The sequence below is a fragment of the Bos indicus genome, chromosome X (genome assembly GCF_029378745.1).
Source record: "Bos indicus isolate NIAB-ARS_2022 breed Sahiwal x Tharparkar chromosome X, NIAB-ARS_B.indTharparkar_mat_pri_1.0, whole genome shotgun sequence".
Classification (NCBI taxonomy): domain Eukaryota; kingdom Metazoa; phylum Chordata; class Mammalia; order Artiodactyla; family Bovidae; genus Bos; species Bos indicus.
This window is the reverse complement of record NC_091789.1, coordinates 87,605,418-88,758,850: the sequence shown is the minus strand read 5'-3', so window position 1 is coordinate 88,758,850 and position 1,153,433 is coordinate 87,605,418. Positions and strand designations below refer to the sequence as shown.

Below are 1,153,433 nucleotides of genomic sequence, written 5' to 3'. Positions count from 1 at the left end.
TGACAGAGTTCAGGTCATTGAGATGCAAGTAGAAGACTTTACATTGGGCTTCTAGAAATGCTCTTTAAGTCAGAATGATTCATATTGTATATTTCTTTCACTCTCTGTCCTTTCTTTTTTTCCTTATGTTTAAATGTATATGATACAGGAAATAGAGTAGCCATCTTACTGTCTTGAGAAGATATAGCTAGCCACAGGCAAATCATATGGTACCTTTGGTAGAAAGTGAAGGTATTACCTCCACACACAGGGTCAATTAATTTCAGCTTTCACTTACCCCTTCACTGGGCATCACTGGACAGTGAAGATTGTCACAACCAAATGTGACAGTCCAGGCTAAGTGGAAGACCAGAAACAGATTCAATTTCTCAGAACATGAAAGTGTCACCTACAATGTACTTATCATTATGTGAGAAAAATAAGGCCCATAATAAACAGAAAACCACCATTTTTTATTATTCATGGGTAAATACACTGTTTAACTTATATATCTATGGACAGCGCTCTTCGGTGAGGACCATCACTGACAGGGCAAGAAGAAATCTATATTTTTTTTCTGGGCACTTGGGAAAAATGGATTTTCCTTTGTTATGTGAAGTGCTTATTTGAAAATTGGGAAGAAAGTGTTGGGTTTGGTTGCAAAAAAACTAAAATAAATTATTTCTTAGAAGTTTACTTCCCTCTAAGATGCCAAGAAAGAAAAAAAGTGTTGCTGAAATGATGAGCTCTTATAATGGCCTAACAGATATTTGAGTGTGGGCATATAAACCAAGAGTTTGCATAAGCTGACATTTTTGTGTTCCTTTATCCTATCAGTCATGTTCTGACCCTGGACTGGGCACACACAAGCCAGAAAATACATAGTGGTAGAATTTTCCTACTGTCTGCATAGTGCACTTCCTCCCTGCTCTCCCAACATCTGTCTCCTAGACAGAAGACCACAGCGTAGTATTGACTTCATCATGGAATCCTGAGAGCATATCCAGTATTCAAGAATACTTTCTTACAGGCTGTCCCAAAGTTAGTGGGATGAGTAAGGGTTACACTAAGGCTTGGGACTGATATAAAAGTCAGTATCTCAAACAAGTAAAAATCAAAGCCAAATGTATTCTCAAAACATTTATCCAAAGTGGCTCATCCCAGTTAACAAATATACAAACCATATACTGCCACGAATAATCCACCATCAATCCACTCTCTTATAATTTTCTGTACTAATCAGAGTACTCCCTCCCACCAAGTCCAGATAGAGTCAGATAATACTTTCCAATATGGTGTTCCAAGCAGTCACAACTAATTGATTTTCCAGTACATTAAATACTATCTATATGTCACTCTGGGACTGGATATAAAGGGAGAATCTGAACACCATTAAGTAATGAGATGGTAAATGAAGATCAAGACAAAAGCAGAAAGATTAAAAACTTGAGTGCAGAAATGTAGCCTTGAGAAGTTTTGTGGAAGGTAACTGAGGATTAGGCAAGGAAAGGAGAAAACTGCTAGGGTTGCTGATTCAGTCTAGACAGGGGCATTTAAACAATGCTGTCTTATAGGAGCCTTCAGGAGACAAAGTCTGTGGGGAATGCAAGACTGAAGGTCAAGTCAGAGAATTTTGATGTTGGGACTATGGAGAAGAGAAAGGAAGCAAGAAAAGAGGACATTAGGTTTATAGCCTATGTCTGGTCAAGTTTTCTAGGAGTTCAAGCATCCTATCCCTGCCTCTGGCTTGCATTTGCTGGACTATGGCCTATGATGTAAATATTCTTATTTCCTCAAAACCTCTCTAAACTGGATCCTGTACTCTTGGCGACTTGCTATAAGGATGTTTTATAAACTTTGTTCTTTCAGATTCTTTGAGGCCTATTTATGTTGATATCTTATTTTGTCAAGCTCTGAGCTGATTCTGAAAAACAGAATCTGCTCAACTGCTCCTCAGAAAGATGTTTCCCTGAATGGACTTCAGTTCACAAGGCTAAACTTGCAAAAGTCCCTCTTTATGAGGCCACAGTTATTTGGAAGCCCCCAAAAAGCATTCAAGGTTTTTCTTCAGAAACTTATCAAAAGAAATTCCTTAGAGACCGAACATCATCCTTTGTTATGTCCCAAACATCTTTCAAAACTGAGTAACCTATGGTTCTAAGATTAGGTACTTGTTTGTTTGATTTTTTTCTACTCCCTTAGGATGAGTATCCTGCTCTCCAGGAGCAATTGCTGCCTCCATGCCTCAATTGGCTCATTTGTTGTCCTCTCTTTTTGTCCTAGAGTCTAATGTTTATTATCAGTTACAAAATTGTCCTCACTATATTTCCCAGGAGAGCTCAGACCTTGGTTTAACTGATTCCCCTGGTTTTAGTATCTACTAGCTCAAAATTCCAGAGTTGGGTATGTAGATTAAGCACTCTGCAATAATAATAATAACACATGTGTAAATAGAGCAGTAAAGCTTTTAAGGCACGCATGCTCATGATTTATTTTAATCCTTCCCTGTGAAATAAATGGATCAGAGGTTATTATCCCCATTTTCAAAATGAAAAAACTATGTTCCAGAGAAAGGTTATGACTTGTGCAAGGCCACATTGTACAACTATGTAATTCCCACTCTAATGTTCTTTCTGCTCTGCCATGGACCTCTGAATCAGGATAGTTTACACCCACAGTGGAATCAGCTTTCCACTGACAAGCCCCTATTTCCAGGGCCAAGGAGCTGGCAGCCGTAGAGCGCATCTGGTCTCCAGTGGATGAAGCTTTCAGTGATTGGTGACAGGCCCCACCCTCCAGTCCACTCCATTAGGAGCATTCTGTCTGAACTGCTGGAGGCACGCAAAGCTCTGCAGTATGTGAGTATGCAGCAGAAATCTGCTTTGCATTTGCAGTTTGAAAACTGCAAACCCCAAAGCACTGGATTGGGGCTAAAGAGGCATGAGAATGTTTGAGTGTGCCCACAGTCTAAGAAAAGGGAAACATTTCCAGTGCCAAATTCTTGGAAGAAGACAGGGAAGGCATATTTAAAACAGAAACTAAAAAAGATAGAAGTAAGTGCTAAAGTGGATCATTGAAATCCAACATGCACCATTTTTCAAGATGAGGGAACACTGAGACATAAAAGATGGAAGGACCTGGTTGAGGTTCTACTATCAATACCTGACAGTGGTGGGATTTGAATTCAATTTGTGTGTCCACAAACTGGTACTCTCTCCACTGTACTGCACTGCCATGCTAGGTGCCCTCACAGGAAATTTTCCTATTCCTGTTCGTTTACTTCCTTCCCTTAAGCCAAGGCCTAAGATGCTCAACCTTCAAGTCCCTAAGAGACACTGGTGAGGAGGAAGCATACAGCAGTGATAAAATGACTTTGGCTTGCTCTGCATGTATGATGAGAGAAGATGAAGGTTCCTGTTTCCAGTGTGTTCAGAAGAGTAGCAGTTCCTGCTGGCTTTCAGGCCGGCTTATTTAAGTTGTTTTTATATTATTTAGTAATTCATAGCAAATGACTGATAATGTGCCTCACTCAGATACTCAAACAAAGAGATTTCTGATACCATGACTCTGTAAGTGAAATAAAAACCTAGTCTTGGCAAAATCATTACCTGAAGTATAAGCTAGAAAGCCTCACGATTGATCACAGCTAAATATCTGGAGAAGGAGGCAGTGGCTAGGTTCAAATCCTGAATGTGCCTCACACTTGCCTTGTGAATTTTGGGTAGTCGTTTAAGTCTTTGTTACTTCTGAGGAGGAAGAGATGCTGTTTATTTTTCCAGTACAGGACTATGAAGGATTGGAATTGGTTCAAATGTCTCTTTTCCTCTTTGAGCCTCAGTTTCTACATTAAACCATAAAGAGGTGGATTAACTATTACCTAAGGTTTTTCCAGTAGTCATGTATGGATGTGAGAGTTGGACTGTGAAGAAAGCTGAGTGCCGAAGAATTGATGCTTTTGAACTATGGTATTGGAGAAGACTCTCGAGAGTCCCTTGGACTGCAAGGAGATCCAACCAGTCCATTCTAAAGGAGATCAGTCCTGAGTGTTCTTTGGAAGAAATGGTGCTAAAGCTGAAAGTCCAGTACTTTGGCCACCTCATGCGAAGAGTTGACTCATTGGAAAAGACTCTGGTGCTGGGAGGGATTGGGGGCAGGAGGAAAAGGGGATGACAGAGGATGAGATGGCTGGATGGCATCACTGACTCGATGGACATGAGTTTGAGTGAACTCTGGGAATTGGTGATGAACAGGGAGGCCTGGCGTGCTGCGATTCATGGGGTCGCAAAAAGTTGGACATGACTGAGTAACTGAACTGAATTGAACTGAAGGGCCTTTCTATTTCTGAAAGATTCCTTTGAGCCTTCACTGTACCCTCATACACACTTTGAAATGCTTTAGTTTTTAAAAATCATATAATACAATATTATAAATTTACTGTACAACAATAAAAGAACGTAAACAACAATAAAAGAATGTAAAAATAAAAGAGAAAATAAATTAGAATTTCATAACTTAGAGATAACCATTGTTAAAATTGAGAGCTATCTACCCTTCTAAACACTTTTCTGTGAAAATTTGCCTGTTTATTCTGTTTGAATTTTGTTAAAAATATAATCATGACACACAGACTATTTTGTAATCTGCTTTTTTCACTAAAGAATGCATTATGAATGTTGCATGGAACATGTATGCCAATCTTTTCATGCTGTGGATTTAAAATGAGGAGACCTCTGTTCTCTTTCCCCACAGAGTTTCATGCTAGTGAGGGACTTATTTCTTCAAAACCTCACTAATCCCGTTTGTTCATACACACACACACACACAAACACACACACACACATTTAAATATATATTACAGTACTTAAAAACAGTATCCTTCTTTTCATTTTCTGTGCCTAGACACTTCTGACCTTCTTCCACATCCTATCTGTAAGATAAAGCACTAGATAAGAGCCCAGAACCTGCCATTTAGCTATCTTTCATCCTAACTCTCTTCTGCCTGCAATTGAAGCATGTAGCAAACTCATCCTCATTCATAGAACTGGCTGAGTAAATGTACAAGCCCACTTTTGCAGACTCATGAGAGGGAAAATGCCACAATTAAGCTTCAAACTTTCACTACTTTCTCTAAATCAAAGCTCTACTTGACAGTTATCTTGAGTAAAATTAGCATTTATTTCACACTTGGCTAGTGACCTTTGTGTATGCATCCCATTTTCAGAAATCTGAAGAAACAAACAAAAAAAGATGAATGGCATCCTGATATTTAACAATTATATATATATATATATATGTATATATATATATATCAACTACATTTCCACATTGTCAGTTGAACTGGATACAGGTTACCTCATTGTAACTATGTCTCATATTTATTTTTTAAATTCCCTATTGTTGACTATTTAAACTGCTTCCTTTTTGGTCCAGGTTATAAGATCCATATAGAGAAAATTACAAAGTGCTGATAAAAGACATCGAAGAAAAACTAGACAGCAAAAGAGACACAGATGTAAAGAACAGACTTTTGGACTATGTGGGAAAAGGTGAGGGTGGAATGATTTCAGAGAATAGCATTGAAATATATATATATATATATATATATATATATATATATTACCATATGTAAAATAGATGACCAATGCAAGTTTGATGCATGAAGCAGGGCACACGAAGCCGGTGTTGAGACAACCCAGAGGGCTGGGTGGGGAGGGAGGTGGGAGGGGGTTCAGAATGGGAGGACACATGTACACCCATGGCTGATTCATGCCGATGTATGGAAAAAACCACCAAAATATTGTAAAGTAATTAGCCTCCAATTAAAATAAATAAGCTAGTTTAAAACAAAGAAAACCTAAAGAAATGGAAATACTGTGTTCATGGGTTGGAAGAATCAGCATGGTAAAGATGTCAGTTCCTAAAAAAATCCCAGCAAGATTTTTGCATATGCATAAAATATTATGCTCCTGATAAAATGTAAATATAAAGGCAAAGAACCTAGACTCACTAAAACAATTTTGGAAAAATGCTATAAAATGAGAGTAATAATTTTATGAGATATGAAGTCTTCCTATATAGCTACAATAATCAAGACTGCAGTACTGTCTGTGAGAAAGACATAAATATCATAGTATTAATTAATTAGCTAATTAATTAATTAGTATTTAGTATTAGTATTTTTAGTATTTAGCACTGATCAAGTCCCCAGAGAAACTCATGACTATTACTTAAAAACAATAATTTAAAGACACAATAAGAAATGAATCGCCAGTCCAGGTTCGATGGAGGGTACAGGATGCTTGGGGCTGGTGTGCTCTGGGATGACACAGAGGGATGGTACGGGGAGGGAGGTGGGAGGGGGGCTCAGGATGGGGAACACATGTACATCTGTGGCAGATTCATGTTGATGTATGTCAAAACCAATACAATATTGTAAAGTAATTAAACTCCAATTAAAATAAATAAATTTATATTAAAAATTAAATTAAAAAAAAAGACACTGGAAATGGTCTCAAAGGCAAACAGCAAATGAAGCAATATCTATTCAAGAAGAGATATGAAAATTAGATACAAAAGTCAAGAGTCTGTTTGAATCATTATCACACTCTCCTATTCTGCTACCAGATTAATAAGATGAAGATGCCAATCTAAAGAACTGCAGCTAAGAACACAGGGTTCCCTCTTTCCCCAACTACCACTAAGACAGCATTCTTCCCTGGAGGAACAAGACTTCAGGAAACAGCATTTCTCATGTTGCCACCACATGCTTGTTGCTGAGGCTAAATACTAGTTGTGTTCAGTCTAGAGGTGGGGGCTCCCTTATGCATAACCTCTACATATGGAATGGAGTCTAAACCTTGAGCATGGCATGTTGATAATACTGAGGTACCAATAGCTTTCACTCTAGCATGTGAGATGGGTTCAACACCGAGAGGAACAAGATGAGAGGATTTCAGGCTACTGACCAGCTTCCTCACCACCACTGACCACTCAGCTCCTATAATAGGATTGCCACTCAGAGATATGCTTGCCATTGTGGCAGCTCCAGAGCCTAGCTCAGAGATTTTGCCTGGGTAGAAAAGGAGGATTTAAAACTGACACCTTTTAATCCCTTCTTAAGGGAAGCAACAGTGGGTAAAAAATCTGCCAGCAATGTAGACGATGCAGGGAGACGCTAGTTTGATTCACAAGTAGGGAAGATCTCCTGGAGGAGGGCACAGCAACCCACTCCAGTATTCTTGCCTGGAGAATCCCATGGACAGAGAATCTGGTGGGCTGCAGTCCTTGAGGTTGCACAGAGTTGGACACGACTTAGGCAACTTAGCATGCAATGGAAGCAACTTCATTCATGAGAATATGGAAAAGTATAAAACTAAGAGTACTGTCAAACCCATTGAGGTTGTGGTGAAGGGAATTGAGAGTAAATTCATATATCTAATGAACAAACAATATAAAATGTAGACTGGCTAATTTGGAGGAGAAAACTAGGGGAAAAGAGAGCCAGGAGGAGCTCTGTTGAGGTCAGAACAAATATCAAATACTAATCGCTGAAACAGTTCCATAAAAGGAGCACAATTTTATTATATTAGTTTGTAGGTGAATTTTACACTCCATCACATTATGTAAGCACTAGATCAATAAAGGACCAATTAGTGGGGCTTAGCAGCTGAATATTGTCAGAGAAAGAGAGGAAGAAAGTCCTACCATTACCACTATCATTCCCTGGTAACGGTAGACATACCCAAAGTTTCATCTCACTGAGGAATATCAGAGATTTAAAACTGAAAAGTTGGAATGTAGTAGACTTCAGTAAAATAATTAAGACATTCATTAAACAAGTTAATAATAATAACAATTTCCAGGATAGGCGGTCCAGTACACATAATTGCTAAAATATAATATATAAAACTTCCAGTTTCCAACAAAAAATATTACAAAGACTACAAAGAAATAGGAAAACATGACCATAAAGAGGAAAGCAAGAGAAACTACATGTTGGAGTCACTAGATGTTAGATTTAAGAAGAAAATATTTTAAAGTAGCCATTATAAATGTGTTCACAGAAACAAAGAAAAGTTTGAATAAAGAATTAAAAGAAATGAAGAAAGAATTGATCAAAATGATTATAAATATACAAGAAAAAGAAGAACAAGCAAAACCTAAATTCAGCAGAAGGAAGGAAATAATAAAGATCATGGAGGAAACAAAATAGACATTAAAAAAACAGAAGAAATCAATAAAATAAAGAGCTGGTTCTTTGAAAGGGTAAACAAAAGTGACCAACCTCTGTCCAGGCCCACCAAGAACGAAAGAAAAAGAACCCAAATAAACAAAATTTTAAAAATGAAAGAGAAAAACCTTCACTCATATCACAAAAATGCAAAAAACCCAACAGAAAACTATAAAAAACTATGCAACAATTTTTGCAACCTAGAAGAAATGGACAACTTTCTAGAAATATACAGCTCACCAAAATTCAATCAACAAGAAATAGATAATTTTAACAGATCAATTAGAAGAAGTGAAGTAGAATATGTGATTTTAAAAAACTCCCTACAGAAAAAAGTCAAGGACCAGAAAGCTTTACACATGAAATCTATCAAATATACAAAAACTTATACTGATTATCCTCAAAGTCTTCCAAAAATTGAAGGGAAGGAATACTCACAAGGACATCCTATGAAGTCACCATCACCATGATACCAATACCAGACAAAGATGCCACCAAAAAAAGAAAATTATAGGCCAAAATCTTTGGTGAAAATACATACAAAATCTCAACAAAAAATCCAGCATAAAAAAGATCATACGCTATGACCAAGTGGGATTCACTCCAGTGTCACAAGGATGGTTCAACATATGCAAATCAATTGATATAATACACAACCTTAACAAATGTCAAAAATCACATGATCATCTCAATAGATGCAGAAAAAGCATTTGACACAATTCGACATTCATTCAAGATAAAACAAACTCTTTCCAAAGTGAGTACACCAGGAACATTTCTCAACATAATGAAAACTATATATGACAAACACAGCCAATATAATAATTGTGAAAAGCTGAAAAATGTCAAGTGAAAGTCATTCAGTCATGTCTGACTCTTTGCAACCCCTTGGGCTGTATAGTCCATGGATTTCTCCAGGCCAGCATATTGGAAATGTTAGCCTTTCCCCTCTCCAGGGGATTTCCCCAACCCAGGGATCAAAGCCAGGTCTCCCACATTGCAGGCAGAGTCTTTACCAGTTGAACCACCAGGGAAGCCCCAAAAGCTGAAAGACTTCTGCTAAAATCTGGAATAAAACATAGATGCCCACTCTCACCACTTTTTTTGACATTTCATTTTCTATGTTGTTTTATTTTATTTTTTGATTAAAGGGTAATTGCTTTACAGAATTTTGTGGTTTTCTGTCATACATCAACAAGAATCAGCCACAGGTAGACTCATGTCCCCTCCCTCCCAAACCTCCCTCCCATTTCCCTCCCCATCCCACCGTTCAGCCTTGTCACAGAGCCCCTGTTTGACTTCCCTGAGTCACACAGCAAATATATGGAATATAAAAAGATGGTACTGATGAATTTATTTTCAGGGCAGCAATGGAGAAACAGATATAGAGAACAGACCTATGGACATGGTGGGAGGGGAGGAGGGAGAAGGTGAAATGTATGGAGAGAGTAACATGGAAATTTACAATACCATATGGAAAATAGATAGCCAATGGGAATTTGCTGTGTGACTCACAATTTTTATTCAACATAGTATTGGAAGTCCTAGCCATAACAGTTAGACCAAAAAAAATAATAATAATAAATAATAAATACCCAAATTGGAAGGGAAGAGGTAAAATTGTCACTATATGTAGATGGTATAATACTCCATATAGGAAAGACTGCACACAAAAACTACTAAATCTAATAAATGAATTTGGCAAAGTAGCAGGACACAAGTTTAACATTTAGAAATTGATGATATTTCTTTACACTAACAATGAAGTATCAGAAAGGGAATGTAAAAAATATGCCTTTTAAAATTGTACCAAAAATACCTTAGGAATAAACCTGAACAAGGAGGTGAAAGACTTATATGCTGTGAACTATAAAACATTAATAAAGGAAATTAAAGATAATTCAAAGAAATGGAAAGCTATCCCATGCTCTTGGATTGCAAGAACTGGCATTATTATAATGTTAACTCCATCCAACTGAAAGGTCCATTTTCATTCCAATCCCAAAGAAGGGCAATGAAAAAGAATGTTCAAACTACTGCACAATTACACTCATCTTACACACTAGCAAACTAATGCTCAAAATTCTTGATGCCAGACTTCAACAGTATGTGAACTGAGAATATCCAGATGTTCAACCTGGATTTAGAAAAGGCAGAGGAACCAGAGATCAAATTGCCAACATTCGATGGATCATAGAAAAAGCAAGAGAATTCCAGGAAAAAAAAAAAAAAACCTACTTCTTCTTTATTGATTGTTCCAAAGCCTTTGTGTAGATCACAACAAACTGTGGAAAATTCTTCAACAAATGGCAGTACCAGACCACCATAACTGCCTCCTGATAAATCTGTATGGCGATCCAGAAGCAACAGAATGGGACATGGAACAACAGACTGGTTCCAAATTGGGAAAGGAGTATGTCATATTGTCACCCTGCTTATTTAACTTATATGCAGAGTACATCATGTGAAATGCTGGGCTGGATAAAGCACAAGCTTGGATAAAGATTGCTGGGAGAAATATCAATAACTTGAGATATGCAGATAATACCTCTTTTATGGCAGAAAGAGAAGAACTAAAGAGCCTCTTGATCAAAGTGAAAGAAGAGGGTGAAAAAGCTGGCTTAAAACTCAACATTCAAAAAAACTAAGATCATGACACCTGGTTTCATCACTTCATGGGAAATAGATGGGGAAACAATGGAAACAGTGACAGACTTTATTTTCTTGGGCTACAAAATCACAGCAGATGGTGACTGCAGCCACAAAATTAAAAGACGCTTGCTCCTTGGAAGAAAAGCTATGACCAAACTAGACAGCATATTAAAAAGCAGAGACATTAGTTTGCCACCAAAGGTCTGTCTAGTCAAAGTTATGGTTTTTCCAATAATCATGTATGGATGTCAGAGTTGGACTATAAGAAAACTGAGCACTGAAAAATTGATGCTTTTGAACTGTGGTGTTGGAGAAGAATCTTGAGAGTCCCTTGGACTGCAAGATCAAACCAGTCAATTCTAAAAAAAATCGGTCCTGAATATTCATTGGAAGGACTGATGCTGAAGCTGAAACTCCAATACTTTGACCACATGATGTGAAGAGCTGACTCATTTGCAAAGACCCTGATGATGGGCAAGGAAGACAGGAAGAGAAGGGGATGACAGAGGATGAGTTGGTTGGATGGCATCACCAACTTGATGGACATGAGTTTGAGTAAGCTCCTGGAGTTGGTGATGGACAGGGAAGCCTGGTATGCTGCAGTCCATAGGGTTGCAAAGAGTTGGACATGACTGAGTGACTGAACTGAACCCAAAAGCAATCTTCAAATTTAATGCAATCCTTATCAAATTATCCATATTATCTATGGTTTTCCATAGAACCAGAGCAAATAATCCAAATATTTGTATGGAACAATAAAAGACCCAGAATTGCCAAAGTAATTCTGAGGAACAAATGTAAAACAAGAAGTATAACTCATCCAGCTTCAGACAATACTGCAAAGTTACAGTACTCAAAACAGTGTAGTATTGATACAAAAATATCAGATCAATAGAACATTATAGTGAAACCAGAAATGAATCCACACATCTATGGTCAATCAATCTTCAACAAAAGAGATAAGAATATAAAATGGGAAAAATACATTCTTCTCAGCAAGTGGTGCTAGGAAAATTGGAAAGCTGCATGTAAATCAATGAAGTTAGAACACATCCTCATACCATGCACAAAAATAAACTTAAAATGGATTAAGGACTTAAACATAAGACATAACACCAAAAAAACTCTTAGAGCAGAGACAAAACATTCTCTGACATAAATCATGTCAATGTTTCCTTAGGTCCACCTAGCAAGACAATCGAAATAAAAGCAAAAATAAACAAATGAGACCTAAACAAACTTACAAGATTTAGCACAGAAAATGAAACAATAAGCAAAACAAAAAGACAACTAGGGAATGGGATAAAATATATGCAAATAATGTGGCCAACAAAGGCTTTAATCTCCAAAATGTATAAACAGCTCATTCAACTCAACAAGAAAAATACCAAATAAATCCCCCCCCAAAAAAATAAATGAGCAGATCTTAATAGACATTTCTCCAAGTTGCTCAGTCGTGTCTGACTCTTTGCGACTCCATGGCCTGTAGCATGCCAGGCTTCCCCGTCCTTCACTATCTCCTGGAGTTTTCTCAAACTCATGGCAGTTGGATCAATAATGCCATCAAACCATCTCACCCTCTGTTGCCTCCTTCTCCTCCTGCCCTCAATCTTTCCCAGAATCAGGATCTTTTCCTGTGAATTGGCTCATCACATCCAAGGATGGCCAGTAGGCACATAGAAAGATGCTCAACATTGTTCATCATTAGAGAAATGCAAAACAAAACTACATTGAGAACAACCTCACATTGGTCAGAATGGCCATCATTAAAGGCTACAAATAAATGCTGGATATGGTGTACAGAAAAGTGAACCTTATTATAATGTTGGTGGGAATATAAGTTTGTGCACTCCTATGAAAAAGAGTATACAAGTTCCTCAGCAAACTAAACATAGAATTGCCATATGGTCCAACAAACCTATTTTTGGGTATATACTCAAACAAAACTGTAATTCAGAAAGATACACACACCCCTGTGTTCATAGCAGCACTATTCACAGTAGCCAAAACATGGAAACAACCTTAATGTCCATCAAGAGATGAATGGATAAAGACGTGGTACATATATACAATGGAGTACTACTCAGCCACGAAAAAGAACAAAATAATGCCATTTTCAGAAACATGGATGCTGCTGGAGATTTACATAATAAGTGAAGTAAGTCAAAAAGAGAATGAAAAATGCCATACGATATCACTTATATGTGGAAACTTAAATATGATACAAATGAACTTATCTGCAAAACAGACTCAAAGACATAGATATCAGACTTGTGTTGGCCAAGGGGGGTTGGGAGAGGGAGACTGATGGACTGGGAATTTGGGTTTGGTCAGTGCAAAGTATTACATTTAGAATGGATAAACAACAAGGTCCTACTGTATAGCACAAGGTCCTACTGTATATCCAATCTCCTATGATAAACCACAATGGAAAAGAACATTTTTTAAAGAATGTATATATGTTTAAAACTGAGTCCTCTTGCTATACATCAAAAATTGGCACAACATTGTAAATCTACTATACCTCAATAAAAAAGATAATGCATAAATAGATAGGAATTAAAAAAAAAAAACTTAAAGAATCAATTTTTTTAAAAGAACCAAATGTAAATTCTGAACTTTAAAACTGCAATAGCTGAAATAAAATTCTTATCACAGGGGTTAAACAACAGATTTGACAGGCAATAAAATAATTAGCAAATTGAACAGAAATGGATAGATTAACAGAGCTAAAGAACAGAGAAAAAGGAATGAAGAAACATTAACAGAGCTTTGGAGAAATGTAAGACAACACTGAGAAAATTAACATGTGTCTATTGGGGATGACAGAAGGAGATGGGAGAAATAAGGTGAAGAAAATTATTCAAAGAAATACTAGCTGAAAGCTTCTCAAATTTGTTTTTAAAATTATAATATACATATCTAGGAAGCTCAACGAAGACCAAGTGGGATAAACTCAAACAGACTAATAAACAGACACATGATGGTAAAAGGCTGAAAATCAGCAACAATAAGAAAATTTTAAACACTGAAAAAGAAAAAAATATTTCTATTATAAAAGAACCCCAATATGGTTAAAAAGTGATGTCTCAGAAAAAACAATGGAAGCCAAAAGGCAGTAGGATAATGTATTCAAAGTGTTCAAGGAAAAACACTTTCAACCAAGGATTCTACATACAGCAAAATTAATATTAAAAATTAAGGTGAAAGAAAGGCCTTAATAAAGACCAAATAAACAAGAATTGAGGAAACTCATTGATAGAAGACTTGCTTTATGAGAAACACCTAAAAATGTTTTTCAGGCTGGAAAGAATTGACCTCAGATGATAATTTGGTAATTTAAATTTGCATGAAGCAGAAGAAGATATTTGTAGGTATTCTTATGTAATTGTAGTAGACACCATTAATACATAATTTACTCATTTTTCTCTTAATTCATTTAAATAGCAATAGTTTAAAATTATATATATATATATATATCATATATACTTGATGTTACATATGCAACTATCTAAAATTATATATTTATTGTTGTTCAGTCGCTAAGTCATATCTGACTCTTTGAGACCCCATGGACTGCAGCTTGCCAGGCTTCCTTGTCCTTCAACATCTCCTGGAGTTTGCCCAGCTCATGTCATCCAGCCATCTCATTCTCTGTCATTCCCTTTTCCTCCTGCCTTCAATCTTTCTCAGCATCATGGTCTTTTCTCATGAGTTGGCTCTTCATATCAGATTGGCAAAGTATTGGAGCTTCAGCTTCAGCATCAGTCCTTCCAAAGAACATGCGGGGTTGATTTCCTTTAGGATTGACTGGTATGATCTCCTTGAAGTCCAAGGGTCTCTCAAGAGTCTTCTCCACCACAGTGCAAAAGCATCAATTCTCAGGGGTTCAGCCTTCTTTGTGGTCAAGCTCTCACATCCATACATGACTACTGGAAAAACCATACCTATAACTATATGGACCTTTGTCCACAAAGTGATGTGTCTCCTTTTTAATACATTGTCAAGATTTGGCATAGCTTTTTTTCCAAGGAGCAAGTGTCTTTTAATTTCATGGCTGCAGTGATTTTGGAACCCAAGAAAATAAAATCTGTCACTGTTTCCATTTTTTCCATTTATTGCCATGAAGTGATGCGACCAGCACGCTAAGCACAGGCAGCTGCGACCGGCACGCTAAGCACGGCTGAGAGGAGCCACCCCACCTCTGAGATCAGGGGGGGCAGCTGAGAGGAGTTACCCCATGTCCGAGATCAAGGGCTGCGGCCAGGAGGGGCTACCCAACACCCCTAAGCCCAGGGCCAGGGGCAGTGGCCGGGAGGAGCTACCCCACGCCCCCATGCCCGAGGCCAGGGGCGGCGGCTGGGAGGAGCAACCCATGCCCAAGGCCAGGGGTGGTGGCCAGGAGGACCAACCCCACATCCAAGGAGCCGTGGCTGCGTGGGTGCAGGAGGGCCTAGAGGAGCTATCCCACGTTGAAAGTCAGGATGGGTGGTGGTGAGGAGATACCCCTCGTCCAAGGTAAGGAGCAATGGCTGTGCTTTGCTGGAGCAGCCGTGAAGAGATACCCCATGCCCAAGGTAAGAGAAACCCAAGTAAGACAGTAGGTGTTGCAAGAGGGCATCAGAGGGCAAACACACTGAAATCATACTCACAGAAAACTAGTCAATCTAATCACACTAGGACCACAGCCTTGTCTAACTCAGTGAAACTAAACCATGCCCGTGGGGCCACCCAAGATGGGCGGGTCATGGTGGAGAGATCTGACAGAATGTGGTCCACTGGAGAAGGGAATGGCAAACCAGTTCAGTATTCTTGCCTTGAGAACCCCATGAACAGTATGAAAAGGCAAAATGATAGGATACTGAAAGAGGAACTCCCCAGGTCAGTAGGTGCCCAATATGCTACTGGAGATCAGTGGAGAAATAACTCCAGAAAGAATGAAGGGATGGAGCCAAAGCAAAAACAATACCCAGCTATGGATGCGACTGGTGATAGAAGCAAGGTCCGATGCTGTAAAGAGCAATATTGCATAGTAACCTGGAATGTCAGGTCCATGAATCAAGGCAAACAGGAAGTGGTCAAACAAGAAATGGCAAGAGTGAATGTCAACATTCTAAAAATCAGCGAACTAAAATGGACTGGAATGGGTGAATTTAACTCAGATGACCATTATATCTACTACTGCAGGCAGGAATCCCTCAGAAGAAATAGAGTAGTCATCATGGTAAACAAAAGAGTCCGAAATGCAGTACTTGGATACAATCTCAAAAATGACAGAATGATCTCTGTTTGTTTCCAAGGCAAACCATTCAATATCACAGTAATCCAAATCTATGCCCCAACCAGTAATGCTGAAGAAGATGAAGTTTAAAGGTTCTATGAAGACCTACAAGACCTTTTAGAACTAACACCCAAAAAAGATGTCCTTTTCATTATAGGGGACTGGAATGCAAAAGTAGGAAGTCAAGAAACACCTGGCTGCTGCTGCTGCTAAGTTGCTTCAGTCATGTCCGACTCTGTGCGACCCCATAGACAGCAGCCCACCAGGCCCCACCATCCCTGGGATTCTCTAGGCAAGAACACTGGAGTGGGTTGCCATTTCCTCTTTCAGTGCATGAAAGTGAAAAGTGAAAGTGAAGTTACCCAGTCGTGTCTGACTCTTAGCGACCCCATGGACTTCAGCCTACCAGGCTCCTCCATCCATGGGATTTTCCAGGCAAGAATACTGGAGAAATACCTGGAGTAACAGGCAAATTTGACCTTGGAATACTGAATGAAACAGGGCAAAGACTAATGGAGTTTTGCCAAGAAAATGCACTGGTCATAGCAAACACCTTCTTTCAACAACACAAGAGAAGATTCTATACATGGACATCACCAGATGGTCAACACCGAAATCAGATTCATTATATTCTTTGCAGCCAAAGATGGAGGAGCTCTATACAGTCAGCAAAAAAAAGACCAGGAGCTGACTGTGACTCAGACCATGAACTCCTTATTGCCAAATTCAGACTGAAATTGAAGAAAGTAGGGAAAACCACTAGACCATTCAGGTATGACCTAAATCAAACCCCTTATGATTATACAGTGGAAGTGAGAAATAGATTTAAGGGCCTAGATCTGATAGACAGAGTGCCTGATGAGCTATGGAATGAGGTTCGTGACATTGTACAGGAGACAGGGATCAAGACCATCCCCATGGAAAAGAAATGCAAAAAAGCAAAATGGCTGCCTGGGGAGGCCTTACAAATAGCTGTGAAAAGAAGACAAGCGAAAAGCAAAGGAGAAAAGGAAAGATATAAACATCTGAATGCAGAGTTCCAAAGAATAGCAAGAAGAGATAAGGAAGCCTTCCTCAGAGATCAATGCCAAGAAATAGAAAAAAAAAAAAAAAAAAAACAGAATGGGGAAGACTAGAGATCTCTTCAAGAAAACCAGAGATACCAAAGGAACATTTCATGCAAAGATGGGCTCGATAAAGGACAGAAATGGTATGGACCTAACAGAAGCAGAAGATATTAAGAAGAGATGGCAAGAATACACAGAAGAACTGTACAAAAAAAGATCTTCACGACCCAGATAATCACGATGGTGTGATCACTCACCTAGAACCAGACATCCTGGAATGTGAAGTCAAGTGGGCCTTAGAAAGCATCACTATGAACAAAGCTAGTGGAGGTGATAGAATCCCAGTTGAGCTATTCCAAATCCTGAAAGATGATGCTGTGAAAGTGCTGCACTCAATATGCCAGCAAATTTGGAAAACTCAGCAGTGGCCACAGGACTGGAAAAGGTCAGTTTTCATTCCAATCCCAAAGAAAGGCAATGCCAAAGAATGCTAAAACTACCACACAATTGCACTCATCTCACATGCTAGTAAAATCATGCTCAAAATTCTCCAAGCCAGGCTTCAGCAATATGTGAACCGTGAACTTCCTGATGTTCAAGCTGGTTTTAGAACAGGCAGAGGAACCAGAGATCAAATTGCCAACATCTGTTGGATCATGGAAAAGCAAGAGGGCTCCAGAAAAACATCTATTTCTGCTTTATTGACTATGCCAAAGCCTTTGACTATGTGGATCACAATAAACTATGGAATACCAGACCACCTGATCTGCCTCTTGAGAAATTTGTATGCAGGTCCGGAAGCAACAGTTAGAACTGGACATGGAACAACAGACTGGTTCCAAATAGGAAAAGGAGTACGTCAAGGCTGCATATTGTCACACTGTTTATTTAACTTACATGCAGTGTACATCAAGAGAAACCCTGGACTGGAAGAAACACAAGCTGGAATCAAGATTGCCAGGAGAAATATCAATAACATCAGATATGCAGATGACACCACCCTTATGGCAGAAAGGGAAGAGGAACTAAAAAGCCTCTTGATTAAAGTGAAAGTGGAGAGTGAAAAAGTTGGCTCAACATTCAGAAAACGAAGATCATGGCATCCGGTCCCATCACTTCATGGGAAATAGATGGGGAAACAGTGGAAACAGTGTCAGACTTTATTTTTCTGGGCTCCAAAATCACTGCAGATGGTGACTGCAGTCATGAAATTACAAGACACGTACTCCTTGGAAGGAAAGTTCTGACCAACCTAGACAGCATATTCAAAAACAAAGACATTACTTTGCCAACAAAGTTTCATCTAGTCAAGGCTATGGTTTTTCCTGTGGTCATGTATGGATGTGAAATTAGACTATGAAGAAGGCTGAGCACCGAAGAATTGATGCTTTTGAACTCTGGCATTGGAGAAGAGTCGAGAGTCCCTTGGACTGCAAGGAGATCCAACCAGTCCATTCTAAAGGAGATCAGCCCTGGGATTTCTTTGGAAGGAATGATGCTAAAGCTGAAACTCCAGTACTTTGGCCACCTCATGCAAAGAGTTGACTCATTGGAAAAGACTGATGCTGGGAGGGATTGGGGGCAAGAGGAGAAGGGGACGACAGAGGATGAGATGGCTGGATGGCATCACTGACTCCTTGGACGTGATTCTCAGTGAACTCTGGGAGTTGGTGATAGACAGGGAGGCCTGGCGTGCTGCAATTCATGGGGTCGCAAAGAGTCGGACACGACTGAGCAACTGATTTGATCTGATCTGATGGGACCAGATGCCAGCTTTTGCATTCTCCTCTTTCACCTTCATCAAGAAGCTCTTTATTTCCTCTTCACTTTCTGCCATTTGCATGGTGTCATCTACATATAGTGTATATTATACATTGTATTATATATTATAAAATTGTTATATAAATTGTATGCAGTCTTATTGAAGTGTACTTGATTTACACTAGCCAGACTTGGGGAAAGTGTTTTAATTTTCTTTAAATATGTACCTATGAGTAGAATTGCTGTGATATGGTAGTTTGATATTTACTTTTTTGATGAACCACCATACTGCTTCCACAGTGTCTCAATTAGTTTACATTCCAACTAACAGTGTACTAGGGGTTTCCATTTTTGCAGTCCTTACCAGCATTTGATATTTGTAATTTTTTGTTGATAGCCATTCTGACTGGCGTGAGGTTATATCTCATTGTGGTTTTGATTTGCATTTCCTGAGGATTAGCAATGTTGTGTGTTTTTTCATAAGCCTCTTGGTCATCAGTATGTCTTCTTAGGAAAGATGTCTATTCAGATCTTTTGTCCATTTATTGACTGAGTGGTTTGTTTTTTGATGTTGAGTCTTATGAACTGTATATATTCCAACCTCTACTGGTTATATAACATGCAGATACATTCTCCCATTCGGTAGATTATCTCTTTTTGCCAAAGGTTTCTTTTGCTGTGCAAAAACTTTTAAATTGGGTCCCATTTATTTTTGCTTTTGTTCCATTTGCCATAGTAGACAGACTTATTATAAAAAATTATTGCTATAATTTATGTCAAAGAGTGTTCTATGTTTTCCTCTAGTAGTCTTAAGACTTGCAGTGTTAAAATTAGGGTTTTAATTCATTTTTATTTTCTTTTGCATATGTTGTGAGAAAATATTCTAATTTCATTATTTTAACTGTAGCTGCCCAGTTTTCTCAAGACCGCTTATTAAAGAGACTTTCTTTTCCCCACTGTATATTCCTGCCTCCTTTGTCATACACTAATTGACCATAAGTGGGTTGGTTTATTTCTGGATTTAGTATTCTGTTCCAAGGATCTATATGTCTGTTCTTATATGAATATCATACTGGTTTGATTAATATAGCTTTCCAGTGTAGTCTGAGGTCTTGGCACATGATACTCCAGCTTTGTTCTCTTTCTCAAGATTGCTTTGGAAATTCAGGATCTTTTGTTGTTCCATATAAATTTTAGGGTTCTTTATTCTAGTTCAGTGAAATATGCTGTGGGTATGTTGATGGGATTGCATTACATATGTAGATTGCTTTGTTTAGTGTGGAAATTAAAGTAATATTCATTCTTGCAATCCATGAATCTGGAACGTTATTTCTCTGTATCATTTTCACTTTCATCAATATCTTATCATTTTCAAAATATGATGCTTTGTTCCTTTGTGTTTTGTTCTTTTGGGTAGGATTTTAGATGGGTTTGTTTTTCATATTTTGTCTTGGATAGTTCATTATTAATGTATGGGAAAGCAACAAATTTCTGTATATTAATCTTGTCTTGAATTTTACTGAATTCACTGATTAGTCATAATAGGTTTTGGTAGAGACTTTGAGATTTTCTATAAATAGTGTCAGAGAAGGCAATGGCACCCCACTCCAGTACTCTTGCCTGGAAAAATCACATGGACAGAGAAGCCTGGTAGGCTGCAGTCCATGGGATCTCAAAGAGTCAGAAACGACAGCGACTTCACTTTCACTTTTCACTTTCATGCGTTGGAGAAGGCAATGGCACCCCACTTCAGTGTTCTTGCCTGGAGAATCCCAGGGATGGGGGAGCCTGGTGGGCTGCCGTCTATGGGGTCGCACAGAGTCGGACACGACTGAAGTGACTTACCTTATAAATAGCATCATGTCATCTGCCAATAGTGACACGGTTTTACTTCTTCCTTTCCAAGTTGGATGCCTTACATTTCTTTCTTTAAAAAAAAAATCAATTTATTTATTTTAATTGGAGGCTAATTACTTTACAATGTTGTAGTGGTTTTTGACATACATTGACGTGAATCAGTCATGGGTGTACATGTGTCCCCCATCTTGAACCCCCCTCCCACCTCCCTCCTCATCCCATCTCTCAGGGTCATCCCAGTGCACCAGCCCTGAGCTCCCTGCCTTACATCTCTTTTTCTTGTCTTATTGTGTGATTTTTAAAAGCTTCAAGTACCATGTTAAACATAAATGATGAGAGTGGACATCTTCCTCTTGTTCATGATTTGAGAGAAAAAGCTTTCAGCTTCTCCCCACTGAATATTGTGTTAGCTATGGGTTTGTCAAGTATGACCTGTATTATAATGAGGCATATTCCCTCTATATCAACTTTACTGAGTGTTATTCCATGAATGGATTTCTAATTTTTTCAAATGCCCTTTTCTACCTCTGTTGAGATGATAATGTGATGTTTATTATTCTTTTGTTGATGTGATGTAGCACATGGGTTGATTTGTGGATATTGAACCATCCTTGATTCTTGGAATACATTCCACTTGACCATGATATTTTAAATATATTGGGAGGTAGTTTGCTAATATTTTGTTGAGGAATTTTCACCTATGTTCATTAGGAATACTGGTCTGTAAATTCTTTGGGGTAGTGTCTTTGTCTGGTTTTGGTATCAGGGTAATGGTGGCATCATAGCATAAATTTGGGAGTGTTCTCCCTGGAGAAGGGAAAGGCTACCCTTTCCAGTATTCTAGCCTAGAGAATCCCATGGACTATATAGTCCATGGGATCACAAAGAGTCAGACATGACTAAGCGACTTTCATTTTCACTGCTTTAATTTTTTTTTTGAATAGCTTGATAAGGATAAGTATTAGTCTTTATACCTTTGGAAGAATTCCTCTCCGAAAAGACACAGTTCTGGATGTCACTTTGCCTAGAGTTGTTGTTGTTGTTTTTTCCCCCTAATTCAATTTCAGTAACACTGACAGGTCTGTTCATATTGCCTATTTTTTCCTGATTCAGTCTGTGAAGATTACATGTTTCTAGAAATGTATCTATTTCTTCTCAGTTGTCTAATTGTTGACGTATAACTGTTTTTAGTATTTGCTCATGAATTTTTATACCTCTGTGATATTGGTTGTAATTGCTCTCAATTACATGTACTTCATTGACTACACTAAAGACTTTGTGTGGATCACAACAAACTGTGGAAAATTCCTAAAGAGATGTGAATACAAGACCACCTTACCTGCTTCCTAAGAAACCTGTATGCAGGTCAAGAAGCAACAGTTAGAACTGGATATGGAGCAATGGACTGGTTGGTTCAAAATTGACAAAGCAGTTCATCAACACTGTATATTATCAACCTGCTTATTTAACTTCTATGCAGAGTACATCATGTGAAAATGCTAGGCTGGATGAATCACAAGCTGGAATCAACATTGTGAGGAGAAATATGAATAACCTATGATATTCAGATGACACCACCCTAATGGCAGAAAGTAAAGAGGAAATAAAGAGCCTCTTGATGAGGGTGAAAGAGGAGAATGAAAAAGCTGGCTTAAAACTCAACATTCAAAAAACAAAGATCCCAGTGATGGGCATCCAGTCCCATCACTTCAAGGCACATATTTGGGGAAAAAATGGAAACAGTGACAAACTTTATTTTCTTGGGCTCCAAAATCACTGAAGACAGTGACTGCAGGCATGAAATTAAAAGATGTTTGCTCCTTGGAACAAGAGCTATGACAAACAGACAGTGTATTAAAAAGCAGAGACATCACTTTGTGAACAAAGGCTCACATAGTCAAAGCTATGGTTTTTCCAGTAGTCATGTACAGATGTGAGAGTTGGACCATAAATAACACTGAGCAATGAAGAATTGATGCATTCAAATTTTGGTGCTGGAGAAGACTCTTGAGAGTCCCTTGGACAGCAGGGATATCAAACCAGTCAATCCTAAAGGAAATAACCCCTGAATACCCATTAGAAGGGCTGATGCTGAAACTGAAGCTCCAAACTTTGGCCAGCTGATGTGAAGACTGACTCATTGGAAAAGACCCTGATGTAAGGGAAATGAGAGCAGGAGGAGTAGAGAGCAACAGAGAATGAGGTGGTTAGATGGCATCATCGACTTAATGGACATGAGATTGAGCAAACTTCAGGAGATGGTGAAGGACAGGAAGCCTGGTGTGATGGGGCCCATGGGTTAGGAAAGAGTCAAACATGACTGATTGACTGAACAACAAATTTTAGTCTTTATTTTTTCACATGAGCATGGCCAAAGGCTTATCACTTTGGTTTATCTTATAAGAAAACAGTTCTTTCTTTCACTAACAGTTTCTTTTATTTTGACCTCTGTTTTATTTATTTCCTCACTGATCTTTATTGTTTCCTTCCTTCTGCTGACTTTGGGCCATATTTATTCTTATTTTTCTAATTTCTTCACAGATAAGTTTCATTAGTTGATATTTTTCTTATTTCTTGAGTAGACCTGGGTTAATGTCAACTTCCCTCTTTACACTGCTTTTGCTGCATGTGATACATTTTGGAAAGTTGTGTTTTGATTTCAATTTGTCTCAAGGGATTTGTTGATTTCCTCTTTCATTTGTTCATTAACTGATTGGTCTTTTAGTAACCAACTGATTTGGTCTTTTAGGTTTCAGTTCAATTCAGTTCAGTTCAGTTGTGTCCGACTCTTTGCAACCCCATGAATCGCAGCACGCCAGGCCTCCCTGTCCATCACAATCTCCCGGAGTTCACTCAAACTCACATTCATCAAGTCGGTTATGCCATCCAGCCATCTCATCCTCTGTCGTCCCCTCTTCCTCCTGCCCCCAATCTCTCCGAGGGTCAGAGTCTTTTCCAATGAGTCAACTCTTTGCAATGAGGTGGCCAAAGTACTGGAGTTTCAGTTTTAGCATCCTTCCTTGCAAAGAACACCCAGGGCTGATCTCCTTTGGAATGGACTGGTTGGATCTCCTTGCAGTCCAAGGGACTCTCAAGAGTCTTCTCCAACACCACAGTTCAAAAGTATCAATTCTTCGGCACTCAGCTTTCTCCACAGTCCAACTCTCACATCCATACATGACCACTGGAAAAACCATAGCCTTGACTAGACGGACCTTTGTTGGCAAAGAAATGTTTCTGCTTTTCAATGTGCTATCTAGTTTGGTCATAACTTTCCTTCCAAGGAGTAAGAGTCTTTTAATTTCATGGCTGCAGTCACCATCTGCAGTGATTTTGGAGCCCCCAAAAATAAAGTCTGAGACTGTTTCCACTGTTTCCCCATCTATTTCCCATGAAGTGATGGGACCAGATGCCATGATCTTCGTTTTCTGGATATTGAACTTTAAGACAACTTTTTCACTCTCTTCTTTCACTTTCATTAAGAAGCTTTTTAGTTCTTCTTCACTTTCTGCCATAAGGGTGGTGTCATCTGCATATCTGAGGTTATTGATATTTCTCCCAGCAATCTTGATTCTAGCTTGTGCTTCTTCCAGCCCAGCGTTTCTCATGAGGTACTCTGCATATAAGTTAAATAAGCAGGGTGACAATATACAGCCTTGACTTACTCCTTTTCCTATTTGGAACCAATTTGTTGTTCCATGTCCAGTTCTAACTGTTGCTTCCTGACCTGCATATAGGTTTCTCAAGAGGCAGGTCAGGTGGTCTGGTATTCCCATCTTTCCAAGTATTTGTGTTTTTCCCATTTCTCATTCTGTAATTGAATTCTTGTTTCACACCATTCTGGTTTGAAAAGCTACTTGATAAAATTTCTAACCTCTGAAACATTTTAAGACTTGTTTTGTGGCCTAACATTCGATCTATAGTGGAGAAATCCCTTGTGCACTTGAAAAGAACCTACACTCTCCTGTTTTTGCATGGAATGTCATGTAGATATTTATTAAGCCCAATGATGTATTATTTCATGTGGAACCTTTGCTACCTTATTGATTTTCTCTCTGCATTTATCGGTCAACTGATGTCTGTGAGGTGTTTAAATTCCATACTATTGCTGTATTATTTTCAATTTCTCCTTTTATTTCTGTTATTATTGCTTTATACACTAAAGTGCTCCTATAATTAGGAGCATATATCAATGAGTATAATATTATCTTCTTGTATTGATCTTGTATTCATCATTTTATAATGCTTGCTTTATATTTTGTTATGGACGTTATTTTAAAAACTACTTAGTCTGAGTATTGCTATCCTTGATTACTTGTTATTTCCATTTGCATGAAATATCTTTTTTCCAACCCTTCACTGTCAGTCCTTATGTATCTTTCCATCTGAAGTGAATCTCTTGTCAGCAGCATATAGATGGTTCTGATTTTCATATGCAACTATCCATCTTATTCATTTTGATAGGAGAGTTTATTCATTGATATTTAAAGATGATTTTTAGCCAATTCTACATTATTAAGATTTATACAATTTTCACACAATGGTAGGACACAAATTCTATTCACTTTCCCATAGGCTATACATTAGGAGACACTGGAAAATATCCAGGGACAAAGAATAAGGTGCAAAAAAAATTCACAGTCTAGAGATGTTGAAATCATAGAGTCTGTTCTCTTATCACTGTGGAATTATGTTAGAAATCAATATCAAAAGATATTTTTTAAAAAACCCACTAATTTTTCAAGGGACTTCCCAGGTGACACTAGTGGTAAAGTACCCCAATGCCAAAGCAGGATACATGAGATGTAGGTTCAGTCACTGGATTGAGAAAATCCTCTAGAGGAGGGCATGGCAACCCACTCCAGTATTCTTTCCAGGATAATTCCATACAGAAGAGCCTGAAGGGCTAGAATTCATAGGGTCACAAAAAGTCGAACAAGAATGAAGTGGCTTAGCATGCATGCACGCACATATTTTCAAGTGCAATGTGACATTTACTAAGAGAGATGTTTGACTTAGCTACTGAAAGCCTCAATAAAGTTAGAAGACTGAAAAAACACAGAGTAATTGAAGAGAATGGATTTAAATGAGAAATTGATATCAAAATTAGAAATTAATGTCAAAGTTAATTTTAAAACCCATGTATTTGGAAATTAGATGCCCATTTTAAATGATAGGTGTATCTAAGAAGTCATAAAAGGAAAATTAGAAAGTGTTTGCAATAGAATAGAAGTGTAAAGAGAATTTATCAAAATTTGTTCTATGCAATTCAAGTTGCACAATCCAATTAAATGCAACATGGAGCCTTGAATAAGGTATGAAAACAAATAATCAGAACAGATCAGTCTCTCAGTCGTGTCCGACTTTTTGCGACCCCATGAATCGCAGCACGCCACGCCTCCCTGTCTGTCACCAACTCCCAGAGTTCACTCAGACTCATATCCATCGAGTCAGTGATGCCATCCAGCCATCTCATCCTCTGTCTTCCCCTTCTCTTCTTGCCTCCAATCCCTCCCAGCATCAGAGTCTTTTCCAATGAGTCAACTCTTCACATGAGGTGGCCAAAGTACTGGAGTTTCAGATTTAGCACCATTCCTTCCAAAGAAATCCCAGGGCTGATCTCCTTTAGAATGGACTGGTTGGATCTCCTTGCAGTCCAAGGGACTCTCAAGAGTCTTCTCCAACACCACAGTTCAAAAGATTCAATTCTTCGGTGCTCAGCCTTCTTCACAGTCCAACTCTCACATCCATACATGCCCACAGGAAAAACCATAGCCTTGACTAGATGAAACTTTGTTGGCAAAGTAATGTCTTTGCTTTTGAATATGCTATCTAGGTTGGTCATAACTTTCCTTCCAAGGAGTAAGCGTCTTTTAATTTCATGGCTGCAATCATCATCTGCAGTGATCTTGGAGCCCAGAAAAATAAAGTCTGGCACTGTTACCCCACCTATTTCCCATGAAGTGATGGAACCGGATGCCATGAACTTCGTTTTCTGAATGTTGAGCTTTAAGCCAACTTTTTCACTCTCCACTTTCACCTTCATCAAGAGGCTTTTTAGTTCCTCTTCACTTTCTGCCATAAGGGTGGTGTCATCTCCATATCTGAGGTTATTGATATTTCTCCTGGCAATCTTCATTCCAGCTTGTGTTTCTTCCAGTCCAGTGTTTCTCATGATGTACTTTGCATATAAGTTAAATAAACAGGGTGACAATATATAGCCTTGACGTACTCCTTTTCCTATTTGGAACCAGTCTGTTGTTCCCTGTCCAGTTCTAACTTTTGCTCCCTGACCTGCATACAAAGTTCTCAAGAGGCAGATCAGGTGGTCTGGTACTCCCATCACTTTCAGAATTTCCCACAGTTTATTGTGATCCACACAGTCAAAGGCTTTGGCATAGTCAATAAAGCAGAAATAGATGTTTTTCTGGAGCCCTCTTGCTTTTCCATGATCCAGCAGATGTTGGCAATTTGATCTCTGATTCCTCTGCCTTTTCTAAAACCAGCTTGAACATCAGGAAGTTCACGGTTCACATATTGCTGAAGCCTGGCTTGGAGAATTTTGAGCATTACTTTACTAGCATGTGAGATGAGTGCAGTTGTGTGGTAGTTTGAGCATTCTTTGGCATTGTCTTTCTTTGGGATTGGAATGAAAACTGACCTTTTCCAGTCCTGTGGCCACTGCTGAGTTTTCCAAATTTGTTGGCATATTGAGTGCAGCACTTTCACAGCATCATCTTTCAGGATTTGGAATAGCTCAACTGGGATTCTATCACCTCCACTAGCTTTGTTCATAGTAATGCTTTCTAAGGCCCACTTGACTTCACATTCCAGGATGTCTGGTTCTAGGTGAGTGATCACACCATCGTGATTATCTGGGTCGTGAAGATCTTTTTTGTACAGTTCTTCTGTGTATTCTTGCCATCTCTTCTTAATATCTTCTGCTTCTGTTAGGTCCATACTATTTCTGTCCTTTATCGAGCCCATCTTTGCATGAAATGTTCCTTTGGTATCTCTGATTTTCTTGAAGAGATGTCTAGCCTTTCCCATTCTGTTGTTTTCCTCTATTTCTTTGCATTGATCGCTGAAGAAGGCTTTCTTATCTCTTCTTGCTATTCTTTGGAACTCTGCATTCAGATGTTTATATCTTTCCTTTTCTCCTTTGCTTTTCGCTTGTCTTCTTTTCACAGCTATTTGTAAGGCCTCCCCAGGCAGCCATTTTACTTTTTTGCATTTCTTTTCCATGGGGATGGTCTTGATCCCTGTCTCCTGTACAATGTCACGAACCTCATTCCATAGCTCATCAGGCACTCTATCTATCAGATCTAGGCCCTTAAATCTATTTCTCACTTCCACTGTATAATCATAAGGGATTTGATTTCGGTCATGCCTGAATGGTCTAGTGGTTTTCCCTACTTTCTTCAATTTCAGTCTGAATTTGGCAATAAGGAGCTCATGGTCTGAGCCACAGTCAGCTCCTGGTCTTGTTTTTGCTGACTAATGGACATGCATAAAATTTTGTGACACTTGAACTAAATCTGTACTTTAGTTAAATTACTGTGTGACATGTTGATTTCTTTTTTAAAAAATATAGTATTTCTTTATATTCTCAGAATTGGAATAGAAGTTTCAAGTCTAATTCAAAATTTTTAAATAATTAGATAATAAACTTTCTAGACTGTCAGCAGAAATACTAGATGCCAAAATACCTGGAATTGTATCAAATTTTTGAGTGAATATAAATTTGAAATGTAGCATTCTGTTCATACTAAGTCAATAAAGTGGACTCAAAATATTTTTGTTTAGGTAAAAATTCATAAGTTTCATGAAATACATATATCATATTATGCATGCTATAAACATATGGGCTTCCTGGTAGCTCCGTTTCTGCCAGCATTGCAGGAGACCCCGGTTCCATCGGGGATAGGGAGTTCCCCTGGAGAATGGATAGGCTACCCACCCCAGTATTCTTGGGCTTCCCTGGTGACTCAGATAGTAAAGAATCCACCTGCAATGTGGGATACCTCGTTTTTGATCCCTAAGTTGGGAAGGTCCCCTAGTGGAGGGTATGGTCACCCACTCGAGTATTCTTGCCTGGAGAATCCCCATGGACAAAGGAGTCTGGCGGGCTGCAGTCCATGGGGTTGCAAAGAGTCAGACAGGACTGAGCAACTAAGAACAGCACACACACACACACACACACACACACACACACACACACACACAAGCTTTTCTACTTTGTTTGATAAAGTCTTGAGAAAGAACAACAAAAAAGGAGATGGAGAAATTGTAAAACATAAACTAAATCTTAAATGAAATGATAGCACTGAATATGAAATAGAAAAAGTGAAACAAATTAGATAAAAGTAAATGATCATCATATAGTCCAGTTGTTTTAAAACATGGCTGCTCTTAGATACACATCTGGGACTTTGGAGAAAAAAGCAATACCTGGACGTTTATATTTTTCAAAAACTTCCAAGATAATTCTGATATGCATCTGAATCTTAAAATGTGATTACAGATTTTTCTAGTAATGGTATTTTTACTGATATTGGCCCTCCCTGGTGGCTCAGATGGTAAAGAATGTGCCTGCAATGCTGGCAACCTGAGTTTGTTCCCTGGGTTGGGAAGATCCCTTGGAGAAAGAAATGGCATTCCACTCCAGTATTCTTGCCTGGAGAATCCCATGGACAGAGGAGCCTGGCAGGCTACAGTTCATGGGGTCACAAAGAGTAGGACACAACCGAGTGACTAACACTTTCACTTTCACTTCGCTTTACTAATATAGAATTCTATTATTTTCTGTCAACCAATCATGATACAATGGTATCAAGCAAATAATAACTACATAACCACAGTATTAAAAGATGTTTATCAATTTTCCCAATTAATAGCCAGAACCAAAATAAAAGTTAAAATCACAAGCCATAATTGAAATGTGATTAATCTAACAATATAAAATAATTACACACAATGTGGGGAGTTGAGCAGAGACATGCGGTAAGTGGAAGTGCATACACGAACAGGTTTTCATGTACACAAGCAGTCTATGGTTTTGTTTGGTGCATTTAATCCATTTACACTTAAGGTAATTATCAATACGTATGATCTTCTTACCTTTTTCTTAATTATTTTGTGTTTATTTTGTGCACATCTTTTCCTTCTTTTGTGTTTTTTGCCTAGAGAAGTTTCTTTAGCATTTTTTGTAAAGTTTGTTGGTGCTGCTGAATTTTCTTAACTTTTTCTTGTCTGAAAACTTTTGATTTCTCCATCAAATCTGAAAGAGATTCTTGCTTTTTCAAGTTTTCTTGGTTGTAGGTTCTTCCCTTTCATCACTTTAAATGTATGATGACATTCTCTTCTGGCTTGTAGAGTGTCTGTTGAAAAATCAGCTGATAACCTAATGGGAGTTCCCTTTTATGTTATTTGTCATTTTTTTCCTTGTTGATTTCAATACTTTATCTTTGTTTTTAATTTTGTTGCTTTGATTACCATGTGTCTCTATGTGTTCTTCCTTGGGTTTACCTTGTCTGGGACTCTCTGCACTTCCTGTACTTGGTTGACTATTTCCTTTCCCATGTTAGGGAATGTTTCAGCTGTTATTTCTTCAAATATTTCCAGGTCTTTTCTCTCTCTCTTGTCTTTCTGGGACCCCTACAATGCAAATGTTGGTGCATTTAATGTTGTCCAGAGATCTCTTAGTTCAGTTCAGTACAGTCGCTCAGTCGTGTCCGACTCTTTGCAACCCCATGAACCACAGCACGCCAGTCCTCCCTGTCCATCACCAACTCCCAGAGTTTACCCAAACTCATGTCCATTGAGTCGGTGATGCTATCCAACTCATCCTCTGTCGTCCCCTTCTCCTCCTGCCCTCAATGTTTCCCAGCATCAGGGTCTTTTCAAATGAGTCAGCTTTTCACATCATGTGGCCAAAGTATTGGAGTTTCAGCTTCAACATCAGTCCTTTTAGTGAACACCCAGGACTGATTTCCTTTAGGATGGACTGGTTGGATCTCCTTACAGTCCAAGGGACTCTCAAGAGTCTTCTCCAACACCACAATTCAAAAGCATCACTTCTTCAGTGCTCAGCTTTCTTTACAGTCCAACTCTCACATCCATACATGACTACTGGAAAAACCATAGCCTTGACTAGACAGACCTTTGTTGGCAAAGTAATGTCTCTGCTTTTCAATATGCTGTCTAGGTTGGTCATAACTCTCCTTCCAAGGAGCAAGCATCTTTTTATTTTATGTCTGCAGTCATTATCTGCAGTGATTTTGAAGCCCCCAAAAATAAAGTCTGAGACTATTTCCACTGTTTCCCCATCTATTTCCCATGAAGTGATGGGACCAGATACCATGATCTTCGTTTTCTGAATGTTGAGCTTTAAGCCAACTTTTTCACTGTCCTCTTTCACTTTCATCAGGAGGCTCTTTAGTTCTTCACTTTCTGCCATAAGGGTGGTGTCATCTCCATATCTGAGGTTATTGATATTTCTCCTGGCAATCTTGATTCCAGCTTGTGCTTCCTCCAGCCCAGCGTTTCTATAATGTACTCTGCATATAAGTTAAATAAGCAGGGTGACAATATACAGCCTTGACTTACTCCTTTTCTTATTTGGAACCAGTCTGTTGTTCCATGTCCAGTTTTAACTTTTGCTCCCTGAACTGCATACAAATTTCTCAAGAGGCAGATCAGGTGATCTGGTATTCCCATCTCTTTCAGAATTTTCCACAGTTTACTGTGATCCACACAGTCAAAAGCTTTGGCATAGTCAATAAAGCAGAAATAGATGTTTTTCTGGAACTCTCTTGCTTTTTTGATGATCCAGAAAATGTTGGCAATTTGATCTCTGATTCCGCTGCCTTTTCTAAAACCAGCTTGAACATCTGGAAGTTCATGGTTCACGTATTGCTGAAGTCTGGCTTGGAGAATTTTGAGCATTACTTTACTAGCGTGTGAGATGAGTGCAATTGTGTGGTAGTTTGAGCATTCTTTGGCATTGCCTTTCTTTTGATTGGGATAAAAGCTGACCTTTTCCATTCCTTTGGCCACTGGCTGTCTTCATTTCTTTCTTTTTTTTTTTTTTTTAATTCTGTTATATTGCAGTGATTTCCACCATTCTGTCCTCAAGATCAGTTATCCATTCTTCTACCTCAGTTATTCTGCACTGATTCCTAGTTTATTCATCTTTGCTTGTTATTTAATTCTACTTGGTTTTGGTAAACATTTCATGTATCTATCTTCTCCATTCTGTTTCTGAGATCCTGGATCATCTTCACTGTCATTATTCTGAATTCTTTTTCTGGAAGGTTGCCTATCTCCATTTTATTTAGCAGCTTTCCTGGAGGTTTATCTTGTCCCATCATTTGGGATATAGTCCTCTGCTTTTTCATTCTGATTTACTTCCTGTAAAGTGGTTTCCATTGTAGGTGCTTCAGGATTGTGGTTCTTATTTCTTCTGTCTTCCCTCTGGTGGATGAGGCTAAATGACTTGTGTAAACCTCCTCTTGGGAGGTACTGGTGGTGGCAAAATCTGAATCCTGCTCTGCTTTACAGGGCTGTACTTAGTAAAACTTCAATGTTATTATCTACTGATGGATGAGTTTGTGCTCTCTCCCTGTTAGTTGTTTAGCCTGAGGCAACCCAGCTCTGGGGTCTAGGGGCTTTATGGTAGGGTTAATGTCCACCTCTAAGAGGACTTATGCCAAGGGCCTCCTTCCAGTACTTTTGCTCCCAGTGCCCCTATTCCTGCAGCAAACCACTTCTGACCCACACACTCCTCCAACATAGACCCTCAAAATTGGCAAGTAGGTTTGGTCAGTCTCCTGTGGAGTCACTGCTCCCTTCCCCCGGGTCTTGGTGTGCACAAGACTTAATTTTTGTCTTCCAAAAGTGGAGTCTTTGTTTCCCCCAGGGTCTCATGGAACTCCTGTAATCAAATCTTGCTGTCAGAGTCAGATTCCCTAGGGATTCCAAGTCCCTTTGCCAGATCCCGAGGCTGGGAAGCCTGATGTGTAGCTCAGAACCTTCACAACAGTAGGAGAACTTCTTAGGTATTATTATTCTCCAGTTTGTGAATCGCCCCCCCTAGTGGGTATAGGATTTGATTTTATCATGATTGTGCCCCTCTTACCATCTTATTGTAGTTTCTCCTTTGTTTTTGGATGTGGGGTACCTTTTCAGTTGACTCCTGCATCTTCCTGTTGATTATCATTCAACACTTATTTGTGATTTCAGTTTTCTCACAAGAGAAGGTGATCACACGTCCTAAAGGTGATTTTTGATAGGTATGTATTTATTGACATTTTATTGCTAATTTTATGGATTCTTTTGCAGTTTTATTCTTCTTTTGGCTTTATCCATTGTTTTATACATTGTCTTATGAATAAAACTACTTGTTTTAAACTGACAGTTAAACTAAAAAACATTATAAGAGCTCTACATTTTTACTTGCCTCCATGTCTTTTGTTTTTGTTGATATAATATTTTACATCTTTTGTTTTTTGCTACCTCTTTATTGTAGATGGTCAGTTTTATAATTTTTGTCTTTTAATCTTCATACTACCTTTTATAAATTGATTGTTCCATAGTCTTTATTATATATTTGCCTTTACTAGTGGGATGTCTTATGAATTCTTACTTCTTATTGTAAATATTTCTTTTCCACTTAGAAAAGACACTTTTACACCTTTAATTGGGTCAGTTTAATAGTTACAAATTCTTAGCTTTTTCTTGTCTAAGTTCCTTATATCTCCTTTAATTCTGAATGTTAGACTTGCTCCACAGAGTATCTTAGTTTGTAGGTTTTTCCCTTTTAGCACTTTAAATATATCATGCCATTCCTTTATGGCCTGCAAAGTTTCTGCAGAAAAATCATCTGATAACCTTATGGGGATTCCCTTGGGTGTGACTCTTTTTTTTTTTTTTTTTCCTCTTTCTGCATTTAAAAATCTCTCTTTCCGTTGAAAAATTGTCATTTTAGTTATAACATGTCTTGATGTGAGTCTCTTTGGGTCTATCTTTTTGTGATCTCTGTAATTCTTGTACCAGAATATCTATTTCCTTTGGGTTTTGGAAGTTTTCAGCCATCATTTCATCAAATACATTTTCAGCCATTGTCTCTGGCACCCAATAATGCTTGTTATTGTCCCCAACGTCATATGAACTATCATTTCATTTATTTATTTACTGGTTGTTCTTATTGGGTGATTTCCATTATTCTGTTTTCCAGATTACTTATGTTTCTCTTGTTTCATATAGTCTGCATTTTATTTATTTTGTGTGCTTTTTATTTTGGTTATTGTATTCTTCAGATTGACAGTTTCTCATTTTAATATTTTTTAATTCCTTGTTAAAATTCTCCCCATGTTCATCTATTCTCCTCCCTATTTCAGTTAGCATACTTATTGCTAATTTTTTGAATCATTTATTTGGTAAATTACCTCTGTTTCATTAGTTTTTAAGGATTTTTCCTTTGTTTTTTGATTTGGGACAAATTTCTGTCCTCTCTTTTTGCTTAACTTTCTGTGTCTCTGTTAAGTTAGTTGAAATAGTTACCTATCTTGTTCTTAATATGGTGTCCTTGTGTGGAAGTATCTTTATGCAGTCTACCAGTGTTCCGTGGTTTTGCTGCGAGTGTTGGATCTGAAGTTAGAATGGGTCACTTCTTGCCCCAGTGTTGACTGACAGCTATCACCTTGGTGGATGATAGGGCTGGAGATAGAATGGATATATCCTGATCCAGGTGTAAACCAGAGTTTCTTTTCTAAACTATCATGGACAGAACTAGGTCTTAAAGTGCTGAAGCTGAAGTCCTGAGAATCAATCTGATCTGGTTTATTCCCTCAATATGTGTGCTCTCTCTCCACCCAGACATAGCACTTTCTCACCAGAGGGGAGCAGCACTGGTCCAAACAGGGGCCAGAGTGCATGCTCAGCATGGGATGTGGCCTGGTCTACGGCAGTCTCAGAACACCAGTGAACTCCAGATTGCTCCCTATCAGATGCCGCCAAGAATGCCAGCAATGGTCATTCTTGCTCAGTTTGGCTGTTGTGCCAAGTCCAAACTGCTTCATCTCTAACAATTGCATACTCTCTTCAGTAGTGGCAGGCTTCTCCCTTTTATGAAGCTGCTCCAGAGCCAGTAGAGCCAGAGTGGGTCTTCAGCATTGGCCTACACACATGCTTGGGGGTCCTGGCCCATTAGGCAGAGTTCCAAACCTCTCCTAACCTGCTGCCAAGTGAATGCCAGTAATGGACACCCTTGCCTTATTTGGATGCTGTGCCAAGTTTCAGTTGGCTCTGTCCTCCCAAACTGCACTCTCTTTAGCAATGTTAGCCTTTGCCCTAGTGTGGAGCTGCTCTGGGCTAAATGTTCCAGAGCAGGCACTCAGTGCCAGAAGAGGAACTCATATACTGAAGTGGTCATGGGAAAATGACTAGAGTTGCAAGCACTTTCAATCTTCTCCCTCCTCCTTGTACCTGGGAGTAAGTAAGCATATGTGTGCTCTTTACAAGTGCAATCTCAGTTTCTTTCATCCCTCTAGTAAGTCCTACTGGTCTTCAAACCAGCTAAGGTGACTCAGTCCTGGTGCCATACCCCAGGGTTGTGGTGCCCAATACATAGTTCAAACTGCTCACTTCCTGGGGTAGAATCTCTGAACCCAAGATATCCCTCTCCTCTTCTATGTCCTCACCTAGGAGCATAGGTCCCAAACTGTTTCTCTTCTATTCTTATCCAACTCCATGTGGACCTTTCCTTATAGCCATGGTTATGTAAAAGTCTTTCTGACAGTCTCTAGTTTATATTCCAGTGAGAACTGTTCCACGTGTAGATGTATTTTTGATGTGTTCATGGGGTAAGGTGAGCTCAGCATCCTCCTACTGTGCTATTGTGATCTCCTCCTATATATATTGTTTTAGAATACTGATTTTTAAATGAGTTAAGAGAAAAAAGTAGTAAAATATGGGACTAAATATAAATAATTCATTTTATATATAAACATATTATATATAATGTATTACTTGGTCTGTGACACACAGAAATTAATGTATGGGTAATTGCCAATAACAGCACAGAGTAATTGGATATAAACAAAGTTGCAGTGGGCTTGCTGCTGCTGCTGCTAAGTCACTTCAGTCATGTCTGACTCTGTGTGGCCCCATAGACAGCAGCCCACCAGGCTCCCCTGTCCCTGGGATTCTCTAGGCAAGAACATTGGAGTGGGTTGCCATTTCCTTCTCCAATGCATGAAAGTGAAAGTGAAGTCACTCAGTAGTGTCGGACTCTTTGGGACCCCATAGACTGCAGCCTACCAGGCTCCTCCATCCATGGGATTTTCTAGGCAAGGGTACTGGAGTGGGGTGCCCTTAGAAAATAACATAATAGACAATTTAATGACATAAATAGGTAACAATAATTATAACCATATATTATTGCATTCATAGTGTCAATAGTGTACACCAAAATATAACAAAGAAGAAAAGTGAATATAGGTATACAAGCATAACATTTCAGTATATAATCTTGGAATTTACTAAAGATCTGAAACTGGTTCTAATAAGGGATATGGTGAACACAAAAGGAACCACTAAAAAATAATTCAAAAATATTAAGAAAAAATCATTAATGAAAGTAAATGCTACATTAGAAAATATTCACTCAACACAAATAAGTTGGTGAAGGAAGAGGAGATTAATAATAAAGATATGAAAGATATGGAAAACAAAAAGATGGCAGAGGTAAATCCAACTATACTTGTAATAATTTTAAATGTGAATGGTACAAATAATCTAACCAAAAGATAGATTAAAAACATGATCCAACTATACGTTGTGTATAGAAAACAAATTTTTGATTTAAAAAGCACAAATTGAAACTAAAATTGCTAAACTACATATTATGCAAACAACAGGAAAACTGGAGTGGTTATACTATTATCAGACAAAGCAACATTAAAACAAAGCTTTGCTAGAGATTTTCCTTAAAGGAAAAAAATCAGTCACAAAAGACCACATACTATATGATTTCATTCATAGGAATTTCACAATAGTAAAATCTATAGAAATAGAGGGCTTCCCAGGTGGGTCAGTGATAAAACATCTGTCTACCAGTGCAAGAGACATAGGTTCAATCTCTGGGTCAGGAAGATCCCCTGGAGAAGGAAATGGCAATCTACCCCAATAATCTTGCCTGGGAAATCTCATGGACAGAGGATCCTGATGGATTACAGTCCATGGCATCACAAAGAGTCAATAATGACTTAGCATCTGAGCGTATAAGCATGCATAGAGACAGAAAGTAGACTACAGTTGGACTTCCCTGGCAGTCCAGTGGTTACGACTCTGCACTTCCAATGCAATGGGCCCAGGATAAATCCCTGATTAGAAACTACAATTCTGCATGCCACCATGTCATGCAGCATGGCCAAAAAAATTTTTTAAAGCTAGATTGAAGTAAGAACCCTAGGTGTATCAGAAAGTAGTTTAGTGTCTGCTTGGATATAAGTTGGGTAAGGCAAATAGGAAGATGAATAGGAGGAAATAGTTTTAAAAATATTTGATTCTTTTCTTTATTGATGAAAATATTCTAAAGTTGAATGATAATGATTATACATGTCTATGAATATAAGAAAACTCATTGAACTGCATACTTTATGAGTGAATTGGATGATATATGAATTCTGTCAAAGAAACTCTTTTAAAAACAACTGAACAGCAAAGAAAAATATACAATTATAAAATAGGGAAAATATATGTAAAAACAAATTTTACTAATGATACACAAATGGCAGATGAACAGATGAAAAGATGTTCAATATAATTTTCAATCAGGGAAATGCATACTAAACCACAATGACATATCATGATATATGTACCAGAATGACTAAAATAAAAAATATTTACAATACCAAATGATGACACACATGTGCCAGTCACTCACACAATTTGGATTGGACTGCAAGATATTACAGCCACTATGGAAAATAGTTTGACAGTTTCTTAAAAACTAAAGTGTGACCATCACTTGACCTAGCAATTGGACACCTAGGCATTTATTTTTAAAAAAAAGAAAAGAAAACTAATGTTCCCAAAGAATCCTATAAACTAATGACCATAGCATATTTATTTATAATATCTTAAAACTGGAATCAGCCTGGATGTGTCTCAATTGGTGAATGATAAAAGAATAAAGACTAAAGTAGTACTACTCAGCAATAAAATAGAACAAATTATTGAAACATGAAACCACTTGAATGAATATCCAATTAATTATGCTGAATGGAAAAAAATAAAAGGCCAATAAGAAAATGTTACACAGTGTATTACTCCACTTAAATGGTATTTTTGAAATAAAATTTTAGGTTAGGTTTGAAATAGAGGAAAGAGGCAGGGGGGTAGTAGGTTTGGTTATAAAAGAGTAACGTGATAAATCCTTGGAATGGATCACTAACTTGTCTCCGGCATGAAACAGGGATGTTGAGACTATCCGTAATTTGACTGTGATGTGTCTATAGGAATCTATACCATTGAAACAATATTATAGAACTAAATATACACACCTAGGGGCTTCCTTGGTGGCTCAGTGGTAAAGAATCTGCTGGCATTGCAGGAGACTTGGGTTCCATCCCTGTGTTGGAAAGATCCACTGGAGGAGGGCATGGAAACCCAGTCCAGTACTCTCTCTTGGAGAAGTCCATGGACAGAGGACCTGGAGGACTACAGTCCAAAGGATCACACAGAGCCAGAGACGACTGAAGCAACAAAGTAGCAGCAGCAGTATGCATGCCTAGTTGTTGTCTTTCAGTCAATCAGTCATGTCCGACTCTTTGCAACTCCATGGACAGCAGCACGCCAGGCTTCTCTGTCTTTCACCATCTCTTAGAGCTTGCTCAAACTCATGTCCATCTAATCAGCGATGCCTTTCAACCATCTTGTCCTCTGTCTTCCCCTTCTCCTCCTGCCTTCAATCTTTCCCATCATCAGGATCTTTTCTAATGAGTCAGCTCTTTTCATCAGGTAGCCAAAGTATTGTAGCTTCGGCATCAGTCACAAATGAATATTCAGGACTGATTTCCTTTTGTATTGACTGGTTGGATCTCCTTGCACTCCAAGGGATTTGTAAAAGTCTTCTCCAACACCACAGTTCATATGCATCAATTCTTTGGCACTCAACTTTCTTTGTAGTCAACACTCACATCCATTCATGACTACTGCAAAAACCATAGCTTTGACTAGACAGACCTTTGTTGGCAAAGTAATGTCTCTGCTTTTTAATATGCTGTATAGCTTGGTCATAGCTTTCCTTCCAAGGAGTAAGTGTCTTTTAATTTCATGGCTGCAAGTCACCATCTGCAGTGATTTTGGAGCCCAAGAAAATATAGTCTGTCACTGTTTACATTATAAATATAGTCTGTCCACTGCTTTCCCTGTCTAGTTGCCATGAAATGATGGGACTGGATGCCATAATTTCCATTTTTTGAATGCTGAGTTATAAGCCAGCTTTTCACTCTCCCCTTTCACCTTCATCACCTAGACACACACACAAATGATTAAAAATCTGAAGAAATCTGAATAAGATCTACTGTTGCTGCTGTTCAGTCACTATGTCAAGTCTGATTATTTGCAACCCCATGGAATGCACATGCCAGGCTTCCCTGTCCTTCACTATCTCCTGGAATTTGCTCAAACTCATGTTCATTGAGTCAGTAATGCCATCCAACCATCTCATCTTCTCTCACCACCTTCTCCTCCTGCCCTCAATCTTTCACAGCATCAGGGACTTTTCCCATGAGTCGGCTCTTCACATCAGGTAGCCAAAGTATTGTAGCTTCAGCTTCAGCATCAGTCCTTCCAATGAATATTCACAGTTGATTTTCTTTAGAATTAACTGATTTGATCTCCTTGCAGTCCACGGGACTCTTAAGAGTCTTCTCCAGCACACAGTTCAAAAGCATCAATTCTTAGATTGTATCAATGTCAGTATCTCCAATATTATGCTATAGTTTTGCAAAATGTCACCATAATGATAACCTAGACAAAGTGCACAAGGAATCTTTCTGTGTTACTTCTTACAATTGCATGTAAATCTACAATTATCTAAATTAAAATTTCAATTAAAAATAATCCTACAAAATTTTCTGGTGGGCCACTACAGTCTATCTCACCTATGATTTCAACTAAAATATCTGGACAAAAATGCAAAAAGCAACTACCTGAAAACTTTAAATAGTTAATAACAGTGAGTAGATTAATGAAGGAATTAAAACCCGAATGATCCCTATGGGAGTGAGTTTACTGGGTTTTATCCACATTTTCCTTTCTTGGCTTTGTCCTTAAGTCAGGCCTAGTGCAGAACTACACAGCAGGCAGGGACAGCAAAAACTCTGAAAGAAACATGTCTTGCTGGCAGTAAGATTGGAAAAGAAGGTCATCTTGAGCCAGAGAGTGTTGAAATAAGCCTTGTTTTTATTTTTTCCCCCTCTGGTTCTCTCCAGGCCTTGCATCAAGAGTAGCCTCAATCATAGAGTTGTACTGTAGCAGCTGTGGTACAGTGGTACCTAAAGCTACAAGAGAAAATTCATCTTTTTTGTTGAAGAAAAGGGAAAAGGAGATTCTGTGGTTCAGAGACTGTCTTTACAATTTTATCTTTTTCTCCCAATTTTCCCCTCTGAGAATGGCCTCAGATATATGTAACTGCATGGTACCATGAGTGAATAAAACCCTGAAAGAAAGACAATCTTTACAACTAGAGTATAACTAGATTGTAAATCCAAGGAATCTGTATATCAGCCTCATTCTCACTTAAGGTAATCCGGGTGAGGGAGATAAAAGAACCTAGATAGTGCAAAACTGAGCAGCTATCCATAGGCAGGAGAGAATTTGTGAAAGTTCAGCCTGCCTGAAGGGGGATTCCCACACACCCATCAGAATGGGTTAGAGACAACTTTGGATACAGAAGAGAGGGAAGAACACACCAAGGCAGCCCCCTTCACCAGGATGATACTTCAAGAGTCTGGGCATTTGACCACAGCAGCATCAACTTTTTTGGCAGAGAAGGTATACAGTGGTGAATGTTTCCATGAAAGAGGTAAAAAGTGAAATTGGTAAGCGACTGTCCAGATACCCAGATGTGCAGGTTGTAACTGAAACAACCCCTTTCTCTCCAAAAGCATTTGAGTTGCTGAGGAGGGCCTTCATGTCTGGAGTAAGTGAGGCAGCAGATAAGATTATCAAAGAGCATTAAAAGAATGTGTTCCCTGATGTTTACTTCAGGACTTCAGAAGGAACTGTGCTCAGAAAACTCTAGAAAATACCTCTACTCAAGGATGCCTCCGCCAGGCCTATGGGTACCATGAACACCTGATGAGCTAAATCCACAATTCACCCCACTCTGCTGCCAGGCCCTTGTGATGCTTCTGAGTGCACTTATGAATGTAAGCTCTGGTAGACACAGAATGAACTCAGAAACAATCAAAGTCCATGGGCAAGGAAGAAACCACAAACATGAGCTATAATGCCACCTTCTGGAAGACAAAAGAAGTATTGCTAATAGCCAGCCTGCTAAATTGCACAAAACAAAGAAGGTATCAAAAACTTAATTAAGGGGCTATCTGTTACTTCAAATGCTAAATCCAAAGCACATACCTACAAACACTAAAACCATAAAGGAAAAATTATATCAAAGGAAATCATAATTATCCAGCAACTGAACTTAAAGGCACAGAATATTGTGATCTAACTGATAAAGAATTCCAAAATAGCTATTATGAAGAAATTCAATGAAGTACAAGAAACCTCATAACACAATTCAATGAACTCAGGAATAAAATTGATAAACCTAAGGAATTCTTTATGAAAGAGGTTGCAATTATAAAAAAGAACCAAACAGAAATCTGGAACTGACTGAAGAATTTGATGAAGCGAAGAATGTAAGAAAGCAAATCAGTAGTAGGACAAACAAGATGCAAGAAAGAATAAGTGACTTGGAGGATAGAAATACAGCAATAACTCAGTGAGATGAAGAGAAAGAAGTAGGACATTTTAAAAGTGAAGAAAATATGAGAGTTATCAGAGTCTATAAGAGAGGCAAAAATTAGAATAATCAGTGTCCTAAAAGGAGAAGAGAAGGGGAAGGAGGTATAGAGTTTAAAGACATATATACACTATCATGTGTAAAATAGATGACTAGTGAGAAGCTGCTATACATTAGGTTGGTGTGAAGGTAATTTTAGTTTTTGCATTGTTGGAATTTACCACTTGATATTGGAATATATTCTTAAATGTGATTATGTTATATACCATTTTAAAGCACATGTCTTGCTTTATTCTTTTTCTAATGATTTATTACTTGCTGTGTATTTTATATTTGTTTTATTATTATTTAAATAATGTTAGACAAAAAACAAATTTGAGTGGTTTTCTTATTTGAATCAAAAACAGGTTGTAAAGCAGTGAAGAGAACTCACAACATGAACAATGCATTTGACCCCAGAACTGCTAACAAAAGTACAGTGCAGTGGTGTTTCAAGAAGTTTACAAAGTTTTGAAAATAAGAAGTGTAGTGGCTGACTATCAGAAGTTGACAACAACCAATGAGAGCCACCATCAAAGCCAATCTTCTTACAACAACAGGAGAAGTTGCTGGAGAACTCGGCATCAGCTATTCTATGTTATTTGGCACTTGAAGCAAATTGAAAAGGTGAAAAAGGTCAATAAGTGGATGCCACATGAACTGGGTGGAAATAAAAAAAACCGTGTTTTGAAGTTTTGTCTTCTTTTATTCTATACAACAACGAACCATTTCTTGATTGTATTGAGATGTGTGACAAAAAGTGGATTTTATATGACAACTGGTGATGAAGACCAGCTCAATGATTGGACCAAGAAGATGGTCCAAAGCACTTCCCAAAGCCAAATGTGCACCCAGAAAAAGGTCATGGTCACTGTTTGGTGGTCTGCTGCTGGTCTGATCCACTACAGCTTTCTAAATCATGGCAAATCTGAGAAGTACGCTCAGCAAATTGATGAGATGAACCAAAAACTGCAACACCTGTAGCCAGTATTGGTCAATAGAAAGAGCCCAATTCTTCTCAATGACAATGCCTGCCCAACTACACGTTGCACAACCAATGCTTCAAAAGTTGAACAAACTGGGCTATGAAGTTTTGCCTCATCCACTATATTCACCTGACATCACTTCTTCAAGCACCTCTACAACTTTTTGCAGGGGAAAAGCACTTCCACAACTAGCAGGATACATAAAATGCTTTCCAAGAGTCCGTTGAATCCTGAAGCATGGATTGTTTATGCTACATACAAACTTATTTCTCATTGGCAAAAATGTTTTGATTGTAATGGTTCCTATTTTGATTAATAAAGATGTGTTTGAGCCTAGTTATAATGATTTGAAATTCAACATCTGAAACCGCAATTACTTTTGCACTACCTAATGACAGAGGGATCCCATGCTCTGTGATGACCTAGAGGGATGGGTTTGGGGGGGCAAAGAGAGGATCGGGAGGGAGGGGAGATATATACAAACACACACACACATTATGACTGATTTGCATTTTTGTACTGTAGAAACAAACACGACACTGTAAGGCAAGTATCCTCTAAAAAATAAAAGAATAAAATAAAGAAAAAAAGAAAAGAAAAGAAATAATAACTGAGAACTTCACAGACCTGGGAAAGAACTTTTACATACAATCCATGAAGCTACTACAACACTCTATTATCTCAATGCCAGAAGACCTTCTCTAAGTCACATTATGCTTGTTTTTAATCTATTTTATTGAAGTATATTTGATTTATAATTTTGTGTTAGTTTCTGACATACAGCAAAGTGATTCAGTTATACATATATATAATGATTTGCATTTGCTAATCTCAAACTTTCAATTCATCCAACTCATTCTCCCCTTCCCCTTGGCAACCACAAAGTCTGTACTTTATATCTGTGAGTCTGTTTCTGTTTAAGTTCATTTGTGCCATGTTTTAGACTCCACATAGAAGTGATATCATATGATATGTCTTTCTCTTTCTGAATTTATTCACTTAGTATGAAACTCTCTAGGTCCATCCGTGTTGCTGCAAATGGCAGTATTTCATTATTTTTTAATACCAAGTAGTATTCCATTTCATATATATGTACCACATCTTCTGTAGCCATTTATCTGTTGATGGATATTTATGTTGCTTCCATGTCTTGGGTACTGTGAAGAGTGCTGCTATGAAGATAGAGTTGAATTTATCCTTTTGAACTATAGTTTTGTCCAGATATATACTCAAAAGTCAGATTACTGGATCATATGGCAATTCTATTTTTAGCTCTTTGAGGAACATCCGTAATCTTTTCCATAGCGGTTGCACCAATTTACATCACCACCAACAGTGAAGGTTTTCCTTTTCTCGACACCCTCTCCAGTATTTGTTAATTGTAGACATTTTTAAAAATAATGAACAGGTTGACCAGTTTCAGGTGGTACTTCAAGCTTGCAAAACTTTCAGTTTTGGTTTGCATTTCTTGCAAGGTGTTAAAAACAAGTCATTGATGAATGATAACCAGTTTTAGTACAGTTCATGCAATTATCTATCTGCATTGGAAAGCTACTATACAAATCACAAAATGTATGCTCTGCCACAAGATTACATATTAAAATCTCTTCTTAAATTACTTTGTATTTGGTGCTGACAGAGTTCTTGAGAAAGTTCTATGCAATCTGAAGGTTATAGAAATTTTAAAATTATAATCAGAAAAAAACATACAAAAATGTGTAAACAAAAAGAAGCTTTAGAGTTGCAGGACATTATAAAATCCGTAATGTGGTTTAAGACAAAAAAAAAAAAAAATCACCTCTTGTCTGTTTTTAAAAATTGCTAGTATAATCCTAAAAGTTCAGAATTGTGTTGTCAACAGCAAAAGGCCCTGGGTGTGGGGTGTGGGGTGGCCACGCTGCTCAGGGCAGGGGTCTTGCAGCCACCAGCTCGAACTTGCCACCCACGTGCAGGGACATGGAAAAGATCCCATGACCAGTCCCACCTGGAAGGGGCTCTAGCACTAATGCATTTACAATCCTCTTTCATCTACCCTGTTGGAGAGGAAAGAGATTATTAACAGTATAAATTCTGGTAAAGCACTGAGAGTTAGGTATGAGATTTTTGGCACAAAGCACTTTTTAAATTCAACCTCATTTTGCAAAATATCTACCTGGAATTTTTCATTTGAAAATAAAAACTTAGAACATACACCTAAGTGTGTAAATGGTTTCATGAATGAACGAGTTAGATTCCATGTTTCCTTAAACACTGTACATACTTTCCTTTACTCCAGAACCAGGGATCTGCGTGAATGCTCAAACTACCACACAACTGCACTCATCTCACACCCTAGTAAAGTAATGCTCAAAATTCTCCAAGCCAGGATTCAGCAGTACGTGAACTGTGAACTTCCAGATGTTCAAGCTGGTTTAAGAAAAGGCAGACAAACCAGAGAATCAAACTGCCAACATCTGCTGGATCATTGAAAAAGCAAGAGAGTTCCAGAAAAACATCTATTTCTGCTTTATTGACTATGCCAAAGCCTTTGACTGTGTGGATCACAATAAACTGTGGAAAATTCTGAAAGAGATGGGAATACCAGACCACCTGACCTGTCTCTTGAGAAACCTATATGCAGGTCAGGAAGCAACAGGTAGAACTGGACATGGAACAACAGACTGGTTCCAAATAGAAAAAGGAGTACGTCAAGGCTGTATATTGTCACCCTGCTTATTGAACTTATATGCAGAGTACATCATGAGAAACGCTGGGCTGGAAGAAACACAAGCTGGAATCAAGATTGCCGGGAGAAATATCAATAACCTCAGATATGCAGATGACACCACCCTTATGTCAGAAAGTGAAGAGGAACTAAAGAGCCTCTTGATGAAAGTGAAGAGGAGAGTGAAAAAGTTGGCTTAAAGCTCAACATTCAGAAAACGAAGATCATGGCATCTGGTCCCATCACTTCATGGCAAATAGATGGGGAAACAGTGGAAACAGTGTCCAACTTTATTTTGGGGGGCTCCAAAATCACTGCAGATGGTGACTGCAGCCATGAAATTAAAAAACACTTACTCCTTGGAAGGAAAATTATGACCAACCTAGACAGCATATTCAAAAGCAGAGACATTACTTTGCCAACAAAGGTCCGTCTAGTTAAGGCTATGGTTTTTCCAGTAGTCATGTATGGATGTGAGAGTTGGACTACGAAGAAAGCTGAACGCTGAAGAATTGATGCTTTTGAAGGTGGTGTTGAAGAAGACTCTTGAGAGTCCCTTGGACTGCAAGGAGATCCAACCAGTCCATTCTGAAGGAGATCAGCCCTGGGATTTCTTTGGAAGGAATGATGCTAATGCTGAAACTCCAGTACTTTGGCCACCTCATGCGAAGAATTGACTCATTGGAAGAGACTCTGATGCTGGGAGGGATTGGGGGCAGAAGGAGAAGGGGATGACAGAGGATGAGATAGCTGGATGGCATCACTGACTCGATGGACATGAGTCTGAGTGAACTCCGGGAGTTGGTGATGGACAGGGAGGCCTAGCGTGCTGCAATTAATGGGGTCACAAAGAGTCGGACGTGAGTGAGCGCCTGAACTGAACTGAACTGAATAATTAGCAACATTGAGCATTTATTTATGTGTCTGTTGGCCATTTGTTGTCTTCTTTAGTGATATATCTATTGAGGACTTCTGCCCATTTTTTATTGGGTTGTATTTGTTGTTCTATTATTGAGTTATATGAGCTCTTTGGATATTTTGGAAATAAAACCCTTATTAGTTGTATAATTTGCAAGTATTTTCTCCCAGTTCATATGTCTTCCAATGAACATTATAATGAAAATGTCAAAAATCTATAAAAAGAGATATTAAAAGCAGCCAGGGGTAAAAAAGAAAGTAACCTACAAAAGAATCCTTATTAGGCTATCAGCAGATTTCTAAGGACAAATTTCAAGTCAGGAGAAAATTGTAGCTGTTCAGCTGCTCAGTTGTGTCCGACTCTTTCCGACCCCATGGACTGTAGCATGCCAGGCTTCCCTGTCCTTCACTATCTCCAGGAGCTTGCTCAAACTCATGTCCATTGAGTCAGTGATGCCACCCAACCATCTCATACTCTGTCCTTTCCTACTCCTCCTGCCCTCAATCTTTCCCTGCATCAGGGTATTTTCTAAGGAATTTATAAATGTAGGTATTTGGCTTTTCATATCACGTGGCCAAAGTATTGGAGCTTCAGCTGCAATATCAGTCCTCCCAATGAATATTCAGTATTGATTGTCTTTAGGATTGACTGGTTTGATCTCCTTTCAGGCCTAGGGACTCTCAAGAGTCTTCTCTAACACGACAGTTCAAAAGCTTCAGAGCTCAGCCTTCTTTATGATCCAACTCTCACATCCATACATGACTAAAGGAAAAACCATAGCTTTGACTAGATGGACCTTTGTTAGCAAAGTAATGTCTCTGTTTTTTAATATGCTGTCTAGGTTGATTATCGGAGAAGGAGATGGCACCCCACTCCAGTACTCTTGCCTGGAAAATCCCATGGATGGAGGAGCCTGGTAGGCTGCACTCCATGGGGTTGAGAAGAGTCGGACACGACTGAGTGACTTCACTTTCACTTTTCACTTTCATGCATTGGAGAAGGAAATGGCAACCCACTCCAATGTTCTAGCCTGGAGAATCCCAGGGACAGGGGAGCCTGATGGGCTGCCATCTATGGGGTTGCATAAAGTCAGACAGGACTTAAGCAACTTAGCAGCAGCTAGGTTGATCATAGCTTTTCTTCCAAAGAGCAAGCGTCTTTTAATTTCGTGGCTGCAGTCACCATCTGCAGTGAATTTGGAGCCCAAGGAAATAAAGTTATGCTACTGTTTCTATTGTTTCCCCATCTATGTGCCATATGTGATGGGACAAGTTGCCATGAACTTCATTTTCTGAATGTTGAGTTTAAGCCAGCTTTTTCACTCTCCTCTTTCACCTTCATCAACCTAAGTTCCACTTTGCTTTCTGCCATAAGGGTGGTGTCATCTGCATATGTGAGGTTATTGATATTTCTCCCAGTATCTTGATCCCAGTTTGTACTTCATCCAGCTTAGCATTTCCCATGATGTACTCTGCATATAAGTTAAATAAGCAGGGTGACAATATATGGCCTTGGCATACTCCTTTCCCAATTTTGAGCTAGTCCATGGCTCCATGTCTGTTGTAACTGTTGTTTCTTCACCTGGATACAGGTTTCTCAGAAGGCAGGTAAGGTGGTATTCTGGTATTCTCACCCCTTTAAGAATTTTCCAAGGCCATTGTGATCCACACAGCCTTTAGTGTGGCTTTAATACAGTATATGAAGCAGAAGTTTTTCTGGAGTTCGCTTGCCTTTCTGTGATCCAAAGGAGGCTGACAATTTGATCTCTGATTCCTCTGTATTTTCTAAATCCAGCTTGAGCATCAGAAGTTCTTGGTTCATGTACTGTTCAAGCCTAGCCTAGAGAATTTTGAGCATTAGGTTGCTAGCATGTGAAATGAGCACAATTGTGTGGTAGTTTGAACATATTTTGGCATTGCTTTTCTTTGGGAATAGAATGAAAACTGACCATTTTCAGCCCTGTGTCCACTGCTGAGTTTTGTAAATTTGCTGGCATATTGAGGGCAGCAATTTAACAGCATCATCTTTTGGGATTTCAAATAGCTCAGCAGAAATTCCATCACCTCCACTAGCTTTGTTCATAGTGATGTTTCCAAAGGCCCATTTAACTTCACATTCCAGGATATCTGGCTCTAGGTGAGTGATCTCGTCATTATGGTTATCTGGGTCATTAAGATCTCTTTTTCATATGGTTCTTCTGTTTATTCTTGCCATCTTTTCTTAATACCTTCTTCTTCTGTTAGGTACATACCATTTTCGTCCTTTATTGGACCTACCTTTCATGAAATCTTTCCCTGGTATCTCTAATTTTCCTGAAGAGACTTCTAGTCTTTCCCATTCTATTGCTTTCCTCTATTTCTTTGCAGTTATCACTTAGGAAAGCTTTCTTATCTCTCTTTGTTATTCTTTGGAACTGTTCATTTAGATGAGTATATCTTTACTTTTCTCCTTTGTCTCTCACTTCTCTTATTTTCACAGCTATTTGTAAGGCCTCCTCAGGTAATTCTTTTGCCTTGTTGCATTTCTTATTCTTGGGGATGGTCTAGATCACTGCCTCCAGTACAATGTTATGAGCCTCCATCCATAGTTCTTCAGGCATTCTGTCTATCAGATCCAATCACTTGAATATATTTGACATGCTGTAAAATCATAAGGGCTTTGATTTACATCATACCTGGTTGGCCTAGTTGTTTTCCCTACTTTCTTAAATTTAAGTCTGTATTTTGCAATAAGGAGTTCATGATCTGAGCCACAGTCAGTTCCCAGTCTTGTTTTGCTGACTGTATAGAGATTCTCCATTTTTTAGCTGCAAAGAATATAATCAATTTGATTTTGGTATTAACCTTCTGGTGATGTCCATCTGTAGAGCCACCTCTTGTGTTGTTGGAGAAGGGTGCTGCTATGGCCAGTGCATTCTCTTCTCAAAACTCTGTTAACCTTTTCCCTGTTTCATTTTGTACTCCAAATCCAAACTTCCCTGTTACTCCAGGTATCTCTTGACTTCCTACTTTTGCATTCCAGTCCCCTATGATGAAAAAGACATCTTTTATCAGTATTAGTTCTAGAAGGTCTTGTAGGTCTTCATAGAACCATTCAATTTCATCTTTTCCAGAATTACTGATTGAGGCATAGACTTGGATTACTGTGATATTGTATGATTTGCCTTGGAAACAAATTGAGATCTTTCTGTCGTTTGTCAGATTGCACCAGCGTACTGCATTTAAGGCACTTTTCTTGACCATAGGGCTACTCCATTTTTTCTTAGAGTCTTGCCCACAGTAGTAGATATAATAGTCATCTGAATTAAATTAGCCCATTTCTGTCCATTTTAGTTCACTGGTTCCTAAAACGTTGATTTTCACTCTTGCTGTCTCCTGTTTGACCACTTCCAATTTACCGTGATTCATGGACTTAACATTCCAGATTCCTACGCAATATTCTTCTTTACAGCATCGGACTTTACTTTCACTACAAGACAACATCTACAATGAGGTGTTGTTTCCACTTTGGCTCAGGATCTTCATTCCTTCTTGAGCTATTTCTCTGCTCTTCTGTAGCATATTAGGATCTGTGGGGTTAATCTTTCAGTGTCATATGGTTTTGCTTTTTCATACTGTTCATGGGGTTCTCAAGGCAAGAATACTGACGTGGCTTGCAATTCCCTTCTCCAGTGGATCACATTTTGTCAGAACTCTGCACCATGACCCATCCTTCTTGGGTGACCCTACACAGCCTGGCTCATAGTTTCATTGAGTTAGACAAGTTTGTGATCCATGTGATCAGTTTGTTTCATTTTCTGTGATTGTGGTCTTCATTCTGCCTGCCTTCTGATGGATGAGTATAAGAAGCTCACAGAGGCTTCCTGATGAGAGGGACTGGCTCTCAGGAAAACCCATTCTTGTTCTAGTGGGCAGGGCCATGCTCACTAAATCATCAATCCAATTTTATGCTGATGGGTGGGGCTTTGAGAGTGGAATGATATAACTTAAGTGTTGACAGGCCTAAAAATTACCAACTAAGACTATTTTATCCAAAAAAGTTATCCTTCATATATGAAAGAGAAACAAAAGTTTTCCCAGACAAACAAAAGCTGAAAGCTCACCACCAAAATACTTACCTTGCAAACAATATTGAAAGTTCTTCAAGCTGAAATGAAAACATGTTAATCAATTAAATAAAAATAATAAGTTTAAAAATAAACAATCAGAATTAGAAAACTGTCACTGTATTAAGATGATGTGGATTATGGATTATGATGATGTTAATCACTTAACTATTTTATGAAACTGGAAAGAAAAGAGTAGTGAGAATAATCATAGCTACTAAAATTTTTATTAAATATATAGGATAAAAAGTGGTAAATTATGATATCAAAAATATAAGTGGGAAAAACATAAAAGGGGAGAAGTAAAGAAGGTAGATCATATATGGGCAATAAATGTATGTTGCTATCAACATGAAATGTGCTCTTTTATCTACGAGGATTTTTATTTAAGCCATATGAAAATCACAAAGTAAAAATCTAGAGTTGAGTCACAAAACATATAAAATGGGAAGGCAGAATGCACTGCAATGGAAAACCACCTATTTACACAAGTAAGCAGAAACAGGGAAAAAGAAATGATGGAGATCTAAAATCAAAAGAAGGCAAAAAATGAGATGGCAATAGTAAGACTTTAGATATCAATAATTATTCTAAATGTAAACGAATTTAATTCACCAGTCAAAAGTCATACAGCAGCAGAACAGATACCAAAAAAAGAGAAAAATAAGATCCAACCATATGCTGCCAAAAAGAATCTCATTTCAGCTCTAAAGATACTCATAGGCTTTACATAAAAGGAAAGAAGAAGATATTCTAAACAAGTGGAAACCAAAAGGAAGGGGGGGGGGGAGTTATCCATAGTTATATCAGACAGACTTTTAAGCAAATACAGCACTGAGACATAAAGGTCATTATATAATGATAACAGGGTCAATACATCAAGAAGATATAACAAACATAAATACATAAGCACCCAACAAGGGTTTCCCTCGTGGCTGAGATGGTAAAGAATCAGCCTGCAATGAAGGAGAACTGGGTTCAATCTCTGGGTTGGAAAGATCTCCTGAAGAAAGGAATGGGTAACCACTCCAGTATTTTTGCTTAGAAAATACCATGGACACAAAGGAGCCTGGTGAGCTATGGTCCATGGGATTGCAAAGATCCAGACATGACTTAGCAATGAAGCATGCACATAACATCAAAGCATATAAATAAATTAAGCAAATACTAACACAATTGCACTCATCTCACATGCTAGTAAAGTAATGCTCAAAATTCTCCAAGCCAGGCTTCAGCAATACGTGAACCATGAAGTTCCTGATGTTTAAGCTGGTTTTAGAAAAGGCAGAGGAACCAGAGATCAAATTGCCAACATCCGCTGGATCATGGAAAAAGCAAGAGAGTTCCAGAAAAACATCTATTTCTGCTTTATTGACTATGCCAAAGCCTTTGACTGTGTGGATCATGATAAACTGTAGAAAATTCTGAAAGAGATGGGAATACCAGACCACCTGACCTGCCTCTTGAGAAATCTGTATGCAGGTCAGGAAGCAACAGGTAGAACTGGACATGGAACAACAGACTGGTTCCAAATAGAAAAAGGAGTACGTCAAGGATGTATACTGTCACCCTGCTTTTTTAACTGATATGCAGAGTACATCATGAGAAATACTGGACTGGAAGAAACACAAACTGGAATCAAGATTGCTGGGAGAAATATCAATAACCTCAGATATGCAGATGACACCACCCTTATGGCAGAAAGGGAAGAGGAACCCAGAAGCCTCTTGATGAAAGTGAAAGTGGAGAGTGAAAGAGTTGGCTTAAAGCTCAACATTCAGAAAACAAAGATCATGGCATCTGGTCCCAACACTTCATGGGAAATAGATGGGGAAACAGTGGAAACAGTGTCAGACTTTATTTTTTGGGCTCCAAAATCACTGCAGATGGTGACTGCAGCCATGAAATTAAAAGATGCTTACTCCTTGGAAGGAAAGTTATGACCAACCTAGATAGCATATTCAAAAGCAGAGACATTACTTTGCCAACAAAGGTCTGTCTAGTCAAGGCTATGGTTTTTCCTGTGGTCATGTATGGATGTGAGAGTTGGACTGTGAAGAAGGCTGAGTGTCGAAGAATTGATGCTTTTGAACTGTGGTGTTGGAGAAGACTCTTGAGAGTCGCTTGGACTGCAAGGAGATCCAACCAGTCCATTCTGAAGGAGATCAGCCCTGGGATTTCTTTGGAGGGAATGATGCTAAAGCTGAAACTCCAGTACTTTGGCCACCTCATGCGAAGAGTTGATTCATTGGAAAAGACTCTGATCCTGGGAGGGATTGGAGGCAGGAGGAGAAGGGGATGACAGGATGAGATGGCTGAATGGCATCACTGACTCGATGGGCGTGGGTCTGGGTGAACTCAGGGAGTTGGTGATGGACAAGGAAGCCTGGCGTGCTGTGATTCATAGGGTTGCAAAGAGTCAGACACGACTGAGCAACTGAACTGAACTGAACAGATATTAAGGGAGAAATATAAAGTAATACAATAAGAGGGGACCTAAATATCCTAGTTTCTTCTACAGATCATTCAGACAGGAAATCAATAGTGAAATGTTAGAACTGAACGATACTTTAGAACAACTGAACTTATCACAAATATATAGAACATTCCATTCAACAGTGGCAGAATACACATTCTTCTCAAGTGCACATAGAACATTTTCCAGGACAGGACAGATGATATAAAACAGAAAAACATCGTTTCAAGAAAAGTGGTATAATACCAACCTTCTTTTCTGAATATAATAGTACAAAACTGGAAATCAACAGAAGGAAAACTGGAAAATCTACAAATATATGCAAAGTAACCACACTTCAGAGAAGGCAATGGCACCCCACTCCAGTATTCTTGCCTGGAAAATCCCGTGGATGGAGGAGCCTGGTGGGCTGAAGTCCATGGGGTCACTAAGAGTCAGACACGACTGAGCGACTTCACTTTCACTTTTCACTTTCATGCAACGGAGAAGGAAACGGCAACCCACTCCAATGTTCTTGCCTGGAGAATCCCAGGGACGGGGAAGCCTGGTGGGCTGCTGTCTCTGGGGTCGCACAGAGTCGAGCACAACTGAAGCAACTTAGCAGCAGCAGCAGCAGCAACCACACTTCTGAGCCACTGATGGGTCAAAGGGCGAAAAAAAAGAAAGAAAGAAAAACTTATGTAAAAACAAATGAAAGTAAGATCTGCCCTTCTAACAAGTTCCCAAGTAATGCAAATGCTATTGGTCTTGGGACTGCATTTTGAGAAACAGTGATTCAGTGCATGAAAATGTGAAAGCTCAGCAAGATGGCGTCACTAGCCTGAGTCTCACAGCCAGTGAGTGATGAGACAGAAAAGGTAGAGAAGGTTGTTACAGAGACCTCCAGAATTATTAATCAAGGATACACTCAATGTTGAGAGATCAAGCCCTGAGTCTTCGGAGTAGGAACACTGACTCTAAGACCCTAGACTACCAGAGAACTAACCCTAGGGAGTATAAAATAGTGAGAACTCACACAAAGGAAACCACTTGAATACAAGACCCAGCATCACCCAATCGCCAGTAGCACCCTGTGCAGGATGCCTCATCCAAACAACAAACAAAACAAAAATACAAACCCCATCATCAACAGACAGGATTACCACCTAACTCAGCCTTGCCCATCCGAGGAAAAACAAAACAAAAAGCTCAGCATAAATCTCACCCTATATGAAGCTTAAATAAATCACTGCACCAAACTTAGAGGGACAGAAACCAAAAGGAATAAAGAATTTAACCTTGAAGCCTGTGAAAAAGAGACCTCAAACACAGTAAGTTAAAAAAAAAAAAAAAAAAAGGAAAAGGCAGAGAAATACTGCACAAATGAAGGAATAAATGAGAAACACAGAAGTCCAAATAAATAAAGAGAAAACAGGAAAACTTCCTGAAAAAGAATTCAGAATAATGATAGTAAAGATGATCAAAACCCTTGAAAACAGAATGGAGAAAATGCAAGAATCAAATAACAAAGACCTAGACGAACTGAAGAATAAACATACAGAGACAAACAGTACAATCACTGAAATTAAAAATACTCTAGAGGGAATCAATAGCAGAATATCTGAAGCAGAAGAATGAATTGGGGAGTTGAAAGATAAAATGGTGGAAATAACTTCTGAAGAGCAGAATAAAGAAAAAAGAATGAAAATAACTGAGAATAGTCTCAAAGACCTCTGTGACAATATCAAACACACCAATATTTGAATTATCAGGGTCCCAGAAGAAGATAAAAAGAAAGGGTGTGAGAAATTTTTGAAGAGATTATAGTTTAAAATTTCCCCAACATGGAAAAGGAAATAGTCAATCAAGTCTAAAAAGCACAAACAGTCCCATATGGGATAAATCTAAGGAGAAACACACCAAGACATATACTAATCAAATTAACAAAGATTAAACACAAGGAAAGAATATTAAAAGCCGCACAGGAAAAGCAACAAGTAACATACAAGGGAAACCCCATACATTTAACAGTTGATCTTTTTTTTTTTTTTTTAACTGCTGCCATCTTTCAGCAGAAACTCTGCAGGCCAGAAGGGAAAGGCAGGATATATTTAAAGTACTGAAAGGGGAAAATCTACAACCAAGATTACTCTACCTGGCAAAGATCTCTTTCAAATTTGATGGAGAGATCAAAAGATTTTCAGACAAGCAAAAGTTAAAAGAATTCAGTACCACCAAAAAAACTTTACAACAAATGGTAAAGGGACTTATATAGTAAAGAAACACAAGAGAAGAAAATGATCTACAAAATCAAACCCCAAACAATTAAGAAAATGGCAATTGGAACATATATATCAACAATTACTTTAAATGAAAATGGATTAAATGCTCCAACCAAAATACAGAGATTGGCTGAATGGATAAAAAAACAAGACCCATATATATGCTGCCTATAGGAAACCCACTTCAAATCTCAAGACACACAGACTGAAAGTGAGAGGATGGAAAAATATATTCCATGCAAATGGGACGCAAAATAAAGCTGGAGTCGTAATCTTCATATCAGACAAAATAGACCTTAAAATAAAGAAGATTACAAGAGATAAGGAAGGGCACTACATAATGATCAAGGGATCAATCCAAGAGGAAGACATAACAATTGTAAATATCTATGCACCCAACATAGGAGCACCTCAATACATAAGGCAAACAATAACAGACATGAAAGAAGAAATTGACAGTAATGCAATAATAGTAGGAGGCTTTAACACTCTATTCCCACCAATGGACAGATCATCAAAACAGAAAATTAAAAGGAAACACAAGTCTTAAATGATATATTAGATGAGATGGATCTCATTGATATTTTCAGGACATTCCATCCAAATGCTGAAGAATACACCTTCTTCTCAATTTCACATGGAACATTCTCCAGGATAGACCACATCTTGAGTCAAAAATCAAATCTCAGTAAATTTAAGACAATTTAAATTGTATCAAGCATCTTTTCTGACCACTATGCTATGAGACTAGATATTAATTACAAGAAAAAAACAGTAAGAAACACATGGAGATTAAACAATAGGTTTCTAAATAACCAACAGGTTACTGAAGAAATAAAAATGGAAGTCAAAAAAATTCTAGAAACAAATGACAATGAAAACACGACAACTCAAAACCTGTGGGATGCAGCAAAAGCAGTTCTAAGAGGGAAGTTTATAGGAATACAATCCTACCTCAAGAAACAGGAAAAACATTGAATAGACAACCTAATTTTACACCTAAAATACCTGGGGAAAAAAGAACCAAAAAATCCTAAAATTAGCAGAAAGAAAGAAATCATCATAGCAGAAATAAATAAAAAAGGTTTGAAAGGAACAATAGTAAAGATTAATAAAATTAGAAGCTAGTTGTTTGAGGACATAAACAAAAATTGACAAACCTTTAGCCAGACTCATCAAGAAAAAAGAGAGAAGAATCAAATCAACAAAATTAGAAATGAAAAAGGAGAGGTTACAACAGGCAGTGGAGAAATACAAAGGATTAGGAGACTATTATGAACAACTATATGGCAATAAAATGGATAACCTGGAAGAAATGGACAGATTCTTAGAAAAGTTCAATCTTCCAAGACTGAACCAGGAAGAAATACAAATTATGAACAACACAATTACTAGGACTGAAATTGAGTCTGTGATCAAAAATCAAAAAAAAAAAAAAAGCCCAGGATCAGATGGCTTTACAGGAGAATTCTATTAAACATTTAGTGAAGAGCTAATGCCTATCCTTCTAAAGCTCTTTTAAAAAATTGTGGAGAAAGGAGCACTTTCAAACTCATTCTATGAGGCCACCATCACCCTGATACCAAAACCAAAGACAACATACAAAAAGCAAGCTACAGGCCAATATCACTGATGAACATAGATGCAAAAATCCTCAACAAAATTTTAGCAAACAGAATTCAACAACACATTAAAAAGCTCATACACCATGATGAAGTTGGGTTTATTCCAGGAATGCAAGGATTCTTCAATATATGCAAATCAATCAATGAGATACACCATATTAACAAACTGAAAGATAAAAACCATATGATAATCTCAGTAGATGCAAAAAAAGCCTTTGACAAAATTCAGCACCCATTTATGATTAAAACTCTTCAAAAAATGGGCATGAAAGGAACCTACCACAACATAGTAAAGGCCATATATGATCAGCCTACAGCAAACATTATTCTCAATGGTGAGAACCCGAAAGCATTCCCCCTAAGATCAGGAACAAGACAAGGGTGTCCACTTTCACCACTATTATTCAATCTACTTTCTGAAAGTTCTAGCTACACAATCCAAGAAGAAAAAAAAAAATAAAAGGACTCCAGATCAGAAAAAAAGTAGTAAAGCTCTCACTGTTTGCAAATGACATGATATTTTACATAGAAAACCTTAAAGATAGTATCAGAAAATTACTAGAGCTAATCAGTGAATTTATAAAAGTTACAGAATACAAAATCAATACACAGAAATCAATTGCATTTCTATATACTAACAATGAAATATAAGAAAGAAAAGTTAAGGAATCAATGCCATTCACCATTGCAACAAAAAGAATAAAATATCTAGGATTAAACTTACCTTAAAAACAAAAGAACTGTACACAGAAAATTATAAGACACTGATGAAAGAAATCAAAGACAACATAAACAGATGGAGAAATATTCCATGTTCCTGTGAAAATCATTGTGAAAATGATTATACTATCAAATGCAATCTACAGATTCAATGCCATCCCTATCAAATTATCAATGGTAATTTTCACAGAAATAGAACAAAAAAATTCACAATTTGTCAGGAAGCATTTAACAGGAGGCTTCCTGTGTGGTGTATATTCCTGAATATTCAGGAATTAAGTGGAGTAGCAAACTACTCCCTGGGGCTGAAGAATGCATGCATTTCCTTCGTTAGTTTTCCCATACAGTGATAAGTAACTATTTACGACCCTCTTCCTTTTTATGAACCATATGGTAAAAGTGATTATTTACAACCCTTTCTCTTTGATATGGATCGCCTTATGTTTTCTTTGATAATAAAGTCTGGACTTTTGATTTTTATCTTTGCTGAAAATAGCTACCTTGTAAGACAGTATAAACACCCACACAATGTTGAATAAAACACCTTTGCTCCATCAGAGCTTTGGTGCCTGTGTCTTTCTTTCTTTCCTTCTCTCTCTCTCTCTCTCTCTCTCTCTCTCTCTCTCTCTCTCTCTCTCTCTCTCTCTCTTTCAGGCTAACTCTCTGGAGCCCAGAAACCTGTCATGCTAACTCTCCTGCCCAGGTTCTAAGACCCTCTTGAGAAGGTGCACTGTGCCTTCGTGAGCGACGCAAGCCCTGTATCAAGGACTTTTGCGGGGAGCGAGCTCCGCCTCTGGCAAAGGTCATGAGGAAGGAGGCTTGGCATACGCAAAGGCGGGATCAAGCCTCAGGAGTCTCCCTGGAAATTCTCGAGCAATCTACCCCCAAAACCAGAGTCTGCCTACTTTCTGCTTTGTGCTTTCACCTACACCTCTGACTTTACAGGGGGCTGTCCCCCACTACCTCTCTGAAAAAAGAGTTAGCTTACAGCTCCAGTTAATAATTCCTGGGTGTGACAGTGTTTAACCTACAAACTCCTTTGGAAATCCTCTAGCCTGCCTGAATAGGTTTTTCTGGCCACATGTGATTGCTCAGAGCCTCCCAACTGTGAGAGGCAGGAGATGTTCTAAACTGTCTAAACACAGATTCTTTTGAGTAGTTAAAAGATTGATTAGAAATTGTATTGGTGAAGGGATTTTCACTTGTTGGGCCAATGTTTGCTGCTAAGTCTCCATATCCCTTACCTGCTGTGTCCCTGGCAGTGTATTGATTAATATAATTGGTGTAAGTAGTAGCTTTAATGTTTGTAACCTGGGACCCTTGAGTTAATTCTTTTTCTTGTTATAGCCCACCACACCTTTGCGCTGTAGGAATGCAACTTTATCTAATGCTTTTGGAGGGTGGCTCCTGACCAATCACCTTTAGAGAAAAATAAGTTTTCTGAAGAAAAGGTCTTAAAATGTTAACAGGCCTCTGGGCCAGAAGATGATGCAAATCACCTAACTTTTGCATATGCTAAGTTTGCAGGAAGAAAGCCTGGCTTGCTGCCTGACTACCCCTTCCCCCATTATCCTCTATGCATAACTTAAGGTATAAAAACTACTTTGGAAAATAAAGTACGGGCCTTGTTCACCGAAACTTGGTCTCACCATGTCATTCTTTCTCTTACCTTCTGGCTGAATTATTCAGCCTCTTTTCTGCACTGAATTTCCTCACTGAGCTATCCTTATCTCAGCCTCTTTTCTCCACTGAATTTTCCTACTGAGCTATCCTCATTCTATTACTCTTTATATCCTTAATTAACATTTAATTAAGCAATTGTCGCCTGATCTTCGCCTACACCGTCTCTCCTTCGAATACCCTGGATCAGCCGGGGCTGGTCCCCGGCAGACTTTATTGGTTTTCTGTGTAAACCAAGGAATATCAACCTCTTTCTCTCTCTCTTTTACTTTCTTATTGTCGACTCTGGACCACTAGGTTCCAGTCCATTAAAGGACCTCAACAACAATCCATATGGAAACACAAAAGACCCAAATAGGCAAAGCAGAGTTGAGGAAGAATAACAGAGCTGGAGGAAACCAATGTTCCTGACTTTCAATTACACTACAAAGTTATAGTTATCAAGACAGTACGGTAATGGCACAAAAACAGAAATATAGAGCAATGAAACAAGATAGAAAGCTGAGAAATAGACCCATGCTCCTATGGATACCTTATATTTGACAAAGGAGACAAGAATATACAATGGCGCAAAGACAGCCTCTTGAATAAACGGTCCTGGGAAAACTGGACAGCTACGTGTAAAAGAATGAAATTAGAACACTTCATAACACAATACACAAAGATCAACTCAAAATGGTTAAAATACCTAAATGTAAAACCAGAAACTATAAAACTCTTAGAGGAAAACATAGGGTAGAACACTCGATAACATAAATCAGAGCAAGATCCTCTATGATTCACCTCCTAAGTTCAGTTCAGTCACTCACTCGTGTCCAACTCTTTGCGATCCCATGAATTGCAGCATGCCAGGCCTCCCTGTCCATCACCAACTCCCGGAGTTCACTCAGACTCACGTCCATCGAGTCAGTGATGCCATCCTGCCATCTCATCCTCTGTTGTCCCCTTCTCCTCTTGCTCCCAATCCCTCCCAGCATCAGAGTCTTTTCTAATGAGTCAACACTTCGCATGAGGTGGCCAAAGTACTGGAGTTTCAGCTTTAGCATCATTCCCTCCAAAGAAATCCCAGGGCTGATCTCCTTCAGAATGGACTGGTTGGATCTCCTTACAGTCCAAGGGATTCTGAAGAGTCTTCTCCAACACCACAGTTCAATAGCATCAATTCTTCAGCACTCAGCCTTCTTCACAGTCCAACTCTCACATCCATACATGACTACAGGAAAAACCATAGCCTTGACTAGACGGACCTTTGTCGACAAAGTAATGTCTCTGTTTTTGAATATGCAATCTAGGTTGGTCATAACTTTCCTTCCAAGGAGTAAGCGTCTTTTAACTTCATGGCTGCAGTCACCATCTGTAGTGATTTTGGAGCCCCAAAAAGTAAAGTCTGACACTGTTTCCACTGTTTCTCCATCTATTTGCCATGAAGTGATGGGACCGGATACCATGATCTTTGTTTTCTGAACGTTGAGCTTTAAGCCAACTTTTTCACTCTCCTCTTTCATTTTCATCAAGAGGCTTTTGAGTTCCTCTTCACTTTCTGCCATAAGGGTGATGTCATCTGCATATCTGAGGTTATTGATATTTCTCCTGGAAATCTTGATTTCAGCTTGTATTTCTTCCAGCCCAGCGTTTCTCATGATATACTCTGCATATAAGTAAAATAAGCAGGGTGACAATATACAGGCTTGACGTACTCCTTTTCCTAATTGGAACCAGTCTGTTGTTTCGTGTCCAGTTCTAACTGTTGCTTCCTGACCTGCATGCAGATTTCTCAAGAGGCAGGTCAGGTGTTCTGGTATTCCCATCTCTTTCAGAATTTTCCACAGTTTATTGTGATCCACACAGTCAAAGGCTTTGGTATAGTCAATAAAGCAGAAGTAGATGATTTTCTGGAACTCTCTGGCTTTTTCATGATCCAGCGGATGTTAGCAATTTGATCTCTGGTTCCTCTTCCTTTTCTTTTTTTTTTTTTTTGTTTGTTTGTTTGTTTCTCATTTTTTTAATTAATTTTATTTTTAAACTTTACATAATTGTATTAGTTTTGCCAAATATCAAAATGAATCCACCAAGGTATACATGTGTTCCCCATCCTGAACCCTCCTCCCTCCTCCCTCCCCATACCATCCCTCTGGGTCGTCCCAGTGCACCAGCCCCATGCATCCAGTATCGTGCATTGAACCTGGACTGGCATCTCGTTTCATACATGATATTTTACATGTTTCAATGCCATTCTCCCTAATCTTCCCACCCTCTCCCTCTCCCACAGAGTCCATAAGACTGTTCTATACATCAGTGTCTCTTTTGCTGTCTCGTATACAGGGTTATCGTTACCATCTTTCTAAATTCCATATATATGCGTTAGTATACTGTATTGGTGTTTTTCCTTCTGGCTTACTTCACTCTGTATAATAGGCTCCAGTTTCATCCACCTCATTAGAACTGATTCAAATGTATTCTTTTTAATGGCTGAGTAATACTCCATTGTGTATATGTACCATAGCTTAACAAAATTCTAGCAATCAGAATCCTCTTCCTTTTCTAAAATCAGCTTGAACATCAGGAACTTCACAGTTCATAAACTGCTGAAGCCTGGCTTGGAGAATTTTGAGCATTACTTTACTAGCATGTGAGATGAGTGCAATTGTATGGTAGTTTGAGCATTCTTTGGCATTGCCTTTCTTTGGGATTGGAATGAAAACTGACCTTTTCCAGTCCTGTGGCCACTGCTGAGTTTTCCAAATTTGTTGGCATATTGAGTGCAGCACTTTCACAGCATCATCTTTCAGGATTTGGAATAGCTCAACTGGGATTCTGTCACCTCCACTAGCTTTGTTCGTAGTGATGCTTTCTAAGGCCCACTTGACTTCACATTCCAGGATGTCTGGCTCTATGTCAGTGATCACACCATCGTGATTATCTGGGTCATGAAGATCTTTTTTGTACAGTTTTTCTGTGTATTCTTGCCACCTCTTCTTAATATTTTCTGGTTCTGCTAGGTCCATACCATACCTGTCCTTTACTGAGCCCATCTTTGCATGAAATATTCCCTTGGTATCTCTGATTTTCTTGAAGAGATCTCTAATCTTTCCCATTCTGTTGTTTTCCTCTATTTCTTTGCATTGATCGCTGAGGAAGGCTTTCTTATCTCTTCTTGCTATTCTTTGGAACTCTGCATTCACATACTTATATCTTTCCTTTTCTCCATTGCTTTTCTCTTCTCTTCTTTTCACAGCTATTTGTAAGACCTCTCTAGACAGCCATTTTGCTTTTTTTGCATTTCTTTTCCATTGGGATGGTCTTGATCCCTGTCTCCTGTACAATGTCAAGAGCCTCCGTCCATAGTTCATCAGGCACTCTATCTATCAGATCTAGTCACTTAAATCTATTTCTCACTTCCACTGTATAATCATAAGGGATTTGATTTAGGTCATACCAGAATGGTCTAGTGGTTTTCCCTACTTTCTTCAATTTAAGTCTGAATTTGACAATAAGGAGTTCATGGTCTGAGCCACAGTCAGCTCCTGGTCTTGTTTTTGTTGACTGTATAGAGCTTCTCCATCTTTGGCTGCAAAGAATATAATCAATCTGATTTCGGTGTTGACCATCTGGTGGTGTCCATGTGTAGAGTCTTCTCTTGTGTTGTTGGAAGAGGGTGCTTGCTATGACCAGTGCATTCTCTTGGCAAAACGCTATTAGTCTTTGCCCTGCTTCATTCTGTATTCCAAGGCCAAATTTGCCTGTTACTCCAGGTGTTTCTTGACTTTCTACTTTTGCATTCCGGTCCCCTATAATGAAAAGGACATCATTTTTGGGTGTTAGTTCTAAAAGGTCTTGGAGGTCTTCATAGAACCATTCAACTTCAGCTTCTTCAGTGTTACTGGTTGGGGCATAGACTTGGATTACTGTGATATTGAAGGGTTTGCCCTGGAAACAAACAGAGATCATTCTGTCATTTTTGAGATTACATCCAAGTACTGCATTCCAGACTCTTTTTTTGACCATGATGGCTACTCCATTTCTTCTGAGGGATTCCTGCCTGCAGTAGTAGATATAATGATCATCTGAGTTAAATTCACCCATTCCAGTCCTTTTCAGTTCACTGATTCCTAGAATGTCGACATTCATTCTTGCCATCTCTTGTTTGACGACTTCCAGTTTGCCTTGATTCATGGACCTTACATTCCAGGTTCCTATGCAATATTGCTCTTTACAGCATCGGACCTTGCTTCTATCACCAGTCACATCCACAGTTGGGTATTCTTTTTTCTTTGGCTCCATCCCTTCATTCTTTCTGGAGTTATTTCTCCACTGATCTCCAGTAGCATATTGGGCACCTACTGACCTGGGGTGTTCCTCTTTCAGTGTCCTATCATTTTGCATTTTCATACAGTTCATGGGGTTCTCAAGGCAAGAATACTGAAGTGGTTTACCATTCCCTTCTCCAGTGGGCCACATTCTGTCAGATCTCTCCACCATCACCCGCCCATCTTGGGTTGCCCCACAGGCATGGCTTCGTTTCACTGAGTTAGACAAGGCTGTGGTCCTAGTGTGATTAGATTGACTAGTTTTCTGTGAGTATGGATTCACCTCCTAGAGTAACAAAAATAAAAACAAAAATAGTAAGTGGGACCTGACTAAACTTAAAAACTTTTGCACAGCAAAAGAAACTATATGCAAGGTGAAAAGACAACCCTCAGAGTGGAAGAAAATAATGGCAACTGAAACAACTGAAAAAGGATTAATTTCTAAGATATACAAGCTGCTCATACAACTCAATAAAAGAAAAACAAAAAAAAAAAAACACAATCACAAAGTAGGAGAAAGACCTAAACAGACATTTCTCCAAAGAAAACATACATGGCTGATAAACACATGAAAAGATGCTCATTATTAAAGAAAACATCACTCATTATTAGAGAAATGCATATCAAAACTACAATGAGATATCACCTCCGTTCAGTTCAGTTCAGTCACTCAGTCATGTCCGAGTCTTTGAGACCCCACGGACTGCAGCAATCCAGGCCTCCCTGTCCATCGCCAACTCCCGGAGTTTACTCAAACTCATGTCCATTGAGTCAGTGATGCCATCCAAGCATCTCATCCTCTGTCATCCCCTTCTCCTCCTGCCCTCAATCTTTCCCATCATCAAGGTCTTTTCAAATAAGTCAGCTCTTCACATCAGGTGGCCAAAATATTGGAGTTTCAGCATCAGTCCTTCCAATGAACAATCAGAACTGATTTCTTTAGGATGGACTGGTTGGATCTCCTTGCAGTCCAAGGGACTCTCAAGAGTCTTCTTCAACACCACAGTTCAAAAGCATCAATTCTTTGGCACTCAGCTTTCTTTATAGTCAAACTCTCACATCCATACATGACTACTGGAAAAATCATAGCCTTGACTAGATGGACCTTTGTTGTCAAAGTAATGTCTCTGCTTTTTAATAAGATGTCTAAGTTGGTCATAACTTTTCTTCCAAAGAGCAAGCATCTTTTTATTTCATGTCTGCAGTCACCATCTGCAGTGATTTTGGAGCCCCCCAAAATAAAGTCTGTCACAGTTTCCACTGTTTCCCCATCTATTTGCCATGAAATGATGGGACTTGATGCCATGATCTATGATTTCTGAATATTGAACTTTAAGCCAACTTTTCACTCTCCTCTTTCATTTTCATTAAGAGGCTCTTTAGTTCTTCTTCACTTTCTGCCATAAGGGTGGTGTCATCTGCATATCTGTGGTTATTGATATTTCTCCTGGATATCTTGATTTCAGCTTGTGCTTCATCCAGTCCAGCATTTCTCATGATGTACTCTGCATATAAGTTAAATAAGCGGGGTGACAATATACAGCCTTGGCGTACTCCTTTCCCTATTTGGAACCAGTCTGTTGTTCCGTGTTCAGTTCTAACTGTTGCTTCCTGACCTGCATACAGATTTCTCAAGAGGCAGGTCAGGTGGTCTGGTATTCCCATCTCTTTCAGAATTTTCCACAGTTTATTGTGATCCACACAGTCAAAGTCTTTGGCATAGTCAATAAAGCAGAAATAGATGTTTTTATGGAACTCTCTTGCTTTTTTGATGATCCAGTGTATATCACCTCACAGCAGTCAAAATGGCCATCATCAAAATCCACAAGCAATAAATGCTGGAGAGGATGCGGAGAAAAGTGAATGCTCTTGCTCCATTGGTGGGAATGTAAATTTATACAGCCATCATGGAAGATGGTAAGGAGATTCCTTAAAAATCTAGAAATAAAAGCACCATATGACCCAGCAGTTATAATCCTAGGCATATACACTGAGCAAACCAAAACTGTATGTATCCCATGTATCCCATTATTCATTGCAGCACTGTTTACAATAGCTGGAACCTGGAACTTGGAAGCCAGAGAAGGCAATGGCACCCTATTCCAGTACTCTTGCCTGGAAAATCCCATGGATGGAGGAGCCTCGTAGGCTGCAGTCCATTGGGTCGCTAAGAGTAAGACACGACTGAGCGACTTCACTTTCACTTTTCACTTTCTTGCATTGGAGAAGGCAATGGCAACCCAATCCAGTGTTCTTGCCTGGAGAATCCCAGGGATGGAGGAGCCTGGTGGGCTGCCGTCTATGGGGTTGCACAGAGTCAGACATGACTGAAGCGACTTAGCAGCAGCAGCAGAACGCAGAACATGGAAGCAACCTAGAAGTCCATCGACAGATGAATGGATAAATAAGTTGTGGTACGTATACACAATGGAATATTACTCACCCATAAAAAGGAATGCATTTGAGCCCTTTCTAATGAGATAGATAAACCTAGAGCCTATCATACAGAGTGAAATAAGTCAGAAAGAGAAAGAGAAATATCATATACTAATGCGTATATACCAAATCTACAAAAATGATACTGAAGACTTTATTTGCAGGGCAGCAATTGAGAAACATAGAGAACAGACTTATCAACATGGGGAGAGGAGAGGAGAGGGTGAGATGTATGGAAAGAGTAACATGGGAACTTACATCACCGTATGTAAAATAGATAGCCAGTGGGAATTTGATGTATGTCTCAGGAAACCCAAACAAGTGCTCTGTATCAATCTAGAGAGGTGGGATGAGGAGGGAGATGGGAGGGAGGTTCAAAAGGGAGGGGATATATATATATATATGTATATACCCACACCTATGGTTGATTCATGTTGAGATTTGACAGAAAACAACAGAATTCTGTAAAGCAATTATCCTTCAATTAAAATATAAATAATTTACTATATTTATATTTACTATATATATATTATTTACTATAAAGAATTTACTATAAAATTAATGAAAGTGGAAACACAGCATATTCAATTCTATGGTATGATGGAAAAGCAGTTTCTAAGAGGAAATGTTATAGAAATAAATGCATATATTATGAAACTTTAAAGATCCATAATAACTTTAAATGTAAATAGATTCAGGCACTATGGAAAACACCACAGAGGTTCAAAAAAAACTAAAAATAGTGCTTCCATATGACCAATAATTCCCACTTATTGACATATATCCAAAAAATAAAAATAAAAAAGACTAATTTAAAAAAAACCTAAACACACCACAATATTCATAGCAACTCTATTTACAATAGTCAAGACATGAAAACAACCCAAGTGCCCATCAACAGATGCTTTATTTAAGATGTAGTGTCACAATGTAATACTATTCGGCCATAAAAAGCACTGGAATATTGCCATTTGTAGCAACCTGAATGGACCTAAAAAATATCATACTAAGTGAAAGTCAGAAAGAGAAATAAAAATATTATATGATATCACTTATATGTAGAACCTAAAAAAAATTAAATGAATCTATTAACAAAACAAAAACTCACTCATAGATGTAGAAAAAAAAATTATGGTTACCAAAAGGGAAAGGAAGAAGAGAAATAAATAGGAGTATGAGATTAACAGATACAAGCTACTATACATAAAATAGATAAGCAAAAAGGATTCACTGTATAACACAGGGAACTATATATAATATCTTATAATAGTCTATATAAAAATAATCTGAAATATATATATATATATATACACATATATATATACCCCCAGTAAGTCTCCTACATATGAATGAGTTCCATTCTGAGAGCAGGTTCATAAGTCCAATTGTACATAAGTTCAACAAAGTTAGCCCAGGTACCCAACTAACACACTTGTATATATAGTACTGTACTATAATAGGTTTAAAATACTTTCTACAAGGATAATTGATAAAAAAAAAAAACACACATACACACACACGCACAAACATTTTTAATCTTATAGTACAATTTCTTGAAAAGTATATTAATACAGTACAAAAGCTGGCATACAGGTCCTGACATCAAATGAACAGGTAAGAAGAGTTACAAATGGGAGGAGGAAAATGAGGTGGGACATGTTAGAGTTGAAAGATTATCAGCAGTAAGAAACAGAGGGCAATCTGAAATTTCACCCATGCTTGATGTTGATGGAAAACACATTCACATCTTTGAAAGTCTGCAACTTTAAGGTTCATATGTAGGGGACTTGCTGTACATATATAGCTGAATCACTTTGTTGTACAACTGAAAAAAAAAAAAACACAATAATATAAACCAATCATGCATCAGTAATAAATAAATAAGTAAATAAATAAATTCTATAACCTAACTTTAAAGGTCAAGGAAATAAAATAAAGGGCAAGGAAATTTTAAAAAGTAATTCCATATTTAGCTGAGGAAAGGAAACTAAAAGAAAAGAGCTGAAAGAAATTTAATTGAGAACAAAAGGAAAAAAAAAACAGAATGGATCAACAAAACTAAGGGCTGGATTTTGAAAAAGTTAATCAAAACTTTAGGTATACAGAAGCAAAAGAGATTAAGAAGAGGTGGCAAGAATACACAGAACTATCCAAAAAATATCTTAGTGACCCAGGTAACCATGATGGTGTTGTTATTAACCTAGCGTCAGACATCCTGGAGTGTGAGGTCAAGTGGGCCCTAAGAAGTATTGCTACAAAGAAAGCTAGTGGAGGTGATGGAATTCCAGCTGAGCTATTTCAAATCCTAAAAGATGATGCTGTGAAAGTGCTGCACTCAATATGCCAGCAAATTTGGAAAACTCAGCAGTGGCCACAGAACTAGAAAAGATCAATTTTCATACCAATCCCAAAGAAGGGCAATGTCAAAGAATGTTCAAACTACCATACAGCTGTGCTTGTTTCCCATGCTGCCAAGGTAATGCTAAAAATCCTTCAAGCTAGACTTGAACAGTATGTGAACCAAGAACTTTCAGATGTACAAGCTGGATTTTGAAAAGGCAGAGAAACCAGATATCAAATTGCCAACACCTGTTGGATCATGGAAAAAGCAAGAGAATTTCAGAAAAAAAACATCTACTACTATTTCATTGACTATGCTAAAGCATTTGAGTGTGTCGATCATAACTGAAAATTCTTAAAGAGATAAGAACACCAGACCACCTTATCTCAGGTTTCCTGAGAAACCTGTATACATGTCAAGAAGCAACTGTCAGAACCGGACATGGAACAATGGACTGGTTCAAAATTGGGAAAGGAGTATGTCAAAGTTGTTTATTGTCACCCTGCTTATTTAAATTATATGCAGAGCACATCAGGTGAAATGAAAGGCTGGATGAATCATTACCTGGAATCAAGACTGTTAGTAGAAATATCAACAACCTCAGATATACAGATGATACCACTCTAATGGCAGAAAGTGAAGAAGAGCTAAAAAGCCTCTTGATGAGGTTGAGAGAGGAGAGTGAAAAAGCTGGCTTGAAACTCAACATTCATAAAACTGTGATCATGACATTGGGACCCATCACTTCATGGCAAATGAAGAAAAAAAGGAAGCAGTTACAGATTTTATTTTTTAGGGCTAAAACATCACTGCAGACAGTAAATACAGTCATGAAATTAAAAGATGTTTGCTTCTTGGAAGGAAAGCTGTGACAAATCTAGACAGCAAATTAAAAAGCAGAGATATCACTTTGCCAACAAAGGTCTGTCTTTTCAAAGCTGTAGTCTTACCAGTACTCATTTACAGATGTGAGAGTTGGACAGTAAAGAAGGCTGAACACTGAAGAATTGATGCTTTAGAACTGTGGTGCTAGAGAAGACTCTTGAGAGTGTCTTGGACAGCAAGCAGATCAACCCAGTCACTCCTAAAGGAAAGCAACCCTGAATGTTCATTAGAGGGACTGATACTGAAGTTGATGCTCCAATACTTTGGCCACCTAATGTGAAGAGCCACATTGGAAAGGACCCTGGTGCTAGGAAAGTTTGAAGGCAGGAGGAGAAAGGGACAACAGAGGATGAGATGGTTGAATGGCAGCATCAACTCAATGGACATGAGTTTGAGAAAACTCTGGGAGATAGTGAAGGACAGGGAAGCCTGGTATGCTGTAGCCCATAGGTTTGCAAATAGCCAGTCACATCTTAGACACTGAACAGCAATAACTAAGAAAAAAAAAGAGAAGATTCAAATAAGTAATATTAGATGAAAGAGAACACATTAACATGATCCTACAGAAATACATAGGATCATAAGAATTTACTATGAACAACTATATGTCAACAAAACTAGTAACCTAGGAGAAATGGATGAAATCCTAGAAATACAAGACTAAATCTGAAATAGAAAATCTAAAGAGACAAATATAGTATGTGGAGATTGAATCAGCAATCAAAATCTTCCCAATGCAAAAAAAAACAAACAACAACAACAAAAAAACAGTACCAGATTGCTTCACTGATATGCTACTATCAAAAATTTAAAGGAAAAATAATAAACAACACTTAACAAACTTTTTCACAACTTTCAATAGGAGAGGTCACCCCAAACTCATTCCACAAGGTTAGCATTACCTGATACCAAAGCCAGATAATGACACATGAGAAAACTACTGGCCAATACCTTGATGAATATAAATGAAAATATTATCAATAACATATAGCAAATTGAATTCAATAACTCGTTTGAAAACTTCCACCATGACCAAGAGGGACTTATTCGTTAGATGCAGTGTTTAACGTATGAAAATCAATAAATGTAATTAATGTATCACATTAATAGAATAAAAGAAAAATTACACGATGATTGCAATAGATACAGGAAAAAAACATTTGACAAAATATAGCATCCTCTCATGATAAGAAATAGTAAAGGACATACAGAACAAAAATCACAGGTAACATCATACTCCATGGTGAAAGTTTAAAAGTTTTTCCTCTAAGAACAAGAAGAAAAAAAAAAAAAAGATGCTAATTCTCACCCCTCATTCTATATAGTATTATAAGTCTTAGCTAGAGCAATTAGGCAATAAAAAATAAAAGCATCCAAATCAAGAAAGAGGTAGTAAAATTGTTACTATTTGAAGAAGATATGATTTTGGAAATTCATAAAGACTCAACTGAAAAAAGGTTGGAACTAATCAACAAATTCCAGTAAATCTGCAGTATATAAATCAAGGTACAAACTATGGTTGCATGAATTTCTATGCCCTAACAACAAAATATCTGAAAAGGTAATTTTAAAATTCTATCCTATATAACAATATTGCAATTTATAGCTTTAAAAATGATAAAATAGCTAAGAAAAAAGTTATCCATGAAGATAAAATATCTATAAAATGCAAACTACAGACTTTATTGAAAGCAATTGAAGACACAAACAAATAAAAAGACATCCATGTTCCTGGATTGAAAGAATTAATATTGGTAAAGTGGGCATACTACAGAACCCATCTATCAATTCAATTCCCATCAAAATGCCCATGGAATTATTCAAAGAAATAGGACAAAAAAAAATCCTAAAATTTGTATGGAACCCAAAATGACCATAGAATTAAAGCAATTCTAAGGAAAAAGAAGCAAATTAGATATGTCACAGTTCCTGGTTTTAAACTGTACTATGAAGTTATAATAATAAAGATTGTATGGAGTTTGCATAAATATAGACTAATGGAGGGCTTCCCAGGTGGCTCAGGGTTAAAAAAAAAAAAAAAAAAAAAACCCTCACTACTTACTAAAGCAGGAGATGTAAAAGACCCCAGTTTGATCACTGGATAAGGAAGATCCCCTAGAGGAGGGCATGACAACCCACTCCAGGATTCTTGCCTGGAGAATCCAATGGACAGAGGAGCCTAGCAGGCTACAGTACATAGGGTCGAAAAGAGATGGACACTACTGAAGCAACTTAGCATGCACACATGCAGACTAATGGAACAAGTTAGAGACTCTAGAATTAAAGCCCTACATATATGTCAGCTAATATTCAAAATCAGGTTGGTTATATTCTTTGCACCTGAAGAAAGGTGGAGAAGCTCTATACAGTCAGTTAAAAAAAAAAAAAAAAAGATTGAGAGCAGACAGTGGTTCAGATCATCAGCTCCTTATTGAAAGATTCAGCCTTAAATTGAAACAGAGAAAACCATTAGGCCACTCAGGTATGACCTAAATCAAATTTCTTATGATTATACAGTGTGAAATGAAGTGAAAGTCACTCAGTCATGTCCAACTTTTTGCGACCCCATGGACTATACGGTCCATGGAATTCTCTAGGCCAGCATACTGAAGTGGGTAGCCTTTCTCTTCTCCAGGGGATCTTCCCAACCCAGGGAAAGAACCCAGGTCTCCTGCATTGCAGGGGGATTCTTTACCAGCTGAGCCACAAGGGAAGCCCAAGAATACTGGAGTGGGTAGCCTATCCCTTCTCCAGCAGATCTTCCCAACCCAAGAACTGAGCCGGGGTTTCCTGCATTGCAGGTGGATTCTTTACCAACTGAGCTATCAGGGAAGCCCTGATTGTACAGTGGAAGTCACAAATAGATTCAAGGGATTAGATCTGATAGCATGCCTGAAGAACTATGGTCAGAGGTTTATAACAGTGTACAGGAGGAAGTAACCAAAATCAACTCAAGAAAAATAAATGCAAAAAGGCAAGATCGTTCTCTGACGAGGCCTTACAAATAGCTGAGAAAAGAAAAGAAGCAAAAGGCAAAGGAGAAAGGCAAAGATATAACCAACTGAATGCAGAGTTCCAAATAAGAGCAAGGAGAGGTAAGAAAGCTTTCTGAAGTGGACAATGCAAAGAAATAGAGGAAAACAATAAAATTAGAAAGACTAGTGATCTCTTTAATAGGAAATACCTAGGGAACATTTCCTGAGAAGGTGATGGCACCCCACTCCAGTACTCTTGCCTGGAAAATCCCATGGCTGGAGGAGCCTGGTAGGCTGCAGTCCATGGGGTCGCTAAGAGTCAGACACGACTGAGTGACTTCGCTTTCACTTTTCACTTTCATGCATTGGAGAAGGAAATGGCAACCCACTCCAGTGTTCTTGCCTGGAGAATCCCAGGGACGGGGGAGCCTGGTGGGCTGCCATCTATGGAGTCGCACAGAGTTGGACATGACTGAAGCGACTTAGCAGCAGCAGCAGGGAACATTTAATACAAAGAAGGGCACAATAAAGGGGAAAAAATATAAAGATCTAACAGAACCAGAAGATATTAAGAAGAAGTGGTAAGAATACACAGAACTGTACAAAAAAGGTCTTATTGACCTGGATAACAACAATGGTGTAGTCACTCATCTAGAGCGAGACATCCTGGAGTGTGAAGTCAAGTGGGCCTTAGGCAGCATTAAAATGAATAAAACTAATGCAGATGATGAAATTCCAGCTAGCTATTTCAAATCCAAAAAGATGATGCTATTAAAGTGTTGCACTCAATATGCCAGCAAACTTGGAAAACTCATCAATGGTCACAGGTTTGGAAAAGATCAATTTTCATTCCAATCTCAAAGAAAGGCAATGTGAAAGAATGTTCAGGCTACCACACAACTGCACTCATTTCACATGCTACCTAGGAAATGCTCAAAATCTTTCAAGTTAGGGTTCAACAATATGTAAACCAAGAACTTCCAGTTGTACAAGCTGCATTTAGAAAAGGCAAAGTAAGAGGGGTCCCAAGATGGCAGAGAAATAGGACTGGGAGACCATTTCTCCCCCACAAATTTATTAAAATATCATTTGAATGTTGAGCAACTTCCACAACACAACATCTGAACGCTGGAGGACACCAGGCACCCAGAAAGACAATCCATTTTCTTCGAAAGGAGGTAGGACAAAATATAAAACACGAAAACAGAGATAAAGGATTTAGGGATGGATACTTCTTCTGGGGAGGGATTCATGAAGGAGGAGAAGTTTCCACACAATAGGAAACCCTCTCACAGGCATTTTAGTAGGGAGCTTTGGAATCTTAGAGGGAAACATAGACAGAAGGGGAAAAAAAAAAAACCAGAATATGCACCTAACCATAACGACTTGCAGAAAAGTGGCTCAGACCCTTGTATCCATCAGCAACGAGGGGGCTGGGCAGAGAGGTATGGGCTGCATCATTAGTCCTTAGGATAAGGACCAGGTTTGAATGCCATGAGAACTATCTGAGGGGTCTAATTTGACATAAGAACCCAAACCATGGGATCACCAAAGAGACGATTAAAAAAAAAAAAAAAACAGACCTTTCCCATGAAAGGCTCTAACACTCCATGATGTCCCTTGGCATGCTCACAGAATAAAGGATTGTGCCCTAGCAAATACCAAAGGAGAGAAAACCAGCTGCCATTTATCACTCTCTCTCACCACAGGCAGAGAGGCACGTGTGTGACAGCCAGAAATGGAAGGCAAGGAACTGCTCCAATCTCAGCCCCAGAGACAACATTTTCCACTAAACTGTGAGCAGGCTGCCAGTTGCTAACCATGTCTTCCTGGGATCCTGGACTGTTCACATCTGCCAGGAGTGTCACAGCCTGAGATAAGCTCCCCAGAGGGGCACACAGCACACCTGGTACTGTGCCCTCAGGGCACACCCAGGAAACTGAGCATCTGGGATCAGGGAGGTGCATAAGACAAATGACCCACCTGAGACAGTGTGCTCGCCAAGCACCCGGTCACTTGAGCATCTTGGACCTGGGAAGATCACAAAACGCACAGCCCATCTGGGTCTGTGCCCTTGCAGAGCACTCGAGAACCTGAGTGACTTAGACCTGGGACGTGCACAAAACGCAGGCCTCACTTGGGACAGTGCTCTTGCAGAGCACTCTGGAGACTGAACTGTGTGGACATGAGAAGTACATGCCACCTTGGGCTGTGGCAAACCCAGTGTGGTCCATCCACTGTGAGCACTCCCCACATATGCCAGCAACATTTATTTTCAGTGTTCCTCCCCCTCCACAACAAAACTGAACAAGTGAGCCTAAATAAGTGGCCACCTTTGCTCTATTGTGTCAGGGCAAAAATTAGACACTGAAGAAACTTGCAAACAGAGGAAGCCAAGATAAGCAAAGAAGGGGAAACCATCCCAGAAGTGAAAGGTGAAATAGATTAAAACCTTGCAGTTAATGCTGAAACTGTGCATTTGAGGGGCACCTATAGACCTTGAGAACAAGTACGAGTCAGAACAAGGGACTATTTGTCAATGAACTGACCATACACTGCCCACAACAGCTCCAGAGAAGTTCCTAAATATATTTTTACTATTATCACTTTTTAATTTTTTAAAAATTTTAGTTCTTTATTACTCCTTTAACTTTCATTTTTATTGCCTACTATTACCTTTCTTTTTAAAAAGCTATTTTAAAAACAAATTCTATAGATTTAAAAAAAATTGTGAGCAGTTTTGTTTTGTATTTTTTATATTGTATTTTAGAGAGTCGAACTTCTAGGTTTTTAATCTTTGCTTTTTGATATTTGTTATCAATTTTGTACCTTAAACAATCTAATCTTCAGTATCCATTTTCACTTAGGAATTTGATAACTGGCTTGATTTCTCTCTCCCCTTTTGACTCTACCTTTTCTCCTTCTGGTCACCTCTACCACACTCCTTCCTCTTCTCTTCTCTGTATAACTTATTAAATCTCTCTAGTTATTCCTGGCTGTGGAGAGTTGTTTCACCATTAACCTAGGGATTTTATCTTCTGTGCTGTATGGATGGATAAGTCTTGAGGCTACTCAAGTAAGAGAAGGACAGAAAGCCAGGAGGCTCATCTCCAGAACTTTAGAACATCAGAGAATTCCTGACTCCAGGGAACATTAATAGACAAGAGCCCATCCAAAAGTCTCCATAGCTACACTGAAACCAAGCTCCACCCAAGAGCCAACAAGTTCCAGTGCAAGACACACCATGCTAATTCTCTAGCAAAACAGAAATGCAACCCTGAACATTAAAAGGTGGGCTGCCCAAAGCCATACTAAACTCACTACTGGACACTTCATTGCATTCCAGAGAGAAAAGATCCAGCTCCACCCACCAGAACAGACATAAGTTCCTCCAGACAGGAAACCTTGACAAGCCACTGGTCCAACCCCACCCATAGATAGCAGATTCCACAATTAGGAGGAACCATGCACAGTTAAGAGGAACCATGAACTTCAAGCCTGTGGAAAGGGCACCCCAAACACAGCAATATAAACAAGATGAAAAGACAGAGAAATATCCAGCAGGTGAATGAACATGATAAAAATCCACTAAATCAAATAAAAGAGGAGGAGATAGGGAGCCTACCTGAAAAAGCATCCAAAATAATGATAGTAAAGATGATCCAAAGTACAGATAAATAGACTAGAGACAAGGATTGAGAAGAGGCAAGAAATATTGACGAAAACCTAGAAGAAATAAAGTCAATCAATAAAGAGCAATGAAATAACTGAGATTAGTAACACTCTGGAGGGAACCAACAGTAGAATAACTGAGACAGAAGAGAGGATAAGTGAGGTGGAAGATAGAATGGTGGAAATAAATGAAGCATAGGGGAAAAAAGAATAAAAAGAAATGAGGACAAACTCAGAGACCTCTGAGACAATGTTAAATGCTGCAGCATTTGAACCACAGGTGCCCCAGAAGAATAAGACCAAAAGAAAGGGCATGAAAAAATACTTGAGGAGATAATAGTTGAAAACTTCCCTAATATGGGGAAAGAAATAGGCACCCAAGTCCAAGAAATCCAGAGAGTCCCAAACAGGATGAACCTAAGGCCAAACATGCCAAGACACATATTAATCAAACTAACAAAAATTAAACACAAAATACAAATATTAAGATCAGCAAGGGAAAAGAAACAAATAACACACAAGGGGATCCCCATAAGAATAACAGCTGATCTTTCAATAAAAACTCTTCAAGCCAGAAGGAAATGGCAGGACATACTTAAAGTGATGAAAGAGAAAAACCTATAACCCAGATTACTGTACCCAATAAGGATGTCATTCAAATATGAAGGAGAAATCAAAAGCTTTACAGACAAGCAAAAGTTGAGAGAATTCAGCACCATTAAACCAGCTCTTCAACAAATGGTAAAGGATCTTCTTTAGACAGGAAACCGAGAAAAGGTTTATAAAAAAGAACTCAAAACAACAAAGTAAATTGCAATGGGATCATACTTATCAGTAATTACTTTAACTATAAATGAGTTAATGTTCCAATCAAAAGACAAAGACTGGCCAAATGGATACAAAAACAAGAACCCTATATATGCCATATACAAGAGACTCACCTCAAATCTAGGGACATATACAGACTGAAAGTGACAGGCTGGAAAAAGTTATTTCATGCAAATGGAGACTAAAAGAAAGCAGGAGTTGCAATATTTTTATCAGAGAATATAGACTTTGAAATAAAGACCATGATAAGAGACAAAGCAGGACACTACATAATGATCAAGGGATGACTCCAAGAGGAAGATATAACAATTATTAATATATATTCACCCAACATAAAAGCACCCCAGTGCATAAGGCAAATGCTAACAAGTATGAAAGGGGAAATTAAAAGTAACACAATAATAGTGGGGGACTTTAATATCACAGTCACCTATGGATAGATCAACCAAACAGAAAATTAGCAAGGAAACACAAGCTCTAAATGATACAATGGACCAGTTAGACCTAACTGACATCTACAGGGCATTTCATCTAAAAACAATGGATTTCACTTTTTTCTCAACTGCACACACAACATTCTCCAGGATACATCACATGCTTTCCCATGTAGCCTTGGTAAATTTAGCCTTGCTGCTAAGTCGCCTCAGTCGTGTCCTACTCTGTGCAACCCCATAGACGGCAGCCCACCAGGGTCCCCCATCCTTGGGATTCTCCAGGCAAGAATACTGGAGTGGGTTGCCATTTCCTTCTCCAATGTATGAAAGTGAAAAGTGAAAGTGAAGTCACTCAGTCGTGTCTGACTCTTAGCGACCCCATGGACTGCAGTCCACCAGGCTCCTCCATCCATGGGATTTTCCAGGCAAGAGTACTGGAGTGGGGTGCCAAAAAATTGGTATCATTTCAAGCGTTTTTTATGTTCACAATGAAGTAAGATTAGATATCAACTAAAGGAAAAAAACTATAAAAATCACAAAAATATGTAGACTAAACAACACACTTCTAAATAACCAACAGATCATGGTAGAAATCAAAAAGTAAATCAAATATGCATAGAAACAAATGAAAATTAAAACACAAAACCCCAAAATTTATGGGATTCACTAAAAGCAGTGCTAAGAGGGAGATTCATAGCAACACAAGCCTATCTCAAGAAAAAAGAGAAACATAAAATAAACAACCTAACTTTGCACCTAAATTAACTAGCAAAAAAGAACAGAAGGACCCCAAAGTTAGTAGAAGGAAAGAAATTATGAAAATCTGAGCAGAAATAAATGAAAAAGAAATGAAGGAGTCTGTGACAAACATCAACAAAACTAAAGTTTTTAATCTTTTTTTAAATCTTTTTATCTCATAGACAAACCGTTAGCCAGACTCAAAAGAAAAAAAAGGGAGAAGAATCAAATTAATAAAATTATAAATGAAAATGGAGAAATCACAACAAAAAACACAGAAATACAAAATATCGTAAGAAACCTCTATGAACAATTGTGTGCCAATAAAATGGTCAACTTGGAAGAAATGGGCAAATTCTTATAGAAGTGTAACATGAAGTTTATTCCCAAGAAGTGAGGATTCTTCAGTATTTATAAATCAAGCAATTAGATACACCATATTAACAAATTGAAAGATAAAAACCATGATTATCTCAATAGATGCAGAAAAAGCCTTTGACAAATTTCAACACCCATGTATGATAAAAACTCTCCAGAAAGCAGACATAGAAGGAATATACCTCAACATAATAAAAGTCATATATGACAAATCCACAGCAAACATTAACCTCAATGGTGAAAAAATTGAAAGCATTTCCTCTAAAATCAAGAACAACGCAAATTTGCCCATTCTCACCAGTACTATTCAACATAGTTCTGGAAGTCCTAGACACAGCCATTAGAGAAGAAAAAGAAATACAAGGAATCCAGATTGGGAAAGAAGTAAAACTCTGTTTGCAGATTACATGATTCACTACTTTGAAAACCCTAAAGATACCACCCCAAAATTTCTAGAGCTAATCAATGAATATAGTAAAGTTTCAGGATATAAAATTAATACATAGAAATCCCTTGCATTCCTGTACACTAATAATGAAAAAAAAGGGAGAAATTAAGGAAACAGTCTCATTCTCCATTGCAATGAAAAGAATGAAATACTTAGGAATAAATTAACCTATAGAAACAAAAGATCTATATATAGAAAGCTATAAAAGACTGATTAAATAAATCAAAGATAACACAAATAGATGAAGAAATATATCATGTTCTTGGATTGGAAGAATCAATATAGTGAAAATGAGTATACTACCCAAAACAATCTATACATTCAAAGAAATCCTTATCAAGCTACCAGTAATTTTTTTCACAAAACTGGAACAAACAATTTCACAATTTGTATGCAAGCACAAATAACCTCGAATAGTGAAAGCAATCTTGAGAAAGAAGATGGGAACAGGAGGAATCAACTTCAGACTATACTACAAAGCTACAGTCATCAAGACAGTATGGTACTGGCACAAAGAAATATAGATCAATGGAACAAAATAGAAAGCCCAGAGATAAAACCAAGCACCTATGGACACCTCACTTTGACAAAGGAGGCAAAAGTATGCAATGGAGAAAAGACAATCTCTTTAACAAGTGGTGCTGGGAAAACTGGTCAACCACCTGTAAAAGAATGAAACTAGAACACTTTCCGACACTGTACACAAAAATAAACTCAAAATGGATTAAAGATCTAAACATAATACCAGAAACTATAAAACTCTTAGAGAAAAACATAGGCAGAACACTGTCTGACATAAATCACAGCAAGATCCTCTATGACCCACCTCCCAGAGTAATGGAAATAAAAACAAAAATAAACAAATGGGACCAATTAAGTTTAAAATATTTTGCACAACAAAGGAAACTATAAGCAAGGTGAAAAGGCAGCCTTCAGAATGGGAGAAAATAATAGCAAATGAAGCAACTGACAAAGAATTAATCTCCAAAATATAAAAGCAACTCATTGCAGCTCAATACCAGGAAACCAAACAACCAAATCAAAAAGTGGGCCAAAGAACTGAATAGACATTTCTCCAAAGAAGGCATACAAATGGCTAATAAACACATGAAAAGAATGCTCAACATCACTCATTATTAGAGAAATGGAAATCAAAACCACAATCTCATGCCAGTCGGAATAGCTGCCATCAAAATCTACTAACAGAAAATGCTGGAGAGGGTGTGGAGAAGAGCGAACCCTCTTACACTGTTGAGGGAATGCAAACTGGTACAGCCACTATGGAGAGCAGTGTGGAGATTCCTTAAAAACTGGAAATAGAACTGCTATACAATCCAACAATCCCACTGCTGGGCATACACACTAAGGAAACCAGAACTGAAAGGGGCACAAGTACCCCAGTGTTCATTGCAGCACTGTTTACAACAGCTAGCACATGGAAGCAACCTAGATGTCCATCAACAGATGAATGAATAAGGAAGTCATGGTACATATACACAATGGAATATTACACATCTATAAAAAATAATGCATTTGAGTCAGTTCTAATGAGGTGGATGAAACTGGAGCCTATTTTACAGAGTGAAGTAAGTCAGAAAGTGAAACACCAATAGAGTATATTAAGACATATAAATGGAATTTAGAAAGACAGTAACTATGATCTTATATGTAAGGCAAAAAGAGATACAGCTGTAAAGAACAGACTTTGGGACTCTGTGAGAGATGATAAGGGTGGGATGATTTTAGATAATAGCACTGAAGCATATATATTACCATACGTAAAATAGGTGACCAGTGCAAGTTCTATGCATGAAGCAGGGCACTCAAACATGGGGTTCTGGGATAATCCAGAGGGATAGGTTAGAGAGAGAGGTGTGAGGGCATTTCAGGATGGAGGGGCACATGTGCATTCATGGTGGATTCATGTCAATGTATGGCAAAATCCACCAAAACATTGCAAATAATTATCTTCCAATTAAAATAAGTAAATTAATTTTAAAAAAGAAAAGCAGAGGAAACATATCAAATTGTCTACATCCATTGGATTATAGAAAAAGCAAGAGAGCTCCAGAAAAACATCTGCTTCCACTTCATTGACTACACAAAAGTCTCTGACTATGTGGATCACAACAAACTGTGGAAAATCTGAAAAGAGATAGGAATACCAGACCACCTTACCTGCCTCCTAAGAAATCTGCATACATGTCAATAAGCAGCAGTTAGAACTGGATATGGAACAGTGGACTGGTTAAAAACGGGGAAAGGAGTACATCAAGACTTTATGTTGTTACCCACTTATTTAATGTATATGCAAAGTACATCATGTAAAATGCTGGGCTGGATGAATCAAAAGCTGTAATCAAAACTGTCTGGATGAGTAACCTCGGATATGCAGATGACAACAACCTAATGGCAGAAAGTGAAGAGGAACTAAAGAACCTCTTGATAAAGGTGAAAGAGGAGAGTGAAAAGCTGGCTTAACATTCAACATTCAAAAAACTGAGATTATGGCATCTGGTCCCATCACTTCATGGCAAATAGATGGGGGGAAAATGGAAACTGCTACAGACTATTTTCTTGAACTCCAAAATCACTGCAGATGGTGACTGAAGCCATGAATTAAAAGATGCTTGCTTCTTGGAGTAAAGAGGCTGTATATTGGAAAAGGCAATGGCAAGCCACTCCAGTAATCTTGCCTGGAAAATCACATGAACACAGGAGCCTGGTAGGCTGCAGTCCATGGGGTTGCAAAGAGTCGGACATGATTGAGCGACTTCACTTTCACTTTTCACTTTCATGCATTGGAGAAGGAAATGGGAACCCACTCCAGTGTTCTTGCCTGGAGAATCTCAGGGACGGGGGAGCCTGGTGGGCTGCCATCCATGGGGTTGCAGAGTAGGACATGACTGAAGCAACTTAGCAGCAGTAGCAACATATTGTCGTGCTGCTTATTTAGCATTACATGCAAACTATATCATGCAAAATGCCAGGTTGGATGAAGCACAAGCTGCAATTAAGATTGCTGGGAGAAATATAAGTAACCTCAGATATTCAGATGACACCACCTTTATGTCAGAAAGCAAAGAGGAACTAAAGAGCCACTTGATGAAAGTGAAAGAGGAGAGTGAAAAAGCTAGGTTAAAACTCAATTTTCAAAAAATGAAGATCATGACATCCAGTACTATCACTTCATGGCAAATAGATGGGGAAACAGTGGAAACAGTGACAGAGTTATTTTCTTGGGCTCCAAAATCAATGCAGATGGTGACTGCAGTCATGAAGTTAAAAGACACTTGCTCCTTGGAATAAAAGCTATGACCAACCTAGACAGCATATTAAAAAGTAGAGACATTACTTTGCTAACAAAGGTCCATCTAGTCAAAGCTATGATTTTTCAGTAGTCATGTATGGATGTGAGAGTTGGACCATAAAGAAAGCTGAGCACCAAAGAATTGATGATTTTGAACTGTGGTGTTGAAGAAGACTCTTGAGAGTCCCTTGGACTGCAAGGAGATCAAACCAATCAATCCTAAAGGAAATCAGTCCTGAATATTCATTGAAAGGACTGATGCTGAAGCTCTAATACTTTGGCCACCTAATGTGAGGAACTGACTCACTGAAAAGACCCTGATGCTGTGAAAGATTGAAGGCAGGAGGAGGAGGGAATGACAGAGGACGAGTTGATTGGATGGCATGACTGACTCAGTGGACATGAGTTTGAGCAAGCTCTGGGAGTTGGTGATGGACAGGGAAGCCTGGTGTGCTGCAGTCCATGGAGTCACAACGAGTCAGATACAACTGAGCAACTGAACTGAGGTGAACTGCTTCTTGGAAGGAAAGCTATGACAAACCTACACAGTGTATTAAAAAACAGAGACATCACTTTGTCGACAAAGGTTCACATAGTCAAAACTATGATTTTTCCAGTAGTCATGTACAGATGTGAGATTTGGACCATAAAGTAAGCTGAGTGCTGAAGAACTGATGCTTTTCTTCTGTGGTGGTGAAGATGTTTGCAAGTCCCTTGCACAGTAAGAAGATCAAACCAGTCAATCTTAAAGGAAATCAACCTTGAATATTCATTGAGGGGACTGATGTTGAAGTTGACGCTCCAATAATTTGGCCACTTGATGTGAAGTGTCAAATCATTGGAAAAGACTTTGACGTTTTTTTTTTTTTAATTTAATTTTATTTTTAAACTTTAGAATATTGTATTAGTTTTGCCAAATATCGAAATGAATCCGCCACAGGTATACCTGTGTTCCCCATCCTGAACCCTCCTCCCTCCTCCCTCCCCATATCCTCCCTCTGGGTCGTCCCAGTGCATCCAGTATCGTGCACCAAACCTGGACTGGTGACTCGTTTCATACATGATATTATACATGTTTCAATGCCATTCTCCCAAATCTCCCCACCCTCTCCCTCTCCCACAGAGTCCATAAGACTGATCTATACATCAGTGTCTCTTTTGCTATCTCATACACAGGGTTATAGTTACCATCTTCTAAATTCCATATATATGCGTTAGTATACTGTATTGGTGTTTTTCTTTCTGGCTTACTTCACTCTGTATAATAGGTTCCAGTTTCATCCATCTCATTAGAACTGATTCAAATGTATTCTTTTTAATGGCTGAGTAATACTCCATTGTGTATATGTACCACAGCTTTCTTATCCATTCATCTGCTGATGGGCATCTAGGTTGCTTCCATGTCCTGGCTATTATAAACAGTGCTGCGATGAACATTGGGGTACACGTGTCTCTTTCAATTCTGGTTTCCTCAGTGTGTATGCCCAGCAGTGGGATTGCTGGATCATAAGGCAGTTCTATTTCCACTTTTTTAAGGAATCTCCACACTGTTCTCCACAGTGGCTGTACTAGTTTGCGTTCCCACCAACAGTGTAAGAGAGTTCCCTTTTCTCCACACCCTCTCCAGTATTTATTGCTTGTAGACTTTTGGATCGCAGCCATTCTGACTGGCGTGAAATGGTACCTCATAGTGGTTTTGATTTGCATTTCTCTGATAATGAGTGATGTTGACCATCTTTTCTTGTGTTTGTTAGCCATCTGTATGTCTTCTTTGGAGAAATGTCTATTTAGTTCTTTGGCCCATTTTTTGATTGGGTCGTTTATTTTTCTGGAGTTGAGCTGTAGGAGTTGCTTGTATATTTTTGAGATTAGCTGTTTGTCAGTTGCTTCATTTGCTATTATTTTCTCCCATTCTGAAGGATGCCTGTTCACCTTGCTAATAGTTTCCTTTGTTGTGCAGAAGCTTTTAAGTTTAATTAGGTCCCATTTGTTTATTTTTGCTTTTATTTCCAATATTCTGGGAGGTGGATCATAGAGGATCCTGCTGTGATGTATGTCAGAGAGTGTTTTGCCTATGTTCTCCTCTAGGAGTTTTATAGTTTCTGTCTTACGTTTAGATCTTTAATCCATTTTGAGTTTATTTTTGTGTATGGTGTGAGAAAGTGTTCTAGTTTCATTCTTTTACAAGTGGTTGACCAGGTTTCCCAGCACCACTTGTTAAAGAGATTGTCTTTAATCCATTGTATATTCTTGCCTCCTTTGTCAAAGATAAGGTGTCCATATGTGCGTGGATTTATCTCTGGGCTTTCTATTTTGTTCCATTGATCAATATTTCTGTCTTTGTGCCAGTACCATACTGTCTTGATAACTGTGGCTTTGTAGTAGAGCCTGAGGTGAGGTAGGTTGATTCCTCCAGTTCCATTCTTCTTTCTCAAGATAGCTAGGTTTTTTGTATTTCCATACAAATTGTGAAATTATTTGTTCTAGCTCTGTGAAGAATATCGTTGGTAGCTTGATAGGGATTGCATTGAATCTATAGATTGCTTTGGGTAGTATACTCATTTTCACTATATTGATTCTTCCAATCCATGAACATGGTATATTTCTCCATCTATTAGTGTCCTCTTTGATTTCTTTCACCAGTGTTGTATAGTTTTCTATATATAGGTCTTTAGTTTCTTTAGGTAGATATATTTCTAAATATTTTATTCTTTCCGTTGCAATGGTGAATGGAATTGTTTCCTTAATTTCTGTTTCTGTTTTCTCATTATTAGTGTATAGGAATGCAAGGGATTTCTGTGTGTTGATTTTATGTCTTGCAACTTTACTATAATCATTGATTAGTTCTAGTAATTTTCTGGTGGAGTCTTTAGGGTTTTCTATGTAGAGGATCATGTCATCTGCAAACAGTGTGAGTTTTACTTCTTCTTTTCCAATTTGGATTCCTTTTATTTATTTTTCTGCTCTGATTGCTGTGGCCAAAACTTCCAAAACTATGTTGAATAGTAATGGTGAAAGTGGGCACCCTTGTCTTGTTCCTGACTTTAGGGGAAATGCTTTCAATTTTTCACCATTGAGGATAATGTTTGCTGTGGGTTTGTCATATATAGCTTTTATTATGTTGAGGTATGTTCCTTCTATTCCTGCTTTCTGGAGAGTTCTTATCATAAATGGATGTTGAATTTTGTCAAAGGCTTTCTCTGCATCTATTGAGATAATCATATGGTTTTTATTTTTCAATTTGTTAATGTGGTGCATTACATTGATTGATTTGCGGGTATTGAAGAGTCCTTGCATCCCTGGGATAAAGCCCACTTGGTCATGGTGTACGATCTTTTTAATGTGTTGTTGGATTCTGATTGCTAGTATTTTGTTAAGGATTTTTGCATCTATGTTCATCAGTGATATTGGCCTGTAGTTTTCTTTTTTTGTGGGATCTTTGTCAGGTTTTGGTATTAGGGTGATGATGGTGTCATAGAATGAGTTTGGAAGTTTACCTTCCTCTGAGGACAATCTCAGAGACCTCCAGGACAATATTAAACGCTACAACAGTCGAATCATAGGGGTCCCAGAAGAAGAAGACAAAAATAAAGACCATGAGAAAATAATTGAAGAGATAATAGTTGAAAACTTCCCTAAAATGGGGAAGGAAATAATCACCCAAGTCCAAGAAACCCAGAGAGTCCCAAACAGGATAAACCCAAGGTGAAACACCCCAAGACACATATTAATCAAATTAACAAAGATCAAACACAAAGAACAAATATTAAAAGCAGCAAGGGAAAAACAACAAATAACACACAAGGGGATTCCCATAAGGATAACAGCTGATCTTTCAATAGAAACTCTTCAAGCCAGGAGGGAATGGCAAAACATACTTAAAGTGATGAAAGAAAATAACCTACAGCCCAGATTATTGTACCCAGCAAGGATCTCATTCAAATATGAAGGAGAAATCAAAAGCTTCTCAGACAAGCAAAAGCTGAGAGAATTCAGCACCACCAAACCAGCTCTCCAACAAATACTAAAGGATATTCTCTAGACAGGAAACACAAAAACGGTGTATAAACTCGAACCCAAAACAATAAAGTAAATGGCAATGGGATCATACTTATCAGTAATTACCTTAAATGTAAATGGGTTGAATGCCCCAACCAAAAGACAAAGACTGGCTGAATGGATACAAAAACAAGACCCCTACATATGTTGTCTACAAGAGACCCACCTCAAAACAGGGGACACATACAGACTGAAAGTGAAGGACTGGAAAAAGATTTTCCATGCAAATAGGGACCAAAAGAAAGCAGGAGTAGCAATACTCATATCAGACAAAATAGACTTTAAAACAAAGGCTGTGAAAAGAGACAAAGATGGTCACTACATAATTATCAAAGGATCAATCCAAGAAGAAGATATAACAATTATAAATATATATGCACCCAACACGGGAGCGCCGCAATATGTAAGACAAATGCTAACAAGTATGAAAGGAGAAATTAACAATAACACAATAATAGTGGGAGACTTTAATACCCCACTTACACCTATGGATAGATCAACTAAACAGAACATTAACAAGGAAATGCAAACGTTAAATGATACAATAGACCAGTTAGACCTAATTGATATCTATAGGACATTTCATCCCAAAACTATGAATTTCACCTTTTTCTCAAGCACACATGGAACCTTCTCCAGGATAGATCCCATCCTGGGCCATAAATCTAGCCTTGGTAAATTCAAAAAAATAGAAATCATTCCAAGCATCTTTTCTGATCTCAATTACAGGAGAAAAACTATTAAAAATTCCAACATATGGAGGCTGAACAACACGCTGCTGAATAACCAACAAATCACAGAAGAAATCAAAAAAGAAATCAAAAATTGCATAGAAACTAATGAAAATGCAAACACAACAACCCAAAACCTGTGGGACACTTTAAAAGCAGTCCTAAGTGGAAAGTTCATAGCAATACAGGCATACCTCAAGAAACAAGAAAAAAGTCAAATAAATAACCTAACCCTACACCTAAAGCAACTAGAAAAGGAAGAAATGAAGAACCCCAGGGTTAGTAGAAGGAAAGAAATCTTAAAAATTAGGGCAGAAATAAATGCAAAAGAAACAAAAGAGACCATAGCAAAAATCAACAAAGCCAAAAGCTGGTTCTTTGAAAGGATAAATAAAATTGACAAACCATTAGTCAGACTCATCAAGAAACAAAGGGAGAAAAATCAAATCAATAAAAATAGAAATGAAAATGGAGAGATCACAACAGACAACACAGAAATACAAAGGACCATAAGAGACTACTATCAACAATTATATGCCAATAAAATGGACAACGTGGAAGAAATGGACAAATTCTTAGAAAAGTACAACTTTCCAAAACTGGACCAGGAAGAAATAGAAAATCTTAACAGACCCATCACAAGCACGGAAATTGAAACTGTAATCAAAAATCTTCCAGCAAACAAAAGCCCAGGTCCAGACGGCTTCACAGCTGAACTCTACCAAAAATTTAAAGAAGAGCTAACACGTATCCTGCTCAAACTCTTACAGAAAATTGCAGAGGAAGGTAGACTTTGATGTTTGAAAAGATTGAAGGCATGAGGAAAAGTGGGTGACAGAGAATGTGATATTTGGATGGCATCACCGACTCAGTGGACATGAGTTTGGTAAAATCTCGGGAGATAGTGTTGGAGAGGGAAGTCTGGCATGCTGCAGTCTATGGGGTCACAAAGAGTTGGACATGACTGAACAACAACAATATTATACAAGGTAGTCAAGAACACTCAATTGAGATAACACATACAGAACAATGAAATTAGACCCCTAACTTACACCAATCACAAAAGTTAACTTTAATGGATTAAGACTTAATCTAATATATAATACCAAAAACTTCCATAGGAAATCACTGGGAAAAATCTCCTTAACATAAATGTTGGTAATGATTTTTTGGATGAACATCAAAACCACAGACAACAAAAGCAAAAATCAACAAATAGGGTATATAAAACTTAAAAGTTTCTGCACAGAAAAATAAATTATTAACCAAAGAAAGTGTAACTGGTAAAATGGGAGAACGTTTTGCAAACTATATATTGGATAAGGGGTTAATATCCAAAAAATATAAACAACTATTACAACTCAATAACAAAAAACAATATAATTATAAAATGAGCATAGTGACTAAATAGACATTTTTCCAAAGACATCCAAAAGGCCAACAAATGCATGTAAAAGTATTCAGCATCACTATAATCTCCTGGAGAAGGGAATGGCTACCCACTCCAGTATTCTTGCCTGGAGAATCCCATGGAGAGAGGAGCCTGGCAGGCTATAGTCCTTGTGGTTGCAAAGAGTTGGACACGACTGAACTAACACTTTCACTATCAATTACTAGAGAAATGCTAGTCAAAATCACATTGAGCTGTCACCTCACACCTGTTAGAATAGCTATTATCAGGAAGACAAGATCTAACAAGTGTTGGTAATTATGTGGATAAAAGGAATCTTTGTGAAAAGCTGGTGGGAATTTAAGTTGGTTCAGCTCCTATGGAAAATAATATGGAGGTTCCTCAAAAACTTAAAGATATATCTGTCATATGATCCTGCAATTCCACTTCTGGGTATATACATGAGGGGAATGAAAATAGGATATTAAAGAGATATATTCTTTCCCAGGTTTACTGTTCCATTTTTCACCATAGCCAATATCTGGAAATAACCTAGGTTCCCATTAGTGGGTGAACAGATAAAGATATAAGATTATACAGGTAGATAGGTAAAGATATAATATATAAGAATATTCTATATAAAATATATTTAGATGTGTATACATGCACACATATATATGTGTGTGTAGAGAGACACAGAGAGAATAGAATAGAATGATATTCAGCTATGAGAAAGAAGGACATTCTGCCATTTGCAACAATGTGGATGGACCTTGAGGGCGTTAAACTAAATCAGATAATTCAGACAGTGAAAGCCAACACTGTATCATATTATTTACATGTGGAATCTAAAAAAAAAAAGTCAAACTCACAAAAAACAGAAGAAATGGGGGTATAGGACAGATGTTTTTTAAGGGTACAAGCTTGAAGGAAGCAGCTAACAAGTCTTGCTGCTGCTGCTGCTAAGTCGCTTCAGTCGTGTCCGACTCTGTACAATCCCATAGACGGCAACCCACCAGGCTCCCCCGTCCCTGGGATTCTCCAGGCAAGAACACTGGAGTGGGTTGCCATTTCCTTCTCCAATTCAGGAAAGTGAAAAGTGAAAGTGAAGTCACTCAGTCGTGCCCAACTCTTAGCGACCCCATGGACTGCAGCCTACCAGGCTCCTCCATCCATGGGATTTTCCAGGCAAGAGTACTGGAGTGGGGTGCCATTACCTTCTCCATAACAAGTCTTAGAGTAATTCACAGTATACAGAATATAGACAACAGTACTGTATTAATATAATAATCATCAAAACTTTCTAAGAGACTAGAACTTAATTATTCTAATCATTAAAGAGAAATGATAATTATGTACTATGATAGAGATTCTAATTATCAGTATAATTACAATTATATAAATGTATTAAAATTTTAAAAGTGAATCATTGAATGTGATCAATATCATTATACAGATGATAGAGGATTGGGTCAATAAAAATTATCCAGTCTGCAGAAAAGAGAAAAAAATGTAAAGCAAACTGGGGTTCAGAAGCCTATGCAATAAAATCAGAAGGTATAACATTTAGGTTGCTGGAGTCCCAGAAGGGGAGAAAAAAGATATTGGTAAGAAAAAAATTGAAGAAGTTATCTTCAAAGTTTGACTAAATTTGGTAAAAGATAAAAATCTATAAATTCACAGGTGCACATGTATTAAATTGTATACTTTAAATATGCACAGTATTTTGTGTTTGAATTATACCTCAATGAAACTTTTCAAAAGACCTGTCAATGTTAAAGCTTACAGTCTTACACATGAATTACTTTACTGTTAAAAACAAGATATTGGTATTATTATTCATTACAGAAATGCAATTAAAATCATAGTGAGGCAGCAATATACAGCTACTAGAATAGTGAAAGTTTTTTTTTTTTTTTTATAGCAGCAATACTATATGCTAAGGAGAAGTAGGACCAACTGGAATTAACATACATAGCTGATTGGAATGCAAATTGCTAAAGCCACTTGGAGAAACAGTTGTTTCTTATAAAATTAAATGTACTCTCACCATATGACTCAGTAATTCTATTCTTATGCATTTACCTAGGAGAAATGAAAACTTATATCCACAAAATAACTGTACAGTGGATTATTATGGTAATTTTATTTGTAATCACCAAAGCTTGAAAAATCCAAATGCAATTTAATTGGTGATGATGGATAAAAAAACTGGTACATTCATAAAATGTGGCACTACACAGCAATAAAACATATGAAATGTAGATTAATCTCAAATATATTATGATAAACAAAAGCATATTGTATAGTATGACTACATATTTCATAATTTATATAACATTCTGGAAAATGTTTTAAAATTTCATTTATGTTATAAATTTCACTTATATAACTACAGAAATTGTTTCCATGGGTTGGAAGTGAACTGAAGGCTCGAATACAAGGTGGCAACACAAAATAATTTTTTCAAAGAATTTTTGCATCTTGATTGTGCAGGTGATTGAAAGATTTGTAGAACCACACACCAAAAAAAGTAAATTTTAATGTATCAATTTTTAAATAATAATTTAAAATATAAAATTAAGAAGGGCCACCACAGCCAAGTCTTATCACCATTCTTAATACTTACCCAAAAATATTCCTAGAAATATATTTACTTAAAAAATATGCACACATTTTAAGATCTTCAAAAATATACTGTATTCTCCCAATGAACCGACTAGATTATCTTTCACCAGAGACCTGTCATGGGGGTAAAAAGGTGACAAGTATTTCACCTTAGGTTCTTGAGCAGACCTTGTTTAAATTTAATGAGCTGATGTTTTGATTAATAATGTTTTCAATACCTATAATGATCATGGATTGTAGACATCTACACCTTAACAGGTAAGAGGCCTAGATCTGAACTCAGAAACTGCATACATTCAAATCTGAGCTCAACTAATGCCTTAGCTATATGACTCTGAGTAAGTTATTTAACTTCTTCAAGCTTTAGTTTCCTTACACATACCATGAAAATCAGTTAATGCCTGTCTCAGAGGGTGTCACTGTTTTTGTTCCATGGTAAATAATAAATAGTAATAAAAATGTTAGTTGTTGATGATGATGATGAAGATTTATAATTTGAGAATTCAACAGTATCTGTTTAGCAGATGTATACCATAGGAAGTTCTACATGCTTGCTTCTTACACTGACCCCTTCTCGAGAAGCAGCCTTAGGCAGTTATTTCTGTATAAGATTGTCATGCCATGTGATATGGGACCCTGATATTCTGGCCACAAGTAACTGAAACAAGGATCTATGCAAAATCCAAAAAGAATCCAAAACAAGGTTTCTTAACCTATTGGGGATAATGAAATGTTTTTCCTGCTAAAAAAAGCTACACATTAGTTCAGTTCAGTTGAGTTCAGTTCAGTCGCTCAGTCGTGTCCAACTCTTTGAGACCCCATGGACTGCAGCAATCCAGGCCTCCCTGTCCATCACCAACTCCCGGAGTTTACCCAAACTCATGTCCATCGAGTCAATGATGCCATCCAATCATCTCATCCTCTGTCATTGCCTTCTCCTCCTGCCCCCAATCCCTCCAAGCATCAGGGTCTTTTCCAATGAGTCAACTCTTTGCATGAGGTGGCCAAAGTATTGGAGTTTCAGCATCAGCATCAGTCATTCCAATGAACACATTAATAATACTTTGCCAAATACTTTAGGGAGTCTGTGGCCCTCTTAAAGATCCATCTAATCCAAATGCTGTATGACACATACTGACACAAAAACAAAAATATAGATCAATGGAAATAGATAGAAAGTTCAGAGGCAAAACCATGCACCTATGGTCACCGAATCTATGACAAAGGAGGCAAGACTATACAAAGGAGAAAAGACAGTCTCTTCAATAAGTGGTACTGGAGAAACTGCACAACTACATGTTAAAGAATGAAATTAGAATACTCCCTAACACTGTACACAAAAATAAACTCAAAATGGATTAAAGACCTAAATGCAAGAATGGATACTATAAAACTTTTAGAGGAAAACATAGGCAGAAAACACTCTGACATAAATTGCAGCAAGATTTTGTTTTCATACACCTAAAATAATGAAAATAAAAAATGGGACCTAATTAAACTTAAAAGCTTTTGCACAGCAAAGGAAACCATATGCAAAATGAAAAGACAGTCCTCTAGGTTATTATTGAGCCCCGATTTGAGTTCCCTGAGTCATACAGCAAATTTCCATTGGATATCTATTTTATACATGAAAATGTATGTTTTCATGGAGGGGTGGAATGGAGAGGGAGGTGGGAATGATGTTCAAGTAAGAGAGGACATGGGTAAACCTATGGCTGATTCATGTTGATGCTTGGTAGAAACCAATGCAATACTGTAAAGCAATTATCCTTCAATTAAAATTTTTTAAAAAGATATAGAAAAGAAAAGACAAGCCTCAAAATGGGAGAAAATATTTGCAAACAGAACCACCAACAAGGGATTAATCTCCAAAATATACAAACAGCTCATGCAGCTCAATATTAAAACAAAATAAAAAATGAAGATCTAAACAGACATTTCTCCAAAGAAGACATATCGATGATTAAAATTCACGTGAAAATATGCTGAACATCATTAACAATTAGAGAAATGCAAATCAAAACTACAGTGAAGTATCACTTTACACAGGTCAGAGTATCAGTCATCAAAAAGTCTACAAACAACAAATGCTGGAGAGGATGTGAAGAAAAGGGAAATCCCCTACACTGTTTTTGGAAATGTAAACTGCTACAGCCACTATAGATAACAACATGGGGGGTCCTTTAAAAAAAAAACTAAAAAGAGAGCTACCATATGATTCACTACCAGTCCCATTCCTGGGCATATATCTGAAGAAAACCATCATTTGAAAAAGCCTCATCAACACCTCATCTCTTGAATTATTGAACTGCCTTGTGGCCAGCAGAGTGAGCTTGGAGTCAGTAACATATTGTTGGTTATAAATTCTGTGTTGTTCATTAGATCTTCAGAACTTATTTATCTTCTAATTGTAAGTTTGTACCCTTTGACCAACATCTCCCAATTCACTCACTCTCCAACCCTTGGTAATTACTATTGTACTTTCTGTTTTTATAAGTTTTTTCTTTTAGAGTTTACATGTAAGTAGTATTATACAGTATTTGTGTTTTTCTGACTTATCTCACTTATCATACCCCCTTCCAGTTCCATGAATATCATCACTATAGTAGGAACCCCTTCTTTCTCATAGATGAATAATGTTTCATTGTGTTGGATGGCAAGGAGATAAAACCAGTCAATCTTAAGGGAAATCAACCCTGAATAATCGTTGGAAGAACTGATGCTGAAGCTGAAACTCCAGTATTTTGGTCATCTGATGCGAACAGCTTACTCATTGGAAAAGTCCTTGATGCTGGATGGCATCACCGATGTAATGGACCTGAACTTGAGCAAGCTTTGGGAGATGGTGAGGGACACGGAGGTCTGGCATGCTGCAGTCCATAGGGTCACAAAGAGTCAAACATGACTGTGCGACTGAAAAAAACAACATAAATAAGTACCACATCCTTTGTGTCCATTCATCCATTAATGGAAATAGGTCGTTTCCATATCTTGGTTATTGTGAGTAACAATGCAATAAACATTTGAATGTGGTTGTCTTTTTGGTATCCTGTTTCTCTTCCTTTAGTTATGTACTAAGAAGTAGGATTGCTGTGTGATATAGTAGCTGCATTTTTCTTTGAAGAACCTTCATATTGTTTTCTGTAGTGGTTGAACCAATTTATATTCCCAATGGTTCTCTTCTCTGTACATCTTTGTCAATACATGTTATCTCTTTTTTCTTAATTATAACCATTCTAACAGGTGTAAAGTAATATCTCATCTTTGGTTTTGATATGCATTTCCTTGACTATTAGTAATGTTAAGCATCTTTTGATGCATCTGTTGACCATTTGAAGATGTTCTTTGGAATATTGTCTGGTCAGTTTGTGTATTTTTAAGTTGATTTGGTTTTTTGTTGTTGTTATGGAGTTGTATGAGTATTCTGCATGCATTTTTATATTGACCCTCATCTAATATATGGTTTGCAAATATTTTCTCCCATTCTGCAGGCTGCCTTTTTATCTTGGTGATTATTTACTTTATTTGCAGAAGCTTTTTGATTTGATGTAGTCCCACTTGTTGATTTTTGTTTTTGTTAATAATGCTTTTGATGTTATATCCAAAATATCATTGCCAAGACAAATGTCAAGGAGCTTATTCCCAAAGTTTTCCTATGTAAGTTTTTGATAACACATCTTATAATTAAGCCCATGATCCATTTCAAGTTAATTTCTTGAGTGTTATAAGATAAGGGATCAATTTCACTTCATGTGATTATCTAGATTTTCCAGACACCATATATTGAGGAAACTATTCTTTCTCATTGAGTAAACTTGGCTCCATTCTCAAATATTAGTTGATCTCATATGTGTGTGCACGGATAATTTCTGGGCTCTATAGTTCTATCCACACGACAACGTGTCTATTTTTATGCCAAAACCATACTGTTTTATTACTATGGATTTGCAATGTAGTTTGAAATCAGGAATTGATATTAATATTAATTACTTTGATCCATGAACAAGCATATCTTTCAACATGATTGTATTTTTCCATTTCTTTCACCAAATTATTATAGGTTTTATTGTACAGATCTTTCAATTCCTTGACTAAGTTTATTCCTACGTATATTGCTGTTTATGGTGCTATTGTGAATGGTATAGCACTCTTTGTTTCTTTCCAGATATTTCTTTGTTAGTGCATAGAAATGCCACTAATTTCTTTGTGTTAATTTTATATCCTGCAATTTTACTGAATATGTTAATTAGTTCCAACTGCTTTTTTTGTTGTTGATTCTTCAGGTTTTTCTGTTTATAAAATTTTGCTGCTGTTGCTGTTTAGTCACTAAGTTATGTCCAACTCTTCTGTGACCCCATAGATTGTAGCCTGTCAGGCTCCTCTGTCTATGGGATTTCCCAGGCAAGAATACTGGAGTGGGTTGTCATTTCCTTTTCCAGGGTACTCTCCCTACCCAAATATCAGACCTACATCTCCTGTATTGGCAGGCATATTCTTTACTGCTGAGCCACCAAGGAAGCCCCAAAAGATAATTTTCAAATAACAATAGTTTTAGACTTCTCCTGAAGTCTAGTTATTAAGACTCCATACTTCCAATGCAGGAGGCACAGATTCAATCCTCGGTCAGGGAACAAAGATCCCATATGCCACACAGCATGACCCAAAAATCCAATTTTATGTCTTCTTTATCATTTAGATGTATTTTGTTTCTTTATCTTGCCTAATTGCTCTAACTAGGACTTCCAGTACTATGTTGAATAACGATTGTAGTAGTGGGCTTCCTTGTCTTGTTCCTAATATTAGAGGAACAGGTTTCAGTTTATCATCATGGATATGTCAGCTGTGTATTTGCCACCCCTGCCTTTATTATGTGAAGATGTGTTCCTAGAAGTAACAAACTGCTGAAGGTTTTTAATCACAAAAAATGGCTGAATTTTGTCAAATGATTTTTCTTTATCTATTTAAGTGATCATATAACTTTTTTTACTTATTCCATTAATAACTTTTATTACTTATTCTATTAATGTGACATATCACATTTATTTTATTTTGGACCACAATCAGAACCCAGGGTTAAATCCCACTTGATCATACTTGATTCTTTCAATGCAAATTTTGAAATTAAAATTTAGTTAATTTACAAAATTATATTAGTTTCAGGTGTACAGCTTAATAATCCAGTACTTTTACAGATTATATTCCATTATAGGTTATTACAAAGTAATGACTAAAATTACCTTTTTCTTTTTAAGTTGTGCCAAAAAAAAAGTTTATTGTCATTTTGTTACAGAAACAACTTGTATTTTCTATTAATTCCTTGTTAAGTTAAACACAGCTTGACTGCTTATCTCCACAAACTATTTTCACTTCTTGACACAATGAGAAAAATAGAGGAGGTTGTCAGACAGTTGATGTTTTTCTTTGGGAAAGTAGACTGAAAAGATTGAACTATCCTTTCCTTTTTCTTTTTCATTCTTCGTTTTTGAGCTCACAATCCTTGTTATTTTACACTAAGAAAGTTTTCTTATGATGTCTTTCTGGTACAATGAGTATTATTCTAGCATCACATGTGTTAACTCATTAGAGATGGCAATACCTCGATTATGATAAGTGCCATTAACTCGTTGTAGTTTCATATTTAGATTTTTATGGTAGCCATTAACCACAGTGGCTATTAAATTTTTAATTAATTAAAGTGAATTACAGAACAACAAAATTAATTAAATTAAAATTCCACATGGCTATTAGCTACTATATTGGACAGTTCAGAATAGAACATATTCATTATCACAGAAAATTTTATTGTACAACATTTATGTTAGATTTAAATGAAAGTTTTTGTCAATTCATATTTTAATTGACATGTAATATTTCTTTACAGTAGAATGTAATGCTATATTTTTAAAGCACTTACTGTGTGCATACATAATAAGCTAAATACTGGGGACACAGATGTCGGTCAGTGAGGGCCTTATTTATCTCTGTATTTCATGTCTCACACAGGACTTGATATAAGAGTAGACACTGGGTACATGTTTTTTGAATAAATGAATAGGTGAGAAGATAAAGAATTAATCCATATTATTGCTTCTGTGTTTTGAGATAAAGTGACAAAATTCAAGATTGACCAGTCCAGAGGAAAGCTGGAAAATCACTGTAATTTTTAAAAATATGACAATGTTGTCATACTAGGATACAGTTTCTTAAATTGTTCTATAAATGTAGTCCCTTCAGATTTATATCTGCAGTGGCAGAAGGAGGCTAGTAAGATTGTCTTCTGATTCACTGAGAAAAATGGTAAGCTCTTAGCCTAAAAGCCTATTCACATTCACCAAACTTGTTTATTCCTCTGTTCTCTTTACACTTGTCACAAAGAAAGGTATGACAGTCCTCTTTTCCAGACCAACCAGTCCATTTGTGTTCTTTCATCCTGCTCTCCGCATCAATTATCTGTAGTCTGTTTACTCTTACTTTTTCTTTAAGCTGTGAACACATTCATGCCTCCCTCTACTAATTTAGTTTGCCCTGTACCTGTGTCAAAATGTTTTCAGTTTTCTAAAAAATAGGTCTTTCCTATATAACTATGCTGTCCAGTACTCTTTGAAATGTGGCTAGTTCAGACTGAAATATGCTTAAGTATAAAATACACATAGGATTTTAAAAACAGTGTAAAAAAAAGCATGTAAAATATCTCAACTTTTTATATTGGTTACATGTTGAATAATATTTTAGATTTATTTGGTAAAGTAAAATACTGCAGTTCATATTGCCTGTTCCTTTTTACTTTTTAAAAAATGGTTACTGGAAATTTAAAAATTACATAAATGTAATGCCGTATAACATTAAAAGTGAGCTCATTTTTCCTTATAGCACATTATGTAAGTCTAGATAAAAGCAGTAGACTAGTCTGTAAATATCTTGGGATGGGCTATATTTTATCTTTAGAGCCCTTGCACTCAAGACAGCAGCTGGCCCATTGGAAGTACCCACCCACCAAATGTTGGTTGACTGAATATCAGGTTTCTTTCCACATCAGTTTGGAAGTACCTGTGTTCTTTGCCTTTCTCTCAAGGAATGAAAGAGGAGTAGGCCAAGGAAGCAAGGCCTATGGTGGTATTATTTTGGTGTGGCTAAGTAAATTTTAACCTCAAAAGTTAATGTTTTAGGGCTTCCCTGGTGGTCCAGTGGTTAAGACTGCATCCTTCCACTGCAGGGGCTGCAGTTCAGTCCCTGGTCCAGGAAGTTCTGCATGCTGCAAAGTGCAGCCAAAAAAATATTAATGTTTAAGATCCTAAATCTTAGAATATTTGCTTGTTTTATCTCTGTGTTCAGACATATATCCTCAGATACTCAATTTTTCATTTGGTTAAAGAGGTCAAGCAATAGTGAAGTAAAGTGAAAGTCTCTCAGGCGTGTCTGACTCTTTGCAACCCTATGGGTCCATGAAATATACAGTCCATGGAGTTCTCCAGGCCAGGATACTAGAGTGGATAGTCTTTCCCTTCTCCAGGGTATCTTCCCAACCCAGGGATCAAACCGGGGTCTCCCACATTGCAGTCCAATTCTTTACCAGCTGAACTACCAGGGAAGCCTGGTCAAGTATTAGTGGAATCCCAATTATCCTAGCTGTACTGAAGTAGGGACCTTGCCCAAATGCTCCAAAGAACCTTGTGATTGCCACTATCATTATTAACTATCCTCTTTATCCCTACAGTCTGTTTTCAACATAGCAGCCAGAGTGATCTTATTATAACACAGGTTAGGTCATGTAATTCCTGTCCTTCTAAGAACTTGCCTTCTTGCTCAGAGTAACAGCCAAAGTTTCTGCTAGATCTGTATCCAAGTCCCTGCCCAGACCACTTCTCATCTCCCATCATTCTTCACCCACTTTGCTTTATCCACATAAACTTTGCTGTTCATCAGAAGTGCAGGACGGATTTCATTCAGTCTTAAGATTGTTGCTCTGACTGTCACTTCTGGCTAGAATGTACTTCACCCCAGTTAATTTGTTGGCACCTTCATTCCCTTCAAGTCTTTGTTTAGATGTTATCATTGAGGCCTTTTCAGTATTAAATTGTAAATTGCCACCTCCATACTTACCTGGCCCCCTTCCCTGCCCTTTTTTTTGTTTGTTTCCCTTAGCACTTATGATTATTTAACATATTTTGTACTTTACTTGTCTCATTTATATCATGAAGGGAAGGATTGCGCCCTATCGCGTCTGATCTCGGAAGCTAAGCAGGGTTGGGCCTGGTTAGTACTTGGATGGGAGACTAAAATTACCTTGTTGCTTCTCTATTTTATACATAATGGTTATACCTGTTAATCCTATACCCTTGATTTGCTTCTCTCTCCTTTCCTCTTCCCTTTGTAACCACAAATTTATTTTCTATATCTGTGAGTCTGTTTCTATGTTGTAATGTGTTATTGAGTTCAATTTAACATTATCTTGTTGAGAATTTTTGCATCTATATTTACCAGGGATAGTGTTCTCAAGTTTTCTTATTGTGTCTTTATGTGGCTTTGATATCAGGGTAATGCTGGCCTCATAAAATAAATTTGGAAGTATTCCTTCCTCTTCAATTTTTGGAAGTGTTTGAGAAGTATTGGAATTAATACATTTAAAGAGGAATTAATCCATTCCTCTTTAAATGTTTGCTAAAATTCACCAGTAAAACCATCTGCTCCTGGACTTTTTCTTTGTTGGAAGGTGTCTGATTACCATATCTTTTGTTGTTGTTGTTTTTTATTCATCTTACTCTTTATCGGTATACTTGGATTTTCTATTTCTGATTTCATTTTGGTAGGTTGTATGTTTCTGCTGCTGCTGCTGCTAAGTCACTTCAGTCGTGTCCAACTCTGTGTGACCCCAGAGACGGAATCCCTGTCCCTGGGATTCTCCAGGCAAGAACACTGGAGTGGGTTGCCATTTCCTTCTCCAATGCATGAAAGTGAAAGGGAAAAAGGGAAATGCATGAAAGTGAAAAGTGAAAGGGAAAGTCGTGTCCGACTCTTCGCGACCCCATGGACTGCAGCCTACCAGGCTCCTCCATCCATGGGCTTTGCCAGGCAAGAGTACTGGAGTGGGGTGCCATCGCCTTCTCCTTGTATGTTTCTAGCAATTGATTAATTTCTTCTAGGTTATCAAATTTGTTGGCATATAATTGCTAATATTAGTCTCTTATGATTACATTTTTGTGATATCACTTGCAATGTCTCCTCTGTCATTTCTGGTTTTATTTTTGTGCTTTTTGTTTGTTTGTTCTATATAAGACTAGCTGAATTTTTTTTTAAGCTTTTTATCTTTCCAAAAAAGGAAATTATATTTCTTGGTCTTTTCTACTGTTTTTTTTGTTTGTTTGTTTGTTTCCATTTCATTTTTTTCCATTCCAAACTTTGTTATTTACTTTCTTCTGCTAATTCTGGGCTTTTTTCTTTTTTCTTTTTTTTTACTTTTTTAGTTCCTTGAGATATAATGTTAGGTTGTTTATTTGAGATCTTTCTTTTTAATGCACACCTTTATTGGTATAAATGGCACCCTGAGAACGCCTTTTACAGCATTTCATAAGTTTTTGTGTGTTCCATTTTAACTTTTTTCAAGATATTTTTAATATTCATTTTTATTTCTTCAACCCATTGGTTATTCAATAATGCTTTTTGGTTTCCACATGTTTGTAAATTTACCAGTTTTCCTCTTATTTTGTTTTAAATTATTTTATGCATTTATTTATTTTGGGTGTGCTAGATGTTTATTGCTGCATAGGCTTTTCTCTAGTTGTGGGGACCAGAGGTTACTCTCTGGTTGTGGTATTTGGGCTCCTTATTGTGGTAGCTTCTCTTGTTGTGGAGCATGGGCTCTAGGATGCATGGGTTTCAGTGGATGTGGTACATGAACTCAGTAGTTGTGGTTTTTGGGCTCTAGAGCCCAGGCTAAATAGTTGAGGTGCATGGGCATGGGATCCTCCTAGATCAGGGATTGAACCTGTCTCTCCTGCATTCTCAGGTGGGCTCTTTATCACTGAGCTACCAGGGAAGCTTTCTTCTTGTTTTTGATTTCTAATTTCATATCACTGTAGTCAGACAAGTTCCTTGGAATGATTTCAGTCTTCCCTAAATTTGCTAAGACTTGTTTTATGGCTTATCATATAATCTATCCTATTGTATTTTATGTGCACTTGAGAAACATGTAAATGAAATGCTGTATATGTTTGTTAGATCCATTTATTCCAATGTTTAGCCCAGATCCAATGTTTCATTGTGATATTTTGTCTGGATGATCTGTTCATTGCTGAAAGTATTGTGGTACTCTAGTATTATTGTGTTGTTATTTATTTCTTCCTTCAGATCTGTTAGTATTTACCTAATATATTTAGGTGTTCTGATGTTGAGTGCACATATATGATTGGTTTATCTTGTTCATGAAGTGACCACTTTATCATTATATAATGATCTTTCTGTCTTTTTTTCCTGTTTGAGTTTTAAAATTTATTTTGTCTAATAAGAGTATTAATTCTCATACTTTTCTTTTGGTTTCACTTGCATGGAATATCCTTTTCCCTCCTTCCACTTTGTTGAACCTATGTGTGTCCACAAAGGTGAAGTAGATAGCCTATAATTGGATTTTGTACTTAATCCATCCAGCAACTCTGTGCCTTTTAATCCATCCATTTAAAGTAATTATTGATGTATAAGCTATTACTGTCATCTTATTAATTGTTTTCTGCCTGTTTTGTAGTTCCATTGTTTCTTTTTTTAATTTTTAAGCACTTAAGCATACATTTTTTAAAAGAAATTTATTTATTTTAATTGGAGGCTAATTACTTTACAATACTGTAGTGGTTTTTGCCAAACATTGACATGAATTAGCCATGGGGTACACATATTCCCCATCCTGAACTCCCCTCCCACCTCCCTCCCTATCCCATCCCTCAGGGTCATCCCAGTACACCAGCCCTGAGCACCCTGTCTCATGCATCGAACCTGAACTGGTGATCTCCTCTCTCTCTTCCTAAACTTGTGAATTAGTTAATGACCATGGTTGTATGCACTGATCTGATTCCTCTTTTTACCTTTTGCAAATCTACTGTAGGTTTTGTTTTGTGTTTACCATGAGGTTTACATAAAATATCTCACTTAGGAAGTTCACTTTTAGCAAATAGCAAGTTAACTTCAATTGGATGAAAAACTATACTTTTCCTCCTTTTATGCTTCTAGTGTTAAATGTATCTCTTTTTATGCTGTGTACTCATTAACAAATTATAGTAGCTACAGTTATGTTTATTACACTTTTTAAAAATCTTTATATACAAGTGCTTAAAACAGCACAATATGTATGATTATAGTTTTATAAATATGACTGGATATTTACCTTTACCACTATGTTGTATATTGTACTATGTTTTCATGTTACAAAGCCATGTTTTTTATTCACCTTGAAGAACTCCTTAAAAGATAGCTGTAGTGGTGGTGAACTCTCTCAACTTTTCTTTTTCCTGAGAAAGTATTTCTCTTTCATTTCTGAATATAACTTTGTCAGATAAAGTATTCTTGGATGGCAATTTTTTCCCAAAATTTTGAATATATCATTCCACTCTCTCCTATGTTGTCAGGTTTCTGCTGAGAAATATAGCCTAATGAGGGTCCTTATGTAAGTTACAATATTTTTTTATTGCTGCTTTTAGGATACTCTATTCATCTTTTCATTTTGATGGTTTCATTATAATGTGTCTTGGAGAGGTTATTTTGGGATTTGGGGGTTGTTTTTATGGTAAATTATTGGAGTATAGTTGATTTACAAGGTTGTGTTAATTTCAGGTGTATAGCAAAGTGAATCAGTTATCTGTATACATATAACCACTCCTTTTTTTATTGTTTTCCCATATAGGCCATTACAGAGTATTGAGTAGAGTTCCCTGTACTATACAGTAGGTTCTTATTAGTTATCTATTTTATATACAATAGTGTGTATATGTCAATTCCAATATCCCAAATTATCCCTCCCCTCTTATTCCCTGGTAATTATAAGTTTGTTGTCTACCTCTGAGACTCTACTTGGATAATTTATTTTGAATTATGATAATGGGGTGATCTATTTGCTTCACAAACTGAGATGTCCAAGCCTCTCTCAAGGTTTGGGAGGTTCTCATTACTATTTTTTCAATAAAAATTTTGCCTCCTTTCCCTCTGTTTTCTTCCTGGTGCTATAATGATTGTGATATTTTTTCATTTGATGATGTCCATTAATAATATATAGTTTTTTTCTCTATTTTCATTCTTTTATTTTCTTTGTTCTCTCCTGACTGGGTTATTTTAAAGTTCCTATGCTCTAGATCATAAGTTCTATCTTCTGCCAGGTCTATCCATTGCAGGGTTTTTCCCATTCATTGAATTCTTCAGCTCTCAAATTTCTGTTTAACTTTTTTATGACTTCTATCTCTTGGTTAAATATCTCAGTTAATTCGTGATATTTTTCTTGAGTTTATTGAATTGTCTTTATGTATTTTTTTATATCTTACCGAGTTTCCTCAAAACAGCTATTTTGACTTCTTTATTGGGTAAAGTATAGGATTCTGTGTCTTTGAGTTCAGTTACTGGAAATGATGGGTATTTTTATGTTTCCTTGATTCTACCTATTTCTTGGTGTTTTGCATTTCTGTTTTTGTAATTGACATTATGCCCACCACTTTCACTCTTTTCTAGTTGCCTTCAGGATGGAGACAATTTTCATTGGTCCTGCTTATTTCTGAGACTTTCTCTGACTCTGTGGATACATCTGTTTCACATTTCTTATTCCATCTTGTAGCAGAATTTTTTTAATTGCATGACTTTGATCTTACACTTCACCAGGCTGGCTGTTTGAAACCTTTCTTTTGTTTTCAGAAGGTAACCCTGCAGCTCAAGTTTGTGGTTTCACTCTAACCCACAGACCATGGCCTATTTTCTGCATGCACTCTTTGTCTACCAGAGGCTCCACTTGGACAAAAAGCTCATTTCAGAGTGGGAGGATGTGTTGATTTAACTCTCTGAGCATTAGGGTGACTCATGGCCAGGTGGGGAATCTTCAGTTGAGGTTGAACCAATGGCTAATCGGTAGGCTACCTCCTCAAGTCCTAAACTCAGTCAGTAGGAATAGACATTCATTAATGCCCTCATACTTTTATCTTCCTTTTTCTGGATCTCCCTCACCATATCAGTAATGGAGGTCTCACCTCAATACTCTGGGTGCTGTGGCAGAGAAATGGGTTTCTCTCACAATGTCCCACACAGCTGGGGTATCTGGGCACTTACACTCCATTCTTTTTTCCCCCAAAAATTATTGTAGTTATTGACTTGTTCAGACTCACACTGTGCCACCTTGAGGCAAAGTTCCTCTTACCCTCCCCAATGCATCAAAATTCATATTTTTGTTCCATTGAAGTGTTTGACTTTCTCAGGATACCTGGACTTCTACAAAAGCTCTCCTGTAAGTAGGCATTATCCCAAGTCATCACTCTATAGGTTTCCCCACACTGTGGTGAGAAGGGTGGAACTGGTTCACAATTACCTGCTTATCCCACAACCCATACTGAAATCTGTCTGCATATTATCTGATTAAAATGTGGGAGTCATCCCATAACTTGTACAGAGTTTCAAGTGTTCATAGAGGATGGCATATTTTATTGTTAAAAGGGAAGGAGACCAAATGAAGAAGCCTTCTTTTAAATTAGAGGATAAATTACCTTAAAATATTGTGATGTTTTTGCCATGCATCAACATGAATCAGCCATAGGTATACATATGTCCCCTACCTCTTGAACTCCCCTCTCACCTCCCTTCCCATCCCACCCTTCTGGTGCCATAGAGCACCAGCTTTGGGTTCCCTGCATCATACATCAAATTAACACTGGATATCTATTTTACATGTGGTAATATATATGTTTCAATATTTTTCTCTCAAATTATCCAACTGTCTCCTTCTCCCACTGTGTCCAAATGTCTGTTCTTTATGTTTGTGTCTCCTTTGCTTCCCTGCAGGTAAGATAATCAATACTACCTTTCTAGATTCCATAATATGCATTAACATACAGTATTTGTCATTCTGTTTCTGACTTACTTCACTCTGCATAATAGGCTCTAGGTTCATCCACCTCATTAGAACTGACTCAAATGCCTTCTTTTTTATTCAGCTCAGCTCAGTTCAGTCATTCAGTTGGGTCCAATTCTTTGCGACCCCATAGACTGCAGATGCCAGGCCTCCCAGTCCATCACCAACTCTTGGAGTTTACTCAAACTCATGTCCATTGAGTTGGTGATGCCATCCAACCATCTCATCCTCTGTCATCCCCCTCTCCTCCTGCCTTAAATCTTTCCCAGCACCAGGGTCTTTTCAAATGAGTCAGCTCTTTGCATCAGGTGGCCAAAGTATTGGAGTTTCAACTTCAACAACAGTCCTTCCAGTGAACACCCAGGACTGATCTTCTTTAGGATGGACTGGTTGGATCTCCTTTCAGTCCACAGGACTCCCAAGAGTCTTCTCCAACACCACAGTTCAAAAGCATAAATTCTTTGGCGCTCAGCTTTCTTTACAGTCCAACTGTCATATCCATACATGAGTACTGGAAAAAAAAAAACCATAGCCTTGACTAGACGGACCTTTGTTGACAAAGTAATGTCTCTGCTATTTAATATGCTGACTAGGTTGGTCATAACTTTCCTTCCAAGAAGTGTCTTAATCTCATGGCTGCAGTCACCATCTGCAGTGACTTTGGAACCCAAAAAAATAAAGTCTGCCACTGTTTCCACTGTTTCTCCATCTATTTGCCATGAAGTGATGGGTCTGGATGCGGTGATCTTAGTTTTCTGAATGTTGAGCTATGAGCCAACTTTTTCATTCTCCTCTTTCACTTTCATTAAGAGGCTCTTTAGTTCTTCTTCACTTTCTGCCATAAGGGTGGAGTCATCTACATATCTGAGGTTATTGCTATTTCTCCAAGCAATCTTGATTCCATCTTGTGCTTCATCCAGCCCAGCATTTCTCATGACATACTCTGAATATAAGTTAAATAAGCATGGAGACAATATACAGCCTTGATGTACTCCTTTTCCTATTTGGAACCAAATAAAGAACCAATATTTTTTTTTTTTTATAATTGAGTAATATTCCATTTTGTTTATGTACCACAACTTCCTTATCCATTCTTCTGTTGATGCACATCTAGGTTGCTTTCATGCCCTAAATATTGTAAATAGTGTTGCAATGAATGTTAGGATAAATGTGTCTTTTTCAGTTATGGTTTCCTCAAAGTATATGACCAGTAGTAGAATTTCTGGGTAGTATGGTAGTTTTATTCCTAGTTTTTTTGTTTGTTTGTTTTTTAAGGAATCTCTGTACTGTTCTCCATAGTGGCTGTATGGTGGGAAAGAGAGATGTCTTATGCTGCCATGATAGACATGTCACATTTATTTTACTGATTTTTGTTATCATTTTATTAGTTCTTTTTTTCTGCTAGTTTTGTTTTTATTTTTGTCTCTTTTTTCAAGTTCCTTTAGGTAGAGACCTAAGCTATGGATTTGAAACTTTTCTTCTTTTCCATTGTAAACAGTTGGCATCACACATTTCCCTCTCAGCACGAATTAACTGACTGCCACATTTTTTGATATGTTGCATTTTCATTTTCACTCAGTTCTAAGTATTCATTTAAATTTCCTTTAAGAAGTCCATTTGACTCGTGGATTATTTATAAGTATGTGGTTAATTTACAAGTTTTTCATAAATTTTCTATCATCTTTCTATCATGATATCTAGTTGATTTCATTATGGTTAAAGAACTCTGTATTTTCAATTTGAACTTCTTTAATGAAGGAAATTCCTTAATGACTGAGGAAATTGAACAGTTTTAGTATGTTTACTGGCTACTGAGCTAATATTTTTTCTAAAGTTATTCAAACCTTTAGCCCATTTTTATTGGGTTGTTAATTTTTTCCTTATTGATCTATAAATTTTCATATATTCTAAATATATAATTATCAATATTTGTTGTTAACATTTTTCCCACTATGTATCTTTCTTTTTCTACCCTCTTCTTGAGATACAAATTGCATTAATAATTGCAATGTAGTGCAATATACCAATTCTTATGCTTAGCATTTGTGTCTTCTAAAGAAATCATGATGATATTTTCTCATATTTTCATCTACAAACATTATTGCTTTACCTTTCATGTTTTTCCATGACCACCTCACTGTGCTCCTCAGTTTGAGCTTGGTAATGTATCTAGAGAGGCCAGAACCTTGGGAAAAATGCCATCTAGAGATGCAGAGGTGACCTAGGGGCCCTGAGGCTTAGCCCAGGTGAGACAGTTGTGGCCATTCTTGGTACTTATTCAAGCTGTTCCCCAAAAGCAGTTCAGAATTTTGAACAGCAGCACTGCAGTTGAATTTCCTGTGATCACCTTGCTCTATGCCCCAGCCTAAATAGAGCAAACAATTCAATCCCATTCACTCTATGCCACAGCCTAACACTAGATCTGGAATACCCACAAAAGTGAGAAAAATGCAACCATGAATTTCCTCTGAGCAGAGCCACAAGTACTTATACAGAGAGAGCACTGGACTTTAGTAAGTGCATGAACCCCACTTGCTTCAACACTCCCCTCCTTTAAGGCAAAAAAGCCCCAGTGTGGGAAGAAGGAAACACTTGGATAAAAGCTGAACCCTGCCACTGACATGGTGTTCACAGACACTGAGCAGAGAGGAAGCCTGCCTCACACCTTGTGCAGGCTCCAGCTCTCCCATCATTAGACACCTTGGTGAAAGCAGCCAACACACCTTGAGGAAAGATGTGACTGGTGACTACATCAAATTTAGCTTTCTCACCAAAAGTAATGTGTGCATGCAGTCTTATATGTAGGGAAGTTTCCACATAAAAACACACATTCAAGACCACAATAGGTAATAGTGGTTAACAGTTTCAGTTAAATTCAGGGATGGAGAAGGTTAAGAAAAATCAAAAGTCTTTCAAATGAGAGAACATGAGAAAAACCCTAGAAAATAATGAAACAGAATCAGACAATTTACCATATAAAACAATTTTTAAAATGCTAACAAAAATGTTAACTGAGCTAGGGAAGAGAATTGATCTAAACACTGATCTTTTTAACAAAGAATTACCAAATATAAAGAAGATTTTATTAAAAACAAATTCAATATTTGAGATCAAAAGCACTCTAGAAGCAATGAATAAGAGACTATATGACAGAAGAACACATCACAATAGCAGACATAAAGACAAATTTTAAAAATAGAAACTATAAGCAAGGTGAAAAGACAGCCTTCAGAATGGGAAAAAATAATGGCAAACGAAGCAACTGACAAAGAATTAATCTCAAAAATATACAAGCAACTCATGCAGCTCAACTCCAGAAAAATAAATGACCCAATCAAAAAATGGGACAAAGAACTAAACAGACATTTCTCCAAAGAAAACATACAGATGGTTAACTAACACATGAAAAGATGGTCAACATCACTCATTATCAGAGAAATGTGAATCAAAACCACAATGAGGTACCATTTCACACCAGTCAGAATGGCTGCTATCCAAAAGTCTACAAGCAATAAATGCTGGAGAGGGTGTGGAGAAAATGGAACTCTCTTACACTGTTGGTGGGAATGCAAACTAGTACAGCCACTGTGGAGAACAGTGTGGAGATTCCTTAAAAAACTGGAAATAGAACTGCCATATGACCCAACAATCCCACTGCTGGGCATACACACTGAGGAAACCAGAATTGAAAGAGACATGTTGTACCCCAATGTTCATCGCAGCACTGTTTATAATAGCCAGGACATGGAAGCAACCTAGATGTCCATCAGCAGATGAATGGATAAGAAAGCTGTGGTACATATACACAATGGAGTATTACTCAGCCATTAAAAAGAATACATTTGAATCAGTTCTAATGAGGTGGATGAAACTGGAGCCTATTATACAGAGTGAAGTAAGCCAGAAAGAAAAACACCAATACAGTATACTAACACATATATATGGAATTTAGAAAGATGGTAATGATAACTCTGTATGCGAGACAGCAAAAGAGACACAGATGTACAGAAAAGTCTTTTGGACTCTGTGGGAGAAGGCAAGGGTGGGATGATTTGGGAGAATGGCATTAAAATATGCGTATTATCATATGTGAAACAAATCGCCAGTCCAGGTTCGATGCATGATACAAGGTGCTCGGAGCTGGTGCACTGGGATGACCCAAAGGGGTGGGATGGGGAGGGAGGTGGGATGGGGGTCAGGATGGGGAACACATGTACACCCATGGCAGATTCATGCCAATGTATGCCAAAACCAATACAATAATGTAAAGTAATTAGCCTCCAATTAAAATAGATGTTTACATTAAATAAATAAATAAATAAAAAGTAAAAATGAGTGCAGCATAAGTGATCTCTCACATAACAACAAGCTTGGAAACATTCACATTATAAGAGTTCCATGAGGAGAGAAAGAGAGAAAACAGTATTGTAAATGCATTGGAAGTAATTATGGCTGAAAACTTCCCAAGCTTAAACAAGGAAAAAGATGTCTAAGATATGTCATAATTTAACCTGCAAAAGTTTTATAGAGATAATTCTAAAGACAGCAAGAGGAAAGCAGTCATATACAAGGGAATCCCCATGAAACTATGAGCTGATTTCTCTGCAGAAATTTTGCAGGTCATAAGAGAGTAGTGTGATATAGACAACGTACTGAAAAGGAAAACCCTGCAGCCCTGGATACTCCACCCAGCAAGATTATCATTCAGAATAGAAGAGAAATAAAGAACTTCTCAGACTAGCAAAAACTAAAAGAATTAATCAATACTACGTCTACCCTAAAATAAATATTAAAGTATCTTCTCTATATGGAAAAGAAGTAAGATATATAGGAAAGGGAAAATTCCAATAGGAAAAGCAAATATATAGTAAGGATTGAAGGTCACTCAAACCTGTACATAGGTTAAAAGACAAAAAATTATAAAAGCTACTATAACTACAGTAAGCATGAAATAAGCATGAAAATATGATATCAAAACAACAAAATATAGGGGAGCATAGTAAACAATGTAGATCTTTTAAAAATGTGCCTGAGTTTAAATGACTACCAGTTTAAATCAAGTAGATGTAATTATGGTTCAACATATTTGAACCTCATGGTCAGATCAGATCAGTTGCTCAGTCGTGTCCGACTCTTTGCGAACCCATGAATCACAGCACGCCAGGCCTCCCTGTCCATCACCAACTCCCGGAGTTCACTGAGACTCACGTCCATCGAGTCAGTGATGCCATCCAGCCATCTCATCCTCTGTCGTCCCCTTCTCCTCTTGCCTCCAATCCCTCCCAGCATCAGAGTCTTTTCTAATGAGTCAACTCTTCACATGAGGTGGCCAAAGTACTGGAGTTTCAGCTTTAGCATCATTCCTTCCAAAGAAATCCCAGGGCTGATCTCCTTCAGAATGGACCGGTTGGATATCCTTGCAGTCCAAGGAACTCTCAAGAGTCTTCTCCAACACCACAGAACCCCATGGTAATGACAAATAAAAAAGCCTGAAATAGAAGTACAAAACCTAAAATAAAAGGAACACAATCATACTATTAGGGAAGCCAATCAAACCACAATGGGAAAAAAGAAATGAACAGAGAAGAACAACAAAAACAACTGCAGAACAAATAATAAAATGACAATAATACATACTTTAAATGTCAATGGAATAAATGATTTGATCAAAAGACATAGGGTGGGAATTCCCTGGTGGTCCAGTGGTTAATAACACAGGTTTGATCCCTGGTTCGGAAAGATTTCACGTGCTGCACGGCAACTGAACAATGTGTCACAACTACTAAAGACTACATGCCCTAGAACCCATTCTCTGCAACAGGAGAAGCCACCACAAAGAGAAGCCCATGCATTGCAACTACAGAGTAGCCCTCGGTTGCCACACTAGAAAAAGTCTATTCACAGCAAAAAAGACCCAGTGCAGCCAGAAATAAATCAATGAGTAAATGATGAAATTGGAAGGAAATTAAAAAAAAAAAAAAAAACCTTGAGAAAAATGGAAACACAATTTTTCTAAAACGTATGAGACGCAGCATAAACTGTTCTAAGAATGAATTTTATAGTGACACAGCCCTCCTCAAGAAATAACAAAACTCTCAAACTAGCAAGCCTGCTATAAAAGAACAAAATCAGTAGAAGGAAGAAAATAATAAAGATCAGAGAGGCTTTAAGAAATCAATAGTAAAGATCAATGAAACCAAGAGCTGATTTTTTGAAAAGAAAAACAGTATTGATAAACCTTTAGCCAGGCTTACCAAGAAGAAAAGTGAGTGGACCTAAATAAACAAAATAAGAAATTAGAGAAGATTAAATAACAATTGGTACAACAGAAATGCAAAAAAAAAAAAAAAGCATAAGAGAATATTATTAGCAGTTGCATGCTAATGAATTAGACAACCTAGAGGAAAAAGATATAGTTCTAGAAACATGCAGACTACCAAGTCTGAATTAAGAAAGAATAGACACATTTAAAAAAAATGTTGGAATAAGACAGGAAGATCACTTTTCTCCCCACAAACACATCAAAGATTCATCTGCATATAGAACAATGCCTGCAGAATAGCTTCTGAATGGTGGAAGAAGATCCTAGACTTCTAAAAAGGTAAGCTGATCTTCTTAGAATGATGTAGGGCAAAAGATAAAGATTTAAAAATAAAGGATTTCAGGACAGGGACCTGCACTGAGAAGGAGTTGTGGGAGAGGAAATTTCTCTGCACACTATAATACGCCCTCACAGGTGGGGTCAGGAGGAGCTTCAGAACCTTGGAGGTTTTTGCCCTCTGACTACAACATCGTGCACTCAGAAGGCAAAAGAGACAGAATTCACCACAGACATCAGTGCCAAACAGCACTTCCAAGCCCAAAAGCAGCTCACATGCCTCCATCTGCAGCAGAGTGTGGGGGCAGAGTGCCAAGTAAAAGTGAAAGTGAAAGTCGCTCAGTGGTGTCCAACTTTTTGCAACCCTGTGGACTATACAGTCCATGTAATTCTCCAGGCCAAAATACCAGAGTGGGTACCCTTTCCCTTCTCCAGGGGAGCTTCCCAGATCTCCTGAATTGCAGATTGATTCTTTACCAGCTGAGCCACAAAGGAAGCCCAAAAATATTGGAGTGGGTAGCCTATCCCTTCTTCAGTGGATCTTGCTGACCCAGGAGTCAAACCAGGGTCCCCTACATTGCAGGCAGATTATTTACCAACTGAGCTATCAGAGAAGCCCAGGCTTGGATGTCTGACACCAGAGGACCAAGGTTGGCTATCATGAGGATATTCTGAAGGGGTTAGAAGGACATGGCAGATGGAGTTCAGGAGAAAGACTGGGCATCCAAGAGTGGCAAGAGGTTGTTATCACCAGGATACTCTCAATCCATACTCCGAGACAGCAGCTGAGTGCCTCCTGGTGGCCACCAAAATAGGCAAAACCAGTCAGAGTGCCAGCAGTGGAATTAGATGTAAGTGCAATTTAAGATCCCAGAAGGAGAAATGTAAGCTACTATCCACCACCAAAGCCAGTGATAAGTGCCTGAGGAAGCAGACAAAATGCTGCTGCCCTGGTCCTAAACCCAAAGGTGATAGCTGCCACATGGCTGTGGGCAGGCACAGGTTACTGCCAATGCCTTTGTGGGAGCCTAAACAACTTTGCTCTTCTTAAGGAACCACAACCTGGAGCCAATAGGAGAGTGCACAACCCAGATAGTAAAACTATCTGGCAGGTTTCAACCACCGCAGGCAATTCCCAGTATATCCCAGTCTTGACTGCCTAACCCCTTACTCTCCCCAGCCCAAGTGAGCAAGTGAGCCCTAATAAGCCTCATCCTTCACCCTCTCGTGTCTGGGTGGGGAAGAGTCACTGGAGGGTGGTCTACAAGCAGACGTGGGCCCCAAACCAAACCAAACACCAGGGACTGTGTGATGGAAGAAAGTGAAGGTGAAAATATTAGTTGCTCAGATGTGTTTGGCTCTTTGCAACATCATGGACTGTGGCCTACCACACTCCTCTGTCCATGGGATTCTCCAGGCAAGAACACTGGAGTGGGTTGGCATTTCCTTTTCCAGGGGATTTTTCTGACCCAGGGGTCAAACGTTGTTCTCCTGAATTACAGGCAGATTGTTTATTGTCTGAGCCACCAGGAAAGGGAATTAGCTCCAGCACCAAAGGTGCAGTGGATTAACTCCCCACAATTACCCTGAGACTATGGACTCTAGGGAAAACTGTGGACTTCGGGAGCAAGTGCAAGCTGGAGTAAGCCAGATCTGAGACTTAGTGGACCCCACACTGCCACAACAGATCCAGAGACCTTCCTAGAAATATCGGAGGACTTTGGTGTGAGTTTCTCTGAGTGTTCTGGGCTGTTGAGTGTTACTTTCACCAATAGTCTTGAGGTTTTGTCTTCTGTGCTGTGTGGCTTGTGAGGTCTTGGTGCTATGTAAAGAGTAGGGCCTAAATGCCTGAGATGGGAGACCCAAGTCCAGAACTTTGGACCACCAGAGAACTCCTGCCTCCGTGGAATATTAATCAATGAGAGCTCTCCCAAATGACTCCATTTCAACACTAAGATCAAGCCATACCTAAAGGCTAGCAAGCTCCAGTGCTGGATGTCTCACATCAATCCTTCAGCAAAACAGGAGCACAGACCTGCACATTAGCAGAGAGGCTGCCCAAAGCCCTACCAAACCCATAGACATACCAAAATACACTACTGGACATGTCACTGCACCTCAGAAAGACAAGATCCAGCTCCATCCACAATAAAACAGGCACAAATTCCCCCTAATCAGGAAATCTTTCCAAGATACTGATTCAACCACATCCACAGGGGCCACACTCCACAATTAAGAGAAACTATGACCTCTAGCCTGCAGAAATGAGACCCCAAATACAGTAAATTAAACAAAATGAAAAGACAGAGAAACATGCAGCAGATGAAGGAACATGGTAAAAACCCATGAGACAAAACAAATGAAGAGGAAACAATTGAGAGTAATGATACTAAAGATGGCATAAAATCTTAAAAATAAAATGGAAGCACAGATAAATAGATTGGAGGCTATTGAGAAGATTGAGAAAATACAAAAAATGCTTTAAAAGGATCTAGAAGAATTAAAGAACAAACAATCAGTGATGAACAATGCAAACACTGAGATTAAAAATACACTGGAGAGAACCAACAGTTGACCAACTGAGGCAGAAGAATGGATAAGTGAGTTGGAAGATAGAATGGTAGAAATAACTGAAGCAGAATGAAATAAAGAAAAATAATATAAAGAAATGAGGATGGTATCAGAGACCTCTGGGAAAACATTAAGTATAATAATATTCAAATCATAGGAGTCCCAGAAGAAGACTACAAAAGGAAAATATGTGAGAAAATATCTGAAGGGATTATAGTAAAAAAATTTCCCTAAAATGGGAAAGGAAATAGCCATCCATGTCCAGGAAGCCCAGAGTCCCATACAAGATAAACCCAAGGAGAAATATACCAAGAAACATATTAATCAAGCTAACAAAAATTAAACACAAAGACAAAAGTAGCAAGGGAAAAGCAATAAATAATATATAAGGGGATTACCACAAGGCTAACAGGTGATCTTTCAACAGAAACTCTGCAGAACAGAAGGGAGGGGGCTGGATATACTTCAAGTGATGAAAGGAAGAAAAACTACAACCAAAATTACTCAATCCTGCAAGGATTTCATTCAGATTCAAAGGAGAAATCAAAAGCTTTACAGCCAAGCAAAGTTAATTCAGCACCACCAAACTAGATTTACAACAAATACTAAAGGAACATCTCTAGACAGAAAAAAACAAGAGAAAGAAAAGGCCTACAAAAATGAAAACAAACATAAAACAATAAATGGTAATAGGATCATACAATAATTAATGTAATCAATAATTACGTTAAGTGTAAATGGGCTACATGTTTCACTGAAGACACAGAATGCCTGAACGGATACAAAAACAAGATGTCTATATAGGTTGTCTACAAGAGATTCACCTCAGACCAAGAGATACATACAGACTGAAAGTGAGGGCCTAGAAAAATATATTCCATGCAAATGGAAATCAAAAGAAAGCAGGAGTAGCAATACTCATATCAGAAAAAATAGACTTGAAAATGAAGACCATTACAAGAGACAAAGAGGGACACTAAACAATAATCAAGGAATCAATCCAAGAAGAAGATATGCATCCAACATAGGAGCACCTCAACACATAAACCACATGCCAACAACTATTAAAGAGGAAATTGATAGTAACACAATAATAGTGAGGGACTATAATACACCACACATACCATTGGACAGATCATTCAGACAGAAAATTAATGAGAAAACACAAGCTTAAAATGACATATTGCACCAGTTGGATCCAATTGATATCTACAGGGCATTTCTTTGATCGTCTTTCCAGCCAAAGATGAAAAAGATACAGTCACCAAAACTGACCAAGAGCTGACTGTGGCTCAAATCATGAACTCCTTATTGCAAAATTCAGACTTAAATTGAAGAAAGCAGGGAAAACCACTAGGCCATTCAAAAAAGTGAAAGTTGATCAGTCATGTCCAACTCTTTGTGACCCCCATGGACTATAGTTAACCAGGCTCCTCTGTCCATGGAATTCCCCAGGACAAATACTGGACTGGGTAGCCATTCCCTTCTCCAGAGGATCTTCCCAACTCAGGAGTGAACCCAGGTCTCTCACATTGCAGGCAGATTCTATACCACCTAAACCATCAAGGAAAGCTCAAATCTAATCCTTTATGATTATACAGTGGAGGTGACAAATACCTTCAAGGAATTAAATCTCATAGGCAGAGTGCATGAAGAACAAGGGACATAGATTTGTAAAACTGTCCAGGAGGTGACAACCAAAACCATCCCCAAGAAAAAGAAATGAAAGAATACAAAAAGGTTGTTGGAGGAGAAAGCCTTACAAATAGCTGAGAAAAGAAGAGAAGAAAAAGGCAAAGGAGAAAAGAAAAGATATACCTATCTGAATGCAGAGTTCCAAAGAATAGCCAGGAGAGATAAGAAAGCATTCTTAAGTGAACACTGCAGAGAAACAGGACAACAATAGAATTGAAAAGACTAGAGATCTCTTCAAAAAAATTAGAGATACCAAGGGAACATTTCATGAAAAGATATGCATAATAAAGGTCATACAGTAAGGACCTAACAGAAACAGAAGGTATTAAGAGGTGGCAAAAATACACAGAAGAACTGTACAAAAAAAGATCTTAATGACAAGGATAACCATGATGGTGTGACCATTCACCTAGAGCCAGACATCCTGGAGTGTGAAATCAAGTGGACCTCATGAAGAATTACTACGAACAAAGCTAGTGGAGCTGATGGAATTATAGCTGAGCTACTTCAAATCCTTAAAAATGATGCTGTGAAAGTGCTGCATTCAGTAGGCTAGAAAATTTGGAAAACTCAGCAGTGTATACAGGACTGGAAAAGGTCAGTTTTCACTCCAACCCCAAAGAAGGGCAATGCCAAAGAATGTTCAAGCTACTGCTCAATTGCACTCCTTTCACATGCTAGCAAGGTAATGCATAAAATCCTTCAAGTTAGGCTTTCAACGATATGTCAGCTGAGAATGTCCAGATGTGAAAGCTGGATTTAGAAAAGGTAGAGGAACCAGAGATCAAGTTGACAACATCTATTGGATTATTTTAAAAAGCAAGAGAATTATAGAAAAACGTGTTTCATTGACTATGCTAAAGCCTTGACTCTGTGGATCACAACAAAATGGAACATTTTTAAGAGATGGGAATACCAGACCATGTTACCTGCCTCCTGAGAAACTTGTATGCAGGTCAAGAAGCAAAAATTAGATCTGGGCATGGACCAATGGACTGGTTAAACATTGGGAAAGGAGTACATCTAGGCAGTATATTGTTACCCTGCTTATTTAACTTCTATGCAGAGTACACCATGCCAAATGCCAGGCTGGGTGAAGCTCAAGCTGGAATCAAGATTGCTAGAAGAAATATCTATAATCTCAGATATGCAAATGACACCACTCTAATGACAGAAATTGAAGACAAACTAAAAAACCTCTGGATGAAGGTGAAAGAGGAGAATGAAAAAGCTGGCTTACAACTCAACATTCAAAAAACTAAGACATCACTTCATGGCAATGGAAGGGGGAAAATTGGAACCTGTGCCAGACTTTATTTTCTTGGGCTCCAAAATCACTGTATAGAAACTGCAGCCATGAATAAAAGACACTTGTTTCTTGGAAGAAAAGCTGTGACAAATTAGATGGCACGCTAAAAAGCAGAGACATCACCTTGCTGAAAAAGGCTCAAATAGTCAAAACTATAGTTTTTCCAGTAGTTTCATATGGATGTGAGAGTTGGACCATAAGGAAAGCTGAACATGAAAGAACTGATGCTTTTGAACTGTGGTCCCAGAGATGACTCTTGAGAGCCTCTTAGACAGCAAGGGTATCAAACCAGTTAATCTTAAAGGAAATCAACTCTGAATATTCATTGGAAGGACTGATGTTGAAGCTCTAATACTTTGGCCACCTGATGTGAAGAGCTAATGCATTGGAAACGACTTAGATCTTGGGAAGCATTGAGGGCAGAGCAAGTGAACAACAACAACAAAAGGGCACTTCATCCAAGATATAGTAGATTTCACTTTTTTCTCGACTGCACATGGCACATTCTCCAAGAATTGGACCCCACATCTTGGGTCACAAGTCAAGCCTTGGTAAATTTTTTAAAAAGATTAAAATCATGTCAACTCTCTTTTCTGAACATAATGCTATAAGATTAGATATCAGCTATAGGGCAAAAACTATAAAAAAAATACAAATACATGGAGGCTAAACAATACACTTCTGAATAATCAACAGATTACTGGAGGTATCAAAAAGGGAATCAAAACACACCTAAAAAAAATGACAATGAAAACACAGCAACTCAAAACCTATGGGATGCACTAAAAGGAGTGCTAAGAGGGTAGTTAATGGCAATACAATCCTACCTCAAGAAATGAGAAACATCAAATAAACAACCTAAACTTATACCTAAAGCAACTAGAAAAGGAAGAACAGCAACAAAAACTCCAAAGTTATTAGAAGGAAAGAAACCATAAAGATCAGAACAAAGATAAAAGATAAAGAAATGAAGGAGAAAACAGCATAGATCAATAAAACTAAAATCTGATTCTCTGGGAAGAAAACAACATTGAAAAATCACTAGCCATACTAATAAAAAAAAAAAATGGAGAAGATTCAGTCAACAAACTTTGAAATAAAAAGTTACCACAGACAATGCAGAAATACAAAGGATCATAAGAGGCTACCATGAGCAACTGTACTTCAATAAAATGGACAACCTGGAAGAAATGGACAGTTTCTTAGAAAAGTATAACCTTTCAAACCTGAACCAAGAAGAAATGGAAAATATGAACAGACCAATCACCAGTTGTAATTGAGACTGTAATAAAAATTCTTCACACAAACAAAAGCCCATGTCCAGATGACTTTGCAAGTGAATTCTACCAAGAGAGTAGGGAAGAGATAATATCTATGCTGCTCAAAATGTCCAGAAAATTTCACAGGAAGGAAAACTATCAAGCTCATTCTACAAGGCTACCATCAGCCTGATACCAAAACCAGACAAAGATGTCACAAAAAATAAAACTTTAGGCCAATATCACTGATGAGCATGGATGCAAAAATCCTCAACAAAATCCCAGCAAACAGAAACCAAGAACACATAAAAAGGATCATGCATCATGATCAAGTAGACTTTATCCCAGGGATGCAAGGATTCTTCAATATATGCAAAGAAATCAATGAGGTAGGGAGTATTAACAAATTGAAATCTCAATAGATGAAAAGAAATCTTTTGACAAATGCAATACCCATTTATGATTTTAAAAAATAGTCTCCAAAAAAGTGACATAGAAGGAACATGATGCAACATAATAAATACATGACAAAACATATATAAAAAATCCACAGCAAGCATTATTCTCAATGGAGAAAAACTGATGACATTTCTACTAAGGTCAGGAATAAGACAATAATCACCACTATTATTCAACATAGTTTTGGAATATCTACCCACATCTCTCAGAGAAGAAAAAAGAAATAAAAGGAATCCAAATTGGAAAAGAAGTAAAACTCTCACTGTTTGCAGTTGACATGATACTTTGCACAGAAAAACAAAGATGTCATCAAAAAATTCCTAGAACTAATCAAGAATATAGGGCAGTCTCAGGAAATAAAGTTAATAAGCAGAAATCCCTTTCATTCCTATACACTAAGAATAAGAAATCAGAACAAGCAATTAAGGACAGAATTCCATTCACCATTGCCAAAAAGAAATAAAATACCTATGAATCAACCTACCTAAATGGAAAAAAAGGTATATGCAGAAAACTGTAAGACACTGATGAAAGGAATCGAAGATGAAATAAACAGATGACACAAATATCATGTTCCTAAATGGAAGAATCAATATTGTGAAAATGACAATACTACGTAAAACAATCTACAGATTCAATGCAACCCTTATCAAACTACCTATGATGTTTTTCACTGATGTATAGCAAAAAAAAAAAAAAAAACAACTTCATAAATTGTATGGAAACACAAAGGACACCAAATAGCCAAAGCGATTTTGACAAAGACAAACGGAGCTGGAGGAATCAGTCTTCCTGACTTGAGACTGTACTACAAAGTTGCAGCCATCAAGACAGTATAGTATTGGCACAAAAACAGAAACATAGACCAATGGAACAAGATAGAAACCCAACGCATCTATGAGCACCTTATCTTTGACAAAGGAGGCAAGAATACACAATGCAGAAAAGACAGGCTCTTCAATATGTGGTGCTGAGTAAACTGGATAGCTATATGTAAAAGAATGAAACTACAATACTTCCTAACACCATGCATGTGTGTTCAGTCATGTCTGACTCTTTGCGACCCCCTGGACTGTAGCACCCTTATGGCAGAAAGTGAAAAGGAACTAGAAAGCCTCTTGATTAAAGTGAAAGAGGAAAGTTAAAACGTTGGCTTAAAGCTCAACATTCAGAAAACGAAGATCATGGCATCTGGTCCCATCACTTCATGGCAAATAGATGGGGAAACAGTGGAAACAGTGTCAGACTTTATTTTGGGGGGGCTCCAAAATCACTGCAGATGGTGATTACAGCCATGTAATTAAAAGATGCTTACTCCTTGGAAGGAAAGTTATGACCAACCTAGATAGCATATTGAAAAGCAGAGACATTACTTTGCCAACAAAGGTCTGTCTAGTCAAGGCTATGGTTTTTCCAGTGGTCATGTATGGATGTGAGAGATGGACTGTGAAGAAACTGAGTGCTGAAGAATTGATGCTTTTGAACTACAGTGTTGGAGAAGACTCTCGAGAGTCCCTTGGACTGCAAGGAGATCCAACCAGTCCATCCTAAAGGAGATCAGTCCTGGGTGTTCATTGGAAGGACTGATGCTAAAGCTGAAACTCCAATACTTTGGCCACCTGATGCGAAGAGTTGACTCATTGGAAAAGACTCTGATGCTGGGAGGGATTGGGGGCAGGAGGAGAAGGGGACGACAGAGGATGAGATGGCTGGATGGCATCATCGGCTCAATGGACATGAGTTTGGGTGAACTCTGGGAGTTGGTGATGGACAGGGAGGCCTGGCATGCTGCAATTCATGGGGTCGCAAAGAGTCGGACACGACTGAGTGACTGAACTGACTGGACTGTAGCCCATCAGACTCCTCTGTCCATGTGATTTTCCAGGCAAGAATACTGCAGCAGATTGCATTAGCTCTTCCAGCAGATACTCTTGACCCAGCGATCAAATCCACATCGCCTCTGTCTCCTGAATTGGCAGGCAGAGTCTTTAACATTGCAACATCTGGGAAAACCTAACACAATACACAATAATAAACTCAAAATGGACTAATGACTTAAATGTAAGGCCAGAAACTATAAAGCCCCTGGAGGATAACATCCACTTCATGGATCACAGCCTTATTGTGGTGAAGTGGCTTGCATAATTCAATAATGTTATGACAATGCTGTGCAGGGCCACCCAATGTGAACAAGGCATAGTGGAGAGTTCTAACAAAACCTGGTCCACTGGAGGAGGGAATAGCAAATCACTCCAGTATTCTTGCCTTGAGAACCCCATTAAGAGTATGAAAAGGCAAAAAGATTTGACACTTAAAGATGAGCTCTGCCCACCCCCCACCCCAGGTAAGTAGATGTTGAATGTGCTATTGGAGAAGAGTGGAGAAATAGTTACAGAAGGAAGAGGCTGAGCCAGAGCAGAAACCATGCCAAGTTGTGGATGTGTCCAGTGGTGAAAATAAAGCCTGATACTGTAAAGAACAATATGGCATAGGAATCTAGAATGTTAGGTGCATGAATCAAGGTAAATTGGAAGTGGTCAAACAAGAGATGGCAAGACTGAACATGAACAGTTTTGGAACCAATGAACAAAAAATGGGTGGGAATAGGCAAATTTAATTCAGATGAACAGTATGTCTACTCCTGTGGGCAAGAATGCCTTAGAAGAAATGGAGTAGCCCTCATAGTCAACAAAAGAGTCCAAAAATGCAGTGCATGTTAATTCACTTCAGTCGTGTCCAACTCTTTGCAACCCCATGGACTGTAGCCCATCAGGCACAGTGGCATCATAGCCCATCAGGCACCAGTCCATGGGATTCTCCAGGAAAGAATACAAGAGTGGGTTGCCATTTCCTTCTCCCCAAAATGCAGTACTTCTGTACAATCTCAAAAATGACAGAATGACATCAGTTCATTTCCAAGGCAAACCATTCAACATCACAATAATCCAAGTCTATGCCCCAATCACTGATGGCAAAGAAGCTGTTGACCAGTTCTTTTTTTTTAATACATTTCTTTATTATTGTTATTATTATTATTATTTTACTTTACAGTATTGTATTGGTTTTGCCATACATCAACATGCATCCACCATGGGTATACATGTGTTCCCCATCATGAACCCCCCTCCTACCTCCCTCCCCATACCATCCCTCTGGGTCATCCCAGTGCACCAGCCCCAAGCTTCCTGTATCCTGCATCGAACCTGGACTGGTGATTCATTTCTTATATGATATTATACATGTTTCAATGCCATTCTCCCAAATCATCCCACCCTTGCCTTCTCCCACAGAGTCCAAAAGACTTTTCTGTACATCTGTGTCTCTTTTGCTGTCTCGCATACAGAGTTATCATTACCATCTTTCTAAATTCCATATATATGTGTTAGTATACTGTATTGGTGTTTTTCTTTCTGGCTTACTTCACTCTGTATAATAGGCTCCAGTTTCATCCACCTCATTAGAACTGATTCAAATGTATTCTTTTTAATGGCTGGGTAATACTCCATTGTGTATATGTACCACAGCTTTCTTATCCATTCATCTGCTGATGGACATCTAGGTTGCTTCCATGTCCTGGCTATTATAAACAGTGCTGCGATGAACATTGGGGTACACGTGTCTCTTTCAATTCTGGTTTCCTCTGTGTGTATGCCCAGCAGTGGGATTGCTGGGTGTTGACCAGTTCTGTAAACATTTGCATAGAACTTCTAGAACTAGCATGAAGAAAAGATGTCCTTTTCATCATAGTGAACAGGAATGCAAAATAAAAGTTAAGAGATACCTGGAGTTACAGGCCCAGTTTGGCTTTGGAGTGCAGAATGAAGCAGGGCAAAGGCTAACAGAGTTTTGTCAAGAGAACACACTAGTTATAGCAAACACCCTCTTCCAACAGCACAAGAGACAACCCTACAAATGGAGATTACCAAATGGTCCCTACTGAAATAAGATTCATTATATCCTTTGCAGCCAAAGATGGAGAAGCTCTATACTGTCAGCAAAACAAGACCTGCAGGTGACTGTGGCTCAGATCATTGGCTCCCTATTGCAAAATTCAACCTTAAATTGAAGAAAGTAAGGGATATCAATAGGCATTGAAGTATGACTAAATAAAATCTTTTATGATTATACAGTGGAGTTGATGAATAGATTCAAAGAATTATTTCTGGTAGATAGACTGTCTGACGAATTATGAACAGAGACTTGTACCATTGTACAGAACACAGTGAGCAAAATCATCCCAAAGAAAAGGAAATGCAAGGAGGCAAAGTGGTTGTCCGAGGAGGCTTTACAAATAGCTAAGAAAAGAAGAGAAGCAAAAAGCAAGGGAAAAAGGGAAAGATATATGCAACTGACTGCAAAGCTACAAAGAATAGCAAGGAGAGATAAGAAGGCCTTCTTAAGTGAACAATGCAAAGAAGTAGAGGAAAACAATAGAATGCAGATGGCTAGAGATCTCTTCAAGAAAATCAGAGATACCAAGGGAATATGCCATGCAAAGTGAAAGTGAAGTCACTCAGTCGTGTCCCACTCTTTGAGACCCCATGGACTGTAGCCTACCAGGTTCCTCCATCTATGAAATTTTCCAGGAAGAGTATTGGAGTGGGTTGCTATTTCCTTCTCCAGGAGATCTTCCCAACCCAGGGATTGAACGTGGCTCTCCCACATTGTAGGCAGATGCTTTACCGTCTGAACCACCAGGGAAGTCTGAGCCACCAGGAATTTCATGCAAGGATGAGCGTAATAAAAGACAGAAACAGTAAAGACCTAACAGAAGCAGAAGAGATTAAGAAGAAGTGGCAAGAATACACAGAAGAACTATACAAAAAAGTCTTAATAACCCAGAAAACCACGATGGTGTGATCGCTCACCTAGAGCCAGACATCCTGTAGTGTGAAGTCGAGTCAGCTAGTGGAGGTGTAATTCCAGCTAAAATATTCAAAATCCTAAAAGATGATGCTGTGAAAGTGTTGCACTCAATATGCCAGCAAATTTGGAAAACTCAACAGTGGCCACAGGACTTTAAAAGATCAGTTTTCATTCCAATCCAAAGGAAGGGCAATGCCAAAGAATGTTCAACCTACTGGACAATTACACTAGCTAGCAAGCAAGGTAATGCTCAAAATCCTTCAAGCTAGACTTCAGCATTACTTGAACCATGAACTTCCAGATGTACAAGCTGAATTTAGAAAAGGCAGAGGAATTAGAATAAATTGCCAACATTTCTTGGGAAGAATATTCCAGAAAAACATCAACTTCTGCTTCATTGACTATGCTAAAGATTTTAACTATGTGAATCACAACAAACTGTGAAAAATTCTTCAAGAGATGGGGATACTAGACCACCTTATCTGCCTTCTGAGAAACCTGTATGCAGGTCAAAAAAACAACAGTTTGAGCCTTACACGAAACATCTGACTGGTTTAAAATCGGCAAAGGAGTATGACAAGAATGTACATTTTCACCTTGTTTATTTGACTTATATGCAGAGAACATCATGCAAAATGCTAGGCTGGATGAATCACAAGCTGCAATAAAGATTGCCTGAGAAATCTCAAAAACCTCAGATATAAAGATAATACTACCTAATGGCAGAAAGTGAAGAGGAACTAAAGAGCCTCTTGATGAGTGAAAAAGGAGAGTGGAAAATCTGGCTTAAAACTCAACATTCAAAAACCTGAGATCATGGCATCTAGTCCCATCAGTTCATGGGGGGGGAAAGGGGGTAAAAAGTCAAAGCAGGTACAGATTTTGTTTTCTTGGGCTCCAAATTCACTGTAGACATTGACTACACCCATGAAATTAAAACACTTGCTCCTTGGAAGGAAAGCTATGACAAAATTAGAGAACATATTAAAAACAAAGACATCAGTTTTCAAACAAAGGTCCATATGCTCAAAGTTATGATTTTTCCAGTAGTCAGGTATGGATGTGAGAGTTGGACCATAAACAAGGCTGAGCACTGAAGAATTGATACTTTCAAACTGTGGTGTTGGAGAAGACTCTTGAGAGTCCCTTGAACTGCAAGGAGATCAAACCAGTCAATCCTAAAGGCAATCAGTTCTGAATATTCACTGGAAGGATTGATGCTGAAGCTGAAGCTCCAATACTTTGGCCACTTGATGCAAAGAACTGACTCATTGGAAAGTACCCTGATGCTGGGAAAGCTTGAGAGTAGGAGGAGAAGGAGACAACGGAGGATAAGATAGTTGGATGGCATCACCGACTTAATGAACATGAATTTGAGCAAGCTCTGGGATTTGGTGATGGACAGGGGATCCTGGCATGCTGCAGTCCATGGGGTCACAAAGAGTCAGACATAACTGAGAGACTGAACTGAACTAAACTAAGATTTGTACCTTAAGAATGGGAAAAACAAACAAGGTCTTACTGTATAGCACAGGGAACTATATTCAATCTCCTAAGATAAATCATAATGGAAAATAATATAAAAATAGCAGGTATATACTGCTACATTTAAAATGGATAACCAACAAGGAACAGTTGTATAGTACAAGGAACGCTGCTTAATGTTTTGTGGCAGCCTAGACAGGAGGGGAGTTTGGAAGAGAATGGATGCATTTTTATATATGGCTGAGTTCCTTTGCTCTTCACTTGAAGCTATCACAACACAGTTAATTGGCCATACCCCAATACAAAGTTTAATTTTAAAAAATGATGTGAAAAATGCAGATGGAAACATTTTAATGAGCAAAATAAAAACTATGGTGCTGAAAAGTACAATAAATGTAAAAATTACTGGAAGGACTTAGCAGATTTTAATTGGCAGCAAAAGAATCAGTGAATTTAAAGGTATTTGACTTGATTGGAATTTATTCAGTCTAAGAAGCAAAAACAAAAGGGAATGTTGAAAAGTGAACAGAGCTTAAGGGACTTATTGAACATTATCAAATATACCAACATACATGTAAAGGGAATCCCAAAGGACAGAAGAGATAAAGGACACAGAAAGAGCATTTGAAAGAATACTGGCCAAAATTGCCCAAATTTGACTAAAAACATTAATCTACACACCTAGGAAACTCATTGAACTTTTATCAGTTCAGCTGAGTTGCTCAGTAGTGTCCGACTCTTTGTGACCCTATGGGCTGCAGCATGCTAAGGCTTCCCTGTCCATCACCAACTCCCAGAGCTTATGCAAACTCATGTTCATCGACTTGATGATGCCATCCAACGATCTCATCCTCTGCCGTCCCCTTCTCCTTCTGCCTTCAATCTTTCCCAGCAACAGGGTACTTTCCAATGAGTCAGTTCTTCACATCAGGTGACCAAAGTATGAGAGTTCAGCTTCGGCATCAGTCCTTCCAATGAATATCCAGGACTGATTTCCTTCAGGATTGACTACTTTGATCTCCTTGCAGTCCAAGGGACTCTCAAATCTTCTCCACACCACAGTCCAAAAGCATCAATTTTTCAGTGCTCAGCCTTCTTTATAGTCCAACTCTTACCTCCATACATAACTACTGGAAAAACAATAGCTTTGACCAGATGGAGCTTCTTCAGCAAAATAATGTCTCTACTTTTTAATATGCTGTCTAGGTTGGTCATAGCTTTACTTTCAAGGAGCAAGCATCTTTTAATTTTATGGCTACAGTCATCATCTGCAGTGATTTTGGAGCTCAAGAAAATGAAGTCTGTCACTGTTTCCATTGTTTCCGCATCTATTTGCCATGAAATGATGGGACCATGATGGCATAATCTTAGTTTTTTGAATGTTGAGTTTTAAGCCAACTTTTCCACTCTCCTCTTTCACTTTCATCAAGAGGCCCTTTAGTTGTTCTTCGCTTTCTATCATAAGGGTGGTGTTATCTGTGTATCACAGAAATATCTGTGATATTTCTCCCAGCAATCTTGATTCCAGCTTGTGCTTCATCCAGCCTGGCATTTCTCATAATGTACTCTGCATAAAAGTTAAATAAGCAGGGTGACAATATATAGACTTGACATACTCCTTTCCCAATTTGGAACCAATCTGTTGTTCCATGTCTGATTTTAACTGTTGTTTCTTGACCTGCATAAAAATTTCTCAGAAGGTAGATAAGTTGGTCTGGTATTCCTATCTCTAAGAATTTTCCACAGTTTGTTGTGATACACACAGTCCAAGGCTTTGGCATAGTCAATAAAGCAAAAGTAGATGTTTTTCTGGAACTCTATTGCTTTTTCAGTGATCCAACAGATGTTGGAAATTTTATCTCTGAACTTTTATCAGGCAAACTAAAAGATTTCCAACCATAGATAAATAAAAAAATCTCTTAAAAGTCAAAGGCAAAAAATAAATTTTGATAACAGGAAAGAAGCAACTCATCACATAAAAGGAAACCTCAATAAGTCAACAATTCTTTCCCCCCCCCCCCATGGAAACTATGGAGGCCAGAAGGATGTGGAATGACTTGTTCAAAGAAAAAATGTTTCAATTCTATATTGAGTCTATATCCAGCATAGCTTTACTTCAAAAATCAAGGAGAAATAAGGACATTCCAAGATAAACAATGGTGAAAATTTATTGCTAGTAAACCTGACCTATAAGAAAAATTACAAGAAGTCTTTCAGGCTGAAATCAAAAGACATTAAGAGTTATTCAAATCCATATGAAGAAATAAGTAGGAATAAGAAAAACACATTGGCAAATATCAGCTTACTGTAAGTATTTTTAGTGGCTCTTTTTTTTTCACCGTGTCTCATTGAAAAAACAAGTGCATAAATTATTATAAATCTGTGTTTACGGGCATGTAATGTATAAAGGTATAACTCTGTGACCATACCAGCACTAAGAGGAGGGAGGTAATAGTTATATAAATTTTTGAATGAATTATATTGAAAAAGGATTCACATCTTGGCTTGCAAAAATCCATTATCATTTAACATCTGAATCAACTTTGGGCTCCATATCTGAGTCAAGGGGAATGAATACAAATGCTGAATTATTCTCCAATGACCACTTCAGAACTGGCATGGGTAATAATGAACATTGAAGAACCAGGGGCTGTAGAGAAGGCTAGACCAAAGTGTCATTCTCAAGAAATAGCCAGGAACCTCCAGGGTTAAGCTACAAACTTACTTACACTTCTTTGGCAGGGAAGTTTTACAGTTCCTGTCCATTGAGACTTGATAATTATTTTGTACCAGTGACTACTGTGTGTTTCTAATTATTCCCTTTTCTATATGAAAGTATTGTTACATTTGTCTGTTCCTACTCCACCAATATATTTTGGATTTGGGGGATGAAGAGGTAGATAATATATCCCACAGTTTCTAGATCACTAGACTATATGAAGATACACTCAAATCTGATAGAACTGTATCATCCAGATATTCTGGCTTTAGGGCCAAATTTAGCAGCTGGAAGAAAATTTGACTTAACTTTCCTGGGAGTGGGTGATTGTGCCCCATGTCGAGAGAAGAACTTAGGTGTTCAAGTCAAAGGAAAGTATCAGTAAAGAATTTTAGTTTATTCCCAATTATCCATCTCACCTTCATGATCTCCCATTTCCCCTGGTTGGAATGTAGATATGATGATAGGGACTGGAGCAGTCATCTAGGACCATAAGATGGAAGTCATGTTTTATTTTAAATGACAAATAACAAGGCACCTCTCACTGTCAAATCCCTATACCTATGATGTCCTGGGATAAATATAAGCAGTCTATCATATGAAAGAGAAATAAATATCTATCTCACTTAAGCCATTGTATTTTGAATTTCTTTATATTAGTCAATCATGCATCCTAAATAGTACAAGATATGTGTGTTGAGAAGTGCAGTTTGAAATCAAGTGGTGAGAGAAATTATACAATGAGAACAAAACACAAAGTAATACCTCAGTCAGTCATTCTACCACAATTCTCCACAGAGGAAGAGGTGTGCTGAGTTCTAACAAGTCTCTAAGGAGGCTTCCTCTAATGGCTCTTTTCTTTTTCTGGAATGAAAATGGCTTACTTAACAGTTGTTTATCCAGAGTAGGAATAGAACTATGATTTTATTTTGTGCTGTGAGTTTGGGAAATTGGTCTTGGAAATTTTAAAGAGGAACCCCACTGTCATCTCCTTTCCTCTGCTCCTCATTTTGAGTGGGTCCTACAGGGCTCAAAGAGGTTAAGTTATTAACTAAAATTACACATCTAGGAAGACACAGAGGCAGAACTGGAACTCATGTCTGCCTGATTCCAAATTATTTTCTCTTAGCCTCTATGCTTTCCTAACTTGTGACTGTAATCTGCTTCCTACTGACAGCCTTCCTGGTTAGTGGAGCAGTGAGGTTCCTCTTTAAAATTTCCAAGACCAATTGTCCAAATTTAAAGCACAAAATAAAACCATAATTCTATTTCTACTCGGGATAAGAAACTTTAAGTAAGCGATGTTGATTCCAGAAAAAGAAAAGAGCCATAGGGGCGGCTCTTTAGAAGTAGCAGACACTGCCCTGATAGGCTGTCTGCCTGATTGAATCTCAACTGAACCATGACTATGTCTCATACCTATACCACTGTGCTTGGCTGCCTGACTGCACATCTGGAATTGGCCTCTATTTTTCTTACCAGATGGGAATCATGCTGAGTACCTATGCCCTCTTCTGCATTGTTGCAAGAAAACATCATGCCTTGTATTCTGATGCCAAGCAACCCTCACATTCTTCTATGCCTCATCTGTTTGGGCATAGAAGAACAAGCATTACTTATCTTACAGAAACATATGTAGACTGATAGAAAGGGTATGAGGAAGGTCTTCTGCTTTGAGATACCAACTACCCCTTGTGCCTCAGACTAAAGTATGGAAGTTCAGTTCAGTAGCTCAGTCGTGTCTGACTCTTTGTGACCCCATGGACTACAGCACGCCAGGCTTCCCTGTCCATCACTAACTCCCAGAGCTTGCTCAAACTCATGTCCATCGAGTTGGTGATGCCATCCAAACATCTCATCCTCTGTCATCCCCTTTTCTTCCTGCCTTCAATCTTTCCCAGCATCAGGGTCTTTTCCAATGAGTCAGTTCTTCGCATCATGTGGCCAAAGTATTGGAGTTTCAGCTTCAGCATCACTCCTTCCAATGAGTATTCAGGATTGATTTCCTTCAGGATTGACTGGTTTGATCTCCTGGCAGCCCAAGGAACTCTCAAGAGTCTCCTCCAACACCACAGTTCAAAAGCATCAATTCTTTGGCACTCAGCTTTCTTTATAGTCCTTATAGTATAGAGGTATTTCTTATAGTATAAAAGTATGGAAATCTTATATACTTTTATGGAAAGTATATAAGAATTTTGTATAGTATAGAAGTATGGAAATTTCAACTGAATCATGACTGTGTCTCATACCTCTACCACTGTGCTTGGCCTGCCTGACTGCACATCAGGAATTGGCCACTATTTTTCTTACCAGATGGGAATCATGCTGAGTACCTATGCCCTCTTCTGCATTGTTGCCAGAACTCATCATTTCTTTGATTTAAAAATATTATTTTCTTATGTTGGATTTTAAGTAAATAATTTTTAACTTTCTTTTTTATTTTTCAAATTACGAAAATATGATAACACATTTACAGGAGATTTGGAATATACAGAACAAAGCTATATATAGTTCCACTATATATTACAATTGTTTGTTTTAGGTAGATAAATTAAGATTTTTAGTAAGAGTTTAAGTATCAAATTCTCATAAATTAATAGAATTAATGTACAGAGAAGTAGAAGAATATAGTAGACCTGAAAAGCATTATGAACCAATTTGACATAATTAAGATTTTGCAGTTTTCACACAACAGTAGGATAAAACTTCTATTCAAGTTCACATAGACTATAAAATAGGAGACACTGGAAAATACCAGAGACATAAGTTCAGATACAGAAATTTCAAGGTCTAAAGATATTGAAATCATGCAGTGTCTATTCTCTTATTACTGTGGAATTACGTTAGAGATCAATATCAAAAGATATTTGAAAATAACCCACGTTTTCGAGTGTGACATTCACAAAGAGAGATCTTTGACGTAGCCATTGAAATCCTCAATAAAGTTAGAAGACAGAAAAAAAAACACTGAGGGTGACAGCAGAGAGAAAAGCATTTAAATGAGAAATTAATATCAAAGATATTTTTTTAAATCCCATGTATTTGGAAATGAAATGTGTGCTTCTAACTGATAAATAAGATGCTTCTAAGAAGCCATAACAGCACTTTTAGAAAATACTTGTAATAGAATAAAACTGAAAAGAGAATTTACCAGAATTTGCTTCATGTAACAGAAGCTGCTCAATGCAATTAAATATAATATGAAGCCTTGAATAAGATATGGAAACAAATAATGGACACTAGCATAAAATTTTGTGAGATTTGAACAAAATTTATACTTTAGTTAATAATACTATAACATGTTAATTTCCTGTTTTCTTACAACATAATATTTCTTTATATACTCAGAATTGGATTAGAAGCTTCATTCATTTCATTTCAGTCGCTCAGTCATATCCGACTATTTGCGACCCCATGAATAGCAGCATGCCAGGACTCCCTGTCCATCACCAACTCCCAGAGTTCACTCAGACTAACATCCATCGAGTCAGTGATGCCATCCAGTCATCTCATCCTCTGTCGTCCCCTTCTCCTCCTGCCCTCAATCCCTCCCAGGATCAGAGTCTTTTCCAATGAGTCAACTCTTCACATGAGGTGGCCAAAGTACTGGAGTTGCAGATTTAGCACCATTCCCTCCAAAGAACACCCAGGACTGATCTCCTTTAGGATGGACTGGTTGGATCTCCTTGCAGTCCAAGGGACCCTCAAGAGTCTTCTCCAACACCACAGTTCAAAAGCATCAATTCTTCAGCGCTCAGCTTTCTTCACAGTCCAACTCTCACATCCATACATGACCACTGGAAAAACCATAGCCTTGACTAGACGGACCTTTGTTGGTAAAGTAATGTCTCTGCTTTTCAATATGCTATCTAGGTTGGTCATAACTTTTCTTCCAAGGAGTGTCTTTTAATTTCATGGCTGCAGTCACCATCTGCAGTGATTTTGGAGCCCAAAAAATAAAGTCTGACACTGTTTCCACTGTTTCCCCATCTATTTGCCATGAAGTGATGGGACCAGATGCCATGATCTTCGTTTTCTGAATGTTGAGCTTTAAGCCAACTTTTTCACTCTCCACTTTAACTTTCATCAAGAGGCTTTTGAGTTCCTCTTCACTTTCTGCCATAAGGGTGGTGTCATCTGCATATCTGGGGTTATTGATATTTCTCCCAGCAATCTTGATTCCAGCTTGTGCTTCTTCAAGCCCAGCATTTCTCATGATGTACTCTGCATATAAGTTCAATAAGCAGGGGGCCAATATACAGCCTTGACATACTCTTTTTCCTATTTGGAACCAGTCTGTTGTTCCATGTCCGGTTCTAACTGTCGCTTCCTGACCTGCATATAGGTTTCTCAAGAGACAGGTCAGGTGGTCTGGTAATCCCATCTCTTTCAGAATTTTCCACAGTTTATTGTGATCCACACAGTCAAAGGCTTTGGCATAGTCAATAAAGCAGAAATAGATGTTTTTCTGGAACTCTCTTGCTTTTTCCAGGATCCAGTGGATGTTGGCAATTTGGTCTCTGGTTCCTCTGCCTTTTCTAAAACCAGCTTAAAGATCTGGAAGTTCACGGTTCACATATTGCTGAAGCCTGGCTTGGAGAATTCTGAGCATTACTTTACTAGTGTGTGAGATGAGTGCAGTTGTGTGGTAGTTTGAGCATTCTTTGGCATTGCCTTTCGTTGGGATTGGAATGAAAACTTACCTTTTCCAGTCCTGTGGCCACTGCTGAGTTTTCCAAATTTGCTGGCATATTGAGTGCAGCACTTTCACAGCATCATCTTTCAGGATTTGAAATAGCTCAACTGGGATTCTATCACCTCCACTAGCTTTGTTCATAGTGATGCTTTCTAATGCCCACTTGACTTCACATTCCAGGATGTCTGGCTCTAGGTGAGTGATCACACCATCGTGATTATCTTGGTAATGAAGATCTTTTTTGTATAGTTCTTCTGGGTATTCCTGCCACCTCTTCTTAATATTGTCTGCTTCTGTTAGGTCCCTACAATTTCTGTCCTTTATTGAGCCCATCTTCGCTTGAAATATTCCCTTGGTATCTCTAATTTTCTTGAAGAGCTCTCTAGTCTTTCCCATTCTGTTGTTTTCCTCTATTTCTTGCATTGATCGCTGAGGAAGGCTTTCTTATCTCTTCTTGCTATTCTTTGGAACTCTGCATTCAGATGCTTATATCTTTCCTTTTCTCCTTTGCCTTTCACTTCTCTTCTTTTCACAGCTATTTGTAAGGCCACCCCAGATAGCCATTTTGCTTTTTTGCATTTCTTTTCCATGGGGATGGTCTTGATCCCTGTCTCCTGTACAATGTCATGAACTCCCAACCATAGTTCATCAGGCACTGTATCGGATCTAGTCGCTTAAGTCTATTTCTCACTTCCACTGTATAATCATAAGGGATTTGTTTTAGGTCATACCTGAATGGTCTAGTGGTTTTCCCTACTTTCTTCAATTTAAATCTGAATTTGGCAATAAGGAGTTCATGATCTGAGCCACAGTCAGCTCCCAGTCTTGTTTTTGCTGACTGTATAGAGCTTCTCCATCTTTGGCTGCAAAGAATACAATCAATCTGATTTCGGTGTTGACCATCTGGTGATGTCCATGTGTAGAATCTTCTCTTGTGTTGTTGGAAGAGGGTGTTTGCTATGACCAGTGCATTTTCTTGCCAAAACTCTTAGTCTTTGCCCTGCTTCATTCCATATCCAAAGGCCAAATTTTCCTGTTACTGCAGGTGTTTCTTGACTTCCTACTTTTGCATTCCAGTCCCCTATAGTGAAACGGATATCTTTTTTGGGTGTTAGTTCTAAAAGGTCTTGGAGGTCTTCATAGAACTGTTCAACTTCAGCTTCTTCAGCATTACTGGTTGGGGAATAGACTTGGATTACTGTGATATTGAATGGTTTGCCTTGGAAATGAATAGAGATCATTCTGTCGTTTTTGAGATTGCATCCAAGTACTGCATTTTGGACTCTTTTGTTGACCATGATGGCTACTCCATTTCTTCTGAGGGATTCCTGCCCGCAGTAGTAGACATAATGGTCATCTGAGTTAAATTCACCCATTCCAGTCCATTTTAGTTCGCTGATTCCTAGAAAGTTGACATTCACTCTTGCCATCTCCTGTTTGACCACCTCTAATTTGCCTTGATTCATGGACCTGACATTCCAGGTTCCTCTGCAATATTGCTCTTTACAGCATCGGACCTTGCTTCTATCACCAGTCATATCCACAACTGGGTATTATTTTTGCTTTAGCTCCATCCCTTCATTCTTTCTAGAGTTATTTCTCCACTGATCTCTAGTAGCATATTGGGCACCTATTGACCTGGGGAGTTCCTCTTTCAGTATCCTATCATTTTGCTTTTTCATACTGTTCATGGGGCTCGCAAGGCAAGAATACTGAAGTGGTTTACCATTCCCTTCTCCAGTGGACCACATTCTATCAGACCTCTCCACCATGACCCGCCCGTCTTGGGTGGCCCCACAGTCATGGCTTAGTTTCATTGAGTTAGACAAGGCTGTGGTCCTAGTGTGATTAGATTGACTAGTTTTCTGTGATTATGGTTTCAGTGTGTCTGCCCTCTGATGCCCTCTTCCAACACCTATCATCTTACTTGGGTTTCTCTTACCTTGGACGTGGGGTATCTCTTCACGGCTGCTCCAGCAAAGCACAGCCGCTGCTCATTACCTTGGACTAGGGGTATCTCCTCACCGCTGCCCCTCCTGACCTTGACATGGAAAAGCTCCTCTAGGCCCTCCTTTGTCCGCACAGCCACTGCTCCTTGGACGTGGGGTTGTTCCTCCCGGCCGCCGCCCCTGACCTCGGATGTGGGATAACTCCTCTCAGCTGTTCTTGTGCCGTCGCAGCCTGGCACTCTCGGCCACTGGTCCTGACCTCAGACGTGGGGTAACTCCTCTTGGCCGCTGCCCCTCGGGCATGAGGCCCTCCCGGCTTCTGCCCCTGACCTCCGACTTGGGGTAGCTCCTCTTCAAGCCTCATTCAAATTTTGTTTTTAATCACTAAGATAATAAACTTTCTAGACTTTTAGCAGTAATGGACTGTGCTGTGCTTAGTCATTCAGTCATATCAAACTCTTTGCAACCCCATGGACTGTAGCCTGCCAGGCTCCTCTGTCAATGGGAATTTGCCAGGCAAGAATACTCGAGTGGGCAGCATATCCCTTCTCCAGGGGATCTGCCTGACCCAGGTATTGAAATGGGGTCTCCTGCATTGCAGGTGGAATCTTTACCAGCTGAGTTACCAGGGAAGCCCTTAGCAGTAATACCAGATGCCAAAATACATGGAACTATATCAAAATTTTAAGTGACTGTAAATTAGAATTCTAGCATTCTATTCATACAAAGTCAAACAAGTGGAATCAAGATGTCATAATATTTTTAGCTAGGCAAAAATTTGTAAGTTTTCTAAAATATATATATTATACATCCATTTTTTTTAAGTCAAGAACTTCTTTTATTTTAAAATAAACATTGAAGATTCCCCCCTTCCCCACCACCCTACAAACTTTTGAATGTGGAATGTTCAACAGCCTATCCATTTTAGAAGGTTACAAAACCATCAAAAACTCCAATTGTCTAATGATGAATGTTTGCGAATAGTTTTATGGGTTTAAGTAGCTGAGCACCTACTGGAAAAGTCCTTAGCTAAAGGCTGAAAACTAAATTCAATTTCTGCACAGAAAATAACATTAACTTAGTAACCTTTGCTTAATATAGTGAAGTGAAGGTGAAGTCACTCAGTCGTGTCTGACTCTTTGCAACCCCCATGGACTGTAGCCTACCAGGCTCCTCCATCCATGGGATTTTCCAGGCAAGAGTACTGGAGTGAGTTGGCATTTCCTTCTCCAGAGGATCTTCCTGACCTAGAGATTGAACCCAGGTCTCCCGCATTGCGGGTAGACACTTTACTGTATGAGCCACTGGGGAAGTTTCCCTTGCTTAATATTAAGTGGGGTTAATTCCGCATGAAGTCCAAGTCAGATACAACAAGCAGCATTAAGTTCATAGGCACACAGAACTAGTGTTCCAACTGCTGGCACAAATTTCAACACCGTACATAAATTACTAAACTGTCCATTGTCATCAGACTTGGGACTCTCCCTATACATCTATGGGAAGGAATCACCATTTTGAATATAAATACCTCCATGTGAAACAGATAATTCAGTTAGGGTTAGACAAAAGATAAGGGCAAGTACTGTAGAAATAGCTGCTGGAGATAACCATAAAATTGGTAACACTAAACTGCATGGGGTGAACCACATAAGCTTCTAACTGTTGAACCCAGTGTTTCAAGATACAACTTTTATAAACATGTTTTATTTGTTTGCTTATACTATCAGAAGTGAAAACTATTGACTGTCATCTCCCTAAAATAGGGAATTCAGTCTAAAACACATACTGGTGCTTTCCAAAAGATAGCAATTTAAAAGAGTGGCAGCAGCAGGCATTTTATATCTTTTTTCTTTTAAAAACTTTCAGGCTGCAGGAAAAACATGTGACCAAGAGTGTTATGATTATCCATTAGATTTAGATCAGTACCTGTAGAAATTTAGGTGACAATACAGCAAAATACAAGGATTATATACTATCAATCCTTATAAAAGCCATTGTCAAAGAAACTGTTAAGTGTTTGAAAGGTATCTAAATATTTCACATTAAGTACAGAAGTGGCCATCCAGATTATATCCCTTAATTGTTGCATATTTTTCAAAAAGTGCCAATCAAAGCCTAATTTTGCATTCTGGCTTTGTCTTATACAGTATCACCTGTTAAAAAATATGTGTCTTACACGTGTACCCCAAATATTCATTACAGCACTGTTTATAATAGCCAGGACATGGAAGCAACCTGATGCCCATCAGCAGATGAATGGATAAGAAAGCTGTGGTACATATACACAATGGAGTATCACTCAGCCATTAAAAAAAATACATCTGCATCAGCTCTAAAGAGGTGGATAAAACTGGAGCCTATTATACAGAGTGAAGTAAGCCAGAAAAAAAAAAAAAAAACACCAATACAGTATACTAACGCATATATATGGAATTAAAAAGATGGTAACAATAACCCTGTATGCGAGACAGCAAAAGAGACACAGATGTGTAGAACAGTCTTTTGGACTCTGTGGGAGAGGGCAAGGATGGAATGATTTGGGAGAATTGCATTGAAATATGTATATTATCATATGCGAAATGGATAGTCAGTCCAGGTTTGATGCACGAGACAGGGTGCTTGGGGCTGGTGCACTGGGATGACTCAGGAGGTAGGAGGGGGGTTCAGGATGGGGAACACATGTACACCCGTGGCTGATTCATGTCAATGTATGGCAAAACCACTACAATATTGTAAAGTAATCAGCCTCCAATTAAAATGAATAAATTTATTTAAAAAATAAATAAAAGACAAAGCCAAAACCTAAAAAAAAGTATGTGTCTTAAACCACATGTGTCTTAAACCACAGCCGTCTGGCTAAAGGATGAATAGTGCCATGTCAAAGCCTAAGGTTGATGCCCAGACATGTATATACATACATTTTTAATATATATGTATACAAAAGCTTTTCTACTATGCTTGATAAAGGCCTGAGAAAGAACATTTTTTAAAAAGATGAGTAAATTGGAAAATGTAAACATGAATGAACTGAAATAAGAGCACTGAATGTGAAATAGAAAAAGTGAAACCAACTAGATAAAAGTAAAATAGCATCATAATCCAGTTGTTTTTAAACATGGCCGCTCATTAGAGACAAATCTGTAGCTTTGGAGGAAAAAAAAAAAAAAAAAACAGGAACACCTGGGTGTTTGTATTTTTCAAAAAATTCCAAGATAATTCTGATATGCATCTGGATTTTGAAAAGGGATTACTGGTTTTTCTATCAAATGGTAATTATAGTGATATAGAATTCTATAATTTTCTATTTAATTCTATAAAATTCTATAATTTTCTATTTCTATAATTTTCTATTGCATTAAGCAATAATTGTATTATTGTATTGTATTAATACAATAACTGTGTCATGATACAATTATTGTATTAAGCAAAAATCACAATAGTAAAAAATGTTTATCAGTTTTCACAATCAATAGACAGACAAAAAATAAAAGATCACAATTGCAAGCCATGATGGAAATATGATTAACCTAACAATATAAAATAATTACATACAATTTGAGAGATTAGGCAGAGTGATGTGGTAAGTAGAAGTGGATACATGCACAGATTCTCATCTGCCCAGGCAGTCTATGTCTTTTGGTTCATGCATTTGATTCATTTACATTTAAGGTGATTATTGATATGCATGATCCTATTACCATTTTCTTAATTGTTTTGGGTTTATTTTCTGTATGTCTTTTCTTTCTCTTATGTTTCCTGCCTAAAAAAGTTCCTTTAGCATTTGTTGTAAAGCTGACTTGGTGGTGCTAAATTTTCTTAACTTTTGCTTGTCTGGAAAGCTTTTGATTTCTCCATCAAATCTAAATGAGAGTCTTGCTGGTAGAGTATTCTTGGTTGCAGGTTTTTCTTTTTCGTCACTTTAAATATATCATGACATTCCCTTCTAGCTTGCAGAGTTTCCGTTGAGAAATCAGCTGATAATCTTATGGGAGTTCCCTTGAATATTATTTGTTGTTTTTCCGTTGTTACTTTTAATATTTATCTTTGTCTTTAATTTTTGTCAGTTTGATTGCTATGTGTCTCAGTGTGTTCCTCCTTGGGTATATCTTGCCTGGGATTTTGTTGCCTGTTTCTTTTTCCATGTTAGGGAAGTTTTCAGCTATTATCTCTTCAAATATTTTCTCAGGTCCTCTCTCTCTCTCTTCTCCTTCTGGGACCCATATAATGTGAATGTTGGTGCATTTAATGTTGTGCCAGAGGTCTCTTAGGTTGTTCTCATTCTTTTTCTATATTCTGTCCTGCAGCAGTGATTTCCACTAATTTGTCCTCCAAGTCATTTATCTGGTCTTCTGCCTCAGTTATTCTGCTATTGATTCCTTCCAGTGTATTGTTCATGTCTTTTTTTTAGCTCTTCTAGGTCTTTGGTAAACATTTTTTGCATATTCTCCCTTGTTTTCCTGAGATCCTGGATCATCTTCACTATCACTATTCTGAATTCTTTTTCTGGACTTTAGCTTATCTCCACTTCATTTAGCTGTTTTTCTGGGGTTTTATGTTGTCCCTTCTTCTGGGACATTACTTCCTGCTTTTTTATCCTGATTAAATTTCTTTAATGTGTTTTTTGTTCTAGCTGCTGTGGGATTGTGGTTCTTCTTAGTTCTGCCTCCATCTGGTGGAGAAGGCTAAGAGGTTTGTGTAAGCTTCCTAATGGGGATAACTGGTGGTGGCAAAAACTGGATCTTGCCCTAGTGGTCAGGGCTGGGCTCAGTAAAGTTTTAATTCAATTGTCTGCTGATGGGTGGGGTTGGCTCCCTTGCTGTTAGTTGTTTAGCCTGAGCCCTGGGATCTATGGGTTCTATGGTAGGATTAGTGGTAACCTCCAAGAGGACTTATGCCAAGGGATCCCTTCCAGGACTACTCCTGCCAGTGCCCCCGCCCTCATGCTAAGCCACTGCTGACCAATGCCACCCTAGGAGACCTTCCAACACTAGCAAGTAGGCCTGGTTCAGTCTCCTGTGGATCACTGCTCCTTTCCCCTGGGTCTTGGTGCACACAAGAGTTTCTTTGTGTCCTCCAAGGTGGAGTCTGTTTTCCCCAGTCCTGTGGAAGTCCTGTAATCAAATCATGATGGCCTTCAAAGTCAGATTCCCTGGGAAATCCCAGTCCTTTTCAAGCCTGGATCCCCAGGCTTGAAACCCTGACATGGTCGTCAGAATCTTCACAAGAGTGGGAGGATTTCTTTAGTATATTGCTGTCCAGTTAGTAGGTCACCCACCCAACAGGTACAGTATTTGATTTTATCATGATTGAGTACCTACTACCTTCTCATTGTAGCTTCCAGTCTTTGGACGTGTGGTATCATTTTCTGGTGGGCTTTTCAAAAGCTAGTTGCAGTTTTGGTGTTCTTACAGGAGGAGATGAGCACACATCTTTCTACTCTGCCATCTTGAACCCAAAATCTTAAGTAAATATTTTAAGAAATTAGCATTGAATATTTTTTATGCACCTAGATTTGTGCTTGGGACATAACGTGTGTTATCCAAATAGCTATCTATCCTCTTGTAGCTAGGACTGATGATTACTTCTATACTAGAAATATCCTTCTCTTATTTGCTGTTCTATCTCTAATGGGCTGAGTGTTAAGTACTGATTTGTCTAAGTTTAAAATGGTGTCTCGTTGTCCTTGTCAGTGAGTGTTTTAAAGATGGGCTTGTAACCCAATTTTGAAACATGAACAGTCTTCTCAGAAGCATAAGAGAAAGTATAACTCCTTTTCTTTTGCTGAATCAGGTTTATCAACAGCTGGACTACCCAGTGATATATGAGACTAGATAATTCTTTGTTGTGTGGAGCTTTCCTTTGTGTTAGAGACTAGTTAGCAACATTCATTGTTTCTAACTTCAAGATGACTATAGCAACCTTTCTGATTTGTGACAATTCACTAATGTCTCCAAACATTTTAAAATGTCCCTTGGGAGGAAAAGTTACCACTAGGTGAGAACCAATCGGCTACGTGTCATTAGCTCTAAATGTGATGCCTGAAAGTGTGGCATCAACTTGATTACTGAAGGGGGCTGACCTCGAGAAGAGCTGACATACCGAGAATATGATAACAGAAAGGTGGAAAGAACCTGGGATCTTGTATTTGTATAACCACTGAATTACCAACCCTTGAGTTGCCTTACTTAGGACTTCTTCCTAAGAAAAATTGTAGAGTTAGTACTATTTGCACTTGAGTTGAGATTTTATGGTTCCTTGCAGATATTCCTTTCATCTTCCTCTTTAAGCTCCCTCTTTCCAACAGAAATTTATTGAACAAAGGAATTGTTAAATAATACATATTTTGACTAAAAAAATTAGAGATGAAGGGATGAATCTATATCACACACTCCTCAGCAAAGGAATTCAAAAGTTACCAACAATGACCATATTTAATATCTCAAATTCATCCTTTGTCTACTTAGTCATACACTGTTTCCATATCTCCCTCATTTTTTCCTTTATGAACATTGTGCTCAGTGTTCAAATGCTCCTTCCTTATGAAATATGCAAAGAAATTCTGCTCTACCTTAAACTTGGAAACTATCTTCATCTCATTATTGAGAAAAAATACTCTTGAGATTAAATAGATCCATCATCCTCAGATGGATAGATCATTTCTTTTCATATCAGCATACAATCAGGGGCCTCAGATAATGAGTAGAACAGTTTGTAAGGAGAGTGTTGAAAGGAAAAGCAAATTTTCATCAGTACGGGAGCTGATACCCTGATACAGGCTTCCATTTTGTCTCAAAACTCTCATCTTCTGTTTCTTTATCCACATGGTTTAGTGGAATATAGGAAAATAGATTGAGACTCAGGAAATGTTACAGTTCCAGGTCCATCACCAATTATGTGCTTGCCTTTAGAAAAGTTACATAACTGCTCTAGAGTCCCAGTTTAACAACTTGTAGGATTATCTGATGGAGAAGGCAATGGCACCCCACTCCAGTACTCTTGCCTGTAAAATCCCATGGATGGAGGAGCCTGGTAGGCTGCGGTCCATGGGATCACTAAGAGTCGGACACGACTGAGCGATTTCACTTTCACTTTTCACTTTCATGCATTGGAGAAGGAAATGGCAACCCACTCCAGTGTTCTTGCCTGGAGAATCCCAGTGACAGGGGAGCCTGGTGGGCTGCCGTCTACGGGGTCACACAGTCAGACACGACTGAAGCGACTTAGCAGCAATAGCAGCAGCAGCAGGATTATCTGAGTAATTGATAAGGACAATGGCACTGACATTCTTTAATCTTATAATGCAAGATATCTAGTTCCTAGTTGAGCTATGAGTTCAGTTCAGTCACTCAGTCATGTTCAACTCTTTGTGAACCCATGGACTGCAGCAGGCCAGGATTCTCTGTCCAAAACCAACTCCTGGAGCTTGCGCAAACTCATGGCAATCGAGTCGGTGATGTCATCCAACAATTTTGTCCTGTAATCACCTTTTCCTCCTGCCTTCAATCTTTCCCAGAATTGGAATATTTCCCAGTGATTCAGTTCTTCAAACCAGGTGGTCAAAGTATTGGAGCTTCAGCTTCAGCATCAGTCCTTCCAATGAATAATCAGGACTGATTTCCTTTTGGACTGGCAGGTTTGATCTCCTTGCAGTTCAAGGGACTCTCAAAAGTCTTCTCCAACACCACAGTCCAAAAGCAGCAATTCTTCAGTGCTCATCTTTCTTTATAGTCGACCTCTCACATCCATACATGACTACTGGAAAAACCAGAGCTATAACTCTACAGACCTTTGCTTTTTAATATGTTGTCTATGTTGGTCATAGCATTTCTTACAAGGAGCAAGTGTGTTTTAGTTTTGTGGCTGCTTTCACCATCTGCAGTGATTTTGGAGCCCAAGAAAATAAAGTCTGTCACTGTTTCCACTGTTTCTCCATCTATTTTCGATGAAGTGATGGGACCAGATGCCATGATCTTCATTTTCTGAATGTTGAGTTTTTTTTTTTTTTTAACTTTACAATATTGTATTAGTTTTGCCAAATATCGAAATGAATCTGCCACAGGTATACCCGTGTTCCCCATCCTGAACCCTCCTCCCTCCTCCCTCCCCTACCCTCCCTCTGGGTCATCCCAGTGCACCAGCCCCAAGCATCCAGTACCGTGCATCAAACCTGGACTGGTAACTTGTTTCATACATGATATTATACATGTTTCAATGCTATTCTCCCAAATCTCCCCACCCTCTCCCTCTCCCACAGAGTCCATAAGACTGATCTATACATCGGTGTCTCTTTTGCTGTCTCGTACACAGGGTTATTGTTACCATCTTTCTAAATTCCATATATATGTGTTAGTATACTGTATTGGTGTTTTTCTTTCTGGCTTACTTCACTCTGTACAATAGGTTCCAGTTTCATCCATCTCATTAGAACTGATTCAAATGTATTCTTTTTAATGGCTGAGTAATACTCCATTGTGTATATGTACCACAGCTTTCTTATCCATTCATCTGCTGATGGACATCTAGGTTGTTTCCATGTCCTGGCTATTATAAACAGTGCTGCGATGAACATTGGGGTACACGTGCCTCTTTCCCTTCTGGTTTCCTCAGTGTGTATGCCCAGCAGTGGGATTGCTGGATCATAAGGCAGTTCTATTTCCAGTTTTTTAAGGAATCTCCACACTGTTCTCCCAGGTCCAGACGGCTTCACAGCTGAATGTTGAGTTTTAAGCCAACTTTTTCACTCTCCTCTTTCACTTTCATCAAAAGGCTCTTTAGTTCCTCTTTGCTTTCTGCCATAAGGGTGGAGTCATCTACATATCTGAGGTTATTGATATTTCTCCAGGCAATCTTGATTCCAACTTGTGCTTCATCCAACCTGGCATTTTGCATGATGTACTCCGCATAAAATAAGCAGGGTGACAATATACTGCCTTGATGTACTCCTTTTCCAATTTGGAACCAGTCTGTTGTTCCATGCCCAATTCTAACTGTGGTTTCTTGACCTGCATACAGATTTCTCAGGAAGCAGGTAAGGTGGTCTGGTATTCCCTTTTCTTTAAGAATTTTCCAGTTTGTTATGATTCACACAATCAAAGACTTTGGCATAGTCAATGAAGCAGAAGTAGATGTTCTTCTGCAATTCTATTCCTTTTTTCTATGATCCAATGGTTGTTTTCAATTTAATCTGTGGTCCCTCTGCCTTTTCTAAATCCAGCTTGAACATATGGATGTTCTCAGTTCATGTACTGTTGAAGCCTGGCTTGGAGAATTTTGAACAGTACTTTGCTAGCTTGTGAAGTGAGTGCAATTGTGTGGTAGTTTGAAGATTCTTTGGGATTGCCTTTCTTTGGGATTGAAATGAAAACTGACCTTTTTCAGTTCTGTGGCTCCTGCTGAGACTTCCAAATTTGCTGCCATATTGAGTGCAGCACTTTCACAGCATCATCTTTTAGGATTTGAAATAGCTCAGCTGAAATTCCATCAACTCCATTAACTTTATTCATAGTGATGCTTCCTAAGGCCCATCTGACCTCACACTCCAGGATGTCTGCCTCTACATAAGTGATCACACCATCATGGTTATCTAGATCATTAAGATCTTTTTTAATATACTTCTTCTGTGTATTATTACCACCTCTTCTTTATAACTTCTGCGTCTGTTAGGTCCATACTGTTTCTGTCTTGTATTGTGCCCATCTTTGCATGAAATGTTCCCTTGATATCTCTAATTTTTTGAAGAGATCTCTAGTGTTTGCCATTCGGTTGTTTTCCTCTATTTCTTTGCATTGATCACTTAGGAAGGCTTTCTAATCTCTCCTTGCTATTCTTTAGAACTCTGCATTCAGGTGGATATAGCTTTCCTTTTCTCCTTTGTCTTTTTCTTCTCTTCTTTTCTCAGCTATTTGTAAGGCCTCCTCAGACAACCATTTTGCCTTTTTGCATTTATTTCTCTTGGTGATGGTTTTGATCACTGCCTCCTGTACACTATTTTGAACCTCTGTCCATAGTTCTTCAGGCACTCTGTCTATCATATCTAATCTCTTGAATCTATTTGTCACTTTCACTTTATAATCACAAGGAATTTGATTTAGGTTACACCTGAATGGTCTAGTGGTTTTCCCTATTTTCTTTAATTTAAGGTTGAATTTTGCAATAGTGAGCTGATGATCTGAGCCACAGACAACTCCCAGTCTTGTTTTTACTGACTGTATAGAGCTTCTCCATCTTTGGCTGCAAAGAATATAATCAATCTGATTTCAGTATTGACCATCTGGTGATATCCATGTGTAGAGTTGTCTCTTGTGTTGTTGGAAGAGGGTGTTTACTCTGAGTGTGTTCTCTTGACAAAATGCTGTTAGCCTTTGCCCTGCTTCATTTCGTACTCCAAGGCCAAACTGGCCTGTTACTCAGGTATCTCTTGACTTTCTACTTTTGCATTCCAGTCCCCTATGTTGAAAAGGACATATTTTTTTGGTGTTTGCTCTACAAGATGTTGTAGGTGTTCATAGAACCATTCAACTTCAGCTTCTTTGGCATTAGTGGTTGGGGCATAAACTTTGATTACTGTGATATTGAATGATTTGCCTTGGAAATGACCACAACTGGGTATTGTTTTTACTTTGCCTCGGCCTGTACATTCTTTCCTGAGCTATTTCTCTGCTCTTCTCCAATAGCATATCAGGCACCTATAGACCTGGGGAGTTCATCTTTCCATGTCCTATATTGTTGCCTTTTCATAATGTTCATGGTATTCTCAAGGCAACAATACTGATGTAGTTTGCCATTCCCTTCTCCAGTGGACCTCATTTTTTTTTTTTTCAGAATGCTCCACCATGACCTGTCTGTCTTCGGTGGCCCTAAATGGCATGGCTTATAGTTTCACTGAGTTAGACAAGGCTGTAATCCATGTGATCAGTTTGGTTAGTTTTTTGTGATTATGGTTTTCATTCTGATGGGTAGGGGTAAGAGGCTTGTGGAAGCTGCCTGATGGGAAGGACTGGCTGTTGGGGAATCTGGGTCTTGCTGTGATGGGTGGGGCCATGCTCAGTAAATCTTTAATCCAATTTTCTTTTGATAGGTTGAGCTATAAGCCAAGATATTGTTCTATAATGTGAAAGATGATGGGAGAGAGCAAGAATTAGAAAGAAGGAGTGAGGAAGGAGATCCAACTTAGCAGTAGGCTGAGCAGTTGAGGAGTCATACCAAGCAGCAAATAACATCTTTTTGCAGAAAACTAAGTCAATATCGCCTTGGAATTCCAAAAAGGCCTACTACTAGAACTCCAACTCAAGGCTTTTGTCAAGACTAACAATACAGCTGAAATACTTATGAATTATTTGATCTCCACTCCCATCAATATGGATTTTTACATTGCTGAACCAATCTCTGCGATTGAGGCAACATAATGTATAACAGTCATTTTAATGGTAATGCTTGAATACAGAACTCTCTGGCTAGTATGCTGGGGAGAGTTCTAGTGCCAAAGTTGTTTGTATAATTACCATAGAACCCTTGGAAGACCTCAAGGGTGCCCCATGGCTCTATCCTTTTTCTCTGGCATATTCAATCCATTTGATTACTTCTCAGCATCAGCTAATCTTTAATAAGCTGCATTTTGTCACTTTGCCATTATGCAATTCAATGACTGTTGTGGAAATAAGAACACTTACATTCTAGCTCTGAAGATTCTTGGGAATGAACAGGGAATGATTTCTAGCTTAGGGATAGAGGCAGAGAAAGAAAGGTGTTAGAAAGAATTGGGACTTAGGCTTGACTCTGCCACTGAATCTCTGAAGAGCTTTGGCTGGTCAAGATCTTCCCTTCCTTGAGTTCCAATTACCTTAACAATAAAATGTGAGTAATGGCCTGGATTAGTAGACTTGATAATGTACTTTTAAAATCCTATAACTACGTGGAGTGCTTCAAGGAACACATGGAAAAAATAATGTCCATGTGTGTCTGTGTGTTTATGTTCTTTGTGAGACTTCCTTTTTACACACACACGCACACACATATAGATATACTTTTCTTTTTCTTATTTAAAAGTTACCAAAAAAAAAAAAAAAAGTCAGCCAGATAGTCTTTAAGAATTTTGGCTGCTTTGACATTCTAGAATTATCATTTTCTAGCACTGAGCCTCATCTCTCTCTCCCAACTAGCCTCAGAAAACTATCATTAATGGAGGGAGTGGTAGTGGTGAAAGAAAGAGAGTTTATACAATACCTTGGATTATGTTGTAATTAGGGGCAAATCATTTTTAAATCCAAAATAGAAGAAAATCAAAAGAGAGAAAAAGAGGTGGAGACAAGCATATATTTCCTTAACTGTGCATAATACGTTGTGAGATTACCTATTAGGCTATCATAATGAACCAAGAAACCTCTTTCTTTGTACCACCAGTGTCCTCCATACTTCTTTATAATAGAGCTTGACTACTCAAGAAAAGTTCTTTTAGAGGTACTCTATAAGGCTATCCCATTGTTTACATTTTCTTTTTGTTTAAACTGGAAAGAAATGTTTTTTTTTATTATTAAAAAGTAATACAAAGAAGTGATGTCAGCAAAAATGACAAGGCCTGGGAAATTCAGAGCTTGTCCTTCCACAGGAACATGGGGGAAATTGTCATAATAAACTTTTTGGCTGAAACCTAGTAGGAATTCTTTGCTATATCTTACCTTACACTTTCCATATCTCCCCTGTCTGACTTATCGGCAGTCTTAAAGATGGCATCCTGCCTTTCTGGTGTTGCTTCCTGGTGCTAGAGGGAACAAATTCAAACTTATTCTCAAATAACCATTTTGATGTGTTTGGTAGCTCCCTGGAAGACTAATGTAAAGGGCTTACCTTTAGTTCACCTGACTTGAATGCTCTTGGTGTGACAAACACAAAAAGTGTTTGTCAAAAATATTTAGACAAATAAATCAGCCATTGCTGCTCAGGACTAAGGATATCAATTAGGGCAAAGAGTAGACACACCCAAAGCCAGAAAGGAAGTATGTGGAGAAGTAAAATGCTATGGGGAATAAGAGCTTTGGAAGCTTCAACATATCTTTGAGAATCTATAAGTCCACATGCATGCCCAGGGCAGGGCATACACTGAAAAAAGACCTAGGGAAGTCCTAAGGTTTTGTTTTTTTTTTTTCCCCCCAGACAAGAATGCTGGAGTGGGTTGTTATTTCCTTCTGCATGGGGATCTTCCCTAACCAGAGACTGAACCTACATCTCCTGCTGAGCAGGTGGATTCTTCTACCACTGAGCCATCTGGGAAGCCCTATACAAATAAAACTGTATTGCTATAAATTTAAGCTGTTATATCTAATCCCTGGGGTAACCAAAAATTAGTAAATATATAGAAAAATATTTCAGAAAAGAATTGAAATAATACACTATAAAAACCTACTACAAAAGAAAGCATTGAGAGAAATTGGAAAAGCAAAAATTATGAGACATACAGAAAATAAACAGCAATATGGCAGGAATCTGTCCCTTCTTCTTAGTAACTAAACTGTAAATAGATTAAACTCTTAAAAAGAAAACACTGGAGAAATGGGGTTCACTTGCTCTGGTGGTAATCCCTCCCAGTGCCTGCAGAACCAGGAGTTGGCATATGGGTGTTTTGGCAGCCTTGCCCCACCCTGTGGAGTTGGGGCATGTCAGAGTCTGAGGTAGCTTGACAAGGTCCACAGTAGATCCAGAAACATATTCAGAAGCACTGGATGGCCTCCTGGGGAGGTGGGGTTTTTGTGGTTCACTGTGGGTGTAATGACACATGGTGGAGAATGCCTAGAAACATATTCCTATTACTATAATTCTTTATTTGTTTCACTTTGTTCTGATGTTGATGTTCTTGATTTTATTTTAATATATTCTTTTCTTATTTTTATATATTTTTACTTTTTATTTTTTGTTGTTTTGTCTGGTTTTTGTTCTTTAGTTTTTTTTAAAAAGTATTTTAAAATATTTTTTATTATTTTCATTTCTGATCAGTTTTATGTGTTTGTGTATACTTCCTTTTTCCCCCCAACTTTACTTTCTGTTGTTCTTTATTTTTCATTTTTTTCTTTTTGTTAATTTAATCCTTATTAACTGCTCTCATTGTTGAGTTCTTCTGTTTGTGCTCCTGATTTTTTGTTTTGTTTTTCTTTTTTTCTTCTTCTTTATCTGCTTTTTGTTTGTTTCAATGAGCTTGATTTTGTTTTCATTTGCCTTGGATTTGGTGTATCTGTTTTCTTTCTTCTTTGTGTGTGTGTGTGTTATGTTATTGTTGTTGCTGTTCTCATTTTGTTATTTGTCTTGAATATTTTTTTGGCTGTTTGCTTTCTTTTCTATTTTGTCTTTATTTTCCTTCTTTTTTCTCTGGCCACAGTTTATGGCTTGTGGGCCCTTGTGTCCTGTGAGCGGTCAGCCCTGGGCCTCCAGGGTGAGAACACCAAGTCCAGGAAACTAAACAGCCAAAGCATTCACAGACACAGAATATTAATCAGCATGCACTCTGTTGAAGACATCCATCTCAAAACCAAAACCTGGCATCACCCAAATGCCTTCAGGCTCCAGTTCTGGACTTCTCACACAAAACAACCAGCAAGACAGGATCACAGACACACCATCTGATGTGGCTTTGTCCCTCAGGGGGAAGTGACTTAGCTATACCCACCAGAGCAAAGGCATCAGTCCCTTGCACCAATAAGTCCACACAAGCCCCTGGACAAACAGCATCCATCAAAAGTCAGACAAAAGAGCCAAGAGAAAATATGCCCTGCGGGAAGGAGAATATAATCAAAGCAAGCCAGAGGGAAAAATCACATGACAAAGAAATACATTGTGGAGGAGCAAGGATAAACCAAGGAGACCAAATGAATGAACAGGAAATAAGCAATATACCTAATAAAAGAATTCAGATTAATGATAGTAAAGATGATCCAAGATGATGGAAATAAAATGGAAGCATGGATTGAGAAAATATAAGAAAAGCTTAGCAAGCACCTAGAATAACTAAATGAAAAAACAAATATTAACAATACAATAACTGAAATGAAAAATACACTACAAGGAATCAGTAGCAGATTAACTGAGGCAGAAGGACAGAGAAGTGAGCTAGAAGTTAGGTGGGGAAATAACTGTCAAGGAACAAATTTTTTTAAAAAAGCATGAAAAGAAACAAGGACACTCAGAGAAATGTGGGACAACATTAAATGCCCCAACATTAGAATTAAAATGGAGTAGGGAGAAGAGAGAGGGACAGAGAAAAAACTTGAAGAGATAGTAGTTGAAAACTTTCCTGACATAGGAAAGGAAATAATCAAGTCTATGAAGCACAAAGATTCCCATATAGGATAAACACAAGGAGAAACACTGAAACACATATTAACCAAACTAACAGAAACTATAAAATAATGATAATAATAATAATAAACGCAGGAGGGAAAAGCAACAAATTTGGGTTGGTCAAAAAGTTCATTAGGGATTTTCTTTTTTTTTTTTTTTTTCCTAATTTTATTTTATTTTTAAACTTTACATAATTGTATTAGTTTTGCCAAATATCAAAATGAATCCGCCACAGGTATACATGTGTTCCCCATCCTGAACCCTCCTCCCTCCTCCCTCCCCATACCATCCCTCTGGGTCGTCCCAGTGCACTAGCCCCAAGCATCCAGTATCGTGCATCGAACCTGGACTGGCAACTCATTTGTTACATGATATTTTACATGTCTCAATGCCATTCTCCCAAATCTTCCCACCCTCTCCCTCTCCCACAGAGTCCATAAGACTGTTCTATACATCGGTGTCTCTTTTGCTGTCTCGTACACCGGGTTATTGTTACCATCTTTCTAAATTCCATATATATGCATTAGTATACTGTATTTATGTTTTTCCTTCTGGCTTACTTCACTCTGTATAACAAAGGAATCCAAAAAAAATAAATAAAAAGGATTTTCTTTAACATCCTATAGAATTATCTAAATGAACTTTTCAGCAAAACCAACTACATACAAGGGAAGCCCCGTAAGTCTATCAGCTAATTTTTCAGCAGAAACACTACTGGCTAGAAGAGAATGACAGGATATATTTTATTCTATCCAGCAAGGATCTGCTTCAGATTCAAAGGGGAAATCAAAAGCTTCACAGACAAGCAGAAGCTAAGAGCATTAAGCACAATCAAGTCAGCTTTACGACAAATAATTTAAAAAACTTTTCAAGGTGGAAAAAAACAACAGAATAAAAAGACTTACACATAGAAACACCAAACAGGGACTACTTTAGTAGTCCAATGGTTAGAATCTGCACTGACAATGGAAGGGGTACAGATCCAGAGTAATTCAGAAAATGCTAATAAGAATATCAGTTCAGTTCAGTTCAGTTGCTCAGTCATGTCTGACTCCTTGCGACCCCATGAACTGCAGCACGCCAGGCCTCCCTGTCCATCACCAACTCCCAGAGTTCACTGAGACTCACGTCCATCGAGTCAGTGATGCCATCCAGCCATCTCATCCTCTGTCGTCCCCTTCTCCTCCTGCCCCCAATCCCTCCCAGCATCAGAGTCTTTTGCAATGAGTCAACACTTCCCATGAGGTGGCCAAAGTACTGGAGTTTCAGCTTTAGCATCATTCCTTCCAAAGAAATCCCAGGGTGGATCTCCTTCAGAATGGACTGGTTGGATCTCCTTGCAGTCCAAGGGACTCTCAAGAGTCTTCTCCAACACCACAGTTCAAAAGCATCAATTCTTCGGTGTTCAGCTTTCTTCACAGTCCAACTCTCACATCCATACATGACCACGGGAAAAACCAGAGCCTTTACTAGACGGACCTTTGTTGGCAAAGTAATGTCTCTGCTTTTCAATATGCTATCTAGGTTGGTCATAACTTTTCTTCCAAGGAGTAAGCATCTTTTAATTTCATGGCTGCAGTCACCATCTGCAGTGATTTTGGAGCCCCAAAAAATAAAGTCTGACACTGTTTCCGCTGTTTCCCCATCTATTTCCCATGAAGTGATGGGACCAGATGCATGATCTTCATTTTCTGAATGTTGAGCTTTAAGCCAACTTTTTCACTCTCCACTTTCACTTTCATCAAGAGGCTTTTTAGTTCCTCTTCACTTTCTGCCAAAAGGGTGGTGTCATCTGCATATACGAGGTTACTGATATTTCTCCCGGCAATCTTGATTCCAGATTGTGCTTGATTCCAGCCCAGCGTTTCTCATGATGTACTCTGCATATAAGTTCAATAAGCAGGATGACAATATACTGCCTTGACATACTCATTTTCCTATTTGGAACCAGTCTGTTGTTCCATGTCCAGTTCTAACTGTTGCTTCCTGACCTGCATACAAATTTCTCAAAAGGCAGATCAGGTGGTCTGGTCTTCTCATCTCTTTCAGAATTTTCCACAGTTTATTGTGATCCACACAGTCAAAGACTTTGGCATAGTCAATAAAGCAGAAATAGATGCTTTTCTGGAACTCTCTTGCTTTTTTGATGATCCAGCAGATGTTGGCAATTTGGTCTCTGGTTCCTCTGCCTTTTCTAAAACCAGCTTGAACATCTGGAAGTTCATGGTATACGTATTGCTGAAGCCTGGCTTGGAGAATTTTGAGCATTACTTTACTAGCGTGTGAGATGAGTGCAGTTGTGTGGTAGTTTGAGCATTCTTTGGCATTGTCTTTCTTTGGGAATGGAATGAAAACTGACTTTTTCCAGTCCTGTGGCCACTGCTGAGTTTTCCAAATTTGCTGGCATATTGAGTGCAGCACTTTCACAGCATCATCTTTCAGGATTTGAAATAGCTCAACTGGAATTCCATCACCTCCACTAGCTTTGTTTGTAGTGATGCTTTCTAAGGCCCACTTGACTTCACATTCCAGGATATCTGGCACTAAGTGAGTGATCACATCATCGTGATTATCTGGGTCGTGAGGATCTTTTTTGTACAGTTCTTCTGTGTATTCTTGCTACCTTTTCTTAATATCTTCTGCTTCTATTAGGTCCATACCATTTCTGTCCTATATCGAGCCCATCTTTGCATGAAGTGTTCCTTTGGTATCTTTAATTTTCTTGAAGAGATCTCTAGTCTTTTCCGTTCTGTTGTTTTCCTCTATTTCTTGCATTGATTGCTGAGGAAGGCTTTCTTATCTCTTCTTGCTATTCTTTGGAACTCTGCATTCAGAAGCTTATATCTTTCCTTTTCTCCTTTGCTTTTCGCTTCTCTTGTTTTCACAGCTATTTGTAAGGCCTCCTCAGACAGCCATTTTGCTTCTTTGCATTTCTTTTCCATGGGGATGGTCTTGATCCCTGTCTCCTGTACAATGTCATGAACTTCCAACCATAGTTCATCAGGCACTCTATCTATCAGATCTAAGCCCTTAAATCTATTTCTCACTTCCACTGTATAACCATAAGGTATTTGTTTTAGGTCATACCTGAATGGTCTAGTGGTTTTCCCTGCTGCTACTGCTGCTGCTGCTAAGTTGCTTCAGTCATGTCCAACTCTGTGCGACCCCATAGACGGCAGCCCGTCAGGCTCCACTGTCCCTGGTATTCTCCAGGCAAGAACACTGGAGTGGGTTGCCATTTTCTTCTCCAGTGCATGAAATTGAAAAGTGAAAGTGAAGTTGCTCGGTCGTGTCTGACTGTTAGCTACCCCATGGACTGCAGCCTACCAGGCTCCTCCGTCCATGGGATTTTCCAGGCAAGAGTACTGGAGTGGGTGCCATTGCCTTCTCTGGTGGTTTTCCCTACTTTCTTCAATTTAAGTCTGAATTTGGCAATAAGGAGTTCATGATCTGAGCCACAGTCAGCTCCTAGTCTTGTTTCTGTTGACTGTATAAAGCTTCTCCATCTTTGGCTGCAAAGAATATAATCAATCTGATTTCGGTGTTGACCATCTGGTGATGTCCATGTATAGATTCTTCTCTTGTGTTGTTGCAAGAGGCTGTTCGCTATGACCAGTGTGTTTGTTTCTTTAGGTAGAGTTATTCCTAAGTATTTTATTCTTTTTGTTGCAGTGGTGATTGGTATTGTATCCTTAATTTCTCTATTTTCTCATTGTTAGTGTATAGGAATGAAAGGGATTTCTGTGTGTTAATTTTATATCCTACAACTTTACTATATTCATTGATTAGCTCTAGTAATAATCTGGTGGAGTCTGGCTAACAAACACATGAAAAGATGCTCAACATCACTCATTATCAGAGAAATGCAAATCAAAACCACAATGAGGTACCATTTCACGCCAGTCAGAATGGCTGCTATCCAAAAGTCTACAAGCAATAAATGCTAGAGAGGTTGGAGAAAAGGGAACCCTCTTACACTGTTGGTGGGAATGCAAACTAGTACAGCCATTATGGAGAACAGTGCGGAGATTCCTTAAAAAACTGGAAATGGAACTGCCATATGACCCAGCAATCCCACTGCTGGGCATACAAACCGAGGAAACCAGAATTGAAAGAGACAGGTGTACACCAATGTTCAATGCAACACTATTTATAATAGCCAGGACATGCAAGCAACCTAGATGTTCATCAGAGACGAATGGATAAGAAAGCTGTGGTACATATACACAGTGGAGTATTGCTCAGCCATTTAAATGAGTACATTTGAATCAATTCTAATGAGGTGGATGAAACTGGAGCCTATTATACAGAGTGAAGTAAATCAGAAAGAAAAACACCAATACAGTATATTAACACATATATATGGAATTTAGAAAGATGGTAACGAAGACCCTATATGCGAGACAGCAAAAGAGACACAGATGTATAGAACAGTCTTTTGAACTCTGTGGGAGAAGGTGAGGGTGGGATGATTTGAGAGAATAGCATTGAAATATGTATATTATCATATGTGAAACAGATCGTCAGTCCAGGTTTGATGAATGAGACAGGGTGCTCAGGGCTGATGCATTGGGATGACCCTGAGAGATGGGGTAGGGAGGGAGGTGGGAGGGGTGTTCGGCATGGGGAACACAGGTACAGCCACGGCTGATTCATGTCAATGTATGGCAAAAAAAAAAAAAAAAAACACTACAATATTGTAAAGTAATTCACATCCAGTTAAAATAAATAAATAAAAAATAAACACGGTTCCACTTTTTACTAAAAAAAAAATAATCAAATAAAAGTGATGAGATGGTTAGCATCACTGACTCAATGGATATGAATTTGAGCAAACTCTGGGAGATAGTAAAGGACATGGAATCCTGGTGTGCTGCAGTCAATGGGGTTGTGAAGAGTGGGACATGGCTTATCAACTGAATAACAATTTAATTGTCAAATACATGAGATTTTGTTTAAAGTATCTTTAATATTATTTTTGATATTAATTCTCATTTTGATATTAATTTCTCATTTAAATTTTCTCTTCTCTGCAATTACCCACTATGTTATTTTCAGTCTTCTAACTTTATTGAAGGTTTCCATGGCTAAGTCAAAGATTTCTCTTGGTAAGTGTTATATATCACTTGAAAATATGTGGTTTATTTTCAAATATCTTTTGATAATGGTTTCTAACATATTTCCACAGTGTTAAGCGAACAGAATCTGTGTGATTTCAATACCTTTAGACCATGAAATTTTTGCACCTTGTTTATGTCCCTGGATATTTTCCAGTGTCTCCTAGTTTATAGTCTATGGAAACTTGAATAGAACTTGTATCCTACTGTTGTATCTTAAATGTGTTAAATTGGCTCATGGTACTTTCCAGGTTGACTGTATCTTTCCAATTTTCTATGTATATATTATATTAATTTTTAGGAGTTTGATATTGAAATTTCAACTTGCTTTTGTTTAGTCACTCAGTCATCTCCAACTCTGCAACACCATAGGCTACAGCTTTGCTTGGACCCAAGGACATCATATACTGCAGCCATGGACTCCAGGCTTCCTTGTCCTTGACTAACTTCTGGCGTTTGCTCAAACTCATGTCCCTTGAGTTGATGATGCCATCCAACCATCTCATTGCCTGTTGGCCCCTTCTCTTCTTGCCTTCAATCTTTGCCAGCATCAGGGTCTTATCCAGTGAGTCAGCTCTTCAGGTGGCCAAACTTTGGAGCTTCAGCTTCAGCATCAGTCCTTCCAATGAATATTCAGGGTTTATTTCCTTTAGAACTGACTGGTTTGATCTCCTTTCAGTCCAAGGGACTCTCAAGAGTCTTCTTCAACACCACAATACAAAAACATCAATTCTTCAGTGCTTAGCCTTCTTACTTGTCCAACTGTCACTCCATACATGACTACTGGAAAAATCATTGCTTTGACTAGATGGACTTTTGCCATCCAGTTGATGACTCTGCTTTTTAATATGCTGTCTAGGTTTGTCATGGAAAACGAAATGCCAACCCATTCCAGTATTCTTGTCTAGGAAATCCATCCCATGGACAGAGTTGTTTGGTGGGCTACAGTCCATGGGGTCTCAAGAGTCAGACACAACTTAGTGAGTAAACAAAGAAACAAACAAAGGTCTCTCAAAGCTTTTCTTTCAAGAAGAGAGTGTCTTTTAATTTCATGGCTACAGTCACTGTCCAGTGATTTTGGAGACCAAGAAAATTAAGTCTGCCACTGTTTCCATTTTTTCCCCATCTATTTGCCATGAAGTAACGGGGCTGAATGGCATGACCTTAGTTTTTTTGAATGTTTAATTTTCAACCAGCTTTTCCACTCTCCTCTTTCACCTTCTCAAGGGTCTCTGTTTTTCCTCTTTTCTTTCTGCTGTTAGGGTGATGTCATCTTCATATCTGAAGTTATTGATATTTTTCCTGGCAACCTTGATTCCAGCTTGTGCTTCATCCAGCCTGGAATTTCACATGATGTACTCTATCTATAAGCTATAAGGTGACAATATACAACCTTGACATACTCCTTTTCCTATTTTGAATTAGTCCATTGTTCCATGTCTGGTTCTAACTGTTGCTTTTTGACCTGCATACAGGTTTCTCAAGAGGCATGTAATATGGTCTGGTATTCCCATCTCTTTAAGAATTTCCCATTGTTGTGATCCACATAGTCAAATGCTTTCATGTAGTCAATGAAGCAGAAGTAGATATTTTTCTGGAGTTCCCTTGTTTTTTCTATGATCAAACAGATGTTGGCAATTTGATCTCTGATTCCTCTGCCTTTTCTAAATCCAGCTTGTACATGTGGAAGTTATCAGTTCATGTACTGTTGAAGCCTCACTTGAAGGATTTTGAGCACCTTGCTGCTGCTGCTGTGCTGCTGCTGCTGCTGCTAAGTCGCTTCAGTCATGTCATAGATGGCAGCCCACGAGGCTCCCCCGTCCTTGGGATTCTCCAGGCAAGAACACTGGAGTGGGTTGCTATTTCCTTCTCCAATACATGAAAGTGAAAAGTGAAAGTGAAGTCGCTCGGTCATGTCTGACTCTTAGCAACCCCATGGACTGCAGCCCATCAGGCTCCTCCATCCATGGGATTTTCCAGGCAAGAGTACTGGAGTAGGGTGCCGTTGCCTTCTCCCTTTGAGCACCTTACTAGCATGTAAAATGAATGCAGTTGTGCAGTAGTTTCAACATTATTTGGCATTGCCCTTCTTTGGGATTGGAATGAAAACTGACCTTTTCCAGTCCTTTGACCACTGCTGAGTTTTTCAAATTAGCTGACATATTGAGTACAGTGCTTTAGCACTATCATCTTTTAGGATTTGAAATAGCTCCACTGGAATTCCATTACATCTACTAGTTTTGTTTGCTGTAATGCTTCCTAAGGCCCACTTGACTTCCCATTCCAGGATGTCTGACTCTTGGTGAGAGCCAGAAACTCCAAATAAAAACCTAAATTCATCTACTTAAGAAAATAATTTCAACATATAGTGGAAATGTATCCAACTTTGATCTTTATTTTTGAAGTCTCCTTTAAATGTGTTATCATACTTTCATAATCTAAAAAATAAAAAAGAAAGAGAATATATACATATATGTAAAAGAAAATAAATCAGTTGCATTTTTTACACTAACAATGAAATATCAGAAAGGGAATGTTAAAAAAAAATCCCTGATGAGTGATGTTGAGCATCTTTTCATGTGTTTGTTAGCCATCTTGTATGTCTTCTTTGGAGAAATGTCTATTTAGTTCTTTGGCCCATTTTTTGATTGGGTCAGTTATTTTTCTGGAATTGAGCTGTAGGAGTTGCTTGTATATTTTTGAGATTAGTTGTTTGTCAGTTGCTTCATTTGCTATTATTTTTTCCCATTCTGAAGGCTGTCTTTTCACCTTGCTTATAGTTTCCTTTGTTGTGCAGAAGCTTTTAAGTTTAATTAGGTCCCATTTATTTTTGCTTTTATTTCCAATAGTCCAGGTTCGATACACGATACTGGATGCTTGGGCCTGGTGCACTGGGACAACCCAGAGGGATGGTACAGGGAGGGAGGTGGGAGGAGGGTTCAGGATGGGGAACATATGTATACCTGTGGCAGATTCATGTTGATATATGGCAAGACTAATACAATATTGTAAAGTTTAAAAACAAAATAAAAAATAATTTTAAAAATTCCTTTTAAAATTGAATCAAAAAATACCTAGAAATATACCTGAATAAAGAAATGAAAGACTTATATACTTAAACTATGAAAATAAGAAAATTTAAAAAGATTTGGTCTTCCCAGGTGGCACTAGTGGTAAAGAACCCACCTGCCAGTGCAAGAGAGATGTAAGACATGTGAGTTTGATCCCTCAGTTAGGAAGATCCCCTGGAGGAGGGCATGGCAGTCCACTCCAGTATCCTTGCCTGGAGAATCCCATGGACAGAGAAGCCTGGAGGCCACAGTCTATAGGGTTGCAAAGAGTCAGACATGACTGAAGTGACTTAGTATGCAAAAGGATTTGAAGAAATTGAAAGATATCCCATTTTTTGGTTTGGAAGAATTAATTTTGTTAAAATGGAAATACTACCAAAGTATTCTATTAAATTAAAATTTTCCATCATTTCAAAAATTCTCTCTTTGGTGAGACATCACTCTTCAGACATATTTTTCTTGGTTTAATATATTTAAAATAGATGATTGACAGTCTTCATCTAGTAAGTTCAATATCTGGGCCTTCACAGGGAAAGTTTGTACTGATTTCTCCATATATAGGTCATATTATCTTATTTGTCTTGTAATTTTTATTGTTGAAAGCTGACATTTTGAATATATATTGACAACTCTGGAAATCAGATTTTCCATCTCATAACAATTTGTTCTTGTTTATGTCTATTGTGATGGATTTTTCTGCTTATTGACTTTTTGAATTAATTCTGCATTCTTTGTTCTTATGGTCATTGACATCTCTGCTTGGCTAGATTAGTAGTCAGGTAATGATTGAACAGAAATTCTCTTAAATGTCTGGAATTAGCAAGCCTTCAAGTCTTTGGCAAGGGGGTCTGTGTATGTATTGGGATATGACTTAAACACTCAGCCATGTAGCTGACAGCTATGCCTTAGCCTTCACTTATTTGTGCAGAGCTTCAAGGTTAGCCAGAGGTGAGAAATTGGGGCCTTGCCATGTTTTTCCTAAGCATGTACACTGCTCCTTGTACATGCACACAGCCTTAGAGATGTATCTGGTTTTATAAATTCTTAGAACTATGTCACAGCTTTTCAAAGCCCTTATGGATATCTCATTGATCATCTTTTCCTTGAAGAATTTTGTTTAACCTATTGTTTGCCCCAGTTGTTATCCATCTCCTCAGGCAACAGCGAAGTTAGATTACCTCTAAATATTTTCAGCTGATGCCCCCAGTGAAAAACCTTTTCACACAGGGCATTCTTGAGTCAATTCAAAGAAAGATGTCCTTGCAGGTGGCAACTTCAACCCATATACAGGTTAATAATGACAGTTCTCTGGGAATGAGGCTTTGAAGGAGCACATACCCCATTCTGCTGCCTCCAGTGGTTGCCAGCCTTAATTGGTTTTCACTGTGATTGTAGACTCAAGTTTTCAAGGCTACCACAGAGCTGAAAATAGAGGAATGGGAATAGGTCAACTTGAACTGCTGCAAATATCACTGTTTACTGTTACTAAGATTCATCCATTTTTCTTAAATAAATACTCCCCAGACTGCTGTCTCTGTGTGTGTTCAGTGCTCATTCATGTCAGACTCTTTGTGATTCATGAAATTGTATCCCACCAGGCTCTTCTGTCCATGGTATTTTTCAGGCAAGAATCCTGGAGTGGTTTGCCATGCCCTCCTCCAGGGCATCTTCCTGACCCAGGGATCGAACCCACGTCTCTTATGTCTGCTGCATTGGCAGGTGGGTTCTTTACCACTGAACCACCTTCAAAGTCCATCCCCAGACTATACAAACATTTAATTTCTGGAATTCTGGAAAACATGAAGTTGAACATTTTGACAGTTTTCTTATTGATTTTTTTTTTTTTTTTTTGAGCAGAGAGTTTTTGGCGATACCCAATCTTTAACTTTTCTCAACATCCAAGAAATAGTTTTTACACTTTAAAACTTTAATTATTTATGTATTTGCATATGTATTGTTTATGCCCCCTCTCTCTTATCTTAATGGCAGTTACCTTGAAGCTATCTGAAACAACCTGATCTTTGGTGCTAGGCTGGCTATCACTGTCTGACTGAAATTTTTCAAGAGGGCTGGCTTGAGAAAGTTTGAGGGCCACTTGGTTATCTCCTGCTGAAGCTGCTTCTTCAAAGTTACCACTTAAATCAGCTTAAGTGTGTCTCCTGCACAAGACTGCTAAAAGTGGCAAGAAGCAGCTAACACATTATAACATGATATTTTGCAACCAGTACCACTAGGCAGCTAGAGACTGTTAAAATGTAATTTGTTTTACAAGAATCAGTTGTAATATAATTCATAAGTGTTTTGCCATGATATGACTAGGGTTATCAGCTTTATAATTTGAACTGTTTGTGTTTTCTATGCATGCTACTCATGCTTAATACTGACAGTATCTCAATTCTGGTAACAAATTCTGTTAGTGAGTATACATGGTTAGTGAGATTTAACAGAAAGTCACCCTAAAATATAATGCCTTAAAATAGAATCTTAATTCTTATAAATTCAGGCCAGGAGTTCAGGGTTAGTATGGATACTTAATAGTGTTGAACACTTGAATCATGGACATTTGAAGACTGGGGCCCTTTCTATATAATTATTATGCTATTCTTAAAAACGCCCAGATATTCAATAATTGTTCCAGCTTCCATCATCACTCCTGCATTTCAACCATCAGGAAGGGGAAAGAGAAAGAAGGAGGAGAATATTCTTTACCTTTAAAAGAGGAACTGGTGGTTGCTCGTATTGATTTGGATCACAGTCTGTTGGCCAAAGATCTACACACAGCTGAAAAGAAGCCTGGAAAATATATTATTTATATTGGGTGGCCGTTTGCCCAGCTGAAATTTGGGGATTCTATTAATAAAAGGAAAATGGAAGAATTGATATTGAAGATTAGCTACAGTCTGAATACCCTCCAAGAAGTATCATGATCATGTGTTCGCTTGTGTCAAAGAAGTTTGTGTTCCTGAATAAAAAGAAATTGTCTGCAGAGAACTCACTTTTCTGGTTTTCATCACCCTAAATGTTTTGAGGTGGGGAAGGATTTGGGTAGAGGAAGTGAGGAGTGAGATAAGTGACTTCTGTGTGAGCGTGAAAGCACTAAGAAAGAGAAATTTTCATAGGTTAGGAAAGGGATTAAATCTGTTTTCCCATAGGTAGAGAGCATCCATACCTTGATCACTGGATGAGCCTTACAATTATTGCAGAATGTGAGGGGTGATATGGAGCACTCTGGAAATATGGACTTTATACATAAGGATACTCAGCCTCAGTAAGGTTTGACACACTCTACCTGGCATAGGAACTTTGTGAGCTTAGAGCAAGAAGATTTGCCAGCAATGATAGATTGAAGGCTGAAATGTTTTCTCCCGTTTTATAGATACCACCAAAACTTCCTGGATTTTTGTGAGACCTTCAGGAGGAGAAGGGATCTTTCTAGGATTGAAGGTGAATTTCCCATCACCCCAGAGGGGTTTCATTTCAAGTATATATAATAGTTCTCATACAGTCAAGTATGTGGTATAAGATTCATATACTTCTGAATGAGGAGAAACTTTGGAGTATATGGGCCCAGCAGACATTTCCAAGGTAAGGGATCATTTCTCTTTGGAAACTCAAAACACAACAGAACGGTTGATAGATCCAGTTAAAAGGCCCATATTAGGTCATAAAAAACAGAGTGGGAGTAGTGAAATTCTCAATTATTACCTCAACTAGAAGGGTCCTCCTGCATCCCACAGTACTTGAAGGAGCTGGAGGCTGGCTATACAGCTGAAGAGGACTAGTTGCTCTCCATTTCTAAAGGGCAAGACACAGAGAGAATAGACTGGAGCAATTGAGAAATGAAGGCCAGACACAGGGAAATATTGCTTTTTCATAAGCACCCAAATGGGTAAATGAGAAAGTCCAGGAGGACTGCAAAAATCTTTCCAGTGGATTTCCATTTTATTCAGAGGAAAAACCAAATGACTTACTATGGTTGTTAAGGTTCTACATAATCTTGTTCCTCTCCTATTCTCTCTCCCTGGCTCACTTTGCTTCAGTCACACTGATCTCCTTGCCATCTTTCAGACACATCAGGCATATTGTAGCTTTTAGATCTCAGCCTGGACTATTCCCTGTGTCTGGAAGTTTCTTCCTTTAGAAAACAGCATGTCTGCCTTCCATACTTCCTTCTCATTCCTCAAATTTCATTTACTTAGTGAGGTCTATATCAAACACCTTATTTAAACTACAATCCTCCTTCTCTCAGAACTCCTGATATCCCTTACCCTGTTCTATGTTTTTCATTGCATATAAGCATATGTGATTGTTTGACTGATTGATTCAGTTTATTGTTTTCATTTCTTTTCACACAATAGAATGCAAGCTCTATAAAGGCAGAGATTATTTTGTTTTATACACTGATGAATTTGAGCTCTTGGACTAGTGAGTAGCACATACCATACAATAAATATTTGTTGAATGAATTATTATTTTATTTTTATTTTTTAAATAATTGGAGGCTAATCACAATATTGTAGTGGATTTTGCCATACATTGACATTAATCAGCCATGGGTGTACGTGTGTTCCCCATCCTGAACCCCTTTCCCACCTCCCTCCCCATCCCATTCCTCAGGGTCATCCCAGTGCATCAGCCCTGAGCACCCTGTCTCATGCATCGAATCTGGACTGCCGATCTGTTTCACATATGATGATACACATGTTTCAATACCATTCTCTCAAATAATCCCACCCTCACCTCCCACAGGGTCCAAAAGTCTGTTCTATACATCTGTGTCTCTTTTGCTGTCTCACACATAGGGTCATTGTTACCATCTTTCTAAATTCCATATATATGTGTTAGTATACTGTATTGGTGTTTTTCTTTCTGGCTTACTTCACTCTGTGTAATAGGCTCCAGTTTCATCCACCTCATTAAACCAATTCAAATACATTCTTTTTAATACCTGAGTAATATTCCATTGTGTATATGTACCACAGCTTTCTTATCCATTCGTCTCTGACGAACATCTAGGATACTTCCATGTCCTGGCTATTGTAAGCAGTGCTGTAATGAACATTGGGGTACACGTGTCTCTTTCAATTTTGGTTTCCTCAATGTGTATGCCCAGCAGTGGGATTGCTGGGTCATAAGGCAGTTCCATTTCCGGTTTTTTAGGGAATCTCCATGCTGTTCTCCATAGTGGCTGTACTAGTGTGCATTCCCACCAACAGTGTAAGAGGATTCCCTTTTCTGCACATCCTCTCCAGCATTTATTGCTTGTAGACTTTTGGATAGCAGCCATTCTGACTGGCATGAAATGGTACCTCAGTGTGGTTTTGATTTGCATTTCTCTGATAATGAGTGGTGTTGAGTATCTTTTCATGTGTTTGTGAGCCATCTGTATGTCTTCTTTGGAGAAATGTCTGTTTAGTTCTTTGGCCCATTTTTTTTTTTTTTTTGATTGGGTCATTTATTTTTCTGGAATTGAGCTTCAGGAGCTGCTTGTATATTTTTGAGACTAATTCTTTGTCAATTGCTTCATTTGCTATTATTTTCTCCCATTCTGAAGGCCGTGTTTTCACCTTGCCTGTAGTTTCCTTCCTTGTGCAAAAGCTTTTAAGTTTAATTAAATCCCATTTGGTTATTTTTGCTTTTATTTCCATTAGTCTGGGAGGTGGGTGATAGAGGATTCTGCTATGATTTACGTCAGAGAGTGTTTTGCCTATGTTTTCCTCTAGGAGTTTTATAGTATCTGGTCTTACGTTTAGATCTTTAATCCGTTTTGAGTTTATTTTTCTGTATGGTGTTAGAAAGTGTTCTAGTTTCATTCTTTTACAAGTGGATGACCAGTTTTCCAAGAACCACTTGTTAAGTAGATTTTCTTTTCCCCATTATATAATTATTAACTCCTTTGTCAAAGATAAGGTGTCCATAGATGCATGGATTTATCTCTGGGCTTTCTATTTTGTTCCATTGATCTATATTTCTGTCTTTGTGCCAGTACCATACTGTCTTGATGAATGTAGCTTTGTAGTAGAGACTGAAGTCAGGCAGGTAGATTCCTCCAGTTCCATTCTTCTTTCTCAAGATTGCTTTGGCTATTCGAGGTTTTTTGAAAAACCCATACAAATTGTGAAATTGTTTGTTCTAGATTTCTGAAAAATACCATTGGTAGCTTGATAGGGATTGCATTGAATCTATACATTGCTTTGGGTAGTATACACATAGATCTTTTGTTTCTTTAGGTAGATTTATTCCTAAGTATTTTATTCTTTTTGTTGCAATGGTGATGGAATTGTTTCCTTAATTTCTCTTTCTGTTTTCTCATTGTTAGTGTATAGGAATGCAAGGGATTTCTGTGTGTTAATGTTATATCCTGAAACTTTACTATATTCACTGATTAACTCTAGTAATTTTCTGGTAGTGTCTTTAGGATTTTATATGTAGATGATTATGTCATCTGCAAACAGTGAGAGTTTTACTTCTTCTTTTCTAATCTGGATTCCTTTTATTTCTTCTTCTTCTCTGATTGCTGTAGATAAAATTTCCAAAACTATGTTGAATAGTAGTAGTGAGAGTGGGTACCCTTGTCTTGTTCCTGACTTTAGGGGAAATGCTTTCAATTTTTCACCATTGAAGATAATGTTTGCTGTGGGTTTATCATATATGGCTTTTATTATGTTGAAGTATTTTCCTTCTATGTCTGCTTTCTGCAGGGTTTTTGTCATAAATGAATGTTGAATTCTGTCAAAGGCTTTCTCTGCATCTATTGAGATAATCATATGGTTTTCATCTTTCAATTTGTTAATGTGGTGTATCCCATTGATTGATTTGTGAATATTGAAGAATCCTTGCATCCTCGGGATAAAGCCCAGTTGGTCATGATGTATGATCTTTTTAATATGTTGTTGGATTCTGTTTGCTAGAATTTTGTTAAGGATTTTTGCATCTATGTTCATCAGTGATATTGGCCTGTAGTTTTCTTTTTTTGTGTCATCTTTATCTGGTTTTGGTATGAAGGTGATAGTGGCCTCATCGAATGAGTTTGGAAGTTTACCTTCCTCTGCAATTTTCTGGAAGAGTTTGAGTAGGATAGGTGTTCAGTTCAGTTCAGTCACTCAGTCGTGTCCGACTCTTTGTGACCCCATGAATCGCAGCACGCCAGGCCTCCCTGTCCATCACCAACTCCCAGAGTCCACCCAAACCCATGTCCATTGAGTCAGTGATGCCATCCAACCATCTCATCCTCTGTCGACCCCTTGTCCTCTTGCCCTCAATCTTTCCCAGCATCAGGGTCTTTTTCAATGAGTCAGTTCTTTGCATCAGGCGGCCAAAGTATTCAGTATCAATCCTTCCAATGAATATTCAGAGACGGTTTCCTTTAGAACTGCCTGGTTTGACCTCCTTGCAGTCCAAGGGACTCTCAAGAGTCTTCTTCAACACCACAGTTGAAAAGCATCAGTTTTTCAGCACTTAGCCTTCTAAATGATTCAACTCTCATATCCATACATGGCTACTGGAAAAACCACAATTTTAACTCTAGGGACCTTTGTTGGCAAAGTAATGTCTACCCCTTTTAATATGCTTTCTAGGGTTTCTTATAGCTTTTCTTTCATGGAGCAAGCAACAGATGCTTCTGGAGGAACTGAACTAAAAGATCAGTTCAAATATCACTATGGTTCACCTACCCAGATAAGAGATAGAATTTTCTAATTTTTTAGTATAAATGTCTTTCCTACTCTGACATGTTGTAACTCTGTAATTTCATTATTCCATTAAATTAAAATTTTCAGGCTCCTTGGTGTGAATCTCTGTAGTTATATTCATTCCAAAAAGAACTTATTCAAAAGCTGTGGTTTCATAAATATGTCTACTAGATAACACAGCAAGAGACTCTCTGCTCTTAGGTCTTAGCATCCAAGATGGAATAACTTATGTTACTCTCCTTTATCACATAAAAAATGAGAAGAAAAGAAAAAAAATCATTATGTAGTATTTTTCAGCCATGTGCTCACTATTCTCACATCCAAAATCTTGTTCACTCTCCTCAAGTTTTTGATTGTCTGAAAAGGGAGGATTTATCTCTGCCTTCCTCAAATCAGCATATATATATATATATATATATATATATATATACACACACACACACACACACACATACAACTTCTTTATACATTCATCCATCCATTCACACTTAATTAGTTTCCATGTCTCAGCTATTACAAATAATGCTTATATGATTCTATCAATATGCTTCAATTCATAAAATAGCTCTTCAATATTGTTTTTGTATCCATTAGATATATTCCCAGAAGTGGAACTGGTGAATCATATGGTAGTTCTATTTTTAATTTTTTGAAGAACCACTATACAGATTTCTACAGTTGACGTACCAATTTACAATCTTGCTAATAATTCAGAGGATTCCCTTTCCTTTACAACCTTGCCGACATTATCTTTGGTCTTTTTGATTATAGCCATTCCAACAGACATGAGGTGATATCTCATTGTGTATTTGATTTGCATTTCCTTAATGATACGAGGAGAGTGAAAAAGTTGGCTTAAAGCTCAACATTCAGAAAACTAAGATCATGGCATCTGGTCCCATCACTTCATGGCAAATAGATGGGGAAACAGTGGAAACAGTTTCAGACGTTATTTTTTGGGTCTCCAAAATCACTGCAGATGGTGACTGCAGCCATGAAATTAAAAGACTCTTACTCCTTGGAAAGAAAGTTATGACCAACCTAGACAGCATATTAAAAAGCAGAGACATTACTCTGCCAACAAAGGTCCGTCTAGTCAAGGCTATGGTTTTTCCAGTGGTCATGTATGGATGTGAGAGTTGGACTGTGAAGAAAGCTGAGAGCTGAAGAATTGATGCTTTTGAACTGTGGTGTTGGAGAAGACTCTTGAGAGTCCCTTGGACTGCAAGGAGATCCAACCAGTCCATTCTGAAGGAGATCAGCCCTGGGATTTCTTTGGAAGGACTGATGCTGAAGCTGAAACTCCAATACTTTGGCCACCTCATGCAAAGAGTTGACTCATTAGAAAAGACCCTGATGCTGGGAGGGATTGGGGGCAGGAGGAGAAGGGGACAACAGAGGATGAGATGGCTGGATGGCATCACCGACTAAATGTACATGAGTTTGGGTGAACTCCGAGAGTTGGTGATGGACAGGGAGGCCTGGCGTGCTGCAATTCATGGGGTTGCAAAGAGTTGGACACGACTGAGCGACTGAACTGAATGATTAGTTGAATATCTTGACTGCTTGTATATCTTCTTCAGAAAATGACTGGGTCCTTTGCACATTTTTAACTGTATTGTGTGGCTTTCTTTGCTATTGAGTTGTATGAGTTCTTTATATATTTTGGATGTTAACTCCAATTAGATAAATGGTTTGCAAATGATTCTTTTCCATGCCATAATGTTTCTCTTTTCATTTTTTCCTGCATTTCTTTTACTGTGCAGAAGCCTTTTAGTTTGTTGAAATCCGTCTTGTTTGTCTTCTATTTTGTTTGCTGTACTTTGAGTATCACTTCCAAAAAAGTAATTGCCAAGAACCATGTCAAGGAGATTTTTCCTGTCTTTTCTTTAGGAGTCCTGTGATTTAATATATTACATTTATGTCTTTAAATGATTTTGAGTTAATTTATGTGAGTGGCATAAGATGGGGTCTAGTTTCATTCCTTTTCATGTGACTATCCAATTTTCCCAGCACTATTTATTGAAGAGACTGTCTTTTCTCCATTGAGTATTATGGGCTCCCCCATCAATTATTGATTGACCAGATGTGAATAGGTTTATTTCTGAGCTCTCTGTTCGGTTCCATGAGTCTATGTGTTTGCTTTTATGCCAGTACCATACTGTTTCAACTGCTATAGTTTTTTAACAAAGCTTGAAATCAGAAAGTATATGTAATCCCACTTTGCTCTTCTTTTTCAAGATTGTTTTGAATATATGGATTCTTTTGTGGTTCAATCTAAATTTTATTTTATTTTTTTTAACTTTATTTTATTTTTAAACTTTACAATATTGTATTAGTTTTGCCAAATATCGAAATGAATCCGCCACAGGTATACCTGTGTTCCCCGTCCTGAACCCTCCTCCCTCCTCCCTCCCCATACCCTCCCTCTGGGTCGTCCCATTGCACCAGCCCCAAGCATCCAGTATCGTGCATCGAACCTGGACTGGCGACTCGTTTCATATATGATATTATACATGTTTCAATGCCATTCTCCCAAATCTCCCCACCCTCTCCCTCTCCCACAGAGTCCATAAGACTGATCTATACATTGGTGTCTCTTTTGCTGTCTCGTACACAGGGTTATTGTTATCATCTTTCTAAATTCCATATGTATGCGTTAGTATACTGTATTGGTGTTTTTCTTTCTGGCTTACTTCACTCTGTATAATAGGTTCCAGTTTCATCCATCTCATTAGAACTGATTCAAATGTATTCTTTTTAATGGCTGAGTAATACTCCATTGTGTATATGTACTACAGCTTTCTTATCCATTAATCAGCTGATGGACATCTAGGTTGCTTCCATGTCCTGGTTATTATAAACAGTGCTGCGATGAACATTGGGGTACATGTGTCTCTTTCCCTTCTGGTTTCCTCAGTGTGTATGCCCAGCAGTGGGATTGCTGGATCATAAGGCAGTTCTATTTCCAGTTTTTTAAGGAATCTCCACACTGTTCTCCATAGTGGCTGTACTAGTTTGCATTCCCACCAACAGTGTAAGAGAGTTCCCTTTTCTCCACACCCTCTCCAGCATTTATTGCTTGTAGACTTATGGATTGCAGCCATTCTGACTGGCATGAAATGGTACCTCATAGTGGATTTGATTTGCATTTCTCTGATAATGAGTGATGTTGAGCATCTTTTCATGTGTTTGTTAGCCATCTATATGTCTTCTTTGGAGAAATGTCTATTTAGTTCTTTGGCCCATTTTTTGATTGGGTCATTTATTTTTCTGGAGTTGAGCTGTAGGAGTTGCTTGTATATTTTTGAGATTAGTTGTTTGTCCGTTGCTTCATTTGCTACTATTTTCCCCCATTCTGAAGGATGCCTTTTCACCTTGCTAATAGTTTCCTTTGTTGTGCAGAAGTTTTTAAGTTTAATTAGGTCCCATTTGTTTATTTTTGCTTTTATTTCCAATATTCTGGGAGGTGGGTCATAGAGGATCCTGCTGTGATGTATGTCAGAGAGTGTTTTGCCTATGTTCTTCTCTAGGAGTTTTATAGTTTCTGGTCTTACGTTTAGCTCTTTAATCCGTTTTGAGTTTATTTTTGTGTATGGTGTTAGAAAGTGTTAGAATTTTTTCTATTTCTGTAAAAAATACTGTTGGTATCTTTATTGCATTGGATTGAATCTGTATGTTGCTTTTGTCAATACTGACTTTTTAAAAATATTAATTTTTCGACCCATGAACATAAGATACCTTTCATTTGTTTGTGTCTTCTTGGATTTATTTCATCAGTATCTTGTAGTTCTCTTTTGGTTAAATTTATCCCTAAATATTTTATTGTTTTTGGTGATACTGCAAATGGATTGTTTCCTTTATCTTTCAAATAATTTATTATACACTACTGATTTTTGTGTGTTCATTTTGTTTGCTGTGAATTCACTAAATTTGCTGATCAGATCTAACAGTTTTTTTGTGTGTGTGTGTGGAGTCTTCAAGATTTTATATATGTAAAATTATATCATCCACAAATAGCCAATTTTACTTCCTCCTTTCTAATTGTGATGTCTTTTATTTCATTTTCTTGCCTGATTGCTGTGACTAGGTCTTCCAGAACTATGTTGAGTAGGAGAAATGGAAGTGGGCACTCTTGTCTTTTTCTTGATCTCAAAGGAAAAGCTTTCAACCTTTCACCATGGAATATGATATTAACTGTGGGCTTGTGATATATGGCCTTTATTACACTGAGTTATGTTCCCTGTCTAATTTTGTTTTATCATGAACTGATTGAATTTCACCACATTGTTTTTTTCGATCTTTTGAAATGATCATGTGATTTTTCTTTCATTCTATGCATACAATGTATCACATTTATTGATTTGCACATGCTGAACCATTCTTAGTGAAGTGAAAGTGAAGTCGCTCAGTCATGTCTGACTCTTAGCGACCCCATGGACTGCAGCCTACCAGGCCCCTCCGTCCATGGGATTTTCCAGGCAAGAGTACTCGAGTGGGGTGCCATTGCCTTCTCCAGAACCATTCTTACATCCCAGTAATAAATCCTACTTGATGGTAGTAAATTATCCTTTTAATGTTCAGCTAAATTCATCTGCTAGTATTTTATACATAATTTTTACATCTATATTAATCATGAATATTGTCCTGTAGTGGAGAAGGCAATGGCACCCCACTCCAGTACTCTTGCCTGGAAAATCCCATGGATGGAGGAGCCTGGTAGGCTGCAGTCCATGGGGTCACTAAGAGTCGGGCATGACTAAACGACTTCACTTTCACTTTTCACTTTCATGCTTTGGAGAAGGAAATGGCAACCAACTCCAGTGTTCTTGCCTGGAGAATCCCAGGGACGGGGGAGCCTGGTGGGCTGCCGTCTATGGGGTCGCACAGAGTCAGACACTACTGAAGCGACTTAGCAGCAGCAGTAGCATTGTCCTGTAGATCTCTGTTCTTGTGCCCTTTTCTGGCTTTGGCATCAGGATAATGTTAGCCTTGTAAATGAGTTGGGAAGTGTTACCCGTGTTCAACTTTTATGAAGAGCGTGAGAAGGATTGATATTGATTCTTTAAAAATTTGGTTAAAATTCACTGGTGAAGCCATCTGGTCCAGGGTTTTTCTTCACTGGGAAATTTTTGATTACTGATTTACTCTCCTTGCTATTCAGACTTTTCTATTTCTTTCTAATTCAGTCTTGGTAGATTTTATGTTTCTAAGAGTGATTCCATTTCTTCTAGGCTGTCTAGGTTGTTACTGTATATATATTGATAGTATCCTCATAGGCTCCCTTTTATTTCTGTGGTATCATGTATAATGTCTCCTTTTTCATTTATAATTTTTTTTGAGTTGAGTCCTCTTTCTTTTTTCCTTGGTAAGTCTAGCTAAGGGTTTTCAAATTTGTTCATGTTTTTAATCTTAGTTTTGTTCATCTTTTCTATTGTTTATTGTTTTCTTGTTGAGTAATTCTTCTCTTATTGTTGTTCAGTCACTCAGTCATGTCTGAGTGACTTCTATATTCTGCATAGAAGTTAAATAAACAGGGTGACAATATACAGCCTTGACGTACTCCTTTCTCAATTTGGAACCATGTTCCCAATTTGGAACCATGTTCCATGGACATTCTTCCATGTCTGGTTCTAACTGTTGCTTCTTGACCTGCATACAGATTTCTCAGGAGAAATCTTTCAAACATTCCAACTCACTTGTAGCTAAGATAAAGGGAAAAGAATTTGGTCACACTTCAACTGACCTAAAGAGATGTGTGAGATCAAATGTGGACAAAGTTTTCTAAGTTTAGCATCTTAAAAAATTTGGTGAACTTGGGCAGAGAAGGAGGTGAAAATCCAGAAGAGGTAAAGTTTGGCACAGCTATTAAAATATGTTCCATTCTATCCGGTGTTTGCTTTCCAATTAGTTGTTGGGAGTTAGCTGTATAGCTCTCTCTTTGAATCCTATGATCCTTGGACACCTTGTGTGTCCTTTTGTTATGTGTGTGTGTGTGTATGTGTGTGTGTGTGTGTGTGTGTGTGTGTGTGTGTGTGTGTGTGTGGAGGGGGGGCTGTTGAACTGACAGAACCACCTCAGTGTCAAGTCTTTGTCCCTCAAAGAATTGTGGGATCTCAACTATCAAACTTGGGAGGATCTATCTGTAGAAGTTAGCTAGTTGAATGGCTCTCAATCATGGCTATTAACATCAGAATTTTCAATGAGAGAGGTGAACCTTTACAAAAATATCAGTCCTTTCAGCTTTATCCCTAGAAATTCATATTTAATTAGTCATGACTGGGACTTCAGGCATCAGTATTTTTAAAAATTCATAAATAATTCTAATGTGCAGTCAAGGTTGAGAAGCACTGATACAGTCCAATCTTTTCATTGCATGTCAGCAAACTGAGGCTCACAAAAGTGAAAAGAAATGTCAGATATGTCATAACAAGTGAGTGAAATAAACTCGGGTATAAGTCTTCTTATTCCTAATCCTGTACTCTTTCTAGTGTTCCACACTGCTTCCCCATGTAGAAAGCAAGTACAGTTCTGAGTTCCCTCAAAGCATTACACTTATCTGGTTCTATATGACATGATGCCTACTGCTACCACTTCACTTAAACTTCTTAACATACACCTCACGTAACCTTACACTCAAAGAATGAAAGGTAAAGTGTGGAAGAATGGCTTCTTATGTGAAGTGAAATACCCTTGTGTCTGACCACTCCCAACCCCAAGGAGCCCTTAACACTAGCAAATGGGAAAGTTGTTTGTTTTTTTTTTTTTTTTTAATGAGATAATTCTGGACATTTTTATTTTTTTTTAATATTATTTACTTTTTAATTGAAGATAATTGCCTTACAGAATTTTGTTGTTTTCTGTCAAACCTAGACATGAATCAACCATAGGTATACATATACCCCCTCCCTTTTGAACCTCTCTTCCACCTCCGTCCCAACCCCACCCCTCTAAGTTGATACAGAGCCCATGTTTGGGTTTCCTGAGACATACAGCAAATTCCCATTGGCTATCTATTTTACATATGGCAATGTAAGTTTCCATGTGATTCTCTCCATACATTTCACCCTCTCGTCTCCTCTCCCCATGTCCATAAGTCTATTCTCTACACCTGTTTCTCCATTGCTACCCTGCAGATAAATTCTTTAGTACCATTTTATTTGCCTTTTATGAAGATTTCCCTCAGTAATTAAATATGGTTGCAAAGTCTATTTGAAGATCTGATTTAATTAACTAATCCCACATTATTGTTACACTTAGGTGCCTTCTAATTGCTTTGCTTCAATAAAGATGGCTTCAATGAATTTCAAACTATAAAAGTATGAGTAATAATATTTTTAATCTTCAAGCTGATCTTATGAAAGATTCTCTCTCTCTCTTCATCACTTTGTTGTGTCCAACTTTCTGTGACCCTTTGGACTGTAGCATGCCAGGTTCCTGTGGCCATGGGATTTCCCAGGCCCACTGGAGTGGGAAGCCATTTCCTTCTCCAGGGGGTCTTCCTGGACCAGGGATTGAACCTGTGTCTCCTGCATTGCAGGTGGATTCTTCACCTGCTGAGCTATCAAGGATGTAAGCTGTCATGTCAGTAGGTAAAAATGGCAAATTCTTCACATCCTGCTCAATACTGAGCTATCGGTCTTTTTAACTCTTTACCAATCTGACAAAGGGGAAAGTGGCAACATTTTAATTGAACTTATTTTATTACTATTATTTTCCAGGTTTTTAATGGTAATTTCTATTTCTTGTGGTTTCCCTATTCATGTCTATTGCCCTTTATGATAGGAAAATTTCTAAAGTTAAAACTTTCAAGATTCTCAGTACTTGGTGAGCATGTCCTTCACTAGAGTGTAGGTGGGACTTATGAATACAATGGGATAGTTGATATTAGGTTACATTATATTACAAATGTGATGAGATAGTCAATGTCACAATTATGTACAAGCCCTTGAAATTGCATACTGAGAAAGGATTCTTTGCAGAAGTAAACTGTCATGTTATCAGAGGGCCACATGGCTTAGGCCTGAAGGTGGAATCTAGGAGTACAGAAAAATCCTTCCCTCTCCAGTTGGCAGCAAGAATATGGATACTCAGTTCTACAACCACAAGGAATAAATTCTGCCAATATCCTCCATGAGCTTGGAAGAAGTTCTTGAGCTCCAGTTGAAGTGGTATTCTGAGACCTCAAAAGCTAAATTATAAGAAGCCTTTCAACTTCATCTGGTTCTTTTGCAATGTTCTCTAAGATCCAGGCTCTAAGCTGTGAGAAAGCCAAACCACATAATTAGACAAAATATAGGCATCCCCACAGACAACCTCATCTGTAGCATCAACTGCCAGTCATACAAGTGAGCCATCTTGGACATTCCAGCCCCGTTAAGCTCCCAGCTGATTGACACCTTAGTAATCCCAGATAATTACAAGACGTAATAAGAATAATCATTGTCTTAAGCCACTATATTTGTTTATTTGTTACATAACAGAAGAACAGGAACAGAAATTGTCATTTGAAATAGATTTTAACCAATGCAGACAAATACTCATTGCATCTTTTATACAGTAAAAGATACCTAGAATGTATATGAATACATTTAATCATTTTAATAACCATAGAGAATAATACAATTATTATCCCTATTTTACAAATGGTGAAAGGAAATAAGTAATTTGTCTAAGATCACAGGGCTAATAAATGATTAAGCCATAATTCAAATTCAGATATTTTCACTACAGAGTCCATATTTCTAACCAATATGCAATAATGCTGCTGATTAACACAAGTAAAAAAATCTAAATAAAATATTGACAAATTAAGTCCAGTAGCATATTAGGAGAATAATAAAGCATAGCTAAGTGAAGTTTGTCTCAGAAATTCAAAGACAGAAAATCAGGAAGTCTATCTTTAACAGATTAAAGGACAAAATATCACATGGTCATCTCAACAGATGTGGAAAATTTGGTAAAAATCTCACATCTATTATTTCACAGAAAAAAACCTTGGCAAGCTAACATATAACAGAACTCCTGTAAATTGAAAATATGTCCTTCAAGAAACTTGCATGAAGTTTATGAAGCATAAAGTTGAAATAAAATCATTTTCATCAAAACCAGAAAAATATCCAGATAAACCTACAACAAAGAATAAAGATGTTTTCAAAGAGGAACAATTATTATATTAAGAAAATTGTTGTTCAGTTGCTAAGTTATGTTTGGTTTATTGCAACCCCATTGACTGCAGCACACCAGGCTTCCCTGTCCTTCACTATCTCTCGGAGTTTGCTCACACTCATGTGCAGTCAGTGATGACATCCAACCATCTCATCCCTGTCACCCCCTCCTCCTACTGCCCTCAATTTTTCCCAGCATCGGAGTGATTTCCAATGAGTCAGCACTTTGCATCAGTTGGCCAAAGTATTGGAGTTTCAGCTTCAGCATCATTCCTTCCAATGAATATTCAGAGTCATTTCCTTTAGGATTGACTAGTTTGATCTCCTTGCAGTCCAAGGGGCTCTTACGAGTCTTCTCCAGCACCACAATTTGGAAGCATCAATTTTTCAGCACTCAGGCTTCTTTATGGTCCAACTCTCACATCCATACATGACTACTGGAAAAACCATACCTTTGACTATAGGGACATTTGTTGGCAAAGTGACATCTCTGCTCTTTAATACGCTGTCTAGTTTTGTCATAGCATTTCTTCAAAGGAGCGAGGATCTTTTAATTTTATATTACATATATTAAGAAACATTGTAGCCACAAAATATAAAAAATAATAGCTTTCCTACAAATCATTTATTGTCAATTAAAAATGTAAGAGTTATATAACTTATAATCACAACAACAACATAAAAATAAAGAACTTAGAAATAAGCATAAGAAGAAATACTCATGGCCATTGTAGAGAAAAATATGAAATTTCACTGATCATCTAAAGATGACCTAAATAAACAGAGAGCTAAACCATGTTCATGAATGGTAAACTACTATATGGGTAAAGACTCTTTAAAAAGTACAATATGTACACGTATAAGTGATTCACTTTGCTGTAAAGAAGGAATATAGCACTGTAAACCAATTATACACAAACATTTTTTAAAGAAAATGAATGGTAAACTAGGTATTGTAAAGTTATTCTATATTTAAATTATATAATATTTGTTAGTTGTTTCAAACCATTTCACACATAGACTACTTGCTCTGAAAATTTTGAAACTTGATAAAATTTTGTAAATGTTTAATGAACACTGGAAAGTAAGATTTAATCTCTGTTTTATAGGGTAAAAAGTTCAATATAGTTATAAATAATTACATGTTTCAAAAGCCTTGTAGCCTTAATAATATTTGGCTACTTGACCCTTCAAAAACTGTATTATATTAAAATTTCACACTATAGGTGTATTTCTGTAAGTTTGTACCTCTACAGAAATTTCATTTTATGTATTCAAGTACCTTATTAGCACATAAATATGCCTTATAGTTATCTACTAATTTGAAAATTAATTTAAAATGCCTTCACACTATACAGCAAAATACAATGCAATAGCTAACAAAAGAACAAAGCCATTTTAATCTGCCTCCTAGAGTAATGAAAATAAAAATAAACAAATGAGACCTAATTAAATTTAAATAAAAAGCAAAAGAAACATTTACACAGCAAAGGAAACCATAGACAAAAAGCAAAGACAACCCACACAATGGGAGAAAATATTTGCAAACAAAGCTACTGACAAGGGATTAGCCTCCAATTTATACAAAGAGCTCATGCAGCTCAATATTAAAAATAAAATCCAATCAAAAAATGGGCAGATCTAGATATTTCTGCAATGAAGACGTATAGATGGTCAGTAGGCATATGAAAAGATGCTCAGTATCTCTAATTGTCAAAGAAATGCAAATCAAAACTACAATGAGGTATCATCTCACACTGGTCAGAATGGCCACCATAAAAAAATCTACAAACCATACATACTGGAGAAGATGTGGAGAAAAGGGAACTGTCCTACACTGTTGATGGGAGTGAAAACTTGTAGAGCCATTATGGAAAACAAACAGTATGAAGGTTCCTTAAAAACTAAAATGGAGCTAATATATGATCCAGCAATCCCACCCTTAGGCATATATCAGGATAAAAACCATAATTCAAAAAGATGCATGTATCCAAATGTTCATTGCAGCACTATTCACAATAGCCAGGACATGGAAGCAACCTAGCTGCCCATTGACAGAGAAATGGATAAAGAAGATGTGGCACATATATACTACTACATATATATTTGGTACATATATACTACTCAGCCATAAGAAAGAAGGAAATAATACCATTTTCAGCAACATGGGTAAATCTAGGAGATTGTTATACTGAGTGGAATGTCAGAGAAAGAAAAATATCAAATGATATTGCTTATATGTGGAATTTAAACAATGGTACAAATGAATCTATTTACAAAACAGAAACAGAAGCACAGATGTAAAAAACAAACTTATGGTTACCAAAGGGGAGAAAGGGGGATGGGATAAATTGGGGGGATTGGGAAGGATATATACTACTATGTATACTACTATATATGAAATAGATAACTAATAGGAAACTATTGTATAGCATAGGGAACTCTATTCAATACTCTGTGATGATTTATTTTGGAACAGAATCTTAAAAAGGGTGAATATATGTATATGTATAACTGATTCACTTTGCTGTACAGCAGAAACTAACACAACATTGTAAATCAACTATAATAATAATATGCATCCTCATTTGTGTCTGACTCTCTATGACCCCATGAACTGTAACCTGCCAGGCTCCTCTGTCCATGGGAATTTTCAGCAAGAATACTGGAGTGGGTTGTCATTTCCTTTTCCAGGGGATCTTCTCAACCCAAGGATTGAACCCGTGTCTCTTGTGTCTCCTGCATGGCAGACAGATTCTTTACCAAGTGCACCACCTGGGAAAACAACTACACTCCAATAAAAATTAATTTAAAAATATAAAATTAATCTAAAAACATAAAATTAAATTTATAAAAAATAAGTCAGCACTACATGGAAAGGGTTTCAACACATTAAGTTAAAGTTACAATGTGTAGAAAAGTGCAAAATTAATATTTGTGAAGAAAAAATATTGTGTGTATGAATACATAGATCTCTGAAAAGATAAACAAAATTGGAAAACAGTTGCATTAAGGAAGGGGAACTGGGTGACTGGGATCAGAGGAAGAAAGTCAGAATTACTAATTGTATATCATTTTATGTCATGTGATTTTCCTTTACTCTGTTCATCTACTTTTCAAAGAGTGAAGTAAATTAAAATTTTTAAATTATATCCAATAGTAAAACAAAATATTTTAAGTAGGAAAGAAGTCACCAAAGGAAATGAATCACCAATTTACAGAACAGAAATCTGTATGTCTAATGAACATATGAGAAAATACTCAACCTCATTAGTAGTCAGGAATATGCAAATTAAACAATTAAAACAATAAGTTTTACTTCTCACCCATTAGATTGACCAATATTATGAAAGGTATCATTTTACGTCTTGGCAAGAAGGTGAGTAAATAGAAACCTTCTTACACTGCTGGTGGAGATGAGAATTCCTCTAATCACTTAAGAAATCTATTTGACTGTAAATGGAAAAATTGAAAGCTCACATACCCTAGGATCCAGCAAATGTATTTCTTTAATCTCTAGTTAAATTCTTGTACATATAGGGACACATGTAGAAAGATGTTTATTGCAGTAACATTTGTATTAGAAAACAGTTGGGGAAAACCTAAACATTCAATCTATAGCTGTGGTATATGTACTATATATATATATATATATATACACACACACATATATATCGTGTACATATATATATATATATATATATATGATGTAAAGGTGCATGATATATATGTACTCTTGAGAAACCTGTATGCAGGTCAAAAAGCAACAGTTAGAACCAGACATGGAACAATGTGGACTGGTTTCAAATTGGGAAAAAAATATGTCAAGGCTGTATATTGTCACCCTGTTTGTTTAACTTCTATGCAGAGTATATCATGTGACATGCCAGGCTGGATGAAGCAAAAGCTGGAATCAAGATTACTGGGAGAGATATCAATAACCTCAGATATGCAGATGGCACCACCCTTACGGCAAAAAGCAAAGAACTAAAGAGCCTCTTGATGAAAGTGAAAGAGGAGAGTGAAAAAGCTGGCTTAAAACTCAACATTCAAAAAACGAAGCTCATGGCATCCGGTCCCATCACTTCATGGCAAATAGATGGGGAAACAATGGAAACAGTTAGAAACTCTATTTTGTTTTTCTCCATAATCACTGGAGATGGTGACTGAAGCCACAAAATTAAAAAACACTTGCTCCTTGGAAGAAAAGCTATGACCAACCTTGACAGCATATTAAAAAACAGAGACATTACTTTGCTGACAAAGGGCCATATAGTCAAAGCTATGGTTTTTCCAGTAGTCATGTATGGATGTGAGATTTGGACCACAAACAAGGCTGAGCTTTCTTTCATCAATTGAAGAACTGATGCTTTTGAAATGTGGTGTTGGAGAAGACTCTTGAGAGTCCATTGGACTGCAATTAGATCAAACCAGTCAAGCCTAAAGGAAATATATCCTGAATATTCATTGGAAGGACTGATACTAAAGCTTTGGCCATTTGATGCAAAGAGCTACCTTATTAGAAAAGACCCTGATGCTGGGAAAGATTGAAGGCAGGAGGAGAAGGGGATGACAGAGAACAAGATGGTTGGATAGCATCACCGACTCGAAGGACATGAGTTTGAGCAAGTTCTGGGAGATGGTGAACGACAGGGAAGCCTGGAGTGCTGCAGTCCATGGGGTCACAAAGAGTCAGACACTACTGAATGACTGAACAGCAACATATGTACATGAGAGACTATATAGAAAAAGTAATGCATTATATGTTTGTAAAAACATATAACCAGTCAACATAGAAACTTATAAATATCAATTGATCCCTATAATATAATATCAAATAATACTACTGATGTACATTTTTAAAGCACACACAAAACATTACTATATATTGTTCATGGATATAGGAATATGTAAAAAAGAGGAAAGCATGCATTAAATTAATGATCACAACTGCTTAGAGGGAAAAAAAGAGCGAAATGGGAATGAGGATAGGAAAAAAGAGAGATTTAGCTTTACCTATAATAATGTACTTAGATTAAAAATAGTTGAAACAAATATGATAAAATGGAAAATAGCAGCATTAATTATTTCAATATTAATTGCCAATTCTGCATGATTAATAGAGATGTTTGTTCTATTTTTCCTGAAATTTATGTTCTTAAAAAATTTCCCATATAGTAAATATATCCAAAAGTCATAATATATGTATTTTTGAACTAACAGAACAAATAATTAAACTGAGGTCTATCTAAGTCTCAGTCTATACTTTTTTTTTTCTTTCTCCCTCTCTGTTTCAAGTACTAACAGAATCTAATTCTTTAGAGTACACGATATCCAGAAAATACAGAGAACAGCAACAGGTGATGATCCAAATGATCAATAGATTCCAAAAGATCCCACAGTTACCAATGGAGGGGTTACTGGACATATGGAATACAGTGATGGAGAGGCCTGGAATAGAATTTACTGAGAGATCCAGGCAACATCTTGAATGTCTGTCCATGGGCAGTGGAGAAACACAGGTTAGAGCAAGTGTGAGGTTGGGAAACATATGAACTGGACTAGGATCTGAAGAACTGAGTTCTCAATATTTGTTATACTTTCCAAGCTATAGTGAACACATTTCACATTTCAGAGCTTCAAGTTAAACACTAAAATAAAATGAATGTCTGCTCACATCTGCCAACAATTAGAAGAGATACTGGCTCTGACTCTAGTTGTGTCTCTTATGGAAAGAGACATTAGCTAGGACCCTAAAACTCTGATTCTTTACCAGCTGCAGACCGTCATACTAAATCCTCAAAGAACATAACGCTTAGATGACAAGCTGATGCTCTAGGCCAACATAGAGACATAGAGTTTTTAATTCCATGTCAGGGGTCTAGATCCAAACCCCAAGGTTGTTTCCCATCACTAAAATCAGGGTTTATCAGGTTGGGCTGACAGGGACCAGATACAGGACTAAGTAGCTTGTCCTATGCCCTCCTTCCTCAAAAAGCCCTCAGAATTTTATAGAGATCATGGTTTTCTGGATTTAATCGCCATAATTGCCAGTGGCGCCCCTGAACAGTGAGCCCAAAGAAAAAGCCTCTGTTTAATTCTTGATTTCATGAATACAGTGACCTCATTTTTATATTTTAAATGAGTCTGTTTTGCTGTTGTCTCTTTGGTTAAAAAAAGAGAGAGACAGAGAGAGGAGAATAGGAGAAACTTTGGACTCCCCCAAGGGGTTAGAGAATGCCACTATTGCTGTTCACGTAATGTAGAGGTCTTATAAGACAGGAATGTTGGGAATCTGCTTCATTTGGATATTTGAGTGTCCTTTAGGATTATATTTTACTTTATTTTTTAGCATAAATAGAACAAACATTTCCAGAGCATCTATTTTGTGTCAAGAACTTTATACATACAGCATGATGGAATGAGCTGAGAGTATTTCAGGTAAGGATGAGACAGAGAACATAATACCATAGCAGCAGTAGCCATATCTACTTCCCAGAAAAAGAACAGTATTGAACAATCCAAGACAGTAAACTTCCATTAAATACAATAGGCATTGGGATCTAAAAGGATCAAGTGAGGGCAAAAAGCTAAATGAATGAGGGTATAAAGAGGATATTATTGGCCATTGATCATTCTCAGAATAAACTAAAATTTAGTTTAATTTACACAAGAAAGAGAACTGGATTCAGCCAACTAAAGAAGAGGGCTAAAAGGAGCTCAGTCAGGATTTTGGCCTGCCAGTTGACTAATAGAACATCACTCACCCAAGTATGTGAGGTGTATGTGAGGACTTAAAAATTAAGTAACATAGATCTGATCAGCCACTGTGTAGTAACAGAGCTCAGACACAAAATAAACATACATTGGTAGTTATTAATTAGGAAATGTTACAGACAAAAATATAATGATTATAATGCCAACCAGAACTACAAAATATCTAGGAATAAAGTGAGTGAGTGAGTGAAGTTGCTCAGTCATGTCCGACTCTTTGCGACCCCATGGACTGTAGCATACCAGGCTCCTCTGTCCATGGGATTTTCCAGGCAAGGGTACTGGAGTGGGTTGCCATTTCCTTCTCCAATCTAGGAATAAAAATAACAAGAAATGTGTAAGACATATATGAAATAAAAACCAATAAAACATTACTTAACAATATAAAAACCACAAATAAGTAGAGAGACATGTCCATTTCAAAGACAGAAAGAAAATATTAAAGAGATGATGATTCTCTCAAAATTGCTCTGTAAATTTAAAGAGATCTCAATAAAATTTAATGTGTCTTATTTAAGTGGAAATTAATAAACTCCTTTTAAAATTTGTTCTGAAGAAGAAATGTACCTATATATATATATATATATATATATATATATATAATATTTTTGAAAATAAAAGTAACATAAAAAATTTCCCCATCAGATATCAAAACATGAAGCTTTAATTATTGAAAAAGTATAATCAGCACAAGAATAGACAAATCAATAGAACAAAATGGAGTCTAGGAACAGACTATAGGTTTATAGCCATAAACATAGATAAAGATGTGAATTGATATGTAACAAATATGGTATTTTACATTAGTGTTGAAAGAATGGTTGAATGTACTAAATAGATTGGGAACAATTGGTCATATTATTTTTTTTAAAAAGAAAGAAATCCCCATCTGATACTAGTTACAAAAGTAAATAATTTCACATTAATTAAACAGTTAAATGTGGAAAACAGTTATTAATTTTGGTAAATGTTTGTAAATTTGGAGTATGAAATTCTTATATAAGATTAAAAATCCAAATTTTAAAGGAAGAGATTTATAAATTTGACATCAAAATGCAAAAACTTTCTAAAACAAAAAGCAAACATAAAATAAAACTAATATATTTAGAAAATTATTTTCATGAAATTAATATCTGGGATATAAAAAGAACACTTACAGACCAAGACAGAAAAGAGAAACAATTCAATTGGAAATGGAGAAATAAGAAAAACAATTCACTTAATAGGGAATCCAAAAGGCTAAAAAACAAATTAAATGATGCTCAAAGATCACTTATAATATTGGTGATTCTAATCTAATTAAAATGCGACCTGTTCACCCATCAAACTGACAAGAATTTTAAATGATGATAATATAAAATACTGATGAAGGTGAAGGGAAAAACATTCTCATACATTGTTGATGAAAATATAAATTCATACAGAACTTTGTGGAAGGCAGGTAGTGTTTTAAAATAAAAAAATTATGTTTACCATTCAATGAAGTAATGGCATTTGTGAAAGACTAAAAGATAAATATTTGTACATAAAAAAGCATGTGTAAGAAGCGTTTTCAAAAATTTTTGATGTAAGGTTGCAGTTCAAGCAGAGTAGAAGAATGTGTGTTCATCTCCTCCTGCAAGAATACCAAAATTGCAACTAGCTATTGAACAACCATCAACAGGAGGACATTGGAACCCACTGAAAACAGATACCCCATGTCCAAAGACAAAGAAACTGCAGCAAGATGGTAGGAGGGATGCAATCATGATAAAATCAAATCCTATAACCTTCTGGTGGGTGAGTCACAAACTGGAGAATAATAATACTAAAGAGGCTCCCCCACTGTTGTGAAGGCTCTGAACCCCATGCCAGTCTTCTGAGTCTGGGGATCTGACAAAGGGACTGGGAATAGCCATGGAATCTGACCCAAAGGAATTTGATTACAGGACTTCCAAAGGACTGTAGGAAACAGAGAATCCAGTATTGGAGGGATTGGAGGGAAAAACAAAATATTTCACACACTAAAACCCAGAGGAAAGGAGTAGTGACCCCAAAGGAGACTGAAACAAAACTACCTGCTAGTGTCAGAGTGTCTCCTGTGGAGGTGCAGGTCACCAGGGTCTCACTGAGGTAGAAATTACTAGGCAGTCAGTGTAGAATTCTGAAACCTGGGTCTTGTTTGCAGTAAATATCCTGCTCCATTGTCCTGAATTCCTGGAATGTGTCTTTAGTCTGATAAATTATCAGCACTCAGATCCAGGGAAGAGCAGTAATTAAATTATGTTCCATATGCTTGAGGGAAAAACAATTGGAGATCATTAATCTTAAGCCCATACATCTGATCCAAGGTAAAATGGCCCGAGGGCATGAAAAAGGGTGGTACCTTAATTCAAGGATCAAGAGATCAGTCGCTCAGTCATGTCCAACTCATTGCGACCCCATGAATCGCAGCACGCCAGGCCTCCCTGTCCATCACCAGCTCCCGGGGTTCACCCAGACTCATGTCCATCAAGTCATGATGCCATCCAGCCATCTCACCCTCTGTCATCCCCTTCTCCTCTTGCCCCCAATCCCTCCCAGCATCAGAGTCTTTTGCAATGAGTCAATTCTTCGCATGAGGTGGCCAAAGTAATGGAGTTTCAGCTTTAGCATCATTCCTTCCAAAGAAATCCCAGGGTGGATCTCCTTCAGAATGGACTGGTTGGATCACCTTGCAGTCCAACGGACTCTCAAGAGTCTTCTCCAACACCACAGTTCAAAAGCATCAATTTTTCGGCACTCAGCCTTCTTCACAGTCCAACTCTCGCATCCATACATGACCACAGGAAAAACCATAGCCTTGACTAGACAAACCTTTGTTGGCAAAGTAATGTCTCTGCTTTTGAACATGCTATCTAGGTTGGTCATAATTTCCTTCCAAGGAGTAAGCGTCTTTCAATTTCATGGCTGCAGTCACCATCTGCAGTGATTTTGGAGCCCCCAAAAATAAAGTCTGACACTATTTCCACTATTTCCCCATCTATTTGCCATGAAGTGATGGGACCGGATGCCATGATCTTAATTTTCTGAATGTTGAGCTTTAAGCCAACTTTTTCACTCTCCTCTGTCACCTTCATCAAGAGGCTTTTTAGTTCCTCTTCACTTTCTGCCATAAAGGTGGTGTCATCTACATATCTGAGGTTGTTGATATTTCTCCCGGCAACCTTGATTCCAGCTTGTGTTTCTTCCAGTCCAGCGTTTCTCATGATGTACGCTGCATAGAAGTTAAATAAACAGGGTGACAATATACAGCCTTGACATACCCCTTTTACTATTTGGAACCAGTCTGTTGTTCCATGTCCAGTTCTAACTGTTGCTTCCTGACCTGCATACAGATTTCTCAAGAAGCAGATCAGGTGGTTTGGTATTCCCGTCTCTTTCAGAATTTTCCACAGTTTATTGTGATCCACACAGTCAAAGACTTTGGCATAGTCAATAAAGGAGAAATAGATGTTTTTCTGGAACGCTCTTGCTTTTTCCATGATCCAGCGGATGGTGGCAATTTGAACTCTGGTTCCTCTGCCTTTTCTAAAACCAGCTTGAACATCAGGAAGTTCACGGTTCACATATTGCTGAAGCCTGGCTTGGAGAATTTTGAGCATTACTTTATTAGCGTGTGAGATGAGTGCAATTGTGTGGTAGTTTGAGCATTCTTTGGCATTGCCTTTCTTTGGGATTGGAATGAAAACGGACCTTTTCCAGTCCTGTGGCCACTGCTGAGTTTTCCAAATGTGCTGGCATATTGAGTGCAGCACTTTCACAGCATCATCTTTCAGGATTTGAAATAGCTCCACTGGAATTCCATCACCTCCACTAGCTTTGTTCATAGTGATGCTTTCTAAGGCCCACTTGACTTCACATTCCAGCATGTCTGGCTCTAGGTCAGTGATTACACCATCGTGATTATCTGGGTCGTGAAGATCTTTTTTGTACAGTTTTTCTGTGTATTCTTGCCATCTCTTCTTAATATCTTCTGCTTCTGTTAGGTCCATACCATTTCTGTCCTTTATTGAGCCCATCTTTGCATGAAATGTTCCTTTGGTATCTCTGATTTTCTTGAAGAGATATCTAGTCTTTCCCATTCTGTTGTTTTCCTCTATTTCTTTGCATTGCTCACTGAAGAAGGCTTTCTTATCTCTTCTTGCTATTCTTTGGAACTCTGCATTCAGATGTTTATATCTTTCCTTTCCTCCTTTGCTTTTCACTTGTCTTCTTTTCACAGCTATTTGTAAGGCCTCCCCAGACAGCCATTTTGCTTTTTTGCATTTCTTTTCCATGTGGATGATCTTGATCCCTGTCTCCTGTACAATGTCACGAACCTCATTCCATAGCTCATCAGGCACTCTATCTATCAGATCTAGGCCCTTAAATCTATTTCTCACTTCCACTGTATAATCATAAGGGATTTGATTTAGGTCATACCTGAATGGCCTAGTGGTTTTCCCTACTTTCCTCAATTTCAGTCTGAATTTGGCAATAAGGAGTTCATGGTCTGAGTCACAGTCAGCTCCTGGTCTTGTTTTTGCTGACTGTGTAGAACTTCTCCATCTTTGGCTGCAAAGAATATAATCAGTCTGATTTCAGTGTTCACCATCTGGTGATGTCCATGTATAGAGTCTTCTCTTGGGTTGTTGGAAGAGGGTGCTTGTTATGACCAGTGCATTTTCTTGGCAAAACTCTATTAGTCTTTGCCCTGCTTCATTCTGTATTCCAAGGCCAAATTTTCCTGTTACTCCAGGTGTTTCTTGACTTCCTACTTTTGCATTCCAGTCCCCTATAATGAAAAGGACATCTTTTTTGGGTGTTAGTTCTAAAAGGTCTTGGAGGTGTTCATAGAACCATTCAACTTCAGCTTCTTCAGCGTTACTGGTTGGGGAATAGACTTGGATTACTGTGATATTGAATGGTTTGCCTTGGAAACGAATAGAGATCGTTCTGTCGTTTTTGAGATTGCATCCAAGTACTGCATTTCAAAATCTTTTGTTGACCATGATGGCTACTCCATTTCTTCTGAGGGATTCCTGCCCGCAGTAGTAGATATAATGGTCATCTGAGTTAAATTCACCCATTCCAGTCCATTTCAGTTCACTGATTCCTAGAATGTCAACATTCACTCTTGCCATCTCTTGTTTGACCACTTCCAATTTGCCTTGATTCATGGACCTGACATTCCAGGTTCCTCTGCAATATTGCTCTTTACAGCATTGGACCTTGCTTCTATCACCCGTCACATCCACAGCTGGGTATTCTTTTTGCTTTGGCTCCATCCCTTCATTTTTTCTGGAGTTATTTTTCCACTGATCTCCAGTAGCATATTGGGCACCTACTGACCTGGGGAGTTTCTCTTTCAGTATCCTATCATTTTGCCTTTTCATACTGTTCATGGGGTTCTCAAGGCAAGAATACTGAAGTGGATTGACATTCCCTTCTCCAGTGGACCACAGTCTGTCAGATCTCTCCACCACTACCCGCCCATCTTGGGTCGCCCCACAGGCATGGCTTAGTTTCGTTGAGTTAGACAAGGCTGTGGTCCTAGTGTGATTAGATTGACTAGTTTTCTGTGAGTATGGTTTCAGTGTGTCTGCCCTCTGAGGCCCTCAAGAAGCCATAAAGATGTTAAGGTCTTGACCTTAAATTTATTGGTTAGAAATAATGCGATTTAAGGAAGGATATAAAAACTGCTTTAAGTGCCACCTTGAGGGCACTGTTTACCCCTTCCCAGTGTCTATGCTAAGAGCTTTGTACTTGCCTCATCTTTAATAAATCCTGTTTGCTTGCTACCATGAGTGTTTGCATGTTCGTGGATTCCATTCTTCAGCTCCATGGACAAGAACTCGGGATTCCTGTCTCATCTTTTGGGGCTCATCCAGGATTCCTCAATGCCTATTCAAGGTAAGCACAGACACTCACTCTCAACACTGTCATTCACTTCTTGTTACCTAATCTAAGTGCAGGTCTCTTGAGCCACTCTGTTTCACAAGCCTGCTTGAGTTCCGAAGGCAGACAGAGTTAGTAGACAGTGGCCTCAGGTCTTGGTATTGGCCAGCCAACTGACCTGGAGGTGCTGAGCAAAACCTCTGCTAGGCTGCTGCCTCAGTGAGAACTGCAGGACATCTACCATTTCTCTTTCCTAACATTTAAAGGTCATGAGATTTTTCACTTAAGGTAGGATCATTTTGTAGTGTGTGTAGATGCTACAAACCTTGTGCACTGCATAGCTTGCTTAAGGGGAACTCCACTTCAGGCATACCCAATGTTCAAGAGCATAGGAAGTCCACCTATGCTATAAAACATAACATGTGGAAGTCTCACTCTACCTTTCTCTAGGTGAAAGGGAAGATAGAGACAGGAAGAGGACAAAGGCCCAGGGCACCTGGATAAGGGTAGTCAAGCCCGGGTGCACACCAAAGTTGAAGGAAGCATACGTTACTGGTGATTCTTTGCTCCCACTCCTCAAGTAGGAGACACCCTCTATCAGAGGAACCAGAGAAAAGACAAAGAGTGCTGTATGCTGGTCTTCTCTCATTCATAGTGGGTGCCTTTAGCATGTATACTGAAGAACTGGAAGAAGTTTGACCCTCAGACCCTGTTAAAGATGTGTATGATCTTTTTCTGCACTGAGGCATGGCTTCAATATGATCTACCTGATGGTGAAAAATGGCCCCCTGAAGGCTCACTTAATTATAGTACCATCCTCCACCACCCTAATACCAAAACCTGACAAAGATCCCACAAAAAAAGAAAACTACAGGCCAACATCACTGATGAACATAGATGCAAAAATCCTTAACAAAATTCTAGCAATCAGAATCCAATAACACATTAAAAAGATCATACACCATGACCAAGTGGGCTTTATCCCAGGGATGCAAGGATTCTTCAATATCCGCAAATCAATCAGTGTAATACACCACATTAACAAATTGAAAAAAAAAAACCATATGATTATCTCAATAGATGCAGAGAAAGCCTTTGACAAAATTCAACATCCATTTATGATAAAAACTCTCCAGAAAGCAGGAATGGAAGGAACATACCTCAACATAATAAAAGCTATATATGACAAACCCACAGCAAACATTATCCTCAATGGTGAAAAATTGAAAGCATTTCCCCTAAAGTCAGGAACAACACAAGGGTGCCCACTTTCACCACTACTATTCAACATAGTTTTGGAAGTTTTGGCCACAGCAATCAGAGCAGAAAAATAAATAAAAGGAATCCAAATTGGAAAAGAAGAAGTAAAACTCTCACTATTTGCAGATGACATGATCCTCTACATAGAAAACCCTAAAGACTCCACCAGAAAATTACTAGAACTAATCAATGATTATAGTAAAGTTGCAGGATATAAAATCAACACACAGAAATCCCTTGCATTCCTATACACTAATAATGAAAAAACAGAAAGAGAAACTAAGGAAACAATTCCATTCACCATTGCAACGAAAAGAATAAAATACTTAGGAATATATCTACCTAAAGAAACTAAAGACCTATATATAGAAAACTATAAAACACTGGTGAAAGAAATCAAAGAGGACACAAATAGATGGAGAAATATACCATGTTCATGGATTGGAAAATCAATATAGTGAAAATGAGTATACTACCCAAAGCAATCTATAGATTCAATGCAATCCCTATCAAGCTACCAACGGTTTTCTTCACAGAGCTAGAACAAATAATTTCACAATTTGTATGGAAATACAAAAAACCTCGAATAGCCAAAGCTATCGTGAGAAAGAAGAATGGAACTGGAGGAATCAACCTGCCTGACTTCAGGCTCTACTACAAAGCCACAGTCATCAAGACAGTATGATACTGGCACAAAGACAGAAATATAGATCAATGGAACAAAATAGAAAGCCCAGAGATAAATCCACGCACATATGGACACCTTATCTTTGACAAAGGAGGCAAGAATATACAATGGATTAAAGACAATCTCTTTAACAAGTGGTGCTGGGAAAACTGGTCAACCACTTGTAAAAGAATGAAACTAGAACACTTTCTAACACCATACACAAAAATAAACTCAAAATGGATTAAAGATCTAAACGTAAGACCAGAAACTATAAAACTCCTAGAGGAGAACATAGGCAAAACACTCTCCGACATACATCACAGCAGGATCCTCTATGACCCACCTCCCAGAATATTGGAAATAAAAGCAAAAATAAACAAATGGGACCTAATTAAAATTAAAAGCTTCTGCACAACAAAGGAAACTATAAGAAAGGTGAAACGACAGCCTTCAGAATGGGAGAAAATAATAGCAAATGAAGCAACTGACAAACAACTAATCTCTAAAATATACAAGCAACTCCTGCAGCTCAATTCCAGAAAAATAAATGACCCAATCAAAAAATGGGCCAAAGAACTAAATAGACATTTCTCCAAAGAAGACATACAGATGGCTAACAAACACATGAAAAGATGCTCAACATCACTCATTATCAGAGAAATGCAAATCAAAACCACTATGAGGTACCATTTCACGCCAGTCAGAATGGCTGTGATCCAAAAGTCTACAAGCAATAAATGCTGGAGAGGGTGTGGAGAAAAGGGAACCCTCTTACACTGTTGGTGGGAATGCAAACTAGTACAGCCACTATGAAGAACAGTGTGGAGATTCCTTAAAAATCTGGAAATAGAACTGCCTTATGATCCAGCAATCCCACTGCTGGGCATAAACACTGAGGAAACCAGAATTGAAAGAGACACATGTACCCCAATGTTCATCGCAGCACTGTTTATAATAGCCAGGACATGGAAGCAACCTAGATGCCCATCAGCAGATGAATGGATAAGAAAGCTGTGGTACATATACACAATGGAGTATTACTCAGCCACTAAAAAGAATACATTTGAATCAGTTCTAATGAGGTGGATGAAACTGGAGCCTATTATACAGAGTGAAGTAAGCCAGAAAGAAAAACACCAATACAGTATACTAATGCATATATATGGAATTTAGAAAGATGGTAACAATAACCCTGTATAAGAGACAGCAAAAGAGACACTGATGTATAGAACAGTCTTTTAGACTCTGTGGGAGAGGGAGAGGGTGAGATGATTTGGGAGAATGGCATTGAAACATGTATAATATCATATATGAAATGAGTCACCAGTCCAGGTTCGATGCACGACACTGGATGCTTGGGGCTGGTGCACTGGGATAACCCAGAGGGATGGTATGGGGAGGGAGGAGGGAGGAGGGTTCAGGATGGGGAACACATGTATGCCTGTGGCGGATTCATTTTGATATATGGCATAACCAATACAATATTGTAAAGTTTAAAAATAAAATAAAATTTAAAAAAAATTATAGTACCATCCTCCAAATAGACCTCCTTTGTAGAGGAGAAGGAAACTGTTCAGAATTCCCATATATATAGGTTTTCTTTGTCTTGAGAGAAAACACCCTCTTATGCAGGAGTTGTGGGCTTGTTCCCTCTATGTTACCTGTAACTTAACCCCAAACCCTTGGGTTCAAACTCTCCCCCTTATCCATGGCTGCCCAATCCTAGCCACGAGGAGCCACCACAATCTCTGGCAAGGCCTCTGGAACCAGCAGCAGCTCCTACCCCAGGGGCTTCTAACCAACACTGGTGATCTCTAGACTATATCCTTCCCTCCTTCCATTACAGGAAGTTCCTAATGAGGACTTGGGACCCATGCAAATCCATGTCCTTTTCCCTCTCCAAGATTTAAGACAAATTAAATTAGACCTGGGAAGCTTTACTGAATATCCTGATAAGTATATGTGTTTTCCAGAGTCTAAGCTAATCTTTTGAAATGGCATGGAAAGATATTATGCTAATCCTGACTAGTACCCTTACTGACAACGAAAGAAGTAGAGTAATTAAAAATGCCCGGGAATGGGGAAACGAATGGTATTCTACTAACATGCAGGGGAGAGCTGACAGTGAATCAGCCTGGTTACCTACAGGACTTCAAGCAGTGCTCATTGCTGATCCTAATTGGGCACACGACAAAGACAGTAATGACTGGAGGAGAGTTCACTTCATCACGTGCATTAAGGCTTTTGAAAATTGTGAGCTAAGTCCTTAAACTACTCCAAACTATCTGGATTGACTCAGGAAAAGGAGGAAAATTGCACAGCTTTTCTGGAAAGTCTCAGGGAGACATTAAGAAACTACACTTATTTGGACCCAGATTCCCCAGTTCAGTTCACTTCAGTTCAGTTGCTCAGTCATGTCTGACTCTTTGTGACCACATGTACTGCAGCACACCAGGCTTCCCTGTCCATCAACAATTCCTGGAGCTTGCTCAAACTCATGTCCATCGAGTTGGTGATGCCATCCAACCATCTCATCCTCAGTCATCCCCTTCTCCTCCTACCCTCAATCTTTCCCAGCATCAGGGTGTTTTCCAGTGAGTCAGTTCTTCACAACAGATAGCCAAGGCATTGGAGCTTCAGCATCAGTCTTTCCAATGAATACTCAGGACTGATTTCCTTTAGAATTGACTGGTTTGCTCTCCTTGCAGTCCAAGGGACTCCCAAGAGTCTTCTCCAACACCACACTTCAAAAGCATCAACATCAATACATTACTACTGGGAAAAACCATAGCTTTGACTATATGGACTTTTGTGAGCAAAGTAATGTCTCTGCTTTTTAATATGCTGTCAAGGTTGGCCATAGCTTTTCTTCCAAAGAATAAGTGTCTTTTGATTTCATGGTTGCAGTCACCATCTGCAGTGATTCTGGAGCCCAATAAAATGAAGCCTGTCACTGTTCCAATTATTTCCCCATCTATTTACCATGAAGTGATGGGACTGGATGCCATGATCTTCATTTTTTGAATATTGAGTTTTAAGCCAACTTTTCACTCTCCTCTTTCATCAAGAGGCTCTTTAGTTCTTCTTCACTTTGTGCTGTAAGGGTGGTATCATCTGCCTATCTGGGGTTATTGATATTTCTCCTGGCAGTCTTGATTCCAGCTTGTACTTCCTCCAGCCCAGTGTTTCACCTGATGTATTCTGCATACAATATACAGCATTGACGTATTCCTCTCCCAATTTGGAACCAGTCCATTGTTCCATCTCTGGTTCTAACTCTTGCTTCCTGACCTGCATGCAGATTTCTCAGGAGGCAGATAAAGCAGTCTGGTATCCCCATCTTTTTAAGAATTTTCCACTGTTTGTTGTGATCCATACAGACAAGGCTTTGACATAGTCAATAAAGCAGAAGTAGATGTTTTTCTGGAACTCTCTTGCATTTTCTATGATCCAATTGATGTTGGCAATTTGATCTCTGGTTCCTCTGCCTTTTCTAAATCCAGCTTGAACATCTGGAAGTTCTTGGTTCACATACTGTTGAAACCTGGCTTGGAGAATTTTGAGCATTACTTTGCTAGTGTGTGAGATTCCTCAGGGGGCCAACTTATTCTTAAAGACTAATTTATTACTCAACTGGCTCCAATTATTTGGAGAAAACTCCAAAAATTGGCCTTCGGCCCCAATATGGATTTAGAGTGCCTCCTAAGAGCTGCCACATCAGTACTCTTTAACAGAGATCAAGAGGAGCATAGGGAAAAAGAGAGGAGAGAAAACAGGAAGGCCGAAGCTCTCTTTGTGGCCCTACAGGGAGTTAACTTTAAGGCTCCAAAGGTGGGAGGACAAAAGCCAAACGCTAGAGTCTGTTTCCGTTGTGGCAAGGATGGACACTTTAAGGCACAATGCCCACAAGGCAAGCAGAGGCCACCACCGTGGCCTTGCCCCACTTGCAAAGGAGATCACTGGAAGAATAACTGTCCCTAAGGATGTAGGTTTCAGGGCTCAGAAACTCAGACCCAGGATCAAGACTGATGGAGCCCAGGGCTTCCCATTTTGGCTCCTGTCCTCATCACCGCACAGGCGCCTCGGGTGACTCTAACTGTAAGAGGCCATCCTGTTAACTTCCTACTCAATACAGGAGCCACTTTTTCAGCCCTCCTCTTTAATCTGGGTCTTCCTTCTATTAAGTCAGCTGCTATAGGTGACATTTCTGGAAAGCCTGTTACAAAATTCTTTACACAGCAGTTGAGTTGTAACTAATTTCATTCTTTTTTCTTATGCCTTTCTGATAATACCAGATAGCCCAATCCCCATCCTAGGAAGAGGTATTCTATGTAAAATTCACGCTTCCATTCATATGGAAGTGGAATCTACAGAAAACTTATGTTTATCCCTGACAGAAGTAGAAATTAACCCTGAAGTCTGGGCAACCGGAGGAAAGATAGGAAGAGTCATCTCAGCTCAACCAGTACAGATAACTCTTAAAAATCCTAATAACTTTCCTCATCAGAAACAATACCCTCTAAAGCCAGAAGGAAAACAGGGACTCATTCCCTTGATTAAAAATCTCAAAGGGCAGGGGCTCTTAATCAAATGTAACAGCCCTTTAATACACTTATTCTGGGAGTCCAAAAGCCTAATGGGGAATGGTGTCTAATTCAGGACTTCTGCCCCAGTAATGAAGCAGTAATTCCATTACATCCTGTCATGCCTAACCCCTATACTCTACTCTCTCAAATCTCAGAAACAGCCACTTATTTTACTATTTTAGATTAGAAGGATGTCTTTTTTTTTTTTTTTTTTGCATACCCTTAGCTCAAAGTTCACAATTTTTGCTTCCTTTTGAGGATCCAACTGATTCCTCTACTCAATTAACTTGGACAGTATTGTCTCAAGGATTTAGAGATAGCCCTCATTTATTCAGGCAAGCTTCAGCCAAAGACCTAGCTGCCTTTTGGGCAACTGAATCTATCAAACTCATTCAATATGTAGATGATATTCTCCTTTGTGCTGACACAGAGAAAAAATGTAACCAAGCCACCTGTGATCTTCTTAACTATCTAGCTCGATATGGCTACAAGATATCAAAACCCAAATCTCAAATGTGCCAAGAAGTCAGATATTTAGTATTCAAACTCTCCCATGGAGCAAAAAAATAATGGAATCCATTTTACAACATACTCTCCCTAATACTCTTAGACAACTCCATGGTTTCCTTGACATAACTGGCTACTGTTGGATTTGGATTCCTGGATATGAAGAGCTGGCTCAACCTTTATATAAGTTACTAAAAGAGACTCAACAATCAGGGCAAAAGATATTACAATGGGAAACTGGAGAAATACATGCATTTAAGACTTTAAAATAGGCTTTTCTTCAGGCTCCTGCTCTAAGCCTGCCTGGAGGAGACCAATTTAATATTTTTGTAACAGAGAGATCAGGAATAGCACTGGGAGGTCTAACTCAGCCCAAAGGAAGCCCACTATAATGTATTTCTTATTTAAGAAAAAAGCTCGATTCTGTAGCCCAAGCATGGCCACGTTGTCTATGAATAGTGGCCTCAGTAGCTCTATTAATTTCTGAAGCTCCTAAGTTAATTATAGGCCAAGATCTGACAGTCTATACTTCACATGATATCTCTGGAATTTAAAATTCTAAGGGAGGGCTATGGTTATCTGACAATCGGCTTCTCAGATACCAATCTCTGCTCTTAGAAGGACCCATAATTCAGCTAAAAACTTGTTCAGCCTTAAACCCAGCAACATTCCTTCCTGAGTCATTAGATAAGAAGCCAGAACACGATTGCCATCAAGTCCTAGCTTTAAATTATTCAGCCAGGGAGGGCTTAAAAAATAAGCCTTTAGAAAATCCTGATGAAACTATGTTTACAGATGGCAGCTCCTTCGTGGAAAAAGGAGAACATAAGGCAGGATTTGCAGTGGTCACATTACCTAAAATTTGAGAAAGTAATCCCTGACCCCCTGGAACTAGTGCTCAATTAGCTGAATTGATTGCTTTAAGGAGAGCCTTACAGCTGGCAACTAACAAGAGAGTGAACACCTATACTGACTCTAAATATGCTTACTTAATCCATCATGCTCACTCTGCGGAATTCGAAGCGGGGACGGCGTCGGCGAAGATCAGGAAACAACTGCTTAATTAAACGTTAATTAAGGATATAAAGAGTAATGGAATAAGGATAGCTCAGTGAGGAAATTCAGTGGAGAAAAGAGGCTGAAATAAGGATAGCTCAGTGAGGAAATTCAGTGGAGAAAAGAGGCCGAATAATTCAGCCAGAAGGTAAGAGAAAGAACGACATGAGGAGACCAAGTTTCGGTGAACAAGGCCCGCACTTTATTTTCCAAAGTAGTTTTTATACCTTAAGTTATGCATAGAGGATAATGGGGGAAGGGGTAGAGTCTTGCAGCAAGCCAGGCTTTCTTCCTGCAAACTTATCATATGCAAAAGCTTAGGTGATTTGCATCATCTTCTGGCCAGGAGGCCTGTTAACATTTTAAGACCTTTTCTTCAGAAAACTTATTTTTCTCTAAAGGTGGTTGGTCAGGAGCCACCCTCCAAAAGCATTAGATAAAGTTGCATTCCTACAGAGCAAAGGTGTGGTGGGCTATAACAAGAAAAAGAATTAACTCAAGGGTCCCAGGTTACAAACATTAAAGCTACTATTTACACCAATTATATTAATCAATACACTGCCAGGGACACAGCAGGTAGGGGATATGGAGACTTAGCAGCAAACATTGGCCCAACAAGTGAAAATCCCTTCACCAACACAATTTCTAATCAATCTTTTAACTGCTCAAAGGAATCTGTATTTAGACAGTTTAGAACATCTCATGCCTCTCAGTTTGGAGGCTCTGAGCAATCACATGTGGCTGGAAAAACCTATTCAGGCAGGCTAGAGGACTTCCAAGGGAGTTTGTAGGTTGAAACACTGTCACACCCAGGAATTATTAACTGGAGCTGTAAGCTAACTCTTTTTTCAGAGAGAGGTAGTGGGGGACAGCCCCCCGTAAAGTCAGAGGTGTAGGTGAAAGCACAAAGCAGAAAGTAGGCAGACTCTGGTTTGGGGGGTAGATTGCTCGAGAATTTCCAGGGAGACTCCTGAGGCTTGATCCCGCCTTTGCGTATGCCAAGCCTCCTTCCTCATGACCTTTGCCATGGGCGGAGCTCGCTCCCCACAATCTGGAAGTAAAGAAACTTTAAAACCTCAAATGTCATCCCCACTAAATACTACCAAGAAATTATGCACCTCTTAGATGCACTTAAGCTACCCAAAGAAGAGGCAGTAATACACTGCTGGGGCCATCAAAGGGATGATTCTGACATAATGGAGGGAAATAGGAGAGCCAACTGACAAGCTAAAAAGGCAGCCTCCCACCCTTTAATACTCAGGCTTCCCTCCTCTGTGATAAGATCCCCACTGACATAAAACCCAAGTATTCTCCCTAGGAACTTCAATACTCTTTTTCTCATAAAGATTCTCTACTCCCCTCTGAATGACTTCAAACAGAAGATGAAAAACTTGTGTTGCCCTCTAGCACCCAACGGAAAATTCTTAAAACTCTACACCAAACTTTCCATTTGGGAATTGAAAATACTTACCAACTTCCTAAGAGTCTTTTCAAGGGAAAAGGATTAGTAAGTTTTTATTAATCTGGTTTTTATAAGCCAGATTGTTAAAGGCTGTCAAAAGAATAATCCCCATAACAACCACTCAGTTCTCCCAGGCTTACAGTGTACAGGAAGATATTCTGGAGACGACTGGCAGATAGACTTCACTCATATGCCAAAAGCCAAGGTACATCAAAAACTACTGGTTTGGGTTGACACCTTTACCAGGTGGATAGAGCCATGAAATTAAAAGATGCTTGCTCCTTGGAAGAAAAGCTATGACCAACCTAGACAGCATATTAAAATGCCCACAAAGGTCCATATAGCAAAAACTATGGTTTTTCCAGTAGTCATGTATGGGTGTGTGAGTTGGACCATAAAGAAAGCTGATGCTGAAGAATTGATGCTTTTGAACTGTGGTGCTGGAGAAGACTCTTGAGAGTCCCTTGGACTGCAAGGAGATCAAATGATTCAACCCTAAAGGAAATCAGTCCTGAATATTCATTGGAAGGACTGATGCCAAAGCTGAATCTCCAATACTTTGGTTATCTGACACAAAGAGACAACTCATTGGAGAAGACCCTGATGCTGGGATTGAAAGCAAAAGGAGAGGAGAGCAGCATAAGATGAGATGGTTAGATAGGATCACTGACTCAATGAACTTGAATCTGAGCAAACTTCAGGAGATAGTGAAGGACAGAGGAGCCCAGCATGCTGGAGTCCATGGGGGTCACAAAAAGTCAGACATGACTTAGCTACTGAACAATAACAAGAAAACTTACTTAAGGAGATAAAAGACCCGTACTCAGAAAACTGTAAGACACTGATGAAAGAAATCAAAGATGACACAAAGAGATGGAGAGATATACCATATTCTTGGATAGGAAGAATCAATATGGTAAAAATTACAATACTCCCCGAAGCAGTCTACAAATTCAATGCAATCACTGTCAAATTACCAATGGTATTTTTCACAGACTTAGGACAAAAATTTTTACAATTTGTTCATGTGTGCTAAATCACTTCATTTGTATCCGACTCTTTGTGACCCTATGGACTTTAGCCTGCCAGGCTCTTCTGTCCATGGGATTCTCCAGGCAAGAATACTGGAGTGGATTGCCATGCCCTCCTCCAGGGAATCTTCCAGGGATTGAATCTCTGTCTCTTATGTTTCCTGAAATAGCAGAAGTGTTTTTTGCTTGCTTGTTTGTTTTTACCACTATCGCCACCTGGGAAGCCACCAAGAAGCAATCTACAAATTCAATACAATTTCTATCAAATTACCGATAGAATAATTGTATCGGTACAATTACAATTTGTATGGAAAAATTACAATTACAGTTTGTATGGAAACACAAAAGACCTTGAATGACCAAAGAAATCTTAAGAGACATGGAAGTGATGGAATTAGACTCCCTACTTCAGAGTAAGCTACAAAGGTAGTCATCAAGACAGTATTGTCCTGGCACATAAACAGAAACATAGATCAATGGAACAGGATAGAAAGCCCAGGGATAAACCCATAAACCTATGGTCACCTAATTTATGTCAAAGCCAGCACTAATATACAGTGCAGAAAAGACAGTCTCTTCAATAAGTGGTACTGGGAAAACTGGACATCTACATGTAAAAGAATGGAATTAGAATACTCTATAACACCATACCAGAGAAGGCAATGGCACCCCACTCCAGTACTCTTGTCTGGAAAATCCCATGGACAGAGGAGCCTGGTAGGCTGCAGTCTGTGGGGTCGCGAAGAGTTGGACACGACTGAGCGACTTCACTTTCACTTTTCACTTTCATGCATTGGAGAAGGAAATGGCAACCCACTCCAGTGTTCTTGTCTGGAGAATCCCAGGGATGGGGGAGCCTGGTGGGCTTCCATCTATGGGTTCCCACAGAGTCGGACACAACTGCAGCAACTTAGCAGCACCAGCAGCATAACACCATACACAAAAATAAATTCAAAATGGATTAAAGACCTAAATTTAAGGTCAGACATTATAAACTCAGAGGAAAACACAGGCAGAGTACTCTTTGACATAAATCACAAGAATTTTTTTTGACCCACCTCCCAGATTAATGAATAGATATTCATATGTAATGAATATAAAAGCAAATATAAATAAGCAGGACCTAATTAAATTTAAAATCTTTTGCACAGGAAAGAAAACCATAAACATAACAAATAGACAACCCTCAGAATAGGATAAAATATTTGCAAATAAGGCATCTGATGAGGGACTAATCTCCAAAATATACAACAGCTCATGTAGCTCGAATCAAAAAAATAAGCAACCCAATCAAAAATTGGGTGGAAGACCTAAATAGACATATCTCCTAAGAAGATATATAAATGGCCAACAAATACATGAAAAGATGCTCAGCATCACTCATTATTAAAGAAATTCAAATAAAAGCTACCGTGAGATATCACCTCACAACAATCAGAGTGGCCATCATCAAATAATCTACAAACAATAAATGCTGGAGAGAGTATGGAGAAAAGGGAACCCTCTTGTAATGTTGGTGGGAGTATAAATTGAAATAACCAGTATGGAGAGCAGTATAGAGTAAAAAAAAAAAAAAAAAAAAAAACTAAAAATAGAACTACCATATAACCCAGCAATCCCACTACTGAGAAAACCATAATTTTAAATGATACATACACCCCAAGGTTCATAACAACACTATTTATAATAGCCAGGACAAGGAAGCAACCCTAAATGTCCATCAACAGAGGAATAGATACAGATATGGTACATATATAATGGAATATTGCTCGGACATAAAAAGGGACAAAATTGGGTCATATGTAGAGACGTGGATGGACCTAAAGTCTGTTGTACATTGTGAAGTAAATCAAAAAAAGAAAAACAAATATCATATATTAACACATATATATGGAATCTAGAAAAATGGTACAGATGAACTTATATGCAGGGCAGGAATAGAGACACTGGCATAAATGGACATGTGGACATGGTGGAGGAAGAGGGTGGGATGAATTGGGAGATTGGGGCTGCCATATGTGTACTGCCATGTGTAAAAGAGACAGCTATTGCAAATGCTGTATAGTACAGAAAGCACATCTCAGTGCTATGTATTGACCTAGGTGGGTGGAACTGGGGTGGGGTGTGAGGGAAGTTCAAGAGGGAGAGGATATATGCATACATATAGCTGATTAATTGTTTTGTTGTACAGCAAAAAGTAACACAACTTGTAAAGCAATTATATCCCATATTTTAAAAAATTATTCTGTTATTTGCATTGTCACAGAAATTTTAGAATCTTCTTGACAATTATTTCAAAAATGTGATAAAATTTCTATTTAAATTATGTTGAATCTATAAAACAGTTTAGCAAGACTTGACATTAATAATATTGAGGCCGTCAATTCATAAACATAATGTATCTCCACATTTATTTAGTCCTTCATTTATTAATCTCAGCAACATTGTACAGTTTTAGTAAGTGTTTAATCCTAAGTGTACTGTGGTTTTAATGCTATTTTAATTTTTTTAATAATTCATTTCCAAATTGTTTAACACACTTATATAAAAATGTGAGATTTACTTCTTCCTTTCTAAAGTTTATGCCTTTTTGTCCACTTCACTATTATGATGAATAGGATCGCCAGTACAATCTTGAATAGAAGTGGTGAGGGTGGGAATTGTTTTATTTTTCTGATATTGAGGGAAGTCCTCAATATTTCATCATTATAAATAATTTAAGCTGTAGTTTTACTCACAGTTTCCTCATTTTGGCAAAGTTGTACCTATTCCTATTTTCCTGAGGCACTTTTATCATGAATTGTTTTTCATTTGCTAAGTCATGTCTGACTCTTTGTGACCCCATGGACTGCAGCACGCCAGGCTTCCTTGTCCTTCACTATCTTCTGGTGTTTGCTGAAACTCGTGTCCATTGAGTTGATGCCATCCAATCATCTCATCCTCTGTTGCCCCTTTCTCTTTCTGCCCTCAATTTTTCCCCACATCAGGGTCTTTACCAATGAGTCGGCTCCTTGCATCAGGTGGCCAAAGTATTAGAGCTTCAGCTTCAGATGGATTTTAATCATGAATGAGCCCTGAATGTCATCAAATAGTATTTCTGCACTTATTAAAATGATATTTGTTTGTTTCTCATTATTCTGCCAATATGGTGAATTACACTGAATTTTCAAATGCAAAATGAACCTTGCATTTCTGGGATAAGCCCCACTTGGTCACTGTGTATTGCCTTTATGTGTATTGTTTGACTTGACTTGCTAATATTTTGTTAAGGATGTTGGATCTATATTCATGAATTTGACTGATATGTAATCTTATTTCCCCCACCCCTTTTTTTCTACCCCTCCTCCTTCTCCTCCTCTTTTTTCTTTTATATTTATTTTAAATTAAACAAAGATAAATATCTTTAATGACAAAATGTACAATTCACAAAGAATATACACATCATAAAACATTAGACGCTCAACAACAAAGAAAAAAGATATATAAAGCAAAAATATGAAGATATATAAGGAAAAATAAAAAATATATAATCGTAGTGAGACATTAATATTTTTCTGAATATTTTTTCAAGTGCAGAAAAAATAAGAGTATATTAAATGTCATATTAATAATTTTAAAATAATAGATTTATATTTAACTTTATTAATCATATAACCTACACAACTATATTTAAAATTTTGTATCTCATACATTGGTATTAGGTGTCCATAGGACATTTAGAAAAACTGGCAAAAAGATAAACTTAATAAAATTTCAAAAAGTAGAATTGTTTTTTCTGTGTGATTCAGTTATAAATAGACACATATATTATATTTGAAATTATTTTGCATTATAGGTTATTACAAGATATTGAGTATAATTTCTGTGCTATACAATAAACTTTTGTTGGTTGTTGCACATCTATCTTTTTAAATTAGAAATCTAGCATTCTATTTACATTAACTCAAACAAATAGAATCAAAATTTCATAAATTTCAGTTAGGCAAAAATTCATAAGTTTTGGAGAAAACAAGATGGCAGAGGAGTAGGTAGATGTGGAGTACATCTCTCTCCATGGATACATCAGGAATACAGCTTCAGACACAGAAGTGCATGCAGAACACCAGCTGAGAGCGAACAGGAGTACCTGACCAGTGGAAAAGAATATATAGAACCACGCAAAACTCCGTAGGACAAAGGAACTAAGGGAAAAAAACAGGAGGGTTAGTAGGACTGGACCTGCCCTCAGTCGGTGGGGGAACTGAAGCAGGGGTCCAATCCCCACATTGGGGCAATTGTCTGAGTCAGAGGAGAAACATTTAAAGCTAAGAGTGAAACAGCTGATTTGGGGCAGCCTAAATGGAATGAGAATCAGACAGTCCTTGAGCAGTCATACATACCCTGGATAGGGATGCAGGTCCCCTGGAAGGTACAGCAGCTGGGATCTGGAGTTTAGGAATTATGGAGCAATCCCAGGGTGAGGGCTGCTGTTGACTGTGGAGAGACGGATCGAGGGGATGTGAGGGAGGAGTTTATGGTGGGAAGTGCCTGTGGAGGAAAGCCGGGTGATACTGCTAAGTCATGCACAGGGGTGGAGCCATCACCATAGCCTCTCTCTCCCCACAGGCCAGCATCAGCAGCTGAACAATAGAGAGGCTGGCCCATCAAACGCCTGATACACTGAACTACAGAGTAGGACCCCACCCAAGGTGCCCCTTTAAGTGTCTGATGAGTCAATCTACAGAGTAGGACCCCAGCCAGGGGGGCCCCTCTATGTGCCTGATGCACCAAATTACAGAGAAGGACCCCAGGCAAGGGAGCCCTCTAAGTACCTGAATGGAGGGAGCTACAGAGACAGACTGACCAAAGAGGCCTTCACCAGCTACAAGAGGCTTGAAAAAAGACCCTGATAAGGCCCTAACTCCTGCCACGGAGGCAATTCATGTCCTTGAACACTTGACACCACCAGAGTCCCGGCAAGCCAAGCAGCTGCACCACCTTCATGCTCAACTCTTACTGGGCCTGGGCTGCCACAGGCAAAAAAAAAAAAAAAAAAAAAGTCTTGTGTCTATGCGTGCAGGATTGCTTTAGTAGTGTGACTTTGTGCGACCCTGTAGACTGTGGCCTGCCAGCCTTCTCTGTCAGTGAGGTGGGTTCTCAAGGCAAGAATACTGGAGCATATTGGCCAATACTGGTTGCCCTACCCTTTTTCAGTTCAGTTCAGTTCAGTCACTCAGTCGTGTCCAACTCTTTGCAACCCCATGAATCGCAGCATGCCAGGCTTCCCTGTCCATCACCAACTCCTGGAGTTTACCCAAACTCATGTGCATTGAGTTGGTGATGCCAGCCAGCCATCTCATCCTCTGTCGTCCCCTTCTCCTCCTGCCCCCAATCCCTCCCATCATCAGAGTCTTTTCCAATGAGTCAACTCTTCGTATGAGCTGGCCAAAGTACTGGAGTTTCAGCTTTAGCATCAAATGAACACCCAGGACTGATCTCCCTTAGGATGGACTGGTTGGATCTCCTAGCAGTCTGTAGTCCAAGGGACTCTCAAGAGTCTTCTCCAATACCACAGTTCAAAAGCATCAATTCTTCGGCACTCAGCTTTCTTCACAGTCCAACTCTCACATCCATACATGACCACTGGAAAAGCCATAGCCAGAGCACTATATTTCCTGCTTCCCTGGCCACCAACCCCCCTGAGTACCTGATGTTACCAGAACCCCTGCACCCCAAGCAGCTGCACCACCTCCACACCTGGCCCTCATAGGGGCAAACCCAAGTCCTCCAGGGCAACCTCAGGAGCAAATCCCAGTGGATGAAGCACATGCAGAGGTCGAAATAAAACCATAATTGGAAACCCAGGGGCAGCGTGGCTAAGGAAGAAGACCCAAAATATTCTTGCCAGCTGTACAAGGTGAAGATTAAATCCACATGATCAACTAGGCAAACTCTGCATCTATGGAATATATAAAAGGTCATTGAGAGCTCCCACAAAAGAAAACACAGTTCTGATAGTTCTGATAGCTGTGGATATTGGAGGCAAGAACACACAAGAATAGGGCCAGATTAAATCTGAGCTCACACACAGCAGAGGTCAGCACAGTGTTGGAGGGCATTCTAGGGAGGTGAGGTTGACTGTGACTCCCAGCGAGGGAAAGGGCTCTCACAGCAGCGACTCAAGAAAAACATTTATTATTCTTATGTTTAACTTGTTTTGTAGATTCTTTTGAATATTTTTGTTTTTCTTTCCTTTTCCCTCACTCTGTTGTAGTTGTTGATTTTATTGGCACTATGAAATCCAATTAAGTTTTTTAGCTTTTTTTTTTTCTCAGTCACATTTTTTGCTGTTATAAACCTCTGCCTCTACATTGGGCTTTTGCAGTTCTGTGGAGTTTTCCTTTTGGTTCTTTTTTTCTCTTTTTTAATTATTTTAAACCTATTATTATTTTTCTACATTTATTCATTTGTTTGATTTTCCTTCTGTTATTTCCCCCTTGCAGTTAATCTTTAATGTATATAAATCTTTATCTACCTCTATTTAACTTTGTATATCTATTACTTCTTTCTTTTATTTCTTTCCTTTCCTCTTAACATATTTGTTAGTTATATTTTCATTGCTTTATTCCCCAATTGGCACCTTGCTTTAGTTCTATTTTCCAATTTGTGCTTTAGTGAGTTTTCTTCTGGTAGATATAATTTTTTGTTTCCTTTGATAACCAGTTAAATCTATTGTACTTTATTTTTGTTGGACTGTTTTGATTTTGCTTATGGGTGTATATGTATATGTGTATATTCAGTCACACTTTTTTATTGTCATTATAAACTTCTGCCTCTATTTTGGGGTTTTGCAGTTCTGTGGAGTTTTCTTCCCCCCTCCCCACCTTTTTTTTCCTTCCTCCATTTTTTTCTTCTTTTCTCTTTTTTATAATTTTAATTTTTAATTTTTTAAACCTTTTATACTTTTTCTACATTTATTCCTTTGTATAGCTTTCCTACTGTTTTTTTCACCTTACAGTTAATCTTAATGTATATAAGTCTTCTTCATCTACCTCTATTTAACTTTGCATATCTATTCTTTCTTTCTTTCCTTTCCTATCAACATATTTGTTAGTTATGTTTTCATTGCTTTATTCCCTACTTGGCACCTTACTTTAATTTTGTTTTCCAGTTTGTGCTTTAGTTAGTTTTGTTCTTAACTCATAAGTATAATTTTTTATTTCCTTCATTCTCCAGGCCAATCTTTATTTTTGTTGGACTGTTTTGACTTTACTCATGGGTGTATATGTACACATGTATATTCCATTATTTTAATTATTATTTGCCTGATTTTGTAACCACTATTTGTCTTGGGTTAATCTTTGGTTTCTTGTTTTCTGGATATTTGTTTTAATCTCACTTAATGCCATAACAAACCACTTGGGGAATCTTTATTCCTGACTAGAGATCAAGCTCTGAGCCTTTGAAATGGGAGCACTGACTCCAAGCCCCTAGACTACTGGAGAACTAACCCTAAGGAGTATCAAATAGTGAGAACTCACACAAAGGAAAACTTGAACTCAAGACCCAGCACTGGTGCTACCCAACCACCAGTAGCACCCTGTGCAGGATGCCTCATCTAAACAACAAGCAAAACAAAAATACAAACCAGATCATCAGCAGACAGGAGTATCACCTCACTCAGCCTTGCCCATCAGAGGAAAAATAAACAAAGAAACAAAAACTCAGCATAAATCTCACCTTATATGAAGCTCACACAAACCACTGGACCAACCTTAGGAGGGAAGAAACCAAAAGGAAGAGAGAATTCAACGTTCTTCAAGGAAAGAATTCAACTTTCCTTGAAGCCTGGGAAAAACAGACCTCAAACTCAATAAATTAAAAAAATAATGAAAAGGCAGAGAAATACTACACAAATGAAGGAAGAAACTAGAAACACAGAAGTCCAAATAAATGAAGAAGAAATAGGAAAAAGAATTCAGAATAATGATAGTAAAGATGATCAAAAACCTTGAAAACAAAATGGATAAGATGCAAGAATCAATTAACAGAGACCTAGAAGAATTAAAGAATAAACATACAGAGATAAACAGCACAATTACTGAAATTAAAAATACTCTAGAAGGAATCAATAGCAGAATATCTGAAGCAGAAGAACGAATTGGTGAGTTGAAAGATAAAATGGTGGAAATAATGTCTGAAGAGCAGAATAAAGTAAAAAGAATGAAAAGAACTGAGGATAGTCTCAGAGACTTCTGGAACAATATCAAATGCACCAATATTCGAATTATAGGGGTCTCAGAAGAAGAAGAGAAAAAGAAAGAGTATGAGAAAATTTTTGAAGAGATAGTAGTTGAAAATTTCCCAAACATGGAAAGGAAATCAGTCAATGAAGTCCAAAAGGCACAAAGAGTCCCATAGAGGATAAACCGAAGGAGAAAAATGCGAAGACACATACTAATCAAACTAACAAAGACTAAAGACAAGGAATATTAAAAGCAGCAAGGGAGAAGCAACAAGTAACATACAATGGAAACTCCATAGGCTTCACAGCCTATCTTTCAGCAGAAACTCTGCAGGCCAGAAGGGAATGGCATGATATATTTGAAGTACTGAAAGGGAAAAATCTACAATGAAGATTACTGTACCCACCAAGGATCTCATTAAAAATTGATGGAGAAATAAAAAGCTTTTCAGATAAGCAAAAGTTGAGAATTCAGTACCACCAAACCAGTTTTACATCAAATGTTAAAGGGACTTGTATAGTCATGAAATACAAAAGAAGAAAAAAGATCTACAAAATCAACTGCAAACAATTAAGAAAATGGCAATAGGAACATATATATCGATAATTACTTTAAATGTAAGTGGATTAAATGTCCAACCAAAAGAAAAAACAGGCTGAATGGATACAAAAACAAGAGCCACATATATGCTGTCTACAAAAATCCCATTTCAGACATAAAGACACATATAGACCGAAAGTGAGAGGATGGAAAAATATTTTCCATGCAAATGGGAAGCAAAAGAAAGCTGGAGTCACAATCCTTATATCAGACAAAATAGACCTTAAAATAAAGAAGATTGCAAGAGATAAGGAAGGACACTACATAATGATCAAGGGATCAACCCAAGAAGAAGACATAAAAATTGTCAATATCTATGCACCCAAAATAGGAGCACCTCACTACATAAGACAACACAGACTTAAAAGGAGAAAATGATAGTAACACAATAATAGTAGGAGATTTTAACACTTCACTTACACCAATGGACAGATCATTAAAAACAGAAAATTAATAGTGAAACACAAGTCTTAAATGATACATTAGATGAAAGGAATCTCATTGATATCTTCAGAATATTCCATCCAAATGCAGAAGTATACACCTTCTTTTCAAGTGCACATGGAACATTCTCCAGGATAGACCACATCTTGGGTCATAAAACAAACCTCAGTAAATTTAAGAAAATTGAAATTATATCAAGCATCTTCTCTGACCACAATGCTTTGAGACTAGATATCAATTACAAGGGAAAAAAAACTGTAAGAAACACAAACGCATGGAGATTAAACAATATGTTTCTAAATAGCCAACAGGTTACTCAAGAAGTCAAAAGAGAAATCAGAAAATTTCTAGGAACAAATGACTATGAAAACATGAAAACTCAAAACCTATGGGATGTGGCAAAAGCAGTTCCGAGAGGGAAGTTTATAGCAATATAATCCTACCTCAAGAAACAAAAAAAGCATCAAATAGACAACCTAACTTTACACCTAACACAACTGGAAAAAGAAAAACAAAAAAATACCAAAATTAGTAGAAGGAAAAAAATCATAAGGATCCAAGCAGAAATGAATGAAAAAGAAATGAAAGAAACAATAGTAAAGATTAATAGAACTAAAAGCTGGTTCTTTGAGAAGATAAAATTGACAAATATTTGGCCAGACTCATCAAGAAAAAAAGAGAGAAGAATCAAATTAAAAAATTAGAAATGTAAAAGGAAAGGTTACAATAGGCAATGCACAAATAAAAAGGATTATAAGAGACTATTATGAACAACTACATGGCAAAAAAACAAATAACCTGGAAGAAATGGACAGATTCTTAGAAAAGTTCAATCTTCCAAGACTGAACCAGGAAGAAATAGAAATTATAAACAACCCAATTACAAGCACTGAAATTGAAGCTGTGATCAAAAATCTCCACAAAATCAAAAGCCCAGGACCAGATGGCTTCACAGGAGAATTCTATCAAACATTTAGAGAAGAGCTAATGGCTGTCCTTCTAAAACTGTTTCAAAAAATTGCAGAGGAAGAAACACTTTCAAACTCATTCTACGAGGCTACCATCACCCTGATACCAAAACCAGACAAAGACAACACAAAAAAGAAAACTACAGGCCAATATCACTGATGAACATAGATGCAAAAATCCTCAACAAAATTTTAGCAAACAGAATTCAGCAACACATCTCAAAAAGCTCATGCACCATGATCAAGTTGGTTTTATTCCAGGAATGCAGGGATTCTTCAATACATACAAAGCAATCAGTGGGATACACCTTATTAACAAATTAAAGATAAAAATCATATGATAATCTCAATAGATGCAGAAAAAAGTCTTTGAGAAATTTCAGCACCCATTTATGATTATAACTCTTCAAAAATAGGCATAGAAGGAACCTACCTCAAAATAGTAAAGGCCATATATGACCAGCCTAGAGCAAACTTTATTCTCAATGGTGAAAAACTGAAAGCATTCCCCTTAAGATCAGGAACAAGACAATGGTGTTTACTTTCACCACTATTGTTCAACATAGTTCTGGAAGTCCTAGCTATAGCAATCAGAGAAGAAAAGGAAATAAAAGTTATTCAGATCAGAAAAAAAGAAGTAAAGCTCTCACTGTTTGAAGATGACATGATACTGTACGTAGAAAACTCTAAAGATAGTATCAGAAAATTACTAGAGCTAATCAGTGAATTTAGCAAAGTTGTAGGATACAAAATCAATACACAGAAATCACTTGCATTTCTGTATACTAACAATGAAAAATCAGGAAGAGCAATTAAGGAATCAATCCCATTCACCATTGCAACAAAAAGAATTAAATATCTAAGAATAAGCTTACATAAGGGGACAAAAGAATTGTACAAGGAAAATTACAAGACACTAATGAAAGAAATCAAAGATGACATAAACAGATGGAGAGATACTCCATGTTCCTGGTTAGGAAGAATCAATATTGTGAAAATTACAATACAACTAAATACAATCTACAGATTCAATGTGATCCCTATCAAAATACCAAAGGCATTTTTCACAGAACTAGAACAAAAAAACTTCACAATTCATATGGAAACACAAAAGACCCAGAATAGCCAAAGCAGCCTTGAGAAAGAAGAATGGAGCTGGAGGAATCAACCTTGCTGATTTCAGATTATACTACAAAGCTACGGTCATCAAGACAGGATGGTACTGGCACAAAAACAGAAATATAGATCAGCTAAACAAGATAGAAACCCCAGAAATTAACCCATGCACCTATGGGTACCTTATTTTTGACAAAGGAGGCAAGAATATGCAATAGGGCAAAAACAGCCTCTTCAATAAATGGTTCTGTGAAAACTGAACAGCTACATATAAAAGAATGAAATTAGAATACTTTCTAACACCATACACAAAGATAAACTCAAAATGGATTAAAGACCTACATGTAAGTCTAGCAACTATAGAACTCTTAGAGGAAAACATAGGCAGAACACTTGATGATATAAATCAAAGCAAGATCCTCTATGACCCACCTCCTAGAGTAATGGAAATAAAAACAAAAGTAAACAAGTGGGACCTGACTAACTTACAAGATTTTGCACAGCAAAGGAAACTATAAGCAAGATGAAAAGACAACCCTCAGAATGGGAGAAAATAATAGCAAATCAAACAACTGAGGAAGGATTAATTTCCTAGATATACAAGCAGCTCATACAACTCAATACCAGAAAAACAAACAACCCAATCAAAAAGTAGGAAAAAGACCTAAACAGACATTTCCCCATAGAAGACATACAAATGGCAAACAAACACATGAAAAGATGCTCAACACTGCTCATTATTAAAGAAATGCAAATCAAAACTACAATGAGATATCACCTCACACAGGTCAGAATGGCCATCATCAAAAAGTCTACAAATGATAAATGCTGGAGAGGATGTGGAGAAAAGGGAATGCTTTTGCACTGCTGGTGGGAATGTAAATTGATATAGCCACTAGGGAAGATGGTATGGAGATTCATTTAAAAACTACGAATAAAAGCACCATATGACCCAGCTATCCCACTGCTAGGCATATACCCTGAGGAAACCAAAATTTAAAAAGACACATGTATCCCATTGTCCATTGCAGCACCATTTACAATAGCTAGAACATGGAAGCAACCTAGACGTCCATCAACAGATGAATGGATAAAGAAGTTGTGATACATATACATAATGGAATATTACTTGGCCATAAAAAGGAACACATTTGAGTCAGTTCTGATGAGGTGCATGAAACTAGAACCTATGATAGAGAGTAAAGTGTGTCAGAAAGAGAAAGATAAATATCATATTCTAACACATATATTCGGAATCTAGAAGAATGGTACTGAAGAAGTTATTTAAAGGGCAGCAGTGGAGAAATAGACATAGATAATAGACTTATGGACATGGGGAAGGGGGAGGAGAGGGTGAGATGGATGGAAAGAGTAACACAGAAACTTACATTACCATATGTAAAACAGATAGCCAGCTGGAATTTGTTGTATGGCTCAGGAAACTGAAACAGGGCTCTGTATCAACCTAGAGGGGTGGGATGGGGAGGGAGATAGGAGGGAGGTTCAAAAGGGAGGGATATGTGTATACCATGCAATGATGGGCTTGATAAAGGACAGAAATGGTATGGACCTAACAGAAGCAGAAGATATTAAGAAGAGATGGCAAGAATACACAGAAGAACAGTACAAAAAAGATCTTCACGACCCAGATAATCATGATGGTGTGATCACTGACCTAGAGCCAGACATGCTGGAATGTGAAATCAAGTGGGCCTTAGAAAGCATCACTATGAACAAAGCTACTGGAGGTGATGGAATTCCAGTTGAGCTATTTCAAATCCTGAAAGATGATGCTGTGAAAGTGCTGCACTCAATATGCCAGCAAATTTGGAAAACTCAGCAGTGGCCACAGGACTGGAAAAGGTCAGTTTTCATTCTAATCCCAAAGAAAGGCAATGCCAAAGAATGCTCAAACTATCACACAACTGCACTCATCTCACACACTAATAAAGTAATGCTCAAAATTCTCCAAGCCAGGCTTCAGCAATATGTGAACCGTGAACTTCCTGATGTTCAACCTGGTTTTAGAAAAGGCAGAGGAACCAGAGATCAAATTGCCAATATCCGCTGGATCATGGAAAATGCAAGAGCATTCCAGAAAAACATCTATTTCTGCTTTATTGACTATGCCAAAGCCTTTGACTGTGTGGATCACAACAAACTGTGGAAAATTCTGAAAGAAATGGGAATACCAGACCACCTGATCTGCCTCTTGAGAAATTTGTATGCAGGTCAGGAAGCAACAGTTCGAACTGGACATGGAACAACAGACTGGTTCCAAATAGGAAAAGGAGTACATCAAGGCTGTATATTGTCACCCTGTTTATTTAACTTATATGCAGAGTACATCATGAGAAACACTGGACTGGAAGAAACACAAGCTGGAATCAAGATTGCCAGGAGAAATATCAATAACCTCAGATATGCAGATGACACCACCCTTATGGCAGAAAGTGAAGAGGAACTCAAAAGCCTCTTGATGAAAGTGAAAGTGGAGAGTGAAAAAGTTGGCTTAAAACTCAACATTCAGAAAACGAAGATCATGGCATCCGGTCCCATCACTTCATGGCAAATAGATGGGGAAACAGTGGAAACGGTGTCAGATTTTATTTTTCTGGGCTCCAAAATCACTGCAGATGGTGACTGCAGCCATGAAATTAAAAGATGCTTACTCCTTGGAAGGAAAGTTATGACCAACCTAGATGGCATATTCAAAAGCAGAGACATTACTTTGCCAACAAATGTCCGTCTAGTCAAGGCTATGGTTTTTCCTGTGGTCATGTATGGATGTGAGAGTTGGACTGTGAAGAAGGCTGAGCACCGAAGAATTGATGCTTTTGAACTGTGGTGTTGGAGAAGACTCTTGAGAGTCCCTTGGACTGCAAGGAGATCCAACCAGTCCATTCTGAAGGAGATCAGCCCTGGGATTTCTTCAAAAGGAATAATGCTAAAGCTGAAACTCCAGTACTTTGGCCACCTCATGCGAAGAGTTGACTCATTAGAAAAGACTCTGATGCTGGGAGGGATTGGGGGCAGGAGGAGAAGGGGACGACAGAGGATGAGATGGCTGGATGGCATCACTGACTCGATGGACGTGAGTCTCAGTGAACTCTGGGAGTTGGTGATGGACAGGGAGGCCTGGCATGCTGCGATTCATGGGGTCGCAAATAGTCGGACACAACTGAGCGACTGATCTGATCTGATCTGATCTGATGGCTGTTTCATGTTGAGGTTTGACAGAAAACTGCAAAATTCTGTAAAGCAATTGTCCTTCAATTAAAAAAAAAATCAAAAAGAAAAAATAAATCCTGTTGGCCTCAAGGTCAGATTCCCTGGGGATTTCCTGTCCCTTTGTTGAGTCCTCAGGCTGAGAAGCCTGATGCGTGGTTCAGAACCTTCACAACAGTGGGACAACTTCATGGTATTATTGTTCTCCAGTTTGTGGGTCACCCACCTGGCAGGTATGGGATTTGTTTTATTGTGATTGTGCCCCTCCTACTGTCTCACTGTGACTTGTCTTTTGACGTGAGGTATCTTTATTTTGTTTTTGTAGGTTCCAGTGTCCTTTTGCCAATAGTTATTCAACAGCTGGTGCTCTGGCAGGAGGAGATGAGTGCACATCCTTCTTCCTCACCATCTTGAACTGGATGTCTTTTTTGTTTGTTTGTTTTTCTTTTTTAATGCTTTTATCAGCTTTTGGTATTATGGTTATACTGGTCTATTAAAATGAATTGGGAAATCTTCCTTCATCTTCTATTCTCTGAAAATTGTTTGTGTTATAAATTCATATTATTCATTCTTTTAATGTTTGATAGAATTCAACAGTAAAAATATATGAATGGCCTTGCAATTTTTCTTTATGAAAGAGCTATTAATGATAACTGCAATTTCTTTAATAGACATAAAACTATTCAGATTTTCTGTTTAATGTTGAGTCAATTTTGGTAAATTTTTTAAGAAATAAATTTCTTCATTTCATTTAAATTGCTGAAATTTTGGAATAGAGTTGTCTGTATTATTGTATACTAGTGTTTGTAAGAAATGTAGTGGTAATGCTGCTTTCATTGCTGATTTGTTTTCCTCGTTCAGTCTTGCTAGAGTATTATCAGTTTGTTGAATTTTTTTATTTGTTGAACTTTTAAAAAATATTTATTTATTTATTTGGCTGTGCTGGGTCTTAGTCATGGCCTGCAGGATCTTCAACCTTCATTGCTGTATGTGGGATCTTTACTTGCAGCATGTGGAATCATTAGTTGTGCGATGTGAACACTGAGTTGTGAGATGTGGGAACTAGTTTTCTGACCAGGGTTCAGACCTGGCCTCCCTGCATTGGAAGCTTGGAGTCTTAGCCACTGGAGCACCAAGAAAGTCCCTATTATTGAACTTTTTAAAGGAACTAAATTGTGGCCTTCTTAATTTGTTCTATCATTTGCCTTTTTTTTATATATTTCATTTATGTCTGCCTCTATGTTTATTTTTGTATGTCTTTTTCTTAGTTTAGTCATACTTTGTTTCTTTTTCCTAGATTCTCAAAATTAAGCTTTAGTTCATTAATTTAAAACATTTCTTATTTTCCAATTTAAACATATAAAGTTATAAATTGCTATACAAGCACTGCTTTTAGCTGGATCCCACACATTTTAATATGTTGTATTTTCATTGTTCCATTCAAACTATGTTCTAATTTTTTTGTGATTTCTTCTTTATTTAGAAGTTTATTGATTAATTTCTAACTACTTATTGTTTTTCTAGCTATCTTGCAACATTTGTAGTTTAACACTATTATGGTCATAGAACATTCTCAATATGATTTCATTCTCTATATGATTTAAATTTCTCAATTTATTGCAACTTGTTTTATGAACCGGTCTCTTGGGCAACTTGTTTTATGGTCTCTTGGTGAATGTAAAATGAACACTTAAACAGAGTATGCAGTCAGAAGATTTTGCATAGTCTTTTCTATAAATTTAAATGTCAATGTGTTTGTATTGTTTAGATCCTCTATATCTTTACTGACATTTTGTTTTCTTTTTCTATAAATTTCTGAGAGAAAGATGTTACAGCCTCTTACTACAGTGGTTTAATTGCCTATTTGTCCCATTAGCTCTGCTAGTTTCTTCTGCTTTATTTACTTTGAGGCTTTTTTATTAATCATATTCATGTTTATGATTTTTATCCCTGATGAATATGTCATTTTGCATTTATGAAATAGCAATCTTTGAGGGTAATATTTCTTATTATGGAGTCTATTTTATCAGATATTAGTATAGCCATTTCAGACTTATTGAAATATCTTAATCAAATATGATTATTTGCCAGGCATAGCCATTTGAATCCATTTTCTTTCAACCTCTGAGTCTTTACATTTACAGTGGGCTTCTTGTAGATAACATATAGTTTGGTTTGCTTTTTTAATGCATTTTGACAATCCCTACCTTTCAGTTAGAGCACTTAGTCTATTAACATTTAATGCAATTAATTGAAATGGTTGGATTTAAGAATATTATTTTATTCTTCTTTTTCCTATTTGTCTCTTCTAGCTTTTGTCCTACTATTTCTTTTTCCTGTCTTTTTTTGGATTTGCTAATTTTTTTCACTGTAAACATCTTTTAGATATTCATTTTATCTATTAATGGCAACCCACTCCAGTACTCTTGCCTGGAAAATCCCAAGGATGGAGGAGCCTGGTAGGCTGCAGTCTGTGGGGTCACGAAGAGTCGGACACGACAGAACACCTTCACTTTCACTTTTCACTTTCATGCATTGGAGAAGGAAATGGCAACCCACTGCAGTGTTCTTGCCTGGATAATCCCAGGGATGACAGAGCCTGGTGGGCTGCCATCTATGGGGTTGCACAGAGTCGGACACGACTGAAGCAACTTAGCAGCAGCAGCAGCATTTGCATTTTTTTAAGTTGTTATCCTACAGATTGTAGTATACATACCTAACTTTTCACCATGTGTTTGGAGTTAATAGTTTTCCACTTCATAGAAAATATAGAACTGGCAACATATACATTTATTATTACAGCAATCCTCAATCTTTTATACAATATTTAATACATATAACTATGTATACTAATCTACATACATGATAAACTTAAGTCAATCTTACTCACACACATATACAGTAAGTTGTGTTTTAAAGAAAGAGAAAAAATACTTTTTTATATTCACCCAGATATTTATATTTTTGATGCTTTTCATTTAGCCCCAAAGATCTGGGTTTCCCTCTGGCATGATTTTTCTACAACCTGAATAATCCTATTCAGTTTTTGTATAGTCTAGATCTAGTGGCAATGAGTTATTTCAGAATTCCTTTATCTGAGAATATCTTAATTTTACCTCCATTTTTGAAGGTTATTTTTACTAGAGGTAGAACTTTAAACTGACAGTTTTTCTTTCAGCACTTTAATGATACTCCTCCACTCTCCTCTGGACTTCATGAATCCTGAATATTATGATTTGAATTGTTTCATATATTTAAATTGTTCCATATATAATTGTCCCATATATAAGCTGTCATTTTGCACTGGCTATTTTCTAGATTTCTTTTTATCTTTCATTTCTAGATTGCCTCTTATGTATTCAAGTGTAGTTTCTTCATATTTATCTTCTTTGGGTTCTGATGTGGTGAATGAATCTGTAACTTGATTTCCTTTGCCAAATTGTGTGAGTTGTCAGCCATTTGTTCTTCACATAGGGGCTTCCCGAGTAGCTCAGCCGATAAAGAATCTGCCTGCAATGTGGGAGACCTGGGTTCAGTTCCTGGCTTGGAAAGATCGCCTGGAGGAGAGCATGGCAACCCACTCCAGTGTTCTGGCTTGGGGAATCCCCATGGACAGAGGAGCCTGGCAGACTACATTCCATGGGGTTGCAAAGAGTCAGACACGACTGAGCAACTAAGCACACAAGGGGTTGGTAATGCGGAAAAGTTTGACAGTGGCTACTAGGCTTCAAATAACTTTTCTGTTCCATAATTCTCTTCCTTCTCTTTGTAGGCCTCCCATTATCCGTATGTTAAGAATTTTGTATTGTTCCCCCAGTCAAGCCATGGCTGAACTGACCCTAAGCTACTTTACATTTGAATAGCTCATTCCATTTTGAGAGATCCGATTTAAAACTTACAGATTAATAAGCACCATTACAACAGTTTTCCTGAGGATGAATTGGGCCCCAAGAAACTGATTTATGCTCACTGAGCCACCAAAGACTAACTTATAAATCAGATTCTATTTATTAATTTTCAGTGAGTAATATCACTCCTGAGCAAGCTGAGTATTCATGTCAGCGTATTCTCTTCTCAGTGGGAAAACAATCAAGATCAAAGTCCCAGAGTAAATGCAGTCAGAGTATACAGCATGAATGCTTTGAGGGAGAACATCAAATCTTGGTAGCTGTGAGCTTCTGCCCTTCCCCAGCCACTTCTAGCTGAAGCCATGAATTCTTTCTGCCTACTCACCTAATTCTGGAACAGGGGTGGAAAATTCGATAAACAGTTTGGAGTGTGGGATTACTCTTCCTTCCTGCTTTGGTTTTGACAGTTTTTAATCCAGTTACTTGAATCTGAGACTCTGCTCTGATCCACGTGAAAGTGATTTTCTCTCCAAATGTGATAGGTATTTCAACTGACTAGTTCTATCATCCAAGGCCTTGGTTTCATTGCTAATCTAGAGAAATTTCTATTTCCCCCACAGAATCAAAAATGTGAGAGACTTAAAGTACATGTCATCATTTTAAGGAGAAACTGCAGATCAGCTGTTGAGAAATATTGCTTGAAATGCCCATCAAGCTTGACTCTTTCAGCTTTGCAGCTTCCTGTTTCAAAAAACATGTAGCAGTTTACTTTGAGGATCAGTTGCTCTTCCTATCTTTTATAAACCCAGATGGGAACTAGCAAAGAGGCCTTAGATTTGCCTACTAGGGGAAAAAAATAGAGCCCTCCTGGCTCTCTGAGGTCTATCCTATGTCAACAGGACTAGAGCTCCACAGTAAGATTTGGTCATCAAGTCTTCCTTTTTTCACACTGCTCCCTCTGCAATTTACTTCTGGACCTCATAGACTGATTGAGGACAGGATTTTAGAGTCTTGTGTCTGGACTCTCTTATCCTTTTATCCTCTCTGTTTTCCTCTCCTCTCTTGTCTCTCACTCACGTTCTCTCTCTCTCACAACAGAAACATGTTAAGGAAAAAAAAAAAAAAAACACTCCTGTCTTGAATAGAAATTTCTGCCTTTCTGGGACCATCCCAAGAATTAGAACAAATGCTAAGATTCTCTCTCTCCCTTCCTATTTAGTGCCTTAGCCTGCATATCTAACCTTACCCCTAAAAGTCAATCCTCTAGTGGCAGATATCTGCTTTCTGGAGCTCAGAGAGGAAGCTGGCTAAACTAAGGGCCAAGCTAAGCTTTATGTTAATGAGAAATAGTAAGCTAGTAGAGGAGTAAATGAATAGATTTGACTATATCGCTTTCTAGATCTATGATCTTAGCTAATTAAGTCACTTAACGTCTCTGGAACTTACCTTCCTTAAATGATAAATAGAGAAGAGGGATTTATTAATAGCAACAAGGTCTGATTAAATGGTTTTCTAATGTGGTCTATAGTTGTTTGGGCCCATCACACTTCACTTCAACCAGAGCAATTCTGCTGTTGTCTGTAGTATAAGGAGGCTCCAAACTAAAGCTTCATTGGAAAAAAAAGGGATTAACTAGTAAAAAATGTTTTTAACAACTTACTTAAAGATTTTTGAGGGTCAATCTAATCCTAACATGTTTTTATTAGGTAGCAGAGGCTCTCTATAACCACCTCTCTATGAGCACACCTGTGGTTGGCTTATCCAAAGGATAAATATACTAGGTAAGGATTTCAGTCTGCAAGTCCCAATCAAGCAATATCATGAAAGGTTGGTAAGGGACACATATGAGGGACAGCTCATAGTCATTAAATAATCGTCCCAAATGCATGACCTGCCCTTCGCCTTGTGTTATGTATCCCATAGACACTGAGCTCCTCATAAGTTGTCTGCATAAGCCTGCCTCACAATGGATAGACATTTATGAGTGCCTGCTATGTATGAGGCTCATAGGTGGGGGACAAAGAGGGCATTACAAAAGATTTTTCAACTATATGTTGCCTACAAGAGGCTCACTTTATTTTTTTTCAGTTCATTCAGTTCAGTTCAGTCGCTCAGTCATGTCCGACTCTTTTCAACCCCATGAATCGCAGCATGCCAGAACTCCTTGTCCATCACCAACTCCCGGATGGTAGATAAATTTAATTCTCATAACAACAGATTGATGTAGCATACCCTTACTTTACAGGTGGAAAACTAAGGCAAGAGAGGTAAAGTTTTCCTGAAATCATAATTATTCCTTCATCATTTATTCAACACATAGATTCACACAACTGGTAATTGGGGGATCTGGAACTCAAACCGTTTTCTGCCTTACTCAGCAACCCCTTATCATTTCGTGCTAAGTTGCTTCAGTTGTGTCTGACTCTTTGAGACCCTATGGGCTGTAGCCCACCAGGCTCTTCTGTCCATTGGATTCTCCAGGCAAGAATACTGGAGTGGATTGTCATACCCTCTTCCAGGGGATCTTCCTGACACAGATATCAAACCCACATCTCTTACCTCTTGCATTGGCAGGCAGATTCTTTACCACTAATGCCACCTGAGAAGCCCCCTATCATTAGTCTTCTGGATTCCCCTTGGCTAGGAGATATCCAATGAATCCCTTTCTCTAATTCCATAGCCACTGTCTTTTTTTTTAATTTTTAATTTATTTTTTTTTACTTTACAATATTGTATTGGTTCTGCCTCACATCAACATGAATCCGCCACAGACGTACATGTGTTCCCCATCCTGAACCCCCCTCCCACCTTCCTCCCTGCACCATCCCTCCGAGTCATCCCAGTGCATCAATTCAGATTCATAATTTATCTTTTGGACTACTGCAATTGCATATTGCATATGCCAGACAAGAGTTCTTGGCTTCTAGTCTCTTGCCTCTTCAATCCATTCTTCACTTAGTTGCAATAGCTGTTCTATAACACAAATCTAACTGTATTGTTTCCTTTCTTTAATATCAAAACTCCTACTGTCGTTAGAATGAAGTCCAAATTCAACATGAAACATAGGGTACTTCATTATACCACACAGTTGCTTAGGCCAAAGCCTTATAGTCATCCTTGCTTTCTCTCTTTCCTTTATTCTTTGTCCATTAGCAACTTCTGTCTACATGGACCTCTAAAACACATCTTGAATCTGTATACTTTACATTTTCACTACATTTATAGCTATCACACTTGGCTGATCCACCATAACCTCTGTCATTTAGAGAATCTCTGTTACAATAACCTTCTAACTACTTCACTCTTGCTCCCCTACAGCCTACTCTCCACATGACAGCCATGTGTGCATACATACTCAGTCCCTTCAGTCATGTTCAACTCTTTCTGATCTTATTGACTGTAGCCCATCAAGCTCCTCTGTCCATGGGAGTCTCTAGGCAAGAGTACTGGAATAAGTTTCCATGCCCTCCTCCAGGGAATCTTCCTGACCCAAGGATTGAACCTATATCTCCTGCACTGCTAGGCAGAATCTTTACCCACTAAGTGACCTGGGAAACCCACATGACAGCAATAGTAGTCCTTTAAAAATCCAAATTAAACCATGGTGTTCATCTGCCCAGTATCTCCAATGAGATAATATCTCATTCAAAGAAAATGACATATAAGACTCTAAATAATATGCTCCTACCCCCTGCTAAACCTTCACCTCTGTTTTCTGTTCTTCAAACATTTCAAGTTCATTCCCATCTTAGGGAATTCCTGAAGCAGTTTCCTCTGCCCAAAATGCTCTTCTTTCCTAATGTCTCATGCCTAGTTTCTTCTCATCATTTAGATCTCAGCTTAAATGCCATCTCCTTAGAGGGGTCTTCCTGGACCACTCAAGTTAAGATCCACCCAGTGAGTCTATCATACCACCTTATTTTATTTTTTGCACAGCACTTATAACTATCTGGTATTTTCTTGTTTGTTGATTGTTTGTCTTCTTATACTAGACAGTAAGCACCATAACATTAGGGACTTTGCCTAATGGACTATTTGCCTATGGACTTTGCCTATGGACTCACTAATGCCTAGTGAGTAGTCTTGCTCACTATTCCTAGTGCTCATAATAGTGTGTGGAACACAATAAATATTCTATAAATATTTGTAGGGTGGATAAATTATCCTTTTCTACATCTCCAATTTATTCTCTTATCACTCCCTTCCCATCCTGCTCTAAATTTTGTTAAAATCCCAGAAATGTCGATGTTCTTTTTTGTCTTTGCCTCCTCTTTCTAGGATTCTCTTAGACAAAATTACCTTCCTGATAAGTTCCTTGTTATCATTCAAGACTCACTTCAAATATTACTTCCTCTGAGAAGTCTTTTTCTGATCCCTCCAGTAAGAATACAGACTTTGCCTCTGTGTTGCTAGGGTGCCTGGTCCATATAGTCATTATACTCTTCCCTGAAGCCATTTTTCAGTTTGTCTGTCCCCTGAAGCCATTCCCAGCACTTTTCATAATGATTTACATTTAATGAATATTTACTAAATGAATAGAGGATATCAAAGCTAAAGCCCTCCAAACTACCAGACCACCTCCGTAGCCCTCTTGAGCTACTGGAGAGACAGCATGGATATAGCACTGTGAAACTGAAAGATTTGGCTGTTGGAGTTTGTAGTCTTTTCTATGTTTCTTGCTAATTTCATGGCATTGAATTAGTTATTCACCTTTATGAGACTCATGGTCTTCATTTGTAAAGTGAGCTAACAAAATGACAGTCTAGGTTTGCCTGAGGCTGAGAGGTTTCTTGGACATAGGAATTTTAGCACTAAAAGCAGATAAATCCTAGGCACATCAGAAGAGTTAGTTATCCTAGCGAACAACTACCTTGTTGTGTTGCAATAAAACTTAAAAATAACATATGTAACCCCCTTAGTAACTTTCAGACTATTTTCTTGTCTGATAATCTCTTCCCCTCCCCTTACTGATCTAACTGCAAATCTTGGCTGTCCACTGGATTTCTCAGCACTTGCCTTTTTTATCTGACACCCTCAGACCCATTAAAAGAAATATAGCATTGTATTAAAGACTGGTGTAGAATAACACAGACCTATGTTTGACAACTATCTATGCCTAATAACTGTTCTTTGAAACTTATATAATTTCTCTGAACACTGGTATGCTTAAGCATTAAGTAGTGACAAGAGTGCATATGTAGAGAAAAAGTTTCTTCCACCCTTGTCTTACCCCTCTGCTCCCTCTCTTCCTCTACGAGGAGGTGATACTAATATCAATGAAAGAAGCCTATGACATTGATTGTCATATTCACTAGTGGGAGTTGTTGCTATACATATAAAGGTCATATGCATCTCTATGTAGTCTCCTCAAAACTAGCCTCAAGTGTGCATGTATCTTTGTTGTCATCATTGTGATTATCTCTCTGTTATTGTGGTCCCTGTTCTACTCAAGTCCTCCTCTCGAAATACATGCAAAACACACACTTTCATCTCCCTTGCAACTGAATGAGCCAGAGCACTCAGGACAAGCCCTTGGCGGATGCATTTACTTTCTCTTAACTTTCTGATTTCATGCAAATTGTCAGAGGAACAAAGTCCCAAAATTCTTATTTTGAGCCCCAAATGCTCTCAAATAGGCTCCTAATTGTCCCAGGATTCCAAAAGATATATACAAAAGGTCCTGGGTTTAAGACCCCAGCCTCCTGGAGTGTCTGCTTTCCAGAATAATAAGCTCAGGATACTCCTCACTCATTTGAGAAACTCACTCATAGTTTGTGTTGGATGGGTTCCCAGGTAGTGCAGTGGTAAAGAATCCATCTGCCAATGCAGGAGACAAAAGAGATATGGGTTCAATCCCTGGGTTTAGAAGATCCCCTGGAGTAAGAAATGGCAACTTGTTCCAGTATTCTTGCCTGGAAAATTGCATGGACAGAGGAGCCTAGCAGGCTACAGTCCATGGAGGTCACAAAGAATTGGACATAACTGAGCAACTAAGCACACACACAGTCTGTATTGGGTTTACAAATATCCAACTTTTGAAGGTATAGAAAGGAGCACTGGGTTAACTTCACAACTGACTTTACTATCCCTGAATAAATGCAGACTTTTCCAGATTCCTAACATCTGGGCCCACTGATCTTTCCTACCCAGTTTCCCAAGCTCCCCCTTGAGACTGGGATCTTTTCGCACAATGGTGGGCACCAGGCTCCTACATAGTCCTCAAATACCAACCTCCAGCTAGACCTGGAGCTCCTGGGATATCTCCCAAAGCCAGTCATGGGTGCCTACATTAGGCTCTTCCTTTTTTATCTTTGGGCTCTGTCTGTGCTTCCCCGGTGGCTCAGCAGCAAAGAATCTGCCTGCAGTGCAGGAGCCGCAGGAGCCGTGGGTTTGATCCCTGGGTAGGGAAGATCCTCTGGAGGAGGGCATGACAACCCACTCCAGTATTCTTACCTGGAGAACCCCATGGACAAAGGAGCCTGGTGGGCTACAGTCCATAGGCTCACAGAGTCAGACATGACTGAAGAGACTTGGCATGCACATGGCCTCTGTCTTCTGCTTTTACACTTATGATGCATTTCTGCCTGTTCAACTTAATTTTTTCAATGTCCCCTAAATTAGTCCAACTTAGTGACTATTATAGTTTAGAAATTAATTAGGTCAAATAACCCAGTTGCTATGTCTCAGTCAATAAATAAAATACATTAATGGACATTGTTCCTGCGTCCTTTGTGCATAATTACATCACACTAGCCCTGATTTCCCAGTTGCAAACTTTGTCTCTCATGTATACTTTCAGTTTGAGAACATTCCTGGCTTTCTGGACTTTGGTTTTCCCACACAAATTTTTATTCTGCCTTTGCCTTTGTTTTGATATTCCTGTTACCACAAAAGAAAACACAAATTAATTGGGAAATTCGGACAGCCCAGAATTTAATATATATTCTACTTTGGTCTTTGCAGGACACAGGGCACAGAAACAAAACCATCTTCTCCTTGGCTGTAGATTTTATTTTCCTATTAAAACAGCTTAGGTTGGCATTAGCCCTTTTGGCAAACTTTCCCACAGAACACTCAATGAGCTTATAAGTTAAAGAAACTATAACTATAGTCAAAGAAAGCTCGAAGTCTCTCACATCTGCTACTACTGAACCAGGTCTCTTACACATCCTGGTCCTTGAGCAATTGATTATTTGAATTTAAATGTTGTTATTTACATTCTTATAAAATGTAATTTAGTTGAATCTCATTGCTCTGCTTTATTAACAAAGTTGGGAGATTAAAATTTCTAGTCCACTCCTTCAAAGCCCTAACTATAGTTCAAATGTGACTATTGGAGTCTCATTCACTCACCACTGGCAACATCTGACATACTCAAAGGTTTATTACTCTGGCCCCTGAAACTCAAGCTTTTGAAAGCCTTGAGACAAACTTAAATATGAATTTACTACCTGTCTAAAGTCATGATGGACTTCCCAGGTGGTGCTAGTGGTAAAGAACCTGCCTGTGAATGCAGAAAACATAAGAGACACAGGTTTGACCCCTGGGTTGGGAAGATCCCCTGGAGAAGGAAATGGCAACTCATCCCAGTATTCTTGCATGGAGAATTCCATGGACAGAGGAGTCTGGCAGGCTACAGTCCATGGGGTCACAAAGAGTCAGACATGACTGAAGCAACTTAGCACACACGAAGGTCATGATACCATCCTGATGGTGGTGGACATCTTATCCTAATTATTCTTTTTAGCTCCTGCAGTAGACTCCCATTTGCTTGTGCCTAATTTTCCTACATATCCTAGTGTTTGAGATTTCTCTTCACTTACACTCATCCTCACCACTTCTTGTTCCATGTGTCCAGAGCTCACCATGTGGAAATTGACAGCTAGCCGCATATAAATGAATATCTGCTACACCTCCTACAGACATAATCTTGAACTCATCTGCTTTTCCACTGAAGAATTTACCTAGGGTAGTTGGCTATTCTCCTTTAATTAAAATTACTTCTCAAGGCAACCATGGAGACTCACTATTTAGGGTTGTGATGCGAAGAGCTGACTTGTTGGAAAAGACCCTAATGCTGGGAAAGGTTGAAAGCAAGAGGACAAAGGAGGGCAGAGGATAAGATGGTTAGATAGCATCACTGACATCATCATGGACATGAATTTGAGCAAACTTCAGGAGACAGTGGAGAACAGAAGAGCTTGGTGTGCTACAGTCCATGAGGTCACAAATAGTCAAGCATGACTAGTGACTGAACAATAGCAACAAAGTTTTCAGAAGTCCTCAAACATGTAGTTCTCAGATCCAGATATCCAACAAATTTATCCCATCTTCCATCACTTTCTCCTTTGCCTAACCCAACAAGGGCTTGGTTTTTACTCCATATTGCCACACACAACCCCATAAACTTAATAGCAGACGCTGGACCATGTTGTGGAAGGACTTAACTTCTGTGAGCATCATGGTCTGCACCAAATCTCCAGTTTCATGTATATGAGTAGGAGAGTCAAGTTGCCAATTCCCAACTCAGTAACTCCCAGAAAAATGTTAAAACTTCCTACTAAGCAAAGTTAGTGATACCCCAAATATGATCTCCAGAAGAATGGAGTGAAAGTGAAGGGTAGGATGGGAATACATCTTTTCTTCTCTGAGCCCTTTAATCTGAGCCAACCTATCTACACATCATATATCCCTACAAGGTCATAAAGCAAGGAATCACCCCAATTTGTTCTAAGGAATCACTCAATTCCTAGTAGTGCCTCCTCTCCATTGCTTTTTACTTTGTTCCATATTTTGATGACCCCAGCACTTGCTCTGGCCCTTTTCACCATTGGCAATCAATTTCTGCAAGGTAAGAAACCATACTTCTTGTCAGACTAGTTTCCTTTTACTTTTCAGATGAATTGTGTTATAAGGGTTTAACTTTAGATAAGTATGCCTGGGGCCTGGCCCACTTATAAAGTGACCAGTGATCTGTAAAACTGACTAGACTTCTGAATCTCTCCTACTTCACATTCCCTGGTACAGTTTAGCAGTGTCTGTATACCCTTAGAGTCAGAAAGAGCTGAGTTTAAAATCTGGCTATGCCATTAACAAGTTGTATGCCTATGAGCAAGTGATTTAACTACTCTGAGCCTCAGTTTACTCATATATAAAATATAAATATAATGGAAAAGCAAAGTTGAACAAGTATCATTGATATGTATTTCAGTTTTCCTTCCTGTAAACACTTGACAGCACCTCTATGCCTAATAGCTACAACTGGGTCCAGTAACTCTTGTTCTATCCCCAGGAGGCTGGTTTTTAACAGATTCTAACTCAATGCACCACACCCACCTACTCTCCACCAATTAGGTTTGTGAATGCTGAGTTCTAAAGACAATAGCTCTGAAGGGGAAAAACTGAAAGCAGCGACAGATTTTATTTTCTTGAGCTCCAAATTCTCTGTGGATGGTGACTGCAGCCATGAAAAGATGCTTGCTCCCAAAAGGAAAGCTATGACAAACCTAGACAGTGTATTAAAAAGCAGAGATATCATTTTGCTGACAAAAGTCCATATTGTCAAAGCTATGATTTGGCAAAAGGCAAGGGAGAAAAAGAAAGATACACTCATCTGAACACAGAGTTCCAAAGAATAGCAAGGAGAGATAAGAAAGCCTTCCTAAGTGAACAATGCAATGAAATAGGGGGAAAAAATAGAATGGGAGATCTAGAGATCTCTTCAAGAAAATTAGATCTATTCAAGACTAGAGATCTCTTCAAGAAAATTAGAGATTCTCAGGGAACATTTCATGTAAAGATAGGCACAATAAAGGACAGATCCATATGGACCTAACAGAAGCAGAAGATATTAAGAAGAGGTGGCAAAAATACATAGAAGTTTAGAGGGATGGTATGGGGAGGGACAAGGGAGGAGGGTTCAGGATGGGGAACATATGTATACCTGTGGCAGATTCATTTTGATATATGGCAAAACCAATACAATATTGTAAAGTTAAAAAATAAAATTAAATTTAAAAAAAGAACATATAAAAAAAAAGAATACATAGAAGTTTTAAAAAAAAAGATCCTAATGACCCAGATAAACACGATGGTGTGATCATTCACCAGACATTTCAGAATGTGAAGTCAAGTGGACCTTAGGAAGCATCACTAATAATGAAGCTAACAGAGGTGATGGAATTCCGGTTGAGCTATTTCAAATCTTAAATGATGATGCTGTTAAAGTGCGGCACTCAATATGCCAGGAAATTTGGAAAACTCAGCAGTGGCCACAGGACTGGAAAAGGTCAATTATCATTTCAATTCCAAAGAAAAGCAATCACAAAGAATGTTCAAACTGTCGCACAATTGCACTCATCTCATACCCTAGCAAAGAATGATCAAAATTCTCCAAGAAAGGCTCCAAAAGTATGTGAATTGAGATTGTACAGGTGTTCAAGCTGGATTTAGTAAAGGCAGCGGAACCAGAGATCAAATGCCAACATCTGTTGGATCATAGAAAAAACAAGAGAATTCCAGAAAAACATCTACTTCTGCTTCATTGACTATGCCAAAGCCTTTGACTGTGTGGATCACAACAAACTGGAAAATTCTAAAGAGATGGAAATGCCAGACACCTTACCTGCCTCCTGTGAAACTTGTACGCAGGTCAAGAAGCAACAGTTAGAACTGGACATGGAACAACAGACTGGTTCCAATTTTGAGTATGTCAAAGCTGTATATTGCCACCATGCTTATTTAAAGTATATGCAGAGTACATCATGCTAAATGCCAGGATGGATGAGACATAGGTTGGAATCAAGATTGCTTACAGAAATATCAATAAACTCAGATATGCAGATGATACCATCTTAATGGCAGAAAGCGAAGGGGAGCTAAAGAGCCACTTGATGAAGGTGAAAGAGGAGAGTGAAAAAGCTGGCTTAAAACTCAACATTCAGAAATTGAAGATCATGGCATCCGGTCTCATCACTTCACAGCAAATAGATGGGGAAGCAATGGGAACAATGACAGACTTTATTTTCTTGGGCTCCAAAATCACTGCAGATTACAACTGCAGCCATGACATTAAAAGACTCTTGTTCCTTGGAAGAAAAGCTATGAGAAACCTAGAACACCTCATTAAAAAGCAGAGACATTACTTTGCCAACAAAGGTCCATAAAGTCAAAGCTATGGTTTTTCCAGTAGTCATGTATGGATATGAGAGTTGGACCATAAAGAAGGCTGAGCACCAAAGTATTGATGCTTTTGAACTGTGGTGTTGGAGAAGACTCCTTGGACTGCAAGGTGATCGAACCAGTCAATCCTAAAAGAAATCAGTCCTGAATATTCACTGGGAAGACTGATGCTGAAGCTGAAACTCCAATACTTTGGCCACCTGATGTAAAGAGCCATCTCATTAAAAATGACCCTGATACTGGGAAAGATTGAGGGCAGGAAGAGAGGAGGATGACAGAGAATGAGATGGTTGGATGGCATCATCATTTCAATGAACATGAGTTTGAGTAAGCTCTGGGAGATGGTGAAGGACAGGGGCTCCTGGCATGCTGCAGTCCATGGGGTCACAAAGAGTCAGACATGACTAAGCAACTGAACAGCAACATGATTTTTGCAGTAGTCATGTATGCATGTGAGAGTTGGACCATAAAGAGGCTGAGTGCCAAGGAATTGATGCTTTCAAATTGTGGTGATGGAGAAGACTCCTGAGAGTCCCTCAGACAGCAAGGAGATCAAACCAGTCAATCCTAAAGAAAATCAATCCTGAATATTCATTTGAAATACTCATGCTGAAGCTCCAGTACTTTGTCTACCTGACGCAAAGACCTGACTCATTCAAAACAATCCTAATGCTGGGAATGATTGAAAGCAAAAGTAGAAGTATCAGAGGATGAGATGATTAGATAGCATCCTTGATGCAATAGACATGAATTTGAGCAAACTCCAGGAGATAGTGGAGGATAGAGGAACCTGGCGTGTTGCAGCCCATGGGGTCACAAAGATTCAGGCACGACTTAGTGACTGAACAGCAGCCAAAACAATACATATAGGGACCAGAAGTTTGTCTCCTCACTCTCCAAATAAGACCAGTGAGATCACTCATATCTCACACAAGGTGTGAGAAATTGTTGTATGGTGGCTATTTCTATCATCTAGTTGACAATCTTCCTTCTAGTCTGTATGTATTTGGAGGTCTAAATGCTGAGACTTGCGGCACTCTAGGAAGACAGTCAAGACTTTAGAGTAAGAAAGTCCTAAATCAAAATCCTGACTATATCACTTACTAGCTATAGGATATTCAGTTCAGTTCAGTTCAGTTCAGTCGCTCAGTTGTGTCCGACTATTTGCGACCCCATGAATCGCAGCATGCCAGGCCTCCCTGTCCATCACCAACTCCTGGAGTTCACTCAGACTCACGTCCATCGAGTCAGTGATGCCATCCAGCCATCTCATCCTCTGTTGTCCCCTTCTCCTCCTGCCCCCAATCCCTCCCAGCATCAGAGTCTTTTCCAATGAGTCAACTCTTCGCATGATGTGGCCAAAGTACTGGAGTTTCAGCTTTAGCATCATTCCTTCCAAAGAAATCCCAGGGCTGATCTCCTTCAGAATGGACTGGTTGGATCTCCTTGCAGTCCAAGGGACTCTCAAGAATCTTCTCCAACACCACAGTTCAAAAGCATCAATTCTTCGGTGCTCAGCTTTCTTCACAGTCCAACTCTCACATTCATACATGACCACAGGAAAAACCATAGCCTTGACTAGATGGACCTTTGTTGGCAAAGTAATGTCTCTGCTTTTCAATATGCTATCTAGGTTGGTTATAACTTTCCTTCCAAGGAGTAATTAGGAAAGTTTAATTCTTTGAGCTTTAATTTCCTCTAATAGAATCAAACGACTGTGCACATGACATAATCTCAATAAATACTGGTTCTCTTTCATCCATACTCTTTTTTGTCATGGAGAAGGAGATTGACATTAACCTACATTTTGGAAGATAGAAGTGATGGGGTGGTGAACTAGCCCTCAGAGATACTTTTTTAAAGGTGCTCGAATGCAAAGAGGCACCCATGCAAAGGAGTCAAGGAGAGTAAAGCAGAGCTCCCAGTTAAGGTAATTAGATTCTTGAAGCTGTGGCCCTCTTTACATTTCCCTTCTAGTTTCCTTGCAGTATTCTTTCTTTCCTCACCTCATGGTGTTCTCCCATTTTGAGCCTCTATTTCCAAACCACACACACACACACACACACACACACACACACACACTTGAGATGAACAGCTGTAAAATTCTGCAACCACAAAGGGTTTCTCTAAGGGAGAGCAGCAAAGGAGAGGAAAGCTCACTTCAATCCCAACTCTGTGGAGAGTGGGGTCTTGAGGAACAGAATAGTAGGGGCAGTTTAGAGGGGAGAAAAGCAAGCCAAGTCCTTAGGGCCTGTGGGAAGGAAGTGAAAGGGAACTTGTGGCTGAGAGCAGTCAATGTGATTCAGAATATTTTGTGCCCTCCCTACATACATCCTGTGGCCATAGAGAAACAGACCAAAAGATCCTCCTTTTGTTGGCCTAAAAATATAGCTTAAGCACATCTGTGTATATTCATGATGCAAAAACCACTCCACAACACATCCCATACTTTTTGTTTTCAAAACAATTAGCACCCATCCTTTTCCAACCTGTCCTCTTGATAAACTCAACCAATTCCAATACATGCTTCAATTCAATTTAGAAAGTTTTAATTCCCAGTGTCTCTCAGGTAAAATGACAGCTATAGAAGGTAGCACTGTTTAGTGAAAAGAGGAAGATTGGCTTTTTTTTTTAAATTTTTTACTTGATACTTTTACATAGTTTTTTTATAAATTCTTATTAAATAATAACCAACTACATGAAAACAAATTATTGGTTGGTGTTTAGGAAGTAGAAACCTTGGATCATAGCATAACTAAATTATACACAGTATGTTTAAATAGAACAATCAACTATCACTTAGTAAATATTTCTGCATTATTTATTAAATTTTTCTCACAAAAGTGGATCAATTTTATTAGTTTAATTCAATGGAATAAGTACTTACTGAGAGTCAACTCTGAATATATTTCCATTATTTCTCTAATATGGAAGATAAATCTACTTATAAAGAAGACAGTGTGATATTAACCTGTAGAATTTTATTGACCTTTTAAGACTTTTTACAATGATATGACTACTATATCATTTTAGGAACAGAGTTTGCCCTTATTGTTAGCATACTTTGAGGTCATACCTATTATGGGTTAATACAAGGCAGATGGAAACAAAATTACAACTCAGTCATCAAACAGGTTTTCTAAAGCAACAGGATTAATTCAAGAAATTATCAAGAGATTACATTGTTTCCAGAGTTTAGGTGCATCTTTGGATATCAGTTTTGAGTCTAAATGAATAGTAATTCTCATTCTCAAATGTTTTACTTGACATCATAAATGGTACCTGCTTAGTATTATGCTGTGTTTGATTATATGAGTATTTATGACTCATTATTTAATTGATGTAATTCCTGGCTTTTGAATAATAGGACTTCAGCTCAAATCTAAATTCTGTCCCTTACTAGCTTGTGTGATCTTGGGCCAGACATTAAGCCTTCATCTCTAGGTTTATACAGTTAGAATTACAGTACATTCCTCAGAGTTGTTGTGGGAGCCAAATGAAATGGGGCTTATAAACATTTGGCAAATAATGACTGAAAAAATAAATACATATTATTTACCTCTCCATCATAGACAAGAGTTGGGGAACTTCTAGATACAAGATTTTCTAGTTTATGATTCAGCCAGTTGAGCCTTGTGCTTAAGGAAGAGCATCTGTAACCACCACATCTGAGTGTCAATTCTAATCCTGCTGTTTACTGTTTTTTTTTTTTTTTCTCAACTCTAAAACTGGGATAATAATTACGATGATAACACTAGTAGCTATCCAATGATAGACTTAAATGAATTAATATGTGTACATACTTATGATAACAAATACATAGTAAGTGCTCAATAATTGTTACTGTTCTCATTCTCCATATGTACTTTTGAAGTTTATAATGGAATATAAACTCTATAAGTATAGAAAAATTTGGTCTGCTTTATTCACTGTTGTTTCCCAGCACGTGAACAGTTCTTGGAACACAGTAGGTGCTTAGTAGGTGTTTGTTGAATGAATAAAATAATCATGTTTATCTTCTTTCCTCGCCCACACAAGTCTGGTGACTGAGCATTAGTATTTGACATGACCAGTAATCTGACAGTCAAGAGCAACAGAAGACAGCTTAGTCTCTAGCCTTTCTCCCACATCTAGCACAGCCTACACAGAGTTGTTAGCATCCCTGCAACTAGATCCTCTTGCTGACATGGCAGCTGCCCTGTAGTCTTGGTATCAGTATACTTCAAAAGGAAAACTATGGTGCTTCCTTTTCTCTGGATATTGGTATCTAGAATGAATTGGCAAGCTACAGCTCTGTCCTAGACATATCAACTGTGATATCTGTCACATATGTACAGTGTTTTCTAAGGGAAGATGCCCTTCCAAAGCCCTATTAGGGCCATCCTTAGGTAGCCATGCTTTGGGTTACATGATGTGCCCCCTCCCCAACTTAGCCATCACTAACTGAACCAAGGTGACCACCTAACTAAGGGAAAAAAACCTATACATAGGCTATCCAATTACAGGTGTAATCTGACATCAAACGTTGACCTAAGCCAATTAAGCTCTCTCACAGAAATTTGAATTAGGATGTTCTAAGAAAAGAAATCAGTTAACAGCAGGCACTAAAGCTGAAAGATTATGATGAAGGAAGACTGGAAGAATAATGAAGGGTTATTACAGGCTAGCTGTGCTAGTCACTTAGTCATGTCCAACTCTTTGCAACCCCATGGGCTATAGCCCACCAGGCTCCTCTGTCCATGGAATTTTCTTGGCAAGAATACTGGAGTGGGTTGCCATTCCCTTCACCAAGGAATCATTCTGACCCAAGGATTGAATTTGGGTCTCCTGTATTGAAGTCAGCTTCTTTATTGTCTGAGCCACCAGGGAAGCCCATTATAAAGTAACTACAAGCCAAAGTTAGGAGAGAGTAGAGTATATTAGGGAGCAAAAGTTAGCAGTGAAGAAAAGATACAGAGAAAAGAATGGAGCAGATACTGGGTCATGTTCATAACTGCATACAACAGATGATGGAATCTAGTACTTCTATCTAGAATGACCAGAAAAGCTGGATAAAACAAAATATTATATTTGAATGTAATAGAGAACTATTGAGACAACAGGAACTAGAGAAGATAACAATACAGAGATAATATTACCTTAAAGAGGTGAGCAAAGTTTTGTAGCCACTTCTACCTCGGTAAAATTTGCCTGTTCTAGGTATGGGTAGGGACCTGATAATCCAGTATTGTCAGTAATGTGGGCTGCTGCTGCGGGTCATAGCACTAGCAGAGCTTTTGGTGGAGGTGGAGACACTTCAAATGTATGGCTTGTATCCCCTCATATAATTGGTAGATACTAGGAATACTTGAAGTAGGAGACAAATCCTATGAGATCCTGAAAATTAGAGCACTTAAGTTTTGACACTAACATTAATCAATAATTAAAGATCCACTAGAAGACTGGCTATACAAATTACACTAGGACTAAGTTGAAAGCCTTGAAAGTCCTACAGCTAAACAGATAAATATTGAGCCTTACCAGGAGAAGTGCAACCCAGAGATAACTTAGCACAGTTCTTGATTGGAATAAGGTCATCACCCACAATGCTATCTACCTAATGTCTACCTAATAGAGTGAAGACTGAAGCTTTTCTGAAGGAAGATAATCCTAATTTGACTTAGCAGAATTGTTACACCATATCTGACATTCACTGAAAAATAATTGTATTGAGCTAAAACAAAGACCACTTGATGAAAAGTGGAGAGAATAGGCATTAAAGATATGCCCAAAGATGGTCTAAATATTAGGGTTGATTGACAAGAAGCCTAAAATGATTACAATCATTAAGTTCAAAACAAGTGATAGGTAAATAAAATAGATAAAAGAGAGAGAATTTCTTCAGATATTTGAAATTCACAAAAGAGTCATAAGAAAATTTTAAAACTGAAAAATATAATACCTAAATTTAAGAATGAATTTGATGAGCTTAACTGAGGGTCCTTTGAACATGATGTCAAAGATAGATATCCATATGTAAAAGAAGACTTCATTATAAAATACAGTTTTCTCTTGCTGCTCTTAAGATTATCTTCTTGGTTCTTACTTTCAGCATTTTTACTATGGTGTGTCTAGTTGTGGGTATCTTTATGTTTATCCTACTTGGAGTTGTTGAGCTTCCCAAATGTGTAGGGAATCTCAGTAAGGTTAGCAGCTGATTTCCCAGCAGAAACAACAGAAGCCAAATGCAGTGGCATAACACATTCAAAGCAGAAAAGGGAAAATAAAAAACTGGTCAAGCAAGAAATCTACCCAGGCAAAACTACCCTCTGAAACTAAAGGCAAAATAAAGGCACTCCCAGATAAACAAAAAGCTGATAATTTTTTGCTAATAATCTGCTTTTCAAAAATTACTGAATCAAATTCTTTAGGCTAAAAATGAGTGATCCCAGATAGTAATTGAAATTCACAAACAAAAAATGAAAAGCACTGGTAAAGGAACCTTTGTAATTATAAAAGATAATATAAAATAACATAATTTCCCCTCTTTTCTTTACTGATTTAAGAAACAGCTCCCAGAGGTATATCCATGCACCTGTGGACACCTTATCTTAACAAAGGAGTCAAGAATATACAATGGAGAAAAGACAATCTCTTTAACAAGTGGTGCTGGGAAAACTGGTCAACCACTTGTAAAAGAATGAAACTAGATCATTTTCTAACACCATACACAAAAATAAACTCAAAATGGATTAAAGATCTAAATGTAAGACCAGAAACTGAAAAACTCCTAGAGGAAAACATAGGCAAAACACTCTCCGACATAAACCACAGCAGGATCCTCTATGACCCACCTTCCAGAATATTGGAAATAAAAGCAAAAATAAACAAATTGGACCTAAAAATTAAAAGCTTCTGCACAACAAAGAAAACTATAAGCAAGGTGAAAAGACAGCCTTCAGAATGGGAGAAAACAATAGCAACCAAAGCAACAGACAAAAAATTAATCTCAAAAATATACAAGAAACTCCTGCAGCTCAATTCCAGAAAAATAAATGACCCAATCAAAAAGTGGACCAAAGAACTAAACAGATATTTCTCCAAAGAAGTCATACAGATGGCTAACAAACATATGAAAAGATGTTCAACATCACTCATTATCAGAGAAATGCAAATCAAAACCACAATGAGGTACCATTTCAAGCCAGTCAGAATGGCTGCTATTCAAAAGTCTACAAGCAATAAATGCTGGAGAGGGTGTGGAGAAAAGGGAACTCTCTTACACTGTTGGTGGGAATGCAAACTAGTACAGCCATTATGAAGGACAGCATGGAGATTCCTTAAAAAACTGGAAATAGAACTGCCATATGACCCAGCAATCCCAGTGCTGGGCATACACACCAAGGAGACCAGAATTGAAAGAGACATGTGTACCACAATGTTCACTGCAGTACTGTTTATAATAGCCAGGACATGGAAGCAACCTAGATGTCCATCAGCAGATGAATGGATAAGAAAGCTGTGGTACATATACACAATGGAGTATTACTCAGCCATTAAAAAGAATGCATTTGAATCAGTTCTAATGAGGTGGATGAAACTGGAGCCTATTATACAGAGTGAAGTAAGCCAGAAAGAAAAACACCAATACAATATATTAACACATATATATATGGAATTTAGAAAGATGGTAACGATAACCCTGTATGGGAGACAGCAAAAGAGACACATGTATAGAACAGTCTTTTGGACTCTGGGAGAGGGCGAGGACGGGATGATATGGGAGAATGGCATTGAAACATGTAAATTATCACATGTGAAATGAACTGCCAGTCCAGGTTCGAACCATGATACAGGGTGCTTGGGGCTGGTACACTGGGATGACCCAGAGGGATGGGATGGGGAGGGAGGTAGGAGGTTGGTTCAGGATGGGGAACACAGGTAAACCCATGGCTGATTCATGCCAATGTATGGCAAAACCAATGCATATTGTAAAGTAAAAAAATAAATAAATAAATAAAACTGAGACCAAAAAAAAGAAATAGCTGTGTAAAATAGTATGTATATATTGTATTTGGGGGGCCTATAATATAACAAAATGTAGCATATTTGCCAACTGCAGCACAAAGAAGTTTGGGTGTGAAGAAAAAGGTACATTCTGCTAATTAAATGAGCCTATATGACAACTCAAACACAAGAATAAGTGAAACAAAAATACTAGATAAGAGTATTAATTAAGCAGATAAAAATATATTCTTGTTCTCTGTTCTTTCAATTTCTTAAAAGACATAAAATTATATAAAGTAATAACTGTTGTACTGTATTATTGAATTTGAAACATTTATACATGTAATATGTATAATAATAATAATACCATAAAAGAAGGAGAATGGGGAATATGTGTGTGTGTATGTATTTCTATATCACACTGGAATGGAGATATTAGTAACTTAAAATCTGAAGCTGATTCTGATCAGTATGTACATGATAAACTCTAATGCAACCACTAGGGAAATAATTCAAAAATATAAATATCATTAAAGAAATTCAAATGATATATTAGGAAATATTCACTTAATTCAAAAGAAAGCAGTAAGGAGGAAAAGAGGAAGAAAAAAGATATATGACATAGAAACAAGTAAAATGACAGATGTAAATCCATGTATATTAATAATATCATTAAATGGGAATGGATTAAATAATCCATTCAAAACACTAAAATTATTAGAATTGATTAAGAAAAGATCCAATTTATGCTGTTTACCAAAAAAACACTAGAGGTTTAAAAATGAAATATAGTGAAAGTCAAAGACTAGAGAAAGAAATATCACACAAATGGCCATCACAAGAAAACTGACGTGACTACAGTAATATCAGACAAAATAGACTTTAAAACACAAAAAATTAAAAATATAAAGGGTGAAATTTTCTAATGATAAAATGTTAAACCACTAAGAATATATAATAATTATAAGTATGTATGTATCTAACAGTAGAACACAAAAATGCATGTAGTAAAACTAATAGAAATGAAGTGAAAATACACAATTCAACAGTAATAGTTGGAGATTTCAATACTTCACTTTCAATAACGGATGGAACAACTAGGCAGAAGATCAACAAGGAAATAGAAGACTTGATTAATACTATAATCCAGCTACATCAGATACCGATAGAACACTCCATTCAACAACAGACTATATTCTTGGCAAGTTGACATGGATCATTCTCCATGATAGACCATATGCTAGGCCATAAAATATACCTTAATAAATTTAAAAGAATAGAAATAATACAAAGTACATTATCTAATCACAATGGTGTGAAATTAGAAATCAATAACAAAAAGAAATATAGGAAAGTCAGAAATATGTGAAAATTAAACATCTTCCTAAATATCCAATGAGTCAAAGAAGAAACCAAAAGGGAAATTAGAAAATATTTTCCGATAAATAAAAGTGAAGATACAACATACTCAAACTTATAGGATACAACTAAAGCAGAGCTTTGAGGGAAATTTATAGTTATAGATGCCTATTTTAAGAAATAAAGTTTATTTCAAATCAAGAACCTCATTTTCCACCATAAAACACTGGAAAAAATAATGGTAAAAATTAAGCCTAGGGCAAGGAGATGGACAAAATAATACAGATTAGAAATTAATGAAATAGAACATGCAAAAATATAGAGAAAATTAATGAAATAAAACTGTTTCTTTGAAAAAAATTTTAAAAATTGACAAACCTTTAGTTAAATTGATAAAGAAAATAGTGAGAAGACTCAATTTACTGGAACCAGAAATTAAAGAGATTTAATTTAAGGCCGTTAAAAATTAAAGGTAGGAATGCTATGAAAAAATGTGTGCCAATAAATTAGAAAATAAATGAAACAGATAAATTACTAAAAAGACACAAACTAGCAACATTCATTCAAGAAGAAATGAAAATTATGAATAGATCTATAACAAGTAAACAGACTGATTTGGTAATCAAAAATTACCTACAAAATAAAGCCTGGGCCTAGAAAGCGTCACCATTCAGTTCTATCAAAAGTTTTAAAATAATATATATAAATTTCCAGAAAATAGACATGGCAGGAAAACTTTCCAATTTCTATGAGCCTAGTATTACCTGATATCAAAGCAAAGACATCATAAGATAAGAAAACTAAGATCAATATGTCCTTCAAATATAAATGCAAAAATACTAATAATCCCAATCGAGAAACATTAAAAAAAAAAAAAAACTATACAAAATGACCAAATGGGATTTATCTCAGGGATGCAAGGTTGTTTCAACATCTCCCCCAAATCAATTAATGTAATATATATACCATATCAATAGAATAATAAACAAAAACTACATTATCACCTCCATACATGCAGATAAAACATTTGACGAAATCTGTCAGGTTATTATGGTAGAAACATTCAATACACTAGGAATATAAAGAAACATCCTCACCTGGAAAAAAAGTATCTATGAAAATTCTACAACCTCTCACCTTTTCTCTCCCATTCTCTCCATCTCTTCTTTATCCCCAACCTTTCTCTCCATTTATTCCTTTCCCTCACCCTATAAAAAAAATCAAGTGCCTTCCATTCTTTTACACACAAAAGTCATGCCACTCCTCTGCTCAGAAGCATGAATGGCTTCCAAACTCAATGAGAAAAGTCAAAGTCATTTAAATGTACATAAGAACTCTTTGACCTCATCTCTTACTACTTTCCCCCTCACTGTGCTCCAATCACATTGGCATGCTTTCTCTTCCTCACCAAGCATGTGTCCTTAGAACATTTGCCTTGATCATTCCCTTTTCCTTCTGCCTGGAATCATCTTTAATATATATGTCTCATTCTTTCAATTACTTGTCAAATAGTCCATTCTTGACTACCTTGTTTAACATAGCACACCAACCTTATCATTCTCTCTTCCCTTTACCCAGCATTATTTTTCTCCCTATCCCCACAACTAGAATTAGGGCTCCAAGAAAATAGAACTTTGGGGTTTGTTTGTTTGTTTGTTTTTAACCTCTGTACACCAGCACATTGAATAATACTTGGCACTGATCAAGACAAAAACCGCCCCTGATGTCCACAACTGATCTTGTATTTATGATTCAAACTCGGTGTTATTACACGCTGGTCAGACATTCACAGCCAGGCTATTTTCTTCTCCTGTTGGACAGAAAATATCTCATAGAATACCACCCCAGGCAATATTACTCTGAAACCAAGTCAAAGTGAAGCAAAACAAGGTTTCTTCATAATTTGGTCTAAGCAGACACAAAAGACAGTTCATTGGAAAAGACTCTGATACTGGGAAAGATTGAGGTCAGGAGAAGTGGGTGATGGAGGATGAGATGGTTAGATAGCATTACCAACTAAATGGACATGAGTTTGAGCAAACTCCAGGAGATAGTGGAGGACAGGAAAGCCTGGTGTGCTGCAGTCCATGGGGTTGCAAAGAGTTGGAGATGACCTGTAGACTAAACAGCAACAACAGAGACAAAATCAAGGTGACTGTGTCACCTATAGCATATCCAATCTTAAAATCCACCCCCATATTTTCAACAGCTCCTAAAGCAAACCTCCACTCTCTTAGACTCTCTCTAAAATCACACAAAAGCCCAAATCTTACAACAGTTTCTTTCTAACTTTTTTTTTTTTTTTTTTTTACTGCGATACCCCACGGTTCTACAAGATGTGTGTTCTCTCTTGCTGCAATTAGTAACAAACTCAACTTGTTTAATTACAAGATGTCCCTGGTGGTCTTTGGTTGACTTGTATTGACAGAATTTGAGGTAACAATAAAGATTTCCCAGAGAAACTCATTCCCTTGGACTGAGAACTTTAGTATATAACACTGTGCACATTTGAGATCCCTTGTGTCTCTATCTGAACAAAGTTTCCCATGTTATTGACTGAGCAATAAATCCATGCTGAATTGGCTCCACCATTTTACAGAAGCCTTTTAGCATTGAGTTAAATTTTTGCTTTCCTAAGAATAAATCCCTCTTTAAGATTTTGGTTATTGATCAGATTTGCATTGTTGTTTGATGAAATATTTTCTAGCATCTAACACCCACTCTCTAATGCCTTTTGTGTCTATATTCTTGTATAACATCTTGATTGTTACTTGTTTATCAGAGGAAAAGTCTATAGAGAGAGGAGGAGCACTTGTCCAATAAGTCTGTCCTCATACTAACCTTAGGAGATGCGAAATTATTTTTTTTTTCCTTAGGACAAACTTTGTCCTAGGTCACCATAACAAAACCTAATAAGGACTTTTTCAGTCTTGTTTTTGTGTTCTTGAGAATTTCTGATATTTAGTTCAGTCTGCCCAGAATTGGGAAGTTTTGTCCACCTCTTGATCAATGACTACTGGTCATTGACCAAGCTCTGGATACATAGGTCATAGAAATACCTTTTTATGGACATGGTGTAGTTTTGTGGAGTCTTTTCCATCTAAAACTGCTTCCTTCAGGTCAAACACCTGCTTCTTTTGCTTTCTAACTAGAATGTTAATATGCATAACTTTCAAACTGTCACAATCTCACCACGGAAAATTTGAAATTATATAGTAACTTTGGGGGAACTCTGATATGGACAGATCATTTTTTTAAATGTCTTAAAACAAAAGGAGATAAACCTCATCAAATAATTTACTTTCTTTAATTGGTATGAAGATGCTTCTAAATACAATTCAGACTTAAAAATTGCTTTACCAAAAATAAAATGTTACTATAATATTTTGGTTTGTTCAGAACCAATGGTAAATTTCTCATGATTTAAACTTCCAAATAGCCTGAAACTACTTGTATGAGTTAAATAATATTTCACTGTTCCCATAAGTTTTCTAACTTAAAAATTATATTTAATTAAAAATAATTACAGTGAATGTCTTTTTAAGGGTTTAGTTTTTAAATGCTACAATACAGAAAGATTTAATGTGATAACTAAATTGTAATTTCTAAATGTAGATTAATTAACCTTACTAAGTTAATAAATTGTAAGGATTTGATTTAGGGCATACCTGAAAGATCTAGTGGATTTCCCCATGTTCTTCGATTTAAGTCTGAATTTTGCAATGAGTTCATGATCTGAGCCACAGTCGGCTCCTGGTCTTGTTTCTGCTGAATGTATAGAGCATCTCCATCTTTGGCTGAAAAGAATATAATCATTCTGATTATGGTATTAGTCACCTGGTGATGTCCATGTGTATAGTCGTCTCTTGTGTTGTTGAAAGCAGGTGTTTACTATGACCAGTGCATTCTCGTGGCAAAACTCTGTTAGCTTTTTACCTGCTTCATTCAAATAAATTCAAAGGATTATATCTGATAGAGAGAGTGCCTGAAGAACTATGGATGGAGGTTTGTGGCATTGTTCAGGAGGCAGTGATCAAAACCATCCCCAAGAAAAAGAAATGCAAAAAGACAAAATGGTTGTCAGAGGAGTTCTTATAAATAGCTGAGAAAAGAAGAAAAGTGAAAGGCAACGGAGAAAAGGAAAAATATATCCATGTGAATGCAACATCAAAAGAATAGCAAGGAGAGCTAAGAAAGACTTCCTACATGAACAATGCAAAGAAATAGAGGAAAATAATAGAATGGGAAAGACTAGCGCTCTCTTCAATAAAATTAGAGATTCCAAAGAAACATTTCATGCAAAAATGGGCACAATAAAGGACAGAAATGGTGTGGACCTAACAGAAGCAGAAGAAATTAAGAAGAGTTGGCAAGAATGCACAGAAGAACTGTACAAAAAGATCTTCATGACCCAGATAATCACGATAGAGCCAGACATTCTGGAATGCGAAGTCAAGTGGGCCTTTGGAAACACTACTATGAACAAAGCTAGTGGAGATGATGGAATTTCATCTGAGCTATTTCAAATCCTAAATGATGATGCTGTTAAGGTGCTGCATTCAACATTCCAGCAAATTTGGAAAACTCAGCAGTAACCACAGGACCGGAAAAAGTCAGTTTTCAGCTCAATCCCAAAGAAAGGCAATGCCAAAGAATGTTCACACTACTGCACAATTGTGCTCATCTCACATGTTAACAAAGTAATGCTCGAAATTCTCCAAGCTAAGCTTCAAAAGTACATGAACCCAGAACTTGCAGATGTTCAAACTGGATTTAGAAAAGGCAGAGGAACCAGAGATCACATTGCCAACATCCATGGGATCAAAGAAAAAGCAAAACAATTTCATAAAAAAAATATACTTCTGCTTTATTGACTATGCCAAAGCCTTTGACTGTGTGGATCACAGCAAACTGTGGAAAATTATTAAAGATATGAAAATACCTGACCACCTTATCTGCCTCCTGAGAAACCAGTATGCAAGTCCAGAAGCAACAGTTAAAACCAGACATGGAACAACAGATTTCCAAATTGGGAAAGGAGTATGTCAAGTCTGTATATTGTCACCCTGCTTATTTAACTTATATGCATCACGCAAAATTCCAGGCTGGATGAAACACAAGCTAGAATCTGTTTTGCCAGGATGGGGACAGTACCAAGATGACAGAGGAATAGGACAGGGAGATCACTTTATCCCCCACAGTTTCACAGAAAGATCCTTTGAATGTTGAGCAACTTCAACAAAATAACTTCTGAACCCTGGTGGAGGACACCAGTCACCCAGAAAAGGCATCCCAATCTCTTCAAAAGGATGTAGGACAAAATATAAAAGACAAAAGCAGGGACAAAAGATTTAGGGATGGAGACCCATCCTGGGGATGGAGTTGTGAAGGAGGAGAAGTTTCTACACAGTAGGAAACCCTCTCACGGGCATATCTGTGGGGAGGTTTGGAATCTTAGAGGGCAACATAGCTGGGAGAAAAGAAAATAAACACAGAATAAGCCCCTAACCACAACCGCCAGTGAACAAGTGTCCCAGATGCTCCCATCTGCCACTAGTGAGTGCGGGCTTGGCAGGGAGACGTGGGCTGCATCATCAGTCCTTAAGATAAGGACTGGACCTGAGTGCCCTGAGGACAATCTGAGGGAGCTAATGTGAGATAACTAATGTGAGATCGCCAGACAGACAAAAAAAAAAAAAAGAGAGAGAGAGACTTTTCCTGCTAAAGGCTCTAATGCCTCGCTGTGACCCCTGGCATGCTCACAGAACAATGGACTGAGCAAATAGCAAAGGAGAGCAAGCTTGCTGCCATATAGGGCCCTCTCTCACTGGAAGCAGAGATGCAGGTGTATTACAGCCAGAGCCTGAAGGCAAGGGGCTGCTGCAGTCTCGAGCCCAGAGGCTGCATCTTCCACCAAACTGTGAGCATGTTCTCCATTGCTACCCCAATCTTCCTGGCATCCTGGATAGTTGACATCTTCCAGGTATGTCACAGCCTGAGATCAGCTCCCCAGAGGAGACACATGGCACACCTGGGACTGTATGCTCATGACACACCTGGGAAATCCAGCTGCTGGGACTGGGGAGGTAAATAAAACACATGGCCCACCTGGGAGAGTGTACTTGTCAGGCTCCTGATCACCTGAGTGGCTTGGACCTGGGAAGAGCACAAAATGCACAGTCCATATGAGTCTGTGTGCACAGCCCATATGAGTCTGTGCCTCTGCAGAGCACCTGAGAACCTGAGTGCCCTAGTCCTGGGAACTCCATGAAACACAGGGCCCACTTGGAACAGTGCCCCTGCAGAACACCCTGAAGCCTGAGCAGTGTAGACCTAGGAAGTACATGCCACTTTGTGTTGTTGCAAACCCAGTGTGGTCCATTGACTGTGAGCACTCCGCACACACGCCAGTGGTATTTGTTTGCAGTGTTCCTCCCTCCCAACAACACAACTGAACAAGTGAGCCTAAATCAGTGGCCACCTTCACCCCCTTGTGTCAGGGCAGAAAGTAGACATTGAAGAGATCTGCAAACAGAGGAAGACAGAATAAACAAAGAAGGGGGAAACAGCACCTGTTGACAAGTGCAACAGATTAAAGCCCTGCATTTAATACTGGAGACTGTGCGTTTGAGGGGCACCTATAAACCTTGAGAGCAAGTACAAGCCAGAACAAGGGACTATCTGACACTGAACTGACCCCACATTGCCCACAACAGCTCCAGAGAAATTCCTAGATACATTTTTACTACTATGACTTTTTAATTTTTTAAAAAATATTTAGTTCTTTATTACTCCTTAAACTAATGGTTTATCTATTTTATTTATCTTCTCAAAGAATCAGCTTTTAGTTTTGTTTATTTTTGCTGTAGTCTCCCTTGTTTCTTTTTATTAACTTCTGCTCTTATTTTTATGATTTCTTTCCTTCTACTAACTTTGGGGTTCTTCTTTTCTTCTTTAGTTTCTTTAGGTGTAAAGTTAGGTTGTTTATTTTATGTTTATCTACTTTCTTGAGGTAGGTTTGTATTGCTATGAACCCTCCCTCTTAGCACAGGTTTTACTGGTTTTGGGTTGCTGTGTTTTCATTTTCATTTGTTTATATGCATTTTTTATTTCTTCTGTGATCTGTTGATTATTCAGAAGTGTGTTATTTAGCCTCTGTATGTTTGTCTTTTAATATATTTTCCCCTGTAGTTGACATCTAATCTTACCACATCATTATTGGGAAGGATGCTGGAAATGATTTAAATTTTTTTAAATTTACCAAGGCTAAAATTATGGCCCATGATGTGATCTATCCTGGAGAATGTTCCATATGCACTTGAGAAAAAGGTGAATTACTAGGGCTAATCAGTGAATATAGCAAAGTTGCAGGACATAAAATTAATACACAGAAATCCCTTGCATTCCTATACAATAACAATAAAAAACAGAAAGAGAAATTAAGGAAACAATTCCATTCACCATTGCATCAAAAAGAATAAAATACTTAGGAATATATTTACCTAAAGAAACAAAATACCTATATATAGAAAACTATAAAACACTGATGAAAGAAATAAAAGATGACACAAAGAGATGGACAAATATACCATGTTCATGATTGGAAGAATCAATACAGTGAAAATGAGTATACTACCCAAAGCAATCTATACATTCATAGAAATCCCTATCAAGCTACCAATGGTATTTTTCACAAAACTGGAACAAATACTTTCACAATTTGTATGGAAGCACAAAAAAACCTCGAATAGCCAAAGCAATATTGAGAAAGAAGCATGGAAGTGGAGGAATCAACCTGCCTGACTTCAGATTATACTCCAAACAGTCATCAAGACAGTATGGTACTAGCACATGACAGAAATATAGATCAATGGAACAAAGTAGAAAGCCCAGAGATAAATCCATGCTCCTGTGGACACCTTATCTTTGACAAAGAAGACAAAAATACACAATGGAAAAAAGACAATCTCTTTAACAAGTGGTGCTGGGAAAACTTGTCAACCACCTGTAAAAGAGGCTGCAATCCAAAAGTCTACAAGCAATAAATGCTGGAGAGGGTGTGGAGAAAAGGGAACCCTCTTACACTGTTGGTGGGAATGCAAACTAGTACAGCCACTATGAAGAACAGTGTGGAGATTCCTTAAAAAACTGGAAATAGAACTGCCTTATGATCCAGCAATCCCACTGCTGGGCATACACACTGAGGAAACCAGAAGGGAAAGAGACACGTGTACCCCAATGTTCATCGCAGCACTGTTTATAATAGCCAGGACATGGAAGCAACCTAGATGTCCATCAGCAGATGAATGGATAAGAAAGCTGTATGTATACACAATGGAGTATTACTCAGCCATTAAAAAGAATACATTTGAATCAGTTCTAATGAGGTGGATGAAACTGGAACCTATTATACAGAGTGAAGTAAGCCAGAAAGAAAAACACCAATACAGTATACTAATGCATATATATGGAATTTAGAAAGATGGTAACAATAACCCTGTGTACAAGACAGCAAAAGAGACACTGATGTATAGATCAGTCTCATGGACTCTGTGGGAGAGGGAGAGGGTGGGGAGATATGGGAGAATGGCATTGAAACATGTATAATATCATGTATGAAATGAGTCGCCAGTCCAGGTTTGATGCACAATACTGGATGCTTGGGGCTGGTGCACTGGGACGACCCAGAGGGAGAGTATGGGGAGGGAGGAGGGAGGAGGGTTTAGGATGGGGAACACAGGTATACCTGTGGCGGATTCATTTCGATATTTGGCAAAACTAATACAATATTGTAAAGTTTAAAAATAAAATAAAAATTAAAAAATAAACTGTAAAACTATACAGCTCTCATAACATAACATCTGGAAAAATGTCAAAGGCCTAGTTCTTGGTAAAGATTTCTTAGACATGACATTAAAAGCACAATCTGTTAAAAAGAAGAGCTAATCCTTGACATTCTCTAGTTTCAGATTCTGGAGTTAGGATTTGGGCACATCTTTTTGGAAGCCACTATTTGACCCCTTGCAGATGGAAAAAAACAGATGAGTGGTTGTGGGGTTTAAGTATGGTGGCGCGAGGGCAGTGGGTCATGACAACGAGAAAGAAGCTCTAGTGGATCTTTGTGTTGATGGGCAAGTTTTGTGCCCTGATTGTGGTTACATGAATCTCTACACATGACAAAATGACCCATGTGATACCAATGTCAATTTTCCTGACTTTGATGTTTATTGGTTTTGATATTTTCTGGTTTTGAGGTTTTTTGATGTTAACATAAGATCTTATTATTGGGAGGAACCAGGTGATGAGTCCAAGGGGAATTTGTATTATGATTGCAACTTCCTGTGATTATATAATTGTTTCAAAATAAAATTTTAAAAACACTATACACATAAAAAAAAGAATGAAACTAGAACACTTTCTAACACCATACACAAAAATAAACTCAAAATGGATTAACAATCTAAAATGTAAGACCAGAAACTTTAGAACACTTAGAGGAAATCATAGGCAGAACACCCTCAGACATAATTCACAGCAAGATCCTCTATGACCCACCTCCCAGAGTAATGGAAACAAAATTAGGAAAAAAATAACCAAATGAGACCTAATTAAACTTAAAAGTTTTTGCACAACAAAGGAAACTATAAGCAAGGTGAAAGACAGCCTTCAGAAAGAGAGAAAATAATAGCAAATGAAACAACTGATAAAGAATCAATCTCCAAAATATACAAGTAGCTCATGCAGCCCAATACCAGAAAAATAAATGACCCAATCAAAAAATGGGCCAAAGAATTTACAGACATTTCCAAAAAAAGACCTATAGATGGCTAACAAACAAATGAAAAAATGCTCAACATCACTCATTATCAGAGAAATGCAAATCAAAACCACAATGAGGTATCATCTCACACTAGTCAGAATGGCTGCCATCAAAATGTCTACAAACAGTAAATGCTGGAGAGGGTGTGGAGAAAAGGGAACCCTCGTACACTGTTGGTGGGAATGCAAACTAGTACAGCCACTATGGAGAACAGTGTGGAGATTCCTATAAAAACTGGAAATAGAATTGCCATACGATCCAGCAGTCCCACTGCTGGGCATACACACCGAAGAAACCACAATTGAAAGAGACACATGTACCCAAAAGTTCATTGCAGCACTGTTTATGATAGCTAGGTCATGGAAGCCACCTAGATGTTCATCGGCAGACAAATGGGTAATTAATTGTGGTACATATACACAATGGAATATTGCTCAGCTATAAAAAAGAATACATTTCAGTCAGTTCTAATGAGGTGGATGAGACTGGAGTCTATTTTACATAGTGAATTGAGTCAGAAAGGAAACACCAATACAGTATATTAACACATATATTTGGAATTTAGAAAGACAGTAACGATGATCCTATATGTAAGACAGAAAAAGAGATAAAGATGTAAACAATAGAGTTTTGGACTATGTGGGAGAAGATGAGGGTGGGACAATTTGAGAGAATATCATTGAGACATGTATATTAATATATGTAATATATATGACCAGTGCAAGTTTGATGGATGAATCAGGGCACTCAAAGCTGGTGCTCTTGGACAACCCAGAGGGATGAGGTGTGGAGGGAGGTGAGAGGGGTGTTCAAGAAGGGGGGGACACATGTGCACCCATGGTTGATTAATGTCAACATATGGCAAATGCTACCACAATATTGTAAAGTAATTAGCCTCCAATTAAAAAAAATAAAATAAATCAATTAATTTAAAAAAAAAGATTGCCAGGAGAAGTATCAATAACCTCAGATTTGCAGATGACACCACCCTTATGGCAGAAAGTGAAGAGGAACTAAAAAGCCTCTTGATGAAATTGAAAGAGGAGAGTTAAAAACATGGCTTAAAACTCAACATTCAAAAAGTGAAGATCATGGCATCAGGTCCCATCATTTCATGGCAAATCAATGGAGAAACAATAGAAACAGTAAGACTTTATTTTCCTGGGCTCCAAAATCACTGCAAATGGTGAGTGCAACCATGAAATTAAAAGACACTTGTTCCTTAGAAGAAAAGCTATGACCAACATAGACAGCATATTAAAAAGCAGAGACATTACTTTGCTAACAAAAGTTCCATCTAGTCAAAGCTATGGTTTTTCCAGTAGGCATGTATGGATGTGAGTGTTGGACCATAAAGAAGGCTGAGCACCGAAGAACTGATGCTTTTGAACTGTGGTGTTGGGGAAGACACTGGATAGTCCTTTGGACTGTAAGGAGTTCAGACCAGTAATTCTAAAGAAAATCAGTCCTGAATATTCTTCGGAAGGACTGATGCTGAAACTGAAGCTCCAATACTTTGGCCACTTGATGCAAAGTACTGACCCATTGGAACAGACCCCGAGGCTTGGACAAATTGAAGGCAGGAGAAGAAAGGGTTGACAGAGAATGACATTGTTGGATGGCATCACCAACTTGATGTACATGAGTCTGAGCAAGCTCCAGGTGTTGGTGATGGACAGGGATGCCTGGCATGCTGCAGTCCATGCAGTTGCAAAGAGTCAGATATGACTGAGTGACTGAAATGAACTGATCTGAACTGAAGTTCATAAATAAATAGTCTCTGAGTGTTTGAACAATTTCTAAAAAGAAAATAATTACAAAATACTGGTTGCTGCTGCTGCTGCTGCTAAGTCGCTTCAGTCGTGTCCGACTCTGTATGGCCCCATAGAGGGCAGCCCACCAGACTCCCCCATCCCTGGGATTCTCCAGGCAAGCACACTGGAGTGCGTTGCCATTTCCTTCTCCAATGCATGAAAGTGAAAAGTGAAAGTGAAGTCACTCATTTGTGTCCTACTCTTTGCGATCCCATGGACTGCAGCCTACGAGGCTCCTCCCTCCATGGGATTTTCCAGGCAAGAGTACTGGAGTGGGGTGCCATTGCCTTCTCTGAAAATACTGGTTACTAAGCTTAAATTTTATTTTTTCTCATTTTTTATTATGTCAGGAGATTAACAAAATATGCAAATAGTTTTGATTAATGTGTCTATGTCTGTTTTTGACCTTCAAATTGTTTAAATAATATAAATGAAGCTGAAAAAAAAATAACTGAATGGCTATTAACTTTCTCTCCTTAGGAAGTTTTGTGTCTTGAGAAAAAAAGAGCAAATTGTTTACCTTAATTAAAGATATTAATGAATGTAGACAATTCTACTAGGTACAGTAATTGCAAAGTCAGACGTATGTGAACAGAACAATAAATTTGATTTTATGTTTGTTTATTTTAAAAGTTACTAAAGTTCATGCCAATATGGCAAACCCTATGGGGAGGGAGGAGGGAGGAGGGTTCAGGATGGGGAACACATGTATACCTGTGGTGGATTCATTTTGATATTTGGCAAAACTAATACAATTATGTAAAGTTTAAAAATAAAATAAAATTTAAAAAAATAATAAAATGTTTTTAAAAATAAAATAAATAAATAAATAAAAGTTACTAAATTTCATTGAGGAGCAACCAAGATAGTGTAGGAGTATGTGGACATGGAGTACATCTCTGTCCATGGATGCATAAATAGTTCATCTACAGATGCTTCAGCTCTTACAGAACACAACACACATAACTAGGTAAAGCAAAAGAAAGAGGGGGAAAGTGGGGAGGAAAACTAACAGAACTGGACCTGCCCCTAGGTGGTGGGGAGAGCCAAAAAAGATGAGAGATCCCACAACTAGGGAAATCGGTTGGGACATGGGGGGAGAATTTGAGTCTGTCAGATGGTATGACAATCTGAAAAGAGTGAGAACCACACTGACAATCAATGCCACAGCCCTACATACCTCAGACAGGGACCCATCTCCACTGGTGTGGATGGAGCTAGGAGCTAGAATATGGAGATTAGAGAGCAAACCCTGGGTGATGACTATTGTTGACTGTCAGGAGATGGCCTGAGGGAATGGGAGGGAGAAAATGTGCAGCAGGGAATGTTTTTGAAGGAAAACTGGACTGGCAATGAAGCAGGACACTACTGATGATTCATACACAGTGGGTACCACTTTAGCTTCTCTCTTCCTATACACCTGCTGCTGACAGCTAAACAGTAGTAAGGACCTCAGCAAGGATGTCCCTTTGACTGCTAGGTGTGCCTAGCAATAGAGAAGCACCAGGCAGGGCGGCCCTTTGATTGCCAGCTGCCAGAGGCTAGAAAAGGCTCCTAATAGAGCCATATCTCCTGCATCCAAGGCCACTGGCTTCCTTGAATATCTGGTATTGCCAGGGTCCCTGAAATCCAAGTAGCCACGCCACCTCCATGCCCTTTCCTCACTGGAACAGACCCAAGTCCTAAAGGGCAGCCTTGAGGTCAGGCTCCTGTGGATGGTCCATATGCAGAGGTGGGGATAAAATCACAATTGAGCTCCAGGGGCAGAGCAAGTAAGGAAGAGGAACAAAAACCTTTCCATTAGCTGCAAATGTTGCAGATTAAATCTACAAAATCAAATAGGTAGAATCTGTATCTATGGAATGGGCTTTCCCAGTGGCTTAGTGGTAAAGTATCCACCTGCAATGCTGGAAATGCAGTAGACTCAGTTTCGATCCCTGGGTCGGGAAGATCCCTTGAAGAAGGGAATGGTAACCCACTCCAGTGGAGAATCCCATGGACAGAGGAGCCTGGTTGGCTACAGTCCATGGGGTCAAAAAGAGTCAGACATGAATGAAGCGACTTAGCACACAAGCATGTATCTATGGAATATATTAAAGGACAATGAGTGTTCCCACAAAAGAAAATGTTCTACCTCTGACAGCTGTGGACATTGGAAGCAAGCACACACAAGAATATGATCAAACTAGAGTTTGAGCTCTCTCCTGACAACAGGTTCAGAGACAAGCTCTCCCCTACATTGGAAAGCCTACTTGGGAGGCAGAGGTTGTGCTGTGTGGCTCAGCAGGGGCAAAGATGCTGACAGCTGAGATCCTAAAAAAAAAAAACGTATTATGATTTTATATTTTGATTGGTTTTGTTGTTGGTTCCGTTTTTGTTTGTTTGTTTGCTTGTTTTGGTTTTGTTTTTCTCTACTGTTGTGATTGCTGTTATTATTATTATTATTACTTCTATTTAAACTTTTGGGATTTTTAAAAATTGTGCATTTTAATTCTTTTTAATATTTATAATTCTACTTTGGCTTTCTGTTGTTGTATTTTTGTTTTTTATAAATCTCCTTAGTTTTTGGTTGTTTTACTTTGTTTTTTTTTTTTTAATACATAGATAACTTTTATATACTTCTATTTATACTTGATATTCTATTTTTCTACCATTTTGTTTCTTTTGTTTTTCTGTGCTTTATTTCTCAGTTGGGACTCTGCTTTGGTTTTGTTTTCTGTTTTAGTTGATTTTGTTTTTAATTAGTTGATTTCATTTTTGGTTTCTTTTGTGCACCAGGTCACTCTGTTGTACTTTGCTTTCTTTACTCTGTTTTGGTTTCTCGTGTGTGTGCATGTGTGTGTATTTGTGTGTTACTTTGTTTTTGTTTCTGTTTGGCTGATTTTGCTTTATCATTTGTCTGTTTTTCATTTTTTTGCTTTTTAGTGGTTTTGTTTTGTTTTGTTTTTTTTAAATCCATTTTATTGCCATGATACATGGCTTGTGAGGTCTTGGTTCCCTGAAGAGGAGATGGATCTGAGCCTCTGGGGTGGGAGCATAGAGTCCAGGGCACTAGTCTGTGATAGAACCCCTGACCCAAGGGGGTATTAATCAGTAAATACACCCATGAAGGCCTCGACCTGAACCCAAGACCTGGCACCACCTAACAACATACAGGACCACAGCACTGGACACTTCAACCAAACAACAAACAAGACAGGAACACAAGCACAGCCATCAGCAGACAGACAGCCCACAGATACCCCAGAATACATTACCTCGCACAGCTCTGTCCATCAGAAGGAAAAAAAAACTCACCTTCTCCCACCAGAACACAGGCAAAAGTCCCTTCCACCATGAAGCCTACACAAGCCATTGAACCAACCTCACTCACTGAGGACAGAGACCAGACTAGGGTCAAGTAGAACTGTGATGCTATAGGCTGGGAAAAGGAGAACTCAAACACAGTTAGTTATATAAAATGAAAAGATAGAGAAACATCATGCAGATAAATGAATAATATTAAAACCCATAAGACCAAATAAACAAAGAGGAAATAGGAAATTACCTGAAAAAGAACTTGGAGTAATGATAGTAAAGATCATCCAAAATCTCAAAAATAGAATGGAGATAATGCAACAATCATTTAATACATTTAGCTAGGACCTAGAATAAATGAATAAACAGTGACAAACTATACAATTACTGAAATTAAAAATACTCTAGAATTTGGGAGAATGGCATTGAAACTTGTATATTATCATATGTGAAATGAATCGCCAGTCCAGGTTTGATGCATGATACAGGATGCTCGGGACTGGTGCACAGGGATGACCCAGAGGGGTGGTATGGGGAAGGAAGTGGGAGGGGGGTTCAGGATAAGGAACACATGTATACCCATGGTGGATTCATGTCAATGTATGGCAAAACCAATACGATATTGTAAATTAATTAGCCTCCAGTTAAAATAAATAAATTTATATTTAAAAAATCTTTAAACTATGGTTTACAACTTTCTCTGCTCTTTTATTTTTTAATTTATCTTCTAATTGGCAGAAAATTGCTTTACAATGTTGTGTTGGTTTCTACCGTGCAACAATGCAAGTTAACCATAATTATACATATATCACCTCCCTCTCCTCCCCCTGTCTCACTCTTCTAGGTCATCACAGAGCATCATTGCAAAAACCAAACTGGTAACCATTGGAATACACTGAAAAGATGTTGAGAAACCAAATAAAACCATTTCTAACAGAAAAAAAAGACATTTTATATGGAATAAAATTATTCCAACAAATGAATAAGTGAACATCAGTATGGTGATGGCAGCAATGTTTCATTAAGAAAGGGAGATATACTGCAGAAAACTTGAGAGAGCTCTGGTATTCATTCTTTTTATTCAACATAACAATTTAGCATCAACCATGGGGCAATAGTGTATATAATGGTGAGAAATAGAAACCCACTCATACTTTCCTAGAGCTTACAATCTAGTTAAAGAAACAGTTTAAATGATTAAGATGGTCATGAAAGGTCACTTTGGTAGTAACTAGAAATTATTCTGCTCCATTTCTTATAAGAAACAACTCTTAAACTACAAATAAAGTATGCACACAGACAAAAAATAATAATCAGTTAGTATACATCCAAAAATTCTCTACATTTTTGCTGCCAATGGAATAAAAATATTACTGCCTCCAATCCCACTTTTATATGTCCTTTAATACCTTAGTTTCTGGATGGCAAAACAGTTAGCTAAATGCATTCTGGTCCAGGTGTTCAAGATATTGGTCAAAAATATCACAAATCTACAGTCCATGCATAAAGTCCTTAACTACTCAATCCCTAGATATTTGTACTATTGAACTGAATATTTTTAAAAATATGAATGTATACCTGTGGTGGATTCATTTTGATATTTGGCAAAACTAATACAATTGTGTAAAGTTTAAAAATAAAATAAAATTTAAAAAAATAAAAAAAAATAAAAATATGAAATATATCCCAAGGGGATATTGCAAAATGCTCAAGACACAGATGTTGCTATAGAAATTAAGCTAATCCCTATTGGAGAAAAAAGAGTTGAAGCTTCCATTCTTACAGACTATAAGACAACTCATGGACAGTAAATTTATCTACATGAATCTAATCTGTGTGCTTTAATGTAAGTAATATATATGGGGGAGTGAGAATTAACACAATTTTAATAAGTATTAGACATTTTAATGCTAAAAAAAGAGTTAAGAGAATTTAGCACCCCCAAAGTGGCTTTACAACAAATGCTACAAGGACTGCTCTAGGTGGAAAATACATGAGAATAAAAAGAACCACAAAAATAAACCCAAAACTATTGAGGGAATGCCAGCAGGAACACACACAAATACACACATGCACGCACATGTGCGTGCGCACACACACACACACACACACATATAATTACTTTAAGCATAAATGGATTAAATACTCCAAACTAAAAGACATAGACTGGCTGAATGGATACAAAAATAAGACTCCTATATATGCTATCTACAAGAGACCCACTGCAGACCTAGGGACATATACAGACTGAAACAATGAGAATGGAAATCCAAAGAAAGCCAGAGTAGCAATTCTCATGTCAGACAAAACAGACTTTCAAATAAAGAATATTACAAGACACAAGGAAGGACAACACACAATACATAATGATCAAGGAGAGATATGACAAATAAATATATATGCACCCAACATAGGAACACCTCAATACGTAAGGCAAATATTAACAACCATAAAGGGAGAAATCAACAGTAATGCAATAACAGTGGAGGAATTTAATACTCCACTTTCATCAATGGACAGATCATCTGGACAGAAAATTAATAAGGAAACACAGGCCTTAAATGACATTTTAAACCTGTTGGACTTAATTGATACTTATAGAACATTCCACCCCAAAGCAGCAGATTACACATTCTTTTCAAGTGCACACAGAACCTTGTCCAGGATTGACCACATGCTGGTCCACAAGGCGAGCCTTGGTAAACTATATCAAACATGTTTTCTGATCACAACGCTATGCAATTAGAAATAAACTAGAAGGAAAAAAACCTTTAAAAACCACAAATACATGGCAGTAAAACAAAATGCTACTCAACAACCACTGAATCACTGAAGAAATCAAAGGGGAAATTAAAAAATATCTAGAGACAAATGAAAGTGAAAGCACAATGGTCCAGAACATATGGGATGCAACAAAAGCATTTCTAAGAGAGAATACAATCATACTTCAAGAAACATGAAAAATGGCTTCCCTGGTGGCTCAGTCAGTAAAGAATCTGCCTGCAATAAAGGGAACCACCTTCAATGCAGGAGACACAGGTTTGATCCCTGGATTGGGAAGATCCACTGGGGAAAAAAACAACCTAACCTTGCACCTAAAGCAACTAGAGAAAGAAAAACAAACAAAACCTAAAGTTAGTAGAAAGAAGGAAATCATAAAATAAAGACAAAGAAGACAATTGCAAAGATCAAGGAAACTAAAAGCTAATTCTTTAAAAGATTGAAAAATGATAAACCTTTAGCCAGACTCATCAAGAAAGAAAACTCAAATCAAGAAAATTAAAAAAGGAAAAGAAGCTACAACTGACTCCACAGAAATACCAAGGATCATAAGAAACTACTATGAACAACTGTATGCCAATAAAATGAACAACCTGGAAGATATGGACAAATTCTTAAAAAGGTAGTCTCCCTAGACAGAACCAAGAAGAAATAGAGTACTGAAATTGAATCTGTGATTAAAACCTCCAACAAACAAAAGTCCAGGACCTGACAGCTTCAAAGGTGAATTTTAGCAAATGTTTAGAGAATAGTTAACACCTATCCTTCTGAAACTGTTCCAAAAAATTGGAGAGGAAGGAAATCTTCCAAACTTGTTTTATAAGGTCACCATCACTCTGATAACAAAAAGATACCACACAAAAAAAAAAATTACTGGCTAATATCACTGATGAACATAGATGCAAAAATTCTCAACAAAATGATAGTAATCTCTATCAAACAGCACATTAAAAAGATCATATACCATGATCAAGTGGGATTCATCCCAGGAATGCAAGTATTTTCAACATCCACAAATCAATTAATGCTATAAACCACATCAACAAATTGAAGAATAAAAACCATATGATCTCAATAGATGCAGAAAAAGTTTTTGACAAAATTCAGTACCCATTTATGATTAAAAACCCTCTATAAAGTGGGAATAAAGGATACATACCTCAACATAACAAGGGCCATATATAACAAACCTATAGCTAGCATCATACTCAACGGTGAAAAGCTGAAAGCATTCCCTCTATGAGCGGGAACAACACAAGTATGTCCACTCTCACCACTTTTACTCAACATAGTTTTAGAAGTCCTAAATACAGCAATCAGAGAAGAAAAATAAGTAAAGAGAATACAAATTGGAAAAAAAAAAAAAACTAAACTGTCACTGTTTGCAGATGACATGATACTATACATAGAGAATCCTAAAGATGCCACAAGAAAACTACTAGAGTGAATCAATGAATTTGGTAAAGTTGAACATTACAAAATTAATATACAGAAACCTGTTTCATTTCTATACAATAATAACAAAAGATCAGAAAAATAAATTCAAGAAATTCACTATGGAGAACAGTATGAAGGTGCCTTTAAAAATTAAAAATAGAGTTACTATAAAAGTGAAAGTGGCTCAGTCACGTCTGACTATTTGCAACCCCATGGACCTATACAGTCCATGGAATTCTCCAGGCCAGAATACTAAAGTGGGTAGCTGTTCCCTTCTCCAGGGGATCTGCCTGATCTAGGAATTGAACTGGGTCTCCTGCATTGCAGGCAGATTCTTTACCAACTGAGTTATCAGGGAAGCCCAGAGCTACCATATGGCCCTGCAATCCCACACCTGGGCATATATCCAGAGAAAAACATGATCCAAAAGTATTACATGCACCCCAATATTCATTTCAGCACTGTTCACAATAGGCAATACATGGAAGAAACCTAAATGTCCATCAACAGAGGAATGGATAAAGAAGATGTGTTACACATATACAATGGAATATTACTCAACCATTAAAAAGAATGAAATAATGCCAATCTGCAGCAACATGCATGTGTCCAACCCTTGTGATGCCATGGACTGTAGCCCTCCAGGCTCCTCTGTCCATGGGATTTTCCAGGCAATAATACTGGAATGGATTGCAGTTTCCTTCTCCAGGGGATCTTCCCGACCCAGGAATTGAACCTGGATCTCCTGCATTGCAGGCAGATTCTTTACTGACTGAGTTATGAGGGGAAACCAAAAGGGTGTTATGCCTCCCCGTTGGGGAATCAAACCCTGGTTTACCATGTGACAGGCGGGGATACTCACCACTATACTAACAAGGACAGCATACTCTGAGAAAAGCACAATTCAAAAAGATACATGTACCACAGTGTTTAATGCAGCAGTATTTACAATAGCCCAGACATGAAAGCAACCTAGATGTCCATCAACAGATGAATAGATAAAGAAACTATGGTACATATATACAGGGGCATATCACTCAGCCATACAAAAGAATAAATGTGAGTCAGTTCAACTGATGTGGATGAACCTGGAGCTTGTTTTACAGGATGAAGTATATCAGAATGAGAAAAACAAATACCGTGGGTAAACACATATATATGTTATCTAGTAAAATGGTACTGACTAACTATTTACAGGGCAGAAATAGAGACACAGAATGATCTCTGTTCGTTTCCAAGGCAAACCTTTCAATACCACAGTAATACAAGTCTACTAATGTTGAAGAATCCAAAGTTGAACAATTCTATGAAGACCTACAAGACTGTCTAAAGCTACAACCAAAAGAAAGAGTCCTTTTCATGATAGGGGACTGGAATGCAAAAGTAGGAAGTCAAGAGATACCTGGAGTACTAGACACGTGGGACCTTGGAGTACAAAATGAAGCAGGGCAAAGGCTAACAGAGTCTTGCCAAGAGAATACATTGGCCATAGCAAACACCCTCTTTCAACAACACAAGAGATGACTCTACACATGGACCTCACCAGATGGTCAACACCAAAATCAGATTGATTATATTATTTGCATTCGAAGATAGTGAAGCTCTATATAGTCAGCCAAAAAAAAAAAAAAAAAAAAAAGACTGGGAGCAGACTGTGGCTCAGATCACGAACTCCTTATTGCAAAATTCAGACTTAAATTGAAGAACGTAGAGAAAACCACTAGACAATTCAGGTATGACCTAGATAAAATCCCTTATGATTATACAATGGAAGTGACAACTAGATTCAAGGGATTAGATCTGATTGATAGAGTGCCTGAAGAACTATGGACAGAGGTTCGTGACATTGTTCAGGAGGCACTGATCAAAACCATCCCCAAGAAAAAGAAATGCAAAAAGGCAAAATGGTTGTCTGAGAAGGCCTTACAAATAGCTGAGAAAAGAAGAGGAGAAAAAAAACAAGGGGGAAAAGGAAAGATATATCCATCTGAATGCAGAGCTCAAAAGGATAGCAAGGAGACAAAGAGAAACAAGCCTTCCTAAGTGATCAATGCAAAGAAATAGAGGAAAACAATAGAATGCAAAAGACTAGAGATCTCTTCAAGAAAATTAGAGATACCAAGGGAACATTTCATGCAGAGATGGGCACAATAAAGGATAGAAATTATATGGACCTAACAGAAGCAGAAGATTTTAAGAAGAGGTATCAAGAATACACAGAGTACATCATATGAAATGCTGGGCTGGATGAAGAACAAGCTGGAATCAAGATTTCAGGGAGAAATATAAATAACCTCAGATATGCAGATGACACCACCTTTAAGGCAGAAAGCTAAGAGGAACTAAAGGGTCTCTTGATGAAAGTGAAAGAGGAAAGTGAAAAAACTGGCTGAAAACTCAACATTCAAAAAATGAAGATCATGGCATCTGGTCCCATCAGTTCATTGCAAATAGATGGGGAAACAATGGAAAAGAGTGACAGACTTTATTTTGGGGGGCTTCAAAATCACTGCAGAGGGTGACTGCAGCCATGCAATTAAAAGATGATTTACTCCTTGGAAGAAAATCTAAGACAAATCTAGACAGCATATTGAAAAGGAGGGACATTACTTTACCGACAAAGGTCTGTATAGTCAAAGCTATGATTTTTCGAGTAGTCATGTATGGATGTCAAAATTGGACCATAAAGAAAGCTGAGTGCTGAGGAATTGATGCTTTTGAACTGTGGTTTTGCAGAAGACACTGAACTCCAAGGAGATCAAACCAGTCAATCCTAAGGAAAATCAGTCCTGATTATCCATTGGAAGGATGGATGCTGAAGCTGAAGCTCCAAAACTTTGGCCATCTGATGCTAAAAACTGAGTCTTTGGAAAAGACCCTCATGCTTGGAAAGATTGAAGACAGGAGGAGAATGGGATGACAGAGGATGAGATATTTGGATGGCATCACCAACTCGATGGACCTGAGTTTGAGCAAGCTCCAGGAGTTGATGATGGACAGGGATACCTGGCTTGCTGCAGTCCATGGAGTCACAAAGAGTTGGATGCGGCTGATCAACTGAACTGAACTGAACTGAATAATTGTCACTCTCAGGATTGCCAACTGATAGCATCAAACAATTTAAAATGGAATTTAATAAAAATGTTTCATGTCATTATTAACAATTGCAGACATAAACTGGCAACAATATTAAACCATCATTGGTGGGGTAATTTTAGAGGTATTGCCAAGGATGACCCAAAATATGTCCTACTTGCCAACAAATCAATCCTGGAAAAACTGGGAAGATAGGATGTGGGCAGAAACCAAAGCCTTAAAAGCCCTTTAAGCACCTCCAAATGGATGTCATACAAATGCTTTATGCTACAGGCTATGATATTTTCCAGTTGTTTTTTGTTTATTCTTAGAATGGGTTAAAGGTTTCCTTACTGGAGAGCTACGACACTGTAAACAGCCTCCCAACCCCAATGATTCCTTTATCCAACCCAGGGAATTCCTACTTATCTATCAACATAGATTCTCATTTTACCAGTATATTATCAGGGAAATATGTAAAATTTTAACTTTTACCCAAAATAGTCAAGGGCATTTTTTTTCCACAGTCATTAGGGAGAAAATAAAACTAACAGAATTCTAAAACTAAAATTAAAGACATTCTCAGAAATTCTTGAACTTTCATATCCTAAAGTATTGCTATTACCTTTAATGTATAGAAGATCAACTCTCTCTAGGATCTGAAGGTTATCTCCTTATAAAATAGCAATAAGCCACCCCAAGAATTTTATATTGCAAGCAAATATGATTAATTGCCTCAAGAGACTCATGTGACTCATGTGACACTCAAGACAATCCATTTCTAAAACATGCACAAACATAAATCTTTATGTGATCTTCAAACCTGAGATTTAATCTTTTGGAAAAAACACTGCCCTTTAGGTTTAATGAAAAGGACCTTATCAGATACTGCTAACTGACACAGAAATAAAACTTGAAGTTATAGACCCTTACATGCATATTTCCCAGCTCAAAATAGCTACATTCCTCCTTCCTGACTACTGAATATCTATTCTAACTAAAATCTAAACAGGATTCTTACAAATCCCCTGGAACCTATCAAATCCAATAGGGACAGCTTCCCTCTGTTCCCTGGTTCAAGACAGTGGAACAGTTTAGTTTTCTGGTTCTTCAACACTGTTTCCTGTCCCTTTACTGTCCCTTTACTCTACTACTAATCTGCCTATTAATCCACTTTGAGGGATTGATTAACTAAACCCTAACTAAACCTTAGATCATTAACTAAGATGATCTCCTGATCTCCCTTATCATTATCCTATTATTTCTGATCCTTATGGTCTCCTATCATTGAAGAGGACTCAAAATTCTCTTATATATTTTCCCGAGATGATAGCTACTAAACACCTCTCACCTGAATTCTATAACAAACATTTAATAGCTGTTCCTTTAAATCTTTCAAAAGACAGCTTCCTTCTAAAAGTCCCTTTAGTACTTAACTTTCTCTAACAACACTAGTACAAACCTTCAGTCTTATAAAAATTAAACTTTGACTTCATGTCAGCAAAATGTGGAGGTCATTATAATCCTATTAGCAAGGCCTAGTCAATCAGAAATAGGCTTATATATTAGAGCAGTATCTTGGTTATGATAGTCATTTTGTTCTCTTCAGAGGCACTTCAGTTTGCTTTAAATAAATGATTTGATTCCACTCAAAGTATCTGTGCATTTTAAGGAACAAAAATTCATCACACTTATGATAATAAATTATATTTATGCTCTCAATACGAACTGTGCTCTACTAGGATACTATTTCTTATATGGATAGCAGGCTCATACCTGTCCACAGCACTCTAACATAACTCTTGTTAGAGATTTCCAGATATTTCAGAATGCCAGCCCTCCTATTCATACTGTTCCTACTGGGGTTATCGAGCCAAGAATACTGCAGTGGTTTGTCATTCCATTCTCCAGGGGACAATGTTTTGTCAGAACTCTCCACCATGACCTGTCTGTCTTGTGTGGCCCTGCATGACATAGCTTATAGCTTCATTGAATTACACAAGATTGTGATCCATGTGTTAATTTTCTTTAGCTTTCTGTGATAGTGTTTTTCATTCTGCAGGCTGTGGGAAAAAGCAAGGGAATTCCAGAAAAACATGTACTTCTACTTTATTGACTGTGCTAAAGCCTTTCACTGTGTGGATTGCAATAAGCCGTGGAAGATTCTTAAAGAGATGGGAACACAAGACCACCTTACCTGTCTACTGAGAAACCTGTATGTGGGTCAATAAGCAATGGTTAAAACTGGACATAGAACAATGGACTGGTTCAAAATTGGGAAAGAAGTACGTTAAGGCTATACGTCATCTAACCTATATGAAGAGTACATCATGTGAAATGCCAGGCTGGATGAATTGCAAACTGGAATCAAGATTGCCAGGAGAAATATCAACAAACCCTGATATGTAGATGATACCACTCTAATGGCAGAACGCAAAAAAAAAAAAAAAAAACAAACTAAAAAGCCTCTTGATGAGGGTGAAAGAGGAGAATGAAGAAGCTGGCTTAAAACTCAACATTCAAAAAACTAAGATAATGGAATCTGGTCCCATCACTTCATGACAAATAGATGGGGAAAAGGTGGAAATAGTGGCAGATTTTATTTTCTTGGGCTCCAAAATTACTGCAGACAGTGACTGCAGCCATGAAATTAAAAGATGCTTGCTCCTTAGAAGAAAAGCTATGACAAACCTAGACAGAAAATTTAAAAATAGAGACATCACTTTACTTTGACTAAAGTTCCATATAGTCAAAGCTATGGTTTTTCCAGTAGTCATATATGGATGTGAAAGTTGGACCATAAAAAAGGCTGAGTACCAAAGTGTTGATGCTTTTTAAATGTGGTGCTGGAGAAGACTCTTGAGAGTCCCTTGGAATGCAAGGAGATCAAACCAGTCAATCCTTAAGGAATCAACCCTGAATATTCATTGAAAGGATTGATGCTGAAGTTGAAGCTCGAATACTTTGGCCACCTCATGTGTAGAGCCAACTCATTGGAAAAGACTCTGATGCTGGGAAAGACTGAGGGCAAGAGGAAAAGGGGGTGACAGAGGATGAGATGGTTGGATGGCATCATCAACTCAATGTACATGAGTTTGAGCAAATTCTGGGATATAGTGAAGGACAGAGGAGCCTGGTGTGCTTCAGTCTAAGGGGCTCCAATGAGTCAGACATGACTTAGCAACTGAACAACAACAACGACTGATGTACCTGGGTGATGAGTGAGAGAAAGGAGCCACTAAAATTATGCCCAGTTATCTTTGACATGAGCAACTGTATTAACAGATGGAGCTTACTATTTATTAATAGAAGGAAGAACATATTTAGACTGAGATAGGAAACAAATCAAGTGCTTGGTTTTAAACATGTTTATTTTGAGATGCCAGAGTCTTTCAGATGGAGGTGTTAAATGGATAGTTGGATTAGTAAATCTGAAGCTCAGAATAAATGTATGGGCTGAAGAGAGAGATTTCAAATTTTTTGACAAAAAGATGCTGTTTAAAGCCATGAGCATGTATGAATCTCCAGGGAAGAACATGTATAGAGGAGACGGAAAGAGCTTAAGACTGATCTCTAAGGGAAGTCAAGTAATAACCAAAAGAGGAGATGAAGAACAAATAGCCAAGAGGCAGAAGGAGAACTAAAATATTGTCCTGGGAATAATTTCAATGAGTAAAGACTGGACACTGGCGTCAAATGTAACAGAAGGGAAAAATAGAATCAGCACTGAAAAGTGTTATTGGTTTTAATATCACTGAGGTACTTAGTGACCTTGGCAAGAGCAATTTTTGTTAAGTGATAGGAAGGGAAGCCAGATTATAGTGGATTGAGGTGTGAGAGAAGTTAAGAAATTTGAGACTTTGAGAATAATCAAGTCTCTCAAAAGCCTTCCCGTGTGGCTCAGACAGTAAAAGCGTCTGCCTACAATGCAAGAGACCTGGGTTCAATCTCTGGGTTGGGAAGATCTCCTGGAAAAGGAAATGGCAACCCACTCCAGTATTCTTGCCTGGAAAATCCTGTGGATGGAGGAGCCTGGTAGGCTACAGTCCATGGGGTCGCAAAGAGGCGGACAAGACTGAGCAACTTCACTTTCTTTCAAAAGCCTTGGTTGGCTATGTACAGAAGAACAATAGAGCAGCAACTAGAAGTGGCTAGAGAGAGAAGAGGATGAGAAGGAAATATTGGTTGAGGGAAAAATTTTTTTAAGATAGAAGATATTTGAAGGGAAGAGGGTTCAGAAAGGGGAACACGTGTATACCTGTGGCAGATTCATGTTGATATATAGCAAAACCAACATAATATTGTAAAGTTAAAAAATAAAATAAATAATAATAATAAAAAGAAGATATTTGAGTATGTTTATAGGACTTCAGATGGGGGAGCCTCGTGGGCTGCCGTCTATGGGGTCGCGCAGAGTCGGACACGACTGAAGCGACTTAGCAGCAGCAGCATAGGACTTCAGAGAAGTGGTCAGTTTAGAGATAGCTACTGAAAGTAGGAACACAGTCACACTGATTGCTGCTGCTGCTGCAATTTCTCACTTGTATTATCTGCAACCATCTCCTAACTGGTCTTCTTGTTTCCAATAATCCATTCTTTCAAAACACCTCCTTATACATAAGGAGTTCTCAGAGAAGAGAACTGTGGTCTCATGGAGGTCCCTGAGATAATTTTAGGGTGTCCATTCTTCTCTGGTGGCTCAGTTGATGAAGGATCTGCCTGAAATGTAGGAGACGCAGGTTCAGTCTCTAGGTTGAGAAGATTCCCTGGAGAAGGGAATGGCAACCCACTCCAGTATTCTTGCCTAGATAATTCCATGGACAGAGGAGCCTGGCAGGCTACTGTCCATGGGGTCAAAAAGAGTAGGACATGACTGAGCGACTAACACTTTCACTTTCACTTTGAGGTCAAAACTATTTTCATAATGATACTAAGTTTTTAGTATTTTGTATTAAAGTCATTTATCTTTTTCATTGTGTGTATATTTGCATGGCTGGCACCATAAAAATTTTGGCATGCATAAAAGTTATGGTATGCATAAAAATTTCATAAAACTAAATGGTCACTAGATTCTTCACTACCACTAACTTCCAGAAAAAATAAGACATTTTCACTTTTAAAATTTCCTGATTAAGCAGCAAAAATATTAATTTTATTAAATCTCAATCCTAAAGTATGTAACTTTCTAATGTTCTATGTGACAAAATGGAAATTAATCATAAAACATCTCTGCTGTACAACAAAGTATGATGGTTGTCTCAGGGAAAGCACTTATGAGTAGTGGGCTGAACTACCTGCTTTTTTCTCAGAACATCATTTTTAATTGACAGAGCAACTGAGAGAGAAACTATGCTTATTCAGATTTGGGTATTTGGCAGATATTTTCTTTAAAATGAATGATGTGAACTTGTCACTTTATGGAAAATAAGTGACAATATTTGTTGTCAATGATGACATTTGAGTTTTCAAGTAAAAATTGGAATTTTTGAAAAATTTTATCTTCCACCATGAGCTTGAGAGTTTCCCACAATATTTTGATAAGATCAATGGTATTATTAACACAGTCTTTTAAAATCAGTGTATAATGAAATGTACATGCAGGATTTGTGTTACTAAGTGTACTAAAAGTTTTCCAAATGACCAAGGCATGGTGTTACAAAATCATTCCTGGGTAAATGATTCATTCAAAGTGCAATATAGATCAATGGATTGTAATGTCATAGAATATACAAAGTTCATTAAGATAGTTTTTGGATCCACAATGTAACTAAAGTTTAAAAAACTATACTTGTGCAGTTTTGGTGTAGTATTTTGACAGTCTATAGTCCATAGGGTCGCAAAGAGTTGGACATGACTGAGCATGCATGCACAAAGATTATCCACATAACTGAGTGAGGCCAGATTTTCTTTATTTCCTTCAAATAAAATGACATCATAATAGATTGAATGCAGACATAGCCACTCGAATCTGGCTGTCTTCTACTAAACCATAGAGAAAGAGTTTTCGGGAAAATCTGAAATGATACCATTCTTCTCAGTATGTTTTATTTTTGGAAAATATATGAAGCTTTTGCACAGCAAAGGAAACCATAAACAAAACAAAAAGACAACCCTAAGAATGGGAGAAAATATTTGCAAATGAAGCAACTGACAAGGGATTAATCTCTAAAATATAAAAATAGCTCATGAAGCTCAATATGAAAAAAAAAAAATAACTGAATCAAAAATGGGCAGAAGATTTAAATAGACATTTCTCCAAAGAAGACATACAGATGACCAAAAAGCACATGAAAAGATGCTCAACATCATTAATTATTAGAGAAATGCAAGTCAAAACTATAATGAGGTATCATCTCACTCCTGGAAGAGTGGCTATCATCAAAAAATCTACCAATTATAAATGTTTATGAAGGGGTGGAGAAAAGGAAATCTTCCTATTAATATATTGTTGGTAGGAATGCAGAGAATATTATGGAGGTTCCTTAAAAAGCTAACAATACAGCGACCATATGAGCCAGCAATCCCACTCCTGGGCATAAACCGGAGAAAACCATAATTCAAAAAGATACATACTCTAAAATTTATCAGAAATGTATACTTGTCTAATAGTCCTTTCTATGAATCTTCTTTTTTATCATTAAGGCTTACAACAATTTAGTAAATTATATTTTAAGTAGATTTTTTAAAAAAGATACATACACACCAGTGTTCATTGAATCACTATTTACAATAGCCAAGTCATGGAAGCAACCTAAATGTGCATTAAACAGAGGAATGGATAAAGAAGATGTGGTACATATATACAATGGAATAGTACTCAGCCATTTAAAATAATGAAATAATACCATTTACAGCAACATGGGTGGACTTAGAGATTGTCATACTGAGTGAAGTAAAACAAAAACAGACATCATAGGGTGTCACTTACATGCAGAATCTAAAAGAATGGTACAAATCAACTTATTTATAAAACAGAAGTAGAGTTACAGATGTAGAAAACAAACTTATAGTTACCAGGAGGTAAGAGAAGGAGGGATAAATTGGGATGTTGGGATTGACATATACACACTACTATGCATAAAATACTAATAAGAACCTGCTGTATTGCACACAGAACTCTCTACTCAAAACTCAGTAATGGCCTATATGGGAAAAGAATCTGTAAAAGAGTGGATATATGTATCTGCATAACAGAGTCACTTTGCTGTACACCTGAAACTAATACAACATTGTCAATCAAATATATTCCAATAAAATTTTTTTTAATGAAACAAGAAAATATATTTTTAAATAAAAATATGTTAATATACATTGGTTTAATATTGTTTTTATTAGAGTATAATTGTATTATTATTTTTTCAATGAAGCAATAAACATTTTTTAATTTCCCAGTTTTAATTTGCAATATGGCAAACATCAATAGATATCAACCATAACATCAAAGCCTCTTTGAAGTCCTCAGTAATTTTTAAGAGTATAAGTCTGATACTGAGATCAAAACATTTGAGAACAATTCCTATATTCTACCCATGTCATCTACCTGGTTCTTAAGTTTTAATGGCCTTCAAGAATTTAAGGCCCTTTATAGACAGGCTTAAAGCTCCCTTTTATGTCTCATTTCATGTCACTCCCCTCCATGCACTGCTTTCCTCACATCAGCTGCATCTGTATCAGGTAACTTGCTAGTCCTTCCATTTGCCATTCTCATTCTTACCTCCATGCCTAGGACATCTAGCCAATTTGAACATCATATTTCTCTGGGTCCCCCTTCCCTATTTGGCAGATTTATTGATCTCTTCTTACTTTCTCCAATGTACTTTATGAGTATAATGTACTTACTTATTCCAATGTACTTACTTTCTCCAATGTACCTAACTGTATTTTTCCTCATTTTTGCAAATAACAAAACTGAAATCCATAGAAAAGAAGGAGACATCTAAGTTCCACAGAAAGTGAGTGGCAGAGTTAGAGCCTAAATTCCCACCATTCTTTTCATACTTCTCTACATGGAAGCTGCTACAGAGAGCAGAAAGTATTGAAGGCTCTGGAGAGAAGGAGAATTAAGTAAAGTTGAGCTTTAAAAAATTCTGGGTTGGAACATTCTTAAAGGAAGTAACCCTTGACTTTGGCCTGATCTAAGAGCAATAAATCTTTAATCATGTTGATACAGATGAAAAGCAACTCATGGGACATATTCTTATCCTTTTTATCTTCTTCAGTTCCATCCATACCGTCTAGTCAGTATCCTTAAATGAAATGTCTGAGGGGCCTGCAGGCACTCAGGAGCCTTCTGAAAAGTATTGCTCCCATCTGAAGAAGACTAATTGAACTGATGTTCTGTTACCACTGCCTGTTACACACACTGCCCTTATTGGGCTCCCTAGGCCTGGATAAAAAACACTAGGAGAGGCCTGAGTGTGTGCATGCTCAGTAGCTTCAGTCATGTCCGACTCTTTGAGACCCTATGGACTGTAGCCTGCTAGACTCCTCTGTCTGTAGGATTCTCCAGGCAAGAATACTGGAGTGGGTTGCCATACCCTTTTCCAGGAGGTGAAGCCTAAAGCAATATTTGGAATTTGGTGAAAAATGTAATTGCCTGTTTCAGAGAACTTTGCTTTTCCCATAATTTTTCAAATGGCATATACTGGGAATATTCTCTTTGGATAAAATTTGTTTTAAAAGCTTTTGTTAACTGTCGAGAGAGAGTTTCTGTGCGTCCTCCAAACGAAGCTAACTCTAAAGAATGCTGCTTGTTCTATAGCACCTGGCTAGTTAGGAAATCCTACCCCAGGGACAGGGGTCTAAATGATGTTAATGAAAATTAATTTGGTGTTTGGATGTCTTGAAGACACTGTCCTATGGTAAAGCTTCTAGGGTGGAGTTGATTCGGTCAGTTTAACCCATTTAATTGGGGTACATTTGAGCCATACCTTGTGCAAAGAGCTTGAAATAGAGTTGAATAAAACTAAGCTCATACTCCTGAAAAGTTTATATTCTCTTCAGGAAATCAGGCAAAAATATATAGCATAAATAGTATAATACATAGTATTATCAGCACTAAAATCAGTATGATTGGAAGAGTGACTATGATGAAATGGAAAAGGCTTTTTTTCAATACTGAAATGAAAGTGAAAGTGGCTCAGTCATGTCCAACTCTTTGTGACCCCACAGACTATACAGTCCATGGAATTCTCCAGGCCAGAATACTGGAGTGGGTAATCTTTCCCTTCTCCAGGGGATCTTCCTGACCCAGGAATCAAACCAGGGTCTCCTGCATTGCAGGCAGTTTCTTTACCAACTGAGCTATCAGGGAAAGACTAATGAAATAAAGCCCATTATATTTTTATAATGAAATGGAGAAGGAGTGACTATAATGAAATGAAGAAGGTGAGCAGGGCCTTAAGATGAATAGGTATTCATTGGTTCACAAAATATCTTTACAGTTTTAGGGAACCAAATATGAAAGGCATGGAGATAGGAAAGCTGAGCTTACTTAATAGTTATTCTTTGGCCATCATCTGCCACTTCCAGATCCATTCTCTGCCATTATCTTCACTCTTCTGTGTTCCAAGAGGCTAATCTTGTGATTGTATTAACTTGTCTGATGGCTTCTGTCTGGGTTTGGCTAAACGAGAGACACTGACAAGAGCGGGAGAAGAGGTCTTGCTATTTCTTCCTCACTACTTTACTGCTCTCGTTCTCATTTCTGACACTGTCTGGAATTTTCCCTGATTATATTTCCTACTAGGAATTTCTTCACAGGTCCAGCTCTCTCTAGGTGCTGGTAACATTTTCCTGTTTATTTACTCCTCCAGTTCAAAGGTGTAATGGCTTCCTGTCATTCCTAGACCTTGAGTGCTTCACCATGTCTTGTTGATACCACTAACCCTGCCCACAGTTTTGAAAGTTATCAATTTAATTCCTGCAGGACCATTGCAAATGTAACTGAGAACATTCACAGGTCCAGTTTTCACAGAATTTAAAGTGTGTGACTGGGGAGAACAGAAGATGAGGCAGAGTCTACATGGCATTGTATGACTCTTTTCATGAAAGACTTTGTGAGTAGGTCATGAAGAGCCTTTATGAACCAACTTTGTTCTCAATTGGGAACTCCTGAAGTTTGTTGATTTGTTACACAGATGAGGCCAGAATTAAGATCTACAATTTACTGAATATTTTTTGTGTGCCAGACATTTTATCTCCATTATCTCATCGAATCTTCACAACTCTTAAAGGTGAGCACTTATTGATCTCAATTTTACAAGTGAAAAAACTAAGTCTCAGAAAAAAGAAATAACCTGCCTGCTAGATTTCTAATCAGTAGAAAATGAGGATTTGAACCTGTTCCTGCTTAAGTCTAGCATTTGGATGCTTCACTAGACCAAGTTGGATGATAAGTTAGTCTATATGACCTTTAAAGTGTCTTTCAGCCCTACAACTTCATACTCTATTGGGTAAGAAAGGTATCTCCACCTAAGTTCATTGGCCCATCCATGAACTAAAGGTGCTGGTGGTACCTTGTGGGGTACATGCAGGAGTGTGAATGAGACTTCTTGGTTGGGCACAATGCCTTCATTTCCTACAAATGTCCCTCTGCTGGCCATGTCTTCCCCATGTCTGTGCAGAAACAGAACCATATAGCTAAATAATTCTGATAGAATTCTGTCTTTAGAAATGCCAGTTATATCAGCTCTTCTGGTAGAAATAAAGCACTCCAGCACAAGTGAATGCCACCTATAGTGCCAACCAGTGTTTGCTTAGTTTAACTCTGGCACAGTCTAAGTTGATGTGGCTGTTGAGTTTGGATATTAAATCAGTTTGGTATCAAGTCTTAGGAAAATGAAAAGAAGAATAAATTTAGAATACCTACTCTGGGCTGAACACTTTCCATTTATTCCTTACTACAACCCTGAGAGGCATGTGCCATCATCCTCATGTTACAGGTGAGGAAACTAAGGCTTAGTGGAAATGATTTACTAGGGTGTAAAGATTCTCCAAGCCAGGCTTCACCAATATGTGAACCGTGAACTTCCTAATGTTCAAGCTGGTTTTAGAAAAGGCAGAGGAACCAGAGTTCAAATTGCCACCATCCGCTGGATCATGGAAAAAGCAAGAGCGTTCCAGAAAAACATCTATTTCTGCTTTATTGACTATGCCAAAGCCTTTGACTGTGTGGATCACAATAAACTGTGGAAAATTCTGAAAGAGATGGGAATACCAGACCACCTGACCTGCCTCTTGAGAAATTTGTATGCAGGTCAGGAAGCAACAGTTAGAACTGGACATGGAACAACAGACTGGCTCCAAATAGGAAAAGGAGTACGTCAAGGCTCTATATTGTCACCCTGCTTATTTAACTTCTATGCAGAGTACATCATGAGAAACGCTGGGCTGGAAGAAACACAAGCTGGAATCAAGATTTCCAGGAGAAATATCAACCTCAGATATGCAGATGACACCACCCTTATGGCAGAAAGTGAAGAGGAACTAAAAAGCCTCTTGATGAAAGTGAAAGTGGAGAGTGAAAAAGTTGGCTTAAAGCTCAACATTCAGAAAACGATTATCATGGCATCTGGTCCCATCACTTCATGGCAAATAGATGGGGAAACAGTGGAAACAGTGTCAGACTTTATTTTTGGGGGCTCCAAAATCACTGCAGATGGTGACTGCAGCCATGAAATTAAAAGACGCTTACTCCTTGGAAGGAAAGTTATGACCAACCTAGACATCATATTCAAAAGCAGAGACATTACTTTGCCAACAAAGGTTTGTCTAGTCAAGGCTATGGTTTTTCCTGTGGTCATGTATGAATGTGAGAGTTGGACTGTGAAGAAGGCTGAGCGCCGAAGAATTGATGCTTTTGAACTGTGGTGTTGGAGAAGACTCTTGAGAGTCCCTTGGACTGCAAGGAGATCCAACCAGTCCATTCTGCAGGAGATCAGCCCTGGGATTTCTTTGGAAGGAATGATGCTAAAGCTGAAACTCCAGTACTTTGGCCACCTCATGCGAAGAGTTGACTCATTGGAAAAGACTCTGATGCTGGGAGGGATTGGGGGCAGGAGGAGAAGGGGATGACAGAGGATGACATGGCTGGATGGCATCACTGACTTAATGGATGTGAGTCTGAGTGAACTCCGGGAGCTGGTGATGGACAGGGAGGCCTGGTGTGCTGTGATTCATGGGGTCGCAAAGAGTCGGACACGACTGAGCGACTGAACTGAAAGTAGCTAACAAGTGTCAGAATAAGCATTGGAATTCAGATGTTAGTGGACTTTTAAAGCCAATATTTTTCCTATGGTATCACATGAGCAGTACAATATACTGGTTAAATCCTCAGAATTAAAAACTTGGTTTTGAATCCTGGTTCCTCCAATTCTTAGCTATATGACCATGAGCAAGTCATGTATAACTTTTCTGTGTCTCAGTAATATCTACCTCATAGTATTGTTGTAGGGTTAAATGCATTAATATTTGTAAAGCACCAAGAAGAGTGTCTGACACAGAGTCAATGTCGTACATTTTTAAAATATAGAGCCATTTCTATTCCTTTAAAATCTGTTGATTCTTCCATTCTTGGGCCTGGAGAAGGAAAGAAAGGAACTAGATCAAGAGGCAGAGTCTCCTTGAAGAAAATCAGCTTTTCTCCTAAACCTGGAGCAAGACTAAGGCTAATGGCTGAACTAGAGAGACCCAATCTGAAAAGCTTGAGAGAAAGTATGTGGTTTCTCCATCTTGTGAATTTTTGTGCCCACCCTCCCTTGTTCCCTCACTGCAGCTTGATGTTGCTTAGCTAGCTCTCTCTGACCTCCATTTTACCTTCATATCTGGAAATGGCTGCTGAGATGATAGCAAGAATGGAGATAATCATCTGGAGGATTGGAACTTTGACTATAGATTATGAAAGCAGGGCTTGAGGATCATAACACTAACTGGCTCAAAAAACCCCCGGAAACTTACACATATTTCAGATTCCTTCACTCTAGAGTCAAATTAGCAAGGGAAAAAAGAAATTTCCATGGCCATACCTTCTTGACCCAGAACTGATAAATATGTATATCATTCATAGATGTGTATAAGTCTATGGATACCTTAGGGTTTCCTGGAAATGTGGGGTGGGAAGGGAGAAAAGTATGATCTCCACTTACCACTGAAAACCCTTCTGTGAGTGGGGTAAAGCTGATGATCACTAGGGAGACTCTCACTGCCCTGTACAGGTATGATTTCAATCATTATGGTCTGGGTATTGGTTATTACCCTTTGCTCAGTCAAGGATCATGCACTCCTGAATATGATTTGTGGAGCTTCTTTATTCTCTAAGGCTGCCAGCAACCTAATGCTTCTGACTGACTGAATGCACACCTAAATGCCCAATAGTTACATTGCAAAGGGAGAAAAGTACTATTTCATGTGTTAGACACACCTGGGGGCAAATCCTAGGACCACCAATTAATATCTGTGTGATCTAAGGTAAGTTATTTAAACTTAGAGCTTCAGTTTTCTCATATCTAAAATTAATACTCTTTCCCATGACTGTTGTGAGTATATAAAAAAGTGTAAAAGTTTTAGCAGAGGACCTTTCCCTCCCCCATTGCCCAGTTCTTTCTCTCATCTTCCAATCAGCATCCTAAAACTTTCAGGGCTTTGAAAATGTAATTTAATTCTACAAATTCAAAGCCCATCCTTCCCACTAACCTTTAAGCTCCATAATCCCTTCTCATTTAGAATTGCTTAGGCTATAATCTGTAGAATGACTGTCTAGGCCTTACATGGATCTGAGGAACACTCATTAATGCTTCAATTAGCCCCATGATTATTTCACTTCCTTGGGGCTATTGAATGCAGTTGATATGGCCACATCTAGCAGTGCCTCTCACATCTTAATAAGAGATTTATGTATTTGTTACAATTTTATGGCAGATGGTTATAAAGTATCTTGAGCAAGGGGTGCTTTGTCTAATTCACACAAAGTCTCCATATAAGCTGTAAGTGGTCCTTCACCTTTCCTATCACAACTTGCTTCAGGTACTGGCCACAACCTTATTTACTCTTCCTTGCTCCACCTCCAGCATCACAGCAAAAGCCATGAAAAGTTCTTTCTCGAAAACTGGTTCAACCCTAGGTACTGGAGTCTTCTGTGTTAAGAGAATGTTTTAGTAATGAAAATATGCTTTGTATAGGCTTAGGAGTCCATTCCTATCTAGGCTTTTACCTTTTTCTCTCTATGAAACTTAGAGCAAGTAACATATTTCAAGTCTTTATAGGTAAAATGGAACTAAAATGAGGTGGTTAAAAGGCTCAAATGAGACAATGTATAGAAAATGTATGCAATGTGCCTGTCCAATTGTAGTACATTTTTTAACCCAATTACCACCCTAACTCTTTTGCCAGATCTACTGGGAAGGCTCAAGGATTCAGGCCTCTCACAGCTATGCTTGACACACAATAAATGTTGAACAAGTTTATTTCCTTTCCTTGGTCCCAGGGGACACCCAGTTCCATTATGGGGCTTGTTTCAACTCCCCAGGCTCTGAATTCCAGAAGGACAAATTATGCAAAGGTTCTGGATCAGATTCTTATAAACTGTTTACTTGTGGTCAGGATTAAGTCTGTTTTTCTCTTTGTCACAGTGGAACCAGTTTGGCTACTTAGCTTCCTGTGTTTCTTTCCCAGAGCTCTTCAAATTCATTGAAAGAATCTTTACACCCATATCCAAAGGTATTTTGTGATGTCTTATTCACTTCAGGGAAAATAATGTGATTTCTTGCTGGATACGAATATACCCTGGACAGCCAAGAGGCAAGATTAATTCTAATTAAGTGTGAAACCAGCTGGCAGCAGGATAGTGCTTTTCTTCTATATCTCCTTCAAGACCTACCCACTTGCTCACTGAAGACATTTGAGGAAACACAATAAGCACTATTGTAATGACAATAGGAGTGAAAAATGTAGAGAAACAGAGAGTAAGCAGTGTGGGAAAAACAGCTGCTCCCCAGAAGAGGGGTCTTCATGAGGCTGAAGGTACCTAAGCCACATAGCCACGAGTTTAACGGCCATAGGAGGAAGGAGTCTCTATTCCTCAAGCATGGGAATGCTTCAGGAATGTTTCATAGACTTGACTGTTGGAAACTGCATAGGGCAGAATAGTGGGCCTGGATTATTGACATGAAACTCCTGCATAAGAGAATAAGTATTTTGGGGATACTGAACCATGCATGAGGACAGGTTCCACAGGGTGATGGGGATCAGGGTGGCTAGATATAGGGCCAATGAACATGACTGTTTCCAGACAATCATTTCACTATAGTGAAGAATTCAAGAATCAAGTGATAGATAGTTAAAATTAGGGAAGATTTTGAATGGCAGAGCATGTCCCACTAGCCCTGAAGAGGTATAGAGAAGAATCCATTCTTATAGAGCAACTAAGGCAGCCACTGCTATTGTTGCTGCTACTGCTGCTACTACTACCACCACTGGCTAATATTAATTGAACATTATTTAAGGGCCAACCATGGTTATTTTGATAAAATAACTTGCCAATGGTGATTGAGGCATGAATACGGATAATGGTGTTTGAGTTCCTTTCAGGGGGTTTAGAGGCCAGGGCTAGCAAAGGAGATATGGAGAATAGAAGATCTCAACTTCTGTTAAGAGAGGACTCATATTTGAGTCCCTCTAGATCTCAAGCTCAGAAAGGAGACAGAATTCTGAGTATTAATGGATGGTAGCAGGGGTGGAGAAGAGGTGAGTGACAGGACTGAGGTTGTCCATATCTTACCTACCTCTGATCATGATAGCTCTGGAAATTACAGTAGAGTGGTACCTGCCAGCATCATGGTACCTAGATGGAAATAACTGAGGAAGTAGAAATAAGAGGAATAAATCAGGGCTGACAATATGAGTGGAAACTTAGTACCCACAGTCTTGTCAAATGCTGGGAAATGTAAGGTATAGTGAAAGTCATTGTGTAGCCCTGTTCTCCAGAATCAGGAAAACTCTTCATTGCAGCCTTAATTTCAGGCACTTTTGGGGGGCATGCTCAGGGCCTGGGTCTTCAAGAAATGGGCTTCATAGAGTTTCAGAGGAAATGCTACAACTTGAATGTACACCACAACAGGGAGGCCCACCTGTCTCATGGGGAATCAGTGGAAATATTACTCTGCAGAGGGTATTCCTGGGGCCACCCCATCTTTTAAAAAAATTAATTTATTTTAATTGGAGAATAATTACTTTACAATATTGTGATGGTTTTTGCCATACATCAACATGAATCAGCCATGGGTGCACATGTGTACCCGTATCCTGAAGCCTGCTCCCACCTCCCTCCCCACCCCATCCCTCTAGATTGTCCCAGAGCACTGGTTTTGAGTGCCCTGCTTCATGCATGGAACTTGCAACTGGTCATCTATTTTACCTATGGTAATATAAAAGTTTCAATGCTATTCTCTCAAATCCTACCATTGCTTTCTCCCACAGAGTCCCAAAAGTCTATTCTTTATATCTTTGTCTCTTTTGCTGCCTTGCATGTAGTAACAGTCCATCTGTTTTTTTAAAAAGATGAGTTTATTTTTGCTGTACTGGGTATTGATTGCTGGGAAGGTTTTTCCCTAGTTGCAGTGAACAGGGACAACTCTCTAGTTGCGGTACACAGGCCTCTCATTGTGGCGGCCTCTCTTGTTGTGAAGCCCAGGCTGTAGTGAGTGCAGCCTTTAGTAGCTGTGGTGCATGGGCTCAGTAGTTGTGGTGCACAGGCTTAGTTGATCTGTGGCATGTAGGATCTTCCAAGATCAGGGATTGAACCCATGTCTTCTTCATTTGCAGGTGGTTTCTTTGCCACTGAGCTACCAGGGAAGTCCCTGGACCAACCCATATAGACCCCACCTACCTGGACTGACACGCTCCTTTTCTTCCAGTCTCTGAGAAAATGTTGGGCACCTTCGCTTTGCACTCCATTGGCCCCATGTGTGCATGCATGCTCATTTGGTTCAGTTGTGTCCAACTCTTTGTGACCCTATGGACTATAGCCTGCCAGGCTCCTCTGTCCACGGGATTCTCCAGGCTAGAATACTGGAGTGGGTTGCCATGCCCTCCTCCAGAGATTTTCCTGGCCAGGGATTGAACCTGCATCTACTGCATTGCAGGAAGATTCTTTACTGCTGAGCCAATGGGAAAGCCCCCCACTGACCCCATAAAACACAGCAAGTCTCTGACTCCTTCAGGATACTCAGCTGTGCTGACTTGGATTATCAGAATGCCAGGGCTCTGAGGGCAAGCTTAGAGCATCAAAGGTGCAAGGGACATTAATTTGACTTTTATGTCTCCTCTAGGAGAATTTTCTCAGTCTTGTAGAAGACACAAGGACTTAGTCAAGGGAATGGTCTCAGTTTGTGGGCTTCCCATGTGGCGCTAATGGTAAAGAAACCACCTGCCACTGCGGGAGACGTAAGTGATGTGGGTTTGATCCCTGGGTTGGGAAGATTCCCTGGAGGAGGGCATGGTAACCCGCTCCAATATTCTTGCCTGGAGAATCTCATGGACGGAGGAGCCTGACAGGCTACAGTCCATAAGGTTGCATAGAGTCAGACATGAGTGAAGCAACTCAGCATGCATGTACGAAGTCTGAATTTGAATCCTGAATTCACCCTTTTCTGGCTGAGGGAATGTGGGCAAATTATGTAGCTATTCTGTGCCTCAGTTTTCTCACCTGTAAAATGAGGCAAATGCCAGTACTTACCTCATAGGAATATTATCTGGACAAATTCAGTAAACTCATGCAAAGTACTAAGGCTCATATTTGGCATATAGCAGATGGTGGCTCACACAGTAATGAATCTGCCTGCAATGCAGGAGACCTGCATTTGCGTTAGGAAGATCCCTTGGAGAAGCGAATGACTCCCCACTCCAGTATTCTTGCTTGAAGAATTCCATGGACAAAGGAGCGTGATGGGCTACTAAGTTTGTCATCATTTGTTACAGCAGGAATAGAAAATTAATACAGTGGTTTTGTGCCTTACTTTGTACATGTCAAATGAGGGCTTAATACCTTGTCTTACCTACTTTATGGGTCTGAGAACAAAATGATGAACATAAGTGTGCTCTGCAGAGTTACAAGTTATAAACCTGTTAGTATATTCTCCAGTAGGGAAAAAATTGATCTGTTTTGAAGCAACTGGATTAAAGCAATTAAAAGCGTAGAGCTCCTGACATTTCCCAGGAGAAGTGCTGAGGGTTTGGAGGGCTGCTTCTCTCCTAGAGAAGTAGTGAAGCATAGGTGAAATCAGAAAACCTAGGTACAAGTCTATTTCCTATCTGTGTGACCTTGGGCAAGTTATGTTATCTCTCTGAGCCTAATAAAGAAATGAGTGTGAACATGTGATGGAAGCAAAGTACTCAGATGGAAGGCATATTCATCCTTCCCAGTGTGTGCCTTACTGCTGGAAGCAGAGATCTTGATTCTGGTAAACTAGTCACCCAAAGGAAGTAGAGTTGAAAGGCCCTTGGGGTGGTACACTGAGCACCTGTTTTCTGCCACTGGTTTTGGCACGTGACCTTAGATCAGTTCCTTCTCCTCTCTGAGTCTGTTTCTCCATTTTAAGAGGTTAGATTATAACTAGTTGTTTTCAGCTAATGAGGATCAGAATCACCTGGAGAGATGCCAGCTGGAGGATGAGCAAGTGTCTTTTTTACAGGTCTCTCCTACCCCAAATCCCAAATTAGAGGAGTTTTATTAAATTTTGTTAAGTACCCCTATTCAGGATATAAGAGTTGATTTCCAAGTATGTGGTTTGAAGCAGCTGGTTCTCAAAGGAATATGGATATCTTGGTTATACATTAATTAAAATACTTGCCAATTTCAAATCGGTTAACTAGAGTCATGCTCCTCCCAGTTTCTTGCAATTTCCATTAATGTAGCTTTGTCATGACTGTGGTATTTCCTCTCAGAATACTCCTTCTCATGTGAACTAAGATACTAATCTCTGGGCAGACAAAACCTGGTAGAATTGCCCATGCTTTCATTATAAGGTTGACTGTAGTTAAAATCCACAGCTGAGAATAACTGAATGTCAAAACTGAAAATACCTTTTGAGACTACCTGGTTTAAAGGTAGACAATTTAGGGGAGACTTGCTCAGCATTACAAACAGGCAGTGAGGAGTGAGTCTGGACCCCCAACACTCCTGAATGAACTCTTTACAATGTTCCATGTTGCCTTTCTACTGCTTTTAATGCTCAGAGATTTGAAACTCAGGTAACTTTCAGTCTTAAGGTGGTTTCACTATTCTTTGAAGTAGAAAATCTTCATTTATATTTCATCAAAGTATAAGACCATGTACAAAGCAATGTAAGAAGCAGGCAGCTATGGACACAATCTTTGTAAACATTTCCAACATACCAGATTGGTCTTATCTACCATTTTTGGTCTTTACCTCACCAAGATATCTCCTTCCTCAACCTACTTTGGCTTACAATCCGTGCTTCTCAAATTTTAATGTGCATAGTTATCTCCTGGATATCTTATTAAAATACAACTTCTGATTTCAGATGTCTGGGAGGGGGCCCAGGAGTCTGTATTTCTCATAAGCTCCCAGGTAATACTGATGCTGAGGCTGATTATGGACCATATTTTGAGTAGCAAAACTTGCAGATGTTAGTCTCATTTCTAAACATCATCTCCACTTATTGTCAGAATTCCTTTACCACTTGGAGTAGTGTGCTATATTAGAAACAGGATTGCTCCTGTAGCTTCTAGTGCTGGGTTTTTAATCAATCCCTAACTGTATGACATTGGGCAAATTATTTCTCATCTTCCTGAGTCTCAAGTTTTCTTATCTGTAGAATGGGGCTGTCACTTTCACACAGTGATGTTGTGAGGCCTTAAGGAATAACTGGACTTGGTGCAAAATAGACTGCAGATGGAGATCCCTATGTACAAACAGATTCTGAGCCCTATATTTCCTTAGAATTACAGAAGACAACAGGAACAATGATTGGATTATGCATAATATGCTCAAAGATTGTTTCCCTGACAAACTGAAGATAGAGGCCAATAATACTAGACAGTCTGTATACTTTATTAAAAGTCATGTGAATGTACTCCAGGATCTAATTCTTTTTCTTCTGATGTTACATATGTATTTCATAAAGGCATCTTTCTAGGATCTATTAATGTCCTTGGTATCAAATGATTCTTTTCCTTATGAAAATGGAGGCTTTTCTTCATCAGAAACATCTCTTCAAGGTATCTTGCTTTTCTCTGCAATTTTTAAATGCTTCTGAAGCTTTTTCTGGGCTTGTAATGTGTCGAGGCCATTAGAGGCAGCTATATTAAACATAGTATCATTGATCTACATTCTTTCAAAAGCAATTTTTCTAGTCACAGAAGTACTTTTTCATTACTTTATTTATTTTAGTTATTACAGAATTAAAGAACTTCTTGAAAAGGGAAGGATTCTTTCACATAATAGCAACTTATTTTAGATATAGTCTACATGACACCACTTATTACTCAACTTGGATGCTGAGTTTTGCCCCTCAGTGGCTGTACAATATCCCTCATATTTTTTAAACAAAAAATTCACTAATATTTTTTATTCTAAATCATCTCTTAACTTTTGCTGTCACCACAGAAAACCCTTAATAGGGATTTGATCCCAAGGCATCAAGTATTGCAGAAGCACCAAGATCATTTCATTTTGTCAAACTACATGTGTGGATGTCACCAGTCTCAGGGTGACACTGCACATGCTAGAACTTTGGGGAAGTAACAGACATATAGAAGGGCCTTTTTTTCTTTGAAAAGCCCCTAAGCCAAGGATTTGACAACTACCAACAAAAATAAATCTTTCGTGTCACAAGGTAAAAGTAAATGATCTTTTTAAAAACCATAACAAATGGTCATACTGAATGGGAGGAGGAAACATAACAGAAATCACTTTCAGCCCAGTTTTTTCTTCCCCAGTAAATTGGACCTGCATTCCCTCCTTCCCCTCAAATGCTTGCCTTTTAATATTTTGTTAATCAGGCAAGGGTCAGAGAGTCATGTCAGCTCCAGTAATATGGCCATTATATTACAAAAGGAAAACAATATGGAGTGCAGAATCAGAGAGACCTGGATTAGAAAAACAGTTGTTTACTTGTGTGACCTTGTGCCAGTTATTTTAGCCTGCTGGGCCATAAATCCTTTATCTGTAAGATGAGGATAGTACCCACTTGTATGATTGTTGTAGGGACTAAAGGATATAGTGTATATGAAGCACCTAGCACTTAGTAGGTGCTTAATAAATGCTATCACTGTCAGCTCAAGATTTACAGTTCATCCATTAGCCAGTTTCTCTCCCACTCCAGTACTTTTGCCTGGAAAATCCAATGCGGGAGACCTGGGTTTGATCCTTGGGTTGGGATGAAGAACTGGAGAAGGGAAAGGCTACCCATTCTAGTATTCTGGCCTGGAAAATTCCATGGACTGTACAGTCCATGGGGTCGCAAAGATTTGGACACAACTGAGTGACTTTCATTTTCTCTGGTTCTCAATAATCTCTCAATATTTGTGGTGGAATACAAACTGATTGTGGAATTTCCCCCCAAGGAAACCACAGTGAACCCATATCTCTAATATCTTCAAAAGTACTGAGGCTCGAATGGACACTGCTTCTGTGGCTAAAATCTGCATACCGGCTTGGTTTAGTTAGTCATCTAATGGGACAGAACAGAGAGTCCACAGCTCTGAGATTAGGGCTCAATAAGTACTTCCTGACTGAGTCCACCAGGCCTCACAGAGATTCTGTTTGGGGGTGAGCAGCAGGTAGAATGGTAGCCACTTGGCTTACTTGCTCCTGGTTTCTTAGCAACTTGACCTTTGAGACTGGGTAGAGCTGAGAGTTCAATATGGCCACTTGGATACACCTTCATTAAGAATGTTGTCAAATTTCTACTAAATTATTTCCACAAAGTCTCTCAGTGTGTTTATGTCAGATAACATGTCACGAACTCATCAATAAGCCATACTTAAGAGTTAAATCTCAGAGAAGGCAATGGCAACCCACTCCAGTACTCTTGCCTGGAAAATCCCATGGGTGGAGGAGCCTGGTAGGCTGCAGTCCATGGGGTCGCGAAGAGTCGGACATGACTGAGCGACTTCACTTTCACTTTTCACTTTCATGCATTGGAGAAGGAAATGGCAGCCCATTCTAGTGTTCTTGCCTGGAGAATCCCAGGGACGGGGGAGCCTGGTGGGCTGCTGTCTATGGGGTCGCACAGAGTCAGACACCACTGAAGTGACTTAGCAGCAGCAGCAGCAGAGTTAAATCTTGAAAGTAGCTATTGCCTTTCAGTAACACTGTTCCAAAGGCATCTCAGAGTTGGTTAGTGCATGTATGCATTCTCTTCTCATCACCCCATCTCTCACCTCCTCTTTTCCCCATGTCTATGCTTCTTCTTGATACTATAGTAAGTGCACTAGTGGGGCCTTGCTAGAAGAGTCCAATAGGAAAGTCCTTTCTCTCACACTGGACCACATTATATTGGGCTGGTCAAAAAGTTCATTTGGGTTTTTCTGTATCATCATATGGAAAAACCTGAATGAATTTTTGGCCAACCCAAAATTACACAGATTTAACAGAGGATGAGATGGCTGGATGGCATCACCAACTCGATGGACATGAGTTTGAGTGAACTCTGGGAGTTGGTTATGGACAGGGAGGCCTGGCGTGCTGCGATTCATGGGGTCGCAAAGAGTCGAACACAACTGAGTGAATGAACTGAACTGAAAGACAGGCTATCTTAAAACCTATCCTTAAATCAAGGCACCTGTATGGGAACAAGTGGTGACACTTTTTCCAGCAGCTTCTCTTCAACAAATAGGAATCAGAAATGTCTACTTGTCAGATTTCTGACTCACTTCACTAATTAATTGTGTTTTAGTTCCTTTTCAATGATTGAAACATCAAATGAGGAAGACCAGGAGCTTAGTTCTGGAAGTCCCATTTGGTGGCAAGTATATGTGGCTCAAGAAAGAGGGTAAAAGCCAAACTCTCAAAATGGTGGCCCCTAAAGCTACCAATCATGAGGCCCTTTGCTTAATAAGCATGGTATAATTGAAAGAACCTTGAGTAGGGATATTGGATCCTGTTTAGGCACAGCTGCTAACTTGCTCTGCCTCAGTTTCCACAATAGTAAACTAAGCAGTTTGACTAAATAATACTGAAAGGCCTTTCTAATCAATTATTTTAGGAATTGTAAAAAGAGTCTTTTGTCTCAAGGGCTGTGGTTCTTAATCTTTATTATGTCACAGGTCCAATTTGAAATTCACTAGAATGTTATGGACCATTTCCTCAGAAAAGGCACATTGTTGTGGAAGTCTACATACCATTTCAGAGGCTTTATGAAGTTCCTGAGTCCATAGATACTGGGTTAAGAACTGTTTTTCTCAGGCGATAAAATAGCTTATCTTCAAACAGCAAACATGAAACAACAATGACAACTACCTGGCCTTTATCCATCTTAACAATTTTCCCCAGCATTTGATCCCAAAATGGAACTCCTACAGAACAAATGCAGTCCGCCTTAAAAAAAAAAAAAAAAAAAAGAACTGTTTTAAGCTTTTGTTTCTTTCTGATTGCTTGGAAAGGAAGCTGTTAGGACAAAGCAGGAAGAAGAATAACTCAAATAGACATAGGCTTTGACATGCAAAACATGCTTTGCAGATTTGTCCTAAGTATGTAAAAGCAGGAAGGCCACCTTCCTGAGTCCACATTGGAGGGAGTATAGAGGCATCACTCTTTCTGTCTGGGCCATAGGAGCAGATGCATTCTTGGCAATGTGGTACCATGCCAGAGCTCCAAACTGGCACTAGGTTCCATATCTTCAGTAAGAAAGACATGGTAAGAGCCTCTGAAATTCAGCAAACATTCCTACTCCCTTACTTCCAAGGTAATCAATGGCCCCAACTCAAGTAACTTTTAGTTCAGGGTAAGACTTCTGAGATCAATCTTTAGCCCCAAATCTTTCAGAGATAGATGGCCTTTTGAGGAGGCAGGAAGTTCAGAGAACAGTTGAAAACTGAGCTCCTCTCTTCGACTCAGGTCAGTGGACAGCTTGGTTTCTGCAGTCTGGCTTGAGGAAGTTCAACCATTCACAGTCTTATAGGAGCTCAAGATAGACCTTCTAGGGGAATGAAGACAGAATACAAAGGAGAAATAAACTTGTGTATAGGACATGTGCCCCTTATTTTATAGCCTCCCAGAGCCTGAAGGTGCAGGGACAGGAAGAATCTGCTCTTCAGCACACAAGGGTTTGAAGAAGACCCTTCTAGAATCTGGAAAGGGTCCCCTGAGGCCAAGGATTTTACAACCTGAAAGGGAAAGAAGAGAGTAAGGAATTAGCTATGATTGGTTAAGCACTTAATAGCCACTGGGCAGTAGGGCCTCTTGTGGTAGGTAGCAAATCTGCTGAGCAACAGCAGCTGGCTAGGAAAAAGCCCTTATAACTCATTCCATAGACCAGTCCCAATATGGTGCTATAATCAGGGCTGGAAACCCTGTGCTTTTAGCCTGAACTCTAATCCTCAAAAAGTCTACAGGGGATATAGAAGCCTGATATCTCTGAGATTACCCGCCCCCCCACCCCTTGCGGAATGGTCACTGCCTTTATGGCCCTACAATAACTCCAGATTTCCTTTTACTGGGACTTTACCTTTATGAGAGCTGATAAGAAAAAGCTTATCTACCCACAGACCTTCTGAGGACTGGCAGTGATAGGAAGAAAAGGAAGGCTGAGGAGTACGTGGAAAGCTCTGCTCCAGATACCTGGATCTTGTTTATGCATGTATTGGTTTATATCATGCCAACAATCTGACTGTCAATCAGAACTAGGCAGAGAAAGAAATTTCCATGATCTCCATGGCTCTGGTGATCTTAGTAAGTTACGTATCCCCTCTGAACCTCAGTTTCTTTATATGTTTAGTGAAACATATTATCTTCCTTATTTTTGACATTTGATATGGACTAAATGAGTTAATGGATGTGAAAGCACTTTGCATTTGACATATACAAAGAACTAAGGATGAAGATTCAAGGAGTATGAAATAGTGATTTGGGCTGAAGGAATGAAATCCTTCTACAAATACTAAGGTAGACTCTTTGGACCTACCAAAATATCAAATGAGAGTTTACTGATATTCTTACAGACCCAAAGGATGTCAGAATTAAAAGGTTCCAAACATTTCATTTTACATATTAGGAAATTGAGGCCCAGGAAAGGAAATGTAATTGCCCCAAATGTCACAATCTAGGATTTCTAATGACCTTGATTCAAAGGCAATTCATATAATTATACTGTAGTTTGGCTGAGAGAGAAAGAAAGAGAAAGTAAACTTAAAAACATAGAGAACCTCAGTATAAAAAGACAGTAAGTATAAGGATCATGTAATTACAAAGTAGTAAACTGAGTCACGGAGGTTAATTCCCACCCTCTGGACCTATATGGCATTCCAGTTCTCAAAAACTCAGATCTCATAAAGAAGGCATATGTGTAACAAGGTTTTGTAATCAGAAGAGGATACTACATACCTGAGGCCTCAACTCTCATCTCCAGGAAGTCTGCCTTGAGAACTGCGGGTAAAGGATGAAAGACATTTCACTAAGACTCTAGAAATCAGAACTGGAAAGGCAAAACAAGTGGGTGGGTAACCCTTCTAAGGCCGTGCCAATCCGGCCATTTGAAAAATTAGGAAGTGATTCCATCCAGATATTTCAAAACATCTCACTCCATGGTTATAGGTTAGGCTACCTCTCTAGCAGATTTAGAGAGCCCAGTGTCCCAGACACAAAAACACCTTTCAGGTGCTACCACAATCCTTTGAGTGTCATACAATGGGAGGCTAGGGGAGACCAGAGAAATTGGCCTAAGACCAAAGACTACATTCTATGATTATCTCCAATGAGAGAAGGGCAAAGAGGAAAGGCAAATGCCTTGTATGGAACATGAATCTTCCTTTGCCTCAGAGACCAGACAAGCTTTGCCTGGATCTTGATGTCTTTAGATCAGCCCTAGGGTCACCTTGTCTAGAGATGGTTGGAGGAAAGAGAAAACCCTGGATAATTAAAGTCCATATAATGTGGGCAGAAAATCCCAGACAACAGCTGGTCCCAGGGCTATGTTCTCAACATTGTTTTTCTCCTCTCTCTTAAGTCTATTTATACCTACTCCCTGAGTGATCTTATTCCCATTCATGATTTCAATCCCCATCAAGCACTGAGACCCCACCTTCACCCCCAAAGGCTACTATTCATATTGTAATATATGTGAATAAATTTGTACAGTGTCGGTACTCAATAATTCTACCCCTAAATGTATGTAGGTCCAGTACCAATTACTAGTCTAAGTTGTAGTTACCCATTGGTCATTACTATCTGGATGTCACACAGAATCTTAATACACACTGTGTCCAAAATTGATCAGAGAAAGTTTTCCACAAAACCTGTTCCACCATGATTTACTATTGCTACCATCTACCCAGCTGTCCAAGTTAGACTTTTTCTCTCTTCATCCTTCTCCAATGTTCCATATTTGAAAAGTCATTAAGGTCTTACTGCTGCTGCTGCTAAGCCGCTTCAGTCGTGTCTGACTCTGTGCAACCCCATAGACGGCAGCCCACCAGGCTTCCCCATCCCTAGGATTCTCCAGGCAACACTGGAGTGGGTTGCCATTTCCTTCTCCAGTGCATGAAACTGAAAAGTGAAAGTGAAGTTGCTTAGTCTTGTCTGACTCTTAGCGACCCCATGAACTGCGGCCCACCAGGCTCCTCCGTCCATGGGATTTTCCAGGCAAGAGTGCTGGAGTGGGGTGCCATTGCCTTCTCCAAGGTCTTACTGAGTCTACCTCGAATCTATCCTTTCATTCTATTCCTGCTAACAATGCCATATATCAGGACCTCATCAACTCTTGCTAGGATGATTAGCCTCCTAATTGGTCTCACTGCCTTCAGGTTTTACTCTCCTATCTTCCTCTTTACCAACAGAAAGTGTGTGTATTTCAAAATAATTCATGCAGATTAGAATATGCATTGTCATTTTTTAAGCTTTTAAGCTCTTCATAATGACTAGAGAATAAAGACTGAACTCCTTGGTATGGTATATAAGGCCTTTACAATCTGGCCCCAATCCATCTTCCTGGTCTCACTTCCAGCTGAGCTTCCTTCCCCTCACCCCAACATTCCAGCCAAAGTGGAACACTAAGCACTTTGTGACCTTGCGTTGCATAAGTGGTTCTGTCTTACTGAAATATTTTCCCCTCCTTTCTCTTTTGAGTTTTTAATTTTTAAATTGTTGTATAAGAGAGATAAATGAAAAGTGAGGTCATTCAAATATCAGGTTACATATAGTCAGGTGTACAAATTGGAGGCAAAAAGGGGCACAGCAAAGGTTAAATAGATTATCATTTTCATTAGTGATGAGATGAGACTGACTGTGGCTAGTCTAAGAATTTTGACCAGCAGCCAGCATGTAGATGCACTGATGAAAATGGTGGTTACAAAACTGGGGTCAGAAAGAAAAACACCAATACAGTATATTAACACACACATATATATATATATGGAATTTAGAAAGATGGTAATGATGGCCCTATATGCGAGACAGCAAGAGAGGCACAGATATAAAGAACAGACTTTTGGACTCTGTGGGAGAAGGCAAGGGTGAGATGATCTGAGAGAATAGTGTTGAAACATGTATATTACCATATGTGCAATAGATGACCAGTCCAAGTTCAATGCATGAAACAGGGCGCTCAAAGCTGGTGGTGCAGTGCACCAGGGTGGGATGGGGAGAGAGAAGGGAGGGAGTTCAGCATGGGGGGGACATATGTACACCCGTGACTGATTCATGTCAGTTTATGGCAAAACCCACCACAATATTATAAAGTAATTAGCCTACAATTAAAATAAATAAATTAATTTTAAAAAGTGGGTCTAGACGGAAGGGGTGCTTTTGTCATGTGGATGCTGAGTGGGAGGACTCTGTAGGTACCTAGGCAGGTGACTCATGACATATTGGAGGACTGGTGTACCCAGCTTGGTCTTACACACACTCCTGCCAAGATAGAATCTGGGGATAAGGAAGAGGATTAAATTTAGGTTCCAGAGGCCTGACTATAGGACTGGTAGGGTCATCCTCCATCTTGAAGTGCCTGCTTTGGCCATAGTACCCTATGTTGCAGTTGGTCCAAGATTTCTCTGAGCACTATGACAAAGCCTAGGCAATGGTTACCAATCTTTCCACATTTTCAACACCAGTTTGGCTACAGTTTCCCTATTAGAAATCAAACTGCCTTAAAGATTCTACTGGACTTTGTTCATGCCTAGTACATGTACAGCTCAATGCCTTGGTTCCCTGTTCAAGGCTACAGAGCAATCGTTCTCATTTTCAGTGTATTCTACCCACCTTTCAAGTTCCATCTCAGATACCACCACCTCTAAAAAGCTTTCCTTTAGATATGCGCACTTCATTCTGTTAACTCAAGATTGTTTTATTCTATTTTCCTGGTATTTATTTATCGTATGGCTTATCCTAGGGAGGGAGGAAGGACTACCCAGAAGTAGTAAATAGTCCTGCTTATAGGCAGATGCTTTAAGAATATTAAGGTGTCTCTTTCTGTTTTTCTTTTTTTCCCCTCAAGGCTATCTGATTAAGCCTGCTTCAAAAAATATTCTAGGTAAAAACTTTATTTTCATTATATTAGTAAAAGAAATCTAAGGCTTTGACCTTGCTTTCATCTGTTATGGTAGAATAAATGGTAAATTATTGTCTAAGGAGAATATGGTCTAGACTAGAGTTCCATGTGGCTGACTGCCAAGCAGAATTTGAGTGGCCTGCTATTCAGAATCATGTCCTGGTGAGTCAGGGCCCACAATTTTAACTAAATGATGTCTAACCTATCCCAGCTCCAGTGCTGGTAAAAGCATATTACTCTGCTTTTAATTGAACACCCAGAAGAGTTACACTCCTATTACCAACCAGGAAACACAATTTTGATCTCTCTGATAAGCAACACTAAGTGAACTCACAGAAGAGTCCCTGAAGGATAAGCAATCATTTCTCCAGGTGTTCCAATCTAACGGGTCCCAAATGATAGGCCTTGAAAAGTTTATACCAGCACTTGAAGAATTTTAAAAACAAATTAATTGGAAGGAAGAAAGGAAAGAAATGTAAAAACCTAGATTCCCAGGTCCTACTCCTGGAGATTCTGTTTAAATGAGTCTAGAGTGCAAGGTAGGAATCTGTGTTCATTTTCTTTTCCCTCAAAATTTTCCAGGTGATTTATATGTGCAGCCAGTTTGAAAACAACCACCTAAGTCTAATGCTTACCTCTGGAATCAGGACTATGCTCATTCTAAGGCTGTTTTTGTTAGAATGTTGCACTCTATATATTTCTATCTGTTGTCCTTTTAGAATAAAATAGGATCTAAATAAGCAAACTAACAAAAAAAAAGACCTACAATGAGCATAATATTTTTGCAATACCACTTGGCATGTGAGTACTCTGTGTGTGTGTGTGTGTGTGTGTGTGAGAGAGAGAGAGAGAGAGAGAGAGAGAGATTGAAAAACAGAGTCAGAGAGGCAGAGACAACAAATATAGAGACAGACAAAGAAAGAGAGACATGGAGAGAGAGAGAAAAAAAGAGTCAAAGAGATAGGGAAACTGAGAGACAAAGAAACAGAGACATAAGTAGAAAAAACACAAAGAGAGATAAAGAGACTGAGAATTACAGAGACGGAGAAAGAAATAGTGTAAAAGAAACAAATAGGTAAGAGTGACAAAGGCAGAGAGACACACAGGTATAGGGAAAAGGCAGAAACACAAGTTAAGACTGGGGAGACAGAAAGACAGTGTTGGGGGAGAGAAAGGAACAAACACAGTCAGACAGAGACAGAGCTACAGGAAACAGAAAAGGGGAATGTTAAGAGAGTAAATGACACACTCATGATGCATTTGTTAAAAAGTGATTTGGTTTCAGTTCTGTCACCTGCATCTCTTACCTTCCTGTTTTCCGGGAAGCTGTTTCAAAGAATCTGGTCCTGGAAGCCACTCTGCAAACAGAAGTCAACCAAGTCCCATCAACTGCTCTGAAATATGTGTGAGAACCAATGGCCAATGGAAAGGAGAATAAAATATGAACCAGACAGGCCACCAATGCCACGTTCTGCCTTAGCTTACAAAGGATCTGGGTCTGAGGGAAAATCTACATATCAGAATGTGAAATGGCTCAGACACCATAGGCACTCCCAAGGCTATGGCTGATACCCTCTGCTTCCCCTTGGTTCAGAATGTTCTAAGTATGATATGCATTCAGGCTAGTCTTGGGAGAAATAAGTGAAACAAGTTCTTGGTTTCAGAGTATAGTTTTTGGCATTATGTAAATACACTTAGCTAATCAGTCCAAGCGGTAGAGGCTTTTATTTTCTTACTTCCTCAATTTTACAATTATGAGACAATAAACACAAGAAAAAGGAAAACCAGGAAGCAGGATACTGAGAGTGGTCCCAGGCACTGGCTACAGAGAGGCCAGCCAGGCTAGTTTTGTGGCCAAGCAAGGCAGGTCCCTAAGGGGTGCTGTGGCCCCATCTTAGCTGCTCTATCCCTGGTATCTTGGCTTGCAAGCCAGCCTCAGGAAGGCCTGCTGGATATTCGTTCTGTTCTTACCCTGTAAGATGCTCTATGGAGAATGAGAGTCATTTAGGAAAATTTTTAAAATCATACTTTCTCTTTTTTTAAAAAAGCCTTAAAGTACAAGTAAAATGAACAAATCTGTTCATTAAATTACTTTAAAACAAGTAGTAATAATAAGATAAAAAATTTCCAGGCCAAGGAAGCATGAAAGCAGCAGGTAATCTTATTACCCTACAGAGATCAGGGCAACTAAGAAAAATGGGTCTCCTATCAGGCATTAAGTTTTAAACACTTCAGCTTAGGAAAGCTCTTAGGAAAACTCTCCCAGCCTTAAGCTTTGAGTAGAAAACTCTGAACAGGGCTGGTCCATGACAGTTCCCTTCACTATGAAGTGAATGATGCCCCAGGGTTGTGCATTGTACACCCTTTACAACCATAATGGTAATCTTAAAAGCATTCTTAGTGATCTAAGGTGGGCTTTAGGTCAAGGTTGAAAAACAGCCCTACTTACACAGATGATGGGATTTCCCCTGCATTGCCAGCCATAACATCTGGCTTTGGTTCTGGTTTCTGGGTAGTAGTTGCCCGGCAGGGAGGGTCTGGAGGCCTCACTGGGGGTCTGATGATGGTTGGCTTTTCTCCTGGAGGCCGCACTTTGCTGAAACTGTCAGAGTCTCCTGGAAGAGAGAACAACAAAAATTTGGACAGTTAGCCAAATGGAACACTACTCCTCCGGAGGTACCCAATATTGCAGTGATATTGGCCACCTTTCTTGGTCCCCATTTCTTTTTGGTTACTAACAATTCTGGATTAAAAAATTATTCTAGCAGCTATCCCTTCAGATAGTCTAGTCTATGTTTGAACTCCAGCTCTGAAACTTCATATTTGTGTCACCTAGGGCATCAATTTGCTCAGTCTCAGTTTCTTCAACTATATAAAGACCAATAAAACACATAGCATGTGCTTAGTCAATATCTGATCACTGAATGGATGGACATGAGTTTGAGTAAGCTCCAGGAGTCGGTGATAGACAGGGAAGCCCGGCATGCTGCAGTACATGGGGTCACAAAGAGTTGGACATGACTGAGCAACTGAACTGAACTGAACTGAGGATATCAATTTGCTCAGTCTCAGTTTCTTCAACTATATAATTAAGACCAATAATACATTATCTTACAGAGGCATTAGGAGAATTTACTTAGGTACTGGCTCAGATGGTAAAGTGTCTGCCTGCAATGCGGGAGACGCGGGTTCGATCCCTGGGTCAGGAAGATCCCCTGGAGAAGGAAATGGTAATCCACTCCAGCACTCTTGCCTGGAAAATCCCATGGTCGGAGGAGCCTGATAGGCTACAGTCCATGGGGTCGCAAAGAGTCGGACATGACTGAACGACTTCACTTTCACTTTTCACTAACATGTTTAGTATTATGACTGACACATAGCAGGTGCTTGGTCAATATCCGATGATGAATTTGTTATAGTCATCATCACCAAAAAATCAGGTTCTTTTCACTTAAACCTTGACTATTGTAGCAGTCTCCTAACTGAACTTTCTACCTCTATGTCTCTAGTCTCCATGTGACTCAGCACAAAATAAATACACATAATTTTTTTAATAAAACAGTTCTGGCAGGAGTATATTGGAACAGATGCATGCACACATTGCTCGTAGCACTATACAGTGGGCTTACTCTATCTAGATAGCCTGACATCAAGAATTGTGGAACAATGTGGATGAAATGCAAAATAATATATATGAGACAGTTCATGCTCATTGATCCAGTTGATCCACTTTGAAGAACAGACCAAAGAAATTAACCCAAGAGGAAAAAATAAGCAATCAGCACAAAAACATGTTTCTTAGTAGCACAAAGTCAGACTCAAGCACAAAGGAAATAATTAAATTCTTACAGGCATTTAACCAATACATATTATGCATGAAATAACAAGGATTTAGGCTAGGTGAAAAACGTATTCATATAAAATAATATTAACTGAAGAAAAGGCCACAGAAATATTCATGGCCTGATGAACCCCATCCGGAAATAGACACATGTGTAACTATGCAAGAGTGTTATCAGATTTTGATATTCACTCAGTTTTTGTCAGTAAACCTTGATAATCATTTTTTCTTCTACAAAACTTTTTAAGGTAAATGTAAAAAAATCAACTTTAATCCATAATCCTTAAGTATTTGAAAATTGCTTTTCTAGATTTTCTCAGTGGCTATAAAACGTACAGGATAAAGTTCAAACTCCCTAGCAAAAATTCAAGGCCCTCTATGAGTTGGTCCCAAATTATTATCCCAGGCACTAACACTGGACTTTAACTCCAGCTCTACTTTTGTTAAACCAGTCTCCTCACTGGCCCTATCAAAGCAATCCCTTGGTTCTTACTTTTAGATGAGACAGTATGGTACAGTGTAGAAAGTACAGAGTCTTGAGTTGGGCAGATCTGGCTTTCAGGCCTTGTTCTGCTACTTTTAAGCTGTGAGACCCTGGACAGTTATTTCAACTCTTTGACTATCAAGGTATTCAGCTGAGAAATGGGTATAATAACCCCTCCTCACGAGGTAGTTTTAAGAACTAAATTAGATGGCTGATAGAGAGTACCTAGGTGACAGCTGGGATAAGTAAGTGTTAGACTCTGCCCTGCTTCTTGTCTGATATATACCCCTGTTTTCATGTTTGATCTGTATTGAAAGAAAAAGAAAAGAAAGAAAGTGAAGTTGCTTAGTCATGTCTGACTCTTTGCGACCCCGTGGACTGTAGCCTACTAGGCTCCTCCGTCCATGGGATTCTCCAGGCAAGAATACTGGAGTGGGTTGCCATTTCCTTCTCCAGGGGATCTTCCTGATCCAGGTATCAAACCTGGGTGTCCCGCATTGCAGGCAGATGCTTTACCCCCTGAGCCACCTGGGAAGCCCAATCTGTACTGAAACCACCCCTAAACACTCAGCTCAAATCTCAATCCTCTGAACACTCCACCTGGCATAGGTAATTTCCATCCATGTAAATGCTCATAAAATACATATATTGCTCTGTAGGGTTTTTTCATTCCTCTAGCTAGTCATTCTTGTGAGGGAGACAGATATGAAAAAAAATGATAATGATAATACGGTATGATTTGTGCTCTAATGGTGATATGAGCCAAGTACTATTCAGTCACACACAGAGAAATTCTGTCTCCCCATCTAGGCTGTATCTTACATTTCTGGACACATCATTCCCCTTAGCACCAGGTCATGTACACAGAATTGTAGCTAAATAATGACCAAAATAATAATAATAATCTAAGTTTTCTAAAATGTTATACCATTCAAAGTACTCTTCCAGATAACTATTGATGTTCACAATAAGCTTGTGAGGAAAGAATAGCAGATGGGTCTTATCTTTTCCATTTTACAGAGAAGTAAACTAAGGTTTGGAAAGGTGAACTCACTCATCCACGATCACATAATTAAGTAAGTGGTAGAGAGAGGACTAAGACTTATAACTCCTATTTCTGCATCCACTGTTCTTCCCAGTGTTTGCTGTGTTGTTGTTAGTAGTAGTAAAAATGAAGTGAGTCAGAAAGAGAAAGATAAATATCATATTTTAATGCACATATATGGAATCTAGAAAAATGGTACTGAAGAATTTATTTGCAGGGCAGCAGTGGAGAAACAGACATAGAGAATAGACTATGGACATGGGGAGAGGGGAGGAGAGGGTGAGATGTATGGAAAGAGTAACATGGAAACTTACATTACCATATGTAAAATAGATATCCAACGGGAATTTGCTGTATGGCTCAGGAGACTCAAACAGGGGCTCTGTATCAATCTACAGGGGTGGGATGGGGAGGGAGATAGGAGGAAGGTTCAAATGGGAGGGGTATATGTATACCCATGGCTGATTCATGCTGAGGTTTGATAGAAAACAACAAAATTCTGTAAAGCAATTATCCTTCAATAAAAAATAAATTAAAAAGGAAAAAGTTATAAATGATAACAATAATGATAATGATAATAAAATAAGTGATAAAAATTTAGCTACCATTTTAATTGAACACCTGCTCTGTTCTAGATACTATGATACTATAGTCAGTGCTTTATGCACATATTCTCATTTAACACTAGCCATAACCCTGAAAGATAAAAAGTATTATACCTGTTCTACAGCTGAGGAAACAGAGAGATGAGAAGCAACCTCATAGTTAATTGGCAATAGATCCTGATCTATCTACTTTCCAAAGCCCAAGTAGTCACAAGTACCAGTGATTTTCAACCCTGGCTAAACATAGAGAACACTGAAATTATATAGTACTGGGGACCGAATAGCCAGAGATCCCAGTTTAATTGATTAGGGTAGGACCTGGGTATGGATATTTTCTAAAAGTTCCCCAAGTGACGCTATGTATAGCCATAGTTGAGAACCTCTAGCCACATGATGGTGCTTGCTCACCTGCAGATCAGATTAAAACAATTGACAACACTGTTCCATTTCTACTGGTTGCTGGAGTGAGTACTGGATAGGAAGCATACACTTCAGTCAGAGCCAGAAAACATTTCTACCTGAAGCTGTGTCCACCCTAAGGCTATCATTTCCTTTGATGAGAGAACTGGATGACACTCCCTGAAACATGAAACCTATTCATTTACCAGTTGCAGGCACATCCAAATAGACATCAACCTAAGGCCTTGTAAAACAAATGTCATTAGACTTGCATCTTCCTAGGCTCTTTATGAAAGTGAAAGTCACTAAGTCATGTCCGACTCTTTGTGACCCCATGTACTGTAGCCTGCCAGGCTCCTCTGTCCATGGAATTCTCCAGGCCAGAATAAGGGAGTGAGTAGCCACTCCCTTCTCCAGGGGATCTTCCCAATTCTGGGATCAAAGCCAGGTGTCCCACATTGCAGGTGGATTCTTTACCATCTGAGCCACCAGGGAAGCCTGAGAATACTGGAGTGAGTAGCCTATCCCTTCTCCAGGGGATATCCCCCACCCAGGAATTGAACCATGGTGTCCTGCATTGCAGGCGGATTCACCAGTTCAGCTGTAAGGTTCTTTATTGGGAGCTACAAATGGATGTTTCATTATAAGTCGAACTTCAAAGTAGTAGCAAAGGGCTTTCTTGGTTGAAAGACCCCAATGTTGTTCTCTCTTACCTCTAATGTCACAGCAAAGCCACAAGTCAAACTGAGTTAGATAGGGAAGAGTAACAATACCCAGGAGTCAAGAGACCTAGATTTCAGTATTAATACTAAAACTAACTTGCTGTGTGACCTTGAATGGATCATTTCCCTACCTTTACAATGTGGACTTGGACTGCTTTCCAGATCAATGGGTCCATGATATAAGTCTATAGGCCTATATCTTTCCCTGCTGACCTTCATATGCTACTCTAAAAGACTGTTCTGATCATGTACCTAACTAGTTTGAAAAAAAATCTCCAGATAGCTAGATAGATAATAGTTAGATTTAGATTTCACAGCTCCCTGTTATCTGCAGTATAAGCACAAACATTTTTAAACCTGGAATTTATTACCTTCTTCGGTCTCAATTCAACTGATCATTCTGGTCTACCTTTCCACCATTCCTCTTCACATATCCTATAGTCTACACAAATCGTATTACTTCTTGTTCCACGTACACATCCTACAATTAATAATCTCTTTCTCAGATGCCCTCTATTCCTTATTATATACCGCAATTTGCATCATCCATCAAGATTCAACTTAAGTTTCATATCTTTTGGAAGCCTAATATGCTGCAAATTCCTTTCTCTCACTCTTACAGCACCAATCACCTTGTACTTTGATTCAGGGCTCTTTGTTTTGTTGGTTTTACCTCCCTGATTAAGATGGAGCAACCTGAGAGCTAGATCTAGGTGAGATCCTTCTCTGTAGTCAGCAAGGGCCCAAGTACATTGCTTTGCATTTAGATGTTATTTAATATTCATTGAGAAAAGAAAAATGTAGCTCACTCCATTAGAAGGACAACAGGAAAAGCTTTCCATTTTCAAGTCCCCATTTGTGCCATCTGTGATACACACAAACATGATATACCGAAATATGAGGGTTATTCTAAAATATAAACTGAAAGGTATTCAATTTATTGAGTGTTTCTTGAGGGTTTTTTTTTTTTTTTTTTTTTTTGCCCAGCCTTATGCTGTCACAAGAGATGCAAACAAATGATTTGACATAGACTTTGCCATCCAGAGGCTTAAAACTGAGTTGAAGAATGAGTCATACTCATGGAAAATAAGCATGGATATTGTAACTCAGCATCCACACTAAAGGGTCAAACTTGGGTGCCAAAAGAAATGGGTTAAGGGAGAGTTCCCTGGGGTAGGATTGTCAAAAGGCTGGACTTTGAGGAAGATGGCTAAGAAGCCTTCCTTGCCCCTTCCCCTTATCAATGGTCCTCCTATTTCTGAGTGTTTGGCATGGTCAGAGAGAGGCTGAGGGTGGAAAAAATAGCTCTGAGCTCTTTTATAACCTCAACATTTAGAGCTTGAGGCTTCTCATCAGCTGTAGAATATAGAAGAATAAACATCTACAATCTTCCATGCCTGCCATTTCCTAAAAGGCTGTTACCCAATCAGTAGCACCCGGAGAAGGCAATAGCACCCCACTCCAGTAGTCTTGCCTGGAAAATCCCATGGATGGAGGAGCCTGGTAGGCTGCAGTCCATGGGGTCGCTAAGAGTCGGCCACGACTGAGTGACTTCACTTTCACTTTTCACTTTCATGAATTGAAGAAGGAAATGGCAACTCACTCCAGTGTTCTTGCCTGGAGAATCCCTGGGACGGGGGAGCCTGGTGGGCTGCCGTCTCTGGGGTTGCACAGAGTTGGACACGACTGAAGCGACTTAGCAGCAGTAGCAGCAGCACTATCATTTTCAAACTTCTATTATATTACCAGAAGTTCTGTATACCTAATCTTACTCAAACACCAAAAAAAAATCTTGCTTGCAATATAGGCATTGTCTTCACTTACAGTTGAGAAAACTGGCTCAGAGAAGTGAAGTTTACCTCATTAAGATCATGTAGTTAGTAACTGGATGCCTGTAAAATCAAAATAAATGCTACCTTAAACTGAATACTCCTTATGTGCTAACTATATAGGTATCTCATTTCATCATTATTGCAATCCTATACACATAAATATCTTCATTTTACAAGTTAGGAAACTGGGCTCAGAGAGGCTGTGACTTCTCCAAGGTCCCACAACTAGGATGAAGCAGGACCAAGATTCACATTCACGTCTCAGAGACTCTGGAGCCTAAGTCACACCTGAGGCTTCACTAAGCCTTTTCAGCTTAGTGGTATTTATACCAAATTGTATTTCCTTGTAATTTATGTTTAACCTTGGACTTTAACATGACTTTTACTATAAATTGGATCTGCCTCTCCAGCTCAACTTGTTCCCTCCCTCCCCATTCTCTATCAAATGACCATAACTAAAGAATCATAACATTTATAGATTTCTTAGGACTTGAGTAGCCCTCATTGTCAACAAAAGAATCTGAAATGCAGTTCATGGGTGCAATGTCAAAAATGACAGAATGATCTTGGTTCATTGCCAAGGTAAACCATTCAACATCACAGTTGCTGTTGTTGTTCAGTTGCTCAGGTGTGTTTGAACTTTGTAACCCCATGGACTGCAGCACTCCAGGCTTCCCTGCCCTTCACCATCTCCCAGAGCTTGCTCAAACTCATGTCCATTGAGTCAGTGATGCCATCCAACCATCTCATCCTTTGTGGTCAACATCACAATAATCCAAATCTACGCCCCAACCACTAATGATGAAGAAGCTGAAGTTGAACAGTTCTATTAAGACCTTCAATACCTTCTGGAACTAATACCAGAAAGAGATGTCCTTTTCATCAGAGGGAACTGGAATGCAAAAGTAGGACGTCAAGAGATACCTAGAGTGACAAGCAAGTTTGGCTTTAGAGTACAAAATGAAGCAGGGCAAAGGCTAACAGAGTTTTGCCAAGAGAACGCACTAGTCACAGCAAACACCCTCTTCCAATAGCACAAGAGAAGACACTACACATGGACATCATCAGATGGTCAATATATAAATCAGATTGATTATATCTTTGCAGCTGAAGATGGAGAGGCTCTATACACTCAGCAAAAACAAGACCTGGAGCTGACTGTGGCTCAGATCATGAGCTCCTTATTGTAAAATTCAGGCTTAAATTGAAAGAGGTAACTGGTTGAATGGTATCACTGACTCAATGGACATGAGTTTGAGCAAACTCCAGGAAATAGTGAAGGACAGAGAAGGCTGGCGTGCTGCAGTCCATATTGTCACAAAAGGTTGGACATGACTTAGTGACTGAACAACAACAAAAAAGTGAGAAATTGATAGCGACACAGTAATTGTAGGGGACTTTAACTCCTCACTTACATCAATTAATAGATCATCCATACAGAAAGTTAACAAGGAAACAGAAGTCTTAAATGAAACAGTAGAGCAGATAGACTTAATAGGTTCATACACAACATTCCATCTAAATGTAGCAGAATATATGTTCCTCTCAAGTGCACATGGAACATTCTCAAGGAAAGACTATATGTTGGGACCAAAAATAAGTCTCAATAAATTTAAGAAAATTGAAATCATATCAGGCACCTTTTCTAATCATGGAATGAAACTAGTAATCAACTATAAGAATATTTAAGAATTATAAATATGTGGAGAATGAACAACATACTACTGAACAACTATTGAGATAACAAATAAATTAAAGTAGACATTGAAAATTACCTAAAGACAAGTAAAAGTGAAAACATGGCATACTTAAATATATTAGATGCAGCAAAAGTGGTACTAGACAGAAGTTTATAGCAATAGAGGCTACCCCAATATATAAAATTTAGGGTTTCCCTTGTGGTTTAGTGGTAAAGAATCTGCCTCCATGCAGGGACACAGGTTTGATCTCTGGTCTAGGAAGATCCCACATGCCACAGAGCAACTAAGCCCATTCATCACAACTATTGCACCTGTTCTCTAAAGCCCAGGAACCGCAACTACTGAGCTCAAGTGCTGCAACTACTGAAGCTTGAATGCCCTAGAGCCCATGTCAGCAACAAGAGAAGCCATTGAAATGAGAAGCCTGTACACTGCAACTAGAGAGTAGCCCCCTCTTGCTTCAACTAAAGTCCACACAGCAATGAAGACTGAGCACAACCAAACATAAATAATAAATAAAGAACCTTTTAAAAACAAAAATAATAAACCTCAAAGAAACTATCTAACCTTACACATAAATGAACTAGAAAAAAAAAGGGGGGGGGGAATGAAGCCCAAAGTCAGTACAAGAAAAGAAATAATAAAGATCAGAGTGAAAGTAAATTGAAACAGAGACCAAAAAGGTAATAGAAAAGGTCAAAGAAACTAAGAGCTGATTCTTTGAAATGATGAAAAGAAATATTAATAAACCTTTAGCTAGACACTAAGAAAAAAGGAGAAAAGTAAAAGTCTCTGATAAATAAAATTAGAAATGAAAGAACAGAAATAACAGATACCACAGAAATACAAATAATTGTAAGACAATGATATGAGCAGCTAAAAGTATATGTCAACAAATTGCCCAACCTAGAAGAAATGGACAAATTCTTTGAATCCCAATCTTCCAAAACTAAGTCATGAAGAAATAGAAAAATCTGAATAGACTGATTACTAATACAGAGATTAAAGCAGTAAACAAAACCTCTAATAATCAAAAGTCCATGACCAGACAGCTTCCCAGGTGGTTTATACCAAACATTCAAAGGCGATGTAATATGTATTTTCCTCAAGTTTTTCTAAAAAATTAAAGAGGAGAGAACACTTCCTAACTTATTTCACAAGGCAAACATTATCCTGATACCAAAACCAAACAAGGACAACACACGCACACACACACACAATTATAGGCCATTATCCCTGGTAAACATGGATGTAAAAAATCTCAAAATATTAGCAAATCAAATACAATACATTAAAAATATCAAACATCATGATCAAGTGAGATTTACTCCAGGGATGCAAGGATAGTTCATTATGTGCAAATCAATCAATGTTTACAGCACATTAACATGACTTGATGGACATGAGTTTGAGTAATTCATGGGGTCGCCAAGAGTCGGACACGGCTGAGCAACTGAACTGAACTGAACAAAATGAAAAATAAAAAAATATCTCAATAGAGGCAGAAAAAGTATTTGACAAGATTCAATACTCACAAATTATAAAAATTCTCAACAAAATGGGTATAGAAGGAAGTACTTCAACATAAGTGAAGGTTACAGACTGCATATTATATATGTGTAGCTAACATCATACTCAATGGTGAAAAACCAAAAGCTATCCCTTCAAGAAAAGGAGTAAGACAAGGATGCCCACTCTCATCACTCTTATTAAACATAAAACTGGAAGTCTTAGCCAGAGCAATTAGGCAAGAAAAATAAATAAGATGCATCTAAATTGGAAAGGGAAAAGTAAAACTACCACATTGTTTTGTTTTATCTAAAGAAAATTCTAAAGATTCCATCAAAGAACTATTTTCATTGATAAACAAAATGCAATAAAATGAAAATAAACAAAGATGAGCCTTGGAAAATTAAAAAAAAATTGAAATGATTTCAAGAATCTTTATAGATCACAACGTTAGATTAGAAATAAACTGCAAGGAAAAATCATAAAAACACAAACACATGGCAGTTAAACAATATGTTACTAAACAACAAATGGGTCACTGAAGGAATCAAAGAGGAAATTAAAAATACCTAGAGACAAATGAAAATGAAAGTGCAACAGTCCAAAACCTACGGGGTGCAGCAAAAGCAGTTCTAAGAAGGAAATTTATAAAATCTTACCTCAAGAAATAAGAAAAATCTCAAACAACCTAACTTTACACCTAAAACAACCAGAGAAAAACGAACAAAAAAACCCTAAAGTTAATAGAAGGAAAGAAATCATAAAGATCAGAGCAGAAATAAATGAAGTAGAGACAAAGAAAACAACTGGAAAGATCAATGAAACTAAAATCTTGTTCCTTGAAAAGATAAACAAAATTGATAAACTTTTGGCCAGACTCAAGAAAAAAGGGAGAGGACTCAAATCAACAAAATATGAAATGAAAATGGAGAAGTTATAATTGATCCACAGAAATACCAAGGATCATAAGAGACTACTATGAGAAACTGTATGCCTATAAAATGGACAACCTTGAATAAATGGACAAATTTTTATAAAGGTACAGTCTCCCAAGATTGAACCAAGAGGAAATAAAAAATATGGACAGATGAATCAAAAGTACTGAAATTGAAACTATGATTGAAAAACTCTCAAAAAACAAAAGTCCAGGACCTAAGGGCTTCACATCAGGTGAATTATATCAAACATGTAGAGAAGGGTTAAAACCTATCCTTCTCAAACTTTTTCCAAAAAAAAAAAAAAAAATGCAGAAGATAGGAAACTTCCAAATTCAGTCTATGAGGCCATCGTAACCCTGATATCAAAATCAGGAAAACATATACCAAAAAAAATAAAATTACAGGCCAATATCACTGATAGCACTAGTGGAAAAGAACCCACCTGCCAATGCAGTAGACCTAAGAGACGTGGGTTTGATCCCTGGGTCAGGAAGATCCCTGGAAGGAGGGCATGGCAATCTTCCAGCATTCTTGCCTGGGGAATCCCATGGACAGAGGAGACTGGTGGGCTATGGTCCATAGGATCAAAAACAGTTGGACACAACTGAAGCAACTTAGCATGCACACATGCATCACTGATAAACATAGATGCAAAAATCCTAAACTAGCAATACTAGCAATCTGAATTCAACAATACATTAAAAAGAACATACAAAATGATCAAGTGGGATTCATCCCAGGGATGCAGAGTTTTCAATATCTGCAAATCAATCAATGTGATAAACCACATCAACAAACTGAAGAATAAAAAACATATGATCATCTCAATAAATGCAGGAAAAGCTTTTGACAAATTACAGCACCCATTTATGATAAAAATCTTGGCAGAAAGTTGGCACAGAAAGAACATACCACAACATAATAAAGGCTATATATGACAAACCTACAGCTAACATCAATCTTTATCAGATTCTTTTGCCATATATATTATTACAGAATATTGAGTAGAGTTCCCTGTACTATACAGGAGGTCCTTGTTGATTATTATTTTATATATAGTAGGGTGTATTGGAAAAGGCAATGGCACCCTACTCCAGTACTCTTGCCTGGAAAATTCCATGGACAGAGGAGCCTGGTAGGCTGCAGTCCATGGGGTCGCACAGAGTCAGACATGACTGAAGCGACTTAGCAGCAGTAGCATCTTACTTATTGGTGAAAAGCTGCAGGCATTTCCTCTAAATCAGGGCCAAGATAAGGAAGTCCACTCTCACCACTTTCATTCAACAGTTTTGGAAGTCAGAGAAATCAGATGAAGAAAGAAAGTAAAGGGAATTCAATTGGAAAAGAAGTTAAATCACCACTCTTTGCAGATGACATGATACTATAAATAGAATACCCTAAAGATGACACCAGAAAACTACTGGAGCTAATCAATGAATTTGATAAAGATGCAGGTTACAAAATTAACAACAGAAATCTTTTGCATTTCTATACACTAACAAGGAAAGATCAGAAAGAGAAATTCAAGAAACAATTCCATTTACCATCACACCAAAAAGATCAAAATAACTAGGAATAAATCTACCTAAGGAGTAAAAAGACCTGTACTCCCAAAACTATAAGATGCTGATGAAAGAAAATGAAGAAGACACACACAGACGGAAAGATATTCCATGCTCATGGATTGGACTCAACACAATTCTTATCAAATTAACAATGACATTTTTTCAGAGAGCTAGAACAGAAAATCTCAAGATATTTATGTAGATACAAAAGACCCTGAATAGCCAAAGCAATCTTGAGAAAGAGCTGGAGGAATAGGTCCCTGACTTAAGACTATACTATAAAGTTACTGTTATCAAAACAGTATGGTACTGGCACAAAATAGAAATATAGTCCAAGGAACAGGATAGAAAGCCCAGAAATAAACCCTTGCACCTATGGTTAATTAATTTATGACAAAGGAAGCACGACTACACAATGATTGAAAGAAACTCTCTTCAACAAATCGTGCTGGGAAAACTGGAAAGTTACATGCAAAAATGAAATTAGATCATTCTTTAACACCATAAACAAAGAAGGCTCAAAATGTATTAAAGATCTAAATGTGAAACCAAACACTATAAAACTCCCAAGGGAAAACATAGGCAGAACACTCTCTGATGTAAATTGCAGCAATATCTTTTTTTAATCCAACTCCCAGAATAATGGAAATTAAAACAAAAATAAATAAATGGGATCTACTTAAACTCAAAAGATTTTGCATAGCGATGGAAACAATAAAAAATGAAAAGACAATCCACAGGTTGGGAGAAAATATTTGTAAATTATGTGACTGACAAGGGATTAGACTCCAACATTTATAAACAGCTCATGACACTTATCAGCATCAAAACAAACAACCCAATCAACAAATGGGTAGAAGACCTAAGTAGACATTTCTCCACAGAAGACATACAAATAGTCAAGAGGCACACCAAAAGATGTTCAACATTGCTATTTATTAGAGTAACGCAAATCAAAACTATAGTGAATTATCACCTCACACCAGCCAGAATGGCTGTCATCAAAAAATCCACAAACAATAAATGCTAGAGAGGGTGTGGAGAGATGGGAACCCTCGGGCACTGTTGGCGTGAATGTAAGTTGGAAAAGCCACTATGGAGAATGGTATGGAGGTTCTTTAAAAACCTAAAAATTTGAGCTACCATATAACCCTGCAATCCAACTCCTGGGCATATATCCAGAGAAAAACATGATCCAAAAGGATACATGCACCCTAACATTGTAGCACTGTTTACAATAGCCAAAACATGAAAGCAACCTACATGTTCACCCATAGGGAAAGGGATAAAGATGTGGTACATATATTCAATGGAATATTACTCAGCCATTAAGAAGAATGAAATAGTGCCATTTGCAGCAACATGAATGGATCTAGAGATAGTCATACTGAGTGAAGTAAGTCAGATAGAGAAGGAGAAACACGATATGACATCCATTATATGTGGATTCTAAAAAGAAATGATACAGATGAATTTACTTACAACATAGAAAGAGACTCATAGACTGAGAGAATGAATTTATGGTTGCTTGTGAGGGGTGGGAAGAACTTTGTGATGGACATGTACACTCTGCTATATTTAAAGTGGATAACCAACAAGAACCAACTGTATAGCACATGGAACTCTTATCAATGCTATGTGGCAGCCTGGATGGGAGAGGAATTTGGGGGAGAATGGATACATGTATATGTATGGCTGAGTCCCTTTGTTGTTCACTTGAAATGATCATAACGTTGCTAACCATCTATACTTCAATTCAAAATAAAAGTTTAAAAAAATAAATCAAAAAATACGAGTTCACCCGTGGCAGATTCATGTCGATGTATGGCAAAACCAATACAATATTGTAAAGTAATTAGCCTCCAATTAAAATATATAAGTTTATATTAAAAAATAGAAAAAAATTAAAAAAAAATAAAATAAATGAATCAAAAAATAATAAAATGCTCATACTACCAAAAGCAATCTACTGGTTTAGGGCAATGCTTATCAAAATCCCAATGACAGCTTTAATAGAAATAGAACAAACAATTCTAAAATATATGGAACCATAAAAGAAGCCAAAAAGTCAAAGCAATTTTGAGAAAAAAAAGAACAAAGCCGTAGGTATTATAATCCCTGATTTTAATCTATATTATAAAATTCTTGTAATCAAACAGCATGGTGTTGATAGAAAAACAGACACATATATCAATAAAACACAATTCAGGACGGTGAAATAAACCCACAAATATATGGAAAATTAATTTATGACAAAGGATTAAAGATCTTAGAATGGACAAAGATATTTTCTTCAATAAATGGTACTAGGAAAACTGCACAGCCACAAAAAAAAAGAAAGAAACAAACTAGACCACTATCTCACAACATACAAAAAAATCATCTCAAAATAAAGACTTGAATGTAATGCCTGAAACCATTGCCCTCCTAGAAGAAAACATATGCACTACACCCTTTGACATTGATCTTAGCAATATCTTTTTAAATATTTTCCTCAGGCAAGGGAAGCAAAATAAAAATAAGCAAACAGGATTATATCAAACTAAATAGGACTATATCAAACTTCTGCAGAGCAAAGGAAACCTTCCACAAAAAAGAAAACACAATCTACTGAGTGAGAGAAAATACTTTTGAATCATATAGCTTATAAGGGGTTAATGTCCAAAACATTTAAAGAACTCATGTATCTCAACAACAAAAAACCCTGAACAACCTACTTTAAAAATGGAGAGAAGTCAGGCAGGTTGATTCCTCCAGTTCCATTCTTCTTTCTCAAGACTGCTTTGGCTATTCGAGGTTTTTTGTATTTCCATACAAATTGTGAAATTAATTGTTCTAGCTCTGTGAAAAATACCGTTGGTAGCTTGATAGGGATTGCATTGAATCTATTGATTGCTTTGGGTAGTATACTCATTTTCACTATATTGATTCTTCCAATCCACGAACATGGTATATTTCTCCATCTATTAGTGTCCTCTTTGATTTCTTTCACCAGTGTTTTATAGTTTTCTATGCATAGGTCTTTAGTTTCTTTAGGTAAATATATTCCTAAGTATTTTATTCTTTCCGTTGCAATGGTGAATGGAATTGTTTCCTTAATTTCTCTTTCGGTTTTCTCATTATTAGTGTATAGGAATGCAAGGGATTTCTGTGTGTTGATTTTACATCCTGCAACTTTACTATATTCATTGATTAGCTATAGTAATTTTCTGGTGGAGTCTTTAGGGTTTTCTATGTAGAGGATCATGTCATCTGCAAACAGTGAGAGTTTTACTTCTTTTCCAATTTGGATTCCTTTTATTTCTTTTTCTGCTCTGATTGCTGTGGCCAAAACTTCCAAAACTATGTTGAATAGCAGTGGTGAAAGTGGGCACCCTTGTCTTGTTCCTGACTTTAGGGGAAATGCTTTCAATTTTTCACCATTGAGGGCAATGTTTGCTGTGGGTTTTTCATATATAGCTTTTATTATGTTGAGGTATGTTCCTTCTATTCCTGCTTTCTGGAGAGTTTTTATCATAAATGGATGTTGAATTTTGTCAAAGGCTTTCTCTGCATCTATTGAGACAATCATATGGCTTTTATTTTTCAACTTGTTAATGTTACATTGATTGATTTGTGGATATTGAAGAATCCTTGCATTCCTGGGATAAAGCCCACTTGGCCACGGTGTATGATCTTTTTCATGTGTTGTTGGATTCTGATTGCTAGAATTTTGTTAAGGATTTTTGCATCTATGTTTATCAGTGATATTGGCCTGTAGATTTCTTTTTTAGTGGCATCTGTGTCAGGTTTTGGTATTAGAGTGATGGTGGCCTCATGGAATGAGATTGGAAGTTTACCTTCCTCTGCAATTTTCTGGAAGAGTTTGAGTAGGATAGGTGTTAGCTCTTCTCTAAATTTTTGGTAGAATTCAGCTGTGAATCTATCTGGATGTGGGCTTTTGTTTGCTGGAAGTTTTCTGATTACAGTTTCAATTTCCGTGCTTGTGATGCATCTGTTAAGATTTTCTATTTCTTTCTGGTTCAGTTTTGGAAAGTTGTACTTTTCTAAGAATTTGTCCATTTCTTCCACGTTGTCCATTTTATTGGCATATAATTGCTGAAAGTACTACAAAGCCACAGTCATCAAGACAGTATGGTACTGGCACAAATAGAGATCAATGGAACAAAATAGAAAGCCCAGAGATAAATCCATGCACATATGGACACCTTATCTTTGACAAAGGAGGCAAGAATATATAATGGAGAAAAGACAATCTCTTTAACAAGTGGTGCTGGGAAAACTGGTCAACCACTTGTAAAAGAATGACTTGAGCACTTTCTAACACCATATACAAAAATAAACTCAAAATGGATTAAAGATCTAAACATAAGACCAGAAACTATAAAACTCCTAGAGGCGAACATACGCAAAGCACTCTCCAACATAAATCACAGCAGGATCCTCTATGAGCCACCTCCCAGAATACTGGAAATAAAAGCAAAAATAAGCAAATGGGACCTAATTAAAATTAAAAGCTTTTGCACAACAAAGGAAACTATAAGCAAGGTGAAAAGACAGCCTTCAGAATGGGAAAAAATAATAGCAAATGAAGCAACTGACAAACAACTAATCTCAAAAATATAATGAGGTGGATGAAACTGGAGCCTATTATACAGAGTGAAGTAAGCCAGAAGGAAAAACATAAATACAGTATACTAACGCATATATATGGAATTTAGAAAGATGGTAACAATAACCTGGTGTACAAGACAGCAAAAGAGACACTGATGTATATAACAGTCTTATGGACTCTGTGGGAGAGGGAGAGGGTGGGAAGATTTGGGAGAATGGCAATGAAACATGTAAAATATCATGTAGGAAACGAGTTGCCAGTCCAGGTTCGATGCATGATGCTGGATGCTTGGGGCTGGTGCACTGGGACGGCCCAGAGGGATGGTATGGGGAGGGAGGAGGGAGGAGGGTTCGGGATGGGGAACACATGTATACCTGTGGCGGATTCATTTTGATATTTGGCAAAACTAATACAATTATGTAAAGTTTAAAAATAAAATAAAATTAGAAAAAAAATAATAAAAGAAAAGAAAAAAAAAAAAAAACAAGCAACACCCACAGCTCAATTCCAGAAAAATAAATGACTCAATCAAAAAATGGGCCAAAGAACTAAATAGACATTTCTGCAAAGAAGACATATAGATGGCTAACAAACACATGAAAAGATGCTCAACATCACTCATTATCAGAGAAATGCAAATCAAAACCACTATGAGGTACCATTTCACACCAGTCAGAATGGCTGTGATCCAGAAGTCTACAAGCAATAAATGCTGGAGAGGCTGTGGAGAAAAGGGAACCCTCTTACACTGTTGGTGGGAATGCAAACTGGTACAGCCACTATGGAGAACAGTGTGGAGATTCCTTAAAAAACTGGAAATAGAACTGCCTTATGACCCAGCAATCCCACTGCTGGGCATACACACTGAGGAAACCAAATTTGAAATAGACACGTGTACCCCAATGTTCATCACAGCACTGTTTATAATAGCCAGGACATGGAAGCAACCTAGATGTCCATCAGCAGATGAATGGATAAGAAAGCTGTGGTACATATACACAATGGAATATTACTCAACCATTAAAAAGAATACATTTGAATCAGTTCTAGTGAGGTGGATGAAACTGGAGCCTATTATACAGAGTGAAGTAAGCCGGAAAGAAAAACACCAATACAGTATACTAACACACATATATGGAATTTAGAAAGATGGTAACGATAACCCTGTATGCGAGACAGCAAAAGAGACACAGATGTATAGAACAGTCTTTTGGACTCTGTGGGAGAGAGAGAGGGTGGGATGATTTGGGAGAATGGCATTGAAACATGTATAATATCACATAAGAAACGAATCGCCAGTCCAGGTTCGATGCAGGATGCAGGATGCTTGGGTCTGGTGCACTGGGATGACCCAGAGGGATGATATGGGGAGGGAGGTGGGAGGGGGGTCAGGATAGGGAACACGTGTACACCCATGGTGTATTGATGTTGATGTATGGCAAAACCAACACAATATTGTAAAGTAATTAGCCTCCAATTAAAATAAATAAATTTAAATTAAAAAAATAAATAAAAATGGAGAGAAGAGCTATATGGACATTTTCCCAAAAAAGACATAATGATAGCCAACAGGAATATTAAAATGTGTCCAAGATCATTAATTATTCAGTTCAGTTCAGTCACTCAGTCGTGTCCGACTCTTTGCGACCCCATAAATTGCAGCACGCCAGGCCTCCCTGTCCATCACCAACTCCCGAAGTTCACTCAAACTCACATCCATCGAGTCAGTGATGCCATCCAGCCATCTCATCCTCTGTCATCCCCTTTTCCTCCTGCCCCCAAGCCCTCCCCCCATCAGTTTTTTCCAATGAATCAACTCTTCGCATGAGGTGGCCAAAGTACTGGAGCTTCAGCTTTAGCATCATTCCCTCCAAAGAACAACCAGGGCTGATCTCCTGCAGAATGGACTGGTTGGATCTCCTTGCAGTCCAAGGGACTATCAAGAGTGCTTTCCAAGACCACAGTTCAAAAGCATCAATTCTTCAGTGCTCAGCTTTCTTCACAGTCCAACTCTCAAATCTATACATGACCACTGGAAAAACCATAGCCTTGACTAGACGGACCTTTGTTGGAAAAGTAATGTCTCTGCTTTTCAATATGCTATCTAGGTTGGTCATAACTTTTCTTCCAAGGAGTAAGTGTCTTTTAATTTCATAGCTGCAGCACCATCTGCAGTGATTTTGGAGCCCCAAAAAATAAAGTCTGACACTGTTTCTGCTGTTTCCCCATCTATTTCCCATGAAGTGATGGGAACAGATGCCATGATCTTCGTTTTCTGAATGTTGAGCTTTAAGCCAACTTTTTCACTCCTCTTTCACTTTCATCAAGAGGCTTTTTAGTTCCTCTTCACTTAGGACAATGCAAATCAAAACCCCAGTGAGATATCACATCACGCCCATCAGAATGGCTATGTCCTAAAAGCCAATAACAAATTTTGGAAAGGAGTGTGGAGAAAAGTGAACCCTCTTATACTGTTGGTGGCAATGTAACTTGGTATAGCCACTATAGAACACAGTATGGAGATTCCTCAAAACTTAAGAATAGAACTACCATATGATACAGCTATTCCACTTCTGGATATTATACAAATAACATGAAAATACTAATTCAAAAAATATATGCAACTCTATGTTCATCACACCATTATTTATAATAGCTAAGATATGGGGGAAAACCTAAGTCCCCAACAATGGATGAATAAGTAAAGATATGATATATCCAAAGGAATACTACTGTGTCAAAAAAAGATGAAATACTGTCATTCACAACAACATGGGTGAACCTTAAGCATATTATGCTAAGTGAAAGAAGAGAAAAACAAATACTGTATGATTTTGTTTATGTGGAAAAAAGACAAAAATTAATCAATGAAAAAAAAAAAAAACAAAATAAATGAACAAACCAAACTAAAACAAAACAAACATGCAAATAGAAAGAACAGAGCAATGGTTACCAGAGGGGAAGGAGGGGGTGAAATGAGTAAAGGGAATAAACTGTATGGTGATGGACAGAAACTAAATTCTTGGTGGTGAGATGAAAGCAAAAATTATATTAATAAATAATATCAATTCAAAAAGATACATGCACACCACTGTTCACAGCAGCATTATTTATATTGCCAAGACATATGGAAGCAACCTAAATGTCCATCGAGAGATGAATGGATAAAGAATATGTGTGTGTGTGTGTGTGTGTGTTTCTGTGTGTGCATGCTCAGTTACTCAGTTGTGTCTCTTTGCGACCCCATGGACTATAGCTTGCAAGGCTCTTCTGTTCGTGGAATTTTTCAGATAAGAATATTGAAGTGGGTTGCTATTACCTGTTCCCGGGGATCTTCCCAACCCAGGGATCAAACTTGAGTCTCGTGTGTCTCCTGCATTGGCAGGCAGATTCTTTACTACTAGGGCCACCTGGGAATCCTCTCTCACTCTGTGTGTATGTGTATATATATATGTATGCATACATTGTATGGAATACTAGTCAAACATAAAAATAGAATGAACTAAATGTCATTTGAAGAAACATGGATAGAACTAGAGATTATCATACTAAGTAAAGTAAATCAGAAAGAGAAAGACAAATATGGTATCAGTAGTATTCATGGAATCTAAAATATGACACAAATGAACTTATTTCATGAAACCGTAAAAGAGTCATAGACATAGACAACAGCCTTGTGGCTGCCAAGGGGGGAGTCATATGGAGGATGGATGGATTGGGAATCTGGGATTAGCAGATACAAACTATTATATATAGAATGGATGAACAAGGTCAAACTATATAGCACAAGGAACTATATTCAATATCCTGTAATAACCTATAATGGAAAAAATAATATCATTATTATTAATTTATTCTACAAACAATGAGTACCTACTATGTGACAGTCAGGCATTGTGCTAAGTACTTGGGACATAGAAGTAAATAAAACAGCCAAAAATCCCTCCCTCATAAAGCGTACATTCTAGTGATTATTGTGAATGGTTTCTATATTCTTGGGCTTCCCTGGTAGCTCAGCTGGTAACGAATCCACCTGCAGTGCAGGAGACCCTGGTTCGATTCCTGGGTCAGGAAGATCCCCTAGAGAAGGAATAGGCTACCTACTCCAGTATTCTTAGGCTTCCCAAATGATTTAGCTGGTAAAGAATCCGCCTGCAATGTGGGAGACCTGGATTCAATCGCTGAGTTGGGAAGATTCCCTGGAGGAGGGCATGGCAACCCACCCCAGTATTCTTGCTTGGAGAATCCCCATGGATAGAGAAGCCTGGCAGGCTATAGTCCATAGGGTCGCAAAGAGGATTTCAACATTAGTAGTAATAAACCCGAACAGATTTCTACTTAAATACCTACAACCTCATAGGTGTTTCAAGGTGCAAAGTAGTTGAGGTCATTTCTCTTCCTCATGGAATTCCCAAGCACTTACCCTCCTTGTGGTGAGCCAGGGGCCGAGGTGCTGATCTCTTTATGTGGAAAGAGGGGGCCTTAGTGGTCCCAGGGCCTGGCACAGGTCCATTGCTGGCCTTTGGTATGGCCTTGGTCCCTCCATCCTGCAGCCTAGACACCAACTTCCCCACGTCCACCTCGAGGCAGGTCTCCAACTTGACATCTGAAACAAGCCTGCTTGGGGACTTCCTCCCAGGATCTGCTTCCACACTTTTTTGCATAGGCATTTTGGGGTATTGTGGTGGCTTGGGGGGTTCTATGCTGCTGCTGATAGTACCATTGGGTGTTCTATGTTGAATTTCATCTAGGAAAAGTTGGTGTAGAGGAAAGATTAATGACAACCTTTATCACCTTTTCATTTTTAGACATGTAGACATAAGATTGCAAAATTATATACATATTCAAAGGAGCTTTTGTTATGGAACAAATCAATGATATCCCACAAAAATCAGTCTCTAGCTACCTCACTTCATGTGGAGACACAGGTCTCATAACACAAGGAATTCAATTCAAGATCTGATTATTTTCATGACCACAATTCAGCAAAACCACAATATGCCAAGATTATATTACTTTCAAATACAGACATCAGTTAATAATCAACTATTTCTATTTATCTCAAAAGTTATTTATAGGGAACACATGTATACCTGTGGCGGATTCATTTTGATATTTGGCAAAACTAATACAATTTGTAAAGTTTAAAAATAAAATAAAGGAAAAAAAAGTTATTTATAAATATCTCTAATACTTCAGTGTAATGTGCTAAACTGAATTTAACTTCTTTTTCCATCCTCAATAGCTACTTTATGGCCTTCCCCTAGCTATTGTGGTTTACAATTTCCTATGACAATAGCATATGCTTTTCAGTTGTCTTATGTCTTAATTAAAGCTTTGAGACTCTAATGAGAGCCAAGGATATTCTCCCTAAAAAATTAACCTACACAAATACATGTAAAATTTTGAAAACCAATTTTAAGAGATTCATAGAGCCCCCTGAATCTGTTAATGAACCCCTAATTGAGAACTCCTGCCATATGGAAATTGTCACCTTCCTTGTTAATAGAAAACCTGGATCAGAGTGTACTGGTTAAGAACAGAGGTTCTGGTTAGCTAAATGAGACCTGAGAGATATGTCAAGCAATTAAAACAAATGGGTCCTATTTGGATCCTGATTAATTTTTTTTAAATGTAAGAAGGAAAATTAGGACACTGACCAGATAGTTACTGCTTTTAAGGAATTACTATTTTGTTTAGTTTCTTTTCTTTTATGTATGATAATGGTATTTCTGCTGCTGCTGCTGCTGCTGCTGCTGCTAAGTTGCTTCAGTCGTGTCCAACTCTGTGAGACCCCATGGACGGCAGCCCACCAGGCTCCCCCATTCCTGGGATTCTCCAGGCAAGAACACTGGAGTGAGTTGCCATTTCCTTCTCCAGTGCATGAAAGTGAAAAGTGAAAGTGAAGTCGCTCAGTCGTGTCCAACTCTTAGAGACCCCACAGACTGCAGCCTACCAGGCTCCTCTGTCCGTAGGATTTCCCAGGCAAGAGTCCTGGAGTGGGTTGCCATTTCAATGGTATTGAGATTTTGGTTAAAAAAGAGTCTTCATCTTTTACAGGTACATACTGAAGCATTTATGGATGAAATGACATGATGTCTGTTTTAGGGAAATGGGTAAGCGTATAGATGAAACAAGATTGGGCATGTAGTTGTAAATGTTGAAGCTGGGCAATATGGACATGTGGAATATGTTATGCTGTATGTTATACTGTATATTTTTATCAAATATACAATTTCCTTTTACATTTGAAACTCTCCACAATAAAATTTTAAAAGAACTGCAGGTTCTGGAGCCAGTTGTGCTACATACCAACTGTGAGATCTTGGGCAAGTTCATAATCTCTCTATATCTTAAATTTTTTCCTCAGTAAAAGAAATAATAATAGTACCTACCTCATGAGGTTGTGGTGATGATTACATGAGGTATTATACTTATTTCAGTGCCTGGTACATAATAAACACTCAATAATTGCTAGTTATTATTTATACTATTATGTTCTCAGTAGGCAGTGGGGCAAGAGTTTCCATGGGGAAAGAAAGAGTAAGTCTTGTTTCAAAGAATTTTTCCCCAGGAGTTTTCTTTTTCTTGGGAGCTTTTTATTGATGACTGCACTGCTGCTACCATAAAGGTTAGAGCCAAGGAGTTCCTCTATAGCTCCCCTACTTTGGTCCCAGGGTAGATACATAGCCCTGCTTTTATTAACTCTAGTACAACTGCTATCAGACTAGTCAAACAAAAAAATCAAAGACTCATTAATAATAATACTACTGACATAGCTCAAAAGTGCAATGTAATTAGATCACATGCTTCCAGAAGATGCCTTGTGGCAGAGGCCATCTAACCTCCAGCACTTAGGATTAACCTCAAACACACATACCTTCTAGAAAGTATGAAGTAAATTCTTGTGTCACACATGAAGTGATATAAATTCATTCTCCCACATGCTTTGAGTGTAACATCTCAGTTACATGTTTCTGTCTGAATGCTTTCTTTTGGTGAAGAAACTCTAGGAAATTCCCGTCCCTGTTCTCATTTAGGGAAAACAACAGCGATTGGTCATGCTCTATGGTATCATCACCATCTCAATACAGTAAAAGAAGGTCCAGTCTCATAAAGATGATCCACAAACACAGTCTCAGGCCACTACCTTCCACATTGGAAAGGATCTTTTCCTGGCTTGGAAATAAGACATATAATGATAGCAGCAATAGGGATTTGGAACTAGGCTATTCTGCCAGGAAAACCATTTCAAGGCTCTGGGATATGCTGAATAATAATGATAAAATGGTAATAATTATAATAATGACAATGATAATAATAATGAAAACAGATACCATTATTTAAACACTTTCTTTGTGTCAGGGCCTGTTCTAAGTGCTTTACATGGATTATCTCTCATAATCTTCAAAACTACTCTGTAAACTGTTATTAGTCCCATTTTATAGATAAGAAATCGAAGGCCCTAAAAGTCTCAGTGTCACAAAACTAATATGGTAGAGCCAGTTTCCATAGCTTGAAGTCTGTTTTCAGAGTACATACTCTTTCTGAAGACAGCGTTCATTGCTCCTGTTCAGCATCATCCCCTTTCTCTAACGAGCCATCTATTTCCATGGGAAAACACAAAAGCCAGCTTCAGAAACTGCAGAGAACTAGGAGTGAATAGGTATCAGAAAAGGAGGCCTCATAAATACGCAAGTGGCCAACTAGAGGCCTCTCTTCTAAGTGTAGGCAAGTGATGGGGAATAGCTTTAAGAGGTTGCACACTATTCCAGCAGGAGAAATAGATCAATGATTATAATACAGGTAGAATCATGCAAATAAGCACTATGAGAATGACAGTGCTAATTCTTTCTGGTGGTGTTGAAGAAAATTTTGTGAAAGAGGTAATATTGTGAAAGAGGCAATATTGAAGGATTGCAATAGATGGAAAAAGAGGGAAAGGGAATTTCAAAGAGAGAGCAACTTGAAAGAATGAAAGTTCAAGGTTTGTTTAAGAAAATGTAAAAGAAAATATTTAGTGTGGTTTGAGCATAGGAACCAATTTTAGATAAAAAGTGTGAGTAGTTGGAGAAGAGTTATTAAGGTAGGGTGGGGCTATATCATGAATGCCATTTTCAGGAATATGAGTTTTATCATTGGGCTGCAGAGGACCATGACTTTTTTCCCCAGAAAAGTGGCACTATCACATGTGTTTTTTGAATATGCCCTTAGGTTCATGACGAAGAGTAGACTGAACCAGAGAGACTGGAGGAGACTGGAGGTAGGGAGACCAAATGGGGGCTGCTGGATCTAAACTGGAGCAGCAGCAGCAGCAAAGAGAGACAGATTCAAGGGCTATTAAGGGAGTGGAACGCACAGGGCTTAGATATGGAGGTGGGAGGGAGTCCATGATGATAGTGAAAGGACTCATTATAATACTATATATGAGGGGAATAACAAGTTTAGAGGTAAGATAATGAAATGCTACTGGGAAACAGTGGTGAGTAGAGGGATTTGTTCTTTCTCAGAACAATGTTCAAAGAGGTTATAGGGAGTACAATATTACAGTAGATAAATGAGCTCTGGAATAAGATGAATGCAAGTTGTTTTTCTGTAATTCATTAGCTGTGTGAATTAGGCAAACTACACACCCTCTCTAAGCCTCTAACGCTTGTTCTATGAGAAGTGATGAGGATTAAATGAATATGAATTCACACCCATTTAGGATGGCTAGAATTAAAAGATAACAAGATATGGAAACAACCTAAGTATCCATCAGTGGATGAACTTTGTTTGGTTGTTTCAGACTTAAAAAAGAAAGATCTAAAAAAAAAAGAAAAAGAAAAATCTCCTGCCATTCATTTGCTATAATATGAATGAATCTAGAAGATATTATGCTAAGTGAAATAAGCCAGACAAATAAAGAAAAAAATTACATAACTTCATTTATATGTGGAATGCTTAAAAGTCAAATACTTAGAAGCAGAGAGCACAGTGGTTACCAGGAGCAAGAGGATAGAGAAAATAGGGAGATGTTGGCCAAAGGATACAGAGCTGTAGTTATATAGGATGAATAAGTATAGAAATTTAATGTATACCATAATGAGTATAGCTAACAATACTGCATTGAATAATGGAAATTTGCGAAGAGAGTGGATTTAAGGTACTGTCATTAAAATAAATAAATAAATAAATACATGTCTATTAGCTTGACTGTAATAATCAATTCACTAGGTATATGTGTATTAAATCATCACTTTGTGTAACTTGAACATATACAATTTTACTAAATCAAGACACAAAAGACAGTGCTGACGAAAATGCAGAGAAAATGGAATTGTCATACATTATTGGTGGGAAAGTAAAATGGTGCACCTGATTTTAAAAATAGCCTCAAAATGATTCCTCGAAGATAAAATATACAGTGATTGTATGACCCAGAAATCCCACTCCTATATATACACCAAGAATCACTGAAAACATACATCCACATAAAAAATCTGTGCATAAAGGTTCATAGCAGTATTATAGCAAAAAGTGGAAACAATCCAAGTATCTAGCAAATGATGAATGATAAACAAAATGTGTTATATCCATATAATACAATATTACTCATTCATAAAAGGGAATGAAGTATTGATACATACTTCATAATGGATGAACCTTGAAATCATTATCCTAAGAAGCCAGCCACAAAAAAGACCACAGATTGTATGATTCCATTTATATGAAATTTTCTCAGAATAGGCAATCCATAGAGACAGAAAGTAAATTAGTGATTATAAGGAATGAAGGAGGAGGGGAGTATTGGGAGGTACAAGGCGCTTTTTGGATGATGAAGATGTTCTGGAATTAGACTGTTGCACAAGCTTATGAATATACTAAATGCACTGACCTACCCTTGAAAAGGGTGAATTTTATGTCATATGAATTATATCTCAGTTAAAAAAAAAAAGGTATGGCTAGGGTAGGTGATCCCATTGGTGAACTTCTGGCATGAAGGCCTCATCACACAGAGGGGCAAATTAAGACCCAGAATAAGGAAATGATTAGCCCAAGTTATTCAGCAAGCTAGGAGCCAAGATGACATTTATCTCAGGTCTACCAACACCTAGTTCATTCATTTATTACACATATTTATTGAGGACATATGATATGCTGGATACTATGGGATACAGAGTGAAAATTTTCTGCTGGCATAGAAATTATATTTTCTGATGTGTATTTGGGGAGATTGTGAATAGACAAATAAGTGAGTTTATCCAATTAAAATGAGATTATGGAACAACAGGGTAAGCATTGAATGTTCCCTTCCACTTTTCCCTAAATGCTATATCATCTCCTAAGGAGGTGATCCCTTAAGCTGGGTGATCTTTTTCTCTTCATTATTCCCTCTACACCCACTCATTTATTCTACAAGTATTTACTGAACACATGCAATATATAGGAATTGTTCTAGAGGCTGGTGAAGAAAGTAGATCTGATATTCTATTGAGAAAGACAGACAATAAACATGCTGTTAAATATTAATGGCAGCAAGTGATATGAATAAAATAAAGCAGTTTAAAGGACAGACAGTAATGGAGGAGGAAAAAGATCTATTTAAATAAAGTACTCAGAGAAGGTCTCTATGAAGAGATGTCATTTAGCAGAGATCTGAATGAAGGAGTGAAACTGCAAAGTTTGGAGGAAGAATGTTTAGGACCAAGAAAACAGCAGATGAAAAGGCCCTTGGGTAAGTTTGACATCTATAAGAAACAGCAAAACCAGTGAGATCAGAGCAGAGAACAAAGGGTGCATAGAGATAGTGATGTTCATAAATGAGATAAAAAACGTATGTGCGGACCATATAATGCAAAATAAAATGTAAATTTTCTTCTAAAAATTAAGAGAAGTCATTGGAAATTTAGATCATAGGGAATGATATGATCTGATTTCCAGTTTTAAAAGATTGTATATCTTTCTGGCTGCTGCAGAGAACAAACTGTTGTCAGGCAAGAAGAAAAGTAAAGATAATAGTTTGGAAGCTCCTGTAGCCACTCAAGTAAAAGATGATGCTGGCTCAACTAGTAAGGTAGCAGTAGGAATTAGCAGGTTCAGCATATAATGTGCACATACAGCTAACAGGAATTGCTAATGAATTAGATATGAGGGAAAAAGCAAATAGTCAAGGATGATCCGAAAGTTTTTGACCTTACTAACTAGGTGACTGGTACTGTCAATTCATCTGGGCTGAATGAAACACAATCTGGAATCAAGGTTTCTGGGAGAAACATCAACAACCTCATATATGCAATGATATCACTCTAATGGCAGAAAGTGAAGAGGAAATAAAGAACCTCTCAATGAGGGTGAAAGAGGAGAGTGAAAAAGCTGGCTTAAAACTCAACATTCAAAAAACTAAGATCATGGCATCTTGTCCCATCACTTTATGGCAAATAGATGGAGAAAAATGGAAACAGTGGCAGATTTTATTTGGGGGGGCTCCAAAATCACTGCAGATGGTGGTGACTGCAGCCATGAAATTAAAAGACGCTTGCTCCTTGGAAGGAAAGCTATGACCAACCTAGACAGCATATTAAAAAGCAGAGACATCACTTTGCTGACGAAGTCCATATAGGCAAAGCTATGGCTTTTCCTGTAATCATGTATGGATGTGAGACTTGGACTGTAAAGAAGGTTGAGCACCAAAGACCTGGTACTTTCAAGTTGTGGTGCTGGAGAAGAAGTCTTGAGAGTACCTTGGACTACAAAGAGATTGGATATCAACCCTGAATATCCATTGAAAGGACTATTGTTGAAGCTGAAGCTCCAATATTTTGGCCACCTGATGGGAAGAGCTGACTCACTGGAAAAGAACCTGATGCTGGGAAAGACTGAAGAAAAAAGGAGAAGGGGGTGGCAGAGGATGAGATATTTAAGATAGTGTCACCAACTCAATGGACATGAATTTGAGCATACTCCAGAGACAGTGGAGGACAGAGGAACCTGGCATGCAACAGTCCGTGGGGTCATGAAGAGTTGGGCATGACTTAGTGACTGAACAACAACAAAAACATTGCCAATTACTTAGATGAGGGAGACCAGAGGAAAACCAGATTGAGGAGGAATAGGCAATCTAGGGTATTTGTACATTTTAAATTGTAGATTTCCTTGAGTCATCTAAGGAGAACTGTTGCGCAGTGAGTTTAAGATGGGAAAAAGGAAGATAATACTCCCAGATATACAAATTTGGATATCATCTTCATATTTAAAAGATATTTAAAGCTGTGAGACAATGCAATCATGCAGGAAACAAATATAGACAGAAAAAGCTGAATGAGAAAATCAAAACAAAACTCTGGGACCTTCCAACATGCAGAAATTGAGAAGAGAAGGAAAACCAAGAGGAGACTGAGATGGAATGACTAGTGAGGTAGAAGGAGAGTTTGGTGTCCTAAAAGCAAAATGAATAAAATGTTTCAAGAAGGAAGAATTAGTAAACTGAAATGCTGCTCACAAGCTGAGTATGGTAAGAATAGTGGAATAGCACATGGAGATTGCTGGTTATCTTGACAAAAAATGGTTTCCACAGAGTACTGAGGAGAAAGGCCCATTTAGAACTGGTGCAGGTTCCATACTAACAATTACTCTACTCAATGGCATTTATTTGTTTATCTATCTATCATCTATTTCCATTTAGCCTATAAACTCCTTGAGGCCAGGGATGGTGTCTTAATTCCACCTAACACAGTACTTATTCAATCCATGTGAGCTGGTTTTCTCTCCAACTTTATTGGGATAAAATTGACAAACATTGTATATGTTTAAGGTATACGTATACATATGATATTTTGATATATGAATATATTGTTAAATGAGTACCACACTCAATCTAATTAACATATCAATCACCTCACATAGTTTCCATTTTTTATGTGTGATAAGAACAGTTAAGATCTACTCTTTTCATAAACTTCAAGTATACAATATAGTATTATTAACGACAATCACAGTGTTGTATCATATTTCCAGAATGTATTGATCCTGCACAACTGAACCTTTGTACTCTTTGATCAACACCTCCCCATTTCACTCTCTCCCAGGTTTCTGGCAACCACCATTCTATTCTCTGCTTCTATGAGTTTGACATTTTTAGATTTCACATATAAGTGAGAGCATGCAGCATTTGTCTTTTTGTCCTTGGTTCATTTCATTTAGCATAAAGTCCTTCAGGTTCATCCATGTCACAAATTACACACTTTCCTTCTTTTTATCTAAGCTAAATAATATTCCATTGTGTGTGTGTGTGTGTGTGTGTCTGTGTGTTTCTGGGTAAGTATCTGTGTACCTCTCACATTTTCTTTATCCATTCACCTGTTGATATTTCACTTTGATATTTCCATATCTTGGCTATTGTAAATAATGCTGCAATGAACATGACAGGGCAGATATCTTTTCGATATACTAATTTCATTTCCTTTGGATATATATTCAGAAATAGAATTACTGGTAGTGTTGTTTTTTAATTGACACACTTGGTAACTATTATTCTATGGGCAACCAAAAAGAAGTAGCATGATCACAAAATATGAAGAATTATTAGCAAGTGGCACGAGTGAAACAAACTGAGGGGAGAGGCAAACAACCAAGGAGAGCCACTTTGGGTGTGGTTAAGGAGGGTCTTTTGGGGAGATGGCATTTATCTGGACCAGATCTCAGGACCTGGAGCATGAGAATGACCCAGTCATGTGAAGGTGCAGGGGAATGTGTCCAGCAAAGGGAATAGCAAGTGCAGAGGCCTGGATTATGAGGCATGCTAGAGGTCTTGAAAGAACCTGATATACCTGGAGGATAGGGATGATTTATGTATCAGTAGTTCATTCCTGTGTGTTATTGCTGAGTAGTACTCCATTGTATGTATATGTCACAATTGGTTTGTCATTTGTCAGTTAACAAACATTTAGGTTGTTTACAGCTTTTGGCTGGTATGTACAAAGCTGCTATAAATATTCAAATATTAGTCTTTATGAAGCCATGTTCGGACTTTTTTGTTTTTCTTTTTGGGTATGGGTCATGCTTTCTTGTTTTTTTTACATAGCTCATATTTTTTGTTGAAAACTGGACAGTTTAAGTAATATAGCATCTCTGGAAATCAGATTCTCTCTCCTACCCAATTTGTTGTTGTTGCTATTTGTTTTAGTTATTGTTGTTAGTTTGTTTACTGACTTTTCCCACCCATTTCTGTTAAATCTTTATCATTTGTCGAGTGTGGACACCAAACACACTGCTTAGTTAGCTTTTTGGTTAGCTAACGATTAGGCAGAGATTACTTTAAAACACCAAGCACCAATATTACTCCAAGTCTTTGAAAAGGGGCTTTGTATGAATGTTTGAGCATACCTTGGACACTCAACCAGGCAGTTGACAAATTTATATGGTAGTTTATTTTTAATTTTTTGAGAAACCTACATACTGTTTTCCATAATAGCTGCACTAATTTGCATTACTACGAACAATATAAAGGGGTTCCCTTTTCTCCAAATTCTTCTCAACACTTACTATTTTTTGTCATTTTTTGGTAATAATCATCCTAATAGGTGTGAGGTGATATTTCATTGTTGTTTTGATTTGCATTTCCTTGGTGATAGTGATGTTGAGCAACTTTACATATATCTTTTAACCATTTATATGTCATGTTCTAAGAAATGTCTATTTAGGTACTTTGACCTTTAAAAATTGGGTTAATTCTTAAGTAGTATGAGTTCCTTATTTATTTTGGACATTAATTCCTTATTAGATATATGGTTTACAAATATCTTCATATAATTCTGTAGGTTGTCTCTTCACTTTCTTGATTGTTTCCTTTGCTGTGAAGAAGCTGTTTAGCATTCTGCAATCACATTTGTCTATTCTGCTTTCGTTGCTTGTACTTTTTGAGTTATATCCAAACAAATGACTGCCCAGATGAGACAATTCCAAGTAGCTTTCCCCCTACATTTTCTTCTGGTAGTTTTACAGCTATAGGTCTTACATTTATGTCTCTAATCCATTTTGAGTTGGTTTTTGTACACTGTGTGAGATAAGAACCCAGTTTCTCTGCATGTGGATATCGATTTCCCCCAATATCATGTATTGAAAAGACTATACTTTCCCATTGTGTAATCTTGACCCCATTGTCAAAGGTTAACTGACCATAAATGTGTGTACTTTTTCAAGGCTCATTATTCTATTTCATTGGTCTATATGTCTGCTTTTATGCCAGAACTATACTGTAGGTTACTATAGTTTCATATTATAATATATTTCACATTATATTTCATATTATATTATTTAAGAAAGTGTGGTATCTTCCAATTTGCTCTTCTTTTTCAACATTACTTTGCATATTTGGGGTCTTTTTCTTGAAGTTTATATAAAACATAACAGTCTGTTTGAAGCTAGCAAAGTAACATTGACTATATACAATAACTACATTTTAATTTTCCTTACCCCTCCATTTTATGTTATTGATGTCATAATTTATAGATTTTTAGATTATGTATCCATTAATAAATTATTGTACATAAAGTAATTTTAAATACTTTTGTATTTTCACTTTCATACTACAGTTAAAAGTGATTTACACATCACTATTACAGTAGAATATTGTGAATTGGGTTATATTCTTATCTTTAAAATTTGGGTTTATACTTTCAGGTTTTCATATTGTTTACATCCATTAATTTCAACTTGAATACCTGTCATGGTCAACAAAAGAATCTGAGATGCAGTACTTGGATGCAATCTCAAAAACGACAGAATGATCTCTGTTTGTTTCTAAGGAAACCATTTAATATCACAGAATCCAAGTCTGCCCTGACCAGTAATGCTGAAGAAGCTGAAGTCGAATGGTTCTATGAAGACCTACAAGACCTTCTAGAACTAACACCCCAAAAAGAAGTCCTTTTCATTATAGTGGACTGGAATGCAAAAGTAGGAAGTCAAGAAATACCTGGAGTAGCAGGTAAATTTGGCTTTGGAGTAGAGAATGAAGCAGGGCAAAGGCTAATAGGTTTTGCCAAGAGAATGCACTGCTCATAGCAAACACCCTCTTCCAACAACAGAAAAGAAGACTCTACACGTGGACATAACCAGATGGCCAATACCAGAATCAGATTGATCATATTCTTTACAGGCAAAAATGGAGAAGTTCTATATAGTCAGCAAAACCAAGACTGGGAGCTGACTGTGGCTCAGATCATGAACTCCTTATTGCCAAATTCAGACTTCAATTGAAGAAAGTAGGGAAAACCACTAGATCATTCAGGTATGACCTAAATCAAATCGCTTAGAATTATACAATGGAAGTGAGAAATAGATTCAAAGGATTAGATCTGATAGACAGAGTGCCTGAAGAACTATGGACGGAGGTTTGTGACATTGTACAGGAGGCAGGGATCAAGACCATTTCCAAGTAAAAGAAATGCAAAAAGGCAAAATGGTTGTCTGAGGAGACCTTACAAATAGCTGTGAAAAGAAGAGAAATGAAAGGCAAAGGAGGAAAGGAAAGCTAAACCCATTTGAATGCAGAGTTCCAAAGAATACCAAGGTGACATAAGAAAGCCTTCCTCAGCAATCAATGCAAAGAAATAGAGGAAAACAACAGAATGTGAAATACTAGTGATCTCTTCAAGAAAATTAGAGATACCAAGGGAACATTTCATGCAAACATGGGCACAATAAAGGATAGAAATGATATGGACATAACAGAAGCAGAAGATATTAAGAAGAGGTGGCAAGAATACACAGAACTATACAAAAAAGGTCTTCATGACCCAGATAATCATGATGGTGTGATCACTCACCTAGAGCCAGATATTCTGGAATGCAAAGTCAAGTGGGCCTTAGGAAGCATCACTACGAACAAACTTAGTGGAGGTGATGGAATTCCAGTTGAGCTATTTCAAATCCTAAAAGATGACACTGTGAAAGTGCTACACTCAATATGCCAGTAAATTTGGAAAACTCAGCAGTGGCCACAGGACTAGAAAAGGTCAGTTCTCATTCCAGTCTCAAAGAACGTGTGTGGTGTCTCAGTCGTGTCTGACTCTTTGTGACCCCATGGACTGTAGCCTACGAGGCTCCTCCATCCACGGAATTTTTCGGGCAAGAGTACTGGAGTGGGTTGCCCTTCCCATCTCCAGGGAATCTTCCTGACCCAGGGATCAAACCCAGGTCTCCTGCATTGCAGGCAGACGCTTTTACCCTCTAAGCCACCAGGGAAGCCCCAGTCCCAAAGAAAAGCAATGCCAAAGAATGCTCAAAGTAGTGCACAATTGCACTCATCTCATACTCTAGCAAAGTAATGCTCAAACTTCTACAAGCCAGCCTTCACAAATATGTGAGCCATGAACTTCCAGATGTTCAACCTGGATTTAGAAAAGGCAGAGGAACCAGAGAACAAATTGCCAACATCCGTTGGATCACTGAGAAAGTGAGAGAGTTCCAGAAAAACATCTATTTCTGCTTTGTTGGCTATGCCAAAGCCTTTGACTGTGTGGATCACAGCCAATTGTGGAACATTCTGAAAAACATGGGAATACCAGGCCACTTGACCTGCATCCTGAGAAATCTGTATGCAGGTCAGGAAGCAACAGTTAGAACTGGACTTGGAAAAACAGACTCGTTCCAAATCAGGAAAGGAGTACATGAAGGCTGTATATTGTCACCCTGCTTATTTAATTTATATGCAGAGTACATCATGAGAAACACTGGGCTGGAAGAAGCACAAGCTGGAATCAAGATTGCCTGAAGAAATATCAATAACCTGAGATATGCAGATCAAACCACCCTTACGGCAAAAAGTGAAGAAGAACTAAAGAACCTCGTAATGAAAGTGAGGAGAGTGAAAAAGTTGGCTTAAAACTCAAAATTCAGAAGACTAAGATCATGGCATCTGGTCCCATCACTTCACAGCAAATAGATGGGGAAGCAATGGAAACAGTGACAGACTTTATTTGGGGGGGCTCCAAAATCACTGCAGATGGTGACTGCAGCCATGAAATTAAAAGACGCTTGCTCCTTGGAAGAAAACTTATGACCAACTTAGACAGCATGTTAAAAAGTAGAGGCATTACTTTCCCAACAAAGGTCTGTCTAGTCAAAGCTAAGGCTTTTCCAGTAGTCATGTATGGATATGAGAGTTGGAATATAAAGAAAGCTGAGCACCGAAGAATTGATGCTTTTGAACTGTGGTGTTGGAGAAGACTCTTGAGAGTCCCTGGGACTGCAAGGAGATCCAACCAGTCCATCCAAAAGGAAATCAGTCCTGAATATTTACTGGAGGCAAGGGCACCCCACTCCAGTACTCCTGCCTGGAAAACCCCATGGGTGGAGGAGCCTGGAAGGCTGCAGTCCATGGGGTCGCTGAGGGTCAGACATGACTGAGCGATTTCACTTTCACTTTTCACTTTCATGCACTGGAGAAGGAAATGGCAATCCACTCCAGGGTTCTTGCCTGGAGAATCCCAGGGACGGGGGAGTCTGGTGGGCTGCCATCTATGGGGTCACACAGAGTCGGACACGACTGAAGTGACTTAGCAGTAGCAGCTGATGCTGAAGCTGAAACTCCAATACTTTGGCCACCTGATGCAGAGAACTGACTCATCTGAAAAGACCCTCATGCTGGGAGAGATTCAAGGCAGAAGGAGAAGGGGACGACAGAGGATGAGATAGTAGATGGCATCATCCACTCAATGGACATGAGTTTGAGTAAGCTCCAGGAGTTGGTGATGGATAGGGAGGCCTTGCGTGCTGTAGTCCACGGGATTGCAAAGAGTCAGACACAACTGAATGACTTAACTGAACTGGACTGACCCTCTTTTAGCATGTCTTACTGATTTATTTACTTATTTTATTGAAGTACAGTTGATTTACAATGTCATGTTAGTTTCAGATGTCCAGCACTGTGATTCAGTTACATATATTCTTTTTTATTGGAATATAGTTCCTTTACACTTCTACATCAGTTTCTGCTGTACAGCAAAGTGAATCTGCCAAATGTTTACACATATCCCCTCTTTGTTAAAATTTCCTTCCTAGTTAGGTTACCACTAACCTAGTTAGGTTAGAGCAATGAGTGGAGTTCACTGTGCCATACAGCAGATTTTCATTAGTTACCTGTTTTACACATAGCAGTGTATGTATGTCAATCCCAGTCTCCCAATTCATCCTACTTCCCTTTTCCTCCTCCCATACATTTGTTCTATATGTCAGTGTCTTTATTTCTGTTCTGCAAAAAGATCAACTATACCATATTTCTAGATTCCGTGTATATGCATTAATATATGATATTTGTTTTTCCTTTTTGTCTTATTCTCTTCACCTTCAGCTTCCTGCCAGAGTTACTGGTCCCTTTTTTGATTCCTCTTTTCTTTTTTCACTTCTTTCAATCTATCCAGTTTCAAGGACAGTTTTCTTTTCTTTTAGTTGTCCACAGTCTTCCACTAGTGTTTAGCAGGTGCTCTGTGAGAATCATTATATTTGTATATGTATTCCTGATGTACTTGTGAAGAGACATGAATTCTGCATCCTTTTATTCCACCATCTTGACTCTTCTCTCCCTCTCTCTCTCTCTCTATATATATATATATATACATATATATACACTTTTTAAAGATTCTTTTCCCTTATAGCTTATATAAAAGACGGAGTGCACTTTCTTGTGTTATACAGTAGGTCCTTACTGGCTATCTATTTTTTATATATTTTAATTAAAGGATAATTACAACATTTTGATTTTTTGGCCATACATCAACATATTATCTATTTTATATACAGTAATGTGTATGTGTTAATCCCAACATCCTAATTTATCCCTCCTCCACTTTCCCCTTTGGTTATCATAGGTTTGTTTTCTATGTCTGTGGGTCTATTTCTGTTTTGTAATTATGTTCATTTGCATCTGTTTCTTTTTTGAGATTTTACATATAAGCAAATTTCATATGACATTTGTCTTTCCCTGTCTGGCTTACTTCACTTAGTATGCTATCTTTTAATATTTCTTTTGAACCAAGTCTATTGGTGATCAATTCCTTCAGGTTTGTTTGTCTGGAAAAGTTTTATCTCTCCTCATTTCTGAAGGATTACTTTGTCTAATATGGTATTCCTGATTGGAAGTTATTTCCTTTCAGTACCATGAAGATATCATCCCAATTTCTCCTGGCCTTCAAGGTTTTAGATGAGGAATCTGCTCATAGTATTATCGGAGTTTCCTTTTATTTGATGATTTGCTTTTCTCATGGTATATTCAAAATTCTCTTCATCTTGGAATTTTGAGAATTTTATACAAATCTTTCTGGCTAAAATCTCTTTATGTTTACTTTATTTGCATTTCTTTGGGCTTCAAGGATCCAGGTTTTCATTTCCTCCTCCAGATTTAGGAATTTTTCCATCATTATTTCTTTAAATAAGCTTTGTGCCCCTTTTACTTTCTGTGCTCCTTCTGAGACTTCCTCCCATATGTGTATATTGGTTTGTATATGGTGTCCCATAAGTCTCTTTTATAATCTTTTTTCCTTTTTTTCCTCTGGGTAATTTTAAGTGACCTGTCTTTGAATGCAGTGATTCTTTCTTCTCCTCAGTTCCAGAATTTTTTTTTTGGTTCTTTTTTATGATTTCCATGACTTTCTTGAACTTCTCGTGCATCATTTTCCTGATTTTGTTTAGTTGTCTGAGTTCTCTTGTAGCTCACTAAGCTTCTTTAAGATGGTTATTTGGAATTCCTTTTTGGACAGTTCATAGATATCCATTTCATTAGGACCAGTTCATGGTGCCTTATTTTGTTCCTTTGGTGGTGTCATGTTTCCCTGATTAATCCTCACCCTAGTGGCCTTTTGGAGAAGGCAATGGCACCCCACTCCAGTACTCTTGCCTGGAAAATCCCATGGGTGGAGGAGCCTGGTGGGATCCAGTCCATGGGGTTGCAAAGAGTCAGACACGACTGAGCGACTTCACTTTGACTTTTCACTTTCATGCTTTGGAGAAGGAAATGGCAACCCACTCCAGTATTCTTGCCTGGAGAATCCCAGGGATGGGGGAGCCTGGTGGGCTGCCATCTATGGGGTCGCACAGAGTCAGACACGACTGAAGCGACTTAGCAGCAGCAGCAGCAGTGGCCTTTAGTTGGTGTTTCCCTATTTGAAGAACTAGGCACATCTTCCAGAGAAGGCAATGGCACCCCACTCCAGTACTCTTGCCTGGAAAATCCCATGGACGGAGGAGCCTGGAAGGCTGCAGTCCATGGGGTCGCTGAGGGTTGGACACGACTGAGCGACTTCACTTTCACTTTTCACTTTCATGCACTGGAGAAGGAAATGGCAACCCACTCCAGTATTCTTGCCTGGAGAATCCCAGGGACGGGGAAGCCTGGTGGGCTGCCACGTATGGGGTCGCACAGAATCGGACACGACTGAAGCGACTTAGCAGTAGCAGCAGCAGGCACATCTTCCAGTCTTTATAGATTGGCTTTGGTGAGGAAAGCCTTTTATCCATCAGCACAACCAGAACACCTGGCAGGCTCCACAGGTGAGCTTGCTGCTAGAGTTCTTGAGTAGGCTGAGCTGGTGCCTGGGTCAGTGAATGGGCAAGCTTTCAGCCTGGATCTGCAGGAGATCAGCCTGGATCTTGAAGCCTAGGCCCAGGGGGCTAGCCTGGCACTGAGACAGACCTGGAGGCTTTGTCCACAGAAGACTGGACTAGAAGCTGAGCTGTGGTTACATCCTGGTGATTAGAGCTACAGGGCCAGCTTGGCATGTGTTGGCCCTGGATTCTGGGTCTTTAGGGGCAGGCTTAGAGCCTGAGACTGCATGGAATGGCCTAGTACTGGGGCAGGTCTAGGGCCTAGCTTGGTAGAGGCTGGCCTGGAGTCTGGAAAACTGGGGGATGAGTTGGTGCTTGGGTTTACTGGGATGGGCCTGGTGCTGCAGTCCAAGGTAATGTTGATTGCTCCCTTCACTCTCCTTTCTCCATGTGGAGGGGATCCTTCCCTGGACTACATAATGTGAGCTTTGGGGAAGGGTGACATGAGTAATATGAAAGTGTCATTTCTAGCATCTGCAATGCACTTTTTCTTATTTCTGTACTCCACCCAGGTATTCTTATCTGTCATATGGATTCTATAGCTCTCATTGAAGGAATTTTCTTGCATAGATAGTTGTTGGAATTCATTCATGTTACTGTGAAGGGACAAGCACTAGAAACTCCTATTAAGCCATCAGTCCCCTGGGTTAGCAGAATTTTATTTAAAATCTCAGAATATTCAGAAAACACATTGCTCACCTATTTCAATGTATTGAGGTACAGATTTAAGAACACCTTGTATCTTCCACTGCTCTGCTAAGGGAAAATGATGTTACAGATTCATCTGTAAATTGATTAGGACGGGTTCATCTCTGTTCTATCCACTACCAAACGACTAATTCACTCTTTGGGCACAAATTTTACAAACCTTGACTTGCCTGGCTCAGGATGCAGAAAAAGTCTACCTTTACATGGAAAAAAAAGATTATGCCTCCACTTCTGCTTTTCAATATACTTTTTATCTCCAGTCACTATTAAGAAGATAAGGGTAAACTTTAATACTGACCTTCACTTTCATCCAGGGAAGAAGTATAGAAAACTGTCCTTTCCCGCAGCAAGCGCTTTGAAATTGTAATTGGTTTGTGTCTTCTTGCTGTTACTCGAGGTGGAGGCACTGGGGGTGCAGTACTTTCCTCAGGTGGACCTGAATAGATCTGTAGATGGGGAGTATTTCCAGAAAACAATTAGAAAGATCAACTTTTTGTATTCCTAATGCTAACTGCCAGTTGATGTCCATCAGCATTACACCTAGTGTCTGCCATAGAAATTCTAATATTACTAAAGGAATTGGGGATATTTTCTTAAACACTCTAACCACCAGCAAGTAGAGATTTCCCACCATGTTTGAGGTGCAGGACCTGGGATTTCTCAGTGTAGAGGAAAGAATGCAGACAAAAATGGCAACATCAGGAGTGTACTCTTCTATATATTAGATGGGATTGCTGCATGACACATATTCACTGAACAAAACCAATTAAATTATTATTTTAAAAACTGTGCAACATCAGTCCTGAATTTTCCACTTACTGCCTGGGAAACTGTAAAAAAGCTTTTCCCAACAAAAACTGTAAAAAAGGTTTCCAAGCAAAACTCATTAAAAATTCACCTCCCATCTCTGAGCCTTAGCTTCTTCATCTGTAAATTGCAGGGAGCACCACCTATCACAGGATGTGTTGAGAACCAAGTGGAAAGGTAGTCAAAGTACATTGTATGGGTAGAGGTAGGGTGTGAAGAATGATTAAAAACACCCACATGCATTCAATATTTCTGAAAAGATACCAAGAAACTGATTACATTGTTTGCACAAGACAGGAATAATGAGTGGCTCAGGGAAGGATGGAGGAAACTTATTTTTCACTCCTATATCATTTTGATCTTTAAAATTTTTCAAACCATGTATGCATTACTTATTCAAAAGAGAAAGGACAAAAACGAAGTTCCTTGAAGTTATGATAATTGCTGGATAAGTGAGGGAGGAGCTGTGATTAGAATTTGTATATAGTGTCTCATATGTACTTAAGGATCTTCCTATCCCTGAGGAGAATGACCTTTTGGCCAGAGTGAACACAATTTAGAAAGACACACATATGTGATGATGGAGGAAGGGAACTGGTTCCATTGCAATAATAAAATCAATCCCAATGATTTGTGCAAAATAATGTCATAGCCCAACATTCTATCAGGCAAAAATCAACATAATTTGCATAGACACAGAACTTACATGATTGGGAACACAAGGCAAGCCTGTGTGAAAGCTGCACAATGATAGAGAACAAAGTAATAAGAATCATAAGGCAGTACATGTTTCAGTAGCTCATGGAATAGGGAAAAAAGAATATGACATAGTAGCAAGCAGATGAGCTTTGAGGCCATATACTTTTAGGTCATATTTCTGGTGTCATCATTAGTAATAATATTCTAAATAGCTACCATTTTGTGAGCATCTTAAGCAGATGTAGTAGTTGTTACAAATATCCCTTGTTATTTATCAAGTGCACCAGGGACTTTGCACTGAATGTTTCATCCACCTGGAGTGCGCTTCTTCCAGGTAACCATATCCATAGCTTGTGATCTTGATTTCAGTAGTATTAGTGATCAAATACACTCCTCTCAGTGAGTCCTTGTAGATAAATGTATCAAAATTTTGACATGCTTCCCTCTGCTGTGCTTTCTATCCCCCATCTCTATTTAACTTATTTTCTTATCACTTTCTAACACTGCTGTTGTTGTTCAGTTGCTAAGTCATGTCCAACTCTTTGCAGCCCCATAGACTGCAGCACGCCAGGCTTCCCTGTCCTCCACTATCTCCTGAAGTTTGCTCGAGTTCATGTACATTGAGTCGGTGATGCTATCTAACCATCTCATCATCTGCCTCCCACTTCTCCTTTTGCCTTCAATCTTTTCCAGCATCAGGGTCTTTTAACACCATATATTGTACTTATTTAGCTTTTGGTTATCTGCCTCTCCACTTGATTGTATACTATACTAATATATATCATCATGTTCACTGTTGTATCTCCAGCAGTTAGAAGAGTGACTAGAATTGCTGGGCCAAAAAACACATTTAAAATTCTGATATAAAAGACCAAATTGTCCTCTGAAAATAACATGACAGCCACTTTCCCTTCCAGCCAAAATAGGGTAAAAGGGCCTAGATTTATATCATCAGCATGGAACAATTAAAAAGCTTGAAAAAATGTAATAATGATTCTGATCATTATTAGGGCATTTGAAATCTGGCAATGAAGGACAGTGATCCATGAGAGAGGAAAAATAAATGAAGTGAACTCCATGATTGTCCCAGCATAAAGCCTGGAAAGATTCTTAAGGCCATACTACAAGACAAGGAACCCAGAAGAGCCCAGCAGTCTCCATAAGCTGAAGACACTGAGTTGTAAGTATGAGAAGAGCAAGGAAGTGAGAGTTTTCAGGGCAGAGTACCTGTGCAGACAGAAGATCTGCACAGAGAACTCTGGAGATCTTCAGGCGTCCTCTGTAAGAATTTAGCTGCATACTGATTAATACATATGTGTAAGGCAAGAACCACAGGACAAAATTAAAGGGAAACACAGTGGCTGGAAGAGTTCCTGTTCTCACCAGCCACAGTGAACTATTAAATAATTCACAGAGCACTGAGTAGAGTACACAGACAAGTTTTGCCTCATTCACGAAGAAAAATTAACATGACTAAATACTATTCTTTTTCTGCTTAAGGTTAAAGGAAATACTTGTAAATATCAAGCTGTATTTGGGTAACAACTGCACCCCAGAAAGAGCTCAAGAATATTACCTATAGTGATTAAAAAATAGCCAGAATTCAAGAAGGTAAAATTAATGTCTTGTGTCTGACAAAAAATTATCAGAAATAAATTATTCATAGCTATTTCTTTTTAAACTTTTTATATTTGTATTTAAGTATAGCTGATTAACAATGCTGTGATAGTTTCAGCTGGATATCAAAGGAACTCAACCAGACATATACATGTATCCATTCTCCCTCAAACTCCCCAATGCTGCTAAGTCACTTCAGTCGTGTCTGACTCTGTGCGACCACATAGACAGCCTCCTACCAGGCTCCCCTATCCCTGGGATTCTTCAGGCAAGAACACTGGAGTGGGTTGCCATTTCCTTCTCCAATGCATGAAAGTGAAAAGTGAAAGTGAAGTCACTCAGTCGTGTCGGACTCTTAGCGACCCCATGGACTGCAGCCTACCAGGCTCCTCCATCCATGGGAGTTTCCAGGCAAGAGTACTCGAGTGGGGTGACATTTGTATTTTATTTCTTTTTCTTGCTCAATTGCTCTGGCTAGGACTGAAATACTGTACTGAATAGGAGTGGTTACAATAAATATTCTTATCTTGTTCCTGATCTTAGCAACAGTTGTCTACCTTGCCAGTCAATCCTAAAGAAAGTCAGTCCTGAGTATTCATTGGAAGGACTGATGCTGAAACTCCAATACTTTGGCCACCTGATGCAAAGAGCTGACTCATTTGCAAAGACCCTGATGATGGGAAAGACTGAAGTCAGGAGGAGAAGGGGACGACAGAGGATGAGATGGTAGGATGGCATCACCGATTCAATGGACATGAGTGTGAGCAATCTCCAGGAGTTGATGATGAACAGGGAAGCCTGGCATGCTGCAGTTCATGGGGTCACAAAGAGTTGGACATGACTGAGAGACTGAACTGAACTGATGATGTTAGCTGTGGGCTTTTCCTATATGGTCTTAGTAATGTTGAGGTCTGTTCTTTCCATACCAAATTTATTGAGCGTATTTATCACACAAGGATATTGAATTTTGGCAAATGTATGTTATACATCTACTGAGAATTTTATTTTTCATTCTATTAATGTGGTATATCACATTTATTGATTTTCTTATGTTGAAGCATCCTTGCATCCCAGGGATGAATTCCACTTGATAATAGTCTATGATTCTTTTAAAGTGCTATTCAATTAAGTATGCTAGTGTTTTGCAGAGAATTTATGCTTTCTGTATTGTTGGCCTGTGGTATGTTGGTCTGTGGCCTATAGCTTTCTTTTCCTCCTTCTTTTCCCATCCTCCTCTTCCTTCTTTTTTTTAGAGAGTCCTAAACTGGCTTTGGCATCATGGCAATGTTGGCCTCAAAAATGAGTTTGGGAGTGTTCTCTCTCTTTCAACGTTTTTAATTGAGAATAATTGAGAATAATTGACATTAATTCTTCTTTTAATGTTTGGTAGAATTCATCAATGAAAAAATCTGGACCTGAGCTTTTCTTCTTTGGAACATTTCTGAATACTGATTCAAGCTCTTCACTCACTATTTGTTCAGATTTTCTATTTCTTCATGATTCAGTCTCACTAGGTTATGTATTTCTAGGAACTTATCAATCTTTCTAGGTTATCCAATTTGTTGGCATAGGTTTATTTATAGTAGTCTCTTACTATCCTTTTTATTTCTGTAGTGTAATCTTTGTTTATTTCTGATTTTACGTATTCAGGTCTTCTCTCTTTCTTAGTCTAGTTAAAGGTTTTCAGTTTTATTTATCTTTTTAAATACTCAATGTAATTTCATTTATCTTTTCTATTGGTTTCCTGTTCTCTATTTCATTGATTTCTCTCTTTTTTGCTCTGATCTTTGTTATTTCCTTCCTTGTGCAAACCTTGGGCTGAGTTTGTTCTTTTACCAATTGTTTGAGATGTTAAGTTAGGTTATTTGTGATCTTTCTTTTGTCTTAATGTAAATGTAGTATAATGTAATATAATGTAAATGTAGTGTAAATGTAGTGTTTTGTAAAAGTCCCCTCTTAGAATTGCCTTTTCTGCATTTCATAAGTTTTGATTGGTTGTTTTTCTATTGTCATGTATTTTTTGAATTTTTTGATTTCTTGCTTGACCCTTTGGTTGTTCAAAAGTGCGTTTTCTACAACATATTTGAAAATTTTTTGTTTTCTTCCAGTTATTGATTTCTAGTTTCATACCACTGTGACCAGAAAATACTTGATAAGATTTCAATCTTCATATATTTGCTTATTTTATGACCTAACATTATCTATCCTAGAGAAAGTTCCATGTCCACTTGAGAAGAATGAGTATTCTGTTGTTGGTGGGTAAAATGTTCTGTATATGTCATTCAAGTTCATTTGGTCTAAGAATTGATGCTTTTGAACTGTGGTGTTGGAGAAGACTCTTGAGAGTCCCTTGGACTGCAAGGAGATCCAACCAGTCCATCCTAAAGGAGATCAGTCCTGGGTGTTCTTTGGAAGGACTGATGCTGAAGCTGAAACTCCAATACTTTGGCCACCTCATGCAAAGAGTTGACTCATTGGAAAAGACTCTGATGCTGGGAGGGATTTGGGGCAAGAGGAGAAGGGGATGACAGAGGATGAGATGGCTGGATGGCATCACTGACTCGATGGACGTGAGTCTGGGTGAACTCCGGGAGTTGGTGATGGACAGGGAGGCCTGGTGTGCTGTGATTCATGGGTCGCAAAGAGTTGGACAAGACTGAGCAACTGAACTGAACTGAACTTGATGAATAGACCATATTATCATTAAATTATGACCTTCTTCATCCCCTTAAATCAGTTTTTGATTTAAAGTTTATTTTGTCTGATATAAGTATCCCTGCTTTCATTTGGGTTCCATTTGCAGGAAATAACTTTTCCAACCCTTAACTTTGAGCCAATGTGTGTCCTTAAATTTGAAGTGTTTCTTTTAGGCAGCATACTGTAGGGTCCTATTTTTAATCCATTCAGCCCCTCTGCCTTTTGATTAGATAATTTAATTCATTTACATTCAAATTAATTATTGATAGGCAAGGAGTTATTAATTCCATCTTAATTATTTTCTGGCTATTTTGAAATTCCCTTCTTTCCTCATCACTTGTCTTTATTTTTGTGAATTTATCATTTTCTGTAATGTCATGCTTTGATTTCCTTCTCTCTATGTTTTGTTTTGGAGAAGGAAATGGCAGCCCACTCTTCTTGCCTGGAAAATCCCATGGATGGAGGAGCCTGGTAGGCTGCAGTCCATGGGGTTGCTAAGAGTTGGATACGACTGAGCAACTTCACTTTCACTTTCATGCATTGGAGAAGGAAATGGCAACCCACTCCAGTGTTCTTGCCTGGAGAATCCAAGGGACGGGGGAGCCTGGTGGGCTGCCCTCTGTGGGGTCACACAGAGTTGGACACGACTGAAGTGACTTAGCAGTAGCAGTATCTTTTGTTTATCTACTTAGGTTTTTGCATTTATGGTTACTATGAGGTTTATATAAACAAAACTATAGATATAAAATTCTATTTAAAGCTAATAACAGCTTATCATTGTCATATACCAAGACCCTACCATTTTACATCTCCCTCTATATTTTATGTTTTTGACATCACAACTTACCCAATTTTATACTGTATATCCATTAACAAATTACTGTAGCTAAGTTATCATTAATATATTTGTCCTTTAACCTTTATATTAGAGTTATATAATTAACACACTGCCATATTGCAGTATGAGAGTATTCTGAATTTGACAACATATTTATCTTATCAGTAGGTTTTATTGCTAATTGCTAAGTCACTTCAGTCGTGTCCGACTCTGTGTGACCCCATAGATGGCAGCCCACCAGGCTTCCCCGTTCCTGAGATTCTCCAGGCAAGAACACTGGAGTGGGTTGCCATTTCCTTCTCCAATGCATGAAAGTGAAAAGTGAAAGTGAAGTCACTCAGTCATGTCTGACCCTCAGCGACCCCATGGACTGCAGCCTTCCAGTCTTCATCCATGGGATTTTCCAGGCAAGAGTACTGGAGTGGGGTGCCATTGCCTTCTCCGCAGTAGGTTTTATACTTTCATATATTTTGCATTACTAACTAGTATCCTTTCATTTTAGCTTGAAGAACTCCTTTCAGTATTCTCAATAGGCAGGGCTAGTGTGGACAAACTCCCTCAGCTTTAATTTTTTGGTAAAGTCTTTATCTTTCCTTCATTTCTGAAAGATGACTTTGCTGGGTAAAATATTCATGGTTGGAAGTTTTTGGGTTTTTTTTTTTTTCAGCATTTTGCATATACCATCCAACTCTCTTCTGGTCTGCAAGGGGTCTGCTGAGAAATCTTTTGATAGCTGTATATGTAAGGGTATTTTTTTTTCTCTCTTGCTGCTTTTAACATTCTGTCTTTGATTTTAAACTGTTTCATTATAATGTGTCTTGGAAAAGATTGTTTGGGGTTGACATTTTGAGATAAGTGTTGGCTTCATAAATTTACCCCTAGGTTTAAATTCTCAGGCATTACTTCTTTAAAAAGTTTTCTCTCATTCTTCTCCTTCTGGGACTTCTGAGACTCCAACTATTCATAAATTGTTTCTTTTAATGGACCCCATAATTCACATTTGGAGAAGGCTATGGCACCCCACTCCAGTACTCTTGCCTGGAAAGTCCCATGGATGGAGGAGCATGGTAGGCTGCAGTCCATGGGGTTGCTAAGGGTCAGACATGACTGAGTGACTTCACTTTCACTTTTCACTTTCATGCATTGGAGAAGGAAATGGCAACCCACTGCAATATTCTTGCCTGGAGAATCCCAGGGACAGGGGAGCCTGGTGAGCTGCCGTCTGTGGGGTTGCACAGAGTTGGACACGACCGAAGTGACTTAGCAGCAGCAGCATAATTCACATAGACTATACTCATTCTTTTTCATTCTTTTTTCTTTTTGCTACCGTGAATATTGTTATTGTTGTTCAGTCCCTCAGTCATGTCCAACTCTTTGCAACCCCATGGACTGCAGCATGCCAGGCTTCCCTGTCCTTCACTATCTCCCTGAGTTTGCCCAAACTCATGTCCATTGAGTTGATGATGCCATCCAACTATCTCATCCTCTCTCGTCCCCTTCTCCTCCTGCCCACAATCTTTCCCAACATCAGGGTTTTTTCCAGTGAGTTGGCTCTTTGCATCATGTGGCCAAAATATTGGAGCTTCAACTTCAGCCTCAGTCCTTCCAGGGAATATTCAGGTTTTATTTCCTTTAGGATTTACTGGTTTTATCTTCTTGCTGTTCAAAGGATTCTCAAGAGTCTTCTTCAGCACAGCTCAAAAGCATCAATTCTTCAGCACTCAGCCCTCTTTATGGTCCAACTCTCACACCCGCACATAAATATTGGAAAAGCCATAGCTTTGACTATACAGACCTATGTTGGTAAAGTGATATATCTGCTTTTTAATATGCTATCCAGGTTTGTCATAGCTTTTCTTCCAAGGAGCAAGCATCTTTTAATTTAATTCCATGGCTGCAGTGATTTTTGGATCCAAAGAAAATAAAGTCTGTCACCATTTCCACTTTTTCCCCATCTAGGCTCCCATGAATAGATGATCTCAAATAACCTGTCTTCTAATTCACTAACTCTTTCTTCTTTTGGATAGAGTATAATACTGAAGCTCTCTATTGTATTCTTCAGTCCAGTCATTGTTCTTTGAACCCTAGGATTTCTGTTTTGTTTTTGTTTTTTAATAATTTCTGTTTGTTGAACTTGTTTTGTTCATGCCTTGTGTCCCTAATTTCATTTAGTTGTTTATCTTTGTTTTCTTATAGTTCACTCAATATCTTTTTTTAATTAAAGTATAGTTGATTTACAATATTATACTAGTTTCAAGTATACAACATAGTGATTCAATATTTTTATAGATTATACTCTAAAGTAATTATGATATTGACTATATTCTCTGTGCTATATAATATATCCTTGTAGCTTATTTATTTCATATAAAGTATACATACATATATCTTAATCTCCTGCCCCATACTGCTCTCCTCTCTTTCCCTCATCACAATGATAACCATTTTTGTTCTCTATATCTGAGTCTTTTTCTGTTCTATTTTATTCAATTATTTTAGCTTTTATATTCCACATATAAGTGGTAACATATACTATTTGTTTTTGTCTGACATTTCACTTAGGATAATACTTTCTAAATTATTCATGTTGTTGCAAATGGCAAAATTTTCCTTATTTTTTATGGCTGATAGTCCACACACAGCTGCTTTATTCATCAGCGATGGATACTTAGGTTGCTTTCATATCTTGGCTATTGTAAATAATGCTATGATGAATATTGGGATATATATATCTTTTCAAATTAATGTTTTCATTTCTTTCAGATATATACCCAGGAGTGGATTTGCTGAATCATATGGTAATCTTATTTTTAGTTTTTAGGGAACATCCACACTGACTTCCATGTTGGCTGCACCACCTTGCATTCCCACTAGCAATGTACTAGGGTTCTTCCCTTTTCTTCACATTCTTATCCTGAGATTCTAGGTGGGCCATCTGGTGGTGTCTGGGGGAGACTTGCTGCTTGAGTTCTTTGGAAGTTAAATTTGGTGCCTTGGTCATCAGGTAGGCAAGCTTGGTGTTTGGATCCACTAGGGCAAGCCTGGTGCCTGGGTCCAAGTGTATGGACTGGGGCTTGGATTCACTGGAATAGGCCTAACACTTGAGTTTTGCAGTGATAGGCTTATGATTTGGGTTCATGTGAATGAATCTGGATCTGGGTCCATGAGGGCTGACCAAGATAAGGAATCACTAGGGTGGGCCTACAATCTGGGTCCACAGGGACTATTCTGGTGCTGGATGGGCCAGGAGCTTGATTTCATAGGAAATGGGCTAGAACCTAGGGCAATGGGATTAGTCTGCCCTTGGGGCACACTGGGAGCCTAGGGCCATGGAAGACAGCCTGTCATCTGGGGCCTCAAGGGCCAGCCTAGAGATTAAGTCTAAGGGGTTCAGCTTGTTTCTGGTGCAGGCCAGGAGTCTGGTTCTCTGGAAGCCAGCCTATAAGCTGAGGCCATAAGTGCTTGTCTGGCACTGAGGTTGGCCAGAAGCTTGGGTCCACAGGAGCCTGTCTGGACCCTGAGCCATAGGAGCAATCCTGGCATTGTGGGTGCCTCAGTCTATGTGAGCTGGTCTAGAGGTTAGGTCTGTGGGAGCTGATCCATTCTGGAATGGTCCAGGAATCTGCATTCACAGGAATCCACTAGAAGCCTGGTGACAGAGCTGGCTGACAGTGGGGTCAGCCAGGAACCTGGGTTTGTGTGAGCTCACATATGTCTTGGGAGCTGTCTGGGGATATAGGTGCTGGGCAATGTTGAGTGTTTTGAGAGCTTGAATTTGCAGGAACCTTCTGGTAGCATGGTGCTGCAGGAGCTATCTTGGACTTTGGGAAATGCCTGGGGCCACAGAAGCTGGTGGATAACAGCATGGGGCAAGGGCCTGGGTTTGCCTAATACCACTGGGAGCCTGGGGCCATGAGAGACATCTGACTGCATGAGTTGGTCTGATGCTGAGGTGGGCTGGTACTGGGGTTTAACAGTGAAATCAAGTGCTCACTTCATTCTCCTCTCCCAAGAAGACTGTCATTCTCCACACTGGGCTGCATCATGGGAGAGGAATGAAAGACAGTAACTCTATCTTTCTTCCTCATTGTGTCTTCTTATTTCTTTGCTTCACCAGGTGTTATAATCCCTCACCTGGATTCCTTATATATATATAAAATTGCTCACTCAATACTGACATCTGGATATCCCAGAGGCATCTCAACTTCAACATTTCTACAATTAAACTATTTATTTTCTTTTATTGTTTATTTCTTAAAACAATGCTAATGTCCAAGCCAGAAATCTGGGTATTGTTATCCTACCATCTTCCCTCTCTCTCACATCCCATATCCATTTAGTCACCAAGTTCCATCAGTTATACTTCCTTAATATCTCTCTAATCTATTCTCTCTGTTCAATACCACTGCCTCAGTTCAGAGTTTCATCATGTCTCTCTAATATTACTACAGTGGTCTTCTAACTATTCTCTGTGCCTCATGTCACTCTTTTATTCAATCTGCCTATGAAAGTATGCATAGAGGGACCTTCCTAAACTCAAAACATAATTGTTTTACCCCTCTGATTATATTTTAGTGACTCCTCACTATCTTTGAGACAAAGTTCAAACTCTGTAGTTAGTACACCAGGTGCTCTATAATCTGGCCCCTGATTACAGTCTCCAATCTCATCTTCCTCTATTCTTCCCTTCACTTTATACTATGATATCCATCCACCCTTCTTCCTTTTACTAATATTAATAGAAGTCATTGAATTTTAGCTGAGTACCCATGCTTACATCTCCCAGCTTCCCTTAAAGCTAGGTAAGGCCATGCACTTAAGTTTTAAACAATAAAATACAAGTGGAAGTGATTTATACAAACTTCTGGATCACGTTTTTATAAAGAATTTGTCTGCATTCCATTCTCTTTTCCCTTTCTCTTTCACGAAGACTGATGGAACAGGTAAGTCGGACCCAAAGATTAAGGCCAAGCAGTAAGGACAGCAGAGCTGCTGCTGCTGCTGCTGCTGCTAAGTCACTTCAGTAGTGTCCGACTCTGTGCGACCCCATAGACGGCAGCCTGCCAGGCTCCCCCGTCCCTGGGGTTCTCCAGGCAAGAACACTGGAGTGGGTCAAGCTACTCCACCAATTTTGGGCTGTTTACCTCTGGACTTTTCCATGAAAGCAAAATGAACTTGTCTCTTATTTAAGTCACCGAATTTGCTCTTCTTTGTATTACAGGAAGTTAGGCTGTACCTTAACTCATTCATCCCCTTTTAACTTTTGTGTCTTAACTCATGTACTAACATGAGTTAGTACTGAGGCTTCCCATAAGGCTTTGGGAAGCCTTAGCTGATTCCCAGGCCAGAGTTATGTTCTACTTCCACTTGTTCCCATAGCATCTGATGTACATCTTCATATTACTTATTACACTGTATCCTGAGTGCTGATTACCCCCCAATTCCCTCTCAATATCATAAGCTTCCTGACAGTAGAGACTTTTGTCTCATTCATCTTTACAAGCTAGAGCCTTATTAGGACATCAGACAAAAGAAAGCAGTTCAGTGACAGTTTTTATAACGAATGGAGGGGTTTTGGCTGCCAGGCCCCTCGAGGCCTATTAAATACTAGAGACTTTTCTCACTTGTTTCTTCTCCAACTGGAAATGGGGAAAGAGAGTATAAGACAGAGATTAAAGAACTAGCTTTGAGCAAGAATCAGAATGTAGACGCTTTGCCACTTGCTAACTATGCAACCTCAGGAAAGGTACTTAAACTATATGTGCCTCAAACGTGAAGCTCAGTTTGCCTTTTGCAAACCTCAATTTCCTAAATAGTGATAATAATCACTATAACTACCTACCTCATATGGCTGTTGTGATGACTGAATGAGAAAATATATGTAAAGAGCCTAGTCTGGAACATGTTAAGCACTCTATAGATGGTAACTGCTACTGCTAAGTCACTTCAGTCGTGTCCAACTCTGTGCGACCCCATACACAGTAGCCCACTAGGCTCCTCCGTCCCTGGGATTCTCCAGGCAAGAACACTGGAGTGGGTTGCCATTTCCTTCTCCAATGGAAGAAAGTGAAAAGTAAAAGTGAAGTCGCTCAGTCGTGTCCGACTCTTAGCGATCCCATGGACTGCAGCCTACCAGGCTCCTCTGCCCATGGGATTTTCCAGGCAAGAGTACTGGAGTGGGATGCCATTGCCTTCTTCGATAGATGGTAACTACCACAACCCTAAGAATGACTTAAACTCATGTTTCCTTGGAGAGAAGCAGGGAGAGAGGGATGGAGAGGTAAGATGGAGGGGAGAAGGAATAGGGGACAGAGGGAGGTTGAGACTAAAGCAATAAGGGGTGAAGTGGATGTGCTATGCAAATCAGAAGTTGTGGACTTGATGGCTCTTTGAGGTCTCTGCCAGATTAAGTTATTTTATTTATTTCCTCTAGTTATAGCAGTTATTTTTTTCTCATTGGCAAAACTCCTTCCTCACAGCCTGCTCATCTTCAAAGAGCTACCCAGACCCCAAGAAGGATATGGGATCATTATTTTTTATAGTTTGCAATGAAAGCCAGCAAATCCACCTGGACAGGCTGCTATCTATAGGCTCTGTCTCCTCCAGGTAGACTGAGACATTGGTTGGGAAAGTTTTGAGACAAATTCTGCCAATGTGCGCATGGGCCGGGTTCAGAGAAACTGCTCAGTAGGCTTAAAACCAGTCTTTCTAAATGAGAATAGTCTAGAAAAGCAGAGGGGATACTTCCTGTTGTGTGACCTATCTAAAATTAAAACATGGCCGGGATAAACCTAGAGTCAACATGGGTTGCAACATTCTCCCCAAAGCTGCTCTACAGATGTAAACCTTGAAGCTAAGCTTTAATGTGGAAATACTGGCAATTACTGTGGTAGGAAGAATCCATTTACCTCTCTCTCTGTTCTATGGGCCCTCAAAAAGCCTGACATCAGATCTATTTTTAAATGATGAGTTTTAACCTATGTGTTACTGCTATTCCCTTTGGTAAAAGAAATGGAGTAAATTTGCCCTCCTTGCTCATTCAACCTTAGCCAGTTTAGCCTCATTGCTGTTCAACATGCCAAGGACAATTCTGCCTCATGAACTTTGCATTCACTGTTTACTATTCTTGAAATTGCTCTTCCTCAGGTTATCCACCATGGCTAATACTCTTTATTCAGTTTTCTGCCTAAGAATCATATTAATGCCACCTTCTACAAGATAACCACAGATAACCATCCTTTACTTTGTTATTCACAGCACTTATCACCACCTGACAATGTACTGAATTGTTTATCATCTGTCCCTTCCCAGTAGAATGCAAGACCCATGAAATAAAGGCCTTTGTTTTGTTCACAAGTATATGTATCTTCAGTGCTGAAAACTTTGCCTGGTATGTGATAAGAATTTAGTATTTATGAAATTTAATTTGTATCATTAGTTCTTTGAAGGAGGACTACAAACTACAGATATAACTAGTGTCTTGGGAATGAAAACCTGGCAAATATCCATAGTTTATCTTAAGAGAGAAAGAAGAAGAGATGATGGGCCCAAGATCTCTGAACTTAATTTTGACAACTCATTTTTAATGTTAAGAAAGGCCCAAGAAAAGAAACTTTGTTTTACTCAATTCCCTATTGACTTCTTGAGCATCCATGAAAAGTATGTTCTAAGAGAGGAATCACAATGTACCCTCTGAAGATAGAAAAAATAAATTCTAAAAGAATGGGAAAATCATAATGTGTGGGGTTTTATTATAGGGGTGGATGGAGTGAAATACCAGGTGGCACAGGATGCAAAACTAGCTCCTCTGTATCTCATGCAATCTTTGAAAAAGGGAAGTGATACCAGTAGCAAGAGAAGACCTAAGTAGCAGGGCTATGACATGAACTTAGATTTGTCTGACATTAAGGTTAATATTATTTTCACTATATAACATAGAAGAAAACATTTTAAGTTTAAAAATAATTCCTTGGGTGGGAACAGTATCAGGCCAAACTTATTTTCCCACCTTGCAAAAGTCCTGAAAGAGGGTGAACTGATTTGGCTTTCTGCAAACTGGTTAAGAACACCTAGAATATTGTGGTCTTTAATAGTGACTTTGGAAAAAGTCCCAGAAAATAACCAGTACAGAGTCTGGGAGCAAACCAATGATATTTGTTTTCTGGGCACATGGCTGGCCCTGAGTGTTAGCTGAGTTGAATTCTAAAGACTCAGTCTAAGAGAAATCAATACACAAGGGATATTATTTCAGTCTGTTGGGCCTTGGCTATTGCCTGGGATCCTCATGAGTCCAACTCCTGGAAATCCTTTTTCTGAAGGCTCCTGAGGACTAAAGCTGGATGATAACATTTGTTGGGCTTTGAGGCACAGACAGGAGCGGTATCACCTTCACTGTGGAGGGAGTTAATGAAACTCTTGCCTGAATTTGATAACATATTAATCCCCTCCAAGTTTCTTCTCTGTCATGTCTTTAGGCATGAAAGATAGAAGAAATTTAACATAAGATAACCATTTTTCAATTGCCAAAAGCAATATTATCCACAGTCATCTGAACTCTTGGAAATTTTGACAGAACGCAGTAACTATCCAGATTCGCCCCAGATGCTGCTTCAGGGTTGCAAATATCAGATTGTACAAAAAGCATCTTGTCTTTCTATAAATCAAAGATATAAGACTTGGCCCTAATGAAGCTCAGCTTTCTACTGAGCCTCCATTTACACTCTGGCTGAGGCTGTGTTGCACTTTATGAGGTCCCCTTATATTAGCAAAAACTGCACTCTGAACTTCATTAGAAACAAAGGTAGTGATTGGCTAAAAAATAATGAGCTCTTAGCATTTGGCAGAGACCACTTTAAACATCAAGTGTGTCAACAAGTTCTCTCAGAGTTTGCACAGAACTTTGAAAATATGATGTCTGTTGCTACTAAGAGCCAAAAATTTTTAAAGAGGGCTATCACCAGGCTTGTCTTTGGTCTCTGCAACATATAGACTTTAAGGTTCTTCTCCATGACACATGACCCATACAACATACTTAAGGTAAAACTGATGTCCAAAGAGAGGAAGCAGTTTGCTTATGTCTCCAAAGCTAGTAGGTGGTAAAACTTTGATTAGAACCCCAAAAATCTAATCCTCAATCTAGTGCCCTATCCCCTTAAAACACAGTACCTCCTTTGTGAAACTGGTTTATACTTCTGTTGATTGTGTCTAACATGTCTATAATCCATGCTCTGTCAGTCCATTCCCCTCCCAGTTGCCTTGGGAAGAGGATACTTAGGAAAGAATGAAGTCAGAATCTGCTAACGACACCTCCATCCACTTGGCAAGGATTTATGTATTCTACTAAGAATGCAATGGCAGATTTCAAGTGGAGTTTTCTCTTAAGATTTACTTATAATACCTTCAGATTAGGGAAGTAAAGAGTTCTGCATCATTTAACAACTATGAATTAACAATGATCTCAGTTCAGTTCAGTCACCCAGTCGTGTCCAACTCTTTGGGACCCCATGGAATGCAGCACACCAGGCCACCCTGTCCATCACCAACTCCTGGAGTTTACTCAAACTCATGTCCATTGAGTTGGTGATGCCATCCAACCATCTCATCCTCTGTCATCCCCTTATCCTCCTGCCTTCAATCTTTCCCATCATCAGGGTCTTTTCAAATGAGTCAGTTCTTCGCATCAGGTGGCCAAAGTTTTGGAGTTTCAGCTTCAGCATCAGTCCTTCCAATGAATATTCAGGACTGATTTCCTTTAGGAAGGACTGGTTGGATCTCCTTGCAATCCAAGGGACTTTCAAGAGTCTTCTCCAACATGACAGTTCAAAAGCATCAATTCTTCAATGCCCAGCTTTCCTTATAGTCCAACTCTCACATCCATACATGACTACTGGAAAAACCATAGCTTTGAATAGATGGACCTTTGTTGGCAAAGTAATGTCGCTGCTTTTTAATATGCTGTCTAGGCTTCAACAGTACATGAACCGTGAACTTCCAGATGTTCAAGCTGGATTTAGAAAAGGCAGAGGAACCAGAGATCAAATTGCCAAAATTCGCTGGATCATGGAAAAAGCAAGAGAGTTCCAAAAAACATCTATTTCTGCTTTATTGACTATGCCAAAGCCTTTGACTGTGTGGATCACAACAAACTGTGGAACATTCTGAAAGAGATGGGAATACCAGGCCACCTGACCTGCCTCTTGAGAAATCTGTATGCAGGTCAGGAAGCAACAGTTAGAACTGGACACGGAACAACAGACTGGTTCCAAATAGGAAAAGGAGTACGTCAAGGTTGTATATTGTCACCCTGCTGATTGAACTTATATGCAGAGTGCATCACGAGAAATGCTGGGCTGGATGAAGCACAAGCTGTAATCAAGATTGCTGGGAGAAATATCAATAACCTCAGATATGCAGATGACACCACCCTTATGGCAGAAAGTGAAGAACTAAAGAGCCTCTTGGTGAAAGTGAAAGAGGTAAGTGAAAAAGTTGGCTTAAAACTCAATATTAGGAAAACTAAGATCATGGCATTTGGTCCCATCATTTCATGGCAAGTAGATGGAGAAACAGTGGAAACAGTGACAGACTTTATTTTGGGGAGCTCCAAAATCACTGCAGATGGTGACTGCAGCCATGAAATTAAAAGATGCTTACTGCTTGGAAGAAAAGTTATGACCAACCTAGATAACCTAGACAATGATCTAAGGACTTCTAAAAAGTACCATTTTGACTACAAAGACTTAGTGTATACCATAGATTATGGAAGAGTGTCATCACTGAGATAAAGTTAATTTCCTATCAATATAGCAAGGGATGGGAAGGTATTATTGGGTTGGCTATAAAGTTCATTTGAGCTTTTCTGTTAGATATTAGGGAAAAACCCAAAGAAACTTTTTGGCTAACCCAGTAGCATTTGGTGGGCAATACAATGTACAAAGTACTTGATATATTTATCTCATTGAACCTTCCCAATAACTGAGTGAGGTAAGTTTAATTATTAGTCCCAATTTTAAAATGAAGGAAACAAGTTTCAGGGAGGTAGACTGGCTTGTTGAAGACTACCTGGTTAGCAAATAATGGAGCTGGGATTCAGCCTCAGGGTTATCTGCTTCCAAAGTTATTTTCCATTATTTCCATAATACTCTCATCTCTATGGTTATTTGGAAAACCTATAGATGTTTTTGAATTGAAAATAGGCATTTTCAATTTTCAGTCTTAATCCCAAAATAGCAGTGACAGCCATTAGTCCCAAAATCTCAGAGCAAGGAAAAAGTTCACCCAATCCCAGTGCTCCTCCACTGATACCTGATTTCTGAAATTCCTACAGGTTAGTGTCACCAGACTGAGGAACCTCGGTCTGCTTCATGTCTAGCTGCCAAAGTATACCTATCTGACCCTCTAGCACAGTGGCCCCAGTCTTATTCAGACTCTGATATTCAAACCTGAGATTCAGACCACCCAAAGGAGAATAGAAAAGACAAAAGTATATGATATGGGAAAATCATTGGCCACTGAGGGGAATGGGCTATATGATTTTGGGAGATCTTATTAAATTCTCAAAAATCTCTGATTATATATTAATTATCTCATTCTCTCTCTCTCTCTCTCTCTCTCTCTCACACACACACACACACAAGCAAATCAGAAGCCACCAAAAATACAATAAAAACAGATAACTGACTTTGAAATCCATAACAAATTTAATCCCTCCAGGTCTCAATTACCTGTAAGTAAAATAAGGAAATACCTCATAAAAGTTATGAGAATTCAATGAGACACTGAAGATGTTGAATACCAAAATTTCAGCACATCCAGTGGCACAAGTAGCAGTGGCACTAGTAGCAAAATCTAGATAAATGCCAACTATTATTTGTACTATTGTGACTTTTGTTTCAGTGCCAGCTGGAGACAGGAAAAGGAAGGGAAAGGGTATTCCCGCCTTTTACTGAATCTTGACAATAATTCTTAGGATGACAAGAATCAAAAGGATGACTCATGAGGAAGGTTTCAGCTCTCTGAACACTGAGGGGTAAACCCCAGCTTACAGCTGTATCCTACACTTATCACACTATCTCACCAGGCTTAGACATGCTTATTTACTTCAAACAGGTCCTGACCTCACTTAAAAGCTAAGAGAATTAGGCTTTTGGTAAGTGTGTGAAGATCTTTTTGATTTAGTAAGAATTGAAAACTTAAAGCTGTGTTTTCAAAGATTCACTATGACTGATAAACATATTTGAAATTTCTCAATCTAATCATTCTTTGCTCAAAGATATTTTTCTTTAGGTTATACTTTACTTTTAATATTCACTACTTAAAGTATTTTTTTTTCTGAAGATTCATTTGAAAATGTTTGCCAAATCCCTAGTTAAGTACACTTTATACTCTCATATACTGTCTCTTTTTATACTGTCCTCATATGTACAGACTAATACAAATGTTATTTTTAATAGCTTTTAGCTTAACTCTATCATTTCAGGATTTAAAGGCAATGATGTATAAACCTGGCTTAATTAGATTCTCTCTCTCCATGTGTGTGTTTTGTATCTATATGTATATGTGTAGATAGATACATAAAACATATTTTAAGATATATAAAATACAAATCCATAAAGTATAAATCTATATTTATATTTATACATATTTTAAAATAACTATCTCTTTACCAACCTACTTACCTATCAAAATAACTATCTCTCTACCAACCTACTTACCTATCATTCCAGAAAGCAGAGGTAGAGGGAAATATTCATCTATTCCTTTGCTGCCCTCTGGTGGCAGAACAAAATTGACAGAAGCCATATTTCAGAGAGACAGGAGGCATAGGGTAGGACTAGAAGAAATCTTGTTTCCTCTAGGTTGCTAGACTGGGTGTCTGAAGAATAACATAAATCAGAGCTGGCCCTTAAAAGGGACTCTCGTTTGCCTCCCTAAATCCATTACATTGCTACAATGTTGGGTTTTTTTCTGGACAAGATCCCATTTGGCCATTTGGGAACATAGGCAGCAATTGAGTTCCCACAAACTCTGCATTGAGAACAGTGGTCAATTTATAGGAAAAATTTTTTCTTAACCATCTATATCTTCAGCAAAGACTGTACCATTCAGTTCCCTCAACCATGGTTTCTAACCATATATTTTTAGACATAAAAATAAAATCCATTTTCACATACATTGATAACAGATTTTCTAATTACTTTGAAAATAATTATTCACACAGAAAACTGTACATAAGGCAATAAAGAAGGAACTTGTTGGATTAAAAAGCAGCTTGAAAAGTGAAAGTAAAAGTGTTAGTCACTCAGTCTTGTGTGACTCTTTGCGACCCCATGGACTGTATAGCCTGCCAGGCTTCTCTGTCCATGGAATTCTCCAGGCAAGAATACTGGAATGGGTAGGCATTCCCTTCTCCAGGGGATCTTCCTGACCCAGGAATTGAACCCAGGTCTCCTGCATTGCAGGCAGATTCTTGACCATCTGAGCCACTAGAAAAGCCCACAAAAGCAGCTTACCACCCAGTAAAAGAGAAAAATTAGCAATTAGAAAGGAACTCAAGAGAAGAGTTAAGGTTAGAAGAGCTAAGTCAACGTCAGTGATTAAAAGAGAAGTACAAGTCGCTGTTGTCTTTAACATCTCATGTAAAACAAGTCCCCATTCCCTGAGGTTCAGCCTTAACCAAACAGACCTAGAGTTAAGTCTCAACTTGGCCACTTACAACACTCTGTGCCTCTGTTTTCTAATTTAAAAAAAGGAAATAATAATATCCATCATTCACAGAATTAGGATAATGACTGAATGAGATAAAAGTACATTGCCCCATATATGGCACCTAGCCTGATTTCATGTTCCCTGAATACAAGTCTAAATTTAAGAGGTCCCTAGCCCCAATACAATGATCCCAGCAATAATAAAGGAAGGAAATGTCCAGTGCCAGATTGTATAACTAAGAAGATGAGTTTGCAAAGCACAAGTGAGACAAGAAGAACTGTGGGGCTAGGTTAGTGGGTGTGAACTAAAGTTCCAAAGAGTAGATGAGTAGGAATGGAGTTAGAGAAAGAAAAATTTGCTACCACTACTGCAGCATGCACAAAAGGACTTTTGTAAAATGAAGAGCCTGTACCAGAAGGTTTTGAAGGTCCCTTAATAGTTCTAATATTCAAATGGTTCTATTCAACATTTTGTCCCCTTAAGTTTAAAATAAATACTTGTCCTCAAAAAAATTGCTAAGAACTGCCTTCAGGACTGACCTCTCTATTCCCCTGTATTTCACCACATTTCTCCAAAACAAAATTTTCAAAAATAGAAGTCAACATTCCTCTGTCCATCTAAATGGCTTCTATGTCTCAAAGTATCAGCATTAGGTTTGGGCACTTTGATAGATACTGTTCGGTGAGATTGGAAGTGAGAGAACTTAAGAATCATTGACACCATTGAGGGATCAATGTAGAGGTAGATTTTCTTGCCCTGTAACTTACTTGCCTACCAACTCAGAAAATAAGTAATTTAAAGATGATGATTCAAATTGTTTTCAAATACTTTTTTTAAAAGACTTAAGAATGGACTCCTTTAAGTATCAATACTTTTGATTCACTTAAATTTTATTTCCAGAACATAGATATTCTTAAAAGAGAGGCAGAAGGAAGAGAATGACAAAGAAACTTAAAACCAATGTGTTTAAGCCTTTTTCTATTAAAGAGCAAGTGTAAATGGAAAAAAAAAAAAATTACTGAAATTATAGTATATGTCAACTGAAAAGTCATATCCCATTAACAGAACAATGTGGCAGGAACATATAATCCCTGATATTTGTAAAGAAGCATAACTCTTCTCTTTTAATCTCCACAACCATCCTATGAGGTTACACATACATAAGGTCCAGAATTTCTGAAACAATCTCACCCACATTTCATTTTGCTCTTTTTTGAAAAATGCAATTTGATAAATGTTTATTAAGTTGGTACTTTTTATATCTCCATATATCTTCATATGAATAAATTCATAAATCAGAAAAATCTTTGATTATCATGTCTTTGGAAAATATGATCAGAGTTCATCTCTAGTATCATACGAAGGTCAGAACTTCAATCATTCAATATATATTTATAGGTTACAAGGGTGTAACAACTTCACTTAAAAGCTGACCACTGGTTAACAGAAATAATCTCCTATTAGGTCAGAGCAATAACAGGTAACTAGCCCTTCAATTGCTCTGCAAATCACCCAACAGAATACAATTTTGATATCTTGGTCAAAATCATAGCAAAATCACACTTTCAGAAACTCAGTAGGGATCGAGCTCATTCATTGAAAAATGGATTTTCTGGAAAAAACTGAAGCTGGCAATTCACCTAAAAAATTGTAAAGAATAACAACAAAGGGGTTTTAGGGTGCATAAGCCAACCATCTCTTTGCATGGCTCTGCAATAAGCCTTTCTCTGCTCCAAACTCTGACATTTAGGTATTTTTTGGCTGGGGCTGTGGTCACAGAGGGTGGACTCACCCCCATGCCTGGAATGCCCCTCCAGGATGCCCCTTGAGGCAAGGCACTGCACCGTGCTCTTGGGAGCTTCTTCCCAGGTGCCCCCACGTCCCTTCCTGAATGACTAAGGGCCAGGTGGCCCCACCCCTGCTGCCAGGCTTGGAGCCCTGGTCCCTGCAGGGCAGAAAATCCTGGCTCAGTGTCTTTTCCCTCTGCTGTCACTAAGCTGCCCCAGAACCTCAGAGGAGAGCAGTGCAACCCCCAATGCTGCCCACAGCCACAAGGCCACCATTCTTGGGAGGGACCTCCCCAGCTAAAGCCCTATTTGCAGCCAGGAATGTTTGTCAGTTTGAAGATGGAGCAGTCAAGACGGTCAGTTTGAAGACGGAGCAGTCAAGATGGTGGAATAGGAAAACCTGGGGTTAAGTTCTTCCCACAAGTACATCAAAGATACATCTACAAGTGGAACAATTCAGTCAGAGGAACTACTGAACACTAGCAGAGGACCACAGACACCTAAAAAGACAAAAGGATCCTGCTATAATTAGTTTTCATTGTTTTGGTTTTAGGGTACTTTTGTTTGTTTGGTTTTTTTTTTTTTTTGTTCTATGGATTTTTTTGTTTTTGTTTTTGTATATTTGTTTTTTTTTATTGTTTGTCTTGCTTTTTACTTGCTTTCTTTTCCTTTTTTAGTTTTTATTTTGTCATTTTGTGTTTATTTTTATGTTATTTGCTTTGTTTGTTTTCTTTGCTTTTTTGTTCTAGTTTGGGTTTTTGTTTTTATTCTTTTGGTTTTGAAGTGTTTTGATTTTTTTCTGTTTTCTTTGTGGTTTTTTTTTTTGTTTGTTTGTTTCTTTATGTCCTTGTTTGACTATATTTATGCTTTTTTTTTTTTTTTTTTGGCCTCTTTTCCTTATTTGGGTTTTTGTTTTGCAGTAATTTTGTGAATTAATTTTTATTTTCTATGCTTTTTTGTTTTAGTTTTACTTTTCTTTTTTATTGTGTTAATTTTATTTATATTGTTTGTGTTGGTTTGGGGGTTAATTGTTTGGATGTTTTCTTTTTTTGTTTGTTTTCTCTGTTGTTTTCCTCTTCATTTGTTTTGTTTAGTTATGTTTGTGTTGTTTGTCTTTATTTTTGCTCGTCTATCCCTATTCTTTTCCATTTTTGTTAGTTACACCATATGGCTTATGGAGTCTCAGTTCCCCAGCCAGGGGTCAAAACTGAGCCCCTGTGGTAACAGCACCAAGTCCTTGATGCTGAATGGCCAGAGAATTCTTGGCTGAGGGAATATTAACTTTCATGAGCTCTCCCCCAGGTCCCCATTTCAGCACCAAAATAGGGCTCCACCCAACTGTGTACAAACTCCATTGGTGGATGCCTCAGGCCAAACAATCATCAAGATGAGAATACAGCTACATGCATCAGCAGATAGGCCACATACTAAGTTCACAAAAAGATTTTATAATCCAAGGTGGCAGAGTAGAAAAACATACACTCTTTTTCTCTTGTGAGAACACCAAAATTTCAACTGGCTTTTCAACAACTATTGACAGGAAGATGCAGGACCCACCAAAAAAGATACCCCACATATAAGGACAAAGGTGGCAGGAGGGGAGTAATCGTGATAAAATCAAATTTCATACCCACTGGGTGGGTGATACACAAATTGGAGAACAAATGATACCAAAGAAGTTCTTGCAGTGTTGTGAAGCTTCAAGGCCCTTTATCAGACTTCCCAACCTTGAGATTCAGCAAAAGGATTGGGAATCCCTAGGGCATCTGACTTTTAAGGACAGCAAAATTTGATTACAGAAATTTAACAGGAATGGGAGAAAGAGAGACTATTGGAGGGCACAAGCAAAACCTGGTCACACCAGGACCCAGGGGAAAGGAGCAGTGACCCCATAAGAGATGGAGCCAGGCTTGTCTGTGAGTGTTTCAAGGTCTCCTGCAGAGACGTGGGACACCAGAGGCCTGCCATGGGGACAGGTGACTAGAAGCAGCAGTCCTGGGAGTTTCATGTTGGCATAAGTCCTTTAAGACGTAGCCAATAGATCTAACATAAAGCCTGCAGACTCCAGAACTGGGTTGTCTCAGGTCAAATGATGAACAGGGAGGGAGCACAGCCTCAACCATCAACAGGCAATTGGATGAAAAATTTATTGTGTATGGTCCTGCCCACCAGAACAAGACACAGTTTTCTCCAAAGCCAGTCCCTCCCATCAGGAAGCTTGCACAAGCCGCATCCTCATCCATCAGAGGGCAGAAAAAATTAAAACCACAATCAATGAAAACTAACCAAAATTATCACATAGATCACAGCCTTGTGTAACTCAATGAAGTTATGAGCAATGCTGTGCAGGGCCACCCAAGACAGATGGGTAATGGTGGAGAGTTCTGACAAAATATGATTCACTAGAGAAGGGAATGGCAAACCACTTCAGTATTCTTGCCTCAATTACAACATGATAAGTATGAAATGGTAAAAAGATATGACACTGGAAGGTGAGCCCCCCAGGTCAGTTGGTGTCCAATATGATACTGTGGAAGAGCAGAGAAATAGCTCCAGAAATAATGAAGAGGCTGTTCCAAAGTGGAAATGATGCTCAGTTGTGGATGTGTGTGGTGGTGAGAGTAAAGTTCAGTGCTGTAAAGAACAATATTGGATAGGAACCTGAAATGTTAGGTCCATGAGTCAAGGTAAATTGGATGTGGTAAAGCAGGAGATGGCAAGAATGAACAATGATATTTTAGGAATCAGTTACCTTAAATTGACAGGAATGGGCAAATTTAATTCATATGACCATTGTATCTATTATTTTGGAGCAGGAATTGCTTAGAAGAAATGGAGTAACCCTAATAGAAAACAAAAGAGTCCAAAATGCAGTATTGGGTGCAATCTAAAAAAATGACAGAATGATCTTGGTTCATTTTCAAGGCAAACCATGCAAAATCAAAGCAAGTCCATGCAAAATTAAAGCAAGTCTATGCAAGAATCACTAAGGCCAAAGGAGATGAAGTTGAATGGTTCTATGAAGACCTACAAGATCTTCTAAAATTAACACCAAAAAGATGTAATTTTGATCATAGGGGATTGGAATGCAAAAGTCTGAAGTCAAGAGATACCTGAGGGATGGGATGGGGAGGGATGTGGGAGGGGGGTTCAGGATGGGGAACACATGTACACCCATGGCTGATTCATGTCAGTGTATGGCAAAAAACACTACAATATTGTAAAGTAATTAGCCTCCAATTAAAATAAATAAATTAATTTAAAAAATGAAAAATAATGTCCCTTAAATAAAAAAGAGAGATAACTGGCATAACAGGCAAGTTTGGCCTTGGAGTACAAAATGAAGCAGAGCAAAGGCTAACAGAGTTCTGTCAAAAGAACACATTGGTGATAGCAAACATCCTTTTCCAACAACACAAAAGATGACTCTACATATGGATATTACCAGACAGTCAACATTGATTGATATATATATACATACATATATGTATGTATGTATGTGTATATATATGTATATATATATATATATATATATATATAATGAGATTGATTATATTCTTTGCAGACAAAGTTGGAGAAGCTCTACACAGTCAACAAAAATAAGACCTGGACCTGACTGTGGCTCAGATCATGAGCTCCCTATTTCAAAATTCAGGCTCAAATTGAAGAGAGTAGGAAAACCACTAGGTCATTTAGGTGTGACCTAAATAAAATCCCTTATTATATTACAATGGAGATGACAAGTAGATTCAAGGGATTAGATTTGATAGAGTACCTGAAGAACTATGGACAGAAGTTCATAACACTCTAAAGGAGGCAGAGATCAAAATAATCCCCAAGGAAAACAAATAAAAGAAGGCAAAGCAGTTGTCAGAGGAGGCCTTACAAATAGTTGAGAAAAGAAGTGAAAAGAAAAGAAAGGGAAATACATCTGCAACTGAATGAAGAGTTCCAGATAACAGCAAGGAGAAATAAGAAAGTCTTCCAAAGGGAACCATGTAAAGAAATAGAAGAAAACAATAGGATGGAAAAGGCTACAAATCTCTTCAAGGAAATTGGAGATATCAAGGGCACATTTCATGCAAAGATGGGCACAATATAGGAACAGCAATGGCAAGGACATAACAGAAGGAGAAAAGATTAAGAAGAGGTGGCAATAATACACAAAAGAACTATACAAAAACGATCTTAATGATCTGGATTACCATGATGCTGTGGTTATTCACCTAGAGCCAGACATCCTGTGAAGTCAAGTGGGTCTTAGGAAGCATTACTATGAACAAAACAAGTGGAGGTGATGGAATTCCAGTTGAACTATTTCAAATCCTAAAACGTGATGCTGTTAAAGTGCTGCACTTGATGTACCAGCAAATTTGGAAAACTCAGCAGATATTAAGAAGAGGCAAGAATATGCAGAGGAACTGTACAAAAAAGATCTTCACAACCCAGATAATCATGATGCTATGATCACTCACCTAGAGCCAGACATCCTGGAAAGTGAAGTCAAGTGGGGCCTAGGAAGCATCACTACAAACAAAGCTAGTGGAGGTGATGGAATTCCAGTTGAGCTATTTCAAATCTTAAAAGATGATGCTGTTAAAGTGCTGCACTCAATATGCCAGCACATTTGGAAAACTCAGCAGTGGCCACGGGACTGGAAAAGGTCAGTTTTCATTTCAGTCCCAAAGAAAGGCAATGTCAAAAAATGCTCAAACTACCACACAATTGCACTCATCTCACACACTAGTAAAGTAATGCTCAAAATTCTCTAAGAGAGGCTTCAAAAATACGTGAACCATGAACTTCCAGATGTTCAAGCTGGTTTTAGAAAAGGCAGAGGAACCAGAGATCAAATTGCCAACATTCGCTGGATCATCAAAAAAGCAAGAGGGTTCCAGAAAAACATCTATTTCTGCTTTACTGGCTATGCCAAAGCCTTTGACTGTGTGGATTACAATAAACTGTGGAAAATTCTGAAACAGATGGGAATACCAGACCACCTGACCTGCCTCCTGAGAAATCTGTTTGCAGATCAGGAAGCAACATTTAGAACTGGACATGGAGTAACAGACTGGTTCCAAATAGGAAAAGGAGTACGTCAAGGCTGTATATTGTCACCCTGCTTATTTAACTTATATGCAGAGTACATCATGAGAAATGCTGGGCTGGATGAAGCACAAGCTGGAATCAAGATGCTGAGGGAAATATCAATAACCTCAGATATGCAGATGACACCACCCTTATGGCAGAAAGTGAAGAAGAACTAAAGTGCCTCTTGGTGAAAGTAAAAGAGTAGAGTGAAATTGTTGACTCAACATTCAGAAAACAAAGATCATGGCATCCAATCCCATCACTTCATGGCAAATAGATGGAGAAACAGTGGAAACTGTGACAGACTTTATTTTAGGGGGCTCCAAAGTCACTGAAGATGGTGACTGAAGCCATGAAATTAAAAGATGCTTGCTCCTTGGAAGAAAAGTTATGACCAACCTAGACAGCATATTAAAAACAGAGACATTACTTTGACAACAAATGTCCATCTCGTCGAGGCTATTGTTTTTCCAGTAGTCATGTATAGATGTGACGAGCTGGACTGTAATGAAAGTTGAGTGCTGAAGAATTGATGCTTTTGAACTGTGGTGTTGAAGAAGACTCTTGAGAGTCCGTTGGATGGCAAGGAGATCCAACCAGTCCATCCTAAAGGAAATCAGTCCTGAATATTCACTGGAAGGATGGATGGTGAAGCTGAAACTCCAATACTCTGGCCACCTGATGCGAAGAACTGACTCACTGGAAAAGACCCTGATGCTGGGAAGATTGAAGGCAGGAGGAGAAGGGGCAACAGAGGATGAGATGGTTGGATGGCATCACCGACTCAATGGGCATGAGTTTGAGTAAACTCTGGGGGTTGGTGATGGACAGGAAGGCCTGGTGTGCTGCAGTCAATGGGACCACATAGAGTCGGACACAACTGAGTGACTGAAATGAACTGAAATGAACAGAACAGCAGTAGCCACAGGACTGGAAAAGGTCAGTTTTCATTCCAATCCCTAAGAAAGGCAATGCCAAAGAATGTTCAAACTACTGTACTATTGCACTCATTTCACATGCTAGCAAAGTAATGCTCAAAATCTTTCAGGCTAGGCTTCAACAGTATGTGAACTGAGAACTTCCAGATATACAGGCTGGATTTTAAAATGCAGAAGAATCAGAGATCAAATTGAAAAATTCCACTGGATAATGGAAAAAGAAAGGGAATTCCAGAAAAATATTTACTTCTGCTTCATTGACTATGTGAAAGTCTTTGACTGTGTGGATCACAACCAACTGTTTAAAATTATTAAAGAGATAGGAATACTAGGCCACTTTACTGGTCTCTTGAGTAACCTACATGCAGGTCAAGAAGCAACAATTAGAACCATACATGCAACAATGGACTTGTTCAAAATTGGGAAAGGAGTGTGTCAAGGCTATACGTTTTCACCCTACTTATTTAACTTATGCAGAGTACATCATGCAAAATGCTGGGCTGTATGTATCACAAGCTGGAATCAATTTTATTATGAGAAATATCAACAAACTGATATCACTCTAATGGCAGAAAGTGAAGAGGTACTAAAGAGCCTCTTGAGGAAGATGAAAGAGGAGAATGAAAAGAACTGGCTTAAAACTCAACATTCAAGAAACTAAGATCATGGCATCTGGGCCCATCACTTCTTGGCTAATAGATGGGGGAAAATATGGAAACAGTGACAGACTTTATTTTCTTGGGCTCCAAAATCACTGTGGATAGTAACTGCTGCTACAAAATTAAAAGATGCTTGCTCCTTGGAAGAAAAACTGACAAACCTAGACAGTGTATTAATATGGAGAGACATCAATTGCTGACAAAGGTCTGTATAGTCAAAGCTATGGTATGATCATCTTAAAAGATGTCAAGAAATTGTGAAAAAATTCAACACCCATTTATGATAGAAAGTTTTCCAGGAAGTGAACAGCAAGGGAACATACTCAACATAATAAAGGCCATATATGACAAACCTACAGCTAACATCATACTCAATGGTAAAAAGCTAGAAACATTTCCTCTAAGATCAGGAACAAGCCAAGGATGTCCACTCTCATCATTTATTCAACATGATTATGAAAGTCCTAATCATAGCAATCAGAGAAGGAGAAGAAATAAAAGGAACCCAAATTGGAAAAGAAGTAAAACTGTCACTGTTTGCAGATGACATGATAATATACAAGTGAAGTGAGGTGAAGTCGTTCAGTCGTGTCTGACTCTTTGCGACCCCATGGACTGTAGCCTATCAGGCTCCTCCGTCCATGGGATATTCCAGGCAAGAGTGCTGGCGTGGATTGCCATTTCCTTCTCCAGGGATAACATACAAAGAGAATCCTAAATACCAGGAAACTGCTATAGCTCATCAATGAATTTAGTAATGTTGCAGGATAAACAAATGATATACAGAAATCTCTTACATTCCTATACACCAACAAGGAAAGTTCAGAAAGAGAAATTAAGAAAATAATCCCATTTACCATTGCAACAATAGGAATAAAATATCTAGGAATAAATCTATGTACAGAAGCAAAAGACCTGTACACAGAAAAATATAAGATACTGATGAAAGAAATAAAAAATGACACAAACAGATGGAGAAATATCCCAGGTTCTTGGATTGGAAGAATCAATATTGTCAAAATGATGACACTACTGAAAGCATCCTAGATTCAATGCAATCCCTGTCAAACTACCAATGGCATTTTTCACTGAATTAGAACAACAAAAAAATTTGCAATTTGTATGGAAACACAAAAGTCCCTGAAAAGCCAAACAATCTTGAGAAAGAAAAACAGAAGTGGGGGATTTATGCTCCCTGACTTTGGACTATAATACAAAGCTACAGTAATCAAGACAATATGATACTGGCACAAAAATATAAATACAGATGAATGGAAAAGGGTAGAAAGCCTAGAGATAAACCCATGTACCTGTGGTCACCTAATATATGAAAAAGGAGTCAAGAATATATAATGTAGAAAAGACATTCTCTTCCATAAATGGTTCTGGGAAAACTGGTCAGCTCCATATAAAAGAATGAAACTAGAACATTCTCTAATACCACACATAAAAATAAACTCAAAATGGATTAAAGACCTAAATGTAAGACCTGGTAGTATAAAACTTTTAGAGGAAAACATAGGAAGAACAGTCTCTGACATGAATTGTAGGAAGATCTCTTCTGACCTATCTCCTAGAGTAATGAAAATAAAAACAAAAATAAACACATGGGACCTAATTAAACTTAAAAGCTTCTACACACCAAAGCAAACCATAAAACAAACAAACAAAAAACAACACACAGAACGGGAGAAAACATTTACACACTGGTTTTGAGCAGTGTTTTAGGAGAGGTAAGAGGCCGATGGGATGATACCACTCTAGATTTATGGTGTGCATTTTCCTTTAATAAAAGCCCTTTAACATGTCCTTGGTTACCTCTCTTTCCATTGTCGTCACAACATTTTCTAAATCTTTTTACTCTCCTCAAGCATCCAGCCCTACATCCACTTTCTTTTACTCTTAGCAAGTATGAAAAACTTACATTTTACTTGAGAAAATAAAGTGCAGTAAACATTATGTTCCTCAATTTTTCAGACATTGCTTCCTCATGCCTATAGCTTACAAACTTATCTCCATCCAATTTTATTTTCCTCTCTCTCCCTGAAAGATAATAAAATAATCTAAAGGTCATATGCTCAAAACTTATCAGGGGCCTCCCTCCATTAATTATTTTCTCTCTCACTTGGATCTTCAATCTCTTCCTCCATATGAGCTTCACTGTCCCTGGGAATATGTACATGTTTCCCAGCCTTAAAACGATTCTCTCTTGAATCAAGGCCTCTATAGCCATTGCCTCCAATTGTTCTTTCCCTTTACAAGCAAACTGCTTGATATTAATTTCCTCAGGTCGGTTCAGTTCAGTCGCTCAGTCACGTTCAACTCTTTGTGACCCCATGGACTGCAGAACCGCAGGCTTCCCTAACCATCACCAACTCCTGGAGCTTGCTCAAACTCATGTCCGTAGCATCAGTGATGCCATCAACAACATCATCCCCTTCTCTTCCCGCCCTCAATCTCTACCAGCATGTGGGTCTTTTCCAATAAATCAGTTCTTTGCATCAATTGGCCAAAATATTGGAGTTTCAGCTTCAGCATCAGTCCTTCCAATGAATATTCAGGACTGATTTCCTTTAGGATGGACTGGTTGGATCTCCTTGCAGTCCCAGGGACTCTCAAGAGTCTTCTCCAAGACAACAGTTCAAAAGCATCAATTCTTTGGCACTCAGTTTTCTTTATAGTCCAACTCTCACATCCATACATGACCACTGGAAAAACCATAGCTTTGACTAGACGGACCTTCGTCGACAAAATATGTTGTCTAGGTTGGTCATAACTTTTCTTCCAAGGAGCAAGTGTCTTTTAATTTCATGGCTGCATTCATCACCAGCAGTGATTTTGGCACCTCCCAAAATAAAGTCTGTCACTGTTTCTCCATCTATTTGCCATGAAGTGATGGGACTGGATGCCATGATCTTTGTTTTCTGAATGTTGAGTTTTAAGCCAACTTTTTCACTCTCCTTTTTCACTTTCATCAAGAAGCTCTTTAGTTCTTCTTCACTGTCTGCCATAAGGGTGGTGTCATCTGCATATCTGAGGTTATTGATATTTCTCCCAGCAATCTTGATTCCAGCTTGTGCTTCATCCAGCCCAGCATTTCCCATGATGTACTCTGCATGTAAGTTAAATAAGCAGGGTGACAATATAAAGCCATAAAGCCTTGACATACTCCTTTCTTGTTTTGGAACCAGTCTGCTGTTCCATGTCCAGTTCTAACGGTTGCTTCTTGACCTACATACAGATTTCTCAATTTCAGGTGGCCTGGTATTCCCATCTCTTGAAGAATTTTCCACAGTTTGTTGTGATCCATATAGTCAAAGGCTTTGGCATAGTCAATAAAGCAGAAGTAGATGTTTTTCTGGAATTCTCTTGCTTTTTGGATGATCCAGTATAATTTGATCTCTGGTTCCTTTGCCTTTTCTAACTCCAACTTGAACATATAGAAGTTCATGGTTCACATACTGCTGAAGCCTGGCTTGGAGAATTTTGAGCATTACTTTACTAGCATGTGAGATGAGTGCAATTGTGGGGTAGTTTAAGCATTCTTTGGCATTGCTTTTCTTTGGGACTGAAATGAAAACTGACCTTTTCCAGTCCTGTGGCCATTGCTGAGTTTTCCAAATTTGCTGGTATACTGAGTGTAGCACTTTCACAGCATCATCTTTTAGGATTTGGAATAGCTCAACTGGAATTCCATCACCTCCACTAACTTTGTTTGTAGTGATGCTTCCTAGGCCCCACTTGACTTCACATTCCAGGATGTCTGGCTATAGATGACTGACTACACCATCTTTGTTATCTGGGTCACGAAGATATTTTTTGTATAGTTTTTCTGTGTATTCATGCCACCTCTTCTGAATATCTTCTGTTTCTGTTAGATCCATACCATTTCTGTCCTTTATTGTGTGCATCTTTGCATGATATGTTCCCTTGGTATCTCTAATTTTCTTGAAGAGATCTCTAGTCTTTCACATTCTAGTGTTTTCCTGTATTTCTTTGCATTGATCAATGAGGAAGGCTTTCTTATCTCTTCTTGCTATTCTTTGGAACTCTGCATTCAATTTGGTATATCTTACCTTTTCTCCTTTGCTTTTAGTGTATTTTCTTTTCTCAGCTACTTGTAAGGCTTTCTCAGACAACCATGTTGCCTTTTTGCATTTCTTTTTCTTGGGAATGGTCTTGATCCCTGCCTCCTGTACAATGTCACGAACCTCTGTCCATAGTTCTTCAGGCACTCTGTCTATGAGATCTAATCCCTTGAATCTATTTCTCACTTCCACTGTATAATCCTAAGTGATTTGATTTAGGTCATATCTAAATGGTCTAGTGGTTTCCCCTACTTTCTTCAATTTAAGTCTGAATTTGGCAATAAGGTGCTCCCGGTCTTGGTTTTGCTGACTATTAAGAGCTTCTCCAACTTTGGCTGCAAAGAATATAATAAATATGATTTCGGTATTGACCATCTGGTGATGTTCATGTGTAGAGTCTTCTCTTGTGTTGTTGGAAGAATGTATCCTATGACCAGTGCATTCTCTTGGCAAAACTATTAGCCTTTGCCCTGCTTCATTCCGTATTCCAAGGCCAAATTTGCCTGTTACTCCAGGTATCTCTTGACTTCTTACTTTTGCATTTCAGTCCCCTATAATGAAAAGGACATCTTTTTTGGGTGTAGGTCTAGAAGGCCTTGTAGGTCTTCATAGAACTGTTCAACTTCAGCTTCTTCAGGATTGCTGGTTGGCATATAGACTTGTATTACTCTGATGTTGAATGGTTTGCCTTGGAAATGAACAGAGATCATTCTGTCATTTTTGAGACTGCATCCAAGTACTGCATTTCAGACTCTTTTGTTTACTATGGTGGCTACTCCACTTCTTCTAAAGGATTCTTGCCCACAGTAGTAGATATAATGGTCATCTGAGTTAAATTCACCCATTCCAGTCCATCATAAAATTTTAATGTTCACTCTTGCCATCTCCTGTTTGACCACTTCCAATTTGCCTTGATTCATGGACCTAACATTCCAGGTTCCTATGCAATATTGCTCTTTAAAGCATTGGACTTTACTTCCATCACCAGTGACATCCACAACTGGGTGTTGTTTTTGCTTTGGCTCTGTCTCTTCATTCTTTCTGGAGTTATTTCTCCACTAATCTCTAATAGCGTATTGGGCACCTACCAACCTGGAGAGTTCATCTTTCAGTGTCCTATCTTTTTGCCTTTTCCTACTGTCCATGGGGTTCTCAAGGCAAGAATACTGAAGTGGTTTTCCTTTCCCTTCATTTCCTCATCTCTCATTAAGTATTTTAAATGATTATGAAATATTCTATATAGATAATATTAAAATATTCTGTAAAACTACCACTCACTTTAACAGCAATAACATTTCCCAGTTATACTCCCTTTCCTCTCACATAGGTAACCACTATTGTTGAGTTTTCAGTGATTGAAGGTTAAATGAGTGCATGAGAAAGAAAGGCACACATTAAAATGTCAATCTAATAAAAACAATGTGCCACCCCATCTCTCAACTGAAATGGACAGTTGTTAAGGACTGAAATGTATCCCCTCAAAATTCATATCTTAAAGACTTTACCCTTAATGTGACTGTATTTGGAGATAGGGGCTCCAAATTACCTTGAGGTCATATAGGTTGAGCCCAAGCCAATATAACTGGCGTCCTTTTAAGATAAGCAGCGACACTAGACAGACACATACACGTGGGTGAGTCTGCATGAGGACACAGTGAGAAAGCAACCAATGAGAGAAGCCCGAAGAGAAACCAACCATCCCAGTATCTTGACTTACAAATTATGCCATTTAAGCTATGTTATATGTGGCATTTTGTTACTACAGCCCTAGCAAATTAATAAAACAACCAATAAATGTATGAAAAGATATTAAATTTCATCCATAATTTTAAAAAGTTATTTAAAAAAAGAAATATAATTATTCACTTATGAGCTGAATGACATTAACATATTTGGGAATATCCAAGTTTATCAACTATGTGAGGAAACAGGATGGTGCCAGGATACATCAATAAAACCTTTTTTAAATGTTTTAATTTGAAATGATTTTAGACTTACAGAAAAATTGTAGTTTATTACAGAGTTTCTCCATAAGCTTTATCCAAATTCCCTTAAAGTTAACATCTTACATAACCATTGTGCAATTATCAAAACCAGGACATTAATATTAGTACAATAATATTATCTAATCCACAGAATTTATTTGAATTTTGTTAGTTTCCACATTAATATCATTCTTTTATGATTTAGGATATAATCCAGGCCCCCATGAAGCATCAAATTGTCATGTTACCTTTGTCTTCTCCAGTCGGTGGTAGTTCCTCAATCTCTCTGTCTTTAATGACTAAGACTTTCTAAGAGTACTGGTGTGGTACACAGAATAGTGATACTCAAGATGTCCATGTGTTAATCCCCAGAACCTGTTAGTATGTTACCTTACATAGAAAAAGAGACTTTGTAGATATGATTAAGATAAGGATTTTGAGGTGAGAATATTATCTTGGATTATCTGGATAGGCCCGGTGTAATAACAGGGTAGTTATAAGAGAAGTGCAAGAGATTCAGAGAGAAAACATCATCAGATATCATCAGATATGATGACAGAGGCAAACGTAAGTGAGGGAGACAGTAAGAGTAATAATGGGAATGAAAATGAGGGAGAGAGAAATTATATGCTTTGAAGATAGAGGAAAGGTCCACAAACCAAAGAATGCAGGAGGTTTCCAGAAGGTGAAAAGGATAGGAAACAGAGACGCAGCATCGTGAACAAATTTTATCCTTCTGACACTCAGAAATATTAAGATAATGCATTTGTTTTGTTTTAAGTTACAACAAATTATTTTGGGGGACTGCAAAATCACTGCAGATGGTGACTGCAGCCATGAAATTAAAAGACGCTTGTTCCTTGGAAGAAAAGTTATGACCAACCTAGACAGCATATTAAAAAGCATAGACATTACTTTGCCGACAAAGGCCGGTCTAGTCAAAGCTATAGTTTTTCCAGTAGTCATGAATGTAGGTGAGAGCTGGACTATAAAGAAAGCTGAGTGCCAAAGAACTGAAGTTTTGAACTGTGGTGTTGGAGAAGACTCTTGAGAGTCCCTTGGACTGCAAGGAGATCCAATCAGTCCATCCTAAAGGAAATCAGTCCTGAATATTCATTGGAAGGACTGATGCTGAAGCTGAAACTCCAATACTTAGGCCACCTGATGCAAAGAACTGACTCACTGGAAAAGACTCTGATGCTGGGAAAGATTGAGGGCAGAAGGAGAAGGGGACAACAAAGGATGGCATCACTGACTCTAAGGAAATGAGTTTGAGCAAACTCCAGGAGTTGGTGATGGACAGGGAGGCCTGGTGTGCCGCAGTCCATGGGGTCACAAAGAGTCAGACACAACTGAGTGACTGAGCTGAACTGAAGTCACAAATTTTGTACTAATTTGTTACAACAACAATAGGAAATTAATATAAATTTTGATGCCTGGAAGTAGTATGCCTCTGTAAAAAGAATACTTAAAAACTATGGCAGTCAAAACTTTACAAAAGGAATCTCCATACTGGCTATATCAATTTACATTCCCACCAACAGTACAAGAGAATTCTATTTTCTCCACACTCTCTCCAACATGTATTGTTTGTAGACACTTTGATGATGACCATTCTGACCCATGTGAAGTGATACCTCATTGTAGTTTGGATTTGCATTTCCCTAATAATGAGTGATGTTGAGCATCTTTAGGGGCTTCGCTATTGGCTTTAGGAAAGCATAATTTAAAAAGACATATGTGCCCCAATATTCATCACAGGACTATTTACAATAGCTAGGTCATGGAAGCAACCTAGATGTCCATCGACAGATGAATCGATAAAGAAGTGGTGGTACATATACAATGGAATATTACTCAGCTATAAAAAGGAATGTGTTTGAGTCAGTTCTAATGAGGTGGATGAACCTAGAACTTATTATACAGAATGAGGTAAGAAAGAAAAAAAAATCATATATATATATATATATATATATATATATATATATATATATATATATGGAGAAGGCAATGGCACCCCACTCCAGTACTCTTGCCTGGAAAATCCCATGGATGGAGGAGCCTGGAAGGCTGCAGTCCATGGGGTCACTGAGGGTCAGACAGGACAGAGCGACTTCACTTTCACTTTTCACTTTCATGCACTGGAGAAGGAAATGGCAACCCACTCCAGTGTTCTTGCCTGGAGAATCCCAGGGACGGGGGAGCCTGGTGGGCTGCCATCTATGGGGTCACACAGAGTCGGACACGACTGAAGCAACTTAGCAGCATATATATATATATATATATATATATATATATATATATGGACTCTAGAAAGACGATACTGATGAACCTATTTGCAGCAACAAATAGCTCAGCTTCAAACACACAGCTACTTATCACAAAATAGAAAGGATGACTAAGAGGGTGGAGCTGCAAGTTGAAAGGATTGAGCCAAATTCACAGAGGGTTATTCCAGGCCTTGACATATAAAGAAATTTGCCCACTAGACTTCAAGATTACTTGATATTGGTGACTCATCTTTTTCTGTTCCATTTTCTCCCTTTTGGAAAGTGAATATCTTTAATCGTTACCCTATACCCATCCTACTACTGTATTTTGGGAGCAAATCCATTGTTTTTCAGATTCACAGGTGGAGAGTAAGGAATTTTACCCTACAGTGAACCATCAGTTCAGTTCAGTTGCTCAGTCATGTCCGACTCTTTGCGACCCTATGAATCGCAGCATGCCAGGCCTCCCTGTTCATCACTAACTCCTGGAGTTCACTCAGATAACATCCATCGAGTCAGTGATGCCATCCAGCCATCTCACCCTCTGTCGTCCCCTAATCCTCCTGCCCCTAATCCATCCTAGCATCAGTGTCTTTTCCAATGAGTCAACTCTTCATGTGAGGTGGCCAAAGTACTGGAGTTTCAGCTTTAGCATCATTCCTTCCAAAGAACACCCAGGGCTGATCTCCTTTAGAATGGACTGGTTGGATCTCCTTGCAGTCCAAGGGACTCTCAAGAGTCTTCTCCAACACCACAGTTCAAAAGCATCAATTCTTCAGTGCTCAGCTTTCTTCACAGTCCAACTCTCACATCCATACATGACTACTGGAAAAACCATAGCTTTGACTGTATGGACCTTTGTCAGCAAAGTAATGTCTCTGCTTTTGAATATGTTATCTAGGTTGGTCATAACTTTCCTTCCAAGGAGTAAGCATCTTTTAATTTCATGGCTGCAGTCACCATCTGCAGTGATTTTGGAGCCCCCCAAAATAAAGTCTGACACTGTTTCCCCATCTATTTCCCATGAAGTGATGGGAACAGATGCCATGATCTTCATTTTCTGAATGTTGAGCTTTAAGCCAACTTTTTCACTCTCCTCTTTCACTTTCATCAAGAGGCTTTTTAGTTCCTCTTCACTTTCTGCCATAAAGGTGGTGTCATCTGCGTATCTAAGGTTATTGATATTTCTCCCGGCAATCTTGATTCTAGCTTGTGCTTCTTCCAGCCCAGCGTTTCTCATGATGTACTCTGCATATAAGTTCAATAAGCAGGGTGACAATATACAGCCTTGACGTACTCCTTTTCCTATTTGGAACCAGTCTGTTGTTCCATGTCCAGTTCTAACTGTTGCTTCCTGACCCACATATAGGTTTCTCAAGAGGCAGGTCAGGTGGTCTGGTATTCCCATCTCTTTCAGAATATTCCACAGTTTATTGTGATCCACACAGTCAAAGGCTTTGGCATAGTCAATTGATAGAAATAGATGTTTTTCTGGAACTCTCTTGCTTTTTCGGTGATCCAGCAGATGTTGGCAATTTGATCTCTGGTTCCTCTGCCTTTTCTATAACCAGCTTGCACATTTGGAAGTTCACTGTTCATGTATTGCTGAAGCCTGGCTTGGAGAATTTTGAGTACAGTGAACCATAGCAAGAGACTTATCTTAGCCAGCTTGGATGATTCAGATGATGAGATTTGGGACTTTTGAGCAGATGGTAATTACATGAGATTTTGGGCTTGAATTGATGCTATAGTCAGTTAAGACTTTGCGGGAGGTTGAAATAAGATTGATGTAAATCTTTTGAGGCCAGAGAGTGAACTGTGGCAGACAGAATAATGACCCTAAAGATGTCCACGTCTTAGTATCCCCAAACCAATAAACATGTTAAATTACATGGCAAGATACATACAACTTTTCAGTTCTTTTATAGGATTCACTCAACTTGGGTTTTTCTGATGTCTTCTCACAGATATATTTAAGTTAAACATTTTGGGGAAGAAGTGATGCTGAACCCCTCTCAGTGAATCGTACTAATATTATAAGATGTTGCTATATCTTATTACTGGTGATGCCAGTAAAGATATTATCTAAAGACATTATTTTTCCCCTTATCATTAATAGATATCTTGAAGTGAGATATTTGAGGCTATGCATACATCCTGATTCTTGCCATATTTTCACCCGCTAGTTTTAGTCTTTGTTGATGATTCACACCCACAAATGACTGTTGCATATATTGTAGTAATTTTCCATTTTGCTCATATCTTGTTTTAAATGATAGTTTATTGTAAGAGCAAGCTATTCTTTCTCCATTGTGTGTGTGCATTTGTTAGTTTATATCAGTATAGGAACATAGATACTTATTTTATTCTATGGGCTATAATCCAGGAATACACTTATTTGTCTTGTTGCTCAAATATTCCCGCTTTGACCACTGGGATCAGTTCCGTGTTGGCTCCCATGTTCTTTTATCATATTTATGTAATTTTTCTTAGCACTTCCTTACTTTTTGGCACCATAAGATATTCCAGTCTCATATATTTCCATTTACCATCCCTGGAATCAGCTATTTTTCCAAGAAGCCCAGGATATTTTATAGGAGAATATTATTTAAAAACCAAGGCCTGTGTTCTAAGTGAGTTCATTGTTACGAGAGTGGCATTGCTTCTAGGTATTCTATGAATACACAAATACTTACCTATATTTACTTTTGTATCTATCTGTATATTTGTAAAACATGAGTTTTAAAAACATTGACTGCTTCCACTCCAATTCAATACAACAGTGATAAATTTAGCATTTCTTCTTATCTCATTTGAAATGTTCTTCTTCAATAGCAAGAAATCTAGTTTTCATTATTCATAATATATTTACTTACTTATTTAAACCCACAATGTAAGTATATTAGTTTCAGAGTTGCTAACCCATATTCCTGTGAGCAATATATTTACTAACCAGGGCAGTGTTTGTATAAAGTTCTTTTTCATCCTTAGTCCTAAAATATACAGTAGAAATACTGCTTTCCAAAATTAATTTGGCTAGTTCATCCCATCCTTTTCTGTATAGCTATGTTCCTCATTTGTAATATAATTAGGTTGATTTGTTACACTTTGTGCTTCCTTTTGGGTTCTTCCAACTATCAGGTTGATTTTTTTATTTAGTTTGAGTACATGAAAAAATACTGAGTCTATAAGTTAGACACATGCAAAAAAAAAAAAAAAATTGCCAACATCCATTGGATCATCAAAAAAGCAACAGAGTTCCAGAAAACCATCTACTTCTGCTTATTAACTATACCAAAGCCTTTGACTGGGTGGATCACAACAAACTGTGGAACATTCTTAAAGAGATGGGAATACCAGACTACCTGACCTGCCTCTTGAGAAACCTGTGTGCAGGTCAGGAAGCACCAGTTAGAACTGGACATGGAACAACAGACTGGTTCCAAATAGCAAAAGGAGTACGTCAAGATTGTATATTGTCACTATGCTTATTTAACTTATATGCAGAGTACATCATGAGAAACACTGGGCTGGAGGAAGCACAAACTGGAATCAAGACTGCTGGGAGAAATATCAATAACTTCAGCTTTGCAGATGATACCACCCTTATGGCAGAAAGTGAAGAAGAACTAAAGAGCCTCTTGATGAAAGTGAAAGAGGAAAGTGAAAAAGTTGGCTTAAAACTCAACATTCACAAAACTAAGATCATCGCATCTAGTCCCATAATGTCATTGCAAATAGATGGGGGAACAATGGAAACAGTGACCGAGTTTATTTCGGGGGGCTCCAAAATCACTGCAGATGGTGACTGCAGCCATCAAATTAAAAGACACTTGCTCCTTAGAAGAAAAGTTATGACCAACCTAGACAGCATATTAAAAAGCAGAGACATCACTTTGCCTACAAAGGTCTATCTAGACAAAGCTATGGTTTTTCCAGTAGTCATGTATGGATGTGAGAGTTGGACTATAAAGAAAGCTGAGCGCTGAAGAACTGGTGTTTTTGAAATGTGGTGTTGGAAAAGACTTGAGAGTCCCTGGGACTGCAAGGAGGTCCAACTGGTCCATCCTAAAGGAAATCAGTCCTGAATATTCACTGGAAGGTCTGATGCTGAAGCTGAAACTCCAATACTTTGGCCACCTGATGTGAAGAACTGACTCATTGGAAAAGACCCTGATGCTGGGAAAGATTGAAGGTGGGAGGAGAAGGGGACAACAGAGGATGTGATTGTTGGATGGTATCACTGACTCTATGGACATGAGTTTGAGTAAGCTCCAGGAGTTGGTGATGTATGGGGAAGCCTGGCGTGCTGTAGTCCATGGGGTTGCAGAGTCGGACACAACTGAGCGACTGAACTGACTGATGAGGAAAAAGTACATTCAAAGAGTTGCTCCTCTCTCATTCATGCTGTACTACTGTCATTATCTCATCGTTACCACCCCATACCTGCTGAACCCCTGTGTGTGTGTGTGTGTGTGTGTGTGAGTTGCTTAGTTGTGTCCGACTCTTTGCAACCCCATAGACTGCAGCCCACCAGGCCCTGCTGTCCATGGGATTCTCCAGGCAAGAACACTGGAGTGGGTTGCCATTTCCATCTCCGGCTGAACACCTATAGGTAACCAATTCATTAGGTTCTGGTTTACCTGTCCTGTAAATAAATCTCTTTCACAATAAACTAATCCATTTATATTTTCTTATATCCCTATCTTCATTACATAAGGGTATCATAATATAGATACATTTCTGCACTCTGCTGTTTTGAGTATATAATAGAAAGCATTCCATATGAGGTTTTCATTTAAATTTTTTATAATATACTTTATTAAACTCAATAAATATAAATTTGAGTTGGTTTACATTTTCTAAATTTTTATTTTGAAATAAAATAGATTTACAGTAAGTTGCAAAGATAGTACAGAGAGGTTGCACATTCCACTCACCCAGTTTCCCCCAAAAGGGGACATCCTATATAACTATAGTACAATGTCTAAACTAGGAAAATAACATTAGCACAATGTGTATAAATAGTGCTCTACCATTTTATCACACGTGTAGGTTCATGTAACCACCACCACAGTCAACACACCATTCCATTATCTCAAATATCTCTTTCATACTACCACTTTATAGTCATACTCGCCACCCTCCAACTCTACCTTCACCTAAACACTGGCAACCACCAACCTGTTTTTCATCTCTAGAAGTTTTTCATTTTGAGAATGCTGAGTGGAATTATGCAGTATGTGTCTCTTTGAGATAGGCTTTTTCACTCAGTATAATTCCGTTGAGTTGCATCAAAGTTGTTGTGTGCATCAAAAAGGCAAAACCAATACAATATTGTAAAGTAATTAGCCTCTAATTAAAATAAATAAATTTAAATTAAAAAAATAAAACTCAGCAACAAGAAAAAAAATTCACTATTTTTTTTTTACTACTGAATAGTATTCTAGAATATGAATTACTGTAATTTGTTAATCATATATCCATTGAAGGACAATCTGGGTTATATTCAGTTTTTGGTTATTACAAGTAAAAATGCTATGTACACATCTGTAGAAGTTTTGTGTGAACATGTTCTCATTTCATTGAATTAAATGCCCTGGAGTATAAAATGATGGGTTGTAGAGTAAGTACATATTTTCTTTTCAAAGAAACTTATGAACTTTTCCAGAAACAATTTGTTCTCACCAGAAGTATAGGAGAGCTCCAGTTTCTGTATATCCTGGTCAGCATTTGGTATTATCACTATTTTTTAACTGTTTAAGGGACATACCTTAATTTGCATTTCCCTAATGGCTAGTGATCTTGAACATCTTTTCATGTGTTTATTTGTCATACATTTATCTTTTTCACATCTTTTTCTCATTTTATAATTGGATTGTCTGATTTTTTTCTACCATTGAATTTTGAGAGTTTTTTGTATATTCTAGTTGTGCTTAGTCGCTCATTCATGTCTGACTCTTTGTGACCCCATGGACTGTAGCCCACCAGGCTCCTCTGTCCATGGATAGTCTCCAGGCAAGAATACTCAAGTGGGTTGCCATGCTCTCCTCCAGGAGATTTTCCTGACCCAGGAATACAACCAGAGTCTCCTGTATTGCAGACAGATTCTTTATCAGCTGAGCTAATATTCTAGTTATGAGTCCTTTATAAGACACATGGTTTGTAAATATTTTCTCCAAGTTGGTAGATTGGTTTTTTTTTTTAATCTTTATAATAGGGTAATTTACAGAGCAAATGTTTTTATTTTGATGAAGTTCAATTTATTAATGTATTTCTTTAATACTTTGTGCTTTTGTGTAAACACAAAAATCTGCTCAATAAAACTCTTCAATAGGTCCACATATTTCCTCTTATATTATCTTAAAAAGTTGAATAGTTTTGCATTTATATGTATGCTGATTTTAAGTTAATTTTTCCATAAGATGTGAGTTTTAGGTCAATGTTCACTTTTGTTGCCCCACCATCCTTTATTGAAGATTATACTGCCTCCTTCTAAATGCTTTTGTACCTTTTTCAAAAACAATTTGGCCATACTTTATTAGGCTATTTGTTTTTTTTGCATTTCTTTTTCTTGAGGATGGTCTTGATCCTTGTCTCCTGTACAATGTCACGAACCTCCTTCCATAGTTCATCAGGCAAACTGTCTATCAGATTTAGTCTAGTAGACCATTACATCTACTACTGTGGGAAGGAATCCCTTAGAAGAAATGGAGTAGCCATCATAGTCAACAAGAGAGTCTGAAATGCAGTACTTGGATGCAATCTCAAAAATGACAGAATGATCTCTGTTCGTTTCCAAGGCAAACCATTCAATATCACAGTAATCCAAGTCTATGCCCTGACCAGTAACACTGAAGAAGCTGAAGTTGAACGGTTCTATGAAAACCTACAAGACCTTTTAGAACTAACACCCAAAAAAGATGTCCTTTTCATTATAGGGGACTGGAATGCAAAAGTAGGAAGTCAAGAGATACCTGGAGTAACAGGCAAATTTGGCCGTGGAGAACAGAAGGAAGCAGGGCAAAGGCTAATAGAGTTCTGACAGGAGGATGCACTGGTCATAGCAAACACCCTCTTCCAACAACACAAGAGAAGACTCTACACATGGACATCACCAGATGGTCAACACAAAAATCAAACTGATTATATTCTTTGCAGCCAAAGATGGAGAAGCTCTATATAGTCAGCAAAAACAAGACCAGGAGCTGACTGCAGCTCAGATCATGAACTGCTTATTGCCAAATTCAGACTTGAAGAAAATGGGGAAAACTACTAGACCAGCTTTTTTTATAGTCCAACTCTCACATCAATACATGACTACTGGAAAAACAATAGCTTTGACCAGATGGACCTTTGTTGACAAAGTAATGTCTCTGCTTTTTAATATGCTATCTAGATTGGTCATAACTTTCCTTCCAAGGAGTAAGCGACTTTTAATTTCATTGCTGCAATTACCATCTGCAGTGATTTAAAGTCAGCCACTGTTTCCACTGTTTCCCCAACTATTTGCCATGAAATGATGGGACCAGATGCCATGATCTTAGTTTTCTGAATGTTGAGCTTTAAGCCAGCTTTTTGACTCTCCTCTTTCACTTTCATCAAGAGGCTCTTTACTTCTTCTTCACTTTCTGCCATAAGAGTGGTGTCATCTGCATATCTGAGGTTACTGATATTTCTCCTGGCAATCTTGATTCCAGCTTGTGCTTCCTCCAACCCAGTGTTTCTCATGATATACTCTGTGTATGAGTTAAATAAGCAGGGTGACAATATACAGGCTTGACATACTCCTTTTCCTATTTGGAACCAGTCTCTTGTTCCATATCCAGTTCTAAGTGTTGCTTCCTGACTTGCATACAGGTTTCTCAAGAGGCAGGTCAGGTGCTCCGGTATTCCCATCTCTTGACTTTTCCACAGTTTATTGTGATCCACACAGTCAAAGGCTTTAGCATAGCCAATAAAGCAGAAATAGATGTTTTTCTGGAACTCAAATCCCTTATGATGATACAGTGGAAGTGAGAAATAGATTTAAGGGATTAGATCAGATAGACAGAGTGCCTGATGAACTATGGACAGAGGTTCATGACATTTTACAGAAGACAGAGATCAAGACCATCCCCAAGAAAAAGAAATGCAAAGGACCAAAATGGCTGTCTGAGGGGGCTTCACAAATAGCTGTGAAAAGAAGAGAAGCGAAAAGCAAAGGAGAAAAGGAAAGATATACCCATTTGAACACAGAGTTCCAAAGAATAGGAAGGAGAGATAAGAAAGCCTTCCTCAATGATCAATGCAAAGAAATAGAGGAAAACAACAGAATAGGAAAGACGAGATCTCTTCAAGAAAATTAGAGATACCAAGGGAACATTTCATGCGAAGATGGGCTTGATAAAGGACAGAAATGCTATGGACCTAACAGAAGCAGAAGATATTAAGAAGAGGTGGCAAGAATACACAGAAGAACTATACAACAAAGATCTTCATGACCCAGATAATCACGTTGGTGTAACTACTCACCTAGAGCCAGACATCCTGGAATGTGAACTCAAGTGGGCCTTAGGAAGCATCACTACATACAAAGCTAGTGAAGGTGATGGCATTCCAGTTGAGCTGTTTCAAATCCTGAAAGATGATGCTGTGAAAGTGCTGCACTCAATATGCCAGCAAATTTGGAAAACTCAGCAGTGGCCACAGGACTGGAAAAGTCAGTTTTTATTCCAATCCCAAAGAAAGCAATGCCAATGAATGCCCAAACTACTGCACAATTGCACTCATCTCACACACTAGTAAAGTAATGCTCAAAATTCTCCAAGCCTAGCTTCAGCAATAGGTGAACCGTGAACTTCCAGATGTTCAAGCTGGTTTTAGAAAAGGCAGAGGAACCAGAGATCAAATTGCCAACATCTGCTGGATCATCGAAAAAGCAAGAGAGTTCCAGAAAAACATCTATTTCTGCTTTATTGGCTATGCTAAAGCCTTTGACTGTGTGGATCACAATAAACTGTGGAAAAGTCAAGAGATGGGAATACCGGAGCACCTGACCTGCCTCTTGAGAAACCTGTATGCAAGTCAGGAAGCAACACTTAGAACTGGATATGGAACAAGAGACTGGTTCCAAATAGGAAAAGGAGTATGTCAAGCCTGTATATTGTCACCCTGCTTATTTAACTCATACACAGAGTATATCATGAGAAACACTGGGTTGGAGGAAGCACAAGCTGGAATCAAGATTGCCAGGAGAAATATCAGTAACCTCAGATATGCAGATGACACCACTCTTATGGCAGAAAGTGAAGAAGAAGTAAAGAGCCTCTTGATGAAAGTGAAAGAGGAGAGTCAAAAAGCTGGCTTAAAGCTCAACATTCAGAAAACTAAGATCATGGCATCTGGTCCCATCATTTCATGGCAAATAGTTGGGGAAACAGTGGAAACAGTGGCTGACTTTAAATCACTGCAGATGGTAATTGCAGCAATGAAATTAAAAGTCGCTTACTCCTTGGAAGGAAAGTTATGACCAATCTAGATAGCATATTAAAAAGCAGAGACATTACTTTGTCAACAAAGGTCCATCTGGTCAAAGCTATTGTTTTTCCAGTAGTCATGTATTGATGTGAGAGTTGGACTATAAAAAAAGCTGAGCACAGAAGAATTGATGCTTTTGAACTGTCGTGATGGAGAAGACTCTTGAGAGTCCCTTGGACTGCAAGGAGATCCAACCAGTCCATTCTAAAGGAAATCAGTCCTGGGTCTTCATTGGAAGGACTGATGTTGAAACTGAAACTCCAATATTTTGGCCACCTGATTCAAAGAGCCTGACTCATTTGAAAAGACCATGATGCTGGGAAAGATTGAAGGCAGGAGAAGTGGGTACAACAGAGGATGAGATGATTAGATGGCATCACCGACTCATTGGACATGAGTTTGGGTAAACTCCGGGAGTTGGTGATGGACAGGGAGGCCTGGCATGCTGCGGTTCATGGGGTCATAAAGAGTCGGACACGACTGATTGACTGAACTGAACTATGAGGCTATTTATAGACTGTTCTCTTACATTGATGTATGTGTCTATCCATCTGCCAATTTCAGACTGTTTGATTTCTGAAGCAATATAATAAACATTAATAATATCTCCCCATTTTTTTATTTTAAAAATTGTTAGCTCTTCTAGTTCCTCTGTGTACATGGATGTATGTGTGTGTATACATATATATGCATACTCTATATTGTGTGTGTGTATATACATATATATATGCATGTATGTATATATACATATGTCAGTATAACCTTATCTCTATCTGCAAAAAATCTTGCTGGGGTTTTCATATTAATACCTTAAATATATTTGGAAAGAAATGACAGTCTTCACTACATTGAGTTTTCTACTCCTTACGTCTTTTAGTTTACGTTTTCTTAAACTTCTTTTATTAACATTCTATAATTTTCAGCATATAAATCCTGTAAATGTTTTATTAGACATATACTTAAGCATTTCAATTGTTTTGAGAGATTATGAATGGCACTGCTTTTTAATTTCATTTTTCACATGTTCATTGCTAGTATAAAAATTCAATTGAGTTTTGCATGTTGGCCTTGTATCCTGTAACCTTGATAAACTACCTTATTATTTCTGGAAGTTTTTTTTTTTTTTTTTAATATCCTCCTTAGAATTTTCTATGCAGACAATCACGTCATTGGCAGGTAGAGAGTTATATTTCCTCCTATCCAAACTATGTTTTATTTCCTTTTCTTTTTTTCTTTTTTACTTTCTAAAGTTACTTCATTTTTTAAATCGAATTATAGTTGATTTACATTGTGCTAATTTCAGGTATACCACAAAGTGATTCAATTTCATATATATGTGTGTGTGTGTGTGTATGTGTATATATATATATATACATACATATATATATATATATATATATATACTCAAAATATTGAGTATAGTTCTCTGTCCTATAATGTGCATATGTTAATCTCAAATTCCTAATTTATCCCTCTCCCACCCTTTCCCTTAAATTCCTTTACTATAATGAATAGCAGTGACAAGAGCAAGCATTCTCATGTTATTCTCAATCTTAAATAAAAAGTATTCAACAGATCACCATTAAGTATGATGTTAGCTACAGGGTTTTCTTTAAGATGTTCTTTACCAAGCTGAGGTGATTATTCCCTATTCCTAGGTTGTTGAGGTTTTTTTTGTGTGTGTGTGTGTGTTTACAAATGTGTGGTAATTTTTTCAAGTACATATTTTGCATAAATTTATGTAACTAACATGTTTTTGTGATTTTGCTTCTTTAGCCTGTTAATATGTAAAATGATTTATTTTAAAATCAACTGAACCACCTTGCATTCCTGGAATAAACTCCATTTTATCATGGTGTACAGTTATGGTTTTTTAGTTTTTATGAATTCTATCTTCAAACTGTTTGTTAACGTAATTTGCACTTATATTGATGAGGGATATTATTAGTCTATAATTTTCTATAACTTTCTTTTCTCTGTATCATTTTTATTTCTGGTTTTGGTGTCAGACAAATACTGCCTTTATACAATGAGTTGGGAAGTGTTTTCTCCTATTCTGTTTTCCAGGAGATATTTTGTATAAAGGCAATGGCACCCCACTCCAGTACTCTCACCTGGAAAATCCCATGGGCGGAGGAGCCTGGTAGGCTGCAGTCCATGGGGTCGCTAAGAGTCTGACACGACTGAGCAACTTCACTTCCACTTTTCACTTTCATGCATTGGAGAAGGAAATGGCAACCCACTCCAGTATTCCTGCCTGGAGAATCCCAGGGATGGGGGAGCCTGGTGGGCTGCCGTCTGTGGGGTCGCACAGAGTCGGGCACGACTGAAGAGACTTAGTAGTAGTAGTATGCTAATTTTTCTTTAAATTCTTGGTATAATTCACCAGTAAAACAATCCAGGCCTAATGATTTCTTTTTCAGAGATTATTTAAATATGAGCTCAATATGCTTAGTAGTTTTAGGGCTATTCAAATGATTTATTTCATATTGAGTGAGTTGTAGTACTTCTTACTTTTTAAGGAACTCATCCATATCATCTAAGTTACCAAAGTTATGTGTATAGAACTGTTCATATTATTCCTTTATTATCCTTTCCAGATTCACACGATTGGTATGATACCTTCCACTTTGTTCCTGACATTGGTGGTTTGTGTTCACTCACTTCCTTTGCTTCTTCCATTCTGCTTCTTTAGCCTTCTAAAAAATTATTAATTTTATTGATTTTTAGATATTGTTTCTCTTATGAGTGTTACTCTTATGAGTGAGTTACTCATTGATTTTTCTGTATTGTTTCTCTGTTTTCAATTCCAGGGATTTTTAAAACTTGTATCTTCTTTAGTTATATTTATTTCCTTCTTTCTACTATGTTGCTCTTATTTTTCTAAGTTTCTGAAGTGACATTTTGGTTTATTGATTTAGACTTTTCCTCTTTTCTAAGGTAAGCATTCAATCCTATGAGTATGCCTCTCAACAAATGATTTAGTTGTTTTCCATACATTGAGATATATTTATACTGTCATTCAGTTCAGTGTTATTCTTATTTCTCTTGAAACTTCCTTATTTACTCATGCATTATTGAAGAGTGTGTTTAATATTTAAGTGTTTGGAGAATCTTCACATTTTGCTTCTTTTTTTCTAGCTTTATGAATTATAATTGACATATAACATTGTGGAAGCTTAAGGTGTACAGTCTGCTGATCTGATACACTGTATGCTACAAATGATTACCCCCATAGCATTACCATTTCTTTTTGTGGTTAGAACATATAAGATCTACTGTCTTGGCAACTTTCCAGTATATAATAAAGTATTACTGACCACAATCACCATGCTATACATTAGATGCCCAGAACTTATTACTCTTGTAACTGGAAGCCTGTACTCCTTGACAGTATTTCCCCATTTCCCTTACCTTCCAGTTCCTGGTAATCACCACTCTATTTCTCTGAGTTTGGTTTTTTTAGATTCCACAAATAATTGATATCAAATGGCATTTGTTGTTCTCTGTCTTATTAATTTCACTTAGCATAATGTCCTGAAGGGTCACCCAGTTATTGCAAAGCAGCAGAATTTCTTTCTTTTTCATGTCTATATATGTTATATTTAATCTCACAACACCTTTTTTCACTCATACTATTTATAATCTCATAATCTCACAACTTCTTCATTCATCTGTGATGGACACTTTGATTGTTTTTGTATCTTGCTATTGTGAATTATGCTGTGAACATGTGGGTGTGGATATCCCTTAAAAATCAGTTTCTATTTCCTTTGGATATAAACCCAGGAGTGAGATTGGTGGATCATATGGTAGTTTTATTTTTAATTTTTGAGGAATCACCATACTATTTTCCATAGTGGCTGTACCAATTTTACACTCCCACTAACAGTGCACAAGTGTTCCCCTTTTCTCTACATCCTTGGTAACACTTGTTCAGTCAGTCAGTTCAGTTGCTCAGTTGTGTCCAACTCTGCAACCCCATGGTCTGCAGCACCCCAGGCTTCCCTGTCCATCACCAGCTCCTGGAGCTTGCTCAAACTCATGTCCATTGAGTCAGTGATGCCATCCAACCATGTCATCTTCTCTCATCCCTTCTCTTCCTGCCTTCAATCTTTCCCAGCATCAGGGCTAACACCTGTTATCTCTTGCCTTTTTGATAACAGTCATTCTAACTGGTGTGAAGTGATATCACACTGTGGTTTTGATTTGCATTTCACCGATTACTGATGCTGAATATCTTTTCATATACCTGTTGTTCACTTGTATGTATTCTTTGGAAAACTGTCTATTCAGTTCCTTTGCCCACTTTTCAATAGGGCTTTTTGTTTTAAATAATGAGTTATATGAGTTCTTTATATATTTTAGTTATTAACCCCTTACCCAATATATGGTTTGCAAACAATCTTTCCCATTCTTTATGTTGCCTTTTCATTTCATTGTCTGTTTCTTTTTATTTTTTCTTTTGCTGTGCAGAAGTTTTTAGTTTGATGTAGTTCCATTTATTTGTTTCTTCTTTTGTTACTTATGCTTTACAGGAAATAAATACAATATCAATGTCAAAGAACATTTTCCTTATGTTTTCTTCTCATATATCTACAGTTTCAGATCTTATGTTTAAGTATTTAATCCATTTTGAGTAAAGTTTAAGATGGGGTTCAAATTTCACTCTTATGCATGTGGTAATCTAGCTTTCCCAACACTATTTATGGAAAAAACTATCCTATCCCCAATGAGTATTCTTTCAGATACTAGTTAACTGTATGTACAGAAGGGTATCTCTGGGCTTTTGATTCAGTTCCATTTGTCTATGTGTCTAGTTCTACGCCAATGCCATAGTGTATTGTTTACTATAGTTTGTTTAAATAGTATAGTTTGAAATCAATTAGCATGGTGCCTCCAGCTTTGCTCTTCTTTCTCAGGATTGATAATGGATCCAGCAATTCCACTCCTGGATATATATCCAACAAAAACAAAGAACACTAATTTGAAAAGATATACATACCCCAACATTCATAGCAGTATTATTGACAATAGCCAAGATATAGAAACAACATAAGTGTCCATCAAGAGATGAATGGATAAATGTGATATATATATATATATATATATATATATATATATATGTGTGTGTGTATACATATACATATATACATATATATATATATATACACATACACAATGGAATATTAATCAGCAATAAAAAGAATAAAATTTTGCCATTTGCAGCAACACAAATGGACTTGGAGGGTATTATGTTTGGAGCGAAATAAGTCAGACAAAGAAAGACAAATATTGTATGATGTCACTTTATGTGAAATCTAAAAAATAAACAAACTAGTGAATATAACAAAAAGAGAAGCAAACTCACAGATACAGAGAACAAATTAGTGATAACCAGTGGGAGAAAGAAGCAAGGAGGATAAGGGGATTAAGAGGTACAAACTATTATGTATAAAATAAATTACAAGCATATATTGTTCTGTACAGGGAATTAGCCAATATTTTATCATAACAATAAATGGAGCATAACTATTAAAAATTGTGAACCACTATATAATACATCTGTAAGTTATATAGTATTATACATCAACTATACTTCAATGAAAATTAAACATAAAAAATAAGTAAAAAAAAAAAAAAAAGGAAGTTGAAACAGCCTTACTGCTGATATGGAGAAAGTTTTAGTGGCTTAGATAGAAGATCAAACCAGCCACAACATTCCCTTCAGCCAAAGCCTAATCCAAAGCAAGATACTAACTCTTCAATTCTGTGAATGTAAGAGAGGTGGGAAAATTATAGAAGTCTGAAGCTACCAGAGGTTGGTTTGTGAGGTTTCAGGGAAGAAACTGTCTCCATAACATAAAAGGGTACAGTGAAAAAGAAAGTGCTGATGTAGAAGCTGCAGCAACTTATTCAAAAGATCTAGCTGAGATAATGAAGGTGGTTACGCTAAACAACAGATTTTCAATATAACCAAGACAGTTTTTTATTGGAAGAAAATGCCATCTAGAATTTTCACAGCTAGAGAGGAAAAGTCAGTGCCTGGCTTTGAAGCTTCAAAATACAAGCTGATTCTCTTGTTATGGGTGAATGCAGATGGTGACTTTAAGTTGAAGTCAGTGTTCATTTACCATTCTCAAAATCCAGGCTCTTAAGAATTATGCTAAATCTACTCTGCTTGGGCTCTTCAAATGGAACATATCCTGGATGACAGCACATCTGTTTACAACATAGTTTACTGAATATTTTAAGCCTACTGTTAAAACCTACTGCTCAGACAAAAAGGTTTCTCTCAAAATGTTACTGCTCATCAACAGTGTGCCTAGTCACCCTAGAGCTCTGATGGAGAATGTACAATGACATTAATGTTTTCATGCCTGCTAACACAACATTCATTGTGCTGCCCATGGATTAAAGAGTAATTTCAACTTTTAAGTCTCATGATTTAAGAAAAACACTTTATGAGGTTATAACTGACATAGACAGTGATTGCTCTGATGGATCCATGCAAAGTAAATGAAAACATTCTGAAAAGAATTCACCACTCTAGATGCCAATAAGAACATTTGTGATTCATGAGAAGAGGTCAAAATATCAATATTAACAGGAGTTTGAAAGAAGTTGATTCCAACCCTCATGGATAACTCTGAGGGGTTCAACACTTCAGTGGAGGAGGAACTGCAGATGTGATAGAAATAGCAAGGTAACTAAAATTAGAAGTGGAGCCAGAAGATGTGACTGGATTGCTACAATATCATGATAAAACTGTAATGAATGGTGAATTACTTCTTATGGATGAGCAAAGAAAGTAATTTCTGAAGAGGGAATCTACTCTTGGTGAAGATTCTATGAAGATTGTTGAAATGACAAAAAGGATTTAGAACATTACAAATAAGCTTAGTTGATGAAGCAGTGGCTGGTCTTGAGAAGATTGATTCCAGCTTTGAAAGACATTCTACTGTGGGTAAAGTGCTATCAAACAGCATTTCATGCTGCAGAGAAATCATTCATTAAAGGAACAGTCAATTGATGTGACAAACTCCATTGTTGTCTTATGTTAAGAAATTGCCACAGCCACTCCAACCTTCAGCGACCCACCGATGGAAGATTTGCCATCACCGCTGAGGCAAGATCCTCCACCAGCAAAAAGATTACAACTTCCTGAAGGCTCAGATGATGGTTAGCATTTTTAAGCAATAAATAATTTGTAAATTAAAGTGTGCATGTTGTTTTTTAGACATAATGTTATCATACACATAATGGACTGCACTATACTATAAACATAACATATGCATTGGGAAAGAAAAAGTTTGTGTGACTCACTCTATTACAATATTCACTTCATTACAGTGGTTTGGAACTGAACCCACAATACATGCAAGCTATGCATATGTATGTCTGTTAGTTCCATTTGGCCTAAAGTATGGTTCAAGTTCAACATTTCCTTGTTTATTTTCTGCATGGATGATATATCCATTGTTGAAAGGGAGGTATTAAGGTCCTTTACTGTTGTATTTTTGTCTATGCCTCACTTCAGATTTCTTAGTGTTTGCTTAAAATATTTAGGTGCTCAAATTTTTAAAAAAGATATTTAGGCACTCCAATCTAGGGTACAAATTTATTCATAATTGTTATATATTCTTGATAAATTGATCTTATTATTATATAACGACCATCTTTGTCTTTTGTTACCATTTTTGGTTAAAGTCTGTTTTGTCTGATATTAATATAAGTCATCCATGCTTTCTTTTGGTTCCTATTGGCATGGAATGTCTTTTATCCTCTTTTCACTTTGAGCCTATGTGTGTCCTTAAAGCTGAAGTAAATCTTTTCGAGTCAGCATATGGTTGGTTGTTGTTGTTGTTTTTTTTTAATCCATTCAGCCACTCTATGTCTTTTGATTGAAGAATTCTATCTACTACTCATTCAGAGTAATTATTAATAGGTAAGCACTTAACTTTGTGTGTGCTCAGTCGCTTCAGTCATGTGCTACTCTTTGCAACCCCATGGACTGCAGCCCACCAGGTTCCTCTGTCCATGGGATTCTCCAGGCAAGAATACTGGAGTGGGTTGCCAAGCCTTCCTCCAGGGAATCTTTCTGACCCAGGGATCAAACCCATGTTTTCTGTGTCTCCAGCACTGAAGGCAGATTCTTTATTGCTGAGCCACCTGGGAAGCCCTAAGGACTTAACTAATGCCATCTTATAGTTTTCTGGCTGTTTTCTACTTCTATTTTTCTTTCTTCCTTTCTTTGCTGCCTTCCTTTGTAAACTGATGATTTTCCATTGTGGTGTGTGTTGATTCCCTTCTCTTTATCTTTTGTGAATCTACTGAAAGTCTTTGTTTTGTGGTTACTATGAATTTTACATAAAACATCTTATATACAAAAGTCTATTTTACACTAGCAATTTAAGTTCACTCCCATGCAAAATGGGTTTCCCTGGTGGCTTAGATGGTAAGGAATCTGACTGCAATGTGGGAGAACCAGGTGAACCAATAAAACCAATGAGAACCAGGAGAACCAATGGTGAACCACTGATGTAACAAGGAAATATTGTAGTCCTCCTTTTGTAAACACTTCAGATAGAAAATGCTCCTGGATATTATGAAAGAAAAATCAAAATTAAGTTAGCATTACTCAGAGAGCTCTCTAAAATGGAGCTGGGAGGCCATAAAGTAAGTGTGGCTTATGTATTAATACATCTCAGCCTGGATAGAATCTGACTTTTTGACCACTTGTTTTCTTAATGAAGTCATTCAGAACATCTGCCAGAAACTCAAGATACTTCTTAGACCTTTACTCTAAAATAACTTAGGACAGCCTATCTACTTCTCAGACGCCTACCCTAAAATAACCTGTGATGCCTTAACAGCAAATATTTCCTGATTTGTATTAGAGTCAGTCACACTTCTCACTAGAAAACAGTGAACATCTTTGTAGCTAATTTTGTCTTTATAAGTTCCTAACTTTCTCTTCCCCAGAATACTCTTTAATTTTTACCCAAAGCTGTGTCTCCTAAGACCCCAAATAAACTATTTTTTCCAGTCAAAAAAAAAAATCTTTATCTTCAGTTTTAGACAGTTTTATTATTATGTATCTTGGAGGATATTGCTGTGGATTGAAATTTTGAGGTGATCTATTAGCTTCATGATCGTGGATATAGAAATCTTGCCCCAGGTGTAGGAAGTTCTTAGCCATTATTAATTTTAATAAACTTTAAATCCATTTCTCTTTCCGAGACTCCAATCATTAGTACATTATTTTTGTTGATATTCATTCATAAGTCCTGTAGGCTTTCTTCATTATTTTTTACATTTTTTTTTTCTTTTTGTTCTCTGATTATATAATTTCAATTAGTCTGTCTTCTAGTTCGTTAATTCTCTCTTCTACATATTCAAGTCTGCTGTTGATTGAATTCTGATTGAATTCTATCAGGTCCTGATTGAATTTGTTAGTCATTATATTCTTTAGCCTCAAAATCTGTTTCTTTTTTGTTTTACATCTCTTTATTGAACTTCTCATTTTGTTTTCCTGATTTGATAAAACATTTGTCTGTTTTCTCTTATAACTCTCTGGTCACTGTAGAACAATTATTTGGAATTCTTTGTCAGGCAATTCCTGGTCTCCATTTCTTTGGGGCCAACTGTTAGAGGTTTACCATATTCTTTTGGTGGAGACATGTTTCTCAAATTCTTCATAATCCCATGTAGCCTTTCTTAGGTGTCTGCTCATCTGAAGAAGCAGTCATATCTTCCAGACTTTATGGATTGACTTTGGTAAAGGAAGCCTTTCACCTGTGAGTGGAGGCATGCAGGGTTGTGTTATGACCCCCAGTCTTGTAGTATAGTGTGCTAAGTTTAGGAGCGCATCAGGCACTGTGGGGGCATGATGTCTCTTTGACTCAAGCTACTGGGGTCCACAGTATCATCAACTCCATGGTGCTTGGTGGGTACTGTGGGGGGTCAACAGTAGCTGCAAGGATTATTGGCATCCTAAGTGGAACCTCCAGGCCCAATAGCTAGGGACCAGAGCAGTCAGCAGTGATGGGTGGAGTTGCTGGTGTACACACACTCAGCTAAAGGGACCAGTTGCAGGTGCTTGTTTATAAGCAAGGGCTAATTGCAGACAGACACGTATAGCGGTGAGAACAAGGGCAAATTGCAAAGGTCAGGGCCAACTATGAGCTCACTGATAGCTGTAGAGGCCCTAGACGTCAGAATGATCTCCTATGGCTGCACACTCTCCCCCCAAGTATGCACACTTCAGTGGAGGCTTGTGACAGAGTTCAGGTTAGAGATATGCAGGCTCACAGATGGAAGGGTGGGTGCTATTGTGTTGGCCAGTGACAGAAGGCATACATAGCCTGATCTGAGCCCATAAGTAGTGGTAGAGTTCCTGGATATTGGTGTACATTCCTGCAGCTGTATACACCCCGCTTCCCCCAACCCCTCGCCCCAGGCATGCATGCTGCAGTAGCAGCTGGTGATTTGAGCTGGGCTTCTGGTATGCAGGTATATAGCCAGAAAGGCAAGTTACAGCTGGGCACAGTGATGCTGGCCAGTGACAGAGGCAGAGTTTGATTCAGGACCACAAGCAGTTGTCATCCATGGCTGCATGCCTTTCCCCCAGGATGTGTGCATTATGGTGGAGGCCAAAGACGAGGATCAGGCCAGTGGAATGCAGGGGCACAAATGGGTAGGCTAGCTCCAAATGTGGGCACAGTGGCAGTGGGGACCCTAGGGTCTGTAGGCTGGTGTACTAAACCAGCCCTATTCAGACAGCTGCAGGCCCATACTGGCTGTAGGCATGGCTCCTGGGCTCCAGTGGGGTGAGGAGGGTCTCAGGTAGCTTGTGTTTCACACTTGTGCAGCTGCAGACACTTTGGATGGCTGCCAGTGTGGTTCCTGGACTCATCAGGGGTGAGTGGGTAGAGAGAGTGGAGACTGACTCAGTTGGCTGGCATTAGGGAACATGAATACCTGTGAGGAGAAAGCTGGTGAGATCTGTAAGGGGTCCACAGCAGCTGTGCTGACCACTGGCTTCATCGATGATGAAATCTTCTGAGTTTTGTCTGAAGAGCAGGTCTCTGTGGAGTTTGATCAGTCCCACTGCATGTCTGCTAATAACAGCCTCTGCTTTTCTTCTTTGTTCCCAGTCAGCTGTATACATTTCTGCTTTGCTGGTCTGAATAGTATGAAACCAAAGTAGGACCTTTACATAGTGCCATGAAAAGCTGGAGAAGCTGGTCACTCACCTCCCTCTTTCCTTCCTGGCAAAAGGAACTCCTAGCTGGGAAGTTCTTTCTTGGCACAAACAATGCTGACTTGAAGGATGGGGATGATGCAATCAAAATGCAATTTCTTCCTTCTCTTTTTTGTGAAATTATTCTCTTTTTTGTTGTTTTTGTTCTTCTAACATGTTTCTAAAACTTCTTAAGTAGACTATAGAAGCCTCCTAGAGATCTTTGTTCATGGATAGCTATCCAATCATTGATCAATATGAGGGGACAAGGAAGTTAGATTTTCTACCATCACCATTTTTTCTGCCAAGCTTCATGTTGCCTTTCTGTTATTGATTTCTAGTTTGATTCCATTGCAGCCAGAGAAATCATGCATGATTTCAATTTTAAAAAATTGAAGCTTGTTTTATAGACTAGGATATTGTCTATCTTGTTATATGTTCCATGGTCACTTGAAAATAATGTATATTCTGCTATTGTTGGGTATAGTGTCCATAAATATTGATCAGATCCTGTTGTTTGATGGTGCTCTTGACTTCTAAATCATTTCTGATTTTCTGTATAATTGCATTTTCAGTTGTTAGGAGAGGAGGTTGTTAAAGTTTAATTATGGATTTTTTTCTTTCTTCTTTCAGTTCTAAAAGTTTTTGCTTCATGTAATTTGAAGCTGCTTTGATTATTTCGTGCACAACTATTTAGGATTGCTATGTTTTCTTGAACATTTCTTAGAATTCCAATTTCATATATCTATAGGGTTTCTGAGTGCATCTTTTTATATAGGCTGTTAGTGGTTACTTTAGGTATTATACTTACATAGATAACTTACAGGCTACTAAGTGTCAACATTTCATGTGTTTGGTGAAATGTACAAATCTCTTTTCACTTGATGTTCTTTATGTTCCATCTATTATAATACAACTGTCAAGTATTTTCTTCACATACACTGAGACTCATATCAGATCACATTATAATTTTGCTTTATCTCAATGAAGTTGGAAAAATTTATTTTATGCTTTAAGCATCAATCATAATTGAGAAAACTCAAGGGGAGAAGAAAAATCTATTAAATGTATCCACAATTTTGCTCTTTCTGTTGTTTTTTATTCTGTCCTGCTATCCCCAAATCCCTTCTTTTATTGTGCCCTTTCTGTTTAGAGAACTTTCTTTAGTCATTCTTTCAGGATGCATGTGTGTGTCCTCAGTAACTTGAGTCATGTCTGATTCTTTGTGACCCTATGGACTGTAGCCCACCAGGCTCCTCTGTCCATGGGATTCTCTAGGTAAGAATACTGTACTGGGTTGCCATGTCCTCCTCTGACCCAGGGATCACACCTATGTCTCATGTTTCCTGCACTGGCAGGTGGGTGATTTTTTTTTTTTTTCCTTACCACTGAACCACCTTGGAAGTCCATCCCCAGACTGCTACAAACCTTTATTTTCCAGAGTCCTAGAAAACATGAAGTTGACAATTTTGACAGTTTTCTCATTGATTTTTTTTTTTTTTTTTTGGGAGCAGAGAGTTTTTGGATATACCTAATCTTTAACTTTTCTCAATATCAGAGAAATAGTTTTTACACTTTAAAACTTTAATTATTCACTTATTTGCATCTGTATTGTTTATGCCCCCTCTCTCTTATCTTAATGGCAGTTACCCTGAAGCTATCTGAAACAACCTGATCTTTGGTGCTGGTCTGGCTACCACTGTCTAACTGAAAATTTTCAAAAGGGCTGGCTTGAGAAAGTTTGAGGGGCACTTGGTTATCTCCTGTTGAAGCTGCTTCCACAAAGTTACCACTTAAATCAGCTTAAGTGTGTCTCTTTCACAAGACTTTGCTAAAAGTGGCAAGGAGCAGCTAACACATATCAACATGATATTTTTCAACCAGTACCACTACAGCTAGCGGCTCTGTTAGAAAGTGATCTGATTTATAAGGAATCAGTTGTAATATAATTAACAAGTGTTTTGCCATGATATGACTAGGGTTATCAGCTTCTTTGCCACTAGTACCACCTGGGAACCTCGCTTTTAGAACACATCTGCTGTAACAAATTTTCATAATTGTCTGTTGTTTGGATAGCATAATTTCTGTTATTCAAAAAGTTCCCTGTTTCTGTTTCCTGTCTTTTCTATTGTATTGTTTAGTCCATTCACTGAATCTGAAAATTTCATTCAATGCATATTCCCATTCTATATTTTCAATTGATTCTGATTTATATCTTCTGTTCCTTTGCTGAGTCTTTGTATTTCTCTTCAAAATTTTCCACTGTTATTCAGTCACTAAGTTGTGTCCAACTCTTTGTGACCCATGGAATGCAGCATGCCAGGGTTCCTTGTCCTTCACTATCTCCCTAAGTTTGCTCCAAATCATGTCCATTGAATTGGTGGTTTCCCAGCATCAGGGTATTTTCCAATGAGTCTGCTTTTTGCTTCAGATGGTCAAAGTATTGGAGCTTCAGCATCAGTCCTTCCAGTGAATGAATATTCAGAGTTGATTTCTTTAGGACTGATGGGTTTGGTCTCCTTGCAGTCCAAGCAACCCTCAAGAGTCTTCTCCAGCACCACAATTAGAAAGTATCAATTCTTTGGTGTCCAGTCTTCTTAAGGTCCAACTCTAACATCTGTACACGACTACCGGAAAAACCACAGCTTTGATTATACAGAGCTTTGTCAGCAAAGTGATGTCTCTGCATTTTAATACGCTGTCTAGGTCATACTGAGAGAGCTAATTCTTAGGTGGGTTGATCAAAGAGTTCTCAAGGAGGGAGGGGTCCAGGGATCTCAAGGAGGAGAAAGGACACTTAGTCCATAAGAATTTTTTCTTAAATTCTGAGCTGTTATGACAACAGTCTTTTAAGACTAACTTTCTTTAAGCCTAGAGCCAATGATTACACAACAGAACAACTGATCTTGCTCAAGGGTACGTTTTTCCTCAAGCTCTGTGCTAATGATTATATAACAATGTATCTTGCTCGAGGACATGTTTCTCCTAACAAGAACCTTCTGACTAATCTTGTTATTTTATATCTCCAGAAAGAATGAAGGGATGGAGCCAAAGCAAAAACAATACCCAGCTGTGGATGTGACTGGTGATAGAAGCAAGGTCCGATGCTGTAGAGCAATATTGCATAGGAACCTGGAATGTCAGGTCCATGAATCAAGGCAAATTGGAAGTGGTCAAACAAGAGATGGCAAGAGTGAATGTCGACATTCTAGGAATCAGCAAACTCAAACGGACTGGAATGGGTGAATTTAACTCAGATGACCATTATATCTACTACTGCAGGCAGGAATACCTCAGAAGAAATGCAGTAGCCATCATGGTCAACAAAAGAGTCCGAAATGCAGTACTTGGATGCAATCTCAAAAACAACAGAATGATCTCTGTTTCTTTCCAAGGCAAACCATTCAATATCACAGTAATCCAAGTCTATACCCCAACCAGTAATGCTGAAGAAGCTGAAGTTGAACGGTTCTATGAAGACCTACAAGACCTTATAGAACTAACACCCAAAAAAGATGTCCTTTTCATTATAGGGGACTGGAATGCAAAAGTAGGAAGTTAAGAAACACCTGGAGTAACAGGCAAATTTGGCCTTGGAATACAGAATGAAGCAGGGCAAAGACTAATAGAGTTTTGCCAAGAAAATGCACTGGTCATAGCTAACACCCTCTTCCAGCAACACAAGGGAAGACTCTATACATGGACATCATCAGATGCTCAACACCGAAATCAGATTGATTATATTCTTTGCAGCCAAAGATGGAGAAACTCTATACAGTCAGCAAAAACAAGACCAGGAGCTGACTGTGGCTCAGACCATGAACTCCTTATTGCCAAATTCAGACTTAAATTGAAGAAAGTAGGGAAAACCACTAGACCATTCAGGTATGACCTAAATCAAATCCCTTATGATTATACAGCGGAAGTGAGAAATAGATTTAAGGGACGAGATCTGATAGACAGAGTGTCTGATGAACTATGGAATGAGGTTCGTGACATTGTACAGAAGACAGGGATCAAGACCATCCCCATGGAATAGAAATGCAAAAAAGCAAAATGGCTGTCTGGGGAGGCCTTACAAATAGCTGTGAAAAGAAGAGAAGTGAAAAGCAAAGGAGAAAAGGAAAGATATAAACATCCGAATGCAGAGTTCCAAAGAATAGCAAGAAGAGATAAGAAAGCCTTCCTCAGGGATCAATGCAAAGAAATAGAGGAAAACAACAGTGCTGGGAGCAGGAGCTCCACCCGTGGCAAAGGTCATGAGGAAGGAGGCTCGGCATATGCAAAGGCAGGATTGAACCTCAGCAGTCCCCCTGGAAATCCTCGAGCATCTACCCCCAAAACCAGAGTCTGCCTACTTTCTGCTTTGTGCTCTCACCTACACCTCTGACTTTATGGGGGGCTGTCCCCCACTACCTCTCTCTAAAAAAAAAAAAAAAAAGAGTTAACTTTCAGCTCCAGTTAATAAAGTTCCTGGGTGTGATAGTGTTTCAACCTACAAACTCCTTTGGAAGTCCTCTAGCCTGCGTGAATAGGTTTTTCCGGCCACACGTGATTGCTTAGAGCCTCCCAACTGTGAGAGGCATGAGATGCTCTAAACTGTCTAAATACAGATTCCTTTGAGCAGTTGAAAGATTGATTAGAAATTGTATTGGTGAAGGGTTTTTCACTTGTTGGGCCAATGTTTGCTGCTAAGTTTCCATATCCCTTACCTGCTGTGTCCCTGGCAGTGTATTGATTAATATAATTGGTGTAAGTAGTAGCTTTAATGTTTGTAACCTTGGACCCTTGAGTCAATTCTTTTTCTTGTTATAGCCCACCACACCTTTGCCCTGTAGGAATGCAAATTTATCTAATGCTTTTGGAGGGTGGTACCTGACTAATCACCTTTAGAGAAAAATAAGTTTTCGGAAGAAAGGGTCTTAAAATGTTAACAGGCCTCCCGGCCAGAAGATGATGCAAATCACCTAAATATTTCATATGATAAGTTTGCAGGAAGAAAGCCTGGCTTACTGCATGACTCTAACCCTTCCCCCATTATCCTCTATGCATAACTTAAGGTATAAAAACTACTTTGGAAAATAAAGTGCGGGCCTTGTTCACTGAAACTTGGTCTCCTCATGTCGTTCTTTCTCTCACCTTCTGGCTGAATTATTCAGCCTCTTTTCTCCACTGAATTTCCTCACTGAGCTATCCTTATTTCAGCCTCTTTTCTCCACTAAATTTTCTCACTGAGCTATCCTTATTTAACCACTCTTTATATACTTAATTAACGTTTAATTAAGCAATTGTTTCCTGATCTTCGCCGACGCCGTCCCCGCTTCAAATTCCCTGGATCCACCAGGGCTGGACCCCAGAACAACAGAATGGGAAAGATTAGAGATCTCTTCAAGAAAATCAGAGAATCCAAAGGAACATTTCATGCAAAGATGGGCTCGATAAAGGACAGAAATGGCATGGACCTAATAGAAGCAGAAGATATTAAGAAGAGATGGCAAGAATACACAGAAGAACTGTACAAAAAAGATCTTCAAGACCCAGATAATCACGATGGTGTGATCACTGACCTAGAGATAGACATCCTGGAATGTGAAGTCAAGCGGGCCTTAGAAAGCATCACTACGAACAAAGCTAGTGGAGGTGATAGAATCCCAGTTGAGCTATTTCAAATCCTGAAAGATGATGCTGTGAAAGTGCTGCACTCAATATGCCAGCAAATTTGGAAAACTCAGCAGTGGCCACAGGACTGGAAAAGTCAGTTTTCATTCCAATCCCAAAGAAAGGCAAGGCAAAGAATGCTCAAACTACCACACAACTGCACTCATCTCACACGCTAGTAAAGTAATGCTCAAAATTCTCCAAGCCAGGCTTCAGCAATATGTGAACCATGAACTTCCTGATGTTCAAGCTGGTTTTAGAAAAGGAAGAGGAACCAGAGATCAAATTGCCAACATCTGCTGGATTATGGAAAAAGCAAGAGAGTTCCAGAAAAACATCTATTTCTGCTTTATTGACTATGTTAAAGCCTTTGACTGTGTGGATCACAATAAACTGTGGAAAATTCTGAAAGAGATGGGAATACCAGACCACCTGATCTGCCTCTTGAGAAATCTGTATGCAGGTCAGGAAGCAACAGTTAGAACTGGACATGGAACAACAGACTGGTTCCAAACAGGAAAAGGAGTACATCAAGGCTATATATTGTTACCCTGCTTATTTAACTCATATGCAGAGTACATCATGAGAAACGCTGGGCTGGAAGAAGCACAAGCTGGAATCAAGATTGCCAGGAGAAATATCAATAACCTCAGATATGCAGATGACACCACCCTTATGGCAGAAAGTGAAGAGGAACTAAAAAGCCTCTTGATGAAAGTGAAAGAGGAGAGTGAAAAAGTTGGCTTAAAGCTCAACATTCAGAAAACGAAGATCATGGCATCCGGTCCCATCACTTCATGGGAAATAGATTGGGAAACAGTGGAAACAGTGTCAGACTTTATTTTTCTGGGCTCCAAAATCACTGCAGATGGTGACTGCAGCCATGAAATTAAAAGAGGCTTACTCCTTGGAAGGAAAGTTATGACCAACCTAGACATCATATTAAAAAGCAGAGACATTGCCAACAAAGGTTCATCTAGTCAAGGCTATGGTTTTTCCTGTGGTCATGTATGGATGTGAGAGTTGGACTGTGAAGAAGGCTGAGCGCCAAAGAATTGATGCTTTTGAACTGTGGTGTTGGAGAAGACTCTTGAGAGTCCCTTGGACTGCAAGGAGATCCAACCAGTCCATTCTGAAGGAGATCAGCCCTGGGATTTCTTTGGAAGGAATGATGCTAAAGCTGAAACTCCAGTACTTTGGCCCCCTGATGTGAAGAGTTGACTCATTGGAAGAAACTCTGATGCTGGGAGGGATTGGGGGCAAGAGGAGAAGGGGACGATAGAGGATGAGATGGCTGGATGGCATCACTGACTCAATGGATGTGAGTCTGAGTGAACTCCGGGAGTTGGTGATGGACAGGGAGGCCTGGCATGCTGCATTTCATGGGGTCGCAAAAGAGTCGGACACGACTGAGTGACTGATCTGATCTGATGTTGTGGGAGTGAATCTGGTAAAACTATATAAGACCTTGATAAGACTAGCAAGTGGGGCACTCTCTGTCCCCTTTCTAATGTCTATGTCAGAAGCTTTCTCTGTCCTTTTTCACTGTAATAAAACTTCTGCCACACAAAAGCTCTGAATGATTAAGCCTGGTCCCTGGTCCCGAAGCTAAATCTTTAGAGATCAGGCACCTAACACCGTTCACCTATCAACACCTTTCCTTCCAAGGAACAAGCCTTCCATTTGTTTCAAATGTATTCCTAATTGCTTATTAAAGCATTTTTATGCTGGGTGCTTTAAAACTCTTATCAGATAATTAACAACTATATCATCTGTCATCTGTGTTGCTATTGGAGATCTTTTCTCATTCATATTGAGATCTTCCTGGTTCTTGGTATGGAAAATAATTTTCAACTGAAGTCTGTACATTTTGAGAATTATGAGAATCTTGTTTTTACTTATACTTTCTGTTAGAGCAGGCCTCCTCTGACAGCGTCTCTGACAGGAGAAGCACTATCTTATTATTACCAGGATGACTGGAAATCCAGATTTTCAACTTTCCCTCTACATCCCCATGGGAAGGAAAGAATTCTTGTTACTGATAGGCAAAAGTAGGAGTTGAGGCTCCTCACTACACACTGTTCTAGAATGTGAAAACAAGTGGGCCTTAGGAAGAATTACTAAGAACAGAGCTAGTGGAGGTGATAGAATTCCACTTGAGTTATTTCAAATTCTAAAAGATGATGCTGTTAAAGTGCTTTACTCAATATGCCAGAAAATTTGGAAAACTCAACAATGGCCACAGGACTGAAAAAGGTCAGTGTTCATTTCAATCCCAAAGAAAGGCAATGCCAAAGAATGTTCAAACAATCATACAATTACGCTCATTTCATATGCTAGCAAGGTAATGCTCAAAATCCTTCAAGCTAGGCCTCAACAGTATGTGAACCAAGAAATTCCAGATGTACAAGATGGATTTAGAAAAGGCAGAGGAATCAGAGACCAATTTGCCAACATCCGTTGGATAACAGAAAAAGCAAGAGCATTCCAGAAAAACATCTACTTGTGCTTCATTGACTATTACATGAAAGCCTTTGACTGTGGATCACAACTGTGGAAAATTCTTAAAGAAATGGGAATGCCAGACCACCTTACCTGCCTCTTGAGAAACCAGTATGCAGGTAAGGAAGCAAGTTAGAACTGGACATGGAACAATGGACTGGTTCAAATTGGGAAAGGACTATGTCAAGGATGTATATTGTCCCCTGGCTTATTTAAATTATATGCACAGTACATCATGCAAAATGCTGGGCTGGATGAATCATAATCTGGAATTAAGATTGCCAAGAGAAACATCAACAACCTCTGATATGCAGATGATACCACCCTAATGGCAGAAAGTGAAGAGGAACTAAAGAGCCTCTTGAGGAAGGTGAAAGAGGAGAGTGAAAAGGCTGGCTATTATACAGAGTGAAGTAAGTCAGAAAGAAAAACACCAATACAGTATATTAACACACATATATATGGAATTTAGAAAGATGGCAACTATGATCCTATATGCGAGAGAGCAAAAGAGACACAGATGTAAAGAATAGACTTTTGGACTCTGTGTGAGGAGAGGGTGGGATGATTTGAGACAAGAGCATTGAAACATGTATATTATCATATATGAACTAGATCACGAGTCCAGGTTTGATGCACGAGACAGGGTGCTCAGGGCTGGTGCACTGGGATGACCCTGAAGGATGGGATGGGGAGGGAGGTGGGAGGGGGTTTCAGGATGGGGAACACATGTACACCCATGGCTGATAAATGCGAATGTATGGCAAAAACCACTACAATATTGTAAAGTAATCAGCCTCCAATTAAATTAAATAAATTTAAAAAAAAACCAAAAAACTCCACATTCAAAAAACTAAGATCACGGCATCTGGTCCCATCAATTCATGGCAAATAGATGGGGAAAAAATATAAACAGTGGTGGATTTTATTTTCTTGGGCTCCAAAATCATTGTGGATGGTGAATGCAGCCATGAAATTAAAGGATGCTTGCTCCTTGAAAGAAAAGCTATGACTAACTTAGCATATTAAAAAGCAAAGACATCCCTTTGCCAACAAAGGTCAGTACAGTCAAAGCTATGGTTTTTCCAGCAGTCATGCATGGATGTGAGAGTTGGACCATAAAGAAGGCTGAGTGCCAAATAATTGATGTTTTTGAACTGTGGTGCTAGAGAAGACTCTTGAGAGTCTCTTGGACAACAAGGAGATCAAACCAGGCAATCCTAAAGGAAACCAGTCCTGAATATTCATTGGAAGAACTGATGCTAAAGCTCTAATACTTTGGTCACCTGATTCGAAGAGCCGTATCATTGGAAAAGACCCTGATGCTGGGAGAGATTAAGGGCAGAAAGAGAAAGGAATGACAGAGAATGAAATGGTTGGATTGTGTCACTGACTCAACAGACCTGAGTTTTGAGTATACTCTCTTAGATGGTGAAGGACAGGGAAGTCTGGCATGCTGCAGTACACGGAGTTGCATTGAGTCAGACACGACTTAAGTGACTGAACAACAACAACAACTAGGCCCTGTTGATACCACTGTGGCTGGAAAAGAAGGGTGTCCATTACTTTTCCCCACATGGTCTTCTCTCCTTTGACACCAGTGTGGTAGACTTATTACCACTGAGTGATAATGTCCTGTATTTCTAGCAGGCCTCCTCTGACACTATAGACAGTGGGGGAGGGTAAGGATGAAGTCTGGTTCCCAACTGGGCCTCCTTGAGATAATCACATGGAGCAGGAAGAGGCTGGTTGAGGTGCCTTGTTACAGACTGGCTTTCTACTCAGCCTTTGCTGAGACTGGGGGTGAGGCCTCAAGTTTTTGGTGGCATTTTGATGTGAAGGGGTTATTATAAAAAATTTTTTTCTTTGTTGTTAGGCTGTTTTTCTCCAGTTCCTTGGATAGTGAGAACAGGCTTTTGCTGTGACCGTTTCAACTGTACCCATTGATGTTCTTAGGTTGTCAGCTTCTATACTACTCAATCTGGGAAACAGGAGGCAAAAACAAATCTCTGATGACTTGTGGCCCCATTGTTCCTCAGGTCCCAAGATCCATAGCTGGTCTGGTGTGCCTTATTCCCTTCAAATTTCAGATTCTTCATTTTTAAATTTTTTTTTAATTTTATATTGGAGCACACTTGATTAACAATGTGTTAGTTTCAGGTGGTTCAGTTATACATATTCATGTATCTATTATTTTTAAAATACTTTTCCCATTTAGATTACAGAATATTGAGCAATGTTCCCTGTGCTATACAGTAGGTCCTTGTTGTTATCTGTTTTAAATATAGCAGTGTGTACTTGTCAGTCTTAATCCCAGTTTATCCCTGCCCTTTACTCTACTCCCCTATTAACAACAAATTTGTTCTCTAAGTCTATGAGTCTGTTTCTGTTTTGTGATGGTTTCATATATGGTGTCTAGTGTTTTTAACCTTTTCAAGTAGAGGCGTAAAATATGCATATTAATGCATTTGTGTGTATGTACTGTTTTTCTTTGACAGAATGACAAAGAAGAAATTATTGAAATGACAATTGGAACTAGGAGTTGAGAATAGGTAAAGGGTGGAATTGTCTTTTATTCTACACTTTCTTCATGGTTGGAAATTTTTACCATGTATTGCTCATATTTAAAATTTTAAAAAACACTTAAAACAGTAGATACTTTTCAGTACCTGTCTTATATGACATGTCTTGGGAACTGGAAACCACTGTCCACTCTTCCTTCCAAAAACGATCTCCTTTCCAGGAGTCTATGACTCCCTAGCTCCTCATTCTCCTGTAACTGAACATTCTTTTCGTTTTTTTTTTTTTTTTTTTTAATTTATTTTGTGGTCTCTTCTAATGGCCCTTAAAACACTGGCATTCCCTAGGTTTCAATCTTTGGTCTAACATTTATTCTCCTGCTTCAAGTATTCCCTAGGCAAGACTATTTGCTTGCATGGTTTTAACCACTGCCTCTATGCTATAAAAGGAGAACTGTATGTCCCTAATCCTGTTCTCCTATCTTACCTCAGAGGTCTCTCAGGCCTATCTATCATAACTTGTCCCAAACTGAACTCGTGCTCTTTTTTTTTCCAATTCTTCTCTTTCCTCAGCCTATCCATCATAGTAAAATGGCAACTTCATCCCTCCAGTTGCTAAGATATAAAACCTTGAAGTTATCAATGACTCCTCTCTGTCTCCCACATTCGACCTATGATTTGTCAGCAAGTCCTGACAGCTCTGCCTTCAAAATTATTTAGAATCTAACCACTTCTCACCATCTCCACTGTTTGTACCACCATCATGTGAGGTACAAACCACTTCTTGATTCCATTGTTGAAACAGGTTCCTAATCAGTCTCCTTGCTTCTACCCTTGTTCCCCTACAGCTATTATCCACAAAGCCTCCAAAATATTCCTATTAAGTCAAATCATGTCATTTCTCTAGTCAAAAACCTCATTTTATCCTACTCAGATAGCAAAGTCAAATTCCTTCCAAAGGCTTCTAAGGCCCTATAGGATCTATTCAGCTCTCCCTCCCTACTTCCTCTCTGAACCTATATTCTTCTGTTTCTTCTTTTGATTCATCTATTCTAGCCAATCTGGCCTCGTTTTTGTACCATGAACATGATAAGCACATTTCTGCCTCAGAGATTTCCTACTTATTTCTTCAACCTAGATTGTTTTCTCCACTAATACCTGAATGAACTATTCCTTTATTTCTTGTGGGTCTCTTCTCAGAAGTCATTTTCTCAATGAGGTCTTCCTGGGCACTGTATTTAAAATTTGAAAATCACTTCTCTCAACCATTCCTATGCCCCTTCTCTGCTTTACTGTTCATCTTAATGTTCATCACCATTTAATATACTATATATTTTACTTACATGGACACTGCTTTTCTAATTTACATAAAGGTTATATCTCCAGCACCTAAAACAATACCTGGCAAATGTGGGTTCAATTCAGTTCTGTTCAGTCGCTTAGTCATGTCTGACTCTTTGCGACCCCATGAACCGCAGCACGCCAGGCCTCCCTGTCCATTACCTACTCCTGGAGTTCACCCAAACCCATGTCCATTGTGTCAGTGATGCCATCCAACCATCTCATCCTCTGTCGTCCCCTTCTCCTCCTGCCCTCAATCTTTCCCAGCATCAGGGTCTTTTCAAATGAGTCAGCTCTCCACATCGCAAATGTGGGTACTCAATACATATTTTCTGAATGAATGAACCAAACCAGTTAATAAATAAATGATATTTGCTCTTTAGACCATGAGTCAGAACATTACAGCTCACAGGTCTGCTGCCAGTTTTGCCAATGGAATTTTATTTGTTTGACAGAAAACAACAAAATTCTATAAAGTAATTATCCTACAATAAAAATATAAATTAATTTAAAAAAAGTTTGTCAATTCCTGCTTTGGATTCATAGTCAACTACTTCTAAGATATTGATCTCTGGATATATTTCAAAAATCTCAAAAACAATATGGCCCAAATTGAGCTTTTTCTCCATCCCTCCAAAATTTTCTCATTCTGTATTTCTTACATGTATGAAGTACAGCCCCATCCACACAGTATCCCAGATGTAAGTCTATTCATCATATTACTTAAGTTTGAAGCAAGGCTTTCCCAAGCTTGTAAGAGAGTCAATTTCTAGGCCAGTTGATAAGAAGTCCGGGGTCCCCGAGGAGCAGAAAGGGGTCTTGGGCTCTCAAGGAGGAGATAGGGGTGTGGAATTCTCAAAGAGGAGGAAAGGACAAACATTTTTTTCTACATTACTTAGTCACATAAAATGATTTTTTCTTTAAGCCCAGAGCTGATAATTACATAACAAAACAACTCAGCTTAAACTCTATATATAACAATAAGGATTATATAACAATAATGTATCCTGCTTACTTAGTCACATAAAATGTTTACTTAATCCAGCTTACTTAATCCTACATTACTTAGTCACATAAAATGATTTTTTCTTTAAGCCCAGAGCTGATAATTACATAACAAAACAACTCAGCTTAAACTCTATATATAACAATAAAGGATTATATAACAATAATGTATCCTGCTTAAGTTTCCCCTTCTTGGAAACCTTCTGACTAAACCTGTTATCTTAAAATGTATATTATGGGAGTGGGTCTGGTTAGATCTTTCTATTGTTAGTTCTAATCCTGTCATCTTAAAATGTAAGTTGTGGGAGTGGGTCTAGTAAGATCTTTACAACCTTGAGACATTCTTTTGATTTATTGTAATAACCAATTAAAAAGTAGCTCCCTTGCTAAGACTAACAAGGGGGGCACTCTTTGTCCTCCTTCTGATGTCTATGTCAGAAGTTTTCTCTGTCCCTTTTTCACTTTAATAAAAATCTGCTATACAAAAGCTTTTGAGTGATCAAGCCTGGTCCCTGGTCCCAAAGCTAAGTTTTCTTTGGAGATCAGACTCCAACATCTTTCATCATAAGCTATCACTTGCAAGAACTATTTCAAACATTCCAAACTCCTTAATGAGTCAAAGTCTTGTCCTTTTAGGATATGGCCACTGTTTGCCTCCAATCACATCTCCTGCCACTCCTATTTCCATTTCATGATACAATAACATAAAATGGTTAGGGATTTTAGGCCCTTGGGGCCTTAGTTCATGCTGGACCACCTCCTGAAAATTTCATTTCCCTATTTTCCTTTCTTTCCCACTTTAAATACTGATATAGGTTGTACTTCTCTGCAAGTACCCATCTTTGATAAACCCAAAGTGCCCTGTAAATACCCAGTAATACAACTGTACCAAAATGATTGCTGAGACAGCACAGCATAGTGATTAAATACTTCAACTCTGAGCCAGGTACTTGGATTTAAATTCCAGGTTTGTCACTAGCTAAGTTTGGGGCATGTAACTATCACATGTGGGCGTGTGCTCAGTTGCTTCAGTCATGTCTGATTCTTGCTACCCCATGAACAGTAGCCCGCCAGTCTCCTCGTTCATGATATTTCCCAGGCAAGGATACTGGAGTGGGTTGCCATTTCCTCCTCCAGGGGATCTTCCTGACTAAGGGATTGAACCAGAGCCTCCTGCAGCTTCACATTGGCACGTAGATTCTTTACTGTTGAGCCACCTGGGAAGCACAACTATCACACAGCATGTGTTTATATCACCTTCACATTTCAGCTGAAAAAAAAAAAAATGACTACCAGAGAAGTTACATTGTTTAATGTAACAAAGATAATATGGCAGAGAATACCAATTGTTCTCCAAAATCCATTCTCTATTTCTTTTAGTAAAAAAAAACTAAAGTCTTAGCTGGACACATGGCTGCCCCAAATAAAAACTAAATTTCCCTGCTTCTCTTATAGCTAGTGGAGAAGACAATGGCAACCCACTCCAGTACTTTTGCCTGGAAAATCCCATGGACAGAGGAGCCTGGTAAGCTGCAGTCCATGGGGTCGTGAAGAGTTGGACATGACTGAGCGACTTCACTATCACTTTTCACTTTCATGCACTGGAGAAGGAAATGGCAACCCACTCCAGTGTTCTTGCCTGGAGAATCCCAGGGACGGTGGAGTCTGGTGGGCTGCTGTCCATGGGGTTGCACAGAGTAGGACACGACTGAAGTGACTTAGCAGCAGCAGCTTATAGCTAGATGTGACCATGAGATTGAGTTCTGATAAATGGTATGTAAACAAAAGTGATATGAGAGACTTCCACGTCATTGCCTTAAAGGAAACAGCTATATCCTCCACTTTCTTTCATCCCTCCCAGTTGATATAATGTAGAAGATATTTGGTCATGTAGGTGAAGCAGCACCTTAGGGATGACAGAACAACAAAGAAGTAACCCGGGTTATAGTTCTTGTCAAATCACCATATCAGGCCTGGACCAACTTGTTGAACCATTACAGAACCAAGAAATAAATGTCTTGAAGCTGTTGTGGTGTCTTAGCAGCTTAATCTATGTATTTTACCTAATGTATCCTATCCTAAGAGCTTGGATTTGAACTGTACATACCACCTGGACTGTATCACCAGTCCCCTCCCCATGAAGAAACTTTTTTATTGAATTGTGCTCTGCTAAGAGGGTACTGGCTGCTAGAAAGCTAAGAGTCAAATGTAGGGTCATTCATAGCAAGTGTATAGGACTTGTCAGTAAGTATTTCTTGTCTAGCTTCATCCTTGGGTTTATTTTCTGTCTATCATTATTTTTCATTTTTGATTTGACCTAATTATAATGTATACTACCTCATATTTAACATACCATAAAAATATAACACCTTACATTATTTCAGAATGTGATGGGATTTAAATAAACATAAATATTGCTTTCTTTATGGTTTAATTGTACATGTACCATTTTTACACCTATTATTTTCCTTTGTTTACATAATTGTTTCCATATTATACTATTAATTCCTTAAAGGTATGAACAATGATATTTTTCTTCTTCTATACATTCTTGCATGGAGCTTGACAACAAAATAGTTGAATACTCTAGCAATGTTTGTTAAATAAATGAATTTCACAAGGTCAGCAATGCTATTAAATGTCACTGTATCATATGGAATTTCCTTCCATTGTAACTTGAGCCAGAGAGAAGATACAGCTTTAAAAATTGGTTAGGGGAAAGTGTCACATGTTTGGAGGAATGATGGTGAGGACAGAAAATACATACCTTGACAAAGTGCTCAATTAGGATTTCCACCACAATATTCTGGAATTTGATGTTCATCATGGCAGCCACAGTGTCCTCCTGAGCTCTCATGAGAGTGGGCCCAAAGATCACCCCCATGTTAGAGGGGGTCATAAGATTCTCTTTGCTGTGCTCACACACACTGCCAGAAGAGAAAGAAAACAATTAACAAGATTTTTTCCAAGACCCTCTTGTAACTAAAACTGTGTTAGATGCTTTAGGGGGTAAGAGAAACTACAAAGCAGAAGAAAAGGAGAGTTCCAAAATATAAATGGTAAGAAAAGATTACAAAGGAAGCAACTAGCAAAGAATACAAGATAGTGTTTAATTAGGGGCCAAAGTGAAACATAGCTAACTTAGTTCATAGCACTGTACAAGTCACAAGAAGGGAAGTAGATGGCTTTAGTGTTTGGAAAGACAGGTGAGAAGCAAGATGGCATTCCAGGGCAAGAGTTACAGTATGTATAAAGCATATATAAAGAAAAAGCACATAGAGAAAGTGCCTACCACTCTTACCAGTCAGGAATCTAGTCTCTTCCTCAGCTCTAGCTAGAGAGGCAAAGAGCTCAAAGAATCAAAAGAGATCCTTAAGAACAGCACTTTTGAATTATCCTTACTTTATAGATGAGAAAATAGAGGTCCAACGAATGAGATTTGGCTGAAGCCATAATCAGTTAGCTTGATTACTGAAGGGCCTGTAATCCAAAATTTTCTGATCCTTAATTATGTTCTTTACTTAAATTACCTTTAGTGGCTTCCTATTACTTATAGGACACTGCCAATTGTCCTTAAAGTAGCAATTAAACTCTTCAGTAACTTGACACCTACTTCCAGTCTCAATGCACAGCCTGGGCTCTGAAGCTGACCTGGGTTTGAATCCCAACACTGTCACCCATTAGATGTGTAACAGTGCGTGTTGGTGATCTAACCTCTCTGGGCTTAAGCTTTCCCACTTGTGAAAATAGTATCCATTTCAGAGGGTTGTGAAATAAATAGAGCTAAATTGCGTTAGAAAGGTATCCTGGAAATGTTTAATTAGAAGGATCTACTATTATAATGACCTCTCCAGGAGGCTCCATCTAAAAATTGCAGACATATAACACCCATATGTTGTTCAGTCTCTAAGTGGTATCTGACTCTTTGCGACCCCATGGACTGTGGTAACTGGGCTTCCCTGGTGTCTTTGAGGGTAACACATCCGCCTGCAATGTGGGAGACCTGGGTTCGATCCCTGGGTTGGGAAGATCCCCTGGGAAAGGAAATGGCCACCCACTCCAGTACTCTTGCCTGGAAAATCCCATGGATGGAGAAGCCTGTAGGCTACAGTCTATGGTAGGCTACAGTGGACTGCAGTAAGTCTGGCTTCCCTGTCCTTCACTATCTCCTGGAATTTGCTTAGATTCATGTTCATTGAATCAGTGATGCCAACCAATCATCTCATCCTCTGTCACCTGCTTTTCCTCCTGCCCTCAATTTTTCCCAGCATCAAGGTCTTTATCAATGAGTAAGCTCTTCTCTTCAAGTGGCCAAAGTATTGGAGCTTCATCTTCAGCATCAGTCATTTCAATGAATATTCAGGGTTGATTTCCTTTAGGATTGACTGGCTTGATATCCATGCCATCCAAAAGACTCTCAAGAGTCTTCCCCAGCACCACAGTTTGAAAGCATCAGTTCTTTAGTACTCAGCCTTCTTTATGGTCCAATTGTCACATCTGTACATGACTAATGGAAAAACCATAGTGTGAACTATATGGGCATTTGTTGGCAAAGTGATTTCTCTGCTTTTTAAGATGCTGTCTAGGTTTGTCACAGCTTTTGTTCCAGGGAGCAAGTGTCTTAATTTCAAGGCTGCAGTCACCATCCACAGTGATCTTGGAGACCAAGAAAATAAAACCCACTGCTGTTTCCATTTTTCCTCGTTTATTTGCCATGAAGTGATGGAAGCAAGTGTCATGATATTAGTTTTTGAATGTTGAGTTTTAAGCCAGCCTTTTCACTCTCCTCTTTCAACCTCATCTAGAGGCTCTTTAGTTCCTCTTCACTTTCTGCCATAAGGGTGGTATCATCTGCATATGTGAGATTGCTGATATTAATCCTAGCAATCTTGATTCCAGTTTGTGATTCATTCAGCACCGCATTTCATATGATATATTCTGCATATAAGTTAAATAAGCAGGATGACAGTATACATCCTGATGTACTCCTTTTCTAGTTATGACCCAATCCATTGTTCCATGTCCAGTTTTAACTTTTGCTTCTTGACCTGGATACAAATTTCTCAAGAGGCAGGTAAGGTGGGTATACCAGAGTATACCCATCTCTTTAACAATTTTAAACAATTTGATGTGATCCATACAGTCAAATGCTTTCAAGTAGTTAATGAAGCAGAAGATGTTTTTCTGGAATTCCCTTGCTTTTGCTATGATCCAACAGTTTTTGGCAATATGATCTCTGTTACTCTGCATTTTCTAAATCTAGCTTGTACATCTGGAAGTTCTTGGTTCGTGTACTGCTGAAGCCTAGCTTGAAGGATTTTGAGCATTACCTTCGTAGCATGTGAAATGAGTGTAACTGTGAGGTTGTTTGAACATTATTTGGCATTGCCTTTCTTTGGGATTGGAAAGAAAACTTACTTTTTCCAGGCCTGTGGCCACTATTGAGTTTTCCAAATTTGCTGGCATATTGAGTGCAGCACTTTAACAGCATCACTTTCAGGATTTGAAATAGCTCAGCTAGAATTCCATCACCTCCACTAGCTTTGTTCATAGTAATGCCTCCTAAGGTCCACTTGACTTCACACTCTAGGATGTCTGGCTCTAGGTGAGTGACCACACCATTGTGGTAATCCAAATCATTAAGACCTCTTTTTGTATAGCTATTCTGTGTATTCTTGTTATGTCCTCTTAATCACTTCTGCTTCTGTTAGTTCCTTGCAGTTTCTGTCCTTTATTGTGCTCATCTCTGCATGAAATGTTCCCTTGATATCTCTAATTTTCTTGAAGACATCACTGCTGCTGCTGCTGCTGCTAAGTCAAGTCACTTCAGCTGTGTCCAACTCTGTGCAACCCCATAGACTGCAGCCCATCAGGCTCCCCCGTCCCTGGGATTCTCCAGGCAAGAACACTGGAGTGGCTTGCCATTTCCTTCTCCAATGCATGAAAGTGAAAAGTGAAAGTGAAGTCGCTCAGTCGTGTCTGACTCTTTGCGACCCCATGGACTGCAGCCTACCTGGCTCCTCCACCCATGGGATTTTCCAGGCAAGAGTACTGGAGTGGGTTGCCATTGCCTTCTCCGAGATAGACTAGTTTTATATATATATATATATATATTTTTTTTTTTTCAAATTACAAGCACTATATAAATATGAAAAAAAGATTAACAATTATGGAAATAATTTCTAGCCTACATATAAAATTACAATAATTTAGAGTTGGAAGGAGCCATAAGGGACACAGTGTCTGACCTTCCTAGTGAATTACCTGCACTGAGACACAGAATGATGAAACAGCTTGCCCCAGGTCACTGAGTTAAAACACAACAATGCTGAACAAGAAAGCAGAGCAAAAAAATCCAGTTCATGGCACTTTCTACTGTGCATTCAGTTCAAATAACATATGAGTGTCTACCATTTGCAAAGTACTGTAGAAAAAATTAATATACCCTTGTCTCTGCTATCAAGAAGATCACAGTTTACATGGGGAGACAGACTAATAGAAGTCACAAAATAAAGCATAAGTAGAATAATAAAAAATATAGCTAACTATCTTTTGAGTCAAATATAATTTGCTTTTGCCTCCTATTGGGCCTTTTCCACCAATTTAATCAAAATCTACCTATCCTGTCTAATAACAAAAAAAGTACCTATTGAGAATCATACAAATAAAATGTGAGGAGTAGAGTAACAGTGGTTTTGTGCTTGCTACACCTCTGTTATGCTTTATTTCTTATTACTACTGCACATTATTTTTGTAACCTTTCAAAATGCTTAAGGTCAACACGTTCCTTCATAAAATTCTGAGTTATAAATTTTATATTACTTTATAAAATTATATTATAAAGACTGTAGCAAAAAAGAAATATGCCACACATCACTGAAAAGGAATGAAATGATGCTGTATGCAACGGCAACCCACTCTAGTACTCTTGCCTGGAAAATCCCATGGAAAGAGGAGCCTGGTAGGCTGCAGTCCATGGGGTCGCTAAGAGTCCGGCACGACTGAGCGACTTCACTTTGACTTTTCACTTTCATGCATTGGAGAAGGAAATGACAACCCACTCCAGTATTCTTGCCTGGAGAATCCCAGGGACAGAGGAGCCCTGTGGGCTACCGTCTATGGGGTCACACAGAGTCGGACACGACTGAAGCAACTTAGCAGCAGCAGTAGCGTTAGCTTTGCTAGTTGCTTTGCTAGTTGAAGAGATCGCTAGTCTTTCCTATTTTATTGCTTTCCTCTAGTTCCTTCCATTGATCATATAAGAAGGCTTTCTTTTCTCTCCTTGCTATTTTCTGCACCTCTGCATTTGGATGGGTGTATCTTTCCCTTTATTCTTTGCCTTTCACTTCTATTCTTTCCTCAGCTATTTGTAAGGCCTCCTCAGACAACCATTTTGCCTTGTTGCATTTATTTTTCTTTGAGATGGTTTTGGTCACCACCTTTTGTTCATTGTTACAAACTTCCATCCATATTTCTTCAGGCACTCTGTCTACCAGATCTAATCCCTTGAATCTATTTGTCACTTCCACTGTATAATCATAAGGGATTTTGTTTAGGTCATACCTAAATGGCCTAGTGGTCTTCCCTACTTTCTTCAATTTTAGTCTGAATTTTTCAATAAGAAGTTCAAGATCTGAGCCACAGTCAGCCCCAGGTCTTGTTTTTGTTGACTGTATAGAGCTTCTCCAACTTTGGCTGCAAGGAACATAATCAATCTGATTTTAGTATTGATTATCTGGTGATGTCCATGTGTAAAGTTGTCTCTTGTGTTGTTGGAAGAGGGTATTTGCTATGATCAGTGCGTTCTCTTGGCAAAACTCTGTTAGCCTCTGCCCTACTTCATTTTGTACTCCAAGCCAAACTTGTCTGTTGCTTCAGGTATCTCTTGACTCCAAACTTTTGCATTCCAGTCCCCTATGCTGAAAAGAAAATCCTTTTTTGGTGTTAGTTCTGGAAGGTCTTGTAGGTCTTCATAGAACCATTCAACCTCTATTTCTTCGGCATTAGTGGTTGGGGCATACACTTGGATTACTGTGATGTTGAATGGTTTGCCTTGGAAATGTACCAAGATCATTCTGTCATTTTAGAGAATGCACTCAAGTACTGCATTTCGGACTCTTTTGTTGACTATGAGGGCTACTCCATTTCTTCTAAGGGATTCTTGCCCCCAAATAGTAGACATAATGGTCATCTGAATTAAATTTATCCCTCCCTGTCCATTTTAATTTACTGAATCCTAAAATGTTGACACATATACTACACTGCCTAGATAAGGTTTTCTGGCTATATTATGCTGTTTCAGATCTCCATATCTTTGCTTCATGCTATTTCCTCTGTTTCTAATGTCTCCATCCTCCTGTATCCAAAGAATCTCTATTTATCCTTTGAGATTCACTTTAGGTGACATTTTCTTCAGGGCTCTCTTAGCCCACTGTCCTCATCTTGATTGACACCATTGGTAAGTCAAGCATGTTGCAATTTTCTGTTTCCTATCTGCCTTTCCTACTAGTTGGTAAACAACTTCCAAGTGTGTGTGTGCCTCACACAGAGCAAATACTAATAATTATTTTAATAGAACTGAGAGACTCTAGTGCTCTTTCATGTATTCAGGCAGCCAAGTAAAAGCTGTTTGGCCCTTGGTTACTTTGGTTTTGAGTTGAGGGGATGAGGGAGTGGAACAGCTCACTGAAAACCAAATTGAAAATCCTGTCCAGATAAAGGCCCTTGAAAGACTCACTGGCATCAAGAGGCAGGCTCTAGTCACTAAGAAGGTAATTGACAGGGACTGAATCCTTAAACAAATCCTAATGAAATCTGTTAATCACATGACAAAGGCCAGGTACCATTCAGATGATAATGAACAGTAACTATTCACTGGCCTTTGATATTGCTGGACTGGTGATGGATCCCTTTTAACCTTAAACACGTACACAATTAATTAACCCTTATTCTTTAGTGACAGAACAGTTTAGATGTTAAAACAGAAAAGCAACTCCATGCTGCCACCAAAGGATCCAGAATGGCTAAACCACTAGTAACAAATCAAGGACACTAGTGAGACAACAGCCTTCAACATGTATGAATGCTTATCTCCTTAGAGTTTTGAAAGAAAGTTACTTTGGTTGAATATGCAGTTCACCTAATCCCATAACTCCAAAAGGCATAGTATTTTATCTCTGAAGCCTAGTTTCACAGAGGGAAAAGCACTTAGTCGAGGTCAATTTGTGAGTATATGGAAATACAGGGATTCAAACCCATATCTGTTGGGCTCCAAGCCTTACAGTCATCTCATTGCATCCCACTGCCTCCTTATCTAGTATCTAGTTCCTGTCAAGAAATCAACCCTGATGGGATCCTCTTTAAGCTAAGACAGGTGAGACAGTGCACTAAGTTGTGTCTGACTCTTGCAACCCCATGGACTGTAGCCTGCCAAGCTCCACTGTCTATGGGATTCTCGAGGCAAGAATACTGGAGTGGGTTGCAGCTACCTTATATTTCTCTGATGTATGTTCTTGGTATTTCATTTAGGACATTCTTTTCCTTCTTGGTCTTCTTATGGGATTTGAAAGTTATTCTATTCTCTGGGGAGATTTCTTTCCATTTGATATCTCTCCTTTTATTATACATTTTGAAAACCATTAAGAGGCATAATTTTTGATTAATAAGATGAATGAAACCAAAAATAAGGGCATCATGAGTAGTGAATTAGGTAGGAGTTGGTAGCGTGAATTGAGAGCAAAGAAATCTTAAATTCTCTAGTTCACTTAAACTAGAGAAAATGGGTACAACTTTTTGAACATCAAATTTAAAACAAAGAAACAGGTATTATAGGGAGGTTATAAGAAGGGCTATCCTGGTGGCTCAGACAGTAAAGAATCTGCCTGTAAGGCAAGAGACCTGGGTTTGATTCCAGTTTGGGAAGATTCCCTGGAGGAAGGCATGGCAACCCATTTCAGTATTCCTGCCTGGAGAATCCCCATGGACAGAAATGCCTGGTGGGCTACAGTCCATGGGGTTGCAAAGACTTGGACATGACTGAGTGACTAATCACGGCACTTAAAAAGCCTCCAGTTTAGGAAAAAATAATTTTGATTGGATGGTTTAGATAGGAGGTTATAAGTTTTGTTTTTATAGACATTTTAATTTATAACCTCTCATCTAAACCATCTAATCAAAATTACTACATTATTATCCAGTAATCCCAGTTCTAGGTACATATCCAAAGGAAATGAAATCAAAATCTCAAAGAGAATATCTGTATTCCTATGTTCATTGCATTAGTCACAATAGCCTGTGTCTTTAGATGGACAAACAGATAAGGATATACATAAAATGGATTATTAATGCACCTTTAAAAAGAAGGAAATCCTGACATTTGCAACAACATGGATCAACATGGAGGAAATTATGTTAAGTGAAATAAGCTGGACACAGAGAGTGGAATGGTAGTTGCCAGGGACTGAGAAGTGTGGTGGAAAAATGGGGCGATATTGGTCAAGAGATACAAAGTTTCAGGTACATAAGATGAGTAAGTTTGGAGATCTAATATATATCAATATGAATGTAGTTAACAATATTGTATTTTGCTCTTGAAATTTACTAACAGGGTATATCATAAGTGTTCTTATTAAAAAGAAAGAAAAAGAAGAAGGGAGGAAGGGAGAATGGAAGGATGGGAGGAAGAAAGAAAATGGTAACTATATGAGGTGATGTTGTTATTTAGTCACTGAGTTGTGTCCAACTCTTTTGCGACCCCATGGATTATAGTCTGCCAGGCTGTTCTGTCCATGGAATTTCCCAGGCAAGAATACTGGAGAGGGTGGCCATTTTTTTCTCCAGGGGATCCTCACCAGCCAGGGATCAAACCGGCATCTAATTAGCTTTATTATGGTAATTATTTCACAGAATATACATATACCAAATGTCACTATGGTATATAAGTTATACAACATAAATTGTACAACTTTTTTTTGTCAATTATACCTCAACAAATATGAAAAAATAAAAGCAAAACCTAAATAAGTTCATTAAACTGGTTCCATCAATAATGTGTTATATGACTTTGGGCATATCTTTTTGCATCCCTAGGTATCTGTTCCTTCACCTCTAAAATAAGAAGATTATTGTGTAATCTAAAAAGCTTTTTGGCTCTGCCATTCAGTGACTCTATGAGCATCCTCTCTGGAAGATAATTAGAAAAAAAGACAGTCACACATTATGTGTCTACTGTTGGAAGAACACACAAATCATTTATTAAGTATATTTGCCCTCCCTACTCGAAACACCCTCTCAAAGAAAATCCAAAATAACAACAACAACAAAAAACAAACAAAAACTCAAATTGCTCAAAAAACAAATAAAAAGAACTTGAATCAGAGCAAGCCTTTTGATTCAACTATCAGATCAGATCAGATCAGATCAGTCGCTCAGTCGTGTCCGACTCTTTGCGACCCCATGAATCACAGCACACCAGGCCTCCCTGTCCATCACCAACTCCTGGAGTTCATTCAGACTCAGGTCCATCGAGTCAGTGATGCCATCCAGCCATCTCATCCTCTGTCGTCCCCTTCTCCTCTTGCCCCCAATCCTTCCCAGCATCAGAGTCTTTTCCAATGAGTCAACTCTTCGCATGAGGTGGCCAAAGTACTGGAGTTTCAGCTTTAAAAGTTTGCCATAGATTCAACTATGGTAAACTTTAAAAAACAAATTACATGCTTTCTTTAACAAATAAATTATAAGGAAAAAGAAAAAGATGAAGAAGGAACTAATAGTACTTCCGATGGGCTCAATAAAGGACAGAAATGATAGGGAGCTAACAGAAGCAGAAGATATTAAGAAGAGGTGGCAAGAATACACAGAACGACTGTACATAAAAGATCTTCAGGACCCAGAAATCACGATGATGTGGTCACTCACCTAGAGCCAAACATCTTGGAATGTGAAGTCAAGTGGGCCTTAGGAAGCATCACTATGAACAAAGCTAGTGGAGGTGATGGAATTCTAGTTGAGCTATTTCAAATCCTGAAAGATGATGCTGTGAAAGTGCTGTACTCAATATGCCAGCAAATTTGGAAAACTCAGCAGTGGCTACAGGACTGGAAAAGGTCAGTTTTCATTCCAATCCCAAAGAAAGGCAATGCCAAAAAATGCTCAAACTACTGCACAATTACACTCATCTCACACACTAGTAAAGTGATGCTTAAAACTCTCCAAGCCAGGCTTCAACAATACGAGAACCATGAACTTCCAGCTGTTCAAGCTAGTTTTAGAAAAGCCAGTGGAACCAAGGATCAAATTGCCAACATCCACTGGATCATCAAAAAAGCAAGAGAGTTCCAGAAAAACATCTATTTCTGCTTTATTGGCTATGCCAAAGCCTTTGACTGTGTGGATCACAATAAACTATGGAAAATTCTGAAAGAGATGGGAATACCAGACCACCTGACCTGTCTCCTGAGAAATATGTTTGCAGGTCAGGAAGCAACATTTAGAACTGAACAGGGAGTAACACACTGGTTCCAAATAGGAAAAGGAGTACGTCAAGGCTGTATATTGTCACCCTGCTTATTAAACTTATATGCAGAGTACATCATGAGAAACGTTGGGCTGGAGGAAGCACAAGCTGGAATCAAGATTGCCGGGAAAAATATCAATAACCTCAGATATGCAGATGATACCACTCTTATGGAAGAAAGTGAAGAACTAAAGAGCCTCTTGATGAAAGTGAAAGAGGAGAGTGAAAAAGTTGGCTTACAGCTCAACATTCAGAAAACTAAGATCATGGTATCTGGTCCCATTACTTCATGGCAAACAGATGGGGAAACAGTGGAAACAGTGGCTGACTTTATTTTTCTGGGCTCCAAAATCACGGCAGATGGCGATTGCAGCCATGAAATTAAAAGACACTTACTCCTTAGAAGGAAAGTTACGACCAACCTGGACAGCATATTAAAAAGTAGAGGCATTACTTTGTCAACAAAGGTCCGTCTAGTCAAGGCTATGGTTTTTCCAGTGGTCATGTATGGATGTGAGAGTTGGATTATAAAGAAAGCTGAGAGCCGAAGAATTGATGCTTTTGAACTGTAGTGTTGGAGTGTTGGAGAAGTCCCTTGGACTGCAAGGAGATCCAACCAGTCCATTCTAAAAGATATCAGTCCTGGGTGTTCTTTGGAAGGACTGATGCTAAAGCTGAAATTCCAGTACTTTGGCTACCTCATGCGAAGAGTTGACTCGTTGGAAAAGACTCTGAGGCTGGGAGGGATTGGGGGCAGGAAGAGAAGGGGACGACAGAGGATGAGATGGTTGGATGGCATCACTGATCCGGTGGACATAAGTTTGTGTGAACTCCGGGAGTTGGTGATGGACAGGGAGGTCTGGCGTGCTGCAATTCATGGGGTCGCAAAAAGTCAGACACGACTGAGCCACTGAACTGAACTGAACTGAACTGATGTTGGGAAAGATTGAGGCCAGGAGGAGAAGGGGACGACAGAGGATAAGATGGCTGGATGGCATTACCAACTCAATAGACATGGGTTTGTGTGGACTCTGGGAGTTGGTGATAGACAGGGAGGCATGCCATGCTGAAGTTCATAGGGTCACAAAGAGTCGGACACAACTGAGTGACTGTACTGAACTGAACTGAGGGTTTCCTTGGTGGCTTGCTGCTGCTGCTAAGTCACGTCAGTAGTGTCCAACTCTGTGCGACCCCATTGATGGCAGCCCACCAGGCTCCTCCGTCCCTGGGATTTTCCAGGCAAGAACACTGGAGTGGGTTGCCATTGCCTTCTCCAATGCATGAAAGTGAAAAGTGAAAGTGAAGTCGCTCAGTTGTGTCCAACTCTTAGCGACCCAATGGACTGCAGCCCACCAGGCTCCTCCGTCCATGGGATTTTCCAGGCAAGAGTACTGGAGTGGCTTGCCATTGCCTTCTTGTAAACAATTCTCCTGGCAATGGAGGAAACTCCGGTTTGATCCCTGAGTGAGGAAGATCCCCTGGAGAAAGAAATGGGAACCCACCCCAGTATTTTTGCCTGGAGAATTCCATGGACAGAGAAACCTGGATAGCTATAATCCATGGGTTCACAAAAAAGTCGGACACCACTTAGTGACTCAACAACAAAAGTGGTCCAGTGGAGACAGGAATGGGGCTGGAAGGAATGACATGGCCCAAAGACACTGCAGAGTTGCTGGAACCAAGTATGTCCAAGATGGTTGGAAGTCAACCTCCACTAAAACTTGAGCCTTAGTATCATTTCAGTTCAATTCAGTTGCTCAGTCGTGTCAGACTCTTTGTGACGCCATGAATTGCAGCATGCCAGGCCTCCCTGTCTATCACCAACTCCCGGAGCTTACCCAAACTCATGAGCTTTAGTATATGCTCATTGTAATACATGTGTGCTCAGTCAGAGTCGTGTCTGACTCTTTGTGAGCCTGTGGACTATAGTCCACCAGGCTTCTCTGTCCATGGGATTTTTCAGGCAAGAAAACTGATATGGGTTACCATTTCCTCCTCCAGGGATCGAACCTGACCCTGGGATTGAACCCACATCTACTTCATTGGCAGGCATATTTGTTACCACTGAACAACCTGGGAAGGCCCATTGTAATACACTAGCAAGCTAAATGACACACCATAGGCGCCATGACAGTCCTGAGGCTGACCATGAAAGTTCAAAAAATGGGCAGAGCCCAACTCCCAGATATCCCCACCTCTTCCCCAAAATAGCTGGAATAATCCTCCCACTCATTAGCCTATAAATTACCCAGTCCTATAAGAACTGTCAACCCTGTGCTTTCTCTCTCTTGCCTCTTGCCTTCTAAGATGACCCACACTCTGTCTATGGATCTATGGAGTGTGTATCTCCCTGAACAAACTTTCTTTTTCTTTATTATGGCTCGCTCTTGAATTCTTTCCTGTGCAACGCCAAGAATCCGCACTTGGTGGCCATCTCAGGGACTTGCCTGAGGCATGGGACATGACCATCCACTCACAACTCACTCTCTTGAAACACAGCAGTAAAGAATCTGCCAACACAGAGGACATATGTGCAGGGTTCATTTCTTAGTCCAGGAAGATTTCACATGCTGCACAACTACAGAAATCCATTCACTCTGGGGCTTGTGTTCTGTGATGAGAAGCCACCACAATGAGAAGAAGTTCATGTACTGTGACTAGAGAGATGCCCCCCATTTGCTGCAACTAGCGAAAGACTGTGTGTAGCAAAAAAGACCCAGCACAGCCAAAAATAAATAAATAATTTCATTCAAAAGAAGGAACTTATAGATTAGGAACATGACAAAAAATCATGGAGACTCTATCCTATTAAACCTTGGCCTCTGTGTTCTTTATTAGCCCTCTAAGTGATTCTGATGGGTTTCCTTGGTGGCTCAGATGGTAAAGAATCTGCCTGCAGTTCAAGAGACCAGGGTTTAAGCCCTGGCTTGGGAAGATACTCTAGAGAAGGCAACGGCTGGACGGAGAAGGCAATGGCTGGACAGAGAAGCCTGGTAGGCTAGAGTCCATGGGGTTGGAAACAGTCAGACTAAGTGACTAATACACACACAAGTGATTCTGATACACAAAAAAGTGTGAGAACTACTGCTATAGATAAGGAATCACCAAACTGTGGCCCCTCAGCCAAATACAATCTGTTTTTGTAGATAAAGTTTTACTGGAGAATTGTTATGCATATTCATCCACATATTTTAATGGCTGTTTTGTATTACAATGGTAGAACTAAGTAGCTTGGATGAAGTCCATATACCTCACAAAACCTTCAATATGCATTATATAATCCTTTCCAGAAAACATTTTGCTGATTTCTGCTAGAGATTAAGAGAATTAAAAAAAATTAGAAAAGATTTCTATGTGTGGATGCTATTTGGATTCTGATTCAAAGAAAAAACATATGACAAATTTGAGACTACTGGAAAATTGATCACAGAATATTTACTAATATTAAGTAATTGTTAACAATTTATTTTCAGATATGATAAATTATATTGCATTTATAAGTACAAAGAATTTTAATTTTAAATATACATACTGAAATATTTATGGATAAAATAATATAATGTCTTAGACTTCCTTCAAAATAAAATAGAGGAGGGGAAAATAAAAAATAATAGGGATATAAATGAAACAAGACTTGTTACATGTTGATAATTGTTGAATCTGGGTAGTAGGCATATGAGAGAGTTCCTTTTACTATTCCTCCTGTTTCTTATGTTTGAATATTAAATACTCAACAATATCATATCAGTATTAAATATTGCATATACCTGAAGCCTTGAATAATATAGTTTTTAAATGAGTGAGATTGAGTCAGTGTATGTTACTAAGTGAGAAGTCCCTGAAATCAAGCAGGACCCTGTGGGGCTTCCAGACATGGAGGCCTTTTTTGTCATCCATTCAGTTCAGTTCAGTGACCCAGTCATGTCTGACTCTTTGTGACCCCATGAATCGCAGGATGCCAGGCCTCCCTGTCCATCAACAACGCCCAGAGTTCACTCATACTTAACTCACATTCATCGAGTCAGTGATGCCATCTGGCCATCTCATCCTCTGTCGTCCCCTTCTCCTCCTTCCCCCAACCCCTCCCAGCATCAGAGTCTTTTCCAATAAGTCAACTCTTCTCATGAGGTGGCCAAAGTACTGGACTTTCAGCGTTAGCATCATTCCTTCCAAAGAAATCCCAGGGCTGATATCCTGGACAATGGACTGGTTGGATCTCCTTGCAGGCCAAGGGACTCTCAAGAGTCTTCTCCAACACCACAGTTCAAAAGCATCAATTCTTCAGCACTCAGCTTTCTTCACAGTCCAATTCTCACATCCATACATGTCCACTGGAAAAACCAGAGCCTTGACTAGACAGACCTTTGTTGGCAAAGTAATGTCTCTGCTTTTGAATATGCTATCTAGGTTGGTCATAACTTTTCTTCCAAGGAGTAAGCGTCTTTTAATTTCATGGCTGCAGTCACCATCTGCAGTGATTTTGGAGCCCCCCAAAATAAAGTCTGACACGGTTTCCACTGTTTCCCCATCTATTTCCCATGAAATGATGGGACCAGATGCCATGATCTTCGTTTTCTGAATGTTGAGTTTTAAGCCAACTTTTTCACTCTCCTCTTTCACTTTCATCAAGAGGCTTTTTGTTCCTCTTCATTTTCTGCCACAAGGGTGGTGTCATCTGCATATCTGAGGTTATTGATATTTCTCCCAGCAATCTTGATTCCAGCTTGTGCTTCTTCCAGCCCAGCATTTCTCATGATGTACTCTGCATATAAGTTTAAGAAGCAGGGTGACAATATACAGGCTTGACGTACTCCTTTTCCTATTTGGAACCAGTATGTTGTTACATGTCCAGTTCTGTTACTTCCTGACCTCCATACAAATTTCTCAAGAAGCAGGTCAGGTGGTTTGGTATTCCCATCTCTTTCAGAATTTTCCACAGTTTATTGTGATCCACACAGTCAAAGGCTTTGGCAAAGTCAATAAAGTAGAAATAGATGTTTTTCTGGAACTCTCTTGCTTTTACCATGATCCAGTGGATATTGGCAATTTGGTCTCTGGTTCCTCTTCCTTTTCTAAAACCAGCTTGAACAACTGGAATTTCACGGTTCATGTATTGCTGAAGCCTGGCTTGGAGAATTTTGAGCATCACTTTACTAGCGTGTGAGATGAGTGCAATTGTGCAGTAGTTTGAGCATTCTTTGGGATTGCCTTTCTCTGGGATTGGAATAAAAACTGACCTTTGCCAGTCCTGTGGCCACTGCTGTGTTTTCCAAATTTGCTGGCATATTGAGTGCAGCACTTTCACAGCATCATCTTTCAGGATTTCAAATAGCTCAACTGGAATTCTATCACCTCCACTAGTTTTGTTCGTAGTGATGCTTTCTAAGGCCCACTTGACTTCACATTCCAGGATGTCTGGCTCTAGGTCAGTGATCACACCATCATGATTATCTTGGTCGTGAAGATCTTTTTTGTACAGTTCTTTTGTGTATTCCTGCCACCTCTTCTTAATATCTTCTGCTTCTGTTAGGTCCAAAAAATTTCTGTCCTTTATCGAGCCCATTTTTGCATGAAATGTTCCCTTGGTATTTCTAATTTTCTTGAAGAGATCTCTAGTCTTTCCCAGTCTGTTATTTTCCTTTATTTCTTTGTATTGATCGCTGAGGAAGGCTTTCTTATCTCTTCTTGCTATTCTTTGGAACTCTGCATTCAGATGGTTATATCTTTCCTTTTCTCCTTTGCTTTTTGCTTCTCTTCTTTTCACAGCTATTTGTTAGGCCTCCTCAGACAGCCATTTTGCTTTTTTGCATTTCTTTTCCATGGGAATGGTCTTGATCCCTGTCTCCTGTACAATGTCACGAACCTCAGTCCATAGATCATCAGACACTCTATCTATCAGATCTAGTCCCTTAAATCTGTTTCTCACTTCCACTGTATAATCATAAGGGATTTGATTTAGGTCATACCTGAATGGTCTAGTCGTTTTCCCTACTTTCTTCAATTTAAGTCTGAATTTGACAATAAGAGTTCATGATCTGAGCCACAGTCAGCTCCTGGTCTTCTTTTTATTGACTGTATAGAGCTTCTCCATCTTTGGCTGCAAAGAATATAATCAATCTGATTTCGGTGTTGACCATCTGGTGATGTCCATGTGTAGAGTCTTCTCTTGTGTTGTTGGAAGAGGGTGTTTGTTATGACCAGTGCATTTTCTTGGCAAAACTCTTTTAGTCTTTACCCTGCTTCATTTCTTATTCCAAGGCCAAATTTGCCTGTTACTCCAGGTGTTTCTTAACTTCCTACTTTTGCATTCCAGTCCCATATAATGAAAAGTACATCTTTTTGGTGTGTTAGTTTTAAAGGTCTTGTAGGTCTTCATAGAACCGTTCAACTTCAGCTCTTCAGCCTTACTGGTTGGGGCATAGACTTGGATTACTGTGATATTGAATGGTTTGCCTTGGAAACGAACAGAGATCATTCTGTTGTTTTTGAGATTGCATCCAAGTACTGCATTTCGGACTCTTTTGTTGACCATGATGGCTACTGCATTTCTTCTGAGGTATTCCTGCCTGCAGTAGTAGATATAATGGTCATCTGAGTTAAATTCACCCTTTCCTGTACATTTTAGTTCGCTGATTCCTAAAATGTCGATGTTCACTCTTGCCATCTCTTGTTTAACCACTTCCAATTTGCCTTCATTCATGGACCTGACATTCCAGGTTCCTATGCAATATTGCTCTTTACAGCATCGGACCTTGCTTCTATCACCTGTCACTTCCACAGCTGGGTATTGTTTTTGCTTTGGCTCCATTCCTTCATTCTTTCTGGAGTTATTTCTCCACTGATCTCCAGTAGCATGTTGGGCACCTACTGACCTGGGGAGTTCCTCTTTCAGTATCCTCTCCTTTTGCCTTTTCATACTGCTCATGGGGTTCTCAAGGAAAGAATACTGAAGTGGTTTGCCATTCCCTTCTCCAGTGGACCACAGTCACCCATTACTTATAGACAAACTCCAGCCTTCATGACTTTCCTTGCATCCAAAGGGAAGATTTGAACAATTGCTAATCAAGTGAGGATCAGCCAAGTAACTACCTGAGGCAAGATTAAAGAGACCAGAGAAGCTCATCAAGATTAGGCCTTTATAGTCCTAGTTTATAATCTATGGGAACTTGCTGTTGCTGCTAAGTCGCTTCAGTTGTGTCTGATTCTGTGTAACCCCATATACGGCAGACCACCAGGCTCCACCATCCCTGGGATTCTCCAGGCAAGAACACTGGAGTCAGTTGCCATTTTGGAATAGAATTTTATTCTACCATTGTGTGAAAACTGTATAAATCTTAATTATGTTGAATTGGCTCATGGTGCTTTTCAGGTCTTCTATATCCTTCTACTCCTCTGTATATTTATTCTATTAATGTTAAGAGTTTGATATTGAAACTCCAACTAAAAATCTTAATTTATCTACTGAAAAAATAATTGTAATATATAGTGGAACTATATGTAACTTTGTTCTGTATTTTCTAAGTTTTCTGTAAAGGTGTTATCATAATTTCATAATTCAAAAAAGAAAGAGATAACAAAACAAAAAGATTAGAAGACCAACCACCTGAGATGAGATTAAAGGAGCACAAGCTCTGGTCCCATCCTAATCTTGTCAGAGACCTTATCCTTGAACCATTGTTATAAAGTGAAAGTGAAGTCACTCAGTCACTCAGTCAACTCTTTGCTACCCCATGGACTGTAGCCTACCTGGCTCCTCCCTCCATGGGATTCTCCAGGCAAGAGTACTGGAGTGGGTTGCCATTTCCTTCTCTAGGGGATCTTCCCGACCCAGGGATTGAACCTGGGTCTCCTGCATTTCAGGCAGATGCTTTAACCTCTGAGCCACCAGGGAAGCCCATGTTATAACACCCTTGTTATAAAACCCTTTATCAAATCCTTTGGGGTTGTGACAGGCAGTTTTTTTGAGGCAGGAACCTGCTGTGTCCCCCTTTGCCTGGCAAAATAATAAAGCCATTCTTTTCTACTTCACCCAAAAACTCTGTCTCCAATATTAGATTCAAAACAGTATACAGAGAAGCTGAGCTTTTGCTAACATTACCATTCCTGTGTAGACAGCTTTGGTTTCTCCCACTGGTGTTTTACTGGTGTTATGTTATCCATAATTTACTTTAAATACTTACACATAGCCAGTGAAATGTCCTGAATTTCACCAATGTCATCAATTGCAATGACATCATTATTGTATTGTGTACTACTAAGAAAGAAAAAAGTTTCATTGTCAACTCATTATGTTTTTGAAGACATTTTAAATAGAAAATAAATTCAACAATGAATGCAATTTAACTAAAATGACTACAACATGAGCAGCAATGACCATGTTCATGCATATAGAAGTTATGACAATTACATAAAAATTGCTACCTGACAACAGTGATTTTAAGAAGCCATTGTTTCTAAGAGGCACCCAGAATTCATGTTACAATCTGAAAAAGATAAGGGCTCCTAAGAATGGAAGGAATTTGATATATGTATTTGTTAGTTTTTCTGCACACTCTAGGACAGGTGCATAACAGAAGCAGAAGAGATGAAGAGGTGGCAAACATACACAGAACTATACAAAAAAGGTCTTAATGACCCAGATAACCACGATGGTGTGATCGCTCACCTAGAGCCAGACATCCTTGGGTATGAAGTCAAGTGGGCCTTAGGAAGCATTGCTATGAACAAAGCTAGTGGAGGTGATGGAATTCCAGTAGAGCTATTTCAAATCCTGAAAGATGAAGCTGTTGAAGTGCTGCTCTCAATATGCCAGCAAATTTGGAAAACTCAGCAGTAGCCACAGGACTGGAAAAGGTAAGTTTGCATTGCAATCCAAAGAAGGGAAATGCCACAAGATGTTCAAACTACCATACAGTTGTGCTCATTTCACATGCTAGCAAGGTAATTCATTTCAATAGTATGTGAATCAAGAAATTTTAGACATGTGAGCTGGATTTAGAAAAGGCAGAGGAACCAGAGATCATATTGCCAACATCCACTAGATCATAGAAAAAGCAAAAGAATTCCAGAAAAATGTCTACCTCTGCTTCATTGACTATTCTAAATCCTTTGATTGTGTGGATCTCAACAAACTGTGGAAAACTCTTAAAGAGATGGGAATACAAGACTACCTTACCTGCCCCCTGAGAAATCTATATGTGGGTCAAGAAGCAACTGTTAGAACCAGACAGGGAACAAAGGACTGGTTCAAATTTGGGAAAGGAGTATGTCAAGGCTGTATATTGTCACCTTGCTTATTTAACTTCTATGCAGAATACGTCATGCAAAATACTGGGCTGGATGAAACACAAGCTGGAATTAAGATTGCCAGGAGAAATATCAACGTCAGATATGCAGATGATACCACTCTGTGGCAGAAAATGAAGAGGAACTAAATAGCTTCTTGATTAGGATGAAAGAGGAGACTGAAAAAGCTGGCTTAAAACTCAACATTCAAAAACTAAGATCATGGCATCTGGTCCCATCACTTCATGGCAAATAGAAGGGGAAAAAATGGAAATAGTGACAGACTTTATTGTTGTGGGCTCCAAAATCAACTGTGGATGGTGACTATAGCCAAGAAATTAAAAGACACTTGCTCCTTGTAAGTAAAGCTATGACAAACCTAGATAGCATTTTAAAAAGTAGAGATATCACTTTGCCCACAAAGGTCCATATAGTCAAACTATGGTTTTTCCAGGAGTCATGTATGGAGGTGACAGCTGGATCATAAAGAAGGCTGAGTGCTGAAGAACTGATGTTTTCAAACTGTGGTCCTGGAGAGAAGACTCTTGCGAGTCCCTTGGACTGCAAGGTGATCAAACCAGTCAACCGCAAAGGAAATCAACCCTGAATAGTTCATTGGAAGAACTGATGCTGAAGCTAAACATCCACTACTTTGGCCATTTGATGCAAAGAACCAACTCATTTTAAAAGATCCTGATGCTAAGAAAGATTGAGGGCAGGAGGAGAAAGGGGCAACAGAGGATGAGATGATTGAATGGCATCATTGACTCAATGGATACAAGTTTGAGCAAACTCCGGGAGACAGAGGACAGGGAAGCCTGCTGAAGACTCTTTGGGTCACAAAGAGTCAAACACAACTTAGCCACTGGACAACTAAGACAAGCAAGTTATGACTGCAGTATTCTAATTTTAAATGCATACTTACGTACTCTAGGACTGAATAATCAGCATTTAAAAGACTCTGATTAGAAGCCAGAGGGGCTGGCTACTATAAGCTTCAGCTAACTTCATCTCCAATCAATACCAGTGGCTTTGTTAATTAGCATGATTGGTGGCAAACTAACCTTTCATTGCTTAGATGTGTCAAGATATATGGATTATTGATTGGCTAGAAGTATTGTATAGACATTCCCAAGCTTGTATTGATAGGTTAGAAGAATAGAGATCAATCTAAACATCAGTAAGGTGGATCAACTAATACATATCTTCAGATGTGATGCAGCATAAGGTACACAAAAATCACCTATGATGTGTTCTGTCCTCAAATAACTAACTTGAATCTATCTAGCCTTAAAATACAACCTCTACTTTATGAGAAATAAAGAAAATGGGGGAATAAGCTGAAAAATATAACGAAGAAAGTAAACAAAACTAGTAAGTAAGACTATACTGAACAAATAAGCTTTGGGTCAGCTAAGGAAATGCTAATATGGTCTGGAAAGGTAGAAACTGTTGAACTGAAAAAAGGTGGAAATGCTGAAAAGTTTGGTGCTATTGAACAGCATAAACTCAATTTAGTAAAAAACTCAAATGTATTTCTGTGAAGTGTGTGCATATACATAAACACACACACTCACAGAAAGATCCAGAAGAAAATGCACTAACAGATTAATAATAGTGATTTTTGAATGCTGTTAACAGAAGGTTTTTATTTTTATTGATTTTTTTGTTCTTTATATTTTCTAATCTCTACAATGCAATGGTATTGCTTCAGAAATAACAGAAGTGTTATTACAAAAAATAAGAAGATTTTAATAAGCCTGACAACTCACACCCTTTAGAATGGTAGCCCAAGCCTAGGACTGCAAAGGGGTCTTCCATTTGGGCATTAGATTATGGGATTTAATTGCCTGACCCCAATTGCAGTGCTGTAATATTATCTGCTTCAAGTTAAAGTTTAATGCATGATGCTGTCACAGTATCTGAAAAGAAAGATAGCTGAGACTTCACTGAGTTTACAGAACAGATTTTATAACTGTTTTGCATTTGCTTCCAGATAAATATCTGCATGAGTGGCAGAATTAGGCCTGAGGCTTGCTTCCATTGTATTATAATATGCCACTGGTAGTGAGATTGTGGGGGAGGTAACCTGTAGAGTTCTACATCTGATTAATGGAAGTGATAGATAACAACCAGAAAGAATGGAATAATTAGAAATCTCAAATTGGTTGAGGTCAGTTTGTGTTTGCCTGTTATTAGCCTGGAAAACAGGACTGCGGTGGGAATAAACAACAAAGGCATGTTATAATTATCATATAGATTATGAAAGCCATGGCAGAATAATACTGTAAATTTTGAAAGCACATGGATTTTCTTCTTCTGTGTAAATGTTGCTGTTGGAACTAAGCCTATTTTTATTTGAATTTTCCCTGTAAATTTTGGTTATAAAGACAAAACCTTGAAAGAATGCTATTATGAACACTCATACTGTCTATACCTAAATTCAGGAATTGATTTTTTTCATACATTTGCATTCTTTGTTCTGTATATTTTTCCCTGAGTCCTTTAAAAGTAAATGGCTTCAGCCTTGACTATCTTACCACTCATCTCCAAATAATAAGCATGTGGTCCTACAAATACCTTTAATATGTTTACATCAAGGAAAATTTATGATAATTTCATATCACCCAATATCTGATACCTATTCAAGTTTTCTCAAATGTCATGAAACAATTATTTTTAGTTGAAAGTTTCAAATCTAGATCAAAAGTTCATATGCTGCATTTGTTTATGCTTCTTTAGCCTCTTAATATAGAACAGTTCTAGGCTCAGTCGCTTAAGTCATTTTCGACTCTTTGCAACCCAATGGACTGCAGCCCACCAGGCTCCTCAGTCCATGGAATTCTCCAGGAAAGAATACTAGAGTGGGTTGTCAATCCCTCCTCCAGGGGATCTTCCTGACCTAAAGATCGAACCCAAGTCTCCCGCACTGGAGGCAGATTCTTTACTGCTGAGCTACCAGGGAAGCCCATATAGAATACTACCACTACCTTTTCCCCTCAGAACATTGACTAAAAAATAAATTCCAAGACAGTTGTCTTAAAGAGTGTCAAACATTCTGCATTTTTCTATACCCTGTATTTCCTGTAGTTTAGAGGCTAAATTTGAGTGGGGTTAAACATTCTTGGCAAAAATATTTGTTTATGTTGTATACTTCTTACCATATCCCATCAGAAGGTCAGTTTGTATTATTATCAGTGATGCTAAATTTGATCAATTAATTAAGGCAGTGTTTACCAGATAACTTCATTGTAAAGATACAGTTTTCCATTTGTAATTAGTAAGTAATCTATGGATAATACTTTGAAACTTTATGCATATATTGTTCCTGAAAAATCTTTTACCTTGATCCATGCCTGAAATAGGGCACTGAGGTTGCAAACTAGTAGTTTTTCTTTTAAAGTGAAGTGAAGTGAAGTCTCTCAGTCGTGTCCAACTCTTTGCGACCCCGTGGACTGTAGCCCACGAGGCTGCTCCGTCCATGGGATTCTCCAGGCAAGAATACTGGAGTGGGTTGCCATTTCCTTCTCCAGGGGATCTTCCCAACCCAAGGATAGAACCCAGGTCTCCCACATTGCAGGCAAATAAAGTATAGTTGATTTACAATATTAGTTTCAGGAGTACAAGACAGTGATTCAATATCTTTATAGATTATACTCCATTCAAAGTTATAAAATATTGGCTATATTTCCTGTGCTATAGAATATATCCTTGTAGCTTATTTATTTTATACACACTACTTTGTATAGTGTTTCCCAGGTGGTGCTACTGGTAAAGAACCTGCCTGCCAATGCAGGAGACATGAGAGGCAGGTTCGATCCCTGGGTCAGGAAGATCCCCTGGAGGAGGGCATGGCAACCCATTCCAGTATTCTTGTCTGGAAAATTCCCATGGACAGAGGACTCTGGGGGACTACAGTCCATAGGGTCACACAGAGTTGCACAGGACTGAAGTGACTTAGCAAGCACACACTTTGTACTTTAGTCCCCTACCACTATCTTACCCTTCCCCCTTTCCATCTACCCACTGGTAACCACTAGTTTGTTTCCTATATCTGTGACTCTGTTGTGGCTTTGTTATGTACATCCATTTAATTTTTTTAGATTCCACATATAAATGATAACAAGCAGTATTTGTCATTCTCTATCTGACTTATTTCACTTAGCATAATACCCTCCAAGTCTATACATGTTGTTGCAGATGACAAAATTTAATTCCTCTTGTGGCTTAGTTGTATTCCATTGTACATATATATACCTTGGCTGCTTTATCAATTCATCTATTGATGGATACTTAGGTTGCTTCCACATCTTGGCATTTGTAATTGACATGGTTATGAACACTGGAGAAGACTTTTAAGAGTTTCTTGGACAGCAAGGTGATCAAAGCAGTGAATCCTAATGAAATCAACCCTGAATATTCATTGGAAGGACTGATGCTGAAGCTGAAGCTCCAATACTTTGGCGACCAGATGGGAAGAGGTGGTGCATTGGAAAAGACCCTATGTTCAGAAAGATTGAGGGCAAGAGGAGAAGGGGGTGACAGAGGATGAGATGGTTGGATGGCAACACTGATTCAATGGACATGAGTTTGAGCAAACTCCAGGAGATGGTGAAGGACAGGGAAGCCTGGCATGCTGCAGTTTATGAGGTCACAAAGACTCAGACATGACTTAGCAACAGAACAACAACAAGCCCATGTTCACTGCAGCACTATTTACAATAACTAGGACATGGAAGCAACCTAGATGTTCATCGATTGATGAATGGATAAAGAAGGTGTGGTACATATATACAACGTCATGTTACTCAGCTATAAAAAGGAATGGATGTGAGTCGGTGCTAATGAGGTGGATGAACCTAAAACCTATAATACAGAGTGAAGTAAGTCAGAAAGAGAAAAACAAATATTGTATATTAACACATATATATGGAATATAGAAAGATTGTAATGATGAACCTATTTGCAGCACAGCAATGGAGATGCAGACATAGAGAACAGACTTATGGACACGGTGGGGTGGTAGAAAGGAGAGGGTGGGATGAATGGAGAAAGTACATGGAAATATACACTGCCATATGTAAAAGAGATAGCCACTGGGAATTTGCTGTATGACTCAGGGAACTCAAACCAGGGCTCTGTAACCACATAGAGAGATGGGATGGGGCAGGAGGAAGTCTCAAGAGGGAGGGGACATATGTATACCTATAGTTAATCCATGTTGATGTATGGCAGAAAGCAACACAATATTGTAGTTATCCTTCAATCCAAAAAATAAAGAAAGAAAGAAAAAAAAGCATCCCTTAGATCCAGGATGTTACCACTTATCCTTATGATACACTGTGGAACTTAGGGGAGAAAGTTACAAATCATGTAGGAACTGGAGCATCCATATGGAATTCCTTTTTATTAATTCTCCTCAAAAATAATTAGTGACATCAAGCAACATTCATATCCAAAGTCTTATTTATTTTTTCAATAAAAGCTGTATTTTTATTTTTAAATTCTGCCAAATGCTACCTTCTCTGTATGAAAAGTGTAGTAGGTTAAAATGTGTCACATTTTACTTATTCAAAACATATTATAAAATTAATACTTTTCTGAGCTATCAATTAAAATTTATTTTCCTCTTACTCACCCTTACACCCTTGCTTTTCCAGTGAGTATCTGTTACTTAAATACTGCATGACACTTTGTGCTTACCTTTCTCAACATAAAAAAAAGTTGCTGTTGCCTATGTTTTTTTCCACCAAACTTTAAACTTTTTGTTTTGTATTGGGTATATTTCCATATAAATTGTGAAATTATTTGTTCTAGTTCTCGGAAAAATACAATTAGTGCTTGATAGGGATTGCATTGAATCTATACATTGCTTAGCGTAGTATACCCATTTTCACTATATTGATTCTTCGAATCCATGAACATGGTATATTTCTCCATCCATTTGTGTCCTCTTTGAATTCTTTCATCAGTGTTTTATAGTTTTCTATATATAGGTCTTTTGTTTCTTTAGCTCGATTTATTCCTAAGTATTTTATTCTTTTCGTTGCAATGGTGAATGGAATTGTTTCCTTAATTTCTCTTTCTGTTTTCTCATTATTAGTGTATAGGAATACAAGGGATTTCTGTGTGTTAATTTTATATCCTGCAACTTTACTATATTCATTGATTAGCTCTAGTAATTTTCTGGTGGAGTCTTAAGGGTTTTCTATGTAGAGGATTATGTCATCTGCAAACAGTGAGAGTTTTACTTCTTCTTTTCCAATCTGGATTCCTTTTATTTCTTTTTCTGCTCTGATTGCTGTGGCCAAAACTTCAAAAACTATGTTGAATTGTAGTGGTGAGAGTGGGCATCCTTGTCTTGTTCCTGACTTTAGGGGAAATGCTTTCAATTTTTCACCATTGAGGATAATGTTTGCTGTGGCTTTATCATATATGGCTTTTATTATGTTGAAGTATGTTCCTTCCATGCTTGCTTTCTGGAGGGTTTTTGTCATTAATGGATGTTGAATTTTATCAAAAGCTTTTTCTGCATCTATTGAGATAATCATATAGTTTTTATCTTTCAATTTGTTAATGTGGTGTATCACATTGATTGATTTGAAGATATTAAAGAATCCTTGCATCCCTGGAATAAAGCTCAGTTGGTCATGATGTATGATCTTTTTCATATGTTGTTGGCTCCTGTTAGCTAGAATTTTGTTAAGGAGTTTTGCATCTATGTTCACCAGTGATATTGGCCTGTAGTTTTCTTTTTTTGTGGCATCTTTGTCTGGTTTTGGTATTAGGGTGATGGTGGCCTCATAGAATGAGTTTGGAAGTTTACCTTCCTCTGCAATTTTCTGGAAGAGTTTGAGTAGGAGAGGTATTAGCTCTTCACTAAATTTTTGGTAGAATTCAGCTGTGAAGCCATCTGGTCCTGGGCTTTTGTTTGCTGGAAGATTTCTGATTACAGTTTCGATTTCTGTGCTTATGATGGGTCTGTTAAGATCTTCTATTTTCTCCTGGTTCAGTTTTGGAAAATTATACTTTTCTAAGAATTTGTCCATTTCTTCAAAATTGTCCATTTTATTGGCATATGGTTCCTGATAGTAGGCTCTTATGATTTTGTATTTCTGTGTTGTCTGTTGTGATTTCTCCATTTTCATTTCTAATTTTGTTGATTTTATTTTTCTCCCTTTGTTTCTTAATGAGTCTGGCTAATGGTTTATCAATTTTATTTAACTTCTCAAATAACCAGCTTTTGGCTTTGTTGATTTTTGCTATGGTCTCTTTTTTTCTTTTGCATTTATTTCTGCCCTAATTTTTAATATTTCTTTCCTTCTACTAACCCTTTATAGCTGATTAACAATGTTGTGGCAGTTTCAGGTGAACAGCAAATGGACTCAGCCATACATATACTTGTATTCATTCTCTCCCACACCCCACTCCCCTGCCATCCAGGCTGGCACATAACATTGAGCAGAGTTCCATGTGCTATCAATAGGTCTTTGTTGGTTATCCAGTTTAAATATAGCAATGTGTATATGATGTTCCCAAAGTCCCTAATTCTCCCTTCCCCCCAGGCAACCATAAATTCATTTTCTAAGTCTGTAAGTCTCTTTCTGTTTTGTAAGTTAAGTTCATTTGTATCATTTCTTTTTAGATTCCACATATAATAGATGCCATATGATATTTCTCCTTCTCTGTTTAACTTACTCTGCATGACACTCTCTAGGTTCATCCATGTTACTGCAAATGGCATTCCTTCATTCTTTTGATGGCTGAGTAATATTCCATTGTATATATGTACCACTTCTTTATCCATTCGTTTGTTGATGGACATTTACCTTGCTTCCATGTCTTGGCTATTGTAAGCAGTGCTAAGATGAACATTGGGTTGAATGTATACTTTCAGATCATGTTTTATTTTTCCCAGATATATGCCCAGGAGTGGGACTGCAGGGTCATATGATAGCTCTATTTTTTAGTTCTTTAAGGAACCTCCATACTATTCTCCATAGAGACTGTACCAATTTACATTCCTACTAAGAGTGTAGGAGGGTTCCCTTCTCTCAACACTCTCTTCAACGTTTGTTTTTTGTGGACTTTTTGATGATAGTTATTTTGATTGCAGTAAGGTGATATCTCTTTATAATATTGATTTGTATTTCTCTGATATTGAATATCTTTTCATATGCCTATTGGTCATCTGTACACCCTCTTTGGAGAAATGTCTATTCAGGTCTTCTGCTCATTTTTTGAGTGGGTTGTTTGTTCTGATGCAATTAAGCCTCATAAGCTGTTTGCAAGTTTTGGAGACTAATTTCTTATCGGTCACATCATTTGCAAGTATTTTCTCCCAATACGTGGGTTGTCTTTTCGTTTTGTTTACTGTTTCCTTTGCTGTGCAAAAGCTTTTAAGTAGGCCTCATATATTTTTGATTTTATTTCCATTATTCTAGGAGAGGGAATAAAAAAGATGTTGCTGTGATTTATGTCAGACAGTGTTCTGCCAATGCTTTCCATTAGGAGTTTTATAGTGTCTAGTCACACATTTAGGTCTTTAAATCCATTTTAAGTTTATTTATGTGTATGAAGTAAAGGAATGATCTAAAATATTCTTTCACACGTGGCTATCCAGTTTTCCGAGCACCACTTGTTGAAAAGCTTCTTTCCAACGTTGGGTAGTCTTGTCTCCTTTGTAACAGATTAATTTACCATCAGTGCATGGGCGAGTCTGTTTTTGTTTTTTTTTTAATTAATTTTTCTTGGAGTATAGTTGCTTTACAATGTTGTGTTAGTTTCTGCTATGATGCAAAGTGTACCAGACGTACATATAAATATCTCTACGTTTTTGGAGATATTCTTCACATTTAGATCACCATGGATCATTGGGTAGACTACCCTTTGCAATATAGTAGGTTGCAATATATATATATATATATATATATATATATATATATATATATATATATATCAGTCAGTCAATTCAGTCGCTCAGTAGGGTCCGACTCTTTGAGACGCAGAGAGTCTGACTCTTTGAATCGCAGCACGCCAAGCCTCCATGTCCATCATCATCTCCTGGAGTTCACTCAAACTCACGTCCATGGAGTCAGTGATGCCATCCAGCCATCTCATCCTCTGTCATCCCCTTTTTCTCCTGCCCTCAAGCCCTCCGAGTATTAGAGTCTTTTCCATTGACTCAAATCTTCGCATTAAGTGGCCAGACTAGTGGAGTTTCAGCTTTAGCACCATTCCTTCCAAAGAATACCCAGGGCTGATCTCCTGCAGAATGGACTGGTTGGATCTCCTTGCAGGCCAAGGGACTCTCAAGAGTCTTCTCCAACACCACAGTTCAAAAGCATCAATTCTTCAGCACTCAGCTTTCTTCACAGTCCAACTCTCACATCCATACATGACCACTGGAAAAACCAGACCTTTGACTAGACGGACATTTGTTGGCAAAGTAATGTCTCTGCTTTTGAATATGCCATCTAGGTTGGTCATAACTTTCCTTCCAAGGAGTAAGCGTCTTTTAATTTCAAGGCTGCAGTCACCATCTGCAGTGATTTTGGAGCCCCCAAAAATAAAGTCTGACACGGTTTCCACTGTTTCCCCATCTATTTCCCATGAAATGATGGGGCCAGATGCCATGATCTTAGTTTTCTGAATGTTGAGCTTGAACCCAACTTTTTCACTCTCCTCTTTCACTCTCATCAAGAGGCTTTTTAGTTCCTCTTCACTTTCTGCCATAAGGATGGTGTCATCTGCATATCTGATGTTATTGATATTTCTCCCGGCAATCTTGATTCCAGCTTGTGCTTTTTCCAGCCCAGAGTTTCTCATGATGTACTCTGCATAGAAGTTAAATAAGCAGGGTGACAATACACAGCCTTGACATACTCCTTTTCTTATTTGGAACCAGTCTGTTGTTCCATGTCCAGTTCTAACTGTTGCGTCCTGACCTGCATACAGATTTCTCAAGAGGCAGGTCAGCTGGTCTGGTATTCCCATCTCTTTCAGAATTTTCCATGGTTTATTGTGATCCACAAAATCAAAGGCTTTGGCATAGACAATAAAGCAGAAATAGATGTTTTTCTGGAACTCTCTTGCTCTTTCGATGATCCAGCAGATGTTGGCAATTTGGTCTCTGGTTCCTCTGCCTTTTCTAAAACCAGCTTGAACATCTGGAAGTTCATGGTTCACATATTGCTGAAGCCTGGCTTGGAGAATTTTGAGCATTACTAGTGTGTGAGATGAGTGCAATTGTGTGGTAGTTTGAGCATTTTTTGGCAATGCCTTTCTTTGGGATTGGAATGAAGACTGACCTTTTTCAGTCCTGTGGCCACTGCTGAGTTTTCCAAATTTGCTGGCATATTGAGTGCACCACTTTCACAGCATCATCTTTCAGGATTTGAAATAGCTCAACTGGAATTCCATCACCTCCACTAGCTTTGTTCATACTGATGCTTTCTAAGACCCACTTGACTTCACATTCCAGGATGTCTGGCTCTAGGTCAGTGATCACACCATCGTGGCTATCTGGGTTGTAAAGATCTTTTTTGTACAGTTCTTCTGTGTATTCTTGCCACCTCTTCTTAATATCTTCTGCTTCTGTTAGGTCCATACCATTTCCGTCGTTTATCGAGCCCATCTTTGCATGAAATGTTCCCTTGGTATCTCTAATTTTCTTGAAGAGATCTCTAGTCTTTCTGTTGTTTTCCTCTATTTCTTTGTATTGATTGCTGAGGAAGGCTTTCTTATCTCTTCTTGCTATTCTTTGGAACTCTGCATTCAGATGGTGATAGCTTTTCTTTTTGCCTTTGCTTTTCTCTTCTCTTCTTTTCACAGCTATTTGTAAGGCCTCCCCAGATAGCCATTTTGCTTTTTTGCATTTCTTTTCCATGGGGATGGTCTTGATCCCTGTTTCCTGTATAATGTCACAAACCACCATCCAGTTCATCAGGCACTCTGTCTATCAGATCTAGGCCCTTAAATCTATTTCTCACTTCCACTGTATAATCATAAGGGATTTGATTTAGGTCATACCTGAATGGTCTAGTGGTTTTCCCTACTTACTTCAATTTAAGTCTGAATTTGGCAATAAGGAGCTCATGATCTGAGCCACAGTCAGCTCCTGGTCTTGTTTTTGTTGACTGTATAGAGCTTCTCCATCTTTGGCTGCAAAGAATATAATCAATCTGATTTCGGTGTTGACCATCTGGTGATGTCCATGTATAGAATCTTCTCTTGTGTTGTTGGAAGATGGTGTTTGCTATGACCAGTGCGTTTCTTGGCAAAATTCTATTAGCCTTTGCCCTGTTGCATTCCGTATTCCAAGGCCCAATTTGCCTGTTACTCCAGGTGTTTCTTGACTTCCTACTTTTGCATTCCAGTCCTCTATAATGAAAAGGACATCTTTTTTCGCATTAGTTCTGGGCTCTTGTAGGTCTTCATATAAATCCCAACCTCCCAATCCCCACTAATGATAGTCATTCTGACATGTTTATGAGGTGATATCTGAATGCAATTTTATTTGCTTTCTTTGATTATTATTAGTGTTGAGCATCTTTTCATGAGCCTGGTGATCATCGTATATCATCTTTTGAAAAATGTTATTCCTTTTTCTGTTTTTTAATCAGGTTGTTCACTTTTTTGATATTTAGTTGCATGAGTTGATTATATATTTTAGATATTAACCTCTTATTAGTCTTATCATATACTAATATTTTCTACAATTCAATAGAATTTCTTTTCATTTCATTGATGGTTTCCTTTGCTGTTCGAAAGCTTTTACATTTAATTAGGTCCCAGTTTTCTTTTGCTTTTGTTTACTTTGCCTTAGGAAACAGATCTAAAAAAAATTGCTAAAATTTATGTCAAAGAATGGCTTATCTATGTTTCCCTCTAAGACTTATAGTATCAGGCCTTATATTTAGATCTTTAATCCATTTTGAGCTTATTTTTGTGTAGAGTGTTGTTGCTGCTCAGTCCCTCAGTCATGACCAACTTTGTGTGAACTCCTGGACTGTAGCATGCCAGGCCTCCTTGTCCATCATCAACTCCCAGAGTTTGTTCAAACTCATGTCCATTGAGTTGGTGATGCCATCCAACCATCTCATCCTCTGTCACCCCCTTCTCTTCCTGCTTTCAACCTTTCCCAGCATCAGTGCATTTTCCAATGAGTCAGCTCTTCCCATCAGGTAGTCAAACTTTTGGAGCTTCAGTTTCAGCATCAGTCCTTCCAATGAATATTCAGGGTTGATTTCTTTAGGACTGACTGCTTTGATCACCTTGCAGTCCAAGGGACTCTCAAGAGTCTTCTCCAACACAGTACAAAAGCTTCACAGTACAAAAGCATCAATTATTTGGTGTTTGGCCGTCTTTGTGGTCCAATTCACACATCTGTACATGGCTACTGGAAAAACCATAGCTTTGACTAGATGGACCTTTGTCGGCAAAGTAATGTCTCTGCTTTTCAATATACTCTCTAGGTTTGTCATAGCTTTTCTTCCAAGGAGAAAGTGTCTTTTCATTTCCTGGCTGCAATCACCATCTGCAGTGACTTTGGAGCCCAAGAAAATGAAGTCTGTCACTGTTTCCATTTTTTCCCCATTTATTTGTCTTGAAGTGATGGGACTGGATGCCATGATCTTGGTTTTTTGAGTGTTGAGTTTTAAGCCAGCTTTTCACTCTCCTCTTTCACCTTCATCCAGATGCTCTTTAGTTCCTCTTCACTTTCTGCAATTAAAGTGGTATCATCTGCATATCTGAGGTTATTGATATTTCTCCTGGCAATCTTGATTCCAGCTTGTGATTCATCCAGCCCTGCATTTCACATGATGCAATTTGGAAAATGAAGGAGACCCAGGTTTGATGCCTGGGTGGGGAAGATCCCCTGGATGAGGGCCCAACAACTTACTCCAGTATTCTTGCCTAGAGAATCTCATGGAGAGAGGAGCCTGACAGGCAATAGTCCATAGGGTCACAAAGATTTGGACAAGACTAAAGCTACTGACCACACACTCATGCACTCTGCATATAAGTTGAAATAAGCAGGGTGGCAATATACAGCATTGTCATTCTCTTTTCCCAATTTTGAACCAGTTCATTGTTCCATGTCTGGTTCTAACTATTGCTTCTTGATAAAATACAAGTTTATCAAGAGGCAGGTAAGGTGGTATAGTATTCCCAACTCTTTCAGAATTTTCCACAGTTTGTTGTGATCCACACAGTCAAATGCTTTCATGTAATCAATGAAGCAGAAGTAGATGTTTTTCTGGAATTCCCTTGCTTTCTTTATGATCTGACAGATGTTGGCAATTTGATCTCTGGTTCTTCTGCCTTTTCTAAATCCAGCATGTACACAGGGAAGTTCTTGGTTCGTGTACTGTTGAGGCCTAGCTTGAAGGATTTTGAGCATTACCTTCCTAGCATGTGAAATTAGTACAACTGTGCAGTAGCTTGAACATTCTTTGGGATTGCCCTTCTTTGGGATTGGAATGAAAACTTACCTTTTCCAGTCTTTTGGCCACTGCTAAGTATTCCAAATTTGCTGGCATATTGAGAACTGCACTTTAACAGCATCAACTTTTAGGACTTGAAGTAGCTCAGATTGAATTTCATCACCTCCACTAGCTTTGCTTGTAGTAATGCTTCCTAAGGCCCACTTGAATGTACACTCCAGGACATCTCGCTCTAGGTGAGTGATCACACCCATCATGATTATCTGGGTCATTAAGGCCTCTTTTGTATAGTTCTGTGTATTCTTGCCACCTCTTCTTAATGTCTTCTGCTTCTGTTAAGTCCATAATGCTTCTGTCGTTTACTGTGCCCATCTCTGCAAGAAATGTTCCCTTGGCATCTAATTTTCTTGAAGAGATCTCTAGTCATTCCCATTCTACTGATTTCCTCCATTTCTTTGCATTTTTCACTTAAGGCTTTCTTATCTTTCCTTGCTGTTTTTTGGAACTCTGCATTCAGATAGGTATATCTTTTCTTTTCTCCTTTGCCTTTAGTTTCTCTTCTTTTCTCAGCTATTTGTGAGGCCTCCTCAGACAACCGTTTTGCTTTGTTGCATTTCTTTTTCTTGGGGATCATTTTCGTCACCATCTCCTGTACAATGTTACAAACCAGCATCCATAGTTCTTCAGGCACTCTATCAGATCTAATCCCTTGAGTCTATTTTTCACTTCCACTGTATAATCATAAGGGACTTTATTTAGCTCATACCTGAATGGCTTAGTGGTTTTCCCTACTTTCTTCAATATTAGTCTGAATTTTTCAATAAGGAGTTAATGATGTGAGCCACAGTTAGCTCCAGGTCTTGTTTTTGCTGACTGTATAGAGCTTCTCCATTTTCAGCTGCAAAGATTATAATCAACCTGATTTCAGTAATGACCATCTGATGATGTCCATGTGTAGTTGTCTCTTATGTTGTTGGAAGAGAGTATTTGCTATAACCAGTGCATTCTCTTGGCAAAACTTGTACTAATAATAGTACTAATAATCCTACTGGGTGATGCTTATAACTTTTTCACAACTTTTCTTGTTTTCAGAATATATTTTATTAGCATGAATTAGCAGCTGTGTTGACAAGTTTGATGAAATAACTGTTTTCTCTGTACTAGTATGCTATGAATTTGATATTTAGAATCATTTTCTTTTTTGCATTTCATTTTAGAGTTTGTGTTATTTTCCTTTTGATTTAACTTTACTATTTGGATACGTAAAATATTAATATGGCACAAAAGTCAAAAGGAGGCAGACTCAGAGGAGTCTAGCATCCATGCCTATCCCTCCCACCCTATTCACCACCTATCCCCTAGGTGTTTGAGATATTCTCCAACAATAAGTGACTACTTGTGTAAATAATGGTGTATTCAAACAATATAGCATTATACAGGAATGAAAAAGAATGAGGAAATATGAATGTTGTTTTTGAAGTGATTTCCAGATGCATTTTTATCAGTGTACTGATAGCTTAATTTTGTTGCATAGACTTAGAATACATCACATTTTTTCTAAGCTTGTTGTCTCATTTATTTACTTTTTAACACAGTAGGAGTGGCCTTAAGAGTGACCTGTCAATGGTCATCAAGAAAGCAAGTAGCAGAACTGATGCTGGAACCCAGGTTTGCTCACTCCTGGCTATAGTACTTTTTTCTGTTCCACATTGTTTCCTTACAGCAGCCTTTTATGAGTCAAGTAAATTTATCTGTATTCACAACACTGAACCCTCTGGTCAGAAAGCACCACAGTGGGGCACACATGCCCCTTATACCCACCCATCTTAGAGCCTATCACCAGATCTATTCTGAAATGCTGCTATCTCTTCCTACCTGCCATACGCAAGCAAAGAAGGCGACTATAATCATGACTCCCATGTCTTGAGAACTTCCTATGTCCCAGGCACTTTACCTGTATTCATTCAAATCCACATAACAGTCTTAAGGGGCAGGCAATACTACTCTTATTTTAAAGATGACCAAACAGAGGTTAAGAGAGCTTTTCCTAAGATTATAAAGCTAAAGGGTAGAGCTGGTATTTGAAACCAGATTTATCTGACAGCAAAGCTTGTGTTTAATCCATTCTATCTGGTATTAATCCCTAAACTGAGAAAACCCCTTAGATAAGATGCACAATGAGCTGGATAAGATACATACAAGGATAAAGGCAAAATCATGTTTCTCACCGAGCACTCAGATCGCCTAGGATGAAGCAATTGGGGGTTGGGACTTAATGAGCTTAAAGAAAGTTTATCTGTAGCGCTATCATGTGTGTCATTCTTCTAACAGGAACTCTTCCTGAAAACCTAGAAGTTACTTACTTGACCAAGTGTCTTATAAGAAGTTCCAACATCTCTCGGTTCTTTTCTGGTAGCTTATATACCAGGGAGTGAATAGCTCCCAATCGATAATCCAGGTTGTCAGACTCTGAGAGAGAACAGAGAGATAGTTTTGCCTTCTGGGCAATTGGATTAAGCAAATTTTCATGCACAGACACACATACACACACCCATGCATGTGCACATGCAGAGATAATCAGAGACACATAGTCTGAGAGATGAAAAGAGAGAGATATATAGACACAGGGACAAAATGACAGAAAGAGACCAAGAAACAAAGACACTGAAGGGGGAAGACAGAGACTGACTATAAGATAAAAACATAGATTAAAAACAAATAAATTAGTCTAGAAAGGAGAATAATATAGAAGAGAGAAGAGAAGATAAAACAGAAGAGAGAAGAGAAGACTGTATCAGAACAAGTCAGAATTCTAGAAACAGCAGGTTGCTCTTAAAGCTCTGCATGTAAACTTCCAGCTGGAAACGCTTGCCCAGCAAATTTCCTTGTGGAACTGGGAGGTGTGCTGCTGCCTCTGGATTCCTAGGAAAATTACTGAGAGAGCTCAGAGTAAAAATCAAGGCTCTCTTGCCTCAACAAAGATTCATTATGAGGACAAATCCCCTGCATCTTTTTCCTCAATACTATACAAGGCACAATGTAGAAGAGTCACATGGAGGTAGGGAGGGATACTCATACAGTGGCCTCAGCCAAAACTTTTAATGCTTCTTCAGCTGCCAACTTTTTGAGTGATTCTATATACCTTATTTCCTATGTACTCCTCCAGTCTCACCACTGGTCTCATAATCTAAACATTGTGATGCTAGCACTAAAAAAATAAAGAGTAATAATTCACAAGACAATTGAAAACCATTTGAAAGGGCAAAGTGTTGAAAAAAACCTGAAACAATAACTGTAATGGAACCATTTTGTTGTTTCCTGGCAATGTGAGCCAATATGCTTGTTCTGATATAAGGCACAATCAATCAGTCCAGTCCTCAGAACTTTTGCATCCCTCAAGTTAGACAGTTTTCTCCAATTTACTCAACTAACACTAATTTATGAAAACTAATACAGCACGTGAGTTAGCAAGTAAGAATATCCTCATTTGACAGTGGACAAAACCTGTAAGTATGTTTGTTTTTTCCCTTACTTTCACTCAAGCAGTCTTCTAGGCTTATTGTTGTAAATATTAGTTAGAAGCCAGGAAAACACAATTAACTAAGTAACATAAATACTTACTGGCAGCAGAGACCAGCTCTTTGTGAAGTCTATAGGTCATGACAGGTTCAGAAAGATTCCTGAAATTAATGAAGACTGTAAGTTCCTTTGGGGAGGGAGTAGTGAGGCCTTAGAATCTCAGTTCTGTGAGAAGCAAAGCTGAAGTTTCTGAGCTCACAGATTGATATGACTATATGCATTTTTTGTTCATCTGAAAATTTGTCAGAGGAATTCTCATTGCTCGTAATTCAACAGAAGAAAGTATGAGCTGAGACCTCGAGCAGGGTCTCCAACTAGTTCCCCAAAGTGAAAAGAGGCAAAAACCAGCCCTGCAAAAAGTGGACCCACTACGATTGATACTATGAAGTCCTTACAGTTCATTAGTTCCTCAGTTTCCAAGTTCTTTTACATCTGTCCTGCCATTTGATCCCTCCAAAAATCCTGTGAAGAAGTAATTCAAATCCCTGTTTAATGGAAAAGGAAATTGAGGCTCAGACAGGTTTCTTTATTTAGTCAAAAAATACTGGTTGAGTGACTTCCCTAGTGATCCAGTGGTTAAAACTCTGTAATTCCACTTCAAGGGGCACGAGTTTGACCCCTGGTCAAGGAACCAAGATCCAACATGCTGCGTGGTGTGGTCTATATACATAGGCTGAACACCTACTTGTGACTGGCATTGTGCCAGGTATTGGGGATCCAGATGAATTAGACGTAGTCTAAACCTTCAAGGAGCTAACAGTCTAGTTGGGGAAAGTATCATATACAAAATTTGCAATGTAAGGTAACAAGTACAATGATAAAAGTGGGTAGTACATGGCCGAGAAGAAGGAAGCAATCCACTAATAATAGTAATAATAGCAAACTCGTCACTGTTCTAAGTGTTTAACATATATTTACTCATTTAATTCTCATGACAACCCTGTAAGGTAGATACTAATATTATCTTCATTTTTTAGATAAGGAAACTGAGCTTCAGAAAAGTTATATAGTTCATCCTAAGCCACATAGTTAGTAAGTGGCGGAAGTAAGCAGTCTGTCTCAAGGCCATGTTCTTTATCATTATGTTATACTGCTTGCCACTGCTCTTATTGTAGTAATATAGGCAAGAGATAATAAAAGCCTAAATGAAAATAGTGCCATTAGGGGTAGAAAGAAAGGGTGAGGAGAGTTATTTGAAAGACATTAAAGACAGCTCCTTCAACAGTTATAAGGGAAAGATTAATGTTGATGAGGGACAGAGTAATCTGGTTTGGGTACACAAAACCAGAGTAATCTGGTTTGGGACTGAACATATTAGAAATTGATTCAGAGGGAAGTAGAGATGCTATGTCTGAGGGGTTTCTGGGATAACCAAAGACAGATGTTTATTAGGAAGATGGATGAAGTGCTTTTCCAGATCTGAGAAGCAGGGCTTATTAGAACCATAAGAACGAATACCATGGCTCAAGGACAGATGGTGAACTGGCAGCTAACAGTTACATGAGGTCTTTCAACATTTCTTTCCAGTCCAGAAGAGTGTGTAAAAAAGAAATGGAATTGAATCAGTCATCATAATATGAAAAAAATTGAGTATTTCACATACAAGATCAATATTGTCTGTCTCTATTGAAAAATGGAAAGATCTGTCTATATTGGGCTCCTATGGTTGTTTGCGGGAGTAAAGAATATTGCTGTTTATATATAAACAAAGGGATTGCCATGCAAGTAAGGGTTTTATAGGCAACAAGTTTAATATGAAAGTAGTTTAATATGAAAGTAGTCCTTCAGTCATTTTCATATCCTTGTTCCTGTAAATATTTGTATTTTCCATTCCTCCAGTGTAGCAAAATGAGAAGAAAGCCCTGGGAAATACCAGGTAGAAAGTCCATAAAAGAGACTTCTTAAAGTGATCAAAGAGGTGAGAGAAAATCCAAAAGTAATGGATTAACAGAATCCAAAAGAAGAAAGAGTTTCAAGGAGGGCTTGTTAACAGCTTCAAATGCTACAAAGAGATCAAATAAGGTAAAGATTGACAATCATCCATTGTGTTTAGCATTGAGAATCACTGGTGACCTTGGCAAGAGCAGCTTCATAGAGGAGAGGGCGCAAGTCAGATTTGCAGTGGGTTAGAAAGTAAACTCGGAGATTAAAAGTAAAGGTGGGAGTGTGTATTACTTCATACACTGAAGCTAGATTGAGAAGGGCTGAAATATCTCACTAGGCAATTTCATCTAAGCTCCTGCCTCCTGTTGTCATCTGCACTGTTGATGATCCCCAATTTTTTAACTCAAGCCCAGAATTCTCTGAGTTACATTCCTATACATTTCCTATATATCAGATTGCCTATTTAAAATTCTTGCCCTAGTTTCTATAAAGACACCTAGATTTGACATATCTAAAACCTAATTTGTCATCTCCCTCAAATGAGGTTTTTTTTTTTAATGTTTCCCAAATCAGTAAATGTATGACCATCATTTGGTTGCATGGGCTGGAAATGTGGAAGTCATTCTTTTATCTCCCTCTCCTCCATCTTCATATCCAAGTTTATTCCCTAAATCTCTTGACTATGCTTATTTCTGTCTATTCCCAATGCTACTCCCTAGTCCCACAGAAGCATAATCTCTTTCCAGGACCACAGCAACAGCCTGCTAACTGGTTTCCACCTCTACTTATTTTGTCTCTCTCTAATCTCATCTCTATATTTTTTCAAAATGCAAATCTCATCATATAACCTCCTGCTTAAAATCTTTCAGTATATTCCCATTCCTTTAAATATATATTCATACTCCAATTCTAAAAATATCCTAAAAGGCCTTGAATGATCTGGCCCTACATATCTCTCCCTCCCTCTACACTCAATACTCCACATATACTGGTACATGTAGTTCCTTAAAAGAGTCCTCCTTGTGCTTCAAGGTCTTTGCATATGAAGGTATTTCTGTCTGGAACTGCCTCCCCCTGCCAGTTGACTCCAAGTTATAATTCAAACCTCAGTTCAAAACGAAAACCAGAATAAATCAGGCTTTCTTATTATATGACTGCATCCCACTTTGCAGTTTTCCTTCAGAGCACTTATTACAGTTCATTATATTGGTATAATTGTTTTTTGTCTGTCCATTTCACTGGACTATAACTTTAAAAAAAATGTTTTATTTGTTTTTGGCTGTGCTGAGTCTTCATTGTTGTGTATGGGCTTTGCTGTAGTTGCAGTGTAGGGGCTACTCTTTACTGTCATATCCCTCAAATGTAGTTACAGCACACAGGGTTAGTTGTGCTGTGGCATATGGTATCTCCCCTGACTAGGGATTCAGTCAGTGACCCTTGCATTGGCAGGCAGACCCTTAACCACTGGACCACCAGGGAAGTCCCAACTATGAGCTTTTTAAGGTCATATCTACTCACAACTGTGTACCAACTGCCAGATACTATGCTAGGCACTGAGTAGGTACTCAAGAAATGTTTACTGAATGGTTTAGTGAATGGTGGAAAAAATGAATGAATGAAACAAAACACAAGGTTCGAGAGATGTGCAATGTTGGATCATATTTGTTCATGGGGTTCTCAAGGCAAGAGTGCTGAAGTGGTTTGCCATTCCCCTCTCCAGTGGACCACATTTTACCAGAACTCTCTACTATGACCCATCTGTCTTGGCTGGCCTTAAATGGCATGGCTTATAATTTCACTGAGTTACACAAAGCTGTGATCCATGTGATCATTTTGGTTAGTTTTCTGTGGTTGGGGTCTTCCTATTTGTATGCTCAGAGGAAAGAACCCATTAAATGAGAAAGGTTAAAGATACAGAAAAGAAAAGGGATGGTTTTTAGAGTAATTTTCTAGAATATTAGAGACAAGGGGTGAATTAGGTATCTAAAACACAGATGAAGCAAGTTCATTTTGAAGATACCAATACAATTTAAAAAAAAAAGAAATTGAAAAGGTATTAACTGGCTAGTACATATTAAAGGCTCATAAGACTCTTAACAATAAATATCTCTTATTGGAGGTGCTGGCCATTCAAAAGTCTCACGTTCATATTTCAAATGGGCTTCACTGCTTATTATGCAATGATCTGGCAAAGGTAAAATGTGGGAGGGACTTACCCTACGTAAATCTCTTAAAAAAGTAACTCCTTTTAAAGAGGCTAGAGACATAGAATCATTTACTTGCACTATTATCATCATCATGAGTCTCCTGAAGTGTGCATAGCAGATTGCTATGTCTTTACTAAATTACCCAAGCAATTCTAAGAAGGTCACAGCCTATGGGATGTGGAGAATAGGGAAATAAGATGCTCTAATACCAATGGCTTTACAAGTTAGAGATACTTGGGTTCAAATAATATGAATTGTGATCATGAATATTACTTAATGAGGGAGAAAGTATGTTGTAATTCTTCATCTGTAAAATAAGTATGGTAACACCTACCTCATAAGATTACTGTGAGAAAAACAATGATATTGTCAACATAAGCAACTAGAATATTGCCCAGCACAGAATAAACCCTCTTAGAACAGTGATTTTCTTCTTTGGCAAATGCAAGAGAAATACTCCTGAATAGAGCATTCATATTTACTTAAAGTTCTAAGATGATGCAATAGCAGAAGGTCATTTAATAACAATATCTGGGACCCAATCTATTTGGAGTAATGACATTTCTCATATCATAAATAGCTATCTTATTGACTAAAGAGTACAATAACTGAAAAGACATTTTAGCACATAAAGTATGGTGTATACTATGGGACATAGAAAATGGTAAGAAATGAATGAGTTTAAAAAGTATATATGTCACAAATAATTTTATGCAGTATAAAGTTATACCAATAAACTGTCATTGTGCATCCCCAAATTTTGCTCATGAGTTAATTTTTTCCTACTGCCATCACTTCATTTAGTTCTAACATTTTTTTTTCTTTTTAAGTTCTAACTTTTTTATATTTGTATTTTTTTGGGTTTTATTCACATTATTAAAAAAGACATACAAATACACAAATTATGCATGTGTAAATGCAATTTAATGTTTCAAAATTATTATTATCCAACAATACAGGTTAAAAATCTTGAATTTTCCCAACTCCTGAGTTTGCTGGTGAGCCCACTGTGATATCACCCTATCTGTGCATAAAGGCAAACCTTCAAATTGTTTTTAAAGCAAATTTTCTTCAGAAACCCACATTTCAATAATAATTCTATTATTTTGATGTTTCCCTTGCTTAAATTCCCAATTTAAAAAAAGGCTCCTAATGTACATTTTTATTTAACAAAAATTCTTTTCATTCTTTTTTCTTTAGCAATTCTATCTAAACTCCCAAAATTGGGATACATTAACTCCATCTCCATCCATCCAAATTCGATCATTTCTGAAAAGCAATGTTCCAAATCATATTAGACATACCTGAGGTAGAATTTCAAGGAGCTGGTGATTGTCTTAATGTCCCAGTCACTATTATGAAAATCAATATCTCCTGGGCATTTAGGATCTATTCAAGAAGAAAAAAAAATGAAAAAAGTTAATTTTTCACAAGATACTAGATTTTACCCCTTTAAAAGAAAAATAAAGTACATTAATTAAAAGATAGTTACTCTAACGAGCTTTCACAAAATGAAAACTTTACAACAAACATGTCTTTGAGGTATCAAAAAATTTCCTTGCACTCCAGTTAAGCATGCAAGGAGCTTGGAAGTCAACTCTTGCATTCACACAAGAAGAAAAAAAAATGGAACAACCTGAAAATCAACTCCTCTTAGCTCCATCAGAGAACTGAGGTCATAGGGCAAGCTGAAGAAACAGACAAGCAGACACAGAAAATCAAAACATATAGGGCATAAGCCCAAGAGCAGAAAAGTCCTTGGGAACCAGTTCAGGACTATGAAAACCTAATCAATAACTGGCAAATTGCTAGAGGCTCACTGTGAACCTCTTAAGTGGTAAAGTCCATAAGTGTTCAGCTTTCATAGGCTTAATTCAAATGCCAACTCATTCCCAAAGTGTCTCTAATTACCCTCACCTCAATGTTAACATCAGGAACTTTTTTTTTTTTTTTTGTACAAATACTTATTAAGCAGCTACCATGCACCAGATACTAGGTGTATTTGTTCATTCCTCCATGTTTCCATTGTGTGATGTTCATCTCTGTTGTGTTTCACTCTGATTATTTTCTATAAATATCTGTGTTATGAACTGACAGACTCTTTATCTGGCTAGCTTTTAGCACAATCTAGGCATAGAAAAATTTCACTTTTCACTTTCTTGCATTGAAGAAGGAAATGGCAACCCACTCCAGTGTTCTTGCCTGGAGAATCCCGGGGATGGGAGAGCCTGGTGGGCTGCCGTCTATGGGGTCACACAGAGTCAGACACGACTGAAGTGACTTAGTAGCAGCAGCAGTGTGAACAGGCTTGAGAGTTAAAAATTTTAAGCAGGCCCAGTCCTAGGGGACTCCCAAGCTTTTGGGAGTTTTACCTACAGGAGCCTTATCAGATTCTCACAGTGAAGATCTGAGAAAAATTCCATCATGTTACTGTAATTCTGAAAAGCGGATAAGAAAATTAGCCATTTAAAAATATGCATTGACCATTTTGTTTTTCTTATTAAGGCCTACGCTCAAAGAAACTATTTTACCAGAACTTGACTGACCTGGGAAAGGGGAAATTCACAACTCCAGAACTGGAATGCCCCCCTGTCTCTTCTAAGGGGGAAAACTGAAACAAAACTGAACAATATTTGTGAAGATCATAAGCCAGAAGCAAAGGTTCACTAAAATACTAAGCATTCACCCCCCAAGGAAACCAGAATTGAAAGAGACACATACACCTTGATGTTCACTGAAGCACCGTTTACAATATCTAGGACATGGAAGCAACCTAGATGTCCATCCGCAGGTGAATGGATAAGTAAGTTGTGGTACAAATACACAAAGGACTATTACTAGACTATAAAAAGGAATGCATTTGAGTAAATTCTAATGAGGTGTATGAACCTGGAGCCTATCATACAGAGTGAAGTCAGAAAGACAAACACTGATACAGTATATTAATGTGTATATATGGAATTTAGAAAGATGGTAATGACAACCTTATATGCAAGACAACAAAAGACACAGATGTAAAGAAGAGACTTCTGGACTCTGAGGGAAAAGGTGAGGGTGGGGTGATTTGAGAGAATAGCATTGAAACATGTTTATTACCATATGTAAAATACATGACCAGTACTAGTTTGATGCATGAAGCAGGCACCCAAAGACAGTGCTCTGAGACAGCAGAGGGATAGGGTAGGAATGGAGGTGGGAGGGGAGTTCAGGATGGGGAGACACATGTATACCTGAGGCTGATTCATACTGATGTATGGCAAAAACCATCACAACACTGTAAAGTAATTATCCTCCAATTAAAATAAATACGGAATGAAGCAGGGCAAAGACTAATAGAGTTTTGCCAATAAAATGCACTAGTCATAGCAAACACCCTCTTCCAACAACACAAGAGAAGACTCTACACATGGACATCACCAGATGGTCAACACCGAAATCAGATTGATTATATTCTTTGCAGCCAAAGATGGAGAAGCTCTATACAGTCAGCAAAAACAAGACCGGGAGCTGACTGTGGCTCAGATCATGAACTCCTTATTGCCAAATTCAGACTTAAATTGAAGAAAGTAGGGAAAACCACTAGACCACTCAGGTATGACCTAAATCAAATCCCTCATGATTATACAGTGGAAGTGAGAAATAGATTTAAGGGACTAGATCGGATAGATAGAGTGCCTGATGAACTATGGACAGAGGTTCGTGACATTGTACAGGAGACAGGGATCAAGATCATCCCCATGGAAAAGAAATGCAAAAAAGCAAAATAGCTGTCTGAGGAGGCCTTACAAATAGCTGTGAAAAGAAGAGAAGGGAAAAGCAAAGGCGAAAAGGAAAGATATAAGCATCTGAATGCAGAGTTCCAAAGAATAGCAAGAAGAGATAAGAAAGCCTTCCTCAGTGATCAATGCAAAGAAATAGAGGAAAACAACAGAATGGGAAAGACTAGAGATCTCTTCAAGAAAATCAGAGATACCAAAGGAACATTTCATGCAAAGATGGGCTCGATAAAGGACAGAAATGGTATGGACCTAACAGAAGCAGAAGATATTAAGAAGAGGTGGCAGGAATACACAGAAGAACTGTACAAAAAAGATCTTCATGACCAAAATAATCACGATGGTGTGATCACTCACCTAGAGCCAGACATCCTGGAATGTGAAGTCAAGTGGGCCTTAGGAAGTATCACTACGAACAAAGCTAGTGGAGGTGATGGAATTCCAGTTGAGCTATTTCAAATCCTGAAAGATGATGCTGTGAAAGTGGTGCACTCAATATGCCAATAAATTTGGAAAACTCAGCAGTGGCCACAGGACTGGAAAAGGTCAGTTTTCATTCTAATCCCAAAGAAAGGCAATGCCAAAGAATGCTCAAACTACCACACAATTGCATTCATCTCACATGCTAGTAAAGTAATGCTTAAAATTCTCCAAGCCAAGCTTCAGCAATTCGTGAACCATGAACTTCCAGATGTTCAAGCTGGTTTTAGAAAAGGCAGAGGAACCAGAGATCAAATTGTCAACATCCACTGGATCATCGAAAAAGCAAGAGAGTTCCGGAAAAACATCTTTTTCTGCTTTACTGACTATACAAAAGCCTTTGATTGTGTGGATCACAATAAACTGTGGAAAATTCTGAAGGAGATGGGAATACCAGACCACCTTACCTGCCTCTTGAGAAACCTATATGCAGGTCAGGAAGCGACAGTTAGAACTGGACATGGAACAATAGACTCGTTCCAAATAAGAAAAGGAGTACGTCAAGGCTGTATATTGTCACCCTGCTTATTGAACTTATATGCAGAGTACATTATGAGAAATGCTGAGCTGGAAGAAGAACAAGCTGGAATCAAGATTGCTGGGAGAAATATCAATAACCTCCGATATGCAGATGATACCACCCTTATGGCAGAAAGTGAAGAAAACTAAAAAGCCTCTTGATGAGAGTGAAAAAGTAGAGTTGAAAAGTTTGCATAAAGCTCAACATTCAGAAAACGAAGATCATGGCATCTGGCCCCATCACTTCATGGGAAATAAGTGGGGAAACAGTGTCAGACTTTATTTTTGGGGGCTCCAAAATCACTGCAGATGGTGACTGCAGCCATGAAATTAAAAGATACTGACTCCTTAGAAGGAAAGTTATGACCAACCTAGATAGCATATTCAAAAGCAGAGACATTACTTTGCCAACAAAGTTCTGTCTAGTCAAGGCTACGGTTTTTACAGTAGTCATGTATGGATGTGAAAGTTGGACTGTAAAAAAACCTGAGCACCAAAGAACTGATGCTTTTGAACTGTGGTGTTGGAGAAGACTCTTGAGAGTCCCTTGGACTGCAAGGAGATCCAACCAGTCCATCCTAAAGGAGATCAGTCCTGGGTGTTCACTGGAAGAACTGATGTTGAAGCTGAAACTCCAATAGGTTGGCCACCTAATGCGAAGCACTGACTCATTTGAAAAGACCCTGATGCTGGGAAAGATTGAGGGCGGGAGGAGAAGGGGATGACAGAGGATGAGATGGTTGGATGGCATCACCGTCTTGGTGGACATGGGTTTGGGTGGACTCCAGGAGTTGGTGATTGACAGGGAGGCCTGGCATGCTGCAGTTCATGGGGTCACAAAGAGTCAGACATGACTGAGCAAATGAACTGACTTCTGGTGACCTCTGTCTCCTTCCTCCCTCTTCTCTATGTAACTCTGTGAACCTCGCTGGGTGTTCCAGGCTGTGGAGAGCACATAGGGGTTTGATTACTGTCTAGACTGCTTTCTTGCCTTTTATTCCCCCTCTTCTCCTTCTGATCACCTATTTCTCCCTCCTCCCTCTTCTCTTCTCCATGTAACTCAGCGAACCTTTCTGGGTGTCCCTCATTGTGGAGAATCTTTTCTCCATTAACCTATATGTTTTTTCATCAGTGCTGCATGGATGGAGAAGTCTTGAGGCTATGGTAAGAATAAGACTGAAAACCAGAGGCAGGAGGCTTAAGTCCAAAACCTGAGAACATCAGAGAACTCCTGACTCCAGGGAACATTAATTAATAAGAGCACATCCAAAAGCCTCCATACCTACACTGAAACCAAGCTCCACCCAAGGTCCAACAAGTTCCAGAGCAAGACATACCATGCAAATTCTCCAGCATCTCAGGAACATAGCCCTGAGCTTATATATACAGGCTGCCCAAAGTCACAACAAACCCATAGACATCTCAAAACTCACTACTGGACACTTCATTGCACTCCAGAGAGAAGAAATCCAGCTCCACCCACTAGAACACGGACGCAAGCTTCCCTAACCAGGAAAGCTTGACAAGCTACTCGTCCAACCACACCCATAGAAAGGAACCTTCACAATAAAGAGGAATCACAAACTGCCAGAATACAGAAAGGCCACCCCAGAAACAGCAATCTAAACAAAATGAAAAGGCAAAGAAATACTCAGCAGGTAAAGGAACAGGATAAATGCCTACCAAACCAAACAAAAGAGGAGGAGATAGAGAGTCTACCTGAAAAGAATTCAGAATACTAATAGTAAAAATGATCCAAAATTTTTAAAACAAAATGGAGTTACAGATAAATGGCCTGGAGGCAAGGACTGAGAAGATGCAAGAAATGTTTAACAAGGACCTAGAAGAAATAAAAGAAGCAATCAATAATGAATAATGAAATAAATGAGATAAAAAATACTCTAGAGGGAACCAACAGGAGAATAACTGAGGCAGAAGATAGGATAAGTGAGGTAGAAGATAGAAAAGTGGAAATAAATGAAGCAGAGAGGAAAAAAGAAAAAACAATTAAAAGAAATGAAGACAACCTCAGAGACCTCTGGGACAATGTCAAATGCCCCAACATTCCAATCATAGGAGTCCCAGAAGAAGAAGACAAAGAGAAAGGCCATGAGAAAATACTTGAAGTGATAATAGTTGAAAACTTCCCTAAAATGAGGAAGGAAATAGTCACCCAAGTCCAAGAAACCCAGAGAGTCCCAAACAGGATAAACCAAAGGCAAAACACCCCAAGACACATATTAATCAAATTAACAAAGGTCAAACACAAAGAACAAATATTAAAAGCAGCAAGGGAAAAACAACAAATAACACACAAGGGGATTCCCATAAGGATAACAGCTGATATTTCAATAGAAACTCTCAGGGCAGAAGGGAATGGCAGGACATATTTAAAGTGATGAAAGAGAAAAACCTAAAACCCAGATTACTGTACCCAGAAAGGATCTTATTCAAATATGAAGGAGAAATCAAATGCTTTACAGTGAAGCAAAAGCTGAGAGAATTCAGCACCACCAAACCAGCTCCTCAACAAATGCTAAACCATCTCTAGAAAGGAAACAGAAAAGGTGTATAAACTTGACCCCAAAACATGAAAGTAAATAGCGACAGGATCATACTTATCAATAATTACCTTATTTGTAAATGGGTTGACTGCCCCAACCAAAAGACAAAGACTGGATGAATGGATGAAAAAAAAAAAAAAAGAGCCCTATATATGCTGTCTACAAGAGACCCACCTGAAAACAATGGACACATACAGACTGAAAGTGAAAGGCTGGAAAAAGATATTGCACACAAATGGAGACCAAAAGAAAGCAGGAGTAGCAATACTCATATCAGATAAAATAGACTTTGAAATAAAAGCTGTGAAAAGAGACAAAGAAAGACACTACATAATGGTCAAAGGATCACTCCAAGAAGAAGATACAAGAATTATAAATATATATGCACCAAACACAGGAGCACTGCAATATGTAAGGCAAATGCTAACAAGTATGAAAGGGGAAATTAAGAATAACACAGTAATAGTGGTAGACTTTAATACCCGTATGGATAGATATCCACACCTATGGATAGATCAATAAAACAGAAAATTAGCAAGGAAACATAAACTTTAAATGATACAATGGACCAGTTAAAACTAATTGATATCTATAGGACATTTCACCCTAAAACAATGAATTTCACCTTTTTCTCAAGTGCACACGGAACCTTCTCCAGGATAGATCACATCCTGGGCCATAAATCTAGCCGTGATAAATTCAAAACAATTGAAATCATCCCAAGCACCTTTTTGCTGATCACAATGCAGTAAGATTAGATGTCAATTACAGGAGAAAAACTATTAAAAATTCCAACATATGGAGGCTGAACAATACGCTTCTGAATAACCAACAAATCACAGAAGAAATAAAAAAAGAAATCAAAATATGCATAGAAATGAAAGAAAATGAAAACACAACAACCCAAAACCTATGGGACACTGTAAAAGCAGTGCTAAGGGAAAGGTTCATAGCAATACAGGCTTACCTAAACAAACAAGAAAAAAGTAAAATAAATAACCTAACTCTACACTTAAAGCAACTAGAAAAGGAAGAAATGAAGAACCCCAGGGTTAGTAGAAGGAAATAAATCTTTAAAATTAGGGCAGAAATAAATGCAAAAGAAACAAAAGAGACCATAGCAATAATCAACAAAGCCAAAAGCTGGTTCTTTGAGAAGATAAATAAAATTGACAAACCATGAAGCAGACTCATAAAGAAACAAAGGGAGAAGAATCAAATCAGGAAAATTAGAAATGAAAATGGAGAAATTACAACAGACAACACAGAAATACAAAGCATCATAAGAGACTACTATCAGCAACTATAGGCCAACAAAATGGACAACTTGGAAGAAATGTACAAGTTATTAGAAAAGTATAACTTTCCAAAACTGAGCCAGGAAGAAATAGAAAATCTTAACAGACCCATCACAAGCACAGAAATTGAAACTGTAATGAGAAATCTTCCAGCAAGCAAAAGCCCAGGACCAGATGGCTTCACGGCTGAATTCTACCAAAAATTTAGAGAAGAGCTAACACATATCCTACACAAACTCTTTCAGAAAATTGCAGAGGAAGATAAACTTCCAAACTCATTCTATGAGGCCACCATCACCCTAATACCAAAACTAGACAAACATGCCACACACACACACACACACACACACACACACACACAAACTACAGGCCAATAACACTGGTGAACATAGATGCAAAAATCCTTAACAAAATTGTAGCAAACAGGATCCAACAACATATTAAAAAGATCATACATCACGACCAAGTGGGCTTTATCCCAGGGATGCAAGGATTCTTCAATATCCGCAAATAAATCAATGTAATACACCACATTAACAAATTGAAAGATAAAAGCGATATGATTATCTCAATAGATGCAGAGAAAGCCTTTGACAAAATTGAACATCCATTTATGATAAAAACCCTCCAGAAAGCAGGAATAGAAGGAACATACCTCAACATAATAAAGGCTATATATGACAAACCCACAGCAAACATCCTCAATGGTGAAAAATTAAAAGCATTTCCCCTAAAGTCAGGAACAAGACAAGGGTGCCAACTCTCACCACTTCTATTCAACATAGTTTTGGAAGTTTTAGCCACAGCAATCAGAGAAGAAAAAGAAACAAAAGTAATCCAGATTGGAAAAGAAGAAGTAAAACTCTCACTGTTTGCAGACGACATGATCCTCTACATAGAAAACCCTTAAGACTCCACCAGAAAATTACTAGAGCTAATCAATGAATATAGAAAAGTTGCAGGATATAAAATTGACACACAGAAATCTCTTGCATTCCTATACATTAACAATGAGAAAACAGAAAGAGAAATTAAGAAAACAATTCCATTCACCATTGCAATGAAAAGAATAAAATATTTAGGAATAAATTGACCTAAAGAAACAAAAGACCTATATGTAGAAAACTATAAAACACTGATTAAAGAAATCAAAGAGGACACAAATAGATGGAGAAATATACCATGTTCATGGACTGGAAGAATTTATATAGTGAAAATGAATATACTACCTAAAGAAATCTATAGATTCAATGCAATCCCTATCAAGCTACCAACGGTATTTTTCACAGAGCTAGAACAAATAATTTCACAATTTGTATGGAAATAAAAAAAACCTCGAATAGCCAAAGCAATCTTGAGAAAGAAGAATGGACCTGGAGGAATCAACCTGCCTGACTTTAGGCTATACTACAAAGCTTCAGTTATCAAGACAATATGGTACTGTCACAAAGACAGAAATGTAGATCAATGGAACAAAATAGAAAGCCCAGAGATAAATACACGCACCTATGGAGAAGGCAATGGCACCCCACTCCAGTACTCTTGCCTGGAAAATCCCATGGATGGAGGAGCCTGGTAGGCTGCAGTCCATGGGGTTGCTAAGAGTTGGACACGACTGAGCGACTTCACTTTCACTTTTCACTTTCATGCATTGGAGAAGGAAATGGCAACCCACTCCGTGTGTTCTTGCTTGGAGAATCCCAGGGACGGGGAACCTGGTGGACTGCCGTCTATGGGGTCGCACAGAGTCGGACACGACTGAAGTGACTTAGCAGCAGCAGCAGCATGGACACCTTATATTTGACAAAGGAGGCAAGAATATACAATGGAAAAAAGACAATCTCTTTAACAAGTGGTGCTGGGAAAACTGGTCAACCACTTGTAAAAGAATGAAACTAGAACACTTTCTAACACCACACACAAAAATAAACTCAAAATGGATTAAAGATCTAAACGTAAGCCCAGAAACTATCAAACTCCTAGAGGAAAAGTTAGGCAAACACTCTCTGACATAAATCACAGCAGGATCCTCTATGACCCACCTCCCAGAATAATGGAAATAAAAGCAAAAATAAACAAATGGGACCTAATTAAACTTAAAAGTTTTTGCACAGTGGAGGAAACTATAAGCAAGGTGATAAGACAGCCTTCAGAATGGGAGAAAATAATAGCAAATGAAGCAATTGACAAGGAATTAGTCTCAAAAATATACAAGTAGCTCCTGCAGCTCAATTCCAGAAAAATAAATGACCCAATCAAAAAAAAAAAAAAAAAAAGGGCCAAAGAACTAAACAGACATTTCTTCAAAGAAGACATAAAGATAGCTAGCAAACACACTGACAAGATGCTCAACATCACTCATTATCAGAGAAATGCAAATCAAAACCACAATGAGGTACCATCTCACGCCAGTCAGAATGGCTGCTATCCAAAAGTCTATAAACAATAAATGCTGGAGAGGGTGCGGTGAAAAAGGTGAAACCCTCTTACACTGTTGGTGGGAATGCAAACTAGTACAGCCACTATGGAGAACGGTGTGGAGATTCCTTAAAAAGCTGGAAATAGAACTGCCATATGACCCAGCAATCCCACTGCTGGGCCTACACAGAATTGAAAGAGACACGTGTACCCCAATGTTCATCACAGCACTGTTTAAAATAGCCAGAACATGGAAGTAACCTAGATGTCCATCGGCAGACGAATGGATAAGAAAGTTGTGGTACATATACACCATGGAATATTACTCAGCTATTAAAGAGAATGCATTTGAATCAGTTCTAATGAGGTGGATGAAACTGGAGCCTGTTATACAGGGTGAGGTAATTCAGATCAAAAAACACCAGTACAGTATATTAACACATATATATGGAATTTAGAAAGATGATAACCATGACCCTATATGCGAGACAGCAAAAGAGGCACAGATGTAAAGAACAGACTGTTGGCCTCTGTGGGAGAAGGCGAGGGTGGGATGATTTGAGGGAAAAGTATTGAAACATGTATACTATAATATGTGAAATAGATCAGCAGTCCAGGTTTGATGCATGAGTCAGGGTGCTCAGCGCTGGTGCACTGGGATGACCATGAGAGATGGGATGTGGAGGGAGGTGGGAGGGAGGTTCAGCCTGGGGAAAACATGTATACCCATGGCTGATTCATGTGAATGTATGGCAAAACCACAATAGTGTAAAGTAATTAGCCTCCAATATAAATAAAAATTTTTAAAAATGAATACTGAGGGTTGATTGCCTTTAAACTTGACTTGTTTCATCTCCTTCCTGTCCAAGGGACTCTTAATAGTCTTGTCCAGCATCACAGTTCAAAAGCATCAATTCTTCAGCACTCAGCCTTCTTTATGGTCCAACTCTCATATGGGTACCTGACTACTGCAAAAACCATAGCTTTGACTATACGGACCTTTGTTGACAAAGTGATATCTGTGCGTTTAAATACACTGTCTAGGTTTGTCTTAGCTTTCCTTCCAAGGAGCACTTGTCTTTTAATCTCATGGCTGCAGTCATCGTCCATAGTGATTTTGGAGCCCAATAAAAGAAAACCTTTCACTGCTTCCAGGATCAGGATGGGGAACACATGTACACCCATGGCTGATTCATGTCAATGTATGGCAAAAGCCACTACAATATTTTAAAGTAATTTGCCTTCAATTAAAACAATAAATTAAAAAAAAATAAAAGCCAAAAATAAAAGGCCACTAAAAGACACACACACACACACACACACACACAAAACCTTAAGAAACACAGAAAACATCAGAATCAGATATGGTAGACACTTTAGAATTATCAAACTGGGAATTTAAATAACTATGATTAGTACACTAAGGATCATAATGAATAAGGTGGATAACATAAAACAATGAATTGGATTAATGTAAGTGGAGAGATAGAAACTTTAAGAAAGAATCAAAAGGAAATTTTAGAAATCAAAAACACCATAACAGAAATGAAGAATTTCACTGATGGACACGGTTGAGAAAATAATCAGTGAACCTGAAGAAATGTCAGTAGGAACTTCTGAAACGAAAAGGGATAGAGAAAGATATACCATACAAACATTAATGAATAAAAAACTGAGGTAGCTCCATTCATTTCAAATAAAGCAGATTAAGGAAAATTATCAGGGATAAAGAGAGTCATTAAACAGAAGGATTAATTCTCGAAGAAAACATGTGTGTGTATACATAAAGTCACCCAGTTGTGTCGAATTCTTTGTAACCCCATGGACAGTAGCCTGCCAACCTCCTCTATCCATGGGATTTTCCAGGTAAGAATACTGGATTGGGGAGCCATTTCCTTTTCCAGGGGATCTTTTTGACCCAGGAATTGAACCTGCATCTCTTACATCTCCTGTATAGGCAGATGGGTTCTTTACCACTGCACCTCCTGGGAAGGAGACCCAGGTTTGATCCCTGGATCAGGAAGATCCACTGGAGAAGGAAATGGCAATACACTTCAGTATTCTTGCCTGGGAAACCACTTGGATAGAGAAGCCTGGCAGACTATAGTCCATGAGGGTACAAAAGAGTCAGACATGACTTAGTGACTAAACAAAAACAAAACTATATATATATACACAACTATAAATATATATGTATTTTATATATATGTATATGTATTTATATATATATATGTATAATATGTATATGTATATATATTATCCTTGTTGGATATATCCTTGTTGTGTATGTGAATATATATATATATATATATTTATGTATATTCACATACACAACAAGGATATATCCAACAAGGATAATATATATTATATAATATTTTTATATTCAAAATATAAAATAAATCATACATTTGACTTTAAAAAGAGCAACAACTCAATTTAAAAAATGACAGAGGACATGAATAAAGATTTTTCCAAAGATGATATACAGATAGCCACAGGCACATGAAAAGATGTTCAACATCACTGATCATTATGGAAATGCAACTCAAACGAGCTACAATGAGCTAACACCACACATCTGTCAGAATGGCTATTACCAAAAAGACAAGAAATAACAAGTGTTGGTGAAGATAGGAGTAAACAACCCTCATTCACTGTTGATAGAAATGTATACTAGTGTAGGCCCTAGAAAACAGTATGGAGATCCCCTAAAAAATTGAAAAACTACCACACAATCCAGAAATTCCACTCTGAATATTTATGTGGAGAAAATGAAAATACTAATTCAAAAAGATATATGGATCATATGTGCAGCTTTATTTACAATACCCAAGATATGGAGGTTCAACCTAAGTGTCTATAGATAGTTGAATGGATAAAGAATAAGTGGTATATATACACAGTTAAATACTACTCAGCCATGAAAAGAATGAAATCTTGCTATTTGTCACAACTTGGATGGACCTAGAGTGTATTATGTTAAGTGATATAAGTCAGACAAAGAAAGACAAATACTATACGATTTCACTTATATGTGGAATAAAAATAAAAACAAATGGAACAATATAACCAAACAAAGAGGTTATTTATCAGTGGAGTAGTAGTTGAGGGGAGGAGAGAAATAGTTGAGGGAGATTAAACTGCCAGATACATTATGAAATGTATAGTATGGGGAATATAGTCAATAATTATATAATATCTTTGTAAGCTGACAGATGAAAACTATAATTATCTGGTTATCACTTTGAAATGTAAACAAATATCGAATTACTATTTTGTGTACCAGGAACTAATACAGTGTTGTAGGTCAACTGTACTTCAAAAACACACATTCAGAGAAAAGGAGATCAGCCTTGTGGTCACCAGAGACAGGGGATGGGGGAAACGGGGAACTAGATGAAGGTGGTCAAAGCTATAAACATCTAGTTAGAAGATCAATAAGTACTCAATATGTAATTTACAACATGACAAAGGTAATTAACTCTGCTGTATACTATATATGAAAGTTGTGAAGAGAGTAAATTTTATTTTCTACTTCTTTTACACCTTATTTATATGAGACTATGCATTTTTACTAAGCTTATTGTGGTAATCATTTCATGATACGCTGCTGCTGCTGCTAAGTTGCTTCAGTCCTGTCTGACTCTGTGCAACCCCATAGATGGCAGCCCATCAGGCTCCGCTGTCCCTGGGATTCACCAGGCAAGAACACTGGAGTGGGTTGCCATTTCCTTCTCCAAAGCATGAAAGTGAAATCGCTCAGTCGTGTCCGACTCTTTGCGATCCCATGGACTGCAGCCCACCAGGCTCCTCTGTACATGGGATTTTCCAGGCAAGAGTACTGGAGTGGGGTGCCATTGCCTTCTCCGATTTCATGATATAAGTAAGTCAAATCAGACTTCCCAGGTGGTGCAAGTGGTAAAGAACCTGTCTGCCAATGCAGGAGACATAAGAGATGCAAGTTCATTCCCTGGGTCAAGAAGATCCCCTGGAGGAAGCCATGGCAACCCATGCCAGTATGCTTGCAAGGAGAATCCCATGGATACAGGAGCTTGGCAGGCTACACTCCATGGGGTCGCAAAAGAGGGGGACATAACTGAAGTGACTGAGCATGTAAGTTAAATCATTATTCGGTATACCTTAAACTTCATTTCAGTCATTCAGTCATGTCAGACTCTTTGTACCCCATGGACTGCAGCAAGCCAGGCTTTCCTGTCCATCATCAACTCCCAGAGCTTGATCAAACTCATGTCCATCGAGTCAGTGATGCCATTCAACCATCTCATCCTCTGTCGTCCTCTTCTCCTGCCTTCAGTCTTACCCAACATCAGGATCTTTTCCAATGAGTCAGTTCTTCACATTAGGTGGCCAAAGTATAGGAGTTACAGCTTCAGCATCAGTCCTCCCAATGAATATTCAGGACTGATTTCTTTTAGGATTGACTGATTTGATCTCCTTGCTTTCCAAGTGACTCTCAAGAACCTTCTCCAATACCACAGTTCAAAAACATCAATTCATCGGCGCTCAGGTTTCTTTATGGTCCAACTCTCACATACATACATGACTACTGGAAAAACCATAGCTTTGACTAGACGGACCTTTGTCAGTAATGTCTCTGCCTTTTAATATGCTATCTAGGTTTGTCATAGCTTTTCTTCCAAGGAGCAGCATCTCTTAATTTCATGGCTACAGTCACCATCTGCAGTGATTTTGGAGCCCAAGAAAATAAAGTCTCTCACTGTTTCCGTTGCTCCCCCATCTATTTACTATGAAGTGATGGATGCCATGATCTCTGTTCTTTGAATGCTGAGTTTTAAGCCAAGTTTTTCACTCTCTTCTTTCACTTTCACCAACAGGTTCTTTAGTGCCTCTTCACTTTCTGTCATAAGGGTGGTGTCATCTGCATATCTGAGCTTATTGATATTTCTCCCGGCAATCTTTATTCAAGCTTGTGCTTCATACAGTCTGGCATATCACATGATATACTCTGCATATAAGTTAAATAAGCAAGATAACAACATACAGCCTTGATGTACTTCTTTCCCAATTTTGAACTAGTCTGTTGTTCCATGTCCAGTTCTAACTGTTGCTTCTTGACATGCATACAGATTTATCAGGAAGTAGGTAAGGTGGTCTGGTATTCCCATCTGTTTAGAATTTTCCACAGTTTGTTATGATACACAAAGTCAAAGGATTTAGCGTTGTCAATAAAGCAGAAGTATATGTTTTTCTGGAATTCTCTTGCTTTTTCTATGATCCAACAGATGTTGGCAATTTGATCTCTTCTTCTTCTGCCTTTTCTAAATCCAGCCTGAACTGATTAAGTTATCAGTAATGTATTGTTGAAGCCTAACCTGGAGATTTTTGAGCATTACTTTACTAGCGTGTGAGATGAGTGCAATTCTGCAGTAGCTTGAACATTTTTTGGCATTGCCTTTCTTTAGAATTGGAATGAAAATTGACCTTTTCCAATCCTATGGTTGCTGCTGCATTTTCTAAATTGGCTGGCATATTGAATGCAACGCTTTCACAGCATCATCTTTTAGGATTTGAAATAGCTCAGCTGGAATTTCATCACCTCCACTAGCTTTGTTCATAGTAATGCTTCCTAATGTAAATTGACTTCACACTCCAGTATATCAGACTCTGGGTGAGTGATCACACCTTCATGGTTATCTGGGTCATTAAGATCTTTTTTGTATAGTTCGTGTATTCTTGCCACCTTTTCTAAATATCTTCTGCTTCTGTTAGGTCCATACCATTTATGTCTTTTATTGTGCCCATCTTTGCATGAAATATTCCCTTTATATCTCTAATTTTCTTAAAGAAATCTCTTGCCTTTCCCATTCTATTGTTTTCCTCTATTTCTTTGCATTGATCCCTGAGGAAGGCTTTCTTATCTCTCCTTACTCTTTCTTGGAACTCTGTATTCAGTTAGGTGTATCTTTCCTTTTCTCCTCTGTCTTTTGCTTCTCTTCTTTTCTCATATAATTGTAAGGCCTCCTCAGACAACCGTCTGCCTTGTTGCATTTCTTCTTCTTGGGGATGGTTTTGATCACCACCTCCTGTACAATGATACGAACCTCTGTCCATAGTTCTTCAGGCACTCTGTCTATCAGATCTAGTCCCTTGAATCTATTTCTCACTTCCACTGTATAATCATAAGAGATTTGATTTAGGTCACACCTGAATGGCCTAGTGGTTTTCCCTACTTTCTTCAATTTATGCCTGAATTTTCAAAAAGGAGTTCATGATCTGAGCCACAGGCAGCTCCTGGTCTTGATTTTGCTGACTCTACAGAGCTTTTCCATCTTCAGCTGCAAAGAATATGATCAGTCTGATTTCTGTATTGATCATGTGGTTTTGTCCACATGTAGAGTTGTCTCTGTGTTGTTGGAAGAGGGTGTTTGCTACGACCAGTGCGTTCTCTTGGCGAGACTCTGTTAGCCTTTGCCCTGCTTCATTTTTTACTCCAAGGCCAAAGTTGCCTGTTACTCCAGGTATCTCTTGACTTCCTACTTTTTCATTCCAGTCCCCTATGATGAAAAAGACACCTTTTTTGGTGTTAGTTCTAGAAGTTCTTGTAGATCTTCATAGAACCATTCAACTTCAGTTTCTTCAGCATTAGTGGTTGGTGGATAGACTTGGATTATGTGATATTGAATGTCTTGTCTTGGAAACGAACAGAGATCATTCTGTCATTTTTGAGATTGCATCCAAGTACTGCATTTTAGACTCTTTTGTTGACTATGAGGGCTACTCCACTTCTTCTAAGGGATTCTTGCCAACAGTAGTAGATATAATGGTTATCTGAATTAAATTAACCCATTCTGGTTCATTTTAGTTCATGGATTCCTAAAATGTGGATATTCACTCTTGTCATCTCTATTTGACCACTTCCAATTTACCTTGATTCATGGACCTAACATTCCAGGTTCCTATACAATACTGTTCTTTTCAGCATTGGACTTTACTTCCAGCACCAGTCACATCCACAAACTGGACATTGTTTTCACTTTGTCTCAGCCTCTTCATTCTTTCTGGAGCTATTTCTCCTCTGTTCTCCAGTAGCATATTAGGCACCTATGAACCTGGGGAGTTCATCTTTCAGTGTCCTATCTTTTTGCCTTTTTATACTGTTCATGGGGTTCTCAAAGCAAGAACACAGAAGTAGTTTGTCATTCCTTTCTCCAGTGGACCATGTTTTATCTGAACTCTCCACCATGACCCCTCCATCTTGGGTGACCCTACATGGCATGGCTCATAGTTTAAGTGAGTTAGACAAGGCTGTGATCCAAGTGATCAGTTGGGTTAGTTTTCTGTAATTGTGGTTTCCATTTTGTTTGCCCTCTGATGGATAATAAGAGGCTTGTGGAAGCTTCCTTATGGGAAAGGCTGGCTGTGGGGGAATCTTGGTCTTGCTTTGATCCAATTTTCTGTTGATGTGTGGGGCTGTGTTCCCTCCCTATAGTTTGGCCTCAGGCCAAGTTACTGTAGGGGTAGTGGTGTTACTCTTGACCTCCTTCAAAAGGACTTATGCCAGGGTGTTGTATTCAGTGTCTCTGACTCCATGGCAGGCCATGTTGATCCATGTCTCCATTGGAGATTCCTGGACACTCACAGGCAAGTCTGGCTCAGTCTCTTGTGGAGTCACTGCTACTTTCTCCTGGGTCCTGGTGCATACAAGGTTTTGTTTGAGACCTCCAAGAGTCTGTTCTTCCAGTCCTGTGAAAGTTCTGTAATCAAACTGCACTGGCCTTTAAAGTCAAATTCCCTGGGAGTTCTCAGCCCCTTTGCTGGATCCCCAGGTTGGGAAATCTATTGTGGGCCCTAGAACTTTTGCAACAGTGCATGAACTTCTTTGGCATAATTGTTCCCCAGTTTGTGGGTTATCTGCTCGGTGGCGCTATGGTGGGGCTTACAGACTGTGCCTCCCAGGTCTGCTGCAGCCAGAGCCCCTGTTCCTGCAGAAGGCCCCTGCTCACCCATATCTCTTCAGGAGACACCCAAACACTCAATTATATCTCAATAAAAATGGAAGGAAAAAGTTATTTTGAATTGAGATATCATTTACATATCAAATAGACACCATATTTTGAACAATTAGTACAAACTATAATGTAAAATACCTCATTAATAATTTATTATATTACACATTAAATTGATAATATTCTTAATATCTCAGGTTAAATAAAAATTTATGATTTTAAAAATGTCTAAGTTGAATGTCTCAGCTACATATCATCTAAATCAGATATGGGTAAGATAATTCATCCTGAGGCAATGTGCTCCCCAGCTGGCAACCTGTGAAAACAAGTTAGATGCTTCCAAAATAGATATGGGACAGGCATAGAACAAACACTCTCACTCTAAAAGATAGAAATAGAAAAATTGAACGGGGTACTAGTATTGATCAAGTCCCAAATCTTAAGGCCAGTTTGAGTGGGGATTCTGCCTTCTAGACATATTTGGTAGTGGTCAGGTCTCCAAGGCTTTGGACAGCCCTGCTCCCATGGTTTGTGTGGCACAGCCTATTCAGCAGCTCTCTTGGGTTAGAGTTCAGGGCAGGTGACTCTCCAAGGCTGGAACTGCATACATGTGATATTATAAGACTGGGGTAATGGAGGCAGCCCCATCCCCACAGCACCATGGGGCATTGCACCAGTGGGGGCAATCTGTGGTGGCCATACATTCACAATAGTCCTTTGACTCCATCCACCAACATGCATGTGGAAGTAGTCATATCTCCATAGCTCTTGCACTCTGCATGCTGGCACTTGCATTGGTGCCCACAAAGTTTAGTGCCTGTGCCCTCCAGAGGGGCAACCACTTCAAGCCTGTGCCTATGCTTCTCCTGATATAACCTTTTTCTCTCAGAAGCGTGTCTGGCATATAGTAGGTAAGCTTCATCCTTTTTCACTAAATAAAGGCAAAAGATTCCTGGCTATAGAATAAACACTTCAGTTGTTTGAATGAAAATATCTTCCTATATAAATTGGTAACCAGTATATTCTGAAGCTTACTGCAGCTTTATTCATGTAAAATCTTGGCCCTGTCCAAGACCTGTCCATTCTCAGTGTAAGTAAAGTGACCACCAATTTAGCCATGTGCCTATTCAGGCTCCTTAATTTTCATAAGAATCTATCAATCCCAATTTCATCTCACTAGATTGTAAAGCATGTGCATCTGCATGAAACTGACATGGTTATGATTTCTGCATTCCAATTACTTCTCAGAGAATGACAATTTCATTCTATCAGCTAATTTTTATACATAACTTTGTGACAAGGTAGTATTTACAGAGAATTACTAGAGAAACATGCAGTCAAGATACTCAAGTGACTGAAATTTTCCTTTCTACCCAAACTACCCTCTGAATCTGTGGATAACCACAGCAGTCATTGTTGGAGTAATTCTTCTGTTTTCTACTCATTGGACCTGAAAGTTTTGAGCAAGAATTTAAACCAATATCTTACAAACCCAAATTTGACTCCTCCATGTCTATAATGCAATCAAAGCAACAAACTTAAAAGTTATTAGATCTAGGAAAAGCCAACGTAGTTCAAAAGAAGGGAGGCACTCTGAAGAAACAGAATACAGGGATTCCTCTGAAAAAAAAGTTTATTGTAAGATATAGAAAGTTTTAAAATTTTGGTGATAAGTTGTCAATATGATGAAAGGTGACTTCAATAAAACTCAAATAGTAATGAAGATAAAAATTATTCTTAGCCTAGGAATAGAAGATAAATAAAGATTTACAATAATGTGCTGGTAAATGTTTAATGACCAAGTTGGCTGGGGAAGGAGGCGAGCCTTGATTTGCAATGTATACCAGCTTCTGTGGTTTGGGGCCAATTCCAAGTTACCACATGATTTCAATAAACTTGGGAAATAATGTGCACAATCAGGTCTCATGAGCCAGTATGTCCTCATCCAGTACACCACTGAATCTGTCTCAAATGATCAGTTGATATCGCAGTTAAAGCTTAAGGTCAGAAGCCAGGAAGGAATCCTTCTTTGTTGTTGTTCAGTCACTAAATCACAGCTAACTCTCTGCAACCCCATGGATTGTAGCATGTCAGGTCTCCCTCTCCCTTTCCCAGAGTTCACCCAAGTTCATGTCCATTGAATCGGTGATGCCATCCAACCATCTCAACCTTCTTTTATCATTACTACTTATCATTGGATCAGAGTGTTTTGAACAATGATTCTCAAAACTAGCTTCTAGAAATTTCTTGAGAAGCTTTTTAAGAAAGAATGTCCAGGTTCCATTCTATGTAAATTATTCAGAATCTCGGGAGGAGAGTCTTGGTTGTTTCCTAAAGTCTCCAGATGATTTTAATGAATGGCAAAGACAGTGAATACCTAGGATGTGTAATGTAATTAAACAAGAAAGGGAACTTAAAGCTGTTGGAAAGGAGACAGAGTAACACTTATTTATCTAAGATATAAGTTTCTTCCTGAAAAACCCAAGATAAACAATAAAAAAAAGTCGTTAAAATTAACAGGAAACCTTGTTAAAATCCCTGGTCATAAAGTAAAGATATGAGAATTATAAGCATCTTAAATACTAGCAATAATCAATTAAAAAGTTTATTAGGAAAAATGCCACACTGCACATGTATGTGTATTATTTATATAATCAAGCCTAGGAATAAATATGCATGAACATTTAGAACTTATCTAAATAAAAGTCCAAAATATAAAAAGAAAACCACATAAATGAAAACAAATACTGTGATTTTGGACATACAGGCTAAATACTGAAAACTTATCAACTTGACTCCAACTAAGTTTTAGATTTAACATGATCCAAATAAAAATGTCAAAAAGCTTGTTTTCTGGAACATGATAAAAAGTTTATGGGGACAATCAGTGGGCAAAAATGGCTGAAACATTTCTTCAAAGAAGAATATGTAAGGAGAATTTGTGCTACTTGATAAGAAAATAATTAATGATGCTACAACAGTAACAAGGTCATACTGCTACAAGAACAAGTGGAAAAAGTGAAAAGCTCATGAAAAGATCATCATGTAAATATAAGAACTTAATACACAATAAATTCAGTCATTCAGTCGTGTCCGACTCTGCAACCCCATGGACTTCAGCATGTCAGGCTTCCCTGTCCATCACCAACTCCCAGAGCCTACTCAAACCCATGTCCATCGCGTCAGTAACACCATCCAACCATCTCATCCTCTATCCTCCCCTTCTCCCACCTTCAATAATATACAATAAACATTAAAAATTAGTGAAAAAAGAAGACGTTCAATAAATGGAGCATAGAAAATAATTAACAATGTGGAAAAGATAAAGTTAGATTCCTATTTTACAATCAAACAATATAGGCAATTTCCAATTAACAGAAGACTTAAAATGTAAAAAAAATAATAATAATAATAACCATTCAATTCACACACACACAAAAAAAACACAAATGAATTTTTACAGGCTCTTGATTTTGGAATGATATTCTGAGTATGTTAGAAAATTAAGTTTTGTATGCACCCTGGAGCATGTCATGAACATACTGCTAAGTTGGCAAGGTCTAGAAATTGACACAGAAATGACCACTTGAGAGATATAATGGGGTCATGATTTGATGAAGAACTTTAACTGAAACTATGCATCCCCAAAATGAGCCTATAGTCAGATGATAAACTGCATCAGAGTCATTTGTGAAGCTTTCTGAAATACAGATTCCTGTATCTCAATACAAGAGATTGTTTCATCAGGTCAAGGATTAAGCCTGGGAGGTTTTGTTTTTATTTTCTTTTAATATAAATTTATTTATTTTAATTGGAGGTTACTTAACAACTTCTCACATGTGATTCTAGGATGAGCCTGTTTTTCTGTTGTGTAATACGATAGACAGGGGTTCCCTGGTGGCTCAGTGGTAAATAATCTTCCTCTCAATATAGGAGACGTGGGTTCAATCCCTTGATTGGGAAGACCCCCTGGAGAAGGAAACAGCCACCCACTCCAGTATTCTTGCCTGGGAAATCCTATGGACAGAGGAGCCTGGTGGGTCACAGTCCATGGGGTTGAAGAGTCAGATACAACAATGACTAAACAACAGCAAAAGCAACAACTGTATGAAAGATGATAAAATTGGGAGTAAAAATAATCATATCTTGGTCAATGTTCTAAAAACCACTCAAATTAGGGCATAATGATTTTTTCCCTCACATTTAGAGGTAAAAAAAAAACCCAAACAAAAACACAAGAACAAAAACACCCCGCCCCCCATCAAATAGCCAGAAGGTTAGAGTGGTTCCTCTAAAACACCAGAGTCATGTCAGAATATAACACTGAATTAAGAAAACATTAGTAACATGATATTACTATGAAAATTCTAATTGCATTAATAGTTAAGATAAGTTTCGATTACTTGCAGTTGATGAAACTGACAGAGTGAGAGGAAGAAAAGAGAAGTGACTAACAGAAAGTGAACAGAAAAAGAACCTATGGGGCTCTGACACAAGTGGTAAATGCAGTAATGACTAAGGTGAAGACTGATCAATTTCACCAAGTTAGAATCATGCCAGCTCAGGCTCTTGCTTATCCCTATTCTTTAGTTATAAAACCCAGGGATGACAGACTAAAGGATAGCTGAAATAAAGGTCACTTTTTCTTTTGTTGTTGCTATATGTGTATGTCTCAAGTACACTGATAAAAGACAATACATCCATAGGAAAACAAATGCTATAAACAATGGCTGCAGCAGACCTTCAAATATTTAATAACTACTAATGGCACATGGTTCCATCAATAAGCAGAGGTGCTGGCTGTAAACATCAGAAATAGTCAGACTGATACATCTCAGCTATTTCAACTAGTTCCTGCCATATATATAGAAGAGAGGGATGTTATCTGAAGAAAAGGTAGAAGCTAACTTAGCAGATTAAAATAACTCCGTATGTGACCTATTGGTTCTCCCTGGATTCAATTATATAAAGATTGTTAATAATATTTATAACCTTGAGGCACTAATTCTACTTGTCAAATCTATGCACTTCAGTTCAGTTCAGTCGCTCAGTCGTGTCTGACTCTTTGCGACCCCATGAATCGCAGCACGCCAGGCCTCCCTGTCCATCACCAACTCCCGGAGTTCACGCAAACTCAAATCCGTCGAGTCAGTGATGCCATCCAGCCATCTGATCCTCTGGCGTCCCCTTCTCCTCCTGCCGCCAATCCCTCCCAGCATCAGTGTCTTTTCCAATGAGTCAACTCTTCGCATGAGGTGGCCAAAGTACTGGAGTTTCAACTTCAGCATCATTCCTTCCAAAGAAATCCCAGGACTGATCTCCTTCAGAATGGACTGGTTGGATTTCCTTGCAGTCCAAGGGACTCTCAAGAGTCTTCTCCAACACCACAGTTCAAAAGCCTCAATTCTTCAGCGCTCAGCCTTCTTCACAGTCCAACTCTCACATCCATACATGACCACAGGAAAAACCATAGCCTTGACTAGACGAAACTTTGTTGGCAAAGTAATGTCTCTGCTTTTGAATATGCCATCTAGGTTGGTCATAACTTTCCTTCCAAGGACTAAGCGTCTTTTAATATCATGGCTGAAATCACCATCTGCAGTGATTTGGAGCCCCAAAAAATAAAGTCTGACACTGTTTCCACTGTTTCCCGATTTATTTCCCATGAAGTGATGGGACTGGATGCCATGATCTTCATTTTCGGAATGCTGAGCTTTAAGCCAACTTTTTCACTCTCCATTTTCACTTTCATCAAGAGGCTTTTTAGTTCCTCTTCACTTTCTGCCAAAAGGGTGGTGTCATCTGCATATCTGAGGTTATTGATATTTCTCCCGGCAATCTTGATTCGAGCTTGTGTTTCTTCCAGTCCAGCGTGTCTCATGATGTACTCTGCATAGAAGTTAAGTAAGCAGGGTGACAATATACAGCCTTGACGTACTCCTTTTCCTATTTGGAACCAGTCTGATGTTCCATGTCCAGTTCTAACTCTTGCTTTTTGAACTGCATACAGATTTCTCAAGAGGCAGGTCAGGTGGTCTGGTATTCCCATCTCTTCCAGAATTTTCCACAGTTTATTGTGATCCACATAGTCAAAGGCTTTGGCATAGTTAATAAAGCAGAAATAGATGTTTTTCTGGAACTCTCTTGCTTTTTCCATGATCCAGCAGATGTTGGCAATTTGATCTTTGGTTCCTCTGCCTTTTCTAAAATCAGCTTGAACATCTGAAAGTTCATGGTTCATGTATGGCTGAAGCCTGGCTTGGAGAATTTTGAGCATTACTTTACTAGTGTGTGAGATGAGTGCAATTGTGCAGTAGTTTGAGCATTCTTTGTTATTGCCTTTCTTTGGGATTGGAATGAAAATTGACCTTTTCCAGTCCTGTGGCCACTGCTGAGTTTTCCAAATTTGCTGGCATATTGAGTGCAGCACTTTCATAGCATCATCTTTCAGGATTTGGAATAGCTCAACTGGAATTCTATCACCTCCACTAGCTTTGTTCATAGTGATGCTTTCTAAGGCCCACTTGACTTCACATTCCAGGATGTCTGGCTCTAGGTGAGTGATCACACCATTGTGATTATCTAGGTCGTGAAGATCTTTTTTGTACAGTTCTTCTGTGTATTCTTGCCATCTCTTCTTAATATCTTCTGCTTCTGTTAGGTCCATAAAATTTCTGTCCTTTATCGAGCCCATCTTTGCATGAAATGTTCCTTTGGTATCTCTCATTTTCTTGAAAAGATCTCTAGTCTTTCCCATTCTGTTGTTTTCCTCTATTTCTTTGCATTAGTCACTGAAGAAGGCTTTCTTATCTCTTCTTGCTATTCTTTGGAACTCTGCATTCAGATGCTTATATTTTTCCTTTTCTCCTTTGCTTTTCTCTTCTCTTCTTTTCACAGCTATTTGTAAGGCCTGCCAGACAGCCATTTTGCTTGTTTGCATTTCTTTTCCATGGGGATGGTCTTGACCCCTGTCTGTTGTATAATGTCATGAACCTCATTCCATAGCTCATCAGGGACTCTATCTATCAGACCTAGAACCTTAAATCTATTTCTCACTTCCACTGTATAATCATAAGGGATTTTATTTAGGTCATACCTGAATGGTCTAGTGATTTTCCCTACTGTCTTCAATTTAAGTCTGAATTTGGCAATAAGGAGTTCATGATCTGAGCCACAGTCAGCTCCTGGTCTTGTTTTTGTTGACTGTATACAGCTTCTCAAACTTTGGCTGCAAAGAATATAATCAATCTGATTTCGGTGTTGACCATCTGGTGATGTCCATGTGTAGAGTCTTCTCTTGTGTTGTGAAAGAGGGTGTTTGCTATGACCAGTGCATTGTCTTGGCCAAACTCTATTTGTCTTTGTCCTGCTTCATTCCGTATTCCAAGGCCAAATTTGCCTGTTACTCCAGGTGTTTCTTGACTTCCTACTTTTGCATTTCAGTCCCCTATAATGAAAAGGACATCTTTTTTGTGTGTTAGTTCTAAAAGGTCTTAGAGGTCTTCATAGAACTGTTCAACTTCAGCTTCTTCAGCATTACTGGTTGGGGCATAGTCTTGGATTACTGTGATATTGAATGGTTTGCCTTGGTAACGAACAGAGATCATTCTGTCGTTTTTGAGATTGCATCCAAGTACTGCATTTTGGAATCTTTTGTTGACCATGATGGCTACTCCATTTTTTCTGAGGGATTCCTGCCCGCAGTAGTAGATATAATGGTCATCTGAGTTAAATTCACCCATTCCAGTCCATTTCAGTTCGCTGATTCCTAGAATGTCGACATTCACTCTTGCCATCTCTTGTTTAACCACTTCCAATTTGCCTTGATTTATGGACCTGACATTCCTGGTTCCTATGCAATATTGCTCTTTACAGCATCGGGCCTTGCTTCTATCACCAGTCACATCCACAGCTGGGTATTCTTTTTGCTTTGGCTCCATCCCTTCATTCTTTCTGGAGTTATTTCTCCACTGATCTCCAGTAGCATACTGGGCACCTACTGACCTGGGGAGTTCCTCTTTCAGTATCCTATCATTTTGCCTTTTCATACTGTTCATGGGGTTCTCAAGGAAAGAATACTGAAGTGGTTTGCCATTCCCTTCTCCAGTGGACCACATTCTGTCAGATCCAATCTATGCAGAGTATACATTAAAACTAACTCATCAACAAATTATGTAATCACTAAAAAGGAGACAAATGAAATGCTCAATAAGAAGGACATTATCTGATAAATTTTGGTTCTTTTAACTATCATATTATGCCACCATTAAAATACGTATAAAGAATTTTTAATCATATTGGAAATGCTTATGTCAAGGTAATGGTGGTCATGAAAAATCTGAATCCCCCTACTACACATCTTCCATAAAACAACATAGAAGCACTGCTGCTCCTGCTGCTAAGTTGTTTCAGTTGTGTCCGACTCTGTGTGACCTCATAGATGGCAGTCCACGAGACTCCCCCGTCCCTGGGATTCTCCAGGCAAGAACACTGGAGTGGGTTGCCATTTCCTTCTCCAATGTATGAAAGTGAAAAGTGAAAGTGAAGTCGCTCATTCTTGCCTGACTCTTAGTGACGCCATGGACTGCAGCCTCCCAGGCTCCTCCTTCCATGGGATTTTCCAGGCAAGAGTACTGGAGTGGGTTGCCATTGCCTTCTCTGCATAGAAGCACTAGAAATACCTAAAAGTACATAAAGCCATGCCCTCCACATAAAAACACAGAGAACATCCAAATTCCAAGTTAACTGTAACTAGGAAAATGAACATTAAATCCTAGTGAGGTATCATTCAGTTTCTGCCCATATATCTTTGCAGGAAGCAACAGCAATCCTGGTAGAAGTGCATTCATGAGAAAGATAGAGGACTAGAGGCCTAAGATTAATTTAAAGCCAGAACCTGCACTCAGTATGCCAGCAAATTTGGAAAACTCAGCAGTGGCCACACGACTGGAATGATCAGTTTTCATTCCAATCCGAAAGAAAGGCAATAACAAAGAATGCTCAAACTAACACACAATTGCACTCATCTCACACGCTAGTAAAGTAATGCTTAAAATTCTCCAAGCCAGGCTTCAGCCATACATGAACCGTGAACTTCCAGATGTTCAAGCTGGTTTTTAGTAAAGGCAGAGGAACCATAGATCAAATTACCAACATCTGCTGGATCTTCAAGAAAGCAAAAGAGTTCCAGAAAAACATCTAATTCTGCTTTGTTGACTATGCCAAAGCCTCTGACTGTGTGGATCACAATAAACTGTGGAAAATTCTGAAAGAGATGGGCATACCAGACCACCTGACCTGCCTCTTGAGAAATCTGTATGCAGGTCAGGAAGCAAGAGTTAGAACTGGACATGGAACAACAGACTGGTTCCAAATAGGAAAAGGAGTATGTAAAGGCTGTATATTGTCACATGTCATCATGAGAAATGCTGGGCTGGCGGAAGCACAAGCTGGAATCAAGATTGTCAGGAGAAATATCATAACCTCAGACATGCAGATGACACCACCATTATGGTAGAAAGTGAAGAAGAACTAAAGAGCCTCTTGATGACAGTAAAAGAGGAGAGTGAAAAAGTTGGATTAAAGCTCAACATTCAGAAAACTAAGATCACAGCATCCGGTCCCAGCACTTCATGGCAAATAGATGGGGAAACAGTGGAAACAGTGGAAACAGTGGCTGACTTTGTTTTTCTGGGCTTCAGAATCACTGCAGATGGTGACTGCAGCAATGAAATTAAAAGACTCTTACTCCTTGGAAAGTTATGACCAACCTAGACAGCATATTCAAAAGCAGAGACATTACTTTGCTGACAAAGTTCTGTCTAGTCAAGGCTATGGTTTTTCCAGTGGTCATGTATGGATGTGAGAGTTGGACTATAAAGAAAGCTGAGCGCTGCAAAATTGATCCTTTTGAACTGTGGTGTTGGAGAAGACTCTTGAGAGTCCCTTGGCCTGCAAGGAGATCCAAACAGTCCATTCTAAAGGAAATCAGTCCTGTGTGTTCACTGGAAGGACTGATGTTGAAGCTGAAACTCCAATACTTTGGTTACCTGATGCGAAGAGCTGACTCATTGGAAAAGACCCTGATGCTGGGAAAGATTGAGGGCAGGAGGAAAAGGGGATGACAGAGGATGAGATGGTTCAATGGCATCACCGACTCGATGGAAATGGGTTTGGGTGGACTGTGGGATTTGGTGATGGACAGCGAGGCCTGGTGTGCTGCAGTTCATGGGGTCACAGAGTCGGATATGACTGAGTGACTGAACTGAACTGAACTGAACCACAAAGACGGTCTGTACAAAGTATGAAAATACTGAAAAACAGTCAGGGTAGATCAGAGCACTTAGGGAAAGGTGTTCTTAGAAGTATTCAAAAGGCAGTCTTTGAAAGGTATTGTTTCTAAGAAAGAGGGTGGCAAAAAGTAGCGAAAAACACCCTTAGAAGGTTGAATGGACAAAAGAAAGTGAAACAAAGGAGGAAATTTTATAATGTGCAAAGATCTACCAGACAAACAGAATCAATATCAGACAAAGTAAATTTCAAGCCAAAAAGCATTAAACGGGACAAAAGATATTTTTGAGTGCTAACAGCCATACTCAAAATGGAAAAAGAAAAAAAGAATAGCTATAAATATTGGTGCATCAAAGAATACAGCAACCAACTTTATAAAGCAAAAATACAACAGATACAAGGAGATGTCATTAGAAACACTAAAAGAGTTTAAACATACCAATTCTATCACACAATAGATCAAGTGGACAAACAACAAGTTAAAATACAGAGGCTAAATAATATAATCAATATGGTTGTTATTATAGATGTATATTAAATTATATACCCTGATAATAGAGAATACACCTCTTCTCAAGTGCACATAAAACAGAAAAACGAACCACATACTAGGCCACAAAAATAACATCAATAAGTTCCACAAAACTGAAATGTGAACATTTTCTAATCACAATCCAGTAAAACTAGAAATGATAAGTCCAATCTACCTGGAAACTTTTACTTTCTATTAAATAGTTCTTGAGTAAAGGAAGAAATGCAAGCTAAAATCACAAAAATTCTGGAAAAAAAAACTGATAATAAAAACACTACATGTGAAAATCTATGAGATATATTTAATGAAATGATAAGGAGGAAGGGTCACTAACTTAAATGCATTTATCAATAAAGTGAAAGAGTAAAAATAAATTGTCAGCTCAAAATGATAAAGAAAGAATGGCAAAGCAAATCAAAAGTAAGGAAAGAAACAACAAAAAAGTCAAAATTAATGAGGTGGGGAATAAAAAAACAGTTGACCTAATTAATAAATTTAAATCCTTTTTTTGAAAAACCATTACAAAATAGACAAGCCATAGCATAATTTTATGAAAAAAGAAGAATATCCAAAAAGCACACATATACAAAAAGGGAAAAAAAAATCACTGAAATGGAAGAAATTTTAAAAGTAATAAGAGACTCAGAACTCATTGCTAATAAATATTAAAGCTAGATGAAATTTTACCAAGGTTGATCCCATTAGAAGTAGATAGCTTTAAAAGATAATTTTTCTCAGTGGCAATAGAGAAAGTTATCACTGAACTAATGTGGGAACACACACATACACATTTACAGAGGAAATTCTACTAAACATAGAACAGAGAGTTTCAATGGTTCATAAATCATTCTGGGACATTGAAAACAAAGAAAAAGTCTGCACACTTTTGTATAAATAAGTATAATATTCATAATAAAATCTAATAAAGATAGTACCAGAAACTTACAAAACAATATCACCTATAAATAATTATGCTAAATCTAAAATAAATTATTAGTGAACATTATCCAATACCATATTAAGGAAATAATATACCATAGCTAAACTGGATTTATTGCAAAAATGCAGAATTGCATCTAGAAATATACGGTGGTTCAATATTGGGAAATTGACTCATATGCCATTTTAATAGGTTTAAAGAAAAATCATGATTATCCCCAAAGATATTGAAAACACCTTCAGCAAAATTCAAAACAAAATATCCTGACTTTAAAAAAGATTACAATTAGAAATTGATAGATTAGAATTCTTAACATGATAAAATACACACACACACACATACACACACACACTAAGAGAGAGAAGTGCCTAAGAACTGGAAAACACAAGGCACATTATTTTTATTTGCAGATAATATGTGAGTATACTTAAAAAACCTATAGAACAAATCAGAAAGTTAAAACAATTGAAGCATTCAGTAAGGAATGTCTTCGGAAAAACGTGTTATCATTGGATTCCTTTGTCTTTTTTTGGTATATCCATTAGAGATTTTTGGTTTGTGGTTACCATGAGGGGTGTGTGTGTATAAATTCGAATACGTTTGAACATCACTGAATTTTTACTGCACCCCTCCACATTTACTGTTTTTTTTTTAAGGTTTTATTTATTTATTTATTTTTACTTTACAATATTGCATTGGTTTTGCCATACATCAACATGCATCTGCCATTGGTGTACACATTTACTATTTTTGACAACATATTTTACATCATTTTTTCTTTGTGCCTCTCTTAATTACTTTTCTCTTTTAAGCTTCCTAATAGCTTTATACGTGGTTGATTTACTACTTTTACTATGCATTTTACTTTACCAATGAGGTGTTTCCTTTCATAATTTTCCTATTTCTAGTTGTGGCTTCATTTTCATTGAGAAAAGTCCTTTAAACATTTCTTTTAAAGCTGGTTTGGTGGTGCAAAACTCTTTTAGCTTTTTCATATTTGTAAAACTTCTGATTTCTCCATCAAATTTGAATGGAATCCTTACCTGATAGAGCGTTTTTTATTGTAGATTTTTCTCTTTTATCACTTTAAATATCTGATGTTACTTTTCTATGGCATGCAGAGCTTCTGCTAAGAAGTCAGAAGTCTGCTAAGAAGTTCCCCTGTGTGTAACCTGTTGCTTTTCCCTTGCTTGCTTTTAATATTATCTCTTTAACTTTTTTGCCATTTTACTTACAGCATGCCTGGATGTGGTCCTCTTTGGTTTGATCCTATCTGGGACTCTCTCTACTTCCCAGGTTAAGGAGGTGTTCAGCCATTATGTCTTAAATTATGCTCTCTGCCCCTTTTATGGTGGTCTCAGACACTATAATGAAAATTTTAGTATGCTTGATATTGTTGAAGAGGTCTCAAACTGTCCTCATTTCCTTTTAATCTTTTCTCTGTTTTCTGTTCAGCATTAGTATTTCCAGCACTTTGTCTTCCAGCTTGTTGATCTGTTCCTCTGTATCATCTAACCTATAGTCAATTCAGTCTAGTGTATTTTTCATTTCAGTTATTGCATTCTTCAACTTTCTTCTTTACAATTTCTCCTTGCTAGAAAGTTCTCTAACTTCTAAGTCTGTTCATCCAATCTTCTGAATTCTCTGAACATCTTTATGATCATTACCTTGAACGCCTTGTCTGGTAGATTGCCTATCTTCACTTCACATATTTTTTTCTGGGTTTTTATTCTGATCTTTGGTTTGGAACGTCTTCCTTTGTAGTCTCACTTTGCCTAAATTGCTGTTTTCACTGTTATGTATTTGGTAGGTTGGCTTACAATTCCCAATTTTAGTGAAATGGCCTTTTGTGGATGTCTTATGGATTCCACCAGTACATATCCATTTGGTCAACAGAGCCATGTGCTCTTGCATACCCTCTACATGGGTGGCATTTGTCCTCCTGTAGCTGGCTGACTACTATGGGCAGGCTCATAGGTGTGGCTGTTCCCCACTCCAGTTGACACAAGGCCATCTTGTGTGGAGCCTGCTGGCCACTGGAGGGTGGGGCTGGGTAACAAGCAAGCTGGCTTCAGGGCCCTGTGGGGTCATGGGGGGTGGTGCTGGCCCACTGTGTGCAGAGCTAGGATATTGGGTGGGTGGTTGTGGGGCTGGGGGTACTGGGTCTAATGTCAGTCTGCTAGTGGATAGGGCTGGTTTTTGACATGGTTGGCTGCCAGGTCCACGGTGTCTCAAAACTGGTGTTGGATGTCTGATGAATGGGGCTGAATCATAGGGGAACTTGTTGAGGGGTCCAAGGTATTTCAGAGCAGGTGCTGGTTTGCTGGTGGGCGGGTGGGGCTGGGGGCTCCTAGAGCTGGTATCAGCCTTCTGGTGATGGGGCAAGGGCCCTGCGTGTGGGTGGCAGGGCTCCTTCCTACCCACTGGTGGGCAGAGCTGGATCATGGGGTCACTGGCTGTCAGGCCCTGGGAATCCAGGGACTAGTGCCAGTGCACTGGTATGAAAGGCTTGTTCATACCTGGACAAGTCCAGGTCCCAGGGTGGCTGTGGACTCAGGGTATCTTAAGACAGCCAGCCTGTTGGTGGATGGGTCTGAGTCTCCAGCTGGCTAGATGCTTGTCCTGACACATCCCAGTACTGGTAAGACAGGATGGTGGGTGAGGTTTGGTTCCAGAAATAATAAGCTAGAGGGAGGATTCCAAAATGGAACTTGCTAGCACAGTGTTTTTGTGATAGAACAGGCTCCCACAAAGGTCTGCTATGCATGACTATGTCCCCAAGGTGAGCTCCACTAGCCTTCTGCTTCTCCAGGAGGCTAAGATCATCAGGTCGGTCTGACCCAGGCTTTTCAAATTATTGCTTCTGCCATGGGTCATGTAGTATATATGAGATTTTGTGTGTGCCCTTTGAGAACGGAGTCTCAAATTCCCACAGTCCACTGGCTCTCCCAAAAGTAACCCCCGTCTCCAGGCTTTCAAAACCAAACATTCTAAGGGCTCATCTTCCTGGCACAGGATACCTGACTGAGGAGCTCAATGGGTGGCTCAGACTCCTTTGTCCTTGGGAAGAACCTCTGCAATTTTACTTATCTTCCCATTTGTGAGTTGCCCACTTGGGGGTATGAACACTGAATATACTGCATCTTTACTCCTGCTAAAATCTCACTGTGGTTCCCTCTTTATATAAATATCTTTTGCTGTAGAAGAACATTTATGCTAGTTCTTCTCTTCTTTCTCAGTGATGACTGTTCTGTAAATAGTTGCACTTTGGTGTTTCTACGATAGGAGGTGAGCTCAGAGTCCTCCCATTTTGGCCACTCCTCCAATAAACTCTTAAATGCATTTGAGATGTAAATGTAAAACATGAAACCACAGAAGTGCTAGGAGAAAACTCAGATCTTGCATGTAGGGAAAGTCTTTCTAACTATGATTATAAATGTAGGTGCAATAACATAAAATACTGATACAATTCACTACTCAAAAAGCTTTTAAATATGGGCCAAAATTATTATAAATTAAAATGGCAACCTACTCCAGTGTTCTTGCCTAGAGAATCCCAGGGACAGCAGAGCCTGGTGGGCTGCCATCTATGGAGTCCCACAGAGTCGGACACGACTGACGCGACTTAGCAGCAGCACAGCAGCATACTAACAGAAAACTGACACTGGGAGGAAATATTTAACACATATATGGCAAATACATTAAATAAGCAGGGTGACAATATAGAGCCTTGACATATTCCTTCCCCACATTTGAACCAGTAAATTGATCCATGTCCAGTTCTAACTGTTGCTTCTTGACCTGCATACAGATTTCTCAGGAGACATGTAAGGTGGTCTGGTATTCCCATCTCTTTAAGAATTTTGCACAGTTTGCTGTGATCCACAATGTCTGACAAAATGTGGTGCACTGCAGAAAGGAATTAAGTATTCTTCCCTTGAGAACTCCATTAACAGTATGAAAAGGCAAAAAGAAATGCCACTGAAAGATGAACTGCCCAGGTTGGTAGGCACCCAATATACTATGGAAAAGAGTAGAGAAATAACTAGAGAAAGAATGAAGAGATAGAGCCAAAGCAAAAACAACACCCAGTTGTGGATGTGACTGGTGATGGAAGTAAAGTCCAATGCTGAAAAGAACAATATTGCATAGGAACCTGGAATATTAGGTGCATGAATCAAGGTAAATTGGAAGTGGTCAAACAGGAGATGCCAAGACTGAACATAGACATTTTAGGAAACAGTGAACTAAAATGGACTGGAATGGGTGAATTTAATTCAGATGACTATTATATCTACCACTGAGAGCAAAAATCCCTTAGAACAAATGGAGCAGCCCTCATAGTCAACAGAAGAGTCAGAAATGCAGTATTTGGGTGCAATCTCAAAAATGACAGAATGATCTCTGTTCGTTTCCAAGGCAAACCATTCAATATTACAGTAATTCAAGTCTATACACCAACCATTAATGCCGAAGAAACTGAAGTTGAATGGTTCTATGATGACCTACAAGAATTTCTAGAACTAACACCAAAAATAGATGTCCTTTGCATCATAGCAGAAGTAAAAGTAGGAAGTATGAAGTCAAGAGACACCTGGAATAACAGGCAAGTTTGGCCTTGGAGTAAAAAATGAAGCAGGGCAAAGGCTAACAGAGTTGCCAAGAGAACACACTGATCATACCAAACACCCTCTTCAAACAATACAAGAGACAATTCTGCACGTGGACATCACCAGATGGTCAATACCAAAATCAGATTGATTATATTCTTTACAGCCAAAAAGGAAGAAGCTCTACACAATCAGCAAAGACAATACTGGGAGCTGACTGTGGCTCAGATCAAGTAGTTATTGCAAAATTCAGATATAAATTGAAGAAAGTATGGAAAGCAACCAGACTGTTCAGATATGACCTAAATAAAATCTCTTACGATTACACAATGGAAGTGAGAAATAGATTCAAGGGATTAGATCTGATAGACAGAGTGCCTGAAGAACTATGGATGGAGGGTCGTGACATTGTAGAAGGGGCAGTGATCCCCAAGAAAAAGAAATACAAACAGGCAAAATGGTTCTCTGAGGAGGCCTTACAAATAGCTGAGAAAATAAGAGAAGCTAAGGGCAAAAGAGAAAGGGAAAGATATACCCATCTGAATGCAGAGCTCCAAATAATAGCAAGGAGAGGATAAGAAAGCCTTCCTCAGTGATCAGTGCAAAGAAATAGAGGAAAAATACAGAATGGGAAAGACTAAAGATTTCTTCAAGAAAATTAGAGATACCAAGGGAATATTTCACGCAAAGATGAGCACAATAAAGGGCAGAAATGGTATGGACCTAACAGAAGCAGAAGATATTAAGCAAAGGTGGCAAGAATACACAGAAGAATTATACAAGAAAGACCTTCATGACCCAGATAACCACAATGGTGTGATCACTCACCTAGAGCCAGGCATCCTGGAATGTGAAATCAAGTGGGCCTTAGGAAGCATCACTACGAACAAAGGTAGTGGAGGTAATGGAATTCCAGCTGAACTATTTCAAGTCTTAAAAGATGATGCTGTGAAAGTGCTACACTCAATATGCCAGCAAATGGAAAACTCAGCAAGGGCCACAAACTGGGAAAGGTCAGTTTTCATTCCAATCCCAAAGAAAGCAATGCCAAAGAATGTTCAAACTACCGCACAACTGCACTGATCTCACATGCTACCAGAGTAATGCTCAAAATTCTCCAAACAAGACTTCAAAAGTATGTTAACTGAAAACATCCATATTTTCAAGCTGGATTTAGAAAAAGCAGAGGAACTAGAGATCCAATTGTCAACATTTGTTGGATCATAGAAAAAGCAAGAGGGTTCCAGAAAAACATCTACTTCTCCCTTATTGACTCTGCCAAAGCCATTGACTGTGTGGATCACAAAAAACTGTGGAAAATTCTTCAAGAGATGGGAATACCAGACCACCTTACCTGCCTCTGGACAAATCTGTATGCACATCACAATGCAACAGTAAGAACCAAACATGGAACAACAGACGGGTTCCAAATTGGGAAAGGAGTACATCAAGGCTATATATTTTCACCTTGTTTATTTAACTTATATACAGAGTACATCATGCAAAATGCCAGAATGTATGAAGCACAAGCTGGAATCAAGACTGTTGGGAGAAATATCAATATTCTCAGATATGCAGAAGACACCACCCTTATTGCAGAAAACAAAGAGGAACTGAAGAGTCTTTGTTGAATGTGAAAGAGGAGAGTGAAAAACCTGGCTTAAAAGTAAACATTCAGAAAACTAAGATCATGGCATCCAATCCCATCACTTCATGGCAAATAGATGGGGAAACAATGGAAACAGTGACAGATTTTATTTTGGGGGTCTCCAAAATCGCTGCAGATGGTGAGTGCAGCCATGAAATTAAAAGACACTTGCTCCTTGGAAGGAAAGCTATGACCAACCTAGACAGCATACTATAAAGCAGGGGCATTACTTGGCCAACAAAAGTCCATCTAGTCAAGGCTATGGTTTTTCCAGTAGTCATGTATAGACGTGAGAGTTGAACCATAAAGAAAGCTGAGTGTTGAAGAATTGATGCTTTTGAACTGTGGTGTTGGAGAAGACTCTGGAGAGTCCCTTGGACTGAAAGGAGATCCAACCAGTCAATCCTAAAGGCAATCAGTCCTGAATATGCATTGGAAGGACTGATGGTGAAGCTGAAGCTCCAATTCTTTGGCCAACTGATGCAAAGAACTTACTCACTGGAAAAGATCCTGATGTTGGGAAAGACTGAAGCAAGAGAAGGGGACAACAGAGGATGAGATAGTTGGATGGAATCACCTACTGGATGGACATGTGTTTCAACAAGCTCTGGCAGTCTGGAAGCCTAGCGTGCTGCAGTCCATGGAGTCGTGAAGAGTTGGACACGACTAATTGAATTGAACTGAACACAGTCAAAGTCTTTTGCATAGTCAATGAAGCAGAAGTATATTTTTTTTTCTGGAATTCTCTTCCTTTCTCTATGATCCAATGAATGTTGGCAATTTTATCTTTGGTTCCTGTGCATCTTTGAAACCCAGCCTGTGCCTCTGGAATTTTCAGTTCACATATTGGTGAAGCCTAGCTTGAAGGATTTAGAGCATAAACTTGCTAGCATTTGAAATGAAAGCAACCGTGTCATACTTTGTATACTCCTTGACGTTGCCCTCGTTGGGTACAAGAATGAAAAATGACCTTTTCCAGTTTTGTCACCACTGCTGAGTTTGCCAAATTTGCTGACATATTGAGTGTAGCACTCTAACAGCATCATCTTTTAGTGTTTTAAATAGCACAGCTGGAATTCCATCATGTCTACTAGTTTTATTCATAGAAATGCTTCATAAAGCCCACTTGACTTCATACACCAGGATGTCTGGCTCTAGGTGAGTGACCACACCATCATGGTTATCCAGGTCATTCAGGTCAGTTCAGTCACTCAGTCTTGAATATAGTTATCCTGTGTGTTCTTGCCACAGTTTCTTAATATCTTCTGCTTCTGTTATGTTGCCACCATTTCCGTCCTTTATCATACTCACCCCTGCATGATATATTCCCTTGATATCTCCAATTTTCTTGAAGAGATTGCTAGTCTTTTCCATTCTACTGTTTTCCTCTATTTCTTTATACTGTTCATTTAAGAAAGTCTTCTTATCTCTCCTTACTATTCACTGAAATTCTGCACTCAGTTGTATGTATCTTTCCAATTTTCTCTCGCCTTTCACCTTTCTTCTTTCCTCAGTTATTTGTAAAGCCTCCTCAGACAACCACTTTGCCTGTCTGTATTACTTTTTCTTTGGGATTGTTTTGGTCACTGCCTCCAGTATAATGTTATAAACCTTCCTCCATAGTTCTTCAGGCATTCTGTCTATTCAGTCTAATCCCTTGAATCTATTTGTCATCTTCACGGTATAATCATAACGGATTTGATTTAAGTCATACCTGAATGGCCTACTGGTTTTCCCTACTTTCCTCAATTTAAGCCTGAATTTTCCAATAAGGAGCTCATGATCTGAGCCACAATCAGGTTCTGATCTTGTTTTTGCTGACTGTATGGAGCTTCTCCATCTTTGGCTGCAAAGAATATAAACAGTGTGAAATACTGAGCTGGATGAATCACAGGCTGGAATCAAGATTGCTGGCAGAAGTATCAACAACCTAGTTATGCAAATAATACCACTCTAATGCCAGAAAGTGAAGAGGAACTAAAGAGCCTGATGATGAGAGTGAAAGAGGAGAGTGGAAAAGCTGGCTTAAAACTGAACATTCAAAAAACGAAGATCATGGCAGCTGGTCCCATCACTTCATGGCAAAGAGAAGGGGAAAAATTGGAAATGTTGACAGATTTTATTTTCCTGGGCTCCAAAATTATTGTCAATGGTGACTGCAGCCATGAAATTAAAAGACACTTGCTGCTTAGCAGGAAAGCTATGACCAACATAGACAGCATATTAAAAAGCAGAGACATCACTTTGCTGACAAAAGTCCATATAGTCAAAGCTATGTTTTTTCCAGCGAAAGTGAAGTCACTCAGTCATGTCCAACTCTTTGCGACCCCATGGATTGTAGCCTACCAGGCTCCTCTGTCCATGGGATTTCCCAGGCAAGAACACTGGAGTGGGTTGCCACTTCCTTCTCCAGGAGATCCTCCTGACCCAGAGATCAAACCTGGGTCTCCCGCATTACAGGCAGATGCTTTACCGTCTGAGGCACCAGGGAAGTAGTTATGTATAGATGTGAAAGATCCACCATAAAGAAGGTTGAGTGCTGAAGAATTGATGCTTTCAAATTTGTGGTGCTAGACAGAAGACTATTGAGAGTCCCTTGGACTGCAAGGAAGTCAAACCAGTCAATCCTAAAAGAAATCAACCATGAGTACTCATTGGAAGCACTGATGCTGAAGTTTTGATACTTTGGCCACCTGTTGCAAAGAGCAGACTCATTGGCAAAGTGATTCTGGGAAAGATTGAAGGCAAAAGGAAAAGTAGGCAACAGAGGATGGGATGGTTAGATAGCATCAAGAACCCAATGAACATGACTTTGAGCAAACTCTGGGAGACAGTGGACAGAGGAGCCTGGCGTGCTAGTCATGGAAACATAAAGATTTTAACACGACTTAGTGACTGAACAACAAACCTATTGTTTAGCCTCCCTGTTTTTTGTGTTTTTACAGTATTTCCCTGCAAGTGATTTCTGGACTCAGTGTTGTCATCAGAAAAGATACTTGATATGATTTCAATTTTCTTAAATTTACCAAGGCTTAATTTGTGGTCCAAGATGTGATCTACTCTGAAGAATGTTCCATTTGCAGTTGAGAATAAAGTTTATTCTACTGCTTTCTCATGAAATCTCCTATTCAGTTCAGTTCAGTAGCTCAGTCGTGTCCGACTCTTTGCGACCCCATGAAATGCAGCATGCCAGGCCTCCCTGTCCATCACCAACTCCCGGAGTTCACTCAGACTCACATCCATTGAGTCAGTGATGCCATCCAGCCATCTCATCCTCTATCATCCCCTTCTCCTCTTGCCCCCAATCCCTCCCAGCATCAGAGTCTTTTCCAGTGATTCAGCTCTTCGCATGAGGTGGCCAAAGTACTGGAGTTTCAGCTTTAGCATCATTCCCTCCAGAGAAATCCCAGGGCTGATCTCCTTCAGAATGGACTGGTTGGATCTCCTTGCAGTCCAAGGGACTCTCAAGAGTCTTCTCCAACACCACAGTTCGAAGGCATCAATTCTTCAGCGCTTAGCCTTCTTCACAGTCCAACTCTCACATCCATACATGACCACTGGAAAAACCATAGCCTTGACTAGATGAACCTTTGTTGGCAAAGTAATGTCTCTGCTTTTGAATATGCTATCTAGGTTGGTCATAACTTTCCTTCCAAGGAGTAAGCCTCTTTTAATTTCATGGCTGCAGTCACCATCTGCAGTGATTTTGGAGCCCAGAAAAATAAAGTCTGACACTGTTTCCACTGTTTCCCCATCTATTTCCCATGAAGTGATGGGAGCAGATGCCATGATCTTTGTTTTCTGAATGTTGAGCTTTAAGCCAACTTTTCACTCTCCACTTTCACTTTCATCAAGAGGCTTTTTAGTTCCTCTTCACTTTCTGCCATAAGGGTGGTGTCATCTGCATATCTGAGGTTATTGATATTTCTCCTGGCAATCTTGATTCCAGCTTGTGTTTCTTCCAGTCCAGCGTTTCTCATGATGTACTCTGCATATAATTTAAATAAGCAGGGTGACAATATACAGCCTTGACGTACTCCTTTTCCTATAAATCTCCTATAAATATTAAATAAGTCTATCTGCTCAAATGTGTCATTTAAGGCTTTTGTTTCCTTATTGATTTTCTGTCTCTATGTTCTGTCCATTGGAGTAAGTGGGGTGTTAAATACCAACCCCACCATTATGTGTTACTGTCTATTTCATTTTTTATGGTTGTTAGCATTTGGCTTATATACTTATATATGCTTGTACGTTGGACACATATATATTTAAAATTGTTATATCTTCTTCTTGAGTTGACCCTTTGATCATTATATTGTGTCCTTCTTTGTCTCTTGTAACAGTCTTTAATTTGAAGTCTATTTTCTCTGATACGATTATTGCTGATAAGTCAATTCAGTCGTGTCCGACTCTATGTGACACCATAGACGGCAGCCCACCAGGCTCCCCCGTCCCTGGGATTCTCCAGGCAAGAACACTGGAGTGGGTTGCCATTTCCTTCTCCAATGCATGAAAGTGAAAAGTGAAAGTGAAGTCACTCATTCGTGTCCAACTCTTAGCGACCCCATGGACTGCAGCCTACCAGGCTCCTCCATCCATGGGATTTTCCAGGCAAGAGTCCTGGAGTGGGGTGCCATTGCTTTCTCCAATGAGTATTGCTAGTCCATCATTTTTGGTTTTTGGTCTCCATTTACATGGAAGCTTTTTATTCCATCTCCTCACTTTCACTTTCTGTATCATTAGATACAAAGTGAATCTCTTGTAGACAGCATTTACATGGGTCTTGTTTTTGTATCCATTCAGTGAGTCTATGTCTTTTGTTTGGGGCATTTAATCCATTTACATTTATGGTAGTTATTGATATGTATGTTTCTATTGCCATTTTCTTGTTTGTTTGGTGTTTGTTTTTGTAGTTCTTTTTCTTCCCTTCCTCTTTTGCTTGGTGTCGTGTTTTGGTTGCATTTTCTTTTTTGTATGTGTATCTGTTTCAGTTTCTTTCATTTGCTTTTCCCATGAAATTTTGATAAAGAAGTTTGTGTCTGTACAAGGTTGTTTTGAGTTGCTGGTCTCTTTCTCACCTAGAGAAATTCCTTTAACATTTGATTTAAAGCTAGTTTGGTGGTGCTGAATTCTCTTAGCTTTTCCTTGTTCATAAAGTTTTTGATTTCTCCATCGTTTCTGAATAAGAGCCTTGCTGGATAGAGTATTCTGGGTAGTATGTTATTTTTATTTCCTCACTTGAAATATATTATGCCACTCCCTTCTGGCCTGCAAATTTTCTGCTTAAAAATCAGCTGATAACCTTATGGGGATTTCCTTGTATGTTATTTGTTGCTTTTCACTTGTTTTTTTTTTTTTTTAACTGAACTGACTGATTTATTAATTTGGATTAAACAGTCACTGGCCTTCTCATCCCATGATGAATCACTCCTCATCTCAGGCAATTTTGTACCTGAAATAAGAATAAATGAAACTGATACCACCTCTTAGATATTCTAAAAATTTTGGAACTTTACAATAATATTAAAAATTTTTGTCCTATTCTTCTGAAAAAATAATAAAATTTGCATCATCTTAGGCTAATATGAAATTAAATTAGATTTGAAAATAGCACACAGAAAATTCAATATATGTGTTGCTTTTACGGTCAATCATACTAATATTTTTACAGCTAAATTCTTTTTTTTTTTTCTTTTTTTTTAATTTAATTTTATTTTTAAACTTTACATAATTGTATTAGTTTTGCCAAATATCAAAATGAATCCGCCACAGGTATACATGTGTTCCCCATCCTGAACCCTCCTCCCTCCTCCCTCCCCATACCCCATACCATCCCTCTGGGTCGTATTTAAAAATTTTTTTTTTTCCTTGTCTTTTAATTTTTGTTGGTTTGATTAATATATGCCTCAGCATGTTCCTCCTTGGATTTATCCTGTATGGGGTTCTCTGTGCTTCCTGGATTGGAGTATTTCATTTCTCAGGGAAATTTTTGGCTATAATATCTTCAAGCATTTTCTCAGGCCTTTTGTCTTTCTCTGATGGGACCCCTATAATGTGAATGTTGGTGCATTTAATGTTGTTCCAGAGGTCTTTCAGAGTGTCCTTATTTCTTCTCACTCTCTTTTCTTTTTTCCATGGCAGTGATTTCCAGCACTCTGTCTCCTAGCTTACTTATCCAGTCCGCTGCCTCAGTTATTCTATTATTGATTCCTTCTAGGGCAATTTTTCATTTCAGTTACTGTTTGTTTCATTTCTGTTTTTTTTTTTTTTTATTTAATCTTTTAGCTCTTGGTTAATAAATTTCTTAAACCTTCTTGGTCCATGCATCTATTCTTTTCTGCAGATTTTGGATCAGTTTTACTATCACTACTCTGAATTCTTTTTCAGGCAGATTGCCTATCTCCTCTTCATTTAGTTGTTCTTGTGGGTTTTTGTATTGTTCCTTCATTTGCAACATATTTCTCTGTCATCTCATTTTGTCTAATTTCCTGTGTTTGTGGTCTCCTTTCTGGAGGATGCAGGATCGTAGCTCCTATAGCTTCTTTTGTTTGTCCCCTGTTGGATGAGGTTGGTCAAGGGGCCCATGATGTCTTCCTGATGGGATGAATTGGTTCCTGCCCTCTGCCGAGTGGATCTGGGTCATGTTCCTCTGATGGAAAGGCTGTGTCAAGTCCTGTGTTTGAGGTAACCGTGAGCCCAGTATGACTTTAGGTAGCCTGTCTGCTGTTGGATGGGGCTGTGTTCCTGTCTTGCTGGTTGTTTGGCATGAGGTGTTCGAGCTCTGGAGCCTGTAGGTTATTGGGTGTGACTGGGTCTTGGTACAAAAATAGGGAACTTTGTGAGAGTTCACACCAATTAATGTTATCTGGGACCTCCACCACCAATGTCCTTGCACCCAGACAGAACTCCAGTCTATCCCTACCTCCCCAGGAGGCCCTCCAAGACCCATAGTCAGGTGTATCCCTGGTTTGTATGAAGGTAATGTTTTATGCTAGCTCCTAATGCATGTATGGTCTTATGTGCACTTTCCAAGAGTGGAGTCTTTTTTTCTCCCAGCCCTATGGCTCTCTTGCACTCAGGCCCCAGTAGCCTTCAAAGCAAATGCTCTGGGAGTTCTTCTTCCCAATGCCTGACCCTCAGACTGTCCCAGAGGGATATTTTTATGTGGGAACGTCCCTGTGTATTCCCTATGTGTTCCATATTTTTGGGTATGAGTGCTGCTTTTAGTATGGATGTCTGCCACCTCTTTCCTCAGTTTATGCTGGCCATTATCCCCTTGACTGAAAGTGAGGGAACTGATGATGTGGTGACCTAAGCCTCCCCTGCATATTAAGTAGGCCCTCCCCTTTTCTCTGTGGTTATTACTCTCCTGCCAGGGGCAGGGTCTACTCCTTAGCTGTTGGGACAGAGGCTCCCATATCTGTTTCAGAACTGTGTTTCTGATCTTCCATGTGAGGTAGGTGGGATTTGAGCACTCCCACTTGGAGAGAAGCCTCTGAGTATTCCTCCTCTGGAGCTGTGAGTGTGCTCTCGTGTCACTTTTCACCCATCATGCTGGCTCATAAATATCATCGTTGAAACTAATCTCAGCTCCACCTTAACCATGGATATGCTGGCAATAAGACTTGATCCTCATGTCTTTCAGGTGCCGTTTTCACCAGGCCACCAGTGCACATCTACCAAAGTCAAGTCTCAGAACTGCATTAACTGTTTACCTGAAACTACTGTGTGAGCTTTTGAGGCAGCTCAATTCTGATCCGACTCAATCCTCACCCACATGTGCCCACAGAGTCCACCACTGGTAAAGCTAGACCTATCTGAGCTGCAGGAGCACTCATCCATTCAGATATTCTGCAGGCATTGGGTTTACAAAGCCAGCAGCTGGGGTATGAATCCATGGTTCCCTCAGCCATGAGGAGAGATTTCAGTTCTTCTTCCTTAGTTGCATTGTCCAAGGGGCTTAGCTGTGGTTTGAGCCCCACCTCTGTGTGTGTTCCTCTCACTAGTGTCTGCTCTCAAGATTGCCCCAGAGCACAGGCACCCAACCAGGAAGAAGGAGGTAAAGGCAGAGGAGGCTTTGGCAGGGAGTAGTGCACAGGCAGCTCTGCAAGCCTGGGTAGAGAAGGCTTTGGTTTGAGGGGAAAGGAAGCCTGCTCAAGACAGGTGCCCCTCCTAGTGCCCATGGAGGTAGGGGCTGGCATATGGGGAAAAGGGCTGCAATGGGGGCCCCTCCCCTTTTGCACCACTGAACAGTGGTGCCTGCTCCTCTGGTGGCTTCTTCCACAATCTTTCCCACTTGTGGAGCTCCTTAGTCCTATCCCTTCAGTCTGTCTCTTCACAAACCGCTGTCCCCTCCCTTGTCCATTCCCCAGACCACAAATTCCAGCACCTAGAACTCTTGTGCACTAGGAGACACCTATCTCAGGCTGGGGCACACAGGGCTGTGGCACAGATCATCTGTGTAGGTCTTACTATGTCCTGCCTGGCACAGATCCCTGCTGTGCTCTCCTCTGATCCCCTGAAGTTCCTTCTCTGTCCTAGCTGAGCTTGCCATTGGTGGAAGGGCTTCCCTGAGTATGGGAACCTGTCTTCTCCTTTAGCTCACCAACCCAGGGGTGCAGGCTTTGTCTCATTTACTCTTTTCTTTTTTTTTATCCTATCCTGTTACATGAGAGGTTTTCTTGTCCTTTGAGGTGTCTGAGATCCTCTGCTAGTGATCAGCAGGTGCTCTGTGAGAATTGTTCCACTTGTAGATGTATTTTTGATGTACTTGTGGGGAAAGGAAAACTCCATATCTTCCTATTTCACTATCTTTACCTTACAATCTACCTTGCCTTAGCATATTTTTTCATATTGTTTGATTCTATTTAGATAATTAGACCTAGGGTGCCTCTTTCACTAATTTCTCGGCAAAATTATTGTCCCTTGGCACTCTTCATTCTGGTATCTGCATGCAGGACACACATGAATTTAATAAGTCCTTAGGCACTTATATTGAGAAGAATTTAGTTCCATTTGTTAGTGTTAACTGCAGATGACTTATATCACAAGATATCAGAAGTCTATAAGAGGAATCTCAAGAAAGATGTCAGCATGTCTCCATCACCATTTATTTTCCTACTGCTTATGATGCCAGATGGAGTTGAATTGGGAGAGAATTGAAAAAGTTATTGTAATAAAGACAGATGTATAGCTCTATAATCCTTTCTGAAAGACATGGAAGAAGTCAGTAAATTTTTCTAAGATACTAAAAAGCAGACTGGTCTTGTCTACATTGCCAGCACCCCAGGGAGGTCACTGGACTAAGTAGTGGAATTAGAATCTTCACATTGTAAAATTTGTACTATATCCTGGATTATTACAATGAATCAGAGGTAAAAGAAGTTAAAAATATCTAAGAGACATCTCTATGACCTAAAACAGAAAGAAAAGGTAGATGAATTTCTAAGAAAAAGAAAGAAGAAGTATTCTGGTTTGGGGAAAGTAAAGATTATAAACAAGCCAGATAAGATCAGGAGGGAATTACAATGTTCATTATAATCCAAATCATAATGCTAACAACCATTTATTTTTAATAATTAACAGATATGGAGTGTTTAGCTATATGATAAAAAATTTGCTGAGTATTTTACATAGATTATCTTATTAAATCCTTGAAACTGTATGAAACAGGTAATCTTAAATCTCTCATTTTATACATAAAGAAACAGGCATTGAGAAATTCTGTTACCTGCTAAGGACACAATTAGTAAGCAGAGGAGCTATGATTTGAATATCCCTTCACTCTCAAGCATAATGGTACACTGCTGATTCAAGGGGTGGCTCAGATGGTAAAGACTCTGCTTGTGATGTGGGAGACCCGAGTTCAATCCCTGGGTCGGAACAATACCCTGGAGAAATGAACGGCAACCCACTCTAGTGTTCTTTCTTGGAGAATTCCATGGACAAAGGAACCTCGTGGGCTACACTCCAGGGGATTGTAAAGAGTCAGAGACGACTGAGTGACTACACTTTCACTTTCTTTTAAGAAAAACACATATATCCATGTAACCAACAGCTCACAAGTCAAGTTTACTGATTCCTTACAAATAAGTTAATTTTTAAATATCAGCAAGAGTAATTTAGATAAAATGACTTAATATTATTTGAAACCTATCAAAAATATGTTTAAGTATATGGGTTAAGAATACATAAGGGCCACCCCCAATATAATAATTGATTCAGGCAGGCCAGAATCATTAATAGATTGTAGGGCCATTGCAAATAAGGTTGTTGGGAAGCAGACTATTCAAATGATGCCAGAGTATCACTTGATAAATTAATTACTAAATACAAAAGAGAAATACACTTTTATTTTGGGGGTATCTGGCAATCACCAGCTCATGCGGGAGATCAAAGTATATCACTAACAATGGTAAAAGAAGGTTTCTCTTGATATGATACAATGAAAAGTATGCAATCTCATCTATTAAGCATTCTTGCAAAAATGTTTATGCTGATATAGTCAGTCTTTCAGACCCAACCTTCAATTTGTAGGAAACATGGATGATAGAAGAACAAATTAAATGAAATGATGAACTGATCAAAACATGAGACAAATCTAGAACATGGAATTTTCTCCGAGAATACTGGCTAGGACTCTGCCAAAAGTCAACATCATAGAAAAAAAGGTTGAAGGACTATTCTAGATTAAAAGAGATTAAAGATGTAACAAAAATTATTTTAAAACAGGATAAATCTGATTATGAATAAATATCAGATCATCTTATGGAAATAACTGTTTAGGCTAATAACACTATGGTAACATATGAGAATTATTCTTAGGAGTTCCATGTTGACGAATTTGGGAGTGGTGTGTGTGCATTTGTGTATATTCTCTCTCCCTGTCTCTAATATAAAATAAGATAAAGATATATAAACAATACAGATAGAGACAGATATCATGACAGAGACAGAGAACACTTGCAAATGTGGCAAAATGTCAATCAATATAATCAAAAATTATGGGAAAAATGAGGGTACCCACTAACAGAGCAGAGACATCACTTTGCTGACAAAGGTCTGTCTAGTTAAAGCTATGGTTTTTCCAGTAGTCATGCACGGATGTGAGAGTTGGACCATAAAGAATGCTGAGCACTGAAGAATGATGCTTTTGAACTGTGGTGCTGGAGTAGACTCTTGAGAGTCCGTTGGACAGCAAGGAGATCAAACCAGTCAATCATAAAGGAAATAAACCCTGAAGATTTACTGGGAAGATTGATGGTGAAGGTGAAACTCCAATACTTTGGTCACCTGATGTGAAGAGCTGATTCACTGGAAAAGACACTGATGCTCAGCAACACTGAGGGCAGGAGAAGAAGAGGGCAACAGAGGATGAGATGGTTGGATGGCATCACCAACTCAATGGACATGAGTTTGAGCAAACTGCATGAGACAGTGAAGAACAGGGAAGCCTGGCATGCTGCAGTCCATGGGGTCACAAAGAGTCAGACACAACTGAGCAACTGAACGACAACAAACAGAATAGAATATTATATAAATTTTTCAAATTTTTAGTGGAAAAAAAATGGAACACAGAAGATTTAGTGAAACCAACAAAAGGTGAGACGGAAGAAAAAATAATATAAGAAGGCAATTTATTGAAAAAAAAGGTAGAAATTACTTAAGCAATTAAGGTATTAAATAAAGGATTCCTTTAAAACACATAAAAGAATCATGTATCAATTTTCAGGAAAAATATAGTTTTGGAAATCTAGACTCTTTCAAGACTTTAAAATGTAAACATAATTGTAAAGTTAAAAGTGACTATTAAACTGAAATAAAGTTAAGAGAGCAATTTCATTTACAATAGCATCAAAAATAAAATATTTAGGAATAAATTTAATATAAAAAGTACTAAACTTATTTCCAAAAACTGCAAAACATTGTCAGAAGACTCAAACAAATGGACAGACAGGCCATGTTCATCAATTGGAAAACAATATTGTTAACATGACACCATTTCACAAATTGATCTACAGATTCAATGTGATCTTTTTCATAATCATGGTTGGCTTCATAGCAGCACTATTCATAACAGGTAAAATGTGGAAACAAACCAAATGTTCCTCAACTGATCTGCAGATAAGCAAAATGTGGGTATATGGTTGAATATTATTCAGCCATACAAAATGGAGATAGTTAGAAATGGTAAGGTTATATAGAAACATTTTGAAGAAAGAGCTGTAGAATTTGCCCACGCATAGTGGTGAGAAGAAGAAAAAGTGAAGTTAAAGATAACTCTACAGTTTTTAGCTATACAGTTTTTAACTCAACATTCAGAAAACTAAGATCATGGCAACCAGTCCCATCACTTCATGGCAAATAGATGGGGAAACAATGGAAACAGTGACAGACTTTATTTTGGGGGGCTCCAAAATCACTGCAAAATGACTGCAGCCATGAGATTAAAAGACACGTGTTCCTTGGAAGAAAAGCTATGACCAAGCTAGACAGTATATTAAAAAGCAAAGACCTTACTTGGCCAACAAAGGTCCATCTAGTCAAAGATATGGTTTCTCCAGTAGTCATGTATGGATGTGAGAGTTGGACTGTGAGGAAGGCTGAGCGCCGAAGAATTGATGCTTTTGAACTGTGGTGTTGGAGAAGACTCTGGAGAGTCCCTGGGACTGCAAGGAGATAGAACCAGTCCATCCTAAAGGAAATCAGTCCTGAATATTCATTGGAAGGACTGATGCTGAAGCTGAAACTCCAATACTTTGGCCATCTGATGCAAAAAACTGACTCATTGGAAAAGACCCTGATGATGGGAAAGATTGAAGGCAGGAGAAGGGGACGACAGAAGATGAGATGGTTGGACAGCATTACCGACTCGATGGACATGAGTTAGAGTAAGCTCCAGGAGTTGGTGATGGACAGGGAGGCCTGGTATGCTGCAGTCCATGGGGTTGCAAAGAGCTGGACATGACTGAGTGACTGAACTGAACTGAACTTTTACCTTGAGTGAGTTAAAAAAAAAAAAAAAAACTGAAATTGACAAATCTGTGGAAACAATAGATTTGGAGGGGTAAATTAGTAGTTCACTTTATACATAATAAGTTTGGAGGTGCTCCAAATAAGAAGTTTAGGGGAGAGATCTGAGCTGGAGAAATAAATCTGAGGGTCATTCCTTCATCCAACAAATGCTTACTTCATGTCACCCCTATGCCAGGTATTGTGCTAAAACCTGTGATATTCATTACAGTCACCACTAGCCACATATGGCATGTTAAATGTTCAGTTCCTTATTCTCACTAGTCATATTTCAAATGCTTAATAACATCTTATGCCTGCTGGCTTCCATATTAGACAGCACAGATAAAAACCACTTCCATCAGCAGGAAAGTTCTTTTGGACCATGCTGTACTAGATCCTATCAGCCAAGTTGTAACAGAAAGAAATAAAGGCAAGCCTAACAAGTCACAATTTTAGAAGCAAAAGTGGCAGTGTATTACATAAGGTAGTTTTAAAATCATGGACACTAGACACAAAAAGGCTGGGTTCAAATCCTGGTTCTAACTTTTGGAATCTACTTAAATTTTGTGCCTTAAGTTACTTCATCTGCAAAATGAGATAATAATAAAAAATCGGATTTGTTGACATGATGTGAGGTTTAAATGAATTTATATTTACAAAATGCTTAGCACATATCATTGCATATAGTAATTGCCAAATCAATGATATTTCTTTGTGTTTTAAAATCACAGTGACAAATTGATTATATTTGGAATATATCACTAGATGCCAACACAACAATTGAACTTGAGTCAGGGCAAAGAGTATGAATATGTTTTACATATTAAATGTTTTACAAAAAAGGTTTTGAGAAACATGTGTTTGGAAGATTTCAAGCCAGTGTCTTTTTTTTTTTTTTCTGGCCATACTATGTGGCATGTAGGATCTTAGTTCCCTGACCAGGGTCTGAACCAGTGCCCCCTGCATTGGGAGCTCAGGGTCTTAACTACTGGACCACCAGGAAAGTCCTTCAAGCCAATGTCTTGAAAAAGGCTCAGAATTTTTCAATATATTGTCTATGTGTGTACCAGTGTCACTGCTATGATGAATAAGTAAATATGTGTAAAATTTGCACTGTATAAAAATTATTGAATAATAATATATCTATGAATATGAGCAGGTGTGTTATTGAGGGGGGGTGATATAATATGAGGCAGGATGAATCAATACATTACAGTGATTTCTATATTTGCCAGGGCTAACTCTGTCAATTTCCATTGTATTGTCAAAGCACGACAGCATATCTTTGGTAGATTGAATGGTTATAGGTAATACTAACTAAGCCTATATCACTAAAAAATGAATTAAATCATGAGAAAGGAAGACAAGAGAGACTGATTTATAAAGAACAGTTTAGAATTTGAATTTGCATTTGTTTACATGGATAAGCTTGGGTAAAGACTTGACTGGCTCATGACCCATAAGCAGACCTTAGTCAACAGAGTGGTGACCTTAGATAATACAGATTATCAAATTGACCCCTACTTCAATATCAAGCATATTCTGGTTCAATCTGAAACTAATTGATGGTTACTGGTAATTATCCAGAATATAATAATTAAATCACCAGAGAGTTTTCTTGGGCTCTTCCTAAATGCTCTGTATAATAGGACCTTGCTGGGCACATTCCATCTAAACCACCCAATAAGCTAAATTTGCTATTGCTTCGACTAAGCCCACGGCTGACTTTTAATGAACAGATTATTGTAACTATATATTATTTAGGTAGTTGGGCATGTATGTATGTATGTGTGTGTGTACATGAGTGAATTAGCTGTGAGTTAGAAAACTTCAAAAATGAGGATTCTGTATTCCTTAATTCTTTGGTGCCACATCTGTGGAAATTATATTGTCTTTTTATTAAATTAGAAAGGATACAAGTAACATTTTATTAGTGACTGATTCCTTCTCCCCTCTCACTTGCCCTCTTGAGTGCAATCTAGAAAGATGTACTTTTCCATTAATGGTTCCCATGCTAGAACTAAGGAAAAGCAGAGAAGTAAATTGCTCCCAGAGGAACTATTAAGCTTGGCAACAATTAAGAAGTCCAGGTTTCTACAGGCAACTCCACAGGGTCTTCATTCTGAAGGCATCTATCTTGCATTGCTTGGCCATATTTTAGGGACAGATACAGAAAAAAATTGTGAGATTGCTGAACATGCCCACATGGGTAACTAGGAATAGAGATGTCTAATTTGCTTGTATGTGACTGAAAACCTCAACTCTCCATGGATGTATACTATGGAATGCTAAGTGGAATGCACCAAAGACACTTGATCTTAACATCACAAGGTTACGAGAGAGGTTGTATGAGCAGTATTGTTTAGCTCTGATTTTAAAGGGACATGTACATATGGGTGCACATACATGCACATTTCAAGGAAGAAGAGGATAGAAATAAAGAAGCAGTTGATATACATGTTTGCTAACAAGAAATCCACATGGAGACTAAATCCTGTTTACAAAACACTGCTGAAAAACATAAAAGCTGAACAATGTTAGGCTACTTCTGAGTTGCCACATATGGCCACACAGACTGTACATGTATACTCTACCAGATGAACATCATTCACAATGCCCAGACATAAATGGTGATCCCTGGAGTTTGGTAATATGGAAATTCTGGCTATATCATATCAGATGATACAGAAATAAAAATACAACAGCCTAATAGTAAGCATTAACACCTATCATGTGCCAAGGCACTATTCTAAATGCAGTACACGTATTTAACTTTGTGATTCCTCACAAAAACATTATGAATTAGGTGCTATTACTATCCCCAATCTATAGATGAGAAAAAGTGCAATGAGAGGTGGAATTACTTGTCCAAGATTACACAGGAACTAAGCCATGACACTTGGATACAAACTCAGGCAATTTGGTTACAGAGTCCATGCAGTTAATCAAAATGCTGTAAAAACAAAACAAAATAAAACAAAAACAGGCAATTTGCCTGATTTATCTATAATATTAAAACTGAATATAGACACATAACACTGCCTATAAAGTATGTGTCATAAATAGAACCTACCACACTGATCAAATCTCTAAATCAAAATAGCAGCTTATAGAACACAGGTTGTATTTGGTGACAGACACACTGTATCTGGTGATGAAATTAGAGAAATGTGGAATATGCTACAGGATAAGCAATCCAGTTTATTTACACAAATAAACTGAAAGAAAGAAAAAACAGCCAGGTGTGACAGCCTACTCTAGTGTTTTTGCCTGGGGAATACTGTGGATGACAGGGCAGAGGTGGGGGGTGGGGCTGGGGGCTGCAGTCCACGGGGTCATGGGGTGTTGGGCACGTCTGAGGTGACTTAGCACTCATGAACAGGGAACTATATCCAGTATCTTGTAATAACATGTAATGGAAACTAATCTGAAATATATATATATATATATATATATATATATGAAAATGAAAGTCAAGTCACTCAGTCATGTCCGACTCTTTGCAACCCCGTGGACTGCAGCCTGCCAAGCTCCTCTGTTCATGGGACTTTTCAGGCAAGAATACTGGAGTGAGTTGCCATTTCCTTCTCCAGGGGATCTTCCTGACCCAGGGATCTAATCTGGGTCTCCCGTATTGCAGGCAGACTCTTTACCCTTTGAGCTACCAGGGAATCCCAGCTCAGCTGGTAAAGAATTCACCTGCAATTCAGGTGACCTGGGTTTGATCCCTGGGGTGGGAAGATCCCCTGGAGCATGGCATAGCAACCTACTTGAGTATTTTTGCCTGGAGAATCTCCATGGATAGAGGAGACTGCCGGGCTACAGTCCACGGGCTCACAAAGAGTCAGACACAATTGAGCGACTAAGTACAGCAACTGAATCACTTTGCTGTACATCTAAAACTAAAATAACATTGTAAATCAACTATACTTCAATAATTTTTTTAAAGGAAAAATAAATAATTCAGCAGGTGGAGGAGAAAGTGGGTGATGGTATAACTGAAACAAGGCTAAGTACTTGTTGACACATGCTGAATCAAGGTGCTGGGTAGAGAGGTTCAATATATGTTCAAAATATGCCATTATATCTCAACAAAAGAGTTTAAAAAGAAAAAAACCTCATCAGGGGCAGGCACATATCAAGAGAGTGCATATTGGATACTTGCTGTATCAAGGGAAAGTGGTTATACATAAAGCATAGAAGACTAAGAAAACAGGTAGGGCACCAAGGTATATCTATACAGACACCGACCTCTTGAGAATAACGTAAATAACAGCTCCCCTGTAGGGCAGAGCAAGTGCTAGCTGACACATTCTCTGGGCAATGCTCCTTGGAACTATTTAAAATTATTATTATGAGTAATGAGAAAAATCAAACCCTGAGGAAATTCTATTTGGACTTGTTATAGTTCCTTTGAAACAGACTGGATCTGCACATTAGGAAGAAAACCTTAGGGAGATAACTGATGATTCCATGAAAGAGATAAATCAACTTGAAGTGATCAAGTCAAACTGTTGCCATATCTTTACAGATTCATTGAACACAAGTCCAAAATGATCACCCAGAATAGTTTCTTCCTTGTGAAAGATGGAAAGATTGAGGAATATATGTACTGCTGGAACTGGTAAATGATCTGGCCTGTTATCAGACCAATTTATAATTCTAATCAATAACTCTATCTTAATAAGATTCTATAATCAAAACAGCAAAAACTATTTCTGATTTTGCTCATCTTCCTGTCCTTACCACCATGCTTGGCTCATAGCAAATATTCAGCAAACATTAAACTGACAGACTCAAGATAGACGTATATAACAGGGAAGACTCAGACCAGAGTGAAGGCTGTTTGTCATTCTGATTTAACAGGCCAGTATGAAGCAATGTGGTGTGGTCAGGCAAGAAAAGAGAAATTACATGCAAGCAAAATTTGTGTGTGCAGGTTACCAGTGTAACTTTGTGTATTTTTTTAAAAATCACTGCTACTTCAAATCTAACATGGCTTTAATTGTAATTTCCACCTTCATTTTTATCCTAATAAGAAAGAAAAAAACTCTGCCAATTATACTGTGACATATGAAAAATTATAAGACTGAATTCAAATTTAACAGAAGTTAAAATGTCACTCTGAAGTTACCCAAGGGCATTCATATGTGTGTACACATGCACACACACAAGCAATCAAAGTTGTTTTTTAAATTATTATAATACATTTAAATGAAAACTGACAAGAGGCATAGATGATACCAAATAGTGCTAAGAAATCATAATACATTGCATTTATAAAGTGTGATACTATTCAGTGCCTTTTCATATAATTTGAGCTCACCTTGTACAAGCCTTTTGTATGGACGTGAGAGTTGGACTGTGAAGAAAGCTGAACAGTGAAGAATTGATGCCTTTGAACTGAGGTGTTAGAGAAGACTCTTGAGAGTCCCTTGGACTGCAAGGAGATCCAACCAGTCCATTCTGAAGGAGATCAGCCCTGGGATTTCTTTGGAGGGAATGATGCTAAAGCTGAAGCTCCAGTACTTTGGCCACCTCATGTGAAGAGTTGACTCATTGTAAAAGACTGTAATGCTTGGAGGGATGAGGGGCAGGAGAAGGGGACGACAGAGGATGAGATGGCTGGATGGCATCACTGACTCAATGGACATGGGTCTGAGTGAACTCTGGGAGTTGGTGATGGACAGGGAGGCCTGGCGTGCTGTGATTCATGGGGTCGCAAAGAGTCGGACACGACTGAGTAACTGAACTGAACTGAACTGAAAATGTGAAAACAGTGTAATTCCTAGAATCAATGAAATATGAGGTTTATAGTTGTTTGGACTAGTTCATTCCCATCGGGAATATAGTATTTCACAAAAAGGGTCAGAAGTCTGAGATTTCAGGACAAGAAAGTCCCTAGAAGAAACCAGAAGAACATTCTGGCCAGGAAAAGAAAAGCCAAAAACGGGAAAGAAAATGAAGTTGGTGACAATTTAATAGCAGAAAATGTGATGCCGCTCAGAAAAAAGGAATTAGAGAGGCAAGCACAGAAGAGTTAAAAATGAGACAGTTGCCTGGACAGTTGCCAGACAGAGTCTGGACAGTCCTGGGGATGATGCCCATGATTAAGCCCCTGGCAAACAGGCCCTGGGGTTCCGATATTGTCCCCTTCCCCTAATTCTCCTCCATGGTCTTTCAAACGTTGGTTAAGCATCTATTTAGCTGACTGAAGTCTAAGAGTGCCCAGTCCATGTTTTGATGGTGCTGACACAGGACTTATGACACAAACAGCAATCTTCCAGGCCATGAATACTCTTGGAAATTCCTGCAAAATCATGCTGAGTTTAATAAAGATGTTTAGGTGTTGTACAAATGAAAATGAGAAAGGATTATTCAAAGTCTTAAAGAACATATAGTGTAGTGTAAGAGTCATACATGAAAATAAAGCATTATAATAAAATGAGATAGGGACAAGTATGCAATTAATAGTTAAAAGGAATGAAACATTTTCCCGATTGGCTTTAATTTGGGGGAGGATGAATATTTATTGGTAAATGGCATCATTATTTTAGAGATTTATGAAATAAAATCTTGAGATAAATTATCCATACTCTACTTGCTAATCTGTGTTGAAGAATATAAAAAAGGAGAACAATTAGGAAGTAGTGAAATTAGGTAAAAGTCTGAGTTTAAGTCACTCAGTTGTGTCTGACTCTTTGTGATCCCATGGACTCTAGCCTGCCAGGCTCCTCTATCCATAGAATTCTCCAGGACAGAATACTGGAGTCAGTAGCCTTTCCCTTCTTCAGGGTATCTTTCAATCCAGGGACAGAACCCAGGTCTCCTGCCTTGCAAGCGGATTCTTTACTGTCTGAGCCGCCAAGAAATAGGACTCATCAAAGTTTTACTTTATACATTGCTCTGGTCTCTTTTACGTTTGACTTTACCTCTGGAAAGTTAAGAAAAGTGACTAGGAATTATTCATAACAATATTGGGAATATTCGAGATGTAATATATGTCTGAAAGTTTTACTAGGATGGAGTATGGCCAGCACTTGAATTGTGGCTATGCTTCCTTTTCTTTAATGAAAATCTACTATCAGATTCACTCTATAAAAATTAAAATGTCAAGTGGAAATCATACATTCAAATTCAAAAACTTAGATGAAAAGTTAGCCACTGTTCTTTGTACATATTGTCCTGCAAGGATCATTCTGTCTTGTCTGATTTCAATTGCTTAGTTTCCCCATATTAGTCAACTGATATGGTTTGTGGCCTGTTATCTTCTATACTAAGTGTCATATAGAACAAGCCTTCTCCATAAGTTTCTTTATCTTGGATTCAAACGTGAAAATCTCCTCTTTTCCTAAGGAATACTGGGCTATCAGTGAAGATTCTAGAAGCCCCCAAAGTACCTACACAAATCAAGATATGCTAATACTTTTTGGAATCACACCCTATGTGTGGCACATAATAAGACTGCTCAGTGCTGGGTTTCAGTGGAAACTTTCTAATAAACATGCTATATGTATAACAGTGTACTAAATATAAAATAAACAAGCTGCATTCTGAGATAAAATGTAGGAAAATGAATCTTCACATTAGTTAAAGAGAGAAGCTCATTAGAGGAAGTTTGAAGTTATGCTTAGTGGTAAAGGCACAGATTTGAAACTATCAAGGGGGAGAAAAAGGAAAAGACCTTAAGTGACAACAAAATGAAATTTGATTTCATCTTTGGGAAACGGGAGCTTGGTAATGACCAGGGCCTATCTGCAGTTGAGATAGTGAGGCTAAGTGAGGAGATAGTGAATACTCAAAAGGTCAGCAGACATACAATTTCTGGGATCATACTGACAGCATCCAAATGGGATAATCGGTGTAGTCCAAATGAAGGTATACCTATATCTTCTGTTACTAGAGGCTGACAGATAATCACCACTTCTGAAATTTTAAAACATGGGGAAAAGGACCTGGATAGATTCATAATCTAATAAACCAATCAATGATATTTAATATTCACTTACCTTACAAACATTTTTATGTGTTATGAGCTTCTATCTTCTCCCTTTCACTGATAGGCAGTATGCCAAAATAGGTTTGGCATATGCACAAAATAGGTTTCCTATATAAGCTAATCACTTAGGGAAATTCATATAGAATTATATTCATATTGTGTCCAGAAAGAAGTTAACATAACAGGCCTGAGACTGCTATCCTTAGAAAGGCCTCCTCTCAAGGTATGTCCTTGGCTGGTGTCTGGGAACTTCGAATTTTGAAAGTGTTTCCATCATTTCCAGAACTGTTAAAAGTGGCTCATTGTACCTAAACCGGCTGTACAAACACCATGGTTTATGCTGAACACCTGCTTTCCATTGGCAGTCTAGAATTCTGGTACATGCTGGGATGAAGCTCTCTTCATGACCAGCTACCAATAAAAACCTAATGAGCTCCTGTGGTAGACAATACTTCACATGTATTGTCATAATTCAATGCTGGAGGAATCAAGTGCACACTCTGTTGCTCCACTGGAAGAGAACTCTTGGAAACTTGTGCCAAGTTTCCTATAGATATTACCCCATGTGCCTTTACCCTTTGCTAATTTTCCTTTATATCATTTGACTATAAAAAAATCATAGCTATGAGTATGACTATATGCTAAATTCTGACTCCTTTTAGCAAATAACCAAACGGCGGGTAGTTTTTGAGATCCCCAATACATATAGGTAGTACATTTTCAGGACTAGTTTAAGAAGAGATAAAAATTTCTTTTTCAGTCTTTAACAACTCAACTGACACTGACTAGTTGCACTGTACCATAAAGGGTGCCAAGTATAGAGAGTAATATACTAAAATGCCATGGGAATGATAACATCACAGATATAAGTATTAAGTATAAAGAAAATTGGCATAGTTACAAAAACAAATTTCAGTTAAGAAACCACAAGTTGGCATTTGCATGTTTAGGTTTATAAAACATATTCAACACATGAAATTGAATGAATCAACACATAGCATATTATAATCTGATATATACACACATATGTATAAGAAGATAGCAGGAAATAAAGCAAAATCTCTGCCCTAACAGAGCTCAATATATGGATCACTTCATGACTCTTAACTGGTTCAAGGCCAACAAAATTGAGCTGCTGGAGTTACCCAGCCTTGATATTGGACCAAGAAAAACAAAGGTTATGGAACATCATATTGTTAAAAAGGCACAATGCTCTCTGAATTTTTTAGGATAGTTCTGGGATGTCTAGAGGCAAGTCTGAGAAAAGGCTTCCATGATGAGGAGAGGTGGTTAATTGGATTTTGAAATAATTAGTTCTAACTGGAACAAAATGAGTCTAAGAATCCACAAAATGACAGAGGAAATGGAAAGCTAGAGAATAAAATCATAAAAAGGTAACTATGATATATATATATGTTGTCAAGAACTTATGTAACAGTTTTGCAAAGAAAGAGAAAGGTTATATTGATGAAAATTAGCTTACATCCTGGTTAATATCCAGAGGACCTGTCAGTGACTGTTAACACATTAAAACCTCCAGATACATATGGAATAGATTCCAACCTGTTAACATAAAGACTCATTATTTTCCATGATGTTGGTATTCTTTAGAATGCTTGGATGCATAAACAGCAGAGGTGGCAAAGTGATGGCATCTGAGTCAAATTCAGCCTGAAAATATGTTTTGATTGGCTTTGCCAGTGTAGTTTTTATTGTAAAATATTTCAAACATGAAGATACAAAGAAAAAATAAAGCAAACACTCATATACTAATCATATTTTAAGATGATGCCATATTTCCATCAGACAGCTTTTATAAAGAAATTAAATTTACTCACTCTACTAATAATAGCTATCATGAATACAGTGTTCATCATCCCCATGCATATGTGCTCACACACAAGTGTAGGTGTGCACAAACTCACATACACATATACATACACATATACTTTGCAGGTATTTAAACTTTTCCAAATGGCAATACAATGTATGAATCTTTCTAGTAAATTATATGTCTGATATTTATACATGCTGATATATTCTGCTTTAGTTTTAGGGTCAGCAAATTATTATCATTGGGCCAAAAACAGTCTACCACCCATTTTTGTAAATGAAGCTTTATTGGAACATAGCCACTCTCATTAGCTGGCATATTGTTTACAGCTGCTTTCTAACTACAGCAGCATAGTAAAGTAGTTGAGACAAAGACCATACAGCCATAAATAATTAAACTATTTACTGTTTGGCTCTTTATAGAGTTTGCCAACTCTTGTAACAGTTTGTTCACTGTAATCACTGTGTAGTATTTCATTGTGTGAATTTATAACATGCTGATTTTTATTTCTTTCATTTTTTCACAATTTTAAAAAACTTCACTTGTGTGAATTTTTCTGTTCAGCCTGTGTTGTCGTGTCTTCCCAGTGCTGCCACTGGACATCAAACAGACACTCAACTTGATCCTTTGAAATATATTTAAATAAAAATAATATGCTAAACCAAAGGCTTGATCTGAGAAGACCTTCCCAACATCTGAGAGCTCAAATGGTAATATTGCAAAAAATGGCAGGATATTAAATAGAAAATGAAAATGAAATGGAAAAAACTGAGACTCTAAAATAGTTTTTAATCCATAATGAAACTGATGAAAAAATATTTCATCATAGTTTCACTATAGTTTTAAGGGGGCTTCCCTGGTAGCTCAAATGGTAAAGCATCTGTCTGCAATGCAGGAGACCTGGATTTGATCCCTGAGTCAGGAAGATCCCCTGGAGAAGGGAATGGTAACCCACTCCAGTATTCTCGACTTGAGAATTCCATAGACAGAGGACCTTGGCAGGCTAAGTCCATAGGGTCACAAAGAGTCAGACATGACTGAGTGACTAACACACACACACACATTCAGTTGTAAAGAAAATTATTAATATTACAAGGAAGTAATCACAGTAATGGTTAAGGATTCATAAGCCAATGACAATAAAAATCACAAAGGCCAATAATATATCATGAGGAATGTGTCCATATATCCAAGGTTGACATCCACTACACACAGTAATAAGTTTTATGTCTAGGGCCCATGATATTTTTAGAGGCCCATGAAATGTTTTAATTTCCTTTAAAATGAAAATAAAATATCAATATAATCCAGTCTGCAAAATATTTGTCTTGATATTAAAACAGTCATAGAATAGAACTTTAATGGAAGAAGAGGCTTATTAAAGAGAAAGAGTGTATAACCTTTGGAAAACATAATTTGGTCCTGCAGATACTTTGTGAAAAGTCCCAAATTTAGGAATATTATTATGAAGACTAACAAAGCCACATTTGACGTTTTGATGAATCAGACCCTGCCAGTCTTAATCACTCCACTAAGTAATTCCTTGGTCTTGCAGCTGCAGCCTTGAAATCCATACAACTGAAATAACTGATTAAGCCACAAGAAAAAATCACCACATACACATACCTTTCCAAATCCCTTGCAAACTGTCAAAATATTATTACATCATTGAGTGGCAGGATATAGAAGAAACCAATTTATGAGAATGAATGAATGAATGAATATAGAGGAAACCAATTTATGAGAAGCTATACCAAGTTGTAGCCAACACACATTAAATTAACCTCCAGGCATATTGTTCATGGCAGGTATAAAGCCATTGAACTGAAGGCTCAGAATTTTCCACCAGCATAATTTTTCTGAGATTCTCTCTACGTGAATGCAGCTTGTTCCTTTCAGTTGTGATGGAGGTCAGATTTATCTTTATGATTCAAGGATAGTTCAAAATATGCAAATTAATATATATGATACACCATGTTAAAAAAAACCCAAAAGATAAATATATGATCATTTCAACACCTGCATAAAAAAACACTGAACAAAATTCAAGACAATTCCATGATTAAAGCTCTCAACAAACTAGGTATAGAAAGAAATTAAGTCAACATAATAAAGGCCATATAGGAAAGTCCCACAGGAAACATCCTCAATGCAGAAAACCTGAAAGCATTTTATCTAAGATCTGGAAAAAGATAAAGATTCCAACTCTTACCATTTCTATTCAAAATAGTACCGAAAGTCTTAAGTGAGCAATTAGGCAAGAAAAAAATCCATAGCATCCAAAACAGAAAGGACGTAGGAGAATTGTCTCTGCAGATGACAATATCTTATGTGCTGATAATCAAGTTCTAGAACTAAAAACTAATTCAGTGAAGTTGCAGGATAGAAAATCAACATATCAACTGAATTTCTGTAGACTAACAAGGAACTACCTGTAAAGGAATTTAAGAAAACAATCTCCTTTAACTGTCACAGTTAACAAGTGACAGGATACTGTACAGAGAAAATCCTAAAGATGCTACCAGAAAACTACTAGGACACATCAATGCATTCAGTAATGTTATAGGATATAAAATTAATATATAGAAATCTGTTGCATTCCTATACATTAACAATGAAAGATCAGAAAAAGAAACTAAGGAAACCATCTTATTTACCATCACATCAAAGAGAATAAAATACTTAGAAATAAACATACCTAAGGAGGTAAGAGACCTATATTTGGAAAACTATATGACACTGATGAAAGGAATTGAATGCAACACAAACAGAAAGATATACCATGTTCTTGGATTGGAAGAATCAATATTGTTAAAATGACTATACTGCACAAGGAAATCTACAGATTCAATGCAATTCCTATCAGAACAAATGGCACTTTTACATAGATAGAAAAAATAATTTAAATTTGTATGGAAACACAAAAGACCTTGAGTAGCCAAACAATTCTTAAGAAAGAACAGAGCTGGAGGAATCATGATTCCTGACTTCAGACTACACTGCTGCTGCTGCTGCTGCTGCTGCTGCTGCTGCTGCTGCTGCTAAGTCGCTTCAGTCATGTCCGACTCTGTGCGACCCAAAGATGGCAGCCCACCAGGCTCCCCTGTCCCTGGGATTCTCCAGGCAAGAACACTGGAGTGGGTTGCCATTTCCTTCTCCAATGCATGACTATACTACAAAGCTATAATAATCAAAACAGTATGGTACTGAAGATGAAGGAGGCAAGACGTAAAATGGAGAAAAGACAGACTCTTCAATAAGTGGCACTGGGAAAATTGGACAGTTACATGTAAAAGAATGAAATTAGAACATTCCCTAACACTATACACAAAAAATAAACTCAAAATGTATTAAAGACCTAAATGTAAGGCTGGACATTATAAAACTCTTAGAAGGAAACATAAGCAGAACACTCCTTGACATAAATTACAGCAAGATCTTTATTGACCCACCTCCTAGAGTAATGAAAATAAAAACAAAAATAAACAATTAGGACCTAATTAAACTGAAAAGCTTTTGCACATGAAAGGAAATCATAAACAAAATACAAGCCTCAGAATGGGAGAAAATATTTGAAAATGATATTACTGATGAAGGATTAATATTCAACCTATATAAACATCTCATAGAATTCAACATCAGAAAAATCCCACACAATTGAAATTAAAAATAGACAGAAGAATTAAACAGATATTTTTCCAAATGGGAAATGCAGATGACCAACATACACTTCAAAAGATGTTGAACATCACTGATTGTCAGGGAAATGCAAATCAAAACAACAATGAGATATCATCTCACACCTGTCAGAATGGCTATCATCAGAAAGAGCACAAATAACAAATATTGGTAAGCATGTGGTGAACAGGGAATCACTCCTTATACATTGTTGGCAGAAACGTAAATTGGTATGCAGCCTCTGTGGAAAACAGTATGGGGGTTTCTCAAAAACATAAAAATAGAACTACCATATGACCCAGCAATTCAACTTCTGGGTATAAATTTTAAAAAATAAAAAATAGCAATTTGAAATGATACATGAACCCTAATGTTCATAGCAGCATTATCTGCAATTTCCAGAATGTGGAAGCAACCTAAGTGTCTACAAATAGATGCCTGGATAAAGAAGATGTGGCATGTAGATATTGATGGTGATATAAAATGGAATGCTATTCAACCATAAAGAACAAAATTTTGCCATTTGCAGTAACATGGATGGAATTGGAGGATGTTGTGCTAAGTGAGGGCTTCCCAGGTGATACAGTGGTAAAGAATCCTCCTGTCAATGAAGGAGAGACGCAGGAGACACCAGGTTTGATCCCTTTATGGGGAAGATTCCCTGGAGGAGGATATAGCAACCCAGGCCAGTATTTTTGCTGGGAGAATTCAATGGACAGATTAGCCCAGCAGCCTATAGTCCATGGGGTCACAAAGAGTCAGACATGACAGAGCAACTGAGCATGCATGCTAAGTGAAGTAAGTTAGACAAAGAAGACAAATACTGTATGATACTATGTATATGTGGAATCAATAAAAAAAAAAACTACTGAATATAACAACAACAACAACAAAAAGCAGACACAGATACAGAGAACAAACTAGTGGTTATCAATGGGGAGAGGGAAGTGGGAAGGACAATAAAATGGTTGGGGAGTAAAAGGTACAAACTAATATGTATAAAATAAGCTACAAGGATATATCACACAACATGGGGAATATAGCCAATATGCTATAACTATAAATGTAGTATAACCTTTAAAAATTGTGAGTCACTGTATTGTGCACCTGTAACTTGTATAATATTGTATAGCTGCTACTGCTGCTGCTGCTAAGTTGCTTCAGTCATGTCTGACTCTGTGCGACCCCATAGACGGCAGCCCACCAGGCTCCCCAATCCCTGGAATTCTCCAAGCAAGAACACTGGAGTGGATTGCCATTTCCTTCTCCAATGCATGAAAGTGAAAAGTGAAGGTGAAGTTGCTCAATCATGTCCGACTCTTCGCGACCCCATGGATTGCAGCCTACCAGGCTCCTCCGTCCATGGGACTTTCCAGTCAAGAGTACTGGAGTGGGTTGCCATTGCCTTCTCCGATTGTATAGCTACTATACTTCAAAAACTAAAGAAAACAATCTTCTTTACTATATCATAAAAAAATAAAATATTTAAAGTACCTAGGAATAAACTTAACAAAAGAAGTAAAAGACTTATACACATAAAATTACAAAATATTAATGAAAAATTAAAGCGACAAATACGTGGAAAGGCATTTTGTTTTCATTTATTTGAAGACTTAATATTTTTAAAACATTCATATTACCCACTGTGATCTACAGATTCAGTGTCATCCTCATCAAACTCTCAGTGGCAGTATCTAAACAAATATTTTAAAAAACCATAAAATTCATATGAGACTATAAAATACATCAAATAGCCAAAATAATCTTGAGAAAAACAAAGCTGGAGGCATCAAACTTCCTGATTTCAAAATACATTACAAATCTACAGTAATTAAAACAGTATGGTATTGCCATAAAGTTATACATATAGATTAACAGAAAAGGACAGAGAGCTCAGAAATAAACCCACATATATAGGGTCAACTGATCTGCAACAAAAGAGTCAAGAATACCCAATAGGCAAAGAGTAGTCTCTTAAACTGGAGAAGGAAATGGCAATCCACTATTGTGTTCTTGCCTGGAGAATCCCAAAGACAGGGGTGCCTGGTGGGCTGCCGTCTCTGGGGTTGCACAGAGTCGGACACGACTGAAGCGACTTAGCAGCAGTAGCAGCAGCAGTCTCTTAAACAAATGGGGCTGGCAATACTGGATAAATAAGTACTAGGGATATAATGTACAACATGATAAAGGTAATTAACACTGCTGTATATTACAGATAAAAGTTTTCAAGAGTGAATCTTTAAAATTCACATCACAAGTAAAATATTTTTTCTATTTCTTAAATTTTGTATCTGTATGAGATGACAGAGGTTCAACAAACACTGTGATAATCACTTCATGATGTATCTAAGTCAAATGATTACACTATCCACCTTAAACTTATAAGATGCTGTATGTTGATTAATCTCAAAAGAACTGGAAGAAAAAAAAAATAATACAGTACAGGATTTTCTTTAAGGCAAACAGGTGCCTGATGTCCACACTGCCATTTACTACCTATTAGTCTTTGTCAAATTTTGTAATCATTCTGAAACTCAGTGTCCTTGTCTATAAAATTGATAGGATTAGTGAATTTCTGATGATTAAATGAGACACTATATGTAGATCCCTTCACTCACAGAATCACTTCATTAATGATGATGATTATTTTAATAGCAATATTAATCTGATGCATTTACAGAGTTCAAAATATGTATTTAAAATTCCTACTTTAAAAATATCAGCTAACATGTACTGATTACTTATTATATTCTGGGAATTGTGCTACATGCTTTGCATGGGTGTATTCCTCAATATAAATATATGACGTGAGTATTATTATTTTTCTCCTTTTACCTGTGGAGGAATAGATGCTCAGAATTATTAGTTAACTCAACTAACAGCATGACTAGCAATAGGTAGGGTCAGAATTTAAAGCTACACGGTCTGATTCCAGAGCCTGTACTATTTTGTTTCACCTATTAAAAAAATAACCAAAGATGAGTAAAAATTTAGCAGCAATAATACTGTACACACACACACAAAATAGACTTTTTGTCCACAGAGCAAGATTAATTACATAGTGACAAAGTTAATTAGTCCAGAAATCAGAGCAGGGAAATGGGCAGGACTAAAAGCATAACTAGACATAAAAATGGCAAAAGTACAGTTTTTATTAAAACAGCAAGATGAAGTAAAAACAAATAAACAAATAAAACTCAGGAGCTTCAAGCATGGAAGCAAAAGTCTACCCTTCCTAGAAAAAGCAAATTTAATAAATAATACAAGAAAAATTGGAAGAAATTTAAAACTCTTCTCAAGTCGTATATTAGAAAACTCAAAGACAAAGATCATTACATAAGTCAGTGGTTCTTAAACTTTAGTATGTATAATATTTATGCAGATTTCTAGGCTCCACCTTTGGAGACTTTGAATCTTTATTTCTGGGAAGTTTAACAAACATTCTAGATGATTCAGAAACAGGTAGCCTACCACCACATGTAGATATACACTGGCCTATGTAGGCTATCTTGCAAATATCTCAGTAGATACCCCAACCCACCATCTGAGATGCATATAACGAAATAGGAAGATTGGGCTTCCCTGGTAGCTCAGCTGGTAAAGAATCCACCTACAATGAAGGAGACCACAGTTTAAGACTGTATACCTGGAGGTGAGAAAGGCTACCCACGTCAGTGTTCTTCCCTAGAGAATTCCATGGCCTGGCGGGCTACAGTCTATGGGCTTGCGAAGAGTCAGACATGACTGAGCAACTAAGCACACAGGATAATGTAGAGAAAGTGCTTTTACGATTACATAGAAACCTATTGCAGAGGATATACTATAAAAAATATCAATTTTAGATTTGAAAAGAAAATCAAAGAAAAAATTCAACTGAGAAGATAAAGCCATTTAAGTACCCCAAAACAACTGTCATGGTCTGCCTAAAGTAGCAGTGACCTGTCATTTAGAGAAAATGTGTCAACATCACCCAGATCTGAATTAGTTCAAAATATAGCAAAGGAGGCCAAGGTATTAGTATATACCAAGGATAAAGATATGCACCACCTTACTTCATCCCAAATTTCTTTTAAAAAAAAAAGTAAAATGAGAAATGAACATTCTTGCCTAAGACAGTATTTCCCAAATAAGTTTTGGTCATCTGGGTTAAAACTGAATTGTTTAAAATGCAGACTCCCATCTTAGGTCTACTGAATCAGAATTATCTATGGAAGAAGGCCAAAGAAAAAGTATATAGAAGTACATTAATGCACACACATAAATAAATATTTAGCTATGCAATTCAGTGACCTTTAGATAAAATTCACAAAGTTGTAAAAACCTCACCACAATAATTTATTAAAGAGTTATACCATTTGTAGAAGAAAGCCCATAATTTTAGCAGTCAGGTATGACCTAAATCAAATCCCTTATCATTATACAGTGGAAGTGAGACATAGATTTAAGGACCTAGACCTGATAGATAGAGTAACTGATGAACTATGGACAGAGGTTCATGACATTGTACAGGAGACAGGGATCAAGACCATCCCCATGGAAAAGAAGTGCAAAAAAGCAAAACGGCGGTCTGAGGAGGCCTTATAAATAGCTGTGAAAAGAAGAGAAGTGAAAAGCAAAGGAGAAAAGGAAAGATATAAGCATCTGAATGCAGAGTTCCAAAGAATAGCAAGAGATAAAAAAGCCTTCCTCAGCAATCAATGCAAAGAAATAGAGGAAAACAACAGAAGGGGAAAGACTAGCGATCTCTTCAAGAAAATTAGAGATACCAAGAGAACATTTCATGCAAAGATGGATTCAATAAAGGCAGAAATGGTATGGACCTAACAGAAGCAGAAAATATTTCGAGGTGGCAAGAATACACAGAACTGTACAAAAGAGATCTTCACGACCAAGATAATCACAATAGTGTGATCACTCACCTAGAGCCAGAATTCCTGGAATGTGAAGTCAAGTGGGCCTTAGGAAGCATCACTATGAACAAAGCTAGTGGAGGTGATGGAATTCCAGTTGAGCTATTGCTAATCCTAAAAGATGATGCGGTGAAAGTGCTGCACTCAATATGCCAGCAAATTTGGAAAACTCAGCAGTGGCCACAGGACTGGAAAAGGTGAGTCTTCATTCCAATCCCAAAGAAAGGCAATGCCAAAGAATGCTAAAACTACCGCACAATTGCACTCATCTCACAAGCTAATAAAGTAATGCTCAAAATTCTCCAAGCCTGGCTTCAGCAGTAGATGAACCGTGAACTTCCAGATGTTCAAGCTGGTTTTAGAAAAGGCAGAAGAACCAGAGATCAAATTGCCAACATCCGCTGGATCATTGAAAAAGCAAGAGAGTTCCAGAAAAACATCTATTTCTGCTTTATTGACTATGCCAAAGCCTTTGACTGTGTGGATCACAATATACTGTGGAAAATTCTTCAACAGATGGGAATACCAGACCACCTGTCCTGCCTCTTGACAAACCTATACGCAGGTCAGGAGGCAACAATTAGAACTGTACATGGAAAAACAGACTAGTTCCAAATAGGAAAAGGAGTACGTCAAGGCTGTATATTGTCACCCTGCTTATTTAACTTATATGCAGAGTACATCATGAGAAATGCTGGGCTGGAAGAAGCACAGGCTGGAATCAAGATTGCTGGGAGAAATATCAATAACCTCAGATATGCAGATTACACCACCCTTATGTCAGAAAGTGAAGAGGAACTAAAGAGCCTCTTGATGAAAGTGAAAGAGGAGAGTGAAAAAGTTGGCTTAAAACTCAACATTCAGAAAATGAAGATCATGGCATCCAGTCCCATCACTTCATGGGAAATAGATGGGGTAACAGTGGAAACCGTGTCAGACTTTATTTTTTTGGTCTCCAAAATCACTGCAGATGGTGATTGCAGCCATGAAATTAAGACACTTACTCCTTGGAAGAAAAGTTATGACCAACCTAGATAGCATATTGAAAAGTAGAGACATTACTTTGCCAACAGAGGTCCGTCTAGTCAAGGCTATGGTTTTTCCAGTGGTCATGTATGGATGTGAGAGTTGGACTGTGAAGAAAGCTGAGTGCCGAAGAACTGATGCCTTTGAACTGTAGTGTTGGAGAAGACTCTTGAGAGTCCCTTCGACTTCAAGGAAATCCAACCAGTCCATTCTACAGGAGATCACCTCTGGCTGTTCTTTGGAAGGAATGACACTAAAGCTGAAACTCCAGTACTTTAGTCACCTTATGCGAAGAACTGACTCATTGCAAAAGACTCTAATGCTGGGAAGGATTGTGGGCAGGAGGAAAAGGGGACGACAGAGAAAGAGATGGCTGGATGTCATCACCGACTTGATGAACATGAGTCTGAGTGAACTCCGGGAGATGATGATGCACAGGGAGGCCTGGCGTGCTGCAATTCATGGGGTCGCAAGGAGTCGGACACGACTGAGCGACTGAACTGAACTGAATTGATCCATTTTTCTTCTTTTCTCTTCCCCCACCACCCTATGCAAAAACTAATCTACTTTCATTCTGTATAAATTAGTCTATTACAGAAATTTTATATAAAAGTAATCTTTATCATTGCCTTTTTTCAATCAGTATGTTTTCAAGGTCTATCCATGCTGTAACGTTTATCAGTAATTTATCCTATTTATTTGCAGAAAATATTGCATTAAATGTACACGCAAAAATGTGTATCTTAAATACGAATTATTTCATATTAAATGAATGATGGGGATAAAATTAGATATTGCTTTTCAAACTCAAGCAAAACTGAGGATTTGATTTCAATTTGTAGACAATATTTCAGAATTCCCAAATTTGTTTATTAATAGCTATTATAACCAAAGGGAGTTTCTGTAAAGACCTAAGAAGCTTACACCATACACAGTATATAGGATAAATGATAGCAGTGTCAGAATTGGTAGAATTAACACTATGAATGAAAACTAAGAAATCAAAAATAAGCCATGAAAATATTCCATGGCAAGGAATATGACTTTCTGAACCTGGGTTGTCAAGCAACCGTACCCACTTTTGGTTATTTTAATCTAAATTAAGTTGATTAAAATTTAAAATATACTTCTACAGTTGCACTAGCCACACTTCAAGTCTTCAATGGCCAAACGTAGCTAGCAGCTATTGTACTGGACAATGCAGACAGAGAACATGTCCATCATAGCAGAAATTTCTACTAGACAATGCTGCTCTAAAGATACATAAAAGTGTCATAGTATGATTCAGTCATTCCTTCAAATAATAATAATGAAAAGTCGACTATGTAAAAGACACTGCTCTAGGTACTGTTGTTGTGTTTAGTCACTAAGCTGTGTCTGTTTTGTGCCCCATGTACTGTAGCCCACAAGGCTTCTATGTCTATGGGATTTCCCAGACAAGAATACTGGAGTGGGTTGCCATTTCCTTCTCCAAGGGATTTCTCAGACCCAGGGATCAAACCTGCACCCCCTGTATTGGCAGGCGAATTTTTTTAACCACTGATCCACCAGGGAAGACCACTCTAGGTACTAGAGATACTTTAATGCACAAAACAGGCAAAATTTCTACCACTGTGGAGTTTAAGTGCTAATGATGGGTAAGAGAAGATAAACAAATAAACAAAATATATTACATTAAGTGGTCATAAAATGGAAAAAGTGTGAGGGAACAAGAAAGAGGAGATGAGATGCTATTTTAGATAGAATGGTCTGGGGAAATCTCAATGAGGTTTGTGTAGAGAACTGAAGAAAATGCAGAGTAAGCCTTATAAATATATGAAATAAAAGCACTGCAGAAAGGCAAAATAGCTAGAGCAAAGGCCTGAAGCAACTATAGGCTGCGCATGCTTCTAAATATAGCATGGCAGCTATTTTGGCTAGCGGACAGTGGCGTATAAAAGATTGAGAAAAAATAGTGTAGGAAATACAGATTTGGGGGCAGAAACCTTTAATGGTGCTCAGAAAACTTGGTTATGTTGTTAACAATAAAGTACATTTTTCATATGTCAAATGATTCTCCAAGTTAGGAGATGTGAAATGTCAGCAAGAGGTGCTCCATGGATCCTCTTCCCAGTGAAACAACCATTTTTGTGCTTAGAGTAAATCATTTAAACAAAAATATATCCATTTATAATCTCTAGTGAAGTTAAAGTCGCTCAGTCGTGTCCGAATCTTTGCAACCCCATGGACTATATAGTCCATGGAATTCTCTAGGCCAGAATACTGGAGTGGGTAGCCTTTCCTTTCTCCAGAGGATCTTTCCAACCCAGGGATCGGACCCAGGTCTCCCACATTGCAGGCAGATTCTTTACCAGCTGAGTCACAAGGGAAGCCCATAATCTCTAGAAACTTCCCCAATGTCATATATGGATAAATACATTTAGCAATATCTAATCTAAATATCTGTGAGAACAGTGAGAGTCTATGGTATTTGAGCCCCAAAATGTGCCACTTTCAATCTTCTCCTGCCAGTTCAGCAAGACAAAAGCCCTGCTCCTGCCAGATGCATTCAAAACACAGGTCTCTCTCTCCCTGAGAAAGTCTTTAACATTTCTATTATTACTCTTAGCACGAGGTTGCAGAAGTTCTATCCAGGAAAGCATGTTGAAGAGATCTGGAGCTCTCTCCGTCAACATAATCTCCACTCATATGGCATAATTTTGATTATAGAAATAGCAGGACTAGAATAATGGGTCTAAATTACCTCTGTGCCTGCTCACTCACAGGGAAATGGTTCCATGCAGGGAAAGAGAAACTGAGAAGACCAAGAGATTCCACTTCTGAAGCAGAATCATAGAGCATGAGTGCAGTTCTCAGAGAAGCATGTCACTGTCCCCATTCCCACCTCCCAATTCATTTGTGCAAAGGTTCTACCCAGGGGGAGGAGCAGGCAATAAAAACAGTTTCAAATCTGTCCCCAAAGAGACTGACTTTATTTAAAAGAGCATATTAGGAAGTTCAAGCCTAAGGGTACTCTCAAATATAACGGAACTTTTTTTTTTAATTTTATTTTATTTTTAAACTTTACAAATTGTATTAGTTTTGCCAAATATCAAAATGAATCCGCCACAGGTATACATGTGCTCCCCATCCTGAACCCTCCTCCCTCCTCCCTCCCCATACCATCCCTCTGGGTCGTCCCAGTGCACTAGCCCCAAGCATCCAGTATCGTGCATCGAACCTGGACTGGCATCTCATTTCATACATGATATTATACATGTTTCAATGCCATTCTCCCAAATATTCCCACCCTCTCCCTCTGCAACAGAGTCCATAAGACTGTTCTGTACATCAGTGTCTCTTTTGCTGTCTCGTACACAGGATTATTGATAGCATATTTCTAAATTCCATATATATGCGTTAGTATACTGTATTGGTGTTTTTCTTTCTGGCTTACTTCACTCTGTATAATAGGCTCCAGTTTCATCCACCTCATTAGAACTGATTCAAATGTATTCTTTTTAATGGCTGAGTAATATTCCATTGTGTATATGTAACACAGCTTTCTTATCTATTCATCGGCTGATGGGCATCTACGTTGCTTCCATGTCCTGGCTATTATAAACAGTGTTGCGATGAACATTGGGGTATACGTGTCTCTTTCCCTTCTGGTTTCCTCAGTGTGTATGCCCAGCAGTGGGATTGCTGGATCATAAGGCAGTTCTATTTCCAGTTTTTTAAGGAATCTCCACACTGTTCTCCATAGTGGCTGTACTAGTTTGCATTCCCACCAACAGTGTAAGAGGGTTCCCTTTTCTCCACACCCTCTCCAGCATTTATTGCTTGTAGACTTTTGGATCGCAGCCAGTCTGACTGGTGTGAAATGGTACCTCATAGTGGTCTTGATTTGCATTTCTCTGATAATGAGTGATGTTGAGCATCTTTTCATGTGTTTGTTAGCCATCTGTATGTCTTCTTGGGAGAAATGTCTATTTAGTTCTTTGGCCCATTTTTTGATTGGGTCATTTATTTTCTGGAGTTGAGCTGTAGGAGTTGCTTGTATATTTTTGAGATTAGTTGTTTGTCAGTTGCTTCATTTGCTATCATTTTCTCCCATTCTGAAGGCCTTTTCACCTTGCTAATAGTTTCCTTTGATGTGCAGAAGCTTTTCAATTTAATTAGGTCCCATTTGTTTATTTTTGCTTTTATTTCCAATATTCTGTGAGGTGGGTCATAGGGAATCCTGCTGTGATGTATGTCAGAGAGTGTTTTGCCTATGTTCTCCTCTAGTTTTATAGTTTCTGGTCTTCCGTTTAGATCTTTAATCCATTTTGAGTTTATTTTTGTGTATGGTGTTAGAAAGTGTTCTAGTTTCATTCTTTTACAAGTGGTTGACCAGATTTCCCAGCACCACTTGTTAAAGAGATTGTCTTTAATCCATTGTATATTCTTGCCTCCTTTGTCAAAGACAAGGTGTCCATATGTGCGTGGATTTATCTCTGGGCTTTCTATTTTGTTCCATTGATCTATATTTCTGTCTTTGTGCCAGTACCATACTGTCTTGATGACTGTGGCTTTGTAGTAGAGCCTGAAGTCAGGTAGGTTGATTCCTCCAGTTCCATTCTTCTTTCTCAAGATAGCTTTGGCTATTCGAGGTTTTTTGTATTTCCATACAAATTGTGAAATTATTTGTTCTAGCTCTGTGAAGAATACCATTGGTAGCTTGATAGGGATTGCATTGAATCTATAAATTGCTTTGGGTAGTATACTCATTTTCACCATATTGATTCTTCCAATCCATGAACATGGTATATTTCTCCATCTATTAGTGTCCTCTTTGATTTCTTTCACCAGTGTTTTAGAGTTTTCTATGTATAGGTCTTTAGTTTCTTTAAGTAGATATATTCCTAAGTATTTTATTCTTTCCGTTGCAATGGTGAGTGGAATTGTTTCCTTAATTTCTCTTTCTGTTTTCTCATTATTAGTGTATAGGATTGCAAGGGATTTCTCTGTGTTGATTTTATATCCTGCAACTTTACTATAGTCACTGATTAGTTCTAGTAATTTTCTGGTGGAGTCTTTAGGGTTTTCTATGTAGAGGATCATGTCATCTGCATATAGTGAGAGTTTTACTTCTTCTTTTCCAATTTGGATTCCTTTTATTTCTTTTTCTGCTCTGATTGCTGTGGCCAAAACTTCCAAAACTATGTTGAATAGTAATGGTGAAAGTGGGCACCCTTGTCTTGTTCCTGACTTTAGAGGAAATGCTTTCAATTTTTCACCATTGAGGATAATGTTTGCTGTGGGTTTGTCATATATAGCTTTTATTATGTTGAGGTATGTTCCTTCTATTCCTGCTTTCTGGAGAGTTTTTATCATAAATGGATATTGAATTTTGTCAAAGGCTTTCTCTGCATCTATTGAGATAATCATATGGTTTTTATTTTTCATTTTGTTAATGTGGTGTATTACATTGATTGATTTGCAGATATTGAAGAATCCTTGCATCCCTGGGATAAAGCCCACTTGGTCATGGTGTATGATCTTTATAATGTGTTGTTGGATTCTGATTGCTAGAATTTTGTTAAGGATTTTTGCATCTATGTTCATCAGTGATATTGGCCTGTAGTTTTTTTTTGTGGGATATTTGTCAGGTTTTAGTATTAGGGTGATGGTGGCCTCATAGAATGAGTTTGGAAGTTTACCTTCCTCTGCAGTTTTCTGGAAGAGTTTGAGCAGGATAGGTGTTAGCTCTTCTCTAAATTTTTGGTAGAATTCAGCTGTGAAGCCGTCTGGACCTGGGCTTTTGTTTGCTGGAAGATTTTTGATTACAGTTTCAATTTCCGTGCTTGTGATGGGTCTGTTAAGATTTTCTATTTCTTCCTGGTCGAGTTTTGGAAAGTTGTACTTTTCTAAGAATTTGTCCATTTCTTCCTCGTTGTCCATTTTATTGACGTATAATTGTTGATAGTAGTCTCTTATGATCCTTTGTATTTCTGTGTTGTCTGTTGTGATCTCTCCATTTTCATTTCTAATTTTATTGATTTGATTTTTCTCCCTTTGTTTCTTGATGAGTCTGGCTACTGGTTTCTCAATTGTATTTATCCTTTCAAAGAACCAGCTTTTGCTATGGTCTGTTTTGTTTCTTTTGCATTTATTTCTGCCCTAATTTTTAAGATTTCTTTCCTTCTACTAACCCTGGGGTTCTTCATTTCTTCCTTTTCTAGTTGCTTTAGGTGTAGAGTTAGGTTATTTATTTGACTTTTTTCTTGTTTCTTGAGGTATGCCTGTATTGCTATGAACTTTCCCCTTAGGACTGCTTTTAAAGTGTCCCACAGGTTTTGGGTTGTTGTGTTTTCATTTTCATTCATTTCTATGCAAATTTTGATTTCTTTTTTGATTTCTTCTGTGATTTGTTGGTTATTCAGCAGCGTGTTGTTCAGCCTCCATATGTTGAAATTTTTAATAGTTTTTCTCCTGTAATTGAGATCTAATCTTACCGCATTGTGGTCAGAAAAGATGCTTGGAATGATTTCTATTATAACAGAACTTTTGACGGTAACCAATTAAGAGGAAGGTGGTATCTTCATGGGACTTCCTAGGAGGCCCTAGTGATAAAGAACCTGGCTGCCAATGCAGGAGAATTAAGAGACACAGTTTCGAACCCTAGGTCAGGAAGATCCCTAGGAGGAGGGCATGGCAACTCACTCTAGTATTCTTGCCTGGAGAATCCCATGGACAGAAGAGCCTGGCAGGCTACAGTCAATAGGGTCACTAAGAGTCGGACACAACTGAAGTGACTTAACACGCATGCATGGTACCTTCATGAGATCTCTAAACCACAAGACAGCCAGTTTAACACAAAGAAACAAGGAAATAGATAGCTAAGAATAGCCCAAGAAAAGATAGACCAAGCCTGAAACAGTGGCCTCAAAGACTCCCTCTGGAAATGAAGTGAACGTTGCTCAGTCGTGTCTGACTCTTTGCAACCCCATGAAATATACAGTCCATGGAATTCTCCAGGCCAGAATACTAGCATGGATAGTCTTTCCCTTCTCCAGGGCATCTTCCCAATCCAGGAATTGAACTGGGGTCTCCTGCATTGCAGGTGGATTTCTTACCAACTGAGCTATCTGGGAAGGGACTCAAATTTAATTGAATCACTGTGGAACAACTTATGTCCCTGGGTATTTTTAAAGTCAATGTAGAAATTAGCTGATAATTATTCAGGGCTAACAGCTCAGTTTGATATCAAAAAAAGGCAAATGATTTAATGCAGAGATCAAAGAGATTGTTAAAGACAGCCTTGGTAAAACTATTGCCATGTCAGAGTGAATAAGCACATGCCCAAGGCAGTGCTATTTGAGGAGCAACATCAGAGGCTGTACACTACAGGGAAAATGATCTTTGCTTAAAGAGTCCAGACAAGTCACTAAACAAACCAATAAACAGCAAAATAAAGTGACTAAGCTCTCAGTTTACAGAGGGGATGGTACATCAGAAATCAGAGTTGCTATAATATATGTGTGTGTGGGGTCACACAGAGTTGGACACGACTGAAGTGACTTAGCATAGCATAGCATAGCATCTATCTATCTATCTATCTATCTATCTATATGAATATAATCTAAAATGTCCAGTTACAGATCAAAAAACTGTAAGATATGCAAAGAAAAAGAAAAGTATGGCTGAATCACATGGAAAATAGCCTTTGACAAGGCCTGGGTATTAAACTTGCAGAAAATTATTTTTAATATTTTCAAAGAACTAAAGAAAAACCTGCTTTAAAAAAGTAAAGGAAGGTATGAGAACAATGCCTCTGCAAATAGTGAATGTCAATAAAGCAAAACAAGTTATTTTAAAGATAATTAATTTCAAATTTTGTAGGTGAATGGTACCAAAAATGAAATAAAAAAACTCTCTTGTTGATCTTGTTTAGTCGCTAGTTCATGTCTGACTCTTACAATCCCATGGACTGTAGCCCACCAGGCTCCTCTGTCCATGAGATTTCCCAGGTGAGAATACTGGAGTGGGTTGCCATTTCCTTCTTCAAGGGATCTTCCCAACCCAGGGATCAAATCTGCATCTCCTGCATTGGCAGGTGGATTCTTTACCACTGAGCCATCAAGGAAAAGGGGCTCAATAGTAGCCTTCAATTGGCAGAAGGAAAAATTAGGAAACTGAAGATAGACAGGTAGAAATTATGCAATCTGAAGAAGAGCGAAAATATAATGAAGATAAAATATAAAGACAAATAAACAGATTCAAAGAAATGTAAGACACCGTTGCTGCTGCTGCTGCTACTAAGTCGCATCAGTCGTGTCCAACTCTGTGTGATTCCATAGACGGCAACCCACCAGGCTCCGCCATCCCTGGGATTCTCCAGGCAAGAACGCTGGAGTGGGTTGCCATTTTCTTCTTCAATGCATGAAAGTGAAAAGTGAAAGTGAAGCCGCTCAGTCATGTCTGACTCTTCGTGACCCCATGGACTGTAGCCCAGCGGGCTCATCCGTCCATGGGATTTTCCAGGCAAGAGTACTGGAGTGGGGTGCCATTGTCTTCTACGTAAGACACTATTAAGCACACCAATATATATGAAATGGCATTACCAGAAAAACAAGAGAATAGTATATAAAATATATTTTAAAATAATTGTTGAAAATATCCAATATTTGATTAAAATTATTAATCTACATATCCAAGAAGCCTAGTGAGATTGAAGTAGGATAATTTGAAAAACATGTACACCTAGACCCAGGCTTCCCTGGTGGCTCAGATGGTAAAGAATTAGCCTGTAGTGCAGGAGACCAGAGTTCGATCACTGGGTCAGGAAGATCCCCTGGAGAAGGGAATGGTTATCCACTCCAGTATTCTTGCCTGGAGAATGTCATGGACAAAGGAGCCTTTCAGGTTAAATCCATTGGGTTGCAAAGAGACATAGACAACTGAGTAACTAACACTTGTACCTAGACATATTATAGCAAAAGTGCCACAAGTAAAAGGAAAAAATATTGTGAAAACAGCAAGGGAAAAGTGGCTTGTCATGTAACAAGGGATCCTAAAAAGATCAACACAGCCCATATCACCTTAGGAACAATGGAGGACAGAAAGCAATGAGATGGTGTAGCCTAAGTTAAAAAGGAAATTTTAAAAAATCAATCACAAATTTTATCTTGCGTAAAACTGTTTTCTGAGAGAAAATATGGAATAATGACATTTCAGGATCTTTAAAAAAATGAAAGAATTCTTTTACCAGCAGATTCAATTTTCAAGAAATGGTAAAGAAAGCTCTTGAGACTAACAAAAGTGCAAAACAATAATTTGAGTACTCACACAGACACAGGCACACACAAAAGTACCAGTAAAGGTAATTAGGCCATTATAAAGGGATTAACAAGTGGGTCAGCTGGTAAAGAATCCACCTGCAGTGTAGGAGACCTGGCTTCGATCTGAGGGTGGGAAGATCCCCTGGAGAGGGAATGGCTACCCTCTCCAGTATTCTGGTTTGGAGAATTCCATGGACTATATACTTCATGGGGCAGCAAAGAGTTGGACACGACTGAGCAACTATCACTTTCAGGCAATTATAAAAAGCGGTGTGAGACGGTGGAGGAATAGGATGGGGAGACCACTTTCTCCCCTATAAATTCATCAAAAGATCATTTGAACTCTGAGTAAATACCACAAAACAACTTCTGAACGCTGGCAGAAGACACCAGGCACCCAGAAAGGCAGCCCATTGTCTTCAAAAGGAGGTAGGACAAAATATAAAAGATATAAAGAGAGACAAAAGAGTTAGGGATGGAGACCGGTCCTGGGGAGGGAGTGGTAAAAGAGGAGAAGTTTCCAAACACTAGGAAACACTCTCACCATCAGGTCTGTGGGGAGTTTTAGAATCTCAGAGGGCAACATGACCGGGAGGAAAAAAATAAATGAAACCCACAGATTGCGTGCATAACTGCAAATTCCAGTGGAGAAGTACCCCTGAAGCTTTATGTCCGCCACCAGCAAGCAGGGGCTGAACTGGGAGGCGCAGGCTGCATTGCTTAGGGTAAGGACTGGGCCTGAATGCCTTGAGGACAGTCTGAGGGAACTAACATGAGATAGCAACCCAAACCATGGGATAGCCAGAGAGAGGATAAAAAAAAGGAAAGAGACAGAACTTTCCTGTGAAAAGCTCTAACCTAAGGCACTGCCAGGCCCGCTCACAGAACAAGGGACTGAGCGAATATCAGAGGAGAGCTAGCCAGCAGTGGACCAGCCCATCCCCCTCCAGAGGCAGGGAGGCAGGCAGGTGACAGCCAGAGCCGGAAGGCAAGGGGCAAACTCGGCCCCAGAGACGGCATCCTCTATCAAACTCCAAGCAGGCTTCCAGTTGCTAACCAAGTCTTCCTGGGATCCTGAATGGTTGACATCCACCAGGAGGGTCACAGCCAGAGATCAGCTCCCCAGAAGAGACAGAGGTCACACCTGAGATGCCGCTTCTGCTGTGCACCCAGGAAACTGAATGGCTGGGACAGAGGAGGTGATAAGATGCACCATCCCACCTGCAGAGTGTGCACTCACCAAACACCTGGTCACCTGAGCTGCTTGGACCTGGGAAGGGCAGAAAACACAGGCCCGCCTGAGTCTGTGCCTTTGTGGAGTACCTGAGAACCTGAACCTGAGTGGCTTAGACCTGGGAAGTGTACGCAAACCATGGCCCGCCTTTGAGAGTTCCCCTGCAGAGAAACCTGGAGCCTGAGCAGTGTTGACCACAAAAGCACACGGGCCGTGCGGGGGCAAACCCAGTGTGTCCCAGAGACTGCCAGCACTTCCCACACACGCCAGTGATATTTGTTTGCAGGGTTCCTCGCTCCCGGCAGGACAATTGAACAAGTGAGCTTAAATAAATGACCACCTTCGCTCCCTTGTGTCAGGGTGGAAGTTAGATACTGAAGAGACTTGCTAACAGAGGAAGCCAAAACAAACAGAGGAGGGAACCGCTTTGGAAGTGACAGGTGCAACAGATTAAAACCCTGTAGTTAGCATTGGCTACATTGGAAGGGACTCATAGACGTTGAAAAGTATAAGCTGAAAAAAGGAACTATCTGAAACTGAAGTGATCCCACACTGCCCTCAACAGTTCCAGAAAAATTCCTAGATATATTTTACTATTATAATTTTTTTTTAATTTTTTAATTTTAAGTTATTTATTACTCCTTTATTTTTCATTTTTAAAACCTATTATTACCTTGGAAAAAATAACACCCTATTTTTAAAGCAAATTTCATATATTTTTTAATAACTTTTGTGATTTTGTTTTGTTTTTTTAATATTGTATTTTTGAGAGTCTAAATTCTACTCTAGATTTTTAATCTTTGCATTTTGGTATTTGTTATCAACTCTGTACCTTTAAGAATCCAATCTTAGGTACCCATTTTTACTTAACAGGGTGATTACTGGCTTGATTGCTTTCTCCCCTTTTGAATTTCCTCCCCACCCCCCAGGTCACATCTATCTCCTCCTTCCCCCTTTTCCTCTCTACTTAACTCTGTGAATCTCTCTGGGTGTTCCAGGCTGTGGAGAACACTTAGGGAACTAATCTCAGGAGAAATTGGTCTCTCTCCTTTTGATTCCCCCTCCTCTCCTCCAGGTCACCCCTATCTCCTTCCTCCTTCTTCTCTTCTCTATGGAAATCCATGAACCTCTCTGAGTGTTCCAGACTGTGGAGAGCAAATAGGGAATTGATTACTGGCTAGATTGCTCTCTCCCCTTTTGATTTCCCCTCTTATCTTCCTGGTCACATCTATATCCCTATTCTCTCTTCTCTTCTCCGTGTAACTCCGTGAACCTTTCTGGGTGTCCCTCACTGTGGAGAATCTCTTCACCATTAACCCAGATGTTTTATCATCAGTGCTGTATGGATGGAAAGTCTTCAGGCTACTGTAAGAATAAGACTGAGAGCAAGAGGCAGGAGGATTAAATCCAAAACTTGAAAACACCAGAAAACTCCTGACTCCAAGGAACATTAATTGACAAGAGCTCATCCAACAGCCTTCATACCCAGACTGAAACCAAGCTCCACCCAAGAGCCAAAAAGGTTCAGAGCAAGACATACCAAGCTAATTCTCCAACAATGCAGGAACATAACACTAAGAACAAAAGTACAGGCAGCCAAAAGTCACACCAAACCCATAGACACCTCAAAACTCACTACAAGACACTTCATTGCACTCCAGAGAGAAGAAATCCAGCTCCACCCACTAGAACACTGACACAAGCTTCCCTAACCAGGAAACCTTGACAAGCCACTTGTCCAACCCCACCCATAGGGAGGAACCTCCACAATAAAGAGGAACCACAAACTACCAGAATACAGAAAGGCCACCCCAAACACAGCAATCTAAACAAGATTAAAAGGCAGAGAAGTATTCAGCAGGTAAAGAAACATGATAAAAGCCCACCCACCCAAACAAAAGACAAAGGGATAAGGAGTCTACCTGAAAAGTAATTCAGAATAATGATAGTAAAAATGATCCAAAATCTCAAAAACAAAATGAAGTTACATACAAATAGTCTGGAGACAAGGATTCAGAAGATGCAAGAAAAGTTTAACAAGGACCTAGAAGAAATAAAAAAGAATCAATCCAGAATTAATAATGCAACAAACGATGTCAAAAGCACTCTGGAGGGAATGAAAAGGAGAAAAACTGAGGCAAAATATAAGATAAGTGAGGTGGAAGATAGAATGGTGGAAATAAATGAAGCAGAGAGGAAAAAAGAAAAAAGAATTAACAGCAATTAGGACAACCACGGAGACCTCTGGGACAATGTTAAATGATCCTATATTCAAATCACTGGAGTTTCAGAAGGAGAAGACAAAAAGAAAGGCCATGAGAAAATACTTGAGGAGATAATAGTTGAAAACTTCCCTAAATTGGGGAAGGAAATAGCCACCCAAGGCCAAGAAACCTGGAGAGTTCCAAACAGTATAAACCCAAGGTGAAACACCCCAAGACACATATTAATCAAATTAACAAAGATCAAAGAACAAATATTAAAAGCAGTAAAGGAAAAACAAGAAATAACTCACAAGGGGATCCCCATAAGGATAACAGCTGATCTTTCAATAGAAACTCTTCAAGCCAGAAGGGAATGGCAGAACATACTTAAAGTGATGAAAAAGAAAATTCTACAACCCAGATTACTGAACCCAACAAGGATCTCATTTAAATATGAAGGAGAAATCAAAAGCTTTACAGACAAGCAAAAAGCTGAGAGAACTTGGCACCACCAAACAAGCTCTTCAACAAATACTAAAGGATCTTCTCTAGACAGGAAACACAGAACAGGTATATAAACTCCAAACCAGAACCAAAAGTAAATGGTAATGGGATCATACTTATCAATAATTACCTTAAATGTGAATGGGTTGAATGCCCCAACCAAAAGACAAAGACTGGCTGAATGGATACAAAAACAAGACCCCTATATATGCTGTCTACAAGAGACCCACTTCAACATTAGGGACAAATAGAGACTGAAAGTGAAGGGCTGAAAAAGATATTTCACAAAAATGGAGACCAAAAGAAAGCAGGAGTAGCAATACTCATATCAAATAAAATAGACTTTCAAATAAAGGTCATGAAAACAGACAAAGAAGGACACTACATAATGATCAAAGGATCAATCCAAGAAGAAGATATAACAATAATAAATATATATGCATCCAACGTATAAGCAATGCAATATGTAAGGCAAATGATAACAAGTAAGAAAGGGGAAATAAACAGGAACACAATAATAGTGGGAGACTTTAATACACCACTCACACCTATGGACAGATGAACTAAACAGAAAATTTAGCAAGGAAACACAAACTTTAAATGATACAATGGATCAGTTAGACCTAACTGATAACTATAGTACATTTCACCCTAAAAAATGAATTTCACCTTTTTCTCAAGTGCTCAAGGAACCTTCTCCAGGATAGATCACATCCAGGGCCATAAATCTAGCCTTGGCAAATTCAAGAATATTGAAATCATCTCAACCATCTTTTTGGATCACAATGCAGTAAGATTAGATGTCAACTACAAGGAAAACAATATTAAAAATATAAACATATGGAGGCTAAACAACACATTTTTAAATAACAAACAGAGAAGCAATCACAGAAGAAATCAAAAAAAGAAATCAAAATATGCACAGAAACAAATGAAAATAAAACAACCCAAAACCTATGGGATTCAGTAAAAGCAGTATAAAGGGGATGGTTCATAAAAATACAAGCCTACCTCAAGAAACAGGAGAGAAATCAAATAAATAACCTAACTCTACACCTAAAGCAACTAGAAAAGGAAGAAATGAAGCACCCCAGGTTTAGTAGAAGGAAAGGAATCATAAAAAAATTAGGGCAGAAATGAATGCAAAAGAAATAAAGGAAACCATAGCCAAAATCAACAAATCTAAAAGCTGATTCGTTGAGAAGATAAATAAATTAGACAAACCATTAACCAGACACATCAAGATAAAAAGAGAGAAGAATCGAATCAACAAAATTAGAACAAAAATGAAGAAATCACAGCAGACAACACAGAAATACAAAGGATCATAAGAGACTACTATCAGCAACTATATACGAATAAAATGGACAACTTGGAAGAAATGGACAAATTCTTAGAAAAGTATAACTTTCCAAAACTGAAACAGGAAGAAATAGAAAGTCTTAATGGACCCATCACACGCACAGAAACCAAAACGGTAATCTGAAATCTTCCAACAAACAAAAGCCCAGGACCAGATGGCTTCACAGCTGAATTCTACTAAAAATGTAGACAAGAGCTAACACCTATCTTACTAAAACTCTTCCAGAAAATTGCAGAGGAAAGTAAACTGCCAAACACCTTCTATGAGGCCACTATCACCCTAATACCAAAACCAAACCAAGACACCACAAAAAAAGAAAACTACAGGCCAATATCACTAATGAACATAGATGGAAAAATTCTTAACAAAATTCTAGCAAACAGAATCCAACAAGATATTAAAAAGATCATATATCATGACCAAATGGGCTTTATCCCAGGGACGTAAGAATGCTTCAATATTCATAAATCAATCAATGTGATACACGACATTAACAAATTGAAAGATAAAAACCATAGGATTATCTCAATAGATGCAGAGAAAGCATTTGACAAAATTCAGCATGCATTTATGATAAAAACCCTCCAGAAAGCAGGAATGGAAGGAACATACCTCAACATAATAAAAGCCATATATGATAAAACCACAACAAACATTAAAGTAAAACTCTCACTGTTTGCAGATGACATGATCCTCTACATAGAAACACCAAAGACTCCACTAGAAAACTAATAGAGCAGTTGGAGAAGACTCTTGAAGAGTCCCTTGGACTGCCAGGAGATCCAACCAGTCCATTCTGAAGGAGATCAGCCCTGGGATTTCTTTGGAAGGAATGATGCTGGAGCTGAAACTCCAGTACTTTGGCCACCTCATGCGAAGAGTTGACTCATTGGAAAAGACTCTGATGCTAGGAGGGATTGGGGGCAGGAGGAGAAGGGGATGACAGAGGATGAGATGGCTGGATGGCATCACTGACTCGATGGACGTGAGTCTGAGTGAACTCCAGGAGTTGGTGATGGACAGGGAGGCCTGGTGTGCTGTGATTCATGGGTTCACAAAGAGTTGGACATGACTGAGTGACTGAACTGAACTGAACTGATGGTTCACTGTAGGGTAAAATCCCTTACTCTCTATTCACCTGTACAACACTGTAAGTCAACTGTATTTCAATAAAAATATTTTCAAAGTAAGAAAATAGTAAGTATGAAATTTCAGATGCTAGATATCTACTGCTGCTGCTGATAAGTCGCTTCAGTCGTGTCCAACTCTGTGTGACCCCAGAGATGGCAGCTCACCAGGCTCCCCTGTCCCTGGGATTCTCCAGGCAAGAGCACTTGAGTGGGTTGCCATTTTCTTCTCCAATGCATGAAAGTGAAAAGTGAAAGTGAAGTCGCTCAGTCGTGTCCGACTCTTTGCGACCCCATGGACTGCAGCCCACCAGGCTCCTCCGTCCATGGGATTTTCCAGGCAAGACTACTGGAGTGGGGTGCCATTGCCTTCTCCAGATATCTACTAATACATAAGAAAATAAAGTGATCTGTGAAGGATATGTGGGGAGCTTTCACTCTATAGTAATGTTCTCTTTTTTTATTCTGAGTTCTTGCATGCTCACAATATTATTTATTATACTTTGTATGATTCTAAAGTTCTTTATATAATCCAAATTTCATAAAAATTATTAATGATAAAATAACAAAATAAAATTTTCTTCAAGAATATGATTGTGCATTTAATATGTGTGAACTTCCAGATGTTCAAGCTGGTTTTAGAAAAGGCAGAGGAACCAGAGATCAAATTGCCAACATCCGCTAGATCATCGAAAAAGCAAGAGAGTTCCAGAAAAACATCTATTTCTATTAATTGACTATGCCAAAGCCTTTGACTGTATGGATCCCAATAAACTGTGGAAAATTCTGAAATAGGAATACCAGACCACCTCACCTGCCTCTTGAGAAATTTATATGAAGATCAAGAAGCAACAGTTAGAACTGGACATAGAACAAAAGACTGGTTCCAAATAGGAAAAGGAGTACGTCAAGGCTGTATATTGTCACCCTGCTTATTGAACTTATATGCAGAGTACATCATGAGAAACGCTGGGCTGGAAGAAGCACAAACTGGAATCAAGATTGCCAGGAGAAATATCAATAACCTCAGATATGCAGATGACACCACCCTTAGGGCAGAAAGTGAAGAGGAACTAAAAAGCCTCTTGATGAAAGGGAAAGAGGAGAGTGAAAAAGTTGGCTTAAAGCTCAACATTTAGAAAACTAAGATCACGGCATCTGGTCCCATCACTTCATGGGAAATAGATGGGGAAGCAGTGGAAACAGTGTCGGACTTTATCTTTTGGGGGGCTCCAAAATCACTGCAGATGGTGATTGCAGCAATGAAATTAAAATATGCTTATTCCTTGGAAGGAAAGTTATGGCCAACCTAGATAGCATATTCAAAAGCAAAGACATTACTTTGCCAACAAAGGTCTGTCTAGTCAAGGCTATGGTTTTTCCAGTGGTCATGTATGGATGTGAGAGTTGGACTTTGAAGAAAGGTGAGCACTGAAGAATTGATGCTTTTGAACTGTGGTGTTGGATAAGACTCTTGAGAGTCCCTTGGACTGCCAGGAGATCCAAGCAGTCCATTCTATGGAGATCAGCCCTGGGTGTTCTTTGGAAGGACTGATGCTAAGCTGAAACTCCAGTACTTTGACCACCTCACATGAAGAGTTGACTCATTGGAAAAGACTCTGATGCTGGGAGGGACTGGGGGCAGGAGGAGAAGGGGACGACAGAGGATGAGATGGCTGGATGGCATCACTGACTTGATGGATGTGAGTCTGAGTGAACTCTGGGTGTTGGTGATGGACAGCGAGGCCTGGCATGCTGCAATTAACGGGGTCGCAAAGAGTCAGACACAACTGAGTGACTGAACTGAACTGAAAGACCAGTCAAAGCCTCTGGATGGTATTGAGAAATGGAGTATTTCTTGCCATATCAGTAAAGAAGGATGTCACAGTCTTCAGTGATTGCAGCCCTCCAATGTGACCTGGTGAGCCCTAAGGGTACTCAGAAATAGAAAAATACATGTGAATTAGCAGCTATCAGACTGCAGTCATTCCCTAAGGTGAGCCCCAAGGGAGCTCAAGATGTGAAAAACACAGGATACTGGCCTGGATAGCTGAAAGGAATGGTTTCAGTGAGCCCAGACTCTTGTATCTTCCCATACATATAAAAGTATAGAGCATAATTCTCAACTTTTAGGTTGTGAATTTTTTTAAGTTGACAGTATAAAAAGTATTATCAGGACTGCTAAAATAGAAAAAGAAATGATTTTAGAATATAAGCTGAGGAGAATGGAAGAATTATTTCCCAAAATTATTCCTCTTTAATTGCCAAGAATCTTTAAAATATAGCTAAATAATTTAAAATTATGCCTTCCAAAGTGTAAATTCAACTGTTATATGGGAAATAGTAACTTTTCATTTTTTCACAGGAAAAATGATTTTAGAAATGTGTTTTATACTGTGAACCTGATAATTATGTTCCTTAATCAAATGGGAACTGTATCATAAACTATTACTAGAATACAAAGGAGTTAATCACATAATTGATTGTATTTACCAGTCATTTCCCTTGAAAAAAAGAACTCATGTGGTCATTAAATAATGAAATTTACTTTTTAGGCTAGAGGATATTGTATTTTATTTTTACTACATAACATATAACTAGACTCCCCTTCAAGGTAGGCTCATGTGCCCTGGTCAAGCACCACCGCTACCCCAGTCCCACCAGAGTAGGCTCCTGCATTCTAGGGCAGCCTTAGGACCAGATGTTGGTGGGTGGCTCACATGCAAAGGTAGGGCTGAAACAATAGCAGAGTCCCAGGGGCTGTGAAACTAAGGAAGAAGAGCTAAAATTTCTCCTCTGCTGCTGCTGCTGCTGCTGCTAAGTAGCTTCAGTCATGTCTAACTCTGTGTGACCCCATAGACGGCAACCCACCAGGCTCCGTCCCTGGGATTCTCCAGGCAAGAATACTGGAGTAGGTTGCCATTTCCTTCTCCAAAATCTCTCCCCACACCCGTGAAAAACACAGACATACACACCTGCTCTTGGCTTTGGAAAATCAGTGTCTGTGGAACATCTGAACAAACCATGAGTGCCTCTGCATCTGAGACAGGTCTAGCTTTAACAGCTGTAGGCTTTGTGGGTACATACATATAGGGGTGGAACAGGCCAGAGTCTGAGCTGTCCCCACAGTGCCCACAGCATGTACTGGTCCATGATTACTGCAGTACAGGGACGTGACATCAGTGGATCTATGCTGGTGGCCTAGTGAAAACACCACCTGAGAGGCACCAGTACAAATTGACAGCATACTGACAGTTAAGATGGGGCTGAGAACAGTTACAAAAACAGTGCAATTTGCACAACTTGTGAAAGATGACAGAACAGAGTACACTCACAGGTAAGCAGAACCAGAGGAAGAATACTCAGTGGCTACTCTCCCAGTGGGAATGTTCCAATCCTGTGTACCTTGCACTACAGATCAGAAACACAACACAGAAACAGATCCCAGGGACTATGCTCCAACAATTAGGGAGTAGACTCCATCCCTAACAGTGCAATGACAACCAGAGAGCAAAGGGCATGCCCAGCTCAATATCCAGGGCAGGCTCCAGTCACTACAATATCAGCTACACCTATCAAGGGGATAATGGCCAGCATACACTGAGGAAGGAAGTGGTAGACATCCATACTAAAAATAGCACTCTCACTAAAAAATATTAAAGCACACAGGCTACACAAGGATGTTCCCACATAAAAATAGCCCTCTAAGGCAGTCTGAGGGTCCGGCATTAGGAGGAACTCCCATGGCATCTGGTCTTGAAGATGAGAAATGGAATATTTCCTCCCATATCAGTAAGCAAGGATGTCACACTCATCAGTGACTCAGGCCCTCCAAATGTGAATTTCTGAGCCCTGAGGGCACAGAGAAAGAAGACCAATACCTGTGATCTGGCAGCCATCAGGCTACAGCCACACCCTATGGTGAGCACCAAGGAACTCAGGATGTGAAAAACCGAGGATACTGGCCCCAGATAGCTGAGATACATATGAAAGAAATTATTTCAGTGAGCCCAGATTCTTGCATTTTCCCATGCATAGAAAAGTGCTAAATTCCTTAGCTTGGGATGTCTGGTTTTCTTTAATTAACAAAAATACTTTTGATATTCAGACTACTTGCCCTTTTTTGTAAACTTGTATATAACCTGACTCCTTCCCCTGCCTCCTTGGAGTAATTCTCTCAGAGTCACTTGAGATGCTGTCTCCCAGGCTTAAAGTCCTAAAAATTTCCACTGAATGAAAAACTCTTAACTTTTATGTTTTTTTATGTTGACAAAGGCAAGCAGAGTTTGAATGCAGGAACTCCACAGGGCTGGGGAATATAGAGACTCAACTCTTGGTGGGTGCACACAAGATCTCAAGAGCACTGGGGCCCAGCACAAAGAAGTACCTCTATAGGAACCTAGGCTAAATCTACATAGGATGTTTGGAGGGTCTCTGGAGAAAACAGGGATCAGCTAAAGCTCACTTTGGGAACAAGGACATTGGTAGCAGGGGAACCAGGAAATATTTATTGACATGAGCTGTTCAGGAAGTCCCCATTTTGGAAACAAGACCCAGCTCCATACAATGGCTTACATGCTATAGTGCTGGAATGCCTTAGGACAAACAATCAGCAAGATAGGAAAACAACCCACAACCCCACCCATAAAGAGACAGGTTGCCTAAAGTCATACTGGGCAGCACATCCATTTCAAAACACACTCCTTGACACAGCCCTGCCCATGAGAAGGATAAAATCCAGCTACACTCACCAAAGGGAAGGCATGAGTCTCTCTAGCCAGGAATCCAGCACACGCTCCTGGACATATCTCATCCACCAGGAGACAAACACCAGAAGCAAGAAAAAATATCCTGCAGCTTGTAGAAAGGAAACCACAAATGCAGAAAGTTAGACAAAATAAGACAACAAAGAAACAAGTAGCAGATGAAGGAACAAGATAAAAATCCACAAGAACAACCAAACAAAGAGAAGCTAGGCAATATACCTTAAAAAAAAATTCAGAGATGATAGTAAAGATGATTCAAAATTTTGGAAGAAGAACGGATGCACAGACACAGATACAAGAAATGTTTGACAAAGAGATAGAAGAATTAAAGAACAAACAAACAGATAAACAACACAATAACTGAAATGAAAAATACAGAAGAAGGAATCAATAGCAAAATAACTGAGGTTGTAGAACAAAGAAGTGAGCAGAAAAACAGTGATTGATAAAAATCACTGCCACAGAACAAAATAAAGAAAAATGAATGAAAAGAAATGAGTACAGTGTCAGAAACTTCTGGGACAACATTAAGCACATCGGTATTCACATTATAGAGGTCCCAGAAGAAGAAGAGAAAGACAAAGAGCCTGGAAAATATTTGAAGAGATTATAGCCAAAAACTTCACTGACATGAGAAAAGAAACAGTCACCCAAGTCCAAAAAGGACAGAGAGTCCCATACAGGATAAAGACAAGGAGGAACATGCCAAGACACATATTAATCAAACTGACATAAATTAAAAGCAAGGAACAAATATTAAAAGCAACAAAGGAAAAGCAAGAACCTGAGACTAACACAACACTGTAAATCAATGATATCTCCCCCAAAATTAAAAAGCAAAATGAACAAACAGTCCTCAGAATGGGAAAATTTATTTACTACCAGAACAACCAACATGGAATTAATGTTCAAAATATACAAACACCTCATGCAGTTCAACATAAAAAACCGAACAAACAACCCAACCAAAAAATAGGCAGATATACATACATCCACTTGTTTTTAGATTCTTCTCCCATATAGGTCACTACAAAGTAATGAGCAGAGTTCCCCGAGGTATACAGTTGATCCTTCTCAGTTATCTACTTTACATATAGTAGTATGTATATGTCAGTTTCAATCTTCTAAATTATACACCCCAACTTATCCTCTGAGAACCATAAGCTTGTTTTCTACATCTGTAATTCTATTTCTGTTTTGTAGATAAGTTCATTTGTATCCTTCTTTTAGATTCCACATATAAATGATTTCATGATATTTGTATTACTATATGACTTACTTCACTCTGTACAATTGAAATTAACATAACATTGTAAATCAACTACACTCCAATAAAATTTATTTTAATTTAAACAAAAGATAGATTAAAAATGTGAAAAAAATGGGCAGAAGATCTAAAAGAAGACATACAGGTGCCCAAAATGCACATGAAAAGATGTCTCTGCTTTTGAATATGCAAAGTGAAGAGGAACTAAAAAGCCTCTTGATGAAAGTGAAAGTGGAGAGTGAAAAAGTTGGCTTAAAGCTCAACATTCAGAAAACGAAGATCATGGCATCTGGTCCCATCACTTCATGGGAAATAGATGGGGAAACAGTGGAAACAGTGCCAGACTTTATTTTTGGGGGCTCCAAAATCACTGCAGATGGTGACTGCAGCCATGAAATTAAAAGACGCTTACTCCTTGGAAGGAAAGTTATGACCAACCTAGATAGCATATTCAAAAGCAGAGACATTACTTTGCCAACAAAGGTTTGTCTAGTCAAGGCTATGGTTTTTCCTGTGGTCATGTATGAAAGTGAAAGTTGGACTGTGAAGAAGGCTGAGCACTGAAGAATTGATGCTTTTGAACTGTGGTGTTGCAAAAGACTCTTGAGAGTCCCTTGGACTGCAAGGAGATCTAACCAGTCCATTCTGAAGGAGATCAGCCCTGGGATTTCTTTGGAAGGAATGATGCTGGAGCTGAAACTCCAGTACTTTGGCCACCTCATGTGAAGAGTTGACTCATTGGAAAAGACTCTGATGCTGGGAGGGATTGGGGGCAGGAGGAGAAGGGGACGACAGAGGATGAGATGGCTGGATGGCATCACTGACTCGATGGACGTGAGTCTGGGTGAACTCCAGGAGTTGGTGATGGACAGGGAGGCCTGTGTGCTGCGATTCATGGGGTCACAAAGAGTTGGACATGACTGAGCGACTGAACTGAACTGAACTGATCATGCAACAATCTAGGGTAGGGGAGAAATGTGACTAGTAAACCAACAAACTGATTGAAAAATAATTATTAATTGTGGATATATCCCTTTTGATTGTTATATTTTATTTGCCAAAAAGACATATTTTTTATGTACAGGAAGTATGAAAGGCTCTAGTAAACAACAGAAGAAAGCCTACAGTTAAGTATTATAGGAGATGTCATAGAAGGTAGTCTACAGTATACAGATTTAGGGGTTAAAAATAGCTGGAAAAGAGCATGAGACTTAAGGAAAGAATTAAGGACAAGATATACTGGTAAAAGAAAATGAATGCTTTTCTTCCTGGATAAATTATGGTGAGCCTACATGAAGCCAAGGCAGCCAATTCATAGTGGTGTGGGAAAAGATCAGGGTAGGTCAAAAGAAGCGGCGAAATTGAGTATCCTGGTGAAAATCTCCAGAAGACATAATACGAGAGAAGCTTTGAAGGGAGGTCTCCCTACATAAGTATAGATTATATGCTAGCTGAGTCTTCTCCATAGAATATAAGTCGCACAAAGACAGGAAATACAAGCAATATGTTCAGTGTTTAATCTATAGCCCTGAGTGTAATGCTTGGCCCTTTGTAGGTACTCAAATATTTGCTAAAATTAATAAATAAATGAATTAGGATCATCACCAGATCTAGAATTACTTAGATAATGGGCCAGGGATCAAGGTTTACCAGTTGTATGCATACATAAGTAAATTAACACTATTTCACATTATATTTATAAATATTTATATTCAGAACTTCTTTGTCTATTTTTTAGATATTCCTATTTGAAGGTTGATGTGCACAGATGCACTATACCAACTGAATTGTACCGTCATGTGTAATTTGAATGAACCATTTCAGTCCTATTGAACCCTATAACAGAATCAGTAGGATGAGTAGTATGACATTTTGTTTTAGCTTATTATATATCAGGTAGAAGAATGTAGTGATACTGGAAATATAATTCTAAATAATTTATGAGACTAAATAATTTTTCAGAGACTAAGTATCTTCAGCCATGCTGTCAATTGTTTTATATATGAAATGTCCTTTAGCTTATAAAATACAATGTCAATTGGCCAGGAAAACAGAACTTACATTTTTAAAAGTCAACAGTGTAAAGTGATAAACAAAGACATATTGAGGCATCAGTGATGTAATTTGCAATGCAAAATCTACATTACTGTTATTACTGGATGCTATAGCACCCTCAAGTACTAACAGGTTGAGATGTCAAGTCTGTAAGGTTGTGGAAGTTAAGTTATGCACCACAGAAAAGACCAAAAATATATGCTTTATCCAAACTTCAACTTTCCACACTCAACTTGTTCTATGAAACTTTATGAGAACTGAGATTACCAAACAGCTCATCACCATTCAAAATCAGGAAGAAGAGCAGGTTTTCATGAAGACATAAAAAATGAGTTTAATTTTGGGCATGTAAATCAGATGTACTTGTGGAATATCTATGTACAGAGATCTTGTGCAAAAATTCCAGTACTGATTTCCTCAGCCTTTGGGGATTACTGCCTCAGCCATGATCAGTTTTATCCATTTACCAGAGTGTGTTGCACAGATATGATAATTCTAGTATGTTGCTGTTGTTGTTTAGTTACTAAGTCATGTCTGACTCTTTTGCAACCCTGTGGACTGTAGCCTGCCAGGTTCCTCTAGCCACAGGATTTCCTACACAAGAATATTGAAGTGGGTTGTTATTTCCTTCTCTAGGAGATCTTTCTGATCCAGGGATCGAACCCTCATCTCCTGCTTTGGCAGGCAGATTCTTTACCACTGAGCCACCAGGGAAGCCCAATGTGCACCATGACCTAAATATGTTTGAAAAGCACAGGTCCAGTGGGAAACTGGATCCATTAGTTTAGAACTCATGATATGATGTCTGGATTAGTGATTTTGGTGTGTTGACAGCACAGAGGTGCTAGTAAAAAGCAAAGAGAGTTGAAGTAACCAGAACCAGACTTTCTCTCCTGTGATAACAATTAGAATTTGGGACAAAATATAAGAAATAGCTGTTTGTAGTACTTGAACAATACAGAGTATAGAACCCTAAAACAGGGGGAAAAGCAAGATAAGCCTTATCATTACCAGTTTGCTACCTGAAAACATTTTCTGGATGGTAGCATTGGGAGTGAGAGCTCAAGCTGAGCATGGACGTTTTGCTCAGTTGAAGAGACAAAGATCAGAGGTCAGAAAGGCTGAGTTAACTAGAAGTTCAGAGTAAACTTTGCAGGTCAGAATACCAGAGAAGAGGGATCTATGTAGAAAAAGAACTGAAAAACCCTTAGCTGTGAGTCCACTTGAGTCTGTCACTGAATACAAAACCATGAGTGCCTAAGATGAAAATCCATGAGGCCAGACAAAGAAATACCAAGAAGCTTTATTCTGAAGAATACCCAGAACTCACACAGAGCTGGCAACTGTTTAAGTTCCAAACACTAAAAATGAAGAGACAAAAGAAATTAGACCTTAAATGTAAGGCTAAACTAGCCAGGAAAGAATACTTTATATCTGTCCTAATAAGATTAAAAATAATCCTCAAATGAAGCAATCTGATACACAAATAACTCACTGCAAAATAAAATTCAACACACTAAAAAATAAATCACCAAAACTGCAACACTCAAGTCACGATGTACAGCATGTAACAAAACTTACCAGACTTATGTAAAAAAAAGAAAAATATGATCCATAGCTAAGATAAAAATCTAATCATTAGGAAAACATGTTGAAGTAGTGAATGGGGGGCAAAGATAGAAGGCTGGAAAATACCCAGACAAGATTTAAAAAATAAGAAGAAAAAGGACCTGACAAAAGTCACTTGAAAGGAATAATACATGATGTTAGAAGAATTAAGAGACTGTTGAATCATAAATGTCATGTAGAGAGAAAGATTCAAAAGGAGGGAGTGGTCAATAAGGATACCAAGTAAGGTAGAAACTGAAAAGAGTTCATGAACTTCACAAGAATATACCTTCTATGCCTGGCCAGAGTAGTTCCAATGGAGAGGTTGGGGTAGAATCCAGATTTGAGAAGGAGAGAAGCTAATCATTGTTTCAAGGAAAGGTGTCTCTGACTCAGCATAGGCAAGTAAGTGTACATTTTATATTTAAAAATATATTCTACAACCTTTATCAATGTCTCCTTTCTCTTATAGCCATATTTCTTTCTAATATACAAACAACTCTCCAAAACAATTATGAAATTAAAATTGTTACCAAAAAAGGCATTCAGCAGCTTCTGAACCTGAATATTGCTGCCCACGGTACGGTACAATCCCTCTGTCTTGATTCCTAGAGAAAGAAAACCAGGTCAGTTTTATTAATATAGCTAGAACTTTCATCTCCCTCAAGGTAGAAAAAGTGGGTATTTACACAATGGATTCAGTTCAAACAAGAAAGGGTCTCCCTACTGTCTCCAATCTCTCCAGCCCTCCTCTACAATAAGGAAACAGTCCTGAAACATCTCTGCAAATTATTCTTTCCATACTTTCATTTGGATTGTACCAAACCCTCAATAACATGACTAGAAAAGAACACATTCTATAGTAAATAGAAAAAAAAATGCTTATGTGATTAGCAGCGGATAACAGAGAACAGCATCATCATTTTGGAAAGAAGCTTGGGTTTAGTTGAAAAAGGAGGAGATATCAACCTTGAAGTTGTCCTTGGGCAGGGATATAAAGTAAGAGAGAGCTAGAGTATGGCAGGTGTGAAGCAAGTGAATATTTTGTGTACTGAGAAAGATTGAAGCAACATTTAGGGGGAAAAAAGAGCCCTGGCTTATATGCTACCCTTGCCTACATTCAAAACATTTTCAGAAATAAGAAAGTATTATCAACCTAGAAAAATATTAATGCCACATTTGCTGGATTTTAACTTTGTCCCCAACAATTTTTAAATCAATATGTATTGTGGCAGAAACTGAACTCTTATTTATTTAGAGTGGAACTATCATAACACTGCTTGAAAAGCGCCAGATAGTATTTAAAAATATTTTATATGCCATTTGAAGTTCTTTATCACTAAAAGCAGGAAACCACAAATTATTCATATTTGGTTCTAAGTCTTGCTTCTTGACCATAATACAGTTTTCTCAGGAGAAAGGTAAGGTGGTCTGGTATTCCCATCTTTTTAAGAATTTTCCACAGATTGTTGGGATCCACACAGTCAAAGGCTTTAGCATAGTCAATGAAACAGAAGTATATGTCTTTTTGGAACTCCTTTGCTTTTTCCATAATCCTAAGAATGTTGGCAATTTGAGTTCTGGTTCCTCTGCCTCTTTGAAACCCATCTTGTACATCTGGAAGCTCAGTTCACATACTGCTAAAGCCTAGCTTGAAGGATTCTGAATATAACCTTACTTGTATGTGAAATGAACATGATTGTACAGTAGTTTGAACGTTCTTTGGCATTGCCCTTCTTTGAGATTGGAATAAAAACTGACCTTTTTCAGTCCTGTGGCCACAGCTGAATTTTCCAAATTTGCTGACTTATTGAGTGCAGCACTTTAACAGCATCATCTTTTAGTATTTTAAATATCTCAGCTGGCATTCTGTCTCCTCCACTAGCTTTGTTTGTAATAATGCTTCCTAAGTCACACTTGACTTCAAACTCCAGGATGTTTAGTTCTAGATGAGTGACCACACACCATCGTGGTTATCTGGGTCATTAAGACCTTTCTTGTATAGTTCTTCTGTGTATTCCTGCCACCTCTTCTTAATACCTTCTACTTCTGTTACATCCTTAATGTTTCTATCCTTTATTGTGCCCATCCTTGAATGAAATGTTCCCATAAGATCTTCAATTTTCTTGAAGAGATCTCCAGCCTTTCCCATTGTACTGTTCTCCTCTATGTCTTTGCATTGTTAGTTTAAGTAGGACTTCTTTTCTCTCCTTGCCATTCTCTGGAACTCCACATTCTGTTTGGTATGTCTTTCCCTTTCTCCCCTGTCTTTGCTTTACTTCATTCCTCAGCTATTTGCAATGCTTCCTCAGACAACCACGTGGCCTCCTTGTATTTCTTTTTCTTTGGAATGGCTTTGGTCACTGCCTGCTATACAATGTTACAAATCTCCATACATAGTTCCTTAGACATTCTGTCTCCAAAATCTAATCCCTTGAATCCACTCATCACAGCTGTATAAAGGGAATTGATTTAGGTCATACTTAATGGCCGAGTAATGCTCAAAATTCTCCAAGCCAGGCTTCAGCAATACATGAACCGTGAACTTCCAGATGTTCAAGCTGGTTTTAGAAAAGGCAGAGGAACCAGAGATCAAATTGCCAACATCAGCTGGATCATGGAAAAAGCAAGAGAGTTTCAGAAAAATATCTATTTCTGCTTTATTAACTATGCCAAAGCCTTTGACTGTGTGGATCACAACAAACTGTGGAAAATTCAGAAAGAGATGGGAATACCAGACCACCTAACCTGCCTCTTGACAAACCTATATGCAGTTCAGGAAGCAACAGTTAGAACTGCATATGGAACAACAGACTGGTTCCAAATAGGAAAAGGAATACATCAAGGCTGTATATTATCACCCTGCTTATTTAACTTATATGCAGAGTACATCATGAGAAACGCTGGGCTGGAAGAAGCACAAGCTGGAGTCAAGATTGCTGGGAGAAATATGAATAACCTCAGATATGCAGATGATACCACCCTTATGACACAAAGTGAAGAGGAACTAAAAAGCCTCTTGATGAAAGTGAAAGTGGAGAGTGAAAAAGTTGGCTTAAAGCTCAACATTCAGAAAACGAAGATCACGGCATCTGGTCCCATCACTTCATGGGAAATAGATGGGGAAACAGTGGAAACAGTGTCAGACTTTATTTTTTGGGGCTCCAAAATCACTGCAGATGGTGACTGCAGCCATGAAATTAAAAGATGCTTACTCCTTGGAAGAAAAGTTATGACCAACCTAGATAGTATATTCAAAAGCAAAGACATCACTTTGCCAACAAAGGTCCGTCTAGTCAAGGCTATGGTTTTTCCAGTAGTCATGTATGGATGTGAGAGTTGGACTGTGAAGAAAGCTGAGCCCCGAAGAATTGATGCTTTTGAACTGTGGTGTTGGAGAAGACTCTTGAGAGTCCCTTGGACTGCCAGGAGATCCAACCAGTTCATTCTAAAGCAGATCAGTCCTGGGTGTTCTTTGGAAGGAATGATGCTAAAGCTGAAACTCCAGTACTTTGGCCACCTCATGCGAAGAGTTGACTCATTGGAAAAGACTCTGATGCTGGGAGGGATTGGGGGCGGGAGAAGAAGGGGACGATAGAGGATGAGATGGTTGGATGGCATCACTGACTCAATGGACGTAAGTTTGAATGAACTCTGGGAGTTGGTGATGGACAGGGAAGCCTGGCGTGCTGCGATTCATGGGGTCGCAAAGAGTCAGACACGACTGGGCGACTGAACTGAACTTAACTGAATGGCCTTGTGGTTTTCCCTACTTTCTTCAAGTTAAGCCTGAATTTTGTAATAAGGAGCTCATGATCTGAGCCACAGTCAGCTCCAGGTTTTGTTTTTGCTGACTTTGCAGAGCTTCTCCATCTTTGGCTGCAAAGAACACAATCGATCTGAGTTTGGTATTGACCATCTGGTGATGTCCATGTGTAGAATTGTCTCTTGGGTTGTTGAAAAGGGTGTTTGCCATGATCAGCAAGTTCTCTTGTCAAAACTCTTTTAGCCTTTGCCCTGCTTCGTTTTTTACTCCAAGGCCAAACTTGCCAGTTAGTCCATGTATCTCTTGATTTCCTACTTTTGCATTCCAATCCCCTATGATGGAAAGGACATTTTTTTTGGTGTTAGTTTTAGAAGGTCTTGTAGGTTTTCATAGAACTGTTCAACTTCAGCTTCTCTAGCACGAGTATTTGGGGTATAGACAGATTACTGTGGAGATGAATGGTTTGCCTTGAAAATGAACTGTCTGTGCGCTTTTTGCGGTTGCACCCAAATACTGTATTTTGGACTCCTTTGTTGACTATGAGTTCTACTGCATTTCTTCTAAGGGATTCTTGCCCACAGTAGTAGAGTAGATACTATACACACACACACACACACACACACACACACACACACACACACACACATAAAATGGTTATCTGAATTAAATTCACCCATTCTTGTCCATTTTAGTTCAATGATTCCTAAGATTTTGATGTTCACGCGCTCCATCTCCTGCTTGACCATGTCCAATTTGCCTTGATTCATGGACCTAACATTCTAGGTTCCTATACACTATTGTTCTTTACAACATTGGACTTTACTTTCACCTCCATCTATAACTGAGCATCATTTCCACTTTGGCTCATCTGCTTCATTCTTTCTGTAGATATTAGTAATGGCCCTCATAATTGCCCTCAGATCTTCTGCAGTAGCATATTGGACACCTTTTAACCTGGGGGATTCATCTTCCAGTTCCATATCTTTTTGTCTTTTCATACTGTCCATGGGGTTCTCCAGGCAAGAATAGTGATGTGGTTTGCCATTTCCTCCTCCACTGGATCACTGGAGGTTTTTGTTTTGTCAGAACTCTTCACTGTGACCCATCTGTCTTGGATGGCCCTGCATGGTATGACTCATGGCTTTATTGAGTTATGCTAGCCTCTTTGCCATGACAAGGCTGTGATCCTAATATTGCACATCAACTATATGTCAATAAAAATTAAATACATTTTTAAAATCATTTAAAAAAGAATAAACAGATTCAATTGATGCCAAGGCTATGGCTCATATCTTACCTTTGGTCTCAATTATATTGATGCACTTCCTAACAAACTTGAATCCCACTTCATTCAGTTCCACTGTTTCAAGCAAAAGAAAGCAGAGTTAGATCCTGCTGCAATAAGCCTCACCTAAAAAACCTTCAGGGATCTGGTTAACAGACTACAGTGAGAGAATTAGGGCTTTAGTCTCTCTCCTTCAATCACCATTAAATGGAAAGATTCTTCATTTGGGTGAGAGAAGTGGTTAGAGTTGTGTTACTCTTATAACACAAAATGTTTTTACTTGACCTTTTTTGTATATCTGCTTGAGGCATGAGCTACATCAAGTGTGAAAAATTAGGCTGGAAATGCACACAATTTCTATTGTGTGTCTAGAAAAATAAGAATATAATTAGTGTTTCTCTATATTACTACAACTACCCCACCAAATATCTAAGATAGATAAAGTGACTTCCTTAGTTCAATCGAAAGACATCTTCTAAAAAAGCAGGTCTGAATTTCATTTCACACAAAGGTATCCATAAATATATTTGCATCAATATTACAAATTATTCATGATAGGATTTACTGTGATTAGGATAGCTAACAGTTTATAATGCCAGTAGATCAGAAATCTAACTTACTTTCTTCCTGTTTTGTAATAGGGCTGTGGTAGATCTACAAAAAAAAAAAGAGACAGAAAGAGCCATGGATATTGCAAATAACTATAGGTAAGTATAGAAAAATTAAATATCTTTCCTCAAATAAGCCATCAAAAGCATTAGTGACTTTAAGAGTTTAACAAGTAATAAACAGGCTAAACAGAATCATTTTTGCCTAGGTCACTAGAAACAGTAGAATTAACAATCCCTGAAGATTACATTGGATTTCACACAGCTCACTGCAGTGGTAGCCTACCCATCTTAGACATTTACTTATGTAAAACTGTTCCTGATGGAGCAAGAGAGTATGACAGAAAGGAAGTGGTTTTCTCCAGGTTATTGGCAGAAGAAAGCAGAGTTAGATCTTGCTGTAATAAGCCTCACCAAACAAACCTTCAATGATCTGGATAGGAGACTGCAGTGTTGAATAGCTGATGGTAAAATTTAAATATTACTAATATCAATCTCCTTACCCAAAGGTGTTAGTGGGTATTTTCTACCCAGATGGGTAGAAAAGCAAGTGCCCATCTGAAAGAGATCCATGTATTCACCAAACTTTCTCTGAGTCATCTTAAAGTATGAATTGTGATAGCTATGTGAGAAACAAGAGGAGATCCTTGACTCCTGAAGCCTAGTCTTGGCTTTATGGCTACATCATTATGAAACTTAGGCATGTCCCATTCATTCTCTAGACTTCAAAATTCATATCTCTAAAATTATCAGCGTTGCAGTAGATGTTCCTTCAAGAACTGATCTTACTATGTGTAATATTAGTGAATTGGGGAGGGGGGTTGTTAGTAGAGCAGAAGCAACATTAGTAATGCAGGAAATAAGTCCTCTATGTGCCATCTGTATAATCTGTTTTAAAAATCTCTCATTTTAAAATAAAATTTTCTGCCTATATGTGTATGCCCATGGATAGGTCAGTGAGACAGGTCAAGTTGATAAGGATCCACATTCAGAGGGCCCATGTTCTAACATCATTCTTCACAAAAAGCCATCTGTATCCTTTGATTTTTAAAACTTTAAAGGGGGAGCAAGTTTAGGAGAGGGAATTAAGAGTAAAATGACTTACAACATTGTAAATTAAGTATATTTTGATTAAAAAATAAGAAATAAATATGAACAACAACAAAAAAGAATAAAATGTCTTGCTGGGCTTGCTAGTATCCTGCTAGAAAAATATCATAGGCATGTAACGGTTAAGTTCCAAGTTTCTGTGAGAGAAGGGAGCAGAGAAAGGCCCTGGCCTATTTTCTGGATGACAGTCCTTACAACACCAGTTCTCTCCTGGTATCTTCTTAGTTGCTATACATGCAATCTTATAGCTGGGCCTTCCTCACTAGTCTTCAAGGCACTAGAAACCACAGAAAGAAGTCCCTGTAATGTATTCTCCATTTTAGCAAGCTTTTGCCTTGCATAAGGCAAGAAGATTAGATTGTACCCAAATACTACTGAATTTCAGTAGCTTTGCACCAAGACTTCAGACCAGTGAGAAGAACTTCAAACTGATACAGCATATTATGGTTGACAAACTGGCTTTCAATTGATTTCTTTCAAAGAAACTATGTGAGATAGCTAGAACAGAAATTATTAAAGCCATTTCATCAAAGAGAAGAATCTCAGAGAAATTAAATAAGTAGTTCAAGGTCACACAATCATTGAATGGCAGAACCAGACCCAAATATAACCTTTTGGGATTCCACAATTAAGAAGCTGACATTACATCATATGCCACAAGAAGAAACCTACACAGAAGATACTGAAGAAAAAAAATGCTTTTTGGTGACCTGACTGTTCATATTGGTCTTTCTATGATAATTGTTAGCCCTGTAAAAGTATTCCTTGTAATCCTATGTAACAGTGTTCTAAGTGGAATGGTGCATTGTGGGATATAGGATGGCAATGCCATCTCCTGCCCTTAAAGAGAATAAGCTGACTTAGGAATGTAAGGGAGAGGCAGTAAAACCATTCTGAATAAAATCTTAATAAATGCTTGTTCACAGTCATGAAAATTATTTTCCATCCTTATATATGAACACATATTAATGCTATAAACTACAAACAGGCTTAATTTCTTTCTTAAGAAAACCTTGTGGGCATAGCTGTATAAGAAGAAAGAAGCTGAGAGACCTAGTTTCTGGTCCCTTGTGATGCCTTTCTGAGGCTAATTCTAGAGAAGTCCTTTACCATCTCTGGAACTCAAGTTGCCTAACTTGTTAAACAAGAAATGTTATTCAGCATTTCCTTCTAACTCTAAACTTTTGAGTATGAATTATCTACCACCATTTAATTGTCCTGGACTCACTGCTACCACTAGAGCACAATCATATACTGGCCTATGTAACTGAGGTTTCCCCAGGGTAACTTACAGGTTCTTTCCCATCCATAGCCTCCATCCATAGTCTTCTGTTAGCTTCTGAAAGAGCTTGCAGAGTGATGGTTCCTGGTCTAAGGAATAAATGACAAGTTGAGAGCAGAAAAGTTAACTGAGAGAATTGAGTCTTATAATCTAGGGTTCCGCTCAGCCCTGAGAGTTACGACACTGAGCAGACACAGGGATATAGATTGCCAATTTTTCAAAATCTTTGTTTACTCAGAAAAACAATGGAACTTAGAGAACAGTAATTTTGGAAACATTGATGGAGGTAGTATCTTGGTGGCTTCATGCCAGGGTCAGGCAAGGAAATATGAAGGCAGATGCTGACACCTCACCATAATACAGACTTAAATTGATACCACTGTGTGCTTAAAACAAACTGAAGCTCTCCCTGCCTCTTGCTCTTAGAAGCCAGTCATTTGGTCTGAGTTCAAATGGTTCTGAGCATGTTCACTGTAAGTACATGTATCAGGAAAATGGCTTTGATACTTCTACCACCTAGGATGTCCAAGGAGCACTTTGGTTGGAAAGAAGTCAACAACATGCACAGGGAGGCCTTCTGGCTGATTTAAGCAATCTTATTTTTTTTTTTAAGCAATCTTACAAATAATAACAACAACTACTAGTTACTGAATGCTCAGCCAGTGCCATAGTACTATAAGTACTTTATAGGTATAAATTCACTTAATCTACACAAGAAGCCTATAAAGCAGGGACTATAGAAATCCCTATTTTACAGAAGGGAAAACTGAGGCACAGAGAAGTTACCTGAGTCCGTGGTAAGTGTAGAGCCAGGGTTTTGATTTAGGAATTTTATTCCAGCAGCCATGTTCTTTCTTAGCTAATACATTATAAGGCCTCTTCTGCATGACATACAACTTGAAATCCAATTTTATTTTATTTATTTCCAGTAACTGCAACTATATACCCAGATATACCCCAATTTGGTATACACTGTTCTTCTCGGACCTTCAAAACCAAACTGGAATTTGGGGATTAATCATATTACTTGCAGGCATAAGGTCACTTCCATTCTCTGCCTAGTTGTGCCACCAGGAGATATTTGTTCCTCTCGCTCCTTCCATGTTAAGATGAGACCTCTCTGAGTCATGACACAGTAACAGAGTAATGACAAGAGAGTTCAGTGGAAAAGTCACTGTGCTTCAATTTCTTTAGCCATAAAAGATTTGGATCTGATGAACTGGTAGGTCCTTTTTAGTCTGATACCATGGGATTCCTATCCTACCTGTCCTTCTGTCTCTTACTACATTAAAGTACTCCTTAATAAGTAAAGCCCCCAAATGATCTTTAAGCCAGAATCAATTGAAAACTAGGACTTCGCTTTCAGTACTGGACTCTTTTCAAGTTTACCTTTCTCTAAGAAATATCCAACCTTTTAGACATATCTTATGGGGCTAGAAAGTCTACAAATCTCTGTAAAAATAATTACCCAGATGGATCCTGAAGCTAGAAAGAAGGAAAGCAAGAAAATGGGCAAAAAACATAAAGCAGATGCTGCAGACTAGATACGAAGTTAAAGCTATTACAGACACATTTTTCCTATTTAGGAAATCAGAAAGCTGGTATGTATCCTTCCTTGATCATACAGAGAAGCTGAAAGAATAAATAAGTGACTATTCAGGAAGCATTTGGAGATTCTCTGGTGCTACTAAAAGTCAAATTCAAAGAACAATGTTGTTAAGAACAAAATGACAAAGTAGAAAGAGTACTGACTTCTAGGCCAGGCTTTTCCATCATGATTTTAGACAAATCCTGTGCCCACCCTGAGGTCTCAGTCACTCCTCTAAAACAAAAAGGCATATATAACATATTTGCAGTAGAGTTCAGTGGTTAAGAATGTGGGCTTGGCAATTAGTATACCTGGATTTGGATCCTAGCTCTAACATTTACTAGTTGTATAATCTAAGTGCTTAACTTCTCTCTGTCTCCTGGTCTTTGTGAGATTGGGATAGAAACACTGCCCACTTCATGTGACTGTGATGAAGACTAAAGGAAATTATGCATTTAAAACGAGGTGGATGAAAATGGATCCTATTATACAGAGTGAAGTAAGTCAGAAAGAGAAACACCAATGCAGTATATTAATGCATATATATGGAATTTAGAAAGATGGTAATGACAACCCTATATGGAAGATAGCAAAAGAGACACAAATGTAAAGAACAGACTTTTGGACTCTGTGAGAGAAGGCGAGGGTGGGATGATTTGAGAGAATAACATTGAAACATGTATATTACCATATGTAAAATAGATGACCAGTACAGGTTTGATGCATGAAGCAGGGCACTCAAAGCCAGTGCTCTGGGACAACCCAGAGGGGATGGGTTGGGGAGGGAGGTTGGAGGGCGCTTCAGGATGGGGGGAACACATGTACACCCTGGCTGATTCATGTCAATGTATGGCAAAAACCACCACAATATTGTAAAGCAATTAGACTCCAATTAAAATAAATAATTAAAAAAGCAAAGAAAAACAATAAAATAAAGGTTGAGAATGGTGCCTAGCACATAGAGGTACTCAGTGAATGTTAGCAGTTGTTGCTGTCATTGTCATCATCAATGTTATTATTATTACTATAATGTCCTTCAAGTTCTGATGAGCTATGAGACTGTGGCTTCAAATATTGGTAGGAACAATAAAAAAAAGTTATCCTCTATCCCAGAAATAGAAAAGGGGATTCAAAGAGCCATCTGTTCAATTCAGCAGGGAACATGAGTACAGGTGCCTGATGTCTACTGCGAGGCCTGCCTCTGCCCCTTATATCAGATTGACCAGCCAGGAAAGCAGATGCGGACATCATATTACTCAGAAAACTCCACACACACAGAGGCACCTCAGCATCTGTGCATTATTATATTTGACCCTCTATCTCACAACATATTTATTCTGCTTATAATAGACAATGGAATAAAATTGAAAAGAACATGGGGTTTAGAGACCTACAGACCAGAGTTTGAGCTCAATCTTGCCACTATGTGACTTTGATTAGGCAAGGCAATTAAACATATACAAGTCCCCGTCTCCTCACCTGTAAAATAAGGGCGGAGTTCAGTGGAGGAATATTTTTTAAATGCCCAATATGTGGTAAGTAAAATCATAGCTATATCAAAACTTTAATCCTGAGTTCTAGCTTCAGAATTCCCCAGTATTCTTGGGTAGGGGAAAATTTTAAAAATGAATACCAGATTCAGTATCTACTATGAGCCATACATAGCACTAGATGCAATATATCTATAGATAGATAGATAGATCCTTATAAATATATATTGATCCTTGCCCTCAACCTCAGGGCCAAACTGTTTGCAAATGCTTTGAGTCTATGAGAATAATACTTGTAGGTGGCTTGCAAATTTAAGCTGAAAACTGAATCAGAATGGAATTAGACACAGAAAAACTTTAACTTTATTTAAGTGCATTAATTCAGCAGACCCAAAGACACTAAAGGTTCATAAAAAGGAAGCCACAGCCAACAGTTGCTTTCCCCTTCCTACTGAGCTCAAAGTTGTGGGGTGGAAATGAGTGACAGCCTCATGATTTTCACTAACACTGTTTACTATTACAGCCATCTTTGACTGGGACCATCCATTCTTAACAAAGAGAGCATATAGATTCACATACATAAATTTAAAATGGGAAAGGGAACTAATAGCTACTTATACCAAGACCAAAAAAAATGCCTTATTTTCTTAATCTGATCTATATGATTCTAGTCACTGATAGTTTTGCTCATATGATATTGTAATTCAACCAAGTTCCTTTCTAGCAATCTGATCTTTTGTTAAATTCTATTATAATACTTAATGCCAAATACATAGGAATAATAGATGGAAATAAAATATAGAAACACATATACTCACTAAATTGTGGATCAACTTCCCAACTACATAAAATGTCTCTTTCCAAAGTTACTCCAAATGCTCTCATTTTAAAATTCAAAAGTAAAAGTTAAAGTTCCCTACCAATAAATTGTCCAGGTTGAAAAGAAAAAAAGAGAGAATTGGATAGGAACAAATGCAACCAAGTCCAAAGATTGCAAGCTTTGCTGAAATCAGAAAGTTGATAATTAAACTATTTACACTTTACATAAATATCTGCAAGGTAGGAAAAATCCACATCATTTGTACCAAATGGGGGAAAAAAAGCATCCCCAGTAGAACTACCACCCTCCATCCAATCTACGTTCCCTTAAATATGTGTTTCAATTAATTTGTTCTTGTATATTGGGATAAAAAAGAATGAGTTTTGTTATCCTGTTCTTTTGCAGCATCACCAAATACTGACCTTTTGCATATATCATAGCAAATTAAATCCTAGGAGTAACTTCTGCCTACAGCAAGTAAGGCAAAGCTGACTGAACCTTGAATAGAGAGAACCAGCTCTGGTCCAGCTCTAACAGGGATCTCTGGGAGGGGCAGCCAAAAGAGCCAATAAAATGGTGTCATGAATAGTTTTGCTCATTTTTATCAAAAAGAGATGACAGATGAAAATAAAATACCTACCCAGGCTCAGAAACTGGCACATGGGATGCTGCCAGTTCACATCCTTACCTTTCATTTGTTTCTATATCGAAACAGAATCTCTTATCGATAGACTCCGTCTTCCTTCTCACACAGTACTTCAGAGTTAAGTCCAAGGGCCCCTGAAATAACAGAAGGATGAATAGCCAGTTTGTAAAAAATACACAGAAGCTTCTTTTGCTTACTGCAGTGTCCTTAATGTCACTTGGAAGGCATCTGTTACGGCAGCAGGAACAATGTTTAGCCTCATTGAGGACCTTGTCCCCTCAAAGCGTAGTTGTAGCAAGGTGGCAGATGGTTTTTCTCTGTTCCAAAAATCAATGACTGAGTTCAGAAGAAACTGCTCAGAATAAACCAGTATTCTTTTCCAAGTATGGTATATTAAATAGGAAACTCATAAGGGGGATGTAGGAGAAATGGGGTGCACAAATGGTATTAAGTATACAAAATAAAATTTCATGAGACTTCTAGGTAGGGAGATTACACTGGGTAAGTGGTTTCTGAAATGTCCCTTCCATTACAGTGGCAGATAGAAGATAGGAGGAAAAACATTTTTGGTTTCCCATTTCCAGAACCTTTAAGATGATGGGAATTACAAAAGCAGTCTCTCCAAAGATAGGGCAGGAGTAGGGAAAATAAGGATATTTTTGTCATAGTCAAGGTGGAATTTGGTATTTCATGTGTGCAGGACAACGTATCCCACATTAGTCTTGTGGGCACTTAACAAAACCATAGAAATTCATTGGGTTCACAGGTTGAGTGTGTGTTAAGTTGCTTCAGTCATGTTCAGCTCTTTGCCACCCCATGGACTATAGCCTGCCATGCTCCTCTGTCCATGGGATTCTCCAGGCAAGAATACTGGAGTGGGTTGCCATGTCCTCCAGGGGACCTTCCTGACCCAGGGATCGAACCTGTGTTCCCTGTGGCTTCTACACTGCTGGAAGATTATTTACCACTGAGTCACAAGGGAAGCCCATGTTCACAGATTAAAATTCCTCAAATCCCACCTAGTTCAGTTTACAACAGAGGCAATGTGGTATAGAAAAGAGAAGTAACATTTATTGATTACTAATACATGCCACATATTATGCTAGGTATCTTTAAACCACTTTTCTTCATAACAGCCCTAAGAGGGAAGTGAAGCTCAGAGGGGCAAAATGGCTCACCCAAAGTCACCCAAGTCAGAATAGTAGAAATATCAATAAACTAAGAAGTTTAAAAGCTGGGGTCTTGTCTCAGTTATGACTTTTACTAGGTATGTGGCCCAAGGTAAATAATTTTTCCTCTCTGAATATAAACTTCATAATCTATTAAATGGGAATAATACTACCAACCTTGCTGTCTCAAATTCAGAAACACTGAATTTGTGTTTCTGCCCAAAGTGCCAAGTTTGTACCTAAGCACTATACTGTCCTAACTGGCCCATACAGTTGATCATCAAATAAATTCCCTCTCATTGTCACACTCAAGCCCTTTGCAGGTCTATCGTTTTTCTTGCTCCTGCACTAGAGAAACACAATTCTATATTCATCTTTCAATCTGCCTTCTAAAACTCCAACACTTAGGATATCAAGCATTGTCAGCCTTGCAAGATAAGAGTAATTAACTACATCATGTGCTCACATTCCCTTTTTAAACTCTCAACTCCATTAGATTTGGTGAGATGACATCACAGCTCAAGGGACAACATCCTTCCCACCACTCCAGGTTCACCTTCAGCCACCCTCATCTAATTTATGATGTCCCATCAGTGTGAAAGAACTCCTATTTCACACATGTATCATGCTCTTTCATGACTCCAACTTTGCATATATTGTTTCCTCCACCCAAAATGACTTTATCTATATTCTTTGACAAACTCACTTGTGCTACAACCTGCAGTTCAGCTTTCATTTCCTCAAAAATCTTTCCCCAATATATATACTGTCTACTTTGTGTTTTCTGCATTGTATTAAAGCCTCTCTTTTTCACGTCTGATTCCCCTACTTGACTAAGAACTCAAGGATGTGGGCAGCATCTTATTTATCTTTATATCTCTAGCACCTAGTAAAAAGTTAGTGTTCAATAAATATTTATAAACTAGACTATCATCCTTGACATTTTTTCTGATGAGAAAAATGATAGTGAGCAACCATAACTGATTTACTCAAGATCACAATTTATTAGGCCTTGGAACTAGGATTTAAGACTAGTTCTTGAAACAAGAGTGCCCAAGATGGTGGAGTAGGAGAAACCTGAGCTTACCTCCTCCCATAGGCCCACCAAAATTACTGAGACAGACAGACCTCAGACCCTTTGTTGCCGTGTTGCAATGCTTGCACATGGCCACACCACTGTTCCAGCAACAAAATGCAAGCAAATTGTATGGGACCAAAAATAACTGCATGCATGCCCAGTTGGGACAAATTGTGGACAAAAGATACAAAGAGACAAAAAAAACTGCCACTTTTGAAGAGCCTGGAGCAAAAGCAGGGGGATGGGAGCAAAAGCAGAGTATTGTGCATGCCCCCTACACACACCACCACCTATGGTGTGGACAAAAAGCCTAAGCTACCCCTCTGTTCCAACCCGTGGACACACTTCTACCCTCACCCCTATAAGGACCAACCTTGCCCTGCTTTGGGAGGCAATCAAGTAAGGGAACTTGTTGTCTGTTCTTGCTGCCCCTGATGCATCAGGGGCCACAATAAAGCCTTGCCTGAACTTCTTGTCTGGTCTGTAGTCAATTTCTATTGACTGGGGAAGGCCAAGAACCCTGTTCAGTAACATTACAACTATTTACAGAGCAACAGTCAATGGTGAGAATGACCTGAAGACTAGCAGGAAAGATCTTCTACAATTACAGATATAAGGAAAGAATCACAACTAGATAGGTGGGAGGGGCGCATGCATGGTAGAGTCAAGGCCCACACCTCTAAACAGGTGATCCACAAATAAGAGGATAATCACAATCGTAGAATTTATCCTCAAGGAGCAAGGGGTTTGATCTTCATATTAGATTCCTAGTCAAGGGGTCCTGAACCGAGAAGACAAGGCCTCAGAATATATGACTTTGAAAGCCAGCAGGGCTTGCTTTAAGGAGAGCCAGAGGTGTACAGGAAATAGGTATTCTATTCTTAAAGGTTGCACACAAAATCTCACATGCTCTGAGAAGCAAGGAGGAAGGTTCCTGGGTCATATTCACCTGCTGATAGTAGAGAGCCATACAGAGAGACATGAGCCAAGTGGAACTCACCCTGGGGACATAGAAGCTGGAGGCTACCATTTTGAGGTGCTAATTCTACCATGAGGAAAAAAATGCTAGAAAGCACCATTTTGGAATCCTCCCTGTAGCTTATTAATGTTGGACATGGCCCTATCCACCAGCCAGTTAGCACAAGCCCTAGGAGCCATACAGGGATACAGCTGCATCCACCAGCAGGCTAGAAGCAGCAATAGGTCCCCCAGGACTACCCAGACACTCCAGGATCCAGGCCCACCCACCAATAAGCTGGCATGAGCCCCAAGGAACTCGTTTACTCTGCAGCAGACAGGTAACAGCCCTAGAACATATTGGGCCCCAACACTGCCAAGCAATGTGCTGAAATCAGCTTTGAGATACATCATGTCCCACAACCAGCTTACCCAAGATCCAGACCCACCAAGCAACAGGCTGATACCAAGCCCCAGGTCCCAGCTTGATCCAGCAGCAGCTTGACAACCGTTCTGGGACACTTTAGGCCTCACAAGAAGCCAACCAGTGCCCAGCCAAGCCCACCAATGGGCCAGGACCAGGACACAGCCTAAACTACCAAGGGGCATTAACCAGTAACAGGGCTCCTTGGACCCCACCACCAACTGCAATAGAACTCAGACTGGCCCATCAGCAGGCAGAAGCTTCAGCAGTAGGTAAACAATCAGGTGGTGGGGATCAGCCCATGCTCACCAGTGTGCCCACAACAGTAGGCCCCACCAAAAGAGGGGCATATTTTTATATATAAAACATTCTATTCAAAAGCTTGCTGTAGAATATACATTCTTTTCAAATATATATGAGCCATTTTCAAAGACAGATCACAAGCTAAGGCACAAAACAAGTGTCAGTAAATTGAAGGAGATAGAAATCACACTAAGTATCTTTTATAATCACAACATTATGACTAAAAATCAACTATAAGAAAAAAAACTGCAAAAAACATAAACATATAGAGGATAAACAGTTGAACAACCAAAAGGATCACTGAAGAAATCAAAGAGGAAATAAAAAATACCTAGAGACAAAATGAAAATGAAAACACAACAATCCAAGTTTTATGGAATGCAGCAAAAGCAATTCAAAAATGGAATGTTACAGCAATATAAGTCTAACTCATAAAATGAGGAAAATCTCAAACAACCTAACTTTACACATAAAGTAACAAGAGAAAGAATAAACAAAAGCCAGTCACTACAAGAAAAGAAATCATAAACTAGAGCAGAAATAAATGAAATATACACAACAATTAACAAAAAACAGAAAAGATTAATGAAACTAAGAGCTAGTTGAAAACATAAACAAAATTGATAAATATTTTCTCAGAGTCATCAAGGAAAAAGGAGGGCCCAAATCAATAAAATCAGAAATAAAAAAGGAGAAATTACAACAAACAACACAGAAGTCTATCAGGTCATAAGAGATTATTATGACCACTCACATACCAAAAAAAAATGGACAACCTAGGAGAAATGCCTATGAATAAATGTACAATCTTCCAAAACGGAATCAAAAAGAAATAGATATGCAAACAGGCCAATTACCAGTAATTAAACTGAATCCGTAATTAAAAAAAAAAAAAAAATCCAAACATACAAAAGTTCATAACCAGATGGCTTCACAGGTGAATTTCATCAATCATTTAAAGACTAACATCTATTCTTTTCAAACCATTTTCAAAAATTCAGTGGTAATACATTTCCAAACTCATTCTAAAAGGCCAAAAGCAGACAAAGATACTACAAAAACAGAAAATTACACACTAATATCACTGATGCACATAAATGAAAATATCCTCGACAAAACTTTGGCAAATCCAATTTAACATTAAAAAGTTTGTACACCATGATCAACGGGGATTTATCCCAGGAATGCAAATATGGGTGAATATCTGCAAATCAATCAATGTGATACAGCACAGTAATAAACTGAAGACTAAAAATCATGCGATCACCTCAATAGATGCAAAAAGAACTTTTGTCAAAATGTGACATCCATTATGATAAAATAAATTCTTAATAAAGTTGATATGCAGGGAACATACCTCAACATATTTATTTTTAACATACCTATACATATTTACTATTAAAACCCAAATATGATGAGGCCAAAACTAACATCAAACAGTCAATGGTGAAAAGCTAAAAGCATCTCCTTTAAGAGCAGGAAAAAGACAAGGATACCAACTCTTGCTACTATTAGTGAACATATTGGAATTCTAGTCGACAGCAATCAGAGAAGAAAAATAAATAAATAAAACAAATCCCAAGTGAAAAAGAATAAATAAAGTGCGAGTATTTGTGGATGACATGATATCACAAATACAAAATCCTAAAGAAATCACCAAAAACCTATTAGAACTCATCGATGAATTTAGTAAAGTTGCATGATACAAAATTAAAATACTGGAAAGGGTGTGAAGAAAAGGGAAACTTCTTGCACTGTTGGTGGGAATGTAAATTGATACAGCCACTATGGTAAACAGAATGGAGTTTCCTTAAAAAGGGTGGAATAAACCTACCATATAATCTAACAATTCCACTACTGGACTTACACCCAGAGAAATTTATGAAGGAAAAAGACACAGGTACCCAGTGTTCATTGCAACACTATTTATAATACCTACGACATGGAAAATCCCATGGACGGAGGAGCCTGGTAGGCTGCAATCCATGGGGTCGCTGAGGGTTGGACACAACTGAGCAACTTCACTTGCACTTTTCACTTTCATGCATTGGAGAAGGAAATGGCAACCCACTCCAGTGTTCTTGCCTGGAGAATCCCAGGGATGGGGGAGCCTGGTGGGCTGCCGTCTAGGGGGTCACACAGAGTCAGACACGACTGAAGTGACTTAGCAGCAGCAGCAGCAGGACATGGAAGGAACTTAGATGCACATCGACAAGAGAGTGGATAAAGAAGCAGTGGTATGTATACACAATGGAATATTACTCAGGCATTGAAAGGAACACATTTGACTCAGTTCTAATGAGGTGGATGAATCTAGAGCCTATTAGAGTGAAGTAAGTCAGAAAGAGAAAAAAAAAACTACTGTATATTAATGAATATTTGTGGAATCTAGAAAGATAGTACTGATGAAACTATTTGCAGAGTACCAGTGGAGACACAGACAAAGGAACAGACTTGAGGACACAGGAGAGGAAGGAGAGAATCAGACAAATGGAGAGAGAAGCATGGAAACAGATACACTACCATATGTTAAATAGACCAGTTCAGTTCAGTCGCTCAGTCCTATCTGACTCTGCAACCCCATGGACTCCAGCACACTAGGCTTCCCTGTCCATCACCAACTCTTGGAGTTTATTCAAACTCATCTCCATAGAGTCACTAATGCCATCCAACCATACCATTCTCTGTTGTCCTCTTCTCCTCCTGCCTTCAATCTTTCCCAGCATCAGGGTCTTTTCCAATGAGACATTTCCTCGCATTAGGTGCCCAAAGGATTGTAGATTCAGCTTCAGCATCATTTCTTCCAATGACTATTCAAGACTGATTTCTATTAGGATGGACTGGTTGGATCTCCTTGCTGACCAAGGGACTCTCAAGAGTCCTCTCCAATACCACAATTCCAAAGCATCTATTCTTCAGCACTGAGTTTTCTTTATACTCCAACTCTCACATACATACATGACTACTGGAAAAACCATAGATTTGGCTAGATGTACCATTGTTGGCAAAGTAACATCTCTGTATTTTAATAAGATGTCTAAGTTAGTCATAGCTTTTCTTTCAAGGAGCAAGCTGTATTCTAATTTCATGGCTGCAGTCACCATCTGCAGTGATTTTGGAGCCTGAAAGAATAAAGTCTGTCACTGTTTCCACTGTTTTCCCATCTATTTTCTATGAAGTGATGGGACTGGATTCCGTGATCTTAGTTTTCTGAATGTTGAGCTTTAAGTCAACATTTTCACTCTCCTATTTCACTTTCATCAAGAGACTCTTTACTTCTTCACTTTCTGCCATAAGGGTGGTGTCATCTGCATATCTGAGGTTATTGATATTTCTCCTGGCAATCTTGATTCCAGCTTGTGCTTCATCCAGCACAGCACTTTGCATGATGTACTCTGCATAAAAGTTAAATAAGCAAGGTGACAATATACAGCCTTGACGTACTCCTTTCCTGATTTGGAACCAGTCTCTGGTGCCAGGTCCAGTTCTAACTGTTGCTTCCTGACCTGCATACAGATTTCTCAGGAGGAAGGTCATGTGGTGTGGTATTTCCATCTGTTTAACAATTTTCCATACTTTATTGTGATCCACAGAGTCAAAGGCTTTGGCATAGTCAATAAAGCAGAAGTAGATGTTTTTTTGGAACTCTTGTGCTTTTTCAATTATCCAACAGATGTTGGGAATTTGATTTCTGGTTCCTCTGAGTTTTTAAAATCCACCTTGAATATCTGGAAGTTCATGGTTCATGTATTGTTGAAGCCTGGCTTGGAAAATTTTCACTATTTCTTTGCTAGCATGTGAGAAGAGTGAAATTGTGTGATAGTTTGAGCATTCTTTGGCATTGCCTTTCTTTGGGATTGGAATGAAAACTGACCTTTTCCAGTCCTGTGGCCACTGCTGAGTTTTCCAAATTTGCTGGCATATTAAATGCAGCACTTTCACACCATCATCTTTTAAGATTTGTAATAGCTCAACTGGAATTCCATCACCTCCACTAGCTTTGTTCACAGTGATGCTTCCTAAGGCCCACTTCACTTCACATTCCAGGATGTCTGGCTCTAGGTGACTGATCACACCACTGTGGTTATCTGGGTCATGATGATATTTTTTGTATAGTTCTTCTGTGTATTCTTGCCACCTCTTCTTAATATCTCTGCTTCTGTTAGCTCCATACAATTTCTGTCCTATATTGTGCACATCTTTGCATGAAATACTTCCTAGGTATCTCTAATTTTCTTGAAGAGATTTCTAGTCTTTCCCATTCTGTTGTTTTTCTCTATTTCTTTTCATGATCACTGAGGAAGGCTTTCTTTGGGACTCTGCATTCAAATGGGTATATCTTTCCTTTTCTCCTTTGCCCTTCACTTCTCTTCTTTTCTCAGCTATGTGTAAGGCCTCCTCAGATAACAATTTTGATTTTTTGCATTTCTTTTTCTTGGGGATGGTCTTGATAAATGCCGCCTGTACAATGTCACAAACCTCTGTCCATATTTCTTCAGGCACTTTGTCTATCAGATCTAATCCCTAGAATCTATTTGTCACTTCCACTGTATAATCATAAGGGATTTGATTTAGGTCATTCCTGAATGGTCTAGTGGTTTTCTCTACTTTCTTCAATTTAAGTCTGAATTTAGCAATAAGGAATCCATGGTCTGAGCCACAGTCAGCTCCCAGTCTTGTTTTTGCTGACTGTATAGAGCTTCTCCATTTTTGGCTACTAAGAATATAACCAATCTGTCTTTGGTATTGACCATATGGTGATGTCCAGGTGTAGAGTCTTCTCTTGTGTTGTTGGAAGAGGGTGATTTTTTATGACCAGTGTGTTCTTTTTGCAAAACTCTGTTAGCCTTTTCCCTGCTTCATTTTGTATTCCAAGACCAAATATTTCTGTTATTCCAGGTATCTCTTGACTTCCTACTTTTGCACTGCAGTCCCCTATAATGAAAAGGACATCTTTTTTGGGTGTTAGTTCTATAAGGTCTTATAAAATAGATTGCCAGTGGGAATTTGCTGTATGATTCAGTGACCTGAAATGGGTGCTCTGTGATAAGCTAGAGGGTTGGGATGGGGTGGGAGCTGGGAGGGAGGTTCAAAAGGGAAGGGACGTAGGTATACCTATGGGTGATTCATGTTGATGTATGGCAGAAACCAACATAAAATTGTAAAGCAATTATCCTTCAATTAAAAATAAATAATTTAAAATGAAATCTGTGGCAATTATGCACACTGGAAACAAACTGTCAGAAAGAGAAACTAATAAAACAATTTACAATCACATAAAAAAGAATAAAAAACCTAGAGATAATCTAAGGAGGTAAAATACCTGTACTCAAGAGAAGTATAAGGCACTAAGGAAAGGAACTGAAGATGATACAAACAAATGGAAAGATACTCCATACTCGTGGATTAGAAGAATTAATATTATTAAAATGACCATACGATCCAAGGTAATTTACAGATTGTATGTAATTAATATCAAAATAGCAATGCCATTTTTCACATAACTACAACAAGTAATTCTAAAATTTGTATGTACATGCAAAGACCTTGAATAACTAAAACAATTTTGAGAAGGAAGAACAAAGCTGAAGTTAACATACTCCCTGATTTCAAACTATACTATAAAGATAAATGGCAACCCACTGCAGTATTCCTGTCTGGAAAATCCCACAGTAGAGGAGCCTGGTGGGCTACAGTACATGGGGATGCAAAGGGCTGAACACAAATGACCAACTACAAATGCATGCAGAATAATCAAAACGATATTTTTCTGGCATAAAAACAGACACAAAAATCAGTGCAACAGAACACAGAGAACAGAAAGTATCCACACTTATACATTCCAATTATTCTGTGACAAAGAATGCAAGAATATACAATGGGAGATAAATATTCTCTTTAGTAAATGGTGTTGGGAACCTGGACAGCTACATGCGAAATAATTAAACTGGACTATTTTTCACACTGTAAACAAAATTAAATGCAAAATGAATGAAAGACTCAGGTGGAGAATTTGAAAGCATAAAAATCCTAGAAGAAAACATAGGCAGTTCTCTCTGACATTGGGCTTTAGCAATATTTTTTGTTTTGTTAATTTATTTATTTTAATTGCAGGCTAATTATTTACAATATTGTAGTGGTTTTTGCCATACATTTACATGAATCAGCCATGAGTGTACATGTGTTCCCCATCCTGACACTCCCTCCCACCTGCCTCCCCAACCCATCCCTTAGGGTCATCCCAGTTTGTTTGTTTGTTTGTTTTTTAATCTTCTCAGGAAAAATTAACAACAGCAAAAATAAACAAATGGGACTTCCTCAACCTAAAAAGCTTTTGCAAGGCAAAGGAAACTATCAACAAAATGAAAAAGCCACCTTCTGAATGGGAGGAAATATGTGTAAATGATATACCTGATAAAGGGTAAATAGGCAAAATATACAGGAAACTCATAAAATTCAAAATCAAAGAAAATATTAAAGAGTGCACAAGGGAACTAATTTTTTTGAAAACAAACAAACAAACAAACAAATGGCCAACAGGAACATTAAAAGATGTTCAGTATCACTAATCATCAGGTGAATGAGCTTTCACCAGAGTGAGTTTCACCTCACATCTGTCTGAATGACTATCATCAAAAGGAATGCAAATAATTCAATTAAAAGGGCAGAGGGAAAAAACAAGTAAAAGAAGGGCTTGCTCTAATCTGCTAAGAAGCTATGTTGTTGTTGTTCAGTCACTCACGTATCCAATTCTTTGCAACCCCATGGACTGCAGCACACTAGGCTTCCCTGTCCTTCATTATCTCCTGGATTTAACTCAAACTCACGTCCACTGAGTCGATGATGCCATCGAAATATCTCACCCACTGTCACCCCATTCTCCTTCTACCCTCAATATTTCCCAGCATCAGGGTCTTTTCAATTGAGTTGACTCTTCCCATCAGGTGGCCAAAGTACTGGAGCTTCAGCTTCAGCATCAGTCCTTCAAATGAGTATTCAGAGTTGATTCTTTAAGGGTTGACTGTTTTGATCTCTGAATTGCAAGAGACTCTCAGGAGTCTTCACCGGCAACACAGTTTGAAATCATAAAATTCAGTTTTCAGCCTTCTTTATGGTTCAACTCTCACATCTATACATGACCATTGGAAAAACCATAGCTTTGACTATAGGGACCTTTGTCAGCAAATAAATGTCTCAGCTTTTTAATATGCTGTCTCAGTTCAATTGAGTTCAGTAGCTCAGTCGTGTCTGACTCTTTTCAACCCCATGGACTGCAGCATGCAGGCTTCCCTGTCCACCACCAATTCCCGGAGCTTACTCAAATTCATGTCCATTGGACTCGGTGGTGCTATCCAACTATCTCATCCCCTGTCTATCTCTTCTCTTTCCTCCTTCAATATTTCCCAAAATTAGGGTTTTTTACAATGAGTCAGTTCTTCACATCAGAAGGCCAAAATATTGGAGTTTCAGCTTCAGCATTAGTCCTTTCAATGAATAAACAGGACTGATTTCCTTTAGGATGGACTTGTTGGATCTCCTTGCAATCCAAGAGACTCTCAAGAGTCTTCTCCAGCACCACAGTTCAAAAGCATCGATTCTTCAGCACTCAGCTTTCTTTATAGTCCAACTCTTACATCTATACATGACTACTGCTGCTAAGTCACTTCAGTTGTGTCCGACTCTGTGTGACCCCATAGAAGGCAGCCCACTAGGCTCTCCCGTCCCTGGGATTCTCCAGGCAAGAACACTGGAGTGGGTTGCCATTTCCTTCTCCAATGCATGAAAGTGAAAAGTGAAAGTGAAGTCGCTCAGTCATATCCGACTCTTAGCGACCCCATGGACTGCAGGCCACCAGGCTCCTCCATCCATGGGATTTTCCAGGCAAGAGTACTGGAGTTGGGTGCCATCGCCTTTTCCATACATGACTACTGGAAAAACCATAACTTTGACTAGATGGACTTTTGTTGGCAAAGTAATGTCTCTGTTTTTTAGTATGCTGTCTAGGTTGATCATAGCTTTTCTATCAAGAAGCAAGGGTCTTTTAATTTCATGGTTGCAGTCATCATCTGCAGTGATTTTGGAGCCCCATGGGGTCACACAGGGTCAGACATGACTGAAGCGACTTAGCAGCAGCAGCAGCAAAAATAAAGTTTGCCACTGTTTCTGGTGTTTCCCCATCTATTTGCCATGAAGTGATGGGACCAGATGACGTGATCTTAGTTTTCGTAACGTTGAGTTTCAAGCAAACTTTTCCACTCTCCTCTTTGATTTTCATCAAGACACTCTTTAGTTCTCTGCTTTCAGCCATAAGGGTGGTATCATCTGAATATCTGAAGTTCTTCATATTTCTCCTGGCAAACTTGATTCCACCTTGTGCTTCATCCAGCCCAGCAATTCGCATGGTGTAGTCTGCACATAAATTAAATAAGCCAGGTGATATTATACGGCCTTGACATACTCCTTTCCCGATTTGGAACCAGTCTGTTCTTCCATGTCCCGTTCTAACTGTTACTTCTTGACCTACATACAGATTTCTAAGAAGGCAGGTCAGTTGGTCTGGTATTCCCATCTCTTGAAGAATTCTCCACTGTTTGTTGTGATCCACACAGTCTAAGAGTTAGGCAGAGTCAATAAAGCAGAAGTAGATGGTTTTCTGAAACTCTCTTGCTTTTTTGATGGTCCAATGGATATTGGCAATTTAATCTCTGGTTCCTCTACATTTTCTAATTCAGGTTGAACATAAGGAAGTTCACGGATCATGTATTGTTGAAGCCTGGCTTGGAAAATTTTAAGCATTACTTTGCTAGCATGTGAGATGAGTGCAGTCATGTAGTAGACTGAACATTCTTTGGAATTGCCTTTCTTTGGGATTGGAATGAAAACTGACCTTTTCCAGTCCTGTGGCCATTGCTGAGTTTTCCACATTTGCTGGCATATTGAGTGCAGCACTTTCACAGCACCATCTTTTAGTATTTGAAATAAATATAGAACACTAAAAGATGAACTCCCTAGGTCAGTACATGTCCAATATGCTACTACAGATCTGTAGAGAAATAACTTCAGAAAGAATGAAGAGACAGAGCCAAAGCAAAAACAACACCCAGATGTGGATGTTACTGATGATGGAAGTAAAGTCCGAGGCTGTAAAGAGCAATACTGAATAGGAATCTGGAATGCTAGATCCATGAATTAAAGCAAATTGGAAGAGGTCAAACAGGAGATGGCAAGAGTGAACACTGACATTTTAGGAATCAGTGAACTAAAATGGACTGGAATGGGTAAATTTAACTCAGATGATCATTATATCTACTACTATGGGCAAGAATCCCTTAGAAGAAATGGAGTAGCCATCATAGTCAACAAAGGAGTCCAAAATGCAGTACTTGGATGCAATCTCAAAAATGACAGAATTATCTCTGTTCATTTCCAAGGCAAACCATTCAATATCACAGTAATCCAAGTCTATACCCCGACGAGTAATGCTGAAGAAGCTGAACAGTTCCATGAAGACCTACAAGACCTTCTAGAACTTACAACCAAAAAAGATGTTCTTTTCATTATAGAGGACTGGAATGCAAAAGTAGAAAGTCAAAAGATACTTGGAGAACAGGCAAATTTGGCCTTGGAGTACAAAATGAAGCAGGGAAAAGGCTAATAGAGTTTTGCCAAGAGAACACACTGGTCATAGCAAATACCCTCTTCCAACAACAGGAGAGAAGACTCTACACATGGACCTCACCAGATGGTCAATTCCAAAATCAGATCGATTATGTTCTTTATAGCCAGAGATGGAGAAGCTCTATACAATCAGCAAAAACAAGACCGGGAGCTAACTGTGGCTCAGATCATGGATTCCTTATTGCCAAATTCAGACTTAAATTGAAGAAAGTTTGGAAAACTACTAGACCATTCAGGAATGACCTAAATCAAATCCCTTACAATTATACAGTGGAAGTGACAGATAGATTCAAGGGATTAGATCTGATAGACAGAGTACCTGAAGAACTAAGGACAGAGGTTTGTGCCATTGTACAGGAGGCAGTGATCAAGACCATCCCCAAGAAAAAGAAATGCAAAAAGGCAAAATGGTTGTCTGAGGAGGCCTTACAAATAGCTGAGAAAAGTAGTGAAAGGCGAAAGAGAAAAGGAAAGATATACCCATTTGAATGCAGAGTTCCAAAGAATAGCATGAAGGATAAGAAAGCCTTCCTCAGTGATCAATGCAAAGAAATAGAGGAAAACAATAGAATGGGAAAGACTAGAGATCTCTCTAGAAGAAAATTAGAACATTTCATGCAAAGATGTGCACAATAAAGGACAGAAATTGTATGGACCTAACAGAAGCATAAGATATTAAGAAGAGGTGGCAAGAATACACAGAAGAACTATACAAAAAGCTATCTGGGACTTCATGACCCAGATAACCACAGTGGTGTGATCACTCACATACAGCCATACATCCTGGAATGCAAAGTCAAGTGGGCCTTAGGAAGCATCACTATGAACAAAGCTAGTAGAGGTGATGAAATTCCAGTTGAACTATTTCAAATCCTAAAACATGATGCTGTGAAAGTGCTGCCCTCAATATGTCAGCAAATATGTTGTCTAGCTTTTCTTCCAAGGAGCAAGTGTGTGTTAATTTCTTGGCTGCAGTCACCATCCACGGTGATTTTTGAGCCCAAGGTAATAAAGTCTGTCACTGTTTCTATTGTTTGCCCATCTATTTGCCATGAAATGACAGGACCAGATTCCATGATCTTTGCTCTTTGAATGTTGAGTTTTAACCTAGCTTTTTCACTCTACTCTTTCTCCTTCATCAAGAGGCTCTTTAGTTCCTCTTCACTTTCTGCCATTAGGGTGGTGCCATCTTCCTATCTGAGGTCATTGATATTTCTCCAGTATATGTTGATTCCAGCTTGTGCTTCATCCAGCCCAGCATTTCACATGATGTACTTCTGCACAGAAGTTAAATAAACATGGTGGCAATATAACCTTGACATATTCCTTTCCCAATTTTAAGCCAGTCTGTTGTTCCGTGTCCAGTTCTAACTGTTGCTGCTTTACCTGCATACAGTTTTCTCAGGAGGCAGGTAAGGTGGTCTGGTATTCCCATCTCTGTAAGAATTTTCCAGTTTGCTGTGATTCACACAAAGGCTTTAGTGTATTCAATGAAGCAGAAGTAGTTGTTTTTCTGGAATCTCTTTGCTTTTTTTATGCTTTTCTGGAATCCCTTTGCTTTTCCTATGATCCAATGGTTGCTGGCAATTTAATCTTTCATTCCTCTTTCATTCCTCTGCCCTTTCTACACCCAGCTTGTACAACTGGAAGTTCTCAATTCATGTACTGTTGGAGCCTGGCTTGAAGGATTTTGAGCATTACCTTGCTAGCATGTGAAATGAGTACAGCTGTGAGGTAATTTAAACATTCTTTGGTATTGCCCTTTTTTGGGACTGGAATGAAAACTGACCTTTCCAGTCCTGTGGCCACTGTTGAGTTTTCCAAATTTGCTGGCATATTGAGTGCAGCACTCTAACAGCATCATCTTTTATGACTTGAAATAGCTCAGGTGGATTTCCCTCACCTCCACTAGCTTTGTTGGTAGTAATGCTTCTGAAGGTGTACTTGACTTCACACTCCAGGTAGGCTGGCTCTAGGTGAATGACCACACAATTGCGGTTGTCTGGGTCATTAAGACCTTTTTTTGTATAGTTCTTCTGTGCAGTCTTGCCACCTCTTGTTAATATCTTTTGCTTCTGTTAGGTCCATACCATTTCTCTCCTTTATTATGCCCATCTTTCATGAAATGTTCCCTTAGCATCTCTAATTATGGACAGAGTTTCATAGCATTGCATAGGAGGGAGTCAACAAAATCATCCTCGAGAAAAAGAAATGCAGAAAGGCAAAATGCTTGTCTTCAGAGACCTTATAAATAGCTGAGAATAGAAGAGAAGTGGAAGGCAAAGGAGAAAAGGAAAAATATACCCATCTCAATGGAGAGTTCCAAGGAATAGCACAAAGAGATAAGAAAGCCTTCTTAAGTGAACAGTGCAAAGAAATAGAGGAAACAATAGAATGGGAAAGACTAAAGATCTCTTCAAGAAAATTAGATATACCAAGGGAATATTTCATGCAAAAATGGGCACAATAAAGTACAGAAAATGTATGCACCTAACAGAAGCAGAAGATATTAAGAAACTATGAAAGTAGTATTAATATCTGCTGCCTGTGGCTTGATCTTTGTTGTAGGACCTAAGAAAGCAATTTTGAAGTCCAAGGTTTGGAAAGTAATGTGTGTAGAAAAAGAGAAGGAAGAGATTACAGGTTGCTTAAAAGCATTTGTTAGTCAGATATTAATACTTAAGCTAACTTCTCACAGAAATGGAACAAATTCTGTGTGACAACACACTTTAATGGAACCACATTTAAAAGTTCTTCAGCAATTGGCAGACCAGAAACTAAAGAGTACTGAAGTCATGAATGAGCAACTTGACCTACATATAAACATGGGTGAAGACTGTGAAAACCCCATTTGGTATGCTCTGTGAGAGGTGCATCCCATGTCTAACCCACATTCAAAGCAGAATCCCAAAATTTCTTGTTAATGACAAAAAAAGAAAAGCAGCTTTTCCTCAAAGAGTTTTATAGTTTCTCACCTTACATTTAGGTCTTAAAATCCATTTTGAGTTTATTTTTGTGTTTGGTGTTAGAAATTTTTCTAGTTTCATTCTTTTGCATATAATTGGCCAGTTTTCTCAGTACCACTTGCTGAAGAGACTGTTTCTTGTACATTGTGTATTTTTGTCTCCTTTGTCATAGATAAAGTGTCTCTAGGTGCGTGGATTTATCTCTGGACTTTCTATTTTGTTTCATTGATCCATAATTCTGTCTTTGTGCCAGTACCATACTGTCTTGTTCACTGTAGCTTTGTAGTATGGTCCTATGAACAAGATACACAAGAGCAATCTTCCCTGGAAATCACCAGCAATGGCCCCAAAAGTCTCCAAATTTCTGCCTATGGAAATTGGGTCTTCATGCATCACAACTTTCAATGCTAACAAGTAAACCTTGTTCCATTTTGTAAACAATTTTTAAATAACAGAAACTTTTATTAATTATGCCCTAAGGCCCTGTCTGAAAGACAGTTAAAGTGATATTACTTTTAGAATATGAATAGTCAGTCTATTAGCTTTTATCTTAGGAAACCTTCAGGGTCCTATGTATGTATGTTCCCAAAGCCCATACAAAGATGGGAAAAAGTGAGATGACAGACTAATTTTTTAGCTGGGTTGTCATACATAAAATAGTATAGAATTTATAATATAATAGTATCAAGTTCCTCCTCATGATAGTAAGTGAACTATCATGTCAGTGTGTCAAACTCATGTTGCCATTTTGGGGAGTAGAGGAAAGTCTGGAGGCCTTTCCAGAAGAATTAAGTGCTTAAAGACATTTGAGCATTGCATAAAATGTAGTATATAGGTTATTTCAAATTTAGATGACAGAATATTCCTTTAAAGAAAATGCTTCTTTTTAAACACTATTTTAAAGAATCCATAGTAGAGCCTTCTTAAAAGCAAGTAATACTCTCCTCCTTCAATTTGTCCATATTTTGTTTGTAAATTTTCTTTGTACAATGTGATAGACACTTGTAACAATGATCTAAAAGAGTAAAGGCACTTTACGAAGGCCTGAAATCATTAACAGAGATTCTTCACTCAACTGGGTAGTATCTGGGCCAATGCAAACTTAGGCCAAGGAAAACATATGAAGACATCGGTTCATGTGACAGTGGTAGACTCAATTCTTTGACATGAAGTCAACATATATTCTTTTCTGAGATGCAGTCACAGATGTATTTCAAAAAAATGTGGCCCATAAAAGAACTGACCTGCTGCTTAGCACCTGGCTTCTGATCCATAGGCGTCATAGTGAACGTTTTGGTCTCTTTCTCATATTGGCAGTAGTATTTCACCCAGGATATTCCCAAAGCCCCTACAAAGACAGGCAACAGTGAGCTGATAGAATAAGTATTTTGGCTGCATGGTCAGTTTACCTGTAAGACAGAACCTGTGCACAGGTTACTTTTCATGGTCATGATCCATATCTAGTCCTACCTTTCCCCTGAGCTCCAGCTATGCAGTACCACCAGCCCACTACACATATGGTTGTTGTAATCCTCATCAACTACTTTCCACATCTGCTCTGGCTTGCTCCAAACCACTCTCCTTACTGTGTTCGCTGTGAGTACTCCCATTATACATTTTATTGTATGAGCTATGGACATCTGTAATCTTCTGCTTTTCCTTCCCTATAACCTGCCCTATTTGATTGGTGGTAGGGTTCTGCTCATTCTATCCCCTACATGTCTCATTTTTCACTCCTTTTATAGTTGAATTCATTCAAGACTCTATTTCTGATGTTTGGCAAAAAACTGTTTTATAAGATATTCCAAGAAAAACAAAAATTTACTATTTCTCCAATTAATGATTTCAGTGGCCTTCTCTGATCGCTCCTTTCTAGCCTATTCTCTACTCTTTTGTTAGAGAATATTTTTTAATTATATCTCTATTTATATCATTCCTCTTATTATAAACCACCTATGGATTTCCCATTCTTTCCAAATTCCTTAGGTTGGCTCACAAAGCCTTTTATAATGTGATTGTATTTAGCTTTTCAACTTGGCTTTTTTCCCCCCTCACTTCTATGCCCCTGACTCATTGAATTACATTCAGTTATCAAATAAATAGTTGGCGATATAACTGATAGACCAAGTTCAGGACATATTTAATAGTGAACAGGGCACTATTAATAATTGTATATGGACAACAAATATAAACCAGGACTCTTCCTGGATAACGAAGACCCTACAAATAAAATACACTCTCACACACCTCTGTGCCTTGACTCATGCAATGGTATACACCTGGAATTTTCTTTGCCTTTTTTTTACCTGTCAAACTCCCACTCTTAATTCACATTTCAGTTCGTATATCACTTCCTCAGTGAAGCCCATAGATATATTCTCCAAATGTAATGCTCAACACACTTCATTATAATTCTAAATATACATGTATCTTCATTAGACTGTAAACTTCTTGAGGTCAAAAACTAAGTTTGATCCATTTTTTGTACTCCCATTGCATTACACATTGTCTGGGAAAAAGGATTTTTAGTAAACATACATTCAACTGAGTAGGAATGTCATATTCATTTGAAAAATTAAAAAACTGGGGAATAGAAGGATCACATAGTTAGTTGATATTAAAGTCAAGACAACATACTCATTACTCTGCCCCTCGTATAACACAGCAGTGGTTCTCAACTAGGAGCAGTTGTGCCTCCCAGAGAACATTTGGCAATGCCAAGAGACATCTTAGGTTATCATAGTTGGGAAGTACTATCAGAATAAAGTGGGGAGAGGCTATAGATACTTCAAAACAGCATATAATGCATAGGATGACCTCTCAAAACAGAAAATTACCCAACCTGAAATGTCAATAGCACTGAGATTGAGAGATCTTGTAACGGACAGGTGAAGAACTGAACCTGACAAATAGAACACACCTTTGAAAATCATCAAAGTGGACTGCTCTAAGGGAGGAAAAGTATGATAATACCAATGCTGAAATACCATGGTTTGTGGATTTCAGTGGGTTTTGCCACTGGTAACCTCTGAATAGTCTCTTCTACCTACTCACTAGGTCAGAGACTCAAGTTACAGGCTTTGGAGATATTGTATCACAATTCAAAAGAAAATCAAATAGCACATACAGGTTTGCATAACATTAGGAGGCAGAGAAGCTTAAACCTCTGAAATATTCATTAACTGAATAAGATAACCCATTTCCCTTAGTTAGTAATGAACAACTGTGTTGTTCACTGAAATCACAATGGTTGGGTAGTGCTTTAAAGGCAACCTTGTGATCCTAAGACAATGGGAGGTATAGGGTACAGTTGTAGGAGCATAGGTTTTGGCATTTCACAAACCTGACTTTACATTTAGCCTTTTTACTTGATAGTTAGGTGACTTCCAGTTAGTGATCTCTCTAAGCCTCCATGGCTTCATGTGAATATTGGTATGGTAAAGTGCTTTCAAAGGTTACATGAAGTAGTATATTTAAAGCACTTAACACCATGCCTGGCACATAATAGGTATAATAAATATTATTTTATATCTCCTCTATCCTACCTTCCTTTTAGTCTAAGTCAGAGTCATTGAAAGCATTAAGCAATTAACAATCCTCATTTTGAATTTCAGAGAAAAACTTAAGTCTTATCATCCCACAGCCTTTGTAATACAAATCCTTAACCTCCCCCTTTAATTTTGCCTTCCTTTTTATTTTCTCTGTTCTTATGCTGGTTTCCAAAGAGGTATAGCTGGAAGGGGTCTATGAACTATATGGGTGCCTGGGGTTTGGAGAGGCCAAGTAGCAGTGGGTATCAGCCTACTTAAACCCAGTGGCTATCCCTGTATTCCCACACACATTTCTCTTGCGTATAGAGATAGCCTTCAATGGTTGGCTGTCCTGGAAGTTTGCATGTCTGCGGAGCTTCTTTCATCCTTTTCTTAAGTTCTTCCATCTCTTCTCGGGTACTGGAGAAATGATTTCTTGTCTGTCAAGATATTATCATCATAATTATTATCATCAGCACCATCATCATGAATAAGCATTCAATGATCAGAGACTTAGTACAGAGTTTCCTCAGCTTTTATAATGTGCTACAGCATAGCAAAAAACAAGTGTCGAGTGGCATAGTAACTAGAAAACAATTTAGCGTAGTTTAACAGTACTAAAGGCTAAAAGGGAGAGAGAAATGTAAATAACAATGTACCTGGGAGACATTTTCTAATGGAAATCACTAAAGGGTCCAAGAAATAAAAGCTCTAAGAATTCTGAGCATCACACTAACTCTGCCTTACAAAAAGGAAGGCTATAAAGAAGGGTCCCTAGGACAATATTATCATAGCAACTTCTACATTCTGCCTCAAGTAAAGTTACTGGTTACTTTGACACTGAAACAAACCCTGGCCATTAGAATAAAGGCTATGAGAGTGTGTTCTCTTTGAACATAGGTCAACAGAAAACCTATGTTTTCATGCTCATGAATAAGAAAAGCTAATATTAAGAAGTAGTATGTTTAAAGTACATTACTAAAAAACAATGGCAAAACACAGTTTGAAATGCGTGTATCAGAATCACTAGAGATAAATCTTTAGTGTTTAGTCTCAAGATTGTCACATGATGTTATCGAAAAAGCTGAACTGGGCTGTCCTACCTAGTTGAATTCACTCTGCAGATTATCTTCTGAGTTTGATATATATATATATATATATATATATATATGTAAAAGTGAAAGTGAAGTCACTCAGTCGTGTCCGACTCTTTGCGACCCCGTGGACTGTGGCCTACCAGGCTCCTCCATCCATGGGATTCTCCAGGCAAGAATACTGGAGTGGGTTGTCATTTCCTTCTCCAGGGGATCTTCCCAACCCAGGGATCAAACCCGGGTCTCCCGCATTGGAAGCAGAGGCTTTAACCTCTGAGTCACCAGGGAAGCCATATATATATGCAAATATTTGTTGCTAAACTCAGACTTTTCAAGTTATATTTGCAGGAAGATTAAGTAATTGAGCTAGTTATAGAAATATATTGTAAATCAGCAGAAGACAGGAACTCTCACATTCTGGTGAAAGAGAGTACCCAGAAAGAAACAAGTGTAAGTCAGAATCTCCTAAACAATTAATTGTTTTCATCCAAAAATTCATCTATAAATTTTATGCAATGTAACAGGTCCAAAATCACTACCTCAGTGGTGCTTTCTTTTCCTGTATCAAACAATTATTCTATACTCTGTGCTTTTTTAACTTTTTTCGTCTTAACTCTATTTTAGCACTTTTCATAAGTAATCATGCTGTATCTCTGTTTATCTCTCTCAGCTCTAAGGCACTGAATAATCCCTGAAGACAAAAACTAACGTGCCTCATTATGGTATGTTCAGTGCATTTTACAATGCCTGGCACAAGGTATATGTTCATTATATACCTAAGTAATTGTTAAACGTGGGTTAAATAACTAAATGAGAAAAATGATATGAGACAAGTAAGGGAAGGCTGTGCCTATGCCCATTGATAAGAAACAGCATGGGAAAGATTGAGACAATCTTTCAAGATAATTCATTTAACTATACTAATGTAATGAGAAAAGGAAGGGATGAATGGGCATTCATATTAATAAAACCTACAAAGAGAGTATCTTGACTAACTACCATAAGACCTGACCTGTACTTAAATAAGCCCATCGATGGGTTCTAATCTGGGAGAGATATAGCAAATTAGCAACATTTAATAAATACTGGATAGATGTGTTAGTGGGTGGAAGGGTGGGTTTGAACAACAGTCAGCCTCAAAGACAGGGAATAGTTGAAACTGGAAGAGTAAAAACAATCTATTACACTGAAATATTTGTGATCCACACCAGTTGGTTCACAAATTAGCTGGGATATAATAACCTAAAATTCTAAAGTCAAGATATTGAGAATGAAATCCAAATGCAATGCAAAGACTGGTGAAGAAACCCACAGGAAAACTCACATTCTGTAAACTGAGCTGAAGCTGTTGTTTATACGGGAGGAAATCCTGTGTTAGTTCCACAGTCAAGCTGTTGGAAATGAAGAGGCTATGAAGAAAGGCCAAGACCTAGAGAAAATGTATAAAAACAACTTTATCACCACCGTCTTCACATTAATCAAATACAGGGAAACAAGACACACAAAAAAGAAACCTCACACAGTGTTTAACGAATATAGTCTTCAAAGCAGTAATGCAAACACAAATAGGTCTACACATACCTATTTTTCATTACGTTAAACATTCACACTGGACTCAAATCCAGAGAATAAGAACTACTAACAAATTTATTCAACAATACCCTTTTCAGATAGTATATGAAACCAATCAAAATGTGGATAGGATGAACATAATGTGGGAATCAGTTCAGTTCAGTTCAGTGGCTCATTCGTGTCTGACTCTTTGCGACCCCATGAATCGCAGCACTCCAGGCCTCCCTGTCCATCACCAACTCCCGGAGTTCACTCAACCTCACGTCCACCGAGTCAGTGATGCCATCCAGCCATCTGATCCTCTGTCATCCCCTTTTCCTCCTGCCCCCAATTCCTCCCAGCATCAGAGTCTTTTCCAATGAGTCAACTCTTCGCATGAGGTAGCCAAAGTACTGGAGTTTCAGCTTTAGCATCAGTCCTTCCAAAGAACACCCAGGAGTGATTTCCTTTAGAACGGAGTGGCTGGATCTCCTTGAACTCGAAGGGACTCTCAAGAGTCTTCTCCAACACCACACTTCAAAAGCATCAATTCTTCAGCAGTCAGCTTTCCTCACAGTCCAAATTTCACATCCATACATGACCACTGGAAAAACCATAGCCTTGACTAGATGGACATTTGTTGGCAAAGTAATCTCTGCTTTTGAATATGCAGTCTAGGTTGGTCATAACTTTTCTTCCAAGGAGTAAGCGTCTTTTAATTTCATGGCTGCAGCGACCATCTGCAGTGATTTTGGAGGCCCCCAAAATAAAGTATGACACTATTTCCACTGTTTCCCCATCTATTTCCCATGAAGCGAAGGGACCAGATGCCATGATCTTCGTTTTCTGAATGTTGAGCTTTAAGCCAACATTTTTACTCTCCTCTTTCACTTTCATCAAGAGGCTTTTTAGTTCCTCTTCACTTGATGCCATAAGGGTGGTGTCATCTGCATATCTGAGGTTATTGATATTTCTCCCAGCAATCTTGATTCCAGCTTGTGCTTCTTCCAGCCCAGAGTTTCTCATTATGTATTCTGCATATAAGTTCAATAAGCAGGGTGACAATATACAGCCTTGACATACTCCTTTTCCTATTTGGAACCAGTCTGTTGTTCCATGTCCAGTTCTAACTGTTGCTTCCTGACCTGCATATAGGTTTCTCAAGAGCCAGGTCAGGTGGTCTGATATTCCCATCTCTTTCAGAATTTTCCACCGTTTATTGTGATCCACACAGTTAAAGGCTTTGGCATAGTCAATAAAGCTGAAGTAGATGTTTCTCTGGAACTCTCTTGTTTTTTCGATGATCCAGCAGATGTTCACAATTTGATCTCTGGTTCCTCTGCCTTTTCTAAAACCAACTTGAACATCTGGAAGTTCAAGATTCATGTATTGCTGAAGCCTGGCTTGGAGAATTTTGAGCATTACTTTACTAGTGTGTGAGATGAGTGCAATTGTGCAGTAGTTTGAGCATTCTTTGGCATTGCCTTTCTTTGGGATTGGAATGAAAACTGACCTTTGCCAGTCCTGTGGCCACTGCTCAGTTTTCCAAATTTGCTGGCATATTGAGTGCAGCACTTTCTCGGCATCATCTTTCAGGATTTGAAATAGCTCAACTGGAATTCCATCACCTCCACTAGCTTTGTTCGTAGTGATGCTCCGTAAGTCCCACTTGACTTCACATTGAGGATGTCTGGCTCTAGGTAAGTGATCATACCATCGTGATTATCTTGGTCGTGAAGATCTTTTTTGTACAGTTCTTCTGTGTATTCCTGCCACCTCTTCTTAATATCTTCTGCTTCTGTTAGGTCCATACCATTTCTGTCCTTTATCGAGCTCATCTTTGCATGAAATGTTCCTTTGGTATCTCTGATTTTCTTGAAGAGATGCCTAGTCTGTCCCATTCTGTTGTTTTCCTCTATTTCTTCGCATTAATCACTCGAGGAAGGCTTTCTTATCTCTTCTTGCTATTCTTTGAAACTCTGCATTCAGATGCTTATATCTCGCCTTTTCTCCTTTGCTTTTCGCTTCTCTTCTTTTCACAGCTATTTGTAAGGCCTCCCCAGACAGCCATTTTGCATTTTTTTCCATGGGGATGGTTTTGATCCCTGTCTCCTGTACAATGTGAGAATAGCTGTCTTTATATCTTCAGGACTGGCACAGAGTATGTACTCATAAATACATGCATGTTCAGTCACTTCAGAAGTGTTGGATTCTTTGTGATCCTGTGGACTGTATTCTGTCAGGCTCCTCTGTCCATGGGATTGTCCAGGCAAGAATACTGGAGTGGGTTGCCATTCCCTCCTCCAGGGGATCTTCTAGACCCGAGGATTGAACCACTGTCTCCTGCATCTCCAGCATTGCCGGCAGATTCTTTAATGCTGAGCCACTGAGGAAGGAGACTCAAATATTTGTTGATAAAAACAATAAATAAAAATGGATAAATGATCATAATGAACAATATCATAATGCTAAAATATCCAAGGATCTTATTTTGAAAAACAATCTTTAAATTAGAAATGTATTGGGGAGGGGGTGGGACATTGCAGAAGACATAGAAATGATCAATAAAATATATTTTTAATGTTTCAAATGTTCACTCCAATAAAAATCAAATATACACAACGACAAAATAAAAATTTTGTCTGTGAAATACAAACATATTAAAAATCAATGCTCAATACTAGCAATAGTAAAGTGTAATGTGTGTGTGTGTGTGTGTGTGTGTGTTGATTGTTCAGTTGTGTCAGACTCTTTGAGACCACATAGACTGGAGACTGCTAGACTCCTCTGTCCATGGGATTTCCCAGGCAAGAATATGGGAGTGAGTTGCCCTTCCATTCTCCAGGGTATCTTCCTGATCCAGGGATAAAACTCAGGTCTCCTGCATTGCAGGAGGACTCTTTACCATCTCAGCCACCAGGGAGTAAAGTGTAACAGGAAGTAGTAAAAACTGCTCTATTCTTTTTGAAGAAAGCTGAGCACCAAAGAATTGATGCTTGTGAACTGTGGTGTTGGAGAAGACTCTTGAGAGTCCCTTGGACTGCAAAGAGATCCAACCACTCCATCCTAAAGGAGATCAGTCCTGGGTGCTCATTGGAAGGACTGATGTTGAAGCTGAAACTCCAATACTTTGGCCACCTAATGCAAAGAGTTGACTCAGTAGAAAAGACCCTGCTGCTGGGAGGGATTGGGGGCAGGAGGAGAAGGGTATGACAGAGGATGAGATGGCTGGATGGCATCACTGACTCGATGGACATGAGTTTGGGTGAATTCTGGGAGTTGTTGATGGAAAGGGAGGTCTGGCATGCTGCAATTCATGGGTTCACAAAGAGTCAGACACAACTGAGCGACTGAACTGAACTGAACTGAATTCATTTTAGAAAGTAAACAACAAAGCACATATAAATATGCACTTACATACTATATGCATACAAACACATCTATATGTGTGTATTAATACATATGTTCAGTTCAGTGCCTCAGTCATGTCCGACTCTTTGCGACCCCATGGACTGCAGCACAACAGGCCTCCCTGTCCATCACCAACTCCCAGAGCTTACTCAAACTCATATCTATAGAGTTGGTGATGCCATCCAGCCATCTCATCCTCTGTTGTCCCCTTCTCTTCCTGCCCCCAATCCCTCCCAGCATCAGAGTCTCTTCCAATGAGTCAACTCTTCACATCAGGTGGCCAAAGTATTGGAGTTTCAGCTTCAACATCAGTCCTTCCAATGAGCACCCAGGACTGATCTCCTTTAGGATGGACTGGTTTTCTGGTTTCTTTCACTCACATCTTAGTCTAACCAATCATTAAGCCCTGCCAGTTTTACTTCCAAAATATATCTCTAATCCAATCATTCTTTTCTATTTCTACTACCACCACCCTAACCCAAAGCAAGATTTTCACTTGCCTAGACCACTGGGATAGGCTAACTCATTTCCTCATTTCCAACATTGTCTTCTTCCAACCTTCTCCACACAACAAAATCAGCCCATGTCATATCCTATTTAATATACATCAGTGATTTGTTTACTACAGTTCAGGTGAAAATCTAACCCCTTCACCATGCCTACAGGTCCTATGCCTTCTTATCAGATATTATTTCCTGCCACCCTCCTTTTCTTTCATCAGTGATACTTGCCTTTCTTTACTAAATTAAGGACTTACTAACACCATTAAGAACTTACTGACACCATTCTCACCATTCTTTACTAACTTAAGGACTATGTACATGTGTTTTTTTCTGTGCCTGCAAAGTTCTCTTCCCATTATTCGCGTTTCCTTATCTTTTCCTTCTTTAGATCTCATCTTATATGACACTTTCAGAGATCCCCCTTGACCATTTGACCTAAAGTAGCTGTCTGCTCCTGTTCTTTGTTTTAGCCATTACCATAACACAAACTGGAGAAGGAAATGGCAACCAACTCCAGTGTTCTTGCCTGGAGAATCCCAGGGATGGGGGGCCCTGGTGGGCTGCCGTCTAAGGGGTCACACAGAGTCAGACACGACTGAAGTGACTTAGCAGCAACAACAGCAGCATAACACAAATTATTTTATTTATGTGTATCCTTCTTTCCACCCCATGAAAGTGTAGTCTTCACAAAGACAGAAACTGAGGCTTTTTCACTGTACGATACCCAATGTTTAGCACAGTGCCTGCATATAACAGAGGTCAATAAATGCTTATTGGATAAATGAATAAATATTTGTTTGCAAATGTACCTATACATTTTTACATATAAATTTGTACATATACAGATACATACAGCTGTGATCACAGATAACATGTACACAGATATACATGCTTATGTGTAATATGTGTACACACACATGCACATGTGTACACACACCCACAACAACAAGTACATAGACACAATAGATAGACAAAATAATATAACAGACACACAGAATTTAGGGGGTAAACACCACAATATTAACAGTGATCATCTCTAAATGGGGGATATGTTGTATTTCTTTTATATATATTAAAATTTTTTTCTAGCTTTTTCTGCAACTTTTTTTACATTGTTTTAATAATAAAAAAGAAAGTTGCTAAAAATCAAAATACTTATCAAACCACAGTACATCATCTTCTATAATATATTAAGGATAATTAATTAGAAAAATATTCAAAGGATATAAGTAAAAATAGAATGGGAAGTCATTGAATGCAAGAAACATGCATTCTCAGAAGAGTGTCTGGGATATGATAGGTATTTTCAGAAACCTTATGAAAGTGTAAGAGGAAGGAACGTAGGAGAACAAGGTAAAATGAAGGGTGACAGAAAAAGCAAGGAACAGGAGAAAGGAGAGGAGGAAAAGAAATATAAAGAAAAATCATAGCTATAGAGAGAAATTGCAGGAGGAAGTAAGGTGGGGAAGAGTGAAAGAACATTGGTTAGAGAGCAAGAATAACACAACCCAGTGTGTCTATTTCTTTGACATTCATTATTAAGAACTGACTATATTCATATTCTTCGAGACTCCAATTTTATAATCAAAGTTCTCTACATTTACTTGACATTTGGTAAATATTTTTAGACCATTCATCATTAGAACTTACTGGCTCCACAATATTGAACTTCTTAGACTCTTGAACTTCCTGTATTTGATAAACATAATCGAGGGACGACTCAAAGAAATTGTGCCTTTCCTTGTCCACCTGGAGGTCTGCCTAAAGAAGAAGGGTAATAAATGTCACATATTGGCATAGTCATTCGTGCAAGTCAGTGTTTATGGATTCAACAGAATGCTAGGGCTGGAAGAGAATTATACTACCAAGCAGTGATCTTATCCCTTTATTTTACAAATAGGGAACATGAAGCCAAGATAGAAAAAGTGACTGATGCACGATATCCGGTTTCTGGCCTAACAAATAAGAAGCTTGGAAGTTATTGTGCTCATCCTCATACAAGGAAAAGCTAAACTGTGAATCAACTACTCTTCTTAGAACCAACAGACCACTGAAGTCAAAGGAAAAACAACTGTCTCAAAAATTGGATAGATAGTTGAATATAGACAATCCGAGATTATCAGAGCAGAAGCCCAGAAACAGAAGCCTGTTGCTGCAACAAGTGTCAGACTTTAAGATCTCTTAAAAAACCAATACAATATTGTAAAGTAAAATAAATAAATTAATTAATTTTTAAAAAATCCAAAGACAATAGGGAAGACAAAACACGAAGATACCAGAGGAGATTTTCACTTCTAGCAAGAGTAGTTATAGAAAATTAAGCACAGTCTAAATCCTAGTCAGATAAGTATCAGATCAGATCTGATCAGATCAGTCACTCAGTCCTGTCCGACTCTTTGCGATCCCATGAATCTCAGCACGCCAGGCCTCCCTGTCCAACACCAACTCCCAGAGTTCACTGAGACTCACGTCTATTGAGTCAGTGATGCCATCCAGCCATCTCATCCTCTGTCATCCCCTTCTCCTCCTGCCCCCAATCCCTCCCAGCATCAGAGTCTTTTCCAATGAGTCAACTCTGCGCATGAGGTTGCTAAAGTACTTTAGTTTCAGCTTTAGCATCATTCCTTCCAAAGAAATCCCAGGGCTGATCTCCTTCAGAATGGACTGGTTGGATCTCCTTGCAGTCCAAGGGACTCTCAAGAGTCTTCTCCAACACCACAGTTCAAAAGCATCAATTCCTTGGTGCTCAGCCTTCTTCACAATCCAACTCTTACATCCATACATGACCACAGGAAAAACCATAGCCTTGAATAGACGGACCTTTGTTGGCAAAGTAATGTCTCTGCTTTTGAATATGCTATCTAGGTTGGTCATAACTTTCCTTCCAAGGAGTAAGCGTCTTTTAATTTCACGGCTGCAGTCACCATCTGCAGTGATTTTGGAGCCCAGAAAAATAAAGTCTGACACTGTTTCCACTGTTTCCCCATCTATTTCCCATGAAGTGATGGGACCGGATGCCATGATCTTCGTTTTCTGAATGTTGAGCTTTAAGCCAACTTTTTCACTCTCCACTTTCACTCTCATCAAGAGGCTTTTTAGTTCCTCTTCACTTTCTGCTATAAAGCATAAAACCACATAATAACATCCTTTTATCTCTGTTCCTTTTACCCAGGGCATCATGTTCATCATTCAACAAAATGTTACAAAGTGTACAAAAAAGTGAAATACACCAACAAACACAGTCTAAAGAACCAGCATCAGTTCAGTTCAGCTCAGTTGCTCAGTCATGTCCAACTTTTTGTGACCACATGGACTGCAGCACACCAGGCCTCCTTGTCCATCACCAACTCCCAGAATTTACCCCAACTCATATCCATTGAGTCGGTGATGCCATCCAACCACCTCATCCTCTGTAGTCCCCTTCTCCTCTCACCTTCAATCTTTCCCAGTATCAGGGTCTTTTCAAATTAGTCAGCCCTTCACATCAGGTGGCCAAAGTATTAGAGTTTCAGCTTCAACATCAGTCCTACCAATGAACACTCAGGACTGATCTCCTTTAGGATGGACTGGTTGCATCTCTTGGCAATCCAAGGGACTCTCAAGAGTATTCTCCAACACCACAGTTCAAAACCATCAATTCTTCAACACTCAGCTTTCTCTACAGTCCAACTCTCACATCCATACATGACTACTGGAAATACCATAGCCTTGACTAGGCAGACCTTTGCTGGCAAAGTAATGTGAGACTCTGATAGTTCTGTGGAGCTCACACAATCTGACTTTACTCACATGGAACACTTCTAAGAAAAAAGAACACTTCTAAGATGTTGGCAAAGTAATGCTATTCTTTGGAACTCTGTATTCAGATGGGTATATCTTTCCTTTTCTCCTTTGCTTTTTGAATCTCTTCTTTTCTCAACTATTTGTAAGGCCTCCTCAGACAACCATTTTGCTCTTTTGCATTTCTTTTTCTTGGGGATGGTTTTGATCACCACCTCCTATACAATGTTATGAACCTCCATTCATAGTTCTTAGGGTACTCTCTCTATCAGATCTAATCCCTTTAATCTATTTGTAACTTCCACTGTATAATCGTAAGGGATTTGATCTAGGTCATACCTGAAATGGTCTGGTGGTTTTCCCTACTTTCTTCAATTTAAGTCTGAATTTTACAATACGGAGTTCATGATCTAAGTCACAGTCAGCTCCAGGTCTTGTTTTTTCTGACTGACTAGAATTTCTCCATCTTCAGCTGCAAAGAATATAATGAATCTGATTTTGGTATTGACCATCTGGTGATGTCCATGTTTAGAGTCATCTGTTGTTTCGTTGGAAGAGGGTGTTTGCTATGAGCAATGTGTTCTCTTGGCAAAACTCTGTTAGCTTTGCCCTGCTTCATTTTGTACTCCAAGGTCAAAGTTTCCTGTTCCTGCAGGTATCTCTTGTCTTCCTACATTTGCATTCCAGTCCCCTATGATGAGAAGGACATCTTTTTTTGTTGTTGTTAGTTCTAGAATGTGTGGCAGTTCTTCATAGAACTGCTCTACTTCAGTTTCTTTGGCATTAGTGGTTAGGGCATACATTTGATTACTGTGATGTATGGTTTGCCTTGAAAGCAAACTGAGATCTTTCTATCGTTTTTGAGATTGCACCCAAGTACTGCATTTTGGACTCTTGTTGACTGTGAGGGCCACTCCATTTCTTCTAAGGGATTTTTGCCCACAATATAATAAAATGGTCATCTAAATTAAATGGACCATTCCCATCCATTTTAGTTCACTGATTCCTAAAATATCAATGTTCACTCTTGCCTTCTCCTGTTTGAACACTTCCAATTTACGTTGATTCACTGACCTAGCATTCAAGGCTCTTATGCAATGTTGTTCTTTACAACATAGGACTTTACTTTCACCACCAGACACATGCACAACTGGGCACTGTTTCCGCTTCGGCTCAGCCTCTTCATTCCTTCTGGAGCTATTTCTCTGCTCTTCTCCAGTAGCATATTGGGCACCTACCAACTTGGGGAGTTCATCCTTCATTGTCACATCTTTTTGCCTTTTCATACTATTCATGGGGTCCTCACAGCAAGAATGCTGTAGTGATTTGCCATTCCCTTCTCCAGTCCAACATGTTTTATCAGAACTCTCCACCATATCCCATCTGTCTTGGGTTGCCCTACACAGCACTGCTCATAGTTTCATTGAGTTAGACAAGGTTGTGATCCATATGATCAATTTGGTTAGTTTTCTGTGATTGTACACCTAGTGCAGAACCTAAAATAAAAAACTTACTGTTGGAAAACCTCATAGAAAAAAGCATATCTATTCCTGACCTATCAAATGCAATGCTAGTTATCTTTTTAAATTTTTCAAATTGAGGAATAATTACTTTACAATATTGATTTGCTTTCTGCCAAACATCAACATGAATCAGTCATACGTATACATATGTCCCTGTACTCTTGAACTTCCTTCCCACCTCCCACCCTTTCCACCCCTCTAGGTTGTTACAGACCCCTAGTTTGAGTTCCCTGAGTTATACAGGAAATTTCCAATGGCTATCCATTTTACAAGTCATAGCATAGATGCTTTCATGCTACTGTCTCCATTTGTCTTACCCTCTCTTTCCTCCCCTCCACCATGTCCATACATCCAGCAGTATATCTGTCTTCATTTCTGCCCTGCAAATAGGTTCATCAGTACCATCTCTCTAGATTCCATATATATATATATACACACATATATATATGTGTGTGTGTGTGTGATATATATTTGTTTTTGTCTTTCTGACTTAATCCACTCTGTATAATAGGCTCTAGGTTCATCCACCTCATTAGAACTGGCTCAAATGCATTCTTGTTTATGGCTGAGTAATATTCCATTTTATATATGCACCACAGCTTCTTTATCCACTCATCTGTCAATGGACATTTAGGTTGCTTCCATGTCTCAGCTAGTGTAAATAGTGCTGCAGTGAACACTGGGGTACATGTGTCTTTTTCAATTTTGGTTTCCTCATGGTATATGTCTAGAAGTGGTATTGCTGGGTCATATGGTAGTTTTATTAATAGTTTTATAAGGAATCTCCATACTGTCCTCCATAGTGTCTGTATCAATTTACATTCCCACCAACAGTGCAAGACCATTCCCTTTTCTCCACATCCTCCCCAGCACTGGTTTGTGGATTTTTTTGATGGTAGGCATTCTGTGTATTGCTCTTGTATCCAGTGATACTGAATTTGCTGATTAGCTCTAATAATTTTGTTATATAATCTTTAGGATTTTCTACATACAATATCATGTCATCTGCAAATAGAGTTTCACTTCTCCCTTTCCAATCTCAGTCACCTTTCCAATCTGGATTCCCTTTATTTCTCATTCTTCTCTGATTGCCATAGTTGAGAATTCCAAAACTATGTTAAATAATAGTGGCAAGAGTAGGCAGGCTTGTCTTGCTCCTGATCTTAGAGGGAATGCTTTCAGTTTTTCACCATTGAGAATACTGTTTGCTGTGGGTTGGCTGTATTTGACCTTTATTATGTTAAGTTCCTTTTATGTCCAATTTTTGAAGTTTTATCATAAATGGGTATTGAATTCTGTCAAAGTTTTTTCTGCATCTATTGAGATTTTGATATGGATTTTATCTTTCTATTTATTAACATGATGTCTCCCATTGACTGACTTGTGTGTATTGAAGAATCCTTGCATAACTGGGATAAACCTGACTTGATCATGGTGTATGATATTTTAATCTTTTTTTGAATTCTGTTTGCTAGAATTTTGTTGAGGGTGTTTGCATCTATGTTCATCAGTGATATTGGCCTGTAATTTTCTTTTTTTGTGTGATGTCTTTGTCTGGTTTTGGTATTAGGGTGATGGTGACCTCACAGAATGTATTCGCAAATATTCCTTTCTCTGCAATTTTTGGAAGAGTTTCAAAAGAATAGGCATTAGCTCTTCTCTAAATGTTTGACAGAATTCTGTGAAGCCATTTGGACCTGGGTTTCTGTTTTTGGGGGAGACATTTTATCACAGTTTCAATTTCAGTGTTTGTGATTGGCTTATTCATAATTTCTATTTCTTCCTGGTTCAATCTTGGAAGGCTGAACTTTTCAAAGAATCTATCCATTTCCTCCAGCTTGTCCATATTTGGCATATAGTTGCTCTTAATTATCTCTTATGATCCTTTGTATTTCTGCATTTTCCTGTTCTAACCTCTCCATTTTCATTCCTAATTTTGTTCATTTGATTTTTCTCCCTTTTTTTCTTGATGAGTTTGGACAATGGTTTTTTTCAATATTGTTTCTGTTCTCAGAGAACCAGCTTTTAGTTTTATTAATCTTTACTATTGTTTCCTTCATTTCTTTTCATCTATTTCTGCTCTGATATTATGATTTCTTTCCTTCTACTAACTTTGGTATTTTGTGTTATTCTTTTTCCAGCTGTTATTTGACATGTAAAGTTAATTTGTCTATTCAATGTTTTTCTTATTTTTTAAGGTAAGATTGATTGTATTGCTTTAAACTTCCTTCTTAGAACTGCTTTTGCTGCATCTCACAGGCTTTGGGTTGTCATATTTTTGCTGTCATTTTTTACCTAGGAATATTTTAACTTTCCTTCTTCCTTCAGTAACCTATTCATTACTTAGAAATGTATTATTTAATCGCTATGTGTGTGCTTTCACAGTCTTTTTTCTTCTGTAACTGATATCTAGTCTCACAGTGTTATGGTCAGGAAAGATGCTTGATATGATTCCAATTTTCTTCAGTTCACTTAGGCTTGATTTGTGATCCAAGATGTGGTCTATCCTGGAGAATGTTCCATGTTCACTTGAGAAGAAAGTGTATTCTTCTGCATTTGGATGGAATGTCCTGAATATATCAATTAGGTCCATTTTGTCTAAAATTTCAATTAAGGTTTGTGTTTCCTTATCAATTTTCTTATTTGATGATATGTCCTATGGTGTAAGTGGGATGTTACAGTTGCCTACTATTATTGTGTTACTGGCAATTTCCTCTTGTATGTCTGTTAGAGTTTGTCTTACGTGTTGAGGTGTTCCAATGTTGGGTGCATAATTATTTAAAATTTTTATGTCTTCTTGGATTAATCCCTTGATCATTATATATTGTCCTTTTTTATCTCTTGTAATATTTTTTATTTTAAAGTCTGTTTTGTCTGATATGAGGATGGACACTCTGGCTTTCTTTTGATTTCCATTTGCATAGAATATCTTTTTTCCATCCTCTTACTTTCAGTCTTTATCTGTCACTAGATCTTAAAGTGGATTTCTTGTAGACATCATATATATGGGTCTTGTTTTTGTATCCATTCAGCCAGTCAGAGTTTATTAGTTGTGGTGTTTAATTCATTTACATTTAAAGTAATTATTTTTATATATGTTCCTACTGGCATTTTCATAATTGTTTTGGTTTGTTTTTGTAGGTCTCTTCTTTCTCTTGTGTTTCTTGCCTATCAGTTCAGTTCAGTCGCTCAGTCGTGTCTGACTCTTTGCGACCCCATAAATCACACATAAATCACAGCACGCCAGGCCTCATCACCTGGAGTTCACTCAGACTCACGTCCATCAAGTCAGTGATACCATCCAGCCATCTCATCCTCTGTCATCCCCTTCTCCTCCTGCCCCCAATCCCTCCCAGCATCAGAGTCTTTTCCAATGAGTTAACTCTTCGCATGAGGTGGCCAAAGTACTGGAGTTTCAGCTTTAGCATCATTCCTTCCAAAGAACACCCAGGGCTGATCTTCAGAATGGACTGGTTGGATCTCCTTGCAGTCCAAGGGACTCTCAAGAGATTGTCAACTAAGAGTTGACTTAAGTGGGATCTAAGCGAAAAAAAAAAAAAAAAAGAGTCTTCTCCAACACCACAGTTCAAAGGCATCAATTCTTCGGCGCTTAGCCTTCTTCACAGTCCAACTCTCACATCCATACATGACCACTGGAAAAACCATAGCCTATAGCAATGCCTTTAACATTTGTTGTAAAGCTGGTTTGGTGGTGCTAAACTCACTTAAATTTTGCTTGTCTGTAACACTTTTGTTTTCTCTATCAGTTTTGAATAAGATCCTTGCCAGGTAGTGCAATCTTGGTTATGGATTTTTTTTTCTTTCAGTACTTCAAATATATCCTGCCATTTCCTTCTGGACTGCAGAGTTTCTGCTGGAAGATCAGCTGTTAATCATATGGGTTTCCCTTTGTACATTACTTGTTCCTTTTCCCTTGCTGCTTTTAATTTTTTTTCTTTGTATTTACTATTTGTTAGTTTGATTAGTATGTGTCTTGACATGTTTCTCCTTGCGTTTATCCTATATAGAACTCTCTGTGCTTCTTGGACTTGATTGACTATTTTCTTTCCCATATTGGGTAAGTTTTTTTTTTAACCATAACCTTTTCAAAAATTTTCTCAGACCCCTTGTTTTTCTCTTCTTCATCTGAGACCACTATAATTAGAATGTTGGTACATTTAACATTGTCCCAGATGTCTCTGAGGTTATCCTTAATTATTTTGATTCCATTCCTTTATTCTGCTCTTTAGCAGTTATTTCCACCATTCTATCTTCCAGCTCACTTATCTGTTCTGCCTCAGTTATTCTACTATTGATTACTTCCAGAGTACTTTTAATTTCAGTAATTGTGCTATTCATCTGTTTATTTCCTCTAGGTCCTTGTTAAGTGTGTTAATTTATTCTTGCATTTTCTCCATTCTATTTTTGAGGCCTTAGTACATCTTTAGTATCATTACTTTGAATTCTTTTTCAGGTAGTTTGCCTATTTCCTCTTCATTTGTTTGGTCTTGTGAAATTCTACCTTGTTCCTTCATTTGTGCTGTATTTCTCTGTCTTTTCATTTTTTTCTAACTTAATGTGTTTGAGGTCTTCTTTTCCAAGGCTTTATGGTTGTATTTCTTCTTCCTTTTGGGTTCTACCCTCAATAGTTAATGTTGGTCTAGTGGTTTGTGTTGCCTTCGTGTTGGGGGTGACTTGTGCCTGCATTTTCTCCCCTCTGATAGGCAGGGTTGTGTGAAGTGGTATATTTTGGAGTGTCTGAGGGAATCCTATCTGGTGATGACTGTTTTTGTGTTTTTGTCTTGTTTGTTGCTTGGGTGAGGCATCCTGCACTGGGTGCCGTCAGCAGCTGTGTGATACTAGGTTTTGTATACAGGTGTAGGCCTTCATGGAATTTCTCACTAATTAATACTCCCTGGGATTAGGAGTTCTCTGGCACTCTGAGGTCCTGGATTCAGTACTCCCACTCCAAAGACTCAGGCCCAATCCCTGGTCAGGGGACTGAGATTCCTCAAGTTGTTTGTTATGGCATTAAATGGGATTAAAACAAACACACAGAGATGAATAACAAAACATTGAAAGAAACAAAAGACAAACCCAGACAAACGGTAAATACAAATCAAACAGAAAATTACAAAAACAGTGGAACATATACACATACACATACTTAACACATACACAAACATAACAAAAATATTCCAAAGAAATGAAAGTACAAGAGACGGACTGGGCAAGCAAAGGAAACCAAAAATGATATCAACCAATTGAAAACAGAGCCAATTAAAACTTAAACTGGAAAACAGAACCAAAGCAGAGTGCCAATTGGGGAATAAAGCAAAGAAGACAAAACAAATTAACAAACACGGTGAAAAAAGAATAAAATAAGGGGAAAAAAAAAGAAAAAGAAAAGGAAGAAAAAAGAAAAGTGAGGTTAAATAGAAGTATGTAAAAATTATTTAAATATATTAAACAACTGCAGCAGGAAAATAATTTTTTAAAAACAGTCAAACAGAAGAAAAACAAAAAATTCAAAAAGGAAAAAAAAATCCACAGCACCACAGAAGGCCAGTGCAGAGGTAGAAGTATATAATGGAAATGAAGATTGTGATTTTTAAAAAAAGAAAAAAGGTCATTATTCTTAGTTGTGGAGTCAGTGGCCCATGAATGAGGTTGGACCAGCGCCATGTAAAGGTTTCCTGGTTGGGGGGACTTGTGCCTGTGTTCTGGTTGATGGAACTGGGTCTCATCTCTCTAATGGGTAGCACTATGACCAGTAGGTTTTGGTGTGTCTGTGGGTTCAGTGTTGCTTTGGGCAGCCTGTCTGCTAGTGTGTAATGTTTTGTTTCTGTTTTCTTGAAGGATTAGCATGGGGTGGGTATTGGTGTTTGCTGTCCTTTGGGTGGGCTTGGCTTTGGTGTTGAGATGGAGTCCTTTCAGGGTCTCTTATCTATTAATGTTCCCTAGGGTCGGTATACTCTAGTGGTTCAAAGCCTTGGGCTTGCGTCTCTACCTCAGGGGTTCAGGCTCGTTGCCTATTGAAGCTCCAAGACCTCACAAGCCACACAACGCAAAAGACAAGTTCCCTATATTAGTGGTAAAGGCAACACTCAGCAGCCCAGAATACTCAATGAAACCTACACCAAAGTCTTCTAATACTTCTAGGAAGGTCTCTGAAACTTGTGGGCAGCATGGAGTCAGTCTCACATCTGGCCTCAATTCAGTTCCTAGTAGCTCCTAAAGTTCACAGTTTCTCCTAGAGTCCACAGTCTGTTCCCCACCTGGACATAAGAGAGTGAAGGCTGAGGCTCATTAATGCTCACTTGCTCTCTTGGGCTGGGGAGAGAGGAGGATATGGCAGCCACATATGAGTTGTACAAGGGAATGCCTATGAAAGTAGTAAGCTGTTGGATGCTGTTACAGTCTAAGGCAGCTTGTGAATTTTCCCAGAGAAAACTGGGGTCTAGGGACCCCAGTTCATGGGTCTCTAGAAAGAGCCAAGCTGTTAAAGTTCCCTGCAAGGTGTGGGCAGTAACCTGTGCCTGCTCATGGCCTGGTGCTAGCTGCAACCTCTGGGATTGGCAATGTATCAGCAGTGTTTTTTCTGTTGCTTCCAGCACCTTTCCTGGCTTTGGCAGTGGCAGGCATGTCTAATTCCACAGCCTTGTCAAAGTAGCACTCTCAGCACACATTGTCAAGGCCACCAGCCCCCTACCTCTCCCTGGGATCTTCATCGGAGCCTGGCTCCCTGCATGGCCACTCCCCCATTCCAGGTTGGGGCTTGTAAGCTGCTTATGGGCTGAGAAGTGCTGTTAGGCAGCTTTCTCAGTATTTTGCCTTCTGAGTCGCTGCTGTTGCACAGCACTCTGAGGTTTCACAGCTCCCCACTTGGTCCCGCCTGTGAGGGGCTTTATAAGTGCTCAGAAACTTTTCCTCCTTCATGACTCCCTACCTCTCTTGGGGCACAAACTCCCGCCCTGAAGTCCTTTGTCTTTGTGTGTGTGTGTGTTTATCCTTTGTCCTACCTCATTCTAAGGAGATTTGCTTGCTTTTTTGGAGGTTTGGAGTGTTCTGCTGTCATTTAGAAGCTGTTCTGTAGGACTTGTTCCATATTCTGATGAATTTTTTATGTATTTGTGGGAGGCAGGTGATCTCCCCATCTTACTCCTTCATCATCTTCTTCTGTCCTACAATGCTAGTTTAACTTTATAACCTCATCTGGAATCAAAAACTTAGAACTGGAAGGGATCTGTGAGTGGTACCACACTTCCTTTGACAGAGAAACTGAGGCCAGGAAAGAAATATCTTATCCAAAGTCACACTGTGAGTTTGTGGAGGAGCTGACTTAAGAACTCAGGAGTCCTGAGACCCTGGCCATAGTTTAATCTGCAAGCACAACCATTATACATGGTTCTCTGCTGAGGCAGAGTAAGAGAAAACCCTTGCAATAGGAAGCTCCCATGTACCAAGGCATACCTGGTAACAGAAGGCAGGGACAGCTTTTTGAACATACCTCTTGTAACTGAGATTCTTTCTTTTTGGAAGACAGATGTAAGTGCCGATCCAGTAAGGAATAAAACCTCTCTCCATCCTTTTCAAATTTCTTTTTCCGCTCCTAGAGGTGAGAGAGAAGGTAAAGAGTAAGATGTCTGTGATTTTAATTTAATCTGCTCAGAAATGAGAATGAACAACACAGTGTCAGAAAAGCAAGTCAGGATTTTGTCTCAGCAGTTTCAGCTTCTTCAAATATAACCTTGAACAACTTCACCTATGCAAAGGGTAGTTCCTATTGGTATAGCTAAAGGCTCTGGGAGCTAATGCTCAGACAATGGCACTTAAAATTCACCTGTATACCAGTTAATTTTTTTTTTCTCCTCAATATTTTCACATGTATAAACTACATTAATTTTTGAAAAGAAGAAGGAACACAATAGTCAACAGTGAATATGCCTTTCAAATGTTAATTTATAATGCATATAGACAGTCCAATAATAAGTAAAACATTCCCCAAAAAATTGGAATCTAAGACTGAATCTGTAAATTATAAGTTCTTTGATACTGTTTAAGCATTTCAGTACAACATGTTAAAAGATGATGTTAAAGATATGAAAAAATCCTGCAAGGCTTAACTGAAAATCAGGAGTTGAAAAGCCTTATGAGGGATGGAAGACTCACTCGTTATTTGTGTTAAGCTCTCTGCCTCTCAGCACAACAATTAATAGAAATCACACAGTCTCCAAAGGAGCACTAAGAATGCTAGCTTGTCACAGACTAATGCTGACATCCTGGAATCCTCTCAGCACCACATTGGGAAATTCATGTAAAAAGCTTGCGTTGTCACATAGGAAATCTAAACTCACTGAGTACCTATAGCATGCCAAGTATTAGATGAGGCAAAGCAAGTTACACACAGGAAAAGAATATACCTCACCCGTGGTTTATTTCTAGAGGCAATCTATTGCTGGGCAGAAAGCCAGGACAAAACTGAATGACCTCTTATCTGTCAAGAATGTGCTTTTTACATAAACTCAAAATGAATTAAAGACCTAAATGTACGACCAGAAACTATAAAACTCTTAGAGGAAAATATAGGCAGAACACTCGATAACATAAATCAAAGTAAGATCCTCTATGATCTGCCTCCTAGAGTAATGGAAATAAAAACAAAAGTAAACAACTGGGACCTGATTAAACTTAAAAGCTTTTGCCCGGCAAAGGAAACTAAAAGCAAGGCAAATAGACAACCCTTAGAATGGGAGAAAATCAATAAAACAACTGACAAAGGATTAATTTTCAAAATATACAAGCAACTCATACAACTCAATACAAGAAAAACAAACAACCCAATCAAAAAGTGGGAAAAAGACCTAAACGGACTTTTCTCCAAAGAAGACAGACAGAAGGCTAGAAAACACATGAAAAGATGTTTAACATCACTCATTATTAGAGAAATGCAAATCAAAACTATAATTAGATATCATCTCACACCAGCCAGAATGGCCATCATCAAAAAGTCTACAAACAATAAATGCTGGAGAGGGTGTGGAGAAAAAGGAATGCTCTTGCACTGTTGGTGGGAATGTAAATTGATACAGCCACTATGGAAGATGGTACGGAGATTCCTTAAAAAACTAGGAATAAAACCACTATATGAAACTGGAGCCTATTCTACAGAGTGAAGTAAGCCAGAAGGAAAAACACCAATACAGTATACTAACGCATATATATGGAATTTAGAAAGATGGTAACAATAACCCTGTGTACGAGAAAGCAAAAGAGACACTGATGTATAGAACAGTCTTATGGACTCTGTGGGAGAGGGAGAGGGTGGGAAGATTTGGGAGAATGGCATTGAAACATGTAAAATATCATGTATGAAACGAGATGCCAGTCCAGGTTCGATGCACGATACTGGATGCTTGGGGCCAGAGCACTGGGACGACCCAGAGGGATGGTATGGGGAGGGAGGAGGGAGGAGGGTTCAGGATGGGGAACACATGTATACCTGTGGTGGATTCATTTTGATATTTGGCAAAACTAATACAATTATGTAAAGTTTAAAAATAAAATAAAAACAAAACAAAACAAAAAACCACCATATGACCCAGCAAACCCACTCCTAGGCATATTCCCTGAGGAACTCAAAACTGAAAGAGACACACGTATTCCATTGTTCATTGCAGTACTATTTACAATAGCTAGAACATGGAAGCAACCTAGGTGTCCATTGACAGACAAATGGATAAAGAAGTCGTGGTATATATATATATACAATGGAATATTACTCATCCATAAAAAGGAACACATTTGAGCCAGTTTTGATGAGGTAGATGTACCTAGAACCTAGAACACAGTGAAGTGAGTCAGAAAGAAAAAGATAAACACTGTGTTCTTACACATATATACAGAATCTAGAAAAAATGGTACTGAAGAACTTACTTACAGGGCAGCAATGGAGAAACAGACATAGAGAATAGAATTATGAACATTGGGAGAGGGGAGAGAGGGTGAGATGTATGGAAAGAGTAACATGGAAACTTACATTACCATATGTAAAATAGATAGCCAATGGGAATTTGCTGTATGGCTCAGGAAACTCAAACAGGGGCTCTGTATCAACCTAGAGGGGTGGGATGGGGAGGGAGATGGGAAGGAGGTTCAAAAGGAAGGGGATATATGTATACCTATGGCTCATTCATGTTGAGGTTTGACAGAAAACAGCAAAATTCCGTAAAGAAATTATTCTTCAATAAAAAATGAATTAATTAAAAAAAATACTAGGAATGAAACCACCATATGACCCAGCAATTCCACTCCTAGGCATATACCCTGAGAAAACCCAAATTAAAAAGACATATGTATCCCATTGTTTACTGCAGCACTATTTACAATAGCTAGAACATGGAAGCAACCTAGATTTCCATTGACAGATAAATGGATAAAGAAGTTGTGGTTCATATACACAATGGAATATGACTTAGCCATAAAAAGGAACATATTTCAGTCAGTTCTAGTGAGGTGGATAAACTTAGAGCCTATTGTACAGAGAGAAGTAAGTCAGAAAGAGAAAGATAAATATCATATTCCAACGCATATATACAGAATCTAGAAAAATGGTAGTGAAGAATTTTTTTACAGGACAGCAATGGAGAAACAGACATAGAGAATAGACTTACAGACATGGGGAGAGGGGAGGAGAGGGTGAAATATAAGGAAAGAGAAGCAAAGACACTTACATTCAGTTCAGTTCAGTCGCTGAGTCATGTCGGACTCTTTGCGACCCCACGAATTGCAGCATGCCAGGCCTCCCTGTCCATTACCAACTCCCGGAGTTCACTCAAACTCACGTCCATCAAGTTGGTGATATGATCCAGCCATCTCATCTGCTGTCGTCCCCTTCTCCTCCTGCCCCCAATTCCACCCAGCATCAGAGTCTTTTCCAATAAGTCAACTCTTCACATGAGGTGGCCAAAGTACTGGAGTTTCAGTTTTAGCATCAGTCCTTCCAAAGAACACTCAGGACCAATCTCCTTCAGAATGGACTGGTTGGATCTCCTTGCAGTCCAAGGGACTCTCAAGAGTCTTCTCCAACATCACACTTCAAAAGCATCAATTCTTCAGTGCTTACCTTTCTTCACAGTCCAACTCTCACATCCATACATGACCACTGGAAAAACCATAGCCTTGACTAGACAGACCTTTGTTGACAAAGTAATATCTCTGCTTTTGAATATGCTATCTAGGTTGGTCATAATTTCCTTCCAAGGAGTAAGCGTCTTTTAATTTCATGGCTGCAATCACCACCTGCAAACTTACATTACCATATGTAAAATAGATGACCAATGGGAATTTGTTGTATGGCTGAGGAAACACAAAGAGGGATTCTGTACCAACCAAGAGGGGTGGGATAGGGAAGGAGATTGAAGGGAGGTTCAAAGGGGAGGAGATATATGTATACTTATGGCTGATTCATGTTGAGGATTGAAAGGAAAAAACAAAATTCTGTAAAGCAATTATCATTCAATTAAAAATCAATTAATTAATTAAAAAAAGAAAAAATAGACATAATTCATTTGATAAAAAAAAAAGAGAGAGAGAGAGAAGAAGAATGCGTATTTTAACCAGAGGGAAAAAAGTAGGAGAGGAAGCTAACATTAACTGAGGCCTAAATCAGGCCAGGCAGTTTGCTAGGTATTTAAAAGCCATATCTCATTAAGTCTTCACAATCCTGAAAAGTACACATTGTAAAGGAAATTAAGGTTCAAAAAAGGTGAAGTCACTTGTTGAAGGTTGCATAATATCCTGGTCTGCTTTATTTGACCTAAATCAAATCACTTATGATTATACAGCGGAAGTGACAAATAGATTTAAGGGACTAGATCTGATAGATAAGAGTGCCTGATGAACTATGGATGGACGTTCATGACACTGTACAGGAGATAGGGATCAAGACCATTCCCATGGAAAAGAAAAGCAGAAAAGTAAAATGGCTATTGGGGGAGGCCTTACAAATAGCTGTAAAAAGAAGAGAAGAGAAAAGCAAAGGAGAAAACAAAAGATATTAGCATCTGAATTCAGAGCTCCAAAGAAGAGCACAGAGAGATAAGACCGATCAATGCAAAGAAATAGAGGAAAATAAAAAATGGGAAAGACTAGAGATCTCTTCAAGAAAATTAGAGATACCAAGGGAACATTTCATGCAAAGACGGGCTCGATAAAGGACAGAAATGGTGTAGACCTAAAAGAAGCAGAAGATATTAAGAAGAGGTGGCAAGAAAACACAGAAGAACTGTACAAAAAAGATCTTCACGACCAAGATAATCACGATGGTGTGATCACTGACCTAGAGCCAGACATCCTGGAATGTGAAGTCAAGTGGGCCTTAGAAAGCATCACTATGAACAAAGCCAGTGGAAGTGATGGAATTCCAGTTGAGCTATTTCAAATCCTGAAAGATGATGCTGTGAAAGCGCTGCACTCAATATGCCAGCAAATTTGGAAAACTCAGCAGTGGCCACAAGACTGGAGAAGATCAGTTTTCATTCCAATCCCAAAGAAAGGCAATGCCAAAGAATGCTCAAACTACCACACAATTGCACTCATCTCACACACTAGTAAAGTGATGCTCAAAATTCTCCAAGCCAGGCTTCAGCAATACGTGAACTGTGAACTTCTAGATGTTGAAGCTGGTTTTAGAAAAGGCAGAGGAACCAGAGATCAAATTGCCAACGTCTGCTGGATCATTGAAAAAACAAGAGAGTTCCAGAGAAACATCTATTTCTGCTTTACTGACTATGCCAAAGCCTTTGACTGTGTGGATCACAATAAATGGTGGAAAATTCTGGGAGAGATGGGAATACCAGACCACCTGACCAGCCTATTGAGAAATCTATATGCAGATCAGGAAGCACCAGTTAGAACTGGACATGGAACAACAGACTGGTTCCAAATAGGAAAAGGAGTACGTCAAGCCTGTATATTGTCACCCTGCTTATTTAAATTATATGCAGAATACATCAAGAGACACGCTGGGCTGCATGAAGCACAAGCTGGAATCAAGATTGCTGGGATAAATATGAATAACCTCAGATATGCAGATGATACCATCCTTACGGCAGAAAGTGAAGAGGAACTCAAAAGCCTCTTGATGAAAGAAAGAGGAGAGTGAAAAAGTTGGCTTATAACTCAACATTCAGAAAACTAAGATCATGGCATCTGGTCCCATCACTTCATGGGAAATAGATGGGGAAACAGTGGAAACAGTGTCAGACTGTATTTTCTGGGGCTCCAAAATCACTGCAGATGGTGATTGCAGCCATGAAATTAAAAGACACTTACTCCTTGGAAGGAAAGTTATGACCAACCTAGATAGCATATTCAAAAGCAGAGACTTTGCCAACAAAAGGTCCATCTAGTCAAGGCTCTGGTTTTTTCAGTGGTCATGTATGGATGTGAGAGTTGCACTGTGAAGAAAGCTGAGCGCCAAAGAATTGATGCTTTTGAACTGTGGTGTTGGAGAAGACTCTTGAGAGTCTCTTGGACTGCAAGGAGATCCAACCAGTCCATTCTAAAGGAGATCAGTCCTGGGTGTTCTTTGGAAGGACTGATGCTAAAGCTGAAACTCCAATACTTTGGCCACCTCATGCGAAGAGTTGACTCTTTGGAAAAGACTCTGATGCTGGGTGGGATTGAGGGCAGGAGGAGAAGGGGATGACAGAGGATGAGATGGCTGGATGGCATCACTGACTCGATGGACGTGAGTTTGGGTGAATTCCAGGAGTTGGTGATGGACAGGGAAGCCTTGTGTGCTGCAATTCATGGGGTCGCAAAGAGTCAGACACGACTGAGCGACTGAACTGAACTGAACTTTATTTTACATTGTCAAATAAAATTAAGATAATCATTAAAATAGTTTTTTAGGAGACTTATTAATAATCAGGGAGCCTCGACTATAGGCTTTGCCCCAACTCAGATACCAAACACAGGAGATAGAGATTTTCATACAAAAGATAGGTAGGAAAAACTGTTCCTCCAGGTGTTGAATCTATTTCAAGTAGCAATTGTTTGAAGAAAGCATGGAAGTCCGAAAATGTCAGTGACTTCTCTAAAAATAGATCAAGTTCTGTCGGTCACTTTTTCCTCCACTTCTATTTTTAAAATTAAAAACTATGAGATAGAATTCATGTATCATAAAATTCACCCCTTTTAAGTAAATAATTCAGTTTTTAGTATATCAACAAAGTTGTGCAACATCACTGTTATCTAATTCCAGTATACTTCCATCACCTCAAAAATAAATCCCATACCTATTAATAATCATTCCCTGTTTTCCTCTATTTCTCCTCTAAAACCACAACTTACTTTGTGTCTCTATGAATTTGTCTATTCTAGACATTCATATATCTGGAATCATACAATATGTTGCCTTTTGTTACTGTTTTATTACACTTAAAATAATGGTTTTAATGTTCATCCCTATTGTAGCACATATCAGTACTTCATTCCTTTCTATGGCAAAATAATATTTGACTATATGACTAAATGGATATACTATATGTTCTTTATGAATTCTTCAGTTGATGGACATTTGAGTTATTTCCATTTGGGAGTGGTCATAAATAATGCTGCCATGAATATTCACATACGAGACTTTATGTGGTCATGTTTTCAATTGTTTTGAGCATACACATATGCTCAGTAGAATTAGAGTCATATGGGTGACTTTATTTTTAAGTTTTTTTTTCTTTTTTTTAAATTTTATTTTATTTTTAAACTTTACATAATTGTATTAGTTTTGCCAAATATCAAAATGAATCTGCCACAGGTATACATGTGTTCCCCATCCTGAACCCACCTCCCTCCTCCCTCCCCATACCATCCCTCTGGGTCGTCCCAGTGCTCTAGCCCCAAGCATCCAGTATCGTGCATCGAACCTGGACTGGCATCTCGTTTCATACATGATATTTTACATGTTTCAATGCCATTCTCCCAAATCTTCCCACCCTCTCCCTCTCCCACAGAGTCCATAAGACTGTTCTATACATCAGTGTCTCTTTTGCTGTCTCGTACACAAGGTTATTGTTACCATCTTTCTAAATTCCATATATATGCGTTAGTATACTGTATTGGTGTTTTTCCTTCCCATCAAACTGTTTTCCAAAGTTGGTGTGTCATTTTACATTCCCCACAACAATGAATGAGAGTTCAATTTCTCCACATACTCATCAATACTTACTTTTTGACTATACTGAAACCAGTGGGTGAGTTGTGAAGATGCATTCACTGTGGCTGCATTCACATTGCCTTTCCCTAATGACTAACAGCCTGAAATGTCTTTTCCTAAGATTACTGACCCTTTGTATATGAAGTTAGCCCATGAACAACATGGGGGTTAGGCATGCCAAACCTCCCTGTAATCAAAAATCTGTGTATAACTTATAGTCCACCCTCCAAACACATGGATCCTCCACATTTACAGTTCCACATCTACCGATTCAACCAACAGATTTTGTAGCACTGTAATATTAAATATCAAAAATATCGACATATAAGCAGACCTATGAAGTTCAAACCAATGTTATTGAAGGGTCAACTATATATTCTTTGGAGAAATGTTTATTGAATTATTTTTCCCATTTTTAAATTTGCTTCTACCTTTATATTTCTCCAAAGACATACAGATTGCCAAAAAGTACATGAAAAGATGTTCAACATCACTAATAATAAGAATGTAAATCAAAGCTACAATGAGGTATTACTTCACATGGGCCAGAACAGCCATCATCAAAAAAGTCTACAAACAATACATGCTGGAGAGGTTGTGGAGAAAAAGGAACTCTCCTATACTGCTGCAAATTGGTACAACCACTATGGAGAATACTATGAAGGTTCCTTTCATGCGTGTGTGCTCAGTCACTTCAGTCATGTTTGACTCTTTAGGAATCTATGGACCCTAGCCCACCAGGCTCCTCTGTCCATGGGATTCTCCAAGCAAGAATACTGGAGTGGGTTGCCATGCCTTCCTCCAAGGGATCTTCCTGATCAAGAAATTGAAGCCACGTCTCCTGCGTCTCCTGCATTGGAGGCGGATTCTCTACCCACTGAGCCATCTGGGAAGCCCATGAAGGGTCCTTAAAAAACTAAAGATAGAGCTACCATGTGCTTGTGTGTGCCCAGTTGTGTCCGACTCTTTGTGACCCCGTGGACTGTAGCCTGCAATGCTCCTTTGTCCATGGGATTTTTCAGGCAAGAATACTGAAGTGGGTTGCCATTTCATCTTCCAAAGGATCTTCCCAAGCTAGGAACTGAACCCACATCAACCTGTGTATCCTGCATTTCAGGCGGATTCTTTACCCACTGAGCCATCAGAAAGAGCAACCATATGATCCAGTAATCCCACTACTGGGCATATATCTAGAAAAAAAAAACACAATTTGAAAAGATATATGCACCCTGATAATCATTGTAGCACTAATTACAACAGCCAGGACATGGAAGAAACCTAAATGTCCATCAACAGAGGAATGGATAAAGATGATGTGGTACATATATACAATGGAATATTCCTGAGCCATACAACAATGAAATATTGCCTGTTGCCACAACATATTAATAGATGTACCTAGGGATTATAATACTAAGTGAAATAAGACAGACAGAAAAAAAAGCAAATATTATATGATATCACTCAAGTGGAATCTAATTTTTTTTTAAATGATAAAAATGAACTTATTTACAAATAAGTCCGCAGACTTAGCAGATATCAAAAACAAACTTATGGTTATCAAAGGGAAAATATAATGGGGGCCAGGATAAATCAGAAGCTTGGAGTGAACACACACACTACTATATATAAGATAGATAAGAAACAAGGATATACTATATAGTACAGAGAACTCTATTCAATATTCCATGATAACCTATATGAGGAAACAATCTAAAAAAATAATGAATATATATATGTATATATTAGGGAAGGAAATGGCAACCCACTCCAGTATTCTTGCCTGGAGAATCCCAGGGACAGAGGAGCCAGGTCGGCTGCCATCTATCGGGCTGCAAAGAGTCAGACATGACTGAAGTGACACATACCTGAATCACTTTGCTGTACACCTGAAACTAACACAACATTGTAAATCAACTATACTCCAATAAAATTAAAATATATAAAGGGACAATGTATTATATACTCTGAATACTAGATGTGCAAGAATTTTATCACATTCTTTGGGCTGTCTTGGCACTTTATTGGTAGCGTCCTTTGAAGCATAAACATTTTTAAATTTGTGAAGTCTAACTGGCCTATTTTTGCCTTTGGTTGCCTGTGTTTTGGTGTAATATGTCAGAAACTTGTCTGATATAAGGTCATGAAGATTTGCACCTATGTTCTTTTCACCTAGGTGAGAGTTTTATAATTTTCAGTTCTAATTTTTTAACATAGTATGATGTAGGGCTCCAACTTCATACTTTTGCAGGTGAAAATCTAGTAGTCTTACCATCATATGTTCAAAAGATCATTCATTCCCACTGAATTGTTTTGGCATTCTCTAAAATATCAATTAACCATAAGTGTGTATATTTATTTCTGGACTCAGTTCTATTCTATTGATCTATAAGTCTATCTTTATGTCACCACAACATTATGTTGATTACAACTGGTGTGTGGTAAGTTTTAAGATTAACAATTGTGAATCTTTTTCAAGATTTCTTTTTCCATTTGGTTCTATGTAGATTTTAGAGTCACCATATCTATTTGTGCAAAATGGCCAGTTGCTATTTTGCTAGAGATTTACAGTAAATCTATGGATATTTTTTATTACCATCTTAACAATATTGCCTTTCAATTCATGAACATGGAATGTCTTTCTATTTATTGAGGTGCCCCTTAATTTCTTTCAATGTTGTTTTGCACTTTTTAGTATACAAGTCTTGCACTTATTCTGTTAAATTTTTGTGTCAGTACTTGAATCTTTTTGATACTACTGTAAACATGATTGTTTTCTTAATTTAATTTTTAGGTTGTTCATTGATAGTGCATAGGAAAACAATGTATTTTTGTATATTGATCTTGTTCCCTGTAACCTTGTTAAACTCCTTTATTAGTTCTAATTGTGTGTGTATTCCTTAGGATTTTCTATATATAAGATAAAGTCATTCACCAATATCGAGTGTTACTTCTTTAAATACAGAATAATAAATACTGTATGATACAACTTATATGTGGAATGCAAAAATTAAAACAAAGTAGTGAATACAGGCTCAAAGATACATATAACTGACTAGTGATTACCAGTGGGAAGAAAGAGGAGGGAATTGAGAAATACATCATATGTTTTTATGATGTATAAAATATGTGTGTGTGTTATTATGTATAAAATAAGCTATTTTATATTATGTATAAAATGAGCTACTAATGTATATGTACAACACTGGAAATACAGTCAATTTTCATAATAAATATAAATGAGGTATAACCTTTAAAAATTGTGAATCACTATATTGTACACCTGTAACATATAATATTGTGGGGGCTTCCCAGGTGACTCAGTGGTAAAGAATTCGCCTGCCAATTCAGGAGCCAAAGGAGATGTGGGTTAATCCCAGGGTTGGGAAAATCCCCTAAAGGAGGAAATGGCAACCAACTCCAGTATTCTTGCCGGGATAATCTGATGGACAGAGGAGTCTGAGGGGTCTCAAACAATCAGACAAAACTGAAGTAACTGAGTATGCATGCAACATATAATATTGTACATCAAATATGCACGCTTGCTAAGTTACATCAGTCATGTCCGACTCTGTGCAACCCTATGAATTGTAGCTTGCAAGACTCCTGTGTCCATGGGATTCTTCAGACAAGAATACTGGAATGGGTTGCCATACCCTCCTCCAGGGGATCTTCCTATCCCAGGGATCAAAACCCTGTCTCTTAGTTCTCCTCCATTGTAAGCCGAGTTCTGTACCACTACGGCCACCTGGGAAGCCAGTACATCAAACATACTTCAGTTAAAAACAGAACTTTCATTTCAGGGTCAGTTTGAATGTAAGTGCCAAATGTAACAGAGGATCTAATCAAGAGTCACTTTTTATACTCAGGTCAAAGCGCTACATTAAGACACTACTGGACTGATGGATAAAGGAAGAAATCCTATGTTGAGAAGACACATTTGCCAAGCACAATGTGAGACATTTTAATAATGTTATTTGATTAAAATATTCATATCAACTCTGAATGTTACGTTTATTTTCAAATTTTATTATTGAATAGAAATTTTTACAGAATCACAGACTGAAGAGAGGAAATAGAGCCTAGGAACATGACTGCATCATCACACTCATACTGCTCACATGACCACTTCAGTATTCACGGTTAGGACTATTTATTAAAGTTTTTCATTATTCAAATAATCATCTAGTTCCATGTAGGAGATTAAGACAAGAAGCAATTCTTAGCCCTCTTTCTTATGTTACCTCAGTTCATTTCAGTCGCTCAGTCATGTCTCACTACTTGTGACCCCATGGACTGCAGCATGCCAGGCTTCCCTGTCCATTATGAACTCCTAGAGTTTACTCAAATGCATGTCCATTGACTGGTGATGCCTACCAACAGTCTCACCCTCTGTCTTCCCCTTCTCCCACATTCAGTCTTTCCTAGCACCAGGGTCTTTCTGAATTAGTCAGTTCTTCACATCAGGTGGCCAAAGTATTGGAGATTCAGCTTCAGCATCAGTCCTTCCAATGAATATTCAGGACTGATTTCCTTTAGGATGGACTGGTTGGATCTCCTTGCAGTCCAAGGGACTCTCAAGAGTCTTCCTCAACACCACAGTTCAAAAGCATCAATTATTGGATGCTCAGCTTTCTTTGTAGTACAACTCTCACATCCATACATGACTACTGGAAAAGCCATACTTTTGACTAGATGGAACCTTTGTTGGGAAAGTAATGTTTTTGCATTTTAATATGATGTCTAGGTTGGTCATACCTTTTCTTCAGGAGCAAGTACCTTTTAATTTCATGGCTGCAGTCACCATCTGCAGTGATTCTGGAGCCTAAAAGAATAAAGTCTGTCACTGTTTCCACACCTGATTGCCATCAAGTGATGGGACTAGATGCCATGATCTTAGTTTTCTGAATGTTGACTTTTAAGCCAACTTTTTCACTGTCCTCTTTCACTTTCATCAAAAGACTCTTTAGCTCTTCTTCGCTTTCTACAATAAGGATGGTGTCATCCGCATATCTGAGGTTATCGATATTTCTCCTGGAAATCTTGATTACAGCTTGTGCTTCATCCAGCCCGGCATTTCACATGATATAATCTGTGTATAAGTTAAGTAAGCAGGGTAACAATACACAGCCTTCATATATTCCTTTTCCAATTTGGAACCAGTCTGTTGTTCCATGTCCAGTTCTAACTGTTGATTCCTAACCTCCATACAGATGTCTCCAGAGGCAGGTCAGGTGTTCTGGGATTCCCATCTCTTTCAGAATTTTCCACAGTTTATTGTGACCCACACAGTCAAATGCTTTGGCATAGTCAATAAAGCAGAAATAGATGTTTTTTCTGGAACTCTCTTGCTTTTCAATGATCCAGCAAATGTTGGCAATTTGATCTGTGGTTCCTCTGCCTTTTCTAAAACCAGCTTGAACATCTGGAAGTTCACGGTTCACGTATTGCTGAAGCCTGGCTTGGAGAATTTTGAAAATTACTTTACTAGTGTGTGTGAGATGAGTGCAATTGTGCTGTTTGAACATTCTTTAACATTGCCTTTCTTTTGGATTGGAATGAAAACTGATCTTTTCCAGTCCTGTGGCCACTGCTGAGTTTTCCAAATTTGCAGGCAACAGATGTGAGAGTTGGACCTAAAGAAGACTGAGCACTGAAGAATTGATGCTTTTGAACTGTGGTGCTGGAGAAGACTCTTGAGAGTCCTTTGGACTGCAAAGAGATAAAACCTATCAATCCTAAAGGAAATCATTTCTGAATATTCATTGGAAGGACTGATGCTGAAGTGGAAGCTACAATACTTTGACTACCTGATACAAAGAGCTGACTCATTGGAAAACACCGTGATACTGGGACAGATTGAAAGTAAAAGGAGAAGGGGGCAGCAGAGGATAAGATGGTCGGATGGCATCATTGATTCAATGGACATGAGTTTGAGCAAACTCTGGGAGACAGTGAAGAACGTTGAAGTCTGGCATGCTACAGTCCATGGGGTTGCAAAGAGTTGGACTTGACTTAGCGAATGAACAACACCTGCATGTATGATAATTGTTTATTTGGGGCTTCATTTCACTGATTCATTTTCCAGAAAAACTGACATAAATCTTTTTTTTTTTCCTTAGTCCTATGGCTACTACCATTTGCAGAGGTTTCTGTTGCTGTCAGTTCTTGAATCTTGAGGATTCTGTAATCTTGGGCTTCCTAGGTGGCTCAGTGGTAAATAATCATCTTAACAATGGCACCCCACTCCAGTACTCTTGCCTGGAAAATCCCATGGATGGAGGAGCCTGGTGGGCTGCAGTCCACAGGGTCGCTAAGAGTCAGACACGACTGAGCAACTTCACTTTCACTTTTTACTTTCCTACACTGGAGAAGGACATGGCAATCCACTCCAGTGTTCTTGCCTGGAGAATTCCAGGGACGAGGGAGCCTGGTGGGCTGCTGTCTATGGGGTCGCACAGAGTCGGACACAACTGAAGCAACTTAGCAGCAGCAGCAGCAACAATGCAGAAGATGCAGGAGAGATGGGTTCAATCGCTAGGTCAGGAAGATCCCCTGGAGGAGGAAATGGCAGCCCACTACAGTATTCTTGCCTAGAAAATCCCATGGAAAGAGGAGGCTGGCAGAATGCAGTCCATGGGTCACAAAGAGTCAGACATGACTGAGTGAATGAGCACGCGGATTTTCCACTACCCGTATCCCTTGTTTTACTTTGCTTTCTTGTGTTTAACAGATATATTTTTTTAACAATTTGAAGTTTTATGACAACGCTGTGTTAAGAAAATGCATCAGAACCAACTATCCAACAGCATTTGCCCACTTCTTGTTTGTGTGTCACATTTTGGTAATTTTTACAATATTTCAAAATTTTAAATAATTATTGTATTCATTATGGTGATTTGTGTTCAGTGATCCTTCATGTTGCTACTACAGCTCACATAAGGATCAGATGAGGATTAGCATTTTTTAAGTACTAAACTAGTTTTTAGTTAGGATATTTACATTTTTTAGACATAATGCTATTGTTCACTTAAGAGTACAGTGTTAAATTTACTTTTTATATGGACCAAGAAATCAAAAATTTTATAACTCATTTTATTGTGATATTCACTTTATTGTATTGGTCTGGAACTGAATGTGCAACATTTCTATCTAAAGTGTGCCTATATTTAGGATATTTTCAGTTAGGATTCCTGATAGAGTATAAATTGATCCCCATGCTTGATATATAATTTTAATTGCAAATTGATTATGATCTTTTCTTAACTTACTTTTTAATCTTAAAAATTATGAAAGCAATACATTTTTGAAATAAAATAAGTTCAAACAATTCAGAAGTGTACAAAGTGTAAAAAGACAGCTGGATAAAGGTAACTATTATGGTTAAACATGTTAAACATTTTGGAGGGTTTATTTTTTGAGTGTAAGATAAGATTTTGTTATCTTCACTTTGTAAATGAGACAACTAAGGCTCAGGCAAGTTAAAAATTTTCCTGTAAATAACATAATATGTGACCCTTTACTTTCAAATGATTTTAGAGGAAGATTTGGGGCAAGGTAATCAGGCGTTAGAAAGGGAAACTCAGGGTTAAAATCAAAATTTAAACTCACGATGAGATTATTTTTAACTATTCTTGAGTGTCATGATATCTCAAGTCAGTCTTTAAATTTTAAAAAATATAATTTGTGGTTTTCTCACAACTTCTTCAACAAAGGACAATTAATGGATATCTTATATGTCAGCATGAAAGGTACTTTATCTCAGTTAGGGGAAGCAGTGTTCATTTTTCTAACTTGGTTTCTTTACCGTGAGCATATTCTTTATTATTCTCCAAACAGTCTTGTTTTTCACAGCCCTATGTTGTGCTATTGAGGCCACAGCGTTGGACACGACTCAGCAACTGGACTGACTTTATTTGGCAATAAGTATTTTATGTGATCCAGAGAAAAATGAGAATTCTGATACATAAAATATTTATTTTTCCTCAAAAATATGCCTGTAAGGGGTCGCCATCTAAAATTTACTTTTCACTGCAAAAATACATGTCCTGGAAATATAGTTATTAGTCTTATGACTCAATGAAACTAAGCCATACCGTGTGGGGCCACCCAAGATGGACGGATCATGCTGGGGAGGTCTGACAGAATGTGGTCCACTGGAGAAGGGAATGGCAAACCACTTCAGTATTCTTGCCTTGAGAACCCCATGAACAATATGAAAAGGCAAAAAGTTAGGACACTGAAAGATGAATGCCCCAGGTCAGTAGGTGCCCAGAATGCTACTGGAGATCACTGGAGAAATAAGTCCAGAAAGAATGAAGGGATGGAGCAAAAGCAAAAACAATACCCAGTTGAGGATGTGACTGGTCATAGAAGCAAGGTCTGATGCTGTAAAGAGCAATATTGCATAGGAACCTGGAATATTAGGTCCATGAATCAAGGCAAATTGGAGTGGTCAAACAGGAGATGACAAGACTGAACATCGACATTCCAGGAATCAGCAAACTAAGATGGACTGGAGTGGGTGAATTTAACTCAGATGACCATTATATCTACTACTGTGGGCACGAATCCCTTAGAAGAAATGGAGTAGCTATCATAGTTAACAAAAGAGTCCAAAATACAGTACTTGGATGCAATCTCAAAAACAACAGAATGATCTCTGTTTGTTTCCAAGGCAAACCATTCAATATCACGGTAATCCAAGTCTATGTCTTGACCAGTAATGCTGAAGAAACTGAAGTTGAACAGTTCTAACAAAACCTACAAGACCTTCTAGAACTAACATGCCAAAAAAATGTCATTTACAATATAGGGGACTGGAATGTAAAAGTAGAAAGTCAAGAAACACCAGGAGTAACAGGCAAATTTGACCGTGGAGTACAGAATGAAGCAGGGCAAAGGCTAACAGAGTTCTGACAAGAGAACACACTGTTCATAGCAAACACTCTCTTCCAACAATACAAGAGAAGACTCTACACATGGACATCAATCACGAGATGGGTGACACTCAAATCAGATTGATTATATTCTTTGTAGCCAAAGATTGAGAAGCTCTATACAGTCAGCAAAAACAAGACTGGGAGCTGACTGTGGCTCAGATCATGAACTCCTTATTGACAAATGCAGAATGAAAGTGGAGAAAACCACTAGACCATTCAAGAATGACCTAAATCAAATCCCTTATGACTATACAGTGGAAGTGAGAAATACATTTAAGGGACTAGATCTGATAGACAGAGTGCCTGATGAACTATGGATGGAGGTCCATGACACTGTACAGGAGACAGGAATCAAGACCATCCTTAAGAAAAAGAAATGCAAAAAAGCAAAATGGCTGCCTGAGGAGGCCTTACAAATACCTATGAAAACAAGGGAAGTGAAAAGCAAGGGGAAAAGGAAAGATAAACCCATATCAATGCAGAGTTCCAAAGAATAGCAAGGAGAGATAAGAAAGCCTTCCTCAGTGATCAATACAAAGAAATAGAGGAAAACATAGAATGGGCAAGACTAGAGATCTCTTCAAGAAAATTAGAGATACCAAGGAGACATTTCATGCAAAGACAGGCCCAATAAAGGACAGAAATGGTATGGACCTAACAGAAGCAGAAGATATTAAGAAGAAGTGGCAAGAATACACAGAAGAACTGTACAAAAAAGATCTTCACGACCCAGATAATCATGATGGTGTAATCACTCACCTAGAGCTAGACATCCTGGAATGTCAAGTGAGACTTATGAAGCATCACTACGAACAAAGCTAGTGGAGGTGATGGAATTCCAGTTGAGCTATTTAAAATCCTAAAAGATGATGCTGTGAAACTGCTGCACTCAATATGCCAGCAAACTTGTAAAACTCAGCAGTGGACACAGGACTGGAAAAGATCAGTTTTCATTCCAATCCCAAAGAAAGGCAATGCCAAAGAATGCTAAAACTACCACACAATTGCACTCATCTCACATGCTAGTAAAGTAAAGCTCAAAATTCTCCAAGCCAGGGTTCACCAATACGTGAACTGTGAATTCCAGATGTTCAAGCTGGTTTTAGAAAAGGCAGAGGAACCAGAGATCAAACTGCCAACATCTGCTGGATCATCAAAAAAGCAAGAGAGTTCCAGGAAAACATCTATTTCTGCTTTATTGACTATGCCAAAGCCTTTAATTGTATGGATCACAATAAACTGTGGAAAATTCTGAAAGAGATGGTAATAGCAGACCACCTGACCTGCCTCCTGAGAAATCTGTATGCAGGTCAGGAAGCAACACTAAGAACGGGACATGGAACAACAGATTGGTTCCAAATAGGAAAAGGAGCAGGTCAAGGCTGTATATTGGCACCCTACTTATTTATCTTATATGCAGAGTACATCATGAGAAACGCTGGGCTGGAAGAAGCACACGCTGGAATCAAGATTTCCGGGAGAAATATCAGTAACCTCAGATATGCAGATGACACCATCCTTATGGCAGAAAGTGAAGAGAAACTAAAGAGCCTCTTGATGAAAGTGAAAGAGGAGAGTGAAAATTCTGGCTTATAACTCAACATTCAGAAAACAAAGATCATGGCATCCAGTCCCATCACTTCATGGCAAATAGATGGGGAAACAGTGGAAACAGGTGTTGACTTTATTTTTCTGAGTTCCAAAATCACTGCAGATGGTGATTGCAGCCATGAAATTAAAAGACGCTTACTCCTGGGAAGGAAAATTATGACCAACCTAGACAGCATATTAAAAAGCAGAGTCATTACCTTGTCAACAAAGGTCCGTCTAGTCAAGGCTATGGTTTTTCCAGTGGTCATGTACGTATATGAGAGTTGGACTATAAAGAAAGCTGAGCGCCGAAGAATTGATGCTTTTGAACTGTGGTGTTGGAGAAGACTCTTGAGAGTCCCTTGGACTGCAAGGAGATCCAACCAGTCCATCCTAAAGGAGATCAGTCCTGGGTATTTTTTGGAAGGACTGATGTTGAAGCTGAAACTCTAATACTTTGGCCACTGATGCGAAGAGCTGACTCACTGGAAAAGACCCTGATGCTGGGAAAGATTGAGGGCAGGAGGAGAAGAGGACGACACAGGATGAGATGGTTGGATGGCATCACTGACTCAATGGACATGGGTTTGGGTGGACTCCGGGAGTTGATGATGGTCAGGGAGGTCTGGCGTGCTGTGGTTCATGGGGTCTCAAAGAGTCAGATGCGACTGAGTGACTGAACTGAAGTGAATCTTATGACAGATCAGAGATCCATTTGGTAGACTAGACAAATGCTATCCTTTGGCCAAAAGCTTCAGTATGAAATGAGTAGATTCTTTTGTGTCTGCCAAATGCAAATTACTATTCAAAATTTCTATGGCAATAGCACCCAATCTGATACTCTATTTAAAGTTTTTCTAAGACATTTGTAATTTAAATATTATGCAAATCCACCCAATATGTCTTCTAGATGATGAACACTACATATCTCCCACAACAAAATGGTAACAATGAACGAGTGACTCCTATCAGCAATTCTTAAATTCCACAAGGTAAAAATGCTCCAAAAAACAGCCTTATATACTCAGCATTCTTTTCTCCAATAAGAAACCACTTTCCCACTAGATTGAAAACTTAAAAATAAGGAAACAAAATAAAAAGGACAACTACTGAATGGAATAAAGTATTCAGAATAAGGTAAGGTATCATAGATAGGGGTTCATATCCAAAATATATAAAGAGGTCATAAAATTCAACATCAAAAATCAAACAACCCAATTAAAAAATGGGCAGAAGATTTGAGTAGATATTTTTCCAAAGGAGATACACAGATGGCCAACAGGCACATGAAAAGATACGCACAATCAACTAATTATGAGGAAATGTAAATCAAACCCACGATGAAATATCACTTCACATATAGCAGAATGGCTATTGTTGAAAACACAACAAATAAGGAGCAACAGCAAGGATGTAGATAAAAGCAAACCCTCATACACTGTTGGTGGGAATGCAAGTTGGTACAGCCACTACGAAAACCAGCATGAATACTCCTCATAAAACTAAAAATATAGTACCATATGACCCAGCAATTTCGTTCCTAGGTATAATCTGAAGAAAATGAAAACACTAATTCAAAAAGATACATGCACCCCAATGTTCACAGCAGCATTTACAATATTCACAACATTATATACAAGACTCAAAATATGGAAGCAAATTGAGTGGCCAATAACAGATGAACTGAAAACGAAGATATGCTATGTATATATGTGTGTATATATGTATACGTGATGTACATATTTATATATATATATTCATATCTATATATAAAATGGAATGTTACACAGCCATAGCAACAAATGAAATCCAGCCACCTGTAACAACATGGATGGATGTGGAGGGTATAATGCTTAGTGATAAAAATCATACAAAGAAAGACAAATATTGAATGTTTTCACTTCTATGTGGAATAAAAAAAAATGGATATAACAAAGCAGACTCACAAATACAAAAAAGATTAGTGGATACTAGTGGGGAGATGTGGGGCAAGATAGGACATGAGGAATAAGAGGTACGAACTGCTAGGTATAAAATAAATAAGATAAAATGATGCAATGTAAAGCACAGGAAATATTCAGTATTTAAAAACTTTAAATGGAATACAGTCTTAAAAATATAGAATCACTAGATTTTGAGCATTACTTTGCTAATGTGTGAGGCGAGTGCAATTGTAAGGTAGTTTGAACATTCTTTGGCCTTTCTTTGGGATTGGAATGAAAACTGACTTTTTCCAGTCCTGTGGCCACTGCTGAGTTTCCAAATTTGTTAGCATATTGAATGCAGCACTTTCACAGCATCATCTTTCAGGATTTGAAATAGCTCAACTGGAATTCCATCACCTCCACTAGCTTTGTTCGTAGTGATGCTTCCTAAGGCCCACTTGACTTCACATTCTAGGATGTCTGGCTCTAGGTGAGTGATCACACCATCGTGGTTATCTGGGTCATGAAGATCTTTATTGTACAGTGCTTCTGAGTATTCTTGCCACCTCTTCTTAATATATTCTGCTTCTGTTAGGTCCATACCATTTCTGTCCTATATTATGCCCATCTTTGCATGAAATGTTCCCTTGGTATCTCTAATTTTCTTGAAAAGATCTCTAGTCTTTCCCATTCTATTGTTTTCCTCTATTTCTTTGTATTGATCACTGAGGAAGGCTTTCTTATCTCTCCGTGCTATTCTTTGGAACTCTGCATTCAAATGGATATATCTTTCCTTTTCTCCTTTGCCTTTTACTTCTCTTGTCTCAGCTATTTGAAAGGCCTCCTCAGACAACCATTTTGCCTTTTTGCATTTCTTTTCCTTGTGGATGGTCTTGATCACTGCCTCGTGTACAATGTCACGAACCTCCATCCATAGTTCTTCAGACACTTTATCTATCAGGTCTAATCCCTTGAATCTATCTGTCATTTCCACTGTATAAAGGTAAGGGATTTGATTTAGGTCATACCTGAATGGTCTGGTGGTTTTTCCTAATTCCTTCCATTTAAGTCTGAATTTGGTCATGAGCAGTTCATAATCTGAGGCACAATCAGCTCCAAGTCTTGTTTTTCCTGACTGTATAGAGCTTCTTCATCTTTGGCTACAAAGAATATAATCAATCTGTTTTGGGTATTGACCATCTGGTGATGTCCACGTGTAGAGTCTTCTATTCTGTTGTTGTAAGAGGGTGTTTGCTATGACCAGTGTGATCTCTTGGCAAAATTCTGTTACCCTTTACCCTGCTTCGTTATGTACTCCAAGGCCAAACTTGCCTGTTTCTCAAGGTAACTCTTGATTTCCTACTTTTGCATTCCAGTCCCCTATAATGAAAAGGGCATCTTTTTTGTGTGTTAGTTCTAAAAGGTCTTGTACGTCTTCATAGAACTGTTCAACTTCACCTTCTTCAGCATTAGTGTTTGGTGCATAGACTTGGATTACTGTGATATTGAATGTTTTGCCTTGGGAAAGAGCAGAGATCATTCTCATTTTTGAGACTGCATCCAAGTACTGCATTTCAGACTCTTTTGTTGACTATGATGGCTACTCCATTTCTGCTAAGGAATTCTTACCCACAGTAGTAGATAAAATGATCATCTGAGTTAAATTCACCCATTCCAGTCCAATTTAGTTCACTGATTCCTAAAATGTTGATGTTTACTCTTGCCATCTCCTGATGGTACTTGACCAATTCCAATTTACCTTGATTCATAGACCTAACATTGCAGGTTCCTATGCAATATTGCCCTCCACAGCATCGGACCTTGCTTCCATCAGCAGTCACATGCACAACAGGGTGCTTTTTCATTGGGTCCATCTCTTAATTCTTTCTGGAGTTATTCCTCCAGCCATTTCCAGTAGCATATTGGGCACCGAAAGACCTGGGGAGTTCATCTTTCTGTGTCCTATCTTTTTGCCTTTTCATACTGTTCATGGGGTTCTCAAGGCAAGAATACTGACGTGGTTTGCCATTCTCTTGTCTAAGGAACCACGTTTTGTCAGAACTCTCCAACATGACCCATCCATCTTGGGTGGCCCTACATGGCAAGGCTCATAGTTTAATTGAGTTAGACAAGGCTGTGGTCCATGTGATCAGTTTGGTTAGTTTTCTGTGATTGTGGTTTTCATTCTATCTACGCTCTGATGGATAAGGATAAGCTTATGGAAGCTTTCTGATGGGACAGACTGACTGAGGGGGAAACTGGGTCTTGTTCTGATGGGCGGGGCCATTCTCAGTAAATCTCTAATCCAATTTTCTGTTTGATGGAAGGGACTGTGTTCATTCCCTGTTGTTTGACCTGAGGCCAAACTATGGTGGAGGTCATGAAGATAATGGTGACCTCCTTCAAAAGGTCCCATGCATGCATTGCCCGACTCAGTGCCTCTGACCCTGCAGCAGGCCACTGCTGACCCATGCCTCTGCTGGAGACTCCTGGACACTCACAGTCAAGTTTGGGTCAGTCTCTTGTGGGGTCACTGCTCCTTTCTCCTGGTATGCACAAGGTTTTGTTTGTGTCCTCCAACAGTCTGTTTCCCCAGTGCTGTGTAGGTTCTGGCAGCTCTATGGTGGGGTTAATGGCGACCTCCTCCAAGAAGAGGCCTATTATTTGTCTCAGCCTATTATTTGTCACTAAATATAGAACCCTCTATTCTGTTCCACCATTCTCCCGTTTGGGAGTCAACACCACATGGTTTTACTCCACTGACTTTGTAGTATGTTTTAGTATTTGGCAAAGCAAATCTCATTCCTTTGTCTATGTTTTTTAAGGTTGATTTAGCTATTTGTGAATTTTAATACTCCAAATGAATTAGGATAAAAACTAAATAATATTAAATTTTAGTTTACAGTTCAACTTGAAGAGAATTAATATTCTATAATATTAAAGAATGCAAAGTCAAGTGGGACTTAGGAAGCATCACTGCAAACAAAGCTAGTGGAGGTGATGGAATTCCAGCTGAGCTATTTCAAATCCTAAAATATGATGCTGTGAAAGTGCTGCACTCAATATGTCAGCGACTTTGGAAAACTCAGCAGTGGCCACAGGACTGGAAAAGGTCAGTTTTCATTCCAATCCCAAAGAAAGGCAATACCAAAGAAGGCTCAAACTACCACACAATTGTACTCATTTCACATGCTGGTAAAGTAATGCTCAAAATTCTCCAAGCCAGGCTTCAGCAGTACGTGAACTGTGAACTTCTCACTGTTCAAGCTGGAAAATTATTCAAGAGATGGGCATACCAGGCAAACTGACCTGTCTCCTGAGAAATCTGTATGCAGGTCAAGAAGCATTAGTTAGGACGGGACATGGACCCACACACTGGTTCCAAATCAGGAAACAAGTATAGCAAGGCAGTATATTGTCACCCTATGTAGAGTACATCATGAGAAATGCTGGACTGGATGAAGCAAAAGCTGAAGAAATAAAGAGCCTCTTAATGAAAGTGAAAAAGGAGAGTGAAAAAGCTGGCTTAAAACTCAACATTCAGAAAACTAAGATCATGGCATCTGGTCCCATCACTTCATGGCAAACAGATGGGGAAACAGTGGAAACAGTGACAGACTTTATTATTTTGGGCTCCAAAATCACTGCAGATGGTGATTGCAGCCATGATATTAAAAGACGCTTACTCCTTGGAGGAAAAGTTATGACCAACCTAGACACCATACTTAAATTAAAGACATTACTTTGCCAACAAAGGTTCTGTCTAGTCAAAACTATGGCTTTTCCAGTAGTCATATATGGGTGTGAGAGTTGGACTACAAAGAAAGCTGAACATCAAAGAATTAATGCTTTTGAACTGTGGTGTTGGAGAAGACTCTTGAGAGTCCCTTGGACTGCAAGGAGAGCCAACCAGTCCATCCTAAAGGAGCTCAGTCTTGGGTGTTCATTGGAAGGACCGACGCTGAAGCTGAAGCTCCAACACTTTGGCCACTTGACGCGAAGAACCGACTTACTGGAAAAGACCCTGATGCTGGGAAAGAATGAAGGCAGGAGGAGAAGGGGCCAACAGAGGATGAGATAGTTAGATGGCAACAATCACTCAATGAAGATGAATTTGAGTAAACTCCAGGAGTTGGTGATGGACAGGGAGTGCTGGCGTACTGCAGTCTATGGGCTAACAAAGAGTTCGACATGACTGAGTGATTGAACTGGAGTGAACTGAAGTGAATATTAAAGAAACACAGTCAGTGAGTAAGTGAAAGTCACTCAGTCATGTCTGACTCTTTGCGACCCCATGGACCACATCAAATTTTTCAGGCCAGAATACTGGAGTGGGTAGCCTTTCCCTTCCCCAGGGGATATTCCCAACCCTGGGATTGAACCCAGGTCTCCTGCACTGCAGACAGATTCTTTACCAGCTAAGCCACCAGGGAAGCCCAAGAATACTGGAGTGGGTGCCCTATCACTTTTACAGAGGATCTTCCCAACCCAGGAATTGAACTGGGGTCTCCTGTGTTTCAGGTGGATACTTGACCAAGTGAACTATCAGGGAAGACCCAAAGAAACACAGTAGAGAGAATGAAACGCCTCAAATTTATTTAGATTCTGTTTTCTTCCATGGCCTTCACTAGCATTTAATTTCTTTCTTAATATAATGTTTTCTGTACTCCTGTTTAAAATAACTTGTTCTTATTTCATAGTTTTCATTGCTAATATTAATGTTATTTTAACTTACATTTACTGGATGGTTATTGCATGTTGAATATAATATTGATTTTTGTATATTACTCTGGTAATTACCAGCTTCCCTGGGGGCTCAGTGGTAAAGAATCCACCTGCCAATGCAGGAGAATCAAGTTAGATCCCTGGCTCAGGAAGACCCCCTGGAGAAAGAAAAGGAAACCCAATCCAATATTTTTGCCTGGGAAATCCCACGGACAGTGGACCTTGGGAGATCAGAGTCCATGGAGTCACAAAGGGTCAGACACAAACTTAGAAACTAAACAATAACTACTGGTAATTACCATTTTGGTTGAATTTCTTATTAGGCCTAATAAGTTTTTTATTGATTTTTGTACTTAAGATCATTGTATCATCTTCAAATAAAGTCAATTTTACATTTTTCCTTCATGTCTTTATACATTTACTTAATTTTCATTCTTGTAAAACTGGTCAAGCCCTCCTGTATTAGGCTAAAAGCAGTATGTGATTAACATCCTTGCCTTGTTCTTCATCTTGAGAGGAATATAAAGTTTCTCTGTTAAGTATAAAGTTTGCTATAAGTTTTCATTAGACATATCTTCCTCAACATACAATGTGGTTATGTCCCAATGAACTCATCATAAGTTGAAAATATCAAAAGTCATAAACGCATTTAATACATCTAAACTACCAACATCCTAGCTTAGGTTAGCCTACCTTAAATGTGCCCAGGACAATTACATTAGCTTACAGTTAGGCAAAATCATCTAACACGAAACCTGTTTTCTAATAAAGTGTTGAATATCTCATGCAATTCATCAAGTACTATACTAAAAGGGAAAAACAGAATGGTTGTGTGGGTACAGAATGGATGTAAGTGTATCAGTTGTCTACTGTCATGAATGTATATATAGCTGACTGGGAGCTGAAGCTTGCCAGTAGTAAAAGAGAGTACTGTTTGACATATGGCTAGCCAGGGAAAACATCAAAACTCAAAATTTTGGAGGAGGAGCTAAGATGGTGGAGGAGTAGGATGGGGAGAACACTTTCTCCACCACAAATTCATCAAAAGAACATTTAAACGCCGAGTAAATTCCACAAAACAACTTCTGAATGCCAGAAGAGGACATCAGGCACCCAGAAAAGCAACCCAAGTCTTCAAAAGGAGGTAGAAAAAAACATAAAAGACAAAAAAAGAGACAAAAGACAGAGGGACGGAGTTCTGTCCCGGGAAGGGAGTCTTAAAAAGAGAAGTTTCCAAACACCAGGAAAACTTCTCACTGCCAAATCTGTGCCAAGCCTTGGAAGCACGGAGGGCAACATAACAGGGAGGAAAAATAAATAAACAATTAAAACCTGCACATTGCAAGTCCTACAGTAACTCCCCGAGTGGAGAAGCAGTGCAGACGCCTGCACACGCCACTAGCAAGCGGGGGCTGGGCAGGGAGGCGGGGCACGGGCTGCATCACTTAGAGTAAGGATCTGGCCTGAATACCCCGAGAGCTATCTGAGCGAAATAATTTGGGCTAGCAAACCAGACTGTGGGATATCTACCACGGCAAAAGCCAGCCCTAACCTAAGACACCGCCAGGCCCACGCACGGAACAAAGGACTGAACAGAAATAGCCGGCAGCAGACCATCCCCCTCCGTGGAAAGGCAGCCAGAGCCGGAAGGGGGCAATTGCAGCCCCAGAGAGACATTATCTATAAAACTGTAAGCAGGCTTTTTTGCTAACTAAAACTTCTGAGGGGTCTGGATGGTCAATATCCACCTGAGAAGGTGCGCCGGTTGTACACCTAGATAACTGAGCAGCAGGGAGGCGATAAGTCGCAGCAATCGCGCTCGCCAAACACCTCATCACCTGAGCTGCTCAGACCTGGGAAGGGCCCAAAACACAGGCCCAACCGAGTCTGCGCCTCTAAGGACTACCCGAGTGCCTGAACCTGAGCGGCTTGGACCCGGGAGGTGCAAGCAGCCCAGGGCCGGCCACAGATGGTTTCCAGCAGAGCAACCTAGAGCCTGAGCAGTGTGGGAAGAGAGGCTACACGTGCCGTGAGTGGGGGAAGACCCAGTGTGGCTGAGGCACTGCGAGCACACGCCAGTGTTATTTGTTTGCAGCGTCCCTCCCTCCCCACAGTGCGACTGAACAAGTGAGCCTAAAAAAAAAAAAAAAGTGTCCACCACCGTCCCCTTTGTGTTAGGGCGGCAACCAGACACTGAAGAGACCAGCAAACAGAAGAAGCTATAACAGAGGGAACCACCTTGGAAGCTACAGGCAATAGATTAAACCCTGTGGTTAATACCAACTACATAGGAAGGGGCCTATAGATCTTGAGAAATGTAAGTCGGACAAAGGAACTAGCCGAAAATGAACTGACCTCACAATACTTACAACAAAACCAGAGAAAGTCTGAGATATATTTTTACTATTTTTACGATGACTGTTTTTTTTTTAATTTAAAAAAAATTTTAAGTCCTCTATTGTTGCTTTAATTTTCACTTTTATAACCTACTATTACTTTGCAAAAAAAAAAAAAAGACCCTATTTTCTTAAAGCAAATTTCATATATATATTTTTTATAATTTTTGTGACCTTGTTTTTTTTTTTTTTTCTTCTTCTTTTCTTGAACATTGTATTTTTGAAATTCCAATCTCTACTCTAGATTTTTAATTTTAGCTATTTGGTATTTGTTATCAATTTTGTACCTATGTTTTTTTTTTAATAATTTTTGTGACTTTTTTTTTCTCTCTTTCTTTCTCTTCTTCTTTCATATAATATTGTATATCTGAAATTCCAAACTCTACTCTAGAACTTTAATTTCTACTTTATGATATTTGTTATCAATTTTGTACCTATATTTTCTTTATAATTTTTGTGACTTTGTTTGGTTTTGTTTGTTTGTTTTCTCTCTTTCTTTTTCTTCTCTTTTTTTTAACATTGTATTTTTGAAATTCAAAACTCTACTCTAGACGTTTAACTTTTGCTTTTTGGTATTTGTTATCAATTTTGTACCTATATTTTCTTTATAAGTTTTGCAACTTTGTTTGTTTTTGTTTGTTTGTTTTTCTCTCTTTCTTTTCCTTCTTCTTTTCTTTAACATTGTATTTTTGAAATTCCAAATTTTTAATTTTTGCTTTTATGTATTTGTTACCAATTTTGTACCTTTAAGAACCCAATCTTCAGTATCCATTTTTCACTAGGGGGCGAGATTACTGGCTTGACTGCTCTCTCTCCCTTTGGACACTCCTTTTTCTCCATCGGGTCGCATGTGTCTCCTCCCTAAACCCTCTCTACTCTACCCAACTCTGTGAATTTCTGTGTGTTCCAGACAGTGGAGAACACTTAGGGAACTGATTACTGGCTGGAACTGTCTCCCACCTTTTCATTTCCCCCTTTTATCCTCCTGGCCACCTCTGTCTCCTTCCTCCTTCTTCTCTTCTCTGTATAACTTCATGAACATCTCTGAGCGGTCCAGTTGTGGAGTGCACATAAGGAAGTGATTACTGGCTAGCCCACTCTCTCCTCTACTGATTCCACCTCATCTCATTCCGGTCACCTCAAACTCCCTCCTCCCTCTTCTCTTCTCCATGTAACGCTGTGAACCTCTCTGGGTGACCCTCACAGTGGAGAAACTTTTCATCTTTAACGCAGATGTTTTATCAATGGTGCTGTATAGAAGGAGAAGCTTTGAAACTATTGTAAAAATAAGACCGATAACTGGAAGCAGGAGACTTAAGTCCAAACCCTGACTCCAGGGAACTCTTGACTCCAGGGATCATTAATTGACAGGAGCTCATCAAACGCCTGCATACATACACTAAAACCAAGCACGACACAAGAGCCAACAAGTTCTAGAGCAAGACATACCAAAAAATTCTCCAGCAACACAGGAACACAGGCCTGAGCTCCAAGATACAGGCTGCACAAAGTCACCGCAAAACCATAGACATCTCATAACTCATTACTGGACACTTCATTGCACTCCAGAGAGAAGAAATACAGCTCCACCCACCAGAACACCGACACAAGCTTCCCTAAACAAGAAACCTTGACAAGCCACCTGTACAAACCCACACACAGCAAGGAAATGCCACAATAAAGAGAACTCCACAAACTGACAGAATACAGAAAGGATACCCCAAACTCAGCAATTTAAACAAGATGAAGAGACAGAGGAATAGCAGCAGATAAAGGAACAGGATAAATGCCCACCAAAACAAACAAAAGAGGAAGAGATAGGGAATCTACCTGATAAAGAATTCCGAATAATGATAGTGAAATTGATCCAAAATCTTGAAATCAAAATGGAATCACAGATAAATAGCCTGGAGACAAGGATTGAGAAGATGCAAGAAAGGTTTAACAAGGACCTAGAAGAAATAAAAAAGAGTCAATATATGATGAATAATGCAATAAATGAAATCAAAAACACTCTGGAGGCAACAAATAGTAGAATAACAGAGGCAGAAGACAGGATTCGTGAATTAGAAGAAAGAATGGTAGAAATAAATGAATCAGACAGGAAAAAAGAAAAACGAATTAAAAGAAATGAGGAAAATCTCAGAGACCTCCAGGATAATATTAAACGCTACAACATTCGAATCATAGGGGTCCCAGAAGAAGAAGACAAAAAGAAAGACCATGAGAAAATACTTGAGGAGATAATAGTTGAAAACGTCCCTAAAATGGGAAAGGAAATGATCACTCAAGTCCAAGAAACCCAGAGAGTCCCAAACAGGATAAACCCAAGGCGAAACACCCCAAGACACATATTAATCAAATTAACAAAGATCAAACACAAAGAACAAATATTAAAAGCAGCAAGGGAAAAACAACAACAAAAAAAAAAAAACACAAGGGAATTCCCATAAGGATAACAGCTGATCTTTCAATAGAAACTCTTCAAGCCAGGAGGGAATGGCAAGACATACTTAAAGTGATGAAAGAAAATAACCTACAGCCCAGATTATTGTACCCAGCAAGGATCTCATTCAAATATGAAGGAGAACTCAAAAGCTTTACGGACAAGCAAAAGCTGAGAGAACTCAGCACCACCAAATCAGCTCTGCAACAAATACTAAAGGATATTCCCTAGACAGGAAACACAAAAATGGTGTATAAATTCGAACCCAAAGCAATAAAGTAAATGGCAATGGGATCATACTTATCAGTAATTACCTTAAACGTAAATGGGTTGAATGCCCCAACCAAAAGACAAAGACTGGATGAATGGATACAAAAACAAGACCACTATATATGTTGTCTACAAGAGACCCACCTCAAAACAGGGGACACATACAGACTGAAAGTGAAGGACTGGAAAAAGATTTTACATGCAAATAGGGACAAAAAGAAAGCAGGAGTAGCAATACTCATATCAGATAAAATAGACTTTAAAACAAACGCTGTGAAAAGAGACAAAGACGGTCACTACATAATGATCAACGGATCAATCTAAGAAGAAGATATAACAATTATAAATACATATGCACCCAACGCGGGAGCACCACAATATGAAACACAAATGCTAACAAGTATGAAAGGAGAAATTAACAATAACACAATAATAGTGGGAGACTTTAATACCCCACTCACACCTATGGATAGATCAACTAAACAGAAAATTAACAAGGAAACACAAACTTTAAACGATACAATAGACCAGTTAGACCTAATTGATATCTATAGGACATTTCATCCCAAAACAATGAATTTCACCTTTTTCTCAAGCGGACATGGAACCTTCTCCAGGACAGACCACATCCTGGGCCATAAATCCAGCCTTGGCAAATTCAAAAAAACTGAAATCATTCCAAGCATCTTTTCTGACCACAAGGCAGTAAGACTAGATCTCAATTACAGGAGAAAAACTATTTAAAAATTCCAACATATGGAGGCTGAACAACACGCTGCTGAATAACCAACAAATCACAGAAGAAATCAAAAAAGGAATCAAAATTTGCATAGAAATGAATGAAAATGAAAACACAACAACCCAAAACCTGTGGGACACTGTAAAAGCAGTCGCAATGGGAAAGTTCATAGCAATAGAGGCATACCTCAAGAAACAAGAAAAAAGTCAAATAAATAACCTAACTCTACACCTAAAGCAACTAGAAAAGGAAGAAATGAAGAACCCCAGGGTTAGTAGAAGGAAAGAAATCTTAAAAATTAGGGCAGAAATAAATGCAAAAGAAACAAAAGAAACCATAGCAAAAATCAACAAAAGCAAAAGCTGGTTCTTTGAAAGGATAAATACAACTGACAAACCAGTAGCCAGATTCATCAAGAAACAAAGGGAGAAATATCAAATCAATAAAATTAAAAATGAAAATGGAGAGATCACAACAGACAACACAGAAACACAAAGGATCATAAGAGACTACTATCAACAATTATATGGCAATAAAATGGACAATGTGGAAGAAATGGACAAATTCTTAGAAAAGTACAACTTTCCAAAACTGAACCAGGAAGAAATAGAAAATCTTAACAGACCCATCACAAGCACGGAAATTGAAACTGTAATCAAAAAACTTCCAGCAAACAAAAGCCCAGGTCCAGAGAGCTTCACAGCTGAATTCTACCAAAAATTTAGAGAAGAGCTAACACCTATCCTACTCAAACTCTTCCAGAAAATTGCAGAGGAACTAAACTTCCAAACTCATTCTATGAGGCCACCATCATCCTAATACCAAAACCTGACAAATATCCCACAATAAAAGAAAACTACAGGCCAATATCACTGATGAATATAGATGCAAAAATTCTTAACAAAATTTTAGTAATCAGAATGCAACAACACATTAAACAGATCATACACCATGACCAAGTGGGCTTTATCCCAGGGATGCAAGGATTCTTCAATTTCCGCAAATCAATCAATGTAATATACCACATTAACAAATTGAAAAATAAAAATCATATGATTATCTCAATAGATGCAGAGAAAGCCTTTGACAAAATTCAACATCCATTTATGATAATAACTCTCCAGAAAGCATGAATATAAGGAACATAACTTAACATCATAAAAGCTATATATGAGAAACCCACAGCAAACATTATCCTCAATGGTGAAAAATTGAAAGCATTTCCTCTAAAGTCAGGAACAAGACAAGGGTGCCCACTTTCACCATTACTATTCAACAGAGATTTGGAAGTTTTGGCCACAGCAATCAGAGCAGAAAAAGAAATAAAAGGAATCCAAATTGGAAAACAAGAAGTAAAACTCTCACTATTTGCAGATGGCATGATCCTATACATAGAAAACCCTAAAGACTCCACCAGAAAATTACTAGAACTAATCAATGATTATAGTAAAGTTGCAGGATATAAAATCAACACACAGAAATCCCTTGCATTCCTATACACTAATAATGAGAAAACAGAAAGAGAAATTAAGGAAACAATTCCATTCACCATTGCAACGGAAAGAATAAAATACTTAGGAATGTATCAACCTAAAGAAAGAAAAGACCTATATATAGAAAACTATAAAAAACTGGTGAAAGAAATCAAACAGGACACTAATAGATGGAGAAATATACCATGTTCATGGATTGGAAGAATCAATATAGTGAAAATGAGTATATGACCCAAAGCAATTTATAGATTCAATGCAATCCCTATCAAGCTACCAATTGTATTCTTCACAGAGCTAGAACAAATAATTTCACAATTTGTATGGAAATACAAAAAACCTCGAATAGCCAAAGCTATCTTGAGAAAGAAGAATGGAACTGGAGGAATCAACCTACCTGACTTCAGGCTCTACTACAAAGCCACAGTTATCAAGACAGTATGGTACTGGCACAAAGACAGAAATATTGATCAATGGAACAAAATAGAAAGCCCAGAGATAAATCCACACACATATGGACACCTTATCTTTGACAAAGGAGGCAAGAATATACAATGGATTAAAGACAATCTCTTTAACAACTGGTGCTGGGAAATCTGGTCAACCACTTGTAAAAGAATGAAACTAGAACACTTTCTAACACCATACACAAAAATAAACACAAAATGGATTAAAGATCTAAACATAAGACCAGAAACTATAAAACTCCTAGAGGAGAACATAGGCAAAACACTCTCTGACATACATCACAGCAGGATCCTCTATGACCCACCTCCCAGAATATCAGAAATAAAAGCAAAAATAAACAAACGGGACCTAATTAACCTTAAAAGCTTCTGCACATCAAAGGAAACTATCAGCAAGGTGAAAAGACAGCCTTCAGAATGGGAGAAAATCATAGCAAATGAAGCAACTGACAAAGAACTAATCGCAAAAATATACAAGCAACTCCTACAGCTCAATTCCAGAAACATAAATGACCCAATCAAAAAATGGGCCAAAGAACTAAATAGACATTTCTCCAAAGAAGACATACAGATGGCTAACAAACACATGAAAAGATGCTCAACATCACTCATTATCAGAGAAATGCAAATCAAGACCACTATGAGGTACCATTTCACACCAGTCAGAATGGCTGTGATCCAAAAGTCTACAAGCAATACATTCTGGAGAGGGTGTGGAGAAAAGGGAACCCTCTTACACTGTTGGTGGGAATGCAAACTAGTACAGCCACTATGGAGAACAGTGTGGAGATTCCTTAAAAAACTGGAAATAGAACTGCCTTATGATCCAGCAATCCCACTGCTGGGCATACACACTTGAGGAAACCAGAAGGGAAAGAGACACATGTACCCCAATGTTCATCGCAGCACTGTTTATAATAGCCAGGACATGGAAGCAACCTAGATGTCCATCAGCAGAGGAATGGATAAGAAAGCTGTGGTACATATACACAATGGAGTATTACTCAGCCATTAAAAAGAATTCATTTGAATCAGTTCTAATGAGGTGGATGAAACTGGAGCCTATTCTACAGAGTGAAGTAAGCCAGAAGGAAAAACACCAATACAGTATACTAACGCATATATATGGAATTTAGAAAGATGATAACAATAACCCTGTGTTCGAGACAGCAAAAGAGACACTGATGTATGGAACAGTCTTATGGACTCTGTGGGAGAGGGAGAGGGTGGGAAGATTTGGGACAATGGTATTGAAACATGTAAAATATCATGTATGAAACGAGATGCCAGTCCAGGTTCAATGCACGATACTGGATGCTTGGGACTAGTGCACTGGGACGACCCAGAGGGATGGTATGGGGAGGGAGAAGGGTGGAGGGTTCAGGATGAGGAGCACATGTATACCTGTGATGGATTCATTTTGATATTTGCCAACACTAATACAATTATGTAAAGTTTAAAAATAAAATAAAATTTTAAAAAAATGAAGACAATATCTTTAACAAGTGGTGCTGGGAAAACTGGTCAACCACTTGTAAAAGAATGAAACTAGAGCACTTTCTAACACCATACACAAAAATAAACTCAAAATGGATTAAAGATCTAAACGGAAGACCAGAAACTATAAAACTCCTAGAGGAGAACATAGGCAAAACACTCTCCGACATACATCACAGCAGAATCCTCTACAACCCACCTCCGAGAATATTGGAAATAAAAGCAAAAATAAACAAATGGGACCTAATTAAACTTAAAAGCTTCTGTGCAACAAAAGAAACTATAAGAAAGGTGAAAAGACAGCCTTCAGAATGGGAGAAAATAACAGCAAATGAAGCAACTGACAAAGAACTAATCGCAAAAATATACAAGCAACTCCTACAGCTCAATTCCAGAAAAATAAATGACCCAATCAAAAAATGGGCCAAAGAACTAAATAGACATTTCTCCAAAGAAGACATACAGATGGCTAACAAACACATGAAAAGATGCTCAACATCACTCATTATCAGAGAAATGCAAATCAAAACCACAGTGAGGTACCATTTCACACCAGTCAGAATGGCTGCGATCCAAAAGTCTACAAGCAATACATTCTGGAGAGGGTGTGGAGAAAAGGGAACCCTCTTACACTGTTGGTGGGAATGCAAACTAGTACAGCCACTATGGAGAACAGTGTGGAGATTCCTTAAAAAACTGGAAATAGAACTGCCTTATGATCCAGCAATCCCACTGCTGGGCATACACACTGAGGAAACCAGAAGGGAAAGAGACATGTGTACCCCAATGTTCATCACAGCACTGTTTATAATAGCCAGGACATGGAAGCAACCTAGATGTCCATCAGCAGATGAATGGATAAGAAAGCTGTGGTACATATACACAATGGAGTATTACTCAGCCATTAAAAAGAATACATTTGAATCAGTTCTAGTGAGGTGGATGAAACTGGAGCCTATTTTACAGAGTGAAGTAAGCCAGAAAGAAAAACACTAATACAGTATACTAACGCATATATATGGAATTTAGAAAGATGCTAACAATAACCATGTATACGAGACAGCAAAAGAGACACTGATGTATGGAACAGTCTTATGGACTCTGTGGGAGAGGGAGAGGGTGGGAAGATTTGGGAGAATCGCATTGAAATACGTATAATATCATATATGGAACAAGTCGCCAGTCCAGGTTCGATGCACTATACTGGATTCTTGGGGCTTGTGCACTGGGATGACCCAGAGGGATGGTACGGGGAGGGAGGAGGGAGGAGGGTTCAGAATGGGGAACACAGGTATACCTGTGGTGGATTCAGTTCGATATTTGGCAAAACCAATACAATATTGTAAAGTTTTAAAAATAAAATAAAATTTTAAAAAAAACTCAAAATTTGAAGTATGGCTTCTACTGGATGAGTATTGAACCACTGTAAAGCTGAAAGTCGTTACTAAATTGGGGAATGGCTGTATAACCATTATCAAGTTAAGAATTTTCCCTTCAATTCTAGATGAAGATAAGCATAAAATTTTTCTCCTTTACACTAAAAATTAAGTGAATTACAATGACTGATTTCTAAAGATGATTTCCTTGAATTCCTGATACATATATATATATATATATATATATATATATATATAATGTGTATATGTATACACACACACATATATATATATGCATACCTTGTTTTATTGCATTATGCTTTATTTCACTTCACAGATTGTGTTTTTTGCAGATTAAAGGTTTGTGACAACCCCATGTTAAGTAAGTTTACTACAATCATTTCTCTAACAGCATTATTTTTAAATTAAGCTATATACATTATTTTTTTACTCATAAACCTATTGAATACTTAGTAGACTACAGTATACTGTAGGTGTAACTTATATGCAGTTGAAAACAAAAAAACAATCATGTGACTCATTTTATTGCAATAATCACTTTAAGGATCTGGAACCACAGTATCTTCAATGTGTGAGTATGTGGCTCTATGTGTGTGTGTGTTTTTGTTGTTGGATTCAGTTAGCTAATACTTCAGCATTCTATTTTCATTAAGTAAAAGAAGTCTTTGTTTTTTTCCAAAGACTTTATTTATTCAAAGCAGTTTTAGGTTCACAGCAAAACTAAGAAGAAACTACAGAAGTTCCCACCTACTCCCTGCCAATATACAAGTATAGCCTTCCCCAATAACAACATCTCCCACAAAAGTGGTACATTTGTTACCACTGATGAACCTACATTGACACATAATCACCCAAATTCCATAGCTAACATTTGTGTTCACACTTGGTGTGGTATATTCCATGGGTTTGGACATGTGCATAATGACATATATCCATCATTATAGTGGTAAAATAAAGAATATTTTCACTGCCCTAAAAATTCTCTGTACTGCACTTATTCATGACTTCCCCCATCATCTCCTGGTCTTTTTAGTATCTTCATAGTTTTGCAATGACACAGAATTGAAACCATAGAGTATGAAGCCTTTGAAGATTGGTTTCTTTCACCTAGCAATATGCACTTAGTTTCCTTCATTTCTTTTCATGGCTTGATAGCTTATTTCTTTTTAGTGGTATATACTATTGCATTGCCTCTATGTACCACAGTTTATGTACTCATTCACCTACTGAAGAGCATCCTATTTGTTTCCAGATTTGGGCTATTATGAATAAAGCTGCTATAAACATCTATGTGGAGGTTTTTAAGTGAATATAAGTTTTGAACACCTTCAAGGAGTGCAAGGAGTGCTGGTTCATAAAAGTACGTTTAGTTTGCTAAGAAACTGCCAAACTGTCTTCAAAAGTAGCTGTCCCTGCTAAGTTGCTGACTCAACCATTATGTCTGACTCAACCATTATGGACTGTAGCCCACCAGGCTCCTCTGTCCATGGGATTCTCCAGGCAAGAATACTGGAGTGGGTTGCCGTGCCCTTCTCCAGGGGATCTTCCTGACCCAGGGATCAAACCTGAGTCTCTGATGTCTCCTGCATTGGCAGGTGGGTTCTTTACCACTAGCCTCACTTGGGAAGCCAAAGTAGCTGTAGCATTTTACATTCCGATCACTGGTAAATAAAAGTTCCTGTTGCTCCACACCCTCATCAGTGTTCTGGATTTTGGCCATTTTACCAGGTGTAAAGGAGTATCTCATTCTTCTTTTAATAATACCTTTGATGATGCAGAAAATATTTTCATATGGTAATTTTCAATAGGTACATCTTCTTTGGCAAGGTGTCTGTTAAGTTCTTTAGCACATATTTAATCCAGTTGTTTGCTTTCTTCCTGTTCATCTTTAAGAGTTGTCCATATATATCTTTATCAGATGTCTGTTGCAAATATTTTCTCACAGTCTTTGGCTTGTCTTCTCACTCACTTGACATTGTTTTCAATGGTGTAGAAGTTTTTAATTTTAATGAAGTCTATGTTAACAATTATTTCTTTCATGATTTATACCTTTGATACTGTATCTGAAAAGTCATCATCATCTCCCAAATCATCTAGTTTTTTTGCCTATTTTATTTTCTAGGAGGTTCATAATTCTACACTTTATACTTAGGCCTATGACCTATTTTGAGTCATTTGTTGTGAAGTAGTAAGGTTTCTTTTGCATGTGGATTCTTTTATGTGTGTGTGTGTGAATGTCATGCAGCTCCAGCATCATTTGTGGAAAAGATTACCTTTGCTTCATTGTATTTTCTTTGCTCCATTCTCAAAGGTCAGTTCAGTTCACTTCAGTCGCTCAGTCGTGTCTGACTCTGCAATCCCATGGACTGAAGCATGCCAGGCTTCCCTGTCCATCACCAACTCCCAGAGTCTACACAAACTCATGTCCACTGTGTCAGTGATGCCATCCAACCATCTCATCCTTTGTTGTCCCCTTCTTCTCTGCCTTCAATCTTTCCCAGCATCTGGGTCTTTTCCAATGAGTTGGTTCTTTGTATCAGGTGGCCAAAGTATTGGAGTTTCAGCTTCAGCATCACTCCTTCCAATGAATATTCAGGACTGAGCTCATTTAGGATGGACTGGTTGGATCTCCTTGCTGTTCAAGGGACTCTCAAGAGTCTTCTCCAACACCACAGTTCAAAAGCATCAATTCTTTGGCACTCAGCTTTCTTTATAGTCCAACTCTCACATCTATACATGACTACTGGGAAAACCGTAGTTTACCTAGACAGATCTTTGTTGGTAAAGTAATGTCTTTGCTTTTTAATATGCTGTCTAGGTTGGTCATGGCTTTTCTTTCAAGGAGAATGTACCTTTTAATTTCATGACTGCAGTCACCATCTATATTTGGAGCCCAAAAAAATAAAGTCTCTCACTGTTTCCATCGTTTTCCCATCTATTTGCCATGAAATTATGGGACCAGATGCCATGATGTCACAGATCAGTTGACCATATTTACATGTTTTATTTCTGGGCTTTCTAGATTGTTCCATTGAACTGTCTGTTCTTCCACCAATAGTGCTAGTCTTCCAATTTTGTTCCTCTAAACCACAAATAAAGTTCCAATACCCTGGACACCTGATATGAAGAGCTGACTTATTGGAAAAGACTCTGATGCTGGGAAAGATTGAAGGCAGGAGGAGAAGTGGATGTCAGAAAACAAAATGGTTGGATGGCATCACCAACTCAATGAACATGAGTTTGAGCAAGCGCCAGGAGATGATGAAGGACAGGAAAGTCTGGCGTGCTGCAGTCCATGGGGTCGCAAAGAGTTGGACATGACTGAGCAACTGAACAACAAAACCACAAATGTTGTGTTGGCTACTAGGTATATTTGCCTTTCCATATAAACTTTAGATTAATTTTGCTATTAACCACAAAATAACTTGCTAGGAATTTGAGGTGGATTGTACTGAATCTCTATATCAAAGTAGGAAAGAACTTACATCTTGACATTGTTTTCCTATCCATAAACATGAAATATGTCTCTGTTTTGCTTTTTTTAGTTCATTCTTCAGAGTTCACCTATGTTCATAAGCAAAAGGGAACAATTTTTATTCTCTATTTTTTATCTCATTTTTGAAATCAAAATTATGATACTATTATAAATTATTCTGAGAGCTTTTACTCTTATGTTATTCCTTGGAATAATTTATATACCAATAACAATTAACTGTTATCTTAATTGTTACAACTCACCAACAAAGCCAATTAGGACCACTTTTGTTGCTGATTAAAGAGAAGAGGACATTTTTGTCTTCTATTTCAATTTCTTTAAAATGTATTAGTCTAGGTGGTCCCAAGATGGCAGAGGAATAGGATAAAGAGACCACTTTCTCCCCCACAAATTCATCAAAAGAACATTTGAACACTGCACAAATTCCACAAAACAACTTCTGAATGCTGGCAGAGGACATCAGGAACCCAGAAAGGCAGCACACTGTCTTTGAAAGGAGGTAAGACAAAACATAAAAGATAAAAAGAGAAACTAAAGATGTAGGGATGGAGATCCTTCCCGGGGAAGGGAGTCGTAAAAAAGAGAGAAGTTTCCAAACACCAGGAAACACTCTCACCGGTGGGTGTGTGGCAAGTCTTGGAATCTCATAGAGCAACATAACCAGGAGGAAAAATAAATAAATAAATAATTAAAACCCACAGATTACCTGCCTAACAGCAACTCCCAGCGCAGAAGCAGGCCAGACGCTCGCATCCACCACAAGCAAGTGGGGGCTGGACGGGGAGGCTCGGGCTGCATTGCTTAGGCTAAGGACCAGGCCTGAATGCCCCGAGGGCAATCTGAGGGAACTAACATGAGATAGCAACCCAGACTGTGGGATAGCCAGAGAGAGAGAGAGAGGAAAAAAAAAGAAGAGCGAGAGAGAGAGAGAGAACTGTACCATGAAAAGCAATGACCTAAGACACTGCCAGGCACGCTAACAGAACAAAGGACTGAGCAGAGCTAGCAGGCTGCAGATTGGCCCATTCCCTGCATGAGACAGGCAGGTGGAGGCAGCCAGAACCAGAAGGGCACAATCTTGGCCCCAGAGAGGCATCCTCTACCAAACTGCAAGCAGGCTTCTTTGCTAACCAAGACTTCTTGGGATTCTGGACAGCTGACATCCACCGGGAGAGTCGCAGCCAGAGATCAGATGCCCAAAAGAGACACACAGCACACCTGAGAAGCCACGCCCATTGTACACCCAGAAAATCAAGCAGCTGGGACAGGGGAGGCGATAAGACGAACCTCCCACCTCGGGGTGACTGTGTGCACCAAGCACCTGCTCACCTGAGCTACTTGGACCTGGGAAGCGCACAAAACACAGGCCCAACCAAGTCTAGGCCTTTGTGGAGTACCCGAGAACCTGAACCTGAGTGGCTCAGACCTGGGAAGTGCAAACAAACCAGGGCCTGTCTCAGACAGTTCCCAGCAGAGCAACCTAGAGCCTGAGAAGTGTAGACGATGAAAGCACACACGCGGTGAGTGGGGTCAACTCCAGTGCCGCTGAAACCCTGTGAGCATTCCCAATGCACGCCAGTGATATTTCTTCCCAGTGTTCCTCCCTCCCCACAGCACAAGTCAACAAGTTAGCCTAAAAAAGTGATCATCATCGCCCCCTTCTGTCAGGGTGGAAATTAGACACTGAATAGACCAGCAAACAGAAGAAGCTAAAATAAACAGAGGGAACTACTTTGGAAGTGACAGATACAACAGACTAAAATGCTGTAGTTAGCACCAACCACATACGAAGGGGCCTATAGATCTTGAGAAGTATAAGCTGGATCAAGGAACGACCTGAAAATGGACTGACCCCACACTATCCACAACAGCTCCAGAGAAATTCCTAGATATATTTTTACTATTATCATTTTTCTAAACTGAATTTTCTTTTTATTTTTAAGCCCTCTATTACTCCTTTAATTTTCATTTTTCTAACTTACTATTACCTTGCAAAAAAAAAACGATGTTTTTAAAGCAAACTTCATATATATATTTTTTGTGAATTTTGTTTTTTTAATATTGTATTTTTGAGAAACTAATCTCTACTTTAGATTTTTAATCTTTGATTTTTGTTATTTCTTATCAATTTTGTACCCTTAAGAACCCAATCTTCAGTACCCATTTTTACGTGGTAGTGAGATTACTGGCTTGATTGCTCTGTCCCCCTTTTGACTTTCCTTTTTCTACACCAGGTTGCCTCTATCTCCTTCCTTCCCCTTCTCTTCTCTACCCAACTCTGTCAATCTCTTTGTGTATTCTGGGCTGTGGAGAACACTTAGGGAACTGACTACTGGCTGGATCTGTCTCTTTCCTTTTGATTCCCTCTTTTCTCCTCCTGGCGACCTCTGTCTCCTTCCTCCCTCTTCTCTCCTCTGTGTAACTCCGTGAACATCTCTGAGGGGTCCAGACTATGGAGAGCACATAGGGAAGTGATTACTGGCTAGCTTGCTCTCTCCCCTTTTGATACCCTTCTTCTCCTCCTGGTCACCTCTATCTCCTTCCTCCCACTTCTCTTCTCCATGTAACTCTGTGTACCTCTCCAGGTGTCCCTCACTGTGGAGAAACATCAAGAAACAAAGGGAGAAGAATCAAATCAACGAAATTAGAAACAAAAATGGAGAAATAAGAACAGACAACACAAATATAAAGGATCACAAGAGACTACTATCAGCAACTATATGCCAATAAATGGAAAACTTGGAAAAAATGGACAAATTCTCAGAGAAGTAGAACTTTCCAAAAATGAACCAGGAAGAAATAGAAAATCTTAACAGACCCATCACAAGCACAGAAATTGAAACTGTAATCAGAAATCTTCCAGCAAACAAAAGCCTAGGACGAGACAGCTTCACAGCTGAACTCTACCAAAAATTTAGAGAAGAGCCAACACCTATCCTACTCAAACTCTTATAGAAAATTGCAGAGGACGGTAAACTTCCAAACTCATTCTATGAGGCCACCATCACCCTAATACCAAAACCTGACAAAGATCCCACAAAAAAAAAAAAAAAAAAGAAAAAAAACTACAGGCCAATATCACTGATGAACATAGATGTAAAAATCCTTAACAAAATTCTAGCAAACAGAATCCAACATATTAAAAAGATCATACATCATGACCAAGTGGGCTTTATCCCAGGGATGCAAGGATTCTTCAATATCCACAAAACAATCAACGTAATACAACACATTAACAAATTGAAAGATAAAAACCATATGATTAACTCAATAGATGCAGAGAAAGCCTTTGACAAAATTCAACATTCATTTATGATAAAAACCCTCCAGAAAGCAGGAATAGAAGGAACATACCTCAACATAATAAAAGCTATATATGACAAACCCACAGCAAACATTATCCTCAATGGTGAAAAAAGCATTTCCCCTAAAGTCAGGAACAAGACAAGGGTGCCTACGCTCACACTACTATTCAACATAGTTTTGGAAGTTTTGGCCAGAGCAATCAGAGCAAAAAAAGAAATAAAAGGAATCCAAATTGGAAAAGAAGAAGTAAAACTCTCACTGTTTGCAGATGACATGATCCTCTACATAGAAAACCCTAAAGACTCCACCAGAAGATTACTAGAGCTAATCAATGAATATAGTAAAGTCGCAGGATATAAAATTAACACACAGAAATCCCTTGCATTCCTATATGCTAACAATGAGAAAACAGAAAGAGAAATTAAGGAAACAATTCCATTTACCATTGCAACGAAAATAATTAAATGCTTAGGAATATATCAACCTAAAAAAAGCAAAAGACCTATATAGAGAAAACTATAAAACACTGATGAAAGAAATCAAAGAGGACACTAATAGATGGAGAAATATACCATGTTCATGGATTGGAAGAATCAATACAGTGAAAATGAGTATACCACCCAAAGCAATCTATAGCTTCAATACAATCCCTATCAAGCTACCAATGGTATTTTTCACAGAACTAGAACAAATAATTTCACAATTTGTATGGAAATACAAAAAACCTCGAATAGCAAAAACAATCTGGAGAAAGAAGAATGGAACTGGAGGAATCAACCTGCCTAACTTCAGGCTATACTACAAAGCTACAGTCATCAAGACAGTATGGTATTGGCACAAAGACAGAAATACAGATCAATGGAACAAAATAGAAAGCCCAGAGATAAATCCACACTCCTATGGACACCTTATCTTCAACAAAGGAAGCAAGAATACACAATGGAGAAAACACATTCTCTTTAACAAGTGGTGCTGGGAAAACTGGTCAACCACTTGTGAAAGAATGAAACTAGAACACTTTCTAACACCATACACAAAAATAAACTCAAAATAGATTAAAACCAGAAACTATAAAATTCCTAGAGGAAAATATAGGCAAAACACTCTCTGACATAAATCACAGCAGGATCCTCTATGGCCCACCTCCAAGAGTATTGGATATAAAAGAAAAAATAAACAAATGGGACCTAATTAAACTTAAAAGCTTTTGCACAACAAAGGCAATTATAAGCAAGGTGAAAAGACAGCCTTCAGAATGGGAGAAAATAAGAGCAAACAAAGCAACTGACAAAGAATTAATCTCAAAAATATACAAGCAACACCTGCAGCTCAATTCTAGAAAAATAATCGACCCAATCAAAAAATGGGCCAAAGAACTAAACAGACATTTCTCCAAAGAAGACATACAGATGGCTAACAAACACATGAAAAGATGCTCAACATCACTCATTATCAGAGAAATGTAAATCAAAACCAAAATGAGGTACTATCTCATGCCAGTCAAAATGGCAGCTATACAAAAGTCTACAAGCAATAAATCCTGGAGAGGGTGTGGAGAAAAGGGAACCCTCTTACACTGTTGGTGGGAATGCAAACTAGTACAGCCACTATGGAGAACAGTGTGGAGATCTGTAAAAAACTGGAAATAGAACTGCCATATGATCCAGCAATCCCACAGCTGGGTATATACACTGAGGAAACCAGAAATGAAAGAGACATGTGTACCCCAATGTTCATCACAGCACTGTTTATAATAGCCAGGACATGGAAGCAACCTAGATGTCCATCAGCAGACGAATGAATAAGAAAGCTGTGGTACATATACACAATGGAATATTATTCAGCCATTAAAAAGAATACATTTGAATCAGTTCTAATGAGGTGGATGAAACTGGAGCCTATTATACAGAGTGAAGTAAGCCAGAAAGTTAAACACCAATACAGTATACTAATGCATATATATGGAATTTAGAAAGATGGTAATGATAACCCTATATGTGAGATAGCAAAAGAGACACAGATGTATAGAACAGTCTTTTGGACTCTGGGGGAGAGGGCAAGGGTGGGATGATTTGGGAGAATGGCACTGAAACATGTATATTATCATATGTGAAACGGATCGCCAGTCCAGGTTCGATCCGTGAGACAGGGTGCTCAGGGCTGGTGCACTGGGATGACCCAGAGGGATGGCATGGGGAGGGAGGTGGGAGGGGTGTTAAGGATGGGGAACACATGTACACCCATAACGGATTCATGTCAATGTATGGCAAAACCACTACACTATTGTAAAGTAATTAGCCCCCAATTAAAATAAGTAAATTTATATTAAAAAATAAAATAAGCAAGTAGTTAAAAAAATAAAATGTGTTAGTCTACTGACTTTATTTTTTTCTCATGCCATTTTTGTATTTTTATATTTTCTAGGAATTTAATCCTTCAAACGTGTTATCATATAGCTATTGATATTTCTTTTGTCTTTTAAAAAATCCGTTGTATCTATAACATTCCATTTATTTTATTCTATATTTGTGTATTTTTTCTTTACATCTTCTTTTCCTTCGTCAGTCCTACAGGTGGTTTATCTTGCTAAACTTTTCAGGCTTTCAATTTTGACTTGTTAATAATCTTTGCTATTTTTTATTGTTATTCTAATAATCTTTTAACTTATTTAATTTCTACCCTTAACTCTTATATGTTAAGAGTCTGTCTTGTTACATTGGGTATTCTCTGCTATTTCCAATGTATTGAGTTAAATGCTCATCAAATTTGTTTTTAACCTTTGCTTGATGACCATTATATTTCAAGTATTAAATAGTGTTCCACAAATGCTTATGTATAGTAACTTCACTATTCCATTCTAAAATGTATTTCCTTTTTTAACTCTAAGAATATTAAACATTATGATAGTTTCCAAATTGGAATATTTTAATATTTATAATTAATTTTCAGTTTTATTATCATGGTTGGAGAACACAGTCTATAAGATATTGATTCCTTGGAATATGAGAGGCTTCCTAATACATACTTTATTTTTGTATTATTCCCGTATTTTCAAAAAGAATATATATCTTCTGTTTATCCTCTGTGTATTTTGAATATCTCAAGATTAGGGATGGGGGAGCCTGGCGGGCTGCCGTCTCTGGAGTTGCATAGAGTTGGGACACGACTGAAGCGACTTAGCAGCAGCAGCAGCAGCAAGACTAGTATTACTGCTTATTTTGCTCTATTGCAATTGATTTCTGAGAGGCACATAAAATCTTCCAACACAATTACTGTTTTAACTACTTCATTAATTTCATTTATCATGAGGATGTCTTACTAAATTACTAGTAAGAGAAAAATAAAACAAAACCTAAAAACAGCACATTTCCTAAATTATAACTTACTTATATAAGAGAACATCATGAGTCATTGTCATTTATATTTATTGACATAGAGTGATGGCCATGAGATTGGTAAGTAGAATACAAAAGTTACAAAGCACCATGGCATATGATTCCAATAATGTAAAATTATCCAAAAATGTAAAATAATTATGCATATATACATACACACATACAGATGGGTGCACTGAAATAAGATTGATTACATTATTTGCAGCTGAAGATGGAAAAGCTCTATACAGTCAGCAAAAACAAGGCCTGGAGCTGACTGTGCTCCAGATCATCAGCTCCTTATACCAAAATTCAGGCTTAAAACTAAAGAAAGTGGGGAAAACCACTAGGCCATTCAGGTATGACCTAAATCAAATCCTTTATGATTATACAGGGGAGGTGACAAATAGATTTAAGGGATTAGATTTGGTAGAGTGCCTGAAGAACTATAGACAGAGGTTCCTAACACTGTACAAAAGGCAATGAATAAAACCACCCCAAAGGGAAGTAAATGCAAGAAAGCAAAGTGCTTGTCTGAGCAGGCTTTACAAATAGCTGAGAAAAGAAGTGAAAAGCAAGTAAGAAAGGGAAAGATATACCCAACTGAACTCAGAGTTCCAGAGAATAGCAAGTTTAGATAAGAAGGCCTTCTTCAATGAACAATGAAAAGAAATACAGGAAAAAAATAGAATGGGAGACTAGAGATCTCTTCAAGAAAACTGAAGATATCAAAGGAATATTTGATGCAAGGATACACATGATAAAGGACAGAAACAATAAGACTTAACAGAGGCAGATGAGATTAAAAAGAAGTAGAAAGAACACACAGAAGAACTGTACAAAAGAGGTCTTTACGACCCAGATACCCATGATAGTGTGGTTACTCACCTCAAGCCAAACATCCTAGAGTGTGAAGTTAAGTGAGTCTTAAGAATCATTACTACCAATGAAGCTAGTGAAGTGATGGAATTTCAGCTCATATATTTTAGTATTTAAAATAAAAGATGATGCTGTTTAAGTGCTGCACTCAATATGTCAGCAAATTTGGAAAACCCAGTAGTGGCCACAGGATTGGAAAAGGTCAGTTTTTACCCAATTCCAAAGAAGGGCAATGAAAAAGAATGTGCAAACTACCAGATAATTGCTAGTAAGGTTATGCTCAAAATCCTTAAAGCTAGGCTTCAGGTACTTGAATCAAGAACTTCCAGATGCACAAAATGGGTTTAGAAAAGGCAGAGGAATGAGAGATCAAATTGCCAACATTCATTGGATTATAGAAAAAACAAGAGAATTCCAGAAAAAAAAAATCTACGTCTGTTTCACTGACTATGTGAAAGTCTTTTGACAGTGTGGATCACAACAAAATGTGGAAAATTCTTATAGAGATAGGAAAATCAGACCATCTAACCTATCTCCTGAGAAACCTGTATGTGGGTCAAGAAGCAAGTTAGATCCATACATAGAACAACTGACTGGTTAAAAATTGGGAAAAGAGTATGACAAGGCTGTATATTGTCACCCTGTTTATTTAAGTTATATGCAGGGTATATCATGTGAAATGCAGGTTGGATGAGTTACAATCTGGAATGAAGATTGCTGGGAGAAATATCAATAATCTCAGATATGCAGATAACCTCTAATGGAAGAAGGTGAAGAGGAACTATAGAACCTATTGATGAAGGTGAAGGAGGAGAGTGAAAAAGCTGACTTATAACTCAACATTCAAAAAACTAAGATAATGGTATCCAGTCCCATCCCTTCATGGCAAATAGGAAAGGGAAAGTGGAAGAAGCAGATTTTCTCTTCCTGGGCTCCAAAATCACTGTGGATGGTGACTGCAGCCATGAAATTAGAAGACACTTGCTTCTTAGGAGGGCTATGACAAACCTAGACAGGATACTAAAAAGCAAAGACATCATTTTGCCAACAAAGGTCCATATAGTCAAAACTATGGTCTTTACAGTAGTCATGTACAGATGTGAGAGTTGGAAGAAGGCCGAGTGCTGAAGAATTGATGCTTTTGAATTGTGGTGGTGGAGAAGACTCTTGAGAGTCCTTTGGACAGCAAGGAGATCAAAACAGTTAATCCTAAAGGAAATCAACCTTGAACAATCATTGGAAGGACTGATGCTGAAGCTGAAGCTCCAATACTTTGGCCACCTGATGTGAACAGCCAACACATTGGAAAAGATACAGATGATGGGAAATATTGAAGGCAAGAGGAAAAGAGGGTGGCAGAGGATGAGATCCATGGATAGTATCACTGATTCAATGGACATGAAGTTGGGTGAACTCTGGGAGATGGTGAGGGACAGGGAAGCCCGGTGTGCTGCAGTCCATGGGTTCACAAAGAGCTGGACACGACTTAGTGACTGAACAACAACAACAATGCACATATATCAGCATTTGTGTGTGTATGTATACATATATATTTGATGTTAACATTAGGTATCAGGTAGAAAGTAGAAACAAGCAAAAGCAGTGGGCACTGAAAAAAAGGGGGTGAGGGGGCAGGCTTAAACAGAGGTTCATCAAAATGTTAACCTGTTTATCTCTAAGTAATTTCCAGCAAAAGGTTTTTCCATGATTTATATTTTCTAGTATACTATATGCCTCGTTCTTTAAACAATGAATACATATAATTCATTTAAAAAAACAGAAATTTCTTTAAAAGGAAATACGAAATAAGTTTTAAACTATTTTGTGTCCATACCTCTCAACACGACAATTTGATTATATGATATAAAACCTCCAGCAATAGGTATTAATAATAGGGATAATTGCTTCAAAGTAAGAGGTTTGATTGAAAGCAGGAAGAAGTGAGCAGGTAGATTTCTAAGTCACCAAGTTATTGTAGGCAGTATAGACTCACTTCTCATCTACAGTGATAGAGAATGATGATTATCACCATCTCTACTACTGTCACTTAAGTCAAGACCACACTCATCTTTCACCTGGATGACTGCAGTAGCTTCCCAACTGGCATAGTTGATAGCACTTTAGCCCTACTACTGTGCATTGTTCACACAGCAGTTAGTTAGATTGATGGTTATCTTGAAGATGTTAGACCACATTCCCCCTCATGTACTGGTGTCCCTGGTTAGGGAAGCGACAGAACAGGTATTATTTACAAAGTATTATGTATGTCTATTCTAAACTGTCTTGGTACTATCTGAAGGACTAACGAAAGCACTTTTCTCTGTTTCACCTAATGTGGAACTCAAGGTACAAACCCCAAATTTGATGAAAGACATGAGTCTATGCCTCCAAGAATCTCAACAAATTCCAATAGGATAAATTCAAAGACATATACACTGATAACACACTTAACTTTTTTTTTTTTAAACCTAAAACCAAAGGGACATTCTTGAATGCAGCAAAAAGGAAGCAATTTGTCATGTAAAAAAATCCTCAGTTACAGTCAATTTCTCCTCAGAAACCATGGAGGCCAAAAAGCAGATGGATGACATATTAAAGGGCTAAAAACAAAACAAAAATCCCTGACAACCAAGAATTCAATATATGGCAAAAATGCCCTTCAAAAACTATGGACAATTAAAACATTGCCTATCAAACAAAAGCTGAGAAACTTCATTATCAGTAGATCTGCCCTACAAGAAATAATAAAGGGAGTCATTCAAGTGTTAATGGGCCAACACTAGACAATAATTCTACACCATATGAAAATATTAAATTTGCCAGTAAAAATAACTATATATACATAGAACAGATTAGTGTTTTTGTTTTGTAATTCCACTTATTCATTTACTATATCATTTAAAAGACAAATGCATAAAATAACAATAAATCTATGTTATTGGACACACAATGTAAAAAAATGTAATCCTTAAACATGACAGTACAAGGAGAAGGTGCAAAGTATTTGTACGTTACTGAAGTTAAGTGAGTAAGAATTCAAATTTAGTTGTTATAAATTTAGTATATTAAAGGTAATCCCCATGGCAACCACAAATAAAATATCCAAAATACAAATATACCTCATTTTATGCACTTTGATTTACTGTTCTTCACAGATACTGCATTTTTTCACAAATTAAAGGCTTGTGGCAACCCTGCATTGAAGAAGTCTATCAGTACTATTTTTCTACCAGCATTTGCTCACTTAAGGGCTTCCATGTCACATTTTGGCAATTCTCTCAGTATTTCAAACTTTTTCACTATTTATGTTTGTTATAGTGATGTGTGTTCACTGATCATTGATGCAACTATTGCAAAAATATCATGACTCATTGAAGCTTCTAGGTGATTAGCATTTTTAGCAATAAAGTATTTTAAATTTAAGGTGTGTACATCATGTTTTAGACATAATACAATTGCACACAGAGTAAGTATACTGTAAACATAACTTTTGTATGAACTAGAAAACAAAAAAACTGTGTAAATCATTTTATTGTGATATTCACTTTATTGTGGTGGTCTGGAACCGAAACTGCAGTATCTCTGAAATATGCTTGCATAAACACAAAAGGTAATGACAGGAGAATCAAAATGGTTCACTGCAAAATTCAAACAAACACAAAGTAATATAGTAATAAGGAAATAAACAAAAAGACATGAGATATAGGAAAAAATAGCTAAATGACAGAAGTAAGTCCTTTCATGTCATTAATTACTTTAAATGTTAGTTGACTAAAATATCCAATCAAAGGGTATGGATTGGCTCAATAAATTTAAAAACATGATCCACTATATGCTATCTACCAGAGACTCATTTCAGATTCAAAAACACAAATAGTTTGGAAGTGAACATGTGGAAAAAGATATTCCATGCAAATAAAAACCAAAAACAAACAGAGGTGGCTTTATCAGGTAGAATGTCTGATAAAAACAAACAAATTAAAAAACTGGGATAACAGACAAATAAGAATATTATACATTAATAAAAGAGTTATTCATAAAAAGATATAAAAATTACTAAGAATTAGGTACCAAACAAAAGAGCCCTCAAATATATAAAGCAAACATTGGCAGAAATGAGAGAAGAAATACACAATTCTACAATAATAGTTGAAGACTTGAATACCCACTTTCAATAATGCATAAATCATCTAGACAGAAGATCAATAACAAAGTGGAATACTTGAACAACACTATAAACAATCTACATATAACAGACATATATAAAATACCCTACCAACAATGGCAGAAAACATGTTCTTCTCAAGTATACACAGAATATTTTCCAGGATAGACGAAATGCTAAAAAAAAAAATAAGTCTACATAAATTTTTAAACTTTCAAATTACTCAAAATATCTTTTCCAACCACAATGGAGTGAAGCTCAAAATCAGTAACACATGGGAAGCAGGAAAATTCACAAATATGTGGAAATCAGACAACACTCTCTCAAACAATCAATGGGACAGAAAAGAAATCACAAGGGGAATAAGAAAATATTTAGAGGTAAGTAAGGGGCTATCCTGATAGCTCAGATAGTAAAGAATCTACCTGGAATGCAGGAGAACTAAGTTTGATCCCTGGGTCGGGAAGATCCCCTGGAGAAGGAATTGGCAACCACTCCAAATTCTGCCTAGAGAATTCCATGCACAGACCATGGTGTCACAAAGACTTGAACATAACTGAGCAACTCACATTTTCTACTTTCTTTTCTTTCTAGAGATAAGCAAAAATGAAAATGCAAAATACAAAATGTATGGGATGCAACAAAGGCAATGCTCAGAGGGAATTTTAAATTGCAAATGCATACATTAAAAAAGAAGAAAGATGCAAAACCAATAGCTGTCATAGAAGTGGTCAAGAATGTGAACTCACCTCCCATTCACACAGCAAAATTACAACTATTCACAGAGCAATTATTGATGAGAAAGACCAGAAGACTAGCAGATAAGATTTTCTACAACTAAAGATCTAAAGAAGCAACCACAATGAGACAAGTAGTAGGGTTGAAGGACAGAGATGCAGTATAGTCAAGACCCATACTCCTGGTGACTCACAAACAGTAAGATAATTAAACTGCAAAGGTTATCCCCAAGGAGTGAGGGGTCTCAACCCTACATACGAGGCTCCCCAGCCTGGGGGTCCTGTATTGGAAGGACAAGTCCCCAGAATGTTTGGCTTTGAAGGCCAGAGGGGTTTACTTCCGGGAGAACCAGAGAGCTAGGGAAATAGAGATTTCACTCTCAAAGGGCAAACAAAACCTCACATGCTCTGAGAACCAGGGCAGAAGCAGCAATTTGAAAGGAGTCTGGATCAGACCCAACTTCTAATCTTAAAGTGCCTGTCAGAAAGGCAGGACCTTATCCTGAGGACATATGCGCTGGAGGCAATGATTTTAGGGAGTTTCCTCAATCAAAAGGACATTAATGTTTGCAAGTGCCATTTTGGAATCCTCTATCTAGCTTATAAGCACCAGAACACAAACCTGCCCATCAGCCTTTAGGCAACAGTACTGGGATAGCTCAGGCCAAGCAGATAGCAGGGTAGGAAAATAGCCAAAATCCACCAACAGGTTGGCTGCCAAAGAACCCCTGAGCTCACAGTCACCCTAGGACCCAGCCCTGTCTACCAGATGGCATAGGATACTGCCCTGCATACCAGTATGCTGGAACCAGCACCTGGGCCAGTCTCACCCACCAGTGGGCAGGCACCATTGACAAAATCCCCTGACCCCTACCCCCAACCACCAGTGAGAAGAAATACCAACTCCAGCATACCCAGGCCATATAGACAAGTTCCCAATACTGAACTCCCACCTACCAGTGGGTGGGCACCAGTCCTGAAATTTCCTGGGCCCTAGCCCAACCACCAGCAGACAGACAACAGCCACAGGACCAGCTTAGCCACACAGCCAGTGTTATCAGGAACCAGATAACACACCAGTAGGCAGCTGTAGCCCCAGGTCTCCTTGGGCCCCAGACCTACACAGCATCAGGCCAATACCAGCTCTCAGATACTTTGGGTCCTTTAGCCAGTTGTGTTGGGAACTGGCCCTACCTACCAGGAGGACATTACTATATTAAGAACAAGAATGCTCCTGCTCACTATCATTAGTCAACATAGTATTGGAAGTCCTTGCCACCACAATAAGACCAGAAAAAGAAATAAAAGGAATCCAAAGTGGAAATAAAGGAAGTAGTAAAACTGTTATTATTTGCAGGTGACCAATACTATACACAGAAAAGTCATAAAAATGCCACCAAAAAAACTACTAGAACTTATCAATGAACTTGGTGAAGTTGTAGGATGCAAAATTAAGTAGAAACCTGTTGCATTTCTATACACTAAGAACCAACTATCAGAAAAAGAAATTAACAAAGTCTTTTTAAAATTACATCAAAAAGAAAAATATATACCTAGGAATAAATCTAACTAAGGAGTTAAAAGATGGAAAAATACACCATGGATTAGAAGAATTAATATTGTTTAAATGGCCATACTACCCAAGCCAATCTACAGAGTCAATGCAATCCCTATTAAAATATCAATGACATTTTTTCATAGAATTAGAACAAATTATCTACAAATTTGTATGGAAACACAAAATACCCAAAAAAGCCAAACCAATCTTAAGAAAGAAAAACAAAGCTGATGGTAATATACTTGCTGATATCAAGCTATCCTACCAAGTTACAGCAGTGGAAAGAGTATGATAAGGGCAAAAAAAAAAAAAAAAAAAAAATCCAGATACATAAGATCAATGGAATGGAACAGAGAGCCCAGAAATGATATCACAATTATATGGGCAATTAATCTACAACAAATGAGGTAAGAAGATACAACAAGGATAAGACATCCTTTTTAGTAAATGGTGATCAGAAAACTGGACAGCTATAACCAACAGAATTAAACTGGAATACTCTATCAATATGCACAAAAATCAAATGAAAATAGCTTAAAGACTTAAATGTCAGACTTGCAACAATACAACTTCCAGAAGACATAGGAGTAAATTCTTTGACATTGGTCTTAGTAATATATTTTGTATGTTTCCTCAGATAAGGAAGACAAAAGCAAAAACAGACAAGTGGAACTACATCAAACTAAAAAGGGTCTGCAAAGAAAAGGAAATTATCAACAAAATGAAAAGCTACCTACTTTTCATTCAATAAATCCAATAAATGGTTAATATCCAAAATATAAAAAGAGTCATACAATGAACATCAAAAAAAAATTCCGAATGAAAAATATGTTGAGGATATGAAAAGATATTTTTCCCAAGAAGACATACAGATGACTACATGCACATGAAACGATGCTCAACATCACAAATCATCTGGAAAATGCAAATCAAAACCACAATAAAATATCACTTCACATCTGTCAGAATGGCTATTACCAAGAAGATAAGAAATGGTAAATGAAGGTTTGAAGAAAAGTGAACACCAATGCATTTTTGGTGGGAATGCTCATTGGAGCAGCAACTACAGAAAACAATATGGAGATTCCTAAACACTTTAAAAATAGAGATTCCATATGAATCAGTAAGTCCACTCCTGGGTGTTTGTCAGAAAAAAATGAAAACACTAGTTAGAAAATACATGCACCGCAGGTCAGGAAGGAATGGTTAGAACTGCACATGGAACAACAGACTGGTTCCAAATAGGAAAAGGAGTACATCAAGGCACTATATTGTTACCCTACTTACTTAACTTCTATGCAGAGCACATCATGAGAAACGCTAGGCTGGATGAAGCACAAGCTGGAATCAAGATTGCCAGGAGAAATATCAATGATCTCATATACGTAGATGACACCACCTTGTGGCAGAAAGTGAAGAAGAATTAAAGAGCCTCTTAATGTAAGTGAAAGAGGAGAGTGACAAAGTTAGCTTAAAACTCAACATTCAGAAAACTCAGATCATGGCATTTGGTCTCATTACTTTATGGCAAATAGATGGAGAAACAGTGGAAAACAGTGTCAGACTTTATTTGGGGGGGGCTCCAAAATCACTGCAGATGGTGACTGCAGCCATGAAATTAAAAGACGCTTACTCCTTGGAAGAAAAGTTATGACCAACCTAGACAGCATGTTGAAAAACAGAGACATTGCTTTGCCAACAAAGGTCCGTCTAGTCAAGGCTGTGGTGTTTCCAGTAGTCATGTATGGATGTGAGTTGGACTATAAAGAAAGCTGAGTGCCAAAGAATTGATGTTTTAGAACTGTGGTGTTGGAGAAGACTTGAGAGTCCCTTGGACTGCAAGGAGATCCAACCAGTCCATCCTAATGGAAATCAGTCCTAAATATTCATTGGAAGGACTGATTTTGAAGCTGAAACTCCAATATTTTGGCCACTTGATGTGAAGAGTTGACTCATTTGAAAAGACCCTGATTCCGGGAAAGATTGAAGGCAGAATAAGAAGGGGACAATAGAGGATGAGATGGGCATCACTGACTCAATGGACGTGAGTTTGGGTAAACTCCAGGAGTTGGTAATGGACAGGGAGGCCTGACGTGCTGCAGTCCAGGGGGTCGCAAAGAGTCAGACACGACTGAGCAACTAAACTGAAGTGATGTTCGCAGCAGCATTATTTACAATGGCCAATATACAGAAGCAACCTAAGTGCCTAGCAACAGATGAATGGATAAAGTGTATATATATATATATATATATATATATATATATATACATACATATACATATACATATATACATACACTTTATACATATATATATGTGTGTGTATATATATATATATACACACACACACACACACAGTAAACTATTCCTACACACAGTAAACTATTCCTTAACTTTAAAAAAATTTTTGCTATTTGCAAAAACATGGATATACCTAGATAGTATTATGCTAAGTAAAATAAGACAAAGTGAAATACTGCAGGATTTTGCTTATATGTGGAATCAGTATAACAAAATAAATGAACAATTAACATAAGCAGAGTTATTAATTCAGAGAACAAACAGTTGTTGCCAGATAGTAAGGGAGTGAGGTGTGGAAAGAAACAGTTTATGTGATTAAGAGGCACAAACTTTCTTGCAAAATAAATGATTCACAGGTACAAAAAAACAATGTGGAGAACACAGTCAATGACTATGTACTGTCTTTGTATGATGACATATTGTAACTAGACTTATGGTGATGATCATTTTGAACTCTACAGAAATATTGAATCACTATGTTGTTCACTGTTTCTGCTAAGTTACTTCAGTTGTGTCTGACTCTGTGCGACCCCATAGACAGAAGCCCACCAGGCTCCCCCGTCCCTGGGATTCTCCAGGCAAGAACACTGGAGTGGGTTGCCATTTCCTTCTCCAATGCATGAAAGTGAAAAGTGAGGGTGAAGTCGCTCAGTCGTGTCCAACTCTTAGCGACCCCAAGGACTGCAGCCCACCAGGCTCCGCTGTCCATGGGATTCTCCAGGCAAGAGTACTGGAGTGGGTTGCCATTGCCTTCTCTGATGTTGTTCACTAGGAAGTTATTATACTTCAAAAACAAAGAAAGTCATAAAAAAGGATATCTGATTTGTAGCTACCAGATGCATGGAATGAGGAGAGGGGCGATTGAATGGAGGTCGTCAAAAGATATGAAGCTGCAGTTATGAGATAAATAAGTACTGGGAACACAATGAAGGGACATGTTAAATATAATTAACACTACTGTATGTTTTATATGAAAGTTGATAAGAGAGAAAATCCTAAGAATTTTCATTAAAAGAAAATTTTTTCTATTTAATTTTTTATCTACATGAGATTATACACTTTCACTAAACTTACTGTGATAATCATCTCATGATGTATATAAGTCAAATGACTATGTTCTACACTTCAACTTAAAGTCTGTATGTCAATTATATCTCAATAAAACTATAGGGAAAAAAACTCTAACTGCATCAATCTAAAAATTGCTGTATATTTAAATAGCTTAAAATTCTAATATGTACATTTAACACATCTCCCCACTCACTGAAAAATAACCTTCATATATACCTTGAGGAATTAGAACAAGAAGAGCAAAGTAAGCTCCAAAGCTAGCAGAATGTAGGAATAAAACTTAGAGCAAACAGAATGAAGTAACAGGAAGAATAATAGAATAAAAAAAGACAAAAGTTCGTTCCTTGGAAAAAAATTGATGAATCTTTAAGCAAATGGACAAAAAAATTAAAAAGAGACAAACTAAAATAAAAAGTAAAATTGGTGACCTTACTACCAACTTTACAGAAATAAAAAGGATTATAAAAGAATATTGTGAAAAATTAAATGCCAACAAATTAGACAACCTAGATGAAATGGACAAATTGCAAGAAACACCCAAATTACATACGCCACCTCAGGAAGCAATAGAAAATATTAACACACCTATAAGAAGAGCAAAGATTGAATCAGTAAACACACCTATAAGAAGAGCAAAGATTGAATCAGTAATCACAAACCTCCCAACAAAGAAAAACCAAGGCCTTCCCTGGTAAATTCTACTTCATTGTCTGAGGTCAACATTGCTGTTTAGTCAAGAAGTCCTGTCCATAGGATTTGTGACCCCATGGCCTGTAGTCTGCCAGGGTCCTCTGTCCATAGGATTTCCCAGTAAAGAATGTTGGAGTGGGTTCCCATTTCCTTCTCCAAGGGAACCTGTTTCTCCTTTATTGGCAGGTGGATTCTTAATGACTAAGCCACCAGGGAAGCCCCAAGGCCAACATTACCCTGATACCAAAGTCAGATAAAGACACCACAAGAAAATAGTTATAGACCGACATCAGCTATGAATATAGATTTTAAAAATTCCTCAATAATATACTAACAAACTAAATTTAAGAGAATATTAAAAGGATTATACACCATGACCAAGTGGGTTTTTCCCCAGAAATGTGAGGGTGTTCTACATAAGAAAATCAATGTAGTATACTACACTAATAGAATGATGGGGAAAAAGCCATATGATCATTTCAATTAATGCAGAAAAGTCATTGAACAAAAGTCAAAATAGTTGATTGTAAAAACACTCTGAAAACTAGAAACAGAGAGGAACTTCTTTAACATAATAAAGGGCAATTATAAAAAATGTAGAGCTAGCATTGTACTACATGGCAAAAAGCTGAAAATTTCCCCCTAAGGTCAGGAACAAGGCAAGGATGCCTGGCTTCACCACTGTTATTCAATATTGTACTGGAAGTTCGAACCAGAGCAATTAGGCAGGAAAAAGAAATAAAAATGCATTCATATTGCAAAGGAAAAAGTAAAATTATCTCTGTTCACAGATGGTGGTGGTTGGTGATTTAGTCACTAAGTCATGTCTGACTCTTGTGACCTCTATGGACTGGAGCCCATCAGGATCCTCTACCCATGGGATTCCCCAGGGAAGAATACTGGAGTGGGTTGGCATTTCCTACTCCAGGGGATGTTTCCAAGCCAGGGATTGAACCTGGGTGTCCTGCATTGCAGGCAGATTCTTTACTGACTGAGTCACCAGAGAAGCCAATTCATAGATGACATGATTCTATATATACAAAATCCCAAGATTCACTGGAAAGTCATAATAACCAATAACTGTATTCAGCAGAGTTGAAGGTATGCAAAATAATCTTCTTTCCTAGCTGGAGGAAGTTAACATAAATTGCCAAAGGTTTAAGACATTGTATCTCATTCAGCAAATCTCCCCTCTAAATGTTGAGGAAGCTCCTCTGGCCAAATAAGTCTGGGATCACTTGGGCTGGCAAGAAAAGCTGTGGAACTGGCAGCTGTTGACCGTCTCCTCCTCCCACTTGGAAAGGGATGTTAGGTTATACAACCTCCTCCACGTACTTGTACCAATCCCTGAGGATGCCAGCATGCAGCACACATAGGACTGAGAGCTTTATGTGTAGAGTGTATTAATCCTTGTAAAGAAAGATGATTATTCTGTTCACAGAACATGGGATTCTGGCATTTAGCAACATACTCAGGCCCCTCTATACAAGGGCAGCAGCAAAGATTTAACAATTTCTTTCTGGGGGTTCAGAAAAGAAATAATAAACATAACAAATTGAACAACTCAAAACTATAATGTAAGATTCACCTTCAACACTACATATAAAATTCAGATTCAGTATCATCTTTTTTAAAAATTGTAGGATAACTGCTTTAAAAAGTTGTGGTAGTCTTTGCCATACATCAAACTAAATTAGTCATAATTGTGTGTGTGTGTGCGTGTGTGTGTGTGAGTGTGTGTGTGTGTGTGTGTGTGTGTGTGTGTGTATGGGGCTTCCCTGGTAGCTCAGCTGGTAAAGAATCTGCCTGCAATGCAGCAGGAAACCCTGTTTGATTCCTGGGTTGAGAAGATCCCCTGGAGAAGGGATAGGCTACCCACTCCAGTATTCTTGGGCTTCCCTGGTGGCTCAGACTGTAAAGAATGCACCAGTAATGTGGGAGAACTGGCTTCAATCCCTGGATTGGGAAGATCCCCGGGAGGAGGGGATGGCAACCCACTCAACTATTCTTGCATCAAGAATCCCCATGGACAGAGGAACCTGGCAGGCTACAGCCCATGGTATCACAGTCAAACACAACTGAGTGATTAAGCACAGCACAATGCATATATTAGCTTCCCTATTGAGCCTCCATCCGCCAACCCCATTCCATCTTTCTTATTCATCAGAGCGCCAGATTTGGCTCCTTGTGTTATATATAGCAGCTTCCTGCTACTTATCTGTTTTATACATGAGAGTATATATATATGTCAGTGCTACTTTCTTATTTCTCCTAGACTCCCCTTCCTGCACTGTGCCCACAAGTCCATTATCTATGTCTGCGTCTCCATTTCTCCTCTGTAAATAGATTTATCAGTACTATTTTTCTATATTCCATATATATGTGCTAATATACAATATTTGTTTTTCTCTTTCTGAGTTACTTCACTCTATAATAGGCTCTAGGTTTATCCACCTCATTGCAACTGACTCAAATTCATTCCTTTCTATAGCTGAGTAAAGCAGAGACATTACTTTGCCAACAAAGGTCCGTCTAGTCAAGGCTATGGTTTTTCCAGTGGTCATGTATGGATGTGAGAGTTAGACTGTGAAGAAAGCTGAGTGCTGAAGAATTGATGCTTTTGAACTGTGGTGTTGGAGAAGACTCTTGAGAGTCCCTTGGACTGCAAGGAGATCCAACCAGTCCATTCTGAAGGAGATCAGCCCTGGGATTTCTTTGGAAGGAATGATGCTAAAGCTGAAACTCCAGTACTTCGGCCACCTCATGCGAAGAGTTGACTCATTGGAAAAGACTCTGATGCTGGGAGGGACTGGGGGTAGGAGAAGAAGGGGACAACAGAGGATGAGATAGCTGGATGGCATCACTGACTCAAAGGACGTGAGTCTCAGTGAACTCCGGGAGTTGGTAATGGAAAGGGAGGCCTGGCATGCTGTGCTTCATGGGGTCACAAAGAGTCGGACACGACTGAGCGAATGAACTAAACTGAATGGAATATTCCATTATATATATGTACCACAACTTCTTTATCCATTCATCTGTTGCTTGACATGTATGTTGCTTCCAGGTCCTGATTGTTGTAAATAATGCTGCAATGAACACTAGGATACATGTGTCTTTTTGAATTGTGGTTTTCTCAGGGTATATGCCCAGTAGTGGGACTGCTGGGTCATATGGTAATATTATTCCTAGTTTCCTGAGGAATCATTATACTGTTCTCCATATTGGCTGTACCAATCCACATTCCAATCAACATGAAGGGGGGTTCCATTTTCTCCACATCCATTACAACATTAATTGTTTGCCGTTTTTTGATGATGGCCATTGTGATTGGTGTGAGGTGATACCTCACTGTAATTCTGATTTACATTTCTCTAGTAATGAACAATGTTGAGGATCTTTTCATGTGTTATTGGCCATCTGTATGTCTTCTTTGGTGAAATGCATCTTTAGGTCTTCGGCTTATTTTTTGTTTGGGCTTTTTCTTTTTCTGATATTGAACTGTATGAGCTGCTTACATATTTTGGAGATTAATCTTTTGTCAGTTGCTTAGTTTGCAATTATTTTCTCTCATTCTGAGGGCTGTCTTTTAATATCATTAATGTTGTTTATTGTTGCCTTTGCTGTGCAAAAGCTTTTAATTAGGTCCCAATTGTTTATTTTTGTTCTTATTTCCATTACTTTAGGAGGTGGGTCAAAGAGAATATTACTGTGATTATGTCAAAGAGTGTACAGTCTATATTTTCATCTAAGAGTTTTATAATTTCAGGCCTTACATTTAAGTCTTTAATCCATTTTTAAAGTATCACCTTTAAATTCAGGAAAAATTAGGGAAAGGGAGATGGCACAATTCAGCAACTGCCCAGACAACCAAGATATATGGGGTCACTGGCTTTCAATCTCTGTTCTGAGGGAAATTCTGTTGGGGGCCAGAGTGAGGCACTCTGCCCGTGGCAAAGGTCATGAGGAAGGAGGCTCGACATACGCAAAGGCGGGATCGAGCCTCAGGAGTCCCCCTGGAAATTCTCGAGCATCTACCCCCATAACCAGAGCCTGCCTACTTTTACTACTTTGTGCTCTCACCTACACCTCTGACTTTATGGGGAGCTGTCCCCCACCACCTCTTTTGGAGAAGGAGTTAACTTAGAGCTCCAGTTAATAATAATTCCTGGGCGTGATAAGAGTGTTTCAACCTACAAACTCCTCTGAAGGTTCTCTAGCCTGCCTGACAGGCTTGTCCGGCCACATGTGATTGCTCACAGCCTCCCAACCGTGAGAGGCACGAGATGCTTTAAACCTTCTAAAAACAAGTTCCTTAGAAAAGTTAGAAAACCATTAGTATAAGTATAGTGGGCTGATTAGAAATTGTATTGATGAAGGGTTTTTCATTTGTTGAGCCAATGTTTGTTGCTAAGTCTCCATATCCCCTGCCCTTACACACATTAATGAATATATAGAAGAAATAAGTATTAACCTTTGATATTAATCACGTTAGACCTTAGGCTAAGTAAATTCTTTCCTTAACTAAAACCCACTACACCCTCACCCTATAGGAATGTAACTTTATTTGGGTGGCGTCTGTTTTAAGAATAATCACCCCTGGAGAAATAAGTGTCCTGGTTGACTGACCGCTGTCACAAGGAGAGGGTCATAAATTGTCAGCAGGCCCCCTGGCCAGAAGATGATGTAATACCCCTAAGACCTCTGTATACATTTGTAAAAGTCAGGACTGCTGACCCCGTGTGACTTTTGCATAACATCTCAGTGCATAAAAGTAGACCATGGAAAATAAAGAATTGGGATTAGTTCCTCGAAAGACTGGTCTCCCCATGTCACTCTCTCTCTCACTCTGGCTGAGTCTCCATCTGGAGTGCGGAACCCACCAAGCTTACTAATTATGCCTGGGCTTCTAAGATCCAACCGGGAAGGCCTCAGTGTCTCCTCTCCTTCAGGAGAACGGAAGGACACCTGTGGCCTACGTAAGTGGTGCAAACTTCTTGTCTTGAAATTTTATTGGTCTCCCGCGTAAACCAAGCTACTCAGCCTCTTTTCTCCACTGAATTTTCCCACTGAGCTATCCTCATTCTATTACTCTTTACATCTCTAATTAATATCTAATTGAAGCTATTGTATCCTGATCCTCGCCGACGCTGTCCCTGCTTCGAACTCCCTGGATCAGCCAGGGCTGGACCCCGGCAAAATTCTATAAGGTAGGTATTATTACTTACCCCATATAGTTAAGGAAACTAAGGCCCAGAGAAGGTAAGTGACTTTCCTAAGCTCAAGAGCTAGTAAATTGAAGAGGCGAGATACAAACCCAGGTAGTTTTATTGTATTATACAGCTGAATCACTATACTATATAAAATAATATTATGTATTGCTTCAGGAAATTCACGTATGTCAAAAAAGGTAAGGAAAGTCATAATAGATTAGGAAGGTTCATATGTAAAGATAATTAGGAGGATAAACCCAGAACTTCTCTCAACCACTGCCTCCTTATATGTACATACGCACCAGACTATCAGTGGAAAACATGCTATAAGGAAATACTAATATCTTAAATTTTTTTGAATTTAAAAAAAATATAACATATACTCTGAAAAATACTCTGCATAAATCTCAATAAATGTTCACCAACTGAACGCACTTGTGTAATCAGCAGTCAGATAAAAAAAAAAAGTACCAACACTGGTAAAGGCCCCCTTGTGCTATTTTTTGTTACTATTACCCCACTCTGAGGTAACACTTATCCTGACTTCTAATACCATCACTTATTTTTCTGTTTTTGAACTTTACAGAAATGGGCTCATGCAGCAAGTAATACTTTGTGACTGAATTTCCCCCTCTGTTAACCCTGTATTTGTTGGATTCAATCATTGTGGTATACAATATCTCTAGTTCATTCAGTCTCATGACTAAAGCAATATGAATTTTACCACCTATTCCGTTACTCCTTGGAAGGAAAGTTATGACCAACCTAGATAGCATATTAAAAGAGCAGAGACATTACTTTGCCAACAAAGGTCTGTCTAGTCAAGGCTATGGTTTTACCAGTAGTCATGTATGGATGTGAGAGTTGGACTATAAAGAAAGCTGAGTACAGAAGAAATGATGCTTTTGAACTGTGGTGTTGGAGAAGACTCTTGAGAGTCCCTTGGACTGCAAGGAGATCCAACCAGTTCATCCTAAAGGAGATCAGTCCTGGGTGTTCATTGGAAGGACTGATGCTGAAGCTGAAACTCCAATACTTTGGCCACCTGATGCGAAGAGCTGACTCATTGGAAAAGACCCAGATGCTGGGAAAGATTGAGGGCAAGAGGAGAAGGGGACAACAGAGGATGAGACAGTTGCATGGCATCACTGACTCAATGGACATGGGTATGGGTAGACTCTGGCAGTTGGTGACGGACAGGGGTTCATGGGGTTGCAAAGAGTCAGACACAACTGAGAGATTAAGCTGAACTGAACTGATTCAGTTATTCAAAGGCATTATTGATTTTTAAAAAATATCCATCCATCACAGCCCCACAAAGTTAGGTTCAGAGTGCAGTACAGTGGAAAGAATATAGTTTCTGTAACAACACAAATTTGGTTGAAGCTTGCTTATTAATAACTGTGTCCTTGGACACAGTTAGCTGTGTCCTTGGACAAGCTATTTGACTATTATGTCTTTACATTCTCATCTATAGGATGTGGACAATAATGCTTAACATATGAGGACTTCCCTTGTGACTCAGTGGTAAAGAATCTGCATGCAATTCAGGAGATACAGGTTTAATTCTTGGATCAGGAAGATCCCCTAGAAAAGGAAATGGCAACCCATTCCAGTATTATTGCCTGGGAAATTCCATGGACAGAGGAGCCTGGTGGGCTACAGTCCACGGAGTTGCAAGAGTCAGACACGAATTAGCAACTAAACCAGCACCAAGAAAACATATACCAAGTACCAAGTAGGTGATAATTATAAGCCTTGTAAAATATTCAATATTAACTCATAAATCATTTATGGATTACTATCACAAAGCTTAGCTTTTGGGTACCTTAACTACTTGATTCTTCTTGCTAATATGATCTTGTGGCCACTGAGACCCTAACTGGAGCAGGGGCCAACTAAAAGGCAAGTCATTTGTAGCACATGATGGTGATTTGCTGCTGCTTTCTTCCTCCTTCTCCTAGGACACTGGCTTTTGGAATGCAGGGTGGACTAACACGCTTGTTTGCATCTACCCAGAATAACATATTTGTGCCTTGTTCTATCTTCTGCATTTTTTTCAACCACATCTTCCTCAACAATAAGGCCTTTGCCTAAAGTTCTTTCTTTGATCTCTGTTCATTGAGAAGAAATCTCTTCGGTGGGAACACACCATATCATAAATATAACACCAGCTCCAACTTCCCAAAAAGTGCATTAAATGCAGACTCACATGTCTTAGACAGTTTGGCTCTAGTCCTACCAGAGTCTACTCAGAGGCTCCATTCAGTGGTTGCTCATCTCTGGCAAAGGCATCCTTGAAGGAAAACTAAAAACATCATACTGTAGGCAACTCTAATGTGACCCAAAACATATGAGTCAAAGGATACAAATACTCTCCCTGTCATGGGTCTATGGAAGATGACTGAGTCTTTATTCTGTCAACATTAATGGATAGCCCAGCATCTACACTGCAGAAGAAAGATTCATTATGAACAGAGCTGGACTGAGCTTTGTTTGTCCTCCCATGACCAAGAGGTGGAGGGGTGGAGGGGGGAGCTGTATGTTGGTGAGAAGGGGAATAGTGGTGGGAAGGATTCTGCCAATCAAGTAACAGCTGTAAACATAGACATGGAGGAAGACGCACAAACTGCATGTGTTAGGACTTTTGAGAGGTGACAGGAATAGAAAGAGTTAACAAAATAGGAGTCTAGTGAAGGTGGATAAAGAACTGTAAGCCTAGTAGACAAGAACTTAGAAGAAAAAAAGTAAAAAAAGGGATCATCCTTAATCTATCTTAGCCATGATAAATTAATACTAACATTAACATGATATAAGAAATGCCAAACATCGTGGACTCAAATGTAAGGAACTTGACAAATCTTGGATTTGCCAATGCCTTTGACCACTATAAAATAATCCTAATAGTAACCACAAACTAGTTTAAACTAAAGTTCAGACAAGAATAATGTTATCAACCCTAAGTGAAAAGGGAATTTGAGGGTTAAAAAGTATTAAAAGAGGAGACAAGTGCTGATATCTTGCTGCAAGAAAAAGTTAAAGGAACATCCTTGGCAACACTTGTTATTTGCAGTTTTCTGATGATAGACATTCTGACAGGTGTGAGGTGGTATCTCATTGTGGTTTTATTTGAGTTTCCCTGATGGTTACAGATTCTTTAGTTTAATGTAGTCCCACTTGTTTATTTTTGCTTTTGCTTCCCTTTCCTAAGGAGATGTATCAAAAAAAAAAAATTACTAAGACAGATGTCATCATGAGTACATTATGCAAAATGCTGGGCTGCATGAAGCAAAACCTGGAATCAAGATTGCCAGGAGAAATATCAATAACCTCAGATATGCAGATGTCATCACCCTTATGGCAGAAAGCAAAGAACTAAAGAGCCTCTTGATGAAAATGAAAGAGGAGAGTGGAAAAGTTGGCTTAAAACCCAACATTCAAAAAACTAAGATCGTGGTATCCAGTCCCATCACTTCATGGCAAATAGAAGGGGAAAGAGTGGAAACAGTGAAACACTATTTTCTCCAAAATCACTGCAGATGGTGATTGCAGCCATGAATTCAAAAGACGTTTCCTCCTTGGAAGAAAAGCTATTACCAACCTAGACAGCATATTAAAAAGCAGAGACACTTCTTTGCCAACAAAGGTCCATCTAGTCAAAACTATGATCTTTCCAGGAGTCATGTATGCATGTGAGAATTGGACTTTATAGTTCAATTTTTTTTAATTAAAAAGCTGAGTGCCAAAGAATTCATGCTTTTGTATTGTGGTATAGCAGAAGGTTCTTGAGAGTCCCTGCGACTGCAAGGAGATCCAACCAGTACATCCTAAAGGAAATCACTCCTGAATATTCATTGGAAGGACTGATGCTGAAGCTGAAATTCCAATACTTTGGCCACCTGATGCAAAGAACTGACTCATTGGGAAAGACCATGATGCTGGGAAAGATTGAAGGCAGAAGGAGAAGGGGACAACAGAGGAAAACAGATGGTTGGATGGCATCACTGGCTCAATGGACAAGACTGTGAGTAAGCTCCAGGAGTTAGTGATGGACAGGGAAGCGTGGTGTGGTGCAGTCCATGGGGTCGCAAAGAGTCAGACACAACTGAGTGACTGAACTGAACTGAAGACTGATATCAAAAGAGCAAAAAAAAAAAAAAAAAAAAGAGCTTACCGTCTCTGTTTTCTTCTAAAAGTTTTATAGTCACAACTCTGACACTTACGTCTTTAATCCATTTTGAATTTATTTATTTTTCCACATGGTGTGAGAGAGTACTTCAGTTTCATTCTTTTGCATCCAGTTGCCCAGCTTGTCCAACATCATTTATTGAAAAGGCTCTCTAATTCCCCATTTTATCTTCTTGCCTCCTTTGTTATAAATTAGTTGACCATATGTGAAAGCTCATTTCTGGCCTGTGTATTCTGTTCCATTGGCATATGGGACTGTTTTAGTGCTTTTAACATACTGTTTGGATTTCTACAGCTTTGTATTATAGTGTGAAAATATGAAGTCTGATGCCTCCAATATTCATCTTTCTCAGTATTACTTTCACTATATGAAGTCTTATGTGGTTCCAAACAAATTTTATAATTATTTGCTTTAGTTCTGTGAAAAACAGAATTGGCATTTTGATAGAGTTTGCACTTAATCTGTAGCTTGGCCTGGGTAATATGGACATTTTAACAATATTAATCCTTTCCATCCAAGAACACAGCATATTTTTCCCTCTGTTTCATCTTCAGTTTCTTCCACTGGTATCTTAATTCTTTCCCAGTTTTAAATATTTTAATTTCTCACTTAGATTTATTCCTAGGCATTTAATTCTTTCTGCTTAATTCTAAATAAGATTGTTCTCTTTATTTTTCTTTCTGATAGTTCATTGTTGATGTATAGAAATGCAACAGATTTTTGTATATTAATTTTGTATGCTACAACCTTACCAAATTTATTGATGAGTTCTAGGGAACAAATAACAAACTTTGGAGACAATGTGGAGAAAAGGAAACCCTCATGCACTGTTGGTAGGAATGTAAATTGGTTCAACAACTATGAGGAACAGTATGAACATTCTTCAAAAATTTAAATATAGAGCTTCCAATACGATCCAGCTACTCCACTCCTGGGTATATATCTGAAAATATAAAAACACTAATTTCATTGCAGTATTATTTGCAATAGCCTAGATATGGAAGCAACCTAAGTACCCATCAATAGATGAACAGATGAAGATGTAGCATATACACACGATGAAATATTATTCAGCCATAAATAAATGAATTCTTGCTATTTATGTCAACATGGAAGGACCCAGAGAGTATCATGTTAAGTGAAATAAGTCAGACCAAGAAAGACAAATTTGGTACAATTTTACTTATATGTGGAATCTAAAAATTGAAACAAGTGAGCAAATGTAACAAAACGAAAATGAGTTCTAGATCTGGAGAGCAAGCAGATGGTTGCTGGAGGGGAGAAAAGTTGAAGAAGGAAAAAAATAAGTGAGGGAGATTAAGAGGTACAAACTTTCAGATGCAAAATAAATGAGTAATGGGCATGACATATACATTATGGAGAATATAGTCAGTAACAATATAATCTTTGTATGGTGACAGATGACAACTGGACTTATCATGGAGATTATTTTGAACATACAGAAAAATCAAATCACTAGGTACCACAAACTAAGACAATGGCAAAGGTCAGTTACACTTTAAAAACAAACTACCCAATAAACAAACTCATAGAAAAAGAGAGTTTTGTGGCTACGAGAGGCTAGAGATGAAACATGGGGAGAATTAGATGTACTCAGTCAAAAGGTACAAACGTCTGTTTATAAAATAAATAAGTACAAGGGATGTAATGTACAACATAATAAATATAATTAACATACTGTATGTTATATATGAAAGCTCTTAAGAGAGTAAATCCTAAGAGTTCTCACCACAAGGAATAAAAATTCTTTAATTTAGTATCTATGTGAAGTTGAATGATATTCCCTAAACTTATTGTAATAAACATTTCATGATGTAAGTCAAATCATTATGGTATAAACCTTAAACTTATGTACTGCTGTCAATTATACCTCAAGAAAACTGGAAGAAAAAAGGTATGAAAAGGAATATTGATACATACACAAAAAGATAACTTGATGAGTAGGAAATAGTTGTTTAATTATATTATTTAAAGTAACATAGTTAAGCAACAGAGGAAGTAAAACGGTTTTATAATTATTCAAAAAATTATTGTATGGCAAAACCAATACAATATTGTGAAATAAAAAAAATAAATAAATACATAATAAAAAATTAAATAAAATAAAAAAATAAAGACAAAGAAACCATGCAATGTAAAAAAAAAATTATAAAGGGAGGAAAATACAGGTGTCAACAATGCGTTCTAGTATTTAGAGCATGACAAAATAATTGCTAAATTTGATAAATCAAGAAACAGCAATACAAGTATATTTTAAATAGGAAAATGACCACCAATAGAGTACAAACGAAACTGGTTACAAATAGATGCCTCTGAGAAATGTAAATCAGAACTACACTTTGGTACCAATTCACACTGGTCAGAATGGCCATCATTAAAAATTCTGCAAATAAAAAATGCTGAAGAGGGTGGAGACAAAAGGGAAGACTTCCACACTGTTGTGTTATAAACTGGTGCAGCCCCTATACAGAACATTATAAACGGTTCTCAAAAAACTAAAAAGAGAGTTGTCCACCAATCCCACTCCTGGGCATATATCTGAACAAAACTATACCTAAAAAAGATATATGCATCCTTATGTTCATAGCAGCACTTTTTACGACAGACAAGACACAGAAGCAATCTAAATGTTCATTGACAAATGAATAAATAAAGAAGATGCAGTATGTGTATAAAACGAAGTATTCAGTTCAGTTCAGTTCAGTCGCTCAGTCGTGTCCAACTCTTTGTGACCCCATGAACTGCAGCACACCAGGCCTCTCTGTCCATCACCAACTCCCGGAGTCCACCAAAACCCATGTCCACTGAGTCAGTGATGCCATCCAACCATCTCATTCTCTGTCGTTCCCTTCTGCTCCTGCTCTCAATCCTTCCCAGCATCAGGGCCTTTTCCAATGAGACAGCTCTTCGCATCAGGTGGCCAAAGTACTGCAGTTTCAGCTTCAACATCAGTACTTCCAATAAACACCCAGGACTGATCTCTTTAGGATGGACTGGTTGGAACTCCTTGCAGTCCAAGGGACTCTCAAGAGTCCTCTCCAACACCACACTTCAAAAGCATCACTTCTTCTGTGCTCAGCTTTCTTTATACTCCAACTCTCACATTCATATATGACCACTGGAAAAACCATCGCCTTGACTAGATGGACCTTTGTTGGCAAAGTAATGTCTCTGCTTTTTAATATGCTGTCTAGGTTGGTCATAACTTTCCTTCCAAGGAGTAAGCATCTTTTAATTTCATGGCTGCAATCAACATCTGCAGTGATTTTGGAGACCAGAAAAATAAAGTCTGACACTGTTTCCACTGTTTCCTCATCTATTTCCCATGAAGGGATGGGACCGGATGCTATGATCTTAGTTTTCTGAATGCTGAGCTTTAAGCTAACTTTTTAACTCTCCTCTTTCACTTTCATCAAGAGGCTCTTTAGTTCTTCTTCATTTCTGCCAAAAGAGTGGTGTCATCTGCATATCTGAGGTTATTGATATTTCTCCCAGCAATCATGATTCCAGCCTGTACTTACTCCAGCCCAGGGTTTCTCATGATGTACTCTGCATATGAGTTAAATAAGGAGGGTGACAATATACAGCCTTGATGTACTCCTTTTCCTATTTGGAACCAGTCTGTTGTTCCATGTCCAGTTCTAACTGTTGCTTCCTGACCTGCATACAAGATTCCCAAGAGGCAGGTTAGGTGGTCTGGTATTCTCATCTCTTTAAGTATTACCTGGCCATAAAAAAAGAATGAAATGTTTCCATTTACAGTAACATGGATGCACATAAAGATTATTATACTAATTGAAGCAAATCACAGAACGACAAGTGATATCACTTATAGGTGGAATTGAAAAAAATCTTACAAATGAATTCATATTCAAAACAGAAATAAACTCACAGACATAGAGAATAGACTTGTAGTTGCCATGGGGGATGGGGAAGACGAGAGAACTGGATTGGGAGTTTGTGACTACCAGATGCAAACTATTATATATAGAATGGATAAACAGCAAAGTCCTATTGATAGCACAGGAAACTATATTTAATACACTGTAACAAACCATAATGGAAAAGAAAGGAAAAAAAAAAAAGAAGAAGAAGCCCCTGAGAAGGAAGGAAAGAGTGGAGACTGCTGAGTTTCTTTCAGATCTTATAATACTGTGGACTAAGAAGGTCTCTTGCCATTTCAGCAAACATGGCACCCTACTCCAGTACTCTTGCCTGGAAAATCCCGAATGTGGAGGAGCTTGGTAGGCTGCAGTCCATGGGGTCACTAAGAGTCAGACACGACTGAGCGACTTCACTTTCACTTTTCACTTTCATGCATTGGAGAAGGAAATGGCAACCCACTCCACTGTTCTTGCCTGGAGAATCCCAGGGACGGGGGACCCTGGTGGGCTGGCGTCTATGGGGTCGCACAGAGTCAGACACAACTGAAGTGACTTAGCAGCAGCAGCAAGAAGGTCTACTGCCATTTCAGCAAACAAAAGCTGTTGCAGCCATCAAGTCATCAGCCATGGCATCCACCTCCAACTGTGCACTCCGAGGGAATTCAGGACTGAGAAAAACAGGATACTGGCCCTAATAGTTATGATACATATGAAAGGAATAATTTTAATAAGCCCATGCTATTGCTTCGTTACATACAGTACAAAAATCATATGCTAGTTTCATTAACCTGAGATGTCCACTTTTCTTCAATTAACAGTAATCTTTTTATGTTCTAACTGGCTGAATTTTGCTGCAAAACCCCCAATATATCCCAGCTCCTGTCTTACCTGTTCAGAGCAGTGTCTTTTCAAATTTCAAGTGGTGCATTTTTTCAGTCAACATTACTATATCATTTGAAATTATATATGTTGGGGGGGACTATATGTAATTTCAATCTTCAGAATGCAAAAACTGCAAACTATTTTTTCAGAAGTGAAGCATTATAAAACGGGATTAGTCTAATATAACTAGAGAAGTCTCTACACATGGACATCACCAGATGGTCAACACCAAAATCAGATTGATTGTATTCTTTGCAGCCAACAATGGAGAAGCTGTATACAGTCAGCAAAAACAAGACTGGGAGTTAACTGTGGCTCACATCATGAACTGCTTATTGCCAAATTCACATTTAAATTGAAGAAAGTAGGGAAAATCACTAGACCATTCAAGTATGACCTAAATCACATTCCTTATGATTATACAGTGGAAGTGAGAAATAGATTTAAGAGCCTAGAACCAGAAGATATTAAGAAGAGGTGGCAAGAATACACAGAAGAACTGTACAAAAAAGATCTTCACGACCCAAATAATCACGATGGTGTGATCACTCACCTAGAGCCAGACATCCTAGAATGTGAACTCAAGTGGGCCTTAGGAAGCACCACTACGAACAAAACCAGTGGAGGTGATGGAATTCCAGTTGAGCTATTTAAAATCCTAAAAGATGACATTGTGAAAGTGCTGCATTCAATATGCCAGCAAATTTGGAAAACTCAGCAGTGGTCACAGGACTGGAAAAGCTCAGTTGCCATTCCAATCCCAAAGAAAGGCAATGCCAAAGAATGTTCAAACTAACACACAATTGCCCTCATCTCACACACTAATAAAGTAATGCTCAAAATTCTACAAGCCAGATTCAGCAATACGTGAACCGTGAACTTCCAGATGTTCAAGCAGGTTTTAGAAAAGGCAGACGAACCAGAGATCAAATTGCCAACATCTGCTGGATCATCGAAAAAGCAAGAGAGTTCCAGAAAAGCATCTATTTCTGCTTTATTGACTATGCCAAAGCCTTTGACTGTGTAGATCACAATAAACTGTGGGACATTCTGAAAGAGATGGGAATACCAGACCACCTGACCTGCCTCTTGAAAATCCTGTATGCAGGTCAGGAAGCAACAGTTAGAACTGGACATGGAACAAGAGACTGCTTCCAAATAGGAAAAGGGGTACGTCAAGGCTGTATATTGTCACCCTGCTTATTGAACTTATATGCAGAGTACATCATGAGAAACGCTGGGCTGGAGGAAGCACAAGCTAGAATCATAATTGCTGGGAGAATTATCAATAACCTCAGATATGCAGATGACACCACCCTTATAGCAGAAAGTGAAGAAAAACTCAAAAGCCTCTTGATGAAAGTGAAAGTGGAGAGTGAAAAAGTTGGCTTAAAGCTCAGCATTCAGAAAACTAAGATCATGGCATCCAATCCCATCACTTCATGGCAAATATTTGGGGAAACAGTGGCTGGTTTTATTTTTCTGGTCTCCAAAATCACTGCAGATGGTTACTGCAGCCTTGAAATTAAAAGATGCTTACTCCTTGGGAGGAAAGTTATGGCCAACCTAGATATTATAAAGCAGAAACATTACTTTGTCAACAAAGGTCCATCTAATCAAGGCTATGGTTTTCCATTAGTCATGTATGGATGTGAGATTTGGACCATAAAGAAAGCTGAGTGCAGAAGAATTGATACTTTTGAAGTGTGGTGTTGGAGAAGACTCTTGAGAGTCCCTTGGACTGCAAGGAGTTCCAACCAGTTCATCCTAAAGGAGATCACTCCTGGGTATTCATTGGAAGGACTGATGTTGAAGCTGAAACTCCAATACTTTGGCCACCTGATGTGAAAAACTTACTCATTTGAAAGAACCCTGATGCTGGGAAAGACTGAGGCAGAAGGAGAATGGGAAAACAGAGTATGAGATGGATGACATCACCGACTAAGTGGACCTGAGTTTGGCTAAACTCCAGGAGTTGGTGATGAAAATGGAGGTCTGGCGTGCTACGGTTCATGGAGTCACAAAGAGTCGGACACTACTGAGCAACTGAACTGAAGTCTTATAAAGTTGTAAATGACACATTAAATGAGAAGAAAACAAACGTCTTTCTAATTGCATAAATACACAAACTGCCATATGGAGGTTGAAAGACATACGCTATTTAATTGGAAAAGTGAAATGTATCAGATTTTAGCAAAAAGAAGTGGTTTATAACTTTTTAGAGATCACAACAGACAACACAGAAATACAAAGGATCATAACAGACTACTATCAACAATTATATGCCAATAAAATGGACAACATGGAAGAAATGGACAAATTCTTAGAAAAGTACAACTTTCCAAAACTGGAACAGGAGGAAATAGAAAATCTTAACAGACCCATCACAAGCACGGAAATTGAAACTGTAATCAAAAATCTTCCAGCAAACAAAAGCCCAGGTCCAGACGGCTTTACAGCTGAATTCTACCAAAAATTTAGAGAAGAGCTAACACCTATCCTGCACAAACTCTTCCGGAAAATTGCACAGGAAGGTAAACTTCCAAACTCATTCTATGAGGCCACCATCACCCTAATACCAAAACCTGACAAAGATCCCACAAAAAAAGAAAACTACAGGCCAATATCACTGATGAACATAGATGCAAAAATCCTTAACAAAATTCTAGCAATCAGAATCCAACAACACATTAAAAAGATCATACACCATGACCAAGTGGGCTTTATCCCAGGGATGCAAGGATTCTTCAATATCCGCAAATCAATCAATGTAATACACCACATTAACAAATTGAAAAATAAAAACCATATGATTATCTCAATAGATGCAGAGAAAGCCTTTGACAAAATTCAACACCCATTTATGATAAAAACTCTCCAGAAAGCAGGAATAGAAGGAACATACCTCAACATAATAAAAGCTATATATGACCAACCCACAGCAAACATTATCCTCAATGGTGAAAAATTGAAAGCATTTCCCCTAAAGTCAGGAACAAGACAAGGGTGGCCGCTTTCACCATTACTATTCAACATAGTTTTGGAAGTTTTGGCCACAGCAATCAGAGCAGAAAAAGAAATAAAAGGAATCCAAATTGGAAAAGAAGAAGTAAAACTCTCACTATTTGCAGATGACATGATCCTATACATAGAAAACCCTAAAGACTCCACCAGAAAATTACTAGAACTAATCAGTGACGATAGTAAAGTTGCAGGATATAAAATCAACACACAGAAATCCCTTGCATTCCTATACACTAATAATGAGAAAACAGAAAGAGAAATTAAGGAAACAATTCCATTCACCATTGCAACGGAAAGAATAAAATACTTAGGAATATATCTACCTAAAGAAACTAAAGACCTATATATAGAAAACTATAAAACACTGGTGAAAGAAATCAAACAGGACACTAATAGATGGAGAAATATACCATGTTCATGGATTGGAAGAATGAATATAGTGAAAATGAGTATACTACCCAAAGCAATTTATAGATTCAATGCAATCCCTATCTAGCTACCAACAGTATTCTTCACAGAGCTAGAACAAATAATTTCACAATTTGTATGGAAATACAAAAAACCTCGAATAGCCAAAGCTATCTTGAGAAAGAAGAATGGAACTGGAGGAATCGACCTACCTGACTTCAGGCTCTACTACAAAGCCACAGTTATCAAGATAGTAGGCTACTGGCACAAAGACAGAAATATGGATCAATGGAACAAAATAGAAAGCCCAGAGATAAATCCACGCACATATGGACACCTTATCTTTGACAAAGGAGGCAAGAATATACAATGGATTAAAGACAATCTCTTTAACAAGTGGTGCTGGGAAATCTGGTCAACCACTTGTAAAAGAATGAAACTAGAACACTTTCTAACACCATACACAAAAATAAACACAAAATGGATTAAAGATCTAAACATAAGACCAGAAACTATAAAACTCCTAGAGGAGAACATAGGCAAAACACTCTCTGACATACATCACAGCAGGATCCTCTATGACCCACCTCCCAGAATATCGGAAATAAAAGCAAAAATAAACAAATGGGACCTAATTAACCTTAAAAGCTTCTGCACATCAAAGGAAACTATTAACAAGGTGAAAAGACAGCCTTCATAATGGGAGAAAATAATAGCAAATGAAGCAACTGACAATCAACTAATCTCAAAAATATACAAGAACTCCTACAGCTCAACTCCAGAAAAATAAATGACCCAATCAAAAAATGGGCCAAAGAACTAAACAAACATTTCTCCAAAGAAGACATACAGATGGCTAACAAACACATGAAAAGATGCTCAACATCACTCATTATCAGAGAAATGCAAATCAAGACCACTATGAGGTACCATTTCACACCAGTCAGAATGGCTGCGATCCAAAAGTCTACAAATAATAAATGTTGGAGAGGGTGTGGAGAAAAGGGAACCCTCGTACACTGTTGGTGGGAATGCAAACTAGTACAGCCACTATGGAGAACAGTGTGGAGATTCCTTAAAAAACTGAAAATAGAACTTCCTTATGATCCAGCAATCCCACTGCTGGGCATACACACTGAGGAAACAAGAAGGGAAAGAGACACGTGTACCCCAATGTTCATCGCAGCACTGTTTATAATAGCCAGGACATGGAAGCAACCTAGATGTCCATCAGCAGAGGAATGGATAAGAAAGCTGTGGTACATATACACAATGGAGTATTACTCAGCCATTAAAAAGAATTCATTTGAATCAGTTCTAATGAGGTGGATGAAACTGGAGCCTATTCTACAGAGTGAAGTAAGCCAGAAGGAAAAACACCAATACAGTATACTAACGCATATATATGGAATTTAGAAAGATGATAACAATAACCCTGTGTACAAGACAGCAAAAGAGACACTGATGTATGGAACAGTCTTATGGACTCTGTGGGAGAGGGAGAGGGTGGGAAGATTTGGGAGAATGGCATTGAAACATGTAAAATATCATGTATGAAATGAGATGCCAGCCCAGGTTTGATGCACGATACTGGATGCTTGGGGCTAGTGCACTGGGACGACCCAGAGGGATGGTATGGGGAGGGAGGAGGGAGGAGGGTTCAGGATGGGGAGCACATGTATACCTGTGATGGATTCATTTTGATATTTGGCAAAACTAATACAATTATGTAAAGTTTAAAAATAAAATAAAATTTAAAAAAAAATAAAAAATAAAATAAAAAAATAAAAACAAATATTGCCCCAAAAATCCAGTTTGTAAAACAGACTCAAAGGAAACTCCTCTGCTTGAAGGAGAAAATTAGGAGTTCCAATCAAAAGGTTACATCTACGCAAAAAAACTTCAATAAAGAGGACATGTATGAGATCACCTGACCCAGAATTTTGATGCCAAAACCTGACCCAAAATTTTGATGCCAGAATTTTTTGATGCTCTTTGTGCATCAATTCTGAATAGATATATGGATACAAAGGTATAGAGAAGACAGAAAGTGTGGCTGTATTCCTTTGCTAGGCAAAGGGGGATCACAAGCCAGCACCTCCCTGGTGGTGCTGTACCACACACTCCCTGGGGAATAGGGAAAGTTTATATAGTTATGACTCCTGGTCTCAGGTAATGTGATAAGGATCAAGTCAGTAACAGTCTTGCATTCTTCTTTCTTCTGCAGAGTTTCAAAAGGGTGTGACTGCTGAAAAAATTACAATCTCTACAGCATCTCTGATGGCCAAGTCTCCTAATCTTGATGAACTTCTCTGGTTCCTTAAATCTTGCCTCAGGTGGTTTCTCGGCTGCTCCTCACCTGATTAGCAAGGGTTTGAATTTGCCCTTTGGAATTCAGGGAAGGTCATGGAGCCTAGAGTCTTGCCTACAAGAAACAGGGAACAAAAAGTCTTCCATGTCCAGGTACCCAACAGTGCCCTGCATGGCATCTATATGATACGTGGGAAAGGAACCATCTGACGACCATTTAGAAGCTACTGAAATTCAGTACTTGGATGCAATCTCAAAAACGACAGAATGATCTCTGTTCGTTTCCAAGGCAAACCATTCAATATCACAGTAATCCAAGTCTATGGCCCAAACAGTAATGCTAAAGAAGATGAAATTGACTGGTTCTATGAAGACCTACAAGACATTTTAGAACTAACACCCAAAAAAGATGTCCTTTTCTTTATAAAGGACTGCAATGCAAAAGTAGGAAGTCAAGAAACACCTGGAGTAAAAGGCAAATTTGGCCTTGGAATACGGAATGAAGCAGGGCAAAGACTAATAGAGTTTTGCCAAGAGAATGCACTGGTCATAGCAAACACACTCTTCCAACAACACAAGAGAAGACTCTACACATGGACATCACCAGATGGTCAACACCGAAATCAGACTGATTATATTCTTTGCAGTAAAAGATGGAGAAGCTCTATACAGTCAACAAAAACAAGACCAGGAGCTGACTGTGGCTCAGATCAAGAACTCCTTATTACCAAATTCAGAGTTGAATTGAAGAAACGAGGGGAAACCACTACACCATTCAGCTATGACCTAAATCAAATCCCTTATAATTATACAGTGGAAGTGAGAAATCAATTTAAGGGCCTAGATCTGTTAAAGTGCCTGATGAACTATGGAAAGAGGTTCGTGACATTGCACAGGAGACAGGGATCAAGACCATCCCCATGGAAAAGAAATGCAAAAAAGCAAAATGGCTGCCTGGGGAGGCCTTACAAATAGCTGTGAAAAGAAGAGAAGTAAAAAGCAAAGGAGAAAAGGAAAGATATAAGCATCTGAATGCAGAGTTCCAAAGAATAGCAAGAAGAGATAAGAAAGCCTTCCTCAGCGATCAATGCAAAAAAATAGAAGAAAAGAACAGAATGGGAAAGACTAGAGATCTCTTCAAGAAAATTAGAGATACCAAGGGAACATTTCATGCAAAGATGCGCTCGATAAAGGACAGAAATGGTATGGACCTAACAGAAGCAGAAGATATTAAGAAGAGGTGGCAAGAATACACAGAAGAACTGTACAAAAAAGATCTTCATAACCCAGATAATCACAATGGTGTGATCACTCATTTAGAGCCAGATATCCTGGAATGTGAAGTCAAGTGGGCCTTAGAAAGCAGCACTATGAACAAAGCTAGAGGAGGTGATGGAATTCTAGTTGAGCTATTTAAAATCCTGAAAAATGATGCTGTGAAAGTGCTGCACTCAATATGCCAGCAAATTTGGAAAACTCAGCAGTGGCCACAGGACTGGGAAAGCTCAGGTGCCATTCCAATCCCAAAGAAAGGAAATGCCAAAGAATGCTCACACTACCACACAACTGCACTTGTCTCACACGCTATAAAGTAATGCTCAAAATTCTCCAAGCCAGGCTTCAGCAATACGTGAACAGTGAAATTCCAGATGTTCAAGCAGGTTTTAGAAAAGGCAGACGAACCAGAGATCAAATTGCCAACATCCGCTGGATCATCGAAAAAGCAAGAGAGTTCCAGAATAACATCTATTTTTGCTTTATTGTCTATGCCAAAGCCTTTGACTGTGTGGATAACAATAAACTGTGGAACATTCTGAAAGAGATAGGAATACCAGACCAGCTGACCTACCTCTTGAGAATCCTGTATGCAAGTCAGGAAGCAACAGTTAGAACTGGACATGGAACAACAGACTGGTTCCAAATAGGAAAAGAAGTACATCAAGGCTGTATATTGTCACCCTGCTTATTGAATTTACATGCAGAGTACATCATGAGAAACACTGGACTGGAAGAAACACAAGCTGGAATCAAGATTGCCAGCAGAAATATCAATAACCTCAGATATGCAGATGACACCACCCTTATGGCAGAAAGAGAAGAGGAACTCAAAAGGATCTTGATGAAAGTGAAAGTGGAGAGTGAAAAAGTTGGCTTAAAGCTCAACATTCAGAAAACGAAAATTATGGCATCTGATCCCATCACTTCATGGGAAATAGATGGGGAAACAGTGGAAACAGTGTCAAACTTTATTTTTGGGGGCTCCAAAATCACTGCAGATAGTGACTGCAGCCATGAAATTAAAAGATGCTTACTCCTTGGAAGGAAAGTTATGACCAACCTAGATAGCATATTCAAAAGCAGAGACATTACTTTGCCAACAAATGTCCATCTAGTCAAGGCTATGGGTTTTTCTGTGGTCAGGTATGGATGTGAGAGTTGGACTGTGAAGAAGGCTGAGCGCTGAAGAATTGATGCTTTTGAACTGTGGTGTTGGAGAAGACTCTTGAGAGTCCCTTGGACTGCAAGGAGATCCAACCAGTCCATTCTGAAGGAGATCAGTCCTGGGATTTCTTTGAAAGGAATGATGCTAAAGCTGAAACGCCAGTACTTTGGCCACCTCATGCTAAGAGTTGACTCATTGGAAAAGACTCTGATGCTGGGAGGGATTGGGGGCAGGAGGAGAAGGCGACGACAGAGGGTGAGATGGCTGGATGACATCACTGACTCAATGGACGTGAGTCTCAGTGAACTCCAGGAGTTGGTGATGGGCAGGGAGGCCTGGCGTGCTGCAATTCATGGGGTCCCAAAGAGTCGGACACGACTGAGCGACTGAACTGAACTGTGTAAAAGGAGGTATCACATTGGCTAATCTGATGGGAACCACTGTCTCTGTGAAATGACTCAGCTACAAAACAGCTTTCTGACATTTAGAGCACTGAAAGAGCCTATCCACTGGGGCCTAAACAAACAAGTTAAACTGACAATAGATTCAAGTGGAATATAAATTAATTCTGCAAGTGGGTTGATTTGCACTATCCAGCAAAAGCGTCCCTGAGCAACAGCTCAAAATCTGTCCATACTGAAGCCACAGGAGATTATTGAGTATCATTAGTCACCCTTCATGATGCTTGTCCCAGCACCATTTCACATATTTCACGTAAGATATTGGGTTATTTCAAGAGGTGATAGCATCAGTGTTGTTTGAAGAGGACCACCCCATTCCCAAGTCTGGTACTTTAAAAAAACGATATTGCATAGGAACCTGGAATGTTAAGTCCCTGAATTAAGGTAAATTGAAAGTGGTGAAACAGGAGATGGCAAGAGTGAACATCCATATTTTAGGAATCAGTGCACTAAAATGGACTGGAATGGGCAAATTTAATTCAGATGACAATTATATCTACTACTGCAGGCAAGAATACCTTAGAAGACAGGGAATAGCTCTTAAAGTCAACAAAAGATGCCAAAATGCAGTTCTTCAGTGCAATCTCAAAAACAACAAAATGATCGCTCTTCTTTTCCAAGGCAAACCATTCAATATCACAGCAATCCAAATCTATGTCACATCCACTAATGCCAAAGTAGCTGGAGTTGAATTATTCTATGAAGACCTATAAGACTTTCTAGAATTGACACCAAAAATAGATGTCCTTTTCATCATAGAGGACTGGAATACAAAAGTATTAAGTCAAGAGATATCTGGTATAACAGGCAAGCTTAGTCCTTGACTACAAAATGAAGGGAAAAAGCTAACAGAATTTTGCCAAAAGAACCCACTCCTCATAGCAAACACCCTCTTCCAACAACACAAGAGAAGACTCTACACATGGACATCGCCAGATGGTGAATACCAAAATCAGATTCATTATATTCTTTGCAACCGAAGATGGAGAAGCTTTATATAGTCAGCACAAACAAGATTGGGAGCTAACTTTGGCTCAGAATGTGAACTCCGTATTGTCAAATTCAGACATAAATTGAAGAAAGTAGGGAAAACCACTAGATCACTTAGTCATGACTTAAATCAAATCTCATGTGATTATACAGTGGAAGTGACAAACAGATTCAAGAGATTAGATCTGATAGATTAAGTGCCTGAAGAACAATGGACTGAGGTTCGTGACACTGTACAGGAGGCAGTGATCCATTCCCAAGAAGAAGAAATGCAAAAAGGCAAATGGTTGTCTGAGGAGGCGGCTGCTGCTGCTGCTGCTACTAAGTCATGTCAATCGTGTCCAACTCTGTGCAACCCCATAGAAGGCAGGCCACCAGGCTCCCCCGTCCTCAGGATTCTCCAGGCAAGAACACTGGAGTGGGTTGCCATTGCCCTCTCCAATGCATGAAAGTGAAAAGTACAAGTGAAGTCGCTCAGTTGTGTCCGACTCTTTGTGCCCCCATGGACTGCAGCCTACCAGGCTCCTCTGTCCGTGGGATTTTCCAGGCAAGAGTACTGGATAGTCTAATACATACAAGGTCACTGACACTGAAAAGAGTCACTGCATGTCTCATCCTATGACCTCAGTCCTGAGAACTGTGTGCAGCTTTACTCGTTCTCGGAATAGGAACTGATAAGGAACAGAGAATCTTTGAGGAATAGAAAACAACATGTAGGAATCCTCCTGTTAAATGTTCCCTGACAAATCCAATTTACCATTGCAACAAAAACAATAAAATACTTAGAAATAAATTTACCTAAAGAAACAAAAGACCTATATACAGAAAACTAAAAAACACTGAGCAAGAAAGCAAAGATGACACAGATAGGTGGAGAAATATACCATGTTTTTGAATTGGAAGAATCGATACAGAGAAAATGAGTATACTACCCAAAGCAATCTATAGAGTCAACCAATCACTATCAAGCTACCAACAGTATTTTGCACAAAACTACAACAAATAATTTTACAGTTTGTATGTAAACACAAAAAACCTTGAATGGCCAAAGCAATCTTCAGAAAAAATGGACCTGGAGGAATCAACCTTCCTGACTTCAGAATATATTACACAGCTACAGTCATCAAGACAGTATGGTACTGGCACAAAGACAGAAATATGGATCAATGAAACAAAATAGAAATATCAGAGATAAATCCATGCACCTATGGACACCTTATCTTTGACAAAGGAGGCAAAAATATACAATGGAGAAAAGACAATCACTTTGACAAGTGGTGTGGAGAAAACTGGTCAACTAATTGTAAATGAATGAGACTAGAACACTTTCTAACACCATACACAAAAACTAACTCAAAATGTATTAAAGATCTAAATGTAAGACCAGAAACTATAACACTCTTAGAGTAAAACAAAGGCAAAACACTCTGACATAAATCACAGCAAGATCATCTATTATACACCTTCCAGAGTAATGGAAATAAAACCAAAATTCAACAAACGGGAACTAATTAAACTTAAAAGGTTTTGCACAAGGAAGGAAACTATAAGCAAGGTGATAATGCAGCTTTCAGAATGGCAGGACATAATAGCAAACAAAGCAACTGAAAAGTAATTAATCTCCAAAATATACAAGCAGCTCATGGAGCTCAATACCAGAAAAATGAACAACCCAATCAAAAAGTGGGCCAAAGAACTAAACAGACATCTCTCCAAAGAAGACATACAGATGGCTAATAAGCACACGAAAAGATGCTCAAAATCACTCATTATTTGAGAAATGCCAATCAAAACCACCGTGAGGTATATCATCTTATACTGGTCAGAATGACTGCCATCAAAATGGCTACAAAAAATAAATGCTGGAGAGGGTGCAGATAAAAGGGAACCCTCTTACACATGGTGGGAATGCAAACCAGGACAGCCAACTATGGAGAACAGTGTGAAGATTCCTTTAAAAAATGGAAATAAAACTGCCATATGATCCAGCAATCGCACTGCTGGACATACACACCAAGGAAACCAGAATTGAAAGAGACACATGTACCCAAGTGTTCATTGCAGCACTCTTTACAATAGCCAAGACATGGAAGCAACCTAGATGTCCATTGGCAGACGAATGGATAAGGAAGTCATGGTACATACACACAATGGAATATTACTCAAATATAAAAAAAGAACATATTTGAGTCAGTTCTAATGTGGTGAATGAAACTGGAGCCTATTATACAGAGTAAAGAGAATCAGAAAGAGAAACACCAATACAGTATATGAATGCATATATATGGAAAATAGAAAGATGGTAATGACGATCCTATATGCAAGGCAGGAAATTAGACACAGATGTAAAGAACAGACTTTTGGAGGAGCTAAGATGGCGGAGGAGTAGGACACGGAGAACACTTTCTCCCCTAAAAATTCATCAAAAGAACATTTAAACGCTGAGTAAATTCCACAAAACAACTTCTGAATGCCAGAAGAGGACATCAGGCACCCAGAAAAGCAACCCAAGTCTTCGAAAGGAGGTAGGAAAAAATATAAAAGACAAAAAAAAAGAGACAAAAGAGGGAGGGATGGAGTTCTGTCCTGGGAAGGGAATCTTAAAAAGAGAGGAGTTTCCAAACACCAGGAAACCTTCTCACTGCCGAATCTGTGCTGAGCCTTGGAAGCACAGAGGGCAACATAACAGGGAGGAAAAATAAATAAACAATTAAAACCTGCACATTGTGAGCCCTACGGTAACTCCCCCAGTGGAGAAGCAGCGCAGATGCCTGCACACGCCACTGCCAAGCGGGGGCTGGGCTGGCCTGGGCAGGGAGGCACGGCGCGGGCTGCATTGCTGAGAGTAAAGATCTGGCCTGAATACCCTGAGCGCTATCTGAGAGAAATAATTTGGGCTAGCAAACCAGACTGTGGGATATCTACCACACGAAAAGCCAGCCCTAACCTAAGACAGAAAAAGCCGGTGGCAGATCATCCCCCTCCAGTGACAGGCAACCAGAGCCGGAAGGGGGCAATCGCAGCCCCAGAGAGACATTATCTATAAAACTGTAAGCAGGCTTTTTTGCTAACTAAAACTTCTTGGGGGTCTGGACGGTCAACATCTGCCTGAGAAGGTGCACCAGTTGCACAACTAGATAACCGAACGGCAGGGAGGCGATAAGTTGCAGCAATCACGTGCGCCAAACACCTCATCACCTGAGCTGCTGGGATCTGGGAAGGACACAAAACGCAGGCCCAACCAAGTCTGCGCCTCTGAGGACTACCCAAGTGCCTGAACCTGAGCGGCTTGGATCTGGGAGGCGCAGGCAGCCCAGGGCCAGCCACGGATGGTTCGCGGTGGAGCAACCTAGAGCCTGAGCAGTGTGGGCAGAGAGGCTACACGCACCGTGAGCGGGGGAAGACCCAGTGTGGCTGAGGCACTGCGAGCACACGCCAGTGGTATTTGTTTGGAGCATCCCTCCCTACCTCCCCACAGCACAACTGAACAAGTGACCAAAAAAAAATAAAAGTGTCCACCACCATCCCCTTTGTGTCAGGGCGGAAACCAGACACTGAAGAGACCAGCAAACAGAAGAAGCTATAACAGAGGGAACTGCCTTGGAAGCTACAGGCAATAGATTAAAGCCCTGTGGTTAGTACCAACTACATAGGAAGGGGCCTATAGATCTTGAGAAGTATAAGTTGGACCAAGGAACTAGCCAAAAATGAACTGAACCCACAATACTCACAACAAAACCAGAGAAAGTCCTAGATATATTTTTACTACTTTTACGAACATTCTTTCTTTCTTTTTTTTTAATTTTTAAAAAAAAATTTTAAGTCCTCTATTATTCTTTTAATTTTCACTTTTATAATTGATTACTTTGCAAAAAAAAAAAAAAACCCTATTTTTTTAAAGCAAATTTCATATATATATTTTTTATAATTTTTTTGCCCTTGTTTTTTTTTTTTTTTTTTTCATTCTTTTCTTTAACATTGTATTTTTGAACTGCCAAACTCTGCTCTACATTTTTAATTTTAGGTTTTTGGTATTTTTTATAAATTTTGTACCTATAGTTTTTTTTTAAATTTCTGTGACCCTTTTTTTTTCTCTTTCTCTGTTTCTTTCTCTTCTTCTTTTAATAACATTGTATATCTGAAATTCCAAACTCTACTCTAGATATTTAATTTATGCTTTTTAGTATTTGTTATCAATTTTGTACCTGTATTTTCTTTATAATTTATGCGACTTTGTTTGTTTTTGTTTGTTTTTTTCTCTCTCTCTTTCTTTTTCTTCTTCTTTTTTAAGATTGTGTTTTTGAAATTCCAAACTCTACTCTAGATTTTTACTTTTTGCTTTTTGGTATTAGTTATGAATTTTGTACCTATATTTTCATTATAATTTTCACAGCCTTGTTTGCTTTTGTTTGTTTGTTTTTTCTCTCTCTCTTTTCCTTCTTCTTTTCTTTAACATCATATGTTTGAAATTGCAAACTCTACTCTAGATTTTTAATTTTTGCTTTTATGTATTTGTTACCATTTTTATACCTTTAAGAACCCAATCTTCAGTACCCATTTTTCACTACGGAGCGAGATTACTGGCTTGACTGCTCTCTCTCTTTGGACTCTCCTTTTTCTACACCAGATCACCTGTGTCTCGTCACTAACTCTACTCTACCCAACTCTGTGAATTTCTGTGTGTTCCAGACAGTGGAGAACACTTAGGGAACTGATTACTGGCTGGATCTGTCTCCCTCCTTTTCATTCCCCCCTTTTACCCTGTGGACATCTCTGTAACCTTCCTCCTTCTTCTTTTCTCTGTATAACTCCATGAACAACTCTGAGCGGTCTGGTTGTGGATTGCACATAAGGAAGAGATTACTGGCTAGCCCAGTCTCTCCTCTGTTGATTCCACCTCATCTCATTCGGGTCACCCCTAACTCCCTCCTCCCTCTTCTCTTCTCCATGTAACGCTGTGAACCTCTTTGGGTGACCCTCACAATAGAGAAACTTTTCATCTTTAACGTAGATGTTGTATCAATGGTGCTGTATAGAAGGAGAAGCTTTGAAACTACTGTAAAAATAAGACTGATAACTGGAAGCAGGAGGCTTAAGTCCAAACCTGGACTCCAGGGAACTCCTGACTCCAAGGAACATTAATTGACAGGAGCTCATCAAATGCCTCCATACCTACACTGAAACCAAGCACCACACAAGGGCCAACAAGTTCCAGGGCAAGACATACCAAATAAATTCTCCAGCAACGAAGGAACACAGCCCTCAGCTCCAAGATACATGCTGCCCAAAGTCACCCCAAAACCATAGACATCTCATAACGCATTATTGGACACTTCATTGCACTCCAGAGAGAAGAAATACAGCTCCACCCACCAGAACACCGACACAAGCTTCCCTAAACAAGAAACCTTGACAAGCCACCTGTACAAACCCACACACAGCAAGGAAACGCCACAATAAAGAGAACTCCACAAACTGACAGAATACAGAAAGGACACCCCAAACTCAGCAATTTAAACAGGATGAAGAGACAGAGGAATACCAGCAGATAAAGGAACAGGATAAATGCCCACCAAAACAAACAAAAGAGGAAGAGATAGGGAATCTACCTGATAAAGAATTCCGAATAATGATAGTGAAATTGATCCAAAATCTTGAAATCAAAATGGAATCACAGATAAATAGCCTGGAGACAAAGACTGAGAAGATGCAAGAAAGGTTTAACAAGGACCTAGAAGAAATAAAAGAGAGTCAATATATAATGAGTAATGCAATAAATGAAATTAAAAACACTCTGGAGGCAACAAATAGTAGAATAACAGAGGCAGAAGATAGGATTCGTGAATTAGAAGATAGAATGGTAGAAATAAATGAATCAGAGAGGAAAAAAGAAAAACGAATTAAAAGAAATGAGGAAAATCTATGAGACCTTCAGGAAAATATTAAATGCTACAACATTCGAATCATAGGGGTCCCAGAAGAAGAAGACAAAAAGAAAGACCATGAGAAAATACTTGAGGAGATAATAGTTAAAAATTGCCCTAAAATGGGGAAGGAAATAATCACCCAAATCCAAGAAACCCAGGGAGTCCCAAACAGAATAAACCCAAGGCAAAACACCCCAAGACACATATTAATCAAATTAACAAAGATCAAACACAAAGAACAAATATTAAAAGCAGCAAGGGAAAAACAACAAATAACACACAAGGGAATTCCCAAAAGGATAACAGCTGATCTTTCAACAGAAACTCTTCAAGCCAGGACGGAATGGCAAGACATACTTAAAATGATGAAAGAAAATAACCTACAGCCCAGATTATTGTACCCAGCAAGGATCTCATTCAAATATGAAGGAGAAATCAAAAGCTTTTCAGACAAGCAAAAGCTAAGAGAATTCAGCACCACCAAACCAGCTCTCCAACAAATACTAAAGGATATTCCCTAGACAGGAAACACAAAAATGGTGTATAAAATCGAACCCAAAACAATAAAGTAAATGGCAACGGGATCATACTTATCAGTAATTACCTTAAACGTAAATGGGTTGAATGCCCCAACCAAAAGACAAAGACTGGATGAATGGATACAAAAACAAGACCCCTACGTATGTTGTCTACGAGAGACCCACCTCAAAACAGGGGACACATACAGACTGAAAGTGTAGGGCTGGAAAAAGATTTTACATGCAAATAGGGACCAAAGAAAGCAGGAGTAGCAATACTCATATCAGATGAAATAGACTTTAAAACAAAGGCTGTGAAAAGAGACAAAGATGGTCACTATGTAATGATTAAAGGATCAATCCAAGAAGAAGATACAACAATTATAAATATATATGCACCCAAAACGGGAGCGCCGCAATATGTTAGACAAATGCTAACAAGTATGAAAGGAGAAATTAACAATAAAACAATAATAGTGGGAGACTTTAATACTTCACTCATACCTATGGATAGATCAACTAAACAGAAAATTAACAAGGAAACACAAAGTTTAAATGATACAATAGACCAGTTAGACCTAATTGATATCTATAGGACATTTCATCCCAAAAAATTAATTTCACCTTTTTCTCAAGCGCACACGGAACCTTCTCCAGGATAGATCACATCCTGGGCCATAAGTCTAGACTTGGTACATTCAATAAAATTGAAATCATTCCAAGCATCTTTTCTGACCACAAGGCAGTAAGATTAGATCTCAATTACAGGAGAAAAACTGTTTAAAAATTCCAACATATGGAGGCTGAACAACACGCTGCTGAATAACCAACAAATCACAGAAGAAATCAAAAAAGAAATCAAAATTTGCATAGAAACGAATGAAAATGAAAACACAACAACCCAAAACCTGTGGGACACTTTAAAAGCAGTCCTAAGGGGCAAGTTGATAGCAATACAGGCATGCCTCAAGAAACAAGAAAAAAGTCAAATAAATAACCTAACTCTACACCTAAAGCAACTAGAAAAGGAAGAAATGAAGAACCCCAGGGTTAGTAGAAGGAAAGAAATCTTAAAAATTAGGGCACAAATAAATGCAAAAGAAACAAAAGAGACCATAGCAAAAATCAACAAAGCTAAAGCTGGTTCTTTAAAAGGATAAATACAATTGACAAACCAGTAGCCAGACTCATCAAGAAACAAAGGGAGAAAAATCAAATCAATAAAATTAGAAATGAAAATGGAGAGATCACAACAGACAACACAGAAATACAAAGGATCATAAGAGACTACTATCAACAATTATATATCAATGAAATGGACAACGTGGAAGAAATGGACAAATTCTTAGAAAAGTACAGCTTTCCAAAACTCGACCAGGAAGAAATAGAAAATCTTAACAGACCCATCACAAGCACGGAAATTGAAACCGTAATCAAAAATCTTCCAGCAAACAAAAGCCCAGGTCCAGATGGCTTCACAGCTGAATTCTACCAAAAATTTAGAGAAGAGCTAACACCAATCCTGCACAAACTCTTCCAGAAAATTGCAGAGGAAGGTAAACTTCCAAACTCATTCTATGAGTCCACCATCATCCTAATACCAAAACCTGACAAACATCCCACAGAAAAAGAAAACTACAGGCCAATATTATTGATGAACGTAGATGCAAATATCCTTAACAAAATTCTAGCAATCAGAATCCAACAACACATTAAAAAGATCATACACCATGACCAAGTGGGCTTTATCCCAGGGATGCAAGGATTCTTCAATATCCGCAAATCAATCAATGTAATATATCACATTAACAAATTGAAAAATAAAAACCATATGACTATCTCAATAGATGCAGAGAAAGCCTTTGATAAAATTCAACATCCATTTATGATAAAAACTCTCCAGAAAGCAGGAATAGAAGGAACATACCTCAACATAATAAAAGCTATATATGACAAACCCACAGCAAACATTATCCTCAATGGTGAAAAATTGAAAGCATTTCCTCTAAAGTCAGGAACAAGACAAGGGTGCCCACTTTCACCATTACTATTCAACATAGTTTTGGAAGTTTTGGCCACAGCAATCAGAGCAGAAAAAGAAATAAAAGGAATCCAAATTGGAAAAGAAGAAGTAAAACTATCACTGTTTGCAGATGACATGATCCTCTACATAGAAAACCCTAAAGACTCCACCAGAAAATTACTAGAACTAATCAGTGACTATAGTAAAGTTGCAGGATATAACATCAACACACAGAAATCCCTTGCATTCCTATGCACTAATAATGAGAAAACAGAAAGAGAAATTAAGGAAACAATTCCATTCACCATTGCAACGGAAAGAATAAAATACTTAGGAATATATCTACCTAAAGAAACTAAAGACCTATATATAGAAAACTATAAAACACTGGTGAAAGAAATCAAAAAGGACACTAATAGATGGAGAAATATACCTTGTTCATGGCTTGGAAGAATCAATATAGTGAAAATGAATATACTACCCAAAGCAATTTATAGATTCAATGCAATCCCTATCAAGCTACCAATGGTATTCTTCACAGAGCTAGAACAAATAATTTCACAATTTGTATGGAAATACAAAAAACCTCGAATAGCCAAAGCTATCTTGAGAAAGAAGAATGGAACTGGAGGAATCGACCTACCTGACTTCAGACTCTACTACAAAGCCACAGTTATCAAGACAGTATGGTACTGGCACAAAGACAGAAATATAGATCAATGGAACAAAATAGAAAGCCCAGAGATAAATCCACGCACATATGGACACCTTATCTTTGACAAAGGAGGCAAGAATATACAATGGATTAAAGACAATCTCTTTAACAAGTGGTGCTGGGAAACCTGGTCAACCACTTGTAAAAGAATGAAACTAGAACACTTTCTAACACCATACACAAAAATAAACTCAAAATGGATTAAAGATCTAAACAGAAGGCCAGAAACTATAAAACTCCTAGAGGAGAATATAGGCAAAACACTCTTCAACATACATCACAGCAGGATCCTCTATGACCCACCTCCCAGAATATTGGAGATAAAAGCAAAAATAAACAAATGGGACCTAATTAAACTTAAAAGCTTCTGCACAACAAAGGAAACTATAAGCAAGGGGAAAAGGCAGCCTTCAGAATGGGAGAAAATAATAGCAAATGAAGCAACTGACAAACAACTAATCTCAAAAATATACAAGCAACTCCCACAGCTCACCTCCAGAAACATAAATGACCCAATCAAAAAATGGGCCAAAGAACTAAATAGACATTTCTCCAAAGAAGACATACAGATGGCTAACAAACACATGAAAAGATGCTCAACATCACTCATTATCAGAGAAATGCAAATCAAAACCACAATGAGGTACCATTTCACGCCAGTCAGAATGGCTGCAATCCAAAAGTCTACAAGCAATAAATGCTGGAGAGGGTGTGGAGAAAAGGGAACCCTCTTACACTGTTGGTGGGAATGCAAACTAGTACAGCCACTATGGAGAACAGTGTGGAGATTCCTTAAAAAACTGGAAATAGAACTGCCTTATGATCCAGCAATCCCACTGTTGGGCATACACACTGAGGAAACCAGAATTGAAAGAGACACATGTACCCCAATGTTCATCACAGCACTGTTTATAACAGCCAGGACATGGAAGCAGCCTAGATGTCCATCAGCAGAGGAATGGATAAGAAAGCTGTGGTACATAAACACAATGGAGTATTACTCAGCCATTAAAAAGAATACATTTGAATCAGTTCTAATGAGGTGGATGAAACTGGAGCCTATTATACAGAGTGAAGTAAGCCAGAAAGAAAAACACCAATACAGTATACTAACGCATATATATGGAATTTAGAAAGATGGTAACAATAACCCTGTGTACGAGACAGCAAAAGAGACACTGATGTATCGATCAGTCTTATGGACTCTGTGGGAGAGGGAGAGGGTGGGGAGATTTCTAGAATGGCATTGAAACATGTATAATGGCATGTATGAAACAAGTTGCCAGTCCAGGTTCGATGCACGATACTGGATGCTTGGGGCTGGTGCACTGGGACGACCCAGAGGGATGGTATAGAGAGGGAGGAGGGAGGAGGGTTCAGGATGGGGAACACAGGTACACCTGTGGCAGATTCATTTCAATATTTGGCAAAACTAATACAATATTGTAAAGTTTAAAAATAAAATAAAATAGAATAAAAAAAAATGAACAGACTTTTGGACTGTGTGGGAGAAGGCGAGGGTGGGATGATTTGAGAGAATAGCAGTGAAACATGTATATTATCATATGTAAAATAGATGACCAGTTCAAATTTGATACATAAAGCAGGGCACTCAAAGTTGGTGCTCTGGGACAACCCAGAGATGGTAGGAGATGGTATGACAGGGCTGTTATTGTCACCCTGTTTATTTAACTTATATGCAGAATACATTATGTAAAATGATGGGCTGCATGAATCACAAGCTGAATCAAGATTGTGAGGGAAAATATCAACAACCTCAGATATGCAGATGATACAAATATAATGGCAGAGAGTGAAGACAAACTAAAGATCTCCTGATGAAGATGAAAGAGGAGTATGAAAAAGCTGGCTTAAAACCCAACATTCAAAAAACTAAGATCATGGCATCCAGTCCCATCACTTCATGGCAAACAGATGGGGGAAAAGTAGAAACAATGGCATATTTTGTTTTCTTGGGTGCCAAAATCACTTAGATGGTGACTGCAGCCATGAAATTAAAAGACGCTTACTCCTTGGAAGGAAAGTTATGACCAACCTAGACAGCATATTTAAAAGCAAAGACAAAGACATTACTTTGCCAACAAAGGTCTGTCTAGTCAAGGCTGTGGTATTTCCAATAGTCATGTATGGATGTGAGAGTTAGACTATAAAGAAAGCTGAGCACTGAAGAACTGATGCTTTTGAACTGTGGTGTTGGAGAAGACTCTTGAGAGTTCCTTGAACTGCAAGGAGATCAACCAGTCAATCTTAAAGGAGATAAATCCTGAATATTCATTGGAAGGGCTGATACTGAAGCTGAAGCTCCAATACTTTGGCCACCTGATGTAAAGAGCCAACTCATTGAAAAAGACCCTGATGCTGGGAAAGATTGAAGGCAAAAGGAGAGGGGGTGGCAGAGGATTAGATCATTAGATAGCATCACCAAATGAGTGGAAATGGATTAGAGCAAACTCTGGGAGAATGTGTAGGACAAGAAGCCTGCCAGGCTGTAGTCCATGTGATTGCAAAGAGTTAAACACAATTTAGCAACTGAACAACAACAACAACAGGACATGGAAGCATCTTAGAAAACTCATTGGCAATAATTTATCCATTGATGGACCTTTGGGCTGTTTCCAGTTTGGGGGCTATTATGAATAAAGTTTCTCCAAATATTCTCATGAAAAAAAAGAAATTTGACAATTATTCATGCCCCTTCATGAGACACTGGGGAATCAGAGAGATCCATGGGAATTTGACATTATCTGGTACAATGCTGCCCAGTAGAAATTTCTACAATAATGGAAATGTTCTATGTTTGCACTATCCAATACAACAGCCACTAGCCACATGTGACTCACTAAGCATTTGAAATGTGACTATCATATCTGAGAAACTAATTTTATTTTCTTTATATAGTTTTTGGCTACCATATTGGATAACACAGATATAGACAGTATAGTTTAATTGAAAGCATGTGGGATTTGAAGCTAAACAGATCCTCAGTTTTAAATCTTAGTGACTGTCAGTTACTAACTACATCACGATAATTTTGGTCATGGTCTTTATCTTGTTCAAACTTCAGTTTCCTTATTTGTAAAATGGGGATAATACCAGAACCTCACAGGTTTGTTGTGATTAAGAGAATGAATGTAAAACACCTAGCCCAGGGCTCAGAACATAGTAAGTCATCTTTAAATAATATCTATTATTATCAAGTTCCCATTTTCCATATGGAGAATCTGAAGCTCCAAAAGGAGAAGTATCTTGTCCACAGTTACAGGTAGCTGGAAGCACAGTCAGGAGCTAAATCCAGATGTTCTCACTTTCTGATAAGAAGTTTTCTTATAGAGATGAATCCTCCTCAAGCTTGAAGGGTGAAGGGTGGTAGCCCAAACAACTATCCACATGCTATAAAAAAAAGTATCTACACACGTAGAGAAAATGTACCTTTGTGAAGCCTATTTGTTCCTTCCGGAAATTCTCCAGGGGTTTGATCAGCAAATCACTAGCATTGTGTACCTAGAGAAAAAGAAAAAACACACAAAATAACTTTCAAATTAGCAAGGTTCAGAGTCAAGATTCATTGTTACTAGGATATTTCCTTATAATACATCATCAATGTATATTAGTGCAAAATGTTACCTGGTTTGCTGGTTTGTTGGGTTTTGTTACTGTTTTCCCACATTGCTCTTTTAAAATCAAATGCTTTCAGAGAAAATGAGAAAAGAAACATTAGGGGCCTTTCTTTGCAACTTTACTGGTAGTATTATCTGACTTTTTAATTGATAAATATCCAGAGACATGACCAGAAATAGACACAGGAAGCCTGAAGTATTTGTGGAAAAGAGAAGAAAAGGGGAATGCAAAAACACATGAAAAGGGCAACTGCACCAAGTACAAATCATTTCATGGGAATTAACAGTAATAGCACTAGGAAAGCAAATGAATTAACAGTAATAGCACCAGGAAAGATCCCAGTATAAACTGTTTCTAGCCCTGCCCTAGTTTGTCATAAAGCCAGAACATTTCCCTCAGAACTAGGAATCTATTACAGCATCACAGAGAATACTAGACCAGGCCTTCAAAAGATGTAACTGTATGCTCAGAACCTGACAGGAACAGCCTTTCCATGTACTAAAAATATTGGCAATATTGGTTTTGGAAATGAAAAACATCATAGCCAAACTGGAGCCCTTGTACACTGGGATGGCAGAGATATACAAAGCTTTGTTTTTCATATAAACCTCTTGGGAATTTGCACCTATCCAATGCAACAAGCAGGGTTTGTTTTTCCAGAGGTGCAAGTTAGCTATGTTTTAATTTTGATCTATTACAAGACAAGAAAAAAACAAAAAAAAAAAGAGGGACTGGTTTCCTTATCTGATGAGACTGAAGTGGCAGTAACACAAGAAATATCTTTATAACAAAAACAGAAGACAGAGTAGAAAGCCAGTTTTGACCAGTCCTACGTTTTCCAAAAGTGAAAGTCCCTCAGTCGTGTCTGACTCTTTGCGACCCCATGGATTATACAGTCCAGGGAATTCTCCAGGCCAGAATTCTAGAGTGGGTAGCCTTTCCCTTCTCCAGTGGATCTTCCCAACCCAGAGATCAAACACAGGTCTCCTGCATTGCACGTAGATTCTTTACCAACTGAGCTATCAGGGAACCCCTTAATTTCCAAACTAAGAAGCAATTTTGAAACTATCAACAAAGAGCAAGGCAAGTTGAGGCATTAATACATATTGCATTCAGGTCCTACAAGCAGGACCTCTTATTTTGCATCCAGGTATGATTTAAGGTTCAAATAAATGGGCAAACTCTCATCCAATCAAAGCTCGATGACTATCTTCAATTGAAAACAATAATATTCTTACTAAAAGTACCAGCCTGTCTCTCTTGCCTAATACATGCTACTTTTCAATGGACTGTGAATTATGTGCTATCAACTTTGTGTACCCACCTGGAAATAAACTAAATCATTGGTGTCATAGATACAGGGAGCAATTTTTTTTCTTTACTACAGTGGAAGTTTTAAAGCATGGTCACCAATTCTATGATACTCCTCACACTGAGAAGAAAGGCCTCTATTCCCTTTACCTTGAATACAAGTGAGTTTATTCCTGTTCTGAACCAACAAAATACAGCAGAAGTGATACTACATGACATCTCAGGCTAGGTCATAAAAAGCCAGTAATTTCCACCTGGTTGCTTTGGAACAGTCCTCAAAAGACCTGAGCCACAGTATAAGAAGTTGAAATATCCTGCCACTACCAAGCTAGAGGGGTCAAATGTAGACATTCTTGTCAGCAGTCCAGCTGAGTTCAGGCTTCCAGTCACTAAGGAGTCAGATATGTAAGTGAAGCTACTTTTTATCTTCCATACCACCCCATATCCCAAGTGAATACCACCACATAGAGCAGAAGAGTCTCCCAGGTAACCCCTTCCTAAATTCATGACCCCCCAGAAAAAACATGAAATAAAATTAAATAGTTTTAGTTTAACTTGATAAGTTTTAGAATAGGGTGTTATGTAGCAATAGATCATTAGTAAATGAGTCATTGATAGTTAACATATTACAAAAAGAAGGCACTGAAAGTACACTAAGTTCATTTTTTGCAATTCTTAAAAACAGACCTTACCATTGCAAATAGAGTTCCCTTCAGAGTCAGAACGGCACCTAGGCAAGCCCCCTATCTTTAATTATAGAGAAAGTCTGTTAGCGAGATTTTTAAAGGATACTTTCAGAGGTACTACTACCTCCTCCACTGTACTTGTTAAGAAATAAAGGCTGCAAAGCTTCTCTTTGTTTGTTTTCTCCATACTTTCTTCCACACTTTAAAACATATTTATGAGAATGACTAGATATTTGCAGTTGTCACATGCTAGGACTGTGATCTTCCTCCCTCTTCTACTAAAGCTTTTTTTGGCCTCTTCTTAGAGAAATGATAAAAAGCTCTTTAACAGCTACCATACTGAGGTACACAAGTACTTTTACTACACTTCCAGGAGATGAAAGAGATGCAGTCAAGCAATAAATTCCTGGCATGTTGTAAAAGGACTTCATTTAGCCCTACCTTCACAGCAGCATTCCTGGAATTAAATGGGAAATGGGAAGCCAACACTCAATATATGATTGAAGAATTGAATGAGCACACTATAATTAAAGACAGAAGAAAATTAGCTAGTCCTGTAGAAAACAGCCAGAAGAATGGTGAGGAAAACATCTCAAAAGGTGCATATTTTAGAGCTTTGGGGTAAATAAAAGAGGTCAAGAAACAAATAGGGCTTAAGAGCTGCACAGATGACATTTCTAGTGGCATCTGGATGAAATGGGCATGAATGTCTTTGAGATCAAATTTGTAGCAGTCCAAAAACTCTTGTGATAGAAGAAAACATTAAACTAGTGGGGCATCTAATAGGCTCCGGGAAGACTACCCATATTGAACTCTTAAGTATCTTTTTAAAAGCAAATTTCTTAAATGAAAAAAATTCCCAAAGTCAAATTTCCACAAGCCTAATCTTTTAGGCAACAAAAGATAACTAGAAACATTTATATGATCAGTGTTTTTTCTATTTATGCAACACTTTCATATTCATTTTATCATTTGGTGTATATACAACAAACTTGGGAGGTGGGAAGTATTTTCTCATTCTACATATTAAAAAAGGAGACTAGAAGAAATAAAGTGATTAGTGTGAAGTCAACAACCAAGTTATTGGCACAGCAATCATCTCCCTGCTTAAAGGCCCTGATTTCAATCCTAACTCTCCAGGAGCCGAGATAAAATGGTAGCAGTATTCTGAGAAATCACACTGTTGAAAAGGAAGAGTGATTACTTCCTGTTGAAGCAGGAAGATTAAAGAGCTCTTGCTATCAGAATTAATGGGTTTAACAAAACTGAGCTGCCAATAGAAAGTCATCTAATCACAGAAAGGGAAGATAGACCATTTTGTGGTCTGTTACATTGCTTCCAATTCAACCACATGCTCCTAATAAAAATAAATATTGAACAACATAGGTACTTCCATATTTAACTCTCAAATAACTTTGGAGTGTGGCTATAGACATGCATTTCTACCAATTTTTCCAGGTGACACTGCTGGTATGGGTCTAGAGTTTTGTTTTGTTTTTTCCAACTGTTAAAATAGTTCACAAAAAATATATCTAAAAAAATAAATCTAATAGGAGGAAACTATAAAACTCTGATGAAAGAAATCAAAGAAGGTATAAATAATGAAGAGATAATTGATGCTCATGAATAGTAAGACAATATTTTTAAGATGTTAGTTTGTCCCAACTTAATCTATAAATTCAACATAATACCAAAATCCCAGCAATTTATTTTGTGGATATTGATAAATAGGTTTTAAAGTTCCTACCCTACTCCACAATTTATTTACAAAGTTACATTAAATCAAGAGAGTATGGTGTTGGTCCATAATATTTTTCACAGAGCTAGAACATATAATAGACAAAAGTTTCAGAATTTCCAAAACAATCCTGAGAAAAAGAACAAAGCTAGAGACATAACTCATCCAGACTTAAGACAACATTACAAACCTACAGTTATCCAAACAGCATGGTATTGGCACAAATGAAGATCAATAGAAAGGAATATCAATTCATTGGAAGGACTGATGCTGAAGCTGAAACTTCAAAACTTTGGACACCTGATGCAAACAGCCAACTCATTGTAAAAGACCTTAATGCTGGGAAAGACTGAAGGCAGGAGGAGAAGGGGGTGACAGAGGATGAGATGTTGGATGGCATCACTGATTCAATGGACATGAGATTCAGCAAACTCCAGGACATACTGAAGGACAGGGAAGTCTGGCATGCTGCAGTTCACGGGGGTCACAAAGTCAGATACAACTTAGCTACTGAACAACAACAACAAGAAAAGAATAGAGAGCCCAGAAATAAATCTACAGACACACAGTCAATTAAACTATAACAAAGGATGCAAGAAGAATATACAGTGGATAAAATATAGTACCTTCAATAAGTGCTGTTGGAAAAGCTGGGAAGTTACAAGTAAATCAATGAAATTAGAATGCCCCTCACACTCTATGTAAAAATGAACTCAAAATGGTAAAAAGATCTAAATATAAGACACGACACCATAAAAATTCTAGAAAAGAACATAGGCAAAGCATTCTCTGACATAAATCAGCAATGTTTCCTTAGCTCAGTCTCTGAAAGCAAAATAAATAAAAGCAAAAGTAAACATGAGAGTTAATGAAACTTAAAAGCTCTTGTACAGCAAAGAAATCATCAAACTGAAAAAACAACCTACAGAATAGAAGAAATTATTTGCAAACAATATGAATAACAAGGAGTTAATAGCCGAAATATACAAACAGCTCACACAATTTAATATTAAAAAAATTAAAAACTAGACAAAAGATGTAAATAGACATTTTTCCAAAGAACTATAGATGGTCAACAGTCACATGAAAAGGTACTAAATATCACTAAATAATTAGAGAAATGCAAATCAAAACCATGAGGTATCACCTCACACATTTGCTGGATCATACAGAAAGCTAGGGAATGCCAGAAAAACATCTACCTCTGTTTCATTGACTACACAAAAGCCTTTGACTGTATGGATCATAATAAACTGTGGAAAGCTCTTAAAGAGATGGGAATACCAGACCATCTTACCTGTCTCCTGAGAAACCTATATGCAAGTCAAGAAGCAACAGTTAGAACTCTGTATGGAACAACTGGTTGGTTCAAGATTGAGAAAGAAGTACAACAGGGGTACACATGTCTCTTTCAATTCTGGTTTCCTCAGTGTGTATGCCCAGCAGTGGGATTGAAAGAGACACGTGTACCCCAATGTTCATCGCAGCACTGTTTATAATAGCCAGGACATGGAAGCAACCTAGATATCCATCAGCAGATGAATGGATAAGAAAGCTGTGGTACATATACACAACGGAGTATTACTCAGCCATTAAAAAGAATATATTTGAATCAGTTCTAATGAGGTGGATGAAACTGGAGCCTATTATACAGAGTGAAGTAAGCCAGAAAGAAAAACACCAATTCAGTATACTAATGCATATATATGGAATTTAGAAAGATGGTAACAATAACCCTGTATATGAGACAGCAAAAGAGACACTGATGTATAGAACAGTCTTTTGGACTCTGTGGGAGAGGGAGAGGGTGGGATGATTTGGGGAATGGCATTGAAATACGTATAATATCATATATGAAACGAGTCACCAGTCCAGGTTCGATGCACGATACTGGATGCTTGGGGCTGGTGCACTGGGACGACCCAGAGGGATGGTATGGGGAGGGAGGAGGGAGGAGGGTTCAGGATGGGAAACACATGTATACCTGTGGCGGATTCATTTTGATATTTGGCAAAACCAATACAATATTGTAAAGTTTAAAAATAAAATTAAATTAAAAAAAAATAAGCAGGGTGACAATTAAAAAAAAAAAAAAGTACAACAGGGGTGTCTGCTATCACCCTGCTTGTTTAATCCATATGCTGAGCACATCATGAGAAATGCCAAGCTGGATAAGTTGTAAGCTGGAATCAAGATAGACGGGAGAAAATCAATAACCACAGATATCTGGATGATACCATTCTAATGGCAGAAAGCAAAGAGGAACTAAAGGGTCTCTTGACAAGGGTGAAGGAGGAGAGTGAAAGAGCTGGCTTAAAACTAAATATTAAAAAAACTAAGATCATAGCATCCAACTCCATTACTTCATGGTAAATAGAAGGCAAAAAGTGGAAGTAATGACAGATTATTTTCTTTTGGGGCTCTAAAATCACTGCAGATGGTGACTGTAGCTATGAAATCAGAAGACGTTTGCTTCTTGGCAGGAAAACAATGGCAAACCTAGACAGTGTGTTGAAAAGCAGAGACATTATTTTGCTGACAAAGGTCCATATAGTCAAGGCTATGGTCTTCCCAATGTTCATGTATGGTTATGAGAGGTGGACCATAAAGACAGCAGAGCACTGAAGAATTGATGCCTTCCAACTGTGGTGCTGGAGAAGACTCTTGAGAGTTCCTTGGACACCAAGGAGATCAAACTAGTTAATCTTAAGGGAAATCAACCCTGAATACTCATTTAGAAGGACTGATGTTGAAGCTGAATCTCCAATAATTTGGTCATCTGATGTGAACAGTGGACTCATTGGAAGAGTCCCTGATGCTGGAAAAGACTGAGGGCAGAAGGAGAAAAGGACATCAGAGGATGAGATTGCTGGATGGCATCACCAATGTAATGGACATGAACTTGGGCAGACTTTGGGAGATGGTGAGGGACCAGGGGGCTTGGTGTGCTGCAGTCCATGGGGTCGCAAAGAGTCAGACACAAGGGGGCAAGTGAACAACATCACCTCAAACTGGTCAGAATGGTCATCATTAAAAATTCTACAAATAATAAATACTAGAGAGGAAACAGAGAAAAGGGAGCCCTTACACAGTTTGTGGGAATGTAAAGTGGTGCATCCACTATGGAAAACGGTATGGAGGTTCCTTAAAAAACTAAAAATAGAGCTACCGTATGATCTAGCAATCACACTCCTGTGGATATATCCCCTCAAAAAAAATGAGAATTTAATTCCAAAAGATATATGTACCCCAATGTACATAGCAGCACTATTACAACAGCCAAGACATAGAAACAACCAAGTGCCCATCAATACATGTTTGGCTTAAGAAAATGTGATATATATATATCACATCTTACACATATCATATATATATATATTCATTCTGTGCTTAGTCACTAAATCATGTCTGACTCTTTGCAACCCCATGGATTGTAGCCCATTAGGCTCCTCTGTCCATAGGGATTTTCCAGGCAAGAATAGTGGAGTGGGTTGCTATACCCTCCTCCAAGGGTTCTTCCCAACTCAGGATCGCACTCAGGCCTCCCACATTGCAGTCGGATTCTTTACTGTCTGAGCCACCAGGGAAGCCCATACACATGTGGTATATATATACTATATGTATGTGTATGTATATATATATATATATATATATATATATATATATATCATATATGTATATATAAACATATACACACATATGTATATGTAAGCATAGATTCATACAATGGAATATTGCCATTTGCAGCAACAGGGATGGACCTAGAGATAACCATACTAAGTGAAGTAAGTCAGACAAGTATCATATAATATCATTTACATGTGGAAGCTAAAAAATAATACAAGTGAATATATATACAAAACAGAAACACACTCACAGACATAAAAAGTAAATTTACAATTACCAAAGGGGAACAGGAGGGGAGGAGGATTAAGAATATAGAATTAACACACACAAACTACTATACCTAAAATAGATAAGCAATGAGGATTTACTGTATAGCAAATGGAACTATATTCAACATCTTGTAATATCTGATAATAGAAAATAATTTTAATATCTATGTATCTGAATCATGGACTTGCCCATTGGCTTGGGAGTAGAGAATCCACCTGCAATACAGAAGACATGGGTTCAGTCCCTGATTCAGGAAGATCCCCTGGAGAAAGAAAGAACAATACACTCCAGGATTCTTGCCTGGGAAATCCCATGGACAAAGGAGCTTGACAGGCTACAGTCCATGGGGTCACAAAAGATTCAGACATGACTAAGTGACTAAACAAGAGCAACATATATCTGACACAATATTTAAGTTAACTCTATTTCAATATTTTTTAATTTTGCAAAAAAAATGTATAGTATTGCTGAAGAAATAGACAAATACATCAATGGAAGAGAACAGAGCCCAGATATAGATTCACACAAAAATAATCCATTGACCTTTGCCAAAGAAGCTAAAGTAATTCAATGGAGAAAGGACACTCTTTTCAGAAATAGTGATGAAACAACCAGATATCCACATTTTAAAAAAAAAATCTGGATACAATCCTTAAGGTTTCTCAAGAATTAGCTCAAAAGGGGGAAAAGGTCAGAAAAAGATGGCAGAGGAGTAAGATAGGGAGATGGTCAGCCTCCCCACAAATACATCAAAAACTCAATAAGATATGAATCTCCTACAAAGCAATCTCTAGGCGACAGCAGAAGACCCCAGGCCTCCAGGGGGCAGACTAAGCTCCCTGGAATGAGGTAGGAGAGAAGATGGAGACATAAAAAGGGAAAAGGCACAGAACATCTGGACGGGAGCTTGTTGCACCGAGAGAGGGAGGGAGGAATTCTGAAACAGGGGCAGTTGCCATGAGCTGGGAGGAAACCTCATTGTGGGGAGGGGTATCTGCACAATCTCAGAAGGCTGGGCAAAGCAGAGACTTGGAGATTGGAGAACAAAGAAGGCTGCACTTCTCAGCCCATAGACAGCTCACAGACTGTGGCCCCAACCAGACAACAGGCTCAGGGAACTGAAACAAGCCCACAGAAGCCCTGTGGTGCAGAGGGCAGGCCCAGGGTGCCAAGAGAGGCATGGCATACAAACCTCTATAGCACACACAAACCTCACAGCATAGAGAGCAGGCCCAGGGAACCAAAAGAACACAGAAGTCCTGCGACATAGAGGTCAGGTGTCGGGAGCCACGTTAGGCATTACTGACAAAAATGTAGGCATGGCCCCGACCCCCTCTCCTCATCCCGCAGGCATGGTCCCGGGATGAAGGAGTTAGTTCTTGTAATTCTGACTTGTTCTTTCCTTTCTTTGGTTGACTTGGCTGGAAAGAATGTTAAGGTGCTTATTGTTCTTGGGAGGAGCATGAGAAGGCACAAAGCCTTCTGCAGTTGTGCCCAGTGAATAATCTATAAAGTAACCATTGACATTTGTTCAAGGATCTTTACAAAGAATGTTCCAGGATGAGCATGTAGGCCACAACTTGAGGCCATGGGAAGGACTGTTATCTGAGACCTGTTTGTGAGGGAAATATTTATGGCAAAAGAAGTTTGCTGAGTTTAGGGTTTAGGAGTAATTAAGAATAGTTAGAAGCTAAAAGTTTAAGGAATGTTGTAGTGTTAGCATATTTTACTATAGTTTATAGAGATTAGGAATTTTAGAGATATTAATAGCTAGAAGACTTTTTAGGAGATAGTGATCTTAGGATGCTAGGGGCAAACAGGATTTAGAAAGATAAGAAATAAACTGAGGAATGTAGCATGAGTTACAATGTAATCACAAGTTAAGTATAGGACACATAAGAGGAAGTAGATAATAGATAGTAAAGCCGATTCTGAGAGAATCACTGAAGCAGGAACTCTATTTGTAGGGCAACGATGATTTCTGGAGACAATAAATCTGGGTGGGGGAAACTAAAAATGTCAAACCTCTGACCTAATGCTTTTGTCAAAGTATAAAAGAAAACCTAAAGCTTGAAATAAACATGTAGCCCCGCACCTTGAGTCAGAGGCTACATCATTGTCCGCCGACACCACTCACCCCTTCAGGCTGATTCCCTGGCTGCTGGAGCTGGAGTCTGGCAGGCAGGCCAAGTGAGACGGGACAAGTGCACACAGGTCCACCCCCACCTGCTCCACACAGAGAATGGGCCCAAGACAAGTGCACACAATACTCACGACATAGAGGGTGGGTCCAGTGAACCAAGCAAATGCACACAAGCCATGTGACATATAGGACAACCTCAGGGGACTGAGGGAAGTCCATACACATCTCCGTGATGCAAAGGGAAGGGTCAGGGAGCAGAGAAAAGATCCATACATGCCCCGACCTAGCAAGCTTTGGTCTGCTATTCAAGGCAAGACCAGGAAACGGAAGCACCAGTGAAGATTCCAGGAACAAGTAGGGGGCTGGTGACGGTAAAAATATCCTGAGAGGGCCACTTCGAAACAGCTGTGGAAATAGATGTGTCTAACACTGACAAAGCCAGAAGGATTGTTCAAAGGTATACTGAACTGACAGATATTCCCCAAACCAACCAATGTACATTGCACTGCCCTTCAGAGAGACGAGGTCCAGCTCCATCAACCAGAAAAACACAGGCACAAGCTCCCCCAACCAGGAAAACATCACAGGACACTAATCCAACCCCATCCATGGGGGCAGACTCCACAACCAAGAAGAACTACCATCTTGAGAACTTTTTTTTTTCTTATGAATCACACTGTTTATTCCCTCTACATACTTCCATGTTCACATTACCCTTTTGCAATGCTGTGGAGTTTTCCTCTTTGTTTTTCTTGTTAAAAAAACTTCTTTTTAAGATTTTTTTCACCAATTTTTGTGATTTTTGTGACTTCGTTTTTGATATGTTTGACTGCTTTTCTTAAACTTCTTTACCAGCTGTAGCTATTCCTGAATATATATAAACCTTTGTCACATGTGTCTATTTATCTTTGCTTTGCTATTTTTTCTCTTTTATTTACCCTGTCTTCCATGCCCTTCCTTTTCTCTTTTCTCTCCCTTCTTCTATTTCTTTTCTCTTTCTCTTCTCCCTTTTTTCCTTCCTTCACTCTTTCTTTTTGCATCATGCAATTTAAATTGTTGTGCTATCTTTGCTATATTCGCCAGTTGGCACTCTGCCCAGGCTCAGCTTTAAAATACTGAACCTTAGTGAGCTCTGCTTTTATTTGGGCATTATCAACTTTGGTTTCCCTTGTTCACTAAGTCAGTCACCTGTACTCTTTTCTTTAGAATATTTTGGTTATAACTGTGTGTGTGGAACTATGTATGTGTCCCATTATTTCTGTAATTACCTGCTTGATCTGCTTGATCTCCTCCAATTAGAACACAGGCACAAGTCACCCCTAACAAAAAGTCAATGCAAACCACTCAACCAACCTTTCTCTCCAAGGGCAAAAACCAAAAGGAAGAAGGAATACAATTCTAAAACCTGTGAAAAGAAGACTTCAAATGGAACAAGTTAGAAAAAGCATGGAAAGACAGAGGAATAGAGAACAAATGAAAGAATACGGTAGAAACTCACAAGAAAAAAATAAATGAAGAGGAAATAGGCAATCTACTTGGAAGGGAATACAGAACAATGACAGTAAAGATGTTCCAAAGACTTGAAAATAGAATGGAGAAAATGCAAGGAACAACACAGTTAATACAATCACCAAGGATGTAGAAAAAAAATAAAGAATAAACAAACACATAATGAATAACAGAATTACTGAAGTTAAAATATTCTAGAAGGAACCAATAGCAGAATAACTGAGGCAGAAGAATGGATAAGTGAGCTGGAGGACAGAATGGTGGAAATAACTGCTGAAGAGCAGAATAAAGGAAAAAGAATGAAAAGAATTGAGGGTATTCTCAGAGACATTTGGGACAGCAATAAATGCACCAATATTCGAAATATAGGTGTCCCAGAGTGAAAAGGAAAGAAAGAAAGGCACTGAGAAATATTTTTGAAGAAATTATAGTTGAAAACTTCCCCAACATGGGAAAGGAAATAGTCAATTAAGTCCAAGAATCACAGAGAGTCCCTTAGAGGATAAACCCAAGGAGAAACACATCGAGACACATATCAATCAAGCTAACAGAGATTAAACACAAAGAAAGAATATTAAAAGCAGCAAGGGAAAAGCAACATACAAGGGAAAACCCATGTGATAAACAGTGGATCATTTACCAGAAACTCTGTAGGCCAGAAGAGTATGGCAGGATATATTTAAAGTACTGAAAGAAAAAAAAATCTACAACCAAGATTACTATACCTGGCAAAGATCTCATTCAAAATTGATGGAGAAACCAAAAGCTTCACAGATAAGCCAAAGTTAAGAGAGTTTAGCACCACCAAACCATCCTTACAACAAATACTAAAGGGACTTACATAACCAGCAAACACAAAAGAAAGGAAAGACCTACAAAAACAAACCCAAAACAATTAAGAAAATGCCAATGGGAACATATAATGCACAAATCAAAACATACAAAATGACTGAATGGATATAGAAACAAGACTCATATATATGTTGTCTACAAGAGACCCACTTTAGACCTAAAGTAAAAGGATGAAAATAAAAGCATGAAAAAAGATATTCCATGAGAATGGAAACCAAAAGAAAGCTGGAGTGGAAATCCTTAATTCAGACAAAACAGACTTATTACAAGAGGTAAAGAAAGACATAATGATCAAGGGTATAATGATAAAGGGATCAATCCAAGAAGACATAACAATTGTAAAGATGTATGTGCCCAACACAGGAGCATCTCAATACAGAAGGCAACCACTAATAAGCATAAGAGGGGAAACTGACAGCAACACAGTGATAGCAGAGGACTTAAACACCTCACTTATACCCATGGACAGATCATCAAAACAGAATCAATAAGGAAACACAAATCTTAAATGAAACATTAGACCAAATGGACCCAATTGACATCTTTAGGATTTTACATCCAAATGTAGGATACACTTTCTTCTCAAGTGCATATGGCACATTCTTCAGGATACACCATATCTTGGGCCACAAATCAAGCCTCAGTAAATTTATGAAAATTGAAATTGTATCAAGTATTTTCTCTGACCACAACACTGAGACTAGATATCAACTACAGAAAAAAAAAAAGCTGAAAAAACACAAACTCATGGAGATTAAACAATACATTACTAAATAACAAAGATGTTACTGAAGAAATAAGAATGGAAATCAAAAGATTTCTAGAACAAATGGAAACGAAAACATGACGAGCCAAAAACTACGAAGTTCAGCAAAATCAGTTCTAAGAGGGAAGTTTATAGTAATACAATCCTACCTTAAGAAACAAGAAAAGCATTGAATAGACAACCTAATTCTACATCGAAAGCTGCTGGAAAAAGAACAAGAAACCACAAATTAATCAAAAGGAAAGAAATAATAAAGATTAGAGCAGAAATAAATGACAAAGAAATAAAGGAAACAAGCAAAAGTTAATAAAACTAAAAGCCGGTTCATTGAGAAGATAAAATTGACAATTTACTAGCCAGACTCATCAAGAAAAACAGGGATAAAAATCAAATTAAAAAACAGAAATGAAAAGGAGAGGTTATAACAGACAACACAGAAATACAAAGGATCATGAGAATATTATGAGCAATTATATGCTAATAAAATGGACAACCTACAGGAAATGGACAGATAATCAGAACAGTTCAACCTCCCAAGACTGAATCAGAAATAAATACAAATTATGGACAAGGCAATTACAAATACTGAAAGCAAAACTGTGATCAAAATTCTCCCAGGAAGCAAAAACCCAGGGGCAGATGGCTTCACAGGAGAATTCTTTCATACATTTAAAGAAGCACTAATGCCTATTTTTCTGAAACTATTCCAAAAAATTGCAGAGGAAGGAACACATCCAAACTCATTCTACAAGGCCAAAATCACCCTGATAACAAAATCAGGCAAAGGCAATACACACAAAAAAAGAACACTTCAGGCCAATATCACTGATGAACATAGATTCACTCCTCAACAAAATTCTAGCAAACAGAATTCAACAACACATTAAAAAGCTCATACACCATGACAAAGTTGGGTTTATTCCAGAGATGCAAGGATTCTTCAATATACACAAATCAATCAATGTGAACCACTATATAAAAAAATTGAAAGATAAAATCATATGAAAATCTCAATAGATGCATAAAAAGTCTTTGACACAATTCACCACCAATTTATGATTAAAATGCATCAAAAAATGGGCAAAGAAAGAACCTACCTCAACATAGTAAAGATCACATATGATAAGCCCACAGAAAACATTCTCAGTGATTAAAAACTGAAAGTATTCCCTCTAAGATCAGGAATAAGACAAGGGTGTCCACTCTCACCACTATTATTCAACATAATTTTGCCTAGCTATGGCAATTAGAGAAGAAATAGAAATAAAAGGAATCCAGATCGGAAAAGAAGAGGCAAAGCTCTCACTGTTTGCAGATGACATGATACTATACATAGAAAAGCCAAAAGAAATTATCAGAAAATTACTAGAGCTAATCAGTGAATGTAGCAAAGTCGTGGGATACAGGGTCAATACACAGAAATCACCTGCATTCTTATATAGTAACAATGAAAAATCAGAGAGAGGAATTAAGGAATCAATCCCATTCACCACTGCAACAAAAAGAATAAAATATCTAAGAATAAAACCTACCTAAGGAGACAAAAGAACTATATATCAAAAATTATAAGATACTAATGAATGAAATCAAAGACGACATAAACAGATGGAAAAACATTCCATGTTCCTGGGTAAGAAGATCTACATTGTGAAAATAACTATACTACCAAATTCAATCTACAAATGTAATGTGTTTCCTATCAAATTACCAATGGCATTTTTAAAGAACTAGAACAAAAAAGTTCACAATTCATACAGAAACACAAAAAAGCCCAAATACCCAAAGCAGTTTTGAGAACAAAGAATGGAGCTGGAGCAATCAACCTTTCTGACTTCAGACTATACTACAAAGCTACAATCATCAAGACAGTATGGCACTGGCACAAAAGCAGAAATATGTAACAATGGAGCAAGATAAATAGCCCATGCACCAATGGGTATCTTATTTTTGACAAAGGAGGCAAGAATATACAATGGGGCAAAGATAGCCTCTTCAATAAGTGCTGCTGGGAAAACTGTTCAGCTACATGTAAAACAATGAAATTAGAACACTTTTGAATGCCATACAGAAAGATAAACTCAAAATGACTTAAAGACCTAAAAGTAAGACCAGAAACTATAAAACTCTTAAGGAAAACACAGGCAGAATACTTGACAACATGATCAAAGCAAGATCCTCTATGACTCACCTCCTAGAGTAAGAGAAATAAAAATAAAGGTAAACAAGTGGGACCTAATTAAACTTAAAAGCTTTGGTAGAGCAAAGGAAGCTAAAAATAAGGTGAAAAGACAACCCCCCAAAATGGGAGAAAATAATAGCAAAGGAAATAACTGACAAAGAATTAATTTCAAAAATATACTATCAACTCATATATAACTCAATACCAGAAAAACAAACAGCCCAATCAAAAAGTGGGAAAATGTCTCAAAAGAGACATATCTCTTTAGAGAGACATTTCTCCAAAGAAGACATACAGATAGCTAATAAAGACATGAAAAGATGCTCAACATCACTCGTTATTAGAGAAATGCAAATCAAATGCATTTCTCATTATTAGAGAAATGCTAATGAGAGAAATCAGAGAAATTTAGAGAAACTAGAAAAATCACTCGTTATTACAGAAATGCAAATAAAAACAACAATGAGATACCACCACACACCAGTCAAAATAGTCATCATCAAAAAGTCTATAAAGAATAAATGCTGGAGGGGGTGTGGAGAAATGCAGATTGATACAGCCACTATGGAAGACAGTATGGGGATTCCTTAAAAAATCAAGAATAAAACCACCATGTGACCCAGCAATCCCATTACTAGGCATATACCCTGAGGAAACCAAAATTGTAGAAGACACATGTATCCCAATGTTTACTGCACCACAATTTACAATAGCTAGAACATAGAAGCAACCTAAATATCCATTTATATTTAGAAGCTGCGGTATATACATACAATGGAATAATCAGTTCAGTTTAGTTCAGTCTCTCAGTCATGTCTGACTCTTTGTGACCCCATGAATTGCAGCAAGCCAGGCCTCCCTGTCCATTACCAACTCCCGGAGTTCACTGAGACTCACATCTATCAAGTCAGTGATGCCATCCAGCCATCTCATCCTCTGTCATCCCCTTCTCCTCCTGCCCCCAATCCCTCCCAGCATCAGAGTCTTTTCCAATGAGTCAACTCTTCGCATGAGGTGGCCAAAGTACTGGAGTTTCAGCTTTAGCATCATTCCTTCCAAAGAAATCCCATGGCCGATCTCCTTCAGAATGGACTGGTTGGATCTCCTTGCAGTCCAAGGGACTCTCAAGAGTCTTCTCCAACACCACAGTTCAAAAGCATCAATTCTTCGGCGCTCAGCTTTCTTCACAGTCCAACTCTCACATCCATACATGACCACAAGAAAAACCATAGCCTTGACTAGATGGACCTTTTGGCAAAGTAATGTCTCTGCTTTTCAATATGCTATCTAGGTTGGTCATAACTTTCCTTCCAAGGAGTAAGCGTCTTTTAATTTCATGGCTGCAGTCACCATCTGCAGTGATTTTGGAGCCCAGAAAAATAAAGTCTGACACTGTTTCCACTGTTTCCCCATCTATTTCCCATGAAGTGATAGGACCGGATGACATGATCTTCGTTTTCTGAATGTTGAGGTTTAAGCCAACTTTTTCACTCTCCACTTTCACTTTCATCAAGAGGCTTTTGAGTTCCTCTTCACTTTCTGCCATAAGGGTGGTGTCATCTGCATATCTGAGGTTATTGATATTTCTCCCAGCAATCTTGATTCCAGCTTGTGCTTCTTCCAGTCTAGCGTTTCTCATGATGTAATCTGCATATAAGTTAAATAAACAGGGTGATAATATACAGCCTTGACGTATTCCTTTTCCTATTTGGAACCAGTCTGTTGTTCCATGTCCAGTTCTAACTGTTGCTTCGTGACCTGCATACAAATTTCTCAAGAGGCAGGTCAGGTAGTCTGGTATTCCCATCTCTTTCAGAATTTTCCACAATTTATTGTGATCCTCACAGTCAAAGGCTTTGGCATAGTCAATAAAGCAGAAATAGATGTTTTTCTGGAACTCTCTTGCTTTTTCCATGATCCAGTGGATGTTGGCAATTTGGCCTCTGGTTCCTCTGCCTTTTCTAAAACCAGTTTGAACATCTGGAAGTTCACGGTTCACATATTGCTGAAGCCTGGCCTGGAGAATTTTCAGCATTATTTTACTAGCGTGTGAGATGAGTGCAATTGTGCAGTAGTTTGAGCATTCTTTGGCATTGCCTTTCTTTGGGATTGGAATGAAAACTGACCTTTTCCAGTCCTGTGGCCACTGCTCAGTTTTCCAAATTTGCTGGCATATTGAGTGCAGCACTTTCACAGCATCATCTTTCAGGATTTGAAATAGCTCAACTGGAATTCCATCACCTCCTCTAGCTTTGTTCGCAGTGATGCTTTCTAAGGCCCACTTGACTTCACATTCCAGCATATCTGGCTCTAGGTGAGTGATCACATCGATCGTGATTATCTGGGTCATGAAGATCTTTTTTGTACAGTTCTTCTGTGTTCTTGCCACCTCTTCTTAATTTTCTGCTTCTGTTAGGTCCATACCATTTCTGTCCTTTATCAAGCCCATCTTTGCATGAAATGTTCCCTTTGTATCTTTAATTTTCTTGAAGAGATCTCTAGTCTTTCCCATTCTGTTGTTTTCCTCTATTTCTTTGCATTGATCGCTGAGGAAGGCTTTCTTATCTCTTCTTGTTATTCTTTGGAACTCTGCATTCAGATGCAATATTACTCAGTCGTAAAAAGGTATGCATTTGAGTCAGTTCTAATAATGTGGACATACCTAGAGCCTATTAAGCAGAGTGAAGTAAGTCAGAAAGAGAAATATAAATATCCTATACTAAGGCATATATATGGAATCTAGAAAGATGGTACTGATGAATTTATTTGCAGGGCAGCAATGGAGAAACAGACATAGAGAACAGACTTATGCACATGAGGGAAGGGGAGGAGGGAGAGGGTGAGATTTATAAAAAGAGTAACATGAAAACATACAATATCATATGTAAAATAGATAGCCAATGGGAATTTGTTGTATGGCTCAGCGAACTCAAACAGGGGCTCTGTACAATCTGGAAGGGTGGGATTGGGAGGGAAATGGGAGGGACATCCATGAGGGAGGGGATGTGGGTATACTTATGGCTGATTCTTGTTGATGTTTAACAGAAAATAAAATTATATAAAGCAATGACCCTTCAATTTTTTTAAAAAAGAAAGCAAACAAAAAAAGAATTAGTTCAAAAGAGATCATAGACCTAAATGTATACATAATTATAAAACTCCTACAAGATCTTGTGCCAGTGCACAAGTGTGTCCAATTCTCTGTGACCCTTTGGATTGTAGCCCATGAGGCTCCTCAACACATGGAATTTTTCAGGCAAGAATATTGGCATGGGTTACCATTTCCTCCTCCAGGGCAATTTCCCAACCCAGGGATTGAACATGCATCTCCTGTATTTCCTGTATTACAGGCAGATACTCTACCCACTGAGCCTTAGGGAAGCCTTACAAAATAACAAATGAAACCATATAGATGAGTTTTTGTTTGGTAATGCCTTTTTAGATACAACCCCAAAAGCATGATTGATGAAGGACCTGATAAAATGGGCTTCATTCAAATTCAAAATTTCGGCTCTGCAAAAGACTTTATAAAAAAATGAAAAGATAAGCCACAGATTGGAATATTTTGTGCAAAGAACATTTCTGATAAAGGACTGACATCCGAAATATACAAAGAAATCTTAAAACTTAACAATAGCAAAGAAAACAATTAAGGCAAAGAGTTGAACACTACTGAGAGACTTTCACTTTCAAGAAGTAGGCAAAAGATGTGAACACATCCCTCATGAAAGATGATGTATAGACAGCAAATAAGCATATGCAAATATGTTCCAAATCAAATGTCATCAGGAAAAAGCAAATTACAACAGCAAATATATACTATTATACACAAAGGAACATTTCATATGAGGATGGGCATGATAAACGACAGAAACGATAAGTACCTAACAGAAGCAGAAGACATTAAGAAAAGGTAACAGGAATACACAGAAAAACTAAAAAAAAGTCTTAATGACCCAGATAACCACAATGGTGTGGTCACTCACTCAGAGCCACAAATCTTGGGGTGTGAAATCAAGTGGCCTCAGGAAGCATTACTATGAACAATCCTAGTGGAAGCAATGGAATTACAGCTGAGCTATCTTAAATCCTGAACAATGATGCTGTTAAAGTGCTGCATTCAATATGTCAGCAAATTTGGAAAACCTACCGGTGGCCACAAGACTACTGGAAAAGGTCAATTTTCATTCCAACTGCAAAGAAGGGCAATGCTAAAGAACGTTCAAACTACTGTACAATTACACTCATTTCACATGTTAGCTAGGTAATGATCAAAATCCTTCAAGCTAAGTTTCAGCAGTATGTGAACCGAGAACTTCCAGATGTACAAACTGGATTTACAAAAGGCAGAGGAACCACAGATTGAATTGTCAACATTTGCTGGATCATAAAGAAAGCAAGGGAAGTCCACAATAATACCTACTTCTGCTTCATTGACTACACGAAAGTCTTTGACTGTGTGGACAACAACAAACCATGGAAAATTCTTAAAGAGATGGGAATACCAGACCAGCTAACCTGTCTCATGAGAAACTGGTATGCAGGTCAATAAGCAATAATTAGAACCAGACATAGAAAAATGGACTGGTTCAACATTGGGAAAAGAGTATCTCAAGGCTGTATATTGTCACCCTGCTTATTTAACATGTATGCAGAGTACCTCATGCGAAATGCTAGACTGGATAAAACACAAATTAGAATCAAGATTGTTGGGAGAAATATCAATGACCTCAAATATGCAGATGATACCACCAATGGCAAAAACTGAAGAGGAATTAAAGAGATTCTTGATGAGGGTAAAAGAGGAGAGTGAAAAGCTGGCTTAAAACTCAACATTCAAAACACTAAGATCATGGCATCTGGTCCCATCACTTGCTGGCAAATAGAAGAGAGAAAAGTAGAAGCAGTGACAGATTTTATTTTCTTTGGCTCCAAAATAACTGTGGGTGGTGATTACAGCCATGAAATTAAAAGACACATGGTCTTTGGAAAGAAAGCTATGATAAACCTAGACAGTATACTAAAAATCAGCAACTTCACTTTGCCAACAGAAATCTGTATAGCCAAAGCTATAGCTTTTCCAGTAGTAATGTACAGATGTGACAGTTGGACCATAAAGAAGAAAGAGTGCTGAAGAATTAATACCTTCAAATTCTAGTCCTGGAGAAGACTCTTCAGAGTCCTTTGGGCTGCACAGAGATCAAACCTTGCAGTTAATCATAAAGGAAATCAACCCTGAATATTCACTGGAAAGACTGAAGCCGAAGTTCAAGCTCCAATACTTTGGCCACCCGAAGCAAAGAGCCAACTCGTTGGAAAAGAACTTAATGCTGGGAAATTTTGAAAGCAGAAGAAGGGGGCAACAGAAGATGAAATAGTTAGATAGCATCATTGACTCAATGGACATGAGTTTGGGCAAGCTCCAGGAGATAGTAAAGGACAGGGAAGTCTGGCACGCTGCAGTCCATGGAGTCACAAAGAGCTGAACATGACTTAGCAACTAAACAACAACAAAAATACATATTAGAGTGGGTGAAATCCAAATCACAGCCAACATCAAAAGCTTGCAATAATGTGCAGCAACAAGAACTGTCATTCATGGCTGGTGAGATTGCAAAATGGTACAGCCAATTTGGAAAACAGTTTGGCAGTTTTTTACAAATCTAGACCTACTCATCACACAATCTAGAAATTGTATCCCTTAGAATTTACTGAAAAGAGCTGAAAATTTATATCCACATAAAAATCTGTACACAGATGTGTATGGAAGTTTTTTCATAATTGCCAAAACTTGGGAGTAACCAATATATTCTTCATAAGGTGAAACGATGAAGAAACCATGGCACATCCATATAATGGAATATTTACTATAATATACGCATACATAATATTCACTGACCAAAAAAAACGAGTTATGAAGCCATGAAAAGACATAGAGGAACTTTAAATGCATGTTGCTAAGTCAAAGAAACCAATCTGAAAAAGCTATATTATACAACTCCAATTATATGACATTCTAGAAAAGGCAAAACACAGTAAAAAGATAAGTGTCTGTCAGGGGTTTGGGTGTCAGAAAAGGTAGGGGGAATCACAGGAGATTTTTAGGGTAGTGAAAATATTCTGTATGATGAAACTTTGATGTTGTATATACGTCATTAAGCATTTTTCAAAAGTGATAAAATATTCAACACAAAAATTGAACCCTAAAGTAACTATGGACTTGAGCTAATAATATTGTGTTGCAAGTTGTTAATAATAAGGGAAACCACACATGCAAGATGTTAATAAGGGAAACTATATGGGGAGTGGTGGCAAGGAGAAATGGAGTACAGTTTACCTTTGAACAGTGCAAGTGTTAAGGGCATAAGCCCCAACCCTAAGCAGTCAAAACTCTGCATATAGCTTTACAGTCAGTCCTCCAGTATCTGAGGTTCTGTACCCATAGATTCAACCAAAGTCACATCATGTAGTACTGTAGTATTCATTGAAAAGTACCTACATATAAGTGGACTCACAGAGCTCAAACACATGTTCAAAGGGCAACTGTATAAGAAATCTCTGTATTTTCACTCAATTTTTCTACAAAACTAAACATGCTCTAAATACCAAGTCTATTAATATTAATGAATGAGATTTTAAATGTAAGGAAAAAAGTTATCACATAGATATAAAAAAAAACTCTCACATGTCTAAATGTAAACATATAAATATAAACTCATTATTTCTAAAAGGAGATAAACACAAATAGATAATTTAAGAACACTAAAGACCACATTTTTTGTCAATATGTTCAACAGCCAAATTTAATGTCCTCTCAAGTCTTATCTCACTGAAATGAATAGAGTGATATCCCTTTAAACTCTCAGAATGGGAACTTGAGATAGAATAATCAAATCAAATTCCAGTCTTTATAGTACCCAGGTAGTAATGAGACAGAAACCCAAACAAAAAAGCAACACTCTAACCAATGAGGACAGAAAAAAAAATGTCCAAAGTCAGCCATGATCGTGGCTCCAGGCCAAGTGTTAATGACCTACCATCATCATCCTCTCGTTTTCTACTTCGTTGAGCAATTCAGCAAATTCTTTGAAGGATTCAGCTGAAAGGACAGAATAAAAGATAAACCAAATTAATTATGGTACTTGATAGGCAAGTGGGCAGAGGTTAAGGGAAAAGAGGTAGAAACCAGTGCCACAACCCAATGGCATCACTACATGAAGGTGTCAAATCTAAGGACAAAAGAAGAAAAGTTCAGTACCTATTCAATTCAATACTGATTTCCTTTTTCCTTCTCTTTTCTTGGGGGAATGCTCCTACCTCAGCTTTTACCTGCAGTTTTATTGATATATAGTTGACATATAACATTCTGTACATTTAAAGTGACTTTGACAAGTGCTAAAAAAATAAATAAAAGTTAAACATACAGTTATCATATGATTCAGCAATTCCATGCCTGGGTATATTCGCAAAAGAAGTGAAAAAATATTCAAACAAACATTTCTATACAAATATTCTTGACTGTTTTATTCACTGATGTTTGTTGCTCAGTCGTTCAGTATGTCTGACTCTTTGCAACCCCATGGACTGCAGCACATCAAGCTTCCCCGGCCTTTACTCACTCCTGGAGTTTGCTCTAACTCATGTCCATTGAGTCGATGATGCTGTACACCCACCTCATCCTGGCCCTCTTTTCCATTTCTCTTCAATTTTGAACAGCATCAGGGTCTTTTCAATGAGATGGCTCTTCTCATCAGGTGGCCAAAGGACTTAAGTTTCAGCTTCATTCCTACCAATGAATATTCAGGGTTGATTTCCTTTAGGATTGACTGGTTTGATGTCCTTGCTGTCCAAGGAACTCTCAAGAGTCTTCATCAGTATCACAGATTGAAAGCATCAATTCTTAAGCACTCAGCCTTCTTTGTGGTCCAAATCTAACATCCTTACATGATTACTGGAAAAAACAATGCTTTGACTATACAGACCTTTCTCAACAAAGTGATGTCACTGCTTTTTAATGTGCCATTTAGGTTTGTCATACTTTTTCTTCCGAGGAGCAACTGTCTTTTAATTTCATGGCTTTAGTCACCATCCACAGGGATTTTGGAGGCCAAGAAAATAAAATCTACTACAGTTTTGATTTTTTCACAATCTGTTTGCCATGAAGTGAAGAGACCAGAGGCCATGATCTTAGATTTTAAATGCTGAGTTTAAGCCAGCTTTTACACTCTCCTCTTTCACCATCATCAAGAGGCTTTTAAGTTCCTCTTCATTTTCTATCATTAGGGTGGTATCATCGGCATATCTGAAGTTATTGATATGATTCTCTGCAATCTTGATACCAGCTTGTGATTCATGTAGCCTAACATTTCACATGATGCATTCTGCATAGAAGTTAAATAAGCAGGGTGACAAGACACAGCCTTGACATACTCCTTTCCTAATTAGGAACCAGTCTGCTGTTCCTTGTCTGGTTCTAACCATTGATACTTGATCTGCATAGAGGTTTCTCAGGAGGCAGGTAATCTGGTTAGTATTTCCATCTATTTAAAAATTTTCCAGTTTTTTATGATCCACAAAATGGACCAGTACAAAATGAAGCAAGGCAAAGGCTAACAGAGTCTTGCCAAGAAAACACATTGGTCACAGCAAACAACCTCTTCCAACAACACTAGAGAAGACTCTACACATGGACATCATCAGATGGTTAATACTGAAATCATATTGATTATATTCTTTGCAGCCAAACAGAGAAGCTCTATACAGTCAGCAAAAAAAAAGATCAGGAGCTGACTATGGCTCCGATCACGAACTCCTTATTGCAAAATTCAGACTTAAATTGAAGAAAGGAAGGAAAACTACTAGACAATTCAAGTATGAGCTAAACCAAATCCCTTACGATTATACACTGGAAGAGACAAATAGATTCAAGGGACTCTATTAGATTCAATACATTCAAGATCTGATAGACAGAGTGCCTGAAGAACTATGGACAGAGGTTTATGACATTGTACAGGAGGCAGTGATCAAGACCATCCCCAAGTAAAACAAATGCAAAAAGGCAAAATGGTTGTCTGAGGAGACCTTAAAATAGCTGAGAAAATAAGAGAAGCTAAAGGCAAAGCAGAAAAGGAAAGATATACCCATTTGAAGGCAGTTTCAAAGAATAACAAAGAAAGATAAGAAAGCCTTCTTCTGTGATCAGTGCAAAGACAGTAGAGGAAAACAATGGAATGGGAAAGACTAGAGATCTCTTCAAGAAAATTAGAGATACCAAGGGAACATTCATGCAAAGATGGGCATGGTAAAGGACGGAAATGGTATGGACCTAACAGAAGCAGGAAATATTAAGAAGATGTGGCAAGAATACACAGAAGAACTATACAAAAAAGATCTTCAGGACCCAGATAACCACGATGGTGTGATCACTCACCTAGAGCCAGACATCCTAGAATGCAAAGTCAAGTGGGCCTTGGGAAGCATCACTATGAACAAAGCTACTGGAGGTGATGGACTGCCAGTTGAGCTAATTCAAACCCTAAAAGATGATGCTGTTAAAATGCTGCACTCAATATGCTAGCAAATTTGGAAAACAACACTGGCAACAGAACTGAAAATGGTCAGTTTTCACTCCAATCCCTAAGAATGGCAATGCCAAAGAATGTTCAAACTACCACACAATTGCACTCATCTCACACGCTAGCAAAGTAATGCTCAAAATTCTCCAAGCGAGGCTTCAACAGAATGTGAACCATGAACTTCCAGATGTTCAATGGATTTAGAAAAGGTAGAGGAACAAGAGATCAAATTGCCACCATCTGTTGGATCATAGAAAAAGCAAGAGAATTACAGAGAAACATCTACTTCTGCTTTAATGATTATACCAAATCCTTTGACTATGTAGATCACAATAAACTGTGGAAAATTCTTCAAGAGATGGGAATACCAGGCCACCTTACCAACCTCCTGAGAAATCTGTATGCAGGTCAAGAAGCAACAGTTGGAAGTGGCCATGGAACAACAGATTAGTTCCAAATTGGGAAAGGAACACATTAAGGCTGTATATTGTCAGCCTGCTTATTTATCATCCATGCAGAGTGTATCATGTGAAATGCCGGGCTTACTGAAGCACAAGCTGGAATCAAGATTACCGGAGGAAATGTCAGTAACCTCAGATACACAGATGATGCCACCCTTACTACAGAAATTGAAGAGGAACTGAAGATCCTCTTGATGAAAGTGAAAGAGGAGAGTGAAATAGTTAGCTTAAAACTCAACATTCTAAAACTAAGACCATGGTATCTGGTCCCATCACTTCACGGCAAATAGATGGGGAAACAATGGAAACAGTGACAGACTATTTTCTTGGGCACAAAAATCACTGCAGATGGTAACTGTAGCCATGAAATTAAAAGGCACTTGCTCCTTGGAAGAAAATTCATGACCCACTTAGAGAGCATATTAAAAAGCAGAGACAATACTTTCTTGACAAACATCCATCTAATCAAAGCTAAGGTTTTTCCAGTAGTCACGTATGGATGTGAGAATTGGACAATAAAGAAAGCTGAGCCCTGAAGAATTGATGGTTTCGAACTGTGGTGTTGCAGAAGACCAATAGTTTGATGCAATAATTTCAATGGGATTATTTCCTTCATTTCTCTTTCTGATAATTGGTTGGTAGTATATGGAAACATAACAGAGTTCTGTATATTAGTATTGTATCCTTCAAGTTTACCAAATTCTTTCATGAGCTCTAGTAGTTTACTGGTGGCATCTTTCAATGTATAGCATCATGTCATCTGAAAAAATTTCCTTAACTTAGTCTCAATTTCTTAAGAATTGCTCTGATAATCAGATAATATATGCAAACCTTTTTACACATAGTAGGTACTCAGGAAATGAAGCCTTTAATATTCATTTTCTCTATTTCCATATTTCTATTATAATACACAAGTTCCAATATATTCAATCTTCATTTTTTAAATGAAAACTAAGAAGAGATCTGACAGAATGTGGTCCACTGGAGAAGAGAATGTCAATCCACTTCAGTATTCTTGCCTTGAGAACCCCATGAACAGTATGAAAAGGTAAAATGACAGGATACTGAAAGAGGAACTTCCCAGGTCAGTAGGTGCCCAATATGCTACTGGAGATCAGTGGAGAAATAACTCCAGAAAGAATGAAGGGATAGAGCCAAAGCAAAAAGAATACCCAGCTGTGGATGTGACTGGTGATAGAAGCAAGGTCCGATGCTGTAAAGAGCAATATTGCAGAGGAACCTGGAATGTCAGGTCCAAGAATCAAGGCAAATTGGAAGTGGTAAAACGAGAGGTGGCAAGAGTGAATGTCGACATTCTAGGAATCAGCAAACTGAAATGGACTGGAATGGGTGAATTTAACTAGGATGACAATTATATCTACTACTGTGGGCAGGAATCCCTAGGAAGAAATGCAGTAGCCATCATGGTCAACAAGAGAGTCCAAAATGCATTACTTGGATGCAATCTCAAAAACGACAGAATGATCTCTGTTCGTTTCCAAGGCAAACCATTCAATATCACAGTAATCCAAGTCTAGGCCCCAACCAGTAATGCTGAAGAAGCTGAAGTTGAACGGTACTATGAAGACCTACAAGACCTTTTAGAACTAAGACCTAAAAAAGATGTCCTTTTCACTATAAGAGACTGGAATGCAAAAGTAGGAAGTCAAGAAACACCTGGAGTAAAAGGCAAATTTGGCCATGGAATACTGAATGAAGCATGGCAAAGGCAAATAGAGTTTTGCCAAGAAAATGCACTGGTCATAGCAAACACCCTCTTTCAACAACACAAGAGAAGATTCTAAACATGGACATCACCAGATGGTCAACACCGAAATCAGATTGATTATGTTCTTTGCAGCCAAAGATGCAGAAGCTCTATACAGTCAACAAAAACAAGACCGGGAGCTGATTGTGGCTCAGATCATGAACTCCTTATTCCAAATTCAGACTTAAATTGAAGAAAGTAGGGGAAATCACTAGACCATTCAGGTATGACGTAAATCAAATCCCTTATGATTATACAGTGGCAGTGACAAATAGATTTAAGGGCCTAGATCTGATAGATAGAGTACCTGATGAACTATGGAATGAGGTTCGTGACACTGTACAAGAGACAGGGATCAAGACCATCCCTATGGAAAAGAAATGCAGAAAAGCAAAATGGCTCTCTGGAGAGGCCTTACAAATAGCTGTGAAAAGAAGAGAAGCGAAAAGCAAAGGAGAAAAGGAAAGATATAAGCATCTGAATGCAGACTTCCAACGAATAGCAAGAAAAGATAAGAAAGCCTTCCTCAGTGATCAATGCAAAGAAATAGAGGAAAACAACAGAATGGGAAGGACTAGAGATTTATTCAAGAAAATTAGAGATACCAAGGGAACATTTCATGCAAAGATGGGCTCAATAAAGGACAGAAATGATATGGACCTAACAGAAGCAGAAGATATTAAGAAGAGGTGGCAAGAATACACAGAAGAACTGTACGAAAAAGATCTTCAAGACCCAGATAATCACGATGGTGTGATCACTGACCTAGAGTCAGACATCCTGGAATGTGAAGTCCAGTGGGCCTTAGAAAGCATCACTACGAACAAAGCTAGTGGAGGTGATGGAATTCCAGTTGAGCTATTTCAAATCCTGAAAGATGATGCTGTGAAAGTGCTGCACTCAATATGCCAGCAAATTTGGAAAACTGAGCAGTGGCCACTGGACTGGAAAAGGTCAGTTTTCATTCCAATCCCAAAGAAAGGCAATGCCAAAGAATGCTCAAACTACCGCACAATTGCATTCATCTCACATGCTAGTAAAGTAATGCTTAAAATTCTCCAAGCCAGGCGTCAGCATACATGACCGTGAACTTCCTGATGTCCAAGCTGGTTTTAGAAAAGGCAGAGGAACCAGAGATCAAATTGCCAACATCTGCTGGATCATGGAAAAAGCAAGAGAGTTCCAGAAAAACATCTATTTCTGCTTTATTGACTATGCCAAAGCCTTTGACTGTGTGGATCACAATAAACTGTGGAAAATTCTGAAAGAGATGGGAATACCAGACCACCTGACCTGCCTCTTGAGAAACCTGTATGCAGGTCAGGAAGCAACAGTTAGAACTGGACATGGAACAACAGACTGGTTCCAAATAGGAAAAGGAATACATCAAGGCTGTATATTGTCATCCGACTTATTTAACTTATATGCAGAGTACATCATGAGAAACGCTGGACTGGAAGAAACACAAGCTGGAATCAAGATTGCTGGGAGAAATATCAATAACCTCAGATATGCAGATGACACCGCCCTTATGGCAGAAAGTGAAGAGGAACTCAAAAGCCTCTTGATGAAAGTGAAAGTGGAGAGTGAAAAAGTTGGCTTAAAGCTCAACATTCAGAAAACGAAGATCATGGCATCCAGTCCCATCACTTCATGGGAAATAGATGGGGAAACAGTGGAAACAGTGTCAGACTTTATTTTTCTGGGCTCCAAAATCACTACAGATGGTGACTGCAGCCATGAAACTAAAAGATGCTTACTCCTTGGAAGGAAAGTTATGACCAACCTAGATAGCATATTCAAAAGCAGAGACATTACTTTGCCAACAAAGGTCCGTCTAGTCAAGGCTATGGTTTTTCCTGTGGTCATGTATGGATGTGAGAGTTGGACTGTGAAGAAGGCTGAGTGCCGAAGAATTGATGATTTTGAACTGTGGCGTTGGAGAAGACTCTTGAGAGTCCCTTGGACTGCAAGGAGATCCAACCAGTCCATTCTGAAGGAGATCGGCCCTGGGATTTCTTTGGAAGGAATGACGCTAAAGCTGAAACTCCAATACTTTGGCCACTTCATGAGAAGAGTTGACTCACTGGAAAAGACTCTGATGCTGGGAGGGATTGGGGGCAAGAGGAGAAGGGGACGACAGAGGATGAGATTGCTGGATGGCATCACTGACTCGATGGACATGAGTCTAAATGAACTCCGGGAGTTGGTGATGGACAGGGAGGCCTGGCGTGCTGCGATTCATGGGGTCGCAAAGAGTCGGACCGGACTGAGCGACTGATCTGATCTGATCATTATTTACATAGGTTAAATTAGGGTCTGTCCTCTTTATTATTAGAAAATGATTTGAAACATTAGTTTAAGAAACCAAGGCCTTACCTGCAATGACATATCTGATATGATGCTCATTGAAGTGGATATGACCAGATGCTTTTAATGAGTAAGGTTGACTACGGGGCCAACAAAGATTCAAAGCCCTCTTGGGAAAACCAGGTTAATACCTGCCTTGCAGAGTTCCTGGCCTTATAGTTGAGTAAGGAAAGTCTCTTCCTTGCAGAACTGAAAACTTCAGGATATTTTGCCTATCTAGAGAAGAACTCACTCAAATTTTTAGGTTCTGCATGTGAAATGGTATGGGGAGGGTGGTGCGAGGGGGGTTCAGGATGGAGAACACATGTACACCCATGGCAGATTCATGTTGATGTATGGCAAAACCAATACAATATTGTAAAGTAATTAGCCTCCAATTAAAATAAATAAATTTATATTTTAAAAAATCCAATCTACAATTCTTGAAAACTTTCAGTAATGCAAACTTAAACAGATCCATATAGCAAATGATTATCCTTGTTGCACCTACAAATAGACCAAATCTAATGAGACCAGCCTTATTTTTTAATCAAGAATATTTTTTCTTTGAGATTAACTTTCATCAAAAGGGAGAATTTCTGTGTTTCAATGGAAAATGATGCATTGTCTAGATCACATCCTTTTGGATTATCAGAAGACTGCCCTATTCTTTGTCTTTGAGCTACCTGAACATTTGCACCTCTTGTTAGTGGAGGGTAACCTATAAGGATGCACACTCACACTTGTCTGGTTGAGATTTAAATGACTTGCTCCCCTTCTGAAAAAAAAAAAAACAGTTTTGGTATCCATATGTAAATTGAACTGGATCCTGTTACTTTACCCAACTTATATTTAGCAAATCTTCAATCCCTTCTATTTCTTCCAATATCTAGTTATAATCCTCCAAACTAGCAATCCTAAATTTCCCCTTCTCATCTGACCTGGAAAAAGAGAGACCTGAGACTTGATGATCCAGATCCCTATAAGGATTCCAGGTCACCATGCAATTGATCCTTTCCCCATGATCTGAAGAAGATCTATGAACTAAAATCTGATGACTTGATATAAATCTCTAAGTGCTTGCCACCATAGCAGACCATGCATTGGGCTAAAATTTTCCCTGGAAAAACCACTATCTGAGTTAAGGAAGTCTGGTAAAATGTTCAATTCATATATGCCCTTATAGGAAAGACTGCCAGGACTGTGGACAATGTCGTCTAGAGGACTAGCATCCTACCTTGAGAGCTTCAAGAAACTCCAATGAGTGACACTATGTAATCAAAAATAAATGTCTACTACTGACCACTTAGAAATCACTGGACCCTCAGGGTTCAATTCACATCTCTTTTCTGTAACGGAAACTTTTGCATTAAACGACAAGGTCCTACTGTATACAACAGGGAACTGTCAATATACTCAATTTCTTATAATAAACCATAATGGAAAAGAATATGAAAAAGATTATATATATATATATATATACACACACACACACACACACACACACACACACACACATATAACACAATCCTTTGCTGTATACCAGAAATTAACACAACACTGTAAATCAACTATACTTCAATAAAAATAAAATTTAAATAATTTTTAACTTTTATATTAATTTTATTTTTCATTTAGGGCATCCCTCTTCTTTTAGGATAGCTGAATTTCAGGACCCTAAAACAACTGACCTTCACAATCTAAAAAGACGGTCTAACTGATTTTATAGAAAAACACTAACAAACATCCTCAAGAGACTATTTCTTAAGCCCTGCTTTATCCCAATCAGGTTTATGATTACCTGTGAGTTGTTAGCAATTAATAATATTCACGTTGAATATAAGTGTGGGGGCTAGGGGGAATAGACAATGTAGAACTTCCTGAGTCCTGTGCTCCTATACAGCAGTAACGAGTGGCTGATGGAACTTCTACTTGAAAGTTTGATTTTAAATCAATCTGCTTGGTCTGCAAAGGACTTTTGACAAATATATTACAATGATTAGAAATTTGATTTGCAGTCTGAGACTTGAAAACACTGCTTTTTCTTTCTCCACGCATAAATAAACAAACTGATTCATTTCATCTAAGATGGGTCCTGAGACTCTGGATCAACATGCTTTTCAGGTAATTCTGATACAAAGCTATATTAAGATTAACTGAACTAGATGCTTCCTAAGGTCCCTTTAAACATTGACTTTTTTTACCTTTTCATTTTGTAGTAAACTCAGGCAATAATTTCAAACTAACATCTTTCTCCAAAAATTAGGTTCTCCACCTTCCTAGTAGGATCACCAGACACTGAGAAAAAGGATTTATATAAACCCTCTGATACATTTATTTATATGATTTACTCCTTGAAATTCTTGGAAGTAGATTATACTCTCTACATATGAGGAAAACAGAGACTCAAGTAATTTTTTCAAGACCTCATAGCCAATAACTAAACCTCAAACCTGAAGCAGACACACACTACCTAAATACTTAGAATTTCCTCTAGTTACTGGGCCATAGAGGTAGAGAAAAGGTCAGGCAATGCCAGTTGAAAGTATACATGTCATACTCTAAAGCAGCGACAAATGTCAGAGGGCAGTCAGATACTTCCTCTCACTTGTCTCTGTTATATATAGACTGTGAGACCTAAAGGCTGATCAACAAAGGAAGAAACTGTTCAGAGAAGCTTCAGACTTTCCCTAGAAATCATTACCATCTCCGTTTCTCACCTGGTAACTACAATGGGGTTAATGCTACTGATTACTGTGGTGTTGTAGAAGATTCTTGAGAGTCCCTTGGACTGCAAGGAGATCCAACCAGTCCATCCTAAAGGAGATCAGTCCTGGGTGTTCACTGGAAGGACTGATGTTGAAGCTAAAGCTCCAATATTTTGGCCACCTGATGCGAAGAGCTGACTCATTTGAAAAGACCCTGATGCTGGGAAAGATTGAAGGCAGGACGAGAAGGGGACGACAGAGGATGAGATGGTTAGATGGCATCACCGACTCAATGGACACGAGTTTGGGTAAACTCTGGGAGTTGGTGATGGACAGGGAGGCCCGGCGTGCTGCGGTTCATGGGGTCGCGGAGTTGGACATGACTGAGTGACTGAACTGACTGACTGACTGACTGAATTCTTGCAGCAATCATGAAAAATCACTTATGGAAAGAACTGCAAAACCCTTTTCACATGTAATGTGAAATCTAAAAGCTCAACTCCAAATTCCATTCCATTCCATACAGTAAAAGTAACTGTACTTTGACCAGTTTTTCAGTAAAAAAGATGTACTGACTCAGAGACAGTAGTGCTGGCACATTAGAGGGCATGGAAAAATCTCCTCTTTCCACTTTCCAAACGATTGTTCTTTCACAACAATAGCTTCCCAGTAGGATCTTGAAGATTGCTTCTCAGTCTCCAAAGAGCATTGGCAGGTGTTTACCTGCCATTCTTTACCACTAGCACCATTCAGATCAGATCAGATCAGTCGCTCAGTCGTGTCCTACTCTTTGCAACCCCATGAATCGCAGCACGCCAGGCCTCCCTGTCCATCACCAACTCCCGGAGTTCACTCAGACTCACGACCATCGAGTCAGTGATGCCATCCAGCAATCTCACCCTCTGACACCCTCTTCTCCTCTTGCCCCCAATCCCTCCCAGCATCAGAGTCTTTTCCAATGAGTCAACTCTTCCCATGAGGTGGCCAAAGTACTGGAGTTTCAGCTTTAGCATCATTCCTTCCAAAGAAATCCCAGGGCCGATCTCCTTCAGAATGGACTGGTTGGATCTCCTTGCAGTCCAAGGGACTCTCAAGAGTCTTCTCCAGCACCACAGTTCAAAAGCATCAATTCTTCGGCACTCAGCCTTCTTCACAGTCCAACTCTCACATCCATACATGACCACAGGAAAAACCATAGCCTTGACTAGACGGACCTTTGTTGGCAAAGTAATGTCTCTGCTTTTGAATATGCTATCTAGGTTGGTCATAACTTTCCTTCCAAGGAGTAAGCATCTTTTAATTTCATGGCTGCAGTCACCATCTGTAGTGATTTTGGAGCCCAGAAAAATAAAGTCTGACACTGTTTCCACTGTTTCCCCATCTATTTCCCATGAAGTGATGGGACCGGATGCCATGATCTTCGTTTTCTGAATGTTGAGCTTTAAGCCAACTTTTTCACTCTCCACTTTCACTTTCATCAAGAGGCTTTTGAGTTCCTCTTCACTTTCTGCCATAAGGGTGGTGTCATCTGCATATCTGAGGTTATTGATTAGGAAGCCCAATTGACAGGCAAGCAGTAGTTATTTTTAAGAAAATAATATACTTATTTTGGGATGCTATAACAAAATAACATAGATAGGATGGTGTATAAAAATAGAAATTTCTCATAGTTCTGGAAGTTAGAAGACCAGTATTAGACTGCCAGCATGTTTGGGTTCTGGAGCATGCCATCTTCTGACTTATAAACTACTAACTTCTCATTGTATCCTAATAAGATGGAAAGTGGGCTAGAAATTTCTCTGGGATCCCTTTGATGAGGGCACTAATCCCATTCATGAGGGCTCCACCCTCATGATCTAATCACTTCCCAAAGGTTCTACTTCCTGGTACCATCATATTGAGGATAAGCTTTCAAAATGAATCTGGGGGAGTTACATTCAGCCTGTTACATCCCATACCATGCTTGACAAAATCCACATCCTTCTTTTATATTCAATTTCCACAGCCCTACAAGTCTTAACTCATTCCAGCGTTAACTCTTAGGTCAAAAGTTCAAATTTTATCTAAATATCTAAATCAAATATGGTTGAGACTCACGGTACAAATTATATGGAGGCAAAATTGTTCTCTAGCTGTCAACCTGTAAAAACAAACAAGTTATGTGCTTCCAAAATACAATGATGGGACATGCATAAGATAGACATTCCCGCTCCAAAAGGGAAAAAGCCAAGAAGGACAGAGTGATAGGTCCCAAGCAAGCCCAAAATCTAGCAAGGCAAGTTCCATGCGATCTTAAGTTTTGCGAATAAATCTCTTTGGCTGTATTTTCCACATTCTCTTTCTTTTCTTTTTTTATTTTTTTATTTTAATTGGAGGCTAATTACTTTATAATATTGTAGTGGTTTTTGCCATACATTCACATGAATCAGCCATGTGTGTACATGTGTTCCCCATCCTGAACCTCCCTCCCACCTTCCTCCCCATCCCATTCCTCAGGGTCATCCCAGTGCACCAGCCCTGAGCACCCTCTCTCATGCATTGAACCTGGACTGCCGATCTATTTCACATATGATAATATACATGTTTCAATACTATTCTCTCAGTCATCCCACCCTCGCCTTCTCCCACAGAGTGCAAAAGTCTGTTCTTTACATCTGTGTCTCTTTTGCTGTCTCGCATATAGGATCATCATTATCATCTTTCTAAATTCCATATATATGCATGTTAATCTACTGTATTGGTATTATTTTTCTGACTTACTTCACTCTGTATAATAGGCTGTGGTTTCATCCACCTCATTAGAACTGATTCAAATGCATTCTTTTTAATAGCTGAATAATATTCCATTGTGTCTATGTACCACAGCTTTCTTATCCATTTATCTGCCAATGGACATCTAGATTGCTTCCATGTCCTAGCTATTATAAACAGTGCTGCGATGAACATTGAGGTACATGTGTATCTTCCAATTCTTGTTTCCTCGGTGTGTATACGCAGCAGTGGAATTGCTGGGTTGCATGGCAGTTCTACTTCCAGTTTTTGAAGGAATCTCCACACTGTTCTCCATAGTGGCTGTACTAGTTTGCATTCCCTCCAACAGTGTAAGAGGGTTCCTTTTTTCTGTACCCTCTCTAGCATTTACTATTTGTAGACTTTTGGATAGCAGCCATTCTGACTGGCATAAAATGGTACCTCACTGTGGTTTTGATTTGCATTTCTCTGATAATGAGTGATATTGAGCATCTTTTCATGTGTATGTTAGCCATCTGTATGTCTTCTTTGGAGAAATGTCATTTAGTTCTTTGGCTCATTTTTTGATTTGGTTACTTATTTTTCTGAAACTGAGCTGAAGGAGTTGTTTGTATATTTTTGAGATTAATTCTTTGTCAGTTACTTCATTTGCTGCTATTTTCTCCCATTCTGAAGGCTCTTTTCACCTTTCTTATAGTTTCTTTCATTGTGCAAAAGCTTTTAGGTTTAATTAGGTCCCATTTGTTTATTTTTGCTTTTATTTCCTTTATTCTGGGAGGTGGGTCATAGAGGATCCTGCTGTGATTTATATCAGAGTGTTTTGCCTATGTTTTCCTCTAGAAGTTTTATAGTTTCTGGTCTTACATTTAGATCTTTAGTCCATTTTCAGTTTATTTTTTGTGTATGGTGTTAGAAAGTATTCTAGTTTCATTCTTTTACAAGTGGTTGACCAGTTTTCCCAGCACTTCTTAAAGAGATTATCTTTTCTCCATTGTATATGCTTGCCTCCTTTGTCAAAGATAAGGTGTCCATAGTTGCATGGATTTATCTCTGGGCTTTCTATTTTGTTCCATTGATCTATGTTTCTGTCTTTGTGCCAGTACCATACTGTCTTGATGACTGCAGCTTTGTAGTATAACCTGAAGTAGGGCAAGTTGATCCCTCCAGTGCCATTCTTCTTTCTCAAGATTACTTTGGCTATTCAAGGTTTTTTGTATTTCCATACAAATTATGAAATTATTTGTTCTAGTTCTGTGAGAAATACCATTGGTAGCTTGATAGGGATTGCATTGAATTTACAGATTGCTTTGGGTAGTATACTCATTTTCACTATGTTGATTCCTGCACTCCAAGAACACAGTATATTTCTCCAACTAGTTGTTTCCTCTTTGATTTCTTTCATCAGTGTTTTATAGTTTTCTATATATAGGTCTTTTATTTCTTTAGGTAGATATATCCCTAAGTATTTAATTATGTTCATTGCAATGGTGAATGGAATTGTTTCCTTAATGTCTCTTTCTATTTTCTCATTGTTAGTGTATAAGAATGCAAGGGATTTCTGTGTGTTAATTTTATATCCTGAAAATTTACTACATTCATTGATTAGCTCTAGTAATCTTCTGGTGGAGTCTTTAGGGTTTTTTATATAAAGGATCATGTCATCTGCAAATAGTAAGAGTTTTACTTCTTCTTTTCCAATCTGGATTCATTTCTTTTTCTTCTCTGATTGCTATGGCTAAAACTTCCAAAACTATGTTGAATAGAAGTGGTGAGAGTGGGCACCCTTTTCTTGTTCCTGACTTTAGGGGAACTGCTTTCAATTTTTCACCATTGAGTATAATGTTTGCTGTGGGTTGGTCATATATAGCTTTTATTATGTTGAGGTATGTTCCTTCTATTCCTGCTATCTGGAGGGTTTTTTTTGTTTTTAATCATAAATGGATGTTGAATTTTGTCAAAGGCTTTCTCTGCATCTACTGAGAAAATCATATGGTTTTTAATCTTTTAATTTGTTAATGTGGTGTATTACATTGATTGATTTGCAAATATTGAAGAATCCTTGCATCCCTGGGATAAAGCCCACTTGGTCATGATGCATGATCTTTTTAATATGTTGTTGGATTCTGTTTGCTAGAACTTTGTTAAAGATTTTTGCATCTATGTTCATCAGTGATATTGGCCTGCAGTTTTCTTTTTTTGTTGTATCTTTGTCTGGTTTTGGTATTAGGGTGATGGTGGCCTCATAGAATGAGTTTGGAAGTTCACATTCCTCTGCAATTTTCTGGAAGAGTTTGAGCAGGATAGGTGTTAGCTCTTCTCTAAATTTTTGGTAGAATTCAGCTGTGAAGCCGTCTGGTCCTGGGCTTTTGTTTGTTGGAAGATTTCTGATTACAGTTTCAATTTCTATGCTTGTGATAGGTCTGTTAAGATTTTCTATTTCTTCCTGGTTCAGTTTTGGAAAGTTGTACTTTTCTAAGAATTTGTCCATTTCTTCCAAGTTGTCCGTTTTATTGGCATATAGTTACTGATAGTAGTCTCTTGTGATCCTTTGTATTTCTGTGTTGTCTGTTGTGATTTCTCCATTTTCATTTCTAATTTTGTTGATTTGATTCTTCCTTTATAATTTGATGACTCTGGCTAATGGTTTGTCCATTTTATTTATCTTCTCAAAGAATCAGCATTTAGCTTTCTTAATTTTGGCTATGCCCTCCTTTGTTTCTTTTGCATTTATTTCTGCCCTAATTTTTATGATTTCTTTCCTTATACTAACCCTGGGGTAGTTCATTTCTTATTTTTCTAGTTGCTTTAGGTGTACAGTTAGGTCTTTTATTTGATGTTTCTCCTGTTTCTTGAGGTAAGCTTGTATTGCTATGAACCTTCCCCTTAGCACTGTTTTTACTGAATCCCATAGATTTTGCATAATTTTGTTTTCATTTTCATTCATTTTTATGCATATTTTTATTTCTTTTTTTATTTCTTCTGTGATTTGTTGGTTATTCAGAAGCGTGTTTTTTAGCTTCTATATGTTTGTATTTTTAACAGTTTTTTTTCCTGTAGTTGACATCTAATCTTACTGCATTGTGATCAGAAAAGATGTTTGAGATGGTTTCAATTTTCTTGAATTTACCAAGGCTAGATTTATGGCCCAGGATGTGATCTATCCTGGAGAAGGTTCCATGTGCACTTTAGAAAAAGGTGAAATTCATTGTTTTAGGGTGAAATATGATATCGATATCAATTAGGTCTAACTGGTCCATTGTATCATTTAAAGTTTGTGTTTCCTTGCTAATTTTCTGTTTAGTTGATCTATTCATAGGTGTGAGTGGGGTATTAAAGTCTCCCAGTATTATTGTGTTCCTGTTAATTTCCCCTTTCATACTTGTTAGCATTTGCCTTACATATTGCAGTGCTCCTATGTTGGGTGCATATATATTTATAATTGTTATATCTTCTTCTTGGACTGATCCTATAATCATGATGTAGTGTCCTTCTTTGTCTCTTTTCGTGGCCTTTATTTCAAACTCTATTTTATCTGATATGAGTATTGTTACTCCTGCTTTTTTTTGGTCTCCATTTGCATGAAATATCTTTTTCCAGCCCTTCACTTTCAGTCTGCATGTGTCCCTAAGTTTGAGGGATGATTACTGCAGCCATGAAATTAAAAGATGCTTGCTCCTTGGAAGAAAAGCTATGACCAATCTAGACTTCATATTCAAAAGCTGAGACATTACTTTGCCAACAAGTGTCCATCTAGTCAAAGCTATGGTTTTTCCAGTAGTCATGTATGGATGTGAGAGTTGGACTATAAAGAAAGCTGAGTGCCAAAGAATGATGTTTTTGAACTGTGGTGTTGGAGAAGACTCTTGAGAGTCACTAGGACTGTAAGGAGATCCAACCAGTTCATCCTAAAGGAAATCAGTCCTCTATATTCATTGGAAGGACTGATGCTGAATCTGAAACTCCAATACTTTGGCCACCTGATGTGAAGAACTTACTCATTGGAAAAGACCCTGATGCTGGGAAAGATTGAAGGCAGGAGAAGGGGAAGACAGAAGAGGAGATGGTTGGATGGCATCACCAACTCGATGGACATGAGTTGGAGTAAGCTCTGGGAGTTGGTGTTGGACAGGGATGCCTGGCATGCTGCAATCCATTGGATCGCAAAGAGTCAGACACAATTGAGTGACTGAATTGAACTGAACTGAACTGAACTGAACTGAAGCATGTGTATGTGTGCTCAGTTAGTTGCTCAGTGGTGTCTAACTATTTGTGACCCCATGAACTGTAGCCCTCCAGGCTCCTCTGTCCATTTAATTTTCCAAGCAAGAACACTGGAGTGAGATGCCATTTTTCTACCCCATGAGATCTTCCTGAGTCAGGGATTAAACCCGTGACCCTTGCATTGACAGGCAGATTCTTTACCACTGCACCACCTGGGAAGTGCAATAGTGTTTTCTTCCAAATAAATTTCCTCATTTTTCGTAATATGGACAAATCTTTAAGTTATGGTTCCTTTCTCCTTAAAAATTTTACCTTATGTTCATTTCTTTCCTCTTACATTTTAGTATAAGTAGCCAGGGGAAACCAAACCTCTCTCTTAATACTTGCTTAGAAATGGCATAAGCCAAATTTTCAAGTTGCTTACAAGTTTTGCCTTTCACAGAACACTAGAATACAAAAAAATGTAGCCTAGTATTTGTTTTTTTATAACAAGGATCACCTTTTCTCCATTGTCTAATAACATGTTCCTCATTTTTGTCTGCGACTTCATCAAAATGGACCCTACCATCTATATTCTACCAATATTTCATGCATGATTACTTAGGTATTCTCTAAGAATACTGAAGCTTTCTCTACCCTCTCTCTTCTTTCATAGCTCTCTCCAGAATCACCCTTAAAATTCTACTCACAGCAATCTAGGCTTTCTATAGCATGCACCTTAAAACTTTTCCAGCCTCTGTCCATTATCCAGTTCCAAAGCCACTTCCACATTTTCAGGTATTCATTATAGCAACACCCTCCAAATCTCAGTACAAATTCCTGATTTTTTTTTTTTTTTTTTTTGAGTTCAGGATGCTATTGGGAAATACCATAGACTGGGTGGGCTTATTTATTTCACACAGTTCTGCAGGTTAAAAGTCTGATATCAAGGTCAGTTTCTCATGAGCATTCTCTTCCAGGCTACAGACTACCAACTTCTCACTGTATCCTCACATGATAGAAAGTGTGTGAGAGAGTGCTCTAGAATCTGTTTTCTTTTCCCTCTATCTTTTTTTAAAAAAATTTAATTGAAGGATAATTGCTTTACAGAATTTTGTGGTTTTCTGTCATACATCATCAAGAATCAGCCCCCTGTACACCCATGTCCCCTCCCTCGAGAACCTCCCTCCCATTTCCCTCCCCACACCAGCCTTCTAGACTGTCACAGAGATAAGGATACTAATACCACTCATGAGGGCTTCACCTTCATGACCTAATTAACTCCCAAAGAACCCACCTCCTACTACTGTCACATTGGAGGTTAGAATTTCAACATATCACTTTGTGGAGATACAAAAACATTCAGTCTATTAAAAAGTATAAAGTAGTCAAACCTTATATTAACAATGATTAAATAGCTAACATTTCTTTAGACAATGTGAACACTTGGCAATGATTACCTCACTCCCATTTTACAGATGAGATATGTTACACTCATAGAGGTGAAGTTACTTGCCAAGATTACATAGCTAATACGTCGAGAAACTAGAGTTCAAACTTGGGCTATCAAACCCTCACAATATTAATCTTTAAATAAACCATGCCCTCAGACCAAGATAGATATGCAGAAGTAGAATGAAGTGGCATGAGTAAAGAAATAATCCAAATACAAATGTCTGTCTCACTAGCTATACTGCCACATTTATGCAAAGTATTAGTCATCAACCTCATAAAAATATCCATTGCAGTGTTATTTATAATCATGAAAAATTAGAGATAAGCCAAATTTCTAACAATAGTTAAACAGCATGTAAAGTATAGCTCCTATAATAATGAATCTCAAATGCATCCATTATTCATTCATTCAACAAACATGTATTGAGTATCTACTATATGCTAGGTACTCCTCTACATGCTAGGGAAATGGAAATGACTGAAACAATGTCCTTGTCCTACGCTCCCATGAAGCATTCAAAGATTTTTAAATGATATGAAAAAATGCTTGATGAAATATTAGATTAAAATTATATAAAATTATGTATTTATATAATATTACATAATTATGTAATTATGTATTTAAAATTATGTATGAACTAAATTACATACACACAAAACAGTTTTATGTTGAAATACCTTATTAGTATAAGTAATTTCATATTTTATACACTTATATATTATTCATATTTACTGCACAAGCATTCAATATAATAATAATACATTTTTATATTTTATTTCTTGGGTTAATACACATAATTATTTCAGTGGCATTAGATCATTCATAATAGTTCTGTGCTCTCATCTAGCAAATGTTTTGCACTGACTCTTTAAATCAGTGGTTACAAAACTTTTTTTAAATGGCCAGACAGCAAATATTTGAGGCTCTGAAAACCATGTAGTCTCTGCAACTACTACTCAATGCTGTTATAATACAAAACCACCCATAAACAATATTTAACTGTATTTCAGTTAAGTCTGTGGGCCATATTTTGCCACATGGACTGTAGCCCACCAGCCTCTTCTGTCCATGGGATTTTCCAGTATTCCAGTAAGAATACTAGAGTAGGTTGCCATTTCCTTTTCCAGGGGACCTTCCTGACCCAGGGATTGAACCTGCATCTCCTATGATGACAGTCTCCTGCACTGCAGGCAGATTCTTTACCAGGGAAGACTTATACTTTGCTGATACTACTTTAACTTCATAACTGACAGAAACACAAAGCTCTTTTTATTTCCACTGTTCAATTTCCTAATTATAACATCTTTGAGAGATACATACTAACCACATTTTACAGAGGAAAACACTAAGGCAAGTCCTTAAATTCAGTTCCCAAGGGAGATGTCAAATCTCCTGTTGCCTGAGAAGTATACATACATAAATGCTAATATTAAACTTTCTAGGGGATTTGTTCCTTAGAAGAACCTTATTCTGAATTATTTTGGGAAATAAACCAAGAAATTAATTTTAATTCTTCACCAAAAAATATATGTATTCATGTGTTTTGCTCAGTTGTATCCAATTTTGTGATCCCATGAACTGTAGCCCACCAGGCTCCTCTGTTCATGGAATTTTTCAGGCAAGAATAGTGGAATGGTTTACCACTTCCTTCTTCAGGGGATATTCTTGACTTAGGGATCAAACCTGCATCTCCTGCATTGGCAAGTGGATTCTTTACCACTGTGCCTCCTGGGAAACCCCATTTTCATGTTTTAGATTTTTTTAAAGAAAATTCCCCTGCAGACTGAGTCAAAGACCTAAATGGAAGCTTAAGGGATATTTTTTTAAATATATTTTATTTATTTATTTTTGGTTGTGCTAGGTCTTTCTTTCTGTGTATAGGCTTTCTCTCATTGTGGTGAGCAGGGGCTATTCTTCATTGTGGTACATGGGCTTCTCATTGTGGGGACTTCTCTTGTTGTGGAGCACAGGCTCTAGGAGCACAGGCTTCAGTAGGTACAGCACATGGGCTCAGTAGTTGTGGCTCACAGGCTCTAGAACGTGGGCTCAGTAGTTGCGGCACATGGCCCTGTTGCTCCAAGGCTTGTGGAATCTTCTGGGACCAGGGATCAAACCCATATTCCCTGCCTTGGCAGGCAGATTCTTATCCACTATACCACCAGGGAAGTCCAAAGGGATATCTTTTGATTGCTTTTGTATAAGGAAGAAATGGGACTAGGAGGGAATGTTTCTTTATGTTTCTTGAGCAGTCTCCCAGGAACTTAGGACAACAGGTGACAAAGGGGGATCAAAGATTCCCAAGTTCTATATATTCACCAAGGAGGCTGCTTTTTCTCAGACCTGCTTTGAGAGTTACATGGCCACAAATAGCTGAAGACTTACCAATGTTAATCTCGTCATCAGTCAGCGTATCTCCAATGAAATCAAACTGAAAGGACTGCAATGTCTGAGAAAATTTCTGAACAGCAGAGGAATAATCTGCAAAGGAAGGAAAATGGGAGAAATGGTCAATGCTTCAGCCTTTTGCCTGATTTCCTCATCTCTGTTAGGACAGACAGGAGAAAAAGGAAAGTGCTCCCAGCAGGCAGCAAATTGCATTGGAAGACATTAAATAAAAGATCAGACCTTCCACAGAAGATTTGAGCAACTAAAATCACATATTAAAGATGAAGTAGGGCAGCTTAGTGAAGTCCTCTGTTTAAGTTATTGGACATTCTTTTCCTCAGTGCCTGTCCTATGTGACCGACCTGTGAGACCTAAAGCTGCTTAGTTCTACTCTTAAGAGTCTCCTTAAGCTTTTTTGAGTACCTATTATGGACAATGGACTAGATACTTTCTCAAGTCTACTAAACAAATATTCACAGTCATTTTACAAAAGAAAAAAAAAAAGAGCTCCAGGTTCCACAGCTAGCTGGGAGAGCTGGAACTAGAAGCCTAGTGGTCTGTCTGCCTTTCTGGGAACTTTCCTACAACCATATAAACAACACTTTAACATTTTACACATTAACCAGGTGGCTGGCAGCTTTGGTGAAGGTACTATCTGGCAGAAACACAAATTTAACTTCCTCACTGAGTATTTACTAAGGGATTTAAAATAAGGAAATTGTTTATGAAAAATTGAGGGTGGTATGCCAGATATATGAATGTGATTTTTGGTCAATGTTTTTAAATTTTATTATACAAAAGTTTATTGATGTAAAATTAAACACTATTAGCTACCATTATGACAAATTGTCCTTATTGAAAATTTTAAAATATGACCTTCACCAAGATCTCCAGTCAAACCTCCAACTTTGTTACTCTAAGAGTATCATCATCATTTGGGAGCTTAATGGAAATACACATTCCCAGGTCACACCCCAGACCTGCTGAATCAGAAAATGCATTTTTATATAATCCTTAGGGAATTCACATGCTCTTTAGAGTTTGAAGAGCACTGCTCTCACCAACTAAAGTAACACATTAAGACCATATTCTAGGAAATATCAAGCTACTTGTAATTTTTGTTCCCCCTTTCCTATTTCTTCTTTCACTCCTTATATCACCATCCCCCAATTTCATATCTATCAGATATACAAGCTACAGAAAGTTTTTGATCTCACCCTAAAAGAAAGAGAGACAATACAAACAACAGTACCTATCCCTTTCAGTGAAAATCTATCATGGTTAGACTATCATGGTTAAACACAATAAAACATGCTCAAGCCTTTGTTTGGAACAGATAAACCTGTAAAGAGTTTTATTATCTTTTTGTCTATGTACTGTTTTCAGAAGTTCTTATTTTCATTATTTAGAACCTTGATCCTTTGAACACATCAATGGCAATAATAATAATAAAAATACTTCACAGAGATTGGAGACTGAAGACCAGGTTACCATGCCTTTTCAAAACTTCCACATTTTAGAATCACATTTCCACTTCAAATCTAGGCCACATAAATATGAGAGAAGTATGCATACACTGCCTTCCACATTTCATCAGCAAAGAAAAAACAAAACTGGTTCCATATCTGAAAACCTTTTCTTTGGCCTCTTTGGCCAGCAGCAAAAAAATAAATAAATAAATAAACCCAGAAGTTCCCATGCACTCTGCTTGACTCTGGGAAATTAAATATAATATTCATTATATTGCTCTTTCACAAATACCAGGATTTCATAAACTGAGCTAAGCTAAGTAGAGTTATAAATGACTTCTCATTTAGAATTATATGAACATTTAAAAAACCACAAATATTACAATTTTCAACATTTACAGTATTTTGTAAGTAAAGGCATGGAGTGAGAAAGGAGTTACATTCATTCCCATTTTCATTATTTGCATCAACACTCTTCTCCAGATTTCTGGGACTGCAAAACACTACCCTTATATCTGCACAGAGCTTGAAAAGGTTTATGAAAGGCTCTGCACAAATACCTTTCATTTACCCTCCCCAAGTATCTAAATATTGATATTATCATCCTCACCTTAAAAACAAACCCACAAAATGAGACAATGCAGCAAGTCACATGCACAAAAATACAAACATAAATTAACAGCTCTTCATGAAAACAGTGTCTCATTTATTTGGCCTCTGTACTGAGGGAAGTGCCAGGAAAGACTCATATTTTAGATAAAACTGTTGGGAAATTTCTTGACTACAAAAAATCAACAGATAACCTAGAAAAGCTTGTCATGGAAAGGACATTTATTTTCTTATCATTCTAAAGTTCACTGTATCACTGCAAACCATGTAATGGGTATATCCTCCCTGATATTTATTTATTTATTTATTATATCCTCCCTGATATTTCCCCATCCCCACCCAAAAAGCCACTCTCTCATAATTTTTCAAACTGTCTTTGTCGGTTCTCTCTCCATCAACTACTTATTTATTCATGTGTCTTCTATAATGTTTTACCCTCATCTTTTTCTAATTCATTTAAGAATGTACTTGAATAGGGCCTATGAGGCAATTGAAGTTTTATGGGAAAGAGGTAGAACATAAATGGGATTGATTAGTTAATAATTAATTTATGCTACACAGATTACAATTTGTTTTGAGAAATCTGTATGCAGGTCAGGACGCAACAGTTACAACTGGACATGGAACAACAGACTGGTTCCAAATAGGAAAAGGAGTACATCAAGGCTGTATATTGTCATCCAACTTATTTAACTTATATGCAGAGTACATCATGAGAAACGCTGGACTGGAAGAAACACAAGCTGGAATCAAGATTGCCGGGAGAAACATCAATAACCTCAGATATGCAGATGACACCACCCTTATGGCAGAAAGTGAAGAGGAACTCAAAAGCCTCTTGATGAAAGTGAAAGTGGAGAGTGAAGAAGTTGGCTTAAAGCTCAACATTCAGAAAAGGAAGATCATGGCATCCGGTCCCATCACTTCATGGGAAATAGATGGGGAAACAGTGGAAACAGTGTCAGACTTTATTTTTCTGGGCTCCAAAATCACTGCAGATGGTGACTGCAGCCATGAAATTAAAAGACGCTTACTCCTTGGAAGGAAAGTTATGACCAATCTAGATAGCATATTCAAAAGCAGAGACATTACTTTGCCAACAAAAGTCGATCTAGTCAAGGCTATGGTTTTTCCTGTGGTCATGTATGGATGTGACAGTTGGACTGTGAAGAAGGCTGAGCGCCGAAGAATTGATGCTTTTGAACTGTGGTGTTGGAGAAGACTCTTGAGAGTCCCTTGGACTGCAAGGAGATCCAACCAGTCCATTCTGAAGATCAGCCCTGGGATTTCTTTGGAGGGAATGATGCTGAAGCTGAAATTCCAGTACTTTGGCCACCTCATGCAAAGAGTTGACTCATTGGAAAAGACTCTGATGCTGGGAGGGATTGGGGGCAGGAGGAGAAGGGGGCGACAGAGGATGAGATGGCTGGATGGCATCACTGACTCGATGGACGTGAGTCTGAGTGAACTCCGGGAGTTGGTGATGGACAGGGAGGCCTGGCGTGCTGCGATTCATGGGGTCGCAAAGAGTCGGACATGACTGAGCGACTGAACTGAACTGATACTTTTCTACAGAATTATACAGAATATCTTCTTTTATTTCTAACTTGTTTAAGTCTGCACAATGTCTTGGTAATTTATTAACCTGTAATTCATTCTTTTTGTTGATAAGTGGTATCACATTGCATAAATATACCATAATTCATTCATTCACCTATTCAGGAACATTTGCAATGTTTCTTGCTTTTTATTATTGTGAATAAAAACTGTTATAAATGCTCATGTAAAAGTCTTTCTGGTTCATATGCTTTCACTTCTCCCAAGGAGTCCACTCTAGGAGTGCAATGAATGGTTAATTGGTAAGTGCCTATTAATTAAACTATACAAGAAAAGGTCAAACTGTCTTCCCAAACAATTGTACCATTTTGTATTCCTATTAACAACATATGAGAATTTCAGTTGATCCACATACTTTCCAGCATCTGGTTACTTCTGCATATTAATTTTAGTTATTCTAATGGGTATATAGTGGTATTTAACATGCTTTACTTTGCATTTTCCTGATGACTAATGGTGATGAGTATCTTATCATACACTTATTGGGCATTTGTCATATTTTTTTCATAAAGGGTCTGTTCAAACTTTTGACTGTTTTATAATTATGTTGCTTGTTTTATTATTGAGCTATAAAATTTCTTTATATATTTTGGATATAAGTTTTTTGTACATATATATATATATATATGTATCTCAGATACTATTTAAATTAACTAAAGTTTTAACAATCTGAGGGCTGCCTATTGAAGAAAAATGAGTGAATTTTGATTTAAAAAACCAGCGAACTTTTTGGTATATAAAGTTACCCTAATCAAATCACCTTCTTTCCAGCTCTGTAATAACCACTGAAAACCAACAGCCTCATAACTATAGTAGCTAGGAAATCAACAGTTTAGCAGCCACTGGAGAAGGCAGAAGGGTGTTAGAGGTTCACAAGGCCCCACTCTCAGAAAATTATCACTATTTGTCCAGTTTGACAGGTATAGAAAGCTCCATTCTTAGAGTTTATCTTTGCTTGCCTTAACCCAAAGTTTAGTCTCTGTAAACAATGCTGCCATTGGAGCATTTATCAAAAACAATTATCTGAAATCGTTTAAGACTATGATGACCTAGGGCAATGTACAAATTGGAGTTATAAAGAGATGGACCAAAACACTTAGTTAAATAAGGGGGTGGGGGTGACAGATTAGAGAATGACATGTCCAAAGGGGTCTTAACAAAGATTCAAACTCTTCCTAGGAATCTAGAAAGACACGTTCATGCAAAGAAAAATATGCACACTCTGGGTTGTGTGTTTGCCCATGAAAGAATTCTCTTTCTCTTCTGCCTGAATTTGAGGCCTATATAAGCTGGAAGAGAGTAGTAAGGAAGAGTTGTAAATTTACTGGCTGAATATATAAGAAATGCCTCAACACATACGAAAGCCCTTTGGCAAAGCTTGGAGACTTACAGGTTCAAATTATTTCATAAATTCACTGCCCAAACATTAGCTGAACACTAAGCTAACCTATCAAAGGCTTCAGTGTCTTCACACAACAAAAACTACAGACTTTAAAGCAGAAATAGTCCAGGAGTTCAAAATACAAACAAACAACAACAGTCACTTACAACAAACCCTGGGGATTGGCCTATGATCTAACTTTCAGAGTTGTCACACTATATTATTTTAAATGTATCCTTTCCAACAAGAAATTTAGACACACAGAGAACACTGGCCTGTACTTAAGGAAAATAATGTTATCAAGAGAAACTATCCATGAGGAAGCCCAGACATTGGACTTACTAAAAACAAAGAATTTTAATTAGCTATTTTAAATATATTCAAAGAATTAAAGGAAACCATGCATAAATAATTAAAGGAAAGAATGAGAATGATGTGTCAACAAATAGACAATATCAATAGAGAGTTGGAGATAATTTTATAAAAACTAATTACAATTTCTGTACCTAAAAAGCACAATGACTGAAACAAAAATTTTACTACAAAGGCTCAAGGTTAAATTTGAGCAGAAATTTAAAAGAGAAAGAGTCAGTGAACTTGAAGACAGGTCAAGTGAGATAACCCAGTTTATGGAAACTGGGGGAAGGAAAAGAAAATGAAGAAAAATCAGCAAAGCCTCAGAGACCTGTGTAACACCAACCAGCATGATACTGTATAGTATGAATCCCAGAAGAGGAGAGAGAGAGAAAGGGAGAGAAAGAACATTTGCCACATTTGATGAAAAAAACTAATCTGTACTTCCATCAAGCTCAACACTTTGGAAGGAAGACAAACTCAAAGATATACACATCTAGAAACTTCACAGTCAAACTAATGAAAGAGGAAGAAAGGAAAGTTCTAAAAGAATCAAGAAAAATTGACTTATCATGCACAAGAAAGTCTCCATAAGATTAACAGCTGGCTTTTCATAAAAAATCATGAAGGCTCCCAAAGAGTGAAGTGACATAATCAAAGTTGTGGGGGGAAAAAAAACTATCAAAAAATATTCTATGTCTACCAGAATTAACCTTCAAAAATTAAGAGAAAATTAAGATATTCCCATATTAACAAAAACTGAAAGAATCTGTTGCGAGCAAAAGAGCCTTACAATAAATGTTAATGGGAGTCTTCCAGGTGAAAATCAAAGAACACTAAATAGTAATTTGACCCATATGAAGAAGTAAATGGCAGCAGGAAAGGAAATATATGAAAATATAGAAGACACAGTAAATGTATTTTATTTGTAACTGTTGTCTTTTTGTGTATAAATCAAAATAAAACTGTGTATAGAAATAATTCTAAAACAATGTTGAAGTAATTATAATATATAAATTGCAATTTATATGAAAATACTAGTGCAAAAGAAAAGGCAGGTAACACAGCTATTTTGGAGAAAAGTTTTTATAGATTAAAGAATTAGTATTTATCAATCCTACATTGTTTGGATAGCAATTGTATATCCCAGGACAACCCATAAGTAAACAGCTGAAAATATATAGTAAAATAAACAACAAACTAACTAAAATAGTGTACTAGGAATTTTTTCCACAAAAGAAGACAATAGTGAAAGAATAGAAGAATAAGAAACGTATAGCAAAAATAAGTAGCAAATGGTAGAGGTAAATCCCACCTTGTCAATATTAAATTAAACATGAATGTAGTAAAAATTCCAAATTCATGAAGTGATAAAATGGATTTATAAATTAAAAATACAATGATCCAGAATCTATGGAATGCAGCAAAAGCACAAGGGAAGTTTATAACAATACAAACTTACATCAGGAAACAAGAAAAATCTCAAATAAACAATCTAAAGTTACACCTAAAGGAACAAGAAAAAAAGAACAAACAAATCTCAGAGCTAGGAGAATGGACAAAATCATGAAAAAATTAGAGCAGAAATAAATGAAATAAAGACTGCATTTACTTTTCAATTGAGATAAAACTCAAGAAGCTAAGTCTCATTATGACTCAAAACCTGATAGATGCAGTCCTACTTCTTAAAGAGAAGAGGAACTAAAGAGCCTCTTGATGAAGGTGAATGAGGAGACTGAAAAAGCTGACATAAAACTCAACATTTAAAAAACTAAGATCACGGCATCTGGTCCCATCACGTCATGGCAAATAGATGGGAAAACAATGGAAACAGTGACAGATTTTATTTTCTTAGGCTCCAAAATCACTGCAGATGGTGACTGCAGCCATGAAATTAAAAGATGCTTGCTCCTTAGAAGAAAGGCTATGACAAACCTAGACAGAGGGATGGTATGGGGAGGGAGGAGGGAGGAGGGTTCGGGATGGGGAACACATGTATACCTGTGGCAGATTCATTTTGATATTTGGCAAAACTAATACAATTATGTAAAGTTTAAAAATAAAATAAAATTAGAAAAAAACAAAAAAACAAAAAAAAACAAAATAAAAAAATAAAATAAAATAAAAGCAAAGACATCACAAAGGTCCGTATATTTAAAGCTCTGGTTTTTCCAGTAGTCATGTATGGATGTGAGATTTGGACCATAAAGAAGGCTGAGCACTGAACACTTGATGCTTTTGAATTGTGGTGCTAGAGAAGACTCTTGAGAGTCCCTTGAACAGCAAGGAGATCAAACCAGTCAATCCTAAAGGAAATCAACCCTCAATATTCATTGGAAGGATTGATGCTGAAGCTGAAGCTCTAATACTTTGGCCACTGGATATGAAGAGCCAACTCACTGGAAAAGTCCCTGATGCTGGGAAAGATTGAGGGCAGGAGGAGAAGAGGGCAACAGAGAATGAGATGGTTTGATGGCATCATCAATTCAGTGGACATGAGTTTGAGCAAACTCCAGGAGATAGTCAAGGACAGGGAAGCCTGGTGTGCTGCAGTCCCCAGGGTCACAAGGAGTCAAGACAGTACTGAGCAACTGAACTACATCAAAAACAAGCATATTAAACAACGGAATGCCCAAGGGATTGCCAGGCTTGGTGGTTTGGGCTGCTTTCAAAAAAAAACAGTTGTTCTCTTAATATATGCCTCCCTTTATACTTACAAATTTAATAGCTTAAATGAATCCTCATATTAACATCTGTTAGTGTTGTGTAGTTTTCCAAAGCACAATGAGGTAGTGGAAAGATCACTAAGACTGGAATTTTAAATCTTGGCTCTGGAATTAATCAGCTTTGTGGGTTTGGGCAAGTAACTTCATATCTCTGGGCCTTGATTTTAAAAAATCCTCACTATTTAATAGGTACTGTGATTTGCTTTCAGTTTATACATAACACTGTAATATCATCTATCTCAGAGAGTTATTGTGGAGATTAAGATTTCATAGCATGAAAACTAGAAATCACTTTATAAATGCAATTCTTTTTATTTTAAAATTGGGCTACTGCTGCTGCAGCTAAGTCACTTCAGTCGTGTCCAACTCTGTGCGACCCCATATACGGCAGCCCACCAGGCCCCACCATCCCTGGGATTCTCCAGGCAAGAACACTGGAGTGGGTTGCCATTTCCTCCTCCAATGCATGAAAATGAAAAGTGAAAGTGAAGTCGCCCAGTCGTGTCGGACTCTTAGCGACCCCATGGACTGCAGCCTACCAGGCTCCTCCATCCATGGGATTTTCCAGGCAAGAGTACTGGAGTGGGTTGCCATTGTAAGACAGCTATGAACATTTAATTAAAACATTTACTCTTGTCTTGTAAAAATTAAAATCGACATTTTAACTAATAGACTAATAGAACTAAATAGACATTTCTCCAAAGAAGACATACAGATGAATAACAAACACATGAAAAGATGCTCAACATCACTCATTATCAGAGAAATGCAAATCAAAACCACAATGAGGTACCATTTCACGCCAGTCAGAATGGCTGCAATCCAAAAGTCTACAAGCAATAAATGCTGGAGATAATGTGGAGAAAAGGGAACCCTCTTACACTTTTGGTGGGAATGCAAACTAGTACAGCCACTATGGAGAACAGTGTGGAGACTCCTTAAAAAACTGGAAATAGAACTGCCATATGACCCAGCAGTCCCACTGCTGGACATACACACTGAGGAAACCAGAATTGAAAGAGACACGTGTACCCCAATGTTCATCTCAGCACTGTTTTATAATAGCCAGGACATGGAAGCAACCTAGATGCCCATCAGCAGATAAATGGATAAGAAAGCTGTGGTACATATACACAATGGAGTATTACTCAGCCATTAAAAAGAATACATTTGAATCAGTTCTAATGAGATGGATGAAATTGGAGCCTATTATACAGAGTGAAGTAAGCCAGAAAGAAAAATACCAATACAGTATACTAATGCATATATATGGAATTTAGAAAGATGGTAATGACAACCCTGTATGTGAGACGGCAAAAGAGACACAGATATATAGAACAGTCTTTTGGACTCTGTGGGAGAGGGAGGGTGACAATTTGGGAGAATGGCGTTAAAACATGTAAAATATCATATAAGAAACGAATCCCCAGTCCAAGTTCAATGCAGAATACAGGAAGCTTGGGGCTGGTGCACTGGGATGACCCGGAGGGATGGTATGGGGAGGGAGGTGGGAGGGGGCTTCAGGATGGGGAACACGTGTACACCCGTGGTGGATGCATGTTGATGTATGGCAAAACCAATACAATATTGTAAAGTAAATAATAATAATAATAATGATATTTTTAAAAAATAGTAAATAAAATCCAATTGGACGATCAGTGGCTCTTACATAAAAAATAAATAAATAAAGGATTATGGACTTGTCAAGAGAATGATAAAATATACAGAATTTCATTTCAAGTTCACAGAAATTCTGATGTCTACTTTAAGAACTCTGCAAGATAATCTTTATGGTCTCCTTTTAGCTCTCACAGCCTTGAGTGTATGATTTTGCCTCTTTTAAATAAAGAACCCACTCAGTAAGACAGATTTGACCAATAAATCCTGTTCCTAATCCAAACGCATAAAAATGCTGAGTTAAACACAACAAGTGAGTGCCTCTGTGTGTCTTTTAAAATAACCAATAGACCTGAAAAGCAAGAAAAAGAAACTCTCAAATTGTAGAAATAAAGAGGAAATCAGAACCAGAGCATAGAACAGTAGCTGAGGCCAAGTAGCCAGTGGAAGGATATGAGAACTAGATACAGTTGATTCTCATCTTTTGCAGATTCTCTAAATGCATATTTGCCTACTTAGTGACATACAATTCCTAGCAGAGATCATGAAAGTCAACGTTGCTTTCTTGTTTCAACTCTCATATCATAAACAAGTATCCTTTTTGTGGTCTGTTTATTGGCATGCTTTTCGTGTTTATTCTGCTTTTTGTTGGTGATTGAGCTATTTAATATTGCCCCTAAGTATAGTGCTTAAATGTAGTCTCATGTTCATAAAAATAAGAAGGTTGTGATGTGCCTTACAGAGGAATTTCATACATTAGATAAGCTTCAATCAGGCATGAGTTATAGTGTTATTGGTCATGAGTTCAACGTTTTTAAAAGGAAACACAAAAAAAGCAAGGTATGTATTGATCATTTGATAAATATGTTGTAACAAGAAGACTAAAGAAACCTCTGTATTTCCTCAAGGAGCAATGGTTCCGTATTCACAAAGTCAGTGTTTCTAATGACTTTAAAAAGATAATTACCATGAATAAAAAGAAGTGACTGTATGTGGGAATTGGGATTTTATCAACAAGCAGGGGTAATATTTTGTAGGAGGTATAAGCTAGAGTGAAGTTTCTGCATGAAACCCACTGGCCTAAAATGTTGCAGGGAATACAGCAGACAGTCAAACACAGAGGTAAAATTAACAGTAATCAAGAACCACAAGTTTTTGTTGGTTGAGCTTCAAATTTGTACTTTGCAAATAGATTAAAAGAAATTAACTTTAAAACTGATCATGAACCCACACCAGCAAGCTCCAAGAAGTAAAAGGATAACTGTCCCATTAAAGATGCCTCCAGAATCCAGGGTACATGAGGAAATTTCAAAGAACTCCCACTCAGGAGAATTCAATAGTCAAAAATTACAATTAACACTAGGAAAGTAACATGAGAGCCAAAATAAATCAGAATACTATTTTCTGAGAGAACTAGAATCACAGTACAACCTAAAAGGTATTTTAATAGGTATATTTATAATATTCAGAGATAAAGTAAAAAATAGAATCCACGTGCAGATTATCTCAGAAGGGACAATAATCAAACATACCATTTAAAAATAACCAATATAAATAATAAAATGAAGTGTTAATTTTAACATGATAAGAGAAAATAACAATCAACCTACTGGTACTGAACTGGAAAACAGATCTGAGAATATCACCCCCAGAACAGCATAGAAAAATAAACATACAGAAAATATAAAAGGAAATGAAAGAGGCAGAAAGACAAGAGGCCCTAATAAAAACAACAAAAGAAGAGAGTAAAAGGGATGGGGCAAAATGACAGGCTGGGAAACTCCAGGCTCTTAGTCCACCAGAGGAACTTCAAAACAAACAAACAAATGAAAACAACCAGAAGCTGTCTAAACCAACTGTGTAGGAGCTCTGAGAAACGGTCAAAGGTTTATTACAACCAAGCAAAGGCTGAACCAGGAAAAATTCATATTAATTAGAAGTCCTACCTATAGCAGTCAAAGTAGAGAAAGAAATAAAAGTTATCCAAATTGGAAGGGAAGAAGAACAATTCTCACTATTTGAGGAGAACATGATATATTAAATGAAGAACCCTAAATATCCACCAAAAAACAATTAGAACTAATAAATTCAGGAAGGTTACAGGATACAAGATTAACATACAGAAATCTGTTGTTTCTATACACTAATAATGCAACATCAGAAAGGGAAAGTTAAGAATATATCACTTAAAATCTCATCAAAGAGTAAAATATCTAGAAATAACCTTAACCAATGAACAGAAAGACCAATTCTCTGAAAACTATAAAACACTGATGAAGGAAATTAAAGATGACACAAAGAAATGAAAAGATAACCTGTACCCTTGAATTGGAAGAATACTGTTAAAACAGCCATAATACCCAAAGCCATCTACAGACAATGCAATCATTTTCAAAATGCCCATGACATTTTTCACAGAACTAGAGCAAACAATCCTGAAATTCTTAGGGAAACACCAAAAACCCCAATTGACAAGGAAATCTTCAGAAAAAAAAAGAAAAAAATCTAGACATGTGAAAAATCCCAAACTTCAGACTATATGACAAAGCTACAGTAATCAAAACAGCACAGTACTGGCACAAAGACAGACACATAGATCAACGGAATAGAATAGAGAACCCAGAAATAAAGTCATGCACCTATTAGTCAACTAGTCTACTACAACAAAGAAAAAAGAATATACAATTGATAAAAGACAGTCTCTTCAGTAAGTGGTGCTGGGAAAACTGGACAGCTCCATATAAAAGAATAAGGTTAGAACATTCTTCACACTATATACACAAATGCACTCAAAGTGGATTAAATATGTAAATGTAATACCTGAAACCATAAAACTCCTTGAAGAGAATATAAGCAGAACAGTCTGACATAAATGGTAGCAATATTTTTTAATCTGTCTCCTAAGACAAAAGGAATAAAGAAAAATACACAGATGGGACCTAATTAAAATTCAAAGGTTTTGCACAGCAAAGGAAACGACTGACAAAATAAAAAGACAAATTACTGAATGCAAGAAATATTTACAAATGGTGTACCTGGCAAGGGGACAATATCTAAAATATATAAAGAGTTTACACAATTCAATATTCAAAAAATCCTAAACAGCCAAATTAAATGGGCAGAAGACATGAACAGACACTTTTTCAAAGAAGGCACACAGATGGCTAACAGGCACATGTAAAGATGTTTAACATTGCTAGTTAGTAGAGAAATACAAATCCAAAAATAATATTACCTCATTCCTGTCAGAATGGCTACAAATATATACAAATAACAAATATTAGAGAGGATGTGGAGAAAAAGGAACCCTTGTACACTGTTGGTAGGAATGTAAATTGGCACAGCCACTATGAAAAACAGTATGGAGGTTCCTCAAAAAACTAAAAATAGAATTACCACGTGACCCAGTAATTCCACTTCTGGGTATGTATCTGGAAGAAACTAAAATACCAACTCAAAAAGATACATGCACAACATAGAAGCAACAATGAAGATATGGAAGCATCTAAGCGCCCATCAACAACCTAACCTATACAGAAGATATGGTAGGTATAAAAATACATATATACAATGAAATATTAGTCATAAAAAAGAAATTCTGCCATTTGCAGCAATGAGGATGAACCTAGGCGATATGCTTAATGAAATAAATCAGACAGAGAAGGCAAATACTGTATGATACCACTTATACATGGAATGTAAAAAAAATAATAAAATGAATATATAGTAAAGCAGAATCAGATTCACAGTTATAGAAAACATACTAGTGGTTACCAGTGGGAAGAGGGAAAGCTGGAGGGGCCCATTAGAGGTATGATATGAAGAGATAAAAGCTAATATGTATAAAATAGGTAAATGACAGGATACTATATTATATAGTACAAGGAATTATAGCCACAACAATCTTATGATAACTTTTAGTGGTGTACAAACTAAAAATTTTTTAAAAAATTGAATCACTATGCAGTATACCTGAAACTAATATAATATTGTAAATCAACTGTACTTCAATAGAAAATTTAAAAATAAACATGAAAGCTCAATAGAATTCCTATATGTCAAAAATAAACTATTAGAAAACATAATTTAAAGGGATTGATTACAACAACTAAAAGAATAAGCTATCTTGAAATACATCTAAGGAAAGATGTGCATGAATTTCATGAAAAAAATTTTTAACAATATTGAAAGACATAAATGCCCCCTGATTGGGAAAATAATTATCCATTTCCAAACATGGGAAAACATGATATAATAAGGGGTCAGTCTATAAGCTTAATGCAATTATAGTGAGTAGATTTTTTATAGAACTTGATAAATGCATTCATTCAATAGAGAAGTCCCAAACCAAGAACAGTCAGGAGAATATTTAAGAAAAAGTTAGTCAGACTCTCCCTATCAATAGGTTAGACTTGTTACAAGCTATAATAATTAAGACAGTATAAGTACAAGGAGAGGCAAGTAACTAGATAGAGTAGAAATAGAAATCCCAGAAAAAGATCCACATATATATGGAAAAACAGTATATGACACAAAGAACATGACAAACTAGTGCAAAAAAGATATGTTATTACATAAAATATATTAGGACAATTGTCTATCCATACAAAAATTTAGATACCTATTCACATTATACACAAAAGTAAAACTAGATGGATTCTAACCTAAATGTGGAGAGCAAAACTTTAACACATGTTAAAAAAAAAGAGAAGAGGACCTTCAAGATGGCAGAGGAATAGGATGTGGAGATCAACTTCCCCCAACAAATATATCAAAAATACATCTGCATGTGGAACAACTCCTATAGAACACCTACTGAATGCTGGCAGAATACCCCAGACTTCCAAAAAAGTAAGCTAATCTCCACACAATGGAGTAGGGAAAAAGAAATAAGAAAAAAATACAAAGGAATCAGGATGGGACCTGCACCCCTGGGAGGGAACTGTGAAGGAGGAAAATTTTCTGACACTTGGAAACCCCCTCATGGAGGAGCTTCAGAACCTCAGAGGAGAGTGCAGTAACGTGTGCAGAAGGTAAAGCAGAGAGAATTCTGCACAGAGATCAGTGCCAGACTATTATTCCCCACTCTGAAATGACTGTCTGCATGCACACCAGGGCTGGTGGGGGCTGGGTCCTGAGGCTCAGGCTTCAGAGGTCAGACCTCAGGGAGAAGACTGAGGTTGACTGCCATGAAGACTGTCTGAGGGGTATTATGAAACAGCTCAGAGAGTGCTGAAGAAAGTCTGGGGGTGCCAGAGATGCAAGAGATCTCAACGCCAGGTAGACAAGAAGGGCGGGTCAGCCAGGGATGTTCTAACTCTGTACCCTCACAGATGGCAGGGCACTGCTTTCCGGAGTGCCAGATGTGGGGTGACACATGGCTGTGGTCTCTGACCTAGAGGTGGGAGCAACGACCTAGAGGTGGGAGCAACAGCCCTACCACTGCCACTGCCACTGAGTGGTGAGCAAGTGCAGGTCACTGCCCATACCCTCCTAGAAGCCTGTGCAGCCTGACATTGCTGACAGACCCATGACCTGGGGCCAGTTCCCCTGGGAGAGCACACAACCCATTCTAGTCTGTACCAATTCCTGCAGGCCTCTACCAAAACAGGCATTCCTCCCAACACATCCCACATGTGTCCACCATATTCTTCCCTCTCCCTGGTCCAAGTGAGCAAGTAAGCTTTAATCAGCCACTGCATTAGCCCCCTTTTGTCTGGGTAGGGGAGGAAACAGACACCAGAGGGCAACATACAAAAAGAGACTATGCCAAAACTGAAGCTAAGAACCAGTAGCTGTGTGACCAAAGAACAGAAAGGGATTTTATTTTACTACTGCAGCCACCGGAGTATCAGATTAAATCTCTGCAATTGGCTTCCTAACCCTGCATCTGTGAACTGTCAGAATAAATAATGAGGGTTCCCAAATTGAGGCTGTGGACATTGGGGGCAATTATGGACTTAGCAACTACAATCAGGACTAAGGTCAGATCTGAGTCTGAGCTGGTCCCAAGGTGCTCACAGCAGGTCCAGAGACTTTCCTAGAAATACTGGAGGACTTCCTAAGAAGGCAGATTAGCTGGAGATCACTGTGGTGGTGAGGACACTGACAAGAGAGGCAATAGGAAAATATTCTTACCACCACTTTGGTGGTGGTTTAGTCGCTAAGTCGTGTCTGACACTTGTGACCCCATGGACTGTAGCCCGCCGGACTCCTCTGTCCATGGGATTTTACAGGCAAGAATACTGGAGTGGATTGCCATTTCCTTCTCCAGGGGATCTTCCAACCCAGGAATCAAACCCAGGTCTCCCACAATGCAGGCAGACTCTTTACCAACTGAGCTATGAGGGAAGCCCACTACATATATACTTTTTTGTTCATTTTGTTTCATTGTTCTTTTGTTGTATTATTCTTTAATTTTTATTATTTACCTTTTCAGTTTTTATGCTTTTATTTTTTTAATTTAATTTAATTTTATTTTTAAACTTTACAAAATTGTATTGGTTTTGCCATATATCAACATTCATCCGCCACAGGTATACACGTGTTCCCCATCCTGAACCCTCCTCCCACCTCCCTCCCCATACCATCCCTCTGGGTCATCCCAGTGCACCAGCCCCAAGCATCCAGTATCATGCATCGAACCTGGACTGGCAACTCGTTTCATATATGATATTATACATCCAAAAGACTTGATATTATCCAAAAGACTGTTCTATGCATCAGTGTCTCTTTTGCTGTCTCACACACAGGGTTATCGTTACCATCTTTCTAAATCCCATATATATGCATTAGTATACTGTATTGGTGTTTTTCTTCCTGGCTTACTTCACTCTGTATAATAGGCTCCAGTTTCATCCACCTCATTAGAACTGATTCAAATGTATTCTTTTTAATGGCTGAGTAATACTCCATTGTGTATATGTACCACAGCTTTCTTATCCATTTATCTGCTGATGGACATCTAGGTTGCTTCCATGTCCTGGCTATTATAAACAGTGCTGAGATGAACATTGGGGTACACGTGTCTCTTTCAATTCTGGTTTCCTCAGTGTGTATGCCCAGCAGTGGGATTGCTGGGTCATAAGGCAGTTCTATTTCCAGTTTTTTTAAGGAATCTCCACACTGTTCTCCATAGTGGCTGTACGAGTTTGCATTCCCTATGCTTTTATTTTTAAATAAATTTACTTTATTTCCTAACTCCACAGTATATTTATTACATTGCATTTTTTCCAGGTTTCTGGTTTTTTCCTTATTTTTATCTATTTTAACTATAATTTATACTTTGCTTTTGTTTTCATCTCTCTTTTATTTCTATATTTTTCCTTATTATTGTATTGATGGCTTTGTTTTATGCTTTCCTTGCAATTTTTTAATTGGCTTTCTGCTTTTCTTTAAATTTCAGTTTTGATTTTTTGCTACTTTAGTTTTTAGTGTTTGTTTCATTTATGGGTTTCCTTATTGGCTTGATTGCTCTCTTCTCTTTTGTTTCCCCTTTTGTGCTTTTCATCTTCTTTTTTTTTTTCAGTTCTTGTCTTTTACTGAGTGTGAGTGTGTGAACTTCTTTCTGTGCTTTTGTCTGCTTAGTTTTACTTTTACCATTTCTCCTGGAGTTTTGTCTGTTTGTTCTTTTTTGTTTCTTTCTTTTTCATTCTCTTCTGTGTCATGTGGCTGGTGGGATTTACCCCAGAGATGTACTAATTCTTCAATATACAAAAATTAATACATGCGATACACCACATTAACAATGTGAAATATAAAAACCATATGATCATATATGAGAAGAGTTGACTCATTGGAAAAGACTCTGATGCTGGGAGGGATTGCGGGCAGGAGGAAAAGGGGATGACAGAGGATGAGATGGTTGGATGGCATCACCGACTCGATGGACATGAGTTTGAGTGAACTCTGGGAGTTGGTGATGGACAGGGAGGCCTGGCGTGCTACGATTCTTGGGGTCACAAAGAGTCAGACACGACTGAGTGACTGAACTGAACTGAACTGAATCATAAAATGGTTTTCTTTCTTTTCTACATCTATGAAAATACTTCCTGGATTGGCAGAAAATTTTATTTTTTAATTTTCCCCAATAGCATTCATAACAGTTGTATTTTCATTATATAAAAAGAAAAGGGATTATATGTGTGTGTGTGTGTGTGTGTGTGTGTGTGTGTATATATATATATATATGTATCTCAATGTTAAAATATCTAAATATCTAAAAGGAATAATGCTAAGTAAAAAAATTAGGTTCAATGGTACTTGTTGTATGATGCCACTTGAGAAAAAAAAATATATATATAAAGTAATCCTAGACATATGTGTGTATATCCTAGAAATATATATGCATGTATATATATATATATCCCCTAGAATATGACCAAGAAGTATAAACACACAATTCAGGGTTGTGGTTCCTTTTATTGAATACTGGTGATAGGGTTAAAAGCATATTTCACTATCTCTGTAATGTTTTGTGGAAAGAAAGAGAGCAATGAAGCAAACATGACAAAGTGTTCATCTTCAGGGGTAGATCCAAAAATCTTTTTCTATATGACTCTTTGTGCTTTTAAATTTGCATCAATAGTATAAATAGTGATGATAATAAAACAAGTAACTGGGTTTTCCCTGAGCTCCTGTGCTCTTTCCAAAGCAAGAGTTTTTTCCCTCAAGTTTCCTATATAATGTTTGTGGCAGCAGTTGGCAGTTCAGCACTCACTAACAGCCAAGGTTAGGAACATAGAGAAAACCAAAGAAAATGTGAAAACTTGGCACCCAAAAAGTTGCCTGGTGTTGTCAGTACTTTTTCACTCACTGTGATTTTTGGGAGTTGTACTGAATTCCAAGTTTGGAATGATGCCATCTGGGGGATTTCTACCTTTGTAATCCTTTATTGCAGTTATCACCAACAATACTAAGAACCTGGCTATAGGCCAGGGAAAGGTTAGACTGCTTATGTATTTAATCTGCCCCCTAAAACACAAAGAGTCCTGGGTCCTGCTTAGACTCATTAACATTTGAAAAGCTTTTCTTTCTTCAAATTTGCTGAGTACTACGCCTTTCCTGATTCCCAAGGGAAAACTCCAGTTCTGCTTGGCAAAGCCTCTGCAAAAGATTCAGTTTTTGAGAAAACAAAGGAGGAGAATTCTGGGCCAAAGAGGATAGAGGGGAAATCTTTATAACCACTCCAATATTTTTCCTACTCTAATTTTTCATTTGTAGAATTTATTTTAAGCAGAAAGATTAAAGTCTTCAAACCATAAGAACATAGGCTGTTGCTATACCTATATACATATCTACAAGAAGTAAAGTGAACAGATTCTGCTGCCTGAATGCAGGGACAATAGCAAATGTCCCTTGGGGTCCAATATGTTTCTTTACCACAGGAAGACAGTTTCTTCAGAGACTGACTACTCTGTCAATCAGCTAGTTTCTAGTCTACTCAAACTTACAGAGAAATGAACCAAAATGCTGCAGCTTCAAGTTCACACTCTAGCTCCCATTAAAGTAATATTACCATATATATATATATATATATATATATATATATATATAAAATGGTGACCAAGAAATGCATATAAATATTACATATAATGTAATACTATACAGCCAACAATACTGGTACTTCAAAGCATCTATATACGTGTACACACATACACACTCACAACCTAAATATTAAAGGGCTGTGATAAAATATAGAAAATTAGCACCATCACACTGACAGTAACTCGTCACACAAAAAGTAACTCTTTATCCACTGGATCATAGAAAAAGCAAGAGAGTTCCAGAAAAATATCTACTTCTATTTTATTGACTATGACAAAGCCTTTAACTGGATCACCACACACTGTGGAAAATTCTTCGAGATGGGAATACCAGGCCACCTCACCTGCCTCATAAAAATCTGTATACAGGTCAAGAAGCAACAGTTAGAACTGGACATGAAATAATGAACTGGTTCAAAATTGGGAAAGGAGTATGTCAAGGCAATATATTGTCACCCTGTTTATTTAACTTTTATGCAGAGTACATAATGTGAAACAACAGGCTGGATGAAGCACAAGCTGGAATCAAGATTGCTGGGAGAAATACAATAACCTCGGATATGCAGATGATACCACCCTTATGGCAGAAGGTGAAGAGGAACTAAAGAACTTCTTGATGAAAGTGAAAGAGGAGAGTGAAAAAGCTGGCTTAAAACTCAACATTCAAATAACAAAGATCATGGCCTCTGGTCCCATCAATTCATGGCAAATGGATGGGTAGAAAATGGAAACCATGACAGACTTTATTTTCTTGGGCTCCAGAATTACTGCAGATGGTGACTGCAGCCATGAAATTAAAAGATGTTTGCTCCTTGGAAGAAAAGCTATGATGAACCTAGACAACATATCAAAAAGCAGAGCATCACTTTGCTGACAAAGATCTGTCTAGTCAAAGCTATGGTTTTTCCAGTAGTCATGTATGGATGTAAGAGTTGGACTATGAAGAAAGCTGAGCACCAAAGAATTGATACTTTTGAACTGTGGTATTGGAGAAGCCTCTTGAGAGTCCTTTGGACTGCAAGGAGATCCAACCAGTCCATCCTAAAGGAAATCAGTCCTGAATATTCATTGGAAGGACTGATGCTGAAGCTGAAGCTCCAGTACTTTGGCCACCTGTTGAGAAGAACTGACTTATTGAAAAAGACCCTGAGGCTGGGAAAGATTGAAGGCAGGAAGAGAAGGGGACAAGAGAGGATGTTGTCATCCGACTCAATGGACATGAATTTGAGCAAGCTCCAGGAGCTGGTGATGGACAGGGAAGCCTGGCGTGCTGGGGTCGCAAAGAGTGAGAAAGGATTGAGCAACTGAACTGACTGAACCTACTGAACTCTATATCAGAAAACAAGTATCATTAATTTCAGGCTTATCTCTCACTTGTAAGAGCCTCTAATCATACTCTAAGACCCAATTTTGACAGGGAAATTTTCCCTAATTCAGCTGTCATTTTCTACTTTAGTCCAATACAATCCAATAAATCTTAATCTGATATTGACGCTGATAGTTAATCCATACCAGAAAGATACTTGCTTCTCTACTTCTTAAAGTTCACTATGGAAAAAGTTCTTGTAGCTTTTAATAATCACTAAATTTCACACCTTAGCACATCTTAAACAAACAGAAGAAATTAAAAAGGATATTTTATCCTTTATTTTATCCTTAAAAAGGATATTTTAAAGATTTTTTGGTAAAACAGCTTATTTTAAAATGAAAAGGATATTTTATTTTACCCTTAAAAAGGATATTTTAAAATTTTTTTGGTAAAAGAGCTTATTTTAAAATGAAAAGACTGAAGTACATGAAGGAAGCACGATTTCCCCTAAATTAAAACCATAATTAGTGTAGTATCATAGCTAAATTTTAACAGACTCTAGCTAATGATAAGACAAGTCACAATTGTGTGCTTTTCTTGGTGAAGAGGTAGAAGAGTGCAATAAAATGATCTTATTAACACCCTTACTAAACACCATTCCTCATCTAACTCTCCTATTGGATTTGATATACTTTAATTTTTATTTAGTTATGGATTTCAGTGTAGTTGGATTTTTATATAATTGGTTTTTAATGCTGGACTTCAATGTTTGTATTCCAATAGAGCTGGAAAATAGATTGCTAACTTATTCTATCACTACTTGTAAAACAGTTAGGGACTAAGTGAGATAACATATACAGTTTCTCAGAATATATGCTCAAAAAATTGTAGTTTCCTTTGTTCACAGTGATGTCTTTCATATGTATACAGGCTTAATATCAATAGTCTACAAAGGGACATTGATACCAGGCAGAACCCTGTGGGGCTCCTGGGCACAAAAGCAGCATTCCTTTGTCCCTCATTTCTTTGATTACAGAAAATGGGCTTCATATAGCCTCCATGACCTATCCTGAATTCCAAGGGGCAGGTTCAAACAGGAGGAGTAGGGAAGGAGTTCAAATAGCAGGGAAGGTAGGAGATGTGAGACAAAGGAAGAAAGTCAAGAGAAACAATAGTGCACACGAAAATTAGACTTGCAGAGAAACTATCTATGAGAAAGACCTGAAGACTAGCAAAAAATATCTTCTGCAACTAAAGATGCAAAGAAAGAACCACAAGGAGATGGATAAGAGGGGCAGAGACAGGTATACTCAAGACACACAACCCTGGGTAGGTTACCAACAATTGGGAGGATAACTAAATTACAGAGGTTCTCCCCAAGAAGCAAGGGATCCAAGTCCCATGTCAGACTCCCTAACCCAGGTGTTCTGCATGGGAAAGATAAACACCCAGGATATTTTGCTTTGAAGGCCAGCAAGGCATACTTTTGGGAGATGCCAAGGACAGTGGGAAATAGAGATTCCCCTATTAAAATGTGCCAGAAACTCACACACTCTGGCACCCCCTGGTAAAAGCAGCAATGTGAAAGGAACAAACTGCTGATTTGGAGAGGCTCCTGGGTAAGCAGGTAGAAACTGAAGCTAACCCTGGGAACAGAGACACTGATGGCAGCCATTTGGGATAGCACATTCTACCATGAGAACACTGGTGCTGGCAATCACTATTTTGAAAACTTCTCTCTAGCTTATTAGAAAAAGAAAAATGCCTATGTACTAGTGTCTCAACATGAGTCTTGGGCTGCCTGAGGTCAAGCAGCTATCCAGAGAGGGACATAGCCCAACTCTCCAGCAGTCCACCAACCTGAACACCCTTTCAGTGCACAGTCATACCACGAGCCAGCCCTGTTGATCAGAAGGCCCTGGACGAAGGTCCACATAACAGTGCACCATCAGTATTCCTGCAACCACCTAGGATCTGCAGGCAGATACTAGGACATAGACTCACCCAAAAGTAGACCGGCAACAACTCCAGGAAACCAAGGGTCCTGCAACCAGAGACCCCAGGACTCTTGCTGAGTCTACCCAAATGTTGGCTGACATGAGCCCCAGGACCAGCTTCACATACCACTGGATGGGCATCAGCACCAGGATCCACTGAACTGTGGATCAGCATCCACCAGGCATCAGCCCAGGGACTCACCAAGACTAGGAACTACTCATCAGCAGAGAAACACTCAGTCGCTGGTCCCAGAAATCAGCACTATGCATTAGCAGGCCACCACCAACTGTGAAACACCCTAGAACCCTCAGTCAGCTGCCCCTGGATCCAACAGCACTCATGAGTTTTGGGAAACACTGAACACCACAATCAGTGGTATTAAGAATTGGCCTGCTTACCAGCAGGGTGACAGTAGTCCTGGAACCCCCAAACCCACAACCACCCACTCAAAAATCCAGCTCCACCCCAAACTGGACCAGCACTACTCCACCAAGGAATTCACAATAAGAAACTTTGTGACCCATCCCACCAACCAGTAGCCTTCAGCCTCCATACAAGGCAGGGCCTGGCATCAACTATATCAGGAGCCAATCACATCTACTAGACAGCCCACAGTAGGCAGTGCCCCACAACCAAAGGATCCACACAGATGACAAAAAAGTCACCACTAGAGCATCTAGTTCAGGTGATGAGTGAAAAATGCACTGCTGGGATACACAGGACATCTCCTATAAAAGGCCATTTCTCCAAAGTGGGAAATGAAACCAAACAACCAGATAGATAAAAATAAAAACAACAAGTTTGTCAAAATGAGTTGACAAAAGAATATGTTAAAAGCAATGAATAAAATAAAACCCTTTAAGAACTAAGTGAAGTGGAGATAGGTAATCAATCTTATAAACAGTACAAACTCATAAAAATAAAGATATCCAAAGAATTCAGAAGAAGAAGGGATGAAAAGAGGAAAAGTTAGAAGTCTTAACAAAGAGCTAAAAATATAAAGAGGAACCAAACAGAGATGAAGAATGTACTCATGGAAATTAAAAAAAAAAAAAAACTAGAAAGAAAAAACAGTAGATTAAATTATACACAGGAAGTAAACATCAACCTAGAAAACAAAGTAGTGGAAATTACTGAAGCTGAAGAAGAAAAAGAAAAAAAAGAATGAAAAGAAATAAGGACAATAAAAGAGACTTCAGTGACAACATCAAGTGTGCTAACATTTGCATTCTAAGAGTCCCAGAAAAAGAAGGGGGCAAAGAACATAGTTGAAAACACAGTAGCTGAAAAAGTACCCAACATGAGAAAGGAAACAAGTATCCAGTTGCAAGAAAAATAGAGTCCAAAACAGGATCAGGCTAATGGTGACCAAATCAAAAGACATTTTAATTAAAATTGAAAAAAGAATAAAGAGAAAGGGAAAATATTAAAATTAGCAAAAGAAAAGCAGCACATTAAATACAAGGGAACTCTTGTTAAGCTATCAGCTAACTTTTAAACTGTGGCACAGATCATGAGCTCCATACTGAAAAATTCTGGCTTAAATTGAAGAAAGTAGAGAACACTACTAGACATTTCAGATATGACAAATTCAGTCCCTTATGATTATATAATAGAGGTGATGAATAGATTCAAAGGATTAGATCTGGTAGACAGACTGCCTGAAGAACAATGGACAGATGTAGAGAAGATGGTGGAGGAGTAGGACAGGGAGACCACTTTTCCCCCTACAAATTCATCAAAAGATGATTTGAATGCTGAGCAACTTCCACAAAATAACTTCTGAATGCTGGTGGAGGATACCTGGCACCCAGAAAGGCGGCCCATTCTCTTTTAAAGAAGCTAGGACAAAATATAAAAGACAAAAAGAGTTAGGGATAGAGACCCATGCTGGGGATGGAGTCGTGAAGGAGGAGAAGTTTCCAAACAGTAGGAAACCCTCTCACAGGTAGGACTTTGGGGAGTTTTGGAATCTCAGAGGGCAACATAACCAGGAGAAAAAAACAACACCACAAAATATATGCCTAACCACAAATGCCAACCAAGAAGTGGCCCAAACGCTCACGTCCGCCACCAGCAAGTGGGGGCTGGACAGGGAGGCATGGGCTGCATCATCAGTCCTTAGGGTAAGGACCAGGCCTGAATGCCCTGAGGACAACCAAAGGGAGCTAACATGAGATAGCAACCCAAACTGTGGGATCGCCAAAGAGAAAAAGAGAGAGAGAACTTACCCACTAGAGGTTCTAACACACAGCCTGGCCTGCCCACAGAACAAAGGACTCAGCAAATACCAAAGGAGAGCTAGCCGACTGCATATAGCACACCTCCACACCCCCTCAACTGGAGGCACAGAGGCAGGAATGCCACAGCCAAAGCCGGAAGAAAAGGGGCTGCTCCAATCTCGGCACCAGAGACCAGCATCCTCCACCAAACTCTGAGCAGGCTCCCAGTTGCTAACCATGTATTCCTGGGAACCTGAACAGTTGACATCCACCAGGAGGGTCGCAGCCTTAGATCAGCTCCCCAGAGGAGACACACGGCACACATGAAACAGTGTTCTCATGATGCACCCCGGAAACTGAGTGGCTGGGACCAGGGAGGTGATTAAGATGCACGGTCCACCTGGGACAGTGCACTCACCAAATACCTAGTCACCTGAGATGCTCAGACCTGGGAAGGGCACAAAATGCATGCCCAATGGAGTCTGTGCCCTTGTGAAGTACCCAAGAACATGAGTGGCTTAGACCTGTGTAGTGCACAAAATGCAGGGCCCGTTTTGGACAGTGCCCCTGCAGAGCACCTTGGAGCCTGAGCAATGTAGACCCAGGAAACACAAGCTGCCTTGACCTGGGGCAAACCCAGTGTGATCCATACACTGTGAGCACACCCCACACATGACAACAATATTTGTTGGAAGTGTGCCTCCCTCCACACAGCTGAAAAAGTGAGGCTAAGTAAGTGACCACTTCACTCCCTTGTGTCAGGGTGGAAATTAGACCTTGCAAACAGACGAAGCCAAAGTAAACAAAGAAGAGGGAACCGCTCTGGAAGTGACAGGTGAAACAGACTAAAACCCTATAAGTTAACATTGACTAAGCATTGGAGGGGGCCTATAGACCTTGAGAACAAGTACAAGAAGGAACAAGGAACTATCTAAAGCTAAACTGACCCCACACTGCCCACAATAGCTCCACAGAAATTCCTAGATATATTTTTACTATTATCATTTTTTAATTTTTTAAGTTCTTTATTACTCCTTTAATTTTCATTTTTATAACCTACTACAGTCCATGGGGTCACAAAGAGTCAGATACGACTGAGCAATTTCATTCATTCATTGCCTTGCGAAAAAGACCCTATTTTTAAAGCAAATTTCATACATATATATTTTTTTAATGATTTTTATGGTCGATTTTGTTTTGAAATTTAATATTGTTTTTTTGAGTGCCAAACCTCTACTCTAGATATTTAATCTTTGCTTTTTGGTATTTGTTATCAATTTTGTCCCTTCAAGAATCTAATCCTCAGTATCCAATTTCACATAGGGGTGTGATTACTGAATTGATTGCTCTCTCCACTTTTGACTCTCCCATTTCTCCCCCAGGCCACCTCTATCTCCTCCATCCCCCTTATCTTCTTTACTTAATTCTGTGAATCTTTCTGGGTGTTCTCAGTGATGAAGAACACTTAGGGAACTGATTACTGGCTAGATTGGTCTCTCCCATTTTGAATCCCCTTCTTCTCCTGGACATGTCTATCTCCCTTATCCCTCCTCTCATCTCCATTCAACTCTGTGAACCTCTAAGGATATCCCTCACTGGGTGTCCCTGTCAAAAACCCCAAGACACATATTAATCAAACTAATGAAGATCAAGTCCAAGGAGCAAATATTAAAAGCAGCAATGGAAAAGCAATAAATAACACAGAAGGGGAGCCCCATAAAAATAACAGCTGATCTTTCAATAGAAACTCTTCAGGCCAGAAGGGAATGGCAGGATATACTTAAAGTGATAAAAGAGAAAACCTACAATCCAGATTACTAAACCCAAAAAGGATCTCATTCAAATATGAAGGAGAAATTAAAACTTTACAGACAAGCAAAAGCTCAGAGAATTCAACACCACCAAACCAGCTCTTCAACAAATGCTAAAGGATCTTCTCTAGAGAAGAAACACAGAAAAGGTGTATAAACTGGAACCCAAAACAACAAACAAATGGCAACAGAATCATACTTATCAATCAGATCAGTCACATCAGATCAATTGCTCAGTCGTGTCCGACTCTTTCCGACCCCATGAATCGCAGCACGCCAGGCCTCCCTGTCCATCACCAACTCCAGGAGTTCACCCAGACTCACGTCCATCGAGTCAGTGATGCCATCCAGCCATCTCATCCTCTGTAGTCCCCTTCTCCTCCTGCCCCCAATCCCTCCCAGCATCAGAGTCTTTTCCAATGAGTCAACTCTTTGCATGAGGTGGCCAAAGTACTGGAGTTTCAGCTTTAGCATCATTCCTTCCAAAGAAATCCCAGGGCTGATCTCCTTCAGAATGGACTGGTTGGATCTCCTTGCAGTCCAAGGGACTCTCAAGAGTCTTCTCCAACACCAGAGTTCAAAAGCATCAATTCTTCGGCGCTCAGCCTTCTTCGCAGTCCAACTCTCACATCCATACATGACGACTGGAAAAACCATAGCCTTGACTAGATGAACCCTTGTTGGCAAAGTAATGTCTCTGCTTTTGAATATGCTATCTAGGTTGGTCATAACTTTCCTTCCAAGGAGTAACCGTCTTTTAATTTCATGGCTGGAGTCACGATCTGTAGTGATTTTGGAGCCCAGAAAAATAAAGTCTGACACAGTTTCAGTGTTTCCCCATCTATTTCCCATGAAGTGGTGGGACCAGATGCCATGATCTTCGTTTTCTGAATGTTGAGCTTTACGCCAACTTTTTCACTCTACACTTTCACTTTCATCAAGAGGCTTTTGAGTTCCTCTTCACTTTCTGCCATAAGGGTGGTGTCATCTGCATATCTGAGGTTATTGATATTTCTCCTGGCAATCTTGATTCCAGCTTGTGTTTCTTCCAGTCCAGCATTTCTCATGATGTACTGTGCATATAAGTTAAATAAACAGGGTGACAATATACAGCCTTGATGAACTCCTTTTCTTATCTGGAACCAGTCTGCTGTTCCATGTCCAGTTCTAACTGTTGCTTCCTGACCTGTATACAAATTTCTCAAGAGGCAGATCAGGTGGTCTGGTATTCCCATCTCTTTCAGATTTTCCACAGTGTATTGTGATCCACACAGTCGAAGGCTTTGGCATAGTCAATAACTCAGAAATAGATGATTTTCTGGAACTCTCTTGCTTTTTCAATGATCCAAAGGATGTTGGCAATTTGATCTCTGGTTCCTCTGCCTTTTCTAAAACCAGCTTGAACATCAGGAAGTTCACGGTTCACATATTGCTGAAGCCTGGCCTGGAGAATTTTGAGCATTACTTTACTAGCATGTGAGATGAGTGCAATTGCGTGATAGTTTGAGCATTCTTTGGCATTGCCTTTCTTTGGGATTGGAATGAAAACTGACCTTTTCCAGTCCTGTGGCCACTGCTGAGTTTTCCAAATTTGCTGGCATATTGAGTGCAGCACTTTCACAGCATCATCTTTCAGGATTTGAAATAGCTCAACTGGAATTCCATCACCTCCACTAGCTTTGTTCGTAGTGATGCTTTCTAAGGCCCACTTGACTTCACATTCCAGGATGTCTGGCTCTAGGTCAGTGATCACACCATCGTGATTATCTGGGTCATGAAGATCTTTTTTGTACAGTTCTTCTGTGTATTCTTGCCACCTCTTCTTAATATCTTCTGCTTCTGTTAGGTCCATACCATTTCTGTCCTTTATCGAGCCCATCTTCGCATGAAATGTTCCTTTGGTATCTCTGATTTTCTTGAAGAGATCCCTAGTCTTTCCCATTCTGTTGTTTTCCTCTATTTCTTTGCATTGATCACTGAAGAAGGCTTTCTTATCTCTTCTTGCTATTCTTTGGAACTCTGCATTCAGACGTTTATATCTTTCCTTTTCGCCTTTGCTTTTCACTTCTCTTCTTTTCACAGCTAATTTGTAAGGCCTCCCCAGACAGCCATTTTTCTTTTTTGCATTTCTTTTCTATGGGAATGGCCTTGATCCCTGTCTCTTGTACAGTGTCACGACCCTCATTCCATAGTTCATCAGGCACTCTATCTATCAGATCTAGTCCCTTAAATCTGTTTCTCACTTCCACTGTATAATCATAAGGGATTTGATTTAGGTCATACCTGAACGGTCTAGTGGTTTTCCCTACTTTCTTCGATTTAAGTCTGAATTTGGCAATAAGGAGTTCATGGTCTGAGCCACAGTCAGCTCCTGGTCTTGTTTTTTGCTGACTGTATAGAGCTTCTGCATCTTTGGCTGCAAAGAATATAATCAATCTGATTTTGGTGTTGACCATCTGGTGATGTCCATGTATAGAGTCCTCTCTTGTGTTGTTGGAAGAAGGTGTTTGTTATAAACAGTGCATTTTCTTGGCAAAACTCTATTAGTCTTTGCCCCACTTCATTCCATATTCCAAGGCCAAATTTGCCTGTTACTCCAGGTGTTTCTTGACTTCCTACTTTAATAATTACCTTAAATATAAATGGACTGAATGCCCCAACCAAAAGACAAAGACTGGCTGAATGAATAGAATGAATAAAAAAACAAGACCTCTATATATGCTGTCTACAAGACACCAATCTCAAACCTTGGAACACACACAGACGTAAAGTGAAGAACTGGAAAAATATATGTCATGGAAATGGAGACCAAAAGGAAGCAGGAGTAGCAATATTCATATCAGATAAAATAGACTGTGAAATAAAGGCCATGAAAAGAAACAAAGAAGGACACTACATCATGATCAAAGGATCAACTGAAGAAGATATAACAATTATAAATATATATGCACCCAACATAGGAGCACCACAATATGTAAGGCAAATGCTAAAAAGTATGAAAGGGGAAATTAACAGGAACACAATACTGGGAGACTTTAATACCCCACTCACACTATGCATAGATCAACCAAACAGAAAATTAGCAAGGAAACACAAACTTTAAATGATACAATGGACCAGTTAGACCTAATTGATATCTATATGACATTTCACCCCAAAACAATGAATTTATCCTTTTTCTCAAGTGCACATGGAACATTCCAGGATAGACCACAACCTGGGCAATAAATCTAGCCTTGGAAAATTTTTTAAAATGAAATCGTTTCAAGCATCTTTTCTGATCACAATGCAGTAAGATTAGATGTCAACAACAACAAAAAAAAAACTATTAAAAAATATAACGATATGGAGGCCAAAGAAAACATTTCTGAATAAACAACAAATCACAGAAGAAATCAAAAAAGAAATCAAAATATGCATAGAAACAAACAAAAATGAAAACACAACAACCCAAAACCTATGGGAATCAGTAAAAGCAGTGATAAGGGGATGGTTCATAGCAATACAAGATTACCTCAGAAACAAAAGAAAAATCAAATAAATAACCTAACTTTACACCTGAAGCAACTAGAAAAAAGAGAAATGAAGAACCTCAGGGCTAGTAGAAGGTAAGAAATCATAAAAATTAGGGCAGAAATAAATGAAAAAGAAACAAAGGAAACTAGAGCAAAAATCAACAAAAATTAAAAGCTGGTTCTTTGAGAAGATAAATAAAATAGACAAATCAGTAGTCAGACTCATCAAAAAAATAAAAAAGGAAGAAGAATCAAATCAACAAAATTAGAAATGAAAATGGAGAAATCACAACAGAAAAAATAGAAATAGAAAGGATTATAAGATACTACTATCAACAACTATATGACAATACAGTGAACAGTTTGGAAGAAATGGATGAATTCCTAGAAAAGTATAACCTTCCAAAACTGAACCAGGAAGAAATAGAAAATCTTAACAAACACATTACAAGCACAGAAATCGAACTATAATCAAAAATCTTCCAACAAAAAGAAAAGCCCAGTACCAGATGGCTTCACAGGTGAATTCCACCACAAATTTAAAGGAGAGCTAACACCTACCTTACACAAACTCTTCCAGAAAATTGCAGAGGAAGGTAAACTTCCAAACTCATTCTACAAGGCCCCCATCACCCTAATACCAAAACCAGACAAAGATGTCACAAAAAAATAAAACTAGAGGCCAATATCACTGATAAACATACATGTAAAAATCCTCAACAAATTTCTAGCAAAGAGAATCCAATAAACACAATAAAAATATCATACATCATTACCAAGTGGGCTTCTGAGGGATGCAAGGATTCTTCAATATTTCCAAATATTGTTGTATCAATGTGATACAACACAGTAACAAATTGAAAAATAAAAAAACATGATTATCTCAATAGATGCAGAAAAAGCCTTTTACAAAATTCAACAACCATTTATGATCAAAACTCTCCAGAAAGCAGGCATAGAAGGAACATACCTCAACAAAATAAACCTGCAGCAAACATTATTCTCAATGGTGAAAAACTGAAAGCATTTCCCCTAAAGTCAGGAACAAGACAAAAGTGCCCACTCTCACCACTACTATTCAACATAGTTATGGAAGTTTTAGGCACAGCAATAAGAGAAGGAAAAGAAATAAAAGGAATCCAAACTGGAAAAGAAGCAAAACTCTCAGTGTTTGCAAATGACATGATCCTCTACATAGAAAACCTTAAAGACATGAACAGAAAATTACTAGAGCTAATCAATGAATATAGTAAAGTTGCAGGATATAAAATCAACACACAGAAATCCCTTGCATTTCTATACACTAAAAATGATAAAAAAGAAAGAGAAATTAAGGAAACATTTTCATTCACCATTGCAACAAAAAGAGTAAAATACTTAGGAATGAATCTACCTAAAGAAACAGAAGACCAATATATAGGAAACTATAAAAACACTGCTGAAAGAAATCAAAGATGACAAAAATAGATGGAGAAATATACCATGTTAATGGATTGGAAGAATCAATATAGTGAAAATGAGTATACTACCCAAAGCAATCTACAGATTCAATGCAATCCCTATCAAGCTACCAACAGTATTTTTCACAGAACTAGAGCAAATAATTTCACAATTTGTATGGAAATACAAAAAAAAAAAATGTCAAATAGCCAAAGCAATCTTGAGAAAGAAGAATGAAACTGGAGGAATCAACCTGCCTGACTTCAGATCATACTACAAACCTACAGTCATTAAGACAGTGTGGTACTGGCACAAAGACAGAAATACAGATCAACAGAACAAAACAGAAAGCCCAGAGTTAAGTTGACACACCTATGGACACCTTGTCTTACAGAAATATACACAGGAGAAAAGGCAATCTCTTTAACAAGTGGTGCTGGGAAAACTGGTCAATCACTTGTAAAAGAATGAAACTAGAACACTTTCTAACACCATACACAAAAATAAACTTAAAATGGATTAAAGATCTAAATGTAAGACCAGACACTATAAAACTCCTAGAAGAAAACATAGGCAAGACACTATCTGACATAAATCACCACTGGATCCTCTATGACCCACCTCCCAGAGTTATGGAAATGAAAGCAAAAATAAACAATTGGGAGCCTTTTAAACTGAAAAGCTTTTGCACAACGAAGGAAACTATAAGCCAACTGAAAAGACAGCCTTCAGAATAGGAGAACATAATAGCAAACGGAGCAACTGACAAAGAATTTCTCTCAAAAATATGCAAACAGCTCATGCAGCTCACTATCAGAAAAATAAATTACCCAATCAAAAAATGGGCCAAAGAACTAAACAAACATTTCTCCAAAGAAGACATACATATGGCTAACAAACACATGAAATGATGTTCAACGTCACTCATTATCACAGAAATGCAAATCAATACCACTATGAGGTACCATCTTGCACCGGTCAGAATGGCTGCAATCAAAAAGTCTACAAACAATAAATGCTGAAGAGAGTGTTGGTGGGAATTCAAACTAGTACAACCACTATGGAGAACAGTATGGAGATTCCTTAAAAAACTGGAAATAGAACTGCCATATGACCCAGCAATCCCACTGCTGGGCACACACACCAAGGAAACCAGAATTGAAAGAGACACGTGTACTACAATGTTCATCACAGCACTGTTTAAAATAGCTAGGACATGGAAGCAACCTAGATGTCCATTGGCAGATGAATGGATAAGAAAGTTGTAGTACAAATACACAATGGAACATTACTCAGCTATTAAAAAGAACACATTTAAATCAACTCTAATGAGATGGATGAAACTGGAGCCTATTAATACAGAGTGAAGTAAGTTAGAAAAACACCAATACAGTATACTAATGCATATATTTGGAATTTATAAAGATGGTAACACATGTAAACCCATGGCTGATTCATGTCAATGTATGGCAAAAACCACTACAATATTGTAAAGTAATTAGCCTCCAATTAAAATGTTTAAAAAATGAAAAAAAAAAAAGAAAGATGGTAATGATGACCCTATATGTGAGACAACAAAAGAGACACAGATATAAAAACAGACATCTGGACTCTGTAGGAGTAGGCGAGGGTGGGATGATTTGAGTGATTAGCATTGAAACATGTATATTACCATATGTGAAATAACCAACCAGTCCAAGTTTAATGCATAAAACAGGGCACTCAAAGCCTGTGTACTGGGACAACCCAGAGGGATGGGATGGGAAGGGGTGTGGGAGAGGTTTTCAGGATGGGAGACACATGTACACCGTGGCTGATTCATGTCAATATATGTCAAACCACCACATTACTGTAAAGTAATTAGCCTCCAATTAAAATAAATAATGCAATTTAAAAACAGAACAATTTTCACAGGTTCATAACATTGTACAGGAGGTGGTAACCAAAATCATTCCCCAGAAAAAAAAAATGCAAGAAGAGCAACTGGTTGTCTAAGGAAGCCTAACAAATAGCTGAGAAAAGAAGAGTAACAAAAGGCAAAGGAGAAAGTTAAAGATATACTCAATACAGAGTTATAGAGAATATCAAGGAGAGATAAGATAGCCCTCTTAAGTGAACAATACAAAGAAATATAGAAAAAACTTAGAATGTGAAAGAGTACAGATCTCTTCAAGAAAACTCGAGACATCAGTGGAAAATTTCATGGAAACATGGGTGCAATAAAGGACAGAAATGGAAAGGATGTAACACAAGCAATAGAGATTAAGAAGTGGCAAGAGTACAGAAAACTATCCAAAAAAGCTCTTAATGACCCAGATAACCATGATGGTGTGGTCACTCACCTAGACCCAGACATCCTGGAGTGTGAAGTCAAGTGGGCCTTAGGAAGCATTATAACGAACAAAGCTAGCAGAGGTGATGGAATTCAAGCTGAGCTATTTAGAATTTTCAAGATGATACTTTTACAGTGCTGCACTCAATATTTCAGCAAATTTGGAAAACTCAATAGTGTCCACAGGAATGGAAAATATCAGTTTCCATTCCAATCCCAAAGAAAGACAATGCTAAAGAATGTTCAAACAAGCATACAATAGCAGTTATTTTCATATGGTACCAAGGTAATGCTCAAAATCTTTCAAGCTAGACTTTAAGAATATGTGAACCAAGAAATTCCAGGTGTACAAGATAGATGTACAAAAGGCAGAGGAACCAGAAATCAAATTGCCAACATTTGTTGAATCACAGAAAAAGCAAGGGAGTTCCAGAAAAAAAAAAAAAAAGGCATCTATTTCTGATTCACTGAATACATGAAGACATTTGAATGTGTGGATAAAAACAAATTGTGGGAAATTTTAAAAAGAGATGGAATACCAGCCCACCTTACCTATCCTGTGAGGAACCTGCATGCAGGTCAACAATCAACAGGTAGAATCAGACAAGCAATAATGGACTGGTTCAGTTGAGAAAGGGATATGTTAAGGCTGTATATTGTCACCCTGATTATTTAACTTCTATGCAGAGTTGAGTTCAGTTCAGTTCAGTCGCTCAGTCGTGTCCGACTCTTTGCGACCCCCTGAGCCGCAGCATGCCAGGCCTCCCTGTCCACCACGAACTCTTGGAGTCTACCCAAACCCATGTCCATTGATTTGGTGATACCATGCAACCATCTCATCCTCAGTCATCCCCTTCTCCTCCTGCCCTCAATTGTTCCCAGAATCAGGGTCTTTCCCAATGAGTCAGCTCTTTACATCAGGTGGCAAAAGTCTTGGGAGTTTCAGCTTCAATATCAGTCCTTCCAATGAGCACGCAGAACTGATCTCCTTTAGGATGGACTGGTTGGATCTCCTTGCAGTCCAAGGGACTCTCAAGAGTCTTCTCCAACACCACAGTTCAAAAGCATCAATTCTTCGGCGCTCAGCTTTCTTTATAAGTCCAACTCTCACATCCATACATGACTACTGGAAAAACCATAGCCTTGACTAGACAGAACTTTGTTGGCAAAGTAATGTCTCTCCTTTTGAATATGCTATCTAGGTTGGTCATAACTTTCCTTCCAAAGAATCAGCATCTTTTAATTTCATGGCTGCAATCACCATGTGCAGTGATTTTGGAGCCCAAAAAAATAAAGTCTGACATTGTTTCCACTGTTTCCCCATCTATTTCCCATGAAGTGATGGGACCAGATGCCATGATCTTAGTTTTCTGAATGCTGAGCTTTAAGCCAACTTTTTCACCCTCCTTTTTCACTTTTGTAAAGAGGCTCTTTAGTTCTTCTTCGCTTTCTGCCATAAGGGTGGTGTCATCTGCACATCTGAGGTTATTGATATTTCTCCTGGTAATCTTGATTCCAGCTTGTGCCTCCTCCAGCCCAGCATTTCTAATGATGTACTCTGCATATAAGTTAAATAAGCAGGATGACAATATACAGCCTTGACGTACTCCTTTTCCTATTTGGAACCAGTCTGCTATTCCACCTCCAGTTCTAACTGTTGCTTCCTGACCTGCATACAGGTTTCTCAGGAGGCAGGTCAGGTAGTCTGATATTCCCATCTCTTTCAGAATTTTCCACAGTTTATTGTGATCCACACAGTCAAAGGCTTTGGCATAGTCAATAAAGCAGAAATAGATGCTTTTCTGAAACTCTCTTGCTTTTTTGATGATTCAACAGATGTTGGCAATTTGATCTCTGGTTCCTCTGCCTTTTCTAAAACCAGCTTGAACACATGGAAGTTCACGGTTCACATATTGCTAAAGCCTGGCTTGGAATTCCATGTTCATGGGCTGGAAGGGTCAATATTGTGAAAATGACTAAACTACCAAATTCAGTCTACAGATTCAGTGTGTTTCCTATCAAATTACCAATGGCATTTTTCACAGAACTAGAACAAAAAATTTCACAGTTCATATGGATACATAAAAGACTCAGAAAAACCAAAGCAAAGTTGAGAAAGAAGACTGGTCCTGCAGGAATTAACCTTCATGACTTCAGACTATATTACAAATCTACAGCCATCAAGACAGTATGGTACTGGCACAAAAACAGAAATATACACCAAAGAAACAAGATAGAAACCCCAGAGGTAAACCCACACACTTCTGAGTACCTTATTTTTTAAAATAGAGACAAGAATATACAATGGGGAAAAGATAGCTTCTTCAATAAGTGGTGCTAGGAAAACTAGACAGCTACATGTAAAATAAAGAAATTAGAACACTTTGTAACATCATACTCAAAGATGAACTCAAAATAGATTAAGACCTAGATGTAAGACCAGAAACTACAGAATTCTCAGAGGAAAACATACCCAGAACACACGATGACATAAATCAAAGCAAGATCCTCTATTGTTTACCTCCTAGAGTGATGGAAATAAAAACAAAAATAAACAGGTGGGACGTAATTAAACTTAAAAGCTTTGGCACAGTAAAAGAAACTATAAACAAGGTGAAAAGACAGTCCTCAGAATGGGAGAAAATAATAGCAAATGAAACAACTGACAACAGATTAATTTCCAAAATATATAAGCAGCCCATACAAGTCAATACCAGAAAAGCAAACAACCCAATCAAAAAGTAGGGAAAAGACCTAAACAGACATTTCTCCAAAGAAGACATAGATAGCCAACAACACATGAAAAGATGTTCAACATTGCTCATTTTTAGAGAAATGCACATCAAAACTACAATCAAATATCACCTCACACCAGTCAGAAGAGCCATCATTAAAAGTCTACAAACAATAAATGCTGGAGAGGGTGTGTAGAAAAGTGAACCTCTTGCACTGCTGGTGCATATGTAAATTGATACAGCCAGTATGGACACATTACAGAGATTCCTTAAAGGCTAGGAATAAAACCACTGTAAGACCCAGCAATCCCACTAGGCTGAGGCAACCAAACCTGAAAAAGATATATGTACACCAGTGTTCAATGAAGCACTATTTACAATAGGTACAACATGGAAGCAACCTAGATGTCCATAGACAGATGAACGGACAAAGAAGCTATGCTACATATACAATGGAATATTGTTGTTGTTCAGTCACTCAATCGTGTCCAACTCTGCACCCCCATGGACTATATCATGCCAGGTTTCCCTGTCCTTCAACATTTCCCAGAGTTTGCTCAAACACATGTCCATTGACTCGGTGATGGCATCCAACCATCTTGTCCTCTGTCATCCCTTTCTCCTCCTGCCTTCAATCTTTCCCAGTATCAGGTCTTTTCTAAAGAGTTGGGTCTTCACGTCAGGTGGCCAAAGTATTGGAGCTTCAGTATCAGTCCTTCCGATGAATATTTAGGATTGATTTCCTTTAGAATTCTCTGGTTAGATCTCCTCTGCAGACCAAGGGACTCTCAAAAGTCTTCCCCAAAACTGCACTTCAAAACCATCAATTTTTTGGTGCAACACTCTCCTATGGTCCAACTCTCACATCCATACATGACTACTGGAAAAACCATAGCTTGGACTAGATGGACCTTTGTTTGCAAATTAATGTCTCTGCTTTTTAATATGCTGTCTAGATTGGTCATAGTTGTTCTTCCAAGGAGCAGGGATCTTTTAATTTCATGGCTGCAGTCACCATCTGCAGTGATTTTGGAGCCCAAGAAAATAAAGTCGGTCATTGTTTCCATTGTTTTCACATCTCTTTGCCATGAAGTGATGGGATCAGATGCCATAATGTTAGTTTTTTGAGTATTGAATTTTAACCCAGTTTTTTCACTCTCTTCTTTCACCTTCATCAAGAGACTCTTTACTTCCTCTTTGCTATCTGTCATAAGGCTGGTGTCATCTGCATATTCAAGCTTATTGATATTTCTCCCTGCAATCTTGATTCCAGCTTGTGTTTCATCCAGCATGGCATTTTGCATGATGCATTCTGCATATAAGCTAAATAAGCAGGGTGACAATATACAGCCCTAATGTACTCCTTTCCCAATTTTGAACCAGTCCATTTTTCCATGTCTGGTTCTAACTGCTGTTTCTTGACCTGCATACAGGTTTTGCAGGAGCAGATAAGGTGGTCCAGTAGTCCTCATGTCTTTAAAAATTCTCCAGTTTGTTGTGATCCACACAGTCAAAGGCTTTAGTGTAGTCATGAAGCAGAAGTAGATGTTCTTCTGGAATTCTCTTGATTTTACTATGATCCAACGGATGTTGGCAATTTGATCTCTGGTTCTTCTTCCTTTTCTAAACAGCTTGAACATCTGGAAGTTCTGAGTTCATGTACTGTTGAAGCTTAGCTTGGAGAATTTTGAGCATTACTTTCCTGGCATGTGAAATGAGTGCAATTGTGTGGCAGTTTGAACATTCTTTGGCATTGCCCTTCTTTGATATTAGAATGAAAAGTGACGTTTTCCAGTCCTGTGGCCACTGATGAGTTTTCCATACTGGCTGGCATATTTAGCGAGCACTTTTAGGATTTTAGGATCCGATCCCATCACTTCATGGGAAATAGATGGGGAAACAGTGGAAAGAGTGTCAGACTTTATTTTTTGGGCTCCAAAATTACTGCAGATGGTGACTGCAGCCATGAAATTAAAAGACGGTTACTCCTTGGAAGGAAAGTTATGTCCAACCTAGATAGAATATTCAAAAGCAGAGACATTACTTTGCCAACAAAGGTCCGCCTAGTCAAGGTTATGGTTTTTCCAGTGGTCATGTATGGATGTGAGAGTTGGACTGTGAAGAAGCCTGAGTGCCGAAGAATTGATGATTTTGAACTGTGGTGTTGGAGAAGACTCTTCAGAGTCCCTTGAACTGCAAGGAGATCCAACCAGTCCATTCTGAAGGAGACTGGCCCTGGGATTTCTCTGGAAGGAATGATGCTAAAGCTGAAACTCCAGTACTTTGGACACCTCATGCGAAAAGTTGACTTATTGGAAAAGACTCTGATGCTGGGAGGGATTGGGGGCAGGAGGAGAAGGGGACGACAGAGGATGAGATGGCTGGATGGCATCACTGACTCGATGGACGTGAGTCTGAGTGAACTTCGGGAGTTGGTGATGGAAAGGGAGGTCTGGCGTGCTGCGATTCATGGGGTCACAAAGAGTTGGACACAACTGAGTGACTAAACTGAACTGATCTTTAGGATTTAAAATAGCATAAATGGAATTCCATCACCTCCACTAGCTTTGTTCATAGTGATGCTTCCTAAGGCCCACTTGACTTCTCACAATGGAATATTACCCAGTGATAAAAAAGCATGCATTTGAGTTACTTCTAATGAGGTGGATTAACCTAGAGCCTATTATACAGAGTGAAGTAAGTCAGGAAGAGAAAGATAAATAGCATATATGAATGCACATATATGGAAAAGAGCTTCTTAATGAGGCTGAAAACAGGAGAGTGAAAAAGCTGGCTTATATAACTCAACACAACAAACTAAGATCATGGCTCTGGTCCCATCACTTCATGGCAAATAGATGGGGCAAATGTGGAAACAGTGACAGATTTTTTTTCTTGGGCTCCAAAATCACTGAGCATAGTGACTGCAACCATGAAATTAAAAGACACTTGCTCTTTGGGAGGAATGTTATGACAAACCTAGACAGTATATTAAAAAGCAGAGACATCACTTTTGTGACAAAGGTCCATATATTCAAAGCTATGGTTTTTCCAGTAGTCATGTATGGATGTGAGAATTGGACCATAAAGAAGGCTGCTGCTGCTACTGCTAAGTCACTTCAGTCATGTCTGACTGTGCGACCCCATAGATGGCAGCCCACCAGGCTCCCCCATCCCTGGGATTCTCCAGGCAAGAACACTGAAGTAGATTGCCATTTCCTTCCCCAATGCCTGAAAGTGAAAAGTGAAAGTGAAGTCACTGAGTCATGTCCAACTCTTAACGACCCCATGGACTGCAGCCTACCAGGCTCTTCCATCCATGGGATTTTCCAGGCAAGAGTACTGGAGTGGGTTGCCATTGACAAATTGATGCTTTCCAACTGTGGTGCTACTGAAGACTCTTGAGGGTTCCTCAGACACCAAGGAGATCAAACCAGTCAATTCTAAAGGAAATCAACCCTGAATATTCATTGGAAGGACTGATGCATGAAGCTCAAGCTCCAATACTTTGGCCACCTGACGCAAAGAACAGACTCACTGGAAAAGACCGTGATGCTGGGAAAGATGGAGGGCAAGAGAGTAAGGGGGCAACAGAGGGTGAGATGGCTAGATAGTATCACTGACTCAGTGGACATGATTTTGAGCAAACTCCAAGAGGTGGTGAAGGGCAGGGAACCCTGGCATGTTGCATTCATGGGGATGCAAAAAGTTGGACACATCTTATTGACAGAACAACAACTTTTAAACAGAAACTCTGCAGTTCAGAAGGGAGTAACACAATATATGTAAAGGAATGGAAGCGGGAAATCTACAACTAAGAATACTCTACCCAGCAAGGCTTTCATTCACATTTGATGGAGATATTAAAAAATTTTACAGACAAGTGAAAGTTAAAAGACTTCAGCACTACCATACCAGCCTTATAAGAAATGTTAAAGGGATTTCTACAAGCAATAGAAAAGCCACAACTTGAAATATGAAAATTATGAAATAAAAAATCTCATTGATAAAGGCAGATACATAGTAAAGTTTATAAATCATGGATGTATAAAATGAGTAAGACAGTTACAAGCAAAAGCAGTAAAATAACCTATATGCAGAATAAGTGTATAAAGGAAACCTGTAAGAAAAAGATGCAAAATATGATGTCAAAAACAGTAAACAGGGTTGTTGTTATTTAGTCGCTAAGTCATGTCTGACTCTTGTGCAACCCTATAGACTTTAGCATGCCAGGCTCTTCCGTCAATGGGATTTCCCAGGCAAGAGTATTGGAGTGGGTTCCCATTTTCTTCTCCAGGGGACCTTCCTGACAAAGGCATTGAACTCACATCTCCTACACTAGCATGCAGATTCTTTACCGCTGAGTCACTGGGTAAGGCCAGTAAACAAGCTGGGGGAGCAAAAAGATATAGTTATTAATATGTAGTTGACTTTAAAAGATGAGAAATTTAAAATAATCACATATATAGTTACAGATATACATATAGATTGTTGTACATAAACCTCATGATACCCATAAACCAAAAATCCATATCAGATACACACACAAATATGGTAGAAAGGAATTCTACCATAACACTGAAGACAGTCATCAAATCATAAGGGAATATAGTGAAAGAAGAAGAAAGAAACAAAAAAGAAGCTCCAAAGCAACTAAAAACAACAAAATGACAATAAGAAAAACAACCTCAAATGTAAATTGACTAAATGCTCAAATCAAAAGATAAAGAGTACTTGAATGGATATAAAAACAAGGCCCATCTATATGGATACAAAAACAAGATCTATATATATGCTGCCTACAAAAATCTCATTTCAGATCTAACAACACACACAGACGAAAAGTGAGAAAAAGAAAAATAAATTCCATGCACCTGGAAATAAAAATAAAGCCAGAGTAGCAATAATTCTATCATTAAAAAAAAAGACTTCTAAACAAAGGAGGTAACAAGAACAAAAGAAGGGCATTACATAATAATCAATTCATCAAAGAAAAAAAATTATAAATACATATGCACCCATCATAGAAGTACCTAAATACATAACACACATATTAATAGATACTAAGGGAGATATTTATAGTAACAAAATAATAATAGGAGATTTTAACATCCCCCTTATAGCAAATGGACAGGTAATCCAGACAGACGATGCACAATGAAACATTAACAACAAAAAACTCATTAACAACACATTACACCACTGGACTCAATAGATAGATGTAGGAGATTCCACACAAAAGTAGAAATTACATTTGTCTCAAGTGCACATGGGTCATTGTCCAAAATAGATCACATGGTATGCCAAAAAACAAGTCTCCATAAATTTAAGAAAACTGAAAGCACATGAAGTATCTTCTTTGACCATAACCTTATGAGACTAGAACACAACAATAAGAAAAAACCTGCAGAAGAAAAAACCTGCAGAAAACAAACATGTGGAGGTTAAACAATATGCTATTAATCATCTGATTGATCACTGAAGAAATTAAAAAGTTAAAATATCTAAAGACAAGTGAAAGGGAACACACAGTGGTCCAAAATCTATGGGATACAGAAAAAGTATTTCTAAGAGGAAAGTTTACAGGAAACCATGGCTACCACAAGAAACAAGAAAAAGCTGAAATAAACAACCTAACCTTATAACTAAAGGAACTAGGGGAAAAAAAGAACTGACAAAACCACAAGTTAGTAGATGGAAAAAATATTAAAGGCCAGAATAAAAATAAATAAAATAGAGGCTAAAAAAATAATAGAAAAAAACAATGAAATTAAAGGCTGGCTTTTTTAATGTAAAAAAAAAAAATTGATAAACTTTTTGCTAAACACATGAGAAAGCCCAAATAAGTAAAATCAGAAATTAAAAAGGAGACGTTACAACCAACACCACATAAATACATAAGGTCATAATCAATAATTACCAATACTTACAGGCCTACAAAATGAACAACATAGAAGACACGGACAAATTTCTAGAAATGTCCAATAGCCCAAGACTGAACCAGGAAAAATAGAAAATATGAACACACCTATTTCCAGTAATGAAACTGAAACAGTAATAAGAAACAACTCCCAGCAAGCAAAAGTGCAGGACTTTTCACTTTTCTCTGTTGGGAGTTGTTTTTATTACTGACTCAATTTCAATACAGATAATTTCTACCAACATTTAGAGGAAAGTTAACACCTATTCTTCTGAAATTATTACCAAAGAATGCATAGGAAGGAATTTTCATGAAATCATTCCATGAAGCCAGCCTCATCCTGATATCAAAATCATACAAAGATATTACATAAAAAGAAAATTAGGGCTCAAAATCACTGATGAACATATACACAAAATCCTTAACAAAGTATTAGCAAACTGAATTCAACAATACATTAAGAGGATCATGCTGCTGCTGCTGCGGCTAAGTCGCTTCATTCGTGTCTGACTCTGTGTGACCCCATAGATGGCAGCCCACCAGGCTCCCCCGTCCCTGGGATTCTCCAGGCAAGAACACTGGAGTAGGTTGCCATTTCCTTCTCCAATGCCTGAAAGTGAAAAGTGAAAGTGAAGTCGCTCAGTCGTGTCCAACTCTTAGCGACCCCATGGACTGCAGCCCACCAGGCTCCTCCGTCCATGGGACTTTCCAGGCAAGAGTACTGGAGTGGGGTGCCATTGCCTTCTCTGTAAGAGGATCATACAACATGATAAATTGGGATTTATCCCATGGATGCAAGGATGGTTCAATGTCCACAAATTAATCAGTGTGATACATCACATTAACAAATTGAAGACTAAAAATCATATGATCATCTCAATGGACAAGAAAAGAGTTTTTGACAAAATTCAGTACTCATTTATGGTAAAAAAAAAAAAAAAACTCTCAACAAAGTGGATATAGAAGGAACATACAGCAATACAACAAAGACCATATATGATATGCACACAAATAACAACATAAAGAATGATTAAAGCTGAAAGCATTTCCTCTAAGATCAAGACAAAGATGCCCATTCTCACCAGTTTGAGGGCTAACATCTTAAATACACAGAGAACTCATACAACTCAAAAAAAAAAAAAAAATACCACCCAATTTAAAAAACAGAAGAGTAGACATTTTAACAAAGCCATATAGGTAGGCAATAGGCACGAGAAAAGATGCCCAACATAACTAATCATCAAGGAAATTCAATTCAAACCCAAACTGAGATATCACCTTACACCTCACACCTGTCAGAATGACTATTTTCAAAAAGACAACAAATGTCAGCAATAATGTGGGAAAAAATGGAAGCCTCATGCACTTGGTAGGAACGTAAATTGGTGCAGTCATTATGGAAAAAGTATGGGCATTCCTCAAAAAATGAAAGAAGCATATGATCTAACTCTAATCATGGGAATTTATTTGAAGAAAACAAAAATACTAATTCAAAAATATATATGCAACCCTATGTTCATTGAAGCATTATTTACAATAGCCCAGATAAAGAAGCAACCTAAGTGCCCATCAAAAAGTAACCGATAAATAAGATGTGGGATATACATCCAATGGAATATTACTCAGCCACAAAATAATGAAATCTTGCAATTTGCAGTAACATGCATACACCTAGAAGGTATTATACTGAATAAGTTTGACAGAGACCCAAATACTACATGATTTCATCTGTATGTGGAATCTATAAAACAAATGAAATTACAAAACAGAAACAGTCATACATTCAGAGAACAAAAAAGTGGTTGCCACTTCTACACTCTTGTGGAAATGTAAATTGATACAGCCACTATGGAGAAGAGTATGGATATTCCTAAGAAACTAAAAATAGAGTTACCATATGATTCAGCAATCCCAGTCCTGGGCATATACCCAGAGTAAACCACAATTTGAAAAAATACATGTGCTGGAATGTTCATTGTGGCAGTATTTGTAATAGCCAGGACATGGAAGCAAATTAAATGTACATTGACAGAGGAATAAAGATGTGGTATATAAATATATATATGTTACATGATATTTGTCCTTCTCTGACATGTCACTCAGTATGACAATTTAAATCCATAGATGTTACTGCAAATGGCATTATTTTATTATTTTTCTATGGTGGAGTAATATCAATAACCTCAGACATGCAGATGACACCACCCTTATGGCAGAAAGTGAAGAGGAACTCAAAAGCCTCTTGATGAAGGTGAAAGTGGAGAGTGAAAAAGTTGGTTTAAAGCTCAACATTCAGAAAACAAAGATCATGGCAACTGGTCCCACCACTTCATGGGAAATAGATGGGGAAACAGTGGAAACAGTGTCAGACTTTATTTTTCTGGGCTCCAAAATTACTGCAGATGGTGACTGCAGCCATGAAATTAAAAGACGCTTACTCCTTGGAAGGAAAGTTATGACCAACCTAGATAGCATATTCAAAAGCAGAGACATTACTTTGCCAACAAAGGTCCGTCTAGTCAAGTCTATGGTTTTTCCAGTGGTCATGTATGGATGTGAGAGTTGGACTGTGAAGAAGGCTGAGCACCGAAGAATTGATGCTTTTGAACTGTGGTGTTGGAGAAGACTCTTGAGAGTCCCTTGGACTGCAAGGAGATCCAACCAGTCCATTCTGAAGGAGATCAGTCCTGGGATTTCTTTGGAAGGAATGATGCTAAAGCTGAAACTCCAGTACTTTGGCCACCTCATGCGAAGAGTTGACTCATTGGAAAAGACTGATGCTGGGAGGGATTGGGGGCAGGAGGAGAAGGGGATGGCAGAGGATGAGATGGCTGGATGGCATCGCTGACTCGATGGACATGAGTCTCAGTGAACTCCGGGAGTTGGTGATGGACAGGGAGGCCTGGCGCGCTGCGATTCATGGGGTCGCAAAGAGTAGGACACGACTGAGCGACTGATCTGATCTAAACTGATGGTGGAGTAACATTTTATGGCTGAATAACATATATATATATCAGAGAAGGCAATGGCACCCCACTCCAGTGTTCTTGCCTGGAGAATCCCAGGGACGGGGAAGCCTGGTTGGCTGCCGTCTACGGGGTCGCAAAGAGTCGGACATGACTGAAGTGACTTAGCAGCAGCAACATATATATATATATATATATATATATATATATATATATATATAAAACAAATATATTATTATAAGTGTATATGCTGTTATTGTTTAGTCGCTAAGTCATCTCTGACTCTTTTGAGACCCCAACTCTTCTGTCCATGAGATTTCCCAGGCAAGAATACTGGAATGGGTTGCCATTTCCATCTCCAAGGTATCTTCCCAACCTAGGGATCAAACCCATATCTCCTGCATTGTCAGGCACATTCTTTACTACTGAACCACCAGGGAACCCCAATATAATTCAGCCATAAATATTACTCAGAGTCTTTACTATTGAGCCACCAGGGAAGCCCAGTATCACTCAGCCACTAAAAAAAAAAAGAATGAAATAATGCCATTTGCAGTAACATGGATGGACCTAGAGATTGTCATACTCAGTGAAGTGAGACAGTGAAGGACAAATATTGCATGATATCACTTATATGTTAAATCTTAAAAAGTGGTACAAATGAACATATTTATAAAACAGAAATAAAGCTATAGAAAACAATCTTATGGTTACCGAGGGGAAGGGGGGGGAGAGATAAATGGAAGATTGAGATCAAAACATATACACACTAATATATATAAAATAGGGCCACCCAGGTGGTACAGTGGTAAAGAATCTGCCTGCAAATACAAGAGATGCCAGAGACATGGGTTTGATCCCTGGGTCAAGATGACCCACTGGAGTAGGAGATGGCACCCCACTCCAGTACTCTTGCCTGGAAAATCCCATGGGCGGAGGAGCCTGGTGGGCTGCAGTCCATAGGGTTGCTACGAGTCAGACATGACTGAGTGACTTCATTTTCACTTTTCACTTTCATGCATTGGAGAAGGAAATGGCAACCCACTCCAGTGTTCTTGCCTGGAGAATCCCAGGGATGGGGGAGCCTAGTGGGCTGCTGTCTATGGGGTCGCACAGAGTCGGACAGGACTGAAGTGACTTAGCAGTAGCAGTAAGCGTACACACACACACACACACACACAAATAAAATAGATAAACTAATAACAACCTACTGTATAGCACATGGAATTGTACTCAATACATTGTAATGATCATATGGGGAAAGAATCCATAAAAAGAGTGTATGTATAACTGATTAACTTTGTTGAACAGCAAAAAGTAATACAAAATTGTAAATCAACTATACTCCAATAAAATTTAAAAAAATAAATGAATGTGGGCTTATTTTTTTATGTCCATGGGAAGTGATTCATGGTCAATTTCCACAATATGTCAAGAAGATGTTTTATATCTGAGTACTAATACCTTATGTTTAGTCTATAATTTAATACTATTTACTGCATGCTCTGTCACTGTAATATTAATAAAACAATGATGGTTCTACAAATAAAGTTTTAATTACTATCACACACACACACAAAAAAAATAAATACTAGAGATATAAAGTATGGGATGATAAATATAATTAACACTGCTGTATGTTATATATGAAAGTAGTTAAAAGAACAAATCCTGAGAATTTTCATTACAAGGAAAACGATTTTTACTATTTAATTTTGCCTCTATATGATATGATAAATATTCACTAAACATGCTGTGACCATCACATCATGATGTATGCAAGTGCTATACATGTTTTATGCTATATACATTAAATTTATAGAATGCTATATGTCCATTATATCTCAATAAAACCAGAAGAAAAAATATATATATACACATATCTTCAGTTGAATTTTAGAAAATAAAATTTTAAAAAGCAATAGACAATTGAGAGTAATCCAAATTCTCATGAAAAACTGAGATTGACTGCAATAGTAATTTTACAATTATAAATGATTATAAATAAATAATAACTATGATGCATATCTTCTTCTCTTATCTGACACAAAAGGCATTTGCATAAAACTTTATGCATATGATTGCATTTTGGGGACTGTAACATACAAAAACATATTTTTTAGAATATAATCACAAAGAAGGAACATGAAAGCAAAACTTTAATAGAGTGCGACACAAAATGGTAACTTTCAAAAAAAAAAAAATGAAGAGAACAAGAAATTATACCCAAGAAAGTCAGTATAGCAAACTCCATAAATGTATGCTTATTCTCCTTTCTTCTCTCAACTTCTTTAAAAGGTAATTATAACATGAATTATTAGTTTTCTAAATACACAGATGTAACACATATATCAAAAATGGTATTTAAAACAGAAAAAAACCAGTAAGTGAGAAATATATGAACAAAAAAGATATGAAATATATTTAAAAAGTAAAATGGCAGATAGAAATCCAACTATTTCAATAACAGCATTAAGTGTAAATTAATTAAATAACTGAATCAAAAGATGGTGAGTGATATATAAAAAGAGAACATCTTATGTGTGTATATCTGAGTCACTTTGCTGTACTGCAGAGATAGGCACAACATTGTAAATCAACTATACGTCAATAAATAAAATAAAAGATAGTGAGTGACAAAATGGATTTTAAAAATATCATCTGTATGCTCTTTACAGGACACACATATCACATTCAAAGATACAAATATGTCAAAAGTAAAAAGATGTAATAGATACACAAAAGCTTTAGTGGCTATATACATATCAGATGAAACATATCTCAAAGCACAACAATGATACTAGAAATAAAGAAAAACACTGCACAGTGATAAAAGGCCTAATCCATCATGAAGTTATAAAAACTATAAACCTATGTGTACCTAACAATAGAGTCATCAAAATACATGGAGCAAACAGTGACAAAATTGAAGGGAGAAATAAACAATTCAAGAATAAAAGTTGAAGAGGAACAAGATGGCAGAGGAGTAGGTGGATGTGGAGTACATCTCTCTCCATGGATACATCAGGAATACACCTTCTGACACAGAAGTGCTTGCAGAACACCAGCTGAGAGTGGTCAGGAGTACCTGGCCACCAGAGAAGAATATATAGAACCATGCAAAACTCGGTGGGCTTCCCTAATAGCTCAGTTAGTAAAGAACCCACCTGGAATGCTGGAGACTCTGGTTCGATTCCTGAGTCGGGAAGATCCACGGGAGAAGGGATAGGCTACCCACTCCAGTATTCCTGGGCTTCCCTTGTGGTTCAGCTGGTAAAGAACCACATTGTGGTTCTGCCTGCAATGCAGGAGACCTGGGTTGGATCCCTGGGTTGGGAAGATCCCCTGGAGAAGGGAAAGGCTAGCCACTCCAGTATTCTGGCCTGGAGAATTCCATGGACTGTATAGTCCATGGGGTTGCAAAGAGTTGGACACAACTGAGTGACTTTCACTTTTAAAACTGGGTAAGAGGAAGGAATTAGGAGGAAAAACAAAATAGTTAGCAGGACTAGACCTGCCCTTGGTGGGTTGGGGAACTGAAGCAGGGGTCCGATCCCCACATCGGGGCAACTGTTTTGGTCAGAGCAGAAACATTTGAGGCTGAGAATGAAGCAGCTGATCTGTGGCAACCTAAATGGAATGAGAATGACACAGACTATCCTTGCCACAGTTATACATACCCTGGACAGGGAACAGGTCCCATACAAGGCACATCAATTGGGAGCTGGAGCATAGAGACTATAGAGAAATCCAAGGCCGAGGTCTGCTGTTGACTGAAGGAAGACAGCCCGAGGGGACATGAGGAAGGTGATTGTGGTGGGAAATGCTTGCAGAGGAAAGCCAGGCAGCCATGGAAGGAACGTGATACTGCTGAGTCATGTGTATGGGGTGGAGTTACCACCATAGCCTCCCTCTCCTCACACATCAGCATCCACAGCTGAACAACAGAGGCTGGCTCTTCAAGCACCTGACGTGCCCTGAGCAACAGAGTAGGACACCAGCCAGGGTGACCCTTTAAGTGCCTGACGCACCAAACCACAGAGAAGGACCCCAGTCAGGAAAGAACTTTTAGTGCCTGACTTGTCAAACACCAGCAGAGTAGGATCCCAGCCAGGGGCCCCTTTATGTACCTGACGAGCTGAGCAACAGAGAAGGACCACAGGCAGGGGAGCCCTCTAAATGCCTGAATGGCTGGAACAATGGAGGACTAGCCAAATAGACCCTCTGATCTCCAGCTGCCAGAGGCTAGAAAAAGACTTCTGATAGGGCCATCACTCCTGTGGCTGAGGCAGTCCGTGTCTCCACACACTTGGCACCAACAAGGTCCCCACGACCCAAGCAGCTGCACCGCCTTCACACTCAGTCCTCACTGGGGCAGAGGTGACCCAGGCAAGAAAAAGGTATGTGCATTCTGAGTTGCTTTGGTCGTATCCAACTCTTTGCAACCCTGTGGACTATGGTCTGCCAGGCTTCTCTGTCTGGCAGATTCTCCAGGCAGCAATACTGGCATGGGTAGCCATATCCTTCTAGAGCACCAAATTTACTGCTGCCCTAGCCACCAACTCCCCTGAGTACCTGGTGCTGCCAGGGCCCCTGCTACCCAAGCAGCTATACCATCTCCACACCTGGCACTCTCTGGGGCAGAACCAAGTCCTCCAGGGCAGCTTCAGAGGCAAACCCCTGTGGATGACCCGCATGCAGAGGTGGAGATAAAACTACAACTGAAACCCAGGGGCAGTGTGGCTAAAGAAGAGGAACCAAAACCTTCCCACCAGCTGTACAAGCTGCAGATTAAATCCACATTATCAACTAGTCAGACTCTGTGTCTATGGAATATATAAAAGAACAATTAGAGTTCTCACAAAAGAAAACACCCTAGTTGTGACAACTGTGGACATTGGAGGCAAGAACACACAGGAGTAGGACCAGATTAGAGTCTGAGCTTCCCCCACAGCAGATCCAGAGACCAGAGACCAGAGAAGTTTGGAGAGCATTCTAGGGAGGTGAGGTGGACTGTTAACTCCCAGCAAGGAAAAGGACGCTGACAGCAGAGACTCAAGAAAAACATTTATTATTCTTATATTTTGACTTGTTCTGTAATTTATTCTGGATTTTGCTTTGTTTTGTTTTTCCCTACTTTCCCCACCTCTGTTGTTTTAGTTGTTGAATTTATTAGTATTATCAAATCTAATTGAGCTTTTGAGAATTTTTTTTTTCCAATCACATTTTTTATATCTAGTTGGCCTTTTGAAGTTCTGTGGAATTTTCCTTTTTTTTTTTTCTTTTTTTCTCTCTTTTTAATTTTAATTTTTGAATTTTTAAAGTTATTAATTTTTCTACATTTATTACTTTGTTTCCTTTTACTATTGTTCTTTTCCCCTTGCAGATAATCTTTAATATATATAAATCTTCCTTATCTACCTCTATTTAACTTTGCATTTCTCTTCTTTCTTTTATTTCTTTCTCTTTCTCACCTTTCTTTCCTTTCTCTTTCTCATCATATTTGTTAGTTTTGTTTTTGTTGCTTTATTCCCCATTCAGCACATTGCTTTAGTTTTCTGGTCTGTGCTTTTGATAGTTTTGTTCTTAACTGTTGGATATCATTTTTGGTTTCCTTTATTTGCCAGGTCAATCTATTGTACTTTTTTTTTTTTTTTTTGGACTGTTTTGATTTTGCTTATAGGTGTATATGTATCTGTGTATATTCCATTATTTTACTTATTATTTGCCTGATTTTGTAATTGCCATTTGTCTGGGGTGAGTCTTTTGTTTATCATTTTTGGGTCTTTGTTTTAATCTCATTTAATGCCATAACACCACCTTTGGAATCTCCATTCACAACCAGAGATCAAGCCCTGAGCCTTTGGAGTGGGAGCACTGACTCCAAGTCCCTAGACTGCCAGAGAACTCTTAACCCTAGCAAGTATCCAATAGTGAGAACTCCCACAAAGGCAACCACTTGCCTACAATACTCACCATCACTCAACTGCCAGTAGCACCCTGTGCAGGATGCCTCATACAAACAACAAACAAGACAAAAATACAAACTCAGTCATCAGTAGACAATATTACCACCTCACTCAGCCCTGCCCATCAGAGGGAAAAAAAAAAAAAAACTCACTCACTCCTTACAGAGGGAGTCACACCCTACATGAAACTTACACAAATCGCTGGACCAACCTACAAGAGCAGAAACCAAAAGGAAGAAAGAATTAAACCTCAAACCCTGGGATAGGAGACCTCAAACACAATAAGTTTTTTAAAAATCATGAAAAGGCAAAGAAACACTGCACAAATGAAGGAACAACATAGAAATACACAAGTCTAAATGAATGAAGATGAAATAAGCAAACTACTTGAAAAATAATTCAGAATAATGATAGTAAAGATGATCTAGATTGCTTTAAACCTGCCCACAGGATCAGAGTTTAATCTGTTTGTTACTGAAAGAAAAGGTATGGACTTGGGAGTTATGACACAACCCCAAGGCTCTCACCAACAACCTGTAGCTTCTATTGCCATGCTAGTGCCTGAAGCTCTTAAGTTTACTAGTGGGCAAAATCTTACTGTACTGATTTCTCATGATGTGAGCAGAATCTTAAACTCTAAAGTTCAGAGTGACAATGGCTCCACCTTTAAAGCTCCTGTAACTCAAGGGGTGTTAAAACTCTAGGAATAGATTATCACTTACACTATTCCTGGACACTCCAATCTTCAGGAAAGGTTGAAAAGGTTAATGACATTATTAAGAGGCATCTGCATAAGCTAACTCAGGAAACCCAAGACAGTTGGTTTAAAGTTTTACCCATAGTTTTAATGAGGGCTTGAACTGCCCCTAAGAAGAAGGGACTGTCTCTATGACAGACTGTTTTTATACACAGATATTGTTATAGATCCTGAAGCCTCAGAAATAACTATGTGACTCAGCTTTTAGCTTTGCAACAGACATTAGAGGAACTCCGGGAGGTGACTCCTGACCCAGCTGCTGAGTCAAGCAAGCTACTGTTTGAGCCAGGAACAGAGATGGGTCTGATAATATATATAAGCTTGCTTCTACTGACTCCAAAAGTCCTGAGTCTGCTGTTTGACCCTCAAGACAACACCTTCCTGTCCTGGGCTCATTCTTACTCTGCAGTCCACAATTGGTCTAATTGCTGAGTCTGTGGAGCACACCCCTCTTCATCAGTTGAAAGCTTCCCATTGTGGGTTTCTCAACTTCAAGGAAAAGACTTTCCTCAACTTTGCGATGACATCGAAGAATCCTAAGATGGACTGGTATAACATATTTTACCTTAACAATGGACTTAATGTGACTTTTAACTTTGATTATACATTATCTTGGATTAATGACTATTTTTCTACATATAAGAAGGTAAACAGGTCTAGTTCTGGTGGTTTTCTACCTGATGTTTATCAAATAAGAGATGAGGTCATATGTCTAATTCCTGAAAAGGGACGCCTACTATCTAACACTCCCATATGCTAGGAATAAATAGAGCCATTCCCAGAAGTTAGCCAACAACTTAATTATAATGACAGGAAGCAATTGAGATTTTTGCCTCAGGAAATAAGCAATGTAATCATTCCTGTTTTCCAATCCCAGTTCAGTTCCTCCTTTTGGCTGGCCAGGCACTGATTGGGACTGGATCCCTCAGTCTGACTTGCTCCAAACAGAACCTACTGGATATGTGGCTTTTACCTATGGGCATGGCTTCCCCCTGGCTGGATAGGGAGATCCACCCTAGGTCTAGCTTTTACTCATGGCCTCATATTTTCAAAGCTTCAAGAGAAGGCTGCTTATCTATCACACCTTAAAACTCATTGGGCAAGTTCTGTATTTCAAAATATTCGCTCCCTGTCTAGGAAATACAGACATTATGCTACGAGTTAATGCTCTGACTAACTTTACTCAACAGGCTTTACAAGATTCTCAAAAAGCTAGTTCAGCCCTTAATGCTGAACAAATACAAATTAGAAAGTTGATTTTACAAAACAGATTGACCTTAGATATTCTAATGGCTGCACAAGGAGGAACTTGTGTCATTATTCATATGCAATGTTGTATATATATACCAGATATGAGCACAAATGTTACTCACTTTACTAAACACATAAACAAGATGATTCAGGCTATGGATACTCCTGTGAAGCCTCAGTCACCTCACTTTGGGAAACATTAACTAACTCCCCATGATGGAAAACTATCTTAATCGTAATAATTATAATTGTTCTGTTTTAACTGTTTGCTCCCTGAATCTGTAACAGTGTAACTGGATTTGTTTCTAACCGTCCAAAAGCCTTAAGTTACAAATGGTTGACCAGGCTTCTAGCAATGCTGCACCCTCCTCCAACTATTACTTGGGGCCCCTGGATCAGAAACGCTCAATATGAGGCTTAGGAAAATATCTTGCCTCAACAATTTAGGGACAGCACCACATCCCAGCAGGAAGTAGTTATAGAATTAAAATGCTGACACTTGGCAACATACTTCTAAAATAAACGGGAGGAATATGAGACTTAATGCTTAGGTAGGTTGATAAGAAGTCAGGGATCCCCAAGGAGAAGAAAGGGGTGTGGGGTTCTTGAGGAGGAGAAAAGGACAAACATTTTTTCTACACTCCCTCCTCTTAGTCACATAAAAGGTTTTTTTCTTTAAGCCAAGAGCTAATGATTACACAACAAAACAACTCAACTTGCTCAAGGATATGGTTTTCCTTAAACTCTGTACCAGTGATTATATAATAGCAATGTATCCTGTTCTAGGATATGTTTCTTCTTCTTAAGAACTTTCTGACTAATCCTGTCATCTTAATATGTTTATTGTGGGAGCAGGTCTAGTAAGATCTTTCTATTGTTATATCTACTCCCATTATCTCAAAATGTAAGTTGTAAGAGTGGGTCTGAAAGACCTTTACAACCTTGAGACATTCTCTTGATTTATTGTTAATAAACAATAGAAAAAGTATATAACTCCCTTGCTAACACTAGAGAGAGGGGCAGTCTCCATCCCCCTTCTGATATCTATGTCAGAAGCTTTCTCTGTCCTTTTTTAAACTTTAATAAAACTCTGTTACACAAAAACTCCTGAGTGATCAAGCGTGGTCCCTGATCCTGAAACTAAATCTTCGGAGATCACAAATCCAACATCGTTTACTGTCAGAGAATATTTAACAGGAGGATTCCTATGTGCTGTTTCTCACAAGTCCTTTGTTTCTTTTTAAGCAGAATGGAACAGCATGCTGCTCCCAGGAACTGGGGTCCTTGTGTGAGACAGGCTTGAATCTCCTTTAGTAAATAGTCTCTTTACGACAAAACTGCTTAGTCTCGATCCCCTTTCTTGAGATATGGATTGTCTCCTGACCTTGTGACCATCATCATCCCTTGTTCCCTTGGTAACGGTTACTGTACATTTGGTTTTCTGATCTTTATCATTGACGAAAGAAACTTCTTATACTATAGCATATATATACTCACAGAAAAATCATTAAAGCACCTTTGCTCGATCAGAGCTTGGGTCCCCATGTCTTTCTTTCTTTCTTTCTTTCTCTCTCTCGCTCTCTCTCTCTCTCTCTCTCTCTCTCTCTCTCTCCAGCTGATTCCTTGGAGCACAGAGACCTGTCTTGCTCACTCCCCTGCCCGGGCTTCTAAGACTCTCTCGAGAAGGCACCCTGTGCCTTCACCCCACCTCGAGAGGGCGCCTGGTGCCTTTGTGAGAGACATAAGTCCTGTGTCAAGGACTTTATTGGTTTTCTGTGTAAACCAGGGAGTACCAGCCTCTTTCTCTCTTTCACTTTCTTATCGTCACCTCCAGACGGCCAGGTGCCCGTCCATTAAAGGACCCTAACAAGTGGCGCCCGAACAGGGACACTGGTGTATGTGGCATTTCGGTCGGAGGGACTCAGGACCTATTGAGGTTGGTAAATATTAAGACACGGGTCAAATGGCTGAGGGACTCAGGACCTATTGAGGTCAGGATCTATTGAGGTCAGTAAGTACTAAAACATGGGTTATACGGCTGGAAAGCCCCATCGTTTCTCTACTTTACTTCACCATTTGTTTAAAGCTCAGGGACTTTTGGTTTCGCGCCAATGAATAGAGGCTTACTTTCAAACACTGGTTAAATGTAATCCTTGGTTCCCTGATAAAGGAAGTTTTGATTTAGAAATTTGGCACCAGATCAAAGAAAATGTTGAACAAGCCACCAAGCAAGGAAAAAATATTCCAATTGATTTCTGGCCATTTCAAGGTAAATTCTAACCTTCCTAATATTCAGCAACAGACAGAACACTTATTGCATGAATATGAATTATATGATAAAACTTTACAGAAGGCCCAATTAGAACAACATAAAATATTTCAAAATTTTCTTACTAGCCCTGCCCCGGCTGCTCCAAATGCTCCTCCCCTGCCAACAGGCACAACTCCAAGTCTCTCCTTTGTTGAACCTAATGAAAGTTATACTAATTTTTTAGTTAGATTAGAAACTGCTATTTCCTGTACTGTAATTGGAGAAGAAACCAAGAAACAGCTAGAGAAATTACTTGCTTACGAGAATGCAAATCAGGAATGTCAGAGAGCTATCGCTGCAATTCGTAAGACTGGGACTATTATTGATTATTTGAAGGCTTGTCACAATCTAGGATCAGAAACTCAAAAGATGCAAATGCTAGCTGAAACAATGGCTACTACCTTTAAAAGGGGAAATGAAGGATGCTTTACATGTGGAGATAAAAACAATTTAAAAAGGAACTGCCCTAAGAAGGCTAATAAAAAACCTCCAAGAACTCACCCTCGCTGCCATAGAGGAATGCACTGAGCCAAAGACTGTAAATCTAAATTTGATGTTGAAGGAAAGCCTATTCCAAGAAACTCCAAACAGGGGACCCACCAGGTCCCCTACAACAAAAACCAGGAATAAATTCTATCTTTTCCCTCAAACCCTCGACATCTGGCAGTGCTGCCGTCAATATACCAGCCCTAAATTATTTTTTCCTTTACCCTCAAGTGGTCCCTTCTAGAATACCTACTGGACTTTTTGGACCCCTGCATCCACAAAACTTCAGTCTTTTATTTGGCCGATCTAGTTTGGCTTCCAAAGGAATTACTGTCCACCCTGGAATAATTGATTTAAATTATAAAGGAGAGATTCAAATTATGATGTCATCTCAGATTCTATGGCAATTCATAAGGGGGGACAAAATTGCTCAATTACTTCTTTTGCCTTACATTTCTATTAACTCCTCTAATAACGTACAGACAAATGGGTTCAGCAGTACAGATCAAAAACAATCCTTATGGACATCGTTGGTATCTGAATATGCCCACCAAATGTAAATATCAAAATTAATGATAAAAGATTTTCTGGTCTCCTTGACACTGGATCTGATATTACTATTATTTCCAAACACTTATGGCCCAAATCCTGGCCTATACAAAAAATCTCTTACCAAATTCCAGAAATTTCTCAAACCAAAGTACCAGAAATTTATCAAAATATTCAAATCTACCCATATGAAGGACCAAAAGGCCAGCCTACAACATTAAGACCTTATATGATAAATGCACCCCTTAATTTAATAGAAAGATACTTACTTATGCAATGGCAAACTCAGATATACACTCCACATTTTTCCTAGGGGCCACTTATCATTTAACAAACAGAGCAATTATTAAAATAACTTGGAAGAATGACAATCCTATTTGGACAGAGCAATGGCCCCTTACAAAAGATAAATTACAGGCTACTAAAGAACTTATAGACACACAATTAGAATTGAAACATATTGATGAATCTTGCTCTTCTTGGAACTCTCCTATTTTTGTTATAAAAAAGAAATCTAACAAATGGTGTCTCTTAACAGACCTTAGAAAAGTTAATGCATCTATGAAACCTATGGATACATTACAACCAGGGATCCCATTACCTACTACTATTCCTCAAAATTGGCACATTATTGTTACTGATTTACAAGATTACTTTTTTAATATACCTCTACACCCTTTAGACAGGGAAAGATTCACTTCCTCTCTCCCTTATCCTAATCATATCGGGACTCATAAAAGATTTCAATAGACTATGTTACCTCAAGATATGCTTAACAATCCTAATATTTGTCAAAATTTTATAGCCAAAGCTTTACTTCCTATGTGACAGCAATTCCCTCATGCATATATCATTAAGAATATACTGTAACTACAAAAAGGAGAAATGATATTTTTGACACTGAATGGCCATGATATTCTTTAGACTCCAGAGAAAACTGATTAAAATAAAATCTTTTTTGAAATTGCAAAACCGGTTCTTTTTACATGTGCAGTTAGGAAAAGGTTAACTTCTTAAAATACTTTTTTGGAGCTCCAATTCTGCCTGGAAGACAAAAACAGGCCTAAGAAAAAACACAAAGTTAACTCTTATCATGTCCTTGGGATACACAGCCCACTCTATCTAGGACTCCAGCCATAAACGAATTGGTGGAACTCAAAAAAAAAAAAAAATATATATATATATATATATATAAATTAAAATTAAAAAATAAAACAAAAATATATTTTAAATTTCAAGAAGAAAACCATGCCTATCTATCTAATATTGTCTATGTCTCAAAATATGTCTTTGTTTTTGAATAATATGAAGTTAATGAGCTCTATTGAAATTCACTTGTTTGCTAATCTAATTAAGACATGTCTTAAGTCATCAACATTATATAATACTATTATGCCTAGGTTTAAGATAAACTAAATTTGTCAACAAAAGGGTAACTTTATATATATATATATGATGAAAACTTTTAAGTAAACTTTATTAAAAATAATTATATTTTCAATAGAACAATCTATTATTATAATCTAAAATAATCTCTTAGGATTGGGGTAACTTAAGTTTCTGGAATTATACTAAATAATAAAAGTTTATTAAATAGCTAGGTCATTTCCAAATGAAGTAAGATTTTAAAACATTAATCACTGAATGTTAACTTCCTCTTACAAAAAATTTTTCTGACAGAAAAACTAAAGAGATTTTAAACTATTAATAAATATATATATTTATATAAAAATAAATATATATTATAATATATAATATGATATAATAAATATATTCACCAAATCTATAAAATACTAACATACAAGACACTTCATAGTTGCTAAAGAAAAGTAAGATATATGCTTTTGATAAAAGGATATAAGAAATGGCAAATAAAATGATGAATATAAAAATATATAAGAGTTTATGACAAATGAAAGAAAATTTTATGACAAATGGATAGAACTTATTGCCCTGAACTCTCTTTTTTTATTATTATTATATTTTTTTTTACTTTACAATATTGTATTGGTTTTGCCATACCATCAACATGCCTCTTCCTTCTTACATGTCTCAATTGATACAAATTCTTCTTCTTTTATATGGACCACACCTCTCCAAGGTGAAACTACACAATATGTTATAACCCACCCATTAGCTTACTTTACAATAATGAGACTACCTAATTCTATAAAAACAGACAATGGCCCTACCTGTATTTCTAAGCCAATTCAAACAATTTTTACATTTATTCTCTAATAAACAGAATACAGATATTCCTTATAATCCACAAACACAAGACATAAATAAACACATTATACACTGTAACTACAAATAGAAAGTTAAATAAAGAAAAATACACAGGAACACTTTAATCTTCCTTATCCAGAACAGACTTTACTAGATTCTAATACAATATAGTCTTTAAGCCTATTACTATTATTAATATAGCTTTATTTCTATTTCCAATCTGTAAGATTCTTAAAACAAAATAACATCAACTTCAATGCCTGTTTCACAATGCAAAACAAAAACAACATAAAAAAACCATTTGCCAACATAAAAACCATTTGCCAAAAAGATTGTTTGTTCCTAGGAATATCAAAAGTGCAAAATATTCACCTTCTTTTCAGGTCTGTCTTGAAAGTATAATCATCTTCCTTGACACACTGAACAGAGAGATTCAACAACTGCCAGGCTTCATTTCTTTTCAAGGACAAGGTCAAATACATTTGGGTATGAGCAACATTTCATTTATCAAGTTGTTCTGCATCAGCTTTTCAATAATTTCACTTAAGAAAAAATATTTGAATGTTTGCTCCTAATCCTTTGCCCCAAATAACACATATCACTTAAAACACAGTCATATTCTATTTCTTTTTATATCAGAAAAAACATATATGCTAAATGAGAAAGAAATCAACCCATTATTTCAAAACCACAGCCAAATTTTCATGGTTGGTTAGTGATGAAAACAAGACTATAGTACCTCATGGAAATTAAGGCAAACTTACTGACATGTTGCTTGGTTGGAACTGATAAACTCTGCATTAGACAGACTATGCCACCAATACCTGGGCCTAATGAAAAAATATTTTTAAATGGGTACATATATCTACAAAGGCTTGCTTTAAGCCACTGACTGTCCCATCTGTTAAACATGAGGCATAAACTATATCAAGCAGAAAAAACCTATCTCTAACGACATCAATGTTGTCAATCCCAAAATACCCAAAGACCAAGAAATTAACTTAAAACCAAAATTAGGTCTATTTGATTTACATATATGAAAAAGAACAATAGCATTGGCTGAACAAGACGATGACTCATACCTTTGACACAGAAATAAACAAATTCATGGAAACAACATTCAAGATGAAAGGTTTAAGTAGTCAAGAGTCAAGGTCAATTTAAAATAAAAGCTTCTCAATGTCCTCTTGGAGGACATTATCTACCAATCCCAAAACAGATCTCTAGATGATTATTTTTGGACTGAAATATTTCCTAGGAATGTTTTCATCATTATCATGTTCCTTTCTTTCTATAACTATTGTTAATATAGTTTTATTTGTTTTAAATTTTTCAAACTTACCACAAGAAGATATTTTGACAAAAGCAGAAAAGCAATTTGAAACATTAAAGGACACCTCCCTTCCTTTGCCCATTTGATATCAAGACAGGTTAACTAATCTATGGAAATCTAAGAAACTCATCTTACAGGGAAAGGGATATGCTTCTATTTCTCCAGATGGATCCAACGAACTCATGACTTTCTCTTCAGAAGATTCAACCTAAGGGGGCCCCCAACATTCAGACTAGAGATGATGCAAAGAAAAAAACCTCAGGAAGAAGGAACTCCAATACAAGCCATGGCAACTTTAAAAATTTCCAAAAAACGCTGCACTCGACGTCACCGACCTTATGATCTCCCTACTTGGGGACAGATAAATACCCTTACTAATCAGGCTGAAAATCTGATTTCTCAACAGAGAATGCCTCGGAATCCTGAAAATATTTTTCTTAGCTATGCTTGCTTTGCTTGCTTTTGCTTCCCCTGCTCAGGCTGACTTGATTGATCACACTTAATAGGCTTATATACCTAACCCCCCTTTTTATTGTAGGTTATAAAATGGACAGATAAAAGACTAATCATAGCCACTAATGACTCAACACATATGATAATGACTCAACACATAATGACTCCTCGGAACTTGGAGGGGCCCTCTCATCCTGAAGAAGAAAAAAAAAACTAATTAATTAATATCTCTCTAGGTTATGAAGTCCTTTCTTTGTATATGGGCCCAGCAGAATTATGCATAAATGTTAGCCGACAAACTTGGGCTTTCGCCCTGCCTCTAAAAGAGGACTTTCAGACACTGCTTGGATTATTTACTACCCTTTCTTTGTCCATGAACCATGTTTATACTACTAAAACTTTAAGGAAAGAGTTAAGGAAAAAACAAAGAACACTATGAAAAAGGTTTACTAATAAGAACTTTAAATATATTCCTGTTCATTGGGACAAATGTCAGGCCAAATCAAGAAAATTAATGTTTGTGGCTAATCATACAATTGTTGATTGGGGACCCAATGGTATGTGGTTATCTAACTGCTCAGATGATATTAATAACACTATATATGATTATATAACTTAAATAACATAGAAGGTTACTAATACTACAATGGAGCATAACCATGACAGAGGACTTTTGGATGGCTTGACAGTGGAGTGGCCCCCCCTCATCCTCGAATCATTCTTGATAAACATATTGGGCCTGAACAATGGGACATGTGGAAACTTGCTGAAAGCATCGAGGAACTGGACTGGACATTTCACAAGGACTAATCGTAGCCATAGCAATTATTTCTTTCGTTATAATTAAGCATATTTTATACAAGCCTGTGTTCCACTTCCTTTTGTTGTAACTATAAGAAACTTACAATTCAATAAGACTTTACGTTCTGTAATTTGCATAAATTGTAAATTATATACTTGTCTTAACTCCTCTATTTCCTTGAGAAATGACTCCCTTTTGATTCTTAAATTTCAACATAATCTATGGTTACCAAAATCTCCAACAGCCCTAGGAAGAAGGTCCCATGGCTGGACTTGCTTCCCAGTTACTTACTAAATTGCTCCAACAATCTAAACAATTCATTGGATAACTAATTTTTGGCATTTTGAGATCAATAGCTATTTGCACCACTGCTGCTGTCACTGGTGTTGCTTTAAAAACCTCAATTCAAACATGTAATTTTATTCAAAATTGGACTAAAGATGCCCATACTATGTGGGCCACTAAGTCTCAGATAGATGATATTCAAAAGGAAGTACAGGAACTAAAAACAGCCATCATGTGGGTTGGAGATCAATTAACAGATGTACAAAAACCGGTAGTGTTAAAATGTGATTGGAATTTTACTCAATTTTATGTTACTCCTGTTTTCATTTCAATAATAATGCCTATAACTGGGAACAAATCAAATTTCATTTACAAAACATACATGATAATGTCTCTCTGAATGTACAATTATTATAAAAAGACATATTTGAAACCTTTTCTAATAATCTGCCTTCTTTCACTAATTTGAAAACTTTAGCTGAACAACTAGCTAATCAATTATCAATTATCTGGACTAGAATCACATGGATGGTTTCAAAGCATAACTCACAACATCGGGTCTGGAACTGTAATTTTAATGATTGTCTTGATAATTATATATGTCATCTATCATTGCCTTCATGCAAAGATTGTTAAAACTAAACAAACTCTAATGATCAGAACTCTTTTTACAAATATTATAAATAAATAAGGGGGAACTTTATTAAAACTCTGCTACACAAAAGCTCCTGAGTGATCAAGCCTGCTCACTGGTCCTGAAACTAAATCTTCAGAGATCACAATTCAACATTGTTCACCGTAAGCTATCAGGAGCACATCAATACATAAGACAAACACTAACAGACATAAAAGGAGAAATTGATAGTAACACAATAATAGTAGGAGACTTTAACACCCCACTTACAACAATGGACAGATAATCAAAACAGAAAATTAATAAGGAAACACAAGTCTTAAATGATATATTAGACAAGATGGATCTCATTGACATCTTCAGGACATTCCACCCAAATGCAGACCACACCTCTTCTCAAGTGCATTCTCCAGGATAGACCACATCTTGGGGCACAACTCAAACCTCAGTAAATTTAAGAAAATTGAAATCATATCAAGCATCTTTTCTGACCACAATGTTAAGAGACTAGATTTTCATTACAAGGAAAAAATTGTAAAAAACACAAACACGGGGAGATTAAACAATACATTTCTAAATAATGAACAGCTTACTGAAGAAATCAAAAGGGAAATAAAAAAAATCCTAGAAACCTCAGACATATATATATATATATATATATATATATGTGTGTGTGTGTGTGTGTGTGTGTGTATACATATATATATATATATATAAAATAGATGCAGAGAAAGACTTTGACAAAATTCAACACCTATTTATGATTTAAAAAAAAAAAAACTCTCCAGAAAGCAGGCATAGAAGGAACATACCAGAACATAAGAAAAGCAATATACGACAGACCCACAGCAAACTTCATCCTCAATGGCAAAAAAGGGAAAGCATTTCCTCTAAAATCAGAAAAGAACAAGGGTGTCCACTCTCACCACTACTATTCAACATAGTTTTGGAAGTCTTACCTATAGCAGAGAAGAAAAACAAATAAAAGAAATTCAGATTTGAAAGAAAAAGTAAAACTGTCACTGTTTGCAGATAATATGGTCCTCTACGTAGAAAACCCAACAGACACCAGAAAATTACTAGAGCTAATCAATGAATATGGTAAATGTGCAGGATATAAAATACACAGGAGTCCCTTGCATTCCTATACACTAACAATGAAAAACAGAAAGAGAAAGGAAACAATCTCATTCACCATTGCAACAAAAAGAATAAAATACTTAGGAATAAATTTACCTACAGAAACAAAAGACCTATATATAGAAAACTATAAAACACTGATGCAAGAAAGCAAAGATGACACAAATAAATGGAGAAATATACCATGTTCTTGGATTGGAAGAATAAATATAGAGAAAATGAGTATACTACCCAAAGCAATCTATAGAGTCAACACAATTGCTATCAAGCTACCAATAATATTTTTTCACAAAACTACAACAAATAATTTTACAGTTTATATGGAAACACAAAAAAACCTTGAATAGCCAAAGCAATCTTGAGAAAGAAAATGGAACTTGAGGAACCAAGCTTCCTGACTCTGGAATATACTACAAAGATACATTCATCAAGACAGTATGGTACCAGCACAAAGACAGAAATATAGACCAATGGAACAAAATAGAAATCCCAAAGATAAATTCATGCATGATGGACACCTAATCTTTGACAAAGGAGGCAAAAATATACAATGGAGAAAAGACAATCACTTTAACAAGTGGTGCTGGGAAAACTGGTCAATCATGTGTAAAGGAATGAAATTAGAACACTTTCTAACACCATACACAAAAATAAACTCAAAATGGATTACAGATCTACATGTAATACTAGAAACTATAAAACTGCTAGAAGAAAACATATGCAGAATACCCTCTGACATAAATCATAGCAAGATCCTCTATGAGCCACCTCCCAGAGTAATGGAAATAAACACAAAAATAAACAAATGGGACATAATTAAACTTAAAAGCTTCTGCACAAGGAAGGAAACTATAAGCAAGGTGAAAAGGTAGCCTTGAGAATGGGAGAAAATAATAGCAAATGAAACAAATGACAAAGAACTCATTTCAAAAATATACAAGCAGCTCATACAGCTCAATACCAGAAAAATTAACAACCCAATCAAAAAGTGGGCCAAAGAACTAAACACACATTTCTCCAAAGAAGACATACAGATGGCTAACAAACACATGAAAAGATGCTCAACATCACTCATGATCAGAGAAATGCAAATCAAAACCACAATGGGGTCCCATTTCATGTCAGTCAGAATGGCTGCTATCCAAAAGTCTACAAGCAATAAATGCTGGAGAGGGTTTTGGTGAGAATGCACACTAGTACAACCACTATGGAGAACAGTAAGGAGATTCCTTAAAAAACTGGAAATAGAACTGCCATATGAAAAATCAAAACCACAATGAGGTACCATCTCACACCAGTCACAATGGCCAGCATCAAAAAGTCTACAAGCAATAAATGCTGGAGAGGGTGTGAAGAAAAGGGAACCTTCTTACACTGTTGGTGGGAATGAAAACTAGTACAGCCACATGGAGAACAGTGTGGAGATTCCTTAAAAAACTGGAAATAGAACTTTCTTATCCCTTCATTTGCCAATGGACATCTAGGTTGCTTCCATGTCCTAGGTATTGTAAACAGTGCTGCAACGAACATTGGGGTACATGTGTCTCTTTCAATTCTGGTTTCCTCGATGTTTATGCCCAGCAGTGGGATTGCTGAGTCATATGGCAGTTGTAGTACATACACACAATGGAATACTACTCAGCTCTTAAAAAGAATGCATTTGAATCAGTTCTAATGAGGTGGATGAAACTGGAGCCTATTATACAGAGTGAAATAAGTCAGAAAGAGAAACACCAACAAAGTTTATTAACACATATATATGGAATTTAGAAAGATGGTAACAATGGTCCTATATGCAAGGCAGCAAAAGAGACACAGAAGTAAAGAACAGACTTTTGAACTCGGTGGGAGAAGGTGAGCATGGGATGATTTGAGAGAATAGCATTGTCACATATATATTACCATATGTAAAATAGAAGTCCAGTTCAAGTTTGATGCATGAAGCAGGGCACCCAAAGCCAGTGCTCTGGGACAACCTAGAGGGTTGGCGTGGGGAGGGAGGTGGGAGTGGGTTTCAGGATGGGAGGGACAGATGTGCACCCATGGCTGATTCATGTCCATGTATGACAAAAACCACTACAATATTGTAAAATAATGATTCTCCAATTAAAATAATTAATTAAAAAATAAAACAAAGGAAGGGGAAAAATCAGAAATAAATAAAACAATATGCTATTAATTAACAAGAAAATTAGAGTGGTGGCATTCTGAGGTGATTTCTTTTCCTCTTCTTTATTTCAAGGATTTTTATGCCGCAGCACTGACTTATCTGGGGGAGGGGGGAATTCAAAAACAAATATATAAACACATATGAGTAAAATAAGTGCATAAAAATTTTTAAAGCTTACCTTATGCATAAAATTAGTTTTTACTGTTATTACAAGAGTATTTTAATAGTAAATAAATACCTCTTTTAGTGTACACCCGTGGCGGATGCATGTTGATGTATGGCAAAACCAATGCAATATTGTAAAGTAAAAAAAATAATAATAATAAATAAAGAAAAAATAAAGAAGCTATAGAGACCATTATTAGCAGAAGTGCCAACTGCATGACCTTGAAACACACACACACTGTTATAGGTGGAGCCAAACCAGCTGAAACAATAAAGGAGTGGAGTACCCTGAGCACTAAATGAAAGGTGTAATTCTCAGAACTGAAGAGCTGAACAGAGGTGACCAAGAAGACAAACCACTATTAATAGGAGTACAACAGAGTCCGAAGAGAAATGAGCAAGAAAAGAAACAACAGTGATTCAAGAGAAGACAAAGAGATCTGTAGAAATGACAAGCACAACATATCCATTAGTCTATAACATGAAACAATCTAATTAGGCAATAAGGAGATAATGGGGACCCTTCCTGGAATACAGCAGGTGGCTGAAGAAGTGGCTGCTTCAGCAGAATGCTAAAAATGCCCCTAGAACCTAGAATATCAGTACAGGAAGACCCATAGAGGAACCAATGTAATCTATGATTTTACACAGTTGGAAACCTAGGCCGAGAAAAGGAGAAGGACATTATGAAAAGTCCACAATGAGTTCTGGCTTAATGTATTCTAACAATTAATACCAGGCCAGGTCTCTTTCCACAAACACCAACTGTTTTCTCCAAAGCTCTGTATGCTTAGAATGTTGCTATTTTTTACAAGGGAAATCAGAAGCCTCCAAAACATTATATTCCAAATTGTGTTCATTGTAAAAAATCAGGCAATGTAATCTCAATTGCATTCCAGATAATTTTTCTGGGAAAACAATCCAGTTTATTTAACTACCTTCAATAATCTCTCATATGTATATACAAGACAGGACCAGAGTATAAGAAGCAAGTGCAGAAGAACTGTAGACCACTTGACATTTGCTACTTGACTTATAGCAAGTACTTGACTACTTGCTATAATATGTCAGAGGAAGGACACATACCCAGAGCCCATCTTTTTCACCTACCCCCTGGCTCCTACCTAGGCATATCCTCTAGTGTCTTTTAGAACAAATGACAGGAGGCCTGATCTCCTAATACTGTCTCGGCTATTCACAGCTAAGTAATATTGCACCCAATTTCCTTCATCAGTAAATGAGGGGGCTACAGTGAGATGACTTCAAAGGTTTCTCCCACCTTTAACGTACTATGATTTTGTGAAAACTAAATTAACACTGCCATAATCAAATTCCTAACACCTATAGAGAGTTTGAATACATTGAATATATTCAAATGTGTATTTCCTTATAAGAAAATTAGGAACTCTCCTCTGGGAAACCAGTTGGTCCATTGGCCTAAATTCAAAACTAAGAGTCCAAAATTATTGATTTTATCACTAACTCTGCTAAAAAGTTCTCCGGATGTGCCTGAGTACGTTCCAAAGGAAGGAGCCATTCTAAACTGGGTCAGTGGATCAGTCAAGCTATGATATAAGGAATACAAATTTTGCAAGAATTTTGGTGAGGAAGAAGATATGACTTTTGGAGATAAAAGAGATCTTAAACAACACTTTAACACAGTAACCTGTCAAGAAATACACATTGGCCTGGGAATCAGTAGACCTGGAATCTAGTTCTGAGGCTGCCAATTACCAGTTGTGTGACTTTAACAGGAACAAGAGGCTAGGATTAGGGAGGGCAGTAACACTGACTGAGCATCTACTATGTGCCAGGCATATGAGTTATACAAAATGACAAGGGAGAACTACTTTCCCCAAGATTTTTTCCAACTTAAACTTTCAAATGTATTGTCTATTAAAACAAAGTATAGAAGCAGATGCACTCAGTCATGCAAAACTCATATTCTGAGTGTTGGTTTTATATGGAGTTTTATAACTGAAGGGCATAGCTGGCAGAGAGAAGAGCATCTAATCAAGTTTTGAAAAGGGAACTAGCAAGTGTGAAAGTGGATGATGGAGAGGAAACATAATAGCTGTATGGACAGGACCAGAGCAAGAAACCTATTACAGGAATAATGAGACATGAGACTGAAAAGAAAGAATAGAAAAGGAGCAGTTTATTAAACATTTACAAAAACAATCAATCACCAACAGTCTACAAAATATATGATATGCATAGAGAAAAAGACTGGAGGAAAATGTCAAAAAAGTGGTTTTCACTGAGATGGTCCATGAGTGTTACTTTCTTATTTATACTCCTCTGTATTTTTCAAATTTTCTTAGTGAATATATACTATTATTATTATAATGGGAGAAGAAATAACCTCCTGCAAGTGTTTATTTACTCAGCATCTATTTTGTGTCAGGAACTGTGACAGGTATAGAGCTAAAAACACAAACAAGAGAGCGACTATTTTGGCATAGGAGAGGTTTCATAAAATAATGATTTATATTTGGCTGTAGTTCCAAAGATAAAGAGAATCTCTTGTGCCTGTTGGGTACATCACAGGTGCTGTGATCTCCAACCCTCAAGAGATCCTCAAGAAGCTGTTGAGAAGTGATTGGATGGGAGTGTTGATTTCAGACAATGGAGAATCTGAGCTGCCTTTGTAAAGCAATGGAGTTTTTCATTCATCTGTGCCTGGTTGGTCCAGGTACTAATGGCTTGTCCTGTTGTGTGGCATGCATGTAGTCATGTGACCCAGCCAACACTGTGCATCCCATCATGTGAAGCCACCTCATCCCCTCCCAACACTCACTAGCCAAGTAAACATTATATTGTATTAGCTCCAACTACAGATTAAAAAGAACATTGCTATTTATAATGCAGTACTTCATAGACCTGTGTATTCCTAATTTAATAGTACAAATATTAATATACATACTATACAGTTCAGATTTTAAAGTTGATATTTTTATATCCCTGAAATGTAAGATGTTTGTTACACTGTAGTACTAGATTTGTTAGGGAACCAAAAACAGCATTTATGGATGAAAGTGAAAATGAGTTGCTCAGTCATGTCCGGTTCTTTGCGATCCCACAGACTATACAGTCCATGGAATTCTCCAGGCCAGAATACTAGAGTGGGTAGCCTTTCCCTTCTCCAGGGGATCTTCCCAATGCAGGGATCGAACCCAGGTGTCCTGTGTTGCAGGAGGATTCTTTATAGGCTGAGCCACCAGGGAATGGATGAAATGGTCGCTTATATTTTAGTCAGGGTTTATAAGTTTAGATGGTCAAATTTATATTTCCTAGTGACGGAAAATTCATTTTTCTTTATTTTTCAATATTAAAAAGGCTCAGTATGCACAGTGCATGTGTGCGTGCTAAGTGGCTTCAGTCGTGTCCAACTCTTTGCGACCCCACGGACAGTAGCCCACCAGGTTCCTCTGCCCATGGGATCCTCCAGGCAAGCATACTGGAATGGGTTGCCATTCCCTCCTCCAAGGATCTTCCTGATCCAGCGACCGAAATCTGCATCTCCTACAACTCCTGCATTGCAGGTGGATTCTTTACCACTGAGGCACCTGAGAAGCCCATATGCACAGTGGGGCTATGTAAATACTCTTCAAAACTATGGCCCTATTAATCTTATAAGTGTTACTTATGGGTCAAGCAACATAAACTGCATAAATGTAAAAACAAACAAAAAAGCTCCCCACACATACCCCTGGAATGTATGGTAAGGAAAAAAAAAAAAAGATAAAGAGATATTCACCCAAGTGAGAAAGGAAGTGAAATTACAGGCATAAAAAATATCAAATAAAGAGACAGTGAATGTAGGGGAGGGAAATAGAAAGATTCTGAGAACACAGTTGACAAGTAGGGGGTATGAGGAGAAGCAACAGGAAATAAAACTGAAGAAGTATTATAAATAGAAGAAAAACTGACAAGCCTTGAATTCCACACAAAGAAATTTAAATTTCAAACTACAAAAACTTTTATGAACCAAACAATAACCAAATCATATTTTCATGGTACGAAGAGCCTTTAACATGCTAAGTGTTACTGAGGTATAAGATTGAAGATTGCCTCTGCCATATTTTCAAATCTCTTAGCCCACATATTATCTTTGAATGACTTCTTTATTTATCAGATATTCTTTTGGTGTTTCCCTTAAGCAGATTTCAACTACATGACTGTCACAGGAAGGGGAAGACATAGGCTAGGAAGTCAGTAGCATTATTTTCTCTCTTCTCTCCAGTGACTGTACATTCAAGAGTGCTCTCAAAAGAGAATTACAAAATTCCAATTTATCTGTATATAGTTCCAGAAAGTAAGGGAAAGCACCAATTTAAAATGTTCTATCCCTACATAAATGCAAAACATGTAAGAAATAATATGAACAGTTATATGCCAAAAATTGGACAGCCTAGAAGAAACAGACAAGTTTCTAGAAATATACGGTCTGTCAAAATTCAGTCAAGAAAAACATATAATTTGAACAGACTGATCACCAGCAGTGAAATAAACTCTATAATAATAATAATAAAAAGCTCTAGGCAAACAAAAGTCTAGGACCAGACAGTTTCACTGGGGAATTCTACCAAACATACAAAGAACCTACACAAATCTTTCTCAGGCTATTCCAAAAGATATAAGAGGAGGAAACACTCCCAAGTTCACTCTATGAATCATCATCCTGATACCAAAACCAGACAAAGACACTACAAAAAAGAAAATTTCAGGCCAACATCTTTGATGAACACAGATGCAAAAATCCTCAACAACATATTAGCAAACCAAATCCTGCAGTACAAAAAAAAAAGATCATACATCATGATCAAGTTGGATTCATTTCAGTGTTACAAGAACAATTCAACATACACAAATCAATCAGTGTGATGCATCACATTAACAAAGGAAAGGACAAAAACCATATTATCATCTCAATAGACTCAGAAAAAGCATTTGATAAAATTCAACAGCTATTCATCATAAAAACCTGTCACTAAAGTGGGCATAGAGGGAATATACCTAAACATAATAAAAGCCATTTATGACAAACCCACAGCCAACATAATACTTAATGAAAAGCTGAAAGCCTTCCCATTTAATTCAGGAACAATACAAGGAAGGATGCCCACTCTCACCATTTTCCTTTAATGTACTATTGGAAGTCCTAGCCACAGCAATCAGGCAAGAAGATATAAAAAGCATTCACATGGAATGGAAGAGGTAAAATTGTCCTTATTTGCAGATGGCATGATACAGGGAATCCTACAGACTTCACACAAAAACTATTAGAACTAATTAATGAATTCAGCAAGGTAGCAGATGTAAGATTAATATACAGAGATCTCTTGCATTTATTTACAATAACAATGATGTATCCGAAAGTAAAAAAAAAAAAAGTCTGTTTAAAATTGTGTCAAAAAGAAATCCCTCAGAATAAATTTAACCAAGGAGGTGAAAATCCTGTACACTGAAAACTATAAAACAGTGATTAAGGAAACTGAATGAATGTGATCAACGAAATGAAAAAAAAAAAAAAAGCCATCTCCAAGTCACATCCCTATTTAATAGAAACTAGATAATCAGCAGAGCCCACTAATTTGCTCTGCATGCATTTCTCACAGGCTTTAACCTCTATGCAAAGAAATAATATCACCAGGTCTACAATTTATACTGTGGGTGCTTTGCTGTGCTGGGTCGCTCAGTCATGTCCATCTCTTTGTGACTGCATGGACTGTAACCTGCCAGGCTCCTCTGTCCATGGGATTCTCTCGGCAAGAATACTGGAGTGGATTGCCATGACCTCCTCCAGGAGATCTTCATGACACAGATCAAACCCTCTTCTCCTGCGGCTCCTGCATTGCAGGAAGATTCTTTACCACTGAGCCACTGAGGAAGCCCAATCAATGTGATACATGACATTACCAAATTGAAGATTAAAAACTGTATGATCATTTCAATAAATGCAGAAAAAGTTTTTGACAAAATTCAACACCTACTTATGATTAAAAAAAAAAAAAAGTCTTCAAAAGTAAGCTTAAAGGAAAGTAACCTTAACATAAAAATACAGGATGTATATGACAAATCTACAGCTAACATCATACTCAACGGTGAAGAGCTGAAAGAATCCTCTAAAAGGAATCCAAATTGGAAGAGAAGTAAAACTGTCAGTGTTTGCAGATGAAATAACTCTTACACAGAAAATCCTAAAGATACCACCAGAAAACTACTAGAGCTCATCAATAAATTTTATAAAGTTGCTGGATACAAAATTAATATATAAAAATCTATTGCATTCCTGTACACTAACAATGAAAGATCAGAAAGAGAAATTTAAAAACAATTCCATTTACAATCACATCAGAAAGAATATAACACCTAAGAATAAATCTACCTAAAAAGATAAAAGACCTGTGCTCAGTAAACTATTAATATAGGATACTGATCAAAGGAATCAAAGATGACACAAACAGATGGAGAGATATACCATGTTCTTGGATTGGAAGAATCAATATTGTGAAAATGATTATACTACACCAAAACAATCTACAGATTCAATGCAATTTCTATCAAATTATCAATGGCATTTCTCACACAATTAGAACAAAAACTTTTATGATTCATATGGAAACACAAAAGACCCCCAAAATCCAAAGCAATCTTGAGAAAGAAAAACAGAGCTGGAGGAATCAGGCTATCTGACTTCACAATATAAAGCTTTGGTAATCAAAACAGTATGGCACTGGCATAAAAACAGAAATATAGATCAGTGCAACAGGATAGAAAGTTCAGAGATAAACCAATGCACCTTGGCTTCCTAATCTATGACAAAGGAGGCAAAAATATACAATGGAAGAAAGGACAATCTCTTCAATAAGTGATGCTGGGAAAACTGGACAACTACATGTAAAAGAATAAAATTAGAACACTCCCTAACACTATACACAAAAATAAACTCAAAATGGATTAAAAACATAAATGTAAGGCCAGATACTATAAGACTCTTAGGGGAAAAAATAGGCAGAACAGTCTTTGACATAAATCACAGTGAAATCTTTTCTGACCCACTGCCTAGAGTACTGAAAATAAAAACAAAAATAAATGGGACTTAAAAGCTTTTGCACAGCAAAGGGAAACCATAAGCAAAACAAAAAGATAACCCTCAGAATGGGAAAAAATATTTGCAAATGAAACAGCTTACAAGGGATTAAACAGCTCATGCAGCTCAATATAAAAAACAAACAACCCAATAAAAAAAAAAGAGCAGTAGACCTAAATAGACATTTCTCCAAAGAAGATACAGATGGCAAAAAAAAAAAAAAATGCATGAAAAGATGATCAACATTACTATTAGTGTAATGCAAATCAAAACTACAATGAGGTATCACTTCACACAAATCAGAATGGTCATCAATGAAAAATCTACAAATGATAAATGCAGGAGAGGGTATGGAGAAAAGGGAACTCTCCTACACTGTTGATGGTAATATAAATTGGTAAGTGCCACTATGGAAAATACTATGTGTGAGAAAACAGAAAGAGAAATTAAGGAAACAATTCCATTCACCATTGCAATGGAAAGAATAAAATACTTAGGAATATATCTACCTAAAGAAACTAAAGACCTATATATAGAAAACTATAAAACACTGGTGAAAGAAATCAAAGAGGACACTAATAGATGGAGAAATATACCATGTTCATGTATTGGAAGAATCAATATAGTGAAAATGAGTATACTACCCAAAGCAATTTACAGATTCAATGCAATCCCTATCAAGCTACCAACAGTATTCTTCACAGAGCTAGAACAAATAATTTCACAATTTGTATGGAAATACAAAAAACCTCGAATAGCCAAAGCAATCTTGAGAAAGAAGAATGGAACTGGAGGAATCAACCTGCCTGACTTCAGGCTCTACTACAAAGCCACAGTTATCAAGACAGTATGGTACTGGCACAAAGACAGAAATATTGATCAATGGAACAAAATAGAAAGCCCAGAGATAAATCCACGCACATATGGACACCTTATCTTTGACAAAGGAGGCAAGAATATACAATGGATTAAAGACAATCTCTTTAACAAGTGGTGCTGGGAAATCTGGTCAACCACTTGTAAAAGAATGAAACTGGAACACTTTCTAACACCATACACAAAAATAAACACAAAATGGATTAAAGATCTAAACGTGAGACCAGAAACTATAAAACTCCTAGAGGAGAACATAGGCAAAACACTCTCTGACATACATCACAGCAGGATCCTCTATGACCCACCTCCCAGAATATTGGAGATAAAAGCAAAAATAAACAAATGGGACCTAATTAACCTTAAAAGCTTCTGCACATCAAAGGAAACTATTAGCAAGGTGAAAAGACAGCCTTCAGAATGGGAGAAAATAATAGCAAATGAAGCAACTGACAAACAACTAATCTCAAAAATATACAAGCAACTCCTACAGCTCAACTCCAGAAAAATAAATGACCCAATCAAAAAATGGGCCAAAGAACTAAATAGACATTTCTGCAAAGAAGACATACAGATGGCTAACAAACACATGAAAAGATGCTCAACATCACTCATTATCAGAGAAATGCAAATCAAAACCACTATGAGGTACCATTTCACACCAGTCAGAATGGCTGCCATCCAAAAGTCTACAAGTAATAAACGCTGGAGAGGGTGTGGAGAAAAGGGAACTCTCTTACACTGTTGGTGGGAATGCAATCTAGTACAGCCACTATGGAGAACAGTGTGGAGATTCCTTAAAAACCTGGAAATAGAACTGCCTTATGATCCAGCAACCCCACTGCTGGGCATACACACTGAGGAAACCAGAAGGGAAAGAGACACGTGTACCCCAATGTTCATTGCAGCACTGTTTATAATAGCCAGGACATGGAAGCACCCCAATGTTCATTGCAGCACTGTTTATAATAGCCAGGACATGGAAGCAACCTAGATGCCCATCAGCAGATGAATGGATAAGAAAGCTGTGGTACATATACACAATGGAGTATTACTCAGCCATTAAAAAGAATACATTTGAAGCAGTCCTAACGAGGTGGATGAAACTGGAGCCTATTATACAGAGTGAAGTAAGCCAGAAGGAAAAACACCAATACAGTATACTAATGCATATATATGGAATTTAGAAAGATGGTAACAATAACCCTGTGTACGAGACAGCAAAAGAGACACTGATGTATAGAACAGTCTTATGGACTCTGTGGGAGAGGGAGAGGGAGGGAAGATTTGGGAGAATGGCATTGAAACATGTAAAATATCATGTATGAAACGAGACGCCAGTCCAGGTTCGATGCACGATACTGGATGCTCGGGCCTAGTGCACTGGGACGACCCAGAGGGATGGTATGGGGAGGGAGGAGGGAGGAGGGTTCAGGATGGGGAACACATGTATACCTGTGGTGGATTCATTATGATATTTGGCAAAACTAATACAATTATGTAAAGTTTAAAAAAAAAAAAAGGAAAATACTATGGAGGTTCCTTAAGAAACTAAAATAGAGCCACCATATGGTCCAAGAATCCCACTCCTGGGCATATACCCAAAGAAAACCATCATTTGAAAGAATGCATGGACCCTGATGTACACTACAGTTCTTTTTACAATAGCCAGGACATGGAAGCAACCTAAATATCCATTAGCAGAGGAATGGATAAAGAAGATGTGGTACACATATACAATGGAATATTACTCAGCCATAACAAGGGATGGAATAATGCCATTTGCAGCAACATGACTGGACCTAGACATCATCAAAGTAAGGTTAAGTTAGAAAGAGAAAGACAAACATCATTTAATATTGCTTATATATGGGATGTAGAAAAGTAGTATAGATGAAGTTATTTGCAAAGCAGAAATAGAGTCACAGATGGAGAAAAACTTATAGTTAACAAGACGATAAAGAGGGTGGGATGGACTGGGAGATTGGGACTGACATATATACACTCAGTTCAGTTCAGTTCAGTTCAGTCGCTCAGTCGTGTCCAACTCCTTGCGACCCCATGAACTGCAGCATGTCAGGCATCCCCGTCCATCATCAACTATATACAAAATAGATAACTAATAAGAACCTACTGTTAAGCACAGGGAACTCTCCTCAATGCTCTGTGGTGACCTAAATAGGAAGGAAATCTAAAAAAGAGTGGATATAGGTACACTAAGTCCCCTACAGAATGGGAAAAAATATTTGGAAATCATGTTTCTGGTAAGAGTTAATATCCAGAATACATAGAGAACTCCTACAACTCAATAACAAATAGGTAAATAACTCAATTTTGCAATAAAATGGGCAAAGGACTTGAATAGACATTTCTCCAAAAAAGATATACAAATGGCCAATAAACATGAAAAAACACTCATTTTTAATCATTAAGGAAATTGAAATTAAAACTATAAAAATATAACCCCTTCATAACTGATACAATAATTATAAAATAAATAAATAATAAGTGTTGGTGAGAATATTGAGAAGTTGGAAACCATATACATTGCTGGGGGATGTAAAATGTTACAGCTGCTTAGAAAACAGTTCAAAACTTCCTCAGAAAAGCAAAACATAGAATTATCATATGACCCAGGAAATATACTCCTAGGTATATACCCAAAGGGACTTAAAACATATTCAAATAAAAACTTGTACATGGATGTTTATAACAGCACTATTCATTCACAATAGCCAGTATGTGAAATGCCTATCAATAGATGAATAAATAAACAATGTGGTGTTTGAGTATGTGTGTATAAAATATCCATTATTTGGCAATAAGAAGGTATGTGCTACAAAATGGATGAACCCTAAAAATATTATGCTAAGTGAAATAAACTAGATTAAAAATATAAATAGCATATGATTCCACTTATAGGAAATATCTGGAACAGGAAAATTCATACAGACAGTAAGTAGATCAGAGGTTATTACTGGCTGAGGGAAGAAAGCAATAGGAAGTTCTTTAATGCTTACAGACTTTCTGTTTGAGGTGATGAAAAAATTGGAAACAGGTGATAGTTATACAACAAGTCAAGTGCAATTAATGCCACTGAATTGTACACTTATGTTCAAAATTGAAAATAAAGTTTTGAGTAAATAATCTGCCTCAGAGCCTGTGCTCCTGACCACCATGGATGATATCCCAGGCCCTGCCAGTTGGAACACATTGACAGCACTGTATCTGTAAAATATAAATAATAATCCCTGTAATCTCTCTCTCATACTTTTGTAAGAATCAAATTAAATAAAGAATAGCACAGGGCTTTCTAAACTACAAAGAGTTGAAGTCAAGTGCCATTATTATCTTGAAGATTTATACCTAAATTACAACATTAAGTTGCTTTTCAGCACTGTGCAATAAAACATACATGTTTTGTCATATCCTGCAGCTCAGGCAATTTCAACAGGATTCTAAGTTTCCAATGACAACACTCCAAACGGTAAAACTTTACACTTGACCAGCCTGATAAGGATCTCTGATCAGACTGGTTGTAACTACAACTTTTCCATTTAAGAGCACAAGATACCTTTTAAGGTATCTTGCACATGCTTGTCACAAAAGATTAATTCACCTAAGGAGCTCATAACATTGACCATAAAGGAAGTAAAATACACACACACACACATTGAAGATGCTAGCTCTTTCTCAGGGAGGCTAAGGAGACTTCCAGGGGAGCTGAAACAGCATGAAATGCCAGAGAGCATAGTAAGGAACAACAAAATGGCAGTGGTATCCAGCTTGTGAAATGGCTCCCAGATGAAGACCTACCACAGGCATAATCAGCTTCCTGAGAGGGTTCTTCACCCTTTTCAACTCTCCTGAGCAGTATGTTTTAGAAAGACTAGCCAAAGGGAACCTGGCACATCCCCAAGCTATTGGCACCAAAACAACAGTGCTCACAGCAAAACAGTCTTGGACTAGATCTGTTTGGAGAACAGAGAGCAAAACACTTCATACGCAGTTAGTGAAATCCATCCTAAAGTGAAACACCAAGGCCAACACATTAAACAAAGCTATGAGGCAAGTACTCCATATACCTCAATATCCTGCTTTGGTCATACTTGAGGTCCAAAACTCTTTTGCCTTCACCTATTTAATGAGGAAGAATTTCTTGAATTCTTCTTGACTTCCATAGCATCTGAATTCACTTTTCATTTCCTGTTTTTGGCTACACACTCTTGCCTTACTGAACTGGCCTTGGACTCAGCTCCCTTCCCAATTAGAAACTGCTATCACTTCCTGATTATAAATGATTTCAGTCATCATCTCAATAGAATCCATCAGAACCCCACCTCAGCACTTATCTATACACCCTAACACCCTTGGAAGGGATTAAAAGGAATAATGTATCATACGTTCTCAAATTTTATAAATCATAAAGTAAAATCTCAAATTTTAAAATTCTATAAAATAAACATAATGGCTACAACTATCTACTGTGCACTAGATATAGTCTAAAATCCTCACTTCAACCTTAGGAGGTAGGACCTATTAGTATCCCCAGTTTTGAGAAAATTGAATCCATGAGAGGTTAAGTCATTTCCCAAGATATTACAGTTAAGAAGTGGCAGAGATTTTCAAAAAATAGTGTGGAACAATTGGACATCCATAGGTCAAAAAAGCCCAAATAAATTTTTTAAAAAGCTCAACTTAAACCTTGTACCTTGTACTTCAGATATGCAGAGAACATCACTCTTTTGGCAGAAAGTAAAAAGGAAAGACCCTCTTGATGAAGGTGAAAGAGGGGAGTGGAAAATCTGACTTAAAACTCAACATTCAAAAAACTAAGATCATGGCATCCAGTCCCATCACTTCATGGCAAATAAATGGGGAAAAAACGGAAACAGTGACAGACTTTATTTTCTTGGACTCCAAAATCACTGCAGATGGTGACTGAAGTCATGAAATTAAAAGATGCTTGTTCCTTGGAAGAAAAACGATGACAAACCTAGACAGCATATTAAAAAGCAGAGACATTAGTTTGCCTACAAAGATCCATGTGGTCAAAGCTATGGTTTTCCAGTAGTCATGTACAGATGTGAGAGCTGGACAATAAAAAAAGCTGAGCCAAAGAAGTGATGCCTTCAAACTGTGGTGCTGGAGAAGACTCTTTGAAAGTCCCTTGGACAGCAAGGAGATCAAACCAGTCAATCCTAAAGGAAATCAACCATGAACATTCACTGGAAGGACTGATGCTGAAGCTGAAACTCCAATACTTTGGCCACCTGAAGTGAACAACTAACTCATTGGAAAAGACCCTAATGTTGGGAAAGACTTAAGGCAGGAGGAGAAGGAGAAAATAGAGAATGAGATAGTTGGATGGTATCATTGACTCAACGCACATGAATTTGAGCAAACTCCAGGAGATAGTGAAGGACAGGGAGGCCTGGTGTGTTGCAGTCCATGGGGTCGCCAAGAGTCAGACACAACTGAGAAACTGAACAACAACAACCTTATATAAAAATAAACTCAAAATATATCATATATCTAAATATAAAACCTAAAATTTTAAAACTTCTACAAAAAAGAAAACATCTTAATGACATAGGGTTATGTGACATCTTACACATGACTCCATAAGCATGATTTATAAAGAAAATTAAATAAATGGTACTCCATAAAAGTAAAAAATTTTGTTCTATGAAAGACCCTTATAAGAGGATTTTTAAAAAGATAAGCTACAGATTGGAAAAGTCCACTCAGAAAAAGTTTTGCCATGATTAAAAAGTAACTAAACAGAAGTGTTGGGGTAAAGTCCTCCAAAGGGAAGCTCAACATGGAAAGCAAGGAAAAAACAAATGGAAAAACAATAGGCTGTCCAGAAGGGGACAAGGCCCAAGGATCCTCAGAGAGCTCCAACTTATATTTCAATTCCTTCTCTCGTTTGCCTTAGTTTTACTGGTGACAAAGCCAAGACCCAGAAGTCACAGTCTTTTCCAGGCACCTGATCAGTTTACACTCTGATCTGGATAAAACAACTAGAAAATGAGGAGAAATCTGTACATATTCTACAACTTATGGAGGAGGAGTGACTGAAGAAAAAAAATGCTGATGATGATTCCTACTGAATAATGGGAAGGAACTATATAGAGGAAAGGAGTAAATGGATTGTAAGCATTTCATTGCATATCAACTTAAAACAGATCACTCTCTAGATGCTTAAGGAAATTTCCTTCATATAACCATCCGTTTAAATTTATATTATGTCAAGAGCAGAGGCTTATGAGAGGTCCATTTTTCCAACTGTCACACAACAGACATGCACAAAATTTCTTGGTTGAATAAAATTAGAATATACTATTCTTTGATCTCTGGTCCCTCTGACTTTTCTAAAGCTAGCTTGTATATCTGGAAGTTCTCAGTTCACATACTGTTGAAGTGTAGCTTGAAGGATTTCCAGCATTACCTTGCTACCTGTGAAATGCACACAATTGTATAGTAGTTTGAACATTCTTTGGCATTGCCCTTCTTTTGGACTGGAATGAAAGTTGACATTTTCCACTCCTGTGGCCACTACTGAGTTTTCCAAATTTGCTGACATTTTGAATGCAGCTCTTTAACAGCTTCATCTTTTAGGATTTTAAATAGTTCAGCTGGAATTCCATCACCTCCACTAGCTTTGTGCATAGAAATGCTTCCTAAGGCCCACTTGACTTCACACTCCAGGATGTCTACCTTTGGGTGAATGACCACATCATCATAGTTATCCAGGTCATTAAGATCTTTTTTTGGATAGTTCTGTGTATTCTTGCCACCTCTTCTTAATCTCTTCTGCTTCTGTTAGGTCCTAATCATTTCGGTCCTTTATCATGTCCATCCTTGCATGGACTGTGGTGCAGCACCACACAGAAGAGTCCCTTGGAGTGCAGGGAGATCAAACCAATCAATCTTAAAGGAAATCAATGCTTAATATTCATTGGAAGGACTGATGCTGAAGCTGAAGCTCCAATACTTTGGCCACCTGATGGGAACACCAACTCATTGGTAAAGACCCTAATGCTGGGAAAGACTGAAGACAGAAGGAGAAGGGGATGACAGAGGATGAGATTGCTGGATGGCATCACTGATTCAATGGACATGAATTTGAGCAAACTCTGGGAGACAGTGCAAGACAGGGAGGCCTGGTGTGCTGCGGTACATGGGGTCACAGAGACACAACTTAGAGACTGAACAACAACATACTATTCTTTAATTAAATTCCACTCTACTGTCCTTTCACCATATGAATGCCTAAGAACACCTTACAAGCAGTTTAAAAAAAAATCCCTAAAACCACTAAAGGTACCAGTATGAAGTATTTAAATGAGCCCTTCAAAATAAAGTGCAAGAAAGGACACTAGGCAAGGATTCAAGGGAGCTGGGTTTCATTCCAGTTTTGTCAATAGTTCTATGCAGGTCTCTCTGGTCCTCGGTTTCCTCCTCTGAAAGATGAGGGGTTTAAAGTAAAGCAGTAGTTCTCAATCTCAAGGTAGTATTACTCCATGGGGCATCTGGAAAGGTGTGCAGGTGATTTAGTTTGGCACGACTCAGAGAACACTACTGGCATTTTTTGTAGGGGAGGGAGGGACAGTTAGCAATGTCCAGAACACAGACAAACAGTGAAGAACTGGCTGCTCAAAATGTCAAGTACATTACTTGTCCCTTCCAGAAATAACTGGATAAAATAATTAAGATCTCATCAGTCCTTAAAATCTTTCATCCCATCGGCCAAGGAAAACTGCTAGACTGTAATTGTCCTATTAATTCTGAAGAGTGGAGAAACATCAGTCATCTTTTGCTTGGTCAAAAATAGAAAAGTTTATCCTACATTTAATCATGCTCTAAAATGTGTAATTAACAAAATCTTTTCTAGACCCCAGTGCAAACAGTTCAATTCAGTCGCTCAGTCGTGTCCAACTCTTTGTGACCCCATGAATCGCAGCAAGCCAGGCCTCCCTGTCCATCACCAACTCCCGGAGTTCACTCAAACTCATGTCCATCGAGTCGGTGATGCCATCCAGCCATCTCATCCTCTGTCGCCCCCTACTCCTCCTGCCCCCAGTCCCTCCCAGCATTAGGGTCTTTTCCAATGAGTCAACCCTTCGCATGAGGTGGCCAAAGTATTGGAGTTTCAGCTTCAGCATCAGTCCTTCCAATGAACACCCAGGACTGATCTCCTTTAGGATGGACTGGTTGGATCTCCTTGCAGTCCAAGGGACTCTCAAGAGTCTTCTCCAACACCACACTTCAAAAGCATCAATTCTTTGGTGCTCAGCTTTCTTCACAGTCCAACTCTCACATCCATACATGGCCATTAGAAAAACCGTAGCCTTACTACAAGGACCTTTGTTGGCAAGGTAACATCTCTGCTTTTCAATATGCTATCTAGGTTGGTCATAACTTTCCTTCCAAGGAGTAAATGTCTTTTAATTTCATGGCTGCAATCACCATCTGCAGTGATTTTGGAGCCCCAAAAAAATAAAGTCTGACACTGTTTCCACTGTTTCCCCATCTATTTCCCATGAAGTGATAGGACCAGATGCCATGATCTTTGTTTTCTGGATGTTGAACTTTAAGCCAACTTTTTCACTCCCCTCTTTCACTTTCATCAAGAGGCTTTTTGTTCTTCTTCGCTTTCTGCCATAACAGTGGTGTCATCTGAATATCTGAGGTTGTTGATATTTCTCCTGGCAATCTTCATTCCAGCTTGTGCTTCTTCCAGCCCAGCGTTTCTCATGATGTACTCTACATATAAGTTAAATAAGCAGGGTGACAATATACAGCCTTGACATACTCCTTTTCCTATTTGGAACCAGTCTGTTGTTCCATGTCCCTTTCTAACTGTTTCTTCCTGACCTGCATATAGGTTTCTCAAGAGGCAGGTCAGGTGGTCTGGTATTCCAATCTCTTTCAGAATTTTCCACAGTTTATTGTGATCCATACAGTCAAAGGCTTTGGCAATAGTCAATAAAGCAGAAATAGATGTTTTTCTGGAACTCTCTTGCTTTTTCAATGATCCAAAGGATGTTGGCAATTTGATCTCTGGCTCCTCTGACTTTTCTAAAACCAGCTTGAACATCTGGAAGTTCATGGTTCACATACTGCTGAAGCCTGGCTTGAAGAATTTTGAGCATTACTTTACCAGCATGTGAGATGAGTGCAATTGTGTGGTAGTTTGAGCATTCTTTGGGACTGGAATGAAAACTGACCTTTTGGAGTCCTTTGGCCACTGCTGAGTTTTCCAAATTTGCTGGCATATTGAGTGCAGCACTTTCACAGCATCATCTTTCAAGATTTGAAATAGCTCAACTGGAATTCCATCACCTCCACTAGCTTTGTTTATAGTGATGCATCCTAAGGCCCACTTGACTTCACATTCCAGGATGTCTGGCTCTAGGTGAGTGATCACACCATCGTGATATTCTGGGTCATGAAGCTCTTTTTTGTACAGTTTTTCTGTGTACTCTTGCCACCTTTTCTTCATATCTTCTGCTTCTGTTAGGTCCATACAATTTCTGTCCTTTATTGAGCCCATCTTTGCATGAAACGTTCCCTTGGTATCTCTAATTTTCTTGAAGAGATTTCTAGTCTTTCCCAGTCTGTTGTTTCCTCTATTTCTTTGCACTGATCGTTGAGGAAGGCTTTCTTATCTCTCCTTCCTATTCTTTGGAACTCTGCATTCAGATGCTTATATCTTTCCTTTTATCCTTTGCTTTTCACTTCTCTTCTTTTCACAGCTATTTTAAGGCCTCCTCAGACAGCCATTTTGCTTTTTTCCATTTCTTTTCCACGGGGATGGTCTTGATCCCTGTCTCCTGTACAATGTCATGAACCTCCATCCATAGTTCATCAGGCACTCTGTCTATCTGATCTAGTCTCTTAAATCTATTTCTCACTTCCCCTGTATAATCATAAGGGATTTGCTTTAGGTCTAACCTGAATGGTCTAGTAGTTTTCCCCACTTTGCAATAAGAAGATCTAAATCTGGCAATGAAATGAACCTTTACAACTGGAGACATATGGCACACAGTCACACACATACACAAGAACTTTATTAACTGTAACCAGATGTTCTTTAACAACCATTTGTTTTAAAAAAAAAAAAAACAGTGAATTCCACTAGGCTGTTGTTCACATTTGAAATCCAAGTACGTCTGAGTTAGGGGCAAGTAAGAGAAGTTTGGAAAAAGAATTCCTAAAACAGCAAAATGTTCACCTTGCTGGATTCATGTGTTTCAGTCCAATAAAATAAAATAAAAAAAAGCATGAATGCTTCTTTATCAGCTGCATCCCAAGAGTTAAGAGGATGGAGTTGAAGAGGCTTTGCTTATTAATTTACTGTTTTTAATGTCTGCTCTGAAATTCTTCCCACAAATCTGCATGATATACTCTGCCTTATGGGTTATAAACAATGAACTCTTTGTGTCTGCTACTTGTCAATCAGAAAGTAAATCAGTTGGAATAAAAATTCTAGGCCCATGGTTTTAACCACAGACTTATAAACGGGCAGTTAACTCATTGATACAATACCAGCAGCCAGAGAGAGAAAATCAAAGCCTCTCACACCCCAATGAAGGGTCAACTGTTAAACAGAATCTTTTTAGAAGATGGCTTTGAGGGAAAAAAATCACTCTTTTGATTTCTCTGGACACAAATGGTGATAATTCCATCCAAACCCACTGCTTATCTAAGCCAAATTTAACCCTTTTCTGAAACTAGACAAGAGGCTATAGTGAAAAGGCCCTTTCCTTTTAAGGGTGTATTTCAAACAGCAATAATTTTCTGTGGGAGAAAAAGCAGACATCTGTGGCCAGCCCCATCTTGGCAGCAGTCTCCTACAATGTAGCCTCAAATTCCAAAAATATAAAAATCCTAAGCTGTGCTAGTAGTTTTCGCCAGTGGCCTCACTAGGCTGCTGTTCAAACTCTAGGGTCTAATGTTTCAAATAAGGCCTAACCCAATACTGAACAATAATCCTTACTGTTTAGCAGTATCTTACATCTAAGAATATTTTGCTACCAGTAAATTCTAGTCTATTCTGGGGGAACTAATACCCATATTTGATTCTGACAACTCAGCTGTTTTCCCTGCCATCGACAAGTTAACCTATCCTGGCCAATTCTACCCATATCCTTCATAGACCTAAATAGCCCTTGTTAAAGGCTAGTTGTATTGGTCAGGTTATTTTGTAAACTGAATAAGGAAGGGGAGGGGAAAACAACATCTTGTTTCCATCTAACATTTGCAAAGTGTACAATATTAAAGAAACCTGAGTAAACTCTAGCAACTTTCATGCCTTAGCAAACTGATTTTCAGAAATTTTAGATTGAAAAAAGGTAATCCTGCTTTATAGCCATCTCAAATTTTATTGGGCTGGCCCAAAAGTTCATCCATTTTTTTTTTTTTTTCTGTAAGATGGCTATAAATAGTGCTTAGTTGTCTTTAAATTTCATTTGAAACAATTTTGTTAGATTATATTGTGACAGCTGTCATATCAGTATGCATTAAAAACATCAAAATTGGTGAATTTTTGTGTAGCCATTTTAGTGCTGAAGATGGAAGAAAAAACATTTTCAGCATATTATGCTTTATTATCTCAGGAAAGGTAAAAACTCAACTGAAAAGGCTAAAAAAAATGTTGTGTGGCATATAGAAAAGGTGCTGTGACTGATCAAACGTGCCAAAAGTGGTTTGGGAAGTTCTGTGCCAGAGATTTTTCACTGGACAATGCTCCACAGTCAGATAGACCAGTCGAAACTAATAGGGATCAAATCGAGACATTAATTGAGAACAATCAACTTTTATATTACATGGGAGATGGCCGACATACTGAAAATGTCCAAGTCAAGCACTGAAAATCATTTGCACAAACTTGGTTATGTCCATCACTCTGATGTTTGGGTTCCATGTAAATTAAGCAAAAAAAAAAAAAAAAAAAACTTCTTGACCATATTTCCACATGTGAATCTCTACTGAAATAATGAAAAATGCTCCAATTTTAAAACAAATTGTGATGGGAGATGTTTTCTGTACAAAAACATGAAACAGAAGAGATCATGAAGCAAGTGAAATAAATCACCACCAACCACAACAAAGGCCTTCATCCAAAGAAGGTGATGTGTACATGGTGGGATTGGAAGGTTGTCCTCGATTATGAGCTCCTTCCAGATAACCAAAGGATTACTTTCAGCAAGTACTGCTCCCAATTAGACCAGCTGAAAGCAGCACTTGATGAAAAGTATCTGGAATTAGTCAAATAGAATAAATCAACAGAAAACACATAATCTTCCATCAGGATAACTTAAGATCTAAAGTTTCTTTGATGACCAGACAAAAACTGTTACAGCTTGGCTGTGAAGTTCTGATTCATCCACCATATTCACCAGACACTGCACCTTCGACCGTGTCACCGTGTTTGGGTAAGATGCATAAAGCTTCAATGGGTGAGAATAAAGTTGAACTGGAACTTGAAGACTGAGTGCATTTTCCAGACTGAGAAAATGTGTGAAGGGCATGGCAGGCAAAGAGAACAGCACAGGCAAAGAATGGCATCTTAAGCAAGGATATGGGCACAAGATTTCCAGTTATGTTCAAAAAATAGTAATTAGTTTGGTATGTGGAATAGAGAATATACAAATAGAGAGAGAAGAAAATGATAGAAAAAGAAGCTTGAAGATATAGGCTGCAGTCAGATTATAAAGGATATTAAACATGTCTTATTAAGAAGTTTGGTGTCAGACAGGGCAGGGATCAACTGCAAGCAAAGAGTAAAAGGGATTCATCCATCCAAGAAATATCTATTGATCAGATCTGTTTTTTAGGAAGATAACCCAGGCAACAGGGACACGAGTGCACTAAAGTAGGGAACAAACTGGAGAGAGGCAAAGCAATTGAAAGTCACTCAGTCATGTCTGATTCTTTGTGACTCCACAGACCATACAGTCCATGGAATTCTGCAGGAGCCTTTCACGTCTTGAGGAGATCTTCCCAACCCAGTGATTGAACCCAGGTCTCCCACAATGCAGGCAGATTCTTTACCAGCTGAGCCACAAGGGAAGCCCAGCTGCTACCAATTCAGCTGGGATTTTTTTTTTTTTTTTTAAAGATCATGGATTCCTAGCCCCACCGCAGAACTGCTGCTGCTGCTAAGTCACTCAGATCAGATCAGATCAGATAAGTCAATCAGTCATGTCCAATTCTTTTTGACCCCATGAATCGCAGCACGCCAGGCCTCCCTGTCCATCAACATCTCCCGGAGTTCACTCAAACTCACGTCCATCGGGTCGGTGATGCCATCCAGCCATCTCATCCTCTGTCGTCCCTTCTCCTCCTGCCCACAATCCCTCCTAGCATCAGAGTCTTTTCCAATGAGTCAACTCTTCACATGAGGTGAAGAGTTTCAGCTTTAACATCAATCCTTCCAAAGAACACCCAGGACTGATCTCCTTTAGCCTGGACTGGTTGGATCTCCTGGCAGTCCAAGGGACTCTCAAGAGTCTTCTCCAACACCACAGTTCAAAAGCATCAATTCTTCGGCGCTCAGCTTTCTTCACAGTCCAACTCTCACATCCATACATGACCATTGGAAAAACCATAGCCTTGACTAGACGGACCTTAGTGGGCAAAGTAATGTCTCTGCTTTTGAATATGCTATCTAGGTTGGCCATAACTTTTCTTCCAAGGAGTAAGCGTCTTTTAATTTCATTGCTGTAGTCACCATCTGCAGTGATTTTGGAGCCCCCCAAAATAAAGTCTGACACTGTTTCCACTGTTTCCCCATCTATTTCCCATGAAGTGGTGGGGCCAGATGCCATGATCTTTGTTTTCTGAATGTTGAGTTTAAGCCAACTTTTTCACTCTCCTCTTTCACTCTCATAAAGAGGCTTTTTAGTTTCTCTTCACTTTCTGCCATAAGGGTGGTGTCATCTGCATATCTGAGGTTATTGATATTTCTCCCGGCAATCTTCATTCCAGCCTGTGCTTCTTCCAGCCCAGCGTTTCTCATGATGTACTCTGCATATAAGTTAAATAAGCAGGGTGACAATATACAGCCTTGGCATACTCCTTTTCCTATTTGGAACCAGTCTGTTGTTCCATGTCCAGTTCTAACTGTTGCTTCCTGACCTGCATATAGGTTTCTCAGGAGACAGGTCAGGTGGTCTGGTATTCCCATCTCTTTCAGAATTTTCCACAGTTTATTGTGATCCACACAGTCAAAGGCTTTGGCACAGTCAACAAAGCAGAAATAGATGTTTTTCTGGAACTCTCTTCCTTTTTTGACGATCCAGCAGATGTTGGCAATTTGATCTCTGGTTCCTCTTGAATATCTGGAAGTTCATGGTTCACATATTACTGAAGCCTGGCTTGGAGAATTTTGAGCATTACTTTCCTAGCGTGTGAGATAAGTGCAACTGTGTGGTAGTTTGAGCATTCTTTGGCATTGCCTTTCTTTGGGATTGGAATGAAAACTGACCTAAGTCGCTTCAGTCGTGTCCAACTCTGTGCGACCCCATAGATGGCAGCCCACCAGGCTCCCCCGTCCCTGGGATTCTCCAGGCAAGAACACTGGAGTGGGTTGCCATTTCCTTCTCCAATGCATGAAAGTGAAAAGTGAAAATGAAGTCGCTCAGTCGTGTCCGACTCTTAGCGACCCCATGGACTGCAGCCCACCAGGCTCCTCCGTCCATGGGATTTTCCAGGCAAGAGTACTGGAGTGGGGTGACATTGCCTTCTCCACACCCCAGAACTAGTAAATCTAAATCTCAGAATGTAAATCACCTTTTAGGGTTTCTTTTTTTTTTTTTAATCTTTGAAAACAATATATGTTCGTGGGAGGAAAAAACTCAACCTGTACAGAACGGTATGAGTTAGAAACAGTCTATCGTCCTACCTCCTGCATCAAGGACTAAAACCATTCCCCCATGACCCCCTACTACCCTGCTGTTCAACTAGGTCCCTTTGCCCCAGAATGCCCAAGGTTGAGAATCACTGCACTGCTTAGCTCCATCACCTAGGCAGTTTTTCAAAACTTTCACAGAAAATAAGAACTTTAAAAAAAATTTTTTTTCACAAGAGACCTTAGCAGGCTCCTCCCCTCCATACTTTGAGTCAGTGGATCTTATCTGAGCCTGGGAAACAATTACCCCAGATAAGCCTTACCAAGTAATCTCAATCACTTGTCACAATTCTAATATAAACCAACATGTCCCAAAATTTAATGTCATATAAGTCAACTAGGGATCTTGTTTAAAATGCTGATTCTGTGTCAGTAGGTGTGGGGAGGAACCCAATATTCTACATTTCTAATAAGCTCCCATGTGATGTCATTGCAGCTGGCACAGGAACCACACTCTGCTGAGCAATAACTATCAACACTGGCTGCCAATTAGAATCACCTGCGGAGCTTTAAAAATTCTCATTGACCAATCAGTTTTAAGCTCATCAAAAACAGAAAAGGAGATAACACTTTCCAGCTGATTTTATGATGCCAACATTACCCTGATACAAACCCAAATAACAATATTACAAGAAGCCGCCTACCACCTCCCTCTCTACCCCATCCCTCTGGGTTGTCCGAGAGCACCAGTTTTGAGTGCCCTGCTTCACAGTAAAAATCACCACAATACTGTAATTAGCCTCCAATTAAAATAAATTAACTAATTTTTTAAAAAACACTACAAGAAAACCACAGGGAAATATCCATTATGAATACTGATGCAAAACTCTTCAACAAAATACAAGCAAACAAAATTCAACAGCATATTAAAAGGATTATAGACCATGACCAGATAAGTTTTATTCCTGGAATGCAAGGATATTTAAACACACACATACACACACATGTAAATCAATCAATCAATGCAATGAAAGAAGAAATAAACACATGATTATTTTAATCAATGCAAAAAATATTTGACAAAATTCAACACTCTTTCATGATAAAAATACTCAAATAGGAGTAGACAAAAACTTTCTCATCATTATAAAGGTCATATATGAAAAGTGCATACCTAACATCATCAGTTCAGTCACTCAGTCATGTCTGACTCTTTGCAACTCTTTATGACCAAATTACAACTAGCTATAGCATTACTTTGCCAACAAAGGTCTGCCTAGTCAAGGCTATGGTTTTTCCAGCAGTCATATATGGATATGAGAGTTGGACTGTGAAGAAAGCTGAGCGCCGAAGAATTGATGCTTTTGAACTGTGGTGTTGGAGAAGACTCTTGAGAGTCCCTTGGACTGCAAGGAGATCCAACCAGTCCATTCCGAAGGAGATCAGTCCTGGGTGTTCTTTAGAAGGAATGATGCTGAAGCTGAAACTCCAGTACTTTGGCCACCTCATGTGAGGAGTTGACTTATTGGAAAAGACTCTGATGCTGGGAGGGACTGGGGGCAGGAGAAGGGGACGACAGAGGATGAGATGGCTGGATGGCATCACCAACCCGATGGTCGTGAGTTTGAGTGAACTCTGGGAGTTGGTGATGGACAGGGAGGCCTGGCGTGCTGCAATTCATGGGGTCGCAAAGAGTCGGACATGACTGAGGGACTGAAATAAACTGAACTGAACTGATGGCAGTTATTGAAAATTTGTTATCTTGTTGTTGTTTTCAAATTGTTTATGCTTTGTGTCTCTCTCTGCTGTACTATAATCTTATTAATGTTACTAGCTATATTACTTATATCTATTTTTTATGATTGTTGCCTCTTGCATCACCTAATGTATAACTAGACCTCCAACAAAATTAATGATGGCTAATGTATTGATCACATGGATCACAGCCTTGTCTAACTCAATGAAACAATTAACCATGCCATGTAGGGCCACCCAAGACAAACGGGTCATGATAGAGAGTTCTGACAAAACGTGGTCTATTGGAGAAGGGAATGGCAAACCACTTCAGTATTCTTTCCTCATGAACAATATCTAACATCATACTAAATGGTGAAACATAAAAGCTTTTCCTCTAAGACCAGGAACAAGACCAGGATGTCTGCTTTCACTACCTTCATTCAACATAATATTGGAAGTTCTAGCCAGAGCATTAAAGGAATAATAAGAAATTAAAAGCAACCAAATTGGAAAAGTAAAATTATCTTTGTTAATGGATGACATGATCTTATGTCTAGAAAATCCTAAAGATTTCACACAAGAAAATGTTAAACCTAATAAACAAATTCACCGAACTGGCAGGATACAAAATCTACATGCAAAACTCAGTTGTATTTCTAAATACTAGTAATACACAAAACAAACAGGAAGTTAAGAAAACAATTCCACTTACAATAACATCAATAATAATAATAAAACTTAGGAATAAATCTAACCAAGGAGGTGAAAGATTTCCACACTGAAAACTAAAACTTGTTGAAAGAGATTAAAGACCAATAAGAATGCTCATGGATTGAAAAGCTTAATATTGCTAAGATGACAATACTATTCAAAGTAATCAACAGATTAAATGTAAGCCCTATAAAATTCCCAATAGCAGTTTTTGCAGAAACAGAAAAACCCCATAAGGAATCTGAATGGCCTCAATTTGTACCCCAAAATGGCCAAAGCAATTTTGAAAGAGAAGAATAAAGTTGGAATGATCATAATTTCAGATTCCAAACCTTACTACAAAGGTATAGTAATCAAAACCATGTGGTATTGGCATAAGGACAGACATATAGGACAATGGAATAGAATAGAGATCCCAGAAATAAACCTTTGCATATACGATCAATTGATTGTCAATATAAATGCCAAGATCATTCAATGGGGAACTAACAGGGTTTTCAACATGTGATGCTAGGTAAACTAGACATCCACATACAAAAGAATAAAGATAGGGATTGCTATTGCTGCCACCAATCCCTCCAAGGGTCCTGTGAGCAAGCACAAGATAATGCTTAACACCTTCCTGGGAGCGTTTGCAGTCTGCCACTGCCAAGGGTCCCATACTCCAGGGACAACATCCCTGGGAGAGCACATGGCATGCCCTGGACTGTTGCAACTTCCTACCATCTTCTAAAGGCTGCAGGCACTCCCCACACATCCCAACTGTGGCTGCCACATCCATCCCTCACCTCAGCCTGCCTAAGTGTGCCCAAATCAGCCTGCTGAGCCCCAGGGATGGTACAACCAAAGAAAAGGAGGAATTCTCTCAGTGAGAAGAGAGTACAGGAACAGCAAGTGCAGTAGATTAAATCCCCACAATTGGCTTAATAAACCCTGCAGCTGTGGAATATCTGAACAAATGAAGGCTCCCACAATTTGAGGCTGGTCTAGTGTTAATAACTGTGGACTTTGGGGGCAAGTACATGGGGGAATTGGGCTAGGTCAGATTCTGAACTGGTACCACAATGTCCACAGCATGTTGAGAGACCTACCTAGAAGTATCAGAGGACTTCCTGAGGAAGTGAAGACTGGCTGTGGCTCAATGTGGGGATGATGAAACTGACAGCTGAGGGCAATAATATTAATAATAGTACAATTTTTTGTTTCATTCTGTTCTATTGTTTTCCTTTATTATTCTTTTATTTTTATTTTTTCTTTTTTATGCTTCTATTTGTAATATATATTATTTTGTTTTATTTTCTACTTCTTTCTACATGACAGTTTTTCCTTATTTTCATTTTTTCTTTTGTTTTTATCACCTTTTTAAACTATATTCTATAATTTTTCATTTTTACATATTTTTTTGTTTTGTGTTTTGCTGCTGTTTTCTTCTTTCATTAGTTCTGATTTTATCTTTTCTTTCTTTTTATTAATTTGCTTGCTGCTTTGTTTTTCTTTAGTTTTTATTGTTCATTTTTGGTTTGAGGTTCGTTTATTTGCTTGTTTACTCCCTTTGTTTTCTTTTTTTCTTTCTTTTTTTTTTGTCAGTTTGTGTGTCTGTGGGTGTTTCTTTGTGTGTTTTTGTTTCTTTGCTTTTACTTTTACCACTTGTCTTGAGGGACTTGTCTGTTGGCTTTCTTTTCCTTTTTCTTTTTCTTTAATGATTATTTTATTCCTCTTCCATGCTCTGATGCTTGTGGGGTCTTGGTTCTCTGACCAGAGGTCAGGCCTGAGCCTCTGAGCTGTGCAAGCCAAGTGCAAGACCCTGGACTGCCAGCAAACTCCCAGCACCAGGGACTATTAATCAGCAAGAGATTTCCCAGAGGATTCCATATCAATACCAAGACACAGCCTCACACAACTGGCAGCAAGCTCCACTGCTGGATGCTTCACACCAATCAACTAGTGAGACAGAAACAAAATCCCACACATTAGCATACAGGCTGCCTAAAATCATACAAAGCTCAGAGATACCCAAGACACACCACCTGACATGGCCCTGCCCATCATAGGGACAAGATCAATCTCTAGCCACCAGAATGCAGGCACCAGTGACCCCCAACAGGAAGCCTACCCAAGCCACTGGACCAATGTTACCAAGTGGGGGAAGACACAACAGAGGGAAGAGGAACTAAGATCCTGCAGCCTGTGGAAAGGAGATCCCAAACACAGTAAATTAAAAAAATGAAAAGACACAGAAATGTGTTGCCGCTGAGGAGCAAGGTAAAAACAAAGAAAAAAAAAATGCTTAAAGCCAAATAAATGAGAAGGGAATAGGCAATCCGCCTGAGAAAGAATTCAAAGTAATGATAGTAAAGATGATATAAAATATTGAAAATAGAATGGAGAAAATACAAGAAACATTTAACAAGGAACTACAAGGACTAAAGAATAAACAAAGAATGATATATAACATATTAAAATTAAAAATACACTAGAAGGAATCAAAAGCAGAATAACTGATGCAGAAGATAAGCTAAGTGAGCTGGAAGATAGAATGGTGGAAATAACTACCACAGACCAGAAAAAAAGAAAAAAATTGAAAAGAAGTGAAGATAGTCTCAGAGACCTCTGGGACATCATTAAACACACAAACATTCAAATTCTTGTGGTCCCAGAAGAAGAAGAGCAAGAGAAAGTTTCTGAAAAATCTTTGAAAAGATTATATTTGAAAACTTACCTAATATGGGAAAAGAAATAGTCACCCAGTCCAGGAAGCTAAGAGAGTCTGATACAGGATAAACCCAATGAAAAACATGCAGAGACACATCTAAATCAATGTAACCAAAAAGTGAACAAAAAGAAAAAGTATTAAAAGCAGTAAGGGGAAAGCAACAAATAACATACAAGGGAATTCCTGGTCTCTCAGCAGAAAATCTTCAGGCAAGAAGGGAGTGGCAAGATATACTTAAAGTGATAAAAGGGAAAAACTTACAAGCAAGATGATTCTACACAGGAAGGATCTCATTCAGATTTGGCTGAGAAATCAAAAGCTTCAAAGAAAAGCAAAAACTAAGAAAATTCAGCACCACAAAACCAGCATTACAACAAATGCTAAAGGAATTTCTCCAGACACAGAACACAGGGGAAGAAAAAGACCTTCAAAAACAAACCCAAAAGATCTACAAAAACAGTCCCAAGATGGCAGAGGAATAGGACGGGAAGACCAATTTCTCCCCCACAAATTTATCAAAAGATCATTTGAATGCTGAGAAACTACCACAAAACAACTTCTGAATGCTGGCACAGGACACCAGGCACCTAGAAAAGCAGCCCATTCTGTTTGAGAGGAGATAGGACAAAATATAAAAGACAAAAAGAGAGACAAAAGAGTTAGGGGTAGAGATCAGTCCTGGGGAGGGAGTCGTGAAGGAGGAGAAGTTTCCAAACCAGTGGGTCTGTGGGGAATTTTGGAATCTCAGAGGGCAACATAACCAGGAGAAAAAAAAAAAAAAAAACAGAGACTACATCTTTAATCGCAACTCGCAGCAGAGAAGTAGCCCAGATGCTCACATCTACCACCAGCGAGGGGGGCTGAACAGAGAGGCGAGGGCTGCATCATCAGTGCTTAGGGTAAGGACCAGGCCTGACTGCCCTGAGGACAATCTGAGGGAGTTAATGGGAGATAGCAACCCAAACTGTGGGATAGCCATAGGGAGAGGAAAAAAAAAAACAGAACTTTTCCACGAAAGGTTCTAACGTTAACACGCAGCCTGGCCCGCTCACAGCACAAAGGATTGAGCAAATACCAAAAAAGAGCTAGCCAGCTATGTACAGGCCACTCCCCCCTGCCAGAGGCACAGAGGCAGGCATGCCACAGCCAGAGCCAGAAGGCAAGAGGCATTCTCGGCCCCAGAGACCAGCATCCTTCACCAAACTGTGAGCAGACTCCCAGTTGCTAACCAAGTATTCCTGGAATCCTGAACGGTTTACATCTGCCAGGAGGGTCGCAGCCTGAGATCAGCTCCCCAGAGACACATGGCACACCTGAGACGGTGCTCTTACGGTGCACCTGGGAAACTGAGCGGCCAGGACCAGGGATGTGATTAAGACGCACACCCCATCTGGGACAGTTCGCTCACCAAACACCTGGTCACCCGAGCTGCTCGGACCTGGGAAGGGCAAAAAACGCACGCCGAACCAAGTCTGTGCCCTTGTGGAGTACCCAAGAATCTGAACCTGAGCAGCTAAGACCCTGGAAGTGCATGAAACGCAGTGCCCGCTTTGGACAGTGCCCCTGCAGAGCATCCTGGGGCCTGAGCAGTATAGACCCAGAAAGCACACACCACCATGAGCTGGGATAAACCCAGTGTGGTCCATACACTGCAAGCACTCTTCACACATGCCAGTGATATTTGTTTGCAGTGTTCCTCCCTCCCCACAGCACAACTGAACAAGTGAGCCTAAATAAGTGACCACCTTCTCCCTCTTGTGTCAGGGTGGAAATTAAACACTGAAGAGACTTGCAAACAAAGGAAACCAAAATAAATAAAGAGGGAACCACTCTGGAAGTGACAGGTGCAAGAGATTAAAACCCTGTAGTTAACATTGACTAAGCATTGGAAGGGGACTATGCTGCTGCTGCTGCTGCTGCTGCTAAGTCACTTCAGTCGTGTCCAACTCTGTGCGACCCCATAGACGGCAGCCCACCAGGCTCCCCTGTCCCTGGGATTCTCCAGGCAAGAACACTGGAGTGGGTTGCCATTTCCTTCTCCAATGCATGAAAGTGAAAAGTGAAAGTGAAGTCGCTCAGTTGTGTCCGACTCTTAGTGACTCCATGGACTGCAGCCCACCAGGCTCCTCCGTCCATAGGATTTTCCAGGCAAGAGTACTGGAGTGGGGTGCCATTGCCTTCTCTGGGAAAGGGCCTATAGACCTGGAGAAATACAAGCTGGAACAAGGAACTATCTGACCCCACACTGCCCACAACAGCTCCAGAGAAATTCCTAGATATATTTTTACTATTATCATTTTTAATTTATTTTTTATTTTTAAGTTCTTTATTATGCCTTTAATTTTTTATAAGCTAACTTTTTATTACCTTACCAAAAAAGACCCTATTTTTAAAGCAAATTTCATATATATATTTTTTATAATTTTTGTGCTTGATTTTGTTTTGTATTTTCAATATTCTATTTCTGAGAGTCTAACCTCTAGTCTAGATTTTTTAATTTTGCTTTTTGGTATTTGTTATCAATTTTGTACCCGTAAGAATCTAATCTTCAGTATACATTTTCACTTAGGGGTGTGATTACTGGCTTGATTGCTCTCTCCCCTTTTGACTCTCCCATTTCTCCCCCAGGTCACCTCTATCTCCTCCCTCTCTCCTCTCTTCTCTACTTAACTCTGTGAATCTCTCTGGGTGTTCTGGGCTGTGGAGAACACTTAGGGAATTGATTAACGGCTAGACTGGTCTCTCTCCTTTTGACTCCCCTTCTTCTTCTCCTGTTCACCTCTATCTCCCTCCTCCCTCTTCTCTTCTCCATGTAACTCTGTGAACTTCTCTGGGTGTCCTTCAATGTGGAGAATCTTTTTACCATTAACCTAGATGCTTTATCATCGGTGCAGTATGGATGGAGAAGTCTTGAGGCTACTGTAAGAATAAGACTGAAAGCCAGAGGCAGGAAGCTTAAACCCAAAACTTGAGAACACCAGAAAACTCCTGATTCCATGGAACATTAACCAACAAGAACTCTCATCCAAAAGCCTCCATACCTACACTGAAACCAAGCTCCACCCAAAACCTAACAAGTTCCAGAGCAAGACATACCATGCTAATTCTCTAGCAATGCAGGAACACAGCCCTGAGCATTAAAATACAGGCAGCCAAAAGTCATGCCAAACCCATAGACACCACAAAACTCACTATTGGTCACTTCATTGCACTCCAGAGAAAAGAGATCCAGCTCCACCCACCAGAACACAGACACAAGCTTCCCTAACCAGGAAATCTTGAAAAGCCACTAGTCCAAGCCCACCCAGAGGGAACAACCTTCACAATAAAGAGAAACCACAAACTTCCAGCCTACAGAAAGGCCACCCCAAAGACAGCAATCTAAACAAAATGAAAAGGGAGAGAAATATTCAACATGTAAAGGAATGCCCGCCAAACCATGATAAATGGCCCACCAAACCAAAAAAAGAGATAGGCAGTCTACCTGAAAAAGAATTCAGAATAATGATAGTAAAGATGATCCAAAATCTTGAAAACAAAACAGAGTTACAGATAAACAGACTGGAGATAAGCATTGAGAATATGCAAGAAATGTTTAACAAGGACCTAGAAGAAATAAAAAATAATCAATCAATAATGAATAATTCAATAACTGAGAAAAAAATACTCTGGTAGGAACCAACAGTAGAATAACTGAGGCAAAGAGAGGATAAGTGAGGTGGAAGATAGAATGGTGGAAATGAAGCAGAGAGGATAAAAGAATTAAAAGAAATGAGGACAATCTCAGACATCTCTGGGACAATGTTAAACGCCACAACATTCGAATCATAGGAGTCCCAGAAGAAGAAGACAAAAAGAAAGGCCATGAGAAAATACTTGAGATAATAGTTGAAAACTTCCCTAAAATGGGGAAGGAAATAGCCACCCAAGTCCAAGAAACCTAGAGAGTCCCAAACAGGATAAATGGAAGGAGAAACAACCCAAGACATATATTAATCAAACTAACGAAGATCAAACACAAAGAGCAAATATTAAAAGCAGCAAGGGGAAAATAACACCTGTTTATGATAAAAACTCTCCAGAAAGTGGGCATACAGGGAGCCTACCTCAACAAATTAAGGCCCTACATGAAAAATCCATAGGAAACATCATTCTAAATAGTGAAAAACTGAAAGCATTTCCTCTAAAATCAGGAACAAGACAAGGGTGCCCACTCTCGCCATTATTATTCACCATAGTTCTAAAGTCCTAGCCACAGCAACCAGAGAAGAAAAAGAAATAAAAGGAATCTAAACTGGAAAAGAAGTAAAACTGTCACTGTTTGTAGATATCATGATACTATATACAGAAAATCCTAAAGATGCCACCTAGTTTGAATTTAGTCAAGTCACAGGATACATTAATTAATTAATAGATAATTAATTAATACATAGAAATTAATTAATACATAGAAATCTGTTGCATTCCTCTACACTAACAACATAAGATCAGAAAGAGAAATTAAGGAAATGATCCCATTTACCATTGCAATGAAAAGAATAAAATCCTAAGAATAAACCTACCTAAGGAGGCAAAACTGTACTCAGAAAAATATAAGATACTAATGAAAGAAATCAAAGATGACACAAACAGATATACCACATTCTTAGACTTGAAGAATCAATATTGTGCAAATGACTATACTACCCAAAGCAATTAACAGATTCAGTGCATCCTAATCAAATTACCAATGAGATTTTTTACACAATTAGAACAAAAAGTTTTATGGTATCTATGGAAACACAAAAGACCTCAAAAATCCAAAGCCATCCTGAAAAAGAAAAACAGAGCTGGAAGAATCAGGCTCCCTGACTTCAGATGATACAACAAAGCTATAGCCATCAAGACAGTATAGTATTGACACAAAAACAGAAATATAGATCAATCAATGGGACAGGATAGAACGCCCAGAGATAAACTCACACACCTATGGGCACATTATCTCTGACAAAAGAGGCAAGAATATACAAGGGAGAAAAGATACCCTCTTCAGTTAGTGGTGGTGGGAAAACTGGACAGCTTCTGAAAAAGAATGAAATCAGAACTCATCCGAACACCATACACAAAAATAAACTCAAAATGGATTAAAATTTAAATAAAATCTCTGAATATAAAAAGAGCAGCTCAGTATCAGAAAACAACCCAATAAAACAGTCTTATGGACTCTGTGGGAAAGGGAGAGGGTGGGAAGATTTGGGAGAATGACATTGAAACATGTAAAATATCATGTATGAAACGAGATGCCAGTCCAGGTTCAATGCACGATACTGGATGCTTGGGGCTAGTGCACTGGGACGACCCAGAGGGATGGTATGGGGAGGGAGGAGGGAGGAGGGTTCAGGATGGGGAACACATATATACCTGTGGCGGATTCATTTTGATATTTGGCAAAACTAATACAATTATGTAAAGTTTAAAAATAAAATAAAATTTAAAAAAAAATGGATAGAAGAGCTAAACATGCATTTTTCCAAAGAAGGGGTGTGTGTGTATGTGTGTGTGTGCGTGCGTGCATGCATGCGTGTGTGTTAGTTGCTTACCTGTGTCCACCTATTTGTCACCCCATGGACTATAGCCTGCCAGGCTTCACTGTCCATGGGATTTCCCAAGCAAGAACATTGGAAAGGGGTGCCATTTCCTTCTCCCAAAGAAGACATACATATGTCCAAAAAGCATATGAAAAGATGTTCAACATCACTAATTATTAGAGAAGTTCAAATCAAAACTACAATGAAGTATTACCTCACACCAGGCAGACTAGCCATCATCAAACAATGTGGAACCAATCAATTCAGAAGAGGGTATGGAGAAATGGAACCCTCCTACACTGTTGGTGGGAATGTAAATTGCTAATAGAGACTATGGAGAACTGTATGGAGGCTCCTTAAAAAACTAAAAATAGAACTACCATATGATCCAGCAATCCCACCTCCAAGCATTCACCTGGAGAAAACCATAATTCAAAAAGATACATGCACCCCAGTGTTCACTACAGCACTGTTTACGACAGCCAGGACATGGAAACAACAAAAATGTCTAATGACAGATGAATGGATATAGAAGTTTTGGTACATATATTCAATGAAATATTACCCAGCCATTAAAAAGAATGAAATAATGCTATCTGCAGCAACATGGATGGACCTAGAGATTGTCATACCGAGTGAAGTAAGTCAGACACAGAAAGCCATAGCACATGATATCACTCCTATGTGGAATCTAAAAAATGGGTACAAATGAGCTGATTTACAATACTGAATTTGAATCAACCAAATGTAGATATAGAAAACCATCTTATGGTTACCAGGAGATAAGGGGGGAAAGAATAAATTGTGAGAGTGAGATTGACATGTACACAGTACAATATATAAAATGCATAATTAATAAGAACCTACTGGACCTCTCTGCTCAATACTATGTAATGGCCAATATGGGAAAATAACCTAAAAAAAGAAAAATGGATATATGTATATATATAACTGGTTCACTTTTCTGTATATCTTAAACTAACACAGCATTGTAAGTCAACTATACTACAATAAAAATTTTTCAAAAAACAACAATCCAATTAATAAATGGGCATAGGACTTGAATAGATATTTCTCCCATATAGAAATCGCCAATAACTAAATGAAAATACTCTGAACATCACTAGCCATTTAGGACAATATAAATCAAAACGAGAAGACACCACTTCACACAAATTAAGATGGTTACTATAAAGTCAAGAAACACCTGGAGTAACAGGCAAATTTGGCCTTGGAATACGGAATGAAGCAGGGCAAAGGCTAACAGAGTTTTGCCAGGACAATGCACTGGTCATAGCAAACACCCTCTTCCAACAACACAAGAGAAGACTCTACACATGGACATCACCAGATGGTCAACACCAAAATAAGACTGATTATATTCTTTGCAGCCAATGATGGAGAAGCTGTATACAGTCAGCAAAAACAAGACTGGGAGCTGACTGTGGCTCAGATCATGAACTCCTTATTGCCAAATTCAGACTTAAATTGAAGAAAGTAGGGAAAACCACTAGACCATTCAGGTATGACCTAAATCAAATCCCTTATGATTATACAGTAGAAGTGAGAAATAGATTTAAGGGACTAGATCTGATAGATAGAGTGCCTGATGAACTATGGAATGAGGTTCATGACATTGTACAGGAGACAGCGATCAAGACCATCCTTAAGAAAAAGAAATGCAAAAAAGCAAAATGGCTGCCTGAGGAGGCCTTACAAATATCTATGAAAAGAAGGGAAGTGAAAAGCAAAGGGGAAAAGGAAAGATATATCCATATCAATGCAGAGTTCCCAAGAATAGCAAGGAGAGATAAGAAAGCCTTCCTCGGTGATCAATGCAAAGAAATAGAGGAAAACAACAGAATGGGAAAGACTAGAGATCACTTCAAGAAAATTAGAGATACCAAGGGAACATTTCACGCAAAGATGGGCTCGATAAAGGACAGAAATGGTATGGACCTAACAGAAGCAGAAGATATTAAGAAGAGGTGGCAAGAATACACAGAAGAACTGTACAAAAAAGATCTTCATGACCAAGATAATCACGATGGTGTGATCACTCACCTAGAGCCAGACATCCTGGAATGTGAAGTCAAGTGGGCCTTAGAAAGCATCACTACAAACAAAGCTAGTAGAGGTGATGGAATTCCAGTTGAGCCAGTTCAAATCCTGAAAGATGATGCTGTGAAAGTGCTGCATTCAATATGCCAGCAAATTTGCAAAACTGAGCAGTGGCCACAGGACTGGAAAAGGTCAGTTTTCATTCCAATCCCAAAGAAAGGCAATGCCAAAGAATGCTCAAACTACTGCAGAATTGCACTCATCTCACACGCTAGTAAAGTAATGCTCAAAATTCTCCAAGCCAGGCTTCAGCAATAAGTGAACCAACCGTGAACTTCCAGATGTTCAAGTTGGTTTTAGAAAAGGCAGAGGAACCAGAGATCAAGTTGTCAACATCTGCTGGATCATCAAAAAAGGAAGAGAGTTCCAGAAAAACATCTATTTCTGCTTTATTGACTATGCCAAAGCCTTTGACTGTGTGGATCACAATAAACTGTGGAAAATTCTGAAAGAGATGGCAATACCAGACCACCTGACCTGCCTCTTGGGAAACCTATATGCAGGTCAGGAAGCAACAGTTAGAACTGGACATGGAACAACAGACTGGTTCCAAATAGGAAAAGGAGTATGTCAAGGCTGTATATTGTCACCCTGCTTCTTTAACTTATATGCAGAGTACATCGTGAAAAATGCTGGGCTGGAAGAAGCACAGCTGGAATCAAGATTGCTGGGAGAAATATCAATAACCTCAGATATGCAGATGACACCACCCTTATGGCAGAAAGTGAAGAGGAACTAAAAAGCCTCTTGATGAAAGTGAAAGTGAAGAGTGAAAAAGTTGGCTTAAAGCTCAACATCCAGAAAACGAAGATCATGGCATCTGGTCCCACCACTTCATGGGAAATAGATGGGGAAACAGTGGAAACAGTGTCAGAATTTATTTTTGGGGGCTTCAAAATCACTGCAGATGGTGATTGAAGCCATGAAATTAAAAGACATTTACTCCTTGGAAGGAAAGTTATGACCAACCTAGATGGCATATTCAAAAGCAAAGACATTACTTTGCCAACAAAGGTTCATCTAGTCAAGGCTATGGTTTTTCCAGTAGTCATGTATGGATGTGAGAGTTGGACTGTGAAGAAAGCTGAGCGCCGAAGAATTGATGCTTTTGAACTGTGGCGTTGGAGAAGACTCTTGAGAGTCCCTTGGACTGCAAGGAGATCCAACCAGTCCATTCTGAAGGAGATCAGCCCTGGGATTTCTTTGGGAGGAATGACGCTAAAGCTGAAACTCCCGTACTTTGGCCACCTCATGGAAAGAGTTGACTCATTGGAAAAGACTCTGATGCAGGGAGAGATTGGGGACAAGAGGAGAAGGGGACGACGGAGGATGAGATGGCTGGATGGCATCACCAACTCGATGGACCTGAGTTTGAGTGAACTCCAGGAGTTGGTGACGGACAGGGAGGCCTGGTGTGCTGCAATTTATGGGGTCGCAAAGAGTCGGAAATGACTGAGCGACTGAACTGAACTGCACTGATAAAAAAAGAAAAGAACAAGCATTGTCAAGGATGTGGAGAAATTAGAACTTTTGTGTATTGCTGGTGGTAAATTTAAATGGTACAGCTACTGTAGAAAACAGGATGAGAGTCCTCTAAAAACTAAATATTGAAATACCATATGATGGAGCAATAATTCCACTCTGGATTTATACTCAAAAAAACCGAAAGCAGGAATTCAAGCAGATATTCAATATTCAACCACCAATATTCACAGCAGGATTATTCACAATAACCAAAAGGCAGAAAAAATGTAAATGTCTATCAACAGATTGACAGATATAGAAAATGTGGTGATACATAAATGGAATATTACTCCACCTCAAAAAAGAATGAAATTCTGATGCATGCTACAATGTGGATGAAGCTTGAAAATTTTATGCTAAGTGAAAGAAGCCTAACACAAATGGACAAATACAATATGATCCCACTTTATATTAGATATCTAAAATAGGAAAATCCATACAAACAAAAAGAATAATGGTGATTGCAAGGGGCTGAGGGGACAGGGAAACTGGGAATTATTACTTCATGGGTACAGAGTTTCTATTTGAGATAATGAAAGTTCTGGAAATGTGGGGTGGTGATGGTTGTATGATATTGTAAATATATTAAATGCCACTGAATTGTATACTTAAATATGGTTAAAAAGATACACTTTATGTTATGTATATTCTACCAAAATAACAAAAAAAAAATTATCAGGCCCCCATCCTAGACCAATTCCATCAGAATCTCTGGGAGTGAGATCACTACCTTTAAAGTACCTCAGGTGTTTCCAATGTTCAGCCAAGATCAAGAACCATAGATCTGAGCTTTTTCCCCTCTTGGAATACACAAAATTTTCATTTGCAGATCATGGATGATAGACATCCAACTGTGCTTTTTCCAACCAAAATGAGATATTAGCTCTACCAGGTTGTCTCTGAATACTCATTTCTAGGGTAACTTGAATTAATAAGCTACTAGAATACTATCACTATAACTGTAGAGTATAAAAACTGTGTTCAATGATAAAGTATTTACAGATGAAATGACAGTCTGCAAATGTTGATTCAAAGTAATTCAGGCCAAGGGGAAAAGTACTGCATGAGGGTTATAGATAAAACAGATAGGCCATACATTAACAATTATTGAAGCTGAATGACAGGTACATAACCGCACTTTATATTATCCTCTCTACTTTTGTGCATATTTAGATTTTTCCATGTTAAAACTGGAAACAGATTTAATTACATGTGCAATGGAAATAATCTAAAATATTTAGTAATAAGATCTTGGACCTATAAATTAAGAATAGATACATACAATGGAACATTAAGCAATATTTTTATATGATAGAAAAATTTTGTAATCATACGAGGAGATATTTATGATGTTTAATTTAGGTAAAAAGCAAGTTATCAAAATTAGCATATTCAATATGATCCAGTTTGTGGGTTGACAGTAGAATGGAGCAGTTTAGTGCTAGATCTGACAGAACTAGGTTTCTGCCACTTACTGTGACCCAGGAAAAGGGAGAGTATAATAGCATCCAATCCCATGAGGTTTTCATAAAGATTAAGTTGAAATAAAGTAATTACAGCACTTAAGAGCTTAGTAGTAGTAGCAGTAGAAATAGCAATAGCAGTATCAGCTATATTTGGCTAGAGCTACTTAAAAAAAAAAAGCAAAGCATTGGAAAAATATCTAATATCTTAATATCTAAAATGAAATAATAGTAAGATATTCTAAATTCATTGACATTAAATGAGTAGCCAGTAAGGGCCCACTGTGAAAAAGACAGCGGAATTCTAATGCTGCACCACTATATAAAAAAGCGGAATTCTAATGCTGCACCACTATATAAAAAACAGCTACATCTATATATAATAACAATGAACTAATCAGAAAGATAAATAAAGAAAACAATCCCATTTACAATAGCATCAAAAGGAATGAAATACCTAGAAATAAATTTAACCAAAAAGATGAAAGATCTATACACTGAAAATTATAAACATTGATGAAGAAACTGACAAACACAAATAGAAAGATATCTCCTGTTCATAGATTGCAAGAATTAGTATTATTAAAATGTCCATTATTACCTAAGGCCATAAACAGAATCAATGCAATCTCTACCAAAATTCCAATGACATATTAGAAAAAATAGAAAAAAAAATCCTAAAATTCATGGGGAACAACAAAAGACCCACATAGCCAAAGCAACCTGAGCTAAAAGAAAAAAGCTGGAGAAATCATAATACCTGATTTCAAACTTTATTACAAAGCTATAGTGATCAGATCAGAATGCTACTGGCATAAAAACAGACATATAGAACAATGGAAAAGAATTAAGAGCCCAGAAATAGACCCATGTATATACATGGTCAACTAATATTTGACAAAGGAGTCAATACTCAATGGGAAAGGATAGCCTTTTCAATAAATGGTGTTGGGAAAACTAAATACACACATGCAATGGAATGAAACTGGGCCCCTATCTTATAACCACTCACAAAAATTAGAAAGCAGCAAAATTCTGTAAAGTAATTATAATTCAAAAAATAAATTAATTTAAAAAAAAACAAAAAAGATTTATCATGTTAAAATTTGAAAAAAAAATAATTAACTCAAAATGGCTTAAAGATTTGAATGCAAGACTTCAAAGTATAAAACTATTAGAAGAAAACAGATGAGAAAAGCTCCTTGACATTGGTCTTTAAAACATTTTTTGATATGACAATAAAAGTGAAAGAAAAATAGACAAATGTGACCAAATCAAACTAATAAAGTTTTGCAAAGCACGAGAAACAATCAAAAGAGTGATGAGACAACATACAGAATGGTAGAAAATATCTGCAAACTAGACATCTGATAAGACATTATCCAAAATGTATAGTGAATTCAAACAATTCAATAGCCAAAAAAGTAACCTGATTTAAAAATTAGAAAAGTACCAGAACAGATATTTTTCCAAAGAAGACATACAAATGCCCAACATGTTCATGAGAAAAAAAAAAGCATAATATCTCTAATCATGAAATGAAATCAAAACCACAATAAAATATCACCTCATGCCTATTAGAATGGATAAAAAATTTAATACAATAAATGTTAGAGAGGATGTACAGAAAGGAACCCCTGAGCACCATTTATAGGAATGTAAATTGGTGCAGCTACTAAGGAAAACAGTATTTAAATTTGTCAAAACATTAAAAATAGAACTACCATACAATCAAGCAATTTGACTCCCATATATTTTTCCAAGGGAAATGAGATCTCTCTCTGAAAGAGATACCTATATCCCCATGTTCATTGCATTCACAATACCCAAGACACAGAAACAATATAATGTTGCCTGGATAAATATAACGTAATATTAATCAGCCATTTACAAAGAATGAAATCCTGCATTTTGCAGCAATATGGATGGGCCATGAAGGGATTATGCTAAGTGAAATAAGTCAGAAAGAAAAACAAAGTCTATATATTCTCCTTTATACGTAGAATCTAAAAAAAAGTGAATTTAGAGAGTAGGGGAGAGAGATAAATATAGCTGATCAGGAGGAGGCTGAGCTCACCTCCCCTCACAAACACATCCAAAATACAACTGCATGTGAAAATAACCTGGCATAACAGCTCTTCCACAACCAAGACTGTAAAGGAAGATCCACACAGAGTCTGACAGGAAGGCAATTAGGCACCCCAGTCCTAGGATTCAACATTGGGAAGGTGAGCCCCCTTATCTCGTTTGAAAATAAGTCAGGTTTACGAGAAAGCTGGAAGAAAATAAGACTCTACTCTTGAAGAATGCACATACAGAGGCAGCATATTCAAAGCTGCCTGGGTCTATAGCCAGCTTGGTAGGACTGCTCGACTATACACACTCAACCGATACCAGGATCCTGCTCCAGCTCCTCTTTCTCCAGTGCTGCTGCCCACAAAGGCAGAGGCTGCTTTTGCCAATGAGTGTGCTCACACTTAGAGGAAATGGAGCCAGCTTGGACTACAGCCTTGCCTCTAAACAGGGCAGAGGAAGTCACTGCCAGTGTACATGTCCATACCAAGATTCAGTTCAGTTCAGTCGCTCAGTCGTGTCCAACTCTTTGTGACCCCATGAATCGCAGCATGCCAGGCCTTCCTGTCCATCACCAACTCCCGGAGTTCACTCAGACTCACGTCCATCGAGTCAGTGATGCCATCCAGCCATCTCATCCTCTGTCGTCCCCTTCTCCTCCTGCCCCAATCCCTGCCAGCATCAGAGTCTTTTCCAATAAGTCAACTCTGCATGAGGTGGCCATACATAGGAACAAACCTAGCTCCAGAGTAGAGAACACCATCTGCAGCAGGAAAGAATGCAGCTCATTAATGTGGCACCAACCCCTCTAGCCCCAAACCAGTCTCTAACCAAGGCATACACACAACAGAATGAAACCAGCACAAAACTGCAGTCCCAAGCCCTAACCAGGATCCCAACCAAGGCAAAGAATACCATTACACCCAGGAGAACCCAACTCCCTCAGGACTCCTGTTCCAGCCTTTCACGTCCTGTCACTTTCCCCATTGTGGCAATAATGGCCACTGAGAATAGGAGAAGCTCTGGCTCACACATGGCTCTATCTCTGGCTCTTGCTGCTTAACTCCAGCCCTACCTCCCACCAAGGTGGTAGCTACCAGTGCACCCCAGGCAAAGATGCAGCCATTGCCCACTTAAGATCCAGCTCTCCCATGAAAGCCACTGGACACATGTAGACTGCATAAGGGAGCTACCACACAAGAACACCTTTCAAGACTAGGATAGGTCACTGTTTCACCTAACATCATAGAGACAGAAAAAGTTAAACAAAATGAAAAGACAGAGGAATGTGTTTCAAACAAAAGAACAAGGCCACATATAAAAAAAAAACTTAATGATACAGATAATCTACCTGATAAAGAGTTCAAAGCAATAGTAATAAGAACACTAAATGAACTGAGAAAAGAATAGATGAACACAGTGAGAATTGTAACAAAAAACTAGAAAATATGCAAAGAACCAGTCAGAGCTGAAGAATACACCTGAATTTAAAAATTTGCTAGAAGGAATTAACAGATTAGGTGATAGTAAATAATACATAAATGAACTGAAAGATAGAATATTTGAAATAACCCAATCAGAACAGTAAAAGGGAAAAAATTTGTAAGAGGATAGTTTAAGGGACCTCTGGGACAACATCAAGCATAATAACATTCATATTATATAAGGCCCAGAAGGAGATGAGAGAAAGAGATAGAAAATGTATTTAATGAAATTATGGCTGGATACTTCCAAACAGGAAGAAGGAAACAGATAATCAGGTACAGACAGTCCAAAACAAGATGAACTCAAAGAAACCTACACCAAGATGCATCAAAATGTTAATGGCAAAAGATGAAGAAAGAATTTTAGAGGCAGCAAGAGAAAAACAAAAAACCACATACAAGAGAATCCTCAGCTGAACTTTCAGTAGAAATTTTACAGGCCAGAGAGAATGCATGATATATTTTAAATGCTGAATGGAAAAAATCTACAACTTAGGGCAGTCTTCCCAGCAAGGTTATCATTTAGAATTGAAAAAGATAAAGAGCTTCTCAGATAAGCAAATACTAAAAGAGTTCATCAACACTAAACCATCTCACAAGAAGTGTTAAAGGATCTTCATTAAGTGAAAAAGGCTGCTGCTGCTGCTGCTGCTAAGTCGCTTCAGTCGTGTCCGATTCTGTGAGATCCCATAGACGGCAGCCCACCAGGCTTCCCTGTCCCTGGGATTTTCCAGGCAAGAACATTGGAGTGGGTTGACATTTCTTTCTCCAATGCTTGAAACTGAAAAGTGAAAGTGAAGTTGCTCAGTACTGTCCGGCTCTTAGCGACCCCATGGACTGCAGCCTACCAGGCTCCTCCGTCCATGTGATTTTCCAGGCAAGAGTACTGGAGTGGGGTGCCATTACCTTCTCTCGGTGAAAAAGGCTACAAGAAATAAACTGTAAGAAAAGGAATAACCCATAAGTAAGGGCAAATATATAGTAAAGAACTGTGGCTCAATCACTTAACTAAGCTAGTACAAAGATTAAAAGACAAAAATTGTGAAGTCAACTATAACTACAATAAACAGTTAAGGGGTAGACATGAGGATGTAAAATACAACATCCAAAACACAAAATGTCAGGCAAAACTGAACAATGTAGATTTTTAGAATATGTTTGAACTTAAAGGATTATCAATTTAAAAGACAAATGAAAAATGTACAATCAGTTCAGTTCAGTCACTCAGTCATGTCCAACTCTTTGCGACCCCATGAATCACAGCACGCCAGGCCTCCCTGTCCATCACCAACTCCCTGAGTTCACTCAAATTCATGTCCATCGAGTCGGTGATGCCATCCAGCCATCTCATCCTCTGTCATCCCTTTCTCCTCCTGCCTCCAATCCCTCACAGCATCAGGGTCTTTTCCAGTGAGTCAACTCTTTTCATGAGGTGGCCAAAATATTGGAGTTTCAGCTTCAGCATCAGTCCTTCCAATGAACACCCAGGACTGATCTCCTTTAGGATGGACTGGTTGGATCTCCTTGCAGTCCAAGGGACTCTCAAGAGTCTTCTCCAACACCACAGTTCATAAGCATCAATTCTTCAGCGCTCAGCTTTCTTAACAATCCAACTCTCACATCCATACATGACCACTGGAAAAACCATAGCCCTGACTAACCGGACCTTTGTTGGCAAAGTAATGTCTCTACTTTTTAACATGCTATCTAGGTTGGTCATAACCTTCCTTCCAAGGAGTAAAGTGAAGTCACTCAGTCCATTCCAACTCTTTGTGACTTCGTGGACTGTAGCCCACCAGGCTCCTCCATCCACGGGATTCTCCAGGCAAGAATACTGGAGTGGGTTGCCATTTCCTTCTCCAGGAGATCTTCCCAACCCAGGGATTGAACCCAGGTCTCCATAAGCGTCTTTTAATTTCATGGCTGCAATCACCATCTGCAGTGATTTTGGAGCCCAAAAAACTAAAGTCTGACACTGTTTCCACTATTTCTCCATCTATTTCCCATGAAGTGATAGGACCAGATGCGATGATCTTCGTTTTCTGAATGCTGAGCTTTAAGCCAACTTTTTCACTCTCTTCTTTCACTTGCATCAAGAGGCTTTTTAGTTCCTCTTCACTTTCTGCCATAAGGGTGGTGTCATCTGCATATCTGAGGTTATTAATATTTCTCCCAGCAATCTTGATTCCAGCTTGTGCTTCATCCAGCCCTGCATTTCAAATGAATTATTCTGCATACAAGTTAAATAAGCAGGGTAACAATATGCAGCCTTGACATACTCCTTTTCCTATTTGGAACCAGTCTGTTGTTCCATGTCCAGTTCTAACTGTTGCTTCCTGACCTGAATACAGGTTTTACAAGAGGCAGGTCAGGTGGTCTGGTATTCCCATCTCTTTCAGAATTTTCCATAGTTTATTGTGATCCACACAAAGGCATTGGCATAGTCAATAAAGCAGAAATAGATGTTTTTTCTGGAACTCTCTTGCTTTTTTGATGATCCAGCAGATGTTGGCAATTTGATCTCTGGTTCGTCTGCCTTTTCTAAAACCAGCTTGAAATGTACAATAGATACACAAAAATTAGAAAGGAACACAAGTAAAACACAAAAGAAAACATCAAACCACAAGGGACCAACACCTAAAGAATAAGAAAAACACAGAAAATGAGAAAAATGGGAAAACAAGTAACAAAATAGCAGTAAGTACATGCCTATCTCAAATAAACACCCTAAACTACCATCCAAAGGAATTAGCAACAACGAACAAAGCTCGAAGTCAGAAGAAGAAATGAAATGATAAACATCACAGTGGAAATAAGTGAAATAGAGAACAACGAAAAAAAAGATCAATGAAACCACAAACTGGTTTTTTGAAAACAAAATTGATAAGCCTTTAACCAGGCTCAGTAAGAAAAAAGCAAGGAACCAAATAAACAAAATAATAAATGGAACAGGAGAATTCACCACAAATATCACAGAGATACAAATAATCATAAGAGAATACTATTAACAGTTACATGCCAACAAATTGGACAACCTAGAAGATATGCATAAATTACTAGAAACATACAATCTTCCAAAACTGAATCAAAAAGAAAGATATAGCCTGAACAGACCAATTACTAGGATTGCAATTGAATCAGTAATCAAAGAACTCCCCCTCCAAAAAAGTACAGGACCATAAGTCTTCATGGGATAATTCTATTGAATACCAAGCATACAAAGAAAACATAATACTTCTCCTTCCCAAACTACTGCCCAAAAAAAAAAAAAAAAATTAAAGAAGAAACATTACCAAATTCATTTTTTGAGGCCACTATTACCATTACACCAAAACAAAAGATATTACCAAAAAAGAAAATTAGAGGCCAATATCTCTGATGAATAGAGCTTTCCAGATTGTACAGTGGTAAAGAATTCACCTGCCAGTGCAGGAGATACAAGATATGCAAGTTTGCTCCCTGGGTCAGAAGATCCCCTGTAATATTTCCAGTAACCTTGCCTGGAAAATTCCATCAATAGAGCAGCCTGGCAGGCTACAGTCCATGGAGTCACAAAGAGGACACATTGAGGGATTCAGCACACACACATCTCTGATGACTATAGAAGCAAAAGTCTTCACAAAATCTTTTAGCAAACCAATTTCAACAATATATAAAAGGGATCATATACCATGATCATGTGATTTATTCCAGGGACTCAAGGATGGTTCAGTATACACAAATCAATATGATGCACCATATTAACAAAAGGAAAGATAAGATAAAATAAAATTACATGACAATCTCAACAAATGCAGAAAATCCATAACCTGAATATACTAAAGACCATTTAGGATAAACCCACAGCTAACAACATACTCAATGGTAACAAGATGAAAACTTTTACACTAATATCAGGAACAAGATAAGAATGTCCATCTTCATCACTTCTATTCAATACAGTATTGGAAGTCCTCACTTCAGTTCAGTTCACTTCAGTCACTCAGTCGTGTCCAACTCTTTGTGACCCCATGAATCACAGCACACAAGGTCCCCCTGTCCATCATCAACTCCTGGAGTTCATCAAACTCATGTCCATCAGGTCGGTGATGCCATCCAGCCATCTCATCCTCTGTCGTCCCCTTCTCCTCCTGACCCCAATCCCTCACAGCATCATGGTCTCTTCCAATGAGTCAACTCTTTGCATGAGGTAGCCGAAGTATTGGTGTTTCAGCTTCAGTGTCAGTCCTTCCAATGAACACCCAGGACTGATCTCCTTTAGAATGGACTGGTTGGATCTCCTTGCAGTCCAAGGGACTCTCAAGAGTCTTCTCCAACATCACAGTTCAAAAGCATCAATTCTTCGGCACTCAGCTTTCTTCACAACTCAGCTCTCACATCCATACATGACTACTGGAAAAACCATAGCCTTGACTAGACGGATCTTTGTTGGCAAAGTAATATCTTTGCTTTTTAACATGCTATCTAGGTTGGTCATAATTTTCCTTCCAAGGAGTAAGCGTCTTTTAATTTCATGGCTGCAATCAACATCTGCAATGATTTTGGAGCCCCCAAAAATACAGTATGACACTGTTTCCACTGTTTCCCCATCTATTTCCCATGAAGTGATGGGACCAGATGCCATGATCTTCGTTTTCTGAATGTTGAGCTTTAAGCCAAAATTTTCACTCTCCTCTTTCACCTTCATCAAGAGACTTTTTAGTTCCTCTTCACTTTCTGCCATAAGGGTGGTGTCATCTGCATATCTGAGGTTATTGATATTTCTCCCGGCAATCTTGATTCCAGCTTGTGCTTCTTCCAGCCCAGCATTTTTCATGATGTATTCTGCATATAAGTTAAATAAGCAGGGTGACAATATACAGCCTTGACGTACTCCTTTTCCTATTTGGAGCCAGTCTGTTGTTCCATGTCCAGTTCTAACTGTTGCTTCCTGACCTGCATATAGATTTCTCAAGAGGCAGGTCAGGTGGTCTGGTATTCTCATCTCTTTCAGAATTTTCCACAGTTTATTGTGATCCACACAGTCAAAGGCTTTGGCGTAGTCAATAAAGCAGAAATAGATGTTTTTCTTCAACTCTCTTGCTTTTTCCATGATCCAAAGGATGTTGGCAATTTGATCTCTGGTTCCTCTGCCTTTTCTAAAACCAGCTTGAACATCTGGAAGTTCATGGTTCACTTATTGCTGAAGCCTGGCTTGGAGAATTTTGAGCATTACTTTACTAGCATGTGAGATGAGTGCAATTGTGCAGCAGTTTGAGCATTCTTTGGCATTGCCTTTCTTTGGGATTAGAATGAAAACTGACCTTTTCCAGTCCTGTGGCCACTGCTCAGTTTTGCAAATTTGCTGGCATATTGAATGCAGCACTTTCACAGCATCATCTTTCAGGATTTGAACTGGCTCAACTGGAATCCCATCATCTCCACTAGCTTTATTCATAGTGATGTTTTCTAAGGCCCACTTGACTTCACATTCCACGATGTCTGGCTCTAGGTGAGTGATCATACCATTGTGATTATCTGGGTCGTTAAGATCTTTTTTGTACAGTTCTTCTGTGTATTCTTGCCACCTCTTCTTAATATCTTCTGTTAGGTCCATACAATTTCTGTCCTTTATTGAGCCCATCTTTGCATGAAATGTTCCCTTGGTATCTCTAATTTTCTTGAAGAGATCTCTAGTCTTTCCCATTCTGTTGTTTTCCTCTATTTCTTTGCATTGATCAATGAGGAAGGCTTTCTTATCTCTCCTTCCTATTCTTTGGAACTCTGCATTCAGATGCTTATATCTTTTCTTTTCTCATTTGCTTTTCACTTCTCTTCTTTTCACAGCTATTTGTAAGGCCTCCTCAGACAGCCATTTTGCTTTTTAACATTTCTTTTCCATGGGGATGGTCTTGACCCCTGTCTCGTGAACAATGTCACAAACCTCCGTCCATAGTTCATCAGGCACTCTGTCTATCCGATCTAGTCCCTTAGATCTATTTGTCACTTCCACTGTATAATCATGAGGGATTTGATTTAGGTCATACCTGAATGGTCTAGTGGTTTTCCCTACTTTCTTCAATTTAAGTCTGAATTTGGCAATAAGCAGTTCATGAAGTCCTAGCCACAGCAATCATAAAAGAAAAATAAAAGGCACCATGTCATCTGCAAGTAATGACATGTTTACTTCTTCCTTTCAATTATATAACCCTAAAGTATCCACCAAAGAAAAACTCTATTAGAACTAATAAAGTCAGTAAGGTTGCAGGATATAAGATTAATATATAGAAATCTGTTGTTTTTCTATATACTAATCAGAAAGAGAAAGCAAGAAAACAATCCCATTTAGAATCGCATCAAAAGAATAAAATACCTAGGAAAGACAAATGGAATAGAATAGAGAGTCCAGAAATATATCCATACATACATGATCAATTAATCTATAGCAAGGCAGGCAAAAATATACAATGGAGAAAAGACATTTTCTTCAATAAGTGGTCTTTGGAAAACTGAACAGCTACATGTAAAAAAATGAAATTACAACATTTTCTCACACCATATATAAAAGAAATTGAAAATGAATTAAAGATCTAAATATAAGACCATAAACCATAAAATTAATAGAAGAAAATGTAGGCAGCACACTCATTTGACCTTAAGTTTTATCAATATATTTTTCAGATCTGTCTCCTCAGTTGATACAAACAAAAATAAATAGAACCTAAGAAATATAAATTCTTTTGCATAGTAAAGGAAACCATCGACAAATGAAAAGACAACCTGGTGAATGAGAGAAAATATTTCCAATGATATGTCTAACAAGTTGGCTTCCCTGGTGGCTCAGATGGTAAAGAATCTGCCTGCAATGCTGGAGACCCGAGTTTGATCCCTGGTTCGGGAAGATCCCCTGAAGAAGGAAATGGCTACCCACTCCAATATTCTTGCCTGGAGAACTCCATGGATGGAGGAGCCTGATGGGCTACAGTCTATGGGGTTATAAAAAGTCAGACACGACTATAACAACTAACACTTTCACTTTCATCCAAAATAAAGAGCTCATACAACTCAAAATGAAAAAAAAAAAAAAAAAACACAAACAACACAATTTAAAAATGGGCAGAGGACCTGAATAGACATTTCTCTGAAGAATAAACACAGATCACTAACAGGCACATGAAAAGATGCTCAAGATCACAAATCATCAGGAAAAAACAAACCAATACCCACAATGAGATATCACCTCACATTTGTCAGAATGGTTATTGTCAAAAAGACAACAAATAATAAATGTTGGTGAGGATGTGAAGCAAAGGGAACCCTAGTACATTGTTGGTGGGAATGCAAATTGGTACAGCCACTGTGGAAAACAATATGAAGAGTCCTCAAAAATCTCAAAATATCATATGATCCAGCAATTCTACTCCTGGGTACATATCCAAAGAAAATAAAAACACAAATTTAAAAAAATATATGCTCTCCAATGTTTTATAATAGTATTATTTGCAGGAGCCAATATATGGAAGCAAACTAAGTTTCCAACAACAGATGAATGCATGAGGAAGATGTGATACACACACAATGTAATATTATCACCCATAAAAAAAGAATAAAATTTTGCCATTTGCAAAAACATTGATGGACCTGGACAATATTGTGCTTAGTAAAGTAAGTCAGATAGAGAAAGACAAGTACTGTGCTTTCACTTATATGTGGAATATAAAAAATAAAATGAATAAATACAACAAACTGAAACAGACTCACAAATATAGAGAACAAACTAACAGTTATCAGTGGGTTTAGGAGTGAGGGGAGGAACAAAGTAGGGGAAGGAGATTAAGAGGTACAAAGTATAAAAAAGCTATTAGAATATGAATTCATTTGTTACTGACTTACTATAATAAACACTGCTACTTGTATCACTGTTAAAAAAAAAAAAAAGGAATAGAGAGGGACTTCTCTGGTGATACGGAGAAGGCAATGGCGCCCCACTCCAGTACTCTTGCCTGGAAAATCCCATGGACGGAGGAGCCTGGTGGGCTGCAGTCCATGGGGTTGCTATGAGTCGGACACGACTGAGCAACTTCACTTTCACTTTTCACTTTCATGCACTGGAGAAGGAAATGGCGACCCACTCCAGTGTTCTTGCCTGGAGAATCCCAGGGACGGGGGAGCCTGGTGGGCTGCCGTCTGTGGGGTCGCACAGAGTCGGACACGACTGAAGTGACTTAGCTTAGCTTAGCTCCCTGGTGATAGAGTGGTTAAGACTCTGTGCTGACAAGGCAGGCGGCATTAGTTTGATCCCTGGTCAGAGAACTAGATCTCACATGTGGCCAAAAGATAATATAACAACAATAAAAAAAAAAAAAAAAGAGGAATAGAGAGTAGATTGATGGTCTCACTAGAGGTTAAGAGTTCGGGGAAACGAGCACATAATAGTCAAAGATTACCAACTTCCAGATATAAGATGAAAGAGTTCTGGGGTTTAAGTGGACAGCGTGGTGATTATAATTAACAGCTCAGTTCAGTTCGGTCACTCAGTCGTGTCCAACTCTTTGCGACCCCATGGACTGCAGCACGCCAGGCCTCCCTGTCCATCACCAGTACAATATTAACTGTATATAATTACAGTACAGTATTATATATTGATAGTTGAAAGTTTTGAGAATAGGTCTTAAATGTCATCATCACATACCCAATAAAAGTTTGTGATAAGACAAAGGTGTTAACTAACCTTATTGCAGTAATAATTTCACAATATATACACATATCTGGAGAAGGAAATGGCAACCCACTCCAGTATTCTTGCCTGGAGAATCCTGTGGACAGAGGAGCCTGGTAGGCTGCTGTCCATGGGGTCACACAGAGTCAGACACGACTGAAGCGACTTAGCATGCATGCATATACACATATCAAATCATCATGTTGTGCACCCTAAACAGACATATATGTTAATAATACCTTAATAAAGTTGGGGGGAAAGACATAAACGGTCCCTGACCTTGTATAATTTAGTGTCTAGAAGAGAAAGCAAATACATAAATATTAATATTAAGTAAGGTATCATTATAGTATGCACAAAAAATGTTAAAGAACATGGGGAAATGTTTATCATTTAAAGACATTGCATTAGTTTCCTAAATGTAACAAATTACCAAACTGTCAATATTTTTAAATGACATGTTTATTCTCTTACAATTCTAGAGGACAGAAGTCCAAGAATTCAGTCATTCCATTTTTCATCTACTAACAGCTGTACTTAGCCTTGGCTCCTTATTGCATAACTGTACCACAGGTTTCCTTTACACATCACCTTCTCACCTTCTCTCACCTTCTTGCAACCCCATCTTATAAGGATACTTGTGACTACACTGATTCCACCCAGATAATCCAGGATTATCTCCCTATCTCACAATCCTCACTTACATTACAAAAGTCCTTTTAACCATGTGTGGCAGCATGTTCACAGATTCTGGAGATTAGGGTTTGGATATCTTTGGAAAGCCATTTATTTTGTTTACCACAAACATAATTATGAATAGAAAAAAATGATAGAAGGAAATATACCAAGAACATTAACAGTTGTTCAGCTTGTATGGTTGATTATGATTAATATTTTATGCATTTCTCTTTTTTGCAATTTCTAAAATTTCTACAATGAGCATACATCACATTTTTAAAAATAGAGACTACAGATACATAAACAAAAAGCACAAGAAGTTTGCAGTAGTGTCTTTGTCCTTTGTTCCTTTGTCCTTTGTCCCTCAGCCTCCAGGTTTCTCTGTCCAAAAAACATTTATCATTAGCAATTTCTTATTCTTCTAGAAATAGGGTATACAAGAACATGTCTATCGTAGGCTGCACAAGTTCTCTCAAAGATGTTCACATCTTAATACCCAGAACCTATTATTATCTTACCTTACATTCCTAAATGGATTTCGCAGATGTGATTAATTCAATGCTGTGGGGATAGGGCATTTATCACCAATTGTCTGGATAAGTCCAGATATAACCACAAAGGTCTTTATAAGAGGGAGGCAGGAGTGTTAATGGGAGAGAAGGGAGCAATGTGACAACAGAAGTAGAGACTGGAATGATGCTCTTTAAAGATAGAGGTGGGGGCCACAAGCCAAGGAATACAGGCAGCCTTAGAAGTTGAAAAAGGCAAAGAAGCAGAGTCTCCCCTCAGAGTCTCCAGAAGAATCCAGCCCTGCTTATGCCTTGATTGTAGCCCAGCGAAAGTGATTTTGGACTTATGACCTCCAAAATTATAAGAGAATAAATTCGTGTTGTTTCAGTCCACTAAATTTGTGGTAATTTATTACACTGGCAATGAAGATTATCATTGCACATATATCTTTGTGCACATGTATGGAGATATTGGGTATAGTTATAGAATAAAATCAAAAAAGTAGAATTCCTGGGTTAAGGTATGTGCATTTTAAAATTTTGACTTAAACTGCTGAACTCCCTACACAGAGCTTCTGCCAATTTCTACTACAGCAATGTATGAAGAATACTCATTTCAATTTTGACTTTATATGATGCTCTTTTTCCATACAGAAGTTTGAGTTTCATGGTCTCAGAGATATCAACTTTTCGTTTTATTACTTCCTAATTTTATATACTATTTTTAAAATCCTTCCATACTCTAATTTTAAACACTCTCGCTTTTTGTAGAAATTTTATGGCCCTATATTTTACATTTAATTATTTGATTTACACTTACATTTAATTATTTGATTTATCTGTAATTTACTTTGGTGTTAAGTATGAAGTATATGGAAATAACTCTTCTTCCTGAAGAAGGTGTCCCAACAACTTTGTTAAATAATTGATTTTTCCCTACTAATCTGCAATACCATCTTTATCAGATGTACCTGTACCACAGTTTTAACTAATGCAGCTTAGTGGCATTTTACTTTTAATCTCCGCTGAAACGAATTTCCCCTAACTACTCCCTGTTTCCTAATTTCTCTGGGTTAACAGGCCTGCTTGTTTTTATTATTATTGTTTTAGTTGTGGCATGCAAGATCTTCTAGTTGAGGCATGTGGGGTCTTTTAGTTGCAGCACACAAACTCTTAGTTGCAGAATGTGGGATCTAGTTCACCAACAAGAGATCAAACTTGGGGACCCCTGTGTTGGAGTGTGGAATCTTAACCACTGGACCACCAGGGAAGTCCCATGCTTCCCTGTTTTTACATATGAATTTTACAACCAGATTAACAAAAAAATGTATCTTTATTTGAACTAAGTTTAATTTATCCTACTCTACTTAGGTGAATTGATATTTTTATATTATCTTTCCATTTAGGAATATGAAGTGTCTTTCTATTAGTCTAAGTCTTCTTTGGTGTTCCTCACTAATACTTACTCTCCTTCATGTACAACTTGTATATTAGTTGTTTATTCTTAAGTATTTCTCTTTTCTGTTGCTAATTAAATGGGGTATTTTCTTCCATTATATGTTCTGTTACTATTTTATATGAAGGCAATTTCAGGATGATTTTAGGATACTTGAGCAGTCTAGGGTCCTTCTTCGAAGGCATTTTACGTATTCAGACCAAGAGATTACTGAGGGTGGAGGTTGGCTGGTAGGACTCTCAGCCATTCCTCCCTGAGACAGAACAAGGCAGGACTTCCCTGTACAGATAATAAGCATCAAGACTGGGGAACCTAAGTAAAGCCACATGCCTTCTCCCTATATCTAGGGCTTGAAATCTAGGTTGATGTTGCTAGGGAGTTCCTGACTCAATACTAATGAATACTCTTGTTTGCAGGTTGAGTCCCAGTCAGTAGTAACTGGTTAGAAAGTCATGCATCACTCCCCACCTTCTCAGAGATTGCCCCTAGAGGTATGTGGCTGTTTCTAGACAGAAGGACTCAGAGAGACTGCAAATAACTCGATCCTGTGGTTAATCTTCCCTGTGCGGCTAATAAAAACTATCTCCCCATGGTAAGTAGCTCTCACCTTGGGAGCAGTACCACGACTGCTAAGCAGGAGCTGTGTGGAAATAGCCTCCAGCACAGTTCAACACAATTTTTTTTTTTAATTTCCTCTCACCCTGCAATGTATTTCTATTTATGGAACAACAGACTGGTTCCAAATAGGAAAAGGAGTACGTCAAGGCTGTATATTGTCACCCTACTTATTTAACTTATATGCAGAGTACATCATGAGAAATACTGGGCTGGAGGAAGCACAAGCTGAAACCAAGATTGCCAGGAGAGATATCAATAACCTCAGATATGCAGATGACACCACCCTTATGGCAGAAAGTGAAGAAGAACTAAAGAGCCTCTTGATGAAAGTGAAAGAGGAGAGTGAAAAAGTTGGCTTAAAGCTCAACATTCAGAAAACTAAGATCATGGCATCTGGTCCCATCACTTCATGGCAAATAGATGGGGAAACAGTGAAAACAGCGGCTGACTTTATTTTTCTGGGCTCCAAAATTACTGCAGATGGTGACTGCAGCCATGAAATTAAAAGACGCTTATTCCTTGGAAGGAAAGTTATGACCAACCTAGACAGCATATTAAAAAGCAGAGATGTTACTTTGCCAACAAAGGTCCGTCTAGTCAAGGCTATGGTTTTTCCAGTGGTCATGTATGGATGTGAGAGTTGGACTATAAGAAAGCTGAGCACAGAAGAAATTAATGCTTTTGAACTGTGGTATTGGAGAAGACTCTTGAAAGTCTCCTGGAATGCGAGGAGATCCAACCAGTCCATCCTAATGGACATCAGTCCTTGGTGTTCATTGGAAGGACTGATGTTGAAGCTGAAACTCCAATACTTTGGTCACCTGATGCGAAGAGCTGACTCATTTGAAAAGATCCTGATTCTGGGAAAGATTGAGGGCAGGAGGAGAAGGGGGTGACAGAGGAGGAGATGGTTGGATGGCATCACCAACTCAGTGGACATGGGTTTGGGTGGACCCTGGGAGTTGGTGATGGACAGGGAGGCCTGGTGTGCTGCAGTTCATGGGGTCACAAAGAGTTGGACACAACTGAGCGACTGAAATGAACTGAACTGAACTGATAGCAAGGATAACAACCTTTTCTTTGTTTTTTTGCTTGTTTGTTTTATTTGCTCCTGACTTCTAATTGGCTATAAACTAGGGACCACAGGTTTTTCCTAAAGGATTCACAACAAGCTTACAAAATAGGCTTCCCCCAGTATCCTGGCCTCTTATGAGTGAAGCCAATTACATTTCACTGCAAACCTGCAGATTTTCAAGTAGCTGGAACAGTTTCCACATTGTGACCTCAACACAGCCCTAGGGCCTGTTTCTTTTGGCTTTTTATTTTTCTGTTAGGTTAACTAGTTAACACTTTCTTAATTCCCGGGACTTTTTTCATTATCACCACCAGCTTTTTTTTAGCACTGGCATATCTAACATTGTTCCTCCTTTCTACTTTTTTTTATTTCTTCTCAGATCTGTCTCCTTCCTATTCCATCCTGTAACATTAACAAAAATAGAATTCCATTATTTTGTTTGGGGATTCAGGGGGGAGTGGGATTCAAAGAAAGACTGAGAAGCAAGCTGTTATCCAGACCAGAGCATGTGGAGGATAATTACCAGACTGCGATACAAGGTACTGCAAAGAAACCAGAGCTGATTTTGATCTTATGTTGCCTCCTGTCTTTTCTCTCCATCTCCATTTACTAGCTTTCATTTGCTATTATTCTTAGGAGACACTTTAATAGTTTTTCATGACTGCATGTGTATACATTCTTATACAGTGGGAGAAAGGTCCTCTTCAACAGTGCCCCAGCATTTGAATAATCTTTGGATGTTTTGTATTTTCATTTGCTGTTCCATTAATTGATGTCAGCTGTAGCTATAACAACCCTACGGAATGGTTTCCAAAGATTTCAAGCCAAAACATTTTTCACTTGAAATTTTCAAACCCACAAAAATGTCTCCAACACTTTTGACCATGCATTTAATGGCAGAAAAGAAACTACATAGGAACACAGGGCTGCCGGGCTTGTAAAGAAATCACTTGCTGAATTTTGTCAAAGGCTTTTTCTGCATCTATTGAGATGATCATATGGTTTTTATCTTTCAATTTGTTAATATGGTGTATCACATTGATTGATTTGCATATATTGAAGAATCCCTGCATCCCTGGAATAAACCCAACTTGATCATGGTGTATGAGCTTTTCAATGTGTTGCTGAATTCTGTTTGCTAAAGTTTTGTTGAGGATTTTTGCATCTATGTTCATCAGTAATATTGGCCTGTAGTCTTCTTTTGTGTTGTCTGGTTTTGGTATCAGGGTGATGGTGGCCTCATAGAATGAGTTTAGCAGTGTTCCTTCTTCTGCAAATTTTTTTTTTTTACCTTTATTTATTTTTTTAATTTTATTTTATTTTTAAACTTTACATAATTGTATTAGTTTTGCCAAATATCAAAATGAATCCGCCACAGGTATACATGTGTTCCCCATCCTGAACCCTCCTCCCTCCTCCCTCCCCATACCATCCCTCTGGGTCGTCCCAGTGCACTAGCCCCAAGCATCCAGTATCGTGCATCGAACCTGGACTGGCAACTCATTTCTTACATGATATTTTACATGTTTCAATGTCATTCTCCCAAATCTTCCCACCCTCTCCCTCTCCCACAGAGTCCATAAGACTGTTCTATACATCAGTGTCTCTTTTGCAAATTTTTGAAAGAGTTTTAGAAGGATAGGTATTCACGCTTCTTTAAATGTTTGACAGAATTCTCCTGTGAAGCCATCTGGTCCTGGACTTTTGCTTTTTGGGAGACTTTTGATCAAAGTTTCAATTTCAGTGCATGTAATTGGGTTGTTCATAATTTCTATTTCTTGCTAGTTCAGTCTTGGAAGATTGAACTTCTCTAAGAATCTGTCAATTTCTTCCAGGTTATCCATTTTATTACCATATAGTTGTTCATAATAGTCTATTATAATCCTTTGTATTCCTGCATTGTCTGTTGTAACCTCTCCTTTTTCATTTCTAATTTTGTTGATTTGATTATTCTCTTTTTTCTTAATGAGTCTAGCTAAGTGTCAATTTTGTTTATCTTCTCAAAGAACCAGCTTTTAGTTTTATTAATCTTTACTATTGCTTCTTTCATTTCTTTTTAATTTATTTCTGCTTGGATCTTTATTATTTCTTTCCTTCTCCTAATTTTGCAGGGTTTTTTGTTCTTTTTTCCAGTTGTTTTAGGTGTAAAGTTAGGTTGCTTATTTGACATTTTTCTTGTTTCTTGGGATAGGATTGTAATGCTATAAACTTCCCTCTTAGAACTGCTTTTGCTGCATCCCATAGGTTTTGAGTTGTCATGTTTTCATTGTGATTTGTTTCTAGAAATTTTTTGATTTCCCTTTTGATTTCTTCAGTGACCTGTTGGTGATTTAGAAATGTATTGTTTAATCTCCAGGTGTTTGTATTTCTTACACTTTTTTTCTTGTAATTGATATCTGGTATCATAGCATTGTGGTCAGAAAAAATGCTTGATACAATTTCAATTTTCTTAAAGTTCCTGAGGTTTGATTTATGACCCAAGATGTGGTCTATCCTGGAGAATGTTCCACATTCACTTGAGAAAAAGGTGTATTCTTCTGCATTTGGATGGAATGTCCTGAAGATATCAGTGAGATCCATCTCATCTAATGTATCATTTAAGACTTGTGCCTCCTTATTAATTTTCTGTTTTGATGAGGTATCCATTGGCATGAGTGGGGTGTTAAAGTCTCCTACTACCATATGACCCAGCCATCCCACTCTTAGGCATATACCCTAGGAAACCAAAATTGAAAAAGACACATGTATCCCATTGTTCATTGCAGTACTATTTACAATAGCTAGAACATGGAAGCAACCTAGATGTCCATCAACAGATGAATGGATAAAGAAGTTGTGGTACATATGCACAATTAAACATTACTCAGCCATAAAAAAGAATGCATTTGAGTCAGTTCTAATGAGGTGGATGAACCTAGAGCCTATTATACAGAGTGAAGTAAGTCAAAAAGCAAAAGATAAATATCATGTACTAATGCATATATATGGAATCTAGAAAAATGGCACCAAAGGATTTATTTGCAGAACAGCAATGGAGAAACAGACATAGAGAATAAACTTGTGGACATGGAGAGAGGGGAGGAGAGGGTGAGATGTATGTTGAAACTAACATGGAAACTTACATTACAATATGTAAAATAGATAGGCAATGGGAATTTGCTGTATGTCTCAGGAAACTCAAACAGGGGCTCTTTATCAACCTAGAGGGGTGGGATAGGGAGAGAGATGGGAGGCAGTTTCAAAAGGGAAGGGATATATGTATACCTATGGCTGATTCATGTTGAGGTTTGACTGAAAACAAAAAAAAATTCTGTAAAGCAATTATCCTTTAAAAGCAATTATCCAATTAAAAAATAAAAAAATTTTTTTTAAAAAAGAAGAAACCACTTGCTCTGGTACTCCTGCCTTAAATGAGGGTAACATTTACACAGAATCAGTAAGCTAAAGCATTGACCATGAGGCAGTGTGCTTACTCAAACTGTGAGTTTTGAAGACTCTTCAATATATATAAATCAAACATCCAATCTTCCCTCACACAACTGGTCCTCTCCAGGAATCCCTCATCTCATAGAATAGCCCTGCCATCTATCTAGAAACCAGGTAATCATCCATGATCTCTCTCTCTCCATCACCTTCCATATCTAATCCATTACCAAATCCCATTGATTTAAACTCATAAATATGTCTTTAACACACTTTTTTTTTTCCATTTCTAGTCTAAGCCATCATCATCTCTCTACTGCAGCTACCACCTAATGCCCATCCTAAAGTAATTCTCCACAGTGCAGCCAGAGTAAGCTCAGAATATCAATCACATCACTTGAACATTCCTGCTTTAAATGTTCTGATGGGTTCATACTGTATGTCCCTATCTGGCCTATAGGCCCTGAATGACCAGGCAACTACTCAATATCTTCCAACCATACTGCTCTTCTTTTAGTATCTTGAAGGGGGGAAAAAGCAAGCTTAGAGTCTCTGCATCACTGTTCCCTATGCTGGGATTGTTCTTCCTAATATCCTACCCATATCTTTATGTTTGGTGCCTTCTTATCATTCAGTTCTCAAATTAAATATCACCTCTTTTAAGAAGACTTTTGTGACCACACTACCAAAAGAATGTCTCCCTCTGTTATTCTCTCAGGCTTTGTTTATTCCCCTCACAATTTTATCATAACTTCTAATCATTTTATTTGTCTGCTTACCTGTTGTTTGCCTGCCTCTGGAATATAAATTCCCTGAAGGCAGAGACCATGTTAGTCTTGTTCACCACACTATCCAGTGCCTAGTATATAAAAGGTGATTGCTAACTACTTCTTAAGGACTTGAGTTCTGATTGAGTTGAACACTTCGCCTACCCTTCCTAAACATCCTGAATTTGATTGTTGAGATATTCCTTTCATGAAGTTACTACCATGTGTGGTAGATATTAGTGGGCTGTGCTGTGCTATACTCAGTCATTTCAGTAATGTCTGACTCTGTGACCCTATGGACTATAGCCTGCCAGGTTCCTCTGTCCATGGGATTCTCCAGGCAAGAATACTGGAGTGGGTTGCCATGCCCTCCTCCAGCAAATCTTCCCAGCCCAAGGATCAAACCTGCATCTCCTGTACCTCCTGCATTACATGCAGATTCTTTACCCACTGAGTCAGCTGGGAAGCCCTGGTAAATATTAGTGCTGCTCACCAAATATTGCTGATTCCTCCATCAAAGCATCTACTAGGGTTGCACTTCCCCACCTCCTATAAAGGCAGCTATGGCCAGGTGACTTACTTTAGCAAATGTAATATGACCAGAAGTGATATGTGTCATTTCTAATAAAAGCTTTAAAAGCCACAAAGAAATCCCTCATGTTCTTTTTCCCCTTCCCCAGTGATCATGAAAGCATGTATAAAAATGAAGCACCATGAACCTCAGTCTGAGAATCTATGATAAGAAGAGTGCACAGCCAAACCTCCAAGGACATGCATGATAATAAAAATATAAATAAATAAACCTTTGAGGAGATTTATCAAGATGGTGGAGTAAGAGAATATGAAACTCACCTCCCTCCACAAACACATCAAAACTACATCTGCATGTGGAACAATTCTCACTGAAAACTAACTGGAAACTGGCAGAAGGACTCCTGTACAACCAAGGCTGTAAGAAAAATCCACACATAATCAGGTAGGAAGAGGAAAAAAAAAAAGTGATCAAGTTGGCAACTCTGCTCTGTCTGGGGGGATCTCGGAGGAAAAGGGAGAAAAAGGCAGAGACACACCCTAGGGTGTGACTGGGCATCCCAGTCCTGTGGTCCTACACAGGGAAGATGGAGAGTCACTGGGACTACCAGAAGGGCTGTGAATGACTGGACTCCACTTGTGAGGAGCATGCACATGCTAGCTTTCCCCCTGAAGCAGAACATAGAGGGCAGATTGAAGACTGCTCTACTGGCTGCCAGGGTACCTGTAACTGCCTCACTGCACACCCCAGCAAACACCACATTCCCACTTACTTAACAAGACAGCATAACACTGGATCTAAGACTGCAATGACTAAGCAAAAATCTCAGCTGTTGAAAGCAGGGGCGAGTCAGTACTGGGGCAGCATCTGGGTGGGGAGGCAGCCGCCATTGTTGGCACATACTCAAACAGTGCTAACAATAGCCCAGAACACTGGCTGTTGCCTGTAACCTCAGTTCATAACTCATTATATACCCAGAGTCCACGCAGGGCCTGCCTGCCTTATGGTTTGGCTCCAAAACAGGGCAGGGATGACAGGAGCTGGGTACAGTGATTGGCCATGAGGGACAAAGGGAACTTTGACTCAAGGCTGCATCTGAACACAGTGAGGGGAACAATTGCCAGTGCCTGCACAGGCAACACATCAGAGATATCTCAAAACTCTGTCTACAGACAACACAAGTGGAGAACCCACTTCGGTCCCCTTTGCTTGAGCACTACTCACTTTAGGGCAAAAGTTCCAGGGATGAGACAGAAATCACACACTTAAAGGAAACTGAGCCCACTCAGGACTGGCCCTCAGGACTACTGCTCCAGCAACCTGAGATTATAGTGCACTCCCACTAGGGTGGTGATGGCCACTGAGAAGAGGGGAAGTCAGACTTCACACCAAGATCCAGCTATAGTCCCTCCATCTTCAGCCCCATACCCTACAAAGGTGATAGCTGTCAGCACACCCTGAAGAAAGACGTGACTTGTGTCCTCATCAAATACAGCTCTCCCACCATAGGCACTAGCACATGCAGTCTGCATAGGGATGCTCCCACCTAAGGGCAAACCAAGACCACAATAAATAACTCTTTCACCTGAATTCATTGGTTACAAGAATACCTACATTGGAAAAAAGTGAAAACAGCATAATAACTTTAAGATAATTGTATTGAAAGAGTTACTCAATTCAACTAAGGGTAACTGAATGTTTTCTGTGAGCCAGATATTGTACTAAGTGGCATGAGATATACAAAGATTAGTCAGAACCAATGCCTCTCCCATGAAGACAGGGAAGATATTCACAAATATGACTAATAAAATAGATGGCTATATAAACAACATATAAGTCACAATCAAGTGGGGAGTGGTAATTCTAACTCAGAAGGTGGTATTTGGGACTGGTCTACAAAGACTCAAAATAAACTTGGAGCAATAAAAAAAAAAAAAAAAAACTAAAGAAAACAACTCTGGTTGTGCAAATAAACTGAAAACTGGATAGTCCCAAGCTTTCAGGCCTCATATTGTTCAATAACATGAAGATTATTAAGAAACATCTTTTGTCTTCCAAAGACAGCATGCAATGTAGCAGTGAAGATGAGTGTATAAATATCTAACATCAAAGCTTACACAAGCATCATGTGACACAAATAACAATTCAAATAAGGGAGAAATCACATTCAATTGAGAGTACCTGGGAGGAATACAAGAAGGTGAGATTTGAGATGGGCCTTGCAAGATGGAAGGGTTACAACAGAGATGGATGGAGGTAACAGCATTCCAGGAAAAACAAATGGCTTGAGTAAAAAGGACTGAAGTGGAACAAAGCTGAGCACAGTTTTGGAGAACACTGAGGAATCCAATTTAGCTTGGAAGCAAAGGATAGAAATGGAAGTGGCAGAAAACAAGACGGAGAAAGACAGCTGAGCGCATAATCTGGAAATTCCTGAAGGTCAGGCTGAATATTCCTTTAAAAAAAAAAAAAGATGTTCACAGAATGATAAGCCACTTAGCCTACCTACATAGGAAGGGGTATGATGGATGCTTTGGTTTGGAATACTTCATCTGGAATTAGTAAAGAATGAACTAAATGAAAAAGAGAGGAACAGCTGGGGAACAGTTTTTGCTCAGGCAAAAAGAAAAAGGGTTGGTTGAAATGCGGTGTGAGGGGGAAGGAGAAAGAAAGATTGAGTGATATGCAAAAGACATTGCTGGAGGTAAATTTCCCAGGCTTTGCCACTTATTGGATGTGAGGTTCTTGGCACAAAGAAAGAGAAGCTGTCTTTGAGGTTTCAAGTCTGGCCAAGTCACAAAACTGGGGACGCCATGAATCAAATAAGGAAGTCAGCAGGGTGTGGGGAAAATGCATAGCTGGGTTTGACTCAAAACAAAGACAAAGTAAATGCTGACTAAATGTCAGCATAAATCAAAACATTAAAACCCAGGTATAAATAATCCTGTTGCATATCTTATTTTGACAGGTATCATGATCTGTTCTCTTCAAACTGCCCAATAAGAGTTATACATACTGCTATACCAAGAACTAGAGACCAAAGAAATAAGCTCTGATAAGATATTCAGATGAGTTCTTATAAAATCTAGTTTTCAAATAATTCCACACATTTTCATAGTGAAAAGAACCAAGGGAGGGTTTTGGAGTTTTTTTTTTTTTTTTTTTAGTTTGTTTGTTTTTTGGTATTATGGTTTTTTCATCCAGTTTTAAAGAAATGTAATTGATATGCAGCACTGTATAAGCTTAGTGGTACAGCATAATGATTTGACTTATACATCATGAAATGATAACCATAATAAGTTTAATGACTATTGATCATTTCATATAGATAGAAAATTAAAATGGAAAAAAGTATTTCTCCTTGTGATAATTATTTGGATTTACTAAATGATTTACTCTTTGTTCAATTCTTCTGTCCATTTTTAATTGGGTTGTTTGTTTTCTAATGTTGAATTATATGAGATTTTTGTGTATGTTGGATGCTAACCTATTGTCAAATATACCATCTGAAAGTATGATTTGAGCCCTCTCTTTTTTCCTTGATAAGTCTGATTAAATACTTTCAATTTTACCTTTCAAAGAGCAAGCTGTTAGTTTCATTGACCTTATCTTTTTCTTTTTTTTTTTTTAGTCTCTATTTCATTTTTTTCTGCTGTGATCTTATTATTTATTTCCTTCCACTAATTTTGGGTTTCCTTTGTTCTTCTTCTTCTAGCTCCTTTAGATGTAACTTTAGGTTTTTTATTTGAGCTTTTTCTTCTTTTCTGAGTTAGGCTTCTATCATCATAAACTTTCCTTTCAGAGCTGATTTTGCTGCATCCCATAGATGTTGGATCATTGTGTTTTTTGTCTACATGTATTTTTTATTTCTTCTTTGATTTCTTCAGTGACCCACTGGATGTTTAATAGCATATATTTTAGCCTCGAAGTTTGTATTTTTGCAAGTTTTTTCTTATAATTGATTTCTAGTCTCACAGCATTGGGTTCAGAAAAGATGTTTGATATAATTTCATTCTCTTAAATGGACTGAGCCCTGTTTTGTGGCCTAGCATGTGATCTATCCTTGAGAAAGTTCAATGTGCACTTGAAAAGAATGTGCATTCTCCTGCTTTGGGGTGGAATATTATGTGTGTCTATGTGTATGTGCATTCCATCTCATCTAGTGTATCATTTAAGGCCAGTACTTCTCTACTAATTTTCTATCTGGATGATCTGTCCATTGATGTAAGTGGAATATTAAAGTCCACTACTATTATTGTTACTCTTATTTTCTCCCTTTATATCTACTAATATCTGCTCTATGCATTTAAGTGTTCCTATACTGGGTGCACATATATTTACAATTGTTATATCTTCTTAGATTGATCCTTTTAGAGTTATATAATGACCCTCTTTGTCTCTTGTTACAGTCTTTGTTTAAAAGTCCATTTTGTCTTATATAAGTAATGGTAACCCAACATTCTTTTAGTTTTCATTTACATGGAATGTCTTTTCCATCCCTTTACTTTAATCTGTATGTATCTTGGCCCTGAAGTGAGTCTCTTGTAGGCAGCATATAGACGGGTCTTGCTTTTTTATCCATTCAGCCACTCTATTTAAAAAAAGAGTTTTGTTTTATGTTGCTGTATAGACAAATAACAATGTTGTGATCATCTCAGGTGGCGAGCAAAGGTACTCAGCCACACATATACATGTATCCTTTCTTCCTCAAACTCCCTTCCCAACCAGGCTGCCACATAACACTTAGCAGAGTTTCCTGTGCTGTACAGTAGGTTATTGCTGGTTATCCATTTAAAATATAGCAGTGAATACATGTCTTTTGATTATAGCATTTAGTCTATTTACATTTAAAGTAAATATTGTTAGGTATGTATTTATTATCATTTTATTATATTTGAGGATTATTTTGATACTTTTTTGTTCCTTTTTTCTTCTTTTGCTCTCTTCCCTTGTGATTTCATGACTATCTTTAGTGTTATACTTAAAAACCTTATTCTTTTTGTGTATATGTATCTACTATAAATTTTTGGTTTGTGATTACCATAAGGTTTACATATACCAATCTATATATATGTGATTATTTTAAGTTGCTAATCTGTTAAGTTTGAATGCATTTTAATAACCCTACATTTTTACAACCCTCAACCACATTTAACATTTTTGACATCATATTTTACATCTTTCTGTTTTATAAATCCCTTAACTTCTTATTGTGGATATAGATGACTTTACCAATTTTGTCTTTTAACCTTCCTTCTACCTTACAAGTGATTGATGTCCTACCTTTACTGTATACTTGCCTTTACCAATGAGATTTTTCCTCTCATAATTTTCATATTTCTAGTTGTGGCCTTTTCATTTCTACTTAGAAGAATTTCTTTCACATTTCTTATAAAGCTGCTTTTATGGTACTGGCCTTTTAAAATGTTAGCTTGCCTGTAAAACTCTTGATTTATTTTTCAAGAGCGAATGAAAACCTTGCCAGGTATATATTCTTGGTTGTATGTTTTTTCTCTCATCACTTACATATATTATACCACTCACTTCTGAGTATGGCCAGCAATTTTTAAACTTTGGGAATTGAACACTATAGACTTGTCCCCTGAGAAAAACATACATTAGCACTTACTCACACATTAAAATATAAAACTGAAAGGAATTTCCACAAAACTCTACATAGAGTTATAAAGAAGTATTTGAAATAAAAATTCAACCTTTTGATAGCCTGCCTAGAAAAAATGATAACTTCCTAGAAGACAGAACTTAAACAGGTCAGCATGAAGTGGGTGAACTGGAAAGATGATAAAGGAAACAAAGCCTAGGACAGAGAATTAAGACACAATTCCTGCTGCCAACTGTTCCTGTGTGCTGAATAGAAAAAGGAGAACAATGCCAAATATTTTAAGTTTGCAGACTCCAATAGGACACTTTATTCAGGAATCTGTAAGTCAGAGGTCTTATGTTAGAAGCTTTCACACCACTACATCAGAGCCCAGTTTAAAAGGAAAAAAAAAAAAAAAAACCACAGTAAATGCCTTTAACACAATAGATTACTGAGATGAACCTTATGGAAAGAGAAAAAGGCACCAAATAAAATGGAAATGAAATTTTAAAAATTCAAATCAGGGAGAAACAACTCCTGATAGGGAATATCCTAGAGAAAATGATAGTGTTTATTATTACAATTGGAATATAAAAATAATTTGCTTTTTTTAAAAACTGTCACTCATCTCTACAGATCAGCAATCATTTTGCATGAGTGCAGGAGTGTGTTATATTTGGAGAAATTTATATTGAAATAATGTCTGCTTTAAATCTGTAAAAATCTAAAGAGAGATTCGGTGCTCAGCAGCTAAATAAAAAACCAATTGTTTCTGGTCTTACTTTTAGACCTTTAATCCATTTTGAATTTATTTTTCTGTATGGTGTTAGAAAGTGTTCTAGTTTCATTCATTTACAAGTGGTTGACCAGTTTTCCCAGCAGCACTTGTTAAAGAGATTGTCCAATGAGGTACCATTTCACGCCAGTCAGAATGGCTGCTATCCAAAAGACTACAAGCAATAAATGCTGGAGAAGCTGTGGAGAAAAGGGAACCCTCTTACACTATTGGTGGGAATGCAAACTAGTACAGCCACTATGAAGAACAGTGTGGAGATTCCTTAAAAAAACTGGAAATAGAACTGCCTTATGACCCAGCAATCCCACTGCTGGGCATACACACTGAGGAAACCAGAATTGAAAGAGACACGTGTACCCCAATGTTCATCGCAGCACTGTTTATAACAGCCAGGACATGGAAGCAACCTAGATGCCCATCAGCAGATGAATGGATAAGAAAGCTGTGGTACATATACACAATGGAGTATTACTCAGCCATTAAAAAGAATATATTTGAATCAGTTCTAATGAGGTGGATGAAACTGGAGCCTATTATACAGAGTGAAGTAAGCCAGAAAGAAAAACACCAATACAGTATACTAACACATATATATGGAATTTAGAAAGATGGTAACGATAACCCTGTATGTGAGACAGCAAAAGAGACACAGATGTATAGAACAGTCTTTTGGACTCTGTGGGAGAGGGAGAGGGTGGGATGATTTGGGAGAATGGCATTGAAACATGTATAATATCATATAAGGAACTACTCGCCAGTCAAAGTTCAATGCAGGATACAGGATGCTTGGGGCTGGTGCACTGGGATGACCCAGAGGGATGGTACGGGGAGGGAGGTGGGAGGGGGGTTCAGGATGGGGAACACGTGTACACCCGTGGCAGATGCATGCTGATGTATGGCAAAACCAATACAATATTGTAAAGTAATTAGCCTCCAATTAAAATAAATAAATTTTAAAAATAATAATAAAAATTTTTTTTAAAAAATTGTGCCTCTTAACTCTAAAAATGGAAAACTCACTATCCCTGAAAGAGCTGTGCCAATTGGCAGCTTCCTCATATATGCCCTCTATGCAATCCCAGGCTCAAAAGCACAATGCAAAGGAGAAGTGATAAGTCTCAACTGAAGCAGCATTCTGACCACTATGACATCAGAAACTGTACCAGAAAAAATGCCTGATTAGTAGAGCATTTCTTGAGCAAAGGATATAGCTGTACCACATAGGATTAAGGAAAATTCTAAAAGAGAAGTGCCATAATCATATTTTAAGAACACTGGAGGGATGGCACAAACATCTTCATCGGGTCTAGGTGGTAGGTGAGGTTCCAGAGAGGATTCAAGCAACCCGAGGTGAGTACGAAGTAAAGTGTGCCCACATTCCCATTATTGTCTTTTAATTCATTTTATGTACATCTTTAATCCAAGAAATGTTTCATAAAGTTTTAGGAGAAAATGGGCTAAGGGAAGCAACAAGGTATTATATAAAGAGTAATAATCCACTGAGAAATAAAATCAATTCATAATCCTAGACTAGGACCTGGACAAACAGCCATAAAGGTCAATATTAGAACATTAGTGAAATTTGAGTATGGACTTTATATTAGATAGCAGTATTATATCAGTGTTAAATATCCTGATTTTAATAGATATACTGTGGGTTTTTAATAAATGTCCTTAATTTGATAAATAAGTGTCTCAGTGTGTTTCTCTTTGGGTTTATCCTAATAGGACTCTCTGCTCATCCTGGACTTTGACTATTTCCTTTCCCATGTTAGGAAAGTTTTTACTATAATCTCTTCAAATATTCTCTCAAACCCTTTCTCTATCTTGTCTTCTGGGATCCTTATAATTCAACTGTTGGTGTGTTTAATATTGTCCTAGAGGTCTCTAAGACTGTCCTCAGTTCTTTTCATTATTTTTTCTTTATTCCACTCTTCAGCAGTTATTTCCACCATTCTATCTTCCAGTTTACTTATCTGTTCTTCTGCCTCAGTTATTCTGCTATTGATTCCTTCTAGAATATTTTTAATTTCAGTAATTGTGTGTTTTTTATCACTGTTTTTTCATTATTTCTTCTAGGTCCCTGATAAATGTGTTAAATATTTCTTGCATTTTCTCCATTCTATTTTCAAGATTTTAGATGATCTTTACTGTCATTACTCTGAATTCTTATTCAGGTAATTTGCATATTTCCTCTTCATTTATTTGGTCTTGTTAGTTTTTACTCTGTTCTTTCATCTGCATCATATTTCTCTGACTTTTCATTTTTACTAACTTACTATGTGTGAGGTATCTTTTTCCCAGGCTGTAGGGTTATAGTTCTTGTTTCTGGCCTCTGCCCCTAGTGGGTGAGTGTGTTTCAGTGGCTTGTGTAGGTTCATGTTGAGAGGGACTTTTTTCTGCATTCTGGTGAAAGTGAGTTTTTTCTGTCTGATGGGCAGAGCCCTATAACATGCTGTGTTTTGGGGTATCTGGACAGTCTGCTGCCTGCTGATGGTTGGGTTTGTGTTGCTATCTTGTTTGCTGTTTGAGTGAGGCGTCCAGTGCTGGGTGCTCCTGGCAGGTGGGTAGTGCTGGGTCTTAGATTTGGATGGAGGCCTTCATGGGAGTTTTCACTGATCATTACCCACTGGGGTCAGGAGTTCTCTGACAGTCTAGAGTTCTGGACTTGGTGCTCTCACATCAGAGGCTCAGGCCCAACTTCTGGTCAGGGACCAAGACCCCACCAGCCATTTGTCATTTCAGTAAAGAAGATTAAAAAAATACCAAAAAACACAAAAAAACAAAACCCAGACAAATGGTAAAAACAAAACCAGACAAACAGAAACAAAAATGAAGGAACATACACACACAAAAGAAACCAAAACAGGCCAAAGAAAACAAATTACTAGAGAGCAACCTGGAGAACAAAAGAAACCAAAAATGAAATCAACTGATTAAACACAAATCTTACTAAAGCACAAATTAGAAATCAAACCTTAACCAGAGTGCCAGCTGAGGAATAAAGCAAACAAGACAAACAGACAAAAATGGTAAAAAGAAAAAAAAAAAAAAAAGAAAAGTTAAAATAGAAGTATATTTTTTAAAGATAGATATATTTTTTTAAAGACACAGAATAGCAGAAAGCCAAAATTGTAAAAATATATAAAGGAAATCAAAAGTATGATTTTTTTTAAAATTCCAAAAGCCTAAATAATAATAATAAATACAACAACCACAACGACAGAGGAAAAAGAGAAAAAAAAAAAAAAACAGAGCCAACAAGAGACTGAATCAAAAAACCTAATATGTATTTTCCTAGGGTCCCAGCTTTCAATGCCCTTGCTCCTGCTGTGAGCCATAGCCCACCTCTGTCTCCCTAGGAGTCCTTCCAGTCCTGGGGAGAGCTGGTCTCCAAGCATGGGGACAGATCAGACTCTAATCTGGCCCTACTTCCACATGTGTTTGCCTCCAATATCCACAGTTTCCAGAGCTAGAGTGTTTTCTTTTGAGGAACATTCATTGTCCTTTCATATATTCCATAGATACAGTCTACCTAGTTAATCATGTGGATTTAATCTGCAGCTTGTGCAGCTGATGGAAAAGTTTTCAATCCTCTTCCTTAGTTGCTCCACCCCTGGAGTTCACTGTGGTTTTTTTTATCTCCACCTCTGTGTGTGGGCCACCCACAGGAGTCTGCTCCAAGAGGCTGCCCTGGAGAACTTGGGTCTGTTCCAGTGAAGGTACAGCAATGAGGTGGCATGCCTGCTTGAACTGCAGAGAACTCAGCAGGGCCAGGCGCACGGGAAGCCAGTGGCCATAGGCACAAGACACATGACTCTATTAGGAGCCTTTTCTAGCCTCCAGCAGCAGGCACTCAAAGGGCTTCCCTTGCTGGGATCCTTCTCTATTTCGCAGCTACTGGTGTCTGCATGTAGACAGAAAGAGGTTACAGTGGTTGATCTGCCCCTTGCATATGACTCAGAAGTAGCTCCCTACTTCCATGGCTACCCAATTTCTCTCCAAAGGCATTCCCTGTTGCGGATTTCCTCCCTCCAGTTCCCTCAAGCCATCTCCCCATGGTCAACAGCAGTCTTTGCCCCAAGATTTCTCTCCAAACCCCACGCTCCAGCTCCCAGCCCCTGCATACATCAGTAGACCCGCAACCTTGTCCAAGGTGTGTAGGACCATGGCACAGATTATCTGTGTGATTCTCACTCTATTCAGACTGTCACAGATCAGCTGCTTCACCTTCCTCTGATAGCCTTAAATGCTTTGCTTCTGTCCCAACCAATTGCCCTGGTTATGGTAGTCTCTCCCCTACTTCAGCTCCCCCACCTCAAAGTGCAAGTCCAGTCCTACTTGCTCTCCTCCTCCTTCTCCCTTCTTTCTTTTGTCCTACCCAGCCATGCATGGATTCATATAATCCTTTCCAGTGGTCAGGGACTCCCACTAGTATTCAGCCAGTGTTCTGGAGAACTGTTGTATCTGTAGATATATTTGTAATGCACCCATGGAGAGAGATGCATTCTACACCCAACAACTCCTCCACCATCTTGATTCCATTCTAAACATCCTTGTTATTAGGAAATACATGCTGAAGGATTCAAGGGAAAGGCTAATGATATATGCGACTTATTCTCAAATGGCTGAGAAAAAAATAATAATATGGAAATATTCAGAGACAGAATTAGCAACATGGTAACAATCAAGTGAATCTGAATGAATGATGTACTGAAGTTCTTTGTATTATTTTTCAACTTCACTGTAAGTTTGAAAGTATTGATAATTCAAAATAATTTTTTTAAATAGCTAATGTCCCAGAAATCAGTAGACCTGGATTCTAGCCATGATGTGACCCTTGGCAATTCACATGGATTGATCTTCCCATTCAATCTCCTCAGACAATAAAATAAGAGTAATGATGCCTATAAATCCTAACTTCCTTTCCAGAAGTGTTCTAAAACACAAAGCAAAAGATGATACCCATGTGGAAGACTTGGTAAAAACAAAAGCTATAGAGTCAAAGACAAAATTTAAACCCAGTACGTTACTACTTATATGATCAGACTGTATTGATCCTAGAAGCCTCAGCATTCTGATTTGTAAAACAGGGGTAACAACATGTACCTCAATGGATCATGATGGAGATAAAATGAGACTATGCCTATAGGAAAGTTCTATGCAATTTATAATTTATAGAGCTTGGTAATATACCAGAAGAAAGAACCATGTATTCCTCTCCTCTCCAAATGATGCTATAAGCTTGGCATAATAATACCCTGTCAATGCCCTCTACCTATACATTAGGAATAACAATACAAAATTATCCAACTGCAAGAAATAAAAATACTCATATAATATAATGACTAATAAAATATTAATACAGTGATATCCTATTTATTGAGCATTATGAGATAATAAACTTAAAGAAAACTAATTATCAACATCAATAAAGTTTATCCTTTTAAGCACTGAGAATTTTTTTATTTTAACCATTTTAATGGAAAGCTAACATTTAATACTTTCCTATCTTCTTAAATGAATTTTATATAACTCAATTTCATCATAATGACATCAACAATTAATTTGAATTTGTCATAGACTTGTTGAGTGTTCAAGTATGTAGAACTACCGACTCCTACACAAAATGTGCCCAAAGCACAATGATTTAGAGACTTTATATCTGTTTTTCAGGTATTTCCAGCCTCTTTCTGAATTTCACTTCAATTGCCAATAACTTTTTATTTCAAAGTTCTGTTTCTAGACTTCTTCCCACTTCACATTCACATCCCTAGTTTCTACTTCTAAATTTCTCAGGAGTGGGAAAACACATCCTCTACCATGAATTAGAGTGCCCACTGAAAATCACTTTATCTATTTGAGGCCTTTGGCGGTGAACTGCTATAGAGTACCAGTTGTATTCTAGATGTTAAGGTTAGAATAACAACGTCCAAATGCATAGTGCTATTACTGTAATGAAGCAATGAGATCAGTGTTATGAATGATAAGCTGGTTATTCTTAGCAACTGGTCCGTGGGCCAGAATAAATTAAGCCAGGGAAGCAAAATTATCTGATACACCTTCCAGTATTTTAGGGAACTCCCCAGGCTGCACTAGTGGTAAAGAACCACTTGCCAATGCAGGAGACTAAGAGATGCAGGTTCAATCCCTGGATTGGGAAGATCCCCTGGAGAACGAAATGGCAACCCACTCCAGTATTCTTGCCAGGAGAATCCCATGGATGGAGGAGCCTGGCAGGCTTCAGCCCAGGGGGTCACAAAGAGTGAGACACAACTGAAGTGACTTAGTACACACGGATGCCAGTATTTAAGGGGCTTCCCTTGTGGCTCAGCAGTAAAGAATCTGCCTGCTAATGCAAGAGACACAGGTTCGATCCCTGGGTCGGGAAGATACCCTGGAGGAGGAAATGGCAACCCACTCCAATATTCTTGCCTGGAAATTCCCATGGGCAGAGGAGCCAGGCAGGCTACTGTCCATGGGGCCACAGAAGAGTCAGATACAACTTAGCAACTAAACAACACAGTATTTAAGTCTCAATTATTCAACATTTCTTACAAGCACTTAATAAGAAAATAACTTCTATGATCTCACTAGATTCTCAGAATAATCTTGTGGGGTAAACAGTGCAAGTGTTTTTAATCCTGTTTCAAACATAAGGAAACTGCGATTCTAAAAGATTACCTGTACCTAAGATCTGGTTACCAAAGATTTGGGACTTGAATTCTGGTTCTAGGAATCCCAGGCCAGTGCTCATGCTGCTGACTCATGGACACTCTGGAGCATCTCTATAGGTGCAATATCTCTGAAGAACATTTATCAGCTACAGTCCTAGAGAGGAGGAGGTATGGACTCCTTCCCCCAAAATACAAGCAAAACTAAATGGTGATCATCACCAGGCAGAGGATTATAAACTTTGAAGGCTAAAATCTCTTTCCAAGGCTTGGCAATGAGCTGGAATGCTAAGGATAATGTTCAGAACGTCATATGAGAGCTGGAGATGATCCAGAGATAGGACCAAAATAAACTGGCCAAGAAACTAATATATTTTAAAATGAGGTGCAAATAGAAAAATTACAATTCTTTTGTCTGAAAAGTTAGGCTGAAAATAGAAAACTTTAGAGTCAAACAAGGTAAGGGAATGTTAATATATTTTTTATTAAGTCTAAAAACACACAAAAAATATCAATAACCTCAGATATGCAGATGACACCACCCTTATGGCAGAAAGTGAAGAGGAACTAAAAAGCCTCTTGATGAAAGTGAAAGAGGAGAGTGAAAACGTTGGCTTAAAGCTCAACATTCAGAAAAGGAAGATCATGGCATCTGGTCCCATCACTTCATGGCAAATAGATGGGGAAACAGTTGAAACCATGTCAGACTTTGTTTTTTTGGGCTCCAAAATCACTGCAGATGGTGGCTGCAGCCATGAAATTAAAAGACGCTTACTCCTTGGAAGGAAAATTATGACCAACCTAGATAGCATATTAAAAAGCAGAGACATTACTTTGCCAACAAAGGTCCGTCTAGTCAAGGCTATGGTTTTTCCAGTGGTCATGTATGGATGTGAGAGTTGGACTGTGAAGAAAGCTGAGTGCCAAAGAATTGATGCTTTTGAACTGTGGTGTTGGAGAAGACTCTTGAGAGTCCCTTGGACTGCAAGGAGATCCAACCAGTCCATCCTAAAGGAGATCAGTCCTGGGTGTTCATTGGAAGGACTGATGCTGAAGCTGGAACTCCAATACTTTGGCCACCTCATGCGAAGAGTTGACTCATTGGAAAAGACCCTGATGCTGTGAGGGATTGGGGTCAGGAGGAGAAGTGGACGACAGAGGATGAGATGGCTGGATGGCATCACTGACTCGATGGACATGAGTTTGAGTGAACTCCACGAGTTGGTGATGGACAGGGAGGCCTGGCATGCTGTGATTCACGGGGTCACAAGGAGTCGGACACAACTGAGTGACTGAATTGAATTGAACTGAACTAAACTGAAAAACACAAAAGTTAAAGAGGTATCCTCTTGAAGTTTCAAATAATCAATTTAAGGACAAATTAAAGTATGTAATATTTTCCTGTGGTAGACTCATGGAATTCTTTACTCCAAGGTATGTGGAATGCAATTATAAGAAAAATTAATATGGAATCAAGACAGAGAAATTAGATTTTTTTAGTATCTAATAACTCTGTGAGGTGATGTCACTCTGCCCATAAACCATTTATAATGGGTTTAAATCAAAACAAATATCTAATGTCCAAAAACCTTGGGCTGAACAGATCATGGGTCTGAATCAAAGTGGTGTAACTAATGCTTTTATGACTAGTTCATGCAAATATTACAGATCCTGAAGAAAAGTTTTAAATTATTTATCAAGTTCTTCAAAAAATAAAAATATAACTATCATATAATTCTGAAATTCCACTTTGGGGTATATGTCCAAAAGAACTGAAAATGTGGTCACCAAGAGATATTTGTACATCCATGTTCACAGCAGTGTTATTCACAATAGTGAAATGGTAGAAGCAAGCTAAAGGATTTCATCACCACTAAACTGGCCTTATAAGATATGTTAAAGGGACTCCTTTAAGATGAAAAAAGGGTGTTAATTACTACATAGAAAATATATGAAAGTATAAATCTCTCTGGTAAAGATAAACATAATCACAGTAGTGGATTAATCATTTATAAACCAAATATGAACCTTTATGTGCTTACTGGGTGGCTCACACTATAAAGAATCTTCCTGTAATGAGGGAGACCTGGGTTCAGTCCCTGGTTTGGGAAGATCCCCTGGAAGAGGGCATGGCAACCCACTCCAGTATTCTTGCCTGGAGAATCCCCATTGACACAGGTGCCTGGTAGGCTACAGTTCATGAGGTGACAAAGAGTCGGACACAACTGAGTGACTAAGCACAACACATGAAGCTTTAAAGGACATAAGTAGTAAAGATAACTATAGGTATAATAAAGGATACACAAGATAAAAAGATGTAAAATGTGACATCATAAACATAATATGTTGGCGGGAGTAAAAATGTAGTTTCAGAATGTGTTCAAACTTAATGTTACCAACTTAAAACAGGCTGCTATAAAAATAGATTGTTATATGTAAGCTTTATGAAAACCACAAAGCAAATTCTATAGTATATACAAAAAACATGAGAAAAGAATCTAAGCATACCACTAAAGAAAATCATCAAACCACAAAGGAAGGGAACAAGAGAAGAAGAAAATAAAAGAAAGAAACCATAAAACAGCCAGGAAGCAATACACACATGTATATCAATAAACTACTTCAAGTGTAAATGAACTAAATCCTTCAATCGAGAGAGACATAGTGACTGAATGGATAAAAAAACAAGACCCATCTATATGCTACTTACAAGAGACTCACCTCAGATGTAAGGACAAACAAAGAATGAAGTAAAGGGATGGAGAAAAGATATGGCATGCAATGGAAACTAAAAGAAAGTTGGGATCACTATACTTATATGAGACAAAACAAATTTCAAAACAAAGACTGTAACAAGACAAGAAGGAACATTACATGATGATAAAAGTAGCAATCCAAGAAGAAAATGTAACAATTATATATGCACCCAACATAGGAGAACCTAAATATATGACAAGTATTAACAGACCTAATGGGGGTTCCCTGGTGGCGCTGCCTGCCAAGCAGGAGACCCGGGTTCGATGTGCCACAGCTACAGAGCTGGTGCTCTCAGGCCCAGGAACCACAACTACTGAGCCCACTTGCCACAACTACTGAAGCCCACACACCCTAGAGCCTTTGTTCCACAACAAGAGAAGCCACTGCAATAAGAAGCCGGTGCACTGAAACCAGAAAGTAACCTCCTCTCACTGCAACTAGAGAAAAGCCTGTGCAGCAACAAAGACCCAGCACAACCAAAAATAAATTTAAAAATAATTTTTTTAAAAAAAAAGAAGAGAAATGGAAGAAATACAAACATGTAGAGCGAAACAAAATACTGCTAAACAACTGATGGGTCAACAAGGAAATCAAAAAATATCTCCAGAATAATGAAAATGGAAATATACAAAATTTTATGGGATACAACACAAGCAGTTCTAAGAAGAAAGTTCACAGTGATACAGGCCTATATCAAGAACTAAGAAAAAGTTCAAATAAACAGCTTATGTTACACCTCCAGGATAGAAAAAGAACAAACAAAACCCAAAGTCAGTAGAAGGAAGGAAATAACAAAGAACAGAGTGGGAATGAATGAAACAGAGACTAAAGAGACAACAGAAAATATCAATGAAGGCAAGACCTGAAAGATAAGCAAAAATTGACAAACCTTTGGGTAGACTCACCAAGAAATCAAGATATAGCTCATATAAATAAAGTCAGAAATGAAAGAGAAGACATTAAAAACTAACACACCACAGAAATATACAAATTGTAAGAGAATACTATGAACAATTATATGTCAAAAAATTAGACAACCCAAAAGAAGTGTCTTAAGTTCCTAGACACATAGGACCTTCCAAGGCTGAATCTTAAAGAAACAGCAAATCTAAATAGATTGATTCTTAGTAAGGAGATTGAATCAGTAATCAAAAATCTCCCAGCAAACAAAAGTGCAGAATCATATGGCTGCACTGGTGAATTCTACCAAGCATTTACAGAAGAAATAATACCAGTCATCCTCAAACTCTTTCAAAAAATTAAAGAGAAGGGAATACTTCCAAACTCATTTTATGACACCAGCATTACCCTGACCCAAACCAAAACCAGACAAGGACATAACAGGCCAATTACTACAAGAAAATTACAGGCCAGTATCCCTGATGAACACAGATGCAAGAGTCCTCAACAAATGATAAGCAAAACAAATTGAACAACACATTAAAAGGATCATACACAATGACCAAGTAAGATTTATTCCAGGGATGGCTCAACACCTGCAAATCAATGAACCTGATATAGCACATTAATAGAATAAGGGATAAAAAACACATGATCCTATTGATAGATGCATAATAAAACGTTTGACAGAATTTAGTACCCTTTCATGACAAATGTTCTTTAAAAATTTGGTATAGAAGAAACATATCTCAACATAATAAAGGCCATATATGAAAAAACTACAGCCAACCTCATACTCAATAGTGAAAGCTGAAGAAAGTATGTCCTCTAAAATAAAGAATAAGACAAGGATGACCACTCTCACCTGTTTTATTCAACACAGTATTGGAAGTATTGGAATCAAACACAGCACTCAGACAAGAAAAAAAATAAATCCAAATTGGAAAGGGAGAAGTAAAACTGTCTCTGTTTGAAAATGATGCTATACATAGAAAATCCTAAAAATGCCACAAAAAGACTACTAGAGCTCATCAATGAACTTGGTAAAACTGTAGGATATAAAATTAATATACAGAAATCTATTGCATTTCTATATACTAACAGCAAACTATCAAAAACGGAAATTAAGAAAGCAATTCATTTACAATTACATCAAAAAGGATAATATACCTAGGAATAAATTTAACTGAAGAGGTGGCTCAGACAGTAATGCAGAAGACCCAAGTTAGATCCCTGGGTCAGGAAGATCCCCTGGAGAAGACAATGGCTACCCACTCCACTATTCTTCCCTGGAGAATTCCATGGACAGAGGAGCCTGGCAAGCTACAGTCCATGGGGTCACAAAGAGTCAGACATGACTGAGTGACTAACATTTTTTTTAAGGACCTGTACTCTGAAACCTGTAAGATACTGATGAAAGAAATTAAAGAAGATACAAAGAAATGAAAAAATATCCCATGCACATGAACTAGAAGGATTAATATTTTTTTATGTCCATATTGCCCAAAGCAATCTGCAGATTCAATGTGATCCCTATCAAAATATTAACAGCATTTTTCACAGAACTGGAACAAATAATCCTAAATTTGTACAGAACCACAAAAAAACTTGAATAGTCAAAGCAATTTTGAGAAAGAGCAAAACTGAAGGAATCACTTCATACTGTACTGCAAAGTTATAAAAACTTTGATACTATGATACTGGCAGAAAAACATAGTATACTAAAACATAGTATACTAAAAACTATGATACTGGCAGAAAAACACACATTTTGTTCCACACCTACCAGTGGAACAAAACAGCCCAAAATTAAACACACTCACACATATGGAATATCTGTAACAAAGGAGACAAGAATATAAAATGGGAAAAGGCAGTGTCTTCAATAAAATGATGTTGGGGAAAATGGATACCTATATGTAAAAAAACTAATCTGAACTAATCTAATCTTAAAAATTAATTGTAAAAACTAACAGTACACTATACATAAAATACAACTTTACAAAACTGAACTCAGAATGGATTAAAAACTTAAGCCTTGAGACTATAAAACTAAAAGAAAGCATGAGTACTTTGTTATATCATTCTTAGCAATGCTTTTTTAGATCTGTCACCTCAAGCAAGGACAACGAAAACAAAAATAAACACATAAGACTACATCAAACTTAAGAGTTTTTGCACATTGAGGGAAATAACAAAATGAAAAGGTGACCTAGTGAATGGAGGAAGAAATTTGAAGACAATAACTCTGATAGGGGCATAATATCCAAAATAAACAAAAAACTCACAACTCAACAACAAACCTGAAAATAACAAGATTAAAAATTGGGAAGAGGACCTGAATAGACATTTGTCCAAGGAAGATATACAGACTGCAAACAGACACATGTAACAATGCTCAACATCACTAATTATCAGGGAAATGCAATTCAACACCACAATGACATACCAAACCTCACACCTGTCAGAAGGGCTATCAACAAAAAACAAAAAAACAAGTGCTGGCAAGGATGTGGTGGAAAAGGAACCCTCATATACTTTAATGGAAATTTAAACTGGTGCAGCCACTATGGAAAATAATAGAGTCTGCAAAAACTTAAAAATCCACTACCATACTATAAATAAATTCCTGAATATTAAAAAAAAAAAACCACTAATTTCAAAAGTGGGAGACTTTAATACCCCACTCAGACCTATGGATAGATCAACTAAACAGAAAACTAACAAGGAAACACAAACTTTAAATGATACAATAGACCAGTTAGACCTAATTGATATCTATAGGACATTTCACCCCAAAACAATAAATTTCACCTTTTTCTCAAGTACACATGGAACCTTCTTCAGGATAGATCACATTCTAGGCCATAAATCTAGCCTTGGTAAATTCAAAAAAATTGAAATCATTCCAAGCATATTTTCTGATCACAATGCACTATTAGATCTCATTTACAGGAGAAAAACTATTAAAACTTCCAACATATAGAGGCTGAACAACAGGCTCTGAATTACCAACAAATCACAGTAGAAATCAAAAAAGAAATCAAAATATGCATAGAAATGAATGAAAATGAAAACACAACAACCGAAAACCTATGGGACACTGTAAAAGCAGTGCTAAGGGGAAGGTTCATAGCAACAGACTTACCTCAAGAAAGAAGAAAAAAGTCAAATAAATAACCTAACTATACACCTAAAGCAACTAGAAAAGAAAGAAAATGAAGAACCCCAGGGTTAGTAGAAGGAAATAAATTTTTAAAATTAGGGCAGAAATAAATGCAAAAGAAACAAAAGAGACCATAGCAAAAATTAACAAAGCTAAAAGCTCGGTTCTTTGAGAAGAAAAATAAAATCGATCATCAAGAAACAAAGGGAGAAGAATCAAATCAACAAAATTAGAAATGAAAATGGAGAAATCAAAACAGACAACACAGAAATACAAAGATCATAAGAGACTACTATCAGCAACTATATGCCAATAAAATGGACAACTTTGAAGAATTGGACAATTTCTTTAAAAAGTACAACTTTCCAAAACTGAACCAGAGAGAAATGGAAAATCTTAACAGACCCATCACAAGCATGGAAATTGAAACTGTAATCAAAAATATTCTAGCAAACAAAAACCCAGGACCAGACGGCTTCACAGCTGAATTCTATCAAAAATTTAGAGAAGAGCTAAAACCTATCCTACACAAACTCTTCCAGAAAATTGCAGAGGAAGGTAAACTTCCAAACTCATTCTATGAGGCCACCATCACCTAATACCAAAACCTGACAAAGATGCCACAAAAAAAGAAAACTACAGGCCAATATCACTGATGAACATAGATGCAAAAATCCTTAACAAAACTCTAGCAAACAGAATTCAAAAACATATTAAAAAGGTCATATATTATGACCAAGTGGGCTTTATCCCAGGGATGCAAGGATTGTTCAATATCTGCAAATCTATTAACATAATACACCATATTAACAAATTGAAAGATAAAGACCATACGATTATCTCAGTAGATATAGAGAAAGGCTTCGAAAAATATTCAACATCCATTTATGATAAAAACTCTTCAGAAAGCAGGAATAGAAGGAACCAGTAATGCTTAAGAAGCTGAAGTTGACGGTTCTATGAAGACCTACAAGACCTTTTAGAACTAACACCCAAAAAAAATGTCCTCTTCATTATAGGGGATGAAAGGCAAAAGTAGGAAGTCAAGAAACACCTGAAGTAACAGGCAAATTTGGCCTTGGAATACGGAATGAAGCAGGGCAAAGACTAATAGAGTTTTGCCAAGAAAATGCACTGGTCATAGCAAACACCCTCCTCCAACACAAAAGAAGACTCTACACATGGACGTCACCAGATAGTCAACACTGAAATCAGACTGATTATACTCTTTGAGGCCAAAGATGGAGAAGCTCTATACAGTCAGCAAAAACAAGACCAGGAGCTGACTGTGGCTCAGATCATGAGCTCCTTATTGCCAAATTCAGACTTAAATGGAAGAAAGTAGGGAAAACCACTAGACCATTCAGGTATGACCTAAATCAAATCCCTTATGATTATACAGTGGAAGTGAGAATAGATTTAAGGGCCTAGATCTGATAGATAGAGTGCCTGATGAACTATGGACTGAGATTCATGACATTGTACAGGAGACAGGGATCAAGACCATCCCCATGGAAAAGAAATGCAAAAAAGCAAAATGACTGTCTAGGGAGGCCTTACAAATACCTGTGAAAAGAAGAGAAGTGAAAAGCAAAGGAGAAAAGGAAAGATATAAGCATCTGAATGTAGAGTTCCAAAGAATAGCAAGAAGAGATAAGAAAGCCTTCCTCAGCGATCAATGCAAAGAAATAGAGGAAAATAACAGAATGGGAAAGACTAGAGATCTCTTCAAGAAAATTAGAGATACCAAGGTAACATTTCATGCAAAGATGCGCTCGATAAAGGATGGAAATGGTATGGACCTAACAGAAGCAGAATATATTAAGGAGAGGTGGCAAGAATACACAGAAGAACTGTACAAAAAAGATCTTCAAGACCCAGATAATCACGATGGTGTGATCACTGACCTTAGAGCCTGACATCCTGGAATGTGAAGTCAAGTGGGCCTTAGAAAGCATCACAACGAACAAAGCTAGTGGAGGTGATGGAATTCCAGTTGAGCTATTTCAAATCCTGAAAGACGATGCTGTGAAAGTGCTGCACTCAATATGCGAGCAAATCTGGAAACTTCAGCAGTGGCCACAGGAATGGAAAAGGTCAGTTATCCGTCCAATCCCAAAGAAAGGCAATGCCAAAGAATGCTCAAACTACCGCACAATTGCACTCATCTCACACGCTAGTAAAGTAATGCTCAAAATTCTCCAAGCCAGGCTTCAGCAATACGTGAACCTTGAACTTCCAGATGTTCACACTGGTTTCAGAAAAGGCAGAGGAACCAGAGATCAAATTGCCAACATCTGCTGGATCATGGAAAAAGCAAGAGAGTTCCAGAAAAACATCTATTTCTGCTTTACTGACTATGCCAAAGTCTTTGACTGTGTGGATCACAATAAACTGTGGAAATTTTTGAAAGAGATGGGAATACCAGACCACCTGACCTGCCTCTTGAGAAATTTGTATGTAGGTCAGGAAGCAACAGTTAGAACTGGACATGGAACAACAGACTGGTTCCAAATAGGAAAAGGAGTACGTCAAGGCTGTATATTGTCACCCTGCTTATTTAACTTATATGCAGAGTACATCATGAGAAATGCTGGGCTGGAAGATGCACAAGCTGGAATCAGGATTGCCAGGAGAAATGTCAATAACCTCAGATACGCAGATGACACCACCCTTATGGCAAAAAGTGAAGAGGAACTAAAAAGCCTCTTGATAAAAGTAAAAGTGGAGAGTGAAAAAGTTGGCTTAAAGCTCAACATTCAGAAAACTAAGATCATGTCATCTGGTCCCATCACTTCATGGGAAATAGATGGGGAACTAGTGGAAACCGTGTCAGACTTTGTATTTTGGGGCTCCAAAATCATTGCAGATGGTGACTGCAGCCATGAAATTAAAATACACTTACTCCTTCGAAGAAAAGTTATGACCAACCTAGATAGCATATTCAAAAGCAAAGACATTACTTTGCCAACTAAGGTCCGTCTAGTCAAGGCTATGGTTTTTCCAGTGGTCATGTATGGATGTGAGAGTTGAAATGTGAAGAAGTCTGAGAGCCAAAGAATTGATGCGTATTGGAGAAGACTCTTGAGAGTCCCATGGACTGCAAGGAGATCGAACCAGTCCATTCTGAAAGAGATTAACTCTGGGATTTCTTTGGAAGGAATGATGCTAAAGCTGAAACTCCAGTACATTGGCCACCTCATGCGAAGAGTTGACTCATTGAATAAGACACTGATGCTGTGAGGGATTGGGGGCAGGAGGGGAAGGGGACGACAGAGGATGAGATGGCTGGATGGCATCACTGACTCGATGGACGTGAGTCTCAGTGAACTCCGGGAGTTGGTGATGGACAGGGAGGCCTGGCGTGCTGTGATTCATGGGGTTGCAAAGAGTCAGACATGACTGAGCGACTGAATTGAACTGAACTGAACCTCAAAATAATAAAAGCTATATATGACAAACACACAGCAAACATTATCCTTATTGGTGAAAAATTGAAAGCATTTTCCCTAAACTCAGGAACAAGACAAGGGTGCCCAGTCTCACCACTACTATTCAACATAGTTTTGGAAGTTTTGGGCACAGCAATCAGAGCAGAAAAAGAAAACAAAAAGGAATCCAGATTGGAAAAGGAGTAAAACCCTCACTGTTTGCAGATGACATGATCCTCTACATAGAAAACCCTAAAGACTCCACCAGAAAATTACTAGAGCTAATCAATAAATATAGTAAAATTGCAGGACATAAAATTAACACACAGAAATTCCTATACACTAACAATGTAAATTGCATTGCTATATACTAACAATGAGAAAACAGAAATTAAGGAAACAATTCCATTCACCATTGCAACAAAAAGAATAAAATACTTACGAATATATCTACCTAAAGAAACAAAAGACCTATATATAGAAAACTATAAAACACTGATGAAAGAAATCAAAGAGGACACAAATAGATGGAGAAATATACCATGTTCATGTATTGGAAGAATCAATATAGTGAAAATCAGTATACTACCCAAAGCAATCTATAGATTCAATGCAATCCCTATCAAGCTACCAACGGTATTTTTTAGACAGCTAGAACAAATAATTTCACAATTTGTATGGAAATACAAAAAACCTCGAATAGCCAAAGCTATCTTGAGAAAGAAGAATGGAACTGGAGGAATCAACCTGCCTGACTTCAGGCTCTACTACAAAGCCACAGTCATCAAGACAGTATGGTACTGGCACAAAGACAGAAATATAGATCAATGGAACAAAATAGAAAGCCCAGAGATAAATCCACGCACCTATGGACACCTTATCTTTGACAAAGGAGGCAAGAATATACAATGGAGAAAAGACAATGTCTTTAACAAGTGGTGCTAGGAAAATGGTCAACCACTTGTAAAAGAATGAAACTAGAACACTTTCTAACACCGTACACAAAAATAAACTCAAAATGGTTTAAAGATCTAAACATAAGACCAGAAACTATAAAACTCCTAGAGGAAAACATAGGCAAAACACTCTCCGACATAAATCACAGCAGGATCCTCTATGACCCACCTCCCAGAGTAATGGAAATAAAAGCAAAAATAAACAAATGGGACCCAATTAATCTTAAAAGCTTTTGCACAATGAAGGAGACACTAAGCAAGGTGAAAAGACAGCCTTCAGAATGGGAGAAAATAACAGCAAACGAAGCAACTGACAAAGATTTAATCTGAAAAATATACAAGCAACTCCTGCAGCTCAATTCCAGAAAAATAAATGACCCAGTCAAAAAAATGGGCCAAAGAACCAAACAGACATTTCTGCAAAGAAGACATACAGATGGCTAACAAACACATGAAAAGATGCTCAACATCACTCATTATCAGAGAAATGCAAATCAAAACCACAATGAGGTACCATTTCATGCCAGTCAGAATGGCTGCAATCCAAAAGTCTACAAACAATAAACGCTGGAGAAGGCATGGAGAAAAGGGAACCCTCTTACACTGTTGGTGGGAATGCAAACTAGTACAGCCACCATGGAGAACAGAGTGGAGACTCCTTAAAAAACTGGAAATAGAACTGCCATATGACCCAGCAATCCCACTGCTGGGCATACACACCGAGGAGCCAGAATTGAAAGAGACACATGTACCCCAGTGTTCATCACAGCACTGTTTATAATAGACAGGACATGGAAGCAACCTAGATGTCCATCAGTAGACAAATGGATAAGAAAGCTGTGGTACATATACACAATGGAATATTACTCAGCCTCTAAAAAGAATAAATTTGAATCAGTTCTAATGAGGTGGATGAAACTGGAGCCTATTATACAGAGTGAAGTAAGCAAGAAAGAAAAACACCAATACAGTATACTAACACATATATACGGAATTTAGAAAGATAGTAACGATAACCCTATATGCGAGACAGCAAAAGAGACAGATGTGTAGAACAGTCTTTTGGACTGTGTGGGAGAGGGCGAGGGTTTGATGATTTGAGAGAATGGCATTGAAACATGTATATTATCATATGTGAAATGGATCGCCAGCCCCGGTTCAACACTTGGGACAGGGTGCTCGGGGCTGGTGCACTGGGATGACCCAGAGGGATGGGATGGGGAGGGAGGTGGGAGAGGGATCCAGGATGGGGAACACATGTACACCCGTGGCTGATTCATGTCAATGTATGGCAAAACCACTACAATATTGTACAGTAATTAGCCTCCAATTAAAATTAGTAAATTTATTTTTTTAAAAAGCTATATGCAGGCCTATATTTATTGCAGCATTATTTACAATAGCCAAGACATGGAAGCAACCCAAGTGCCAATCAACAGAGAAATGGATAAAGAAGATACCTTTATCCATCCATACATACATACATGCTACAGTTCATTGGGTTACAAAGAGCCAGACATGACTGAAACAACATACATACATAAATACATACAGTGGAGCATTACTCAGTCATAAATATGAATGAAATTTTGCCATTTGCAAAACATGGATGGTCCTAGAGGATATTATACTAAGTGGAATAAGTCAAGCAGAGAAAGACAAACACCACAAGATTTCACTTACACTTGGAATCTCAAAAACAAAACTAATGAACAAACATAATAAAACAACACAAAATATTAATAGATACATGCAGCACACTGGCAGTTGACAGAAGAGAGTGGGGTGGGGAGGATGAGTGAAATAGGTGAGGAAAATTAAGAAGCAGAAAGTTTCACTTATAAAATAAATCACAGAGAAGTAATTATTGTTTGGCATGGTGGATATGGTCAATAGCATTGTGATAATTTGTATGGTGACAGACGGCAACTAGACTTATTATAGTGATAATTTTGTAATGTGTAAAAAATATTGAATAATTGTGCTGTATATCTGAAAGTAATATAATATTTTAAGTCAATTATTCTTCAATTTTAAAAAAGAAAGGGAATTCTGATACATGTTACAACACGAATAAACCTTAAGGACATTGTCCTAAGTGAAATAAGCCAGTTACAAAAAGACAAATAATGTGAGTCCATAATATGGAGTACCTAGAAGAGTCAAATTCACAGAGACAGAAAGCAGAATGATGATTACCAGGAGCTGAGGCAAAGGGGAATGGGAATTATTATTTAATAGGATAGACTTTCAGGTTTGAAAGATGAAATTAGTTTGGAGATGGATGGTGGTCATGGTTGCACAATATGAATTTATTTAAAACCACCGAATTGAACCCTTAAAATGTTTACACTGATAAATTTTATGTTATATATATTTTACCATAATTAGGAATAATATTAAATTATTCATCAGACTCTATTAAACATACCTCTTTCCTGACCTCATAAGGAATACTGATAATCAGAAGGAACTTCTCTGAACAGAGAAGAATTTGTCTAAAATAGTATATGAAAGAAAGATAATAAGCCCATCTCAGCTGTGTACTTGGGACCTGAAAGGGAAGAAAACAACTAAGCAACTAAGGTTGGCTTTTCATACAGAAGTGTTTAATTTTTTGTCTAGTATTAATCCTAAAAGCATTTCTTCTTTTATACAAGTTCCAGGAGCATTCTGAAGGTAGTCCAGATGTCAGATCAGAAATCAAAATGCCTGGGTTCCATTCCTTCCTTGGCCAAGGCTCCCTACAATCATAAAGAGCTGTTGCAATGACTCAACATCAGACAGGAAGCAAAGGGAGAGGAAAGACAAACAGGCCAAACAGTCTGTCATTAAATGTGAAACTATTCCTCTCCAACTTAAGCCTGGTGTGTAATAGACCTTGTTAACATATTTCTTCTGGGGCTTCTAAATTACTTCTGCAACAACTGGAGCATAGTGATAAGTTCAAAGAGAGGCCAGCTTTCTAGAGACCGAGGATGTCTGCATACTGAAAAAGAGGATTTCTACACACAGCTCCATTAATGTACATTAGCCTTTCTCCTATGACTTTCTCTATCAGAATAAGCAACTTTAAGTAAATCAATGCGAAGTCCCTGGGGAATGTAATCAGATTCAAAGATTCAGGCTGTAGGAGGAGATATACTCTCTATAACTCTACACACACACCACTGTTAGTTTGTTTTTCTTCCAAGCCAACACCATCTGTCTATAAAAATCTATGCCATGACCACCCATCCTTTTCCACAGCCCTGCCCAAGACCCTTTGTTCAACCTCAGCTGATGAAACAGGCAAAAAGAGTTGTCCCTATTTGTTGTGATTTCAACTGCAAAATCCTATATAAAACATTTGAATTGCCATATGCACTCTAACTGCATTTTTAACCCACTCCCCTAATTTAGGTAAAAGCAAATCACCAGCTGGAAAGGGGAAGGAAGTCTTTATACTGCAAAATATGCTTTGAGCAAGAGGAAAGACAGGCTAGAAACGGAAGGATTTGTGTTAAGAAACCAGGGCAGGAAACCAGGTCCCATATGGACAAGGCCACAGTCTCTGCGTGTTAATTCCTGGATAAGCCATTTAACTGTTCTGTGTCTCAATTCATCTGCTGTAAAATAAGGTCTCACTATTCAGTTCAAATAAAACATTTAGAGAATACTAAGGATTAGGCACTTTGACCAGACCTACCAAGTGTTCTCTTTCTCAGTGCCAGTAGAATCAAAGCAAAGGTATTATATAACATCACACTCAACAGTACTACAAATAACAATGTTAATCTTACTCAAATGGTTATTATAGAAAAAGAGACCAAGACCAGGCATACCCATACTTTCTTTGTGAATGAAGTTGCTTTTATAAGCCAGCATAGAAGGTTTTCTGATCAGTCTTACACTAGAGTAACTGCAGAGTAACAGCTTTCTGTATGACAGAAAGCAATATGACTCACATTCTTTGCTCTTCTCTTTGTAAAACATGTTCTTGAATTCTGGGGAAATGGCCCATATCCAAACTCGAACCAAGTTGCTAATTAAATTAAAGTTTATTCATGCCACAAGTAAAGCCATAAATGTCTTTTAACTGTATAACTCAGAGAACTATACTCAATATTTTGCAATAACATATAAGGAAAAAGAATCTGAAAAGGAATGTGTGTGTGTGTGTGTGTGTGTGTGTGTGTACAAAACTGAGTTGCTGTGTTTTTCACCTGAAACTAACATGATATCGTAAATCAACTACACTTCAATAAAAAATATGTTTTTTAAGAAAATTCTTAGCTAACAGAGACTAACATTTATTAAAGGCATGCTATTTTTAAATGTTATTTTATTAATACACTCAATGATCCAATGTTGGTATTACTGTCTCCATTTACAGTTGAAGAAACTGATACTTTAAGAGGTTGGTAGCTTGCCAAATGTCACCCAACTAGTCCATGACAGATATGGAATACAAACATAGGTCTGTGTTCTTTCAATGACAACAGTTACTCCCACAAGAGCAACCACTGTGCTAAGCCTCAGCATGCTGCCTTACTGATGAGCCAGTTCTCTTTCCTAGATAGAGAATATGCTGAAATCCCTAAACTCAGTACCATAACTTCAACCAAAACTGTATCTTTGACCACTTAGTCCCAAATGTCATTTAGGTGAGATTTTTTTTAAAAAAAGAAGAGTTAATTATAAAGCCCTGGGGTCCAAAAGTTATATTTTCCTTAACAAACTAGTTTCTAGTGCTCCCAAAGGACAGAAATTAACGATGAAAAACATCACCAAGGCAACAATCTAATTCCTTCTCTAGCTCTTACCTATGTTGGTTGGTTTTGATGCCTGGAAAACAAAGCACTCCCACTCCAGTGGACTCCATGAACTCCCAGACCCCCACCCCAACACTGTATAGCTCTTATTCTCTTTGCCCTATTTATATAAGAGAATAAAATATAAGTTAGTCTATACAACCAGGTTTTAGACGCTTAATTGGCCCACTTTAGTAAAGTACCACCAATAATATGAAATTGCATCCAGCAACTGTCACATTTTAAAAATTCCTTTTAAATCATATCACAATAATCACAGCAAAATACCATAATCATACCAATCAATCACAAGGAATGAATAAGTACCATGGAAGCTGAGAGGTACTCCTGTTCATAACATTTCATTTCTTTAGACCTCAGTGAAATATTATCTGACCAGTGGAGAAAGTCTGACTAGGCAACATGCCATGTTGTGACTTTTGTGGTTCCTGTCCTGTCACCTTCACTACTTGGTATATTACATCATTGTTAATTATAAAGGGAAATGCTGGTCTAGGCCCTTTAATGAACCAGCAGTTTCCAAATTTTTCAGAGAGAGAAGGAGATTCCTGTCATCTAATTTATCTCTTATGATAAATAAGACATCAGAAATCGTGGGTTTCCCTTCCAGCAGAGCCATACATTATTTATATATTATTTAGTTGTACCATATACTGGGCTTCCCTTGTGGCTCAGCTGGTAAAGAATCCGCCTGCAATGCAAGAGACGTGGGTTCAATCCTTGGGTGGGGAAGATCCCCTGGAGAAGGGAAAGGCTACCCACTCCAGTATTCTGGCCTGGAGAATTCCATGGAGTATAGTCCATGGGGTCACCAAGAGTCAGACACGACTGAGTGCTTTCACTTCCACTTTCATATACCATGGGCTTCCCTGGTGGCTCAGATGGTAAAGAATCTGCCTGCAATGCGGCAGATCTGGGTTCAATCCCCAGGTCTGGAAGTTCTCCTGAAGAAGAGAATGGCTACTCACTCCAGTATTCCTGCCTGGAGAATTCCATGGACACAGGAACCTGGCAGGCTACAGTTTATGGAGTCACAAACAGTCAAACACAACTGAGCTACTAACACACACATACACCATATACCTTAGGGCTTAATATCTCCAGTTTAAAATTCAAAATCAATAAATGTATACAAACTATTCAGGGCCTTTGTAAAAAATTCAGTGACTGTCTATAATGGGAAAGAAATAGGGGTTCATGACGAAATAACAACAGACAATCAAAAAGAGCAAACTGTTTCTACACTGGAGAAGTAGTATGTTTCTGATTGGCCACTGGGAAAAACAGAACCCCTGGATGATAGCTTATTGATACCAGAGCTGAAATTGTGTCAGGCCCTGGGGTAGGTACTAGGAATGCATCACTGATAATGGAGATTTTGCCCATTCAAACAAGAAAACACCTAGTAGCATCATATGGATTCTAAAAATCTTTATTATTTACGAGGAAGTAGGCTATTTCCAAAACCACTTCCCTGCATATCTCTCTTCACATACTCAGCTCAAGATGGAGAACAATAAGAAGGTCCAGAAAACACTCAACAAACTCAATGTCCTGCCCTACCCAACAATAGCCAATAAATTCACAGCTTAATTTAGTCTTTGAGAACTATAATGGCCCTCAACTCTGCCATTCTAGAGGAAAAGCAGCTGTAGACAATATGTAAACAAGTGAGTGTAGCTACATGCTGATAAAATGTTATTACAAAAACATATTATTTACAGAAACAGGTGGTGAGCAGAATTAGGTTCATGGGCCCTAGGCCTTTTTGAGAAATCAAGTTACTCTTTGTTTTTCCCTTGTCCTTCTGCCCAGAACTCCTGAGAAGGAACAAAGAGCAAAGGTGCAAAGCTAGAAAGTTCCTCAATCAGTTATTCTCAAAATTAGAGGCTATAAAATACTTCAAAGTAAACAAGGCCTGTGAGTATCCATTCTACTTAATTGTACTTATCACCATTAGAAAATAAAAACCTTCACTGGTCCAATGGACAGATCAGAGATACCTTCTCTGGTGTGCCAATGGAAGGACACGTGGATTTTATTAAATATCATGTTAGTAATTCTGGCCTGATGCAGAAACTCAGATAACATCCCATAAGAAACATCAAAGCTACAACTGGCCAGCAGCCTTCAGAACACGCAGAAATTCCTGGAGGGCCACACTTTAAGAAAGTCAGTCCTGAAGGGAGCTACTAACTCCTTGAGGGTGAGACCACTACCAGAAGAAAAGAATTCTCTCTGGAGAGACTTGCCAGGCAAGTGCCTCCTTGCAATGCTTCGATCAGCAAGACCTGCTGGACTTGTTAGACTTGATAAAACAATAGCAGTTACCTTGGTAATACTTCCAGATATGGGCTTCTCTGGTGGCTCAGCTTGTAAAGAATCCGCCTGCAATGTGGGAGACCTGGATTCGACCCCTGGGTTGGGAAGATCTCCTGGAGAAGGGACTGGCTACTCACTCCAGTATTCTGGCCTGGAGAACTCCATGGACCGTATAGTCCATGTGTTTGCAAAGAGTCGGACACGACTGAGTGACTTTCACTCAATGCCAGATATGGACTAGTGCAAAATTGCCTGCTGTCAGAGAAATCTATATAATGGGCTCTGACTAAGAAATATGCCAATTATCCCCATACTGCCAGGGAAGCAGAACCTGATTAAAGGCACAAGGTTAAGAGAAAGGCAAAAGAATTGGTCCTAAATAGCACCAAAGCACACCAATATTTTTGAGCTCCTTTGAAAGGGGGCTAACATGTGGCATGAGAGGGTCCAACAGAATTTAAATCACAATTTGGAGGTTGGCAGGTGACACATCAGAGTAAGGACAGGTAACCAGACATAAAAACAAGGAACATTAAGGCAAGGTCACTAAAAAGGAGGGAGAAGGAAATGGCAGCTGGCAACAGGTAACACTGAGGGTTTTACAGAGAATGAGTTGCATTGGAGATGGTGTTAGGAGGAAAGGCTCAAGGAACAGCAGAAGGCTGGATGCAAAGCCAGGTCAGAGCTGAGACAGACATCGGGAAGAATCAGATTGTTAGGGGAAACATACTGACTAAAACCGCCCACCCTGGCACCATAGTAACCATTTGTGTGAGTTATTTTATGACAAGAGGTCCTGGTAAGGTACACAGAACTAACAAGCCACCACCAAACGGAAGAATTTGGGAAAGGTTGAAAAGAGATGCCATGTGTCCTACTACCTCCCAGAATCCTCCTCGCTGGGATCCATCTTGGCTGAACAATGTGTGCACCACCAAGAAGGATCCATAAATCAAAATGATTGGCCAGAAACTAATCCCATCATCATAAAACCCAAGACTGTGAGCCATGTGGCAAAGCAGTTCTCCTGGGAATCCTTACCCTACTGCTCTCGACCTGGGTGCCCCTTTCCAATAAAGTCTCTTGCTTTGTCAGCCCATGTGTCACCTTGGACAATTCATTTCTGAATGTTAGACATGAGCCCATTCTTATTTTCCTTGTACATAAGAGGCTAATATAGAGAGGTGGTCCAGAGAATTTTGGATACTCTTTTAGGGCCTAATCCAGTAACAGCACATTGAGTGGCCTATCAGCAAATTCTTTGCCAGACCTGAGAATGAGCATTTCCAGCATCATGGGATGAAATGGTCATGAAATGCACCACCCAAACCATGATCAAATTTATGACCATGAATAAGCCCTACCAATTGGAAACTGGCACTTGCCATCTACCTCTATAAAGATTAGACCATGGCCACTGCAACTTCTGACCTGCAACACTCCCTGAAAGAAGTTCAGGGTGGAGATCAGGAATGAGGCGCTCTGTGCTCTGGGAAACACTGGCAGAACAGGCCTTCAGATAGATATTTTCAGGAGATTTTATGAGTCCCAATTCTTGCATCTTCTCATACCTAGAGAAACACTAACATAGTTAATGGTGACATCTGCCTTGGCTAATAAGGACAATTGAAGTCAAAATGGAGTAGTTATGGTTCAGACATCCAAGGAAATATTTAGGTGACATTATGGGTATAATTCAGACAAGTTCTTTACAGGAACTTGAGTTTTCTGAGCTGTGTCAGACTTGTGGATCCCACCAGATGTCCCTGGATATTCTCAAAACAATGTCTGCTGGCAGCCAGTAACTGCAACCTTACTTTTTAAAGGTTCCTTCTTGTATTACATTTCTAGACAAGGAAATTGCTTTAGATCATACATTAACGAAAAGAAGAGACATGTAATGATGACCAATAGCACCTGTTATCTGTATGTCAATACAAATTTAAATGTTAAAACCTACTTAGATAAAACTAACAGAGAAGGCAATGGCATCCCACTCCAGTACTCTTGCCTGGAAAATCCCATGAATGGAGGAGCCTGGTGGGCTGCAGTCCATGGGGTCGCTAAGAGTCGGACAGGACTGAGCGACTTCACTTTCACTTTTCACTTTCATGCATTGGAGGACATGGCAACCCACTCCAGTGTTCTTGCCTGGAGAATCCCAGGGATGGGAGAGCCTGGTGGGCTGCCGTCTATGGGGTCGCACAGAGTTGGACACAACTGAAGTGACTTAGCAGCAGCAGCAGCAGCAGATAAAACTAAACAACTGGCTACCTGGCCATAAGTCCCCCCAAAATGCCAGGTCCAGACTGGGTTTCAGGCTTATTCTTCTGAAAAGAAATGAGATTTATTTTGTCTATTAAAATTCTAATTGTCGCTCCTCTGACTACTTCTAATTGGGTCTGTTACAACAAAATGGTACACCAAGGGATTGAGGTTTTAATCATACAAGACTCACATTCAGGACTTGGAACTCGAATACTTCCAATTCAGTGTCTATTCTCCAAACTGAAGGCAGCACTATGCCCCATTTTGACAGGAAGTTGTCAGAGCCATAGCTGCCCAGTTCCCTGAATTAAAACTGAGCAGGACTCTGGGACTCTTCAGTACACAAATCCTTTCTGTGTCCCCTGTTTCTTGTTCGTAGGATATAGGCTTTGTTCAGCATCGTTGACCTTCCCTGAGTTCCAAAGGGCAGACTCAAACCACTGCTGGTCAGGGAAGGGAGGGGATACAGAAACAGGGGAGGAGCAGTTAAGTGGTGGTACAGCCTTGGGGCAAGGTCCTGGTTCCTATTCAAGGAATATCCATAGCAATACCTTTGATTTCATTGCAGAACTGGAGTCCCCAACCAAGTGGAGTATGGTAACCAGGCTGAGAGCAAGATTCCTGGAGTACTACCCTGCTACCTCACCACCAACAAATCAGAAGAAAGTCACATATCCTGCATCCCTCACTCCAAATGTTGCCTTCCTTTTCTAGGCCCGGTGATGACTGTCCTGTTAGGCCTCCTGTTTGGCCCCTATCTGTTTCATCTCTGACACGGTCCAACAGTTTCTGGCTGAATTGCTGTTACTACGAGGGTGAAAACTGGTTTCAGGCACAGAATACCTTGATTTAGATCAGGTAGAGGGAGACTTCTGCTCTACTAGGCAGGACTACAACAACTCTCAGCTGTAAGTAGTTACAGATGAAAGAAACCTCCACCCCAGTTCCCAAGAAGTATCCTGAGTATGAAGTCTCTCAAGCGGAAGTTGTTACAGGAACACACTGACTAAAACCACCCACCCTGGGCAGGTACCACAGTAACCATTTGTGTGAGTTATTTCATGGCAAGAGGTCCTGGTAAGGAACACAGAACTAACAAGCCACCACCACCTGGAAGAATTCAGGAAAGGTCAAAAGGAGATGCCATGTGTCCTACCACCTCCAAGAATCCTTCTCGCTTCCATCTATATTGGCTGAGCGATGCATGTGCCACCAGAAAGGACCCCAAGTCAGAATGATTGGCCAGAGACAACCCAGAAACTAATGTCAACACCATAAAACCTGAGACTGTGAGCCACATGACAGAGTAGTCTCCTGGGTTTCCTTAACCTACTGCTCTCTGCCAGGGCGCCCCTTCCCAATAAAGTCTCTTGCTTTGTCAGCACATTTGCATCCTCAGACAATTCACTTCCAAGTGTTAGACAAGAGTCCATTCTCAGGCCCTGGAAGGGCTCTCCCTTCCTGCAACAAGGTAACTATTACAGGAATGTACCATACAGGAAAAGCCAGAGACACAAATTTCCCATACACATCCTGTAAGGTATAAGTACTGACCCCTTTCTCCAGAGCATACATCAGAACATAGTAGAAAATTTGCATCCCTTAGGAACCAGAATATCTGGGTTTTGATCTTATTTGCCACACACTGCTGAGTAGCTCTAAGCAAATCACTTAACTACTCTGAATTTCAATTTCCTCATCTATAAACCTGTGAAACCATTATCTTTCCTTTGTTAATTTATCTATATAAAAAGAACATTAACAGTACCCTGCTTGATTGGTTCACAGGGTTGTTGTAGAGATCAAACTGTTTGGTGAACTGAAAAATACGAAGAAAGATGTTATACTTTTATTATTCTTATGAAATGTTATTATTTATGGTAACAGTTTAAACAAATAACGTCACATAAGAATTAAGCTGGTTTTAAACAAGATGTGTATTAGCCCCAAAATTCAATATTCACAGATAACTTGGGCTAAAAAAATGTCTGTACCACATACAAAACTTGCAGAATCAAAAACCAAACAGCCTATTAAAATATGTCCCTATTTTTCTTCCTTGTTAACTAATTTACAATTTTAGGTTTATATTCCATCCTAAAGATATAATCAAAAAAGCCTAGGATCACCCTCTCCCTCATCCAGTATGAAGCTTCCCTAATTCCTTTTAACCACCTCCACTGACTTCAGAGAATTCTCCTTTTAAGGCCTCTACTTTGGTTTAGATGGTCTTCTCGGCAGGCACCTTCACAGAATAGCCCAAGTTTGATGACGCCAGAAACTCTACCACAAGCTCTGGTCTATTGGTCCTGTTTGCTACCATTCATCTACTGCTGTTCTCCAGCTTACAAGCCTATCCTAATGGCTACTTCCTATAGAGGTGTGTACTGGAAATGGCTGCTCCCATTTCTCTACAGAAGGCCCTATGTCTCGTCTTCATAACTCTACTTTCTGAATCACATGTTCCTCTGAACAGCACTTATATTCTCTTTCATTATTAAAGGAAATAAAATAAAAATGGAACAGTGCAAATATTCAGAAAATCTAAGTCTTAGTTCTACTACTGACTAGCAGCATGAAAGTTCTTAAACTCTGTAAGCCTTAGTTTCCTCATCTATAAAACAGAGGTAACACTTTTCTTCCCAGATTAAGTTAAATATGTATGTGAAAGTGCCTTGTACATTATAAAGTGCTCTGCAAATATTAGCTTATGCCCATATCTATATCTATTGCCCACATCCAGGTAATTGGTTAACCTGAGTGAGATCATGTTCATGGATCCCAGCCTTGTTGTTGCCCAGTACAAACATGACCAATCCTAAATCTCAACTCAATTTGTATTAGAGTTGCTTCTTCCTCATTCGTAATTGGATTCTCTAAATTCCACATATCTAGGGGTAAATGTTCTATCATAGAAGGTCTGTTTTCTCATCTTCCATTTCATCAAATTCCTACTAAGCAAAGGCCAACCGGAAAAAGCACATCAGTGACTTCAGATTTCCTGACCTTCCCCTACTCCATTCTTGCAGGTCTGTGAAATGCTTGGCTGCCTTCAGATCAACAACTGGAGGTGCATTCTTGGCAAAAAGCAGTGAAGAGGAAATAATTATTTTCTTTCACAAGCTGAAACTGATTCTGAAAAAAATCACAGGCTCAGCAAAAAGGAGGTTGGTGAAGGGTAGAGACTGTTTTCGAAAGGCACAGTGACACTGCACAGAGCCCAAGAGTGGGACTGATTATTGGGTTCCCATACTGACTTTGTGATTAACTATCTCAGTGACCTTAGACAATGAACATACCCTCTTAGGTTTGTTTCCTCATCTGAAATATGGAAGAATTACATGAAATGTGCTCTTAATTCCCTTAGAATTTTATGAGTCCATTTCCAGCAAGATACTGCCCAATTATCAGAAAAAAAAAAGGGAACAGTTACACACCATCTGCTTTTCACAAAGGAAATGCAAACAAAATGCCAAGAAACCCCAGATTTCCCTCCCCTTTCATTCTGCTGATTCAGCCATATACTCCCTGACTGAGTTGTTACCCAACTGCTTTCCCATTTAGTACCACAACAGAACAATCACTTCCACAAACCCTGGAACACTGGGCTTAGAATCTAGAAGACAAATCACTCCAGATAAACCAAATATGGAAAGATATCAATATTTCCAATGTTAAGAGCAAGAGAAATTCAGCATAGTGATAATGGCGGCAGAGACATTCTCTTAAGAATTCTCTTTTCAGTTTTTTTTTTTTCCCCTGCTCTAAGCAAAAGTTGTAAGGGGCAGCTATAAAATACCTCAATGGCTTGTTATCCACCCTCCTCCCCCGACCTAATGAATTCAGGATGGATGAGTTCAGGATTAGTCTCCAGCTGTTAACTGCCACATGCATAATACATATTTTTTCAATCACAGGGAAAGGCTCTTTCCACAACAGCCTGACTCTGGAAAGAGAGTTGGAAGCTGAAATGTGGCTCTCCTGCTTCTGGGAAGTCCTTAATGAAAACCTTTTGCAAAGAACTGCCTTGAAATTCCTAATATGGCACTGTGGGGCTGGGCCTACTGCTTGCCTCTCGTGAGAAATTCCATGCAGCCTAGGGATAAAAATAACATGGGGGGGAGGACTTTGTCACCCTTTAGTAATGCCACACATTTTCCAATATACACTATATTCTACATGAAAAGCAGCTGCATTTGCTGTAAAAAGCCAACAGATGAGCAGAAAGACGAGAGGCTTCTGGAACTGCCCAACCAGCTGGTGTAGGCTCTTGGAGCAGGAAACAAAGGGGACAGGTGGCACACCACCAAGATGTAATATACTGCCATTCTTCTGGGACAAAAAGAAAACAAAACCAGGCCCTAATTAAACTGGGGCTAGAGTGCTCAACAGGGACACCACCCGATCACAGCCATGATAATGGAGGGAAGAAAATGAAAGGAAACTTTCCACTAGCACAGTTCTTCACTGCCAAGTGGGTCACTTCAAACAAAAGCACCCCCAGCCCCAGTAAAGAACATCCACAGTCTTAATGCAATGTACCTACTTTAGAGTACAGTACAGAAAGAGCCTTGGAATGGGAAACCAGAAAACCTGATTCTGGTCCCAATTCATACTCTAGCTCTAGACCCCTGACAGTTCTCTCTTTGCTTCCTTTCTCTAGATATAAACTCAACAGAATGGATGTGAAGCTTTCTAAACAACTTCCCAGGTCTTTTGTTCTACAAGGAAGAGCCAAAGGAAGATGTAGGTATATAAGCCAAGGACCTCTGTTTCTCCAAGCAGTCTTTAAAAAATAATGGCCTTGAGATATGACTCACATACCATAAAATTCATGTATTACAGTGTACAATTAAGTGGTTTTTAGTATGCTCACAGAGTTGTGCAACTATCATCACAATCTAATTTTAGAAAAATTTCACAATCGCCAAAAGAAATCCTTTACCCATTAGTAGTCAAAATAATGCTAACCCTCTCTCTCAGCCCGAGACAACCAGTCACTTAACATACATAGTTCATTTAATGTTTTTAGCATAATAAGGTTCGGAGAAGGCAATGGCACCCCACTCCAGGGGAAAATCCCACAGATGGAGGAGCCTGGTAGGCTGCAGTCCATGGTGTCTCGAAGAGTCGGACCCGACTCAGCGACTTCACTTTCACGCATTGGAGAAGGAAATGGCAACCCACTCCGGTGTTCTTGCCTGGAGAATCCCGGGGATGGGGGAGCCTGGTGGGCTGCCGTCTGTGGGGTCACACAGAGCTGGACACGACTGAAGTGACTTTGCAGCAGCAGCATAATAAGGTAGTGGACTTTTAAAAATATCTGCATCTGTTGATATAATGTTTTCCCCTTATTTCAATTATTTTGTATGATATAAATATTACACTATTATACTGACAGATTTTCAGATATTAAACTAACTTTGCAGTCCTGGAATAAATTTAACTTGCTTATGACGTATAATTCTTTTTATATGTTGCTGGATTTGGTTTGGCTAGTATTTTGTTGAGGGTTTTTGCATCTATATTCTTTTTAATATATTTTATTTACTTATTTATGTTTGACTGTGCTGGGTCTTCACTGCTGCATGTGAGTTTTCTCTAATTGTGGTGAGCAGGTGCTACTCTTCGTTGTGGTGGGTGGGCTTCTCATTGCTATGGCTCCTCCTGTTGTGGAGCATTGGCTCCAGGGCACAAGAGCTTTAGTAGCTGTGGCACACGGTCTCAGTAATCGCAGCTGGTAGGCCCTAGAGTGCAGGCTCAGTAGTTGTGCCTGGGCCCAGTTGCCCCAAGGCATGTGGAATCCTCCTGGACCAGGGACTCAACTCATGTTCCCTGCACCAGCAGCTGGACTCTCAAGCACTGGACCACGAGGGGAGTCTGGTTCTATATTCTTAAGGGAATTAGGTCAATAGTTTATTTGTGATGTCTTTGGGTTTTGGTATGTTAATTAAAGTGAAAGTGAAAGTGAAGTCGCTCAGTCGTGTCCGACTCTTTGTGACCCCATGGACTGTAGCCCACCAGGCTCCTCCCTCCATGGGATTCTCCAGGCAAGAGTACTGGAGTGGGTTGCCATTTCCTTCTCCAGGGGATCTTCCCAACCCAGGGATCGAACCCAGGTCTCCCACATTCCAGGCAGACGCTTTAACCTCTGAGCCACCAGGGAAGCCCCGTATGTTAATTAGAGTGGCCTCAAAGAATGTGTTAAGAAACTGCTAACTTTTGGAAGTTTGAGAAGGATAGGGTACTAATTTTCCTTTAAATGGTTGGAAAAATTCATCAGTAAAGCCATCTAAGCCTGGGCTTTTCTTTGTGGGAAGTATTTTGATTACTGATTCAAAATACTACCCACTAATTTTTAGTTGTTATGGGTCTATAGAGACTTTCCATATATTGTGGAGTCAATTTTGGTAGTTTGGGTCCTCCTAGAAATTTGTCCATTCTATCTAAATTATATAATTTATTAGCATACAGCTATTTATAATATTCCCATTTGTTCTTTTTTATTTTTTTTTAGTTTGGTAATAGTGTCTCCTCCTTCATTTATGCTTTTAATAATTTGAGTCTTTTCTCTCTTGTCAGTCTAGTTAATGGTTTCTCAGTGTTGTCATTTTTAAATACAAACTATTGATTTTTTAAATTTTCTGTTTTAAATAGAGAAAAGAGATCTTCCTATTCTTTATTTCATTTAGTTCTGCTGTAATTTTATCATTTCTTTCCTTCTACTTGCTTTCAGATTTGTTTGTTTTTTTCCTAGTTTCTTAATGGTCAGGTTATTGAATTATGATCTTTTTTCATTCCTAATATAGTTGTTTAAAGCTATAAAAATTTCCCCTAAGCACTGCTTTAGCTGCATCCCATCAGTTTTGTCACACTGAGTTTTCATTTTGTATTCATTCCAAAATATTTTCTAATTTCCCTTGTGATAGCTTCCTTGACCAACTGGTTATTCAGGAGTGTGATGTTTAATTTGCACATATTTATGAACTGTGTAAATATTCTTCTCTTATTGATTTGTAATTTTATCCTGCTGTGGCTACAGAACATAATTTGTATAAAGAAATATATTCAGGCAAGTTTTATGGCCTATCAGACAGTCTGTGTTGGAAAACGTCCCATGTGCTCTTAAGAAAAAATGTGTATTCTGCTGCTGTACGAGTATTCTGCAGATGTCTATAGAAGATCTACTTGGTTTACAGTGTTGTTCAATTCCTCTATTTACTCATTGAGCTCTAGTAGTTCTTCTATCCATTACTGAAAGTACAGTATTGAAGTCTCCAACTATTACTGTTAGACTATCTATTTCTCCCTTTACTTCTGTCTACTTTTGCTACATGAATTTTGGGGCACTGTTGTTAGGTGCATATGTTTATAATGGATACCCTCCCGATATATTTATGGTTTTACCATTATAAAATGTCTTGTTTGTATGTCATGAAAATTTTGTCTTAAAATATATTTTGTCTGATGTTTATATAGTCATCCTAATTCTCTTTGGTTACTGTTTGCCTGGTACATTTTTCCATCCTTTTTCTTTCCACCTACTTGTATCTTTGAACACAAAATATGTATCTTAAAAGACAGCATGTATTTCAATCAATTAATCCATTTTTGAGCAGTTTATCCACTTTGCCAATCTGTATCTTTCTATTAAAAGTGTGTATTTCATTTACATTTTATCTTACTGATAAGATTTATGTCTGCCATTTAGTTTGTTTTCTATATGTCATCTTTTTTCCTCTACTTTCCCATTACTAACTTTGTGTTAAATATTGTCTACTGTACTATTTTGATTCTCATTACTACTTTCACTATATTTTTTTTTCTTAGTGACTTACCTCAGAATTAAAATTACAATATTGTTTAGATTAATTTTAACTTAACTTAGAAAACATACAGAAATGTTAAGTAAGTAAATGTTAGTCGCTCAGTTGTTGTCTGACTCTGCAACCCCATGGACTGTAGCTCCCCAGGCTCCTCTCCCCATGGAATTCTCCAGGCAAGGATACTGGAGTGGGTTGCCATTCCCTTTTCCAGGTGATCTTCCCCACCCAGGGATCGAACTGGGATCTCCCCCATTGCAAGTAGATTCTTTACCGTCTGAGCTACAGGGAGGAACCCAAATAAAGTCTGTCACTGTTTCCATTGTTTCCCCATCTATTTGCCATGAAGTGATGGGACCAGATGCCATGATCTTAGTTTTTTGATTGCTGAGTTTTAAGCCAGCTTTTTCACTCTCCTCTTTCAGTTTCATCAAGAGGCTCTTTCGTTCCTCTTTGCTTTCTGCCATAAGGGTGGTGTCATCTGCATATCTGAGGCTATTGATATTTCTCCCAGCAGTCTTAATTCCAGCTTGTCCTTCATCCAGCCCAGCATTTCTTCTGATGTACTGTGCATAGAAGTTAAATTATAAGGGTGACAATAGACAGCCTTGACGTACTCCTTTCCAATTTGGAACCAGTCCATAGTTCCATGTCTGGTTCTAACTGTTGCTTCTTGACCTGCATACAGATTTCTCAGGAGGCAGGTAAGGTGGTCTGGTATTCCCATCTCTTTAAGAATTTTCCATCATTTTTCTTTCAGCATTTTGAATATGCCAAGCCACTGCCTTCCCATCTCCATGGTTGCTGATGGGAAATCAGCTCTCAATCCTATTGAGGGTGCTTTTCAACTGATGAGTTAGTTTTCTCTTGCTTCTTTTAAGATTCTCTCTTTGCCTTTGGTTTTCATCAATTTGACTATAATGTATCTTAGGAATGGATTTTCTTGAGTTTATCCTACTTGGGTTTTTTGAGCTTCTTGGATCTGGATATTAGTGTTGTTCATCAAATTTGGAGAGTTTGGGCCATTATTTCTTCAAATATTCTTTCTGTTTTTTTCTATCTTCTTCTGGGATTCTCATTACACAAATGTTGATACACTTGATGGTGTCACATAATTTCTGGGGTTCTGTTCATTTTCTTTTCATCTTTTCTTTCTTTTGCTTAGATTGGATAATCTCAGACTAGATTATTTCAAGTTCTATGACTCTCTTCTGCTAGTTCAAATCCGCTGTTGAACCTCTCTAATGGATTTTTCATTTTAGCTATTTTATTTTTCAACTCTAGAATTTTTATCTGACTCTTCCTTATTATTTTCATCTCTTTATATTGTCTCGGTGAAACACTGTTCTCAGGCTTTCCTTGTCTCTTTGGCAAAACACTGTTCTCAGGCTTTTCTTTAAATCTTTAGACATGGTTTCCTTTAGTTCTTTCCCTGGTGATTCAGATGATAAAGAATCTGCCTGCAATGCAGGCAACCTGGGTTTGATCGCTGGGTCAGAAAGATCCCCTGGAGAAGGGAACGGGCTACCCACTCCAGTATTCTTGCCTGAAGAATTCCATGGACATAGGAGCCTGGCAGGTTACTAGAGTCTGTGGGGTCACAAAGAGTCAGACATGATTAAGAGACTAACACAAATATTAGCTGATTTCATTTTTTTTGTCTAAATTCCAACGTTTAGACTGCAGCAGGGACAGTTTCTATTGACAGCTTTTTTCCTGTGTATGGACCATACTTTTCTGTATCTTTGCATATCTGATCATTTTTTGTAGAAAATGGGACGTTTTAGACACAATATAATATGGTTCTTCTGGAAATCAGATTTCCCCCAGGTTTTGTTGTTACTGTTTTTGTCACTATCACTGTCGCTGTTTGTTTAGACATAGTTCTTAGACAGATTCTATAATGTTTGTATTCCTTGGAGTGTATCCCCTGAAATCTCTGCCTGGTTAGATAAGTGTCCAGCTAATAATTGTTCACAGATCTCCTTAAATGTCTTGAACCATTAAGTCTTCTAGTTTTTTCTGAGGTGCTCTGTGTTGCATGTTGGATCATTTCTTCAACATTTAGCCAAACAGTTTATAACTACCTCAAGTTCAGCCATAGGAGAGAAATTATTAAAAGGCCTTCTCGGGTCCTTTCTAGGCACACGCACAGCCCAGGGCATGCACGTGGCCATTAAGATCCCAGGAATGTGTCAGATCTTTTCAGAGCCCCCAGTATATGTTTCATTCCCCTTTTACGTTTTTGGCCAGGCTTTTGCTTGCCCTACTTAGTTTCAGTTAGTCTAAATCACCTGAGATGTTAAACATCTTGGGGATAGAACTTTTCCCACTGAGGTAGCTCTAAGTCAGGTAAAGTAATGAGAAGCTGTGTGAATGAGGCTTCTCTAGCTAGCTTTAAGACATATTAGATAATGACAAGACTATAGGTCTGTGAGTTTTTGAGGAACTACAAACCCAGTCTCCCCACTAAGGTGTTAAAAGGTTACTGGTTTCCATAGCTACTGTGGTCAAAGGACTGTTAGTTTTCAAGGCTACCACAAAGCTCTGGAGAAGGGAATGAGAGGCAGGGTTAAGTTAAAATGCCACAAAATCTGCCGCCACTAAGGCTCAACGTGTTTCCATCCATAAACACTCTTCAGATTGTCATGAGCCTTTTGGTTCATTTACAGAGTTCTGAAAATGTTGATTTTAACAATTTTTGCCAGTGTCCTTTTTGTTTTTATGGAGGAGTTGATTTTATGAGATCTTTAATTTACCACTCCCTCCAAGTACAATCCTAAAGAAATCTTGCTCCAGTATGACTAACAATTTGCCTACAATGAACACATTCCTGAGTAGGTGGAAGCTGAAAAAAGCACTAGGAAAAGTCTTTCTAAAAGGTAAGCAAAATATTGCCAGTTATTACCTCTAGTGTGAAGATCTGGGGAACTGGGACACAGGAGGCAAAAAAGGTTTACCCTTTTGTACCTTTTGAAATTTTTACCATGTTCATGTGTTACTCACTCAAAAAACATTTTTAATATAACTATAAAAGGAGGAGTGGAGTTCCCTGGTGGCTTAGTGGTTAGGATTCCATGCTTTCACTGCTGTGGCCCAGGTTCAATCCCTGATCAGGGAACTGAGATCCCACAAGCCATGCAGTGTGACCAAAGACACCATGAGATATACTACACCCTATTGAGAGTTTAAGCGTCACTCTTCATTCACTTAGAGAGTCTTGCTCGTTATTAGGACCGTTAACTACCACAGCAATAGAGCAGATATCTTTGACTTAAGAATTCTTTTCCTCAGTGTATTCTTTTTTGCTATGGACAGTTGTATCCCCATGGTCTAGCTCATTTTCCCCCTACAATGATCCACTTTTATAATATGTGATAGAATATATATCATATCCTGAACTTCTTCATAGCTCTTCTCACAACTGTAATTACATTATGTGAGTAATCAGACATTTAATGTATGCTCCAAGTGGGCAAAGCCCGTATCAGCCTTATTCACCATTTTATCTCCAGTTGTCCAGTTGCCGGACACATAGTGGGTGCTTTGTAAATCCTTTTTGAATTAAAATTAATTACCTTTACATTGTGTAAGGCTTTAGCACTTGATACAAGCCCAGTAAAGCATCATGAGGGCCCTCCACCCGATGGAGGTAGGAGGTGAAAAATTCAGCTCTAGATTTCCAGAAAACTCCTCTGGAAAAGCATGTATCTTTCCAGATCATTATGAACTTTTAGGAAATTTCTATAGTAACTGATTAGAGAAACAGATATCGGATTAAACAGAAGGTTTGGGTTATGCTTTACAAAACAAGACTGTAAAAATGAAGCTGAAAAGTAATTTTCCTTCATCACTTTAAACTCTGAAAAACTTTTCTTAATAAGCAAATCAAGGCATAATCTTCCCTGTACCATTCACCATCCATTTTTTAAAAACCGCTTCTTGTAAATGGTCACACACTGAAAGGCTGGCTTGGTTCACTTTTGCACCCTAGTCCCCACAGCACTCCAGTCTGGCTACTTTGGAATCTGGTCTTCCGAGGGCCTTCTATGAATATACTAATACTGCCTCCAGCAAATTCCATTTGACTTTGCTTCGTACCTACTAAGAGCAATACCATATAACGTACTCATTACATTGATCTGAGCTACTCTTCAAAATATCTAAAATACAGTCCTTCCCTCAGTATCTGTGGGGAATTGGTTCCAGAACCCCTGTGGATACCAAAATCCACAAAATATTCAACTCTCTATATACAGTGGTGTAGTATTTACATATAATCTACCCACATCCTCCTATTACTTATAATATCTCATGTAAATGCTATGTAAATAGTTGCTAGCATGTGGCAAATCAAGTTTTGCTTTGGGGAACTTTCTGGAATTTTTTTCCAAATATTTTCTATCCCCAGTTGGTTGAATCCAGAGAGGCAAAACTTGCAGATACAGAGCCGACTATAACAACATGTCCTCCAAGGCACTGATTAACTATCACCAGGATAATGACAGGATATCTGCTGACTGAAAATGTATATATTACATCACCAACTCCTCCCTGCACACCATAGCACTACACCCACTCCAGAGGGATTAAAAGCTTTGGTCTCCCTCAGTATAGAGCTATTCAAGACAGAATTGAAAAGCACCAGGTTGGGACCTCTCAAGAAGCATTCATCAAGAGGATAATTAAATAGGCTAGCATGATTCATGTCATTTATTCACATGGAACATATCAGTTCCTTTTGTCCATTCTCTCAGAGGAAAGGCGAATTTGCTCCAAAGTTTCCAATGGAATCAATTTAGGTTGCTTGACTGTGCAATACAGTGGCATCCCAGAAAACAGAATGAGGAAACCAGGAGGAACCCTAAAGCTCACTGACAAAACCTCTAATTTTAGAAATGGGAAAACTCAGGTTCATGAAACTAAAGACTTACTCAGAGTCATATAGCTAGGAGGTGGCACAGTTGGAACCAGCACCCAGGTTCTCTGTGTGTAAAGCTAGAGACGGCTCCATAAAGTATATTCAATATGAAATTTGCCTCAAAAATGGAACTGACCCATCCTTTCAGGAAAACAAAAATTTACCAAATAGGTGTCCCAGTTGCCAAAGCAAGAGCTGAATAGGTACCCCAAATGGTCATCTTAATGTAAACATCTAAAACTCTTTATCTTTAAAAGTGCAGAATGTAAGAAAGTGACATTTTTGCATTCTTTTAAAACATAAGTTTCCATTAGTCCAAGACAGCCTATGTGTTTGTGGTTTGTGCATGTATATGAGTGAGCTTAATGATATAATTCTTTTTTCTGACATCTGTTTTATACATATAAAGTATGTTATCCTTGGTTTTTGAATGATTACTTTAAATTTTTGTTAAATTTTTTGTATTTAATTAAATACTGCCAGTACACTAATATAATGTGAAACTTTATGTAGGTATAAAATAAGATCTTATAATTAAGTTACTCATTCCCTTCCCAAATGATTAAATTATAATATGCAATGAAAAAGTCATGGAATGTTAGATCTGAAAGTGGGCTTACATATCCCCTATCCATCCTCACTTATGTAAAGCTGCAGACCAAGGACCCCAGCAAAAGACTTACCAAGGTCACAGATCCTATTAGTAGCAGAACCATCACCATACCCATCACATCTAGGGTTTTTTCCCCACTATACCATCATTCTGCCTCTCTCAATTTGCAGTGTCTAGTGGTGCTTCCCCAGAGAAACCTCTTTCTGGAGACTATCACCTTTCATTTTCCTAGCCCATTTCCAAGACTCCTAGACTATTAGAAGTAGATCATCTAGCTCAGGAATTGCAACCTGATTGAATCCAGGCTGTGAACACATTTCATTTAGCTCTCACAGTTTTAAAGAAAGTGAAGGCTTTTGTAATGAGATGAAGCTACTGTATTTTACCCCAATCACTCCAGTCCTATTAACCCACTTCCAATAGCTTCATACTTTTCTATTTTCTCCTTGGCCATGGAGACAGCACTGGAACCTGTGAACCTTGAATCCAGTGCAGGCATAATTAACAGCATGCCAAAGTAAAATAAAATAAACTAAATAAACTAATGGAAAATATTAAACGTGGCATTATGTTTTACCAATAACTATATTCACTACCTTACCAATAAAAAAGTCCATTTAGGTTAACTAGTCATATTAAAGTTCTGCAAACTACAACCACTGAATCAAACCCAGCCCACAGGTATTTCTGTATGCCCCTGCTCTAGCTAAGCTGCAAATGGTTTTTATATTTTTAAACAGCTGAAAAATTCAAAGGAAGATAATATTTTATGACATGAAAATTATGGAAAATTTACTTTTCAATGTCAATAAGTAAAGTTTTATTAGAACACAGCCACTCTCATTTCATGTGTGTATTATCTATAGCTGCTTTCTCACAACAATGGCAATTAAGTAATTGCCACAGAGACTGCTGCTGCTGCTGCTGCTAAGTCGCTTCAGTCGTGTCCGACTCTGTGCGACCCTAGAGACGGCAGCCCACCAGGCTCCCCCGTCCCTGGGATTCTCCAGGCAAGAACACGGGAGTGGGTTGCCATTTCCTTCTCCAATGCATGAAAGTGAAAAGTGAAAGTGAAGTCGCTCAGTCGTGTCTGACTCCTAGCGACCCCATGAACTGCAGTCTACCAGGCTCCTCTGTCCATGGGATTTGCCAGGCAAGAGCCACAGAGACTACATGCCCTCAAAGCCTAAAATATTGCCCTTTACAGAAGAGGTCTGCTGACCCCTGAGCTATATCAAAGAAAATTTAAAGTTCCTAATAATCTGCAGAAAAGTCACAAATATTTGTTTAGAATTGGAACATCTTATATCACTCTCAGATGAATCTTCCTAAAGCACAGTTCAGACGACGCCTCTGTGCTACCAAAAATGTTTTTAATACTCCCTGCCTGTAAAGAAAAGCCTAAAGTACTTAACAGGTCATGCACAGTCAAGGCCCTCAACCTTTCATTCCAAGGTCATCTCCCAAACTTCTCTTCTTGCACCATATAACCCAGATGACCTGAATTATTTGCTATCCCTTTACATTCTCTATGTCATTCCTACTACATGAAATTCTCTGTCCTGAATATAGTGCAAGGCAGGGCCCTCAGAGTCAGATCTGGGTTCTAATTCCGACTCCTGCCCTTATCAGCTGAGAAAGTTACTAAATTCCTCTGAACTTCAGTTTTCTCACAGAAAGAGTGGAAATAATAGTCCTTGCCTCATAAGTCTGTTATAAGATTTTAATTCTTGGCATTCAGGAACATTAAAAAGCAGAGACATTATTTTGTTGACAAAGGTCCATATAGTCATCACTATGGTTTTTCCAGTAGTCATGTATGGATGTGAGAGTTGGACCATAAAGAAGGCTGAGCACCAAAAAATTGATGCTTTTGAGCTGTGGTGTTGGAGAAGACTCTTGAGAGTCCCTTGGGCTGCAAGGAGATCAAACCAGTCAATCCTAAAGGAAATATTCATCGGAAGGATGGACGCTGAAGCTGAAGCTCCAATACTTTGGCCATCTGATGCAAAGAGCCAACTCACTGGAAAAGACCCTGATACTGGGAAAGATTGAAGGCAGAAGAAGGGGATGACAGAGGACGAGATGGTTGGATGGCATCACTGATTCAATGAACACAAGTTTGAGCAAGCTCCAGGAGATGGTGAAGGATGGGGAAACCTGGCCTGCTGCAGTCCGTGAGGTCACAAAGAGTAGGACACGACTGAGCAACTGAACAACAACAACATATAGGAACAGCTAAATAAGTGGTAAGTCAATTCTGCCCAATTACAATGCTACTTTCTCCTTTGCTTTCCCTTATCCTTCCACAGGGAAATGACCTCTCCGTCATGTTGTATACCATGGTATCCACCTGTCCCACTCTATGGCTCTGATCCATATCTACTACCTTATACTTTAGTGATCTCTACACATATCTTATCTCCCCTACCCGTCTAGGACCTCCTTGAGGGCAGGATCCCATCTGTGACTTTCTCTGTAACATTTGTAACAACCCTGAGAACAATGGCTTGAATTTAGTATATGAATGAGTATTTACTGAATGAATGATACATGTTCACTGAATTATATAACATTTATTAGGTGTATCATGTTCACTTGTTGTAAATACCTAGCCTAAGTGCATAGAAAATATTCATACAACATCAAGGACCAAAGCTGCCAATATAAAAACAAAGAACAGGGATTTCCCTAGTGGTCCAGTGGTTAAGAATCCACCTTGCAATGCAGGGGACATGGGTTCAATCCCTGGTGGGGGAACTAGGATTCCACATGCCATGGGGCAGCCTGCAAGCCACAACAAAAGATTGCACATGCCCAATGCAACCAAATAAATAAATATTTTTTAAAAAACAAAAAGAAAAGTGGGCAATATATTCACCTTTCAGAGTGCCAATGTTTTTGTCATTGATTTAAATTATAATCACCATTTTTTGCTCCAACAATTATGAATAGATCACATTTAAGGGGAGAGAGCAAATCAGTCACTTTCTCAAAGAAGACATACTGAATATCATTCATAACATCAATTACCTCTGAGCACAGATCTAAGAAAATCCAGATATTCAAATAGAATCCATATTTAATAAACTAATTATCACACACAGCTGTGACTAAAACCTTATCTAGAGCTCTGGACAAAATCAAACACAAGCTGGAAATCAAGTTCCAACTAGCTTAACAACTTAAACAAAAACTGCAGCTGATTTTTGCAGCATGAAGCACCAGGTTTCATTGGTTACCAGAAACACTAACCAGTTGATTTGATGGTCAATTTAATAAATTAAATGAAAAAGTGCCAATAATTCTTCTTTACTTTTAATGCCAGATTCCAAACGACAAAATGAATCCACACACATATACAAAATTAATCACTGAGCCATGCCAATATAGGGAATGAATTTTCCACAAGATGACAGCAAAAAAAATGTTTCCAACTACTTTTGTTTATGGATTTCCCTTTAGAAACCTACCAAAAAGTATATTCAGCCACTATATTATTAACCTGAAGATGTATTATCAACGACTTAAAATATTTAGCCGTTTCCATTTACAAAATACTTTCACAATCCATTAACTCCTTTGAGCCTCAAAGCAACTCTATGAGGTGCATACAATTACCCCCATTTTATATCTGAAATATATTATATGTGCCTTCCTATCCCAAAATGGTGAAGCCAAGATTGTAACCCAGGTCTTCTAATCTAATTCCAGTGTTCTCTCTTCCTTTTTCCTCCATACAAAGCAAAAGTATACCTTTGTTTTGCGTCTACCTCACTTACTCTGAAAAAGCTGCCCAGCTAGCCCATTTTGAGGAAGCAGAGTGGGAGTATAAACATTACTGTGGTCAAGACAGCGGGAAACATCCTGTCTTTGCCTCTAGCAAATTATGTTTTTAGAATCATGTAACTTAAAGAAAAGAAATGGAGTCTGGGTTAGCTGCTGGGTTTTATTTCCTAACTGTCCTATTTTTGGCTTTCTATGTATACTCAAGAAAGGAAAACCGCCATAAATACCAAGAACCCCCTGAGCCAAAATAACTCTTAGATCTTCTGCCCATATTCAAAGGTTTAAACCTGCATAATTGTTGACTCTCACCACTTTTAATCCCCCAAAAGGAAAGAATAAAAACCGCAACTTACCACTTGCCTAGAAAACTTTTGCCCTTCCTCCACCATTTTATTGAACTGTATTTTCACAAATACTTTCAGCTTATCCTGCACTTCACAAAGCCAGTCCCTTCTGAGGGCTTAGATGAGCTTCATTTAACTATGAATACTGCACTAAGTAGTTTACTGTAACAAGTAAACAAGCAAAAAAAAAAATCCAAACATTTCCCGCTTTTCCTTTCAGGAACCCTCACCTTTCTAACTACTTTTGTAGCACAACCAGCATATCTTTAACCTCTCAATGAAGTCTATTAAGCGGCAACACACCCCAAACCCTGGGCTAAAGTCTACGGATCAGCATTTCAAATATCCCATCTTTAAGATGCAACCAAGAGTTTACTCTTGTTCAGACTAAAATAAGACACACCATCACATGATCCAATTCAATGAAACAACAAGTAGGAACTTGCAACACTTATGACCAAAGTAGGCAGACAACATATACAGGGAAAGCCCAGACTCCAAGGGGCAAATCAGGAGAGCTGCACAACAAAAACCACTGCACTGCGGCTCCCAAGTCTTGCTCCTTGCTCTTGGTTGGCTGTATTTGCCTTAAGAAGGTCCCCACGCTGGACCAGACACACTATTTGTGGGATAAATCCACTCAGAAAAAAAATATTACAGGTATACAGAATATATTTGCCAGTGACTTTGACTTTATTTTTCATAATCATCCTTCAACCAAGAGAAAAAATGGATTATCACCACCCATTCCCTATCTTCCATTCTTACGGGTATATACTTTGGCACAATGGATTGATCTGCCTGCACTCTTGTTGGGGATGTTTATTATTCTTTCTCTTACTCCAAACCTTCTGCCAACTAGCAGAAATAAAAAATCTATACACAGCGGGGAAGTGGGGGAGGGCCCCAGAGTTCTTAGTTCTGAGGACCTGGAAAGCCAAGCTAGGTGAGGTTCCTTCAACCTGGTGACTCCCAACCTGAGCTCTCTACTATGCTCCCAGGGAGCTGGGCTCTTCCTGCTAGGGACTAGGCAGGTCTTTGTTTCACCTGTGAGGAGAATTCAGTGGCACATGAGGTCATTTAATAATTCCGAACTTAGACCAACCTTGAACACAATCATAACTCAGTAACTTAAAGAGCAAAGGTGCTTTCCTTAGAAAATAACTTGCCATTGGCAATTTTTTACTACCCCCATATTTATCTGCAGCAACTAGAGGCCAAACAGGAACAAAACCCTGACTCAAGCTGCTGGCCTGAATTCCCAATTCTTTAGGAGGTTGTGGGGCAGTCCCTTGGTCAGCTTAGATGTCCCTTTCATACATGGGTATAAACATGTCTGACAATACAAGTGGCCTGTCCCTTTAGAACAGGAGTCTGACAAGAAAGGATAGCTGCTGAACAAGACAGTCCCTCAGCTACAGATCCTGTCTTATAAAACCAAAACCACTAAAGGGGAAAACCCCAATTCTAGTTGTAGCCACCAACTTCCACTTCTACTGACCCCACTTCCAAAATATCCGGAAAACCATGAGCCTCAGACACTTGGGCTGGGGTGTGGAAGATCTCCAAAGGCCAGAAGCACCGGCTCAGGGAAACTGCTCATCAAAGTCTTCCACTTACTTCTCATTGCGCTGATAAGCGCGTTGCCGTCTTTGATCACATCTTTGATGAATTTATTGGTTCTCTCCAATTCCTGCTCATAACACTTGAGCCTCTCGCGGAAATCAGGACTGTCCAGGTAGCAGTCGCTGAACTCCAGCGGGGGATGCCCCATGGTTCTGATGACAGGGATTGGAAGGAGAAAGGAAAGACACAAAGATCAAGAGCATCAGTGGCACAGTACGAGGAAAAGATGGGTTGCGCAGAGTGCAGGACCCGTTTAGGAAGCTGCAGCCTCCCTCCCTTTAGAGGACAGATACCTGTTCAGATGAGATTCCTGGGGAGAGCTGGCTGGTCTGTACCGGAAAAGGGCGGCCCGGCGATTGCTTCAGGTGACGGCAAAAGCTAACTAACGCAGTTGGATCCCGGCGGGGTGCTGCTTAACAAGCAACATGCCCCCTATTCATCGCTCCCCTGACAGGCAGCAGAAACCAACTCGTCTCTTCTCGGGAGAGCGGCTGGATCCTTCCCGAGCAACTGCAAACGTGACACTTTGGCCCGCCCAGGGTGTAGGCGGGGGTGAGCGCTGAGGGTGGGAGGTGCCTCTCCTTGCTCCCAACTGCCGAGCCAGCAGAAGATTTCCTTTGCCGAGCTCCGCGGGTAACCCGGAGTGCACTGTCCCCTCCCCCTTCTTAAAGCCAGCGCCTCCGCCCTTCCCCAGCGAAGCCCATGTACCGAGGCAGGGTACTCGGGTTCCTTAAACTGTATCTTACTTGCACCCTAGGGTCTCTTTACCAGAATCTGCCGTCTCCTAAAGTTCTTCCTGGTCCGAGGGAGCGGCCTTTTGTCCTGCTAAGCGCCAGAGGTGTTAAGCCGGGCGACAATGAAACGTAGCCTTCCTCCAAAGACGCCCGAACGGGAAGAGGAGGGCAACAGCGCGACGCACAATAGCTGCGGTAGCCCGACGCTTCCCTACGGAAACTGGGGAGCAGTCAGCGCCCTAGACTCCAGTTGGAAAGCGTGGCGGCTTGGGAGATGTAGTCTTTCCGTTTCGCGCCCTGTGACTCCTTCCTGCGATCTCCGCATTACCCCGCCAGGGCGCCGGCTCTCGCAAAGAGTATTCCCAGCACACCCCAGCTAATAGCTGTCCCAGCGCAGCCTCCAAAGGCAGGTGCGCCCGCACTAGTTGTTTTTCAGTCGCCAAGCCGTGTGGGAATCTCTTGCGACTCAATGGACTGTAGCCCACCAGGCTCCTCTGTCCATGGGCTTTCCCAGGCAAGAATACTGGAGTGGGTTGCCATTTCCTTCTCCGGGGCATCTTCCCCACCATCTCCTGTATTAGCAGGCAGATTCTTTACCACTAAGCCACCTGGGAAGCCCCTAGAGTATACCTGGAAAGTTTCCAAAATGGGAGGGAGTGAGAACCCAGGAGAGATCAACTGTGGGATGATGTCTCTCACTTCTCTTTATTTGGCTGGATTGTTTGTTGTTTTTTTCCTTCTTTTTTCCAGCTTCCCTCTGACTGACTCACTTCTGTTTCTCCTCCCTTTCCCATTTCTATGAGCTCTAATTCCCATGTGCCTTCTACCTGAAGGGTTGACTCCTGCTCTTGGATCTCTGTGTTAAGCTCAGAACCCCCTGCCAGAGAAAAGGAGGCCATAATTAGGAATTCATTTTTCCCTGAATAGGACCACAAAGTGTGGTTTTTGTGATCCAACTCATTGCACTGGCTGTTGATTAAAGCATGTGATTTTCCATGTGTAAGTAGAAAAGCTATAAAGAGGATGTTATAAACTGTCTTGCAGCTTCCCTGAGAGGCCTCTTGTCCATTGTCTATTGTAGGAGATCTAGGGCTACTCTTTACAGGTGGCTGCCTTTAGACTCACAGTAGCTAGGGGCTGGAAAATAGTGTGTACATGAGCAAAAAGATTGAATTTAATTTTGGGAAAGTGTTTAGATTACATTGCCTTGTGAAGAAAGCCAGAAAGCCAGATTGTAAATAGAGTAGTAACAGCTTCTCTACCTATGTTAGTATCTTATTGCTGCTGTAACAAATTATCACAACCTTGATGACTTGAAATAGCACAAATTTATTATCTTACACTTTTGGAAGTCAGAAATTAAAAATACAACTCTGTAGGCCATATCAAGATATCAAATAGGCTGTGTTCCTTTCTGGAGACTCTAAGAGAGAATCCATTTCCTTGCCTTTTCCAGCCTCTAGAAGCTGTCCACATCCCCTGGCTCATAGCCCCCTTCCTCCATCTTTAAAGCCAGTAGTGGCCAGTCAAGTCTCTCTCCCACTGCATCACTTTGACACTGACCCTTCTGCCTCCCTCTTTCTCTTATAAGGACCCACCAATAACCCAAGATAATCTCCCCATCTCAAGATACTTAAGCCTGCAAAGTCCGTTTGTCATGTAAGACAATACAGTCACACATTCTAGGGATTGTGACATGGATGTCTATGGGAGAAATATTCTTTACCTTCCACGCAGTCTATAATCCCATAACCCAATGTGTGCATGTATGGGGGCATGCATGCTCAGTGGCTCAGTCGTTTCCAACTCTTTGGGACCCCATGGACTGTAACCCACTAGACTCCTCTGTCCGTGGAATTTTCCAGGTAAGAATACTGGAGTTGGCTGCCATTTCCTACTCCAGGGGATCTTCCACACCCAGGGACCAAACGTGCATCTCCTGCATCAGTAGGCAGATTCTTTACCACTAGAGCCACCTGGGAAGCCCATAACCGACTTCATGATTCCTCAAAACAATCTTATGAAGTTAGTATTATTATTATTATACCCATTTAAAGATGAGACAGCTGAGTTGAAGAGAGGTTAAGTGACTTAACCTTAACTAGTTTAAACTTGAACCTACCCTGCTTTTTGAAAAAAAATCTTTTTTTTTTAAATTTTTTCAATTGGAGTATAATTGCTTTAGAGTGCCATGTGTACAGTTCTGCTGTACGACAACATGAATCAGTTATATGTATACATATATATACTCCTTCTTGAGCTCCGTCCCTCTTGAACCTCCCTCCTACCACCCATCTCACCCCTCTGGACCATCACAGAGCACCAAGCTGAACTTCTTGTGCTATATGGCAGCTTCCCACTAGCCATCTGACCTACTTTGAAAGGTGTGCTTTTCTTTTTAGACTCTGGGGAAAAGAGGTGGGGAAAAGAAGTGGGAAAGGCAAATCATTTTTAGCAAATATTTAGCAAACATCATTTAGCAAATAGTACTAAATGAATTTATTGACTTGAAAATTGCTTACCTTTCAACTTTATTCATAATTTGTAAATGGATAAATAAACTATAATACATCCATGGAATAGAATATCATTCAGAGCTAAAAAGAAATGTGCTGTCATGTTATCACTTATACATGGAATATAAAAAAAAAAATGATAAAAATGAACTTATTTAAAAAACAGAAACAGAGTCACAGATGTAAAAAACAAACATGGTTACAGGGGTGGGGTGGAAGGTAGGAGAGGGAATAAACTGGAAGATTGGGATCAACATATACATACCACTATATATAAAATAAGGACAGGGAACTTGTCCTGGGATATGTAATATAGCACAGGGAACTCTAATCAGTACTCTGTAATAGCCTATATGGGAAAATAATCTATAAAAAAGAGTGGATGTATATGTATGCTACTGCTACTGCTGCTAAATCGCTTCAGTCATGTCCGACTCTGTGCGATTCCGTAGATGGCAGCCCACCAGGCTCTGCCGTCCCTGGGATTCTCCAGGCAAGGGATGTATGTGTATAACTGATCCATTTTGCTGTACAGCATAAACTAACACAACAATGTAAATCAACTATACTCCACTAAAAATAAAAAAAAGAAAAGAAATGAGCTATTAAGACATGAAAAAACATGGAGGAAACACATGCACATATTACTAAGTGAAAGAAATCAATCTGAAAAGACTACATACTAAATGATGCCAACTGTGATATTCTGAAAAAGGCAAAACTATGGAGACAGTAAAAAGATCAGTTGTTGCCAGGATTTTGAGGAGGGAAGAAAGGAATAGGTAGAATACCAGGGGATTTTTATAGCAGTAAAAATGCTCTGTATGATATAATAATGGTGTATACATTTCATTGTACGTTTGTCCAAACCCATAGAATGTACAACACCAAGAGTGAACCCTAGTGTAAAATTTGGACTTTGAGTGATTATGATGTGGTTTCAATGTAAGTTCATCAAGTGTGACACTCTGGTGGAGGATGTTGATAATGAGGGAAAGTTATGCATATGTTGGAGGCAACAAAATAGAGGAAATCTCTATACCTCCCTCTCAATTTTTGTGACCCTAAAACTGCCCTAAAAATAAAGTCTTTAAACTTTTGTGGGAGGACAGAAATCCTATTTCCCATGCATTTTGTATGTCAAAGTAATAACACTTCCACAGTCTTAATTCACGACAAATACCTCATCCCTAAAGAATCATCCTATTTCAGATGTGATGCTGTGGAAAGAATACTGAGTTTGAAAAAATACAGGTAACAGAGGCCTGAAGTTGAATCTGACTCCACTCTTTAGAAATGCTGTGGCCTTGAGCAACTCATGTAAACTGTCTTTGGAATAGTACCTTCTTCTAAGGATTAACCATAGATAATGTATATGGAAGTCCTTAGCACATAATAACTCCTTGATAAATATTGGTTGAATCCAATGCTTTTTCATTGTTCTTGTTCTGATGGATAGCATCAGAGGCAGGGAGGAGTCATTATTCACAATGATATTCCTAGAAAACATTTCTCTCTCTCTCTCTCTCTCTCCATATATATATATATATATATATATATATAAAATAACAGAACTTTATCCCTGTTCATCATCATAGGAAACTAAAAAGGCACATTCAGAGTAATTAACATTTCAACTCACATAGAAACTCTAATCTCGTTTGTGGTGTAATTAATATGTTATCTCAACTTTCAGGACACTCACAGGGTCTGCAGCTTTGTAACATGGCAAAGATTCTCAGAGTTTAAGAACTAGAACATGAAATTAAGTTAATCATTTTAGTGGATTACTCCAAGGTGCAGTTGCAGGACAGCTCTAAGGGTCAACAATGTTCAGTTCAGGTCATCCAGGATAAGAGCTTATTAGTTTGCTGTCCATCCTTCATGCTGGAACCAGAACCAAAGGGAATCAGGAGAGGGAAAGTAAAGAAATTAGATGTTATAGAATTTTAGGAAAGGCAATGTACTTGCCCAAGAAAGCAAAATAAATATCCAGTATTAACTTAATATACCAGTTTCTGTTTCATCTCTCCCATGTGGGACCATAGCTAGATTCATTAAAATATTTTTTACAGTGCTTATTAATCATTTACTTTTCTCCACATATGAAAAAGTGAAATGAGTTCTTTTGAAAATGGTCTCAGTTCAGTTTAGTCACTCAGTCATGCCCAGTTCTTTGCAACCCCATGGACTGCAGCATGCCAGGCTTCCCTGTCCATCGCCAACTCTCGGAGCTTATTCAAACTCATGTCCCTCTAGTCAGTGATGCCATCCAACCATCTCATTCTCTGTCGCCCCCTTCTCCTCCTGCTTTCACTCTTTCCCAGCATTAGAGGCTTTTCAAATGAGTGAGTTCTTCGCATCAGGTGGCTAAAGTGTTGAAGTTTCAGCATCAGTCCATTTAATGAATATTCAGGATTGATGTCTTTTAGGATTGACTGGTTTGATCTCCTTGAACTCCAAGGGCCTCTCAATAGTCTTCTCCAACACCACAATTGAAAAGCACCAATACTTTGGTGCTCAGCTTTGTTTATATTCCAACTCTTACATCCATACATGACTACTGGAAAAAACATAGCTTTGACTAGCTTGACCTTTGTTGGCAAAGTAATGGCTCTGCTTTGTAATATACTGCCTAGGTTGGTCAAAGCTTTTCTTTCAAGGAGCAAGTGACTTTTAATTTCATGGCTGCAGTCACCATCTGCAGTGATTTTGAAGCCCAATAAAATAAAGTCGCTCACTGTTTCCATTATTTCCCCATCTATTTGCCATGAAGTCATGGGACCAGATGCCATGATCTTAGTTTTCTGAATGTTGAATAAGCCAACTTATTCACTCTCATATTTCATGTTCATCAAGAGGCTCTTTAGTTCTTCTTCACTTTCTGCCATAAGGGTGGTGTCATCTTCATATCTGAGGTGATTGATATTTCTCCCAGCAGTCTTGATTCCATCTTGTGCTTCATCCAGCCAAGCATTTTGCATGATGTACTCTGCATATAAGTTAAATAAGCAGGGTGACAATATACAGCCTTGATGTACCCCTTTCCCGATTTGGAACCAGTCTGTTGTTCCATGTACAGTTCTAGCTGTTGATTATACAGATTTTGCAGGAGGCAGGTTAGGTGGTCTGGTATTCCCATCTCTTTCAGAATTTTCCACAGTTTTTTGTGATCCACTAGTCAAAGGTTTTGGTAGTCAATAAAACAGAAGTAGATGTTTTTCTGGAACTCTCTTGCTTTCTCGATGATCCAACAGATGTTGGCAATTTGATCTCTGGTTCCACTGCCTTTTCTAAATCCAGCTTGAACATCTGGAAGTTCACTGTTCACATACTGTTGAAGCCTCACTTGGAGAATTTTGAGCATTACTTTGCTAGTGTGTAAGATGAGTGCAATTGTGCAGTAGTTGGAATATTCTTCAGCATTGCCTTTCTTTGGGATTTGAATGAAAACTGACCATTTCCAATCCTGTGGCCATTGCTGAGTTTTCCAAATTTTCTAGCATATTTAGTACAGCACTTTCACAGGATCATCTTTTAGGATTTGAAGTAGTTGAACTGGAATTCCATCACCTCCACTAGCTTTGTTTGTAGTAATGCTTCCTAAGGCCCATTTGACTTTGCATTCCAGGATGTCTATCTCTAAGTGAGTGATCACACCATCGTGGTTATCTGGGTCATGAAGGTCTTTCTGGTATAGTTCTTCTGTGTGTTGTTGCCACTTCTTCTTGATATCTTCTGCTTCTGTTAGGTCCATGCCATTTCTGTCCTTTATTGTGCCCATCTTTACATGAAATGTTCCCTTGGTATCTCTAATTTTCTTGAAGAGAACTATAGTCTTTCCCATTCTATTGTTTTCCGCTATTTCTCTGCACTGATCATTGAGGAAGGCTTTCTTATCTCTCCATGCTATTCTTTGGAACTCTGCATTCAAATGGGTATATCTTTCTTTTTCTCCATTGCCTTTCGCTTCTCTTCTTTTCTCAGCTATTTGTAAGGACTCCTCAGACAACCATATTGCCTTTTTGCATTTCTTTTTCTTGGGGATCGTCTTGATCACTGCCTCCTGTACAATGTCACAATCCTCCATCCATAGTTCTTCAGGCACTCTGTCTATCAGATCTAATCCCTTGATTCTATTTGTCACTTCCACTGTATAATCATAAGTAAGTAAGTAAGTAAGTGAAGTCGCTCAGTAGTGTCCAACTCTTTGCGACCCCACAGACGGTAGCCTACCAGGCTCCTCTGTCCATGGGATTTTCCAGGCAATAGTACGGGAGTGGATTGCCATTTCCTTCTCCAGGGGATCTTCCCAACCCAGGAATCGAACCCAGGTCTCCTGCATTGTAGACATATGCTTTACCATCTGCTTCCCTTGTAGCTCAGTCAGTAAAGAATCTGCCTGCAGTGCAGGAGACCCGGGTTCGATCCCTGGGTTGGGAAGATCCCCTGGAGAAGGAAATGGCAACCCACTCCAGTATCTTTGCCTGGAAAATCTTATGGACAGAGGAGCCTGGTGGACTGCAGTCCATGGGGTGGCAAAGAGTCGGGCACGACTGAGCATCTAACTAACTAACTAACTAATTTGAATTTGTGTCCAGATACACTGGAGTTCCTCCTGGTCCTCAAATACACCCTTTGTTTTCTCTTCTGCTTTCTCTGACTGGTAAGTAGTTAAATACTTACCGGCATACTCTCCTTGTGATTTGATTTAGGTCATACCTGAATGGTCTAGTGGTTTTCCCTACTTTCTTCCATTTAAGTCTGAATTTGGCAATAAGGAGTTCATGATCTGAGACACAGTCAGCTCCCAGTCATGTTTTTGCTGACTGTATAGAGCTTCTCCATCTTTGGCTGCAAAGAATATAATCAATCCAATTTCAGTATTGACCACCTGATGATGTCCATTTGTAGAATCTTCTCTTGTGTTGTTGAAAGAAGTTGTTTGCTATGACCTGTGCGTTCTCTTGGCAAAATTTCTGTTAGCCTTTGTCCTGCTTCATTTTGTACTCCAAGGCCAAATTTGCCTCTTACTCCAGGTGTCTCTTGACTTCCTGCTTTTGCATTCCAATCCCCTATAATGAAAAAGACATCTTTTTGGGGTGTTAGCTCTAAAAGATCTTGTAGGTCTTCATGAACCTGTTCAACTTTACCCTTTTCAGCATTACTGCTCGGGCATGGACTTGGATTACTGTGATAGTGAATGGTTTGCCTTGGCAACGAACAGAGATCTTTCTGTTGTTTTTGAGATTGCATCCAAGTACTGCATTTTGGACTCTTGTTGACTATGAGGGCTACTCCATTTCTTCGAAGGGACTCTTGCCCACAGTAGTAGATATAATGGTCATTTCAGTTAAATTCACCCATTCTGGTCCATTTTAGTTCACTGATTCCTGAAATGTCAATGTTCACTCTTACTATCTCCTGTTTGATCACTTCCAATTTGTCTTGATTCATGGACCTAACATTCCAGGTTACTATGCAGTGCAATTCTTTACAGCATAGGACTTTACTTCCATCACCAGTCACATCCACAACTGGGTGTTGTTTTTGCTTTGGCTCCATCTCTTCATTCTTTCTGGAGTTATTTCTCCACTTATCTCCAATAGCATATTGAGCACCTACTGACTTGGGGAGTTCATCTTTCGGTGTCCTATCTTTTGCCTTTTCATACTGTTCTTGGGGTTCTCAAGGCAAGCATACTGAAGCAGCTTGCCATTCCCTTCTCCAGTGGACCACGTTTTGTCAGAACTCTCCACCATGACTCATCCATCTTGGGTGGCCCTACATGGCATGCCTCATAGTTTCATTGAATTAGACAAGGCTGTGGTCCATGTGATCAGTTTGGTTAGTTTTTTGTGATTGTGGCTTTCATTCTGTCTGCCCTCTGATGGATAAGGATAAGAGGCTTATGGAGGCTTCCTGATGGGAAAGACTGACTGTGGGGGAAACTGGGTCTTGTTCTGATGGGCAGGGCCATGTTCAGTAAATCTTTAATCCAATTTTCTGTTGATGGGAGGAGCTGTGTTTCTTCCCTGTTGTTTGACCTGAGGCCAAACTATCCTGGAGGTAATGAAGATAATGGTGACCTCCTTCAAATGGTGCCATGCATGCACTGCTGCACTCAGTGCCCCTGACCCTGCAGCAAGCCACCGCCGACCCATGTCTTTGTTAGAGACTCCTGGACACTCACAGTCAAGCCTGGGTCAGTCTTTTGTGGAGTCACTACTCCTTTCTTCTGGGTCCTGGTATGCACAAGGTTTTGTTTGTGCCCTCCAAGAGTCGGTTTCCCTAGTCCTCTGTAAGTTCTGGGGGCTCTATGGTGGGGTTATGCCATACCCAGGTCTACTGCACCCAGAGCCCCTGCCCCTGAGGCAGGCCACTGCTGACCTGTATTTCTGCAGGAAGCACTTAAACACGGTTCTGGTTCAGTCTCTATGGGAACTCTGGGTCCTGGTGTGCACAAGTTTCGTTTGAGCCCTCTGAGCATTTCTGGTGGGTATGGGGTTTGATTCTAAACATGATTTCTCCCCTCCAACTGTCTCGCTGGGGCTTCTCCTTTGCTCTTGGACATGTGGTATCTTTTTGATGGGATCCAACATTGTCCTGTTGATGGCTGTTCAGCAGCAAGTTGTAATTTTGGAGTTCTCACAGGAGAAGATGACCACATGTCCTTCTACTCCGCCATCTTTGGGTCTCCTGGAAATGGTCTGGGAGCTTGCAAAGAAAGGTAATTTTCCAAATGCCACTTCTGGACTTTAGTAATTTGTAAGATTTGTTTTAAATGAGTTTTATTCTAAAAAGATAAGGTAATTATAACCCCTGTGCTTCTTATAACAAATCCTGAAGATCTTTGTCTTAAAATGTTCCAATCCTTTCACAAAAAGGTGAAGAAGATGCAGAAGCTAATTGACCTATGTCAATAATAAGAAAAGAAACTGAAGGGAAATAGGGATGATAAGTAGACGGATAGGAGCAGCATGGATTGATTGAGTTCTCTTAAACCAAGCATGTCACATATGTGATCTTGTTTACTTTGCATAACAACTCGGTGAAGAAGGTTCTATTGTCACCTTAATTTTACAGATAATGCAACCGAAACTCAGAGAAGTTAGGCAACTTGGCGAAAGTCACCCAGAAAATAAATGATGTACCAGAGATTTAAATCCAGGTCTGAATCTGAAGCCATTTTTACCATGCTTTCCAGTAATATCTAATCTCCATTACCTCCTGCTTATGTGACTGAATGCACTTAGTACTACAATATGGAAAAAATAGTTCAGGGTCATTTATACATAAGAGCAACAAATTATTTTAAATTATCCCAGGTTTAATGTTAATAAGGGTGTTATGTTGAACTTTTTTGAAGAGCTAGCTGACAGCTCTGGCTCTCATGCCACATATGCCAAATCTTCTAGAATTTCTAGATTTATGATGCAAAGAACATAACAAGAACATAACATAACATGCATATCAGCTCCCCACAACCCCACCATATGGCTAACCTTGCCCATAGTTCCAGCCTAGCCTAAATCTTGTACTTTGACACCATTTCCAGCCCTACTCTTAACTCTGGTCCATCCTGTGCTTTGACTGGACTTCACCTAGTTTCTTTACTTAGTTTAAGCCAAGATGTTAGGAGCTATAAGTGACAAACGGTTGAAGGAAGGGAAAAGTCCTTTTCCATGGCTTGTTTTTGGACATCCAACTCTCCACTTATCCTCGCCCTTTATGTCTCCTTTTATGATGGCTTTTGGTGGAAAAAGCCATCAATTTCAGTTGTAAAATATAATATATTTAATCTATATGATTACCCACCAAAATTTTTTATTCATAGCATTCACTATTTAATCACACATTCATATTAGCAAATCTACATCAAAGCTCCCTGTTGGTAAGAACCTGAGGATTTTCTATTTGTGGCAATTTTTGGTGTCAATTTTTATTCTAAAATACCCACATTATAAGGATGGTGAAACTGTGTCTCTTTACTTTTACTCTCCCAGAAACTTCTATACTTTTATACTGTCATCCCAATACAGCCTGCTGTACACCCCATTTTCCAACGTCTTAAAAGGTAGTGTGATCTTCTGAGGGGGTCAGAAATGCCCAAACAGTTCCTGGAAGCTCCTACTGAATCAGTTCAGTTCAGTCACTCAGTCGTGTCTGACTCTTTGCTACCCTATGAACCTCAGCACGCCAGGCCTCCCTGTCCATCACCAACTCCCAGAGTCCACCCAAACCCATGTCCATTGTGTAGGAGATGCCATCCAACCATCTCATCTTCTGTCGTCCCCTTCTCCTCCTGCCCTCAATCTTTCCCAGCATCAGGGTCTTTTCCAATGAGTCAGCTCTTCACATCAGGTGGCCAAAGTATTGGAGTTTCAGCTTCAACATCAGTCCTTTCAATGAACACCCAGGACTGATCTCCTTTAGGATGGACTGGTTGGATCTCCTTGCAATCCAAGGGACGCTCAAGAGCCTTCTCCAACACCACAGTTCAAAAGCATCAATTCTTCAGTGCTCAGCTTTCTTTATAGTCCAAATCTCACATCCATACATGACCACTGGAAAGAACATAGCCTTGACTAGAAGGACCTTTGTTGACAAAGAGATGTCTCTGCTTTCTAATATGCTGTCTAGTTTGGTCATAACTTTCCTTCCAAGGAGTAAGCGTCTTATAATTTCATGGCTGCAGTCACCATCTGCAGTGATTTTGGAGCCCAGAAAAATAAAGTCAGCCACAGTTTCCACTGTTTCCCCATCTATTTGCCATGAAGTCATGGGACCAGATGCCATGATCTTAGTTTTCTGAATGTTGAAATTTAAGCCAACTTTTTCACTCTCTTCTTTCACTTTCACCAAGAGACCCTTTAGTTCTTCTTCACTGTCTTTCATAAGGGTGGTGTCATCTGCATATCTGACGTTATTGATATTTCTCCCGGCAATCTTGATTCCAGCTTGTGCTTCTTCCAGTCCAGCGTTTCTCATGATGTACTCTACATATAAGTTAAATAAGCAGGGTGACAATATAGAGCCTTGACATACTCCTTTTCCTATTTGGAACCAGTCTGTTGTTCCATATCCAGTTCTAACTGTTGCTTCCTGACCTGCATACAGGTTTCTCAAGAGGCAGGTCAGATAGTCTGGTATTCCCATGTCTTTCAGAATTTTCCACAGTTTATTGTGATCCACACAGTCAAAGGCTTTGGCATAGTCAATAAAGCAGAAATAGATGTTTTTCTGGAACTCTCCTGCTTTTTCAATGATCCAGCGGATGTTGGCAATTTGATCTCTGGTTCCTCTGCCTTTTCTAAAACTAGCTTAAACATCTGGAAGTTCACAGTTCACATATTGCCGAAGCCTGGCTTGGAGAATTTTGAGCATTACTTTACTAGCATGTGAGATGGGTGCAATTGTGCAATAGTTTGAGCATTCTTTGGTGTTGCCTTTCTTTGGTATTGGAATGAAAACTGACTTTTTCCAGTCCTGTGGCCACTGCTGAGTTTTCCAAATTTGCTGATATATTGAGTGCAACACTTTCACAGCATCATCTTTCAGGATTTGAAATAGCTCAACTGGAATCCCATCACCTCCACTAGCTTTGTTCGTAGTGATACTTCCTAAGGCCAACTTGACTTCACATTGCAGGATGTCTGGTGAGTGATCACACGATCGTGATTATCTGGGTCGTGAAGATCTTTGTTGTGTAGTTCTTCTGTGTATTCTTGCCACCTCTCTTAATATCTTTTGCTTCTGTTAGGTCCATACCATTTCTGTCCTTATTGAGCCCATCTTTGCACGAAATGTTCCCTTGGTATTTCTAATTTTCTTGAAGAGATCTCTAGTCTTTCCCATTCTGTTCTTTTCTTCTATTTCTTTACATTGATCGCTGAGGAAGGCTTTCTTATCTCTCCTTGCTATTCTTTGGAACTCTGCATTCAGATGCTTATATCTTTCCTTTTCTCCTTTGCTTTTCACTTCTTTCTTTTCACAGCTAATTGTAAGGCCTCCTCAGACAGCCATTTTGCTTTTTTGCATTTCTTTTTCTTGGGAATGGTCTTGATCCCAGTCTCCTATGCAATGTCACAAACCTCTGTCCATAGTTCATCAGGCACTCTGTCTATCAGATCTAGTCCCTTAAATCTATTTCTCACTTCCACTGTATAGTCATAAGGGATTTGATTTAGGTCATACCTGAATGGTCTAGTGGTTTTCCCTACTTTCTTCCATTTAAGTCTGAATTTGGCAATAAGGAGTTCATGATCTGAGCCACAGTCAGCTCCTGGTCTTGTTTTTGCTGACTGTATAGAGCTTTTCCATCTTTGGCTGCAAAGAACATAATCAATCTGATTTCAGTGTTGACCATCTGGTGATGTCCATGTGTTCATTCTTCTCTTGCGTTGTTGGAAGAGGATGTTTGCTATGACCAGTGCATAGTGTAACCTAAATCATAATGTTATACTAATGATCCTTGAATTTTGGCTTGCATAAGTATCACCTATATAGTACTTGTTGAAAAGGTAGATTTTCCTATACCTCTCTCACAGTGAATCTGATGACATGATATAGATTCAGGTATGGGCTGAGGCCAGATACTACAGACTGAGGCCTAGGAACAATAAAGAAGAAGAAAACCGGTGGTGGGGGACAGGGGGCAGCAGGGAGGAATGTAAGTGAATCTTTGAGAAATCTTAATTTTAAACATTCTGATGAAGGGGGTCCACAATCCAGTCATCCAATCTTATGCATTGATATGGGGTTTTATCTGTTAAACACTGGTTGAGAAATGAAAGCCCTCATACAATAACGATTTGGATTAATAACATGAGTAGAAGTTTCTACTTCTCATTTTGGCAATAGTTAGGTTTTCCGGATTCCATACTAATTCCACTTACATCTGATTCTAAGCTAATGCTTAAGTTAATGTCATTAAATAACCATGGCATTTGTTTAAGATCTTTGTATTTGTGTAACATTTTATATGTGGTCTGTTTTGCTCATAGCATATAGCATATTACATACCTTTTAACAGAATTGCTAGAATGATAAATTAGGAAAAATAAAACAAAATATTTTTCAGCAGGCTTCTGATCTCAAGTGTTATATGCCATGAAGAAGCTTTCAGACAATCACGCCTAGCAAAGTTCTTTTAGTTTCTCTTTAAGTAAGCAATGTGAGATAAAACATGCAATACTTTTGAATCTTTGAATCTCTTCAAAAAGAAGTAGTACACAAATGTTCAGAATAATCTGTCAGTGCCTGCAAATGAATATGCATTCAAACTTAAAGTAAAATACTTTAATAAAGTATTCCAGAACAATATAAATTTGTCCTTTTCCCAAAATTAGCAATAATGTAATATTAGTGATTTTATAAATGGACACTGCACACAGTGGACACCAAGATGGTCATCTAAAGAAGGCAACAGTAAGTTGGCAATGCTTGACAAGGACCCAGTACATGCCAATCATTTTTTCTCTCTTTGTTAAGCCAACATTATCACAGGAAGGAAAGTGGTTTCAAAAACTTACTAAAAATGAATTGTGGGTGAATTCACATTTCAATTTCCAAAAGTCTTGATTAGGCCACTATGTTACTCTACTTTTAGTCTTAAGAAGAACAACTTTGAATTTAACTTAATGTGAATTACTGAAAGGTAAAGGAAAACATTAACATTTATTATATTCAAGATACCTACCTAACCATTAGAACAGCAATCATCCTTTGAAGTAGGAGTGTCATTCCACATTCTCCAGATGAGGAAACTGAAGCTTAGAAAAATGAACTAATTCATCCGAAGTCACACAGCTTGGAAATGGTTGACCTGAGAATTAAATCTAGTTGCTGGGACCCCAGGACCTCACTCTTAACTATTATGCTAACTTGCATCTGTACTGAGATATAATTTTCATTACACTGTGCAAACTTTAAGGTCTTGCTGAACACTGATACTGACAAGGAGAGACAAGAGGTCTCACAGACAGATTGTGGAAATTTAAACTGGTATGAATGTTTTGGAAAGCAATTTGGTAATATTCACCACAATTCTAAACGCATATCCCCCTTGACCAAGTAGTTCTACTTTTAGGAATTTGTGCTATAGATTTCATCAAAGTATGAAAAGATATGGACAAACACATTCACTATAGCATTATTTTGTAGTAGCCAATTGGGAAATCCCTGAAATGACAATTACGGAATTGAATATACAAAAGATGTACACCCATGCAATGGGAGATTATGCAAACATAAAAATATTATTTAGTATGGTTCAAGGCATACAACTGAATAAAACTGAAAACTAGTTTCATATTAGTATCTAGAGAATGATCATTTCGTGTGTTTTATATTATATATTATAATTGGTAATATATATAAATTGAATCAATAAAAATGGGACTGGGTACGTTTGTATATGTATTTATTCACAAACAATTTTAATGGTCTTGATCTGTGGAAGTGGAAATGGGATCAAGAGAGAGAGGACCTTTCATTTTACAACCTTCTGAACAGTTTGAATTGTTACTATGAGCGTATCTCGTTAAGAATGAAATTAAGACAAAAAACAAATCAAAACCTCAAGGAGCATCATTTATTTCAGTACAATTAGAACTTTTTTATTATGAACACAGTAAGAAATACAGTACATCAGAGATCAGAATATGCATATAAATAATGAAAATAAGTTTCACAAAATACAGCATAGACTGTGTCCTACTATTTTCTGTTCTACTTTATTTCATTGTTTTAAAAACTTTTGTCACTACTCGCTAAAATAATTTCATGAAAAGTTAAAGTGTTATTTGCATCTGACTCTTGGCAACTTCACAGACTGTAGCCTGCCAGGCTCCTCTGTCCATGGGATTCTCTGGGCAAGAATACTGGAGTAGGGAGCCATTCCCTTTTCCAGGGGACTTTCCCGACCCAGGGATCAAACACAGGTCTCTCGCATTGCAGGCAGATTCTTTACCATCTGAGCCACTAGGGAAGCTCTGGGGTTTTTTTGTTTATTTGTTTGTTTTATTTTGTTTTTAGTTTTGGTTTCAGCTTCCTGGTTGGCTCAGATGGTAAAGAATCTGCCTGCAATGTGGGAGACCTGTGTTTGATGCCAGGGTCAGGAAGATCCCCTGGAGAAGGGAAAGGCTACCCACTCCAGTATTCTGGCTCAGAGAATTCTGTACAGTCCATGGGATTGCAAAGAGTCGGACACGACTGAATGACTTTCACTTTCACAGCTCTCATACCATACATTTATAATGTACAATTCAATGTATTTCAGTATATTCACAAAATTGAGGAACTATCATCACAATAAATTTTAGAATATTTTCACCATCTCAAAAAAAAAAATGCCCTGTACTCATTCTCCATTTCCCTCCAAACCCACCATTTCACAGCTTCCATCATCCATAAATCTACCATGCTTCTGTAGGTTTGCCTATCCCAGACATTGCCTATAAGTAAAATCATAAACTATGTGAAATTTTGTGTCTCGCCTCTTCCACATAGCATAGTGTTTTCAAGCCACATCCATTTTATAGTATGAATCAGCATTTTATTCCTTTTTATTGCCAGATAAAAATCCATTGTATAAATACACCACATTTTGTTTTTCCATTCATCAGTTGATGGTCATTTGGATTTCTTCCTCTTTGGGATTATGATGAGGAAGGCTGCTCTGAAAATTCATTCAGTAAGATGAGAAATTAGTAAAAAAAAAAAAAAAAAAAGGCCAACAAACAGCTTCACATATATTTGGGAATGAAATTACTTATTAATAAATAATTCCTTTGTTTATGGGAAATGTGAGGGGAAGGATAGATTGGGAATTTGTATTTGACATGTACACACTACCATATTTAAAATAGATAATATACAAGAATCTACTGTATAGCATAGGGAATTCTGCTCAACATTCTGTAATGACCCATATGGGAAAAGAACTTTTTAAAAAGTGGATATATATATATAACTGATTCACTTTGCCATACAGCAGAAACACAACATTGTAAATCAACTATACTCCAACAAAAATTAATTTAAAAAATAATCCCATTGTTTAAAAAGGAAATGTAAAAAAAATTAAAAGTGCTAGAATAGAATGATAATAAAGCTACACATGCCAGAATTTGGGGACCACACTCAGAAATGTTATACAGGCATATAGGTCAACTTTTATGGTATTAGTTGATCTGAAAACAAGAAATGGTAAAACAAAAAAAGTTTAACATTCAACTCATAAACTTGAAAATAAAAGTGCATAAAGAAAGTGTAAAAAATAAGAATGAGAGAAAATGAAATAGAGAAGAGAAAGAACAATAGATACAATTTACAAAATGAAAACTGGTTCCCAAAAAAGAAGATTGAAATTGGCAAAACTAATTAATTTTTTAAAGAATTAAGATAAGGTAAATAAGATGAAGATTAAATAAGATACAATAGAGAATAAAAACAATAAAATGTATTATATGCTAATAGATTTGAAAACTTAAATGAAATAGATAACCTCATATATATCTATAAAATGCCAAAATTGGCATAAAAAGAAAGATAACTTATACAGACAAAGAAGTGGTAGTAAAAATTTTTCCCCTCTCATAAATTTCTAGGTTCATATTCTTTTACAAGCTGGTTCTACCATCAAATTGTCAATAGCATTTTTCACAGAACTAGAACAAAATATTTCACAATTTGGATGGAAGCACAAAAGACCCTGAATAGACAAAGCAATCTTGAGAAAGAAAAACGGAGCTGGAGGAATCAACCGTTCTGACTTCAGACTATGCTACAAAACTACAGTCATCAAGATAGTATGGTACTGAAACAGAAACAGAAATATAGAGCAATGGAACAAGATAAAAAGCCTAGAGATAAACCCATGCACCTATGGGTACCTCATCTTTAACAAAGCAGGCAAGAATATACAGTGGAGAAAAGACAGCATCTTCAGTCAGTCGTGCTAGGAAAACTGGACAGCTACATGTAAAAGAATGAGATTAGAACACTTCAAGTCTAACACCATACACAAAAGTAAACTCAAAATGGATTAAAGGCCTAAATCTAAGGCCAAACGCTATAAAACTCTTAGATGAAAACATAGGCAGAACACTCTTTGACATAAATAAATCACAGCAAATTCCTCTTTGACCCACAGCCTAGAGTAATAGAAATAAAAGCAAAATTAAACAAATAGGACTCTGAGGTTTTAACTAAACTTAAAAGCTTTTGTTCGTAGTGACGCTTTTTAAGGCTCACTTGACTTCACATTCCAGGATGTCTGGCTCTAGGTGAGTGATCACACCATCGTGATTATCTGGGTCGTGAAGATCTTTTTTGTACAGTTCTTCTGTGTATTCTTGCCACCTCTTCTTAATATCTTCTGCTTCTGTTAGATCCATACCATTTCTGTACTTTATAGAGCCCATCTTTGCATGAAATGTTCCCTTGGTATCTCTAATTTTCTTGAAGAGATCTCTAGTCTTTCCCATTCTGTTTTTTTCTTCTATTTCTTTGCGTTGATAGCTGAGGAAGGCTTTCTTATCTCCCCTTGCTATTCTTTGGAACTCTGCATTCAGATGCTTATATCTTTCCTTTTCTCCTTTGCTTTTCGCTTCTCTTCTTTTCACAGCTAATTGTAAGGCCTCCCCAGACAGCCATTTTGCTTTCTTGCATTTCTATTCCAAGGGGATGATCTTGATCCCTGTCTCCTGTACAATGTCATGAACCTCCATCCATAGTTCATCAGGCACTCTATCTATCAGATCTAGGCCCTTAAATCTATTTCTCACTTCCACTGTATAATGATAAGGGATTTGATTTAGGTCATACCTGAATGGTCTAGTGGTTTTCCCTACTTTCTTCAATTTAAGTCTGAATTTGGCAATAAGGAGTTCATGGTCTGAGCCACAGTCAGCTCCTGGTCTTGTTTTTGCTGACTGTATAGAGCTTCTCCATCTTTGGCTGCAAAGAATATAATCAATCTGATTTCAGTGTTGACCATCTGGTGATGTCCACGTGTAGAGTTTTCTCTTGTGTTGTTAGAAGAGGGTGTTAGCTATGACCAGTGCGTTCTCTTGGCAAAACTGTATTAGCCTTTGCCCTGCTTCATTCTGTACTCCAAGACCAAATTTGCCTGTTACTCCAGGTGTTTCTTAACTTCCTACTTTTGCATTCCAGTCCCCTATAAAGAAAAGAACATCTTTTTGGGGTGTTAGTTCTAAAAGGGTAGCTCTTCATAGAACCATTCAACTTCAGCTTCTTCAGCATTACTGGTTGTTGGAAGGAAAGTTATGACCAACCTAGACAGCATATTAAAAAGCAGAGATATTACTTTGCCGACAAAGGTCTGTCTAGTCAAGGCTATGGTTTTTCCAGTGGTCATGTATGGATGTGAGAGTTGGACTGTGAAGAAAGCTGAGTGCCAAAGAATTGATGCTTTTGAACTGTGGTGTTGGAGAAGACTCTTGAGAGTCTGAAAAAAGATCCAACTAGTCCATCATAAAGGAGACCAGTCCTTGGTGTTCATTGGAAGGCCTGATGCTGAAGCTGAAACTCCAATACTTTGCCTACCTCATGTGAAGAGTTGACTCGTTGGAGAAGACCCTGATGCTGGGAGGGATTGGGGGCAGGAGAAGGGGAGGACAGAGGATGAGATGGCTGGATGGCATCACTGACTCGATGCACATGAGTTTGAGTGAGCTCTGGGATTTGGTGATGGACAGGGAGGCCTGGCATGCTGTGATTCATGGAGTCGCAAAGAGTTGGATATGACTGAGTGACTGAACTGAACTGAACTGAAAAACTTTTCAACAGAAAAGAAAACTGTAAACAAGATGAAGAGACAACCTTCAGAATGGGGGAAAATAACTGCAAATGAAGTAACTGACAAAGGTATGTAGTTCAAAATCAGAAAAACAAACAATTCACTTGAAAACAATGTGCAGAATTCCTAGAGATATTTCTCCAAAGAAGACATACAAAAGGCTAACAAACATATGAAAAGTTACTCAACGTCTCTCATTATTAGAAATGTAGATCTCTGGATTTCTAATATATGCACATAATTCAACTAAAAAAAAGACCAACGATCTGCCCAGTTTGTAGTTTCCTTTGTTGTGCAAAACCTTTTAAGTTTAATTAAGTCCCACGTGTTTATTTTCATTTTAATTTCCATTGCTCTAGCAGGTGGGTCATAGAAGATGTTGCTTTGATTTATGTCATTGAGTGTTCTTCTTATGTTCTCCTCCAAGAGCTTAATAGTTTCTGGTCTTACATTTAGGTCTTTAATCCATTTTGAGTTTATCTTTGTGTATGGCGTTAGGTAGTGATCTAATCTCATTCTTATGCATGTCAGTCCCTTAGGCAGTTCAGTCACTCAGTCGTATTCAACTCTGCGACCCCATGAACCGCAGCACACCAGGCCTCCCTGTGAATCACCAACTCCAGGAAGTCACTCAAACTCATGTCCATCGAGTCTGTGATGCCATCCAGCCATCTCATCCTCTGTCGTCCCCTTCTCCTCCTGCCCACAATCCCTACCAGCATCAGAGTCTTTTCCAATGAGTCAACACTTCGCATAAGGTGACCAAAGTATTGGAGTTTCAGCTTTAGCATCAGTCCTTCCAATGAACACCCAGGACTGATCTCCTTTAGAATGGACTGGTTGGATCTCCTTGCAGTCCAAGGGACTCTCAAGAGTCTTCTCCAACATCACAGTTCAAAAGCATCAATTCACCTGCGCTCAGCTTTCTTCACAGTCCAACTCTCACATCCATACATGACCACTGGAAAAGCCATAGCCTTGACAGGACGGACCTTTGTTGGCAAAGTAATGTCTCTGCTTTTGAATATGCTATCTAGGTGGTCATAACTTTCCTTCCAAGGAATAAGCGTCTTTTATTTTCATGGCTGCAGTCACCATCTGCAGTGATTTTGGAGCCCCCAAAAATAAACTCTGACACGGTTTCCATTGTTTCCCCATCTGTTTGCCATGAAGTGATGGGAACAGATGCCATTATCTTAGTTTTCTGAATGTTGAGCTTTAAGCCAACTTTTTCACTCTCCTCTTCACTTTCATCAAGAGGCTCTTTAGTTCCTCTTCACTTTCTGCCATAAGGGTGGTGTCATCTTCATATCTGAAGTTATTGATATTTCTCCTGGCAATCTTGATTCCAGCTTGTGCTTCTTCCAGCCCAGCGTTTCTCATGATGTACTCTGCATATAAGTTAAATAAGTAGGGTGACAATATACAGCCTTGACATACTCCTTTTCCTATTTGGAACCAGTCTGTTGTTCCATGTCCAGTTCTAACTGTTGCTTCCTGACCTGCATATAGGTTTCTCAAGAGGCAGGTCGGGTGGTCTGGTATTCCCATCTCTTTCAGAATTCTCCACAGTTTATTGTGATCCACACAGTTAAAGGCTTTGGCATAGTCAATGAAGCAGAAATAGATGTTTTTCTGGAACTCTCTTGCTTTTTCAATGATCCAAAGGATGTTGGCAATTTGATCTCTGGTTCCTCTGCCTTTTCTAAAACTGGCTTGAACATCTGGAAGTTCATAGTTCACGTATTACTGAGCCTGGCTTTGAGAATTTTGAGCATTACTTTACTAGCATGTGAGATGGGTGCAATTGTGCAATAGTTTGAGCATTCTTTGGCATTGCCTTTCATTAGGATTGGAATGAAAACACATTTTCCAGTTCTGTGGCCACTGCTGAGTTTTCCAAGTTTGCTGGCATATTGAGTGCAGCACTTTCACAGCATCATCTTTCAGGATTTGAAATAGCTCAACTGGAATTCCATCATCTCCACTAGCTTTGTTTGTAGTGATGCTTTCTAAGGCCCACGTGACTTCACATTCCAGGATGTCTGGCTCTAGGTGAGTGATCACACCATCATGATTATCTTGGTCATGAAGATCTTTTTTGTACAGTTCTTCTGTGTATTCTTGCCATCTCTTCTTAATATCTTCTGGTTCTGTTAGATCCATACCATTTCTGTCCTTTATAGAGCCCATCTTTGCATGAAATATTCCCTTGGTATCTCTAATTTTCTTGAAGAGATCTCTAGTCTTTCACATTCTGTTTTTTCCCTCTATTTCTTTGCATTGATGACTGAGGGAGGCTTTCTTATCTCCCCTTGCTCTTCTTTGGAACTCTGCATTCAGATGCTTATATCTTTCCTTTTCTCCTTTGCTTTTCACTTCTCTTCTTTTTACAGCTATTTGTAAGGCCTCCCCAGACAGCCATTTTGCTTTTTTGCATTTCTTTTCCATGGGGATGGTCTTGACCCCTGTCTCCTCTACAATGTCATGAACCTCTGTCCATAGTTCATCAGGCACTATATTTATCAGATCTAGTCCCTTAAATCTGTTTTTCACTTCCACTGTATAATCATAAGGGATTTGATTTAGGTCATTTCATCATGAATGTGAAGTCAGGTGGGCCTTAGAAAACATCACTACGAACAAAGCTAGTGGAGGTGATGGAATTCCAGTTGAGCTATTCCAAATCCTGAAAGATGATGCTGTGAAAGTGTTGCACTCAATATGCCAGCAAATTTGGAAAACTCAGCAGTGGCCACAGGACTGGAAAAAGTCAGTTTTCATTCCAATACCAAAGAAAAGCAGTGCCAAAGAATGCTCAAACTACCGCACCATTGCACTCATCTCACACGCTAGTAAAGTAGTGCTCAAAATTCTCCAAGCCAGGCTTCAGCAATATGTGAACCATGAACTTCCTGATGTTCAAGCTGGTTTTAGAAAAGGCAGAGGAACCACAGATCAAATTGCCAACATCCACTGAATCATGGAAAAAGCAAGAGAGTTCCAGAAAAACATCTATTTCTGCTTCGTTGACTATGCCAAAGCCTCTGACTGTGTGGATCACAATAAACTGTGGAAAATTCTGAAAGAGATGGGTATACCAGACCACCTGATCTGCCTCTTGAGAAATTTGTATGCAGGTCAGGAAGCAACAGTTAGAACTGGACATGGAACAACAGGTTGGTTCCAAATAGGAAAAAGAGTTCGTCAAGGCTGTATATTGTCACCCTACTTATTTAACTTATATGCAGAGTACATCATGAGAAACGCTGGACTGGAAGAAACACAAGCTGGAATCAAGATTGCTGGGAGAAATATCAATAACCTCCAATATGCAGATGACACCACCCTCATGGCAGAAATTGAAGAGGAACTAAAAAGCCTCTTGATGAAAGTGAAAGTGGAGAGTGAAAAAGTTGGCTTAAAGCTCAACATTCAGAAAACGAAGATCATGGCATCCGGTCCCACCACTTCATGGGAAATAGATGGGGAGACAGTGGAAACAGTGTCAGACTTTATTTTGGGGGGCTCCAAAATCACTGCAGATGGTGACTGCAGCCACAAAATTAAAAGACGCTTATTCCTTGGAAGGAAAGTTATGACCAACCTAGATAGCATATTCAAAAGCAGAGACATTACTGTGCCAACAAAGGTTCATCTAGTCAAGGCTATGGTTTTTGCAGTGGTCATGTATGGGATGTGAGAGTTGGACTGTGAAGAAGGCTGAGCACCGAAGAATTGATGCTTTTGAACTGTGGTGTTGGAGAAGACTCTTGAGAGTCCCTTGGACTGCAAGGAGATCCAACCAGTCCATTCTGAAGGAGATCAGCCCTGGGATTTCTTTGGAAGGAATGATGCTAAAGCTGAAACGTCAGTACTTTGGCCACCTGATGCGAAGAGTTGACTCATTGGAAAAGTCTCTGATGCTGCGAGGGATTGGGGGCAAGAGGAGAAGGGGACGACAGAGGATGAGATGGCTGGATGGCATCACTGACTCGATGGACGTGAGTCTGAGTGATCTCTGGGAGTCGATGATAGACAGGGAGGCCTGGTGTGCTGTGATTCATGGGGTCGCAAAGAGTCGGACACGACTGAGTGACTGATCTCATCTGATGCTGAAGTAGGTTCCTTCTATGCCTATTTTTTGAAGCATTTTTATCATAAATGGATGTTGGATTTTCTTGGAGGTTTTTTGTGCATCTATTGAGATGATCATATGGTTTTTATCTTTCAATTTGTTCATGTAGTTTATCATGTTGATTGATTTTCATATATATATTACAGAATCCTTGCATCCCATTAATATACCCGACTTGATCATGGTGTAGGACTTCCCTGGTGGCTCAGACGGTAAAGCGTCTGCTTACAATGCAGGAGACCCGGGTCAATCCCTGGGTCGGGAAGATCCTCTGGAGAAGGAAATGGCAACCCACTCCAGTACTCTTGCCTGGAAAATCCCATGGACAGAGGAGCGTGGTAGGCTACAGTTCATGGGGTCGGAAAGTTGGATATGACTATGAGTGTTTTAACGTGTTGTTTGATTCTGTTTGCTAGAATTTTGCTGAGGGGTTTTGCACCTATGTTCATCAGTGATATTGCCTGTAATTTTCTTTTTTCGTGATTTTTCCTGGTTTTGATATCAGGGTGATTGTGGCCTCGAAAAATGAGTTAGCAAGTGTTTCTCCCTCTGCAATATTTTGGAAGAGTTTCAGAAAAACAGACATTAGCTCTTCTCTGAATGTTTGATAGAATTCCCCTGTGAAGCCATCTGGCCCTGAGCTTTTGTTTTGGGGGAGATTTTTGATCACTGTTTCAATTTCAGTGTTTGTAATTGGGTTGTTCATAATTTCTATTTCTTCTTGGTTCAGTCTTGGGAGGCTGATCTTTTCTAAGTATCTGTTCATTTCCTCTAGGTTGTCCATTTTATTAGCATATAGTTGCTCATAATATTCTCTTATGATGCTTTGTATTTCTGTGTTGTCTGTCGTAACCTCTCCTTTTGCATTTCTAATTTTACTTATTTGATTTTTCTCCCTCTTTTTCTTGATGAATCTGGCTAGTGGTTTGTCAATTTTGTTAATTTCAAATAACCAGATTTTAGTTTTATTAGTCTTTGCTATTGTTTCCTTCATTGCTTTTTTCATTTATTTCTGCTCTGATTTTTATGATCTCCTTCCTTCTGCTGACTTTGGGGGGGGGTTTTGTTCTTCTTTTTCCAGCTACTTTAGATGTAGAGTTAGCTTGTCTATTCAATGCTTTTCTTGCTTCTTGAGGTATGATTTTATCACTATAAACTCCCTCTTAGAACTGCTTTTGCTGAGACCCATAGGTTTTGGATCGTCATATATTCATTGTCATTTGTTTCTAGGAATCTTTTGATTTCTTTTTTTATTTCTTCAGTAACCTCTTTGTTATTTAGTAATGTATTGCTTAATCTCCATGAGTGTGTGGTTTTTGCTGTTTTTTTTTTTTTTTTCCCTGTAGTTGATATCTAGTCTCATAGCATCATGGTCAGAGAAGATATATGATACAATTTCAATTTTCTTAAATTTACTGAGGCTTGATTTGTGGCCCAAGATGTGGTCTATCCTGGAGGATGTTCCATGAGCACTTAAGAAGAAAGTGTATTCTTCTGTATTTGGATGGAAAGCCCTGAAGATATCAATTAGGTCCATTTGGTCTAATGTTTCATTTAAGGTTTATGTTTCCTTATTGATTCTCCATTTTGATGGTCTGTCCATTGATGAAAGTAGGGTGTTAAAGTCTTCTACTATTATTGTGTTGCTGTCAGTTTCTCGTCTTATGCCTATTAGTGTTTGCTTTATGTATTGTTGGGTGCATAGATGTTTGCAATTGTTATGTCTTCTTCTTGGATTGATCCCTTGATCATTACATAGTCTTTCTTTGTCTGTTAGGATATTCTTTATTTTAAAGTCTATTTTGTCTGAAAATAAGGATTGCCACTCCAGCTTTATTTTGGTTTCCATTTGCATGGAATGTCTTTTTCCATCCTTTTACTTTCAGTCTGTATGTATCTCTAGATCTGAAGTGGGTCTCCTGTAGGCAGCATATATATGGGTCTTGTTTTTGTATACATTCAGTCAGTCTGTATCTTTTGGTTGGTTCATTTAATCCATCTACATTTAAGGTAATTATTGATACATATGTTCCTACTGGCATTTTCTTGATTGTTTTGGGTTTGTTTTTGTAGGTCTTTCCTTTCTCTCGTGTTTACTGGCTATGTAAGTCCTTTTAGTATTTGTTGCAAGGCTGGTTTTTTGGTGCTGAATTCTCTTAATTTCTGCTTGTCTGTAAAGCTTTTGATTTCTTTGTCAATTTTGAATGAGATCTTTGCCGGGTATAGTAATTGTGGATGTCCGTTTTTCTCTTTTAGTAAGTACCTTAAATATATCCTGCCATTCTCTGGCCTGCAGAGTTTCTGCTGAAAGATCCACTGTTAATTGTATAGGTTTTCCCTTGTATGTTACTTGTTGCTTTTCCCTTGCTGCTTTTAATATTCTTTCTTTATGTTTAATCTCTGTTAGTTTGATTAATATGTGTATCGTTGTGTTTCTCCTTGGATTTAACCTGTAGGGGACTCTCTGTGCTTCTTGGACTTGATTGACTGTTTCCTTTCCCAGGTTGGGGAAATTTTCAACTATAATTTCTTCAAAAATTTTCTCACTACCTTTCTTTTTTTCTTCTTCCTGTGGGACCCCTATGACTCAAATATTGGTGTATTTAAGATCATCCCAAAGGTCTCTGGGGCTTTCCTAATTTCTTTTCATCCCTTTCCCTTTATTCTGCTCTTCAGCAGTATTTCTACCATTCTATCTTCTAGCTCACTTATCTGTTCCTTTGCTTCAGTTATTCTGCTATTGGTTCCTTCTAGGGTATTTTTAATTTCAGTAATTGTGTTATTCATCTCTGTTTGCTTATTCTTTATTTCTTCTATGTCCTTTGTGATTGTATTAACTGTGTTAAATGCTTCTTGCATTTTCTCCATTCTATTTTCAAGTCTTCAGAGCATCTTTACTATCATTATTCCGAATTCTCTTTCAGGGAGATTACTTATTTCCTCTTCATTTATTTGGTCTTGTGAGTTTCTACCTTACTCTTTCATTTGTGATGTATTTCTCTGTCTTTTCATCATCTTTTTTTTTCTAACTTGCCTCACTTGAGGTCTCCTTTTCCCGGGTTTTAGGATTATATTACTTCTTCCTTTTGATTTTTGCCCTTGGAGGGAAATGTTGGTTGGATGGTTTGTGTTGATTTCATGTTGGGGGTGACTTGTTCCTGTGTTCTAGTGGGAGGAGATCAGGTAGATAATTACAGAAATACTGGGACACATACACACACACTTCCATACATACAGTTATAACCAAAGCATTCTAAAGAACAGAGTACAGGAGATTGACTTGATGAGCAAGGGAAACCAGAGGTGATATCAACCATTTGAAAGCAGAGTTAGCTAATGCTCAGTCTGGAAATCTGAGCATGAGCAGAATGCCAACTGGGTAATATAACATAAAGAGCTCAACAATTTAATTTACTTGGTGAAAGAAGAAAGAAGAAAGGGAAAAGGGGAGAATAAAAAGAGAGAGAAAGGAAAAAAGAGAAGGGAGGGAAAAGAGAAAAGGAAGGGGTGGAGAAGAGGATTAAAAAAATTAGAAAAGAGAGAGAAAAAATAGAAAAGCAAAGATGAATAGATGTGTGTGGAAAGGGTTTGTATATATTCAGAAATAGCTACAGCTGGTAAGAACAGTAGGAAATGCAGTTGAATATATCCAAAACAAAATCCAAAAAAACTCAAGGAAAAAGAAAAAGAAAGTGAGGAGAAAAAAAAGAAGAAGAAAAACCTAAAATGAATTTTTTTCTTGCCTTTTTTTTGGGGGGGGGGGCAATAAACACAGAGAGGAAAACTCCACAGCACTGAGAAGGCTAATATGGAGGTAGAAACATGTAGGGATAAACCATGTGATTTATCAGAAAAAAGAAAAAAATCTTAAAATGATTTTTTTTTTTTTTAACAAGGAAAACAAAGAGGAAAACTCCACAGCACCACAAAAATCTAATGTGATGGTGGAACTATGTTGGGGAATAAGCAGTGTCATTTATAAGAAGAAAGAATCTTTTTTTTTTTTTAATTTTTTTTTAAGCCACTCGGCATGTGGGATCTCAGTTCCCTACCAGGAATCGAACCATGCCCCTGCAGTGGAAGCACAGAGTTTTAAGCACTGGACCACCAGGGAAGTCCCAAGAAGAAAGAATCTTAAAGTGAATTTTTTTTAATATATATAAGAGAAACAAAGAGGAAAACTCCACAGCACTGCTAAATGCTAGTGTGAAGGTGGAGATATGTTGGGGGAATAAACAGGATGATTTATAAGAGAAAAAGAGAAAAAGAAAAAAGGGAAAAAAATTTTAAAGGGTTTTCAAGGTCATAGTTCTTGGTTGTGGAGTCTGCCTCTGTGGATGGGGTTGGGTTAGTGTCCTGTGTTGTTTCCCTGGTTGGCCGAGCTTGTGCCTGTGTTCTGGTTGATGGAGCTGGATCTCATCTCTCTGAAGGGCAGTGCAGTGTTCAGTAGTAGGTTTTGGAGTGTCTGTGGGTTCAGTATGCCTTTGGGCAGTCATTCTGGCTTTCACGGTATTAGGCAAGTCTATTTCTGCAGCTGCTTCAAAGTGGCTCTCTCAGGATAACTGCTCTGCCACCAGTTCCCTACTTGTCCCTGGGATTATTGCCAGGGGTTCTGTTTCCCTGTCCCGCCCTGTGCTGCTGGCCGAAACTTGCTAGGTAGGTGCTTGTGTGGATCCTTCTGTGTCATGGCGACTTGTGTGGGCTTCCCTCGGCCCCCTAAGCTCACCCTCCGCATTGCAGGGCTGTGTGCATTTGACTCTCAGTCCCCGAGGTCCACCCTCTGCATCACGGGGCTAGTGTGGACGTGTTTCGGCTTCCCATGCTGGCCCTCTGCATCGCGGGGTTTATGTGCATTTGTTTCATCTCACTGCCTGCACTGTTTGTCGTGGGGGTTATTTGTTCTTTCTGCTGTGCAGGGAGGGTTGTGTGTGCTGCCCAGGTTTGTACACCTCCCCTCTATTGGCACCCCAGTCCCACCCTTTGCGCTGCCTGTGTTTGTCTGCCGGCTACCTGGGCCCGCCCTCTGTGCTGCAAGAGTTGTGCGCGCTGGCTGGGGTTGTCTGCCCCATCACACTAGGCTACCTGGGCCCGCCCTCTGTGCTGCAAGGATTGTGTGCGCTGACTGGGTTTGTACGCCACACCACTCTTGGTTCCCGGAGCCCGAGCCCGAGTCCGCTGTCTGTTTGGGGCCACAGTTCATGAGCTGTTAACAGGCTGAGAAGTACAGCTTTCTCTGTTTACTGCCCTCCAAGTCCCTGCTTTGCCTGGTTTTGGAAGACTTCCCAGCTCCCCTTTGGGCCTGCCTGTTAGGGAGTTTCCCTGTGCATGGAAACTCCTGTTTCAGGGCTCCTTCCCTCTCTTGGAGCACAAGCTACTGCCCCAAAGTTCTCCATCGTTTCCCTTTTTATGTCTCCCTCATCTCTCCTACCTCATTTCAGGGAGCTTAGCCTGTCCCCCTGGAGGCCTGCGGTCTTCTTCTGTCGCCTAGAGGTTGCTTTGTAGGGGTTGTTCCATATCTTGATGAGTTTTTGATGTATTTAGGGGAGGCTGGCAATCTCCCTGTCTTACTCCTCTGCCATCTTCTCTGTGCTCCCAAACCAGATAGTTTTATAGAAGAGTTCTTCCAAATACTTAAGGAAAATATTCAAATTTTGTGCAAGATCTTCCAGTTTCTCATTTTATGAGACTAGAATAGTTTTGATATCACCACCACAAAGGAACAGTACAAGAAAGGAAAAGGAAAAGCCCATTTAGCTTATAGAAACATCAAGTCTAAACAAAATTTTGGAAAACTAAATCTTACAGTGTCCTAAAGTCCAATATGCCATTGTCAGGCAGGGTTTATTTCATCAATGCAGGCAATTTCATAGTAGGAAATCTCTCAATGACATTTACTACTTGTTAGAATAAATGAAAAAAGCCGTAAGATTATCACTATAAATACCAGAGTATTTGACAAAAAGTCCACTTTTTTTAAATTGAAAACTTTTAGCAAACTGGGAATAGAAGGGAACTTCCTTAATCTGAAAAAAGGGAAACAACAAAAATCATACAACAGTGTCTTAAAAGAGGAAATGTTGGAAGTATTGTCTCTAAAATTCGAAAAATGCCAGTGAGACCCACAATCACCACTTCCTATTAATAGTTTAAATCAGCAAAAAAAAACAAGAAAAAATAATGATTTGCTAAGGGCTTCCCTGGTGGCTCAGACAGTAAAGAATCCACCTGCAATGAGGAAGACCTAGGTTCGATCCCTGGGTTGGGAAGATTCCTCAGGAAGAGGGCATGGCAACCTGCTCTAGTATTCTTGCCTGGAGAATCCCCATGGACAGAGGAGCCTGGCAGGCTACAGTCCATGGGGTCGCAAAGAGTCAGACACAACTGAGCAACTAAGCACAATCACAGCACAGAAGAATACATAAAACTGTCATTATTTTCATATGATTTGTCTCTATAACACAAATCTTGAAGAATGTACAACTAGTTATTAGAGATACTAGGAGAGTTTTGTAAGTTTTTTGTAGTTTTTTATATTTATTTTTATCTGTTTATTTATTTGGCTACACTGGGTCTTCATAGATGCATGCAGGATCTTTAACTGCAGCAAGTGGAATCTAGTTCCCTGACCAGACATTGAACCTAGGCCCCTGCATTGGGAGTGTGGAGTCTTAGCCACTGGACCACCAGGGAAGTCCTGGTATCATTTTTAAATTAAAGTATAGTTAATTTACTATGTTATCTTAGTTTCAAGTGTACAACAAAGTAATTCAGTCATATGTTTATACTTATATATATATATTATTTTTCAGATTCTTTTCCATTATAAATTGTTACAAGGTATTGAGTAGGTCCTTGCTGATTACCTACTTTATATGTAGTAGTTTGTATATGTTAACAAAAAAACTGCTAATTTATCTCTCCCCCACCACTACTAACCCCTTTGTTAACCATGAGTTTGTTTTCTATGTCTGTGAGTCCATTTCTGTTTCATGAGTAAGTTCATTTGGTATCAGTTTTTATATTCCACCTATAAGTGGTAACATATGATATTTGTCTTTCTCTGTCTGGCTTACTTCATTCAGTATGACAATCTCTAGGTCCATCCATGTTTCTGCAAATGGCATTATTTCATTTTTTATGGCTGAGTACTATTCTGTTGTATACATGTACCACAACTTCTTTATCCATTCTTCTTGTAAATGGACATTTAGGTGGCTTCTGTGTCTTGGCTACTGTAAATAATGCTGCAATGAACATTGGGATGCATGTATCTTTTTGAGTTAGAGTTTTAATCTTTTCAGGATACATGCCCAAGAGTAGGATTGTTAGCTCATATGATAACTATTTTTGGTTAAATAAAATTGAATAACACCTGATAGGATTCAATAAGAATACAGCATCATCTCTGTGATATTACTGTCAAAGGTGCATAATATATACCTAATCATGAAGAAAATAGAAAAATCCAAATCAGGGAACATTCTACACCATAACCATTCATTAATCTTCAAATACAGCAAGCTTATGAAAGTCAAGGAGAGACTGGGAAACTATTCCAGACAGAAAAAAAAATCTAAGAAAACCAATAATTCGGCACATGATACTGCACTGGATCATTTTGCTCTAAATAACAATATTAGGAACCTGGAGAAATTTGAATTGGATCTGAGGATTAATGTATTAAAGATGATTCCCTAATTTTAATGGTATTTGTGTAAAAGAATGTCCTTTGTTTTTATGAAAACACACTAAAATATTGAGAGCTGGTAAACTATCTTGTTGGCAAATTGATCTCAAATAGGTTAGAAAAAACATCTTTGTACTGTAATTTCAAGTTTCATGTGAGATTGAGATTGTTTCAAAATAAAAAGGAAAGGGAAAAAATAACTCCACGAACAGATTTAACAACTGATTAAGGAGTTAAGAAAAAATTAGTAATCCAGAAGAGAAGTTAGAAGAAATGATACAGAAAATTGTTAGTCACTCAGTCCTGTCTGACTCTTTGCAACACCATGGACTGACTGTAGCATGTCAGGCTCTTCTGTCCATGGGATTCTCCAGGCAAGAATACTGGAGTGGGTTGTCATTCCCTTCTCCAGGGGATCTTCTAGACCCAAGAATCCAACCTGGGTCTCCTGCATTGCAGACAGGTTCTTTACCATCCGAGCCAAAGTGTCAGGCAGAAGGAAAAGTAAGAGGATGGAGAACTCAATGAGAATGTCTAGCTTATGCTTAATTGGATGACAAGTGAAAAAGACACAGATTGCGACTATAAAGACATAATAATAGAGATCTACCAGAACTGATGAGCATGTCAATGAACAGATTCAGAAGGCCCCACAAATTGAAAATAGGACAAATAAATAAACAATTAACAAGAGTCTTTATAGTGAAAATAAAGAGGTATCATCAAAAGATATTAGAAAATTAAAAAGACAAACCACAGACTAGGGAAGATATATACAAAATATAAAACTTACAAAGGAATGATATCTGGACAATGTAAGGAAGTAGTAACCTCAATAATAAAGTAAAAGCAACCTAAATAAAAATATGCAAAATATTTTAACAGATAAATTATAAATGCAAATATAGAAATGAGAGATAAGCACATTAAAAAGCAAAAAACATCCCTACCTTGGCACATTTGGTGGTCAGCCTCAATAGGGACCCATACTTCTCCAAAGCAGCTCCCACCTCACTACACTTGCTGAGCAGTCTCAGTCAGGTCCAGCACCTCCTCCCTCAAATTGGCTACCATCATAGCAGACCTGGTGGGCAGCCACATCTGGGTCTGAAGAGGCTCTCATGCTACCATACCCAGCAAGTAGACTCAAGAGTTCTGGCACACTCCCAAACCAACTCCCACCATGCCACACTTACTGGGTGAACTCAACCAAGACTAGTGACCCCTCAAAGTGGCTTTCACTCTGTAACACTGGGAGGGCAGCATCAGCTTGAATTGTGTACATCCAAAGTGGTTCCCACCCAGGGAGCCAGCCCAGCCAACCAGCACACCTTCACTGCTGTTGGCCAGGCCAGAAAGCCCTCCGAACAGGAGTCAGTACCACCCACAAGTCCACCCACAACAGTCATGACTTAGTCTCACATCCAGCTGGCCTGGTTGTCAGCCCCACTCACAAATGCACCTGTGGCAACTGTGAGACTACCACAAAAGGAAGGTTCATGCAGTCCACACAGGTGATATTCTGGGAGAGCCTGGCTCTGGTGACCAGAAGAGACTGCTTTTCTGGACCCCACAGGAAACCTTCTACATAAGACCACTCTTTCAAGGCTAAGAAAAATAGATACACAGAAACCTAATACATAGAAACAGAGTTAGGCAAAATGAGGAGACAAAACAGTATGTTCCAAATGAGAACATAAGACAAATCCTAAGAAAAGGAACTAAACAAAATGGACACAAGTAATCTACTGAATAAACTGTTTAAAGTAATGGTCATAAATATGCTTAATGAACTCAAGAATTGATGAACACAAGGAAAACTTTAATTAAAAAGGTAGAAAATATAAAATACTCAAAGAGCATTGAACACCCAAAAAACAGAAATGAAAAATACACGAAATGGAATCAACAACAACAGATTAGATCATTCAGAAGAATGGATCAATAACCTGGAAGACAGGATACCTGGAATCACCCAAATGGAAGAGCAAAAAGAAAAAAGAATTTTTTAAAAAATGAGAATAGTTTAAGAGATTCTTAGATAGTACCAAACATACCAACAGTCACATTATGGGAATTTCAGATGACAGAAAAATAAAAGGACAGAAAATTTATCTGATAAAATAAAATAATTTATCTGAAATCTTCTATAAAGGAAACAGACATCTAAAACAGGAAGCACAGAGTCCCAAACAAAGTGAACCAGAGACCCACACCAAAACACAACATAATTAAAATGTCAAAGTCAAAGATAAAGAATCTTAATAGCAGCAAGAGAAAACAATTAGTTGTGTACAAGAGAACTCCCATAAGACTATCAGCTGACTTTTCAGCAGAAACTTTGTAGGTCAGAAGGGAGTGACACAATATATTCAAAGTGATGAAAGGGAAAAGCTTATAACCAAGACTATTCTAACCAACAAGGTTATAATTCAGAACTGAGGGAGAGATAGAGTTTCTGAGACAAGCCAAAACTAAAGGCGTTAATCACAACTAAACTGACCATATAAGAAATGTTAAAGGAACTTCTTTAAGTGGAAAACAAGAGGCCATGACTAGAGGTAAGAAATTACATGAAAGGAAAAACCACACTGTTAAAAGTAACATATAGTAAAGGAAATAGATCAGCCTCTTACAAAGCTAGTGTGGAAGATCAAAGACAAAAGCAACAAAATCAACTTTAACTACAATAATTACTTAAGAAAGCTCCAATACTTTAGCCACTTGATTCAAAGAGCTGACTCATTGGAAAAGACCCCGATACTGGGAAAGATTGAAGGTGGGAAGAGAAGGGGACGACAGAGGATGAGATGGTTGGATGGCATCACTGACTCAATGGACATGAGTTTGAGCAGACTCCTGAAGATGGTGAAGGACAGGGAAACCTGGTATGCTGCAGTCCACAGAGTTGCAGAGTTGGACATGACTTAGCGACTGAATGACAAACAATAAGATGTAAAATATGGCAACAAAAATATAAAATATGAGGGTGTGGTTTAGTGTTTTAGTGTTTCAGAATGCATTCAATCTTAAGTGACCATCAATTTAAAATAGATGATTATATAGATAGGTATACTTAAACCTTATGATAACAATGAACCAAAAACCTGTAGTAGATACAAACAATAAAATAAAATGAAGAGAAAAGAATCTGACCATAACACAAAAGAAAATAACCAAATCACAAAGGAAGACAGTAAGAGAAGTGAGCCAAGAACTACAAAACAATCAGAGAACAAATGATAAAAGAGCAATAAATACCTTTCAGTGTGTGTGTGTGTGCTTAGTCACTCAGACGTGTCTGACTCTTTGCGACCCTATGGATTGTAGCCCACCAGGCTCCTCTGTCTGTGGGGATTCTCCAGGCAAGACTATCAGAGTAGGTGGCCATACTCTCCTCCAAGGGATCTTTCCGACCCAAGGATTGAAACCAGGTCTCCCAAATTGCAGGCAGATTCTTTACCAACTGAGCCACCAAAGAAATTAAGAATACTGGAGTGGATAGCCTATCCCTTCTCCAGAGAATCTTCTTGACCCAGGAATTGAACTGGGGTTTCCTGCATTGCAGGCAGCTGAGCTACCAGGGAAGCCCCATCAGTGCAGTTCAGCTCAATCGTTCAGTGGTGTCCGACTCTTTGCAACCTCATGGACTGCAGCATGTCCTTGTCCATCACCAACTCCCAGAGTTCACTCAAACTCATGTCCCTTGAGTCGGTGATGCCATCCAGCCATCTCATCCTCTGTCATCCCCTTCTCCTCCCACCTTCAATCTTTCCCAGCATCAGGGTCTTTTCAAATGAGTCAGCTCTTCACATCAGGTGGCCAAAGTATTGGAGTTCCAGCTTCAACATCAGTCCTTCCAATGAACACCCAGGACTGATCTCCTTTAGGATGAACTGGTTGGACCTCCTTGCAATCCAAGGGGCTCTGAAGCATTCTGTGTTTTGTATATATGAGCCCCTAGATAGTTAAGATGCAATGCATATCCAAGGAAGAATTTCACTGACTCCAGATTCTTGCATCTTCCCATACATAAAAAAGCACTAAAATAGTTGAGATACCTGAACCTCACGACTAGCAGTAACATTTTACTGATATGTATGCTTTGTAGTTCAGTCACTAAGTTATGGCCAACTCTTTGCAACCCCATGAACCGCAACATGCCAGGCTTTCCCGTCTTTCATTTTCCCCCAGAGCTTGCTCAAACTCATGTCCATTGAGTCAGTGATGCTATCTAACCATCTCATCCAATGCACCCCCTTCTCCTCTTGACCTCAAATTTCCCAGCATCAGGGACTTTTCCAGTGAGTCAGCCCTTCGCATCAGGTGCCTAAAATACCGGCGCTTCAGCATCAGCATCAGTCCTTCCAATGAACATTCAGGGTTGATTTCCTTTAAGATTGACTGGCTTCATCTCCTTGCTGCCCAAGGGACTCCCAACAGTCTTCTCCAGCACCACAATTCAAAAGCATCAATTCTTCAGTGCTCAACCTTCTTTATGGTCCAACTCTCACATCCATACATGACTACTAAAAAAACCATAGCTTCAACTATATGGACCTTTGTTGGCAAAGTAATTGTCTCTCCTTTTTAATACACTCTATCAGTTTGTCATAGCTTTCTGCCAAGGAACAAGTGTCTTTTTAATTTCGTGGCTACAGTCACCATCTACAGTGATGTTAGAGCCCAAGAAGATAAAATGTGTCACTGTTTCCATTGTTTCCCCATCTATTTGCCATGAAGTGATGGGACCAGATGCCATGATCTTCATTTTTTGAATGTTGGGCTTCAAGCCAGCTTCTTCACTCTCCTCTTTCACCTCATCAAGAAACTTTTTAGTTCTTTGTTTTCTGTCAGAGTGGTATCATCTGCTTTTTTGAAGTTGTTGATTATTTCTCCCAGCAATCTTGATTCCAGTTTGTGATTCAACTAGCCCAGCATTTCACATGATGTAATCTGCATAAAAGAGCAGGGTGACAATATACAGCCTTAATGTACTCCTTTCCCAATTTGGAACCAGTCCATTGTTCCACATCCAGTTCTAACTGTTGCTTCTTGTCCTAAACATACAGGTTTCTCGGGAGACAGGTAAGGTGGTCTGGTATTCCCATCTCTTGAAGAATTTTCCACAGTTTGTTGTAATCCACACAGTCAAAGGCTTTAGCATAGTCAATGAAGCAGAATTAGATTTTCCTTGGAATTCCCTTGCTTTTGCTATGATCCAGCAAATGTTGGCAATTTGATCTCTGGTTCCTCTGCCTTTTCTTAGCCCAATTTGTATATCTGGAAGTTCTTGGTTCATGTAATGTTGAAGACTAGCTTGAAGGTTTTTGAGTGGAACCTTGCTAGCATGTAAAATGGAGAAGGCAATGGCACCCCACTCCAGTACTCTTGCCTGGAAAATCCCATGGATGGAGGAGCCTGGTAGGCTACAGTCCATGGGGTCGCAAAGAGTCGGGCATGACTGAGCGACTTCACTTTCACTTTTCACTTTTCACTTTCATTCATTGGAGAAGGAAATGGCAACCCACTCCAGTATTCTTGCCTGGAGAATCCCAGGGGCGGAGGAGCCTGGTGGGCTGCCATCTATGGGGTCGCACAGAGTCGTACACGACTGAAGCGACTTAACAGCAGCAGCAGCATGTAAAATGAGCAACACTGTATGGTAGTTTGAACATTCTTTGGCATTGCCCTTCTTTGGGATGGGAATGAAAACTTACCTTTTCTAGTACTGTGGGCACTGCTGAGTTTTCCAAATTTGATGACAATATGTGTAGCACTTTAACAGCATGGTCCTTTAGGACTTTCAATAGCTCAGCTAAAATTCCACCACCTCTACTAGCTTTGCTCATAGCAATGCTTCCTAAGGCCCACTTGACTTCATACTCTATAATGTCCAGTTCTAGATAAGTTGACCACATCATCATGGTTATCTGGTTCATTAAGATCTTTCATATATAGTTCTTCTGTGTATTCTTGCCACCTCTTCTTAATCTCTTCTGCCCCTGTTAGGCTCTTATTGTTTCTTTCCTTTATCATGCCCAGTCTTGCATGAAATGTTCCGTTGATATCTCCAATTTTCTTGAAGAGATCTTTCATATTTTCCATTCTATTGCTTTCTTCTATTTCTTTGCATTGTTCACCTAAAAAAACTTTCTTATTTCTCTTTGCTATTCTCTGGACCTCTGCATTCAGTTGGGTATATCCCTTTCTCCATTGTTTTTCATTTCTCTTCTTTTCTCACCTATTTGTAAGTCCTCCTCAGACAACCACAGCTATGTGTATTTCTCAGCCTTCCCCCTAAATCATATATATACTGGCTCCTCCCTTAATTCTTTGGAGCAGTTCCTCACAGCTATCTGGGAGGCTGTCTCTCCCAGGCAATAGTACTCAGTTAAGTTCCAAAATATAACTGAAATTTACAGTTCTCATATTGTTAGGGGATTTTTGGTTGTTGACAATTTTGGCACCCATGAAGGGACCCAAGGCATACTTCCCACCTGAACTATATTATACAAGGAACCCTGGTCCTATGTTCATCCTCCTCCTCAGCATGTCCAGACCAGTGAGGATTTTCCCAGTTTAGAGACACTGGGAAAAAGTGCATGGCTGAGAAACACTGGGAAGATTTGCTCAGTTGAAAGACACTGAGTGGTTTGGACTTGGTGATTAGGTAGGAGACAGGCCTAACATATTTTCTAAATTTGACTACCTTAATAGAATTTGTCAGAATTAAAGTGAAGATACCATATGAGAGTTCTCTGCTTTAAAAAAAAGGGGGGGGGGGCGGACACAGCTCTTTCTGGACAATTATGGCTTTTTCCAAAATTGAGAAATTTATGGGAGTGGTGAAGGCAAGTCCTCATACCATGCAGTAGTCCAATGGGGAAAATCACTCATTAATTAAAAACTTGCTCACCCAGTGACACACAATGTAAAAGTTGACCAAGCAGTACCCTAAGCACCCATGATGGCTTTAGACTGAATGAGGGAGAAGCTGAGACACATAAAAGAGCTGAAATGACTCTAGGGTGACATCTAGAGGAGTTCAACTCACAAACAGCACACGGGTCCACCATATAATTTCATTAACAATTTCATTCCAACAAACCAACTTTAAAGTGCGTAAGAGTTTCCCAAAGAGTGAAATGAGGGGAGTCAGAAAACCTCTGACTTAATACCCCAAGCAGGTTTATGTATGTCCAGATGAAATTGAATAAGTGTCTCTTATTTCCAGATCTACCAATTATTGGTTGACAATCCTGAGTTTTATTTGGCTGTGAATAAAAAGGTACCTGATTCCTCAGTTAACAGATACTGAAGAGGATTTTCCCAGTTTAGAGAATTTATATTCACAAGTCCTTTTACACTGTGAATTAAAGGAACTTGCCCTGAAATGGCCAAGATGAGACTCATTTGACATTCCAAATTTAGTTTCTATGCATACAGTTAGATAAAGCTGGCAGAAGGTAAGAATTCTTACCATATCTGTCAGTTTCTTTGACCTCTGCCTGCAGGGTTTGCTGGAAATTAGAGTGGTAAGAGTTCTTCTCTTTTCTAAAATTAGGTTAGTGGGAATAAATTTTTGTAGAGTTAACTCCTTAGACTCAGTGACTTTTGGTTTGAAATGTGGAAGAGTACTCTAGGTTTGTTAATCCTTTTCCTCCCAGACATGGTCAGGTTTTCTTGTTGTTGTTTCTGTCTTCTGTGTCTTTGGTCATATGGAGGAAAATTATTGGTCTGATTAGGTTTTTCTTTAATCTTATTATATATCCTGAAAACTTGTCTCTAACATACAGAAGGTGCATGTACATTTGGCAGTCACTTAGTATACTGGAATTCCAAACTGAGAAATTCTTTGTCTGACAGAGTCAGTTCTCAGGGGAGTTTGTCATAACGGATCTCAGTCCGTAAGCAACCTTTGTCATCTCAAATTTTGTTGTTTCCATTTGTACAATGAAGGTCTTTACTTTCTTAGAACATCCATGGAAGTGAAATTTCTGCATCTTGTGAGGGCTGCATCCTTTGTGATCTCTTGCAGGAAGCCTCTTACATACTTGGTTTAGCCACAAAAAGGCTTATTGAGTTGAGTCACTATTAAGATTCTACTCATCAATAGACATCACTTTGCCAACAAAGGTCTGTACAGTCACAGCTAATGATTTTTCCACTAGTCAGGTATGGATGTGAAAGTTTGAACATAAAGAAGTCTGAGAGCTGAAGAATTGATGCTTTTGATTTGTGGTGCTGGAGAAGACTCTTGAGAGTCCCTTAGACTGCAAGGAGATCAAACCAGTCAATCCTGAAGGAAATCATTCCTGAGTATTCATTGGAAGGACTGATGCTGAAGCTGAAGCTCCAGTACTTTGGCCACCTGATGCGAGAGCCAACTCAATGGAAAACTCATTTCCCTGATGCTGGGAAAGATTGAAGGCAAAAGGACAAGAGGTTGGCAGAGGATTAGATGGTTAGATAGCATCACCAACTCAGTGGACATGAAATTGAACAAATTCCACAAGACAGTGAAGGACAGAGAAGCCTGGTATGCATGACTTACTGACTGAACAACATCAATAGACAAATTATGGATCCTCAGAATTTGAAAGACTTTGAAATTGTTAAAAATTTAGAAAGTGCTCATCTTAAACACTTATACCTATTTTAATTGGTATGCAAAGTCCCCAAAGACTTCTAATTTCTAAAACAGCTTCTTTGAAGGATTTGTGGTATAAGTCTAATGAATGATTAAAGATATAAAAAGTATCTAAAACAAAAGACTGTAAGATTGACATAGCTCCCACTCCCCTCTATCCTCCTTTATTTGAGTACTCATTCTTATAATCCTCTGTATGAATTGCTTTTCCACTCTGAAGAGACTGTTAAGCAGTTACCTTTAGAAATGGGACCACTTGAGGTTGTAGGCAATCCTCTTTGGGTCAAGGGGTGAACTGGGGGCCATAGTTAAAGAATTCCTTAAATGCAGAAAGGATCCTCAAAAGTTTTTGTAAATGGATTACCTTGATGGGAGGCCATTGGTCTGACTAAACTAGTGAACACAGCTGATATTCACAGTGATAAGGAGCTTTTTGGCCTTCTCCCCAAAGCTAAATATACCCAGAGGGAAAGAAAAGCATCCCAACATAGGTGGATGGGTTTGTCCATCCTTTGATGTTTATGAAAGTGAGTGAAAATTGCTCAGATGTGTCTGACTCTTTGCAATCCCATGAATTATATGGTCCATGGGATTCTCCAAGCCAGAATACTGGAGTGGGTAGCCGTGCCCTTCTCCAGGGGATCTTCCCAACCATGAGATCAAATCCAATCTCCCTCATTTGCAGGCAGATTCTTTACCAGCTGAGCCACCAAGGATGTGGTTACTCAATTCCTTGATGGGCTTTCCAGGTGGCTCAGTGGGTAAAGAATTTGCCTGCAATGCAGGAGATGCAGGCAGATTCGGGTTGGGAAGTTCCGCTGCCAGAGGGCATGGCATCCCACTCCAGTATTCTTGCCTAGAGAATCCCATGGACAGAGGAGCCTGGTGGGCTATACAGTTCATAGGGTTGCAAAGAGTCAGACACAACTGAAGTGGCTGGGCAAAGGACCCATGCACTTAATTCCTTGAGGAAACAAAAAACAGCAGTACTCAGTTTTACAAATCTACTCTTTCCAGGACCAGAGGTATGGCTTGAGAAACAATTCAAAGCCCATCAATCCTTTTTTTCTTTTCTCTCCCTCAAATATCCCCTAGTCTTCCCCAGTGGCTCAGATGGTTAAAAAAAAAAAAAAAAATCGGTCTGCAATGCAGGATACATGGGTTTGATCCCTGGGTTGGGAAGATCCTCTGGAGAAGGGAATGGCAACCCATTTCAGTATTCTTGCTTGGAGAATGCCATGGGTAGAGGAGGCTGATGGTCTATAGTCCATGGGATCACAAAGGGTTGGACATGACTGTGCAACAAACTACACTAATTAACCCAAATTTCCCCTATCTATCTTAAGAGATTTGTAAGTATTAAAAGAAAAAAATTCTGGCCTTACGGGAACAAAGCCCTCCTAGAAGGATCTTGCATTTCTCTCCCTGAGCCTGGTCTTCTCCAGAAAGTTTTATCTAGGCCATCTTTTAAGTGCAAATTTCAGAAATGTAATCTTTATGGAAAGAAAATGAATAGGGAGATAGGTCACTTGGAACTTGACTTGTCAAGGACAAATATAAGTCTTCAGTGTCTTCTCAATAAATATTAGTTAAAAAAAAGGGGGTTTAGCCACCTAAATAAGTGACCATCTGCCAGAAACCCAATTCAAATCCGACCTTTTCTATAACGAATGGGTATTGTTTTATTGTACCCGACAAGGCCGAAAATTTCGAATGGGAACTAAGGGATCTCTATTTGTGTGTGTCTACATATATGTGTGAAAGTTACACAGTTCATCCATAATGGAACACCAATTTATACCTTGTTCACAAGGCACTAAAACCTCACTCCCACACTACAGCGGGAGGGGACAGGACGATGAGGATGGGATACAAACCCACGCATGCATAGCACAATGGATTAGTGCTGTAGATGTATGGTATAGTCAAAATTAATTTGTAAAAGAGTCCTATTTGGTTTAAAGAAAATTAAGCACTTAGAAAAATTCTCAGAAACATAAAAGAAACTAAAATGAATTTCAGTTTCACAAGATTTGGGAAATATTCAGTACTGAATTAATGTTTGGTATTAAAGATAGTTTAGTTCTTTATTAATATAGACATGTCTTTAGAGTTATCAGCATTAAATATAATACTTTTGTTGTACCTAGATTTATAAGTTAAATAAGATCTTATTACATCTGTTGATTTGTCAGCCAGAAAAATGACTTGATATAATAAAATTTTTCATTTTTCATTCCAATCCCAAAGAAAGGCCATGCCAAAGAATGCTCAAACTACCGCACAATTGCACTCATCTCACATGCTAGTAAAATAATGCTCAAAATTCTCCAAGCCAGGCTTCAGCAATACGTGAACCATGAACTTCCTGGTGTTCAAGCTGGTTTTAGAAAAGGCAGAGGAACCAGAGATCAAATTGCCAACATCTGCTGAATCATCGAAAAAGCAAGAGAGTTCCGGAAAAACATCTATTTCTGCTTTATTGACTATGCCAAAGCCTTTGACTGTGTGGATCGCAATAAACTGAGGAGAATTCTGAAAGAGATGGGAATACCAGACCACTTGACCTGCCTCTTGAGAAATCTGTACGCCGGTCAGGAAGCAACAGTTAGAACTGGATATGGAACAACAGATTGGTTCCAAAGAGGAAAAGGAGTATGTCAAGGCTGTATACTGTCACCCTGCTCATTTAACTTATATCCAGAGTACATCATGAGAAACGCTGGACTGGAAGAAACACAAGCTGGAATCAAGATTGCCGGGAGAAATATCAGTAACCTCAGATATGCAGATGATACCACCCTCATGGAAGAAAGTGAAGAGGAACTCAAAAGCCTCTTGATGAAAGTGAAAGTGGAGAGTGAAAAAGTTGGCTTAAAACTCAACTCATCTTCAGAAAATGAAGATTATGGCATCCAGTCCCATCACTTCATGGGAAATAGATGAGGAAACAGTGTCAGATTTTACTTTTTGGGGCTCCAAAATCACTGCAGATGGTGACTGCAGCCATGAAATTAAAAGACGCTTACTCCTTGGAAGGAAAGTTATGACCAACCTAGATAGCATATTCAAAAGCAGACACATTACTTTGCCAACAAAGGTCCATCTAGTCAAGGCTATGGTTTTTCCTGTGGTCATGTATGGATGTGAGAGTTGGACTGTGAAGAAGGCTGAGCACCCAAGAATTGATGCTTTTCAACTGTGGTGTTGGAGAAGACTCTTGAGAGTCCCTTGGACTGCAAGGAGATCCAACCAGTCCATTCTGAAGGAGATTGGCCCTGGGATTTCTTTGGAAGGAATGATGCTAAAACTCCAGTACTTTGGCTGCCTCATGTGAAGAGTTGACTCATTGGAAAAGACTCTGATGCTGGGAGGGATTGGGGGCAGGAGGAGAAGGGGACAATAGAGGATGAGATGGCTGGATGGCATCACTGACTCGATGGACGTGAGTCTGAGTGAACTCCGGGAGTTGGTGATGGACAGGGAGGCCTGGCGTGCTGCAATTCATGGAGTCGCAAAGAGTCAGACACGACTGAGTGACTGAACTGAACTCGACCAATAATAAAATTTTTAATAGTAAATTAAGTATGTGTTCAGAGTTTTTAAGTGAACTTTTTAAGAATAATCATGTTTTATGGTGTGTCTCCTTATGAGTTTCTCTAAATCGTTTTGGCAACTTCAAACTTTAGAGTTTTGCTAATTTAAGGTAAATGACAGAAGTTTATTGAATATCTAGATCATCCCCTAATAAAAATACTGAAACATTAATTACTAAATATAAGCTTCCTTTTACAGTGAACTAAAGATATCAAGGACTATTTAGTAAATATGTTTGGTGCCACATGGAGATATCTTCTATAAAAAAGCACATAGTTCTAAAAAATCATAAGTAGTATTTAGAAGTTTGCCAATCTACAGAATGCTAATATTCATAATGGCTTACTTCTTAGTTTTTGTTAGAAATGTAGGTTTTTAAGAGTTGAGAATTCTAATTAAAATATGTAATTAAAACCACTAAAATTAGTAAAGAATTTTTTTTACTTTACATCTTTGCTTTCAAGAAAAAAGAAGATATGAGGAATGGAAACACATTTATTTCCAGGAAGATAAAGTAATTTGTCCTAAAGGTAGTTTTAGAGAAAGACAGAGTGCAGGCTTTGGCAGCACATATACTAAAATTGGAATCACACAGAGAAGATTAGCATGACCCCTGTGCAAGGATGGCACACACATTTCAGAAGCATTCTATATTTTTATTAACAGATGCAAACTATTATAGATAGAATGGTAAAGAACAGGGTTCTACTGTCTAGTATAGAAAACTATATTCAATATCCTGTGATAAACCATAATGAAAAAGAACATGTAAAAGAATGTGTGTGTGTATATATATATATAGAGAGAGAGAGAGAGAGAGACGACTGAGTGACTGAACTAATAACAGATATTGATATGCTCTTGATAATAAAGTTTTCTTTTTTTTTACCTTTTGAGTAAACTGTTGTAATTTCTGTATTTGCATTCGAAATCTTTCATCACTTTTGGGTGGATAACTAAGTATTGTTACATAGTGACCTATGATCCTATTTGATTAAGTGTTTTAAAACCTTTTTAATATAGTTGACAAACTTCCCCTAAATCAAATTCTAAATGAAGTTCTTTTGACCTCTAGCTAACTTCGAGGTTTTCTAGAACACCCCTGGAGCACCTCAAGATGTTTTCTCTTATCAAAGAAAGACATTAAACTAATTAATACTTATTTGGTAAGTTAAATTACATGGGCTTTGTTAAATGAGTAGTGATAAACCTTCTTAGGTTGCATTGTATAGATAAATGTCATTAATATAAAAGATCTAAAAATCAAATGAAATTTCTAAAATTTAAATATGTCCTGGTGTGATGTCATCAATCATAATTCTAGCTAATATTTTAATATTATATTCCACTACAATAGCAAATTTCTTTGACAATTGCATTGTAAACAGGTTTTTAACCTTGCTTTTTAAGTCTTTTGTCTTCAATAGACAGTTATTTCTGTACTCTGATGCTTTTGCAAAAATGCTTCATCTTCAAAAATATTCATAGAAAGAACCTTTTGACACACCAGGTTTCTGATAACTTTCAGCTCATACCAGTGAACTAGTTAAGAAATTAAAGTGGAATTTGAAATTAAATTCTAGTGGAAACCCTGATGACTTCATAAAACTGTTAACAGAAGATCATGATCAACAAGAATTAATTACATAGGCTGAATGTTAGTTTGTACGACTTTTTGTCTGAAATATTACTAGCTTTTAATCTTTGTTGTCCAAATATAAGGAAACTGTTCCCCTTAAGTTAACTATGACTTACAGCAATTGGTACATTTTAACTTTGTAAGCAGAATTGTAACATTCATCTTTTCTCTCTAAATTCCTACAGAATTTAGAAACTCTTAGTGAGTATTCTTATTTTTATGGCAATATAATTATTTACATAAGTTTGATAAGAATCTGTTCTTAAAACAGGACACACTGGAAACATTGGGGTTATATTACCATGGTTTTGACTGGAATATCATATTTGAGAAAATCCATAGAATCAGATATGACCAGATTGCTTTAAAGAACTAAGGTGAACTTTATGGAGCGATAAAGCCCATTAGGATTGTAGTTCTTCTGTCTGTCCTCTGATGAAAGAAGGTAAGAGGATTGTGCAAGCTTGCTGATGGGAGGGACTGGCTGTGGGTAAGACTGGGTCTTGCTCTGGTGGGCAGGGCCATGCTCAGTAAATCTTTAATTCAGTTTTCTGCTAATGGGTGGGGCTGTGCTCCCTCCTAGTTGGTTGTTTGGCTGAGGTTGCCCAGTACTGGAGTTGACAGGCTCTATGGTAGGGCTAAAGGCGACCTCCAAAAGGATTTATGCTAATATGCACCTTCCTGGACTGTGGCGGCCAGAGTTCCTGTCCTTGCAGCAGGCCAAGTCCAACCTACACCTTTGCAGGAGACCCTCAAACACTCACAGGCAGGTCTGGCTCAGTTTCCTGTGGAATCACTGTTCCTTTCCCCTGGGTCCTGGTGAACACAAGGTTTTGTTTGTGCCTTCCAAGAGTCTCTGTTTCCCCCAATCCTGTGGAAGTTCTGTAATCAAATCCTGCTATCCTTCAAAGTCAGATTCCCTGGGGATTCCCAGTCCCTTTGCCAAATCCCCAGGTTGGGAAGTCTCATATGTAGGGCTTAGAACCTTCCCAACAGTGCAAGAACTTCCTTGGTATTATTGTTCTCCAGTTTATGGGTTGACACCCAGCGGGTATGAGATTTGATTTTAACGTGATTGCGCCCCTCCTATAATCTCATTGTGGCTTCTCCTTTGTCCTTGGACATGGGGTATCTTTCTTTCCTGGGTTCAAACATCCTCTTGTTGATGGTTGTTCAGCAGCTAGTTTCAATTTTGGTGTTCTCATAGAAGGTGAGTGCACATCCTTCTACTCTGCCATCTTGAGGATTATGAATCAGATAAATTGCTACACTGAGAGCAGAGGAAGTCCAGCACTGCTACACCTACGAATCTCCCTTAGCTGTTGTGAACACACAATGAACATGGGAGTACAGATATCTTTTTATATCTGTTTTCATCTTCTTTAGATATATATCCAGGAATGGCTTGCTGGATCTTAAGGTAGTTCTATTTTTCCTCTTTTGAGGAAACTCCAAACTGTGTTCATAATGGCCGCACCAATTTATATTCCTACCAACAATGCACAAGTATTCCTATTATTGTTTGTTAATTAACATTATACTTAAAATTTTTTTATAAAGTTTCAATCCACACATTTAAAAAATTGTTTCCACTTCTTTTCACTCTCTTCTGATTTCTTTGACATCTTCAGCTATAATCCCTGGACAGCATATTCAAAAGCAGAGACATCACCCTGCTGACAAAGGTCCACAAAGTCAAAGCTGTGGTTCCTCCAGTCATCATGTACAGATGTGACAGCCAGACCACAAAGAAGGCTGAGCACTGAAGAACTGATGCCCCTGAATTATGGTGTTGGAGAAGACTCTTGAGATTCCCTTGGACTGCAAGGAGAGCAAAGCAGTCAATCCTGAAAGAAATGAATCCTAAATATTGATTGGAAGGACTGTTGCTAAAGCTGAAGCTCCAACACTCCAGCCATCTGATGCAAAGAGCCAACTCACTGGAAAAGACCAATGAGTATGACCATATGGTCAAAACTGCGCTTTTTCCAGTGGTCATGTATGGATGTGAGAGTCGGACTATGGAAAATGCTGAATGTCAAAGAATCAATGCTTTTGAACTGTGGTACTGGGGAAGACTCTTGCAAGTCCCTTGGACTGCAGGGAGATTGAACCAGTCAATCCTAAGGGAAATCAACCCTGAATATTCATTGGAAGGACTGATGCTGAAGCTGAAGCTCCAATGCTTAGGCCACCTGATGTGAAAAACTGACTCACTGGAAATGACCCTGATGCTTGGAAAGATTGAGGGCAGGAGAAGATGGCAACAGAGGATGAGATAGTTGGATGGCATCACTGACCTAATGGACATGAGTTTGAACAAACTCTGGGAGGTGGTGAAGGACAGGGAAGCCTGGTGTGCTGCAGTCTATGGGGTTGCAAAGAGTTGGACACAACTGAGTGACTGAACAACAACCATAACAAAGCCCCTTGGAAAAACAACCTGTTACCTTACTTACACGGAGCCCAGCAGCCTTACCAGATAAATAAGAAAGGTTACTTCCTTGAAGGCCAAGAACCTCAAAATATTTTGAGGACCCCGAGCAGAGGGGTATTCACCTGATCTATATATATCTATATAGATATAAATATAAATAGTACAGGCAGATCTGATGACAAGTCTTTGCTATGACTTTTCTGACCTTGAGAGGCCTTTTATTAAAATTCAATCTGATATTTCTTATGGAAGGTTCCAGCACAGCCAACTTAAAAAAGCCTGCATGATTATCAGATCAGATCAGTCACTCAGTCGTGTCTGACTCTTTGCGACCCCATGTTTCACAGCACGCCAGGCCTCCCTGTCCATCACCAACTCCTGGAGTTCACTCAGACTCACGTCCATCGAGTCAGTGATGCCATCCAGCCATCTCATCCTCTGTCGTCCCCTTCTTCTCTTGCCCCCAATCCCTCCCAGCATCAGAGTCTTTTCCAATGAGTCAGCTCTTCGCATCAGGTGGCCAAAGTACTGGAGTTTCAGCTTTAGCATCATTCCTTTCAAAGAAATCCCAGGGCTGATCTCCTTCAGAATGGACTGGTTGGATCTCCTTGCAGTCCAAGGGACTCTCAAGAGTCTTCTCCAACACCACAGTTCAAAGGATCAATTCTTCGGTGCACAGCCTTCTTCACAGTCCAACTCTCACATCCATACATAACCACAGGAAAAACCATAGCCTTGACTAGACGAACCCTTGTTGGCAAAGTAATGTCCCTGCTTTTGAATATGCTATCTAGGTTGGTCATAACCTTCCTTCCACGGAGTAAGCGTCTTTTAATTTCATGGCTGCAGTCACCATCTGCAGTGATTTTGGAGCCCAGAAAAATAAAGTCTGACACTGTTTCCACTGTTTCCCCATCTATTTCCCATGAAGTGGTGGGACTGGATGCCATGATCTTCGTTTTCTGAATGTTGAGCTTTAAGCCAACTTTTTCACTCTCCACTTTCACCTTCATCAAGAGGCTTTTTAGTCCCTCTCACTTTCTGCCATAAGGGTGGTATCATCTGCATACCTGAGGTTATTGATATTTCTCCCAGCAATCTTGATTCCACCTTGTGTTTCTTCCAGTCCAGCGTTTCTCATGATGTACTCTGGATATAAGTTAAATAAACAGGGTAACAATATACAGCCTTGATGAACTCCTTTTCCTATTTGGAACCAATCTGTTGTTCCATGTCCAGTTCTAACTGTTGCTTCCTGACCTGCATACAAATTTCTCAAGAGGCAGATCAGGTGGTCTGGTATTCCCATCTCTTTCAGAATTTTCCACAGTTTATTGTGATCCACACAGTCAGAGGCTTTGGCATAGTCAATGAAGCAGAAATAGATGTTTTTCTGGAACTCTCTTGCTTTTTCGATGATCCAGCAGATGTTGACAATTTGATCTCTGGTTCCTCTGTCTTTTCTAAAACCAGCTTGAACATCAGGAAGTTCACAGTTCACATATTGCTGAAGCCTGGCTTGGAGAATTTTGAGCATTACTTTACTAGCGTGTGAGATGAGTGCAATTGTGCGGTAGTTTGAGCATTCTTTGGCATTGCCTTTCTTTGGGATTGGAATGAAAACTGACCTTTTCCAGTCTTGTGGCCACTGCTGAGGTTTCCAAATTTGCTGGCATATTGAGTGCAGCACTTTCACAGCATCATCTTTCAGGATTTGGAATAGCTCAACTGGAATTCCATCACCTCCACTAGCTTTGTTCGTAGTGATGTTTCCTAAGGCTCACTTGACTTCACATTCCAGGATGTCTGGCTCTAGGTCAGTGATCGCACCATTGTGATTATCTGGGTCGTGAAGATCTTTTTTGTACAGTTCTTCTGTGTATTCTTGCCACCTCTTCTTAATATCTTCTGGTTCTGTTAGGTCCATACCATTTCTGTCCTTTATCGAGCTCATCTTTGCATGAAATGTTCCTTTGGTATCTCTGATTTTCTTGAAGAGATCCCTAGTCTTTCCCATTCTGTTGTTTTCCTCTATTTCTTTGCACTGATCCCTGAGGAAGGCTTTCTTATCTCTTCTTGCTATTCTTTGGAACTCTGCATTCAGATGCTTAGATCTTTCCTTTTCTCCTTTGCTTTTTGCTTCTCTTCTTTTCACAGCTATTTGTAAGGCCTCCCCAGACAGCCATTTTGCTTTTTTGCATTTCTTTTCTATGGGAATGGTCTTGATCCCTGTCTCCTGTACAATGTCATGAACCTCATTCCATAGTTTATCAGGCACTCTATTTATCAGATCTAGGCCCTTAAATCTATTTCTCACTTCCTCTGTATAATCATAAAGGATTTGATTTAGGTCATACCTGAATGGTCTAGTGGTTTTCCCTACTTTCTTCAATTTAAGTCTGAATTTGGCAATAAGGAGTTCATGGTCTGAGCCACAGTCAGCTCCCAGTCTTGTTTTTGCTGACTGTATAGAGCTTCTCCATCTTTGGCTGCAAAGAATATAATCAATCTGATTTCAGTGTTGACCATCTGGTGATGTCCATGTGTAGAGTCTTCTCTTGTGTTGTTGGAAGAGGGTGTTTGTTATGACCAGTGCATTTTCTTGGCAAAACTCTATTAGTCTTTGCCCTGCTTCATTCTGTATTCCAAGGCCAAATTTACCTGTTACTCCAGGTGTTTCTTGACCTCCTACTTTTGCATTCCAGTCCCCTATAATGATTAGTTATACTTATGCAAATAATCACGCAAAATTTACTGAAACCAGACTTGTTTTGCAAATAAGTTAGTCTTCATTTGGGTATATATTGTAGAAACGAGTGTAATTTTAGAGAGAAAATGATTGTTTCTGTGAATGCTGATAATTGTCTCTGAGATTTTGTACTTACTGCCCAAGACTCCCTTCATGGATGTCTTTGTTACTATCTTGCATTGTGACAAAATTTTAGTTCAATTATTAGAAGGATATGCTAAGATTGTTTCTGAAGCTTATCACATAGATCTATTTTTATATGAAGAGTGGGTGACCTATGGCCTACAACCAGGAGATGATGTATAATATAAAAGATATTATTGAAACGACTCTCTCTAACCTAAAGGACCCTTGTTAGATTCTCTTAATTAACTCTTGCACAGAATTACTTACTTATTTACTTAAGTCGTGGCTCAGCCCTGTCTGACTCTATGTGACGCCATGGACTGTAGCCTACCAGGCTCCTCTGTTCATGGGATTTTCCAGGCAAGAGTACTGGAGTGGGTTGCCATTTCCTTCTTCAGGGGATCTTCCTGACCCAGGGATCAAACCCGGGTTTCCCACATTGCAGGCAGATGCTTTATCATCTGAGCCACCAGCGAAGCCCCAGTTATGCACAGCATAACTAAAGAGAATTGATTCTTAGATTCCTGTTTCCCACTTAGAAAGGGCCCCTGCACTGGACTTGTCAATAGAGAGGACTGCTGACCTCAAACTCACCTTAAAATAATACTCAAACAGAGGTGAAACTACTTCCACCCCAGGATAAGAAGAAGACATTAGAAGGAGATAGCTATGCCCAGATGCTGGATCTGACCCACATGATTATTTATAGTTTTTTTTTTTTTTTTTTTTCATTTCTTTGACTTTTGAACATAACTCAAATGTTTTTCTATCAGGGGCCCAAGTACCATGTAGAGTTTAAAAATTAATCCAATTGTTAGATTTATGGTCAATTACCTACATCAAGAACTTCTTGGTAACAAGCATGGAAATTGAAACTCTAATCAGAAATCTTCCAACAAACAAAAGCCCAGGACCAGATGGCTTCACAGCTGAATTCTACCAAAAATTTAGCAAAGAACTAACACCTATCCTACTCAAACTCTTCCAGAAAATTGCAGAGGAAGGTAAACTTCCAAACTCATTCTATGAGGCCACTATCACCCTAATACCAAAACCTGACAAAGATGCCACAAAAAAAAAGAAAACTACAGGCCAATATCACTGATGAACATAGATGCAAAAATCCTTAAAAAAATTCTAGCAAACAGAATCCAACAACATATTTAAAAGATCATACATCATGACCACATGGGCTTTATCCCAGGGATGCAAGGATTCTTCAATATCTGCAAATCAATCAATGTAATACACCACATTAACAAATTGAAAAATAAAAACCATATGATTATCTCAATAAATACAAAGAAAGCCTTTGATAAAATTCAACATCCATTTATGATAAAAAACCCTCCAGAAAGCAGGAATAGAAGGAACATACCTCAACACAATAAAAGCTATATATGACAAACCCTCAGCAAACATTATCCTCAATGGTGAAAAATTGAAAGCATTTCCCTTAAAGTCAGGAACAAGACAAGGGTGCCCACTGTCACCACTACTATTCAACATAGTTTTTGAAGTTCTGGCCATAACAATCAGAGCAGAAAAAGAAATAAAAGGAATCCATATTGGAAAAGAAGAAGTAAAACTCTCACTGTTTGCAGATGACATGATCCTCTACATAAAAAACCCTAAAGACTCCACCAGAAAACTACTAGAGCTAATCAATGAATATAGTAAAATTTCAGGATATAAAATTAACACACAGAAATCCCTTGCATTCCTATATACTAACAATGAGAAAACAGAAAGAGAAATTAAGGAAACAACTCCATTCACCATTGCAATGAAAAGAATAAAATACTTAGGAATATATCTACCTAAAGAAACAAAAGACCTATATATAGAAAACAAAAAGGACACAAATAGATGGAGAAATATACCATGTTGATGGATTGGGAGAATCAATATAGTGAAAATTAGTATACTACCCAAAGCAATCTGTAGATTCAATGCAATCCCTATCAAGCTACCAATGGTATTTTTCAGAGAATTAGAACAAATAATTTCACAATTTGTATGGAAATACAAAAACCTCGAATAGCCAAAGCAATCTTGAGAAAGAAGAATGGAACTGGAGGAATCAACCTGCCTGACTTCAGGCTCTACTACAAAGCCACAGTCATCAATACAGTATGGTACTGGCACAAAGACAGAAATATAGATCAATGGAACAAAATAGAGAGCCCAGAGATAAATCCATGCACCTATGGACACCTTATCTTTGACAAAGGAGGCAAGAATACACAATGGAGAAAAGACAATCTCTTTAACAAGTGGTGCTGGGAAAACTGGTCAACCACTTGTAAAAGAATGAAACTAGAACACTTTCTGACACCATACACAAAAATAAACTCAAAATGGATTAAAGATCTAAACGTAAGACCAGAAACTATTAAACTCCTAGAGGAAAACATAGGCAAAACACTCTCCAACATAAACCACAGCAAGATCCTCTATGACCCACCTCCCAGAATATTGGAAATAGAAGCAAAAATAAATGGGACCTAATTAAAATTAAAATCTTCTGCACAACAAAGGAAACTATAAGCAAGGTGAAAAGACAGCCTTCAGAATGGGAGAAAATAATAGGAAATGAAGCAACAGACAAAGAATTAATCTCAAAAATATACAAGCAACTCCTGCAGCTCAATTCCAGAAAAATAAGTGACCCAATCAAAAAGTGGGCTAAAGAACTAAACAGACATTTCTCCAAAGAAGACATACAGATGGTTAACAAACACATGAAAAGATGCTCAACATCACTCATTATCAGAGAAATGCAAATCAAAACCACAATGAGGTACCATTTCAAGCCAGTCAGAATGGCTGCTATCCAAAAGTCTACAAGCAATAAATGCTGGAGAGGGTGTGGAGAAAAGGGAACCCTCTTACACTATTGGTGGGAATGCAAACTAGTACAGCCACTATGGAGAACAGCGTGGAGATTCCTTTAAAAATTGGAAATAGAACTGCCATATGAACCAGCAATCCCACTGCTGGGCATACACACTGAGGAAACCAGAATTGAAAGAGACGTGTACCCCAATGTTCATTGCAGCACTGTTTATAATAGCCAGGACATGGAAGCAACCTAGATGTCTGTCAGCAGATGAATGGATAAGAAAGCTGTGGTACATATACACAATGGAATATTACTTAGCCATTAAAAAGAATGCATTTGAAGCAGTTCTAATGAGGTGAATGAAACTGGAGCCTATTATACAGAGTGACGTAAGCCAGAAAGAAAAACATCAATACAGTATACTAATGCAGACATATGGAATTTAGAAAGAAGGTTACGGTAACCCTGTATGCGAGACAGCAAAAGAGACACAGATGTATTGAACAGTCTTTTGGACTCTGTGGGAGACGGCGAGGGCAGGAGGATATGGGAGAATGGCATTGAAACATGTAAAATATCATATGTGAAACAGATTGCCAGTCCAGGTTCGATGCATGAGGGAGGGTGCTCAGGGCTGGTGCACTTGGATGACCCTGAGTGATAGGATGGGGAGGGAGGTGGGAGGGGGGTTCAGGATGGGGAACACATGTACACTCATGGTAGATTCAAGTCAATGTATGGCAAAACCAATACAATATTGTAAAGTAAAATAAATAAATTAATTAATTTAAAAAAAAGTACTTCTTGGTGGATTTCTCCAAGGCTCTAATTGGACAACCCTAAATTAGGACTTCCCTTGTGGCTCAGACAGTAAAGCCTCTGCCTACAATGCAGGAGACCCAGGTTTGATCCCTGGGTCAGGAAGGTCCTCTGGAGAAGGAAATGGCAATCCCCTCCAGTACTCTTGCCTGGAAAATCCCTTGGATGGAGAAGCGTGGTAGGCTACAGTCCATGGAGTCACAAAGAGTTGGACATGCCTGAGCAACTTCACTTGGTCACTTGGTCTTAGAAAAATTACACTAGAAGAAAGAAGTTATATTTCTGTTTGAGCCACTTCTGATATTGCTAGATTGGAGGCCTTCAGTTGGCCAACCAATCATACTTGTTCTGACCATGGTCATAAATATGAATTACTTAAATCTTCCTTAATCACCCTTGTTTACTGTTGCTTTTCCTGGTAACCTCCCATAATTGACTCTCCCCACCCTCAAAAGCCTATTTTGTCTTTAGCTGAGGATGGTATTTAAGGTGAGGGTTTGGGCCATTTTGGTGAGTTACCAGATTTTCTGGGTCTCTTCCCAGAAATGTTATTAAACCTTGTTTGATTTTCTCCTGTTAATCTTTCTCCTGTCAATTTAATTCTTAAATAAGCCAGAAGAATGTAGATGAATAAAGGAAAATTTCTTCTTCCCTAACAGTAGCCTTCAAATCCATTCAGTACCTTGGGGGTGGGAGGGGAGGATAGTTCTTTGTCAACTCTTTTTTTTTTTTTTTTTTAAAGTAACACGTAACACATGTATATAGTAAAAATTTCAAACTGGATGAAAGGTCATACAATGAATAGCCCTCCCTTGAAAGTCAATAAACAGTCCCTCCCACTTTATTGCCAGTCCACCAGTTTCTCCCTCAGAGGCAACCACTGTTACCAGTTTCTTTGTAGCCACTGGGACATAGTCTGAATATTCAAATACATGGATATACATTCCCTTCTACTTTTTTACAGAGATGATAGCATAGCATGTAAACTGTTCTGCACCTTGCTTTTTATATATTAAAATTTATTTTCTTCCAAAATTTTGTCCTAATGAAATATGCTGCTTCCTTTTTGAGTTAATTTTGACCATTTCTTCAGAAAACTACCTGTTTCCTCAATATTTTCCAGTAGTATTCAGAGTTAGAACAACCAACAAAGTTCTTCATACCCATTGGTCTGTTAATCCCACTTTCACCACCTACAAAGTTTCTAAGCTATTTGGGGCAAGCCTGTGACTCCTGATGTAGGGTAAATGTTCACAGAGGGTAATGAGTGTAGCGTATTAAAGAGTAATGAATCAGTTTGGAAATTTTGTGAGATATGGTTGCAATTAAGAACATAAAATAATTACTATTTTAGGAGTGTAGCCCTATGCCACCCCCTTTCTCTTCAACTTTCTTTCCTGAGTTTCTCTCTTCATAGCATATTATCTCACATTCAACTTGTACCCTATTAGTTAAATGAGGAACACTGGCATTTTTAGACTGAAATAACCCCTAGGTAAGCCAAACACTGACTTTCTCAACAATTGTTGTATGGCCTGTCCTCCTCTTAAGCCAGCACCAAGGCCGTCTTGAAATTAGTGGCAAAGAGGCCAAGAGATAAGGTTAGATGTTACAGTTGTGGTTTTCAGTTGGGGAGAGATAACTAACTTTGGAGGTTGGCAAGGAAACAGAAAAGTTTATTAAAGGCCTCAGGGAAGCCAGAAGGGACTTGGTAACCTGATAAGAGTGCTGAGGTCAGGACAGGGTAGGGGTGGCATTGGGGGTGAGAATGGTACTGGCAGGGGTGGTGGAGGATGTATGGGAGGCTGAAGCTGAGCCTGAGGAATTGTACATAATATTCTCTTGTAACATTTTTTTTTAAGTTTCATATCTACTGGTGTCATTTTTAATATTTTTCCCATCAGTATTGCACAAGTACTGAAAATGTGCTTGGTCTGACAAGGTGAATTATAAGAATATTTAAACAAAACAGAACAACACACACACACCTCATTAGTTTGGGAATTTCATCACACTACAGCCACATTCTTTTACGTTTACTACTTGTGTGCTTTCCTAGATTGCCCAACCAAAAAAAATAAAGCTCCCTATTTCACATCATCCCCTACCCTGTTTGTTAAAAGTGGAAAATTAGTATTTATTTGCCCCAACTGGCACTCTAGCATATATTGCTCACACCAACAATGGATGTATTGCCTGATCTCATGTTAGCCTGGGGCGAGGTGAACTGGAGTCTGAAACACTGAGAAAGTCCCGAGATGAGACAGAAAAAGAGATAGGGACATGCAGGAGTATTCTTTTAAAAGTTACTTTAATATTCACCCTCTTTCAGCCTTGAACATCTTCAGTACTTGCCCCAGATCGCTTAGGCGCAACAGTAGAAGGAGCAGTTGGTAGGGAAGGGTTCATCTTTTTATTCAGCAGCTGGGAAACAGTCGCTCTGCCGCTGGGGGAGGAGCAGGGTTTTCCCCTAAGGTGCAGTTGTGGGGTGAGGTTGGGGGCGGCACACTGAGCCTCCGCCTGAGAGCCGGAAGCAGGCACTGGAGGGGGAGTGGCGCTGAGCCGGGGGAGGAGTGAGAGAAGGAAGCGGCAGTCCCTTGGCATACGGAGCCAGCTGAAAATCAGGGTTGAATGTTAAAAAGGGAGCGTATTTAGCGACACTCCTGGCCCCGAAGAAAGGAACTGAGGCGACACGAATCCCCCTGTCCAACACCCAGAAGACGAGACACGAGTGCCAGGGCCGCCAGCAGCTGTTAGGCGCTTTTTGGTGACGCGGCCTCCGCGCGCAGACGCGCTGACGGGCCGCGGCCTCCACGTCGCAGGTTCCGCAAAGGCTTGTGGGAGCGACCGGGAGGAGGGCCAAGATGGCAGAAGCGGTGGAGTCTCCAGGAGACCCGGGGACAACAACGCCCAGGCCCCTGGTGAGCTTGGTATCTGCGACAAAGGGGACCGAGGGTGAGGCAAAGTGCCCCTTAAGGAAGTAGGGTGATGGGCTTGTACTTGAGAGTACTGGAATTCCTTTCTCCCGACAGGCCCTTCCTGTATCGGATGCCAGATCCAGTCCCAACCCTCTACCTGTTCTTTGGGCTAACTGCCCACCCCCCCCCCCCCGCCTCCCCCGCCATTCTCCTCGCCGCCGCCCCCCTCCTTCTTTCCTCGCCTTCTTGTGAAGCTCTCATTCACTCTCTCATTCACTTTCCTTTCACTCTCGCCACTTGTCCTTCTCCCCTTCATTTTGTTAAATGCTGAGCTTTAGGCGATTTAAGTATCTTTGCATCTGCTGTCCCCTATTTTATCGAGACTTGTCACTAGTCCTCGATGGAGTAGCAGCATTCTGGGATTAATGAGAGATTGATTCTCATGGGACATTATAACTTGATTATTTATTTGCTCAGTGAACCCCAGTCGTCCTGTTTTAATCCCTGCCCTCCCTTGTCACAGCTCCTTGCAGTCCTCTTCATGATGATCTCTTGCTCCTGTCTCTGCAGAGGACAGAATGTCTATTGCAAGTACTACAAGTCCAAAGCCTGGACATGTATTTAAGAACACAGGGTTTGGAGTTAATGTTACTTGGTCCAGAATCACCCATTCTGGCACTTGTGTGAATTTGGGCAAGTCATTTAATGAAGAGTATTTCTTCATGTGTAAAATGGACATAAAAATACCTGCCTCAAAAAGTTTTTAGGAAGTTGAAATGACATAATTTATGTGAAATGTCTAATAAAACTAGTACCATAACTGAGTAGTGTCAACTCAACATTCTGCCCCCCATCCCACCTCCCAAACAACATTTAGTTATGTCCCAAATAGTGTTTATGAGTAGATGCTCAATAAATAGTACATTCCTTTTCTCTGTTTTAAATTGTCAACATAGTAGAGGACTGACCTGGGAGTCAGGTGAAACTGATTCTAGTTATGGTTCTGCTTACTAGCTTTATTTGTTCATCTCTTCATTCTTTTGACAAATATTTATTGAGCATCCACTATGATCCAGGCACTCTTTTAGGCATGGTGGATACAACAGTGAAAGAGAGTGAGTAGGTCCAAGTTCTCACGGAGTACTTGTGACCTTGAGGAAATCACTCTGAACCCCAGTTTTGCCTTTTGGAAAATGATAGTAAGTCACCACAGAGTCAGAGTACTAAATGAACTAATATAAGCATAGGGCATGGTATGCCATAGTTACAGGAGTTTAGATGTTTTTAGTTCCTGTTTTTCATCTAAACTGCCCCACTTCTCTTTTATGAAGCTTTCCCCCAATTAATTTTAGTGGTTCTGATAACCCATTACTCAGTATCCAATAAACTTCTATTCAGCAGTGTTTGTTGAACTCCCACAAAGTGTAATACACTATGCTAGTTGGTTTAAGAAATACAAGTGGCCTGTCCTTATGGTGCTTACAGACTGGTTTTAGGCATAAGACAAACATACAATGCTAACATAAGACAGTATGTAAGAAAGTTACACATAACATTTTAACATAATTTAAAAGGTGCTATCATGTCTTGTTGAGGTGATGAAGCAGGCAACATGGTAGAAGTTATATTTGAGGGAGACTCAAAGGATGGGTGGGATGTGAACATAAGAGCTATGAATGATTGATTACCTGATATGTGCCAGGATTGTGCTATATATCCTTTGCATATTTTCTAAACTTTATAGCAACTATTTCAGTTAGGTGGTTTTTAGACTGTGTTTTACTTGAAGGTGAGGAGATGAGACTCAGAGAGATTTGATGATTTCCCTAGGGTGACCAGGCTGAAATTTGAACCTGGGTCTGCTTCTGAAACCAAGACTGTTACCATTAATGCTACACAGACTCTCATCGGTGAAGATACAGAGGTTAGGAGATACTAATGTATTTGTAGAACAACAGAGAGATTACTGTGGTTGAAGCACAGGGAAGTATTAGAAAAGAAGCCTTAAAAGATAAAGCTACTGTAGTAGAGAGGCAGTATAGAACAGTGGCTTTGTGTGCTCTGGGGTTCAAATTGTCTAGGTTTGGTTCTATGCTCTGTCGTTTAACTAGCTGTGGGATATTGGGGAAATTACCAAAATCTCTCCATGTCTCAGTTTCCCTATCTGTAAAATGGAGATAAAGTAATACAGGGTTGTTCAGTGGATTGAATAAATTAATACACATAAAAGACTTAGTAGAGTGCCTGGCACATAATAATCATGCAATAAGTGTTATTTCCTTTTATTGACTACTGTGCTGGGAGGTTTAACAGGCAACAACGTGTCAGTGGAAATTTTTGAGGAGGGAAGGGTTTTAAATCATGAATTTGACAACATAACAAAGGAAAAGTTACCATGGAAAATGCATGGAATCTAGAATACCATGCAATTGTTGCAGTAGTTCTGGAATGAAGTGACGGCTACCTGGATTATAGCAGCGGTAGATGTGAAGATTTGAGAAAGGCAGAATCCTCGAGCATTTGCAGTGCTAGGAAGAATGTGTCTTAGTGTTTTTCAAACTTTAACATGCTAGCAATCATCTGGGGAATCTTATTAAATTGCAGATTCTCTTTTAGTAGGTCTGAGATGAGGCCTAAGATTCTGCGTTTCTAATAAGCTCCCAGATGGTGCTGCTGCTGCTGCTCCCAGTATCACATTTTGAAAAACAAGTCTATAGATAAATGGGAGGAAAGTGATACCCTGAACAGAAATACAGAAGAGGATGAGGGCCCTAAATGTTGATTCATTCACTTTTGGAAATGTTTAGTTCCAGATATTGATTGACAGACCATCCAGTAGATATCCAGCAGGTAGTTGGACACTAAAATCTGGACTTCAGGGCTCACAAGAGGTCAGGACTAGAGAGATTGGTTTGGAATCATCTGTATAGACTTGAGAATATAGAATCTTGGGTAATGCTTGTCTATTGCCTATCTAAGGAGCAGAAAAAAGAGCCGTAATAATCGCTGTAGCCTAGGGTCTGGAAGGATATTGGTCCCAGGTGGACCATGCCACTAAGCCCCTATCTGCCTGCTTGGACCAAGTTGTTTTCCTGCTTGATTTCACCCACCCCAGCCCGCTTGTTGACCTTGTTGACTTCTTTTTCCCCTCAGAATTTTGGTCAGTAGTATGACCTATCTGTTCCCAACTGCTTTCTTAAGGCTTCAGTCCCCACATTTACTGTGTGTTTTTGGCCTGGCCTTTACTTGCTCCCCTCATTGGCCCAAGCCAGGCAGCAAAGTGTGCACATGTGTTTATATGCACACATATGTTTGTATGTGCACAAGCCTGCCAGCACAGAGGAAGGGGAGGAATATGAGGTCCAAGTCACCTTTCATCCTTACCAAGGGGCTAGTCAGAGAGCAAGGTCCACTAGCTGAGGGCCTGGTAGCACTGTCTCATATATGGGGCTGGAGAGCTTCAGATCCTGGCTCAGTTCACTGAGCAATGTTTCTGATTCTCTGGAGAAGAGATATTGAGGAAGGGTTGGGATGAGGGGTGAGTGGGAATCACATGGCACTTTAGTGACTACTGCTGCTGCTGCTAAGTCGCTTCAGTCGTGTCTGACTCTGTATGACCCCATAGATGGCAGCCCATCAGGCTCTGCCATCCTTGGGATTCTCCAGGCAAGAACAATGGAGTGGGTTGCCATTTTCTTCTCCATTAGTGACTATAGTCACTTCCAAAACCAAATAACTGGAGTTAGGCCAAACTTCCCTGGTTAAGGGCCCAGTCTTCCAAAAGATTGGCCACTTCATATACCAGCCACAGGTTTGGAGGTTACCAGGACCACCCTCACTTCTGAACTACTACAAATTCAAGGGTTCCTATGATCAGGCTCTGTAATTCACTAGAATGACTCACAGAACTCAGGACAATGGTATACTTAAAATTACACTTTTATTATAGCAAAAGGGTACAGTCCCAACCAGCAAGAGGGGGAGATGTGTAGGTTGAGGTCTGAGGTAGTTCGTAATACAAAGCTTCCTTGTCTTCTCTCTGTGGAGTAAAGGCAGGACCTTGTTACCCTCCTGATATGTTGATGTATGACAGACAGTATGTAGAATATTGCCAGGGAAACTCACCCACATATCTAGTTTTTACTGAGGTTTCATTACATAGGTGTGATTGACTGGATCGTTTTTTCTTCCACTCCCAAGAGACCAGGTTTGTATCACAGTACTCAAGTGAAGTCGCTGAGTCGTGTCCTACTCTTTGCAACCCCATGGACTGAAGCCTACCAGGCTCCTCCATCCACGGAATTTTCCAGGCAAGAGTACTGGAGTGGGTTGCCATTTCCTTCTCCAGGAAATCTTCTCAACCCAGGGATTGAACCCAGGTCTCCCGCATTGTAGGCAGACGCTTTACCGTCTGAGCCATCAGGGAAGTCCTCACAGTACTCAAACTTGACCTCAATCCTCAAACTTGACCTCAATCCTCTAATCTTACGTTTGGTCTTTTAGGAGTGGCTAGCCCCCTATGCTCGGAGAAGGCGATGGCACCCTACTCCAGTACTCTTGCCTGGAAAATCCCATGGACGGAGAAGCCTGGTAGGCTGCAGTCCATGGGGTGGCTAAGAGTTGGACAGGACTGAGCGACTTCACTTTCACTTTTCACTTTCATGCATTGGAGAAGGAAATGGCAACCCACTCCAGTGTTCTTGCCTGGAGAATCCCAGGGACGGGGGAGCCTGGTGGGCTGCCATCTATGGGGTCGCACACAGTCAGACACGACTGAAGTGACTTAGCAGCAGCAGCAGTAGCAGGATGATTTCCCATCCTTCCCCCCATGAGTAGTGAGGTTTGTCTTTTCCCTTTCCCCAGCCACAGTGGGCCTTCACCTGTGCTCTGAAAACAACAGGTTTTGCTGATCTTCCCCCTTTGGCTTTAAGGCTCTTTTTCTGTAGGGGGGAAGGGTCTGAGCTGGGCTCTCTGCTTTTCTCAGAAGAGGCAGCTGCTTCCCGCCACCACACCTAGATAGTGGAAGTCTGTGGAGAAGAGCCTGCAACTGGATGTGAACTCCCCCTGTGTCTAATGCTTAAAAGGGTGCTATCCTGTCATAACAGTCCACACGTGGTCTTTAGCAGTTCATTTTAAGTTTTAGCTGTATTCTTTACCATCTGTTATGCCCAGTGTTGTTCTCATGGTTTGCTGCAGATGAGCCAGTTCCATCTCTTCTTGGAAGTGCCTGTTTTTCCTTAGATTTCTTTCATGATACTTGGTTGCCCTAAAACCTCAGCTCTGATGGATTCAAGGAAAATTATGATTTTGTAATTAATCTGGCTTTTTCTCATTGTTCTAGTGGATGGAATGCTCATTCCAGCTTTCTATATCCTGATTAGAAATCAAACTACAGTGTTGTAAACTCACTTGAGATAGTTGCTCTTTGTGTGGTTATGTATTTAATTTATTTTATTTTTTTTATAGTAAGAATTTTAAAGGAAAATAACACATATCAACATATTCTTTATAATTATAAACTTAAACTATATTTTTATTTATTTATTTATTTTTTTAAATAGAAAATTATTTATTTAGTATAGTTAGCAGGTTAATTTGTTCCATTTTTCTTTCAGTTTTAGGGACTACTTTAAAATTTTAATTTTGTTTAATAATTCTGTGAAGTATTTATATGACTTCAAGTCATAAATACAGAACAGTGTGTATTCTAAGAAGCCTAACTTCTCTCCTTGTTTCCTCCACCTTTTTCCCTCCTTTCCTAAATAGGAAGCTTTAAAAAAAACTCTATAAATACTACTTGCATTACATGTGACTTAAGTCACTTTGTGTGTGCATACTCAGTCTCTCAGTCATTCTGACTCTTTGTGATCCCATGGACTGTAGCCTGCCAAGCTCCTCTGTCCATGGGTTTCTCCAGGCTAGAATACTGGAGTGGATTGCCATTTGTTCTTTCAAGGGATCTTCCCAACCCAGATCTCTTGCATTGTAGGCGGATTCTTTACCATCTGACCACGAGGGAAGACTGTATTTTCAGGGATCATTTCTAAGTCATATTGCATTATTTATTTCTTACTTTTAAAAGGTAACATTCAGATATGTGTGTGTGTGTGTGTCTGTGTGTATAATATATATTTGTATCTCTTCCTGTCTTAGATGTATTATACAAACTTTTCTTTACATTCACATTAACACGCCATAATATTGAGGTGAAAAAGTTTGGTTTTATCTGTAAGATAGCCACAAGAAGTGCTTAGTTGTCCTTTTTTAATTTTTAGTTAATGATGTAAGTATGATGACACATTTATAGGAGACTTGGAAAATACAGAACAAGGTTGCATATCAGTTTAGTTCAGTCTCTCAGTCGTGTCCAACTCTTTGCAACCCCATGAATTGCAGCACACCAGGACTCCCTGTCCATCACCAACTCCCAAAGTTCATGCAAACCCATGTCCATCGAGTCGGTGATGCCATCCAACCATCTCATCCTCTATGGTTCCCTTCTCCTCCTGCCCTCAATCTTTCCCCTCAGTCTTTTCCAGTGAGTCAGCACTTCGTAAAGTATTGGAGTGGCCAAAGTATTGGAGTTTCAGCTTTAACATCAGTCCTTTAAATGAACACTCAGGACTGATCTCCTTTAGGATGGACTAGTTGGATCTCCTTGCAGTCCAAGGGACTCTCAAGAGTCTTCTCCAACACCACAGTTCAAAAGCATCAATTCTTCAGTGCTCAGCTTTCTTCACAGTCCAACTATCACGTCCATACATGGAAAAACCATAGCCTTGACTAGACGGACCTTTGTTGGCAAAGTAATGTCTCTGCTTTTGAATATGCTGTCTAGGTTGGCCATAACTTTCCTTCCAAGGAGCAAACGTCTTAATTTCATGGCTGCAGTCACTATCTGCAGTGATTTTGGAGCCCAGAAAAATAAAGTCAGCCACTGTTTCCACTGTTTCCCCATCTATTTGCCATTAAGTGATAGGACTGGATGCCATGATCTTAGTTTTCTGAATGTTGAGCTTTAAGCCAACTTTTTCACTCTCTTTTTTCACTTTTATCAAGAGGCTCTTTAGTTCTTCTTCACTTTCTGCCATAAGGGTGGTGTCATCTGCATATCTGAGGTTATTGATATTTCTCCCAGCAGTCTTGATTCCAGCTTGTGCTTCCTCCAGCCCAGCGTTTCTCATGATATCATCTGCATATAAGTTAAATAAGCAGGGTGACAGCATACAGCCTTGATGTACTCCTTTTCCTATTTGGAACCAGTCTGTTGTTCCATGTCCAGTTATAACTGTTGCTTCCTGACCTGCATATAGATTTCTCAAGCGGCAGGTCAGGTAGTCTGGTATTCCCATCTCTTTCAGAATTTTCCACAGTTTATTGTGATCCACACAGTGAGAGGCTTTGGCATAGTCAATAAAGCAGAAATAGATGTTTTTCTGGAACTCTCTTGCTTTTTCAATGATCCAGCAGATGTTGGCAACTTGATCTCTGGTTCCTCTGCCTTTTCTAAAACCAGCTTGAACATCTGGAAGTTCATGTTTCACATATTGCTGAAGCCTGGCGTGGAGAATTTTGAGCATTACTTTACTAGCGTGTGAAATGAATGCAATTGTGTGGTAGTTTGAGCATTCTTTGGCATTGCCTTTCTTTGGGATTGGAATGAAGACTGACCTTTTCCAGTCCTGTGGCCACTGCTCAGTTTTCCAAATTTGCTGGCATATTGAGTGCAGCACTTTCCCAGCGTCATCTTTCAGGATTTGAAATAGCTCAACTGGAATTCCGTCACCTCCACTAGCTTTGTTTGTAGTGATGTTTTCTAAGGCCCACTTGACTTCACAGTCCAGGATGTCTGGCTCTAGGTGAGTGATCACACCATCGTGATTATCTGGGTCATGAAGATCTCTTTTGTACAGTTCTTCTGTGTATTCTTGCCACCTCTTCTTAATCTCTTCTGCTTCTGTTAGGTCCCTACCATTGCTGTCCTTTCTTGTGCCCATCTTTGCATGAAATGTTTCTTTGATATCTCTAATTTTCTTGAAGAGATCTCTAGTCTTTCCCATTCTGTTGTTTTCCCCTATTTCTTTGCACTGATCACTGAGGAAGGCTTTCTTATCTCTCCTTGCTATTCTTTGGAACTCTGCATTCAAATGGGTATATCTTTCCTTTTCTCCTTTGCTTTTCGCTTGTCTTCTTTTCACAGCTATTTGTAAGGCCTCTTCAGACAGCCATTTTGCTTTTTTGCATTTCTTTTTCTTGGGGATGGTCTTGATTCCTGTCTCCTGTACAATGTCACGAACCTCCATCCATAGTTCATCAGACACTCTATCAGATCTAGGCCCTTAAATCTGTTTCTCACTTCCACTGTATAGTCATAAGGGATTTGATTTAGGTCATACCTGAATGGTCTAGTGGTTTTCTCTACTTTCTTCAATTTAAGTCTGAATTTGGCAATAAGGAGTTCATGATCTGAGCCACAGTCAGCTCCCAGTCTTGTTTTTGCTGACTGTATAGAGCTTTTCCATATTTGCTTGCAAAGAATATAATCAATCTGATCTCGGTGTTGACCATCTGGTGATGTCGATGTATAGAGTCTTCTCTTACGTTGTTGGAGGAGGGTGTTTGCTATGACCAGTGCGTTCTCTTGTCAGAACTCTATTAGCGTTTGCCCTGCTTCATTCTGTACTCCAAGACCAAATTTGCCTGTTACTCCAGGTGTTTCTTGACTCCCTACTTTTTCATTCTAGTCCCGTATAATGAAAAGGACATCTTTTTTGGGTGTTTATTAGTTCTAGAAGGTCTTGTAATTCTTCATGCTGCTGCTGCTGCTGCTAAGTCACTTCAGTCGTGTCCGACTGTGTGTGACCCCATAGACGGCAGCCCACCAGGCTCCCTGTCCCTGGGGTTCTCCAGGCAAGAACACTGGAGTGGGTTGCCATTTCCTTCTCCAGTGCATGAAAGTGAAAAGTAAACGTGAAGTCGCTCAGTCGTATCTGACTCTTCGCGACCCCATGGACTGCAGCCTACCAGGCTCCTCTGTCCATGGGATTTTCCAGGCAAGAGTACTGGAGTAGGGTGCCATTGCCTTCTCCGTAGGTCTTCATAGAACTATTCAACTTCAGCTTCTTCAGCATTGCTGGTTGGGGCATAGACTTGGATTACCGTGATATTGAATGGTTTACCTTGGAAACGAACGGAGATCATTCTGTCGTTTTTGAGATTGCATCCAGGTACTGCATTTTGGACTCTTTTGTTGACTATGATGGCTACTCCATTTCTTCTAAGGGATTATTGCCCACAGTACTAGATATAATTGTCATCTGAGTTAAATTCACCCACTCCAGTCCATCGTAGTTCACTGATTCCTAGAATGTTGATGTTCACTCTTGCCATCTCCTGTTTGACCACTTCCAATTTACCTTGATTCATGGACCTGACATTCCAGGTTCCTATGCAATATTGCTGTTTACAGCATCGAACCCTGCTTCCATCACCAGTCCCTTTCACAACTGGGTATTGTTTTTGCTTTGGGTCCATCCCTTTATTCTTTCTGGAATTATTTCTCCACTGATCTCCAGTAGCGTATTTGGCAACTACTGACCTGGGGAGTTCCTCTTTCAGTGTCATATCCTTTTGCCTTTCATACTGTTCATGCGGTTCTCAAGGCAAGAATACTGAAGTGGTTTGCCATTCTCTTCTCCAGTGGACCACATTCTGTCAGACCTCTCCACCATGACCCAGCTATTGGCATGGCTTAGTTTCATTGAGTTAGACAAGGCTGTGATCCATGTGATCAGATTGGCTAGTTGTCTGTCATTGTACTTTCAGTCTGTCTGCCCTCTGATCCCCTCTCTCAGTGCCTACCGTCTTACTTGGGTTTCTCATACCTTGGACATGGGGTCTCTCTTCACGGCTGCTCCAGCAAAGCACAGCATATATAGCAAAGGTTGCATATAGTTCCACTGTATATTACAATTATTTTTAAGTAGATAAACTAAGATTTTTATTTGGAGTTTCAGTATCAAACTCTCAAAAATTAATGAATATACAGAGAAGTGGAAGGATATAGTAGATCTGAAAAGCACTGTGAACCAGTTCACACAACAGTAGGATACAAATTCTATTCACATTCCCATGGACTATAGACTCAGAGACACTGGAACATATCCAGGGCCGTAAAGTGCAAAATTTTCATGATCTAAAGGTATTGAAATTATACAGAATCTATTCTCGTGTGCTCACTTAGTTGTGGCTAACTCTTTGCAACCCTATGGACTCTCCAGGCTCTTCTGTCCATGGACTTTTCCAAGCAAGAGTACTGGAGTGGGTTGCCATTTTCACTCACTGTGGAATTATGTTAGAAATCAATATCAAAAGATATTTGAAAATAACCACATTTTTCAAGTGCATTGTGACATTTACAAAGAGAGATTACTTAGACTTAGCTATCAAAAGCTTCAATAAGGTTAGACTGAAAAAAACAGAGAGGGTGATTACTGAGAAGAAATGCTTAGTTGTCTTTAACTTCATTTGAACCAATTGTGTTAGCTTGTGACAGCTGTCATATCACATTGATTTTTTTAAAACTTACCAAAATTGGTGAATTTTTGTATAGCCATTTTAATATTGAAGATGGGAGGAAAAACAACATTTTTGGCATATCATGCTTTATTATTTCAAGAAGGGTAAAAACGAAACTGAAACACAAAAAGATTTGTACAGTATATGGAGAAAGTGCTGTGACTGATAGAACATGTCAGAAGTGCTTTGGGAAGTTTCGTGTGCTGGTTGATGCTCCATGGTTGGGTAGAACAGTTGAAGCTGATAACGTTCAAATCAAGACATTAATTGAGAACAATCAAAGTTATATATTATCAGGCAGGAAATCACCGACCTACTCAAAATATCCATATCAAACATTGAAAATCATTTGCACCAGCTTGATTATGTTAATTGATTTTTGGGTTCCACGTAAGTTAAGCAGGAAGAAACCCCAAACTTCTTGACCATATTTCCACATATGATTGTCTACTGAAACATAATGAAAACATTCCATTTTTAAAAACAAATTGTGTTGGGCAATAAAAAGTTCCACACTGCTGGACAGTATCCACAGAAGAGATCATGGGGCAAGTGAGATGAACCACCACCAACCACACTAAAGGCTGGTCTTCATCCAAAGAAGACAGTGTGTACATGGTGGGATTGGAAGGGAGTCCTCTATTATGAGCGCCTTCTGGAAAACCAACAGATTACTTCCAACAAGTACTGCTCCCAGTGAGACCAGCTGAAAGCAGCACTTGGCGAAGTGTCTGGAATTAGTCAACAGAAAATACATAATCTTCCTCAGGGTAACACAAGACCTAAGTTTCTTTGATGACCTGGCAAAAACATAATAAATAGTTTGGCTGGGAAGTTCTGATTCATCCACTGTATTCACCAGACATTGCACCTTCAGATTTCCATTTATTTTGGTCTTTATAAAATTCTCTTAATGGAAAAAAATTTCAATTCCCTAGAAGATTGTAAAAGGCACCTAGAATAGTTCTTTGCTCAGAAAATACAAAGTTTTGGGAAGATGGAATTATGTAGTTGCCTGAAAAATGGCAAAGTAGTAGAACAAATGGTGAGTACATTGTTCAGTAAAGTTCTTGGTGAAGATGAAAAATGTGTCTTTTATTTTTACTTTAAAACTGAAGGAACTTTTTTGCCAACCAGATGGTTCTTTAGAGATATCCTCATTCCTCTTACAGCTGCATAACATTCCATTATGACATACCATGCTTTATTCAACTAGTTCTCTGTTGATGGACATTTGGGCTATTCTCAGGTTTTTTTATTTTTTTTTGCTTTTACAGGTAGTATTGTAATGAGGAGCCTTGTGTATATGTCTTTTTGTATATTTACTGCTTTAGACTCCTGAAAGTGGTGAGCAATCCATATGTAAATTTGCCAGATATTGCCAGATTCATCTTCAGTAGGGCCTAGTACCATTTTGCCTTCCCACCAACAGTGAGTGCTCTTTCAACTCAGCTTTACTTGCAGAGTGTGTTGTCAAACTTGGGTTTTGCCAGTCTAATGGGTGAAGAATTTCCAAGTACTTTTAATAAAACTGTGATCAAAAAGTTGTTTTTTGTAAGTTTTTTGAACAACCTTATTCTTTCTAAAATTTTACTGTACTGTCTTGTTTTTCATTTACCTGCAACCTTTTCACACTAAACATTAGACCCATTGGACCAAGAACCATATGAGGAGGGATTGCTTCTCTTTTCTTAGGAACTTGAAGATTCTAGAGTTTCAGTTGCAGTAATTAAATTTGACATATGAATATAAGAGTTTAAAAGTTTTCAATCTTGCAGTTCACTTTGGAAATGTTATTTGTTCTGTGGTTGCCAACAATCTGGTAAAAAAAAAAAAAAAAAAGGATAAATAACGTGCTTTACTGTTTCTCTGTTCTTCCCAATTTTCTTTTAGATTTTACATAATGTTCCTCTTAGCCAGCAGAGGCCACTAGAGCCCACTAAAGAGCAGAAGTGTAAAAGAATCATGACAGTGCTAAGATGTGATCACTGAAAGGTCACTTTTTTCAGTAGTTCTGTAATCTTACTAGCTATGTCCTGTTAAGATTTCATGCTTGAAAGAAACTATTTGAGGCCAAGAAAATATCTATTGTTGTTGTTTTAGTTGCTAAGTCGTCTCTGATTCTTTTGTTTCCCCATGGACTGACCCCCTACCAGGCTCCTTTGTCCATGGGATTTCCCAGGCAAGAATACTGGAATGGGTTGCCATTTCCTTCTCCAAGGGATCTTCCTGACTGAGGAATCAAACCTGCGAATCCTGCATTGGCAGACAGATTCTTTACCACTGTGCCACTAGGAAAGCCCATAAAATATCTATGCCATTTACTTTATAATATTTTTCATCATATTCCATCTCCCTCTTTAAAAGAAACAAGTATTTGAGAATTTTAATTAACTGTACTGTTCAATGTTTGGTGAACTAACACCTTACTTTAAAAACTGTATAAAACCCTATAAAAAGATATAGTCCTGCTCACTGGGAAATGATGTCTTTGGGGGAATCCTGCAGTTTATTACAGGCTTTAATTTTTTTTTTTCCCTAACTCTTCTCAGTTTGCAGGCCTTTCTGATATATCTATCTCACAAGACATCCCTGTGGAAGGAGAAATCACCATTCCTGTGAGATCGCGCGTTCGGGAATTTGACAGCTCCACATTAAATGAGTCTGTTCAGAATACCATTGTAAGTTAGATGAGTTGAGAGAATTTCTGTTCAGTGTCATGGGCTAAATAATAGCACTTTGTAATATTTTTGTTTGGTTCACTAATTTTCAGTGTATTTTATTTATTAAAGTTTAAGATTCTCCCCTAGAGAATAATTTGGTACAGCCTTTTTGGAAATCATTTTGACTGTGATGGATATTAAGGAACTTAAAATGTTCATATTTTTTTGAGGTGATAATTCTGTTTCTCTAGGTATCGTATAAGGAGAAAAAATTCAATACAAAGATAATTTTAAAAGAAAAATATTTACACAAAGATGTTTGTTACAGCAGTCTTTATAGTGGGGAAAAGTTGAACAGAAGAGTAATTGGCTAAGTAGATTATGTTACATCTCTGTGGTAGAATGGTTAACAACCATTAAAAATCATGTTTTCAAAGAACTATTAATGACATGAAGAAAATTTTAGGTGAAAAAATTAGGACAGAATTACCTCAACTATATTTTGAGAAGTTAAATGACTGTACCCTTCTTCAAATGTCTTGATTTTTTAAAATCTGACTTCTAGGATTCTTTTGCCAGAATGAATGGAAATTTTGAAAATTAATTGATTTTACATATTGTGAAGAGTGAGGTAGCTTAGGAGCAGGCCCTTTGGCTCTTGTGACCTTATCGTGTTGAACTGAAAGTTAGATGCTGTGTTTTGCAGAACAGATTTTACTAGTGCTATTATTTTCATTTCTTTAAGTAGCATATTAAGAGGGCTATATTTCTCTTTTGCAGTGTTTAAAAAATCAAAATCAACAGAACTGATGAATGTAGTAAAGAGTGAGATGTTGACTTTAGGAGTTAAAGGAAAAGTTAATAGAAAAAGGAGTTAACACAAAAACCCCACCTCTCTGGTTTGTTTGTATGGTGAAGGAGTTAGACTGGAGTTATGGCTCTAAAATTCAATGAAGGGCTCCTAGGGGGATTGAAATAAAAAAATTGAGCAAATTCAAGGAGCTGCTTGGTAGCCTTGGTCATTACAGTACAGCATATTTTTATCTTTCAGATGCGTGATCTAAAAGCTGTTGGGAAAAAATTCATGCATGTTTTGTACCCAAGGAAAAGTAATACTCTTTTGAGAGATTGTAAGTATGTATGATTTTTGAGGCTTTGCTGTTTTTCATCATACCTTATCATAAGCATTTATAAGGCTTTGTGGTAATAAAACTGATATCATTTTGCAGGATGAAAAATGAATATAGATGAAGGTTTTGAAAAAAGTTAAAAATTGAGGATGAAATTTCAGAGATTGGAAGATTTTGCTTAATATATTGTCCTCATCAATAGACTGTATATTTTCACCTGCTGTAATAGACACTGCAAATAGTATTTCTGTAAATGGCAAACACATAGTGACTTTGTTCAGCCAAGAAACTTAATGATCTCCAAGGGAAAGACAGAATGTTTAAATGTTACCTTAGAGTAATAGCGAATACCCATTAAGGATGAACAAATTAATAGTACTTTATTGACATTTCTACTTTCAGAATGATCCTTGTTGACTGCTTTAAGAATTCCAAAACAGTGTTTGCAGAAAATTATGCTAGTATTTAGAATTTATTCTCAAAATTGTTAGACTTTCAGTTTTTCTTTTCAAACATTCTTGGTTTTTCTTAGTACCCTTTATCCAAAAAAAGGACTCAGTTGTTTGAGAATAGTAACAGTGATGTTGGATATGAGTGTACCTTCTATTTTGGCAGCATTTCTGCTGTAACATAGGGATGTCAGATATGTGGCAAATGTGCCATCACTGTGTGGTGATTGGATGCAGTGTCAGAATACTTTTTCAGCAAAGTACATTGTGGGTTGAAGCTGACAGATGATTTGCTACAGCTGGTATATAGTGGAAAGAACATGGACAAATCTGGGTTTTGAATATTGATTCCATCACTAGCTGTGTGATTTTGGATAGTGGTTCCATCACAAGCTGTGTGATCCTGGATAAGACAGTTAACTTTTCTGAGGTTGAAGTTTCTTCCTCACAAAAGCTGTCTTATCCAATGAGATGCCACTTCAGATCCATTAGGATGGCTCTGATCAAAGAAATGGAGAATAACAAATATTGGTAAGGATGTAGAGAAATTGGAACCCTTGTGCATTGCTGGTGGGGATGTAAAATGGTACAGCCACTGTGAAAAAGAGCATGGTGGTTCCTTGGAGAATTACGTAGAGAATTATCACATGATTCAGCACTTCCACTTCTGGGTATATACCCAAAAGACTAGAAAGCAGGAACTCAAAGTGATATTTGTATACCCATGTTCACAGCAGCAGATGAAAACAACTCAAATGTCTATCAGTGGATGGATGAGTAAATGAAGTATGTTATATACACCATGGTATATACCATATATGAATGGAATATTACTTATTCTTTAAAAAGAGTGAAATTCTGATTCATGCTACAACATTGATGAACCTTGGAAGACTTTATGCTAAGTAAAATAAGCCAGACACAAAAGAATATATATTATTCTACTTAGGTTAGGTACCTAAAATAGTGAGATTTATAGAGATAGAAAGTAAAATGGTTGTCAGGGACTGAGGGGATTTTGGGGAGTTATTATTTAATGGGTTGGAGTTTCAGTTTGGGAGATGAAAATTTTATTGTTTACCTAGTAAACATAGTCTATTAGAGTGTTAGGATTGTGATTTTTCTTTTTTTTTTACATCTTTTACAAACTTTCCACAGTGGTGTCAAAATTACCCTTTCAGGTAAAGTTATGTACAAGTGAAGTTAAAGTTAGAAGTAGTATGTACCTTTTTTCATATTGTTCGAGGAAGATAATTGTGCTTTAAGCCTTATGTTACTGAACTATTGGTGTATTAATCACTCAACAGCTATTGGTTGAGAACCACCATGCTTAGACCTGATATTGGCAGAGCCTTTATAGTTTTCAAAAAGTTTTCATGTTATTTGTTAATATTTAACCCTATGAAATTACCAGTGTTGGGCTGTTTTCTCATTTTATAAGAACAGCAGTTCTGTACTAGTTCAGTGTAGTAATTATGAAAGGGAACCTGTGTTGTAGAGTAGAAAGGACTTTATAGTAGGAATCAGAAGATTCTGATTTTGTTTCTAGGTTCTGGTCCTACCCCCACACTTAACTGTTTATATTAACTTGGGCACATCGCTTCTTCTCAACTTCATTTTTCATATTTTTGAGATGAGTCTGATTATACTTGCCTTGTCTAACGTAGTCTCCGATTGGTGAAGTGACTTGGGTTTAGTCTTCTTTTGCACTGTGCAGGGTGGGGCAGTTAAGTCTTCTGACTCCTTGCCTATTGGTCTTTAACAATAGCTTGCTGGAATGTGGCTTAGTAGGTGGTGTGTGTGTTAGTCACTCAGTCATGTCTGACTCTCTGCAACCCCATGGACTGTAGCCCACCAGACTTCTCTGTCCATGGGATTCTCCAGGCAAGAATACTGGAGTGGATTGCCATTCCCTTCTCCAGAGGATCTTCCTGACCCAGGAATTGAACTCTGGTCTCCTGCATTGCAGGCAGATTCTTTACTATAGTAGCTGAGGAGAGGGGTGATTTGTGTTGTATGAAATGAGCAAAATTTAAAAGATATATGAAGCATTCAGAATTGGGGAGCAGAGAAGGCCAATAGAGGGATAGGAGAGGTGGAAGGTTGGGCAGACAGAGAAAGCCTTGATGTCTGAATGCCAAGAATGGCAGAATAAAAGACAGAAAATACTATATGCCTGTGTCTTAACAATTTTCTGTCTTTTCCTTTCTTGTAGGGGATTTATGGGGCCCTTTGATCCTTTGTGTGACGCTTGCGTTGTAAGTACTTGTATTTCCTTTCTTTGTCATTTGAGATAGACTAAACTTTTTTCATGGAGTTTCAAAATTGAAGGGGATTTTGACTGAATTTTTCATTTTGGACTTCTTTGGCAAATTATACTCCTTATGCATTTAAATCTAAAAAAATCAAGTAGCTTTCTATATCAGTTCAAAGAGTGATGGAATTAAAGATATGAAAATTATGCCCACCCTCATTTATCAGTGAGTTCTTACCCGGTTTTAGTAATTTCTATAGTTACTATTATGTTTTAGTCATTTCAACATTTATTCACACTCATTTACCTCCCCATCATTAAGCTAAGTGAATTAAGTATCTTAAAGGTTTAAGTACCAAACAATTAAAGTAGTATTTATTTGCAAACATAATTCTTTTAAAATTTTACTAAAAGTATAAGATTAAATTAGAAGTGGTTGAGTTCAAAGCAATATCGTGTTTCACAAAGTGTTATATTTTCCATACTCATTGTATGTAAAGGGGAAGAGGACAGAAGAAGGAAAGCCAAAGTTCTGCTGGAGAGGGTAATATAACCACTGGTAGAGTGGAAAAAATACTACACTAGGATCCATTTCTGGGTTCTGATCCTAACTTTGCTATCGGCAGAGTGACTTTGGGTCTCTAAAAAAAACTTCTAAATACCTTCTCTTATCCCCATAACAAGAAGTGAATATTATTCTCCTCTTTTGACAGACAAGCTCAGGTTCAAAGAGATTGAGGACTGAACTAAACGTCACGTAATCAATCAGTGGTAGACCTGGAATTCCACTTCACATTTCCTTGACTGCCCATTCTCTACCTCTGTGATTATTACACATCTCTTCCTACCTAACCTCTCTGGGTTTCCTTTTCCATATCTATAAAAGTAGATGGTTGAGGGTCCTTTCCAGGCCTAACCTATTGTGATTGTAGATTCAAATTTCTTACTGGCTTCTGTAACCCTTTTTAAATGTAAAGTCAAGTGCATGGTAATTTAGATAAAAACGTGGAGTGCTCTATCTTATGCTTTTAATAACCATATCAAGGGACATAATCCAGTGCCTTGATGTAAGTGTTTATATTAAAAGCTCTGAGCATATGCTTTTTTAGTTTTGAAAGATTAGAGATTATAGAATTTAATCCTGCTTATTTGCAAAGAAGAAAATCAGAGTCCCAAGACATCAAGTGATTTGCTCCAGTTTACATATCTGATGACAGAATTAGGATCAATATCTGAGTCTCCTGCCTTCCAGACCAGTTAATCCTCTTTCTATCATACCATGCTGAAATAATAGGAGTTCCAGAGAACAAGTGATCGGGGCTAGCATTCTTCTCATCACATTGTCAGGACTTGAAGTATGCAGAACCATAAAATACAAAAGCCTATGCTGGCAAATAGCATAGCAGCGCAAGACTTAGGGTGTGATTTGTCTATACCTTGTAATAAGAAGAGGTTGTTAAAAAAGAAATTTTGAGGTGATGTTATTCTGTTACTGAAAAAAATGACACAGAGTAGAAGTATAAGTTCAAAATTCAAAACAGTTTATGTGTTAAATTCTTAATATTTAAGTGACTGCTCAATTACTCAAAGAAAGCCTTTTAGTGATAATCTGTATGCTTTGATTTTTATAAGATCAACAACTAAATAGATAGGCTGTTTGCATTTTTAAATGCCAGAACTATAACCTTAACCCAAGAATTACAAATTCAAATGTGTATATGCATGCATTGCAAATTGGTGACCAAAAACCCTGGTGAAGGAATCTGCTGCTGTGTCAACTGCACCTGATAATTGCCATGTAGAAATGCAGGCCCGGTGATAGAAACTCTTCTGATTTTTTAAGAAAATCCAGAAATGCATATTTTTATGTGAAATCTCCCAATTTTAAAATAACATCAACTTGAATTTAAGACCTTTTAAAAGTATTATATGGACCAGCAACCTCATGTCCGTGAGTCACACTTAGCCCTTCAGTTTATATCCTCTGCTTAACCAAAAAAGGTCTTCAGTAATCCATTTAAACATTCCCACAGGATCAAAGGGAACATCCCTTGTAGTCCTGAGGGATTTGGAATTTGAAATAAGGGAGCCTTGCCATATACTTGAGGCATTTTCCTTTTGTACAACCTATAAGAGATCTTCAGGTAAGATATAGAGCAGCACTGTGATTCAAAGTTTGAGAACCCGTACCTTAACTGTGTTGCTCTAAATAAGGTTAGGCAACTCTCATGCCATTTCCTTGTCACAGAATGCTTCAAAGAGGCTCTGTAGATAGCGAAAAAGATGGAGGGCCCCAGTTTGCAGAAGTGTTTGTCATTGTCTGGTTTGGTGCAGTTACCATCACCCTCAACTCAAAACTTCTTGGAGGAAACATGTGAGTATTATTTAAATGCATCCTTTTTCCATTTCCAGGTTGCATATCTTAGATTTTTTAAGGAAGTCTGGCTTGTTATGTATTTTTCAAAAATAAAAATCAAAATAAATGAGAACAAAAAGAAAGTTCTCTTAAAGACACCGAACAGAAATAACCTAGTTGAATTAAATTATGTTAAATTATCTGGGGTCCTTTGATAGGCTTCAGATGTTCTCTCTCCAGCCGCTGAAATTATGTGCAGCACATTTTGTGTTAGAAGATTACATTTGTCTTTGGGAACAGATGCCCCATGGCTTTCAACAAATGCTCAATTAGGTCTATAAACCAGAAAAGATTAAGAAACAAAATCTTAGCAGTTTAGTGGGAGAAAGAGATCATCTAGGTCCTAAATGGCTGACTGTTAAGGCATTTAAGTAGAGAGGAGGAGGGTATGGTGAGAGCAAAACTAAGGCATATGTTTAATACAGAGGCCTATCCTCATAAAATCAACATTAGGGTATAGGTAATATCTATCTGGAGGAAAGTAATGATCCACGATACATAGAAATCTGTATAATAAATTGTATCATGATATAGATCAACTATATTTATGATCTTTATGGATATATGTTGTTTTTTAGATCTTTTTTTCAGAGCCTTTGTGTGCTGGGATACTGTATACTTCCCCTGACAATGGCAATGCTGGTTTGCCGGCTGGTACTTTTGGCTGAGCCAGGACCAGTAAACTTCATGGTCCGGCTTTTTGTGGTGATCATCATGTTTGCCTGGTCTATAGTAGGTAAGAATGTACTTATCTCTGTGGTAGCAGAGCAGACTGAAAATATGGGTTAGAGACGATGACCAGATGAGGAGCAGTGTAACTTATAAGTCACGTTAGTGATATGATTCTTGCTAATGTTATCCATAGAACCATCTGCTCTCAGTAGGGATAATGTCCATCTTATCTGAGTTGGCTGTCTGGACTTGTGAGATGTGAAGTCACATCTTTCTTGTTTCTTCAATCTTTAAATAATGGATAGGGTTGGGAAAGGAGATTACACTAGACCTAGCTTAGTCCTGGCATATAGGAAGCATAGGTGACTTGAGAAATGAGCCTTTTCCAGACAAATTAATCATGATAATATTTAACATTTACTGATTACTTATTGTAAGCCAGGCACTGTCGGAAGTACTTGACATATGTCATCTCATTTAACCCTCACAACAACCATAATAAATAAAAACTGTGTTATTATTGGTCCCATGTTTATAGATGAGAAACAGACACAGAGAGGTTAAGCAACTTGCCCTAGGACATATAACTAGAGAATAGGGGAGTCAAGTGTCAAACCCAAGTAGATCACATACCTTTTTAGAACTTTACTATAGCACCACCCAGTATAGGTTGTTAAATATCATTACATAGTACTTTTCTGCTTCAGTAGAAAATTCTGCTAAAGATTAAGGAGAGCCTATAGCAGTGGCAATGAATGCTATTTATTCATTATTTGTACATCCCTAAAATTTTCTTGAAACCCCACCTTAAACTGAAAGTGTTCACTAGCTTCTTTTTAATGGGATAGATAGGCTGCCTAATATTTTTGTGTGCAGTAACATCTCTTTGTTTTAGAAAATGGTTAAAAGCCAAGAAGTGATCCAAACTAAGGTTTGGGAATGCCAGAATTGCTTTCCCAAAGACTATTAAAAAATTGCCTGTGGAAGAACCCCTCATTCCCTCACTTAGAGTCTGATAATTTACTGTACATGTAGTTCTAAATAGCTTAGTTATCCAGTGTCCAGGCCCACAGGGGTTCAGCAAGTAGAATCTTAGGAGAGAGAGAGGTACCTGTAATTCAGCTAAAGTGTATTAAGCAAAAACTATGTGTCAGGCATTGTGCTAGGATGGTGTCTATCCTCTTGAGTTCACAATCTAGGCATGTAAACATTTAAGGGCCATGAAGTGTTCCAGGTGGGCAATAGAAGTCTGTGCCAGGTATAGTGGGGACACAGAAGAGATAAGTGGGCAGTTCTACCTGTGGTGGTAGGATGCCAGGTGGTTGTTCAGCAAAGATTTCCTTGAAGGATCATTATTGAATAAAAAGGTGAGTAGGTGTTTCCTGAATGGTCAAGAGGATTGGCATCTAAAAGAGCTGATAGGAACTTCCCTGGTGGTCCAGTGGTCAAGACTTCATGCTCCATATGCTTGGGGTTTGATCCCTGGTCAAATAACAAAATTCCCCATGCCACAACTTAGAGCCTGCATGGTGTAACTAAAAAGCCCACATGCTACAGTGAAGAGCCCACACGTGGCAGTGAAGATCCAGTGTGCCACAATTAAGACCTGGCACAGCCAGAGAAATAGGTAAATAATAAAAGAGTTGATAATAAGAACAATTACTCAAAAAATACAACAGTGTGAGACCATTTGCCATAGGAGCTTTGTAAGCCTTTTTAGCACAGTTCAGTAGGTACTCATAAAAGTGTAAGAAACCCCTTTTAGAAGGATTTCTATCTAAAATGGTTGGAAAGCTTTCCATACTTGAACCAAGCAGCTCTCACCTGCTGCCAAATGCGGTTTTAAGGTCACAAATATAACTGAACTTGTAGTATATAATTCTGTGTCCCAGACTATGCCAAGCACATTCAAGTTTAGTAAATGTTAATAGTTGTGACACTCGTATTAAATATTCCTTTTGTTTTGTTTTGTTTAGCTTCAACTGCTTTTCTTGCTGATAGCCAGCCTCCAAACCGCAAAGCCCTTGCCGTTTATCCTGTTTTCTTGTTTTATTTTGTCATCAGTTGGATGATTCTCACCTTCACTCCTCAGTAAATGGAAATTAAAAACCAGGGAATTCAGAATTCATCTCAAAGATGCAATTCACCATGAAGCTTTGCCTCTGGCCCTCTTTTGTCTATTTTGGAGTTACTTGGTAACTGGGTGTGTGAGGTGATTAAAAAGGAGCCATAAAGCACCGTCACCATTTATGTAAGGAGCTAATGTTTGAAAAGCTGTCCTTTCCCTCTTAATGTTATTTCTTTAAAATATGTGTGCATAGTACACACAATATAATGCCTCCTAAGGCATGATGGGATCACTGTGGTTCATTTGGGTGACAGCCAATGACTTGGAAAGCAACATGGATTCATTCTGCAAGTTGAATAGAGTTGGTAACTATATTTTCAGTTTTGAGAATACCAGTTCAGGTGCAGCTCTTAAACATATTGCCTTATGACTATTAGAATATTCCTCTCTTTCATAAATAAGAAGGGATAGTCTGTCTATTTTATTTCTCTTAAGCTTAAAAAGACAATGACAGAGGTTGGGAAGGGGGTTCATAGATGTGGGAGGAGAAAACATGCACTAACCAAAATTCAGATTTTGATTAGAGACAATTCTGCACTTGTTGCTTAAAAAAAAATCAAAGGACATCTAAAGCATAAGTTTTTTTAGTCTTTCTGTATAGTCACCTCTCTGCCATGTTAAATAGCAGCTCAGTGACACTTTAATTTTCAGTCTTACTCCCAAGTTCTGCATTTGCAAGCTAAGATATTAGCAGTGAACATGTGATTTTTCTTCGACTGAAGCTCTTGGTGGACCAATGCTTGAACTTACCCAAGTAGAAGACCTCAGAAATTTAGATTGGTAGGTCCCTGATGCATATTATCATGTGGGCACCTTTTATTCAGGGTAGAATGAGGCAGTTTGGATACAACATAGCTGTAAGGAATTTCTTACTGTTCTGTGTAGTCTGGCCTCTAACTAGAAAGTAAAGCTAAATCAGAAGGCTGCATTCAGCCATATGAACATGGAGAGATTTAGTGTTCTGATGGCTGATTGACAGAACAGCTAGGTGCTTAAAGCATTACATAGGATGAGTTGAGTTTACAGCTGCCACCTTTTCTACTAATGGGCTTAGCAGTTTTTTGATTAGGTGTGTTTTTCAGGTTGGGAAATAGCAGTTTATTTTCTTGGTTTTAGACTTTATTTGTAAAGCCAGTTAGATTTCTTTTAGACAGTTACTTTTTTGCACATGTGCACCTACTTGTATTCTCAGCTGTTTATACACACAAGTCTGAAGGGAGCAGAGTGTCTGAGACCGGCTGATTCAGCTAACTGGGGCTCCTTTAAGGTAATATGAGCTGCTGCCTTCTGTAAATTGCACAGTGAAGAACTCTTAATAGACAAAGATTAGGAGTCAGGCAGAAAACATTCATTGTAAATATACAGTTACTTATAAAGATAGCAATTTCTTATTCCACATTTTTTTTATCATGGAATTTAAATATTTATTCATTTGTATTTGAAGATGACCTACACATAGATATGTAATGGTAAAAGCATATTTTCCCTATCCCATAGATTAACCAAGACCAAGTGAACAGTACTAGGACAAATAAGTCCTTGGAATGATATTCAATTACAGAGCATTGCAAAGTTGGGTCTGTATGTCCCAGTCTTGTCCAGATATTTTGGTTATGTATTTGTTTCAATTTCCCTTTACAATTTCAAAATAAATCCTGTTAGGACAAAGCCAATATTTCATTCTTGAACCGGTAAATATTTATATTTTGAAATATTTTGAAACTGGTTCTAAGTTTGAAATTGGTCCTAACTTGTCATCCATTTCCACTGTCTGAAATTTTCTAACTTCTCACGAAACACACTCTCTTCCAAAGTTGTTTTATAATCTGTCCCAATGATTATAATGTAAAATTGAAGAAATAATTGTGCTTCTTAAAAGGGAATTAAATACTTAACTGAATTTTACTCAGGCTAAATATTTGATCAGAAATTCCTAAGGGCACAAGTTTGGTGGGGGTCTGTGTGTGATTGGGGGTAGAGGGAGGGTATTACACATATTGGGTGTTAAGGTAACTTGTTCTGTTTTAATCTGTTGGTTTTGGGTGACTTAGGGAATAGTTTTATTTGAAATTATCTTTCTGAAAATGAGTGGTCAGTTTGAGGGTATAAATAAATATTAATATATGCAAAAAAAGTGCATTGCTTTCTGTCACAGAAGACCTGAATATCTGAAAGTCGTAACCCTCAAAACAACTTTCCCTGATTTGCTGCAGAGGCACATGGATAATTATAGAAAGCAAGACCAGAAGGGAAAAGGACTCAAACAAAGGAAACTCTGTTCCAAGAATTGGAAGGTTTCATGTTTTAGATGAAATTCAAGTGTGTGAGCATCATTGCCTAATGTGATGCATTACTGCCATTGTGGTTTATCACTTGCTGCTCCTACTTCTGAGATTGACTGTTGTCATATTCTTTTAGCAATAGGAAAGGCAAAGACTGGATTTAATTGCTGTTCAGATTATAAAAAACTCAATTGATGCAAATATCTTTATGTAGTAGTGTTAAAATTCAGTCACTAATTGTCAGATCTTTTGCCTTTTGCCTCTTAAGTGACTTATTGCGTGAGTTGAGTTGTATCTTTTTGCTGTGTTGGGGATTTTCTTTTGGGAAAGGTGAGGGGAATCACAGGGCATGGTAAACATTTTACTGTTTGTTTGTTATTTTATAAAATGTTCCCCAAAAAGTGATTAGAAGGCTAGTAAGCATATATTTGAAAGTTTAACTGTGTACACTACATAATCTAAGCACTTACTGTGTTTTGACTTCTTGTTTATTCTTGGAGATGAAAATGAAAATCTCCCATCGTTTCAGATTCTTGGGTAGCATCAAGTCATTGAAATTTACCTAAAACCTATCACAATATGATCAGACATCCATTGCATGCAGTTATTTTATTCTAGAGTAGAATACTGAAATTGTGATTCTTAGTTAAACTGTTCATTTCTCAGACAATTTGGATAGAAATAAACGTGTGAATGTTAATCCATATATCATATATGTAAAATAGAAATACTTTTCTGGATTCTGTGGACTTTTATTAAAAATAATTTCTAGGGATTTACTTAGGCCATAGGATGGCTAAATAATAATGTGACAATAATATTACTACTAATAATAGCTAACATTTATTGGGCACTTACTGTGTACCAGACACTTCTATTTTTTTAAGAATTTTTATAACATCTTTATTGGGATACACTTTACCACAAAATTCACCCTTTTAAAGTAATGTACAGTTCAGTGATTTTTCAATATATTCACATAATAGTGCACCTATCACCATTATCTCATTTTAGAACATTCTATCATTCCACAAAGAAACCCCATATACATTAGCAGTCACTCCCTTTTTCCCTTTTCCCTACCCCCTGGCAGCCATCAATCTTCTTTCTGTGTCTGTTGATTTGGCCAGTGCATCTCCTCCAATCTTCAACATAAAGTGGTACAATCCTTATTTTGTTGTTGTTGTTCAGTCACCAAATAGTATTCGACTCTTCACGACCCCATGGACTGCAACATGCCAGGCTTCCCTATCCCTCACCATCTCCCGGAGTTTGCTCAAGTTCATGTCCATTGAATTGGTGATGCCATCCAACCATCTCATCCTCAGTCGCCCTCTTCTGCCTTCAGTCTTTCCCAGCAATATCAGGGTCTTTTCCAAAATCCTCATTTTACTGGTAGAAAATTGAGGGACAGAAAGATTAAGTAAATTGTCCAAGGTCACACAGTAAATTGATTTAAAATAGGAAAACACATTATCTGAGATCATAGTAGGACAATAGTTTTGAATTGCATTGTTATGCATATGAAATAAATACACCCCTTCCCCAGGGTATGTTCCCCATTATTAGCCATTACAACCTACAGCTGTAGGTGGTCAATAACTTGTTCTTTTTCCTGAGTACTGGAGCAGTACATTAGCAGCATCTGAGAAAAACACAAGAGCAATTGTACATTGGGAAGAGTTAGGTTTGCTGCCCTCACTCCTTGAGCCCCACCCTCCTCGCACCACCAGCCACACATATCCCTCCCCTTTAAGGGATCTTAAGAATCTTAAGAATCAAGTCTTAAGAATCAAGCAGCTTCTGCCTCTTTGTTTTATTTCTTCTAGAGGGATAGTTAACACATCATAATTTAACTTGTCTATTCATGTGTTTATAGTCGAGATGCCGCTGGTCACATACAGTACCAGCTATATTCCTAAGACGTCAGAGAACAGTAGTAGTATGAGAATAGAATTCTTTTCTACTTGGGTAAACTAGGTGGGAGGGAGAAATAACACAGTAAATAAAGGTTTTGCCTTAATGAAGTTAGTGTTCCAGCCTCTTAGGAAGTGGCCACATTCTGCTCTTGTTCACTCTGTTCTCTTTCAGAGCCTTTGTACTTTGCATCATCACTGCTGGTATTTCTTGGTCCTCTTCAATATGCTGTTTTAATCCTCATTTTTCCTATAAAGAACCTGTGAAAAGAATAAATCTGTAAAATGATTTGTGAATATTAAATGTACAAATAAAAAACACTGGAAAAGAATTTGCATGTGCCTTTCTTGTGCTGAAAGGCAGGGGGATATTTGCTGCATAGTGTTTTCAGATATACTGTCATCAGAAAATATCGAATGCTGTATAGGATTGCACAGCCAGCAAGTTAGAAAGGAAGTCACATTTACTGAGCAAAGAATATTTACCCAGTGCTGGGTTTTTTTGGGTTTTTTTTTTTTTTGCTTTTAAATTTTTTGGCCACTCCGCGGGTATGTGGGACATCCTGACTAGGGATGGAACCAATGTTCCCTGCATTAGAAGCATATAGTCTTAACCACTGGACCACCAGGGAAGTTCCATAATAGCTGTTTTATAATCACTATTGTTTCCAGTGAAGTTAAGGTTCTTGCCTCATTGCAAAAGAATTAGGAGACAAGCAGGGAAGTTAAGAAAGTAAAGTGACTTTGAGCAAGAATACTCTCTCAGGAGAAGAGTGGGCAGACAGAGCTGTTGCTCTGGGTTTCTTTGGCAAGCCAGTTATGAGAGGTATACAAATGAAGGGGTGGAATGATCACTGGGTAAAGAGGGGTTTAGGGTAGTATTCCCTGATTTTCATCCCAGCTTCATCTTCCAGAGGGTGGGAGGGATTTTTGTCCTTATTTAGCTTGTAATTGTCATGGTGTTGGTTCTTGATGGGTCCTTATGTATAAGGCCAGTTTTATGTAATGAGAGCCTAATGAGCAACAGGTCACATTTGAACATAGGAGATTCCCCACCTTTTTTTGTTTGCTTCCCCAATACTTATCACCCAAAAGGTGTGGTTTCACGTCAGTCTGCTTTGTCCATGGACCCTTGCTGTTTATAAGCTGCATGATCTTTTGCACCCTGGTTCCTGCCCCCGTTTCTCTGCTCATATCTAGCTACCTGCCTGCTACAACAGTATCTTTAATCACAGCAGTCTTTTGAGGTTGATGGTATTATTGTTAATCTCACAGTTGAGGAAACCGGGACTCAAGGAGATGCATGATACAGGATGCTCGGGGCTGGTGCACCGGGATGACCCAGAGGGATGGTATAGGGAGGGAGGTGGGTTCAGGATGGGGAACACGTGTACACCTGTGGTGGATTCATGTTGATGTATGGCAAAACCAATAAAATATTGTAAAATAATTAGCCTCCAATTAAATACATTTATATTTTTTAAAAAAGTTGCCCAGAGGGACATAGTGGTGCAACCAGGATTCAGACTCACGTTTTATGACTCCGTAGTCCCCTATATCAGTTTCTTGCCAAACTAAAACCATGCTTACCCACTTAAATGAAACTAAACCAGATCAGTCATGCAGCTTAAAAGAGTGTGGTGAGAAACAGCTTTCAGCTTTGTGCTGTAGACTGTCCCCCCTCTCAGTTTACAGTCTGTTGGAGAAACTATATTCTCTACTCCACTGACACATATAATAGTTGAAATACATGGTGATTCTTATTTTTGGTACCACATAAGATGTCATAGTCATCAGTAAGAATAGGAGAAAGTCTTTGAAATATTGAGAATGTTTCATCCAAGAGGAGAGGAGGAAGAGCATTCCAGATGGCAGAGAATACTCATGAGCAAAGGTGAGAGGGAGAAGGCAAGCCTGTAAAGCCATCTGTGTGCACGTGTGAGTGTGGCACATTGTCCTGTACATGATCACAGTGCTTTTTGACACTTTTCTAGCTGTCTTTATACGTCTTCCTTCAGTCTGTGAGGTAGGTATAAGCTTATTTTGTAGTTAAGGAAATAGGCTTGGGAAATGAAGTAATACGCCTTGGGTTACAAAGCCAGCGAGTCTCTCAAGAACACAATTGGAAAGCTGTTAATACAGTGATTTTTCTAATAATTCACATAATGAAGTGAATTCAACTGAATTGGGGAAATGAAGTTAGTGGAATAAGGTGAGGCCAAATTATTGAAACTATTGAAAAGTAGGAAATCATAAGCAAGGTCTCATGGTAAGAAATCAGGCATCTCCAAATGTTCTGAAACGGTAATATCTTGATGAGAGTGACTTTGAAGGAATAAGTGAGAACATGAGAAATTGGATTGGGAGAAAGATAGAACAAAGTGCCAAGAGCAAGAAAGATGTTCTTCTGTATGTCTGGGAAAATGCCATGTTTCTGAGAACAGTTGTAGAAGTGCCAACTTTGGCTATCAAAATAGTTATATCCTGGAGACAACTGGAAATAGGAGTCTGGACAGTTGTAGAAATCATAGATATGTAGGTTTGAGCTGACAGATGGGATGCATGTTGAGAGAATGCGTTGTCTCAGTCTTGGTGACAAGCATAGTTGATAGAGGGCAGGGCTGCCGAAAGATGAGAAGGAAGGAAGAGTCTTTTCAGGCACAGAGCATTAGACATGAAAGGAATTTAAGAGGTAACTGATTCAATTTGCTCATTTTACCAATGAAAAGCTAAGTCCCAGAGAGGGAAAGTTACTTATCCAAAGTTACTGAAAGGAATCAGAATATAACCTAGTTTTCTTCGCTTTTGGTCCTCTGTTCTTTCTATAACATCAGAGAGTAGAATACCTAAATAGGACTGTAACCTGATACCAAAAAAGAAAAAAGGAAACCAATACTTTCTTTGGTCAGTGGATAGGTGCATATTTAACAATGAAATAGGAAGAAGCACATGAGAGTTATAGGCTCCAAGGAAAAGGGTTTATTGAGGGAGCAACACCCCAAAGATGAAAAGGACTTTGATTCACAGTATCAGTTCAGTTCAGTCACTCAGCCGTGTCTGACTCTTTGCGACCCCATGAATCGCAGCATGCCAGGCCTCCCTGTCTATCACCAACTCCCGGAGTTCACTCAGACTCAGGTCCATCGAGTCAGTGATGCCATCCAGCCATATCATCCTCTGTCGTCCCCTTCTCCTCCTGCCCCCAATCCCTCCCAGCATCAGAGTCTTTTCCAATGAGTCAACTCTTCGCATGAGGTGGCCAAAGTACTGGAGTCTCAGCTTTAGCATCATTCCTTCCAAAGAAATCCCAGGGCTGATCTTCAGAATGGACTGGTTGGATCTCCTTGCAGTCCAAGGGACTCTCAAGAGTCTTCTCCAACACCACACTTCAAAAGCATCAATTCTTCAGCGCTCAGCCTTCTTCACAGTCCAACTCTCACATCCATACATGACCACAGGAAAAACCATAGCCTTGACTAGACAGACCTTTGTTGGCAAAGTAATGTCTCTGCTTTTGAATATGCTATCTAGGTTGGTCATAACTTTCCTTCCAAGGAGTAAGCGTCTTTTAATTTCATGGCTGTAGTCACCATCCACAGTGATTTTGGAGCCCCCAAAAACAAAGTCTGACACGGTTTCCACTGTTTCCCCATCTATTTCCCATGAAGTGATGGGACCAGATGCCATCATCTTCATTTTCTGAATGTTGAGCTTTAAGCCAACTTTTTCACTCTCCACTTAAACTTTCATCAAGAGGCTTTTTAGTTCCTCTTCACTTTCTGCAATAAGGGTGGTTTCATCTGCATATCTGAGGTTATTGATATATCTCCCGGGTTAGGCTTTAGAGCTTGTCATCCAAACTTCTCAAAAAAACTTGTCTACACTCACATGTAACTAACACCTCAACTAACTGCAGTCTGGCTTTTATGCTCACTTTTAGTGTTCTCATTCCTAATTGCCAAGTCCTTACATTACTCTTCTGCATTGACACTATCCATCACTCCTAATTTCTCCTGGAAATAATTTCCTCTTGTCCATGATATCAAACTGTGTGTTCTCATAATCATCTATTTTCTTATTAATGGGCTCCTCTTCCTCTCTGCCTCCTGCTCTTCTCAATCTACAAACTCCCTACATAGTGAAATCTACTCTCATAATTTCAACTGCCACAGTACGCTTTGGCCTGTTCAATGTGCGTTTCCATCCTCTTTCTAGTTCTTTTGAAGAATTCCTCCCTTGCTGGTATTGTGAGGTGTCATCCGTGGTGCTCATATCCTCCCTGCCACAGAAGTAGATGTGAGGCCTGCATGCGCGTGCTGAGTCATCTTTGTAACCCTGCAGAGGATAGCCCTCCAGGTTCCTCTGTCCATGGGATTCTCCAGGCAAGAATACTGGAGTGTGTTACCATACCCTCCAGGGGATCTCCCTGACCCATGATCAAACCTACATCTCTTATGTCTCCTGCATTGGCAAGCGGATTCTTTACCACTAGCACCACCTAGGAAGCCCCAGCTGAGCCAATCATGTTATTTCCTTTTCTTCAACACAGTAAGTAATGAAAGGATAAGTATCTGTCCAAGTTGGCCTAATCAGAGGCCTCCTTAGTCTTTTCTACTAGAAATAGTAGGAAAGACTGTCTTCCTTTTGGATAGTGAGTTGTAAAGATACAGGCCTAGGGTGGTCAGTGGCCAACTTTTTCTCTACCTGGAGGAAGACAGCAAAAGAGTATGAGTTATAGAAAGAGAATCTGACAACTGAGGAACACTTTAAGAGGCTGGAGCCCTGAATCCAGCTGTGTCCAAACACAGCAAGCTCTACTCCTGGATGGATGAGCCAATAATTAGTTTGAGGAATTCTCATAACTCTGAAATCTTATCCAGAACTTTGATGTATGATATCTAACATGACATAGAAATACTTGCCTGCTGGATGGGCACTTGGAAGTCCCATATGGTCTCTAAGCTTGTCATGTCTTAACTGGATTTGACTGGTCCCCCAAAAGCCTGTTTCTCCTGCTATGTTCCTTATTGTAGAGAACATCATTACCATTATATCCAGTTACCCAAGTTAAAAATCTAAAAAGTTGCCCTAAACTTCTTCCTACTTCCCTATATTTATTCTCAACAATATTGCTAGTTTTACTCACTGAACCCAGCTCAACTCCATCTCTTCCTCTCTATCCTCACTTACAGTTTGGTTTCAGTCCTCATTTTCTCTTGTTTGGACTATAGCAAGAAACCTTTATGTAGTTGACCTGCTCAAATCTATTTGTCATACTGTTATCAGAATTACCTCCTTTATAGATTTGACCACATCTCTCCTACAAATAGATGGGGAAACAATGGAAACAGTGACAGACTTTATTTTCTTGGGCTCCAAAATCATTGTGGATGGTGACTGCAGCCATGAAATTAAAAGATGCTTGCTCCTTGGAGGAAAAGCAATGACAAACCTAGACAGTGTATTAAAAAGCAGAGATATTACTTTGCCTATAAAGATCCATGTAGTCTAAGCTATGGTTTTCCCAGTAGTCATGTACAGATGTGAGAGCTGTGCAATAAAAAAGGCTTTTTTCTCCAGAGCTCCAGATATGTTTCTAATGAACAGTCATGTTTAAAAACAACTGGACTATATGATGATCTTTTATTTTTATCTAGTTTGTTTCACATTTTTTATTTCATATTCAGTGCTCCCATTTCATTTAGTTTATATTCTCCAATTTCTCCATCTCTTTTTTTTTTTTTTTTGATGTTCTTTCTCAAGCCTTTATCAAGTGTAGTAAAACAGCTTTTGTATGCATAGATATAAATATGTATAATATATATTTTATAAAACTTATAAATTTTTGCCTAAAAAATTATGACATTTTGATTCCACTTGTTTGACTTAGCATGAATAGAATGCTAGATTTCTAATTAAAAAATATATCTGCAATAAGCAACAAAAGTTTGCTGTATAGCATAGGGAACTATAGTCAATATCTTGCAATAACCTGTGATGGAAAATAATTTCAAAAATAGTATATGTATATTTATATAATTGAATCACCTTGCTGTGCACCTGAAACATTGTAAGTCAACTATACTTCAATAAAATATATATATTAAAAGGCTGAGTGCCAAAGAATTGATACCTTTGAACTGTGGTGCTAGAGAAGACTCTTGAGAGTCCCTTGGACAACAAGGAGATCAAATCAATTAATCCTAAAGGAAATCAACCCTTAATATTCATTGGAAGGACTGGTGCTGAAGCTGAAGCTCCAATACTTTGGCCACCTGATGCGAAGAGCTGAGTCATTGGAAAAGACCCTGATGGTGGGAAGGATTGAAGGCAGGAGGAGAAGGGGAGGACAGGATGAGATGGTTGGATGGCATCACCAAGTCAATGGACATGGGTTTGAGCAAACTGGGAGATGATGAAGAACAGGGAAGCCTGGCGTGCTGCAGTCCATGGGGTTGCAGAGTCATATACGACTGAGCGACTGAGCAACTGAACAACTCCTCAGTTTAAATCTCTCCACTGCCTCCTCATCTTCTCTAGGATAAAGCTGAAAGTCTTTATAACATGGATTATAAGGCCTTCTGTTATCTGACCCAGCTGTCCTCTCTAGCTTCAGTTCCTGGCCTTAAATTCTATGCTCTTGCAACAATGAACTACTTGTTCCCAAATACCCACTGTGCTGTTTCACACCTCTGTGCTATTGCTCATGCTGTCTCCTCTCCATACCCGCCTTTTCCTTTAAAAATCAGCCAGGCCTTACTTCTTCCAGGAAGTTAACTGCCCTCCTCCTGGGCAGTTTCTAATTCCTGCCCTATTCCACCTGGTTTAGGTATTGTCTTCTGTGCTACCACAATACCCCTCATTCCATCAATAAATGTTTATTGAGTGCTGATTAAATTGAACAAGATAGCCTCTCCCTTCATGGAGGTAACATTTTCTTGCCTTGTGGTAAAGTTCATATCAGTCACTGCACTTTACACTGAATTAAGTTGAATTATACTCACCTGTTTGACTTTTCTGCTGGATCGTGAGATATAAAAGGATAAAAATCATGGCCAATTTAACTTTTTAGAACATGGCCAGGAAACTGGCACATGATAGACACTCAATATTTGTTGACTGATTTAGACTCAGGAGGGTCATTCCAGAAGACGGGTAGGAGGGAAAGAGGAGTAGGGTTAGGTCTGATCTCAGTGGGGACAGGGAAAGAGAGACTGGAGAGAGAGATAAAGGGATAAATGTGACTACAGTGTGGAAAGCATATTAGTAGAGGCTATGGGAGCCCAGAGATGTGTTTTTATGCAGTGTATTGAAGCAGTTGGTGACCCATGAGGCTGTTCACTCTGTATGGTTAGCAATCTTTTATGGAAAGGGGAAAGCCTGCTGCTCTACTAAAAGGGAGAGATTATATGCTGACGTTCAGTGTATGCTTTCATTGAGTCCTCCTTCATACTAGCCCTGCAAACTGTGTTAGTACTATTTTACTAATGAGAAAGCAGAGACTCAGAGGTGAAATTATTTATCCAAGGCCACACAGTAAGTGGCAGAGCTGGGACTTGAGCCCAGGTCTGATTCTAAACAGCATGCTGCTGCTGCTGCTAAGTCGCTTCAGTCGTGTCCGACTCTGTGTGACCCCATAGACAGCAGCCCACCAGGCTCCCCCGTCCCTGGGATTCTCCAGGCAAGAACACTGGAGTGGGTTGCCATTTCCTTCTCCAATGCATGAAAGTGAAAAGTGAAAGTGAAATCGCTCAGTCGTGTCCAACTCCTAGCGACCCCATGGACTACAGCCCACCAGGCCCCTCCGTCCATGGGATTTTCCAGGCAAGAGTACTGGAGTGGATTGCCATTGCCTTCTCCCTAAACAACATAATCAGTTATTATTAGGTTCTACTGCATATAATAGAAAAAAATGCCAGATAAGAATGTATTAAATAAAATAGAGATTTATTTCCCTCTCATAAAAAAGTCTAGAGGTGGGAGGTCTGGAGTTGGTATGGTGATTCCTTGGCATCACCTAGGACCTAAGCTCCAATTTCTTGGTGCCACCATCTCCAGTATTAGTTTCCTTCCTGGAGGTTACCTCATGGTCTAAGACAGCTGCTGAGCCTAGTCTGCTATATATGCATACCAGGCAGCAGTTAGAAGTAAGGGAAAACAAAAGAGTACTTTTTTTCCCCAGGCAAGTCAACTCCCTTTAAGCTATCTTCTGAGAAGTTAAACACAGCACTTCTGCTTATATCTCCTTGCTAGGAAGCTTATATCAGGTGTATATAGCTGGGGTGGGGAGGGGGGGTTAGAGAAATGCACTCTTTCAGCTAAGTGAATTTGCTGCCTCTAATAAAGGTGGACTATCGCTATTAAAAAAAAAGAGGGACTAGGTATTGAGTGCACCAGGCAATCTCTGTAAAAATATTGTTTCAGTACATTTTAGGAATAATTTACATGTAATAAAGGGCTCATTTTAAATGTGCAAGCTGATGAGTTTTGACAAATGTAAGCAGTTGTATAATCAGCACCACAATCAAGATATTAAATATTATTTTATTATTTCTAAAAGGCCTTTTGTGTCCCCTTGTAAACAATGTCCTCCAATCCCTGGTCCCAGACAATCAGCGATTTGCTGTCACTTTAGTTTTTCCCATTCTGTTGGGTTGGCTAAAAAGTTCCTTTGGGAAAGACCTAAGTGAACTTTTTGGGCAACCCAATAGAATTTCATGTAGTCTTTTGTGTCTGATTTCTTTCACTCTGCATGTTTTATAAGTTGATTCTTTTTGTTGTATGTATCCATAGTCTGTTCCTTTTTATGGCTGAGTGGTATTATATAGTGGAGAAGGCAATGGCACCCCACTCCAGTACTCTTGCCTGGAAAATCCCATGGACGGAGGAGCCTGGTGGGCTGCAGTCCATGGGGTCGTGAAGAGTCGGACGTGACTGAGCGACTTCACTTTCACTTTTCACTTTCATGCATTGGAGAAGGAAATGGCAACCTGCTCCAATGTTCTTGCCTGGAGAATCCCAGGGATGGGGGAGCCTGGTGGGCTGCCATCTATGGGGTCACACAGAGTCGGACACAACTGAAGCAACTTAGCAGCAGCAGCAGCAGTATTGTATGGTATAAATATCCCACGGTTTTAAAAACCCATTCTCAGTCAAGATGGCAGAATAGGAGGATGCAGTATTCAGCTCTCCTTACAAATACATCAAGAATATATCTACAAATGGAAAAATTCTCACAGAGCACCTGCTGAACATTAACAGAAGACTTCAGACACCTCAAAGAATAAGAAAAAATCCTTCACAACCAGATAGGATGAAAGAAAGAAAAAAACGAGGAATTGGGAAGGGACCAGCATGCCTGGCAGGAAGCTGAAGATGAGGAGAGGTCCCTGCACTGCACACAGTGGGGAAATCTGCTGGGACCTTTTGGGGATTGAAGGGGAATGCAGTGAATGCTATGTGGAAGGCAGGGCAAAGTAAGGACTGTGTGCATGGTCTGGGTCACAGCCCAGCACACCCCAGCCTGAGTCATGTGTCTCCTTTTATGGAGGGGGACTGGGTGCTGAAAAGTGGGATTTGGAGTGCAGATCCAGGGAGGGGACAGCTGTTATGTGTGAAAAGACAGCCTGCAGGGACAGGAGTGAGGAGCTCCACAACAGGAGAAGTTTGTGGAAGATGCCTGGAACACCATAGAGCCAAGGCATCATTGTTGAGTGGCATGCAAGGGTTGGAGCCACCACTGCAACCCCCTTTCCCACCTGCTGGCTTCTGCCTTTGCAGGCACTGGGAAGGGCACTCATCTGAGCAGGCTCACCCACACCTCAAGCCAAGGCCTCTATCCATGTAGATTCTGAGGTCCTGAGTACCACCCATGCCAAAGACTTCTCAGAAATCAGCCCTGGGAAACTCAGCCAATGCTGGAGGGGACTGAGTGCTAAAGTGTGGGGTTAGGAGATCAGATCTGGAGAATAGACTGCTGTTGGATGCATGGATACAACAGAGGGAACAGGAATGAGGGGCTCCGTGGCCAGGAATGCTCCTAGAGGAAGTGTGGTCTTCCTAGGAAACAAGGAGCCATTGTTGAGTGGTGCACAAAGGGTGGGGCCACCACCACCACCACATGCCAGCTCCTGCCTCTGTGGGATCTGGGAGAGACTTCACCAGAGAGAGCATGCCCCAGTCTGTTGCAACTGCATGCTGCTGTCTGCTGCCACAGGCACTATGTACATACCCCAATTGTGGGTGCCATGCCCCTCCTGAGTAAGTAAGTGTGCCCTAGTCAGCCCCTGGTTTCACTCCCTCTCAGCTGGGTGGGGAACAGACACTTGAGGGAGTGCACATGCAGAGGTGGGGCCAAAACCAAAGATAAGCCCAGGGCTCAGAGTCTAAGCTATCCCACAATACCCACAGCAGGTCCAGAGAACTAGATAGAGGTATTGGAGGGCCTCCTGGGGGGATGAGGGTTGGCTGTGACTCACTATGGGAGCAAGGACACTGATAGTGGAAGCCACAGGAAAATATTACTATTCTTTTTCGATTGTTTGGTCTTGTTCAGTTGTTTTATTCTTACTTATTCTTCTAAAGATATTTAATATGTCTTATTAAAATGTGTCTTTTATGTTTCTTTTTACTTTTTTTGTTATTTTATGTTTTTTATATTTTGTTAGCTTAACACAGTCCCAACCATTAGCAGACAGGCTGCCTAAAGTTGTAGTAAGCTCACAGACACCCCAGAACACATACCTGATGCAGCCCTGTCCCCCAGGGTACAGGCACCAGTCCCTCCCACCAGGAAACCTACCCAAGCCTCTGGACCAACCTTACCCACCAGGAGGCAGACAACAGAAGCAAGAGGAACTACGACCCTATAACTTGGAGAAAGGATACCATAAACAATAGGTTAGACAAGATGACAGAAATATGTTTCAGATGAAGGAACAAGGTAAAAACCCACAAGAAAAAAATAAAGGTGAAATAGATAATATAACTGAAAAAGAATTCAGAGTAATGAGAGTAAAGATGACTCAAGACCTTGGAAACAAAATGGATGTATGGATCAAGATGATCCAAGAAACCTAGAGGGACACGGACCTAGAAGAACTAGAGAACAAACAATAACTGAAATGAAAAATACACTAGAAGGAATTAATAGGAGAATAAATGAGGAGAAAGAACAAATAGGTGAGTTTTAAGATCAGATCAGATCAGATCAGTCGCTCAGTCGTGTCCGACTCTTTGTGACCCCATGAATCGCAGCACGCCAGGCCTCCCTGTCCATCACCAACTCCCGGAGATCACTCAGACTCACGTCCATCGAGTCAGTGATGCCATCCAGCCATCTCATCCTCTGTCATCCCCTTCTCCGCTTGCCCCCCATCCCTCCCAGCATCAGTCTTCCAATGGGTCAACTCTTCGCATGAGGTGGCCAAAGTACTGGAATTTCAGCTTTAGCATCATTCCTTCCAAAGAAATTCCAGGGCTGATCTTCAGAATGGACTGGTTGGATCTCCTTGCAGTCCAAGGGACTCTCAAGAGTCTTCTCCAACACCACAGTTCAAAAGCATCAATTCTTTGGTGCTCAGCCTTCTTCACAGTCCAACTCTCACATCCATACATGACCACAGGAAACCATAGCCTTGACTAGACAAACCTTTGTTGGCAAAGTAATGTCTCTGCTTTTGAATATGCTGTCTAGGTTGGTTATAACTTTCCTTCCAAGGAGTATGCTTTAAGAAAGAATGGTGGAAATACTGCAGATGAGCAGAATAAACAAGAGGGAAAAGAAATGACAGTCTCAGAGGCCTCTAGAACAATATTAAATATACCAACATTTGAAGTATGGTCTGAGAATATATTTGAATAGATTATAGTTGAAAACTAACATGGGAAAGGAAATAGTCACCCAAGTTCAAGAAGCACAGAAAGTCCTATACAGGATAAAGCCAAGGGGAAACACACTGAGACACATAAAATCAAACTATCAAAAGTGAAATACAAAGAATAAAAAGCAGCAAGGGAAAAGTGACAAATAACATACAAAGACATCCCAATAAGGTTATCAGCTGATTTTTTATCAGAAATTCTATAGGCCAGAAGGGAGTGCCCTGATGTATTTAAAGTGATGAAAGGTAAAAACCAACAACCAGTAATTCTCTACCCAGCAAGGATCTCATTCATATTTGACAGAGAAATCAAAAGCTTTATAGACAAGCAAAGGCTAAGAGAATTCAGTACCACCAAACCAGCTTTACAACAAATGTTAAAGGAACTTCTTTAGGCAGGTAACAAAAAAGGATATGACCTACAAAAACAAACTAAAAACGGTTAAGAGAATGGTAATAGCAACATACATATTGATAAATGTAAGTGGATTACATGCCCCAACCAAAAGAAACAGATCAGCTGAATGGATACAAAAACAACATCAGTATATATGCTGTCTACAAGAAACCCACTTCAGACCTAGGGACACATACAGATTCAAAGTGGAGGAATAGAAAAAGATATTCCAGGCAAAAGAAAGCAGGAGTAACAATACTCGTATCAGGCAAAATAGACTTTAAAGACTATTGCAAGAGACAAAGAAGAACACTGCATAGCCATCAAGGGCTCAATCCAAGAAAAGGATAGTAGTAAATATTCATGCACCCAATGTAGGAGTGCCTCAATACATAAAGCAAATGGTAACAGCCATAAAAGGGGAAATTGACAGTAACTCAATAGTGGGGATTTTAACATCCCATTTTCCAATGGATAGAACATTCAGACAGAAAATGCCTTGCAAGCAGATTCTTTACCACTGAGTCACCAGGCAAGCCCCAGTAAGGAAACACAAGCCATAAATGACACATTACACCATAGACTTAATTGCTATTTATAGGACATTTTATCCAAAATTAGCAAAATATAGTTTCTTCTCAAGTGAACATGGAACATTCTCCAGGATAGATCACATCTTGGGTCACAAATCAAGCCTTGGTAAACTTAAGAAAATTGAAATCATATCAAGCATCTTTTCTGACCACAGCATAATGAGATTAGAAGTACATTACAGGGAAAAAATAGAAAACAGGAATGCATGGAGGCTAAACAGTGTGCTACTAAATAATCAATGGATCATTGATAAAATCAAAGAGGAAATAAAAAAAATACCTAGCAACAAATGACAACCAGTACATTATGACCTAAAAACCTATGGGATGCAGCAAAAGCATTTCTTAGTTTATAGCAATATAATCATACCTCAAGAAATAAGAAAAATAAACAACCCAACCTTATACCTAAATCAACTAGAGAGAAGAACAAAAGACCCAAAGTTAGTAGAAGGAAAGAAATCTTAAAAATCAGAACAGAAATAAATAAAGTAAAAACAAAACAATAGCAAAGATCAGTGAAACTAAAAGCTGGTTCTTTGAGAAGATTAACAAGATTGATAAACCTTTAGCCAGACTCATCAAGAAAAAAAGGGAGAAGACTCAAATCAATAAACTTAAAAATGAAAAAGAAGAAATTACAACTGTCATCACAGAAATAAAAGTGATCATAAGAGACTACTACAAACAATTATATGCCAGTAAAATGGACAACATGGAAGAAATGGGCAAATTCTTAGAAAAGTACAACCTTCTAAGACTGAACCAGGAAGAAATAAAAAATATGAACAGACCAATCACTAGTAATTAAATTGAAACCATCATTAAAAATCTTCCAACAAACAAAAGTCTAGGACCAGATGACTTCACAGGCTAATTCTATCAAAAATTTAGAAAAGAGTTAACACCTACCTATCCTTCTCAAACTCTTCCCAAAAAATTACAGCAAGGAACACTCCCACACTTATTGTATGAAGACACCATCACCCTGATACCAAACTAGACAAATACATTACACAAATTACAGGGGCCAATATCACTGATGAACATAGATGCAAAAATCCTCAACAAAATACTAGCAAACAGAATCCAGCAAGCCATTAAAAAGATCATACACCATGATCAAATGAGATTTATCCCAGGAATGCAAGGATTCTTCAATATACACAAATTGATCAATGTGATACACTATGTTAACAAATTGAAGAATAAAAACCATATGATCACCTTAATAGGTAAAGCTTTTGACAAAATTCAATACCCATTTATGATAAAAAAAAAAAAAAAAGTCTTTCCAGAAAGTGGACATCAGATCAGATCAGTCGCTCAGTCGTGTCCGACTCTTTGCGACCCCATGAATTGCAGCATGTATGGATGTGAGAGTTGGACTGTGAAGAAGGCTGAGCGCCGAAGAATTGATGCTTTTGAACTGTGGTGTTGGAGAAGACCCTTGAGAGTCCCTTGGACTGCAAGGAGATCCAACCAGAAGGAACCTATCTTAATATAAAGGCCTTATATGAGAAACTCATAGCAAACATTATTCTCAGTGTTAAAAATCTAAAAACATTTCCTCTAAGATCAGGAGCAAGACAAGGGTGTCCACTCTCACCTCTACTATTAAACATAGTCGTGGAAGTCTTAGCCACAACAAAGAAAAAGAAAGAAAAAGAATCCAAATTGGCATAGAAGAAGTAAAACTGTCACTGATTGCAGATGGCATGATACTATACATAGAAAATCCTAAAGATGCCACCAGAAAACTACTAGAGCTAATCACTGAATATAGTAAAGTTGCAGGATACAAAATTAACACACAGAAATCTCTTGCATTCCTATACACTAGCAACAAGAGATCAGAAAGACAAATTAAGGAAACAATCCCATTTACCACCACAACAAAAAGAATAAAATACCTCCGCATAAACCTATCTAAGGAGGCAAAAGACCTGTACTCTGAAAAGTGGAAGATACTGATGAAAGAAAGAAAAGATAACACAAACAAATGGAGAGATATACCATCTTCTTGGGTTAGAAGAATCAATATTGTGAAAATGACTGTACTACTCAAAGGAATCTACAGATTCAGTGCAATCCCTATCAAATTACCAATGGCATTTTTCATGGAATTAGAACAAAAAATTTTTGCAATTTGTATGGAAATACTGAAGACCCCAAATAGCCAAAGCAATGTTGAGAAAGAAAAACAGAGCTGGAAGAATCGGGCTCCCTGACTTCAGACTATACTGCAAAGCTACAGTAACCAAGACAGTAAGACCCTGGCACAAAAACAGAAATATAGATCAATGGAACAGGATATAAAGTCCAGAGATGAACCCACACACCTATGGTCAATTAATCTACAGCAAAGGATGCAAGAACATATAATGGAGAAAAGAGTGTCTTCAATAAGTGATGCTGGGAAAACTAGATAGCTACATATAGAAGAATGAAATTAGAACACTCCCTAACACGTATACAAAAATAGACTCAAAATGGATTAAAGGCCTAAATGGAAGGCCAGACACTGTAAAACTCTTAAAGGAAAACATAGGCAGAATACCATTTGCAAGTGTTGATAAATCTTTGATAAATATCTTTGATAAATCACATAAAGATCTTTTTTTGATCCACCTCCTAGAGTAATGAGAATAACAAAAATAAACAGATGAGATAAAAATAAAACTAATAAAATTCAAAACCTTTTGCACAGCAAAAGAAACTGTAAACAACACAAAAAGACAACCCTCAGAATGGGAAAAAATATTTGCAGATGAAGCAACTGACAAGGGATTAATCTCTAAAATATGCAAACAGTTCACACAGCTCAATATCCAAAAAAACCAAACAACCCAATCAAAAAAAAAAAAAAAAAATGGGTGGAAGATCTATGCAGATATCTCTCCAAAGAAGATATACAGATGGCAAAGAGGCACATGAAAAGATGCTCAAAATCACTAATTGTTCAGTTCAGTTCAGTCACTCAGTCGTGTCCGACTCTTTGCGACCCCATGAATCACAGCATGCCAGGCCTCCCTGTCCATCACCGTCTCCCAGAGTTCACTCAAACTCACGCCCGTCGAGTCGGTGATGCCATCCAGCCATATTAATCGTAGTTGTTTTAAATTTCTCATCTGATAATTCCAACATCCCTCAATGTCTGGCTCTCATGCTTGCTCTGTCTCTTCATATTGTGTTTTTGCCTTTTGGTGTACTTATATGTTTTTCTTGATAGCCAGACATGATGTACCATGTATAAAAAAGAATTGCTGTAAATAGACGTTTAGTAATGTGGTAAAGTGAGGGAAGAGGGGAAGCATTCTGTAGTCCTATGATTAGGTTTCAGTCTTTAAGTGAGCCTGTGCCTCTGAACTATATATTCCACAAGTGTTTCTCAGTTTTTTCCTCCCCCTTTTGGTGGCACAGGTTGGTTACAGTTGGCTGGAGTTGGGTATTTCCCTTCCCTCTGACAATTTGGCCCTCATAATGCCCCAACAGTTTAGGCTCTAGTTTCCCCTAAGGGCAGGCCTTTCTAAGTGCAGAGTGCTCTGGCTATTTTTAAATGTTTCCTTTTTCCCTCCTCTTGCTAGAAGCCTGAGAAGATTTTTCCCTTAATATTTGCCTCAGGCTCAAATATAGTTTAGTATAAAACTCAATATAGGAGAAGGATGCGACAGAGGACCAGATGGTTGGATGGCATCTCCGACTCAATGGACATTAGTTTGAGCAAACTCTGGAAGATGGTGAAGGACAGGGAGGCCTGGCGTGCTGCAGTCCAAGTTGGTCCCAAAGAGTCGGACACGACTTGAGTGACTCAACAGCAACAACAGAACTCTTGTTACCCTGTATCTACTTAAACTCTGTTAGCCTTTACCCTGCTTCATCTGGTGATGTCCATGTCATCTCTTGGGTTGTTGGAAAAGACTGTTTGCTCTGACCAGTGTGTTTCTCCTAACAAAAACTTTGTTAGCCTTTACCCTGCTTCATTTTGTATTCCAAGGCCAAACTTGCCTGGTATTCCAGGTATCTCTAGACTTCCTACTTTTGTATTCCAATCCCTTATGATGAAAAGGACATCTTCTTTGGTGTTAGTTCTAGAAGGTCTTGTAAGTCTTCATAGAACCTTTCAACTTCAATTTCTTTGGCATCAGTGGTTGGGGCATTGACTTGGATTACTGTGATGTTGAATGGATTTTGGAAACAAACTGAGATGATTCTGTCGTTTTGGGGATTGCACCCAAGTACTGCATTTCGGACTCTTGTTGACTGTGAGGGTTACTCCATCTCTTCTAAGGGATTCTTGCCCACAGTAGTAAATATAATGGTCATCTGAATTGAATTCGTCCATTCCTGTCCATTTTAGTTCACTGATTCCTAAAATGTCAATGTTCACTCTTGCCATCTCCTGCTTGACCTTGTCCAATTTACCTTGATTAATGAACCTAACATTCCAGGTTCCTATGCAGTATTGTTCTTTACAGCATCAGACTTTACTTTCACCAACAGACACATCCACAACTGAGTGTTGTTCCTGCTTCATTCTTTCTGGCGGTATTAGTAATTGCTCTCTTACTCTTCCCCAGTAGCATATTGGACACTTTCTGACCCAGGGGGCTCATCTTCCTGTGTCATATCTTTTTGCCTTTTCATGCTGTCTATGGGGTTCTTCAGGCAAGAATACTGGAGTGGGCTGCCTTTCCCTCTCCAGTGGACCATGTTTTGTCAGAACTCTTCATTATGACCTGTTCATCTTGGATGGCCCTGCTTGGCATGGCTCATAACTTCACTGAGTTATGCAAGACTCTTCACAAGGCTGTGATCCATGAAGGAGGAGTCTCTTGTAGGGAACCTATATTTGGGTCATGCTTTTGTATGCATTCAGCCACTCTATGTCTTTGATTATAGCACTCAATCCATTGACATTTAAAATAATTTTTGATAGGTATGTACTTATTGCCATTTTAAACCTTGTTTTCCAATTGTTTTTATAATTTACTTTAGATCATTTTAAATTCTTTTTGTTTTTCTGTTTGATGTTTGATGATTTTCTTTTGTAGTATTCTTGAGTTCCTTTCTTTTTGGTTTTTGTGAATCTATTGTGTGTGTTTTTTTTATTTGTGGTTGCCAAGGAATTCAAATATGTTGACCCATAACTGTATCTACTAGCTTTAATGTGATAGTCAAGTAAGTTCAAACTTATTCTAAAAGATATACATTTTTATACTCCCCTCCCACAGATTTTGATGTCCTATTTTTACATCTTCATGCTTATTCTTTTCCTGTAAATTGCTTTTACAAATTTTTTATTGTTTTTTAACCTATATGCTAACTTATTTAAGTGATTTTCAATTCTTTTATATATTTGCCTTTCCTATTATGATTTTACATTTTCTATTGATGGTTCTTTTCTATTTAGAGGAGATGTTTTGATATTTATTTTAGGGTAGGTTTAGTACTGCTGTATTATTTTAGTTTTTGCTCAAAGATTTTACAGTTCTAATCAGATCTGCCCAAGTGTGTTCTACTCAATGACCAATTTGGAACTTTGCTAGTATTTTATCCCTTAACTTACTTTTCAAAATCTATGTATGTTACTTTGGATCAGGTCCATGCACATACAATTGGAAATGCAAGCTTGGGAGTTCATAAAAAGTTTTAAAGATCACTTTTCTGAATTTCTCCCTCTCCATGATCCTCCCTGGTACTTTCTGCTTCTGTAGCTCTTTTTTTTTTTTTTTTTTGGTCCTCTAGCCATTAAACTAGAACTTTAGGTACTCTGTTCTGTCATGCACTTTCAGCAACTGTGCCCATATTCAGGGCCAAGTGACAGGAGAACAGAGAGGAAAACATGCAAAGGGGGTTCACCTGAGGAATATTTCCCTCTCTGTGTATGTTGCCTCCTATTTGTTACTGTTGCCACCACTACTAGTACTGCAACAGGGGACTGGAGCACAAGAGAATTGAGAAAAAAGCACAAAAGGAAAACAGGGAATTTTTACACTGTTTTTAAGCATTAGGGGGATCCCTTTTCAGCTCCTTACACTAAAACTAGAGATTTCCTGGAACTGTATCTTCACTAATGCCCACTTCTGGGTTTGGGGCTGTACTGAATTCAGGTTAGGGAATGCTCGAGGGAAGAAAACTGTAAACTCATTGCCAGTGGAAATGGTACTTCAAATTCCAACTTTCTTTTCCAATCCTCCAATCCTCCTGTTACTGTTTACTTTTCGTAGTCCTCAATTATCTGCTCCATTCATGCCACCATCCCTTATAACTGCATTCAATCAATGGGAGAGAAGTTGTAAAATGTGCTTACCCCGAACTAGTATTCCTAATTATTACTTTTCAAGATGATTTTTACTTAAAATAATTAATTTTATTTCAGAAATAGACAGTGATGGTTATTGTGTGCTCAGTTGCTAAGTCATGTCCAACTCTTTGTGACCCCTGTGGACTGTAGCCCGCCAGGCTCCTCTGTCCATGGGATTTCCTAGGCAAGAATACTGAAGCAGGTTGCCATTTCCTCCTCTAGAACGATGGTTACTACAGTGTCATAACACAGACTAAAAATTATTAAATTACTGGCAAACCATCATCTGAATTACTTTCTGAAGACCTAGGCTTCCTTAAACTCATGTTTAATGTCTTTCCTTTGGGAAAGTTTGTCACGATTCTACCTAAAGACGATGTTAGAAGTGAAGAGAGTGAATTAACTATAAATATAAAGTTTTCATAAGCCTGTAGACTCAAAAAAAGCTTTATGGTGTACTTGACAATGGCTTTGTGGGTTTTTTCCCCTGTTTTTAAACCAAGATGCCTTTGACTCAAATATACAGATGCTCACTATGTAAACTAGATTAAAACAAGGGAATCAGCTCTGTTGAGCACCTTCCAGTGCCTCATTAAGCCTTAGTGGCTGTATTGAGCCTATGTGGAGTTCATAAAAAATCAGTCATGGACCCAGGCTTTGGAAACACACCTGACTATATCAGTGCTACTTAAAACAAGTAATTTCATCTCTTTGTGTTTTCTCATCTGTAAAGAGTGTTTTGTCCTCTGTAAAATGGGCTACTTATACTCTACCCACATATCTGTTTTGAAGATGAAATGAGCTTTCATGAGTCAAAAGTCACATTTTCTTAAAATACATTGATAAAACTACTGCTAGTTAGACTAATCACAGATAGTCTTCATCTTTACTTCTCTTGGAGCTTTAAGATGGAAACTTTTCATCTTGTGTGCTGTTTAAAGCAGTCTAGTTGTTTTGACAAACCTTTGGATTCTTGGCTTTTGTGCCAGTAGCTCTGCAGTCATGTTACTTCCTCCTTCCTTAACCTGAGCCACAGATTTCATACCTCTAAACTGATATGATAAAAGTGTTTACTTCATAGAGTTTTGTGAATCTTAACTAAGTTAATGCATGTACAGCACTGATCATGGAGACTGGCATATAGTAAAAAAAAATGGCATATAGTAAAGATGAGATATTTTCTGGCTAAGAAGATAGAAAATATAAAGCATCATTCTCAGAAGATGTAGAATTGTCTTATTCCTGTTTATTTACCTCTATTTTGGCTGTCTTTCCGAGTATCTAGATTGAGTGTTCAATGAGAACTATTGTGGAGTATCAGTCAAGCCACTTAATTTCTCTGAGTATTTCTTCTTTCTTGCTTAAGTTAGAGTATTCTGCCCACCTGTCTCAATCATGACATGCTGGGAACAAAGGATTATGATGATTTAAAATATGATTTTAAAATGTGTCAACCATTCTTTGACATTCTTCTTCAAAAGATGAAGCCTAAGTCCCCTTTCCTTTAGGATTTGCTCCTAATGAATAGCATAAAGCAATGGTAACCGTGTCACATTTCAGAGATTAGGTCATAAAAGGCACTGTGGCTTCTTCTGAGCTTTCTTTCATCGATCAGTCACTCTGGGTGAAGTTAGTTGCTACATCATGAGGACACTCAGACAGCCTAAGAAGAGACCCATGTGGTGAGGAACTGAGGCCTCTTGTCAACAGCTATGTGAGTGAATCGTTTTCAGAGTAAATCCTGTATCACCATTCAAGCCTTCAGATGATTGCAACCTTGCTTATATCCTGACTACAGCCATGTGAAAGACCCTGAGCCAATGTTCCCAGATAAGCCACTCCCAAATTCCTGACCTACAGAAATTATAAGATAATACATTTTGTGTCTGTGTGTTTTAATTTATTGGGTTTTAGAGTAATTTGTCATGCAGCTTTAGATAACTAACACAGATTTTGATACCTGGAAGTGGGATGCCAACATAACAGATACGAAAAATGTGGGAATGACTTGAGAATCAGTCAAAAACTGGAAGGAGAAGCTAATATTTTTTGGGCAGATTGTTAGTAGAAATCTAAAACTTTGAGGAGGCTTCCAATGAAGATTTAAATAGAAGTAAGGAATGTTACTAGAAAATGAAGACAGGGGGAATCCTTGTTATGTAGTGGCAGAAAATTTAGCAACACTTTCACCTGAACTTATTTGGAAAGTAGAATATCTATACAATGAACTGCCTGGTTTCTTCATGCTGCTTATAGTGAAATGTGAAAGGAGTCCAGATTTGCTGCTCTTGAAGATTTCTAATGGTCTAAGTGGTAAATAATGCTAAAATTAAGAAATGGCTTTACAACAGGGATTTCTCAGGATAGCATGTTCTAGAGATAAAGCCTAAGTAAGGTAAGACTGTAAAATCCTTTATTAAGACTTCAGAAAGTTCCAAGGTCATGGCTCAAAGAGCATCCAGTCAAGCAATAGAACTTCTAAGAAGCTTAACGGTATCCTCCTTCTGTACTCTCAGAAAAAGTTCAATGCTAGGAAGAACTTAATTCACAGATATTTTGGGGAGAGTCTTTGATGTAATAGAGTAAATATTAAGAAGATTCACAGAAGACTTGCAAAGTTTTAGAGAATTATATTTAGAGAAACACTATCATTTTGGACTGAAAGGGGCAGAAACAGTACAAAATGAAATGAGACATTCGGACCCCCAAAGCTCTTCTGCCAGGAAAAAATATGAGAAAACTTTGCAAGTGTAAACATAGACTGACTTTCAAGGAAAAGGAAAGATTACCTCAAAGGTGGAAACAAGACTCCAGCAGGGGCAGAGCCAAGAGCCATGAAAAATTACTCCCAGATAGGAGGAGGACTGAATCAAGAAACTTCCAACATTGTCACAGGTAGATTTCAGAATTGTTTATGAAGCAGTGACTCCCTTGTGCCTTCTATTTCCCCTCTTTTTTTGTAGAGCAGTATTTTTATAGGTTATCCTGTGCTTTCTAACCACTGTATGTTGAGTGATGGGAGTGGGGTGGAGTGACGAAGGCAGATAGTTTGTCTCTGTAGTTCATGGTCACCACGTTGAGAGGAACAGTAATCGAGAAACTATATTTAAAGAACTACAAGAGGGGAGCTTCAAGTATGCCTGGATCTGATTTATATGATGATATTCTGGGCTTCAAGCTGATGCTATAATTGGATAAGACTTTGAGGATCCTTGGGAGTGGTGAGTGTAATTTGCATGTGGGAGGAATATCAATAATTTGTGGACAGAGGGAAAACTGGTAGTTTTGAAATATGTCCACCAGTTCTTTGCTACTCTTTCCTTCAAAGGCAGACCCTATTCCTGTCCCCTTAAAGGTCAAGTGCCTGTAATGTGTTGCTTCCAATGAATAGGATGAATATTCATTAGTGAGTTGCTTCTAATGAACAGAATAAAACAGAATTAACTGTGTCATTTCAGAGATTAGTCATAAAAAGTCAGTGTACCTTCCCCTGTGCTCTTTCTGTATTGGATCACTCATTTTGGAGTAAGTCAACTGATATATTATGATGGCACTCAGATGGCCTATGGAGATGCCCACATGCTGAGAAACTGAGGACTCCTGCCAAAAGCCAAGTGACTGAGCCATCCTGAAAGTGAATCTTCCAGCCCTACGGAAGCCTTCAGATGACTGAAACCCCTGCCAATATCTTAAGTGCAACTACCTTAGAGACCTTGAGTAAGAACTTATCAAAATAGTTCAGTTCAGTCGCCCAAGTTGTGCCCGACTCTTTGCGACCCCATGAACTGCAGCGCGCCAGGCCTTCTTGTCCATTACCGACTTGCAGAGTTTACTCACACTCATGTCCATTGAGTCGGTGATGCCATCCAACCATCTCATCCTCTGTCATCCCCTTCTCCTCCTGCCTTCTATCTTTCCCAGCATCGGTGTCTTTGCAAATAAGTCAGCTCTGCACATCAGGTGGCCAAAGTACTGGAGTTTCAGCTTCAGCATCAGTCCTTCCAATGAATATTCAGGACTGATTTCCTTTAGGATGGACTGGTTGGATCTCCTTGCAGTCCAAGGGACTCTCAAGAGTCTTCTCCAACACCTCAGTTTGAAAAGATCAGTTCTTCGGCACGCAGCTTTCTTTATAGTCCAACTCTCACATCCATACATGGCTACTGGAAAAACCATAGCCTTGACTAGATGGCAAAGTAATGCCTTGCTTGTTGCTTGTTTGCCTTGACTTGTTGGCAAAGTAATGTCTCTGCTTTTTAATATGCTGTCTAGGTTGGTCATAACTTTCTTTCCAAGGAGTAAGAGTCTTATTTTCATGGCTGTAATCACCATCTGCAGTGATTTTGGAGTCCCCAAAAATAGTCTGTCACTGTTTCCACTGTTTCCCCATCTATTTGCCATGAAGAGATGGGATCAGATGCCATGATCTTAGTTTTCTGAATGTTGAGCTTTAAGCCAACTTTTTCACTCTCTTCTTTCACTTTCATCAAGAGGCTCTTTAGTTCTTCACTTTCTGCCATAAGGGTGGTGTCATCTGCATATCTGAGGTTATTGATATTTCTCCCAGCAATCTTGATTCCAGCTTCTACTTCATCCAGCCCAGCGTTTCTCATGATGTACTCAGCATATAAGTTAAATAAACAGGGTGACAGTATATACCCTTGACGTACTCCTTTTCCTATTTGGAACCAGTCTGTTGTTCCATGTCCAGTTCTAACTGTTGCTTCCTGACCTGCATACAGGATTCTCAAGCGGCAGGTCAGGTGGTCTGGTATTCCCATCTCTTGAAGAATTTTCCACAATTTGTTGTGATCCACACAGCCAAAGGCTTTGGCATAGTCAGTAAAGCAGAAATAGATGTTTTTCTGGAACTCTCTTGCTTTTTCTATGATCCAGTGGATGCTGGCAATTTGATCTCTGGTTCCTCTGCCTTTTCTAAAACCAGCTTGAACATTTGGAAATTCATGGTTCATGTATTGTTGAACCCTGGCTTGGAGAATTTTGAGCATTACTTTACTAGTGTGTGAGATGAGTGCAATTTTGTGATAGTTTGAGCATTCTTTGGCATTGCTTTTCTTTGGAATTGGAATGAAAACTGACCTTTTCCAGTCCTGTGGCCACTGCTGAGTTTTGAAAATTTGCTGGCATATTGAGTGAAGCACTTTCACAGCATCATTTTTTAGGATCTGAAATAGCTCAATTGGAATTCCATCAGCTCCACTAGCTTTGTTTATAGTGATGCTTCCTAAGAAGGCCCACTTGACTTCACATTCCAGGATGTCTGGCTCTAGGTGACTGATCACAACGTCATGATTATCTGGATCATGAAGATCTTCTTTTGTACCGTTCTATGTATTCTTGCCACCTCTTCTTAATATCTTCTGCTTCTGTTAGGTCCATACCATTTCTGTCCTTTAGTGAGCCCATCTTTACATGAAATGTTCCCTTGGTATCTCTAATTTTCTTGAAGCAATCTCTAGTCTTCCCCACTCTATTGTTTTCCTCTATTTATTTGCACTGATCACTGAGGAAGGCTTTCTTATCTCTCCTTGGTATGCTTTGAAACTCTGCATTCAAATGCGTATATCTTTCATTTTCTCCTTTGCTTCTCACTTCTCTTCTTTTCACAGCTATTTGTAAGGCCTCCTCAGATAACCATTTTGCCTTTTTGCGTATCTTTTTCTTGGGGATGGTCTTGATCAGTGCCTCCTGTACAATGTCACGAACCTCCATCCATAGTTCTTCAGGGACTCTGTCTACCAGATCTAGTCCTTTAAATCTAAATAGATTTAGATTTAAAATTAGATTTAGATTTAGAAATGACAAATGTCACTTCCACTGTATAATTGTAAGGGATTTGTTTTAGGTCATACCTGAATGGTCTAGTACTTTTCCCTACTTTCTTCAATTTAAATCTGAATTTGGCAATAAGGAGTTCATGATCTGAGCCAAAGTCAGCTCCTGGTCTTGTTTTTGCTGACTGTATAGAGCTTCTCCATCTTTGGTGGAGAGTTCTGACAAAATGTGGTCCACTGGAGAAGGGAATGGCAAACCACTTCAGTATTCTTGCCTTGAGAACCTCATGAATAGTATGAAAAGGCAGAAAGATAGGACAGTGAAAGATGAACTCCCCAGGTCGGTAGGTGCCCAATATGCTGCTGGAGATCAGTGGAGAAATAACTCCAGAAAGAATGAAGTGACAAAGCCAAAGAAAAAAACAACACCCAGTTGTGGATGTGACTGGTGATGGAAGTAAGGTCTGATGATGTAAAGAGCAATATTGCATAGGAACCTGGAATGCTAAGTCTATGAATCAAGGCAAATTGGAAGTGGTCAACCAGGAGATGGCAAGAGTGAACATCGACATTTTAGGAATCAGCAAACTAAAATACACTGAAATGGGTGAATTTAACTTAGATGACCATTGTATCTACTACTGTGTGCAAGAATCCCTTAGAAGAAATGGAGTAGCCATCAAAGTCAACAGAAGAGTCCAAAATGCAGTACTTGGATGCAGTCTCAAAAACGACAGAATGATCTCTCTTTGTTTCCAAGGCAAACCATTCAATATCACAGTAATCCAAGTCTATGGCCCAAGCAGTAATGCTGAAGAAACAGAAATTGAATGGTTCTGTGAAGACCTACAAGATCTTCTAGAACTAACACCCCCAAAAGTTGTCCTTTTCATTATAGGGGACTGGAAAGCAAAAGTAGGAAGTCAAGAAACACCTGGAGTAACAGGCAAATTAGGCCTTGGAGTACAGAAGGAAGCAGGGGAAAGGCTAGTAGAGTTTTGCCAAGAGAATGCACTGGTCGTGCATTCACGACCTCACGAATGCACACACCCTCTTCCAACAACACAAGAGAAGACTCTACACGTGGACAACACCAGATGGTCAACAGCAAAATCAGATCGATTATCAGATAAGCTGCTCCTTATATCCTGATCCATAGAAACCATGAGACGCTTTGTTTCTTGTTTTGGTGGTAATTTGTTATCCAGTAATAGATAACTGAAGAAGGAAATGGCAACCCACTCCAGTATTCTTGCCTGGAAAATCCCATGGATGGGGGAGCCTGGCAGGCTACAGTCCATGGGAAATAGTCAGACACGACTGAGCCACTTTATTCACTCACTCACTCACTCAGTTGATAACTAATACAGGGCTTGAGTTGAGGTAGTGGGCTAGAATGGAAGACTATCAAAAATGCAGAAGCAAGAAGTGAGTGCCAGGCAATGAACACTTAATTCCCAAGGTACCTTCTGTACAAGCATAGAAGAACATGCAGTATTGGATAATTCTTATACATGCTTAAGACAGTACTACACTACCACCATAACCTTTCTGCTTCTGCTCAAGTGATTTTAAATGAAGCATGCTTTCTCATACAATTGAAACACTTCATGGAGACCTAGGCCTCACAGCTCTTTGAGAGGATGAACAAGTGGCAGAATTGACAGATGACATTTCTGTCTCTGCAGACTGGCAACTCTTTTTCTTCAAAGATTCTATATGTTTTCTGTCAGTTCTGTGTGTGTGAAGGTGATGGGGAACAGGGATGTGATTGACAAACTTCTGTTATCTTGGCTAGAGGGCATCAAGACATCTATTTTCTACTTTTTCCAGGGTAAGGCATAGATTAACCAGCATAGGTCCTGTGTTAGAATGATGACTCCAATGGAGGACAATCCTAGGACTTTCCAAGCCATTCCACAAGTAGGATGGAAGCCTAGCTAAACTGGTGACTCAGTGTGTTTATGGGTGGCCATTCAGTACAACCCATGACTCAGGCTTTTACATGACTCACCTTCAAGGCTGCAAATGAGCTCACAAAGGTATGTAGGCTGTGTCCTCCTAAAATCTGCTTTTAAACACACATGCCACCAACATGTACAATTGTGTCTGTCCCTGTGATGGATCATGTCGTTTGTCCTGGGCACCCTGTTATCACTGCTGGGAAATTTCTCAGTCCATTGGGAGAAGAAATTGTCCATTTCTAGGCTCACTCTTCCTCTCCTCTTTCTACTCTGATTGGTTAACCATGGTACAGGGGTGAGAGGACTGAGATCAGTGATGTGTTCAAGCCAGTTCACAAGAGCTGATTGATAAATTTTCAGAAATCTTGCTTGCTGGTTATTAATCACAGCCATTATTAAACATTAAACTTACTCTTAAATATGTTATACTAAAACATAGGTATTAAATACTCAAAGCTAAACACTTCCTAATGATTTTACTACCTTTTACTGTTATTTACATCCATGCAATCTATATGGTAGAAATACTAAACATATATATTAGTGTTAGACATACTGTACATCTCTCCTCAACTTTGTATTCAGTGGTATAATATTGATAGCTTGGAATCAGCCATAGTGAATATTTGCACCATGGAAATCATTAAAGCTTTTTTTTAGGAGGGCTGTTTATTACACATTTACCAGCATACCTCTGCCTGGGGCCCACCTATGGATCTAGGCAAGGGTGGATTCTGTGGTATTTCACAACTTTTAAAATGAAACCTGTTTCAAGAGACTTAGCTAGGCAACTTTCCTGACACTACAGTAAGTCGGATGAGATAAATAGAAATCTGCTGGAAGGAGCCCATGTAACACTATTTACCCTTGCAGGTCAGGATAGGGACTATACAGGGCCATGGGTGCTGTCAATCATTCATGCATCCATGACTCAGAAAGACCTTGTCATGTCCTTCACCTAGGGCAAACTGTGGGTCATATCCAGTCTGCCTCACCCAGCAAATAGACATTCTGTAAAAGAACTGCCTGAGAGGTATGGAGAATAGCTGTTCCACACAGTAACCACAAAAATGTAATTGATCTCATTACAAGGTCAGGAGCCCTTGCAAAATGAGGTATCTTTTCAAAGTTAGAATCTTGAGATTCGGGGAATACCTCAATCAGAACTTTTGTGTAGGGTCCTCTGGCACTCAGATTCTTTTGGTGGCATCCCCATTATTTATAAAAGAGGACAGAAGATTTGCTGCATACTTCTGTTTAATTGCATCCTGCTGAACAGTTGAAGCAGATTCAGGAATTTTCAAAATTTGAACTCAATGGGCCATTTATCTTTTAATGCTTGAGAAGGAATAGGGAAAGAGAGCATTCAAGTTTTGAACTGGGGGAATTCAAGTACCCAAGGGCTGTCCTGTTGCAGGGAGCACTAACTGATGACCAAACGTCCAAGCTTCCCTTCCATGGTGTAGACTTGTTTCTGAGAGGAGGCTTCCCAGCCATTTCCCAGCCCCACCTGCCTCTCAGTTCAGTTCAGTTCAGTCGCTCAGTAGTGTCCGACTCTGCGACCCCATGAATCGCAGCACGCCAGACCTCCCTGTCCATCACCAACTCCCAGAGTTCACTCAGACTCACATCCATCGGGTCAGTGATGCCATCCAGACATCTCATCCTCTGTCGTCCCCTTCTCCTCCTGCCCCCAATCCCTCCCAGCATCAGAGTCTTTTCCAATGAGTCAACTCTTCGCATCAGGTGGCCAAAGTACTGGAGTTTCAGCTTTAGCATCATTCCTTCCAAAGAAATCCCAGGGCTGATTTCCTTCAGAATGGACTGGTTGGATCTCCTTGCAGTCCAAGGGACTCTCAAGAGTCTTCTCCAACACCACAGTTCAAAAGCATCAATTCTTCGGTGCTCAGCCTTCTTCACGGTCCAACTCTCACATCCATACATGACCACAGGAAAAACCATAGCCTTGACTAGACAGACCTTTGTTGGCAAAGTAGGCAGGACCATTTGACTAGTTCTTATCAGTACAATAGGTAGGTATGATATGTATCATTTCAGGGCCAATATGGTTAAGTAGTGCTTGATTCTTCACTCTCATTTTTCTATCTACTGTTGGAACATTAGGGTGACCTTGAAGCCACAATGTGGGATAGAGATGGAAATATTATTGAGTTCTGAATATTCTTGCTGATTTTCTATTTCTTCTATCAATTATTAAGAAAGGGATGTTGCAGTCTCCAACTTCAGTTGTGGGTTTGTTTGTTTCTTTTAATTCAGTTAGTTTTTGCTTCACGTATTCTCTAGCTTCATTTTTTGGTGCATGCACAAATGCACTAAACTATGCATTAGGGTAACTATGTCTTCTTAACTGACCGACCATTTTATCAATATATAATGCTCATTTCTATCTCTCATAATTTTATTTTGCTTCAAACTTATTTTATTGATTATTATTATAGCCACTCCTGTTTTCTTAGATTATTTATTGTTGATTATTGACTACTATTGATACATTTGTTTCATCTTTCTTACTTTCAATCTACCTGTATAATTATACCTGAAATAAATTTCTTGTGGATATAGTTAGGCCATGTTTAATTCTCTCCACCAGTATTTTTGCTTTAATTGGTATATTTAGAACATTTGCATTGTGTTGTTATATCTTTGTTAAGGGCTTAAGCCAGTCATTCCATTTTCGTTTTCTGTTATCTCTATCTTTTATTTGTATTTTTCATATGTAACTTTCTGTGAATCTCTGGAACATTTTTAAAAATTCTGTTTAGGTTTATCTATGAGTCTATCTATTTGAATATATTTTATATTGATTTCTATAGTTAATATATTATATACTGATAACTTATATTAGTCTACTTGTGCTGCTATTTACTAGTTTTCCTTTCTTTACATCTTTTTATGCTCTATATAAGGCCTTAAATATTTTCTCTGATTTAGAATCACATCAGACAGTTTATTTTTTTGTTCAATTACCAAACAGGAAAGTTAAAGAAAAAAAAAGTCAAAAAAAAAAAGATGGAAATAGCTGAATTATTGAGTCACCACTTGGAGATGTGTCACAGATTCTCCAACAGATTGACTTGAAAGATAAATAAGCTTCCATTGTGCTAAGCCCCTGAGATGTAGGAATTGTTTGTTATTGAAGCTAGTGATTAATACATGTTCTCTGGCCTGTTAAGTACTCCAGTCAAATTCTAGGGCCTTAAGGCTATTGTCTTCTGTGACCTCTTGGACCAAGGAGTGGCTGTCTATCTCTGAGACACTGTTTCCTTCAAAGCTGGCTTCCAGTGAGCCCCTGGACTGAGTAAACCTGGTACAAGATAAAAACTAAGGGAAATCAGGTACTGCCTCTTCCACCTTAGGAAATTCTTCATTTAGTGATATTTTGAATTCCCCACCTCTTACTGCGCTAACAGGCTCGATCAGGAGTCAGCAATGATTCAATGCTCAAGATGATCAGAGTCTGGCAGAGCCTCAGAAGCTCTCTGCCTTGCCAGATTTCGCAGTGCACATCAACACTAGCACAGCCTTTGGGAGATCCCAGCAAGGGTATTCTGCCGAGGCGTCACTGCTACCCTAACAGACAGCCTGACAATCGACTTGCTTGTTGAGGTTTTTGGAAGGCCTGAATAAGGCCCAGTTTTCTGAATGACACACATGGAAAAAAACATATAGGACCAAGGATAGACTAGGAAAGCCTGAGATTTATCTTATGCTTTTATCCCTCCCCTCCTATGGCTACAATCCCACATTTGCTATGGGGCAGATGCCCTGAGTAAGATAGTCTATTTCTTGACTTGCCACTTCAGTGCCATTATCTGCTGCCTCATTGGTGCCTGCAGGACATACTCCAACTCCTTGACTTACACTGCCATATTTTTTTAAATCAAGAATCCATCTATCTTGTGCCTTTCCCAGGGCTTTCAACTACAATTCTCCCTGTCCACTGCTCATCTCCTTTAGATAAATTGTCAGTTGAAATATGCTAAACCAGACCCTCAAATGCTCTGGCATTCTGCCTGCCACACACAGGACTCTTGAGCTCTGACCTCCCTGATAACCAAGTTTGACATCTTACACACCTCTTCCTCTGCCTAGAACCCCTAACCATTTAAGCAGCAAAAGACACAATCTCTGCTGTTTTCCTGCACCACCCAGTACTTCCAGGTTATAGTCTTTGAGAACTCTAGGTTGCCTATAACCAGTAATACTGTTCACTGGAATGGGGGAAAGATGTATGGTAAAAAGCTGATCTTGCTTTCCTCCTGTCCCATGTCCTACCTCACGTTTCCCAAGCGACCATGATAAAAACTAGAAGACTTTTTTTCTGGCTCCATTACAGATTTCTGATGCTTTTGAACTGGGGTTTTGGAGAAGACTCTTGAAAGTCCCTTAGACTGCAAGGAGATCAAACCAGTCCATCCTAAAGGAAATCAGTCCTGAATATTCGTTGGAAAGAATGCTGAAGCTGAAGATCCAGTGCTTTGGCCACCTGATGTGAAGAACTGACTCATCAGAAAAGACCCTGATGCTGGGAAAGATTGAAGGCAGGAAGAGAAGGGGATGGCAAAGGATGAGATGGTTGGATGGCATCACCGACTCATGGACATGAGTTTGAGCAAATTCCAGGAGTTGATGATGGACAGGGAAGTCTGGCATGCTGCAGTCCATGGGGTCGCAAAGAATTGGACATAATTGAACTACTGAACTGAACTACTGCCTCAACCTTACTCACAGCAGGATATAAAGTGGTCCATAGGATACCTTAAGCTTCTGATAGGTACCTGGCTTATTGCTGTTACAATACTACCAACCTCAAAGGACCAAACCAAAGGAGGCTATAAGAAGAACTAATCATTTATTTATTCAACAGATGTTAACTAAACACCAAGTATGTTGCAGATACTGTGCCAGGCACTGGGGATACTACAGTGGATAAAAAAAAAAAAAAAAAAACTCCTCTCATCTCTCATGTAGCTGAAACTCTGGTAATGAGATAGATACAATAAACAAATAATTAAACAAGGATGTGTCAGATGGATGTTTAAGTGCTGGAAAGAAAATTAAGCAGAGTAAAAACACAAAGAATGACTAGGAGAGGGGTTGCTCTTTTAGGAAGAGTGGTCAGGGAAGCCTTCTCTGAGATGCTCACATTTGAATGAAGTCCTGAATGCAGTAAGGTAGCAAGGCATGGAGAAGGTGTTCTAGGAGAGGGGACAAGCAAAACAGCCTGACATGTGAAAAAGTGCGGTGTGTGTGATGAACAGGAAGAAGGCCAGAGTGATCAGAGTTACATTCTCTTTAAAAGACCGTCAGACCCCTCATGCCTTACATTCTTGTTTAATTTGCCACAAGAAGGAAGTTCAAGCCTCCCATTATCACCTGCACCATTCTCTTTGCTTGGCTCTGTACACCCTCTAATCCAACTCCAGCTCCCATCCCTCTCTGACCCCATAAAACCTCCACTGTGCCCTAGTTCAACCAAATTCTCCCCTTGCATTCAGACATCTGAACATGGCTGAAGGGGAAAAAAAAAACTATGTTGACAAGTCTCACTTTTAAGTTTATAACCACAATACTTGAGCCCCTAATCTCCTAACAATCATAAATTTTCTTAACCATTTACTCTCTCATTCTTCTAGATAGCTATTTCACACCTTTTCCTCTCTCCTCAAGCCTCCAACATCTTTCTGTCTCTCCACTCTTAGTAATAACCTCAATTCTTATTTTTTGTCTATACAGAAGCAATCAGAAGACAATTAGCTGACCTTCCCACAACCAAATTAGTCCTTCTTCAGACATCCATCCTTGTACTATATGCCTTCATTCTTAACACAAAGGATGAATTCTCCATGCACTTATCATAGGACCATCCTTCCACTGTGAACTGGAATTCATTCCTTCCAGACTATTCAAGGACTTTGCTCCTGTAAATAAACCCTCTCTTTCTCCTATGATCATCAATATTTTCCTGTCCATTGAATCAGTTCCATCACTTACCAATATGCTTCTCTACCCTATATCCACTTATAACTACTCTCCAGTTCTCTACTATTCCCTATGGTGAAGCACTACAAAGAGTTATCTGTACCATCTGGCTCTACTTTCTTATCTCTCATTCTGTCTTCAACCTTTTCCTCCCAGGCTTTTGGGTAATGGTTACATGGATGTTTATTACACTATTCTATGTTTGTATACATTTAATTTTTTCCACAATAAAAATTAAGAGTCAAGAAAGTTTATTTTGGTGGGTGAGAGCTCTCTCAAACATGAATAGTTGATTTGGTCACCATCACCCTGATACCACCACCAGACAGAGACATCACACACACACACACACACACACACAAAACAAAATTACAGGCTAATATCTGTATGATGAACATAGATGCGAAAATCCTCAACAAAATTCTAGCAAACAGAACCCAGCAACACCTTAAAAGGATCATACGCCACGATCAAGTCAGATTTATCCAAGGAATGCAACAGATCTTTAATATATACAAATCTATGTGATACACCATATTAACAAATTAACAAAAGATAAAAATCATATGGTAATTGTATTGCTTCTCATCCTGTTCCTGACATCAGTTGTCTCTCTTTTCACACTCTCTGCACTGTTTGCTGAACCCAGGGTAGGCAAGGCATGAGGAAAGAGGCCGGAAGAAGATGCAAGGAGCCACAGGAACTTCAGGCATGTTTATTCTCTTCTGGCTGGCACAGCAGCTGTAGCAACAGACATAACATAACACAACATGACCACACACAGCCTCTCTCCTGGCTGATAGAGCAGCCATAACAGTATTCTCTTCTGGCTGATGCTACAGCCATAGCAGTATTCATCCATTCTCTCCTCTCCTGGCTAATCCAACAGACACAGCCATGATGCAGCAGAAATGTCGCCGCTTTTTTGGATGGAGTTCACATATATGCATACCACACAAAGTAGCATGTGAACAAACGAATAACTCATGATGTGAAGTGCTATAAGGGATCTCAGCTGTTACATAGTCATTATTTACAAAATGTGGGGCGAGAGAGCCTGAACACGCCATCTTGGCTAATTTGCTGTCTCCCCACAATAATCTCAATCAGTTCAGTTCAGTCACTCAGTCATGTCTGACCCTTTGCGACCCCATGGACTGCAGCTTGCCAGGATTCCCTGTCCATCACCAACTCCCGGAGCTTGCTCAAACTCATGTCCATTGAGTCAGTGATGCCATGCAACCATCTCATCCTCTGTTGTCCCCTTCTCCTCCTGCCTTCAGTCTTTCCCAGCATCAGAATCTTTTCCAATGAGTCAGTTCATCACATCAGGTGGCCAAAGTATTGAAGCTTCAGCTTCAGCATCACTCCTTCCAGTGAATATTCAGGACCGATTTCCTTTAGGATGAATTGGTTTTATCTCCTTGCAGTCCAAAAGACTCTCAAGAGTCTTCTCCAACACCACAGTTCAAAAGCATCAATTCTCCAGAGCTCAGTTTTCTTTATAATCTAGCTCTCACATCCATACATGACTACTGGAAAAACCATAGCTTTGACTAGCCTGACCTTTGTTGGCAAAGTAATGTCTCTGCTTTTTAACATGCTGTCTAAGTTGTCATAGCTTTTCTTCCAAGGAGCAAGGGTCTTTTAATTTCATGGCTGCAGTCACCATCTGCAGTGATTTTGGAGGCCTGCCCCCAAAATAAAGCCTCTCACTGTTTCCATTGTTTCCCCATCTATTTGCCATGAAGTGATGGGACCAGATGCCATGATCTTCGTTTTCTGAATGTTGAGTTTTAAGCCAACTTTTTCACTCTCTTCTTTCACTTTCATCAAGAGGCTCTTTAGTTCTTTGCTTTCTGCCATAAGGGTGGTGTCATCTGCGTATCTTAGGTTATTGATATTTCTCCTGGCAATCTTGATTCCAGCTTGTGCTTCATCCAGCCCAGCATTTCTCATGATGTACTCTGCATGTAAGTTAAATAAACAGGGTGACAATATACAGCCTTGACGTATTCCTTTCCCAATTTGGAACCAGTCTGTTGTTCCATGTCTGGTTCTAACTTTTGCTTCTTGACCTGCATACAGGTTTCTCAGGAGGCAGGTCAGGTGGTCTGGTATTCCCATCTCTTTCAGAATTTTCCACAGTTTGTTGTGATCCACACAGTCAAAGACTTTGGCATAGTCAATAAAGTAGAAATAGATGGTTTTTTGGAACTCTCTTGCTTTTTCAATTATCCAATGGATGTTGGCAGTTTGATTTCTGGTTCCTCTGCCTTTTCTAAATCCAGCTTGGACATCTAGAATTTCATGGTTCACATACTCTTGAAGCCTAGCTTGAAGAATTTTGAGCATTACTTCGCTAGCGTGTGAGATGAGTGCAATTGTGTGGTAGTTTGAGCATTCTTTGGCATTGCCTTTCTTTGGGATTGGAATGAAAACTGGCCTTTTCCAGTCCTGTGGCCACTGCTGAGTTTTCCAAATTTGCTGGCATATTGAGTGCAACACTTTCACAGCATCATCTTTCAGGATTTAGAGAAATGCAAATTAAAACCACAAGATATCATCTCACACTTGTTATGATGGCCATTATGTAAAAAAAAAAAAAAAAAACAGAAAACAATGAGTGTTGGTGGATATAGAGAAATTGGTTGGTGGGGGATGTAAAATGGTGCAGCTACTATGAAAAACAGTATGGAAGCTTCTCAAGAAAATAAAAATAGAACTAACACATGATCCAGCAATCTTACTTCTGCATATTTGTCCAAAAGAAATGAAAACAAGATCTTGTAAATATATTTTTCTTCCATATTCATTGCTCCATTATTGGCAATAACTAAGAGGTGGAAACAACCTAAGTGTCCATTGACAGATAAATGGAGAAAGAAAAAGTTTCATATACACAGAATATTGTAAAAGCTAAAATTTTGTGGAATAGCAAAGAATTTCAAATAGACAAACAATCTTGAAAAGTTGGGGCACTCTGACTTGCCAATTTCAAAACTTACCACACAGTTGTAATAATCAAGACTGTGGTACTAGAATAAAAAGAAAGATATATAGAGAGAGACCAGTGAAATAAAACTGAGAGTCTGTAAATAAATCTATATATTTATAGTTATATTAGTCTGCCAGAATAAAATACCAGAGATAGCAGCATGGATTGAACAACTAAAGTTTATTTCCTCATGATTCTGGATGCTTGAAATCTGAAATAAAGGTTTTGTCAGGATTGATTGCTTCTGAGGCTGCTCTCCTTGGCTTTTAGATGGCCACCTCCAACGTATTTCCTCACGTGGTCTTCTCTCTGTGTATGTTTGTATCCAAATCTCTTAAGAGCACCAGTTATATTGGACTAGGCCCCACCCTTAGACTTCATTTTAACATAATTGCTTCTTTAAAAACCGAAATTCAATCACATTCTGAAGTACTAGAGGTTAGGACTTTAATATATAAATTTTGACTTTTTTTAATGAGTTCCAAGATCAATCAATGGGAAAGAATAGTATTTTCAACAAATGATGTGGACACAAATGGATATTCTTTGGTCCCTACCTCACATCCTATACACTTAACCCATGATGTATCAAAGACCTAAATGTAATATTTAAAACTATAGAACTCTTAGCTTAGATTAAAAAATAGGTGTAAATCTGAGTGATTTTGGATTAGGCAACTACTTCTTAGATATGCCTTCAAAAGTAAAAGCAATCAAAGAAAAAATAGATAAATTAGACTTTGTACATATTAAAAGCTTGTGTGTCAAAGCAAACTATCAAGAAAGTGAAAAGACAACCCACCGAATGGGAGAAAATATTTGCAAATTATATATCAGTATCAAGTGACCAAAATATATAAAGAAAACTTAAAACTCAACAATAAATAAAAAGGCAACCCAATATAAAAATAAGTAAAGGATTTGAATAGACATTTCTCCAAAGAAGATATATGAATGACCAATAAGTGCATTAAAAAGTGCTTGACATAATTAACCAATAAGGAAGTGCAAATAAAAACCACAATGAAACACTACTTCATATCCATTAGGATAGTTATCATCAAAAATAAAGACAATAATAAATGCTGGTGAAGATGTTGAGAAATTGGAGCCCTCATACATTGCTGGAAAGAATGTAAAACAGTGTAGTCACTGTGTAAAACAGTTTGAGAATTCCTTAAAAATTAAATACAGAATTACCTTATGACCCAACAGTTCCACTCCTAGATATATATGAAGAGGATTTGAAATATATGCTCAAACAAAACTTATTTAAATGTTAATAGCAGGCGATGGCACCCCACTCCAGTACTCTTGCCTGGAAAATCCCATGGACGGAGGAGCCTGGTAGGCTGCAGTCCATGGGGTGGCGAAGAGTCGGAGACGACTGAGCGACTTCACTTTCACTTTTCACTTCCATGCATTGGAGAAGGAAATGGCAACCCACTCTGGTGTTCTTGCCTGGAGAATCCCAGGGACGGGGGAGCCTGGTGGGCTGCTGTCTATGGGGTCACACAGAGTCAACACGACTGAAGCAACTTAGCAGCAGCAGCAGCAGCAATATTTGTAACTGCCAAAAAGTGGAAACAGTCGAAAAGTCCATGAACTGAATGAATAAACAAAATGTGGTAAATCCTTACAATGGGATATTATTCATCCATTATATTAAAAAAAAAAAAAAGCATTGTTACTTGCTACAGCATGGATGAATCTCAAAAACTTTATGCCAGGTAGATGAAGCCAGTTACAAAGGTCAGATATTATTTGATTCCATTCAAATGAAATGTTCACAACAGGTAAATCCATAAAGACAAAACACAGATTAGTGGTTTCCAAGGGACATAGGGAGAGGAAATTGGGACTAGTTGCTAGCATGTATGGGGTAATAGAAATGTTCTGTGTATACATAGTGGTGGTGGTAGTTGCACATAATGAATATATTAAAAATGAAGTGCAAACTTCAAAATTGTGAATTTTATATCATGTCAATTATTGTTGTTTTTCAGTTGCTCAGCCATGTGCAACTCTTAGTGACCCCATGGACTACATCACACCAGGCTTCCCTGTCCTTCACAATCTCCTGGAGTTTCCTCAGACTCAGTTCCATTGAGTTGATGATGCCATCCAACCATCTCATCCACTGTCATCCTCTTCTCCTTTTGCTTTCAATCTTTCCCAGCTTCAGAGTCTTTTCCTATGAGTTGGCTCTTCACATCAGGTGGCCAAAGTATTGGAGTTTAAGCTTCAGTATCAGTACTTCCAGTGAATATTCAGGGTTGATTTCCTTTAGGATTGACTGGTTTGATCTCCTTGCTGTCCAAATTACTCTAAAGAGACTTCTCTAGCACCACAATTTGAAAGCATCAGTTCTTCATTGCTCAACCTTCTTTATGGTCCAACTCTCACATCTGTACATGACTACTGGAAAAACTATAGCTTTGACTATATGGACCTTTGTCAGCAAAGTGAAATCGCTGATTTTTAATAAGCTGTCCAAGTTTTGTCATAAAGCAGCTACCGTCTTTTAATTTCATGGCTGCAGTCAACAGCCACAGTGATTTTGGAGCCCAAGAAAGTTAAGTCTGTCACTGTTTACATCATTTTCTCATCTATTTGCCATGAAGCGATGGGACTGGATGCCATGATCTTAGTTTTTTGAATGTTGAGTTTTAAGCCAGCTTTTTTCACTCTCAGCTGTTTGTAAGGCCTCCTCAGACAACCATTTTGCCCTTTTGCATTTCTTTTTCTTGGGGATGGTTTTGATCACTGCCTCCTCTACAATGTTATAAACCTCTATTCTTCAGGCACTCTGTCTATCAGATCTAATCCCTTGAATCTATTTGTCACTTCCACTGTATATCATAAAGGATATGATTTAGGTCATATCTGAATGGCCTAGTGGTTTTCCTTACTTCTTCAATTTAAATCTGAATTTTGCAATAAGGAGCTCATGATCTGAGCCACAGTCAGCTCTGGGTCTTGTTCTTACTGACTATATAGAGCTTCTGCATCTTCATTGACAAAGAATATAATCATTCTGATTTTGATATTGACCATCTGGTGATGTCCATGTGTAGAGTTGTCTCGTGTTGTTTGAAGAGGATGTTTTCTATAACCAGTGCATTTTCTTGGCAAGACTCTGTTAGCCTTTGCCCTGCTTCATTTTATACTCCAAGGCCAAATTTGCCTGTTACTCCAGGTATCTCTTGACTTCCTACTTAATACATAAGTATTCCAGTCTCCTCTGATAAGAAGGACATTTTTTTTTGGTGTTAGTTCTAGAAGGTGTTGTAGGTCTTCATAGAACCGTTCAACTTTTTCTTCTGCATTAGTGATTGGGGCATAGACTTGGATTACTGTGATGTTGAATTGTTTGCCTTGGAAACAAACAGATCATTCTGTCGTTTTTGCGACTGCACCCAAGTACTGCATTTTGGACTCTTGTTGACTGTGAGGGCTAGTCCATTTCTTCTAAGGGATTCTTGCCCACAGTAGTAGATATAATGGTCATCTGAATTAAATTTGCCCGTTCAGGTCCATTTTATTTCACTGATTCCTAAAATGTCTATGTTCACTCTTGCCATCTACTGTTTGACCACTTCCAATTTACTTTGATTCATGGACCTAACATTCTAGATTCCTGTGCAATATTGTTCTTTACCGCATCAGACTTTACATTCACCACCAGACACATCCACAACTGTGTGTCATTTCTGCTTTGGCTCAGCCTCTTCATTCTTTCTGGAGCTATTTCTCTGTTCTTCTCCAGTAGCATATTTGACCCCTACCAACCTGGAGGGGTTCATCTTTCAGTGTCCTAACTTTTGCCTTTTCATACTGTTCATGGGGTTGTCAAGGCGAGAATGCTGAAGTGGTTTGCCATTCCCTTCTCCAGTGGCCCCAGATATGTCAATTATATCTCAGAAAACAACAACAACAACAACGAGACAGCTTTACATACCCTCAGGAATATTTATTATTAAAAACACTGCAATACCAAATCTTTTGAAGGATGTAAAACAATCATAAATCTTATAAATGGGTACTGAAAATGTTATAACCACCTTAAAAACAGTTAGGCAGTTCTTTCCTCTGGAGGAGGGCATGTCAACCCACTGCAGTATTCTTGCATGGAGTATCCCATGGACATAGGAGCTGGAGGGCTACTGTCTCTAGGGTTGCAAAGAGTTGAAATCAACTGAAGCGACTTAGCACACACAGGCAGTTCTTTTAAACATATGTATTCCCTATGACACAACAATTCCACACCTAAGTATGTATTCAAATAGAATTGAAACATATCCACACAAAGACACGAGCATGAATGCTCACAGTAGCCTTATTCATAGTGGCTCCAATCTGGAAACAATCCATATGTCTGTAAAATGAGAAATGATTAACAGACAGTGATATATAATATATATAATAATACACTATTCAACAACAAAATGAAATGAAATTATGTACGTAACGACATGGATAAATCTATACAATGTGATGAATAGGGGAAAAAACTTATACAAAGGCATGCATTATTGGATTATGTATTTCATATTTTGAATAATTGTAGATGGTATTGTATTTTTCAGTTTTGGTTTCCATGTGTTCATTGCAAGTATACAGATGCATAACTGATTTTTATGTTTATCTTCTGTCCTATGACCATGCTGCACTCATTAGTTCTAGGAATTTTTTTGTAGATCCTTTGAGATTTTCTGTGTAGACAATCATGCCACCTGAAAATAGGGACAGTTTAATTTCTCCTTTGTAATCAGTACATCTTTTATTTCTTTCTTGCCTTATTGCTAGGACTTCTAGAACTATGTTGAATAAGTGGTAAGAATTTTCCTGATCTTAGAGGGATAACATTTAGGATCTCATCATTAAGTATAATGTTAGCTTTAGGTTTTTTACAGAAAATATGTATCAAATTGAGGGAGTTGCCCCTTATTCTTATTTTTCTGAGAGTTTTTTTTTTAATCAAGAATGCATGTTGAATTTTGTCAGATGATTTTTATGCATCAACTGTTCAGATTCTGTGATTTTTCTTCTTTAGCATGTTAAAGAGGTGAATTAAATTATTTTATTTTCAAATACTGAACCAACCTTGTATCCCTATGGCCCTTAATTAAACCTCATATTGTCAAGATGCATAATTTCTTTTATATACCACTGAATTCTATTTGCAAATATGTTATTAAGAATTTTTGTGTATATGTTTATGAGGGATATCAGTCTATAGTTTTCTTTTTAGTACTTTGTCTGGTTTTGTATTCAGGGTAATACTGCCCTCGTAAATGAGTTGGAAGTTGTTTTCTATTTATTGGAAGATGTTGTGTAGACTTGTTAATTCTTTAAATGTTTGGTATAATTCTCAAGTTAAACAATCTGAGCTTGAGTTTTAAAATTATTATTTCAGTTACTTGAATAGTTATAGAGTGATTCAAATATCTATTTCAGATTAGATGAGATGGGGTAATTTCTTTTCCAAGTAATTGGTCACTTTCACTTAAGTTGTCAAACTGATGTGTGTAGAGTTGTTTGTAGTGTTCTTTTATCATCCTTTTGGTGTCCCAGGGTTTGTATTAATACCCTCTGTTCAATTCCTGATATTGGTAATTTGTGTGGGTTTTTTTTTCCTTTGTCAGTCTCAGCAAAGTATTTGTAATTGTATTGGACTTAAAAATATAGCAGCTCTTGGTTTCATTGTTGGGTTTTCTCCATGGCTCAGCGGTAAAAGAATCCTCCTGCTAATGCAGGAGACCTGGGTTCAACCCCTGGTCAGGAAGATCCCCTGGAGGTGGAAATGGCAACTCACTCCAGTATTCTTGCCAGGAAAACCCCATGGACACAGGAGCCTGGGGGGCTACAATCCATAGGGTCTCAAAGATTTGGACACAACTGAGCATTCATGCACAGTTTCATTGATTTTCTCTATTGTTTTTCTGGTTTCATTTTCATTGATTTATACTCTTTATTATTTCCTTACTTTGCCCTGCTTTGGAATTATTTTGCACTTCTAATTTCTTGTGGGAGGAGCATAGATGATTTTGTTAGATTCTCATTAATTATCTATTTTATACATAGTAGTGTATATATGTCAATTCCTATCTCCTAATTCATCCCACTCCTCCTTCCTCTGTAGTATCCGCAAGTTTGTTTTCTGTGTCTGTGCCTCTATTTCTACTTGGCAAATAAGATGACCTATGCTATTTTTCTAGATTCCACATATATGCACTAATATGCAATATTTGTTTTTCTCTTTCTGAGTTACTTCACTCTGCATGACAGTCTCTAGGTCCATCCATGTCTCTGAGAATGACACAATTTTGTTTCTTTTTATGGCTGAGTAATATTCCATTATATATATGTACCACATCTTGTTTATCCATTCATCTGTTGATGGACATTTAGGTTGTTTCCATGTTCTGGCTATTATAGTGCCTCAATGAACATTGGGATACAAGTTTCCTTTTGAATTATGGTTTTCTTAGGGTATATATCCAGTAGTAGGATTTGGAAGTCATATAGTAGCTCTGATTTTAGTTTTCTAAGGAACCTCAGCTGTTCTCCGCAGTGGCTGTATCAGTTTACATTCCCACCAACAGTGCATGAGGGTTCCCCTTTCTCCATACCCTCTCCAGAATTTATTGTTTTTTTGATGATGGCCATTCTGACCAATCCCTAGGTCAGGAAGACCCCCAGGAGGAGGAAATGGCAACTCACTCCAGTATTCTTGCAGGGAAAATCCCATGGACACAGGAGTCTGGTGGGCTACAGTCCATAGGGTCACAAAGAGCCAGACACAATTGAGCACACATGCATGGCTCATCCTGACCAGCGTGAGGCGCTACCTCACTGTAGCTTTGGTTTGAATTTCTCTAATAATTAGTAATGTTGAGCATCTTTTCATGTGTTTGTTGGCCCTCTGTATGTCTTCCTTGGAGAGATGTCTGTTTAGGTCCTCCACCCATTTTTTTTTAATTGTTTTTTTTTTTTTTTTTTTGAGCTACATGAGCTGTTTGTATATTTTGGAGATTAATCCTTTGTCCATTGCTCCATTTGCAAATATTTTCTTCCATGCTGAGGATTGTCTTTTTGTCTTGTTTATGGTTTCCCTGGGTGTGCAAAAGTTTTTAAGTTTAATTAGGTCCCATTTGCAGTAAGGAAAAAGCAAAAAATAACATACAAGACTCATTTCTGATTTTAATTTCTCTCTCTCATCTGTCTAGTAAAAGGTCTGTCAATATTTTTGGCATTTGCAAAGGATCAACTTTTGGGTTTACTGATTTTTTTCTATTGTTTCTCTATTCTTTATGACATTTAGTTTCTATCAAATACTTATTTTCTTCTTCTGCTGGCCAGATCTTAGTTTGCTCTTCTTTTTCTAGTTTCCTAAAGTAGAAATTTAGATTACTGATTTGTGTTATTTTTTAGATCTAGACTTGTGCAGCTATAGATTTCCTTCTAAGCACTGCTTTAGCTTCATTTCATGCTATAGACCGAGTATTTGTGTCCCCTCAAAATGCATATGTTGAAATCTTAACCCCCCAATGTGATGGTATTCAGATGTGGGTCCTTTGGGAGGTAATTAGGTCACAAATTACCAATATCAGGAATTGAACAGAGGGTATTAATACTAACACTTAATGAGATTAGTGTTCTTGTAAAAGAAACCCCAGAGAGGATATCTCATAAGTTTTGTGTTTAGTATTTTTTCATGCATCTCAAAGGTTTTTTTTCATTTCTCTTATGATTTATTCTTTGGTCCATTCGTTATTTGCAATCATGTTACTTAATTTGCATATATTTGTAATTTCCAAAAGTTCTTTCTGTTATCAATTACTAATTTTATTCTATTGTAGTTGTAGAACATACTATGTATAATTTCTATCCTTTTAAATTGATTGAGACTTCCTATATCATAACATTATGATCTATCCTGGTGAATGTTCCATGTACACTTGAGGTAAACCTGTATTCTGCTATTGTTGTATGGAGTGTTCTATAAGCTGTATGCTGCTGCTGCTGCTGCTAAGTCGCTTCAGTCGTGTCCGACTCTGTGCGACCCCATAGACGCCAGCCCACCAGGCTTCCCGGTCCCTGGGATTCTCCAGGCAAGAACACTGGAGTGGATTGCCATTTCCTTCTCCAATGCATGAAAGTGAAAAGTGAAAGTGAAGTCGCTCAGTCGTGTCTGACTCTTAGCGACCCCATGGACTGCAACCTACCAGGCTTCTCCGTCCATGGGATTTTCCAGGCAAAAGTTGGTATATAATATTGTTCAAGTCTTCTAAGGACTTGTTGATCTTCTGTCTAGCTGTTCTATGTGTAATTGAAAGAGGAATCATTGAAGTCTCTATCAAGTATTGTTGAATTGTCTATTTCTTTGTTTCTGTTTTTACTTCATGTGTTTTGCAGGCTTCATTTTTTGGTGCATATACATTTATAATTATATCTTCTTGATAGATTAACTCTTCTATCATTACAATATATTTGCCTTTAGTAACAAATTCTAGTCAAGGCTATGGTTTTTCCAGTAGTCATGTATGGATGTGAGAGTTGAACTATAAAGAAAGCTGAACGCCGAAGAATTGATGCTTTTAAACTGTGGTGTTGGAGAAGACTCTTGAGAGTCCCTTGGACTGCAAGGAGATCCAACCAGTCCATCCTAAAGGAAATCTGTCCTGAATATTCATTGGAAGGACTGATGCTGAAGCTGAAACTCCAATACTTTGGCCACCTGATGCGAAGAGCTGACTCATTTGCAAAGACCCTGATGATGGGAAAGATTGAAGGCAGGAGGAGAAGGGGACGACAGGATGAGATGGTTGGATGGCATCACCGACTCAATGGATATGAGTTTGAATAAATTCCGGGAGGTGGTGATGGACAGGGAGGCCTGGCATGCTCCAGTCCATGAGGTGGCAAAAAGTTGGACATGAATGAGCGCCTGAATGGAACTGAACAAATTTTATCTTATCTATTTTGTTTGATATTAATATAGCCACTCCAGCTCTCTTTTGATTACTCTTTGTATGGTGTATCTTTTCCAAGTATTTTATTATATTTATCAGTATTAAAACAATGCCTTCAGTGAAGTGACTGAGTTGAAAAATCCAACTGAAGTGAATTTTTAAAAAAAATATTTATTTATTTGGTTGTGCTTTGCTGTGGCCTGTGAACTCTTAGTTGCAGCATGTGGAATCTAGCTCCCTAACAAGAGATCAAACCCAGGCCCCCGGCGTTGGAAGCAGGAAGTCTTAGCCACTGGACCACCAGGGAAGTCCCCTTTTCCCATCATTTTGCTTTCAATTTATTTGTGTTTTTGAGAAAAAGAATCTCTCTTATTAATAGCACATATTTACATTATATCCATTCTGCAAATCTCTGCCTTTGATTGTAGTGCTTTAATCATTTGTGTTCAATGTGAGTACTGATACCAGGTGGCTCAGACAGTAAAAAATCTGCCTGCAATGCAGGAGACCTGGGTTCAATCCCTGGGTTGGGAAGATCCCCTGGAGGAGGGCATGGCAACCCACTCCAGTATTCTTTCCTGGAGAATCCCCACATACAGAGGAGTCTGGTGGGCTACAGTCCATGGGGCTGCAAAGAGTTGGACATGACTGAGTGACTTTCACTTATCTGCCATTCCGTTCAGTTCAGTCGCTCAGTCGTGTCCGTCTCTTTGTGACCCCATGAACTGCTATCCTCCATTAATAGTTCTCTATTGCTTCTTTTATGTTAAATGTATATTTTCAGTGTACTATTTTAATTTCTTTCTAATCTTTTTTACTATAGTTTTGGGTTATTTCTTACTTTTTTTCCCCGTGGGGATTATAATTCACATCTCAATTTAAAACAATCTACTTTGGATTAGTTTAACTTGACTTTGCTGTGCCATGCTAAGTCGCCTTCAGTTGTGTCCAACTCTCTGTGACCCTATGGACTGTAGCCCACCAGGCTCTTCTGTCCATGGGATTCTCCGGGCAAGAATACTGGAGTGGGTTGCCATTTCCACCTCTATGAGATCTTCCTGGCCCAGGGATTGAACCTGCGTCTCTTGTATCTCTTGCATTGGCAGGTGGATTCTTTACCACTGAGCCACCTGGGAAACCCCTACTTGATTTAATCGTATACAAAAATATTACTCCTGTAGAGACTAGAGCTCCAACTGTATTCTGCACTTTCCATTAGCTTCCAGGCTTCTGGTTTCACTGTGATTGTGAGTTGTAGGTTTTCAAGTCTACTGTGGAACCAGGAAGTGGGTATGGCTGTAGGGCAAGTTAAAATGCCACAGAATATACTCTGACTGAGATTCAGCCCTTTTCTTGAATAAACACTCCTCTAATTGTTCAAAACTTTTAGTTTATTTCCAAAGTTCTGAGAAAAAGCTAATTTTGATCATTTCTGCCAGCATTCTTGATTTTATGAAGGGAAAAATTTTGGATGTTCCTTACTCTGCCTTTTTTAATGACATTATTCTTACCAGCACTGCTAAAAACAAAACTTTTACCTTGCTCCCTTTACAGTACTAAGGGGGAAAAGCCCCAAATCTTTAGCTTTGCCTTACGACCTGCTAGTATCTAGCCTCTTCTTATCTTTTCAAATTCATCTCTTTTCCCTTGGCACTCTCTTCTCAAGCAACACTGAAATTATTTCACCTTTGTTTTTGAGTCTTTGCACACCGAATCCCACCCCACCCCACCCCCCACCACCAATTGGGATTCTCTCCCTTTAGCCACATTTTATCTGGTTAATTCTAGATGTTTTAATAAGTCCCTTCTCCCTATACAAGTTTAAGTCCTCCCTCTATTTGTTCCCTTAGCAATTAAACATTTGTTGTGATTATGTTGGCAATGTCTGCCTTCTTATTAGAACATAAGCTCTGGGATGACATGCCTATGTTGTTCATAGAACTTAGTCATTTAGTAGATCTTTAGTAAATATTTGTGAGTGAATGGACATTATTTCCCCATATAGTTGAGGAAACTAAATCTCAGAGAAGTTAAGTAACTTTCCCAATGTCATTCATGTGGTAATACCAAAGTTATGATTTCAGAGTCCATGCTCTTTCCTTTCTGCCATACTGCTTCTGTGTGTGCTTGTGCTAAGTCGCTTCAGTTGTGGCTGACTCTTTGAGACCCTATGGACTGTAGCCCACCAGACCCCTCTGTCCATGAGATTCTCCAGGCAAGAATACTGGAGTGGGTTGCCATGCCCTCCTCCAGGGGATCTTCCTGACCCAGGGATTGAACCTGTGTCTCTTATGTCTCCTGTATCAGCAAGTGGGTTCTTTATCACTAGTGCCACCTGGGAAGCCCTGTACTTCTACGTGGCCTGTTTCCTTCCACGTGGCCTCTGTTGAATTGGTGGACTGCACATCCTTATGAACTCAAACCTGACTCTCTGGAAGAGGGAAAATAGTATCCTGGCTTGGGTAAAGCAGTTTTCAGGTTTTCTCAGCGCTTAGGATGGGAATAATCCTGCCTGGGGAAACTGGCATGTGACTAGCACTGAAGTGAGAGCCAGCCTCTTACCACATTCTTCCTCTGTATCATCACACTGGGAAACAGTCAGAGCCAGAAATGAGAGGAAACCGAAACACTGTGTGCTGGCCAGGAGAGAAAAGTCTGTACCTTTGGTGGGATAAGGCAGGTCATTTTTAGGATGTTTTTGAAGCACAAGGAGAAAAATGTTCACCCCTTTTTGACCCCTTGTAATAGGACTTCTGCCTTCACCTCTATCCACATGTCACTGACACCCTAGTTTAGATTTATAATCCAAGGGCTTTTCTCCAATATTCATTTTCCTACAGCCTCTCACTGACATGACATTGTTGACAACTCCTTTCTTGGCACTTGATTCCTCTGAGAGCCACATGCACAGCTTCATGTTAATGAGCCTTCCTCCCACTTCTCTGCATATGCATTCTCTGTACTCATTAGGATCTTCTCTTACTGTCCCTCAGTGTAGTTGTTTAGAAATGCCAGTTTTGGTGCTGGGCAGATGTAGAAAGTGAGGCTGAAGACAGGGATGTTGAAAGTCTGTGCCGAGAAGTGCTAACTCTTCTCTATAGAGAGTAATTCTCCATTCCTGGTTTCTGGGAGAAAGAATTTCCTAAACACTGTCCTCTTCTCATAACTCTAATTGCTGAGTTTAGAAAGAGAAACCAGCATGTAATTCTAGCTCCTTCCTCTCCATTCCTTGAATGGGGAGGAGGGTGGTCTTCCCATAGAGAGTGTGTACTCTCAGTGGATCTCCACCATGCAACCACCTTAGCAGAACAAGCCCCACCCTGCCTTATGGGGAGTCCTGGAATGTTCTAGCACTGCAGCAAGTGGATAAACTATTCCAGTTCTGGGTTTTAGTATTAGGAAATCAATTTGGTCTTGATATACACTGTATTTTTATTCTTTATGGATACAAAGACTGCAATTTTGTTATCCATAGGACTTCCTTCTTTGTCTCGTTTCTCAGTTCATTCAAAACTTAGGCAAGGAAGACAGGGCCTAGTATTTGAACCCAACCACCCTATCACCTTCTAACAACTTCTTCACTCTCATTCTCCACAGTCAGTTGTCTATCCTTTGACCAAAAAATTGAAGGATTTTTCTTGAACAAAAATGACAAACTCTGGAGAAAATACCCCTGTTTTCTGATGTTTTGGAGTGTCCTAGTATATCATCCAGTTTACCACCCAGTCATCCTGAAAAGAAGTCTGCCAGTCAATAAGCCCTCACCAGTTCCCAACCAGATTTTCTAAATGTTTGTTTTTAAATTACTTTATACATGTTTCAATGCCATTCTATGAAACGAGTTGCCAGTCCAGGTTCAATGCACGATACTAGATGCTTGGGGCTAGTGCACTGGGACGACCCAGAGGGATGGTATGGGGAGGGAGGAGGGAGGAGGGTTCAGGATGGGGAACACATGTATACCTGTGGCGGATTCATTTTGATATTTGGCAAAACTAATACAATTATGTAAAGTTTAAAAATAAAATAAAAAAAAATAAATTACTTTATAAATACAGAAAAGTTGCAAAAATATTAAAAGAACTCCTGTATACCCTTCACCTACATTTCCAAAAGTATTAACATTCACCATATTTTCTTTGTCTAATTCAATTTACTTATCTGTACCTATCTATATCATTATATATATATATATATATATATATATATATATATATATATATTATTTTAAAACCATTTGGGAGGAAGTTGCAGGCATGATGCCCCTTTACTCTTAAATACACCACTGTCAATTTCCTAATAATGAAGACATTCTCTTACATAACCACAATATAAATATCAAAATCACAAAATTAATATTCAGATAGTAAAGAATCTGCCTGCAATGCAAGAGATGAGGGTTTAATCCCTATGTCAGGAAGATCCCCTGGAGAAGGGAATGGCAACCCACTCCAATATTCTTGCTGGAGAATTCCATGGACAGAGAAATCTAGTTGGGAGCTGGTGAGGGCTTATTGACTGGCAGGCTTCTTTTTGTTCCATGGACAGAGGAGACTGGTGGGCTACAGTCCATGGGGTCACAAAGAGTCAGACATGACTGAGCAACTAACACTTAACTGTTACCTAATATCAACGTTATTTAGATTTCACCAATCGACTAATATATTTATAGCAAAATCAAAATAAATTCTGTTTCTAGTTCAGAATTCAATCTGGTTTCTTTTAACCTAGATGCTTCCTGTCTTTCTCTTTCTTGACATGATCTTGGCATTTTAGGACAGTATAGGCCATTTATTTTATAGAACCAATGTTCCTCACTTTGAGTTTATCTGATGTCCTCTCAGGATTAGATTTAGGTTATGCATTTTTATTAAGCATACTACGAAGGTTGGTGGCTTAGACGGTAAAGGGTCTGCCTGCGGTGTGGGAGACCCGGGTTCGATCCCTGGGTTGGGAAGATCCCCTGGAGAAGGAAATGGCAACCCACTCCAGTACTCTTGCCTAGAAAATTCCACGGATGGAGGAGCCTGGTGAGCTACAGTCCATGGCGTCGCAAAGAGTCGGACACGACTGAGTGACTTCACTTCACAAAGGTGATGTTTTATCTTTCTTAGTGCATCATATCATCAGATATGTGATGTCCATTTGTCCCATTACGGGTAATGTTCACTTTAATCACGTGATTAAGTTCACTTTAACCATCTGATTTAATCACCTGTTTGCCAAGTCAATCCACTACAACATTACTACATTTTCTTTGTAATTAATACCTGGCTTGTAGGGATATACTCTGAGGCTGTGTAACTATTCTAGTTCTCATCAAACTTTTACTCACAAGTTTTAGCATCCATGGATAATTCTTGTCTGAAACAATCATTTCTATGGTGGTTGAGAAATGGTAATTTCCTAATTCCAGCATTTGTTCTACATTTATTAGTTGGCATTCCACTATAAGGAGGTGTTTTCTCTCTCCATTATGCATTTATTCATTTATGTGTACCTGCATGGACTCAGGGATTCTTATTTATTCTGTGAGTTATAGTCTCTTACATTATTTGTTTTGATACTCAAATTGTACCAGATTTGACTGGTTCAGTCCCTTCAAACTGGCTCCTGTGTCCTTTTGACATGTCCCCAACATTCTTTGAGCATGTTTTTTAGAAAACCAAGATTTCCAGGCTCATCTTGTATTTTCTTAGCTTTAGTCTGAAACTAGCTCTTTCTTCATTTGTAATGAGCAATGGCAAGAAAACAATACAGATGGAGCTCTCAAAGGATGAGCTAGAATAAATGCAGATATAAACATATATTAAAAGCCATGCTGATATTCCAATTCCAACCCAATACAACATGGTTCATTCTAACCATTTTTCCCTATTAGTAACTTCCCTGATAGCTCAGTTGGTAAATAATCCACCTGCAATGCAGGAGACCCCGGTTTGATTCCTGGGTCAGGAAGATCCCCTGGGTCATGTATGGATGTGAGAGTTGGACTGTGAAGAAGGCTAAGCGCTGAAGAATTGATGCTTTTGAACTGTGGTGTTGGAGAAGACTCTTGAGAATCCCTTGGACTGCAAGGAGATCCAACCAGTCCATTCTGAAGGAGATCAGCCCTGGGATTTCTTTGGAAGGAATGATGCTAAAGCTGAAACTCCAGTACTTTGGCCACCTGATGTGAAGAATTGACTCATTTGAAAAGACTCTGATGCTGGGAGGGATTGGGGGCAGGAGGAGAAGGGGATGACAGAGGATGAGATGGCTGCATGGCATCACTGACTCGATGGATGTGAGTCTGAGTGAACTCCGGGAGTTGGTGATGGACAGGAAGGCCTGGCGTGCTGCGATTCATGGGGTCGCAAAGAGTCAGACATGACTGAGTGACTGAACTGAACCCACACCAATATTCTTGGGCCTCCCTTGTGGCTCAGCTGGTAAAGAATCTGCCTGAAGTGTGGGATACCTGGTTTCGATCCCTGGGTTGGGAAGATCCCCTGAAGAAGGGAAAGGCTACCCACTCCAGTATTCTGGCCTGGAGAATTTCATGGACTATATAGTCTATGGGGTAGCAAAGAGTTGGACACGACTGAAAGACTTTCACTTTACAACTCCCTTTTTAAAAAGTGAAAGTCATGGTTCCTATTTCTACAAAATATTTACTTCTTACGCAATCCTTGAACACATATTAGTTTTGGAAATGATAAATCATACCTCTATTTTTAAAAAACCCAACTAACTAGAGCTTAATATTTGTTTATATATATGTTTTTATCTTTAGCTTGAGGCTATATGGTCAAATGCTGTGTTTAAAAGGCACTTTATTTTCCTTTTCAGTGAGGTTATGCTATTCATTTGAAATATAGTTAGGCTTATTTGTTTCTGTTTGTATTTCATTTTTTGCTGCCCTTCTTCTTTGTTGATTCTATTTGTTCCTAACCAGATTTTAATGCCTCATAATAAAATATGAATTGAAAGTCAAGGATCTCCAGATATATGATTGTTTCTAATGCTAAATATAGAGAACAGATAAATAAAAGAAGAGATTAATTTGGAAGAAAGAGTAAAAATTCAGGGGATAGAAGTGCATTAAGTCTAATTTGTCTCAAGAAGACTGGATTTAGAAAACAAAAGCAAGTTGATAAGGAAAAAAATCAGAGAACAAAAGAGAACTGGAATTAAAAAATATATCTATTCTTAAATTCTTTTAAATTGATGGAGGAATTGGTGGATAAATCAAGAAAATCTTCCAGAAAAGAAAACAAAAAGACAAAAGTAAAGAAAATATAGGAGAAAAATGATAAGAGATATAAGAGAATCAATCCAGGAGATTCATTGTCCCAGTACTAGGGATAACATAAAGAAAGAAAAAAAGAAAGTATAGAGGCAGAAAATCATCAGAGAATTAATCCAAAAGATTTTACCATTAACAAGAAACATGAATGTCTAAATTGAAAGGGCATAATGAATATTATCCCAAGGAATGAAAAGGAGCCTAATATCATCCTGTGATGACTAATAACAGTATGATAGCACTTCAGAATACTAAGGAGAAAAAGGAGATCCTAAAAGCTTTCAGGCAGTTAAAATCGGGTCACATACAAAGAAATAAGAATCAGACTAACCTTGAGCTTCTTATCAAAAAGCTTTGCATTTTAGAAGATAATTAAGCAATATCATGAAATAATTATGACACAATGTTTTAAGCCAATAATTCTACACCTAACAAAACTGCAAATTAAGTATGATGATAGAATTTTTAAAAGATCTTCAAACTCATAAAGTGAAAGTCACTCAGCCATGTCTGACTCTTTGCGATCACATGGACTATACAGTCCATGGCATTCGCCAGGCCAGAATACTGGACTGGGTAGCCTTTCCCTTCTTCAGGGGATCTTCCCAACCCAGTGCAGTCAGATTCTTTACCAGCTAAGCTACAAGGGAAGCCCAAAAATACTAGAGTAGGGAGCCTATCCCTTCTCCAGTGGATCTTCCTGACCCAGGAATTAAAATTCACACTCATAAGAACTCATAAAATTGAACTTCCACCCACCTTTTTATTGGAAACTCCCTTGAGGATGTGTTCCACCAAATGTAGGAATATACCAAGAAAGTGTAAATAGTAGATCATACCCAGGAAACCCTTGAAGTTCCAAGATGATAAGAAATGTGCATTTGTCCTAACAAAACAACCCAGATAGAAACAGGAGGACAACCTCTGCTGGGGAGACCTCTGAACAAAAAGGAACTGGCTAGAATACCTAATATGATAGAGTTTGAATAAAATTATTGAGAATATGATGAAAATAAGTTTTTTAAAAGTGAGGGAAAGATAAAGTCAATTGCAAGCACCAGGACAAAACAAAAAGTTATATAAAGAACAAAAATGTGTTATAGTACACTACTTGACTCTTCAGTGAACAAAATTTACAAAGAAACAATGATGTAAGAAATTTATTGCTTTACAACCTTTCATATTAGCATGATTTTGTTACCTAACCTTTAATAAACATTTTGTTGTACATGGAAGTTAATTTTGGGAGTTCCCATTTACATAGACAGCCCTCAACAACATGCAGGTTCAGCAACATGCATTTCTTCAAAAGTAAGTTTGTAATGGTTCAGAACCATCCAGGACTGCTTGAGCTCACTTCAGGTGAAGTTTGTGTTTCCAACTCCTATGGTTTATTCCTCAATTCATACTGTGTATTTGAAATAAACAGTGATATCATTATTAATAAAAGTTAAGCAAAAGTTTCACTCTGTCTCCTTTCTGGCCATTATTATCATATGTGTTACTGAAAATAAATTTTCTTATAGAGATGGATGGATGATAAAGAAGACCCTCCCTTACCTTTTACTTCAGATTTCCTTCCAAACTTTGCCCTGTGTACTTTAACTTTTACATTGACATGTTGATAATATTTATATCATATCTACTTTGTTCTATATACTTATCTCCTGTGCTGTTTCCTTCCTGCCTAACTAGGGGATTGGAGAAGGGTGGTAGGGAATTCCTGAAACAAGAAGCCTGCAGAGAGATATAAAAGAACTCACACATTTGCCCTCAACCTAGCCAATTGAATGTCCCTCTCCATTTTTTCAGTGTGTGTTTGTTTCAGAATGGGTCCTGGGATTCATAACTAGACTCTCCTTCCCTCCTTCATCCCTCCAGATATAAGTGTAAACCCCTGGTGAGCTGGTTCAGAGGACTAGGAGTGATCCCCTAGGGGCAGCAGCGACCCCAGTAAGTTAAGGCTTCAGGGTACTGCTCCATATCTATGTCAGCCTGGAACAGGGCTAAGAGATTCACTGAATCTCGTGCCAGTTCCATCTCTCTTCCCTGCGAGCAGACACACATATACACCAAGAGATGTGGCACATCTTACAGAAGTGTGACTTCTTTATACTGTTCACCACATAGTTTTTCACATATGCTATTACCATTTCTCAACATGGAAACTCCGTGCACATTTTTACTCGTATTTTATACATGATGAAATGGAAGCTCAGAGAGGTGAATGTGAGTGGCAGAGCTCTGATATTACTTCCAAGGCCATATGAACTTGATTCCAGAACTAGAGGGAGATTGACACTGTGCGGCTGCCTGTGAGCCCCTGCTGCTTCCTCCATCTGCAAACTGTTAGCCTATGATGTAGATTAGGGGGCTTGGGTCTATAAGAAAGTTCCAGGTTGAGTCTGTGGATCTATATACCTCCTCCTTCCTTCTCTTTTCCTTTGATCAACTCTGGGTCTGCCTCTTACACGCTGGGAAGGAAAGCAGGATAGAAAAGGAGGAATGAAAAACAAATCAAGGAAGAAGGCTACAAGTTCTCCAAGAGTCAGCATTTCTCCACAGGTAGGCAAAATGGAATGATCTGATTGTTATACAAGGTGGCATTAAATGTGATATAATTGACTGCAATGTGAAATGCCCTTTTGGAAAATTCCAGATGATGATAAAAATGAGGCATGCTCAAATGGATTTAAAATTCCAAAGGGTTGGAAAGTGAAAGGCTCTGTGAAGTGTGTTTCTTTTTCTTTCTCTCCTCTTACCAAGAACTTTTCAGCAATGTTCTCTTCCAATTAATGCTGAGCAATGAGCAAGACTACTTTTAAAGTTGTTTCTTATGGTATAGATGGGGTCTCCTCTTTTGTTATGTAAAATGAATGTTTAGGATATCAGAATGGAATTATAGAGTGAGGCATGTCTTGAATCCATAAGGTGACCTGGATTTAAGCCCTAGCTCTGTCATTAACCCACTTTGTCAGCCCGGTCAGTTCTCTCTGGGCCACTATTTTCTTGTTTATAAAATGGGAGTGACAGGAAAGGGTATTGAACTAAATTAAAAAATTTTTTTCTGGTCATAAAATATTTATGTAGGTATACTTTAAGTAATGATAATGAATATAAAATTTAGAGCACCTTCCCAGTGGCACTAGTGGTAAAGAATCCTGCCAATGCAGGAGACACAAGAGATGCAGTTTCAGGAAGATCCCCTGGACTAGGAAATGGCAACCCATTCCAGTATTCTTGCCTAGAAAATCCTATGAACAGAGGAGCCTGGCGGGCTAAGGTCCATAGGGTCACAGAGTCGGACACCACTGAGTGACTTAGCATGCATAAAATTTAGGATCACAGAATAAAGCAATTTCAGTTCTCTCAAAATCAGTCCAGTCTTCAATGTTCTGTAGATGTAAAACCACTGGTGAGACTCATTAAAAGAGTTTGAGTCCTTTCTGGGTCTATGGCCCATGCTCAGCCTGTCTTTTTCCTCTCAGGAGTATGTCTCTTTCTTACAAAATAGGAGGTCTCTTCCAGTCTTCCATTTGGTATGTGATATAAGGAGACATTTCTGCCCTGCCTGTTCCCTTCTCCAGCTCCCTGTCTAGGCATTATGTGAATGCCCTGTCCTTGAAACTGAACTAGTACCTTAGAAGAATCAGGTATGTGCATGTCCAGGCAAAGAAGGGAGGAAGAATTATGGCATGGTCGGGGGAAGGCAGAATTGAGAGGCAGACATGGGTTCAAATTTGGGCTCCGCTACTTTTCAGCTGTTGTGATTTTAAGCAAGTCACATAACCTTTCTGAGCCTTAATTTACTTGTCAAAACATGCATATTTTCTGCCTTGTGGGATGTTGTAAAGATCAAGTGACAGAAGATATGTGAAAGGGGTTAGACAGTGTCTATTCCAATGAAATTATCCTGTATTCCAGTATATAAATCAAGGAATCAACGCATCTACAAGCACTGTTGAGGAAGGGGTAGGGTCTAGAGCCCTAGCTTCTGACACTTTCCCTCTCCTCTCATGGTGGCCTGATATGCTTCCACAGAGCACTTTGAACCCTTCCACCTACCCTAGGCAGAAACTGATGCCTGATCCAGCCCAAGGATGGTAGGGATTGAGAGGATGAGAAGATTCTAGAATTAGGTGTGTGTGTGGTATGTTTGCTAGACTGGTCATTATAATAACTCAGATAGATAATTACAAAGCATTACAACTTAGTCAGTGAGAAGGGCATTTGGGGAGCCATTTCTAATTCTAATTTGCTACAAATAACTCCCTTACCATTAACACTAAGTAAAGGAAAATAACTGACAAACTGAGAGAGCAGGTGGGACTGATGGAACTGTGGAACATGGTGAATGAAAATTAGAAGAAGCCTGGAGGATTCTCAGGTTTTTGGTTTTGGTTACTGAATGTGTGGGTGCTGTTCATTAAGGTGAAGAATAAACCAAAGTACCAAATGAGGAGTTCAATGTTGGATGTGTTGCATTTGAGGTGCCTGTGACACATTCAGCAAAAGGTGTTGAATAGACAACTGGATGCATAGGTCTGGAGCTGAAGGAAAGATCTGGCCTGAAAACAAAGGTTGGGAGTCATCAGCACATAAAATGTGGTTAAAATCTTGAAAATGAGTGAAGTCATCTAGGGAGAGTAGAGTGAGCCTAGGATATAATTTTAGAGAAAAGCAGTGGTGAGGCAGAGAAATATGTCTCCCTGAAGGAGATGGGGAAGGGCAGAATCAGAAACAGAAGAGGAGATTAAGGAGAATGAAGAGTCTTCAACATAAGAGAAGTGTTTTAAGAGAGGGGAAATAATCAATAGTCAAATGTAGTGAAGATGTCAAATAAGAAAATGACCAAAAAATGAGTTGCCTCTGTTTCTCTATTTGACAGTACTGCCTATAAAAGATTTGAGGATGCAAAACCAAGGATAGAGAATTTTGTTAGAAATTGACCAATTCAGTTCAAAGTAGCTTAGGCAAAAGTAGTGTAATGTATGATTGAAAAATGAAACTCAAGAGACAGGAATATAGCAGCACCTCAGGAACCATTGTATCTGAGCCCTTGAACACTGCCAGGACCTGAATCTAGCTGTATCTCACTATCAGTTTCTCTCTGCAAGCCATCTTCAGCCTCTCCTGCAGAAAACTGGCCCGCTTCCCATGATAACATGGCCTCTGTGCCTCACATAACCTGAGAGTGAGTAAATCCCTCCAGATAGTAAAGTTAAAGGGTAGAATTAGATTTGTTGTTGTTGTCAGCCCCTCAGTCATGTCCAACTCTTTGCAACTCCATGGACTACAGCATGACAGGTTTCCCTGTCCTTCACCATCTCCCGGAGCTTGTTCAAACTCATGTGCATTGAGTTGGTGATGCCATCCAACCAGCTTGTCCTCTGTCTTCCTCTTCTCCTCCTGCCTTCAGTCTTTCCCAGCATCAGGGTCTTTTCTAATGAGTTGGCTCCTTCACATCAGGTGGCCGAAGTATTGGAGCTTCAGCTTCAGCATCAGTCCTTCCAATGAACACTCAGGATTGATTTCCTTTAGGATTGACTGGTTTGATCTCCTTGCAGTCCAAGGGTCTCTCAGGAGTCTTCTCCAACACCACAGTTCAAAAACATCAATTCTTCAGCACTCAGCCTTCTTTATTGTCCAACTCTCACATCCATACATGACTACTGGAAAAACCATAGGTTTTACTATATGGACCTTTGTCGGCAAAGTAATGTCTTTGCTTTCAATAAGCTGTCTAAGTTTGTCATAGCTTTCCTTCCAAGGAGCAAGCATCTTTTAATTTCATAGCTGCAGTCACCATCTGCAGTAATTTTGGAGCCCAAGAAAATAAAGTCTGTCACTGTTTCCATTTTTTCCCCATCTATTTGACATGAAGTGAATTAGATCTCCCAGGCTTAAGTCAGCTAACCATCCCTAGATGCATCCCTTGATTGATAAACTATGGTCAGAAAGTATGTTTTGGGAGGCAGTGGTAGTATTGGGTGTCTAAGAATGCAAAGCACACACAATTTTTAAAGGCACAAATAGATACAATTCTATTTTCTCACTGGTGCTCAGTCATTTCAGTCATGTCCGACTCTTTGCAACCCCATGGATTCCAGCCCGCCAAGCTCCTCTGTCCATGGGATTCTCCAGGCAAGAATACTGGAGTGGGTTGCCATTTCCTTCTCCAGGGGATCTTCCCAACCCAGGAATTGAGCCCACATCTTTTATGTCTCCTGAATTGGCAGGCAGGTTCTTTACCACTAAGGCCACCTGAGAAGCCCCTGTATTTTCTCACTGGCCTTCAGATATTCTTTTTTTAAACATTTTAATTGGAGGCTAATTACTTTATAATATTGTGGTGGTTTTTGCCATACATTCACATGAATCAGCCATGGGTGTATATGTGTTCCCCATCTTGAACCCTCCTCCCACTTCCCTCCCCATCCCATCCCTCAGAGTCATCCCAGTGCACCAGCCCCCAGCACCCTGTCTCATGCATCGAACCTGGACTGGTGATCTATTTCACATATAATAATATACATGTTTCAATGCTATTCTCACAAATCATCCCACCCTCACCTTCTCCCACAGAATCCAAAAGTCTGTTCTTTACATCTGTGTCTCTTTTGCTGTCTTGCATATAGGGCCATCATTACCATCTTTCTAAATTCCGTATATATGCGTTAGTATACTGTATTGGTGCTTTTCTTTCTGGCTTACTTCACTGTGTATAATAGGCTCCAGTTTCATCCACCTCATTAGAACTGATTCAAATGTATTCTTTTAAATGGCTGAGTAACACTCCATTGTGTATATGTACCACAGCTTTCTTATCCATTCATCTGCTGATGGACATCTAGGTTGCTTCCATGTCCTGGCTATTATAAACAGTGCTGTGATGGGGTACACATGTCTCTTTCAATTCTGGTTTCCTTGTTGTGTATGCCCAGCAGTGGGACATAGATGCAAAATCCTTAACAAAATTCTAGCAAACAAAATCCAACAACATATTAAAAAGATCATACATCATGACCATGTGGGATTGATCCTGGGGATGCAAGGATTCTTCAGTATTCACAAATCAATGTGATACACCACATTAACAAATTGAAAGATAAAAACCATATGATTATCTCAATAGATGCAGAACAAGCCTTTGACAAAATTCAGCATCCATTTATGATTTAAAAAAAAAACCCTCCAGAAAGCATGCGTAGAGGAATATACCTCAACATAATATAAGCCATATATGATAAACCCACAGCAAACATTATCCTCAATGGTGAAAAATTGAAAGCATTTCCCCTAAAGTCAAGAACAAGACAAGGATGCCTACTCTCACCACTACAATTCAACATAGTTTTTGAAGTTTTTGCCACAGCAATCAGAGCAAAAAAAGAAATAAAAGGAATCCAAATTGGAAAAGAAGAAGTAAAACTCTCACTGTTTGCAGATGACATGATCCTCTACAAAGAAAACCCTAAAGATTCCACCAGAAAAATTATGAGCTAATCAATGAATATAGTAAAGTTACAGGATATAAAATTAACACAGAGAAATCCCTTGCATTCCTATACAATAACAATGAGAAAACAGAAAGAGAAATTAAGGAAAGAATTCCATTCACCATTGCAATGAAAAGAATAAAATACTTAGGAATATATCTACCTAAAGAAACAAAAGACCTATATATAGAAAACTATAAAACACTGATGAAAGAAATCAAAGAGAACACAAGTAGATGGAGAAATACACCATGTTCATGGATTGGAAGAATATACTGAAAATGAGTATACTACCCAGAGCAATCTATAGATTCAATGCAATCCCTATCAAGCTACCAAAGATATTTTTCAGAGAATTAGAACAAATAATTTCACAATTTGCATGGAAATACAAAAACCTCGAATAGCCAAAGCAATCTTGAGAAGGAAGAATGGAACTGGAGGAATCAACCTGCCTGACTTCAGGCTATACTACAAAGCAACAGTCATCAAGAGAGTATGGTACTGGCACAAAGACAGAAATACAGATCAATGGAACAAAGTAGAAAGCCCAGAGATAAATCCACACACCTATGGACACCTTATCTTTGACAAAGGAGGCAAAAATACACTATGGAGAAAAGACATTCTCTTTAACAAGTGGTGCTGGGAAAACTGGTCAACCACTTGTAAAAGAATGAAACTAGAACACTTTCTAACACCATACACAAAAATAAACTCAAAATGGATTAAAAATCTAAATGTAAGACCAGAAACTATAAAACTCCTAGAGGAAAACATAGGCAAAACACTCTGACGTAAATTGTAGCAGGATTCTCTATGACCCACCTCCCAGAGTTATGGAAATGAAAACAAAAATAAACAAATGGGACCTAATTAAACTTAAAAGCTTTTACATAGCGAAGGAAACTATAAGCAAGGTGAAAAGACAGCCTTCAGAATGGGAGAAAATAATAGAAAACGAAGCAACTGACAAAGAATTAATCTCAAAAACATACAAGCAACTCTTGAAGCTCAGTTCTAGAAAAATAAGCGACCCCAATCAAAAAATGGGCCAAAGAACTAAACAGACATTTCTGCAAAGAAGACATACAGATGGCTAACAAACACATGAAAAGATGCTCAACATTACTCATTATCAGAGAAATGCAAATCAAAACCACAATGTGGTACCATCTCATGCCGGTCAGAATGGCTGCTATCAAAAAGTCTACAACAGTCTACAAACTGTTGGTGGGAATGCAAACTAGTACAGCCACTATGGAGAACAGTGTGGAGATTCCTTAAAAAACTGGAAATAGAACTGCCTTCAGATATTCTTGATTGTGAAGATTAAGTAATACGTGTGAAATGTTCTTTGTAAATTGGAAAATACGACAGAAATGTGTTATTGCTATCAAATATAGACTCCCTTACATTTCCCTCTAGAATCGTCTAATATTTCATTAAGCAGATTTCATTTTTTAAAAAATGGAGAATTTCTCAGAAGTGAGGAAGTTGCAAACAGAGAGAACAGAGCAGGAAATGAAGAGTTCCTGAACCCTTGGCGCTCCTGAGATTTCACCTCTCTCTTTCTACTTCTGCCCCATCCTTTTCCCAAAAGAGAAAAGTGTGCCCACAGACATGGACACAGGAGGCTGTGTGGTGTCTCTAAAGCCTGCTGGTCCTGTCTTTACCCCTATAGTCTCTGGTGTTTATACTCCAAATGCCAAGGTCTTAACATCCTTTATGCTACCAGATCAAAATCCATCTCCTCCTGAGGGCTTCTGTCTGTGGGAAAGGAGTCAGTCCCCCTCCCCATAATGGCCAAATCTACTGCAGCTTGGTCAGCTCTGTGGACCTCAGCTGGATCCAAGGAACCCATACCATCCCAACATTATAAGATGTGCTCACATTTGATGCCCAAATGACCTGAGCTGCCAGATAAATTAGGCCCTACTGGAATGCCTAATTTAAAATTAGAGGATTCTAGAAGGAAATATTGGAGAAGGAAATGGCAACCCACTCCAGTGTTCTTGCCTGGAGAATCCCAGGGACGGTGGAGCCTGGTGGGCTGCCATCTGTGGGGTCACACAGAGTCGGACACGACTGAAGCGACTTAGCAGCAGCAGCAGAAGGAAATATAACAGAGCCTACATTTGGTAATAATAACACATTTCCATTGCGTTTTTCCAATTTACAGAGAACATTTCATATTCATTACTTGTTTAATCTTAATGATTAAGAACAGTTGAAAACCAGTGAGAAAAGTATGGAATTGTATCTGTTTGTGTATTTAAAAATCATGTGTAAGTTGTGCATTTGATGTAAGTATTTAACTTAGTAGAGGTCGCTGTGAAAGCCAAGCTTCATTCATAAAGAGTTCCATTTTTATTTTCTTAAGAAAGTGTAAATGAGTTGAAGAGCACAACACTCTCCTTGTCTAAGTTAACTTTGGCCACATCCAGCTTAGCTGTTCAGACCAGGATAAATACCCCCTTCAATTTACAGATCTCCAATACTTTCACATCCATCCTATCATTTAATCTTAAAAATAATAACCCTAGCAAGATTGTCATCCAGATTTTCAGAAGGGCAAACCAAGGCATGGAGTGATGCAGAGATTTACCCAAGATTACTCAGCTTCTTGGGACTATAAAGTATGTCTACTTCCTCTCAGTCTAAGGGCTCCTTCCCTTCCAATAGAAATGTCTGTTTTGTTCCTGAAACTAGATTACAAGCTGTTTGAGGGCAGGATTGTGCCTTTCTTATCTTGGGTAAACATGTGGTGGCTGATGCTCAAAAAAGAGCTGACTGCCTGACTTTCTGAATAGTGTACAGATTCACCACTATCTGTAAGCTGAGCAGCTCACTGCTAGTGAATTCCAGGAATTTAGAACACTAGCCTCTCTACCCATTGCCCAGCCTTGCTACCAGGGGTCAGCACTACTGTTCATGAGCCCAGAGTCCAGGGCGATGAAAAAGTGAAAATTGAGAGTGAAAGTCACTCAGTCATGTTGGACTCTTTGCAACTCCATGGACTGTAGCCTGCCAGGCTTCTTTGTCCATGGAATTCTGCAGGCCAGAATACTGGAATGGGTAACCGTTCCTTCTCCAGGGGATCTGTCCAACCCAGGGATTGAACCCAAGTCTCCCACATTGCAGGCAATGAAAGACAAAGGCAAATTGGAGTTTCTGTTCAGGAAAGAATCTGCCTGCAGTGCAGGAGACCCAGGTTCGATCCCTGGATCAGGAATATCCCCTAGAGAAGGAAATGGCAAACCACTCCAGTATCCGTGCCTGGAAAATCCCATGGACAGAGGAGCCTGGTGGGCTGCAGTCCATGGGATCACAAAGAGTCAGGCACGACTGAGCAACTAACACTTTCACTTTTCCTAATAGCTAGAGAGGGGAGCCCCATTGTCCATGGGAAGAACCAGCCCACCACATACATTGAGCCTTGGCCTTGGTAGAATCTGCCAAAGTCTAAGGCTTTGATGAGGCAGGTGGTTGATGAGATGTTGGATGGAGGGTGAGGAGACAGAATAGGACAATGCAAGGAAGCCTGGCATAGAGAGATCAAGGCTCCAGTTCCAGCCAGATGACACTTTTTGCGCTTTGGGCCTCATTTTTCATCTTTTTCTCCTCCTGTTGTATTTTTATAGCTCTGGTCAATACCTGGCATTTTACTTTATTTTTATTGCACATTTATTTACTTGTTTATTTGTTTATTGTTGAAAAATAGATATAGAGGACAACCAAGCCATGCCCACTGGTGGATAAACTCCTACTAACTGGGCTACAGGGAGGAGCTGGGGTTGATTTTTTTTTATTATTATCCCCATGAGCCTCCTTGTTGGAGACTATTGAGTATGAGAGTTACTTATGCAGACTCAGGAGCCAGCCTGCCTGGATTAGAAAGCTGGTTCTACCACTTGACAACTGTTAGGACCTCAGGCAAAAGTAACTGATTTCCTCATTTCTAGCTACCACTCAGGAATTCTGTGAGGGTTAATGAAGCTATCCATGAAAAGTATTTAGAGAGGCATCTGGCACAAAGTAAGTGCTTAATGTATGTTAGCTATGATTGTGGTTATTTTATTAGAACTCGTCATTATACTTTCCTCTTAATGTTCTATATTTCATTTCATCATCATCATCACTGTTATTATTACTCTTCTTTTGGTTTCTTCTCCTTCCATGTATGTATTTTTCTTCCTCCAGTCCTAAGGATAGATGGTAGATAGAAAAATGAAGACCCAGAAGCCTAGGAATGGCTTATCTCAGAGTTCACCAAATTACCGAGAAGGTCACAGCTTCTTAATTCAAGGCTTGTTTTTCCTGAGTCTGGGCCTCTTGGGAGGCTTTTGGCCACTGTGCAGACTCTGAGTCAAGTTGTTTAAGCTGAGTGGTGTCAAGCTCAAGGAGACAGACACTTCTGCACTGAACTTGGTGCTGTGGGGTCTGTTATCTAATATTGCCCAGGACCCAGCCATTGCTGATCTCTTTCCCACATAGCTGAGACCTTTTGATCCTACCTACTGACCCAGCCCCATTTCTGGCATCCATCCTGACACTGGGCAGCCCAGGCCCACCTGCTGTACTCAACATCAGAACCTTGTTGTTGTGGCCTGGCCCTGGCCCTGCATCCTGGTTCATGGGGCTCTGACTGGTAACAGTGACCAAGTAATGGTGACCAAGTCCCCACTTTGATCCCTAGTTCCATCCTTGGTGACCTGAGTGTCCTGCTTTGCCCTTACTGATCCCCTCGTAAACTAGAATCTGGCCTTTTTTCTCCTTCTGGAATCCTTCCACCCACAGACAGAGACCCTCCAGGTGCCACATCCTCAACCCCTCCTAGAGTACTTGGCAATATCTGTCCATGGACTCATCAATTGCCACACTCTCCCTCAAGACATTGTATACGACTGAAGACCTGGAAAAGGAAATGACACCCCACTCCAGTATTCTTCCCTAGAGAATCCCATGGACAGAGGAGCCTGGCGAGCTATAGTCCATAGCATTGCATAGAGTTGGACATGACTCAAACATCTTACTTACCGTGCATGCTCCCCTGAGCATCCCCACTCCTGGTTGTCACCTCGGCTCTCCAGAGAGCCTATTCTACCTACCTTCCTGCAAATGTAGCAACGCTTACCCTGTAGTGCCTGCCTGGATCTTGCCATCTCTCAGGGCATCCAGGTTTCCTGAAGCCATTATCCTATGACAAAGAATTTCATTCTACCCACCACGCCTGGCAAAGAAGTTCCCAAGAATTTGCTACCCTAACCCAAAGTCTCCCTGAGTCATGCCCATAGGCCATTCTGGAGCCTGAAGAGGAGGTCCCCACTGTGTCATTGGCCAAGAACTTGTTCCAAGCTAGTTTATTTCTTTCTCCTGCCCTGTTTCTCAGTTCTCTTACCCACATCTGTGACACATTCTCCGTTTCCTTTCCCTTTGTTGGCTAGCTTTCTCACCCTGCACTTAGCCCTGCCAGGTTCTCTCTGGCCTGTGAGGGCCGAGACAGCAGCCCCTTTGTCAGACCATTTGGAGCCACTGCTTCATGCAGGAAATTGCTCATGTGCTGGGCTGATAATGACCAACAATCCTGCTGACAATCAGATGCTCAAGGGATTCAGCCCTCGGTTACCACCACCTCCTGTGAGGCCAAGCCAGTGGTGGCCCCTCAGGGCTGTCACACTTAGAAATGAAGCCCAAGGCCTCTCCAGAGAGACGGAGTGAGTTGGCCCAAGGTGAGGGGTGCTGGGCCTGTCTAGGAAACGTAGCAGAGCTTGATCCTTGGGGAATCTCATGTCCCCTGCCCTGCCTAAGATCCCTGAGGAATCTCATGTCCTCAGCCTAACAAGTTGGCTGGACTAGGGGCCACAGGAGCTAGGAGGTGCTGAGCTGACCTACTTATGGGCAGAACCACTGTGGCAGTGGGCAGGGACACTGCATTCCTGAGCTGGAAAGTCTGCATTTCCCACCTGAGGCCCTGGGGACTGGGAGACCAAACTTTCTAAAAGCAGGAATTTCACTTCTCCAAGGACATCTCATGTCTTTTCTGGAGATCACATTCAGGCCTGCCTCAGTCTCTGGCTGCTTGCCTTAATGGTCCTGTAACACACAGAACCCTAGTCTCCATCCCATTTTCCAACCGTACCTGGGCCCCTCCCTTGGGCACGAGGAAATTCCTGCCAAGGCAAGGGGCATTTTGTAGAAATGATTATCTGCTTTTCATCTGCTGGAATGCCTCATTTAAAATGGTAATCTTCTGTCTCTGGGAGAGGAATGGATAGGGAATTCCCAAAGTCTTTGGTGTCGGGCCTCCCTGGTGAGGAAAATCAGGAGACCGAAGGAGCTCAGGGAGTTAAAGGTATAAAGGTATATTCTGTCTCTCCGTTATAATCAATTACTGGATTGGTCATAATAAACATAGGAGCTAGAGGACCCCTAGAGCCATTTGGCCCATTGGTTTCCAATCCCAGCTATTCATCAGAATCACCAGAGAACCGGACCCTACTCCTCAAGGTTCTGATTCAGGATATCTGGGAAGTAGCTTGGCAGTCTCTCTTTTTAAAATCAGATGTATAGCCAGGTTTAGGAGTTACTGGTCTAGTTCAGTGCCCTCACATTGCAGATGGGGGAACTGAAACTCAGTGAGGCATTTTTGAAGGTCACATGGCAACTACCTAACCTGACATTGAAGGCTGTCTATGATCTGGTTCTAATCTACTTTTTCTTATTCTAGCATCTCATTTATACCCCCTTAGGACTGCATAAAATAGAAAATATCTAAAATTCAGGATACCAGTTAAATTTGAATTTCAGACATATTTGTACTAAGAAATTACTCATTGTTGATTTGAAATCCAAATTTAACTGAGTGTCTTGTATTTATATTTTGCTCAGTGTGGCAACTTGATGCAACCTACACAGCAGACCACCTGAATGAACTTTGTCACATGTAATTAATAGGTGATTTCTGAATTCCTACTGCTAGGCCTCTGCTTATGCTAGCCCCTCTGTCTGGAATACTCAATCCATTATTTCCCCAAATCCTGTGCATTCTTCAAGCTGAATACATCTCTTCTTTCAAATGTTCTTATTCTTTGAGCTGACCCTGATCTATCCTTTGATAGTACTTTCCTTGTCTCTGTATTTCCACCTCCCCTGCTCTATCTTGGATCAGAGTTCTTTTATCTATTGGCTTAACTCTTCCATGGAGCATGAACCAGCCCTCCACCAGGACGGGGACCATATCTGAGTAGAGAGTAATGTGTATGGGCATGGGCCCTGAAGTCCATGGGCCCTGAGGTCAAATGGGTTTTGCTTGAATTTTAGCACTACCAATTACCAACTGTGTGAACTTGGGCGAGATTTTCCACCTCTTTCAGACTCCATTTCTTATCTGTAAAATGAGAATTATAAGAGTAATTTTTACAGAGAGTTGCTGTGAAAACTAAATGTGATAAAGCTTTGAGAGTGCTTAGAACAGAGTGAGTATACATCATCATCTCTATATCTTTGGGGCCAAGCACAGTGTGGTGATCAGTAAGATCTACTGAATGAATGAATGAATGAATACATGCATAAAAGGCATGGATATAAGATCCTGAGCCCCATTGATTGAAAGTGCTAGATGCCAAAGGGAGTGGCTTTGTACTGAAAAATACACGCGCATTGGAAAACCATATTCCCTTGGGAGAAAATTTCTGTCCTCCAGAAGCTTATATAATATCATATTCCTCTCTAGGGGAGTAAACAGCTGTTTGGAGATTGTAATGCAACTATTTGTCTCATAGGAACACTTCTATGCTTCCATTCTCTACTGTGATTATTAGAAATGGAAATCTAGACTTGTGCCTTTCACTCCATTCCTGTCTGCCTATGGACTGCTAGGAAACTTGATTTCCATTGGGCTTTGCTCTCTCCCTCTGTTATAGTAGATTTCACTGATTGAAACACTGGTAAATATTTAGAGACCAAGGGGAAAAAAAGATGAAATACAAATGCCAAGATCTGTGTAGTAGGTGTCAAGTAAATACTTGTTGAATGAATGATTGGACATTGGTGAATGAAAGGTAGAATATAAGCAAATAAACGCATAAACAGTTTTTTAAATAAAATAAGTGTGGAATAATTATTCAAACACTTCTTTCGAGTTACCATGTTCCTGTTTCAACCTGGAAAAAGGACTGATTAGGCCCTGCCACAGGAATCCTGCCTGAACTTTGGTGCAAGGTACCATTTATAGTCACCTCTGTTAGGCTTTCATGTTAGGAACATGAGAAGTTAGTTGGGCCAACTTTCCCTTGTATACATCTAATGATGGGGGAGCTCACTACTTCATAATCTTTACTACATTCTTGATCTATGCTACTATCTTTGAATGCTTAGAAAAGCTTTGACTGCTGCATCAATGATGTAGATCTAGTATTAGAACCCAAACCTCCCTATAGCCCAGACTAGAGTACCCTCCACCATAGTACGCTTGGAACTATAAAGCTGCATTTAGCAAGTGTTAGTCGCTCAGTCATATCCAACTCTTTGTCACCCCATGGACTGTTGTTCACCAGGCTCCTCTGTCCATGGGATTCTGCAGGCAGGAATACTGGAGTGGGTAGCCATTCCCTTCTCCAAGGGATCTTCCCAACACAGGAATTAAACCTGGGTCTCCTGCATTGCAGGCAGATTCTTTACTGACTAACCTGTATTTAACAAAGTTGGTAGGAAGAGAACTGTCCTACGAAGCAGGAGATCTGGGTCCAAGTATGAGCTCCAGCATTGGCTTGCTGTGTGAAGTTGGGCAGTTCCTTTCCTTATGTGGGCCTCAGTTTCCCTCTTTGCTCCATGAAAAATTTCAAACTGAATGCTCTGTAAGACTCGTCCAGCACACATGTTTCAGAATTCTCTAATGAGGTCTAATTAGGATCTTGTAATACAGTGGTTCTCAAGTGTGACCCAAGAATCCCTAAAGGTCCCTGAGACCCTTTCAATGATCAATGAGGTCTCCCTTTTCAAATTATGTATCTTTGAGAGGCAGGATTTTCTTCACATACTTCAGTCAAAACAACCTATCATAAGAGACTGAACATAGAAGCAACCATGAGAGTTCAGCTATCTTCTGTTAAGCCAGATATTAAAGAGAGCAGCAAGAAACTGTAAAACCATGCCACTCTTCTCAGTAAATTTATTTTAGGAAATATTGTTATTCTTCACAAAATATATTAAAAATATGTTCTAAAATATGTGAACATGTCTAATTTTGAAGCATGTTTTTAAAATGAATGAATCCATCAATCCCCTTTAAACATCTCAGTCTTAATTTCTAATACCACAAATATCCATAGATACAATCCACATAAATAAGAATGCCTAGATCTTTAATAATAACTTTTAATAGTATAAAGAGATATTGAGAGCAAAAAGTTTAAGAAGGTTCTAGTAAGGTCTCTGACTTCCTGTCTCATTCTATAAAGCCTTTTCACTTTAGTGGTTCCAAATATGATCTGCTTCCCTGGTGGCTCAGACGGTAAAGCATCTGCCTGCAGTGCGGGAGACCCGGGTTCGATCCCTGGGTTGGGAAGATCCCCTGGAGAAGGAAATGGAAACCCACTCCAGTACTCTTGCCTGGAAAATTCCATGGACTGAGAAGCCTGGTGGGCTACAGTCCATGGGGTCGTAAAGAGTTGGACACGACTGAGCAACTTCACTTCAATATCTGACAGAGGAAAGAACACAGTGACCTCAGGAGGTAGGCCATTCTTCTGAATTCACAGATCTAAGCTATACCAGATAATATACTATCTCCCTTACCTGGGTTCCTTGGCACAGACTGGTAACTTGGGCCTTAGACAAGACACCCTATGGCAGGCAGTGCCAGTTCCTGAGTAGAGGAAGAAAGCAGCTAGTCTCATGAGGGTTAATGTGATAGCCTCCCTGCTTGTCTGTCTACAAGTTCCCAGTCCCTCTGGGTCCACCTGTCCTAACTGCTAGACTCTCCATACCCTATTCTTCACTCCCTCAATAACCGGCCCCTCTGGAACCTGGCCACCAAACAAAAACAGCCTGTTATGCCCATCATGGGAGGTCTTGGGTATGAGGCAAGGGAGGCCCTCCCAGATTCAGAGCCCCCATGAGGTGGGGAAGGAGGACAGAAGTGGGAAAGAAAGGACGGAGAATCTGTGTTGACTGAGAGAAACCACTACACATCGGGTTCTTCATGTTGCTTTTTCCTTAATGACAAGTCTGGAAGGTAAGTAGTGATCTTTACCCTCATCTTCATGTTTCTTGTTGTTCTTCAGTCACTAAGTTGTGTCCAACTGTTTGCGACCCCATGGACTGTAGCATGCCAGGCTCCTCTGTCCTGTCCCTCCTCTGTCCTTTTCCTGAGTTGGCTCTTTGCATCAGGTGGCCAAAGTATTGGAGCTTCAGCTTCAGCATCCTCATGTTACAGCCAGGGAAACTGAGGGTCCCAGAGAGAAAGTGACTTGCCTAAGGTAGTTATATAGCCCCAAAGTAGCTGGTCCTGGATTTGAATTTGGGTCTAAAGAATGCCAAATTAACATACTTTCTGCTTTACCAAGAGCAGGGAGAGTCAGGAGCACCCAGGAAAAGAAGAGGGAGCAAAGAAACTCAAATCTATTGAACGCTTACTATGTGCCCAGCATGGTGAGTGTAAATGAATGTTCTCTTCCATCAACTCCTAACAGCAGTTCCCTCATGTAAACAGAGAATCCTCAGTTTACAGATGAGGAAACAGAAATGAGGTGACTTTCCTGAGGGCACACTGCTAAAAGACAGCATAACCAGTATTCAAATCTAAGTCTGTCAAGTTCCAAAGCTTTAGCTTTTTTAGTAATACCAAATAACATTTCTTGAGAATTTTCTGTATGCCAGGCTCTGTACTAAATGCTCTAATTCATTTAATTTAAACCTCCCAACCAGGTAGGTACTATTATTATCCCCCATTTAACAGATCAGGAAATTAAGGCAGCCGAAGGTCACCTAGTTAGAGAGTAACAGAACTTGGATTTGAATCCAGACAGTTCAGTGCGATAGTTCATAGGCTTAGTGGTTGAAGGCTACTATCCTCAAGCTCAAAGCTAAACTAGTGTGAGAGGCCCAGAACTGAAATCTCCTGATCTCTCAAGTCAGTATGCTATGCACTATTGCCTCCTGAATGAATGTCCAAAGGCACAGCTGGTGCACCTCTGCCCAGAGGCTGGAATCTAATGAAGGGGGTCGTTCTGGGAGGCCTGCATTCCTGCCGCACAGCCTCCGTGGCTCTCCATCCTCAAACATCTGGCTGAGGGGGAAGAGGAGATACACTCAAAGGAGGAAACACTGCTCCACTCTAGGTTCTTGTGTTACTTGCCTGCCCCAGGCAGGGGGCTTCCCCTCGTGAGCATGCATACAGTTGGAGGTGGGTGTGAAGGAACCATTTGCCTTGTGTCTGAATATCCTTCTGACAGAGCCCAGCAGAACAAACGTCTGAGATGGCCCAGAGGCTAGAGATAAGGTGAGAGATCCGTTATCACAACCTCCCCAGAGTATAAATAAGGAAACTGAGGGCCACAGAGTAAGTTGTAAGCAGGGCTGGAGGGATCCTTAGAGACCCTCAAGACAAACCTCTGGACCAAACCACAGATGAGGAAAGTCCTCAAACATAGGCAAAGGCTTGCTCAAAGTAGGCTTAAGATCTTCTCGGGCCCCAGGATTTGGCCCTTTGCCTGACCATCATGAATCTCAGAAAGGGAAGTGAGGCCAGAAGGAGTAAGTTATTCTAGGACTTGTGATGACATATCCCCCAAGAGACCCAAGCCTGGGGTCGGTCCCTGGGACCCTCTGGCCATCAGCCATGGCACCCTGCCTGCTGAAGCTTTGAAGTGGGGGAGGGGAATCATTATTTCTTAATGGCTTCCTGCCCAAAAAGCCTCTAGAAGTGGCTAGTGCTAACTCTGTTTCCATGGAAAGAGCTGACTTCAGTGGATCCAGGGGGTTCAAGACTAGATTCCAGGCTAAACTGGAACTGGAGTGTTCTGAGCATGGGAGCATGGGAGTGGATAAAGAAGGGAAATTGTCATCTGCTTTGATGTTCAGAAAAGGACACAGCCAGGATATCTGAGTTGGGAGAAAGCTGTGATGCTCTGAGGCAGGGGGATGGAGAAAATGATCTTTGAGAGCTGGGGTTCTCTTTGGGGCATTCCCTGACTTCCTATGGATGCCTAAGGGCAGCACAGCAGTTCTGAGAGGGGTAGTAATTACCAGAAGGCATTTTCCTACAGACTTGCCCTGTGGCTAACTCCAAACGGGAGCCATACAACAGACTTGAGACTTAGTGACCTGTGAGCCTGCCTCTCATTGTACAGTTGGGAAACTGAGGCCCAGAAAGGAGAGGGTCTCCCCAAAATGCCAGAGTGAGTCATGATTCCTGACATTAAAGCAGGGTGAGGAGGATGACCCTGTGACCCAGGGCCCAGAGCCTCCTGTTAGAAAAGGTTTCTAAGGCCTTTCCCCTCTGTGTCTCCACACCAACCTGAGTCCTGCTCAGGTCGAGGGCTCTCCTCCCTGGGTGCTTTTCCTTGGCACTCTTTCCAGTGTCCCTGTGTGGTCTCGGTTTTACACAGAGGCACCCAGAAAGGGCTGGTGTGTCATTCGCAGGTGGCAGGAGCCAAGCAGGCCAGCGTGCATGTGGCAGGACTGGCGGGTAAGCTGCAGCAGGCTGGATGCTCCAAGCTTGGGAGCTGAAATTCAGGGAATTTCAATTGGCATTGCTGTCCAGTACTAGCCAACTGGTTAACGGTGCCGAGTTTGAATCAGCGACCCGCCTCCTGGCCCCTCCTCCTCAGCTAGTCTCTCTTCCTCCCTCCCTCCCTCCTTCCCTCCCTCGGGCCCTCCAGGAGAAGTGCAGGCGAGCTGAGCTCAGGCCGCTGCTCTCCGCCTCTTCCCGAGATGAGCCGCTGATGGAGCGCCTGATCAGAGCTAGCTCTGGCTGAGCCTTTGGTTCTGGGTAGCCTGGTCCCCAGAGAGGAAGAGACCTTTGCCCAGCAGAGCTCTGCTGGGCCCTGCCAGTTCCCCTCACCCCACCATGCCTCTGTTGGACGTGTTTTGGGCTTGCTTCAGGAAAGTGAAGGTAAGAGGTTACCTAGCCCCAGCCCACTCCATTGCTCTGGTTTGAAGGAGGCAGCTGGGGACCACTGAGTGCTGGCTGGAAGGCAGATAGGCTTCTGAGACTACCTTGGAGCTAGAAAGGCTTGGGTTCAAGTCTTACCTTTGACAACAGCTCTATGATCTTCTACTGCTTTCTCACAGAAATAAGACAGCTGGCTGGCTCTTCTTCTAAAACTTGCCTCTGTTGCTTCCCTGCCCTTGCCACAAAGACAAGATTCTTAACCTCTCTGAGCCTCCGTTTCCTCAGCTTTAAAATAAAGACAATAGTGACACCAACTTTATAGGGTGGTGAGGTTGGTGTTATTGTTTACATATTAAATGTAAGGAAATATAAGAGACAATGTGTGTAAAGTTCCTAGCGTGATGCCTGGCATGTAGCATCCATACCATACAAGTAATGGTAACTATTATTATGATTATTGCTACTAATTTCCTTCAACATATATTAAATACCTACTCTGTGCTAGGCACCACAGGAATTACACAAAAAACAAATAGCTTTTGTCCTCAAAGAAGAGGTAAGAAAAGTGTTAAATCTTTATCAAGACATATGCCAGACACTATGCTAGATGGTTGGTCAATAAATAGTTGTTGAGTGCTTGCAATATCTTGTACACAAGATACACAGGCACGTATGCAGGATACACAAGCACAGCAGGACCCGTGAGGATGTAGAGGATATGATTTCTGCTTTAAAGAATCAGGGAGCTGATATTTATTTCATATATGGTATGTGTTAGACTTAGGCACTTTCTGTTTGTCAACTGTGATGGTGATTTTCACCATAAGCAAGCCATTGTTTTCCTGCTTTTATAGATGGGGAATGGACACTATGAATGATCAAGAAATATTTACAAGATCACTCAGATATGGTTGGCAGAGTTGAGATCCGAACTCCTAAATCCGTAGTCTTGTTGACACTATATGGCTTCCCATAGCTGCACCGAGTAAGGAGAACTTTCGACAACTAGCCTGACTACATAGAAGACAGGATGAAAGTCAAGCTGGCATCCTTGGAGGAGCTTAGAATGGATTCACAGGAGGTCACATTTGGGCTGAGCTTGAAGGAAGAGAAGTTTGTCAGTCCAAATGGGGGGAAGGGCATTCCAGGCATGCCTGGCAGAGGGAACTTCATCAGCAAGAGTCTGGAGGCAGTGATGGGTTGGAGGAAGGGCTGGTTTCATCATGTGCCTTACTTATCGCAGGGTTTGAGGAGAGAGGAGCTGGAGATGGAGGACAAGAGTCTACCTCCCATAGAATTTGGAATTGATCCATGGGTTCCTGGCCCTCACCTAGTGAGGTTCTCAAATGAGCTTTTCACTCATCTGCAGTAAAACATGAGAAGGGTAGGGCTAATGCATTGCAGTTTGCAGAAAGCTAAATTAATTCAAGTCAAAGGACTATTCTTTATTTAGAGATTACTATTACTTCTTATGGGGGTGGGGTTCAAATGATTTCTTTTAATGAAATAGAAGTGTGAGATTTTTAAAATTTCTGTCCTCAGGAAAATAAAGTTTCCAATACTCTGACTGTTCCCTTCCTCATTTATTTAAATATTGCCTTCCTCATCCATGAAATTCCAAAATCTGGGGACTGTTGTTTTAGGGGATGGAGGAGTTCAATAAAGTATGGATATAGTTGTGGACAGTTTTAAGAAAATCACTCCAGTTGCCTTGGGCAGAAATGGTGTGGAGGAGCCCAAGTAGTGATGTGAAAGCCAGGAAGGTGGCTGCGATGGCAGTAAGGAGTGAAGGAGGTGATGAGAGATGGACCCAATGAGAAGAACAGGGCAAGGAGGGGGTGAAAGTACCTATGAGGTTGGACACCAGACTGATATGACTGTCCACTCCCTGGAGAACCATTCTGGGTGTTTGGCATGGATTTAAATCCCTTTGCACTCATTACCCCAATCTGTCAGACTCCCGGCAAATGCTCTCAACCAATGACAGTCTCTTAGAGACTGTTGGGGTCAGAGACCCTCAAGAAAAAGTCAGGGACTTCTATCCCTGGTCCCAGACATTAGCATACAGGCACACATTCACTCATGTACATGTCCACAAAGATGGAGCCTACACATGTGTTTCTGCATACTCTCAGCTACACACACATATGCATAGACACATCATTCAAGTGTGTGCGCACACACATACACACATAGAGGCAAATACATGCACAATCACACATGCACACACAGATAGTACATATCCACAAGCATGTAGACTCACACACATGCACACATGCACATACAGAGGTAGGCATGCATGCACACAAACACTCTCCCATGCATGAGCTTGCAGGCACACTCACAATTAGACATACAGAAGCATGCATACAGCGTAAAGACACACGTGTGCACACAGGGTTGTGGCAGGCATGAATCAACACACAGATCTCAGGATAAGAGGCGGCCTGCCAGACCTATGTACACCTTGAGTTTTGTGTCTCTTTTTCCAGCACTACTGCTTTGCAGACCCAGTCAAATAGGCAGAACTTCTGGGCTTGTAAACCGAGTCAGGGGTATGGGATGCCCTGAGCCACCCTGCCTCTCTGAGCTGGGCCCCTTGTGAGCAATTGCTTGGCTGTGTGGGAGGGAGCTGTGGCAGATGCAGAAGCTGCCTACAGGGAGGGGCATGGCCATGCCTGAACCTGCCGTAGCTGAAAGGGCCGTCTCAGATGTCTCATTCGACCTTCTTGTGGTCCTGATGGGGAAACTGAGCTCCTAGCATCCAGCACCACATGGAGCTCTCCATCAGCTGAGGATGTTTGAAGAGGGAGGAAGCAAAGAAACTTGGAATCCCAGCCCCCACCCATCACGTGCACACATGCACATACACACACACATGAGCTGTGTGTTTTTAAGCAAGTCCTCTGTTAGCCTCAGTTTCCTTGTCTGCCAAATAACACTAATCAGGGCCTGCCTCACAGAGATGCTATGAGGATTTGGGAAGGTTGTGTCTTTAAAGTGCCTGGTATGGAATAAGTGGTCAACACACATGACTCACTGGCAGTAGATTTCCGAATTATTCACTGGGAGCATCAGAGCAAAGAACAAAGGTTATTCCATGTTTGGCAACTCCAGGGTTAAGAACTCAAGTCTTACTGGCTCCTATGCCACAACTCCTCTTCAGCCCTCTCCTCTGGCCCTGTCTGACTCTAGGACCAGAAACAACCTGTTTGGGAGCTGAAGGGTGATACTTCAGAAGTTAGTGTTACTGGGAAGATGGGAGGAGGTCAGGCCAGGGTCCAGGACTGCCTTGAGCTGTGCTGGAGTTAGGAGTAGCCAAAGGGTAAGGTGTTTGGATGTGAGATGAACTCAGTGTAAATAGTTCCATACATGTCTGATGCGTCTTCCCTGGAGGCCAGTGAAGGTTGAGAAGGTATCCATGACCTCTCAACATGGCACTATGTATGCATGAGAGTCCCCTCAGCCTCATACTCACACGCATACACACAGGACCATTTCTCTGATGTGTCCTTTTGCCCCATTCCAGACCAAGCATGGTGTGACACACATCATGAGTGCCCAGAACATGGATCCTCTCTTATGTTACTCTCTTTGTATCAGGCGAGCTTATTAGGTCCTGAATGGCACTGACCTGGGAGGTGGAGAATACAGCTGGAGTTCCATATCAGCCATGACCTCTAGGTGACTTTGAGAGATCAGTACTCCCTGCTGGCCCTCAATTCTTTCCCCTTAGAACAGACAAAGCTAATCACACAATATCAAGGGTGACAAGGTTCAATGAGGTCATCTGTTTCTCCCTCCCTTTTCCTCTCTTGAAACTACAGATGAGGAAACTGAGGCTCAAAAAGGGGAAGAGATGCGCCCAAGGTCACACATGGGGTAAGGACACAGCCAGATCCTCACATATTCTGTAGTCTTCCTACTTGCTCTGTGGCAAAATCCAAACACAGCTTGTCTCTGGTAGAATATAACAGCAATTCCGGCAGGACTGCCACACACATGTACATAAACGCATGTGGTAATAACCTTGTCTCACCTGCCTGCTTCTATGGGAGGCAAAACAAATCAGATTGAAAAATCCCTTGTAAACTGGGAAGCTTTGTCAAGGTTGGCCATCCAGTTTTGGTCCAACAAACAATGCCATGCTTTTCCCCAGTCAGTGTACACTCACACAGCCAGGCTTATCAGTGCAGATGTGCACGAGGGCTCTCCTGAGTTCACGCAAGAACACACTCTCAAGCACCCCCTCTTGTGTGTGCAAATCCGCCTAGTTCTCAAGGCAAAGGAAAAGTTTAACTGGAGACTAGGGTACTTTCTGCAACAGCACAGCTGGAAAAATCGAGGGATAGGGGTGAGGACCTCCAGAATTTGCGCCTTCTCCTCCAGCTGCCTCATCTCAGCACAGTTGGTGAAGTTTGCTAAAGAACCATCTGAGATTGGACAGTATTTGTTCTGGGGAGTGGGAGAAGTGCCCATGGGCACTAAGGAGGTAAAATGGGGAATAGGAATCAAAGCTTTGACTCTGACTCATGTTTTGGACACAAATTCTTACTTTGCCTTCAGCTTCTTTGGTACCAAAAAGAGTATGAGTGGGGGTTACTGGGAGTGGAGGACATGCCTGATGATATGGCTGGTGGAGGAAGAAAGTGGGGAAACCTGCAGATTGGCAATGCCAGTTCCCTACACTGTGCCTGCACCCCCGCCCCAGCCCAAAGCACTGCAGAAAAAAGTGATTAGCTACATTTATAGAGCACATGGTATATGGTAGACACTGCACCAAGTCCTTCACAAATATTAACTCATTTCACTATCACAATCAACTCTGCAAGGTGGGTGCTATTACACTCATCATTCTCATTTGACTGAAATACAGAACAGTTAGGAAATGTATCCAAGGTCACACAGCTATTAAGTGATAAACTTGGGATTTTAAATACAGGTAATCAAGGTCCAAAATCCATGTTCTTTCCACTATGTTTATGTAATCTCTGCCTCAGTTTTTTTCCACCTATAAAATGAGGGGGTTAGATTGGTTTATCTCTGAAAGTCCTTCCAGCTTCAATAACTCTCATTATACTTACTATCATTGACTGGAAAAAAAAAAAGCAAGACTCTTGCATCTTCCCATACACAGAAAAGTGCTACATTCATTAACTTGAGATATCTGGTTTTATTTAATTAACAGTAATCTTTTGATATTCCAACTCTCTGGTCTTTGAAAGCTCCATATATCCTGGCTCTTCCTTTATATCTTTGGAGCAGTCCTTCAGAGCTATCTGAGAGGTTGTCTTCCGGGCTTGAAGCCCTCAGAAAGACTGTCAAATAAAATTCTCAAGTTTTTCTTAAGAATTTCTCAAGTAATTCTCAAGTTTTAGGTTGTGCAATTTTTTTCAAGTTGACAATGTATACTTCTCTGAACTTTTAAGCTAAGTGAAAAAAAATCTGCTCCCCAAATGTCAGTGATTTCCACTCAAGTTCCCTGGGGAGTGGAACTGAGCCCAGGCTCAGACAAATGAGCCTGCCCTGAAGGCCAGTCCTCCCAGCAGCCCCTAGGGCTGGAGAATAGCCTGAGAAGCTCTGGGAGCCAAGGCCTGGCCTGCATTTCCAAGTCACTAGTAACAATAACAGGGAGCAGCAGCTCAGGCATCCTGTGCTGGGATGTGGGGTCAGAGGTTTCACAGTGGAGTTAGGGAGTGGAACTCCTTGATCCCATCCCTTTGGCCCACCCCTGAGCAGCCTCTGCCACTAGGGACCTTGGAGTCCAGTTAGACCAGCAGCTCCAAGGCTGCAACTGCCAAGGGGCAGAGGAAAGGAAGTTCTGCATTTGGAAAATGGAGTTTGAGGCCCTGGAAGTGGGTGTGAGTTAAAATTCTCTGGCCTTTTTAGCTAATCTGGCCTGGGTCCCCCTGGGAGCTTCAGAGAAGAATGCAGTATAATGATACAATGTAGTAGCTGCTGGAAATGGAACTGCCAGCCCAGATTCTGCCTTTTCTTCCCCTTTCAGAGCCTCAGTTTCCTCATCTACAATATGGGGATAATAGTCCCCACTTCAAAATTGATTGCAAGGGTGACACGTGAAAGGGCTTGCTGCACAGTACATACTTAGAAAATTTGACTTAAATTTGAAGATAGTTCATGGGTTACTCTTGTTATCCTGGGCCCATGGCTTGGGCCCTCAGTTTCCTCATCCATAGAATGGGATGAAATTCTACCTGCCCAAAGAAAGCCTAGAATTGGTGACATACTGTGGAGATAAAAAGACAGAAGGAAACACTGATATTACTACCCTTAGGCTCAGGAAGTGAGCTGTTTAGGCCATTCCACTCGCTCTTCCTATCTCTACCCTTACTCCCACTCTGGGTCAAACTAGTTCAGAGTCTGGAAAAGAGGGCCCATTCTGCTGTGGTACCATTACATCTCCCCTCTCCAGTCCCTTACTGCACTCACCCTGTCTAAGGCCCCTCTCCCAGAGGGACTCCCAAGCTCTAGGCAGGAAAGAGGGTCCCTGTTGGCTGGTGGGAAAATCAAATCTTTGGGATGTGACATTCCTGAGATTGTCCAGAGAACCCCTGGGAGTTGCAGCTATTTGTGCTCTCTCTCTTTCCTCTTGCTGTCTCTCCTCTCCAGCCCAGCTCTCTGCCTCTTGTGGAGGTGGGGAGGGCAGGAGGGCATGAAGCTGGAGAAGGCTGGGGTGATACGGGCCCAAAGGCAAGGAGCCAGACCTGGCATGGCCTTGCAGGCCAAGTAAGGAGTGGGGAGTGGGGAAGGAGCAAAAAACACTCCACCAGGACTGGCAGGAAGGAATTAAGGCAAAAAGAGCCCAAGGGAGCAGGGTATCTGTCAGCGGGTGAGTTAGAAAATGATATACAGATCAGCATCCCTGAGGCTACAGGTTGGATCCCCTTTTAGGGGTGGGTAGGTTATTAGACCATGGTAGTTCTGGTGGGTGGGAAAGGAGAGTCAGAACTTCTGAGAGGCTCACACATTTCAAGCTAGTCTAGGATAGCTTGCACCCTCAGAGAAAGGAAAAAAGAACCCTCTGGGATTCCTCAAAATGCTGTCCCAGTTTGAGTTCTACAAAGGCCTTCCTGAAATCCTTTCTCACAGTGTCTTTTCCCAGCTGAAATTGTCCTTCACCTTCTTCCTTGTGATGAAAGGATTAGAATGATCAGGGACCCACCTATCATTATAGGCAACAAGTCTGAGGTCTAGCAAAGAACTAGTCAAAGGCGCGTGACCAGAATGCCTGCTATCACTCAGTCCCACTTTAAATCTCTCTCCCATTTTAAATGTCTCTTCTGTTCTTTCCAGAGAAGAAATTGGCATCCCTCAGGACCACACCACCTCACACCCAGATTTCACACCCTACCCGTGAACACATGTTCCCAGGCCACTGCGATGGGGTTTAAAAGTGACACCATGACACCAATGCTCCAACTGAAGACCTGGTGGCAGGTTCAACCCAGCCCTCACCTGCACACCGCCCTCCACGTACCCAGCTACCTCCATGCTGGACTGTGAACTCCTTTAAGGATCCAACCTGTGTCTTATCCACCCCTGTGTCCAGCCCAACACAGCCTCTATTTTAGGCCCAGCCTAAAGGAAGTTGGCTGAGTGCATAGAACACACGTGTACTCTCATGCACATACAAGTAACCAAAGCCACTGAACCCTCTCCTGACAGAGAGACCCCAAAAGACAGAGGAATCAACTATGGAGGGATCAGGGAGTCTCCTTCCCACAGTGGCCACAGTCTTTCTTGGCAACACACAGTCTGGGTCTGAGGGTGGTGATAGCCCACTAAGGAGGGGGGCTCAGACTGTGAATAGGGCTCTGTGTGGTCCAGCTGAGAAGGCTGGGGGAGGCTGGAATGTCAAGAACGTGCTCTCATGACCAGCCCTAGGCTGGGGCCTGTGGCACAGGACTGGCCAGGGGTTAAGGCGGAGCAGGGAAGCCAGGCAAGGAAAAGACGAAAAGTCCCCACTGACTTGCCTTCAGATAGCAGAGCAAGGACTGGGCATAGAGCCAGCAGGCCCAGCAGAGAGGATGCTGGAATGCTGAGCTCTGAATCCACCAATGATGCTGAGAACTCTTCAGGTCTGGACAAAGCCTGTCAGCAGTCTTTGTGGATGGCCTCCAAACTATCCCTCTCAGACCTCTTGACTTCTCATTCAGAGACCAGCTTCCTGTATCCATCCCCCTTTGGGCTCTGGCTCTCTCTTTTTATACTCTTTCAATAAAATTCTCTTTTTCTCTCAAAAACTCTGTATCTGTCTCTTTCTGTCTAGCTACTCTGTTTCCCACTAGATGGCAAGCACCTCAAACACAAGAACCACGTCTGCTTCTGTGTAAGTTTGTATCTGCAGGTCCACTGCTGGGGCTACTGTACAGTTCTGAGCAGATGTTCCACATAGGCTTCAAATCTGAGAGGTTCAGAATGAGATTCATTACAAAAGGAAAATTACCCTCCCGCTTACCCCAGTCAGGCCTTTCCCTCTGTTCCTGACCCCAGTTAATAGCACCTCCACCTGGTGCTGTTAACTGGTTGCCCAGGCCAGAAACTTTGGACTCATCCTCAACTTCTTTTTACCTCCCACGTCCTGTCACTTACTGTGGTCCCACTATGTAGACAGCTCATATATTAGTCCCTTCTTTTCTGATCCCAAAGGCCACTGACCCAATCTTCTCCAGCCTCGCTGTCTCAAGTTTTACCTAACCTCTCCCACTCGGATTCCCAATTCCTCACTCAACAGACAGAGTAGCATCCTGAAACATAAACCTTGATTAGCCCCCTTCAAGAGTTCCCCACTGGGTTCTGGATAAAGTTCAAGTTCTATCACACTGACCTACAAGTTTCTTCATGATATGGCCCTGACCACTGCTCCACACCCAGTTCTTACTCTCTGTCTGGCACTCTGCTCTCCAGCCAGATATACACTGTTCCTCAAATCTCATGCTTCCATACCTCCTTGACTTTATTTATGTTACTCCTGTCATGATTTTTCCAGTATTTACATGGAATTGTGATGATTTGTACTTGTGGCCTACCTCTTGCCCCCACTTGACCGTGAATTCCTCAAGGGGAAGGAATATATCTAATTTATCTGAAGCCCTGGGTACCTATCAAAGGGCCTGGCCCTTTGAGGCTCATAGTGAGTAAGTGAATGAATGAATAACTGAATGAGTCACTGGATGGTAACCAACTGGATGGGAACCAGTTGTTACCACCAATCCTGATCTTCTTCCAGAGTGCCTATCTCTATAACTGCTGGGCTCCTGGCTCCTCTGTCCAGAATCTCCATGTAAAAGAATATGTTTTACAACCAAGAAACAAAAAGAATTTTCATCCTGTAGCAAACTCTGTGATGTAAAATTTCATACCCCATTTTCCCCTGTAAGCCTCTCAGCTACCAAAATAGTGCCAGGATCAGGGTCCAAAGCAGAGTGGGTTTCATGGCCAGGTTATCCTGGACCCCAGAGAGAAAAGAATAGGATAAAATAAAACTGGGAGTCCCATCAGCCTAAACTGTAAACTTGGTTCTGCCATTTACTGTTGTGTGGCCTTGGATAAGTAATTTCTCTTCTCTGGGCCTCATTTTCCTCATGTGTTACATGAGCACAAGAAAACCTACCTTGTTTATGACAGTCTACTTTGTAATAGCTTACTTATTTATAATCTGCAAATACCTGTGTAAATTTAAAGCCTAATTAACTCCTGAATGATCCTTAATTCTCTTACATCTTTAGTGGTTAGGGTAGGAGAGGAGAGAATTTAATATGAATAGAATATGATTTCAGAGTAACCATGTGTCCTACCCACCAGTTCATCTCCTAATTTTCCAGAACTGTTACATTTAGGATCTCACAGGGCCCTGCTTCCACTTTCCCTCCCACCTCTTCAACCTTCTTTTTTACTCCCCTTTTGTCCACCACTGAAAATTATATTGACTTGCTTAATCATGGGTCCACTTTGGAGCTTTGTAGGAGAATTTCATTAGTCTCTCTCAACTGGGCGTTTCCCTCTCTTTATACCTATCTCATTCTAGAACTTTCCATCTCCATGAGACTAATGTCTCTTGAGGATTTTGCCAGTGAACACTCAAGGGGGACACCTCTTACCCCTACTCTCTCTTGTGGTCAATTGTGGGTTGGAGATTCACCAGATTTTGTCTTTCAGTCTACAAAGGTAGATCTGACTTTTTTCATTTCAGGGTCTCTAGGGCTTATATTCAGAGAAGGCAATGGCACCCCATTCCAGTACTCCTGCCTGGAAAATCCCATGGATGGAGGAGCCTGGTAGGCTGCAGTCTATGGGGTCGCTGAGTCGGACACAACTGAGCGACTTCACTTTCACTTCTCACTTTCATCCACTGGAGAAGGAAATGGCAACCCACTCCAGTGTTCTTGCCTGGAGAATCCCAAGGACAGGGGAGCCTAGTGGGCTGCCGCCTGTGGGGTCACACAGAGTAAGACACGACTGAAATGACTTAGCAGCAGTAGCAGCAGCAGGGCTTATATTAATCTCCTGGAACTAGAAATCATTGTGGTCAAGTGTCTGCACCTGGTATAGCAATCTGTGCAAGGATAAGAGAGGTGAAAAGTACTATGGCAACTCATTTCCTTATAAGATTTTGGTTGGCTTAGAGACTAGCTGCTTGAAGGCAGGAGCATAGGCAAGAAATCTCTTCCACCTCTAAGAGGAACCCTTCTTTCTTCCTTAACTATTGCATTCACATTTTACCACTATCATTTTAACCTAAGCCACCAACATTGCTTACCTCCATTACCGCAAAGGCCTTCTAAGAGAGACTCCCTGCTTCCTCTTTAGTTCCACAATCCATTCTGCACACAGCAGCCAGAGTGATCTCTCTATGATGTAAGTCAGATATTGCCAGTCTCTTGTTCTATGCCCTCCAATAGCTACTTAACATCATTTGAATCAAAGCCAAAATCCTCACCCTGGCCTTCAAAACCCTGCATAATTTGGCACTTGACTCTCTCAACCTCTGTTCGGAATGTTCTGTACACAGATTGTCACATTGTTGGCTCCTTCTTGTCATTCAAACCTCTGCTCAAAGTTCAGCACCCCTGAGAGACACTCTCTGGTCACCTTTTCTAAAGCAATCCCTGCCTATTCCATCTATCCTATCACTCTCTACCTCATCCTGGTTTTAAGGTTTCTCCTTCTTGGATCTTACTGATAGCTATAATTTACTTATTGACTTATTTACCTATTTATTATTTGTCCCTGCTCCATGAGGACAGGGACCTTATCTATCTAAATCTATGCCATATTCTTAACATCTATTATAGTGTCTTGTAGGGCATTGATGATGTTGTTATTGTTCAGTTGCTAAGCTGTAGCTGACTCTTTGCAACCCCGTGGACTGCAGCATGCCAGGTTTTCCTGTCCTTCTCTATCTCCCAGAGATCACTCAAACTCATGTCCATTGAGTCAAAGAGGCCATCCAACCATAGCATCCTCTGTCGCCCCCTTCTCTTCCTGCCCTCAATCTTTCCCAGCATCAGGGTCTTTTCCAATGAGTCAGTTCTTCACATCAGATGGTCAAAGTACTAGAGCTTCAGCTTCATCATCAGTCCTTCGAGTGAATATTCAGGACTGATTTCCTTTAGGACTGACTGGTTTGATCTCCTAGCAGTCTAAGGGACTCTCAAGAGTCTTCTCCAGCACCACAATTTGAAATCATCAATTTTTTGATGCTCAGCCTTATTTATGGTCCAACTCTCACATCTGTATAACTACTGGAAAAACCTTAGCTTGAACCATACAGACTTTTGTCAGCAAATTGATGTCTCTGCTTTTTAATATGCTGTCTAGGTTTATCATAGCTTTCCTTCCAAGGCTGCAGTCAATTTCTGCAGTAATTTTGCAGCCCAAGAAAATAAAACCTGTCACTGCTTCCACTTTTTCCCCTTCTATTTGCCATGAAATAATGGGACTGGATGCCATGATCTTAGTTTTTTGATGTTGAGTTTCAAGCCAGTTTTTTCATTCTCCCTTTTTACCATTATCAAGAGGCTCCTTAGTTCCTTCCTCTTCACTTTCTGCCATTAGAGTGGTATCATCTACATATCTGAGGTTGTTTATATTTCTTCTGGTAATCTTGATTCTAGCTTATGATTCATTCAGCCCAGCATTTCTCATGATGTACTCTGCATATAAGTTAAATAAGCAAAGTGACAATTTTCCACAGTTTGTTGGGATCCATACAGTCAAAGGCATTAGTGTAGGCAATGAAGCAGATGTTTTCCTGGAATGCCCTTGCTTTCTCTGTGATCCAATGAATTTTGGCAATTTGATTTCTGGTTCCTCTACCTTTTCTAAATGGAGCTTGTACATTTGAAAGTTTTTGGTTCACATACTGCTGAAGCCTTGGTTGAAAAATTTTGAGCATAACCTTACTAGCATGTAAAATGAGCACAGTTATATGGTAGTTTGAACATTCTTTGGCATTGCCCTTCTTTGGAATTGGAATGGATACTGACCTTTTCCAGTCTTGTGGCCACTGCTGAGCTTTCCAAATTTACTGACACATTGAGCGTAGCACTTAAATTGCATCATCTTTTAGGATTTGAACTAGCTCAGCTGGAATTCCATCATCTCCACTAGTTTTGTTCATAGTAATGCTTCCTAAGGCCCACTTGACTTCACACTCCAGGATGTCTGGTTCTAGGTGAGTGACCACACCATCATGGTTTTCTGGGTCATTAAGACCTTTCTTGTATACTTCTGTGTATTCTTGCCATCTCTTCTTAATCTCTTCTGCCTCTGTTAGGTCCTTACCGTTTCTGTCCTTTATTGTGCCCATCCTTGCATGAAATGTTCCTTTGCTATATCCAATTTTCTTGAAGAGATCTCACATCTTTTGCATCCTATTGTTTTCCCCTATTTCTTTGCATTGTTCATTTAAGAAGGCCTTCTTATCTCTCCTTGCTATTCTCTGGGACTCTGCTATATCTTTCCCTTTCTCCTTTGCTTTTTGCTTCTTTTCTTTCCTCAGCTATTTGCAAGCACTCCTCAGACAATCATTTGTCCTTCTTGCATTTCTTTTTCTTTGGGATGGTTTTGGTCACTGCCTCCTATATGATGTTATGAAACTCAATCCATAGTTCTTCAGGCACTCTATCAGATCTAATCCCTTGAATCTATTTATCACTTCCACTGTATAATCATAAAGGATTTGATTTAGGTCATACCTGAATGGTTTAGTGGTTTTCCCTACTTTCTTCAATTTAAGCCTGAATTTTGCAATAAGGAGTTCATGATCTGGGCCACAGTCAGCTCCTGGTCTTGTTTTCGCTGACTGTATAGAGCTTCTCTATCTTCAGCTGCAAATAACATAATCAGTCTGATTTCTGTATTGACCATCTGGTGATGTCCATATATAGAGTCGTATCTTTAGTTGTTGGAAAAGGGTGTTTGCTATGACCAGTGTGTTCTCTTAACAAAACTCTGTTAGTCTTTGCCCTGCTCTATTTTGTACTCCAAGGCCAAACTTGCCTTTTATTCTGGGCATCTCTTGACTTCCTACTTTGGCACCCCAATCCCTGATGATGCAAAGAACATCTTTTTTTGTGTGTTAGTTCTAGAAGTTGTGGTAGGTCTTCATAGAACCAGTCAACTTCAGCTTCTTTAGCATCAATGGTTGGGGCATAGACTTGGATTACTGTGATGTTGAATGGTTTGCCTTGGAAATGACCTGAGATCATTCTGTCATTTTTGAGATTGCACCCAAGTACTGCATTTTGGACTCTTTTGTTGACTATAAGAGTTACTCCATTTCTTCTAAGAGAATCTTGCCCTCAGTAGTAAATATAATGGTCATCTGAACTAGAGCCACCCATTCCCATTAATTTTAGTTCACTGGTTCCTACACTGTTGATGTTCACTCTTGCCATCTCCTGCTTGACCATGTTCAATTTACCTTGATTCATGGACTTGACATTCCAGGTTCCTATGCAATATTGTTCTTTACAACATCAGGCTTACTTTTACCACCAGACATATCCACAACTGTGTGTCATTTCTGCTTTGGCCCAGCTGCTTCATTCTTTCTGGAGAGCTATTAGTAATTACTCTCTGCTCTTCCCCAGTAGCATATTGGATGACTTCTGACCTGGGAGACTCATCCTCCAGGATCATGTTTTTTTGCTTTTTCATACTGTTCATGGGGTTCTCGTGGCAGGAATATTGCAGTGGGTGGCCATTTCCTCCTCCAGTTGACCACATTTTGTCAGAACTTTTCACTATGACCCATCCATCTTGGGTGGCCCTGCATAGCATGGCTCATAGCTTCATTGAGTTACACAAGCCCCTTCACCATGACAAGGCTGTGATCCACGGAGGAGAGGGTGCTCTATAAATATTTTCAATGAGTTAATTTATAATATTCTTTACCATTTAAAATATTTTTGTGTGTTGCAATTTCTTACAAAATATATGAACTTGGGATTATTACTATCCTAGGCTTATGGATGCAGAAAGTGAGTTTTGAAAGATTATGGGTAATGTCCAATGTTACATAATCAATAAATAGGGGAAGGGAGCCCTATTGGAACTTGAGCTTTCCAATTCCAAATAGTGCTTTTTCCACCAACATACCTTACTTCTAATCTGGCTGATGCTATGCCAAGGATGGTATGTTCCAAGTAAATGCTGACTGATTCTATGATAATTCTTATTGTCAGGCCTTGGAACAGTACTGTGACCTGCACAGACTGCCTCCAATCTCCTGACTTGGAGGTGCTCTTATTCTATGATAATGACATGAACCAGAGGAGTCAGTCAGTGGAGTGGGAGAAAGTAGTGTGGAGTGGGCAGTCAGGAGTCTGAGCTTCTAAGCTCCACTTTGCTCTCGACATGTACCTCATTTTCCTTTTCTGTGGGCCTCCATGTGCTTTTCTGTAAAATGGGTAGATTGAACTTGCTGACTTCAAGGATTCCTTCTGATTCTAATATTTTGTGGGGCTCTGCAATGCCTTAATTTCTTCTCTCTTTCTTTTACAGTGCTTCCCATTGCTTCAAGGGAGGAAGAATGCCGGTAAGTGTGTAAGGTGGGGCTCACACGTAGCGTGCAATAGCACTGAGCTTCTCAGTGATCCTCACAGATGAGCTGATCAGGTGTCTGGGCTTGGAGCTGATGTCCTAGTGCCGAAGCTGGAGATGTCCTCTGTCTCCCTCCAGTGGGCATTTCCCAAGCTCCTTTCCCAAAGTCCACTTCTGAGGTCTTTTGAGGTGAATGAGCATGCAGACCTTCTGTGTTTCTCAGATGGATGATTTTCTCCGGTCAGGGAACCAGGGGAAGGTCTCCCTATAGAGCTATCAGCAAGTGGCCGCCACCCATATGCTTCCCTTTTTCTCAGATGCTTTCTTTTCACTAAAAAGTGTATAAGGCACGGGAGATATGTTGGGAAAGGGAGCAGGTAAGAAGAGGTGAAGGAAAGAGACTTGGCATTTGGAGTTCGATATCTGATATTTCCAATGCTTACTTCGTTTGGAAATCTACCAAGAGAGTCAGTTAGGACTAAAGGGATGTACATAGCCTTGAGGGAGAAAAATCCCTGTCTTTCCTCTGCTGCAAATTTCTTTGCTTAACTGTCTTCTGCCTCTGGTGTCCCACTTAGGTGTCAACAAGTGGGTGGCATTCTGGAGCACCTACCTTCCATTGAAGAGGACACAGTTGTTTAGAGATGACTGCTTTGGGGAGAAAGAGAAAGAAAGATATTGGCCAGAAATGAATTTGCTGCCAGAGCCTGGACTCCTGGCATCAACTGGGCTTTTCTGAGGTCATCCTCTTGGCTCCAACCTGACCTCAGCCATTTCCACTGGCTACAGTTTTTCATCAGGATGAGCTCAGGACTTGAATTAGCATGGCTGCTAGATGGCAGTTAGGGTTGGGGCTCAGGGAAGCAGAAAGACACCAATTAAGAACTGGGATGCTAAGAGCCTGCACAGAGCATCTTGGTAAGATGTTGGAATAGACAACAGGAGCCCTTGCTCCTGAGGACCTCCCCAGGTCACTGGTCTTACAAGGAGGCAGAGAAGGGATCTGGTGACCTTCTAAGGGCTTTTCCACCTTAGGACCCTGAGTTCTTGGGTGGTGGCTGCTCAAAAGGAAGAGCCAGCAGGGAGAGGTGTTTATTTGCATTGCCCTGACAGCAGATGAGAGGGGACCCGTTGTGGAGCAGGAACACTGCTTTGATCAGCATGCAGCATGCATCTGTTTCTCTCTACTACCTCCCTCTCCCCAACCTTCCCCATCTCCTTCCAGAGCTTCTTGCTGAACACAGTTCCTACTTTGCAACAGAGACTTCTGGGGGCACAATATATGTGGGCTGCCCATAGTGGGGAAAGGACAAACTTCTCTATTTCAGAGACACCAGCTGCAAAGGCTAAAAAGAAACCCTCAGGTCCTGAAATAATGACCTTTCCCAGAAAAAAGCACTGGCAGAAGTTGCCAGGTTGCCTCATTAGATTGTCTGTGCCAGGCTGAGTTGCCAGGGCTGCATCCCGGGAGGGTGGGCACCAGGTGGCTTGAGTGGTCTGTGTTTTCTAGAGGAAAGAGGAGTGTCTTTAAGAGGATAGGGCCAGGCAGAAGAAGTTGTCACCTACAGAACTGAGCTAGAACTGACTTTTGTGCTGCTTCTCTAGGTTAAAGTTTGAAAATGTCTATTTAAGGACAAATGTGAACACATTGCCTTAGGCTGGTTGAAAGCCAATCTGGAACAAATTAAGAGTTTATGTGGATATGGCAGTGGAAGCAGCAAGACACCAAAAATCAAAGGACCTGGATTGTAGTCCTAATTTCATAAGCAATTCACTGTGTGGGCCCAGGCATGGAACTTCCTCTCTCTGGACCAGTGTCCACATCTATAAAATGGAGCTTACTTCATGGGGTTCTTGCATGGAGTGTAAGAAATGGTGCATTAAAAATATCAAAGTTCTGAGCAAAAATGATTATTTTTGAGATATAGCTCAGGGAGGGAGAGAACTCTTGATTTATTATTGATTTTGGGGGATGAGGTTATGCTTTCACCTGTTTTAAAATTCAAGAGATATGAAAATACAAAATCTCCCTATGCCTATCTCTTCACCACTCAGCAATCCTCTCTGATATGACCAATGTTACCAGCTTCTTGGGCCCTTGATGAGTTTAGAAGGTCTTAAAGAAAGGGAGCTGTACTAGCCAGGAGTTCAGTGGAGGCTATAGAAGCCTGCTTTGGGGTCAGATTGAGGGGAATGTGCCAAGAGGGCAATGAATAAGGAATTGCAGGGCAGCAAATGTGAAATAAGCATTTGGGAATCAAGAAGCCTGGGATCTAGTCTTGACTGCACAACTCATGTTTGAAGGATCTTAAGAACCTTCCCCTCTCTGACTCTCAATGTTCTATCTGTACACTGAGCCTGTTCTGTTCTCATATGCCATTCTTGTAAGTTTCCACCAGAGTAGAATGGAAATAGTGAAGGGGAGGACTGACCAGGGACCTTTTAGAGAAGAAAAAGCCAAGACATTGACTCAAAGCTGATGACTGAGTATGCTTTGCATATGTAATCGTCTTCCTATTAAGATTAGTCAATCAAAGGTTTCTCTGTCATGCTACTGCTTCTCTCCTAGTGGTTTCATGTACAGAGCAAATCTTTGGTGCCATCTGCACAGGAGAACATTCAGTTCAGTTCAGTTCAGTTCAGTCACTCAGTCGTGTCCGACTCTTTGTGACCCCATGAATTGCAGCACACCAGGCCTCCCTGTCCATCACCAACTCCCGGAGTTCACCCAAACTCGTGTGCATCGAGTTGGTGATGCCATCCAGCCATCTCATCCTCTGTCATCCCCTTTTCCTCCTGCCCCCAATCCCTCCCAGCATCAGGGTCTTTTCCAATGAGTCAACTCTTTGCATGAGGTGGCCAAAGTATTGGAGTTTCAGCCTCAGCATCAGTCCTTCCAATGAACACCCAGGACTGATCTCCTTTAGGATGGACTGGTTGGATCTCCTTGCAGTCCAAGGGACTCTCAAGAGTCTTCTCCAGCACCACAGTTCAAAGGCATCAACATTAGGAACATCTAACTGGCTTCAACATATATAATGCTGCCCAGGCCCAGGAGGATGGCTTGAATGACCTTTGATGATTCTGCTATCATGGCCCAAGCATCCACTAACACAATATTCTCCAAGTTTCACTTATTGGTGAACCAGCTTCACAGTTTTTGCCATCGTTTCATCCTGTGCAGTATGTATTTACTGTGTTTCTTTACTTCAGACTGATTTTAAACTATAACCTCACTTCAGTGTAGGAGACCCGGGATCCCTGGGTCAGGAAGGTCCCCTGGAAAAGGAAACAGCAACCCACTCCAGTATTCTCACCTGGAAAATTCTATGGACAGAGGAGCCTGGTGGGCTACAGTCCACAAGGTCACAAAAGAGTTGGACACGACTCAGCAACTAAACCACCACCAAGCTGTAAATATCTATGAAATGAGGGATTGAGATACTGGTTACAGCTTTCCTAATACATAATGAATTCACATATATCTATCATAATTCAAAATGTTGATGTATCACTCCAAATCACCCCTTGCATATATACCAAGCATTGGAAACCACAGGTGGTGATTATACAAACTGTCAGGTCAAACGGGCCTTTAGGCCTCTGTGGCTCACTCCAAGACTTGCTGAATGCTCCCGGGCTCCCTACAGCACTCCATACTCCTTATTCCTATTACTTAAGAATGAATTGCTCCTGAGATGGAAATAAGTTCTGGAGCCTAAAAGGAGCCCCTTCCCTCCAAACAAATTCTGACCTGAACCATTCTGAACTGCCTCACAGGTACTGAAGTGAGAACACTTGACCAGAGTACCAGAAGTTCTAGGTTCCCATTTTGTCTCTGTCTTTGACCAGTTGTGTGACCTTGGGCCTGTCCCTCCCCCTCTCTCGGCCCTAGTGTTCCCAATTATAAAGTGAAGTGCTTGGTCCAAATGAACTCTAAGGTATCTTGCTGCTCTGAATGAAATTTAATGACTTCTTGACTTATAGAACCTATACTTCTGTTTAACCCATTAGTTCCCCTTCCCAGCATCCCACAGAGATGAGAAGCCTGCTGACCTTCCCTCCCACTGCCCTACACCAAAGCCTTCCTGAGGCCCCCTGTTCCCAGTGCACAAGACTTTTTTTCTTGCCTATAGCCATTTGGGACTTCTCTCCAAGCTCCTGTTGAAATGGCTGAGGTGACCTGGTGAGGGGGTGGGGGTAATAGTTGGCCTGTAACAAGAGTCCTGGTTCCCCAACCCACCTGGCTTCAGCCTGGCTGCAGGTTTGGCCTGAACACCAGACTTCATCCATCAGATGCCCCAGACCTGTCCCTCCAGCTCTGGGAGAGCAGAGAAGACTAGTTTAAAAGGGAGAAAATAGAAACAAAGACATTTATTTAAGTTGCTATTAAACATCACTTCTAAGGCTCAAGAGGAGAGTATACCAAAACATTGAGCCTATGAAAATTACCAGAATAATAATAATTAGCTCCCTTTCTTTTGAAAAAGACCAAAAAATTATTGTAACTAGTTCTTGACAGATCTGGCCCATTTAACATTTGCCTTTTGATGAAGAACACTGGCAGGCCATAGCTTATCTAGCAATTGACAGATATTTTACCCAGCAACTTGGAGTAGTATAAAAATCGACTGAGTTAGTGGGTTCCTGGAATTGATTATCATTTGAGACAGGAAATCTTTCAACTGTGGTCTACAGTGAATTCAGCCAAGGTAAATAACATTGGACTATGGGTTGAAAATTCCAAGATCTAATCCCAAATCTGACATTAACTCCTTCTGTGACCTTGAGTTAGTTGTCTCCCCTGCCTGAGCCACAATTTCCATGTATGAAAAATAAGAAAGTTGAACTAGAAGGTCTCAAGATCATCTGTACTATACTCTGTGTCATCCTCCACCCCTTGTTCCTGCCAGAGTCAGACTGAAAGAAGGGAGAGGCAAGGATAGGGTCAGAGGAAAGGGCAATTTCAAGATGTTTTTTGGGATAAGCAAAGGATTTCCAGACCCATAGAGGAAAGTCTAATAGCTTCTTTTGGGGTCAAAAGGGGATGGGAATTCCAGGTCCCCGATGCTTGCTTTCAGGAATGCAAAATAGAAAGCCAGGGTTACAGATGGGCCAGGCAAATGTCCTGATGCACAGCTGAGTTGACCACTTTTGCAGCCTGGGCCAATCCAGAAGATCAGAATAAGGGCTGTGTGGCACAGGACAGCTACCCACAGGCTGGGTGGAGGAATGGGAATTGCAAATGAAATGACAGATCTGGAAAGGACCTGAGAAGTGTTATTGGACACTTCTACCAGGAATTCACATGAATCCTTCAAACTCAACACTAAAAGTCATAGTTCTTCATCATTCTCCTGGAAACCTTCTCCTTCTCTAGGATTCTTTTTCTTGTTGAATGTACTATCATCCACCCTGTAACTCAAGCAAGAATCATGGAAATTGCCTGGGCTCCTCCCTCTCTTACTGGCTACCATCCAGTCACCAAATCATGCCCATGAATCTTCTCTGTAATGTTTTTCAAATCTGTCCCTTCTTTTCCACCCACACCGTCATAGTCCTCCATTTTGGCCCTTAAGAGCTCTGTCATGGATGGTTTCTATGGTTCCTAACTGGTCTCCCTGACAGCTTGCTTTCCCTTCCGGTCCACCTCCCATACTGCTGTCAGAGTTCTCTCTTTAAAAGAAAAATTTGGTCATGCTCAAAAACCTTTGATTGTTCCCTACCTTTGGTCAAAATCCAGATTTTTTGCATTGGCAACTAAGGTTCTTCACAACTTAATGACCTATCTTTCTTTCTCCGTCTGCCACCACACCCACACATTTCTGAGCCTCGTGGGACAGTATTTCCCATGCATACAATGAACTCTCATATTGGACTCTCACTGCATGTATCTTTGCCAGCCCCCCTACTTGGCTTGTCAAGCCATCTTCTGGTTCTCTGGACAAACCCATCTTGTCGATATCTCTATTATAACACAACATGCTGTTCTGCATTTGCTTCTTTTCTTTTCTGTATATCCCATGGATCATGAGTTGTTGGTGTACAAGAGCTACATCTGACTGACCTCTATATTCCCAGAACTAAGTAAGCACAGGGCCTCACATAAACAATGAATCTGCAAGGACTGCCATTTATTTTTGATGGCATAGTGAAAGAACTGCTGGTAATTAGACCAGTGACTTCTTTCTCAGCAGACATTCTTCCCTATCTTTTCAGCTCTGAACTAGCTATCACAGATCAACACAGAGCCCCCACTGGCTCCAGATGGCAAATTGTCTTGAGACAAGGCTTTGAGGGGCTAAGAGTTGCAGTCAATGGTACAGATCCATGTAAAACACATTTCCACCAAACCCTTGAAACTTGGAGGTTGCCTACATCTCAAGACAAGAAGGGCACTTAAAGACCATATTTATATTAACTGGTAGCTTACAAACTGAGTTCTGAGGAACTCTAGAGTTCCCAGAGATTCACTGGGAGATATGAGGGGAGGACAGAGCTGCAGGGTTGCTTCACTCAACCAAATCTACTTCACCTCTTGGAGGTTCCATAAAGGTTTCATTTGGAGACCGAAGTTGGTCACATAAAAGTAAATATTGGTGACTACTGCTCTAGTCATGTGGTCAATTGCTAACAGGCTCCCTTTTTACCATTCCTGCTATATATCCACTCAGGCTCAGTCCAAACTCCAGGTATGGTCAAGCATTCCTTTTCATTCTGTACTCAGTTGAAAGTCCTTCTTTATGTGAAGCCAGAATCTTCCTCACAACTTCCACCCAGTGGTCTTGTTTTCACCCCTTGCAGTCTCATGGAAGTTGTTATATTCCTCCTCTCTATGACCAATCTGCTGGCGCTTAGAATTTCCCAAAGTCTGAGATGGAAGGAGCCTTGTAGCTCATACAGTCTAATGTTCCCACTGCAATTGGTGAAACTGAAGTCAGAGTAGGTAGGTCATCTGAAAAACAGAAGACGGCACTTAGTAGTAAAACTGAGACTAGAACCCAAGTCCCCACTCTTGTATAGTATCCTCCTAGAATCTGTCTTTCCAGAGAGCGAACAGCACCAGCTCCCAATTTCTCACAGCCCTGATGATTCTCCCCTAAACTTGCTCCAGACTGACAGTACCCAAGGGCTGAAGATCAGTAGCTCAGCTGATAAAAGTTCCATGGCAACCTGGTTTTGATCAGCCTGGGGTAAGGGCAAAGGCAAAGAAGAACAAACAGGCATCAGAACCAGCGTTGGCTGCTTCCTCATCACAGCCTGGACGCTGTTCTCCTCTTTCCATGGGACTAAAATTCCATCCCAACAGCCCTCCTCCCATGGCAGGGCAGCCAAGGGGCAGCTTTCAGAGGCCCCTTCTGACCTGTTTGCTAGAGGGTCCCTGCTGTGTGACTCTCCACATCCCCAAACCAGAAACAGGAAGAGTTGGTTTGGTTTATGTTTCAAGAGGAAAAATGAAAACATAGGAAGTAGGGCTCCTGAGAACAGAGGCTTCCAACTCTGCGTCATGTGCCCCTGGAGCAGGATATTCCAGGGAATACATTCCACCAGGGAAGGGAAAGGCCTCCTTACTGAAAACAAAACACAAAGCCCTTCAAGGTTTGGAAAAAGAAAAAGGCCAAAAGGGACTTTTAAGGAGTGGAGGAGAAACCGTTTCAGAATATCCAACGCTCCCCACCTCCCCCTTCTGCCACTTGGCGCTATTATACTTTGACCTCACTGCTGTTATCAGCACATCTGGACCCCAGAGATGCCCTGCTCCCTTTAACCTATGGCCCCAGAGAAAGTCGGAGCACCTTTTCTTGTTTCCCTGAAGATCATCAAAGTAGGCTGGCATGCAGAACCTTTCTCTAAAACAAAGAAAAAAAAGCAGAATGAATAATGAGTTCATTAATCCATTAACAGAGCATGCAAATGGCAGAACAACATTCAAACTTTATAAAACACATGCTTCTTGTCTTGAGAAAGCCATCAAAAACAGGGAAGCACTTTACCAGTCCCTAAATATCTCTCACAGGATAACTACTTCATCAACCTACATAAGCAGCTGTAAGCTTGCCTGATTTTCTCTCCTCTCAGCTCTCTGTTCCTGGGATGTGGATGCCATCTTGTTTCTCAATCACAGTCACCAAAAGGTCTTTTAGGAAGTAAAAAACCTTTGAGAATCCCTGGTGTCCTTTCCAGTTCTGGTTTCTGGGCTGAGGAACATGCCTACTTCACAGCTAGTTGGCAGGGTTGAAGTGTGGATCACCTGGGTGCCAAAGAAACATGGTCCTGCAAAGCAAACAATTCTGGCTACAGAGCTTCTATATGTGTCATGTATGTGAATGCATGCACACACATGACCTCTTTACCAAAATCTTGACCTTCACCACACAAAAGCCTACTACTGTCTGTTGCTTTTCAATGGTATCTCTGTCCCCCTGGGCTAGAGGTAAGCAGAAGATTTTCCCAGAAGATGTTTCCAAGAGCATCTGCTTGGAATAGCTCATTCTCCCTAAAAGATCTGAGGGGAGGGAAACATCATTTTTTTTTTTATTGTTTTTTTTTTAATTTATTTTATTTTTAAACTTTACATAATTGTATTAGTTTTGCCAAACATCAAAATGAATCCATCACAGGTATACATGTGCTCCCCCTCCTGAACCCTCCTCCCTCCTCCCTCCCCATACCATCCCTCCAGGTCGTCCCAGTGCACCAGCCCCAAGCATCCAGTATCGTGCATTGAACCTGGACTGGCATCTCGTTTCATACATGATATTTTACATGTTTCAATGCCATTCTCCCAAATCTTCCCACCCTCTCCCTCTCCCACAACAAGCATAAATGTAGGTAATGGAATAGCATGCAAAATTTACACGAATTTGTAAGATAAATATAGAGATGTCCAGGAAATTTCTCACTTGTGACTGGCTACATGGGCTTCCGTGGCTCCTCAGGGCTGTGCAGGGAATGAGTTCATCCTGTTCAGTTGTTTGGGGGTACTATGGTGCAAAAGTTTGAGAAGCACTCACTAAGCAGGTAGGTTCCCTGAGGGTAGAAACTTTGTCTCATTCCCCTCTGTATCCTCATGCTTAATACATAGCCTCAGATAAGTATATCATATCTAATATATCAGATATCATATTGATATCATATCAAATATAAATAACCTCAGATATTCAGATGACACCACCCTTATGGCATAAAATAAAGAAGAAATAAAGAGCCTCTTGATGAAAGTGAAAGAGGAGAGTGAAAAAGTTGGCTTAAAACCCAACATTCAGAAAACGACATCATGGCATCCGGTCCCATCACTTCACGGGAAATAGATGGGGAAACAGTGGAAACAGTGTCAGACTTTATTTTTCTGGGCTCCAAAATCACTGCAGATGGTGATTGCAGCCATGAAATTAAAACACACTTACTCCTTGGAAGGAAAGTTATGACCACCCTAGATAGCATATTCAAAAGCAGAGACATTACTTTGCCAACAAAGGTCCGTCTAGTTAAGGCTATGGTTTTTCCAGTGGTCATGTATGGATGTGAGAGTTGGACTGTGAAGAAAGCTGAGCGCCGAAAAATTGATGCTTTTGAACTGTGGTGTTGGAGAAGACTCTTGAGAGTCCCTTGGACTGCAAGGAGATCCAACCAGTCCATTCTAAAGGAGATTGGTCCTGGGTGTTCTTCAGAAAGAATGATGCTAAAGCTGAAACTCCAGTACTTTGGCCACCTCATGTGAAGAGTTGACTCATTGGAATAGACCCTTATGCTGGGAGGGATTGGGGGCAGGAGGAGAAGGGGACGACAGAGGATGAGATGGCTGGATGGCATCACTGACTCGATGGACGTGAGTTTGAGTGAACTCTGGGAGTTGGTGATGGACAGGGAGGCCTGGCGTGCTGGAGTCCATGGAGTTGCAAAGAGTCGGACACGACTGAGCAACTGAACTAAACTGAACTGAATACATAGCCAGCCACAGAGACAGTGTTTGAGGGCTATTTGCTTTATCCTTCCATCCACCCATCCACTTATGCGTCATTCCCAAGATGCCAGTGAAAAAAGTAGTTTAAGGTTGATGCAAAGGGCTCGGTTTCTGAAGAATTCGGACATCTCTGGGTCTGATGTCTGACTCTGTCACTTATCAACTTTCTGAGCCTCAGTTGTCTCCGTTTGAAAGTAAAGATCCAAATACCCAATTCTTGGTTTGTTGTGGGAACTAAGTGTGATAGTGGGAGTGAGACAGCTCAATAAGCTCCCAAAGTGAAGGTGTTAGTCAATCAGTCATGTCTGATTCTTTGCGACCCCATAGACTGTATAGCCTACCAGGCTCCTCTGTCTATGGGATTCTCCAGGAAAGAATACTGGAGAGGGTAGCCATTCCCTTCTCCAGGGGATTTTCTGGACCCAGGAATCACTTTCAGGCAATATACAAATAATAGTTATTAAATGATTATGAAAATTACCACCATGACCAGTCCAAGCAAGAGAGTGGGGGGAGGGAGAGATGTTTTCTCCAGTCCAGAAGTCTGATTTGAGATTTAAGAAGGCAGGAGCTGAGATCTCAGGAATGAGCCCCTGGGCCTCTGGGATGGGGAAGGCCCAGGTTAACTATCTTTGCTCTGGAGCCCCACCCCCACTCCAGGGAGCCAGTGTATAGAGGCCAAAGGGCAACTTTGGGTGGAGTGATGGAAGTATCAGATGTGCTTCTGTTCACCTCCCCATCTTCAAAGACCAGATGTGCTGCTTTCTCCTATTGGCCAATGAGCCCCTTGAAGGCCTGGCTCACAAGGGTCGTTTGTCAGTAGGGTGAAAGTTGCAGTCAGGCACAATGGCTTGGTGGCTAACAGCTCTGTGACCTTGGGCAACTATCTTCTTCTCCGCCCTGACTTCCCAATCATTAAAATGAAGGAATTGGATAGAGCGGCTACTAAGGCCTTTCCATCTCTCACACACTATGGTTGTGTGACACTTAATTGAATAGGTGTTTGACCTTGTTTTTCCAAAAATGTGAGCAATCTGATCATCTGATAGTCTGACACTGATCCTGGACCTTAGGGAAAAGCAGTGTGGGAGGCCTGGCTGGGCCCCCTTCTGTATGCAAAGCCTCCTGGTCCCCATGGCTCCTTCTGCTCAAGTGTGGCTGGACTGGCCCACCCCCAGAGCCATTCGTGATCATGTTCCAGGTGAGGGGCAAGTGGGTGAAGCAGGTGTTTCCCAAGGCTGGGACTCAGGCCTAGGTAGCTCACAATATAAAATGAAGAAAGGAAAGAAAACAGGAAATCCTGCCCATTTTATGTACTTAATTGTTCAGGAAGAATTCCTTCTAGTCAGCACAGTTGTCTCAGAAGTTACTGACACCTGCTGAGCTGGAGTGCTGCTGGGGTCCCTGGGATTCACAGACTCCCACTTCCATCTCAGTCTGTTCAGACCTTTGCCATTCTTTGAAACTCAAGTCAAATAGTATGTCCTCCAACCTTTAAGTCTCTTGCATACTGTGTATACTTGTCTTAGAGAATGGATCATGTTCTGCCTTGTACTGGAGTATTTCCTTCACATGCTGTGCTGTGCTTAGTCGCTCAGTCACGTCCAGCTCTTTGCAACCCCATGGACCATAGCCCACCAGGCTCCTCTGTCCATGAGGATTCTTCAGGGAAGAACACTGGAGTGGGTTGCCATGCCCTCCTTCAGCATTGCAGGTGGATTCTTTACCTTTGGAGCCACCAGAGAAGCCCAAGAATACTGGAGTGGGAAGCCTATCCCTTCTCCAGGGGATCTTCCCAACCCAGGAATAGAACTGGGGTCTCCTACATTGCAGGCAGATTCTTTACCAGCTGAGCTACCAGGGAAGCCCATTTCCTTCACATACTGGTTAAGAATCATTCTCAGAGGAAAATCCTTAATGAATATCTGGATATAAGATAGAGAGCCAAAGTCCCATTAATCTTCACTCCCATTTTCCAAGTTAGCCACCGTTAAGAAGTTATTCTAGTAGCTTCCCAGAAAGGTTCTATTATCAAGGTTATTGAAAATCTGAGAGAGCATGAGGCTTTGGAGGGAGCAGTAGCTCTGAAGATTAAACACCTGGGTTTGTCTCTCAGCTCTCCATTCAGCTAGGGTCAATTCTCTCCTATCTTTGACTCTCAGTCCTTTGCTCTGTAAAATGGGATAACAGTTCCTCACCTGCTATCTCACATCATTGTTGTAAGGACCAAATGAGACAAAATCACTAAAAGTGTTTGGACAACTGTAAAGGATGCTCTATTTATCTCCGTGCTGGTCTCTGTAACTTGACTGTCAGCACACTGAAAACAGAAATCTTGGCCCATCCAGGGTTGGGTCCCCATTGCCCTTAGTTCTGATGACTTGTCTGGAACAGGCAGGGGGTCACTCTTGGAAGGGATGGGGGTCAGGCATGGAGCTCAAGCCCAGGGGCTGTACTACACCTAGAGGAGTTGGTGCTTTGCTGCTTCCTGGGTTCTAGACAGACACTTCCCTGAGCTTCCTCTGGAATCAAGCTCAACCTCAAACAAGGGAACCATTTTTCTAAAGTCACTTGGCTTTTAAAAGAGACACAGATGTGTAGAACAGTCTTTTGGACTCTGTGGGAGAGGGAGAGGGTGGGATGATTTGGGAGAATGGCATTGAAACATGTATAATTTCAAATATGAAACAAATCACCAGTCCAGGTTCGATGCATGATACAGGATGCTTGGGGCTGGTGCACTGGGATGACCCAGAGGGATGGTACGGGGAGGGAGGTGGGAGAGGGGTTCAGGATGGGGAACATGTGTACACCTGTGGCGGATTCATTTTGATGTATGGCAAAACCAATACAATATTGTAAAGTAATTAGCCTTCAATTAAAATAAATAAATTTACATTAAAAAAAAATAAAGTCACTTGGCTTTTAACATGCTGACCCACTTTGTAAAGCTCCCAGTTCCTCAGATTCTGGCCCAAAGTCCTGTTTTCTGGGTTCTCAGCACACACACACACACATTCATATCAGTTCAGTTCAGTTCAGTCGCTCAGTCATGTCCGACTTGGCGACCCCATGAATCGCAGCACACCAGGCCTCCCTGTCCATCACCAACTCCCGGAGTTCACTCAGACTCACGTCCATCGAGTCAGTGATGCCATCCAGCCATCTCATCCTCTGTCATCCCCTTCTCCTCCTGCCCCCAATCCCTCCCAGCATCAGAGTCTTTTCCAATGAGTCAATTCTTCGCATGAGGTGGCCAAAGTACTGGAGTTTCAGCTTTAGCATCATATACATAGATACAAATGAGAGAGAGAGAGAGAGAGAAGTGGTCAAGAAAATTCAATTTTCTAAATGGATCAGATATAAAATGGTTGTAAATTAGAGCTAGAAAACTCCTCAGATATCATTTAGTCAAATCACCACCTCCCCTTCAACCTTTATCAGATAGAGAAACTGAGACTCAGAAAAGAGAGGGGGATGCACCCAGGGAGTTAGTGGCTCTGACAGTCAAGCAAAGGTAGGCAGAGGGACAAAGCTTTGGGCTTTGAGTTCAAGTTGAGGGAACCAGCTGGGGAAGGTTAGTGAACCCCGAGAAGAGATGACTGTGGCCAGAATGTGATCATTTAGGAGAAGAAGTTAGGACCAGCTGTGAAATTCCCCTGCCAAGCAGAAATATAAGAAATATGAGAGTTCTGGTTTGGCAAGTTATTATGAGCCTTGCTGAGCAAGCAGAAGGAGGAGAGAGGAAGAGAAAAACAGAGGGAGCCAGAAAAGGAGATGAAATGGAAGAAGGAAGGCTGACCTGGGCAAATGGAGGGCAATTAGAGTCCTGAGTCAGTAAGGGCTGAACTGAGCACGTCAGCAGAGCCTCATCGCCTGTGGGACATCCAGCCACCTTACAAGTTTCCGCTGGTCTGCTCTCTGGTTTCCTCTAGGCTCTGAGCATGTAAGCCAGCACTTATTTTCTTAGCAAACTCACCCTTTTCCCATTGTGCACTGTTTGGGGAAGTGGCCTCAAACCATAGGCTTTAGCTCTGCAGATTTAGCTTGAGGGCATACTGAAGCCTGGCCTGGCTGCCAACACAGGAATGTACCTGCTCTACAGCCATGGTCTGGTTTCAGGCACACAGTCACATTGAGAGGTGGAACTCAGCCCATTTTGCAGATGAAGGATAAGAGAACATGCCAATGGAAACAACCATAAGAACAGCAAAAATAAATAAATACGTATTGAGAACCAATAGTAGGGCTGATCAAGGAGGGCCCTAGAGTCAAAATGCCTGTATTCAAATCCCAGTTGCACCATCCATTAGCTGTGCAATCTTGGATAAGTTGCTTAACTTCTCAGTTGCCTCAGTGTCCTATGTGTAAAATGAAGATAACAATTGCGCCCTCTTGAGAAGATTTGGAAGGAACAAATAAGTTGACTCTGGTACAACCTTTAAACAATGCCTGGCACTCAGTGCTCAATAAATAATAGCTATCATTGTCACCATTGTTACATGCTGAGCACTGCTCTAAACGTTTGACTTGTATTATGGCCTGTAATGATCACTCAGAAGGGAACTGAGGCCTAAGTGTGAGGACATGTCTAGTCCATTTGCTTTTTTTAGGTGTAAACTAAATCCTATGTGGAAGCTCAAAGTATAAAACAAAAAGCAGCATGACTCTGACTGAAGCAAGGTGAGATAGGCTCAGCCTTCCTTTGTTCTCCCTTCCTCCAACATCCCCACGATAGGCTTTAAGGCTCCTTCCTAGCCACTGTGAGGCACAAACTGCAAGCCTGCTGATCTAGTCCATCTAACCTTTTTATGATCAGATGAAGATATCATTAGACCTGAAAGGGCAAGTAACCTGCCCAAAGGTTATATAGCAGGTCAAAGGCCGAAGGGAACACAGATGGCAACACTGGGCTTGAAGGATAATAACTTGGTCAAAGAGAACAACCTCCTTGGTTAAATTAGAACATAGACCATCCAGGCTTGGATGGAGAAGAGCCAGGAAAAGATGGTGAGCAGGAGGGAGGGGGAGGCTGACCCAGAGACCCTGTCTCTAGGCCCTGAGTGTGAACAGCCCCTCTGGACCCTCATATCTGGCTGGGCCCACCCCTGACTTTAAGACAACAAGACAAGGCCCTGTCCTCACAGAGCCTCTAACTACACAGGGTTTGGGGTTTTGTTCTGACAAAGGATGTGGTCCCTGTCCCTGAGCTCTCCAGTCTGGGGGATGTAGCTGACACAGGGGCTAAATCCTGCCATTTAGCCTTTCTGACTGAACTCTTGGCATGAGAGAACACTTTCAAGAGACTCCACCTTCAAGGTTCTGGAACAGCAGCCTGGTTTTCAACTCACTGTTGTTGGGGAAGTACAAAGGGACAGCCTGACTCCCCACTCCTTTCACTGCTACACTTGTGTTGCAAGTGGTGTTCAAGGCTCACCACTGTTTATCTGACAACCTGCACTTTGTCAGCTTTTGTTTGCAGACTTTGGCATGGGTTAACTGAAGATACCACACAGAGAAGAAATTACAGATGTTCCCCTTAGAGATATTCCCCCCTAGTGATAGAATTCCAGCTCAGCTATTTAAAATCCTAAAAGATGATGCTGTTAAAGTGCTGCACTCAATATGTCAGCAAATTTGGAAAACTCAGCAGTGGCCACAGAACTGGAAAATGTCAGTTTTCATTCCAATCGCAAAGAAGGGCCGTGCCAAAGAATGTTCAAATTATCATGCAATTGTGCTCATTTCACATGCTAGGAGGGGCTTCCCTGATAGCTCAGTTGGTAAAGAATCCGTCTGCAATGCAGGAGACCTGAGTTTGATCCCCGGATTGGGAAGATCCCCTGGAGAAGGGAAAGGCTACCCACTCCAGTATTCTGGCTTGGAGAATTCCATGGAGAATTCCATGAGGTCACAAAGAGTCAGATACGACTGAGCAACTTTCACTTTCACATGCTAGGAAGATAATGCTCAAAATCCTTCAAACTAAGCTTCGGCAGTAAAGGCAGAGGAACCAGGGATCGAATTGCCAACATCCATTGGATCATAGAAAAAGCAAGGGAATTCTAGAAAAAGACATATACTTCTGCATCACTGACAACGCTAAAGCCTTTGACTGTGTGGATCATGACAAACTGTGGGAAATTCTTAAAAAGATGGGAATACCAGACCACCTTACCTACCTCCTGAGAAACCTGTATGCAGGCCAAGAAGCAACAGTTAGAACCAGACATGGAAAAACGGACTGGTTCAAAATTGGGAAAAGAATATATCAAGGCTGTATATTGTCATCCTGCTTATTTAATTTATATGCAGAATACATCATGCAAAATGCCAGGCTGGATTACTCACAAGCTGAAATAAAGATTCTGGGAGAAATATGAACATCCTCAGATATGCAGATGATACCACTCTAATGGCAGAAAGCACAGAGGAACTGAAGAGCCTCTTGATGAGGGTGAAAGAGGAGAGTGAAAAAGCTGAATTAAAACTCAACATTCAAAAACTAAGATCGTGGCATCCAGTCCCATCACTTTATGGCAAATAGATGGGGAAAAAGTGGAAAAAGTGACAAATTTTATTTTGGGGGGGGGGAGGTTTCAAAACCATTGCAGATGGTGACTGCAGCCACGAAATTAAAAGATGCTTGCTCCTTGGAAGGAAAGCTCTGACAAACCTAGACAATGTATTAGAAAGTGGAGCCATCCCTTTGCTACAAAAGTCTGTACAGCCAAAGCTATGTTTTTTCCAGTAGTCATATATGGATGCAAGAGTTGGACCATAAAGAAGATTGAGCACTAAAAAACTGATGACTTCAAACGGTGGTGCTGGAGAAGACTCTTGAGAGTCCCTTAGACTGCAAGAAGATCAAACCAGTCACTCCTAAAGAAAATCAACCCTGAATATTCACTGGAAGGACTGATGCTGAAGCTTCAATACTTTGGCCAGCTGATGTGAACAGCTGACTCACTGGAAAAGACCCTGATTCTGGGAAAGATTGGGAGCAGGAGGAGTAGGGCAGACAGAGGATGAGATGGTTGGATGGCCTCATTGACACAATGGACATGAGTTTGAGCAAACTCTGGGAGATATAGAAGGACAGGGAAGCCTGGCATGCTGCAGTCCATGTGGTCACAAAGAATCAGATATGGCTTAGTGACTCAACAACCCCTCAGAGAAATGTGGGACTTCTCTGGATCCCTTCTGACCTGATCATTTGAACCACTCAGACCCATAAGACCTCAGGAGGATGACAGAATCTGCAGGACAGGGCAAGGCAAGAGCAAATACTGAAGGGCAAAGCCTGGGTACAGGGCCCTGGGTTTCTTGCCCCTCCCTGGATGGGCCTAGGACCTCCATCTGTATAATGGGGGGGTGGAGCAGATGCTCTCTGAGGGCACACCAACTCCATGCTGGGCTTCGGTTGAGACCCTGGCCCATTGGGTGCTCTCTCATGCACTGACCTGGAATCCTAAAGGAACACACCTAGTGATGGATGCAAACAGAGTCTGCTTACTGCCATGACTTGCCAGTCCTCCTGGCTAGTCACACAAAGGTGAGGATGTAGATGACTGACTTCCCCATCCCCGCCAAACTGCAAACTCTTTCCCTGACACAAAAGCCATTCATGGCAAGGCCAGCTGCTTAAATGGACTGAGTCCTGGACTCCTGAGCCAGACTGCAGGGTCCTTGTTCCTGTTTGGTGGTACTGCATCTTGCCAGGTAATGGAGAGAGGAGGAGGGCTTCTTCAAGTTCCATTGGGGTAAAATTGTGTGTGCTAAAGTTGGGGAGTGGGAGTGGGTGCGACTGTGGGTAGGTGCTATGACTACTTCCCACATAAAGCAGAAAGAATTAGTGGACACTAAACTGATCAGCCTGTGTGATACAGGCTGACAAGGAAGGAAGGACAGGAAGGAAGCAGCGAGGCAGGTGAAGGGCTAAGGGATGGGTTTGCCACTGACAAGCTTATCTTATTGATGATATATTATTTGGGTCATATGACAGTTTGGGGAAGTAGGAGTTGAGTTGAGTTCAGTTCAGTTCAGTAGCTCAGTCGTGTCCGACTCTTTGTGACCCCATGGACTGCAGCACGCCAGGCCTCCTGTCCATCACCAACTCCCAGAGCTTGCTCAAACTCGTGTCCATCGAGTTGGTGATGCCATCCAGCCATCTCATCCTCTGTTGTCCCCTTCTTCTCCTGCCTTCAATCTTTCCCAGCATCAGGGTCTTTACCAATGAGTCACATCAGGTGGCCAAAGTATTGGAGCTTCAGTTTCAGCCTCAGTCCTTCCAGTGAATATTCAGGACTGATTTTCTTTAGGATTGACTGGTTTGATCTCCTTGATGTCCAAGTAGGTGTTTACCATCTCCCTTTAATAGTGATGAAACTGAAGCTCAGAAAAGTGATATGACATGTCATCTAAGTAGCATGATGTTCAAAGTCCAGGCTGCTTTGACGGTTGCAGTTCTTAGGGTCCTCTTCTCTGGAGCTGATAAAATCTGTGCAACTTATACACTGTTGCAGCCCATCCAGTAACTCTTATAAGACTAGTCTTCCAGGACCTAGGAATGATCCTTTCTATTTTACTAAGGCCCAGAAAAGGCTAATGATTGGGCTATAGTCAGACACAGCCAAGAGGAGACAGGAAAGACAGTCTCCATCTTTCACCTTTCTGCCTTCAGTTGGAGGCAGAACACTGATCCAAGAAGTACTCCACCACAATTCTGAATCTGGTCATTTTCCATTTAAAAGTGCTCTCAGATCCATTATCTAGAGGTTTATGGGGCAGGAAAATATTGTTTCCATTTTCTAGATGAAGTAACTGGGGTTCAGCAACTCACCAAAAGTTACACAGCTACTGAATGATGGAACCAGGACTTGAGGCCAGAGTTGTGCCCAAACTGCCCTCTACTTGTCTACAGAGTGCATTTGGCCAGTATGGGAAGAATAGAGCAAGTTGACTGAAGCATAACATTTGAGCCTTAAAGCAGCAAACCCCAACTCCCTGGGGGAATGACATTTAAGCTCTTTTCCATATGAACCTCTGAATTGCAGACAGTTGTGGAGACCTTGGGAGGGAACCACAGAAACCAGTGAGGTCAATTCTCTGGAGCAGAACCCAGAGCTGCCAGCTTTCATGGCTTGCTAGATGTAGATGCCCCATCAGCTCAAATGGCTCTGTGGTCAGGGTGCCAGGTTTGAGTTAACCACACAAAGGGCAGGAAGGGATGCAGAGGCCTTCTCTGTCTTCTCCTCTCACCAAAAGTAGCTGCATTTCATGTTTGGTCACCAAGCCATCTTGATGTTCCTCTACCCTAGTAATGTTGGGGAGAGAAGACCCCAAATCTTTCTTCCATCAGTGAGTTTGGGCAAGGCTGCTTCTGAGTCATTCATTCAGCCCTTGAACAAATGTTCCCTAAATACCTAGTCTGTGCCAAGCTCCTTCCTGATCAATGTATATGCCATAAATAATAAAACACAGTCCCAGGCCTCAGAGGATCCAAATTCTTATTGGACAAGGAAGACATACAGATAATTCAATATAGAATTATTGCTGATGAAACTGAGCTGAAGGAGTGACTGGAAAGGGAATGGCTTATTCTATTCATAAGAGGGGCTACAGGGTCTATGGGACTTTGCCCAGTGAAGGAGATAGGGCAAATACCTTGACCTCTTTATGCCTCAGTTTCCTCATCTGTAAAATGGGATAATAATAATACCTACAGGGTTTGTGTGATGACTGTATGAGTTAAAATGTACAAAGAGCTTAGAGTAGTGCCAGGTACACTGAAAGCACCCTGTAAATGTGAAATGAGTGAAGGAAATAAGGATAAGCGTTGTGTGTGTTTGTGTTGAGAGAAGAACACATGTAACACATTAGGATAGTTAATGAAGTTTAGTGTGTTCTGGGAGTGCCAGCTGCTTTGGCTGGGTGAGCTTGTGTGGAACTATGAATGCCAAACTTAGATGTGTGGACTTGTCCCTGTAGGTGATGGATAGCCCTTTGTGAATCTGGATCTTTGCTATGGAGGTTGGCAGAGGACTCCTGTGTGAAATGCTAGTGCTCTTTCACCAGCCCAACAGGTGCTGGGTCCAAGAGATTGCTGGAGCCAGGAAACAGTCAGTCGCCACAGATGAGTGGAGAACCAGCTCCTGGCTGGGTGGTGGGGAGAAGACACTACGTCTCTGCCCTCAAGGAACTTCTCATCTCATTTGAATAAGGTCTGCATCTGCCAATTCAATTTTCCTGGTTTGAAGTTGTGGCAATGCATGGACAAAAGGCTCTGTCGTGGCTGGAGAGGCAGTGTATATAGTGATTACTAACCAAAGCTGAAAGATTTGTCTGGGTTTAAAGCCCAGTGGTCACTTCCCAACTGTGCAGCCTTGGGCAAATTACTTAATCTCTCTGTGCTGCAATTTTCCCACCAAAAATGAGGGCAATGATAATAATTTGACCTCCTCACAGAGCTTTCGTGATGCTTCAAGTGTGATCGTACATGGAAAGTGTTTATAACTTTGACTCACGTAACAAGTGCTTCATAAATGTTACTGTCTATTCTCAGTGACTGAGGGCCTTCCATGTGCCTGGTGTTTGGTACCCCTGGGGTCTAAGGCAGGGGCTTAGAGGCGTATGGATGCACAGACCAATGTGGCTCATCTTCCTGGAGTGTCAACTTTCCTCAAAGGCTTAAAGGATTAAAGCACCATTTTTATATGAAAACAATATGGATGCACACCGGAATTAACTGGAAAATTCAAGAAGATGTTGAAGAGCAGGTATTTTAAAGACATTCCCTGTTTGGATACAAAGTTACAACTTCAGCCCCTGGGGGTTCTACACATTCTTCCCCCTCAGCCTTATGGGTTCTTGGGTACAAAAGTTCCAACCAAACAAAAGTGAGCTCATGGAACTTTTACAGTGGATTATTCTCTGGGGTAAGGGTGATTTCCATGTCACGTGGGTGAAAGCTGAGGTTCAGGATTCAAATTCTGCCATCATCACTTTTTAGTTGTGTGAACATAGCAAGTTATATTATCTTTGTTGGCCCTCACTCTCCTCGTCTATAAAATGGGATGATGATGATAATTAAATGCTTTATTGGTTGTGGTAAGAAAATAGATTCATACGCAAAAAGTACTTAGAACAATGCCAGGCATATATCAGGCTGGCCAAAAAGTTCATTAGGGTCTGTTCATAAGATGTTACAGAAAAAAGAACTTTTTGGCCAATCCTATAGTTAGTGCTTAATACATATTAGCTTTTATTTATTTTTTTTTATTTTATTTACTTATTTATTTTTGGTTGTGATGGGTCTTCACTGTTGTGCAGGCTTTTCTCTAGTCATCCAGACTCTAGAGCACAGGCTCAATAGTTGTGGCACATGGGGTTCATTGCTTCCCTGCATGTGGGATCCTCCTGGACCAGGGATCGAAGCCATGCCTCCTGCATTGGTAGGTGGACTCTTCACCACTGAGCAACCCAGGGACGCCCCGCATTAGCTTTTATTAAATCCATTCTCACATTTCCTCCCACAACAACACTGTCAAGTAGGTGTCATCCTGTCCATTTGTTGAGACAAGAAGTTGAAGCTTTGACAGGAAGCTGAAGCTGTAAGAGGTTAAGTCAGATACCCCCTCCTATTTATTAACAGAGGGCATTCCTGCAATGGGATGGAGATGGGAATAAATGATCTCTGGGGATCCTTTCTAGTTCCTAGGTCCTGTGATTCAAATTAAATTTTGAAGCCCTTTCATATTACTGTTCTGGCCAGAGCCCAAGCAATGGAACTCAGGAAATAGGGGAAGGACTGGCCAGGGAGACAGATGCCTTAGCAGGGTAGGAAATGACTGCTGCCATCCTTCCTTCTAGGCTGCTGCTGCAAGGGACTGTTGCCTGCACGCCAACCCCACCAGTGAGCAAAAGGGAAACTCCTGTCCTTGGATGAAGCTGAACAAGCTGAACAAGGCCTCCTTTTCCTCAGAAGGGACCTTGCCTTTGTGGCAGGCTCTGTATAGGGGCTCCAGAAACTCAGAAGTCAAAGGCTTGGCAGCACCAAGCTAGCCACAGATGGGGCCCTCCTGATGGCTGTTTTTCCAGAACGGGGATTCCTAATAGGCCAGTGGGTGCTGGGAGAGAAAAGTGGGCTCCTTACTGATTTGTGATCATACAAGGGATAAACAAGAACTCCACAGGCAGAATGGAAGTAGACAGGAGATGTTTCAATTCTGAAATGAATTCACTGTGTGACCTTGGGCAAGTTCTCTTCCCCATGTGAAGAATATATTCATTCAATAAATATTTGTGAACACCTACTGTTGTGCCAGCTCTGTCCTGGCAAAGGGCAAATGACATGGCGATCATCATGTTAATCTTTCAATCCTTCCAACTCTGCCACTGATACTGTGAAAAATGGGTGCAAATTTCAGACAAATAAGCACAAATCAATTCACAAACCTCTTCCTTTTCCCAGCCTTCCCCTCACAAATGGGTTTGCTAAGCTCTCATCTTGTGGCACAAAGAAAAGAGACAGTAGAGGGAGGGGCTGTGAACTTCAACTCTATATGCTATCCTTATTATCACCATGTCCTTATGTTGGAATTATTATCTTCATGTTGGAACTATTATCCCCATGTTACAGATGAGGAAACTGAAGCTCAGAGAGGAAAAATGGCCCAGGTTATGCTGCAGTTAAGGTAAAATCTCCACCCCCTTACTAGATACCACCAGAAGTGGAATAGAAATGGCCAGGTCTGTGAGTTGGCATCTTACTGCCTTTCATCCATTGTAAACAAAGGCTGATAGGACTGCCCACAATCCTCAGTCAGGTAGTGTAAGTTTGCTTGTTTAGGTGGAAGTTAAAGGTAAGGGAATGGGTTATATAACTTAGGGTCCTGGGTCCAGGCTCTTTTTGGTGGTAGATGCCCAGTGCTGATATCTTTGAGGATAAAAGCAATTTTTTTTTTTTTTTTATGGAGACTGTATTCTGTGCCAGGTACAATGATTCCCTTTAGATTTTCATAACTGTCCTGCAACATATCATCTCTTTCTTAAGTGATGGCCAAGTCATTTGTATTCTTGGATCTCAGTTTTGAGACTGTAACACAAAACAGTCTTTAAGGAATGCGCCTGCTCATAAGCGGAGAAGGCAATGGCACCCCACTCCAGTACTCTTGCCTAGAAAATCCCATGGATGGAGGAGCCTGGTAGGCTGCAGTCCATGAGGTCGTTAAGAGTCAGACACGACTGAGCGACTTCGCTTTCACTTTTCACTTTCATGCATTAAGGAAGTAAACGGCAACCCACTCCAGTGTTCTTGCCTGGAGAATCCCAGGGACGGGGGAGCCTGGTAGGAGGCCGTCTATGGGGTCGCACAGAGTCGGACACGACTGAAGCTACTTAGCAGCAGCAGCAGCAGCCTGCTCATAAGGTCCAAGGTATTCTTGGCACTAGGAGAGTTTCAAGGGGTACCTTTTGGAACCCAGGGTCCAGTTGCTCTTGTCAGACAGAAAACAGGGGTGGTGAGAAGTGTGGGAGTAGAGTAGGCTGAGGAGTGAGTCAGTCAGTCAGCCAAGAAGACGGGAACCATTGTTTCCTTGACCATCTGGCTGTTGCACAAGGTCTTCCGTCATGCCACATGGTCTGAGAGATCTGGGGTAGACAGGAGGCTGAGGGGCTGATTTGCTGACAAAGAAGACCGTCACTATCTCAAACTGGAGTGGAAGAAATGGTGGTGGTGAGACACTTCTCAAATAGGGGGTCCGGTGGAGAAGGCCAGAGGGGGACTACAACATGGCCGGTTGGTGAGGCAGCACAGTGAAGCCAAATGACTTAAAGTTGGTGTAAGATCGCGAAGTGGGAGTTTCTGCTCAAGGTGGGGACGGGAGCTCGCTTGGCTCCTCCCACCCTCGGTGCTGCCAACCGCGCGCTGAGTCCCCGGCAGCCACCGGAGGCGCAAGCGCCGCCGCGAGCTCATGGCCCAGGCTCTGGGCTGCGGGCGGAACTTGCGGATCCTGAAGCTCCGGAGTGGGACGCCGCGGGATGTGAAGGGCACCCGCTGGGACCCGCAGAGCTGGAAACCAGGTGATCAGAGCCGAGCGGACCCTGCGGAGGTCAGGGCTCGGCTGCACTGCCGCAGGCTCTGCACTCCCATTCTCCTCGCCGCCTCCCATCTCGTCTGTCCCATCTCAACCCCGCGCCTGACTGGCAGCCCACTCCCCCCACCACCCCCGTTTCAGAGCTTTCACCCCTGCAGTCCGCTTGCTTATAATTCCTAGCCATCTCTCGCTCTGTCCCTGGGTATACCATACTTTGATCCCTATAGTCCGTCTGGCTTTGTCCCTCTCCACCTCTCCTTGGGCGGGCATCCTACTCTCAGAAAGAGCAAAAACTGTCTACTATGATTATTAACTGTGGAAAATTCTGAAAGAGATGGGAATACCAGACCACCTGACCTGCCTCTTGAGAAACCTGTATGCAGGTCAGGAAGCAACAGTTAGAACTGGATATGGAACAACAGACTGGTTCCAAATAGGAAAAGGAGTACGTCAAGTATTGTCACCCTGCTCTTTTAACTTATATGTAGAGTACATCATGTGAAATGCCAGGCTGGATGAAGCACAAGCTGGAATCAAGATTGCCGGGAGAAATATCAATAACCTCAGATATGCAGATGACACCACCCTTATGGCAGAAAGTGAAGAGGAACTAAAAAGCCTGTTGATGAAAGTGAAAGAGGAGAGTGAAAAAGTTGGCTTAAAGCTCAACATTCAGAAAATTAAGATCATGGCATCCGGTCCCATCACTTCATGGGAAATAGATGGGGAAACAGTGGAAACAGTGTCAGACTTTATTTTTTGGGGCTCCAAAATCACTGCAGATGGTGATCGCAGCCGTGAAATTAAAAGACGCTTACTCCTTGGAAGGAAAGTTATGACCACCCTAGATAGCATATTCAAAAGCAGAGACATTATTTTGCCAACAAAGATGCATCTAGTCAAGGCTATGGTTTTTCCAGTGGTCATGTATGGATGTGAGAGTTGGACTGTGAAGAAAGCTGAGCACTGAAGAATTGATGCTTTTGAACTGTGGTGTTGGAGAAGACTCTTGAGAGTCCCTTGGACTGCAAGGAGATCTAACCAGTCCATTCTAAAGGAGATCGGTCCTGGAGATCGGTTCATTGGAAGGACTGATGGTGAAGCTGAATCTCCAGTACTTTGGCCACCTCATGCGAAGAGTTGACTCATTGGAAAAGACCCTGATGCTGGGAGGGATTGGGGGCAGGAGGAGAAGGGGACGACAGAGGATGAGATGGCTGGATGGCATCACCCAAACTCGATGGACATGAGTTTGGGTGAACTCCAGGAGTTGATGATAGACAGGGAGGCCTGGTGTGCTGCGATTCATGGAGTCACAAAGAGTCAGACATGACTGACCAACTGAACTGAACTGATGGTTATTAACATGTAGTAGGCAGTTTTAATAAATAGTATGTTCCCGGCTCCCTATTCCTCTAGCACTTTGTCACTGTCTCTGGCATGGCATTTGGACCCTCCTGATATCTTCCTGTCCCACTATATGTATTTTTACCCCTTCATTCATATATCTGTCCATCCTATCCCATGTTTTGTCTCCATGTCTTACTACTGAACCCATAGCTCCCTACACTCTCCATCACTCCAAGAGCACTTTCCTCCCCCACTCTGTCCCATAGTTGTGTGACACAGCTCAGCCACCCTGGCAGCACCTTTTTAGTCAGCTAGAAAAGCCTAAAAGCTCCATCCCCATGGTCTCTTTCCACTCCAGAAAGTCTCCAAGAGTGCCTGGCACTTTGTCTTTTTAAAACGGAAAAAAATATATATTTCTTTGAGCACGGAAAAAAACCTTTCAGGTTCTGCCTGTTCTTTTCCCGTGGTAATTTCCCCCTTGCTCCCACTCAAATGCCACATAAGGAATAGCAAACCAGGTTTAGATTTGTCATGGAATGTGTGAATGCATTGAAGGATGGGGGCTGTGGAGATCCTCAGATCAGACCATCTTATTACGTGGGCACTGAAGACCAGAGAGGGCAAGATTCTCAGCCTAGTCACACAGTATCCTTGTGGTAGAAGCCGGGTAGAAGCCAGAGTTGCAGTGTCCTGTCCCCTGATCCAGGAGTCTTGGTGGGAATGGGACCCAGGAGAAGCCTTCCTGGTGTTTCTTGGGGGGCTGCTTGATTCAGACACATCAAATGTCCAACCTTGCTGTCTTTTCTTCTCTCCCTGTCCTTTGGGACCTCACCTGGCTGCCTGCCTGCCTGGGTTGAGCATTCTCCATCTAGGGATGCTGTTGCCTTCTGCACTGGCGTGGTAGTTCCAGGAATGCAGGGACCCTTGTTGGGCCTATCTACCCTGTTCCCTACCCAAGCCCCTAAGAGTGCCTGGATGCCCACCATGTTGACTGACAGGTTGTTGTGTATGTGTAGGGGAGCCCTGGCCCTGGCTCAGGGTCGAATTAGAATATGTGTGTGTGTAGGGATACCAGGGAAGGGGGAGAGCTGTGATTGCTTAAGGGCACACTGAGATGAAACAGGAGTTCCAAGCCAAAAATCCAAGCCATTGCTGAGTGACCTTGGAGCCACATCACACATCCCATGCCCTCTCTGATGCCATCCTGGGACCTCTGAGGGCTATCCTTCAAGGGAAGGAGACAGGGTGGATAGGTGGCCACACGTCTGGTACTGTCTGCCTGAGTTGAGATTACCAAACCCCAGAGACCCATAATCACGGGGTTGATCTGGGCCAGGCTGTGGGCAGGAACTGTAAAAGCTACTCTCTGTCCCTTTTCACTCCCTCATCCCAGCAGCCCTCCAACTTTCTGGGCTGCAGCATGAGGTCAGGCTGTGGTGGGCTGATGGTGGGGACTGTGGGTGGAAAAGAAGAACCCCTCCTCCTTCATCTCCTCCTCACACTCCCAGAGTTTGTCTTTGGAGCTGTTTCCCGGGAGGGACATGTGGAAGGGTCCTGGCAAGGGGGCAGGATCTTGAGCTTAGTTCAGAGGCTCTGGGTGTCCACTGCTGCAAGATGAGCTGAGGACAGCACTGGAGGCAGAGGACGAGTCTCCAGTCCTCTGGGCCAGCTTGGCCTCAGCCCCTCCCTTTCTCTGAATTTCATCTCATCCCCCTCTTCCTTTTTCACTCTTTCATTTGCTCTTTCTTGCCTGGCCCCCTGCTAATCCCCACCGTCAGAGGACCCTCATACCCCACCATCCCTTCCTTTACAGAAGATCCATGCATGTAATTTTCTGGGAGTCCTACTCCCATGGGAACACACAGAGAGATTCACAGGAGTAGAGAATAATCTGGAAAGAAGGGACCATAGAAACCAGGACCCAGTCCTGTTTTTTTCAGATGAGGAAACAGCCTAGACAGGAAGGAGCAAGTTTGAGGACTGAAGCTAGATTGGACAGAGGTGGCTGTTGGGAAAGGTAGAGGGAGGTTCCTCTGACCTCAGCTGCTTGTTTGTGTGCATGGGGAAGGTGCAGGGCAAGGTGACAGTCTCTAGCTGGAAGTGGGCTTGCTTTTGCTTATTTCCCTTCAGCACACTGTGACCTTCCTCTGAAGGACAGGAATGGCATGGGCCGTGAGGGCTGGGGGTGGACATCCTGCTCTGGGAGTGTGTACCCAGTGTGAACCCACCTATTTTTTTTTTTGACTCAAGGCAGGCAGACCTCCCCAAGGGAACTGAGCGTGGGGACGGGGGTGGTATTGTGGGCCAGGGATGGGGGGCTTGCAGCAGAAAACCTCTAGCTCCTTTGAGACAGTCCTATAAAGCCAGACCAGAGTCACAGCCTGGATGTGAAAGGGATCCATTGCTAGGTCTGTTGTGTGCATGCTGCAGGCCTTCAAGCTGACACTTTTATCTGGTGTTTGGAGGTGTTGAGGGGTGGGATGGGGCAGGCTCTTGGATGTCTGGGGAAGAGCTGAGGACAGGGACTAAGTGGGCCTGGGTTTTCTGCCTCCAGTTGCCTAGTCCAAGTGTCCGGAGGCAGTCATGAGCTGCCCCAACACTCTCCTCTTGATGGCTGCAGAAGGCAGGCGGGAGGTAATGATTGCCTCTGTATCCTAGCTCAGAGAAGGCAAGTGACCCTTGAAACTCCCCTAGCCTGTGCTTGGCTCAGCCAATGCTCAAGCTGCCCTTGCAGCCAGCCCAGAGGTCCCAGCCTAGCACAGATCCCCCCTTGCACGGTGCTCTGGCATGCGGGGTGAGCATAGCCATGCTGGTCCCCTGGGTTGTGGGCTGACAGGGGGTCTTTGTGCTCATCCCAGGACATAGCTCTCTGTCCCCCACCTCTACTTGGCAGTGCTCAGTGAGGTGTGCCCCTCACCTTTGGAAGCCACTCCCCCCACTACATTCCCGCCTCCCTACATCTGGCCCTACTCCAGCTGCCCCTCTGAGTGTGAATCCCCCTGACGTGGCCATGGCTTCTCAGGAATTTTTTAACAAGCTGTAACAATCCCACATTGTGGCAACCTGATCAGAAGTCCCCTTTCATGAGGCTGGGGGCACCCTAAACCTCCAGGAAGCAGGCCTTTACCCTCCCAGGCCTGACTGGTGGGCTTTCCATGAGGCCTGTTTGAATGTGTGTGCAAGTGTGAGTGCATGTGTCAGGGCACCCATGGTCATGTGCTGGGTGCTGCTGCTGCTGCTGCTAAGTCGCTTTAGTCGTGTCTGACTCTGTGCGACCCCATAGACGGCAGTCCATCAGGCTCCCCCGTCCCTGGGATTCTCCAGGCAAGAACACTGGAGTGGGTTGCAATTTCCTTCTCCAATGCATGAAAGTGCAAAGTGAAAGTGAAGTCGCTCAGTCGTGTCCATGTGCTGGGTGGGGCTGGTCTAATTTATTTTTCCCTCACAGCTCCTCCTCCCCATATTTTCTTCCCTACTGAGTTCCCTGGAATTATTTGCTGCTGCTCTTTAGCTGCATGGGAGAGAGTAGTGGAAGAGTCTTTTGGGTTATTTCCTGATGTTACCCTGGACCATTCTGGAGTGGGACTATGGGTCTGACGGCAGTAGCCCGAGGAATTCCCATCTGGACAGGGATGGGTGTAGGGACTGTTGTTAATTTCTCAGATAGGCACTTATTGAGACCCAAGTGTCTCAGAGTAAGACTCAGGGTAACAGCGTATGGAGTTTCTCTCTACCACTGCCTAGAAGGAAAGGGTTGATTGGCTTTGGCAAAAGCTTAGCTTTACAACACCTTCAGTGCCATCCTGTCACCCTTTATAGTACTCACATCCATTGTCTCAACTTTGCCCACTAGAGATTGTGCTCTCCCCTCATTTTACAGATGAAACTGATGGTTGGAGTGGCACAATGACTTTTCCTGGGTGACACAGACAGAAAGCCATGGAGACTAGCACCTAACTTCCCTACTTCCTGATCCAGGACTCACTCCACCATTGCTCAGTGCCTCTATCATCATATCTGACACTTAGAAGCACATTCTAGGTGCCAGTCACTGTTCTAGGTAATTTAGTCTAGTGGATCTGCTTAGCAGCAATATAAGGTCAGGATGTGATTATCGTCCATACGTTTCAGATAAGGAGACTGAGGCACAGAAAGCTGGAAAGTAAATTTGCCCAAGGTACACAGCTAGTGTACCTAGCAGAGTTGCACTTCTGTACCCAGGCTGTCTGACTCCAGAATCCACTGTCCTGCCTTTTGTATGACACAGTGGGCTATGGTAGTGATAGAATGAGGGCAGCCACATACCTCAGGCATAGAAACACATGCATGCACCCTGAGACTTAGTCACCTGCCCTCAGCCTACCCTCATGAAGACTACACTTCTCTGCCTGATGGTTCAGCTGGCATGTGGGGCAGCAGCAACACTATAGGACACACAGGAAATTGGGGGCGGGGTTATAGGAAAAGGGATGGCAAGAATCTGGAGGTTCCCATTATCTCCAGAGTCATTCAAGATGCTGCCCACAAAGGGACCTGTGAAAAGGTACCATGTTCTCATCTTCCAGGAACCATTGCTGAATATCTGTTCATGCAAGACTCTGGCTTAGGTTGGAGATCTTGGGGAGCAAGGGATGCTGGTGTTTGAAGGAGATGAGTTATCTTTGTTTTTCTGAAGAAACTGAGCTCTCCTTGCTTTTCTGAAGCTCATGGGATAAGGGAAAGAGATTTTTTAAAAAAAAAGACCCACAGAAATAGCCTAGACATCTGCTTGGGCCATTTCAGAATGTCACAGTGCTCATCGCAAATATTAGGATTGTAGCTTTTGCTGACTATTGTGTTCACTCATGACCAGATGTTTTTATTGAGTACCTAGTCTATGATAGGCATTGTGAAGCTCTTGTTCTAATTACTTATAGCAATTGCTCCTTTTGTAGTTTTTCACTTCCTGTAGTTTTCCCTTTTGTAGTTTTCTGGTTTGATAACCTTTTTTTTTTTTTTTTTTTTAAAGAATTGGGTGTCTCAGAACCCATCGTATCTGATTCACTTAAATTTATCTACCAAAAGGTAACTTGAGTTTTTTGCTCATCATTCATTTGATTTATTTTTTCATGTATTTATTCATGGTTGTCCCTTGAGTATCTTTTAACATTCATTCACCCATTAGCAAACATTGAGAAGCTACTGTAGGCACTGTGCTTGGTGTCATGTGGCAGATGGAATCTGTTCTGATATGGTTTCCTGACCTTCAGTACAGATCAGATGAGATCAGTCGCTCAGTCGTGTCCAACTCTTTGCAACCCCATGAATCGCAGCACGCTAGGCCTCCCTGTCCATCACCAACTCCTGGAGTTCACTCAGACTCACATCCATCGAGTCAGTTATGCCATCCAGCCATTTCATCCTCTGTCGTCCCCTTCTCCTCTTGCCCCCAATCCCTCCCAGCATCAGAGTCTTTTCCAATGAGTCAACTCTTCGCATGAGGGGGCCAGAGTACTGGAGTTTCAGCTTTAGCATCATTCCTTCCAAAGAAATCCCAGGGCTGATCTCCTTCAGAATGGACTGGTTGGATCTCCTTGCAGTCCAAGGGACTCTCAAGAGTCTTCTCCAACACCACAGTTCAAAAGCATCAATTCTTCGGCACTCAGCCTTCTTCACAGTCCAACTCTCACATCCATACATGACCACAGGAAAAACCATAGCCTTGACTAGACTTGTCTAGTCAAGACCTTCAGTACAGTTCAGTTCAGTTCAGTTGCTCACTTGTGTCCAACTCTTTGCAACCCCATGGACTACAGCACTCCAGGCCTCCCTGTCCATCACCAACTCCCGAAGTTTACTGAAACTCATATCCATTGAGTCGATGACGCAATCCAACCATCTCATCCTCTGTTGTCCCCTTCTCCCCCCACCTTCAAGCCTTCTCAGCATCAGGGTCTTTTCAAATGAGTCAGCTCTTTGCATCAGGTGGCCAAAGTATTGGACTTTCAGCTTCAACATCAGTCCTTTCAATGAATATTCAGGACTGATTTCCTTGAGGATGGACTGGTTGGATCTTCTTGCTGTCCAAGGGACTCTCCAGGGTCTTCTCCAACACCACAGTTCAAAAGCATCAATTCTTTGGTGTTCAGCTTTCTTTATAGTCCAACTCTCACATCCACACATGACTACTGGGAAAACCATAGCTCTGACTAGATGGACCTTTGTTGGCAAAGTAATGTCTCTGCTTTTTAATAAGCTGTCTAGGTTAGTCATAACTTTTCTTCCAAGGAGCAAGTATCTTTTAATTTCATGGCTGCAGTCACCATCTGCAGTGATTTTGGAGGCCAAAAAATAAAGTCTCTCATTGTTTCCACTGTTTCCCCATCTATTTGCCATGAAGTGATGGGACCAGATGCCATGATCTTAGTTTTCTGAATGTTGAGTTTTAAGCCAACTTTTTCACTTTCCTCTTTCACTTTCATCATTAGGGAACCTATAGGACCACTGCAGGACCCACATTCTTATATCCCTCTAGCCTTTTCCACAAACATGGTAAGTTTGGCTCCAACTCAGAGCCTTAGGGATGCTTACAAATATAGCAACCCAGTGTCAGGAAGAAGGTCATCTCCCTTCCCACCCATGATAAAGATTTCTGACTCTGGGTTGGATTTTGTTTCCAGGAGTTAGTTCTAGGATTCAGGCTTCATCCATACCCAAGACCCGAGAGGACATTGCTCATCTTGAACAAAGTGCCAGCTGTGTGCAGTCTTGTCATTGAGAGGAACAGACGTGGACACACCTTGCTTCATCATTTCTCCCCTCATTCTCATCAAGGCTGGCAGGGAAGGAAGGTGGAAGAATTCCAATTTGGCCTAGCGTACTGAAGGCCAGGCAAAAGGGGGGCACCTGGGGCTAGGTCTAGCTCTGCCATTGCCTCAGACGACTTTAAGAAAGTTGCAGCGTTAAAAACATTAATTTTTGCTCTTCTCTGTGTTGTGTACTCTGGGCAACAAGTTGGATGCAGTCCTTGCTTTCTATGAACTTCAGCTTCATTTCTCCCATTTGTTAGGTATGAAATCTCCCATCTATTAGGAGAAAATGACTAGTGTGCAGGTATTATTCCTGCCATGGATTTGCTGGGAAAACTTGAGTGAGTCATTTCTTCTTAGTTTCTATTTTGTAAATGTGGAGGATAGTGATTGAATGGCATGGGGTCTTGGGTACTCCCATCCCTGACTAATAGGAGTCCCTGATTCAACAATGAAATGAAAGTGTGAAATTGTGTTGGACCCTTGTGAGGAAAGGCAAGAGAGAAATCAAAACTTTACACTCTGTTTCTTACTGAATTTAAACAGGCTTTCTGGTGGTACTTGTCACAACTTTTAGGAGCCTTCTCATTTCATGATTAATGCATCTTCCCAACCCAGGGATCAAACCCAGGTCTCCCTCATTCTGGGAGGATTCTTATCGGCTGAGCCACAAGGGAAGCCTAAGAATACTGGAGTGGGTAGCTTATCCCTTCTCCAGCAGATCTTCCCGACCCAGGAATCGAACAGGGGTCTCCTGCATTGCAGGCAGATTCTTCACCAACTGAGCTATGAGGGATTTTTAACATGATTAATGCAGATACCCCAAATGTTCCCTACATTTCTCTGCACAGAGTTTGGACACGGGGCAGAGAGCTGGGAATCGTGGGGGAGTTGCAGAATGCTGAGGCCTGAACAAGGTGGGAATGGCAACTTGCTTCTCAAATACCTAATGTTCTTTTAGTTGACCCAACTAATCAGGGATCTCACTAAAGTTGTGTCTTCCGAACTCCTGGTAAATTATCCTCAGCAAGCAACTGAACCTTCCCGAGTTCATAGTCTAAGTATTTAAATCCCCGACACGAGTGCCAGACACAGAGCTCAATAGATACTAGTTTGCTCGCCAGTAACCCCGCTTGTTCACCCTTAGTTGCTGGCCCTGAGTTTGTACCTTCCCCCAATGCCGCCCCCCCCCCCCCCCCCCCCCCCCCAGCGGTGTGACCGGAGGTAGAGGCAGAGGCCCAGGGATTGGAAGAACTTGAAGGCAGAGCCCCACCCACCACAATTTGGGCCGCTTTCTGGGGAGTTCGGTGGGCCGGACTGCGCCCTCATTGGTTGAAGGTCCCATAGGTGGGCGGGGCGTCCCCGCCGCCCGACTCGCCGCTGCTCCGTCCCCACCTGCGCCGAATGTGGCTCCGGGTTGACACCAGCTAAGGGGCCGCAGCAGCTGCTCCTCTGGCTGGCACCGTTACCCCCGCCCGACCCCAGGCTCCGCGCGTGCCTCCCGCCCGCTGGTAGCTGCGTCGGGACTCGAACCCACAGCGACGGACGCGGTCTTCAGGTGGGAGTTAGGGCGACGGCCGGAGGAGGTCGGGGCCGGCGAGGCGCCCGGGCTCCCTTGCCTCGCCTCTCCAGCGCGCTCCAGCCCCGCTCTTAGCGTTTCGGCTGCGTGGTGTCCACAGGAGGCGCAAGGGGAGCGAGCCGAACCACTTGCGTACCCGGGATTTGAGGCCCGAGTCGCCAAAATTGGGGGACTCCCGGAGCCGCTGTCCGCGATTCTCCCGAGAAAGCCCCGCGAGTCGGGTGGTGGAAGGCAGCTGTCCGCGCATTACCCGGGCCTGATTGGAGCCCAGAGCCGAGGCTCTGGGGCTTCGGAGGCGGGCTGAAACTGAGCGGGGTGGCGGGGCTTGGGCTCTGTGGTCGAGTCACGCCGCTTTTCCTCTATTCTCCTTCCTCTTCTGTTGAGCACATTTCCAGGAAGCCCCTGGTTGGGCGGCCTGGGCTTTCCCCTCAGGTCACTGCCTTCCCTTCTGAGAAACGCCCGGACTTTCCTGATATTAAGACAGCGGCGGGGATCAAGCGAAATTCTTTGGATAAGTCGCGTCTTTCAGGGCTGCTTTACCCCATGAAGTCCAAGATGGTTTTAGATTAGAGAACCTGTGAGCCAGTTAGTGGAAGCTTTGGGGATTTCCCCATTTAGATAGTATGAGGTTCTCTCCTCCATTTCTGTTCTCCCAAGACTTTTTAAAGTACTGATTTACAACTCAGAAAACCAAAGTTCAGCCACTAATTCATGTGACCTTAGGCGAGTCATGCTACTTCTGTGGGCCAGTGTTTTCAACTGCACCTTGGTTAGTGGGCTGGATTTCAGTATATAAGGGGCCAGTCTCTTCCACCCTGACATCTGGTGACTTGCTGCGTGGGTCCAGGCTCTTAAGCTGGCAGGTAAAGTGTTGTTTCTGAGATGCTTGGGGTGACAGGAGCTATGCAGATGGAGAGCATTGTCGTTATTATGCAGCTAAGCCAGCTGGAAAACTAGTGGTACTGGGAAAGGCAACCACAGTAGTGGGGCCAACCCTGAGCCCTGGGCCCCAGAGGTTGGGCTGGAGGGCCCTGGCTTGTCTCCATCTCACTCAGAGCACCGATGTCGGGGGTCCCTGCAGGAGACGGTGATGAATCACACCAAGGGCTATTTTCAAACCCTGACTCCTACTGTGGATCTGTTCCTGCCCCCACTCTAGGGGTTGATGTCCCCACCCATCATCTGTCTTACTGCTCTGTGAATTTTCCCTTCACTTTCATCTTCCTGGAATAAAAGATCATTCTTATCTGGGGATGAGAGGAGGCAAAACAAGAGTGTAGAGAAGTAGAGGAGATGGCATCTGCAGGTGCTTTCTGAGTGGTTGATGGAGTAACCCAGAAGAGTGTGATGGGAATGATGATTTTGGGGAGTGGGGGGCTCTCACCCGAAGGCTACAGCTACCATATTGCTAGACATTCTGGGCTGGTCCTCATTTTCAGGATTTGACCTTTGTCCAACTATGTTCTGGATTTGAGATTTGGAATTTCTGTGCCTTAAAAGCCAGAAAGTCCCAAAAGGAGGAGAGGGAGTCTATAATGGGGATGCTGTGGCAGATGTCAAGGTTCAGCAGGTGACAGGTTTAACAAAGGCAGGGTGTGCCCTACCTTCTTGGGGAAGGTGAGCCATGGGGTCTCTCACTAGAAGAAGGAGTTGTCTCTGGCTTGAATAGATTAAAGATAACTTTTTTCCTGGGCTCCCAGTTTGGGTAGGATCCAGCGTCATGGCCTTTGGGAGGCTGTTATCAGATAAAGTAAAGAGGGGATGTGAAAGATGCAAGGGCTTTAGGATGGAATATGTGAACTCCTCCACCCTGCAACTGTTAACAGAGGAGTTGAGCACAGGGCTGGGCACATAGTTATTGGTGTCAAGTGTTTATTGCAGCTTTATTCATCTGTGACTTGGGGCCTTGGTTTATGTGTGTGTATTAAGGGGGAACAGGTCCTAGTAAATTTGAGTCACTGGACAGGAGGCCCCAGTCTGGGTCCTTGTCACCAATCTGAAGTGCTGTGTGTGTTGAGCCTCCTCCTGCCCAGCCTTCCACTTTGGAATTTGCACACCCCACTGTTGCTGTCCCTGTTTACCCCGACCTTGCTGGAGCTGCAGAACTGAAGGTAAAGTTCCTCAGGAGTCTAGCGTGGTGTCAGGCAAAGAACAGGGGACTGGGAGCAGGACACATGGAGGTTCTAACTCTGCTGTTCCATTCGATCTCTTTTCTTGGTTTCTCCCTGCTTTATCCACTTCAGCAGATTAAATGAGAAGGTCCATGGCTAAGAGCTCGGTAAATTACCAAGTGCTGTATAAATTATTCGTCATTAAGTTCTGGTACTAGTTCTTGTGAAGGACACAGAGTGTAATCCCCACCTTCTGGAAATCTGCCATCTAGTAGATGGGAGTTAGTGGCATGGATACATGACACACCAAGCCTTTACCTTGGTGAGGGCTTTAAAAAATTATTATGAAGAATTTCAAACATACATAAAAGTAGAGATGATCGATGGAGTAAAGTCCCATTAGCCACACATGGCCAATCCTTCCCTATTTATACTTCACTCTCTTGTTATTTTGACATGAATCCCAGACACCTTATCAATTTGTCTATAAATAGTCATATTACATATTATATGTATGAATGCTGCTATTGCTGCTGCTGCTAAGTCGCTTCAGTCATGTCCGACTCTGTGCGACCCCATAGACAGCAGCCCCACAAGGCTCCCCCGTCCCTAGGACTCTCCAGGCAAGAACACTGGAGTGGGTTGCCATTTCCTTCTCCAATACATGAAAGTGAAAAGTGAAAGGGAAGTCACTCAGTCATGTCTGACTCTTAGCGACCCCATGGACTGCAGCCCACCAGGCTCCTCTGTCCATGGGATTTTCCAGGCAAGAGTACTGGAGTGGGGTGCCATTGCCTTCTCCGGTATGAATGATAGAGACTCAAATGATAGATACTGCACCACTATCTCACCTGAAAACAGTTCCTTAATATCATCAAATACTCTAGCAGTTCATATTTCCCGTTGTTGAGGATGTTTTGCCCTGGGAAGACTGACCTGGGCAACAGTGAATTTTGACCGATGGGAAGGTGACTGACAGAGGCAGTGACATTTGAGCTGAACCTTGAAAGAGAGGCCTACGAATGGTCTGAGTTGGAGGGATTATGGAGCCCTAGCCCCCTTGTTTTAAAGTGCCTGCCACTGTCTCTGAGGTTTCAGCTCTGGGGCTTGGGCTCCCAAGGTTGACTTGTGGAGGAATCTTGTGGAAAGTATGTGCATGCCTTAGTTCTGTAGGGGTAAATGAGAGTTCTGACTTTCTTGCTGGCCTCCCTAGTTTCAGGGCCACCCGGGAGCTTGAGGTCGCAGGCCTGGGAGAATTCCTGGGAGGCTTCTCACCTCCTGGCCTTCCCCTGCCCCTGGCCCCCAAGGCCAGTTCCAGTTCAGAGCAAAACAGGATGCATTCAGGATGAGCGTCTTTCCCAGCTTGTCATCTAATCACCATGACCCAGCTTGGAGCTTCCTCTCTCATTCATGATAAAAACCCTCACTGTCTCGCTTTTCCCTCCCACCCCAGTAAGGGTGTGCTGACTTCCTCCGTATCCGGGCCAGCCCTCCTCCACCCCCTTGTGTAGCTGAGGGAGAGTTTCCCTCATCCAGGCCTTGCTACCCCAGAGCCTCCTGCTCTTGGGCTGTCCTTGGGAAAGGAGTGGCTCCTTTTGAGCAACCCAGGGTCCTGCCACTGTGTGGTTAATGATTGAGCCACATAATAACCACCTTGGAAAGTCACCTCTAGGGATGGCCATTAACTAACTCTTTGTCCACCCCAGGCCTTAAAGGGACCCCATTTTAAGCCCTTACCGTCCCCCAAGGGGACATTAATGAACATTCAGGCATGAGAACTTCTGGGGCCAATTAAGCTTCTGCCCCTGTGTTTTCACTTGGGGAAACAGAAGTAGTCATTCACGTTGCTTGAAGGATGCATACGCATCTTGGGTGGTATTATAGAGACAGGCAGGGAGTTGAATTAATAGAAATTCAGATGGACAATGGGGTAAGGTTTTTGTTTGTTTGTTTGGTTTTTTAGGCGTCAGAGTCATAGGGGGTGGGGGTGTTTCAAGGAGCAGTTGAATCCCTGATCTCAATTTGAAAGTCTAAAAGAGCAAGAAATGCCCACTCAAAGGGTTCGCCATTACTGGGGCTGGGGTGGGGCTGTGTGTGTCTGTTTTCAGTCCAGTTGTGGGTCCCTTCACACCAGACTGGGACATAAGACCTGAGGCCTCCATAGTGGAGGAGGAGGCATTCCTCAGAGAGCCTGTATCTTGACAAGCAGTGGGAATTGGGAAGGATCAAGCTAGGACACACGTCCAATATAGATAGCTCTAGACCAGGGGTTCCCAACCTTTAGGCCACAGATCAGGAGCAGTCTGTGGTCTATTAGTAACCGGGCCACACAGCAGGAGGTGAGTGGTGGGTGAGCGAGCAAAGCTTCATCTGTCTTTACAGCTGCTCCCCATCACTCTCCCATCACCCCCAGATGGGCCTGTCTAGTTGCAGGAAAACAATCTCAGGGCTCTCACTGATTCTGTGTTATTGTGAGTCATATAATTATTTCATTATATATCACAATGTAATAATAATGGCAATAAAGTGCACAATAAATGTAATGCACGTGAATCGTCCTGAAACCAACCCCAACCCCCCCCCCCACCCCCATCCGTGGAAAAATTGTCTTCCACATAACCAGTCCCTGGTGCCAAAAAAGTTGGGCACCACTGCTCTAGACCACAAGTTTTCTGCAGTTTCAGTGAGACAAGAAGGAACCAACATTTAGTGAACCCCATGGGCCTGCGATAGGGTCAGGAAACCTGGCTTCTGGTTGTGCCTCTCTCTAGCTACCTCTCCATGAGTGACTTCAGAAAAGACAATATGCTTTCCCTGGGCCTAGCTTGGGTAGATGACATAGACTTGGTGGTCTCCCAGGCTTCCTTCTAGCCGTGAGACTCTGCGTTCCCAGTCAAGAACGTTTCCTTATCCACAAGGCAAAGGTGAATGGGTTTCAAATTGTACCATGCCTAGTCACTAAATACTCTCGGCTGGCTGGTCAGTTAGGGTTGGCAGGGCCTTGAACTACCATAGCTTGGGTTTTCCTTGAGCGTGGACTTTTGTGCAGTTTGCTCTCTTGCCCCTCCTCATGCTTGTGTCTGCCCCAGGTGGCCACCCTCGACCCATTCAGCCGCAAGTTAATGAGTGACCTGCTCCCTCCCTGTGTAGTACCAGCCCGCAGTGCTCCTGAGATCCCAGGTCTCTGTGGGAACCGGCCAAGGGCCTAACCAGTTCTGGTCACCTTTATGCTTCTCCCGCAATACACTAGAGGTAGGAAGCAGACAGAGCTCAGGAAAGAAAGGCCTTTAGAGGGCACTGGGTCTAACTCTCCTTCAGTAGCTCGGGTTTTTCGCTCCAAGTATTCGAGCAGTTCCTGTCACCCATTTTCAATAAGCAGGAGCACAGTGTTTCAAGGCAGTTGCTTACATCCATGGAATCTCCAAAGTTTTTTTTTTTTTTTTTTTCTTTCCCCCAATGTTGAGCTGATCTCTGTCTCCCTTTGGCTTTTACCCCTGGGTCCCAGCTCTGCCCCCTGGGACCGCCTAGACCCTATCTGTTCTCTCTGATCTGTGGATGTCTAAGGATAGAACCCGAGTCCCTCTGTGTTTTCCCCAGGCCAAACAGCCTCAGGTCCTCCAAATGTTCCTCAGGGGACCTGGGACCAGTACTTCCCAGCCTCATTACTGGCCTTTGCACATTCTACCATTTGTGGCTCTGGGGAGCCCCTTACTCACCTCCGTTTATTTGTACCCTCAACTTTTCCAGACTTCTCCATTACTTTTTCATGGTGACTCCAGCAGGTTGATTCTGAACCCCAGGAGTCCTGGGTCCAAACACCTCATACAATTCTCTCTGATTTGTTTGTCATTCTGGTCCAGCTAACTCCCATGACTGTGGTGCCCTTGGGAGGGTATGGCCTTCTTCTTGGTGTCCCCACATCTGAGGGCAAGCCTGAGGAGAGGAGGTGCTCACTGGGATGGGCTGACTGCATTGTACTGTGTGGGGGCTGACCATATAGCCTGCTTTTCTGCCACTTGCTTTTGTCTCTTGAGCTGGTGGGGGGTGTAGGAAAGGGATATTTTAAGGAGCATCAAAGCTGGAAATGAGTCTGAGCCACGCCCACAGTGGGTCCTAGAAGTGTGAATCAGATGGGGAGAAGCACCAGCTCAGCCATGCCTCTAGCAGTCAATGATGATGACAGTGATGAGTCCTACCATTTCTTTAAAGTTTCCAAGGGACTTTCAGTTCCATGACCGCATTCTGTTCACAGAGCAACCCAGTCAGATAGACCATGTGATCCCTGCAGCAGGTTCCTGGCTGATCCCCACCTGAGGCCCAGAGAGAGGAAGCACTCGGTCTCCAGGGAGGAAGGATTTGGAACCCATGTCTTCTGACCCTCAGCCTTCCCCGTTTCCCCCAAACCACACCCCAGCAGCCAAGGCTGCTGGGGCTGACTTGGCAGCTTCCCCACTGCAGAGGAACCTCTGCCCAGGCTGTAGTTCTGTTCCCATGGTAGAGGGAGGGACCTCTAGGGGAGGTGCCTGAGGATTTCCTGTCCTTTATCTGGGCTGCAAAGGCAGGCCTGTCTGAGGTGCGAGAGAGGCACTTGCAGCCAACTTTTCTGCTCTAGGTTGAAGTCAAGTCAGGCAGGCAAGGGCAATGAGCTTGGGAAGCACGTTGCCCCAAACATCTGGTCTGAGCAGCCCCCACCTGAGTAGTGTCTTGTAAATGGGACAAACAGAGAGGGTCATGTGGGAAAGGGGCCAGAATGGAGTCAAAGCAAAACACCCCCTGAAGTGTACACAGGATGCCCGGGGCAGGACAGTGTCAGTGTGAGGAGTGGCGACTCTGGTATAATGCAGCACTGGGTGACTTTAGGCAAATTCTGTAACCTCTGTGAGCCTCCAGCCTCTGTCAGCTGTGAGATGAAGGTATGTACTTACCTCAGGGGTTGCTGAATATGAAATCCAATAGTATAAGTAGCACTCTCACTGTTACTGTTGTTTAGTAGTACTTTCTTCCACCTTGTCACTGCTATTTCTCACTAACTTGGAGACATGCTATACTCAAACCTGCCACCTCTCGGGCCTAAGTCTGGACTTTTCTGTCATTTCAGGTTCTGCCTCCTCCTGAAAAGCTCTTCCTGACTGTGCCTGCCTCCAGGGCTCCCTTCCTCCGGGCTCCTTTAGTGACATTTATCACTCTGAAAGAGACTTAGTAACAATGGTAACACCAAGAACAATAGGGAATTCTTCTCAATTCTTGACACATTTGAATTTACTTAGCTCCCATGACAATTCAGTAAGGTGGGTACTGCTATAATCACCCCCATGTTATGTATGAAGAAACTGAATCAGGGAGAGGTTAAAAGAACTTCCCCAAGGTCATGTGGCTCGAGGGTGATGGAGCTGGGATCAGGACACAGGCAGTCTGAGTCCACCACCCACATCCTTAGCGACTGTGTCATGCTTTCCCCTTCCCTTTCCCAGATGCCTGCCTGGGAGGCAAGAGCCAAATCTCGAGTCTCCCACCCCTGCCTGACTGCTCCCCACACCCACCAGCAATCACCGAGTCCTGTACATACAGTCCCCAGGTCCTTGCATGTTCCAGACCCCCAGGGTTGACAGATGAAGAGGAGAGAAAACACTGAGGGCTGGGTATCTAAAGCAGAGCTGCGCTGAGGTGGGGGCGGGTGTGCAGGAGGGAGTGGGGATTGTTCTGATGGCAGCAGGCCTGCCTGATTAGCACTTTCCTGCACTGAGGGTGGAGAGCAGGCTGCTAGGTGGCATTAGGAGAAGAGACATTTTAGTGAGCTATCTTCACAACCAGGTTGTATTATTTAGAAGGTGTGGGTGGTTAGGGGCACGTGGGTAGCTGGCTGGATTCACTTTTGTGAGCCCTGCAGCTGGCCTGGCACATGCTAAATTGGGTATGTATGTGAGGGGCTTTTGTCTAGATGCTCTAGTCCTCCCTCCAGTGTTCCCACCTCAGGGCTCTCGGGTGCTGCGAGCTTACTTCCCTCAGGTTTTACCAGCTGCCAGCTCCGTTACTTTCGAGCTCATTCTGTTACTTGCCTCCAAATGAGCTCCAGGGGGTGCTTCAAGGACAGTCCATCTTAGCCTCTGCCTCCCTGAGAAGGAGGGCCTAGTACCAGCTCTTGCCAGGTACTCTAGGAGAGTTCAATGTTTGTTCAGTTTTCAGACCTTGGTGCCTACCATAGGGCCCAGTGCAGAGTAGGTGCTCAGGTAATATTGGTTGAATAAATACGCAACCAAGGGGGAGTGGATTTGGAGGGGAGAGCCTGGGGATGCTGACGTGAGAACAGATCAACAGGAGGGCTGTGGGCATTTACTCAGTTTCTTGGTTTCATCTGTAGTCCAATAGAAACCATTTGACCTTTCAGGGGAGCCTGGCATGCTGCAGTCCATGGGGCCACAAAGAGTTGGACATGACTGAGCAACTGAACTGAACTGACGTTTCATAGCCTTAGTTTCCCTTTTGTCCAGCAGGCCAGCCTTGGACAGGGCTGTTGTGGAGACCAAAGAGATACAGGATGATCAGGTGCTTCTCTACTACTGGGAACTTACTTCAAGTTAATGGTTCATACTGCAGAAAAACTGGTATATGTTTTTTTATGTCTGTGGCCTAGAAGATTTCTCCTATTTAATGAGGATTCTAATGTAGTGGCTCTGACTCTGGAGCCAGACTGCCTCAGTGTGGATCTTGGACCACCACTTCTTCACTGATGACCTTGGGAAATTACTCTGTAGCTGTGGGCCTCAGTTTTCTCATTGATCAAATAGAGATATTATCAGAGCACTAACCTCACAGGGTTGTTATGAAGGCTCAATAACATAAATCATATAAAAAGTACCTAATCTAATGCCTGGGACAATAATGATGACTTGTTGCCCTTTGGCTGCTATGATTATTATCTCATTTTATATTTGCAAATACCTCATTTTGTCAGTACTATGATTGTAATGCTACTTGACAGATGAGGATACTGTGGCATAGAGAAATAAAGTCTTATCCAGTATGATCTATATAAAGTCCTTAGCTCAGGGTCTGGCACATAGTAAGTAAATATTAGTGTCTATCATGAATTATTCTTAATGCACAACATAATTACATTCAGTATCATAAAAATTGTTATCAATAATGATCACAGCCAGAGCTGAGAAGTAGCAGAGCTAGGACTAAAAGTCAGGTCTTCAGATCACTAGCTTGTTACTCTTCCCACTCACCGTACTGCAGAACCTGTATGCTCTGGAGTCCTAACACGGCCATCAGGCCGCTCTTTGGGGTTTTCCTTCCCTTCACCTCACCATGGCCTGAGCATTCCTATCATCACCCCTGTCCCCACCTTCTCCTTTGAACTCCTTGTCCCAGCCCTCCCTTTGGCCACTGCTGGGCTCCAAGGCAGGCTTGTGTCTGTTGGCTTCCAGAGGAGAGCAGACCTGGCCTGAGGAGGCTACTTCTCTCAGGCCTATATCTTTTCTGTCAGAGACAATTTTCTCTGGATCTCAGGGTGGGGCCAAGCTCCTTCAAGGCATTTCCTGCCCAGAAGTTTATATTTGGCCTCAGCAAGAGGAAAGGGAAGTTGGGTTTAGGAAGGGGGGTTGGGATGTAGAAGTGGTGGTACAGGGTCAAAACAGGTGAGCACCAACATTTTGCAGAACAGGAAAGGGAAGCAGAAGATGGTGGATGTCCCTTCTCTTAAGTAAGTTTGCGTGCTCACAGGAGCTTGGGATGGGAGAGCTAAGTGCTCCATGAGGCAGAATGCCTCCACCCTCATCCAGAGTTTATCTTCTATTCTCACACCTTTGGTCCTTGGTTCCTGAATGTATGGTTTCTGCCCTGGGGCAAGGTGGGCTGCCAGTCAGCCAGTCTGCTGAGTTGCAGATGCGTGCTCAGTTCTGTGGAGAAGGCAATGGCACCCCACTCCAGTACTCTTGCCTGGAAAATCACATGGGCAGAGGAGCCTGGTAGGCTGCAGTCCACAGGGTCGCTAGGAGTTGGACACGACTGAGCGACTTCACTTTCACTTTTCACTTTCATGCATTGGAGAAGGAAATGGCAACCTACTCCAGTGTTCTTGCCTGGAGAATCCCAGGGACGGGGGAGCCTGGTGGACTGCCGTCTATGGGGTCGCACAGAGTCAGACACGACTGAAGTGACTTAGCAGCAGCAGCAGCTCAGTTCTGTGTCCCCACTGTGGAGATGCCAGAGGAGGGGGTGAAGTCAAAGGTCTGCACGATGTTTAGTTGGGAAACAGGACTTCCTATCTAGGTGTTGCCAGAGCATGCAGTAGCCTACACCACATAGCACTGGGGAGACTGAGATACAAAGGACCCAATTGTTGGAGCTCCAGTGGAATGGGGGAAACAGATACATGCTGTCGAGAAGGTAATGGAAATATTCGGGGGGGGGGCACTTAATTTAACTGGGTGTTAGGGGGTTGGTGAGAGATCAGGGAATGAAGTCTTCATGGGATAGGGTGTCTGACCTTCATCGTGATAAATAATAGGAATTTGCAGCTTCAAGTCAGGCCGGGTCTTGAGTGTGGAGGTAGAAATCAGTTTGATGTCTGCCCCAGCTGTGGGCAGTGGGGAGCCCATTAGGTTGCAGACTAGGAGAGTGGCCAGGTCAGAGCTGGGCTCTTTGGAGAAGAAGCTGGCAGGATGACCTGTTGAAAGGACAGCCTGGAGGCTGGGAACTTGCAGGGCGGAAATAATCCAGGCATGAGAACCTGGAGCACGATTGGGCATGGGAAATCGTGACTGTTGGATGGAAAAATGGATAGAATTTGGTGGCTAAATACATGAGCAGAGAGAGGACAGACCAGCCTGACTAGAGGTTTAAGCCTTAATGTTTGGTGCCTTTGGAGGCCAGAAATCAGGAGAGCTGAATTGGAAGGGAAAGATGGGTTTGTTCTTGGTCCCTATTGAGGGTTCTTTCTTGAGTCTCCCAGAAGAGAGCATGCAAGAGGAGGCTCCCCTCTCTACCAATCACACATACTTCTGTTCTGGGTCTAGATTTTGGTGAGTGGCCATTGAAAGATAGGGAAACTGCCACTTAGATGGAGGTACTGGCTTGCCCAAGGTCATCTGACAGGTTCCTAGTGGAGCTAAGATCAGAATGTAGTTCTCCTGACTTTGGATCCAGTACCCTGTTCACCCATACCACAGTGGAGGGCAGTTCCATCTGCCCCATACCAGTTAGGCTGGTATCTCTTGCCTCCAGGCTGGGAACTGGAAGTGATGGAGTAGCACGTGAATTATTAAAACACCTGTCTTTCCTTGTCTCCCATGACCTTGTCAGAGCACCTGGGATGATCCGGATAGGGGACAGGATCCCCTGAGGGCAAGAAAGCTAATGGAGCCTCTGTGGCAGAGCAGGTGACAGCTTTGACCTTCACTTTCACAAGGAAGCCCTGTGCCAGGCAAAATGTCAGCTGTCTGCTTTGGCTCTGCTGCATCAAGTGCTTGCCTAGGAGACCACAGACCGGGCCACCTCTGGACCCAAATTCTCAAGCAGCCCCAGCAGGCCAGAAGTCGGGCTTAGCCACAGGGCCCTCATGGCCCTCCTCCACTTATGGCTGCATACTGCAGCTTGGGCTACAGCTTTGTGTATGTGTGTGGAGACAGAGCACAGTTGGAAGTTCCTTATATCACTTCCATATTTATAAAAACTCCAAAAATAAGAACTGTCACCTCCCCTGGCTGATGCTGAAAGGGGTCCACAGTGTCCAGAGATAAGGGACCTACAGTGAACATTGCATTCATTCTTCACCTCACTTCTCAGGACATCCCCAAGGTGGGCTGGGGCTGCCTGGAGGTGCTTGAGGCCCCCAGGTAAGGTGGAAGGAAGCTGCTGTTCCTGGTCTCTTACACTTCAGGTCTGGAGTCAAGCTTTCTTTTATTATGGGAGGTGTCCTGTGCATTATAGGATGTTTAGTAGCATCCCTGACCTCTACTCGGTAGATACTAGCAGCATCCTTCCCCAGTTGTGATGACCAAAAATGTCTCCCAACATTGCCCAAGGTCTCCTGTGGTAGTGATGGGTGGGGGGGTTAAATTGTCTCTGGTTGAGAATCCTTGTGGCCTCATGGCCATGGCATGGACATGGAGTGTTAGAGAAGGAGGGCCACACCTGTGAACCTGCCACTGGCCAGCAAGTAGATTTTGTGGCTTCATTTTGTTGCCACCCAGTCCCACAGTAGCTCTAGCTGAGACCAGGGCTCACATCCGAACAGGTGCAGCAGGGGCCCCGAGTTCTGCCCAGCCACCAGAGGCCAGTCAGTGTCTAGCACTATCAAGCTCGGCCACTTGACATCAGCAGTCCTTGCTGCGGCACCCCTCCTGCAACGGTTGGAATGTGGGATAAGAGTTATTTTGGTCTCAGTCTCCCTTTCCCCCTCCCCTGGAAGAACCTAGTTAGAGTTGTGATTCCAGCTAAGAGCAGGAGAGACAACCAGTACACCTGACCTCCCAGTAGACAGAGCATGGTAGACCCCGGCATGTCCGCTGCAAGGTCAGGAGGGGAAGTCTTGACAGTCCCGGCATCCATGACAACTCTTAGTCTTGGCCCTTGTGAAGGCCCTTCTCCATCAGTCTCCCAGACAGAGAGGTGCATATCTGGGTGGTCACCTGTTGCAGCACCTTTGCCAGGGTCAGAACAAATCCCACAGACCCCTTTGTGCAAATTCAAATGAAGTACTGCCTCGGGGCTGAGTGGACACATTTCTCGTGGCCAAGGCCCCTTAGTGTAATCTTATGGGAGAGTGGAAGGAGCAGGTCACAAGCACTTGGGGTCAGCTGAGATCCGAGCCCTCTGCTGGAAGGCCAACACCTCCTCAAGTGAGGTCCCTCTCTAGGAATAGGGGTGGGCAGAAGAACTGAGAGCTGCATCAACCAAGAGAAATGATCTGAGAAGCTCTTTGCTAGGACTTGGCATTTCCCACGTGCAACAGCAAGACGAGTGGTCAGTGGCCCCTCTGCCTACCTTGGCGACCAGCTTGGCCTCACAGAGTCCACCCTGGAAACTTGAGTTGTCACATAGATAACCTGGGACCTTGGGTTGTCACATAGACAGCAGCCTCCCAGGGCTTTCTTCACCCCTCTGAACATTGGCTCTTTCCCCTAGGCTCACTGGAGGTGGGAGACACCATGCTGAAACAAACCTTGTTTTGGAGATACCCATCCTGCGTTCACCCTGGAGAAGGAAATGGCAACCCACTCCAGTGTTCTTGCCTGGAGAATGTCATGGACAAAGGAACCTGGTGGGCTGCAGTCTATGTGGTCACAAAGAATCTGACATGACTGACTATCACTCATCCTGCATTGAGGGCCACGGGGGAGATGCCCTTCCAAATAGGCAGCTAAGTAAGAGAAACGAAACCAAGTTTGTTGAAAGCTGCCTCGTGGAATAAGTCAGCTAACTGAATAAATTGCCTTCACAGACACCTGCAGATGTCTATCACATGCATTCACATCACTGTTCGTTGGCCCCAAAGAGAGCATGAGCCAGTGATAAGAACAGGCCTGAGTGTAGCCTCTGGATAGAATCTTTCTGAAGACCTATGCTGTGGCTTTTTTTACCAGGTTATGTCTGTTTTGGGCAGCGGTTCTCGATCCTGGGTGTGCTTTCAAATCACCTGGAGAGCTCTCAAAAACAAAACAAAACTAATTATATCTCCAGAGAGTCTGATTTAATTGGTCATGATTTAATTGGGCCTCGGGCACTGGCATTTTCAAGTTCCCCAGATTATAATATGTAGCCCAAATCGAGAGGGGACTGCTCTGGTAGTAACAAGAACACTTTGATTTGGGCCTCTGTAACATCTACCCCTTTCTTGTCCTAGGCCCTGGATCTTGCCCAGTCCTGAGGCCTGAGCCGGATTTTGGGTTGGGAGGGAGCACGCTGAACCAGGACTTGGGCAGCAGCTATCTCACAGCCCACAGGGTAACCAAAGGCATAAAGGCCTTGAGTTCCCCGACAGTGGTGTGAAGAGGGGTGACTGGCGAGTGAGGAGAGTGGCTGGATGAGACCCGAGTTCTGGCAGCTTAGTTGTTGATTGTCTTTTCTTCTCCTAGCTCACTTTCCCACTTCTTTATACCTAGGACACAATCTGAACTGAACTTTAAAGACTCTGGATACAAAGTTCAAGTTGTCTTATTAAAAGCAGCCCTCTCTGATGATAACTTTCATACAGCCTCTCAAAATCAGACAGAACCCAGCCAGATGCACACAGTAACCTCAGAGGTAGGCAGTAAAGTTGTTAGTCCCCAAATTGTAGATTTGGAAACCAAAGCTTAGAGAGTAAAGCAAGTTGCATATGATGATTTAGGCAGCAAGTGGGAGAGTCAGCTTGATTGGACAAAGCTTTTTCTCCAACTCAGGTATCATCTTTGGGTGTTATTGTATTTCCTCAGTGGGAAATAGTGCTGCCTTTTTCCTGAGTACATAAACTCTTCCCTTGTTCATGTAGAGTTTCTCTAAAACAGAAGCCCTGCTTTTCTCTTCATTGTATCCTCCTCTGTATAGAAAAATGTGCAGTGCTAAGAGGATCCCTGGATGTGGCCTGTGGAAGTGTAGGTGTAGATACTGTCATTTACCCCTGAGACAGTACACTGCTGCTCAGCTAGTTCTTCTTTGTCGTTCCCTCTGGGAGACTGAGGCATGATTGACTCTGGAGCATTCTAGTATGTCCTCTCCCCCAACCCTTGAGGGGATCGGCTGGGCCCCTCCCCAGGGAATCTCGGCTTAAATCTTAGTGGAATACAGCTTGTGCCAGCTGGATGCAGTCCCTGACCTGTCCTGGCATATTACCCTAGTCTTGGCCAGCAAAATGGCCTGCAGAACATAGTAGTTAAAACTGTTGGAATTCGCACATCTGGACACAGGCAGGACCAGGGGCCACAGACATTCCTCCATCACTCGTCTCAGCCTGCCCAGTGTCACTCTTCCTGCCAGGCACATAAGGCAATCGTTGGTCTGGGCTCCCTGAGCCCCAGTCCCAGGGAGAATGACTGACTACTGGGGATGGGTGGTCACTCCTGGCCCCAGCCTGGCCAGGCTAGGATTGGTGGGAAGGACAAAGCAAAGCACCTTAGCTCAGCCCTTAATCACTAAGACAAAAGCCCCTGACCACTCCATCTGGGAGGGAGCCTCAGGGCCTCTCAAGCCTCTGTGAGGTGGTCTATTGTCAGGAGCCAATGTCCCTGACATCCTGGCAGGTAATAAGCCATTACATTCTTTAGATTCCTGCCAGGAGGTGCTGTTGAGGATTCATTCAGACCCTGCTTCTAACTCCTTGGCTGCTTTGTCTTTTGGAATTATTGTGGCCTCTTTGATAATTCTGCCTCCTACTCTCACTTCCTTGAGCCATCTAGTTCTAATTCTGACAGAGGTATAGATGCAGCCATTATCCAGGCCCAGAAAAGAATACTAGTTGGGTCTTTTTCTCCCATTTTCTCTTTTTCCTTGGGACCCTCCTGTCAGTGTTGGGTAGTAACTCTCTGCTGAATGCTCGGTACAATGTGCCAGTGCTTTTTATCCCTGGTATTTTATTTAATGTTCTCAGTAGCTATTAGAGGTGGATTCTATTTTTGTCATTTTACAGAAAAGAATACTGAGTCATAGAGAGGTTAAACAACTTGCCCAAAGTTAGAGAATTAGCTAGTCAGACTGCTTAGTCAGAGAGCAAGTGACTGACCAGGATTTGAACTCAGACTTGTCACTCCACTAGATCAGAAGGGCAGAAAAAAGTTTGGGGACCTGGAGTTGGTTCCTTTGAATCTAAGCCTTTTGTTTATGTGGCATCTGAAGGCAAGTGCCATAATGCAATGGAAAGAGCACAGGACATGGAATTAAAAGATGGTAGTAATTTCAGTTGTGACACTTAATTCTGTGTGATTTGGTAAAGTCCCTTGGGCCATTTCCAGTATGTCTATACTGTAGCTTTTAAAAAATACTGATTTGGAGAGTCTTACCACAGATCAATTAAATCGGCCTCTGGGGGTGGGGCTCCCAGGGATTGGTAGTTTTACAAAGCTTCCTAGTTGATTCTAATGTGCGTCCACGGGTGAAAATCCCTGAGCTAGCTGATTTGTGCCAGTGCTTCCCAAACTCTAATGTGCATGCAGATCACTCAAGGACTTACTTAAATGTAGATTCTGTTTCAGAAAGTCTGGGATTCTGCCTTTCTAACAAGTTCCAAGGTGAAGCCGATGCCGCTAGTCCAATGATCACACTTTGAATAGCAGGAAGCTAGAGGGCTCTAAGGGCTTCCCTGGTAGCTCAGCTGGTAAAGAATCTGCCTGCAATGCAGGAGACCATGGTTCGATTCCTGGGTCAGGAAGATCTTCTGGAAAAGGGCTAGGCTACCCACTCCAGTATTCTTGGGCTTCCCAATTCTTGGGCTCCCAATGTGGGAGACCTGGGTTCGATCCCAGGGTTGGGAAGATCGCCAGGAGGATAGCAACCCACTCTAGTATTCTTGCCTGGAGAATCCCCATGTACAGAGGAGCCTGGTGGGCTACAGTCCATGGGATCGCAAAGAGTAGGATGAGACTGAACGACTAAGCACAGCACAGCACAGAGGGCTCTATGTATGAATGAAAAGCCTTGGCACCCACCTGAGTGAGCTGGTTCCCTTCCCACCAACCCTGGCCAGGGCTACTGCCAAGCACTAGGGTAGTGGGCAGCCTTCCCCTCTCCCACGGCCCCTTGTGACTCAGGTGAAATGTGCAGATGTGTAAGATCAGGACTTCATTTCTGCCGTCTTCCATCTCCTCCAGGCTCAGGAAGGGCATCTGGATGTGTCTCCCTCTGCTGCCTCCTCCTTGTTCTGCCTCTAAGCCATGAGTGACCAGAGGCTACAGTGGTCTTCGAGTGTGTGTTCCTGACATGCAGACCTGATCCTGAAGGGTGGTCCCCCTGCCTCGGGTGGCCTTTTCCCGGGGGGCTGGTAGGAGCAAAAGACAGGGAAGTGGCTGTGGCAGCTGGCTCAGCTGTCCTACCAGCAAAACCATGTCCGTCAAATGCGGCCTGGGCTGGAGTGAAGTTCCTTAGGGCTGTTCTCACTATGTCCCCGGATCACCACTGACCTAGAGATCCAGATCCTTTTCTGGTCTAGCATTGCCCCCTGCCAGAGGGGCTGAGGTACTGCTAGCTGGGCTCTGTGGGAGCAAACACTTTCCAGTACCTCTCAGAGGTCCTCATGATTCCTAAATCTCTGTCATAGGTTAGAAGGTTATAGTGACGTAAAACACGTGTGCACACAGATGCAGGTGTGGGTACAGACTGAGGTGGCTGAGGGGGAGTGTATCCGGGTGCATGGTCCCACACTGATCTATGTGGATCACGGACATGAGCAAACTTGGCTACAGTTACTTGCAGAGACAGATACTGGGACAGCAGCAACCAATGCACACGCTCTCAGAAATGCAGAGTGTTCATTCCCACCCCTGCCCTTGGCCCATTAAGCCCTTAGGGGCTCCAGAGGCTTCAGAGGCTTTTCTTCTCTGCAACAACTCCTCATTAGTGACCCTTGGTCAGGCTATCTTTTTCCGACCAACTTCCACCTTCCCACATTCTTCCTTCCCTTGTCTACCCACCTAGGATCTCTGAAATACATTTGTGTCCTTTACTTATGATTCCTGGCTGCCAGAATCTCATCTTGGATTTCCCTGTGGGAGACCACTGGGGAGAGAGCTCTTCCTGTCTTGGAAAATCCCCACCAGTCTCCTTGGAGGCTCCTGGTTATAGTCTGTAAGGAAGTGGAAGAAATGTGGGGGCAGGAATCCATGGGCAGAGCAGCTCTGCAGAGGCGGCAGCCTCTCTGTGGCCCCAACATCAATGACAGCTCCCATGGTCCCAGCCCCACTGCTCCCTGGCACCATGGGTGGGGAATTGGGCAGTCCCAGGGTTCTGCTGCAGATATTCAGCCTGCCATGGCCAGGAGCGCCTCCACTGTGGCTTTAGTCCACCTGCAAGTCTCCACTGAGGCTATCAGGGGTACCTTACCCTGTGCCAGGCACTCCCAGGGCAGAGTTGGGAGGCTAACCCAGCCATTGCCCTCCAAGACTCCCATAAGCCAGCACTGTCAGCTGGACAGTCAGCATTGGGTTGTGCCACAAAGAGGCCAAGCCATGGGGGAGGGCTGGAGCAGTCCGGGGAAGCCCCATGAGGATGGAGGCATCCTCACCTGGACCTTGGTGATGGGGGAGAAGAGCTGCTTTGTTAGAAGGGGTCGGAACCTTGAGCGGGGATCACACTGAGCTTGAACTCTGGCCTCTGCACTACTGCCTTATGGTGTGAGACTTACAGATGAGCCCTTCCTTTCTGAACCTATTTGGATATGTGTAAAATAAGCATATTAAAATCCGCACAGCTTATGGTGTCTGTTAAATGAGATTTGTTATCAGAATGCTGGGGAATACTAGGTATGATGATGGAAAACAGAATAACGCTGTTGAACATTTTGTATCCCTAGCTGGACCTGGGCTGTGGAAGGGGGTGCCCCCCCAGTGGTGGGGGAAGGAGTGGATGAAGACACAGTGGTGGTTTCTTCCCCTGGCAGTATTCCTTGACCCCAGATGTTCCTTAGAGTTGTTGCTGGTGGTGGTCCTGTTCTTGGGCAGAGAATACGGTGTGAGAGAGGTGTCCCACCACATCCAGGGAGTAGGGTTTGGGGAGCAGAAAGGAAATCCTAGCTGTGACATGGAGGGAATGCGATAGCTCCTTTGTGCTTCTCTTGTCATTTCCAGGTCACCAGAGCTATAGGTGCTTCCCTGCTGGAGGTTCAAGTGTGCATATCCAGGGTGGCTTGCCGCCAGCACCTGCTAACCTTCTTCCTCTGCCTGTCTCTCTTCCTCTCATCTGTTTTAGAAGCTGAGGCCAAAAAAGCATGCAGGTGGCTCCGAGCAACAGGCTTCCCTAAGTATGCTCAGCTTTTTGAAGGTAAGGTCACTCAGTGGTTCCCCCTGCCCCACCCCAGAGTTGCCTTATCCCTCCATTTTTCAGTTGGAACATGGGGCCCGTAAGATTTTTTTTCTCCCACCACACAAGAAGCTGTTTATCCTGGCCTGCTCCCATCGTTACAACCTCTGTCCTGTCTTTTCTCCTGCCTTCTCATCAGCTCTCACAAGTTCTGGGGTCTCCCATATGTTAAAGCACCTTGTCTCAGGCAGGGCTGCTGTGCTGCACAGCTCCCAGGGAAGGTATTTATGTAGACGTAACATGGAGGGTGCACTCGGGTAGCCCTGCTTTCACCTCCCCTCTCAACGGCCTTATTTCTCTGCTTTCCTTCATTTTTCTGTTTTTCTCTAGAGTTGTTCATACTTGCTGTTTCCATTCTTCCCACATCCCCACTTGTATCTTGGCTTCATCCCCACCTCACTAACAAAACAGTCCTTGTCAAGTTCACCAGGGACCTACATGTGGTCAAATTCAGCGGTCACTTCTCAGACCTGACTTAATCTCGCAGTAGCATTCAGTGCAGTTGGCCATTCCAGCTCCTGGACTACCCTCTTCTCCCGGCTTTCTGGCAGCCACTCTCAGTCTCCTTCACCGGCTCAGCTTCCTCTAACTGTTCTCATTGTTAGAGTGTCCCAGGGCTCTGTCCTAGCCCTTCTTCTCTGTGGACATTTATCTCTGAGGAGATCCTTTTCTGAGCACCATGTATATTCTGATGACTCCCCAATGTCTCTCTGTCCAGCCCTTAGGCCCAAACTCCAGATTCATCGCTTCAACTCTCAGTTCAGTATCTTTGCTCAGCTGTCTGACAGCTGTCTAAGATGTTACCACCTGATGGCGCCACCACCACCTAAGCCCCACATCCCGACATCATCCTCTGGTTCTCTTTTCCTTTGTGCCTGTATCTAACCCTTCAGCAAGACCCTGCTCCCTCCAGACTATATCTTGAATCTATCCACTTCATATGGCCTTAACTGTCACATTAGTGTGATCTGTTCGCCCAGCCTAGTGCTACAGCCTCCTTTCTACACTCCGTCCTCTACTCTGATGTTCAGCAGCTAGAGTGACCCAGGGAGTGCAGGCCTGACCACAGTATACCCCACTCCACTCTGTCACTCACTCCTCCGTGGGCTTCATGGCACACCCAAAATGAAGTGAGCGGCAACGCTTTGTTCTAGCCGACAAAACTGCATCGCCCAGCTTCCACGTGCTTCTCTCCACTTTGCTCACTACTCTCTGGGCTTCTTCCTACCACCTGCTCACACCAGACTCTCGCCCTCCTTGGAGCCTTAGTTTTGGTCCTGCTGGAGACTTTCTCCCAGACTCCTGGCCCAGTTGACCCCTTCTTGCTCTTCAGGGCTCAGCCTTAGTAAGGCCTCTCTTTACCCTGTCACCCTGGCTCATGTCTTTGCTAGCATTTGTAACAGCGTACTTTGTTTCTCTCGCATACTGTTCACCATCTGTTGCCCCTGTGAGAGCGCAAACTCCATGAAAGCTTGGATCATTTTTGTCTCATTCGCTGTTGTGTCCCCAGTGTCTAGCAGAAAGTTGGTGCTCAATTAACATTAGTAAATGAGTTCATGGGCTTGTTTTACCAGTAGGCAGAGAGGTGTGAGATTTTGCAGGTATTCTCTCCTCTTCCTCCGCTCCTTCCTCTCCCCCTTTCCCTTCTCAAACCCCAGGGAGCAGGTGCTCTTGCTCTGAGCAGAAGGGAAAGGGAGCTATTGTTTGACTGCACAGTGTCCTTGTTCTTTCCCTGGTCCCCCTGGTTCACCTTGGGCCAGAGAGGAGGTTCCCCGTCTTGAGCAGCCTCCCACATGAACCTGCCTCACTGACTGATGGGTCCTCTTGTCCAGCTTGACCTTTCTGTCTTCTCCTTGATCTTCCCCCTGTGGCCAACCGTGAGCTCCCTGGGTCCCTCCTTCACTGCAGCCTTTCTCCTCCTCCTCAGCTCTCGCCTGCCTGGCTCCCTTCTGCCTGCTCCCCCTTCTTCTCACTGCAGGGTCCCTGGCACTGAGTTTCTAACCTGCTGCTCTAGACTCATCTCTGCTTTTCTCTGCCATACAGAAGGTTTGTTTCCTGTGGATATTGGCTCTGTGAAGAAGGACCACAGTTTTTTGGACGAGGACTCTTTGGGGGCCCTGTGCAGGTAGGGGGGCTAAGGGCTAGGCCTGGGAGGTCATGGGCCTGGCTTGGGGCTTCCTCGTGGGAAAAAAAAGCCATCCTTGCCCCCCTGACAGAGTAACCTGCCTATTAACAAAGCTTATCTGCTGCTCTCATGCTCTTCACTCTTCACTCTGTCTCTGTGCCTGTGATATCCTCACTGCCCACCCCCAGGCACTAGAAAGCCAAGGTCTTTGGCCTTTTATTTCCCTTCAGTTAGAGCCTCCAAACATTCCTCTAATTTGTCCCCCTCTACTTTTTGAGGCCAAACCACGACTTCTTGGATCCATCCTTCTAACTGGCCTTCCTATCTTCCATCTCTGCATTCCCATCCTTGCTCTGATACAACTCCACAAGAGCCACCAGAGTCAGCTTCCCAGTGAGTGCTCCTCTGCTTGAAATATGTTGCCGTCTGCAGAAAGAAGTCTAAAGCTTTTTTAGCATGACACCTGAGGCCTTTTGCAACATGGCTCTGCCCAACCTTATCAGCCTCAGTCTACCCCTCACACATGCACTGGTCTGTTTATTGACCATTTCCCTCTCTACCTTGTCACAGGCTTTGGTTGAAGACTGGGATAGGAGTCTCTGTCTCTCTGTCGATCCAAATCCCATTTCTGTTCTCCAGCAAGACTTCTCTCTGACTGCACCCCCTGCCTTCAGGGAAGTTGCTCGTCCCACCCTCTGTGTGCCCTCTATGCCTTCTGTCTGCTCTGTTCTTGAATGTGTCCCATCTCTGTAGTGGTTGTTTTTATTTTTTGTCTCACATCTGTAAGTTCCTAGAGGACAAGAGCCCATAATTTCTACAGCATCATGTCTAGCACTGAAACCTTCATGAACACAGGGACTTGGGAGATGTTTTGATGTCTTGAGCATGTGAAGCAGTGGACGGCATCTTCCTAGCGTCCTAGGCTAGTCCCTGCAGGCTCGGTGGCTTGTGACCCTTGGGTGAACCCTGCTTTGTGTTACTTGCAGGAGGCTGATGACCTTGAACAGTTGTGCCTCGATGAAACTGGAGGTTCATTTTCAATGCAAGCAGGTGAGTTAGGGCAAGGATAGGGTCTGTGGTCTTGTGGCACCATGGCTAACCCAGGACGAACACAAACAACTTATGAAAATAGTCCAGTGTCCTAGGAGGCTGGGCTGTCCAGGGTGGTGCCTTGCTCCAGCCTGGGAGTAGGATGTACGTTTATGAGGCTGCTGGGTTTCGGCTAGCCTGGTCTCAAAGTTGGGGTATGAGAAAAAGTACCCTGACTCATAGCATCACTCAGCCTTATCAGCCCACCACTCCCTCCTGGATTTTCTAATAACTTGACCTAGTGATGGACATCCCTCAGGGAAGTCCATCTGCCTACATGCCTTCTCTGTGATGGCAAAAATTCCTTCACTGGGGGCAGAGACAGAATAATGTGATGGAAAATCATGGCCTATATGATCTTAGAAGATCTTAGAAGTCAGGATGTCCAATCTCACTTCACGAAGTCTTACACTAAGCCTCATTTTCTCCAGCTCTACAATGAATTGAGAGCAGCATTAATACCCTCCAAAAACCTTTCTGACTCTGCTAGTCTGGGATTGTAGGAACTAAGATGGCTCTGAGTCTGCATGTAGCCCTGGAAGGTGGGGAAATGAACCTACCCTTCCCTGGGGTCAGGCTTTATGGATTTTTCTCTGGAGCTTTTTCCACCAGAGGCCTGCCGTAAACAAGTCACCAGGGAAACAGGAGAGCTTGGGCTCCTAGCCCCAGCTCTGCACTGACTTTTCAGTGACTTTGGACAAAGTTCTTCCCCTCTCTGTTCCTCAGCGTCCCCACTTTGCAAAGTAGAAAACTAGAAAATGTAAAATATCCTTTCTAGCTCTGGCATTCTGGGATTCTTATCTAAGACTATAGCCTCAAGACTTGCTGGGAGGCTGCTGAGGACAGGATGTCAGGGATGCTTGGATTCCAGCCCTGCTGTGTCATTCACTTGAAAGTGAAATTGTTAGTCCCTCAGTCACGTCTGACTCTTTGGAACCCCATGGACTATAGCCCTTCAGGCTCCTCTGTCCATGGAATTCTCCTGGCAAGAATACTGAAGTGGGTTGCCATGACCTTGGGCAAGCAGCTTCTCATTTGTTTAGGTTTCCCTGTCTGTAAAAATGGGTAGGGATTTCATTGACCAGATGACCACTACCCTCCATCCAGGCTTTCTCCATGACTCCTGGCTTCTTCCGGCACTCCCAGAGTGCCGAGGAGTGCCTTCTACTCTGAGGATGTGTTCTCAGTCAGAGAGCAGGGCCCTTTGCCCCCAAGTCCCCAAAGAGTTTGGAGGCAGAGAGTGGAGCCCAAGAAAGGGCTTGTGGACTGGCTACCCGTGACCCTACCCTGTGATGCTCTTCTCAGAATGAAGACTCAGAGGAGGAAGAGCACTGTACCATCAGCAACCACTGGACCTTTGAGCGAGAAAATAAGCAGTGGTCTCGCATGGGTTCCTCTGACTTGTTGGCCCCAGCAAGCCCTGACCTGCCAGTGACCTCTAGCTGTGAGGGCGTCCTCACTGAGCTTAGTGCCACCTCCCTGCCTGCCATCACTGTGAGCCTACCACCTGAGCCAGCGGATCTGCCCTTGCTAGGCCATTCTTCCAGCCCAAGTCACTGGCCCTTCTTCAGCCCCACTCGGGGCCAGGAGGGCCCCCGGGACAAAACCAAGAAGCACCGTTCCCAGAGCTTCCTCAAGCACCTTGAGTCTCTCAGACGGAAGGAAAAGGGTGGAGGCCGGCAAGCAGATCTGGAGCACAGCTCAGTCACCTCAGAAAAGGTTGCCAAAGCCTTCTCTTTCCGAAGTCGCCATGGCTTCCTCTATCGGGCCAAGAACCAGGCGGCCACATCAGCCAGTGGCAGTGGCGCTGAGACTCAGAGGGCCTGGGAGGCCTGGCCTGTGGCCATGTTCCAGCATCCTCCGCGGGCACACCAGGGTGATTGCCTGGTGCATGTGCCCAGAGACCACAAACCAGGCACATTCCCTCGCTCCTTGTCCATTGAGAGCCTGTGCCCAGAGGATGGACACCGCCTGGCAGATTGGCAGCCGGGTAGGCACTGGGGCCATGAAGGGCGCCGGGGCTCCTGTGGCTCCATAGGTAGCCACACCAGCATCTATGACAACATGCCAGAGCTGTATCCAGCTGAGCCTGTACTGGCTGGGGCCGAGGCTGAAGAGGAGGAGGAGGAAGGTGGGGACAGCTACACTCACCTGGATGACATCCTCCAGCACGTGTGGGGGTTGCAGCAGCGGGTAGAGCTCTGGTCTCAGGCCATGTGCCCAGACCTGGGGCCTGGAGATAAGGAAGAAGAGGAGGAGGAGGAAGTAGAGGAGGAGGCCACTTCAACAGTAGAAATAGCCACCGATGGAGTGGAAGGCCAGACCGGTGAGGCTCAGACCCAGGGAGAGGCTCCAGCCCTCAGGGAGTCCCTAGCCCTGGGCCAGGTGGATGTGCAACTTGGAGTCCTGGCTCAGCCTCAGACCCCTGCCAAGGCTAAGTTCCTGGCACAGTCAGAGACTGGGGCCCCAGGCTTTGCCCAGGATCATGAGGAGGAGACACATTCAGTGGGAGAACCAACCTCTTCCTCCAGCCTGTCTGTGGAAGAAGAACACATTTCCGACACTGTGGCCTCCTCCAGTGAGCTGGATAGTAGCAGGAACTCCATGAACGAGGCTGAGGCTACAGGGTCCCCAACTGGACTCCAGACATCAGTATCCCGTGAGCGACGAGATTCAGGTGTCGGGGCCTCACTTACCAGACCCTGCAGGTGGGAGTTCAGGGTAAGGGTGGGGCAAGGATTCTGTTGTCTCTCTTTCTCCCTTCTCCCTTTCCCTCCCCCTCCTCTCATCTCTTCCCTTACCCCTTTTCTCCCCTCCCTTCCTTATCCGCCCTCCATGTCCCCCTTTCCCACTTCCAGTTTTTTAGTCACAAGGCACAGGGGAAAGTTCTTAGGGGCTGAGTGATTGCCTGCCTGCAGCCAGTCCCAGAAGAGAAAAAGAAAGTACGGGACTCGGGAATCTAGAATGTAAGCTTTAGGACCTGCCTCTGCTACGGCCTGTGCAAACTGTAGCTCCTTTTGGGTTTTAGGTAGCCCATGTGTAAATCAAGGGCATTGCAGGAGATGGTCTCTGATCCCCAGCTTCACTATTCTGGGTTTTTCAGAGAAGCCCCTCCCCTGCAGTCTTGAATGGAAGAGGGGCTCATACTGCTTGCTGGCACTAGATGGGCCCGATCTCTGTACCACCCTCCCTGACAACATCTTGGCCTCTGTGCAGCCCTGGAAATCAAGACTAAGCTTCCTCCACCCTGGAGCCCCGCAGCAGTGCTGACAGTGGTCCCATCTCTTTGTATATATTTTCTTTGGCGGGGGGAGGAAAAGGACCAGAAGAACACAACTTTTCCTAAGGTTTGCTGAAACCTGCTCCTCCAGCCTTCTCTACCCCCTCGCCTCTCACTAGGAAGCTCCGTTGGCACAGCTTTCAGAACTCTCACCGGCCCAGCCTCAACTCAGAGTCATTGGAGATCAACCGGCAGTTTGCCAGCCAGATACACCTCCTGCACAAGGGCTCACTGCTGCGGCTCACCACTTTCATGGAGAAGTACACCATCCCCCACAAACAGGGCTGGGTCTGGTGAGTCCTCCTGGGCCAGAGTGGGCACTGAGCTGCTTATCCAGGTCTTAGATCCCTCCCTGCCCCACTCCAGGGTCCTGGGAGGGTCATCCTCAGAAAGTGGGTCAGGCAGGCGGAGCCCTTATGTCAGTGGACTGGTGGGATGTGCTGGGGAACTGGAGAGGCCAGCATGACTCCAGGTGCCTTATTTTTTTTTTTTTTTATCTCAGTTTTATTTATTTATTTACTTTACAATATTGTATTGGTTTTGCCATACATTGACATGAATCCACCATGGGTGTACATGTGTTCCCCATCCTGAACCCCCCTCCCATGTCCCTCCCCACCCCATCCCTCTGGGTCATTCCAGTGCACCAGCCCTGAGCACCCTGTATGGCACCCTGTATCATGTGTCGAACCTGGACTGGCGATTCGTTTCACATGTGGTAATTGACGTATTTCAATGCCATTCTCCCATATCATCCCACCCTCGCCCTCTCCCACAGAGTCCAAAAGACTGTTCTATACATCTGTGTCTCTTTTGCTGTCTCATATACAGGGTTATCATTGCCATCTTTCTAAATTCCATATATATGTGTTAGTATACTGTATTGGTGTTTTTCTTTCTGGCTTACTTCACTCTCCAGTTTCATCCACCTCATTAGAACTGATTCAAATGAATTCTTTTTAATGGCTGAGTAATACTCCATTGTGTATATGTACCACAGCTTTCTTATCCATTCGTCTGCTGATGGACATCTAGGTTGCTTCCATATCCTGGCTATTATAAACAGTGCTGCAATGAACACTGGGGTACACGTGTCTCTTTCCCTTCTGGTTTCCTCGGTGTGTATGTCCAGCAGTGTGATTGCTGGATCATAAGGCAGTTCTATTTCCAGTTTTTTAAGGAATCTCCACACTGTTCTCCATAGTGGCTGTACTAGTTTGCATTCCCACCAACAGTGTAAGAGAGTTCCCTTTTCTCCACACCCTCTCCAGCATTTATTGCTTGTAGACTTTTGGATTGCAGCCATTCTGACTGGCGTGAAATGGTACCTCATTGTGGTTTTGATTTGCACTTCTCTGATAATGAGTGATGTTGAGCATCTTTTCATGTGCTTGTGAGCCATTCCGGGTGCCTTATGTATGTCTGTGGGAGATGCACATGGGATTTACATGAGTGTGTGCCATGGATGAGGAGGGGGTGAAGGGGGACCCCAGGCCCCCCAGCTATACCTCTTCTATCTCAATTTCCATGCTGCCACCAAGGAGATTGTCCTGAAATGCAGCTTTGGTGATCATTTTCCTGATAAAACCCTCCTGTGTCAAAGAATAAGATCCGGCTTCCTTCCCATCATGATCCTTTCACATTTCAACCCTGCCTCATCTGTCAGGGTCTTTATTCTACCATGCCCAAACAACACCACCATTCAGGCCAGCAGACCAGTCACCCTTCTCTGAATGTAGAATTTGGTTCCTGCCTCTTTACCTTTGACCATGCTCTTCTGTCTGCCTGGAATGTCTTTTTTCCCCATTTCTCCTGTGGGACAATGCCTACCTATCCCTCAAGAGCTGGCTGAATTTCTACCTTCCCTCTGAAGCCTTCCCTGACCTGCTAGGTATAGTTACCCTCCCTTGTGGGTCTTCCTTAAGTTCTTGGCTCACTTCTGGCCATGTGTATTGTCACTGCCTATCAATGCAGTCATCTCCTTGACCAGACTGAGAGCTCCCTGTGTTCCTCTGGGACTCCCTAGGACTTGGCCTAGAGTGGATGCTCAATGAATGTTGACTCTGGGCAGCTGGACCTGAGTTCCCAAGACTAGAGACAGTCTCCAAGCTGTGTCTGGGCCTACCCTGTCCCCATTCCTGATCTTTTATCTCTCCCTTGAATAGGTCAGTCCCCAAGTTCATGAAGAGGAACAAGACACCAAACTACCGGGGCCAGCAGGTATTTGGGGTGCCACCCCTCATTCATGTGCAGCGCACAGGCCAGCCACTGCCCCAGAGCATTCAGCAAGCCATGCGCTACCTGCGTAGCCAGTGCCTGGACCAGGTGAGGCCTTCCAGGGAGCATGAGGAGAGATGGCAATGGGAAAGAAGTCCAAGGCTGAGGGATCGGGGAGGGAAGCCACTCTGGCCTTCCTCCTGGGTCGGGCTGGCCCAACGGAGACTTTTCCTATATTCATGAAGGCCAAAGAAGGATGGACCCAAGCTCCCTTTCACCTGGCTCTGTGCCAGCTTTTTCTTGCCCAAGTGCAGTAGCCCCCATCTACCAGGAGCCTGCCTTAGCCTAGGACCTTGTTTTCCTACTCATCTCCCTTAAGGCCATCTCTTTCCTCGGACCCAAAGCTATACAAACTCATCTTTTTGGTTTTTCCACTTCTCTCCTACCCTGCCTAGCAGGAAGCTTGCCAGGCTTGGGGGTCTCCGGGGTGGCCTACACTCCTGATACCCAGTCTATGGCTGGCCTCACAGTCTCCTTCCCTCCCCTCCATGGGCCAGGTGGGCATCTTCCGCAAGTCTGGGGTGAAGTCCAGGATCCAGACCCTGCGTCAAATGAATGAGACCTCCCCTGACAACGTCTGCTATGAGGGTCAGTCAGCCTATGATGTGGCTGACTTACTGAAGCAGTATTTCCGGGACCTGCCCGAGCCCATCTTCACCAGCAAGCTTACTACCACTTTCCTGCAGATCTACCAGCGTGAGTCACCCACCTATCCCCGGTAACTTGCCAGGTTCTCAGCCTTCCTGAATCCTAGGGTTTGTGGAAGATAAACCTTGTGCAGGCAAGTATAGCCATGCCCATGAGCTCAGTGAAAGATTTTCTATGCCGAGTTGTAAGGTTGTTAAAGACCACATTGTATTCCCCCAAACCCATTATATGGAAGGATAGACTGAGGCCCTGAAGAAAGGCAGGGACTTCCACAAGGGTACACTTCACATTAGAGCCAGGCTTGATCTAGCACCCAGAGACCCCCCCAGAGTCCACCTTCCCCCTCACCAATTTCACATTGGGATTGCTGTGCCTTCTGCATTCCTGGAATGCAGAGGCTCTTGGGGAATAAGGAAACCCTTCTGTCATGCCTTCCTCACAGTCCTCCCCAAGGATCAGTGGTTGGCAGCCACACAAGCCGCCACCTTGCTGCTTCCCGATGAGAACCGAGAGGTACTACAGACCCTGCTCTATTTCCTAAGTGACATTGCCTCTGCTGAGGAGAACCAGATGACAGCCGGTAACTTGGCAGTGTGCCTGGCACCTTCTATTTTCCACCTCAACGTCTCCAAGAAGGATAACCCCTCACCCAGGTGAAACAGGGCAGGGCATGGCAGGGAGGGTTTGGGGCTCATTGGCTTTTTGGCCCTGGTTGGCTGGCACGGCAGTTCCCAGGCATCACCACAAGGGGTCAGTCTGACTCTTCAGGGGCCTGGGGCTGGTTGGACGCTGTGAAGCAGGGGCTTGGAAAGGGCAACAGACTGTTTTGTGTTCAGGACTGGCAAGCAGGCTTCTGGGGAGCTTGTCTTGTGCCCTTATGCCATCTTCTCTTCCTGGCCCTCTCTTCCTGGCCCTTCCCTCCAGGATCAAGAGCAAACGCAGCCTAGTTGGCCGGCCAGGCCCTAGGGACTTAAGTGAGAACATGGCTGCCACCCAGGGCTTATCACACATGATCAGTGACTGCAAGAAACTTTTCCAGGTGAGTCACTCTAGGCCATGTTGCCTACTTCCCAGACCCAGTAGAACCAACATACCTGACCTTTGCACCCTAAATCAGGGATAGGGCCGATCTTGACCACATATGCCTCAATCTCCTACTTTCAGCTCTTCCCCTGTAGTTTTTCATCTACCACCCTGCAGCATCCAGAGCTCTGCTCCCTTAAAATGAACCTGGCAGACCCCATAGGCTCTAGGACCGGAGGTTCCTGACCTTCTGCCACTCCCCCTGGCCCCCAACCCAGTCTGTGTATGCCCTCCCAGGTGCCCCAAGACATGGTGCTGCAACTGTGTGGCTCCTACAGTGCGGCCGAACTCAGCCCTCCAGGCCCAGCCCTGGCTGAACTGCGGCAGGCCCGGGCTGCTGGTGTAAGCCTGAGCCTCTATATGGAAGAGAGCATCCAGGAGCTGCTGCACAATGCTGCTGAGCGCTTCAAGGGCTGGATGAGCATGCCGGGGCCCCAGCACACGGAGCTGGCTTGCAAGAAGGTGAGGACCTTGCTGCCCAGGCTGGCCATGGGACCAAGAGGGGGCAGAGCACAGGCTGTGTGCAAGGATCCCCAAGGAAGGAGCTGCCCCGCCTCTCACTGTGCTTCTGCATGGAGAATGGAGAATGGCAGGCAGCAGAGCAAGCACCATAAGGAAGTGAGAAGCAAGCGAGACCAGGGCTCTGTCTTGGGGAGCACCTGCTGGCATTACCTTCCCGAAGGCTCCTTCCAGAAGGCCGCACTGACTAAAAGGTCACTACTTTTAGAGCCTCACTCCCATCCCTCCCTGCACCGCAGTCATGCTGAGCTCCTTACATTTCCACCTTTGTGCTTCTTACTGCTGCTGTTCTTCTGCCAGGACAGACCTGCCCCAAGCATTATATTTCCCCAGCCATTTCCAGCCCCAACTTGATATGTCCCCTCCTCTGTTCAAAGGCTCCAGTCATGCCCCAGGCTGGAGGTAACTTCTCTCTGTCCTTCTTGACATGAGCCATGTTCCTTCTCCAATTCTGATTATAAGTAAGGCCACAAGTCCGAGGTTTGCCATGGTCATAGTAAAAACCCCCTCACAGGATCAGGGTAAGAGGCTTGTACAGGGCCTGGCACATGCAAAAGGCACCAGGAGTGGCAGCTTTTGTTGCTTTGCACGTGCTCCACTTTCCATGGTAGGTGGAGGAGTTCATTGAGGATGACCATCATCATTGGTTCCAGAAATTCCAAGCACTGTGCCCATTGCTTGGTAGAGCCTAGTAGGCCTTGGAGAATATGTGTCCTGTCATCTTTTGTGCTCTTGAGCAGGCAGAGGAGCAGAAATCTGAAAAGGAGGAAGAGGACAGGAAACACAGGGCTGGTCTGTCTGGATCTGGCTGGAGTTAGCGGAGTAGCCCTGCAGCTTTCCCTTGTTGGGGGCTGGAGTGAGGGTAGGCCGTTGCCCAGGGGTGGAGTGGGAGTTCTCCAGGCCTGACAGCCGCCCCTGTCCCTCCTCTTGTTGCTCACAGGCACCAGACGGGCACCCGCTGCGCGTGTGGAAGGCATCCACAGAAGTGGCAGCCCCTCCAGCCGTGGTGCTACACCGTGTCCTGCGGGAGAGGGCCCTCTGGGATGAGGATCTCCTGCGGGCCCAGGTGTTGGAAGCCCTGATGCCGGGTGTGGAGCTGTACCACTATGTCACTGACAGCATGGCACCCCATCCCTGCCGTGACTTTGTGGTGCTCCGGTGAGGGGCATGAGCTGTCACTCTTGTGTGCTTGGGGGACTGGGGAGGTGGGGAGGAAACCAGTGCCAGGAAGCTGAATGTGTGCATCCCTTCCCCACAGGATGTGGCGCTCTGACCTGCCCCGTGGGGGTTGCCTCCTCGTGTCTCAGTCCCTGGATCCTGAGCAGCCTGTGCCGGAGTCGGGGGTGCGGGCTCTGATGCTCACGTCCCAGTACCTCATGGAACCCTGTGGCCTGGGCCGCTCCCGGCTCACTCACATCTGCCGTGCTGACCTCAGGTACAAAGCCCCCTCAGCCCTGGTGTCCCTTGCCCCTGCCCCGCCCCATGCCCCTGATCCCATGCCCCTGATCCTAGGAGGCAAGTCCTATCTTCCTTGTCCCTGGAAGGGGCTCAAAGGAAGAACCCACAACTCATGCCTTCCTGCTTCTACCTCCTCAGGGGCCGTTCTCCTGACTGGTACAACAAAGTCTTCGGACACCTGTGCGCCATGGAGGTGGCAAAGATCCGGGATTCCTTCCCGACCCTGCAGGCAGCTGGCCCTGAGACAAAGTTGTGAGCCTCAGCCTGATCCCAGAGTGCCACTGCTCAGGCCCCCTGGCACAAAGGCAGTGAGGGGGGGATGAGAGCAGAGAGCTCCCAGATGGATGCTGCTCCTAAGGGTAGAGGCAAGGCCATGCAGTCCCCTTTACTTCCTGAAGTTCCTCCATATGTACAAGGGAGGAAAAGAGAATTTCAGTGTCCGCTCTCCATTCCACCTCCACCCCTGAACTTGTGTTCTGCCCTTCTGAGAGAAAGGAGTCATTTTCAGAGCAGGAAGACAGCTACTGCCCTCTGGGTCCATGGGGCGACCAGTCAGTCTAAAGTCTTCTCAGCTCTCCTGCCTGTGGGTTGAGGAGGCAGAGAGCAGTGTGTGCTCCCAGCTCTCTGCTATTCCGAGAGGTTAAGTCATCCTGTTTGCTGCTAGGGTCCTTTTGAGGTTGGACAGGAGGTTCTGGTCTTGCCTTTGGGCCCAGCACTGATCCTGAACTGGCTTTTGCAGAGAAATTGAACTGGAGTGGACAGGCACAGGGGCAGAGCACAGCACAGCCCCAACCACCATGAGCTGTTTGATTTGTGTAAATAAGATGCTGATTTTTACGAGGCTGATTTAAGGAGGGGGCAACGATGGGTCCCAGTAGGTGACATGACGATTTGGGTTAGCTTGGGATGTGAGAGTGGGGAGAACCTTCCTTTATCAGATCTCAAGAGACCAATGAGCCAGTCTCCCCTGACTTGGGCCCCATACTTTATCTGCCACTCCCTGGGGTCCCATGTAGCCGTTGGCCATGCACTGCCATGTCTAGTGAGTAAACAGACACCGCACAGGCTGAATAAAAGCAGATGGTGGTGAGGAGACACTATCTGTGTTTGTATCACTTTTTCTGCTCTTCTTGCCTGTGGTAGCAGGCTGATATGACAGCCCCTCCCTCCAGCAGAGACCTGGCCCCTGGTTCAAGCAGCCAGCCCGTCAGATGGAAGGGCTTAGTGTCATCTCAGCCCACTGGGACTTGATCCAAACCTGATCTATCCCACCTACCAGTCATGTTGGTTCACATGCAAAGTCAAATGCCAAACGCCAACTGGTGCTTTGTTATTTTTGGCTGAATAAACTGTAGTGGGATGGGTTCCAGCCAACCAGTTGTAATGTTTAAACCTATCTATTTTATTTGTACCTATAAATACTGTACAGTCAGTATTGTATCAATATTAAAACTGTGTTATGTACATATAGATAAATATATATATATTATACAGTCACATCTATCTATATATACACACACACATATTCTATCATGAGTGTACCATAATCTGTGGGTGGGGGCAGAGGTCTAGCAAGCCTTGGGGGGCAGGGCACTTAAGATGAGACAGGGGAGGTGGAGAGCACAGTCCATGTGATACCCCCCAGTGCAACAATAAAGCATTCCTAGAGATGCACTCTACCTGTGTGGTTGTCTTTGCGGAGGTGATTGGCCAGGGACAAGGGACAAGTTACGATGCAAGTTCAGTTCAACTTCAGGCTCAGATGTTGTGAACATTAACACAGGACACCAGGGGAGGCCGCAGGAAAAATGGGGAAAGGCTTCAGTCTTTCTCTTTGGGAGTTTATTGGGGCTGGGGGGAGGTAGGATTCCAAGAAGTCAGGGCTTCAGTAGAAGCCACAAACCCTATTCCCTGACTTGACCAGGTCCCCTATCTGAGCAGCTCCTAAGCATGACCTTATGCATACTAATGATAGCCCTATGGAAGGATGCCTTTGGCTATGCTGTCCTTTCTTCCTCTGTTGCGCACAGCTCAAGCTGATGGATAAAGAGTTATGACCCAGTCTCAGGAAGCTTGGGGACCCTGTTCTACCCACAAGACATGTCTCAGTGCCTCAGGGCAGCCCCTGATTTGGCTCCAGTGACCAGCAAAGAGAGGCCTCCTCATATTGACTTCCTGTAGGAAGCACTTTTTTGGTCACATTGCTGTAGCCATAAAATTCCCAAGCTCTGAGGGGCAGCTGGAGAGAGTATAGGCTTTCCAACCAGTCTGTTTGCACCCTTTAAGTACTGTTGAGCAGCCTGGAGAAAACAAGTCCTGCTCGCTTGCTCACGGTGTCTCTCTCTCTCTCTCTCTCTCGGAACCTCAGCTTCCTCTTGGGCCAAACAGGCCAGTGATCACCTCGTCACAAGTCTGACTTGGTAAATGTTCAACATGGCCCATCCCAGTCTGTACCTCTACCCTGCCTGAACAGATCAGGGTACTTTTCAAGTCCCTTTCTCTGTCACCTTCTTCCAATCTCTTCTGGGTTCAGCCATACATACATTGGCTTTGTATGTCATTGGCCTTTCCTCACTGCTGCTGCCTGGGGGTCTTGGCTAGACCTGGAAGAGAGTGGAGCAGAGGGCCTGTTAGCCCCTTGACTTTGGGAAAACAATGAAGGCAACCCAGGTATGATGGTAGGATAGGAAATCACTCAAGCAGCTCTGGTGTTAGGCAACACTGGTGTGAAGCCCAAGCCAGTACTTTTCCAGGCAGGCAGCTAGGGGACCTTCTGGCACAGTGCTGCCCCACTTGGTCATGGAAGGAGGCCATGGTGATGGTAACAGAGAATGAGGTTGAGCATGCTGTTCATGGGTGGCATGAAATTGACCTCCCAGGTGATGGCCACTAGGAGACAGAAAAGAGTTACAGAGGAGGCTCTTAGAAGGGCCAGAGAATTCTAGTCTTTCAGCTCTGGACTCTGAGGCCCTGGACCAGTTGCCTGGTGTGGCTCCTCCATGTTTGTCTTTCTGAGAGAGGTAGTACCAAGCAGGGGAGCTTCTCCGGGCCTTAGTGTTATTCCCCTGCATAAAGCAGAGGCTTCCATTCCTCCATCCCTGCCTCTCTGCCTGGCCCGCCATGCAGTCTGTGAATGGACTGCCATAGCTTATAGACGTGGGAGCAGATGTCATGATGATGAGGGTCACCCAGGCCGCTCCCACACATGGCAGGCACCACTCATGGCCATTTGTAACCCTCAGTCTTATATCTTGATCCACCTTGAGTTGGCCTTGCCCTGTTGCCAGAGAATTTTCATCTTCAAATTCCCAACCCATATAGTTCCCCAGATCCACTACTTCAATGAAACCAGACTGTGGGTGAATCCCACATGGGAACTGGACAATCTATCTGCGAGCATCAATTTGTTATTTTCTAGTCTCCAGTGCCCTGTTGCCAGAGTGGCTGAGGGTAGATGGTAGACAAACCCAGACAAGATCTATCATCACCAGGTTCTGTGACTTTAAGTGGCACATGAAACCTTTCTGATTTGGTTTTTCTCACAGAAGACAAGGCTAATGATTGTTTGTGTCTTTAAGGTTGTTGTCATATTTAAATAAACCAATGATTGTGAATATGGCTACACAGTGCCTAGGACATGGCAGACATGAATAAATCATAGTCTCCCCTGTCCTGCCTCCTCCCTGCCAATCAGCCTCTGTGGAGGGCTTGGGCCTGGGTGTTTGGCTGGGTGGGGGTGGGCTACATATGCATATCATTTCCTGACTTGCACCAAAGCCCCACCTACCCTTTTGACTCTCAGACCCCCACAACCTTGGCTTTCACCATTCTGGACACAGCTACCTCTTGACCAGGCCCTAAATATCCTGGTGATCTCTTTGTGTCCTAACCACTGATTGGTTTTCACCCTACTTCCTCCTGAAGAAGTTGGCCCCATGGGCTGATCTTCCTGTTTATCCGTCCATGCCTTCCTTTCTTATCCTGTCCCCTCTGTCTCACCTTGTTCATTAGGGACCTCGCTGACATCCATTGTTTCAGTTTAAACCTCTGTGCAGATGCCCCTACCATCATGACTGACAGCTCCATCACTTCTTTTGGCTCTGGCCAATATTTCCCACTGTATAAATGGACCTTTCCACCTGGAGGCCCCACCTGCATATGAAACTTAACAGGCTCAAGCCAAACTCACCATCTTCCCACACACAGTCTGCTCCTTGCTTCCTGCTCTGTCTCAACTTGTGGTGCTGTCTCTTCCTGGCTGCCCAGCTCAGATCCCCACATCAGCCATGATCCCTCCTTCTTTCTCAACCAATGCATCCATCCATACATTCATTCAACTTCTCATCCATTCTGCCATTTGACATGTAGTTGTGGAATGTCAGTTTTTTGCCAGACTCTGCTGAAGCACAGAGAATACATCAGTTAACAAGACTGATAAGATTCTCACCTGCCTTTAGTGCCCATTCTAGTAGATGGATGGGTGGAGGGAGGTGGATAAGCTAACTTCAGCTATGATAATGGTGATGAAGGCATTAAAACCTGCTGAGGTAATAGTGACTGAGCACTTACTCCAATAGGGTGGTCACAGAGGGCCTTTTTGAGCAGGTGATATGGAAGCCAAGACCCGAGGAGAAGGAATGGGCCATGCAAAGATTTAGGGTAAAGAGTTATGGGCAGAAGAAATACAGAGCAAGTACCATGACTTTAAGGTGGAGACAGAGTTGACATTCCCAAGTCAGGGTGGCTGGGGTGCAGGGAGTGGGGGAAAGTGGGAGAAGGTGGGGTCAAAGATGTAGGGCCAGATCACGTGGGCCTAATGAGGAAATAGCCACATCTGGTTGAGTCTTGCTGCAAGCCGTCCCCCTTTCAGCCCCTGCCCCAGTGTCTGCAACAACCCAGTTCACTGTGCATTTCTTTCTACATGGATATTCAGCAGAGGTCCTTACCTCCTGTCTCTCCTCTTGCAGCCTTTTCCACCTATACCTCGTACTAGGTTAATCTTCCAAAATCGAGTGTCTTTCTGACTCAAAAACTGTCAGTGCCTCCACTTTCCTTCCCCCTCCAGTTGACTACTAAACTATGGCATTCAGGACCCCACAATGCAGCCTTGATCTGTCCACCAGGTTTCTTCCCCCTTCACTTCTGTTCTCCAGCCATGTCCTGGGCATGCTCCTTTAGTTCCTTTTTGTAAGACTATCTTGGACTCAGTAGACCCAGGTTCAAGTCTCTGCCAGTTCTTAGCTGTGGGGCTATGGACAAATCATTTAATCTTTTGGGGCCCCAGTTTCCCTGTACATAACTAAAACAAGCTTCAGAGAGATGTGTGAACTACTTAGCAAGGTAGGTTGATTATTGCAAGGTACTCTCACCCTCCAGCCTCACCAGTCTGGCAACACTCAGGCCCAATATGTCTCTACAATAAAGTCATTCCCAGAACTTCTAGCAAGGTTTGTTCTGTCCCTCCTCTGAGTTGCCATTGCCCTTTGCATCTAAGACCTCCATCTTGCTGATGCCTCATCTTAGGATTCTTTGGGTACCAGTCACATTGCCAGTATCCCCATTAATTTGGGAGCACCTAGGATCCAGATCCTGGTGAGATTCATCTCTGAGTCCTTCATAGTGCCCAGCTTGAGGAGGCTGGGAGGTCCAGGGAAGGCATCTGGAGACACAGAAGTGGGATCAAGTTCTGGTTCTGCCACTTGTTAGCAGTGTGAACTTGACTCTGAGCCTCATCTGTAAAATGGGTTCAGGAATGCCTACCTCTCTACGGTGTCGCAAGGAACCCACATATCCAGTACAGTGCCCAGTATAGTCCTAGGCAGAAAGGGACCACTTCCCTGTGTTTCCTGTGTAGGCTCCTTTACTCCAAGCCCTTGCTGTCCAAGTCCCACTCCCTGCAACTTGGTTTGCCCTCTTCTATTCTCTCTGTTTACACCCTTCCAGGCTCAGCTAGCCTCCCCCACCCAGCCTGCCTCTGAGCTCATGAAGTATTTTTTTGAGTGGAATTTTATCACATAAAACTGACCTCAAATGTACAAGCTCATCTCTTCGTCTAGGCTATGACATCCAGAACAGGGGCCAAGTGTGAGGCATCTCTGTAGTTCCAGTGGCCAGCACCGGGTCTGGTCTAGAAGAGCCAACATCAGGGAGCTCAGGGAGTGTGTACTGAATGCAACTGAATGTGTGTAGGAGCAGGGAGACATGAAAGAACATGAAATTGGGGTTGTGGGAATGGGAAGGGGCCCTGGAGCTCGAAGGAACCTGGGGAAGGTTGAGTAAGGACTGCAACAAACTTCGCCACCCAGGAGGGAGCACATGGATACTGATTGCTGACTCTATACCAGGCCCACACAGGATATCCTTTAACTTCAAAATTCCCCTGTGCATTGTTATCATCCCCTTTTCCTGGATGGAGATCTGAGAGTCTGAGAGGCAAGGAGACTTACCCTGGGGTGCACAGCAAGCAAGTGGCTCAGCTGGGACTTCCGCCCAGACTCCCAAGGTTGTCTTCTTCCCACTCCCCCCGAGAGCGAAGTGAGAGGATGCTCCCACCTCTTGCTGGTAGTGTCAGTGTGTCTGCTAGAATGGTGGAGAGGGAGCCGCGAGTGGTAAGCATGAGAGCTATTGAACAGGGGGGAAAAGCATTTGAGGAAAGCTGAAACCAGGATGGAGGGCAGAGGGACAGGGCTGCAGGGATGCACACTAGTCATGGAAGTTACTTTCCTCTGCCCCAGGCCACCCCCACAGGCTGCTTGGGGTTGGTCTGCCTGCCCCTAGGATTCCTGCCCTGCCCAAGAAGGACCATAGGGTGGCCTTGGGCTGCTGCAGCCTCTAGACAGGTGGATGTTATCTCAAGCTAATGGAAAAGGCCTGGGATTGAGCACAGACTGGGGTAGCATATGGACTTTCAAGGCCCTGCCTACTTTTGTCTTCATAGGCCCTTCCTTCCTAAACAACATTTTAAAATTGCATTGATATAAAGACAAATATTGTCTGGGCTAGACTAATCATTATAAATATATCCATTGGCATTATATTCATTTTTCTCTTCTGATAATAAAATAAAGTTAAAACATTTTTGTGGGCCCTGGATGCTGGGCCTACAAAACTAATAATAAGCTGGACCTTGCAGAGGGCAACACAGAAGCTATAAATGAGTAAAAACACCTCTGCTCAGGGGGAGAGAGGTCCTGAGGCCTGAACAGCTGGGTGTCTATCTTTACATTTCTCTTTGGGCGCATTGAACAAGAATGTGGACACCCCTTATCATTTCCCGGCTCTACCCCAGCTATACTTCCTAGTCCAGAGAGGCAAGCAAGTGCCTGTCAGGGCCTCTAACTGGCTTATATGACCTCAGACAAACTCTTTGCTGTCAGATGACAGTGATTTATGGCCCCAAGCTCCTGACTGGGAAGCAGAGCCCCCAGCTCCTAGCTTCCCCTCTGAAGGGCCGGGGAAGAACTGAGCCTGGCCTAAGACTGGCCTCCTTCCAACAAGCTCCCCCAGGGGGCAGAGTCAGCTGAACCAGTGGCTCCAGCTTGTCCCTGGGGTGGGACATGTTGTCCAGGTCACAGAAAAATATCAGCATAAACAAGCACTGATTGTGTAGTCAGAGGAAATGGCCATGTCCCGGCCTGTGACAGCTTTATGAGGAGGGGAAGCAGAGTTGAGGGGAAACAAAGATAGGGGGTGGAGGGGCAGGGTGCTGAGAAGGGAGACAGGGCCCAGGGCCCAGGGCAAGGAGGGGGAGTCACAGAAATGAAACCCAGCCTGCTCCTCCTCAGTGTAGTTGACTCAGTTTGCCTCTCTGTTTTCTCATTAGATGCTCACAAAACCTCTGGTGGCTCAGACAGTAGAGAATCGGCCTGCAATGAGGGAGACCTGGGTTTGATCCCTGGATTGGGAAAGGAGGGCATGGCAACCCACTCCACTATTCTTGCCTGTATAATCCCATGGACAGAGGGGCCTGGCAGACTGTAGTCCATAGGGTTGCACAGAGTCAGACATGACTGAAGCGACTTAGCATGCATGTGGGGATGGGTCTGGAGCAGAGGCTTGCCCCTACATGCCCAGAGGGAGACTTTTCATTTAATTAATCAGGAATTTCAAGAGGAGAAAGCCAGGAGCTTGGGGCTCAGCCATGGTGTGAGCACCTAGCAGGACAGGCAAAGTCTTAGAAAGACCCAGCTGGGCTACAAAATGTAAGTGATGCATTGGCCTAGGAATTGGCATTGAAAATCTAGTTTTACTACTGATATACTTGTGAGTCCCAGTGTCCTCCGCCAGCCTCTGTCCCCTTCCTTCCCACCAGCTCTCACCCCAAGCCACCTGAGTCCTGAGGTCTTGTGTGGATGGGAGTGTCCAGGCCTAGCCACCAAGTGTTAGCCCTGGAGTTACAGGATTTAGTGGAAACAGGAAAGGAACATGGCAGAGAAAAGCCATCAGAGAGGTACTGGGAGCTTTGGAGATGGACTAGCCCACCACATGGTAGCCTTTCCAGAAAAGGGAAGCAGAACCACAGTATCTGCCTTCAGTCTAACCCAGTGCTTCTCAGTGGAAGGCAATCTTGCCTCCCAGGGGACATTTGACAATATCTGGAAATGCTTTTGATTGTCACAGCTAAGGGGTGGCGGGGGGGAGGCGTGTGCCAATGGCACATGGAATGGCAGGGAGGCCAGGGATGCTGCTGCTTAGAACACAGGACTGGCTCCATAACAGAATTTCCCCAGCCCCCAAACACCTATAGTGCCAGGGCTGAGAACCCCTGGTCTAACCCAAAGCCTTCTGGCTGTGATTGGGGTTAACTGGCCAAGACCGAAGTCTAGAGCTCAAGAGTGAGAAGGTAAAGGGAGAAGAAAAGAAGGGCTACAGGGAACTGACTGTACCACATAGCCCTGCTCTCGGAGCTCTAAAGGAGCAGCCCTCACAACCACTGCAGCTTGGGCAGCTGGGTGCAGAGAGAAATGGCAGGATGTAAGGAGAGAATTATCAAGCTGGTGCCTTGGCAGTGGCAAGCAAATAGACAAGACTGAGTACCCTCCAGGAGCTCAACACTCCACCAGACACCCAGGGAAGGACAGTACCTAAGAGTCATCTCTCACAGCCACACAATCCTTTACATCCAACTATGCACTGCTCTGTCCACTGGCTTCTGTGGTTCTCATCAGTGCTTCAGGGATAGGCAGGATGAAGGTGCTTCTGTCTGCTCTGGGGTAGTAGAAAAAACCCTACTCCATGAGTCAGGAGCCGTGAAGTTGTGAGGGGTCTCGACTCAACTCTTTTGCTTCTCAGCTGTGTGACCCTGAGCAAGACCTCTACAACCAGCTCTTTTTCTAAGCCCACAGGATCTAGGAGGCTGAACTAGAGTATGCCCTCCACATTCTCCATCAGAGGGTAGATGTGGGGGCTTCTGGGCTCCTGTTCCCTGAGAAGAAGCCCCTGGCCCTCTCCTGGGTATGGATATAGAGAGCTTCTTGTGGCTCAGAGGGTAAAGCGTGCCTATGCATATACACGTGTGCCCATGGACATGTGTGTTGCACACACATACTCATGTGTGCACACACAAAGTCATAGACACAATCCAGACTCTTTGTTCCCTGGCTCAAGCAAATGTGAGGAGAAGAATGGATAGAATCAAGAACTTACAGAAAGCAACGATCTTAGCCCCAGGATGGATTCAGAAGCAGCTGAGTGAGCTTACTGCTATCCAGACTTCTTCAAGGAAGTGAACCTCAGCAAGGGGGTGCAGCAGGCGGCTGTTGCTCAGGCAGGAAGACCAGCTCTCAGGTGGGGTGCAGTCAGAAGCATGGCCTCCAGTCAGCCTTTCTTGGACTGCAGCCCTCCTCCTAGACAGCCTCCAGGAAAGTGTCACAGAGTTGCCCTGACAACGTGGCCAAGAAGTTTGTAAACATCTGAGATGATGTCTCTTTCCGAGTGGGCTTCTTGCCAGGACCTCAGCCTTGTGCTATCCTGCTTT

At 39.3% G+C, this 1,153,433-nt stretch overlaps 3 protein-coding genes and 2 non-coding genes across 12 annotated transcripts; 3 read left to right on the top strand and 2 right to left on the bottom strand.

Annotated features, from left to right (window-relative positions):
* Window positions 1-279,471: 279,471 nt before the first annotated feature.
* On the bottom strand, window positions 279,472-907,027 carry OPHN1 (oligophrenin 1). 5 transcript variants are annotated; one of them, XM_070784715.1, is made up of 25 exons: window positions 906,334-907,026; window positions 906,035-906,192; window positions 727,155-727,250; window positions 706,542-706,603; window positions 684,235-684,306; window positions 590,609-590,710; window positions 579,446-579,556; window positions 573,655-573,759; window positions 571,547-571,676; window positions 568,951-569,054; window positions 551,174-551,265; window positions 546,598-546,676; window positions 544,208-544,241; window positions 543,600-543,662; window positions 539,070-539,144; window positions 444,884-444,968; window positions 439,531-439,589; window positions 438,273-438,378; window positions 403,430-403,589; window positions 329,989-330,136; window positions 311,824-312,147; window positions 290,595-290,760; window positions 289,453-289,503; window positions 284,986-285,027; window positions 279,472-283,769 (listed from the first exon to the last, which is right to left on the bottom strand). In XM_070784715.1, the coding sequence occupies exons 2-24, from the start codon at window positions 906,186-906,188 to the stop codon at window positions 284,994-284,996; spliced, it is 2,412 nt and encodes an 803-aa protein (XP_070640816.1). In that variant the 5' UTR covers window positions 906,189-906,192; window positions 906,334-907,026; the 3' UTR covers window positions 279,472-283,769; window positions 284,986-284,993. The 5 variants fall into 5 exon arrangements, with proteins under 5 accessions (XP_070640816.1, XP_070640818.1, XP_070640821.1 ...); XM_070784717.1 differs by having other exon boundaries at window positions 906,809-907,026; XM_070784720.1 differs by lacking the exon at window positions 311,824-312,147.
* On the bottom strand, window positions 420,996-421,067 carry TRNAF-GAA (transfer RNA phenylalanine (anticodon GAA)). Its single transcript has one exon. It is a non-coding gene; the product is annotated as a tRNA-Phe (tRNA).
* Window positions 907,028-950,741: 43,714 nt separating the features above from the next.
* LOC139181854 (U6 spliceosomal RNA) lies at window positions 950,742-950,848 on the top strand. The gene has a single exon (XR_011565582.1). It is a non-coding gene; the product is annotated as a U6 spliceosomal RNA (small nuclear RNA).
* A 12,528-nt stretch (window positions 950,849-963,376) lies between these two features.
* YIPF6 (Yip1 domain family member 6) lies at window positions 963,377-990,543 on the top strand. Of its 2 annotated transcripts, XM_019955945.2 has the most exons (7): window positions 963,383-963,726; window positions 976,854-976,982; window positions 978,016-978,094; window positions 980,759-980,801; window positions 983,046-983,171; window positions 983,792-983,949; window positions 985,862-990,543. In XM_019955945.2, the coding sequence occupies exons 1-7, from the start codon at window positions 963,670-963,672 to the stop codon at window positions 985,978-985,980; spliced, it is 711 nt and encodes a 236-aa protein (XP_019811504.1). In that variant the 5' UTR covers window positions 963,383-963,669; the 3' UTR covers window positions 985,981-990,543. The 2 variants fall into 2 exon arrangements, with proteins under 2 accessions (XP_019811505.1, XP_019811504.1); XM_019955946.2 differs by lacking the exon at window positions 983,046-983,171 and having other exon boundaries at window positions 963,377-963,726.
* A 72,254-nt stretch (window positions 990,544-1,062,797) lies between these two features.
* On the top strand, window positions 1,062,798-1,145,136 carry STARD8 (StAR related lipid transfer domain containing 8). Of its 3 annotated transcripts, XM_070784795.1 has the most exons (15): window positions 1,062,798-1,063,032; window positions 1,078,063-1,078,096; window positions 1,130,868-1,130,939; window positions 1,133,022-1,133,103; window positions 1,134,090-1,134,153; window positions 1,135,498-1,136,900; window positions 1,137,592-1,137,765; window positions 1,139,638-1,139,797; window positions 1,140,247-1,140,445; window positions 1,140,840-1,141,050; window positions 1,141,322-1,141,436; window positions 1,141,718-1,141,942; window positions 1,142,940-1,143,157; window positions 1,143,258-1,143,434; window positions 1,143,596-1,145,136. In XM_070784795.1, the coding sequence occupies exons 1-15, from the start codon at window positions 1,062,988-1,062,990 to the stop codon at window positions 1,143,711-1,143,713; spliced, it is 3,297 nt and encodes a 1,098-aa protein (XP_070640896.1). In that variant the 5' UTR covers window positions 1,062,798-1,062,987; the 3' UTR covers window positions 1,143,714-1,145,136. The 3 variants fall into 3 exon arrangements, with proteins under 3 accessions (XP_070640896.1, XP_070640897.1, XP_070640898.1); XM_070784796.1 differs by lacking the exons at window positions 1,062,798-1,063,032; window positions 1,078,063-1,078,096 and adding an exon at window positions 1,111,681-1,111,857; XM_070784797.1 differs by lacking the exons at window positions 1,062,798-1,063,032; window positions 1,078,063-1,078,096; window positions 1,133,022-1,133,103 and adding an exon at window positions 1,111,681-1,111,857.
* Window positions 1,145,137-1,153,433: the final 8,297 nt, after the last annotated feature.

Coding starts and splice junctions, on each gene's coding strand:
- OPHN1 (XM_070784715.1), bottom strand. CDS start 906,188: ATGGGGCATCCCCCGCTGGAGTTCAGCGACTGCTACCTGGACAGTCCT. Junction 590,711..684,234: donor AACAAATAGGCTTCACAAAG/GTACATTTTCTC, acceptor TCTCACCTCTAG/GAGCGGAAAAAGAAATTTGA. Junction 438,379..439,530: donor AGAGCTGGTCTCTGCTGCCA/GTAAGTATTTAT, acceptor GTTCTCTCTCAG/AGTCTGACAACCTGGATTAT.
- YIPF6 (XM_019955945.2), top strand. CDS start 963,670: ATGGCAGAAGCGGTGGAGTCTCCAGGAGACCCGGGGACAACAACGCCC. Junction 976,983..978,015: donor AGTCTGTTCAGAATACCATT/GTAAGTTAGATG, acceptor TTTATCTTTCAG/ATGCGTGATCTAAAAGCTGT. Junction 983,950..985,861: donor GTTTGCCTGGTCTATAGTAG/GTAAGAATGTAC, acceptor TGTTTTGTTTAG/CTTCAACTGCTTTTCTTGCT.
- STARD8 (XM_070784795.1), top strand. CDS start 1,062,988: ATGCCTCTGTTGGACGTGTTTTGGGCTTGCTTCAGGAAAGTGAAG. Junction 1,133,104..1,134,089: donor TCTTTGGGGGCCCTGTGCAG/GTAGGGGGGCTA, acceptor TGTTACTTGCAG/GAGGCTGATGACCTTGAACA. Junction 1,140,446..1,140,839: donor TTTCCTGCAGATCTACCAGC/GTGAGTCACCCA, acceptor CCTTCCTCACAG/TCCTCCCCAAGGATCAGTGG.